At 37.1% G+C, this 1,153,433-nt stretch overlaps 6 protein-coding genes, 3 long non-coding RNA genes and 4 pseudogenes across 17 annotated transcripts; 6 read left to right on the top strand and 7 right to left on the bottom strand.

Moving 5' to 3' along the window:
* Positions 1-113,861: 113,861 nt before the first annotated feature.
* On the top strand, positions 113,862-115,141 carry LOC123952222 (annotated as a pseudogene).
* An 81,082-nt stretch (positions 115,142-196,223) lies between these two features.
* On the bottom strand, positions 196,224-654,935 carry THSD7A (thrombospondin type 1 domain containing 7A). 3 transcript variants are annotated; one of them, XM_046020918.1, is made up of 29 exons: positions 654,305-654,934; positions 456,978-457,809; positions 399,664-399,912; positions 396,592-396,773; positions 392,242-392,310; positions 360,371-360,526; positions 358,919-359,131; positions 294,249-294,443; positions 285,423-285,657; positions 280,950-281,065; positions 271,303-271,435; positions 269,937-270,040; positions 255,769-255,963; positions 254,066-254,329; positions 237,803-237,981; positions 234,615-234,620; positions 232,805-232,938; positions 228,083-228,236; positions 226,433-226,577; positions 224,935-225,050; positions 221,465-221,582; positions 221,080-221,225; positions 220,488-220,662; positions 215,869-216,042; positions 208,940-209,035; positions 205,652-205,734; positions 205,090-205,300; positions 202,540-202,627; positions 196,224-201,847 (listed from the first exon to the last, which is right to left on the bottom strand). In XM_046020918.1, exons 1-29 carry the CDS (start codon positions 654,474-654,476, stop codon positions 201,763-201,765), a joined length of 5,025 nt encoding a protein of 1,674 aa, XP_045876874.1. In that variant the 5' UTR covers positions 654,477-654,934; the 3' UTR covers positions 196,224-201,762. The 3 variants fall into 3 exon arrangements, with proteins under 3 accessions (XP_045876874.1, XP_045876877.1, XP_045876876.1); XM_046020921.1 differs by lacking the exon at positions 202,540-202,627 and having other exon boundaries at positions 654,305-654,935; XM_046020920.1 differs by lacking the exon at positions 392,242-392,310.
* A 21,631-nt stretch (positions 654,936-676,566) lies between these two features.
* On the top strand, positions 676,567-697,088 carry LOC123951941 (annotated as a pseudogene).
* Positions 697,089-783,917: 86,829 nt separating this feature from the next.
* Positions 783,918-785,552, bottom strand: LOC123951812 (septin-10-like). The gene is given in 3 exon segments (XM_046020867.1): positions 783,918-784,429; positions 784,432-785,358; positions 785,361-785,552. Coding segments are annotated over 3 exon segments (1,356 nt in total). The 5' UTR covers positions 785,464-785,552; the 3' UTR covers positions 783,918-784,103.
* A 15,054-nt stretch (positions 785,553-800,606) lies between these two features.
* On the top strand, positions 800,607-802,546 carry LOC123951522 (annotated as a pseudogene).
* Positions 802,547-822,937: 20,391 nt separating this feature from the next.
* LOC123952185 lies at positions 822,938-823,646 on the top strand (annotated as a pseudogene).
* A 33,286-nt stretch (positions 823,647-856,932) lies between these two features.
* Positions 856,933-857,770, bottom strand: LOC123951962 (proliferating cell nuclear antigen-like). Its single transcript, XM_046021129.1, has one exon. It carries the CDS (start codon positions 857,759-857,761, stop codon positions 856,976-856,978), a length of 786 nt encoding a protein of 261 aa, XP_045877085.1. The 5' UTR covers positions 857,762-857,770; the 3' UTR covers positions 856,933-856,975.
* A 50,180-nt stretch (positions 857,771-907,950) lies between these two features.
* On the bottom strand, positions 907,951-911,339 carry LOC123951829. The gene is made up of 3 exons (XR_006820518.1): positions 910,713-911,339; positions 910,375-910,455; positions 907,951-909,985 (listed from the first exon to the last, which is right to left on the bottom strand). It is a non-coding gene; the product is annotated as an uncharacterized LOC123951829 (long non-coding RNA).
* A 33,236-nt stretch (positions 911,340-944,575) lies between these two features.
* LOC123952221 lies at positions 944,576-950,081 on the bottom strand. Its single transcript, XR_006820579.1, has 2 exons — positions 949,916-950,081; positions 944,576-945,397 (listed from the first exon to the last, which is right to left on the bottom strand). It is a non-coding gene; the product is annotated as an uncharacterized LOC123952221 (long non-coding RNA).
* A 2,979-nt stretch (positions 950,082-953,060) lies between these two features.
* LOC123951628 lies at positions 953,061-1,012,929 on the bottom strand. 5 transcript variants are annotated; one of them, XR_006820486.1, is made up of 11 exons: positions 1,012,860-1,012,929; positions 1,012,216-1,012,364; positions 1,008,042-1,008,145; positions 993,471-993,524; positions 991,611-991,699; positions 982,031-982,221; positions 975,570-975,655; positions 975,368-975,450; positions 964,662-964,718; positions 953,946-954,059; positions 953,061-953,238 (listed from the first exon to the last, which is right to left on the bottom strand). It is a non-coding gene; the product is annotated as an uncharacterized LOC123951628 (long non-coding RNA). The 5 variants fall into 5 exon arrangements; XR_006820484.1 differs by lacking the exon at positions 991,611-991,699; XR_006820487.1 differs by lacking the exon at positions 1,008,042-1,008,145.
* Positions 958,675-959,536, top strand: LOC123951627 (tubulin beta chain-like). The gene has a single exon (XM_046020415.1). It carries the CDS (start codon positions 958,699-958,701, stop codon positions 959,002-959,004), a length of 306 nt encoding a protein of 101 aa, XP_045876371.1. The 5' UTR covers positions 958,675-958,698; the 3' UTR covers positions 959,005-959,536.
* A 70-nt stretch (positions 1,012,930-1,012,999) lies between the features above and the next one.
* Positions 1,013,000-1,035,998, top strand: TMEM106B (transmembrane protein 106B). 3 transcript variants are annotated; one of them, XR_006820482.1, is made up of 9 exons: positions 1,013,000-1,013,300; positions 1,017,065-1,017,286; positions 1,018,515-1,018,578; positions 1,023,114-1,023,273; positions 1,027,284-1,027,424; positions 1,027,681-1,027,730; positions 1,028,690-1,028,743; positions 1,030,077-1,030,284; positions 1,031,496-1,035,998. XR_006820482.1 is itself a non-coding variant. In XM_046020414.1 (8 exons), exons 2-8 carry the CDS (start codon positions 1,017,067-1,017,069, stop codon positions 1,030,213-1,030,215), a joined length of 828 nt encoding a protein of 275 aa, XP_045876370.1. In that variant the 5' UTR covers positions 1,013,001-1,013,209; positions 1,017,065-1,017,066; the 3' UTR covers positions 1,030,216-1,035,998. The 3 variants fall into 3 exon arrangements, 2 of the variants coding, with proteins under 2 accessions (XP_045876370.1, XP_045876369.1); XM_046020414.1 differs by having other exon boundaries at positions 1,013,001-1,013,209; positions 1,030,077-1,035,998; XM_046020413.1 differs by having other exon boundaries at positions 1,013,001-1,013,300; positions 1,030,077-1,035,998.
* Positions 1,035,999-1,081,031: 45,033 nt separating this feature from the next.
* VWDE (von Willebrand factor D and EGF domains) lies at positions 1,081,032-1,151,485 on the bottom strand. The gene is made up of 30 exons (XM_046020902.1): positions 1,151,361-1,151,485; positions 1,140,942-1,141,126; positions 1,137,327-1,137,558; positions 1,128,469-1,128,534; positions 1,127,285-1,127,532; positions 1,126,627-1,126,716; positions 1,124,356-1,124,500; positions 1,121,557-1,121,774; positions 1,121,236-1,121,309; positions 1,119,403-1,119,673; positions 1,116,044-1,116,252; positions 1,114,934-1,115,898; positions 1,111,923-1,112,059; positions 1,108,219-1,108,374; positions 1,108,008-1,108,112; positions 1,105,971-1,106,085; positions 1,103,759-1,104,009; positions 1,102,681-1,102,900; positions 1,100,934-1,101,071; positions 1,095,050-1,095,619; positions 1,093,566-1,093,661; positions 1,093,389-1,093,484; positions 1,091,649-1,091,744; positions 1,090,974-1,091,069; positions 1,089,240-1,089,335; positions 1,086,800-1,086,895; positions 1,086,605-1,086,700; positions 1,085,773-1,085,868; positions 1,083,880-1,083,983; positions 1,081,032-1,081,282 (listed from the first exon to the last, which is right to left on the bottom strand). Exons 1-30 carry the CDS (start codon positions 1,151,419-1,151,421, stop codon positions 1,081,268-1,081,270), a joined length of 5,343 nt encoding a protein of 1,780 aa, XP_045876858.1. The 5' UTR covers positions 1,151,422-1,151,485; the 3' UTR covers positions 1,081,032-1,081,267.
* Positions 1,151,486-1,153,433: the final 1,948 nt, after the last annotated feature.

Here is a 1,153,433-nt window from a genome sequence, read left to right as displayed (position 1 = left end):
GGGATTGGTTGGGAAAAGATTAAGTATATAGGAGGATCACCAGCTTACGGGGCTTGTGTGTGCTGCATTGGAGGTTTCCTGCCGAGTCACATCAGGTGCAGTTAGTAAGCGGGAACGCTGGCTCCTAATCCCCACAATCATAAATTATAAAGTACAGTTTAAAACAAGCATCTTCCTCCATCTGGGCTGAGGAATGTGTCTGTGTCTGAGTATTTTAATGAGTACACGTGAATGAGTTTACAGAGAGGAGTGACTATAATTCACACAGAATAGGACTCTGATATTTATGGGATCCTGTCTGCACGGGAGCCAGGGGTCACAGCTTGTAGAGCCTTATCCTGCCGCAGTGCATTATGGGACCCTCCTTGGTCCATTTACATTTTTCTTTGTTTCTCACACTCATTCATCACTGAACTGTATAGAAACTGCCCTGGAATAACAAAATAACAGGTTGAAAGTTGGGCATAGCATTAGCGTTTTAAAAACGTTCTTTTAAATACAGAAGCAGGCTGTGTGTGGTAGAATATTTTAAAAAATATAAGCAAAACTAAAGGAATAAAAGAATTGTATTGCAAATACCTAGAGACTGAACAGTCAGTCAGTGCCTTAGTATATATCTTTCTGGATCATTTTTCAACTTTTGTATATCTTGGGGATACACAAAATTTTGTTTTGAAATTTGCTCCTCTAGTTAACAATGTCTAATTTTTCCACTTCAGTGTATTTTTATCTCAAGTACTAAACTATATCCACAGTCTATAATTGTCTCAAAAAGGTCCTTTATACCTAGCTTGTTCAAACTCGCATCTAACCCAGGAACAACAGTGTCTTTAATTGTCATGTGTCCTAGGTCTTTTTCAATCTAGGCTGGTACATCTTCTCATGCACTAATGTTTGAGAAAGGATGTGAGTTGTCCAGGACAAGGTTCCATGGCTTGGTTTAGGTTCCTTGAAAGCAGAGCCAGAGGTAAAGACTTTTGTGCAAGTAGTTTCTGGAAGGCAATCTCATGAAGAAGAAGCCAGGGAGCAGAAGACAAAAAGGAAGAAGGGAAGGCTAAGAGGCACATGAGTTACTGACATTGTGACTGTCAGGAATGGGGTTCGATTCGGGCAGGACTACTGAGAAGCACCTAAGATGCTTCAGGGATTGCCCACCCAAGAACAGGCACCTGAAGCATTCATCTGCCAACTCATCTTGGGACGGAGGGCATTAACTCCTCTCTGCTTCTAGCTGTTCTTATGCCTCTCAGACAAGGTCCGGGGCAAGAATCCAGAGAGGCTCACCGAACATCTGTCCAGTCCAGCTGCAACGAAAGGTGGGCTAAGAGGATGTGATCTGGGCACCAGGAGCTATAGCCCATGTTATGGCTCTGTCTGTCCTTCCTCATTTTTACCTCAGCGAAATATTATTCATTTTGTCATTCTATTGGAACATTTCCTATAAAAAAAAGTTATCTAAAGCTAGACAGAGTTAAATTAAGCATTTTGGGGGAAAGAATGGTTGATTACTAGGATTTCCACATGCCTGCAAAGATGTGCCAACACCTTTCGATTTTAAGGGATGAGTTCATCGAACTTTTACTGAGCACCAGACGCTGAGGAAAGTGCTGATGAAACAACTCTGCCCTTATGTTTAGCAAGTTTTGTAAAATAAAATATTGTGGTGATATGGAAGAATTTTGTATGGAGTATGGTGTTGGGTCAGTGGAGAAAGCAATCAACTCTTTCAGGGTAGTGAGGGAGGAGACAGAGGAGAGACAAAAATCTTCATTAACGCACTGATGTTTGACCTGGGTTTTGAGACAAGTAGGTGGAGAGGAACGTATTTGAGGCTGAATCGTACTGGGAGCAAAGGTTATAGGCATGAAAATAAAACTTGATTGGGAAACTGAAAGTCATTCGGTATGACTGGTGAGTGGGTATAAAGGGTGTGAAGCCAGAGTTGGAAAAAGAGGAAGGGACAGATCATGGAGACTTTGTACATCCGACTAGATAGCAACTGTCCTCACTACTGAGCTGATGTGGAACATTCCTGGCACAAACATGGAACACTCAAATGTGTTCAAAATTGTGACTTTGGGAATATACACATTTGTGATTCTAAAAAACCAAGGAACTTTTCTAGAAGGCAAATCCAGCGGTACAATTTAATTAGTGATGACTCTAATTATATAAATGTGCCTTTCACATGATTTATAAAACGCAGCTATGCATGTAACTTCTTTTGGGGTCATAGAATTGCATTAGAAAATGTGTGAAAAAAACAGCAACTTAAGAGGAGGGCTGATGAAACAGGAGGCTTGGGGCTCCTAGGCCTCTGTGTGCAGGAGCTGAGCCCTCTGTCTCGGCTATGCTTGTCCTCATCTCTGTGCTAAGGGTCTCACTGAGGTCTTCCCCTCTCTTTCCAAGTCCAGTGAACATCATTCAGTTACTGTTTTACATTCTCCAGCAGGCATGTTACCTCTATCTGTTTCCTCCAGATCTCTGGCTGGGGTCTTGTCCTCTCCTTTCATTTGGGATACATTTCTCTGTCTCCTCATTCTGTCTGCCTCACTGTGTCTGTTTCTGGGGGCTAAGAAAGTCAGCTGTGTCTCCTGCTCTGGAAGGTAGTGACTATGAAGAGGTGCTGGAGCGCCGGGCAGCGCAGTGGTCCACCCGCCACCCCCTTCACCAGCCCCTGGCACTTTAGCCCACGGTCCCGAGCGAGTTGCGTAGGCCCTGTTGTTGTGTCTGAGTCGCTGGTCCCTCCAGGACAGTTGTCTGCACCGACTCTGCCGGTTGTGGGCTGTGCTTGCTCCCTGCGGTGTTAGTGGGACCCCGACAGGCCAGCTCTGAGGGGACGTGGGAGGGGGACCGTGGTGTTAGCAAAATTGGGTTGGCCCCCGGTCCTACAACAGACCGCTGAACGCTGAGACAGTTGGGGGCCGCACTCTAGACGGGGCGGGGACGCAAGGCTGGGCGCCCTGGAGCAGCTGGGCAGCCCGAGCCCAGGGGTTTAGGTGGGCAGCTCCTGCAGCTCTAACGGAATTGGCCCTGTGCTCCTGGCCCAAGCTACAAGCGTCTGTGCAGTCCTGCCCCCTACCGGAGGCTCTGTTTATGCTGGGGCGGGGGGGTTGGGAGGAAAAGGGTGCCGGCCAGCTCCGTCCTTTTCAAAGTCTGAAATCAGAACAGATGTGTCTCCCGTGTGCCCCTGGCGTTATGTAACCTGTCGTTTTAATGCTGCCTCTCTGCCCAGACAGCGTGCAGGAGCTGACAGGCAGGAGTGGAAGCACACTTCAGAGAAGTTAAAAACAGGAATGCAGACGTCCAAGCCAGGGCTACTGCTCCTGGTGGCCCAGGTCTAGAGATTTCTGTGGAGCCCTGTGAAGAGGGGCTAGAGGGTGACATTCATGGAGCTGTTTCTGTGAGGGGACGGGAGGCAAGGGGCAGAGCTGCTCTGGTAGTCAGGTGCTGAAGGGCAGGACAGTCCTGGGGAGAAGACCATTCTTCTACTTCCTCAGGAACATGGGACCACACTAGCTCTCTGAAGTTAGGAGAGATCAGGAGACTGCTCCCTTGACAGGCACGTTCAAGTTCTCATAGCAAGCATGGCTAATAGGGCAGCATCTGTGAGCGCCTTTGCAGGTAGGAGTTACAAAGGAAGAGGCTGGAGCAGACCAGTGATGTACTCATGACAGATGTTGCAGCATAACTCGACTGGAATGGGAAAGTATGTAGGTGTGTATGCAGAGTGATTCCATGGAAATTAGGCCAGACTTTTAGCGGACTGCCTAAGAAAATGGAGTTAGCGCCACTGAAGTTAGCGTTAACCTAGATAGCGTTGAGTCCCATTTGTTCCCTCACATGGGCAAGATCTGTGAGATTTGGGTTGCAAATAAACAATGCTAGATTCTGGAGTATACCTGGTTGGGTCTTGTGTTTCAGTACCCTTTGCCCATTACATGTGTTACGATGGTGCCCATCTTGTGGTCAGATCTTCCTAAATGTGCATTATTTTTATGGATTACAATATCAAGTGTAGATACCCCTCAACTATGAAATATAGTCATGGTAAGAACCAGTCCCTTTGCTCTCATTCGCCCTTTGTTCGTTGGCTTATCTCTGTGCAAGTATTGATAACTGCAAGGGGAAGAGGCTGTATATTCAACCCTTTCTGCCGAAGTGCGAAGATTTATCTGAGTAGAAATAATAGGAGGCGGCAAGAAGAGGGGAAATATGGCCAGGAATCAGCTACATTCAATGAGACAGTGATGTCTGGAGGAGTCAGTGACAAAAAGGAGAAAAACCAAAGCAGTGTCACTCTCGAGAGCATGGCCAGCAGCACCTCCAGGTGATATATGAGGATACAGGCTGCTGAGTGCTACCTTCCTAACTGGGCTACGGCAGGCTCTCCTGAACAAGCAAATTTATTGTATTGTCATTGGTACATCATCAAGCAGAGAAGTTGCAAGGAATTGTGGGTAATAGGCTTTGTTTTTTTTCTGGCTGAAGCCAACAACCTGCCTCCTTTATCTCAGCAAGCAGGAGACTCAGAGACAGAGCAAATTGGAATTTATACATACATTGATTATGTTCCTATCCTTCTACATTGTGCTATAGCATGTGTTTGACTTTTGTTGTTACAAAACTAATGTAATAAAAGTAACACAAACTACAGTCATATAGCATGTGTGAAGATTAAGCTTTATCTTCTGTCTTTCCTTCTATTACTATATTTTTACAAATAAACTGTCATTATAATATTTTAAATGATTCTGAGCTAATGATAAAATGCACCTGGGATTTCTTTTTTGAGGAACCACTTATGACATGGATGGGTACTAAATAAATACCTCAGACAGAAAAAGACAAATAGATGTACTCATGCTCATGTATATGTGGATTCCAAAAACAAACAAACAAAACCAAATATGGAGAAGTTGCCAAAAGCCGAGGAAGGGGGAGGGCAAAATGGGTGAAGGGGGTCAAAAAGTATAAACTTCCAATTATAAATAAATCCTGGGCATATGATGTACAGCATAATAACTATAGTTAATACTGTATTGTATATTTGAAAGTTATTAAGACAGATCCCAAAAGTTCTCAACACAAGAAAAAGAATAACTATGTATGTAGGAAATGTTAACTAGACTTACTGTGGTGATCATTTTGCAATGTATACAAATACCAAATCATTTGTTGTAATCCTCGAACTAATATAACATTATATGTCAATTTTACCATAAGTGAATAAACAAAGGGAGGAAGCTTGATGAGACAGGGTGGGAGGCGTGTTCACGTAGCTTGTTGGTGGCAAAGTCAGTTGGGATACTGTTGGGAGGCAGTTTAGATACCTAGCAAAATTTAAAATATGAAATTTCCTTTGATCCTGTAATTTCACTACTAAGGAAATTCCCCTACATATATATCCATACAAATATACCAAGATAGATGGAAGGATAATCACAGAAGCACCCTTCAGAGGTGAAAAATTGGAAATGATCTAAATGTTGGTCAATAAGGGATTTGATTAAACAAATCATAGTGCAACTTCATGATGAAATATTACTCAGCATCAAATGAGTAATGTGCCTTGAAAAAGCCAGCTGTAGACCAGTGTTTGGAGTATGATTCCACCTGAAAAACAAGTATGCATGTGTATATGCCTAGAACATTTCTACAAAGGAATGAAAACTCTGAAAAATCATTCTTCTGGAAAATGTGTCTGAGGGGTCAAAGTTAGATACTGTTGTACAAGGTTAAATATATATATAGATATATAGATATATCTCTCTATCTAGATATATATGTATCTCAATCACCAGGATCTTGTACTAATGAAAACTTTAAACATACTCAGAAAAAAAAAAAAAAAGGAGGGGGGAGTATAATTGGCTTTCAGGATTTTTGTGAACATAGCCTCCCTCAAGATAGGTGGGAGACCCAAATGACGAATCCAGGTGCATCCTCGTTGTGTGATCTTATGTTTATACATCCCTCCCCAGTGGGGTTTTTCCTCTTCCTTTTCTCTTTCAGTATGACTTCTAGCAACTACAAAGTATGTCAAGAAATGGGGGAAAGAGAAATTGAATAAAAATGATTGTGCAAAATTACAAAAAAAAAATCTAGAAATGGTAGGAAAAAGTCATTGACGACAGTCATCAACAAAGAGGAGCACACTGTTTACTTTCTATTACTCTTTGTGACTCTGTTTATGTCTGAGGTTACTGACAATGCCGGCTAGAACAAACTCATAGCTATTTCAGCAACAGTGAACTCCCAAGAAGTTGGGAGTTGGAGTCCTTAATTTTCTTTCCCTTGTAAAGCTTGCAAGTGAGGAGAGTCAGTTTGTTTGAGTGGAAGAGGGTCTTCAGTTCTCAGTAGGAATTTGAGCTGGGAGGCCACTACACCCTGAGACGTCACCCACAGTTTGTTATTACTTGTAAAGAAAATCTGTGCATGAAGTCTATTCATAACTGGCTAAACTGAACTTTCCTGCTTGAATGTCCATTTTATGACGCTGACCACGTTCTGCTCCATAGGCATCGTCAAGAACTTTCTACGTATCAGGCCCTGCTAGACACTGGGGCTCTAAAGATGAAAGTGCATATTCTTAGGGTTCATAATCTAGTTAAGGAAGTATATATAGGACACATAAATTATAACAGAGCAAGTTAACTGCAATGGACTGGATCTAAAGTAGAGTCACCACAGGAAACACCCACACACAGATGTTTGTAACTGGAAAACACTTGCCCACTTCAGCTTCTGAGCAGCTGAGGGAATCTGTCCTTTAGATTTACACATCATCCTGAGCTTTTCTGAGGACAAACTGTACAATGTTGTAAAATAACAAGCGAACAGTGGGAACAACAGTCTTGAGGGAACATAAAACATGACAGAATTTTGTGATTGTCCATTTATGAAGTTCATCCTGCTTTCATTCTTGAGAAGTTCTCTGTTTCTCCAATTAATATCGCAACAAAAATCAGGATCCTCAAGTATTTTTTCCGAATGTGTTCTTCCAGAAAAAATGTTCCTTCTGAATGTTGTACAAGAAACAGATTTGAATTGCTTACAAAAACTTGGGAAATTTTGAAGAAAGAGGTAGCAGCTATCAAATAAACAAGGCAGCTCTTGACATTCTTAAAGACAATTAGATTTTTCCTTCTAACCTCTTGCACACTTGTCAATTCCACTTATTTTTAAATAATCCACAGTGAGTAAGCCACATGGAAAAACAACAGACCTGTGTATGTTGCTTACATACTGAAAGATACATAGATCCTGCAGATTAAATTGAACAGAGTAAATATGTACACATTCTTTAGTTATTTTTGTTTGTCTGCCTGTTTTAACGAACACCGCCCAGATTTACTTGAGCAATAGTATAATGGGAGAGCAAAAGGAATATGGCAGGTAAATCTAGGATTATGTTCAACTAAAATAATGGAATTAAAAATAAAGAGCCCGAAAGTTGTAGACAGTAGCACAGTGGTCCCTCCTTAACGTGGCTTCAGTTACCCTTGGTCAACCATGGTCCGGAAGCAGATGACCCTCCTTCTGACATAGAAGGTTAGCAGTAGCCTAATGCTATGTCACAATGCCTACATGATTCATCTCACTTTGTGTCACCACATCGGCATTTTATCACCTCACATCATCACAAAAAGGAGGGTGAACACAGTATAATATTTTGGGAGAGAACTGTCACACAACTTTCATCAGAGTATATTGTTATAATTGTTCTATTTTGTTATTAGTTGTTCTTGTTAATTTCTTGCCATGCCCAATTTATCAGTGCAACTTTACCATAGGTAAAGTATACATAGGTATGTATATTCAGGAAAATCACATGGCCTATATAAGGTTTTTTTAATATCTATCTATTTTTTAATATCTTGTAAGTTTTGCATATGCACTAGCATGAAATCAGGAAAGACATTCAAATTCACACTTAATGTCTCTTGTGCTACTGGCCATGACAGAGTACCCTTTCCCCCCAAGTATTTTCGTTTCATTTCTTTGTATTTTTACAGCATTCTGTATAAATGTTTTATCTTCCTTCTGTCTTTGGTGCCATAAAGATCAACCAAATTAATAAAATTCCAGGGACAGCTGGGTGGCTCAGTTGGTTAAGAGTCTGCCTTCAGCCCAAGTCCCAATCCGTGTTGGCCTCCTTGCTCAATGAGAAGTCTGTTTCTCCCTGTGCCTGCCTCTCTCTCTCTCTCTCTCACAAATAAATGAATAAAATCTTTAAAAAAAAAAAAAAGAAAGAAAACTCAATTTTTTTTTAAAGACAGATGTGTATAAAATATGGCCTCTGCAAACAAATGGGTTTTAGGGGAAGAGTGAGTGAATGCCTAGACCCAAACCTCTCCCTCATATGTTTATCAGGGTGGTTATATCCTCAAGGCAAGGGACAAAAAATGTCATTGGATAAACTGATCTACTAAAGACTTGGTTTTTTTTTTCTATTTTTTCAAATGTCTTATAAATAAAAGTATCCCTATTAGTTTTATTCTGACAAATAAATGTGTTTTAATAAAGAGAAAAATTGATAAAAAATGAATATTTAAAATTAGGTTTATGGAAAGATCAATGCTTGAAATTGGGACAGATAATTTCTTCATTGTTCTAGGATAACTACACTGACTTTGAAAGCAAATCATTGCCTTAACACCTTATTAAACTGTCACAGAGTGGAATGAATCAAAGATGATTTCATCATTACATATAAACAAAAGCAAATAAGCAAAGCTGCAGGAAAAAGCCCAAAGGCCATTTTCTGATTAGATGAACATGTGAGATCTTACTGGTCTCGGGTTAACTAGTCAGAGTATCTCAGATTTTGAAATTGCTGGACCATTCACGTGGGAAACAAATGAGACCACTCCTTCTGTGGTAAAGATTTTCCATCATTTTTGTTCTTAATCAAAATTTGCCATTTCGTGTCATCGTGGTGCTTGTGGTAGGGTGGTACCTATATTTCTAACTGCACTTTTAAGCTTAAAAAACTAGTATTTCCCACTTAGCCAACCAGACCCACCTCAACAGTTAGGAAAAGAAATGCATTTGAAACATCAATTCCCCATCTCAAATTGTGGCATTTCTTGGAAAACACTGAGCCAGACAGCAAGCTAGCATTATTCTTTTATGTATAGGCTAATAGGTCAGCAGGCTTGCAGCGTGGGAGAGAGTGCAAAGGTCTAGAGCCTGGGGACATACAGAACTGATAGCTTGCAGCAGTCCTGTTATGCAAGATCAGTTGCTCAAGAACAGATCTGTTACTCTCAGATTTACTTCTTGTCTGTCACTGGGGTTGACCACTCTAACAGATGCAGATGACAAGAGGAAGGCAACTGTAACAAAAAACAGTCTTGCGTCTCAGGAAAACACTGCCCTTTTCACTTAACCTCAGCACTGGGTCCCATCACACCAGCCTTCCAAACACCTCCTTATCTCTGGGCCAGCTGGTCCCAGAAAAGACAGAGTTCCATGAGACTTGGGCAAAATAGAAAATAGGTACACAAATACATATGGCTGGAAACTTTTGAACAAAGCCACTTCTAAGAGTTTATTATTACATGAGCCCTTTACATACTTAAAAGCATAGGAAATAAATTCTATCATCACTAAGAAAACAGCTGCCATTGGTACCTTCTAATGTATAGTCATGGTACCTTAGAGGGCTCCTTATTTGTACCAACAGAAGATGAGAATTAAAATATTGCCTTCTTCCACCAGATATGCATAGTAGGCTCTCATAAACTATATATTTTGTATTTGTGAATGCTGAGGAACATGGAAATTTATATTTTTAACAAGCTTTCCAGGTGACCCCAACATTATAGCATTTTAGAACCCTGTTTAAGGCTCCAAAAAAACCCAGCATAGCTATTGGCAAGCTCTGGTCAAATGGGAAGGCTGACAGAGGTTCTGTTTACTTCCCCCACCCCTCATTCCAGAGGCCTAGTTGGTCCATGAACCTCTGAGGCAGAAAAAGAACTAAACACTGGGAGGTGCTCTTCTTGGGAATCACTATGGATACTCCAATGTTTACCTTTGGAAAGGTATGGAAGTGTAAGTCTGAAACAGTGTTGAGTCCCCAGCTCCTCCAGTACTCTGAGCAATCCCAGTACAGTCACTTCATCCATCACTCTTTACACAGTCCGTGTTTCCTCTAGCCTTCACCTCCTGCCTCCTCTAATATCACTTTCCCCTCACTCACTTCATTCCATATGCATGGGTCTGCTGATTTGTACCTGAACACAGGAAGCCCATTCCTGCCACTGGGCCTTTGCACTAATGCTTCCCTGGAGCTTAGGTGAGAGTTCTCACTTGATTCAGGTCTCTTCTCCTATGTTAGCACTCAAAAACGCTTCGCTGGATGTTCTATCACTCTCCTATTACACTGTTCTATTCTTTTAAAAAATCTCTCTCATTACCTGATATTGTGATTACTTTTTTAATTGTCTCCACCCCAAAATCCCTCCTCAGAATGTTAACCTCATAAGGATAGAGACTTTGTCTTGTTCATCTGTGTATTCTCGACCTACTATAAAACACTTGAGAGCACAGAGGTGGAACAGTCTGTTAAGTGTCTGTCTGGCTCTTGGAGGCACCTGGGTGGCTCAGTCAGTTAAGTGATTGCCTCCGGCCCAGGTCATGATCCCAGGATCATGAAATTGAGCCCCCTTCCCAGGGTCATGAGATTGAGCCCTTTAGCAGGGAGCCTGCTTCTCCCTCTCCCTCTGCCACTCCCCCTCCTTGTGCTCGCTCTCTCTAATTAAAAAAATATATATATATTTTTAAAAAGAAAAGCATCTGGGGCTTGGTTATGGCTCAGGTCATGGTCTCATGGTCATGCGATTGAGACCTGCATCAGGCTCCATGCTCAGCGTGGAGTCTGCTTGAGATTCTCTACCTCTCCCTCTGCCCCTCCCACCCATATGCTCTCTGTATCTCTCTCTAAAATAAATCATTACAACAAAACAAAACCAAAACCACATGGTACATCAAGTTCTTAATAAAACACAGACTAACTGAATAAATATTTGTCCATAAAGGGGCCTTTAGAAATATTTTGGTCCCATTCTTATTGCTATTTACCTAGTACAGGGAATCCAAAATTTGATTAAACAATAGTCACTTTATATTGCACTAACACAAGTTTGCATTTAGAACACATTGTACTTCAAATTAATTGCAAGACACTAACACACAACAAAGAGAATGCAAAGTACACTGTGAATGCTTCCTGGGAAAACATTTATCCTGTGATAGGAGGGTCTAGAAGGGTGGATATTAATTCAATACATACATCTAGGGATTGGAGATGCTTTGAGTAGCCATAGGGTATTTCAGAAGCAGGAATAGCTTGAACAAAAGCAAGTTATATTTTTAGAAAATGGGAGTAAGTACTGGTGACTAGAGATAAGGGCATATGCAGGAAAGTGGAAAGAAATGATGGAAAGATAGAGTCAAGTTATGAATAGCTTTTCCTACTATACAGAATACTCTATTCTCAATTTTGTTTTGAAGAAATGGGAAAATCAAAAGCCTTAACATGGTAGAATAACATAATTATATCTGTATTTTAACAATACCAATGGTGGGCGGCATATGGATTGAAATAATTCTGTTGGAATTAGTGAGGAGAGTTAGGAGGAGGAGTCAGGGAATATGGAAAAGTGTGGAGTGGTGGCCATGAGGGAGGGAAAATCAATATTTTCCTGAAATAGAACCATTAGGGTTTGGAGGTAGTATGGGTGTGAACAGAATGCACACAAGGAACCCATTTGATAGTTCTATCCTTTGGGTGAGGGGTGGATAGAGAACACTACTGAACAAGGAGGTGCTTTAGAATGATCAAAGAAAGGGAAAACGACAGTCCCCAGTCCTGAGGAATAAACAGTAGGAATAAAAAGCAACAACAACAACAACAACAAATTGTTAATGTATCAAGGAATCTGGGATATTGCACCAGGATTTAGAATCATTCAGGCACTGGGTAGGTTTCTCTGGGAGAAACCTATGATAAAATGAATACAGAGCAGAGATGTAAAGGAAGATGTCAGATTATTAACTTAAAAGCAATGAGAGCCACTTGAACAACAACAAAAGGGAAAATGGATTTAAAATTTGCAGTTATACCAACTGACAACATATACCTATACCACCTTCACTGAGATCATTATTGTTAGGAACAACTTCTTTAAGCTAGCCAGAAAGTTTCCCGTGGCTTTTCCCTAACTCAGATCGAACATTAGAATTGGGTATCCAACTCCAGGCACTCAAAAAAATGAAAAAGGCATAGAGACTTACTTGCTAAGCAGCAAGGGACCAAGTGGAAATTTTGGCAGCAACTGCCCACCCTCACCCAGTTCCCCTGACCCCTGTTACATCTGGGAAAATTTTCACTAAAGGTCATGAGACTGGTGAAGGATGCAGGCTTAACAGCACCTCCATGACTGAGACTGTGTAACGGTAGCTCCCCTTCCCAGGATCCTATTCATGAAGCAAGCAGAAGGGTACAGAACAGCAGAGCTGGACTTCTAGGCACGGGCGTATAGCACATCAGTTGTTATACGCAGTTTAAATAATTCCGTGACCTGAAAGGCTACCCTTTCCAGCTTCAGAATGTTGGCGATGTGAGGTCTTCCCTCAGTGATTCATGCACCCTGAAGAACTACTTATACAAGTGGGGGCTTAACTGATTGCTCTTACTCAGGAGGATCAAGTGCAGTAAGATTTAGGCCCCTTGTACTCATCATTTTTTAATGGCTAGGTTGTGCTCATCATTTCAAACATATCTCACATTCACTGTAAATTTTAAACAAAAATGAACTCAATATCCAGAACTAAATATGTCTAATATGGTTTTCCCTTTCCGTCTTTGGGGAGACGATTACACCCATTCTTTGAAGGATTCTTCACCATGATTAGACTGATCCTACCTTTTCTCACCTCCCCAGCTGAGATCATCACAAATAACATCCTGAAAATTCTGTTCAACTATTAAGTGTTGCTTGCATTTTTGGGTGGTCAGATAGAAAATAAGGAGTAGTAAACTGGAGTCTCCAACTTCAGTTTTCACATGCAATTTTTTTTTTAGAAGACATTTCATTTATCTTACCTGAGCTTTACAAAGAAAATGCATGCTCAGTTAATACCTACATTTGGTGATTTCCAAGCCTGTCTTATCATCCTTGGCTTCATAAAATATATGTACAATATGCCATACAGCAGTCAAATAAGCATTCAGGAATAGCTTTTTTTTAATTAGTCTCATAAATAAGTTTTTATGCTTTTTCTACTCAGATATATTTGTCAGCCATCTGTAGCTAGCCTCAGAATTTTTTGAAAAATCTTCTACCTTCACAGACACATATGAGCATATCCATAGTTATGTATTTTCATAATAATCTAGTGCATACTTCAGAGTCCCTTTGATTACTGTTGCTAGCAGTATTCTAATTGGAGTATTTGGCTTGAAATTACACAGGAAGATTGTTCTGAAGGGCTTAATGATAATAGGATTGATGGTAGAACTATGGATTAGGAAAATAAAGGTCTCAGGTCAGTAAGTTGACAGGTATATTCATCTAACTTGGGTCTGAGTATATGGGTAAGTTAGGATCATTTTGAAAATGATTCAAATGTTAGTAGTTTTGCATAGAATAGAGTTTAGAATAATGAATATCATGTGCAAGGGATAAAATGGAAGAAAGCCCATATGTTACCTCAGGCAGCTTATTGTCCAATATGGGCAACAGACTTCAATATATCAGACTGTAGTAAAATGCATTACATGGTAATTATCCCCAAATGAGGGATAAACAGAGCACTATGTAATGGTAATAATTCTGAACAATGTAATTAGGAAGGGCTTAGGGAGGAGATGGCATTGAAACAAGACTTTGAAAGACAAGGGAATAGGAACTAAGGCCTGTGGAATAGCACAACAGTCATATCCAGGTCAGAGATAATGAAGGGCTAAAGGAGGCCACAGGGAATTGAGAAAGAATCAAAAATGTATTCAGGGAATGGCCTATAGTCGTATGGGGCTAGTGTGTGGAGTATCTATGATTAGACTTTTCATCACACTCGAGAGGAAATCAGAAGCCACTTTTGTGGGCCAGAAATGGCAAAGACAGGGTCAAAAGCATGATTCCAGGTAATTCTATTTAACTTTTTAATTCACAGTTCTATATGTCAATCCAGAAGGCCTACTGATGATACCGAATAATTTTCTAGTCCCTACTGATACTGTGAGAAGGTGTAGTTTCACATAATTGTATGGCATCCATTATGAACATTCATTTCCTTCAGATTTTTTAATTGATTGGCTGCTAATTGCTCTCCTCACACCAAGGTTCCAGGTATAATCACTGGTGGTTGTTCTCATTCATCAATAATGCTCACTCTATTACAGTGAATTAGTCCATGAATATCTTCTGAAACTCTTTATTAGGTCTCTCATTGCACTGCGAAGACCAGCACCAAGAACTCATCATGTGCCTGAAGTGTGATCATTAATTTTGCTCCTGTTGCTGAATCTCTTGGATTCTTTGTAAATTCCCTGTATTATCAGAGGGAATCATAGTCTGACAATTCATTTATAGGACCAAAGTCTGCATCTGAAGGGCTCCATGCACTTCCAATATACTTTTTAAAAAATGACAGTATGGGTGGTCATCCCTTACTCACATAGAAAAATCAGGTTCTGTTTAATAAATACATTAAAAAAAAATACACGTCAGTGGGAGTGGAAGTAGAAAATGAAACCATTTCTCATCGAAACCATACAGCCATGATGACATAGTGTCAAGGAAAAGAACAAATTTAGGGAACTGCCAGTAAGCTACTGCCTCAGGGTAAAGATGAATTGAAGACTGCGGTTGGAAGGCCCTTTGCTGAGACTCCTGACTGAAATGATTAAGGTGTGTACTAGATCCTCTTACATGGACAAAAGAGTTCCTACAAAGATTAAGATTTTGGTCTATAGATGCCTGAAACTGCCAAACTATCTGTAATTGAGTCTCGAGAGACAGAGCGAGGCATGTCTCCAAAAGAATTATGGGTGTCATATATTTTGGTGTCACAATGTTTGAAACTTAGAATGTTTTTGAAAAGAACCACATTGGGGAAAGCACGGCCGGCCTGAACTAAAAGACTGAAATCATTTGAGGGATAAAAAGTTCTTGGGACCTGCTTTCCTCAGACAGGAATCAGTGCGGGAAAACTGTTACTTTTCTGAAGGGAGTTATTCCTTCTCCCTTCCGTGTTCTGTGTTTGTATGTTGGATGTGCACCAGGCAGATTTAATGAAAAGACCTCTGGAACAAGAAAAGCCACTTTTAGATCTGATGTAGGTCACAAGTCTCTGGACTTTGAATCTGATGCTGTGATTAGAGGACACTTCTAGAGGGTCTTGGGATAGGGATGAATGTGCTTTTCATATGTGAAGGATATAAATTAATATAAACAGAGAGTTGAATGTAAGCAACAACAATAAAAAAAAAAGAAAAGCACTTTTCCCTTGACTCCCACAGCTTCTTGGTGCTGAGCTTGGCCATGTGATTTACCTCAGGATGTTAGAGAAGATTACATAAACAAACGCTTGAATCCTGCTTGAGTGACTGTGCTTCTGTCATTGTCATTAGAACACACCCTGGGTGGGGGAGGGTAACTGGTGCCAAGAAAAGGGAGACATGTGCGTCAGAGCCTGCTCAGCTTCCCTGCACAATGGCGGCCTGAAGTTATCTCTTAGTCAAATCTAGACCTATGCGGATGAGAATGAAGCTCACTTCTGTCATGCCACTGAATTTGGGACATCTTTGTTATAGATCAATAGCTAACTGATACAACATTGTATCCAAGACTCCAGGCTAAGCTCTGAATCATTTGTCAGCCTAGTGAGCGATATTCTTAGCTCCATTTTGCAGGAAACTGGAGTTTAGAGAAGTTCTATAAGCAAGTGTAGTTTATAGCCAGGCCTAATTATAAGTCATTCCTCTTTAACACTATAAATTCAGGTACATGTTTTGATGTTGTTGTTGTTGTTTGTGTTTTGTTTTTGTTATTGGTGGTGGTTTTTTGTCTTGTTTTTGTTTTGTTTGTTTGAGCCCTTCTCAAATTAAAAAGAAAAAGATCTGAGATATTTGTTTGGTGAAAAAAAACTCATCAACACTGTGTGGTCTTGGTCCTAGTTACTTGCATTTTAATCTGATTTCTAAATGAGGAATTTATTTATTTATTTAAAAAATTTTTATTTTTAAGTAATCTTTACACCCAACATGGGGCTTGAACTCACAATCCCCAGACCAAGAGTCCTATGCTGCACCAACTGAGCCAGCCAGCTTCCCCCTTGAAAAGAGGAATTTAGGACTTTGTTTTTTGTTTTGTTTTTGTTTGTTTTGTTTTGTTTTATAGCGCTTTGTATTATCTTAAATATCTTTGAGGTAAATGCTAGTAGATTACAAAGGTTGTTGGGACTAGGGAGAACCTCTTCAGTCCTGAAATACTATGCTAAATAAGCCTAGCTCTTAATGGGAGGAAGGAAAGGAATAAGATTAGAGAATAGTATACAGGAAATAAAGAACAAAATGTAGATCTGAGTTCGCTTTAAGTGCTGGACATCTCACATATGCTCTGATGGAGCTGGAAGGCTACCTGGATAGAAACTGCCCTACTGAAGACACGTTATGAGGTGCCACATAGCCCTCTCACCTTCTTGTGGGTTCCTGGACCTGATTCCAACGCATGGCTGGGACTTCTCACACAAACCAAGCTATTTTTGGATGCCAGCAGGATGTCTGAAAAATTCAGTTCAATTCTGACTCTATCTGACACCTGGAGAGAGCATCAAATTCTCTAGGTTCAGGGTTCAGTCCAGAAGAATGCACTGCCCTCCCCACTTCAGATGCCAGTCACAAACCCAGGCTGCTCTTACCTGTGCTTCCGACCAACTGGCTAGAAATCAGAGGTTCCCATGACTCCCTCCTTGGGTTCCATTAATTTTTTTTAAATATTTTATTTATTTGACAGAGAGAAATAACAACTAGGCAGAGAGGCAGGCAGAGAGAGAGGAGGAAGCAGGCCCCCCGCGGAGCAGAGAGCCCGATGCGGGGCTCGATCCCAGAACCCTGGGATCATGACCTGAGCCGAAGGCAGAGGCTTTAACCCACTGAGCCACCCAGGTGCCCCGGGTTCCATTAATTTACTAGCGCAGCTCACTAGAGAACTCATAGAAACATTTTACTTACCGGATCATTTGTGTTTATTACAGAAGGATAGAACTCAGGAACAGCCAGATGAAAGAGTTGCATGGGGAAAGGGCAGAGAGTGTTCATGCCCTCTCCAGTACCTCCCTGCATTCACCAAACCAGAAACTCTCTAAACTCCATCCTTATGGAGTTTTACAGAAGCTCCATTACATAGACATAATTGATTAAACCACTGACCACTGAGGATTGAACTCAATCAATCTCTAGCTCCTCTCTCATCTCTGGGTGGGCCTGGAAGTTCCAGCTCCTTTTCTCTTTTAAAAAAATGTTATTTACTTACTTATTTGACAGAGAGAGAGAGAGAGAGAAAGCACGCAGGTACATGCACAAGTTGGGGGAGGGGCAGAGGGAGTAACAGACTGCTGAGCATTGAGCTGGATGCAGGACTCAATCGCAGGACTCGATCCCAGAACTCTGGATCATGACCTGAGTAGAAGGCAACCGCATAATCGACAGAGCCACCCAGATGCCCTGGCATGTCCTAGCTCTTTAATCAAAAGGTTGGATCTCCTACCAACAAGCCCCAGTCCTTAGGTGGGGTCCATAAGTTACCTCATTAACATAACAAAAGACATCTCTGATCATTCTCTATCACAGGAAATTTCAAGAGTTTGAGGAGCTATGAGCCAGGAACCTCGGAATAAGACCAACTATAGATTTATTATTATAAATCACAATATCACACTTTTCTCTGACAAGTTGAACCCTGACTGAGAGGTGTACTCTCCTAAACCCTTCCCACCAAGAGAAAAATGACTTAATGCAATTCTTGGGGAAAAGTTCTTTTAACTGTTTTACTGCAAACTGTGCCTTATATTGTGTGGAGTCCACTTTCAGATTTCTTCCTTTTTCTGCATTAAGGAAACTGGTGAAAATCCTTAGCCAAAGAAAAATTTCCCCAAGCCTCCCCGGAACAGAATTTTTTAATGCAATGCAACTCATGATTCCCTTTGAAAATACTGACATGGCTAATAAAATACTAAGCAATTTTACTTCTTTTTTGTTTGTTTTGAGAGAGACCACACGTGAGAGAACACACACACACACACACACACACACACACACACACACACACGGCAGGAGACGGGGAGAGGGAGAAAGAGAACCCCAAGCAGGCTCCATGCCACTTGTGGCTCCATCTCAGGACCCTGAGATCCTGACCTGAGCCGAAATTAAGAGTCAGATGGTTAATTGACTGAGTCACTCAGGTGCCCCATAAGCAATTTTCTGATAAACTTCAGGAGAATTAATAAGGATAAAATTTATTCTTAGGAAAACTGTCACCCATTCTTTCAAGAGTCTAGTGATATTTTGCTTTGCTGTTCATTTTGTGTTTGATTGAACAAATGCAAATTGGCCTCCTAACAGCAAAATTGTAACCAAACGTTTGCTTATCGATAGCAAGATTATAACCAAACATAAATCTGTAATTCAATTATCAATACTGGTAAAAATTTTAAAACATCTTTCTGGGCCAATTTATCCTCTCATTTAGCTGTTTTGAGGCTACTTGTTTGCTTGTTTTGCTACTTTGTTTGCTCTTTGAGGCCCTATAACTAAGACTGGGGAGCTGAAGTCAGCTTGGTGGACCCCACATTATCAGAGTGGACCCCAGGATAATATCTGCAAAATGCCTAGCATGAAGTATCTACTCAATGTCGACTTCCTTTCTTCCTGTTTCATTCCCTCTTGCTCAGAACAGCCATAACTGTCAAATGGTTTTAGGGAAAGATTTGCCTCCAAACACCAGGCCCTTATCTTCACTCTCTGTCCATGACTTTTCACAATTTCCACTTGAAGTATTGCCTTTATGTTTTAAACAGGAATCTGTTCTTTCAATACACTCCATTAATCACAGAATGATTTACTGTATCTGTATGGCTGACCCTGAAGGTTGCCTTTATTGAAATTGAGTGTGCTTATTCCTATCCTATGGGTGGGGATGAAACAGGTGTGGGGGTTTTGTTCCAATCCCTTCAACTCAAAGAACAACTCCATGGCTGAGGTCAAGCTGAGAATAGATCCCTCCCCACTGGGCAGAGCCCTGGCTGCCAGGACACTTTCTGTCTGGTATGATGAAAGCCTACCCCTGAGAGCAGAAGCCCAGGGTTGTCCTTGGTCCACTTCCTGCCCCCCACGGTGTGTGCAGGCTAAATATCACACTTAGTCATGGCAGGGAATCTGAACCGTGGGGACAAGTAGCTTTATTTCGTAGGGGGAAAAGCAGATTCTCAAAGACATGAGATCAGTTTTCCCAAGGTCATATGGCTAGTGAGAGGGGGAGGGAGCTCCCCAGGCTGGCTGACTGAGGACTCCCTGTGCTCCCAGTTCACATTCGGTCCAGTACCTGCACTGCCTCCCAGGTTGCCTGGGAACTTGCTACACAAGCAGGAGCTGCAGACCAGCAGCCCTGGCATCTCCGCCAGCTCCTCAGCAATGCGGACGCTCAGGCACCACTGCCCGAGAGGAATCAGAATCTTCACTGACACTAAGACCCCCAGGTGATTTCTACGCACAGGGAAGTCTGGGCAACACACCGATGGGGCATGATCTGCAGCGATGAAATAAAGTCATAAAGAGTATGAAAGAACTTCTTAAAAGATGTAGGATAGGTGAGGAAGTTCTGGTACCGGTCAAGGAGGAGGCAGAAGACACCAAAGAGAACAGATGGAAGGCAACCTGCCAAGGAGAGCAGAGCAGAATTTCTCTGCACTAAATGTCAGACTGAATGGCCTCCCTGTGCTAAGTAGGGCAAAGGAAAAACTCCAAGTGACACTAGGTAAATGGAAGGCACATTTCAGAACACTGAGGATAAGGAAAAGACTGGTAAAACTTCCAGAGAGAAGAAACAGATTTACCAGGGAATGAGAAGCAGGGATATAAGTGGCAAGAAGAAAATGGAATCCTAAAAATGTCTGAGGGAAAAAATACTTGAAGCTAGCATTTCACACCCAGTGAATCAATTATTCAAAGACAAGAAGGGAAGAAATATATTTTAAACATAAGATATACTGAAATATATTTCAGACATAAAAGTTGATTTAGTTAGGGTTCTTAGTGGCAGATCACAGAATTGTCCCTCACAGAATTGCAGAATTCTGCAGAATCACAGAATTGCAGAAAGGGACTCATTAAAGGCTTGTAGGTAGCTCCCGGAACCTCTCTGAGGCCAGAGAACCAGTCAGAGTGCCGCACAGCCAGTCAGGAGGCAGCCAGAGGCAGGAGCACCGACTCAGACCTTGGGGTTGAGCTGTGGAGAGGACCCTGGAGACACCATTCCAAGTAATCCCCCCTCCTCCCACCACATTGTCCTTTGGAAGCTGGCTCCCACTCTGCTTTTAGGTTTGTCTCTCAGCCCTGGGGCCCGGGAGGCCAAGGAAGCCCCCCATTCAGTGCGAACAGCTTGCAGGTAGGATTGAGGGGCTGCCAGTGGGTGAATCAGAGGTCAGTTGGCCTTACAGGGTAGGAGACAATCTGTTCTAGCAGTACCTGGACACCAGGAAGAGCTGAGGTACAGATCTCCAGTCTCTCACAGAGCCAGGGAGAGCCCGCTGAATGCCGGTTTACTACAGGGTCAGGCCTGTGCCCCATATTACCTCTTAGCAGGCACAAGAGCGATCATGTTCTTCACATTAAGGAGAAGATTTTCTGAAGTATACTGCCTAGATGGAAAAATGCAGGAAACAGATATACGTGTAGAAAACTTCTGTAGAACTTGAGTTTCCCTCTGCCCCTCCCCTTGCTAGTGCGTGCTCTCTCTCCCTCCCTCTCTCAAACAAATAAATAAAATCTTAAAAAAAAAAAAAGAAAGAAAATTTCTTCATTTGGATAATAAGTAACATGGCTGATCTACTTATAAAAGAACAAAATATAATCACATGTATAAACTCTGTGGCTTCCTCCTATAGGGTTTCTTCATGTACTGATGGCAGAAGACCCATCTGGGAGGCATCATGGAGCTATGAATATTTGATTTACTTCGGATCTGGTAGATCCGGTTTGTGGGAGAACTAAGATCTGGTTTGTGGCAGGACCAAGCAGATGCTCCTGAGCTCAAGAGCTCAAATATTTCCTTTTAATATATACAATCTTTTTCTTCCCATAGGATCTCAGTCATTGTTCTCATCAGAAACTATACTGTTAGCCATCAGGGAGATTCAAATCAAAACCACATTGAGATACCACCTTACACCAGTTAGAATGGCCAAAATTAACAAGACTGTAAACAGTAAGTGTTACCGAGGATATGGAGAAAGGGGAACCCACTTACACTGTTGGTAGGAATGCAAGTTGGTGCAGCCACTTTGGAAAACAGTGTGGAGATTCCTTAAGAAATTTTAAATTTATTTATTTTTTCAGCGTAACAGTATTTATTGTTTTTGCACAACACCCAGTGCTCCATGCAATACGTGCCCTCCCTATTACCCACCACCTGTTCCCCTAACCTCCCACCCCCGACCCTTCAAAACCCTCAGGTTGTTTTTCAGAGTCCATAGCCTTAAGAAATTTTATAGAGCTACCCTATGACCCTGCAATTGCACTATTGGGTATTTACCCCCAAAGATACTGATGTAGTGAAAAGAAGAGCCATCTGTATCCCAGTGTTCATAGCAGCAATGGCCACAATCATCAAACTGTGGAAAGAGCCAAGATGCCCTTCAACAGATAAATGGGTAAAGAAGATATGGTCCATACATACAATGGAGTGTCATGCCTCCATCAGAAAGGATGAATACCCAACTTTTGTATCAATGTAGACGGGACTGGAGGAGATTATGCTGAGTGAAATAAGTCAAGCAAAGAGAGTCAATTATCATATGGTTTCACTTTCTTGTTGAGCATAAGGAATAACACGGAGGACATTAGGAGAAGGGAAGGAAAGGTGAATTAGGGGAAATCGGAGGGGGAGATGAAGCATGAGAGACTGTGGACTCTGAGAAACAAACTGAGGGTTTTGGAGGGGAGAATGGTGGGGGGGTGGATGAGCCTGGTAGTGGGTATTAAGGAGGGCACGTATTGCATGGAGCTCTGGGTGTGGTGCATAAACAATGAATCTTGGACACTGAAAAAAAATTTAAAAAAAAAACAGTAAAACCTTACCAGATTTCAAAATAAAAAAAAAGAAGAAATAACCTATACCTTAACTACAGAGCCCCTGAGACAAAGACATCTTTTGCTTTCTGAATCACATCTGTGTCATTCTGTTGATGTAATTCATTCTGCTTTTATCATGGAGCAGAATCTCTTACAACATATTGTCCATTCTAAATTTCTCCCTGATTTTAAGATGGTAAAATTTCTAATAGTACTGCCTAGCCCTTCCTCACTATGCATTACATATGTCCTTCTAAAATTTTTATCTCTTTATGCATGGAACTAACAACATCTTTGTTCTCCACATTCTTTTCCCCTGACTGGTATTATCCGTTAAAACCAATACAACAGGGGCGCCTGGGTGGCTCAGCGGATTAAGGCCTCTGCCTTCAGCTCGGGTCATGATCCCGGGGTGCTGGGATCGAGCCCCGCGTCGGGCTCTCTGCTTAGCTGGGAGCCTGCTTCCTCCTCTCTCTCTGCCTGCCTCTCTGCCTACTTGTAATCTCTATCTGTCAAATGAATAAATCTTTAAAAAAAAAAAAAAAAAAAAAAAAACCAATACAACATATGCTGTTGCCATTGTAAACTCAACTCAAATACTGACAGCCCATTTCAAGGATTGTCAGTTACTACTGTTCACAGCTGATGTCACTTACATTTTTTTACAGACTTAAAATTTTCCTGCAGGGTGTCTTTCTGAGAAATTAATAAGAAAAAAGTGGAAAAAATATTTTAGATATTGAGTGTTGGAAGATCACTGGAAGGGGCCAGAGTCTAAGTTTATTTGATATAACAGTTCTAATAAGCCAAACACCAAATTCAAAAACTGGCATGTTAAGTACTGGGGGTGTTTAGAAGAAAGGGGCCAAGAAAACAAATATAGAAGAAAATATTGTTTATGAAGGACAACTAGGGAAAGCTAAGTTTATCAACATTGTTGACAGTGGCTATAGGAAGACAGTCTGTAGATTTAAAAAAAGAAAAATGTTGCAGCTGTTTTATGTGGTTTGCACAGTTGCTTATAGTACTGGTTTATTCTACGTAATAGTCAAGTTTTATGAAATATCATTAAAATGAAGACGTTTGAACTAAAAAGGATTTCACTATGCAACACATTTATGGAGTGTCAAGACAATTATTTGTAGTGAGATATATTTAGTGTATTACTGGAAACAATACCATTATCGGATTATTGGCTGCTATATGGAGATATTCAGAATGAGTTGAAGCTGTTGGCAGTGTTTAATGAGATTTCCCATTTTTCCCATTTTAATAATACCAGTAGGGCATAGTTGCTAGAGAAGAAGATGGCCACAAGGCTGCTGGGGTCCTAAAGCGCTGCTGCAAATGGTCTGAAGTGTTTTAGGACCATCTCTTTATTCAGACCAAATGTTCTTTATTATGTTGTGTGCTCTGTCATAGATGAGAACACTGAATTTCTTCTTGTTTGCTGACAACACGCCAGCTAAGCACTGTGCAGTGTTCCAGGGAAAACACATTTTCTTTGAAGTATTTGCTTTATGATTTTCCAAAGGTTTGTCTTGTTGTTGGCTACCTCTTCTATAGCTCAAATATATGTATATACACATATGTACATATGTATATATACATACATATATATATATACACATGTACATATGTATATATATATATACATTCACATATATATATATAGTCTAGTATTGGAGAATTAAACAAACAAACAAAAAAATCCACAACAAAACCCTAATTACTATTTGAGCACCAACTGGGTTTCACACATTGAACTATCCTAGCAGGTAATGAACTAAGTTGTTTTTTGTAAGATTGTATTCATTTAATTAATTAATTAATTAATTAAAGAGACAGAAAGAGAGAGAGAGAGAACGCACAGGAGATGGGGAAGGGCAGAGCATGAGGCTGAGGGACAAGCAGACTCTCCCCTGAGTGCGGAGCCTGACTCAGGGCTAGATCTCAGGACCCTGAGATCATGACCTGAGCTGAAACCAAGAGTGGTACACTTAAGCAACTGAGGCATCCAGGCACCCCAGTAATGAACTAAGTTTATTAAACATTTTCATTACATTTTTATCATTCCTTGAAGATGTCCAGACTGTTTATGGGCAGGCACGTATAGGTTCTCAGTTATTAACTACATTAAGCAGGAAGTAAAGAAAATAGTATGGGGTTTTATTGGACATACAGGATTTTAACATCTCAGGTTATATGCAAGTCTGATAAATATAAAGCAATACTCTGAGTAAAATGTTTAATAATTGCAAACAATTCTGCTATCATTTGCTATGGCAAGCACCATAAAGTCTATTACCCTAACTTTTGTTTTCCATAGCTTGTACTACACATTGTAAGGTAACTACATGCTATATTCTTCCACTAAATAATTAATACAACCATTAATAGGCAGCTTACATGCCTCTGAGTGTCTCCATCTCTTACACAGTTCTTCCTCATTAAATGTTTTGATGATGACTGTTACTGACTGTATCCTTTTTGTTGAGCATAAGTGGAAATGCGACAGTTTTCTCTTTCAGCAGTCCTTAGAGCCCTAGGGATTTGATTTTTTTCTACAATGCTGAAGATGGGTTTTTAGTTTTAAATTCTGTGATGTGCATGTAAAATTCTTCCCATCTCTGCTCCTTGTGAATTTTGCAGTTGGTGTGAAATGAGAAAATTGAGGTAAATGCTACCAGTAGAATGGTAGTTTTTTGTTTTTAAGATTTTATTTATTTATTTGACAGATGGAGATCAGAAGTAGGCAGAGAGGCAGGCAGAGGTCGGGGGGAAGCAGGCTCCCTTGCTGAGCAGAGAGCCCGATATGGGGCTCGATCCCAGGACCTGAGTTCATGACCTGAGCTGAAGGCAGAGGCTTAACCCACTGAGCCACCCAGGTGCCCGTCGAATGGCAGTTTTAAATAATTTTTTTTTATTTATTTATTTTTTTTTTTTTGCTACACTGTGAACTTCTCTCGAAGTCTTCTCTGTGCTCATGACAATGAACCTGCAATGATCCTGGCTTTTTCTACCCGGGCCATGCCTACAGCCTCTTCCCTGGTTTTTCCTCCCTCAGTTTCAGTCTTCTGCATTCAATTTTCTTTTCAAATGCCTACTTTTCAAATATTCTACTCAGAGACGAAAGCTCTGGTCTCCCCATGGAAAATAATACCCCAGCACTCTCTTTCCTATGACCTTGTTTTATTTCCCCTTGAAACATGTATCTGCCATTACTTGAAAATATGTTTATCCACTCTTTCCCTTTTACAATGTAAATTCCATTGGTTCATGGGTTTGTTCCTGCTGTACCTGTAGTGCCTAGGAAAGTCTCTGGCCTACAGTAGATACTGGTATTGAAAGAGGACTTCAACTACCCCCATTTTGGTCTGTACTTTTTTTTTTTTCTTTTAAGATTTTACTTATTTGTGAAAGAGAGAGACAGCAGAGCCAGAGAAAGAGAGCAGGACTGCGGTCGGGAGGGTTGGGGAGCAGGGAGGAGGGTAAGGGGTGGGAGGATGGGTCAGAGGAAGAGGAAGAAGCAGCCCCCTGCCCCCCACTAGGTATCAGTCTCAGGATCCCAGGATCAAGCAGAGCAGAAGACAGGCACTTAACCCACTGAGCCACACAGACCACACACCCCCACCCCGCCCTCTGCACTCTGTGATTAAGTTCTTTTCAGCTTCTGTTTTAACTCAGGCAAAAGATCCTGCAGGCCAAGCATCCCTTTTTCGAAATCAAAACTTCTCCCTCAAGCAATAGGGACTGGCCTAACACCAGTAAGACCCCAAGTGACTGACCCTAAAACAATCATCAGCCTGACCTTTACTGCCCACCTGCTCCTACCCACTGACCTTTACTCCACGTTTTCCTTATATAAATCTAGAAGTATTTCCAGCGCTTTGGAGACTGTTCTTTGAGATGTTAGTCAGCTGTCTTCCGAATATTGGCCACACTGAAATAAATCCTTTCCTGTTTCACCACCACGCGTCTCTCTGCGTTTGGCTTTTGTTGAGACCAGTTTGGGACCCTCAGAGTGAGGTGCTCTTGCACTCTTGGGCCTCATTTACAGTAGGTCTTAATGGTTTAACACATTTGTGTTTTAGGGGTAATTTTAAAATACACTGCTCACACACATGTCTTTTCTGGCGATGTAAGAGGTGAATTCACCTCCCACAAAGATACCAAATCTACACTACATTTGGAACAACTGCCTCTGGAAAACATCAACAACAAAACGCTGACGGTCCCTAGTAACCTGGGTAGGAGGCACAGGGACCCTATCAGCCTGGCAGTAAGCCCCACCCCTGGCGCAGTGCCGGCTGGGAGGGAGCTCGCAACCCAGAGCTTCTCCCAGAGGAGCCGGGGCTTCAGACCCCACAACGGGCGCCCCCCCACGTTTTGGACCTGAGCCTGAGACAGGAACCTTGAAAACCACCGCGCTCTGGAAGCCGATGAGGCTCCTGTGCGCAAGATCCACAAGAGTACAGAGATCTGAGAAAGAACTCTTACAGGGCTCGTGCCCACGGACTCACCCTTTGCAGGTCCCAGCGCAGAAGCAGCCCCTCGAGGGCTCCGGGATTTCGTGTGGGAGAGAGGTCCGTTCTCTTGACGCATCTCCTTTAACACACACTAGGCGTGTCTGCTGGGACGGAGACGGGGGAGCTCCTCCTCTGTGCTCTCCTCACGGCTTGCTGCCACTGTGGGCCGCCATCTTTTTTCTTTTCTTTTTCTTTCTTTCTTTTCTTTTATTCTTCTTTTTTTTTTTTTTAAGTTTCAGTCTTTTTTTTCTTCTTCTTCTCCCCCCACCCTATGCTTTTTTTCTTACCTTTTTTTTTTTCCTTTCCTGGCAGATACCATCTCTCTGTCTTCTGTCTTACTTTAGCTGGCAGATACCATATCTTTTCTTTCTTTTTTTTTTTTTTTTTTTTTTTTTTTTTTTTTTTTTTTTAAAGATTTTATTTATTTATTTCACAGAGAGAGATCACAAGTAGGCAGAGAGGCAGGCAGAGAGAGTGAGAGGGAAGCAGGCTCCCTGCTGAGCAGAGAGCCCGACGCGGGGCTCGATCCCAGGACCCTGAGATCATGACCTGAGCCGAAGGCAGCGGCTTAATCCACTGAGCCACCCAGCGAACTTTGTTTTGTTTTTTCCTTTTTAAAGTGCTCATCACCCAGCAGGCGCCATCTCTCAGCTCAAGTGGTTGCCGTCTTTGTTCCCTCCCTCCACTCTTCTCCGGAGCGTCAGTATCTCCTGGAGGGCCACTGTTACGTGTCTGCTGCCACAGGTTTTGTGACTTCTGCTGGGGCGACCTCTACATCGCCGGGCTACTGGTCAGTAGGGCTTGCGCCCCTGCGTCCTAGGAGAGAGACAGAGTTCTTAAATGGCTACCATCTCCAGGGTCCACCAACAGGCAACAGACCCGGAAGGTCAGTTTTTCTGTGAAAGAGGCCTATTAGCTCCTCATTATATAATGCTGCAGCTTGAAGGGCAGGTTTGTAAGGGCCACCTGCAATCATTTCCAGAGCCCTCGGAGGGTGGGTGCTATCTTCATGCTATCTTGCTGCTGTACTCCAGTCTGCCAGTGTTTCCCAGAGGGGAGTTTTTGTTGTTCTTGTTGTTGTTTTTTAATTTTTTAATAAACATATAATGTATTATTAGCCCCAGGGTACAGGTCTGTGAATCACCAGGTTTCACACTTCGCAGCACTCACCATAGCACATACCCTCCCCAATGTCCATAACCCCATCACCCTCTCCCAACCCCCTTCCTCCTAGCAACCCTCAGTTTCTTTTGTAACATTAAGAGTCTCTTATGGTTTGTCTCCCTCCCAATCCCATCTTGTTTCATTTATTCTTTTCCTACTCCCCAAACCCCCCATGTTGCATTTCCACTTCCTCATATCAGGGAGATCATATGATAGTTGTCTTTCTCTGATTGACTTATTTCGCTAAGCCTAATACCCTCTGGTTCCATCCACATCATTGCAAATGGCAAGATTTCATTTCTTTTGATGGCTGCATAGTATTCCATCGTATATATATACCACATCTTCTTTATCCATTCATCTGTTGATGGACATCTAGGTTCTTTCCATAGTTTGGCTATTGTGGACATTGCTGCTATAAACAATTGGGTGCATGTGCCCCTTCGATCACTATGTTTGTATCTTTAGGGTAAATACCCAGTAGTGCAATTGCTGGGTCATAGGGTAGCTCTATTTTCAACTTTTTGAGGAACCTCCATGCTGTTTTCCAGAGTGATTGCACCAGCTTGCATTCCCACGAACAGTGCAGGAGGGTTCCCCAGAGGGGAGTTTTTATGCATGTCTGGTATCCTGGTCTTTGTTGCTGCCACCCCCGCCCCCTCCCAGGGAATGCCCTTGATAGCCTGGGTCTGGTGGCCAGGGGAGCTTGCATTCCTAGATCCCACAGGACTGTGGCAATCATAGAGGTAGTTCATGGTAGGCTGCCACTTCAGGACAACTGCACAGACTTACCCTGTCTTCCTGTGACAGAGGCCTATTGGTTATCCTGGAGCTTTGGCCAGACAATAGCCTTGGCATATCGGGCGGACTTTGGATGTTTCTCAGGGAATGGAGGCTAGAGCACAACATCTTTGTGTTTTCCCCCTACCGTGCCATAGCTCACTGGTATCTCCCAGACAGGAGCTTGTAATTCACATGGTGTTCTGCTAAGTATATGGCACCTTATCTTACGTGGTTCACCAGCCACATTGTCATGAATGAGTGGAGTGATCATACCTGCTTTTATTTCTACAATTTAAGTCTTCTTATAATTTAAGATACTTATTGAAATAATTTGCTGAGTCCCTATGTAGGCGAGGAAAAGTCTTCTTTTTCCTCTATCCATTTGAGGTTCTTCACCTAGGGCCCTGCAAAGTAGACTGACAGAAGACAGATTAACAAGAGAAAAACAAAGAGAAGCTTATTAACCTGTGCATTGCACATATACATGGGAGTACTCAATGATGAATACCGAAAGGGGTGGTTAAAACTTGGGCTTATGCAGTATCTTAATAGAACAATAAATATTTAGAGAAGTGATAGGACAAAGGAGAGAGACTTTGAGTTTCTGGGGTGGCAAATTGTGGGAAGGTAATGTATGGGGGAACTAATGGGCAATAAAGTCTAGTAAGTAAAGATTGATATGTAGATTCCTCTAGTGCATCTCTGGGCTGATAATGGTCTAGAGTTGTCACTGGTGATTAAATTGTGTCCTTCCTGGTAGAAGAGGTTGGGGGGAACAACTTTGCAAATTTATGTCCTACTTTTAGGCAAATGGAGAAGGGCCAAGAGCTTTTTTTGTGTTTATATTCTTTCTCAATTGCACTCAGGCTAAAATTTTATTTATGCTAATGTGGCATATTTTGCTACCCTTCCCCTATTATCTTAATTAACTATTTTTATGAAACTACATTGCCCTTTCTGATAAGATGACTACTTCCTCATTTTATAAATTTTTCCATTTATAAGTCTCTTTATGTTTCACGATTAGATCTATTACATTTCCCACAAAAATTATTTTAAATTATGATCTGGTTTATTTAGTATCCTTTACTGATAATCAAAAAATAATACTTTGGTGGAGGGCTATGTCAAGTTTCAGGAAAAATTATTCTCTTTGTTACTCATATAAATTTACCCTGTATTTTCTAATTACAATTTATTGCAGTTTTTAACTTCCAGCTGACCTTAGAATTTCTGGCCACCTTCTTATTTTTCTTTAAAAGGAAACCCCTTTATGGTTTGTCTCCCTCCCAATCCCATCTTGTTTCATTTATTCTTCTCCTATCCCCCTACCCCCCCATGTTGCTCTCTTAATCTCACAAAACAAACTGGGGGTTGCTGGGGGGAGGTGGGATTGGGAGAGGGGGAGCGGGCTATGGACATTGGGGAGGGGAGGCGAACCATAAGAGACTATGGACTCTGAAAAACAACCTGAGGGTTTTGAAGGGTCAGGGGTGGGAGGTTTGGGCAACCTGAGGGTTTTGAAGGGTCAGGGGTGGGAGGTTGGGGGAACAGGTGGTGGGTAATAGGGAGGGCACGTTTTGCATGGAGCACTGGGTGTTGTGCAAAAAGAATGAATACTGTTACGCTGAAAAAATAAATAAAATGGGAAAAAAAAATAAAAAAAAATAAATAAAAGGAAACCCCTAATAGGATGTTTCTGTAATTTGAATCTTATCTGAGTGTAAAAAATTAGAACAATATAAACATAAGAACTCTCCATTAGGAATTTCACTCAAAAGCATTTTTCATCTAATAAAAGCTAGTGAAGAGATGCTCCAAGGAAGAAAGCAAATAATTCATTTTTTCTTTAAAGATTTTATTTATTTGACAGAGAGAGAGAGATCACTAGCAGGCAGAGAGAGAGAGACAGGGAAGCAGACTACCTGCCGAGCAATAAGCCCGATGTGGGGCTCCATCCTAGGACCCTGAGATCATGACCTGAGCCGAAGGCAGAGGCTTAACCCTCTGAGCCACCCAGAAAGCAAATAACTCTTAATCCTTTTTTAGTCCCGCAAATGATTTCATTATTTATTTAATTATATAATGTCTTTCTCAGTCTTTGAAGTATTAATGCTTGAGGAGAAAGTTTAATTAATTAATTTATTTGTTTTTAACATTTTTCATTAATTAAGTAAGCTTTATGCCCAGAACTCAAGACCCTAAGGTTAAGAGTCCCATGCTCCACCAACTGAGCCAGTCAAGGGCCCAGAGGATAGAGGTTTTATAACACTATTCTCTGTAGTGTCATCTTGCCAAAGTAAAAAGGTTTAATGAAATAAAATGTGGGGGCACCTGGGTGGCTCAGTGGGTTAAGCCTCTGCCTTCAGCTCAGGTCATGATCTCAGGGTTTTGAGATTGAGCCCGGCGTCAGGCTCTCTGCTCAGCAGGGAGCCTGCTACCAGCCCCCACCCCACCCCTCCAATCTACTTGCCTCTGCCTACTTGTGATCTCTGTGTCAAAAAAATAAATAAATGATATGTACATATCATTTATATATATATTTATATATATAAAATGTAATTGTATTTAGTACTGATATTTGCTCTTTCTTTCCTGTTCTCCATTAGAATGTGAATCAAATTATGATCTCCACTTAGATCCAAAGTAATGCAAATTGAGTTACTTGAAACATAGTCCCTCTTTGTGAGTAGTTTCTAATGTTGCAACTCAGGCTGACAGAATATTTCCTTGGTCATTTATCTGTACATAATTCTAAGTGCAAAGTTAACATCCATGGAAGTTAGGCATACCTCATCTCAACTTCAGTGTTCCAAATTAAATACTTTTTTTTTTTAATATTTTTATTTATTTGACAGAAATCACAACTAGGCAGAGAGGCAGGCAGAGAGAGAGGAGGAAGCAGGCTCCCTGCAGAGCAGAGAGCCAGACGTGGGGCTCGATCCCAGAACCCTGGGATCATGACCTGAGCCGAAGGCAGAGGCTTTAACCCACTGAGCCACCCAGGTGCCCCCCAAATTAAATACTTTTATGTTAATCAACCTTTAGGTAAATATTTAACAGTTAAATCAGTTCCCATTGTTTTTCTTTGTTCATCAGATAAAGCAAGGCAACATTGATGTGAGTTCATGAGTGCTCATTTACATTTTAGTTTCCTTCCTATTTTCAACTCATGGCCTGCTTTGTCCCCAGTTATCTTGCTTTGTCCTGCAAAAATCAATGGGGACATTTTCCACAATTCAATTTGCTTTGGGACATCAGCCAGTGCTTTTGTGAGAAAAGTGACCTGATGACAGTTTTATTGGCCTTGTTTTATTTTTTGAAGCAGAAAAATAGCAAGTTTCCATCTTTCTTTAATTTTTCTTTTCACAGGTGAGAATGCTAAAATGACAGCTGTGTGGACCAGTTCAGCTTTTCACATCAAGAGAGCTGACTAATGGGGCATGTGGTAAAAGTGTTGCTACCATCGGAGCATCACAACAGTTCCCTTCTTCAAAAAAACATCAAAACAAGCATGAAACTTGAAAACTAGAAACCAAAGGAACCTTTGTCATTTTGTTCAACAGGTACGTTAACCCCCAATTCTTAAATATTTTTAAACAACTGGGCTAAGAAAGAAAAGCGTCTATCAGAGTCCAAAAGGCAAGAGTCAGAGTTTATAAACAACTGTGGCCACAATCTAAAGTACTTACATATTTGAGGTTTTGAAAGGTCTGCTGGTCCTTCATTTCATATCCTCATGATCATCATTATTATGATTATTCTCAGAAGTTTTTTATTATCAATGATGACTAGTAATAATAAAAAGCAAAAATTCCTTTTTTTAAATATAGAAGTAACATTTTATTTAATATTTCTTTATTATTATTATTTTTTAAGTGGGCTCCACACTCAACATGGGGCTTGAACTCACAATCTTGAGATTAAGAGTCAATGCTGTCCACCTACTGAGCTAGCTGAGTGTCCCCCAAAAGTAATAATTCTTGGTATCTACCTTCACCAGTTCCATTTTAATGTACTCCTCAATACATACTTTCATTTAATTTTTGCATCAAACCCATGCAGTAGATATTCCCATTTTACTGATGAATGGGCTGAGTCTTTCAGGAGTTCAGAAACTTGACCAATGATCACATAGCTAGTAAATGGCTAATCTGATATTTGAACTGTGGTCGATCTGATTTCAGAGGCTTAATTACGTATTCTTATACATATATATTCTATATAATATCTATATTATTTTAAAGAAGAGTTGTCTGAAACTTGAAATCTGTAAGATAGGGTTAAAGTATTTTTGGTTTGATAATTTATTTTTAGCTCAATTTGTTCAATTTCATTGTATTGACTAAATGTCAATATTTGAGAACCAAGTGAATTATATAAAGGGGATACATGAGTTGAATGTGTAAGTGGAAAATTCTATTGGTTCTTCATAAAGATCTGGGCAAATATTTTAAAGATAAATAATAATCTCCATGACAAAGGCAGGGTTATCATTTAACTCATAGAATGACGTGCCCGTTCTTATACATGAAGTCCTATGTTAACATTCAGAGTGTGCCTCAGGGATGCATATAAGGCTTTTTTGTCCACTGCCCAAAGATATGAAGTGGAATGTTTAGAAGAGCACAGAACATTTTGTGTCTGTCTCTAAAATCTCAGTTGTCATTCTCAGAGATGCCAGATTTCCCTCTAGAAAGTATATACATCTTTTTTTTCCAGTAAGCTATAGGACAATTCCAAAAGCAATCACCCTAAACAAAGAAACAAATAAATACTAGATTTTTACTATTTGTTTTAGAGTTATGATCAAATGTCTATAGTTTTAGGGGTGTCTGGGTGACTCAGTCAGTTGAGCATCCAGCTGTTGATTTCAGCTCAGGTCATGATCTCATCAAGCCCCTTGTAGGGCTCTACACAGGGCACAGAGCCTGCTTAAGATTCTCCTCCCTCTCCTTTTGCCCCTCTCCTGCATGCTCTCTCTCTCTGAAAACCAAAACAAATATCTGTAGTTTTAGGGAAGTAACCTAAAAAGACTGAGATTCACAGAGATCTCTGTTTCAATTATACAGAAGCTCTATGACATACATTTAGGAGGATACACAGATGTTGTTAGGCTGCATGGAAATTAGACATAAATGTAAAATAGTTTACATAAATAATTTTAGTGGTTCTTTAATTAAAAAAAATCAAGATATCTCAGCCTATGATGTCAGTTTTCCAGGATGTATTTTTTTTTAAGATTTTATTTATTTATTTGACAGAGAGAGAGAGATCACAAGCAGGCAGAGAGGCAGGCAGAGAGAGAGGAGGAAGCAGGCTCCCCGCTGAGCGGAGAGCCCAATGCGGGGCTCGATCCCAGGACCCTGAGATCATGACCTGAGCCGAAGGCAGAGGCTTTAACCCACTAAGCCACCCAGGCGCCCCTCCAGGATGTATTTTTTAAGTTATCAGTGTTAATGGTTTCTTTGCCTATCATAGTACTAGTTAACAATCTCTTACCACCTAGAACACTTAGACATTTTAGAATACTGGAGTTTAGATCCCAAGAGTAAGAATTTCTCGCGTTGGTGGTATAGTGGTGAGCATAGCTGCCTTCCAAGAGTAAGAATTTCTCTTCCCTAAGACTTTCCTTTGACATTATCTGTGATCTGCCACTAAATATTCCAAACCTACCACCTGTTTACTTCCCTAACTCCCAGGTTTCAAAATTTCTGAAGTGATTTATGCATAGTCTTTGCATTAGCATCAGCACCACCTGAGATATTTTATAAAAATATACATATTTGGGTCTCTCTCTTGAACTACAGAATAGAGTCTCTGTCTATCTGTCCATGATAGAGGTACTTAAACTAGCTTTCATATGAAAGCTCATGGAGACTGGAGTTCCCAAATCAGCTGTGTTGCATTGGAGGTCTTGAAATTGCAGAGAAATTATATCAGTTCTTGAGATTTTTGTGTGACCAAGATATTATGGGAAGAGAGAGAATATGCAGACCAATGAAAAAAATGGATAAATTTCAGCAGAGAGCCTTCTCTAAATCTTACCTTTATAAAATCTATAAAATTCACAAAATTATAAATCTCAAATTTATAATGAAATATGAAGGATGTTTGGGTTATATGTGTAATGTATATAAAGCATGAAGTATATATTACCCATCCTAAGTGCTAATTAGTTGTTCTTTTGTGATATTCATTCATTCATTCATTCAACTAATTTTTTTTTTTTTTTAAGTAATCTCTCTGCCCAACGTAGGGCTAGAACTCATGACCCTGAGATCAGGAGTTGCATAGTCTACCAACTCAGCTGGGCAGGTACCCCATTCAACTAATTTTTAAGTTCCTGTAATAGTCAACCCCTATGCTTACCATAAAGACTACAAAGATGAGCTAAAGTGGACGTGGCTTTCCCTCACAGGGCATAGAGAGCATTGGTAAAGACAGATAATCCTCAAGTAAATATAAAAATGAATATAAAATAACAACCGAGACAAATGGTAGAAAGGAGAGAGAATTGGTGTTAAGGGAATATACATAAGAGGAAATTTCACCTAAGCAGAGAAAAGAAACAGTGTTTTCCCCCAGAAAAATCCAAAGGAAAATTAGAATTGGAATATTTTAGGCAAAAAGATCAGTGTGTGCTTTACAACCCTGTCTGTGGTTATTATAAATGCCTATACTCAGTGATTTTGCCTCATAAATCTTTAGACTTACACCCTATATAGATGAGAAAACTGAGGCTTAGGAAAGTTAATGTGGGCAATCACATGTGTTTAAGCAGATAATGGGTTTATAATTAGAAATCTATTTGGTTCTGTTTGGAGCTTATGATCTTCCTTTTTCATGTAGACATGATGTATTTCAAAGGGCAAATGACACTAACATCTTAAACTTTGATTATAGGAGGTATTAGAAATGCAGCATTAAATCTATATGGTTGAGAGTAAGGAGAAAAACAGAAAGAAAATATAAATACACTTTTTGAATCACAATTTTTCTCTGGGTTGAAAACAATTGGTATGAATCCCATTGTGGTAGAAATGGCCAAGTGGAAGCATCTGAAATTTCTATTCTTTTCCAAAAGAGGAAATCAAAATCAACCCTGTATCTCTGGAGAAACTGTAGATATTAGTGTCACTACTCCCTACTAAAGGCTTGAAAGATGAAGATTGATGATTCTTATCACATCCCCAGTTAGATTAATGTAGAAGACAGATGTATCTTGGAAAATGATGGTAGATTATTATAAGCTTAATCAAGTAGTGAATTCAATTATGGTTACTTTTCTTGATGAGGTCTCCTAAGTCAAGAAAATTACTACAGCCCATTTAATCTGTTATGTAGCTAATAAACTGGTGAATATTTTCTGTCTTTATCCAGTAAATAAAAAATAACAGAACCCGTTTGTTGTTACCTGGCAGGGAAAATAGTACACTCTTACTGTTTTGCCCCAGGGTCCAATCAATTGTCCAGCTTTATGCTACAGTTTTGTATAAAGGAAATGTGGCTGTATCACTGTCCCACTGAATGTCATGTTGGTTTATTACATTTGTCACATCTTGATAATATGAGGAGAAAGGGAAGTGGAAGAAATTCTAGAAGCTTTGGTAAGACATCTGACCTGAAGAGGAGGGTAAAGATCTTGACAATACAGCATCTTGTCACCTCTTTGAAGAATATTAGGATTTTTTTCTTCAAAGTGAAAAACAAATAGTTATTCAGTGAGCCCATTATCACTAAGAAAGGGGTAAAAATCTTTGAATGTGTGTGTGTGTGTGTGTTTGCTTTAGAGGTAATGCTTTTTACATCTACATATGTTATGTGAAGCTGAAGGTTTTCAGAATGAGAGAAGAGCTCTCAAACTGGTCCAGTAGTCATGCCACTCTACTTTAATGAAGTAGCAGATACTGTGATGAAAAAAATTGTCTGTGGCAGATTGGGAAGTTGAGTGAAAACAAGTCAAGCTCCAAGACAAGATACCATAAGAGAAGGAGCCAAATAGTTCCCTTTGTGCAAGTAACTGTAGTCACGTTAAGAAGTAGCTCTTAGGGGCACCTGGGTGGCTCAGAGGGTTAACCTCTGCCTTCGGCTTAGGTCATGGTCTCAGGGTCCTGGGATCAAGCCCCACATCGGGCTTTCTGCTCACTGGGGAGCCTGCTTCCCCCTCTCTCTCTGCCTGCCTGCTGTGATCTCTCTCTCTGTCAAATAAATAAAATCTTGAGGGAAAAAAAAAAGAAAAGAAGTAGCTCTTATTTGCAACTAGCTCAGTAGATACCATAGAATCAAGGAATGAAGTGACCCAAGTTGTGCCTCATAGATGGGTGCTGTCATATATGCCTAGCCATTAAGTTGTGGGTGCACAGCAGTACCCCATCATCAAATTGAATGGCAAGCCAGCAGATCCTGAAGGCACAAAAAAGTTGCCTGAGTAGGTAGTTTAAACTCTCAACATCCTACTCCTTACTGTTCTGCCTTTGTGAACCTACATTCATGGCCACCTGGGGATGATGATGATATTGAGGAGAAGATTCAAATCTTTTTTTTTTTTTAATATTTTATTTATTTTATTTGACAGAGAGAGAGGTCACAAGTAGGCAGAGAGGCCACAAGTAGGCAGAGAGGCAGGCAGAGAGAGAGGGAGAAACAGGCTCCCCACTGAGCAGAGAGCCCGATGCGGGGCTTGATCCCAGGACCCTGAGATCATGACCTGAGCCGAAGGCAGAGGCTTAAACCACTGAGCCACCCAGGCGCCCAGAAGATTCAAATCTTAATTACAGATGATGCTGCATGATGTATAGTGTTCCTAGAGGGCATTGGAAAAGAAAATTCTCTAGGTGGGCTTAATTACAAATATATCACATTGTCCTCTTTGTCTGGCAGAAGAAATTTTGAGATAAAAAAATTGTATGACTCGGGACGCGTGGGTGGCTTAGTGGATTAAGCCTCTGCCTTTGGCTCAGGTTACGATCTCAGGGTCCTGGGATGGAGCCCTATATCGGGCTCCCAGCGGAGCAGGGAGCCTGCTTCCCCCTCTCTCTCTGCCTGCCTCTCTGCCTACTTGTGATCTCTCTCTCTGTCAAATAATGAATAAATAAAATCTTAAAAAAAAAAAGAATTGTATGACTCATGTGTAATGACAAAGATTGGCTAAATGATCAGGGTCTGAGAAACAGAAAAATTCAAAGTTTGGTAACACAAAGGTCTAAGGGAGGATAAATTTGGGGGGGGATTTTCTAATATGATCCCAGATGAGAGAATATTTGGGTCTTATGTGAATTCTCATGACAAGTGCTCTATTGCAAAGGACAAGATGACCATCCTATGAAATGCAATAATCTCACTCCCTTGCTACTCCAGTGCTTCTGTATTGGATTAGTTAATTCAACCAATATTTACCAAATCCCTATATATTCTGAGCAGTGTTTGAGGACATGGGATGTAATGGTAATGAAACAAACAAACAAAAATGTCCTTGCTCTTATGGAACTTATAAACTTCTAGGAGGAAGAGAGATATGAAATAAAAATATACATACTATTTTCAGGGGGTAATAAATGCTAAGAAGGAAAAAAGTGTAAGGAAGTGGAGAGTAATGAAGTGATATTTTATATACCTTTTAGAGAATTTTATACGAGTAAGGGGTAAATGTGTGATGGAGAGTTTCAAATAGATAGCAGGAATATGCTTGGTTTATTCTGGAAACAGCAAGGGGGAAAGTAGAGGAGGCAGATGCCTAATCATGTAGAGTCTTATAAAGCACAATAAAGACTTTGAATTTTAATTCTGAGATGGGAAGGCACTAGAGAATTTCAATTAGAAGAGTGACATGATATAACTTGTGTTTTAAAAGGATCATTTGGAATGCTGTGCAGAGAATAGATTGTAGAAAGTGATGGGGAGAGAAGGAGCCATGTTGGGAAACTAGTGGTTCAGGAAAAGAAATAATGGATTAAACCAGAGAAGTTTTGGGCAAGGTATTAAGAAGTGGTTGGATTCTGAATATACTTTTGGAGGTAGAGCTGACAGAATTGCTAATAGATTGGATATTGGTATAAGAAAAAAAGAGGTGTCAAGGATGCTTCCAAAGTTTTTGGTCTGAACCACAGAGAGATAAAGTTTGCATTTACTAACTTAAGGAAGATTTTATGAGGAATTTTATGAGGGATAGGAAGGAATAATTTTTATGGGTATTATTTTTGAGATTCCTATTAAATGAATATAAGAAGATATTGAGTAGGTAGTTATATGGTATGGAATTTAGAGAGAAGGTCTGAACTGATGATATAAATATGGGAATTCCTAGCTTATAAAGGAAAGTTAAAGCCAAGACATCAAGTTAAAGCTATGATATCACCTCTAAAGGGAATGCAGACAGGGAAGCGATGTCTCAGGATAGAGCCTTGGGGATGGGAGATGAGAAGTATCTAACAAAGAGAAGTGAGGTAGAAAGAAAGTGGAGAAAGTGAGATTCCAGAGGCCAAAATAAGCAAAGTTTCAAGAAGAAGATTTGAAGAGTGTTGAAAAGGATGCTAATTAATTGCATTCAGCCAAATGGAGGCTTTTAGTTCTTTTAAAAAGAGCTATTTAACAGGGTGCCGAGGTGGCACAGTTGGTTGAGTATCCAACTCTTGATTTCAAGCCCTGTGTGGGACTCTGCATCTGGCTCCGTGCTCAGCAGGGAGTCTGCTTGAGATTCTCTCCTTCTCCCTCTGCCCCACCCCACCCCGCACTAAAATAAATAATAAATAAACAAATAGATTTTTAAATAAGCTATTTAAATCCAGTGGTGAGTATGAGTGCCAGATTGAGTCAGGTTCAAGAGTGAATTGGAGATGAGAAAGTGAAATTAACCAACACTGAAAGCTCCCTTGAAGAGAATAAATAAGCTAATGAAGAAATTGATTGTGATGTCAGGAATGAGGACTGAGCATGAGCCCAACAACATGTACTTTTCTTTTGGAATGTATACTAACATTTTTTTAAAACTTTCTAATAAAAAGACTTTCTAGTTTAGATGTTATGAGTAGCAGTGATAAGTCAGAAACAATGGAGAACTTGAATTCATTCATTCATTCCCTCCAGAAATATTTATTAGGCATTAATTACATTGGTGGCATGCTGCTGGATATTGGCCTAATCTCTGCCCTCAAGAAACTTAAAAGGTACAATGGATAGAATGAAATAGCCTAGGTAGCCCAGGGAAATTTCCTTTAACCATATGTGACTGAAGGATCTGTAAATTAACTGTAAATTATTGTGTGTATTTATTTCATACTTAGATTAACAGATCAATGAAGTCCTCGCATATAGTGTAGTGGTGTAGGATGGCAGAGAATAAGAGCGCAGATTTTAGCCACAATGTTCAACTTAAAATCTTAGGCCTACTACTTAATAGCTGCATGGCCTTGGACATGTTATTTAATTCTTGGTTCCTCAGTTCTCTGTCAAATGGTGAAAATAGTAGTATATACCTTAAAAGGCTGCTCCAAGGAGTAAATGACTAGTACCTATTAAATGTTAACGTGGTGCCTGGTACATAGTAAATGGCAGTACATTTTGCTATCATTGTAGTTTAAACTTACTATATTAGCTATTGGGTAGTACACTTACCTTAAACTACTTCTTTGTTGTCATTTTAAGAACTTCAAAGACTTTTTTAGATAATCTCATAGGTAAATATCTGGACAGAACAGAACCATACTAAAACATATAGTCAAACTCTCTTTGAACTACATAAACCCACAAAACAGCCCCCATGACAAATGCTGCCTTATCTATGTATAGCCTACACATAAAGACAAATTTCCTACAATAACATGAGTACTTAAATGTAAAAGTCCCATAGCAGGATGCAGACACTTTTCTCTGGCTCTACCATTGATCGCTGTGTGAATTTCATCTCTCTAGGTCTTCATTCCATATTTATAAAATGACAGGTTATTACAAAATAATCTCCAAAGTCTCTTGAGGCTCTAATATTTTGTAAGGTATTGTAATTAGGACTGTTAATAATATTATGGATTTTCTTCTGGGCACACTTGGAGTCAGTAACTTGCTTGCCAATAAAATGTGAGTGGAAGTGATAGGTATGTTTTCTGGACAGAAGTTTTTATACACCAATGCACAAATTGCCACAATCTTCCCCCTGTTTTGGAGATGGTGGAAGCAAGTGTTGACACAGTATTCTGTCAGTGCCAGCTGGTCCCTCCTGGCTGCACAATGTGGGCCAGAAAGAAATTTTGCTGTTTCAAGCCACTGATATTTCAGGGATATTTGTTTCATAGTATTAACTAACATGTCCTGACTGATACATGGTATAATCCAGTGCAAGGCACTGTATATAACATGATGGGCATAATATGTACTGCATAATAAATCCTTAAAATTATCCTTTTATGATTATCAGTATGATTTGTTATCTGACTCAAAAATTGATAATAAATTAAGTGGCTCAAATTTGCTTGTACGATGAATTATTGAGTAACATTTTCAACCTAATTTTTGGTTGTATCCCTTTCTCTATGCAAGGTTTGTCCATCTGTTACTATCAGGCCCTGCGTCTATAGTACAAAATGTGTGAGAACTAGAGCATCTTCTCTCTCTGCTAAATATCGTTATGATTAGTGCAGTTCAGTTAAAGAGCTATTGAGCCCATGTTATGTGCCAGGATCTGTATAATGTGACTATTAGAATAACCTTCTGATGTTAAGAAAATAATTCTCAGGAAGCCTGGTGTGAGGTACATTGTTTTGGACTCAGAAAAGTCATATGTGAAATGGTTGGTACTTCCCTCATGGAACTCTTAGTCATTGAATGTGGCTACACTCTGGAAGCCTGAGGTCCGGGACTGGAGAGAGAACATGGCATCTGGGGTAAACTGTGGAGGCTCAGCTCTTAATGAGGAGTTTAGGGGTGAGAATCTGACTCAGATTAGGGAGGAAGTGAACAAAGTAAACTTTGTGAATATCCAAGTTGTAGGCCTTGTTGAAGGAGACAAGAAAAACACAGAGCATATGTTTTATAAAACCTGTTACTTTTATACTTCAGTTATAGATTTTAAGATAAGGAGCTTAGAGGATATCAGAAAAATGTGATAACACAATGCTTTTTTTTTCCCTGCAATTTTTTTCTTTTTGCATTTGGAAGTCATCATAGCCCATTTCTGGAACCTGCTAAGTACTACAAAAGAAAAAAAAAGTTTAAATTGAAGTTGATTACAGTGACCTAGGAATCTCTTAATATCTAATTCTTGCATAAAAATGTAAGTAGCAGGATGACTCCTGCTGGTTTATAGTATGCTTATTTAAAAAAAAAAACGCACTTATCAGACACAGAGCCTTGATATGGATATTTGAACATTATAAAAATGAATTCATAAGCCAAGTCTGTCTGTCAGATATTTTTAATTTAAATGTTCTGATGGGTGATGAGACTCAGCATGAGGGCGTCCAAAATTGTCTTATGAAATTAAAACAAGTCAGGGAAAGAGGCTAGAAAAATTTTGACATTTAGCTCATAATCCATGTGCCTATTTGGAATATAAAATTTCAGGTCAAGAAAGATTTTGATTTTCCAAATGTGGACTTCGCTACTTAAAAATCAAGTGCATTCCATTGGCATTTCTTTATGACAGAAGGTAAGCATTTTACGACAGATTGCTTGTGGAATGCTGGAGAGGTCAAGTCTGTAATAATATGAATGCTTTTACCTGAGCTTCTATGGTGAACAATACCACACATTTCTCTTTCTTTCCTTCTTTTTTTTTTTTTTTAAGATTTTATTTATTTATTTGGCAGAGAGAGATCACAAGTAGGCAGAGAGGCAGGCAGAGAGACAGAGGTAAGCAGGCTCCCTGCTGAGCAGCGATGTGGGGCTCGATCCCAGGACCCTGAGATCATGACCTGAGCCGAAGGCAGCGGCTTAACCCTCTGAGCCACCCAGGTGCCCCACATTTCTCTTTCTAAATCAACAAGGGTAGCTTGAGGCCATCCTGCTATCTAACTGTCCTGCCCTCATGGCAGTGGCAACCATAATGCTATCCACTAGACATGCAAGAGAAGTAAATCGTTTGTTGGAGAAGACAAGGACGAAGATGAGGTAGGCTCTTAGAAAATTAGGCAGTGCTGATACGCAGCACTGATTCAGAAATCAGATTTGGAGATAGGTTCCTATTGATGCTTTCACTTTGTTGATCTTTTTCCAACATTCCAAATTTAGCTTTATTCTTAACCAATGCCCAGTTTCTCAAGAAGTCTTTCTTCGTTGTTTAGAGTCTTTCCTCAACATTTCCTATAACCTCTTCCCCTTTATATTTTTGTTTTTCCTCTCAAATTATGCTAAAGTATTCTTCAATGAGATTTTTGTGTGTGTGTAATTGTCACTGTGACAGTGCTAGGCATTAAATGAAAGTTAAATGATTAATTAAGTATAATCTAGTTGGAGGTGCTACATTCACATGTGCGAAACATTTAAATAACAAGGGAGTAGCAGTAACTGATTAGATTTTACTGTATTAATAAGCTTACAAGTTGGCCTTTCAGTTTCATATAAACTGGTAGAAGATACAAGACTCTTAGGTGGGAGGACAAGGACTTCAATACTTACAGAAGACCCACTATATGAGCATTAGCATATTTGAGTCAGCTCCTCTTACTTCTAAGTTCCAAAGAAGTAATACCCATGGGCTTGATGAATACTTGTATTCTCACTGGGTTTTGTTACAGGAGAATGACCCTATGCTTGGAAAACCTGAATTTTTTATAATGGGCAGTAAGCATGCCTGTCCTTTGCTCCAGAGGGAAACACTACCTTTGTTTTCCAAGGTTGGTTGCTGTATAATAATCCTTGAAAAGATAGTCTAGAATAAAGATCAGTCAGTGTCTCTGCTTATAAGATATGCAGAAATACAAAAGGTGTATGGAGAGTTGACTCTGCGTAGGCTGCTTATCTCAAGTTAGTCACACAAGCGATCCTGGCTAGAGAAATACAGGTAAGGGGGCATTCAACTTGATCTTTATACTAAACTCAAATGAGTTTGGTTGGCTCAGAAGAGTTTTACAGAAGAAGTTAATATTAAAGAGATCTTTGAAAGATGGGCAGTATTTGGAGGGATAAGGAAAAGGGCAATGGAATTTCTCTTGAAGAATGCAGTACAAGTTGGAAAGTGTTCAACTTGCAGTACAAGTTGGAAAGTGCTCAAAGTTGATAGGTTATGGGGAAACACTGATTCAGCCTTATTGCATGTTAACCATGGGCATCCATTCTGATTGGTCCATGTCCATGCTATACTTACTGTTTAGAATTTTTTTTTAAGTAGGCTCCACCCCCAGTGTGGAGCTCACTGTGGGGCTTGAACTTGTGACCCTGAGATCAAGAGTAGGATGTTTAACCAACTGAGCCACCCAGGTTCCCCTGACGATTTAGAATTTTAAATAGTAGCAAGCATAGTATTTGTTTGGTTTGGGAGTAGTTTGTCTCATTGCTGCAGTTGGTTATCCTTCAGTAAGGATTGCCAGATAAAGTCCTCTATTTTTATTTGCTAAATCTGGCAACCCTATCTCCAGTACAATAAGGCTAGGTTTCTGTAGTGCAGGAGCTCAAATCCAAACTGGCATTTACTCTTGTATGTAAAGGGGAACTATTAAGGGTACTTAAGCAAAGGTTTGTAAAGAAAGAGTTGTGTTTTAGGAGAACAAAAATGATAGTGATATAGTGGGATAGATGATGAGTTATATTTTCCCGATTACACAGATAATTCCTGCGTCTTTAGTTGGAGCAATGGTGGAGAAAATGTATTCTAAGTACAGGAGATAAGTGATTTAAGATTGGGTTTTATGAAGACAGAAAGTAGATTCTGTGGATGCAGAATACACAACATGAGGGGAAACTATGACCCAAAGCATGGTTATGACATGTTTGCACTATGATTATTCTAGGAGTGTGGTATGGAGTGGGTCAGTAGTGACCCAGCTTAGTGGTGGAGAGGGGCAGAGATAGCAGATGCCTTTTTATTCTCTAGTCTGCTCTGAGTGAATGGAGGCGGAGGCAGGAAAACCTTTAATAGGCCAGTAAGAGATTCTACATCAATGCATTGCTTAATTTCTGTTAGGATATTTGCCATAATAATGGAGCAAAACAGAGTTTTCACACACTAAGGCGCAGATTTGGATAAACTTTCATTCATGTAAGGGTAGTAGGTTTTGGTGCCAAAGGTATTGATGAAGAGAACTAGGATGAATAAGATCGTGGGCTGGAAAGTGGGTAGTGAATATATTAATAGTGTGGGGGGGGTAGACTGAGGAAGGGGAGTGATGAGAAATGAGACTGTCTACCAGAATGAGGTAATTTACAGAGTAGTAGACCAGAAACACTAAGGAGGAAATCAGGCAGGGATAGTTCTATTCTAAAAAGAAAAAAAAGTTGGTGAGGTTTTACTAGAATAAAATTGTCTTTGCTGGGATTCATTGAAGGCCCTGAAGATGAAATTTAGACCTTTTGTTGTTACTGTTTGGAGAAAGCATATGATGCTTGTGATTATTAGAAGAGAAAGCAAAAATAAGGCAATTTTTTCTTTTGAAAGGTAAATCCATTGACACGTGAGGACTGGTTTATTTTCATTTGACATAGAGTACAGGTGCTCTAAAGTATACTAACAGCTAATATTTGGGGAATTCTAGTATAACTTCTAAAAGTTATGAGCATAAGGAAAAAGGGATACATAAGAATGTTGTCACAGAAGTTTTGGTTAAAGCAGTGAGAAGTTGATACTATATTTCAAAGTGAGGTACAAAAACTTGATGCACAAGTTTCAAAGGAGGTATTCTAACTTTAAAGCAGGACTGAATTTTGACTATTATATAGGAATAAAACATCAAATTACTTTATTGAAACTGTATTGTGAGACTTGACCAAAGAACTTTTTATTACCCAGAAGTACCAGAAAACATCAAGGGGCTTGCCTTAATTTTCACCCAGGTACCAGGAATGATCTAATCCATAGAGCATTCTTTAAAAGATAACAAGACACGGAAATAACTTCCCTTTTTTTATATTTTGCAAGTTATGATTGTCAAATGTAATGATTACATGAAGTTAACACAGCACTCTGGGGGCGTCTGGTTGCCTCACTTTGTACAGCTGACCCTTGATCTTCGGATAATGAGTTCAAGCCCCATGTTTAAGTGGCCATAGGGCCTACTTAAAAAAATATATATGGCAGTCTGAAGGATAGAATCTATGAAAGAGGATTGTTAAGTTCCTAGAAGTTTGGTGGACAAAACATGTGATAGGAGTAACATTTGTAAAGTCAAGTCTTTCTAAAAAAATATGATTTAAGTAGACAAAAAGGAAAGCAGGGTTTCCCAAGCACCATAATTTTTCTCTAAACTTATCAGTAGGTGAAGCTTAATTTTGTAAAGAAAAAGAATTAGTAACATTGGATATCTTATCTTGTATGACATAGTAGAATTCGGTGTTCAGAATATGCTGAATTGAATTCAAGAATGCCTTAATCAAAATAAAAAGCATAAAAATAGCATTGACCAACACTTACCCCAGGCATATAAGGTATAAAATTAAGGCAAAAACATCCTTTTCCTCTATGTCTGATACATAACAAGGACTTCTGCCAAAAACAAGACATGGAGAACTCTTTAAAATAATTCACCTAGAGGCACCTGGGTGGCTCAGTGGGTTAAAGCCTCTGCCTTCGGCTCAAGTCATGATCCCAGGGTCCTGGGATCGAGCCCCACATCGGGCTCTCTGCTCCGCAGGAGCCTGCTTCCTCCTCTCTCTGCCTGCCTCTCTGCCTAGTTGTGATTTCTCTCTGTCAAATAAATAAGATAAAATAAAATAAAATGTTCTGCAGTTCTAACTTTTCTAAGATTCAAATGTATTACTTCTAAAATAAATAGGTTTCATCCTAGGTTTCTTCTCTGGCATGAAGAATCAGATGTTTTCTGGGGAAGTGGGAATAGTGACGGACACAGTAGCTGTGAGTTACTGACTCAGTGACCAGTCCCAAAGAGGAAGTGACTCTTCGCAGGGTCTGTGCTTTCTATCTGACGTATCTGGTTTATAGAGGAAGGAAGGGCGGGTAAATTTACCTGGTATGGATTCCCTTTTTCCTGTATACCTTGTTGGACTGTGACAGGTAAGACTGTGCTTTAGCCGTAGGGAAAGAAGAAAAGGACCAGCAAAGGGACAGCAAGCTGGGGAAATGAGAAAATTAGGCTAAGTCACAGTGGTATGCCCAAACAGGTTGCAAGCAAGCCACCCGCCAAATAGCACTGCATGGCGGTAGCAAAATCTTTAGAGTAGAACACCAGCATTGTGCCCAGAACACAGAGACTTTTCAGTTGGAGTCCAAACTAGAGCATCTGTCACTGAGTCACTTATAATTAATCCTGCCTTTAAATTAGCAGCTGTGTTAGGACATTTTGCTGGTGGGTGGGTTGCGGACAAAGATACATTTAGAATGTAATGGATTTGAGCTTGCCCATTTTAGGGTGTCTACAGTATCCAAGATTGGCCTCTTCTGAGGGATGTTCATGTTTGTAATAGTGGTAGTGACCTGTTTTTGACATCTCTAGTATTTTCTTGGCTAAGACTAGAAAGACCAGCTATTTTAGTTCAGAATTTAGCCCATCAAATTCTTTGAATTCCTCTTTCATTTTCTCCTACAGCACAACTGTATTCACTTAATTTGAAGGAATTCTGATTTACAATTGCCTAGCCATTCTATGAAATTCCTGAGGTAATGGATACTAATTTTTCCTTACCCCACATCACCATTTGAGAGATAGCAGAGCATTTCTTAATTCAGGTGTCTTCAGTTGCAGAATCTCATGGTCATGGAAAGAGCAGGTCACGAAGTCTCCAGAGTGAAGAGATGATGCTAACCCTCCTCATAGCCTTCTGCTTCTGACAGTCTCCCCTCTTCCCTGATACAAATGTTTTATAATATTGTGTGTTCAGATATAACTTGCTGGATTAATATTTTGATATGAATTTCATACTTGGGTATATCCGTTTTATTTGCTCTTTAGGACATTTTTGAAGCTTGAGCATAAGTACTAAGTTGTTTATCTGCTAACAATATTTGGCTATTTGGTAGATTTTCCAGAAGATAATAATCCTAGGAGCTAGCATGTAATAAGTTTTCATTGTATGCTAGCACTTTGTGAAACACAGGTATGGCAGGCAGCATCCAAGTTGACCCCCAATGATCCCACCTCCTGGAATTCATCTCTTGTATAATCTCTTCCTCTGATTGTGGACTGAGTTAAGTGACTATAGCATGATGAATTTTAAGCCACTAAGTTTTGGGGTAATTTTCTGTGCAGTAATTAATAACTAATATAACTTCAGAAACATCATTTCATCTTTAGAACAGTCCAATAAAATAGGTATTGTCATTACTATTATGAAGAAAGACTGAGACGTTAAATATCTTGCCCAAAGTAATACTGCCCAGGTGAAATAGGAATTTAACCTCAGATCTGCCTGACTCCAAAGTCACTTCTTAGAACTATTAAACTAGTCTGTTTCAGGTGACAGAAATTTTAAACAGAAATGCATAAATAAAACTTGAGCTTTTCTCATTAATCAGAAAGTCAATGCCATCGAAATCCTGTCTGTCTTTTAGAAATTTAGGTGAACATTGTTCTGAATCTTGGTTCTGGTTGTAGCTGTGCGTGGATTACAGCATTCAAATGGGGTTCCATGGCATTCCTTTAGTTCCCATGCCCTCTCTCTCCTCCCAAGTCTGCCCTTCCTATTTCTGGCAGCCCGTTAGGAAACTTGGCCGTTTTCTTTCCCCACTGCTATCCTGCTGTCCTCTTGAGAATCAGCCTCACTTTGCTATTGACCATCTGTAACTCTCAAGAATTCTGGTGAAATGCTGTCCTTTTGAGTTATAAATATAACAAAACTCATCTTGATGATGATGTTAGATGAAAATGTTCCCTAGAGGTATTGCTATAATAGTTTTTCTCCTTTTATATATTTTTAAATTCTTCTTCATTTTGAAAATACTTTCTTTGCAGCCTGGGATGGATTGCAGGATTTATACGCAAAGTAAAAATAGGCTCTGTATAGGGCTGAGGGTCATTTTCTTATGCATGTGCTTGTGGTCTTTTGTTTGTTTGTTTCAGGACAGGTTTATCGCTTTGTTTTGGATGACTATGACCTGCTAAAAGTTAAAGTTAATTTCTACCTAAGCTTTGGTATTACTCCATTTTTAAATTTCATTTCATATTATTTGCAAAATGGACACATTCTTTCTCATTTTAATCCTGAATAGCTCTAACAACCTTCTAGCTATTTTTTCTGCCAACATGCCCTCCCTCTCCAAACTAGCCCCTCTGAGACTTCCTGAAGCCCATTTCCAAAACCCCACTTACATCATGGTGTAGCCTGATGACGGCCTCCAGCATATCTTCACAAAATAATCTGAGAACTCTTTCTGAAGTTAAATATCCATTGTTTAAGTAAGCTAGAATAGAATGTTTAGAGTGAGGACTTGGCTCAACTTGATCTTTGTCTATTAAATTATCAAATAGAGTTATGATGACTATACTACTAATACTGATTTATATTAAATTACATTCAAGTGTAAAAAGGAGTAGGAAAAATGTGATTTCTTTAAGTTTTGTATTTATTTTACTTATTTATTTTTTTAGAGAGAGAAAGAATGGGGGGAGGGAGAAGGAGAGAGAAAAATCCCAAGAAGGCTCTGAGCTGCATGGCATGGAGCCCAGGGTGGGGCTCAATCTCATGACCCTGAGATCACAACCCTGAGATCAGAATCCTGAATCACTGCCTGAGCTGAAATCAAGAGTTGAATGCTTAACTGACTGAACCACCCAGGTGCCCCCCCGCCCCCACCGCAAAAGTATAATTCCTAATTGGTACTAACCTCTGATAAAGTCATTTAAATGTAATATAAATACTTTTAATTAATATATTGTGTTGCTTAAGGTATATTAGTAGTACTAGAAGTAACACAAGTGGGGTGCCTAGCTGGTTCAGTCAGTGGAGCATGCGACTCTTGATCTCGGGGTTGTGAGTTCTGTTGGGTATAAAGATTACTTAAAAATAAAATGTTGGAGCACCTGGGTGGCTCAGTGGGTTAAAGCCTCTACCTTTGGCTCAGGTCATGATCCCAGGGTCCTGGGATCAAGCCCCACATCGCATCGGGCTCTCTGCTCAGCAGGGAGCCTGCTTCTCCCTCTCTCTTTGCCTGCCTCTCTGCCTGCTTGTGATCTCTGTCTGTCAAATAAACAAAATCTTTAAAAAAATAAAAATAAAATAAAATAAAATGTCAAATAGAAAAGTAACACTTGATGGTGGTCATAGTAGGTATTTGACGGAATACCCAGTGATTTTGACAAGCACCTTACACATATTATCCCTATGAAATAGGTACTAAAACCGCCCTACAATTTATAGTCTTATCTTAATTACACAAATTAAGATTTTGTTTTTTTGTGTTTTTTTTTCAGACCCTAAGTAACTATCAGTCCTGCTTTTATGAATCAATAAAAATCTCATGTTTCTTGCTCTTCTGTTATAGGCATATGCAATACAGTTTAGGGAAATGAAATATCTTCTATCATGAAATATTATACTTCTCTAAATCAAGATTTATTATAGCTGTTTGAAGCCTCCACCTGAGGGAATTTTCTGTCATACAAGTCAGAGAACTTCTATTTGTTCTGCCTAGTTTAGCTTTTCTCTGTACTTTGCTGAATAAAATAAAAAGATGTGACAAAAGGAGACATTAATATCCACAAATCCATCTCTGCAGAAGTGAAAATCGGTAGCTTTTATGATTCCTTTGGCAAGGGGCTCCTTTTAAAAGAGAATAGCAATTATAAATAATACTAATAGCTGTGGCACTAGTAATAGTAGTCCATTTATCTTAGAACTTTTTTATGTACTTTTATTTTTCCAAGTGAATCAAGATAGAATAAAGTTCATAGTATCTCTGTTATAGTTGTGATGTAAAGGTGGGTTAGGAAGAGACAAAATGCAAGTAATTTTTTTGTCTGTTACAATGTACCATAAAGAATCATCAAGTATTACTTGTTATAATGCTCCTAAAGCTCTCAAATCTCTATTATTTCCAAATTTGTTTGGTTTAGAATGTGACCTTGGAGGTAATTTTAAATGACAAAGAGCAGATAGATAAATAGACCCCCAATCTGTACAAATGATTACTATTGAGTATGTGATCAAATAAAAGCCAGCCCTCCCGAATGTACCCTCCCCAAAACAAGTCCCCATATGCTTCTTATAAAATCATGTGGTTGAAATAATTTAGAGAAAACTCAGTAACCTTAGTTAAAAATATGAAGTATATTAAAGGAATAAACAAATTCACCACTCAGTACATTCTTCGTTCTCTCATTTCCTATGTTTGGGTGCATGGTGTAAAAGTCATATGGAGTAAGAATGGTTTTGGCGGCACCTGGTGGCATAGTCAGTTAAGCATCTGCCTTTGGTTCAGGTCATCCAGGGTCCTGGGATTGAGTCCTGCATTGGGCTCCCTGCTCAGCAGGGAGGCTGCTTGTCCCTCTGCCCCTTAACCCCACTCATGCTCTCTCTCTGTCTTGCTCTCTCTCAAATAAAACAAAATATTTTTAATAAATGGAGTTTTGAAGAACTGCTGATTGCAGTTTTAAAAAGTGAAGATCAAGGTGAACTGTATCTGTTTTGAGAAACTTTATCATGTCAAATCAAAGGATACATTCCAATGAATGAAAACAAAAACACCTAGTTTCGGTGTTTTATATCTTCCAAGGATAAATGCCTTTAGTAGTCTCTTTGCTTCTGCATGTGTGTGCTCATTTGCCCAATTACTTGTGGTTATTCTCAAAGAATCACTTCATTCTATGTTATTTCAACTGGTAGGTAATTCTAATAAATAATCAAATTTTCAGTGATTTTGACTGTTTACTTCACTCTAATGCACTCAATAAATTTGGTGAAGTTAGAAAATAAAAAAAACTCACACCCTGTAAGCCTGTCCACAGTCTTGAGTGGCTTAAATGTATTGTTAATAGAGTTGTCAACTCGGAATTGATAGAATTTTGTATCTTACTCTTCCAACTTAGTGTCCTCTTACAACATCCGTATTATCTCTGCTTTTGTCCATACTTAAGTGCCTCTCCTAAACTTCCAGGCTTGGTACGTTAGCTTCAGCTTGGATTTGACTCTTCTGATTCCTCACCTAGAGCCACGGTTTTGTCCGTGCTTGTTGCATCATATGTGTCGCGTCCCCCTTTCCTCATTTTGATCTCATGCATTCAAAATCTCATCCAATCGATATGTTCTCATCATTTGGCATAAAATTGTTTAATATTGCCCAGTAGCATATAGGATAATATCCAGAATCTTTAACCTGACATTCAAGACATTTCACCGCATAAACTAAAGCAAAGATATTCTATCTGATTTCCTTTTCATTTCCTTCACACTCCACTGCAACCAACTTTATCTTTTTGCTGTCTTGGAAAATGAAATTCTCTTTGCTGCCTCTGTACTTTTACTTCTGAGGTCTCTTTGCTTGCATCCCCCAATGCCTGTCCCTATCTAAGGCCTGATAGCCTCCTCAGATCATTTTGGTTTACAGCAATCATTCCTGCGTTTAAATCAGAGAGTCTGTTAATTTCAACTTCACTATTATTCTGTGTTCATCTTTAGGGAAGAATCATACATATATTTCTTTATTTTTCTCCTTTGGTCGTATTTTAGGACCATTTAGATATTTTTAAAAATTTTTTAAGTTTGCAAATGAAGCTACTTGGATGAATTCAGTATGTGAATTTTATTACCAGAAGACAGGCTGTGACACCTTTTATACCTCTCTCAGATCCCAGTCCCCTACTAATACAGAGGTATATCAGTTAGGCTCTGAAATATGTGAATCGTGGCACTCAGAAGTTGTGAAGATTTTTGTTCATAGACATTTCAATAGAGCCCTTGGTTCTACAGGACCATTGTTGTTTCTATGGCCACCACAGAATACAAAACAGCAGGGTTAGTTTGTTTAGGATGAATGTGTATGTGGGACAGATTAGTGTACAACTAATAGAAGTTCAGAGGCTAAAAAGAACCAGATTTTGGAAAAAGTCTGTTGCATAGTCTAAGTTAATGAAGTTATTTTGGTATTTATTTTGAACCTATAAATCGTGGTATTAATTTTTTTCCTGAATCTTTGTTTATACTTTCAAATGCTCCAGATATCCTGATATCTACTAATAAAAAAGTCTTTCCAGATGTCCCATAAACTATCAAAATGTCTCAGAAAATTTCAGTTTTCCGTAACTTAAAAATACATTTCCTAAACAACTTCTTGCACATAGTAAATTATTTGACCACTTGTACATATGTACAGAAAATATAGTCACTGTTCACACTGGCTCAGAGGGTTCAAATGGGCCAGAAAGTGAGTTGATTGAAATAATAGTTTAAAAATAGCTATGTTTTAAAATAGATCTAAGTTCAAGGAGACCTGAATACTTAGACCTAAATGATAGAATAAATGGAGAATTGCTTTTGGTTCAGAAATTGTATTGAATAAGAATGTCTCATTCCAATAAGTTTAAGTCCCCATTAGTTATAGAATTTGACAGTCTGAAACAGTAAGTGATAATGTAACTTAGGGGAGATACTATAATTTTCTGAAATAGAAATATAGAAGAATATGATGTGTAGGCTAAAACAAAGAGTTTCTGTTGATCTGTGGGCTGTAGGTTTATTTTGGAATCTTTCCTCTGAGTGGTTAATGGGGTGAGGATGGGAGGGAGGGAGTGTCACCCACAGTACAATGGGAAATAGTTCTTGGAAGCCAAACTGATCTGTGTTCCAGACCTTGCTTTTCCACATAATAGATATATATACTTGGAAAACTACCTAACTTCTTAGTGTATACCCTCATTTATAAAGTGAGGATGCTAATATCTTCTTCATAGCAAGGTAATGAAATTAAATGAAATAATATATACAAATTACATAGCACTGTGCCAGGCACCTGGGCAGTTTTATTACATTGGCTCCTTTATCTTCCCTTGGTAATAAAAATGATCTAGTTATAAAATTGCATTGTGGAAAATAAGGATTTTATTATTTTTAAGTACTAAGTATTTGGATAATTGTTAATAGGATAATGATATAATATATAAATGTATGACCATTTGCTTCTCCATGCGCTCATCCACTAGAAATATAATGTGAGCTGCAAATGTAATTTTAAATTTTTTAGTAGCTGTATTTAAAAAAGTAAAAATAAATGTGGAAATTTTATTTAATATTTCCAAAATACTATTTTATTTATTTGATTTTTTTAAAGATTTTATTTATTTATGAGAGAGAGTGAGAGAAGAGGCATAGAGAGAAGGAGACTCCCTGCCGAGCAGGGAGCCAGACGTGGGGCTCGATTTTAGGACCCTGAGATCATGACCTAAGCCAAAGGCAGACATTTCACTAACTGAGCCACCCAGGAGCCCCCCAAATACCATTGTAACATGTAATTAATATGAACAGATTTTAAGGAGATATTCTGCTTTGTTTGTTTGTTTGTTTGTTTTGTATTAAGTCCTTGAAACCCAGTAAAGCCACATGCAAGTGCTCAATAGCCACTTGTGACTAGTTCTGCTCTATTAAACTATACAGACCTAGGTACTTTTTGTGGAAGAAAAAGGGAAGTGGGCATAACTCTGCAAAACTTAGGACTTAATCCTAAAACAGAGAGTTTTAAACTGATCGGAGATGGTTCATGCTAACAGTAACTAAGATAACTGGACAGGGTTATCTATCCATCAGGGTTCTTACTTTCAATAGATAGATAACTGGACAGGGTTATCTATCCATCAGGGTTCTTACTTTCAAGTGATAGAACCAGCTCTGGCTAATTTAAGTAGAAAATCAGATTTGTTAAGGTTATTAGGTGGGTAACAATCTCTGTGACTGCTAGAAAACTAGACTTGGAGAGTACATAATCAGATAGTCGAGACAAGTCCAAATCATTCTGCAGAACTGGTCCATCAAAACAGCACTGCTGAGAATGGGTGTTTGCACTAGAATTGCCTCCTTGATCAATGCTGGGCATTAGAGATAATACTAGAACCACTTTCACTGCTGCCGCCTCCGGGAAATGGATTCAACTACTGTGTTTACAGCCAATATTGGCAGAATGGATTCTGCACACAACCTGCTTCTTTACATTCCAGCTTCTAAGCCAGTGTCTACTGTGTGCGTTTTATTGGCAGAATCTCAGTCATGTGACCTCGTTACCAGAAACACTGGGGGAAAAAGCCTTCTGTTCTCAGAATGGGTGATAGTCAGAGCCTCTCATCAAGATTCATGGAGGTGGGCATTCCATCACAAATAGAGTGGGGTGGAGTGGGGCTGCTGTAGTCCAAAAGAAGGGCAGTGTCTGCCCAATAAGCTTGGGTTTTCTGACTATCCAGTAGCCTAGGATGGAAGGCTTCTGAAGATTAAAAAATTTTAGAAAAGTTAAATGGAAAAAACATATGAATTCTTTTCTTCCCAATATGAATGCAGTACCCATGGAATTTGTGACTTTGTTTTATGCCGAAAATATAACATGAAGGGATTTATAAAACCTATAAAAGTATCCTTATTTGTCCTTCACTTTTTCTGGAAAAGATGAAGTTCTAAGTATTTAGAAACCAGAGAATGTTCCCAGAGCAAATATGTCAGAGTGAATGTTCCCATTTTGATATTGAAAATAATATGGAAACTTAAGACAATTAGAATGTTTAGGAATCTGAGTAGACTAATAAGCAGCACCCTTATTCTCTGCCTGAGTGCAGAACTATTGGAGATAGCTACTTACGTCAGCCAATAACACTACTTTTACTGCTAGTTTGAAGAATGTGGCTTAAAGGAGAGGAACAAATGAGGTTGCTAGTGCTTCCCAGGTGGAGACCTACCCAATAACACTGCTACCCACTCATTGATTTGGATGCCCAGAGAAGAAAAAGACACTGACCCTCAATGTTTAAGAGACATAATATGAGACTCCATTTGCTTTGGAAACCTGATCTGCTGACTTCTCCCCACTAGACAGTGGGTGAGCAGTGAGAAAGTAGTAGTGCAAAGGTCTAGAAGACTTACTATACTTGAAATCTCTCCACAGGGAATCGTGAAGAGTGAGGGATAGATAGTCTCCATAACATTTCCAACTTTTTGCTCTTTTAAACTACTTGGCTTAGCAGTTAGCTTGTGATTGCCCAGGGATGTGACTGTGGGCCCCAGAGATCACCTCTTATCCAGACAGTACTCTGACCTTTATGAAGCCATTTTCTTAATTCCAAGCCATGCAGCTTCCTGAAACTTCTGGTGAACACTTTAGACTTTGGTCCAGAAGGCTCTAAAAATGAATGAGAATGATACGTTATTTAAATCAATTCCAGGACCCTGCTCTACCCATTGCTTAGAGGTCACCTTATTCTGTTTCTCCTCCCTCATTATATCTAGACATACGGTCTACTAGCGCTCACCAGATACATAATGAGATTATACAACAACAAAAAGATATTCCAATAACACAATGCCACTAACACAGGGGAGCCCTAAATTTGAATATCTGTGCTACACTGTTATCAAATTGCCTGGGAAAAACTAAAGTTCAAAGATTAAAAACACAAAGAAATTAAATTCCAGAATTCTTAAGTTAAATTCCAAAACAAAGTCCTGAATCAAATTCTCTTGTTCCTGTGAATTATACATCAATGAATTAGAGTTCAATTTTTTTTTTCTTCTACCCGTTCTTGTATAATAGGAATCTTTTAAAAACATGACCATGAGGCCCAGGTGGTGGCAGTCTCTTTACATCTTACCCAGGTCCAGAAACAATGGCCTATACTACAGTCCCCAGCATAAAGTCATGAATTTAGGAGAAAGTATGATCAGTGACATGATAAACATTGAGTGGGCTCAAACAATTCTCAGTTTTTCCTTATAGGTGAATCTTTTAGATAACATGTTGTTACATTTTATAGAGGAGCAGGGAGTTGCCTCTTCCTAGTCAGAGTGAGAAATCAATCTCTCATTTTAAAACTGGGGAATCCCACCGTTCCAGGGCAACGTCTGCAGACTTATACTCCAGAATTCGCCTGGCCTACTCAGGGATGCTTAGGTCATTCACAGTACAATTGGCACACCAGACAGCAGTTGACAATCAAAATTCTAGCCTGAGCTTCTTTAGGTAATGGTTTTTACAGGTAATAACACACACACAAAATGGCACAAACACAGCAAAATTTCCCAAGCCTCCAGAGAATTTTAGGGTATTTTAGAAGATACTCTCCTGAAATCCTGGGTGTTTTTTGTTTTTTGTTTTGTTTTTTACTCATCCCAGTATCTATAATCAAATTAAAGGGATTGTCCACTCTTCTTCCAGTGCAGTGATCTCACCCCTTTGGATCAAAATCCCACATGGTATTGAAGAGCTTCCTATCATACCTCTGTGCAGGTTTATATGCCCCTAACCACTAGGAAACTCCATGGAGTGCTGTGATGTGCAACACATTCTAGATCAGTTGGGTGGTTCTTGTATATTATGTAATTGTACATTCTTGGACCTTTATTCCACAATCTGGTAAATTTTCATGGTCACAGTTCACTGTGTGAACAGACAACTATTTTTTTTAAAAATATCTTTTATAATATTTGTGTTATTTCCCTTTGCCCCTTTTGTAGTGGTAGAAGCCAAACTGTGGAGTATTTCAAACATTATTTCAATGATAACCAAACTAATGATTATTATAGGAATCACTCTACTGACTTAGGATCCTTCCCTTTTTAAGACAGAAAGTCAGCTGTAATTTTTCCTCTTATATTTGATACAAGAGCAACTGATGAAATCCCACTCACACATACTATCAAAAAGTGTACCTACCTTGAAAGGAGACCAAGTGGAAGGCCCTGAAGACTTGAATCTTTTCTCCGAACAGGTGTCAACCAATCTGGGGCACATTTACAAATGGCATCCTGCTGTCAGTCCATCATGGCTGGTTATTATTTTTTTTTAAATCTTCATGGGAAAAGATTCTATCCATTGGGATAATTGTAGCTTTTTAACACATTTCACTATAATTAGTGAATCTGCGTGTCAGTGTTTTCTAGCATATTCCCTGATTGAATTGGAGACCATTTTAGTTCTCCCCATGACCCGTCAAAGATAAAGAATTTGTTTACTGTAAATTGCACACCACTCACTCCTATATGCCATCTGCCACACTTAACTGCACAGTGCTACATTTTTCTAATAATAGCTCTTTGAACTTAAGAAAAATAGTCAGGGTGTTAATCATACTTTCTAGGGGAATATTTGCTTCTCTCTATCATCCTTTTACTTCTTGATGGGATTTTCATTTTAGTGTATTAAGTTAAGATGACATCGAACTTCTATCAGTAATGCATAGCCAAGCAAGGTTCAGAGATTCCCCTAAGTGGCTGTCATTTAACATAATTTTGAGAGGTGCACTTCCAAGAAAGAGTAGAAAGCTCCATCCTAAATTCTAAAGGAATTTAGATATTTAGCATGGCTCTTATTGTCAGGACTCAGGTCAGATCTGTGAGCTGTCTCACCTCCTTCTCTACTGTTTTCTCCTTTTAAAATCTATGAGCTGTCTCACCTCCTTCTTTATTGTTTTCTCCTTTTTTTCCTTTCTCTTTTATGGCAGTCTGGGTAATGAAGTTTGTATGTCATGCTCTTCACTGATTCTTCACATTTTTCCTTATTCTAAATGGCTCTCCATAACTGCCATATGGGGAAGGGTAATAAGCAAAGTTACTTTATGAGTAACTTTATATGCATTATGAGTCAATAGACCTTGAATGTTAACAAGGCTTTCCTTTAAAGAAAGGATTTGCTGAAATTTATCTACCATTGGCAACGTCACGTAGATGCGAGAAAGCTTTATTTGGTTAGAAGTATGTAGAGCCCCTTGTGCTGTAATAGCAGCCCTCAAATGAGGTATCTTTTCCTGTGGAATTAGAGCAATTACATTTTTGATTTATAAAAATAAAACAAACAACAACAAAACCACTAATTCACCACCTCTTTACAAAGTACTACAGTCCATTGCTCTTGGAGAGTTTTGTTTTTTCACTTGAATAATCCTAGAGGACACTGCATGATGGAGGAAAGCCAGCTGGCTGGACTTGAAGGGCAGGTTGAATCCCTTTTTCAACATTTAATATTTATGTTCTCAAATATATCCCCAAACATTTGAGGATATTGATGTTACAACTTTATTTTGTTATCTCTGAGTCATTGCACTGCCAGAACCCTCATTTAACTAACTGTGATGAAAGAGCATCAGAGATAGTCTGCCCTGCAGAGGACTAGCTGTAAACTTTTCCTCTGAAATTTGTCTTTTGTACTTTGATATTTTTGTTACTAAATGTCCCCTGTGCTTCACAAGCTTGTGGATAAAATGAAATTACATCTGTATTTATGACCAAATTTCAAAGGCTTTAAAATTTCACCCCATTTACTAGCAAGGTTCCCTTTCCCAAGTGTTTTTAAGACTCTCCAGGGATGATCACACATGCCCATGAATCAGTTGTTTCAGAAGAAATAGAAATTCAGACCTTTTGTCTGGACCCCACTGTGGCTGATACCCAGATAACTTGATCTGTCAGGTATGTCCAATCAGTCAGGTGCCTCCAGTTTCATTGGATCAATGAGAAAAGCTACAAGGACCTAGAAGATCCACAGAGATATGGTTTAGGTAAATTTTCCATTCCTCCTTGTTCTTATGCCTCACTTACCGATGGCATTGCTGTCACCACTGAACCTCCCACTTCCTTGGATGCCTTGTCCAGTCCAGCTGTGAGGTTTCCTTGTAGGGAGGAAGGGGATGTTTCTTTCCTTACTATCACAGTTGGAAGAGAGACCTACAACAGACCCACAATAAGTCATTATTATTAGTTACAATGTTTTACCTCTTTACACATCAATAGAGTCATTTCTCCAGACTAACCTACAGTGCAAAAGTGACTGAATAAGGATGAGTTCCAAAGTTAACCAAACATGGAATCCAGAAGCAGCATTCCTATGTGGAACACAGAAACACGCCCCTCTCTTGTGGTTCATTTTCAGTCAGAAGCTCTCATTGTCCTCTATTGCAAAAAGACGTGATTTTATATTTTGAACTTTAATGTTGATGGTGATGTGGGAAGTGGGGAGAAGAATCATGGTCCAAGTTCTTTATCTTCCATGAGATTTGTATTCTTGTGTATAAATTTGTGGTATGAGATCAATATATGTTAAAGGAGGGATTTTCCTTCCACTTCCTCTCAAATCAAGACAGAAAGAATAGAGGAAGAATGACATCTCATTTCTATAACTGATTACATCTAAGCACAGATTTTACTTAAGAAAACTCTTTGTAAATTTTTATATCTGTGATAAAATGTTTTGGAACTTAGAATGAAAGCATTTATTTTACTGAAGTAGGGAAAGAAATCTTATGAGGATAAAATGAGAGTGTGAGAGTTGGTGTTAAGGTAGTAATTGTCATGTAAAAATATATGACCAACAGTCTAGTATTTTTCTAACTTTGAACAATAGTATTAATTTAACGAAAAGCATGAATTTAAGTAATGAAAAGATTTGTAAATTATGTGGCAGGTTTTCCCTGACCCCTTTTCATCTTAACTATTCATGTTCTCATTAGATTTTTACTCAGTTAACATCTATTTTAATTTTAAGCAGGTGAGCTCTTAGAGTTACTAGGATGGATTAGATACAATTCGTACTCTTAAGGAGTTCATGGTCAGAAGAAACTGAATGGGTTACACACATATTTTGCACACTATCAGGAACTCAGAGAGGGCCTGAACTTTTACTATAGTTAAATGCTTAACAAGTGAACCCACTACAGTTTCACAGATGCTGGTATAAGATAGGAGATTACTGGTCAGAGAAAAGGACTTTATTTCTCATGGTACAATAAGGAGCATGAACTTCATGTTCTCATGAATTCTTTCCCCACCCTCACCAAGTTCCATGGGGTGATGTGAAATGGCCAGGTAGATGTGTACACAGTAGGTTTGTATGACAGTTGAGGAACCCCAAGCTTAGGAAGCTCTCCATTGTGTAAAGGAAGCTGCTAGCAAATTTGCCTAACCTTTACCTTGGTGGGAGACGGTACCCTTAAGAAAAATCCCACCTTCTTGCCCCTCAAAGAGAAACACTCTCTTTGTCTTTGAAGGCGGTTTGCCATACACACATCCTTGAAAAGATAGTTAGAAACAAAATCTGTCAGTGTCTTTGCTTCAAATGAGCAGGAATGCAAGACCCCCATGGAGAATCACCTATCAACATTTACATAACAACAATAATAGCAATTGTGTGATGTATTCTGAAAACGGGTTATGAGTATGCTACATAGGAGGTCACGAACTAGCTGAGTATATGAAGGGAAGATACATTTTAACTAGATATGAAGGGCAGAAAAATCAAGACAAAGGAACTTCATCAGCATGGAAAACACCAACTACTGCTCCAAGACTGCCCTCTAGTGTATGGAAAGCTTCAGCTCTGTGACATTTGGCTTTGATGATAACTTTCTGCAGTCACGGGTTTGGGAGGGTGGGGAGGAGGCATTTGCTTTGGAGGTAAAAACCGGGTCTCTGTTATACCACTTGGGGACCTATTTCTCTACAGTACTTAAAGTTTCTCTCCTTAAAAAATTTCCTTGTTGCCTTTATGTGATAAGTTAAAGGGAATTATTTCCCTGGGAGTTGGAAAATAGAAGAATAGCTATTGCTTACTGGTTTTGATAGTTCACACCTCACTGCATGTAAATTATATATGCATAACGTGAGGGTCTGGCCAACTAAATGAAATCATGGAAGCAGAATAGTTCTAAGAGTTCTAAGAAGTTCTGTGAGTTCTAAGAGTTACCTAGTTGATCCCTCCTTTTTTTCCTTTCCTATTTCTTTTCTTCCTTAAGGACTTTAATTGCTTATTGTGTTGGTGTTCCATGCTGGGGATACAAAAATGAAAGACAATGACTTCTTTCCCTAAGTTGCTGACAGCATCTTAGGAAGGAAGAGATCTTGTCAATTGCAATAAACTAAGATAAACTCTAAGACGAAAGGAAGAGTAACTACTGTGGTTATGGAACCTGATTCAGATAAGGGTTTCACAAATGAATATTCAGAAAAGATAATTCTTAAATTGGATCTGGAAGGATAGCCAGGAAGCATCTAGGGAAAGAATGAGTAGGAAGGAGGTTAAACTCTCTATCAAGAGCTTTTTATGTCATGCTAAGGAGTCTGGATTTTATCCCAATTGGTATCAGGGAACTTTTGGAGGATATTTATCAAGGAAGTGATATGATCAGATTTACATTTTAGAATGATTGCTTTGGCAGCAATGTGGAGACTAGATTAAAAGAAGGAACACTGGGGACAGGGAAATCAATTAATTAAGACACTGTTAGAGTGACCTAGGCAAGAGACCTATGAGTCTCTGATGCGTATCATTAACATACAGATTGAAAGGAGTGTCTGTATACTAGTAGTGAAATCAATATAATTGATAAAAAATGGGAAAAATGAAAAAGAGCAAGGATTCAAAGATGACTGAAGTTTGTTGTACCTGGGTTGATGGACTATTTTCAAACAAGATCTAAAGAAAGAAAATTTGGCAACAGACTGAGAATGAATTCAGGTTTTGCTGTGACTTAATCATCTCTGGATCATCCATAGAGAAATGATGTCTGGACTTGGATATATCAGTATGGAAACCCACTTTCATTCTGCCCTTTCCCTGTTTGATCCATATTTATTCCAATTTTTCATTTCCTTCTGTAGTGCCTTTTGAAGTCATAATGCTTGAGCAATGGACAGGCTTTTGCAAACATTTTGGGTTCTCTACTTCACTGAGCATCTTTCTCCCATCTGAATGCTCATACACCTAAGGAAGGTCTCTCTTGTAAAACTTTTCTTCATACTGAATGTTACTTGAAAATATTTTAAGTGTACCACGTGCTTATTTGAAAGTTATTTAAGGGGCGCCTGGGTGGCTCAGTGGGTTAAAGCCTCTGCTTTCGGCTCAGGTCATGATCCCAGGGTTCTGGGATCGAGCCCCGCATTGGGCTCTCTGCTCTGCGGAGAGCCTGCTTCCTCCTCTCTCTCTGACTGTCTCTCTGCCTACTTGTGATTTCTGTCTGTCAAATAAATAAATAAAATCTTTAAAAAAAAAAAAGAAAGTTATTTAATTCAGTGGTCTTGTGTCATGAAAATGTTCTTCAATAGATCTACACCCCCACGTCCCCCACCGTGCCTCGGCCCCACCCCCTCTATTGGAAGTGTTTTGATGATTCAGCAAATGTGCATAACATTTTCAGAACTCTATTCAGTTTGCCCAGTGCTTTCTGAATCTGTTATACCTGGGAATTGTAGATTCATATGATGACAAAAGAAAACTTTAAATTCTTTGTTACTGTTTGCAGAATTTGGTTTCTATCTTACATTTATTCAGCATGAATTATTTAAGAACAGGACGTATCAATAAAGGCATTTTATACATTGAAAAAAAACAACAATCATGCTTTTCATTTTATATTCACCATTTGCTCCATGCTGTACAATTCAACCTCTTATTTATTGTAATCTTAAGATTATTGGCAACTTAAGAACTACTTCTTCCTTTGTATTATGCTGACTAGTGAGTGTAGATTTATTAACAAATATATTTGTCATCTTTGTTTTTAAACAGAATGACTCTAAAGAGGTATAAAGAAATTATTTCTATCAGAGAAATGAAACTTGACAAGAAAAGGATGGCCCTGAGAGACAGATCAAATATTTTTGAGTCTGTACCTTTGCCTGGGCAAGCATGGTCATTTTCTTATTTTCCCCATATATGCAGTTGCTTTAGAATGAACTAATAATCGATTTCTGGCTCCCAAAGGTAAAGATAAGAATGAAGTGGGGGCAGGGAAGAGGGCTAGCCCGGAGAATCCTGGAGAAGTCATTTCAGAATCCCAGAGAAGTCACTTCAGCTCAAGAAGCAGGGGCTTGCAATAATAGGGAGAGGTGCAACCACAGTGGCGCACCTGCTCCCTGAACTGCTGTGGCCAGAAGCCGAATTCAGCAATCAAAGCACAGATCCTTTTGTTTACCCCGTTTCCTGCCAGCCTTGGTGCAGGTTGCTAGGAACGTGCAGGGGCTGCCTGCTATGGAGGTGGGAGATGGGTAGTGCTACTGTGCTAAGAGCTGAAGTTGACTGCAGTTAACTGCAATTTACTGTCCAAGCTTTCTCCTGTAGGTACAAGCCTTCAATAGACTCCAGAGTTCCAAAAGTTATTCCAGAAAGATTCTGCCAGTGTAATTGTTGTCTAGGTGGGGAGACAGGTTCCTGGTGCTTCCAGTTCCCTCCTTCCTTCCCTCCTAACTTCCTTCTTTCCTTCCTGACTCTCTCCCTCCCTGGTTTTCTTTCTCTCTTTCTCCCTCTCTCCACCTTTCCCCTTGCTCTTTTTTTTCCCCCCTTGAAGAGCCCATTTACCAGCACACCACTGGAAAGGCAGTTGATTTGCGCTCTTTGGGATGAAGTGGGCCAGCTGCTCCATTGGCAGTTCTTGGATCAGTCTTCTCCACCATGCTGCCTGGCTGCTTCAATGTACTGGCCCAGGGAGTTATTTTATGTGGAAGCGTTTTTCATCCTATAGTCCCAAGTTATTTTTAAAATATGGATCACATTCTTCCCTTGCACAGGGTATTCAGATATGTCCCTTATCTGCCTGAGCATAGAATCACTTTTTCCCACCACTTTTGGTCTCTCCAGTGCTGTCCTGTATCACCAACTTCTCCTTATTGACTGGACCATTTCAAGTAGGCATAGATTTCATAAATTCCAAGTAGGCATTTGAGGAGGCAGAAATACTGCAAGCACTTGTCTCTATTAAAAAGCAATGAAGAACAGGGCACCTGGGTGGCTCAGTGAGTTAAAGCCTCTGCCTTCGGCTCAGGTCATGGTCCCAGGGTCCTGGGATCGAGCCCCACATCGGGCTCTCTGCTTAGCGGGGGGCCTGCTTCCTTCTCTCTCTCTCCCTGCCTGCCTCTCTGCCTACTTGTGATTTCTCTCTCTGTGTGTCAAATAAATAAATAAAATCTTAAAAAAAAAAAAGCAATGAAAAGAAACTTAATGTTATCATCCCTGACTAGCTATTATCTGATTTCCAATGCTTGCCCCCATTGTCTACCTCCTGCTTGCTCTTAATCCTACTCCACTTCAGTGAAACTGTCTTGTCAAGGTCCCCAGTGACTACCCTGTTCTAAAATTCAGTGAAGTACTAATTGTTGGATTGTTCCAGAGCTTGTTCTTAATATATCTTCCTCTACCCATTTTATTCTTTCCATAATTGAGTTAATCTAGACCTATTTTTTAAAGGTTTTTTAATTAGAGAGAGAAAGAGAGTGCACACATGTGAGTGGGGGGGGATGCGGGGGGGAGGAGCAGGAGGGGGATGAACAAAGATGGACAAGCAGACTCTGTGGTGAGTAAGGAACCTGTTAAGTATGGGGCTCAATCTCACAATCCTGAGACCACCACCTGAGCTGAAACCAGGAGCCAGTCACTTAACTGACTAAGCCACCCAGGCACACTAATCTAGACCTATTTTTAACATACAATTTGTCTACTGATGATTCTCAGATTTATGTAGTTAACCCTGACCTCATCGTTTCTTCTTTGAGAATCTCACATAAACAAATATTTAATTGACATCTTTATTTGGAGGTCTAATAACCTTTTCAGACTCCAAGCATTCAAATCTGAACGCTTGGTTTCCCTCTCAGACGTCTTCCTCTCCATCTCAGATCAGTCATCCTCCTAGTGATTCAAATAAAAATAAGGGGATTATTTTTTATTTCTCTTTCTTTCATCTCCCATAAGCACACCACTAAGAATTTTTCTTGATTTTTCTGTAACGCATCTCAAACCCATCTACTTCTATTTTTCCTCACTGACAAGCATCCTATTTGGCCTTTCTGTAATACCTTCTTTACAAGCCAGACTTTAAGGAATATAATAGAGTGTGCCACTTACAGTGGTCTAGAATGAAGTGATGCCTCTTCCATATGACCTCGACGTCTGTCCCTGCCATTTATTTCTCAAACTCCATTGCATATTGCTTCCTTCTTCTTCTCTGATTGTGTTCTTTGGTGACTAGTTTTCTTTCTGCCTGGAACTTTCTCCTTCTAGTTCTTTTTACATCTGTCCCTTTTGTATCCTTCAGGTCTCAGTTCAAAGTGATCCCTTCAGAGAATTTTCCATTGACCACACTGTTGCCCCTTTTTAAATGCTTTGTGGCACTTCTTGCTGAGACTGTATTGCTTGATTATGTTTTTACTTGCCTTTTAAGAAATCTCTGTCCTCAGACTAGAACAAAATTTCCTTGAGGTCAGGGTCTTTGTCTTATTCATTGCTCTATCCCAGCTCTACAATGATGCGCAGCTCTGGTCTTCAAACTATAGTATAAATATTTCCAGTGGAATATAAAATTTGACAGTTTTAAGAGAAATCCACTTCTAGTCCAGTTTCCTTATGTATTCTTTTCTAAAACTGATCTTGAGAATCCCATCATTCAGATTTTTTTTTTGCCAACCACCTTTTAACAATTGTCTCTGAACTCCTTTAAAAAAAAAGTAATATCTATTTCTTGCCCATCTTAATATAATGTATTGATGCGCCAAAAAAATGGTGACAGATGTAACCAGATTTAGAAAGTGAAGCATTCAGATACCCAGGTAGCAAATAGTCTCATGATTCAGGTGGTTTCCAATTAATTGTTTTCAACCAAAGGGAAGACTAATTGCAATTTAAAAAAAGGATATATTTGTATGTGACTTTACTTTTGTTTGACATATAAGTTAGAAACAGTTTGAAGTATTAGGTGGCATTGTGATAACACACTCTTCACATTCTCTTCTTCTTGTTGGACTTGAAATAATACATTAGTCTTACGCTATTTAACAAAACCAAATAATACTAAAATATCCCTAAATATTAAAAAGAAATAAAAATTGATAGACTTAAAAGTGGATCATGTTTGTGAGCATTATGTATCTAGCTGCCTTACATAGCTAATAACTTTGTGCAATGCCATTTGCTGAATGTCTGTCTACAGTAGCACAGACATCTAGTTAGGATGGTAAGTGTGACTGAACTCCTGGAGTCTGAATGTGCCAACCCATAAGCTAAGTAGGAGAATGAAAGGAAGTTCAGTTATTCTAGAAAGTAAGAGAGAAGAGAAAGGATGTTTTTCTATTGTAAGAATAATTTCCACAAACTCTGTATACAGAAATGCATCACTTTCTTTATTGTCTTACAACCAAACTTAGTATCTGTCTTGAGCCCACTCTTCCCCTGAAAAGAGGATACTTAGTCTATCATTCTCAGGTATACTGAATAAGGTTCAGTAATGTTTTCTATCATTTTTTTTTATTTAGTATTTTGGGTTTCCATGTCCTGTCTCCAGGGGTATGTTTACGCTTTAAGGAGCTTGGATTTCACCATAATGTCTTGTGGTTGGACTTTGGAGTGAGGTATCTGGTTTATACTCTCCTGTGTTCATTATGGCTTCTATTTGGGTTTTGGAAGTTGGCATCTGTCCACCACCATCTGCTTCTGATGTCTGCATTCCTAGCATGGTTTCTGACCCTTTTTTGTCCATGGTACCTCTGCAGACTGTGTCCCTTTGGCAAAACCATGAGACCTCTTATATTTTTCTGCCTTCCTTGAGTCATTGCTGTGCTCATCTTGGGTACTCAGGGAACATGAGGTGCTTTCCTGTATCCCGTGGCTATGGGCCACTTGGGAAGCTGCCTCAGTTCTTTTCCTCTGGGACCTTACCTGTTGCCATCATATTTTTTCTGGCTGTGGTACCATGTTCATGCCAGAAAGAACTGAGGATGCTTGTGGTCTGCTTTCAAATCCTTCTAAATATAAATGGAATTTCTGTGTGCTCCCTGCTCCCAACACATTGGGCTGAGTGTGTGCATGCGTGTGTGTGTGTGTGTGAAGTCTCTGTTCTGAAATTCACACTGGAAGTTTAGCCCATTGCTCTTTTTTTCCATTAGTTTTTTTTTTTTTTTCCCTGTAGAAAATCTCCTAGCTTTATCTCCTATTGGTGGAAAAGTCAGACCTTCCATTAACTTGCATCCTTCCCTATATTCTATTATTTATAATTTAAAATTATTTTGGGGGGATAAAATGAAAAGAAAATGACAAAACACCTTTATATGTGTTTCTAGTGACTATTGCAATTGGAGGTCCTGGCTTTCAAATATTTGTATTTGCTGTAGATTTTTAAACCAAAGAATTTGACTCTTTTTTTCTATTCTGTATAATTTCCCTAAGAGTGGGTCCATGGAATTCTGCATCCTGGTTGATGGGAAAAGCTAAGGAGTACAAAGGATTGGGAGGGAGACAAACCATAAATGACTCTTAATCTCACAAAACAAACTGGGGGTTGCTGGGGGAGGTGGGATTGGGAGAGGGGGAGGGGGCTATGGACATTGGGGAGGTGAGGCGAACCATAAGAGACTATGGACTCTGAAAAACAACCTGAGGGTTTTGAAGGGTCAGGGGTGGGAGGTTGGGGGAACAGGTGGTGGGTAATAGGGAGGGCACGTTTTGCATGGAGCACTGGGTGTTGTGCAAAAACAATGAATACTGTTATGCTGAAAAAAATAAATGGGGAAAAAAAAAAGAAATGAGGAGAAGGACTCCATTAATTTATCAGAGTGAAAGCAATAGATGATTGACCAATCTGTGGGAGAAAAGGAGAAGTTCCAAACCAAGTTGGTAATGTTAATTACAAGAAATTTATTTTATGTTTTCATTTTTCAAATTTTTATGTAAATTCTAGTTAGTTAACATACAGTGCAATATTGGTTTCAGGAGTAGAATTCAGTGATTCATCACTTCCATACAACATCCTGTGCTCATCATAACAAGTGTCCTCCTTAATCCCCATCACTCATCACCCATCTACTATATTCCCCCATCCACCTCCCTCCATTCAACCCTCAGTTTTTTCTCTATCTTTAAGAGTATCGTATGGTTTGTTTCCCTCTCTCTTTTTTCTTTTTTTCCTCCCACCCATGGGTTCATCTATTTTGTTTCTTAAATTTTACATTTGAGTGAAATCATATGGTATTTGTCTTTTTCTGAATGACTAATTTCACCTAACATGGTACACTATAGCTCCATCTGCATCTTTGCAAATGACAAGATTTCATTCTTCTTTATGGCTGAGTAATATTCCACTTTATATATGAAATGGAATATTCTTCATTATTCATTCATCAGTTGATGAACATTTGGACTCTTTCCGTAGTTTAACTGTTGTTGATAATGCGAAATGCTGCTATGAACATTGGGGTGCATGTACCCCCTCAAATCTATACTTTTGTATCCTTTGTGTAAATACCTAGTAGTACAATTGCTGAATCACTGAGTTATATTTTCATATTTGATCGTAGAGATCAAATAGTTCTATTTTCAACTTCCTGAGGAATCTCTATACTGTTCTCCAGAGTGGCTGTACCAGTTCGCATTCCCACCAACAGTACAAGAGGGTTCCCCTTTCTCCATATCCTCGCCAACATCTGTTGTTTTCTCTGGTTAATTTTAGCCATTCTGACTGTGTGAGGTGGTATCTCACAATGGTTTTGATTTGTATTTCCCTGATGATGAGTGATAGTGAGCATCTTTTCATGTGTCTGTTAGCCATCTGGTTGTCTTCTTTGGAAAAGTGTCTATTCATGTCTTCTGCCCATTTCTTAACTGGGTTATTTATTTTTTGGGTGTTGAGTTTGATAAGTTTTTTTTTTAACAGATTTTGGATACTAACCACTTTATCATTTATGTCATTTGCAAATATCTTCTCCCATTCCGTAGGCTGCCTTTAAGTTTAGTTACAAGAAATTTAGATGATGGAGAAAATCCAAAATGAGAAGAGTGGTCTGAGTTTTCAAAAGGGGGCTGGCAGGTCTGGCATGCATTTCAAAAGAGTGATGTGTAGAATGAAATCTGGATAGGGCAGGGAACCATAGAATAGCACCATTGGGATGACTTCACCATAGGTGCTTATTATGCTCCAACCTGATTTGAACCCCTCCTTGGGGCAGCTGGGAAGGCACTAGAGGAAGTATGATGCTTTTCAGAATAGGACCTCTAGGTGAATAGAGGTCCTTTTCAGAATAGGACCTCATCCTCTATGGATGAGAATTGCAGTTCAGGCAGAGAACTAGAATCTGAAGAGGTTTTTATAGTTTTAATATCTTAATATCAAAGAAAATTTGAATTCCTTGAGCACACACTTGGTGCAAAATGGGTCCCTGCATGACCTCCTGTCTACAGTTCATTCTTTGTACCTGAATCACTGTTTTCTAGTGCTCAGAACTCTGGGGTGGTCACTGAGAATATTAGCACACTAAAAACAAACTATCTTAATTAAAAGGTTACATGATATAATTTGGGGCTGGCAAACAAAATGTAATGTATTTTCTTACCCCATTGCTCAGGTTATAAACAGCTGATAAGTATAAATTACCAGGAAAACTAGATTTACCATCTTCCCAGACTCTTGACTCTTCCTTATATCACTGGGCACCCCAGATACTATAAAGCCTCTCTGCAGCTCTGTCCTCCCTGGCTTGCAGAGGTAAAAAAGAATCAAAATGTGGCACATATGTTGGAAAAGCTGTGCCCAAACCTACCCCCTCTTGGGTGTGGTTATAAGTTTTCATCTGTTATATCTGTATTTCTTAAATAGTACTTAGCTTATTTTTTATAACTTGAAGTTAAACATCCTGTTGTTCACTTTCCCATTCTCTAATTTTTTTCATGTGATATGAATTATGTGTTCTCAGGCAGCCTAGGATTAAAAAAAATATGTGGTTTTGATTTGAGTTTCCGACAGCTAATGATGTTGAACGTTTTTTCATGTGTCTGTTAGCCATTTGTATGTCTTCTTTGGAGAAGTGTCTGTTTATGTCTTCTGCCCATTTTTTGACTTATTTGTTTTTTGGGGCATTGAGTTTGAGAAGTTCTTTATAAATCTTGGATACCAGCCCTTTATCTGTAATGTCATTTGCAAATATCTTCTCCCATTCCGTGGGTTGCCTCTTACTATTGTTACACCAGTTAGAATGGCAAAATTAACAAGGCAGTAAACAACAAATGTTGGAAAGGATGGGGAGAAAGGGGAACCCTCTTATACTGTTGGTGGGAATGCAAGTTGGTATGCCCACTTTGGAAAACAGTATGGAGGTTCCTCAGAAAGTTAAAAATAGAGCTACCCTATGACCCAGCAATTGCATTACTGGGTATTTACTCCAAAGATACAGATGTAATGAAAAGAAGAGGCGCATGCACCCTAATGTTCATAGCAGCAGTGTCTACAAAGCCAAACTGTGGAAGAAGCTGAGATGCCCTTCAACAGACAAGTGGTTAAAGAAGATGTGGTTCATATATTCAGTGGACTATTACTCAGCCATCAGAAAGGATGACTACCCTCCATTTGTATCAACATGGATGGAACTGCAGGGAATTATGCCAAGTGAAGTAAGTCAATCATAGAAAGACAATTATCATATGGCTTCACTCATACAGGAATAGCATGGAGGACATTAGAGGAAGGAAGGGTAAACTGAAGGGGGGGGGGGAATCAGAGAGAGAGACAAACCATGAGAGATTATGGACCAAGGGAAACAATCTGAGGGTTTCAGAAGGGAGGGCTTGGTGAGAGGACAGGTTAGCCTGGTGATGGGTATTAAGGAGGGCATGTGTTGTAATGAGCACTCGGTGTTATACACAACTAATTAATTGTTGAATACTACATCAAAAACTAATGATGACTATGGTGACTAATATAGCATAATTTAAAAAAACACAAACTCAGAAATTAAATGAAAATAAAAATTGAGAAGAAAACAACTCTGAGAGGTAAAAATCTAGTGTTTATCTCAAATCTTTTTGTAGTAATTGAAAATAAATTTTGGATAATTTTAATTAGTGACAGTCTAAGTAGCTTTTCTTTTTCTTTTCTTTTTACGATTTTATTTATTTATTTGTCAGAGAGAGAGAAAGAGCAAGCACATGCAGAGTGGCAGGCAAAGACAGAGAGAAAAACAGGCTCCCTGCCAAGCAAGGAGTCGGATGTGGGACTTGATCCCAGGATGCTGGGATCATGACCTGAGCCAGAGGCAGCCGCTTAACCAACTGAGCCATCCAGGCATCCCTCTAAGTAGCTTTTCATGTGCCCTGACTAGGGCCATGATTGCTGAATACCTCGTAATTGTCTTTGCATATGATTCAGCCCTCTATGCTGTAGAGGAGGGGGTTGCAACAGACATACTATCGTAATTCCATCTCTCAATCACTATGTTTATTTAACATGCTATCTCCTGACTACTTTCTCTGAGACTCATAATCCATTTGTGATATTTAATCCTATTCAGAACCTTAAACATGGGCTGGTTTTCCTAATTTCCTCTGTCTCACCAGGAATTATTCATTGTTCTTATTCTCCCTGTTTAGGTATATGTCCCATGTCATCCCCAGGGGTAGCTGTCATGTCATACATGACATGTTGATACTGATAACTTGGTATATGTGCTGCCGAAGCGAGCACGATACTGATAACTTGGAATTATCTTCCCCTCAAACTGGTGTCTAATGTAATGATTATTTTGATTTTTTCCCTTAAGCTATAGAAATGCAATTTATCTTTAGTATTGTCATTTTTAAACATCTATTAATAATTTACAATTTGCTCTTCCTTTTGCACAAAATGCTATTAAATAACATTGAGTATTTAGCTATGTACACATGCCAAGATATTTACAGGCTTGTAAAATAGCAGGCCATTTCAAGGATTTCTGTCTCAGTAGAGATATTTATAAGGAAGAGAGAGTGAGATTCAGAAATAAATTTAGTTAAAGGTTAATGATAGGCAACTAAATTGGGTGGGTTACCGTTTACTCCCAAGAGGTTTTAATCCAGTTAGCATCCATCAGAAGTGACTTAAATAGTCCATGAGGAATACCATTTTTTCCCCCTTGGGATGAGGTTTTTATATTACATTACAAAAAAGATTCTCAGAGAGATTTGGGACAGTTTTTGTTAAAGTCCTCCTGTTGACTCAGTCTTTAAAGATCTGTCTCAGTCAAAAGGCAAGTGTTCATTGCATATGTGTGCTAAGATCATTCAGAGGATTTTTTTTTGTTCAAGCACTTTAACATTTTTTATAAATGGTAAAAATTAGACATAGGTTTAATTTATGCAGTATATATGTAGTTCATGCTCACCAGGATATCCACAGTGTTTCATTATATACTGATATTCCCTTTCCTCTTTAATAGGAGTATTTCCAAACGAAGTCCTGTGGCAAATCAGAATCAATATTAGCTGTTTTACATGGTCTGTGGACTAAAGTTTTTATCTATTTTCTTTTCAACATGGCCTACATTATTTACCCAAGTCCACTTAAAGGGTAATGAATAGTGCTCTTGCTGTTTGATTAACAAAACTAGAGCTATTTCATACTAAGGACAGAGAATTAACTTATGCCCAAAGTTTTTTTTGAAGTTTATTTTATTATTATTATTTTTTTAGTATTCTCCATACCCAATGTAGGGCTTAAATTCATGAATCTAAGATCAAGAGTCAACATGCTTGGGGTTCCTCGGTGGCTCAGTCAGTAAAGCATCCGACCCTTGATTTCTACTTGGGTCATGATCTCTGGGTGGTGAGATTGAGCCCCACCTCAGGCTCTGGGCTCAGTGTTGAGTCTGCTGTCCCTCTCTTGGCTCCTACTCCCATTTGTGTGCTTTTCTCCCTCAAATAAATAAATAAATTAAAAAAAAAAAAAGAGTTACATGCTTTTCTGACTGAGCCAGCCAGATGGCTAACTTCTGTTAGGATTTTAAAAAAAGAGTTAAAAAAAAAATCCAGGCTACATTATTGTTCCAGAATTTCCTTTTCTCGTTTCCCCTGTATTCCCCTCCTTATTCATCTTCTCCTTCCCCAGCTTTATCTTGTTCTTTTCTCACCTCAATCCTCTACTCTCCAGTTCTCTCTTTTTCCTTTAGTTTTTCTTACTTCTCCTTTCTTCCTTCTTTCCTTCAGATTCTCTTGTCACCTTGTCTATGCTGATGTCAAAGGACCAAAGAACAAGTGGCTATTTTCTTCTAGGATTACCCACTGTCCCTAAAAATGTAGGACTGACTATTCTTATGTATTTATTTAGTCTCCGAGGATCCCAAATTCATCACTGTAAGTGGCCTACTAGGTTGGAGTGTTGCTATATCCTGTAAGGCTGGAACCCTGTTGGTCACAGAATAGGTACCATTCCCAATGCCATGTATGAAGTGCCTAATTCCTTCAGAGTGGCCTCATCAAACTTAAGTCAGCTTTGCCTTCAAGTCTGACTTTTCTGGTATAGTTATGGTTATAAATTAGCTTTACCTAGTTATGTTGAAATTATATAAATAACCACATTGCCATGAGCAGTACAGGGAATCCATAAAGGTACTGAACATACTATTTGACTTATTTTACAAGTTTTAAAGCAAGGCCAAACCACACATATGCAATTTATACAGAATCATCATAAATACAATCAGTGGTTCGATTATTTACTGATAGTCTGTGGTTAGAATAAGTAAACCTTATCTCAACATCTTTTAACAAAAACGATTATGCTTTTTTTTTCTGAGCTCAACCTATTTTAAACTCACTTCTGAATTCTAGACATTAGAGGTATTATACTTAAATTCTTTAAAAAATCCAGTGGCTATATTTACAGTTCTCATATTAAGAGTTTATAAACTCAAAGCTTTTTTTTGTGGATTCCATTGAATTTCTCTATAGGCCATTGTATTATATGTGAATAATGACAATTCTACTTTTCCCTTTCCAATAAGAGATTTCTTTTATTTCTTGTTCTTGCCTTATTGTTCTGACTAAAACCTCTGGTAAAATGTTGAATAGGAAGGATGAGAGCAGATCACTGTCTTGTTCCTGATATTAAGGGGAAAGCATTCACCATTAGGTATAATGTTACCTATAGATTTTTCATAAATTCCCTTATTAATTTTCATAAATTCCCTTCTAGTCTTAGTTTGTTGAAAAAGTTTTTATCGGGAAGAAATGTTGGATTTTGTCAAATGCTCTTCTTGCATCCATTGAGATATCATACACTTTTATTTTCTAGTTGTTTAATATGGTAAATTACATTGATTTTCAAATGGTAAACCAATTTTACATTCCTGGAATAAATATTACTTATTAATGATTAATTATTAATTTTATGTATCACTGGATTTCGTTTACTAAAATTTTGTTTTGAATGCATCTATGTTCCTGAGAAATACTGATTTGTGATCTTCTTTATTTGTAATATCTTTGTCTAGTTTTAGTATCACAGTAGTGTTCTTTCTTTTAGAATATATTGAGAAGTGTTCCTTTTTTAATTATCTGGAAGAGTTTCTGAAAAATTGATATTTCCTTTAGATATTTCATAGAACTTACCAGTGAAGCCACCTGGGCTTGAGTTCTCTTTATCAGAGGACTTTTTAACTAAAAATTTAATTTCTTCAGTATGTATAGGGAGATCCAGGTTATCTATTATTTTGAGTGGGCTTTAGTAGTTTGTGACTTTTAAGACAGTCTGAGTTGCTAAATTTATTTAATTTATTGGATCTCCATTGTGTGGAAACTCTATCAAAGTAATTGGTTGGGACAATTGTGTAGTTCACCTCATTTATTTTCCATCTCTCAAGGGTCATTGCCTTTTGTTGCCTGATATCCAATGTCTTGAAAACCATTCATATAGTTTGTATGCCTTTTGTTTTTTCAGGCAGGAGAGAAAAATCCAATCCTTGTTTCTCCATGTTGGCCAGAAGCAGAGGTCATAATCCAGGTATTTTAAAATTAAAATTTTAAATGAAATAAAAAATTTCTTAGAAGTCACTTTGTTGGGAGTCACTGTGGCAGCCCATGTTCATGAACTTAAGTATGTTTTCATTTATTCTCAGGGGTTACATACTTACCAAATTATATTCATATTAATAACACTTCCACTGAATGAGATTAATTGGGTTGAGCTTTTCTTTTTCAATTAACTAACAAAATACAGAGTGTATCTATGTTAACTAACTATCACTAGTATCCCTCCTTTCCAAGGCCAATTCTCTCTTGCCAGGAGAGGGGGTCTGTGCTTCAGGAGAGTGACAGAGATGATTTGAACATAAGAAACACCTGGTCATTTTTATTATTTGGAATTTGGGGCCTTATCCTAGATCAACCATGAAACTGTTAGATAAAATCACAGTTCCAAAGAACAAGAAATAGCCATAGTATTGGCTGTGTTATTAACCAGAATGGCAATACATTATAACTACCAAAGGAATGTTAGCTTTATAGAAGCAAGAACTCCCTTATTTTTTATTTGTTTGCTTATAATTATTTACAGCTATGAAATATGCCAATAATTATTTACAGTTTTAAATATGGATTTATTGAATGTCAAACTCAGTAAACCTTTGTAACAGTACACATATGCAGTGGTTAGGCAAAAGTCCTGACATCTGGGTAGAATATGAAGAAAGCAAAAATATTTTTGTGCAGTCTTCTATTTAAAACAAGTTGTATACTGAAAGACCGGTTTTCTTTGTGGGCCACCAGTGCTCAATTTCTCTATTATACATAGCTTCTTTTAACTTTAATCTTACTGGACACTTCTATGGCTTAGTCGGTTAAGCATCTGCCTTCGGCTCAGGTCATGATCCCAGGGTCCTGGGATTGAGCCCCACATGGGACTCTCTGCTTGACAAAGAGCCTGCTTCTCCCTTCCCTCTACTGCTCCCCCTGCTTGTACTCTCTCTCTGTGTCAAATAAGTAAATGAAATCTTTAAAAAAAAAATCAGAATAACAAATAAGACTACATAAGTAAAAACTGTGTGCTAACTACACTATTGCTTGTGTCCCTACTTGCCAAGTACTACATTCTTTGTTGCAAGAAGTTTCTGTTTTAATTACTTAAACATTTTTAAGTGTTAGGCCTTAAAGTTAATTAAGTCTGAAGTCTTAGAGTTAATTAAGGGTTTTAGAATTACAATTTAAGTTGACATTAAAGAACAATAAATCTACTTGGTATTAAACCCTTATCCCTAAAATTTTACTCAGATAATGCAAATAAGGTAATTGTGGAGTTAGGTAATTCTTAGCATTGCTTGAAGTTTATAACAACAATTTTCAAGATGTTCATTACTTTAATTCAACATGGTTTTATATCCATATTTACATCTTCACAATCTTAAAATCTCAGTATAATTAGTGATTATCTGATCTGTATGACAAATACAAGTTGCTGGCAATAAATTAGGCTCCCTGGCAGAAAATAGAGTCATGGATAATGTTTGCATTTTATCCTACACTGTAATAATATTTCTTTTGTACATGTATTACCATTATGATGAGTATTAATGTAATTTTATATAAAATATTTTATAGATAATAAAATATTAAATATTTAAATATAAAGTATTTAAAATTTTTATATAACATTAATATAATTTTGTAAAAATATTTGTATAAAATATTTATATAAAAATATATAATTATTTACTTAGTAGGCTCCACACATAGTGTGGTCAAGACCTGAGCAGAGATCAAGAATCAGATACTTGGGGCGCCTGGGTGGCTCAGTGGGTTAAGCCTCTGTCTTCGATTCAAGTCATGATCTCAGGATCCTGAGATTGAGCCCTGTATTGGGCTCTCTGCTCAGCAGGGAGCCTGCTGCCCCCTCTCTCTGCCCGCTTCTCTGCCTACCGGTAATCTCTGTCTTCAAATAAATAAATAAAATCTTTAAAAAAAAAGAGTCGGGTACTTAACAGACTGAGCTACCCAAGCATCCCTATAAAATATTTATTTATAAAATATTTATCAATAATTAGAACATTTATATACTAATATTTTTAAAAATTTCTTTTAAAAATGAGAAAAATGTTTCTTAGAATGACCTGATGATTAACTATTTATCTTTTATTTTTTTAACTTAGTCACCAGAATCCAAACCATTAATAAAATTCTGTCATTTCCTTTTCAGAGATTTTTGTCCCTTTCTGTTAAGGGGATCATAATTATTTTTAGAACCAATCATGAAAAGCTTTACTGCAACACAATTAATGTATAAGTTATTGTTTCTATTTAGGTATTCATTTTTTTTTCAGTGATCTATTTCTTTGCAAAGATAGAGGTGAATTAAAAGGGTTAGATACTTTATGCTGTAAATAAACAAATAAAAAAAGGGTTAGATACTTAATGGGGATTTTGAAATGAATTTGAACTAATTTGGGCATCTTGATTGCTGTATTTCTCTTTTTTTTTTTTTCAATTTTTTTCCCATTTTATTTATTTTTTCAGCATAACAGTATTCATTCTTTTTGCACAACACCCAGTGCTCCATGCAAAACGTGCCCTCCCCATTACCCACCACCTGTTCCCCCAACCTCCCACCCCTGACCCTTCAAAACCCTTAGGTTGCCCCAACCTCCCACCCCTGACCCTTCAAAACCCTCAGGTTGTTTTTCAGAGTCCATAGTCTCTTATGGTTCGCCTCCCCTCCCCAATGTCCATAGCCCGCTCCCCCTCTCCCAATCCCACCTCCCCCCAGCAACCCCCAGTTTGTTTTGTGAGATTAAGAGTCATTTATGGTTTGTCTCCCTCCCAATCCCATCTTGTTTCATTTATTCTTCTCCTATCCCTCTGCCCCCCCATGTTGCTTCTCCATGTCCTCATATCAGGGAGATCATATGATAGTTGTCTTTCTCCGATTGACTTATTTCACTAAGCATGATACGCTCTAGTTCCATCCACGTCGTCGCAAATGGCAAGATTTCATTTCTTTTGATGGCTGCATAGTATTCCATTGTGTATATATACCACATCTTCTTTATCCATTCATCTGTTGATGGACATCTAGGTTCTTTCCATATTCTGGCTATTGTAGACATTGCTGCTATAAACATTCGGGTACACGTGCCCCTTCGGATCACTATGTTTGTATCTTTAGGGTAAATACCCAGTAGTGCAATTGCTGGGTCATAGGGTAGTTCTATTTTCAACATTTTGAGGAACCTCCATGCTGTTTTCCAGAGTGGTTGCACCAGCTTGCATTCCCACCAACAGTGGAGGAGGGTTCCCCTTTCTCCACATCCTCGCCAGCATCTCTCATTTCCTGACTTGTTAATTTTAGCCATTCTGACTGGTGTGAGGTGATATCTCATTGTGGTTTTGATTTGTATTTCCCTGATGCCGAGTGACGTGGAGCACTTTTTCATGTGTCTGTTGGCCATCTGGATGTCTTCTTTGCAGAAATGTCTGTTCATGTCCTCTGCCCATTTCTTGATTGGATTGTTTGTTCTTTGGGTGTTGAGTTTGCTAAGTTCCTTATAGATTTTGGATACTAGCCCTTTATCTGATATGTCGTTTGCAAATATCTTCTCCCATTCTGTCAGTTGTCTTTTGGTTTTGTTAACTGTTTCCTTTGCTGTGCAAAAGCTTTTGATCTTGATGAAATCCCAATAGTTCATTTTTGCCCTTGCTTCCCTTGCCTTTGCCGTTGTTCCTAGGAAGATGTTGCTACGGCTGAGGTGGAAGAGGTTGCTGCCTGCATTCTCCTCAAGGATTTTGACGGATTCCTTTCTCACATTGAGGTCCTTCATCCATTTGGAGTCTATTTTCATGTGTGGTGTAAGGAAGTGGTCCAATTTCATTTTTCTGCATGTGGCTGTCCAATTTTCCCAGCACCATTTATTGAAGAGGCTGTCTTTTTTCCATTGGACATTCTTTCCTGCTTTGTTGAAGATGAGTTGACCATAGAGTTGAGGGTCGATTTATGGGCTCTCTATTCTGTTCCACTGATCTATGTGTCTGTTTTTGTGCCAGTACCATGCTGTCTTGATGATGACAGCTTTGTAATAGAGCTTGAAGTCCGATCAAGTAGGATTTATTCCAGGGCTGCAGGGTTGGTTCAACATCCGCAAATCAATCAATGTGATAGAACACATTAATAAAAGAAAGAACAAGAACCATATGATACTCTCAATAGATGCTGAAAAAGCATTTGACAAAGTACAGCATCCCTTCCTGATCAAAACTCTTCAAAGTGTAGGGATAGAGGGCACATACCTAAATATTATCAAAGCCATCTATGAAAAACCCACCGCAAATATCATTCTCAATGGAGAAAAACTGAAAGCTTTTCCGTTAAGGTCAGGAACACGGCAGGGATGTCCATTATCACCACTGCTATTTAACATAGTACTAGAAGTCCTAGCCTCAGCAATCAGACAACAAAAAGAAATTAAAGGCATCCAAATTGGTAAAGAAGAAGTCAAACTATCACTCTTCGCAGATGATATGATACTATATGTGGAAAACCCAAAAGACTCCACTCCAAAACTGCTAGAACTTGTCCAGGAATTCAGTAAAGTGTCAGGATATAAAATCAATGCACAGAAATCAGTTGCATTTCTGTACACCAACAACAAGACTGAAGAAAGAGAAATTAAGGAGTCAATCCCATTTACAATTGCACCCAAAACTATAAGATACCTAGGAATAAACCTAACCAAAGAGACTAAGAATCTATACACAGAAAATTATAAAGTACTCATGAAAGAAATTGAGGAAGACACAAAAAAATGGAAAAATGTTCCATGCTCCTGGATTGGAAGAATAAATATTGTGAAAATGTCTATGCTACCTAAAGCAATCTACACATTTAATGCAATCCCTATCAAAATACCATCCATTTTTTTCAAAGAAATGGAACAAATAATCCTAAAATTTATATGGAACCAGAAAAGACCTCGAATAGCCAAAGGAATATTGAAGAACAAAGCCAAAGTTGGTGGCATCACAATTCTGGACTTGATTGCTGTATTTCTCAAACAAACACTTACTTTTTGCAGATTTCTTATTGTCTCCTAGAATGTTATGCTGGCAATGTTCTTTTTTATTTATTTATTCTTTTTTTTTTTTTGGACAATGTTCTGATGTACCCTGAATCTCATCCAAAGTTGCTCTTTAACAATTGAACTTTTGCTTTTCACTAAGCTTTGAATTTCAGAATTTAGCCTTAAGAAGTAGCAGCCAAAATGTTCCTATCTTTATATTAGGATATGTGATACCAGAATGTTGTAAAAATAACTAGTAGAAGCAGATTTAGTAATTTGGTACTGGCTTTCCAGAGTTTTATATAAAATTTTATATTTTGGTTCATAAAAGACAATTTGGGTTCTTTATTTTGAAGACTAATTTTAAAATTGATTTTATTTATTTAATTTTTATATTTTACAATGATTTTGGGAAAGGTTGTAAGGATTGTACAAAAAAACTCCTTGAATTGCCCTCATATAGATACTGCAAATGTTAACATTTTAATCACACTTGGTTTGTTATTTTCTTTTTTTTTTTTTAATATTTTATTTATTTATTTGACAGAGATTTCAAGTAGGCAGAGAGGCAGGCAGAGAGAGAGAGGAGGAAGCAGGCTCCCTGCTGAGCAGAGAGCGGATGCGGGGCTCAATCCCAGGACCCTGGGATCATGACCTGAGCTGAAGGCAGAGGCTTTAACCCACTGAGCCACCCAGGCGCCCCTGGTTTGTTATTTTTTATGTAAATATACACCTAAGTATTAGAATTTTCAAAACATTTGAGAATAACTTGCAGACCTATATAACACTTAATAGCATCATAAACACTTCAGTGTATATTTCTTATTAAGGGACACATTTTCTTCTATAACCGTTGCACAATTATCAAAATCAGGAAGTTAACACCAGTAAAATGCTATTTTCTAATCCAAAGACCTCATTCAGATTTTACTAATTGTCTCACTAATATCCTTTTGTGCACAGTTGAGAGCACCGGATCCAATCCAGGAAACATGTTGCATTTGCTGTCATGTCTTTTTAGTTTCCTTGAGTCTGTGACAGTTCCCACATCATTCTTTTTCCTTCATCTCCTGGATACTTTTGAGGAGCATAGTTCATTTATTTTGGTAAAATCTTCCTCAGATTAGGATTATCTGAGGTCTAATCTTGATTAAATTTGGACTGTAACATTTTGACAAGAATATCACAGAAATGATATTATGTTCTTCTCAGTTCATACTATCAGGAGGCATATGACATTTGTTTTTCCCATTACTGGTGAAGTTATCACTTGGAAAAGATCATGTTTGCCAGGTTTCTCTTTCCTGTAACTAAAAAGTCTTAATGGAGATTTACTTTAAGACCTTATCAATACTCCTCATCAAGCTTACACCCACTAGTTTGAGTATTTATTGATGATATTTGCCTGGAGCAATTATTGATAGGTGGTTGTCAGATGGTAATTTGTCCAGTTCCAGTATTCCTTCTTCATTTATTACTTGGTCTACTACTGTAAAGTAGAACAGTTTTCTTTCCCTCTGTTTATTAATATAAATTAATGGACTCATGGACTCTTATTTAATGGGACATAATCCATTAATATTGTTATTTATTTTGACACTGAAATTGTTCCTTATTTTGCCAGCTGGAAACTTTGTGCCCTTTTGCCATGTCCCATCCTTCTTTAAGCACTGCCTTATAAAGCAATCAAATAGTATTTGAGAGGACTTAACACTTGAGATTTGTGTTGCCTTTTTGAGAATATGTTTCCTCCATCTTCTGTGGCAGATACTGACTTTAAGAAACTTTGTTGCTATTTGATTTGAAGCTTCTCTAAAGTGACTTGTTGTAGTCATATTAAAAGAGACCTTCAGTGGTCATTATGATAGATTAAAAATGGCCCTAGGGTCTTTGCAGGCCCTTCCATCAAGATCTATGATCTTGATGTGGCAATTTCTGCCTTCACCTTCTTGGGTTTTGCCCAGAGATCACCATGTAAGAAAGCTAGTCTAGCCTATTGGAAGATGAAAGGCTACCTAGAGGGAAATCAAAGCTCCCAGTGAGAACCAGGACCAAGTGTCTGACATGTGAGTGAGGCCATCATGGATGTTCTAGCACAGATGACCCTCCAACTGAATTGGCTACATGAAAGAGCTCAGGCAAAACCAGCAAAACATTTGGCCAAACCACAGTATTGTAAAGAATGATAAACCTTTTAAAAAATCTTTTAAATATTGGAATTGTTACTCAGCAATAATTAATGTACCATTGTAAATTCAAATGATCTCTAATAATTTACATGTTCTTAAGTATCTTAGAGCTTTTCTCTATAATGCAAAATAGATAAAAATTCTCTTGAGTCCCCTTGGCTGAAAGGCCTATTTGTTTTGAATAGATAGCCCCATGGCCACACAAATGATGAACCCTACAACCAGTGGCATTTTTCATGGAATACTATTTTTACTTGAAGGAAAAGCTCAGGTTATTCAGACTTGGGTAGTTGGCAGATACTTCTCTGAAAATGAATGAAGCAAGTCTGTCACTTCAAGAAAAACATCTGAGGGGTGCCTGACTGGCTCAGTCAGTAGAGCTTGCGACTCTTGATTTCAGGATTATGAGTTCAAGCCTCACGTTGGGTATAGTGATTACTTAACAATAAAATCTTTAAAAAAAAAAACACATGTTAGTATTTGTTGCCAGTGATAAAATTTCAAGTAAAAATTTTGAATTTTGGAAAACTTGTATCTGCCACTAGGAACATCATAGCTTAATAATTTCTTTTGAGATTGGTGATGATACTGATGAAAAGGATTTTTTTGTTTTTATTTTATAATGAAATTTGTTAGCATTTGGAAGACCTGTATAACTCAGTGAATCCACATTGCCCAAATGACAAATACATCATATTACAAAATCATACATGTGTCAGAAAAATCCATTTAGGCAAAGTAGAACAATGAATTTTAATGTAACAATGTGTAAGAATTTCATTCATATCATACCAGGTTCCATATAATGACTAGCCTTTTAAGAACTACTGCTTGTAGAGCTTTAGTGTCAAAGAAAAATATTTACAATTATCTGAAAGGTTATTAAAGAATTCTCCATTTTCCAACTATTTATCTGTGTAGTCCAGATTTTCTTAATTGCTTAAACCAAAACAATGTATTATAATAGGCCAAACATAGAAGCAGATATGAGGATATGGTTTATCTTCCATTAAATCTGACAGTAAGGAGTTTTGCAAGAAAGTGAAGCAATGCTAGTCTTCTCATTAAATATATTTTCTGGAAAATTTTAGTTCTTTTTATAAAATATGCTGTTTATGGTAATATGAAATTATCTTATTAGTTTATAAAATAATAAACATTTATAAGTTTTCTTAGTTTTTATTTACAATATATTAAAAATCAATGGGTAAAACTCCTATAAAAAAGCTGTTTGGAATCCTCAGTTCTTTTTAAGAGTATAAAGGAATCCTAAGACCAAAAGTTTAAGAACTGCTGCTCTCAGCAAATAGGCAGCTATATGTTAAAAGGTTTTCAGAGAATTTCACTGACCATAAACATAAGAGCCTAGAAGCAGCTTTCTAGATACACAAGCAAACATATGGAGAATCCTGAGTGAAATATAATATTCTAGTCAAAGGACACAAACATGTCCAAAAACAAACCCTACAGGAAGAAGACAATATATGATCATGAATTCCTCAACATAGAGCATTGACCAAAACCTTAAGGCACCATATGTAGTTCCCCTGTCTTAGGGAATCTAATATCCTCTACATGCCAAATCATGTGCTCCCGCTCTGGAGGAAGTCACTGATAGGACTCAAGTTACAGACCCAAATTACCTTTCTAAGCTCTTACATTGGATGGTAAGATGTCTCAAAAGCAATCATCTTTTGAAATGGCTGAATAACAGACCTCCAGATATGCCAATGCTCTAATCCTATGAATATGCTATGTTATAGAAAAAGGGACCTTGCAGATGTAATTAAATTCACAGCTGTTAAAAGAGACATTATCCTGGATTATCTGGGTGATAGAATCTGGGAGCCTGTTAAAGTAGAGACTTCCTTTTGCTGGAGATGGAAGAGATGGGGCTGACAGGAAAGTCAAAAGGATTTGAATTGTGAGAAGGACCTGGTGCATTGTTTCTGGTTTGAAGATGGAGGGGGCACACATGACAAAGGAAGGAGGCAGATTTAAAGAGCCCAGGGAGGCTAGCTAACAGCTAGCAAAGAAAGGGTCATCTCAGTCCTATAACCACACGAACTGAATTTGTTCAATAACCTGAAGGAGTTTAGAAGATTATCCCCAGAGCTTCCAGAATGGGACACAGCTCAGCTGACATCTTGATTTCAGCCTGTGAGACTCTAAGCAGAAGAACCAACTAAGCCACTCAGTACCTGGACTTCTGACTTAAAGAACCATGAGATAATAGATAGGTGTTATTTTAAGATGCTAATTTGTAATAATTTATTATTGTAGCAATAGAAAATGAATATAGTAGCCATTAGACTCTGACATGCAAACACTCTGAAAATGAGCCCAATTTTTCATGCCTCAGCAACAACTTCCAGTAGAAGCTCAAGTACCAGAAGGTTGGAGCTACAGAAAGAATCTCACCAGTGTGCTTGTAGTGTTCTTACTCCCTTTAACTAGAGTAGGTCCTTTTGAGAAAAGTTAATCTTGATGGGCTCTCCAAAACTGTTATAAATACTTTTGGTGATAGTTATGAGCTTGTGTCAACATTTTATTACAGTTTTGCTACAACTGAGACAATCTCTAGCAAGCAATACAGAGATTTATCTCAGTAGTGATATTTATGGGAGGGGAAAGATGGTTCAATAATCATAGATGGATCAGACAGAAAGGGAAATGAATATCCAGTTAAAGGTCAACTGACAGTCAATTGGAATGTATATATTCCAGAAAGAAACTATGAACAGCACTGAAGATTCTGTCCAAGTCAAGGGTGGGACTTTTTTTCTTTTGCAATGCCTTTCTTCTCTTACTGAATTAACATCTCACATTTCATATCTCATATCATATATTACTTCCTCAAGACACCTACCGTGAACTTTCTTATTCCTAGCTTCCTATTATGCACTCCTAATATACTTCTTGCCTCTAAATTTCTTCTTACACAGGCAATTTTACATTTGTTTTGTTTTGTTGATTAAACCATTCCTTTTTCACTTGCTGTACTTTCAACTTTTGACAGGCAGGACTATGACTGTTCTTGTTCATTAGTACATGCTCAGTGCTTAGGAGTGCTGGCCATATGTAAAGGGCTCAGTACATATTTTTTAATATTTTTAATACATATTTTTTTGTTTGTATTTTTTTTCCATTTTATTTATTTTTTCAGCGTAACAGTATTCATTGTTTTTGCACAACACCCAGTGCTCCATGCAACACGTGCCCTCCCCATTACCCACCACCTGTTCCCCCAACCTCCCACCCCTGACCCTTCAAAACCCTCAGATTGTTTTTCAGAGTCCATAGTCTCTTATGGTTCGCCTCCCCTTCCAAATTTTTTTTTTTTTTTAATAAACATATAATGTATTTTTATCCCCAGGGGTACAGGTCTGTGAATCGCCAGGTTTACACACTTCACAGCACTCACGATAGCACATACCCTCCCCAATGTCCATAACCCCCTCCCCCTCTCCCAATCCCACCTCCCCCCAGCAACCCCCAGTTTGTTTTGTGAGATTAAGAGTCATTTATGGTTTGTCTCCCTCCCAATCCCTTCTTGTTTCATTTATTCTTCTCCTATCCCCCTAACCCCCCATGTTGCTTCTCCATGTCCTCATATCAGGGAGATCATATGATAGTTGTCTTTCTCCGATTGACTTATTTCACTAAGCATGATACGCTCTAGTTCCATCCACGTCGTCGCAAATGGCAAGATTTCATTTCTTTTGATGGCATATTTTTAAATGAATAAATGAATACTATACCATTTAAATGTGAAATGTATGAATATCATTAATAGAAATATTGAGCTTCTTTTTTCTTTCACAGTGGTTTACCATCATTCATGAAGACTAGTGAGATATATAGTATGAATGTTTGAGAACGATTGCTTTAGTTCACTGTGTTAAAAAGAAACATTGGTCTGATTTAGATAAACTTTGTTCTGATGAGAAACTGGCCCATTTTATAGCTAGAGAAAATTTGGCCTTTAGCAAGTTTACTAAAATCAAATAGAAAATCTAAGTGAGATTATATTCTTTTTTTTTTTTTAAGATTTTATTTATTTATTTGACAGAGAGAGATCACAAGTAGACAGAGAGGCAGGCAGAGAGAGAGAGAGGGAAGCAGGCTCGCCGCTGAGCAGAGAGCCTGATGCGGGACTCGATCCCAGGACCCCGAGAACCCGAGATCATGACCTGAGCCGAAGGCAGCGGCTTAACCCACTGAGCAACCCAGGTGCCCTAAGTGAGATTATATTCTTACATTTCTCATCTATTACATTAATAAACAAAAACCACCCTTAGGAAAAGAAAATAACTTTTTACATTGCTAAGTAGCAACTGCAGGATGCTGATAGAAATGGGAGTATATTTGTAAATAGAAATTTTAGTTTTCTTGATTATAAATGGGATAATATACCTGGTGTTCCACAAAGCTCATATATGGAGGGAGGATTTTCTCAGGTCTTTTGTTTTAGTAGCTTTCTATTCAGGATATGAAATATTGAATCCACCAATGCCTTCTCCCTTTCTTCTCCACACTCCATTCTGCTGGTCACCTACTTATTCTTTTAGTGAATAGCTGTAAAATATCATGGTGCTTAGAAAATCTCTTTGTAAATGTTTTTCTTGGTTTCTTTAGCCAGGAGCCAAAAATATCATGTGTTTCTGTTTTGGGAGTGTAACAAAAAGAGCTTCTGAAAAATACGGATGGTGTAGCTGAGATAGGGTGGCAGTATTTTTTAGAAACACATTTTTATAGAACCAGATGGTCTAGTATATTCTCAAACAAATATGTCACCTATAATTTGATGAATACCTTCCAAAGGAAAATAATTTTTTCAGTAGATAACAGATGGTATCAGTCAAAAACATATCGAGACACTTTAAGAAAAACTTGATGGCTCAAGCGATTTAACCAACAGAATTTTCTTCAATGTACCAAGCATGTTTTAGGGTCTAAAATTTGTCATCTGCAAATAATTCAGCCTCATTTCCACAGTTTACTCCATAGAGAATTGAATGCAACCTGTTTTATATACTAGCTATAAAAATGATGAAAATTCCAAAGTTGTTTTCTGGCTCTGTTTTTAAAGTATGTATTATATTATGCTAAAAGAAAAAAAGTACACATCTAAGTGTCTTAAAACTATAAACAGTTGATACTCATATATAAACATATTTTAATAGAACTGAACTACATTTTACCTATGGGGGTATTAGGTGGTGTTAATAGTGAGCTTTTGGTAGTGCTTTTCTTAAATCTGTAGATATATGAGCATAACAGAAAAAAGTTCTGAAGCTGCAGATATAAATGATTAAGGAATACCTAGGATACAAGTCATTTATTTTGCCCTGGTTTTAGCAAATGATACCGTAACAGCTCCATGATTCAGAAACCCAGCATACTGGTGTATTGATAGTAAGATCTTGATATATACAAACGTGGGAGGTAGGAAGTACAATGAAAACTGGAATGTTGTCTTTCTTCATGCCTCATATCCATATATGAACTAAGGTGGGACCATGTAATTATCACTTTACCTGTGATATGTTTGTGAGTAAAAGGGGCACACTTGTAGCTACTAAGTGATTGTAGATATAAACTGGGACTGTCCAGGGCAAAGTGGTATATACATTCACCCCAGGTATATGCAACTAGTGCTGTGATAAATGACTCTACTGCTTTCTAACTGGTATATTCTGGAGAGTGGCCACATCTTGGCCACTTTAGACATGGTTAGGTGGGTAATGCCAATCATTGTGTATTATCTAGAGTATCATTACTATTTCCAGGCTTTTTCAACATTATAGGCAAAAGACTTGGTTTTTATTTATTTATTTTATTATGTAAATTTTAAAATTTTTTTATAAACATGTAATGTATTATTAGCCCCGGGGTACAGGTCTGAATCGTCAGGTTTACACACTTCACAGCATCACCATAGCACATACCCTCCCCAATGTCCATAACCCCACCACCCTCTCCCTACCCCCCTCCCCCCAGCCACCCTCAGTTTGTTTTATGACGGTAAGAGTCTCTTATGATTTGTCTCCCTCCCAATCCTATCTTGTTTCATTTATTCTTTTCCTACCCCCTCAAACTCCCCACGTTGCATCTCCACTTCCTCATATCAGGGAGATCATATGATAGTTGAAAAAGACTTGTTTTTGAGACCATTTGCAATTCTGTTTCTTAACATGAATCTCAAATAATTAAACATACGTGTGTTTAAGTGACGTAAGATTGACATTATGCTTGCAAGTTTAATAGATCATGGGAAGGCAACAATTCTACTATGACAAATTTTAAAAAGAAGATAAATTACAAAATTATGTTTCAAATAATTAGATTGTTATATCAGTAAGGAGAATAGATGAACTGAAATTCCAGAGAGGGAAGAGCCTTTTTCTGGATGAGTTCATAATTGCCAATCATTTTCTTCTCTGGGGGCATTTCCTTATTTCTTATATATTTCTTATATACGTATATACTCTATATATTTCTTATATACTTCCTTATAGGAAGATGGGCCTTAGTCTAAAAAGAGGGTAATCTTGCTGAGGGCAAAACTGGAACTTTTGAAAATTAAGACATATATATAATATTATGCTAAGTTTAAAACAAATTAATTTGATACATTTATATTGGAATAAGTTTGCCATTGTAGTGTTAGCTAAAGGTCTTTGTTGTGCCACATAATTATGATTTCTTCCAGTGGTAGGAACAATTAAGATCCAGTTTCTTGGGGTGCCTGGGTGGCTCAATTGTTAAGCATCTGCCTTCTGCTCAGGTCATGATCTCAGGGTCCTGGGATCGAGCCCTGCATCAGGCTCCTTGCTCAGCAGGAAGCCTGCTTCTTCCTCTCCCGTTCCCTCTCTCGCTGTGTCTCTGTCAAAGAAATAAATAAAATACCTTAAAAAAAATCTAGTTTAAATCTAAAAAAAAAATCTAATTTTTTAAATCTAAAAAAAAGATCTAGTTTCTTAGCTTAATGTTTATACTATAGTTTTGTTGTCTATAAATCACTCTACTATGTATTAGATTGTTAGATACTAGAATATACCTTTAATTAACATCTCTCTTATCTTCCCATCTCTAGCCCCTAGTGATTACCATTCCTTTGTTTTTTGAGTTTGGTTCTTCTTGTTTTCCTCCTCCTCCTCCTTCTTCTTCTTTTTTAGATTTATTTATTTACTCAGAGATAGAGAGAAAGGAAAGAACATCAGTCAGAGGGACAGAAGGAGAGGGAGAGAAAAATCCCAAGCATACTCCACACTAAGCATGGAGTCCCAAATGGGGCTTGATCTCATGACCCTGAGATCATGACCTGAGCTGGAATGCTGAACTGGCTGCACCACCCAAGCACTAACATCTTTTTTATTCTTTTTCAAGTATATATACATACATATATACATAATACATATATCTATTGCATAATGTCAAGCATACAATAAAAATTATGAAAATATGACAAAATAGGATCATATGATCAGTTGATCAAGAGCAAAAATAAGCAATAAAAGCAGAGTCCCCCATCTAATTCCAAGAATTGGATATAGCTAACAAAGACTTTAAAATAATTATTTTAAATATGTTAAGAAATAGAGGAAGAGATGAACAAAAATGAATGAAAAGGTGGAATTTTTTTTCATTTTTTGACATTTTTATTGAGATGTAATGTTAAGTATACAATTAAATGTTTTTTTAAAGTAATTTTATAGAGTTATACAACTACCAGTACAATTTAGTTTTAAAAACATTTTCATCACACTTCCACATTCTTTCAAGCTCTTTGCAGTCCCTGGTCTCCTGCCCCTCTCTGCTTTCCTCAAGAATAGTAATTTTAATTTAGGATTAGAAGTTATAAAAGAGAATAAAATTGACATTTAGTTGTAAAAATATAATATATAAAGATAAGAATAGTTTGGTGGCTTAACACCAGACTGGATATAGCAGAAGGCAGTGTTAGTGGACATGAAGACACATCAATAGAAACTCAACCAAAGAGCAAGAATAATGAAAAGAATAAATCAAGGTACAGGGGACACAAGACACAAGGAGAAGTTCCAACATGCATATGGTTAGCATTCCAGATGGAGAGTTGAGAAATGAGAATTGGGCAGAATGAATACTTGTAGAGATAACACCTGGGAACTTTCAAAAATTGAAAGAGGATGTCATCACACAGGTACAAGAGGTGTGCCTTGGTGGCTTAGTCAGTTGAGTGCCTGACTCTTTGTTTTGGCTAAGGTTGTGATCTCATGGGTTGTGAGATCAGGCCTGCAAAGGGTTCCATACTCAGCAGGGAGTCTGCTTGAAGACTCTCTCCCTCTGCACCTCCCCCCATTCATGCCTTGTCCCTCTGTCTCTCAAATAAATAAATCTTTAAAAATAAAACAAAACACACAGGTACAAGAGACTCAGTGAACTCTAATCAAGGTAAGTGCAAAGAAATCTGTATCTAGGCACATAATATTAAACAGCTGAAAGCCAATGTGTAATAGAAAGCTTAAAATCAGCCAGAGGCAAAATAAACACACATTATCTGTAAACTAGCAGCAAAAAGGATAATTACTGACTTTTTGGTAGAAACTGTGTCTATCAAATTGAAGACATCTTTAAAAAGCTGAAAGGAAAATAATGACCAATACAGAATTTTATACACAATAAAAATATTCTTGAAGGATAAAAGTGCTAGATGCTACACATGATCTCAGATTGTATCCTAGGATGGGAGAAGAACCTTAGTGGAAAATATGGTGAGATATGAATGAAGTCTGTAGCTTAGTTAATAGTAGTCTTAGTGTTCCATTTATTTATTTGTTTGTTTAGTAGTATTAGTGTTTTAGTTTTGAAGTGTGCCATGATTATGTCACATGGTAACATTAGGGGGAATCTGAGTGAAGACAGTAAGGAAATAGTACTATCCTTGCAACTTTTGTATAAATCTAAGATCATTCAGAAATTTTTAAACGTATAAAAAAATGAAGACAAAATAAGGGCATTCTCAGACAAAATCTGAGAGTATTTGTCACCAGTAGAAACAGCCTATACAATATGCTAAAGGAAATTCTTCACAATAAAGGATAGTAAATCCAGATGGATGCATAAAATTGCAGAAGGAAATAAAGGGCAATGGAAGGTGTAAATACAGGAGGAAATATGGAAAGATATTGGTGTTTAAAACAACAATAATCATATCTTTGTGGTTTATACTATATGGAAATGTAAAATATATGACTATAATGGCATGAATGTCAAGAAGCATGTAAGGGGAGTTAAATTGTTGTCAGGTTTTTGCATTGTTTGGAAGTGATAAAAGTACTAATGTTAGGATGATTGTGTGGAGGCAAAGATGAATATTGTAATCTCTAGGGAAACTTCTAAGAAATAATAAAAATGTAAACAAGCTAAAAGAAGAAATAAAAAGAAGTAAAAAAAATTGATTAATTTTAAAGGAGGCAGGGAAGATGAAAAAAGGAACAAAGACCAGATGGAACAAAGAGAAAGAATTATTGAGAGTTGTTAAATGCAACTACATTAGTTATTACATATACATGGATTATACACTTGAAAGGGAAATGGATTAAAAACAAAATCCAAGTATGTGCTCCATAAAGAGATCCATTGTAAATATATAGATTGAAAATAAAAGAATAAAAGTTAGAGATAAAAAAAGGATAAGAGAAGCAGCCATCTTGGCCCCATGGTGCTCCACATGCCAGGCTGGAGGGCAGGAGCCTAGAGGAAGTTATCACTGTGGTCCCAAGAGGTGGCCCTGGGCAGATGCAGCCAGAGCTGGTGCTGATCATGATGCTGCCGCCTCCACTTCACAGCCGCAATCTACCCCAGCCACCTCCGTGCCTTCAGTGGCCATGCTGGACCTGGGCAACCAGTGGGAGCACTGGTAGATGTTCAGAGTGTCATCTTCCAGGGTACAACAAAACTGCTGCTGGACGCCTTCCAATACTGGAGCCTGGTGAAACACACAGGAGGCTGCTGCTGTGGAGCTTTAAAGTTTGGGCCTCAGCCGACGTGCACATCTTTGACTGTACCTGCGGCATTTGTGAGAAGAAGCAGAATCGACTACTCATTGTTCTGGCGTCTTACTTCAAGCTCCTAAAGGGGGCCTAACCACATACACACTCAACAGGCACAAAGCACAACACCCCTGTAAGAGATGGGATGTTCGGAGCCTTTATGCTGTCTGCTCAATCCCTGGAAGCTCCAGAATTGTCCTCATGCTGCTTGGATGAGGGTGCTGCCAGAATGTGGTCCATGAGGAATTCAGTGACATCAATTGGGAGAGAACCACAAAGGAGCACAAGACCATCAAGAACATGTCTAAAGAGTGAGCGCCAACTTCTCCCTTCCTGAACAGGAAGAATGATTGGGATCAATAGTTCTGCTGTCCCTGCTGCCCCTTGGCGGTGCTGATGAATGTGGCTGACCCAGACTGCTGGTTCTGTTGACCTGTGGCCATCTTGATCTCTGCAGACTGCTACAACTGTAAGTTTCTCTAGGCAGCACTTTGTCTTTCTTCAGCCCAAGTTTTGAAATAGGCTGGTTGACATCCTTCTTTCTCTTCCCAACTTTTGTATGATCTTTTAGAAAAATGAATATTTTTAACATTAAACAAAAGGGATATAAGAAGACATATAGACTATAACACATATTTAATGTGACTATAATAATATCAGGCAAAGAAGACTATTGCAAGAAATATTAAAATGTATAAAAAGGTATTTCATAATGAAAAAGGGTCAATTAAACACAAAGCCCAAATAATCCTAAACCTGTATGTATTTAATAATATAGCTTCAAAATATATATAAACATTGACAGAATTAATTATGATTGTGCATTTATCTATTTCTCATTTTATTTTTATTTATTTATTTTTTTCTATTTCTCATTTTAATCTTGTCATTTATATTCTAGATCTTGATTTTGGTAGTGATTACATTTAATATTTGTATACTGTATATGTAATACCTCAATAAAGATTTTATTATAAAAGCTTATAAAAATATGTTATGGGCTAATTATCCAGGTAAAATTTTAATATAGTATATTTATTTTCCATTTTACCAAATCCTTGAGACTGAATAATCCTATATTAGAGGTTACTAACGTATTCAAATCATGTTTAATATAGAGAAAATTTCACAAAACATCATAGTAATAAAGATATTTTGACACTCAGTATATTTAAGTATTCCATTATCCTAAAAACATAATGAAAAATAACTTCAACTATGTTTTAAGATATTCCTCCTTTATAAAAATTATGGAAATAGCTTATTATCATAAATGTTGCTAGACCTAGGAAAACCAGTAAATAGTGACTAAATTTTGAGGAACCTTTAGATAAGCAAGTTCTGAAATTAGTATTTATTTTCTGGCATTGTTAGACAATGCTTTTAGGATAGCAGATTCTACTGTATATTATGTTCTTTAAGATACTCCAATTTCGGGGCACTGGGTGGCTCAGTGGGTTAAAGCCTCTGCCTTCAGCTCAGGTCATGATCCCAGGGTCCTGGAATTGAGCCCTGCATCGGGCTCTCTGCTCCACGGGGACCCTGCTTCCTCCTCTCTCTCTGCCTGCCTCTCTGCCTAGTTGTGATTTCTCTCTGTCAAATAAATAAAATATTTTTTAAAAAAAGATACTCCAATTTCATTCAATTCTCTTAACAACTTTTTAAGATATTAATGACCAATATTTTCCATATGAAACACTTGCATTTTCTGGTAGTTACTGGCTACCATATGCTTTTTCATGGTTTTTGCTAGTGATAATAGCCATTATTTAGGCAAGAATTTGGGGAAGTGCTATGAGAAATCTCTGTAGTGTGTAATTTGTTCTGAGAGTGTTAGATAAAGTGACTGTGAGTCTTAGAATCTTTTACAGTATTTATATACTTTTTGTCAGTATGCTTTTTGATAATTATTACACACTTAGGAAGCAACTAGGGTACACTTTAGTATGGCACATGTTGAAGCATTTGCAGGATTGGCGTTGGACTTTGAGGACAGTTTGGATTTATAGGAAGAGAAAGATAAAGTCACCTAATATAGGAATAACAACTGACCGTAGTATCATCATCCTGTGAAAGAAAAGTGTGTGTGTGTGTGTGTGTGTGTGTGTGTGTGTGTGTGTGTGTGTGTAAAGAGATTCCTTATCTAAAGCTTAGGTGTTCATGTAGAAGTTATTATTTGCTCCCTAGAATCCTCTTCAAGCATGAAGAATTATTCCCCTAACTATAGCATATGCTACTGACAGGCAGTTCTCAGCTCTTAGTTCTTTTTGGGGATTGTTTCAGTTGAAGAAAATCACGCAGCCTAGGGTCATGCCCCCTTTCAGGGAAACTGTATTCAATGGCTGGTTGATGAGTTTGAATAAAGACTTGGCTCCTTTGCCCTAACACTGGACAATTCCGAGAGGTCATCCCAGCTTCAGAACACCCTGTAGGGTTGACTGAGTTCTTCATGGAGATGACATTTTATCTATACTTCTTTTTTGTAAGAAAAAGTTTAGAAAGTTAAGAAAACTTTAAAAAGTTAAGAAAATAGTTTTTTCTTTCTCTTCTCCCAATTAATAATACTGTTAACAATGATATTAATAATGAGATTAATACTATATTAATAATATTATAAGATTTCAAATATGCTTTATAACATTTCATTCTCCCCCTTAGTTTATTTTCAGTGGACTAGAAAGAGTGATTTGAGTTATTATATACAGATAACACCATACACCAATGTTATAAAGGAGGCAAGAATGATGGAAAGAGTAGTAGAGCTTTGAATAAATTCCCCTCTTTAAGAGTGAGTTTGGGGAGAAGGCAGAGGCCTGGAATGTAAAGGGAGTATGACGGGTATATTTCCTTTCTTTCCCCCTAGAAAAAAGAGGGCATAAACCACTGTAGATAAGTACAATTCTTATAAAAAGGAATTATAGTAATTAGTAGTAGGAGATGCCGTGGCAAGTTAAATGGAGAAGGCTGGGAGTCATAATAAGAATGACCCATGTCATTTTGTTCTCAGATTAATTGTGGCTTTTTTAACAAGGAAATTTTGCTATTCAAACATGATATGGAACATCTGGGAAATGACTACAAAATTATTTCGTAAGGGTCCAGTTGGTTCCTAGCATGGTGTTTGGCATAGAGAGGAAGTAAAGGGACAGTTTCTACCTTTGAGAGGAAACCAGATTTTTTTAATAGAAAGGGTTATAGGAGAACACAGTCCAAAGTAATACACTTAGTGAAAGATGAACAGTATGGTGATATGCCGTTGTAATTTCTCGAGATCATAGACACTTAAATTGGGAATTAAATGCTGATATTTTATTGCCCATAATTTTTTGTGTGTGTGTGATGGTCTTTTTTTTTTAATTAATTAATTTATTTTTTCAGCGTAACAGTATTCATTGTTTTTGCACAACACCCAGTGCTCCATGCAATACGTGCCCTCCCTATTACCCACCACCTGGTTCCCCCAACCTCCCACCCCCCCGCCCCTTCAAAACCCTCAGGTTGTTTTTCAGAGTCCATAGTCTCTTTATGGTTCCCCTCCCCTTCCAATTTCCCTCAACTTCCTTCTCCTCTCCATCTCCCAATGTCCTCCATATCATTTGTTATGCTCCACAAATAAGTGAAACCATATGATACTTGACTCTCTGCTTGACTTACTTCACTCAGCATAATCTCTTCCAGTCCCATCCATGTTGCTACAAAATTGGGTATTCATCCTTTCTTTTTTTTTTTTTATAAACATATAATGTATTTTTATCCCCAGGGGTACAGGTCTGTGAATCGCGAGGTTTACACACTTCACAGCACTCACCATAGCACATACCCTCTTCAATGTCCATAACCCCCTCCCCCTCTCCCAACCCTACCTCCCCCCAGCAACCCCCAGTTTGTTTTGTGAGATTAAGAGTCATTTATGGTTTGTCTCCCTCCCAATCCCTTCTTGTTTCATTTATTCTTCTCCTATCCCCCTAACCCCCCATGTTGCATCTCCACGTCCTCATATCAGGGAGATCATATGATAGTTGTCTTTCTCCGATTGACTTATTTCACTAAGCATGATACCCTCTAGTTCCATCCATGTCATCGCAAATGGCAAGACTTCATTTCTTTTGATGGCTGCATAGTATTCCATTGTGTATATATACCACATCTTCTTTATCCATTCATCTGTTGATGGACATCTAGGTTCTTTCCATAGTTTGGCTATTGTAGACATTGCTGCTATAAACATTAGGGTACACGTGCATTGGAAACAGTTAACAAAACCAAAAGAAAACTGACAGAATGGGAGAAGATATTTGCAAACGACATATCAGATAAAGGGCTAGTATCCAAAATCTATAAGGAACTTAGCAAACTCAACACGCAAAGAACAAACAATCCAATCAAGAAATGAGCAGAGGACATGAACAGACATTTCTGCAAAGAAGACATCCAGATGGCCAACAGACACATGAAAAAGTGCTCCACATCACTTGGCATCAGGGTAATACAAATCAAAACCACAATGAGATATCACCTCACACCAGTCAGAATGGCTAAAATTAACAAGTCAAGAAATGAGAGACGCTGGCGAGGATGCGGAGAAAGGGGAACCCTCCTACACTGTTGGTGGGAATGCAAGCTGGTGCAACCACTCTGGAAAACAGCATGGAGGTTGCTCAAAATGTTGAAAATAGAACTACCCTATGACCCAGCAATTGCACTACTGGGTATTTACCCTAAAGATACAAACGTAGCCCATAAATTTTTTAATGTTTACTTCTTTCTAGGGATCAGAGGGCTTTAAGATTGGCACTAGAAATTTAAACCCTGGCTCAAAGTATCTGAAGCTACTGTGCTATTAGATATCTGTTAGGTTATCTTACCCTCTACCACGTATGTCATGGAAAATTACTTTCTCTCAAGAGAAATACAGACATTAAGAATTGTTATCTTTCTTTCTCATTTGAAGAGACAGATGTTGAGGTCTTGTTATTCCTGAAAGCCATGGATTAGGAAAGGTTCTTTAGTTTTTTTGTTTTTAGCCTAACACCATAGCTAGTGATTCTTTGCACTTCTTATGATTTGCACATCAGTGGTTTTGGTCTGACATCCTAAAGAGTTTGGTGTTTGTTTCAGGTCTGTCATCTTCTCTAGGATGTTGATTTGTACTCTTGATATCTGTTTCCTTTTTATTCTTTTGTCTCTAGAAGGCTATTACAGTAGTCACAGTAGAATTAATCACTGTCTATAGACCTAGTTTTATAATGATTTAAGGAGTTCACTTGAATTCTCTAGAGAAATAAGAGAGACGGATATATGGCCCATTATGTTCTGTACATTTTTCCTTTTCTCAAAACTCTGGACCCCAAGCTTTCCATAGTTTTTCTAGGGTTTACAGGGGATAACCCAATATTGTTTTCCAAAGTCTTCTAGCTTTGGTATTTAATTGGGTTGGTGTCCACCACAAGATAGTTTTCATTCACTAGAGGAGTACATGTGTAGTAAGAGTCAGAAATAAGCTTAACCATCCTATTTCTTTCCAGCAAACATACAAGGAATTACAGGATCGGAAGAAAACTTAGCTTATTGACTATAATAAGAATAACTTTGGCATTTAAAGGGGCTCAGAATAAATTCATAAGCCTGTTTCCTTTCTTATATTAGTTAATAAAATATCTTAAACAAATTTGTATTTTTCTGCCCATAGTTCTCAGTGTATAATCATTCCTTCAGTAGTCAGAGATTTCCACATTTCCTTGAAGAGACTTAAGATTGTTCCAACTGGAAAGTGAAGAGAAAGAATCAAGGGCTGTTCAGTTTTTGACTTCCAAAATAGGCTCTTAAAATCCACATCAAAGTCAGTATTTTCAAAAGCCAAAGATTTTGTTTTACAAAAACAAAATTTAATTGGAAGAAAAACAGTCTCTTGAGAATCAAAAGGAAAGACTCAGAAAGAGGTATGCATAGACATTAAGACTATAGCAAATAGGAAAGAAAGCAGAGACAGGTCCATTACCTCACCCTCTAGGACACTAGATGAACAACAGCTGGTGTATGACTTAGAAATTGTGTTTGGTTGCAGGTAACAGAAACCAGCCAAAGGTGCCTTAACCAAATGTGTGTTCATTTAAAAAGGAGCCCAGAAAAAGCTGGCACGGCTGTTGCAAGATATCAGTGTCCAGGGCTCTGTCTTTTTGCTCTGTTATCCAGTTATCTCTGGTTTTCTTATACATGGTGATTTTGTGATCACAGCCCCACATCTGTGTCTTAGGTAGACAGAAAAAAGAGGAAGGAAGCAATGAGGAGTACAGGGAAAGCAAAACACTCCTGGAAGTCTGCTGAAGTATTATAGGCCAAAGTTGGCTCTACTACACTTAGTTGCAAAAGAGTCTGGAAAATATCCCCCTTTTTTTTTTAAATAAAAATTTCCCAGGGAAAGACTTACATTGGATTGGGATTAGAGAAGTGATGAGTTGGATGGGAAATTAAGTGATGTTGGTGAGACCTGAGACAAAAGTCCTCCTAAGGGTACCAAATGGAGACAAGATGAATGAAGGTCATTGTGTCAACGCCATGAGCTTCATGCAGTCTGTGCAAAATATCCTCATTAATTTTGGAAGGGGGGAGGAGCACAGGGAGGATTTTCCATTGACGCTTGCCCAAAGCTTTTGTAAGATGTATTTGAAGTCCTTCCTTTGGAACCTAGTTTTTCAAAGTCTAGAAACTCATAGCCTCAGAAATAGAGGGTAGGTTTCATGGTGCTTAGAGATGCAAGCCAGGATAAAAGCAAAAACGGATAGCTCTTACTCTTGAGCAGGACTATGTGGGAACAAAATTTCCTCCCATTTACTCCTCTATATAATTTATGCACAGATGTCAGGATATCTCTTCTGTGATTTAACATGTTTTCCTAAACTCCTTTTAGCTCTAATATCATTTTTAAGAAGATTTCAGTGATGAAAAAATTTGGAAAAGTAATGGTGAAAAACCTTAGAGGAAATTTCAAATAAAGCTGTATCTGAGTTTAATACTGCAATAAATTCAAGAGACCTTCACCAACTATTCTCACTATGAAAGCAGTTAGAAATATTCTTGGACAGCTTTTGGGAATGACCTTCATCATTGTTTTTAACCTTTGTGTCTGTGTGTGCATTTCCCCATTACCTTTGTTTGATTTATATTGTTATCAGAGTTGTTCTACTTTGACTATAGGGACTTTTGGTAATGGATGGTCATGTGCTTATCATTTTTTAAAAGAGTGTTGGGCAAACAGGATGTTGCCTTTCACAGACGATTATAGGGAGAATACACTGTAAATAAGTAATGCCCCTAAAAAGAAGGGGAAAAAAGAAGAAGGGAAAAGTGTAGATTTGGATAAATATAAACCTTTTTCAAATTTTACTTCCATAATTTCAGAAGTGAGATTTTTTCGTCCCCCTAAAATGCTTGCAGAGGTGTACGCTTTTCTTATGCTATTCATTTGATCCATGATTCATAAAGCACCTTTGTACAAAAGCTGGTTAGTGTCTAAGCCAACTCACTGACTTTAAAGGTATGCTTTGGCCATATTTTTCTGTGCTCTGACTAGAGCAGTCCAGAATGCCAACAGAATTTAAACTCAGAGTGTTTTCAAAGTAAAATTTGATAAAGAGAAGCTTGCCTAAAATATTGTTGGTAAAAGTAAAAGAAAGACAGTGACTAGGAAAAAAGAAAGAAACGGAATTGTTCCCTTTTGGAGCTATATTTTGAAGGAAATTGGTTAATATTTTCATTTCTGGTATTAAAACATTTTCCCCAGCTTTAGAAAAAAGAACATTATCATTGCGGGAAAGGGTGGTTAGATGTTTTATTTGTAACTGGAATCAGAATACTGTCGTTCTGATTAGTTACTGCAAGTTTTAAAATCTGAGAACCTCGTTTGAGCCAGGAGTACATATGGGCTTTTAGTGGATGGGGAGTCTGCCTGTTTATTTTCTTCTTGATACAATTCCAAGAGCTAGGTTCCAACAATCACAGACAACTCTGCTCTCCATTTGTTTTGATGAGCAGAGCATTTCACACAATACCAATAAATTCTTTAAATGGTTTTTCTTGTATAATGGGCTTTTACTTTCGTCAGTAACAAAATCAGAGAGGTAAATAATAGCAGTTAGAGCAGAATGAAACAATGTACCCAAAGGGAAAACCCACTATTATTCTTAGCATTCTATATCCCACTAGAGCTAAAGGCTTTAAAATGTTATTTAGAAATCATTAAAAATTTTTCTACTAATAAACAAGGGCATCATTTGGGGGATAAGTTTCATGGTAAGCATATATTAAAAAGCTTTAAATATGTACTAAACTCTGAGTAAGGGAAGAAACATTTTGTGTTCAGCACAAGCAAAATTTTTTGGATAATATATTTAGAGTCTTGGTCAGTAGTTGGCATTATTGGTGAAGGATAAGAAAGTAGGATCTCAAATTCTACTCTACTTTGCTATAGCCTATTAGGAGATGCTGCCTCAGCCTGTTGCCTTTTCTCTCTGTGACTCAGACACCAAGTATATGGAAATCAGTCTAGGGCCTTCTCGATTAGCATAGGATAGGAGTGGCTCTTCATTTTTTCCCCCCAAAATAATAACCAGTATTTATTTATTTATTTGAGAGAGAGAGGGCACAAGCAGGTGGTGGGGAGGGGCAGAGCGAGAGAGAATCTTAAGCAGGCCTCATACCCAGTGTGAAACCAGCATGGAGCCCAATACAGAGTCCTAAGTGGGGCTGGATCTTACCACCCTGAGATCATGACCTGAGCTGAAATCAAGGGTCAGTTGTTTAACCCACTGACCCACCTAGGTACCCCCAATAACCACCTTATTATTTTATTTATTTATTTTAAAAATATTTTATTTATTTGGGACATTGAGTTTGAGAGAGAGCACAGGAGCAGGGGTAGAGGGAGAGGGAGTAGCAGACTCCCCGCTGAGCAAGAAGCCCAATGTGGGTCCATCCCAGGACCCTGGGATCGTGACCTGAGCTGAAGGCAGAAGGCAGACGTTTAACAGACTGAGCCACCCAGGAGTCCCCTAATAGCCACTTTAAATAATACATACATATACGTAGGGATGCCCAGGTGGCTTAGTCAGTTAACCATATGCCTTTGGCTCAGGTCATTATCCTGGTGTTCTGGGACTGAGCCCCAGGTCAGACTCCCTGCTCAGTGGGGAGTCTGTTTCTCCCTCTCCCTTTGCCCCTGCTTATGTGCTCTCTCTCTCTCTCTTGCTCACTCTCTCGCTCTTTCTCAAATAAATGGATAAAATCTTTTTAAAAAATACGTATAGGTGGAATTTTTATCTTTTTGTTTTTACAACAATACCTTATGATAAGTGGAGTATGTGATACTCCCTTTCGCAGATTTGTATGAGATCTTAAGGTTTGAAAAGGTTAGTTAACTTACCCACAATTCTAGAACATCCTGTAGCTAAGACTAGGGTGTCCTAGAGTCTGTAGTCTCTTGTTATTAATATTCAGTAGCTTTCCACACGAGCAAGATTGGGTGACCTCCAGAAATTCATCTGGGCCAGTGCCCAAAATGTCAGGCCATTTGGCTTGATTTCCAGCGTTGGTGGAGTCCAGCTGCTCCCTCACCAACTTGAGAGTGAGGTAGAACAACTGAAAGATAAATACCTGATTTCTGTCTGGAGTGCCACCTCTCCTTTCTACGATAGCATTGGCTGTTTAAAAGTAGGGGTTCTGTCTTCTGTGGTAGCTTTATGCCTGGCCTAGAATTCTGGGAAGTATTCTAATGAAATACTCACAGAAGAAGAGAAAGAACTCTTTGTCTATCTCTGTAGTGCTCAGATCGTTCAGCCGTGAGTAAGCAATGCCTAATTGCATGGAGATTACTATGAGGTGTCACTAAATCAATTCACACATGATGGCAAAGAGCAAAGATAATGGCAACTATATAATATCCAGTTAAATGCACCATTCACTGCTTTTACTTCTCTAACCTGAAGTTGATATGTTGATAAAAATGACTTTATGTTATTAGTGAGCATTTTATTTTATTATCATTATTCTTTTTAAAGACTTTATTTATTTGAGACAGAGAGAGAGCACAAGTGGGGAGGAGAATCAGAGGGAGAGGGTGAAGCAGACTCCCTGCTGAGCAGGGAGCACCACACGGGGCTTGATTCCAGGACCCTGAGATCATGACCTGAGCCAAAGTTAGATGCTTAACTGACTGAGCCACCCAGGCGCCCCTTTCAGAAAGTAATGCTCTATATTTGGGGGATTTTTTCCATTTGATTAATGAAGTGCTAATGTATAAAAAAATTAAGAAAATCTCATTAAGATTAGTATTAGTATCTCAAAAGATTAGTATTTTACAAATAGTAATCCCATTCACATAGCATCATCTCTGAGTTGGAAGGGTCCTTGGGTAAGTTGAGTGTCGTACCATATGCATGACACTATCTCCAGTCTTTACCCAGCTCCCAACATGGACACAGTTATTTTCTTACAACAGTCCCTTTTGAGTGTGGATTGCTGTAAATGTTACAGCACTTTCTAATACTGAGCAGAAACTACCTCTGATTTCCATCCAGCTAATCTTTTTTTTCCCTTTCCTTTCTTTTCTCACTCTCTCTTTCCTTCCTTCCTCCCTTCCTCCCTCTCTCTGTTCCTCCCTCTCTTTTGAGTAAAACAGCTCTAAACTTGCTGGTCTGGCACTTAAAGTTTAATTGAAAAATCAGTGTGTGATGGAAGGTATATGAGTGTTTAAATATGCTCTGTGAATGATCACTACGGCTGGGTCTTTCAAACAATGCCAAGGGGGCAAAGAAAAAAATGAGAATATTTCATTTTTTCCTACTTACTATTGTATTTTTAAGCACCCCAACACACTGTTTTTCTCATCTGAGTGAAATAGGGATCTCAGTTTGGGACTAAACTGGAATTCAAATGGGAATGGACATGATTGCCCATGATTGCCTCTTGGGTGAGTGTATGAGAAGCTCATTTGTATTTAAAAAAAAAAATGAGGGGGCTGCTTAGGAAGAAAGGGTTTCCTTTGTTTGGGTCACTGATTTAAGAATTGAGACATGGAGGGCGCCTGGGTGGCTCAGTGGGTTAAGCCTCTGCCTTCAGCTCAGGTCATGATCTCAGGGTCCTGGGATCGAGCCCTGCATCGGTCTTTCTGCTCAGCGGGGAGCCTGCTTCTCCCTCTCTCTGTCTGCCTGTCTGCCTACTTGTGATCTCTCTCTCTCTGTATCAAATAAATAAATAAAATCTTTAAAAAAGTAAAAAAAAAAAAAAAAGAATTGAGACATGGAGAGTATAGCGTGCTGTTTGCCAGCCAGACTGTCCTACATGAGCCTATAGAGCTGCAGCCAGAAGATGAAGGGACTCTTTACATAAAGGATTCCAGGAAATATGGGGAAAGTGATAGTGCTTTGGCTTCACCACATTACAAAGTGTGAGCTAAGTCAGAGAGAGAGAGATGTTATCTCTGCATCTCTTTTGAGTCCTTGGTTGGAGAGTTTTTGGTGGTGACACTTTGGCTCTGGAAAAATTGTGCTGAGTTAAACAGGCAATGTAAGTGATTCAAGACTCTCCTAATAAGGGGAGAAAGATTGAAACTCAACTGCACTGAGACAAACGGTGGGAAAGTTTTTAAATACTGAGGTGAATTAGTGGACAGTACCTGGAGGATGTGAGTGGAGAGGTTAGTCTATAGAGTGTGAGTCCACCTGTGTTTGCTAATTGGCACTTATCAAAGTCGGGCTCCCACACTCCCACAGAGACAGGGAGACAGGTGCTTTATCTTTCTCCATGATTATATTTCAAAGGGATGGTTCTCAAGTCCTTGAGGAAGATGTTCCTGGGTTGTAAAAACTGGCAAGAGGGAGGGAGAAGATTTATATCTCAAAGGGATAGAAAAGAATTTACAATTGTAAGTTTTCCAAAGTAAATGTTCTAAGAAAAGGGAGATGCAGAGTCTGGTGGGGGAAAGGCTAGACTCAGGAAGAAAGCTGTCTAAAGTTTAGGCTGAGGGAACGGGAAGGCCATTTTGGTCAGACCTCAGTATTCTCATAGAGTGGCCCTGAGAGGCACTGCCCTCAGGTAGTTTCAAGGTAGTGGACATCACTGAAAAGACAGGACTTGGAGACTGTCAGAGGATAGCTTGTGATAACTCATGAGACTCTTGAAACTCCCAGAAGCACCTGGAAGCAAAGGGCTAAGAGTATGTGTAATGGAGGGAGAGGCAACATCAGTGAAATCTGGGTTATTGCCATTAATGAGGTCCCACAGATAGCCAATAACTGGCAAAGCCTGGGGAAATACTTATTACTGAAGTAAAGCATTTCAGGCTGACTTTAAAGTGATTACACCTTTGGTCCAGGAGTGTGTATACTGTGACATCTTGCTTCTCTGTCCTTCATAAAGAGAGTTGCTGTGGTAGAGATAACACTGACACACAGCTAAAAGATCTGAGTTTTGGGGTCTTTTTTTTTTTTTTAATTCTACCATTATAGCTAAATGAGCTTATGTGAGTCACTCATATTTCTTCTACTTCCTTATCAGGAAATTGGTTATAATATATCTACTTCATAGGGTTGTTATCAAGATGGAATCCATGTCTATGAACAAGTATGATGCTTTTCTTTTGATTAGTAGCGTCTCATGCATTACTTAAACACAGCCTTAATTTGACCCCAGTCAAGTCGCTTTAGGACCATTTTAACTTTTCATAATCAGGTTACTTCTCCTATTCTCTGTTTATGCAAATTTACTCCAGTTCCCATTTATTTCGGCAGCACATACATATTTTAACTAGATTTCTTTTCTATTTCGTCTGCTATGTTTTATCTCTCTCTCAGCTCACCCAGCCTTGGACTCAGACTTGGACTCACTCCTTGTCTACATACTCTGTCTCTCAGGAGAGCTTTGTGAGGAAATGGAAGTCTTGCAGTCTTGCCCCAGACATTCCCGCGTGAATATAGATGTTGCCATTTGCTTACCAATGTTTCAGTGTTTGGTTAGCGGTTTTTGTGTTCCTTATGCCTCTGTTGGAATCTTCCTAAATTATACTGTGTAGCCATAAGCTGCTGGACACCATTATCTATACCTGATAAATGATCTACTTTAGAGAATATCTAAAGAAGATGCCCAAGAAAAATTTGTAATCTTTGATAGAAAATATGAGTATTAATTTTAAAAAATCATTATTTGATGGGAAAGTTAAACAGTTGTTTACCAGAAAAAAAAAATTCCTAACTTCAAAGGAATTGCTTATTTTTTCATTAAATCCTCAGGATAAAAAAATAACTATTTTGAGAGGATTGTCTAAAGATGCAGTTGCAGTTACTTTGGTATTTGGCCCTTGTTCCGTAGTAATTTAGTCTGAACAAGACCCGAGTGTGTGCTGTTCTTTGGCTTTATAGTCCTTTAACCATAGGCCCTGATGGCATTCATGATTATGGATTAAATAGGGCCAACTCTTGTCAGTAATTTGTCAGAAAAGTCCCACAGAGATACCCATGGTGCTGCTGAACAATGATGTTGGTAGCGTGTTATTTTGCTTTAGGAAAAGCTACAGCATTCCAACACGGGGTTCAGTGCCTAGTCTTGGAAGCCTCCTCTCTATTTGATGTAAATTAAACCTTGAGCACACTCTGCCTGGTATTGCAATTAGCATCTGTGGCCTGACCAAATTCTAATGTGTACAATTGCAGATTACTTACCACTGGATAAGAAATATACTCTGTCATAGCCTTGCTTTGTTAGATAATTTTGCCTGGGGTTGTTAAATCACTGTTGCATTCTGCCACTGTGTGCAGCCAGTAGGCTTTTAGAAATTTCAGCATGAAAGGCTCTCAAGAAAACATGAAAATCTTTTAACATAAGATTATCTCCAGGAGACTACTTTTTGGTTTAGTTATGTGATTGTATTTGAACAAATGTATTTTTCTTTAGTTCTCCTCAGTGTTTTTTAAATTGATGGACTTTCACGACAGGTTTTCAGCTCTTGTGCTTTCAATTCCTTTTTTGGAGCGGGGGAGGTAGATGTTTCAGAGTGGGATATGAAGTGTTTTGTGAGACAAATAAGTTAAAATATCTATTAGTATTTTGCTGACCTGATTTTTTTCCCCATGGAAATACAAACAATAGAAAGCTGCTATTCTTAAGAGAAAATAAAATTTGGGGGAGGCAGCTGCCAGATAGTCTAATATTTTATTTACTGATGAACTCTTTCACATTTCGGAGAATGTATTCATTGAGGCGCCCTTGGGTTCTTTGTGAGGTGGCAACAAGGGGCTGCTTGGTTAACACCAGGGTCAGCAAACCACCGCCTAGAGGCAAAATCCGGCTCACCACCTCTTCTTGTAAACAAAGTTTCACTGGAGCATGGCCTTGCCCATTTGTCTATGCATTTCCCATGTCTGCTTTTGTAGAGACTGTATGGCCTAAAATATTTACTAGCTGGCCATTTCTAGAGAAAGAAACCCCTGACCAACCCCTGGTTACATCATTAACTTTATCTTGCAGAATCAGAGCCGAGTGTGCAGATCCTTTAAACTATGGGAGACTCAAACCACATATTTGACAGTTTAACCTAGGTCTTTCCCTTCCCTTAAACTCTGAGCTAGACATTTGTGGCAACTTCAAGCTTCCCTTTGTCTTTCTTCTTTCTCAAGTTACTGAGCCCTAGCTTGTATTTGGGCCCTAGCTTGTATTTGCATCAGTAATTTGGAGTTGATCCGTGTTGGACTGAGGGTGTGTATTTTTAACTAAACCACTGGAATTGTTTTGAACCCAATGGTAACATTACGTGTCTTGTAGCAGCTTCTCATTTTAGGTTTCCTGTTTAGAACTGCCTTTATGCTATAGTTTCTTACACTGTAAGGTAGAAAAACATACTTCTCTTTTATTGTTGACCCAAACTGGTCACACTCTTTCCTAAAACATTACTCCAGACTAATCAGATTCTATACCTGTATTCTGGAATAGTATCCCTTACCCCCACACCACTTGGAAGAAGGATGGACACCGAGAATGCTTATTCTCCTTTTGCTCCTGCAGAACTTTCCATTCTCTATCTGTTTTATCTTGAGCTCTCCCAGAAGCAGCACTTGATAACAAGGATACATCAAGGTAGCTATTTTGGGAAATGATGTTAGGGAACAGGAGTCAGGGGACTGGGAGTAGTAACACAGAGAAGGAAGTAAAGTTAATCCAAGAGTGACATTACTAAAGTTGAGTGTTAGTTACTGTGATAGACAACTGGGGCCCCGTCTAGCTAAAAATTCTCTGCAGAACTGTATTGTTTCATTCTCAGAACGGTTTGGCAAGACACGGAAGGGATATATTTCTTCATCCTGGCTTCCAAACCTGATTGGCCAAGGATTGTCCCAGCAGCCACTGACTTCCTTGCATGTACAGTTCGAGCATGCTGCAACATGGATACACAGGCTAGTCTCATGTAGGTGTCTCACCCAAGGAAGGCAAGAGATTCCTGAGGAATAAGAGACTCCTGAGTCCAGGAGCCATTGCTGCAGGAGGTTGATATAGGAATGGCCAGAACAAAATGGTGGGCCAAGGGCATGTGAGGCAGGACATAAAAGACATATGTCTCACTGCCCTTCTCAACCTGTTCCATACCTCAGGGGGCTGATCTCTGTGGTCTAGATCTCCTGAGCTCCCTTGACAGTTTGGTTTCTCATTGAGTTTTGGTACTAGGAGACATGGCAGCAAATCTGAAGGCAGGAGACTAGAATGGTTTTTTTTTGGGGGGGGGGGGATTTATTTTGGTGGTGTATTTATTTCCCCGTGCTTCATCCTTTCCTGCACTGCCACTGGGTACAGTTCCTATTGGGTAGGGCTGCTTCTGTGGCTCCAGCTCTCTTCGGGTTTTGGTATCACCATTCTCTTGATACCCAAAGCCACAGATACAACCCAGAAGCTTTCTCCTGCAGCTATCGCTCTTCCTTGGATTCAATAATCTCTTGTCCCTCTTTTTCTTCAGGCCTAAAGTGGGTTTTAGCTTTCTGCTGCTGCTGATCCTTGAACCCTTCCCAAACCACTTTAAACAGTCTTTTCATTAAATTTTCATCTGTTTAATCCTTTATGCTTTGTTATCCACCTAAATAAAATTAAGGGTTTATTAGCAGTAAAGAAGGGGAGACAATTTGGGGTTGGCATTTAAGAGCATCCGTTATTCTTATTATAAAGGCCAAGAGCAGCAGAAAGCTTGCCACCAGCGAAATGGTTTCCACACACTTTGAAAAATGGCATGGAGATAAAATTCTTATTCAGGAATAGATTTCACCATCAGTGGCCCCCACTTCCATATTTTGGATTGTTGAACGGGGAGGATGCTGTATTTTACATTTTCATTGAATTATTTTTTTCTTCTTATAATATTAATGTCTTTTCAATGTAAAGGATTAAAATAATGTAAGACATAAAGATAAAAGTGAAAATATCCTTTAATTCAACCTCCCACTGATAAATATTAACATTTTGCTGTTTTTCTTCAAACATTCTCCCCCCTCCCCCGCCCCCACTTAAACAACAGAAATTTATTTCTCACAGTTCAAGAGGCTAGAAGTCCAAGATCAAGTTGTCCCCAGAGCTGGTTTCTTCTGAGACCTCTCTTCTTGACTTGTAGGTGGCTGCTTTCTCCCTGTGTCCTCACATGGTCCTTCCTCTGTATGTCTGTGTCCAAATCTCATCTCCTCTTCTTCTAAGAACACCAGTCAGATTGGATTAGGACCCATCCACATGACTTCATTGTACCTCAAATATTCTTGAATGGAACTATAAAATAAATCGGCATCTCAATTTTATGTTTGGAAGGATATAGTAAAAAAACTGGATAGGGCAAGAGGAAAGGAGAATTAAGTTACCTTGTTGCTGGATAAACACCAAGTTTAAATATCTCTTATTATTCAAGGATATGCAAAAAGGAAATAGAAGAAAAAAAACAGAAAACAAAAACAATAAATATTTATAATTCCCTCCAAAAACTCAAGAATTAAAGGAAGACTATGCTTTTTTAAGAACATTTGTTATGGTTGAATACTTGTGACAACTTAAATGTCTATCATGGAGTAGTGGATAAATGAATTATGGTAGATTCATTCAGTGATACTAGTTCACTACTTTGAGAACAGTGTTACTTCAATGAATAGATGTAATAGCCATTCTATGATGCATATGGAGTGTTTATAAACACGTTAAAAAGATGTTTCTACAAGTGCTATTTGTGTACTACTTTGAGAACAGTGTTATTCTATGTTAGTGGAATGAAGTAGAACGTTATATGCTAACATGAAATGATCTTCAAGATATATTAAGTGAATAAAGCAAGGCTTACATAAAATGTTCCCATTTGTATTAACACCAGAAAACATAAGTATATATTTACATGTTTGTGTATACATAAAACATTTCTGGAAGGAAATGAGAAATAATTGACAATTTTTTATTTTAGGAAAGGGGTGAATATTCAGGATGAGAGATTTGCTTTTAATCACATATATTTTTGTCATGTTTGGTTGTTTTTTCTGCTCACATATTACTTATTCAACTAGAGGAGATTTACATGAGGGAACAAAATCACATCCTAATTATGCACCCAATTAACTTCCAGAAGACACAGAATCTCTAAAATGAGAGAAAAAAGAGGACATAAAAAAAGTAGAAAAGGGGTTTCTACACTGTTGCAAGTATAAAGGGAACTGACAAGAAAGTTTAAATTGGAAAGAAATTTAAAATGTAATGAGGAAATTAAAGTATATGTTAGAGTACAGATAACTAGGACAGATAAAAATCATTTCTTAAGAGAAGTAACAGTAACTTGAAAGACTTCTTTCAACAGTTTCCCAGAATTCAGAAGATAAGAAAAAGAAGAAATTAACAAGAAAGAAGAGGACAGGTGTAAAAGGTAACGAACAGAAGTTCATCCTACAGAAAATTGGTCTTCCAGGAGAAGAGAAAAATAAATGAGCAGAGCGAGCATCAGGAAATAATGGTGTAAAACTTTCTTGAGATGAAGAATATCCTGTGGCAGCACATAAAAACTGGGCAAAAGAAAAACAACACCTAAATATAATCTGGTGAAATTTTTGAATTTCCATAGTAAATAAAGAAATTTCTGCATAGGAAGAAAAAGTAGTGAGAATTGGCTGGTATTCATCCAGCATAATTGTGAACATTAGGTGTCAGTGGAGCAGTGTCTATAGAGTTTTTTTTTTTAAAGATTTTATTTATTTATTTGACAGAGAGAGAGATCACAAGTAGGCAGAGAGGCAGGCAGAGAGAGAGGAGGAAGCAGGCTCCCTGCGGAGCAGAGAGCCCGATGAGGGGCTCGATCCCAGGACCCTGAGATCATGACCTGAGCCAAAGGCAGCGGCATAATCCACTGAGCCGCCCAGGCGCCCCAAGTAAAAATAATTTGAGATCTAACCAGAAATTTCCTTTTTAGTCATGGTATCATGTATAAAGAGAGACTTTTTATTTAATATATATTAATGTACCAATTATGAGATTTAGAAAATATGCTCCACATATTACTCCTGATGAAAAAAAATATTACTCAGATACACTGAAACTAGCCAAGATTTTTTTTTAAGATCTTATTTATTTATTTGACACAGAGAGAGAGAGAGAGAGAGAGAAATTGCAAGTAGGTAGAGAAGCAGGCAGAGAGGCAGGTTGGGGAGGGGAGAAGCAGGCTCCCTGCTGAGCGGTTAGCCTGATGCAGGGCTCGATCCCAGGACCCTGAGATCATCACCTGAGCCAAAGGCAGAGGCTTAACCCACTGAGCCACCCAGGTGCCCCAGCCCAGATTTTTTAAAACTTGTTTTTAACCTCAAAGATACAGATGTAGTGAAAAGAATGTTTATAGCAGCAATGGCCACAGTCGCCAAACTGTGGAGATGAATGGATAAGGAAGATGTGGTCCATATATGCTCTGGAGTATTATGCCTCCATCAGAGAGGATGAATACCCAACTTTTGTATCAACATGGACGGGACTGGAAGAGATTATGCCGAGTGAAATAAGTCAAGCAGAGAGAGTCAATTATCGTATGGTTTAACTTATTTGTGGAGCATAACAAATAACATGGAGGACATAGGGAGATGGAGAGGAGAAGGGAGTTGAGGGAAATTGGAAGGGGAGATGAACCATGAGAGACTATGGACTCTGAAAATCAATCTGAGGGTTTTGAAGGGGAGGGGGGTGGGAGGTTGGAGGAGCGTGGTGGGTATTATGGAGGGCACGTATTGCATGGAGCACTGGGTGTGGTGCATAAACAATGAATTCTGTTACGCTGAAAAGAAATTTTTAAAAAATTATATTTTATTAAAAAAAAACTCAGGACTTCTCTTGAGAGGATGAAGTAAACATGCTTTTCTTTATTCTTGCCTCTAAGTACTAACAAAATCACTACACATTACATATAAAACAAGCATGAGAAGAGTTTGAAAGGTGGAGAGAAGAAGTTAGATTAACTGGGGTTCTTGGGACCCAAGGAATGACACGATGCTAAATTCCCCGGATTTTCTCTTTGCCTCGTACATCCCAGATTTAGAACTAAAGAAGCCAGCAGCCCAGAAAAACCATAGAGTACAGATTTAAAAATCTCACCAAAGCCTCTGCCTTCTAGCCAAAGGACTGGGAAAGCGGTAGCCTAGAAAGACTGAAGACTTTTAGACAATAACCACTCTGCTATAGTCAAACACCTCAGAAATTTTATGACCTTACCCTCACCCATGCCAACAAAAGTTAAAGTGGGGAACCTAGACTTCTATCCCTGCTAGAATGTGACAAGGTGTCTCATTTGGTCAGGGTGGTGTCAGAGAAGGCTGAGTAAGGAGCCAAAACTTCCATACCTGTGGGGCAATAAGGGGGCTTCATACACTCTGCTGTGTCAGTGGATACCATGTAGAAATCTTGGACTTCCAACCCCACCCAGCAGTAATGAGGTGGTTCTGTCCCTCCTCCTGGATTGGGGTCAGAGGACATCTAGAAGGGGGTCAAGACTTTCATCACTGCCCAGTGGTAAGAAGGCAACTCACATTTTCCATGATGTCAGCAGAGATCACAGTGAACAACTTTATAAACATAAATTTGATAATTTAGATGAATGGACCAATTCCTTAAAAAAAATAAATTACCATAATTCATCCAATATAGAACAGATAATATGAATAGCTCTGTAACTATTAAAGAAATTGAATTCATTATTTTAAAACTCCCCAAACAGAAACCTCCTGGCTTAGCTAGTTTTCCTGGAGGATTATACCAAACATATAAGGAGGAATTCATATCAGTTGTATACAGTCTCTTCTAGAAATGAGACTAGGAGAAAGTATATCCCAATTTGTTTTATGACACTAGTATTACTCTGATACAAAAAAAAACTTAGTCAAAGACATTACAAAAAAAAAAAAAGAACTACAGACTAATATCCTTCATGAATTTAGATGCAAATCCTTAACAAAATATTAGCAAATATTAGCAAATACATTCATCTAAATGTAAAAAGAATTTTGCATCATGAATAAGTGGGGTATATTCCAACAATGCAAGACTATTTGATAATCAACCAGTGCAATCCACCATATTAACAGGGTAGAGAAAAATATTATATGCTTATAACAAGCAATGCTGAAAAACCATTTGTCATAATTCAGTATCCGTTATGTCAAAAAGCATTTCACATAATTCAATACATATTTACCACAAAGACTTTTAGAATAAATAGGAATAGAATACAATTTCCTGGCCCGCTCCTCTCCCCACAATGGCATATGCTGGCCCATTGATATCTGTGTACTCCAAAAAGGGAGAATCATTTGGCAAAAATGTTACTTTGCCTGCTGTGTTCAAGGCTCCCATTCGACCTGATATAGTGAACTTTGTTCACACCAACTTGCACAAAAACAACAGACAGGCATATGCTATCAGTGAATTAGCAGGTCATCAAACTAGTGCTGAGTCTTGGGGTACTGACAGAGCTGTAGCTCTATTCCCAGCATTCGAGGTGGTGGGACTCACTGTTCTGGCCAGTGTGCTTTTGGAAATATGTGTCGTGGGGGCACATGTTTGCACCCACCAAAACCTGCCACCATTGGCATCACAGAATGAACACAATCAGAAGCGATATGCCATCTGCTCTGCCATGGCTGCCTGGGCCTTACCAGCGCTGGTTATGTCTAAAGGTCATCGTATTGAGGAAGTTCCTGAACTTCCTTTGGTGATTGAAGATAAAGTTGAAGGCTACAAGAAGACCAAGGAGGCTGTTTTGCTACTTAAGAAACTTAAAGCCTGGGATGATATCAAAAAGGTCTATGCCTCTCAGCAAATGAGAGCTGAAAAGGGCAAAATGAGATACTATTGTCAGTGCAGGGGACCCTGTGTCATCTACAATGAAGACAATGGTATCATCAAGGCCTTCAGAAACAACTTGGAACTACTTAGTGTAAGCAAACTGAACATTATGAAACTTGCTAATGGTGGGCATGTGGGACGTTTCTGCATTTGGATTGAAAGTGTTTCTGCAAGTTCGATGATCTGTGTGGCACTTGGCATAAGGTCACTTCCCTCAAGAGTAACTACAAGCTTCCCATACATAAGATGTTTAATACAGACCTTAGCAGAATCTTGAAAAGTTCAGAGATCCAAAGATCCCTCTGAGCACCACGCAAGAAGATTCATCATTGGGTCCTGAAGAAGAATCCGCAGAAGAACCTAAGAATCATGTTGAAGCTAAACCCATATGTGAAGACCATGTGACGGAATACCATTCTCCACCAGGCCAAGAATCACAGACTCTGGATGGATAAAGTGGTAGCAGCTTTGGAAGCCAAATCAGATGAGAAGGGGGTTCCAGGCAAGAAGACTTCCCTTCCAGGGAAGAAAGGAAAGAAGGCTGCTGGTGTGAAGAAGCAGAAGAAACCTGTAGTGGGCAAAAAGGCTGTAGCTACCAAGAAACCAGCAGATGACAAGAAGCCTTCAGAAAAGAAAAAGAAAAAGAAACCCATTGCAGAGAAGCCTGCTGCCTAAAAACTTGACATTTATTCATAAAAGTCAAATAATTTTGGATAGCTAATTTTGAATAAAGATGTGATCAAAAGCAAAAAAAAAAAAATACAACTTCCTAAATTTGATAAAAATCATCTACAAAAATCTTACAACAAATATTTTACTTAATTGTGAAAGACTGAATGCATTTCCCTAAGATTGGGAAGAAGGTAAAGCAATATCTACTCTCACCAAATTTATTCAATTTTATTCAACATAGTGCTAGAAATTCTAGCTACACAGATTATTTAAATAACTGAAGAGACATACCATGTTCATGGATTGGAAGAATCAACACAGTAAAAATGAGAATTCTCCACAGATTGATATAGAGGTTTAATCAATTCCTTTCATAATCCCGTATATAATTTCTTGATATGCACAAGGTTATTCTACTGTTTAAATGGTTAAGTCAAAGGAATTAGAATAGCTAGAACAACTTGAAAAATAATAAATTAGGAGGAATCAGTCTACCCAGCTTCTACAGTATCAAAACTGTATGTTACTGGCTGAAGCTTGACACACCAATCAATGAACAGAATAGAGAATTGAAAGTAGACCCACACAAATATGCCTGCTTGATTTTTGACAAAGGTAAAAAGCAATGGAGGGAAACTAGCCTTTTAATAAATGGTTCTAGAGCAAAGTGGCATCAGTAGAAATCCAGAGATATATACCTTTGTAAAAACGTAAGTAATCTACTAACTGAAAATAGAAGTAAAACAAAAAGTATGATCAATATAGCAAAAAATGGGAAAAAGAACAGGTATAAAAGAATAAATCTAGCAAGTAGAGGGCATAAAACATATTAAAAAAGGAATAGAGCAAGACCTATTATGTATATTTTATATATATATTACATACATATTACATGCATATATTATATACATACTACATACTATTATATATTACTATTATATTATTATGTATTAATACATATTATGATAATATATTTAAGTAGGTTACCCTTCTAATAAGAAAATGAAGATGTGGGGCGCCTGGATGGCTCAGTGGGTTAAGGCCTCTGCCTTCAGCTCAGGTCAGGATCCCAGAGTCCTGGGATCGAGCCCCGCATGGGGCTGTCTGCTCAGCGGAGAGCCTGCTTCCTCCTCTCTCTGCCTGCCTCTCTGCCTACTTGTGATCTCTGTCTGTCAAATAAATAAATAAAAATCTTTAAAAAAATAAAAAGAAAATGAAAATAAACGTTTAGATGTGGTTAATAAACATATATCAAATAAAAGTGCAAAAATTCTAAAAAGGTAAATGCTATATGAGAGATATATGAAGAAGGAAAATTTCGGAGTTAAAAACTAGGAATAACATACATAAGATGAACACAAGTAGATTAAAGCAGACAGCAACATCAACATCAAAGAAAATAAAATTCATGGCAAAACCATTAAAGGAGATCAAGAAGATGTAATAGTTATTGATTTTAATGTACTGAATAAAATAAACCAATTAATAAGAGATTTTAATAGTATGATTTATAACATAATTATAATGTATATTATAATTATGCTATATAATATTACAGTATAATAATATGGTATAGAAAATAATAGCATTTGAACAAAATAATTTATATTTCATTGGCATATTTCAAAGTCCATTACTAACAATATAATTTTCTGTCAACCCACAATAAAATACTTACAAAAAATTGAGAATCTATTAGTCTACAAAGAAACCAGAAAAATTCTAGAAAGCAGAATACAATAGGTACATTTTTGGCTCTAATGAAAAATAAACCAGAAATTAATAATAAGGAAGCAAAATATCTCCAACTTCTTGTTTGTTGGGATTATGGAATCATTAATACAAACTAGCCGTTTGCAAACTCTTAAGTCAAAGAGATGCTCAAATTGGTTATTAGAAGAAACAATGGCAAGAAAGACATTAAGTGAAACCATTAATGGCATGTCATTGAAGCTATAATCAGAAGCAAATTCATAGTTTCAAATCTTTCCATTATTAAACAAGGAAAAAATAAAGCAATTAATTCAGTAAGTTATTAAAGGTAAAACCAACTAACATGAAGTTAAGCAGAACCTGTGTGTTCTGTTCAGAGCTGGGGGCCCAGGCCTGTGTCCTGAAGCAGGGACAAGCATCAGTAAATGGCTGTTAAATTGATATGTAATAAATAAGTGACTGAATAAAAATAGAACTCGTGGAATAAAAAGAATATTAATAGAACTGAAAATCTGTGACTTCCTAAGGAGGCTCAGTCTGCATTCTTGAGGAGGGCTCAAGCTGTGAAAATGGACAGAACAAGTGCAAGGGCTTGTTTACAGGACCAACACGAGGGCTGAGGGGTGCAGGTGGGGAGTGCTAGAGGCCTCGTGGTTCATTTCTGGAATGTTTGTCACCTTTCAGGGGGGAATCTGTCACAGAGGAATTTTGCCTTGTGGCAATTTAGTGGCACTCAGAAGAAAGCTTTCCCTTTCTTGCTGTTTACCTTTAAAATCCTTCGAACAGGTACTGAAGGCTTTCATTTCAGGCCGGAAACAAAACCCTGCAGTAACAAAGTAACTCAGGTTTACTTTTGAGGATTGTTACCGGTAGCAAAACCTTTTCTGAACACACAGTTTTAAATAGGCAAAGTTGTGGCACTGCTGGGCCCGAGAAACTGAAGGAGCGGGGGAGGGTTTTTTACTGCTCTGGGAAAGAGCGTAGGATCATTAAAGACTCATTTTGATTACACACTTTCTTCCAGAAAAACAAGAGCAACAGATAGTATCCCAAGCTAATGATACATCGTGGGATATATTGACTGTAGAGAAAGTCACTTCTCATGGTTCCCTGTTTCAAATCACTCTGACTGGCTGCCTTCACTTATATGGGCAACATCCCCAAGATTCTGAAGTTGAGATAAAAGGATATATTTTTATCCAAAATCAATCCTGAGTCCTCAAATAATTCCCATTCTTTTTATCTGTGAAAAAAAAAATCAACCAAATTGAATTGAAAGTCTTCACATTCAAAATATTGAATATTGTAGATAATTAAAATTTCCTACCATGGCCAAGGCTAAGGTCCCACTCACCTGGCCTCCCACTTACAAGAGACCAACGTACTCCTTTGAGATAGTATTTTTCAAGATCCTGCTTAGACTCCTAGTTAAACCTCTTAACTTCTCAGGTGCTTCATATAGAAGACTCGTTTGCCTCTTTGCTTTTGTTCAGAAGGTCACCTTTATCAGGGCTGTAATTAATTCTTGCCAGGCTAATAGTGTTCCCTGCGAATCACACAGGTCTTGAGGGGAGAAAATTGATAATCTAATAACCATAGCAAAGTGAGACATCTTCACCTTCCAGACCAGGTATCTGGCGTTTTCTTTCTTGGCCTACAACGTGATCTGTGGTTATGATTGCTGCTAGCGGTAGGAGAAATTAAAAAAAAAAAAAAGTTTCTTGGCTTTCTGTAGGTTAGCAGCATGTCCCGGTTTTCAAGTACAAAGTCAGATTCTGAGTCAGCCCATCCCCTTACCTGGAATCAGAGGCTTTTCATGCAATAAGATACAACAGCTTAGCTTGCATGAGGTTTTTGGGAAAAAGCCAAATATTCAAAAAACCATCTGCTTGCACTGCTCATAAATCACAGAAATGATTGCCCTTGATCTGTAGCCATTCCCCATTATAGAGGATATTTGTTTCCAAAAGATGTCACAGCATATTGAAATGAGACGGTCTCTTCCAAGCAGAAAATTCCTCTTCACCATTACATTATATAGTAGAGTAGAATTATGTCATGTTAGCCCTCAAAGGCAGATAGGATCTCAGAGAAGATGCAGGTGGAGGGGTGGTTGTAAATTTTGCAACTAGCATAAAGGACAAGCCACTAAAATTTTTTATGCTTTGCTCCAGTCAGATGCTGTAAGAGTTTGAAATGATTGGGAGCCATGAGCTCTATTTCTGAAGATGTCTTTGAACCAGGTGTCCATCTTGTCACTCGTAATACTGTTTCCCACCAAGAGTGAAGACAACAGCCGTTGATAGAATGAGTGTAAAGAATGACTGTATTGCAAATAGCCCTTGAAAGCTAGACACGTTATTATTTAGCACTTGGGGCACCATCTGCAGAATACTTGGCATTGTGCAAAGCATAAGGGATGACCGGACATCTGGCCAATGGCTTTGGTGATCTAAGTGAGACACAACCTTCTGAGGAGCTGGCATGGCTCGTGCATGCTCCGCTCATTTACCCTCTGTGGCCACAGCTAGTGAAGCCCTGGGTCCGAAAACCACAAAGCACTGGGAAATTCCTAATACATTCTTTAACACCCAGGGTTCATTCCAGCTGGGCTGATCTGACAGCATGTTTCTGGGTGATCTATAGGGAGCTAGTTGCCATAACAGGCACGTATGTGGTATCTTTGTTGAGAAAACGGTAGCAATGAGGGTTCTTTCATTCTAAGTTTACTTTACCATCTGGTCTGCAATCACTCATGTGGTGTGTTCTTATCTCTACTGACATGAAAATTCTCTTGTTATTAAGTGGTGATGTATATCTCAAGTAAGTATTCAGATGTCTTTAATAAGCACCAAGTACTATAAGTGTAACCAACCTTAACTATCATTTTTGGTTTTAATTTGATTGTCCTGTGGAATTTTATTAACCTGTTTTAGCTACTGAGGATGTTGGGTTATATTGTGTCTCATGCTTGGGACTGGGAAGTAGGGAAAAGGCCAGAGTGGGTGAGAAAAGGAGAAGAGAGTGGTGAAAGATTTAAATGAAAGATTTTGGTGTTTTATAGACATGGGCTTGCATTCCAGTTCTACTGCTTAAGGAAATACATGATGTTGGACAAGTTATCTAATCTCTCTAAGGCTGATTGTCTTCATTGATAATAATAGCACTACCTCGTAAGAACATTATGAGGATTAAAAAACACACAAATGGGGGCGCCTGGGTGGCTCAGTGGGTTAAGCCGCTGCCTTCGGCTCAGGTCATGATCCCGGGGTCCTGGGATCGAGTCCCACATCGGGCTCTCTGCTCAGCAGGGAGCCTGCTTCCTCCTCTCTCTCTGCCTGCCTCTCTGCCTACTTGTGATCTCTGTCTGTCAAATAAATAAATAAAAATTTAAAAAAAAAACACAAATGTATACATGTATTATATATGCAGGTGTGTGTATGTAGAGCCTGCAGGAGTCCTCAGTACCGGGTTGCTCTTATTCCTCCCATTCAAGAAAGTAATATTTCCAGGACGAACTCTGGCAGAATGGAGAAATTAGTGTCTGAGACAGAATGGAACAACCAAAGAGAAAATGAAGACTAGGGCAGGATCATTTCCTTTACCACCCTCCCCCTGTTACGTGGTTCACCCATTTTTATGAGGAATAGATTGAAAATTCCAATTGAATTAACAGTGAACACTGCGTGAGTGTGTGTGTATGTGTGCGTGCCTGCACACACTTGCATGTATGTACCTGTCTGTGTGTGTACATGCTTCAGTGTGTAAGGCAGAGAAACAGTTCCGTTACCTGAGGGGTGGAGATTTATTTCAAGGACACATGGAAAGTAAAGAAATACAGGGAGTTCTTTGCAGCTGCCTAGCACTTCAAGAGACTGCAGTGAGGTTCACAGCTGTTTGGGCTACAGCAGCAGTTCCGGTGACTGCTGTGTGTATGAACACTCAATCATTCATCATTTCTCAGAAACATGCCTATTACCCATGGCCACCCTGCTCTAGTGAGCACACTTGTCTTGGCTAAAATTATACCTTTCCCTCCTTCTGTTGACTTTCAGAATAGCTCACTGTCTGCCTTCTATTGTTTTTCTCTGTCTTGTAGGTACTACAGGGTCTTGTCTCTCTGGCATAGCGGATTGATCCAAGAGTGGACACCTAAGTAGGGACAATATTATTCTTTCTTGCAGGAATTACAAATTCAGGATGGATAGCTAAGGAGGAGCAGTGGACTTTTGTTAACAGCCACCCTCTAGAGAAGAGTTTCTCCATGCTGGCACTTTGACGTTTTAGGCTGGGAAATTAGTCGTGGGGGATGTCCTGCCTATGCACTGTAGGATGTTTAGCTGCTTCCCTGGCTTCTACCCACTAGATGTTGGGTGCAATTTCTCCGTACTCTTCTCTCCCAATCTGCCATGGTGTGACAATCAAAAATGTATCCAGATCTTGCCCAGTGTCCCTCTGGGAGGAGAAGCACCTCTGGCTCAGACCCATCGCTCTATGCAGTGCCAGAAAAAGTGTGGTCTAAGGACTGGCAGCATCAGCATCAACTGGGAGCTACTTAATAATAGAAAATGTTGGCTCTCACCTCAGAACCAATGAATCACGATCTGGTATTTTCACAAGGTTTGCAGTGACTTTTATCCTTGCTCAATTTTGAGAACCACTGCTGTAGAACTTTGCTGTCCCTAAGTGTGATTTGAGTATCTGCAGCCTTAGATCACAGGAGAGCTTGTTAGGAACACAGAACCTTGGGCCCACCCCAGACACAGGTTCAGCATCACCTGGGAACTTGTTATAAACACACATCATTTCTGATTGTTATGTATATCAGAAACTCTGAGATTGCAGCCCAATGATCTGTTTTGATAAGACTTCTAGGTGATTTTGACACAGCTAGTTTCAATAATGGCTGCTGATTGGAATCACCTCTGGGATTTTGAAAGATATTGATGCTTGGGTCCCATTCCAAAGGATTTAGATTTTAACTCATTTAGGGTATGGACTGAGTATCAGCACAGGATTTTATAATCCTCATGTGATTGTAATATGCAGGCAACCTTGAGAACCACCGCCAAAGACAGTTTTTGATCTCTACTGCAAATGTCCCTGGAGCTTCGGTGGTTTCTTCACATCTCAAATCTTAATTGCTCAACCCCTATTTTAATTTGGGGGCCACTACTATACTCTTCCACTAATGTTTGCAATTAAGCCAGCTAGAACCCATTTCTATTGCTACAGCCCCAGTAACCTCAACCCAAATATCCATCTCAACCCAAATAGCCACCACCAAATAGCCTCCATATCTGGAGCCACCATATCTCCACCCAAGGGGAGAGCTTGCAGTAGATTCTTGGGAAATGTGTAAGGCCAGGTATTTCACATTGGTCATTGGATTGTGTGTGTATGTGTGATTGTGTGTGTATGTGTGTGTATGTGTGTATGTGGGGGGGGTATATTCCAGTATATTCTGGAATAGAAAACTAGCAGCCTGTGATACACAGATATACAGTGGGCCATGAGGAACACTGCTCAGTAAGTCTCTTCCTGCCTGGAGCCATTGGGCAAGAAAAGCCATTAGCCTGTAATATTCACAGCAACTGGGGGATTGGTGCACTGGTCTGGACAAGAAGGTCTGCATAAGCCATCAAGAGTAGTTTCTGGGGGCGCCTGGGTAGCTCAGTGGGTTAAAGCCTCTGTCTTCAGCTCCGGTCATGATCTCAGGGTCCTGGGATCGAGCCCCACATCGGGCTCTCTGCTCAGCGGGGAGCCTGCTTCCCCCTCTCTTTCTCTGCCTGCCTCTCTGCCTACTTGTGATCTCTGTCTGTTTAAAAAAAAAAAATCTTAAAAAAAAAAGAGTAGCTTCTGTATAGGTTCATTACACTGATGATGTTAAAGTGGTATAGGTCTGGGAGAACAGGAAATGGGAGATGCCTCCTGGTTCAAGGAGTAGGAGATAATGCTTATAAGAATTCTGGGGTTTGCTACTTTGACATTTCTATGGTATTCATGGTTTTGAGTATGTTAGGTTATGATTTCTAAAATAAAGGACAAGTATTTATACCTGGTGTCTCCTACATGGAGAAGGAGGCACCATATGTGGCATGGCAATCCTCTTTATGTTCTGAAGACAGTTTGTATCGAAGCATGTTGTGCACTCTCTCTGACCTAGTTATTTGGCATCTAGTTGGCTTTCGTAGATTTTACTGTGTAACAAAAGCCTTGAGAATCAGAGTGGCTTGCAAAAGTAAGCATTTACTTTTCTTTTACTTGAATGGCACATTATTATGGCAGGTCTACTGCACACAGCAGGGAGGGTTCAGGTGGTCTTTTCATTCTAGATTGCCACCTACTAGGGATGTTCTTCTCTTGGTGCAGGGCAAGGGTACAGGAGAACAATTAATGCACACCACATCTTAAAATCTCTTTTAGGAGCTGGAATACTGGCATATCCACCCATATTCCACTGATCAAAGCAAGTCATATGGTGGTGAAACTCAGAGTCTGAGACAAGAAAACATGCCCGGAGTAAAACATGACAAGAAAAGAAAGAGCAAGAATTGTGAATTTATCACCTCTGGGTATCAGAAAATCTCCCAGAGCAAGAGGAGCATCTTTGGCTCTTTCATAGCAAATTTGTGTTGTTCTGTACTCAACTCTAATGACCCAGCAGCTCCAAAGGTACTGTTTGGAGACCAGGATGCACAATGGAGTCTGTGATAAGCCCTAATGGGACAATCCAGTCGTGATCTCTACAGTTTGAGGACAAACCATGCTCTTCTTTAGGCAACTCCTCCTTTTCAGAATGAACTGCCAGATTTTAAATGGACTTGGTGAAGACAGAGTCCCTGCTCTTGGACAGCTATAAGCCTTGAGCTATTCATAAGCTACTGATCTATTTGATATACCTAGCTTTAACGCTGGGCATAGCTAGTAATATTCCATCATTAAACCAGATACTGAGCGCACACAATTATTTGCACAGTCAGGTTGCACCTACTCCAATTGTTCATGAATTCCTCAGTCTGTACCTATGGATAGCTTCATGGGTAGTTTCCCATAACCATGTGGCTAAAGATAAAACACTTGTACTGGGTTGTCTCTAAAATACTAATATGCATTGGAAGTAGTCTGTGGCATTACAGCTCCAGATAGGAGTGGCCACGAAAGACAGTGGAGAAAATCAAACCTCCTTTGGCCAGAAAAATCAAGTGTAGCAATTTGCTATTTACTTTGCCTAAAAGGAAATTTGACTTAAAATCAGGATCTATATTAATTTTTAGGCAGTTTTTTTTGTCTGACCCTTGTTGGGAGACAACAAGATTAGGATATTGTTGTCAAGATAGTTAGGGATGGTCTGGTTTGGATGGCTCTCTCAGAATCAGCCTGGAGCATGAAAATACATCTCATAAACGCCTTTCAGAAGACTTTCGCTGTAGAAGAGATTCTTAATAATCAGGTAGACAGGATGGCTGGAGCTATCAGTTATTTTCCATTATTAGTCAGTGTGATTTTTAATCAGTGGGCTTCTTAATAAGGCCAGCATGGGGCAGAGATAGATGCTATTCTTGCTATCGGTTCAACTTTGTGAATTTGCCCTTACTCGATCTGACTTGCCTAGCTAGGATCATTGCCAAGGGACCAGTTTTTCAAGCCATGACATCCAATCCTGAATCACAGTCTGGCACCAAACCTCAAAGGTGCCTTCTCAATACCTGGTAATGAGATCAACTAAGTTGGGCCCCTGTTATCCATGAATAAATTAGAGATTTTTTTTTTAACTATCAGAATAGATACGCATGCTCTGGACTTATATTTCTTTTTCTTCCCTTTGTACCTACACTCATCTTCTTTGAGTGTATTGAAGGTCATATACTCTGTCAGAGTAAACATATTACCTCTACGTTCACTTCGCAACAAAAGTGGTAAGCAATGGGATGATACCCAAGGGATTACTGGACACTATTGTATGTCCTGTCACTCAGGAAATACTGGCCTTATAGGTTGATTCAGTGACCTAATAAAAACCCAGGTGTGACATGAGCTGGCAGTTATCCCCTTGCGATTTTAGTAAGATGCACGATATGGTCTGTGTCTGTTATTGGCAGATTTGTAGAGAAAAAGTCCAAGACATCCTTGGAACATCCTTATTTTGTCTTCTTTCTTTCTGAGTATAGGTTTTTCAAACTTTTCTTCACTTTTGTGAAATAGCGTAGTACCTGTCCAACAACCCACCTTCTCTCTTGCCTCAGTTTGTCAGTTGGTTTCAGTTGCTTGCATCCAAGGATTCTTACTGACTACACCCAATTACTAGAGTGTGTCTCTTCTTTTAAATAGCTATAAGAGAATTCCCAATGATCATTTTCATTGAGGCAAATAAAATAGTTGGCAGGTTTTTGTGTGTTTTTTTTAAGAATATGGTGGAGATCTTAGTTGTATATCCAGTATCTATTCTCCTTGACTTTATTCCTAAAAGAAATTCTGATGTTCTTTAAGAGAGCAAGGTACCCAGTTTTAAGAAACGGCATTGCCCAGCCTCTTCTGCATCTGGGGATGAAAAGAGAGAGACACAGCTCTGGTAATAGGATGGAAGGAGATGCTGCTTTCAGGCGGGGCTTTGAAAGGGAACAGTAAGCCTTTTACTTCTTGCCCTTTGCACTCCCTTCTTGTTCTTGCCTGGAACGGAGAGTGAATTGAAGTTGGAGCTGCTATCTTGTGTGCATAGGTTAACAGTGTAAATCAGAGCCATCTGCCGAGGAGGACAGAGCAGATGGTAGAAGTTGTTGAGACACTGATGTCATTGTGAAATCCTTGGACTAACCGTGGATGGTCAACCTCTGAACTCACTCTAATGGGCAAAGAATCGAACCCTTTTTGATTAAACCACTGCGTTTTGGGTTCTGTTACATTTAAATGATGACAGTGTTGAAATGGCTCACACAGCTTCCCTTCTTTGTATTATAGTTTGGGACAGAAGAAAAACTTCCCCATTTCCATATAGATGACAGAGATATGCAGATGGTTTGAGGCTATTGAAAGTACAATTTATGGCCACATTTTTTTTTAGAGGTTGAAATAACTAATAACTTTTGTTAAGATTGCTATGATTTTAGCTGACAAAAGGATCAGAGATGAGGAATTTAGGACAAAATAACTTGTGATGTGCCAATTTCAGGCACATTTGTTTATCTTCAATTTATTTCCTAAATACAGAAATTACCTTGTTTTTTTAAAACTGCCATTTTTTTCCCTGTTATCATTAAATTCTACCATTACCAGGGAATGAGTCTTTCCCTCTAGTGGTGCTGATGGGTTTGTGTTTTACCTCCAACTCTGAAGAACTCTCTCTAGATTTCCTTGAGGAATATTCACATTGCTTCTATAAGCAGCTGCTAGTTCACTGTGAAGGTTTTTTCCAGGGCTGACTCAAGACTCTTAGCGTCTCTTGTTCTCTTTCTTACTAAATAATCTTTGGAGTTTTATACGTGATCATCTGTAGGTTTTCCATTTTAGTTATGCAGGATTTTATGTCACTGTACCAACCATGTCAAAGCATAAGAAAGTAAAGTTCAAGAACCCCAGGATTGAACCCTGGAACATTGAGGCCAAAATCTGGACAGAAGTTAGACAATCACCCACCCTAGTGCTGGAGGAGATCCTCAGGATCCTGTCATTTAAATCCTGCTGTCAAAGATTCATAGACAAGATCCTCAGGATCCTGTCATTTAAATCCTGCTGTCAAAGATTCATAGACAAGGGTTAAAATAGTGAGAGGAAACACCATCATCTTACAAGTAGAATCGGGGAGAATGGAACCCTAAATTTCTGACTTAGAGTTCTTTCTAGAGCCTTATACTTCTCTTTCCTTCTCCCTTTAGGTCTTTGTCCTTGTACTTGGTTTCTCGTTGAACTTCCTCCCATGTGACCATTCCTCACCAATGCTACTTTTTTTTTTTGGACCTTTGCCCCTTAAAGCAGAGAGGATTTGCATCTGGTTGCTCAATCATGAGGTACTTTCTTTGAGCATCTATGAAGTCAGAAAGGGACTAACACTGTGATACCCACCCCCTCCTGAGGCAGGATTGTGGAGGCTCCTTTTGTATTGACAACTCAGAGCTTTACCAAGAATTCCCTTCCTGGGCATTGCTATCCCTCCTTGTAGTTTAAGAACTTCTATACTGGTTCCCTATGGGTGCTGTAGTAAAATGCCATTAACTTGTTGGCTTCAAACCACACAAACATATTCTCTGACAGTTCTGGATGCCAGAAATCTGAAATGGTTTTCACTGTACTGAAATCAAGGTGCAAGCAGAGCTGTGTGCTCTTCTGAGGCTGTAAGAGAGCATCTAGTTCCTCGTCTTTTCTCATCTCTAGTGCCTGCTTGTCTTCCTTGGTCTTGGCCCCTTCCTTCATTTTCAGAGCACATCACTCCAATCTCAGTTTCCATCTCCTCTAAATGGAATTTCCCTCCGCCTGTCTTTTTAAGGGACACTTTTGTTTCCATTAGGGTTTACTTAATAATCCTGGATAACCTTCCCATCTCAAGATCCTTAACTTAATCACATCTGCAAAGTCACTTTGGCCATATAGGTAACGTTCAGAGGTTCCAGAGATCAGAGCCTGGGTATCTTTGGGGGCAATGATTCAGCTTACCCCAATCATCCTCTCCCTTTTTGACCTTTATCTGGCCATCGGGTTGCAGTGAGCATGGGTGTGCTTACACCTGAACACAAGTTATGGTCTAAGAATAAGGTGCCTACATACGCCATTCAAAGTTTTAGCCTGCATTTTAAAATTTGTCCCTGAAAGATAATTCTGTTATTGTGTTTTCCTGTCATAGGGACAGAGAAAATGATACCAGTTGAGATAGAGCTAGAACAAGAGCGAGACTGAGAAAGACCAAAGAACACTCAGCAGAGATGGGGTGAGGGGCACTACTGTGGTCCTGCATCTGTTCATGAACCCCAAGTCCTTCCCGTAGTCTGCTGGTCAACCCTTTCTTGGTTTCTGTAAGATACCTTCAACTCTGGACAAGAGATTGCTTTTCTTTCCCATTAGTCTGCTTATGCCACTTTCAACCAAGAGTCATAACAAAGACAGGATAACAGAGACAGAGAGAGAGAATGTGGCTGCTCACAGGGTAGAGAATGCAAGACCTGTAGATTAGAATTTGACTTTGAGTCCCCTGATATGGGGCAGTAGGAGGGTGATGACTGGGACTGGAGACAGAGCTACCAGGATGCTCTGTTGGGGTAATATTCTGGCTGTGGTAACTAGATTTCAAATGTCTAGGTGCTGTGTTGTGACAGCAGGTAACCTGTGCAACCAAAAAGTAGGAAGGCAGATATTTGTGACCTTGAAAAAGTAGTTCTTTTGATTCCCTAAAGCACTATTACTTAATCTCTTGAAGATTCTATAGTTCAAGGTGTTCAAGCAAGAGTACAGTCATTTTATTAAGGAAAGGCTGTAAAGATGAAGGAAGGGGAGGGCATAGTGAAGGTCCTAGCCTTCTTGAAAGTTCCTAGTCCTGGATAACATCCTTGGAGTTGCTTCAAAGATTTTATTTAGAACATGGAACAGCAGCCTTCCAAGGTCATATAGCAGATTTTCCTTGCTTCTCACTTTTCAATTGCAGACCTCCTTGGAAATGGCCCCCAATTAAGCCAGTATTCATGGTCTGTTAGCTGGCAGCAGCCAGCCAGCCAGCCAGCAGGAAAACAGCCACCTGGGAAAATGGCGCAGGTAAAGGTGGGGGCAGTTTTGCTTGGGCCACCGTACTACCGACACCCATCTGGTGGAAACACATGTGTTTTTCAACCTGATGAATAGAAATCACAGTTTCTTTATAACATACAAAGACTTTCATTTTAGTGGGATTTGAGAGACTTCTAAATTGAAGAGGAAAACTTACATGGGACACTCAATGTAAAGTCTGGGAGGAGAGATGTCCTACCCTATAGTTGTGTGGGGACATCCTTATACACTGCAAAACAACCTGATCTGTCAATCATTCTAACAAGCCAGGTATCTCAGGAGGAAACCAACAATTTCCACTTAATGTAGAATGAATGAAGGATGGCATCTTGGACACTGCAAAATAAAAGGGATTCTCTCTCCTAGGGAACAAAAGGGTTGGAGATTACCAAGGCGCTTCCAGCAGTAAAGGTGGGGAGGGGAGAAGAGGGGGGGCAGGGAGGAAGGGTACTTACATGTGTCAGTGGGGCTGCTGAATGCTGCTGCGGCCCAGCTGGGGGAAGGCACTATCACAGAGTTCAGAAAGAAGAGAAAAGCCTCTGAAGGAAAGGGAATGACAGCACAATACCCTCTCCCCTGGAGGAGATTATCTCCCTTGAAGCGGCTTGCCCACTTGTTTCCTGTGAGGGATGGGGACCGCTCATTGCTAGGGTTGTATTATAAATGTTAGTTCTGCTGACATGACATCTCTTAATAAGGGGCAAGTCCTTCATGTATTTTCGATGGTGCACCAGTGACAAAATCCCTCTCGGTCTAGCAGAGAAATGCTGCAGGAGTAAATCGTCAATGACAACATCGGTGTCCTCACTTGGCTTCAGGGATTAGCTGAACAACAGTCCGGCCAGGCCTTGACATGGCTTTAGGCACCTTAAAAAAAAAAGCAACCAAATCAAAGCCACATATATGAGGGAGGGAAGCCTCTTACCCCAGCAGGGAGATACCTTTGATTAAAGCTCAGTCTGACCTTCCTGCTTCATCTCCACGGAAATTGAGAAACATTTCCTAAATGGCAGGACTTTGCAGAATCATAATGAGCAAGGGCCAGGATGCTTTGCGTAACATTTCCATCTTCATTCCTGGAGTAGGCAAAGGTGAAAATCAGGGAGGGTCTTTGTTATTTGTTATCAAGAGAGCAGTGCCGTCCTCTTTCCCGTGTTTCTTTTGTGCAAAGGCAGGGTTATCTGTGGAACAGGTAATTCATTCCTGGACACCCCAGATTGCTTTTCTGCACGGTTGAATTCTTAGGTTATTAGTGTTTAGTGGATGCCAATAGTTTGATGGGAAATCTTCTATTTTGAGGGTGATATGTATTAGTAAAAAATTCACCCTGAGAAAGCAACCCAAGCTTCAGAGAATTTAAAACAAAAACAAAACCCAATAAAACAAATCTGTTTCATAGTTAATGAGGGTAAAATAGACCAGAGCTTTATTTTAAATTCTTTGATTTACATTACAGTTACTTAAATTGAAAAATGCCCAAGTCATCTATGCAGTCAATGTGGCTTTCCTATTTTTTTTTTCAAGATTTTATTTATTTATTTGACAGACAGAAATCACAAGTAGGCAGGGAGACAGTCAGAGAGAGAAGGAAGCAGGCTCTCCGCAGAGCAGAGAGCCCGATTTGGGGCTCGATCCCAGAACCCTGGGATCATGACCTGAGCCGAAAGCAGAGGCTTTAACCTACTGAGCCACCCAGGCGCCCCAATGGCTTTCCTATTTTTAATTACATTAATTGTGTGGGATTAAAACAATTTCTTCCAGCTTGGAAAATATATCCACTGCAGCACTGTCTTCCTATGAATTCATATAAGATTAATAAAAACAAGATTCTTACATTATTAACACCCTCCATTTTACTTTATTTTCTTTATGAACTACAGGACCTAGCTCCTTTTTGGTACTGAAATGATTAAAACATTGTAATGTGATATTTATATGGGAAGCAAGGTCCCAAAGAAATTGTGTAAATATCTTTCAAGCTTGGGAAACAGTACCACTATCCATCATGTTTTCACATTAGACAGTATATGTGGCTCTGAGATTTTGGTGAATATATACTCACCCAAGAGAGGAGGATAGATTTTTCTGAAAGCCAACAGTGCTTATTAAAGAGGAAAATTCTGCCAAGTTGTGTAGCGTGCATTGACATGATCTCAAACAGCTTCTCCTCTGTCACTGTTGAGATTTAACATGCTTTTTATGCAGTGTTAGGTCTGTGTTCCTGCAAATGGCAAGCATGTGTCCAATAAAATCTCACCTGTCCCTGTATAGGAGAGGAATGTATTATGTTCACATCAGCGTTCCCAGATGAAACCAAAACACGTTTATGTGTAACAGTGATCCGCTAGGGAAAAAAGGAATCTTGACTAGAGAATGGAAGCAAACCCCAAGCCGTGCTCTATTCAAAAATGAGGACATGCTGCCCTCTAGTGGAAACTTGTAGTGCTAGCATGTGCGGCCAGAATTGTGTGCCTTGTATTTTCCTGCGGAAATGGTTTTAAGTGGTCTACTTAATTAGGCTCTCAGAACAACATTTGAAAATTTCTAGTGGCATCCATATACTATATTTATCTTTTTGCCTACCCTGTCGGTGCAGAAGGTCAAATCTAGATCCAAGACTAGACTTAATTGTTCTTTAAAAAAATAGTTGATGTGCCTTCCCTACAAAGAGAATATCTATCCCTTTCCTTCAGCTACCTTCTCTTGCTCCTCTTTGCTGTCTTCACTAATCATATCATGAAAAGACTTTACAGCTTTCTCTGTAAAATAAACTAGAGACATCTGGACATTTCAAGCCCCCCCCCTTTTTTTTTGAAATAAAAGGTAATTAATGCACAAACCTGGATGAATGGTAAGCAAGGGAAAGCTAAGGAAAAGCCTGGCGCCAAGCAGAGGAGATGGGGGAAAAAAAAAAAAAAGAAGAAGTGGAAGGGTTTATCTCCACCTCTCCCCAGTTGCTTTGTTCAACTGTCTATTCTCACTCACCTCAGGCCTTCACAGACTGATTTTCCCTTCACTCACAGAAGACAATCTTACCTCCTACTTTGTTGAAAAAGTAGAAGACAGTGCATACATCTTTCTTACAAGTTACTATTTCCCTCCTTCAGTGACCAATATATCTGAGTCCATGTTCCAAATCCTTCCACTAACTGCCAGAACCACTCCGCCCCCAGACATGCCTAATCTTTCCCCCTCTCAGGAACACACACCTCCTCCTAAAGGAGTGTTTGTGTTTTGAAATTCTGCGCCTGTACAGACTCATTCCCAGTGACTACCTACAAACATATACATGTGTCTTCCCTATTACAAGCATAAGCAGAAACAAGGGAACCCACTAACAAAGCAGTACAAACCACACCTGCCCCCATCAGGTACTGTCCTCTGTCTCTGATCCTGCTTGTTTGGACTTTGCTAAAAGAAGAGTCTACACTGTGTTATATCTTTACTGTCTACTCATTGTTCAATCAGCTTGCCCACTGCATTCTCAGAGAATACCATGCTGTTGGCCCCTTTATGGAAAGAGGTCCCAGGCATTTCTCACCATCAGGCAGCTCATCATCTCCCCAAGTTCATTCCCTAAACCGCTAGTTCCTTGTATGCACAGAAGAAGATTTGAGTGATTCAGTAAGTTTGGGAAGGGCCCTCATTGACTCAGAGTGCAGAGTAACACACCTGAAGCTCTGAGAAATCCCATAGCAACCAAGTGAGATCAGTTTAATTTTTTTTTTTAAGATTTTATTTATTTATTTGACAGAGAGAGAGATCACAAGTAGGCAGAGAGGCAGGCAGAGAGAGAGGAGGAAGTAGGCTCCCCACTGAGCAGAGAGCCCTATATGGGGCTTGATCCCAGGACCCTAGGATCATGACCTGAGTCGAAGGCAGCGGCTTTAACCCTCTGAGCCACCCAGGCGCCCTGAGATCAGTTTAATTTAACTTAGAGTTTCCTCAACCTACCTGACCGAAAAAATCCTTTTTATTTACTTATTTATTTTTTTTTTGCTTAATACCCATCAAGCATCTGGAGAATTGTGTTTCATTGCCTCCATTTTTTACCATATAAACAAGCCTTGACTTATCCCCCTTGTGGATGTGTGTAGGTCTTTTTCTAGGTGAGACTCAGGGGGAGGAATGTACTGAATCTATGTATATTCAGACAAGTTGCCCTTAAATGTAGCTGCACCGACTTGTAATGTCAATGGTATACACAAGTGTATCTGTTTTCATACCATCTTCAGATCTTGGTGTTATCAAATTTTTAAATTTGATGGACAAAAAAGGAAATATTGAACTTTAATATCTAATTATCTGGTCTTCAATGAAGTGGAGGCACCATTATATACTTCCCCTTATCTGAGAGTTGCTGTATATATTGTTTGATTTTGGGGGTGGTAATTTTATTCTTTATATATATATTCTGCATTCTGGTCTTTTGTCTTTATGTATAATGGAAACATTTTTTTCACTCAATTTGTTACTTACATTTTGAACTTGATGATGCCTTTTGCAACTTAAAAAAAGTGGCCCTTGCAGTTTTGAATTTTGACATTGTCAAAATAATTACTATTTCCCTTTGTATCTTTTGAGAAGACTTCACTGTCCCCAAGGAAAAAAAAATGTGTATTATCTTACATTTTCTGTGTCAAATTTCTTAATTCAGCATTTTCGTTCAATCCATTGATATTATCTCAGTATCAACTTGTCTTGGCACCTTTGTTCAAGTTCAAAGTGTTTATTTTATACATTTATTTTATAGTGATTTTTAAAATATGATGCATAGGAAGTCTTGAGGGGTACCTGGCTGACTCAGTCAGTAGAGCGTGAGACTCTTGATCTGCAGGGAGCCTGTTTCCATCTCTCCCTCTGTCTGCCACCCCCCTGCTTGTGCTCACGCTCTCTCTCTGTGTCAAATAAATAAAATCTTTTTTTTTAAAGATTTTATTTATTTACTTGACAGACAGAGATCACAAGTAGGCAGAGAGGCAGGCAGAGAGAGGAGGAAGCAGGCTCCCTGCTGAGCAGAGATCCCAATGCGGGGCTTGATCCCAGGACCCTGGGATCATGACCTGAGCCTAAGGCAGAGGCTTAAACCCACAAGCCACCCAGGCGCCCCTAAATAAATAAAATGTTTAAAAAAAATAGGCCAGGTGTTTATGCTTATATCATTGTATTCCAGATTATTGATAATGTTGCATTTCTCGATAGCATTTTTTTTTTCATTTTAGCTGTTGAAATTTACCTAAGTTTTGATTATTCTAATTGACTGTTAGAATTGCAAATTCATGTCCTGAAATTCAGTGCAGCATTCTTGAGGATGTAACTGGCAGTTGTCTGACACCATTCATTGTTTTATATTCGTGCAGTCTCCCTGTTTTGCTCTTAAGGATTACAGACCACTACTGTGCTGCTGAATTCTGGAAGAGGCAGACTAAAGCATTACAGGGTTGTGTAGGGAGTGAAATAGAGTCACTAATCCTTCTTCACCCAGCAAGTGAATGCCATGAAGTGATTTCTACTGATTCTTTGCACCAGCAATTCAATCTCAGTTGGTGATGATTTTTTAAAAAAATATTTTATTTATTTATTTGTCAGAGAAAGAGCATAAGTAGGGGGATCAGCAGGCAGAGGGAGAAGCAGACTTGCTGCTGAGCAAGGAGCCCAATACCTGACTCGATCCCCAGACTCCAGGATCATGACCTGAGCTGCAGGCAGCCGCTTAACCAACTGAACCACTCGGTTCACTCAATTAGTGATGCTTTTAATGGAAGGATAAAGACAGGTATTAGAGACTCAGAGATATTTCTTTGTCCAGGTGCTTTAGTGCTGCTGTTAAGTTCATCTGTGGCATTCTTGAAATAACTGGAGACCTCATTCCACTCTCAGACCAGCACTGGAAAGGGTAAAGGTCCAAAGAGGAAAAGCATAGAAAGCCACATAATACAGTGACCTGCACCCGAATACCTGAGGACAGGTGTGGGGTACTGTTGCATAACCTCGTCCTTCTGGGATGAAAGAGTTTCTCAATTGGAAGGCCTTGCAGGGCTGAACTTTGCTTCCAGCTTTTACTGCAGCCAAAAGGAATCAGTGGAATGGTTTCAGCTGTTGGGGGCTCAGAAATGGCTGAATTTAAATTCAAAGTAATTTTCTTTAGAATAGAGGTGAGTCATTCAATTAGCATAAATTAACATAGTATCTTGGGAAGAGAGGAGAAATGAAGGTACATGATCCTGTCTGTCATCTTGAATTGCAGATTTGTGTCTTTGTTTCTGTGTTTTTTGTTTATATCTTTGTGTGCCCCTAATTTTCCTTGCCACATGGGTGAGCCATCACCAAGTGAAGATGATTCCAGAGCCAGAGAAAGATGGCCACTGCGAGGCTACACCGAGTCTGGTTCACCCACTGACAAGGACTGGTTCAGTGAGGATGCGATTATGGCCTGAGAAATGCTGTGGAGGGACATGGCTAGCACAACTCAGACCGTGACCTGAGCATGGCTGAAAACCAGCCCCGTCACAGCAGCAAGTGCCGACTGCTGAGGTGTGGAAGCTGATGAAGAAGTAATCACTGTTGATTCTGACAGATACCCTAAGTGTCGGGAAACACAGCGATGGGAACCTCCCAGAAGTTCTCCACACAGTCTGGGTGGAAGACCAGGGTCATCTCTGCTGCACTGTAAACCACCTACATTCACATTGGATTTAGCTATCTCTCTCCTTCCAGAGAATGTGCTCGAGAATTAAACTGCTTCTCTGTGGGTTGTAGGATATCAGAACAGATAACCCTTATGAGGGGAATTGCCCTTTTTTGGTCACCAAGTGGAAGGTGTACAATATAGTCTACTTTTCAGCTTTGGAGTCCAAATGCCTTTAGGAGAAGTCCCTGGATTCAAGCCACAGTTCATCTGGGAACTGTCTTAGTTGTCCTCAGAATATCACAATCTATGCCAATATGATGACCTTTCTTTATTCTCCAATTTATCTAATTTTGCTTTTATTTTGGGTGTGTGCTCCTGTTTCAGGACTTTGGCACATGCTGTTCCCCTTCCTGGAATGCTTGGCCTTCACTTTCTCCTCCTTGATGTCTGTGGTCTCCTCCAGCACAGCTCCTCTGTTAGACATTTTTTTGTTCATTTACCATCATCTGAGATACGTATATTTTACTCACTTATAATATGCCATAGAAGGAGAGATTTTTAAAAAACATTTTGTGTATTTATTAGAGAGAAAGCTCAGAGGGAGAAGTAGAGGGGGAGGGAGGGAATCTCAAGCAGACTGTCTGCTGAGTGTGCTACCCAGTGTGATCCCCTAACCCTGAGATCATGCCTGACTCAAGAGTCAGATGCTTAACTGACTGAGCCACCCAGGCACTCCCAGAAACAGCGATTTTTAAACTATTTTGTTCACTGGTAAATTGCTAAAGTCTGCAAGAGTGCCAGGAAGACGGTAGATACTCAATAAATGTTTATTTTAAACTAGGAAGTAAACACACTAATCACCCTAAACAACTCACTGCTCCCCTTGCCCAATCCACGGTGTATGAGCCATTGCTTGTGTCCAGAAGCACAAGTCCAAAGCCTATCCTCCCTTCAAAGTTTGCTCAGTGTCACCTTACTCATAGAATGTTGATTCTTCCGAGTTATAAATAATGCCACCTCTCTGGCCTCCCTAAAACTTGTACAAAAGTAACACTTTCTAAGTGGTATGGATACTTATTTATCCCTATCCCTAGACTGTAAGTAGTTTAAAGGGAAGATATATTTCTTATTAGAATGTAGGATACTAGGGTACCTGGGTGGCTCAGTGGGTTAAGCCACTGCCTTCGGCTCAGGTCACGATCCTGGGGTCCTGGGATTAAGTCCCTCATGAGGGTCCTTGCTCAGCGGGGAGTCTGCTTCTCTCTCTGCCCCTGCCCCCCCCCCCCACTTGTGTGTATGCTCTCTCTCAAATAAATAAGTAAATAAAATCTTAAAAAAAAAAAAGGAATGCATGATACTAGAAACGTAATGCACTTCTTTTCACATAGTATGTGTAAGTAGACCAGAGCTTACGGCCATGGGCTTTGCAGTCAGATGACTCTGGGTTCAGATGACTCCTTGTCATGCTCATAGCCACCCCTTTGTTGTGGGTCCTGGGTTCCAGTTTTGAAATCATGGTATGTGGTGTCCAGACTCTCCACTTACTGCATGTCGACCCTTTGTCTTCTGGTACCACTTCTCTCCTTTGAACCAGGTAATGGCTCTGGAGGGCAGTGACCATCACTCTTTCCTTTTGACCCAACTGAGTGGCTAGGGTGTAGTAGAAATTTAAGAAATACTAGTAAAAGCAATGAAATAGTAATTGTGAGACCTGAACTTTTAACAAGTAAGTATTTTCACCCTCTCAATAGCTGCATGGCGAGCTAAAGTGTAGTGATGGCAGGTATTAGAAAATGCGAGCCTGGGAGCAGCTTGTTCCCTGCTCTATCACACAGAGCGACTACCGCTGAGCGTGGTGAGAGAGAAATCACGAGGAGCTCACACATGGAGTTCTCACTCAGTTACTGACTTACTGGGGGACCTAATAAGTAATGCCATCTTTGGGGCAGGATGGGGGGCACCATGAATTATTGGTAGAACAGGATTCTGGAATGCATACATTTTAGTATCACAAAAAATCTATTGCAGAGTGCCTGCACAGAGGTGGCCACCAGTGTTTGTTGAATGACAGAAAAATGAATGAATCACTATTAGTGGGAACAAAGGTGATGTTATTAATATAACCATTGATAGCAAATAATTACTTTTAACTGGCATGGCTGTGATTCATGCTTGAAGACATGTCAGCATTATTTTTCAAGGTTGCTTAGTTACCTCTCTTTCTTTGTGGAATATATATAATTTTTATATTTCTCAAAGAAAGCAAAGTATGAAGGGGAGTGAACTATATACTGAGATTGCACACTTAATAAAAATAGAGATTTATTGTTTTTATTTCCCACGATTAGCCTCATCTATGATTATTTAATATTTCCCCCTTGCTTGTTTATATTACCTAATTTTAGCATTTTCAACTTATTTTACCTTTTCATGGTCTTTTATCTTCTTTTTTAAAAATTTTTTTACTTATTTGACAGAGAGATCACAAGTAGGCAGAGAGGCAGGCAGAGGGAGAGGGGGAAGCAGGCTCCCCGCTGAGCAGAGAGCCCAATGCAGGGTCATCCCAGGACCGTGAGATCATGACCTAAGCCAAACGCAGAGGGTTAACCCACTGAGCCACCCAGGCACCCTGGTCTTTTACCTTCTTAGTCTTTCGGTTTTTGTTCAGAAATTACTCAGTGTTACTTGTAGCATCCCACGTCTGCCATCTAGTGGAATTACGTGGTCAAGACAGCTTTTAATAGTGATGGTCGAAAAGTCTAAATCAGGGGCAGTTTTGCTTGGAATAGAAATTACTCCTTTCATCAGAGTTCAAAGCAATGCGTGGACTCCAATTTATAAAATTTCTGCAGTGAAACTGAAAGTTGCATTTAATTGTTTAAAATGGGTGCTGGATATATAACTACATTTGCTGTTTTATTAAATTTTGCAGAGCCTGTGAAGAGTTGAGTAACTAGAGGTAGCTCTGTTACATTTGCTGTGAAAAGTGGGATGGTGATACTAATGACAAAAATGATTTTAGAATAAAGGCTAAAATTAAGAGCAGGTGTCTTTTCTGAGGACCATCAAAGATCACAGCTGTTTTGTCGTAGGGAAAGAAAATTGTAAAAATATGTCATTAACCTCCTTATAGTAACTATATGCCATGGAAGATTTTAGGCTGTAACAGATGCTCTTCAAAAGACAAAGGGAACATATAGTTGTTCTATGAAACAATATAGTATCAAATGATTTTACTTATATCATTCACTTGTTTTTTCCTCAGAGCTGAATAAAGAATATATTTATTTTATCATCAATCTGTGATTTTTGAAATATATTCTGTATTGAAATAGGACAGTTTCATTATAAATAATTTTAAGATTCAGAGATATTAATAAAACAAATAATAAAAAAGGATACCTGTAATTTTGCTTACCAGGCAGAACCACTTTTTATCATTTTGATGTATTTCCTTTCAGCCTTTGTTATTTCATACATGTAATATATTTATAATTTTTCTTTGACAAAATTTTCATCAGTATGGTTCCACTTTTCTTAACATTACAAGATGAACAGTTTCAGTCCTGCAATTCAAGAATACAATTTTAATGTCTACAAAATATTTTTCATAATTATATATGAATTATTTAACCAATTCTAATTATTTAAAGCATAGGGTTTTTTTGAAATATTTTGCTCTTAGATATACTGCCACCTTGATCTAACATGTACACGTAGGTGAGAATTTATCTCCTGAGGACAAATTCACTTGAAGTTTAAGAGTTCAAGATTATAAAACATTTTCAGGTTTTTGATTTAAGTAACAAAGTTATATTTCATTGTTATAATAATCTTGTTTAGTCTAACATTGTATCAGAGGATCCTTTCAGCTCATCCATGGCAACTAAATAAATTTGTTTTAGTCAAATTTATTTGACTAAATAAAGATATAAAGAATATCTTGTTGAATAATAATTTGCCTTTCTTTGATTATTAAACACTGAATTCTTTTACATTTACCAGGAATCACATTTCTTATGTAATTATTTGTACTCTTTTTCTTCTGTGGCATCTTTCTTGTTGATTTGTTAGAGTTATTTAAAAAGTTAGGCTATTAACCATTTTTCATCATATATGCTGCCAGTCATCTTGTTGTGTGTGGTTTTTTTGGTTTGTGAAGTTTTAACTTTTTTGTGTATAGTAAAATTCACTGATCTTTTCCTTCACACTCCATTTTCAGCTTTTATGTTCAGAAATGTTCCTTTCATTTTCCACCTTCATCTCTATCTTTTGCTTCTGCTTTTCCATTTCCATTTCATAGAGGCCATGTCTTTTTATATCTTTTTGAAGATATCTTTTAGAAATGAAAATCATTTTCTTTTGGTTTTTTTTATTAACCATTTTCCAATGTAATTTTTTTCCACTGAGTCTTTGGAAGTAATAACACAGCACCTTCCATAGGTCATAATTAGTGAAAATTTTTCTCTAATTGTAGACAAGTTTTTATTAGAGTTAATTTTTAGCACTGTTAACAAGGGTTTTTTTCCTTCTTTTTCTAAATTAAATTTTTAATAGGACACTGGGAGATACTGGGGTGTGAAATTCTTGCCATCCTAAACCATACATGTGTTTTATATCTTTTATTGAGTAAGGATCAGGAGAGAAGGAGAAATGAGTGAAAGCTGGGCGTTGTGGAAATTAAGATAATCCTAAATGACACTAATTCGTATCTGATACAGATGACACAGATATGGTTCCTCCTTGCTGGGATTGTGGGTCAGATTCATCCCTTTAATGAAAAATATGGAGTTCCGAGGAAATTTAGGCAGTCAGAACAACTGGCATTTTCATCCTAAAACATTTCTCCCACCTACACCCTCCTCAGCAGTTACTGAACTGTGGCATCTCATTTCTCTCCAACCCCCACTTACTAAAGCGACAGGTAAATGGAATTGAGCAATGTGACATTTTAAGCCACAGTCTGCCCTTTCCCTGTTGTCCATCTGATAACCTGATTTTTTTTGCCCTTTTGTGGTAGGAAATCACCTTGAATAGCTCTACGGCACTGCACACTTTGTGGTTTTATATCCTAATTCAAAATGAAGGCAAATGAAGGTAATGCCCATCGGTTATTTTTTGTTCCCTCTATTCTCTCTTCTTCCCTCCTCCAGTTTCTCCTATAACAACACCACAATCTAAAGTTTAAAAGCATATAGATTAATGGTGTTGGGAAAACTGGACGGCTACATGCAAGGAATGAAACTGGACCATTTCTTACATTACACACAAAAATAAGCTCAACATGGATTCAAGAACCAACTATGAGATGTGCAACCATGAAATTCCTAAAAGAAAAAAAGTAATAAACACTTAGACATCAACCTTAACAATATTATCCTGGATTTTCCCTGGGTTTTGGAAAACTGAAGGGAAAAGAAACATTTGGGACTAAACCAAACTAAAAAGCTTCTGCACAGCAAAGGAAATCATCGACAAAATGAAAAAGTAACCTACTGAATGGAAGAAGATACTTACAAATGATATACCAGATAAGGGGTTAATATCCAAAATATATAATGAACTAATACAACTCAACATCAAAAAACAAATAATGTGATTAAGAAATTGGCAGAAGACCTAAAGAGACATTCTTCCGAGGAGGACATACAGATGGCCAACACACGTATGAAAAGATGCTCAACATCACTCATCATCAGGGGAACGCAATTCAAAGCCACATTGAGATCTCACCTCACACCAGTCAGAATGACTAATACCAAAAAGACAAAAAATAACAAGTGTCTTAGTGTTTGTGAGAATGTAATTTGGTACAGCCACTATGGAAAACAGAAAGGAGGTTCCTCAGAAAATTAAAAATAGAAAACTATAAAAACTAGCAATTCCAAGAGTGGGCATTTACCCCTCAAAAAACCCAGAAACACTAATTCAAAAACATTTATGCACCCCAATGTTTATTGCAGCATTATTTACAACAGCCAAGATATAGAAGCAACCAAGTGTCCTCAATAGATGAATAGATAAAGAAAGTGTGACATACACATATATAATGAAATATGAGTCATAAAAAACAATGATATCTTGCATTTGTGACATGGATGGACATAGAGGGTTTTATGCTAAGTGAAATAAGTCAGAGAAAGACAAATACCAAATGATTTCACTTACGTGTAGAATCTTAAAAACAAAACAAATGAACAAGTAAAACAAAGCAGAAACAGACACATAAATACAGAGAACAGACTAGTGGTTGCCAAATTGGGGGAAGGGTGGAGATAAGTAAAACAGGTGAAAGAGATTAAGAGGTACAAACATCCAGTTATGAAATAAAAAGCCCCCCCCCCCCCAGCGTAGGGAATATAGTATAAGATTGTAATAACTTTGTATGGTGATAGACGGTAACTACAGTTATTATGGCGAGCATTTTATAATGCATGTAATTGTTGGATTACTATGTTACATATCAGAAATCAATATAACAGTATACGTCAACCATGCTTCAATTAAAAATGAATAGAGGGGTACCTGGGTGGCTCAGTGGGTTAGCATCTGCCTTTGGCTCAGGTCATGATCCCAGGGTCCTGGAATTGAGCCCCGTGTTGGGCTCCCTGCTCAGTTGTGAGTCCTCTTCTCCCTCTCCCTCTTCGATCTCTCTTGCTTTTACTGTCTCTCAAATAAATACATAAATAAAATCTTTTTAAAAATGAATATATAGGGGCACCTGGGTGGCTCAGCGGGTTAAAGCCTCTGCCTTCAGCTCAGGTCATGATCCCAGGGTCCTGGGATCGAGCCCCACATCGGGCTCTCTGCTTAGCTGGGAGCCTGTTTCCTCCTCTCTCTCTCTCTCTCTGCCTGCCACTCTGCCTACTTGTGGTCTCTGTCTGTCAAATAAATAAATCTTAAAAAAAAAAAAAGAATATATAAAAGGGAGAAATTTACTAGACAAAAAAAAAAAAGGCCTTGGTCAGACCACCAGGTTTGAGATCCCGACCCACCACTACTACCTGTGGGCAAGTCCCTCAGCTCCCACTGTGCCTCCCTTTTCTCATGCCTGGTTAGAACTCTACCTACTTTACTGAGTGGTTGTGAGGATTAACTGAGATCACACGTCTAACATATTTAGAGGGAAGCCTGACACATAGTTAGGGCTTTAGAATGTTATTGGGTGGGTTATAGATCTGATCTTCTTTAAATCAAATAGCATGTCTAAGTGGGGCTTCATTACATCAAAGATGATCTATGTGATGGTAATTTTATACGTGCCATGTAGGGCTCTGTAACTGTATTCGAGTGTTAATTTGTTGGGAGCAGGAAGTCAGGTGTTAGAAATTGCAGGTAACTGGAAATCAGCAATATACACATTGTCTTCCTAATAATACAAATCTAAGGATTTGGGGACTGCTATTATGGTAGCCCCTTTGAACTAGCATAATTAAAAGTGGGAGAAGGGTCACTGGAGGGGCCATTGAACTCTAAAAACCAAGAGAGTTAGAGACTTGTATACCCACAGGATTTCTTTTTCACTTGTCTCTGATTTACTCTTCCCCTCCCTCACTGTTGACTGGCTCTCTGCTTCCCAGGCCACAACATATGGTCAAAAATACTATTCCCAGGAATTCCATGTTTATTTGTTACTGCTTCAGCTATCAGAGCTGCAGAATGAATCAATTCTGATTCCAGTTTCAGTGCTACCCATCCCCCAGACTGATAGATGGAATTACCCTATGTGACTCTTTTTGGTGAGTCCCACCCTGTCCCATCAACTGTGACTCGTTAGTAAACATACCCACGTGAATGCTCTACAGGGCGTGTGCATGGAGGGAAGGGGGAAGACCCAGAAAGGAGGGGCCAGGAGTTAACCCAGAGGGTGTCCACTAAATGTTGGTTTATAAATGTCTGTTGGGGCAGATAAACTAGAAATGCAAGAAACTACAGGTAATAAAGACAGTTCAGAAGAAATGATGATAACTGCAATAACAACATAACAACAATTTCATTAATTGAGGAGTTATGACTTCATACCTTAATTCTGTCCAAAAGACTGCTGGGAAAAGAAAAAGCTTGATGTATAAAATTTTATTTTACCAAATGATTTTTCGGGGGACACATCCATTAGCAAAGCAAAATGGCATAGCTGTGGTTTATTCCAAATCACATTCATATTTGCCTATTCTTAAAATCAGTATCTACTTGTGAGTTATTAATAAAGCATTTAGAACTGACTTTTAAGAGACTATACTCCTTGTAGCTGATGTTCAGCAAAAATTTTTTTTATAGATTTAACTTATTCCCAACTAGATTGGGGGATTTAGAAAACTGTAAATAAGATGTGTGTCTACTACAGTCAAAGATGAATGTCTGTTCTCCTCATGTAAGATCGAAAACTAAATATAAAGTTCTCTGTCCCTGGCAAACAGATTAAATAACAGTGTGTGTGTGTGTGTGTGTGTGTGTGTGTGTGTGTGTGTGTGTGTTCCAAGCTCCCTGTCTCACTTACTGTTTCTGCCTCCACCAATTCACAGGTACCCAGTATTCTCTCATGCTTCCTTGGGGCTATCAGGATTTCCTAGAAAACTAGTTTTCAGAGTTGTTGTTGAAAATATCTTCGTTTCTTTCATTCTCAAAAGTCAGATGTTATTTCAAATTACAGAAAAATAGAGATTAATAAACGCCAGTTATTTTTACCACTTAGATTTAACAAACATTAACATTTTATTACTTTGCTTGGGAATTTTCTGTGAACTGCTATAAAATTTACATACAGAGTAATGCACTCATCTGAAGCCCAAAGTTAAATGTTTGGCAAATACTTATTTCCATGAAACCCACACTGCAGTCAAGATATTTTTCCATTTTTCCACTGCAATGTATTTTTCCATTACTCTAGAAAGCTCCTTTATGCCCCTTCCCAAATTAATCACTGTCCTAAAACCCCAGAGGTAATTCTGATTTCTATCAGAATTATTAGTTGTTCTAAAATTCTGTATAGATGGGATCTTACTATAAGGATTCTATGACTTAGAATAATATTTTTGCGATTCATTCTCATTGGTCATGGATCAATAGATTATTCCTTTAAAAAATTTTCTGACTAGGGGCCGGGGTGGCTCAGTGGATTAAGCCTCTGCCTTCAGCTCAGGTCATGATCCCAGGGTCCTGGGATAGAGCCCTGCATTGGGCTCTTTGCTCAGCAGGGAGTCTGCTTCCCCCCCGCCCCCCGCCCCTCTCTGCCTGCCTCTCTCCCTACTTGTACTCTCTCTCTGTCAAATAAATAAGTAAATCTCTAAAAAAAAATTCTGAGTAGTATTTAATTATAGAAATATCCCACGGTTTGTTTATCCATTCTCCTATTGATGAATATTGATTGCATTGTTTCAGTTTTTGGCAATTATGAATAAAGCTACCATGAACATTCTTGTACATTTCTTTTTGTGGGCATGTTCTTTCATCTCTCTGGGTAGAATGCCTAGAAGATGAATGGCTGGACTGTAGAGTAGATGTATTTGTAACATTTTAAGAAACCGCCATTTCCATAGTCATTGAACTGCTTTATTATCTAACCAGCAATATGTAAGAGCTCTGCATCTCCACCACTATTGGGGGCTATCAATTTTGCGGGGGGGGGCTGTCAATTTTTAAACATTTATAATTTTAGCCTTTCAGTGTTTGTAAAATGGAATCTCACTCTGGTTTTAATTTGTGCTTCCCTAATCTGTTATTTTAAATGACTTTTCATGTGCTTATTGGCATTTTTACACCTTCCTTTGTGAAGGTCCATCCTGTCTTTTGTCCATTTTGGGGAATTATTATTACTTGTTTGTATTTATTTATTGATTGATGTATAATTAACATACAGTGTTACTTTAGTTTCAGGTGTACGATATAATGATTCAGTAGTTCTGTACATCACTCAGTGCTCATCAGGATAATATGCTCTTAATTCCCTTTATCTGTTTTACCCATCCCCCCCCCACCACAACCACCAGTTAGTTCTCTGTATTTATGAGTCTTTTTTTTCTGTTGTTGTCATTTTCTGTTGTTGTTATCTCTTTTTTGTTTGTTGGTTTTGTTTCTTAAATTCCACATGTGAGCAAAATCATATGGTATTTGCCTTTCTCTGTCTGACTTATTTCACTTGGCAGTTTACCCTCTAGGTTCATCCATGTTGTCACAAATGGTAAGATTTCATTGTTTTTGTGACTGGGCAATATTACACCATATATATGGTGTATATATATATACACCATATATATGGTGTAATATATATACATTCTATATATATATGTATGTATGTATATATACTATACTTTCTTTACCCATTCATCAATTGATGGATACTTGGGTTGCTTCCATATGTTGACGATTGTTCATAATGCTTCAATGAACAGCAGGGTACATATATCCTTCTGAATTAGTGTTTTGTTTTCTTTGGGTAAATGCCTGCTGGTGGAATTATTGGGTCATATGGTAACTCTATGTTTAATTTTCTGAGGAATGTCCATACTGTTTTCTGCAGTGGCTGTACCAATCTGCATTCCCACCAACAGTGCACAAGCATTCTTTTTTTTCCACATCCTTGCAGACACTTGTTACTTCTTGTCTTTTTGATTCTAGCCATTCTGACTGGTGTGAGGTGAGAGCTCACTGTGTCTTTGATTTGCATTTCCCTGATGATGAGTGATGTTGAGCATCTTTTCATGTGTCTGTTGGCTACCTTATGTCTCCTTGGGTCTTCTGCACATTTTTTCAATTAGATTATTTGGGTTTTTTCTTTTGTTCTTGTTTTTTTGGTGTTGAGTTGTATGACTTCTTCATATTTTGGATATTAACCCCTTATCATAAAAGTCATTTGCAAATACCTTCTCCCATTCAGTAGGTTGCCTTTTCATTTTGCTGATGGTTTCCTTTGCTGTGAAGAAGCTTTTTGGTTTAGTGTAGTCCCAATAATGATTAGTTTTTTTTCTTTTGTTTCCCTTAGTTTAGTTTAGTGTAGTCCCAATAAAGTTGATTTTTTTTCTTTTGTTTCCCTTGCCTGAGGGGACTTACCTAGAAATAATGTTTCTATGGCTGATGCCAAAGAAATTACTGCCTGTATTTCCTTTAAGCGTTTTAGGATTTCAGGTTTGCCATTAGATCTTGAATCCGTTTTGTCGTTTGCAAATATCTTCTCCCATTCTGTCAGCTGTCTTTTGGTTTTGTTAACTGTTTCCTTTGCTGTGCAAAAGCTTTTGATCTTGATGAAATCCCAATAGTTCATTTTTGCCCTTGCTTCCCTTGCCTTTGCCGTTGTTCCTAGGAAGATGTTGCTGCGGCTGAGGTCGAAGAGGTTGCTGCCTGCATTCTCCTCAAGGATTTTGATGTCGTTTTGAGTTTATTTTTGTGTATGGTGTAAGAAAGTGGTTCGGTTTCATTCTTTTGTGTGTAGCTGTTCAGTTTTCCCAACACCATTTATTGAAAAGACGGTCTTTTCTAAATCATATTTTCTTGCCTCCTTTTTCATAAATTAACTAATCATATAATTGTGGATTTGTTTCTAGGCTCTCTATTCTATTCTGCCAATCTATGTGTCTATTTTGTACCAGTACTATGTCATTTTGATTACCACAACTTTGTAGTATACCTTGAATGTGGGATTGTGATATCTTCAGCTTTGTTCTTTCTCAAGATTGCTTTGACTATTCGAGGTCTTTTGTGTTCCATATAAATCTTAGTATTATTTTTTCTAGTTCTATGAAAAATGTTCATATTTTGATATGGATTGTATTAAATCTGTAGATTGCTTTGCTTTTTTTTTTTAGATTTTATTTATTTATTTGACAGACGGAGATCACAAGTAGGCAGAGGCTGGCAGAGAGGAGGAAGCAGGCTCCCTGCTGAGCAGAGCGCCCAATGCGGGGCTTGATCCTAGGACCCTAGGATCATGACCTGAGCCAAAGGCAGACGCTTTAACCCACTGAGCCACCCAGACACTCTAGTATCACATTTAGAAAAGATTTTATTATTTCTTTATTTGAGAGAGAGAGAAAGAGAGAGATTCTTGATTTCATGACCCCAAGATCATGAGTCAAAACCAAGAGTTGGACTCTTAACTAACTGAGCTATACAGGTACCTGGGTAGAATTACATTTTAACAATTTTGATTCTTCCAGTCCATAAGCCCAATTTACTTTTTTTTTTTTACTTTTAATCGTATTATTCTCTTTTTCATATTGAATTATAGCTGTTATGCATTTATTTTTATATTCTGGAAACCAGAGTTTTGTGACATAAAGGTCAGAAAGGGAGAAATAAAACTGTCTTTATTTTCAGATGATGATGAAATTATTTACGCAGAAATTCTTATAGCAACTCTTGAAATTAGGCAGTTTTAATTTTTGAAATTCATATTTTTCAGGTTTGTTTTGATGACTCTAAGTTCTTTGCATTTCCATGTAAGTTTTACAATCATTTTGTCAGTTTCTTCAAAAAAGCCTGCTGGGATTTTGATTAGTATTAAATTTATTTAAATTAGTATTAATTAGTATAATTAATTATAATTAGTGTTGATTAATTTGTATTAGTATTAAATTAGTATTAGTATTAAATCAATTTTAATTAGTATTACATTGGTTTTATAAATCGATTGAAAAAGAATTGATATCTGGGGTGCCTGGGTGGCTCAGTGGATTAAGCCTCTGCCTTTGGCTCAAGGGTCCTGGGATCAAACCCCACATCGGGCTCTCTGCTCAGCAGGGAGAGAGACTGCTCCCTGCCTCCCCCCACCTGCCTCTCTGCCTACTTGTGATCTCTGTCAAATAAATAAATAAATAATCTTTTAAACATTTTTAAAAATGAAAAAGAATTAATATTTTAATAAACAATATTGATTTTTCCAATTCATAAATATAGTATAGCTCTCCACATAGTTGATCTTTAAAATTTCTCTCAGTAATATTTTGTAGTTTTCAGTATAAAGATCTCGCACATCTTTCATTAAATTTATCCCCAACTATTTTACTTTTTGATGCTATTATCAATGACATAGTTTCTAAATATTATTTTCTCTTTGTTTGTTGCTTGTATATAGAAATGCAATCAGATATTATAATTGACCTTGTATCCTGTGGTCTTGTTGCATTCATTTATTAATTCTTTCAGATGTTGTCTTAAACTCCCTGGGAATTTCTATGTGAACAATTATATCATCTGAAAATAGGGACTGTTTTAATTATTCCTTTCTGGTTTTTCCATGTTTTATTTTCTCTTGCCTTATTCAATGTTTGGGTCCAATGTAACGTTGAATAGGGGGATGAACCCAGACATCCTTGCCCTGTATCTTATATTAGAAGAAACTATTCACCACTAAGTATGCTGATAAATGTAACCTAAAATATAGGTTTTTTGTAGATGCCCTTTATCACCTTAAGTAAAGTTCTTACTTTAATGAGAGTTTCTATCATAAACAGGTTTTGAATTTTGTTTAATGCTTTTTCTGCATATTTTGAGATAATCATTTACATTTTCTTCTTTAGTCTGTTAATTTGGTGAATTACATTTAATTAACAATCTTGATTAACTGATATTGCTTATTTAACACCTTATATTCATGGGATAATCTTGATTTTGCCAGCATATACTGTCCTTTTCATATATTTCTGGTTTGATTTGCAAAGTTTTCTGAAGATTTTATTTATTTATTTGAGAGAGAGTGAGCAAGAGAGAGAGGGAGCAGGAGAAGCAGATTCCCAGCTAAGCAGAGAGTCTGACATGGGGCTCAGTCTCAGGACGCTGAGATCATGACCTGAGCTGAGGGGCAAGCACTTAACTGACTGAGCAAATTTTTAAAAGGATTTTTATCTCTATACCATGAAGGTTATTGATATTGATCTTCTGCTTTCTTTACTTTCATGTTTTTCTCAGTTGTATTTAAGCTGGTTGGTTTGGCAGAAAATCATTTGGATATGTCCCATCATCATGTATCTTTTTTAGTTAGTGTTAGATTGGTACTATTTCTTCCTGCAATATTTATGAACATTCACCAGTGAAGCCATCTGAACCTAAAATTTTCTTTCTGGGTATTTTTTAAACTATAAGGTTAATTTCTTTAATCTATAGGGAGATACTTAGATTTTCTATTTCTTCTCATGTCAGTTTTGAGTACATTTGTCCTTCAAGGAATTTATTCATTTTTGTTTAAGTTGTCAAATTTATTGATATCATGCTTATTATATCTCCTGATTATCCTTCAGTGTCTAGAGGCTGTGTAGTAGTTTCCGTCCTTCATTCCTGTCATGGATAATTTGTATATGCTTTGTGTTTAAAAATTTTTTTTGATAATTTGGGTTAGGCTTTAATTAATTTTATTGATCTTTTAAAATAATTTGCTTTTGATTATTGTACTGATTTTCTGTTTGTATTCTATTATTTATTTCTGCTCTATTCTTTATTTTTTCTACTTACTTGTGATTTAATTTATTCTTTATTATTATTTTTAGCTTTTTATGGTTTTAGTTTAGATCATTATTTGTTATCTTCCTTATTTCCTAACATTAGCATTTAAACCATAAAATTTTCTCTAAATCTCTGCTTTAGTTAAGTTCCAAGAGTTTTGACATGACGAGATAACTTTATTTCTTCCTCTGGTGTGGTCTGAGCTCTTTGGGAAGAGCTACACAATGCTCAGCACCTACACAATGCACGATAGTGAGTAATACGCAATTACTCTTACAATAAAGTTATCTTTCTTTACCATTTTCTTACCTTATTCTCTTCTCACAGGATCCTTCTGATAGTTACTTTGTCAAGGGGTGATTTTATTCTCTGGTGGCATATAAAGTTGTCTGTGTGCTCTAAGATCCTGTGTTCCTTCTAGCTCATGTCCCCTCAATTTTCAGGACATTCTCATTCTACCTTTGCACTGTCAATCATAGCACATAAGATACCCAGCATCCCTTTCAAATCCTCAATAACAAAACAGTCTAAGAAAATGCCCACATCTATGTAAATGAAAAATGAAAGGCAAAAACGGATTTAAGCAGATTTAGCTCAGGGATGTTTTTTCCTTCAAAACCTATGCTTTTTGTCTCTACTTCAGAGTCCTCATTAAACCACCTCCTCAAGATGTAGACACTTGTCTTGTCCACCATAGTTAACACACTTATTTTCCATACTATGGGACACAACTGACCTTTCTGAGAAAATGGAGCAAGAAGCACATTTTTCTCCTTTGGAATTTGTCTGCATTAAGGACAATTGAGAGAAACAATGAATTCTCAACATCAATGTGACTATTTTTTTATTAACATATTCTGAAGTCTCCTATAGCCCCAGTTTGTAGTCCGTTGCTTTCAAGCTCAGTTGTATCGTGCCAAATCATGAACTCCATAAAAATGTGTATATAACAAGTTCCTTATTTTCTCGAGACACATGATACATCTGTGACTTCCTGAGCATCATCAGACAAAGATGCTATGGCAGTTTTATTATGAAGACCCTAAAAAGATCCTCTTGTTTTTCATTTAAGTCAATTGTACATTTTCCTGTCAAAACTACTAGGCATAACAGGCTTGGCAAGTTTATCTTAAAAACCATTTAAAGTAATTGGTGATGGAGATTGGAGACACTTCAGTTGCCTGACAGCTGCTCTGCAGTCAGTCACGATGGCAGAAGTAAATTAATCCCATGGCTTTCTCTCTAGAGAAACCTTTATGCAAACAATCTTGTCAAAGAGAAATGTGATGGTTCTCAGTAATATTAAATAGAAGTTGAAGCAGATTTTCTTCAAGGTACACAAAGCTATCTTTGATTTCTACTTTGATTTGACTACCAGCCTTACCCTCAAACCTTTCTTGAATTGCTGAATCTTGTAGCTCTTAAAAGGATGGAGTTTGGAGCATGTCCACATGCAATACTTGGTTGGGGTGGGGGGGAGATAAAGCCGATTATGACTGTGGTTTATGAAAGAAGTTTTGCATGCAAAACATAATTTGGGGACTCTTAGGCAACTAAAAGAGGTTTGAGATTGTTTAAGACATTTGATACTATTATATGAAAGAACATGTTCAGCCGTGCTGTGGTTCTCCCAGAGAATAAGAGGGAGGTCAAAATATACATTTCAAGCCATCCTGACATGGAATACAGTTTCTTGTTCTTCTCCTTCACCTTCTCTTCTTTCTACTTCTTTTTTGAATGACTTTCTATTATTCTGTGAAAACGTGACAAGAATTTTTGGAGATGGAAAAAAGAAAGCTAGGGTAGGCCAGCTTTGCTGAAACTGTACTGACTTCTCACCGAGTAAAAGAAATCATCAAGTCTGAAAATGCCAGATATCTTTCGTTTGTTTTTTTTCTTAGAGATTTTATTTTTGAGTAATCTCTATACCCAACATGGGACTCAAACTTACATCCTCAAGGTCAGGAGTCATACACTCCACTAATGAATACAGGCACTGACACATTTGGTTCATAAAGAATACTTTTATTTTTAAAATGATCCTTTTTTTTCTGAGAAGCTTTATGTGAGGATAGTAGAAATTTCAGACCCAGTGCACCTCGGTCTGCATTCCAGAGCTATACCTTAATGAACTCCAAATGGAAGTGTTTCTTTTTGTGATCCTAATTACAAACAGAGGATGAAATAGAGGTATTTAAATGCTTCACTCTGCAGATGAGTGAATCATAAATAATAGCTTATATTTGCAATTATCTAATTTTCCCCATTTGTGAGGTAGGCATGGCAGAAATTAGTATTCCCAGTTTTCTTTGGAGGACATGGTGAGGCGACTTGCTTAAAGTCATGTGGTCAGTGAGTGAAAAACCAGTGCTCTCAACTTGACTTTGGTGTTTATCTCTCCCAACTGCAGTTATATCTTTTGTTTTTTTTTTTCCCTCCAGACCATTCCTTTTTTCCTTCTAGGAAACAGGCCCAAATATTCACTGAAGATGTTATAAAGCATCTGGACTAAGTATTCATATTTTTCATAAGTATTCATATTCATATGGATATAATATGAGAATCATTGGGAATTTTTACATTTCCAAAAAGTGGTCATAAAAAAATTTACAACTGTTCTTACAGTTGTAAGTTGTAAGTTGTGTCTGCACATGAAAGACTTCTAGTTTAACTGGTTTCAAATCTGAGATTATCCAGCTAATTTATTAAAAATCTAAGATACAAAAATTTGAGGGCACTATGCTAAGTGAAGTAGGCCAGACAGAGAAAAACAAATACTGTATGATCTTATTTACATGTGAGATCTAAAAAATTAATAATCAAATAGAAAAAGATCAGAAAAAGAGTAGTTACTGAGGTGAGATGTCAGAGAGGGTGAATTGGAAGAAGGTGGTCAAAGGTACAAAATTCCAGTTATAAGTTAAGTAGGTACTGGGAATGTAATATATAACAGGACGACTGTAGTTAACACAGCGGTGTGGTATATTTGAAAGCTGCCAAGGGGGTGGATCCTAAGAGTTCCAACACAAGAGAAAAACCCATTTTTTCTTCCTCTTCTTTTTCTTCTTCCTGCTCCTCGTCTCCCTCTCCTTCCCCCCCCTTCTTCTTCTCCTTCTCCCCCTAACTCTTCCTTTTCTTCTTCTTCTCCTTCTTTTCCTTCTCCTTCTCTTCCACCTCCTCCTCCTTCTTCATCATCATCATCTATACAAGATGATGGACTTTATCTAAACTCATGTTAATCATTTCACAATATATGTAAGTCAAGCCATTACGCACTACACCTAAAACTTTCACAGTGCTGTATGTCAATTATATCTCAATAAAACTGGAAAGAGAAGAAATTTTAAAATGTGAGACATAAAAGTCAAAAAATTTGACAGTTTAAAAACAAACAATTACTGTTAAGTTTCCATTTTGGAATTTGTAGTCATGTTGATAATATTATAATAGCTACTACTAAGAACGTATTTTCTTATAGTTGGGTATGGTAGGCACAATAATGCCCTCCCCTTCACCAGTGATATCTTGGTCCTAATCCATGGAACCTGTGAGGATATTACTCTTACATGGAAAAAGGGATATTTCACATGTGATTTAGTTAAGGATCTTGAGATAGGGAGTTTTTCCTGGACTATCTGAGTTGGCCTGATATAATCACGAGGGCCTTTATGGAAGGGAGGCAGTTGGATCAGAGCTAATGTGATGTGATGATGGAAGTGAGAGGCTGGAGTCATGTGAGGAAGGGCTATGTGGTGAGCCAGGAAAGGAATGTAGGCGGCCCTTGGAATTTGAAAAGGCAAGGAAACAGATTCTCCCTTGAAACCTCTAGAAGGAATGTAACCCTGCTGACACCTCAGTTTCAGACTTCTGATCTCCAGGACTGTGAGATAATTAATTTGTGTTGTTAAAAGCCACGATGGGGTAATTTGTTACAGCAGCAATAGGAAAATAAAACATAGGAATTTATCTTAGTTTTTTTCCCTTCAATTTAGAGCATCTTAGCCAAGCAAAAGAATATTTTATAAATTAAAGACATGCTCTTTAAACAGCATGCTCTTCCATTTCCTTGTTTCATATAGATTTGTGACATTTTAATTACTGGCTCATTTTCAATTTTTTAAAAGATTTTATTTATTTATTTGAGAGAGTAAGAGAGAATGAGAGCAAGAGAGATCACAGTGGGAGAGGGAGAAATGGACTTCCCTCTGAGCATGGGTCTTGAGGTGGGGTTCAATCCCAGGACCCCCGGATCATGACCTGAGTGAAGGCAGACACTTAATCTACTGAGTCACCCAGGTGCCCCTCATTTTCAACTTTTATTTAACTGTAATGAATCTTTTTGAAGCAACATTTGATTTATGTTGGAGAAAAGTAGGCCCCCTGAGCAAATATTACTCAGAAGTGTATTTTATAATGAAAATGATTATGTTTTCCACTTATGAAAAAATATTTATTTTCTTTGGACACTTCAGAAAATAAAAAGATATAAATAAGAAAGCTTGAGTTGTCTGTAATCCTGCCATAGTTGTGAGATGTTCTGATGTGGCATATAGTATGATTATCTCGTGAATTTTCCCTGAAAGGAACATGTGTTTCTTCAGCTGATCATCAGAGAATGAGGGCTCAAGAAGTGTGCTTTGGACTAGAAGGTGAGCTTGGGAAATGAGAGAAGTAACACTAATGAATGTCAAGGGTCTGTGTGGTGTTTAGCCTGGTAGAAAAGCCTCAAGTTGCCCTGGTGGGCCATGGGTTTGGACAGAGGACTCTGGCAAGGAACCGGGGGGATCCAGCCAGGCTTATGCCCTCTCTGCATAGCCACAAATAATGCTTCTCATAAACATTGACCTTCCCTCCCTTTACCCCACATCATTCCATAAGTTTAGGTGAAATTTATAGGCTGGTCTCTGTTTTGTTTTGGAGAATCAGTTGAAATTCTGCCATTGGGATAGAGTCATAGAGGTTAGCACACTTGGTTCTCCCCAGAAGTCTGGGTATTACTAGCAGTCCAAGGAAGAGTGGCTTAGAGTTTAGTGGCTTCTCCTAACACTGTGACATTCTGCCTAGCTGCTCTAGAAGCACCAAGTTCCCCTCCAAATCAAGCACTGCTACAGTAGCTCTAAAGTGTCTCCTTACACTGTCACTTACCTGCCAGGGAACAGTCCCCAGAGTCCTCTGATAGAACCTCGGGGACCATCCAGCATTAGAAAGGCCCCCATGTTTGCTCAATGTAATATCACAGAAGCAAATGCAATGGGAGAATGACTGGATGCTACCTAGACCCCAACATCCAAATTAGAGACCTAAATTACACCTTTTCTTGAATTTCATGTTTGGAGATCACGTAAGACTATCACTTTCTTCAGTCTCTTCACCAAGGAGACAGAGGTAGAAGGGAGTCTGATGTTTACCTTGTCTTCCATCTCATCTGTGGAGCAATGCATGGGCAGTATACAGTTGAGAGGTACTTGTCAGCTCCCAGGTTCCCACTGTCTAACCCACTTGTGGCTGTCATAAAGTGGGGAGGCAGCAGCAAAGTGACATGATGAACTTCTGACAGGTTGGTAGTAGCTCAAGCACAATTATTTGGTCAGGGAATGTAAAGTGATATAATTTGGAAGCTGGGAGGGGCTTGCTTTTTACACTAGCAAGTTGTCAAGAGCAGCCATGGGAAATCCTTGTGTCATGTAGAGCTCCAAGTTTACAGGCAGTAAGAAAACCCCTGCTGGGATGTCTTGGATGACTGTCTCAGGTTTGCTCAGCACCATACCAGTCTCTCATGTACATGATTTTGCCTGGAATTCTACAGTGCAGCTCCCCTGTCACCTGACTTCTGTGTATTCAGGTATTTAAAGTTCAGTGTTATATGATAATTAATTTGCTTGGGGTTGTTTGGCATTATCTTGCACACATTTTAGTATTAAAACCCTCAGGTGTTGGCCATAGTCTTAAAAGACATTTGATGTCAATTTGTTTAAAGGCAAGTCAACTACAGAAGCATGTGTGTGTGTGTGTGTGTGTGTGTGTGTGTGTGTGTGTGTGTGTGTGGTGTGCACAGCATGATCAGCTCTGTTTTAGGGGAGTTTGGTTTCCTGAGATTCAAACAAAGATATGAAAATAAATACATGTATAATCTTCGGATTCTCTCAATCCTATTGCCTTCAGCAAGGACCAAGCACAGAAGTCAACAATCAGAAGGTGCTAGATATGGCTCTTTTGGGAATGGTTGCAATAAATGGTTTTATGACCCCATTTTCCTATTAAAAAATTAAAGCATGACATTTAAATACTTCTTTTGGAAAATAGACATTGGATTTACATGGCTATTAAAGTTCTGGATGTAGATTACATCTTGCATTTTACATTTTGCACTCAATCATTGATTTAGAAAGAGACAGTACAAATAATCCCAAATGTAAAATAATTCAAAACTGGCTTTTTTGGATGATGGAATGCAAAGTAGCAGCTTTATGTACTTGCTCTAAGAAAGCAAGCTCATTCAGAAGCTAGACTGTGAAGACTTCTTGAAGGAGCCAGACATTATCTGGTTTCTTCATCCTTCTTTTCACCAAATGCCTCATGCCATTTCGTACCTAGTTAAGAATGGGCAACACTAACTCTTGAATGGATGGAGAACATTGTGCTGGTGAGAAAGACCACACCACCAAATCCTAGATTTTGCTTTAAGAATGTCCATTTTTGGGGACGCCTGGGTGGCTTAGTTGGTTGGACGACTGCCTTCAGCTCAGGTCATGATCCCAGAGTGCCGGGATCGAGTCCCGCATCGGGCTCCCAGCTCCACAGGGAGTCTGCTTCTCTCTCTGACCTTCTCGTCGCTCATGCTCTCTCTCACTGTCTCTCTCAAATAAATAAATAAATAAAAATATTTAAAAAAAAGAATGTCCATTTTTGGAGTGCCTGGGTGGCTCAGTTGGCTAAACATCCAACTCTTGACATAGGCTCAGGTCATAATCTCAGGACTGTACAATCAAGCCCCACATGGAGCCCCGAGCTAAGTAGAGAGTCTGCTGGAGTTTCTCTCTTTCTCTCCCCCTCTCTCTCTCTGCCCCTCTCCCCACTCATGTGCTCTCACTCTCTCTAAAATAAATAAATAAATAAATAAATATTTTTAAAATGGCCATTCATTATCATCTTCGGCTGTTTCCACTTTAGGTTCCACCCCAAAACACTGCAAATAACTAGTTTCATTAAAAAAAAAGGAAGTGGACACAGATTCCTCTTGCCTCCCTAGTTCTCCAACAACATCTATCTAAAGTTTGTTCCATATGACTCATGTGGAATGGGAAATTTTCCAAGGCAGAGCAGCTCAGAGCAGGAGCATACTGCTTTTGTACCAGGAGACTGAGGATGTGTCATGTTGGCAGTTATGCATCTACCTAGTACCATGTAAGGGATTCCTGGCTGGGCACTAGTCCTATGTTCTTAGTCTTACTGACTCTATCTAACAGATAATTCCAGTGGTTCTGTCTCTGCCCTTTTTGGGCATAGGATTTATCTGCAAGTCTCCACTGCTTATTGTTTTTTCTTTTGAGGTATAATTGACATACAATATTATGTTCATTTCAGGTGTACAACATAATGATACAATGTTTTTATAAATTGCACATTGATCAGCACAATGTCTAGTTAGCATCTGTTATCATGCATAGTTACAGAATTTTTTCCTTAGATGATGACGACTTTTAATATCTATTCTCTTAGCAACTTCGAAATCTGCAATGCTGTATAATTAACGACAGTGGCTCCATTGTCTCTTAGTTTGAACTCTGATTAACACAAGTAAGCACCATTTCCATATAGCCTGCAAAGTAAATACAAGCCGAGTTTGGTACTGTTTGCCCCTAACTCCTTGTGCCAGATTGTGGTTATTCCCCTTATCTACTTTTCCCTTCTTTCTGAGACATGGCTGGCTAACTTGAGACTTAAGGCAGGGTGTAATTACATGAATAAGTTCTCACTGATAAGACGTGAACCTCACCAGATACTCGGGTACCAAGAATCTGGACCCTTGATGGTGTAACTGAGCTAGTAATCCATTCAGTCTTGCAGGGGTCCTGGTCTCCTTCTCTGTGAGATAATACATGGATTCACTGCTTAAGCAGCTGGAGTCAGGGTTACTCATAGCTGAAAGCATGTAAATGAATGCTGAGGCCAGCTAGTTCATCTCCCGGCTTCTTGTCAGTGTTTTCCCTGGAGGAAAAGTGACTGATTTATACCTTCTCAGGACTTACAAGCTTAACTCTTTTGCCAAGTGTGTTTTTAATTTAGACTGTCTCCTTCCTGCTGTTGTTTAAGCACATGTTTTATTGTCCTGTCAGTGGAGAAAAACTCTAGGTAATATACCGAGTGTCATTTGGCAAATCTTCCCAGCCACTTCTATTCCAGTATTAATTAATCTCTAGAACTTTAAGGCTTTCTTGGTAGATCTTATTTTACAACCCCTTAAATTGGATCCAAAGCAGCTCATTACATTCTAGTCTAATTGATCTATTTTTCTTTCTTAAATTATTTTATAAGTTAACACTTAGAACATAAGCTTCAAAAACTTGGGAGTGAATAATTATTCTAATATGACTTAACAAATCTACAGCTGCCCTAAGTTAGGAAAGGCAGGTCCAGCTTTTACAAGTAATCCTTTGGAGACCCTTCCAGCTTCTACTGCTATGTGGTAGCAAAGCCAGTGTCAAAGTTTTAGATGTTTGTAACTTCTAGGAACCAAATTCTGTTGTGTTATTGATTTCTGAGTAACAAATCATACCCAACTTAATGGTTTAAAACAACAGTAATTTATTTGACTCACCAATCTGTGATGTGGGCATAGTTTGGTATTTGATTTACCAATCTGTGATGTGGGCATAGTTTGGTAGGACTAGCTGATCTTTGCTGCAAGTGATACAAGTTGAGTATCTCAACTTCTAAGATAACTCATTCATCTTGCCTGCCAGTTGGTGCTGGTTAATGTCTGGGAGCCCCGTCAGTGTTGGTGGCTGGGGATGATTCCTTTCTAGAATGGCTAGAATAAGAAAAAAAGAAACATATAGAAGTTTATTTCCTTAAAGTCACATGGCTTGTAAGTGGTATATCTAAGATTTTAATTTAGGCAGAATGATTATACAGTCTTAGTTCTTTATAAGCATATCTTCATGAGAAAATTCAACAAGGGGAAGCCTTTTACAACTAATCGCTATGATTTAATGTTAGGTTAGCCAATCAGGACCTAAGGAAACCAAATCTCAATATATAAATATAGGAAGAACTCCAATTAATCAGTGAAGACTAGATTTTATTCCAATGTGGTGATATAATGCATTTTAACAGTTTAAATTTTAATAGTTATTAAACTTTGTTTCACTAAATTTAAAATTCAGCAAATTTTAACAAACTTTAAATTCCCATTATTTTTATTTTGCTCAAACCTGGTAAGAGAGAGAACCCGGTAAGAGGGAAAACCTGGCAAGAGGAAAAGTAAACTTTTTAGTCAGTCTAATTTCCCACAGGCTATCCTACTGGGTTAGCCAAAGTCTTGAAGCCAATTTACCACAGATGTTTCCTAATTTAGCAAAACTAATTTCTAAACCAACTGAATAGCTTAAAATACCAAATACTTTTTTTTTCAATTAAAAAAATCAAAGAGGAAATCTAATTGCATGAATGAGGTAAATGAAAGGCAAAATCTCTGGTAGAAAGAAAAGAGGAAAATGGTAAGAATTTCTAAGCAGTTGAATGGAACAGGATGCTGTTGGAGGTAGTCTGATGGACTTGAGAAGGATATAGGAGAAGGGGAAGAATTGAGGTGATAGCCAGAGAAAAATAGAGAATAGAAGTTATGTAGCAGTTCTAGTTTAGAAGCTCTTACCCATCCCTATCTTTAACTTGAAGTCTTCTAGAAAGTGTACATATGTATATTTACATCTGTATGCATACTATATATATATATATATACACACACATATATATACATGGTATATATGCATTTGTTATCCTATCATACATTCAAAATGGCAAATAATTTTGTGTTTACTATGTAAATGTTAAAAGATGAAGGTCTACTTTTATTTCCTTCTAGATGTATATCCAATTGTATCAGTACTATTTATTAAATAATTCATTATTTTCTCATGCAATTGAACTATCATATGGACTATCTACTGCTTCTCATGTATACTGGATGCAATTTCTGGATTCTCTAATCTCCTCCACTGGTCTGTTTGTCCTGCCATATAAATACTTTGTTTAATTAATTAGTAATATTTTCAAACATCTGATATATCCTTATGATCTTTTTCTTGACTATTCTTTGGTGATGGTAACTTTTTTAATACAACTTTAAGGTCATTTTTTCTAATTAGAAAAAATGTTGAATTTCTGATTGGAATTTTATTAACCTTAAATATTAATTCAGGAGAAAAACTTTTTAAGCAACTTTTCATAATAGATTAAAATATAAACTGATCTGATAACTTAAATTTTTTTTTCAGTTTTTCTTGGTTAAAAATGTTCAGTCTCTAAGATAATCTATTTCTCTTCCTGCTTCTTTCCAAAGTATGGCATACACCTGTATGGGCTTACCAAGCCTGCTGTTGTGTAGAATCAAACCAAGAAATGGACTCTTATCTATAGAGAGCAAACTGATGGTTACCAGAGGGGAGGTGGGTGGGGGCTGGGTGAGATAGGTGATGGGAATTAAGGAGTGCAGGTGGTGAGCACCAGGTGATGTATGGAACTGTTCTATTATGATATTGTACACCTGAAATTAATATTATACTATATGTCAACTAACTGGTATTTAAAACTTAAAAAACAAAGTAAGACAAAACAAATTGGGCATCAAAATGAAGCTTGTCATTTACAGACTGAATGGGTCCATCCTCTTGAGTTATTGCCTACTTTAGAGGACCTCCTAACTACAGTCTCCTAAACAAAAAAGCCAGATACCGATAGTGATTTCCTCCCCTTCTTCTATCTTCTCCCTTTTACCAAATCTACGTAAAAATGTCTCAGTTCTTTCCACCTTCCTTGCATGGTCTTACTTCATGCCCTCACATTCTCCCTCTTGGACCATTGGTACAGACTCCTTGTTGGATACCTTCCTCTAGCTCTTACTCCATATCCCCCAAATCTTTCCTCTCAAAGTCCATTGGGTCAAGGGTGTGATCCTAGAATTGGCCATGTCACTGTCTCTTCAAATTGCTTTGGTGAAGAGGCACCTGGGTGCCTGAGTTGGTTAAGCATCTGACTCTTGATTTCAGCTCAGTCATGATCTCAGGATCCTGGGATTGAACCCCAAGTCAGGTTCTGTGCTCAGTAGATGTCTGCTTGAGGTTCTCTCTCTCTTCACCCTCTGCCCCTTCCCCACTCGCTTGCATGCACTTACACTCTCTTTCTCTCTCAAATAAATAATCTTTTTTTTTTAAGTTTTTATTTACTTATCTGTCTGAGAGAGAGAGAGAGAACGCACAAGCAGGGGGAGCAGCAGGCAGAGGGAGAAGCAGGCTCCCCACTGAACAAGGATCCTGATGTAAGACTTGATCTCAGGACTCTGGTATCATGACCTGAGCTGAAGGCAGTTGCTTAACAGACTGAGCCACCCAGGCTTCCCAAATAAATAATCTTTAAATGGCTTTGGTGAATATTCAGCCTTATGTTACAAAAGCCAAGCTCCATACAGAAGCCCCTGCACCTGCATCAGTGATCTAGCCTCTGTTTACTTCATTCTTTGCCTAACCAGTGGACAATATCAAACTGTTGGCCTACCTGTGCCTGGGACTTTACTCTTCCTGGGCCTCTACCTGATCTCATTTCATCTCTTCACAACTTCACATCTTAAGACTTACCTCTGAACATGGGAATGCTATTATGTCTTTGAGATCCTGGTTTCAATTCTTTTGGATAAATGTGCAGATATGGGTTTGATGGATCGTAGGTAGTTCTATTTTTAACTTTTGCAGAACTTCCATATTCTTTTCCTTAGTAGTTTCACCATTTTTCATTCCCACAGGTGGCGTACAAATGTTTCAGCTTATCCACATCCTCACCAATACTTGTTGCCCTGCTTTTTTATATTGATTATTCTGACAGACATGAGGTGATATCTCGCTGTAGTTTTGATTTGAATTTCCCTAAAAACTAGTGACATTGATGATTTTTTTTCATATACTTCTTAGCCATTTGTAACACCACTCATAACAGCCAAGTGTGGAAACAACCAAATGTCCATAGACATTATCCATAAACAGATGACTGGATACTGAAAAGGTGATATATACATACAGTGGAATTCAGCCTTTTAATAAAAGGAAATTCTGTAGTATGTGACAACACTAACGAGCCTTGAAGACATGCCAAGTGAAATGAGCCACTCCTAGAAAGACAAATACTGCATGATTCCAATTATATGAGTTATATATTCTTTTCTTCATTCTGAGAAGGTGGATGGTGATTAGTCTTTAAATGCCCTACCTAAAGATTCTGTTTGCTTGGTGTTTCTTTCTTTCTTTTTTAAATATTTTTATGCTTGCATGCAGATTTACCACTTTATGGCTTCCTATTTGTTCCAGTAGAACATGTGTATTTTTTTTAATTTTTAAATTTTTTTATTAACATATAATGTATTATTAGCCCCAGGGGTACAGGCCTGTGAATCACCAGGTTTACACAGTTCACAGCACTCACCAGAGCACATACCTTCCTCAATGTCCATAACCCAATCACCTCTCCCTCTCCCCCTCCCCCTGGCAACCCTCAGTTTGTTTTGTGAGATTAAGAGTCTCTTAGAACATGTGTATTTTTATTCATCTATTTTATATTTCTGAGAAAGAAACTGAATGACTCTTCTTTGTTTTGATTAGAAAAGTGAAAAAATTCAGAGTGGGGTCCAAGATTCAATGAGAAGGAAATCTCCAATCAATTTCCACACAAGTATTTTGTCAGATAAGGTCTAAACTACAAGTTCTTTTCTTCTTTCTATCAATTATATTGTGAAAAAGTCACAGATAAAGCAAGAGTCACTAAATCTAAGATTCAAGGGGCAGGACATGACAGAAGGCTACCCAGGTGCCTCCACCTCCTAACTGAGGGACGTGCTATTAATAGATTTACTAGTAGTTTCAACACCTCAAAGTTAGTTAATAGGCTATAGAAAGGGACGTGTTAACTGTAATGAAAGGGTGCAGTATGACATGTCAAAGGATTCTTGGGCCATCATTCAAGAAATGTGAGCTTCCTTACTTAAGAATAAGATATTTTCCTGGTTTACTTTCCTTTCTTCCTTGTAAAAGAATAACTGCTGTTTATTGACTATGTCAATAGAAGGGAAGTGAAATGAAGTAGAGATTCAATAAGTGAACAGATATCATCAAGGCATCTGTAGAGAGATGGGGTGCCATATGAAATACTTGGGAATTAGAAGTGGCAGGGTTTAGGAGAGGCAAAGAAAATGTAGATATAAAAGAATCAAATCAGGTATTTAATCTCATGTAATCTTTCTAAAAATCAATTATATGTTCGAAAATGTAGCTTTCAGCTCCCTAAGTATATTTTTAGTGCCTAGCCTGCTAAATCCATGTATAATAGTGAAGAGATGTAGCACCTTATAACTGTAGTCAAAGGAGATTACAGCAACATTTTCCCTGTATGTGATCAGTGTTGTTTAAAAGTTATATGATAAATATCACCAGTAGGTGTTGGAGAGGGTGAATGAGGCACTAGGCTTAGAGCTTTAATTGGTAAGATATTTCTGGAGAGAGATTGTCACTATAAATCAAAAGCTTTAAAAATTTGTGTATTAGATGGTCAACATCACTAACCATTAGGGAAATGCAAATGCACATATTTTGTTAGTATAGTCCCCAAATATAAAGTTTTTTTACTTAATAAATTATTACAATTGAAATTGTAATATAGAAAGAAATGAGAATCTTTAAGTCTTGAAAAGTAATCCAAAATAAATAGGCTAAGGAATCAACTGCTCATTTTTAAATTATTTTTCAATATTCCCCTACGTTAGTACCAAAACCCAGAGGCTACGAATATCAGCTCAGGTTCTCCCAGAGGTTTCTACATGTACATCTGTTTCCTGCACTTTCTCACCTAGGCAGTATACTTCAGAAAATCTTATCCTTAATGTGAAGAAAATGACCACTCTTGTGCCCGCTAAGAGGTAAGGGGCATAGGCCTGACCCTGTAGTAAACCGGCATTCAGAGGGCTTTCCCTGGCTCCGTGACAGACTGGAGCTCTGTACCTCAGCTCTCCCTGGTGTCCAGGTACTGCTAGAACAGATTGTCTCCTACCCTGTAAGGCCAACTGACCTCTGATTCACCCACTGGCAGCCCCTCAATCCTACCTGCAAGCTGGTCGCACTGGATGGGGGGCTTCCTTGGCCTCCCAGGCCCCAGGGCTGAGAGACAAACCTAAAAGCAGAGTGGGAGCCAGCTTCCAAAGGACAATGTGGTGGGAGGAGGGGGGATTACTTGGAATGGTGTCTCCAGGGTCCTCTCCACAGCTCTGCCCCAAGGTCTGAGTCGGTGCTCCTGCCTCTGGCTGCCTCCCACCTGGCTGTGCGGCCCTCTGGCCTGGTTCTCTGGCCTCAGAGAGGTTCCGGGAGCTACCTACAAGCCTTTAATGAGTCTCTTTCTGCAATTCTGTGATTCTGCAGAATTCTGCAATTCTGTGAGGGACAATTCTGTGATCTGCCACTAAGAACCCTAACTAAATCAACTTTTATGTCTGAAATAAATTTCAGTATATTTTATGTTTAAAATATATTTCTTCCCTTCTTGTCTTTGAATAATTGATTCACTGGGTGTGAAATGCTAGCTTCAAGTATTTTTTCCCTCAGACATTTTTAGGATTCCATTTTCTTCTTGCCACTTATATCCCTGCTTCTCATTCCCCGGTAAATCTGTTTCTTCTCTCTGGAAGTTTTACCAGTCTTTTCCTTATCCTCAGTGTTCTGAAATGTGCCTTCCATTTACCTAGTGTCACTTGGAGTTTTTCCTTTGCCCTACTTAGCACAGGGAGGCCATTCAGTCTGACATTTAGTGCAGAGAAATTCTGCTCTGCTCTCCTTGGCAGGTTGCCTTCCATCTGTTCTCTTTGGTGTCTTCTGCCTCCTCCTTGACCGGTACCAGAACTTCCTCACCTATCCTACATCTTTTAAGAAGTTCTTTCATACTCTTCATGACTTTATTTCATCGCTGCAGATCATGCCCCATCGGTGTGTTGCCCAGACTTCCATGTGCGTAGAAATCACCTGGGGGTCTTAGTGTCAGTGAAGATTCTGATTCCTCTCGGGCAGTGGTGCCCGAGTGTCCGCATTGCTGAGGAGCTGGCGGAGATGCCAGGGCTGCTGGTCTGCAGCTCCTGCTTGTGTAGCAAGTTCCCAGGCAACCTGGGAGGCAGTGCAGGTACTGGACCGAATGTGAACTGGGAGCACAGGGAGTCCTCAGTCAGCCAGCCTGGGGAGCTCCCTCCCCCTCTCACTAGCCATATGACCTTGGGAAAACTGATCTCATGTCTTTGAGAATCTGCTTTTCCCCCTACGAAATAAAGCTACTTGTCCCCACGGTTCAGATTCCCTGCCATGACTAAGTGTGATATTTAGCCTGCACACACCGTGGGGGGCAGGAAGTGGACCAAGGACAACCCTGGGCTTCTGCTCTCAGGGGTAGGCTTTCATCATACCAGACAGAAAGTGTCCTGGCAGCCAGGGCTCTGCCCAGTGGGGAGGGATCTATTCTCAGCTTGACCTCAGCCATGGAGTTGTTCTTTGAGTTGAAGGGATTGGAACAAAACCCCCACACCTGTTTCATCCCCACCCACAGGATAGGAATAAGCACACTCAATTTCAATAAAGGCAACCTTCAGGATCAGCCACACAGATACAATAAATTATTCTGTGATTAATGGGATATATTGAAAGAACAGATTTCTGTTTAAAACATAAAGGCAATACTTCAAGTGGAAATTGTGAAAAGTCGTGGACAGAGAGGATAAGGGCCTGGTGTTTGGAGGTGAATCTTCTTGTGCTAAAACTATTTGGCAGTTACGGCTGTTCTGAGCAGAGGGAATGAAACAGGAAGGGAGGAAGTCAACATGCCAGACATTTTGCAAATATTATCCTGGGATCCACTGTGATAATACGGGGTTCACCACAGCTGACTTCATCTCCCCCATGTGAAAGAACAGAATGGAGTCCACAGAGCATAAGTAGCCTCAAGCATCAAAATGTGAGGATAAATTGACCCACACAAATGTTAAAAATTCTTTTGCCAATATTAGAAATTTATTTATAAGAATGTGTTTGATTATAATCTTGTATATGATAGCACATATACAACCAAACATTTGTTTATAATTTTGCTGTTAAGAGGCTAATTTAATTATTGGGCTAATTTAAAGATTTAGTCTTGGTAATGACATTTTTAGAAACAGAGGTTGAATAAACTTCGTTAAACCAAATACAAAGGGAAAAGAAAAGCCAAAGATCACTAGGCTCTTGAAAGAATAAAAGTGAACTTACTTGATAATGCATAATTTGCTAGAAAACAATTAAAAGGACTTTTTCCCAAGACTTGCTGTGTCAATATCTGCTGGAGGGTAGATTGTAAGAAAGGGACTACTTTCTGACTATTTCTGTCAAGGGTTAACTCTTCAGAGTAGATTGTGATATTGCGATTTTTAATAAGGAACACATATTTGGTCTTAGTCCAAGTTTCCTGGCTCACAGCTCCTAAAGCCCTTGGAATTTCCTGTGATGGAGAGTGTGAAAGGTGTCTCTCATAACCTTAATGAGGTGAGTTTTGGACCTCACCTCAGGATGGGGTTATTTGCCAGAAGAACCAACCATGTGATTGGTCCCACCCCCTGACTCTGGGAAGAGGGGTGGGGCTGGAAATTGACGTCAGCCCTCAATGGTCAGTGGTTTAATCAACCATGCCTATGCAATGAACCCTCCATAAAAATCCAAAAGGAGGGGTTTAGGAAAGCTTCCAGGTTGGTGAACTCGTGGATGTGCAAGGATCATAGAGCCCTAGAGAGGACGTGGAAGCTCCATGCCTTTGTGCTCTTTCCCCATACCTTGCTTTATCAACCCCAACACCTGGCTGTTCCTGAGTTTTCTCCTGTTATAATACATCGGTGATTTAGTAAGTAAAATGTCTTTCTGAGTTCTTCAAGCTGTTCTCACAAATTCATGGAACCCTAGGAAGGCATTGCGGGCTCTGACTTAGAGCCAGTCTGGCAGAAGTATAGGTCACAGCCTGGACTGGGGAATGGCATCTGAAGTCCAAGGAAGGAGACTTTGGAACCTCCAATTTGTAGCCAGTTGTTCAGAAGCTCAGATCATAACATGGGTTGTGACTGGATTCTGAAGGGGGCATGGTTAGGACTGTAGGACTGAACCCTTAAGCTGTGGAACCTGATGTTACCCCACAGTAGTTAGTGTCAGAATTGAGTTGCATTGTAGGATACCCACCTGGTTGGAGAGAGAGTATCGCGAGAGTATTGCTTGTTGCTGATGTGAATCTTTCCCAGATCCACATTCGGGATTGGGTTCAGGAATCTAAAGTGGTGTGCTTGCCACGTGGGCCTCTCCTTCTGTGTCCCAGTATTCCCTGTTACCTACTTTATTTTCTCCCTGGCAATTTTCACCAAGGGGTGTATTCTATTTTCTTGCCTTTTTTTTTCTTTAAGATTTTATTTATTTATTTGACAAAGAGATATCACAAGTAGGCGGAGAGGCAGGCAGAGAAAGAGGGGGAAGCAGGCTCCCTGCTGAGCAGAGAGCGAGATGCGGGGCTGGATCCCAGAACCCCGAGATCATGATCCGAGCTGAAGGCAGAGGCTTAACCCACTGAACCACCCAGGTGCCCCTGTTTTTGTTTTTTAATTGTGTCTTTCCACTCATGTGAATGTATGATCAGTGAGGGCAAGTTGTCTCTTCTCTTTGCCACTTCCTACCATTCAGAGTCTAGAACGGTGCCCCACACAACGTATTCTCCATAATTCCCACTGCCTGTATTTGGTGAATACTTCCATCACCTCTCATTCTGTTTGAGAGAGGGTTTTATTTTATTTTTTTTTAAGATTTTATTTTATTTATTTGACAGTGAGAGAGAGAGATCATAAGTAGGCAGAGAGGCAGGCAGAGAGAGAGGAGGAAGCAGGCTCCCTGCGGAGCAGAGCCCGATGTGGGGCTCGATCCCAGGACCCTGAGATCATGACCTGAGCCGAAGGCAGCGGCTTAATCCACTGAGCCACCCAGGCGCCCCGAGAGAGGGTTTTAGACTGCTCACTAACCAAGTGGCATTCTCAGATTATCAGCTTTGTCTGCAGTTTCCTCTGTGATGTAATATAAATATAGTTTGCAGTTAGAATATTAGCAAAACTTTTGGAGAATGTTAGAAATGTCTTTTTAGGGGCGCCTGGGTGGCTCAGTGGGTTAAGCCTCTGCCTTTGGCTCAGGTCATGATTTCAGGGTCGTGGGATGGAGTCCCTCATCGGGCTCTCTGCTCAGTGGGCCTGCTTCCTTGCCCCCTCTCTCTGCCTGCCTCTCTGCCTACTTGTGATCTCTGTCTGTCAAATAAATAAATAAAAATCTTTAAAAAAAAATTCTTTAAAAGAAAAAAAACAACTGTCTTTTCATTTGGCAAAATAACATTCTCATTACACCTGCCTTTGGATTGACCATTCATTTATACTCCCTTCCTGGTGTTTTCAAATTCCTCTAACTAGCTTGGGGGTGGAAGATAAAAGCTCTTGTGTTTGTTGTTTTTCTTCGTCACAGACTTCTAACAGTGCTTTAGAAAATATAGAGTGATAATCCAATTAGATAAACATTTGTTCCAATATTTTTACCCAGAGGCCTCTGATACACATTTTTTTTCCTTTTTCCTATCTACTTTATTAGCGTCAAAAATTGAGGCTGAATATCTAATCAGAAAGACAATTATCAGTTCTCTGTGCTTCCTAGTTGGTGTTTGATGTTTTGCTAAGTCCAGATGAGCTGCAAACGTTTTGCTCATTATCTGGTAAGCGCGGACCACTACAGAAAGAAATGGGGCTGCTTTTTCCAGCTGCTCTCCCTAATGTTGCAGAAACCTTCCTTTTCAGTTCATTAAATTTAACTTCAGGCAATAGCTAAAACACAAGATAATTCTTTTTTGTTATTTCTTTGGCACTTCTAAAGTTCAGTCTCACATTAGCAACAAAGAGCCAAAAGGTTTTAAAGTTTTGTTTGTTTTGTTTTTGCACAAGTTTTGTTATTTGGAATGTAGGGATTTTGAGACAGGGAAAAAGATCCATTCCAAGTGACCATTATTTAGCATTATTTTTCCTTTCATTTATATCAAAGGACCCTTAATTATAATTACTTTTTAAAATAGTTATTATTTCTTAAAATTCAGTAGACATACAGTGTTTCTCGTTTCAGGGATTCAATACAATTCAGTGATTCAGCAATTCTATATGTGACTCGGCTCATCATGACAAATGTACTCTTATTTATTTATTTATTTGGACAAATGTACTCTTAATCCCCTTCACCTATCTCACCCATCCACACCCGCCACCTCCCTGCCCTCCAACCACCCCCCCCCCCCCAACTATCTGTTTGTTCTCTGTAGTGAAGAGTCTGGTTTTTGGTTTGTCTGTAATTGCTTTTTAACTTGGCTTTTCAAATGCATGATTAGGAGGAAATGAGGCTCATACTGCACCCCAAAATCTTGACTCTTTTCAATCATTTATAACATTTAAAATAAATGGCTTGAAGACCATTTTCAAAGCATAATTAAGAAACATTTTGTGAGGGGCACCTGGGTGGCTCAGTGGGTTAAAGCCTCTGCCTTCAGCTCAGGTCATGATCCTAGGGTCCTGGGATCAAGCCCCACATCGGGCTCTCTGCTCAGCGGGGAGCCTGCTTCCTCCTCTCTCTCTGCCTGCCTCTCTGCTTACTCGTGATCTCTCTGTGTCAAATAAATAAATCTTTAAAAAAAAAAAAATCTTTAAGAAACATTTTGTGAGTATGTGGGTACTATGATTTCTCACTTATTTTTGCCAGTCCTAAGTTCTGAAAAATTAAAGACAGCCATTAGAAAATCATATACAATCTTGCATAGTATCCTGTGTTACAAATGCACTATTACTTAAAATTTCCATTTTTTTCTTTTTTTTAACTTTCCATTATTTATATCCATTCATGTTGTTGCTTCCATATGTTTGTAACTACAAATGTGATAAATATCCTTCTATCATCGTACCCATGCTATGTATCAGTTATCCGTCTTCCCCCACACGGACCACACGTCCTCTTCGCTATCATCTCTCTCTCTCTAGACTTTAGGATCAGCTCCTGCAAGTGGAGTAGGTCAAAGTATATGTTTATTTTTAATTAAAAAGATGGTGTTCACATTGCCCTTCATTGACTTGAATCAATATTTTCCTCACTAGGATTAAAAAAAATTTTTTTTTACCTTTGATAAGATTGTGTATTGCCAAACTTTATTTTCTCCATGTTTTGGTTCACTATTCTAAATGCCATTTCTTCGACCATGAATATTTGTGAGAATCTTTTCCTAAGTTCAGATTATTTGTATTTCCTTCTCTGTTCTGGTGCTGTTCTTTTCTCTTACCAGAAAGCGATATGGAACTTTGAACTGAGATTTTTGGTCCTTCCTTAGTTTCCTTTTCAAACAACCTGTAAAATAGGCAGGATCTGATCTTTAGCAGTGATAGGAATTGCAGTTAATACTTAATGCCCAAAGGACTGTGCCTACGAGTGGCTTTGTAGTCTAAGATAATGTACCAATTTATTGCTACATCTGCTTTGGAATGGATCCATAATTACATTTAAATGTTTCCAGCCAGGAATTGATGATTTTTGAAAGTCAATATGTGGTAATTCTGAAGGGAATCTTATCAAAGTCCTCTTGAGTTTTTATCCCTGAACAAACATTGACATAATCCTTTTGCAACTTGCATTATATCATGATTACTACCAGGCATGGCCTCAGTTTATCATTTTTTTACTTCATCATAGGAGATATTCTAATTAGATTTTTTCCTGTGGATTCTTACATAAAGACATTAGAATAAGCATGAGCATACAAAATTAATTCTTGAAAGATCTAAGTATCTTTTATACAAATATCAGATCAAAATTCTGTACATAGGATGCCTTCTACAGCCAGGATATTTTTCTTGATTTATTTCTATAAATCAGTTTTCCCATAGGTAGCAAGGTAGTATCAGCAGAAGAAAGGACTAGTAACCCTTTGGCAAAGATAGTACAAAGTAATAAACATTAAAAAAAAATTCCCCAGTAGACAAATATTATTATAAATGAGTGAACCTTTTATAAAGATAAATTTTGGTGGGTATGGTTATCTATCAGCTGTCAGACTAGCAGCTGGAGGGTCACTGGGGACATGGTTTGACAGGGTTTTCTTTTTTTCCTTCTTTTTTTTTTTAAGATTTTATTTGTTTATTTGACAGAGAGAGATATCACAAATAGAGAGGCAGGCAGAGAGAGAGAGAGAGAGAGGGAGAAGCAGGCTCCCTGCTGAGCAGACAGCCCGATGTGGGGCTCAATCCCAGGACCCTGAAATCGTGACCTGAGCCAAAGGCAGAGGCTTTAACCCACTGAACCATCCAGGCACCCTGTGACAGGGTTTTCACGAATATCATTCTTTATGAAAGACTGGGACACTGGCCTATCCCTCCCCATAAGGTGTTGAGTTTCTCCTCCGTGTTACTTTCTAGACTTACTGGTTGACTCCAACTTTGAAATTCCTTTTACTTTTCTAAGATATCAAAATGTTATATGCTATAAGGAATTTTAAATGATGTATTTACCTGGTTGCTAAAGGTCCCCCTCTATTGTTCTAAAGTGAGTTACAGGGATCAGGAAGCACTCTGAATTTTAACTTCATACAGTCCTTTCTGGTTTCTTTCTTTTTTTTTTATTAACATATAATATATTATTTGCCCCATGCATACAGGTCTGTGAATCATCAGGCTAACACATTTCTTAACACTCACCATAGAATATACATTCCCTAATGTCCATAAACCTACCACCATATCCCTATTCCCCCAACCCCCCAACAATCTCAGATTGTTTCATGAGATTAAGAGTCTCGTAGGATTTGTCTCCCTCCTGGTCCCATCTTGTTTCATCCTTTCCTTCCCTATCCCCCAAGACCCCCTGCCCTGCCTCTCAAATTCCTCATATCAGGAAGATCATATGATAATTGTCTTTCTCTGATTGACTTATTTTGCTTAGCATAATACCCTCTAGTTCCATCCACGTCATTGCAAATGGCAAGATTTTTGGTTTCTTGATGGCTACATAGTATTCCATTTTGTGTGTATGTGTGTGTGTGTATCACATCTTCTTTATCCTTTCATTTGTTGATGGACTTCTAGGTTCTTTCCATAGTCTGGCTATTGTGGACATTGCTGCTATAAACATTCAGGTGCATGTGCCCCTTCGTATCCCTACATTTTTATCTTTAGGGTAAATACCCAGTAGTGTGATTGCTGGGTCATAGGGTAGCTCTATTTTCAACTTTTTGAGGAACCTCCGTACTGTTTTCCAGAGTGGTTACACCAGCTTGCATTCCCACCAACAGTGTAGGAGTTCCCCTTTCTCCACATACTCACCAACATCTGTTATTTCCTGACTTGTTAATTTTAGCCTTTCTGGGTGGTATGAGGTGGTATCTCATTGTGGTTTTGATTTGTATTTCCCCTATGCCAAGTTATGTTGAGCACTTTTTCATGTATCTGTTAGCCATTTGGATGTCTTCTTTGCTGAAATGTCTGTTCATGTCTTCTGCCCACTTCTTGATTGGATTATTTGTTCTTTGGGTATTGAGTTTTGTAAGTTCCTTATAGATTTTGGATACTAGCCCTTTATCTGATATGTCTTTGTGAATATCTTCTCCCATTCTGTCAGTTGTCTTTTGATTTTGTTAACTGTTTTCTTTGCTGTGCAGAAGCTTTTGATCTTGATGAAGTCCCAATAGTTCATTTTTGCCCTTGCTTCCCTTGCCTTTGGCGATGTTTCTAGGAAGAAGTTGCTGCAGCTGAGGTTGAAGAGGCTACTGCCTATGTTCTCCTCAAGGATTTTGATGGATTCCTCTCTCCCATTGAGGTCTTTCGTTTTCAGTCTATTTTTGTGCATGGTGTAAAGAAATGGTCCAAAAAAAATAAAGAAAGAAAGAAATGGTCCAGTTTCATTCTTCTGCATGTGGCTGTCCAATTTTCCCAACACCACTTGTTGAAGACCCTGTCTTTTTTCCATTGGACATTCTGTCCTGCTTTGTCAAAGATTAGTTGACCATAGAGTTAAGGGTGTATTTCTGGGGTCTGTATTCTGTCCCATTGATCTGTGTCTGTTTTTGTGCCAGTACCGTACTGTCTTGATGATGACAGCTTTGTCATAGAGCTTGAAGTCTGGAATTGTGATGTTGCCAACTTAGGTTTTCTTTTTCAACATTCCTCTGGCTATTTGGTGTCTTTTTTGGTTCCATAGTAATTTTTGGATTATTTATTCTATTTCATGAAAAAAATGGATGGGATTTTGATAGGGATTGCATTAAATGTGTAGATTGCTTTAGGTAGCATCTACCTTTTCACAGTATTTGTTGTTCCAATTCATGAGCATGGAACATTTTTCCATTTCTTTGTGTCTTCCTCAATTTCTTGAGTTCTTCATAGTTTTCTAAGTACAGATTCTTTGCCTCTTTTGGTTAGGTTTATTCCTAGATATCTTATGGTTTGGGGTGCCATTTTAAATGGAATCAACTCCTTAATTTTTCATTCTTCTGTCTTGCTGTTGGTGTATAGAAATGCAATTGATTTCTGTGCATTGCTTTTATATCCTGACACTTTACTGAATTCCTGTGTGACTTCTGGAGTAGGGTCTTTTGGGTTTTCCACATAATTTATCATATCTGCAAAGAGTAACAGTTTGACTTCTTCTTTGCCAATTTGGATGCCTTTTATTTCTTTTCGTTGTCTTATTAGTGAGGCTAGGACTTCTAGTACTATGTTGAATACCAGTGGTGATAGTGGACAGCCCTGCCATGTTCCTGACCTTAGGGAAAAAGCTCTCAGTTTTTCCCCATTGAGAATGATGTTCACTGTGGGTTTTTCATAGATGACTTTGATGATACTGAGGTATGTACCCTCTATCTCTAGACTTTGAAGAGTTTTGATCAAGAAAGGATGCTGTACTCAGTCAAATGCTTTCTCAGCATCTTTTTTTTTTTTTAGGATTTTATTTTTTTTTCCATTTTATTTATTTTTTCAGTGTAACAGTATTCATTCTTTTTGCACAACACCCAGTGCTCCATGCAAAACGTACCCTCCCCATTACCCACCACCTGTTCCCCCAACCTCCCACCCCTGACCCTACAAAACCCTCAGGTTGCCCCAACCTCCCACCCCTGACCCTTCAAAACCCTCAGGTTGTTTTTCAGAGTCCATAGTCTCTTATGGTTCGCCTCCCCTCCCCAATGTCCATAGCCCGCTCCCCCCTCCCAGTCCCACCTCCCCCCAGCAACCCCCAGTTTGTTTTGTGAGATTAAGAGTCATTTATGGTTTGTCTCCCTCCCAATCCCATCTTGTTTCATTTATTCTTCTCCTATCCCCCTACCCCCCCATGTTGCTTCTCCATGTCCTCATATCAGGAAGATCATATGATAGTTGTCTTTCTCCGATTGACTTATTTCACTAAGCATGATACGCTCTAGTTCCATCCACGTTGTCGCAAATGGCAAGATTTCATTTCTTTTGATGGCTGCATAGTATTCCATTGTGTATATATACCACACCTTCTTTATCCATTCATCTGTTGATGGACATCTAGGTTCTTTCCATAGTCTGGCTATTGTAGACATTGCTGCTATAAACATTCGGGTACATGTGCCCCTTTGGATCACTATGTTTGAATCTTTAGGGTAAATACCCAGTAGTGTGATTGCTGGGTCATAGGGTAGTTCTATTTTCAACATTTTGAGGAACCTCCATGCTGTTTTCCAGAGTGGTTGCACCAGCTTGCATTCCCACCAACAGTGGAGGAGGGTTCCCCTTTCTCCACATCCTCGCCAGCATCTGTCATTTCCTGACTTGTTAATTTTAGCCATTCTGACTGGTGTGAGGTGATATCTCATTGTGGTTTTGATTTGTATTTCCCTGATGCCGAGTGACGTGGAGCACTTTTTCATGTGTCTGTTGGCCATCTGGATGTCTTCTTTGCAGAAATGTCTGTTCATGTCCTCTGCCCATTTCTTGATTGTTTGTTCTTTGGGTGTTGAGTTTGCTAAGTTCCTTATAGATTTTGGATACTAGCCCTTTATCTGATATGTCGTTTGCAAATATCTTCTCCCATTCTCTCAGTTGTCTTTTGGTTTTGTTAACTGTTTCCTTTGCTGTGCAAAAGCTTTTGATCTTGATGAAATCCCAATAGTTCATTTTTGCCCTTGCTTCCCTTGCCTTTGCCGTTGTTCCTAGGAAGATGTTGCTACGGCTGAGGTCGAAGAGGTTGCTTCCTGCATTCTCCTCAAGGATTTTGATGGAGTCCTTTCTCACATTGAGGTCCTTCATCCATTTGGAGTCTATTTTCGTGTGTGGTGTAAGGAAGTGGTCCAATTTCATTTTTCTGCATGTGGCTGTCCAATTTTCCCAGCACCATTTATTGAAGAGGCTGTCTTTTTTCCATTGGACATTCTTTCCTGCTTTGTCGAAGATGAGTTGACCATAGAGTTGAGGGTCGATTTCTGGGCTCTCTATTCTGTTCCACTGATCTATGTGTCTGTTTTTGTGCCAGTACCATGCTGTCTTGATGATGACAGCTTTGTAATAGAGCTTGAAGTCCGGAATTGTGATGCCACCAACTTTGGCTTTGTTCTTCAATATTCCTTTGGCTATTCGAGGTCTTTTCTGGTTCCATATAAATTTTAGGATTATTTGTTCCATTTCTTTGAAAAAAATGGATGGTATTTTGATAGGGATTGCATTAAATGTGTAGATTGCTTTAGGTAGCATAGACATTTTCACAATATTTATTCTTCCAATCCAGGAGCATGGAACATTTTTCCATTTTTTTGTGTCTTCCTCAATTTCTTTCATGAGTACTTTATAATTTTCTGTGTATAGATTCTTAGTCTCTTTGGTTAGGTTTATTCCTAGGTATCTTATAGTTTTGGGTACAATTGTAAATGGGATTGACTCCTTAATTTCTCTTTCTTCAGTCTTGTTGTTGGTGTACAGAAATGCAACTGATTTCTGTGCATTGATTTTATATCCTGACACTTTACTGAATTCCTGTACAAGTTCTAGCAGTTTTGGAGTGGAGTCTTTTGGGTTTTCCACATATAGTATCATATCATCTGCGAAGAGTGATAGTTTGACTTCTTCTTTACCAATTTGGATGCCTTTAATTTCTTTTTGTTGTCTGATTGCTGAGGCTAGGACTTCTAGTACTATGTTGAATAGCAGTGGTGATAATGGACATCCCTGCCATGTTCCTGACCTTAATGGAAAAGCTTTCAGTTTTTCTCCATTGAGAATGATATTTGCGGTGGGTTTTTCATAGATGGCTTTGATAATATTGAGGTATGTGCCCTCTATCTCTACACTTTGAAGAGTTTTGATCAGGAAGGGATGCTGTACTTTGTCAAATGCTTTTTCAGCATCTATTGAGAGTATCATATGGTTCTTGTTCTTTCTTTTATTAATGTGTTCTATCACATTGATTGATTTGCGGATGTTGAACCAACCCTGCAGCCCTGGAATAAATCCCACTTGATCGTGGTGAATAATCCTTTTAATGTACTGTTGAATCCTATTGGCTAGTATTTTGGTGAGAATTTTTGCGTCTGTGTTCATCAAGGATATTGGTCTGTAGTTCTCTTTTTTGGTGGGATCCTTGTCTGGTTTTGGGATCAAGGTGATGCTGGCCTCATAAAATGAGTTTGGAAGTTTTCCTTCCATTTCTATTTTTTTGGAACAGTTTCAGGAGAATAGGAATTAGTTCTTCTTTAAATGTTTGGTAGAATTCCCCTGGGAAGCCATCTGGCCCTGGGCTTTTGTTTGTTTGGAGATTTTTGATGACTGTTTCAATCTCCTTACTGGTTATGGGCCTGTTCAGGTTTTCTATTTCTTCCTGGTTCAGTTGTGGTAGTTTATATGTCTCTAGGAATGCATCCATTTCTTCCAGATTGTCAAATTTGTTGGCGTAGAGTTGCTCATAGTATGTTCTTATAATTGTCTGTATTTCTTTGGTGTTAGTTGTGATCTCTCCTCTTTCATTCATGATTTTATTGATTTGGGTCCTTTCTCTTTTCTTTTTGATGAGTCTGGCCAGGAGTTTATCAATCTTATTGATTCTTTCAAAGAACCAGCTCCTAGTTTCATTGATTTTTTCTATTGTTTTTTTGGTTTCTATTTCATTGATTTCTGCTCTGATCTTTATGATTTCTCTTCTCCTGCTGGGTTTAGGGTTTCTTTCTTGTTCTTTCTCCAGCTCCTTTACGCGTGGGGTTAGGTTGTGTACTTGAGACCTTTCTTGTTTCTTGAGAAAGGCTTGTACCGCTATATATTTTCCTCTCAGGACTGCCTTTGCTGTGTCCCACAGATTTTGAACTGTTGTGTTTTCATTATCATTTGTTTCCATGAATTTTTTCAATTCTTCTTTAATTTCCTGGTTAACCCATTCATTCTTTAGAAGGATGCTGTTTAGTCTCCATGTATTTGGGTTCTTTCCAGCTTTCCTCTTGTGATTGAGTTCTAGCTTCAGAGCATTGTGGTCTGAAAATATGCAGGGAATAATCCTAATCTTTTGATACCGGTTGAGACCCAGGATGTGATCTATTCTGGAGAAGGTTCCATGTGCACTAGAGAAGAATGTGTATTCTGTTGCTTTGGGATGAAATGTTCTGAATATATCTGTGATGTCCATCTTGTCCAGTGTGTCATTTAAGGCCTTTATTTCCTTGTTGATCTTTTGCTTGGATGATCTGTCCATTTCAGTGAGGGGAGTGTTAAAGTCCCCTACTATTATTGTATTATTATTGATGTGTTTCTTTGATTTTGTTATTAATTGGTTGATATAGTTGGCTGCTCCCACGTTAGGGGCATAGATATTTAAAATTGTTAGATCTTCTTGTTGGACAGACCCTTTGAGTAGGATATAGTGTCCTTCCTCATCTCTTATTATAGTCTTTGGTTTAAAATCTAATTGATCTGATATAAGGATTGCCACCCCAGCTTTCTTCTGATGCCCATTAGCATGGTAAATTGTTTTCCACCCCCTCACTTTAAATCTGGAGGTGTCTTCGCATCTAAAATGAGTTTCTTGTAGGCAACATACTGATGGGTTTTGTTTTTTTATCTATTCTGATACCCTGTGTCTTTTGATTGGGGCATTTAGCCCATTAACATTCAGGGTAACTATTGAGGGATATGAATTTAGTGCCATTATTAGCCTGTAAGGTGACTGTTACTGTATATTGTCTCTGTACCTTTCTGATCTACTACTTTTAGGCTCTCTCTTTGCTTAGAGGACCCCTTTCAATATTTCCTGTAGAGCTGGTTTGGTGTTTGCAAATTCTTTCAGTTTTTGTTTGTCCTGGAAGCTTTTGATCTCTCCTTCTATTTTTAATGATAGCCTAGCTGGATAGAGTATTCTTGGCTGCATGTTTTTCTCGTTGAGTGCTCTGAATATATCATGCCAGCTCTTTCTGGCCTGCCAGGTCTCTGTGGATAAGTCTGCCGCCAATCTAATATTTTTACCATTGTATGTTACAGACTTCTTTTCTTGGGCTGCTTTCAGGATTTTCTCTTTGTCACTAAGACTTATAAATTTTACTATTAGGTGACGGGGTGTGGACCTATTCTTGTTGACTTTGAGGGGGGTTCTCTGCATCTCCTGGATTTTAATGCTTGTTCCCTTTGCCATATTAGGGAAATTCTCTCCAATGATTCTCTCCAATAGACCTTCTGCTCCCCTCTCTGTTTCTTCTTATGGAATCCCAATTATTCTAATGTTGTTTCATCTTATGGTGTCACTTATCTCTCGAATTCTCCCCTCATGGTCCAGTAGCTGTTTGTCCCTCTTTTGCTCGGCTTCCTTATTCTCTGTCATTTGGTCTTCTATATCACTAATTCTTTCTTCTGCCTCATTGATCCTAGCAGTGAGAGCCTCCATTTTTTATTGCACCTCATTAATAGCTTTTTTGATTTCAACTTGGTTAGATTTTAGTTCTTTAATTTCTCCAGAAAGGGCTTTAATATCTCCAGAGAGGGTTTCTCTAATATCTTACATGCCCTTTTCGAGCCCGGCTAGAATGTTCAGAATCGTCATTCTGAACTCTTGATCTGACATATTACCAATGTCTGTGTTGATTAGGTCCCTAGCCTTCGGTACTGTCTCTTGTTCTTTTGTTTGTGGTGATTTTTTCCACCTTGTCATTTTGTCCAGATAAGAGGATATGAAGGAGCAAATAAACTACTAAAGGGGTGGCAAAGACCCCAGAAAAATGCGCTGTAACCAAATCAGAAGAGACCCCAAATTGTGGGGGGGAGAAAGGGGATAAAAACAGGTTCTGAAAAAAAAAGAAAAAAAAAATTTAAAAAATAAAACAAATAAAAAAATATAAAAAAGAAAGAAAAAATATATATATTTAGATGAACTAGTCAAAAAACGTTAAAAAAGAAAAGGGTAAAAGTTTTAAAAAATTTAGCAGAAGAAGAAAAAAGAAAAAAGAAAAAAAAATTGAAGTAGCCGCAAGACTAAAGAATCATGGGGAGAAAGCCATGAGTTCCATGCTTTGCTTTCTCCTCCTCTGGAATTGCTCTGCTGTCTTAGGAATTGAACCTGCTTTCTCCTTGATAGATGAACTTCGTCGTGGCTGGATATTTTGTTGATCTTCTGGGGGAGGGGCCTGTTGTAGTGACTCTCAAGTGTCTTTGCCCGAGGCGGGATTGCACCGCCCTTACCCGCGGCCGGACTAAGTAATCGGCTCGGGTTCGCTTTTGGGAGCTTCTGTTCCCTGAACGCTTTCCGTAGAGTTCTGGAGGACGGGAATGAAAATGGCGGCCTCCCAGTCTCCGGCCTGGAGGAGCCGAGAGCCTGGGGCCCCACTCCTCAGTGCGCCCCCAGAGGACAGCACCCAATCACTCCCGTATCCCCAGCCTCTAGCCGCGCTCCGAGCTCACCCAGCCTGCGACCAGTTCAAGGCAACCCCGAGCTGAGAGCCCAGTCCCCGGCCCTGTCTCTGCAGCCGGCTTCTCTGCTCCAACACCTGCGAGCTCTCCGACACTCCGACACCCCCGATCCCTCTGTGACCCTGCGGGGCCTGGGGCCACGCTGGCCCCGCGTGGGCTTCACCCCGGTTCAGCCTCTGGAGCAACGTCCCTCAGTGGAACAGACTTTTAAAAGTACTGATTTTGTGCTCCGTTGCTCCGCCGCTTGCCGGGAGCCGGCCCCTCCCCCCGCGGTCTATCTTCCCGTCGTTTTAGATTCACTTCTCCGCCAGTCCTACCTTTCAGAAAGTGGTTGATTTTCTGTTTCTACAGTTGCTGTTCTTCTTCTCTTCGCTCTCCCGTTGGATTTGTAGGTGTTTGCAATGTTTAGATAAGCTATCGAGCTGATCTCCTGCTACCTGATGTAGTCTCAGGCTGCTACTTCTCCGCCATCTTGACTCCTCCCTTCTCAGCATCTTTTGAGAGTATTATGTGGTTCTTGTTTCTTTTATTAATGTATTGTATCCCATTGATTTGTGGGTGTTGAACCAACCTTGCAGCCCTGGAATAAATCCCACTTGGTTGTGGTGAATAATCCTTTTACTGTACTGTTGGATCCTATTGGCTAGTATTTTGGTGAGAATTTTGCTTCCATGTTCATCAAGGTTATTGCTCTGTAATTCTACTTTTTGATGGGGTCTTTGGTTTTGGGATCAAGGTAATGCTGTCCTCATAAAATGAGTTTGGAAGTTTTCCTTCCATTTCTATTTTTTGGAACAGTTTCAGGAGAATAGGTATTAATTCTTCTTTAAATGCTTGGTAGAATTCCCCTGGGAAGCCATCTGGCCCTGGGCTCTTGTTTGTTGGGAGATTTTTGATGACTGCTACATTCTCCTAACTGATTATGGGTCTGTCAGGTTTTCTTTTTCTTCCTGGTTCAGTTTTGGTAGTGTATATGTCTCTACAAATGCATCCATTTCTTCCAGATTGTCAATTTGCTGGTGTATAGTTGCCCATAATAAGTGTTTTTAATTGTATTTGTTTGGTGTTAGTTGGGATCTCTCCTCTTTCATTCATGATTTTATTCATTTGGATCCTTTCTCTTTTCTTTTTGGTAAGTCTGGCCAGGAGTTTATCAACCTTTTTATTCAGAACCAGCTCCTACTTTCCATTGATTTGTTCCACTGTTCTTTTGGCTTCTATTTCATTGATTTCTGCTATGATCTTTATTATTTCTCTTCTCCTGCTGGGTTTAGGCTTCCTTTGCTCTTCTTTCTCCAGCTCTTTAGGTGTAGGGTTAGGTTGTGTATTTGAGACCTTTCTTGTTTCTTGAGAAAGGCTTGTATGGCTATATACTTTCCTCTCTGGACTGCCTTTGCTGTGTCCCACAGATTTGAATCATTGTTTTCATTTTCATTTGTTTCCATGAATTTTTTCAATTCTTCTTTAATTTCCTGGTTGACCTACTCATTCTTTAGTAGGATGCTCTTTAGCCTCCACGTATTTGAGTTCTTTCCAACTTTCCTCTTGTGATTCAGTTCTAGCTTCAGAGCATTGTTGTCTGAATATATGCAAGAATGATCCCAATCTTTTGATACCAGTTGAGATCTGATTTGTGACCCAGAATGTGATCTATTCTGGAGAATGGTCCATGTGCACTAGAGAAGAATGTGTATTCTGTTGCTTTGGGATGGAATGTTCTGAATATATCTTTGATGTCCATCTGGTCCAGTGTGTCATTTAAGGCCTTTATTTCCTTGTTGATCTTTTGCTTGGATGATCTTTCCATTTCAGTGAGGGGGGTGTTAAAGTCCTCTACTATTATTGTATTATTGTCAATGTGTTTCTTTCATTTTGTTATTAATTGGTTTATATAGTTGGCTGCTCCCTTGTTAGGGGTATAGATATTTAAAATTATTAGCTCTTCTTGTTGGACAGACCCTTTACATATGATATTGTGTCCTTCCTCATCTTTTATTCTAGTCTTTGTAAAATATAATTTATCTGCTATAAGGATTGCTACCCCATCTTTCTTTTGGTGCCCATTAGCATGGTAAATGGTTTTACACCTCCTCACTTTAAATCTGGAGGTGTCTTTGAGTTTAAAATGAGTTTCTTGTTGGTTATTGATGGTTTTTTTTTTGTTTTTTTTTTTTTTTATCCTTTCTGAAACCCTGTGTCTTTTGATTGGGGCATTTAGCCCCTTTACATTCAGGGTAACTAATGAAAGATATGAATTTAGTGCCATTATATTGCCTTCAAGGTGACTGTTAGTGTGTATTGTCTCTGTTCTTTACTGGTCTGTTACTTTTATGCTCTCTCTTTGCTTAGAGGACCCCTTTTAGTTTTTCCTATAGGGCTGGTTAGTGTTTTGTCTTATGGTATCACCTATCTCTCAAATTCTCCCCTGGTCCAGTAGTTTTTTTGTCTCTCTTTTGCTAAACATCTTTATTCTCTGTCATTTAGTCTTCTATATCACTAATTCTCTATTCTGCCTCATTTGTACTAGCTGTAAGAGCTTCCATTTTTTTATTGCACCTCATTACTACCTTTTTGATTTCAACCTGGTTAGATTTTAGTTCTTTCATTTTTCCAGAAAGGGATTTTATTTCTCCAGAAAAGGATTCTCTAATATCTTCCATGCTTTTTTCAAGCCCAGCTAGCACATTGATAATCATCATTCTCAACTCTCGTTCTGACATCTTACTAATATCCATAATGATTAGGTCCCTAGCTGTCGGTACTGCCTCTCATTTTTTTTTTTTTTTGTGGTGAGTTTTTCTACCTTGTCATTTAACCTAGATAAAAATAGATGAATGAGAACAAAATAGTAAAAGAGTAACAACGACCCCAGAAAAATAAACACTAACCAAATAGGAAGACCTGAAACCATGGGGAGAAAAAAGGGAGGGGGGGAATATATATGACTGGTGAATAGAACAGAGCCACACACTTGATTTTGGGTTAGTTATTTAGCTACAAGAAACTACCTCCCAAAATTTTAAAGAAAGAAAAACTTACATATATACAAAAATAAGGGTAAACATGATGAAGGGATGGACTATGACTGTAGAGATGAAAATTTAAAAAGATTCTAAAAAGGAATTGATAAGAAGTTGGTTGAAAAAGGGGGGAAAAAAAAGGAAAGGATGTGATCAGGCTGGAAACTAGAACAAAGCCATGCACTAGATTTAGGGTATATTTTATATACCTACATATTTAGGGTATATTTTGATCTATTTGAAGAAATTGTATCCCAAAATTTTAAAGAAGAAAAAGTATATGTATACAAAAAATAAGGTTAAACACAATGAAGGGATAAAATAAGACTATAACAATGAAAATTTAAAAAGATTTTTTAAAAGGTATTGATAAGATAAAATAGTTTAAAAACATTAAAATAAGAAAGAGGAAATTTTTTTAAAAATAGCATAAGAAAAAAATATTTTAAAACTTTAACTTTGAAAGACTAAAAGGTCATTGGGAAAAAAAAGACAGTTATTCTATATTTCGTGTTCCCCTAGCTCCGGAGTTCTGCAGTTCTCATTGATTGGTAAACTTGGTCTTGGCTGGATGTTCTTGCTGATCTTCTGTGGGAGGAGGCTATTGCAGTGATTCTCAAATGTCTTTGCCTGAGGCAGAATTGCACCACCCTCGCCAGGGGCCAGGCTAAGCAATCTGCTCAGGTTTGCTCTTGGGAGCTTTTGTTCCCTGAATGCTTTCTGTACTGCTTTGGAGGATGGGAATGAAAATGGCGGCCTCCCAACCTCTCCCTCCCCACCCTCCCCAGGAGCTGAGAGCTCAGGGCCCCACTCCTCAATGTACCCTCAGAGAAAAACAGTCAATCCTTCCCATCTCCTTGGTCTCTGGCTGCACTCTGTGCTCACCTGGCCTGTGACTGAGCATTTCTATCTCCGGTGCATGGCCCTGTTTGGAGTCTCCAAACCCAGCAGATTCCTGCAGCACACTCCCACACCACTCCTCCCAGAGGTAGAAGGAGGGGTGTCTCTCCGGATCTGCCATTTATGGGGTCCCTGCTGGAAGAAGTGGCCCGACTGTGCCTTGGATCATGGTTAAGGTAATCCTGAGCTGAGAGCACTACCTCTTCCCCCCCCCCCCCGACCCACAGCAGCTGGCTTACCCACTTCAATACCTGAATACCTGAGAGCTCTGCCACACTCAAACACCCCTGGTCTTTTGGTGACCCTGCAGGTCCTGAGACCACACTTTCCCCATGAGGGCTCCATCCCATACTTAGCCTCTGGAATGAGTGAGTGAGTGAATGAGTGAGTCTCCAGTGGAGCAGACTTCTAAAAGTTCCAATTTTGTGCTCTGCTGCTCTTTCACTGGCCGGAAGTCCCCCCCATTATTGCCTCGGATTCACTTCTCCATACATCCTACCTTCTGGATAGTGGTCAGTTTTCTGTTCCTAGAATTGATGCTCTTCTCTACTATCTCCTGTTGAGTTTGTAGCTGTTCACAGTGGTTTGATAACTACCTAGTTGAACTCCTGGGACATGATGATATTTAGGTCTCCTACTCCCCCACTGTCTTGCTCCTCTGACCTGGTTTATTTCTGCTTTAAAGCAAATAGCATTTCATTAGGCTGTTTTCAATACCATAAAATAATATCATTAAAGACTAAAGAGATAGGCTGCTTTTATATCCTGGAATAGAGGCTTTCGAAAAATCTGCAATTTCTCTTCTTACTCAGCTTCCCTGCCTTGTTTTCCAGTATTCCCAGCTCACTCTCTTATTGGTATATTCTCAGCTGTCACTCGTTTGTGATGTGAGGCCCAGTCACGACTGTTTGTATTTCTTCAACTGCTCTGTTCTGGTTCTGTCCTGTGTCACAACATCATGACTTCTGAAGAGTTTACATGAACATACTTCTGGTGAGTGAAATGAATATGAAATGTCTTCATGATGGAAGACTGGCTAGTTTAAGCTTTGGATGAATTTGTTGGTTTCTTTCCTTTAATTCGTTGGTTTCTTTACTGGCCTTGTCGTTGATCTGCTATCTAATCTTAATTACTGTTTGCCCATAAACCTTACAGTTCACTAATTCTTTTGTTAATTTATTCATCCAACAAGAACTCATTATTCTTACTATGTGTTGGGCTAATTCCAGGCAAGGAACAAAACAGAGACCAGGCCTCTCTTATGTGTGAGAAAACATTAAAAAAAAAAAATCCCCCCACACTAAAAAGATAGTGTTATATCAGGTGCCACTAAAACAAACAAGTGAACAAAATAAAACAAAAAACTAGGGAAACCTTGGTGGCCCAGTCAGTTATGTGTCTGCCTTCTGCTCAGGTCATGATCACAGAGTCCTGGGATAGAGCCCAGCCTGAGGCTCCCTGCTTAGCATGGAGTCTGCTTCTCCATCTCCCTCTGCCCATAGGCTGCTTGTGCTATCTTTCTCTCTCTATCAAATATAAAATCTTAAACTAAAGGATAGGAGTACAGAGAATGACAAGGGTAGTCAAGGAAGGCTTCCTAGAGAAGGTGGCATCTGAGTAGCCACCTGTGCAATGTAAGGGAGCATCCTGAACTATATTGAAGGAAAAGAGCATCCCAGGTACAAGTAGTAGTAAGGGCACAGATATGAGAAAAGTATGTGATTTTAGTTGAAGATTGGTATCCAGCTTCACCACCATGTGACCATGTCCTTGAGGGTTAGTATGAGATGGGGGTGAACATGCTCAGGGTCTAGCAGAGAGCTGGGGGCAGTGAGGTGGCAGAGCCCATTATAAGAGCATCTCTGCCTGAGATAAATAAACTATGGAGGATTAAAATCCAGAAAGCTCTCTTCTTTACTGAAAAGGTAAAATTGTTGATGGCTGAAAATAAACTAGAATTGTCATTTAAAAATAACATGTAGTAGAGGACTGAATCCAATGTGAAAAGATGAAAAGTTGATCAAATTTGCTATTAGTCAAGGAAATGGAAACAATGAGAGAGAGGAGAGTGATATCTCATTTTAGTCTAATTGGGACATTGGGGGGAAAAAAAGACATTGTTAACACACAAGGTTATATTAGTTGCAGGTGTATGACATAGCATAACATACAGAGTTATCAAATCACTATGTTCACAAGTACAGCTACCATTTGTCCCCATACAAACTATTACAATATCTTTGACTATATTCCCTATGCTGTATCTTTTATCCCTGTTACTTATTCTATAACTGGAAGCACATACCTCCCACTCCTCCCCTTCACCCATTTTGCCCATCCCTCCTAGCTCCCCTGTTCTTGCAACCACCAATTTGTTCTCTGTATTTATTGGTCTGTTTCTAATTTGTTTGTTTTTTAGATTTCACATAAAAGTGATAACCTATATTTGGCTTTCTCTGATTTAGTTCACTTAGCATAATACCCTCTAGGTCCATCCCTGTTCTTACAAATGGCAAGATCTCATTCCTTTTTATAGATAAATAGTATTCCATCATATATATATATATATATACACCACACCTTCTTTATTTATTCATCTGTTGATGGATAGGAGTTGCTTCCATATCTTGGCTATCATAAATAATGCTTCAATAAACATAAGGGTGCACACATCTTTTTGAATTAGTGTTTCCCTTTTCTCTGGGTACATACCCAGTAGTGGAATTACTGGGTTGTATGGTGTTTCTATTTTTGATTTTTGAAGAATCTTTGTACTGTTTACTACATTAGTGACACCAATTTACATTCCCACCAACAGTGTGTGAGGGTTTCTTTTTCTCCTCTCCTCACCAATACTTGTTACTTTTTGAGTGCAGCCATTGTGAAAAGTATAAGGTGATATCTCATTGTGGTTTTGATTTGCATTTTCCTGATGATTAGTTGTGTTGAGCATCTTTTCATGTTTGTGCCATTTGTATATCTTCTTTGGAAAAATATCTATTCAGGTCCTCTGCCTATTTAAATCATTATATTTTGTGTTGAGTTGTAGAAGTTAATTATATATTTTCAATATTAATCCCTTATTGAATATAACATGTACAAATATCTTCACCCATTCAGTAGGTCAACTCGTTTTATTGGTAATTTCCTTCTCTGTGCAAAAGCTTTTTATTTTGGTGTAGTCTCAATGGTTTAATTTTGCCTTTGTTTCCCTTGCCTCAGGAGACAAATATAGAAAAATATTACTAAGACCAATGTGAGGAAATTATTGCCTATGTTTTAGAGTTTCATGATTTCAGGTTTCACATCTAGGTCTTTTTTTTTTTTTCAACATCTTTATTTTATTTTTTTCAGTATTCCAAGATTCATTGTTAATGCACCACACCCAGTACTCTATGCAACACATGCTCTCCTTAATACCCACCACCAGGCTCACCCATCCCCATCCTCTCCCCTCCAAAACATTCAGTTTGTTTCTCAGAGTCCAGTCTCTCATGCTTTGTCTTCCTCCTCTGATTCCCCCCAGTTCACTTTTTCTTTCCTTCTCCTAATGTCCTCCATGTTATTCCTTATGCTCCACAAGTAAGTGAAACCATGCAATAATTGACTGTCTCTGCTTGACTTATGTTGCTCAGCATAATCTCCTCCAGTCCCATCCATGTTGATACAAAAGTTCGGGATTCATCCTTTCTGATGGCTGTGTAATATTCCATTGTATATATGTACCATATTTTCATTATCCACTCATCTGTTGAAGGACATCTTGGCTCTTTCCACAGTTTGGCAACCGTGGCCATTGCTGCTATAAACATTGGGGTACACATGGCCCGTTTTTTCACTACATCTGTATCTTTGGTGTAAATACCCAGTAGTGCAATTGCAGGGTCATAGGGTAGCTCTATTTTTCATTTTTTGAGGAATCTCCACACTGTTTTCCAGAGTTGGCTGCACCAACTTGCATTGTGGAGAAAGAGGGTTCCCCTTTCTCCACATCCTCTCCAACACTTGTTGTTTCCTGTCCTGTTAATTTTGGCCATTCTAACTGGTATAAGGTAGTATCTCAGTGCAGCTTTGATTTGAATTTCTGTGATGCTAATGATGATGAACATTTTTCATGTATCTGTTAGACATTTGTGTGTCTTCTTTGGAGAAGTGTCTGTTCATGTCTTCTGCTTATTTTCTGACATGATTATATGTTTTTTGGGTGTTGAGTGTGAGGAGTTCTTTATAATCTTGGATATCAGCCCTTTGTCTGTATTGTCATTTACAAATATCTTCTCGCATTCTGTTGGTTGCCTCTTTGTTGACTATTTGCTTTGCTGTGCAGAAGCTTTTGATTTTTTTTTTTTAAAGATTTTATTTATTTATTTGACAGACAGATCACAAGTAGGCAGAGAGGGAATGAGGGGGAAGCTTTAGCAGGGAGCCTGATGTGGGACTCAATCCCAGGACCCTGAGATCATGATCTGAGCTGAAGGCAGAGGCCTCAACCCACTGAGCCAACCAGGTGCCCCAGAAGCTTTTGTTCTTGATGAAGTCCTAAAAGTTCATTTTCACTTTTGTTTCCTTTGCCTTTGGAGATGTGTCTGGAAAGAATTGCTGTGGCCGATGTCAAAGAGGTTACTGCCTATGTTCTCCTCTAAGATTTTGATAGATTCCTGCCTCACATTGAAGTCTTTCATCCATTTTGAGTTTATCTTTGTATATGGTGTGAGAGAATGGTCGAGTTTCATTCTTTTATACATAGCTGTCCAATTTTCCCAGTACCATTAATTGAAGAGACTCTTTTTTTCACTGTGTATTTTTTTTCCTGCTTTGTCAAAGATTATTTGCCAATAGAGTGGAGGGTCCATATCTGGGCTCTCTACTCTGTTCCACTGGTCTATGTGTCTGTTTTTGTGCTGGTACCATGCTGTCTTGGTGATCACAGCTTTGTAGTAGTAAAGCTTGAAATCAGGCAATGTGATGCCCCCAGCTTTGTTTTTCTCTTTTTCAACATTTCCTTAGTGATTTGGGGTATTTGCTGGTTCCAAACCAATTTTAGGATTGTTTGTTCCAGTACTTTGAAAAATGCCCATGGAATTTTGATCAGGATGGCTTTGAAAGTATAGATTGTTCTGGGCAGTATAGACATTTTAACAATGTTTATTCTTTGGTTCCATGGGCATGGAATGCTTTTCCATCTTTTTGTGTCTTCAATTTCTTTCATGAGTGTTTTGTAGTTCCTCAAGTACAGATCCTTTACCTCTTCGGTTAGATTTATTCCATGGTTCTTGGTGCTATAGTAAATGGAATCAACTCTCTAATTCCCTTTTCTGTATTATCATTGTTAGTGTATAAGAAAGCAACTGATTTCTGTACATTGATTTTTGTATCCTGCCACATTACTGAATTGTGTATGAGTTCTAGTAGTTTGGGGTGGAGTCTTTGAATTTTCCATATAAAGTATCTTGTCATCTGTGAAGAGAGAGAGTTTGACTTCTTCTTTGCTGTTTGAATACATTTTATTTCTTTTTGTTGTCTGATTGCTGTTGCTAGGACTTCTAGTACTATGTTGAACAGCAGTGGTGAGAATGGACATCCTTGTCATGTTCGTGATCTCAATGGGAAGGCTGTTAGCTTTTCTCCATTGAGAATGATATTCACTGTGGGTTTTTCATAGATAGATAGATTTATATGAAGTTGAGGAATGTTCCCTCTATCCCTATACTGTGAAGAGTTTTAATCAGGAACAGATGCTGTATTTTGTCAAATGCTTTTTCTGCATCAATTGAGAGGACCATATGGTTCTTCTCTCTTCTTTTATTGATTTGTTTTATCACATTGATTGATTTGCAAATGTTGAATCATCCTTGCATCCCAGGGATCAATCCCACCTGGTCATGGTAGATAATATTTTTAATGTACTGTTGTATCCTATTAGCTAGGATCTTGTTGAGAACTTGGCATCCATATTCATCAGGGATTTTGGTCTGAAATTCTCCTTTTTGACGGGGTCTTTGCCTGGTTTCGGGATCAAGGTAATGCTGTCTTCATACAAGGAGTCCGGAAGTTTCCTTCTGTTTCTATTTTTTGAAACAGCTTCAGGAGAATAGGTATTACTTCTTCTTTGAATGTTTGGTAGAATTCCCCAGGGAATCCTTCAGATCCTGGCCTCTTGTTTTTTGGGAGGTTTTTGATCACTGCTTTAATCTCATTACTAGACACTGGTCTATTCAGGTTGTCAGTTTCTTCCTGTTTCAGTCTTGGAAGTTTATAGGTTTTGAGGAATGCATTCATTTATTCTAGGTTGCTTAACTTGTTGGCATATAATTATTGGTAATAATTTCTGATGATTATTTCTATTTCCTTGGTATTAGTCATAATACCATAATACCAATACCATTTACATTCATAATCTTATTAATTTAGGTCCTCTCTTTTCTTTTGGATTAGTTTGGCCAGTGGTTTATTGATCTTATTGATTCTTTCAAGGAACCAGCTTCTAGTTTCATTGATGTGTTCTACTATATCTCTAGTTTCTAACTCATTGATCTCAGCTCTAATCTTAATTATTTCCCTTCTTGTGCATGGGGTTGACTTAATTTGTTGTTGATTTTTCCAGTTCTTTAAGGTGTAAAGAGGGTTAATGTATTTGGGATTTTTCAGTTTTTTTTTTTGAGTGAAGCTTGGATGGTTATGTACTTCCTCCTTAGGATGCCTTTGCCATATCCCATAGGTTTCGAACAATGTGTCTTCATTCTCATTGGTTTCCATAAATTGTTTAAGTTCTTTGATTTTCTTGGTTGATCCAAACATTCTTGAGCAGGATGGTCTCTAGCTTCCAAGTATTTGAATTCCTTCCAAACTTTTTTTATGGTTGAGTTCTAGTTTCAAAGCATTGTGGTCAAGAATATGCAGGGAATAATCCCAGTCTTTTGGTATCAGCTGAGCTCTGATTTGTGACCCAGTATTTGGTCTATTCTGGAGAAAGTTCCAGGTGTGCTAGAGAAGAATGAATATTCTGTTTTTCTAGGGTGGAATGTTCTGTATACATCTACGAGGTCCATCTGGTTGAATGTGTCATTCAAAGCTCTTGTTTCTTTGTGAATTTTCTGCTTAGATGATCTATTGCTGAGAGTGGTGTGTTAAGATCCCCTACAATTAATGTATTCATATCAATGACTCTTTATTTTGTGTAACGGTTGGCTTATGTAGTTGGCTGCTCCCATGTTGGGGACATAAATATTTACAATTGTTAGATCTTCTTGGTAGATAGATCCTTTTAAGAATGATGTAGTGTCCCTCTGTATCTCTGACTGCAGTCTTTAGCTTAAAACTTATCTGATATGAGACTTGCTACCCCAGCTTTCTTTTGAGGCCCATTGGCATGAAAGATGTTCCCCATCCCTTCACTTTCAGTCTGGATGTATCTTTAGGTTCAAAATGTATCTCTTGTAGACAGCATATGGATAGATTCTGTCATTTTAACCAGTCTACAACTCTGTGCCATTTTATGGGAACATTTAGGCCATTCACATTGAGAGTGATTATTGAAAGATAAGTTTTTATTGACATCATGTTGCCTGTGAAGTCCTTGTGTCTATATATTGTCTCTGTAAATTTCTGGTCTATGTCACTCCTGGATTATTCTTTTATAGAACTCCTCTTAATATTTCTTGTAGTGCTAGCTTGGTGGTCAAATAATCTTTTAAACCTTGCCAGTCTTAGAAGTGCTTTATCTCTCCATCCATTCTGAATGTTAGCCTTGCTGGATAAAATATCCTTGGCTGCATGTTCTTCTCATTTAGTGCCCTGAATATGTCTTGCCAGCCCTTTCTGACTTGCCATGTTTCTGTGAACAGGTCTGACATATTCTGATGGTCCTTCCTCTGTATGTAAGGAATCTCTTCCCCCTAGCTGCCCTTAAGACCTCCTGTCTGAATTTGATTCATGAATTTCATAGTAAAGTGTCTGGATGTCTTTCTAGACTTGTTGATCTTGGGGGATGTCTTCTCTGCCTCTAGGACACAACATTTGTTCCATTCCCCAGATTAGGGAAATTTTCATTTGGTATTTTCTTAACTATATCTTCTACTCTTCTCTCTATCTCCACCCGCTCTGGGATCCCAATAATTCTGACCCTGGAACATTTCATGGCATCATTTATTTCCCTAATTCTGTTTTCATGGCTTCTAAGCTGTTTGTTCCAGGTCTCCTCCTGATCCTTCTTTTTTATCAGTTTGTGTTCTGCCTCCATTACACTAGCTGTTAGAGTATTTAGATTAGATTGGATCTCATTGATAGCATTTTTAACTTCTGCCAGATCAGCTCTCCCTTCTTCCCTTAGAGATTCTCTGTTGCCACTAATGGTCTTCTCCAACCTAGCCATTGCCTGGATAATTGTTGCCCTGAATTCCATTTCTGACATGTTGTTTATGTCCATATCCAATACTTCTGTTGTAGAGGTCACAGTCTCTGAATTGTTCCTCTGTTAGGTTTTCCTCCTCCTAGTCATTTTGGTGAGGGTTGGTTGAAGGGATGTATAGCTGAAAATACCCACCATGATCCAGTCTATGTGCCCCTTGGAAAGTTTCAGAGCAATTGGAAGTCACCATCAAAAAGAGAGAGAGAGAGAAAAAAAAAAGAGAAAAAGAGGGGAAAAAGAAAAAACCCAGCCAAAATGAGCCCCAAAAGTAAGATTTATTAGGTCATAAAAAAAAAAAAAATACTGACAAAATTAAAAGACAAGAAAGAAAAGAAAAACCCAGCTAAAATGAACCTCAAGAATAAGATTTATATAGTACAAAAACTAATACACAGAAACACTGACAGAAAAATAAGATGGGAAGGTGGTTATAAACCCTCAATGTGGGGGAGGAAGGTTATTTCAGTTCTTCCTGGGTGTATCTTATTATCTTTGTAAAAGGACTCAACTTTCCAGAGATACGGGAAATTATAACTGGTTTACGTATAGGGGTAGTATTGAATAGGGAAAAAGGATTACCTTGAAGCTTATATCTATATATATTAAAAAGAAAAAAAGAAACAGGTATATTTATGCAAAAAGTTCAAGTTAAGAAGTTATGATAATATGTTTTATTAAACATCTAGTGGTAGTGGTAAGTAGGTTAAAAAGTAAAAGAAGAATTGTGAGAATGAATTTTTTTTAAAGTTGTATCTATGAAATAGGTTTTGGGAATACTGGGAATTATTTTCCCCTGATGTTGGTGTTTTACAGTTTTATGGGGACCCAGCTGTGGTTGTCCTAGCATTCTTTTTGGCTTGTCTTTTGGGGGAGGGGCCTGCTGAGTTGGTTTTCACCCAGCCTTGCCTGGGCTGAGTGACCTTATTGTGCTCTGTAGAAACCAGTTTTTCAGGCTTTTATTCGCTGGAGGTTTTTGTTCTTTGGTGACTTTTTGCGGCTTTTCTTTTCGGAAGGTCAGAGCAAAGTAAACTTTCTGTACCCAAAACCTCTGACTCAGAGAAGCCTCAGTCTGTTCCCCTCTGGGTGGTCCAGAACACACAGACTCCCTCTCTGCAAACTCTGCTGAACATCACAGCCTCTCATCAGTGGTGCACACCCCCAGCCACCATCTCAGTGGGCACCTGAGGCTCCCGCTTGTCATGCACCCCTGTGCCACTAAAACCACAAGTGATATTGGTCCTGGGAGCCCGATACTGGCGACTGTCATTGCCGGGACTGAAGTCTGGAATCCAGGCCCACGCTAGGTGCACTCACCCCGGCAGCAGCCGTGGCGCAGGTTGTAGAAGGCTGGGGACCCAGGGACCTTGGGTAGGAGCCTGCACCGGGCTCTCTCAGGCATGGAGGGCGGTGTGCCCAGCCCCAGCGGTAGTTAAAGCAATGGAAAGATGTGGGCTCAGGGACCACTGACTGGGGCCCCCAGCTGGGCTCTTTCAGGCTTGGGTGGTCACCAGTTGTGACCACCCTGGGACCTTGGGCTTAGGTCTGTGCCTGTGGCCACCTGATTCTACCACTTGCCCCTTAAGACCCTTTGTTCTTTTTGAGTGCTTTTGACCAGACTCCAAGTTAATGGTGGTCCCCAAGCACAGGGCACTTTCATATTGGGGTATTACTTTCCAATGGGTTACTTCTGGTGGCTCCCTCCCTCTTCTATTTATCCTGCAATATCAGTCTGAGCACTCCTAATCCACTCTACCACTCCACTGATGATCTCCTGCCCCTGGAGAGATCCAGAAGTATGTAATCTTAAATCTCAGGCTGATTTCATGGGTGTTCATAGTATTCTGGTGGATATTTTGCTCACTTCAGTCACATGTAGGTCTTGAGTCTTTTTTGTGTGTGTGTCTAGGGTAAGGAGTAGTCCAGTTTCCTTCTTTTCCTTCTTTCCTCCTGTCCAGTTTTCCCCAATACCATATATTGAAGGGACTGTCTTTTGCCCATTGTATCTTCTTGCCTCCTTTGTCATGATTACTTGGTCATGTAAGTGTGGGTTTATTTTTGGGTTCTCTATTCTGTTTCATTGATCTACAGATCTGTTCTTGTGCCAGTACCATATTATTTTGATTACTACAGCTTTGTATCTGTACGAATCTGGGATTTTGATACCTTCAACTTTGTTCTTTCTCAGGATTGCTTGGGCTATTTGAGTTCTTCTGTGGTTCCATACACATTTTAGGATTGTTTGTTCTAGTTCTGTGGAAAATGCTGTTGATATTTTGGTAGAAATTGTGTGCAATCTGTAGATTGCTTTAAGTAGTATGGACATTTTATCAATATTAATTTTTCTGACCTGTGAGTATTGAATATCCATTTGTATCCTCTTCAATTTCTTTTATCAATGTTTTCTGGTTTTCAGAATGTAGGTCTTTTCACTTCCTTAGTTTATTTTTTATGCATTTTATTTGTGGTGAAATTACAAATGGAATTATTTTCTTAATTTCTCAGTTATTTTGTGTATAAAAACACAACTGATTTTTGTATATTTTGTATCCTGCAACTTTACTGAATTCATTTATAATTTCTGATAGTTTTTTGGTGGCATCTTTAGTGTTTTCTATGGGATTGGGACTTTTCAAAACTCCAGTTGTGACCAAAATGCTGTGGGATTTGCCTTAGGTGTTGCTGAGGTCTGGGAAAGGGGCAAAAGCCATTTTACTTGTTTGAAAACAGCAATACACACAAGAAAAATAACAACAACAACAATTTTCTGGTTTATCTACTAAATTCAGCCCATTTTTCTCTTTTCCTCTCCCTCCTCCCCATCCCCAGCATGTTTATAAGATCATGTGATCAAGGAGAAAAATATCCTTGTTAACATCCTTATTTAACTGAGATTTTAAACTGAGATCTAAACTGAGATTGTTAAACTGAGCTGCCTTGGCAGAGAGATGCTATGGGGTAAGGTAGAGAGAGGAAAGGGAAGTCATCTGAAAAGAACAAAAAACCCCTGCAATATTAGAAAGCCTGACTGCATTTAAGTGTTTTGTATGTATTTCCTTTCTTTTGAGACTAATTGAAACTAATGAGAACTGTACATTGAAGTGTATGTTGGCTTTTGTTTCAATATGTTCAGAGTTTCATGACAGAAATTACTAGAAACTCAGAAGAAGCAAATATAGAAAATAGACTGGTCATGTTCCTGTTTGGGTTTGCAGGACATAAATTGACAGTTGCAAAATAAAAACTGAAGTTTTTAATTAGTAATTAGTAATTTGAGTATCTATATATAAGGAATAATTTGGGTGATATATTTTAAACATTTTTTTCATCTAGATTCAGGTGTAATGAACAATATGGAATGCATTTTTCATCCAGAATTTGTGGCTAGCTGCATATTTTGAGGGGGTTCATATACTAAGTGTTTAAAGGGTTCTCTGCTTAGTTATATTTCAGCAAACAGCTATTTCAGAAAATGCGCTAAGCCCAAGTTACACTGGCAGTAATTTATCTAAGTTGTGCATCCCTTTCTGAATTTGTGAATGTGTGCATCTTAATTATGGGGAATTGAGAGAATCTTAATTTTTTTTTTTTTAATTTATTTGTCAGAGAGAAGGAGAGAGAGAGAGAACACAGGCAGGCAGAGGTGGAGAGAGAAGCGGCTCCCTGCCGAGCAAGGAGACCATGCGGGACTCGATCCCAGGACCCTGGGATCATGACCCGAGCCGAAGGCAGCGGCTTAACCCACTGAGCCACCCAGGCGTCCCGAGAATCTTAATTTCTTAATGTGTGAGCTCCTACCTTGTTTTTAGGTTTGCTCTTTCATTGGTGGGTAGAAGGTAGGGAGAAGGAACAGGAAGAGGCCTGCCTTCTGACTGAGGGAGCAAGAAGAGCTGCGCTCTGTTCCAGAGGGTCTTACATCCTCTGCTGGTGCTCTTTTGACTGGGAACTAAGAGGTCATTTGTCCATAATGATTAATGTGGTGGCCTCAGCAGACTTGTAAAGTTAGGGTTTGCATCTCTTGAACTTTCTCAATTGAAGTTGTTTAAAAAAAAAAAAAGAAAAGAAAAAGCCTAAGGAACAGGCAATACAGTAGAAAAAGGTTTGGATATTCACTGAAGTTCTTTTTGTTTTTGTTTTTTAACCCATGTATGAACAGCAAATAATGCAAATTTAAAAAGTACACATGAATAGAATGAAAATGATTTCCATGTTTATGTTTGTCAGCAACATAGTTATTTACAAATAACCCATATGAAAATGTAAAAAAAGCGTATTACATCTTCACATGCCATCTGTATTAACTGAATAAAGCTTAGTGACATTTTCAAATCTGTAGTTAATTGTACATAGACATTTTGTGCGTTAAAAAAGAAATGTACATAATTTAAAATAAATTACATTACACAATTTACAAAGTAATATTAACTTCTTAGACAGCTGCCTCCTAACTTAAACAAAATAAATATTCAGGTAATTAAATTAACAAAAAAACACATTTAGGGGATTATAATTTATATAAAGACATACTGCAAATTTAATAAAGTTATATTTTACAATGACCGATACTGATCTCTTCAAATCTCTGTGCTGCAAAGAGTCAGGAAAAAGTACCAGAAAGGGAATCTTAATGTTTAATTTTTAAAAATAAACCTAGATAGATTGCTGAAAAATAGTTGTGAAAATTTCATTAAGGGTTCAAAGTAGATGCTCTAGAAACTATTGACTTAAAAAAAAAAGTCTACAAAACACAATAAGACTGACAGTTATATTCTAAATAGAAGAGAGATTTTGATCACTGAAAACATGACTGCCACAAACTAAAAGTCTTCATATACTGCCCGTTTTAAGACCTGGCTTGGTCGAAGCATGAAAACCTAAAACTACAAAGTTAACTCTAGCCACTTAGGATTTGTTTTACTCATTTAATAATGTAGACATAACCATTTTCAGTGTTCTGCTGATACAGAATTAACCGTAATCACACTGCAAAACATCCTTTTTATAAAGAGTCAGGTTTGTGGGGCCCACACCCCAGTTTCAGACCCTGAAATCCTCTTCAGTCACTGCCACCTGAAGGTAAGGAGGAGGTGGGACAGGCAGGCGTTTTTGTTCTCACATCTAAACTAGACCCAGGAAAACTCACTTTTTGACAAGATGCTTTATAGATTTGTTCCTATACTGCTCTCCTTTCAACACCCTCAGTCTCAGAGAGGAAAATATCACACGGAACATATTTGAATTTGGTAATATTTTGCAAATAGATCTCAGATCACTTTGGAGGCATGATTCTTGGAAATCTATTCAAACTCCAAATGAGTCTAGGAACAGGCTCAGGCTGTCCTTTCTATAAGGTACAGGCCTGCCTTACTGTCCTTTAGGGTGGGTCATGAATACAGAAGCAAGGTAGAGGTAAGAGCATAGGGAGTCAGACTAAATAGAGTATAAAAATGGACATATTTACAGAAGGTCTATTTTTGAGAGAGGCATGTCTTCTACATCTTTCCTTACCTTTTTACTCATGTCTTTAAGCAGTACATTTAGTTTAAATCAAGATGTTCACACTCCTAGTGACACTTTACTAAAGGTAAGGAATATAGACCTTCACCTCCCCTGCCCCTGCTTATTTAAAAATTTGAGCATGTTTAGTAGAAGCTAGTTCTGAGAGAAGTCAATAAGATTAAGTTGTAAGCAGACTAGAGACCAGAGGAGATCATTATAAAGAAGCAAAGGTATGATTTGGAGGAGGTAAAAGAAACAAACAAAACTGAGAGGTGTTAATCCCTGTAAGAAGTTCTGGGTAAGTGATTTTATCTTGAGAAGTCCAGGAACATAGCAGGGTTCTGGTTCAGCCACAGTGAACATTGCCATCTCCCTTGGGTGGAGGAGGATTACAGCAAAAGCCTAAGAGCTTAGCCTGAGACATGGACGTTCCATCAGGAAAAATACCACACTGGAAACAAATCCAGAGTGAAGGGTGATTTAAGTGCTTTCTTTACTCATGAAACATTTTCCCTTCTTCTGAGCGTCTTAGATACATAGGTATACAAAAGCCATAAATAATAGTATTACAGTGCCCAGCAGAAGGTGTTATATGTGATAATTCCAAGAAATATGTCTTGTTATGAGTAATTTGTGCTTTGTTATAAGTAATTAAGAACATGCTTTTATGTACTGCTTTTCACATCTGCTTTAAGCTACATGGTAGTGTCCTCAAAAAGGCTTTCAAATAAGAATTATGGTCCCTTTCTTAGGTACTGAAAAATCAACTCCTTTCAAGAGAGATCAGTTGTGCCAATTCTATGTGGTTTATACTGAAATAGTCCAACAAAATAGCATATAATACTGTCATTATTTTCCTTTTCTTCTTTTTTTAACCAAGCCAATCTTCATATTTATAGAGCAGTAGTTCTAAATCTTTTTGGGCTCGCAGGCCATTTTGATAAGGCAAAAGTGTCAACAGACCAGTTACTAATATATTCCCCTCCTGAACTGTCAGAATGAACAGGAGGAATAAGGTTTTGATGAAATTCCAGTAACATAATTATTGACTGATGCCAGGAACAAAAATAAGGCTATTATCATGTTCTAAACATGAATAAAGTAACTTTCATTTGTCCAAAATAGCTAGCTGGCTACATGCCTTTCCTTTTATTTTTCTATTATTTTCTAATAATAATAGTATCTCTAAGATACTAGTACATGTCCAGCATTCGTTCTTTGGAGAAAGATAAGTATTCATCCTAGTGGTGAACTTCCTGTATGTTCCCTAGTTTTAGGTCCCATTGAACCTAGTCTCCTCTGTATACGTAGTATTATAAAATTTAATTCATTTATAAACAAAACATGTATTTTCATAAAATTTTATATTTTGATCATTCTTACAGGACAGGTTGGATGATACTGATCTGCCTTCTGAATCAATGACATTTTACAGTATCCTAAGTATAGCTTTTGTAGCAACAATATATTATTCAGTGATTTCAAAGTTACTAGGTTTTACATACATTTTATAAGGCTGTTAGCTAAATTCTTCAAGTAACTACAAAAGATTCTTTCTCAACTATTTTGGACAAATGGAGTTAATTTTATTAACAGAGACCAACTTGAGGATATCTGGAAGACCCCTGAGTACATAGACTAGCAATCACAGTTTTAAAGCAACGGTATTATTTTTGTCTTCCTCTTCAATAAGACCGATGCAATGGAGTTTGCTTTTATGCTTCGCCTTGTTTAAATCCTTGGTTTAAAGTAAAATTCTCCTCTTTGTGACCACCTGTTTGCTTTGAAATGATTGCTTTGCCTAATACAGTGAGTGAGGCATGCATGCTTTCCACATTTAATTCATATTAATTAATTCAGGGAAAAATCTGTTCGTTTTGGGGGCAAAGACCTATCCTAATCAGATGTTTTTTTGTAATCTTTGCAAATACTTTAATGAACAGCAGGGGGAGTCCAAACTCTACTTGAAGGTAAAACACCCTCTAGTCTAAACCAGTTTTATAGCAACACAGCTATGTTTAAGATAGAGTAGCTTATTACATTGTTTGTTTGTTTTTTTTTAAAGACCTGAAAACCTAATGTCCTCCCCTCTACCAAAGCTTGTTGCAGTAAATGTTGCCTGAAAAATGGAATTGTTTTTTAATGGCACCATTTGATTTTTTTTTTTTTTCCATAAAAAAGAAGTTTGCCAAATTAGATAGTATTTCACTGTGCCATTCCCAGGGCTACATGTGTGAAAAATACCACTACTTACAAAACAGTGATAAAGTTTAATGACCATTTTTCACCTTTGAAATTAAACACTGATGGCATTCTAAGGGTGAATGAATGGAAGCAAAAGACACAACAGAGAGGTAAGCACTGAGAAAACTACTAGACCAGTGGTTTGCAAAGCACAACCTGCAAATGTGGCATGCTGACAACATGTTGTCAGAAAGGTTCACTGGAAAACAGCCATGCTCATTCTTCTTTGTATCGTGTATCGTCTACACTTGCCTCCTCACGATGATGGAACTGAGCAGGTGCAACACAGGCCTGGTGGAAAATACCTACTATCTGGCCCTTCACGGAAAAAGTTCGCCACCCTTGGTCTAGATAGTTAATGAACCCCCCCCTCCCCACTATTTATTCTTTTTTGAGCATTTAAAGTTTTGAAATCCTACAACGACTGCTTCAGATTTTACCAGTGAGAAAGACCAAATGATGGATACATTTGATGCGAAACCAGGAAAAACAAATCTGGGAAAAAGAAAAATCACAGGATTTTGAGTTGCTTTAGTTAAAAAAATGATCAGGACATTATTTTCTCCATCTGCTCAAAATTAAAAAGACAACCGGCTCCTTTTTTTCTTTTCTTTTCTTTTTTTAACAAAGGTAACAAATATAAAAATCTAGTCGTAAACCGCCTTCAAAGTACAATTAAAAACCAACTAGAAGGATCCATCTTTTGAAGGGTTAATGAGTTCGGGATAAGAACATTGAAATCACTGCCATGTTGTCGATTTCACAATGGCTGCAGCAATGAGGAAGAGTGTAGACAGCAGGTGTAATAGCTAATTCCAACCTGTAGCCATTCAAACTGAACTTTATTCTCTTCCAGATGTAAAAACTTGCAAATGGCTCCATGACACTCTTAGCACAGATGTCTTCATCCCATATGAAAAGAGGCAGTTTTTATGGCAATCCTGGTTAAGTGCCTATCATGCTGCACTAATATAGTGCAAAAATGTGCCTTCCATATAGCAAAAGAGATGCAGTCAACCAGTTTGAAAATTAGGGAAAGTAGAAATGTATTAACACAAGCAAATTAGTTTTCCAGACAATAACCACTATAAAATACTGAACTTGACTTTTTTTTTTTTTCTCTAAGATACTAGTACATGTCCAGCATTCGTACTTTGGAGAAAGATAAGAATTAAGTCTTATAAAAGAGTCTTTGCCTCTGAAATGCAGGTTAATGAAAGCTACCATCAACCACCAAGATGCTGAACTTACTCAGTGGATTTTCTGCTCATCTTAGAGCTTATCTCTTATTCACCATTAAAACTGCTTATAAACAAGTACATAGTCTGACATAGTAATGTGTATCATTCAACTGAGTATACATGTTGTTATGCTTGACTATAATATTGTAGAGACCTTGGTATAAACTCTTCATGCTAAAATGTTACTATGGGTTAACACTGCCAACAGAGGCTTGCATCAGGTGTTCTAACTGACCAATTCCATAACCATAGTTTAGAGATGAAAGTGAATGGTCAGTTGGTAGATTTCAGAAAAGATCACAAAAAACTCTCAGAATGCAGCCTGTAGTCAACTAAATCTCCTAGAATTCTCATCGCTGTTTTTTTATTTTTAGATAAGTGGTACTATCTTGATATCTCTATTGGCACTGATTTTCACTCTTTGATGCTCTTTTAAAAACTTACAATGCATTTGAATTCACACAGTATGAAGAGCTTTGTGGCTGCTGGATGTCTACTGCAAAGTCAGAAAGCTGAAACTGGTTGTTGCCGGGTAAGTTCTATTTTACATATCTGCATCTCCATCGTAGGCTAAGGTTAAAGGTTTCAGTCGGTTGTTTTGCCTTCTTTGGGGTTTCTTTGGCTTTTTGCTGTAGATAATAATAAAAATAATTGGAGAAGGAAAATCAATCTCTAATCATAAATTTTACTGTCTTAAATGAAAAATTCAAGCTATATTGATAAAGTTGCCAAACTGCCTAATGACCTAAATTCAACCTTAAAGTTTGAAATCTGGTATCTTTGAATTTCTTACTTAATGCTCTGAATAAACCTGAAATAGAACCCATCAAATATTTTATTATCCTGAAAAAGAATTATCAAAGGAAATTTCTCACTAACAATGGAAATACTACTATAATCATTAGTATTTTACCAGAAATCTTTATAAATAATACACAATTTATAATACATGTTTAAAAAGATAGATGAATAAAATTAGGTATCACCATAATATCTTTCTCCAAGTAGTAATTCAGTATCAAACTCCATAGTTCATGATAAGCATACAAAGCAGTATTATCTTGTATAACCAAGGACAACATACTTGAGATGACCTGGAGCAGCTCTGGCTCATCTTCAGATAGTAAATGGCTCAGATTTGGAAGTTTTTAGAATATCTATGACTAAAGCTATTTTTATTTCTAATTTCAGATGAACATATTAAATAAGTGTGGAATACTTATTTGAGACAAATTACTGTTTCTGTATTATAGTCAACTGACAGTGTTTTTGCTGAAATAGATATGTATCCCCTTAGATTTTGAAATATTTAATCACTCACCAAGCTAGATAAATCATGGAGACAATAAAGATGAGTAACACAAATGCCCCAGCTGCTACACCGTAAACCCAGGTCTTTAGTCTCCCATCTAAGAAGAATGGATATTAGTTATTAATTTACATTAGTCTGGTGTGTGTGTGTGTGTATATATATATATATATGACAGTCTTTAACTATGACCAATGACCAGTCACTTACGGCCAAATCCTTTCAAAACAAAATGAGTTATTGCTTAGGCACAGTTAATGATTAATGCAAAGCTGCTATTATGAGTTAGATGCTGTTAGATTAAAGGTAAATTATCAAGGAGAATTGAATGGGAAAGAAATAATTTTTTCAATTTACATTCAGATTTCAAGTTCACATGCCTAAATTTTTGTAGCTTATCTAAATTTTACTTCAAATTCAGTGTATTTGTAATGCTAACTAAGCATTTTCTTATTTTTATTCTGAGAATGGCAATTATAAGAAGAAAAGTAATGCAACTTCAATAAAGTCCTACAGCTTAGCATTAATGCAGACAGGTTTGTGAACATAAATTTTGTCATTTTAACCTTTTTTTCCGAGATGAATTGAAAGTGAATATATTTAACTTTTGGGGGAATTAATCTTTTATCTAATTCACACTTAACACTGTACTTTAAAGTTCAGTCAACAATATTCTTTGTAAAAATAGCCAAGTTTGATAATAACTTTTTAACTCTAAGTAACATTTTTCTAACTTTTTATTATATGGAATTAGGCAGGATAAGAACATTTCTAATTTGATTTTCTAGTCTCATTTTCTTTGAGCTTCTTAGTTTTGTGTTCAGAATAAACTTCAACTAGATGATAGTATTAATGACTTTGCCTAACTTGATCATTACATCAACATGTGTTTTCTGTTGCATAGATACATTATATTACTGCTAAAATTACTGCTAAATTTATAGATTACTGCTAAAATCATAGACTGGGCAAACTGACCCCATAGACACTGTTTTATTCAATATTTGGAAGGCATCGAAAACAAATCGGTACTGTGAAAGTTTTTTCTGCTTAGAGCTTGATCAACTTAGGAGTCCATTTTATATTCTAAATATACTACTTTTCAATTCTAAGGATTTTAAAAAGTAGAGTGAGTTTAAAATCAACCATTCTTGGATTCATCTGCCTTGAGAGTTGTTTTTCAACAAATATTCTTGGAGTTTTTAAAAAACCAAGAACAAAGTCTAAATGTACTTTTTAAGAACATAAATCTTTTTAATATATTAAAATATTCATTTTAGGGAGGGTATATACTTAAAATGACAATATTCTCTTTTTAAACTTTTTTTTTTTTTTTTTTAGTTTTGATGTGAGAAGTTCTGCTTGGATTCTTAGTTGAAGTCAAGATTGCTAATGGCCATTTGCAGCTCCACTATCTTGAATACTGAGAGAAGAGTTTCCCAGGTTTGCACAAACAAGTCAACTTTGCAAAATAAATTATATTTTCAGCTAACAGCCATATGAAGACAGGGACAATGTGGTTAAATACTGAAAATACTTAATCCAAATACTGAAAATACTTAAAATCCTTATAGTGATTCTCTAATAAGTGTTTTGACTTAATACATTAGAAACAGAGATGTGCTGTGCAGATTCCCCTTCTTATATTTCTAACAACAGTAAAGTAGGCTATGCCTGGCTTTGCATGGAGATTTCCTTTGGCCATTAACTAGTAATCCCTCTTGGGGTGGGGGGAAAAACACCATGATCTGCACTACTGTATAGCCCTTGCAGCACAATTATAAGCACCAGCTTTAGTTCCAGGACTAAGCATACAGTTCATTCCACTTGGGGAGACCATGTGTGCAGGGTAGGGCTAGCACTGTATTAGGCCTTCAAGCTTTTGCCTGTGTTGGCTTCAAGTCCATTACTAGACACATTAAGGTTGTCTGTTTAATATGACAAGGATCTGGTAAGTCTCCAAACTTAAATCATCCCATTTAGACAGGAAGGCTCCATCCTTTCCCTGCTGTATCTGGCGCTAGTACAGATTCTGATTATTTGAGTTGACCAAATCTAGGGGCTGATAGAAAATGGGCTGGCTACCAAGGACTGACCCTCCCCCAGTCCTGTCCTGGCACAGCACTGCATTACTGATATTCCTGTTTTTAGGTTCAAATTATTAACAGTCTGTGGTCAAATGAAAAATTCTTGAATGTCTTTAGAGTTTTACTTGTTTTAGTTCTGAAGTGACAATGTACTTTATTCCTAATTAATATTTCATTGTTAGATTTCTTTGTTCAATGTGAATATAATTATACTTGTAAATTTAGGTCTGAGATCAAAATAACTAATATCCTAAATTTTTTTCCAGAAGAAAGTAATTTCATTTCTCTGAACTTTGAGCATGAGTGCCTTTTTCATAATAGTAAAAACATTATGCTGTATGGCAATATCAGAATAAATGAGTACAGATGAAATGATAACTCCTGAGAAAATGCTTGCTCATTTTTTTTTAACCCTTTGACATTAGTTAAATGTATAACTAAAGGATTCTACATTAACACTGCCTTGTCACTTCACCTGGCCCAAATGGCTGTAGAAACCAGGTCCTTCCCCGTCCTGTTGGGTTACTGGAGGATTGGGTGGGATGTACTGCCCGACTGGTTTTCACATCTCCTCTTTTGTCCTCCACAGTGGGTATCACCACCACAGGGATAAGTGTGCACTGCTCAAGTGTACCATTAGAAGACATGACTTCAGTGTACCCTTCTTCACAACTGCATGTCCTCATCTGCAGAAGAACAAGAGGATTTCTACTGTACATAGAAGGTGATCTTTGAGAGCATAATAGATCTAACTTGAAGAGAAGGCTTTAAGGAAGTGCTGTTTGGGAAATTTACTATATGTAATTTCTGTCTCAACTGCATAAAAAACACACCTTTTGTACTGCATACAAATTATTTTAACAGTAGAAACAGTAAAAACATTCCGAATATTCATAGTGATAAAAGGAGAGATCTAGAAATAAGGCTTTAGGCCCCAAGACATGCTTTTTCTGGGGGTGGGCGAATGGACTTTTAAGAGATTGGTGAGATGACAAATAATGAAGTTGGCTTGTCCTTCCTAATGAAGTCACACCTACCTCACTACAGTACGAGTGGGGTTGACTACACGGTGGGTTACAAGACCTGTCAGCATCAGGCTGGCGCACCACCAAGCAGCCCCCTGCAGAACAGAAAATCATACGTTGACAAGTAGCATCTCTTACAATAAGAAACACACTGTTGTATAGACTTGTCTTTGAATCCTGAGCCACTTTGGGAACCCCCGTGGATTTTTCTGAGGGTGACTGTGAACTATTTGGTTAGCCTGGACTACTTCGTACAGGAACTTGAGGCTCTTCTTATTCAGAAGAGATAGCACAGTGCCCGGCACTCAGCAGGAGCTCCACAAGCACTTACTTGTTTAGTTGCTACTTTGCTAATTGCACACGCTAATTGCACACCAGCTATTTCTGTCCCGGTCCCCAATTCCCCCTATTGGTCCAGTCCAACATTAAAAAGCAGATTGAATTTTCCTTTAAAGTTAAATTTCTTTCTTGGCTAGTCAGAGAAACCATTTTTATGTCCCTTGAGACATCTCTTTAATTTATGTGACTATCATACAAATGTGTTTTTTTTTCCTTTTTTTTTCATTTTATTTATTTTTTCAGCGTAACAGTATTCATTCTTTTTGCACAACACCCAGTGCTCCATGCAAAACGTGCCCTCCCCATTACCCACCACCTGTTCCCCCGACCTCCCACCCCTGACCCTTCAAAACCCTCAGGTTGTTTTTCAGAGTCCATAGTCTCTTATGGTTCGCCTCCCCTTCCAAATTTTTTTTTTTAATAAACATGTAATGTATTTTTATCCCCAATAGATGCTGAAAAAGCATTTGACAAAGTACAGCAACCCTTCCTGATCAAAACTCTTCAAAGTGTGGGGAAAGAGGGCACATACCTCAATATTATCAAAGCCATCTATGAAAAACCCACCACAAATGTGTTTTTTTAAATAATGCATAGTTCTTAGAAAACAATCACAATCCCTACCAGTTCAGGATTTTTGTGGGTATAGGAAAGAAAACATTTGTAGCTACTAAGTTAAACAAGAATGGAATACATCACTTGACATTGCAGCTCTCTGCAAACCAGCTCTCTGGTTTTTCTTCTTCTCTTTCTTCTTTTTAAGTGTAGTACCAAGTGTGCCTAAGTTGTTACAAGTGAGGTTTTAAGATAAGAATTGGTGCCCTAGAGAAACAATATTGGTGATGTGGAGGGAACTTGAGTTTCAAACCATACTTGCTCAGTTGAATAGAATTTTAGGAAAGCAAAGTTTTTCCTTTCCTTATTGATGATCCTCTGGAATTTAATCAGATACCTACTGTTAATTCTTTGCTTTATCTCTCAATAATATAACCTATTCATCAAAAAATTGTGATGGGAAAGCAGTTAGTCATTGCAACGCAATTGCAGTTAAAAGGCCATTATTAAGGTTATTATCATGAAACACATGAAGAAAAAGGAAAACAACATCTTGATTTCTAGTAAGGACGACTTCATAAAATTAAAGCAATCGATCAAGATAGGTAATATACTTTACATGCTTGTCTATTTCTCATAAAGAATCCCGTCTCTCCTAAAAGATGGAAGAAGAATGCATATAGAGTTTATCACATATCATTTACACACTGGCCTTTTTGGTTTCAGAGTATCAGAAAGAAAGAAATACACTTGGTACTTCAGTGGATTAAAAAGAAGGTGAACACATGATGTCTACAGGTAAGTCTTTTAAAACTGGACTTACCTTTGCATTGCATTGAGGAATATCCCCAAATTTAATGGAAAAAGAACTTTTAACATGTAGAATAAATATAGACAACTATTACTTGCATCCATATTTGGGGAGAAAAAAAAAACATAAAAAGTAATAGGACCCTCTGGGAAAACTCCAGTGTTCCCTCTGAATAGTTTCAAGAATGTAGACCTTCATTTTCAACACTTGAGTTGAATGGACCATCTCTATAAGTGCCTTCAAATTCAGAAAACCTATGCTTCCCTCCTAGGGTGCTTTCTCCCCTTAGGCCTCTTACAGTGGTGTGGCTGGAAGAGATCCCCCCCCCCCCCATAAATAATACTGTGAGAGAGCAAAGTTTCCTGGTAGGTGTCTCTTTTTGTTATATATGTGTCCACTGGGAATTGTTATTATCAATGGTTTCTTGATATAGATTTCTCATGTATACAATCTTACCTTCACAAGAATATAATTTGATATCCTGTTCCAGCTTTCATAGGAAATAAGTAAATTAGGTTTAAATAAATCCAGGTAATTTAGAATCTAATATAAAAATTGATGCTTTCCAAAAAGCATATTGATCTCTGTTCCTGTTATCTTACTGTATATATTACAGCTAAATTTATAAATGGACATTATTAACAGGCACCCAAATGCACATTACTTTTTATCTCAGCCAGAGGGTTAAAACAATGGCAGTAAGTCAGCAGGTCCCCCTGAAGAGTCAGTTCTCAAAACGTTTGCTACTGGTACACTATAAAGATTCCTATAGATTAGATCTACAAAAATGTTAAAGGAGAGACATTAGATCTTTGGGTCATGTGCTTAAGGTTGAGGTTCTTGTTCTGACCTTGATTTCTTCCTAGGAAATTTACAAGGTACATATCTGGAGCCAAGTTTCTCTCCACTTCACAGGGTCCTTAAGAACTCTGGCATTTACTGAGTTTAGGTAAGGAAACTTTCAGTAATCACAGATTAGAGAAGCTCTTTGGTATTTTGGGGTCAATTTCAGAAAAATTTTTCATTTGGATTTCTTGACTATATAATTTTTGAGTGGGGACAGAGTAGGTTAACTGCCCAGATACTCTGGGCTTGAGATCTGCTAATACTCTTACCTATTAATTAATTTAAAAAAAAAACCCTGAATTATAGATTTCTGAATTCAAGCAAGATAATTCAAGATATTTAGCTTTATATAATTACATTCCCTTGATAATATTTTTGGTCTTCATCTATATTGCTTTTAAGGTACAGAAAGAGATATAGTCAACAAAATACTGATTTTTTTTTTTTTTTTTTGAGAACATGGTGAGTTATTCACATAAAATTTTTAGGGAAGGCAATTTGAGACGATAATTTATTGGGATTACATAGTATATTAACTAAATTCTAGCAACATCGTCTAAAATGGCTGGGAGAATTTAACTGAAATAATAAAAAATAAAACAGTTACTGGTTACATTGGTATAGCCTAGAAACTGAATCCCAATCATGTACTGAATAGTGAAAGAGTGTCTTTGTTTCCTTATTTTGTTGAACCAACTGTATGTGTGTTACAGGAAGACTTTCAAAAAACAGAGAAATTGGAAGTTTACCTGTTACATTTATACCATCTGACCTCTGACACCAGACTGTTCGGGAAGAACCCTTCCAAGCACTGGCCATCCATTTATACTCATAACACTGTCCATCTGCAGGGACACAATAAATATGAACAGAAGCATTCTGCTGTCTAGAAGGACAATCATAGGGAAAGAATATTAAGAAAATATTTATAAACAATTGTAAAAGTGGTAAGTCCATCTCAAAAATTATTCAAATGTTATTGTCTTGAAATTGCCATATAGATGTTATAAAATTGTTATAAAAATTCCTGATCTATTCCTAAATCTCATTTTTTTGCCATGGTTTTTATTCTTTTAATGATAATACAGTACAGTTGATCCTTGAACAACATGGGGATTGGGGGCATGTACCCCTATGCAGTCTACAATCTGTGCATAACTTTTGACTCTCCCAAAACTTAACTACTAACATCCTACTGTTGACTAGAAGCCTTACTGATAACACAAAATCTGAGTTAATTGTGTTATATGTTACATACTATATGCTTATAATAATCTAGAAAAAAATGTTACTAAGAAAATCATAAGGAAGGGAAAAATATTTTGTACTGTATTTATTATTTTTTAAAAGATTTTATTTGTCAGAGAGAGAGAGCGCACCAGGAAGGGAGGGCAATGCAGAGGGAGAAGCTCCCTGCTGAGCAAGGAGCCTGATTTAGGGCTTGATCCCAGGACCCTGGGTCATGACCTGCACTGAAGGCAGATGTTTAACCTACTGAGCCACCCAGCAGGAGTCCCTGTATTCTATTTATATTAAAAAAAACCTCTCATGTAAGTGGATCTGGGCAATCACACCTTCAGTTCAAGGGTCAACTGTATTATTAAAAGTTTTAAGAAGTATCATTACTCTATGTATCATTCTAAATTATACAGATGAAATATTTGTTTTTTTTTTAAATGTAGCTACAGTACATTTATTTTAACTGCTATATAGAATTCCACTGTACTAAACACCACTTTTTTTTTTTTTTTTAAGGTATTTCCTCCAAATGGCCTTTTAGGTTGTTTTCAACTTTTGCTGTTAGAGCAATGCCTCCGTGGTCAACCTTGTGCAACTCTCTTCATTCTCCTTTAAGGTAAATGTCTAGAAAACAAATTGCTGGGTATCACTATAGGGATGGCTGAAACTTTACTAAATCTTTATTTTTTCCTCTAAAAAGTGACAATCTACATATCCACCAGCAGCAAATAAGGGTTATCATTGTTTGAGCCTTCATAAACATTTATAATTACCAGATTTAAAATTTTTGGTTAGTCTAGTGGGTGTGGAAGCTCTAACATTTTAAATTCTAGTTCTTTATTCATGCTATTAAAGAGTAACAAATGTTTGGGGGCATTTAGACTTCTTCTTATGAGTGTTGCTTCTTTATATCTTGTGGCCATTTTTTTTATCCTCCCGAAATCGATGCCTTTTCTTATTGAATTGTGGGAATTACTCTAGAATAGCAGTTCTCAAAGTAGGGTCCAGAGAACCTGGGAGACTTGGACATTCTTTCAGACTGTGTGTGTGTGTGTGTGTGTGTTTTCCTTTTTTTCAACTACACATCTGTGTGAGTAGAGCTGGATTTTCTTTGTATACATAAACTAAACTAAGATTACAACAGATTGTAGAAACAGACGAGAATCCAGCTGTCTTCCACTAAGGCAGATATTATATATTTGCAAATATGTAAAACAAGACCATGTTTATCAAAGTTATTGTTTTTATTTTTCAAAGTAGCTATTTTTCAGGAAGTATTATTATTGTTACATAAAATTGGTTTTTGGTTATTTTAAATCTTCTCATTTTTAGTATAAATTTTTGTGAATATATAATTCACAAAAGAAAATTTGAGGTCCTCATACAATTTTAAGAATATAAAATTAGATAAATTTTATACTCTTAAACCAAAGAGTTATAAAACTGTTGTTCTAGATACTAATCCTTGGAAATTAATTGACTTCACAAATACCTCTTCTAAGTCTTTGGCTTCACTGCTAACCTTGTTTAGGATCTATTACTATGTAGAAGATTTAATTTTTCATCTTTCTCATTTTTATTTGTCCTGTCATTTAGGAAATTCTTCTCTACCTTGAGTTCATAATGATATTCTCCTATATTTCCTTCAAGTGTTTGACAGTTACACTCTTCACCTTTTGGGTTTATAATTTTTTTTAAAGATTTTATTTATTTGATATATATAGAGAGATCACAAGTAGATAGAGAGGCAAGCAGAGAGTGAGGGGGAAGCAGGATCCCTGCTGAGCAGAGAGCCCGATGTGGGGCTTGATCCCAGGACCCTGAGATCATGACCTGAGCTGAAGGCAGAGGCTTAACCCACTGAGCCACCCAGGCGCCCCTTTTGGGTTTATAATTTATTTAGTTTATTAATTTATCAGTTTTGTATATGTGTGAGCTTACAGATAATTTTAAAAACATTATGTGGATAACAAAGTATTTCACCATTATCCTACTGACTTTCAGTTTGTTATGTACCTATATATGAAAATTTGTTCCTGGGATCTTTTGTTTTATTAGTCTAATTACTTTATTGTTGACTGGTCATTTTTTTTCAATTATTAGTGCTGTAGAATAAATTTTGAACAAAGCCATGAAAGCTCCTTGACCTCCTCTTCCATTTTCTCTTCTTGAAATTCTGGACTTTAATAATTCTGGGATCTTCTTGGTCTTCAACTTCTCATACAAATTTTGGAATCAATTTCTCAGATTACTTGATAATCTTTTTAAATTACAGGGAATTTATAGATACGTTAGTATAAAATTGAAATGTAATGATATTGAGGCCTACCCATGAACGTGCCTATTTTACTAATGTTTTCATTGTTTACATGCTTCAATAAGATTTCATCACTACTGTTCTTATATCATTTCTATTAAATATATTTCTACTTATAGTTTTATTTTGATTCAATTTTTTTCTAATTAAATTTTGTAATTGAGTCTTACTGGTAAGATTTTATTTTTTTGTTCAAGTGTAGTTGACAAAGTATTCATTTCAGATATATAACTCAGTGTTTCAACAATTACATACATTACAAAACACTCACCATAATAAGTTTAGTTACCATCTGTCACCACACAAAGTTATTACAATTTTACTGGTCACATGCCCTGTGATGTTGTTATACTTTTTATCCCTGTGACTTAGTTACACTGTAACTGGAAATTTGTACCTCTTGATTCCCTTCATCTATTTCACCTACCCCCAGTCTGGCAACCTAGTTAGTTTGCTGTACTTATGCTTCTGTTTGTGTTGGTTTTGTTCATTCATTTTGTTTTTTAGGTTTCATATCTAAGGGAAATCATGTGGTATCTGTCTTTGTCTGACCTATTTCACCTAGCATAATGCCCTCTAGGTTCCTTCATGTTGTCTTAAATGGCAAGATCACATGCTTTCATATGGCTGAGTAATGGAATACTGTATATTCATATACAACATTTTGAGCCATTTATTGATGGACATTTAGCTTGCTTTTATATTTTGGCTATTGCAAATAATACTGTAATAAACATGGGGTGCATATATTTTTTTTAAATTAGTGGGATTTTTTTCTTTTATTTGGGTAAATACCCAGAAGTAGAATTACTGGGTCATAAGGTAGTTTTAATTTTTTGAGGAACCTCCATACTGGTCACTACAGTGGCTGCACCCGTTGAGGTTCCTGCCAAGAATGCACGAGGGTTCCCATTGTCCACATCCTTGCCAACGCTTGTCTTTTTGAAATTAGCCATCCTGACTGGTCTGAGGAAATTCTCACTGTGGTTTTGACTTGCATTTCCCTGATGATTAGTGATGTTGAGCATCTTTTCATTTGTTTTTTGGCCATCCGTTACCTTTCTTGAAAAAATGTCTAGGGGAACCTGGGTGGCTCAGTGGGTTAAACCCTCTGCCTTCAGCTCGAGTCATGATCCCAGGGTCCTGGGATCGAGCCCCACATCGGGCTCCATGTTCGGCGAGGAGCCTGCTTCCCCCTCTCTCTCTGCTTGCCTCTCTGCCTACTCGTCATCTCTGTCAAATAAATAAATTTTAAAAAAATGTCTACAGGTCCTCTGCCCGTTTTTTGTTTTTTCATTAGATTTTGTGTGTACTGAGTTGTGTAAGTTCTTTATATAGTCTGGAGATTAACCCATTACTGGAAAAATCATTTGCAAATATATTCTCCCATTCAACAGGTTGCCTTGTTGTTGGTTTCCTTCTCTGCACAATCTTTTAATTTTGGTGTAGTCCCAATAGTTTTATTTCTGCTTTCGTTTCTCTGGCCTGAGGAGACCCATCTAAAGAAATTTTGCTAAGGCCAATGTCCAAGAAATTACTGCCTATGTTTTCTTCTTGGAGTTTTATGGTGTCAGGTATTATATTTAGGTCCTTAATTGATTTGGGGCTTATTTTTATGTGTGGCATAAGAAAGTGGTTCAGTTTTATTCTTTCACATGTAGCTATCCAGTTTTCCTAGTACCATTTATTGAAGAGACTGTCTTTTCCCTGCTGTATCTTCTTGCCTTCCTTGGCGTGGATTAATTGACCTTGTAAGTGTGGGTTTGTTTCTGGGCTCTATGTTCTATTGATCTAGGGGCCCATTTTTATGCCAATTCCATACTGTTTTGATTACTATAGCTTTGTAGTATAGTTTGACATGTACGACTGTGCTACTTTCAGCTTTGTTGCTCTTTCTCAAGATTGCTTTGGCTGTTTAGTCTTTCGTGATTCCATATAAATCTTACAATTATTTGTGCTAGTTCTGTAAAAAAAATACTATTGGGTTTGTCAAAGATGGCCTTTGCTATGCTGAGAACCACCTGTTAAGTTTTTATCATAAGCGATGTTATATTTTGTCAAATTTCTTCTTAGTATCTATTGAGCTAATCATGCTTTTTGTTTTCTGTTAAAATTTTTAAGGTGGAAATCATATAGTAATCTGAATGATTACTTCCTTGTTTTTAATTATTAAGCTTCTGGTTATGCTTTGGCTAGAACCTTCTTTACTAGGTTGAAAAGAAGTAGCCAGGGTGAGCATCCTTGCTTTGTTACTGATTGCAAGGGAATGTCTCTTATGTTTCCCCTAATATTATGATGTGTGTTGTTAGTTTTGGTACATAACATTTATCAGGTAAAATGATTTCCTCCTAGTTCAAGTTGTATTAGGAAATTTTTATTGTAAATTAATTTTGCATTATATAAACACCTTTTCAACATATATCTAAAATTATATGCCTTTTTTTCTGTTGCTGTGAGGACTTACATTAGTTTTTCCTAATATTTAGGCATCTTTGTACTTTCAAAATCATAATTAGGATATTAATGATTTGGTTAGGTAATAATCTTTCATCTATTTTCATTGGTGAATTTATTGACTGATTTTACCAATAGGGTTGTGCTCACGGAGCTGGAGGGATTTTCCTCATCTTTTTTCCCCACTCAACTTTATTTTTTAAGATTTAACATAAAAGGGAGTGGTTTGTTCCTTTAAATTTTGGTAAAACTCAAATATTTGATAAATCTTAGTTTTTAATAGTTACAGACTCCATGGTGTAGATTCTCAATTATTCTTGGTATAAATTTATAACAACATCTAGATTACCTTGAAGTACTTATATTTATTAGCAAAATTTATTCAAAAAATATATTTTCAAACTCGATTCTATTTGTCATAGTATTGATTCCCCCCCCCCCCCCATTTTGCAGTATTGATTTTACTCCCCCCCCCCCCCTTGATTTTTGCCTTGAGGTGGTCTATTTAGTTTTGGTCAACTATGGGTTGTTGATTATCTTGTTTTCTATCTCATGAAATTTATATTTATCTGCATTAGTTACATTCTACTTTTTCTTTTAAAAAAAATTCTCTTGAGTTTAATGCTTAGCTCATTTTAAACTTTTCTCCTCCCTATTTAGGCATTTAAGGCTTGAAGTTCTCTCCTAAGAACTTTTGTGCTGCCTCCCACAGGCCATTTGGCATGTAATGCCCTAGAAGTGTGGTTTTTAGTTTTTACCAGATGTGTGTGCATGGGGAGATTTCTTTTGTAATTTTCGTTAGTGATTTCTAATTTTGTTTGTCCTTTTGGTTTGAGCAAATATTTCCCTGGCATTTATTTCATTTTCATTACCTACATTGTCCTAGGATGTAAGGGATGATTTATCTGGTTGGTGAATTTGGGAAGATTCAACTGACAAGGGGGATGATTCTACCTACTTCTTAAGTCATCTAGCCCATTTGGTTTTTATTCTAAACATTGTTCCTTCACATTCTAAGATCTCTCCTCCAACTTTTCAGTAATAACACTAATATTTTGGCTTCTATTTGCTGTTAAATGTCAAACTCCCTAGTTGTTTCAAAACACAAGCAGGAAGGAAAGAGTTGTTCGTTGACCCTATAAATTCTTAGGTTTTCATTTAGACTGCCTCTGTGTTCCCAAACTATGACATTTTAATGTGCGGTGGTTCTTGGAAATGTCATGAAATGTGTGGCTCTACATGTACATATACATATAAACCTATAAACATGTATGTTCATGTGTTATGTCAAATTCTTATCAATACTTTGATCTATCAATTTCTTAAGAATATAGTGAAACCTCTCACTTTGTTGTGTATTTTTCTTTGTTTCCACTGATTTAAATAAAGGATACTATGGTGACAAGGGTTGGCCTGGGTGTACAAATAATGTGCTCTCAGTTATTGTAGCTCATAAACAGACATTTTTTTTACATCTGTTATCTAATTTATGAAGGGTGGAAAGATTTTTCTTCCTATAAGTTTTTAAAATTCAGGATCATACTCCTAATTCTCAGTCTTAAGCAAGATCTTAGCAAATTATTTATTGAACAGAAAAGTCTATATTTTGTGCTTTTGTCTATCAACATAAGAATGAATTAAACAGATTTCATGATTTGCAGCACTCACCATTACATGATTTTGTTTCTAACATTTGCTCTGGGCACAGATGCTGATTTTCTAGTTCCTGTATGATCACAGCTCTGGAACGGACCTGTATTCCACCAAAGCCTAGGTCTTCACCATTCACACAGGTTAGCTGACACAGGCTCCACGAAGACCAGTCCTTCAGATAACAGTCACCTGCAAAACACAGGTCTGTGGTTTATACCCATACCAATAAACAGTGGCCAAGCACATAGTAATTTTACTTCTTAACCTCACTGGGAAATGTATGACTAGCATACCAAAAAACATGATATTTGTAAGATTTAGATAACTATTTAATATTTGTGAATTTGTAAGTGTGTATCGATGTTACTTTTGGAGTGGATGTTATTGGGTATAGACTATGGATTGAAGGAGCTTGTTCCTTGTGATTCACCTCCTCTGAAGAGACAAAAATAGTTTATTTAAAACCTACCACCACTACTCTTGTCATTATTATAAAAGGGTATATCATCTTGTAGGTACTTATAATTTCAAAAGAATTTGAACTCCGAGGCTGAGAAAACTGGCATTTATACTTATTTTCTCCCCTATTGCTTACCAGAGGTGTGGAGGTGAGAAAGCCAATTGAGCAACTGGAGTAGTGGTGATAATGCTTGTAATTTTACCTGATCTACAGCTTCAATCAACTTCTCCTTTTTTTCAATTATTTACTGAAGAATAACACACATGAAAAAATGTTGGAATTTTCACAACGTGATTACAAAACCATGCAGCCAATACTCATACCAAGCAACGGGGCATTCTCAGAATTTCAGAAACCCTTCTTGGGTTTTATATGGAATTACACCATACACATCTTTAACAGATATTTTACTCCTTTATGTTTGCAAGACCCACATGTATTTATGTAGTTCTAGTTTGATCACTCTTACTGCTGTACTTTGTTCCACCATATGAAGGTATCATGATTTAGATACCCATTCTAGTGGTGGGTAGCTGGAGAGTTGTAAACTTTTTCTATTAGGAATACTGCTGTTGTGAACATTTTAGTATGAGTCTTTGAACTTTTATGTACATTTCTATTGGGTTCATACCTAGGAGTGGAATTGCTGCACCCTGGTGTATCATGTGTTCAACCTCTTCAACCGTTTTGAGAACAGGGAAGAGTCAATGAAATATCTTTCCCATATACCCATCCATTCTTCAGGACTGACTGGTGATACTGTTCAGAGGATACAGTATTATGATAGACACAAATCCATAGGGATTCTTATCATTTTAATTATTCTAGCCACACCACATGCATAATTCATATTGCTTTACATTATGCTGCAGATGTCTAATATTAGCACAAAGTTGCCTGGAGATCTGATTAATGAAAACATATCTTGTGTTATAATTAAGAAATCTTGGTCAGACATGAATTATTGACTAATAGATATCTAATAGTAAAGTGGAGTGATTTTTGTAGATCATTATTATAGTATATCATTAATATTCAATGTCCTCCTGAAGTGCAGAAAATTCTAGTAAATTTTACAAGTGTTACAAGCATGTTTAAATACTTTTGGGTCCCCCAGTTTTTAATTATACAGGAGAAACTATTAAAATTTTAAACAGTCCTCTCAAGATAGAGGTACTATAACTCTACCTCAGTGATTGCAGACTACATGGAAATAAAGCCTACTAGTAAAAAAGGTAGGTTTTATCTCTCTGCTTATAGCACTTGAAATAGTGTATTTTACAACAGAATTCAATACATCTTTTAGTAATTGACTGTGAATTATATATTCCTCACCCACAAAGAATCCAGATCAGACTTGAGATTTAATAATAACAAATGAGAATGAGAGACTAGCTTGTACTAAACATACTTTCATATTGTGACTGTGACCATACAAAGCACTATAATAATAAACTACACTATGCCTGCAAAAGACAGGACAAGTTTATGAAATGCACATCCCTACTTTAGTATTTTGCTCTTTAAAGCTTGGTAGCTCCTATATTGCCAATTTTCAAATCCCATTATTGGAGAAAAGCAGCCAAGAGAGGTACTGAGATGCATAGATTGTAATTTACCAAAAAGAGCAGCCTCCTCCTGGATTTATAATTAATTAGAATGGTGTGTTTACCCTGTTGGATATTATGGGATCTTCCTTTCCTCTGGATCACTTAGGACAAAGTTCAATCTTGTGTTTACCTTCTAATGCAAATCTAATACTAACATAAGTAAACTCTTCCATTAGAAGGTAAACGCAATGTGGACAGGGTATATTTGTCTCTCGCTCTATCTCCAATCTTGAGCCCTGGGCAGGGCCCCCAATAACTCTTGATAATAATCAAATGAAGGGTGATTGGGCTGCAGGAACTATAATGAAAACAAGTAGGAGAAACTCCACAAGGAAGTAGACACGGATGCCTGGCGAGGAGGCCAGTGTTGTGGGTATCACAATAATCCTATTAATGGCCCTGGAGAATTGGCTTTGGAAGAGATGGGCCTTACCAACTTTTAGCTTTAGTCACCTTTCATGGACTGTGACACCATTCAGCACATCGAAGCCCAAACCTTCAGTCCCTGGCTCTTCTCAGAGCCCTTACCTGCTGCCACAGCCTGAACCTCAGTCAGTTGTGAAGCAAAATGATTTTATTAAATTCAATTGTGTGTGAGATCTGGACCAGTTTGGGGGGCAGGAAATGGAAGAGGGGAATTGCTGGATCAGGCTGTTATTAGCAAGTGTTGAAATGTCCAAGAAACAATACTTAGCCTATGTCTAGAAAGTAAGATTTTTGAAAAGCTCTTTCTTCTCCTGAAGTAGAAGAACCCATCTGTACACACAAAACCGTTACAGTGAGAGGATGCTCTCAAAGTCTAGCACTTAGTTCAAAGGATAGGATTTTATCTACTACTCTGTTTAATTTTATTCAGTTCATCTTGATAAACTATAGAAACTGCCAATATGGGGCACCTGGGTGGCTCAGTGGGTTAAAGCCTCTGCCTTTGGCTCAGGTCATGGTCTCAGGGTTCTGGGGTCGAGCCCCACATCAGGCTCTCTGCCCAGCAGGCAGCCTGCTTCCTTTCCTCTCTCTCTGCCTGCCTCTCTGCCTACTTGTGATCTCTGTCTGTCAAATAAATAAATAAAATCTTAAAAAAAAAAAAGTAACCTCCAATATAATCACCTCAAATAATTTCCCTGCTGAAGAATAAGCAAATTAATGAGAATGAGTGAACAACCTCTATTGTCAGCTTTTTACAGTGTTTAGACACTTAATTCCATTAAAATAAACTTGAAAATATGTTCTCCATCTTTAAAATTTTCTTTGACTACCCAAATAAAAAAGGTATGATTTATTTTTGTCTCCAATATTTGTTTGCCAAATACTTTTTATCTTGGGGGATCTCGTTTTGAAATAACACATTCCTTAGTATTTTTCTTATATGCAAATTGAGAGAATAAAAACTTTTCCACTGAGGGTGAACTATATGTAGGCAATTTATTTCCAATCTTCTTTCCTGGCCTACTAATAATAAACTTTTTTTTTTTTTTTAAGATTTTATTTATTCATTTGACAGAGAGAGAGAGATCACAAGTAGAGAGGTAGGCAGAGAGAGAGAGAGAGAAGCAGGCTCCCTGCGGAGCAGAGAGCCCGATGCGGGGCTCGATCCCTGAGATCATGACCTGAGCCGAAGGCAGTGGCTTAATCCACTGAGCCACCCAGGCGCCCCTAAACTCTTGCCCCCATATTTCTCAAAGCCTTAGGCTCATGCTTGACACTGAACTTATTTTGACTTCTATCTACCCTCAAGTTCTCTGCCTCAAGCCCAAATTCCTAAATATTAGCTTCTCACTGTTTGCCAATTATCTCTAAACTACCTGATATATAATAGTTGCTTACCACATTTTACTGCATGAACACTTTGTGTCTAACTTTGAATTGGAATAATTTCTTTCAATATTTTCTTCCATAATATTTTTTTCTCACTCTTGATGATGTAGCTGGGGATAGCACGTGAGGTTCATGACCATTTGCCATCACACTTTGCATATATTCCATTGTCTTTGGCTTTCATTGTAACTAAGAAGAATTCTTTTATAATTTTAAATGATTGCCTTCAGTTGCAGGTAATCTGGTTTTTTTCTTGATGCTTTACTAGTTATTTTTCTACATTTTATGTTTGACCTACAATATACCAATGTGCAAATTTATTATTGATTCTATTCAGGACCTAGAGTAAGCTTCATTATAAGGACTTAATCTTTCTTTAGCCATTATGTGTTTAGATCCTGCTTCTATTTCTCCTGGAAGTCCTAAATAGGTGCAAATTCTCTGTCATACTTGTCCTGTCAAGCATGAGCCTAAGGCCTTAACTGCCATTCCCTGCAGATGTTAAAACTCGAGGTTGGTGGGTGTCAGCAGAGGCCACGTGGGCAACCCAGAATTCACCCTTCACTGGCAGTAACAAGGCAGTACCCCCTTCACCCACAATACAGTATCCAGTTATTGGCACAGATACTACTGAATGAGACAAACTTGCTGACATGATGAGTATCTACACAACTTAAACTTTACCCCTTTTTCAACCCTGGTGCTAACAGGAAATGACCAAACTATGAATTCTGTTTTGATATTGTTACCTGGGCAAGGCTGGGTGCAGGTCTCCTCGAGAACCATTTTTTTATTACCATCTATGATGGGTTCAATGTCAGTACAGAATTCTTCATCCACCACTTTGCTGAAATCATCAGCTGATCCATCACTCACTACACAAGAAATGTTCCTTGTTCGGGTTCCTTCACCACACTGGGCATCCTGAAATGCAGGAAGAAATAACTAATTAGGAAAAGAAAAATAATTCATTAGTGAGCTCATCACTTACAGTCATCTCTGCACCACTGATTTTGATTTATGAGCAGTAAAAGAAGCATTTGTAACCCTAGGGAAGAAGTCCTATAGGACACTAGCTATAAAGTAGACAATGAACAATTTATTTGTTTTCTAGCCAAAGACAGGCAAATAAATTTTCATTAAAATGAATCAGTCTCCAAATGATTTTAAAAACACAGGACAGGGACTGCTTATTATCAAAACTAATTAAACAGTTACAAAATGGCAAAGCATCTAAAATCTTCAGGAGGAAACATGCTGTCAGCTCTGAAAAATATTTCTGAAAACAAGTCTGCAGATAAAGGACACACATTTCCATACAACTTCTTGAGATCTGATTACCTGCACTTGGCATAGAGACCACTGGCCATACTGCCACTGGTAACAGGGTTTCACTGGGCAAGGCTTGGACTGTTCCATCAGGGCAGGGCAGGGCCGCCCATCACCCTGAAAGGGCTGGGTCACTGTGCGTCTTCGGACCATTTTTCCTTAAAGAGATACAAAGGGATGCAACTCTAGTGACATATTTGTGCAAGCATGTATCTTGAGAGAGGGCATCACAGACATTTCTGCTGAGAAGACCTGAGGAATGAGTAAGGCTCAGACGTTTTGAAGAGAAAGACACTGACTCAACCTTTCTGAAGATTATCTGGTAAGACTTAAAGCAAGAAGGATATTTTATTTCCTGTTCCTTGACCTTGAGTCTAATGCTAATGAAGGTACAAACCTGTGAGGCCACATGTTTGAGAACATTCTGACCAAGGAGACCAGTCGGAAAGCTGACAGTTGACCGGGCATTCCACCATGCAGGATGTGTTCATCGGCCAGTTCTTCTCCAGGCCAAGCTGAAAGGAGAGAGGCAGATCTGTTTGTACTGATCTGGAAGCATGGCTCAGTGCATAGAAGGAGGGAGGGAGAGAAGAAGAGTAGTGGAGAGGAGAGGAAGAAAAAGAAAGATGTATAACAGAATAAAAAGGTACCTGAAGGTCAAACACCCACACTTAAAAATAGAAAGTGGCTCAATCCAGAAGAGTGGGAGCAAAGGGCACAGGATGAGTGCTGGAGCCCATTTACTCAATGCTGTTGAACTGTTTAAATAAGTCATGAAAAAAAGTAGCTTTAGTCTCCAAATTGGCTTAACTTCCCTAAACAAGGAACGAAGAGATGTAAGCACAATTCCTTTCCATTAGTTGAAAACCAAGAATATCACCAATATGTGATCTATAGTGCTATCTCTGGGATGTAACTTATTTTTTCACATGCATGTTAAACTGAAAAGTAAAAGGTTTGAAAGACAAATGACCATTCGAAACTAATATTATAACACACTGAAATAATACAAAATATTAGTTGTTAAGTACACTATCTCTTTCAAAAGGAAATATTGTTCAATAAAACTTTTTGATTATGAATATTTCATACACTTATTTTTTTTTACAAAGATTTTATTTTCTAAAACTGATCTCAGCAGCTAACTGTAGGATAATTCCCTTATTTTGGTTAGCCTCTCATCAGATACTAATATTGTGACATTCTGTTGGCATTGAGTTCCTTACTTAAGCATTCTACTTTTAAAATCGGAGATTTCAAATTCATTGTCTGTGTATACAAACAGTTAAAAAGTCCAAGGTTCAAAGTAGCATGAAAATAGAAATATTTAAGAGCTTGTTAGGAGAGTACAATTTTGGGGGCGGGAGTAATCCTTGGGAATTTGCAAGATCTTGTTTCATTTCTGTATGGAAAGGAAGTTTAAGCGTCTAATGTACATAACAAAAGCCGGCAAAAGAAAATTTTTCTGAAATCTTGTGTTGTGGCCCAAGTATAGCTCGTGGCTCTAGGTTATCCACTGAGAGAGGATCGGGTCAGTGACTGCAGGCTACATACCTCTGCAGGCATTCCCATTATATTTTCCACCAGTTGACAAAGCTGAGCATTCGGTATAAAAGTTTTTTACTATTTTTACCATATCCATTCAAGTCTCATAAAGTCACTTAAAGTCATGGGAGGTCAAGAAAGGAGACTTACAGTGATTATATGCTAAAAATGAAGTGTAACATTTAAGGTAGACCATTGTTTTCTGGAGAGAAGATCTGAATCACAGAATTCAACTACTACTGACTCATTTCACTACAGAATTGAAAAGAATGTCTGTGTATAGATGCCCTAGGCATCCATTAGTAAGACATTTTAACCCTCTGCTACTTTTTTTCTTACATTTATTGTGTCCTCCTTTTTTTCCCCCTCTCTCTTACTCTCATTTGTCTAAACCTATGTGTCTAAGTAAATGGAATCTGTTCAGGGATCAAAGAATAGGAAAGGAGAAACCAATTACTAGATATTGGGTGAATAAAGGAAACATCAAAGAAAAAATGCTACATAAATGCTAGATGGGTTTAACCCTAATTGTCCTCTTTGTTGGGTAGGAATGGCATTTTTTTTTTCTTTCTGGCTGTTAGGGACACAGCAAGAGTTAGCTACTGCTGTTGTGCTGAATGTAGGGTTTGCACATGTATTAGTAGGTAGGCAATCAATCCATTATTAAAAAAGATAGCCAGCTTTTCTCAGGGCTATTACTTAATACTGCTGCATCCATGGGGATGGATAAAATGGGATAGGAGTTGTTTATTCCAATTCCTGCAGAGAGAGCACTATTCTCCCTAAAGACAGTGTTTACTAGAATGTTATAATTTGAATCCCTAATTGTCACCACAGCATTTGAACATTATAATATTAATGCATAAGAGTAAATTTATCTAGACTCCTGGATAATTGAAATTAGTTATTTCTCAGGGTTTACTCACATTTCACTTAAGACATAAAGGAGTCTGGGCATCCCTCTGTCCTATAGTCATGTTTTTTAATTGGTTTTGTATGATTTAGGTTTAGCTTTCACAAAGCTCTCAGCTATTCATGGTAGATTTCATTCTGATCCAGGATGACATTTATATGTACATTTGCAAAAAAGGAGATATGTTAATTAACCAGAAGTAGATCAAAGCTCTCCAGCCAATATATGACTATAATAATGTTCATTAATACTAATGTTATTTTTATAATGGCTACATTACTTTGATGTTACTAGTTTCAAAACCAAATTAATTCAGGTATAAAATTTATAATTAAAGTATGAATACACTAAATTATGTTATAAGATGGTGGTGAGTGGAATTTATTAAGTAAACAACTTGTTTTCAGCACACTTGGGAACTCTGTTCCCATGGACAGATATAATGAAGTTGTTAGGCCCACATGACAAAGATATCAAATGGATTAAGGTATTTCCATCTTGAGTTTTTTCAGGAGCTGGAACAATTTACCATGGGCTTATATAACCCCTGGGATGTTTAGATAGAAGTTATGGTCACCACGTCTATTGAACCCTAATGGAGTCATAAGCTCCTCTCTCTATGTTCAAGAGCTATTGAGGCTCCTGCTTATCTTGGTTCCTGTTTAACCCAGTGGGGCTTACATGCAGGAAAAGTTAAAACCTGTCAGGAATGTGAGTACACATTTGGTATGGGAGTCAGACAAAATCATTACAACATGAAGTGTAGCTTCATGAAAGCCAAGAAAGACCAACAACTATGTTTCCCCACATTTCATAAGGTCATACTTAGAAATGATGACATCACTTTTATAAATTGGGGAATTAATAGCTGCAGTTCTCTGTACCTCAGAGATACAATGGCAGACTTCACTCTTTTGTTTGAATTTCAAGCTCGCATCCAGACCTGAGTACTTAAGACTCTCACAGCTGGATATTAGATCCTAATATCAAAATCTGCTACCAAACCACATGCGATCAATGTTTAGCAACAGAGAGAATAAATGATGGCTCTTGGCAGGTGTCCCAGGCAACACAAAATTCACATGAAATTACAAAAGATGATGAGTAGTCTGATTAAGATTTATTGCCTTTATTCACCTTGATTACTTATTGTTCCCCAAGCATTTCTTTCAAAATAGGCTAATTAGCATACCTTTGGGCTCCAAGCAGAACAAAATACAGGAAATTATGTGTAGAAATCAGTACTTGGACAGTGTTTCTTTTCAAGAGGGTGCTTTGCAGCCTCTGAATAGTGCCGAGAAACATCTGCTGGCAATGAGCTGCACTGAGCACAGGTCACTTGGCTCAGCGTGAATTGAAATTATTAGGGAAGAATTTACTCACAGAGATATAACACAGTATCCCCTCACCTCTTCACAATATTTCAGGTCAACCGACTTGCCATCACTTCGAACACAATCCAACATCCTTGTTTTAATGCCATTTCCACAAACTGCCTTCTCACTCAGCTGACACGTACTCCAGTCTGAAAGGAAGGGAGCCCATCAGAACAGAAGGCTACGTAGGAAACAGATTTCAAATGAAACTCTGATGACCTGAATCCCATATTTAATTCACAACTGCTTCCTAAGCCCCACAATCAATCATCCCACATGCAGAGCATATGGGTCCCAGCTTTGAACATATCAAGAGTCAAATGGAATTGCTGGGGTTGAACAAAGCTACAGGGATTATTCTTGAAGGCAGATGTCTACTTGACAATCTTTGACAGCTAGCCGTTTGGCGACATTGTGAAACTGGCTTTGACCTGCAGATCAAACGTCACTTAAAAACTTTTTTCCCTAATAAAAGGAGAAATTTAAAACTCAACATTAGTTTTATTTTAGCAAAGTCATCATAATTTTAATGGGTGCCACTTTAACTGTGTCGCTTTAGTCAAATAAAATACCATTTTGCTTACTGTCTTAGAATATTTTAAAATATACACTTATTTATTTCAAAATCACTTTTGGCCAGATCTATTTAGTTCCTTTATTTCAATTCTTTTGCAAAATGATTTTTTCATCTTTCTTTCCAGAGTAGCATAGCATATCCTGGAGAACTGTGACTTCTTTGTATCATCAAAGGAAACTGAAGAGAAAAACGTAAGGAAGCAAAAAGCCAATCTGACTCCTGTGTGTTTTTGCACGAGGTTTGGAGTTTATTTTAGTGAGAGAATTACTTCGAAAGAATTCCAAAATTTGTTTCAGTGTTGCCATGCATCACGTAAACTAACACATTCTCTTCTTTCCTAGACTATCTGCCTCGATGGTATGGAAGGGTTATGGGAAAAAAGGGAATTCCTAATAAACCCTTTTTCTGAGCAAACAACCCACGTATCCTTTTTTATCTGTACCTTTGATAATACAAGAAATATTAGTATCTTTGTCATATACTTTTTGGTAGCTCAAGATTGCCGACATTTTTACATCAGACTAATTGTGCTTATAAACTGTCCCCACACAAAGAACTGTCCCGGGATGTTACACTGATTAAACATCTCTTGAAGAGGATGTTTACCTTTCAATAAACCTGATACTTATGGGAAAGATGTATCTTTTACTTGAACCTTCCCAAAGTGGGAGGATGTCTTAAACAGGATCACTTAGACTGTTCACAATCTGCCTTAATCCCCTCATCTCTTCACATTATTTCTCTTCACAATATTTGCAGACATCCTCTACATCTTGATGTTTATTAAAAAGAGATAACTATTTCTGTCTTTAAATAAAGAATTATCTCTGGGAAAGTAAGCAGCATGTCCAAGAGGGCCACAGAGGGGGATGAACAGGACTTACGGGGCTGCTGCTGGGCTGGAAGACATGCGATTTGGCTTACATCTCGGGGCTGAGGAGACTATGCACGTACCTGTTACATTATAATCATAGTGGAAGCAGTTTTTGTTCAGGTTACAAGGTTCCTTCTCAACAGCATTAGGGCAGGCTCTTCCTTCATCAGCGGGTTGTCTGATGGGATCAGCTGACCTTTGCCGGAAACTGCTTTGACTGCAAGGCTGACAAAGAAAGCAGCTCCTCAGAAAGGTGAATGAATACTCAGCCACACGAGGGCTAATATATCAGGGAGAGCACCGGAGCAGGAGGGAGACTGTTGGGGCCGCTGGCTAACTTGAACAATCCCATTACACCTCCGTTTCCTCATCTATGAAATTAAGGTGTTAGATGAGTTTTCGATGTCCCGTCCAGCTGTAAGATGCTTGAGGGTCCATGTGTCAGACACTCAGCTACAAACACACGTGTGATCCTATTCATTACTGCACATCACTACTACAGAATCCATAACCAGTCAATCTATCCAGTACACGTTCTTGGACCTGAAAAACCATTTTAAGGGTGATTTTAAATAACTAGCTTTTAGCACAAACACATGCACAGGAACACAACTCAGCAGGTAAGGAAGACTAGCCTGCCACTTGCTACTGGCACCATCTTGTTCTGAAAACATCCGGTTTCTAAGAACAGGAACTTCAAATCGGATGCTACAGAATTAGAACAGAAACTCATTTGCACAGCCTTGTCCAACAGTTGACTCTTTCTTTGTTGCTCTTTAACTTGTATCCAAGTCAACTGGCATCTCTGTTCTGCTCCCCTCAGTCAGCTGGCTGCCAGTCGCACCTTTAATCATGTTAACACGGAGACAGAAAATTAACTTCACCTTGAAAACATGCATCATAAATTCTTTGAAACTGTCTTGTATCGCATTTCACCATATTAATTCCACATTAGATGTATTCTTCCCGTGCTTTTTGATGCCATTTTGAAATGTGCAGCTTTACAAAGGTGCCCGGGCCAAGTCAAATTTCCTAAATCCTAAACAGCCAGTTCTGTTTCAAACAAGCCTTCCCAAGGTCCCACAGAAGAGTGCCTACGGGTTGTTGAAATCTAGAAGCTCTGTGTGATTTGAAACTCTCAGCTGGCTTTGTAGCCCCACAGAGACAGAGTCCATGAGTGCAGACATTCACTGACACACAGCTTTCTTCTTTCGATTCCCTTTTTTGCCAGCCTCCTTTGGGTTTTAGTGTCAATACTCTGGCTGCAGTATGCCCACTGTGTGGAAGATGATTCCTTCCATTTAAATAAAACAGACTGAGCAAAAAGCAAGGGATGACAAGAACCCGACACCATTAAAGTACCTTTACCAGGGCTTCATCCTTTTTTCCCTTTACCTGGAGGGACTCATTATCACCAGGGCAGTTTTTAACATGTTGTGTATTTATATGCCAATCTGAAGGCGTTTTGTGCGGGTCCAGGAGGAGGATGGAGGAGCACAGAACTTGCAAGAGGTTGAGCTGTTCTCATGTGGGTCAAAACATTGCTGACTGTAAATGGCCTGGTCACAGAATGAGTTGGCCAAGAAATCACCCTTGCCATGATAACTAATTTGGTAACTAATTTAGTAATTACTATTTTTTTAGTAATTACTATTTTCTTAATAATAGCTTTAAAGCTTTCGTGGTAAGGAATTAAGTAAACGCTACTTATAAACAGTTAATCATCTCACCAAAGTGCATCGGGTCCATGGGCCCCATTCAGATATCACACAATCCTCGGGACACGGTAATTTGCACTCTCTAGAGCCCAGGGGCATCTCTTCTGGATCACAGAGGTAATCTTCTACGTGGTCAGAAGGGCCATCTGCTGTGTTCTGCATGCATCTAGAAGAAAACACACTATTCAGTGAAGGAACCAGGACACTTAGAACAAGGGCTGACCCATTCGATAGATGGTTCTTCCTAAGGCATCATTATCGGGTTGGGAGGTGGGAAGGCTTGCATTTAATAACAAAAATTCTCCAAACATGAAGACATAAAAGGATCTCTACCTCCCACAAATACTTGCAGAGTTTCAGCATGACATAAAATGCACCCTTGCTTGTATCATCTTAATCTTTAAATTATAGCCCCTGTGTGGATTATAAACTCTGTATGTCTTCCTCTGAAAGAAGAGGGTCATTTACCCTCATATATGATGCAGCAACTAATGAGGAATGGTCCAGAGAGATTCACGGAGGGGCTACTGCTGGGGATTTTGGAATCTAATGCACTTTTTTCTTCAGAAGGAAATGGCGGATTCCGGAGAAGGTAGATTCATACATGAGGGAGGATGAGACACACTGAACTTTTCTGGTGAGAGGTTTCATTAAGTATTTTCAAAAGTAACTGATGGCATTTCCCAAGTTACCTTGTCATTTAAAAAGTAATTTTAGCCTCCTATATGCTGATAACTTTAAAAGAAAGCCAGAAGTGAAAACACAGTTATATTAGTAATAATAGCACAAATTCTCCAAATGTAGTTGTTTGAATCATCCTCTATCTTGACCTTTTCTATTGTTAGTTTTCTTTTTAACAGAACAAACTCAAACATTTTATTATGTTTCACTCTTTTGTAAGCAGTCATGGACGGCTCGTTTACTCATCTCTTGGGGGTCTAATTAACGTAGCTAGTACCAAACTTCACTCTTAGCATAGTTAATAATCTCTGCAGGCACTTTTCTAGTGGAGGAGAAAAACTTTATCCCTCGTCTATAACTCAGAGAAGGTCAACCAAAGTAATGTGTTGGGGAAGAGTGTGCGTTGTTGGAGCTAAAAGGCAGGCTGGTGTTACTGAGCCTCTCAAGCTCATGGCACTGTTTTAAACTGTCGGTTAAATTACATTATCAATTATACCTGGAATCTCACCTTTCCCAAGGATTTACAATCAGTGGGGACACTGCATTTTCACAAATCTACTCTGCAGAAATTCCCTTCTATACGGTGCTGCCCAATTTAAGAGGAATGTCATTTTCCTGTGGGATGCATTTAATGACTGGAAAACTGCTGCTGGTCATGTCTTAATTGGGTTTGGAGTCTGAAAAAAATACGTCTACGAATACTCGCCTCTGCATTTTGTTGTGTGTGGTGTGAACTGGATTAAAGACAGAAAAGAGCAACCACAAGAATATGCACAAGGAGGTATTTGTTTGATTTCATCACTGAAGAAAAAATTGTAAATTTCTTTGGGAGAATTTTAGTCTCTCAGGAAAGAGTTCTGTCTTCGATGGCATTTTAAAAATATTGTGTTCAATACGCACCACCAGGCTAAGGAGGGCACGTATTGCATGGAGCACTGGGTGTGGTACATAAACAATGACTCCTGGAGCACTGAAAAAATAAAATAAAATAAATACAAATATTGTGTTGACAGCAGCTTTGAGAGGACATGGAGCAGCTTTGAGACAACATGGAGCAGAGTTTAAACCCAACTGAAAAGTTAGGTTTGCTGCTAAGAAAAGATTATATTCATGGTAGGCACTGACACAGTGTACAAGGATTAACTTGCAAAATTACCTATTGATCCGGAGTTAAAGACAGATGTTCAATACTCTATTAAGCATTATGTACATAAAACCACATTTTCACAGGCTTTTCTCCTTTCATTTTTTTACTATAGAGCTAATTTATTCACTTTAGGAAGATCAGAAGAAACAAAAAAAATCGTATGATTCTATCACTGAGAGAAAAACTCTTTACAAATGATTCTATGTAAGCATATATTTAATTTCATTAAATAGAGCAAATTTTATCGACTATTTGTACCATTAAGAAATCAATGATACATTATGAATATCTCTTCATATCATTAACTATTTTTCTAAGATATAATTTTTTTAAAGATTTATTTGAGGGGGGAGGGGCTGAGGGCGAGAGAACCCAAGCCAACCCTTCACTCAGCACAGAGCCCACATGGGGCTTGATCTCCGAAACCAAGAAACCAAGCCTCAGATGCTTAACCAAAGGCACCACCCGGGGTGCCCCAACAAAGATATCCTTTTTAATGACTATATTTGAATGACATCATTTCAATGTGCCACAACTGCTAAAAATGTCCTTATTGTTGATACTCAGATTATTTATACTTATTTTATTTGGCATTAGTCAGTTTTTAAAATCACTCCAGAATACAGAATAAATATTTGGATCAAGTTTTAAGCACAAAGGAAGGCACTTTAAGTTCATTTGCTTTCTTCAAATTCTTGCTTGGCCTTTTTCCTTTCCATAGGACAAGGAATTATTCTGTGAGAAAACTGCACTGTGTTAGAAATACATAGTGCAGAACCAAGCTGGAGGCAAAGGGTGGGACCAGAGGCCAGCCACAGGTATGCCAATAAGGGAGTACACTCTCTACAGAGAATTCAAAATAACCAAATATGTTGCTTTTTATTGTCTCTTTTTTATTACCACCAGGCGCTAGAAATTCTTAAAAAAAAAAAAAAAAGCCTGTGAAAAATATCCCTTCCCCTCAGGGAAAATCACTTCTGCCACCAGCCTCTGAGGTACATATCATCCTAAAAGAGAAAGAACGACTTTGGATAAATTGGTACCTGCCCTCTTATAGACCCATCTATCCTGAAATGCCACCCAATGCTTACATATAAGCAGGACATTCTGACCTTAATTAGCAGAGGATAAGGTTAGAGAGGCTTACTACTCAATCAGTAACAAATAGGAACATTATTACATGATCAGAGGTCACAATCGATACTGACCTTCTCTTTTCTCTATTAACATCAAAGATGTTTACTGAAAAAATAAATTGATCTCCAAAGTTACTTTGCTTTAGATGTACTTGGAAATGTTGAGAGTACTTCTAAAGCAAGAAACAGCAGCATCTACAAAGATCACTGAAGGGAAAGCTGAAAGAATAGTTCTTTAATTTTTCTTACAAAAAGCCAACTTGATCAAAACCTTTTAATAGGGAAAGTATTTTTTTTAAGATTTTATTTATTTATTTGACAGAGATCACAAGTAGGCAGAGAGGCAGGCAGAGAGAGAGGGGGAAGCAGGCTCCCTGCTGAGCAGAGGCTCGATTCCAGGACCCTGGGATCATGACCTGAGCCGAAGGCAGAGGCTTTAACCCACTGAGCCACCCAGGCGCCATGGGAAAGTATTTTTAAATTTGAAGGAGAAATTTTAAATTTGGAAAGGAATGGTGGAAAATGGAATCTCTGTCTTTTGCTTACGTTTCCCTATCCAACTTATTACCTCCCAACCCCTCATCCACCTTTATTAAGTTCCTCAGAAAAATAGCTCGAGAGTTCAGAGGGCTTGTGAAAAAAGAAATAGAGATAATCTGTATTGGAAACAAAGTTATACAGAGTGTGCCAAAAGTTTTATAATACAAATGTTAATTCGCTCTACTTTTATATTGAGAAATATAAACCTTAAATTCATGAAAAGTTAGGTCAGAGCTTGCCCACAACATGAATTGTTGAGTTCTGGATGTTTTGACACCTGTCTTTACTGTGTGTCACTCAGCAGGGTTAGAAGAAACTGGTATAAAGAGTGAAAAATCTGTCACTTTACTAGATGGGTGTTCCTGGTAAATTACTTAGTACTTCTGAATCCACTCTATAAAGTGGAGATAATAAAACCTCATACACTTGTTCTGTAGAGTTCCAGAACCCTTAAGAGTCATATGTAGATACTGTAGGGAAAATGTAATGAGTATCCAAACTGTATTAGGTGTCAGAGAATTTCTATGACTGACAGGGTTTTGGTTTGGAAAAAGTTCTAGAATTTAATAAGAATGACAGACAGTAAATGGATCTTTCCAAAAACAGTGAGGGGTATATAGGGTTCTAAGAGAAATACTGCTCAACAGAACTTTCTGTGATGTGGAGAGGGTCTATACCTCTGCTGTCTGATAGAATTATCCACTTGTGGCTACGGCATAAGCACTTGAAATGTGTCTCGTGTGGCTGAGGAAATGTATTTTAATTTAATTTAACTTAAATTAGTTTAAATTTAAAATGAAATAGCCCCACGTGGCTAGTGGTTACCCTACCAGTCTGTGTGCCCACAGAACAAATGAGCAGCATTAGGTATTAGGAAGGGCTTCCTGGAGGAGAAGAGAGTAGTCAAAAGTTAGCCAGTTTGGGGAAACCAAGCAGCAAGAGTTTAGAACAGTTTACCACTAAAAAGCAGCCAGAAATATTTTTGGCCTTTAAGAACAAAGTCCCCAGGCTTGGAAAAACCTGCATTAGCTCAGCTTGCATTCAATATGTGGATCTTTCTACTCAGGGGCACCTTGAAGTGAGGCTTCCTGTCAGAAGCCACCCCTCCACCCCCATGACAACCTGCTGCTTGAAGCAGGTCCCCTTGGAGTATTCCACGAGGGCATATTCCCTAGAAATAAAACTTAAGACAGTTTTAGGCAAGAGACTCAGGAGGAGTGAGGGCCTTACCTCACTTTCCGGGTTTGCACGCCCTCTCCGCAGTTATCTCGCATGTTGACAAAGGTCACTTTGCAGATGCTCCACGGCTCTGAGACCCATATGTACTGGCTGCAGTCACTGTGGCAAGGGACCACCTCATACACCTGAAACACACACAGTTCTCAGGGATTTCTCCTCAGGGAACCCGATGAGCACGAGTGGGAGCCCTTCACACCACAACACACATCGTATTCTCGTTCGGCTATCTTCACTCCTCTCCTTTATGGCTCACTATTCTAAGAGAGGAATACAGAAAACCTCCTGAGAGTTCTAGCCGTAACAGGCAAGACCAGCTGTGCTGTATTCTCTTGATTCTTGATCTTATGTGACATTACAGTTGGCGCGTGTGACCTGAAGAAGTGCCCTGGACACATCGCACACTGTCCCACACTGCCCCTCACTGCACGGCACTGTAATCTCATGGGCCATTTGTCTTGTTCACGGTGTTGTGGGTCTCCAATACTTAGTCCACAGTGCTCCTATGTAAGGCATTCTATAGAGATTTGTTGAATAGGTGAATGAATGAATAAGTGAATTAGAGAATTAAGTAAGCATATAAAAGTAGCTGTTTTCAAAGAAATACAATTTGGCTTGTTTTCCAAACGAATGTATATCGCAATAGGAATTTATATATTTTTTGCATTCCGTACGTAAAACTGAACTAAACAATAAATAAGAAGAAATAAATCCATTTTAAAACTAACCCTTAAGCATTTAGGGCTTGGAAGCAAGGTCTGAAATTGGCTTTATATTACACAGTCATAGCCCAAAGCAGGGAGGATCACATGACACAAAGCCAACTGTCTTGCTCCGGGGTCCACAAAGGCGGACAGCCCCACAGTTAGGCAGGGGTGTTTGGTTTCAGGATTTTAGAATAATGAACCAACTATGCCTTTTTCTCAATGAGAAGAATGACTAAGCCAAGAAAATAAATAAACCATAATCCAATGCGCACAGCTGACTCAACCATTAAAGAAATGTATTCTAAAATAATTTCAAAATCTATGGTAATTTGACTCTATTTCCTACACACACACACACACACACAACATACACACACACACACACAACATACACACACACACACACACGTATATGTATATATTGTGTTAACTATCTTATTCAGAAAATAGTCCTTTGGAGCTATTCTTCTGTGCAAATTTTAGTGAATAAAGTTGACCTATTCCGAGTAAGAATAAAGAACATGCACTATTGGAATAAGAATCTATCATTATTGTTATCAATGATCACCTCCACATTGGGTGCTGCATTAAAACAGTACAAAGTTCTACCAAGTAAAACATTACCCTACCACTTGTGGGGAAGGGAAAAATTGAAGGAGAAATGCCATTTCCCCTAATCCTTCAATGACTTTCATTTAATCTCCTACACTGGACTGAATACAAATCAGCTCAGAGCAGATTCCTGCCACCACCTTCAGCCCACCTTTACCTCTCCCTTCGAGAAGCATGACAGCATTAACAAGAGATGTCGTTGCCTTTTCAAGTCTGGTGGGGTGAAGCTTGTTCTCCCCACCCCTGCACCTCAGCCCTGATATTAAAGTGAGAAAACACAGGTAGCGTGCTGGGGCAGGGGCGGGGTGGGGGAGGCGTGGGGAGGGAACAGCTGCGGAACAAAAATTTTATGGAAAATGTATTTTTCTTCCTATAAAAGATAAAAGACCATAGCAGGAAAAGAAATACATTCTCTGACATCAGGAGTAAAAAGAAAACAAGCAGTATGGTATTCTGCCACGCACTGGAGGTTTAGACGTTCTTACCTGTGCCTGGAGTAGTGTTCAACAGGAGTGAAGAAAAGGGAGAGGAAAAAGATAAGGAGAAATGTCAGTATACTGAATGAAAAAATTCATGTTCTAAGTTAAAATATTATTTTATCCACACATAAGAGCCTGCTTTTCTTTTTTTTTGTTAAATTATTAGAGTATCTTTATTAAGCCTTTGGAGAGAAAAAGCAAGTCATTATTCTTTAAAGTTAAGATACACAAATGAGCCGCTGCCTTCGGCTCGGGTCATGATCTCAGGGTCCTGGGATCGAGCCCCACATCGGGCTCTCTGCTCCACAGGGAGCCTGCTTCCTCCTCTCTCTCTGCCTGCCTCTCTGCCTACTTGTGATCTCTCTCTGTCAAATAAATGAATAAAATCTTTGAAAAAAAAAAAAAAAAGATACACAAATGAGTATTGTAAACAACACAGTCAAGGAAAAGATTAGATGGGCAGGATAAATAAATCTTAAAAAACTGATTAGACCTCAAAATACATATGATGGGGGATTAATAAATGACTGCAACTATTTTGTGATCCAAACTGTGAGTGAAATCTATCCAAAGATTGATTGATTAATCTATTGATTTTAATCCATTCATCCACCCATCTACATTTCTTGGGAAATGAGAATTTGCTTCCTTAATTAGAAAATGGTACTTAAGGGGCGCCTGGGTGGCTCAGTGGGTTAAAGCCTCTGCCTTCGGCTCAGGTCATGATCTCAGGGTCCTGGGATTGAGTCCCGTATCAGGCTCTCTGCTCGGCAGGGAGCCTGCTTCCTCCTCTCTCTCTTTCTCTGCCTGCCTCTCTGCCTACTTGTGATGTCTTATCTGTCAAATAAATAAACCTTTTAGAAAAAAAGAAAAGAAAATGGTACTTAAAAGACCATTTCCAAGTCAATGGGCCGGTGATTATTTTAAAGATTTTATTTATTTATTTATTTGAGAGAGAGAGAGAGAGAGAATGAGAGAGAGAGAACATGAGCGGAGAAAGGTTAGTGGGAGAAGCAGACTCCCTGCCGAGCAGGGAGCCCAATGTGGGACTCGATTCTGGGACTCCAGGATCGTGACCTGAGCTGAAGGCAGCTGCTTAACCAACTGAGCCACCCAGGAGCCCAGTGATTATTTTATTGAGAAATGTATAATTGTGGTAAAAGAAATCCATGTGATTTAGAATTTTCAAAGTTAACAGAAACCTTTGCATATTCTTTCTTAATATTTTACTAATAAGGCCCTAGAAATTTCTATTTTTAGATGTAGGATATTTGTACTCAGATAGTCAGGAATCTATTATTTCTTGTTTTAGCTTTAATTTTTAGTTGTTAATGCCTTAATATCTCACCAGTAAGATTAACAAGTACCTAAATGTCCCATCAAACTCTGCATTAAATTTTATCAGAGTTGAGAGTGACAGAGAAATGTCTTAGGTAAAAGACTTTCATAGCAAAGACAACTTGGCAGAAGGTCCCTAACCTTTGCAAATTCACTAGTAAAAAAAAAAAATGCTGAGGCAAACATAGCTTATTTTAATCGAAAGACTGACTGGCCATATACACACACACACCCCCTATACATTTATGGAGAATTTCTCTTTTTTAGGACCGTGGATCAGAAGTTATTATGATTTAAATTTACTGATGAAAATTTAAGATTTCACAACTTGTAGAAAAATATTTGTTTGCATTATAAACCTTGCATTTCAGTTACTGTGTTTCATTAGTGTTATGTTAACTGAATTTTCTCTGCAAATATTCACTCTGGCAGCAAAACCCATTCGCCAGTAGATGGCAGCAGTGCAGCGTATTGGTCACCCATGGTTGAATTTAAGGGCACCTTCAGCAACTTCTCTCAGGGAAAACAATCAAGATTTTTTCAGAGTGGTACTTCCTATGGCACTGAATTCTCCACCTTCTTTGTCCTTAATTTCTTCATTCAAAACGAATTTTATTTTCTCTAGACTGTACCTTTATTTTTCTTTACTATTTTTGAAGCTTTAATTGGCTTTCTCATGTGATTCATGAATTGGGTAGCATCCCATTTAGCAGGGAGATTAGGAGCACCCTAGAGTGTATCTTTATTATCATTAACAATTTAAGTTAATTTGGGAAGTAAAGTATGTGTACTGGTAAGCAGTTTGGAGAGTAAGTGTTTGGACATTAGTCTATGTACACATGAAACCTATCTGCATATTTAAGGTTGGTTCATATGTATGATTTGGTTCATTTGTGACAATATAAATACACTTCTTAACATCTACACATACTATATTAAATTTATTCTTTGTTAATTCACATGTAGGTCAAACATGATAATAATTGCCTATATCTTCTATTACATTTGAATTAGTCATGATTCCCTCTATTAGTCTTTTTATTTTATCTCCAACAGAACACAAGGAACAACTATTAATGAAGTGAGCGTACAAAAATCAAAGAAGGTTCCAAATAAAATTTAAAAGGTCAAAGACTGTAACATGGTTAAACTGATTCTGAAGTAATCTTTATATTTTTTTCTTTTCAAATTTTACATCAAACACATTTAAATGAACAGTCAATACATATTTCTTAGTTTTATTTTTTGATTTTTTTAGAGAGGGAGGAAGAGAGAGAGAGAGAATATGAAGGGAGAGAGGGAGAGAGAGAATCTTAATCAGTCTCGAAACCCATGCAAACCTGTTGAGAGGCTAGAACGCACAACCCTGAGATCGTGACTTGAGCTGATACCAAGATGCTCAAACAACTACTCACTCAGGAGACCCTCCGCAACCTTCTTTTAGAGATGGAGAGAGAGAGAGAAAGATTTCCTAGCTTTAAGTAGTTGGTACTTGAGGTATCTTTTCTGAGAGTCTAGGGGAATTATGATAATGGGACAATCTTGCTCTCAGCACACAGCTAGATACAATTTTATGATATTATTTTAAAGATAAGGTGTCATTTTTAATTTCCATTTTTCATATGCATATATATGCAGCTTACTAAATTGCCTAATGCAAAGATAATATATCTGACTTTGGATTTTAAGAAAAAAAATATATATATTTACTCAGGCATTCTAAGGATAAAATGGGTCAAATTTCTTATTCAGAGCTATTATTTACTCTTCTCCGTTTTGGAGAGAAAAAAATAGATCATTGGGAATCTAAATAATATCTTCATATTCTCAATATTAGAACCAATGGTAGAAAGTACCTGGTTGACATGGTCCAGTTTGGGGCAAGGCCTCCCTCCATTATATGGTTTTTCGCGCAACCACTTGGACCGAACCTTCACACCGCTCCCACAGGACTTACTGCAGCGGGACCAGTTGGACCACTCGCTGAGCTTGCAGTCGGAGGGACACGGGATGATGCAGGCCTCTTCGATGTAACCTGAACAGAGACAAACCAGATGAGAGCCACCTTCTCCACATGCCACTTGCCCGCTACCACCCATCATTCTAGCTCATTCAGAAAGTCCAAGTTCGACTTGACAGCCCCAGGCAAATGCAAAGACGTCTGCGTTGTTAAGGACCCAAATTAAATTCTGCAGGAAAATGACACATACATACGGCGACTCTGCTAAAATAACAGCTGAGCAGCCACCGTATGATCTGCTTAGGATTCACGCTCTCCATATTTCAACATCTCTGCCTCTCTGACAGCTCGTGTTTAATTGACAATAACCTGTCTGCTGCTGTATCGTTCTCATGCTGTCAGAGTGATACATTAAAAAAAGGATAACAGCTTTCTCTAAAATTCCCTGTTAATGTCACACAAGTCTTAAGTGTTTGAGTCCGTGCAATGTTCTTCCTCAAGGAGAAAGCCAGACACTCTTAGTCAACATCCAACAGGAATGGTTTAACTTAGCACCTTATGTTTCCCCTTCTTAGCAAATCAAATCTGGAGAAGAAAAATGAAGGATGTTACATAAAAAATGTCAGCGTTTTTAGTGCTACCAACTTCAAAACAGTTTCCCATCTTGCATTCAGTCGATTCTCTCGAAAATCTTCCACATGTTTTGGGCAGGTACTGACTGTCGGCTGGACAGATAGGAAAACAAACGCAGAAAGATAACTGGCAAGTGCAGGATCACACAGCAAGAGATGGGGTCTAGTCCAGGGCTCGTTCTATCGAATCACACAGCTAATTAACTAATTAGTCTACAGATGTGATTTGAGAAATGGGTGCATTTTCCTGGAACAGTCCCTTATTACCAAGTTGGCATTTTACAACATCAATTCATCACCAGTATTCTCCAGGCAACTATGTGGAAAAGGCAAAATTTCCTTTGGTTGAGAGTCAAATGCATGGCTGTTCTGTGTAATACTCTGACGTGCAGAGGGTTTGCTCTTGTAGCATTTTACATCAGCATCAAGGATTCTGTTTTGAAAGTGATAATTATATAAACAACTAGGAAATTCTAGGGTGGTTTATAACTTTTTAAAAAATTGAGATTCAATTCCTACATAGTAAAAGTCAGCTCATGTTTTGTTTTTTAATATATTCATTGAGTCATACAATCATCACCACTATCTAATTTTAGAACATTTTCATCACCACAAAAGGAAACCCTATCCCCATGAGCAGTCACCGCCCATTTTCCCCTCCCCCATCATCTGGCAAACACTCATCTACTTTCCATCCTTAAGAATGCACCTATTCTGGACATTTCATAAAATGAAATTAAACATTATGTGGTCTTTTTTGATTGGCTTAATATAATGTTTTCAGGGTCCGTCTATGTCATAACGTGTTAGTATCTCATTCCTTTTTATGACTGAATAGTGTTCCATGTATGGATAGATAATATTTTGTTAATCCATGAATCAGCTGATGGATATTGTAGCTGTTTCCCTATTTTTATGAATAATGCTGTTGTGAACATTTATGTATCAGTTTCTGTGTGAATATGTTTTTAATTCTCACATGTGTATATCTAGGAGTGGAATTGCTGGGTCGTATGGTAACTCTACATTTAAAAATTTTGAGGAATGCCAAACTGTTTTCCAAACCATACCATTTTACAATACCACTAGCAAGGTATGCGTGTTCCAATTTTTACATTTGTCAAAACTTGTCTTTCTTATTTTAGTGTCCTTTGAAGAACAAAAGCTTTAACTGTCCATTGAGTCTAGTTTGCCTACTTTTTCTTTGATTGCTTGAGCTTTGACGTCATATCTAGAAAACTATTACCTAATCTGAGGTAATTAAGATTTACACTTATGTTTTTCTTCTAAGAGTTTTATAGTTTTAGCTCTCATATTTAGGTATAGGATTCACTTAATTTTCATATAGGTTAAAAGTGGGGGGGTACAACTTCATTCTTTTGTAAGTGATTATCAAGTTATTCCAGGCCCATTTGTTGAAAAGACTGTTTTTTTCTACATTGAATTATTTGGTTGAAATGAGTTGACCATAAATGTAAGGGTTTATGTCTGGATTCTAAATATCAATCCATTGATCTCTGTGCATATACCACACCATCTTGATTACTGTAACTGTAGTAAGTTTCGATGTCAGGATTTCTGAGTTCTCCTACTATGTTCTTATTTTTCAAGATAGTTTTGGCTTTTTTGGGTCCCTTACATTTCCATATGCATCTTGGAATCAGCTTGTCAATTTCTGCCCAAAAAGGCAGCTAAGATTAAGAGTTATTTGCTTTTTGGGGCGCCTGGGTGGCTCAATTGGTTGAGCCTATGCTTTGGGCTCAGGTCATGATCCCAGGGTCCTGGGATGGAGCCCTACATCGGGTTCCCTGCTCAGCACAGAGCCTGCTTCCCCCTCTCTCTCTGTCTGCTGCTCTGCCTACTTGTGCTCTCTCTCTCTCTCTCTGTCAACTAAATAAATAAAATCTTCAAAAACATTGTTTTGTATTTCAAAGTAATAGTTTATGAAAAAAAATCATACTAGAAATGTCTAAAATTTCCAAATCAATGGCATTCTGTGACCAAATTGTTTAATGTTTGCAAAAAGTATGACTTTAAAAAAAATCCCAATTATTTTCAAACATTATCAATAGCTTTGGTAAAAGGACACTAGAATTTCAAAGGTAATAATTTCAGTTTTTATTTAAATTCTAGTTCATTAACATACAGTGTGATATTAATTCAAGTATACAATATAGTGATTCAACACCTTTATACAACACCCAGTACATCATCAATTGTACTCCTGAATCCCCATAACCCATTTAACCAGTCCCCCCATGCACCTCCCCTCTGGTAAATATCAGTTTGTTCTTTATAGCTGAGGGTCTCTTCCTTGGTTTGCTTCTCTCTCTTCTTTTCCTTTGTTCGTTAGTTTCATTTCTTAAATTTTACATATGACTGAAATCATATGTTGTTTATCTTCTCCGACTGACTAATTTCATTTGGCATTTTATTCTCTAGGCTCCATCCAGGCTGTTACAAGATTTAATTCTTTTTTTTATGGCTGAGTAATATTCCAGTGTGTGTGTGTGTCTGTGTGTGTGTACCACATTTTCTTTATCTATTCATCAGTCGATGAATACAGATACTTGGATGTTTTCAAAATTGGGCTATTGTAAATAATGCTGCTATAAACAATGGAGTGCATATATCCCTTTGAATTAGTATTTTTGTATTCTTTGGGTAAATACCTAGTGGTGCAATTGTTGGATTGTAGGGTAGTTTTATTTTTAAGTTTTTGAGGAACCTCTACACTGTTTTTCAGAGTGGCTGCACCAGTTTGCATCCCCACAAACAAGGCACAGGGCTCCTTTTTCTCTACATCCTTGCTAACGCTTGTTGCTTGTGTTGTTGACTGTAGCTATTCTGACAGGTGTGAGATGAGATCTCACTGTAGTTTTGATGTGTATTTCCCTGATCAGTGATATTGAATATCTTTTCATGTATCTCTTGGTCACCTGTATGTATGTCTTCTTTTGAAAAATGTCTGTTCATGTCTTCTGCCCACTTTTGGGGGGGAGAAAGGGCAGAGGGAGAGGAAGAGAGAATCCCAATCAGGCTCCATGCCCAGCACGGACCCCGATGTGGAGCTTGATCCCATGACAAATAAGTTCCTGTCTGTGTTCTCTTCTAAGATTTTTATGGTTTCAGCTCTCACATTAGGTCTTCAAACCATTTTGAACTTATTTTTGTGTATGGTATAAGAAAGCAGTTCAGTTTTATTCTTTTGCATGTGGCTGTCCAGTTTTTCCAATACTGTTTGAAGAGGCTGTCTTTTTCCCATTGGATATTCTTTCTTGCTTTGTTGAAGATTAATTGACCATATACTTAGTTCATTTCTGAGTTTTCTGTTCTGTTTCATTGATCTATGTGTCTGTTTTTGTGCCATTACCATATTGTTTCCATCACTATAGCTCTGCAATAGAATTCGACATTCAGAATTGTAATGCTTCCAGCTTCGCTTTTCTTTTTCAAGGTTGCTTTGACTCTCAGGGTCTTTGTGGTGCCATCTAAATTATAGTATTATCTGTTCTACTTTTCACAGAATACTATTGGTATTTTGATAGGCATTGCATTAAGTGTGTAGACTGCTTTGGTTGGTATAGACATTTTAATAATATTTGTTCTTCCAATCCATGAGCAGGGAATGTCTTCCCATTTGTTTGTATCATCTTCAGTTTCTCCTCCCAGTGTTTTATAGCTTTCAGAGTACCTGTTGTTTGACTCTTTGGTCAGATTTTATTTATTTATTCCTAGGTATCTTATGGTTTTTAGTGGAACTGTAAATTGGATCAGTTCCTTAATTTCTCTTTCTACTGCTTCATTATTGCTGTATAGAAATGCAATAGATTTCTGTACATTCATTTTGTATTTGTATTACTCAATTTTTTATCAGTTCTAGCAATTTTTGATGAAGTTTCAGACTTTCTATATAGAGTATCATGTCATCTGCAAACAGTGAAAGTTTGACTTGTTTCTTGCCAATGTGGATGCCTTTTAGTTCTTTGTTTCTGATTGCTGAGGCCAGACCTTCCAGTACTGTGTTCAATAACAAGTGGGGACAGCAGACATCCCTGTCTTATTTCTGACCATAGAGGAAAATTCTCAGTTTTTCTCCATTGAGGATGATATTAAACTGTGGGTTTTTCACATATGACCTTTATTATGTTGTGCTATGTTCCCTCTATCCCTACTTTGTTGAGTTTTTTTTTTTTTTAAATCATCAATTGATGTTGTACTTTGTCAAATGCTTTTTATGTATCTATTGAGAGGATCATATTACTCTCATCCTTTCTTTTATTTATGCAGCATATCATGTTCATTTGCAAATACTGAACCACCCTTGCATCTCAGGAATAAATCCCACTTGATCGTGGTGAATGATTTTTTTTTTTTTTTCTGTATTGTTGGATTTTGTTTGTTAGTATTTTACTGAGAATTTTTGAATCCATGTTCATCAGCAATCCTGGCCTATAGTTTTCTTTTTCAGTGGAGTCTTTATCTGGTTTGGGTAACGCTGGCCTCATAGAATGAGTTTGGAAGTTTTCCTTCCTTCTCTATTTTTTGGAATAGTTGAGAAGAATGGGGACTATCTCTTCTTTAAATTTTGGTAGAATTTGTGAAGCCAGCTGGTCCTGGGTTTTGTTTGTTGGGAATTTTTGATTATTGATTTTTTTTTTTTTGGCTGGTTATTGGTCTGTTCAAGTTTTCTATTTCTTCCCGTTTCACTTTTGGTAGTTTATGTGTTTCTAGGAATTTATCCATTTCTTCCAGGTTGTCCAATTTGTTGACTGAAAGTTTTTCATAATTTTCTCTTATAACTGTACTTCTGTGGTATTGGTTGTTAGTTCTCTCTCATTTGTGATTTTATTTGAGTCCTTTCTCTTTTCTTTTTGATACATCTGACTACGAGTGTATCTGTTTTTGTAATTTTTTCAAAGAAGCGGCTCCTGGTTTCATTGATCTATTTTTTTAAAATGTCTATATCATTTATTTCTGCTCTAATCCTTATTATTTCCTTCTTTCTGCTGGCTTTAGGCTTTATTCTTTTTCTCGCTCCTTTGTGTATAAGGTCAGGTTGTTTGAGATTTTTCTTGCTTCTTAAGGTAGACCTGTATTGCTATATACCTCCCTATCAGGACCACTTTTTGCTGCACCCCAAAGGTTTTGAACCATTGTGTTTTCATTTTCACTTGTTTCTATGTGGTTTTTGTGTTGTTGTTTTTTTTTTTTTAATTTTTTCTTTGATTTCCTGGTTGACCCATTCATTGTTTACTAGCATGTTGTTTAATCTCCATGTATTTGTGTTCTTTCCAGATTTTCTCTTGAGGTTGATCTCTAGTTTCATAGCACTGTAGTCAGAAACGGTGCATGGTATGACTTCAGCCTTTTTGTATTTGTTGAGGCCTGCTTTGTGAATGAATATATGAGCTATTCCGGAGAATGCTTCATGTGCACTTGAAAAGAATGTGTATTGTGCTGTTTTAGGATGGAATGTTCTGACTAAATCTGTTAAGTCCATCTGGTCCAGTGTGTCATTCAAAGCTGATGTTTTCTTGTTTATTTTCTGTTTCTATGATCTGTCCATTGATATAAGTGTGTCTTAAAGTCCCCTGTGGTTTTTGTTTTATTATCAATAAGTTCTTTTATGCTTGGGTGCCCCCATGTTGGGTGCATAAATATTTACAATTGTTAGGGATTGTCCCCTTTATTATGATATAGTGCCTTATCTTTTGTTACAAAGGTAATAAATTATTGAAATATTTCTAGAAGAATTGCATTTTCCCACCTTCAAAATGACCACAAAAGTAAACTTTTAACCTTTTGTTATTTAGTACTCCTAGTTGAAGGTAGAATCACAGGATCATTCATGTCACTACTTGACAAAGTAACAGATAAATGGATATTCTTTCTTTCCATTTTATCTGTTGGAAGATTATGGCATTAGGGAGAGTTAACATGTATGACTCAGACTGATTCACATTATATTACTTAAGTAAGCAGATATAAAACTTTTATGTCTGATCTTCCAACAGCATATTCCAGAAAACATCTCTCAAATAAAATTCAACCTATTGAATTGTTAAAAGATATAAATTAGGCACTGGCATAAAGACAAACTGCAAAAGAGTGTAATGCTCAGCATTCCATTTTTATTTTCCAATGTGTAACAACACTCAATGATTGTCTGTCATGTTTATCAGCACAATTAAAATCCTTAATGCTACTAGTAAATTGCTAAATAAGCATTCCCTTGCCTTCTCTGCTAAGATCATTTCTGAGGGCAATTAACACCAAACAATCACAGGGGATGAAAGACAAATATTTCCTGCGTTTTAAGGCTAAATAAACTGCTGGCATCTTGTTGCAATTTATGCCTTCTGAAGAATACGGGGATAAAACAAATGACTTCACAGTTAGCGTGTTAAAACTTTTAGCAGTTCAACACTGAATTTGACACATGGAAAAATCAACCTCCTGACTTCTGATCATGTTTTATGTATCCCATATCTATTCTGACCACTCTTCCAGGTTGAAATAAAAACAAAACACTAGCAGGCTTAAAGTGGCAACTGGAGGGCATAACTGCTTTTGAGAGACATCCAATCACCCCTTTCATTTGAATTATGAATGCACAGATAAAGCAGCTGTCAACAACCTTCACAGTTACTATATTGTGTTGTTGAAAGGTGCAGTGCTGATAAAGAATTCATTTAAAAGCACATGGAAAATATTGGTTGGTTCCGATTTACAGCTGTTTGAATAAGCAACTCTGGCACTCTGTGTGAAACTTTTGGATTAATCTCAAAAGAAAACTCAAAGAATCTCTCCTACTTTAATGTATATTCTATGTACATGACTGCAATCAGGAATGAGAAAAATTAGCTAGAACTTTATTACTGTCCTCATGGGTTTAAAAATATTAAAAATACTGTTAAAAATTCTCAAATAGAATATTCTTTTATAATTGCATATTGAGGACTGATAACAATTCAGGAAAACCAAATTCCTATTTATAGTCAAATTCTTATCATCAAATGTTCTATCCAAATTCATATATTCAATGTATGAAAAGTTATGATCAACCTTGGGTAATCATAATTTTCATAGTGAAGTGTTCAGGAAAATGTAATTACAATGAAATGCTACTTTAATTTTATATTTATTGTTTTATATACATATGAAGGCCTATCTCTTAATATCTGATAGGTACTTAAAGATTTTCTCAGGAAGTTTCAGCATCAGTGTTCATGGCTATGGGGTTCTGTTGCTGTTATTATTCCAATACCGGAAGTTACCCGATGATGAGGCACATTCAGATTCACTTAGGTACAGCTGTGTACAAGTTTATTACCAAGGCCATTTCTTATTGCCAACTCTAAAACCTCCTGTTGTATAATAAAGGATTTGGCTGTTCTTTGTCTTGATTCCTGGGAGGTAGCCTTCAAGTCCTAAAATTTCCTGACTCTTTCTTATTCATGGTGGCTTCTTGGACTACAGGTGAGTTTATGTTAAAAGAGATGCCTGAAGAGGTGGGGCCGGTCATACCACAAAGACACAACAAGTTTAGATGGTTTGGGTTTTAAGCCATATGATATCCACCCAATCTCTGGGTGCAGGTTGGGGGAAAGAGTAAGTTCAACCATGTGCCCAATGAATCGATTAATCATGTCTATGTAATGAGGCCCCAGTAAAAACTCTGCATAGCAAAGCTCAGGTGAGCTTTCTGGCAGATAATACACACTGATATGTAGAGAGGGCCATGCCCTCGCAGACCTTGCCCCTTTGTCTCTTATTTTGGTAGCTTCTTCTTCTCGTTCTTGTTCTTGTTGTTGTGGTTGTTGTTGTTGTTATTCTTCTTCTTTTTTTTTTTAAGAGAGGGAGAGAGATTATCTTAGGCAGGTTCCATGCCCAGTGCAGAGCCCGATCAAGTGGGACTTGATCTCACAGCCCTGAGATCGTGACGTGAGCCAAAATCAAGAGTCAGGTACTTAACTGAGTCACCCAGGCACCCCTGGCTACTTCTGATTTGTATCCTTTTGCTATAATAAGTCTCCAATTATAAGTCCATGGGGGTTATGGGAACTGACTCCCTGTGCAGCTGAAATTCCTTGTACAACTTTGACTCCCCCAAAACCTAACTACTAACAATCTACTGTTGACCACAAGTCTTATGGAATATATAAGGAGCTGATTAACATGCATTTTGTATATTGTATATACTATATTCTGTTTTCTTAAAATAAAGTAAGCTGGATCAGAAGAAAACATTAAGAAAATCTTAAGGAAGAGAAAATACACTTACAGTCCTGTACTATACTTACAGAAACAAATCTGTGTTCAAGTGAACCCACACAGTTAAAGTGTTGCTCAAGGGTCAACTGTATAGTGGTTTCCTAAGTTCTCTGAGGTGTTCCAGTAAACCTGAGGGGTGGCTGGAACCTCCAAATCTGTAGCCAGCATGTCAGTAGTAAGGGTGGCCTGGGGTGCCCTGAACTTGCCGCTGGTGTCTGAAGGGCCGAGCAGTCTGGTCGAAGACTAAGCCCTTAACTGGTGGCATTTGGCCTAACTCCAGGTAGTTAATGGCAGAGTTATACTTCACTTTCAGACATACCTTTTAATCTAAGAAGTAAATAAACTTATTTATATAAGACCCTTTATCTACAGTTCACTTATTCGACAAAAATAAAGCCTTGGGAATAATTATATACATTAAAGCATTCATGGGCCTTCTCTCCAGATTTAACATTTATAATTTTAACTAATACCATATTAAAAACAAGATATCAGTACTAAAAAGCTCACTTCAGGAATAAGGCTTTGTCAGCAATGTAAATGTATTTGGTGGAATGTTGAGACCATGAAGTAATGGGAAATAATGGGAAATAATGGGAAATAATTCATTCTAAAACTTATTAGAGTGATTTATTTTTAACTTGATTCAATGTAGGACATTTTTCTTTCAATCAGTGAAAACCATATATTATCTTAGAAGTATTTCCAAAGGATGATCTTTAAACGTTAGTTTGCTGGATTCTAATAGGCATTAAGTATAATTTTAACAACAACAACAAAAATTCTGTGGTCAAGTTAGAAAATTACTGCATTTAAATTAAGTAGGTCTCTTTACCTTGGGCTTTCCTTTTTTTTTTTTTTTTTTTTGCTATTATGAACTGTGAATCTCTAGAATGATTTGGTTGGTGCATTCCTATACTGACTTTTTTCTATAGCATCTCCTGGACCAGTAAGAAGCAGATCATTCAGATAGGTTGTAATTATAATGCATTAGACTTGGATTCATATGAGCCTGGTGGAAGGTATTAAGGAGGGCACATATTGTACAGAACACTGAGTGTTATATGTAAACAGTGAATCTTGGAACACTAAAATAAATAAATAAACAAACAAACAAACAAATAAATAAATAAATAACCTTGGATTCATGTTTTAAGGTATACAGAGTTTTAATACGTAAAAAGTAGAATTTTTCATGTCCATTTCCAGATATGGAAAAATATGCAGAAGTGGATAAACAAATAATAAACTTCTAACTCTCCCAAAGTTAAGAAATTTTCTTTTTTTAAAATTATATTTACTTTAAAGTTCTAAGGCTCTTGGGGCACCTGGGTGGCTCAGTGGGTTAAAGCCTCTGCCTTCAGCTCAGTCATGATCCCAGGGCTTGAGATTGAGCCCCGCATCGGGCTCTGCTCAGCGGGGAGCCTTCTTCCCTTTCTCTCTCCCTCTCTCTGCCTGCCTCTCTGCCTACCTGTAATCTCTGTCTGTCATATAAATAAATAAAATCTTTAAAAGAAAAAAAGTTCTAAGGCTCTAAAGGTCAAGCTAATGGCCAAGGGAGGGGGAAACTGTTATGTAAATAAATACCTTGAGTTTGTTTGTTTGTTTTTTTTTAAAATAGCTATTTAAAAAGACCAAAAGAGGAATCAGGTTTATTTTTATGCAACTTAACTAAAATTTCCTATAAGAGATATAGTGAATTTTTTTAAAAAAGATTTTATTCATTTATTTGACAGAGAGAGATCACAAGTAGGCAGAGAGGCAGGCAGAGAGAGAGAGAGAGGAGGAAGCAGGCTCCCTGCCGAGCAGAGAGCCCGATAAGGGACTCGATCCCAGGACCCTGAGATCATGACCTGAGCTGAAGGCAGAGACTTAACCCACTGAGCCACCCAGGCGCCCAAGAGATATAGTGAATTTTAATGCAGCTATGAAGAAATGGGATAAACACGGAAAGTAAATACAAGTAAAGATTTTTCTTCAACATTTAAATTTAAAATGCCCATAAATTGTTTGTGTGCTCTTGGGTTGCTTTTTGAGCCTACAGATAGGGCTCATGTCTAACACATAATACCTTCTTCATGTACACATAAAAAATTCCTTATGTATAAGCCTTGTTCACTACATAACTATTTTGATGATGCTTTGAAGTAGAAAAAGACCTACATTAAAGGAATGAGACCAGACTCTTGGGTTATGGAAGTTTAATACTATTTTAGATTTGCAGGTTTTTACTACTACAATAAGAATCTATATATGGATTCACACAGGTCATTTAGTATCTTTATGAATTAAGAACCTTGTAACATAATGTAAAAAATGAACAATTCTATGGTTAAATCAACAAAACTGCCACAGATATTGACAAGATTACCACTCTGTAATCATTTCGCTGAAAATTCGTCTTATGACTTCTCTAAAGAATTGGGGGGGGGGGGCGCGCCTGGGTGGCTCAGTGGGTTAAAGCCTCTGCCTTTCGCTCAGGTCATGATCTCAGGGTCCTGGGATCGAGGACTGGGATCCTCTCTCTCTCTCTCTGCCTGCCTCTCTCCCTACTTATGATCTCTATCTGTCAAATAAATAAAATCTTTAAAAAAAAAAAAGAATTAGGGGGGATTAGGGGCCATAGGCTTATAGAAAGGATGTGAAATAAAATACAATGGCAGAAGTTGTTGATTAAGGTGAGATCAAAATTCTTTTTTTTAATTGTTACAGATAATGAACTATTTTTAGCAGTTGAATTTACTTTAAGCCACAGAGCACTTTCTTTCTAAAAAGCTGAAAAGAAAGTCCAGTACATTTATGGGATTTATTGGAAGCTATGTTTGACAGCCTGGCCTGAGGGGCTCCGTGGAGCCCAGTTTGAAAACCATGTTATTAAGTAATAGATGAGTTGAGGTCTCCAGGACATGGAGCACACAGAATTAAATAATAACACCAGATGTTTTTCTGTCACACACAACAGGAATGGTAGCTGCAGGAAATTTTCCAATGAAAGTCTCTCCCTTATCACCTCTACAGTCCTCCTTCAGGGAACCTGTTGGAGAATAATGCTGGTCTCCATACCTTATTTAAATTTGACCCTAGGCTACTGCTTTCTTTTTGTACTCAGCATCCACAGTGGCCCCTTCCTTCTTTCCCTGGCTCTTTAAACTTGCAATGATTACCTCAGGAAAAGTCTGTCCCTCAAACCCTGCCTCTCTTTTACATTTGAAAAGAAAGAGATCTCACTTGTGCATGATAACTGCAAAAGTCGTACTAGCTGTACCTGTGCTGTCAAGTGCAAGATTTAAATTCTGAAATGAATTAGACATTAAACAAATATGACCAACAAAAAAAGGTTTTCATAGAACTTAGTACTCCCTTTCAGCTTGTTTACAAGACTCTATTTATTGCCTTTTCTGCCTGGTTTCTTTAAACATGCTCTTCCTCAAATACCACCATCCACGATGATAAGGAAAAGTTTCTCATTCAATTTTGTTTCTAATTAACCTCTAATATTAAACTTATATAACCTTCTATAGAATCCTATTACAAAAGTAATACATTCTAGTTATACTATGGTTGAGTGGTTATGTAGGTTATTCTCAGAATCCACTCTCCCCATATTCATACTTATTTTTATCAGATGTACCCTGAATTCCACACAATGTCTTAAAAGTACATGCTCTTGAACTAAAAATCTATGTGTAAGTTGAGTACTGGTAATCATTAAATTGCCAATATCCTTTATACAGAGAGCCCTGTAGACTCCTTCAGTTTGAGAATCATACCTAAATAGACATTCACCTTATGAAGACCCATACTTGTAAATTAAAAAAAAAAAATTCCTAATGTTCTCTTCCTAATAACTGGTAATCAAGTGAACAAGTGAACTATGACATGGGAGGTATTGATTATTTTGCCTAAGTCAGCATATTGTGCTTCTGTAGGGGGTGATCTCCACACACCTTTCCTACAAAGATTTAAGTTCACATTCCTACCAAACCCTGTGAGGAGATGCGCAATCCAGAAAAGTAATCCTTAAACTTTAAATGTATGGGGTACCTGCCTGGTTCAGTTCTTAGAGCATATAAGTCTTGATCTCAGTGTTGTGAGTTCAAGACCCATAATGGGCATGCAGCTTACTTGCAAATGAATGAATGAATGAATGCAAATTTTTAAAACATGCAATAAAGCTTCCAGGGGAGCTTGTCAAAATGCAGATTCTGCTCAGTAGGGTCTGTAATGTGGGTTGAATTTTCACATTTCCAGTGGTTTCCCTGTGAGGTTGATGCTGCTGGTCTGTAGACCACTTGTGTCTCTACTTGTGCAGAGAACTTTTGGTCCACAGAGCCTAAAGTATTTGCTAGCTGGAGATTTAGGAAAACATCTGGTGATAAGATGGCCCCCAAATTAGACCTTTTATCAGCTTTTCCTCTCATTTTAATGCCAGAAAACATGCCCAGAGGTAAAGACTTAACATACAAATGAAACCTCTGACGTACGAAGAACCATGTTCTGTCAACTGCACCGTGTGCCCACGTGCCTGGGAGCCCCAGCCCCTCCGTGCTTAAGTATGACCCCTTTCCCACCTCAGGCCCTTTAAAACATTCCCTGGCTGTCGTTCTGAAAGCCAGTCTGACACTTTTGTTGAGACGGTGTCTCCCTTTGCCTGCAGGTGCTGCCCCAGGAAAGCCTTGCCTGTGCCTTCAAATTGGGGTCGAGCCTTGTTTCTCCTGTTGCTGGGTCCGAGAACCTGAGCCCAGTAACATGTATATCATCTTTCATACAAAGTTTAACACTATAAAGAATTCCAGACATAACAGAACTCTGCCTTAAGGAGAAGACATTAAAATAATGGTGACCACATGGGAAATGGCCTAAAATAATAGAATTAAACTGGTGAAAGTCCAACTGTTTAATCAGTGTAATAACTGATAATATCCACAGACGGACAGCACAGATAAAATAGAAATGCCCTAAGGCCACTATCGAACAGGGAAGAGTAGTGTCTTTGCACTGCATACACGTGGGGATCAATTCTGTGTTTAATCTGAAAGCAGAAAGAGACTTTTTCGTGAAAGCCTCTTTTTCCACCATCCATTTGGAAAGCCAGTTTGGCTGAGAGAAGGCAGTGGTCACTGAGATTGTAATGTAGAGTGCGCCTCGCATAGAACACCAAAGTTAGAGTCTCCCACCAACACCATCAGAACTGATAGAACATATATAAGCAAAGAAGCAATTTCCAAAGAAACCAGGCCACAGAGATTCAATTTCCTTCGATGTCACTTTGAGTAAATGTATTGGTAAATACAAAAATATCCCACCGGACATCTACCATAGATTAGATTTAATGAGAAAGAATTGATGCTGGACAGACACAAGGAACTAAGTGGAGTCACTTACTTAGTTAAGGGTCTGAGATCCTTCCACAAACCCCACGAAGCTCAGTGCTATCAGGAATCTATCTTTTGTGCTTTTGTTCTAGAAGACAGTACTGTCTTCTTCATGCTTTGAATCAACAATGCTACAGTATTAAGTTTACTGCCTTTGTTCAATTTTTATTATTTTTGTACTTTGACTTTTGTTAAGTGATTAAACATTTTTAGGAGATTCACAGGATTTTTTAAGGTTGTTTTTTTTTCCTAAAAATAAAATTGACTGTTAAGTGGCTTACTGACACTCTCCTGCATCTAATTAACAGATCAGGATAAAAGTGAGAATATACAAAAGTCATTCTGAAAACTCAAAGGTTATGTTACAAATGATTATCTTGGTGACTCACTAGGCATAACAATTTAAAATGTGAGCAAACCCTTATAAGCTATATTCTAGGAGAAACAGGTTTTTAAAAGTGATCTTCAATTTTACATTTTAATGACTAATTATGATCTTCTACATTATCATATATCTCAGTACATTTTTCCTGGTCTCTAATCTATAGCACTGATATTATTGATACAGAAAACAAAATATTTGGTTACCCTTGTACCTGTTTCTCAAAGCACACCTATTATAAATATCAAATTCTTTTTTCTTTTGTAGTTATTGTTCTAGATGCATTGACTATCTTTAAGTTAGGAATGCAGTAAGCTAAGTATATTAATCTGAAAATACTTATATCCAGAGCTTCAATATAATGGAGTCTCTGGGGCCATTTTTATTAGACTTTGATAAAAGAGTAATTATGAAATAAGGTGAAGAAAGGGAAATGAATTTTGGAAACTTCTTTGCAGGGGGAGGTTTAAGAGATTCCAATAAATGTGTCACTGATGGTACTTCAACGGTTTATAAATAGAGATGGTCCTATTAGTTCATGTTGTTTTCTGAACCATATAATAAAATGGAGGAGCACTGCTCCAATAGCAGAAGCTATTCCAGCAAGGTTCAAAGGTAACTGCTATGTCCCTCCCTCCTAGCAACGCAGCTCATCTTTCTGAGGTCACCCCAACGAAGAGGGTAGGAGGATCACTGCTCAATGTTTGCAAATATATGGCATCTATGATTCAGGCTGACCCACTGTAACCTAATCTCAGTCCAATACAAAAAGACAGACGTGTTAAAAGAATAATGGAAAATATTGCTTAAGGACTACCATATTAAGATTTAGAACCAAAGAGTTTACAACATACTCTGATCAAAGATGGCCACTCTTCACAAACATCTGGCAATTTAATTATTATCACTGTGTTTGGTTTAGAAAACTAAAGTGGGCACAGTTAACTAAGAGTAGGTACATTTTTCTTTTTTCTTTTTCTTCTCCCCGCCACTTTTTTTTTTTTTTTTTTTTTTTGCTAATCTTAACACAATGAGGAATAAACAAGAAATATTTGACTTCTCACCAGTTATGACTTCCGGTCTTTCTTCTCTGCCACTTAGCAACATTTCAGGCATATTTCAAATCTTGCCGGTTTGGTTATTAGAAGACTGTCTAGTTTGTAACTTTATTTGCAGATTAAATTCAAATCTCCTTTCCTCATACCTCTCTTGTGGCCTTGTTGGGCCTATTTGACAGACTCTTCATTTGTACCAAGGGAAGTTTCTTGCACCATTTTTGTCTGCCCATAAGGCTTTCTTGCCACCAACTCTGGGATTTAGTTGCCAACTTCTGGACAAGACAAATGTCCCTGTGCATCCTATCTGGTGCCCCCAAAATGCTCCATTTAGAGCACTATCTCTAAACCTTCATTTCCCTCCGTTCTGACCCATGTTCATTTAACCTCCACCCCCAGAGAAAGCAAACATGTAACAGTGAAGAAAAATTGGATTACCGTGGCTGTTACATCTGGAAGTTTCCACGAGTCTGCCATTTTGGTCGTAGCATGCCATTGCTTGGTAACGATATCCTTGACCACATTCCTTGGTATCTCCTTGTGTTTTCACTCCCAGCAACACTTCCACTTTCCCCTCTGGTAAAATGCAGTCTGACCAGTTCCCTACAGGCTGTGCATTATACTTGTCACAAGGACAGTATTGAGTCTCAATCAGAGGGTACAACTGAGAATTTTTACATTTTTCCTTCTTTTTACTTTTTCCTGTGGAGAAATTTAAGTTGGAAAATATCGTTACTCATTTCAAGCATCCCTAATTTTCTTCCTTTCCTAAACTTCCTTTCTCCATTTTTAACCATATTCAACAGTAGCTTACAAATAAATGCCATTTTCTCACTCCACAGTGCTTTTTCTGGAGGCTCTTATTAATACTGGGTGCCTTGCAATAGTGAAATTTTTCTTATTTTCTCATTTTAAAATTACCATTTTGCAAAAGGTGTTCACTGTTGTGCTGCATTTTATACTCTTTGAATGACTAAAATCCTTTCAAATGATCATGGACTTTCACTGATTAGGGGAGTTTAAGGTAATTGCATAAATCTCTCCTTTATAGCATGTGCAAAAATATGAAAGAGAGAGTCACTGAATTGGACTATTTATTTTTTCTTTCTGTTTATTCTGAATAGATGGCATGGTTATATAGGATTATAATTCAGAAAATGAGATTTTTATATTTACTTTTCTGATTATGAGTTTGCATCTTTCATTATTTCTGAAGAGTCATCATTTTGACATACTTGGTGATTCGTGTAGTAAATAATATCCACAGTGAAGATATTGAGTGTCAGAAGAAAGTGCTAGGAATGGTCTGTATGTAAATCTAAATAAATTCCCTTTTAAAATAAAAAACAAACAGTAATATGTGCTTGAAAATTAATATATCATTATTTTAATTTAATCATATTTCTATTATGTTATGTTATATATATCATACTATTAGTTAAATCACACACAATTAATTGCATATGCTTTACATATATTTATCTCTAACTTTCAGAAGGTGCCTTATATAGTTTTCAACAGACTTCATTATGACGGGTGGTTCATTATATAACTTTTAAATTCTGAATAGTCTACTGGCTATTTTTTTTTTCTTTTAGCTTTCTTTTTGCCACTGACAATATTTTTGAATGCACCAGGTCTAGCTCAGTATGATAGCTCCTGTTTTTGCTCATTATATCGCCACTTTTGTCATTGTGACTGCCTTTTAAAATGCAGTTTTCAGATACAAAATTAGTGTCATATTCCTCTTCTAGGCTATGAAGAATAATATGAGACCATGACAGTGAGAATGGGTTAAGAAAATGAAGTGGCAACATTTCCTTTTGTTCTCCAAACACCTCACAGTCTGTAGGCAATCTGCCAGAAGTGTGTGCTTAAACCAAAAAAATAATCTACCTATTGTATGGGGAGCCAGCTCAATCTTCAGGGTTACTTTTCCTTTCTACTAAAAGTACATAGCACGTCTGTCACTGCCAACTTCCATGAAAATACACATGCGAATCCACTGGCATAGTATCAGTACACCAGCAATAAGGCATATCTATGTATTTTCCAAATACATTGTCAGAACTCTGTTGGTCTAACTTTGAACATGTTTTCTAAGTTGACAGTATTGGCTTTCGCATCGCAATTATTCTTACCAACAATAGTGCGCTTTCTGGTCCTAACTGCACCACAGTCTCCGTTGCAAGAAGAAAACTTGGACCAGCTGGTAAACTGACAGTCATCTTGGCAGGGGATCTGGCAGGCCTGGGTGAGGGCTGGCACGGGGCCTGCATACCAAAGGCATTCATGGATGCCAGCCTGTCCTCCATCTTGCTTTCGACAAGTAATAGCTAAAGGAAAAGCACATAGAGCTGTCTAAAACAAATTTGAATGTCTATAATTATTCCACAATTTCGGAATTAACCAACATTTTCTTACACAGTCAGAGGAATCCTCTTTTAATTCTTTATTTGCAGCAGAAACCTGGGAGGAGTGTTTCTAATAATCATAGTAGCCATTAAATTGATCCTGTAGGTTTTTTAAAATAACGGATAACCCTCAGTGATTTTTGTGACACAGAAAAGCACACACACACACACACACACACACACACAGCATTTAGCCATTTTTATTACATGCTATTAAGGATTTCAAGTTCTTATTTAGAAATTAATTATTTAAGAGACAACACATGGGTTCTGATAATAGTTTATGCTGAACAAAGACTATTCATAGAGATTCTGGGAGACTCCACATTCCTCTAATAATATTTATATATCATTGGCTGCTCTAGGATTTCTCTATAGAGGGATCTTTGTGGCAACAAACTGGGTGAGGAGGGGACGCTTATGGAATCCATCTTGTGGCTGCATTTGCTTGGAAAGTATGTTATTTTACACTGGAAGTTTGTTGGGATGGCTGTGGAGTGGTTAATGGGGAGGGGGGACTGTGTCCAAGTCCCCCATTAAGCTCTGTATACAAGTTCTTCAAAAGCACAAATATCAACCATGAATTTAAAAATAAAAACAAAAATTTTAGCAATCTTTATTATATCATAACTGACATTTCCCCAATTACATATGAGCCCTAAAAAATGGTCAAGTAATTTTATATATATATATACATATAAATCCAGTAGAACAATATCTTGGGGGAATATATATATAATATATGTTATTATATTTATAATATATTTTTATATATTATATATTATATAATATTATAATATATTATTATAATTATATTAATTATATTATTATAATTATATAATATATAATATAAATATAATATATATATTCCCTCAAGATATTGTTCTACTGGATTTTTTAAAATCATGTCATATTTTTATTGCTTATTGAATGCAGTCATAAAATTGCTTTAAGGTATCATGTCACAAAGAAAAAGAGCAAGTTATATTTTAAAGTTCCCTTTCTCTGCAATTTTCTCCCATGGTTTTAAAAATAACTTATTTATTTCTTGAGGAAGAAGATGAAACATTTAGACCTTGGTCCTAAAAGTGTCTTCCTTGAACTAGCTTACACGGCCCCAGGCACACTAATTTACGTGGCCCTTTCAGGTTTATGGCTTAGGCTGGAACTTGATCTCTTTCCTGCTCAGGATTCTAATCATCAGGAAACTAAGTGAAGGAGCCTGACATTTTGATCCTAAGTTATAGTTAGGGCACCCGGGGGCCCAGGTTAGACAACACTCTCCAGATCTGTATATTGAAACTTAACACCCAGCAGCAGGGTGTGTGACGGGGTGTCTAAGAGGATGTAACAGTTTTCGCAGGGGAAGACTTTCTCTGTGTAGGTGAATACAGCTTGTCACAGCTGGTGCAGGAAAAGTTACCTAATTGTGCAAAGGTAGGTTAGTATTCATCTAGTTTTGAGCTAAAGATACTCTTCATTTAAGGTGCACAACATTGAAAGGGCCAATTTGTATGAAGAGGAGACAGGGCTCCCTGAACTTTGCATATATGAAAACCCGGTAGAATGAACAGTGGTGGCGGTTATGAAAGTTTCATGACAGGAGACTGCAACAAGTGCCCTGAAGAGACTCTCACCACCCAGGAGAGGAGCTCTCTGCAGCACTGTGTTTATCCTACTGGTCTAGCTACAGTTCTCAAAGCAGGCTGTGGATTACAATCACCTGGAGAGCTTCTGAGAGATGTCCGTCCCCTTGCCCAACCCAAACATTCTGATTTATGGGTTGAGGACAGGGTCCTGGGCATCAGCATCTTTTTAAAACTCCTTGGTGATTCAAATGCACAGCAGTGGATTCGGACCACTGCTCTGGCCAGTGATGTTTTTTCACTCGCAACAGAAACACCTAGAATACTGTGAAAGTGGAAGATTCTTGGATTCACTCCAGAACTCCTGAACGAGCTTTCTGTGGGTGGAGTCAGAGAATATGTGTCTCCCCCACTCCCAAGCTGCTCAGATGTTCCTTATGCACATTTAAGTTTCAGACCCATTCACTTGAGTAGTCAAGGCACTGGGAAGGGTCTGGCTGAGATATGGGACAAAGAGCGAAAAGTGCCTTGGTACTCAACCACCCTGGCAGTGCGCCAAGGTTGGGAAACAATGCCGAGCATGTGCAGATGAACTAAGGGAGCTCTAAAAGTGGAACTCAAATGGACTCACTCAGCGGCGAATCAAGGGAGCGTCTACATAGCTTGGGAGGATGTTATCCATGGATCAGTACTGGAGTGGGTGCTAATGATGTGGTTTTGCAGTCTGCCGCCACGCGGAGGCAGAGCGGATTCCTTAAACACTGTAAATTTAGTGATCTCGGATGGTTTGTGAGCCGAGCTGTCCCAAAGAAGCTCAAGAGGAAGGACCGACAAAGAGGGAGATATTACATGATTAGTTTATTGGGATATGTAGGAATCTGAAGAATGATCAATTTGGAAAATAAGAGATTTGACTATATCAGAACTCTAGGCTGTGGAGAGGGTCCCACTGTTTCTAATAAAAGAAAATTACAAAAATTACAAAACTAAATTTGGGTTCTTTGAAATAAGACTACTTTTATCTACTCATCCAGTCTGACTCTCTGAAACAGAGAACTGGAATAGAAATCTTTTGAGAAACTAAATGAAATTGTCTTGGGTTCTCCATTGAGGCTCACTTTCTAAGGTTCTCTCACAAGTTTTTTTTTTTTTTAAAGATTTTATTTATTTATTTGACAGACAGAGATCACAAGTAGGCAGAGAGGCAGACAGAGAGAGGGAGAGGAGGAAGCAGGCTCCCTGTGGAGCAGAGAGCCCGATGCGGGGCTCGATCCCAGGACCCTGGGATCATGACCTGAACCGAAGGCAGAGGCTTTAACCCACTGAGTCACCCAGGCACCCCCTCTCACAAGTTTTGTTTCAGAATTGCTCTCTCATCACATTACGTGATGCCAAAAAACCAAGATAAAAGGAAACCACTAACAATATAGTTCCAGAAACAAGCTAGCTTATTTTGTGCAGATCTGTATTATTTGCATAAATGTGAAGCCCTCTTCCCTATATGTATACCTTACGTATTTCAATTCGTGGAAAAGAAAAAAAAATGGAAATTTCCCATATCTGTTCCCAGAAACCCACGCAACATTCCGCTACCCTTATCTAAGATTTTAGACAGTGTGCTTTGAATGAATTACTCATGTAATGTTATCTAAACACATAACAACAGCAATATTTGCACAATATATTGAAAATTTATCATACATCTCAACTTGTTTCTGTTCTGACTTAGAGGAAACACAACAATTCAAGCACAGAAATGCAATCTGAAATGAACTTCCTGCTCTTAGGGTGAGGAAAATATAAATGCTTGAAAAGGAAACCATCTGGTCTCTCAACTTTATAAACCCTAGATGTCACCTCTAAGATACTGAAAACAGGGTGGTTTTAACTGTAGAAAAGATGCATCAGACAAAGCTTGGTTTCCTAACACACCAGAGAGCTACATACACCCAGACAGCTGTCTCCGTATTTTCAGGTGGAGGGTGTGTGGTGATTATGCAAGTTCTCCTTTGGACAGAGGTCTTACGCACAAGATGGGCTAAAACCCATGCTGTCCATCTGCTTCATTCACCATGAAATCATCTTAGTGAGGTCAGCAAATATCAGTAGAATTATTTTAAGGCAAAACTCTTTAACTCTACGTTGATTATATCCTGTTTGTTTATAATCTTATTTTACTTACATGAGGCACAGCAATTTTTATTTCTGTGTCACGGACGGTCTGCTTCCAGCCGACTCAAAGCCTGAGGAACAACCATGTGGCTGCCTTATGGGTTATGTCTGAATTAGGCAAGGCATGCTGGGCCCATCAACATTGAGGGAATGACGGTAAGGTAAGTAAGTAAGAGAGCAGGTGTCCTGAACAGATAAATGCTCTGGAAAAGGGAGCTAGAACTGTTAGATTAAAAGTGACTCAACAAGTATTCTAACCAAATGCAGTGCAGAGACCTTTATGAATCCCGGTTTGAACAAACTGACTGTGGACATTTTTGAGACGATGGGGGGAAATTAGACATGGTGTGAATACAGATGATAGTCAAGAATTATTGTTAACTGTGTTTAGTGTTATAGTAATACTACTGTTACATTTGAAACAATGAAGTATTTATGGACGACAGACATCTTATCTGGGAGTTGCTTTAAAAGATTCCAGCAAAATCTTTGTAAGAGTGTGAGGAGTGGGGGCGCCTGGGTGGCTCAGTGGGTTAAGCCTCTGACTTCGGCTCAGGTCATGATCTCAGGGTCCTGGGATTGAGCCCCGCATCGGGCTCTCTGCTCAGCGGGGAGCCTGCTTCCCCCTCTCTCTCTGCCTGCTTCTCTGCCTACTTGTGATCTCTGCCTGTCAAATAAATAAATAAAATCTTAAAAAAAAAAAAAAAAAGAGTGTGAGGAGTGGCAGATGACCAAGAATGGCAACCGGCTAAAGACTGTCAAAGCCGTGGAAAGGAAGACCATGCTACCAGTGCTCATTACATTAGTCTTCCTATTTCCGTGTCTCTTTGAAGCTTCCCCATAAATTTAAATAAAAAAATTAATCAGTTGAATAAGTAAAGTCAATTTTAGAATGTTTTCATGTAGGTTGAATTTTGAGCTATGTTTTAAAGAGGAGCATAATCAAGGTCCCAGGAATGAAAGGGAATAGATAACATTGGTTTGAGCTAAAAGGACACGGATATCTGTGTTATGCACATATGACTATGTAAATGGAACGTTACTGACGCAGCCCTGAAGTAAATCTAATAGAATTCCAAATGCAGTTGCTCATCTTCATTTCCTTGAAGAGGAATGAAACTCTCTTATTATTGAGGATGCACAAAAGAAGAAGGAGTGCTCTCGGTCTGCAGATTACCCTTCAGCAGGCAAGACCATGTCATTTCGTTTGAATAATCAGTGAAATAAATGACTAGATCTAAAATGTGCACATAGAAGTTCATTACAGGAAACAGAAGAAGATAAATGCCCCAATGCAGTGAAAGCTGCTGGACTGTATGTAAACAAAGAGTTCAAGCAGCTCTGAGACATTATTTATTAAGCTGAGTAATATTAACACGGTTTACCTCACAAAACAGTGTCTGGGTATGTGTTCGGCGGACTGAATGCTTGGAGGAGTGATTTTTTTCCCTATGATGTTAATGGAAAAAAATGGCAAAAGTGAGAACGAACCATGTAGAAATGAAGAAGAAAAGGCTTAATGTGAGTGAAATCTAGTTACCAAGAGACCTAATTGAGCTTAGAAATAAGACTCAACCCATAAATAATGCAAGAGGAACCCAGTTGTTTACTAGGCAGACGTAATGATCCCGGGCCTGCTCTGTGTGGAAGAGATTCTCACTGACAAGTTTGCCAGATGACTTTCTAATTACAACTTGTGAGTGTAGCTCTGGCAGAAAGCAAAGAAATGTACTTTTCTTTTATTGATCCTAAAAGCTACCAATGATTCCCCAGTCTCATTGAGGCTGATAATATATGTGAATCATGTGACGGTCCTTGAATGAGGACATACTAGGAAGTAAGAATCAACTCCCAGTGGAGCTCAAACGAGCGACCAGACAAGGGCTAACTGACTGCATCACTGAGAAACCAACCTGGACACCGCACAGTGTCAAGCTTATTTTATGAGCTATTTCAAAAATAGCACATTCTAATAGTAATTTCATGACAGGGCCCTTGCAGAGATACAAAACAAGACCAAAATCTCCCAATCACCTAGGATGCTCATATTCACAGGCAACTAGAGTGAACCATTTATATTTAGAAATCATTCTGGAAGTTTTTTTAAAAAAATAGCTTTGTAACTAAAAAGTAGCATCGTAAATGTATAAAAATATTGGGTGGTAACTGACAGGTATACCATCCAAAAAGTGTTTTAAAATCATGTCTCTGCAAAATTTCTTCAAAGCAAGTACCTTTGCTCTTTGAGTTATGCTGAGTGAAGCTCTTTCCTACCTTGTTCTTTTTCCACTTTCATTCTTTTCCTTCTCATTGTATAATAATCTCTGAAAATCAACACATCCGTGTGAATGACAGAGAGAAGTTAACCCAGATATTCTGGGCCTAACCTTGATCATGTTTCCAAACTGCAGTCTCTTAAAAAGAACAAAATGGGCCAGAGTTTAAGTAAAGGAATGATGCCAAGAGCACCAATAGAGATGAAGCCACTTAATTTAAGCACAAGATTTAAGCGTATCTGCTCACAAATAAATAAATAAATAAATAACTACATAAGTTAGCGTTAAATACTTTGCACATCATTTAGACTTAATTCTGGTAGAAGGAGAATTAGAACTTCCTTTTTCCCCCTAGACTTTCCTTTTATAAACTTTCTAACCAAACAGATGACGCAGAATGAGTACTTCTGGGACCAGGAGGGTCTCAGTCATATGAGCATGGCATTAAAGTTGTTTTTTTTTTTTCTCTTTTTGCGATCTATTTGAGAATCCATCGGAATCGTACTGGCTTCCACATAAAGAGACTGATGTCAGAACTTAGTGACAGGTCAACATTCTAACAGACATTCTTTGGCAGGCAAGAGTACAGAGGGAATGGGGGATTAGGATAGGCAGGGTTGACCCTGGGAATCATTAGCCATAGATCCATCAAATTCACAGGAAGCACACTTGGCAGGAGACAGCATGAAGACCAACAAGGAACCTGAACAAGAGCCAATCTGAGGTTATTTTGTGAAACTCAGCATCTAACCTGTGATACGTTTACCTCATACTCATGGCATAAATGTGTCATAAGGTAACAAACACGGAATAATACATATATATTTTAAGTAGTAGTGACTGACATTACCCCTTAGGGCAGACGTAGAGAAAAAAACATGTAAATTGTCGAAAACTGCCATTATCATGAGCCATGTATTTAATTTGGAATACAGCTCTCATGGAAAGTCTAGACGTAGCTCTTGTGGCCAGGTTTCAATGACATAGTCACTGACTCATATGCCATAAGTTAGCCTTCCAAATGCCATCCAAACTGTAGACATGTGAGCAGAGAGAAAAGACAGCAGCAATTACTGATCTATTAAAAATTTATATACAAGTGACTCGAACAGTATGAAGCAAATATGAGTGTCTATTCACCTAAAAATTAAACAGAATGTGAAAGTACTTTCCTGTTATTTCCATTTCTTTTATTGACAATATTACAGGAAAGATGCCTTTTTCATAGGCTCGCTAAAATTCCCCTATGATATTTAAGAATGATTCCAGGTTTAAAGTTGGCAAATCTGCTCAAAACCTTCTTTAAAGTATCTCTCCTTTATTTTTTAAATCATTGCATGAAGTTTCTTGGACTATACCATCCTCAATATTCAAAGCCTTGCTAAAATTCTTCTTTGTGTCTAATTTCCTATTGCAACAATATTCTTTCTCTCTCTCCTCCTCTCCTGGATCCACTTCTAGTATTCCAGACCTCCTGAGCGTGGCCCTTTGCCTCCAACTTACTCACAGGAACTACAGGCAAACTGCTCACTCTCTGTTCCCTACACGTACGGATTTTATTTTGTGCCTTTTTGCTCTTGTCATCCTAGATTTAAATGTCATTTCCTCTCTCACTATGGCCTATCAGTGGTTACCTCTTTTGATATTTTCTTAATTCTTTAGTAGTTATTATATATACATATTACTAATGTATTATTTAATATGCTTAAAACCTGGATCACATATACCCATAGAATATGACCTACCATAAGAAATAAGTGAAAATTACTTATTATATACTGTTAGTCTCTTGACAGTCTGGACCCACCACCATGTAGGCAAGAGGCAACATGGGGCATATATTCAACAAATTTGTTTAGTGAAAGGATGAATTGTGCTGAATGATATTCGGGAAGTTTAATCTGGCTTTTAGGGACTAGTGTTAACCTATTCTCACCGCTTTCCGAGAGAGCTAGTACCCACAAACTTACAACATGTACAGTGGTATAGGAACTTCTTTCAAGACACTGGCCCTTTGTTATTGCTATGGACTGAACTGTGTCCCTGGAGATTCATATGTTGAGGTCCGAACCCCCAATGTGATAGCATTTAGAGCTGTAGCTTTCGGGAAGTAATCGACAGAGATGAGGTCATGAGGGTAGGGTCCTCACAATGAGGTTAGTGCCCTTAGAGAGAAACCAGAGAGCTTGCTCTCTCCCTCTCTCTACCATGTGAGGAAATAGCAGGAAAACAATCATGGGCAAGTCAGAGAGAGAGATCTTAGCTGAATCGGAATTAGCCAGCATCCGGATTTGGATTGTCTAGACTCCAGACTGTCAGACATAAATTCCTCTGTTGCCAGTCTGTAGAGTTTTGTTACAGCAGCCTAGAAAGACTGATAAAGCTATCAACATGAAGTCTTAACCACTTATCTTATAGAGGATTTCTAATGTTTGTATAGATATGCTTGATAAACTTCAGGAAACTATCCTGTTTTATACCACAGCAGCTAATTCAATTTAGAGAAGACTGGGCAAAAATTATGTGGTTCTGGGAATGCTTGATACAAAATTTCCCTTCACCATTATTTTACTTTTCCTTCAAAATGTTATGGAATTGGGTCGTAAATAAACATGTTCAAAGTTTCAGAGCATATCAATTTTCTTTTAAAGCTCTTTATGTTCTGATGTAAGAGTTCTGAGTGCATTTTCATGTAGTTCTGAAATATAGAGAACGTAGCCTTGGTCAAAACTCCATTTCCTTGATTGGAACAGAATCTTCCTATATTCTTCTATCCATGTCATTAAAACTCATTTCTGAGTGAGGCTGATTCTCACCAATTTGCTTTATAGGGAATGTCAATGCTGGGATGGGAAGCAGTTGCAGTCACTTGTTAAATAAAGAGACTCTGGGACCATAATTGCTTCCCAAATCCTTTGCAGTGTATCAACACAGACAATACTTAATGATTGGAACAATGATGCTATTAATAGTAAAAATGAAAGTCTATCCATAGCGGCCACTTTATTGTTAACCGTTTGCTAAAAGCAGGTGTAGGTGACTTGAAAAGAGGAACCTTAGGACCGTTGGCTAGCAATCTGATAAAAGAGAAATTCAGAGTTCTATTTTTCCTTGACTGTGTAAGTTTTGAGTCATTTGAGAAAATCTGAATCATAATAGGTGGCCTTGTAAATGTTCTGCTGAGTGGCACATGCTATATGAGACACACACATTCTGTCTTTTCTCTGCATACTTAGTAAATGAACTCTTACTGTCCAGTTCTTGGGTATGAGTTATCAGCTGCTGGACAGCAGAATTATGAGGGTCTTCTCACTTGTCTTCCTTCCCATGTATTATCTCCTTTTATCTTTAATGCTTTTTTTTAAAAAAAAATTTACTTATAAAGTTTTAGGGTAAAAATTTTATTTCTCACCCACCCCCCACAAAAAAACAGTGCTGCAATTTCATCCTAACAGTGTATATTTTACTGCTGTGACAGTGTTTAAAATCCACTGCTCTTATAACTAAAATAGTTACTTTAATGTTGAATTGAATGGAAAAACTTCTTCCCAAGTGACCCGATGAACTTCAGAGGTTCTCTGATCCTACCGAGCAATGACTACTCAGTATTATTAGAAGTTGTGATTCTATCATTGATTACCTGGCTTCAGAGTTTAGACTGGGGGTCAGCAAACTTTTTGTGTAAAGGACTAGCTAGTAAATATTTTTGACTCTGTGGTCATACGGTTTCTGTCACAACCTGCTCAACTTTGCCTCCTTCTCATGGAAGCAGCCATAGGCCATAGGTAAAGAAATGGGTGCACCTGTGTTCCAATAAACTTTTAGATGCAAAAACAAAACAACATAAACAAATGAAAATACCCAGGCTGTGGGTGAGATTGGGTGCACAGGCCACTGTTTGCTGACAGCTGGTCTAGAACCAGAGTTTGATAAAAGCCATGTGACCTATCTTTAGAATCATAGAGTGGTAAAGTTAGCAATCTCATATTTTAGTTTATATGGTGTCATTTCCAACCCAAGCAAGGGGATAGTAATTTAAAGCTAATACCATTAAAGTTCTTTAGGTTAAAAAAAAAAAAAAAAGCTTAAGGACTACATACATGCAAACAGGTTAGTGGAAAAAGAAACCTACTAATGGGAACATACAATAACCATTTCTCCTCCTATGTACAATATATCATAGAGATCTTAGCTTCTCCCTTGGCTTCATCAAATCCCTTTACAGAAATGCTGCCCACATTTCTATCTGCTGTCCTAAGCCATCTCTAGAGTGACATTTCTCTATTTCAACACATACCTGCATATTTCCAGTTGGCTCCCATGCCATCATCTCTACTGCACAATATAAAAAAAATGTAATTTCTAAAAATTAGTTCTTTCAGACCTAAGACTTTTCACCAATAGTACAACTACTTTCCAGCAGAAAAGGCTGGACTTCAAGGACCGTATGATCGTCTTTGAGTCACTTATTTCCATCTCTGCTTCTATAGTTTGCCACTAAGTCTTCAAGTCATTTTCCTCTACTGCATGTTGAAAATCCACTTCTTTTGCCCATTCCCCCTACTGTGGTTCCAGTCTGAGCCCCTGTTACTTCAGCCTCATACTGCTACAGCCCCGTGCTAGCTGGCATCCGACCCACACGTCTTATCTTCCGGCCTTATTCTGTACATGCTGACAGCTAAAACAGGTCCTTGCTCCTACCACCAATTGAACATACTGATCCGGACACGTATATCCTTCTACAAAATCCACCTCAGGCTCTAGCTCACATCTCTCGAGCTTGAACCTACCTAATTTCCCATGAACACTTTTAATGTTTTTGTTTTTCTTTCTCCAAATACTGACCTTGTATAACTGATCCTTTTTTCTCTCCTTCCTACTCACTCTAATGTTACGGTACAAGTCAAGTCCCAGCCCACTCGTTGGGTGATGTTACCAGTGATCTCATTTCCCTAATCGAACGTTAGCTCCCCGGCTTGAACATATGCATCCTTTGCTGACATCCATGGTTCTACAGAGACTTCTGAATTCAGTCACAGCTGAATGAGTGAGTGGAACGAGAAAGTCTGATGTATAAGAGAGGACAGGGGGTAGCTTCTCTATAATCTTTGCTGATTGATCCTAATCCTTACCATATAATAATTTTAATCATCATCAAAAAAAAAACAACAAAAAACAACCAAACCTCTGAGTCTCTGATCAGATAAGAACAAAGATGAAAATAGCAAGAATGTGACAGGTCAATCACACAGAATTCTGAAAACAGCCAGGACCATCAAAGGAAGAAAATTCTGTCTTTTTGCCACTAGCAAAAGATATTTCTATCCTCTTATTTCTCCTTATTTCATGTTTCTGTAAGAATACAGGCTCTAAGAAAAAGCATCTTTAATCTCCCAAGGCAACAAAGAAAAAGGCTGTCTTCATGTGGAAGTTGAAGGGGTTCTTCTGAATGTATTTATGCAGAAATTATTTGTTAAAATGCAACTTTCTCTTCCCAGATATTCTGAGACTAGAGGAGACTGACATGGTAGAGTTAAATACGCCAAGATGAGGAAACATTATTTAAGTACAGGCAGAGGAAGAGGCACCAGTAACAAGAAACTATGAATGGAACAGTGAGAAAGGCAAGAGAAAGTAGCCTTGAGGAAGCAAGAGGAAGCTCCCCTTTTCGTGCTGGGAGTGGGTCACAGTATTAGATACTATGAGTCAGACACCCAGGAGGAGGGATGAACAGAGTTTTTCAGATTTGGAAATGAGATGGTTGCCAGTCATCACAGAAAGAACCGTTTTTATGCAGATTATGTGTCAAAAACCAAAACACCCGTGTTAATATTATTGCTTTTAAGCCTACTATGACCTCTGTGCACATTCCCTGGGGCCATGATCTAACAGGAAGGGGGAAGGAATTAATGCTGAAGAAAAGACTTAATACGTACAAAGCACTGTGGGGATCATTAGGTTCTCAGCCTCTGAGGGAGGAAATGAATGAACCACAGTTGTGCGGTGGTTAAGGAATAATTTGGAACTGAAGCTCTTTTCACACTTGTGCTGCTGCTACCATATCTCAGGTTTCCTCCCGTGCTATTTTATGAAAATACAGCTTTCATCTGTTTTACCTAAACTTCATTTCACACTTTGATCCCTGGGCATTACCTGCGCATAGACTGTAGAATACGAAAATTGGAAAAATCCTGCAAGATCATTTGGTCCAACCTTCTTTTCTTTTCTTCATTTAAATTAACTGACACCCAGGAAGGAAGAGGGATGAGCAAGTCTCACCCTGTGTTAGTGAAAAAACGAGACTAAAACTCATGTTTCCCGATTCCCAAACTCAAGCCAGCTTCGTAATAAACTCTGTGTAGGGCTAGAGTTGTATGCAACCATATGCTTGACTCAGGAGGAATGAGGAAGGTGAATAAGAAGCTCTTTTAGCACTCAATTTCTTTCTTTCTTTTTTTTTTTTTTTAAGTTTTTATTTATTCATTTGACAGACAGAGATCACAAGTAGGCAGAGAAGCAGGTAGAGAGAGAGGAAGGGAAGCAGGCTCCCCACTGAGCAGAGAGCCTAACCCGGGGCTCCATCCCAGGACCCTGAGATCATGACCTGAGCCGAAGGCAGAGGCTTTAACCCACTGAGCCACCCAGGCGCCCCAGCACTCAATTTCTTGATGAATGGTTTGCAATGAGGAGAATGACTGTCAGTTCTAAATACCTAAGTCCTTCTAACAGTAACAGGAGATGATTATGTTCTCACTATAGCTGACGGTGGAGGACAAATAAGTAAAATTAAGTACATGAAATAAAATTCTAAACATCGCTAGGTTGTTAATATTCTTTATAAACTAAATTTTAGGTCTTAAATAAAGATTTCTAAAAGGATGATGATAAAAACAGAAGATGTTTACCAAAAAGAAGCTATTTTTCTCAAGTTAGAAAAGCAACTTTTCACTGTCAAGGATCAAAATCAACAAAAACTGGAATTCTGTGTGTTCAGACTTTTGCATCATCACCACATACATAACTACAAATGAGGGGGGAAAACAGGTTTTTATGAATTAAATACATAGCTACATTTTAAGAATATAGCAGGAACTACATGCTCAAATTCAACGTAAGCAAAAACAATCATGTTCTCTAAAGGCTGAAGTTGCTACAAGTATAAACAACATGTTCCAAAGCATGGAATGTATCATCCACAATACCTAGTAAATAACCACACTACCCAGTAAATGTTGGAAACATTTCCGTCACTCATTTCTGCAAGCTCCCATGTTATCTAGTAGTGCAGACAGATTGCAGTCCACATATGGCAGTAAATTTGAGTAAATAAATCTGCCATTTAAAAATCAGTACTGAATATGAACAGGAATGGGCATAGCCATGGCAACATTAGGAATGTCGTTGCTGAGTATTTCTGGAAAGTTAACCAACCATAGTACGCTGTACGCATGCACATATAGAGTTCCTATGGGCAAGGACGTATGGATCTCATTGAGTGTAAGGTTGACAAACTAACTGCTCTGGAATGCCATGATACAAAAACTAACCAAAAAATCCCAAACAAGCTGCAGGGTACAGTACAGTCATAGCCTCCTTGAGAGTTTTCTCTGATTACCTTCTAAATATGAATGGAGGAAAAATTCAACCAGAGGAGTTACAGGCTCCAGTCAAAGAATGAAGGACACAGTTTAAAAGGATGTTTCCATGTAGCCGTGTCAGGTGGACTGGGCAGAAGTGGGCAGATGTCTGCTGCTCTGGTCACCAAGCATGGCTTCAGAGCGACAGACTCCTTAAGCTAGTGGTTAAGTGAGTGGTGACGGAGGAATGGAAAGTGAATCAAGTGTGGAACGGAGCTTCCCACCTCTTGCCTGGCGTCCAGGCCCGCAGCCCTCCTGCGCTCCGGGGCTGTCCTGTTGCACACTCCAGGGGACCAGCTGGCACCTGCGCCATTTGTGAGTCTTCCACCTGCAAGGAAAGAACGGAAGCCTCATAGAGAGGAAGCAAAATGCCAGGCAAACCACAGAGAGATGGAAACATGACTTTGAACATGGCAAGTGGGAATTTATTTCCCAACGCTCAATCCTATCTAAATGTAATTTAGATCTCTATCAAGACATTATAAAAAGCAGCATTAAATATACAGGCAGTTTCTATGGTCGTGGAGACAAGAGTTCATCATTGTCAGCTTCTATAGAAATGAACTCTATAGATGTGTTTAGCCTTTTTTAAAAAATTGAAGTATAGTTGATACTTGTCACATTTTTTAATCACATCTACTATGCAGATGGTACTACAAGTGATGCATTCCATTTAAATAAGATATGTTTATTTTATATTTGAGTTATTCAAGTCATGAACCTTTTGTATGGTATCTTTTGGGTAGCATCACAGGGGTAACTCAGAAACTGCAATTAAAATACATTTCACAAAAACAAATCTCCCAAACAAGTAAGTCTGGGGCTGACAGTTGTCAGTCACTGTTCAGAGGAAACATGCATTTATACTGTTTGTCATGATGGAATTAAATACAGAGAAAATAGGATGGCAAATATGCCATCATATTCATCAGATTCATCTTATTTTGTGATCACACGTTCTATCAGTTAATGCCATAATACATCATCTGTCATCAGACTGCAATTATGTACTGCATCAAGTTTTAAGTAGGTGCTTTCTTTTAATAGTTACGAGGAAATATTTCCCTAATAATCATCAAGATGATGTTATATAGCTTGAATAACCTGAATTTTCCTTGAGGTGGCCACAAATGAATAGCACAGACAACTTATTAGCAACACTGAAGTAAAGATGTCATTTTGTGAACCGGAATGCCAGCATTTATGAGGAACAGGTGCTCTTTGGAGCCAGGGGAGGAATGCTTAGGCTACTCCTCTACCAGGAAGAGGATCGCTTCGGTGTTTTGTAATTATTAACCACTTCTCTGAATTTCTTATAGTTTAGATCATCATAAGACACTTCCCCCAATCCCTGGAGCTAGTGACACAGTTTGGAAATTTATACAAGTATTTGCCTCCCTGGAGATAATTCCGGTAGGGGGCAGCTCCCCTAAAGAGGCAAGCAATGGCACACACAGCCAGAACCCATGCAAATTTCTACCCAGCCTGTGGGACTGTCCTTGGCTTTCTTTTCTCATTCTGGGAAAGAAAATGGTCTTGGAGTATTTGCTCAGTGCATGGCTTACAATGGTTTTTCTTTAACCCCATTACCTGTAGCTTTGGCACACTGGAGGGGCCTCACAGACTTTCTCTTCATAGAGCGGGTCCGTGCAGTCCCTGCCTCCGTTGGCTGGCAGCTGAATGATGACCCGGTGCCGAGACTGCCTTCTGACTCCGGAGTCCCCTGGAATGAGGCAGCTTTTTAACTGCTGTACCCTGCACTGATAAAACAATGTCCAAATGCCAGCCCTTGTGAAGAAATTACCCTGCTTCCAGCTACATGTGCTTTGACATCCTTGAACGAGAGGCCTCATCTAGTCTCATCATTTTCCAAATTCTCCAGACCCTTATATTGAGAACCCAACCAATTTATATTAAAAAATGTGAAGAACAGAGAAAACAGTTCCATAGTCAACTAGCCTTGCTAATGTACAGATACAAAGTAATTGCTCTTTTGTATATTTCTTTCCTCTTGAGAAATATGACAGATCTAATTAATTTATTTTCCTCTACTTTACGCTTATTTTTATGCCATTTCACATAGTCCTGTTTACCACACGGGGCTCATACAGTTCTAATGAATCTTTCTTAGGAGACTATATTCAATGTTTTAATGTGAAATTTTATTTCTTTGTTATTCACTTAATTTGAAATGCACACCTCATAAATTATTCTAGTCATTTATTATTCATGTTACACAGCCTAAGATCTTCAATTCAGGTCACATTCTAAACATCAGGGCTGTAAGTAGTGAAACGAAAGTGGTTTCCTAGAGGCAGAATTTTTACAGAAACATTCAGAGTAGCAATTACTGTAAGTAAATAACTCCAAATTATGTTTAAAAAAAAAAACAATGGAAATAATTAAGATTTACCTTCAATGAAGATACCAACTTAACAGTATTACTCATCTAAAGATGTCCAAATATTTTCGTATTTGAAAGAGACAATGTAGAAGACTTGCCAACTTTAATAAAAGATATTCTAATTTGAAATATTTACCCGTTAAGGACAAAGGCAAAATCACATGGCATGACTTTACTTACATTAGAATTCCCTAGAGAATTATTTTAATAGAGTTTGCATGATGCATTTACATTTTTTGCAAGATCATTAAATATTTGATATGCAGATATGAGAACAGAGAAATTTAGAAAGTTTAGCTGTCCCTAACAATGGATGTTTAATAAACAATTAAATGAGACTTTCTTAAAGTTATTGTGTTAGTAGAAAAACGTGATTTGACAATCACAACTTCCTAATAAGGGACATCGTCCCTCATGAAGTTGGGGTATCCCTCAAAATGGTCTGGGCAAGTGACTCCCAGCAACGCGGACTGAAGATTTCCCTAAGAGCAGGGAGAAAGAAGCAGATTAAGGATTCTTAAATGTCTGACTGTGTAGGAGAATTTCTTCCAAAACCTGAAAATAAAAGTTAACACAGATTTCTCACCCTCTACCCAGAACTACGAAGTCAGAATCTCTGGAAACTGGATTTGGGAATCAGATTTTTACAAAGCTTTCCAGGGAACTGTGAATGAAGAGCCAGGTTTGAGATCTACTGGAATAGATGACCTTGCATATTTTATCCCATTTAAGATTCTAGAGTTCACATGTAAGTTTTTAGGATTATTTCCATCATGGTGAAAACCTCTACTACTAGTGATTATATTAACTATTTCAGTGAATAATTAGAATACGACAGATAAGAAAGTATGGGGTTGGGGCTGGAGGTAGTGAGTAGCAAAGAATTAAAGAATTTGAAAATACTGTCTAAGACTTTTTTAAAAAAATTGTAACAATAGCAGTTTGAATACCAGTTGCAACTTTTACGTATTAAATATCATTTATCTAGGAAAGATCTAAGAAACACCAAAGGGACTTCTAATAAAATTGCTAATGCTGCCTCCATCCATTATGTTGTTCCAATGGCCCCTATTTTAAGGCCCAGGTGATAAATTCCTCTAATAATTTAGAGCTAGGAAAATTTTGTTTCCCTTGATAATCTGTTAAGACTCTTACAGGCTTCTATTTTTCGCTTTGTTCACAAGAATCTCAGGGCTAATTTCCTTCTGAATTGCAGGAACTTACCTTAACTTTGACTTCACAGTGTGATTTTTCTTTCCTGTCCCCTTTCCCCAACTCCAAGTACTACCTGACTCCATCCTTCTTTTACACTTTCTACTATTTTTCTTTCTTTTTTTTTTTTTTTTTAACATTATGGTCTTTCATCTTTTTAAAAGGGTATACAAACTGCATATTCATTTTTATCATTTGGTTAGCATTGGGGGAAGGAAGGAGGTGGTTGTGTGTTTAATAGGGAAAGAAAGAAAGAACACAGAGGAGTGGGTCTTTGTTTCCAGGACGGTCAAGGTTCTCAGAGTGAGTAACTCACCACCCATGTTGTCTCCATGCAGGTAGACAACAGACATGGAATTGAGACCCAGGGATCTGGAACCTGGAGGAGACAATGAGTTCAGCCTCAGTGGCACCTTATACACTAAAAGCTCCGCATCACTAACTGTCACAAGGGACACAGGCAGTGCTGCTCCTGTGAGAGTTAGTTCCTGTGATAGAAGCAGCAGACGGTATTTCAATCCTACTTCATTTTTCAACCTCAAAGCAAAAATTTCACCTCAGGTACAACTCTGAACATTCTAGTGTCTTTTCATCGCAACGTCCACGAGCTTGTATTTGATATATAAGATCACGATAACTCTTTTCACTTCCATAATTGATTCCACAGTGGCAATCCACTTATTCTTAAAAAAAGTTCAAACACCTTGACCTCGTGTGGCCCACAGACCAGTGACTGTGAGCTGATGAAAGCAGAACCTTCCAAAGCTCTAACACCTACAGAGGAAGTTTAATGGGGTTACACAGGAAGTGTCATAGTATCCGTGTTTCTATCCACTGGGAGGTGCACTGACTCTCAGATCTCAGTTACGAAATTACTTGTATACTCAAAGAAACAGCACTGTGGACCTCAGCCAGTTTACAGAGCCCTCAGATCAGAATGCAGACAAAGGGAGAGCTACGGCACATATTTAGAAAGAAAAGTGGAAGGTTTCTCACTAATAACTTGAGCGGGCAAACCTGGAATTTTACAACCTTCATAGTTTCCTGTATACATCCGCACTCAATTTATTGCATGTGGTTGATAGACATCCATAGTTTTCCATTTATCTTTGTGTCTTAGGACACAGAACACCAGTCATATATGGTAGGGATTTAATAAATATTTGCTGGGTGAGCAGACACATTTATTTCACTTCTCAAGTGGATTGTTAGGTAGCACCTTCTGTTTCTTTTTATCCACTTCCTTATAGTAGGAAGCACATGGGTACAAAGTCTGTGCTCTGAGAATTAAGAAAAAATAAGGGATTGTTTTGTTCATTGGAAATAATAAACATGGGGAAAATAAAGAAATACACCTAAAGTGCTTATAGTGAAAATATCCATCTAGGATAGAAACAGAAAAAGGGGTTAGATACTCAAAAACAATTACATGGTAATGAGGCACACAACCTCAGAGGACACGCAGTCTCTCATATAGTTATATTATAGCATCTTACAGATTATCTTAAGATATTCAAGATAAATTTCACCAGATAATTTACTTGATGGAAGGATTTAAAGGGCAGGCAAAACCAAGATTTGTTAAGCTAGACACAGGATGGATGGCAGACTGGAGCACTGGAGTGCTGGGAAACTGAAAGGGAAATGTTTCATGCGAGAAGCAAAAGTAAAGGGAGTTTTCATATCTTTGGGAGTAATTCTAGTGCCGTATTGCTTCAGGGCATCAAGGTAGACTAGACTTCTCTGCAATATCCCTTCTAGCTTTCAAGTCAATAAATACATTAGAAAAAAGGAGTGGACAGAATTTGAAGAGTAAAATGTATTATTTAATCAAAAGTACCGATATTTTTAAGATTATAGTTACAAGTATTTATAGGCATAAATGTTTCTTATATTTTAGAAAAGTCCCGTGTAAAATTTATAAAAATCTGGAAAAAGGTAACAAGTGCACTGGTTTGAGGACTGAAACTACCCTCCACTCAATACTGATCCTTATCGGCATTGATTTTTCAAGGCACATCTTAAGAGAGGGCTGAATGACATTTCAAATAATTCTTTTTGTTTTTCCTGGCACACTAAGTTATTCTAGTCCATCTTCTGCAATACTACAGTGTAATCTTACTTCTTTAAAGTGATTTTTAAAGAGAGGGTGAGGGTGGCCCCACCTTTTCTTAAGTTTAAAGCTCTAATAAGATTTAGACTTTACCTGAAGAATTAAATAAGCACCCTATCCTTGAGTTAATTTTCTGTTGCTATTATCTGTTCTTGAACATAGAACTCCATTTACTATTTTTAATTGTGTGTGGAAGTCAGTGTTATTTCAATGAAGCCTGGATTATTCCCATTTCATACCAAATAATGAAAAGAAAAAAAAAAAAAAACCCTAACCACATGTCATTGCTTTTTTCCCCCCTTACAACAAGAGGCTAGTTTTCTATAACACCATTGTATTGTTATTATCAGTTAAAGCAGTCTACAGGCAAAAACAGAAAAGGCTTCTCTGGGTATACAATGCATCTTGGCACTGTTGTCCAACAGCAAACCCCTCTCTCACTCCCTTGGCTTTATTTCCTCAATACACAATTAGAGTCATTCTTTTTAAGTCTGAGTGCCTAGGTTTAGGGTTTCTGAAAGCCTTTTGTTATGTGAGACTCAATACAAAGCTTCCAAATAGAATAAGCAGGGCTGGTCTCCTGCTCCTGCTGAGATGAGGGAGGGGTGGGTGTAGGGGGGTGGGGGGGGTGGGGTGGGGGTTGGGGGCTTAACCAAACACTGCCCTGCTCTCGGAGAGCCTGTCACAGGACATCAGGTTTCTGAGCTGGCATTCTGGGACTCCTTGGCCACCACTACCCAGGAGCTCCAGGGGCAAGAACAGTATCCCAGTGGCACCGTGCATTTTAATTCACAGCAGTTAATAAATCCTTCAAGAGACCAGCCAACTAACTCATTCTATACCTCACATGTCTGTCAGTCACCACAAGAAACTAGCACCACTGCCACGACCCCCTCCTGACACCCCCACGTCTTCCATTACCGTTGGGACCCACAGCACTCCCTACATGTGTAACCTGATCTTCGAGTTCTCATTTTATTCCATCCTCTAATCCTCCCACCCAGACCCCCATTAGAACATTAGGTCTCTCATCTCCTATCTCTTCTTGGAAAGTTTCCTTCATACTTTTTGCCAGTGAAGCTGATTCTAGACATTTCCTAGACTTTTCTTCTCCTTTTATCTTTAAAAATCTCCAACTCCTCTGTCGCCAATATTCCTTCAGCTACCCATCTCGCAGCAGCCAGCTACTCACATTTCATTAATTAACCACTTTAGAATGTCCCTCAATGTGATCCTTTCTCTTCCTACCCCGGCCACCACTCTGCTGGCTTTGGCAACCACATGGCTATTCCAGGCAAGGTGCTGGGCTCTGAATTACTATACCTCCTCATCTTCAATGACTTTTTCCTCTGTTTCAAATCCATTACTAGCGCTTTCTGTTCAGCCCTTGATGCTATTATCATTAGTACTTGCACACTCTCATCTTAAAACATCTTACTTTTCCTGTCATTCCTCCTAACCTTCCAGTTCAACAGATTCAGTTCTCATTTTACTAAACTTCTTCAAACTCAGTTGAGACTGCCAGTCCACTGTCCTTATTACTTCTTCATTATCTGTCATTCCTTTCATGACCTCACTTCCATCCCAACCCAACTGAGATTCCACCTCCATTATTACAATGAGGACTCCCTTGAGAACACCCTTGATTCCTTGCTCCTCTCTTTTTTCCTTGTACTCTCTTAGGAAAACCCCAATTCTAGTCAAAACCAATTATTTGGTTATACTTTTTCTACACTCAGACAGATGAACATGGCTGGAGAAACAATGACAACTGCGCTAAGGAATCCCTTTTGAAACACATACCTAAGTGGGGTCTCCATGTTGCCTAGAAATTCTATATGTTATTAGCTTGTCTGCTTCTGCATTTTCCAAAATGATGTCGCGTCTTCTTTTCTTTTCTCAAGACCCCCTGCACCCATGCCTTGATCTTTTATACTCACTGAGAGATTAGAACAGTCATTAAATGCCCAGTCTGTCTCATACCACCAGACTGTAAGCTTCCTGAGAACAAGGAACATTTCCTTGTTTACTGCTATATCATTTATATTTAAAATTTAAAATATTAAATTTATTTGAGAAATCTCCACAGAAAGGAAAAAATAAATAATGGCTTAAAATAATATATATGATGTTTAATGACATAATGAGTATTTAAAAACAATTATCAGTAAACATTTCAACAAATACTTGAGTAATGATCACTTTTTTCTTCATCACGATCCAAATACTTTTCTCACACTGATACACAAACTTCTAAGAAAGACTGCATTTAGACTGCATTCACTAGACATTGACCATATACAGCATGAAGGTTATTTCCTACAGGAACTTAAACAAAAAGAAAATACAGGATGGATGGATAGATGGATGGATGGATGGATGGATGGATGGATAGGTAGGTCAGTCAATCAATCATCAAATCAATAATAGGCTAACCAATAAATTATATGTCAGTTGGATGATGGTTCAGAAAGCATAGAGCACTGTAACATATATTGTCTCATTTGTGCTACAGAACAACTATAGATGTTATAAGCAAGGCCTGGTGAGCTTAAGTATCTTGCATGAGCTTACAGGTCTGCTATGTGGCCAAGATAGGTGTTCAAACAGGATTTGCTAATTTAAAGTTCACTCATTCCGTTATACCATAAAACCCACTACTTAATGTATGCTCAAAAACTAAAAATTGTGCCCTGCTAAACCTAAGACCAACTTGGTCTTCCATAACTTGTCTCTGTTCTTCTTTCCAACATCACATCTTGATTTTTCTCCCTATTCTCTGGGCTCCAATGGTCTAGTTGTCTCTTTCTTCTCAAACAACACATCTTCACATGGTCACCTAAGAGTCTTCCTGATGATTTTGATCCTCCCTTGGGATTCTTTTCTATGTTCCCGCTTTCAAAAAGATTGCTTCCACCTTCAACAAGGTTTTCCCTACTATTTTTTTCCACAATATTTTGCTCCTTCCCTTCCTTAGAGCTCTGTTTTACAACTAAATCTTCTTATTGAGTCAAGTCTTAACATTATCTGGTTTATATTGAAGAGTTTTACATTTTAGAACTCATGCTATTCTGCATTTTAAATGAAATCAAAATCTCACTGAAGTCAGGGACTGTGTCTTCTCTACAGGGTCATTAATGTGTCAGTTTTATAAAGGAATCAATAAGTAAGAAATCCAATAAGTATCTATGCATATATATACACCAATAAGTATTAATTTAATTAACTTGTACATAGTATTTACAATTGATTTCTTCATCTGCCTGCTAAACTTGATTAAAGGGCCTTATATAAGTAATCATAGTTTGTCATATAATTTTAAAAAATTATAAATGGTCAAACAGAGAAGAGCAAATCATTTTCTTGGTACTATAAAATTCAGCAGAAATCAAAATAAAACTTATATTACTTGAATTTAAATTATAGTATTTTTATAATTAATTATATCTTTTGTTTCTTTTCTAGGCATATATCTTTTGTTTCTTCTTCCTATAGAAGAAAATTCATAGGCTACTAAACTAGTTTCTAATTCCTGGATATATCCTAATATCCCAAACTAATTTCAAATGAAGACCTAAAGAAATGAGAAAAACTTACCTGATTCCTCACTTTTGTGACTATCCTAGACTCAATATAATGGAATATTTTGTGTTCTTCAACTTTATTTCCTTGAAATACTTTAGAGCATTTCAAATTTTATTTTAAAATACTTTACCCAGTACAAGGAAGTATTTAATATAAGAAAAAGGCAAAGGCTTTTTCCCTGCCTTTCATTTTCATTAAAAATATTATGTTTGCGTTAGTTTATTAATTACATGATTATAAGTGTAATTGCACATTTTTGGAATTATTAGTAAATAATTGCCTTATACTAACATGAACATTAAGAATAAACACATTAAGAATAAATTTTGAAAGCATATGAATTTCATGTAATCAATAAGCTTTTTTACTGTAGTGATGAATAACTAATATTTACCACAGAAATGTTGACTGATAAAGTACCATTCTGTTGCTGATTATGACCAAGCCAGATGATATCTGTTATTTAGTTTTTAAGCAAATAAAAGAAGAAAATGGAAAAATTGTCAGTGACACTGGTTTATGATTAAGTTTAATGCCATTAACGTTGTTTTGAAAATGTTAATGCTTAAAACTCTTTACATCAAAACCGGTGTAGGTGTCTTAAAAGACTTTTAAAATAAAAATTTTATATTCTTGCTCACTTTATGGTTTAATTTTATTTGATGTTTCAAAGGTACCTAAAATTTTTTAAAAAGCATAAAAAGGAACTCATGTTTTAACTGTATAAAATGATAATCACCCTGTAAAAACAATCCATTATTAAATTTATGATCTTATATAATATCTTAATGATTTAAATAATTTTTGGCAATTTAAAATAGTGGTTAATCTAGAAGTCGATTCTTCTTTTTCTTTTTAATTATTTCATTTGCTTAGAGAGAAAGAGAGAATAAACAGCGGGAAAAGACAGAGGGGGAGGGAGAGAGAATCTCAGACTCTGCATTGAATGTGGAACACGGACGGGGGGCTTGATCGCACAACCCTGAGATCATGACCTGAGCCGAAATCAAGAGTCAGATGCTTAACCAGCTGAGCCACGCAGGCCCCCCTAGAAGTTGATTCTTAATTGAATCTCTTTAGTAAGAGTCCAGAAGCTTAAATAAAATAACACAAAATAAATTTAAGAAAAACTATCAGTATTTGTTGGGAGAGTAAAATTAAAAAAAAAAAAAAATAGGAGAGAGTGTCACCCATGACACTGAGAGAAAATTTGCTTGGGTATTCCATAAGTCACCTGGAGGATATTGATATCTTTCTCAGCAGCAATGAGAAAGGACCTCATTCTGAGAAAAGACACTCAGTTATCAAAGTGTCTGCCATGATATTAAAGAGTCTTTGTGAGTAATAAAAAACAAAACAAAACTAAACTGGGAGGAAATCCTCATCTTGCAAATGCCTCATGGCAGGTAAGTGTTAGAAGAGGTCTAATCCGGCCATTTTTCTCTTTCCTTTATTTGCAGCCTTGGGGGCTGAATAATTGAATTTTATGGTGAATCTGGGCCCATGGCTATCTATTTCTTGCCAGTAAGAGGGCTGGAAGCCATGAGTACGGATAAGATTGCTGTACCTTCTTTCTGAAATATACAGGGACACTACACATTCTTTTAGAATTAATGTTAAAGGAAACCTAATGGAATTAGGTTAGGTTAGGTTAGGAATTAGGTTAATGGAATAAAGCCTAAAATCCACTCATTTCGATCTCCATCATATAGTCTTAAATCAGTTTTTGGCATAAAACTCATCTGTTTGGTTCTTCAAATCTGGCTATTCTCTAGAAGGAAACTAGAATTTTACCGCACGCATGACAAACCAGGATTACCAGCCCCGTGTGAGAAGCACAAACACTGCTCAGCCAGAAGAACTTGGAGGTCCTGCCTGGTGAGTGTGTTTTCTAGGTGATCTACAGAACTCTGGAGCTCATACCGTCTTTACATGAGGTGGGACATGATGTCCAGTCACTGTATGGCGTCACGAGACAGTCCTTCCTGCAAGGAAGGAGACAGGGCCTCACTGTTTCAGGTCGAAGGCTTTCAGGACACCTAGGAAATGCAAAGGGAAATTACTTGGCCTCTTTGGTAACCCAGAAAACCAGGTAATTTAGTATCCTTAAGTTTTTCATTACTAAAATGGCTAAACAGTCATCAACCTGTATTATTTAACTTCTGGGAGCCTGTTCATTTTTTCTAAGAACTATACAACTACATTGATTCTTCCAAACTGGACTTCAATAAAGCTTCTCAAGGCAGGATGTATAAATTTAATAATAGTAATTGTGTTACTAGAACAAAATATATTAATTATACCATAACCCCTTATAGAAATCTCTCCATTAATAAATACATATTTTCTAACATGCTCTATAAGAAATTTGTGGAAATTCAAATCACTAATTTAAGGACTAATTCTGCATCTCTGTATAGGTAAATAGGCTTATTGCTGATTCTATGTTTCCAGGTTATTCTACAGTTTATTTTTATAAATATGTGTGGCATAACATAAAATTTATAGGAATATATTCAATATACAGTACATGCTCCAAGAGGATGATATTTATAGCTATATATTTTATAATAACAAAACAATAAATGTATATAGATAGAGTATTATGATAAGGAGTTTTTTGCTTTATTCCTGGTTTCATTTAGTGTCTCTATTCTTATTTTGTCTTCCGTTGTCCCCAGTTTCAATTTATCCCAATTATGGGATTTTAAATATATTTATAAATTAAAATTATATATATTTATACATTAAATTATTAAATAAATAAATTAAATATATTTATAAATTAAAATTATAAACACTGGGGACAAAAAGAGTAAGTATAGATAAAACAAAAGTAGTCAACCAGTAATTCAAAGAAAAATAAAACACTGTGTTTTTGACAAATTATAGTAAAATTAATTAAATTATTTTCAAAAATACAGCAAACATTTATTAGGAACACAAGAGAAAGAAAATGAGAAAACACTGAAATGTCTTAATTTATATAAGAGATTTCACTTTTTAAAAGATAACTTTAGGAAGCTGATGTATGAGTTTTGAGTACACTGTCTTGTTGATTGTATATTCAAGTGATTTTTTTTTTTTTAACTTTCCCAACTCTTCTCTGTATCTTCAAGATCTGATTCTACCATTTCTAGTGGTCAAATACTGACCACTAGCATTAACACTAGAAGAGGATATATATCAAGGACAATAAAACATAACAGCATAAGTCATATGACTAAAAGTAACTTATTGTTCTGATTCCTAAGGAGTTCTCTTTTGAGGTCATATAAATCTCTGACAAAGAAGCTAAGAGGCAGCGAAGAAATAAACCAACAACCACTAGTATTACTAGTTGCTGGAATAACTTGGCAATTTAGTGAAAAATGGGATTTAAAAACACTCCTGATAGAAGAAGTCAAATTTTCTGTGGGTCAGGATAAATTGCTTTTTAACAAATAATTAATCAGATTTTCACAACTGAACTATGAGTGGAAAAAAAAAATCAACCTCATTAATCTCCTTTCCATAATATCTTTATAGCACTTTGCTGACATTTCACTTTTTATATAACTTGTATTACACTTATTTATCTACATGTTCCATCTCATACATAAATATTATGTTCTATTCAATTATACAGATACATGCTTTCCTCTTTCACTCTATGACACTAGGCTTTATTTGGAAGTATATTCGAAAATATATTGGACTCAAGATTTCAAAAATAAATAATCTCCCTGGTTTATGTTGAGGATAATCTTGGATTTCCCTAATTTCTGGGACAACAAAGAAATTAGATGGGCATCACAGAAGTTAATGAATTGTTAGAAATAAAATTATAAATATCTAGAATTATAATGTAACCTGCATTACCTAGAAAACATTGTATGGCAAAACCCCACACATAATACTGTTAATTATTTTGGAATTATGAAATTATTAATTAATAATTATTATTGGAGTCACTCCTCAATAAAGCAATTTTACAACTTTAATAATGGAAGAGCATTCATAGCAAACTCTTCAAATTTTAGCCCTTTATAAATCAATGAAATTTACAGTGTTATCATTGACAACCTCCAAAATTCTGTTTTAGTTTTGAAATATCCACAGCAAGATACTTGGCTAACTGTGGAGAATAAAATTACTAACAACAAAGCCGTTAAATGAACACACAAAGATAAATTATACAGCCAAGATTACATCCAATAAAATGAATTCAGACTTCCTTTGGTGAAGCAATTGGTTCAGTCAACATGCTTCTTTTCTCCTTTGTACTGTTTGTATTTAGTGTTTGTGGTTTAAATCAAGGAATTGATTTCCCCCCAAATCTTATTCAAGGTCAAATTAAACAGATGTGATAGGAGTTGAAGTTTGTTACTCGGAGGATAGATAAGATCAATAACATTGATTTTACCATTGCACAGTAATCTGTTTTATTAAGAGGAGTTTAAAACAATGTTTCTATTTGCATTTTTGTTTCAAATGCCTAGCACTGAAAAGCATTCACTGAATTTAACCTAGGTGTTAGGGATAAGGGCAGTAACATCTTCTCCTGGATTCACAGTATTTGCTTAATTTTTCAGAACTTTAATGGCAAAGTAAATCCATTTAACTTGACAAATCTATACACTCATCCAGGTCATTGAATAAAGACTGCAAGGGCAAAGGAAATTTTTAATGGATTATTGTGGTGGCTTGACATGGGGCTTCAGGATACCCTTCCTATTGAATGATTTAATGACATTCATCCATCAGGCTCTTTCACACATAGGTTTATACACATGTACATCTACTGCTTAGCAAAAACAGACTGTAGCCTGGGTAAGTGAGGAAAATATCAACAGCGCTATTTGCAGGTGATGAACTGTGGAACAGGAACGGAGTGAGCTCCCTTGTTGCAGCTCAGCATAATAACCCACAATCCCGTGCCAGGTTGGTCAGGTCATAGCCCTCCGCGGGGAGTATTTCTACCTGCACGCTCGTCCCAGCAAGACCTGCAATCTTCCAGGGCTTGGCACTTCTGCCCCTGCTGTTAGTGCCAGAGAATTCTAATACACTGCCCATTAACTCCCTGTGTTACATTGTTTACAACTTTAGCATTATATCTATTAAAAGAGTGGTTTGGGGCTACCTATTAAGGATGTGGAATAGTTTCTCAATTTATTCCAGTCTTCCTGGCATGTATTTCCTAATGTTTCAGAATTTCAAATTATATAATCAAATGAAGTATGGGGCAAAATATCCTTAATGTCTGGAACCCTGGCCACATAATAACAACTCTTAATGAGATTATTATTTATCCCCTGAAGTTTTCCACACATCAGCTACATTATTATCATTTCCCCAAAACATTAGAAAGGATCTCAAATTTTTAAGAGAAAATAATATTTTCCCATATTTATTGAGTGCTTATATTACTATTTTTTTAATCAAATACTTTCAATTAACTTTGAAAACTAAGGCCAGAATCAGTTAAGGAGCATGCTTAAGGTCGCACATTCTACTGAAGCACCTGGCCAAGTGTTTGGAAATTTCGAGGCTGTTTTCACACCAGAGCAAAACTGACTGGTTTGACTTTCCCTGTCTCACATGGCTAAGAAGATTCGAATTCTCAAAGATTTATGCTGTCTATATCTGAAAGATAAAAGTGCCCCCCCCTTAAAGGAATACATTTTTGGAGTTGATTTATTAATGTTCTCAAAGAATTGATTAGCTCAGTTATGCTGTGACATGTTTTCATTTATATTTCTCACAGGGCACATATAATATGCCAACTCTTCTGGCTCTTTGTCCTCCCCTCCAGCAAATCGTTTGCCTTGTTATTACACTATTTGTAACCACAGTGAGAAACTGATGGTTTTTCTACTTACCATAGCACTCATCCTATCCCAAGGCTCTCTTTCGGAAGTAAATGGCTTATTCATTTAACCATTAAAAGATGTAATAAGTTTGGCTTCAGTATTTTTGATATAGTATTTTCTAGGGGAAATGAAAGGCAGATCATAGAAGGCTAGAGCCCAATTAAACCAGAGTGGCAGACTCCATAGCCTACGGGTACACAGGAGGTCACAGATGATCTGTGCCGCTAGGACTTCATCCACTGTCATTACTGATCAGCCAGGCCCAGAGCAAGCACTCCTTTTACAGCCTCACTAGCCTAAGAAAAGGAGAAAGTGCTGCCGTAAAACTGAAAGTGGGCACCACACAGAAATATTTCTACAGAGTTTACAGATCCCAGGTACAAGACTCCTACGCTGTTATAACTTTATCAGCCGCTGACATTCAAAACAAACACATCCTGCTCTTGAGAACAGGTGTGACCAGTATCAAAATGCAAGTGAAGCCTGAGCCAATCCTCTGCATGGCTGGCCACAGGATTTACCATCATCATTCTAAAGCCCTTACTTTTTGGGTCCTACTTGGCCCACGTTGACCCGCACACAGATGACTTTCCTTGTCTGCATGCCAACGGAACAAGAGGCCTCCCCGTTCCAAGTTGTGGTTGTGTTGAAGGACGACACTGAAGTGTCCTCGATGCACTGGCCCCAGGGACCAGTTTGCCAGTGGTACACGGTACAGGGGTGCTCGTTACAGCTGCGCACCTCTTGCAAAGCACTGCTATTTGGACAGTGAGCTCCGCCTACAAAATGAACAACAGAAGAGGATTAGCTATGGTGCTGACAGGAAACTCACCATTCTCTCTTCTTTGAAATTAAGAGTAACAATGATACCTGTCATTGGCTAGCACATACTAAGTGACCAGCACACTGCTGGGGAGGCAAATTACATAGTCATCTAATACCATTTGACAACCTCCGGCTTAAATTTTAAGCTATATAACATGCATGATTTTTATTATAAAATGCATGCTATTTATAATGCCAATTATAAAAATAAGAAGCTTTATATTGTTATAAGAAGAGTATAGGAGGAATTTATTGCTTATTTTATTGACAACTTAATCTATTTTAACTTATATACCCCTTGGATTTAATCTATCTGAATTTATGTAGTCTTCTGAATTTAAGGAACAGAAAATACTTGATTGTTGGGGCACCTGGGTGCCTCAGTCAGCTGGGCAGCAGACTCTTGATTTTGGCTCAGGTCATGATCTCGGGGTTCATGATCTCAGAGCACCACATCAGCCTCCATGCTCAGCAGAGACACTCTCCATCTCTCTCTCTCTCTCTCTCTCCCCCTCTGCCCCTCCCCTTACTCTCTCTCTCTTTCTCAAATAAATAAATAAAATCTTTTAAAAAAAAGAAAATATACCTAGTTGTTAAACAAGAAAAGGTGATTCGATAGCTAGTGATCCTCAGACGGAAGGGGGCCCCCAACTTTGAAATACAAGTAAATGTCATAGACAAACTACACCCTGAGATGGTCTTCATTCACTGTTTCACTTACTATTAATACATCCTCTAACTCAGCAAATACATCGGTAGGCAGTGTCTGTGAGAATTTGACTGCAATTCAGAATCATTTATACCGTGTTGAGCAGGGGATCAACATCAGAATAACCTGCATTAAGCAGCATTTCATTAAAGTCCCTGCTTCATGATGGTGAAAACAGCTGTCACAGATCACAGCCCGATCTCCGTCACACAGCTCAGTGACCCTGGCAGCCTCTGAAAAGAAGTTTAGGATTTGAATAGGAATGGATTCTAAAACATACTAATTGGATCAGGGAGAAGTAAATGAGAGCTCTTATAACCCATTCCCTGAGGTTCTAGATTTACCCAATCTTATCTCTAAGACAAACACCTAATTATAGGCGTGAAACGTACACACTTTAGTTAATCATTTTAACCATACCTTTATATTTATTTAATAGTAAAATTGTTGATCTTCTATGAAAAAAGCATTTATTTACCTCATTTTTACTGTGGGTGTATGTATGCTGTTTCAACTGTGATTCTAAACTCTTGAATTGTTTTTGACATTGGAATTGACTCGTTGGCTTTAGAACATGTGATAGGAAAAAAACTTCTACAGCATCAGCGTAGGGTGTCAAGGAACTGCAAGATGGCAGTTAAGTTTATAGACAGAAAGGCTATTTATTTTCTTGCCCCAATCCACATTAAAGCCACATCAGCAGTTTTGGTCTGATGTCAGGATGCTCGTACAGATAAGCCCCAAAGTGGTCTTAATTATAACAACGATATGGCAATTTCAAAAGTATGGCTTGGGTAATCAGTCATTGCAGCATCGTCCTGTTGTTTGGGGAATAATTTTACGGTAGAAAAATTGATAGATATAATATTGAATTTATTTATTATTTATGGGAAGATCTAATTCCAGACACATGGGAATATTTCCATAGTACTGGGGAAATTATCAAATGTCATTTATGACAAAACTAATGATAAATGGTATTTTAAAAAAATTCTCAGACACAGAAAAATATATGCTTCATACTAATGTGACTATATAGGTTTTCTATCATTCTGTAAAGTGGAAAGACTATAATTCTTTGATGAAATTCTACTGTATAACTTAACGTCTATGCTTATATTAAAATACCAACTATTATAATGTGAAACTTTTCTTATAAAAATGAAAAAGTGACTTTTCCTCTCCACATCAAGCCTATAAATGCTGTGTCAACATATATTTGAACAGAGCTGTAGTGTTTCTGGTCCCGGTATTGAAGTTCCTATAATTTAAATGAAGAGACTGAAAAGATAAAAGAACCTTATTCAAAACATTAAGTGGAGGGGCGCCTGGGTGGCTCAGTGGGTTAAAGCCTCTGCCTTCGGCTCGGGTCATGATCCCAGGGTCCTGGGATCGAGCCCCACATCGGGCTCTCTGCTCCGCGGGGAGCCTGCTTCCTCCTCTCTCTCTGCCTGCCTCTCTGCCTAGTTGTGATTTCTCTCTGTCAAATAAATAAAATATTAAAAAAAATATTAAGTGGAAACATATGTACTGAGTTCTATAGTATGCAATGTTTACGGTCAATACTTCAAGAGACAGATACCTACAAGGGTTAGAAATAGTTTTTGCTGTTCTCAAGGATCTTATAAAGCAGTGGGGAAAAGTAGTAGGGAGGGGCATACAGATGGGTATAATTTTAGGCGGAATACAGTAATCACGTTAAAAGAGGTAGCACCATTGAGATTCAAAAGTGTTAAGATTCCGTTCATTTGGGGCAGCTGAAAAATGCCTCAGTAGGAGGTGCTGAGGTGAGTTTTGAAGGAGTGGGATTTTGACAAGTAGCGTTTGGGGAAGGGAGAGAAAGAAGGGAACATTTTCCTTAAGCAGAAGAGCTACTAAAAGCCAAGACATTGCAGGCAGGCGTGATGCGGGAATTAGCAATACAGATGTAGTCCACTGGAGTCCCAAGTTCACACAGAGAAACAACAGGCAATACGGATAAAAAAATGGACGGGGCTCATGCTAAGAAGTGGCCATCAGCGTAATATGAATTACAGTTTTAAAATGCTTGTAATTTTGCCTGCTTATTGCAGCCCGGATCCCTTTGACAGCAGACCACCCCTGGACAAAAAAGCACACTGCCAATGGCATGATTTCGGGGAACTGAAGGGAAGAACATTAGCCACGGAGAACGTCAGAAGATTTCGCTGCCGCACGCCATCCCTACTCCCCTCCTTTGTTATCCCTTGCAGAGAAAGGAAGACGACATTCCACTGTGGGGTCTGCATAAATCTTGTGTGGTGGTTGTGGTCATGCAGAGACAGATTGAAATAGAACTCCGTTTTCAAAGTCAAGAATGGGAGGATGAGGACAGTACTTTTACTTGGAAGGCAGAATTCCATGAGTCTGTACATAGATAATGGATTCTGGATTCTTCCAATCTGTCCAGGAATAAAAGTAATCCTTAGCCGTGAAAACCCAAAGTTAAAATACCAATGTTACCTCTTCAATGTTTTATATTTTAAAATATAATTTTTGAAGACTGCTAATTATTTGAGAAAAACTGGCATAATTCTATTTCACTTTGCATCTATTTTCTGTATTTATAAAGCAGGTGCAAAGACACACTAAAATTTGGCTGACGAAGTTATAATTTCAGGTCATTTTGAACTTTCCAAAAAAAAAAAATCCTCTCATTTCTTGCTCTTGTAAGGATAATTAACTATGTAATGAGAGCCAACAGAAGTTGTTATTATGCTTAGTGGAAAACATTTTGAAAATCAGTTTTACTTTTTAAACATGGTTTCAAAAAATTCAGATGGCTATAAATCTAACATTAATTTTTAATTTCTTATTCAAATTCAACATACTACTATTTATATATTAAAAATATACCAGGCTGAAGTGTTAAAAGATTGCTTCCTTTCATATCTTCCCAACACAATTTTTGATCAGGGCCAATAACATCGGCACCCTTATCCCCCCACTGGGTGGCTAGGCCTGAGACACTAACGATTCCTTCTATAAAACCAAGAGGAAACAAGAGGCAAGAAGTCCAGGGAATAGGGTCAAGGTTGCACAGAAAGGTCACTGTTGTGAAAATGCTCCTGGCCACACACCTGAGCCACCAATTTGCGGCCAGCAGACCAGTGACCACTGAAGGCCTGGATGGCCATGTGAGTCTCAGAGGCTATAGAAAACTCCACAAAAATCTGGACATGATCTCTGCATCCTCCTCCTCAAATATTTTTAAAGCACTTTTGGGACCCACCCCATAGTTCATCCAAAACAAGGAAGATTTTTACCTTGAGTTATCATACAACGCCAAAAAGTGAAATACCAATTTTATTTAAACATACACACATTCTCCTTTCTGTTTTTTTAAGTTGAAAAGATAAATTTTTGCTTTTTTCAGCATATTTACTATTTCTAGTTGCTACCGCTTGTGTTTGCTTTCCAAATGACATTTGGATAAGAATCCTTTTGTGATAATTTCTGTTCATTGCTAACAATAGGTTATAAAGTGTTTCTCAAGACTGCATGAAAAGCAATTATAGTCAAGCTGTTTTTTATTAATTTTTTATGTTTTAATTTTGAACCAAGCTCAAAATTATAGGAAAATTCAAAGTATATTATCAATAATTTTCCTTCCTGGATCATTTGGACAAAGTTGTCGAAATGATACCCCACTACCCTAAATACTTAAACGTTTATTTCTTACAGTCAAGGGTATTTTCCGACATAAACACATTCAATATTCGAGATCAGGAAACTAGGAAACAAACATTGACACATTATTACCATCTAATCCTTATACCTTTTCAGATTTCCCAACTGTCTCAAAATACCCTTTTTACAGTAGAAGAATCTAGAACCAACTTTTGCATTTAAGTATCATGTTTTGGTCATCTCCTTCAGTCTGGAATAGTTCCTCAATTTTTTCTTAATTTTCATGATTAAGTGCTCCTTGGCTCTTTGGGATATTAAAGATTAGTTACTGTTTTTCAGTATTTTTCAATTGGGACATTTCCTCATGATTACATTCTACAATATGCATCTTTGACAGGGATGTCCCAGACTTGATGCCATTTTATCATTGCATCACACCAGGAACACATGATTTTTCTTTGCTCCACTACCAATAATTTAAATTTTGATCCTTGGGTTAAGGTGGTATCTGTCATACTTCTCCATTAGAGAGATACTTGAGACTAAATAAAATGCTCTTGGTTAGATGCTCAGTTAATACATTCATTTATTTATATCAAATATGGATCCATGGTTTCCTATTTCATGTAATGGGTTATACTCTGTTATTAATATTTTGGCATTTACATTGCGGGCTTTGATAACCCACTCTGAACCCTGCAGACCCCACCTGATGAGACAGATGCTCAACCACTCAACTCCACCAAATGACATTTTAGAGAAAACTGTTCCGGAGCAGAGAGTAAGAGCCCAGAAAGAAAGGGAAGAAGGAAAGAGAAAGGAAGAGAAAGCAGTATGGGGAAGAGGATGTATTATTCTGTATCCTATCATTCACATAGGAGGAACAAAGAAATAATAGATAAAAGTCCTAACATTTCAACAACTGGAGAAGCTTGGTTTATCTCCTGAATTGGGGGCATAGAGAATCATCCTTTATCATACATCTAGAGAGACAGACATAGAGATAGATGTAGATACACACACACACAGACACACAAACCATAAGAAAACTAAGTATATCAGGGGTAAGACCAGGACCTAGCGCTCCTCTTTTCTAGCACACACTAGGATTACATCTCCCCTACCCTGCATCATGACTGAAGTTAGGTTCAACTTCAAGCCATGATTGTATGATTTGCTTTGTCAATGAAATGTCAGTAGAAACAACTTAAGTCCCTTCTGTATGGAAGAACTTAATGCTGATGCTTAGAAATCACCAGACAGACTTTCCAACTAACTTCTTCCATTGGCACTGGGGAGTAGGTCTTCATTTGGAGGTGCAAGCTGAGACTGCCTTGGAAAGCCACCCAACGCCATGGCAAAATTCCCATAAAGAAGCAATAGTTTTGGGGGCGCCTGGGTGGCTCAGTGGGTTAAAGCCTCTGCCTTTGGCTCAGGTCATGATCCCAGGGTCCTGGAATCGAGTCCCGCATCGGGTTCTCTGCTCCGCAGGGAGCCTGCTTCCTCCTCTCTCTCTCTCTGCCTGCCTCTCTGCCTACTTATGATCTCTCTCTGTCAAATAAATAAATAAAATCTTTAAAAAAAAAAGAAGCAATAGTTTCTCTTTTAAGTTTTTAATCTGCTAAGCTGTTTGTTACTACAAAACAACTCAATCTGCTCTTATTAATACAAGAGATTATATAATATTCAGTATAATGTTCAACAGTGAAGTTATGCCTGAGATAAATAAAAGTTTATCTTTTATTTTGTGATTGACTTTGTAAATCCAGATTAGTACTTTGCACATGGATTTGTAACTTATTTCACCAGAAAGTTGTATATCTAAACACTCAATACTTAATTTTAATAATGTCACCTTTCCCCTTAAGGTTATCACAGTAATTTTCTGATTTAGAAAATTCAGAACACGTTTGACACATACAAACATTAATTCTCGGGGAATACTAGAAAGACCTACTTCGGCATAGAATTATAAAGTTTCATCTAATTAGCAGGGGGCCACATTTTAAAACTTCCTGCAAATGAAGTTTTTGAATAATTTTAAGAAGAGCTCAAAATTACGAGACTTATTTTGTGAGCGAGAAAATGTTTCCGTGTCCAGCAAATAATGGGTACTAAATAGTTTTTGAACGACAGATTCCTCTTTAAATATTTCCTATGATTATATCAGTCTTTATAACTGTTATTAACAGAGACAAGCAGCACTAGATTCTCCACTGATGGCTTCCTATATGGTTTCCATTTAGAATTAGGTTTTGAATTCATGCCTTTATGATTTCCTATATAAACATCTATAATTTTCCAGCATGGCTTGCTTATGATGCAGCTACTAGACTTAATTAAAAATTATCGAAGTCTCACCCTTTCAAATTAAGTGGGTGATACACATCAAAGATCAATCATAAATTTCTGCCTTTAAAGCATGTCATGACCTTTCAGTGTGAAGCATCATGTCTGGAGAAATAATGATCTGGTGGGTTCTGCAAGCATGGCAAAAATTTCTGCCACGTGACTCATGGGGCGAAAAGTCACTCATTACTAGTCACACAGCAAGTGTCTGCAGAGTATAATAGATTTATAGGAAGCAGGGTGACCACAGATCTAATTTTAATGAAGTCCAAGACGTAATCTGAGCTGATAGAGTTTGAAGTCTGAATATAATCTATGCAAGGTTAGAGTTACTGTTGGACAAAACAAGGAATATAACTTTCTAAAATGTTCTAGTTCTCCGTTTGGTTCCCAGATACCCTTTTTGGGGGAGGTACCAAATGGTCCAATTTATATTAAGGTGATCGGAAAAATATTTTGGGACACTTTAAAACAAAATTCTAAATTTTCCTATAGGTTGACTGTGTCAAATATGCTAAATTTTTCTTTCAGGTCTTAAGACTAAGGTAATTACATTTTTGCATGGCTATTATATTCACAGATAGCATGTCTGACGAAATAAAAAACACTATCAGTTTTCTACCACCAAATTGTTTCAGAAGTAGAAAAATAAAACTGGCAGCTTAAAAACTCCTCCACAATTTATTATTTGGGTATATACACAGAGAAACACATGCAAATTACAAACAGAAATCATTATTTACTAGTGCTAACTGTGAATGAGGAGAAGAGTCATTCAGCTTGATAAGGTTTAAATAATATACACCTATATTCTTGAGACAGAACATGCCTTAATGTGATAGAAACTTGATGACTTCTATGTTTTTCTTAGTCCTGTGGTATTCTCAAGAATGACAAGATTAAGTATGACATTATATCACCCAGTCACACAGAGGCCAAATTAGCATTTGGATGTAAGCTTGAGAGATAATTACCAAGAGCCTTATATTTCTCGCCAATAAAGCTTACACAAGTGAGGTATGAATAAATGACAAAGCATGCCTTATTCCCCCAACAGGATGAGGTGATTAAGAAGCAGCATATTTGAAAAATGAACACAATGTACGGATGAGACTTCTGGATCTCAGAGCCTGTGTTCAGAAACCCAAGTGGCAGAGAAGCCATGTAATTTTCCTTGAAGTAATAGTCATGCTGGTGTTTCTTTAAAAACAAAACACTTCTTTATTGAACATATATGCCTGTTTATGAGAAGGCAGAATGTCATCTCAAAGGGAAACAATGACTACTGCAATAGAGAAAAAAATAATCAAACCTGACACATCTGGAATTTGAGGAGCCATTTTCATACTTTTGCACAGGTTTAGCATTCAAACTAGAAAGCAATTCTTAGAAGAGAGTTAAGGCAAAGTAACTATTATTAAAAGTCTTTCTTCTCTTATTAAAGATTTATTTTCAAGATTAATTTGGGGGAAAAGAAGTTGCTCCATAGGTCAACAGATATTAAATTTCCTTGAATTGCTGGGATTCTGGAAGTAGATTTTTTTTTAGAGATATTATTTATTTATTCGACAGACAGAGATCACAAGTAGGCAGAGAGGCAGGCAGAGAGAGAGAGAGAGGTGGAAGCAGGCTCCCTGCTGAGCAGAGAGCCCGATGCGGGGCTTGATCCCAGGACTCTGGGATCATGACCTGAGTGGAAAACAGAGGCTTTAACCCACTGAGCCACCTAGGCACCCCTAGAAATAGATTTTTGTACAGCATCACCTAAACCACAGAAGACCAAAAAAAAAAAAAGGATGCCAATCTGAATCCACTTCTGAAGCTGGTGACCAGCCTTACCTTCCTCACCGGCGTAGGCCAGAATGGACCGTGCCCGCATCTGCTTCCCTTCTGTGGTTTTCCCCGAGCAGGTGTGTGAGCAGGAGGACCACGAAGACCACATGCTGAGCACACAGTCCTTTGGGCACGGGGCATAACAGGCAACAGGGATGGGGAAGATGGCATCTCTGCACAGCTGTCTGTCAACTTCTTCTCCTGGGGAAGACATCGTCATGAACAATCTATCATTTTTAAATAAGTGTAAAATGAGCAATTGTAACCAGATGGGCACCAAGATAAATTAGGTTTTTTGGCTCTCAGTTAAAAACAAAGCTAAAACAATGCCCATGACAGCCAGATGTTAAAAGAACACAAGGAATAAATATATACCCTTAACTGAAGCTTCTTCTATTATTAGAAGCTTAGGTGTGTAGATCAAGCACAGTGTTAAAAGTATTTTTTACTACGGATAGCTGCCCAGTTAGTGACTTTTCTATTTATAATATTAACCTTGCAATAAGGAGCATCAATGAATTACGTTCCCCTTTTTATTGCATTATTGGAGATGTACCATTTACATCATCATTTACAAATAACACCTCTACCCACAGCATGTACCACATATTTTCATGAACCAACTCAAGTATCTCTGCAAACTGTGTCTCCCAGAGAATTTATTTTTGTATGACTGGCAACACTTTCTTTTTTTTTTAAATAAAAATTACTGTGTTAGTTGGAAATAGCCAAGATGTGTAAATAATAGGCTAAAACAGAACTGTTTAAGTGGTCCCATTGGAAGAGGGGGAGAAAAATGACAAGGTAAGCAAATGGCAGAAGATGGTGTCACTCCAGCACTTAAAACTGGCCAGCGGTTTCCTGTTGCTCTTAAAACAGAGATGAAAGTTCTTAAATGTTTATAAGACCTGTAATGACCTGGCTCTGGATTCTCTTCCCAGCTTCACCTTGATGAGGGAGCAGAAGGCTGGCTGAGGACAAAGCAAAAGCTGGCACTTTGCACCCCCTCTCCATCTGCTCCCCTCGGTAATATGTGTAGCATTCCTCAGGCACCTCTGACCACCATAAACGAGAAACAAATAGTTCCCCTTGGCTTACAAATGTCCTAGAGATCTACAGATGAAGAAGTTACCTTGTGCTATTGATCATTTCCAGAGGCAAATAACTCAGTTCCTCAAGCCCTAAGGTCACCCTCCCCTCCATACACAAAACTGAAGGAGGCTGAGGTAGAAGGAAATGTAAATATAGTTAAGTCTCTTCTGAACCTATTTGATAGCAGAAATGTGACATTCCACCAGGAATCTCCCAACTATCTTGATGTTAATAGCTTGCCAAAAGACAACATTGATCAAGCCGGAAGACCTCCGGTCCCAAAGACCTCCGGGATACTCCAGGCACCTTGTAGGCCCTCTTTAGCATATAAAAATTCTGTTGGAATCTCCCTTCCCCTCACCTTCCCTCAACCACAGGGTACATAACCTGCCATCCCTCACAACCTGGGGCAGCAGCTCTTCCTGCCCACGGGTCCTGTCCCCGTTCTTTAATAAACCACCATTTTGCACCAAAGATGTCTCAAGAATTCTTTCTTGGTCATCGGCTCCAGATCTCAGCCCACCAAACCTCACCTAGGTTCTAGAACTTCATCAATCTGACCCCACTCCCTCCCTTGCCTTGCGAGCTCTAGAGATTGGCACGCCTTTAGTATTTGTTGAATGAATACGATGAGATGTACAAAAGGCCAATGAGGAAGAAAATGTCTTTGTGATTAATGAATGCCAAAGACAGCTAAAAGAATTACAAATGACCAAAACAGAATATGAAATGAACTCTATGGTGTCGCTGGTTAATGTAGGGTGTCAATGACATCAGTGGAACAGAGCAAAACAATCCAAAAACAAGCAAAAGCTGATCTATTATTTTGCCAGAAAATATGACCATAATTCTGGATAAATATATCACAAATGTGTGCCTTGGGCCATTATACCTTCAGGTGAGAAAGAGTGACTAATTATGCTACTTTTCATTGCTATTAGAAAAGCAACGCAGAGCTGTTTCTCACTGATGGAAGGCTAGGAGCATCGTGTTAATGTACGGTTCTTTATTCATACCTTTGAAAAACAAGATAGAAAATCAGAAGTCAATTGGAAATGCTCTAACAGGTTAATAGTTACTAGTTTGCAGGGCCTTAAATCATTAGACACAATCAGAAGTCAAGTGGAGCATTAATAAGCCACCAGTCTGCAAGGCTTTAAATGATTAGATTTGCTTACTAGTAAGTCCGACTCACTGAAATAACAATGGACTCGTCATTATATCATTCAGTCTTTAGTTACTGTGATCTGTGGGATCTCTTTTAATTCTGCTTTTATTGGCTTTAGGGTTTGGCTTACATCCCAGTAAAACAATATGAAGATAGATTGTAGATTTATAGGTACCAAAGGTAGAATACGAAAATCATTATAGTACAAGGTATTTAATATTTTACAATTTATATAATAATTATGACTCTTCTTCCTACTAAACTTTTTTCTGAGGGCAAGAGGGGACTTGCATATGCCTTAGTTCTTTGCTGCTACTTTTAATGTTCTATCTACTCTCTTTCACTTTCGTTTCTAATATCCTGTGAAAAGTAAGGCAAGTTTGGTGTTCTAGCCTATAATCAACCAGGAATTACAGTTTTATTTCTTCTCATAGTTACTTAATCATCTCTACTCAGAAAAATTTAACTCATTCTGCAGCAGCTGAAAGTGTGCTATGTGGGTGCTATTATAAAATTAATTTTCTTTTTTTTTTTAAGATTTTATTTATTTGACAGACAGAGATCACAGGTAGGCAGGGAGGCAGGCAGAGAGAGAGGAAAGGAAGCAGGCTCCCTGCAGAGCAGAGAGCCTGATGCGGGGCTCGATCCCAGGACCCTGGGATCATGACCCAAGCTGAAGGCAGAGGCTTTAACCCACTGAGCCACCCAGGCGCCCCTAAAATTAATTTTCAAAGCAAAAGTGGTAGATTTCTCTTTCTCGTAAACTAAAGGGATGTACAATTTCAACCTTTCTTGCTTTATGACTTCTTCTTTTTTTTTTTTTTCAACCTCTGTCCCATATCTTATGTAGCTCTTTTCACTCGTCTTGTTCTACTTAGCCAGGTGCATTTTCCTGTAGGTACATTTGTTCTAGAACACATCTTAATCCTCTGAGGCTATTAAAACCCACCTTGGATTCAACCTCTAAATTCCCTTAGATGTCAGCCCTTACTGCACTCCTCCTAACATGGCCAGGTAAGCCCCTGGCTCTGATTGCTCCCAACTGCTCATCATTGTTCTGTATCCACATAATGCCATTATGTTCTAGCCACAATGGTTTTTTCCCCTTTTCTCCTACAGAATAATCTTATCACTGCCTCAGGGACTTGGCATTCTCCCTTCCCTTTGTATGACAATTTCAGATCTCTTGGCAGACTACTTTTCAATATTCAGGTTTCAGTTCAATTGTTTCCTTCCCAGAGGAGGCTTTATTGACCATACACAATCTCACAATAACTACATTTTATTTTCATTACAGCTTTACTCACCACTGGAACCTAATGAATTGTTTATAAGTTAATCTTCTAACCCTACTACTAGATTAAAAACCCAATAAGGGCATGATCTTTCTCTCTCGTTATTTTATACTTAGAACCTAAAATAGTGCCTGGCACATAGAAGACACTAAATAATCTTTTGTTAAATGAACAAAGGAATTGATTAATTTTAACCTGCTGTATCAGGAAACAGAATGTTGGATTAGACATATATGGATTTGAGTACAGTATTTCATAAACTGCCATGCACTCAAGTGCTTCAGGACTTTGTTACTGTGTATTCAGTGGGCAGGCAGCATATGCACCAGCTGGAGTTTGCTAGCAATGCAGTCTCTCAGATACCATCCACTAAATCATTATTTGCCTTTTATAAAGGTCCCCAGGTGATCTGTGTGCACATAAAATCTGAGAATCATTGCTCTAGAATTTTTCTGCCTTTCTTCTCTTGTGTTTTGAATAGGACCAGACTGCTTCTTGAATGAGTAGCTACAGATTCATCTGGACTTCATACCAGACATCAATTGTTTCTCTGTGGGACTTCCCTTTAGACTTCTCTTTGTACAGGGTATACTTAGATGAAAACATTCAATGAGCAGTTACTGATTGCCCATCTTTTGTCAAGCACTGTACTATGAATATTGTATACATCACCTCAGGTAATTGTCAGCACAACATTTTTTTTTGAGGTATGACTGAAAGATAACATTAGTTTCAGGTGTACAACATAATCCTTTGATATTTGCATACATTGTGAAATAATCATAATACATCCAACTAACATTTGTTCCCATACAGAGTTACAATTTTTTTGACTGATAGAGACTTTTAAAACCTACTCTCCTAGTAACTTTCAAATATACATTACAGAATAGTCAACTATAGCCACCATGCCTTACATTACATTCCCATGACTCGTTTATTTTATAACTGGAAGTTTGTACCTTCTACAACTTTTGGACATAGGTACTAACATCTGATTTTTACTTTAAAGGAAACTGAAGCGCAACAAGTTTAAGTTTACTGTCTCAAAGAGCAGAAATTTAATTAAAGAAGCTAAGATTTGAACTGAGTTTTAACCAATTCCCAATCTATTTTTAATTGGCATGGTGGTAGGGAGAGTGCGGGATGCCAAGAGAGTTAATAATGGATGAGACTTTGCCTATAAAAAGTCCAGAAACTGGCACTCTAAGTTGTTCCTCGGGACACAGGAAGCATAGTGGCGGCCGTATACTGTCTCAGATACAAAGAGTAGACATGTTGACATGTCCAAGGTTACATGTTTTTGCTTACAGCCAGTGAAAAAATGGCAACGGATCTATGAAAACATGAACTCGTTAAGACCTTAGACTTTGCTTTCAATGGGTGCTTTAATCAACTCAATGCATTGACCACTAACTGGAATCCTTAGGAAGTGTGCGCTGTTAAGCTAAATGTCCAGGAGCACTCCAGGCATAAGTCATTATTAGGAGAGAAAGGAGAGAAAGAAAGGCTGGGTTTATGCTTATCAGAGGTTAATTCCGTAATTTGTGATTTTCAACCACATTCTAGGAGTGTAACTCCTATCTTATTTTTAATATAAAAAGTGACCCTGGAAATAGTCTTTACCTATATGTGCTTCAGAAAATAATTTCATCCCTTTTCTTCACATTGAAAGTTGTTTTTGATTGGTAAACATTATTTTAATTAGATAAGAACTGTTTTGCATGACATTATTTCAGAAAATGTATGGTAGTAATTAAACATGTCCAAATCCAAACATCAGGTTAATTTATAGTCTTTCCACATAGAGGAATGAAAATTTTGCTGCTAAGCATTTTGGAAATTCCATTTTTCCATATCTATTAACCTACTGTTAGGATATTTTCAACTACCATATGTCCCCAATATAGAACCTTTTGAGACTTGGATTATCTATATTTGCATCCAAATAAACCTGGGCTGGTAAATCTGATTATCATTATAGTGAATGATGTGGTTCTACAGCTCATTTAGCAACAGCTAACGCAACCTGTTTTTTTCTTTCTTTCTTTTTTTTTTCTTTAGTCTTTCGGAGGACAATTTCTTTTTTTTTTTATTTGACAGACAGAGATGACAAGAAGACAGAGATGACAAGCAGGCAGAGAGGCAGGCAGAGAGAGAGGGGGAAGCAGGCTCCCTGCCGAGCATGGAGCTCTCCCAGGACCCTGGGATCATGACCTGAGCTGAAGGCAGAGGCTTTAACCCACTGAGCCACCCAGGCGCCCCTCGGAGGACAATTTCTTAGCAAGATCCTGGACATGATATCATAAACATTTAGAATCTGCACACTGGTCATGGTATATTAAATATACCATATTATTTTTGGCATACACGTTCCAACATAAAATTTTCAAAGGACTGCTTTATATTTATGACTTTTATTTTCCCCCCACAAAGCTCTAGGCATCTTAAGCAAACCTACAAAAATGTACATTTTACATGAAATATGTAACACAGAAAGACATGAATGAACCATTGTCTACATATTACAACTTCTGTCTTACTGTGAAGCCTTAACTAAAGCATAACTAGCTTAAACCTGTTTGTGACACTCCATATAAAAGGTTGAGAAATAAAATGAAAATGTTTGGATTCATTTTTATGAACTCAAAACAAGATATGAATTAGTTTAAGTTAGTGTGTTCCAATCTCTGTCTTCACATATATAATTTTAAGAATATGTTTTTAATAATTCATCATTTAATCAATTTAAACATGTATTTTGACATCTTTAAAGTAACCCTCCAATTTCCCTATTTGGTCTGTTTCATGAACTTCACCAAACTCTTTCATGAACTCTTCCAAAATATCTCCTTTCATTGTACTGTGTTTCCAATTATCAGGATAAGAGAATTGAACATCTGTTCAAAGTAATTACACTAAAAATTCATGTCAATTTCCATAAAAATAAAACAAAATGAGAAGTGTGATCAGAGGATAGATTTCTTTTTCTTGGTAAAAGTATATGCTGAAAGTTTATTGCATTCATTGTACTGGAGCTTAAATGTAATATAAAAGATAAATCTTGGTTTATGAAGGTTTTTATAGTTTCAAGGTTTTTATAGCTTAGGAGATGAGCAAAGAACACAACATTAATACAGCAAAAATATAATTAATTGTATTTTAATGTCAGGGATATACACACTTAGCACTATTCCCTAAATGTTCCTTGCATTATTCTAATTTCTTTTTAGTCATAGAAACGTGCAGATTGCTATGGGTGATTTTTAACAGTCACACTAGTAGTATGTGCAATGTACCTCCAGAAGGCAATTGAAGCACATCAGTGTAATGGAATTGAGAGGGAGGTAAAGAGAAAGGAGAAATTAAAGCAAAGAGAAACCAAAGAGCCAAGATTTTTAAGAAGCACACTATTTAGAAAGCCCCTAGTATTGTATTTTTGGGACAGATCTCCCTCACCAGACCTAAACAAATACTGTAGCAATCCTGAGAATTATTATTGAGTTGTTGATGTCTTTTGTGTTCTTCAGAAATTGCCTTAAAATTTCATACTGACTCTGACAGTAGAAGCCACTTATATATTTATTTATTGACTGATAGCCAGTATAAATTCAAAAAAGAATTGAGATGGGAGAACAATGAAGTCTCATATTCACCTGGATCTTTCCAGAGAGCATTTTCATATAACCATCCTATCTGAACTTTATAACAACTGTAAGATATGTAAGTCCAGAATCACTCTCAGCTTATTGAAGTAAAAGACCCATGAATTTCTTTCCTCCTTTTTTTGAAGAGAAGCTTCGTATCTCTTCTTCATAAATGGGAAGTTTCCCAATAATTTTTAATCCCTGCACTCCCTCAGCTATGACATCCAGGTAGTGAATCTGATTTATTCAATGTACTATCTCCTGACCCCAAGTTTTCTTCCAGGCGATGGTGCATGTTTCTCCCTATCTCCTGCTATCTCCCATTTCTCCTTGCCGCCCTCATCCACTCTGACCCCCAAAAGTGTGTTTCTAAAGTGCAAACAGAAGCATCGCAGTGTCCTTAATACCTACTAGCTGAGGGCTGGGTTCTTTACCAGGATACAGGAAATCCTCATTGTCTGTCATTGCCCATGGTTTCCCGACATTCTCTCCACAGAAAGCCACTTGTTTTTCTATGAACTGAAATGCTGCTTTCTTACTCCTCTGCCATTTGGTATACACTGTTCTCCATGTCTGGTTGCCCTACCTGCTTGCTAAAGCACTGTTTAGGACTGTGTTTTCTTCCTGTGAACCTTCTCTGACTTTCGGATTCCCCAAATGGAGCCGTGCTATACGTTCTCTGTTCCCACAACACTGCAGACATATCACTGTAAAGACTTCTGATAATTGTCTGTTGACCCACTCACCTTTACCTCCATTAGCCTATGAGAACCTTCTGGCCAGAGATTTTGTCTCATTCAATATCTTCCTAGTTGAAGTCTTTGGTTCAGTTACTGTCAGAACTTAAGAGTTTTGCAGTAAATTTTGAATGGATGAGGGGGAAAAAAATGGATAAGAAATCCCAGGACATACCTTGCTTTTCTGAAAAGGCCACCCGTGTTTATATATTTCCAACTGTTCATTTACTAAAACCTGATCAAGATAGCCTTGACATTACCCTTAGTTTGACTGAACTTGACAGGTTTCTTCCTCTGAGCTCCTGGCATCCCTTTTCTTAAAGCATTTATTTGAAAAAACTTAAAACTGTAAATTCTTTTTCTGTTCCTTTGAAATTTATGTAAATTTCTCCTAGTCTCTTCTCAGTCTTCCAACGGAGGAAATATCTTTCTCAAGTAGTTGGGAACCAACCATTTCTTTTTTTTTTTTTTTTAATTTTTTTTTTTAAAAGATTATTTATTTATTTATTTATTTGACAGAGAGAGAGATCACAAGTAGGCAGAGAGGCAGGCAGAGAGAGAGGAGGAAGCAGGCTCCCCGCGGAGCAGAGAGCCCGATGCGGGGCTCGATCTCAGGACCCTGAGATCATGACCCGAGCCGAAGGCAGCGGCTTAATCCACTGAGCCACCCAGGCACCCCGGGAACCATTTCTTTGACATGGAAACACCACAGGAGATAGTGCCCTGACACCTCAGTCTATGCAGGTTGTAGGTCTCCAACTTCTTCAACTGATAGCGGTTAGCAAACACACATGACTTAACTACTGAGAAAAATATTTGCAAACTCAGGAGTAATTCAATGTATTCTACACATCACATTGATCAATCTCTCCCCTAACGTCCTCCACTGCTTTCTCACTAATTCTTCCAATACTTAGAAACATTCCTGCCTTTTGTTTCCATGGAGTTAATTTCAGTTTCTATTGTAATAGCCTAGAATAAAGTCTTCCTTACTTGTGGAACTCAGTTTGGTGCCATTCTTGAAACAAACTCATATCTAATTAATCACCTTTAGCTTAACCCTTCTTTCTTTCTTTAAAAAATCTATACATTTACCTGTTGACTTTTAAATATCTTTGGGTAATTTAGGATCTTCATACTATAATTACTTTCAGGATTTTCCTGCTTTTTCATCAACTTCTTCAAAATGTTTCCATTCCCAGTAAGTAAATCTCTTATGGTCTCACTATGTTATCTATGTTATCTTCCTTGTTATCTTCACTATGTTATCTTCCTTGTCACCTTTGTTATGTTACCTCAAGTCTTTATGTTTTCATTCCTTTGTGGAGCAGCAAAATAAATTGGGTGACCCTGAGGTAAAAAAGGTGCTTTCCTCTCCCCAGCAGAATCCACATTTCAGGGGCGCCTGAGTGGCTAAGTGGGTTAAGCCTCTGCCTTCGGCTCAGGTCATGATCTCAGGGTCCTGGGATCAAGCCCTGCATCAGGCTCTCTGCTCAGCAGGGAGCCTGCTTCCCCCTCTCTCTCTGCCTCTCTGCCTACTTGTGGTCTTTGTCTGTCAAATAAATAAGTAAAATCTTAAAAAAAAAAGAATCCACCTTTCTTTTTTTTTTTTTAAAGATTTTATTTATCTATTTGACAGGCAGAGGCAGAGAGGCAGGCAGAGAGAGAGGAGGAAGCAGGTTCCCTGCTGAGCAGAGAGCCTGATGCGGGGCTCGATCCCAGGACCCCGAGATCATGACCTGAGCCAAAGGCAGAGGCTTAACCCACTGAGCCACCCAGGCGCCCCAGAATCCACCTTTCAACACCATGTACTGATGTGGTCACTAACACAAACTTTATTTTTAAGATGAAGCCCATTTTAACAAAGTACAATAAATAACATGATTTATTATAAACAAATAATGAAGATTAAGGGCTGAATCCAACCATAACTCTGCATTTCTCTCTTCACTGAATTTAAAGTATTCCTAGTTGAAACTGCACATGTAGGCAGACAACTCTCTAATCACTACATCCATGACTTTCTTTCCTAATAAATTGTGTTGAGGGTTTCACTTGGGGTTGGGCAGAAAAAAAGGGCATGTTTATACTCTGCAAAGTCTGACATCAGGCCCATGACTTGCATCCCTATTTAACATCAATTATCATAGCACTTTTTTTTTAAGAGAGGTAGGGCAGAGTGGGGGAGAGGGAGAGAGAGAATGCCAAGCGATCTCCTTGCTGCGTATAGAGATTGACGTGGGGCTCAGGCTTATAACCCTGAGATCATGACCTGAGCAAAAATCAAGAGTCTGATGCTTAACCAACTGAGCCACCCAGGCACACCTACATTACATTTAATGCAAGTTCTCTATGTGTGTAATACGTTATGCATATAATATGTGCATGTATATACGCATATATGTTATGCATATAATAATATGTTATGCACATGTGATTTGGAATAACTTAACTTAAATGAAGTACTGTTTTCATTTAAACTTAACTTCATTTAACTGAAAACAGTACTTCATTTTTATGCCCTTTCCTATTATCTATTTGTTTGTCTGAAAGTCCCAGACTACCTGGCTTTATTTTCAGAGACTAAAAAGTAAAATGACTCATGGTTTTAAAAGCATTATGGGAAATCCAGAAATTCAAATAGTAACTTTATCTCTGGCATTATTTAAGATTAAACACAGTTTTATTTGTCCTTATTTCCCCTAGATTTTTATTTTTATTTCATATTTTCATTCTTGAACAATTCCTTCTTGTGACTTCATTATTTTTGAGTTTGAACTTATCAACTGTTAATTTCATCTCCAAATTTACTTTTTTAGTAATGAGAAGTCAAACAGCCTTGGTTCAAATTTTGGCTCTACCACTTATTAACTATGTACCCTGGAGTAAATTATTTAACTTGTTCCAAGATTCAGTTTCCTAAACTACAAAGTAGAAGCTAATAATAGTACTTATTTTATGGTACTATTATGCATATTAAATGATACTTAAAAAAAAATTAAGTGCCTAGCTCAGTGTCTGGTGCATAGTTGAAAAATACCATCTAGTATGACAATACTATGCCTACTTTCATTACCTCCTGTCAGTGGAGGAGCTGACCATCCCTCTCCCACCACTACAGAAATGGAGGTGCTTCAGTGTGTTTCAGTCAACTTGAATTAATGTGCTTAATCATGTTTTCCTAATTCTGCTTATAAGTGTGCACACAGAAAGGTATTAGTAAAAACCATTCCACTGGTCTGATAGTATAAGCTTCATCTTTCAGTAGTTGTACACTTTTCTTTTTGTTGAAGTGCTAAGATTGTGAGAAAATACAGAAAAGTCAGGAAAAGCCAATTTGTGTAATCATAACTGGTAAATGTTATAGTTCATATTTTGAAAATTATTTAGAGTTGTGTTATAAATACTTTTGGGTTTCAATGAAATTTTTAATTAAAAGTTATACTACAGAATATTGAGCTTACAGTGATAAGAAGAAGTACTAAGACATGTGGCATCCTTTAATCCTTCTTTAGTTCCCTTTCTCTGTATGGATTAATTCATTTGACTCTGAAAAACTCTGAGTTAAACAGCTGCACCCAATTACGCTCAGTCAATGTCTTCTAGACAAGCAGAAAAAAGCCTGCTTCTGGAAGTGCTATGATGAGGTTACACTGAACTACATTACAGTATTAAATGAAAGTGATTATGCTTCTAAATGAAAGAAATTATATAGTAGGGTCATTTTGAAGAATTATGAATACAATCAACAAAATAGTCACATTTATTATAATTATTGGTTTAATTAATTTAGCTTTCCTTTTTTTTTTTAAACAGATTTATTTATTTATTTTAGAGAGCAAGAGAGTGGTAGCAGGGCAGAGGGAAAGGGAGAGAAATCCTCAAGCAGACTCCCCACTGAGCATGGCCAACATGGGGCTCAATCCAAGGACCCCGAGATCATGACCTGAACTGAAATCAAGAGTTGGCCATGCAACAGACTGAGCCATCCAGGAGCCCCAATTAATTTAACTTTAAAAGCTTATGTAAATAGATGGTTCCATATCAAGTATTTCAATAGAATTCCATTTGTTCTATGATGAAATACAACTCCTGTTTTGATCTCTCTAGGCTCATCTTCCATCACATAATGTGTCTTGTGGGTTCTATCCCAGTCAGTTCCTCATGGAACCTTGCAGGACTTTCTCTGAATGAGGGCTCTTGGAAAGCTTTCCCTTTAGTTTTACTCCTCTCCCATGCTCCCTGCCCCCACCCAACCTCAGGTCTTGGTTTCAGATCTTTCTCTGAAAGAGTCTTACATTTCCAATCAGTCCTGCAAATTATCAGTCAAATAGTCTGCCAGCCACACTGCTGTGACTACATTATACCCCCAACCGACCCCCTATAGTTCTCCAGATCAAGCATGGCTTTGTGCCTGTTTTGTTTAAAGATATTCCATCAACTGTCCTCACTTGATGTACCTTGTCTAACAAGTCCATCTGCCATGCTCTGGGGATAGTTGCAATAAGACTAGGCTCAGAAGACCTTATTGCCTAGAAGAGGATGACTGCATATTGTCAACGTTTTAGGCCTAGGTTAAAAACCAATTTCAATCATAAATTTTCTCATAAAGCAATTTTTACCACTTCTCCTGCCCTCCTACATTTTGGGATCTCTTATATACTCACATAAATAAAAAGAAAGTATAGTCCTTCTACAGATAGTTATTTAAAGATTACAATATGCAAGTAAGCCTACAGAGTAATGACAAAACTACAAATAAGGAAACCAATGTAAACAGACATATATTTGGAGTTTAGAATGTTTCCAGGATTAAGAAGACCATACGACTTAGAGACGCCATGTTTCTCTCATGAAATATGCACCAATAATCATAATGTAAAATTCTTGTTGCCAATAGAGACCGTGGATTGATGGGATGATTCGACATGGCACAGTTTACAAAAGGACACATTTTGAAGGCAGTGAAATTTGTACAGAATTTTGAGGGAATAAAAGCTGAATTGGAAATGAGGAAGAGATGTAGTAAAAAATGTAGGAGTTTGGTCTATGTGGGAAGGATTTGAAGCAGAAACTAATTCAAAGAATTAATCATCACCATTAAACTTTTCCAAGATCTACTCTGTCTTCTGATGACCTATGTAGAAACACTGTAAGTTTGGACCCTAAACAAGCAGGAGGCTGAGAGCTATAGGAGACTGAATCGAAATTTGCCCCTTAATCTTCACGGTTGCAGTGGAATGTCTGCCAGCAAATCACAGGAAAATAATTTTAGAGAAAATGAAGTTTCAATGATGGGGAAAGCGTTAGCCTATTAATTGGTCCGCAGGCTGTTTGCTTCCATATTGAAAACCACAGACAAGTTAGGAACTCCCAGCTTATTTTACCAACTGTTAACATTTATAAAAAGTTGCTTAGGGGGACGCCTGGGTGGCTCAGTTAGTTAAGCGGCTGCCTTTGGCTCAGGTCATGATCCCAGCGTCCTGGGATCCAGTCCCATATTGGGCTCCTTGCTCGGCAGGGAGCCTGCTTCTCCCTCTGCCTCTGCCTGCCTCTCTGCCTACTTGTGATCTCTTTCTCTCTGTCTCGCTCTCTTTGACAAATAAATAAATAAAATCTTTTAAAAAAAAAAGTTGCTTAGGGCCATTTTGGAGTTAATAGTAATCAGAAGAGTTTTTTGTTGTTTTTTTTTTAAATGAACGCACCCAATAAAGAGCACCATCAGTTCAACAGTTGAGATAGAAAGTCTCTACTAAAATCAAATGAAAGTACATAATGATTAGTGAGTACCTGCAAGAAGAAAGCTTGAGAATTTTAGAAAAGATTCATATTGTACTGATAAAGAAGGAGTTGGTTGGTCTAAGATGGGTCAAAATGGTACCCAGGAGCCAGTCAATATACATTAAAATCAGAGAATAGTGAGAACAGGCACTGGGAAAAGACAGAAAAACAATCCTAGCTCAGATTTCCAAATGTGGCAGAGGTCTTCTAAATATCAGGTGCCACCAGACAACTACTCAACTGGATCTACAAAGCAAGGTCTTAGAAATTTTCATTTAAAAATGATCCTTAAGCCGGGCAGTCCAAGACAGCAACATAAGAAGATCCTGAACCGACCTCCTCCCACAGATGCCCTGAATCTATAGCTACATGTAAAAAAATTTCTGAGAATGACTTAAAAACTAGTTGAACAGATGCTTCACATCAAGCAAAAAAAAAAAGGGGCACATCCAGGTAGTTAGGAGAGGTAGAGTCTCATAAAAAATTCTACCCAGCACAAGCAACCCACAATCAGGAGGGATCTCACAAATCTGAAACTTTTCCCTGAAGAACAATGAGTTTGTACTCTACCTCAGCTACTACAACTATTAAATCTTGTACCTCTACATCAGATATTCCAACCTGTAAGCCAGACCCTGAAACTTTTGGCTTTGAAAACCAGTAGGGCTTTGTGTCCATGAGACCTGAGACTGCCAAGAACTGCTAGACTGCTACTAAAGGGTTTCAGGCAGACTCAATTGCCCCGGGGCCCAGTGCAGAAGCTGCAGTTTGGAAAGCACCCAGCCTATACACGAAGGAGATTCACTTACTAATCCTAAAGCATCTACTGGAGGAGCAGGGGTCTGGTGGGATTCTCTCCAGAGATGGGGGTTCTGGCGGCACCATTTTGTGCTCTCCCTCTGACTTACTAAAGCTGGGAGCAAGTGTCCTGTATTCTTCCTCTGCCTTTTAAGGCTGGCCAGGTATACACTGTCTAAAGGAGACCCAGTCAGATGTGAGGACAAACACTGACTAAAAACTAAGGGATGGAAAAAGATATTCCATATAAGCAGAAGCCAAAGGAAAGCTGGGAGAACTATTCTTATATCAGACAAAATAGACTTTGAAACAAAGACTGTATAGAAAACAAAAAGGGCATTACATAATGATAAAGTTGTCAGTCCAACAAGAAGATACAAAATTAATAAATATCTATGCACTGGACATAGGCGCACCTAATATATAAAACAAATATTCACAGACCTAAAGGAAAAGATAGACAGCAATACAAAAATTACAGGGGATCTTAATACCCTACTTACGTCAATAGATAAATCACCCCCATAGAATAATCAATAAGGAAACACTGGCCTTAAATGACACATTAGACCAGATGGACTCAATAGATACAGAACTGTCCATCCCAAATCAGCAGAATACACATTCTTGCCATGTGCACATAGAACATGCTCAAGGATAGATGGTATGTTAGAACACAAAACAAGTCTTTTTTTTTTAAAGATTTTATTTATTTATTTGACAGACAGAGATAACAAGTAGGCAGAGAGGCAGGCAAAGAGAGTGGGGAGGTAGGCTCCCTGCTGAGCAGAGAGCCTGATGCGGGGCTTGATCCCACGACCCTGGGATCATGACTTAAACCAAAGGCAGAGGCTTTAACCCACTGAGCCATCCAGGCGCCCCCACAAAACAAGTCTTCATATTTTTTTTTTAAAGGACATAGAAATTTATTGAATATCCCGCAAGGGAGCAGCAGGCTGGACATTAAAGGGGAGACCTCGGCCACAAGGTGGTGGTGAGGGGCCACAGGTATAGGGTGGAGTGAGGATGTATAGGAATGTATGGAATTTTCCTTGAGTCTTAATAAATTTAAGAAGATTGATATCATATCAGACATCATTTATTTTGAATATTATTTATTTATTTATTTGACAGAGATCACAAGTAGGTGGAGAGGCAGACAGAGAGGAGGAAGCAGGCTCCCTGCTAAGCAGAGAGCTCAATGTGGGACTCTATCCCAGGAGTCTGGGATCATGACCTGAGCCGAAGGCAGAGGCTTTAACCCACTGAGCCACCCAGGTGCCCCCAGACATCATTTCTGACTACAATCATATGAAACTGAAATTAACTATAAGAAAAAAACCTGGAAAAATCACAAACAGGTAGAAATTAAACTGAACAAACCATGGGTCCATTAAGAAATCAAAAAATATCATGAGACAATGAAGTGAAAAAATAAGATACCAAAACTTAAGGGATGCAGCAAAAGCAGTTCTGAAAGGGAAATTCGCAGAAATAAAGTCTACCTCAAGAAAGAAGAAAAATGGGGCACCAGTGGGTTAAAGCCTCTGCCTTCAGCTCAGGTCATGGTCCCGGGGTCCTGGGATCGAGCCCCGCATCGGGCTCTCTTCTCGGCAGGGCGCCTGCTTCCTCCTCTCTCTCTGCCTGCCTCTCTGCCTACTTGTGATCTCTCTTTCTATCAAATAAATAAATAAACATTTAAAAAAAAGAAGAAGAAAAATATCAATCTAACTCCACACCTCAAGCAACTACAGAAAGAACAAATGAAGCACAATGTTTGTAGAAGAGAGGGAAACAACAAATATAGGAGAGGAAATAAATGAAATAGGACCAAAAAAGACAAAAGAACAAAATTAATGGAACTAGGAGCTGGTTCTTTGACAAGAACAGAACGGACTTATCTTTAGCTAGAATGACCAAGAGAAAAGGATCAAATAAGAAATGAAAGAGGTGCTTCAACTGACAATACAGAATTACCTGGGATCCTGAGAGACTGTTAAGAAAGATTATATGTCAACCAACTGAACAACCTAGAAGAAATGGTTAAGTTCTTCAACATATACAATCTTCCAAGACTGAACTGTGAAGAAATAGAAAATATGAATAGACCAGTGACTTTAAGGAGACTGAATCAGTCATCAAAAACCTCCCTACAAGCAAAAGTCCAGGACCAGGTGCTTCACTGGTGCATTCTGTCAAACATTTTAAAAAGTAATACTAATCATTTTCAAACCCTTCCACAAAAATGAAAAACAGGAAATGTCTCCAAACTCATTTTATGAGGCCAGCATTACTGACACCAAAACCAAACAAGGATACCACACACATAAAAGGAAATTACAGGCCAATATCCCTGATGAACATAGATGCAAAAATTCTCAACAAAATATTAGTTAACCAAAATCAACAATACATTAAAAAGATCATACACTATGATCCAGAGGAATTTATTCCAGTGATGAAAGGATGCTTCAATACCTGTAATTAAGTCTACATGACATAGCATAGTAATGAAATGAAGGGAAAAGAAATCACAAGATCATCTCAAAAGATGCAGGATCAGCATCTGACAAAATTCAAAATCCATTAGTGATAAAAACTCTCAACAAACTGAGTTTAGAGGGAACAAACATCAGCAAAAAAAGGGTCATATATGATAAGCCCACATCTAACACCGTACTTAATGATGAAAAGCTAAAATCCTTTCCTCTAGGATCAGGGATCAAAGATGCCGACCTTGCCATTTGCATTCAACACAGTATTGGAAGCCCTAGCCAGACCAATAAGATAGTAAGAATAAATAATAAGCATCAAAATTGGAAAAGAAGAAGTAAAAGTGTCAGTATTCATGGATGACATGATTTTACATATGGAAAATCTTTAAAGGGTTCACCAAAAAACTGTTAGAGCTAATAAAAAATACAAAATACAAAATACAAAAAATACAATATACAAAATCAAGACACAAAAATCTGTTGCATTTCTACACATTAGCAAAACACTGTCAGAAACAGAAATTTAAAAAACAATCCCATTTATAATTACATCAAAAAGAATAAAATATCTAGGAATAAATTTAACCAAAGAGATGAAAGACCTATACTCTGAAAACTGTAAGACATTCATGGAAGAAACTGAAAGAGACACAAATAAATAAAAGATGTTCCATGCTTATGGAATGGAAGAATGAATATTGTTAAAATGTGCATATAAGCTGAAGCAATCTACAGATTTAACGCAATCCTGATCAAAATTTCAAAGGCACTTTTCACAGAAATAGAACTAACAATCCTAAAATTTGTATGGAACCACAGAGGACGATGAATAGCTAAAGCAATCTTGAGAACAAAGTTGGAGGTATGGGGCTCCCTGGTTGCAAACTGTATCCAGAGCTAAAATAATCAAAACAATATGATATTGGTATAAAAACAGACATGTAGATCAATGGAAGAGAACAGAGACCCCTGAAATAGGCTCACACATATATGGTCAACTCGTTTACAACAAAATGGGGAAGGAAAGTTTTTTTCAATCTTGTTGGGAAAACTGGATAGCCACATATGAAAGAATGAAATTAGACTACTTTCTTATATCCTATACAAACATTGACTCAAAATGGATTAAAAACTTCAGTGTAAGATCTGAAACCATAAAACTCCTAGAAGAAAACATAATTGGTCAGCTTCTTGATAGTGTTCTTGACAATAATTTTCTGGATAGGACTTCATTTTCCAAAGAAGACAGAGAGATGGCTAACAGATGCATGAAAAGATGCTCAACATCACTCATCATCAGGGAAATACAATTCAAAACCACAAAGAAATTATCTCCTTGCAACAGTCAGAATGGTTAAAATCTTAAAGGCAAGAAATAACAAGTGTGGAGAAAAAGGAACCCTCATGCACTGTTGTGGTGAATGTAAATTGGTATAGCCACTGTGGAAACAGCATGGAGATTCCTCAAAAAAAAAAAAAGGACCTCTATATGATGCAGTATTTCCACTACTGGGAATTTAACCAAAACAAGAATACTAATTTAAAAAGACATATGCACGCTTATATTCACTGGAGCATTATATGCAATAGCCAAGACATGGAAACAACCTAAGTGTTCACTGACAGGCGAATGGGTAAAGAAGATGCGGTACATGAAACAATGGAAATATTAGTCAGTGACAACAGAGTAAGATCTTGTCATATGCAACAACATGGGTAGACCTTAAGGACATTATACTAAGTGACATTAGTCAGACAGAGAAAGACAGATACCGCATGATTTCACTTACATAAGACTCTAAAAACAAAATAAATACATTTTAAAAAGTCCCCACAAAAAAAACACCAAGCTCAACAATACAGAGAACAGATTGGTGGCTGCCAGAGAAGAGGGGTATGGGATGGGCAAAATGGGCAAAAGGGGTCCAAATGTATAAATTTCTAGTTAGAAAATAAATAAGTCATGGGAATGTAATTATAGCAGGATTCCAATTAATAATATTATATTGTATATTTGAAAGCTGCTGAGAGCATAAATCTTAAAAGTTCTCATGACAAGAAAAAGATTTTTAACTATGTATAAGATGAATGGTATCTAGACATATAGTCCTGTTTCACAGTGTATACAAATATCCCATCATTATGTTGTATAACTGAAACTAATATGTTACATGTCAACTATTTCCTTAGTTACAAAAAAAAACTCTAAACACCCACATCACATATTCTAACATCTCCATCATATCACATAATTACCATCTCTCTCTCTCTTTCTCTCTCTTTTTTTGGTGAGAATATGTAAGACCTACTCTCTCAGCAATTCACCCAGATAGACTGCTTGTAATCATAATGGTTATGATTACAGAATTTATAGATTATAGATTATAGAAACTTCTAACTGAAACTTCGTACCTTTTGTCTAATAACCCTTTATTTCCTCCACCCCCACTTTCTAGTAACCACCGTTCCATTCTCTGTTTCTACAAGTTCAGCTTCTTTAGATTCCACATGTAAGTGAGATCATACAGTATTTGTCTTTCTCTGTCTTACTTCACTTAACATAATGATAACACCATGGGGGTAATCATATTGCAATATGTAAGTGAATCAAATAAATACCTTGTATACTGTAAAGTTACAAAATGCTATATGTCAATTATATATGGACATAGTAGGAGGGGAAAAAAAAGATCTCCAAATGATTCTGACACATCCAGTGTGTAGGAGGTTTTCTCTCTACTTATTTCTGATTAAATTCCAATATGTTGGAAGAAACAGTTAATGGAACCAAATTCTCATAGTCTTATTTGTGACTAGAATTTATATGCACATATTTAATTAAAACGAAATAATTTTGGCCCATTGTACCATCTTGATTTATCTCAAAACACTCTTTTTGTTGTTCATCTTGAGCCTTGGTTGAAGAAATGATTTAGGTATTTTAAGGAGAGATAAGTAAATCAGAGTGGGAGAATTTAGACTTCATAGTCTTCTATGAACAAAACAGTGAAGTTTTATTTATTTATTTATTTATTTATTTGTCAGAGAGAGAGAGAGAGAGAGAGAGAGCAAGCACATGCAGACAGAGTGGCAGGCAGAGACAGAGAGAGAAGCAGGCTCCCTGTTAAGCAAGGAGTCGGATGTGGGACTCGATCTCAGGACGCTGGGATCATGACCTGAGCCGAAGGCAGCCACTTAACCAACTGAGCCACCCAGGCATCCCCAAAACAGTGAAGTTTTATAGTAGTGGGTTCCTAAGAGGGACTTTTGGGGGTAATATCTTCTAGTTAATAATGTTCTTTGATGAGTGTTAGGAGGATTATTTAATCACGAATTAATAAAATACAACTGTGTGAAGAACACACACACAAATCGGCACATACATAAATATAATTTGATACAAAATGTAAAAGCAAGAATAGGTGTACATTAGTGGGAATGTTGCTCTTACAGGAGACAGTAAATATTTTCTAAAATTGGAAAGTAATTAGATTAGGCCAAAGATACACAGTTTTCTCATGTAACTATGGTGTTCCTGTTCAGTTGATCAGATAATGGCACACTGATTTTTAAAGACAAATCAATTGGTCAACGCCATCTGTTCAGATGGGTGGGTTAGTTCTTGTACCTCGTGCTTGTGAATGTTTGTTAAATATTATAAATAAATTCCCTGGGTACAATCAATGACTGATTTACAAGTCCTGTCCTCTTAAATTTCAGTGTTCTCTTGTAACGTAAAAGAAGACAAGTAAAAAAAAATAACCTCTCCCCATATTTGAACTCAAGAGTCTTAAACCTCTTCTCAGTCTAAAACTACTTACAAGTGCACATCAAGGTAAGCTGACCTAACATATTTCTTTGATGGTCCTTTTTGTTTAAAAATATATAATAATTCCACACTGATTGTTATATCCTGGATTTAAAAAAGGAAACATCTTTAAGTACCTATTGTGTACCAAGCAAACGATTATCATAGCAACTCAAGAGGTGAATATTTTTTTAAAATCATATTTGCAGCATATGAAATAGAGAATCAAATGGCTCTCTCTCCCTTCTTGCTCCAAGTCATCTGCTTCTTAGTGGCAGAAGCAGGATTTCAAGCCCATATTCCTAGACTTCAAAGCTCATGTTCTCTCCATTATAACATGATGTATTTCAGGCACAAGCATCTGGCAGGTACTTGATTAAAAACCAGTAAAATAAGTAAGCTTGCATTTTACCTACATCTATGTTTTCCAAAGATTTCCACAAGGTTTTCCAAAACACACTTTTTTTTTCGGTCTTTTAGAACATAATCTACTCTCTTTTTTTTTTTTTTTTAAAGATTTTATTTCTTAATTTGACAGAGAGAGATCACAAGTAGATAGAGAGGCAGGCAGAGAGAGAGGGAGGGAAGCAGGGAAGCAGGCACCCTGCTGAGCAGAGAGCCTGATACGGGACTCGATCCCAGGACCCTGGATCATGACCTGAGCCGAAGGCAGCGGCTTAACCCACTGAGCCACCCAGGCGCCCCAAACATAATCTACTCTTAAAGCACACCAGTTGTGTGTAGCAGATCTATAGTCTGCAAGTTATCAATAGTATATATTTGGGAAAGGGAATAACAGTAAAGAGAAAAGTTTTCAGAAATGGGTATTTAATTTCTTCGGGGGTTTATTCTTCTATGTAGTGTAATTGTTTGTGTCATTTCAGCAATGCATTTATGAGCAACTTGACCTTTGATACATTTTTCAAGTTTGTAGCTTGATAAATTGCCAGAAACATTACATTCAGGAAGAGAGTTAAAAAATAAAACAACCAAGATAACTCTGGCTTATAAAACAATGCTTTTTCAGATGAAATTTTATTGGATTTTTTTTTTTTTTACTCTGAATTCATTTTGATTTCTTTTGAACACCCTCCATGTGTATGCTGCTTTACCTTGTACCTACATAATCTGTGGCTCAGAACATATACTAGGCAATAACTAGGTAAGTAAGCTTTAGGGAGGCATTGGCCCTAAACACTCATAAAAATAAATGTTAAAAATAATAACTGAAAAAGCAAGAAAACAAAGAAAAGAAATAAATAGCACTTATGCATGTGAACTCTTTGCTAGAAATCAGCTTGAGGACTAGGGAAACTAGGATCACAATCACTTAGAAACCAGCAGCTCTTTTAGTCCCCAGTTCTCCAGGAGCTGCTACACAGTATCAATGAAGACAGCATAAAAATCAATTTGAATCCTACCTATTGTGGATCTGTATCTTCTACCATTGTAGGCCAAGATAATGCTCTCTAGAAGCCATTAAAAAAATATCAAAACCACTATTGAATTAGAGAAATCTTAAAAAGTGCTTGGCTTATGTGTACCTCCGAAAGATGGAACGGAGGCTGCCTATTTGATCAAACAAGGAGAAGAGATGCAGAATGAATTCCACAGCTAATGTGCTAAGACTTTTGAAGTCTCTACCCTGAGGGTACGAATAATAATCTACTGTGCTTGGGTTTGGATGGACTTACAAAGCCGGGGGGGAAATGGATGAGATGAAATAGACAGAATCAAAATAATAGGGGATTTGGGGAGTTCAGATTTTCAGACAGGGTAAGTTACTGGGAAATCAGTGCAAAGAATAACAAAAGACACCCAAACAGGAGCATCTTGTCAGCTATTCTTCTAAGATCATAAATTTTTCAAGTGATAAAATTCTACAATGAGTCAGAAGTAGAAAGAAACGCTACGCTCTTATGTGAATATCACACTTCTGATTTTCAGTCTAAAAAACATGAACATAAAATCACAATCTGGAACTGATAATTGCTGACATTTAGGAGCATTGCTGTTTTTTAGGCACCGCTTTACAGGTTTTAACTGATGTGATTCTCCAGCAATCCTACGAGGTAGATGTGATTACTATACCCACATTCCAGAGAAGGCAATTAAGGCATGGAAGTTGAGTAATGTGGCAAAGGTTACACTGTGCTGCCTTTCTTACTAGTGGGAGGGACCTGACTGATTTAACTACTCTTTTGTGTGATTCTCCATTAGAACACTGTTCTGTGCATATGATCAGAGCACTGTGGAAAGCACAGCTGTGGGGGAGATCTGGTCTAAAGATAAGGAAATGAGTCCCACAGAAAAGACAAGACTCACCCAAGTCAACTGCAAGTTAACCATAGAGCTGGGTTTCTAGGATTCATCCAAGGACCAATGGAGCTGCTGTCTAGGGATGCAAAAATCTGTCATTTTCTCGTGCATAAGGCGATTAGAGAGATGACAGATATTACCTCACAGCATTGTGCTCAATTATCTGATGCACCAAGAAAACACAAATAAACTATACACTTCTTCCAAGGGTCAGATACCTGTGCTAGGTTAACTGCTTATAATAGCCTTGAGAAGCACAGAGTATTATCTCATTTTTACAAGTAAAGAAACAATATGGGTCAAATAAAAAAGCAGGAAATCTCACTAAAATATACATCAAATTACAAACATACAATGGAATTTTTCTTAAAAACAACACAAAGCCAAGAAATTCAGCCAGTCAAGAGTTTAACTGAAGTCTACAACTTGGGGGTGGAAAAGATACCATGTTATAGGCCTTGTAACAATCCTTGAAATCGGTAAAAATAAAGGGACTTAAGCTACAATTGTGAGACTACATGGCAGAAGACAGCAGAGGTGCCATGAATCCAGAAATTAAGTATCCAAAATAAACAATTTTAAAAAAATATTTTATTTATTTATTTGACCGAGAGAGAGAGAGAGAGAGAGAGAGAGAGCATAAGTAAGCAGAGTGGCAGGCAGAGGGAGAGAAAGAAGCAGGCTCTCTTCTGAGCAGAGAGCCCAATGCAGGGCTCCATCCCAGGACCCTAGAATCATGACCTGGGCCGAAGGCAGATGCTCAACCAACTGAGCCACCCAGGCGCCTCCCAAAATAAACAATTTTAAGGTGTACATATCTGCTGAGATAGGCAAGATGGTTCAGTATATCTCCTCAGTTTAAAAATAATAGTATTGAGGGGCACCTGCAAGGCTCAGTCGGTTAAGCATCTGGTCATGATCCCAGGGTCCTGGATCAAGTCAAGTCAAGCACAGGGTTCCTTGCTCAGCAGGGAGGCTGTTCCTCCCTCCCTCACTTCCTTCCTCCTTCCTCACTCCCCCTGCTTGAGCACTCTCTCTCTGACAAATAAGTTAAAAAAAAAATCTTAAAAAAAATAAAATTAAATTAATGGTATTGTTAATAAATCGCCCCATTCCATTCATCAGGAGACATTAGAAAGAAGGTGATTCCCAAGAATGCAGTTCAAACAAATTCCGTGCCCAATCCAGCATTGTTTCAAAATTAGCAGCATCCTTTTGGTAAATGCATCTTTGTAGTGTGATGTGCTTTCAATAATTTTTAATACTTACTTGCATCTTCTACTCAGAAAATGTTTACCTTTGTTTTATGTGGGAGGCCAAGAGTCAGACTGTCACAGAAGCAGGTATGTTTCCGAACTCCTGACTGGGGGCCCTCCAGGCTCATTTGGTTCAATGGGCAGCTAAGTAGATTTGATGGGCATATAATTGCTTAGGAAAAGTCTTGAATTTATGAAGCTTTAGAGGATAACAAAATTCAATTATGCTTTGAAAGGAAGTAGAATTGAGTATCTTCAATACCAGAGGATTAAAATACTTTGATAAAAGGGAATAATAATTAAAATTCTGGGGCTTATTCGTCAGTTACCCTAATTCTTCTCTTTAAATTGTCTTACAAATAAATGGTCACTAATTCCAAACATCCATTTCTAATATTTGATATGAGAGTCTAATTTCCTTTTGCCTTTTCAATTTAAAGTAGCAATGATTTAAGTATTCAAAAGAACTCAGCTACAGTTTGCATATTTGGAAACTAACATTACATTGTAAAAGAAATTTTTTCTTTCTTTCTTTTTTTTTCCAATTCAAAAGACTTGAGTAGAAGACTTACAGGGCAGAAGGCAAAGTTTTCCTCGCACTTGAGGAAACAAGAAGCTCTGCCATGGATAGAAGTCTCAAAATTAAAAGTGGGTAATCTGAACATACATTTATAGCAAAAAATTAAATACACTAGATAATTTATAAAATAAAAAGGCTTAATGTCTGATTCTTGGTTTGGGCTCAGGTCATGATCTCTGGGTCCTGAGACTGGGCCCCTCATAGGGCTCTGCGCTCAGCCAGTGGGGAACTGGCTTGCCCCTCTCCCTCTGTTCCTTCCCCTGCTCGCTCACTCTCTCTCTTTCTCATAAATAAATAAAATCTAAAAAAATAATAATAAAAAATGGAAAGACTTAAGATTCAGGGAGAATTGTCTTTTCCCATCAGATTTTAAAAAACCAGGAATTTATAGAACACTGGAATAGTTAGTGAATTGGGTTATGGAAAATTTTGCATCTTTAAAAGTGAAGTAATGGGCACCTGGGTGGCTCAGCCGTTAAAGGTCTGCCTTCGGCTCAGGTCATGATCCCAGAGTCCTGGGATCGAGCCCCAAAGGGTTCTCTGCTGAGCAGGAAGCCTGCTTCTCCCTCTCCCACTCTCCCTGCATATGTTTCCTCTCTTGCTGTGTCTCTCTCTGTCAAATAAATAAAAATAAAAGCTTAAAAAAAAGTGAAGTAAGGATTCAGAATAATTAGGAAATCAAGCATGCTAAATGAATGCCATTTGTGCAATTATTGCATTAATAGGATGTGCATTACAGCTTCAGAGTCATCTATCTGTGGGACCTATGATCTAGTTTCTTCTCCTTTGGTAGTGACTTGGCTTGATGAAATTCTAGAATTACAGGACAGAGAATCTAAGTGTGCTTTACAAAAAGTACCTGTTTTTAAAAGTACCTCTGAAACAAACTAAATAAAATTTTATGAGAACAGTACAGACATAAGAAGGTCCTGGAGCGAAGGCACAGTTCCTGAAGCAGGGCTAAAGCAGAGATAGCAGTATGTAAAAATAATTTAACTTCCCCCAGAGGCACTATAAAATCCAAATGTTTCGATGTTTTGATTTAAAAAATTTTTTTTCTATGAACTAGTTATTTTCTTAGCACAGAGAATGCATGTTACTGCTAATTATAAGGACTCTGCTTGATTTATGTGGTTATAAATTGCATTTGGCTCATTTGTATCCTGATTATGTCATTACTGATTTGGCTCCCTTCTAGGTTCCAGCTTCTACTGTTGCTCTTCTCCACTCAGCAGCTGGAACAATCCTTTTAAAACATAATTCAGATTACATTATTCCTCTATTGAAATCTTCCAGTGGCTTCCCATTAACATGGAACTCTTCCCCAACTCCCAAAAGGCCCTCCATGATCTCGTTCTTGGCTCCCTCTATGCTTTCTCTGCTGGCTCTCTCTGCTTCAGCCATATTGGCCTTTGTGATCCATACTCCTGAAACACTCTCTCCTGACTGGGCCCTTCCTCTGAATATAATACTTTTCTCTCTGATACTTTCTTTGCTCCTTCATGACAAGTCTCTGACCCTTCTCTGAGAAAGGCCTTGTCTGACCATTCTGACAAAAATACTCTTCTCCCCACGCATAGCTCTCCATCACTATACCTTCTTTGTTTTGTTTTCAGATTCTTTTTATGATTGTTAACATACATTGATGCATTATATCTTTTGTTTATGTTCTGTCTCTCTCCTTTAGAATGCAATACTACCAAGTCAGGGATATTACCTGTTTCCCCTCTCACTGCTGTATCCCCAAGGATCAAAAAAGGATTGGGCACAAAGTACAAGCTTATTAAATATTTGCTGAGTACACATATAACTATGATACCTAGACACAAGGCAGTTATAATAAAGAATAAAAAGACAACCTAATTAAAAAACTAAGAAATTTTAAATTTTAATAATTAAAAAATTATTTTTCAAAAAAATATGCAAATAGACAAGAGGACGAAGATGATGATGGGGAAGGGGAGGAAGAAGGGGGGAGGAAAGGAATAGGCATTGCTGAGGCTGTGGATACACTAACTGCTGGAAGGAATGCAAAATGGTACAGTCTGTGCAAACTCCACAAAACTATGCAAAACAGTCTGGCTACTCCTCAAAGAGTTAAACTAGAACTAGTATATGGCCCAGCAATTCCACTCCTTGGTATATTCTCAAGAGAATAGAGAACATACACCCACACAAAAACTTGCACACTAATGTTCACAGCAGCACTATTCACAACAGTCAGGTGGAAACATCTCAAATATCCATCAGCAGGTGAGTGGGGGATGGGGAATATTACTCGTACATTAAAAAAGGAACGAAGTACTAACACATGCTGCAATGAAGATGAATCTTGAAAATATCATGCTAAGTGAAAGAAGCCACACACAGGTCACACGTTGTATGATTCCACTCATAGAAATATCCAGAATAGGTAAACCCATAGAGAGAGAAGGCATATTGGTGGTTACCATGGGCTAGGCAGGGGGCGGGGTTTGGGGGATAGACAAAGAAATAGGGAGCTCCCGCTTAATGGCTCCAAGGTATTCTTTTGGGGTGAAGAAAACTTTTAGAGCTAGGCAGAAATGGTGGTTGCACAACGCTGTGAATGTACTAAATTCCACTAATTTATATATTTTTAAATATTTACTTTCACATTATGTGCATTGCACCTCAACTTCACAAAATGATATTTATTTTATTTTTTTAAAGATTTCATTTATTTGTCAGAGAGAGAGAATGCAAAGGGGACTGGCAGGTGGAAGGAGAAACAGGCTCCCTGCTGAGCAAGGCGAGAGACGCCGATGGGATCTTATGACAGAGAACACTACCTGTGATGATCTATATATATCAAACACAAAAATTTTAAACAGGTCAACAGTATAATTATTTAGTAACATTTAAAAATACTAAATGTACTTAAAATAAGTTACTCACTTTCTCCTTTCAAGAATATTATTACACCCTTTAGAAGAATATAGGGACATAGGGCTTAGACCACATGGAGGCTCAGAAACTAATACTTACTAACATTTGCAGGGGAACTAAGCCTTCAGAACTGTTACTCCATCCTAACTTACCAGGAAGGAGGCTTTCATGCATTCTTGAACAAGACACCAGCTGCTTCATATTTATATTCATTTAAAACTGTTTTCTTTTGCTTTGAATGACAAAAAAAAAGGTGATAAATGAATTTGTAGAAACACTACTGATAGAGAAAAGCTTTTGCATATAATCAAGAATCACATCAGAAAGCCCATTAGAAAATATTAAAACACATGGCTTCAACTGAAAATGGAAAAATGTTGCCATGATTTTAGTTTCTGTTCTAATAATGGGATTTGCTTGCTGGACTCTAGATCAGCTCCTATCATCGCTTCTTGGCCTTTTGGCTAAGATCAAGTGTAGATCAGCTCCTATCAGCCTCCGAACATTATAGTTAGTTGCTGGGCATGCAATATTTTAACTTAATGTCCACAACTCCAACAAGACTGGTATTGAGTAATCGCAGGAGAGGATGATGGCAAGTTGATTTTATTTTTCAACCTGTTATTTAGTTAATATATCTCTGGTTGACCTCTCACAATTTCTACTTCACTTTACACTATGCACATCTACCTTTAGCTGAAAAGAGAGAATTCCTCTTTGACCCTGTAAATGTTCAAGGCAGATAATTTAATAATTCAGAGCGCCACAAATAAGCATAAATAGCAACAATCAAATGTGATGTACCTACTTAATATGAAAATTTCATTCACTATCTATGATCACAAAACAGTAACATATTGCTGTTGCACTGAGCTGGATTTATTGCCACACACTTAGTTACAGTTACAAACAAAGCCTCAAGGATCTTATCCATGATTTTTAAATTTTTTTTTAAGAGACAAATAAACCGAGCTTGGGATGAGATAAAAGACTTGTCCAGTGTGGGGCGCCTGGGTGGCTCAGTGGGTTAAAGCCTCTGCCTTCAGCTCAGGTCATGATCCCAGGGTTCTGGAATCGAGCCCTGCATCGGGCTCTGCTCCGCAGAGAGCCTACTTCCTCCTCTCTCTCTGCCTGCCTCTCTGCCTAGTTGTGATTTCTCTCTGTCAAATAAATAAAATATTAAAAAAAAAAGACTTGTCCAGTGTTTTACAGTAAGTACCAGAATAAGGATTAGAATTCAGTTCTCTGTAATTATATTTAAGTAACCTTTCTAATACATCTCTGGTGAAGACTTGCATGCATGATATCTTGGTTGTACTATCCAGGGAGAATATCTTACAAGGAACTGAGAAAAAAGAAGGAATACTGCTTTGGCTGAACTGAGACTTTAAAACTGTGACTGACCAAACCCCATTAAAAGGTTATGAAAATATTTCAAGTAGCAGTATCAATCATGACTGAAGAGTATACTATTAGTGAATAAATAACAGATGAAAATTGTTTAAACTATATAAATGCGAGAAATTTTGGTTGTGGTCATCTTTTTTAAAGTTATTTGTCAATTCCCCTTCTTAAGGATTTCTAGGGGCTACTGTTGCTATGCATTTTTATTTTAGGCTCTATTTTAGCTAAAATAAAGTTTAATATCTAATCAGCAATTTAGGAAACCTACTGAAAAGAAATTCAAATCCAAAAGTTAAGCTGACTGCACTCATAAAATATATACCTAACATAAAATATACTCATAAAGTCAGAAATTTTAAACTATGCATGGACCCATTTCTTGAAATAGGAAAGGCAGAATCCAAGATAAGTATGGAGGTTAATTACGCCGGTTAACGTTCCTGAACCCTAGAAATGACTCTGTGAGAACTGATTCCTGACTCCAGATGCTCTGCCAGAAGAGAAATTACTAAAGTGTGCTTTGCTGATGTAACAGAGCTGCCCAACCCATCTTCCCATAGAATGAAGCTTCCACCGGTGAGTCAACCTTGCTGGTGTGCAGAGATGACCTTGTCTAGATGCTCAGGCCAATGTCTGGCTTCAGTTAAAATTGCTATAAATAATATTTTGGCTTTAAATTCTTAATTGTCTGCAAAACTTGTTTTTCTTAAGAAAAAGTAGGCTATTTACTGACAATATAAATCTCCATATAATGATTTATTCTTTATAGGACAGATTAGCAAGCAGAATGAAAAGAGCATCTTTGAAAGATTAAATATTCATTTTTAATTGAAAATCAGCCTATACTTAAGTAATTCCATGTATATTTAATAATGAAATTGGATCAGGGGATATGCTGCTTATTGTTCTGTAATCTCATTAGCACTTTGATAAGACGAGGACATATGTATCTTTATTTACATTGCTGTTTTCTATCAGAATTGTAGTAATGGTCATGTAGATAAAGCCTGTCTGTGATGCAAAGGGATAGGAGAAAGCAACAGTATGTTTTCCCCCATCCCAATAATTATTTTTAAATGTAAAATATATTGCCATCTGTCACATTCATAGAGTCATCAGTTTGAGGAGGACAAGGTAAGAATATTTCCATATTAAAAAAATCAGAAAACAACACTTCAAAACCTACTTATACTGAGATAGTAAAAAAAGATATTTTCCCTCCTGAAACACAGCTATGTCATTAAAAATAGATGCATGGAATATAACAAGTACAGGCCGTAAAGTAAAAAATAAGCACAAGAGAATCAGATAAGAGAAAAAAAAGAAAATCGCAACATACTTAAAAGATTTTGGAGTGAGCTTTTGATTACTATTTTACCTCAAGTCCTTTTCGGGGCCTTCTATCCATCCGAGCTGTCAACAACTACACTATTTTAAATACAACTTTGTAAATGTCTTGCATAGAAAGCACATTTTAAAGATGCATACACTGAAACATAGAGAAGAAAATCTTATAGTTGGTTTATTTTTCTGAATCTTTATGAAAACAGACCGACATATCATTTCTATATGCTAATCTACATACTTCCCATCCAGAATCAGGTGCTCTTCAGGGAAATTCAACATTTATAACTGAAGAACCAAGAGACTATTCAGATTCACAGATCCTTCTGGATCACCCCATGGAGGACACTGGGATAGGAGCTCTAAGAGCCACAGGCAGGCAGGAATAGACACAGTGCTCGGGAGACAGCATGGAGAGGTGAAAAGAAAACTGACTTCAGACCACAGGGACCTGCATGCAAATCCAAGCTTGACCGCTCGCTGGATGTGCCATCTTGGCCATGATATCTACTCAGAGCCGATGAGGCACTCTGCTCAGAGTCTAGAACACAGCTTCTTAAGCCATATTAGTGTCCATCTGCCTCTTGCTTTCCTCACATAGTCTACCTTCTTACAACTTGCGTTGGAGAGGCAGACATACGCACGACTAAAAGCAATGCAAGGGGAGCATCATACAAGCCATTATAGGGATACAAAGAAATCACAAATGGAATCCCAGGGGAAAGCATGTGGTTCTAACTGGATAGAGTAAGGAAAATTGTGTCAGTTGCTCAAGTGGACTTGTGAGAAATGAGTAGAATTTCAGTACAAAGAGATTGGTAGGAGAGCGTATCCTAAGCTGATGGGGAAGCACGAGAGTGCATTTAGGACTGAATGTTTTGGTAACCGCCAAGCATCATTCATGAATGTGCTGGCACTGTTTTAGGTACAGTAGGTGCACCAGTGAAGAGGATAAGACAAACATTCTTTTTCTGAAAAGTGAATCAATCAATTATCCTAATAGAAGCAAGGAAGAGGAAGTAGAAAAAAAACCCCACAAAAATACGTATCAGATGTTTTCCTCTGAAATTGTATTACACAAGACATATTCACCATATCTGTGCTATGTACTCAGAACTATGTTGTGGGAAATTTAAAGCCAATTAAATATGACTTGTGGTTTCCAGAAACACACAATCAAGGCCAATGAACAAAATAAACTCACGTGAAATAGTAAACCACGCTTTGCAGCACTGACTATAAATGAAATCACAGTTAAGAACGGCAGAGGACGTAGGAACGTATTTAATTCACAGGTATTCTCTGAAGTTTCCATTTTTACTGTTCACTAATATAGACTTCCTGAGGAATCTGTTTACCAAATCTGAATACGCCCCAGGGTTTTACTAAGATCTCTTCTCCCCAGTGAGGATAAATCCTTCTTAGGCTTTGAAGTTAGGCAGATCTGAATTTGAATCCTTTACTTCCATTTTCCAGCAAGAAGACTCATTTTTCAAAACATTTTGGTTTTACTCCTAATATTTTTATTGAAACAGACATACAACATCCTCAAAAAAAAATACTCTATCATTATGACAAAGCAAACATCTGGGATCATCCTCCAGATCACAAAATACCTCTACCCCCTCGTGACCTTGCCAACTATTTCCCCTTCTTTCCTTCTTCTTCTTCTTCTTCTTTTTTTTTTTTTAAGATTTTATTTATTTATTTGACAGAGAGAGATAGCATAGCAGGGGGAGTGGCAGAGGGAGAGGGAGAAGCAGGCTCACTGATGAGGGAGCCTGACACGGGACTCAGTCCCAGGACCCCAGGATCATGATCTGAGCTGAAGGCAAATGCTTAATGACTGAGCCACTTAGGCGCCCCAAGGAAGCACTACCATGATTTTTGGCTCAGTCTTTTAGTTTTGCTTGGTTTTGAAAGTCATATGAATAAGTTACTAACATTCTTTACATATTTTCATGTGTTTATACATACATCTCTTTTTGGTATATACTTGGGGGTGGGATTCCTAGTCACTGGTGTTGTGTGTGTTCTTTTTGGCTAAGTAATGGGCAAACTACCACTTTTCTCCAGCTGTATTTGAGAATTCTCTTGCTCTCTATCTTCACTAACTGTTGGTATTGTCTAACCTTTTAATTTTAGCCATTCTGGTAACTGTTTGGTGGTATATCATTTTGGTTTTAGTTAGAATTTCCCAGTTACTAGTCAGAGTTATGTTTTAATATATTTATTGGCTTAGGGTGTCTCTTTTGGAAAAAAAAAATCTGTTCAAGTCTCCTGACCTTTTTTTCCTACTGATATGACTATGTTTTTCTTATGCATTTTTCTAATTGAATTGCAGTGGTTCTTTATATATTCTGAATACAAAAGCTTTGTCAGCAAATGTGTTCTCTCATTCTTTCCCTTGCCTTTCCGTGATTATAATGCTTTGTGATTAATAGAATTTACTGGCTTTAGCTTATGAATCTTTTTTCCTTCGTATGTTGTTAAAGACAACTTTATACCAGCTTATAAAGTTAATTTCCTACATTATCTCCTAGATTAGAAACTGTATTGTTTTATCTTTTATCTTTTGATTTATAATCCAGTTGCAATTGATTTATGTGTATTGCTTGAGAGAAGGATCAAGTTTCTTTTTTTCTTGTTATCCCATTGATCTGGTATCATTTATTGAAAAAAAAAATGATCTCCATCCATGCTTTGCCAGTTTTATCATACATTGTGTCCACAAACATGTGGTTCTCTTGTTCAACTGACCTAATCCCATACCTTGTCACAATACCACTATGTCTTACTTAGGTTAATGAAAAGTCTTGCTCTCCTATACAGCATATATTTCCAGCTTTCTGTTTTGAGAGTGTATTGCTTATTCTTGGCCCTCTGAGTTTCCATAGGAATTTCAGACTTGCTCTAGATTTCCTACTGAAGGGTGACTAAACAAGTAAACAGGCTGTAATTTTTATTACAATCTTATAGTTGCTGGATATGTTTAATATACAAACTGACTTGATTTGATAATTAATATGAGTGGTGATAATGTACCTTCTTCATTGTTATTTATAGGAGGGAAAGGTTTAATATTTCACCATTAAATATGATGTATATGTTTTTATTATATAATTATGAAGTTAAGGAGTTTCCTTTTATGCCTAGATATTACAGGGTTTTTTATTTTTTTAAACATGAATGAAAGTTAAATTTTATCAAATATTTTTCCTGAGTCTATTGAGATAATTGTATGATTTTTTTTTTCATCCACTGTGTAATTAGTTAAATCAACTGTTTAATTTTTGAATGATAAACTGACCTCATATTCTTGGAAATGGACATCTGGTTAGTAGGTATTATCCTTTTTATGTATAATTGGATATTATTTGCTAATTTTTACTTAGAAATTTTGTACCTAATTTTGATACATAATTTTGACTTAACTTTGGTATTAATATTATGTTTGGTACCATTAAATAACTCAGGAAATGTTCATCATTTTTGATTCTCTCAAAAATTTTTTATAAGATTGGCATTGTTTTTTTCCTTAATATTTTGGCAGTATTTACTAGTAAAGCCATCTGGGTCTGTGGTTTTCCTTATGGGAAGATATTTATTTTGGATTCAGTTTTGGTGAGTTGTATTTTTCTGGGACTCTGTTCATCTAAATTTTAAAGTGTATCAGCATGAAATCATTTATCATATCCTTTTACTATTTTTTGATGTCTAGGATCTATAATGATGTCCCACTTTTCACCCTGAAACCAGTAATCTGTGCTTTCATTTCTTTTTCTTCATTAATCTCCATATGGGTTTATAAATGCTCTTAGTTCCTTCAGAAAACCACATTTGTGTTCATCTACCCTCTCCAGTGTATGCTTTCTTGTCTTCATAAATTTTTTGCTCTTTAAATTTTTTTCCTTCCTATTATTTTGAGTTTATATTTCTATTTTATTTATTTATTTAGAGAACATGAGGTAGGGGAGGGGCAGGGAGAGAGAGAGAGAGAAAGAATCTCAAGCAGGGTCCATGCCCAGCAGTGGAGCCCAATGTGAGGCTTGATCTCACAACCCTGAGATCACGACCTGAGCAAAATCAAGAGTCGGAGGCTTAACCGACCGAGCCATGACAGCACCCCTCTATTTTATTTTTTTAAGTGAATGGGAGGGATACTTAGTTCACTGATTTTTTCAGTATTCTTTACTTCTAATATATTTGTATTTAAGATTACATATTTCTCTCTACACATGGCTTTAGCTGCATCTCATAAGTTTTGACATATTATAAATCAATTCAAAATATATACTACTTTCTTTTTGTGTTCCTTGGGAAATGATTTCTTAATTTCCACACATACGAAGAATTTATAAAAAATAAAAATTCTAGCTTAATAGTCTCACGATTAGAAAACATACTCTAGGGGCACCTGGGTGGCTCTGTTGTTAAGCATCTGCCTTTAGCTCGAGTCATGATCCCCAGGTCCTGGGGTTGAGCCCCACATTGGGCTCCCTGCTTGGCCAGAAGCCTGCTTCTCCTTCTCCCACTCCCCCTGCTGTGTTTCCTCTCTGGCCATGTCTCTGTCAAATAAATAAATAAAATCTTAAAAAAAAATCAGGGTTAATTAAAAGAAAAAAAAAACAAAGAAAGAAAGAAAATGTACTCTAGATTTATCTTTTAATATATTGAGACTTGCTTTATGTCCCATGATATTTAAAGACTGCACATTCATTGAAAAGAGTACTCTGCAATTGTTGTAGTATTCTTTTAGTTCAAATTTATTAATTGTGCTTTTCAAATCCTTGTTATCCTTACTGAATTTTCTCAGTTTTTGAGAACAGTCTATTAAAATCTCATATAATATTTATCCTGTAATCCTGGACAACATAATCCAATTTTCATGACTGAAGTGATCTGAAGCTAGGCTTTAGAATCTCTGTGCATTGGTCTATATTTCATTTATCCTTCTGCTTTATCACAGGGTAGAGCGCTTCGAAGGTCCCACACCAGAAACAGATGAGTTTACTAAGGACTTCCTTGTTTAGTGGGCCCTGGATTCTAATTTTTGTCTCTACAGCACTCTGAAACTATTAAAATCTCTGTGAATCTTCTCAGCCTTCTCTTCCGGAGTTGCAGATGTCCCCACAGCTACAACTATCCAAATATCAGACTTGTATTTTGGTCATTCTTCTCTCAGATCTTTGACTGTCATTCTTTACTACCTTCTTGGCTCCCCAGTGCTTTCAAATGTTCTGCAAATGTCTCTTTCCCCAGCCTCTTTAGAAATACCATTAGTCCTAATGATTACTCTTCTGCTACCCATGGGGAGTGTTGCTAGGTATGACATTAGTAAGCCGCCTTAACCTGAGTCTTGGTTCACTTTTCTATGCAACAGAAATATATTATTACCTTTAAAATTTTCTAGGGCTTACTTTGCATAACGTAGTCATTCAGACGAGAATTATACTTGGCTTCAACTATACTTTCTTTACTGAGAGATCTGTTCTAGTCTGCTGGCTTCATCTATCATCATACATTTGACAAGTTGTATTTCATTTCCTAATATCTTTTTTTTAAGAATTTATTTATTTATTTGACAGAGAGAGATCACAAGCAGATAGAGAGGCAGGCAGAGAGAGAGAGAGAGGGAAGCAGGCTCCCCGCTGAGCAGAGAGCCCGATGCGGGGCTCGATCCCAACACTCCGAGATCATGACCTGAGCTGAAGGCAGTGGCTTAACCCACTGAGCCACCCAGGCATCCCCTAACATCTCTTTTGATGTTCTATCCTGTACACATCCTTTGCTTTTAACTTGCTTATGCTGCCAGTATTCATACATAGAACAAATCTACCTACATAACTCCTTTTCTCAAAGGCATTTGCTCCCATAAATTTAGATAAATCTCTTCAAGGTAACATTATTTTTTGAGTTACTTAGCCCCCAAATCTTGAAGACGTATTTGAATAAACATTCTACTTGAATTTTTCAGTCACAAAAATCTCATTAGTTCTTAAAACTGTCTCTCATCTATGGGGCACCTGGGTGACTCAGTCAGCTAAGTGTCTGACTCTCGTTTTAGTTCAGGTCATGATCTCAGGGTCCTGCCATCAAGCCCTTCATCAGGCTCCCCACTCAGCAGGGAATCTTCTTCCCCTGTCTCTCCTCTGCCCCTGCCCTCTCTCTCTCCCTCAGCCCCTCCCCCTTTCATGCACACTCTCTGTCTCTCAAATAAATTAATAAATCTTAAAAAAAAAAAAATCTCTCACCTATAATCTTAGTTCCAGTGCATGAGTATTCTGAAACTTAGCCCCGCTGTCTTTGGACTAGTTTAAATGTTTCCTAGCTCTTCTCTTTATTTCCAGATGTCCATGCATTCCTTCTATCCTGCAGTCCTGTCAGTTAATACAGTAGTTTCCACATAACATTTGATAGTTTTACACTTTTCCTCAAAAGGCTTCAACTAAGTCTGGTACATTCAAGGATAAATCACAAGCCATTAGGGGGCATACAACCCTTTCTATAATCTTATGTTATTGACTCTCCCTTCAGATTTATTTCTAAGTGACTTTCAGATGCAATTTCTGTACATATCAGCATATTCAATTCTTCCGGACATATGTGCTCCTGGTCTTTTTGTCTTTACTCACCAACTTAAAGCCCTTTTTTCCTTCTTTCAACTTTTTGGAATCCTTCATACCAAGAAATGCTAAATAAGGGGCGCTGGGTGGCTCAGTCATTAAGAGGCTACCTTTGACTCAGGTCATGATCCCAGGGTCCTGGGACTGAGCCCCATGTCAGGATCCCTGCACAGCAGGAAGCCTGCTTCTCCCTCTCTAGCTCCCCCTGCTTGTGTTCCCTCTTTCTCTGTGTCTCTCTCTATCAAATAAATAAATAAAATCTTAAAAAAAAAAAAGAAATGTTAAATGAATTTGTACCATCTCTGTCAAATCTTCCTGTCCACGTTGCTGAGGACAATCTCTAAGTTCTTCTGAAAATCTGTAACATCTGTGGGGATGCAATGCCGTGCTTTGAAAGGCTGCAGACATTAAGAGTCAAATGCAACTGGATTTTAAACTCTTTTCCAGATGCACAATCTTGAGTAACTTACGAAGTACTTGTCTGCTAAATGGAAGAAGAGTTATACTGTCTCTTCTGGAGAGCAGTTATAAAAATTATACAGGAATGATATAATAGCTGAACACAGTATAAAGAGCCTGGTATGTAATAGCTGTTAAAATAAATGGGAGATATTACCTCTATCATTACTGACTGTATGACTCATATAAAATTAATTAGGTGCTATTTTTATTGTCAATTACCTTTTATGCAAATATTCCATATATGCTACTGGTTTGTAAATTTCTTTAGGATAAGTACCATGCATGTCCCTTTGCATATCTTGCAAATAATAAGTGCTTAAAATTTTTGTTGATTATCTACATATGAGTACATATTTTTAGGAAGAGACTTGATGAGTATTATTTTAGGTTGATAGAAGATGTTACAGTTGTAAAACATCTTCAAGTTTTGGTTTAATGTGACTAGAACCTGAGCCAGTGTAGCTTTCACTTAGGAAGGTAGTCGCTGAAAAGTCTATAAAATCAGTGAACGTATTGATTGTGCTCAACATATTAATTGTGCTCAACAATGTAAAGCTGCCTTCTGTTGAATAATCCAATCAAATGTCATTTGGCACAAGAAAAAAGTAAGTTTGATGACAGACAAATGTCTCAAATGTGGAGGGGAAAATCAATTTTAGTCATGGAAGCAGGGGTATAAATATTCAGACCACAGTCTACAAATACACTTCAGTTTTTATGGGAAATCAGAATGATGACTGTGATCTTTTTTTTTTTAAGCCCACAAATACTGCTCTCCAAAATGTAATCATTTAGAATTTCTGTACTTTTATTAGAGAATTTTCAGAACTTCACCCATCACGATTGGTGATCACGTAAGGAACACTGCGATAATACGCATACTACACACTCAGACATTTCATACATCAGAGCACCCACACACACAGACACACAAATACAGAAAAAGTACCCAACTTGAGCCATCCCATTAGCAATACTTTACAATTACAAAATGTAGGTCACCTTCTAGTCTCTTTGAAATTTAAAGAGTTAAACATGTCAAGTACATATGCATAGCCTTGTCATTTCAAAAAGCTGTGCAGGTGTATTCACTATTCTGAAAAATTCATTTGTAAATTGGCAAGTGTGATCTCTGAGATAGAGCTCTCTAGAGACACTGAAGTTACAAGCATAAACAGTGAGATAGAGCCACATGCTTACAAGTTTTCATAGCACAATGTCTTCATTAGGACTTTGCCTTCAAATGACTGGTTGGGAGGTGGGAGGAAAAGAGGCCAGCCACACACCAGGTACAGGCAGTCACTGCCTTCTGAGTGGTTTACTTTAAAAATTCTAAGGCAGGAGGGGCGCCTGGGTGGCTCAGTGGGTTAAAGCTTCTGCCTTCGGCTCAGGTCATGATCCCGGGGTCCTGGTTTCGAGCCCCACATCAGGCTCTCTGCTTGGCGGGGAGCCTGCTTCTTTCTCTCTCTCTGCCTGCCTCTCTGCCTACCTGTGATCTCTGTCAAATAAATAAATAATATCTTTATACAAAAAAAAAATTCTAAGGCAGGAGCACCTGGGTGGCTCAGTGGGTTAAGCCTCTGCCTTTGGCTCAGGTCATGGTCTCAGGGTTCTGGGATTGAGCCCCACATCCGGCACTCTGCTCAGCAGGGAGCCTGCTTCCCCCCTCTCTCTGCCTGCCTCTCTGCCTCCTTGTGATCTCTCTCTCTGAAATAAATAAAATCTTTTAAAAAAAATTCTAAGGCAAATGTCTAGAAATGGCAATTCTTACATTAATTTTTAAAAAAGATTTATTTATTTTAGAGAGAAAGAGGGTACATGTGCGTGTGCACAGTGGGGAGGGGCAGAAAGGGAGAGAATCTTAACTAGGATCCACGCCCAGGATGGAGCCCGATATGGGGCTTGATCTCACAACCCTGAGATCATGACCTGAGCCAAAATCAAGAGTCCGACGCTTTACTAGCCCTACATTATTCTTATGTTATCTTGTCCCTCCAAAAGTTTTAATATGGTTTGCAACACCTAAGACTTAGCTAATAGTAATTTTTAAAAATGAGAAATGTATTTAGAAAGTAGAGAGAGACACTAGAGAGATGAGGTTAATAGAAGTGTTTGCGTAAATGAAATCCCACACCTTGGTTACAAGTTCTTCATAATCATTTTTAGCAATCTACACAAAGGAGGACTAATTATAAAATTCATCCAAAATTTTCAGGAGATGTAAAATTGTTCTTGATTTTAAAACCAGTGAATCTCTTCCTACAATTTTTTAAAAGGAGGTATTACCTAATTTAATGCATAAATGTTATAATAACTTCAACATGGGTTTTGTGATAGTGCTTTCAATATAGGCACTATTTAGTAAAAAAAAAAATTGAAAAGGCAATTGTACAGAGAAACTCAAAATATATTTTCTGATAAAAAAATATTATACCTAATAATTATTTTCAAAAAAGATTTCATAAGCCCTTCCTGATACAGGGTTGAGTTAGATTTCTGTTATTAGTCTGGAAACTTTCGAGTTTCTAAGCTTCTTTAGCTCCTAAATCCAAGCAAGGTGTGACTGAAATAAAGTAAAGGAAAATTAGGGCTTCATAAAGATTTTGATAATAGGGTCTTCCATGAAACTGTCTGGGAAAAACTTGGCTGGGGAGAGTGTTAAGGAAATGGCACTATTTGCCAGAGTTAGGACATTCATAATGCTGTTATTCTTAGGACAAAATTACTACTATTTAGAAGTCCAATGGGGCGCCTGGGTGGCTCAGTGGTTTAAGCCTCTGCCTTCGGCTCAGGTCATGATCTCAGGGTCCTGGGATCAAGCCCCGCATCGGGCTCTCTGCTCAGTGGGGAGCCTGTTTCTCCCTCTCTCTGCCTGCCTCTCTGCCTACTTGTGACCTCTTTCTCTGTCAAATAAATAAATAAAATATTAAAAAAAAAATAAGAAAAAAAAAAAAGAGAAAAAAAGAAGTCCAAGACTCAGAGCCTGCTTCCCCATTTCCTTTTAAAAGTGCATGTTTCCCCACAGGCCACTAGGCAAATGCCTAGTTGAAGTAGGTCACTTTGCCTAAATAGGAACTAGTAGAAATCAATACTATTTAAAATGTTCTTTGGATAAATATTTCATCATATTGATTTATACCAGTTTTCTTTCACATACTCTCGTGTTTATAGATGACACTGAACACTTATATGCTATATTTCAATATTTTGCTCATTTATCCATGGGCTTTTTTAATTGTTTCTTTAATTTTTGGTTACTATTATATCAGATAATCTGAAGTAAAAATCTCTTGTTGACAGTTAAAAAATAATTTTATTTCAATAAGGACATCCTGCATTATTAAAATAAATTATAAAGACAGGATAAAATAACGATCAGATCAATGGTAAAATACTGAATATAAGAACTATCAAGGTTGTGGAAACAATAATATAAGAGTTCTTTAAAAGTTTCTAATAGCTCATTGCTTTCACTTTTCTCATGGAAAGATATTTTGTCTGGTAATGCTCATTTGGTTTCCACCATAATGTGAAAGTGCTTGGAAAATAAAAATATCAATGTATGGCATACATTAAGTCAAAACCATCGACATGTGCATACAGTTCAGCTGACAACATAGTGTTTAGGGGTACTAACCCCCTCCGCAGTTGAAAATCCACATATAACTTTGACATGTAACTTTTAACTACTAATACCCTACTGTTGACCAGAAAGAAGTCTTATCAATAACATAAGCCACTGCTTAACACATATTTTTGTATATGTATTATAAACCGCACTCTTACAATAATACCTCTTTCTTAAAAGTTTTGGTATTTCTAGGCTATGTGATTTCTCTGCAAGTTTCTTCAAATTGTTACAAACTCCCAACAAATTCTCCAATATATTTGTTTAAAAAAAAAATCCTCATGGGGTGCCTGGGTGGCTCAGTGGATTAAGCCGCTGCCTTCGGCTCAGGTCATGATCTCAGGGTCCTGAGATCGAGCCCCGCGTCGGGCTCTCTGCTCCACAGGGAGCCTGCTTCCTCCTCTCTCTCTGCCTGCCTCTCTGCCTACTTGTGATCTCTCTCTGTCAAATAAATAAAATAAAATATTAAAAAAAAATCCTCATATAAGTGAACCTGCTTATTTTAAGCCCATGTTGTTCAAGGGTCAACTGTATTTTTCTTTTGTTAAACATACCCTGTCCCTTTCAGGATAATCTGCACTAGGTCTAGTAAGGCATTTTATATATTTCTGTAGACTTTGAATGCCAAGGAAATAAAAGAATTATTATAGTTGACAAACTCAGATCAATTCTCTCAATGCCCAAACTACAAAGAAAAGTTACAGGATAACGGTGCTTTGCTAGTAGCAACATAAATTTTAATACAAAGTTAAGTAACTTTTAAATCTTAAGATTTAAAAATATGTAAACATAAAAATATGTAAACATATGTAAAATATGTAACACACCATTTTCAGCTCTACATTGATTTTGTACTTTGGTGACTGGAAAGTTCATGAAGTTCAATACATTATATTAAAAACTACTCAGCTGCAGAGTCATAATAAAAAAATGTAGCTTTCTGCTCTTTCATCTCTAAAAATCATGCTTAGGGACACCTGAGTGGCTTAATTGGTTAAGCAGCTGCCTTCAGCTCAGGTCATGATCCCAGGGTCATGGGATCAAGTCCTGCATCAGTGGGGAGCCTGCTTCTCCCTCTCCCTCTGGCTGCTGCTCCCTTTGCTTGTGCTCTCTGTCAAATAAATAATTAAAATCTTTAAAAAAATATGGCTTAAGTCTTTAGTATATTGACTTCTGCTTTTAGAAATGAAAGACATAGTTACTATGAAATGAAGGTAATACAATCATCATATAACCCCGTCTCTTCCTTTGAGAGTATCGTTGTTCTACGTAACAAAACTCAAATCTCTACCAAGAAAAATAAAGGAAAACTTGGCAAATCATGGAGGATTACACCAAGCTTCTTGGATGGAGAAGATGAATGTGATAAAGAGATCAGGTTTTCTTAAATTCGTTCAAGAATCCCAGAATACCAGTCAAAAAATTACCAAAAAAAAAAAAGTGATTTCTATTTTGGAGAAATGACTAATCACTGAATTTTTAAAAGTTTAAGAAAGAGAAGGAAGAATGGCTTTCCTAAATATTTAAATGATCAGACTATGAAAAAGTAGTTTAGTCCTAGTGAAAGAAAGGAATAGACAAAAATAATAAACGGGAAGATCCATGGACCAGAATATACTGTATAGTCCTACTATGTAAAGGATTAGTAAAACTAATGCATTATTTTCTACACAAAGATATTTTTATAGTTCTCTACTCTTTCTTGCAGTCCTTTTAGGTCTTCTTTGTTGGCTACTTCTTTCTTACTTCTTTAGTAAATGTTGTATATAATTTTTTCTTTAAGAATCCACATCTGGGGGGCACCTGGATGGCTCAATGGGTTAAGCCTCTGCCTTCAGCTCAGGTCATGGCCTCAGGGTCCTGGGATCAAGCTCCGCATCAGGCTCTCTGCTCAGCAGGGAGCTTCTCCTCCCACCCCTCCATCCACCTCCCCCACCCCCCCACCCCCCCCACCCCCGCGCCTACCTGTGATCTCTGTCTGTCAATTAAATAAATAAATAAAATCTTAAAAAGAAAAAAGAAGACTCCACATTTGAGATAATAATCCTTACGGTACATTACTAGAAGTGGTATAAACAAACATATTTGAGGTTTAGAATATCACTGTTAAACAACATTCTATAGACACAATGATTTATAGTTTCTCTCCTAAGAGTTTTACTTCATGAGACTGGGTGCCCTTTCTATTGACTTTACAACACACGGGGGAAAAAGATGTTGTCTCACCAATTTGCATCTTTTTGTAGCAGTGTTTACATGAATTGGTTCCTGGTTTTATGGTGGAGCTCACAATCTAGCCCTAAGGAAAGGCTGAAAGCCTGTGTAGTGGAGGGCTCTAGAAGGGCACCTCCCACCTTACATTCTAGATAATGACAGTCTGCCTACAGAACTTCCCAGAATAGGCTGGGGCTCCTAGATTTGTGCCATATTGCCCATTCCTAGTATAAGAGTGCTCATGATCTTCTAGACCACTCAGCTAGAGCAGATTTAAGACATATACTGTTTTATAAAAAGCATGAACCCCACTCACTTAGAGGAACAATTTTTAGTGTTTTAGTGAAACTTTAGTGGAAATTACTGGAGTTCAGTGGAATAATCTTTGAACGGATTTAAGAACTTTACAAGACAAACGGATATTTAAGCTAAGTAGAAAGGTGATTTGGTTGTGAAGAGGTTTTTCAATCTTTATATTTCACATGTGCCCATCCAGCCAAAAGCACAGGTCCATACAGTCTGAGCTCTCCAGGGTTGCTCTGAATGGCCCCCAAACTCTATTTTCCTCCTTGTACATATCAGAATAACAGGGGCCACTCTACTTCAAAACAATGACTGCCATTCTCTTTGATGAGAAAGGATGAAGGTGGAAAGAAATCAAGATATACCTGATTCAGAACGTCTGGTTAATGCATATTCTAAATCAACATGAAACAGAATGTTGTAAAAGAAGAGTTCAAAAAAAGAAATGTTCCTTTTCCTGAATTTGAGGAAATGATTATGGGATTATCTTTAACAAACAGCAGGGAACCAGCCTTGCCTTTCTTAATTTTAGTGGAAGATAAGCACTTCCACTTTCTGGGTATACAAGACACTTTCCTCATACACAGGATCCTCTTTCTCACACTTAACCTTTCTATTGACAGAAGCTATACTTTAAACCATTAGTAAATCCATTTTGAAATGCTTTTTACCAAATTATTACTCTGTGAATAAAGGTAAAGGATTCTTTTATGACTTAGATGCAACTTTGTTTTTCCCCCCTAACTCTAATCAATAGATCATACCAGAGTACAGTCCATCCACACAGCACTAATATCACTTAATTTAAATCCATCTGCTAATAAATGTCATTACATGCATGTATTAGCATACTATAAAATAAATGTAATATTCTTCATATCAAATTGAGAATATACAAAAATGAGCTTTTTAAATAAAAGAGATAAGAACAATCAAATTTTCACCATTGTTAATAAGATCAATTTCAGGAATGGGAAGCTTAAGAGACCTACAATGTATAAGTAACAGAATTAACACAATTGTATTATTTTTTCAAGAATTCCCAACACATAAAATATATATTTTAAATTATAGGATTCACCAATATTATTATATCAACCTTTCATACTCTTAGGTAGATGTCAGAGGTGTGAATGCATAAAGTTCAAAAACAGATTTATCCAATAATTATGAAAGATAGTCTTATAGCTACACTATCAGGGATCTTTAAAATAAATAATAAAGTGCTCAATATAACTTCTTTCTTCATTTACTTGCTAGATTATACTCATTTGGAACACTCCTTCTTTCCATTAACATTATGACAACCCATAAAGAGTCTTTCATATAAAACATAAATTTAAAACATATGGATTTATTTTCCCACTTTCTAAATTTAATGGGTGACAGGGGAACAAGAGAACATCAACATCACGGATTAAAAACAAATTTCACTGCAATAAAATTTGCAGGGTTATGCTTAGATCAAATTTTGTTTTATAGCCAAACAGACTTCTTGGTTTAGTTTAAAAAAGAACAAGAGTGTCTGTCTCCTCCCTGCTTCCTCCCTTCTGTGGTTACAGTTCTATTTCTAAATGGTCTGATTATACCACTTCCCTAGCAGAACACTTTTAATTCCAATGGATGTAACAGAGCCTCTTTAACTAGGCTTCTTTTATGTCTGGTATCATCCATAAAGACTCATCTCTAACTTTACAAACACAAACTCCACAGTGACAAGCCCAAATCTTTCCAGATCCCAGGTATCTCAAGTTCTTTCACATTTCTCTGTTCTTGTAAAGCTGTGCTTTTAACCTAAAACATAGTGACCTTAACAATTTTTATTTATCCTTCGAGTTAACATCATATGAGTTATGATGTTAACTCATCTCTTTTTCTAAAGCCTTCAGTACCCCTCGAATGCAGACAGCAAACTACTTGCTCTGCCCCTTAGTGCCCTGAATGTATTTCAGCATTAGTGTATGGGCTCTTGACATGAGCACCTGAACATATTTCTAGTTTAAAAATTATGGCACTGTTTAAACAATTTGATTATACATTTTTCCCATCTCCAAGGCTGTCATTATTAATACGAATATCACTAGCACATATTATAATGTCTGAAAGAGAGCAGATACAATAAATGTTATGAAAGCAATGAATGAGTCAGGCTAGGTAGAAAATTTGAAAATCTAATATATGTTCAAACCAAGTCAAATTGCTCTTGATGAAGTCAGAACTCCTCTAGAGGGTTCTAGCTCTCTCTTCAAATATAGCCATTTCCTGGGTTATGGCTCCTTCAAAAGCCCAGACTAAATATTTATAAGGCTTCCTGCATAAATTTTTTTGCTTAAGAATCATGATACAGCTCTGAATCAAAGCTGGTATTTTGGAATCTTATTTTAAAAAATCAAGAAGACATTTTGTGACATGTCACTTCTATCATGATCTCAGCAACAATTTCCTGCAAAAAGATGTTCTAATGTCAAAGGGGTAGAAGAGAAAAAACAATCCCATTTACAGTTGCACCAAATAAGAGAAAAATATCAAGGAATAAACTTAATCAAGGAGGTGAACATCTGTACTCTGAAAATTAAAAAAGACTGATAAAAGTAATTAAAGATGACACAAATAACTGGAAAGATATACTATGCCCATGGAGTCAAATAACTAATGCTATTTAAATGTTCATATTTGTCCTAAGCAATCTACAGATTCAGTGAGTCCCTATCAATACCAATGCCAATAGCATTTTTCACAGAGCTAGAACAAATAACACTAAAATTTGTCTGGAACCACAAAAGACCCTGACTAGCCAAAACAATCTTGAAACAAGAAAATAAAGCTGGAAGTAGCACAATCCCAAATTTCAAGATATGTCACAAAGTTACAGTAATCAAAACAGTGTGGCACAAGCAGACAAACAGATCAGTGTAACAGAATAGAAAGTCCAGAAATAAACCCATGATGACATGGTCAATTAATTTTCCACAAAGGAGTCAAGAATATGCAATGAGAAAAAGATTGTCTCTTTAACAAATGGTGTTGGGAAAACTGGACAGCTACATGCAAAAGAATGAAACTGGACCACTTTCTTATACCATACACAAAAATAAACTCAAAATGGATTAAACACTAACTGTGAGACTTAAAAGCATAAAACTCCTTAGAGAAAACACAGGCAGTAATCTCCTGGATGTTGATCTTAACACCATTTTTCTGGGTAGGCTCTTCAGACAAGAGAAACAAAAGTAAAAATAAACTAATGGGATGACCCCAAAATAAAAATCTTTAACAACAGTAAAGGAAACCATTAACAAAACAACAAGGCAATCTACTGAATAGAGAAAATATTTGCAAATGATACAACTGCTAAAGGGTTAATATCCAAGATATATGAAGAATTTATACAACTTTTCACTCCCAAAAAACAAATAATCCAATTAAAAATATACAGAGGACCTAAAAAGATATGTGTCCAAAAAAGATAGAGATGGCCAAGAGACATGTAAAAAAATGCTCATTACTAATTATGAGAATTTCAAATCAAAACAACAAGACTTTACACCTGTCAGAACGGCAAGCACCAGAAAGATGAGAACTCAAAAGTCTTGGTGAGAATGTGGAAAAAAGGAAACCTCATGAACTGTTGGTGGGAATGCACACTGGGCATAGTTACTGTGGAAAACAGTATGGAGGTTCCTCAGAAAATTAAAAAAATAGGACTGCCATATGATGCAGTAATTCCACAACCAGTTATTTACCTCCCAAATTGAAAATACTAATTTGAAAAAAAATATATGCACCCCTATGGGTATTGCAGCATTATTCACAAGAGCTAAGGCATGGAAGCAATATAAGCGTCTATCAATAGATGAGTGGATTAAAAAAAGGTGTGATTGATACACACACACACACACACACACACACACACTGGAATATTACTCAGCCATTGAAAGAATGAGATCTTGCCATTTGTGACCACATGGATGGACTTAGAGGGTGTTATGCTATGTGAAATGTGTCAAGGAAAGAAAAATAAGTGATTTTATTGATATATATATATGTGTGTGTGTGTGTGCGTGCACGCGCGTGCGTGTGTGTATATATATGTGTGTGTGTGTATATATATATATATATTTCTAAAATAACCCCAAAGCAAATAAGCACACAAACAAAAAACCAGAAATGAACCCAAACCCATAAATACAGAGAACATTCTGATGGTTGCCAGAGGGGAGAGTGGTGGGGGATGGGCAAAACAGGTGAAAGGAGTGGCAGATACAGGCTTCCAGTTATGGAATGAATTAAGTCATGGGGATGAATGGAACAGCATAGGGAGTACAGTCAGTGGTATTGTAACAGTGTTGTTTGGCGACAGATGGTAACTACACTTGTGGTGAGCACTGTATAACACAGAGAGTTACAGAATCACTACGCTGTACACCTGAAACTAATGTAACATTGTCTCAATTATGCTTCAATTAAAAGATGAAACTAATGTAACATTGTGTCAACTATGCTTCAATTAAAAAATGTATTACTACCGATTTAAAAAAGGGTGGAAGAGAATAGGAATGAAGAAAGCTTTTATAAAAATAGTAACAACAACAACAAAAAGATGACTTGAGGCACTTTAGATACTCCACTACTTCTGTTGGCCTACTTCTGTTCTGGTAAGGACAACTGATGTTTTCTTAATCGAACATCAAATGCTCTGCAGAGACAAAACAATTTTCTCTTCCAACCAGACTATTAGCCTGCATTCTTTCTAATGAGAAATCTTCTGTAAAAACTCATATGGAAGAGCTTCATTAGACCCTTTTTAGTACAATCTAGGGATTTTGCAAATGTTTTCATAGATATATTCTTAAGGAAAAAGTGGAGTGAATACTTGTTTGGTGGTGAATTTTGGATACATCTGGAAGTACAACCCAGCTAGTCAGTCAATCAAAGCAAGGACTGTCTTCCTAGTCTTTTTTCTGTATCAGTTAGAGCTCTTTGGGCTAAAAATAATGACGAGACTTTCCTGGTTTAAAAAATGGTTTGGGTAAGGATTAAAAATGGCCTCAGGTGAAGGTAGAGCCAACAGCTCAAAACATACCAATAAATGCCTTCATCTCTCCTCTCTGCCTTTTATATCATCAATGTTAGGTAGTGACTCTGGACTGCGCCCATGTTTCTTTTAGTTATTTCTGCACAAGTTCTTGGGTATTTTCTCTCTTGCTTGTCCTAGCCCAAATTGGCTCACATTCATCTTTAATGATCACTATAGCCAGGTAGACGGGATCCAACTTAGGCTGGGAGATGTGATCAATCCTAGCATACCTTGGGAATAGGTTTAGGGAGTGGATGAATTCCCCAAAGAAGAATCTGAAGGCACAGCCGATGAGAGAAGAGAATGAATGAATGTTGACAAGGCAAACAACACACGATTAATATATACCTTTTAAGATTTTTCTATCAATTCAGTAATTTCTTTTCCTCAAATATTTAAAATTTTAAGATACAAGATTTAAAATTTTTACTAATTTACTTAAAATTCTTTATGCTGGTTCAGTCTATTGGCAAAACTGAAAGTCAAGAAAAAGCACTACAATGCTTTTCATACTTCATTCCCTGTTTCAAAAATAGGTGTCCCTAAGATAATAAATCTCAGATTGAGGATCACAGCTAAGTAGCATCTTCTCTTTCACTTCCCAGTATGGATCTGGTGATTTGGGGGGGAAGACATATTTTCTCCCACTCCCACATAATGCAGTGCTAAGTACCAGTAGTTTTGACGTTCAAAGATTACTACAGATTTCTTTTCTCATTATATTTATTTGCCATTCCATGAAAATCTTGTCTAATTTTGTATAAGCAAAGTCCAATTTCTGGCTATAGTCAGTAACTTGTTATCTTGCTAAGGAAAGAAAGACTAAAACTTTCTCTGTGTGACATATTTAGTGTATTTTTAACATCATACAAGTAACAAATGCACAGTCATAATCTACTTTAAAATTAATATCAAATTGTTACAAGAATTAATTTTCAAAGTTTGATAGCACTGAAATAATCTTGGTTCTCTTCAGGAGACATTACTAGCTCAATACTAGTCTGAATCAATAATATGTGTCAAGTGGGAAAAAAAGAAACATCAATACAGAGGTCTATGTCCTTAATCTAGGAAACAGGTAAAAAGATTTTCTATTATGGAATTTAACAAGTGAAATAGGTGATATGATTTTTTTTTTTTAAAGATTTATTTATTTATTTATTTGACAGAGAGAGAGATCACAAGTAGGCAGAGAGGCAGGCAGAGAGAGTGAGAGGGAAGCAGGCTCCCTGATGAACAGAGAGCCCGATGCGGGACTCGATCCCAGGACCCTGAGATCATGACCTGAGCCGAAGGCAGCAGCTTAAACCACTGAGCCACCCAGGAGCCCGGTGATATGATTTTCTATTATGGAATTTACCATTATTATTTTTTGATATCTAAGAGAATAAAAAATAGGCACCCATTTCTTTAAGTCAATATACAGATACATACATACATATATATGCTTTGAAAATAAGTACACTAATTTAGTGAGGGTGTTATGAAAATAAGTGAGATGGACTTTAAATCATTTGATCAATATAGGTAAGTAATAAAATTCTTATGCTTAGCCAAACAAAGAAAAAAGAAGGGTCTTTGTGCTTGGTTAACTTTTTGCTATTGAACTTATCTCAGATGAATGATAGGCAACAGCGAATACTTAAAACAGTTTTTATTATGTGTCGGGCACACTTCTTCACACTTAACATATATTAACTCATGTGTACTCTACAACAATACTATGAGTAGGTAATTGTACTATTTGTATCTCACAGATGAGAAAACTTAGTCACAGGGGATTTAAATTACCTGACAAAAAGAGTAGTAGTTAGCATTTGAACCTATACTCAGTGCTTCAGTGACCGGGTTCCAGAAAATTGAATCTCAACAAAAAACAGTCAAACAATAACACGCTGTGAGAGGAATCCTCAAGATTATAAGATTTTATGAACATTTTGGGTTTTTTTCTCTTATGCAAATGCAGTAGCTGTTTTACTCTGGTGTTCTGGGACTTTAGCGTAATAGAATTTGAAGGCATATTGAGATGGTAATAGAGTGTGCAATTTGGTGTCATGCTTTGCTTGACATCTGGTAGGCAAAGTTTAAATTTGTGGTGAGAGCAATAACAAAAATTTACTTAAGGAGAAACTGTGAGTCATTTCCTGAAAAGATGTGATGTTTATGGATAAAAGAAAGCTAGAAATTAGCTATGAATCAGAGATTTATTGACAATCTGCAATGTGAAAGAGCACTAGGAAATCTGTATAAAAATAAATAAGGGCTGATCCCTACCCCATAGTAAGTACTAGTATAGAAGGAATAGTAGGCAACAATAAAGTATAAATCACCGAATTCTGTAAAATGTGCAATGGTGTAACCAACAGAAGGGCAGAAAAGGCAATTGGTAAAAGGGCAGGATGAGATTGAGGAGACATTCTGTCATTGCTAAAGGGCTTTGAGCTTTATGTAAAATAGCAACACAATGGCAGCCAACAAGAGATTTTAAGCATGTAAATGGTATAATCAAGAGAGGATTTATGGTGGTAGACTTGTAATTCCAGAATAAGGAAAACCTGATACAAAAGCAACATGAGTTATTCTTTAAAAACACAAGTCACTTCTGACACTTGTTAGTTCAAACCCTCTAACAGATTCTCATCTTAGAGTAAAAGACAAAGACAAAAGGCATAACTCCTTTATATCCTCTCTGACCTCATCCCTTACAATTTTTCCTCTAATTCACACTACTGCAAACACACTGGCTGCCTTGTTCTCAGATTCAATGTCGTTCCTACCTCAAGGTCTTGCATTTGGTGCTCCTTAGGCCTGGAACATTATCCTCCCAGATTCTCATAGGACTTTCCTACTTCTTTCATGACTCTTCACAGATGCCACTCTATCAGGACTGAGCAAATTGTGGTGCTGTGAACTATGTCAGAAACACTGGAGGAGAAACCAACTTTGAAGGAAAGATGATGGATCTGACTTTGGTACATACTGATTTTGAAATATCAGCAGGTTCCAGTTGGGGCTTCTGAATACAGCTTTATAGCAGAAGGTTGAAAGAGAATGTTAACATTTAAGGAAGAAGCAGAAGGGAAAAAATATATATATATATATATATATACACACACACATATATGTATATATATGTATATATGTGTATATATATATCAAACAGAATAAGTAGCCTGTATAGATTAAATATATCTACAAATTCTGATGAGAACCTCCCATCAAAATATATAACTGATTCTACTATACCTTGAATCTGGCTGGCCTTCCAACATGCTTTGACCCAAAGAACATGGTAGAAGTGATTTTATGATTATTCCAGAACCCAAACATGAAGAGATCATTCATCTGTTTTTCCCTATTGGAACAGTGTCCTGAGATCACCTTGAAGAGAAGCCAATGTGCACTACCGGATGACAGAACACATGGAGAAAAAATGAGGTAACTTCATTGATATTAATGAAGCCAACTTAGATGTCCCAGTTACACCAGCCCTCTGGCTGAACATAGCTGCACCAATGATCCCAGAACTGGCCCGCCAAGCAACAGAATTGAGAAAAAAAAAATTAATCATTAAGTGTAGGGTGGTATGTTACACCGCATACATATCTGACAAAAACCTTAGTACCTAGAAATGGGGTGCTGCTTTAGCAAAAACCTAAAACACATAGCAATGACTTTGAGACTTGGGGGGGGCGGATAAAAGCTGAAAGTTGGTGATAAGATGTTTAATGGAGGATGGAGACAGAGAATCTTGTGTCACATACTGATGAAAAAGTGGCAAAACAATTATACTTATGGAAACTTGCAAGGTCGAAAATGTGTCTCATGAACCTGTGGATACAGATAAGAATATTTTCAGGAAAAATGTTAAAAATGTCCACTTAATTTTTCCTCTGGAGGATGATATACTATAAGGAGAGAAATAAACTAAGAAGGAAATAATACTGTGTGCAAATGGAATTTATATGCTGCCATGGTGGCTGAAATGGAAAATAGAATGGTTTTTCACCTCTAGTCATTTGGCAAAAGATTTTCAGAGTAATAAATGGCCTAAGGTAAAAATCAATTTAAGGGTATAGCTAAAAATTCTTTGATAATACCTGAGAAATAGTTAAGTGATTCCTAGAAGACTCTCTCACTTATATAAAAGGCTTCTAAAAATCTTAAAGTAGCTTCATCCATGGTCCAAACTAAAGAGAGGCTTTTCTCAAAAACAAATTAAATAAATTATGGAAATGGCTTCTGGGGCATGATGTGATCTCCAATGACATTCATAAGAAACCCAAAGCATTAAGTGTTGTATTGTTAAAACACTGCCAACTTAGTCTTTGAGAAATTGAAACAGCTCAAAATGAAAGAAAGGCCCCTGGGCTCTATGATTTATATGAGTGGGAGTCAGACTGAGAAAGCTCATCAGCTTCAAATAGAAGCCATTTCTTATAAAAAGGGTAAGACATCTATGGAAAATCCAAGAACCCAGAGTAAAGAACAAAGAGGCAAGGAGAATGTTGAACTAGAGAACGACTTTCAGAGAACAAACATAGGCTAAGATCAAGGAATTTCCTTGTCCCTGGTAAAGAGGGAACAGGCTGGATTTCAGAATTGATGAAGACCGGACACTTCTGAAGGCTTCCCATTTTTCTCATTTTTGAATGGGAGAATCCATTCTGATTTTCTGTTCTCTGTTATATCATTATACGTTGTATATGTGGAGAGAATGAGGGGGAGATATCTTTCTAGTTAAGAGGCCTTGGATTCTAGTTAATAGACCATATCCTAGAAACAAAAGTTCCAATTTCAATCTGAAATCAGGTTATTTGTAATAGGTAACATGAACTGATTATGTGAAGTCTTTATCTCAGAGGGAACCGTTTTTCAGAAATCACTTTGTGTAAAGCACCACACTAGTACAGAATAAGATCTTGAAAACATGTGTACCTTCGATTAAGGATAAAAGGGCTCTATTGTTTTTTAAATAAATTACCTGAATGGTTCAAATTTTTAAGGTCTCCAGAAATTAAAGCATCTTTTAAAATGAAGGTCATATTTTCCATCTTTTGGCACCTTAAAAAATTCTGCAGACATTCAGTTAAACTGAAAGATTCTGTAATATTGGATTATTTTCAAGAGAAAATAGAAAGAAAAACAATAATCAAAAGACCTTTGTAAGCTCACAGGGAAGGTCTCTGGATATAGGATTTAATTAGTAGGAAGAAAACTTAAGCACCATGATAAAATACAGTTTTAGAAAACAGAAAGGACCGGAAATATACCAGTTAGGGACAAAAGCCCTTAAACACTGGTCAAAAGAATTTTAAAGGTAAGTACTCTAATCTCATTTTCTAAAATAATAATGGTTTTTGGTATATGTGTGCGGTACGATGTGGAAAATACAAATTACAATTCTGTTTAAAATGGCAAATTCTATAATTCTGAGTTAATCGAATAAGACTACATTAAAACATTTTATGTATTTTTTATATTGTATATTTTTTCCACTAAAAAATCTATGACTAAAGGATAATATTAAGTTATTTTGAAGTGCACAGAAGAGACTTTATGACAAGTTTTCTTGTGGGGGAAAAAAATCACAGCTCCTCTGAAAATAAGAGTTCAAAATTAGTATGTGCAATTGATCAATCAATGAAGATAAAAAAATAGCCACACCCAACTTCTGTATCTGACAAGAGTCATCTATATCTGAATCAGATGCAGGTCATGAGATTCCCATATAACTGTATGGGAATCTTGGTGTTCTTGGGTTAGGATGGGCTGTACTTTGCTTGTGGGAGGAATGAAAACAATTGAGACAAGATGGTGGACTGTAGTAAATTAAATGTTTTTCCATAATTCTTTGCATCTCATCGGGAAATGCAGTCTATTTCTCTACCCATGAAATCTGAGTCATCACAGTGACTTGCTTTGACCAAGAGAATGTGGCAGAAGTGACAACGTGCAGCTCTAGGGTCTGCCAGCTTGTTTTTGTCCTGTCAGAGCAATGCCCCAAAACCACCATCTAAGAAAGCTATTCTAGGTTACAGGAGGAAGAGTCCAAATGGAGAAGCACCAATGTGCCTCGGCACACAGCACCAACTCCAAAATACATGAGGGAGGCCATCTTGGACCTTCTAGTCATAGCCAAACCTCCATAAATGAGCCTGGTGAAACCTGAACTGGAAAGTCCCAGAATCATGGGAAATCTTAATTGGTTTTGTTTTCAGCCAGTGAGTTTTAAGGTGTTATGTTAGCCAGTAACAGTTAAGTGACACATGGCCTGAGAGGTAGGAAGAGAATCAGAAGAAAGTAAAATCAGTGAGGTCATGGGAAGACAAAGTCTGATAGGCGATAAGAGATAAGCAGAGATGAAGAAGCGAACAAAGGATAATGTAAGGAAAGAGATGCACCTGTTGGGTTTAAAAATTCAGCTTCTGTCTAATTTGACTGAAAGGTGTCCTTTCCACCCATACTGGTCTTTACTGATGCAGCTATAAGTAAACTGACTGCCTTGAGTTTTGTTAAGGTGCTTGACTACCTATGATAAAGTGAAAGGTTTTTTGTCTTTTTTTTTTCTTATATTTCCTATTTGAAGTGATAGGTAGCACTTAGTGGGAAATTTATGTTATATCTCATGAGGTGGTAAGTAAACTATTGCTTATTTAACTTTCATCTGAGGCTTCCACTAATTCTCCCTTACTTTTTAAAAAAGAAAATTCTTTATAAAGTCCTATTCTTCACTAAGACATTTAAGTGCAAAAGAACACTGGCTCAATCCAGATGGTTTCCTTACAAACAAAAAATAATTTTTATTAACAATATATCAAAATAGGGGCATCTGGGTGGCTCGGCTGCCTTTGGCTCAGATCATGATCCCAGGGTCCTGGGTTCAAGCCCTGCATTGGGCTCCCTGCTCAGTGGGGAAACTATTTCTCCCTCTCCTCCCGGCTAATGCTCCCTCACTATCTCTGTCGCTAACTCTGTCTCTCTCTCACAAATAAATAATAAAATCTTAAAAAAAAAAAAAGAAAAAAGGCAATGTATCAAAACATAATACACATGTGTGCGCGTGCACACACACACACACACATATACACACACATACACACCATGGCAGACGGATCAGGTTATCCTGTGCTAGATTTTTTTTTTTAAAGATTTTTATTTATTTGACAGAGACCACAAGTAGGCAGAGAGGCAGGCAGAGAGAGAGAGGAAGGGAAGCAGGCTCCCCACTGAGCAGAGAGCCCGATGTGGGGCTCGATCCCAGGACCTTGAGATCATGACCTGAACCGAAGGCAGAGGCTTTAACCCACTGAGCCACCCAGGCGCCCCCCTGTGCTAGATTTTTTAAGCCAAAATAAAATTGCGGTTACTACAAACCAACACTAAAGAATAATTTACTGCCTTAAATTTTCTAAAAAGCGATAATGACTTTCATCTTTACAACAAATCAAATAAAGAATCTCAACCCAATTATAGGAAAAAACTCCTACCAACAGTGTTAGATGATCCTAATTGTAAAGTAAGAGACCTTAGATTTAAGCATAACGTCCAACCTAATTATATTCCAAACACATTAAATGGCATGGCATTCTCCAGGAAGGGAACTTCTTAGTTGATTTATTGCTTAAATTATGGAAAAACAATTCAGTTATAGGACATATTCTTGCATTTAAAAGATCAGCTTTTCCACGTAATGGTTGTGTAATGTGTTAAGAAGCAGATTCCAGTTCCAGATAGTGATCATGCTTTTGAAATTGTGTTCTCATCTAGCTCCACAGACATTTGAATTGATCTGAACCTGGAGTTCTCACCAAAGTTTTAGAAGTCAATCTTACTTAGGTAACATCACACAAATTTTAACTGAAGTTTTCCTAACTCTCACTTCTCGTCCATCATTGATAAATAATTATGACAAAATACAGCACAAAAGTTATTCTCCTGGTGGAAAGGAATGAAAATACTTATGAATAGGCTCTTTATGTTCTCAAAAAGATAGTCTAACATCTTCAAATATTAAACAATCTCAGTATCTGCTGCTTGTTTTCAGATTTTTCAGCCTTTTGAAGTTCCATTTTTCCATTAAAATTCAAATAAAATTACTTGAATTTGGCTGGGGAATTCAGCAACCTCTTAAGTGGCTGTAGATCCTCCCTGTCTTCATTTTCTGTTAAGGTTTTCAAGGAGTTAATATTTCTCCTAAAACTTCTCGTTCCAAATTTTTGCCTCCTCTGCCTCAAAATTTATCACTCATTCCCAGGGTGATCACTTGCTTTTCAAAGCAGGATGCTTAGTAGAATAATGACCTCAAGAAAATGGTACCATCCTAAACAAACCTGTTTCATACCAAAGGGTATTTCTAGTTAGCTGTGACCCTCCTCAAACTTTGTCTTCATTGAGATCATTTCTCTCACTTCTTTCAGGCCCTTCTCACATCTTTTTTTTTTTTTTTAAAGATTTTATTTATTTATTTGAAAGAGAGAGAGAGAGAGAGATTACAAGTAGGCAGTGAGGCAGGCAGAGAGAGAGGAGGAAGCAGGCTCCCTGCTGAGCAGAGAACCCAATGTGGGGCTTGATCCCAGGACCCTGGGATCATGACCTGAGCCGAAGGCAGAGGCTTTAACCCACCTAACCCACTGAGCCACCCAGGTGCCCTACCTTCTCACATCTTTTTATCAATCCCAAGCTCCATACCTCTCTCTCCATACTGCTACAGGTAGCTTAAATATTCTATTTTATTTTGCAGAACTCAGCTCTTCTCTTGCTATTAATCAGGCAATATAAAGAGTACATATATCTGTCAACCAAAATGTCCCACCAAATCATTTCCCTAAATTGGAAAACCCATATCCTCATGAACATTCCTCTGTAGTGGTACTAAAGACACAATCATCAGGTTTTAGGTTTGCTTAGTACATATAACATGTATAAACCTTCCCCACCATAACTGAATCTCTTCCTGGACAATATTGTTGCAGAGCTTGGAACTCCTGGGACCCTTTTCATTGGATCTTTGCACCCATCTCTCAGATGCTGCTGCTAATATCTCATTTCTGACCTTCAGGTGAATTACCCTGGGTACTAGAGTTGTCCGGCTAATAGAGAGAGCTAGAAGTTTCTGGGACCCATCTTCCTCCTTCCTGCAGCAGCTGTGAGCCAACAGGTGACCAGTGCAAGTTTAAAAAACCCAGCTTCTTTTTTCCTAAAACCACAACATTTGTGGTTTAATTTAAACTCTAGATATCTCCCTTAATCAGAGTGAGTCTGCAATTTTGCTGTTTTCCTGTGCAAAACAGTTAACACAGCAGGCCCAAGAGTGTCACCCTTAGACAGTCTTGTTCACTAGGCTGACCCCTGGCTTGTATTTGGGAACTTCAGTTCCTGGAGGCTTCCACTATTCTCTAAATGAGAAGTGCTGATCGCTGTGCTTAAAATATTTGCACAAGTAATGTGGTTTAGGCTGGTCATGTACTTTCCTTCTGGGAGTCTAGAATATTTTTTATGAGCTTGGCAGAGGGTGACTACATGGCTGACTCCCTACATAAACCCAAACACCTAGGCTCAGATGAGCTTCCCTGAAGACAACACTGCACATGGGCTGTCACAATGCATTGGTGATGCCATGGGGAGAGGACCCTTGGAAACTTGTGCTCGGTTTCCTCCAGACTTTGCCCCATGTGCCTTTTCCCTTTGCTGATTCTACTTTGTATTTTCTCACTGTAAAAGATCATACTTGTGGGTATGACTCTATGTTGAGTTCTATGAGTCCTTCTAGTGCATTACAGAACCAGACTGCAGTCTTGGGAACCCAACACACATTTCCTCTTCTCGATTTTGCTTCTTTACTCCCGCTCCTCTTACTGGTTTCTTCTGGGAGCACATCCTTAATAAACTGTGTGCATCGTAACCCTTGACCTGGCTCATGCTTCCAAGAGACCTTATGAATACTCTCAATTAGTCAAAATATTAGTCTCAACTATAAGCATTATAATTTCTTTTCCTATTCTTAGAATACTCTGCTCCCCATTTTTTTAAAGATTTTATTTATTTATTTGACAGACAGAGATCACAAGTAGGCAGAGAGGCAGGCAGAGAGAGAGGAAGGAAAGCAGGGTCCCCGCTGAGCAGAGAGCCCGATGTGGGGCTCCATCCCAGGACCCTGGGATCATGACCTGAGCCGAAGGCAGAGGTTTTAACCCACTGAGCCACCCAGGCGTCCCAACTGCTCCCCATTCTTTAACTTCTCATTCCACATACCTCTGTCCCCCTCCAGACTGATTTCTTAATAAATACATATTTGGACATATTAATTTCATGTTTATACAATTTATAAATTGGACACAAATTATACTACAGGGTTTAAAATAAAATAGAGCAGTACCTCACTCCATCTCTCCCTACACTGAGTCTTTTCTTCCAAAGGTTAAGATTTTCAATGTTTTCTAGATGTTTACTCCTGTGTTTACCTCAAGATATTGAAATGATAGCCCCTTGCTTATTTCCTCTTGATACTGAACATGTGGGAAAAAAGAAGTATGACATGAAGTACTTGGGAAAGAAATAGTATTCAAGTCTTTCCTTTCCTCTACTCATGTATGGATACATATCTCATTCCAGAAGGAAGAAAGTCGGGCTAAATATTTCAGAAAGAATAAGCAGTCACGTGACAAGCCAGGGCCCTGAACATTAATATCATCATGTCCCATTTTTTACAGCTGGCTCTTTTGGCACTTCTGATGAGATGCAGAAGTGGTTCCAAAAGAGGCAGAAAAACTTACTGTAAAGGCATGCCTCACTACTAATCTCAATGTATTCTTATTCACAGGTCTTTTACAGCATTATCCAAATCGAATCAGTTTGCTCTGGTGCTGGCAGGGTTTGGGTAACAGAGTTGAGTCTTAGACTCCACTGAAACAATCCTTTTCTCATTTTAGTACACTGGTTCATAAACTTCATTGTACATCGCCACAATCTAGGGAGCTTCATAAAAATGCACTTTCTGGGACTTGCCTACACAGACTGCATTCATTGGGTCTGTAGAGAAGAAGACTGAGGATTCTGAGTTCATAGCATACTTAAAGAGATTCGAATACTGGGGGATCCAGAACACTCTTTGCAAGAACGGATCTAGCATCTCACAGGGTAAACTGAAAAAATAGCTATGTAAAATGAATATATACATAATGTATCTTATATCCATTTACATAAGACTTATAAATATCTAATATTATTGATGTAGTACTTCCATTTGTTCATGAGGCATCTGCTGGCAGACGTTCTTAATAATCCAATAATTTTTAACCATGTGGCATGATGCAATGGTGTGTTACAATCAAGTTTTGGGTGTACGGAAATTACTTGTTGTTGGTGACATTTCAAGTCAGCTGACTTTAACAAATCGGAGTGATTACAGGTTATCATATGATAATGGCATTTTCATTTATTTAAAAGTTGACATGACATGCTTTACCCAATGGAAGAGGAAGAAGCTGAGCCAGAACTGCAATGCTCCATGAATAACGTGTTATACTTTGAGGGCCCTGGCTGGTCACTGCTATTTCTACTGTGCCTTTAGGAGCAATGTAATGATGAATTGTATTGATTTACTTCCACAGAAATATTGTATTTTGTTTTCATAAAAATCTGTCAGGTATGAATGCGAGTTACACATGTCAAGGTCACTGGTTACATGTTAACTTTTACTGATGTGGAAAAGACTAAGAAATGTAGCATAGGAGTGGTAGGCATTTGAAACTGCTGAAGTTCACTGCTTATAAAGTAATACCAATAACAAAATACAAAACTGTGGCTTTGACATTCTCATATCTGAAACAGAGCACATAGTAATGTGATATGGGTGGCATCATTTTTTTTTTCAACAGAGGAGAGGGACATGTGCAAACAATATTTGGTTTATAGTCTCCTTAAGTAATCAATAAGACAATGGATTTTCTCTTCCACTCTCAGCCTAAAAGGTCTTGCTTTGTTCTATCTCTAACCAACCAATTAGTTACTGTACCAACCAAGAGTCCTAAAAGTACTCTTGCCCCACCAAATTTATACCGTTAAATAAAACACACAAATTTCACAAAAAAAAGAAATAGGGCAGCTTTTAGTTTTTCTTAAATGTCCACAAAACTCTAGGATCGCTCCTCTTTCCAACCCCAATGTCACCCTCAGACATTTGGAATAATTCCTATATTTGTGCTCAGAGATTGGGAACTGCTTTTCTGACAATCCTTAAATTATGAGTGATATTTTTTCTACTACACATTACATATTTATCTCTTTTTGTGGAGTCTATTTGTCTTCTGAGTTCTCTTTTGTCTCACTTTTCTGTTTATACCCTCTGTCTGTTGGAGAATCTATGTAAAATTCCTCCTGAGTATTCTCAAAAGCCTTCCCCAATCCTGCTTCTTGAAAGACAATTGGAAAAGTGAATACTAACCAGCAACAAATCCTAATGATCTCAGGAAGCCTGGGCAGAGGATATTTCAGGAAAAAGAAAAGAGGCTTCAAATGCTTGAAGTCGCTAACCAAGTTGTGAAATTTGTGAGGAACGTGGGAGAAAAAAAAGTCTTTTTATTATTTGCTAACATTCACAGGCTCTAATTTTTTCATTTCCCTAGTTGAGCTTTAACTTAATTATAAAACAAAATCTATAGCTGCAGCCAGGCCAGGGGCCTAGGGGTAGAGTCTGTACAACTAATCAACTTTAATTCCCTGGGTTCGATTTAATTACAAAACAACATTTGGTGCAGCTGCTAAACACTTACCAGGTGACCACATGATAATACTGGAGTAGTATTTACAAGTCTCCAGCTTTTGCTCTGTTCTATCAGCACAATTAGGTTTCAGCATATATAAATTTGAGCAGCCTCCAGAATTTATAATGATAAAGAACTGCCCTGATTTTATACACCTCCATAGTTAAGCCAGCTAAAATACTGAGTTGCACCATAACAAATTCATGTCAGGAAGTAAAATTTAATGAGGAAAGACATGTCCTGATAAAGGACAATAACAACAAATTGAATATCAATAGCATACTTCTTTTCCTTAATTCACTCTTTCTGGGAGATAGGCAAAGTGAAACCAGCTGACTTATCCTGGGAGTTACCAAAGTATGTTTTAAAATATAAGGTACATTATTTTTCAAAATAACAAGACATACATAACTCATTCCTCTGCCTGTATTTTCATGTTTTAGTGTTCCATAAGATAATTTAGGGGGTGATTACTTGTGTCATGAAATATTTTTTAGCTGACAAAATAAAAATCAACTACAGATATTTTTTTTTTCCATTTTATTTATTTTTTCAGCGTAACAGTATTCATTCTTTTTGCACAACACCCAGTGCTCCATGCAAAACGTGCCCTCCCCATTACCCACCACCTGTTCCCCCAACCTCCCACCCCTGACCCTTCAAAACCCTCAGGTTGTTTTTCAGAGTCCATAGTCTCTTATGGTTCGCCTCCCCTCCCCAATGTCCATAGCCCGCTCCCCCTCTCCCAATCCCACCTCCCCCCAGCAACCCCCAGTTTGTTTTGTGAGATTAAGAGTCATTTATGGTTTGTCTCCCATAAATAGGAGAAGAATAAATGAAACAAGATGGGATTGGGAGGGAAACTACAGATATTTTTAAGATAGCCAGTTCCTCTCGTGTATTTAAAATACACTGAATTTGTACAAACACCCAAGAAGATCATTGAAATAAGTGAGATCTCTGACCTTTCATTTAATAATATTTAGGCAGAATTTCCATGCACAAGGAACTTTCTATCTTACCGGGGTTTGTTTTGTCATCTTAGTTTACTGATATACACCTTATACAATGTGTGGGATCCCCAGGTCTAGAGAAGGATAAGAAAAAATTTTGAATTTAGGAAAAAAATTAGTAAGAAGTGTCGGTAAAGGAGATACCAGTGATGCTGAAATAAATATGACTCATTATTTTCAAAGCAACTCAGAAAGAAGAAAACACAGATTGCCATCTAATGCAAACAAAGATTTGCAGTAGATGGATAAATGCAATTCTTTTGCTTTTTTTCCCCATTAGATGTCAATCTCCTTCTTTTCTTTCCCTTTAGAGTAGAACTGGGTAAGAGCTAAAGAGAGGATGTATCACGGGTAATTATCTATGAAAAGCAGTAAATCTAGGAAAAAAACCCAGAATATATAAAATTCATCCTAAAATATCTGGAGCGATAATCCCCTTTCTGCCTTTCCACCTCAAGTGCTGGTCTGGATTTTACCTAATGCTGTCCTGCTTGATGATTTTGGTCCCTGGACAAAGACAACACTACGTTTCAAAGTCGAAAGGCTAATTTCTCAGTACTAGCAGTGTCTGTCCATGTCTTACCCCAGAGAGTATCTTTCTCTACTGAACACTGACTGAGTCACAGGAGGAAACAATTCTGCTTGCTGGAAGAAAATAGGATGGAAGGAATTATGACGGTTACCAGATGTTCCACTGCCCCTGCGGGGGCACCAGAATGTTTCTGCATATGCTGTAAACCGCATAAACTGTCAAATCATGGGACCCTGGGGCTCGGTGCTCATGCTGCTCTGATGTGCAGAGTCACAGCATTCGAGAGTTGGAAGGACCCTTAGAGATGATCTTAGTCAAAGGTTTTAAACTATGTCGTGAGGAGCTCTATGCTTCCTAAGTGTGACTCAGAGATTACTGAAGCGTAAGGGGATCTCCCCAAAATAGTAACAGCATTCACGGAAAGAATATTTTAAAAATCTTACATCAGAGTAACAAGAAGACAGTATATTTATCAAACAAAAATCAGTTGTGAAAGTTTAAGGTAATTTAAAAAAAAATTATTATTATTATTTTTTAAGGCAATTCTTAGGGTTTAAGGAAAGGAATCTTGTGGAAACTCACCATCCCAGTACCTCTAGGACATTCCGGGGTGCGGATGGGGCGGTGTGGGGTGGGGGTGGGGCAGGAGACAGAGATTGATTCAGGAACCTAGACCACAATAGGCCATGTGGCTTAGTTGTCTGGATATTAAATTATATCCTAAGACACAATATCAGGGCAGGAAATAAAGGCATCTTGATTCAAGTCAACTAATTCTTGTCCTTCTTTATTTAAATATTTTGGCAAATTAAAAATGCCCACTTAGAAAATGTTACCTTTCCAGGTTAATTTTTTTTTTTTTAAGTAGGTTCCATGCCCAGGGTGGAGCCTGACATAGGGTTTGAACTCACCACCCAGAAATCAAGACCTGAGCGGAGATCAAGAGTTGGACATTCAACTAACTGAGCCACCCAGGTGCTCCTCCATGCTATTTTTAAATGGCAATTTAAAATTCATTGCCTTGATGAGGATTTAATTCTTATTCTATGTTACCTGCTTTCAAATTAAAAAATACCCTGTGATTGTTCAAAGAACCTCCTCATTGCCACCATTGGAAAGGGAGAGAGAGAGACTGAGAGACTAAGAAATAGGGGGTAAGAAAAGAAAAAGAAACAAAGAAAAAAAAAAGAAGGAAGAAAAGAAAAAAGGAAAGAAAGAGAAGAATGGAAAGAGAGAAGGGAAGAACAGAGAAAGGGAAAGCAAAACGGAAGAAGGGAGGAAAGAAGAAAGAAAGAAGCAGCTATTTCTGCATTTGTATGGGGAGCACATTTTGACGAAGGGATGGGAGACTTTAATGTAAGTGAAGGCATAGCTCCAGGGTTAAAAAGACATTCGCCAGCAGGGTAGAGGCACCTGCCTGACTCACCGTCACTGTTGATGCACACCACCTCTTGAACTTGGGTGCCTGGGCCACACTCTTTTCCATTGTCTGGTTCACAGTCTCCAAGCCTCACTGCTTTCCAGTCATAGCAGGACGGCTCTTCACAGGGAATGGCTTCCAGTAAGTGAGGGCAGTTCCCAGTGCTCCCAGAGCCTCCAGTGGGCTCATTGGTGATACGCCGCTTCCTCAGTTTGAAACCTGAATTATTGGGGAAGGACATACTTATTGTTACTGCCCTGGGCTGAATATTTCCAAAGGCTGAAGGAAAACTTGAGGGAAAGCTAGATGAGGGCAGAGGGTAAAATTCATATTGGCTTTAATCACTTGTATATCCCCAAACTCTAGCTCAGGTGAGCCCATTAATCATTTATTAAGTGAATAAATGAATGAACAGAATGGCCAAGGAGGGAAGGCAAGAAAAATCATATATCTCTTATCTCCTTCACAGGACTAAAGAGGGGTAGAGAGGCAGAAGCAGAGAGGAAAGACAAACAGACAAAGACGCACAAAGAAAATGATTTTGGTTGATTTGGAAAAGTCTGTAGTTATAAAATATTCAAAGAGACAATGAAATCTCAAGCTATTTAGAAATATTCATGACCAGATAAAGTGCTATGATTTTGAATTTTTCAGCACTATCACATAATTAAATTTGAAAAGAAACCTCTGAGAAGTTGGATGGTCCCAGATAAAGTGTCTCTTTGAGTCTTAGTTGATTTTCGAAGCCCTGGAAATATGAACCAGTGATGATATAAAGCATCTGGGCTCTAATGAGGTCTCCTCAGAGTTGTGCTCTGTGCTTTAATAGCACCTACGTGTTGTCCTTCTGGACAGGGTGTACCAAAATTAATAAGTCTGTTTATTGCTATGTGAACCCATTAGAATCACTAGAAGACTGTCTTTGGAAGAAAATGTTTTTCATTACTAGGTCCTGTGAAAACTACCCCATCATGCCACCACAAAGGAAACCACTACATTTCATCTACTCCTCTTAGATATATCATTTGCTTCATAAGAGCAATAGTTTTTGGGTTTTTTTTTCCCTTTCTTACCTTCAGAGTAATACAGTGCTTTTTTTGCGAACTAGCTATGGATCAGGCACTGAATTGAGGGCTTTATGCTTATTATCTCATTGAATCTTTAGAGAAAACTTCAGTAGCAGATACTACATCCCTTTTACAGATAAGGGGACAAAGATTTAGATCATTAACTTCAGTTTTAATGTTCTGGTACCAACATCAGAATAGGTTTATTCATCTTTTTCATTCAATACTCTATAGCCATTCTGGAGAATACCACAGATGAACGAATAAGCACAAGTAACAGAGAGTAATAGTGGCCGCAAAAGCATTTGGCACACGGATGATATTATTTAAAATAACTCATGTCTAACTCAACTGATGGGAGTTTTAAGCATGCCATGTTACTAGTACATACCTTTTTTGCCTTGCTGGTCATTACAGTTTTCGTAAGTACAAGGTCCCCAAGCCGACCAAGGTGACACCTCACATTCAACAGGACAGGGAATGTGGCACAGCTGTGTAGTGTTAGGGATAGGGCCAGTGCATGAGTTCAAGTCCACTGGTTTTGAGGCTGTTTGGAGAAAAATACAGAGATCCCTTAAGAATTAAACAAACTGCTCTGGCCAACAATATGGTTTTTCTGTGTGTACAGAGAAGGACAAGTGCCACCAAGATATTATTCCACGGCTTCTTGGTTACATCCTAGAAAAGAAGGAAAGGGCGTGAGGAAAAAGCAGGATCGTGTCGTTCAAGGAAACGGGACTAGAAATCTCGGAGACTGTTTGATCAGCAGCTTTATCACTTATTAGCCCGGTGATTTAATAATGCCGAGACTAACTTTCCTAAATGGTAAAACAATCCTTAAGGTTAATTTTATCTCTACAATTCTGTATTTGGATTCTAAATAAGTGGAATCTGCTTCAGGGATTGAACGCAGTGGGAGAGGGCCTACAGCTATAATATACATGGAAAAAGTATCTACTGGGGGTCTGCTGGTGGAGTGGTCTTCTTTACTTTTGGTCCACAAAAGGGCAGGCAGTAGATATAATGAAGAGCGCATGCCACCAATGGGGCATCTCTCTCTACCCCAGCTACATGACTCACCAGATACCTTCTAGAACTTTTACAGAATATATTATTTGCATATGTGATCCAAATCTCAGAACTGCTAAGGTGACTAATTTAGAATTGCCCACGTTTATTCATATGTTGACCAATGAACTGTGAACAAATATTGCTTGCCCTTGCTTCCCTTCTATTTTGATGCCTGAAGTTCAGCTATTTTGTATGGAACCCACATTTGACACTTAATGTCAAGATGCGTCTATCATTCTGGCTAAAAATGACGAAGAGAGCTATTTGAAGCTATATGGAAAGCAGAAGAAAATCAAGTTTAGCAGTATATTATATAATATAAAGCTATAGTTGCTTTTGTTTTAAAGATTTTAAGAAGTAAATGTCTTTGCCACTTCCTTTAATAAAAGCTAGCTGCTGTTTTCATCTGATAATTTGGAATGCTCACCCTTGTTCATAAAAGACTGAAATAATAGAGGTCTTAGATAATTCTCATTCTGTTTATGTAAAGAACTATCAAATTCCAATCACATGGGTTATACTTAGAAGCTCATAGAGAAATTAATACATTTTAGGTTAAATGATCCTAACTTTTATATAAATGTACTCAATATATTTGCTTATAGTTTAAACTCTAAGGCAAACTGTAGGTATCATGCACCTCTCAATTTTCTGCACGCACACACACACAATCATAAATGCTACCTGAAGGCTGTTACATTAACCCCTCTTCCTAAAATAGTTTTTCGGTTCTGAAAAATATTCTACAGATTTTTTTTTTCTTTTTCTCCTAGGAGTACATGACTTTCTCTCTCTTCTCTCCCTCCCACCCCCCACGCTGGCCACTGCAGTGAAAATAAATGGGCACTCCTAGTTCGCTTAGTATGGAGCACTACGAGCATTCTCACTTAAGTTTACTGGAATTGTTGCTATTGTACATCGTAACATCAGCCATAGCCAAAAATGATTAATTTTGTTGCTTTCAACAGCGAAAGCATTTGGCACACTAATGATTCACAGACCTGTACCCCTGGGGATAAAAATACATTATATGTTTCTGAAAAAATAAAAAATAAAAGATTTTAAAAAAATTCTCCTCTTATATATCTAAACATATATTCTAATGGTCTGTTTCTCCGGAGAACCATTACTAATGTAGGGCTACAATATGTAGAAAATCTCCTATAACTGCAAATTAACAAATGTAATTTCTTTACTTGTGCAGTCTTTCACACTATCATTTAAATTAACAATTGTGTGTTTTATTACCTGAAAAGTCTCCATTATTTTTCTTTCAATAGATTAAAATTAACTTAAAATTTAGTGTTGTTACATTGTTTTGGAAAGTACAGTTACTACAAAGAGAAGGCTACTTCCTACAAAGTCTGTCTTGACCATGCAATTGTGAGGAATATATGAGGTTGAAAACGTTAGGAGGGAAATAGGTTTTATTGAGGAAACAGGTTAAAACATTCTAATACCTGGTCATTTTTTAAAAAATAAGCTTTTAGCTTTTGGTATATTTTGAATGAATCAAATAGAATAATCAGTCAAAAGAATCTTCTTGAGCTATGAAAAGAGAAATGTGATGAATAAAGTCTTGAGAAAATACTGCCTGAAGCAAAATACTCTTCAGATCTTCTGCTAAGCTAACCAAGTCAATAGTGAGATAATAGTTATTGAAAAATAACCTCAACTTTATAGATGTCTTTATAAAAATACATATTTGAATATATATATTTGTTGTGTATGATCTATTCCTTTGGTGATTTTCATTTTAGTTTTATTGTTGTTGTTTGTAAATATAGTATATATTGACTGAGGTAAATCACAGATACTAGCTGAGCTCAAAAACCCTAAGTCAATTCTATTTATGAAATTATTATCCAAAGAAAATCAAGAGTGCTGTATTAAAATCATTTAAATTAGATATCAAGCAAAAAATTTATAGAAACTGAGAAAGACATTATATAATAATAATTTGTCTTCCACAAGGAGACAAATCCTAAATTTGTATGTCCTAAATAATATACTATAAAATGTGAACAGAAACTAATAGAACTAAAAGGAGAAATACAAAAATTCACAATTAAAATCAGAGATGACTACATTCTACTCCCAACACTTAATGAAACAACTAGGCAGAAAATGAACAAGGATTTAGAAGAAATGAACACCATCTCATTGAACAGAATCCGGTAGGCATTTGTAGAGCAGTCTATCCAACAAGAATAGAATACATCTTCTTTTCAGGTGTCTGTAGAACATATACTAAGATAGACCATATTCTGATTCATAAAACAAACCTTAACAAATTTAAAAGAATTTAAATCATACAGAGTGTGTTCTCTGAGCACAACTGGAATCAAATTAGAATTCTGTAACAGAATGATAACAGTAAAATATTCAAACACTTAGAAAATAGAGGACACACTTAAATAATCCATGCATGAAAAAGGAATTCTCAAGGAAAATCAAAATGCTTTGAACTGAATGAAAATGGAAATATATCATAATCTGTGTAACATAACCAAAGCAGTGCTGAGATGGAAATTTATAACACTAAATGCTTACATTAAAAAAGATAAGACAGAAATCAATATAATCTGAGCTCCCAGTTCAAGAACCATGGAAAAAGACAGCAAAAGAAGATGACAGCCAGCATAAGGAAAGAAATAATAAAAATAAGAACAGACAGAAATCAATGAAATTGAAAACAAAAAACAATAGAGAAAATCAGTGAAACAAAGAGCTGATTCTTTGAACAAACCATTAAAATGGAAGCTTCTAGCAAGGCTGATAAAGTAAAAAGAGAAAAGACACAAATCACCAACATCAGGGAATGTCAGTGTAACAGGGGATGTCATGTAGAACTTACAGCAAGCAAAAGAATAAAAGGGGACACCACAACTTTATACACATAAATTTGACAATGTAGCTAAATGGAAGGGATCAAAAAATCAAAGCAGTTCTTGTTCTTTCTTTTATTAATGTGTTCTATCACATTGATTGATTTGCGGATGTTGAACCAACCCTGCAGCCCTGGAATAAATCCCACTTGATTGTGGTGAATAATCCTTTTAATGTACTGTTGAATCCTATTGGCTAGTATTTTGGTGAGAATTTTTGCATCTGTGTTCATCAAGGATATTGGTCTGTAGTTCTCTTTTTTGGTGGGATCCTTGTCTGGTTTTGGGATCAAGGTGATGCTGGCCTCATAAAATGAGTTTGGAAGTTTTCCTTCCATTTCTATTTTTTGGAACAGTTTCAGGAGAATAGGAATCTATAAGGAACTTAGCAAACTCAACACCCAAAGAACAAACAATCCAATCAAGAAATGGGCAGAGGACATGAACAGACATTTCTGCAAAGAAGACATCCAGATGGCCAACAGACACATGAAAAAGTGCTCCACGTCACTCGGCATCAGGGAAATACAAATCAAAACCACAATGAGATATCACCTCACACCAGTCAGAATGGCTAAAATTAACAAGTCAGGAAAGGACAGATGCTGGCGAGGATGTGGAGAAAGGGGAACCCTCCTACACTGTTGGTGGGAATGTAAGCTGGTGCAACCACTCTGGAAAACAGCATGGAGGTTCCTCAAAATGTTGAAAATAGAACTACCCTATGACCCAGCAATTGCACTACTGGGTATTTACCTTAAAGATACAAACATAGTGATCCGAAGGGGCACGTGTACCCGAATGTTTATAGCAGCAATGTCTACAATAGCCAAACTATGGAAAGAACCTAGATGTCCATCAACAGATGAATGGATACAGAAGATGTGGTATATATACACAATGGAATACTATGCAGCCATCAAAAGAAATGAAATCTTGCCATTTGCGACCACGTGGATGGAACTAGAGGGTATCATGCTTAGTGAAATAAGTCAATCGGAGAAAGACAACTATCATATGATCTCCCTGATATGAGGACGTGGAGAAGCAACATGGGGGGTTAGGGGGATAGGAGAAGAATAAATGAAACAAGATGGGATTGGGAGGGAGACAAACCATAAATGACTCTCAATCTCACAAAACAAACTGGGGGTTGCTGGGGGGAGGTGGGGTTGGGAGGGGGGAGGGGGTTATGGACATTGGGGAGGGTATGTGCTATGGTGAGTGCTGTGAAGTGTGTAAACCTGGCGATTCACAGACCTGTACCCCTGGGGATAAAAATACAGTATATGTTTATAAAAAAAAAAAATTGGAAGGGGAGGCTAACCATAAGAGACTATGGACTCTGAAAAACAACCTGAGGGTTTTGAATGGTCAGGGGTGGGAGGTTGGGGGAACAGGTGGTGGGTAATAGGGAGGGCACGTTTTGCATGGAGCACTGGGTGTTGTGCAAAAACAATGAATACTGTTACGCTGAAAAAATTAAAAAAAAAAAAGAAATGACTAAAAAAAAAAAAATCAAAGCGGAAAAACACAGCCTATCGTAATTTGCTCAATCTGAAATAGATTAGTTTTATCCAAAAAATAGGAGAAGAGGGGACACGAAGACAGTACAACAAAAATTCACCATTTTTATAGGCTAAAAAAAAAAAATCACGTGATAATATTAGTCAATGGAGAAAAAAAAATTTGACAAAATTCAACACCCATTGATAATAAAACCCTTAAAAGCATCCTCAATTTGATAAACAGCATCTACAAAAATGTATAGCTATCATTATACTTAGTAGTGCAAGCTTGAACTAGTCTTTCCCTAAGATTAGTAACCAAGTGGCTCCATGGCTTTCTTCTCTGTATGTCTTCCCATGGCCGCCTTATAAGGACATCAGTCACTGGATTTAAAGCTCATTCTATAATTTTTTTGCTTTGATATCTAATTTAACTGATTTTAATACAGCACTCTTGATTTTCTTTGGATAATAATTTCATGATACCTTGACTTCCATTTTTTATTTTCAACCTGGGTATATTGTTAGCTATAGCTGAGGTGAGTTTCTTGCAGAACATGTATAGTTGGGTCACATTTTATAATACACTCTACCAATTTGTGCCTTTTTCCTCCTTAGGAGTTTAGGTTTTTTCCTAGATACAAAATAGATTTCATCTTAATATTGCATTAGAAGCAATTTATAACATTGCCTGAGTAGGCATTTGTTCGGGCTTTTTAAAAAATCTGCACCTGCCAGTGTTTCTGGGTTGCTGGCTTCTTTCACACCAAATCCGAGATATAGGAGGCAGAAAGCAACCAAGGGAACTTATGGCCTTGTTGTTTCTTGGGTCTTAAGATCTCTAGCTTGTCTTCCTTCTCTCCAGCTTTCAAAGTCGTCTTATGGTTTGTTTGCTAGGAATTATCAGGATACACATATTATTAATTTAGCAAAAGCATTAGGAAAAATGACATTTCTTCTATCTTCCTGGGAACAGAAGCTTATGTTATTTTAAAAATAAAGCATTCCAATTTTACAACTGGAATTACAAGAAAGGAAATCCTCAAAAGATTCTCCAAATCCACAGCATGCACTCGATATGGCATTGGAGTCCTAACGCTGTCTGTCCTCTTCTTTGGGGGCATTATTGATCCCAGGTCCTGTAACTTCCAGTTTAATGGCCTGGCAGGAGACCTAGAATTGCTTATCTAGAGTTCTTTAATATCAGGGACAAAGGCAGGCATTTTCAGACAGAAATGAAAATTTATCTATAGAAGACCATCACTATTAAGGAAATTTCCAAAGAGCTTATTTCCCTTAAAAAGGAATGTGAACACAGAAGCAGGGTCTAAGATGCCAGATGGAATGGCAAAGAAAACATTCCATGTGAGTAAAAATAAATGTTGAATGTAAAAGCATAATTATAATGATTAAATAGGGGAGTGTGGTAGGTAGAATAATGGTCCTCCAAAGACTCTATGCCTTAATCTTTGGAATTAGTGAATATATTATTATTATTTTAAGATTTTACTTATTTAAGTCAATCAGAGAAAGACAACTATTATATGATCTCCCTGATATGAGGAAGTGGAGATGTAACGTGGGGGGTTTGGGGGGTAGGGAAAGAATTAATGAAACAAGATGGGATCGGGAGGGAGACAAATCAAAAGAGACTCTTAATCTCACAAAACAAACTGAGGGTTGCGGGGAGAGGGGCATAGGGAAGAGGGTGTGGGGTTTTGGACTTTGGGGAGGGTATGTGCTACGGTGAGTGCTGTGAAGTGTGTAAACCTGACGATTCACAGACCTGTACCCCTGGAGCTAATAATACATTATATGTTCATAAAAACATTAAAAAAATTAAAAAAAAGAAGAAAAAAGATTTTACTTATTTATCTGAGAGAGAGAGAGAGACAGCAAGAGATAGTGAGAGAGAACACAAACAGGTGCAAAAGGAAAGCAGGCTCCCCGCTGAGCAGGGAGACCAACATGGAGGCTTGATCCCAGAACCTTGTGATCATGACCTGAGCTAAAGGCAGACACAACCTACTGAGCCACCCAGGCGCCCCGTGAATATATCTTAATGGAAAAAAGGATGTGATTCAGGTTTCAAACTCTGAGATGCAGAAATCATTCTGAATTATTCAGGCGGGCCTAATGTAGCCACATGAGCCCTTAAAAGCAGAGACCCTTTCTCAGATGGGTCATAAAAATAAGATGGAAGGAAGAGAAAAGACCTAAAGCAAAGAGGTGCCTGATTAGCCACTGATGACTTTGAAGGAAGTGGGGGGAGAGACAAGGAATATGGGTGTCCTGTAGAAGCTTAGAACCATTCCCAGATAGACAACAGCAAGGAAATGGAAATCTCGGTAGTCCAGTTGCAAGGAACTGAATTCTGCCAACAACCTGAAATGAAAAAGGAAACAGATCTTCCCCTAGAGCCTCCAGAAAGGATTGCAGCTTCCCTAAGCCCTTAATTTTGGCCTGGAGAGATCCACGTCAGAGTTGTGATTTACAGAACTTTAAGATAAGGTGTTGGGGCACCTGGGTGGCTCAGTGGGTTAAAGCCTCTGCCTTCGGCTCAGGTCATGATCCCAGGGTCCTGGGATCGAGCCCTGCATCGGGCTCTCTGCTCCGCAAGGAGTCTGCTTCCTCCTCTCTCTCTGCCTGCTTCTCTGCCTAGTTGTGATTTCTCTCTGTCAGATAAATAAAATATTAAAAAAAAAAGATAAGGTGTTAAGTTTGTGGTCATTTGTTACGGTAGCAACAGAAAGTTAATACAGAGAGTTAGTTATGAATCACAAGACAGAACTAAAATATAAGACTACATAATATGAAGGTTGATGAAGGATAATCAGAGGTTACCTAAAGTCCTTAGGAAAATAAATATGTTAATTATAGATTGTATTCATTCAAGTCTTTACCTTTGTATTTTAAAGTAATCTCTTTATATAAATAGGAGAGGGATGTATAATTTCTGAACCGAGGGAAGCAATGCAGTAAGTGTGGTAATAAATTCAAACGGAGTCAAGAAAGGAAAAACAAAACAAAACAGAAAATGTGGAACCAGGAGAATAAAATAAGATGGAAGAAATGACTACAAAAGACTAAACTTTTAACCAGTAAAAGCCAAAGACTACCAGACTAAATAGAAAAATAAAATCTGAAATAACATTTTATAACCACTAGTTTGTCAAAAATTCAAAAGTTTGATAATACCAAATGCTGGAGGAGATGTAAAGCAGCTAGAACAGTTAAACACTGCTGGAAAAACTCCATGTTGTTTTAGCCAATCTGGAAAATAACTTGGAATTTTTAACTATGGTTGAAGATATGAACACTATTAGGTATATACCTTGGAAAAACTATCAGCCATTTAGCTCAGTAGATATTGATAGGAATTATCATTGAAAGATTGTTTGTAATTGTAAACATCCAGAAACAACTCAGATGTCCAACAAAAGGGAAGGAATACTAAATTATGGTTGTCCATACTACATAATGCTATGGAAAGGTGGAAATAAATGAACTAGAGCACAATTATCAATATGATTCAGCATATAAATATATCAAAAGAATGAAGACTGCAAGTTCAAGAAGAAGATATACTAAATGACACCATCCATATATAGTTATAAACAAGCAACAGCGTCATGGTTTGGGATAAACACCTAAGTCTGGAAAGAGGAGAGTGTCCACTATCGTCTGAGAATTGGATCGAGACTTTCGAATAGGTCTTTATTGTTTTAGGAGCTGGTCTGGCACTCAGAGCTATGCTGTGGTGCTCTCCTGTTGGACATAAACAATTTCCTAGAGCCTTATCTAAGATAAGATCATTCTAGACTATGATGGAGTAAGACAAAAAATAAGACTACTTCATTTGTCTAAGTAAAAACAAGGAGCTGCGAGAACCATAAAAAATATCATGCATCTCCCTCTTCCAGCTAATATGAGTGAGTTCTGCTTTCTTTTTTTTTTTTTTATCAATTATAGCTTCAGCCTCCCTTCAGACCTTCCTCCTTCCAAATAATGTTTATCAAGATACTCCATCATAGAATTACCCTTGCTTCCTTACAGTATTCAATCCAGAACAAAGTCCACTTATTTAAATTCTCCTAAAAAATACTTCACGGAAACCTAAATCCTGTAAGTGCTTTCTGACACCCTTACTGAGATGCCCATGGCCACCCATGGTATGGATTCTCCCTTGCTCATGAGTAATAAATCCAACTTGTTCAAAATCAGGTGTGTTTCTGGTGGTCCTTGGTTAAAGAGCATAGGTATGTCAATATATAAAGAAAAGCAAAGAATATTAAATATAAAATTAGAATAGGAGTTCTGCTTGTGGACAGAGTGGGATATATTCATTTAATAACAAATGCTTATTGATATCTACTATGTGCCAAGCAATGTTCCAAAGTATTCCAAGTACTTAACAAATACTAAGTTATTTAATTCTCACAAAACCCCATGGCAGTAGGGATGTCAGTTATCCCCATTTGGAGATAAGGAACAATTATCCCCCAAATGGGGAAATTACATAAGGAGAGAAGAGATTAAGTAACTTCCCCTAAATCACTAAGTAAGAAAACTATAGCTTTTGGATTTATATCTAGACGATTTGTCTCCTTCAGGGTGTATTTCTAACTACTACTTGCTGTGATCTTGGAAGGATACATGAGGGAGTTTCAATAATATGTAATAAACCTATATAAATACAGACACACACACATGCAAATACACTTGAAATAGAGCATAACAAATTAAAAATATAGTTAATGGAGATTATTAATATGGTGTGTGTCATTTTAATGTAATAATGTAATGAGGTTGTCAAAGTAATACAACTTCAACCCTAGTAGCCTATCAATAAAAATTATTCTGACTTGTTTGTGTCACGTGGGAATGAAAACCAAATTTCTATCAAGAACATCCTGTCCAATGAAATTACTATTAAAATGAAAGTTTTGTAGTTATTCTGACAATAACAAGAACAAATACTTCTATTGAATTTACCAAAGTTAATTAATTCTCACAGCTATCTCATGACAAGGGTACAGTCATAATCCCAAATTTGGAGATGAGGAAACTGAGGAACAGAAAGATTAAGTAACCCGCCTAAGATCACACAGCTAATTAATGGCAGCTGGCATTAGATTTCAGAGACCATGCTCTTAGCCACTCTGCCATACAACATTTTGATGATTAGTAGAAGCCATGTTCTTCCCCCATTTCTTACAATTCCCAGAAGTCTATAATATGAAGGGTGGCTTGACTAAAACACACAATAAGTTCTTCAAATAGCCTATTTGATTATTATTGTGAGGGGTGACAGAAGGAAGTGGGAATATTCATATGGAAAATGAATCCTCAGTGTTTTAATAAGAAACATTTAGATTGTCATCCATTTTTAACACTGAGTTTTAAGAATTAAATAATTTTTGTTCTAATGTCAAAAAATATGCCACACACGTATTTTTAACTGTTTCTCACCATGGAAATATACATTTGGATTCTCAAAATACTTTAAATCAGAGATCCTCATGCTCAGTCTAATTTTACAGACCTATTTGTAAAATAATATGCCTTTTCTGTAGTCATTCAAAAGATATATTAGGGTTCAAAGGTTGAAAAAAATGCAATAGTTGAATAATTCATTCATGCATTTAGCAAAACAGCTGAGCATTTTAGGCATTCAAAACCTCCTGATGTTGCATTTATTGTCCATTGTCTTCCCTGAAAACCCACCTTTTTCTTGAAATAGCATTGTTTCTTTTTTTTTTTAGCAGGGATTTTATTTGTATTTATTTTCACCAAAGATAATCATCTACAGTTTGTTTCTTGGGAGCCATCCTTGCTGAATTTTCTTAAATCATAATTTTATTTAGCCTTGAAAATAAACTGGCAAGCTTCTCTCAGCTTTTCTTTGAAGGGGCACTTTTTATGTCCTTCTACAATCATTGATTTATTCAGGTAGTCTGTATCTTTGTGGACTTGGATTTTTTTAAAAAAAATCTACTCTCTTTAAGTTTCCAAATACATTAAAATCATGCATAGTAGGAAATAGCATTGTTTCTTTAACCAAGATCATTTGAGGGCTAATTCACTACTACAAAGAAATTCTCTTGGATTTCAATCTTAATTTCTGTATAGGGACTGACAAAAAAGATCCCAAAGACTTAAAAATAAAATCAGTTACAAATTGCTTTCCTCTTCTTTGTTATTCTGTTGTTCAGTCTTTGTGTAAAGCCGTACCATTGTGTTAGGAAACATATGCCAAAGGGTGCTGTAGGGCCAATGACAGTGTCAAGAGTAACTTTTTTGTTTGTTTTTCTTAATTATTACAAATGTGTGGTAGTAATTTAAGGTATATTTAACCAAAGCAGTTTTAATTCCAAGAAGGTTCTCTTGATGGTTTACTCAACACCCACTTACATGTCACCTAGAGGCACCACAAATTTACTCTCAAGAATTGATGTCAAGCAATGAAAGGCTTTATTCTGAAAGTTAATGAAGTTCTATAAGTAATAGTGCTTGCTTAAAGTTTTTTGAAGATGTTCTTGTATATTATTCACAGAAGTTTCTTTTATCTTTTTCAGTCTGATATGTTTATGGGGACATAAAATCCATCAAACTCCTTTAGTAATATAGGCCATTGTTTTTAAAATAATATTCTTTAATCAATTTTGTGACTATATTCAAAACAATGGTTGAGAATTATCTCTCAATATTTAATGTGCTTCAAAGCTCCCTGGCAGTCCTTTCTGACTATGATGAACTCAGTCTGAGCTATTGTTTTTGATTAATCTTTTCTTTATATTAACCCAAGATATTAGACAGATCTTCCTTGATGTATGGTGTTATGTGTCCAAAAAACCCAAAGTAAGTTGAAATAATCATTAAGTCAAGGATGCATTTAATACATATAATCTATCAAACATCATGGTCTACCTTCAACATTCTTACAACATTTACATAAGCTTATCATTTATTTTATAATAAAAGTGCTGAATATCTCATGTAATTTACTGAATACTAAAAGTGAAAAACAGAATGGTTGTATGGGTACAGAATGGTTGTAGGTGTACTGGTTGTTGACCTTCATGGTCATGTGGCTGGCTGGGAGCTGCAGCTCGCTGCTACTGCCCAGCATCATGAGACAATATCATAGCACATACTGCTCGCCATGAAAAAAAAAAAATCAAAATTCTAAATTTAAAGTACATTTTTTACTGGATGTATATCACTTTCACACCACTATAAGGTCAAAAAATTCTAAATTGAAACACCCCAAGGACTGTCTGTACAGTTTTAAGAAGCACACAGGATAGTTCTTGAGCTGTTTTTTCTTTTTTCTTTTTTTTTTTTTTTTAAGATTTTCTTTATTTTTGAGAGAGAGAGAAAGCACATGAGCCTAAGTGGTGGGAAGGGTCAGAAGGAGAAGCAAACTCCCCACCAAGCTGGAAACCTGATGTGGGACTCAACTCCAGGACCTGGGGATCACGACCTGAGCTGAAGGCAGACGCTTAACTGATTGAGCCACCCAGGTGGCCATGAGCTCATTTTCTACATCATAATTAATGTGTGTATCCAACAGACTCATTACTTCGGCACAAGTCTTAAATCAATAGTCTTGATTTTCATCCCCAGGCTATCCTACTTGATCACATTTTGTTTATTCTTTGCTTATGCTTGTTGCTTGGATAACCTCTTAAACTGTGTTGAGATCGCAAATCAAAACACTTGACTGAGGTCACAAAACATCGAAAAAAAATTTTTTTTCTTATATTAGACTGTTTCAGAGCTGAGCTACTAGAGTGGTCCCTGTGTTTGGGATTGCGATACTTTTACATAGGCCTCTTGACTTTTCTGTTTATTCTTTGAGAGGTAAAGAAGGTGTAGGCTTGCTCCATTTTGGTTTATAGTCAAATGGAAGTTACAGTGGATTCATTTCCGAAGTTTAGATGAGTTCTTCCCAGATATTCCAGTTAAGGATATTTAAGTCCAGATTAAAATAAGAAGAGAGTATTCCTCTTTCTTATTTCTCAATTGTATTTTCTAGTTTCAACTTCTCAAGTATGGGTTTTGAGGAGGCTGATGGCGGGGAAGGGGCTAGCACACGAATACCAGCTGTGTGGTGAAAGATAGGACAATCTTCTGAGAAAACCGCCTTCTCTGTAAAGGACTGAACACACACTCCAGCTGGCTTGCTGTCTGAATGCTGTCTGTTGGCAGAGTCAGGAGGGCACTGAGTGGTGGTCTTACTTACCGCTCTTGCCTCCAGCCTTTACTGGGTTGGGGTCCGAGGCAGAGCACTGTCAGCATCTCTATCTACTTCTTTCAGAGACTCTACTCAATGTCACAGGGGCTGTTCCTTTGCCTTGATGCCTCGGTTCCTTCAATCTTACATCAATATCATCTTAGCTAATAGAAACTCCTTTAAGGGTCTAGCTTCTAGATGGGCTCTACCCCTGTTTCAAGGACGGATGCCGTTTCTTCTCTATTTGTATATCCCACTGGTCATTTTAGGGACTTATAAAGAGAGGTCCATGTGCCTCTGCTCACAATGCCATATTGCCTAGGAAAAAAAATTATCCTCATGTCTTGACTCAAATAAAACAGAATGATGCTATCTTTTTAAAGTATTTATAGGAACAAACATATGCCATAGTTTTTCTCAGTGACCCTGATTCACATGACAAGAATTTTTTTAAAAAATGTGGGATTGTTCAAAATATCCATCTTCATAGCAGTCCCAATCACATAAAGATTTAAATTTCACAAACTGTACCAACAGCTTGATGAGGACATCACTCTCCTACTACGGGGGGTGGGGGGGCGGTGGTGCACCATCTGTTGCAATGCTGCAAATATGGAGTCGGGTTCCCCTTCCTTTTAAAAAACAGTATACATTGCGGCACCATCCATGTCAAACTTCTCAAAGTGAGTAATGAAAAAGAATCAAAATATCTAATCAACAAGTCTACAACCAGCTCCACATACTTGCTATAAATATTATTCTGAGGACCAAGTGTATTAGTCAGCTAGGACTGACATAGCAAAATACCACAGGCTAGGTGGCTTAAATAGCAGAAATTTATATTCTCACAATGCTGGAGGCTTGGCATCGAAGATCAAGGTATTGCCAGAGTAGAGGTCTGGCAAGAATTGCAGACAACTGCCTTGTCTCTATGTCTTCACCTTGCCCTTTCTTTGGGTGCACACATCTCTGGTGTGTCTTCCCCTACCTGCAGTACACCAGTTCCAGTGGAGTCAGGTCCCACTCTTTTGACTTCACTTAACCTTAATTACCTCTTTAAAGGCCCGATCTCCAAAAAATGTCACACTGAGGATTAGGGCTTCAACATGTGATCTGGGAGAGGTGGGACACAGTTCAGTGCATAACACCAAGCTTGACGGGATACTGAAGAAAGAAATAATCTGTGAATAATGACTTAAGTGTGGTCCATGTGTGACCATAATTCACTGACATATTTTAATCAACTCTTCCTTGCTCTTCTGGGGTAAAGAAATCTACGCTAAACTCGCACTCATTCAAGTTTCTCCACAGAGGATTGTTGCTACTGTTACTAATGGACCACACCTTATTTAGAAACAAACAGAGGTAAATATCTCCAGTGGGAGATTTTCTGCTTTTTCTTGAAATTTTCCATTATTTTCTCAAAATCTCTGTTGATAGAACTCTAGGTATGGAAACCTATTTCCTGATCATTGTGTGGACAGAAGATGAACTTCCTGAAAGGTTTGGAGAGGTTTTATGGCTTTTTCTTCTAATGTCTTTGAGTTAAAAAATAAAATATAACCTGGAACACAGAGACAATGGCTAAAAGCATGACGTGTGGATAGCTTTGAATCATAACATCAGAACTACTTATCACTACGAATGAGCTATTGTAATGAGTTACTTTGTTCCAGGCCCACTCAGATTTTCTGGCCCATCTAGTTATTTTTGCCTGTCTCAGATCTGATTCTAATTCTAGTTAATGTTCTCTATTCAGTCCTTTATAATTATTTTTCAATTTCTCCCTCCACAATTTCTCCCTCCACAATTTCAGGATCAGGTATACTTCATGAATATTTACTTAATTAATTTACCCAACAAATGTTAATTGAGCATCTACTATACACCAGGCACATACTCTAAACCTGGGTGCTTAGGATTTAGTAGACAACAAAAAAGACAAAGGTGTTTGCTTTCCTACAGTTGGCATTCTCGTAAAGGGAGTGGGGAAACAGAACATGAACCGGAAGCTTAATAACTAATAAATGACACAGTATGTATAAGGCAAAAAGTGCTATGAAAAAAGAGGGGTGTCTGTGTGGCCCAGTCAGTTAGGCATCTGTCTTTGGCTCAGGTCATTATCTCAGGGTCCTGGAGTCAAGCCCCAAATTGGGTTCCCTGCTCAGCAGGGAGGCGGCTTCTCCCTCTACTTTGCCCCTCCCCCACTGTTCATTGTCTCTTTCTCAAATAAATACATATATACATAAATAAAATCTTTAAAAAAAATAATAAGTGCTATGAAAAAAGAAAAAAAGAAGAGCAGGGCTCTAGGAGTATGTGTGTAGGAGGTGTCATGCAATTTTAAAAGGAAGAGTCCCATCTAGCCTCTTTGAGAGAGAAATATTTGAGACAAGGTTGAAAGGAGGGCATGGAGCTAGCCAAGCAAATGTCTGTGGAAGGATTCCAGGGCAGCAAGGAAGCGGGTGTGACTGGAGCGAAAGGAATAAGAGGCAGAGGAGTCAAAGATGGGGTCTGGCAGACAAGAAATAGGGCAGGGAGACAGACTTTTACCAGGAGTGAACTGCAGCGTCGAGGCAGGGCTTTGAGCAAAAGAATGACAAGGCTGATTTAAGATTTAAGAGACTACTCTGTGCTTCTGTGTGCAGAATCAATTGTGGGAGCGACATGGGACACAGGGGTATCTATCAGGAAGCTATTGCAATAATTCAGGCAAGATCATGGTCTGGGCCAGGGGGTGGAAATGGAGATGAAGTAGTCACATAAATATTGAAGGGAGAGCCAGAAGACTCTCCTGGTAAGTCAGTCTTGAGAATGAAAGAGAGAACCAGAAATGACCCCCAAGATTTTGGGCAAAGCAACTAATATCCAGCCCTGGGTTTTCCCTGCATTGTTTCTCCTTGTTCTTGACCACTTAGACTGTGATCACTCCATTCTCTCATACTGTTCACTCAAGATCAGGGCCCTGTGCTCTCTACATTTCCAAGGACAGAAATCCCCTCCCTTCCCTCCCCCTGCACCTCCAGTTCTTGCCCTGCTCTACTCCATCTCCAATTAATCTACCCATTCCTGGAGCTGCCAGCTGCATCAGCAGGTGTGGACTAACTGTCTGCTTTGACATTCAACAACAGAGTTTCTGCCACTTCTAGAGTCTCTCCCTTTAGGCTATAGCATGAGGACTGCTACTGTTCACCTCACTCATGGTAAGACACATGAAATCAATGTTAAGACTCCTTGAAAAAAATAGCAGTAACATTTCTGGGATTTTTAAAAGTTTAGCATGTGTTTCTCAAAAAACAAACATAAAAGGTCAAACATGAATGAGTTGCAACATCATCTGTTGGAAAATGTCAACAATGTACCCTTAGAGCTTTCTGGACTGTGACAAAGTTACTAGTTTCTCAGTGGGTGGAACAGAAATAATGATTTTTGTGATCCATGCTTAACCTTACGACAGTGACTTTCTGATTTTCAGGGCATGCAATAATTACCGGTAGGGATGGGGGATGATAACTAGGTTTTGTTTTGTTTTTGACAAGGGTTGTTTTCAGGAACGGACTCTTGGATACTATCCCCAGATATTCTAATTCACTACATTTGGACTGCAACGCAGGAATAACCTAGGAATATGCATTTTCAACAGGCACTTCAGTGATTCTGATGGAAGTAATGCTCATACCACCCTTTTGGAAACATAACTATGCAGGATTAGAGCTGAAGTTAATCACAAAATGCCTACCACCGTGGCACTAAATGCTCACTTTTTTAGAAAATGTTATGCTCTTTCCAGAACACAGCTGTACACTTTGGTTAAGAATTGCTTGCTATTGTTTTTGGCCATAAGAATATCAAGAATTATTTCTCCAGTGGTATTTTATTTTTACTATTGGTGACCTATTTCTTCCTGGACATTTTTCTAAGCCCAAATCCACATTTTTATTTATGGCAAGTTTCGATATGTTTCCCCAAGCATACATTATATTCTTTTTGAATAAAACTGCTTGGAAGACTGATGCTGGAGATTCAAAAACATCTGTCATTGTAGATCTCAAACCTCACGAGAAATCTCTCTAGGGGTTTGATACCGGTGATCTTCCCAACTCGCTTTTGTGGGCTGATCAAACTGTGTCTTAGGGAAAACGGTTGAACTGTGGAAGAATCAGAGAGGGGCACTGACTGGGAAAGATTCTTAAACCAGGTTGGCTTGTATACTTTAGATCTTAACCTCTTCTCAAATGTGTGGTTTGCAAATATCCTCTCCCATTCTGTCAGCTGCCTTTTCAGTTTGCTGAAGGTTTTCTTCTGCTGCACAGACGTGTGCTAGTTTGCTGTAGTCCCACTCATTTCCTTCTGCTTTTGTTGCCTCTGCTTTTAGTGCCAAGTCCCAAAAATCATCACCAAGATTCATTTCAAGGAGTTACCCCCTCTGTTTTCCTCTGGGAGTTTTATGGTTTCAGGTCTTAACATGAAAGTCTTTCATTCATTTTGAGCTGAATTTTTATTAGTTATTAATGAGCCCTTTTCACATTTCATCTCACAGATTTCAACTTTTTAATCTCAGCTTTATGTCTTTTACATTTATGTTTTTTGCCGACTTCTAGCCTACTTCTGTCACCCCAAATCTTATTCATTTTATTCTTTTTCATTTTCATTTTTTATTTTAATGGAATTTTAAGTATCATATTTATTACCTCATTACTTTTTCTCTAAATCTTTTCTTGCAATTTAAAAACTCTACTCCTAATCTCTCCTACTATTATTTTTAAGTTTCTTGTTCTCATAGATTTCAGACTTATTTCCTCTGGACAGCAAAAATGAGAGAACCTACAGCAATGTGTGTGGGGTAAGGTCTTCTTTCACTTTGCTGACTTTCTGTATATTCCCAGAGCATCTCTGAGTGTTTTCAGAAAACGGAATGGACTGTTCTTTCACATTACGCATCATTCAAAGTTTACACGGAGAGCTACTTGTTTTAAAATTCATTGAGTCTGACATGGAGAATCACTGAATGTAGAGGAAAAACATGTCAGTATTACAACCTCAGCAAGGAGAGACTGTCGGCAAATCGGGGGGGAGGTTTAAGCTTCCGGCTTCACCTTGTGATGAGAGACCAGGTGGCATACAACCTGAAAAGAACTTCTGAGAAGATATTTGGGAGCAGATCCAAAACTAGATATCTGGTCTCACACATATTTAGCTTGGTTCTTGTGTTCTCCTGTCCAGATAATTTCTCTGTTCTTGACAGATTCATCGAAGGACCCTCTTGGCTGAGGCTTTTCTCAGTTCCCTTCTCTGGTCAGAGGAGAATTTCCCTATGGGCTCAGCTGAGTTTCAGCTGGGAAACCACACTGATTTGTGAAGACTGATATGAGATCAGCCGGCATCAAACAGATCTGAGAACACAAATATAAGAAAGGGAAGAAGCTAGTCTTTGGTTTTACTGGATAAAGTTCTTTGGACCTGAGGAAATGGTAGAGGCTCCACAGATCCTTATCACCCAAATGGAAACTGGGGATGCAATTCTGGAGGAAGATAAAGAACTGGGCCTGAAAGCACTCAGTTCCCAAGGTCTAAGCTACAGTTGTGGGAATGTTTTCCCCTCACAGAACTATTATTGAATTGCACACTTCTTGACGAAGAAAAATTTCTTCTAAGTCATAGGCCTTATTTAATATTTTAGATCATATTGATTGAGACCTTAATATATACCTAGCATGCTTCTAAGGGTACATGGATTCTTTCATTTAAAATTTTGAAAAGTTTTGTTATTTCCATTTTATAGAGAAGGGAACAGGTTCACAAAGAGTTAAGATAATCTGTTCAGTATCACAGGGCTCAGGCATTCTATCTTCCCAATCTATATTCTAAAGTACTTGGTAATCAATTCTCTCAGCTTTTATTCTTCTGAAGATGTTAGTTTGTCATGCCTGGGTTTGACATACATATAAACCAGCTACAGAAATCTGACAATTGTTTTCCAGCAAAGACATGTTTGTTTTAATCCCTAATCATTGTCTCCGATGAGATTTTAACACCAATCTGTTATCTTTATTCACATGTATGCATCATGTGTTTTTTCCTTTTGCTGCTTTAAAAATAGTCCATCTTAATTGACAACAATTTGACATAATGTATTTTTGTTGTTTCTTTGTATTTATCCTGCTTGGGGTTTGCTGAGCTTCTTAAATCTGTAACTTGTTGGTTTCTTTTTTATTAAATTCGAGACATTTTTGGTCATTATTTCTTCAAATAGGTTTTCCGTTAGATTAGACTCTCTCTTCTAATATCATTAATACCTTAATATTGTTTCACCAGTCACTGAGTTTGTTTGCCTTTTCCACCTTTTAGTCTCCTTCCTTTTTGTTCTTTAGATCCGATACCTTCTAGTAATATCTTCAAGTTCATTTGGCCTTTCTTTTGCAATATCCCACTGTTAAGCCAAGTCAGTAGATTTTTTTATTATAGATTTTTTTTATATTCTTGAAGTTCTATATTTTTATAATGTCTATCTCCTCAAACTTCCATCTGTTCATGTTCTAAGACAGTCTCATCCTTTAAATTCTTCAATGTGTGTGTATAATAGCTTTTTTTTTTTTTTTTTAATAGTCCTTGCTTACTAATTCTAACATCTGGGTCATCTTAAGATATTTTTCTATTGACTGCTTTTTTCTTTTATTGTATTTCTTTATTTTTGTATTTTCTTTATCTGTTCTCTTTATTGTATTTCTTTGTACATGAGATAACTTTTTAATTACTGGACTTCATGAATGTTGTAGAGTCTGGATTATATCATCTTCCTTTCTATTTTTTTCTATTTTACATCTTCTGTTATAAATTTTGTTCTGTCATACAGTTAAATTGATAAAAAAAATCCTCTTGAACCTTACAGGTTTGGTTTCATTTGGATTAAAGCTTGTCTGGTTCAGATTTGAGCTTGGTTGTAACAGTGTGATCCTTACTGTGAAGCCATGGTCTTTTAGGGCTCAAGGCTCTTAGTGAAAATTCTTCACCCTGGTGGGGCTGGAACTCTGACACCTCCCAGAATGGCACTAGCTATATTATCACCTTTCAGCCCCTGCCTTGCAGCACAGGTCTTCTGCTACACTTCACAGAGTGTAATTCTGCGCAGCCTAGCCCGGGGCCAAGGACCTATAATGTATCCCCACACAGACTCCTGGACTCTGCCCAACTCCCTCCGATGCAGAATCCCCTTTGCTCTACCCTGCCCTGAAATTTCCAGTCCCTTCAGCAGTCCAGAAATTAGATGTTGGATTCCTTGGTTCAGCAAGTCTTGATACCACACTTGCTTTTCATTTTTCCTTCTCTGTGTCAGGAAAGAGCCTCCAGCAGAAGACCAGGGTGATTGATTACCTCACAACTGTGATCACAGTCTACTACTGCTTGCTGTTTCATGTCTAAAAATAGTTGCTTTGCATACTTTGTTCAATTGTATAGTTTTTCTTATTGAGAGAGATCCAGTTACTTGATTATGGCTGGAAGCAAAAGCCTAACATGTTTGGTTTTCTGAAGATTTAAAGTATTTACTTAGGCTGATTAGTTACAGGTTTTGTGATGAGTTTCTAAATACATGACTTAGAATTTTCATCTCTGGCTATTAGAAGAAGAAATTTTCCTAGAGAAACAGTAGTTGGTAATCGTATGTATCAGCTCTTGGGGGTCATTACTAAGCCCATGTATTCATTTATTCAGTGAACACTTGTTATATATTGCCTATTTTGTGAGTGATATTTTTCCCCTAAGTAGTTTTAAGGGATTTATATTAACACATCTATTCAAAAGATCATGCAGCTTGAACTATTTAGATATATGCACTCTGATGTTGTTCTCAAACTTGTATTTATTTTGCCATTACAAGTGTGTGTTCAGGGGAGGGGAGATAAGCATATCTGAGTGTTATGATTCAAGATGTCAAAGAGAAAGATGAATATAGGAGTCTGCTCCTCAAAGGAGAATTTTGGGCTAGATATACAAATTTGGGGAGATAAATACCCTGGAGATCCCCAGTCACTTTCTCTCACATCACCCTATTTTAATTCTCTGCATGATACTTATTGCTGCCTGATAATTTCTTATTTATTTAATTTCTTTGCTTATACTCTCTTTCCATAAAATGTAAACTCTGTGACAGAAGGAACTTTGTGTTATTCACTTCTCAATTTTTAGTATTTAAACAGTGCTTACACATAGAAAGCACTCAGTAAATACTGGTCTAATGAATTAGTGATTTTCTGCCATATAAAATTGAAACACAGGCATTTTCATACATGTGTAGTTTTATTATCATTAAATAAGAATAACCTTAATAGACCATTGGTTCTGAGACCTAACTGCTATTTAAAAGAAGGCACACATTCTAAAACCAGCATTACTTGGAGAGGAGTTCACTTTTTGTCCAACATTAAACTGGCAACTGGCTTACAATTAATAACCCTAACTCAATGGCACGAGTTAAGATCCCAAGTTTAGGTGCCAGACATTTTGATCCAACATCCTCATTATGATATTTACTAGCTAAATGTCTTGATAAAACCATTTAATTTCTCTGTACCTCAACATTATATAAATATAGTACTTACTTCATAGACTTGTGGTGAGGGTCTAATAAGCAAATAAATATAAAAGAGAACAATGTCTCACATAATTTTTATATGATATTATCATTATCACTGCAAGTTAACTGATTTAGCTCCATAGATTTATTCTTGGGAGTCATTTTATCTTAAAGAAGATACGGGAAAGGTAAATTACTTCTTCTAAGAGATGGAATTATTGTTGAAGGTAGTCTCACTTGCATGTGTTTCAGAGTTTTGCTATGGCTTATAAGCTATGGAATAGATTTATGACCTTTGATTTTTCTTTATGCCTAAAGTTTTTCTTTGCCTGTATCTAGTTTAAGTTGGATTTATCCTTCTTTTTGAAGTGGCATAATATTTTATTCAAGTTTAGGTCTTTGTCAAGCCTTTTGATTTTCCTTTAAGGACGCTAATCCTATCCTCACCTAGATGATGACTGGAAAATGTGTCTCTGCATTTAACTGCACCTAAACAGAAACCAGAAGAGCAGTACTCCAGATCCTTGTGTCAGGGGATATAAGGGAACTCTCTGCTTCCCAGTATCTATCAAAACTCTAAGAAGGGTTGCCCGAGGGAATAGCTTTACATCCTTTCATTTAGATATTCTCAACTATGTACCTGGGTTATCTCGCTTACAGAAACCTATAAATCTGTACTACATTACACAACCCACACTGATTTCCCTTTCCCGAATTAACTTCCATATTTAAGGTAATGGCCTACACTGAGGAAAACTGCTTTAAGAAAAAGCTTCTGTATAAAACTCATTGTGGGGATGCCTGGATGGCTCAGTCATTAAGCATCTGCCTTCAGCTCAAGTCATGATCCCAGGGTCCTGGGATTGAGTCCTGCATTGGGGGGGGGGGGGGTTGGGGGGGTTGGGTTTCCTGCTCAGCAGGAAGCCTGCTTCTCCTTCTCCCATTCCCCCTGCTCGTGTTCCATCTCTCACTCTGTCTCTCTCTCTGTCAAATAAATAAATAAAATCTTTTTAAAAAGAAAATAAATAAAACTCATTGTGGTGTTTCTTATAAAAATGTTAATGAGGATATAATTTAATATAGTTACAGTGTCTTCTTTATGAAGGCCTACGTGAATTTTCTTTCTAACACAGAAATTGTGCTTTTCCTTTGCAAATGCTTCCTATTGTCCAATGGACACTGTGAATTTCACTATTAACATAGCATTCCTCTTTGCATCAGCTACTATAAGCTTAGAGCCAAAACTTGTGGTCTTACTTTAAGAGAATCACATGTTCTTATGGCATGTATTTTGTACATCTTTATTACATTTGTTACTGGCATTCACCTATTAGTATTTTTCTTTTGCCCCACATTACTCAACAATTTATCCCTAAAATCACTTTATTTCCTTTTACTGTTATGTACTTATATAAAACAACATTGGGGCATAGGTAAGTATTAAAAATAACACCATTGAATGCAGGAGATTCTTTTCTAACTATGCACAGAATAAAAGCTACTTGAAAAATTCAAGTCACTCCCAAACCATCAATATGAGTTATTTCCCCATAAAGTATATCTACTATGGGGAAATCTATATATATTTATAGAAGAGAATCATTACTCTCTCTAAAGCATACTACACACAGCACAAATGCATACTGTTCATGTGAAAACATTGACTATAATTCATAGCCAGTAGCTGCAGGCTCGATTCTGACAATGGAAAGTCTGGGACAAAGAGCAGATCACACCGGGTGATGATACAAAACCATAAGGGCACTTACTCAGGTGAGTCATATGAAACTGCCACTACACTACAGATCTTGACCTACAGAGATAGCAATTTCATACGATTCAATAGAATACTGGTTCAAATAATCATTGACCGGAATCTGCATTGATCTTACAGAACCATCTCAGGAATAAACTCTGAGATGAATCCTAAGAAGGCTTAAATTATGTTTAGTTTTCCTTCAATTTTTCTGTTATTGGAGGCAGGTCTCTATGGCAGTTTATTTATTTTTGTAATAGACATAATACCAGATAATACAATCTGCTTACTTCTGTGATTTTGATAAAGTTGTGGATAGTGATTGTATCCAGCCATTTACTCTGAAGCAAATTCAAAGGACAGAGAACCATTACTGCAGTTTAGAAAGAACAAAATAACAAAACCAACCAACCAACCAAACAAACAAGCAAAATGGCTTTGCATCCATCCACTATTACTTACTACCTTTGTTTGTCTAGGAAAATTATTCTCAAATTATCCACTTAGTCATGTATTAATGGAAAGATATTTTCTATCACAACATGTTAGTTCCTTTTCTTACCCCTTTGCTGTGGATATATTTTTGGAAGACAGTGAGAAATGGATCAACAGCTTTCCTAGTGAAAAACAGGATTTTATTTCAAAATACTTCTAGAAATTTCTCAGGAAGTAGGTACTTAATTGATCCAAGCCTTTCTAATCAGACTTGGCTGAGAACATGTAAAACAATGACTTTTCTAAAAATTATTTTTTCTTCATCTCCATATTATCATTATTATTATTTGGACAAGAAGAGTTAAGTACTCCAAGGCATAATGCTGCCTGATCAATGTGGTTTTAGATACCTAGGAATCCTGTGTAATGTCAGGGGCAGATGGACCAGAGTGGCCTTCTCAGGCTGAGCAATGGTGAAAGTGTTCTTTGTAGAGCAACCAAACAATCCCAGGTGTCCTGCGAGCATTTCCTTCAGAATCCTTGAGCCACAGAGTGTCAGTTAAACTTCTCAGGGATTTGGCATCACAAAATAAAGGAAGCTGTAATTAATCTGCCTCTCATAGCTCTAGCAGCAAAATTAGTTATATTTCTTTTTAGTTTGGGCTGATATAAATAAAGTCTAACTTTCCAAGAAAGGAGCAATTTCATATATAATGTAAGTACGCATAGGACCTTGGGACATATGTAAAGAGACCATGAATTATACATCCTGCTATGTTTCTCAGCTACTAAGGCTGGTATGCTATTAAGACTTTACTACACGTAAAAGTTTTAAAGTAAAACTATTTAAAATGTCCCTCCCTTTTTCTCAAATTAACCAGACAAGTAAAGATAAAAACAAAAGCAATGAATATTCATTTTGGCAAGTAGTAAGCGCAAGGCCTTATGCTAGGATGTGTTTTACATATGTTCTCATTAGGCCTCCGCAGAGGACAGGAAAACAAAGGAGGAAAAGAATGAAGTTGGTGAGACACAGAGATGAATCTAAAATGAAACTCGATGAATCAGATGCCCTGGAAGTCAAGATCCTCTGACTGAAGGGTTTCCTCAGTCTTAAAATTTTTCTAAATGACACAATCAGCAAATATACCCAGACCTCTGCTAAGAATGGTGGATATTACTGTTACCATTTAGGAGGGGAAAACACAGTGCCCTCCTCAGAAGCTTGAAATATTGGGGGGCTGGCATAAATATTCATGAGAGAATTGTAAAATAATAGAATTCTATGTAATTGAGTAGTAAATTGTGTAATATAGTATGAGAGGGCTTTCGGCTTTGGGTGAAGAGAGATCACTGAGGCCTTATAGTGTGAAAAAGATGATTTGAAATAGGAGGAGATACTTGGATAGTTTGGGGACAATGGCTGAAGGGCTTTTAGTGCAGAGAGTAGAGAAGCATCAAGAAAAAAAATGACAGAGATCCCAATTGTCCCTGTTGCAACTAATAGGTAATCCTTAGCTTCAAGAAAGTCCTTGTGTACTGGCACATAGAGCCCAGACTCTAACACTGAGCACATGTAGCTTTGTTGAATATAAAAAATGTGAAATTGTAAAGAAGTACATCAAATGCGTATAATTTTAAGAATATGGATGGCTACTCTGAATTCCTGAATTATGTTCAATATACAATTTTTTTTCATAAATGACTTCACCCCATAAGAGGTATTCTTAGTGGATTCCAGTTTAATAATATAACAATACGGAGCGTGTATTTTGAGTGTATTTTTGTGGGCAATAAATGGTGAAACCTTTCCAAGATGAATCTGTTGTCATGGCTTCCTTTCCCCACTGCTATTCTCCCTGGTTTATTTCCCTTTTTATTGCCCATTGCTTTTAGAAAGAATAAATATTAATGAGTTCCACAATGTAGTTTGTACTCCTCTGTTAACACTGGTGAGAGTAGCTACTCCCTATTGAGCAATCATCAGCAAGGCAGGCAACAGCCAGCCACAAACCATTTCTTTTACATTCTTAGAGAGCAGGACTGTGCTTCTGGAAAAAAAAAAAAAATGCTATTCATTCGCCAGCGTGCATCCCTGAGTGCTCGTTTCAAAATTCCTTCTGGTGCTATCATTCATCTACAACGGACTCAGAGAAATAAGTGCTTAAGGGTTACAAAAAGCACATGTACTACAGTCACTTGACAGTGTCAGGTTACGTGACATTTTATCTACCATCTTTCTTTCATTAATGGAAGGTCCTTCACAAACAGCCATGGCTTCGTTCCATCTGGAGTTACAGGTATGAAGGAAGATGAAACAGTATCTGAGAGCATGACGTGTTCTTCTTCTCCAATTTCCTAGATTAACAACTAGCAAGGTTTAGTGGTTTTCTAAAGACTTGCCGCTCAGGAAGCTAAAACTAGGCTTGATGAGTGAAAATAAGACCGGTGTTAGAATTCAAAGTTCTACTTCCCTTCTGAGGGCAGACAGTGACTTCTCCCAGACATCCTATCCTCTCCAGGCTGACCTCCAGAACTGTAGAAAACCTGTTTTCTGGACATGTATGCCTTTGTTTCTGTGTGTCATCTTAAGGCAGTGATTCTCTTTGGATTTAATAGAGACCAAAATCTGTTTTAGGATTTGGGACAGATTTATGGAGAAGCCCCAGAAGCTTAAGGTTCAGGGCCCTTGTCATGCACAGTCCCTTTCTGAGAAGACTCTGGCAGAGATCTTAGTGATTTTATATTTGGAATTCTGCTTTTAAAGATAACAACAACAACAACAATAATAATAATAATAAGTGTCCCTTAAATTGTATAAGCTTTGAGCCTTAGTAAACCTGGAGCTTCCCTACCCCTGTCCCAGTCTCTCCCACAGTTTTGGAAAGGCTTCTAAAAAAAGGGCTCTCAAGAGCTTCCTGGTAAAATCAACTCCTGATTATAATCACAATGATGTTTATAAAAAAGACGAGATTCCTAAACCCATTCCAGACTTAACGGAATCACAATCTCGGTGGATAACATCTGGGAATTTTTGCATTTTCTTAAAGCATCCAGGTGATACTTAAACTACATTCTGAGGATATATGCTTTCTAGAAGAATAATTCAACCAGTGAATACGGTGAAGGTTTGTTTACTAAGGATAAACCATGGCTGTAGTGTTCTTTCAGGGCTTAAATGAAGAATGTCAAACTGTGGAGTCTCTTCATGTCAGCCTAGCCAAGGGTCAGTGCTATAGGTGCCCTGAAGATAGGGATCAAGTCTGCTTATTTCAAACATTCAGTCTTCAACATCTAAATCAGTGATGAGACTTAATAATTGTTCAATAAGTATTCACTGTGTGAATGAAGGACTATAAAGTGAGATATCCAAATTTGTAGCACTTCATCAGTCAGATGGGGATTGACGTTGAGAAGAGTAACACTTTGGAGAATGGACAGGGAATGAGATTAATATTAAGTCAATGATTCCAACTGTTTGTTTCCCACATTAAGCATTTAATCTTTGCAGCAACCAAATAATTAACATAGTGTCTTAATAAATTCAATCAATATTGTTGCTGTTATCACCATCGTTATTTCTATTGTTTTCTTGTGGACTCAACACTTAGGACTTAAGATTAGGTATTTTAACAATTTCATTAGACTTCATGCTGCTGGAGAAAGTCCATTGTTTCTGGCCTATTAACCTCTCTTTGTGTCATGAAAACTATTTTCCAATGTTTTACCCTGGTTAGCATAATAGTACTCACATATTTTATCAGCATACCATCTATGACCTCGTTCAAGACACCAACATAGGTGATAAATTTTATCCTTTCTAGGTAATAATTCCTTTGATATGATTGTCTTTGCCTACATAATAATGCCCATATCATGTATCTTTCCCATTAGCAAACTGGGAAAAATGAATGACAGAAAGGGAGAAAGGTTTGAAACATGAAATTTTGGGTGTTTCACTCCTTCAATTTTCTGAATAATAAAATTATCTGTTTAATCGATAAAACATTCAATCTTCTGAATAGTTTTGATGCTGCATACATATACAATTTAAGTCAATCTTACATTATTTCCTAGAGAAAATAAAAATGTCAACTGTACTTTATATGTACAGATTGCCTTATTGCCTGGGAAATACATCATGTGTAGTCTGTGTGTTTACATATTTGCCAGCAGTGGTGAATGTGTGGACTGATTAATCCACACCCTTAATTTGATCACTGTGAACACTTTATAATTCAGTTGGTTGGTCTCATAGATGCAGTAATAATTAAAACAAAATAATTTTCTGTAATAACCTCTGAGTGTGACATATAAAAGTCATATTTCTAGATTTTTTTTTCTTTATTTGGTCTTAATTAGATCATCTCTCTAAGAAAAAAATGAGTTTTCTCTTATTTAACATCTTATTCTCATTGAATTGATTGAACTTAGTCCTGTTTATTTCTTTTGTTGGACTGGAGTGTGTATATATATATATATGTATATATATATATATCTTATATGATTATGTAATTATAATAATAGTATTTCTACTTTGATCATTATTCTTACATTTTTAAAATACATACTGACTTAATAAAATATAAGGGTGCTCAATATCTCCCCCGAAACATACGTCTTATCATTTCCTTCTGTCATAGAATACCAGAGTGTTTTAGTCATGTATTAATATAGCGTCGTCATATCTAGACTTAACTTAGATCACCCAGATGGTTATCAAATTCTTTGTGCATCTTGAATTCTTCTGTTTCTGGTTTCAAGTTCCTTCATCTTAAACACTATCATTTTGAAGCTCTTTCAGTGAGAGCTTCATAGAGGTAAAACCCTTTCATTTTGTCCATAGTTTTTAATGGTAGGTAGCTGGATAAATAAATCCAAGTTGGCATTTATTTTCCTCTCAGCACTTTCAACATATCATTGTTGTTATTTTGCTTTTTTTGCAGCTTTTGAGAATTTCACTATAAATTTGTTAATTCATTTTTAGTTAATTTGTGCCTTTTCTTTATTCCTTTTACTTTGTCCTTATATAGCTGATGAACTGAAATCTCACTCACTATATCAAAGCATGTATATATTATCACGCTTGGAAATTCTTGGTTTTGTACATTCTTATCTTTCATCAAATCTACAAAATTCTCTCATCTTTTTCATACATTCTCTTATTCTGAAACTTCTTGTTTAATTCTGCATGACTTACTTCACTTTTATTCTTAACTTCTATTTTCAATGTTGCATTTTGAATAATTTCCTTACATTTGTCTTGAGCTTATTGATAACTGTTAAACTCAGTCCGTCTCATCAACCCATTTATTTATTTCCAATAAAAGCACTTTTCAGTTCTAGAACTTCTTTTACTTTCTTTCTTTTTTAAATCTGTTTTTTTTTATTGTGACTCATTATATTTAATGTTTTAATTTTTCCCTTTACATCTTTAGTAAGTTCTAGCACATATCTTTATGGTCTCTAACTGCTATTTCCAATATTTCCAACACTGCAAGTCTCATCTTAATGTTTGTTAGGTATTTTAAACGCTGTATAAAATGGATTATTATTCCTCATGTAGTTTGCAGTTTTTTTTTTTTCTTAATTTATTTATTTGACAGGCAGAGACCACAAGTAGGCAGAGAGGCAGAGAGAGAGAGAGAGGAGGAAGCAGGTTCCCTGCTGAGCAGAGAGACCACTGTGGGGCCCGATCCCAGGACCCTGGGATCATGACCCGAGCCGAAGGCAGAGGCTTTAACTCACTGAGCCACCCAGGCACCGCTAGTTTGCAGTTTTGATGGCACCGTTTATCTGGGGAAATGCTGTGGCTTTTAAGGTATTCGCATCTTCAGAGTTTTGGCTTTTCCTTATGTCAGGCAATCCGGAGTACCATTGGCCTGATGCCATTTCTTATACTAATTTCTCAGCTTTGTGGTCTTTGGACTCATGGAAGTACCATAAATTTGAAACTTAACTAATTAGTGGTGAGTACAAGCCCATAGTTGGAATTCTTAGGAGAGGTTTGTTCACACTGAGGTTGAGGCTGACCTGCTTCCTTGCCCTTTTCCTCTATAAGTAAACTGAGTTTCTCTACTCATTTGCTGGTACAATAACCCTTTAAGGTTGATGAAATAAAGCAGTACTTCTGCTTGTACACTTTTTTTGGGGGGGGGGCTCTAAGTTTTATGTCATACCCCTTATCTCTGCCATCCCCCCAAAATCCCTGTAATGGGTAACCCTCCCCCTGTATGTACCATTACTGCCTGAGGGCAACCATGGAAAGCTCAACCTTCTTGATTTGTTTTGAGAAATCATTTGGTTAATCAAGACCTCAGTTCTGCACTTAAAAGCATTTAAAATAATACTGTATCCTGTTTTGTAAGGAATGGTTTTCAGCTATTCTAATCTGCCATATTACTGGAAATGGAACAGAGGAATCATTTAATAGGTATTTTTAGGCAAATAAAGTTAAATAATGCGCATAAGGACACAAGGCCAGGCAGGAATGAAAATGAGGTTTCCTGATTATCTGTCTAGGGTTCTTTTGAAAATAGCCTTAAGATGAAAATTCACCAAAAGAGGTTTTTAAGCTGTTATGTAACTAGAAAGGAGAAATAAGATACGTAAAACATGTTCTCTTAACTGAGTGGCCAAATTGAGGCACAGTGCCTGAATTTTGACTTTCCTCATTTGTTCCAACAACTAAATCATGTTTCCCGTATTCAAAGTCAGAAGTGTGAGTAACTGTTTATTCAGGAATGAAGGGTCTGCTTGAATATAACCCCTTGCTGAAATCAAGAATTTTTTAAGTGCATTTGAAATGTTCAAAAAATAATTTTTAGACAAATTTAAAAAATTATAACATTTTACAAAGCGGAGAGTAAACATGTCAAACAACAAATGTTTATTAAATGTCGACTAAGTCAAAGGTATTATAAGACCTTTTTCATGCCTGCATGATTTCCAAGCTGTCTCACTTTATTTATTTATATATATGTATGTATTCTTTTAATTGCTTTTTTGGTTGAGTACTTCTTGATATCTCGTTAGTAAGCTCTTCCTCTACTAAAAATTTTAAGTTACCTTGAGGGTAGACCACTGACCAGCTTAATCTAATTCCCAGCATGTTAAGTTTTTATTAGCTTCTTTCCCAGCAGCTGACACCTCTTGGCATCTTACTTTCTATTTTGTAATCTACTCCTCACAAATTTGATAGGGTTAACAGTCTTTCTCTCCCACAAAATATCCTGAGAAGTAATTTCCAAGAAATATCTGACTTTTTCAGGGATATCCTATGTTTTAATTATTCTATAATTGTATCACAGTGCTTTTTACATCCGACTGCATCCTTGTAGACTGTCTCCAAAAGGCAGCCATGGTATGATTTAGTTCCTTTTTCATTTACCTTATTAAAATTAGTAGAGCACAAAGTGGTGTACTTAGAAATATGATACATTGTGAAAAGTGTTCATACTCTCATTAATTTATCTCAACAGAAGTGTTCATAGCCAAATGTTATATATCTGTATATATAATTATGTTATCCTACTGATGTTTTTAAGCCAGCAAATTTAAAAATCTTTTTATGTTTTTCTATAATTTACATCTATGTAATGATACTGCAGAAAGCCAAGAAACAGGAAAGCACTTCTATCTCATAATGTATCTCTGACACATTTCTAGAAAAGTAGAAAGTAAAAGTAAACTTCTATCTTTCTTGGATGGTTTAAGGATTATCTCAGGAAATGTACAGGGAATCTCTGATATGCATTTCTGATTTAAATGGCATGTAAAATGTTCTCACCTACCTGTTATTTCAAAAGTGATGGATAGGAAAGGTGCAGCACTAGACTTCGACGTACTCTGATATTTACTTTCTGAAATAACAGGGAAACAGCACCATAAGCATAGCCTTTTTTTCTTCCCCCCAGATAGCTTTGACTAAAGTGGGCTAGTTCATGGAAACTATAGATAAACGACTGTAATTATAAATAATTTGCATTCCATTTAGAGATGGTGACTATTTTATTTCCCTGTTACTTGGCAGAACATGGGAAAATAAGAATTCTTTATTCATCTCTTGGTCTACCCATTCACAGTTCAACCATCCTTCCAACCATTTTTCCACAGATCCTCCAAACTTCCTGCTGGTTTATTTTATGTCATCATATAGCCTACTACCCAGGTTGTTTTTCTTAATAACCTCAAATTCCACACACCTTATCCAGATTTCAGTGCGGATTTTTTGATATGTTTTCTACAAAAGAATGTTCCAAAGTTTCCTAAAATACGTATCACGGAAAGTTTCGTGGTGCTTTATAACCAATGCTCTTGGTTCCCCTCATTTAGAAACATGTTCAATCTGTATCAAAAGAAAGAATTTCTTGAATTACCATAGCTCAAATCTACTTTCATTTCACTTTGAACTCTTTCAACAATCAATTCATGTTCATGCATCCAATGACCAGCGACATTTTCATCAGCTTTCTAGCTACTGCTAACCTCCCCAGGGGCAAGGCTTCTTCCTGTCATATTCTGGTAAGGGTAGCTTTCATGCCATCATAAACTGAACATTCTTCCAGTCTGCTGGAATTCTGATCAGCCAGCTGAACAGAAATTGTCCAGGGTTTTACTACTAACTCCTCTCAGTAGAAACTTGTCAAGTTTTTCTTCTAAAGAAGTGGGAATTTTGCTCACCTGAATATTGTAGGGCAAAGTTTGTCAGGATTGGAAGGAATACCTATGGCCTGCAGCAGACCATGAATAAAATGTGGATACTCTCCAATATCAAGTAGATACATTTTTCCTATTGTCAATAGGCACAATCACCAATTTATTGAATATTCTAATGATATAATTCAACCAACACAGGTAGGATACTATGTTGTAAACATAATACATTACACTTTGTGACTACTTTAATAATACATATTTTAATTTTCTTGAAATTAAATATATTAGCTTCAGGGAGGAGAATTTTTATGGTGTGGTTTGACTCTATGAAGAGTAGTGAATACACCAATGAATAAAGTGATTTAACATGGGGTGCCTGGGTGGCTCAGTGGGTTAAAGCCTCTGCCTTTAGCTCAGGTCATGATCCCAGGGTCCTGGGATCGAGCCCTGCATTGGGCTCTCTGCTCAGTGGGGAACCTGCTTCCTCCTCTCTCTGCCTGCCTCTCTGCCTACTTGTGCTCTCTGTCAATAAATAAAATCTTTTTTTTTTTAAATAAAATCTTTTTTTAAAAAAAGTGATTTAACATGACCCTGTTTGTACTAAGGTGGTCATTACCATTCATCTGTGTAATGTGATGTGCCAAGACAATAAAGGAATTTTATGTGAACTTCCTATCACTTGTTTTCAGTATTTCTATATCAGGAAATTTTATTTTGAGTTAAAGTATTTTATTTGGGGGTAAGGTGTTTTTTTAATAGTTAGGTTACATGTGAAAACAAGACATTTGTTCATGGAACACATAGTGAGAATCTACAAAAGCAACAGCATAGACTTTGTTCTTCTTATTAACAACAATATGAATTGTTCTTGGGGTAGGTTGTTCATGGTTACATAATCAGGATTACTTGAGATCAGTACCTTCTTATTAGGATTGATTGAAGAAGTTATTGTGAGAACTTTTCCTCTCTTTATAAAGTAAGCTTTCCTTCTTTCCTTTTTACTGAAGGAAAACAGAATGTGAGCAATCCCCACAGCCCACAGCCTAATTATTCTCCATTCACACAAATTTATAGTCTTTACATGTCACCCTTGGGATCCTGGCATATTGAATAATATTCCTGTTGGGAAATGTTAAGTGCTTCTGGGAGGAAGTTCATATAGCCTCAGTTCTGAAAAAAAAAAAAAAAAAAAAAAAAAAGCTGCAAATTTTAGGGAGAATTAACTGTTTTTACAAAGACTACATGGATCTTATTAGTACTCTTGTTTTTATTTGAAATGAAAGGACATAAATTCCTATATACTTATTGGTAAACATTAATTTTTTGCCAAATCAATTATTTCCATATCCCTGGATTTTGTTTTGGCATTTATTTTAGTCCAAGAGACACAGCTTAACAATGATACTCTTTTTGTTTTCCTTTTATGCTGTGACTTTTATTTTTGGTGCTCTTCCATGCTTTGACAGTGATAGGGAGACTCTGTGGCTAAATGATTAAAAAAGAAATACCCAGATGCAATTCAGAATTCTGAAGGATCTTTTGAAAGTAATAACCCACAGGACATAATTGACATTCAGAAACTAAAATCTGATCTACCTCTAGCAATGAAATTATACTACTCTGAAAGGACTGCTATAATAAATCCACCTAAGAGTGTTAAAAACGTAGCCATTAAAATGGCCAAGAAAATATTAATGTATTAACATTACATGTTTTATGCTACTTCCTTACAACCTCAAGATACATTAGTAGCAAAATGTATCCTGAGGCTAGATTCCTAAATGAGTTGACATGCTATGTAAAGTTAACAGCTACAAAACAATTAAATCTTGCAAGTTGCAAATGCAGAACTTCGGTGTCTGTTTCTATGAACTGCTGGTCACTGGTACTGCTCATTTTGGGGGAAGGCAGAGGAGTCGTCTCCTGTTTTTTGGAAACATCCATTTCTTTTGGTTCTTTCCCTTCTCTTCTGGTCCTCCATCAGATTGCTTCTCTGAATATTCTCATTTTGGGGGTCTTTATTCTTATTTTTTTCCTTTACCAACAAACATATCTGCTGGGAAGTACTACTCTATCCTATTTACAACTTGCCAAATACAACATTCTCATCTTTCTTAACTAAACTTCTCTTTTGTTTTTGCTTTTCTTTAACAGTGTGCTCTATTTATATATTTTTTTAATTTGTATTTTTAAAGATTTTATTTACTGAGAGAAATGCAGCGAGAAAGGGAACACAAGCAGGGGGAAAAGAAGAAGCATGCTTCCTACAAGCAGGGAGACTGATGTGGGGCTCAATCCCAGGACTCTTGGATCATGACTTGAGCTGAAGGCAGACACTTAACGAATGTGCCACTGTCCCCACTGCCTGTAATAAACTTCCTCTTGCATTCCTGACCCACTTACTGTATGGAATGTTTCTGTTTCTGTTTCTATGATACCCCTAGTGCTATTCTAAAACTCAAGTTATAATGCATTTCATATTGTATTATAACTACTTGTTTGTGTGCCCTCATGCTAACCAGAAGCACTTTCTTGACACAGAATTTTTACTGATATTTCCATCCTCACTGCTTACACAATCTTTGGAACTCTGCTGGCAACTAATAGATATTTATTAAATGGTCTAATGATAAAAAACCCTGCTATCCTTCAAATCAAGGGAAAGTAAGAAGGTATGCTTCTAACATTGTTTAAAAATATTCCTATTTGTGGGCACTTAAGAGTAACTAACTGAAAACAAACTTGATCCAATAATGATTAGAATTTTAGAGTAATATTAATAAACACTAATACATACTTTAAGCATGGGCCATGTTGCCCTCACTTATCCTTGGCAAACTTACTGAGTCTGGTCCTCACATTGAGATTCAGACCAAAAAAATGTCTAAGATATGTCTGCCAGGTCAGAGGGTTTAAACAGAGGGTTTTTTAAAAAAGTCATGCCTTTCAGTTATTTTTTTTTACTGTAGTTGTATTCTGCACTTATTCCATATTTATTTCATTTAAATTCACATTGAAAATTTCACTCAGTACCATCATTATTTTTTTAATATATTTATATTTCAACCATATTACAAACAGCAAAAGGGGCTGTTTTTTCCCAAGCAGGTTTTATATCACATTCAAGGAAATTCTGGACTTTAGAATATATATGAGCATTCTATGTGTATATTTACAAGAGGTTTTGTTCTATTTTTATAATTAATTATGCCTGCTAAATTTTGACTCAGAGCTTGCAGTAAGAAAATTTAGAAACTTGTCAGTAAATTAGAATTGACCAGAGACAGAATTGCATTGTTTTTTTTTTTTAAAATGAAAATTTAAATTAGCATTCACCATAGTGGATATCAACCATGATGTGAATAGAATCATGATTATTCATGTTCCAAATATCTATAAGTATATCTATATCTATATCTATCTTCCTGCAAGGTGACTCCATGCTCCATCTCCATGCGTAAGTCCTTAAAAAGAAGACAGTTTACCTTCTTTGTCCTTATGGGTGTTTAAGTGTGAGAGGAGGTCTTCATTGGCCTGCACGCAGTATACCTCTCGTGTCTGGACCCCTCCCCCACAGAGGGCTGTCTGGTTGCCCCGCCTCTTGTCCTGCTGACTGAGCAAAGGGTCCACACGGCACTCGGTCCATTCTGTAGTTCTCCAGCCGTACCTAAAAAAAGTAAAAGCTGACAATGGCAACCATTTTTACTGAGCAAAACTTTGCTCTTCCAATTTTTTTTTTCTGAAGAAGATTAATCTAAAAAACACTTTCCTCTCGAATCAACCATGGGCTACTACATCTGTGGTGTGGACTCAGTTTCAATTTCCTCTCTTTCATCCTCAGCAGTGCTCCACTTAAAGAGGGGTTAAATTTAGGATGATCCTGTTTTAATTGCAATTACTGGAAGTTACTTATAAATATTTTATGAAAAGAGAGCATCATGCTGAAAACATAAAATTTTATGTTCAATTAAGCTGAACTCGGGCTTGCCCTTTCTAGATGCTTATAAACAAAGGAGGAGTGACTCTGGGAATGGAAAACATTCTAAATGACGACCAACCCAAACGTTTGTTTTCCTTTAATAAAACGCATGAAAATTGCTACTTTGCACTGGATCAAAATTATAATTGTGTGTTAGGATTAAAAAATATAACAATTCCGAGTTTTCTCCTTATTGTCAAGAATGAATGTTTTTCTGTAGCACTAAGAATCCCTGATGAGTGCCTGATGAATGTTGAAAAGAGCTGACGTTTCTAATCAGTGGAGCACACGAAAGACGATCTGTGGTTCTAAATTAAAGCTCCAATCAACATTATGATGTGAAAGAAATGTCGGGGGCTTGTCAGCCCAACACGTGCTTTAAGGAGATAGCCAGGGAACTATTTCTTGATGCCACTAAAGATAGAGAGTGATGGCATTTCTCCACCTCGAGGAAAATGGATATTCTAAAAGCACAAAGAAAATGGCTCCTGTAGCACTTTATGTCACTCTACCCAAGACACTTCTTCAGTAATCAGATTAACAGCCAACACAGGTACAAATGGAAGTGCTAATGTTCATCTCAATTAGACAAAAGAGTTAAATGGGCCTTCGGATGTCCAATCTAGGTGCTTTGCTTTGTTAATGGTGAAGTTTCCTGACAGTCAACCTGACCTTCACATCCATTCTTTCATTTTTATAAATGGTTGAACACAGGTGCAGGACTGGGGCATCAAGGAACAACACTCCCGACATGTTTATAAAGGAAGTAGAGCATTCAGGTAAATTAAAAAAAAAAAAAAGAAGAAGAAAGAAAAGAAAACACGGATAATTAATGTCTTGAGTAAGACGGTGGGGTTGGGGGTGACAAGAAATGTCAAACCAAATAAATTATTCATAACGTGAGCTAAAATAAAAATTTTACTTTTTATAGAATGGAGTCTGAATGTAGGCCATCCTAGGATTACGCTTTTCCTAATGTAAATTGGTCACGCATGCTAAAAAAAATGCTACCCTCTGGGGCGCCTGGGTGGCTCAGTGGTTAAAGCCTCTGCCTTCGGCTCAGGTCATGATCCCAGGGTCCTGGGATCGAACCCCGCATCGGGCTCTCTGCTCTGCAGGGAGCCTTCTTCCTCCTCTCTCTCTGCCTGCTTCTCTGCCTAGTTGTGATTTCTCTCTGTCAAATAAATTTAAAAAAAAAAAAATGCTACCCTCCAAAAAGGGAGAGGAGAAAGAGATTCAGAATATATACTTATTTTGTTAGTGGTGTTCAAATATCTGAGAGGATAAAGAATAAAACACCTAGCTTGAATCAAAAAAGGAAGAAACTCATAGGAGATAAAACACAGGAGATCTTGACAACTTCCTCAAGCCTATTACGTGGAGAGGAACACAGGGTCAGTGGGATAAGCAGAGAAGTTTGGAAGGGAACTCCCTGCAGTTTTCAGCCCCTTGTTATATCAGGAGAGAACAGATGATTCCAAAGTGCTGCATAACTGAGGTCTCACGTAAATCATCACTATCTTTACTATTACTTGTTATTATTGTTTGAAGTGGTAGTACTAGGATTAATTTTCCTCCTCACTGGCTCGTGAAGTTTGCGTTGTATGCAAGTTCTTTAAATGTTTGGAATATTCCAGAAAAGCTCTCAATGAAGCTTGTGCATATCTCTGAGAAACTAAGATTCTTTAAGTTGTTTTATAAATATTCTATACTCAGACTAGGCTCAAATGTATTTATTGCCAAGATAATTCACAGTAATATCTTGGAAAATTTTTTTAAGGATAAAAAGAATTAGGATACACTGCTAAATATTTCAGAATTGGCCTTATTTCATCGGAATTCAATAAACATTTATTGGGCACTTGCTGTGTGCCAGGCCCTGTGATATATGCTGGTGATAAAAACAAAACAAAACAAAACAAAAGGAATTTAATAAGCACAATCCTATCCTCAAGTAGCTTAAAAGCTCATTATTGTGGTGTAGTACTTTATTCTATTCGATAGGATTGTTATCTGTAGTCCTGAATTTCAATAGGCCTTGCTTAATAAGCAACAGGAACCTATAGTTTAAAAGTCAATTTTATGTTAAAGAATGGGGGTTGACAAACTATAACCCAAGGGTCAAATCCAACCTGTCCACCATTTTTATGAATAATGGCTCATTGGAAGAGATCCACTCATTCATTTATATATGATCTCCGGCTCCAATAGTACGTTGAGTCACTGCCATAGAGACACCTGTTCCGCCCAAAGCCTAACATCTTATCTTCCCCTTTACGGAAGAAAGTTATCAATCCCTATTACATAAATATGTCAACAGAGAATCACTGCTAAAAATCTAGACTTCAGGGAGATTTAGAAATATAAGTCGCTAAAGACACGTTTATTCTGTAAAACCAGAATTCTATAAGGACAGTGCCTGTAAAAACAGTATTTTATTTTCTCCCACTTAGAATATGTAAAATCCCTATTTCTCAACATACTATTCAGTTAGTGTCAGCTGGGTAAGCGAATGTGGGGAGACACGCAGTTTGGGGAGATGTCATGGCAGAGGAAGCCGCAGTTCTTATGTACTCACGTGGCACACGGGACAACTGCATCTCCTTGAGGCGCACAGGGTTCTTTTTCTTCAAGTTCTGGACACTCTCTCTCGCTGCCAACAGGAAACTGCCTAATGATTCGTGTCCTGACCCGAGTGCCTTTGGGGGACGCCGTGTCATAGCACGTTTTTGAGCAGGGACTCCATTCTGACCACTCTGACACCTGGCACTCTTTGGTGATCACACAGGACTGGAAGGTCATTGGCAGCTTCTCTTGCTGGCAGAAGCTGCAAAAGAACATTGGTATTCTCATCACAGACTAATAAGCAGTTATGAACTCTGTCTTCTATGCTCCAGAGTAAAATAAGCTTGGACATTTTTATTTCTACTTGGAGATACAATTCCAATTTCATTGAAAATATATCAACATTTATGATGTGTAAAAGCAGTTAGACTCAAAGCTAACATTTGCATTTCCTCCTATTTTGCAAGAGTTGTTAAACTATTCATAGGAAATAGAAAATAAAGGGACGAAGCAAAATTAACTGAAACTAAGTTCACCATATTGTTCATTTCACTCATTCCAGATTTGTTTTAATTTAGAAAATGTGAAACCAAGAGCCGTTAACATGTACTTTTCATTGTTGAGTGATTTAAATAAACATGCCCGGCTAACTTAATACAATACTATTTTAAATAGAAAAATATAAGTTTAACATTATTTTTAATACCATTTGAAACTTCAGCTGCCGCTTACCATGATAATGTATGCTTATTCAAATAGATCAACTTTTCTAGTTCACACTTTAATATACAATATACATATAGGTATCTCAAATACATCAGAGACATTAGAAATATGTCTGTTCATGATTTAAAGAATACCGCCTCAATAATAGATCTCCCACATTTACTTATCAGTAAAGTATTTATGTTCAAACTTTTATCTCTCTACTCCTACTTGAATTAGAGGGATGTTGGATTCTAAACTGAAACATATATATACGAAGATGATGTTATGAATGTCAATGACTATGGGCATATACAGTTTGAGTGGTTTTCCTGGAATGGGATGGCCTTGTGTTGATACACAGTTGAACTCCTGCCCATTCTGAATAACCGATAGTGCATGTTTACAAGACACAGGCAGCCTGTCGCCATGATAGAGCCATCTGTTCCAGTGGGAGAAGGCACTGATAATTCTGTCTTGTCATTCAGGTGCTATATTTAACTATGGTAATTAACCACACGAGAGGCAGGTCCATTCTAATGCAACAACTCACATTCAATCTTCTTAATTCTACTGGCATGTGTAGGAAAATTGCATTCCTAGGAGACAATTAGAGCTCAAAGCATCAAAGTCAATTTGTCTGAGTTGAGAGGTCTGGGAAGAAGAATCACCCAAGAATTGTGGTAAAGGGGCCCTGTGAGTCAGCCTTGTTCTTAGAACGAAAGAAAGGATCAAAACCCAATTTTTACTCAAATAGCATATATTGAGTATTAATAATATATTAGGTACAACACTAACTACAGAACAAAACTTCCTCTGTAATGAGTAAGTTTTCATTCTAACACTTACGAGTTCATTCACAAAAATCAGGAAAAATAATGACCAAATCATTAACTCCACAGTGCCTCTCTTTACAAAATTTTCCATATTTAATTTCTTCTTAGATACATTTCTTATCTTTCAAGAGATGGTCTTCATATAAACATGTATATATTATCCTCTGTGTAATACTTCCTAAGTTCATGTTCCAAGTACAGGCAGAAATATTGGCAATTCCTTTTAATCTTTTGTAGAGAATATGACCATCACGTCACCTCTAGTTAATTACCCTGGATATCTGATAAAAGTCGGAAAGTCAACTGTGTTACTACATCATACTGTGATAAAACAGCCCCTTTGGATATACTCCGCCTGCACTGGGGAAGCTACAAATACCTGGTAGACAGCCACATCTTTGGGCTTCCCTGAATGCGGCAACTCTAGGAACGGGGCTTGTTTTTATAGGGACCTTGCAGGCTGTGACCATGGGTTGCTTCAAGAGATACCAGTTTCTGTGGACCATGAGATTTTAAAGTGAGGGCAGCTTTTAGGCCTGTCTGATGCAGAACTTTTCTTCCAGTTGAGCTGTGCTACATGGATTTCTATGAGTGTTCCTACCAGATGATGAACATCTGAAACTACTATCCTGCCAAATTCCTATTCTACATCCTTCTAAGCAGACTTGATGCCAAATGTGGCCTAGGCTAGTCATGTGTGTCTTGTGTATATGCAACTAGGTTTAAAACCTCATTTGAGACCCCCCAAAATCCTTTTATATATGTACCATTATTATTTCCATTTTATAGGGAAGGACTCTCCAAAAGGTTAGGGACCATGTTCAAGATCATATAGCTAGTAAGTATTAGACTGGAATTTGACCTTGGATTTTTAAAAATCAGAGCCCATTTTCTCAACCGGTCTTCCCTACTAATCAGAATTTAAACTGTAAATCTTGGTATGTTAGGACAAATGCTTTAGCTGAGGCCAGTGCCAAAGTTACTGGCTAATTGTCAATCCACTAGTATTAGTTATTTCACTGCCCCAGGATTTGTACCATCCATGCACTTTTAAATGGGCTGCTTGTCCTAAGGTGGAACTAGTGATTATGAAAAAGCCAAAACAAATATATTTCCTTGATAAATGTTAATTTTCAGAGCAGGTCCTACATATGAGAATTAGTGGCATAGACACAACAACAGTATTGTTTTATATTAATATGTGACATATGTATTATTTATCCATCAAACTATTGTCTTTCTTATGATTTTCCAATACCCCAACAATTATTTCAACAACTGTGTTACCTCTCCTTAATATCAGGCTTTGGGTACACAAAGTCAAGAGTAGAGTAATTAGGTGGCAAGCATATAATTCTGCTGGGGGAGGCACAGAGATTATATGAAGTAGGAGGTCACTGAGGTGAATTTTAAACAATGTACTAGAACTTGCTGGATTAAGATAAAGACAGCTTGGGGAAAATCCAGATTTTTCCTTGGCCTCAATGTAAGGAGTTTGTGTTGTACAGTACAAATAGGAGTGGAACTGAAGTGTAGGTCAGATAAAGGGCAATTATGTCAATCCAGAAAAGCACTTTCTGTGCAGCGAAAAGGACACAACGATATTTGTTTCTCTCAAGATTTGGATGGAGATCTCAAAGATTCTGAGAACATCTCACAAGATGTGGACTGAGATTTGGCAAGATTTAGATGAGATCTCATGATATGTACATGAGATCTCCCAAGATTTGTACGGAGATCCTACAAGAATTAGATGAGATACATCATGAGATGTGATGGTGAGGTAGAGGGTGAAACATTAGGACACAAGATTGGAGGCAGGGAGACTTTGACGATGGTTATTATGATGTCACTGACATAATATGATGCACATATGAATAGAAACATATTTGAATGCTTACTACATGCCAGGCAATGCTCAAGACGAAAGGCATGAACATGAACACGAGATTAACTTTCACTGAATGTCTACTATGAGCCATGTTCTGTGTTGAGTTTTACCTAGAATATCTCATTGTAATCCTCATAACTACTCTGTAAGGTGGAAAGTCATTTGTTTGTTTAAGATAAGGAAATGCAATCTAAATATCTACTCTAAGTCTAGCAAATAACAGAACTGGGATTCCAACTAAATCTTTCCACTTATGAGGTTTATGAAGGTGCCAAGGTGATCACAATTGGAATTAAAAGGAGTTACCAACTGTAAGAAAAGAGGAGTTAGAAACCATGCAACCTGATGGATAGTTGAAAGGGTTAAAAGAGAAGGAGGAGTCATTAAATAACTTGGACTTTTTTAACTCTGGCAATCTCGTGAGCAGCACAGCATTTCTTTGAAATGGAGAGCATGGAATGAGAAGCAAGTTTCTGGCAGTTGATAAATGAGTCTAACATTAATGTCCTGATTTGATGTGGACATATCCATGACATATCCAACAGGCTAACGTTCAGTGGGGAGGTCCAGAATTAAAGGTCAACTTTAGTGGAAAGCTCTGGATGGCTAGTATACTTTCAATAATCATGAGCACATCAGAGTTGAAAACCAAGGCAACAGGAGCATCTAAAGGCTCACACGCTGGGGTACATTTTAGGCCTTGGTAAGCCCATTTTGTGATTGTTAGTGAGACAACATAGGGTCACCAAATGACCCAAAGTTACTAAATTATTCAGCTGCCATCCTGTACTAGTCTCTCCTTTATTCTGGCCATGCAGAAAGTTGGCTCTAAGAGCTTAGGGGAACTACACATTTTGGTTCATTATGGTTTTCTTGAGAACATGCCCCTGTCAGAAAGTCCAAAGCATGGGCTATGCCGTTGCAAGGGTGGCCTTGATAAGATGGTCACTGTGACAGTTTCCTTTTCCTTTACATGGTATATTCAGAATAGCCCAGATTCCCAGGACTTTAATGGAACAAAAGCTTGGCTTTGAGAACGAAGCAGATGTTACATAGTTCACCTTATATCAGATAGAAAGTAATTAGATAAATACTGGGAAAAAAAAAGAAAAAAAAAGTGGACATCAGAGTTCAATACCTGTCTTTAAAGAGATTTTACTAAGATACAGCAGAGCAGAGATATTTTTGACAGTTACTTTTAAGCTCTGATTATCCACATCTTTAACATTTTTAATTTCAGGTCAAGATTAAAACTGATAAATTATAACCTTCATTTTCGATAATTTGAGTTATTCAAGGTACACACACAAAAAGAATGCAACTGAGTTCAAATCTCTTTCTTCCTAGAATTATTTCTGTAGTCCATTTAATGATCATCACATCTGTGAAAAAATACTTCCTCTCTAAAGGTAGTCTAATTCATCTCCTAAAATACCATTATCATTCTTCAGCTTCTTAAATAGAAACTTTCAAACACCCTCATTTTCTTGGGAGCTAGTCCCAACTTTCCTTTCTGGTAATGAAAGCTCTCCATAAGCTGTCACTTTTTCCACTGCCCTCCCTCAGCTTGTCACTCAGCCAGAATTAACTTTCGGTCCTGCGCCCCAGTAGCTGGCAGCTCTGCCCGCTCTCCTCACTGAAACCTCACTGCCACTCCTCTAGTGGCTCCGTTCTTCTACTCACTTTTGTCTATACGGTTTGCTATTTGGAATCCCATCTCCCATTTTCTTTGCTACTCTGAAGCAAACTCTCTCCAAATCTTTGTAGCACGTCCCTGATGCTCAGGAAGTCTCCAAATAGGGTCTGAAGCACCCCCCCCCCCACCCTGAACAGCTCATTGGGAAAATAGTTCCTTTTCATGGGAAACAGATAAAATTAGAGACTGAAAGCATGGCATCATAAGCTCTTAGTAAGAATGTCTCTTATAAATAGGTAGGCTCAATACATTGATGAGGCAAAAAGATGGCACCTTATAAACCCCCTTTGAAGCCTCTTTGCTTGAATCCTCTTTTAATCTTCTACTCTCTCTCCCTCCCTCTTTTTAAAGACTTTATTCATTTATTTGAGAGAGAGAGAGCATAAATGGGGGAAAAGGTGGAGGAGAGGGGTCGGAAGAAGCAGACTCCCAATTGAGCAGGGAGCCTGATGCGGGGCTTGATCCTGGGACCCTGGGATCATAACCTGAGCTGAAGGCAGACGCTTAACCACTAAGCCACCCAGGCACCACACTCTCTCCTCTCCTGAGAGATAAAAACAAACAAATAAAAACAACCTTTTTCTCCTTCTGTTCCTAATAAGGGAAAAAACACAAGGACAAAGAAAAAAAGAAAAAGTTATAGTTGGATGTCACCATGGCACTTTGTTTCTTAATCCAGGGAAAGTAATAAAGTGGTCAGAATGGCTTCTCATCATCATGTTTCAGCCTAACATTTGCAGTCTGGGCCCAGGAGATGGAAATTGTTCCTGAAGGCTTAGAGTAATCTAGAGTTTTGCTACTCAATGTTAGGTCTGTGGACTAACCGTTATAATTAACTGGGAGCTTATTAGATATGCTTATTAGATATGCGGAATCTCAGGTCCCTGGGCTGCACTCTGGAATCAGAGTCAATATTTTAACAACATTCTCTGCTGTTCTATTACCACAATAAAATGTGAGAACACTGGTCTCAAGGTAACTCCCAACCACTCCAAAAACATAAGCCACTCCATATTTATTGTTTGCAAATAAATCTTTATCAGTATTAGCCCTTCTTAGGTAACAGAAACTGAGTAGATCACACAATAAGATATATTACCAGATAGGACATGGTTTGTAAAATAATTGGATAGGCTGGAGGAGAAGGCATCTATACGAAGTCTTCAGGACAAATTCTAGCCCTTAGAATCACATGGCTATTTCTCTAATCCAGAAATCTGCTTTTGTGGCTTCAGAAAGCCACTTTTCTGGCACAAACTCCCCCATGAAATGGATACTTCTCTCTCTTCCTAAGGATCTCAGCTCCCATTCCAAGCCCAGCTCTAGCTCATTATTGGAATCTAAATCACATCCAGGCTCCAAGCAACTTCAAAAAATACAATACACTTTTCTGCCTCTGTAGCACAGAAAATCCTACAAGAACAGTGCTACATGGTCCACGATGAGGGCAACTGTTTGTTAAGGGGATGCAAGGAGCTAAGCCCAGGAGTGCAAAGTACCGAGGCATTTTTAAAACATCTTGAAGTTTGCAAGACTCAAGCACGTGATCTCTGGATGCAATTTGATGACCAGGGTATATAGCCCAGTTTTGTTAACGCAGACCTCCCTGGAGAGAAGCATATGGCATGAGCTATCTATATCCTAAACACATACAATAGAACTGTGTTATTTGATCAGTAAGAAATGAAGCAAAAACAAAAATGAAAATCAGCAACCAACACCTGATGCTGTGCTGTAGAAAGCTGCAGAAGCATTGCAATGGGGGAGTGGGATGGGATGACGGATGAGACAGCCCATGTCTGGCAGCCCCTGAACCCTGCCCAGTTCCTACTTCTCCATGAGGCCTGGAGAATGTGATGAGCTCATGGGACTTTTCAGAAACATAAATAATTTTGGCACTTAAGAACATATTATCTGTAAATACGATTCATAGTACTGTATCTTTTTGAGTTCTTGTAGAATCAATCTATAAGCACTTGTAAAATTTTTATTGAATTAAAGAACATGTTTTCTTCCTGTAAAGATGCAAATGCATTAAATAACACTATTCATGTTACAGGAGAATTTTCTATATAACGGATTTTACCTTATAATTTTGTAATATTAACAAGCATCTCCAAATTTTGTAATATGAAAAATTACAATTTGGTGTTCACAGTAGATTCAAATATCACTTTGTATAAAGGAAATTGTGTGTAGGTTTGTATACTCTAACAGAGTATCTTCATTTTTTTTTTTTTAAGATTTCATTTATTTATTTGACAGAGAGAGATCACAAACAGGCAGAGAAGCAGGCAGAGGCGGGGTGGGGGTGGGGGAAGCAGGCTCCCCGCTGAGCAGAGAGACTGATGTGGGGCTTGATCCCAGGACCCTGAGATCATGACCTGAGCAGAAGGCAGAGGCCCAACCCACTGAACCACCCAGGCACCCCCAGAGTATCTTAATTTTATAGTTTGTTTTCCTCCCAATGCTGGCCACAAAAATGTTAAGACTGATGGGGCTTAAACCACTTAAAGTGTATTACTGTAACTCTACTGAGTACCTGAGGAAAAAAGGACATGCTTTCTGAGGTAGACGCATTTCTCACATGTGCTAAGATAGCCATCAGCCAACTGACAGTCATGCCTATAGTCCCATCGTTAAGCTTACATACAGATTTAATTTTAAAATTATATTCAGAAATGAATATAAGAACAGAATGTGCAGATATATTTATTTTTCCTATTAATCTATCATTTGTTTTTTCAATAAAAAAAAATGAATGGACCAGGAGGAATGCCCAGTTTTTCTGGGTCCCCAGTTTGCAGCAAGACAGAAAATGATGCTGTCGCTCATAATTAAGAGACCCAAGATATTCCTGAATTGCTCCTTTCAAGTGGCCTGCCTGATCAGGTAGAGATTACTCTGCGTCACAAATTTCCCATGTAGTGAAACTGCATTTTCCTGAAAGACCTCTTAGGTCTGTTTCTTCAATAAAATTGAAGACTCTTAAGTTTTCATAGCTTAACCAATCTAAATTCTTACCGCTTGTGTTTTCAGACTGAATCTTTAAAAAAAACTTCTCCCGTCTTTAACTATATTCAAGCTGCATTCCTTTTTTAAACACGAAACTAAATTTCCCGTAATTTACCATTTATTTATCAAATTGAATGAAGAGTTTGCAAATTTTCCGAGCTAATTTCATTCTCTCAGGGTGCCCTTTCCTTTACAGAATGCAGCAAGCTAGAAGCAATAATTCTCATGGAAGCAAAAATGCATGCACAGTCAAACCACTTTCCCTATAAAGGCAGAGGTCTTTCCCCTTGCTTTGATGTTTGAAAGTCTTTTGTTGAGCTGCTGGGGAATGTTGCCAAATGGTGTCACCTGCCAGCTGGAGTGATCATATGCTCCCTATTAAAGCTGAGGGCCACGCTGCTGGTCAGCAGCTGAATGTGAGGCTGTCGGCGCAGCATGTACTTAGTAATGGGATAAACTGCAACAGCAACCAGGCCTCCCTGGAAGGGCCAGTACATAAATTTTCTATCCTCTCACACCGCGAAGGCTTCCATGCAGCTGCTTCCTCGTCACCCGCGCTGTTCCAAGTGGCGAACCATAGTGCCGCTTCATGGCACGATCCCAAAGCCATCACAAGTGAAAACTCCACATAGATGGATGAGGCAGGGTAAAAACCACCTACCAGACTTCTAAAATGGCGTTACGGGGCAGGGTTGATTTTGGCAATTCTTCTCATCAAAGCCGTTCTTTAACATGAAGGAGTTTTTGCCTCTGTTTTTTAACATTCAAACTAAAAGAGTTTGAGGAGGAGGGAAGAGGAGGAAAACATAACCAGGCAGGTATTTTAGGTATTATTGTGGGTTCTGCACCCAATTGCAATGTGTGGAATGGAGGGTTTCCGAGGAGTACCAATGAGCCGTTCCTGGACATGAGCAAGGCATCTGAGAATTCAGCTCCATGCCGACATTAGCTACCTGGTTCAGTCACTCGTGAATGTCCCTAGCACCTTCCCATGCCAGTTCCAAGCCCCGGTTGTCATCTGTGCTTCTGACCAACGAGCTGTAGACCAGAAGTTCCCAAGAGCCACCTCTTGGGGTTCGCAGAACTTGGGAGAAACATTTTACTTCCTAGATTACCAGTTTATTATAAAAGGACAGAACGCAGGCATAGCCAGATGGAAGAGCTACGGAGGAAAAGGCATGGAAAAAGGGCACAGAGCTTCCATGTCCCTCCTAGGCCCCCAGCACATCCACATGTTCACCAGCCTGGAAGCTCTCCAAACCCCATCCCTGAGGGTTTTTGTGGAGATATCATTACATAGGTACAATGGATTAAATCATTGATCTAATGGCATGCCCCCTCCCCTCCTAGGAAGCAGGGAGTTGGGACTGAAAGTTCTGACCCTCTAATCCCAGGGTTGGCTCCAATGGCAATCAGCCTTCTTCTCAAGGGGCTTTCCCAAAGTCACCTCATTAACATAAAAAAAGGCACCTTTCTTATTCTCAACGTTTATGAAATTCCAAGTGTTTTGGGATCTGTGAGCCAGGAAACGCAGATGAAGAGCAAATATGTATTTTTCTTATAAATCACAATATTCCATATGACTTATTTGAAAGAATTATCGAGTATCAGTTCAAATGTTAACTGTCATAATTTTCATGACAAATGGAAGAGAGAAATCAGATCAAATATATCCAAGTTAAGGGGCGGAAGTTAAAGGCAAGAAAGCTTTGGGGCAGTGAAAATGACTGAAAGAAAGATTTTTTTAAAAGATTTTATTTAATTTTTTGAGAGGTCAAGATCATGAGAATGCACAAGCAGGGAGGAGGGGGAGAGGGAGAAGGAGAGCCCAACAAGGACACAGGAATCAATCCCAGAATCCTGGGATCATAAACTGAGTCAAAGGCAGACGCTTAACTGAGGCACCCAGGCACCCCTGGAAAATTTTTCTACATTGGCTAAATCACAAAAATCCCATAAACGTTCACCTAACCCGCCTGATTCTCCATTTCTCCATTGCTTCGATAATCTCGTGGTCCCAGTGATTACTGAAACTAGTATAGCACTTAATCATAAAATGTAATTCATAATTCATAGAAATGTAAGAAAACCAATGCAATTATTCTAAAAGAATGCCAACTCTTCCTGCTTTTGATCGCCAATTCTAGAATATTTCCCTGCTCTCTTTCTCTTTGAACTTCCACTTTTAGGTAAACATCCATAAGCATGACTTCCAACTAAAATGACTGTGGACACATTTCTATTTCCCTCAAATCCAACAGCCCCCAAAGGAAATTCAACATTTCCCCCTCAAACTGGCTTGCTGCATTCCCCATTCCTTCTGATTCAGTGCCAACCCCACCCCTGCCAATTTAGCAGCAAGTTATCACAAAATCCTTATGCAGAGCCTCCTTTCAATCAGCTCTGCTCTCCATTTCCGCTTGTCCAGTGCTGAGCTGAGTACATTTGCTGACAGGACCAGGAGGCTGAGCTGCCATTTTTCTTCAATTTGTGTCCTGTATTAACTGTCCTGCACTGCCCTATCAGAATGACTTTCCTGACAAATTTTTATTTATCTAATTTATCACCTGTTCAAGAACTCACAATGGCTGGTTTAGAGCTCACTTCACTCAGTGGGAACTGTTGCCCAGACTTTCAAGGTTCTTCATACCATCCCTATCACCTTCTCAAGGATATGAAAGTGTGGGGGTGCTGATTACATGCATCCAATTCTTCACAATTCCTGTTTCTTTCTCATTTCTTTTGGCTATCTTAATCTTTCAAAGACCTGCTCAAGCCCATGACATTTTTATTATACTGAATTTAGCAGCAGAAAATTTAGAACAATGAATTTAAATTAACAAACGATACATCTAGAATTGAGGAGACTTACGTGAATAATAATTCCTGTGACAAAGAGACAGAGCTGCTCCCTAGGAATACTGGACCATCAGGATTGAGAGGGTGAATTGATTCAGTTCAGCAGCAGGAATTCCATTTCACATAGGGGAAGGATTATAAATATTGTTGCCCGGCGTGCAAAGAGCTGCCTAAAAAGAGATGAGGTCGTGTTGCCTGGGTGGCTCACTGGGTTAAGCCTCTGCCTTCAGCTCAGGTCATGATCCCAGGCTCCTGGGATTGAGCCCTGCATTGGGATCTCTGCTCAGCGGGGAGCCTGCTTTCTCCTCTCTCTCTGCCTGCCTCTCTACCTACGTGTGATCTCTGTCAGATAAATAAACAAAATCTTAAAAAAAAAAAAAAAAGAGAGATGAGGTCTGGGAGAGTGGAAGCAGGTTCTAAATGAACATCCATTAGGACAGGGCAGTGTGGCCTTAGGGAGGGAGGCTAAAGGGATTTTAGTGACAGGTACCCTTGGACCCTCACTCCCTCTTCATCCAGACATGCCTATTTAGTCTTTTCTTTTCTTCTTCTTCTTTTTTAAAATATTGGGGCCAATGTTAAGTTTTGCTCAATCAGATGTCTGGTGCCATTTTATTTTTCTCTTTTTACCTAGTGAAAGAAAAAAAAGAGAATTTGGCCTGGACAGAGTGGAAAAACCTGCCTACTTGTCCTCTTCATAACATGATCTTGAACAAATCCGTAATTTTCCCCAAGTCTCTAAAGTAGAGATAGCAGCATTTGGCTTTTCTATTTGGCAGGACAGTTGTGAGAATCATCGGAGTAACAGACATGAAAACTACTTGAAAATAGTTAATTCCTACAAATGTGAGGTATAAAGATGATGGCAAAGACAAGGCAAATATAGTTACATATTTGAATCTAACGTCCGTATTAACTTTCCTCTCTGGAAGCTACCTCAAGTCATCCTAAAACTGTTCTCTCTGCTAACACAGAAATGGACATTTGATGATTTCCGACTGGTTCACCTCTAATTTCTGGGTGTGTGATACTATAGCCTGCTGTACTGAACTTTAGTTTCCTTAAATTCGTTAAATGCAGCTTTATTTTATTTATTCATTTGTTTATTTTGCCTCAGTGCTAGGGAAGAAATAGTGACATACTCAATTCATGAACCACATGATACAGATAACCAAACAGGAAGAAATCATTGTCAACGCAGTGGGTGTAGGTAATAATGGGTATTTTAAAAGTACTAAAACTAGAGGAGAGGTTTTACATTGGAAGATATAAAGAGTTCTTGAGAAATAGTACTTTAAAACATCCTACCCATTACTCAAAAACTCTTTAATAATGCTTTAAATATGCAGTCTGTACGATGAAGAACACAGTTTGCTCAGTTCTTTCAACACTGAGAGAAATGGGAAAGCTAAATCATTTAAAAGAAGATAATTCTATTTGCCATTCCATAATGCATTCCCAAAGGCTCCCAAAGGCTCAGGGAAAAAACCAAGGCATTCAGAAATAGGACTTAAAAATCAACATCTTTAGATAAATTGCAATAAACAGGAAAAATGAAAAGCCATTATAAGTATATGGGAATTCCTCCTAGAATATTTGTTCAACTTAATGGAAAAGTACCTATTGTTGGCTTCATTTTTATCTCATCATTTTTTTTTCAACATGTTCCAATATATGTATGTTATAATCTCAAAGCTATTTCTCTGTAGTGGTAGAAATCTCTTTTGTTGAATTAAAGTTACAGGGAAGAGGATGCTTAAGAGAGATTAATAAAAAGGAGAAGGCATATTCCCTGTTTAAATACCTATTTGATGTGTTATAATACATAGAAGGTTTCAAGTTGTAAATTGAAGTCTGATCTGGCCTCTCATAACCAAAGTGAAAGAATCTCATGTTTCAATTTCAATTGTAAGTATTTGCCATAACTATGAGAATTTGGAAAGATATTTTTCACTTAAAATGCAAGGGTTTTTTTAATTGCAAGTCTATTTTAAGCATTAGGGAAGATCTAACTAAATCAACATTTAATGTGTAATAAAAGAAATGAATCCAATTTTTATTTTAGAGGAGGAAGGCAATGCATTAACTACATGCAGATGGCACTTTTAAATATATAGATTTTCATTTTGGGAAAGGAGGATTGACTACAATGTTATTTTATTGTGCTACATATTCTATGATAACTGATTAATAAGCCTAGTCTTCAGGGTATATTAATTCTAATATTAATGGATAACTGTGTACTCAGGCAGGAGACCTATTATATTACTTATAAAAATAATTACTGCACATTAAATGTTTACAAGGTAATAAATATTCATGATCAATTTCATTAATATTAATAATAACCATCATTATTGATTTAATGGTTTGCTAGGCATTATATCTCATTATTTGTTCAGAAAAGCTGTTATGCATACTATATTTGTAATCAAATACAATAAATCTGTAGATTTAATAAAATTATAACATAATTTACTGAGCTTTAAATATCCTGACTCAAAAATATAGGAGGGTGTTGAAGGTGGTAGGTTAATCCAGGATGCATTGCTAAGACTGGCCATAAGTTTCATAAAGGTATCATAATAATAGTAATAATACATAATAAAAGTGTACATAGATATTTGTGTGTGTGTGCTTTATATCTATATATAAACCCAGGATGATATCCCCAACTGATTTTTCAATTTTTATAGGTAAGGTAACTGTGACCTAAAACTGAGAAGCAATTTGCTGAATTTGTAGAATTGCTGTCGCTAGCCCACTACTTTTATTTATTTTTTTTTAATTTTTTAATTTATTTTTATTTTTATCTTATTTTATTTTAATTAATTTATTTTTTTTAAGATTTTATTTATTTATTTGACAGAGAGAGATCACAAGTAGGCAGAGAGGCAGGCAGAGAGAGAGGAGGAAGCAGGCTCCCTGCGGAGCAGGACCCTGAGATCATGACCTGAGCCGAAGGCAGCGGCTTAATCCACTGAGCCACCCAGGCGCCCAACCCACTACTTTTATACGTGCTGCCATCTTAGAGCCTGCTGAGAAACTCTGAGTCCTTCACGACAGCACCCCAGTCCCAAGCTATCATATCCTGAATGGCTGAAGGGAAAGGTACTAGATTCTTGCTGCTGGGGTTCCATGCTCCTCCAGGTGGCTTTACTAATAAGCGGCATTGAAGAGGACCCCAAGCTGTTCTCCCTTTCTGCAGCATGGTCTTCGTGGAGGCTGTAGGATGCAGCCTTTGCCACAGTTACCTCAGAGAGTTTAGGACTTACCCCAAATGCCCCTGAGGGCACAGGATTATTCTCTTAGCACCCCCACTCTAAACGAGTCAGTCAGCCCAACCTAACTAGATTACCAGACCCCAGGAAATGGAGAGGTCTCAAGAAAAAGCCTCTTTTTAGGTATGAGGTAAAAAGAATAGCTCCTCTTTTCAAAGAAGTAACTTCACGAATAAATCCTTTCTAAGTACTTCGACTCTTTTTTATATTTGTTAAGTGTTTTTGAGAATCGAAAACTGTTAAAAAGTATTTATGTATATATATTTTTAAAGATTTTTATTTATTTATTTGACAGACGGAGATCACAAGTAGGCAGAGAGGCAGGCAGAGAGAGAGAGAGAGAGGAGGAGGAAGCAGGCTCCCTGCTGAACAGAAAGCCCGATGTGGGTCTCAATCCCAGGACCCTGAGATCATGACCTGAGCTGAAGGTAGAGGCTTTAACCCACTGAGCCATCCAGGCGCCTCAGTATTTCTGTATATTTACTTCAGAATCACATGTGTGTATCTAGAGATACACCGCATACTTGCAAACATAAGCATCCTTAAACATACGATCATGCTCATGTAAATACATGTATGCAATCTATCATTAAAGTATCAGAAATGATTGTAACAGAACACTTTGGTAGTATCATCAAATACTACAATATACAATCTTAATTTATATGCTGATTAGCAGTGTATGAGTCCCATTTCATCAAATCCTAACCCAAACTTGATATTATATACAGTCTTTAAAACTGAACAGATGGGGCACCTGGTTGGCTGAGTGGGGTGCCTTCAGCTCAGGTCATGATCTTGGGGTCCTGGGATCGAGCCCCGCATCAGGCTCTCTGCTCATCGGGGAGACTGCCTCCCTCTCTCTCTCTGCCTGCCTCTCTGCCTACTTGTGATCTGTCTGTCAAATAAATAAAATCTTAAAAAATAAATAAATTAATTAAATAAATAAATAAAACTGAATGGGTGATAGTGATTAACTCATTGGTGTCTTACTTTGTACTTCCCTGAGTGAGAATGAAAAACTTTGTATAAATCAGCTGGCTTCTTATATTTCCTCTTTGCTTTCACATGGTAAGGAAAACAGGACAGTTTCGCTATTTTACCTTGGGGTTGCCACAGATTTTTACACAAGGATTTTGCTAATGTCATCACACCACAGACCATCTGTATGGATGACACATGCTCATCAATGCTTTGCAATCAGAGAGTAGCAAGTCACTGATAAAACATCGAGCATTGGAAGTGGGAAACATCAGAGACATAAATTCAGAGGATTCCACCACAGTGAGTTTTCTGAGGGTCCAAAACCTTGGGCAGATGACCTCCAAAGTGAAAGGCTAATTGCTGGACCCTGCTTCTCCTTACACAAAGGAAAAGGCACCACATTTGGTGGAACTCCTTGGACTACAGAGGAAACATATATAACACTTAGCTCTTTGGATCTGATGCATTTACCAGGAAAACCAAATAAATGTGGCAGTCTTGAGTGAGGCCCAAACCAAAACAAAGCAAGCACTGCCAGTTCATTCAGGGTTTTGCACCAGTAGCTCAGAACTAGGCTGTTAATGCTCAGTGGAACCACCAGTCATGGAAACCACAACAGAAGGTCTCAGATTTTTGTGCAAAGTCATGCTTTTCCTTTATACCTGAACACTGCCCCTGTGAATGTCAGCCATTTTCTTCCTCCAGTCTCCTCAGCACTCTTCATGGAAAAGGTAGACAGGCTGGCAAAGATGAGGGTTTGGATGAATTCAAAGCATGTACTTCCCTTCACCAAGTTAACTGGATGCTACCATTCTAAGTGTCTATTCTACCACTGACAGTGAACACCCCTGAGCCCTGGGATGGCACCATATTGGGAGAATCTGTGATTGGAGACAGATTAAGACTTTAATCCTGGAAGAGGGGACAGTTTGATCTCACTGGTATAGACAATTCTTTTGGCTACAGATTTGCCTCCCTTGTTCACCGTGCTCCTGCCAGCAACACCTTCTAGAGATTTACTTGATGCCTTATCCTTAGTCATGGCAGCCTACTGCTTCTGCCCAGGAAGCTTGTTTTGCAGGAAATGAATGAAGGCAATGGAATGACCATAATGAAGTCTACTAGTCTTAACACAAACCTCACCACCCAGCAGTAATTGGCCCTATGAAAGACAGAAGAGTCAAAAGAAGTTTTAGCTCCGGTGCCATTGGGGAAATAATAGTTGGTGAAGTTGGGAGGTTTTATCTGAACCAGCAGCAAATATATGGTGCTATTCTTCCCAGAGCCAAAATATATATTTCTGGGAACCCAAAGGTAGGCTAGGGATTCTCACTTTAGGGATGCTGAGTAGTGAACAGTGAGTAGAGGCAGGGGACAACTACTGGAGCTGTCCTCTGGTGGGCCTGGGTCATTCTCTCATACTTCTTCCAGCTATGTGGCATCCAAGCTTGCTTCCTCCCAGGAATTCTGCACTCTCCCCACTGCCCGTGATAAACTCCTTTCTGCTTTTAATTTCCTGCTGTTTGGTCTTTTGTTATTGGCAGATAAGAAAACTGACCTGTACACTGGTTACCTAATAAATTCACTTAAGTCTGCAATTCTACTTTAGCCAAGTGCCACACTATATATTTCCATATATAGTGTACTCATTTTCTATTATTTGTAATTATTAGTTTTCAATTCTTTAGTTTTATCTCCTTTTTAGTCCAAAAGCATATATATTTCTTTTGGCTATCTTTTAGTTAACAGTTCTAACTGTAATATGCAATTACAGTAAATGTAGTCTGTCGGAAATGAATGGAAGAACATTGATTTAATCCAGATTTGTCTGGCCTCGCACAGTGTATTTCATCCACTGCATTATATAATTTTGAAGTCTGTGATTTTCTCCATTACTTTAATTATCTTAATGGAGGAAGTCCATCTACAAATTAGATACTTGTTTATACTTTCTTCTATTTTCCTCTATTATTTAACATTTTAAAAATATCTCACTGGTATTTACTTTGTCGTCAATACTAGTATTAGTATTTTAAAAAGCAATTTTGTCACTAAATTCTTACATATTACTTATGTCACAATACTATTTGTTGAATAAAGTTTCCTTTATCCACTGATGTGATACTTCCTTTGTAATACACTATAATTAAAAAAAAACTTAATCCCTTATTTTTTTTATGTTTCTCTGCACCAGTATAAGCACACTGCTAATCTCAGTAACTTTTGACATATTTGCTACTCCTTCCTTCTTGAAGTCATCACAGTTCTCAATTTCTCTGCTTTTAAGAGGGAAATGCAACATCACAAAAATGGTTCTAGAATTCAGTTCAGCGTGGCGTTATGATTTCACCTCTCTCCTCCTGCTAAGTTAGACATACGATAAAATCAACTCATGGAGACACATGCGGGAACACTAGTAAGGCATGTGTCCTATCATAACAATATGGTCTGACAACTGTGATCCAAGGCTATCTCGAGAAGCAGAAGTAAATTTTGGAGAGCACTGCTTTATCTCATCCAAGAACGATGTGTTAGTTCAGAAGCATCGCCAAAGTTGAAATTTCAGTCTTTTCCCACTTTTTCTCACACATTAAGGGAGTCCAGAAATATGGTTTCTATCAGCACTGATGAAGTTGCTCATTCTCTCACTCACTTAAAGCCCAGGAAAGGGCTTACTCTTCAGTTCTTTCAACCTTTCCCTCTTGGTTCCTAGTACATATTTGTGCCTTACTTGGGCAAACCACTTGCAGCTCTTTCCAATATTTTGTTTCCCCACAACTCACAGACCCCACAAAAGTCTAGTTCTTTTGTTGCTCTAACTTGACTTTCTTGAGAAAACACTCTCCTGCAGCTTTTTCCCTATTTCCCTGAGAGGAAAAATAGAAGGCAAAGGGGAAAGCTTTAAATAGTAAGAAGAAAAAGAGAGGGCTATGAATTCTCACAAATATTGATTTTTATTTTCTCAAGTTACCCATTGATTTAATTTTTTAAAGGTAATTACCATCTTATTCTTCAAGGAGACTTGGGAAAAAGTTGCCAAATAAATAACATAAGCAATATTTTTAGAATTTCACAGTGATGCTATCATAGTGCTTTGCAAAATAACTATGAGAATTTTATGCAGCTATATGTAAACTAGACATTCCATGAGCTCAAGACTTCTTCTAGCCCAAACAATTTTTCTATCTGATCCATAGTACTTTGATGCCTCTTAAACTGCTTTATAGAAAGACTGTATGCACATGCACTCTCAATATTAACCAGCAACTGACAGAAGAAACCAGAATATGCACAACACACACACAGGCATACATATGTGCACACAGACATATTTAAAAAAAAACAAATCATGTTTCATTTTCTTCTATTAGCTGTTCAGGTATCTCAATCTAACTTCTGTTTTCAATCACTGTCACCAACTTCCAAATGTGATTCCAAAACTTCATCTGAAATCTTCCTTCCCCTCCTCTTTCACTAATTGCATTAATGCATGTATATACACACAGATCATTCATTCACTCATTTGTTCATTCATTTAGCTTTTTTACTGTAAATCACCTCCAAGTCCTTACCAGAAGTAGACATTATAATCGCTATATATGAATACTAACAGAGACCTGAAGTAGATATACAAATTTCCAGCATTTTTATTGTTGACAAACTACACCAATACTTCACATTATTTAGCATTCTATTTATCACAGATTATCAACAATCGCCAATGTCTTTGTTGTTACATTAAATACCTTTTGTTGAATGGTAATGTCTGGTCTAATTAGGAAGTGAACTAGGATAAAAGAAAATTAACCACAATGTTTTGTTTCAATGCTTAAGTGATTCTTCTTTAAGTAATAGGCTATTTAAGAGATCTAGACTTAATTGAAAATTGCCATTATCAAGTCTCTCTTCAATTAGCAATCAGAGAGAAAGAACACGTATTACTGCATTTGAAGACCACAGGTCTCATTGCCAGCTCTGAGATCCGGTGGGATTTAACAGAAACTCTAATAACACTTTGTACTTCCTTAAACAGGTTTCAGTTTGGGTAAATTCCATAATACTCAATGTTCTAAAGCCTCTCGTCTTTATTTATTTTTATGACAGTTCATCTTGGATTAAAACAGACTAAATTCAAGATTTTCGAACTATTTGCAGAACTTCTAAAGAAAAGAGAACTCAAATGCTATCTGTTAAGTGACTCAATATTGATGAGATATTTTCTTCTGTACTAATAATTAGAAATAATTATTTCATAAAATTAAATACATCCCCTAGGAACAAAATTTGTATTGATTTTGTCATAGTTGCAACTGCTTAGTTCATCCAACTAAAAATATAATGCAAATGAAATAATTGACATAAATACTGGAAAAGATGCGAGAGAAATTTCTTCTGTTAATCTTATCATTATGTAACCAGAAAACTCAAGAGACTTCAATAAACCACTTCTGGAATTAAAAAGAATTGGCAATGTAGATGGATATAAATTAAATACATACAAATCAAATAGTTTTACTCTTATAAATGCACCTAGACACAGAAAGGTTAAAAAAAATCTGTTAGCAAGAAAAAATATCACCTACAAAATAGGAACAACTGCAGCAAGAAATATCCAGAATCTACATAAAAATTTCAATATATTATTTAAAAGCATGATACATGAGAGTAGAAGAAACAGAAAACTATAGTAAGCCTTCATAGTATTTCATAGTTATATTCAAATATAAATTATTACAGTAAAAATTATATGGTTCATCTTAGAGTTAGATATAAAGAATTCAGTATTAGAATAGCTAGAAAACCATGAAAAGAGGGCAGAAAGGGGAGTATTTGCTATTTCAAATGCATTATATATTCATTTTAGAAAAGTCCAAATGGTATCATATAGAAAAAGATTTTAAAAATCAGTCATATAGTACAGAGAATCCAGAATCAGATTCTAAAAATATTTGAGCTATTGATAGCTTGATAGATAAGGAAGACATGACTATTTAAAACCTATTTAGCAGATGGCCAAAGTAAATTAAAACAAATAAACAAACATAAAACTAAAGCCCTATCTTGTAAGTACACAAGCTAAAGTCCAGAAAGAGAAGATGTAAATTTAGAATTAAAACAACACAATATAAATCTTTTAAAAAGATGTAGGAGACTACGTGATCTATGACTAGGAAGGTCACCTTAACCTCAAAGGAACATGCAGAAGTAGAAAAAAAGACACTTGATGTTTTAAAAACCCAGAACTTGTGGTAGTCAGTAGATTGATAAATGTGTAAAATCTAAAATGAATATTACAAAGACTGAATTACTGGAACACAATCCATTACAAATTGATAAGAGAAACACAAACAGAAGAGAAATGAACATGTATTCTGTTCATTTCATTTTATATATAGATGCATGACAGGAGAAACTCAAAAATCCATATACAAACGATAAAATGCTCAGGTTTGTTACCGAGGGAAATGAAAAATCAAGTAACAATGTCATATAACTTCAGTTTGCAGAAGATTGGTGACAAGAGCTTTTGTTCAGAGGAATAAAAGAAAAAGGGTACTCCTCAACACCGGTAAGGGGAATGTTAGGTGTTAGCACCTCTTCGGAGAGCACCTAGAAAGATCTTTCAAAATTAAATTTGACCCAGCAATCCCATACCTGGGAATATGTGCTATGAAAACAAAAATACCAATTCACATAGACATATATATAAGATAGGATTCTGCATGATGGCTGGTTCCTGGTAGTCATAAATCAGAAATAAAGTTAATCTCCACCAGCAGGGAATTTAAGAATTAAAGAAAAATGGATTAGAGTTATTCCTTATAAATTGCAAGGGCTTCCACAGGGTTTTATTAAATGAAATATGTACAATATGATCCATTAAAAAACAATGAACAAAGTAAGTTAGTTGTATGCATGCATAATGATAATCAATACATGTAGGCTTATATGAATACAGCTTGTTAATATAATATACCCCACGGGGAAAGGAGATGCGCTCGATGTATTAACATGTCGCAAAAAAGGGGGTAGAAAATTCAGCATGCGTGACACAATCCAACTTATGTAAAGTTGTATGATACATCACAGATATATGATACACAGCCACCCAAACCTTCACAGTGGTTACTTCAGGGTGGCTGGATTCTAGGTAGGTTTTTCCTTTGGTTTATGTTTTAACATCATGCTCTCAGTTTAAAGATATTATCTATATAAACAGTAAAATATATCTATTCCCGCTGTGTATGAATAATAAAATATTTTTAAATAATTATATTATGCAATATTTACATGTAAACTAGAGGACCCAAGACCACAGAAATATGATCAAGAAATACTGAAAAAATAATGGACATTGGGGAGGGTATGTGCTATCGTGAGTGCTGTGAAGTGTGTAAACCTGGCGATTCACAGACCTGTACCCCTGGGGATAAAAATACATTATATGTTTATTAAAAAAAAAAAATTTGGAAGGGGAGGCGAACCATAAGAGACTATGGACTCTGAAAAACAACCTGAGGGTTTTGAAGGGTCAGGGGTGGGAGGTTGGGGGAAAAGGTGGTGGGTAATAGAGAGGGCACGTTTTGCATGGAGCACTGGGTGTTGTGCAAAAACAATGAATACAGTTACGCTGAAAAAATAAATAAAATGGAAAAAAAAAGATTAAAAAAAAAGAAATACTGAAAAAATAAACTGGTTTCATTTATTGTTACTGAAATACACTGGATTTTCAAAACTTTCAGATCCAATTTCAGTGTAATTTTATAATACTGATGACTACAACAAGTAGTACAATAAACAGTTGAATCACTTATGATCTTTGCTGTCATACCTAGTTACAAACAATGGTTTTTCAGAGACAAATTTTGATATGATTTATGATTTTGTCTAAGCTTTTTATTTAAAATAGGCAGCTAAATCAAGGACTGTTTCTTTCCTTTTTGTACTTTTAGGAAGATAGGAAACATGGAGAGAGACACACAGAAATATAAGTATCAAGTGATCCTAATATCTGAGTCAGTTTAAATACTTCTGATTTTCTGATTGTATTACTGGTATTTAACTCTGCTGTCTTCCTAGAATAATGTGTCTATTTTATAATTATTCTTTCTGTGCCTATCTCACCTCATTTCCACCTTTGTGTAAGTGGAAAATGCTGAAAGAACTGTCCCCACCAAGCATTGCTCATCTCTGACCTAGAAAAAGACTGTGGTTATATACTCCTCTCTCAGGTCCAGAGACCAAGTTGGTAATGGCAGACCAAGGGGTTGACAAATATCTTATCATTGTGTGATGATTTTCCTTAATTAAAAATTAGTCATCTAAGTAATTGATAATTCTGTTTTCACTTTATACCTTTTTTCTCCTTCAAATGCTCTAAAGTTGTAATTCCAATGAATATTCAATAATCATTTTCTTTTGCTGAAGTATATTCCACTATTAGTTTTTGGTTTTAGCAATTTTTTTTAGGAGTCTAAAAGATTTTTATCCATCTTGCCATTTAAGAAGTTGCTGTACAAAATTCACTAGATTTTTTTTCAAGTCGGTGGTAGACCTATGGCATTGAAGGTTATTGTCCCGGATTAATTTGATCTACCTATACAAGTACTATCACACATTTGTGTACAAATGAAATAATAAATACAATATTTATAAAGAGATTATCCATATAAAGACATAACTGAAATTGTCACTTTAAAACCTGACACTGTCAATGTGGTCATTTGTAAAGAATGATCAGTGCAAAACAACAGATGCAGTTTCAGGTGCCATATTTACTAGGTGTTAATGACAAAACCTGCTTCATCGAGTGCTGGGCACCTCCTCAAAGTCCTCTCACAGCAGGAGGACAGGGGATAAGGATCTGAGAGATATTCTCAAGGAGAAGTTCACAGTCCAGTTACAAAACAGTGCACACAAATGATAGAACCTGTGCTTAATATCAAAGGCAAATTAATGTAGCAAAACTAAAGCACTTCATTTAGGCCCAAGAAGACAGAACTAGATCTTTTCCATTATTACTGTGTGTTCAACTTTTCCATCAGCCATTCTCAGAAAATGTCCCTGGCAAGCAATAAAAGCTCACTATGGACTATTCAGCGATGTTCACAGCAACAAAATAGGACAACTGCCCCCACTTCCTACACAGTCTCAGCTTTATTTGTTCCTCTGACTCCCCTGGGCTCCACACTGTCAGCTTCATAATGAAAGTAGGTGGTAAAACGAAACTACGCAAAAATATGTCACCGGTGCGCTCTTACCAAGGAGCTCCACAAATCACGTTAGGAAATGTTTTCTTTTCAAATTGATTTATTTCACGACACTTTGCTTTGGTTGTTCAAATGCAAACAGCTTCAGAAATCAAATTTGCAAGTCTAAAATTAAGATGACACAGCAGAGCATATGCATCATTCATGATGATTTCATAGTGTTCCCTCGCCTGATTTACAGTTGTCAAAATTAACATTACATGACACGATCCATTATGTGTTTTGCTCAATGCTGTATTAGTCAAATCTCAACAAATGCAATTAAAACTAATTTCAATTCATTTCAACTCTTCCATTTTTTAGCTCCTTTCTGCTCTTTCCTTTCTTTCTGCCAAGGTATCTTATAAATCTTATATGACCCATATATGACATCTTTTTAATGATAGTTTCTTCATAATTTCCAACATAATCTTTTTTCCATATTTTTATTTTTATTTTTTTATTTTATTATTTTTTAATATTTTATTTATTTATTTGACAGAGAGAGATCACAAGCAGATAGAGAGGCAGGCAGAGAGAGAGAGAGGGAAGCAGGCTCCCTGCTGAGCAGAAAGCCCGATGCGGGACTCGATCCCAGGACCCTGAGATCATGACCTGAGCCGAAGGCAGTGGCTTAACCCACTGAGCCACCCAGGCGCCCCATATTTTTATTTTTAATCACAGATTTGGTTTATCTCACTTTCCTTTCTTTGGTTAATCTCCTTTATTACATAGAAAACCCCACATTTTTCTGAAGTAAGCCACAGGATTCTGTCATGGAGGGGTGGTTGTAGACATAAGCCTCTGATATTTAAAGATATGAAAACATAAATAAATTCTCTTTGAATCCACCTTTATTTCAAATTCAGTATCTTACAAGTCAGGAAACAAGGATGAAACAATGAAGAAATGCTGGTAATAAATGATTTTGCAATAAAAATCTATGATGCACTAATTCTTCAGGAAACTCTATGATGCATTTGAAGATCAAATACGTAATGATGTTGGCTGTCACATATTTGTACTGGTCTTACTACATGTCATAAATCATGCAAAATTATTTTAAAATATTCTTATAACAATAGTAAATTTTTGGGGTACCTGGGTGGCTCAATTGGTTAATCATCTGACTCCTGATTTCTACTCAGGTCATGATCTCAGTGTTGGGACATCGAGCCCTGAGTCCAGCTCTCCACTCAGTATTGAGTCTGCTTAAGAGTCTCTCCCTCTGCTCCTCCCACCTGGCTCACATGCTCTCCCTCTCTCTCAAAAAAAATAGTAAACTTTGACACAAAGAGAATTTTATTTTGTGCTTAGTAGGATGTATTTAAAAATAATATCTTATTAATGATATTTTGGATGTTTCTGGAATTTAAAAGAACTTCCCTGACTAGTGTGAGTAGAATCCAAGATTCTATGAGCTTAGCAGAAAGACATATTCACAGTGAAATGTATATAGAGAATAAACACTTCTTAACACTGGTGTCATCCTAGTATATTAAAGGTACATAGAGGCAAAAAAAAAAAGTGTTTATTTTCATTGTAAAATCAAATATACATTGATTTTCTTCTATCTGAAGAATATAACTGTCCTTTTGAAAGATTTTTAAAGAACCTCATGGTAAGATAAAGTTTGTGTTCTTTTCTCCTTTTGTTTTCAATGATCTTTACCATCTATTTTAAAACTATCCCTTTCTAGTAATGAAAATCCCTCTTCCAGGGAAGATGGTGGAGAAAGAGGACCCTAGGCTCACCTCCACCCTACAGATAAACTTTGATAACACTCTCATTAGTGCAAAAAACCCAGAAAATGACCCAAAGACTGGCGGAATAAATTCCACAAGTAAATGTAGAGGATAGGAAGGGCAGAGACACAGTCAGGAATTAGGGGAACTCACAGGACTATCTGTAGAAGGAAAAGATGTGGCTGCTGGAGAGGGGAGACAAACAGACCGCTACCCTAAAGAAGATAAATCCCCGTAACATTTGCCTTTGAAAACCAGAGGGGCTCAATTTCCTAAGTTCTTATAACCACCACAACATAAAGTCTGGAATTTTAAAAAATCAGCAGACTAAGAGCTGGGAGATCCTGCAGGGTGAAGGAAAATGAGTCCCCAACCCTTAAAGAGACAGCACAACAAACAGTCCAGAAGCAGCAGTGTGAAAGACACCTCAGAGCACAGCCAAAGGTATATGAGAAGGACAGTTGTCCATCTCAGAGCACAGCCAAGGGGACAGAAATCTCTGGGAAACTCTTCCAGGAACAAAGGAATTGACAGGCTCCATCTTCTGCCCTGGTCCCCCAGCATGAACACAGGGCTACCTGCAGGACTTGTTACCTAACTTGCCAGCACCACCATCCTAGCCTGCACTGTGCTTTTGCCAATCCGCCCCTCCTGATAGCCTGCCTCAGTCACAGCACTGCAGGGCCCCTTCCGTAGAGAAGGGGGCATGCACAGAGCTGGCTAGCACTGCTGTCTCACCACCCTGCCCACCCTCTGTGCTTGTTTCCACAGATCCACCCTTTCCAATACGCTCTTGGCCAGAGCCCATACAGGGTGACGCTAGAGACCTGACAGTATGCAAACAGCCCTTAAGGTGGCCAGCAGTACTCTAAAGTGACTTTTGCCCCAGAGAGAGGAAAAGATAATCACACACATACCAGTTATATGGAGGTCCCAGCAATGGGCTGGAGGCAGATAACTAGACTGACTTAAGGGGACAACAAAGGGAAAGTGTCCTGTAGTTTGGTGTCACAGCATCTCTGGCAAATGCCTGGTCTGACTCAATTCAAGTATCCCCAGAATGGTCCGCTAATATTAGAAGAAGCAAACACTGCCCAAAGCAGGCAAGAGAGCCATTGCAGGTGACTGGACTGAAGGAAAAGGTGGCTCAGACACAACAGCAGAGCACACGCATCACACACAGGAGACATCCCTGAAGTGCCAGGTTCAGGTGAACACAGGACACTACAGAGCAGGGCACTACAGGACCTCTTGTTCATAAGACCATTCATTACTTTCAATTGCAGAGGATGTAGCTCTCTTTCCTAACATACAGGAACAAACTAGAGAATTAGACAAAATGAGGAGACAGAGGAATGTGTCCCAAATCAAAGAAAAGGACAAGAGACCTAAGTAAAATGGAGATAAGCAATATGTCTGGTGGATAATTTAAAGTAATGAATGTAAAAGTACAAGCAATGATCATAAAAATACTCACTGAACTTGAGAAAAGAGTGGGTGACATCAGTGAGACACTTAACAATGAGGAGGGAAGGGGGAGAGGGGAAGGGGAGGGGGAAGGGGAGGGGGAAGGGGGAGGATGCCTGGGTGGCTCAGTCGCTTAAGCATCTGCTTTTTGTTCATGTCATGATCCCAGGGTTCCAGGATCAAGTCCTGCATTGGGCTCCTTGCTCAGCAGGGAGTCTGCTTCTCCCTCCCCATGCTGCTGTCCATGCTTGTGCACTTTGTCTCTCTCTCTCATAAATAAAATCTTAAAAAAAAAAAGAACCAGTCAGAGATGAAAAACATAATAAACGAAGTTAAAAACACACTACATGGAATAAATAACAGACAAGATGAAACAGAAGAACAAATCAGCAACCAGGAGGAAAGAAGTATAGAAAGTAAACAAGCTGAGGTGAGAGGGAAAAAATGTGCAAAACGAGAATAGACTTAGGGAAATCAGCAACACCAATCAAGTGAAATAACATTTATATTATAGAGATCCCAAAAGGAGAAGAAAAAGAAAAGGTGTAAGAAAATTTATTTCACAAAATAATAGCTGAAATCTTCCCAAATCCAGGAAAGAAAACAGAAATCCAGATACAGGAGACACAGATATCCTCCAACAAAATCAACCAGGGCAGTCCATACCAAGACACATAGTAATTAAGATGTCAAAAAGTAGTGATAAAGGTAATTTTTAAAGTGGCAAGAGAAAAGAAAGGAATTCATGACCACTAAACCAGCCCTACATGTTAAAGGGGACTCTGAGAGGAAAGAAAAGACCATAAATGAGAGTTTAAAAAAAAAAAAGTAGGAAGCACAAAATTACCAAAAGTAAATATATCTGTAAAAATCAGTCAAGGGACTCACAAAATAAAGGAATGTTATATATGAGGGGGCGCCTGGGTGGCTCAGTCATTAAGCATCTGCCTTCAGCTCAGGTCATGATCCCAGGGTCCTGGGATTGAGCCCTGCATCAGGCTCCCTGCTCAGCGGGAAGCCTGCTTCTCCTTCTCCCGCTTGTGTTCCCTCTCTTGTTGTGTCTCTCTCTGTCAAAAAAATAAAATCTTAAAAAATAAAAAAGAATGCTATATATGATATGATATACCTAAAATGGGCGGAGGAGAGAAGTAAAGAACAGGTTCAAACTTAAGTGACCATCAACCTAATATAGACTTCTATATAAAAAAGGTGTTATGTACAAACTGAATGGTACCGACAAATCAAAATCCAGTAATATATATGCACAAATTAAAGAAGAAAGAACACAAGTATATCACTAACTAGTCATGAAAGAAGAGAGTAAGAGAAAAACTACAAAACAACCATAAAACAAGAAAAAATAGCAATAAATACATACCTATCAATAATTACTTTGAATACAAATGGACTAAATACTCAGACCAAAAACACAGGGTGACAGAATGGATAAAAAAACAAGACCCATCTATATGCTGCCTACAAGAGATTCACTTCAGACCTAAAGACACCTGCAGATTGAAAGTGAAAGGATAGAGAAGCATTAATCATGTCAAAAGAAAGCCAAGGTAGCAATACTTACATTGGAGAAAATAGACTTTAAAACAAAGACTGTACAAGAGACAAAGAAAGATACTATATCATCATTCAGGGGTCAATCCAACAAGAGCATATAATAATAGTTTAAACATTATAAATACTTTTGTACCCAATGTGGGAGCCCTCAAATACTTAAAGTAGTTAATAACAAATAAAAAGAAAGTAATTGATAGTAACAGAATAATAGCAGGGGACTTTAACATCCACTTATATCAATGAACAGATCTTCCAAACAGAAAATCAACAAGGAAACACTGGCTTTGAATGACACCCTGGACCAAATGGACTTAGTATATTCAGAACATTCCATCCTCAATCAGGAGAATACACATTTTTAAGTGCATATGAAAAATTGTCCACAATAGGTCACACACCAGGCCACAAAACAAGTCTCAACAAGTACAAAAAGACTGAAGTCATACCATGCATCTTTTCTGACCACAATGCTATGAAACTAGAGATCAACCACAAGAAAAAATCTGGAAAGAGCAGAAATACCTGGAGGTTAAATAACACATTGCCAAACAAAGAATGAGTCAACCAAGAAATCAAAGAGGACATCAAAAAATACATGGGCACAAATGAAAGTGAAAACACAATGGTCCAAAATCTCTGGGATGCAGCAAAAGAGGGAATTTCTAAGAGGGAAGTTTACCCCAAGAAGCAAGAAAAATTTCAAACAACTCAACCTTACACCTAAAGAAGTGAGAAAAAGAACAAATGAAACCCAAAACTGGTAGAAAGAAGAAAATAATAAAGATGAGAGCAGAAATAAAGTATATAGAAATGAAAGAAACAATAGAACAGATCAATGAAACCAGAAGCTGGTTCTTTGAAAAGATCAACGAAATTAATAAGCCTTTAAGCCAGACCCACTTAAAAAAAAAAAAGACTCTAAACAAAATCAGAAATGAAAGAAAAGAAATCATAACTGACACCACAGAAATGCAAAACATTATAAAATATTATAAAAACTTATATGCCAACAAATTGGACAACCTAGAAGAAATGGACGAATTCCAAGGAACATACAACCTACCAAAACTGAACCACAAAGAAATAAAAATTTGAACAAACCAATTACCGACAATGAAATTGAATCGGTAATCAAAAAACTCCCAACAGAGTCCAGGACCAAATGAATTCAGGTGAATTCTACCAAACCTTTAAGAAAGTATGAATACTCATTCTTCTCAAACTATTTGAAAAAATAGAAGATAAAGGAAAACTTCCAAATTTATCCTATGGGGGTCTGCATTATCCTGATACCAACACCAGATAAAGACACTACCAAAAACCCCAAAATATAGTCCAATATTTCAGATGAACATAGATGCAAAAATCCCCACCAAAATATTAGCACACTGAATCCAACAATCCACTTAAAAATCATTCACCACAATCAAGTGAGATTTATTCCTGGGACTCACGGGTGGTTCAATATTTACAAATCAGTCAATTGGATACACCCCATCAATAAGAGAAAGGATAAAAGCCATATGATCATTTCAATAGATGCATAAAAAGCATCTGACAAAGTATAACATCTATTCACGATAAAAAACAAGAAAAAAAACAAAAAACAAAAAACCTTAACAAAGTAGTTCTAGAGGGAACATACCTCAATGTAATAAAAGCCATATGTAAAAAATCTACAGCTGACATTATCCTCAATAATGAAGAACTGAAACCTTTACCGCTAAGATCAGGAACAAGATAACAATGTCCACTCACCACTTTATTCAACATAAGCACTAGAAGTTCTGGTTAAATCAATCAGGCAGAAAAGGGAATAAAAGGCAACCAAACTGGTAAAAGTAGTAAAACTTCCACTATTTTCAGATAACAGGATGTTAAATCTAGAAACCCTTAAAGGTTCTACCAAAAAAATCTACCAGAACTGATAAGCAAATTCAGTAAGGTTGCAGGATACAAAATCAATGTACAGAGATCTGCTGCATTTCTATACACTTAAAAATGAAGAGAAATTAGTAAGCAATTCCATTTATATTTGCACCAAAAATAATAAAGTACCTAGGAATAAACTTAACCAAGTAGCCAAAAGACCTTTACTCTGAAAATCATAAAACACTGATGAAAGGAATTGAAGATGACACAAACAAATGGGAAGATATTCCATGATGATGACTGAGAAAACAAACACTGTTAAAATATCCATACTACTGAAAGCACTCTTAGATTTAATGTAATCCCTATCAAAATACAACAGCATTTTTCACAGAATGAGAACAAATAATTTTAAAATTTGTATGGAACTACAAAAGACCCCAAGTAGACAAAGCAATCTTGAAAAAGAAAATCAAAGCTGGAGATAACACAATTTCAGATTTCAAGTTATACAACAAAGCTATATATAACATGATTATATGGACAATTAATCTTTACAAAGAGGTAAGAATACGCAGTGGTAAAAAGACAGTCTATTCAACAAATAACACTGGGAAACTTGGAAAGCTATGCAAAAGACTTAAACCAGACTACTTCCTTACACCATACAGAAAAATAAACTCAAAATAGATTAAAGACCTAAATGTGAGATCTCAAACCATAAAACTCCTGGAAGAGAGCAGAAGTAGTAATTTCTCTAACATTAGCCATAGCAACATTTTCCTAGATAAGTCTCCTAAGGCAAGGGAAGCAAAAGTAAAAATTAACTATTGGGGTTTTGAGAGTCAAGATGGCTGAGGACTAGCAGACTGAGATGACATCAGGTCACAGGAATTCAGATAGATAATTATCAAACCATGCTGAACACCTACAAACTCAACAGGAGATAGAAGAGAAGAAGCAGCAGCAATTCTAGAAACAGAAAATTGACCACTTTCTGAAAGGTAGGACATAAGGAGAAGTTAATCTGAAGCAACAGGAAGATAGACCATGGTGGGAGGGGCCAACTACAGGCAAGCGTGGAGCAACAGAGCACAAAATCCAAACTTTTAGAAGTCTACTCCACTGAGGGACATTGCTCCAGAGGCTAAGCTGATTTGGAGCCCTCATGGGGACAGTGTGTGGTCTCAGGTCTCGTGGGGTCACAGAAGGATCAGGGGTGCATGAGTATAGCAGAGCTCGCAGGTAGTAGAGCAGGGAAGCCGACTACAGAGACGGAGCCGAGGAGTGAGCTCTCAGCTTGGGGTTACCTTAACTGTGATCTGCAGCACAGTGGGGCCACTTCTCTTTGAGCAGGGACCCCACGAGTGGCAGATCCGGGGAGACCCACCTTCCTCTGTCGGAAGAGCAGTGCACCACGAATCTGCAGGGGTTGAAGACTCCAAATGGGGGTGTGTGCCAGGGACAGAAATGCTCTGTCACAGGCCAGGTGAGCTCATAGTGTGGCCGGAGACAGGGAGATGGGAGTGACTGACTACTTTTCTCTGAGGGTGCATTGAGGAGTGGGGCTCCAAGCTCTTGGCTCCTCTGGGCCAGAGATTGGGAGGCCACCATTTTCATTCCCATCCTCCAGAGCTCTATGGAAAGCATTCAGGGGGAAAAAAGCTCCTAAGAGCAAACCCAAGCAGATTTCTTAGCCCAGCCCCTGGTAAGTGCAGCGCAATTCCGCTTCGGGCAAAAACATTTGAGAATCAAGGCAATAGGTCCCTCCCCCAGAACATCAGCAAGAAGATCCAGCTAAGACCAAGCTCACTGATTAAGGAGAACAAGGGAATTTCAGAGGAGGGGAAAGTAAAGCATGGAATTTATGGCTTTCTCCACACGATTCTTTAGTCTTGCAAAGTTAATTTAAAATTTTTTAATTTTTTTTTCTTATTCTAATATTTTTAACTTTTCCTCTCTCCTCCTTTAAAGTTTTTTTAACTAGTTTTCTTAACAATATCTTTCTTTAAAAAATCTTTTAAAACCTTCATTATTATAGTCATGTTTTATCCTTCATTGTGTCCAACTTTATTTTTTCTATACATGTATGGTTTTTTCTTCTAAAAATTGTTGGGATACAATTTCTTCTAATAGATCAAAATACACCCTAGATCTAGCACAGGGCTTTGTTCTAGTCTCCAGACTAAGCAAATTCTCTCCACTATCTTTTACTTCTTTTTCTAATCAACTTATAAATTCCTTTTTTAGAATTTTTTTTAAAATTTTCATCTTTACAGTCATATCACATCCCTTTATCATGTTTACCCTTATTTTTGTATATATATAAGTTTTTCTTTCTTTAAAATTTTGGGAGGTAGTTTCTTCTGAGACCAAAATACACCCAAAATTAATAGGGTGGCTCTGTTCTATTCACCAGCCTAATATATAACTAATATATATCTTTTTATGTATATATATATATATATATATATATATATAATTTTTTTAACAGAGAGAGAGAGAGATCACAAGTAGACAGAGAGGCAGGCAGAGAGACAGGAGGAAAGGAAACAGGCTCCCCAGGGAGCAGAGGGCCCAATGCAGGGCTTGATCCCAGGACACTGGGATCATGACCTGAGCTGAAGGCAGAGGCTTTAACCCACTGAGCCACCCAGGTGCCTCTTTAATTTTTTTTAAACTTCTTTTTACTCCCTTTCTTCTCCCCCTGATTTGGAGTCTCTTCTGACTTGGTTAGCTTACATTATTGTGGGGTCTTTGCCACCCTTTTTGTATTTTATTCTCTCATTCATATATTAGTATCTGGATAAAATGACAAGGTGGATAAACTCACCACAAAAAAAAAAAAAAAAAAAAAAAAAGAACAAGAGGCAGTACCAAAGGCTAGTTACCTAGTACCTAATCAATACAGACATTGGTAATATGTCAGATCTAGAGTTCAGAATGACAATTTTCAAGGTGATAGCTGGGCTTGAAAAAGGCATGGAAGATATTAGAGAAACCCTGTCTGGATAAATAAAAGCCCTTTCTGGAGAAATAAAAAAAAACTAAAATCTAACCAAGCTGAAATAAAAAAAAAGCTATTAATGAGGTATAATAAAAAATGGAGGCTATTACTGCTAGGATAAATGAGGCAGAAGAGAGAATCAATGATATAGAAGACCAAATGACAGAGAATAAAGAAGCTGAGCAAAACAGAGACAAGCAACTACTGGACCATAAGGGGAGAAGTAAAAAGATAAGTGATACCATAACACGAAATAACAATAGAATAATTGGGATTCCAGAAGAAGAAGAAAGAGAGAGGAGGGCAGAAGGAATATTGGAGTGAATTACAGTAGAGAATTTCCCTAATATAGCAAAGGGAAAAAGCATCAAAATCCAGAAGGCAGAGAAACCCCCTCAAAAATCAATAAAAATAGGTCCACACCCCATCATCTAATAGTAAAACTTAAAAGTCAATGACAAAGAGAAAATCCTGAAAGCAGCTTGGGACAAGAAGCCTGTAACATACAATGGTAAATATATTAGGTTGGCAGCAGACTTATCCACAGAGACCTGGCAGGCCAGAAAGAACTGGCATGATATATTCAGAGAACTCAATGAGAAAAACATGCAGCCAAAAATACTATATCCAGCTAGGCTACCATTGAAAATAGGAGGAGAGATAAAAAGCTTCCAGGACAAACAAAAATTAAAAGAATTTGTAAACACCAAACCATCCCTACAGGAAATATTGAAAGGGGTCCTCTAAGCAAAGAAAGAGCCTAAAAGGAACAGACCAGAAAGGAACAGACAATATATAGTAATAGTCACCTTACAGGCAGTACAATGGCTCTAAATTCATATCTTTCAATAGTTAACCTGAATATAAATGGGCTAAATGCCCCAATCAAAAGATACAGGATATCAAAATGGATTTAAAAAAAAAACAACACCCATTAATATGCTGTCCACAAGAAACTCATTTTAGATCCAAAGACACCTCCAGATTTAAAGTGAGGGCGTGGAAAATAATTTACAGTGTTGATAGGCATCAAAAGAAAGCTGGGGTGGCAATCCTTATATCAGATCAATTAGATTTTAAGCCAAAGACTATAATAAGAGATGAGGAAGGACACTATATCACAATCAAAGAGTGTCCAACAAGAAGATCCAACAATTTTAAATATCTATGCCCCTAACACGGGAGCAGCCTACTATATAAATCAATTAATAAAATCAAAGAGACACGTTGACAATAACAAAATAATAGTAGGGGACTTTAACGGCCCCCTCACTGAAATGGACAGATCATCCAAACAAAAGATCAAAAAGGAAATAAGGTCTTAAATGACACAAAGGGCCAGATGGACATAACAGATATATTCAGAACATTCCATCCCAAAGCAACAGAATACACATTCTTCTCTAGTGCACATGGAACATTCTCCAAAATAGATTCTGGGTCACAAATCAGGTCTCAGCTGGTACCAAAAGACTGGGATCATTCCTTGCATATTTTCAGGCCACAATGCTCTGAAGCTAGAACTCAATCACAAGAGGGAAGTTGGAAAGAACCCAAATACATGGAGACTAAACAGCATCCTTCTAAAGAATGAATGGGTCAACCAGGAAATTAAAGAAGAATTGAAAAAATTCATGGAAACAAATGATAATGAAAACACAACAGTTCAAAATCTGTGGGACACCCCAAAGAACAAACAATCCAATCAAGAAATGGGCAGAGGACATGAACAGACACTTCTGCAAAGAAGACATCCAGATGGCCAACAGACACATGAAAAAGTGCTCCACATCACTCGGCATCAGGGAAATACAAATCAAAATCACAATGAGATATCACCTCACACCAGTCAGAATGGCTAAAATTAACAAGTCAGGAAATGACAGATGCTGGCGAGGATGTGGAGAAAGGGGAACCCTCCTACACTGTTGGTGGGAATGCAAGCTGGCGCAACCACTCTGGAAAACAGCATGGAGGTTCCTCAAAATGTTGAAAATAGAACTACCCTATGACCCAGCAATTGCACTACTGGGTATTTACCCTAAAGATACAAATGTAGTGATCAGAAGGTGCATGTGCACCCAAATGTTTATAGCAGCAATGTCTACAATAGCCAAACTATGGAAAGAACCTAGATGTCCATCAACAGATGAATGGATACAGAAGATGTGGTATATATACACAATGGAATACTATGCAGCCATCAAAAGAAATGAAATCTTGCCATTTGCGACGACGTGGATGGAACTAGTGGGTATCATGCTTAGTGAAATAAGTCAATCGGAGAAAGACAACTATCATATGATCTCCCTGATATGAGGACATGGAGAAGCAACATGGGGGGGTAGGGGGATAGGAGAAGAATAAATGAAACAAGATGGGATTGGGAGGGAGACAAACCATAAATGACTCTTAATCTCACAAAACAAACTGGCGGTTGCTGGAGGGAGGTGGGGTTATGGACATTGGGGAGGGTATGTGCTATGGTGAGTGCTGTGAAGTGTGTAAACCTGGTGATTCACAGACCTGTACCCCTGGGGATAAAAATACATTATACATTTATTAAAAAAAAAAAAAGAAAAGAAAGGATGAATACCCAACTTTTATAGCAACATGGACAGGACTGGAAGTGATTATGCTGAGGGAAATAAGTCAAGCAGAGAGAGTCAAGTATCATATGGTTTCACTTATTTGTGGAGCATAACAAATGACATGGAGGACATTGGGAGATGGAGAGGAGAAGGAAATTGAGGGAAATTGGAAGGGGAGGCGAACCATGAGAGACTATGGACTCTGAAAAACAACCTGAGAGTTTTGAAGGGGCAGGGGTGGGAGGTTGGGGGAACCAGGTGGTGGGTAATAGGGAGGGCACGTATTGCATGGAGCACTGGGTGTGCTGCAAAAACAATGAATACTGTTAAGCTGAAAAAAAAAATAAATTAATTAATTAAACATCAAAAAAAATCTGTGGGACACAGCAAAGGCAGTCCTGAGAGGAAAGTATATAACGGTACAAGCCTTTCTCAAGAAACAAGAAAGGTCTCAAGTACACAACCTAACCCTACAACTAAAGGCTCTGGATAAAGAACAACAAAGAAAGCCTAAACCCAGCAGGAGAAAAGAAATCATAAAGATCACATCAGAAACCAATGAAACAGAAACAACAACAACAAAAAAACAGTAGAACAAATCACAAAACTAGGAGCTGGTTCTTTGAAACAATTAATGAGATTGATAAACCCCTGGCCAAACTTATCAAAAAGAAAAGAGAAAGGACCTGAATAAATAAAATCATGAATGAAAGAGGAGAGATCACAACCAACACCAAAGAAATACAAACAATTTTAAGAACGTATTATGAGCAACTATACATCAGCAAATTTGACAATCTGAAAGAAATGGATGCATTTCTAGAGACATATAAACTACCAAAACTGAACCAGGAAGAACTGGAAAACCTAAACAGACCCATAACCAGTAAGGAGATTGAAGCAGACATCAAAAATCTCCTAACAAACAAGAGCTCAGGGCCAGACGGCTTCCCAGGGGAATTCTACCAAACATTTAAAGAAGAATTAATACCTAGTCCCCTGAAACTGTTTCAAAAAATAGAAACGGAAGGAAAACTTACAAACTCATTTTATGAGGACAGTATTACCTTGATCCCAAAACCAGACAAAGACCCCATCGAAAAAGAGAATTACAGACCAATATCCTTGATGAACACAAATGTGAAAATTCTCACCAAAATACTAACCAATAGGATCCAACGGTACATTAAAAGGATTATTCACCACAACCAAGTGGGATTTATTCCTGGGCAGCAAGGTTGGTTCAACATCTGCATATCAATCAATCTGATACAATACATTAATAAAAGAACAACATGATACTCTCAATAGATGCTGAAAAAGCATTTGACAAAGCACAGCATACTTTCTTGATCAAAACTCTTCAAAGTGTGGGGATAGAGAGTACACACCTCAGTTTCATCAAAGTCATCTATGAAAACCCACAGTGAATATCATTCTCAATGGGGAAAAACTGAGAGCTTTTCCCCTAAGGTCAGGAACATGGAAGGGCTGTGCACTATCACCACCGCTATTCAACATCGTACTAGAAGACCTAGCCTCAGCAATCAGACAACAAAAAGAAATAAAAGGCATCCAAATCAGCAAAGAAGAAGTCAAACTATCACTTTTTGTAGATAATATGATACTTTATGTGGAAAACCCAAAAGACACCACTCCAGAACTACTAGAACTCATACAGGAATTCAGTGAAGTGTCAGGATATAAAAGCAATGCACAGAAATCAGTTGCATTTCTATACAACAACAGCAAGACAGAAGAATGAAAAATTGAGGAGTTGATCCTATTTACAATGGCACCCAAAACCATAAGATACCTAGGAATAAACCTAACCAAAGAGGCAAAGAATCTGTACTCAGAAAACTATAAAGTACTCACGAAAGAAATTGAGGAAGACACAAAGAAATGGAAAAACATTCCATGCTCATGGATTGGAACAACAAATATCATGAAAATATATATGAAACATAAAGCAATCTACAGATTTAATGAAATCCCTGTCAAAATACCATCCATTTTTTTTTTCATAGAAATGTAACAAACAGGGGCACCTGGGTGGCTCAGTGGGTTAAGCCTCTGCCTTCGGCTCAGGTCGTGATCCCCGCATCGGGCTCTCTGTTCAACAGGGAGCCTATTTCCTTCCCTCTCTCTCTCTGTCTGCCTCTCTGCCTACTTGTGATCTCTCTGTCAAATAAATAAATAAAATCTTAAAAAAAAAAAAAGAAATGGAACAAATCATCCTAAAATTTATATGGAACCAGAAAAGACCCTGAATAGCCAGAGGAATGTGGAAAAAGAAAGCCAACGTTGGTGCCATCACAATTCTAGACTTCAAGCTCTATTACAAAGCTATCATCATCAAGACAGTATGGTGCTAGCACAAAAACAGACACAGAGATCAATGGAACAGACTAGAGAGCCCGGAAATGGACCCTCAACTCTATGGTCAACTAATCTTTGACAAAGCAGGAAAGAATATCCAATGGAAAAAAAGTCTCTTCAAAAAATGGTGTTGGGAAAATTGGACAGCCACAAACAGAAAAATGAAACTGGACCATTTCCTTACACCACACACAAAAATAGACTGAAAATGGACGAAAGACCTCAATGGGAGAAAAGAATCCATCAACACAGGCAGCAACCTCTTTGACTTCAGCCACAGCAACATCTTCCTAGAAACATCGCCAAAGACAAGGGAAGCAAGGGCAAAAATGAACTATTGGGACTTCATCAAGATCAAAAGCTTCTGCACGGCAAAGGAAACGGTCAATAAAACCAAAAGTCAACTGACAGAATGGGAGAAGATATTCGCAAATGACATAGTAGATAAAGGGCTAGTATCCAACATCTAGAAAGAACTTATCAAACTGAACACCCAAAGAATAAATAATCCAATCAAGAAATGGGCAGAGGACATGAACAGACATTTCTGCAATGAAGACATCCAGATGGCCAACAGACACATGAAAAAATGCTCCACATCACTGGGCACCAGGGAATACAAATCAAAACTACAATGAGATACCACCTCACACTAGTCAGGATGGCTAAAATTAACAAGTCAAGAAATGAGAGATGTTGGAGAGGATGCGGAAAAAGGGGAACCCTCCTACATTGTTGGTGGGAATGCAAGCTGGAGCAGCCACTCTGGAAAATAGCAAGGAGGTTCCTCAAAAAGTTGAAAATAGAACTACCCTATGACCCAGAAATTGCACTACTAGGTATTTACCCTAAAGATACAAATGTAGTGATCAGAAGGTGCATGTGCACCCAAATGTTTATAGCAGCAATGTCTACAATAGCCAAACTATGGAAAGAACCTAGATGTCCATCAACAGATGAATGGATACAGAAGATGTGGTATATATACACAATGAAATACTATGCAGCTATCAAAGAAATGAAATCTTGCCATTTGCAACAACGTGGATGGAACTAGAGGGTATTATGCTGAGTGAAATAAGTCAATCAGAGAAAGAAAATTATCATTTGATCTCCCTGATATGAGGAATTTGAGAGGCAACATGGGGGGACTGGGGGATAGGGAAGGAAAAAATGAAACAAGATAGGATCAGGAGGGAGACAAACCATAAGAGACCCTTAATCTCACAAAGAAAAACAAAACAAAACAAAACAAAAAAAAAACCAAACTGAGGTTGCTGGGGGATAGGGATAGGGTGGTTGGGTTATGGACATTGGGGAGGATATGTACTATGGTGACTGCTGTGAAGTATGTAAGCTTGGCAATTCACAGACCTGTACCCCTGGGGTAAATAAGACATTATATGTTAATAAAAAAAAAGTGAAAATTAACTATTGGGAAAGCTTTTGAACAGTAAGGAAACCACCAACAAAACTAAAAACAACATACTGGATGAGAGAGGATATTTGCCAATGACATATTTGATAAAGAGTTAGTATCCAAAATATATAAAGAACTTATAAGACTCAACACCTCCCAAATTCCAATTTAAAAAAATGGGCAGAAGACATGAACAGACACTTTTCCAAAGACATCCAGATGGCCAACAGACTCATGAAAAGATGCTCAATATCATTCGTCATCAGGAAAATGTTAAGCAAAACTATAATGAGATATCACCTCACACCAATCAGAATGGGTAAAATAAAAAAAGAAAATGGGTGGCTCAGTCAGTTAAGCATCTGCCTTTGGCTCGGGTTGTGATCCTAGGGTCCTGGCACGGAGTCCTACATCGGGCTCCCTGCAGAGTGGGGAGTCTACTTCTGCTCTCTTGCTGCTGCTCCCTCTGCTTCTGCTCTTGCTCTCTCTCAAATAGAAAGAAAAATAAATAAGTAAAACAAAAAACACAAGAAACGACAAGTGTTGGCAAGGATGTGGAGAAAAGGGAACCCTCTTGCCTTATTGATGGGAATGCAAACTAGTGCAGCTACTATGAAAAACAGTATGGAGTTTCCTCAAAACAATTAAAAACAGAAATACTATATGATATAGTAATTCTATTACTGGATATTTAACCAAAGAATTAAAAATTCTAATTTGAAAAGATATATGTACACCTATGTCTACAGTAACATTATTTATCATAGCCAAATTATGGAAGTAGCCCAAGTGTCAATCAATAAATGGATAAAGAATATGTGGTATACACACCAACAAAGACACACATATATACACACATATACACACACACACACACACACACACACACACACACACATATGGAGAGAGAGAGAGAGAGAGAGGAATATTATTCAGTAATAAAAAAGAATGATACCTTGCCATTTGAAACAACATGGATGGGACCAGACAGTATAATGCTAAATGAAATAAGTGGTTCACAGAAAGACAAATGACGTATGATTTCACTATTTCACTCATATGAGAAATTTCAGAACAAAACAAAGAAAAAGAGAGAGAGAGACAGAGAGACACAAACCCCAAAATAGACTTTATGCATTTTTAGACTCTAAACTATAGAGAACAAACTGACGGTTACAGGGGGTGGGCGGGCAGCATGAAACCGGTGACAGGGATTAAAGAGTACACTTGTTATGATCAGCACTAAGTAATGTATAGAATTGTTGAATCTCTATATTATACATCTGAAGCTAAAATAACACTTTAACCATATTGGATTAAAATAAGAACTTAATAAAAATTTGAAAAAACACTAAAAAATTTCCCATTTTGCTCAGCCATTCTCAATTTACACAGCAATTTTACATGCCAGAAAGCTGCATTTTTAATAAAAACTGTTTGAAAATCTGTATGATATCCAAATGTATTAGTATACCGTATCTTGGATGGAATCCAAAAGTATTCAAATATCACACTGCCGAAAATAATTTCTGAGAAATTCATAGTTATTATTCTTGACTTACATTATATGTCTTTTCCTGTCTCTACTCCTATTCACCTACCAAAAGGAGGACATGCGTATTCATAAACAAGTCAGTTAGTGGTCTGATTTATGGCTAGGAACAGCTTTTTGAAAGCTTTTCTTTCTTAAACCAAAGAAGAAAATTAATGAAATCTCAGCTATCAGTAGTCACAACTGATTTTTCTTCTTCAAAAATCTGCTTGTTTTTTCCAGCGCACTACACTGTACATGATTGTACCAACATTCCAAGATCTTTTCAGTACAATGGCTTCTTGTATGAGGCACGGCACAGTTACTTGGCTCATTCACAATTCATTTGCTGTCCTGATAAATACCACTGCTAGTCAAAATTTCCCTGGCCACAGCTTTTAAAATCTAATATCACTGACCACATATTTACTCTAAATAGGGAAGAAAATACCTGTCAAAGACACTTTGAGGGAAAACACTAGATAATCACCCTATAGTAAGATGATACAAGATTAGGAAAATAAAGAATATAGCAAGGTCCAAGTGTGAGTAGAGGGTTAAAATCATGCCTAATATGCAAGCAATAATTTTAAGAAGGTAATAAAACACGCAAAATTACTAATACAATATATTAGTAGATGCAAAATGAGTGAGCATATTCTTAATTAGGTAATACAAATACTGCATTAATAATTTATTCAATTCCTTATCCTACATGGACTTTTTTCCCTTTGAAAGCATTTCCTCCTATTTAAATACCTTCTTGTTATATTCCAGTCAGAGGGAGTCTCAGTACTACCCTCAAAGACGTGGTAGAATTCCAGCAAATAAATGAGAACAATGGATGAGATCACAATCGCTGTTAGGGAGATGCAAGGTCACTGCCCCAAACAGTACCTAGGCTGCTCAAGGGAGTGCCAGCTCAAGGAAATCTGCTCTCACACAGGCCCAAGGAAGAAAGTTAAACTTAGAACAATCAAATGGAAGATATTAATAAGGCTCAGAGGAAAAGTGAGGAAATTGGGAAGGACTTTATTTAAACTTTATGTGAAGGAAGACTAAACAGTGGTATCTACATTTTGACTTACGATTGGTCCCTGGTCCCCAACATGTTCCTTTAATTTCAAGTTTTAAAACACTACCTAAGAGCTTCCTTTTGTTCAATTGCTGAATGGCAGGCCATCATTTAAACAAAAAAAAAAAAAAAAAAATACTCCTGTGGGTGAGACAGAGAGCTACGGGAGAGGTGAAGAGAGCCTAGGAACGATGAGACAGACCAATGTGCCTTAGGATGATGGCTGTGACCCTGGTGGTCAGAGTGATACAATATTCAAGAGAATGTGTTAGAAGTTTATAGGCAAACACTGACAATAGTAGCCTTTAGTTTGCCATCTTTGCTGGCAGTTACTTGAGAGTTGTGACTAAACAGCTTAGTGGCTTCAAGACATAAAAACAGGAGTTAGGGACAACGTAAATAAAGATGTTTATAAATGTACCAAACGTTAAACTAAACAGACAAATGCTCAGAAACTACTGGAGTGCATTTACGATATCAAGGAAGATAGATGTGATTTTTCCTTAAAAAGTTACACATTTTAGGGGTACATGAGTGGCTCAGTGGGTTAAGCCACTGCCTTTGGCTCAGGTCATGGTTTCAGGGTCCTGGGATCAAGCCCCAGATTGGGCTGCCTGCTCAGCGGGGAGCCTGCTTCACCCCCTCTCTCTGCCTGCCTCTCTGCCTACGTGTGATCTCTGTCAAATAAATAAATAAAACCTTAACAAAAATTACACATTTTATGATTTTATATAGAAAATATATTTTATTTAACTACCTAGTAACTACTGTTTAGTGTTAACCAGGCACAGTAATAGTAAACTACATTTTCAACTTTGTCTCATGAATGGAACTAATACCTATATCCTATATTCTCTTAGGTGAATAGGATTTATCTGTCCTAGGACCCTCTTCAGCATGTTTCAGTTGCATTCTTCATAACCTGCCTAAATGTCTGTTTTCCCAGCGGCCTCCATTATTCACCAAAAGGCTCAATTTCTAAAATGGAAAGACTCACTTTTCATACTTGAATAAACATTTACTGGGAACCAATGGTAGCCAGAAATTGTCTTAGCTGAGTGGGAGATAGAATCGCTAATATTGTGTCCATCTTTGATGAAGTAGCTTATGTAGCAATCACCTACTGTTGTTAGATAGGTTTTATATATATATACAATATTTCCTGACATAGTAGATACCATAACTTCCAAGAAAACTTTCCAAATACAACAAAATGTAGTTTTTAATGAAATGTGAGGCCTGCCCTAATATAAATAATCAGTTTTGTTGTTTTAAGTGCAGCACTGAAAAGAAATCTTCTATTCAAGGAATGAAATTAGGTTGAGGCAAAGAGCAGGAGGAAATATAAGTAAACATCGGTAAACAGATCAGAACGGGAAGCATGCATAAACCCAAGTGTGAATAGAAAAATGTCACGCAGTCAGTGTGGGATGCTGAATAAAGTGCAGAAGACAAGCTTTCTCTGCTTCATAAAATTCTGACGAGGGCAGCATCTTGGATTGTAATGCTGGTTTAGGGAGACTGTATACACAGTTACTGGCATCTGCTCTGACAGTCCCATTGCTCTACTATTGTGAAATGAATGTGAACACCTCTCTGGTAGGAGCATGAGAATATATGTGCTCCCCTCTTTTTTTTTAAAAAAAAAGATTTTATTTATTTATTTGACAGACAGAGATCACAAGTAGTGTGCTCCCTTTTTACTGATTCCAGGGAAGTGTATGCTTTGCTTCTCCCCATGACAATTATGCTCTGTAATCTAAATGGGGCACGTCCTGGGAACATGCAAAAAAAAAAAAAAAAAAAAAAAAAGAAAGAAAAGGGAAGACTGACATGTCTGCTATGAATCAGCCTTATTATAAAAAGGCAGGGGGTGGGGGGCATTTGAGAAGATAACCAGATCAGATCAAAAGAAGTAGCCTCCCCTAAAACAAAAGGTTTCAAGAAGCCTATTTCAAAAACGGATGTACCTCAAGTTCTGAAATGTGTCCCCATCTGCTGACACCGAGCCTGAGGTTCCTCCTAGAAATGTTTTTGTGTGAACCGCCTTCTGCAGAGGCATGTAGGACAGCACACGGGGCTCGTGTACACAACAGCCAGGCCACGCTGCTCAAGTCTACTTTGCTGCCATCTGCTTTGGGTCTTTTCTTGGGTAACCCAGGCAAGTTACTTAAAACCTCTGATGCTCAACTTTGCTATCTATAATACAGGAATAATAATACCTGCTTTGTTTTATACAGTGATGTTTTCAAAATATTTCCATATAAAAATTATGTTTTATTTAAGTGCAAAGTTCATTGTGTACCTGGCCAATGTTGGACAAGTAGTAACTGCCTAGTTAATCACTGTTTATTAGTTAATTATAATATGCATATAACATGGTAACCCTATTCACGAAACTCCACTGATCAATATAAAAAGTATATTTATTTATATAAAACTAGATATATTTATAAATATGTTTATATCTTGTATTAGTATATCATATAAACTTACATATAAAATATATTTATATAAAATATATATTTATAAAAAATATGTATTAGACTAAAAATCACTACTGCTAATAATGCAACTCTTCATGATTTCCCTTCAGATTTAAGATAAAGATAATGCAAAGCTATAATGATTAGCAAAATATTAGTACTGTTTCTTCATTTCTTTTTCTTATACTTAGTATTATTATAATTTTTTAGTAGTATACATACTTTTTAACCATGCAGGAATTTATAAATAAATGTTATCTACATAGGAGTGCACTGAAAGCACTGTTCCTAATAACTGTGGAAATGCCCAACGCATAGAACATAAAATCTAAACATTTAAGCTGGACCTCCAAGATTGGCCTGGCTTTTCATAGCTATGTCTAGCTTCTCATTCCTTACAGGAAAATCTCTCAATGTGTGAATGATCTATGTACATCACACCATTGCTCAATGAATCACTACTGATGCAAACTCAGGGCCTTTGCTCTTGCTGTTCCTATATTTCTCTTCCATTATTATCCCCTCTCTTAGGCATACCTACTGATCCTTAAACTTAGCAGCATTTCCTCCATGAGGCCATTTCTGATCCTGTCAGCCTCCTTTTTCAGGAAGAACTTGCCTAGGTTATCACTTGTACAAACTCTCTCTATAGACATAAGATCGCACATGTAATATTTTATTGCTTTTTTGTGTCATTCTTTCCACAGCAAAGTATAGGTCCTTGAGATTAGGGTCTCTGCTTTTATATTCTTTCCTTCTTTTTTTTTTCCTAATCAATATATTCCAGTACCCAGAAAGGCTTGATGTCTTGTACTTTGTTGAGCAAAAAAGTAAATAACTAAAGAAATGCATAATTAATTTGTTAATACATAATAGCAGTAACAGACATTGAAGTCATTCTCTGACTCTTGACACTACTCTAGTATAGCTGTTATATCCATCAGGGTCAGCAGAAAACAGACTGCAAAGTCACAAGGGTTAAATAAGAAGAGTTTAATAAAAGGATTATTAACAAAAGTATGGGTAGCGTTCAGAGAAATTACCGACAGATGGTGGAGCACCCTGGAGCTAGCAAGTATGGGAAGATTATCATCCCAAAGTGGTAAGGGGACCAAGGAAAAAGATTTTACCAAAACGTGATACGGACCTAAAGCTGCAGGGCAGAGCTGCTTGAGAGAGGCTGTAGCCTTTTGTGAGAAGAACTCAGTCACCACTTGACCAAAAAAGACAGGAATATATACTCAACTCCTCTCTTCCCACTTTCTTACAGCCTGTTGCTGCCTCCTATGGGTAGGATCCAACCAGAAAGAAGAGAAGCAGGAAGCTTTATTAAGGTACTGCTCTGGGACGAGCCTCATCTAGACACAGCACATCTAGAAGGGCCGAGTGGCTCTCTGAGCACAAATGTATTGTCAGTGCCCAGTCAGCTCTACATTTTGAGATGAGCAAAGCCATCAACCTCCGATAGCTATATACCATCTACAAAAGAAGGTGGGGACATGGACTCTATTTCTTCAGCCAGCCGTGGCCAGCAGGAAGCTGGGGTGAGCTTATGAAAAACGATGGTGAGCCTATGGCAGGCAAATCAACACTTTCAATGTTACAGAAAGTTTTTAAATCTAAAAGCCTGTTATTTATGCAAGAGAAGTAGTAATTTTATAAATGGATTCTGAATAACCTAAAAGTAATCAGCATTACTTTAAATAGTGGGCAATTTACTCCCTTCTTTTTGGTAAGGTTAGAATTAAGATTTGCAAGTTCAATGATTCCCTGGGTCGTCCTGTGGGAACGGGCCCCAGGAACTCCGCAGTACATGCTTGGAGAAAATACTGTGCCGTTACTTTCAAGACTGAGAGCTGTCCTGTTCTATATTTGTTCTGATGTTTCCATTTACCTGGATTTCTAGAACATGTCAAAATTAACTAAATTTCTGCCAAGAAAGATACATGGGATTTCATATCCACAATTCTAGGTATGGTTTTGGTTCAGAGTTCTTAGGAATCACAAAACGTGTAAGGCTTTCAGAGATTTTTTGACTCCCTCCTTCCCCCGCACAACACTGACTCGCTTTATACATATTTATTCATGAGAATAAAGTTTAAATTCCTTTTTCAACATCATGAAGTCATGGATATATAGGTTTTCCTATTTTATTACTTATTTCTCTTAATTATCTATTACTTAAATTCTCTTGTTGAATCAGCCAGGTTTTTAGGGGTTGTATTATTTATTTATTTTACTAGTATAAAGTCAGTGCTTTATGTTCACCTTAAAGGGAAGGACGGAGTAGTTGACAGCTAGTATTCTAAAGTAAACTAGGAGTTAGGCACAAAGAGAATGTGATGAGAGGAAATACAATTTTATCTTAACAGAAATAATTTTGAAGATGAAAGGCTATGCTAGAAAAGTATGAGTTTAAAAAAAAAATGCAGAGAGCCTCCCGAGGATTACTCACTACTATCTGAAGTACTAAGACTGAATTTATAGAAAGACTTAAGAAGAAAAAACATAATTGATAACAAAATAATAGAAAAACACTCCAATGTGCCCATTTTTCTTGGGATACTAGATTATTCTCCTCTTCATATCTTAGCCAGTTGCCTTTTAAGAGTTTATTTTTTTTAAGAACAGTTTTAGATTTACAAGAAAATTAAGAGGAAGGTATAGAGATTCCCCACACACTGTCTGTCCCACTTGCATAACTTCCCCATTTCCCATCACTCATTTGAAAGGTACATTTTTTAGCGAGGATGCAGCTACACTTAAACACCGTTAATCAATCAAAATCTATGCTTTCCATTATAGTTAACTTTTGGGGTTGTATATTCTACCAGTTTGCACAAATACATAATGGCATATATCTATCATGATAATATCCTTCAGACTATTTTTACTCCCCTAAAGCCATCCATGCACCCCCTATTCATTTCTCTCTCCTACCTAACACCTGGTAACACTGTGTAGATATTGCGCGGATGTAAGTTTTCAGTTCCTTTGGGTAAATGTTTAGGGGTGTAACTGCTGGATGATATGGAAGTATGTTTGGTTTTATAAGAAGCCTCCAAACTGGCTTCTGAAGTGGCTGTACCATTTTGCATTCTCACCAGCAATATTCATTCTTGTTGCTTCACAACCTCACCAGGATCTGGTATTGCCAGTGTTCTGGATTTTTCCTATTCTACCAGGTGTGTCGTGGTATTGCATTGTTTTCATACATATTTCCCTGATGACCTATAATATGGAGCATTTCTTCATATGCTTATTTAGCAGCTGAATTTTGTCTGTGGTGAGGTTACGGTCCTTGATCCACTTTTTAATCAGGTTGTTTTCTTATTGTTCTGTTTCAAGAGTTGTTTGTGTATTTTGGATAACAGGCTTTTAACAGATGAGTCTTCTGCAAATATATTCTCAGTCTGTGGCTTGTCATTCTCTTGACATTGTCTTTTGCAGAGCAGAAGCGTTTAATTTTAATGAAGCACAATTTATCAATTATTTCTTTCACAGATCATCTTTTGTGTTGTATCTAAAAAGGTATCATCATGCCCAAGGTCATCTACATTTTCTCTTATGTTACCTTCTAGAAGTTTTATGGTAGTTTTGCCTTTTGCATTAGGTCTATGATGTATTTTGAGTTCATTTTTTGAAGGTTATTTAGGTCTGTGTCTAGACTTGGGTATGTGTATTCACTTATTTCAGCCCTGTTTGTGGAAGAAACTCTCCTAGCAATGTTATATTGTCTTTGTTCCTTTGTCAAAGGTCAGTTGACTGTGTTTATGAGACCTAGTTATTTTTTGCCCTTATATATTTGTGCCTAAAATAAACGTCTGCTTTATTGAGTTATCTAGAAACTACATAGGTAGATCTGGGTTTTTTCTGTTTGTTTTTTGTTTTGGCTTAGCCAACAGAAAACTGTTTTAGATCCCAATTCTGTCTTATTCCCTCAGGAATGTACCAAGTGGGATTTCCCACTGGCAGTGTTTCTACTGGATTTATAGTTACAATTAATTGCCTTTGTTAAGCAACACAACAAAACAAGGCATATTCAAATGGAAGATACTTTCCAAAGTAGGCATGACTTTCACTAAATGTTTCTTGAATTATTTATAGCAGATTTTATAGTTCTTCCCAAAACATGTTATGTCTTTGATATGCAGATTCAGGACTTCATTTCAGGAAGAGGTGATCTGGGACAGCTAAACTTTCCAGAAGTGAGGGAGGCTCATAGCAAAGCATTAAATCTCAGGCTCACGCTGTTGCAATTTAGAGACGTCTGCCTCCTCTAACCCCCTTCTTCTTCACCTCACCTTTGACAGCTTCTCTCAGTCAGGAGACCTGGGAAGTTACATTCTGGCTGAATTACTCTCCAGCTACACTTCCCCTGTGATTCTGGGGTGAAGAACTGACTTTTAAGGGACCTTCCTCCACATTCCCTGTTGTATGTCTGCGCTCTCCTCCCACCCACCCCCAATGGAGATAATCTAATGAAAAGATCCTTGAATAAGCCTTTCAGGATTGTATCCCAATTACTTTTTTTGAAAATTTTTTTAATTTTTATTTATTTATTTGACAGAGAGAGATCATAAGTAGGCAGAGAGAGTGAGAGGGAAGCAGGCTCCCTGCTGAGCAGAGAGCCCGATGTGGGACTCGATTCCAGGACCCTGAGATCATGACCTGAGCAGAAGGCAGCGGCTTAAACCACTGAGCCACCCAGGTGCCCCAAGTATCCCAATTACTTTAAAGGAATCTCTTTCATGCCTCAAGTCCTAGATTTCTTCCCCTTTCCGTTTTTTTTTTTTTTTTTTTAAACTATACGTAGACGTGCTTCTTTTAATGGCATTTCTGGTGAGGGCAAGACAGTGGAATAAAACTGCCTTTACTCTTTCATGTTTGTTTAGAAATCAATTACTGCATTGGGCTGAATGTGTGTGTCCCCCCAAAATTCATATTTTGAAATCTGAACCCCTAATGTGATAGTATGAGGAGGTAGAGCCTTTGAGGGGTGATCAGGTCACAAAGGAAGCCCTCGTGAATGGATCAGTACCCTCATAAAGGGACCCCAGAGAGCTCTCTCCCACTCTGTGCCATGCGAGGGTACAAGGAAAAGCCAGAAGTCTACAACACAGAATAGAGTTTTCAGCAGACAGCAAATCTGCTGGCGCCTTGATCTTGGACTTCTAAGCCTTTGGGACAATGAGAAATAAATAACTGTTGTTTTTAAGTCACTATTCTATGGTACGTTATTATAAAAGCCCTGATATACACACTTCACTGGCTAATAACTACACATTCCATACAGGGAAGCACCGTGATTTAAAATACTAGTCCTTTTATTGGTGGAATTCAGATTGTTTTGCTATATCAAACCATGCTATTGTGAGAGTTGTACATATTATCTAGAAGAAATTCATAGTACCACTAACAAAGGTAATGTCCTTTTAAAATTTTGATACATTTTGCAAAATTATTTTTTAAATAGGTTGTATTAATTTTTGCCCCCCCCAAGAATATGTATACTTTCAATTCTTTAATATTAAATACTATTACTTTTTTAAAAAGATTTTATTTATTTATTTGACACAGAGAGAGGAGATCACAAGTAGGCAGAGAGAGAGGGGGGAAGCAGGCTCCCGCTGAGCAGAGAGCCTGATACGGGGCTCAATCCCAGGACCCTGAGAACATGACCCGAGCGGAAGGCAGAGGCTTTAACCCACCCACCCAGGCACCCCGATATTAAAGACTATTATTAGTAAAATATCAAGTCTCAGACTTCTATCCTTAGAAGGACCTGCTTGCAGGGTTGGCCCTTGGCAGCATCTGGGAACTTAACTGGTAAACAGTTCTCTACACTGCTAAAAGTGTTCTCTAGGGGCGCCTGGGTGGCTCAGTGGGTTAAAGCCACTCTCTTCAGCTCAGGTCATGATCCCAGCTCAAGTGCTGGGATTGAGCCCCACATCAGGCTTTCTGCTCGGCAGGGAGCCTGCTTCCTCCTCTCTCTCTGCTGACCTCTCTGCCTACTTGTGATCTCTGCCCAATAAATAAACAAAATCTTTTAAAAAAATGTTCTCTAAATGAGAAAACTGCTCTAAATGATAAAGCAGTTCATTATGCTTAATTTGTTTGTATAAACAATGTAGTTTACAGTGAATATTTGCTTTCCCTCTGGGAGTTGGGGATTTTTGCATATGCTAAGCATATGCAAAACCCTAGGCATAAGGTTCCTATGTGATCAACCCTCCCCCCCCATAAAAGTTTCGGACCCTGAGACTCTAATAAACTACCCAGCAGATAGTGCGTTGCACAATTTGCTGCAACTCTTCATTGGAGGGATTAAGTCTAGGCTATGAATTTCAACCTAGTGAGTACCCTGGAAGCTCCAAATTTCCAGGGGAACCTCATACCGTTTCCTCCAGACTTCTCTGTCTACACATGTTTCTTTATGCTTTTGCTTTATATCCTTTCACTGTGATGAATCTCAGCCATAACTGTAACTATATGCTGAATCCTGTGAGTCCTTCTAGTGAATTATCAAAACTGGAGGCTGTCTTAGTGATCCCTGACACATTATTAAACATTTTTAGTGACTAATCTGATAGGTGAAAATGGGATTAAACTTTTTTGTATTTAATTATGATTGAGGATTAGCATTATTTTCTGTGATCTGAAACTATCCTTTGCTGATTTTAATCGATTTTAATTTTTAGAGCAGTTATAGGTTCACAGCAAAACTGAGGGCAAAGTACAGAGAGTTCCTATAAAACCCCTACCTTTGTATATTCAGAGCCTCCCGATCATCAACGTCACTCACTAGAATGGGACCTACGTTAATACATCATCATTACTCAGAGACCTTAGCTGACACCACAGTTAACTCCTGGCATTTGAAATTCTACGGGTCTGAGCAAAAGTATAAGGGCATGTATCTATCACAATAACATACAGAGTCATTTCATTGCCCTAAAAAAAAATCCTTTGTGTTCCCTCTGTTCATCTCTCCTACTACCTAAGCCCTGTTAACACTGCTATTCTTTTCACCGTCTCCAGGGTTTTGCCTTTTCCAGAATGCCATACAGTTGGAATCATACAGGATGTAGCCTTTTCTTCCACTTAGCATTTAATTTCTTCCATATCTTTCCATGGCTTGATAGGTCACTGTTTTTTTTTAACACTGAATAATATTCCATTATCTGAATGTGCTACAGTTTAATGATTCATCTTCTGAAGGACCTCTTGGTTGCCCTCAAGTTTTGGCAATTAGGAATAAAGCTGTTATGTGAACGTCTCTGTGTAGATATTTGTGTGGATATAAGTTTTCAGCGAGCTTACAAATCGGCTATAACCTTACTCTGCATTCCCACCAGCAATGAACCAGCATTCCTGCTGTTTCATTCTCCCCAGCATTCGGTGTTGCCGGTGTTTTAGATTTTGGTAACTCTAGCAGGTGTGTAATAGTATCTCTGTTGTTTTAATGTGTATTTCCCTGATGACCTATGATATAAAGTATCTTTTCATATGCTTATTTGCCATTTGTAGATCTTCTTTGGTGAGGTGTGGTGGTCTTTGGTGCAATTAAAAATCAGGATTTTTTAATCATTGAGTTTGAAAAGTTTTCAGTATATTTTGGATACCAGTCCTTGTATATTTAAGATTCCAGTCCTTTATCGTTCTAATCAGGCTGTTTTCTTATTGTTGAGTTTTAAAGAGTTTTTTGTTTATTTTGAATACCAGTCCTTTATCACAAACATTTTCTACCAGTCTGTGACTTACCTTTTCATTTTTCTTAATCCTCTGTTTATTTTCAATTAGGTTTTGACCTTTTTCTCAATATTATGAGTGCTTATGTATTAAGAAAATTACCTTTGCCAATTAAATGCTCAAATATTTTTTCTCAGTTTGCTAACTTGGGTTTTAACTTCACTCATATTTTTCTTGAGCAAAATTTACTTTTTAAAAATATAATTACTATATGATCTCTGCATTCTGTACCCTAAAGGGTCCTTATTTAAGGTTTTTAAAAATTTATTTTTTCTTTTAATATTATAGAAACAAAATTTAAGTATTGAATATACACCCTGCCTTTGCTTTGGTATAACAAGTGTCAATGGCATACAATTCGAGAGATATATATATATAGATATAGTTATACAGATATCTCTATCTTCTCATTCCTTTACATGGCAAAGCAACTGCCCCCTGAAAAAGCAAAGTAATTAATTTCCCTCCAAATTGGAAATGTTCCTTCACCATAGGCAACATTTTATAGGATTTTGCAAATCTTATTTCTAGACCCCATTCTGCTTGATCTGATTATTCATGTAAGAACATGAAATTGTTATTACTATTTTTATAGAATAAAATACATTTATCTTGGGACATTAGTGCTTTCTCTTTTTATTTTTCAAAAATTTTGTGGCCTTTCTTATATGCTTATTTTTCCCTTATAAATTTTACAGTAACAATATTGGGACAACTGGTACAGGCATACATCATTTTTATGTTTCTAAGTCTGGTGTTCTGTGCAGAACTTTTACAGTTAGGTGTATCTATAGAATTTTTTGTGTCTTTTTTACTTTTTTAAAAAATATTTTAAAAATTTTATTTAAATTCAAGTGAGTTAACATATAGTGTTTTATTACTTTCAGGGGTAGAATTTAGTGATTCATCAGTTGCATACAACACCCAATGCTCATTACATCAAGTGCCTTCCTTAATGCCCATCACCCATTTACCCATCCCTCTCCCCACCTCCCCTCCAGCAACCCTCAGTTTGTTCCCTATGGTTAAGGGTCTCTTACAGACTATGGTCTTTTTAACTTTTGTAAGTGTAATATTTTAATCTTCTGTTTCCACCATTAGTGTTTAACTAATTATTATGCATCTAGGAAATATCTTGATTGTTTTGATATTATGTTTGTGTCCATCCACTGCCCCCCCCATGGGTTATTTTATTGTTTTTATTTTCAATTGATTCTCTTGAGTTTTCCAGTATACAGTCATAATATTGGGAAAAAATCTTAAGTTATCTACCTGCTTTCCAATTTTCATTTCTTTCTCTTTTCTATTACATTAACTAGTACTTAGGCATGAGCATTAGCCAAGAGTGGAGTTAATGTGTTGTCCTGTCTAATTTTTGACAACAACACTATTGCTTTTAGAGTTTCACAGTTTCAGTACTGCACTAGTTTTCAGTCTGAGGTCTCTTTGTCTTTCCTTATAAAAATTATTCTACGCCACCTCTTCCATGAGGACATGACCGCAACCTCTTCTAGAAGAATATGACCCATGTGCCATTTCAATCTGTGGTTAAAGTGTTAATTTCAGGAAAGTCCGATAATGTTTGTGGGGTTTTTTTGTTGTTGTTGTTGATGTTATTTGCCTTTTCTGTTCTAATTTTTCTGGTCCTATCTTCAAGAACATCAGTTTCATATAATGATCTCCCTTGCTTCTTTCCATATTCATCATTTAAAAAAAAAATTATTATTTACTTGGATGTCCTCAAATTGTTCTCTATATCACTGACTCCTCTTCACAAGATATTTTACCACATTTTGTTGCTTCTAATGTAAATTCACTTCTTTTTCTTGTTTCTCATTCCTCTCCATTTCTTTTAGGACCTCAGGCAAATCACTCATTTGATTAATGAGTTAAACTCATTCAATTTTCGTAGCTCTTCTTTCTGTTTTTGGTTCAGAAACGCCATATTTCCTTTACCATCTCTGGTTTCTTGGAGAACTGCTTGTCCTTACTTTCATATCAACTCTTGGCCTGGGGCAATACTCTACTTAAGTTTGGCTGAAACTTACTGCTTCATAGGGGAGTCCTCTGTGTCATGGCGTGTTATGTGTAGGGATTTAGAATTCTTGTCCGCTGGTCATCAAACTTTAATCCCTCAACCCATCAATACATTTCTTGGCAGTAACGGCATAGTGAGTTTCTTGTTCAGTCTTGCCTATCATGCCATCTGTTTTCAAACTCAAAGATGCTCCAGTAGCCCTTTCTTTTAACACAGACCATGCCATACAAAGAGACATCATTGCCTTGGCCTTCACAAAGTCCAGGCTACTCGGAGAGTTTGAGCGTTTGCAGAAGTTGCAAAGATATAACGATCTCCTAAGTTTCTTCCTTCGGTTAGGTTTAATTTCACCACATTCTCTAAATCTCTGTCATTTATGGTTTGAGACTTTATTTCCTATTGTCAAGAAAAAGTAGACTTTTCATTTGTGTTTTTCATTATTATTGATTTCAGTCTGTCTGAAAGCAAAAAAGCAGGCCAGATCTATCATCTGAAACTTGGAAGTTCTCACAGTAATTCTGCTACAGTTATATTTATTTGCCTGCGAACTGCTTCTCTAAGATTCTTAGGTTTATTTAGCTAAATTCATTCAGTCACTCTAACAGATGTTTTTAGCCCTATTAAATGATATTTTTTTACCCACTGACATGACAAAATTGCTTCTGAATCTGATATAAGGGGAAAGACTAAATTTGATCATCAAGTCTGTGATCTGTGGCTCTCTTCTTTGCTGGTGTTAACCATTTACTCTTTATTTCACTAGCTTCACTGACATGGTACAATGTTGGAGCAACACCTATGTCAAAATACCTGATTCTTACCTCTCTTCACTAAGTCTTTAACTGTCTTAATCATATGTATTTATCCATATAATATAATTCTTAAATGCAAGAAATATTAGCAACCAACTTAAATTTTAATCTATACCCTAATAAGTTATATTAGGTTTACTTCGAATAGAATATAAGCACGCGGCAGAAGATCTACAAATCTTTAAATGTGTTTGCTTACTTCCAACAACCAAATGGGAATAGTAGGCTCTAGGGCTCTATGCAGTGGTAGGTACTATCCTAATTACACTTTTAATTGAGTGGTCAACATTAAATTAAATGTCTACAGCATGTTAACTCAGTGACAGCAGGAGACAACTCAAGTTGCCTTGGAGGCTCATTTAATTACTTGGTGGGAGCCAAGTAACCAATATAATTGTAAAACTTGAGGAAAAGAGATGAGTAAATCTCCAGGATGAGGATAGTCAGAAAAGAGTAAAACAGGGATTGAAATGAAAACACACATGATACACAATCATGGTGAACATACACACATACACGAACGCTTAAGGAGTTATAGGGAACCTGGAAGGTGAAGGCAGGAGATCAAGTAACCAATGATGAGACCAAGAAAGGAGTTGGACTAATGTTACTAAATGAAGAAAAAGCAGATTATTGTGTGGCTGAGAAAAAATACAAGTGTGTAAGTACAAAGAGAGGAGGGACTAGCACATAACCTAAAAATGATGACCAGAGCAACGCTATGCTGAGAGAAATTATTGTCTAGACAAATCAATTGTTTATTTGTTTACTTATTTCTTTAAACTATATTCTTCACTAAAAAGGCTTTCAACCAGCTTTCAAAATCCACAGATGGCAAAATCACCAGGCAAGAATGAGTGAAGGAAAATCATGGTGCAAAAAAGAGGAAGCAGTGGGATATGTTAGTAAGCAACCTACTTGCCACACAGTCTAGTCATGCTCCCAGGAGCCAAACCAAACAGGCACATGTGATCTGTTACAACATTTCCAGGGCCATAAGGAAAGCAATCCAGCTGCTCACCAGCAGCACACGGGTTGGGCCTTCAGTGAAATTTATCTTATGTGTTTTTAATCAAGAGAACAGACTGTGTGATGGAGTAGATGACACTTTCAATGTCATTTCTACAATAAAGATGATATAAAATTCTGAGTGATGTTACCATAATTTCACTCAGTTCAGTCCAAATCGTAACTGCATAAATAGTTCAGAAAAACCAATTATGCAAATGATCCAGATAAGACACTCCCAGATGGTCTGGCTTATCCAAGAGCAAAATTTAGAATACCCAGAGAACATCATATCCTTTAGATAATCCTCAATGAATAATCCTCACTGAATATTTTCACAACAAGTAAATCACACATGAGAAAGTCTTTCATAATATAGTCATTATTTACCCAGCGATCACTTGACAAATAATTTCTGTGTAGAACATGCAGCCAATTAATTACATGTTTTCTAAACCGGGCTACTCATGATTAAATAATGTCTACTTACCTTAGTTTCTTCTGGTTCCCCCTTTTTTTTTTTCCTCTAGGGAGATTTATTCCATTTTATAAAAACGTGAAAGAGAATTATTCTTAGGTATAGCTCCCTGGGTTGTTGTTTAGATTTTGTTTATAGGGTAATGCTGAAAATGCTATAAACTTGGAGAGATGTGCTTTATTCTCACTAAAATAAGTATCTGAATTCAAAATCCCCAAACTCTAGCTTCTAAGTAGGTTTTCTTTTTCCCCCATTGTAGGTGGAAACAGCACGACTGACCTAAAGAAGTAGTACCATCTCATGGAGAAGAGCTCATGCTACAGATCTTTGGCAGGAACACTTAAATGAACTCTAGGAGTACAGTGCCTAACCAGGAGCAAAACAGAAACGAGGTCAGGAAACCCATGAAAGCTTAAGTGTCTTAAAGTAGATCACGTAACACTTGGGAGTAGCTCATCCTAGACTGTGCACATATGAGTCTTCGGACTTAGGAGGCAGAGTCTTAAGTACTCTGTAGCCCACGCCTCGACAGAGAGACACCCCTCCCCCCCAGTTAAATGGCTATAAAACATTACCTCAAATCAGCAGCTTTCCCCGTCTTGTTAGTGCACATAACCTCTCTGGTCTGATATCCAATCTGGATGTCCCAATATTTGTTCTCCTGCCGGTTCTGTCTATTTCTGTTTCTCTTTTTCTTAATAAGTTCACGGGCTTCTGGATCCTTCACTCCTTTGCCTCGGTCCTTTTCCCGTTCTTTATTCTTTCCACGTCTCCTTGCTTGTCTCACTTGTCTTGAGTGGGGCATTGAGCACGAGCTCCAGGGACCCACGTGCAAGCTGTACATGTTCTCTTCCTCTTCACAGGGGCTGGACTGGCACACCTGAAACTCTGTCAAGTTTGGGCAGCCAGAACCTCCAAACTGGGGGGGTGCTACCACGTGACGCGTCCGGTGCTGGAGCCCACTGCCACACGTCTTGGAGCACTCAGACCAGGCAGAAAACTCCGACACAATGCAGTCTTGCTGGCAGGGGATGAGGCAGGCCTGTTCCAGGAGAGGCTTGGGCTCAAAGTACTCACAAATGATATCCTCTGCAGGAATGTCCTTCTCTTTCTGGATGCACGTTATCTCTCTCACCTGAATGCCTTCCTCCCCCTTAATGCACTCAAGGGGTTTCTCCAGGCTTTTGGAAATCACGGGCTGACACTGATTCCAGGGTCCCAGGCTCCAGTCGTACAACTCTTTGTGCCAGTCACACACTTTGAAACAGATCTGCTGGTTACTGGGTCTCTCGGCCGGTTTACAGTTTGTATGTAACGTCGTCCAGCCTTCCACGTGAGCACACCACACGGCCCGGGTCTGAATGCCTCCTGGCCCACATTCATCTCCCATGCACCTGCCCCACGGACCTGAAAATGAGACAAGAGTTAACAGTGCCACTGGAAGAAAACCCTAAGTTACTTCACTTTCCAGAAAGGCATTTCAAGATCTAGTACATTAACTTCCCTGAAGTGTTATAAAGTAGGTCTCTGCACATGAGTGTCGGAAAGTAATGATCTGCACTCAGTATTTTTGCAAAAGGAGAAGTGTGTCAGAGAATCTATATAAGGTAACCGCTGGGACAAGTTCATTTTGGGTCCTTTTGGGTCTTTTCTTCATTAATTTTAAATAGAGAACACTTGCTCATAAAGGACATCAGAAATCAGCAGCAGTGAAAACACAGGACCCCCACCTTGTAAGCATCGAATCCATGTCAGCAGCAGACTAACCGAGTGGCCCCCTGGGCATGGAGACTGTGCACATACGAGTCTCCGGACTTAGGACAGCAGAGTCTTAAGTACCCTGTAGCCCATGGCTACTGTGCTTAAACAAAACCATAATCTTCATTTCCCACTCTAGGTACAGAATATAAAGGTACATTTACATTGGACCATCACGTTAGCAGCAAGCTAAATGCCACTAGGTCTAAATTTCAAAATACAAGTGTCTTGAAATAACTCAGAGTCTAAATCCCAGATGCAATTCAGGAGAACTCCTTAATATTTTATTGTTTTTCCAGTATTTGATACTAATTATGAGAACAGACTAATGAATCAGATTAGGACTATTAAGAAACTAGGCTTTTTAAAAGTTTTTATTTAAATTCCACTTAGTTAACATAGAGTGTAATATTAGTTTCAGAAGTGCAATTTGGTGATTCAGTACTTACATGTAACACTCCGTGATCATCACAACAAGTGCACTCCTTAATCCTTATCACCTATTTAACCCATCCCCCCACCCACCCCTTCTGTGGTAAGTATCAGTTTATTCTCTAAAGTTAAGAATCTGTTTCTTGGTTTGCCTCTCTCTCTCTCTCTCCTTTTCCCTATGCTCATTTGTTTTGTTTCTTAATTCCATATATGAGTGAAATCATATGGTATTTGTCCTTCTCTGACTTATTTCACTTAGCATAATATTCTCTAGCTCCATCCATGTTGCTGCCAATGGCAAGATTTCATTCTTTTTTATGGCTAAATAGTATAACATTGTAGATATACACCACATCTTCACCCATTCATCAGACAATGGCCATTTGGGCTCTCGGCGTAAATTGGCTACTGTAGATAATACTGCTATAAACACTGGGGCTCATGTATCCCTTCAAATTGGTATTTTTGTATTCGTTGGGCAAATAACTAGTAGTTCAATTGCTGCTGTGCAGTGTAGTTCTATTTTTTTTTAAAGATTTTATTTATTTATTTGACAGAGAGAGATCACAAGTAGATAGCGAGGCAGGCAGAGAGAGAGAGAGAGAGGGAAGCAGGCTCCCTGCTGAGCAGAGAGCCCGATGCGGGACTCGATCCCAGGACCCTGAGATCATGACCTGAGCCGAAGGCAGTGGCTTAACCCACTGAGCCACCCGGGCACCCCAGTGTAGTTCTATTTTTAACTTCTTGAGGAATCTCCACCTGTTTTCCAGAGTGGCTACACCAGTTTGCATTCCCACCAACAGTGCAAGAGAGCCCCCCCTACTCCACATCCTTGGAGTAAGGTTAGAGGGAACATACCTCAACAAAATAAAGGCCATATATGAAATAACATAGCTAGTGTCACCCTCAATGGGGAAAAACTGAGATCCTTTTCTCTACAGTCAGAAACAAGACAATGATGTCCACTCTCACCACTGCTATTTAACATAGCTCTGGAAATCATAGCCACAGCAGTCAAACAACAAAAAGAAATGAAAGTCATCCAAATCAGCAAGGAAGACATCAAACACTCCCTATCTGCAAATGACAGAATACCCCATGGAGAAAACCCAAAAGACTCCACCAAAAAGACACTAGAACTGATATATGAACTCAGTAAAGTTGCAGGATACGAATCAACGTATAGAAATTTCTATACATCAATAATGAAGCAGCAGAAAAAGAAATTAAGGAATCAATCCACTTAAAATTGTACCAAAAAACATAAGATACCTAGGCATCAACCTTACCAAATAGGTGAAAGACCTGTATTCTGAAAAGTGTAAAACACTAATGAAAGAAATTGAAGATGACACAAAGAAATGGAAAGGAATTCCATGCACATGGCTTTGAAGAACAAATACTGTTAAAATGTCTTTACTACCCAAAACAATCTGCATGTTTCATATAATCCCTATCAAAATACTGCCAGCATTCTTCACAGAGCTAGAGCAAATAATCCTAGAATTTGTATGGAACCACAAAAGACCCTAAATAGACAAAGCAAAGCAAAATTGAAAAAGTTTGAAAAAGCAAAGCAAAGTTGGAGGTATCACAATTCCAGACTTCAAGTTATATTCCACAGCTGTAGTGATAAAAACAACATGGTATGGGCACAAAAACAGACACATAGATCACCAAAACAGAACAGAAAGCTCAGAAATGGACCCATAATTATATGGTCAATTAATCTTCAACAAAGTAGGGAAGAATATCCAATGGGAGGGGGGATGGAGAACCAGTCTTTGACAAACAGTGTTGGGAAAACCAGACAAAAGAATGAAACTGTACCATTTTCTTACACCACACACAAAAATAAACTCAAAAAGGATTAAGACCTAAATGTGAGACTTGAAACCATAAAAGTCCTAGAGGAGAACACAGAGAGTAACCTCATTGACAATGGCCATAGCAACTTATTACTAGAGAGGTCTCCTGAGGCAAAGAAAAGGAAAGCAAAGATAAACTATTGGGAGTTCATCAAGATAAAAAGCTTCTGCACAGCAAAGGAAATAATCACCAAAAGTAAAAGGTAACCTACGAAATGGGAGAAGAGTTATGCAAATGACATATCTTATAAAGGGTTAGTATCCAAAATATATAAAGAACTTAAAAAACTCAACACCCAAAAAATGAATAATCCAGTCAAAAAATGGGCAAAAGAAATGAACAGACATTTCTCCAAAGAAGACATCCAGATGGCCAACAGACACATGAAAAGATGTTTAACATCATTCAGCATCTGGAAATCGTAGCCACAGCAGTCAAACAACAAAAAGAAATGCAAATCAAATCAAATGCAAAAAAATGCAAATCAAAACTACAATGAGATATCATCTCACACCTGTCAGAACGGCTAATAGCAATGATACATGAAGCTAGGGTTTTATCCTCAAACTAAAAACAACAAAAAATTACAGCAGTTATAAATTTGGCACTTAAAATATTTTATTTGACTTTTAACACAGATTTAGGTACTACTGTTAATGGGTATATTTTAACTAATTGATGAAAACTAATATTTTATTACAGAAATCTTAGATACAAAGTGCCAAATTATTTCAAGTCTGCCTGTTATTGCTGAGTAAGGAAAAGACACATACCAAAACCAATCCCCCACAACTATGAGGAACTTAACACTACATAACTATTAAGTTTGAAAATTACCCTAGAAAAGAAGTGATAAAGATATTAAGCTCTTATAAACCAAGCTTTAGCCAAAACTCCAGGCTTATATCTAAGTTTATTAAAAAATAAAAGTGATGATGGTTACTTGAAAACTCATGGTTTACCAACACCAAATTAGGGAGAGGTCCCATTTTATACATTCTCAGAATATCCTTTTGTTTCTTACATTATGTTTATCACAATTTCAACTAACTGATTGAATAACTGTCTGCCTATCATATTAGACTGACTTTCTGGCCCCTGATGTACAGAACTTTGCCTGTCTTCTGCAACCTGTTTGATCCTATCTTAATTTTCATGGCTGGCTTCTGAATGAATTTCACCAACTATTCTTTTTTTTAAAGATTTTATTTATTTATTTGACAGACAGATCACAAGCAGGCAGAGAGGCAGGCAGAGAGAGAGGGGAAACAGGCTCCCCACTGAGCAGAGAGCCCGATGCGGGGCTCGATCCCAGGACCCTGAGATCATGACCTGAGCCGAAGGCAGAGGCTTAACCCACTGAGTCACCCAGGCACCCCTCAGCAACTACTCTGCTCAGAAAAGAGAAAATTTAATTTGTAGATCTTAATATTCAAAACATTACATAATTGATGTCAATGCCAGTAGAAAAAGAAACTGAGTTCAAGAAAACTTCTATACTACTTCATATACAATGACAATGAGCAAGCATTTCTGAAGTTTAGATAACTAGTAAAAACATACATTCTAAGTATAAATACAATTCCATTCCATTCCAAAAATATTATCATAGATTCCCTATTAACCAGCTATTCATAGATAACACAGTCGGGTTTATTTTATTTCAAGTATATTTACAATGAGAACCAGAAGATAAGACATCCCAAGAAAATTCCATGGAGATCGACAAAAATACTCACTAGGTAAGGCAAAATAAAATGCATGAAGGCACCAGTGAAAGTAGAGGTGACAATATAATCACAACTGAACTTAAAAAAAAAAAACTCACTTTGCAGACTTTAACTGCTGTCTTATCTTTTCACTGCACCTTGGGTATTGCATGTGTGTCCAATTAATAGACCTCTTGAAAAAAAAAAAAAAAAGCAGATCTTTACCATTGTACACCTGGTGAAGGGCTGTCTACTTCCGTCCTCCGAGCATTCTTAAAATAATCACCCATTGAACACAAAGGGGATACATCTAAAAATGCTCTTGACAGCTAAGAATTGTTAGCCCAATTAGCTACCACGTTTCAAAGAAAACAAATGTTTCAAAGTGCAATTTGAAAGCACAATGTGCAAACTCTATCAAGCAAACTATGAAGTCCTCTCCCAAGCACAATATGAAAATGTGATATTTAACTCCTATGCCTTGGCATGAATGTTAAATTTTAGCTCCACATCTCAAATTACTAGGAGTGGGAAGGGGTGGTGTTGGAAAGATGTGTGTGTGTGTGTGTGTGTGTGTGTGTGTAAGGATGTTTGCTTTTTAACAAGAAAAGAACTTCTCCTACTTCATTTATTGTTCTTGCTCATGATTATATAAAGGGAACTTGGAATCTAATTGCATAAAACAAAGGATGGGTAGCTTTCTACTTAAGGTTTTGGATAATATCCCTTTATGAATGGAAATGCATTCCTGCATACAGATTTGTAGGATTTGTGTTCAATATCATGCAAAACACTTCTAGGATGTAGGTCAATAAATATATGTAGAACACTTAGCTTGAGAGATTTTATGTAAATTGAGAAATACTAGATATCGTATTCCACTAAAAAAAAGTTAAAGCAACTGTTTGCATGCCCAAAATATTTATGTAATTTATAGACTCACAATACAAATATTTTCACTTGAAACTGATGCAGAATTATGTTCTGTAAAAACAAATTTAAATGAATGCTACTTGGCTTAGTTTCTCATAGGATAGTGCTTTAAATAAAACTGTTAACTAACTTTCCAAAAATGTTGATAAAACAATGAATTTATTTTTATTCCTGCTAAGTAGGTTTTATTTTTAAAAATTTTTATTTATTTATTTGACAGAGAGAGTGAGTGCAAGAGAGAGAGCACAAGCAGGGGGAGCCGCAGGCAGAGGGAGAAGCAGGCTCCCCGCTGAGTAGGGAGGCCAAGGCATGACTCCATCTTGGAACACCGGGATCATGACCTGATCCAAAGGCAGACACTTAACCAACTGAGCCATACAGGTGCCCAAGGATTTTATTTTACTTCACATTTTAAAAAACATTTACTACTTTTAGGGGTACATGAGTGGTTCAGTAGGTTAAGCATCTATCTTTGGCTCAGATCATGATCCCGGAATCCCAAGATGGAATCCCACATCAGGCACCCCACTCAGCAGACAGTTGCTTCTCCCTCTGACCCTCCCCCCTCTTGTGCTCTCTCTTTCTCTCCCACTCTCTGTCAAAAAAACAAAATCTTTTTTAAAAAAGATTTATTTGAGAGAGAGAGAGAAAGAGAGTGTCCCCCACAAGCAGGGGGAGGGGTAGAGGAGAGAAGCAGATTCATCATTGAGGGTGGAGTGGAAATGGGGCTCAACCTCAGGACCCTCAGGTCATGGCATGAGACCAAATCAAGAATCTGATGCTGAACCCACGGAGCCACCCAGGTGTCCCTAAACAGGATTTTATGACATGTTTATTCTCTTCATGTCATTCAAAACCCTCTATTTTAGTCTACAAAAGATGGCCTTTTAAAGTTAAAATCAGTGTTTGGCCTACCATATTCAATACTACTTCTAAAACTACTATATATCAAGGGCATGAGAGCAATAAAAGGTTGAGTCTGTAAAAAGACACATTATTGACAGGTGGCTGAGCAACTGTTCCAAAGAGCCTTATAAAAGATAATCATTATAAAAGGAACATGAGAAAATTATGCAAACTACTTTCTGCCCTTGTTTGCTATAAAACTCTCAAATGAGGCAGTTTCTTGTTTGCATCCTTCAAGTGAAATAGTGTATTTTCCCTTCTGGATTTGGTGATGGAACAGCATGCCCTAGTTTACCAAGATCAAGAAATGCATGCCCAGCTTAGTAACATACTGGATTCAAGGTTAGGGATGTTCACAATTCACAGAATTTTTAAAAATTTTATTTGTTTTTACTCAAGCAGATCGGTATAGAAAAACTTAGAAATTACTGCTAATAGTAAAGATAATTTCTCATAAATTCCATGAAGTAGAGGCAACTAGTCATATATTTGCTACTATCTTACTAGGCAATTAAAGATCTATTTAAATAAGCTGGACTCTTGCTATAAGTTATTTTATATTCTGCGCTTCTACTTCACTATATGTTATACAAATAATTCCATTTCAATAGATGTGAGGGAGGACTCAGATATGCCCACACACACACACACACACACACACACACACAGACTGAACTTACTAATTAATCTTGCTTGCTCCTCATATTTACACATCTACACTATGGTTGTACAGTATGTTTTATCAGTTTACTGTGATTTATCTAACATAGTCTATTTGTGGAAAATTAAGGTCTTTTTTCCAATTATTTCAAACACTATAAAGAATGCTATGGTAAATATCTATTGTTGTAATCAGGTATCAGTCAGGTAATTCAGTCAAAGTTTTGCAAATGTGCAAGTTTTTGATACATCTATTATTGCAGAAGTGCCTCCCAAATGTATCCATTTACGTTCTCACCAGCAATTAATGAGTGTATTCTTTTTCCCCTGATACAGGGACGTCTACAGACTACAGTTTTGCCACATCTGGACTTCAACTGGGGGAATCTTATGTACTTATTTCCTCAGAGGTTCCATCCTTTGACTCTTTAAACTCTAAAGATAGTGTCCATTAAATCCAATCCTCCCAGTCCTGTGGTTTCCAGAAAGACCTCACAGCTTTTGGACAATTGATCTCCTTCCCCCTTTTCAGCACAAAAACACAATTCTGTTTATTTTCTACTCATTTGGTCATTTCAAAGACTTTTTACTGTGGATAGAAGTAAACACATGGACTTAAGTGTCTTGAAATAGTTTCATAGTTTCATAGATTGGTAATACAAATTCCTGGCATACTGTGCCGTTCAATATTATACTATTTGATTTAATTATAAATATGCATTCTGCCTAGGAGACCACTTCGTATAGATTATGAGCAGAGAAACAGTTTAATTTTTTTAAGAGTATGCTGACCTAAAAGAGGTGAAAATTTCCTTTTTAAAGGAAAACAAAAAGAGAGATCATAGCTTCTTTGACTTGAGTTTTAATTTAATTTCATTTAATTTTAATTTAAAATATAACTCTCAAATGACAAATCAGTATGGTGGATAAGAAGAGATCAGTGTGAAGTCAAGCTGAGCTTTCATCTTCAGTAAGTAATTAAATTTTAATAAGAAATTATATAAGAATATAAAATTAAATGTACAAAATTAGAACAAGCTCTTTAAATCTGATGAGACAATGAATGAGGAATCAGTGATAGGACAGCTGATTTTACAGTTGCCAAATATAGTAATCTATATTCAGCCCCTATCATGTTTGATCTCTCTCAAGAAAATTACTTGCTTCTTTGGATCCTGGTTTCCTTCATTTGTAAAATACAGTATAAACCACGTCATTAACTTTCATCGTCTTGTAACTCTACGTGAAACACAGAATAAGTTATCAATATTATGATGAGTATTCGTGATAAAGTTGTGGAATGCTTTTTCCTCCCACAAAAAAGACTCTCATTTTTATGTAACTTAATATTTTTAGGTCTGCATGCACCAGTGATGATTTCTTTAGGCTAGACTCCATTAAAGTGGATAACTGGGAGATGAACCATGAGAGACTATGGACTCTGAAAAACAACCTGAGGGTTTTGAAGCGGGGTGGGGAGGTTGGGGAACCAGGTGGTGGGTATTAGGGAGGGCACGTATTGCATGGAGCACTGGGTGTGGTGCAAAAACAATGAATATTGTTACGCTGAAAAAAAAAAAGTGGATAACTGGGTCAAAGGGTACTGAGAATTTTAAGGTTTTTAAATACATGTTGCCCAATTGATTTTTCAGAGAAACCTGCAGAAATCTAAATCCCATCACAACACCCTTATCAGCACTGTTACTTTTTTTTTTTTTTTGGTACTTTAATAAATACAAATCCACTGTTGTTTGAACTGAATTCTTATTACATATGACCTTAAACATAATTTTTTCCTCTTCTGTGACTCATTCAATTAGTTTATTTTGCAGTGGTATAGTGGACTTTTCTTTTGATCTTGATACATTTTGTTGATGACATTAACATCTTCTATGCCCTTCAAAAATGTAGTATTGTTCTCTTTCATATTTTTTTGTTTACAATGTTTTCTGTATTTTTAGTATGCAAGCTTTTCACTAGCACAATCTTATGCACTGCCACTCTACAAAACAATATATTTTTTAAAGATTTTATTTATTTATTTGACAGACAGAGACCACAAGTAGGCAGAGAGGCAGTCAGAGAGAGAGGGGGAAGCAGGCTCCCTGCTGAGCAGAGAGCCCTACACAGGGCTCAATCCCAGGACCCTGGGATCATGACCTGAGCCGAAGGCAGAGGCTTTAACCCACTGAGCCACCCAGGCGCCCCTACAAAAAAATATTTAACTCCATTACCCACTTCCCCAAAATAACAAAAGCAACCTTGAGATTTGTGTTACATTCTGTTACACATGTAATTGGCAACAAAATATTTACAATATAGGGATGGAAATTGTTAATCACAACAAATATGTAAACTCAACAACCTTGAAGCTATACCAAGTCATTAATGTAGTCATTCATACCTTGCTTTGGAGAGAATGGATTGAAGGTAGCAACAACAAATTTACTCAGAGTATATGCTCTCATTGTGTGAAATAGGTTTTGCCACCCTCCCCCACAAAAAAAGAAGAAAAAGAAATAAGTTCTGCCTTATCACTGATATCAAAGCATGGCAATGAGAGCTATAAAATGATAACCTCAAAAATGTGAAATGCACAAAATCTTTTTTTTTTTTTTTAAGATTTTATTTATTTATTTGACAGAGAGAGATCACAAGTAGGCAGAGAGGCAGGCAGAGAGAGAGGAGGAAGCAGGCGGGAGCCCGATGCGGGGCTCGATCCCAGGACCCTGAGATCATGACCTGAGCCGAAGGCAGCGGCTTAATCCACTGAGCCACCCAGGCGCCCCACAAAACCTTCTAACATACAGAACTGTACATGTTTGATTACAATTGTCTTAAAATCAGCTACCTTTGGACAATGTGTATATTCAAAGTTTAAGCTGAAGGGCTCCAAGGGAGCTAAGTCAATAAGGCTTTTTGGAGATAAGGGATCCCACCTCTTAAATTTCTTACTTCATCTCAGAGAAGTCTGATATAAATAGTAAGCAAAGTCTTCATATAGTCAATCAAATTTAAAAGCCTGTTGTCTTGCCTTAGATTATCCCAATACTAGAATGTTTGGGGATAATCTAATAATAATACAAGCTTTGTATGCAAGTCATTTATTTTAGAAGTGATTCCACAGAGAAGTCCATATAGAAAAGGTAGCTGCAAGGGAAGGCTAGGCAACTTGTTTGTTTGTTTATTTATTTATTTATTTAGGATTCTCATCAGTATAAATGTTTATTTCTATTTTTAATCTTTTTTTTTCACTTTTTAAAAATTTCTTTTCAGTGTAACAGTATTCATTGTTTTTGTACCACACCCAGTGCTCCATGCAATATGTGCCCTCCCTGGTTCCCTAACCTCCCACCCCCTGCCCTTTCAAAACCCTCAGATTGTTTTTCAGAGTCCACAGTCTCTCATGGTTCATCTCCCCTTCCAATTTCCCTCAACTCCCTTCTCCTCTCCATCTCCCCATGTCCTCCATGTTCTTTGTTATGCTCCACAAATAAGAGAAACCATATGATACTTGACTCTCTCTGCTTGACTTATTTCACTCAACATAATCTCTTCCAGTCCCGTCCATGTTGCTACAAAAGTTGGGTATTCATCCTTTCTGATGGAGGCATAATACTCCATCGTGTATATGGACCACATCTTCCTTATCCATTCGTCCGTTGAAGGGCATCTTGGTTCTTTCCACAGTTTGGCAACTGTGGCCATTGCTGCTATAAACATTGGGGTACAGATGGCTCTTCTTTTCACTCCATCTGTATCTTTGGGGTAAATACCCAGTAGTGCAATTGCAGGGTCATAGGGAAGCTCTATTTTTAATTTCTTCAGGAATCTCCACACTGTTCTCCAAAGTGGCTGCACCAACTTGCATTCCCACCAACAATGTAAGAGGGTTCCCCCTTCTCCACATCCTCTCCAACAGATGTTGTTTCCTGTCTTGCTAATTTTGGCCATTCTAACTGGTGTAAGGTGATATCTCAATGTGGTTTTAATTTGAATCTCCCTGATGGCTAGTGATGATGAGCATTTTTTCATGTGTCTGATAGTCATTTGTATGTCTTCATTGGAGAACTGTCTGTTCATATCTTCTGCCCATTTTTTGATATGATTATCTGTTTTGTGTGTGTTGAGTTTGAGGAGTTCTTTATAGATCCTGGATATCAACCTTTTGTCTGTACTGTCATTTGCAAATATCTTCTCCCATTCCGTGGGTTGCCTTTTTGTTTTGTTGACTGTTTCCTTTGCTGTGCAGAAGCTTTTGATCTTGATGAAGTCCCAAAAGTTCATTTTTGCTTTTGTTTCCTTTAGGCAACATGTTTATATTATTTACCCAATCTTCTGGATCAATACGGGCCTGATCCCAAATACTTCATTTCTGTTGTATGTGGGATTTCTACTATGCACACCCAACCAGTTTATTTGATGAGTTTCATGACAGCCAGCTCAGGATAGACAACTTCAGTCGGAGTCAACTGGTGTCCAACACACAACATCTACTAGGACACAACAGCGAGCCAGGATCTGTGTGTGTGTGTGTTATGTACCTTCTTTTTTTTTTTTTTTTTCTCCTGTAGAAAGCATGGTCTTACTCCCAAACCTTAGGTATCTATGCTGCAATTCTCCAATTAAAGCTAGCTAGAGATTCCACAGTGCCATTCTATCAGAAATCGGACTAATAACATCAGATCTTCTGGGCCATTATGCTAAGCTAAGCTTAGCAGCTTGTGCCACAGCCTGGACCTGCTGCACAGAGGTCTCTACTGTAAGATCCATTCAAAACTGGCCATCCCCCAGCCATTAAATGGACTGTGGCGGTATTCCCAATTATGATATATGCTGCTTTCAGAATGCAAAGAGGATGTGGGAGCCAGCCTTTGCATAGCCCCAATGATCCCTGCTTCTTGGTATTTGTGCCTTCTACCATCCCCTCTAATACTGCATAGGGCTGACTTGTAGAACCACAAACATATTGCAGGAATACCGGTAGATGATGTACAAGTCTAGGTCAAAAAAAGATATTACGGCTTTTGACTTGGCTTCTTTTGATTAATTCTGGGAGAAGGCAGCTATGATAGCAGGAGGACAGTTGAGCAGCATTATATAAAAGAACTGTGCTGTCCTGCCAACAGCCATGTGAGTTGAAGCTATAAATGCCTTAGAAGCAGATCCATCAGCAGAGGTCAAGCTGTCAGAAGACTACAGGGCTGGCCAATGTCTTAACAGTAGCCTCATGAAAGACCTAGACTTAGAACTATCCAGCTAAACTGCTTCCAAATTTCTGGCACACGGCAATGGTGAGACAATAAATGTTTATTGGTTATAATCACCATTTTCAGGCAATTTGTTTTGTAGCAATAGTTACCTTACAGACTATGGAACCTGGAAGAGGTATATTGCCACAGCAAAAATCTAAAATATGGGAGGGGTATCCTGGAGCAACACGGGACAGAAGCTGGAAGGACAGTAAGGGAATTTAGTAAAAGCCAAAGGTTCACTGCAAAGACAGTTAAAAGGCAGCTTCGGGTGACTGCCAGGAAGGGCTTAGAAAGAAGTGAGGAGAGCATTATTGGAAACTGAGAGGAGTTCTTGTTACAGCATGGCAGAAAGATCAGCAGAACTGTCACCTGGAGTAATGAGTAAAGTAGAAGATATGTCCAAGGAACTGGGTGATCTAAGATTTCTAGTCAGTGTACTGAGGGTGCCACCTGGTCTTTCTCATTAGGGAATCTCTAATATTTGCTGCTTTCTGCTCATCCGATCCAACACATGTGCCACGGATGGCACCGGTGTGAGAGTCTGAGGAATGTCAAGACCATCAAAGTCCCACCAAATATATTCTGACAAAAGGCAGAAGTGTTAATTCAGCTCTGAATGAGGGAGTGAATGCATCTGCTGTGCATTCTCAAGTAAAAAAAATAAATAAATGAAACAAAACAAAAAAAACTCCAGCTTTTAGTTCCTTTCACTAATGGCATTTGAGCAAAACACGCCTTCCTAGGTCAGTATCTCCATACCAAATGTCAAAAATGGTGTTGATCTGTCCTAGTTTAGATACCACATTTTTCATAACAGCTGTAGTTGGGCCAAACCCTTGGTTAAGTACACAGCGGCTTGCTTGCAGCTTCCAAGATTCACCCAATTTTGTGTTCCTTTTCTCTCAGGGGCCATGTAGGTCAACTGGACAGGAATGTGGAATGAAACCACCTCTCCCACATCTTTTCGAATGTTTGATGTGGCACTCATTTCTGAAATTCCGCCAAGGACACTATGCTAGACCCTACCAGAAAATGCTTCACCATCAACAATTCACCTCCATCTACCAAAAAGTCAAGTCTTAATAACTCTCAGTAGTAAACTATGATATACCAACCTAGCAATGAGAAAGGCAAAGATTTATTCACTTGCCCCTCCTCCTCACCAATCACAAATGCCCCATGATCGTTAAATTCCTCACAATTTCAAATTGCACAAGAACGACTGTGGAGGGGGTTTCTGTGGCGTCCTGCACTACAACGTCAATGCAGCTCTGGGAAAGCAGGCTGCTCAGCCAGGGCCAAGTCTGTACCTGTGTGAAGCTGGCTAGACGTCTGCAAGACAGGAAATCACAGGAGAAACCAAGGGTGGGGATGGAGCCAAGATGATCTGGAATGGCACATGGTAGCATCCCAAGCCTAGAAATGGTAAAGGGTCTCGTTCTGTTTTCCTTCTAAAAATGCCAAACCAAAGGCATCTGTTTTTCTACGAACAATATACCTTCAGGACTAAATTGCTCAAGGTGGAAAATGTTTGTATTTTTGTCACGTTCATTTATTCACTCAACAGATACTTAGTATGGGCATACAACATGCTAGGTGATGTGACAGGCAAGCAGCATAGAAAGTATTCAAATAAGAAAGCACTACAAAAGGTAGAAACAACCCAAATATCCACCGATGGGTAGATGGATAAACAAAATGTGGTCTATCCATGATATTACTCAGCCTTAGAAGAAAAGGAAATTCTGATACATACTATAACATGCAGGAGCCTTGAAAACTAATGCCATAGGACGCCTGAGTAGCTCAGTCAGTTAAGTGTCTGCCTTCAGCTCCAGGCATGATCTCAGCGGGGATCCTGCTTCTCCCTCTCCTTTTGCCCCTCCCCCTGCTTGTGTTCACACACTATCTCTCTCTCTGACAAATAAGTAAAATCTTAAAAAAAAAAAAAAAAAGGAAAACTTACACTAAATATGCCAGACACAAAAGGACAAATATTGTATGACCCACTTATATGAGGTACTTAGAAAGTTTAATAGAAACAAAAGGCAGCATGCTACCAGGGGTTGAGGGGGACTGGGAAGGGAGGATTTGATAGGTAAAGAGTTTCAGTTTGGGATGACAAAAAAGTTCTGGAGATGGATAATGGGACAGTTGCACAATAATGTGACTATACTTAGTATCACAGAATTGTTCCCTTGAAAGTCGTAAAATGGCCAATTTTATGTTATGTGTATGTCACGTGTAACATGACAACAAATTCTATCCAACACTTTTTTATATTCACATCTACAATCCTCTGAAATGTAGAGAAACTTTCTGGATATAACAACATAGTTCTAAGGTTCTACAAAGTTACTGCTACGTTCAAAGCCTTGGGGGAATTCTTAAATTCCTTAGGCTTAGAAGCAATTTATTTGAGCTCTTCAGGCAAAAACGGAAGGGTCAATTATAGATGTGATAGACTTTTCCTTGTTTTATTAAACAAAAAAAGAAAGAGTAGCTCTGAGAGGCCTGTCACCATCATCTTGGGACTTGTGTGTCACGTATCCAATAGGTAGTCACTGTTAGAAATAATATATTCCAAGCTTTTTTCTGATGATGTTAACTGCATACCTCAACAACTGGGCCAATAATGTGAGATTGTGGATACGATCCACACAAAAATGGAACAATAAAAATGAAGTGAAAGTAATAACCTTTTGAAGTTTGTACTGTTCTCATTACACATCTAGAAACATTTCATTCTCTGAGTCTTTAGAATATTTTTACCCATACTCTGGTCAACAGATATATACCTGTTACTTTTTATTTTTTATAAAGCTCATTTTCAGGTATTACATTTTAGTATTCTATTGCATATAATAAACCACTCCTGGTACTGGAGTGACTCAAGTGGCTTCATTACAAGCAATTTTTAAGGACAACAAATTCTTCTTTTTTATCCTCATACTTTTTTTTTTTTTTAACCTTCTTACTTAAAAAGACTGATGTTACAGAGTTAGGAAACTGAGAAGCACAACTTCTTTACAAGAGACTATAAGCCTTCCTTCATGGTTACCCTAAATCAAGAGCCATATGCATGGTTGTATATTTTTATAATCTCCGTATCATTTCTAACCCACTAAATGATGTAATTATATAGAGTTAGAAAAGAAGAAATTCAAATACCTCAAACATTAAATTTCCACCACACTAATTGGTATGCATATGAATGTAAATGTAGATGCAAAGTATATGTAAATATTCTTTTTAAATACAAATGGTTTTTGCTACCAAAATACTTCATCTGAAAATGAATATTTCATCTGAAGTCAAGTTAATCTTTCCAAACTTTGTGAGTCCAAGGATCTTGAGTTTATGGCTTAAGGTAGTCACTAGCAATATTAGTGACTCAAAAGTATATATTAGATCTTAGACTGTTATTTCCATAATGGGTAAACATCAGCTGAGTTTTGTTAAGTTAAATATAAACTCAAAATTATAAGATGTTAGAAAAAACAACCAGCAGGTAATGAGTTAAAAATACGAATGTAGGGGTACCTGGGTGGTTCAGGGTCAGTTGGTTAGGCTGCTGCCTTCAGCTCAGGTCATGATCCCAGGGTCCTGGGATCAAGCCCCACATCGGGCTCTGTGCTCAGTGGAGAGCCTGCTTCTCCCTCTGCCTGCTGCTCTGCCTACTTGTGCGCACGCTCTCTCTGTGTCAAATAAATAAATAAAATCTCAAAAAAAAAAAAAAAAAAAGACACAGGGGCACCTGGGTGGCTCAGTGGGTTAAAGCCTCTGCCTTTGGCTCAGGTCATGATCCCAGGGTCCTGGGATCCAGCCCTGCATGAGGCTCTCTGCTCCGCAGGGAGCCTGCTTCCCCTTCTCTATCTGCCTGCCTCTCTGCCTACTTGTGATCCCTACCTCTCTGTGTCAAATAAAGAAATAAAATCTTCGGGGCGCCTGGGTGGCTCAGTGGGTTAAAGCCTCTGCCTTCGGCTCGGGTCATGATCCCAGGGTCCTGGGATCGAGCCCCGTATCGGGCTTTCTGCTCAGCAGGGAGCCTGTTTCCTCCTCTCTCTCTCTGCCTGCCTCTATGCCTACTTGTGATTTCTGTCTGTCAAATAAATGAATAAAATCTTAAAAAAAAAAAAAAGAAATAAAATCTTCAAAAAAAAAAGATACAAATGTAAATTGCTTCAATTTCTCAAAAAGTGACGAGGAATATCTTAATTTCTCAGTAGGATCTGCTCAGCTTTGATAATAAAACATAACCCACAAACTTCATAACCTTCTTAAGAAACAGATTATTTGAGGCACCTGGGTGGCTCAGTCGTTAAGTGTCTGCCTTTGGCTCAGGCCATGACCCCAGGGTCCTGGGGGTGAGGCCCGCATCAGGGGCCCTGTGAAGCCTGCTTCTCCCTCTCCCTCTCTCCTTGCTTGTCTTACTTCTCTGTCTCTCTCTGTCAAATAAATGAAAAAAATCTTTAACAAAAACAAAAAGAAATAGATTCTTTGGCGTTTTTCATATAGTAATTTACTTTGGGAAATACAGCATATGTAAGAAAGCCCTAAATTAGGTTATAAAATGCAAAGCTGTAACTGGATTTGATCAATGGTGAGCAGTTCTAACTCTGCTGAAAAGACATGTCCTCTTTTAGGAAAATCAGGCAATCAGTTTTCTCTTTAAAGAAATGTCACCAATAAAGCAGTGTCGAGGGTACATGCAATTCTGTCAATTTTTTTTTTAACAAACTGTGGAGAGTACATCTTTAATAAAATTGCCTTTTAGTTTGAAACACTAAGGTCTTACTCAAAATTATGGAGTCAGAAATGAACATCAATTTTTGGATTTTTGTTTCTATGCACATTTGTTCTGTGTTTGGGTATAAATTTCTCCTTGGATACTAATTTTCCATGGCTGACAAATTTCACAAGTATTAAATAGCCATAACTTAAAAATCATATTATACTAATGGCAGTTTATGAAGCCAATCTCTACTTCAAGACACATCATTAGTCTCTTTGAAAACACGTGTCGATGTAATATTTCTTTTGCTTGATTAAAAATCACAGTAAGGATGCATTTTAAAAACATCTATCAATTGAAATTACCTCAGGGCATCAATGCACATGGTCTCACCAAATAAATGGTTCCAAGAGTATGATAGCAAATCAGCTAAAGCAGATGGTTAGATGAGGAACAGGGAAGCTGATAACTGCATATTCATGGAAATTGTAAAATTTAAAACTGACAGACATCATAGTGATAAAGAGTACAACATTTTATAGCTAATATCTTGAGGCCATTAGACGTTAAATGCAGGTTATACATTTACTAACAAGCCAGAGGAAACCGGGTATCCTGACTTCCCAGCTCAGTACTCTCACATTCTACCTTAGGACACTGGTTCAGAGGAGTAGCTCACTGTGGAACTCTATTTCTCAAATGCCAGTTAGTAACTTATCAAAGTGATCCTAGGCTTCATAAATAATTTACTAAATCACAAAGAAAATTTGTCATTATCTTCACACCTGTGATTTGTAAGGATACACAGAAACCACGTTAATGCAATCTTTCTTCACTTTATGTTCTTTCAGCCTCGGATGGAACACTTCTGGTGAAAAGAGGTTCCTGTTCATTAAAGTCGCCCATTCTGGTAAGGGGCAGATTTAGCCAACATTTTTCCCCCGTGTTCCTTTAAAACCTTCCTCTTTTAGAATTCTAATCTAACTTCTTCCTGATAGCTTTTCAAGTATTTTAAAACTCCATGCTAAATATTTTTTTTTCTTATTCCCAATAATACTTTTGGTCTGATCACTACACATGTTGCTTTTTTGTGGCACTGTTAATTATACAAAAATACCACAGAATAATCTTGGAAGTAGTAAAGAATATAAAAGAGTAGACAAATAATAAGTGAAATATCTGACCACATATCTTTTATTCTTATTGAGATAAAACAAAAAGTGCAAATAACTTTATATCCATTTCAACATGGTTGAGGCTCACTCTACGGCTCTTTACTGTTAACTCATCTCGCACACATTCTGTCGAGCTTCAGCCTTTTTTTTTTTTTTTTTAGGATTTAATTTATTTATTTGAGAGAGAGAGACGGAGACAGAGAGACAGAGAGTACATTCAGCGGGAGAGGAAAAAGCAGGCTCCCCACTGAGCAGGGAGCCTCACTTGGGGCTCAAACCCAGGGTCCTATGATCATGACCTGAGCTGAAGGCAGACACTTAACCAACTGAGTCACCCAGGCACCCCAAGGTTGAGGCTTTCTTGATTTACACTGAATTGTGTAGTTCATTTACTTGCTATGGCCATTCTTTGGTAACTGCTTGGCCAACTCAGCCCCATAAGGACAAAGGCACGTACTGAAAATCCTGTGCCCAAGAATACCTATTTCTTCGATGAATCCTATCTAGAGGGTGAGTGAAGAAACTAGACGTATGTGTCTCATCTCTGAGCTCTTCCAGATGCCTTAATCAGCAACCTGCACTGACCCAGGTTTTTGAGATGCCATACTTTCAGATATCACCCCCAAACACTTTAATCTCAGAAGGCTGTAATTCCATGGCATGGTCCAGAATTGGTAACTTTTAGGTTACATTTGAAGATAAATGTTCTTAATATATATCTATAATCTTTGACATGATTTGTACACAGTGCTATGAAGGAATAACAGTGAATGCACAGCAAATGCTTTACACATCTATAGGCATCAATTTAGTATTCTTCTGGTTGAAAGAAATGAGAATTATTTAAATCAAAATTACACTTGTAGATTTTGAAGCAATTCCAGTGCTAAAAATGTTCTGAGCATTTTATACTGAATGCTCATTATTTGCTAGAGTACAAAGGTCATAGTGGCTCACAGTTCACAGATGGTCTGTAGGCTAAATAGGACAGACCAGAGGGATAGGAAAAACTTGCATTTTGATTACCTAGCTTGTGTTCCCTACCAGAATTTAATTTTTGTTTTTAAAAATTGTGTTTTATTGTGGTAAAAACACAAAATATGAGATATCTCTTAACAAATTTTAAGTGTATACTACGTTACTTTTGACTATAGGTACAAAGTTGCACAACAGATCTCTAGAGCTTACTCATCTTAACAGAAACTTTGTGCCCAATGATTCACAGCACGCTATTTTCCCCTTCCCCCAGCCCCTGGCAACCACCATTCAACTCTCTGCTTCTGTGAGTTTGACTATTTTAGATATTTCCACTCTAATAATACATTTTCTTTATCCATTCTTCTGTTGAAATACATTTAGGTTTTTTCAAAATCTTGGATACTGTGAATAGTGCCATCATTCCTCTAAAGAGGACATACAAATGGCCAGCAGGCACATGATAAAATGTTCAATGTCACCATCCACTAGGCAAATGCAAATCAAAACCACAATGAGTTATCACCTCATACCTGTCAGGAAGGTTCCTGTCAAAAAAAAAAAAAAAAAAAAGGACAATACATGTGGTGGGGATGTGGAAAAAATGGAACCGATACACACTGTTAGTGGGAATGCAAAATGGTTAGGTGCAATGGTAAACAGTATAAAGTTTCCTCAAAAAATTTAAAAAAAATTGCCATGTGATTCAGCAATCCCAATTCTGGGTATTTATTTAAAAAAAAAGTGAAATAAGGATCTCAAAAGTGTATCAGCCGATGTTATTTTTTTTTTAAAGATTTTTATTTATTTGACAGATAGAGATCACAAGTAGGGAGAGAGGCAGGCATAGAGAGAGAGAGAGGAGGAAGCAGGCTCCCTGCCAAGCAGAGAGCCCGATGCGGGGCTTGATCCCAGGACGCTGGGATCACGACCTGAGCGAAAGGCAGAGGCTTAACCCACTGAGCCACCCACGTGCCCCAGCAGATGTTATTTTTAATGATAATCTTTCTGATGCACTGACTTTGTCTCCAGTGTAGATCACCTATTCTTAAAATGAGTCTGCCAATCTATCTAATGATTTAATACCTATGACCCCATTCCTATCAGTATCTGGTTAATTGAAGAATTCCATTCAATTTAATTTAATAAATATTATGAGTGCTTATAGTTTTAAGCACATAGATGTCTTTGCCCATACAGGAATCAGTTAAAATTATTTCTCTCCTTATTTACCCATGAACTTCTCAATGTGAAAAATACCTAAAATGAGAAGTAGGTAGAATTTTCTTCCATATTATTGAAAAGTGATAATTGGAAAATTCAAGTTTTTGATGTAGAATAACAAAGGATGAGCACAGTTATCTTCTTTTTTAAAATGACAGAGAAAAGAATAATTAACTACTGATTATTCACAAGAAGTTGTGAGGTAAATTCTGTGTGACCCAATTGTCAAACCTGCTATGTGGTAAATTTTATAAAGTATTGTCTTGGCATTACTTTGAAGAGTGGAAATGAGAAGACTTACAGTTGAGCAATGCAGCCTTAATAATATGCTTTAAATCACAGCTCCTTGCCATATATCATGAACTGACATGTAATAATTACAAATAGTAGAGTGAGCTTTGTGATTTCTAGTCAGAGAGGGGAAAATAGGTGCAATGAGAACCCAGAGAAGGAAAACAGTATATTTTTAGTATAGTATAGTATATTTTTAGTGGGGAACTCAGAGCCTGATGGAAATAATGTAATTTGAACTGGATGGCTACAAATGGAAATGGAAACGAGCTTACGGTTGGACAGATAGAAGTGTCGGTATAGAGAATCCCAGGAATAGGGAACGGTATAAACAAAAACAGGAAATGCAGACTGAATGTACTGATAGTCACGAGAAGCATAGCTATGAAAAGGAAAAGTGCTTGGAGACAGGTCAGGGAAGGTCTTGGAAACTGTAGGAGACTTCTCACTTACTATATGTTATAATACCTTACTGTAGGCAAATCCTAACTTCCAATAATTGGCTTTAGTTTTACTCAGTCCTTCTCTTTTCATATTATGCAGATTTAAGATTTCTTGCATCTATCCTACATGTTTTGACATACTGTTAAACTGCATTCTAGGGGCACCTGGGTGGCTCAGTGGGTTAAAGTCTCTGCTTTTGGCTTGGGTCATGATCTCGGAGTCCTGGGATCAAACCCCACATGGGGCTCTCTGCTCAGCAGGGAGCCTGCTTCCCCCTCTCTCTCTGCCTGCGTCTCTGCCTACTTGTGATCTCTGTCTGTCAAATAAATAAAATCTTAAAAAAAAAAAAAACGCATTCTATACTGTTCACCCAGTATTTTGTGTATGCAAACCTATTTCTTGAGTAAGAAAAACCACTCCAGGATAGAAGCTTTGTCATGTTCCTCCTGTAGTTCCCAGTGTGGAAACAGATCACTGATAAAAGTCATTTTGAAAGTCCTTTCTAGAGTACATTTAAGCTATAATTGGTGTTGCTCCTTAATAAATACTTGGTGAGCTACAAGAGATAGCAAAAGATGGCTGTTTCCAGAAACTTCCAAAGGAAAGGTTCCGAATTTAAAATAAAATAGTTTGACATCCTGTATGAATTATCAAGAGACTATCAAGAGACTAGAAAATAGACTACCTAGCTATGGAGGTCAAGGTTGTATTATACTCAAAAAGTGACAGTAATGAAAGTCAAGCACTAGATAGCAATGACCACCGTGTCAGTATCAATAAGGGACCAGCACTCAGGGAGTACAACATCAAAAAGGCATCAATTGCAGGGTTAATTGGTGAGAAAAATGAACTTGTAGTTTAAAGAAATTTGTGCCTAAAAATTAATCCAAGACTCAACCAGCTGCTCAAAGACATTAGACAATTAAAATATAAAGTATAGCTCTTTCTTTTTAAGATTGAACTCCCTGTAATTGTTAAAGATAAGATTTAACTCTGCAAACTTGAATATTATTATCCTTCCGGTTTATTTTCTTTTTTCCCTGAGGTTGTCATCAGAAGGATGCATGTTTATCACATGATTTTTAGACCTTTTTTCTTGCTAATATGCTTGCCAATATGTTTCAGATGACTGTAAGAAGTGATGGAATTCCAATTATTTTCACCATATAAGCCTTCTTTCACTCTGATGGTGCTAATGGTTGACTCATTATTTCAGTGGCATTTTCTTCAATGTCACGATGTCTCTCTGAGGGTATGTTTCATTTTTATAATTGCTATCGTCCTGAAGCATCCCAATTTCTCCAGTGACAAGCACTGCCCCTAAGATTTGAGATTCACAGCTCTCAAAGGAAATCTCAGTCTCTCAGAGGGTTTTTTACTCATTTTGCCAAAGGCTGAGTTTTTTATCTGTAGATAAGCAGTTTTCAGAATTTCGTACCATAAAGAAATTCCAGTCATATGTTCTTCGATAGCTTACAGTTTTCATGACATAGGGAATTATAAAACAGGGACTACTGGTGGTGGAATTCCTTTATCTCGGACTTTTCTGTAGCTCCTGGTAAACATGGTAATTTTTGCTTCTCTTGAAGAGAAAATAAGCACATATAAGATGTACTACTTTGTATTTTAAGATTCTTAGCACAACCCAATAGAATGTTATTTGCCTAAAACAATGAGTGGGTTAAAAAGGAAAATTATCAAGTATGAATATATATGTCTTAGCACTGAAAGTGCAGATTTTGGAGGTATTTCCAAAGGGAAAATATATGTCATATTTTAGGTTTTGAACTCACTCAAATTAAAAAACAAAACTCATTTTTTATTAATCTCCAGCTCTTCAGTTATGACCCACTTGTCACTGATTTCCTAATTGCATAAATGCTTGATCATGAGTAACAAGAGTCCTGTTTGATTATGGTGGGTATTCATTTTTTTATAGTAGCTTATTAATTTGCCAAAAGGCACTATATTCACACCTAGATCTATATTCACACCTAGAATTCAAAAACTGCAGGCCACTCATCTGTTTTCTGCCTACCTCAAATCTGTTCTCTGCAGTGAGCAGCCAAAGGGACCTTTCCAACACAGAAATATGTTTATGTCACCGTTTTGCTTAGAACTATTCGCTACCTCCCTGTTATTCTTAGGCTAAAGCAAATCTTGTTGGTATGATCTATAAATTCTACAAGATTTGACCTGTACCTCCCTCTCCAAGATTCTCTTGTATTTTGCTTCCCTTGATAACCATGCGTTAGCCACGCATAGGCACCTCTACTCCATTTCCCTCAAAGAGATCCCTATTATAGCACTTAGTATGCTGCAATTATTTGTAGTTCTTTCCTATAGCTTATTAGTACCTTCAAGGGTACTGTCTTGTTATTTTCCTACCACCAATGATTAGGATCATGCATATCACATATTAATTGCTACTACAAAATACTTGTTTAATGACTACATTTACATGAATAAAAATTCCAGCTCCCTAATTAGAAAAATTTATCACTGTTAATCCATTAGTGAGGAGAAACACCCCCCAATAAGAGCACAATACCTTAATTCAGTTAAAACATAAATTTTCATACAAGTCCTATGTAAGAATGTGTATCTTTTGTACTCAAAGTTATACAGGAACCAGCAACATTAATGGTGCTTGGGAGCTTATCAGAGATGTAGAATCTCAGGCCCAACCCCAAAACTACTTACATAGAATCTACTTTTTTATTTTCTTTAAATATTTCATTTATTTATTTATTTGTCAGAGAGAGAGAGAGAGAGAGAGAGATAGAGCACAAACAGGCAGAGTGGCAGGCAGAGGCAGAGAGAGAAGCAGTCTCCTCATTGAGCAAGAAGCCCGATGCCGGACTTGATCCCAGGACTCTGGGATCATGACCTGAGCTGAAGGCAGCGGCTTAACCAACTGAGCCACCCAGGCATTCCTATGTTTTTTTTTTTAAAATAAGACTCCTGGATAATTCGTGTGTGTATTTAAGTTTCAGAAGAATAGAGCACTGACACTGATTTACTAAAAAGCTTTACAGAGATACAGAGGCATATGCTCCTAATATGTTAAGAACTAATAAGGAGAGAGCCAATTTCTCTTAAAATAATTTATAAATTAATTTATGTTTTCAAAAAACAGATCATGGGTAGCAAATATCTGCCAAGAACTATGTGAGGCACTGGACAGACCATGATGCTTCAAAGTAATGTAGTTCCTTCCCTTGTGTAGTGTTTTACCTGTTCATAAGACTAACATTAAAAAAGGAAATAAAAACTATTACACTCACAATTGAAGCAAAATCTAACAGAAAATTCAAGTTAATATGAGTCAGATCAAAATTTAATAATTTTAATAATCAAAATGCCTGGGTGGTTCGGTCGGTTAAGCATCTGCCTTCGTTTGAGTCCTGATCCCAGGGTCCTGGGATCGAGCCTTGCATCAGGCTCCCTGCTCAGTGGGGAGCCTGCTTCTCCCTCTCCCCGCCACTGCGTGTGCTCTCTCTCTCTGCCAAATGAATAAGTGAAATCTTTTTAAAAATTTTTTAATATGATTCCAAATTTCAACTCATGTTAAAATCAACTATATCTAAGATAAACATTATGAATAAAAACAATAGTATTGGGCCTTGTCCTACTTTTACATTAAGCTATGTTCTAATATCATAAAAAATAGAAATATGATGGCCAAGTAAGAAGAATACCTCAGCAGGACCTAATAAAATATTTGAAAACATATATGTAAGTAAAATATGATAAAAGTGGTATTTTACATTAATAATAAAATGAAACCAAATACAAAATAAATAATAAATAACCCTGAATTATTAATTACTCTTTGACAAAAGAAGTTAAATCCATACACCTGGTAATATGCATCAAAATAAACTGTATTAGGTATAAAAGAGGTAAATATAAAAAATACGTTACCAAAATTAAGAAAAATGTGTGTAAAAGCATTTTTAAAACAAGGGAAGAAGTCTTCTGCTTCTGACCTTAACATAATAGCTTGTGTCAGACCAATCCTTTAATGAGAACAAATAGAAAAGTTGGCTAAACTTTAAAAAAAAAAATTGTTTGGAGATATCAAAGACATCAAAGACAAATAGCATGACCTTGAAGAACCAAGTTCTGAGACAAAAATGAAGTGCAGTATAAGTAGTCTGACATTTGTCTTAGTTTGTATCCTTGAGCCATTTTAATTCTTAAACTACGGCCAAGAGGAGAAGATGAGCAGAACTTTAAGCAGTTTTAGGGATCTGGGAAGAAAATATGCTGTCTAGTGTTGACCAGGAAGAAGAATAACAACCCATCTGTTAGTTACGATTTTCAAAAGGCTATACCTATAGACATAGGGAAAAGGAGAAAAAATAATTTTTTAAGAAAGCTGAAATTCAGCTTCTAATCAGCTAAATTGCAGATGAGGTGAAGGTAATCTTTTTGTAGCCTAACGTTTTAAACACAGACACAACACACACAGGTCTCATCTGGAAGAATATATCAATTACATAGAGCACCACTCCCAAACACCCACACATACATTCTTAAAATTGCAATGGCTGGTATTCAACAAAACATTGTTTAGAATACCAAAATATAAGAGAACAATATATCAGAATCATTAGAATTACACATTATAGTAACAGTGATCAATATTTTCTAGAAAACAGAAAACATGATGGAGAATTTGACAGAGACCAGAAATCTATTTTTAAATTGTCAAATGCAAAATCTAGAACTGAAAAATACAGCAACTGAATTAAGAGCTTAATAAATAGATTTAGCAGCAAGAGGACTAGTGACTAGAAGATAATTCAATAATATATAGAATGATGCAAAGATAGAAAAAAAGAACATAGGGAACATGAAAGAAATTTTTAACATTTCAGTTAGTAGGAGAACAGAGAAAAAATATCCAAAAACCCCCAAAAACCATTCATAAATTAATTAAAACAAAATGAAAATGTAAATCCAAAAGAATACTGAATGTATAAAGCAACAGTAAGTGTGAGGCACCAAAAGATTAGCCAAAGAATGTATAATTAATAAGATATTAGGGGTACAAGAGTGACAGAAATAATTACTAAAAGAAAAGAAAGAAAAATATGTAGAAAAAATGGGACAACAGAAAATAAGACTATACAGAATTATATAAGGCAAATTTATTCAAAATGCACAAATTTCCATTAAATGAAAATTAATAAACTATAGAAATGATTTTTGAAAATATAGTCTTAATCAAATGCAAAGTAAGTAAGTATCTCAGAAGTGGTCAGCTGGGATAAAAACCAAAACGCAACTGTTGCTGCTTATAAGAGTAACACCTTAGATACAAGGAAATTGACTTATAGCCAAAAGATGAACCACAATTATATGGTCAATTAATCTTTGACAAAGGAGGCAAGACTACACAATGGGAAAAAGTCTCTTCAACAAACAATGTGGAAATCTGGACAGCTACATACAATAGAATGAAGTGTTTCACTTCATTCTACATACAATAGAATGAAGTGGAACACTTTCTTACACCATACACAAAAATAAATTCAAAAGTGATTATGGACCTATATGTGAGATCTGAAACCATAAAAATCCCAGAAGAGAGCATAGGCAGTAATTTCTTTGACATCGACCATAGCAATATTTTCTTAGCTATGTGTCCTAAGGCAAGGGAAACAAAAACAAAAATAAACTATTGGGACTACATCACAATAAAAATCTTCTGTACAGCAAAGGAAACAACCAACAGAACTAAAGACAATCTACTGAATGGGAGAAGATACATGCAAATGACATATCCAATAAGGGTTAGTATCCAAAATATATAAAGATCATATATACAGCTAAACACCAAAACCTCCAAATAATCCAACTAAAAAATGGGCAAAAGACATGAACAGACATTTCTCCAAAGAAGATATACAAAAGACAACGAGACACACGAAAAGATGCTCAACATCAGGGAAATGCAAATCAAACTACAATAAAACATCACTTAAACCTGTCAGAATGGCTAAAATCAAAAACACAAACAACAAGTGTTGACAAGGATGTGAAGAAAAAGGAACCCTTGTGCTTCATTAGTGGGAATGCATATTGGTTAAGCCACAATGGTAAAGAATACAGATATTCTTCAAAAAATTAAAAATAGAATTACCATATGAACCAGTAATTCCACTACTGGGTAATTACCCAAAGAATACAAAAGCACAAAAGATAAATGCACCTCTATATTTACTACAGTACTACCTACAACAGCCTGATTATAGAAGCAACCCATGCCCCCCCCCCCCCACACACAGTGGAATATTGTGGGGATTCACAGTGAATGGATAGATAAAATCTAGCTTGCATTTGCCTCCCTGGATGAGACTAATTGAAAAGCAAAGGATAAGTGCCTGGAACACTGGGCCTCCTTTGAAGTTTCTTGGCTGAAAGCAACCAGATTCTTACTCCAGCTCAAGGTTCTCATCTAGGGAGTAAATATTTAAATTCTGAAGAAAAACAGGCACCTTTGGTGGTCATACACTTCACAAACTCCTTGCCTTGCACGCATGTCACCAACACTGCTTGCCCCATCACGCAGTTGCCCCATAAATCATTATCCTGATCATTAAACCTACACATTCTCTGTTTTGTGCTTGTGCTTAGTGTATTGATAAAACAATAAAAACGCAGACAAGGCTTGGCTTGGGGCCTTTTGCCACTAGAGCGTCTGGTCCCCAGGCCCTCTTCTTTCTCTTACAAGGCTGTCTGTAGTAATCTTTTCATTTGCTGTCTCAGGGTTTGCTGGCCAAACATCATAGAATACTACTCACCCATTTAAAAAAAAGAATGAAATCTTGCCATTTGCAGCAACATGGATGGATTCTAGAGGAAATAATGCTAAGTGAAATAAATCAGAGAAAGACAAATACCATATCATTTCACTCCTATGTGGAATTTAAGAAAGAAAATTACAAAGAAAAATCAAGAGACAAAAAAAAAAAAAAAAAGATTCTTAGCTATAGAGAACAAACAAATGATTACCAAAGAGACGAATGGGGGGACAGGTGAAATAGTTGAAGGGGATTAAGAGTATACTTACCCTGATGAGCACCAAGTAATGAATAGAATTGCTAAATCTCTATATGGTACAAGTGAAACTAATATAATACTGTACAATAATTATACTGGAATTAATTTTTTTTAAAAGATGAAGGAAGTTATGGCATGCAAACATGAATCAAAAGAAATCTGGTATAGCTATACTAATAACACACAGTGTATTTTGAGAAAAGAAACATTAAAGGCATTTAATAGTAAAAGTATCAATCTACCAAAATGACAAAACATTTAAAAATTTGTATGTACCTAATAACATCTGGCATCCAAATGTATAAAGTGAAAAATGGATGGAATTATAAGAAATACACAAATACAGGATCATAATAAAAGACTTTAAGACACATCTCTTTAACTGATAGAAGAATTAAAGAAAGTACCGCTAGCTCTTTAAAAAAATAATAATAAATAAAAAATAAAAGATTTAGACAACATGATTAACAAAAGCAACATAATTGACATCACATAGTGTTATGTCCAAAGCTGCAAAATACTCTTTCTTTTGAATACACATAAACCACTGACCATAACTGATTATCTGTTGACTTCAAAGCAAATTTCAATAGATCTCAAAGAACTGAGATCAGAGAGAGTATATTTTCTGACCATAATGGAATTAAGTTTCAAATCAATTTAAAAAAGAAGACAAATAGAAATTCCTGCAATACTTGAAAATTGATGATACACACTGATTAACATGAGTCAGTGAAGGAATCACATTGGATATTTTAAAAAAGTAATTTATGGCAAATGAGAATAAAACTGTGACATTCAAAATTTGCGAGATAAAAGTAAAGTAATTCTTAGAAGAAAACTTATACCTTTAAGTGCTTAAGTTATAAGTAACTATGGAGAAAAGGTTGGAAAAATGAAGAAGTTAGAAAAGAGCAATAAAGTAAACACAAAGACAGGAAAGGAAATAATAAGGGTAAGAGCAGACATTAATGAAATATAAATCAAATGTCCCACAGAGAAAAGTCATTTTTTAAAAAAGATTTTATTTATTTGACAGACAGAGATCACAAGTAGGCAGAGAGGCAGGCAGAGAGAGAAGGGGAAGCAGGCTCCCTGCCAAGCAGAGAGCCCGATGTGGGGCTCGATCCCAGGACCCTGGGATCATGACCTGAGCCGAAGGCAGAGGCTTTAACCCACTGAGCCACCCAGGTGCCCCGAGAAAAGTCATTTTTTAAAGAACTGATAATACTGATAAATCTCAACCAACATGAATGTATTCAAAGAGAGCATTTGCAAATGACTATTAAAAATAAAAAAGGAGGGGACGGTATGTGCTATGGTGAGTGCTGTGAAGTGTGTAAACCTGGTAATTCACAGACCTGTACCCCTGGGGATAAAAATACATTATATATTTATAAAAAAATAAAAAATAAATAAAAATTTTTTTAAAAAGGTAAAAAATTAAAAAATAAAAATAAAAAAGGAGGAGACATCCTTAGAGATTCTGCGGACATTAAAAAGAAATAGAATACTATGAAAATTAAATAACTTCCTAGACAAACACAAAGCTTATCAAAACTGACATTAGACACAGAATATTTAAATTTTTTTTAATTTTTTTTTCCCTTTTTATTAATTTTTTCAGCGTAACAGTATTCATTCTTTTTGCACAACACCCAGTGCTCCATGCAAAACGTGCCCTCCCCATCACCCACCACCTGTTCCCCCAACCTCCCACCCCTGACCCTTCAAAACCCTCAGGTTGTTTTTCAGAGTCCATAGTCTCTTATGGTTTGCCTCCCCTCCCCAATGTCCATAGCCCGCTCCCCCTCTCCCAATCCCACCTCCCCCCAGCAACCCCCAGTTTGTTTTGTGAGATTAAGAGTCATTTATGGTTTGTCTCCCTCCCAATCCCATCTTGTTTCATTTATTCTTCTCCTATCCCCCTACCCCCCCATGTTGCTTCTCCATGTCCTCATATCAGGGAGATCATATGATAGTTGTCTTTCTCCGATTGACTTATTTCACTAAGCATGATACGCTCTAGTTCCATCCACGTCGTCGCAAATGGCAAGATTTCATTTCTTTTGATGGCTGCATAGTATTCCATTGTGTATATATACCACATCTTCTTGATCCATTCATCTGTTGATGGACATCTAGGTTCTTTCCATAGTCTGGCTATTGTAGACATTGCTGCTATAAACATTCGGGTACACGTGCCCCTTCGGATCACTATGTTTGTATCTTTAGGGTAAATACCCAGTAGTGCAATTGCTGGGTCATAGGGTAGTTCTATTTTCAACATTTTGAGGAACCTCCATGCTGTTTTCCAGAGTGGTTGGACCAGCTTGATTTCCCACCAACAGTGGAGGAGCGTTCCCCTTTCTCCACATCCTCGCCAGCATCTTAGACACAGAATATTTAAATATTGCTCTGTTCAACCCACAGTGGGAAAGTGTCCACAAAGAAACTTCAAGGCCCTAATGTCTTCATTGGTGAATGCATCCAAACATCCAAGGAAAAACAAATAAACAAAAAATGTTGTGACAGGGGCACCTGGATGGCTCAGTTGTTAAGTGTCTGCCTTTGGCTCAGGTCATGATCCCAGGGTCCTGGGACTGAGCCCTGCATCAGGCTCCCTGCTCTCCCTCTCCCCCACCCCCCTTGCTTGTGTTCTTTCTCTCTCTGTGTATCTCTCTTTTAATAAATAAATAAAATCTTAAAGAAAAAATGCTGTGATAATTTGACCCCTAAAATATTCCAGAATAGAGAGAAAAGGGGAATCATCATCAGCTCATTTTGTAGAATCAGACTAGCCTTGATTCCAACACCTGACAAGGGCATTAGAGGAGAGGAAAATTACAGACCAGTATCTCTAATGAACATAGATGTAAAAATTTAAAAAAAAATTTCACAAAGGCAATCAATAATACATCAAAAGGATAATACATCATGACCAACTGGAGATGTTTCCAAAAATACAGAGCATTTTTAATGTTTAGAATCAATCAGTGTAGGGGTGCCTGGGTGGCTCAGTGGATTAAAGCCTCTGCTTTCAACTCAGGTCATGGTCTCAGGGTCCTGGGATCGAGCCCCGCATTGGGCTCTCTGCTCAGCGGGGAGCCTGCTTCCTCCTCTCTCTCTGCCGCCTCTCTGCCTTGTGATCTCTGTCTGTCGAATAAATAAATATATAAAATCAGTGTAATGAGATGAGAATTTTTCAATGTATATTAGGTACAGGATGTTCGACTAAACATATAAGGATATCAATTTTGTTGGACAAAAACATAATTGGTGAAATTTTTTTGCCATCTAAGACAATGGATTTCAATTTTATCTTCCATTTGATATTTTCCCTTGATTTTAAACCTGATAAATTTCCTTTAAAAATAAATATAACATGTTATGGTAAAAATACAAGTCAACCTACTTTCTGGCCTCTTATTCTAGATGCCATTAAGACTAAAAAAATACCTTTTTATCCATACCTTTTGTTATGTTGGTTCTCTCTGGCCTCATCTGTAGTATAAAATCTTACTATTCATCTTTTATTGCTTTCAGTCTCCAACACCCACGGTCTTTTATGAGAAATTCAATACATTTTTTTTTTAATACAAGATATCTCAAGAAGGCCAATAAGTTAGATGTCAGAACAATAAAGAGGGAGTTGAAGTATCTCAAAGCATAGGTATTTTGTTGCTACTTATAACAAAACACAATCTATGGCAGTTCAAATAACAGTTCTCCGAGTGATGAATTGAGTTCTCAGATGAATTTGAGTTTGTGGAGATGCTGGTCTTTAACTTATTATATTTCTCTGGATCATTTAACATTTGTAAACATTTTTACATTGATTTCCTCATTTTTCTATGGAGGATAATAACAGAACACATCTTATAGGAATGCTGTGGATATCAAATAGATCACACACTTAGTAATATGGTTGTTGAAAGGGAAAAGCCTAGAGATCAGAAATCACATATGCCTAAGGTTCAGACATATATTTTGAAATTTTAGTTACTCAGTAATAAAGAGTAAACAGGCCCTGAAACTGATACAAGGTGGTAAAAGGCTATCAGCTCTAATACTGTAAACTACTTCGGATGGAGAAACGTAGAAGATAAGAGATATGTGCTTTTTACAAAGCAATTAAATTACTACCAAGGACAGAGTTGCAGGACAGATTTTGAAGTACATGATGGTAACCTGAAAGTGCTTTTTCTACCTCTGAATGCTGTCCCCCTTAACAGCATTTACTAAGACTCCAGTTTTCCTTGGAAACAATCTTTCTCTTTAGACTCTATCCATGGATCACCTTGAGAGCTTCTTATCTCTGTCACATTTTCGTCTTCCTTATCTTCCCTTTCAAGCACTGAATGGAATCAATAAGAGAGTGTCACTTTCAAATAAGATGGATGCAAATCAAGGAAAAGGGAAAGGGTGACTTAAGTATTAAACTGACGGGTCTGTTAACTTGTAGCACAATTTCACCATTCAGGAGCCATCAATACCAACTCACAGGGAAAGCAGCATCAAAGGCTTTGTCAGCGATGTCAAGCACAGTTTATGTGGCTGCTTCTTGAAGCATGTGCAGATCCCAAAGAAAGGAAGGAAAAATCCCTACTCCTCTGCATTTATAAGGTCATGAGGCAAAGCTTACTTCTAAGGAGCAAATGTGGATGTTGGAAGAGCCAACCCTCTGAACTAGTTATTATGCCATGACGCCAAAGGATCTTCTAATTTCCACTGAAACGGTTTCTGCCCATTAATGTTAATTACCAATAATTTTCAGACCCTGGCAGCCAGAACAGTTTTGCAGGCATATAAATTCAATAAATATGGTATGAGTAGAACTAATAAGTGGTAAGGTGGAAACCTAAAACCCTAGAGAAAAATAAGGCAAATGTGAATTGTGTTTGTATTGTGTCCTTAACTGAATGCTTCTTGATCTGTTGGCCGTATGAGCCCACGCTCAAAAGCCATTCTCATCCCTTCTCAAGAAAGCTCTCTCTACTGTGACAATAACAAACCGTTCACAGTATTGCAATATAAGGGGTTTGGAGAACTCATCTCCTTTTGTAAACTCTGGGTGTTTTCACATGTACAAGTCCCTTTACTAGCATGAGAGCTCTCAAAGATTGGGAGGCACAGCAAAAAAAAAAAAAAGCAGAGTCCTGACAGTTGCAAAGACAGGAGCCACCCAGGTCAGACACTTTGTAGCTGCACAGGCCGATTCTGGTTTTGTAGGATTCCAAGCCTGTACAACTTGGGGGCCCTCTCTAAGAAAAAAAGAATACAAAATTACAGACTGAAAGTAAGGTCTGAGAGTGAATTTTTAAAGAGAATGAGAAAATGGAATAGTCACAAACTGCAAAATTTTAAAAAAGAACAAATATAAAAGTATATGACCACACGGAAATGTCACCAGAGCCTCTTTCCTCACTTGGGACTTTAAAAGGCATCTGCACAAGTGAGGGGCTTTATTCTCTTCAAGGAAAACTCTCCTCTAATTAGCCAGATAAAGATGACCAGGTTATATACTTCATTGACTCTCCATTAATTATTTGGACCTCAAAAGTTTGTAAGGAAACATTTTTAAATAATACATTTAGAAATTGTCCTGGGCAGTTCCAGTAGGTGTTCCATAAATGGCAAGTGGTAATTAATATAAATTACATTCTTTTTTTTTTTTTTAAAAGACTTGATTTGAGAGAGGGAGTATGCACACGGATTCTGGGAGGGTCAGAGGGACAAGCAAGACTCCCTGCTGAATGGGGAGCTTGATGTGGGGCTTGATCCCAGGACCCTGACAACATAACCTAAGCCAAAGTCAGATGCTTAACTGACTGAGCCACCCAGGCACCCCTATAATTTATATTCTATTAGACACAGCCTATTACAGTGACTGATATGTATTGGAGACCACCCAACACTTTAAATAATATCCTTTGGGGCGCCTGGGTGGCTCAGTGGGTTAAGCCGCTGCCTTCGGCTCAGGTCATGATCTCAGGGTCCTGGGATCGAGTCCCGCATCGGGCTCTCTGCTCAGCAGCGAGCCTGCTTCCCTCTCTATCTCTCTGCCTGCCTTTCTGTCTACTTGTGATCTCTCTCTGTCAAATAAATAAATAAAATCTTTAAAAAAATAATAATAATATCCTTTAACAAATTATTATTAAGGGACACATACTACATTTGATTGTCCAGTGGTGATGAAACAGTTTTTTTGTATTCCTTTAAAATATTATGTTATAGTGCAACATTTTATTAGAAAATGTTTTATAAAACATCAAAATTAATGTAAAATATTTATTTTTATAAATATTAAGGCTGATATTCCATTTTATAGTAATAATCAGCTAATAATTTAGGAAAAGAAGGAATTAAAACATCTGAAATTTCATTACTACTCACTGCATTAATTTTTTTTCAATTTAATGCAAATATATTAAAACAATTCAGAAAAACTAAAATGTCTACTCACATCCTGTGGAAAATCCAGATAGTACCATCACATTTGTTTTTTTAAAACATGTTTTATTATCGTGTTAATTCTATGAACGGTGAGAGGTCTAGTCACTGAATGTTACGGGGAGGCATTCTTAGCTTTGTTGTCAATTCTTTTCCAATACTACTTCAACCTACATCACAAATGTCTGTATTCCTTCTTATGCTCCCTCTTTCTTCTTAATAGTCATTATCAATCACATACTCTTTTCTATCAAAAACTTAGTCTCCAGGGTGCCTGGGTGGCTCAATTGGTTAAGCGACTGCCTTTAGCTCAGATCATGATCATGGAGTCCTGCATCAGGCTCCCTGCTCAACAGGGAGTCTGCTTCTCCCTCTGACCCTCTCCCCTCTCATGCTCTCTCTCACTCTCTCTCTCTCAAGTAAATAAACAAAACCTTAAAAAAAAAAAAAGCTTATCCTCCAATCAGGAACAGCTATAATAAATATTAAATTCATATTTAAAAAGTAAGGCAAGGTGCAGAGAAAAGTATTTCTGTTCTGCAGGACAACTGCAGTGGTTATAGATTATAGATAGACACATGGCAATAAACATAGTCCTGAAAAAGTAGTTGTCCTTTTTGGGCTCACAGTTTAAATGCCAATAAATGTTAAGGGTTAAACTGGTATTTTGCCATCATCTATATATCTGTACAGATATGTTACCATGAAAATATAAATGAATATCATGGATGAATTAAGAGTAATCTACGATCACCATTTTGATAACCCCCTGTGACTTTTTAACATCAACAGTAGTAAAGTATCTTCCGAGCATGTGTGTGTGTGTTTTTTTTTTAAAGAATTTATTTATTTATTTAATAGAGAGAGATCACAAGTAAGCAGAGAGGCAGGCAAAGTGAGAGGAGGAAGCAGGCTCCCTGCCAAGCAGAGATCCCAAGACGGGGCTTGATCCCAGAACCCTGAGACCATGACCTGAGCTGAAGGCAGAGGCCTAACCCACTGAGCCACCCAGGTACCCCCAGAGCATGTGTTCTTAATATATGATATGAAGTGCTCTGAACTACACTGCCCTCTGTAGTCTTCCTACTCAGTAACACATGACCCTAGGCTAATGACAAGAGAAACACTGGGTACAACACAATTGGAGAAGATTCTACAAAATTCCTGACAAGTACTCTTGAAAACTGTCAAGGTCATCCACAAGGAACGTTTCAGAAACTCTACCAAGAGTGTCCTAAGGAGATATGGCTGCTAAATGTAATGAGATATTCTGAAAGGGATCTTATAGCAGAGAAGAGAGAAGAAAATCTGAAAAAAGAATGGACTGTAGTTAATAACAATGGATCATCATTGGATCACTAATTGTAACAATGTACTATAATGACATGAGATCATAATGAGGTAGGAACCTGACCTGGTCTGTTCATGAAATCCGCTAACTTTGTAAATTTTCTATAAATCTCACAGTACTTTTGAATTTAAAAAAATATATTAAACAGCCACAAAAATTTATATAAAGCAACCTTGAAAACAATCTGAAAGGAAATGCTAACTACTTTATTAAAAACACTAGGAAAAAATTCCCAGGCCATACATTAAAAGTATGAGTTAGGCTAAAACATCATGCACAATTTTAATAACAGTTAAACCAAAGCATACTCTTCTAGAGTTAGAAGAGAATTCAGAGACCACTGAGCTCCAATGCTTCATTGCATGGACACTGAAACCAGAATGCTGAAGTGCTATTTCCAAGGTCAAGTTCGGAGTCTGATAACAAGCTGGGCCAAGAAATAATAGGTCTCTGAAGCTGGTGCAGTGCTCTTACTTTTCTCCTAAGAAACAAAAATATGATTTTCAACCCCACAATGTATCAGCATAATCAAGCAAGAGTAAATGAATCAAACAGAGTGAACACTTGTAAGCATCAACTAGAGGTTAAAGTGCCTGCCCTTGGCATACTCAGAACTTTATGGTGTCAGTAAAATTAAGTCCTAAAGTAGAGAGGTAAGGCTGGAGGAATGTGGGAATGGAGAGCAGGACACATATCATCTACCTTCTATCTTGAAAGGTTTGTGATCATTTCTTTTCTTTTTTTTTTAAAGATTTTATTTATTTATGTGACAGACAGAGATCACAAGTAGGCAGAGAGAGAAAAAGGGAAGCAGGCTCCCTGCAGAGCAGAGAGCCTGATGTGGGGCTCGATCCCAGGATCCTGAGATCATGACCCGAGCTGAAAGCAGAGGCTTTAACCCACTGAGCCACCCAGGCACCCCTGTAATCATTTCTGTAAGATAACCTGATTTATTTGAGGTCAAATAATGAGCCTGGGCATTGCTGATTATTAAATACAGAGTGTAAGTGTGTAGATTTTCCCCTAATGTATTGAGTTCTCCACCTAATCAAACTCAAGTTTCAAAAAGGTGGTTGAAATAGTGTCTTTAGATGAGTGGCTATGAGCTATGTCTACAGCATAGCTCTCACCAGTTTGCCCAGAGTCAGGGTTTGACATTCTCCCCAGTTCAAGCTATTTGGTACTCAATATTTCTATTTCCCTAACCTACATACCATTATGTATATAAAGAATATCTGCTACAGAAACATTTCACATGGAATGTGAAAGGGCAGAATAAAATATGAATTCATTCATTTATAACTTAAATAATTAATTTTGTAGTTAATATGCATAGAAAACATCCTTTACCTGAGGAGAGAAATAAAACCCACCAGTCACTTCCACCAGGAAATATTTATTATAGTAGAAACAAAACACTTAAAAATATGGTTTTCAGGGATGGCTGGATGGCTCAGTCAGTTAAGCACCTGCCTTCAGCTCAGGTCATGATCTGAGGGTCCTGGGATCGAGTCCCACATGGGGCTCCCTGCTCAGCCGGAAGTGTGTTTCTCCCTCTGCCTGCCACTCCCCCTGCTTGTGTTCTCTCTCTCTCTCTATCGCTCTCTGATAAATAAATAAATCCTTCAAAAAACATATATAGTTTTCAAAAATCGTTATTTTTAAATCATAAAATTAAGATTTTCTTTCACTTACTGTATCATATGTAGAGATACAAAGATGCTTTGCCTGCCCTTGGGTAACTCAGCTTTTTAAACCCCTCAGCAAGCTGAAGAATGCTGTAATTTAAGAAATGCACAAAGTGTCAAGTGACACCAAATAAATAAATGACCAACACAATTTAGGAAATTAGAGAAAGATCAGAAACCAACTGATTTTATGGCTGTAGCTTCCCTAATTCTAGATAAACCGCTGGTTCTTAAAAAAAAAAAAAAAAAGTAAAACTTTGGTTTTAAAAAGTCTTACATCTGGAAATTTTAGGAATATAGATGAATATACATTAATTATTAACAAGTTAGTTAATAATTAATATAAATAAGTGGGTCATAACCAGACTCTAAAGATCTGGCTTCGGAGACACATATCTTTAAATTTATTACTATCATTATAGTTCCGCAGAAATTAGGAAAGAGACATTGTCTCATCCCACAAATATCATCTTGCATCTGAGGGTCCACTGCCCCTAAAGACTCCTAAAGACTCTTGGGCTTCTAAACTTCTGTTGCCATATTGGAAATATACGAGCCATTTTCATTCCCAATGACAACCTTCCCAAACTTTCTGTATCTGAGTACTGTTTTATTTGTGTGTGTGTGTGTGTGTGTGTGTGTTACAAATATCAACAACATAAATTGCCATGTGTGATATTCGACGGATATGTCAAAAAAATAAATAAGTAAAAAAGAAAAGAAGAAAGCACCCTAAGCAGAGCAAACAACCTAAAAGAGAGGCAAACAGCAGAAAATCCTGGGATTCACATGTCACCAAAGAGTCCAGTTTAGCTACAATGCAGGATATAGGAAGTGGGACACCAGCTGGAAAGCTTGTTTTCATCTAGAGAGCTTTGAACGCTGGGGTAAGGAATTTACACTGGAAGCTTCTGGCTTTGCAAAGCAGACAGCAGAGAGCCATTGCCACACAGAAACCTTCCATGAGCAGACAGTGGCCAAATGCCTAAGGCCCTGCGGCTGGAGAACTGGAAGGAAGACAGATGATCCAAGCCATTCAGCAGGGGACAATATGAGTTTGAATTCTTAATTTGCATGTATCTAGGCGGCAAATATTTGTATTCAAGAGTTTTTTTTTTTTTTTTTTTTAATATTTTATTTATTTATTTGACAGAGAGAGAGGTCACAAGTAGGCAGAGAGGCAGGCAGAGAGAGAGGAGGAAGCAGGCTCCCCGCAGAGCAGAGAGCCCGATGCGGGGCTCGATCCCAGGACCCTGAGATCATGACCTGAGCCGAAGGCAGAGGCTTAAACCACTGAGCCACCCAGGCGCCCCTGTATTCAAGAGTTTGCCTTAGGGTCCTGCTAGGCAGCTAAAGAAACTCATAAATTCAATCCAGGGTTAATGGGTGAAAAGAGGATCATACACTGTACTAACATGTAGGTGGCAACAAACGGACTTTTTTTTTTCTTTTTAACAAACTGACTTTTACCAGAGATGATGGCTAAAATGCACATTTGAGGAATACTGAGAGTTCAGTAACGTGATCCATTACGGTGGAGGGGCCCCATAGCAAAGCATTGCAGACAGTATTCACTTATTCAGCAAAAAAAGCATGAATCTATTATTTCCAGAGATGTGGTCCCATAGTTTGAAGCTGCTGTCAGGGTCCCGATCCTAAGAAAACTGGGTCCTGATACTCAAACAATCCCTAAATATCTCTACCTCTTTGGTGCTGCGATGGTTAACAAACACCTCTTGCCAGATGCTCACTTGTTCTTAAGAGAGTGGCAGCCAGCATGGCAACTGGTCTTAGAAGGTGAGTCTCCCTGACTTTATAAAATAATGCTCTTCTCAGTAAGATTTAACAAGTTCATGGATGTTTCAAGTTTGATGGGAAGTTTGTATGTGTGCAACCCTATAGAGGAAAAACAGAGAGTGAAGTGCCCTCCTGTCATGTCCCTGGAACACCTGAAAGCTACAAAGTAACATTAATAGACCTTCAATGGTAAACAGTGGGAATGAAAAGTAGCAAATGCTTTTAGTTGCTTTTCTGATGCTCCCAGCACTAGAGAAATCAATCTTCAAAATGGGAGGGAAACTTAATGGTCAGCCCCTTTGATAGCCTCTCATTGTGCCCCTGGCTCGCATTGGTTTTATTTGTAAGATATTACAAAAAATCCTAGGATAAAGCAGTTTACTTTTTAGTTCCAAACATGACTCAGAGCTACAAACTGCTTATTAGTAATAATCAAATACCCCATTCTTCAAATTGCAGAAACAACAGTAAAATGATTTTAGAGGCATGGTGTCTATAACACATTCCTCTTGCTGAGAAACATCCTATAGAGCTGGCCTTGTGTTCATTTATTATTCATCATAATTTGTAGCTTGCTGAATTGCTGTGAAGTCCATTTACAGCTTTACACACCCTTTTAAAAGATGGTCACATAAAACCCTTGTTGTTTTTATTTCCTAAACTGCGATGCTTAGCTTTATTGGCAGGTAAATGACTAGAAAGATACAATGCATATAATGTATTACAGAGCAGATTTACAGAAGGTTCAATTAAGAAAGCACTTTGGGATAGAGAACAATCTGAGGGTTGATGGAGGGCAATGTGGGGGAATGGGCTAGGTGGGTGATGGGTATTAGGAGGGCACTTGTTATGATGAGCACTCGGTGTTGTATGAAGTGATGAATCACTGAATTTGACTCCTGATACCCATATTTCATATTTAAAAAAAAAAAGATCTATTTTTTTATTTGAGAGAGAGAGGGAGAGAGCATGCATGAGTGCACCAAGTGAAGGGCGGGGCAGAGGGAGAGGGGGAGAACTTTCAAGCAGACTTCCTGCTGAGCATGAAGCCCCACACCGGGCTTGATCCCAGGACCCTGAGATCATGACCTGGGCCAAAATCAAGAGTCGGACAGTCAACGACTGAACCACCCAGGTGCCCAGAATAACCAGAATTTAAATTAAAAATTTGAAAAAAAATTTTTTTTGTGACAACGTGGATGGAACTAGAGGGTATTATGCTTAGCGAAATAAGTCAATCAAAGAAAGACAACTATCATATGATCTCCCTGATAGGAGGAAGTTGAGAGGCAATATGGGGAGTTTGGGGGGTAGGAAAAGAATAAATGAAACAAGATGGGATTGGGAGGGAGACAAAACATAAGAGACTCTTAATCTCACAAAACAAACTGAGGGTTGCAGAGGGGAGAGGGGTAGGGAGAGGGTGGTGGGGTTATGGACATTGGGGAGTGCTGTGACCTGTGTAAACCTGGCAATTTACAAACCTGTACCCCTGGGGCTAATAATACATTGTATGTTAATAAAAAAAAATTGAAAAAAAAAAAAGAATGCATTTTGTGGGGGCACCTGGGTGGCTCAGTGGGTTAAGCTGCTGCCTTCGGCTCAGGTCATGATCTCAGGGTCCTGGGATCGAGTCCCGTATCGGGCTCTCTGCTCAGCAGGGAGCCTGCTTCCCTCTTATTCTCTGCCTGCTTCTCTGCCTTGTGATCTCTCTCTGTCAAATAAATAAATTAAAAAAAAAAGAATGCACTTTGGGTTATGATGAAATCTTTTTTTTTTAATATTTTATTTATTTGACAGAGAGAAATCACAACTAGGCAGAGGCTTTAACCCACTGAGCCACCCAGGTGCCCCTGAGTTATGATGAAATCTTACTAGGACAATGGGACATACCTACTTATTTCATCTGTAATACATGTAATCCAAAGAAGGATGATTGAAACTTTTCACAGTAATTTCAGTTTTCTCATTCTATGGTTGTCTAACAGAGTCCTACAGGAGTAGGAGAGTTTATAATCAGTAGTATATTGAGAGTCTGATGATTAAGGGATTTTAAGAAAATATTTACTGTTCCTTCTCTTTGTTCTCTTGGCTTCATTTTTTTTCCTCTCACTTTTTATTTTTTAAATTTTCTTAAAGTTTTGTTTAGTTTTGGGTTTTTTTGTTTTGTTTTGTTTTTTGTTTTTTGTTTTTGAGAGAATGAGAGAAGGAGAGAGAGAGAGAGAGTGAGCTGGGTCGCATGCGTGCGCATAAGAGGAGGGAGGGTCAGAGGGAAAACAGACTCCCTGCTGAGCAGGGAGCCCGAGGCAGGACATGATCCTGGGACTCCAGGATTATGACCTGAGCTGAAGGTAGGCACTTAACCAACTGAGCCACCCAAGAGCCCTTTTTAAAATAAAATAATGCCAATTATTATGAAGAATGGAATTCAGTAACAATTCGGGGCATCTTAATTCCTAACTTTTACAAACTTATTCTTGTTAGTGCTTATAAAATATTATAGAAAAAAAAAAATATTATAGAACTTATGATGGCATACTTGATACAATTGTGAAGGTTTACTCATTTCCTGGCTGTATTTCTAATTAGAGAATCATTATGCTTCCTCCTTTATTCCTCCAGAAAGTCCCATGGGGGAACCATTAAAAATCCCTAAAAGGAGTTTCCTTTTTTTTTTTTTTTGTAAACTCAGGATACAATTTCTGATTTTGCTTTTTGCTTTCTTTTGTTCTTACTGTTTCTCATCAGAGGATAGCTAGTACAACGCTTTTTATTTCAATTTACTGTATTTAAAAATTTGGGGGGGGGCAGGATTCCTGGCTGGCTCAGTCAGTTAAGTGTCTGCCTTCTGCTCAGGTCATGATCTCAGGCTCCTGGCTCAGGAGGGAGTTTGCTTCTCCCGATCTCTCTCTGCCTGCCATGACTTCTGCTTGTGTTCTCTCTCTGTCAAATAAATAAAATCTTTAAAAAATACATTTTTGGCTAATCTGATATCTAGCCATTAAATATACCTTTCACCCATTGGATTATGTTCTTAGATTAACATTGAGGTTTTAATCATAAAGTGATGGATCATTCTGTTATTCTTCCATCTGAACACATTTTGCATATTTACATTTGTACTATGTAACATGTCCAGGGGAACAAATGTTAAATCTTTATTATCAACATATAATAACCATTTCTGTCTCACTTTTAATTTCTGCTAACAATTTTAATTTAATAGTGCACACATTTATTTCTGGGGAGATGGTTTAATTACTTTATAAATAAAGTCATTATATACATCACAGTGCTGCTTGATCCATATTGGAGCCTGAGGCAAAAGAAAATATGCTAACTCTGGTTTTAACGGAAACAAACTCATCAATCTTTTTCTTTTTCTTCGAAATCTATTTCTTAGCTCATCATATTTTACATTGAGAAAACTGACATATTTGATGATTTCTTTCAACCAATACACAATCTAGAATAATTTTAATTAGGTTCATTCAGATTAAAATAATAAATTGTTTTGTGCCAATATTTAACATATCACTTAAACATCTGTCAATTATAATATTGTAAAAAAATTACTAATTAAAAATACATAAAAAACATATCTAATAGTTTACTTTTTTTTTTGGCCTCAGGTTCTTCTATGGTATTCTTTATTTAAAAATTTTGATATTTTGTTCATGGTTAATTTTTTGCATTAATTTTTATTTCTAAAAATATTACACCAAAATGTTATTATTTTGATTACTAAGTTTTCTTTTGACCTCCTTGCTTAAATTCTGCACCGAGACAAATGTCTTGCTTGCTTCAACCTAGCTCTAGCCTGAAATATAATAAAATCACCAGGTGTGAAAAAATGTGCACTAATATTCAGGTTAAAGCTAAAAAATCCATTTTACTAGTAAGCAGAGAAGAATTTTGTATATTTAATTTCAATATTATTTTGGTTACAATAAGCAGAAATGACGGTCCTATGGTGGGAATACTGGTTTATGACTTTAGTGATCTTAAGATTGATTCTAATGGTTAAGAAATAAGAAATATGGGGCACCTGGGTGGCTCAGTGGATTAAGCCGCTGCCTTCGGCTCAGGTCATGATCTCAGGGTCCTGGGATCGAGCCCCGCATCGGGCTCTATGCTCCGCAGGGAGCCTGCTTCCTCCTCTCTCTCTGCCTGCTTCTCTGCCTACTTGTGATCTCTCTCTCTCTCTGTCAAATAAATAAATTCTTTAAAAAAAAAAAGAAATAAGAAATATACTTGCAAACAGCCTATAACCACAAATTTGTGGGAGACTTTTTTTTTAAAAATATTTATTTAATTTAGGTTAAGACAGTGAGCATGTGAGTTGGGGGAGAGGCGGGGAGAGAGAGAACCTTAAGCAGACTCTCTGGTGTGCACAGAGCCTAATACGGGGCTTGATCCCAGGACCCCAAGATCATGAACTGAGCCAAAATCAAGACTTGGCTGTTAAACCTACTAAGCCACCTATGGCAGATATTCTCAAAACATTCTTGTTGGTTAAATGAAAACAAAAACAAAAAACAAAAAAACTGAAGGAGAGTATCTTCTTTTCATCACTGAAAGGGGAAAACAAGATTAGTTTTTATTCTGAGGCTCAGGAGAGTTCCTTACACTTAACAAGTGTCTTTTTCATTTCAACTTTCAGAGTAACACTGCTTGAGACTATTTCTCTGATCTCCAAGGAAGATTTTGGCAAACATAGAAAACTTGAATGCCAGTGATAAGCCAGACAGTAATTCAAACATTCATAGCTGGTAGATGGTCAGAATGGGTGTCAGTTCTGCCAAGCCCTGTGCTAGCAGCCAAGAAAGCTGATCAGTCTTCCCGAGGCTCAAGGCAGCCTTCCCACCTCTGCCCATGAGTTGCAGTCATCTGGAAAACTTGTAACAATACTGGTTCTTGGGCCTTACACAAAGCCAATTGCCACAAACCTCCTGGAGCCCCAGCATCAGTACTGTTTAAAAGGTCTGTAGATATTTTAAAGTGCATCCTGGACTGAAACTCAGTGACTTATAGTCTAATGGAGAGAAGACTTACATTGCATACAATTGCTCACCCTTATCTTCAAAGTGAGATGATGCCATGGCAGAAAAAGGATGCCATTTTAGAAAGAAAGAGAAATGGTCTACGCAGGACACGAGACCTTCCTGAGAGGTAAAAATTAAAGAGAGATTGAAAGGATGAGTCACCAGCTACAGAAGGGACAAGAATAAGACATTTCAGGTAGAAAAGAAAAACATGAGCAGTGTTTGATTAGGAAAAGGAAGAGGTGAGTATGCAAAATTGCTGAGCAACATGGGTGAGTGGAGGAGGGAAGTGATCAGGAAGGAAATAACAGTTTTGGGTACCTGCCCTTCATCAAGCCCACTACTCTGCCCTTGCCTTGCATTATACCAGTTAATTCACACTGCAACCCTTTGAGATTTGGATAAAGGCAAGTGTAATTGTTCAAACTATAATGAAGGATATAATACAGACTTCACAGAAATTCATGTAGGTAGAATGTAATTTTTTTTTTTTTAAGTAAGTTCCCTTACCTTTCTCCTCTATTTGTTTTCTCAAGTGGGGGTAAACTTTAGTAGGCTTTCCTACTTTTTAGGGTTAATATGTGGATAAGAATTACTGAATTTTATATAATATAGAGAAGGCATTTAAGATATGACAACGTAAGCTGTGGCTATGATAGGGCTATGCCATAAAAGATAAAACTATAGAGTCTGAGCTAAAGAATTCTTTATTTGAAAAATTATCTGCCCAGCAATTACAACCAAATTGGTTAAAGCTGCTAAAATGATAAGTATTATGTCAGGTCAAAACATTTGCTGGTTCAATGACTGCCTTGATATCACAGTGTGCAATAAAATGCTTTTCTCTTAACTGTCATTTTCCCTAATTTAATTGAAATAGAGTAGTACCTTCTACTGGAACTGAGTTCTGATTTTGAACGGACAGTGTAGAGAGCAGATGTGACTTCTTTGACCTTGGCCTTGTCATATCGTATTGAGAAAGGGTTTTGACAAGTTTTTTTGAAAGAGTCCATAACTCCTTTTTGGTCAACTGAAAATAAAATCATTTTGGGTTTTTTTTTTTTTTTCTTTTATCCAACCACGTAAATGAGGTCATCGTCTTAAGAGTCATAGCTTATGTCACAGGCCATTTTTAGTCCTGCTTCTATGGTCACATTACTTTAGAAAATGGAAATGTCATTGCCAGGTGCCATTCTCCTTCAGGCAAAAAGGTTAACCCACAATTTTGAAAGATATAAGAGGTCAAACCTTTAGAAATCAATAGTAAATGAAGTGAAGATGGCTCTTTATGTATGGAATCTACTCCAATTAAGAAAGCTCTCACCCATTTGGAATGAATAAAGAAAAACGGTGAGCTCTGGACAAAGACCACTAAGCATTCCTGCCAAGCTGGGCTCCAGAGATTTCTATCTGCCTGTACTACATTCAGAGCTATGGCTGTGACTAAAATGCTGCCAAACTACAAATTTCATTTTATTTCAAGGAGAATAATATGAGACTTGCTTAGCTCATATCAAATAAAGAATTCATGTTAACATCAAATATGAAACAAACAGTCACCACTGCTATACATTCTTCCTAAAATGGAGAAAACAGACAGTATTCCACATTCTCCAGAAATTCTTAGAGCTCTAAGTATTTCTTTAGTCATTGTTTCAAAGGCTAAATTGTTTTCCTGTTATAACTGAGTACTATGTATTTTTCTACTTGCCTTTTCAGTGCCCAAAAAGTAACCAGAATTGGTGAATATATGAGAAGCAGCACATGTATTCACTTTGGTTCAGAATGTGGAAAGTGCCTGTATAATTTGAAAGTGTTTGCTTTTTCTCAAAATAAAACCTGTATGACAAATTGATATTATATGGAAAGCAAAAATATACTGTAATGCAAGCAAGAGGAAAATCCTCAGCATGACAAAGGCAGAGCAGTCAGTTATCTCTCGTTCCCAAACTCTATTTCTTGAAACCTATGTCTGACTGGTGGCAACAATTTATTCCACTGGTTCTCTGGTATTTTATTTCCTATCATGAAATCTGCGCTAAGCCTGGTGTTTGTGCTTTCTCTTTAGACCTATTATTTAAGCAAGTTACCCCAGCATTTCAGAAGATGGAAGTTTTTAAGACAAATTTGTTTCCCTGAGGACTCTTGTAGGTATGCAGACCCATGCTAAGAGTCCTTTTGGAGATTTGTATCCTGAAGGCTAATTTATGCTACTCCCAAAATAATTTATGCTTTCTCAAATCTCCTCTTTGGGGAAAACAACTCAACAGATTCTTTACAAGAATCTTTTTTAAAACAAATACCTACAGACTAAAACTATATTCATGTTTGTGCTGATACTTCTAAATCCCCTACTTTGCTGAAATACACCCTTTTAAAATGTTGCTGAAGGGCATATTGGTGGCTCAGTCAGTTAGGTGTCTGACTTTCAACTTTAGCTCATAATCTCAGGGTACTGGAATCAAGCCCTGGGCCGTAATGAATCCCTGGTCAGCGGGGAGTCTGCTTGTCTCCCTCACCCTTTGCCTCTACCCTGGCTCACACACACACAAACTCTACCTCTAAAACAAAAAGATAAACCTTTAAAAAAATAAAATGTCAGCTGAGTTGTATATGATTGTGTTCATATAGTGGGATACTTTGATGATGCTTTATCAATCTTTAGTTTTCTTTGAAACTCTTAGTGGTACTTTCTAAATAACCAAGTGTTACCCTAAAGTAGATATGGATCAGTGATAAATTTAGGTGGAATAGTGAGGTCATAAAGTCAGACTTCTAAAGCAATTCTTCACTTAAAAAAAGGTGACAATTCCATCAAATTTTTGGAAGAAATGAAGGAAGGGATGTGATTTATATAGGAATGAAAACATCCATAATGTGTTAGGTTTTCATATCCTTTAAGGTTTGGGGTGAAAGTAATTGCAAACAAAGGAAATAATGTACATGCATGCATTAGTCAAACTTATTTAACACTATTTTTTGAACCTGGTAGGTCCAGCACTAGGGTAGGCACTGAGGATACAAAAAGCAGCAAAAAGAATGTTTGTCTTAGCCCTCAAAGAACAAAGAACTCACAAAGAGGAAGGCAGACATTAATCAAATATTCCTAGTAAAATGCATGGAAAATTGCAATTGTAACAAATGCTATCAAAGAGAGGTATGTGGTACTACAAAACAGGGCAACAGAGGTATTTCACCTGGTCCAGGGGTTTAGTGGAAGCCTCCTCACAGAATAAGAAGGGAAGCTTCTATAAAGGCTGAAGAGAAAAGAACCTGGCAAAAGATGGCTACCTTTCCACCAATTATAGTTGACTTTGAAATCCTTCCAAAGTTGATCTTCTACAAGTCATTTTGCAAGTGATTTACAAATGTTCTAATTCCATACATATAACATTACATGAAAACCAGTAACAGTCAAGTATTCAAGTAAGTTAATAGGTCTAATTTCTCATATTATCGACATAGAATGATTTAGATAATTTTGGTGGATTTGAAATTCTGGATATGAATGAAGCTTTTGGCATAAAAAATGATATCGAGAGAAAAAACTTTCATGTTTCTCCAAAGCTTAGTGGCATACTATAAAACAGGAAATACTGTTCTCATGAGATGATATTTATCATTCAGACATGAAATAATTAAGAAACAAATAGCTGAATATCTGAAAATCATACATGGTTTCAGTAATACTCTGCCAATTAGCAGCCAGAAAAACTCAAAAATTTCTATGAACAAAGCTCAATTACACAAAAGTCTCCTGAATGATTATCTCACATGTGTCAGGTGGAGTTATGAAAGGCTGGTTGGGGACAGCAAAATAAATCCAAAGGTTCTAGCTCAATAGAACCTGATGGGACCAAGAATGACAACCAAAATCTGTTGGAGTAAGAAGGTCATCGTAGAAAAGATGGTTACAAAATTTGAAATCTGACAACAATGGAATGCTTGGATTGGGCATAATTATAGACCTAGTGTAATGGCTTCACATATTTTTAACTGAAGCATGTGCTTACAGTGGTTTTGATAATATCTAAATAAGAGACTAATAATTTATGTAAATGGAATGGATAAGATGATGAGTCTCCATGGTTAAATGAAGAGTGTGTTATTTCAAGAGCAATTCTGTGTTATCCCCTATGGGAAAATAGGACAACTTTACTCTAGGCCATTGGTTTTAAAATGGCTGTTTGGTTTTAGTAGCTGAATATTTCTTCTAAAGGATAAACTATTAGAAGGTGTTCAATGTATGTAACAAACAGAAAACAAAGCTGGACTGGTTTGAAGAAGATAGGACATGGGCATCAACTAGTTCTACCCACTCATCTCCCCCATTCTGCCCCACCTCCAAGGACCTCAGTATTTTTTTTTTTAGTATCTCAGTATTCTTACAAAAATAGTTTGAAAATCACTGCTTTTGATCAATTTAAAGACAATAACTTGGGGCACTTGGGTGACTCAGTCAGTTAAGTGGCCAAGGCTTGACTTCAGCTCAGTTCATGATCTTGGTCATGGGATCGAGCCCCGTGTCAGGTTCTGTGATCACTGGGGAGTCTGTTTGAGATTCTCTCTCTACTTTTCCCTCTGCCCCTTCCCCTACTTGTGTTCTCTCTCTAATAATTAAATTAAATTAAATCAAATCTTTAAAAAAGTAATAAAGACAACTTTCCTTAAAATGATCTTGATGTAAACTTTGAAACATATGAAGTATGAACCCTGGAACTAATTTTTCATTATGAATTCCCAGACAAAAATATTGAACTTTGTAAATAAATAAAATAAATAAAGGATACCGTGAGATGTACAGCATCTTACTGAAAATAATTTAAACCCAACTGTTGAAATTCTTCTCTGATCAAACTTGTGTCCCTCTCCCGCCACACATTCCAATACCCCTCAAGCATCACTTCCTCAGATACTAACTTATACCTTGTAACTGAAGGGAATTTTAAGCTATTATAATTTTTCTAAGAGAATATGCTGTTGAAATATTACATGTACTCATTATAATTCTTGGTCTTTGTGCTTAAGCCTAAACCATGAATTTTCAAGACTCTATACTGGTCAAAGTTTGTAGGAAACACTGTAAAGACAATTTAAAAACAGGAAAAATGGAATTGTACTTGATGTAGATACACATTTAAACTCTCCACGTAAGAAACATGTCTTTAAAAAGATATATACAGGGGCGCCTGGGTGGCTCAGTGGGTTAAAGCCTCTAGCTTCGGCTCAGGTCATGATCCCAGGGTCCTGGGATCGAGCCCCACATCGGGCTCTCTGCTCAGCAGAGATCCTGCTTCCTCCTCTCTCTGCCTGCCTCTCTGCCTACTTGTGATCTCTGTCTGTCAAATAAATAAATTCTTAAAAAAAAATAAGAAGAAAAATAAAAAGATATATACAGTTCTGTAAAATGCTGTCACCTTGAAGATATATGATTATTTTACTCTAGTAAATTTATTGATCTGGAGTGCTATCAGAAACAAGTATTCCCTTTGATGGTTCATAGGATACATTTATATACTAACCAGATGGATCATCATAATTTAGTAAAGCTAGTAATAACATATATTCTCCACATACTGTAATTTTAAAATAAACTCAAACTTTGAAGTGACGTGCTCAAAGTCAGCTGGAAAATGGTTGAGATGAGACTAACATTTAGTCACGAGTTCAAAATCAGTGCTGTTGAGTTACCTACTCAAAATACTGAAGTTAATATTTGTGGAGCATAACAAAGAACATGGTGGACATGGGGAGATGGAGAGGAGAGGGAGTTGAGGGAAACTGGAAGGGGAGGTGAACCATAAGAGACTATGGACTCTGAAAAACAACCTGAGGGTTTTGAAGGGGTGGGGGTGGGAGGTTGAGGAACCAGGTGGTGGATAATAGGGAGGGCACGTACTGAATGGAGCACTGGGTGTGGTGCAAAAACAATGAACACTGTTACGCTGAAAATAAACAAATAAAAAAAAATAAAAAAAAATACTGAAGTTAAGTTTACCCATAATTAGGCACCACCTTGTTTCCATAATAAAAGAGTAGTAGCTTTGCTATTGACTAAATTTACTCATCTTGGGTTTCTGTTCATCTTGAAAGGAAGGATAGAATTACTTAACGGGGTTACAGTTGGAGCAAATTAGAAAATACACGTGTACACAACCTGGCATGTGTCAGGTTGTGTACCATGATAAACAATAGTTGCTGTATGATTTATATTTTTATTATTACATGTATATTTCTTGAAAAAAATTCTGAAATACATGAGACTTGCAACTAATTAAGACCTCTTTATTTTACTTCTCTCAGCAAAGTTTAATGAATATGTTTTTTAATAATTTATTTCATAAAACTCAGGATATTTCTTTCAATTCTTATTTTTTCCAACATTTAAATAACTCAGGCTTTATGAGTACTCAAAGAAGTTTTCCATCTGAGATTGTAAAATATACAGGCATATAAAATGATAAAGGAGTACACCTAAGGAGTTTTGCCACTCTTAACTACCTGTTTCATCATTCACTCTTGCCATGATCTCATTCCGCTGCAACTCCTGGCTATCTTCCCAAACCTGATTCCGTTGATGAGTGACTTTATTAGGGACTTTTACAGTGCCACTGTTGGTACATCATTTCCAATAATCACTGTTTGCCTCCACACATTTCAAGCAAGGGCAAAAAGTAGCTAAGCTCTATGCTCCTCCCAGGCCATGAGAAACCACAGTTAGCCCAATATCTACTGGAAAAGAACAGGATTCAGAAACAGTATCCTATTTTTTATGCCTATTTCCTGTCACCCCCCCCCCTCCCAAATTCAAGCTGTATTCCATCTCCATTGTAGTTTTCCAGTTAAACTGAGCGTACTCAGACACAGGGCAAAATACCAATGAGAAGGCTTAAATGACAGATGTTGCATAGCAGAGAGGGTAGCGTGATCCCACCAACCGAAAAGGAGCTAGTGAAGCTTTCATAATTTTGAAGGATTGTTCATCACATTGCTCCGGAAGTTTGTTACATACAGTTCATAGCAATTAAAAAAGAGACAAATGGGTTTCCATTTTAGTAATGTTTCTCTGAACAGCCACAACAGTTGAATTGATATATATAACATATTTCCCATTCCAATTTTTGGACCTAACGGTATTAACCTCTTAATTGGATTTATATATCTACCGAAAGAGTAGGGATTCAAAATCTAAATTCTGCAGGACTATTTCACAAAAATTTTAATGTAACGGTTACGTATTGCAATGATGTAATGAGTTCTGGAATATAAACCTAATGTAAAGAATCAAATATTAACCTACTGCATGCCAGAATCCTTACCTAGACTGTATCTTTTAATTTTAGTAAAAATCCTGTAGCCAGTTTTTATCATTCATATTTTATGGATGAGGAAACTGAGACTCAGTGAGGTCAATAAATTTCCAAGATCACATAGGTGGCATCTGGGTGAAATGAGATGTTACATTGGGTTTATCTGATTTTAAAGTTTGCATATCTTTCATCACAGAATTAGGTCTTCCTGTTCATCTCTCACTGATTACAAGGTGCCTCAATTAAAGGAAAGCATTGGCAAAACAGAGAATACACCAAAAATAGTCAGGCAAGTGAAGAGTCTGCGTATGAAAACCTGAGGATATTTAACCTATAATTAATAACTTAGTTATTAATTCATTTATTCAATTACCACTTACTGAATACTAAATGTGAACCAGTCTCTGGGCTAGATGCTAAGGATCCAGAAAATTATTAAGATACAATCCATATCCTCAACAGCTTACTTAGTATTAAAGGGAGAGGAAAAAAAATAAATGCTGATATCCATGCACTGCTAGTTATATGCATAAGGTGCTATGGAAAAACAAAATTGGGACCTAATTCATCTCAAATGGGGTGAAACAGAATGGCTCGACCAAGGATGCATTAATTGAACTCCCATTGCAGGACCCTAGAGAATTAAGACTCAGATGAGGTGGAAAAAGATGTTGGGAGAGTAGTTAATTGACAGATAATATGAAAACTAAATGTTGGTGAGAGTATGTCAGGATATAGTAGTAAATGGAAAGTGTCTGAAGGACAAACTAAATAGTTTTGGACTTCATCTTGAATATGGTGGTAAATCAATGACAGTTGAAAAATTAGGGGAAAACCCAGAAAAAAACACATTTTAGGGAGACCTTATAGCAGCCATATGAAGAACAGATTGAAGGCGAGCATGATTCAGGATAAGGGTATTAGGGTGCTATGGCAGTGGTCTACAGTAAATGATAATCGAAGAATGATATAAGTTTTAGTGCAGTTATTGTACTTGCTGAATGGATATAGGTATGAAGTAGTGCAGGGAGTTTAGGAACACTTGATTTCTAGACTGAGTCATCTGATGAATGTTAAGACCAGTTACTAAGCCAGGAAATATAGAAGAACCTGGTTTGGTGGGGAAAGTGATGAGTTCAGCTTCAATTCAGGCATGTCATATTATATTTTCTCTCTGGAACAAAGATCAAGCTAGACTTCTTTAGCTGGCAGCGTGAAACAGTGAGTTGGCAGCAGAATGATAATGAAATCCATAAATGAGGGTAAATTTGTCAAAAGACAATATACTATTTTAAAACTTTACTAAGGGAAAAATACTAGATTTTTTTTTTTTTGAAGATTTATTTTAGAGAGAGAGAGAGAGCGAGCGAGCGCACGTGCACTTTGTGAGGAGGGACAGAAGGAGAGACTCTCCAAGCAGGTTCCCTCCTGAACATGGAGCCCCACATGGGGCTCGACTGCAGGACCCATGATATCACAACCTGAGCCGAAACCAAGAGTCGGGTGCCTGACTGAGCACCTAGGAGCCCCTGGATATTTTATGTTAGTTCTTTCAGCATATTTAAGACAAACAGCTATAATATTTAAGAAAGTAAATTTTAACTCAGTATAAGGAAGAACTTCAAAAACATATTCTGAAACATGAAAAAGCTACCTCAGAAGGGAAACTCTGGGTAGTGCTCAAAGAGAGGGAAGAAAGAACTATTATGAACGTCAAACAGGGAGTTCCAGCATCTTGCAGATCAGGGTTTGCAAACTCATATCCTAGGCAAGTAGCACAAATAACTGAAGCGTGTCCAGCAGTAATACAATATGCGCTGCATGTGTCCTATCTATAATGGAAGGTGAATTCTGTTCTGATTAAAGCCACAAGAGAAAATGCACACCCCTCTGTAGTTTCTGATCAGAAGTTCAAGAAAACTAGAAACAAGAATTTTGCGGGAGATATCCAGCTTTTAAATACTGGCAGTTTAGTCAGCATCTTTGAACATGGTGAGGCCAAACTGTCCTTTCTGTGGATTTGACAATGGAGTCTGACAGTTCCTGCTATGAGACTTAGGGTTCTTTCAACCTATGATCTCAAAATAAATACTGTACTTCTCGGTGTTTTAATATATTAACAGTTTAATGTTCTCTTATATTTTTATTGGACTGTAGTACTTGCCAGTGACCAACCTACCCTTTGAATTGAATCTTCCAAAACCTTACTGCCTCACACTCTCTGTACTTGGAATAAGTCCCCACTCTGCTGGACTGCTGACAGCCCAGTAACTCTTTAAGGCCCAACTCACGCCCAGAAGTTTTCCCGGATAACCTCGGGAAGAACAGAATTTTCATTTTCCTTAAGTCAGCTACAATTTTTTTCAGGCTTGCTATATGTGGCCATATTTTTGAACTACAAACTCCTTGAGGACACTGGTGACTTACGTGATTTTTATATCTTATGTGGTATTCTGCATAAATTTAATGATTAGTAAATATTTCTTTCATGAACACCAAGGTAAGTCTTGAAAGATTATGCAACAAGGTAAATATTTTATGTCAAGACTCAAGCAAGGGACATGTACAATACCTGTTCTTCAGATGTTTCTTGAACCCTCAATGATAATAATAATCATTGCTATTGATCCTTTATGGTTTATAAATTCCTTTCCAATGTCTTCTCATTAACCTTCACAAGAACTCTTCAAGATGAGAGCGGAAGTTACTGTGACTAACCTCCCACCTAGTTAAAGATATCTGTGTAGAACACATAGGAACCTATTTAGTAAGATGATTAAATTGAAGGTCACCTCATTTCTATACTTAGGTGCCTTCCTAGGAACTGAAATAACAGAGTTCCTCTACATAAAATCACACCAATTAAATATATGCAAATAGGCAATGTATACTGGCATCTTTTAGTAAACTACTGAGTCTCTGATATCTGGTGTTGCATCTAGATATTAGCTGTGCAAATGCCCCCCATTGATCTGGAAGCTGTTGACTGTGTTTACCATATAATCATAACCATTAGCTTTTGATGGACTCTGACACTTAATATTTAGGTCCACTGGCTTGTCTGATTCCACTTAACATTTTTTTCAAAAATGAAAACTTGTTGAAAATATGTATCTAAATGTGATATAATGATTGCTTATCTATCAAATATTTTCATAAAAACTTACAAATCGGAAAAAAAAACACAACCTGCATAGATAACATTGGTCTGATTTGGGGATCAGAAAATATGATAATGACAGATAGGAGCCTCTGGCTGTAAAGAATTTAAAAGGCAAATCTAAGAAGTGATTTTTTTTTTTTCCTCCATTCCCTCAAATTGCATGAGTTGGCAAATCAACAGTACCGCATTTCATTTCGGTCTTCACATAATTTATTCACTGCTGCGAGGAGACAAGACCCTCTAGGGAATGTCCCAAATCTATGTAATGTTACCTCTTACTCCATGTTCCATTTAGCTATCCAGCTGACAGATGTGACAAAATTGCAAGTAGCTGGGCATCTCCCCCAACTGGGCCAGCAGAAGCAATTCCCACAGCTGCACACAAGAAAAACTGCAAATGATTCCACACTCAGGTTAAATTATTTCAAGTTAATTTGCACTTGAAGTTCTCTCTCCAAAGACACCTTTATTTCTCAATGCATCACAGAGCTGTTCTGGGCTGATTCTATTTAGGTTCACAACAACACTTCAAATTGGAAATCATCCAAGATTGAAAGGAAGTACAAAGATTAAGGAATTTGCTGATTTCGGAAATGGTAATGTGAAAACGGAGCAATGTTAATTATAGAAACTAACCGTTCTAATCATTTTAAATAGGTACCTAAAACTGGAGAATCAAATCAGGTTTTGAGTCAGCTAGATACCCCAAGTTTATTTTTTGTTTTATATAAAAACATGGCTTTTCAAAAAGAAGCACATCTGTATGTAGGTCCTTGAAATGCTACTGATCATTTTGTTTTTCTGCATTTACAATGCCAGGATACCTTAACATTGCTAAGAGGCAGATAGCTAATTAAGAGCCAGAAAAGCCCAATACAGCAAATTTGCAGCAAGAAAATAAATGAACCTGTGTCATACTAATAAGAGAGCATGACTTCTGCATTTGGGTAAGTTAGATGCTGACCTTGAGGCATGGAATTCCAACTTCTATCTAAATCTAAGCACCACAGCCTTAGTCTTTTAAAGGCATTAGGTTCCCCACCCCCACAATCATTTCCGATGGCCATAAAAAAGGAGAAAATGAAGATAAGGATATAGTATAAAGTAAAATTAAACCATATTGTGCTAGTATTGTTATACTAAAATAATGCTTTTTATTCTTTCCTGAGAAAAACCAGGTGAAAATCCACTTTCTAGACAAAACTTTCCATTAAAAGTACTCATTTAAGCCTGGTATCTTTCAGAATGTCTAACTTTTAGTACCGATTCTTAATTTTCTTTTCAGTTTGCTTTTGGTTTTTTTATTTCATGCCTACAAAGACTTAGTTTGATACACTTAAAAGTAAATCTTGCATAACGCAGAAAGAATTCTTTAAAATTGAGCACGTGAGTTATCCTAAAAGTTAATTACAGTGATAAAAATGTGTCCCAAATAAATGAATGTTGCATGCGGATTTTGTTTTGTTTTTTTTTGATTCCCCTTCAACTCACACTTAATTTTGAAATATACTAGATTTGCTTTTTGGTGACAGTACTTCTGGGTGAAATCTGCCACTTTCCACCTATTTTTCTAAAGTGTGATAGTTACCATCTAACTGACTTTTTGGGTCTCATGTAAATAGAATGTTATAAAGTGATTATAGTTGATACCAAGGAATACATCAGGAAAGGCACTAAAGGTGAACACAGAGATGGTTGTATTATCCCAAACATACCTCGTGTTGCCCTAGACAAAAATCTAAAAATCTCACTTAATCAGGAGCAGAAACAGAACACTAGAGAGGAAGAACGTTCTTAAAATTATACGGAGACAATATCTATTAATTAAATATTTTATGAACAGTTATATTCATTTTAATTATTTGTAATAATTGGAGATTTACTATTTTAATAAAGTAACTACTTTCTGAAAGCCACAAGGCATACAACATGATAAAAACATGGACTCTGTTTTACAGGAGGTCTTCCGGTTGTAGAACAGGTCAAATAGATACCACTTGTTAGATCAATTGTTGGCAGGCTTTCAACTCATGAGATAACAGATGATAAATTGATTAAATAATGTACTCTCTTTTTCTACAGTAATAGTGCAGGAACATAGTTAATGGCACTCATTTCACATACAAATGCACCATATGATACTGGAAATGTCATAACTGTTGGAAAGTAGATGAGTTTTGTGTAATTCTGTTTTTCCTCTATTAAAAATCCACAGGGGTGGGGGCGCCTGGGTGGCTCAGTGGATTAAGCTGCTGCCTTCAGTCCGGTCATGATCTCAGGGTCCTGGGATCGAGCCCCACATAGGGCTCTCTGCTCCGCAGGGAGTCTGCTTCCCTCTCTCTCTGCCTGCCTCTCTGCCTACTTGTGATCTCTCTCTCTGTCAAATAAATAAATAAATAAATAAATAAATAAATCTTTAAAAGAAAAAAAATCCACAGGGGTGCCTGTGTGGCTCGGTTGGTTGAGTCTCTGTCTTTGGCTCAGGTCATGATCCCGGGAGTCATAGGATCGAGTCCTGCACTGAGTTCCCTGCCCAACAGGGAGTCTGCTTCTCGACCCTCTTCCCTCTCATGCTCTCTCTCACAGTCTCTCTCTCAAATAAATAAATAAAATCTTTTTTAAAAATTCACATAAAGATAGTCAAATCTAAGACAAAGATTATTTCAAATTCACAATTAATATATATATGTTGGCTTCCGTGGAAAAAAATTAACAGCTCAATTTATAACCCAAGCAGCAGGAACTTCACATCCAAAGTCTCTAAAAATTATCTTGTAGCTAAAACTGTAGCTGGAATGTTTTCATGTCCTTCCTGTTTACACAGCCCTTCCTGAAAGCAGATGAAGGACTAAATTGTCTCTCACAACCATTTCTAAAAATTGTAATAATTTATTTTGATCTTAATGGCAATCTCATTTTGAGATTGTTGTGGCCTGGATTTCATGCTGTTTGCTCTCCCTGCCTTATCTACCTAATAAAATATTCCTGTATTCATGATTGCTTCACAGCCCAGGGAAAAATAACAGACTTCATCTACAAGTAATTCTAGTTTCTCATTGGAAAAAAAAATTGGCAATTTTAAAGAATTGTTTGTATTTAAATGCATAAGCATAGGTTGTTGCATTGTTCTCTTTAAAGAAATGGAATCTTTAATTTTATTATTAATGGTATTTTACAAGAACATGAAGAATATCCTCCCGTTTCATATTCCAGTTTTAAACTGGTTTTGTAATTTTTATTAGTGTTGAAAATGGGTTTGTATAATTTAAAATAGTGATGTTTGTCCTAAAATTTGAAAACATTATAAAATGTTTGTGGGTCCTAGCTGCACGTGTCAAGATGAGCACACCACTTGAACTGTTAAAAAACACACGCTGTGTTTTTTAAGGTAGGATGTTTCAGACCAAGATAAATCAGATCACGCATGCGGCATACAGTAAATACATTCACAGGGCTTTCGTATACAATTCATCCAGATTTTCAATATGCAGATCTTTCTTTAAAGATATGTACAAATCGTCTGAAGATTCATGGACACGGGTTATTTATTTTTCCTTCTGAGTTCTGCAATCCATTTGTTTCATTCTCTGAATTTTCCAAACAGTTTTTCTAAGCCATGTACATCATGACAAGTTGCTAGAAGGATATTAAAAATGGGAAATAAGGAAAAATATTTCCCCATAAAGGTCTTTATCTCAGCTATACTGCACTCGGAAATGGAAGAAACTGTTCTATAGAAACTGTTGGGGCTTTTTGTTTGCTTTTCCGAGTGAAGTGTTTTAAGGACTTACTGTGCAAAGGAAATCATGTGGGATCTGGTCAGAATGCAGAGTGACCGACTAGGTCTAGGGCTGGAATGGACATTCAGCATTTCCAACCACATTTTGAGTTTCAAGGCTCTCGGGGACACATTTATACTCTTTCGGCCTACTTGCCCAATACCTATAAACCAGAAGAGCTGTCTCAGACTTCACTTCTGATAGCTGGCTCACATGATAATAGGTGGGCTGGGGAGGGATCCACTTTCTGAACCAATCCCCCCTTCCCTCTCTCTCTCTCAATCTCTTCCTCTGGGGCTCAGGCCTGAAGCACACCTGAGATCACATTCCTCCCAGGAGAGGTCTTCTCACGCCATGCTCTTGGCTATACCCTGTCATCTCCAGGCCTCAACTCTGACTGCAGCGTAGACTCACTTTCCAGGTCTGAGGGCTGTTTCATGCTTCTATGTTCTAGCTCTACAGAGTGTAGCAGTTAAGATCACTACAGTCAGTAAATATATAGGACTGTATTGGTTCTCCACTGCTATAGAGCAAATCACCACAATGACAGCACCGTCAAACAACACCCATCTGTTTGTTTGCACTTCCATAAACCTGAATTCAAGCATGGCATGGCTGGGTTCTCTGTCAGGGTATCAGGAGACTGAAATCAAGGGTCTGGGGAAATCCACTACTAGGTTCATTCCAGTTATGACAGAATCAAGTTTCCCGCTGCTGCTGGTCCTTATGTTCTTGCTGGCTCTGGGTAGGAGATTACTCTCAGGTCTTTTCCCGTTGTTCTCTCTATCATCAAGGCAGTAATGGCACCTTAAAAGCTTCCTGTGGTTTGAATCTCTGACTTCTGCTACCAGCCTGAGAAAGCCCTCTGCCTTTAAAAGGTTCATGTGATTTTGTCAGGCAGACCCACCTGGATAAATCTCCATATTTTAAAGTCAGTTGAATTTGAATTTTAATTATATCTGCAAAATCTCTTCACAGCAGTACCTACATTAGGGTTTGACTGCATAACCCACGACTGAGAATCTGGAGGAGCCATTTTAAAATTCTGCCCGACCAAGTTAAATAATTCTTTTTTTTTTTTTTTTTTAAAGATTTTATTTACTTATTTGACAGAGAGAGATCACAAGTAGGCAGAAAGGCAGGCAGAGAGAGAGAGAGGAGGAAGCAGTCTCCCTGCCGAGCAGAGAGCCCGATGCGGGGCTCGATCCCAGGACCCTGAGATCATGACCTGAGCCGAAGGCAGCGGCTTAAACCACTGAGCCACCCAGGCGCCCCAAGTTAAATAATTCTTTGTGTTTCAGTTCCTTCATCTGTAAAGGAGGATAAAATGAATATCTATCTTACAAAGTCTCTGTGACAATCAAATATTAGATCACTAGCTGTTTCATGCCAGGTATTCAATACCTATTACCTACAATTACTATTATCAATATTATGGTCATTGACATCTCTGGCTTCTTTAAACTTATTCCTGTCTCTGGTACTAGATGAGCTCCATGTAATTTTTCTTAGATTTTTGAGATGGAAACTTGGAACTGTGTCTTCTCTGCTTTCTGGAAACTCCGAAGCAGCAGCAGTCTGAATGGCTCAGTTTCCCCCACGTGAGCAAGCGTGTATTCTGCACACACAAGCATTCACACTTTCAGGCAGTGTTTGAACTCTAGTGCCAAAGAGGCTAGAAACCCCTTCCCAGACTGTCTTAAAATGCCTAATTACAGAGGAGCACATCTGCAAATGATGAGACAAGGCTTCAAATGAACACACACGCACATACACACACCTGTGCTTATCATTATTCCTGCTCTGCAGCTTAGAAACTTTAGGATCCAAGAGATTTATGTCAGAGTAAAATTTTATTCTGCTATAGAAAGTTTATTTTACTATGCCCAATACATGGCAGCCCCAGAAGGAAAACCCGGCCAAGGAGATTCAACGTCCCTGGCTTTTCCTGTCATGTCACTGCCTCTCTCATTAATTGCAACAGACCAGTTGCTATTCTTCTGGAATTCATATTTGCCATTATCTGAAGGAATACAGATTTCTTAACACAAAATGCCCTACTATGTACTAGGATAGTAGGTGGCTTAATGCCTTATATGCAGTTGGGCATTTAATAAATTTTTGTCCAGAGAATATGAAAATTACATATACATTGTGAAGTCTGACCATACTTGGACCTTCTCCCTCCCTTTGATTTCACATATACCTATTATGTTGTCCTAATGCTCTGATCAAATAGACTCTGATGGACAATAAGACCTCTGGAAAAGCACTGAACCAATTAACATGCTTCATATAGCATATCATTTTTGAGAGAGGAGCAAAGCTGTCAGACCTGAGAAGCTTCAGTTAAAGGCATCCCCCTCTATTTAGTGCAGTGAAGGAAGAACAATTTCTCACACTGAAACTGGAATTAATTGGAGTATAATTGGCAACAGATACTGACTTGAGTTGAAAACAAAACGGGCTTCAGAATCATTAGATTATCACTTAATTAGTGGTATCTTTGAACTATAAACCAATCTTTACATTAATTCTATACACAGAACAAGTATTTAATTGAGAGGAACAAAGCACTGGAAACCCTCATTAGGGTCCCTAATACAAGTGGGAAAAACATAGTTTCCACCTACACTAAGTTATTTAAACTTTTAATCAACTTTAAAGCCAAACTGCAAGCAATGAATCATGGGTACACCATTACTCCCAATAACACAAGGCTGCCTGAAATCCAAAATCCTCAGCATTTTCAAGTTGAACATGGGGATACAATAAGAAATACAGTACTTTTAAGACATAGAAAGTAACCGTAGGTAATAGCACACCTTGGTATACCTAAATAGAGCCTACTGTTAATGGAATTACAATGTTCTCTTCCCAGATCATGCACAAGGTATAATTAAAGAGACTTAACCTTGAGGGGAACAGGGATACAGGTGGAGCATCTGCCATAGAGCAAAGCCCCTTTGCAGAAGATCTTTGATGGACAAGGCGAAGAGGAGGGGGGATAGAGACCTTTAGGCTTCTCAGTGGGGTCCGGATCCTCAGAAAGATCACTACAAGGCTGGTTCTGCCTCCAACTTTCTTCAGTTTCCTCACCCTCCACCTCTTTTTGCCAATTTGGTTGCATCACTTGAGTTTCCCTCACTTGCACCTAGAACTCCATCACCTCCTCCAAAGTCACGCCCTGGAGTTAAAAGCCAATTTTCATACAAAATCACCAATTCCAGGATTATGCTTTCTAAATATGATTTGTTTTTTTTTTTTTAAAGATTTTATTTATTTATTTATTTGACAGACAGAGATCACAAGTAGGCAGAGAGGCAGGCAGAGAGAGAGGAAGGGAAGCAGGCTCCCCGTGGAGCAGAGAGCCCGATGCGGGGCTCGATCCCAGGACCCTGAGATCATGACCTGAGCTGAAGGCAGAGGATTTAACCCACTGAGCCACCCAGGCGCCCCTAAATATGATTTCTTTATCCTCCAGCTGGATTGTTCAACCTTCCCCACTACAAAATTACTTTCAACTTCATTAGAATGCTGAGTAGAATTACTGCTTTGATTTTCTCACATTTTCCCTCAACTATTTTTAATACAGCTCCCTAAGATTTCATTAGTGGCCCTGCCAATACCCTGGTATCTTTTTGTTGTGCATTTTCTCCACACCTACACTGGAGTTTCCCAGAATTGCTGGGAGGAAAAAAAAACAAAAACAAAAAACACCAAACAAAACCAAACAAACAAAAAAACTACTAACTAGCCAGATTGCTTTCATTATAAATTCATGATCATTATATTTGTATCAATTGTGCAAATCATAACATTTTCTCCAGTCAATCCTGGGACAAATACCCCAAAAAGACGAAAAGCATTTTAAATATTCTCCAAACTCTCATCAAACTTACCCTTGAGTTCCAGGATATAAACTTGTCTCATACTTCACAGCAGAACGGAACACCACGGCACAAATTTCACTTTTCTGCTACCAACCTACCAACCTGTCACTGTTTCAATTTTTGCATAGTGATTAAGAACCTGGGCTTTGAAGGGAAGGTGGGCTCCTGCACTTGTTAATGGATGCATTAGGCCTGTTATTTTCTGTAAGACTCAGTTCCTTCATCTACAAAATTGGAATTGAATGATTTCAATATTACTGAGATGTTACAATGATTAAATTAATCATGTAAAGTGCTTCATATGGGGCATGGCACATGACAGGTTTCAATAAATAATTATTGTTATTATTTTGTGAAATGACTCTCTTTCCCTTAACTTCTGTTTCTTTCAGTAGACAAAGATTCTCACCCACCAAAAGGCCAAAGCTTCCACACATATTCTGACTCTATCCACTTGCTTGCTTTCACTTTTGTGAACTGTGTTCAGTGTTAAGCAAGCATTCATTGTGAAAGGTCTTCATGAAGGGCAGTGTTTGCCGATTGTTGGAAACATTCCTACCAATCCGGCCTCCCCAGAGTGGGGATGGTAACCTGAGGCTAGCTTGGGCCCATGAATCATAGGTGAACGTTTGGATGTGCTGTTTCTCCTTCTACTCTCTTCCTAGGGAAAAGGCTGACAGCTTAGTCTATTCATGGCTCATGAACGAGAAAAGGTTAAGAAACCATTGTTCCATAGCTTCTGAGACCTGTGGAGGCATAATTTGCCAAGATTTGTGGTAGTTTGGGAACTCTATTATATGACACCATAAAGAAAGTCAAATAATTTAACATGCTTCATTTAAAATAGCTCTCCACAGAAAAAACATACCGTCAGTGGGTACTTTACCTAAGCTAAGTTTAATGGCTGCGCCATATTTTAAATGCTAATCATTAATTGACATTTCAGAATGAAGTGACTTTAAAAAATATACTCAAGTACTCTGAGTGATTCAAGGAAGTGATTAATTCCCCATGCAGGGAAGGGAAGAATAAAAGCACTGTGGAGTTACTGCATGTAATCTGAAAGTATTTGTCATTGTCACACTGACATTTTGAGATATCATCAAATATTGGGAAATTAACTGCTTCAACCTATAGATATAGTGCACTAAGTAAAGTAGAAAGCCCCGTGATGATTATATTTGCTTAATAAGAGTCACAGATCTAGTTAACGTAAAACATGTTTAGGCTACTGAGGTGAGTAAATAGCATATACAAAACTCAAAAGTCACTACTGTAATTTTTTAAAATCTAATATAAAAGTGCTTCCAATTTTAAATCAGCCAGGCCTCCGTACATCGTCCATCTACTTCTAAAAGATGATACACTGATAGCCACATTAATTAGGTGTTGTGGTGATCCCACCAATCCTATTTTCCTTTCAGAGGCACACAGGACTTTGATTTCCTCTTCACTTCCCTTTCAATCAGCCTGGGCTTACACTGTGCCCCCACATCTTTATATCCCTTCCACATTAAAACAAAAAATAAAAGGAGATACACTCTCAAGATGGGAACTGAGAGATGCAGGGGGATTATTACCTTTTATATTCTCATCTATTTTTATAATAAAATATGTTCTCCATTTGAGGTACATGTCATTGGACTTGGTTTAGTGGGCAAATACTCATTTTTTCCTATGGGAAAATGTTTCTGGAATACAAGAATCCATGACAAATTGACACCTTATCTTTCATGGTTCAAAAACCTCATTTGTATTGCAAAATTATTGTTATTCGGTGTTCCAAACACCTATCACACAGTAAGACTTCAAGTTGGCCCTTAATATAGACTGTGTGAATAAAATGAGTGAGCACACGTTACACATAAGAATGCACACAATTATCCAATTATCAACAATAGCATTTCTATTATTATGATCTCCATACTCTACAAATGGTCAGGTTATGCTTGTTACTAACAATGCTCTGAAGCCACATTGATCCGGTTCTAAAAAATTTCAGAATTACTGTATTTTACACTTGACAATCGATCTAAAGTTTCTTCCATGTAGACAGTATCTACACATAGCGTCATCAGACAGCATATTTACATTAAAATGTGCTAGTGACAAGGCACCACACTGCAATTTATACACACGTCTCTTTTTGTTATTGCTACAGCCACTGTGTTTCATCCCAGTGTCAACCCAAATGCTATGGTTTTGAATACAAATGCAGACTAAATATTTATAAAACTAAGTGCTACTTTCAATGGGGTGCAGATGAGCATTTAAAAGCAGCAATTGCACAATGAACTTGTGGAAAAGCACTCAAAGAGATTTTAGAGACTGCAATTACTCAGGAATTTAAGAAGTTGCACTAATTTGCAAAAATACCCTTTGTCTTACGGTCACTACACAACCCTCTTTCATTTACAAGGTCAGTTGATTAAGACAGGACACATGTATTTTGTTTGGGCTCCGTAGTACATTAACATCTTAAACTTTCTTCATTTAGGTTACTCTTTATAAAAATTTCGATCACTTCGGTTTTGTATAAATTTTAAGGGTGCTATTTAAAAACAAAAATATCAACCACTTAGCAGGAACATATTTGCTTCTTAAAACAAGGCTCATCAAAAACCAGGTGAAACAATATAAAAGAGAGGAAATGTGTTCTAATCACTTTCAAAGATTAAACCCAAGCTTAACAGAAAATCATTAAAATACATTTATCAGAGCCTAAAGAACTAATAACTTATTGGTAAATGAGTGATCAGTCATCTTCTTGTCACTATCTGAACACAGCAGATACCAGGCAATCCACTCAGCTCTAATTCAGGGCTTTTCAGCTTGTTCTTTGTATGCAAGAAGAGTTTATCATTAATGTGATTTCTCTTTATTTTTAAAAACATGAACCAAACAGGTAGTCTACAGTAGTCTAGAGAAAACTTAGTCCACCAAACACGCACCTGGTTTAAGAATAAAATGGAAGGAGTTTCCAAAATAATTGAACCACTGAGCTAAGGGAGTGACACTGAGCTTAGAAAATGAGGTCATTCTTTCTGTCCCTAAGGCAGGGCAACCACTTTGAAAAAGACCTCTGAATTCTCATCTCTAGCCATGACATTGTTAGTATTTCTGATTCCTTCCACTGCTTTCCTTTGAATTCATGCCCAAGTAGCTGTTAAGTCACGGTGGAACCACAGTTGCAAGGCAATAACAGCGTTTGTCTTTAAAAGAGTTTTTAGCCCTCCCGGTTTGAATGTTGCCTCTCAGTTATGAAGCTATTAATTTTTACAGACCTTCTGTTTACCGCCACACCTTGTTTCATATGCCAAATGTGTTGGCTGCTTGCTGAACAGGTACATGTAATTCTGTTGGGTTTAGGAATCACGACAGTGTGGGCATTTATTATTAAGGGGAGGCCCAACTGATTTTTGTTTTGCCATTTGTTAGCTAAAATCAATACATTCTATCATCATAATCTCTGCAAAACCTCGGATTGTATGTGCTTGGCAGCGAAAACCATCAGAGAGACTAAGATCTTCCCCAGCTGTAGAGATACCTCATTTTTATTTTTAATTAATATAAAATGCACATCGAAACCAGAGGCTTCAAGACCCAAAGGAATCTGTTCTAAAGCCTTCAGCAGTGTGTGATGCACTCTCATTTCCATGTCTGCATTCTTCAATGCTTATTAGATTTTTCTTTGAAATTCATTTGGCTTGGGCCACAAGAATTCTTGAAAGTGAAAGAAGCTAATACAAATAAAATATTTTATTCAAGGAACTCTTTATGTTTTCTACTTATTTCTTCCTAACAGACTGTCAAATGTTTGACTATGCATATTTCATCTCTTCCCCTCCACCATGATTTCTTAAATCTAAAAATAGTGCCAATAAATTGGTTAAGAAAACAGCATGAAGCTGAATCAAGGTGAGGAATGCCATGGGGTCACTGAAATATCCCTTCCAATTTCCCCCATATTGTATTCTTTTTTACCCCATTTCTGTAAGAGAATTCCAGCTTCTTTGCCTAATCACAATTTATTAATCTTCAAAACACCTGGCTTAAAGCCTGGACTTAAGCTAACAAAAGAAGATATTTGATTCATTACAGAGGTAACATAGGGACAATACTTATAATTTAGTACTCAGAATTAAACATTTATGATCATTCCCATAACTTATGTAGATATATCTGCTATAAATCAGTGGTACTTTATAATCATAGGTACCATTAAAACATATTCCATTTTTTAAAAAACATTAATGATTTTGTTCACATTTTCTACAGATTTGAGAATGTTTCCATAGGTTTGAAAAAACAAAATAACCAACAACAGCCAGAAATTATAAACATGTGCTGTTTGCTTCCTAGCATATTTGTCTATGGGTGTATTATATTCTATTGAGGGTACAAAAGAACAACATCCCTGGGATGTAGGAAACAACTAATAAAACAATCAAAAATCAACTTGTGATAATAAAGTATAAATGAACATAAAACCACATGACCTTTAAATCAATCATTTTTCAGAAACTAGGTCTTTTGGCTGATATTACAGCTAAAACTTTTTTTTTTTTTTTTTTTTTTTTTACAGGGGTAGGTATAAACACAGCTAAAACTTTTGAGTAGATATCTTCAAATTTCACTCTAGCTCTGAACTCTTGAGCCATTACATTTTCTCTACTTACTCTAATCCAGGGACTTATGCCTTCTCTGAATTCAAAAGTTTTGGATCACTCAGCTGACAGTGTTCTATTAAGCATCAACTCTTGTATTATGGTCTAATATGTTGTATTTTAATATGCTAGTTCCATAGTCACTAACAAATAGTTACCATGGGTCAACTAAGAATAGTCTTTAAGGAGTTGTATGACTGTTAGACGGCTAGACATTGTATGTGAGCAGATAAAATACATCAACATAGGAAACATAATGGAAATCTGAGCAATACATGATCAATGGCATGTGAATAATTAAGAAACTTATTATAAGGAAATTCAGAAAAAGAAGAAATTAAATAGCCTTGCTTTACTTTGAACATCTTATATACTAAAATCTGTATTAAGTTTGAGAAAATGAAAATGAATAAAATATGACCTGCTGTCTTGGAAATCACTAGTACAACCTGAGCTAGTCTATGGCAAATACAAGGCTATAGGGTTTCTGAACTATTTGTTCAGAATATTTAAGTCTTTGCTTTGTTGTAGGCTCTCTGTTCAAGGTACATGGGTTCAATGTGACATGTATCTTTATATTCCCCAAAGTGCCCTGTACACAGTAGGCACTCAATGGAAAAATGATTGATTCTCTTTACCACATGAATTTATACCCACAAATGCCCTACTATAGCCAGATCAGCCGTAGATAATCAAAATCTGCTGGTATGATTTACACACCACCTGACAGTCAGGGCTGCCGCACTTTCTAACTTACCAGTCTAATGATTCAGCCTGGTCAATAAGTTATGGTGAATTGAGTCACTCATGATACCAGTTTGATTTTATGGCCATAACTCATATGTATGAAACTCATATGGAAGAAACCAGAAGGGCTCTCTTCTCTAACCATCTTCAACTGCTGGCTCTTTGGTCTATATTTCAGTCTGAACCGGATATATTAAAACAAAAAAACAAGGCCTTGACGCATATGAAGTAATTTAACTTAATTTTGAGTATAGTATATTAAATATCTTGAACTAATTTAACTTGAGTATGGTGTATTAAATAACTTCGAGTATGGTATATTAAATACCTCCAATACACGGAGGCTGCAGAAAATGGCTCTTTTTTTAATCAACAGGGAAATAAACACTTAGATTGAGAAGGTAAATCATGACTGGAAAGTCACAGACAGGACAGCAAGTTCATTTGTCAGGAAATGCACTATTTTCTGCTAATTAAATCCTGCTAACTTTTCATGTGAGATGAAAGCTGAAAGTATTCTGGCTTCTGAACAGGATCAAAGCAAATGTGCTTTCTTATTTGGACACAGCTTCCTACACCCAGGCTTGCTGGCCACTAATTATTAAAATGGCAAATAAAATATATGTACAATCTACAAACTTCTTTAGTGTCACTATTACCTGAAGAGTTGTGAATTTTCAGTACAAGTTTAGTTTTATAATTTGACTCTACTGAAAACACAAATAATTGAATAAGCACAGTTTAGAAAATTGAAGGGTCTGTTATAGGCATCAAAGGGATGGTTTCAAAACTTTAGCAAGCATCAGAATTCCCTGGAAGCTTGTTAAAACATATATTGGTTGGCTTTACCCCAAGATTTTTTTATTTAGTAGGTCCGGGATGAGGCCTGAGAATTTGTATTTCTAACAAGTTCCTAGGCGCTACTGATGCTGGTGGGCCATGGAACAGGACTTGGGAACTACTGCATCGATGATAAATTAAATACATTTTACAAGAAAAAAGAAAGAAAGAAAATTTTGATGGAATTATTGCTCAGGGACATTTTAATTTCAAATATCTGCACTTTCTACAACTCATCGTTCTTGTAGATCATTGGGGGAACCTGAATTAGATTTCCAAGTTACTCTGATTTTGTTTCATCCACTCATCAAAGCTAAGTCTCAGAGATGAAATTCAGCAATGGGTAGTATAAATCTTCATCTACAGAAACACGCAAAAATTTTAACCTGCAAGTCTGAAGCAGGTGGTGGCCAGAATTACTTGAATTATTTGAGGGTAGCTATAAAATCCAGGATAGATATTCCCTGCTGAACTCTTGCATGCAGAATTAAAAAACACTTCTTCAGTTCTAATGCAGAGAAGATCCGTATGCTGACCTACTTCTCAAGAAAGCATGACTGATGAAGTTCCTAAAATGGTCTGAAGATAAGTGCTTTATTATTTCACCTAAGAAACCAAAATATGTATTGTGTTATTAAATTTCTGTTTGTTACATGCCCCTATTTGTAGACTATCATCCACTTTAAATCATCAGGGTATTATGCAGGTCATATAAAAAATGGGAAGAGAGGACAACGTATAGCTGACTGTAAGTTCTGGTTTCTAATTGCCTCATGTTGGCTATTCAAATGTTAATGGTGATTGTTACTATATTTGATAAAATATTTATTAAACAGTTTGAAGAGAGAAAACAAAATGTATGCATTAAATGGTCATAAATATGCTTATTAAGTAATGTGTGTATTAAATAGTTTTAATTCAACAAAGATTCTTCAGTTTACTTTATATGTAGAAAAGCTTTAGAAATATTCTCAAGACTGTCTTCTTTTATTCTCCAACGACTGCTAAAAATTACTGGAAAGTTGAAGGAATATAAATCAATCAGATAAGCAAATGTGTTCTAAATATTTAAACACACAGGCAAAGAATTCTTGATGATTTTGTGTTTCAGTCATTTCAAACCATGGGTCTGTGCTCTACTCCATGTACTTACTATAAATGAAGGATTTACAGAAGAACATAAAGGGCCTACTCTTGAATCACACACCCCAGAGTTCAAAGGAATCCTACTGATGAGTTGTGTCAGCACCCCAGGTGAGCATGACATTCATATGACCCAAGTAAAAGTTCAAAAATCTTCAATCTTAAGTCTGATGTTACTTGTTTGTAAGACTCTCTCTATTCTTATATTTTTTTATATTAAATTCACACTTACATTGTCATGTTTTAACATTCTCAATTTCCTCATCAGGAAAGGGGTACTCTGCCTGGCTACCAGGTAAGACTATGATTAGGATTATGTGAAATAATGAATGTGAGGCTCTAACACATGGCACAGTGTAGGTACTATACATGGTAATTTTTGTTAAGGAAAAATGCAAAACAAAACAAAACACTAGCTGGTTATAACCCAGTAAGAATCTGCAGAGGCCTGTGACTCCAATGACCAGCAGACAACTCTGTCACACTCTAAGTTTATTCCATGGGTAACAAATCCAAGCAGGAGAAACGTGGTCAAAGGCCAAGTAATATGTGAATACCCCAGTTGAGAGAAGATCTGTTTACTTAACCACCTCTGTATTCACACCAGTAAAAGCCTCAAGACTATCTGTGAGGGGTTCACTTATTTTATTTGGATTTCTCTTTTTGGTCACCAGAAGCTATCTATTTTTAAGTCCTCTAGGTAGGAAAAAAAAAAAAAGAAAAAGAAAGAAAAGAAAAGATAGAAAAAAGAAAAAAGAAGCAAACAAAATGCTCAGCTGGAATCTTCTTTTCAGTTTAGAAGTCAATACATGAAGAAAAATGTTCAAAAGAAACCCTTATACAGGAAACCATGTAAATATAGATGGGGAGAACTACAGACCTTGTGTCTGTGGTATGTTTCCAGATTACCCTGCTGCTGATTACTGGAACTATTATAAATGGTACATTTAACCAGAGAGAATGATGACAGCCTCAAAGAAAATGACAGGTCCATTTACATCCCTGGGTGATGGGCTGATCGGCTGTATTAAACACTAATATTACAATCCACAGTGTACTACTGTAGCTAGAGATTATTCATTACTAGCTTGTGCTTGGGCTTGTAAACCATAAACATGTAATCATGAATGAGGGAAAAGAAGCGGTTTCTTCCTCTCATCATACAAAATGCCATCTCACTTCAGAGTTAATAGATTATACAGATGTCACCTAACCTTTACTGAAATCATTTGCTTCTTGAAAAGGTCAATATTTTGATATGACACAAATATGATCATTAATCTAGGTATCAGACTTTAGGTATTCCCCTTGCTCTGAAATATCACCATTTTCATTTCCTATAAGCACAGCTATTTGGCCAGATCTCAGGTATCCATGACCCAGGTGAACTTGATGCCACAATGGCAGAAGCAGAGTGTCAGACTGGCTGCATGAACATTAGACTCTACATCTATTACTTACAAGTGTCTTCTATTTAATCTTAACATCAAATCCCATGACCAAGAGGAAATAAATGATAGAAGTTTCTGACTGTAAGTTATTGTAGAAATAAAACCTTTTTGTTTCCCACGTAAAATCATCAATTTCCTCATAAGTTTCTTAAAGTGTAAGTCAAGGCAAAGGACATAACTGACACACAAAGTAGATGGTAATCCCAGAATCTAGATGAATTTAAGTCCCTTTCAAACTTGAACATTCTAAGCCTAGGAATAAGTTTCAAATTCCTCCTTCCTTTGAAGTTCCATAGCATAACATCTCTACTTGCCCCTGATCAATTATTCATCTTTGTGTGCCCATGCAAATCTAGAGAGTGACTGAACAGACAATCTTCTTAACTCCTCCAAACACAGAATGCCTTCATCTGTATCTCTAAAGTGATACAGTGTGTATCTCTAAAGCGATACATCTTAACACAGTGTGCATAGCATTTTGCTCCTGAACCAGTGAGCGGTCAGGTAAAGTCATAGTTAATGCAAAACTCAATTCCCGAGACAGGCATTTTGTGTTTCCCTTCCATTCCTCAAAGGGTGGAGGTTGGGGGGAGAGGGAGTGAGGAGGGGGAAAAAAAAAAAAAGCTTCTCTTACTTTTTAAAGCTCATGTTTACACTTATACTCCTTTCCTCTCCAAATGGCTTTTTCTGCTTGCCTAAGAGATGCCATGTTACAGTGGTAACTGCCAGGTTTTTGGTTTTTTGTTTATTAAATAAACTGATGGCTGGGGCATCTAGGTGTATCAGTTTGTTAGGTGTCAGACTTTGGATTTCTGCTCAGGTTATGATCTCAGGGTCATGGGATTGAGCCCTGAGTTGGGCTCCATGATGAGCAGGAGTCTGCTTGAGATTCTTTCTTTCCCTCTCCCTCAGTCCCTCCCAGGCAACAAAGGTGGGTATGTGCACATTCTCTCTATCAAATAAATAAATCCTTAAAAAAAAAAAAAAGATTGCTAAACTCTTTGTCATAAATAACACTGCTTTAACCCAAGTTCTGAGAATGAGTTCTGAATTTACTATCATCATCCTTCTTCAGCATACTTCATTATGCTCCTTCACCATTACTCATGAGGTCCTAAGTAAGTATATGCAGAATATGGGCAAAATTCCTGGACGAAGTAATTGATAAAATCTTATTACAGGTATCAGGAAGTGATTTTAAGAACATTGTATGCATGGGAAATTTCAAGTTTTTTCTTAAGGATAAAGGAAAAAATGGACTTCAATATATTTTAGAGGTCAAATGATCACATTTCTCAGTCTAGTTGGCAACCCTCTGAAAATTCAACTGAAGTCAGGCATTCCCTTGTCATTTGAACTTTGTAATTCGTATTAGTGGGTCCTGAACTCTTAACATGCTTCAGATTACATTAAAGGGAATGCTGGTAATACAGTCTTTCAAACGGTGACAACCACTAGGTGGATCAAGCTCAATCTGCCTAGAAAAGTGAATAGAACAAAACAGGAAAAAAACAAAAAGACTACCAGGGAAGATAGAAGAGTCAGAGTATACTAAGCTCACCTCATCCTACAAATACAATAAAATAATACCCATATCAGTGTAAATAACCCAGAAAACAACCTGAAGATGGCAGATTGGACTCTCCACAACTTAAATATATGTATATCTATAAAAATAAGTCAAAGGAGTCACAAAATGAAATGTTGTAAAGTATGACACCATACACCTAAAATGGGTGGAGGAATAAAGAATGGGTTCAAACTTAAGAGACCACCAACCTAACATAAGCTGCTATTTGCATAAAATGCTATGCACAAACCTAATGACAACCATAAATTAAAAACCAGTAACATATATACAAAAAAAAGAGAAAGGAATGCAAGTATATCACTAAAAAATAAGCATGCAAACCATGAGAGAGCAAGAGAATACATCAGAGAAGGACTATAAAAACAACCACAAAATGACAATAACTACATACTTATCAATAATTATTCTGAATATACATGGACTAAGCATTACCATCAAAAGACATAAGGTGACAGAATACTTAAAAAATCAAGACCCGTCTATTTGCTACCTGTAAGTTCTCATTTCAGACCTAAGACACATGTAGATTGAAAGAGAAGGCATTGAAAAGTATCTATCATACAAATGGAAGTAAAAAGAAACACAGGGTAACAATACTTACATAAAATAAAACAGACTTAAAAAAAAATGACTCTAACAAGAGACAAAGACGCACACTGTATAGCCACAAAGAGGACAATCCAACAAAAAGATAAAACAATTGTAAATATTTATGCACTCAATATGGAAGCACTCAAATACATAGGAAGCTTAAAAAAATAAAAATAAATAAAGGAAATAATTGACAGTAATGCAGTAATAATAGGGGGCTTTAACACCCTATTTACATCACTGGACAGATTATCCAAACAGAAAAATCAAGAAAACAGTGGCTTTGCATGACACATTAGACCAGATCAATCTAATAGATATGTTCAGGACATTCCATCCTAAAATAGCAAAATGCACATTCTTTTCAAGTGCATGTGGAACATTCTGCAGAACACATGGCATATTAGGCCTCAGCAAATTCAAAAAGATCAAAGTCATACCATGCATTTTTTTCTGACCAAAACACTATGAAACTAGAAATCAACCACACACACACACACACACACACACACAGACTGGAAAAAACACAAATACATAGGGGTTCAGTAACATGCTACTAAACAATGAATGTGTCAATCAAGAAATCAAAGAGGAAATAAAAAAGTACATGGAGACAAATGAAAATAAAAACATTTTAGTCCCAAATATCTGGGATGCCACAAAAGCAGTTCTAAGGGGAAAGCTTATATCTATATGGGTCTACCTCAAGAAGCAAGAACAATCTCAATAAACAACCCAATCTTATACCTAAAGGAGCTAGAAAAAGAAGAATAAACAAAAACCAGTAGAAGGAAGGAAATAATAAAGGTTAGGGCAGAAATAAAAAATAAAATAAAAACTAAAGAAAAACAATAGAACAGATCAATGAAACCAGAAGCTGAATCTTTAAAAAGAAAAAAAAAATTGATAAACCTTTAGATAAACTCGAGAGACAGAGAAGACTCAAATAAACAAAATCAGAACTGAATGAAAGAGGAGAAATTACAAGCAATGCCACAGAAATATAAAAGATTATAAAGAGAGGGTGCCTGGGTGGCTCAGTGGTTTAAAGCCTCTGCCTTTGGCTCAGGTCATGATCCCAGGGTACTGGGACTAACCCATGCATTGGGCTCTCCACCCAGTGAAGAGCCTGCTTCCCTTTCTCTCTCTGCCAGCCTCTCTGCCTACTTGTGATCTCTGTCTGTCAAATAAATAAATAAAATCTTAAAAAAAAAAAGATTATAAGAGAATATTATGAAAAACTCTAGGCCAACAAATGGACAACCTAGATAAAATGGATAAATTTCTAGAAACATATAGACTCCAAAAACTAAATCAGGAAGAAACAGAAAAGTTGAACAGACCAATTACCAGCAAAGAAATTGAATCAGTAATCAAAAAACTCCAACAAACAAAAAAGTCCAGAACAGATGTCTTCACAGGTGTATTCTATCAAACATTTAAAGAAGAGTGAATACCTATTCTTCTCAAACTATTCCAAAAAATAGAAGAGAAAGGAAAGCTTTCAAATTTATTCTATGAGACCAGCATTACCCTGATACCAAAACCAGATTAAGACCCTCAAAAGAGAACTACAGGCCACTACCTCTAATGAATACAGATGTAAGAATCCTCACTGAAATATTAGCAAACCAAATCCAACAATACATTAAAAAAATTATTCACCTCAATCAAGTGGGATTTATTCCAGGGATGCAAGTACAATTGATCAGTTGCTAACCAATCAACTTGATGCATCACATCAAAAAGAGAAAAAAGGACCATAAAATCATTTCAATGGATACAGAAAAAGCATTTGACAGAGTACAACATCCATTCATGACAAAGGCTCTCAACAAGGTAGGTTTAGAGGGAACAAACCTCAACATAATAAAGGCCATATATGGAAAAACGATAGGTAATACCATACTCAATTGAAAAAAATAAACTGAGAGCCCTTCCCCTAAAATCAGGAACAAGACGAAGATGTCCACTCTCACCACTTTCATTCAACATAGTACTGGAAGTCTTAGCTGCAACAATCAGACAAGAAAAAGGAATTAAAGGTGTCTAAACTGGTAAAGAAGAATTAAGACTTCTATATTTGAAGAGGACATGATACTATATATATAGAAAACTTGAAAGACTCCACCAAAAACTTATTAGAACTCATAAATGAATTCAGTAAGGTCACAGGATACAAAATTGATATACAGAAATCCATTGCATTTCTACACACAAATAATGAAGCAAAAAGAAAGAGAAATTAAGAAAAAAATCCCATAAATAGTTTCACCAAAAAATAAAGTATCTAGGAATAAATTTAACCAAGGAAAGATCTATACTCTAAAAACAACTATTAACACACAGATGAAAGAAACTGAAGATGACAAAAAGAAATGGAATGATATGCCATGCACATGGATTGAGAGAATATTGTTAAAATGCCATACTACCCAAAGCAATCTACAAATTTAATGAGATCCCTATCAAAACACCAATAGCATTTTCCAAATAACTAGAAAAAAATGATCCTAATATTTGTATGGAACTACAAAAGACCCTGAATAGCCAAAGAAATCTTGACAAAGAAAACCAAAGCTGAAGGTGTCACAATTCCAGACTTCAAGATAATACTACAAAGCTATAGTAATCAAAACGGTATAGTGCTGGCACAAAGAATTGATACACAGATCAACAGACCAGAGAATACAGAAGTAAACCCACATTTATATGGTCAATTAAACTTTGACAAAGGAGCAAGATTATACAATGGGGAAAAGATAGTTTCTTTAACAAATGGTTTTGGGAAAACTGAATGGCTACATGCAAAAGAATAAAACTGGACCACTTTCTTATCCCATATATAAAAATAAACTCAAAAGGATTAAAGACCTAAACATGAGACCTGAAGTCATAAAAATCCCAGAAGAGAGCACAAGCTGCACTTTCTCTGACATGGGTCACAGCAACACTTTTCTAAATATCTTTGCTTAGGCAAGGGAAACAAAAGTAAAAATAAACTATCAAAATAAAAATCTTCTGCACAGCAAAAGAAGTAATCAACAGAACTAAAAGACAACCCACTGAATGGGAGAAGATATTTGCAAATGACATATGGGATAAAGAATTAGTATCCAAAATATATAAAGAACTTATACAATTCAACACCAACAAAATAAATAATCCAGTTAAAATAGGCATATAAACAGACATCTGTCTAAAGACATACAGATGGTCAACAGACAAATGCAACTCAAAACCACAATGAGATATCACCTCACAGTTGTCAGAATAGCTAAGATAAAAAATGCAAGCAACAATGAGTATTGGTGAGGATGTGGAGAAAAAGGAACCCTCTTGAACTGCTGGTAGGAATGTAAACTGGTGTAACCACCGCAAAAAAAAACCAGTATGGAAGTCCCTTAAAAAATTAAAGACAAAACTATCAAATTATCCAGTAATTCTATGCTGGGTATTTACCCAAGGAATATGAAAATAGTAGTTTAAAAGTATATATGCACCCATATGTTTATTGGAGCATTATACGAAAAAGCCAAATTATGGAAGCAGCCCAAGTGTCCATCAACAGATGAATGGATAAAAGTGATCACTCACACACACAGACACAAACACATAAACACACACACACATCAGAATATTACACAGCTATAAAAAAGAATGAAATTTTGCCATTTGCAGAAATACAAATGGAGCAAGAGACTATAATGTTAAGTGAAATAAGTCAGAGAAAGACAAATACCATATGATTTCACTCATATGTGGAATTTAAGAAACAAAACAAATGAATAAAGAAAAAAGAGACTAACCAAACTAACTATAGAGAGGAAACTGATGGTTATCAGAGGGCAGGTGGATAGGGCGATGGATAAAATAAGTAAAGAGGATTAAGAGTACACTTATCATATGAACACTGAGTAATTGCTGAATCACTATGTTCCATACCTGAATCTAATATAAAACTGTATGTTAACTATACTGGAATTATTTTTTTTTAAAAAGGGGAAAAATGAGAATGCATCATATATGATAAGTGTTTTATTTCTTGAAACTTTTAAGTCATACATATGTGTGTATACTGAGCAAATTTTTTAATGCAAAGTATCTTTTAATGAGGTCACAATCAAAAAAGTTTAAAGAGCACTCATATAATAAATCCTGCAGTATTATAATCTCCAAATACATTAACAATAACAATAATATTTTAAAGCATGTGCTTTGTGCCAGGCAACATTCATAATAATTTATATATAGTTGAGCCTTGAATAACAACACATATTTGAACTGTGTGTATCCACTTATACACAGATTTTTTTGGATACAGTACAGTACTATAAATATATTTTCTCTTATGATTTTCTTAATGACATTTTATTTATTCTAGCTTACCTTATTGAAAAAGTACAGCATATAATGCATATAACACAGAACATATGTGTTAATCGACTCTTTATGTTATTGGAAGGCTTCCAATCAAGAGTAGGCCCCTGGCTAGCTCAGTCGGTTAAGCATCCCACCCTGAATTTCAGCTCAGATCATGATCTTAGGTTGTGAGAGCGAGCCCTGCGTCGGCTCTGTGATGGGCATGGAGACTACTTCAGATTCTCTCACTCCCCCTCTGCCCCTCGGCCCCCCTCTCTATCTCCCTCTCTTAAAAAAAAAGAGTAGGCTATTAGTTAAGTTTTAGGCTATTAGTTAAGATTTGGGGGAGTCAAAAGTTATACATGGATATATGATTGTGTAGGGGGTCAGCACCCTAATTCTTGTGTTGTTCAAGGGTCATCTACATTTTCTCAGTTAATCCTTGCATTAACTTTATGAGGTGGGTACTTCTATATTCAACTTTGTGTACTTTGAGCTACTGAGACATCAGGTGTTCTTCTAATAAGATTTGATTGAATTACTATCAAGTAATGCATTTTTAAGTGAATAAAAGATGCTGACTCTACATCTATTAGGGTATAGCAATGGTAGAATTAAAGACAACCCTCCCCACCCCCACTTTTTAGCAAACACATGAAAGCATTCTCTGAATTTTAAAATACCACAGAAAAAAAAGTTTGTCCAGAATTACAGCCTATAAATGGGAATATCTGGAGCCAGAAGACACCATTTGACTAACTTTGCCAGAAAACAGTATACCCAGAGTACTCTGTATCATTTTTCTATTTGCTGCCCTTCTCCCCATTGGATCTTCTCAGACAAATTTGGAGAATTGCAAGCTTTGCAAACCACGGCAGTTGGTTTGGCATGTTCACTGCAAGAGGCATATCCAGGTTAGCTGAGAAAATCTAGAAATAATCCTATGAAGAAGGGGGCCAGGTGAGCACACTATTCTCATCTTTCCCCATGTTAGGCTGGGCAAGGATGGCCAAGGGATTCTAAGGTTCTTGAATTCTTTACAGCAAAAGAAGATGTGATGGAATAACTTGATCCTTCCAGATCAATAAAAATTGGGTCAGAAATTGGAAATATACATTGTTAAAGAAAAAACTGTGTCTCAAAGAAGTAGATGATGACACTGAAATTATGAAAATTAAATTTTGTATGGAAAATCATATTTTCTTCTTTGGAAAGCAAAGAAACCCCTCATTACATCACAATGAAGTTCCATTTATACAACAAAGCTTATTCTAGAAGAACACTCCAAAGAAACACACAATCGGTTTACTATTTGCTGATTAAGTAGTATAATACTAATTCCAGTAGAAAGAGAAAAAAAACTGGTTAGAAATACATGTGTATGAAATGGAACTCATGTGCATACAACCTGCTGTTCAGATTTTTTCTCTTTCCCCTCTCTCAAAGCAATAAAATTTTGCTTTTAGAATTATTATGTCATATTTTACAGTCTCTTGTTTAAAATGCAGAGCGCAACTAACAAAAGAAATTCTTACTTTGCTACTAACCCAAGCTACAGGATTATCTGAACCTAGGACATGTGGATTTAAATTTCTGCAGAAGTCTAGGCCTGCTATCCTTATTTCACTGGCTATAAAACAGCACAAGGTGCTCTGTAGGGTCTAATTTACCACCTGCTTCCTCATCCCAAACCCTCCAGAGGGATTAAAAAAAGCCACTGATGGACACTTTATAACATGACACTTTATAACATCTGTAAATATCACTAGGTAAATCAAATTTGTTTGTTTTGTTCTTCTGTGAATAGAGTAACATGTAGCATTTTCATTAAATAGAAAATAAACTGGGGGAAACTTATGTACCCTAGAGTGGCTGAAGTGGAGTTACTAAGATTCTAGAAGGAGAACCCACCAGGATGTGGTAACAATCCCAGGGAGGAACCCAGAGAACACCTCTGCCTGTCTACAGCCCTCACGCACCATGGCCAGCTAACACGGATTCTACTTTATCCCTTTCTCTAGCCATACCTTTTGCCTTTCCGATGTCTTCTCTAAAATTCTTGCCATCTTACAACATACCATGGTTTCCAAAGGCAGGGATTTATACGTGTGGTTCGCTCTTCCTACAACACCCTTCCCCCAGCTCACTCCTCTCGAATACTCTGTGACTCTTCCTGTCCTGAGATGCCACATTCAATGCACCTCTCTAGTCAGCTCACAGAAGATGATAAAATGAAGGAAGAGCTAACAGGTGAACAAGAAATTACAATACTGGGGGGAGGAGTCAAGATGGCAGAGAAGTAGCAGGCTGAGACTACATCAGGTAGCAGGAGATCAGCAAGATAGCTTATCTAAACATTGCAAACACCTACAAATCCAACGGGAGATTGAAGAGAAGAAGAACAGCAATTCTAGAAACAGAAAATCAACCACTTTCTGAAAGGTAGGACTGGCAGAGAAGTGAATCCAAAACGACGGGAAGATAGACCGCGGTGGGTGGGGCCGGCTCGCAGCAAGGGGCAGAGCAACAGAGCACAAAATCAGAACTCTTAAAGGTTTGTTCCACTGAGGGACATTGCTCCAGAGGCTAAATTGGGGTGAAGCCCATGTGGGGTCAGTGTGGCCCCAGGCCCTGCAGGGTCACAGAAGGATCGGGGGTGTCAGAGTATTGCAGAGTTGCAGGTATTAGAACAGGGAAGCCAGCTACAGTGACAGAGCCGAGGAGTGAGCTCTCAGCTCAGGGTTACCTTGAACTGGTCGCAGGCTGGGTGAGCTTGGAGCACAGCTGGAGGCCAGGGATGTGGGTGTGATTGGGCGCTGTTCTCTGGGGGCGCACTGAGGAGTGGGGCCCCGGGCTCGCGGCTCCTCCGTGCTGGAGACTGGGGGCTGCAATTTTCATTCCCGTCCTCCAGAACTCTATGGAAAGCATTCAGGGAACAAAAGCTCCTGAAAGCGAACCCAAGCGAAAGTGAACCCAAGTGGATTACTTAGCCCAGCCCCCAATAAGGGAGGTGCAATTCCGCCTCAGGCAAAGACACTTGAGAGTCACTACAACAGGCCCCTCCCCCAGAAGATCAACAAAAAATCCAGCCAGGATGAAGTTCACCTACCAAGGAAAGCAGGTTCAATACCAAGGACAGCAGCGGAATTCCAGAGGAGGAGAAAGCAAAGCATGGAACTCATGGATTTCTCCCATGATTCTTTAGTCTTGTGGTTAATTTTTTTTTCAATTTTTTTTCTTCTGCTAATATTTTTTTAACTTTTACCCTTTTCTTTTTTTAATGTTTTAAACTAGCTTAATATATATATATTTTATTTTATTTTTTATATTTTTTCTTTATTTGTTTTCTTTTTTTAATTTTTTCTTCTTTATGCTGAACCTCTTTTTATCCCCTTTCTCCCCCCTACAATTTGAGTTCTCTTCTGATTTCGTTAAAGCGCATTTTTCTGGGGTCTTTGCGACACTTTCAGTATTTTACTTCCTCCTTCATATACTCTTATCTGGACAAAATGACAAGGCGGAAAAATTCACCACAAAAAAAAAGAACAAGAGGCAGTACCAAAGGCTAGGGACCTAATCAATACAGACATTGGTAATATGTCAGATCCAGAGTTCAGAATGACGATTCTCAAGGTTCTAGCTGGGCTTGAAAAAGGCATGGAAGATATTAGAGAAACCCACTCTGGAGAGATAAAAGCCCTTTCTGGAGAAATAAAAGAACTATAATCTAACCAAGTTGAAATCAAAAAAGCTATTAATGAAGTGCAATAAAAAATGGAGGCTCTCACTGCTAGGATAAATGAGGCAGAAGAAAGAAATAGTGATATAGAAGACCAAATGACAGAGAATAAAGAAGCTGAGCAAAAGAGGGACAAACAGCTACTGCACCATGAGGGGAGAATTCGAGATAAGCGACACCATAAGATGAAACAACACTAGAATAATTGGGATTCCAGAAGAAGAAACAGAGAGGGGAGCAGAAGGTCTATTGGAGAGAATTATTGGAGAGAATTTCCCTAATATGGCAAAGGGAACAAGCATCAAAATCCAGGAAGTGCAGAGAACCCCCCTCAAAATCAACAAGAATAGGTCCACACCTTGTCACCTAATAGTAAAATTTACAAGTTTAGTGACAAAGAGAAAATCCGGAAAGCAGTCCGGGAAAAGAAGTCTGTAACATACAATGGTAAAAATATTAGATTGGCAGCAGACTTATCCACAGAGACCTGACAGGCCAGAAAGAGCTGGCATGATATATTCAGAGCACTCAACGAGAAAAACATGCAGCCAAGAATATTATATCCAGCTAAGCTATCATTGAAAATAGAAGGAGAGATAAAAAGCTTCCAGGATGAACAAAAACTGAAAGAATTTGCAAACACTAAACCAGCTCTACAGGAAATATTGAAAGGGGTCCTCTAAGCAAAGAGAGCCTAAAAGTAGTAATCAGAAAGGAACAAAGACAATATACAGTAACAGTCACCTTACAGGCAATAGAATGGCACTAAATTCATATCTCTCAATAGTTACCTTGAATGTTAATGGGCTAAAGGCCCCAATCAAAAGACACAGGGTATCAGAATGGATAAAAAAAAAAAAAACCCTATCTATAGGTTGCCTACAAGAAACTCATTTTGGACCCGAAGACACCTCCAGATTTAAAGTGAGGGGGTGGAAAACAATTTACCATGCTAATGGACATCAGAAGAAAGCTGGGTGGCAATCCTTATATCAGATCAATTAGATTTTAAGCCAAAGAGATGAGGAAGGACACTATATCCTACTCAAAGGGTCTGTCCAACAAGAAGATCTAACAATTTTAAATATCTATGCCCCTAAAGTGGGAGCAGCCAACTATAAAAACCAATAACAAAATCAAAGAAACACATCAATAATAATACCATAATAGTAGGGTACTTTAACACTCCCCTCACTGAAATGGACAGATCATCCAAGCAAAAGATCAACAAGGAAATAAAGGCCTTAAATGACACACTGGACCAGATGGACATCACAGATATATTCAGAACATTTCATTACAAAGCAACTGAATACACATTCTTCTCTGGTGCACATGGAACATTCTCCAGAATAGATCACATCCTGGGTCCTAAATCAGGTCTCAACCAGTATCAAAAGATTGGGATCATTCCTTGCATATTTTCAGACCACAGTGCTCTGAAGCTAGAACTCAATCACAAGAGGAAATTCGGAAAGAACCCAAATACATGGAGACTAAACAGCATCCTTCTAAAGAATGAATGGGTCAACCAGGAAATTAAAGAAGAATTGAAAAAATTCATGGAAACAAATGATAATGAAAACACAACAGTTCAAAATCTGTGGGACACAGCAAAGGCAGTCCTGAGAGGAAAATATATAGCAGTACAAGCCTTTCTCAAGAAGCAAGAAAGGTCTCAAGTACACAACCTAACCCTACACCTAAAGGAGCTGGAGAAAGAACAAGAAAGAAATCCTAAACCCAGCAGGAGAAGAGAAATCATAAAGATCAGAGCAGAAATCAATGAAATAGAAACAAAAAAAAAAAAAAAAAATAGAACAAATCAACGAAACTAGGAGCTGGTTCTTTGAAAGAATTAATAAGATTGATAAACCCCTGGCCAGACTTATCAAAAAGAAAAGAGAAAGGACCCAAATTAATAAAATCATGAATGAAAGAGGAGAGATCACAACTAACACCAAAGAAATACAGACAATTATAAGAACATACTATGAGCAACTCAATGACAACAAATTGGACAATCTGGAAGAAATGGATGCATTCCTAGAGACATATAAACTACCACAACTGAACCAGGAAGAAATAGAAAACCTGAACAGGCCCATAACCAGTAAGAAGATTGAATCAGTCATCAAAAATCGCCAAACAAACAAAAGCCCAGGGCCTGACGGCTTCCCAGGGGAATTCTACCAAACATTTAAAGAAGAACTAATTCCTATTCTCCTGAAACTGTTCCAAAAAATAGAAATGGAAGGAAAACTTCCAAACTCATTTTATGAGGCCAGCATCACCTTGATCCCAAAACCAGACAAGGATCCCACCAAAAAAGAGAACTATAGACCAATATCCTTGATGAACACAGATGCAAAAATTCTCACCAAAATACTAGCCAATAGGATCCAAAAGTACATTAAAAGGATTATTCACCACAACCAAGTGGGATTTATTCCAGGGCTGCAAGGTTGGTTCAACATCTCCAAATCAATCAGTGTGATACAACACATTAATAAAAGAAAGAACAAGAACCATATGAGACTCTCAATAGATGCTGAAAAAGCATTTGACAAAGTACAGCAATCCTTCCTGAACAAAACTCTTCAAAGCGTAGGGATAGAGGGCACATACCTCAATATTATCAAAGCCATCTATGAGAAGCCCACCTCAAATATCATTCTCAATGGAGAAAAACTGAAAGGTTTTCCACTAAGGTCATGAACATGGCAGGGATGTCCATTATCACCACTGCTATTCAACATAGTACTAGAAGTCCTAGCCTCAGCAATCAGACAACCAAAAAAATTAAAGGCATCCAATTCAGTAAAGAAGTCAAACTATCACTCTTTGCAGATGATATGATACTATATGTGAAAAACCCAAAAGACTCCACTGCAAAACAGCTAGAACTAGTACAGGAATTCAGTAGACTGTCAGGATATAAAATCAATGCACAGAAATCAGTTGCATTTCTCTACACCAACAACAAGACAGAAGAGAGAGAAATTAAGGAGTCAATCCCATTTACAATTGCACCCAAAACTATAAGATACCTAGGAATAAACCTAACCAAAGAGGCTAAGAATCTATATGCAGAAAACTATAAAGTACTCATGAAAGAAATTGAGGAAGACACAAAGAAATGGAAAAATGTTCCATGCTCCTGGATTGGAAGAATAAATATTGTGAAAATGTCTATGCTACCTAAAGCAATCTATACATTTAATGCAATCCCTATCAAAATACCATCCATTTTTTTCACAGAAATGGAACAAGTAATCCTAAAGTTTATATGGAACCAGAAAAGACCTCGAATAGCTAAAGGAATATTGAAAAAGAAAGCCAAAGTTGGTGGCATCACAATTCCGGACTTCAAGCTCTATTACAAAGCTATCACCCTCAAGACAGCATGGTATTGGCACAAAAACAGACACATAGATCAATGGAACAGAATAGAGAGCCCAGAAATAGACCCTCAACTCTATGGTCAACTAATCTTTGACAAAGCAGGAAAGAATGTCCAATAAAAAAAGACAGTCTCTTCAATAAATGGTGCTGAGAAAATTGGACAGCCACATGCAGAAAAATGAAACTGGACCACTTCCTTACACCATACACGAAAATAGACTCAAAATGGATGAAGGACCTCAATGTGAGAAAGGAATCCATCAAAATCCTTGACGAGAACGCAGGCAGCAACCTCTTCAACCTTTGCTGCAGCAACGTCTTCCTAGGAACATCGCCAAAGGCAAGGGAAGCAAGGGCAAAAGTGAACTATTGGGATTTCATCAAGATCAAAAGCTTTTGCACAGCAAAGGAAACAGTTAACAAAACCAAAAGACAACTGACAGAATGGGAGAAGATATTTGCAAATGGCATATCAGATAAAGGGCTAGTGTCTAAAATCTATAAGGAACTTAGCAAACTCAACGCCCTAAGAACAAATAATCCAATCAAGAAATGGGCAGAGGACATGAACAGACATTTCTGCAAAGAAGACATCCAGATGGCCAACAGACAGATAAAAAAGTGCTCCACATCACTCGGCATCAGGGAAATACAAATCAAAACCACAATGAGATACCACCTCACACCAGTCAGAATGGCTAAAATTAACAAGTCAGGAAATGACAGATGCTGGCGAGGATGCGGAGAAAGGGGAACCCTCCTACACTGTTGGTGGGAATGGAAGCTGGTGTAACCACTCTGGAAAACAGCATGGAGGTTCCTCAAAAAGTTGAAAATAGAACTACCCTATGACCCAGCAATTGCACTACTGGGTATTTACCCTAAAGATACAAACGTAGTGATCCGAAGGGGCACGTGCACCTGAATGTTTATAGAAGCAATGTCTCCAATAGCCAAACCATGGAAAGAACCTAGATGTCCATCAACAGATGAATGGATACAGAAGATGTGGTATATATATACAATGGAATAGTATGCAACCATCAAAAAAATGAAATCTTGCCATTTGCGATGACGTGGATGGAACTAGAGGGTATCATGCTTAGTGAAGTAAGTCAATCGGAGAAAGACAACTATCATATGATCTCCCTGATATGAGGACGTGGAGATGCAACATGGGGGTTTAGGGGAATAGGAGAAGAATAAATGAAACAAGATGGGATTGGGAGGGAGACAAAGCATAAGTGACTCTTAATCTCACAAACTGAGGGTTGCTCGGGGGAGTGGGGTTATGGACGTTGGGAAGGGTATGTGCTATGGTGAGTGCTGTGCAGTGTGTAAACCTGGCGATTCACAGACCTATACCCCTGGGATAAAAATACATTATATGTTTATAAAAAAATTAAAAATTAAAAATAAAAAAAAAGAAAGAAATCACAATACTGGGTTTTGGGGAGGGTGATATGGATGTGCAGAGTGCTATGGGGAACAAAACAGAGGCAGCTAATGCTGCTCTGTGGCCTCTATAGACAACCGTGCTCTCTCAGGCCAGAGATTCCTGCTCTTCTGACTTTCTTCCCCAGTATCTGGTTTCTGGGCTTTAGGATCTCTGAACTCAGCTAGGACAGTGTAAAACTTCTAACTCGAAGTTGAATGAAACAATCACAGAATCTATTTAGTAGGTGTCTTCCAACTCATTATATGGTTCATATTTTTTAATTCTTCTTTTTCTTGTTGCCTATAATCATATTTAACCTTATATTGACGCTTTCCTGTAACATTCTTCAAACTGGTTTTTATATCTCTGATGGTTATTTTTATGGCATGAACTTGATTGGGTTATGGGAGTGCCCATGGTAAGTATTATTTCTGGGTTTTTCTATATGCTGGGTGAGATAAACATTTGAACTGGTGGACTCAGTAAAACAGATTACCCTCCCAGTGTGGACAGACGTCATTCAGTCTGTTGAGGGCCTGACTAGAACACAGAGCAGAGGAAAGGAGACTTGTTCCCTTCTTGCCTGCCTCCTTGAGTTGGAATATCAGTCTTCTCTGGCCCTCAGATTGGAATTGATTCCACCTGTAACTCTGGCTCTCAGGCCTTTGGACGTGACTGAATTTATACTACCAGGTTTCCCCGGTCTCTAGTCTGCAGATGGCAGATTATGAGATTTCCCAGCCTCCATGATCACGTAATCACATGAGTCAATTCCTCATTATAAAAACATGACATACATCATACACACACACACACACACTCACACACACATATACATACATATATTTTTTTTCTGTTTCTCTGGAGAACTCTTACATTCTCCCTTCTCTCTCTTTTTTTTTTTTTTAAAGATTTTTTATTTATTTGACAGAGAGAGATCACAAGCAGGCAGAGAGGCAGGCAGAGAGAGAGGGAAGCAGGCTCCCGCTGAGCGGAGAGCCCGATGCGGGGCTCGATCCCAGGACCCTGGGATCATGACCTGAGCCGAAGGCAGCGGCTTAACCCACTGGGCCACCCAGGCGCCCCTCTTTTTTTTTTTTTTTAACTCAATTCAATCCACTTTATGTATATGGCTTCTCTGTCTGTCTTTCTGGAAAACAAAACTCTTATATTGCTCCTATAATAATGATTTTAATAACAAACAATAATTATAATACAAACATAAAACACATAAACACAGAACCCGAAAAGCAAAAACACACTAAAAACCTCAGTAGGAATGAAGACCTTTCATGAAATGGAATCACGTTCTCATCTTATATTCTATTATTATCAAGAACTCTTCAACTCTCTTCCCCATAAAGACAGAATACTTCCTGATGGCCACAATTTGCTCATAATTTTTCTTATACATGAAAAAGGGTAGAAGCTAACACTTACTAAACATTGATCATTTGTTCGTATTAACAGTCATAACCTAAGACACAAACTGGACTTGATTCAAATGTTCTGATTACAAGAACAGTATGAAAGCATTACAGTTGATACAGAAATGTTAAAGATGGCCTCCTAGCCGAGGCAATATTCTAGACTGTCTTTTAAATATCCACATTCGCCTGAGTCTCGCTAAGCCATCTTCATTTCTTCTATTCTTTTTTTTTTAAGATTTTATTTATTTATTTGACAGAGAGAGATCACAAGTAGGGAGAGAGGCAGGCAGAGAGAAGGGGAAGCAGGCTCCGTGCCGAGCAGAGAGCCTGATGTGGGACTCGATTCCAGGATCCCAAGATCACGACCTGAGCCAAAGGCAGAGGCTTAACCCACTGAGCCACCCAGGTGCCCCCATTTCTTCTATTCTTAAGGAGCCCCGCCAGTCTTATTTCATCAAGCCTTTATTTCCTATCCTCCTACATTCACGTGGAGGAACTTCTACTCTAATAATATTCCTGCCTCTCCTTACTATTCCTACTAGTACCTCACCCTTCATTTACTCTCCCCCATTGGAGGAAAAGAGTGAATTTAAGGATTTGCATGACACCTGCAGAGACCCATTTTTTATTCTTTCTTGGAACCAGCCTTTCAGTAAGATGGTAAATTCTGATTTGTTCTCTGACATAAAGCCTGCCTCTATGGAGAAGTCTATCCACTGTCCAGCTGTGAATGTTACTAGGAGGAAATGTTTGTCTAATTCCACAGCAAAGTATTAGGGAGCCCACTGTGGCCATATTTCTCTTGATCCACAAAGCTGTAATTTCTACCTCCATCTGTCCGACTCATTTCTCTTATTTGGTTCCAATCTAAGGAGTGAATATGAAGTATATTTTTTGTTGTTCTTGCTGCCTCCAACTTTCATATCTTTAACTGACACTTATGTGCCTATGGCCCCAGATACAAATTTTCATATGTTTCCTATTACATTTATTTTGTGAAGCGACTGCAATCAGTAAGTACCTTTTGGATAATTTCTTTTACGGTCTTTGCCCACTGTGAACCTTCTAAAATCCACAGATTCTCTCCATAAAATTCAAGACAACTAACTTTCTCAAGATTTTGTATTTTGTGTATCTCTGTATATTGTCAAAGATTATCAATAATGTATCCGCAATCATTATAGAAGTAGTTTACGTAAGAGAAAATGTAATGTTTTTAGACCAGATCCTAAACACAAATTTGCAAATTGCACTTTCCATCCTCACTTAAGAGTACTTTAATTTTTTTTATATACAGCTTAGCAAATGCAAAATTATATACATATTAGCAAGCTCGTGTTTATGCAACAAAATCTGTATGCCTCTTTGTATAAGAGCCCTTTTGATTATAGGGATGCTATAAACAACTTTATATATTTAAACTTTGTTCCTTCCATCAAAATTGCCTAACTTACTATATATATAATAAGTAATATTATGTAAATAAATTATTAGAACTATAGTTGTTTCCTTCGTTATGTCTAGTCTGATAAAATAGTCAAAATATTCTCACATTTTATATGGATCTACTAAGGGCACCTGGGTGGCTCAGTGGGTTAAGTCGCTGCCTTCAGCTCAGGTCATGATCTCAGGGTCCTGGGATCGAGTTCCTCATCGGGCTCTCCGCTCAGCGGAGAGCCTGCTTCCCTTCCTCTCTCTCTGCCTGCCTCTCTTGTGATTTCTCTGTCAAATAAATAAATCTTTAAAAAAAGAAATACCTGCAGTTTAAATGCTGGTACATTCTACAGTTTTTATGAATAATTTAAAAGACTGTGTTGTGTGGAACTAGCTGGCAATACATTCAAGCCAGGATCTACAAGTAAACAAAGTGCACAATTGTGACAATTATCCACATTCTTTCCCTTTAAATGAATCACCAATTTGTGCCTAAATTGCTTTAATCAATAGTTCCTGATACAGTATTAGTTTACTGAGTGCATTTGTTGAGGATAGAAATTGATTAAGGAATTAGCTGATAAGAAATCTTCCCATGACCCACAGTCCTTTTAAAGAGTAATTTATATAGCTCCTAAGCAAATTAAAACAAAACAAATACATCCCGAAGGCATATTTTGGTCCTCATTTTGTTCAAATAATTTAAGACGAAGTAAAGTACGGGTGGGCAGGTAAAACTTGAAATTTCATTGCAAGATTCCTTTTCCGCCTCAACAGGTTCTAAACATAGGTACCAATATTGAAATGGGGGAGTTATGAATAGCAAAAAGAGTGTCAAAAAGGCATCACACTTATTACCTTGTACTTACTGTGGAACTCTGTAGCTGTTACTGAACAAAAATAAGAGTTGGATTTTATCTCTTCAAACATATCTTTGTGTGTATTCTTCCTAAAATCACGTAAGAACAAATGTCACATCTTTCATTCTCCAGGAAAGGGAAGCCTTTTGGTCACCTATATAAAACCTGTATTAACAAGCTTCTTTACTCCCTCGATCTTTTTGTAGGTTCTTTCCGTCTTCCTGCCATAACTGAAACCAGGTTTGTCACTGTCACTCATTTTCTGCAATGTGCCTTCTCTACAAGAATGATCTGTCTTATCTTCTGGATCCTATCCCTGGTTTTTGGAGGATTTAATTCTATTGATTATCACCCATTCCAGTATCCTAATTTCATCAGCCTTTCAATATGTTCAAGATTCTTTCAACTTAATGAAGCAAAACTAGACAAAAACAGTAACTCTCTTAATCCCAAGTTGCATTTTAGTATCTGCCGTTTGTCTAACATATTTATGGCAGTTTTAACTCATCTAAAATTGCTGTTTTTCATTTCCTTACTCCTCTCTATAAGCAACCTACTGCCAATGGTTTCCCACCTCCATCACTCTCCTGAAACTGTTTGCAGAATCAGGGTCATCATAGACATCTACACTGAAAAATCCAATGGACACTTCTCAGTCTTCACTTGTTGGATGCTTGGCAGCATTTGTCCATCTTGACAACTTTCTCTTCTTCAAACATTATTTTCCCCATATGTTAGATTCTTAGTGTTCTGATTTACCAGTCTGACTTCTCCTTTTTCCTCCTCTTTGCTGGCTCCTTCTACTCCACCTATCCCCTAACTGATGGCATTATTTAGGGCCTTCTCCATTCTTGTTCTGTATGTTCTCCCTTTAAGGGATTACATCTAATCTCATGCCTTCAATTATCATGCATATGTTTACGAATTGCAAATATTTTTCTTAAGGTAAGACATTTATCTTTGGCTTCTAACAAATATATGACACTGTTAGAAAACTTCATTTTCAACTTTTTCTTTAAAGATATTATTTATTTGAGAGAGAGAAAGAGCAGGGAAGAACAGAGGGGGAGAGAGAAGAAAGAACCTTAATCAGAATAAGTGCAGAGCCCAACACAGGGCTCAGTCCCACAACTACAAGATCATGACCTGAACTGAAACTGAGAGTAGAACAATTAACTAACGGAACCACCCAGGTGCCCCTCCACTTTCAACTTTTAACCAACATATGCAAAACAAAACCTTACCCAAGAATCTGATTCTTTGAAAAGTCCAAAAGAATCCTGAATTAGGCCATCTCTCCTCATTCCCACTACACTACCATAAAGCACCCACAGGTGTCTCTCAGCCACTAACAGAGCCTCTAATGCTTCCTCACACCTAATCTCCTCTTTAATTTACTCTCCGAGTTGCAGCCCTAGTGATCTTTCTATACTAGAAAACTGATTTTTGCATTTTCAAATTTTATTTTACTTATGGGAGGGGGCAGATGGAAAGGGAGACAGAGAATTCTTTTTTTGTTGTTGTTTGTTTTTAAAAATTTATTTGTCAGAGATAGAACACAAGTAGGGGGATTGGCAGAGGGAGAGGGAGAAGCAGGCTCCTCGCTGAGCAGGGAGCCCGATGCGGGACTCAATCCCAGGACGCTGGGATCATGACCTGAGTCCAAGGCAGCTGGTGAACCAACTGAGCCACCCAAGCATCCCAGTAGACAGAGAATCTTAAATTAGGCATGGAGCCTTACGTAGAGCTCAATCTCATGACCGTGAGGTCATAACCTGAGCTGAAATCAAGAGTCAGATGCTTAACCTACTGAGCCACCCACGTGCCCCTGCATTTTTATTTAAAACCCTTTAATGATTCCCCAATAATCTTAAGTAAAAATGTAAAATCTGCATGATATTCCAGGCATTCTGATATCTTACCCCACTATAGCTCTTCAGCTTTATCCGGAATCTCCCTGTTGCTCTCTGTGCTCCATACCTACTAAACTTTCACTATTTTTTGTTCCTAGGATCCTTTAACACACTCCTCTCTCTGCTTCAAAACTTTTTCTTTGGCTGGTTTCTCCTCATGGCTTAAATTACATTTTGTTCCAGAAGAACTTATGGGATCCTCACAATCCACTTAGGTCTTCCACCAAAGAGGACCGCGGCACTATACACTCTCATCAGACCATTAATGAGGTTTATTTACATACTTTTCTTTTTCATACTAATCTGTTTTCTTCGTCACACTGTAAACTCACTGAAGTCAGATAACACGACTGTCTTCACAGATTTTCTTTGCAACTCTGCTCATGCACAAGAGAAATTCAGTACACGTATTTTTTTTGTAAAATAGTACATGAAATGCTAATACCTTCTGTCCCTAAAAACCAGCCCCACAAAAACAAATACGTGTCTTTAAAATACCTTACATATGCCAACCCTCCCTTCTAATACCCATGCAATTTTTATTTTTATCATCCCTCTGAAACATCCTGGTTTTATAACATAACATTTTTTATTATGTACAAAACAAACGCAGCAATGAAACCTGTGTATTTTCCAAACCCGTGAACTATTTTCTTGAAAGATTTTTATTTATTCCTTCAACAAATACTGATTGATTGCGTACTAGGTTTTAGGAAGGACCCAAAGTACTGGGCATGTGGAAAATAAGAAAAGAAAAAGTCCCTGCCCTTACCGAACTTACACTCTAGTTGAGATTAAAAAACAAGCAAACAAAAAAACAAAAAACAAAACTAAATAAACAAGTAAAGTACCTGCCATGTTAAACAGTAATAAGTACTAAGAAGATAAATAAAGCAGATAAGGCAAATAAGAAATGCCGCTTTTATTTGTAGGCCAGTGACTGGCTTGGCAGTTTTTTTTTTTTTTTTAATTTATTTATTTGACAGACAGAGATGACGAGTAGGCAGAGAGGCAGGCAGAGAGGCAGGCAGAGAGAGAGCGGGAAGCAGGCTCCCCGCCGAGCATGGACCCCGATGTGGGGCTCGATCCCAGGACCCTGGGGTCATGACCCGAGCTGAAGGCAGAGGCTTTAACCCACTGAGCCACCCAGGTGCCCCTGGCTTGGCAGTTTTATTTAGAGCTCTGACCAGAGGGTTCTCATCTGAGTGAAGATGAAAGAGACAAGACAGCTGGCCACGCATCTATGTGGGAAAAGAGTATTTCAGCAGAAGTGATAGGAAGTTCAAAGGATCTGAGGGATAAGGATGACTAAGGTATTTCAATCATAACAAGAAGGCTGAGAGGGGGCGCCTGGGTGGCTCAATTGGTTAAGCAACTGCCTTCAGCTCAGGTCATGATCCCAGAGTCCTAGGATCAAGTCCTGCATCAGGCTCCCAGCTCCATGGGAAGTCTGCTTCTCCTTCTGACCTTCTCCCCTCTCATATTCTCTCTCACACTCTCTCTCAAACAAATAAATAAAATCTTAAAAAAAAAAAAAAATAAAGGCTGATAGGTCTGGAACAAGATGAGCAAGATTTGTAGAAAATATATATGGTCCAGGGGCGCCTGGGTGGCTCAGTGGTTAAAGCCTCTGCCTTCAGCTCAGGCCACGATCTCAGGGTCCTGGGACTGAGCCCTGAATTGGGCTCAGTGGGGAGCCTGCTTCCTCATCTCTCTCTGTCTGCTGCTCTGCCTACTTGTGATCTCTGTCTGTCAAATAAATAAATAAAATCTTCAAAAAAAAAAAAAAAAAAGAAAAGAAAATATGGTCCAGCTAGGAGATAACTAGGCCAGACCACAGAGGTTATTAAAACATGGTGAAGGCTTTAGATTTTATTCTGAGTGAAGTGGGAAGCTGTTGGAGGGTTGTGTGCCCTCTAGCTGCTGGAACTGAAAGTAGAATTAAAAGTAGCAATGGCAGAATTAAGGAGACCAGTTAGGAAGCTACTACAATAATCCGGCCAAAAGCTGATGACGGGGGCTTGAATCAAAATAGTAAGAGGGAAGGTGGTATAAATTGTGGGATTGGGATACACTCTGATCACTGAACCCTTACATCTTGCTAATGGATTAAATGGGGGATAAGACAACAAGATTTTTTCCGTATGTGTACAGAATGGAGCCACCATTTAATGAAATATGTTCTCATTCAAAATATTAAATAGTGTTCTGGAGCCAAACTATAATAATTTCCAGTATAGAATTCAATAAAGTGCTGTCTTCCTGCAGTCAAGCCAGAAGAGTCTGGGCATATGCAGCAGAACAATCTCTTTATTAAACACTTGAGGTAACTCTCCCTTGATCCAACTCTGCGATACTAAGAGCAACACTCTATACTGGTTTTATTGCTTACAATAAATTCCATTTATTGTAAGCAAAAAATACGGAATATTCCATATGGGATATTACTGAGGATCAACACCTTGGCAGAAAATTAAGGAAAATTTGTCCGTGTTTATAGTATATATACATATATGTGTGTGTTTGTGTATGTTTATAATACATATATGTTCGTGTTTATATATTTTTTCCTCCCTAACAATGCATTACTTAAGCATAAATAGTGATATTTTGATACTTGATAGATTAAAATAATGGTTTCAACTTGTTTCCAAACTACTGGGTATATTTAAGGAAACCAAGTTTTTAAATGGGAAAACAATTCTTTTGAGGTGAAAGAAAAACAATTCTTTTATTTAAGACCTCCGTCACATCTATATCTGAATACCCAATCGGTACAGGACACAAGGAGAAACCTGCGTGAGTACACGGAACACCTCAAAACCACGCACCAAGCCTGCTGTGGAAGCTACGAAAGCAGCAATCAAAAAAGTAAATGCTGAGAAGTTTCTCCCAGATCAAGCCAGGGAAACTTTTTTTTAATCCCTAAAGACAACCATTTAGTGCAAAACCTATTACAAGAATAATGCACCAATTAAAGAAACTCTTAAAAATTAAGAGCAAAGAAACAGCAGAAAAGCTCCTTAACCGTTGAAGATTTCTTTGTAAAATTCAAAATCCGACTTGAAAATGATTTACGGAAAAATAATTTATTTTAAAATTGGAGTTTTAACATCATCCCTTTGCTCTTTTATAGCGAAATGCTTAAGTTTTAACATGCCAAATAATTAAAAATAAACCCTATTTTCTAATGCCCAGGGACGCCTGATACCACTTGTTGACTTGATTACACAGGAAATGGAACAGGATTATTAGGGTGAAGCTGATATTCTTAAACCTGATAAGTCTTCACCAGAAACTACAGGCAGACTGAGCTTACAGGGAAATAGTTTCTATGATAAAGTCTTCTACCAAATAGTTTTCAAGATACTGTTTTCTGGACTGTTTTGTTGTTAAAGTTCTGAAAGACCTATTTAGCTTATTTAGCTTTGAAGGGCAGTGTTTTTATTAAAATTCATTACTTTATTGTTCTGTAAAGTAATTTTACCTTAGTGTAAATCCAGGTTGGAAAATGAAATATGAATAGGGCCATAAAAAAGGAAAATGTTTTCTAATTTTTAGGTTGAATTTTGTGTGGTTAGTTTTTAAAAACAAGCTACGTCATATATTTGAAATAGACTTTAATTGTGTATGTTGAGAACCTCATGGTATTTTCCATGTTTATATATGTGCATGAAATAGAAAGGCATATATATATATATATATATATATATATATATTTTTTTTTTTTTTTTTTTTAACCTAAACATCTAAAAGCATTTGTGTGACTTCTGGCCCCAAATTTTTTTGTTTTCTTTGACCCTACAGCAAGGTTTAGAGTTACAGTAGTTCAAATTGTAGGTTCAGTACTTACTTGATGGGAGTACTCAAGTGAATCATTTATCCTTGTGAGTTTCTGTTTTTTCATCCATAGAAGATAATAATAGTGTTATAATATTAAATTTTACGATACGTGTATAAATATGGTCAAAGTGACTTCGAAAAAATATTTCAAGAGAAACAAGACTCAATCATTTAAATTATTCTTCTTTCACTGTGGTTATCTTACTTTGGTTTGCTCACAGTTTAACCATATTTAGAAAGAAAAAAATTACTTGTCCTTCGTGGAGAAACAAGATGATCTAAAGCAGTTTTCAGGGGAACTCAAGTAAAATCGAATTTAATATATGTACTGCAAAATACCCTATATCTCTTGGCAAAGTTGTGCAGTCTTGAGTGATATAGTCCATTTTAGGCAGCTGCAACCAGAGTTCAAAAGGGAGATGTGGATAAAATATATTTTATATTTCCAATATAAAACGAACCTTCCTATTAATAATTTGACAATGACAATCCATCATGCCTCACCTCATCTAAAGCTTCCGCCACACATCATAGTCTTAGGTCTTAGAAATAATGATTAGGTGCAGCTGTAAAACACACTGATTCAAAATGAAAGGTTCATTAGTCACATAATAAGACCAGCACCAAAGAACGGCACAATGAAATCTGGGATTTCCCTTTTGTCTACTTTTTGGTATTCAATCTGTTTTGGCCTGAGGTCTGCATGCAGACAGATGCCCAGAATTGATTTTTCTGCACCCTAATGATTCCCTTTTCCCTTTTTGCATTAAATTGATTGAGGTGGACAATGACTGTGCTGATATTCTAAATGGATTGTGGCTCCCTCGTGGCACACCTGAGTCAAGAAGAAATGCAATTTGGACTATTATTTTTTTCCACATTGCTTGTTTTTTCCGTGAGTGCCCTAGGAATCCTGACCAGTGTAGGAGTAGCACTGAAATTAACTTATTTTCCCCTGATATCATCTTCTATAGTCTGAAGAAAATAGCACTGACTTGGGAATCATAAAATACCCCATGCCTAGTGAGCCTCATGTTTTCTAGATTACCTTTTCAGTCATGTAAGAGTAATTCCTCACGTCCATCTCAGCATTCCTCTCTTGTAACAAACACCAGAGGTGTGCAGCCAAGCTCTTGACAAGGCTTCTGAGGCTCTGACAAGAGCTACAGGACACACCAGTCACTGGCTGGATGCTAAGGACTTCAGAGGCATCGACATCACTTTTGGATTTAATCTTGAGACCCCAGTGCTGTTACTACAACAGATTATAGGTTCTAATAAAAATGCTGGTGACAAGTGACCAGAAGACTGTACTCTGTCATACTAGGAAAGGAGCAGGCAAGGGGTACATATTAGTGAAGCTGAGTCATTGAGATTATTACCAACGTCACCTGATATTAATTTTCAACTCTCTTAAACCCAATTCATTTTTTCCCCTAAATCCCCTTGCTTTTACTCCTCTCATTGATCTTTTCTATGCCATCATATTATGTTTCTAATTGTAGCAAGTCCCCTTCCTGTTCTTTTTTACCTTACTGAGAGAGTATGAAATCACAAAATGGTTAACACCCATAATATGTCATAGGAGCAATTCACAACAATGATCCAATGGGGGAATAAGTTAGTAAACAGACCACCCATAGAAACACCTATTATAAGGAATACCTTCATTTGCTACTTTTTATGAATTCATTTGGAGACCAAAATGTTAAAATAATTGATTGACGCATTACCAATTTGGCACAATGGATAGATGTGCAACACCAACAGGAGTTTCATGCTTAAAAATATAAAAACCATCAATATAGTCTCTACATTATATTTTTCTGGTTTTTTATGGAAGAACACTGGACACTTCGATTCTTTTAAATAAATGATGGAAGAGCATCTCAAAATTATGCTCAAAATATTTTAAGATCAATATGGTGTGTTCATTCATAATACTGAGATTTATATTTCTCTTAGAATATCCCTGTAATGTTTCATTTTCATGAACAATGATAACACTTTTCACCTCATTATTCCAATAACTTACTAAGGGGTATCTCCTTTGTTGGTCCTTCAAATAAACTTGATTTTTCCTGACTCTCTTAGAAAAACCCTTAAATGACACTCTATTGTCAACAGCTATCTTCAGACTGGAAACAAGCTTCCTACGCTGTTTGTAAGACCGACACAAGCATGTAGGATCTCGTTATTCCAAGTGGGGTCCAGGGACACACAGACTGAGTCACTTAGGACCTTGTTAAAATGCAAACTCTTAAGTACCACCCCAGACGGCTTCATCAGAACTTACAGAACGTTCTCCAGGCGTTTTATTAAGTTTTACTCTCCATATTTTTAACCTATAAATTAAGAAACACTTTAAGTTTTGCTAGTATTTTGTGTATAGATTGATACTGGCAGCCTCCTTCAGACCATCTGACGCACATGCTATTTTAAAAGAAGGTCAGAATTTTATTAAGCTTGGTCTTTCCTTCATTTTCACTTGTTCAACATATTGGAGCTTGAGAGATTATACAATCTACTGATATGTAGCTTGATATGTAGCCTGAAAGATTATACAGCCTACAGTAGCATAAATCAACCTTCAACAAATACATGGCTTGCAAAGTATAAGCATGAATTGACAACAAGACAAAGTATGAAAACAGAAGTGAACAAGAAACTGGCAAAGCCTATTTCACTTTTCCTATTATGAGTTTGTTTCATTCATTTTGGGTGTAAGGGAGATAACAATTTAGTCATGTCTGATAAGAAATTGACCCAACAAGAAATTACTGAGATTATTATTAGAATTGATTCATCTGGGGTGCCTGGGTGGCTCAGTGGGTTAAAGCCTCTGCCTTCAGCTCAGGTCATGATCCCTGGGTTCTGGGATCGAGCCCCACATCCAGCTTTCTGCTCAGTGGGGAGGCTGCTTCCTCCTCTCTGCCTGCCTCTCTGCCTACTTGTGATCTCTGTCAAATAAATAAATAAAATCTTTAAAAAAAAAAGAATTGATTCATCTAAGCTAATACTAGCTGGTATAAGTGTATTTTGTACTTTAAGGATTGCATTGAACAAATCTTTTTTTTTAAAGAATTTTATTTATTTGACAGAGAGAGAGAGATCACAAGTAGGCAGAGAGGCAGGCAGAGAGAGAGAGGAGGAAGCAGGCTCCCCACTGAGCAGAGAGCCTGATGTGGGGCTTGATCCCAGGACTTTGGGATCATAACCTAAGCTGAAGGCAGAGGCTTAAACCCACTGAGCCACCCAGGTGCCCCACATTGAACAAATCTTATTCTTCCCTCAAAATATATGTACCGAGTAGATTGAACCTTTCAGTATCAATCTGCACACCAAAAAGTATTTATTTTCTAGTACGTTCAGGTATTTTCTAATATGTTCAGGTTTCATGGAGAGCAAGATATTATAAAACTAAAGATTTTTTTTTAAAGATTTTATTTATTTATTTGACAGACAGAGATCACAAGTAGGTAGAGAGGCAGGCAGAGAGAGAGAGAAAGGAAGGGAAGCAGGCTCCCCGCTGAGCAGAGAGCCCGATATGGGGCTCAATCCCAGGACCCTGGGACCATGACCTGAGCCGAAGGCAGAGGCTTTAACCCACTGAGCCACCCAGGTGCCCCAAAACTAAAGATTTTTATTAATAAAGACAAACCTCTGCCTCTTTTTCAGTAATGTTAAAAGCTGCAATAAACCATCATGATTGATAATCAACCTTGACATAAATGTCTTAAATTTAATATTTGAAGTACCTTTTTAATTTGACTTAATAATGAAATAATTAAATAAATGAAATTACAGTACTAGGGAAAGATAGATACCTTCTGCTCTGTCAAAGAAAATGACAATATGTGGAAAACAATTGGGTGACAACTTAAATTCCTCTGTTAGCAAACTTTTTTTACCTGGTAAATTCACACAGACAACATTGCTAACAAGTTGAATGAACAGGCATGTCAAATTAGTTAATTTGCAAAGTTGTTCATGGCGGGATACAAATATGGAAGTTTCTATCCTGTGTTACTTTGTGAAAAGCATAATTTGAGATTGCAAATAAGAAGGTATATAAAGTTATGTTCTGAGCGACAGATGAACATTAAGTAAAAGTGGTGTTTTGCGGTCAGGGACCACTACCTTTAAGTATAAGTGGTAATGAAATAGATTCCAGGATAAGGTTACTAAGAGATAGCACTGCATGTGAATTTCTTTTACTGTATCTGTCCTGGAAAATGGAACACAAAAGAAAACTTGAAGCACCAAAGATCCAAAGAGCCATAGTATGTTTTAGAAGCAAGCAAGCAAGCAAACAAACAAAAACAAGATCGTAGTAAATTCTTAATAACTCTGTGGTACAGTGATAATATTGTGCACACTACAGAATGCTTTGTTGGTTTTCTCATGTAAAATAATTAAAAGAATCATATTCAAAAGTACACTGAAAACTCTTCTCCCATTAAAGAAAGAAATCTTAACTTACTGCCTTCCAGTAGGTTGTTACCTAGGAGATGGTTTGGAAAAGATATAAACATTTTTAATCTGTCTTTCCAAGGTAATGGTCTAAACCAATGCAGTTCCAAAGGACATGATGCACAACTGTGTTTGTAAAAAAATTTGCTCACTTTTTAAAAAATGTTCAAAATAAACAATTTCAGTAGGCTTGAGCCCTATTTTTTCAAGTACAGAAAAAAAAAGCCTTCCAATTACTTTGTCAAACAACTGACTGATGTTAGTGAAGACAGAGATAAAACCAACTAGTGAATGTTGAAATTTTCAACATCAGCGTACTTTCTGTAACTACTGAGTATATTTGAAATGATCATTATTTAGTAAAAGTAAACAATGATACACTCTTTTCCTTTGAGATTTACCTGTTTTGTTGCAGAATCATATTCCAAGGACATTGCACTAAATATTAGTGCACAACCAGCATTTGAAAGTTTTAAAAAGATGTTATTTATTTGTCACAGAGAGAGCGATTGAGCACACACAAACAGGCTCCCTGCTGAGCAAGGAGCCTGATGCAGACTCCAGCCAAGACACTTAACCAACCGAACCACTCAGGCATCTGCATTTGAAACTTTTTATTACCAAGTGTTTAACTGGAATTAAATTAAATAATGAAGGATTTTTTAAATTAATGAAAAATATTTAAATTAGTGATTAATGAAATTGAGTCACATTCTTTTAATTCCTATTTTTGTGTTTAGGATACATAACGTAAATAAAATAAAAATTAACGGAACCCCTGGAAGATATCAGATTTACTCTAAATTTCTCAATCTTCAATTTCTTCTTTTTATTTTTTTGTACTATAAGATTAATGCGTTAAAATATGTGTTATTTTACATAATACCTTGCAATGTATTTTATTGTGATACAAATATTCTAAAATTACCATCTGACTGTTATATTTTTCTTTTCCTAGTTTCTCACCTTTGGTTCAAAATAAGAACTAAGTACAGGATATTTCTGTCCATGACTTATCCTCCTCATGCAAACATTTCAGCTAACTAAATATTTATCCTCTTGCACACTCGTTGGTAGTTATAACTCATGCTCCATTACCTAATCTTTGGATCAATATTCTACTCATCTCTTGCAGCCTGTTGATCACTCATTTTGAGCCATATCTTTTGCTGAATATCCCTTTTATATCTTCTTTTCTGTCTCCTGAGAATCCCTCAATCCACAGAGAGCTCTTCAGCCATTCATCTTGTAGTGCACCCACTGCCCCCCCACAAGGCAATCTCAACTGACCAGTTGATGTACATTTTTCTTTCTTTCTCCTACACTGACTCTCTAGTCCAGTAAAAACAGCCTCTCTACCTTCCCCAGAAATATACCGTACATAGATGGTCTCATTTTGCAATTGGCTTTGACCATTCCATAGCCCTAAAGATGCTTTGGGTTTGTTTTTCTGGGTTTTTTTTTTTTTTTTTTCAACCTCTCTGCCTATTCACTACATTTCCTTCAAGACAGTTCCTATTTAGCTTTGTCCTTTTCCAGTGCACTGACTTATCTGTCTTCCTGAAATCTTACAATATTCCTTCCCTATGCAGATAACTTGACATTGTACTTACTACTTTGTTCTATATGCATTACCATATTGTATTGTTGCTCTGTTATGCACACTAGTGCATTTTACTATTTAATTATTTTGTTGAATTTTACAAAAATCAGCTCTGTATCCAAGAGATTTGAACTTCTTTGAGTGGAGAGAACTAAGAGGTCCTACCATGCTGAAGACAGAGTACATGCATCCTAATAAGTCTTATTAATTTGGGAAAGATGTATCAAGTACATAGAATGCAATGTTTATGTATGATTCATAAAATTAAGAGCTGTAACTAACTTCCATAATGCCTCAAAGTTATTAACAGAAGTAACTTGGTTGTGGTGAATTTTTCAAGTTAAAGGCTTGAGTTCAGAAATTGATCTTATTTCTGATACCTCAAGATTGTTTTTTTCTATTATTCTTTCAGCTCATTGTCTACTTTATTTCATTTATGGAGTTAGAGTAAGTTCAACTGCCTGATCTGAACAAGTAACACAAGCAATGAGCCAGGCAGCAATCAATGCACCAGTAAAAACAGAAATATAATATGGTTGAAATGACAGAAGAAATCATGCTGTAAACTAAATCTCAGACAGCCTTTGCAAGGGAATCTAATTGTCTTCATGGAAACAGAGAAATCTTGAGAAAAGAATTATGACATATGGCGTTCCATTCTTCTTCAAAAATGCTATTAAAAAGCATTATATACTTGATCACCCTAATCATTATTACAAGTAAAAGTACCCTAGGTCCAGCTTATTTTAGTGTTAGAATTAAAGTACACTAATGTTTTATGTTACTATGCATTCCAGGAATTTTCATAAAATTAATAAGTGAGTACTCACACAATTAGACATATATTAAGAACAATGTCACTAGTTACTTAAGGGTTTTACAAAGTGTCCCTCTGGGAAAAACAATCCTCACTGCAGAGATACACTTGTAGCCACAAAAAAAGGGATACTCTTTGTTTATTGAGCATCAAATACAATGGCCCATATTTTTTTAAAAAACATGACCACATATTTTCATTTTAATAGAAGATCTGCACAACATTTTTTGATAATCCCTTTAAAGTGAGATTATGAAAATTTTACCAAGCACCACTTCAAGTGTGATAACGTGTGATCTTAAAGTGTAAGTAGATAAACCATGATCCAGAAATGTAAAGTAAAACCGTGGACACCAAGGGCAGTCAGCCATGTGGCGCCCTGTAGGACACACAATGCGAAGTGAGCGAAACCATGTTAAACATGAAATTAATTCTTATTCATGACTTTAACCCCAAAGGGATTACTCTTACAAGCTCATATATCAGAATTCTTTCTTCTATCAAAATATATTCAGGACATTTCAAGTCAGAGATATTTTACACTGTGCCTACATTACATATTTGATGTGTGAAACGCAAAGCACACATGGAGCTAAGACTTTTCAGTTATTTAAACAACAACAACAACAACAACGGTACTAGTAAATGTACTTTTAACTTCATCTGTGGAGCACTGCCCAACCTCGGATCCAGAGTTAATTATTTTCATGGCTTTGGAAGTACATGTAAGAGGCCCATGGCAGTGACCTTATTGTAAGATTATCAAATGGAGGTGAGGGCATATGAACCATAGCTGAAAGCCCATTTCTTCAGATGAAACATTTTCAAAGTTTGTAACCTCTACTCCTCACACAGATTTTTTTTAAGTGCCTTCAAAGAACATAATTTCAAAGACACGTATACATTGGGATGACCCTGGATATATTTAGCAACATCAATCTATCCTATATAAGTATAATTTTTAGTAAACATAGCCCCTTGGACATAAGTATCCAACAGTATTAACTAATGTTACTTGGAACCATAATTAAATAAACTTTTATGAGGATATACTGAGAATCTCTGACATTTCTACCATCACCAACTAATAAACACATCTCATCTTCTCCACAAAGCAATTTCTTTCCATTGCTGGGTCTTGTCCTCTAATTAAAAAAAAAAAAAAACCTTCAGGGAATAGGTGTTTTCTATGGGACTGATGCCTATAGGAGCAACTGAAAAACGGGCATGACACCACCATGTACCATAGATATGAATTACTCCATTTCATCCTACATCAATATCAGCCCTGTTATTCCCAATTTGAATTTTTATTCAATGGCTCTGAAATCCAGAAATGTCATCGTGACTTGTCCAATTACCTTATTTTTACCAAAGGCTAAACTTACTGGACTTTCTCACTTTTATGGGTATCAACGTTTTTCTGTACGAAGCCCTCTGCTTCTTTAAATGGGTCTTTTTATGTGTTCCGATTCTTCTTCTTGAATGGCTTCCAGTCTTCAGTTGATTATATTATATGTATTTTCAGCTCAAATTCTTAGTACCTCACTGAAGTTTCCCTACATCATTTGGGCAGGTTTTTTTCTTCTCCTTTATAGTCACAGCAATTTATCACTTATTTAGATGAACACTGAAGCAGAGCAATACAATGTTAAAATTGTTACAGTTCAGTTTTGGATGGGTAATTGCACCTTGATTCAGGAGGAGACATTCAGAGCCAAGTACCTTGTTTATAAGACAAATATTTCATTTTGACATAGTTAGCATAGACAGAAAATGGACATATACATAAAAATATTTTGTACTAAAATAAAAAATATATGACCAGGAAAATGGAACCAATGCTACCTGGCTCCCTACACTAAAATGGTAGTATACTTATTCTAGCAAGTGTATACTGAACGTTTTTAAATATGTTAAGTTTTAAACACATGATAAATGCATAGTTCTCAAGGTTCAAAAATACATTTTTAATATTCCTAATTTGCAACTGAATTTTCAGATTAATATCAAGGGAAAGAAGTGCCAAATATAGTGTTTACAGACACTGAGTGAATCCTTTTCTAATGAAAAACTCACAGAGAAAATAAAGATATCATTTGGCTAAAGTCATAGATACATCTAAGATACTTTGAATATGATGATAAATATAATGATAAACTAGGCCCACTTGTAATGGGAGTTAGAGCAAAGTTCTTCACCTTTCATAATATTTAATACATCTGACATAGCATATAATTCAATTAGGACTTCATTGCTTGGGTTGTTCAAAACTATGGTAGGAGTGCAATAGGACAGTTCTAAATGTTGTTTTTATTCTTTTAGTGCAAAAGTCATATAGGAAAGCCACTATTTTTCTTGATGCCAAAAAGAAAATGGTTAAATATACTCAAAATCCTATGTACAAGTGGAAAACAAGTAGCACTAAATCCTGAAGAAAAAGAGGCATTCCTGGCCCTCAAAGAAGGCTAAAAAATCTATCTGAAAATATTCTGGTGTTTGTTTTATTCTGCTGACATAATGAGGAGAAAATTTTATAAGGTAGAATCTGAGCACACTGGAAAAGTCGTATCAGATGGAGAACAGTGGCTGCTTCTGAAGACAGCAGCTGTTTGATCTGCAGTGGTGATAGGGGATGGAACTGGTTACACTTCCTTGTGTCTATGCCTAAGTGGGGATGGGTGACTCACACTGACTGTACAACAGAGATATGCCATTCCTGTGTTTCAGCTGCTCCTAAAGGCATGAGTGTCACAGGAAATACCAATTTCCAGAGGGTTTTTTGGTCAAGGACAGGACCCAGAAGAGGAAAGAAATTGCCTTGTTGAGAAGATACGTGGAGGCTTGGCCACCTGATGGCTTGGAGTCACCAAGCATGGGGGCTAGAGTAAGGGAGAAGGCTGTGGTCCAGGCAAGGCAGGTATGATTACTGGCCTGGTTTTTCCCAAGACTTCACAAGGCTAAATTTGCAATACTCACTCAGTACTTGCCGTCAATGGATACTTTCCAGAAAAATCTGTGAAAAGATACCAAAGCTGAAGAACACCTGAAGAAGTAGTCACAAACTCACAAATCATGGAGAGAGCTCCATACTTTCATAGGCCACAAAACTAGAGCTTTGAGCCAAATATACCATACTTTCCAAGGAATAAGTTTCTATAGGAACATTTGGACTAGATACGTACTATAATTTCTTCATTTTCTATGTTTAAATCAAAACCTAAGTTTAAAAATAAAAGATACTTCAAAAGATCTCCACAGATGTAAGCACAGAAGTTATCTGAAGCATTTCAAATCCTATAAAATAGGAAACAAAGATCACTTTCAAAGATCTTGTACCAATAAAGGCAGCCAGTATGATTATCGAGCATGACCATGTATTTAATAGCAAATAGACAACTGAAGAAATACAGCCATGACTCAACAAGAGCACAGCATGGAGCTGGTGAAATGGACTAAGCTGCATGACTATGTTATTTTTCTCAATTCTTTTAGAAATTTAAATGAATGTATCTCACTTATGGTATTTAGATATAACTAATGGTATAGTGTGATACATTCTTATATCCTCCATTAGATTTCCAGTTTCGTGTGTGCTGGATACCATAAGAAAACTCAACATATTTTCAGACTTATGCAACAAAACAGCATCTCAACAAGCATTTGTTAATGCCATGTAATCAAAGGAATGTAAGCATTAGTGATGCCTTTCCCTGCTTTAGAGATGGCAGTATAATTTGGTGGTTAGGCATTTGGTTTTAGAATTGACGGCCTTCTCCACTTACTTACTAGCTTTGTGTTCTTTGCCAAATTCCTTCACTTCTCTGTGCCTCAGAGTCCTACTATAAAATGTTGCTGATATTTGTGGTAGGCAGAATGATCCCCCACCACCCCAATCTCTGAGGATGTCCTTGTCCCAATTTGTGGAACCAGTAAATATCTTATGTTACACGACAAGGGGGAATTAAGGTGCTGACCTTAAAAGAGGGAGATTATCTTGGAATATCCAGGTGGGCCTAATATAGTGAAAGGAGCTTTATAGTGGAAGAGAAAAATGGAAGGAGAGGTGAGTCAAAGAGATCTGAAGATGCTTTACTGTTGGCTTTGAAAGACCAAGATGGGGTCATGAACTGAGGAATGGGAGTGGTCTCTAGAAGCTGGAAAAGGCAAAGAAATATATTATTCCCCAGAGCCTTAATAGTGAACAAAGTCCTGTGGTCACCTTGACTATAGCATAATGAGACCCTTTCTAGACTTCTGACCTCCAGAATTATAAGATCATAACTTTGTGCTACTTTAAATCACTGATTTTCTGGTAATTTGTTACAACAGCAATAGGAAAATAATGCAATAGTAATGGGTACATCATTAGAATTCTGAGAGGAATAATAAATGTAAAGCATAAATAACAGGGTTTGGACCCATTGTTATTACTGAGTGGCCCAGGTTAAAATGGTATATGCTTCCTGAAGAAAGTCAGCCTTGATAAATGGACATAATTTGGCTGTGGATAATGTAACAATATAAGGAAAATCCTAAGAATAAAAACACACTTTGAGCAGCAAGGATATTACAGTGTTTCAAGAGACATGACATAAATTTGGATTACTTTAATGGAGCCAATAAATGGAGGGCCTTGAAATACGAAGGAATTCAAATTTAGTATGGTGGTAAAATGAAGGATAAAAACTTTTGAGCACTGGAATGACATTTTTAGAAAAGATGGAAAATTTGGTGGAGGAAGGGAAAGAAATGAAAATAATGAAAATCATTTTGGAGACCATTTCATTCTGGGAGGTAAAAAAAATAAGGAAGGTAGTGTGCTGAAGAAAGAAGAAATAGAATAATTAAATCACACTCTTGATTATCAAATACCATTCATTAGCAGTCACTAACTTCCAATTCACCATTATCTCTTACCTCCCTAACTGGTTTATTTCTCCTCTTCTCCCTATCTTAACTGGGATTTCCTACAAAGTGAAGGTAGGATAAAAGTTTACATGTTTCCCTTGAATTAGGAAGAGAAATCCCCAGGAAGGATGAATGAAGGAAACGGTAGGTGAGGCAGGAAGGAGAAAGAATCAACAGCAGGATTCATTACAAATCAAATGCTGGCCATAGACTGATATGAATCACAATGGATTACTCATTCTTTCAAGATAACCATTTAAGAGAACCACATGAGCTCCTCTGTCTCAAGACAATCTGTCTTGAAAAAAGAGAGAGAAATCTGTCCACATGCTCTCTTCTCCCAATGGTAAAGAATCATCCTAGACTGTTAATGCCACTACAACTCCAGATCACGTCCCATGGACAGCAGTAGGTTCCTACACATCTTATGCCTCCATGGCTTCAGTGAAGCCCTAGAATGGAAGGTGAGAGGCACAAAGCACCAGCATCACAACAGACATTACCAGGTCATGTCCACATTATGATGGAAGCCATGGTGGCAGGGGTAAACTAGTGGTCAGCGGCCTCCAAGATAGGTGTAGCTGTGGGTCTTTGCTGAGGCACAGTAGAGGAATGTGATACACTTCTCGGCAGTGTTCACAGAGCACATGGAATGATCACTTTAAAAGCTAAATTCGGACTGTGTCAACCTCCAATAGCTCCCCACTGCATTTGTAAGACAACTCACACTCTCTACCAGGACACCCAGCATCTCTCTAACCTCATCTCTTCTTTGCCTACTTTGCTCCTGCTGTGCTGGTCTTCTTGCTGAAGATAAAACATGCCATTTCTTATCCCTGTCAGCAGTTGGACAGCTCAGAAAGGTGTTCCCTTTGCCAGAAATACCCTTCTCTAAGGACTCAAATGGCACTCTCAGCTCATTTGGTGTTTCCCCAATGTCATCTGAGAGACACCTTCCTTCTATTTCAATGTACCTACCTCTTCCACAGCATTTTATTTTCACATACCTATCGTTAGCTCATGTTAAAATACTTATCAAGAATAAATGAAACAAGATAGGATTGGGAGGGAGACAAACCATAAATGACTCTTAATCTCACAAAACAAACTGGGGGTTGCTGGGGGGAGGTAGGGTTGGGAGAGGGGAGGGGGTTATGGACATTGGGAAGGGTATGTGCTATGGTGAGTGCTGTGAAGTGTGTAAACCTGGTGATTCACAGACCTGTACCCCTGGGGATAAAAATACATTATATGTTTATAAAAAACAAAATAGAAAGGATAAATACCCAACTTTTGTAGCAACATGGACGGGACTAGAGGTGATTATGCTGAGTGAAATAATCCAAGCAGAGAGAGTCAAGTATCATATGGTCTCACTTATTTGTGGAGCATAACGAATGACATGGAGGACATTGGGGGATGGAGAGGAGAAGGAAGTTGAGGGAAATTGGAAGGGGAGGCGAACCATAAGAGACTATGGACTCTGAAAAACAACCTGAGGGTTTTGAAGGGGCGGGGGTGAGAGGTTGGGGGAACCAGGTGGTGGGCAATAGGGAGGGCACATACTGCATGGAGCACTGGGTGTGGTGCAAAAACAATGAATACTGTTATGCTGAAAAAAAAATAAATTTAAAAGTTTTTGAAAAAAAAAATACTTATCAATACCTGAAAGGATAGTATGCATGCAATTATTTACTACTCTAGAGTCTGCTTTTCTCCACTGGAATGTAAACTCCATAAAGTCAGAAAGTTTGTCTTGTTCCCTACTATTTTACCAGCATCTGGAAAACAGTAAGCACTTAATAAATCCTTGCTAGATGAACGAATACTGTTTTTATTTTTTTAAGTTATTTTTTAAAAATCCCAGTAGAAGAAAAGGAATTGCTATTTATTAAATGGACACTATATAAATTATTACTCAAACTGGGACACTGAAGAGAATGTTAACATTTACTAAGTACCTATTATGTAATTAGTCATACAATTCCTTGTCCAAATTGGGAAAGTATATAGAGGTACTATTAATAATTACACCATAACAGTAAGCAGACAGTTGCCCTTGTGTCCTAAGTACTCTGCCAGGTGCTTTTCATCTTGATGTATACAATATATTTTTTTTTTTCTTTGTAAGATTACCTTGCTTTGTGGTCTTGACTCAGGAAAGACCATTTTAATTCATCTTTGGAGGGAAAGTTAATCCCTACTTAAGAGATCTAAGAGAAAAACAGATTCCTCTTCATTTAAAAACATTCATGCCATGCCAAGTTCTGAGTGTATCTTTATTCATTATCCTGTGCCCCACCCCTCCCCCACCAGCAAAATATTGAAATATACTTTAATTTTATGGGGATATATATGCTATTTATGCAATGAAAAAGTAAGTACTGGCAATAAGCACATGAGTTTTTTTTTTAGTCAAATTCCCTAATACTATAACATCTTTATAACAGATGAGATATTGGGGATGCCTGGGTGGCTCAGTTGGTTAAGTATCTACCTTCAGCTCAGGCTATGATCCCAGGACTTGAGAATGAGTCCCGCATCCGGCTCCTTGCTCAAAGGGAGTCCCTTTCTCCCTCTGCCTGCTGTTCCCCCTACTTGTGCTCTCTCTTTCTTGACAAATCAATAAATAAAATCTTTTAAAAAAAATAATAATAGATGACATATTGGATAGGTAGAGATGAAATACTGATTTCATTAAATTTCTAAGCTTTGAGCATTCATTGGTTAAAATAAATTTGGGATAATAATTATTTTTAAATTATAAAACTAAAACCCCTAGGATGGGAAAAGGGAAGTAAAAAGTAAAGTAATATGTATATAGTAACTAAACGAATTTTTGAGTAACTATGTTGATGACAGAAACAAAGAATAAAGTTTTCATATCATTCCCAAACTATCTGTGCTTCAATTAATTTTGGGTTTTCCTTGGCAATGATATTGATAAAATTACCTTTAATCTGTATATGTTTACTCTTTTCAAAGCTCCATGTGCATACATTATTTCATATGGTTCTCATACACAAAAAATGTCCTTATGTTCTATAATGCTGTGTAGTCATTCTTACTTTATAGATTTAGGTGCTAATTCTCAAGGACAGATGACATGGCCAAGGTCAAACAAGGCTTTAATGTAGGACTTAAACACAAGCCACCTAAATTCATATTCCTTCTATTTCTTCAAAACAAGTCTTTAACTTTTAACTCTAGGAGTACCAAGAAGTTGTAAAATCAAAATTGAACTGCTTCTTGCTGGTTGCGATTTTCAGAGGAAGCTGTCAAAGCCAGAAGCAGCATAAGAACAAGAGACATAAAGACACTTAAAATATATATATATATATATATATAATTAAAAAGAAATATGATCAGATAATCAACAGTCTTTGACCCTAACAAGCAGGATGGGGAGAGAAAAACAAATTCCTTTGTTTTTTAATTGTTCTTAAAAAATTTGACTCCTAAGTGATTAAACAAGCAAAAATCAGATTCTGCGTACTGCTTCAATTTTATTTCCATTAAAGAGAAGTAAAATGAATAATGACTTGTTTCAAGAATACATACATACCTATTAACAAAATTCTCAAACCAAATCATTATACAAAGCTTGATGTGTTGAGAGCGCACTCTCTAAGAATTCACTGTCCAATAGGTGAAGGTCTCTATGGCATCACCTAGAAATTCTATATTCACTTCTTTTTTACTTCTTTTACAGTTTGACTGAAAAATAATTGATATCTATCACTGAATAAGTTTAAGATATACAGCATGATGGCTTGATTTATATATACTGGACAATTTTATAACAGACCCAGCTATTATCTATCTTCCTATATAGACACAATAAAAAGAAAAGGAAATATTTTTTTCTCCATGTGATGAGAATTCTCATGATTTTCTCTTTTAGCATCTTTCCTAAATATCATACAGCAGTGTTAGTTATAGTCATCATGTTGTACAATACATCTTTGGTATTTATTTTATAACTGGAAGTTTGTACCTTTTGATCATCTTCCTCCAATTCCCCTCCTACCCTTGTCTCTGGTAACCATAAGTCTGATCTTTTCCTTCTGAGTTTGTTTTTTTGTTTTGGGGGGTGTGTGTGTGTGTGTGTGTGTGTGTGTGTGTGTGTGTGTGTGTGTGTGTTAAGATTCCATTTACAAGTAAAATAATACAGTATTTGTCTCTTATTTCACACTTAGCATAATGCCTTCAAGGTCCTACCATACTTTTGCATATGTTAGGATTTCCTCGGGGTTTTTTAATGACTAAATAATAATTCATTGTGTGTGTGCTTTACCCTTTCATCTGTCGGTGAACACTTAGATTGTTTCCATGTCTCGGCCATCGTAAATTCTGCTGCTCTGAACATGGGAGTGCAGATACATTTTCAAGCTAGTTTCTCTGTTAGATGTGGATAAATACCCAGAAGTGGAATTGTTGGATGAAACAGTAGTTCTATTTTTAATTTTTGAGGGTCCTTCATACTACTTTCCATAGTGACTGTACCAACTTATTACCTCACCAACAGTATAGAAGGATTCCCTCTTCTCCACATCCACATCAGCATTTGTTATCTCTGGTGGTTTTTTTTTTTTTTTTATTCTTGAAGAAAATTCACGTCCTTTCAGCAGAAAAGAAAAACCTCTGTGCATGTCACTTGCACTTGCAGTGATTGCCAGGAGACTTGGATGTTGCTATTAATACGGATCCCTGCTGTTACTGCACTTCATGATTTATCTCCATCACATCTAAGCGGGAGGAGGTCAGATCAGACAGAGGAAGCCATTCATTCAAAGGTGGCATTTCTCCTTCCACAGCCAGTGCTTTAAAACAGTAATTCATACTTAATTAATGGCTGTCCTTTGTCATGATTTTGTTCATTTAGGCTTGCAATACAAACTGCTACTTTCTAATATAATGCTTCAATATTATCATTAAGGTTAGAAGTATACTTTTGCAGTGAGAAGTCTTGACTCCTTTCCCCTCCTGAAGAGATCAGCTACTATGCCAAGGTTTGTTCAAAGGATACAGGCCAAGAAATTTTATGATATAAAACACTGTGCTATGTATGATTGCCTTTCCAAATTCTAATTTATAGTCAGTGACATTTGTTTACCTATTCTCTTTCATTAACATTTATTAAACATACAAATATTTTATAGCCCTAATAGATGAGATACTTAGCAATGCTTTATTGACTTTCATTATCTTTACAAGGCAGCTCAATAATAAATAGTCGAGGTGTTCAGAATGTAACACCAGACCTACTTTTACTGGTACTATGTTTCCCGATCTCTTAAACCTGAAATTTATAGCAACTGGAAATAAATTTATCATCCACTGGGAATATTCATCTAGGTCTGAGAGATTAAATTTATATTCTGCATGTTCTCTAAGTATCTCATCAATTTGGGGATGGGTTCAAAGGAGAACAATGCTTCCTTGAGACTATCAATAATTAAAAATAAACATTGCCCTCCCTTTTGTAATCTAATATTACCTGTGCTGGTTTCAGAATTTATTTTCAGTTACTACATTTTAATATATTCCTTTTAGTGTAGTTTTTTTGTTTTGTTTTGTTTTTGATGCTATAGTTTGTCCTGGAAACTGCATTTCACTCAAGACAAACTATAACAAGGTCACATGAAGACGAAATAGAAAGTGATGTGAAAACTCACTTATTATCTGTAAAACACTCAGATTCTTAATAGAAAGAGATCTGTTTAAAGCTATGCTATGGTCACCAACCAGTATCTCTATCATATGTGATATTCAAGCTGCCCATAAAGAAGTACAAGGGTCTTGTTCTTTAAAAATTCAAGTTTTACCAAGACACAGACTCTTAACTATAGAGAACAAACTGATGGTTACCAGAGAGGAGCTGGGGGAGGATGAGTTAAATAGGTGATGGGGACTAAGGAGTGTCCTTGTGATAAGCACTGCGGTGTTGTATGGAAGTATGGAAACACTAAACTGTACACCTGAAATTAATATTTCACTATATGTTAACTAACTGGAATTTAAATAGAAACTTCAAAAAACAAATACACAGATCAATGGAACAGAAGGGAGAACCCAGAAATGGAACCTCAACTCTAGGGTCAACTAATCTTCAACAAACAAAGAATATCCAATGGAAAAAAGATAGTCTTTTCAACAAATGGCATTGGGGAAATTAGACAGCCACATGCAGAAGAATGAAACTTGACCACTTCTTTACACCATGCACAAAAATAAACTCAAAATGGATGAAAGACCTAAATGTGAGACAAGAATCCATCAAAATACTAGAGGAGAACACAGGCAACAACCTCTTTGACCTCGGCCTCAGCAACTTCTTGTTAGATACTTCTCCCAAAGCAAGAGAAGCAAAAGCAAAAATGAACTGCTGGGACTTCATCAGGATAAAAAGCTTTTGCACAGCAAAGAAAACAGTCAACAAAACTAAAAGGCAACTTATGGAATGGGAGAAGAGAGTTGCAAACATCTAACAGATAAAGGGCTAGTATCCAAAATCTATAAAGAACTTACATTATACCTTTAGCAATTCTTACAATCACTTTCATTAATTTTTCTTCCTTTAAAGAAACCATATGAGGTACACCTAGTGATGAATACAAAGATGTGCACTTGACCTGCTTCTCTAAGTCAAGATGAGTTTACTTACGATTTTAAACCTCTCTCCCTCTCCCTCAAATTTAAATGAAAAATAAAGAGTACTTAGCAATACTGAAATACAGAGAAATTCAGTCAGATTGTTAAATGACACAAGTATACTTTTATTAGAATCTAAATTACTTATGTCAATTTGGCTTCTTCCATTTATTCATGTATTCTTTCATTCTGTAAGTCTTAAGTCTAACACATGCCAACCTACGTGCTGGAGCTGCATACAGAAAAGATGATCTCTACCTGTGAGAAAATGATCACCTAGTATAGGCAGATAGATGCAGTAAATGAACAATGATCTTACAGTGAATACATGCTGCTGTTAAAAACAGAAAAGGGGAGCTCATGTGGCCAAAGACAGGACAGTTTATTTCCTCTGTCAGGCTGTGAAAAACATGTTGGAGAAAGTGACATTTACTTGGGAGCCTTAAGGGGGGCATTAACCGGCAGAATAATGGACAAATAGAGATTCTTGGCAAAGTATAGAAAAGTATATATGAAATCACAATGATATCTGCAGAATAGGTCACTTTTAGGGCAATACAGATAGTTTTTAGATGACAGATTGTGTGTGGCAGTTGCAGATAAGAGAGCTGAAGAAATGACCAGTGGCCAAATCATAAATGGACTTAAGTTAGGTGAAGGAATTTATACTTAAGCCTAAAGGTAAGAAATTCTAAGCAGGGGAAGTTTTGTTTGTTTGTTTGTTTGGGGGGGGTGTTATACTTTTATTTGTTTAGTTAGTTATTTAGTTAGTTAAGAGAGACAGAGGGAGGCAGACAGAGCATGAGCAGGGGCAGGGGACAAGAGGCAGAGGGAGAGGGAGAAGCAGATTCCACTGACCAGGGAACCTAATGCAGAGCTTGATCCGAGGACCCCAAGATCATGACCTGAGGCAAAGACAGATGCTTAACTGAGACACCCAGACACCTGGAGAGTTTTATATAATTTGTATTTTTAAAAACAGTCTAGCATAGTGTTGAGACAGAGAATCCAGGTAGAATGTAACCACAGTACAGAAAGTAGGAGGGCCTGATTATAGCAGTGGGCATGGAGGAAGGTGAGTTATTTGTCAAGCTGTTTAAAAGACAAAATGGATATGACTTGGTGATCTGATTAAATTTCAATAGAGAAGATCAGGTTTCTCTTTAGGAAAAGGTTGGGTAGAAGGAGAATGAGATGAAGGTTTTTCAGAGAATGGAGTTGACTGTTACAGTTGTTCATGAATATTACTAGTGGTTGACAGGAGATGAAGCTTTCCCCAGTTTATAACAGGTAATTTGCTCATGAAAACATTTTTTTTAGGGCAAGGTTTCAGAAGAACTTTAAAAAGTATTTGCTATCTAATTGTTATCACACAAACAGTTGGTTAGGAAAAGCAGATATATATTCTCATTATCTCAGTATTTTAATCTTGAATACCTTCCCTTCCATAATAAAACTCAACAAACCCAGAGAAATCATTAAAAGGCATGTAAATCATGTATATCTTTAGAGGTAAGGATGAACACATAATTTTCAAGGTCTAGTGCAAAACAAAAATTTAGACCTCTTTTGCAAACAACAAGGAGTAACTGCTAACAAACAGAAATAAGAGGGGACATCATACAGATCCCATGAAAAATTAAAGTAATAATAAAAGAATACTATGAACAACTCTATGCCAACACATTTAATAACATCGTTGAAATCAAACAATTCTCTGAAAAACACAATCTGCAAAAACACACACAAAAAGAAATGACCTAAATGATATTTACACATTAAAGAAACTGAATCAACAAGTAATAACTTCTCAAAAGAGAAAGCACAGAGCCAGATGAGTTCACAGATGGAATCAACCAAATATTTAAGAAAGAAATTATGCCAGGGGCGCCTGGGTGGCTCAGTGGGTTAAAGCCTCTGCCTTCAGCTCAGGTCATGATCCCAGGGTCCTGGGATCGAGCCCCGCATCAGGCTCTCTGCTTGGCAGGGAGCCTGCTTCCTCCTCTCTCTCTCTCTGCCTGCCTCTCTCCCTACTTGTGATCTCTATCTGTCAAATAAATAAAATCTTTAAAAAAAAAAAGAAAGAAATTATGCCAATTCTTTTTTTTTAATTTTTTAAAATATTTTTACTTATTTATTTGAGAGGGAGAATGAGAGACAGAGAGAGAACATGAGAAGAGGGAGGATCAAAGGGGAAGCAGACTCTCCACCAAGCAGGGAGCTTGATGTGGGACTTGATACCAGGGCTCCAGGATATGACCTGAGCTGAAGGCAGTTGCTTAACCAACTGAGCCACCCAGGTGCCCCGAAATTATGCCAATTCTATGCAATTGCATTCAGCGGAAGGGAGTAGAAGTGACACTTCCTAACTCATGAGTCCAACATTATTTGAATATCGAAATCAGACAAAGCTATTACAAGAACAAAAAAGTAGAGGCAAATATTGCTCATGAATACACATGCAAAAATGCTCAATAAGATGTCAGTAAATCAAATCCAAAAAGTGTAAAAAGAATTACATACCACAGTTAAGAAGGATTTATCCCTAATATGCAAGGCTGGATCTACACTGGAAAATCAATTAATGTAACCCTTCACATTAACAACTAAAAAAGAAAGTCACATGATTATATCAATAATTCCATGAAAAGTACTAAACAAAAATTCAACACACATTCATGAGAAAAACTTTCAGGGAACTAGCTATATAGGAAATTTTCTCAACTTGATAAAGGCTATCTATAAAAACCTACAGTTAACATCATATTTAATGGTGAGAAAGTGGAAGCTTTCTCCTCTAAGAAAAGGTACAAGGAAGGGTATCCCCATAACAGCTTTTTTACATACCATACTGGAAGTCCTTGATAATGCAATAAAGCAAGAGAAAAAAGTATATGGGTTCAGAAGACAGACATAAAACTGTCTTTGTTTGCAGAGGACATAATCATCTAAGGAGAAAATTTGAAAAAAATAGACAAAAATATACTGAAACTAATAAGTAATTATAGCAAGGTTGCAGGGTACAGGATTGCAATATAGAAAATTCAACTGCTGGGCGCCTGGGTGGCTCAGTGGGTTAAAGCCTCTGCCTTCGGCTCAGGTCATGATCCCAGGGTCCTGGGATTGAGTCCCACATCGGGCTCTCTGCTCCGCAGGGAGCCTGCTCCTCCATCTCCTCTGCCTGTCTCTCTGCCTACTTGTGATCTCTGTCAAGTGAATAAAAAAAAAAAAATCTTTAAAAAAATTAAAAAAAAAAAAAAGAAAATTCAACTGCTGCTCAATATACCAACAAAGAAAAAGTGGAATCTGAAATTATAAACAAAACACTGTTTATACTAGTACACCCTGCAAAATGAAATATTTAGGTATAAATCTAACAAAATATGCAAGATCTATATAAGGAAAACTATCAAACTCTAATGAACCCTATCAAAGAATTAAATAAATGGAGAAATATTGCATGTTCATGGATAGGAAGACTCAATATTATCAAGATGTTAGTTTTTCCCATCTTGATATATAGATTTGATGCATTCTCAATCAAAATAAGCATTTTATGAGTATCTACAAAGTGATTCAAAAGCTTTTATAGAAAAACAAAAAAACAGATAAGACAACACAAAATTCAAAAAGAATAAAGTTAGAGGACTGATGCGACCCAATTGCAAGTCTTACAGTTATCAAGATGGTATGGTATTTGTGAAAGACAGATCAATGAAACATGATAGCCCAGAAACAGAATCCCATAAATGCAGTCAACTGATATTTGACAAAGGAGCACAAGCAATTCAGTGGAGCAAACATAGTCTCTTCAACATATGACCCTGGAACAACTAGATATCCACATACAGAAAAATAATAATAAAATAAAATAAAAATAATAATAATCTAGACACTAATCTTACACCTTTCTCAAAAATTAACTCAAAGTGGATCAAGACCCAAGTGAAAAACAAAGAACTATAAAACTCTTAGAAGATAACATATGAGAAAACTTAGATGACCTAGAGGATGGTGATCACTTTAGATATAACACCAGTGGCAAAATCCATTAAAAATGATAAACTGTATACCATTAAAATTAAAATGTCTCCTGTCTTCTCTGTAAAGGACAAGGTCAAGAAGATGAGAATACAAGCCACAAAGAGGAGAAAATATTTGCAAAACACATCAGATAAATAACTATTATCTAAAATAAACAACAAAAAACCACTTAAAACTCAGTAATAAGAAAACAACTTGGTATGCACAAGACCTTACCAGGTATCTCAAAAAAGATATACATATGACAAGTAAGAATATGGAAAGATGCTTCACATCATATGACATAAGAAAAATGCAAAATAAAAAACAATAAGGATACCACTACATACCTATTAGAATGGCCAAAATCTAAAACACCTACAATACCAAATGCAGGTGAGGATGTGAATCAAGGGTAACTCTCAGACATTGTTGGTGGGAATGCAAAATGCCCCCACCACTTTGGAAGACAGTTTGATTGTTACATAATTACTCATGTTTTTATCATGTGATCTAGTAAATGTGCTCCTTGGCACTTACCCAATGGTATTATACCCACACAAAATTTTGTACATGTATGTTTCTAAGCAGCCTTATTCATTATTGCCAAAATGGGAAGCAACTGAGATGTTCTTCTGTAGGTGTAAAAAAACCCAACAATTCTGGGGAGAGAAAGATGGAGGCAGAATTTGAGGACGCTAGGCTCACCTTGTCCCACAAACACAACGAAGTAACTATCAAATTATCCTAAATACCCAGAAATATACCTGAAGACTGACAGAACAAACTCCACAACTAAAGGAGAGAAGAGGTTATGGAAGTGCAAAATACAGTCTGAAATGAAACAGCTAGGGGCTATTACAGAAAGGAGGGAGCTGTGGTCAGTAAAAGGGCAGGAGAGAGAGGAGCACATGGGGGAATGCACAAGGAGAATGTTTCTCCAAACCCACTGGCTTAGAATAGAAGAGGGGCTGAATTTCTGGAGTCCTTGCAACCAATGGGGCTTAAAGCCTAGAGTTGTAAAGGTCAGCAGGCTTGGCTGGGATAGAACCTGGAGGTCACTGTGCTGCTCCTGGAGAGAAGGCAGGCAAACAACCTTACAGCAGACAGCATTGCAGTAACAATCTGAAATGCACCCGGGGCACTCTTCTTGGAGCCCAGCACATCTCTGAGAGGCAGCTTTCATGGAAATACCTCTTACAGAACAATGGAGTCGGCTGGCACCATTTCCCCAACTCCTCAGCATAAACATAGGGTGCCCCCCCAACCTCCAGCACAGGTGGGGAAGCAGTGCAGTGTAGACACTGGCTACCTAACTTGCTTACACCTAGCCCCACCCATCTGGACTCTAGTGGAATTGCCCTTCTCAGCCATGTTTGCTTCTGTCCCAGGGCAGTGGGCCCCCTCCCAGAAGACCAGCATAAACCCTGCCCACACCATGTCTCCTGAGCAGAGTTCCACAGGGCCTCAGTTCTGGTGGAGGTAGTGACAGGTCTCATTTCACAAGCAGACCAGAGCACACCTCATTAAAACTTTCACATTCAAGGCAGGGGCCAAACATTGCCTACAGCAGACGAGGAGAGCCTATGCAGATGACTAGGCTGACAGGGCAACCAAAATACAACAGCAGAACACACACAGCACACACTGGAGACATCCCTGAAGCACCAGGCCCTGGATACTAAATGATCTCTTCATAACACCTTTACATTCAGGAGCAGGAGACATAGCTGCCTTTTCCAACACAAAGAAGAAGGCAGAGACTTGTACAAAATGTCAAAATGGAGGAGTTTATCCCAAATGAAATAAGGTAGGCCATGGGTAGAAATTCAAGTGAAACAGGTATAAGTAACAAGCTTGATGGAGAATTTAAAGCAGTATCATAAGAAGACTCCCTAGGCTTGAGGTAAGAATAGAGGACATCAGAGAGACCCTCACCACAGAGATAAAGGAGTTTAAAAAAATCAATCAGAGATGAAGAATGTGATAAATAAGATTGGAAACAGGCTTGAAGCAATGAACAGGCTGGAGGAAGCAGAGGAACAGATCAGTGACCTAGAAGACAAAATAAGGGAGTAATGAAGCTGAACAAAAGAGAGAAAGAATTACACAACATGAGAAGAGACTTAGGAATCTCAGTGACTCCATCAAATGTAATAGCATTCTTACTATAGGAGATGAAGAAGAAGAAGAGAGAGAGAAGGGGGCAGAAAATTTATTTGAAGAAATAATAGTTGAAAACTTCTCTAATCTGGAGAAGGAAACAAAGATCCAGATCAAGGAGGCACAGAAAAGTTACAACAAAATCAACAAAAGTAGGCCAACACCAAAATATATGATAATTAAATTCAAAAAATATAGTGATAAAAAAAAAATCTTAAAAGGAGCAAGACAAAAGAAGTCACTGACTTACAAGGGAAAACTCATAAGGCTAACTAGCCAGAGACTTCAAGAGATAATTGGTAAGCCAGACAGTGGCATGATATTTTCAAAGTGCTGAATGGGAAAAATCTGCAGCCAAGAATACTCGATTGAGCAAGGCTATCCTTCAAAACAGAAGGAAAGAAAGTTCCCCAAACAAAAACTAGAGGAGCTCATGACCACTAAACCAGTCCTGCAAGAGAAATATTAAAGAGTGGAAAGGAAAGATCAAAAGTCACAAAGGATCAGAAAAAATCTCCAGAAACAACAACAAAGCAAGTAATCAAGTAATAAACAAGTAATAAAATGGCAATAAATACATATCAATAATTACTTTGAATGTAAATGGACTAAATGTTCCAATCAAAAGACAGGGGTGTCTGAATGAATTTAAAAAAAAAAAAAAAAAGAACAAGAACTGTCTATATGCTGCCTACAAAAGACTGATTTTATTTTTTTGAAATTTTATTTTTTTCCAAATTTTTATTTAAATTCTGGTTAGTTAACACACAGTATGATATCGGTTTTAGGAGTAGAACTTAGTGATTCATCGCTTACATACAACACTCAGTGTTCATCACAAAGGGTGCTCTCCTTAATATCCATCACTCATCTAGCGCTTCCCACCATCCCCCTCCACCAACCCTCAGCTCTCATCTATGGATAACAATCTCTTGTGATTTGCCACCCCCTTTCTCTTCTCTTCCCCTCCCTTCCCACAAGTTCATCTGTTTTGTTTCCTAAATTCCACATATGAGTGAAATCATATGGTATTTGTATTTCTCTGATTTATTTCTCTTAGCATAATACATTTAGATCTAAAGACACTTGAAGACTGAAAGTGAGGAGATGGAGAAACATTTAGCATGCAAATGTATGTCAAAAGAAAGTTAGAGTAGCAATATTTATATCAGACCATTAAGACTTAAAAACAAATACTGTAACAAGAGACAAAGAAAAGCATTATATAATCATAAAGGGGATACTCTAACAAGATCTAACAATTCTAAAGATTTATGTACTCAACATGGAAGCATCCAAATATATAAAACAATGGGAAAAATAAAGAACTAATTGATAATAATATGATAATAGTCAGGGACGTTACCAGCCCACTTACATCAACAGACAGATCATATAAACAGAAAATAAACAAGGAAGCAATGGCTTTGAATGCCACAGTGAACTGACAGGATTTAACAGGTAGGTTCAGAATATCCTATCCTAAAATAGCAGAAAACACATTCTTTTCAAGTGACATAGAATATTCTCCAGAATAAATCACATACTAGGTCACAAATCAGGCCTTAACAAATACAAAATAAATGAAATGCACCTTTTCTGACCATAATACTAGGAAACTAGAAGTCAACCACAAGAAAAACTCTGGAAACACCACAAATACATGGAGGGTAAACAACATGCTGGCAAACAATGAATGGGCCAAGAAGGGAACCAAGGAAGGAAGGAAGGAAAGAAGGAAGGAGTAAAATAAAAAATAAAAATAGAAATAAAAATAAGTAAATATTACTTTATGCATGTATCCAGACCTATCAAAAAGAAAAGAAAAAGGATCCAAATAAATATATCACAAATGTGAGAAGAGAATTAACAACACAACAGAAATAAAAAGTTATAAGAGAATTTTATGAAAAACTATATGCCAACAAACTGGACAACCTGGAAGAAATGGGTTAATTCCTAGAAACATATAAACTATCAAAACTGAAAAAAGAAAAAAATAAAAAACTTGAACTAAATCAGTAATCAAAAAACTCCCAACAAACAAAAGTCTAGGACCTGCTGGCTTCACAGGCAAATTCTACCAAACATTTACAGAAGAGTTAATACCTAGTTTTCTCAAACTACTCCAAAAAAATAGAAAAAGAAGGGAAGCTTCTAAATTCATTCTATGAGGGAAGCAATACCCTGATACCACAACCAGATAAATCCCTCACAAGAAAAGAGAATTATAGGCCAATGTCCCTGATGAACATGGATGCAAAAATTCTCAATAAAGGGCGCCTGGGTGGCTCAGTGGGTTAAAGGCTCTGCCTTTCGCTCGGGTCATGATCCCAGAGTCCTGGGATCGAGCCCCGCATCGGGCTCTCTGCTGGGCAGGGGGCCTGCTTCCTCCTCTCTCTCTCTCTCTCTGACTGCCTCTCTCCCTACTTATGGTCTCTATCTGTCAAATAAATAAATAAAATCTTTAAAAAAAAATTCTCAATACTAGCAAACTGAATCCAACAATACATTAAAAAATAATTCACTATGATCACATGGGATTTATTCATCAGTTGCAAAAGTTGTTCAATATTCACAAATCAATGTGATATTCATTAATAAAAAAGGATAAGAACCATATGATCATTTCAATAGATGCTGAAAAAGCATATGACGAAGTATAATATCCATTCATGATAAAAACCCTCAACAAAGAAGGGTTAGAGGGAATATACCTCCAGATAATAAAGGCCATATATGGAAAACCCATAGTTAATACCATCCTCAATAGAGGGAAAAAATAGAGCTTTCCTTCTGTGGTCAGGAACAAAAGAAGGATATCCACGCTCACCACTGTTATTTAACATAGGATTGGAAGTCTTAGCCAAAGCAATCAGATAACAAAAAGAAATAAAAGGTATCCAAACTGACAAGGAACAAGTAAACTTTCACTATTTGTAGATGACATGATATTCTATACAGAAAAGCTGAAAGACTCTACCAAAAAAGTGCTAGAACTGATATACGAATTCAATGAAGCTGCAGGATACAAAATCAATGTACAGAAATTGGTTGCATTTCTATACACTAATAATGAAGCAGCAGAAGGAGAAATTAAGGAATCAATCCTATTTACAACTGCGATATTGAAAGCAGTAAGATACCTAGGAATAAACCTAACAAAAGAAGGGAAAGACCTGTACTCTGAATGCTGTAAAACACTGATGAAAGAAATCATAGAGGACACAAAGGACTGGAAAGACATTTCATGCTCATGGATTGGAAGAACTAATTTTGTTAAAATGTCTATTACTACCCAAAGCAATATACACATCTAATGTAATCACTATCAAAATACCAACAGCATTTTTCACAGAAATAAAACAATCCTAAAATTTGTATGGAACCACAAAAGACCCTATATAGCAAAACAACCTTGGAAAAGAAAAGCTAAGCTGCAGGCATCCCAATTCCAGATTTCAAGCTATGTTATAAAGCTGTAGTCATCAGTATAGTAAGATACAGGCATAAAAATAGATACATAGATCAATAGAACATAGCAGAAAACCCAGAAGTGAACTAATAACTATCAGGTAAATTAACCTTTGACAAAGCAGGAAAGAACATCCAATGGGCAAAAGACAGTCTCTTCAACAAATGGTGTGGAAAACTGGAGAGTGACATGCAGAAGAATGAAACTGGACCACTGTCCTACACCATACACACACAAAAAATTCAAAATGGACCAAAGACCTAAATGTGAGACCTCAAACCATAAAAATCCTAGATGATGATTTACAGGCAGTGACTTTTTTGACTTTAGCCATAGCAACTTCTTTCTAGAGGTCTCCTGAGGCAAGGGAAACAAAAGCAACAATAAACCTCCAGTAACTACATCAAAATAAAAACTTTTGGCACAGTTAAGGAAACAACCAACAGAACAAAACAACCTACTGAATGGGAAAAGACATTTGCAAATGACATATCTGATAAAAGGTTAGTATCCAAAATATATTAAAAAACTTATAAAACTTGACACCCAAAAGAATTCAATTAAAAAATGGGCAGAAGACATTAACAGACATTTCTCCAAACAAGACACACAGATGGCAAACAGACACACGAAAAAATGCTCAATATCATTCATCAGAATGGTTAAAATCAACAACACAAGAAACAACAGGTGGTGGTGAGGATGTGGAGAAAGGGGAACCCTCTTGTACTGCTCGTGGGAATGCAAACTGGTGCAGTCACTCTGGAAAACAGTGTGGAAGTTCCTCAAAAAGTTAAAAAACACAACCACCTTTGGATCCAGCAATTACACTACTTGGTATTTACCCAAAGAATACAAAAGCACTAATTCAAAGGGAGACATGCACACCTATGTTTACAGCAGCATTATTTACGATGGCCAAATTACGAAAACAGCTCAAGTGTCCATCAACAGATGAATGGATAAAGATGTGGTATATATATACCACACACATATATATGCCACACACACATATACACATATATAATATGGAATATTAACCATGAAAAAGAATGAAATCTTGCTATTTGCAAGAACATGGATGGACTAGAGAGTATTAAGGTAAGTGAAATGTCAGTCAGAGAAAGACAAGTACCATATGATTTCACTCAAACATGGAATTGAAGAAACAAAACAAATGAGCACAGGGGATAAAAGAGATAAAGGTAAACCAAGCAACACTCTTAATTATAGAGAACAAACACACAGAATGTACGTCAGGTGTAAACCCTAAAGTAAATTCTGGACTTCTGGGGGCTTATGATGTGTCAATGTAGGTTCATTCTTGTTAACAAATATACCATTCTGATGAGTAATGTTGATAATGGGGAAGGCTATGAATGTGTGGGGGCAGGGATATATGGGAAATCTCTATATTTTCAGCTCAGTTTTGCTATGAACCTAAAACTGAAAAAGTTTTCAAGTGCAGCTAAAAATATTAAAATATAAAGTCTTCCATTCTAAAAATATTTTATTATTTATAAAATATAACTGGGGCAATCATGATGACATGACATGAATAACATGAACTTATAAATTATAAAAATATTGTTATGTCACAATGTTATATAATATTTTATTAATGACATCTTTATTGATATAAGATTTTTCCACTCATATATCTGCAAACTCATTTATTACATCAGCATAGTTTGTACTTTTATATACTTCATTATTTATTAATAAAACTGAAAACAATGTTGGTTGCTCTTGGACAACGTAAAATCACAAGTAACTTTTAATGATTTTTAATTCTCAGAAAGATCTTTCTTCTGATGCAACTGGTATTGGAGTTAAGAGTATTTTATAAGATGCAACATTAGGATAAACTCTGATTATTCTGAAATATACATTTTTTTTTTAAAGTGAACATGTTAAAGAGTTTATTTAACTCATTATCAATGGAGGGAACTAGTAAAAGATTACAGCCAGTTATAATGAAGGAGAACTAAGAACAGACATATTAACAGATCAGGAATATTGACAGGAATGTATAAATGGAGGCAAAGTGGCCTCTTCAACCATGGGGAGGAAATTAGTTGGAACCCCCACTGAAATATACATTTTAAAACAACTAGAACTGGTGATAAAACATGCAAAAAATTTCTAGAAAGACTGAACTCCATAAAAATCATGTAGTATCAGTTTTAGTTTAATTGCAAATTTATACAATAGCATTTGATTGTTTCCTCTGACATTTCCTATAACTTGTAGAAGTTGGGTATGGCATGTGGGTTTATACATATTCAAAAAAAATACATAACTCAAAATGCCTATTTATGTAATCTTTCCTTGGTTCTTCAATTATAGAAAAAAAAATTTTAAATGCTGCCTTTCTCTTTAACCAGCTCATCGAAGGTCATATGAAAACTGCAATCCTTTACACTGAATGTGATGGTCTTTAAATTTAATTTGTATTTCTAAACCTGTATTAGTTTGGCAGTGATACAGTGTTTTCAGAATTAGAAATTCTAAACTTTTGTAAGAATTCTGTTAACTCCCTGATATACTTTATTGCCATGTCCACTTATAAACTACTATTTTTTAATAACTTATTGACAAAGTTTACTGCCTGACCGCCTGTTGCAGCCCTGAGGACAGAGAGTTCATATCTGCAGATGCTGTAGGTATGGGACTGGAATAATGGTCAGGCTCCGCAGGAGTCTCAGCACTGCCAGCATAGGGAGTCCTTTCTCTCTGCTAAGGCTTCAGTCAGTGCTGCCATCAGTGTTAATGCTGCAGCTGGCCCTGTCACCACTGTCAGTCTGGGCCCAGTTTCCAGATGAAGGAGGGGCTCATCTTGGAGCTGCACTACATTCTGGACTGCTGTGAGGCCTGAGACTACATATGTAAAAAACTCAAGAAAGTACCTCTTGGAAAAGATGAATATGCTTACAAACTCCCAGTAAAATTGATGAGAGAAAGAGGGAACACAAATGACCAGTATCAAGAATCAAGAGGTATCACTACAGATTTTAAGAGAATCAGACCCAGAAATTACAGAATGAGTTCATGAATACCACTAAACAAACACAGCAACATGAACAATAGCAATTAATAGCCACAAACAGCAATTCCGTGGAGAGAAAAGACTATAATTTCCAGGCTTACCACAATATATTCAATTTCCAGTTTTGAAAAAAATTGTTAGAAGTTGTATAAACAAACTGGACAGTTTGGCCCACATAGAGAAAAGAGCAATTAGTAGAAACTATGCTTGAAGAAGCCTGGATGTTGAACTTACTGGACAAGGCTTTGAAATTAATTATTATAAATATGTTTAAAGAAAAAAGGGAAACCATGTCTGAAAGACTACAAGAATTATGATAATATTGTCTCACAAAACAAAGTGCCAGTAAGGAGAATGAATTTATAAAATGTACGGAGTAGCTGTAACTAGGGTTTCCAGGTAAGAGAATGTTATGGTAGTACAAAGACCACGAGTTTAGTAGCCTACACTACAATGGAGGAAAGACACACTTGAGGGACATGATGGAATCACACAGAGGATTCAGTGAGCAACTGACAGATAAAAGGCAATGAAGTAGAGGAAATATGTAGCTTTAAGACTTAGAGAATATTACTGTTGGAGAAGTTACATATTTACTACTGTACCACTTACCAGTATGGATCTCTCTTCTGATTCTGTCAAGATGGCCTTCTTAGAAAGGGATTTTGGGTTTTTTTAAAGGTTTTATTTATTTATTTGACATAGAGACAGTGAGAGAGGGAACACAAGCAGGGGGTGTGGGAGAAGGAGAAGCAGGCTTCCCACCAAGCAGGGACCCCAATGCAGGGTTCAATCCCAGGACCCCAGGATCATGACCAGAGCCGAAGGCAGACGCTTGGCCTAGCCAAGTGCCCCCAAAAGGGCTTTTTAAAATGTACTTTTATCTCTGCTTCTATATTTTAGGTCATGCAATTAATGCTGCTTGAAAGGTCAGAAAATCCTGGTGATTTTTCAAAAATTTGTCTCAATGCCCATATCCTAAAACCTTTCTTGCTATTTCAGCCATGATAGTCATAGTCGCTTATATTTCTCAGAGCATGACTGATTCTACCAGATACTGTATTCCTACAACTAGGAATGATTTTACCTATGAAAGGCCATTTGGCAATATGTGGAGACATCTGACAATGTTGCAGACTGTGGTACTGTGCTTCCGGCATCCAGTGGGTACAGGGGCAGAGATGATGCTGGGCTTCATACAACGCAAAACACAGCCCGCCCAAACAAAGAATTATCCAGCCAAAAATACTGCTAGTGTCGAGGTTAAGAAACTATGGTTTAGGTACCTAATATATAACAGGCGGATGATTCATATGAATCCTGAATAAAGTTACTTCTAAAACTAGCAAGCATCCACATTTAGTTATAGTTCCAACTAAAAGCTTAAATATGAAAACTATGTGGTCATAGCCAAAAATCTTAAATCCAAGAACTCCATGATATAGGTGTGTCAGCGGGGGTCCTCCATAAGGCAGATATCAGGATGCGATCAACATGCAAGATATTCAGAGAGAAAAATGCTTATTAATGCTAACAGGGGAGGGACAGCAGTCATAGAGGGCCTTTCAGACTCTGATGCAGTTCTCTCACCTATGATGGAGATAGGGAACAAAGGATGCCGTAGGAAAAGCCTTAGACCACGGTACAATTCTAAGGCAGTTTCAGTTAGACTGATGGAAGGTGTTTGGACCAAAAATACCAATTAGAAGAATCCCATGTGGAGCAGAGTATCTTGGCTCCAATATTCCTGCTGTGCACAGTCACTGGCTGGGTAAAGCCCAAGAGAAGTGTGGTCTTGGCATTGACACTACAGTTGATACAAGCTTCCTGCAGCAAGTCATCTCAGAGATCGGAACAACAGACTTCCAGGACCACCAAAATAGTTATTTGAAAATCATTCAACAGAAAATCTTTTTGCCTGTTTGTCTGACAGCTTCACTAACACAGTTCAAAGAATATTACCTAATAGCAAAATGAAAAGAGACGGTTAAGATTAGGAAACTAGCTGTGTTACTCACTTTGAGGTTTGATCAGTAGATTTAATATTTCTGGGCTAACAAACACATGTACTAAAGGCATATAGGTTGCTTAGCACAGCTGTTATAACAACAAGTTAGACAAACTTTTTAATATAAGTTTCAAAGAAATACTTTTTAAAAACATATATAAGCATCTTGAGTTAAATAACTTGAAATAAAACAGGAAAGGGTCACTGTGCAATTGTGTATTTATAACAACTTTTACAGAACTAAAAAAAAAAAAATGTGAGATACATTTTTGAAAGCAGACCCGAATAGATGCCATGCTCAAAATAAAATTTTGCACATGCACTTATATTTTCACATTTCAGCTAAAAATCTACTTACTGATGGTTAAAAGATACTTTACTCAACCTGTCTCGAGGCAACTTTATCATCATATTCTAGTTTGTCTATTTACAAAGTCAGTGTACCAGGTGATTCATTCAGGCTCCCTTGGTTCCTTCCCTTTTCTCCCCTCTATATCTAGTATGTTACTAAAACTGAAAGATCCCATCTTCTTAATTATTCATAAAAGCATTTCCGCCTTTCTTTTCCTCTTGCCCCTATTTTTGTTAGGATCTCTTTACCTTTTGCATTTATTTTACATAAAATATTAATTTCCCATTTCAAGTAGTTTCTTCTACATTTCTCTTTCATTCTTTGTACCACTGCCAAAATAATCATCTGGAAGCATATTTTATCCCTTGCAATTGCCCTTCAGAGAATCCTTTTACTGTCCATTACAACCATTAGCCAGCCATATATGGATGACTTCCAAATTGATATCTCCATCTACAATCTTTTCCCTTAATTCCTGAATCATGTATCCACTATCTACTCAGTATCTCCACCTTGATATCTCATAAACAGCCCCAATTTAACATGACCCTTTATTTCACCCATAAAGCCTTTTTTCTCTCTAGTAAAAATTTCATCCTCTCAGTCACTGACTTCTTTCTCACTTTATCGCATCCTATCCTACCACGTGGTATCAGATTTATCTTCAAACTGTATCACTTTAAATTTTTGAAAAGTAAGTATCCAACTCCTTTTATGTAGTAGATAATATTTTAAGTATATAGGATACAGAGTCAAAAATTTCCGTACTTCTGCAGCATATATTAGACTCTGAGGAAAACCTGTAGAAAAAGCAATGTAAGCACAACCTTTTATGTACCTGTCCCTCAAACTAACAGCATAGCTCCTTTACTTTCTTGTCAACCCCCATTCCTGTTTTGGACACCCAACCCCTAGATTCTATAACTTTGATATTAGAATCTAGAGATTACAGATTGCCAGTTTCTGAAGTTTAGATTTAATGCACACTGAATGTCTGGATCTTACTCATGAGTTCAAGGAAAAAAAAAAACATGATGTGGAGTAGGAGGAAGGATGCTTTTAGGCTTGGATGGTAGTCAAAGTAAAATTTAAAATAGTGTTTATGAAACAAGAATATAGTTGAAATCATATAGCTATTAACCATCAGACTGAAAGGAGAGGAAGGCTTTAAACATAAAGAAAACATAGAATCAGAAGTAAAAACTAAGGTGTGATGCAAAGGAGAAGAGCAAATTTTCGTGTTTTATGTTTTAGTCTGTGTTAGCCTGGATTTGAATTAATCCTTTGTTCAAACGATATTGAGCCCCTTGTATATGCCAAGAACTTGCCCAGGCACTTGGTGTATTATAATGAACAAGTAAATATCCCAATCTCATGGAACTTTATTTTAGTGGGGAGAGAAAGACACTGCACATACAGATGAATGAACAGTCATATATTAACAGACATAGGAAAGAAGAAAAAATACAAAGCAGGGTCATAGTGTAGAAAGCGATGGTACAAGGCGCAATTTTAAGTAGGGTGGCCCCTGAAGACCTCCCTGATAGGGTAACATGAAATTACAAAAACAAGGATACAGGAGGTGCAAATATTTTGAGGCAGATGTGACTGGAGATTGAAATACATGGAAAGATAAGATCAGAGAATCAAATCATGTAGGTCAAATCATGTACTGTCAAATCACACATGGTTTAGACCATCACAAGGAATCTGAATTGTTTTCTTAGATGGGAAGCCACTAAAAATTGATGAGGACAATCTAATATTTTTAAATAACTATATTTATTTCTTTATTGATAATAAACTCTGGGGCAGGAGAAAGAGAGACTTTACAGAAATCTAAGCTCTCACTTCCTATATTTTTCTTTTGCTCTAAATAATTACTATGTAAAACTCCCAAAATAAGTAGCTCGAGATTAGAGGTATTTTTTTAAATTGGTATATTAGAAGCTGTGTCTTTTGATTCTCCAGAATGTTAGTATTCATATTCCCTATGTCCATCATAACATTTCTTATGACTTAGAGCAAATGTCTTTGATGGGCTTTTTAAAAAATTTTTTAAATTTTATTTTTTTTTATTTTTTAAAATTTTTAAAATTTTTTAATTTATTTAATTTATTTTATTTTTTTAATTTTTTTTTACTTTTTAAAAAATTTTTTTTACTTTGATGGGCTTTTATAAAGTAGGTGTGATATGTGAATATTTAGCACTTATTCTATTATATCCAGAGGGTAGGAAAGTGTTAGATACTAACTGTTAGATTTTAGAATATGTGGAGGAAGTCAATATAACAACAACAACAATAACCATGTATTATTTTGACTAATTGGTGGGTGAGCTGCTAACATGACATACAGAGACAGATTTGTTTATATTTATATAAGGCTTCATTTTTTTTGGTCACAAAGTTCCTAGGAAAAAGGTACATTGAGTATTCTCATTTTGTGGAGATGAAATAGGGACTTACTATGGCTACCTAACTAATACAAGGTCACACATAACACACACTATGGCTACATAACTAACACAATGTCACAAGGTCACATATACATAACTAATACAAGTTCACAAAATGGTGAACAATAAACTGTTTCCAGCAGTCTGAATCCAAAGCCAGCAGCCTTAAGTTACACAAGCTTGAAGAAAGAAGTATGGCTTGGAATCATCCTTAAAAATAGGTCAAGTTCTATATCTGGTAATACAGGACTGATGTCTAGAGAAATTCCTTTAGTGCAGACAACTAAAAATTCTAGAAAAGAATACAACACGCACATTTTTAATGCATGATTGCACTAATAGAAAAGGTTAATTCTCAGATGCAAAAATGATGAGAAAAATAATGAGACAAGAAGATGTGAAATTTATACTTGGCAGAAGTATCTCTTCATTCATTTTTGATAGTGTAAGGGTTTGGCTTTAAAGGTTAAAGATGTACTGGATATATAACAAAATCCTAAAGCAACTCAAAATGGGGAGACAAATTAAAGATCTATACAGGATGTCAGGACTCCCACCAGGTGAATCCAACAGGTGTTAAACTAAAGACAGAGAGTGAAGATAGTTTCTTTTTTTTCTCCCTCCCTTCTTCCCTCCTTTTTCTCTTTCTCTCTCCCTTCCTTCCTTCTTTTTTTTTTTCTTCAAGATAGCTTTCTATCACATCATTGTTTGGAAAGGAATAAGGAAAAAAAGTATCTTATGAGAATTCATAACCACAAATCTTCCATTAAAGGGTTAGATGGAATTCATACTACCTGTACGGTCTAAAATAGTAGTTGATAAAGTTTTTCTGTAAAGAGTTAGATAGTAAATATTTCAGATTTTGTGAACCATATGATCTCTGTTGGAGCCATTCGGTTTTGCCATTACAGTAGGAAAATCACTCAAGGACAAAAATAACTATGACTATGTTCCAATAAAACTTTATTCATCAAATCAGGCAGCAGGCTTAATTTGTTCTGCAAGCTCTAATTTACTGACCCCTGACCAAAAGTGTACTTTAAATGAAAAATGAGTTTTAAATGATCCCATTCTAGTAATAATACAGAGACCTGGCAGAAGAAAACACAAATCATTTTTGGAGAAAATACTTCAAACCTAAGCTTCAAAGAATTCCCACAAATAATGTTCCAAGGAACAAGAGTTCAATAGGAAAGGAATAACCATAAGCAAAAGTCAATAAAACTACACATTACAGTTAATCTGTGCAAAGACAGCAGATAATGAATGACAATGTAGGAATGCTTATTTATTTAAAAGAGTAACAGCATGTAGTAAAAGTTGCTGAAAGAAAGAGGCTATAAAAGTGACCACATAGAATTAAATCATTAAAATAATCCTAATAAAAGATATGCTTAAAATGGGAAATTCAGTGAGAATGTTAAACAGATGATTAGATATTGCAGAAGAGAGAATTAATGAAGTGAAATACTCATCTTTAGAAAACATTCACACTGTGACAGAGATAAGTGAATATACAAGGAGAAATAATAAATCCTAACATATCTAATCAGTGTTCTGAGAATGAGGGAAGGTGGTATGAGAAGCAATAATGACTAAGAATTTTTCAGAGTTGATAAAAGATGCCAGTTCTCAGGTTGAAGGAGTCTAGCAAATCTTTGAAATATAATTTTTAAAAGATCACACTGAGAAGCACACCACCAAAAACAAAAGAGACTATTAAATTTTCTCAAAGGGCTGAGAAAAAATATCTCTCAATCTAGAATTGTGTACTATGAAAAGCATCATTTCATAATAATGGTGAACTAAACAAATTTTCAGGTACCCAAAAATTAGGACAATTCATCAACTACACAGTCTTACTAATAGAACCTCTAAAGAACGTAGTTCACAAAGAAGTCATTGAATCTACACATCTGAAAAAAAGAACATGTATGGGGTGATTTAAGCCAGTATTGACTATATAAGGAATTAATAAAAATAGCTAGGGGGCGCCTGGGTGGCTCAGCAGGTTAAAGCCTCTGCCTTCGGCTCAGGTCATGCAGAGTCCTGGGATCGAGCCCTGCATGGGGCTCTCTGCTCAGGGGGGAGCCTGCTTCCTCCTCTCTCTCTGCCTGCCTCTGCCTACTTGTGATCTCTGTCTGTCAAATAAATAAATAAAATCTTAAAAAAAAAAAAAGTGGTCGGAAGACACCAATGATGTTTTGGGGCGCCTGGGTGGCACAGTGGATTAAGCCACTGCCTTCAGCTCAGGTCATGATCTCAGGGTCCTGGGATCGAGTCCCGCATCGGGCTCTCTGCTCTGCAGGGAGCCTGCTTCCTCCTCTCTCTCTGCCTGCCTCTCTGCCTACTTGTGATCTCTCTCTCTGTCAAATAAATAAACAAAATCTTTAAAAAAAATAAAAATGAATAAATAAAAATAAAAATAGCTAGTATATAAGAAATAAAAAATGCAAAGACTAAATGTGATAAACAGTATCATAGGACACCTGGGTGGCTTGGTGGGTTAAGCCTCTGCCTTCGGATCAGGTCATGATCTCAGGGTCCTGGGATCAAGGCCCACATTGGGCTCTCTGCTTGGCGGGGAGCCTGCTTCCCCCCCCCCCACCTGCCTCTCTGCCTACATGTGATCTGTCTGTCAAATAAATAAATAATAAAAAAAACAGTATCATAAAAATTAAGAAGGTTTCTTAGATTTAAAACATTCTAAGGTACTTATACTTTGGGGAAGGAAGAAAAGGGTAATTATTAACTTTATAATCTCTTAATTTAGTATTTCTGATAAAGTATTATGACCACTGAATAGTGGTAAAATGTAAAACTCAAGAGTTTTGGATTTACACACTAGAGTTTCCAAAAAAAAAATAGAATGAGGTTTAGGGAGATTTAGAGGATTATAGGTAAAGATAAGTACATTTGAATGGAGGCAGGGATAAATAAAACATTTGGAAAATAAGAACATCTAGTAATATTTATGGGATGATCATTGTTAAAATATCATTTTAAAATCTTTAAAAACAGCTGAACATGAAGTGCAAAAAAAGAAAAGACATGATAAACTTTGCATTTCATATCCAAAGAATAGTGACACAACTTGCATTACTGTTCATCATTATGCGGACTACTAACTCAAAGTATGAGTCAACAAATGTAAACATTGTGAAATACAATCTTCTTGTTCGCTGAGCTTCTAGAGGCAGAACACCAGCCTCACAGGAGGCCAATTACAGCAATGTAGCCTCCAGGCTCACATAATCACAACATCTGTAAAAGCCCCCTTCGTGGATGGTTTACAGTAGATTTTGTTACAGCTTTCATGCTGTATCAGAAGTTTTAGCACATCCTGTGCTAATAATAAAAAACAACCAATTAAAAACCAGATGATAAAAATTATTACTTTTAACTGGTAATAGTTTATGAGGTCTAAACTTGTTCTAACATAATATTACTCATTTTTAAAATTTACTTAAATGTTAATTATCTACTAACTTTACATATTTTGGAATACAAAAACTACTGAACCAAAGCATTCTCATTTATAATTCTAATAAAAACTTGTCACACAGTTAAAATGATGATAAGCTACAAACACATCTAACACAAAATTATAAATATGTCAAAGAAATAAAAATTCTTTGGGCAAGCCTGAAGGTTGAACTGCTGTTCTTAAAATCTGTGGAAAATTTAATCACATCACACAGTATTTAAGACCTTTATACTCAATTCTTTTTTTTTCTTTATACTCAATTCTTACAAAGTAAATCCATTTCTGAATACAAAAGTTGCCCTGAGCTTTCATTAATGAAGTATATTTCATTAGTGGCTAAATAAGGTACAAAAATTAATAATTAAAAAAATTAATACTTCTTCCATGGAGAAATCTAAAATATGCTCATTTCAAGTTGAAAAAGATACAATGCATTTGACCATTATAATTCCAGGGTCAGCAGAATATTCCTACCCTCCTGGTGACCAAGTCATCCCACAGCCCAATACAGGCACATACTGCTTTCTCTACCTCAGGTGCCTTCTCCTACCTCCGTCCTCATCTAACTGACCAACTCTATTCAACTTTCATATTTCAGCTAAAATATCACTCTTTGGGGCAATTAATGGCTGCTCTTATCTGCTACTACACTGTGTAAGATGCTTCTTCCTTCTTGCTCATAGGAATTTTATTTTTTAAGTAGGCTACACACCCAACATGGAGCCCAGCATGGGGCTTGAACTCACAACTGACATCAAAAGTCAGACATTTAAGTGACTGAGCCATCCAGGAGCCCCAGAATTAAAAATATTTTTATAATTTGCATATGTGTACACATATAAGTATGTATGCATATGCAGATGTATGCACATATACAGATAGATATGTATTTGCACACACTCATATATACATGGATGTCTACATATATACATGTATTTGTATATTTTTTAGATTTTTTAAAAATTTATCTGAAAGAGAGAAAGAGATCACAGGCAGAGAGAGAGGGGGAAGCAGGCTCCCTGCTGAGCAGAGAGGCAGATGCGGAGCTCGATCCCAGGACCCTGAGATCATGACCTGAGCCAAAGACAGAGGCTTAACCCACTGAGCCACCCAGGCCCCCCTGTATATTTTTTTTTTTTTTTTTTTTTTTTTTTAAAGATTTTATTTATTTATTTGAAAGACAGAAATTACAAGCAGGCAGAGAGGCAGGCAGAGAGGGAGAGGGGAGGAAGCAGGCTCCCTGCTGAGCAGAGAGCCGGATGCGGGGCTCGATCCCAGGACACTGGGATCATGACCTGAGCCGAAGGCAGAGGCTTTAACCCACTGAGCCACCCAGGCGCCCCCCCCCTGTATATTTTTAATTATAAATAAAACCTAACATATAACATAGTGCCTAAAAATAATCTACTCAAAAAGTCAAGTAGATGGATTAATAAGGCTTGTTAGCTCTTCTAATTTAATTTAACAATAAAAAAATCAGTTAGTTTTTACCACCTTGACTCATCCTTAGAACATAATTTCCCTTAATGAGTATAGCAATATTTATGGCTGGTCATTAAATATTGTTCCTGCCTTTCTGGGAAAAGATGTTTCAATAATTGCTTTAGCTTCTCTCGAAGTTTATTTCCCAAAGTTATTGCTTATTTTATCAGAATTTAAAGATGATACATTTTATAAAAACGTGAGTTGGGAGAATGACATAAAATTTGCTTTGTGGAATATTTACAAAAAGACTACGATTAGTATGAAGTAGGGATAAATCAGGTTTTGCAAAACTTTTAAAGATTTTATTTATTTATTTGACAGATAGAGAGGCACAAGCAGGCGGAGAGGGAGAAGCAGGCTTCCCGTTGAGCAGGGAGCCCAGTGCGAGCTGGATCCCAGGAGCCGAAGATCATGACCTGAGCCAAAGGCAGACGCTTACTCGACTGAGCAACCAAGGGTCCACAAAATTTTGCAAAGCCCTTAAAAGAATTTAAACCATATGATCAGTCACTCATTAGATTTTTTTCTCCCTTTTCTATTTTTTCCTTCTTCTTTGCAATTGAAAATCAGAAAAAGAATATAGATAAACCCTGCAGATCCTTGTTTTAAACACCTTATGACTAATTTATTATTCTAAGAGATTTAATTTCATACAATATGATTACTCAATCCTATCTTAAATCTCAGAAATTGAATGTTTTACATCAAGTAAAAAAGCTATGGACCGACATGGTCAGTATTTGACAGTATGGTTGTCTTTGTTATCAAGTACCATTTGAAATTAAATTATATTTATAACTTACGCTATAAAAAATGGATAAATAAAAAAAAGAAAAAGGGAAAGGAATGAAATTACAGTAATCTTAAGCAGTTTCTCATGAAAACACTAAAAATATCATTTCAATATCCTGAAACTGTATAAAATCTAAATCTTTTTTTAAAAGATTTTATTTATTTATTTGAGAGAGGGAGTGAGGGAGAGAGAACACAAGCCTGGGGAGGGGCATAGGGAGAGGGAGAAGCAGACTCCCTGCTGAGCAGGGAGCCTGATGCAGGATTCAATATCCCAGGACCCTGAGATATGACCTGAGCTGAAGGCAGGCGCTTAACCAGCTGAGCCACCCAGGCACCCCTTAAAATCTAAATCTTTATTTCAATACAATTTTGAGCAATTATGGGTGAATCTAACTAGTAGATCATAGTACTTAAAAGAGAATTCAAGAAGTCAGTTTATTCAACTCCAACCTCTGGCAAACACAGTATTTCTAATGAAGCCCTCAATATCAGAAAATTTAAGTAAGTTTCCCTGGATATATAGTTCATAAAAAATCTAAAGTTAGAAACAGTTTGGAAAATGGAACAAAAATTTCAAAAGTCTAATATGTCACACCCTAATATGAGAAGAAATAGTTTGAATGTATGCAGCTATACGGAAATGATCTGAATGATAAGACTGAAAGACCAGGGGCACCTGGGTGGCTCAGTGGGTTAAAGCCTCTGCCTTCGGCTCAGGTCATGATCCCGGGGTTCTGGGATCGAGTCCCGCATCGGGCTCTCTGCTCTGTGGACAGCCTGCTTCCTCCTCTCTCTCTCTGCCTGCTTGTGATCTCTGTCTGTCAAATAAATAAATAAAAAATCTTTAAAAAAAAAAAGACTGAGGGGCGCCTGGGTGGCTCAGTGGTTTAGGCCGCTGCCTTCGGCTCAGGTCATGATCTCAGGGTCCTGGGATCGAGTCCCGCATCGGGCTCTCTGCTTGGCAGGGAGCCTGCTTCCCTCTCACTCTCTCTGCCTGCCTCTCTGCCTACTTGTATCTCTCTCTGTCAAATAAATAAATAAAATCTTTAAAAAAAAAAAAAAAAAAAAGACTGAAAGACCATAGACACCGTATAAATATAGTGCAGAAATATGTGGTTATGAAATCATTTTATCTAAAGTGAATAACAGGAAAAATCCACCCAAGACAAAAAACCCATTTTGCAATAACTGTATTTGAAAATGGGTAAATAAGGCATAGAAAAATATAGATTCATTAACAGAAAGTAGTTCAGGGACTTAATCACTAGAAGTTCACGATAAAGGAGAAAGATAAACTTTATTTCATCATTTTTTTAGCCCATACAGATAAGAACTTTTTGATATCCATATGTAAATGTATTTTCTTACCTTAGGAAAATTCCTTATAGAATTATGAATATGCTTTAAAATTATAAAGACCCAGAAAAGACTTGCCCAGCCTTGGCATGTGTGAAATGAACCAGTCAACTGCAGTATGAACAGAACTTCTTGTCAGTCCTAGAGGCGACCAGCTGCCTATGAATAATGGCAAATTATACCAGGTCAGACCTAACAAATGTTGTACCACTTGGGAGTTACTTAGGCTAATGAATAGCTAAAATATACATGGTCTGTATAATTATTTCTATAGAAAGAATTTCAGCTACAGCCACCCTAAATTTTGGTTTTGAACTACATTTTCTTCATGTATTTTAGTCATACATTCTGTCACTAAGTGAGAATACTATATATTTCACTTGCTTTGACTCTCCTGAAGAAAGACTGGTACCCTTCATACAATGACAAAGGAATAGTCTACTACTTTATCCCTAAACCAGTTATGACTACGGTTCTGTCCCTTCTGGTCTGCACATATACTGAATATGTATGGCACCATAAGGAAATAAATTCAATTTCCCTTAGAAACAGGCCAGAACCTGAACAACATAAGTGAATAATAATTACCTGAGCCTGAGCACCCATCTCAAAGAATAATCAAAGATTATTTTTATTTTAGAGGGAAATCAAAACAATGGCTTTCTAATAGTCTAGCAAATGGCTTTCTAATAGTCTAGCAAAACATATTCTACCCACTGGGTGGGCAGAATAGACACCCAGCGTCTATTCAGTGATACTGGACTCTAAGTTAAGAGTTAAAAGTAAAAAAAAATAAACTACTTATGTGTAGAAGGACAATGAATTTTTAAAAAGGGTTTATGAAGTCCCATGCCCCTTGACCTTCTCTTATTACTATTGCCTGGTGAACCTTTTCAAGATGAATGATGTATATCTTTATCTATGACAGTCCATTTAGCAATCACAATATTTCCTATAAGTTAGATAAATTGTCCGGTCACTTAACAAGAAGAGAGGCCAACATCAATTGCAGCAAAGGTCACTCAATCCAGTTTTGTTCTATATTAAATTGTCATCAGATCTGAACAGTGATTTCATCAATAACACATCTAACTAGAATGTTCCAAAATTTAGAAATCAACTGCCTGCCCTATGGGGAAAAATGATGTAGGTAAATAAGACACAATTTTCCAAAGGAAACTCACAGGGTATTGAACTCACGATTATAGTCTCCCAGATGTCTCATTGATCATTTAAACTAAATATGACTTTTAGAAATGACATTGCTGGTTCAATGTTTGTCCTTATAGAGATTAAACAAGTGAATGTCATGTGAACTTTGTAGATGTAAGCTCAACTTTCTCTGTCAAACTAACCAAGCAATGAATATATGCGTGAAGCAAAGTATATTACAATATTATGACCTGAATCTAAAAATGAGGAGCCTAGCACACAGATCCAGAATGAGGGACAACTGACCTGAATTCTTCACAGGTCATTCTTTGAATGCCACAAAAATAGAGGGTGGCAGAGGAGCTCAGATGGAGGGAAAATAAAGAGACAGCTCAGCCAATGCAATGACTGGGCCTCAGTTTATTCAGGAAAGAACCACCACATAGCTAAAAAGAACATTGAGGAAAATTCGGGAAATCTGAAAATGTGGGAAATCTGAAATTGATTTATTGTCTTAGGTGTGGTAATGGTAATGTGGCTTTGTAGGAGGAGGTCTTTATTTCTGGAAAATGGAAACTGAAATGTTTAGGGGGAGGGGTCATGAGGTTTATAAACAACTTTTAATAACTTGGCAAGATGGAACTGTGTGTGCGTGCATGTGAGGGGGTGTGTGTAGACTGAGCAACTGTGGAAAGAAAGTTCGTGAATCTAGGGGAAGGGTGTACCGGTATATATTGCAGATTATTTAAACCTTTCTGGGGATTTAACACAATTTAATTTTAAAAACTCAAATGTATTCCTATGCTCAAAATCTCTAATGGTATCCATTTTATTCAGAACCAGACCGTTCTGTACACTGAGCTGCAAGACCCAAAATGACGTAGTTCCTCACCATATCTCTGATCATTTCGCCCACAATTGTTTCCCTTTGGTTGGTTTACTCCAGCCACACTGGCATTTCTGTTGTTTCTCAAACATAACAGGCGTGCCTTTGCACGGCCAGTTCTCTCAGCCTGAAACATCAACTGCCTACATGTACTAATTCCTTAAGGACACCTCAGTGGAACCTAATCTACCTACATTTTTAAAACTCGTTACTAATATGCATGCATGTTAAACTCCCATACATTTTTTAAAGATTATTTTATATATAGAGAGAAAGAGTATGTGTGAGCCAGGAGAGGGACAGAGCTAAAGAGGGAGAGACTCTCAGGCAGACCCTCTGCTGAGCAGGGAGCCACATCCAAGGGCCCCGAGACTAATGACCTGAGCCAAAATCAAGGGTCGAACACTCAAATGACTGAGCCACCCAGGTGCTCCTACCTCCTGTACATTTTTTATATCATCTCTCAAATTTTTATACATAGAATTACACTGCATTCTTTTATTGTATATACTACCCCAAAGGGAGCTCCAGGAGGGATGATCTTTGGGTTTTTTTAATTTGTTAAATTACTTAGAAGAGTCCCTGGCATATAACAGATTCCTAAATAATTCGTATTGAAAGCTTAATGAATGAAGAATGGGTTTTTATGGCTTTCTTTGAAGTTAGAAAATGAAAGCTCTGAGCGCAGTTCTGCGGGGGAATGCAATGAGCCGGGGCAGATAAAAGCCCAAAAAGGAAACAGCTCAGTATAGGGACAATTTGGGAGGAGATCCAAGAAATAAGAAGCTGGAATGAAAGATGACCTCAAGATGACCCTAGATATTGGGTCACTTCTACAAGAGGAATGAGGAATTGAGAAGGGAGTGAAGTAAATATATGAACCAACTTCTAAATATTTTGTAATGTGAGAAAGCTCATTTGCAATCAGAACATTTAGAATATAATCCAATGAGATGTACATGAACTATTTTAGAAGTAATGAACCAGGGGCACCTGGGTGGCTCAGTGGGTTAAGCCTCTGCCTTCAGTTCAGGTCATGATCTCAGGGTCCTGGGATCGAGCCCTGCATTGGGCTCTCTGCTCAGCAGGGAATCTTCTCCCCCCCCCCGCCCCCCCCGCCTACTTGTGATCTCTGTCAAAAAATGGATAAAATCTTAAAAAAAAAAATAATCAGAACGTAAATAAAAAGACCATACTTCTCAGACTATTTAGCATCCTAACTCAATGATAATACTTACGTTAATGTTGATATGTATTCCCTGTCTTCAAAGCTCATCTGCAGGCACAGACCTCTATTAATACCACTTGTCCTACAATATATCAAGGGATATTGGCAAATGGAACCATATTCTTGCCATGAGGCAAAACTACCTAGTAAAGTAAGTTCTCTGTATTATTCAAAAGTACTAGCATCATCTGTGCAATTATAAATGACCTTGACACCACAGGAAATATATAACCAATGACATACAATGCATATTTGTAGCAATATGGAGTCACTTAAACTGAGATGGGAGAGAGATGATTAAGAATCTTGACATTGAGGGGCACCTGGATGGCTCAGTTGGTTAAGCATCTGCCTTCAGCTCAGGTCATGATTCCAGGGTCCTAGGATGGAGCCCCACATCAGGCTCCCTGCTTAGCGGAGAGCCTGCTTCTCTCTCTTCTTCTGCCTGCCTCTCTGCTTACTTGTGCTCTCTATCTCTCTGTCCAAAAAAAAAAAAAAAAAAAAAAAGAATCTTGCTGTTGAAAGGCATGAACTTAAAAGCCTCTTTTCAGGATATGCATTACATTATCACTTTGATCTTCCTGGGTACTAGTGGTATTTAGGAAATTGGTGATAGGTAAGGCCAGAAGTGATTTACACTTTACCATATGATTCTGAGGTAAGGGACAGACTTCTTGAACAGAGACACTGAGATCATGGTTTCATGTAAAAAATGTTGAGAGATTTTCCACATGGTTATTATGTATATCTTAAGGTTTTTTATTTTAAGGATAAAATTAAGGATAATCCACTATGCATTGTTAATTTATAATACAGAATATTTTGTTTTTGAAGCTTTATTTAAGAACATAATATTTAAATGAAATATGTTTTTATGAACTACAATCATGTGGTTTACAAGTTTTCCAGAATACAATCCCTTATGCTTTCACATACACGGCCTATCATAATGCTTTCAATGGATTTTAAAATAATCACTTGTATAGCGGCCTAGTCCGGAAAAGTCATTTCAAACATATTTGTAACCAAACAATAGTTAATTATTAAATAATCAATTGTGGTGGTCCCTCGGTTGGAACCTAAGAAACCGAGTCCATAGGTTATCGCTAGACTGCCATTTAACATTAACTTGTGATAATAAATGAGTTTAACTAGACATTTATCTTTTCTGTTCAGGATCCTATCTCTTAAGAAATGGTCCTTAGGGAAACTCACTTGTCCAAGCAAAATTCTACTGAATATGTTTAGCTAGAAACACTTCTGGTATTTATATCTAGGCATTCACTACTCCTATATAATCCTCTCTCGCCTGATTTTTTTAATTTTGGCAAAAGACCTTGAGTCCCGACTATTTACAGAGTACTACCTGCAGTTTTCTCTTGATTTATATCAAGTATTTCTATTTATCTCTTCACTTCTATCTACTGTATTTATCCCCAATAAATATTTGCATGCTTAGTTTTAATTGCTAGCAATTTAGTTCTAAATGAGAAATACTTCAATGACTCTTCCTCCTAACTTTAATCTAAAAATATCTTTATGACTGCTTACCATATGCAGTAATTATTAATTTCAAGCATCTTAAAAATTAAATAATGTAAACAAGCAAGATTTTTAAAGCCTGGATTATTTCATTTATATTATTCTAATTTTATATTGCTCTTCACTGCCACTACTGCACTTAATGCTAATATGAAATATAAGGAAATATGTCGAAAGATCTGTTGGAAGCTGACAATGAATAGTGGTGAGTAAACATTCATATCCCTATTCCATATGTGTTCATTCTTCTTTTACATTCTGAATTAACAATTCTGTGATCTTTATGTAAATTTTAAAAACTAAGAATTTAAAAATACTTGAAGAAAAAATACATTAAATTGTTATCACGAATATTTTCATAAAATTATTGTCAATCACTTATTGGAATCCTACTTCATCATGCTCAAACAACTTATTTAATTAAGGATCAAGATTAGATCAAAGTTAATTTTAAGTAATTAGTGCTTAAATAATTAATGTTGCACTTAGCAGGAAAACTAAATATTTATTTTGCTAAAGGGAATAATAATATTCCAAGATTTATATTTTAACTGTAAATGCAATAATCTGGTTTAATCTTATGTGTGCTTAGTATCTGATATTAATGAAATCATTCTACACATAAAATTATGGAATATATATTCTGCTTTTCTGAAGTCAAGAATGTACTTTAAAGAGCAAGGTTAATTTCCATGGTTACCCGCATTTTACCAGTGTTCTCTGGGAAAGGGACTAATATTATTTGTTAGAAATTAACAAATCACGGGGCGCCTGGGTGGCTCAGCGGGTTAAAGCCTCTGCCTTCCGCTCAGGTCATGATCCCAGGGTCCTGGGATCGAGCCCCGCATCGGGCTCTCTGCTTGGCTGGGAGCCTGCTTCCTCCTCTCTCTCTCTGCCTGCCTCTCTGCCTCCTTGTAATCTCTATCTGTCAAATAAATAAATCTTTAAAAAAAAAAAAAAAAAAAAAAAAAAAAGAAATTAACAAATCACAGTTTCACTCTAATTTCTGAACTTTGTCATTACTTAGCTCTTCTATATTCTGCTCCAAGGACTAAGTACAGTATGAAAAATGAATCTTAAATAGGATTATCACAGATAATTCTAGATTGCTTGGTTTAAGCGACCTGTTTTAAACTTCTGATATTTTGAGAAAAATATACACATCATTTCCTTTTTAAAAAATAATATTTACATACACTTTGTAAAATATAATAACACTAAGGCAAGGTCAATATTTATGGGTTAATACTTTTTATCTCCAAATCTAGTGAATATAATGAAATATGTCAAGAGTTCTTGGTTAGATAAAATTATTTATGGCACATAAAAATTCAGTTTTTGTATTTTTATTTTTTAATAAAAATAGTTATATGTGAAAGAAAGAAATCCATTTATATCTGTAAGTATGCCTAATACATACATGAACATGTAAATTTTTGTATTTTTCTTTTTAAGATATAGAAAGCTAAAAAGAAGAGATAATTTCTTCATACAGGTACCCATAATACTTTTCCTTTTTAATTTTTCCCCCAGACTAATTTATCAACCCTGGAAAAAATACATACAATAACACCGAGCACCAAAAGATTCTTCATCACAATATTATGAAACATCTTTAGGATTTATACTTTAAAATTCCATAAATATATTTATAATTATTTCTCTTTAAACATAAAAATCAACAATGGCATTTTCAACTTGGTAGAAATTAGGTCCTAATTGTACTCTAAGCATTTCTAACAATAAAGATGAATAAGAAAGAGTATCAATTTAATGCTCACAAGAAAAAAATATTTTATTTTATTTTATTTTTTTTTTAAGATTTTATTTATTTATTTGACAGAGAGAGAGAGATCACAAGTAGGCAGAGAGGCAGGCAGAGAGAGAGGAGGAAGCAGGCTCCCTGCAGAGCAGAGAGCCCGATGTGGGGCTCGATCCCAGGACCCTGAGATCATGACCTGAGCCGAAGGCAGCGGCTTAATCCACTGAGCCACCCAGGCGCCCCAAGAAAAAAATATTTTAAAAGGACAGAATATGAAGCCACTGAGGATGTTATAATACAGACAGAAAAGTCTGATGTGAAATTTCGTGTATACTTATAATCAATACAGAAACAGAAAATAAATACAGCCAATGCAAAATAGCTTATTTAAAACATTGATAAATGAAGTGTTAGTCATCAAATTTCTATCTATATTGAATTGAAATTATAAAGATAGCAATTATTCTATGCAATCCCAAAAAATTCCAGTGATATTTTTTCCTGAAGTTTGGAAAAGACACCAAAGTTCACCTGGAAGAAGAGACCTACAGCAGCCAAGAGAGGCCATATCTTGTTTAAGAAATACATTTTAAAAAATTACAATTAACAGTGATACTAGTTATGAGAAATCAGCAGTAATATTAGCAAACTAGGGGCACCTGGGTGGCTCAGTATGTTAAGCCTCTGCCTTCAGCTCAGGTCATGATCCCAGAGTCCTGGGATCGAGCCCCACATCGGACTCTCGGTGCAGTGGGGTGCCTGCTTCCCTTCTTCTCTTTGCCTGCCTCTCTGCTTACTTGTGATCTCTGTCTGTCAAGTAAATAAATAAAATCTTAAAAAAAATTAGCAAACTAAAATAAAGAACTTAAATAAGACTCTAAGAATTTGGTATGTAACAAGACACTATCACATATTTGTTGAGAATGAAAGGATGAATATTTTTTTAAATTTATTTATTTGACAGACAGAGATCACAAGTAGGCAGAGAGGCAGGTAGAGAGAGAGAGAGGGGAAAGCAGGGTCCCCGCTGGGCTTGATCCCAGCACCCCGGGATCATGACCCTAGCCGAAGGCAGAGGCTTTAACCCACTGAGCCACCCAGGCACCCCGAAAGGATGAATATTTTTAAGACATCAAAAGACACTTCCTTAGAGTCCATGGTAACATAAAATAAATTTCACATAAATGTAGCTGTTAATGTAAAATCAATACTAAACAATAACAGCATTAGGAGAACTACTTAACAATCATTACAGACAGTGGGAAATGTTCTAAATATAAGACCAATGAATTACCACACAAAGAAGAAAAGTCAAACTCATCTGATTGCATGACTCTGAATTTCAACATGGTAAAATTATTTTTAAAATTAAAATATATATTAAGAAGAAAAACTGTATATGAGGTGGTTAATAAAAAGCCTATTAATAATGGAAAAAAATCCAGAGAAAAATGAACAAATGGCATAAAGAGACCATCTCAAGACACAAGTAACTTGTCAGAAATTATAAAAAATCCAACTCTACCTAATGATAATCTGAAAATTAAAATAATATAGTGTTTTAACAATAAAATTACCCAAATTTAAGTTATCATCTTCATCATTAGCATTGGCAAGTATTTGCTGAAAATGTCACTTGTATGTGGTTAGCAGGAATATACATTAGAATAATAATTAGTAAAACTTTTTGCTAAGAATCACATAATTAGCCTTGTTTATATGCCAGTAAATATCTAGAAATGCAATCTAAAAAAATTAAGTAAAAGATTGTTTACTGCACTATTACTTGTAATAAAAAAATGAGATTAACACATCTATTAGGATGGCTATTATTTCTAGAAAAGGAGAAAATAACAAGTGTTGGCAAGGTGTACACCCTTGTGTACTGTTGATGGGAATGTTAAATCACTCACTGATACACTCACTGAGGAAAACAGTATAGTGGTTCCACAAAAAATTAAAAAATAGAATTACTAGAAATGACTAGAATTGATCTAGCAATTTCACTTCTGGGTATATACCCTAAAGGAAAGCAGAGTCTTGGGGGATATTCGCATACACATGTTCATAGCAGCATTATTCATAATAGCCAAAAGGTGGAAGCAAACCGAGTGTCCATTAATGGATGGAGAGATAAATAGTGATGTATACACAAGATGGAATGTTATTCACCCTTAAAAAAACAAAAGGCAATTCTGACACATGCTACAACGTGGATGAATCTTGAAGACATTATGCTAAGTAGAATAAGGCAGCCATGAAAGGACAGGGACTGTAGAATTCCACTTATAGTTTGTATCCACAGTAGTCAAAAGAAGAAAGAAAGTAGCATGGTGGCTGCCAGGGCCTGGGAAAGGAGGGTTACTGTTAAATGGGTAAAGAGTTCCATTTTGCAAGACAAAAAATGTTCTGGAGTTGGAGGATGGTATTCACTGCACAAACATGTGAATATACTGTCTCAGAAATATGCACTTAAAAATAGCGAAAATGGTAAATGTTACATTGCATATTTTACCATAGTTCTAAAAAATGAAAAAAGAATCAACTAAATGTCCCAATAATTAATTAAAAATACCTATGAGAATTCAGATAGTTACCTATTTTCCTAATTTTCCCCCAGAATGCCCTCACTACTGTGATTGTAAAGGTACGTTTGGTAAGTAAAATAAATGCTACTGGGCATTCTTTGAAAAGGTGAGTTGTTCGTGGAGCAGGCTTCCTGGGGAGACCTCTTCCGAAAGTGAAGCAGATGTTTCCTAAGACACAGCTGGCCCGAGGGAGTTGTCATTTCAATGAAGCAAACTGAAAATGAATCTCTGGATAGCTTCTACTGGGGAGAAAAATATGCCTCTTTCCAGACCACTAAAGATCTGAAACACGAAAGTTAGGGCATATGTTTCATTTTCTCCTCCCGAGTAGCTAACAAATTTGTGGAAGAAGCTGTTCTAACCTCACATATGAAATTTTGCCCCAGAGACAAAATCTACATATGAAAAATCAGTCCCAATAATGGAACACATCAAGCTGCTGTAACTACAATGCCTGGGAGGAAAATGTTGAATGCTTTATAATTTTTCAGAACTCCCTAGAGGAAAAAAAAAAAAGAAAATTAAAAAAAATTCCTTTATTATCTGGTCACTCTTCACAAACTCATTTTCTATAGGGAGGGTGGTCCATTATAATCAGATCTCATTTTCAATTTTTTGACTTTATAAAGAACCTACTTTAAATTTATATTATAGTGGATGGGGCAGCACATCATGTTTATCTCTTCTGGATTCTTCTGTGTTAATGTTTGTAATGTTGTGTAAAAACTTGCAATTTTATCATTCCATTCTTCATACCCAATTTATAGTTTCTTTAAAAAATCAGCTTCTGACAACATAGTCATTTTATCTACTGAATGAACTGATAAAGCATTTTAGAAGTGTTCTACAACAGCCAGACACAACTTGAAAATTAATAAAACTGTTTTCATATAGAGGTCCTAACATGAAGAGTTTGAAAGTATTCCATGGCTATTTAAAATTGTGAAGTGCCAATCACCAGTGGTTCTCTCACATCAGGCCCAGCTTGAATTTAAGGGCATCTCAGCCATCATGGCAACCACTATTAGCTTTTGAAACACTGCTATAGATTTTGCAACAGATTTAACATCAAAATCTTTAACCACCTTACATTTCTTCATTTAGGCTTCATTCTGTGTGTATATTCTCAGCAGTTCTAAAGCATTAAAAATTTTTTATCATTTTTGAGAATAGAAAGTGATTCTTATTTTGCATGACAGCAGATCACCAGAGATAATAATGTGCCAGGGGAAAATGCAAAGAAGGAATATAAATAGTTCAGCTCAATTTCTGAAAAACCCATTTCCTTTACAGGATGCAAATTCATAGTTGTGTCTACCAATAGAAGGGGATATTCAGTGCCATTTGGTAACATTTTCAAGAGGTTAGCTACACTTTTTTTTCCCCCCAAAGGAGACCAAAATTTGGTAATGATAATGCTCACATGTCCAACAACACAGAGAAAATTGAGAACCAAAAAGAACAAGCAAACTGACAGGAAAGACCAGCATTCTGCCATAATGGTGAAATAGAAGTTATATTTCAAATATAAATTAAATTCTCTCTCACACATGTGTACACACACACACACACACATTTTCATTTGTAGCCTTGAGACAAAGATGGCCAGCATCTATGGCATAGTGTATTTTATTATTATTTCAAGCCTCTACCTACATGGGCATGTTATCCCCCTTACTAGCAGCTCAGAGTAGGGAACAGAGATGTTTCCTCAATCTTACCTATTTGTGTGTCTCCTAAATTTCCAATGTTCATCTACAGTCAGCAGTCCAATTACAAAATTCCCAACCACTTAAAGCCCATGGATTTAAGGAAGGCATTGGTATAACCACCTTAGCTCATATATTATTGTATATGTATATATAATATATATATATGTAATTTATGTATATTTAATACAATCCTGAATGTCACACAATGGATGCTCTTAAAACTTTATCTGCTCTTACAAGAAAATCATTCTCTATATAGTAGATACAGTAATAGACCTAGGGTGTCCATTTCTTGATTCGGAAAAGATAATCCACTAGGTAGATTTCTGTTCCTAAAAGATAAAAACTTCCTCCCTCACACATTTCAACACTTAATTTGAGCATAAAACCATTCATTTTTCCTCACCAGATTAGGTTTTAGTTATGACTTAGCAACTGTAACACCTACATAATGGGTAATGATAGTTTCACATCTGTTTTTAAAGAGTCATTCTTGGTTAATAGCATCAACAAAAATAGAGCTCAATATATTGAATCTCTATTTCGGAGATTGAACCAAATGGAAATTGAGAAAGGAAGATGAAAGAATAGTGAAATAAGTTTCTTAGATTACCTGCCAGCTTAAAAATAAAGTTATCTTTAAAAACTAGTACTTTTAGAATCATTAAAAATGATGGTTCTATTCAGAGATCATAATTTAACCTTTATGCCTACAGGGAAGATTAAAAGAAAATAACTACGCATAAAATTTTCTTTCTTAGACACTATTCCCATCTGACCAGAAATACATCACACTGAAATCATATACTGAGAAATATGCCAATGATTCTATAAACCATGTATACAAACAAAATATATAATATCTTTATTAATTTTTAAACACCATGCAGATTCTGCATTAATAATTTATAAAACACTTCCCCATACATTATCTCATTTTGTTCTTATACCAATCCTGTGATCAGAATATTAATATTCACACACAAGTATAAACCTAATTAGCATAATTAACTTTTTGACCTTAATGTACCGTAGAGATTTCCTAGGTTAAGTGTCTAATGGGTGTTAAAATAAGGATAAGTGAAGTTAAATGATTTGCCAAAGACCAGTCTTGCTATTTAGTAGCACAGACAGGACTAACACCTGATGTGATGTCCTTTCCACTATACCAAGTTACTGTAATTGCAAAAGAGCATTTACTCCCTCACTTCTATAATGCATTACCGGGAAGTATGGGATCTATCTTTCAGAAATGTCCATGAATACTTCAACTTCATCCACCTTAACTATTCCTATTAGCACTTAATTCCCAAATGAGATCTCTAGTTATGTACCCTCCCCCGTACAACAAATTCAAGTTTGTTAACTCCTTTCTGTATGTTTTTATGAGAATTTCTTGGTCTGATATGTAAAAATCATGAGGATCAAAACCAGATTCATTATCTAAAAGTAGTCTTTACCTGTGTGTTTCAGTATCTTACTTAAGGTCATGTTCTTTCTAGAAATGGAGGTAAAAATTCTCAGAATCATCTGCTCTTGATGCCTCTAATTTACATCCAAGGTTTACTTATTCAACCTCACAGCTCCTCATTCTTCTCCTACCAGTATATACTTCTGACCCCATAGGCCTGGTCCTCATCCTCCTTTGAATGAATCATTTTATTAATTTGTTTATTGATTTCCCTACTTCTAGCCTCTTTCACGTCATCATCAATCAATGGGTTACAGAATTAATATAAAACAACTTATAATTTCTGAACATACTCTGTGACATACAGAAAGAAGTTAAAAACTTTGGCTAACTGTGATAAAATATCCTGTTGAAAAACAGTAAGTGTGGGGACCAGAATCACAGATGCCCTAACGATCTGCTGCCCTCAGGTTACTGTGTCTTCCATAGTTTCCTCCCACACTGAACAAGGCTGACCTATCCAACTAATTAATATTGTGTCAATGACAGTATATGACTTTTGTGGCTAGGCCGTAAAAAGCAGTCTGGTTTCTGCCTTGCTCTCTCTTATATCCCTAGCTCTGCTGAAAGCCAGCTGCCATTTTTGATGATATTCAAGCTGCCCTATACAGAAACCCATGTGGTGAGAAATGGAGGTCTCCAGACAACAGCCAACTCTAATGGGCTGGGTGTGTGAGCCATCCACCCAGGAAGTGATTCTCCAGCTCTAGTCAGGCCTTCAGATGACTGCAGTTCTACCAAAAATCGCGACTTCATCTCATGAGAGATCCTGTGCCAGAATCATCCTGTTAATTTACTCCTGGGATTGCTGACCTATAGAAACTGTGTCAAATAATAAATGTTTATTGTCTTAATCCACTAAATTTTAGAGTATTTTTTTATACAGCAATGGATAATAGAGTGGGAGCTTTCATTTTATGGGCATCATTATTTAGGAATAAAAAGTCCTGGACAGAGAATCAAAACATGGGTATCAGGTATGAGATAGGAGAAGCACATGTTATATAAAACACCCTACAAGGTCAGGAGATAAAGAAAGGGAAGGTCATTCTGCAACCTGTAATCCCTCATAACAATCCAATTTAACAGCTTTCCCCAGAGTCCTTTTATTCCACATGTGTTTGCTACAAATTAAGGAGATATTATCAAAACCTAGCTTGATCCTAAATTAGAAATATCTGCCAAGCCACATGTTTCTTCTTTGTATATTTATTCGCTATCTACTTGAGATACTAACAAACAATAAAAGGTAAGGTAGGATTTGGCTCTATACTGAGCCAATTCCTTTTTCAAATTCCCTTTTCAAAAAAGATTTTATTTATTTATTTATTTGAGAGAGAGAGTGAGAACAAGAGAGGTGAAGGGGAGATAGAGAAGCAGACCCTCTGAGCAGGAAGCCCGAGGCAGGGATTGATCCCAGGACTCCAGGATCATGACTTGAGCTGAAGGCAGATGCTTAACCCACTGAGCCACCCAGGCACTCTGTACAATTCTTCTTTTCTAACCTGAAATCTAGTTGTTAAAGGTAACCATCTCCAAAAATTTACTGCAAAAATTATATCTGAATATTTTAAATGACATATTAAAAAAACTGATGTGAAAAATTCTTGGAACAGAGACCAGAGATTCCCAAGCTCTGTACACATTCTGTGTTGCATGAGGTTTTCCTTTCTATTGTAGTATACTTAGCAATTTTGGCCTCAATTCACCAGATGCCATTAGCATCTTTCTCTTCCCTGCTCCAAGTCATGGTAATAAAAATGGTTATAGGCATCAACATACATTGCCTGGGGGCCAAATCAGCCTTGGCTAAGGACCGCTGTTACAGATACAAGGATGGAATGCAATATGTAAGTATTTACTAGAAAAATACTTTCATCAGCAAGTAGCCATGTTTTGATCTGTTCCATAGCACTTCATACCCAAGGATGATCTCTTTCATAATTCCCAACTCTTTCTGCTGCATTAAACTTAATTTCTTCATCTTCTCCCAGTTAACTCCAGTTTCTATATTCACCCATATCTAATCTGCTGTTAATAGAGCCACTGAACTCTTATTTTCAATTACTAATTTTTGTTTGTTTCTAGGCTTATTTTCTTTTCAAATACATTTGTTCTTTCTGGATAGTATTTTTTTCTCCTCTCAAAAGTTTTCATTCCATATTTAATTTTTTAATCATTCCAAACATACTTATTTCATAGATGGAGGCCAGGAATTTCAAGCACTGAAATTCTTGGAGTTCTAATAATGCTGTCGGTTGTTTCTCTTGAATGTTAGTCAGAAGGAATCTTTATTTATGTGTATTGCAATTTTTGGCTGTGGGTAAATATTCAGAATACAGGAATATTGTAAATTCTGGGGGTTTGGGGGCTTTTACCATGTTTTGTAAGGGCTTCAAATGGAAGCGCTATTAATTTCTCATTTTGTTCATTTAGTACAATTTTGAACCTTAAACATATGAGATGGAGACCTGTGATTAGATCCCTCTTTAGGCAGGGGTATAACTCTTTGCATGTCTCGGTTTTATGTGGGAGGTCTTAACTCATTCTAGCTGCCTCCTACTCCCCCGACCCCCAACAGCTTTTTCTCCTGTCCTTAGTGTCTTACAAAAATCCAAATGTGCAGATTACTCATTTTGTAAGCACTTTGGGTCATCCTGACTTCATTGTAGGGTTAACAACTCTGGATTTCAGTGTCATTTTATTTTTTACCTTTCAAGTTTTCTTTTCATTCTTTTGAGCTCACCCTTACTTTTAAAATTAGACTACATTTCATTCAGCATTTATGGTTTGTAAAGGGAGGTTTTCATGACACACAATGTTTCATACTGAGTGAAATATTATCTTATTTCATCTGTTCATTCCCATTTTTACCTGTTCTTAATCTTCATTGTTAATCTTGTTCCTCAAATGGCTCTGGTCCCTTACACATCTATTCACAGAATCCAAGATCTATTAATAAAATAATCTTCCAATAAGCACTCTGAATAATTATTCACATATTTCATACCATATATGCTTTTTCAAGCACAACCATTGCATATTTCCTGCCCTCAAATGAACTTCACAAACAGTTGCTACCACTTTGCCAAGCCTTAATGCAGAAAGTTATTTTGTGCTACAAAATAACTCTCTAAAAACTCAAATGGGCTCTTAGGGCTAATTTGTGATCTCTAATTCATCTTTCACTAAATCATTGCAACATTTCTCTGCTCCCCCTCCATCCCATTTCCCCTTCCAATCTGAAGTGATTTCCTTTATACTGGTTTATCCATTATGGAGTATCTCTGCATATTAATTAATGTCATTCTCCCTTCTCAAAGAATACTTTGCATTACTTTTTATTTCACTTCCTTCCAAATCTTTAAGTGTTCTTTCTCCAACAGATTCTTCCTTCTGTTCTAGAGTATTCTAATTTTTATACTCATTCATCTCCTGTAACAGACCATAGACCACCACACAAAAGCCCTAATTAACCCTATTCTCTATCATTTTCTTCTACAGCAGAGACAAGCAAACCAAACTCCTCAATTATGCATGCTTCCTTGCCATCATAGGTAGCCATGCTGTATGGTTCTGGACAAATAACTGAAGCAAGAAAACGGTGACAAAGAGATTCCCCCATTAAAAAGGCAAGGCTTGGGATGCCTGGATGGCTCAGTGGGTTAAAGCCCCCGCCTTCGGCTCAGGTCATGATCCGGGGGTCCTGGGATTGGGTCCCGCATTGGGCTCTCTGCTCGGCGGGGAGCCTGCCTCCTCCCCCACCCCCATCTGCCTCTCTGCCTACTTGTGATCTCTCGCTCTGTCAGATAAATAAATAAAATCTTTAAAAAAAAAAAAAAGGCAAGGCTTGTCAGAAGAAAGAATTTTGCTTTCTGTGCCTCCCCTACTCTTTCAGCCTAGAAGTATAACAGCTAGCTGCCTTGCCATCCTAAGCCATGATCTTATAGAAAAAGCTAAGAAAGGTCACACACACACACAAAATAAAAGCAGAAAGCACCTGAGACCTCGATTTATTTTTCAGGTATAGAAATCTCTAGATTCCTCATTCCAGACTTCTTGGTAATGAAATAACCAACCATCAGTTAAATAAAAGCTAGTGTAGTTTGATTTTTATTACCTGCAAGCCACTCTATTAATGTATAGCATTCTGTGATCTCCCCTCCCCCAATACCAATGGACAGAAACTGAAACATTTAACAAATTATATATGCTTGCTCTCCTTATTTTTGTCATCAACCACTCATGTAAACCAGGACACTTCAGAATATATCTATGCCAACTACTGAACTTGCCTCTAATTAGTTTTTACAAATTTAAGCGAATTACCAATACTTTAGCATTGGAAAATGATAGCTTTTTTTGGATTTCTAGGCTCATCGTAAACAAAAAGATTTGATTTCAGAGGAATTCAATTATTTCCGATGCACACCTCTGCCTGCCTCTGGGTTTCCTGAGAGCGTCTTGGAATTATCCACCACAGGGGAAATGTTTTCCCTTCAGTGTCTACACAAGCTGCAAAGGCTCATACACGCCATTCAGGGCCCAGAATATCTTCTAAAACTGTTAATAATTACTTAAGTTCAGACAACAAGGCATGCTTTTTCCTAGACATTGGCAGAGAGAGCATTTAGTGTGAAGATTTTCTGGACTGTAATGGAGCTGTGGAACAACTCACAGGCTGCGAAGTCAACTTGCCTTTATTCAGATCACAATTCATTCACACAGGTGAATTTTTTAATCTTTCTATGACTCAATTTCATCATCTGTAAAATGGGGATAATAATATAACCAACCGCCGGTGTTCTGAAAACCTACTGCATTAACACTAATGGCAAAGGCCCAAAGTGATGTGTTTGAACAAATACAGGCCAGTGTGCCTGGAACTTCGTTGAGCAAAGGAGAAAGAGACAAGACATCAGATCAGAAAGACGGATGATTCACCAATTATGTAAGGCTCTGCGGGCGACTGTAAGGGCGTATGCTTTATTCTAAGGGAAAAAGGAGGCCCTTAGAGGATTGTAAGCAAGGGCATATATGATCACTCTGACTGCTCTGCGAAGGCCAAGAATGGAAGAGGCAAGCCCAGTTAGGAGGACCCTGTAGTCCACCACGCAAGAGATTATACCACCTCGTTTCCTTTTTGAAATAGATAAATCTTCATCTTTTAAGAACCAACTTAAAAAATACCTTTGTTTTAGAGACTCTCCTGATCCTCCTTTAAATTGCCAGTTACCTGAGCTTCCTTCATGGCAAGTGCTGTACAACTATTCATTCATGCACAAGTCTTCCTAAGTATTCTCTGAGCTCTTTATGGGCAGGAATTATGTGACATGGACTTCTGGGTGTCCAATTTTGCATCATAGGTGTTTGAGAAAATAACTCTGTATATCTAAGTTTTCATATCTAGAATCAAATACTAAAATGTTATAAAATATGAATAAAATTTGTACTGCATTGATGTTTTCCTTCAGTATTTATTTGAAATAGTCCTTCAATATTTCCTTCAATATTTATTTCCTTTAATATTTATCTCCATTTATGGCGATAAAATGAGAGAAGGCAAGGAGACACAAAATGTGTATTGAGATGCAAATTATATGTGAAGATAGCTTTTGAAGTCTGAAAGGAGCAAATTAAATATTATTGACTTCTCAGAGTCAAAACAAAAGCATACATGGTTGAGCCAAAACTGCTGAGTGTTTTACAGTAAGGGCAACCAAATTGGGGTTGAAAATCAAACTGAGCAGCTCAGATACTGTATACTATACAGAAAATAAAAATAAATAAAACAGAAAAGGAATGGTGGTATCTTATAAAATAACCAATATTGTTGAAAAAAATAAAATAACAACATACTACTTAAGGGATCTGGGTTGTAACTGAGATCCTCTGAATGGCAACATGTACAAAGAAGAAATAGTAAAAGTAATGGGAGAGATCTGGGAAAGTCTTGTTGAGAAAAGAACAGCTAGCTCCTTCCTTTACAGTAGAATGGTTTCATACTCAAGTCCTTCAAATTTTTATATGTTGGTTCATTAAGTGCTTCAGCACAGAAGGTAGCATAAAAGTTTATAAAATAAAGCCTTCCTAATGATAGAACAAAGGAACATTTCTGCATGAGGCAATTCTAACTTACATTAAAAACATGGGATATTTTTTCTACTTAAAATTTTCCTAAAATTGTAAAAGATTCTGCTGAGGGATACTAGGCTGACAAATACTGATAAAAATACAATATATTTAATAGCCTAGAAAAGCTTTTACTGAATAATCTGCATTTCAAAATTTTAAGATTCAATTGTACAGACATATGTAGATATACATAAAAATGACACTATATCATACATTTATAAAAATATAATACACAGAATAACCAGTAAACAATGGTTACTCTGACATGTCAGAAAAGCAATAGGTGTTTTTTAAAATTTCCATAATTTCTATAGAAAAAATTTCAAACTTTTTTTTCACTTGGTTGACTACTCACAAACACCCTCCTGCTTTTATCACTGTTTTGAAAGAACACAACCAATTACAGACATCCCTCTGTATTCTACTGTAATCTGAAATCATGCTTATAACATTATGAAAAATGAAATACAGTGAGAAAGGTTGGAAATCAAGACTTGCATAATTTTCTTACTACTATACATTTTTAAGCTCAAAATAAACCTACACTTGAACCTTTTACTTCTCAGGATAATTTCAGTAACACGTACTTAATTAGCCTGCTAGGACACAGATTAGTCGATACGTAAACACAGTTTTGTTTTGTTTTTGTTTTTGTTTTAAAGATTTTATTTATTTGACAGAGAGAAATCACAGAGAGGCAGGCAGAGAGAGAGGAAGGGAAGCAGGCTCTCCGCTGAGCAGAGAGCCCGATGCGGAACTCGATCCCAGGACCCTGAGATCATGACCTGAGCCGAAGGCAGCGGCTTAACCCACTGAGCCACCCAGGTGCCCCCGTAAATACAGTTTTTGATTACAGCCTAAAATCTTGAACTTTGCCTGTCTCAGCAGCTTGCTCTGATTATCCCTGACAGCACTCCATCCAATTTACTTGGAAACTGGTATTTGTTATCTCTTATTATAGATAGCTATGGAAATTTTGTTTGGCTGCTTCTCTCATACCAATAAACATGGTATTCTCTGCCACCCCATCATTTCCTTTTCCTAGGAAATTCTGGAGTATAAGCAGGAAGATCAGACAGGTTTACCCTCTGTTAAGAATAAGGGAAATGTTGTAGTTTCCCAAAGATGACTTGATTGTGACACCTGAAGGTTTTCTGTCAAGTGTATTACAAGGTGAGGCTTTATCTGCTGAGAGGAACAAAAGTTTCACAGAGAAATTTCCTTAGTAAATTATAGCAGCCTAGGTATTTCCTGTTTTTTTTTTTTTTTTTTTTTTTTTTTTTTTTTTTTTTTCCCCTTTAAGAATATATTTAGACAAAAAGTGGGAATGACCTCTTTGGTCTAGCACTTTGAATCTCAAATTTTGGTGTTAAGAGCTATTTTTTTCTTTCATATAAGCAAATGAAAAATAGTTGCTACACTCTAAGGTCACAGGGGACCACATGAAATGAGTGGAGTATATAAAGTAATGATGCATTACACCATTTCTTTTCTCTGGGAGCCTCATCGTGTTCCTGTTTGCTGTCTTCCCTTCGCCGCCTAACCCTCGTTTGGGGGCCATTTCCCCTGAGGCTTTTTCTTAATTTTATTTCTCACTGGTGGCCTATCCATTTTATAACTGCACGTAAGTGTCCCACAGACACCTCCAGCTCCATATATCGAACCATTAATGTGAACCATCAACTTCTGGTCAGGAAGTCACTCTTCTCTGTGCATTTCCTATTGTAAACACAGTTGCCCAGACTAGAATACTTAGAATTGTCTTTCTTCCTCCCTCCATTTTCACTCTTTCCATTTATCTGTCATTGCTTTTACTCTCTAAAAACATTCTGTTACCACTCCATCATTATTACTTGACTAAAGTTTCTTACCCTTCTGCTTTGGAGTATACTGAGTCATAGCTCATCATTCTGCTGGTAACGGAAACATTTTTTGACTTAACAACAGAGCTGGATCACAGTCAGCAACGTGATCTGCCTGCCCTAAACCACATACCTGCGTGCCATTTTCCTGCTGAAAAGTTCTTGATGGTTGCCCATTGCACCATGCCCATTACCCTTTGCAAAATAGTCTTCATGGAGTATGAATAACCTGACTCCTAACTCCAAGCTCTATCTTCCTGAGTTTGTTATTCATCCTGCTCTTCTTTAATACATCTGGGGCAAGCCTTATAGTGGGAACAATCTAATCAGAGTCTCATAACATGAGGCAACCCATCCAAATACAAATTCCAGGAATGGTGCATCTGAATAAACTAGCCAAGGTTATTTGCTCAGCATGGAGTAAATGCTACATCTCCTACCTGTATCCAATGAGAAAGCTGTAATTCCAATAAAAGATACTCTAAGTTCTTAGAAAGGGAAAACGGATGGGCACTCAAAAATACATGTAACAATTTTTTTTTTTAGTTTCCACTAAACCATAGGTCAGGAAACACTTTCTGTAAAGGGCCAAATAGTAAAGAGTTTATGGTTTTAGTGTATATAGTCTTTGTTATAGCTATTTACCTCCCCCTTGCAGTGCAGAGGCAGTCACAGACCATAAGTAAAGAAACGGACATGACTGTGTGCCATAAAGCTGTACTTACAGAAGTGGACTGTGGACAAGATCTTGCCTGTGGGTTTTGGTTTTTTCATCTCTGCAATTCATCATAGCATCCTGACTCCAAAGTAAGACAGCTATCGGCCAATTAAGGTTTTGTTGTGTTTAGTAAGTTGTCATTAGAAGCAAGAGGAAAAAAAGTAACATAAAACAGTGTGGTATCTCCAAATGAATAAAAGAATACCAGTCTTTAGGCAACAGAAAGGGACAACCACAGGAGAAATGAAGCTAAGAGGATAAGATGGGAAAACAACAGGAAGAAAAAGTGAAGAAACTGAGAAGGAAGAAATATTTCAGGTCATCAAAATTCATGGCAGACTATTTCTCAAGCAAAACAAACAAGAAAACAAAACATGATTAACTATGCCAAAACCATCCGCCATATAAGAAAAACTGCAAACAATTCTTCTAGTATGTACTAGAAAAAACATAGAGCAGTGACAAAAAGAGCCATCACACACAGAGAATGAAAACTGGACTTGGAAAAAAACTTCTGGGGCACCCGGGTGGTTCAGTCCACTAAGTGTCTGCCTTCGGCTCAGGTCACGATCCCAAGGCCCACCCGATCACCATCATTGGGCTCCCTGCTCAGCAGGTGGGCTGCCTCTCCCTCGCCCCTGCCCCTACCCTCTCCCTGGGCTCTCAGGCTCTATTTGCTCCCCGGCCCTGTGCTCTCAAATAAATAAATAAAATCTTTTAAAAGATTATTTTGAAAAAAATTTCTGCCTCTGAGGAACAAATCAGAAAAAGCTTCACAGAAATGCAATTTAGAGTAAAAAAAATAAATAAGTGAAAACTGAAGAACATAGAAATCGTGATAAGACTATGGACTCTATTTTCTTCTTTCTAGATACCTAATGAAATAGTCTGATAAAATAAAATCGAAGAGAAAATACTTTAATATTAAAAATAAAGAAAAATGTTAACAATTATAAAAATCAAAAGGGAATATTATGTAGTCATTAAATAAGATAATGTGGCTACACTGCATGTTCTGAGTAAAAAAAATTAGACATAAAAATTTATAAACAGAAAATTCCAACTATTTTTCTTCATTTATTCATTTTAAACAAAACAGAATGAAGGGGTGCCTGGGTGGCTCAGTCAATTAGGCATCTGACTCTTGATCTCAGCTGAGGTCTTGATCTCAGACTCTTGATCTCAGGGTCATGAGTTCAAGCCCCACGCTGGGCTACTGCTCAGCACAGAGCCCACTTAAAAAAAAAATAATATATATATATATATATATATAATTGTAAAAATCAAAAACAAAAACAAAAAACCCAAATACATAGAATGAAAAGACTCACACTTAATGTTAACCAGATTGCCTTGGTAATACAGGTTTGTTGTTTTTTTCATTAGGTATTCCTTTCTTTTTCAAATTTTTGAAGGACACAATCTGATATAAATGAAAACTAACAAAACATGCAGAAAAATTTTCAATCTGGTGATGATATTATCCAATGAACAATGATTTCAAATTTTGAAAGTTCCTGAAGAAACACAATGAATTTTATATTTACGGTGGAAAAAGAAGGGAACTGGACGAAACGGGAATTTTCAAGTGTATGAAGATTTAAATTATGTTTTCATTTACTTAACTAAATTCTAACATACTTCACTTCCATAAAACCAGTAAAACATAGAGAGTAAATGATAAAGAAGCCTGTGAGATCAAGATACACGGGTATAACTCCTACCATTTTCTTCTTTAATATAACGGATATACTACACAGGTGCATAAAAAACAATTTTACTCAGAACCTGAAAAATTACAGTCATCACTTCAGAGCTTATCCAGTCACTTGTCATTGTTGCCCTGAATAATTTGAGAATATCTTATGAAGTCAAATGGAATGGCATTCTCTTGGCCTAGAATCATATACCTATTGAACTTTTTTTTTTTATATTCTTTTTTTTTCCCTTTTTATTAATTTTTTCAGCGTAACAGTATTCATTCTTTTTGCACAACACCCAGTGCTCCATGCAAAACGTGCCCTCCCCATCACCCACCACCTGTTCCCCCAACCTCCCACCCCTGACCCTTCAAAACCCTCAGGTTGTTTTTCAGAGTCCATAGTCTCTTATGGTTCGCCTCCCCTCCCCAATGTCCATAGCCCGCTCCCCCTCTCCCAATCCCACCTCCCCCCAGCAACCCCCAGTTTGTTTTGTGAGATTAAGAGTCATTTATGGTTTGTCTCCCTCCCAATTGCTCAGGAACTAATGAACATTAGTGATGTCTTTCAGACCAGATAAAAAGAAAGGTGACATTGCTGCTATAAACATTCGGGTACACGTGCCCCTTCGGATCACTATGTTTGTATCTTTAGGGTAAATACCCAGTAGTGCAATTGCTGGGTCATAGGGTAGTTCTATTTTCAACATTTTGAGGAACCTCCATGCTGTTTTCCAGAGTGGTTGCACCAGCTTGCATTCCCACCAACAGTGGAGGAGGGTTCCCCTTTCTCCACATCCTCTCCAGCATCTGTCATTTCCTGTATAGCCAGACTATGGAAAGAACCTAGATGTCCATCAACAGATGAATGGATCAAGAAGATGTGGTATATATACACAATGGAATACTATGCAGCCATCAAAAGAAATGAAATCTTGCCATTTGCGACGACGTGGATGGAACTAGAGCGTATCATGCTTAGTGAAATAAGTCAATCGGAGAAAGACAACTATCATATGATCTCCCTGATATGAGGACATGGAGAAGCAACATGGGGGGGTAGGGGGATAGGAGAAGAATAAATGAAACAAGATGGGATTGGGAGGGAGACAAACCATAAAGGACTCTTAATCTCACAAAACAAACTGGGGGTTGCTGGGGGGAGGTGGGATTGGGAGAGGGGGAGCGGGCTATGGACATTGGGGAGGGGAGGCGAACCATAAGAGACTATGGACTCTGAAAAACAACCTGAGGGTTTTGAAGGGTCAGGGGTGGGAGGTTGGGGGAACAGGTGGTGGGTAATGGGGAGGGCACGTTTTGCATGGAGCACTGGGTGTTGTGCAAAAAGAATGAATACTGTTATGCTGAAAAAATAAATAAAATGGAAAAAAAAAAAAAAGAAAAAAAAATGCACCTATTGACAGGTCTAAAAAAAAAAAAAAAAAAAGAAAGGTGAAAATCGCTTCTCTTGTACATATTCACTTCCTTCTTTCCTGCCTGCTTCTTTTATATCAGGCGATACTAAATAAGGATTTAATTCAGGTCAATCTCTTACTAATCCACAGCATGAATTGAAAAGCAGCATTGCTAAGGGGTCTGTACCAGTATTTAAGCTTGTTTAATTTTCCAGTAAGCTTTAAAATCATTGCTTAAGACCTAAGAATCAATAATGAGGGGCTCATCTTCATAAAATCACTTGAAACATGAGTCTCTACCAGGGAGATATTTTTCAATATCCATCCCACTCACTCTACTATCATATAAAAACACACACAACATCTTTGACTTCTTCGAAACAGAAGCAAATTCTTTATGTCAGAGCACTGTACTCTAGAAGTTTACTTTTAAAAAATGTTATATTTAGGGACAATAAAACAGAAATGGAATAGAAACAGGATTTCACTTTTCTACGTATCAAGAATAATGAAGTGAATTACATACTTCATGAATGCTATCACTGCCTTTGGAGTTCTCTGTCCTCTAGAACAGTTTCAAATAGGTACACCATAAGTAAATCATTGTTATATCTAGAAGTGAGAGGATTTAGCAGTGTGCTGGGGTTTTTTTGTTGTTTGTTTATTTTTTTTAATTTCATTTATTTATTTGCCAGAGACAGAGAGAGCACAGGCGGGGGGAACAGCAGGCACAGTGAGAAGCAGGATCCCCACTGAGCAAGGAGACCGATATGGGACTCCATCCCAACAATCTGGGATCATGACCTGGGGGTGGGGGGGGGGGGCAAGGCTGATGTTAACCAACTGAGCCACCAGCCTTCCCACAGTGTGCTGTTTTTTAAATAGATTATACTTCAATAAAATGTTGCAAAGGATTTTCGTTGTTTGTTTTTACTGCTGCAATGCCCAACCTTGGGTTTTGCAAAACATCATAAAGATATTTAAGGAATTAAAATAGTTTCAAGAAAATTACACTTTAAATTTTAAAAATATATTTAAATGTGTACATACACACACATGCACATCCACACAATTTTTGTCTCTCGGAAGGAAAGAAAAAAAAATAATGGTAAATGTTCAAGAGCCACAGTAATATTCTAAAAATCCTAAACTCAAACCCTATTATCATTAACAAGTCATTTACAATTTGCCAGAAAATGATGCTACCCTATACATAAGAAATCACAATTAAATGGGGCACCTGGGTGGCTCAGTGGTTTAAGCCTCTGCCTTCGGCTCGGGTCATGATCTCAGGGTCCTGGGATTGAGCCCCGCATCAGGCTCTCTGCTCAGTGGGGAGCCTGTTTCTCCCTCTCTCTCTGCCTGCCTTGTGACCTCTCTCTCTGTCAAATAAATAAATAAAATATTAAAAAAAAAAGAAATCACAATTAAACTCATGCTTTACAAATCCCAGATGGCCTTCATTACATTTCTGGAAGTGTCCTGATTTAAAAAAATAAAATAAATCTAACAAAATGTGTAAGCTCTAACCATTACAGCACATCTTATTAGTACATAGGTTTGTTTTAGAAACTTTGATCTGAATATGGTTATATTTATAATTCAAAAATATGTCCTATTATTACAGAAAGAATGGCTATCTAATTTACAAATAAATACACATTTGTTAAAGTGTTCTCTACTTTCCTTCCTTGTTTCCTTCCTAGAGTATGCAATGACCTGATGGAATGAGAAGGTCTAGGAAATACGAAAGTCATTTGAGAAGGAGAGAAAAGTAAAAACAAACTGAAAAGAAGAGTCAGCAACCAGATAACCAAGACTTCAAAGTTTTATATATCAACTGGTGGCTCAGTGGGTTAAGCCTCTGCTTTCCACTCGGGTCATGATCTCAGGGCCCTGGAGATTGAGCCCTGCATCGGGCTCTCTGCTCAGTGGGGAGCCTGCTTCCCCACCCCCTGCCTGCCTCTCTGCCTACCTGTGACCTCTCTCTCTCTCTGTCAAATAAAAAAATAAAATCTTTAAATATATATATGGTATATTTTCCTACTTATTTAAGTTGTGCTTAATGGTTTTCAATGGAATATAATCACTTTTTTTTCATTAGGCCTTGCTTTTTCCTTATTAAAAAATAATTATTAACTGGCGTATATTTATCTTGCATCTAGCCACTTAGTAAACTTTCCCATTAATGTTAATATTTTGCTAAACTATGTTAGGTTATGCAGGTATATAGTCAAAGCATTTGTAATATGGTTTAAAATGTATCCTGAAACAACACTACTGAGTTTCCACACAGATGTTATTTCAATGTAAATAACAACTTCAGTGAGTGGCAGAAAAATTTTTTTTAACTTCAGAATCTGAAAAAAATATCCAGAAGGAACCATCAAATAAGTGAGATTATTAGTGGCAAACTTTTAAGGCAAACTCTAGTTAAACTTCAAGGACAACCTGGAAACCTCAGTTGGAACTTTTGTGCCACTCACAGCAACTCTCTGACTAGTTAAATATTTATACCTCGTATATGTTTTTATTTTTATTTTTTTACTTTTTTCAAATTTCTGCTCTGAAATTTAACTGGTTCATCTTTAATAATGCACACTGACATTATTTATGGTGACACAATTAAATCACATGTTATCTGTGGCAATCTCATTTCCACATCATTCATTGTGCTTTCTCAAATTTATTAATAGCAGATGCTTGTGGAATTTCACTTTAATTAAAATACTAAATTACTTTATAAATAAAAATAGTACATCATCTCAATACTTAAGCATGTATCACTCTCTGAATAATGCTGAAAAATAACTTCTAATGTAATTTAAAATTAAACTCAATTAACAGTGTCATCCACTTGTATTTAATTTATAATGTTGCTGAAGAGACTAATAGTATTTTTAATAACTTATCAGAGAAAATTTAATTCAACCATCTAGACCTCCATCTTAAACCAAGTATCTGAAATAGAGTGTCAGCAATGTGCAGCCAGAAGTGGGTTGAGGCTAACAGCAGAAGCATTTATCAGATCGAATGCAAAATTATGATAAAAAATTTGCATAATATTCATTTCACCTTTTTTGTCTTATTAAGATAAACGAAGAGGGTTTAAGTATTAGCACCATCATGTTACTACTAACATAGAAATATCTGTTATATTTTCTTGGTTTTTGTAGAACTAACGCTTATAAAAATGTATATAAACCATGTGTTCTTGAATATTTATTAATTGAACACACCTGTATCACCATTATTTAGGTGATTTGAGTAAATTTTCATGTGTTTTTTTTTAATACAACAAAGATGGGACTGACAAATATGAATATATATTTATATTATCAACGTGTGATGTCAGTATACAACCGAAAAATCAGATGATCCTCTTAAAATCATTCATTTAGCAAATCAAGAATAACACTATGCACACATATTAACAGTGACATCTGTAATTAAGGGAAATAATGCTATATGAAAGAAATAATACTAAACATATCAGCAAATGATGTAAAAAAAACCACCCTCCCCAATTCTCTATTTAGTATACATCTATATTCTGGTTTAAATTTGAGACCCTAATTGAACAACTATTATGATCACAGTCAAAAAAGGATCATTTCTGGGGCACCTGGGTGGCTCAGTGGGTTAAAGCCTCTGCCTTCAGCTCAGGTCGTGATCCCGGTCTGGGATCTAGCCCCACATGGGGCTCTCTTCTCAGCAGGGAGCCTGCTTCCTCCTCTCTCTGCCTGCCTCTCTGCCTACTTGTGATCTCTGTCTGTCAAATAAGTAAATAAAATCTTTAAAAAAAAAAGGGATCATTTCTTTTAGCTGTAAGAATGGTTAGAATAGACATATGGATTTAACCAGGTAAGTTCTTTAGTTTTGCATGGAAAAAATTCTACAGCACAGAAGTCCTTTTTATTTGAAATGACTTAGTGTGATACATGACTAAGTTGTTTTTATTTACACTGCATTTAAACTACATTGTGCTCCAAATTGTATTACTCCCTAAGTGCATCAGGAAAATATTAGCGCTCAGTTAATACGGCTATTCCATTTTGAATAACAAGAGAAACTAATAATGTATTTAATTAGAAAATAACTTTTTACTCTAAGAGGCATCACCAATCTTAAGTATGTCTACAGTATAAATGCACTCATACCTTAGATCATATTCCCTGTTGTCATCCTAAAACATTCAACTATATTATGATTGGAAGTAGAAGAAACAAGCTTAACTATGAGTTTTCTTTGACATATCCTAAGTTCCTATGCATACTAAAAACACTTACTTTTCATTTAATAATCAGTTGTCTTACACAAAATGAGATCCAAATTGGTTCAATATAGGAATAGTGCTTGTTACCGAAGGGAACATTACAGAATCAGAGATTTTAAAAGCTGGGTATGAGAATAGAGAAATACATAATTCACTTGTTACAATTGTTTGAAGCTGAAGATTACATAGTTAGTAGAGAATTAGCAGAATTAAAGATTTTGATACTATAGAGTACAAATATAGAAATAACATAGAGTAAAGCAGTCATGGGCTTACTTTGAAATATGAAAACCTTTTGAAGATTGCTAATTACCCATAAGAGTATAAGATACTAGTTCCACTAAGTGTCTAGATCACACATAGGAGAGCTGGAAACCCAGTGGGAAAGGAGTGAGGAGTGCATGCGACTGACCTAGGAGTAAAGACAGCAAAGGTATCAAAAGGAGGACACTGTCCTGCAGAGGTTCAAAAAGTTAATGTTTCTGATATATGATGGAATATTACTCAGCCATAAAAAGAATGAAATCTTGCTTTTTGCAATGGCGTGAATGGAGTGAGAGTGTATTATGCTAAGCTAAAAATGTCATTCAGAGAAAGACAAGTACCATATGATCTCACTCATATGTCAAATTTAAGAAACAAAAAACAGATGAACATGGGGAAAAAACAGAGAGAAGCAAACCATAAAACAGACTCTTAACTATAGAGAACAAACTGAGGGCTTCTGGAGGGTAGGCTTATAGGAGGAAAGGTTAAATAGTGACGTGGATTAAGGAAGGTACTTGCTGTGAGGAGCACTGCGTATTATATGTAAGTGATGAATCACAAAATTCTACTACAGAAACTAATATTACAGTAAGTGTTAACCACCAGGAATTTAAATAAAAACTCAAAAAAGAAGAAAGAGGTTATGTTGCTGGAAGTGATAGTCTGTATACTGAGTCATCACCCACCGCCTTTCCTTTTTTACTGAGATCTACTCTTTTTAAGAACCAGAACTAAGTCTTTCACATATATTATTTCGCATAATGCTGACAGAAAATCTATGAGGTATAGATGAGTGAACTGAGGCATAATGAAGTTAAGAAAACTGTCTGGTGGGCGCTTGGGTGGCTCAGTTGGTTTAGTAATTGCCTTCAGTTCAGGTTATGATCCTGGGGTCCTGGGATCGAGTCCCACATGGGGCTCCCTTGCTCAGCAGGAAGTCTGCTTCTCCCTCTGACCTCTCCTCTCTTACATACACAAATAAACTCTTTAAAAAAAAAAAAGAAAGAAAAGAAAAAGAAGACTGTCTGGTAACAATGCTAGAAAGTGCCAAAGCAGATTTTAAACCAGCTGCATTTGAGTTCAGAACTTTCATCACCCCTCAAAGTATCACAGATTCCAAATTAATGCAGTCTACATTACTGAGTGAATTATAATTTTAAATAGTCATGTCTATTCATATAAAAGTTTAACACATATAACTTCAAATAGGTAAAAAGATTTCCTAAAGAACTCAGGGGTGGTGTGGGAAGGAAGGTATAAATTCTGTTTAGATTTGGACAAGGGAGTAGCTATAAGATTTTCCTTTTGTACCAGAAAAAAAAAAAATCAAATGACAACAAAAGCAGTGACAAAAATAACCACAAAAATCTGTAGGTTATAATCATGCTGTTCTAATTTGCTCAAGAGCAAGCATTTCAAAAGTCTGTGATATTATGCACACAGTATATTATTCTAATTAGGCAAAACTTACAAAATTAAAATGACACATATTTAAGAATATACATGTATACTCTTATACTGCATAGCTAATAGGAATACATTTAAACCAGTTCACATAAATGATTCTAGTGTTATTTTTACAAAATAAAGATTTCTCATTTCACAGACAGTATTTCAGTATGATTTTTAAAGTCATTTAAATATTGCTTTTGCTATCTACCAAGCATGATGTAGTTATCTCTAACCACAGATAAGTGTCTATGCTTTTTTTTTAAAGGTTTATTTTTATTTATTTGACAGATAGAGATCACAAGTAGGCAGAGAGGCAGGCAGAGAGAGAGAGAGAGAGGAGGAAGCAGGCTCCCCGCGGAGCAGAGAGCCCTATACTGGGCTCGATCCCAGAGCCCTGAGATCATGACCTGAGCCGAAAGCAGAGGCTTTAACCCACTGAGCCACCCAGGCTCCCCAAAGAGAAGTGTCTATGCTTTTTGCAAAACTTTTTGGTCTCCAATATAACAGTTCATTTTCCCAAGTCTGAAACACCTCATTTTTGAGTAGAGGAACCTTCTCAACTGTAGCAGTTCCTTGCTCTATCCCTAAAGAGCCCTTCAAAACCAATATCCTTCCCCAAATCAGAATTTCTTGGGCTTAACCTTCTCCAACACTGATACAGACATGGCATCAGCATTATCATCACTTGGGGATTTCAAATAAATGGACCCACTTTGACCTTACCACTGTATTGTTGAATTAAAATATTGGAGTAAGGAAAGGGGATGTGCATTTTGAACATTTTCTCATGTGCTTCTGATGCAGACAAAAGTTTGACAAACACCACCTTGGAGGTGTTGGAGGTCTTGAGACTAGTCAGCCTGGTATCTTGACAGTGCGATCCCTATATGGTGGGAGAAGCCAAGTAGGGACAGAGTAAAAGGGTTCTCTGGGTCCTGTACTTGTGTTAACAGTGGGAAAGCCTGTTTGGATTGAGTAGTGAATAAAATATAAACGAAAAGAATAGAGGGAAAGAAGCTCAGTTAAGACTGGAGTGGGAGTTTATTTTTTCCAGTTCTGCTTTTCTCAATCTATGTACACTTCAGTAAGGTAGTCAACCTTTCTATGATTATGTTTATTAAATATTTCCAGCAGTATGTATTCATTCATTCATTCATTCATCATTCCTCCATCTATCTGACTACTATCTGCCTCCTAAAATGTGCTAAGCTCTGTGCTATGCTATCAAAAAGTAAAGAGAAAATCGAGAGGTGATCTCTCTCCCCCTTTAGAAACCTTAGTTTTGTGAAGAACACATATATTAATTAATTGCTCGGATATTAAACAACTATTATAAACCTAGAAAAGGATAATTCGATGGAGCTAAAAGAATACATAATAAAGATAATCTACAGAGAGAGTGCAGTAAGTGTTTTCCTCAGAAATCTGAGGAAAAGTAGAAATCAAGAGACTAGGGATGGGGGTACATTTTAAAAGAGGCAAATCAATCTTGGGTCTACAATAAATGCCTATTCATTTTGGCGGCCCTGTTGGATAGGTACTGTACCTTAAGTCATTACAACTCTTTACATCAGGGATTTTGATCAATGTTTTTTTAGCTGAGAAAAGTGAACCTTAAAAGATTAATTACTTAAGCAAAGTCACATGAACTACAGCAAGTAAGATACCTAAAAGTAGAAATTCGAATCAGCTTGGTTTCAAAGTCTATGAATCCTTTCTCTACTTTAGCTTAAATGTATTTCAAAGTGTAAAAGATGCTAAAATGCCTCTCCAGAATTAATGGAAGATAAATTAGATATCAGAAAGGAACTAGGTCCATAACACTGGGAGATAGGAATGAAGTGGAATATGGCCTCTTAAATATCAATAATGCCAAGATGACAGGTTCAGTTTAGAGATAGTGTATACAGAGTAACTGGGGGATAATTATCTTATCCAGGATGCAATTAAAGATACTGAATATTATTTTAAAATTATTTTGGTTTACATTTTCTTTTCAGAAATCTAAATGAGTATATAATGACTTTTTACAACACATCTCTTTGCCATTTAAGAATTTTCTATTTTTTTTAAGATTGTATTAATTTATTTGAAAGACAGAGATCACAAGTAGGCAGAGAGATAGGCAGAGGGAGAAGAAGGGAAGCAGGCTCCCTGCTGAGCAGAGAGCCCAATGTGGGGCTCAATCCCAGGACCCTGGGATCATGACCTGAGCCGAAGGCAGAAGCTTTAACCCACTGAGCCACCCAGGCGCCCCAAGAATTTTTTTTTTTTAAAGATTTTATTCATTCACCTGACAGAGCTCACAAGTAGGCAGAGAGGCAGGCAGAGAGAGAGGAAGGGAAGCAGGCTCCCTGCTAAGCAGAGAGCCTGATGCTGGGCTCCATTCCAGGACCCTGGGATCATGACCTGAGCTGAAGACAGAGGCTTTAACCCACTGAGCCACCCAGGCGCTCCAAGAATGTTCTATTATTAAATACAATTTATTTGAAATTATCATTTTATCATCACTCATAAGTTTAAATTAGTCAAATTAAGTTATAAAAATACATGTTTGAGTATTCTTTCCTTTTAAGCAAGATCTTTAGGCACAGTATTGTATTAAGAGAGTTCTCTTTTTATGGGTTCTTGGGTTTAAACACTTGTAAGTATTAAGAAACAGATTTCTATTTTTCAGAAAACATGTTCAGCTAGATTTAGTATATTTCAAAATTAGTAGTCTTCTGTAAACAACCACATGAAAAACAAACTCCCTCACATGCATGGATGCAGAAGTGAACAAATAAACCGAGACCCAACATGACTGAAATGTAAGTTACCTAAAATGCTCCTGGAGATTTGTTAAACATGCCACACAAAGGGCTACATATAGTGTTTCACTATGCATAGGTTAGGGGCATCTGGGTTTTAAGCCTGGGTGGTTTAGCAGGTTAAGCCCCTGACTTTTGGTTTCTGTTCAGGTCATGATCTCAGGGTGGTAATATCAAGCCCCACATGGGGCTCTGTGCTTAGCACAGAGTCTACTTGAGATTCTCTCCCTCTTCCTCTACCCCTCCCTCCATTCTCTCTCTCAAATAAATAAATCTTTTACAAAAATTCACCAATTAAATTGACCAAAATAATGCTTATAAGCTGATAAATTATACTTTTATGATATCACGTGATCTCCAGTTCTTCATAATTAAAGCTAATCTCTCTCTCAAAGGAAAGAGAAACCAAGATGTACCACCTTCAATGCCTTAAATATTGTGACTGAATTTTAAACACTTCCATTGCTTGCTTAATTAACTGCTTGGTACTTGTAAGTCCCCATCTACAGGCTGAGCCCACCCTAATAATAAGACCATTTGCCTAGGATGGTGGAAAAGGAAGAGTCAGAAGACCTACCTACATTTAGTGATTCCATAAAGAGTCAGCATTAATTCCAGTAATGATATTTTTCCTTGTTCACTGTCTTCAAGCCCTCCTCTTTTTTTCCAGGCCTGGGAATTAGGTAAAGAGTTGAAACCCCACAATGGTTTCCTGTCATGGGCTATAAATAAGCCAACGCCTCTCTCTTAGTCATCACATCTTCTTCTACTACTTGTCTGCGCTTCTACTCACGTCCTCAAGTCTCCTAACCTTTGCCCTTATATACCGACTTCTCCCTCTTATTTACTGCTGAAGCCTTCTCCACTCATGTTCCCAACTCAAGAACAGACAGATCCCTTCTCATTCCAAAAGGGATTTGAAGAAAATGGAGATGGTCTTTTTTTTCTGTATTCCTTTAACTGAACCGACCTACAGTTATCAAAATATTAACTGAAACATTATGTTGTATTTATTATTTCTAGCACCAACAGAAAGTAATGATATAATATTACCTTCATTTACTCAATAAAAGTGTATATACTTGGTATTTCACTGGTGGATACAATTCTCTATCTGGTTAATGCAATGTTTTCAGACAAAAAATATATATGAACAAAAATCTCCAAAGACTTCTAGTGTTCTCTATATTGTGACTAATATTCTCATTTGGAAAGTCTTTACACACCTCTCTAAAGGGCCTTTAGAGAACACAATTTCCTTGTATCATGCATAGCTGAAAAGATTTGTTGATAACTTTCACCAATTCACATTTTAGTGTGCGGCTTGAAAATGTGAACTAGTAATTTAACTATGTATTTTTACTTTCTTATTTTTTATTATGTTCAGTTAGCCAACATATACTACTGATTTAGTTTCTGATGTAGTATTCAACGAGAACTAGCAATTTATTTTTTTTTGTTTTTTTTTTTCCATTTTATTTATTTTTTCAGCGTAACAGTATTCATTCTTTTTGTACAACACCCAGTGCTCCATGCAAAACGTGCCCTCCCCATTACCCACCACCTGTTCCCCCAACCTCCCACCCCTGATCCTTCAAAACCCTCAGGTTGTTTTTCAGAGTCCATAGTCTCTTATGGTTCGCCTCCCCTCCCCAATGTCCATAGCCCGCTCCCCCTCTCCCAATCCCACCTCCCCCCAGCAACCCCCAGTTTGTTTGGTGAGATTAAGAGTCATTTATGGTTTGTCTCCCTCCCAATCCCATCTTGTTTCATTTATTCTTCTCCTATCCCCCTACCCCCCCATGTTGCTTCTCCATGTCCTCATATCAGGGAGATCATATGATAGTTGTCTTTCTCCGATTGACTTATTTCACTAAGCATAGAACTAGCAATTTATAATGCAAAACAAATCATAGTGATTTCAAGCTTAAGACAAATTTAAAGTCATATGCAATTTTAACTATTTAAAATTTCAAAGCCATAATAATTGTATTCATAAATAGTTATCTGCTTACATTTGCCATCATTTATATATTGCTATTTTTTAAATATGGTGCACTTGCAAAATATATAGGTCTGAAATTTTTACTCGTTTACTGTAATTAATAATTTATTTTGTGAAAGGATAATATGAATTATAGTTGCCTTACAGGATGATTTCACATGGCTGCAAGGGTAAAATGGCCAACTATTCAGTCACTATTTTTATTATGACCTTCATTCAAAAATCAAAAGCAGTGCTAACTGTCACACTTTACTGATCCACAACACCAGCCATTTAGGTTTCCTTTGTGATAACTAGAGCACATTTAATTTTTTTAAGAAAAAAAAAAGAATCTAATAATACTGTATGATCACCTGCATACTCATGCATGTCTTCCTTACAGTGCTGACCAGCACTCTGCAGGCCAAGAACTGTGGCAGCACTCCACATCTTCAAGACATTTATTTTTAATTATGTTCAAACTTCAATTCATGTCGTAAATTCCACAAATACATTTTGTTTTAATTTCAGGGAAATAACTCAAAAATGCCTAAACAGAAAAAAAAAAAAACCCTTACATTAATTTCAAAGGGTACATTAAACCTAAATTTTACTTTTTATTAGAAGTCACCAGGAATTTAAAACATTCCATATGCAAAATATAGAGCTTCTGGAACACAGACTACACAGTTCACCTTTCCAAAGAAAGGGCCAAAAAGAAGTACATTAGGATTTACAAATAGAGAACTTCAGTTTTAGTCCAAAGAGTTTACAAATGGTTATAAATATATAATCATTTTTCATTTATTTTTATAATCTTTTTTTTTTAAATAAATTAGAGGGCATAGTGGGGTTTCTTATATAAAGACTAGAGCTGCATGACTGAGTGAGATGTGGAGTGCTGCTACAGAAGGGCTCTGTCAAACAGTTCTTCATGATCAACTCACCACTGGTCATTCAGGATGAACAGAACAGCATTCAGAACCTGAAGGTAAGCAAGCACGAAAGGCACGTGGGCACAAGGTGGTGACTGGAGACCTGGCAGAGAAGAGGTGCCCAGGATGCAGCTAGAAGAACGCAGGTGCCCCCCTTCCAAGTACTCTTCCTTCAGCTGTCTATTTGCATCTTACATTTTCTACTTTTCCATTCCAATAGCCTTGGGTCTTTATGTGTCCTTTCAACGGCTAATCTAAGACCTCTGCCATAAGTCTTCACCAGCACTAATACTCAATGCAGTATTATTTTTAAAAGACTGAAGTCAATTAGTTTCCCTCCTTCCCTCTCTCTTTCTCTTCCTCCTCCCCCCTTCTCCCTTTCAGTCTGTCTCTCTTGGTCTTATTCCCATTCACTTTCTCAGGTGTGAGCTCAAGTGCTGTTGCTCACTTGCACGCTCTCTCTCCCCCCTTTTCCTCTCTGTCAAACACACATAAAAAAAAAAAAACACCTTCTTCATCAACAGATGAATGGATAAAGAAGATGTGGTATATATACACAATGGAATACTATGCAGCCATCAAAAGAAATGAAATCTTGCCATTTGCGACACCGTGGATGGAACTAGAGGGTATCATGCTTAGTGAAATAAGTCAATCGGAGAAAGACAACTATCATATGATCTCCCTGATATGAGGACATGGAAATGCAACATGGGGGGTTAGGGGGATAGGAGAAGAATAAATGAAACAAGATGGGATTGGGAGGGAGACAAACCATAAATGACTCTTAATCTCACAAAACAAACTGGGAGTTGCTGGGGGGAGGTGGGGTTGGGAGAGGGGAGGGGGTTATGGACATTGGGGAGGGTATGTGCTATCGTGAGTGCTATGAAGTGTGTAAACCTGGCGATTCACAGACCTGTACCCCTGGGGATAAAAATACATTATATGTTTATGGGGCGCCTGGGTGGCTCAGTGGGTTAAAGCCTCTGCTTTCGGCTCAGGTCATGGTCCTAGGGTCCTGGGATCGAGCCCCACATCGGGCTCTCTGCTCAGCGGGGAGCCTGCTTCCTCCTCCTCTCTGCCTGCCTCTCTGCCTACTTGTGATCTCTATCTATCAAATAAATAAATAAAATCTTTAAAAAAAAATACATTATATGTTTATAAAAAAAAAAAATTGGAAGGGGAGGCGAACCACAAGAGACTATGGACTCTGAAAAACATCCAGAGCCTTTTGAAGGGGCGGGTGTGGGAGGTTGGGGGAACCAGGTGGTAGGTAATAGGGAGGGCACGTATTGCATGGAGCAATGGGTGTTGTGCAAAAACAATGAATACTGTTACGCTGAAAAAACTAAATAAATTTAAATACTGAAAAAAAAAAAAAACACCTTCTTCAAATTTGTTTTCTTCAAGGTTTTATGTTGACATGATATAAACCCAAGTGACCACTACAAAATGCCTTTTTATTCTGAAGTGTTTTAATAAAAACAATGTTTCTTTGATGTATCTTTCACTTTTCTTTAAGGGGTGGGGGGGTAGACAGAGGAAGAGGACAAGGCAGAATCTTATGTAGGTTCCACGCCCAGTGCAGAGCCCAGCATAGGGTTCGATCTCATGACCCCCAAGATTGTGACCTGAGTCAAAATCAAAAGTCCAAAGCTTAACCAACTTAGCCACACAGGCACCCCCCTTTTACATTTTTTCTAAGCTGGATGTGTGAGATCTCTGTGCTACACCCTCAAGCCTTCTAAATTGCACATGGTAGCTGGCTGTGGTGACGTGGGTAGATGTCACACTCATCACATGACACAAGCCTGGTTTAAGAACTGTGAGGGGGGGCGCCTGGGTGGCTCAGTGGGTTAAAGCCTCTGCCTTCGGCTCAGGTCATGATCCCAGGGTCCTGGGATCGAGCCCCACGTCCAGCTCTCTGCTCCACAGGGAGCCTGCTTCCTCCTCTCTCTCTGCCTGCCTCTCTGCCTAGTTGTGATTTCTCTCTGTCAAATAAATAAAATATAAAAAATAAAAAATAAAAAAAATAAAAATAAAAATAAATTAAATAAATAAATAAATAAATAAAAATTAAAAAAAAAAAAAAAAAAGAACTGTGAGGGGGTGAGTTGGCCAAAGAGCAAACCAGGAACTTATGTGCATAAATATTTCAGGTTGGCCTTCAGCGATGGGTCAAGATAGCAGCCTCAAATAAGTGTCTGAGGGAAAGCTATTCCCACAAACTACTTACTTTGGGTATCAAGAGGATCATAATTATTTGCTATATTTTTTCTCAAGTAAAAGTCTGCTTTCTTACATATACAGATATGGAAAGAAATAATAAAAGAAGGTAAAAGTCCAAAGCAAGTTATCAATTTTACCACCTTTAACATTTGAAGATTTATAATACTATAAACCAGCTTGGAATAACATTAGATATTGTAATTTTTAGCCCCACCCAAACACAAATTTATTTTGAATAAACCATTTTGTATGTGAATTGAATTACTCACCACATTAATTTATGAAAACAATTAATACAGTATGCTTTTTATTTTTCAAGAAAAGATGTATAACACCTAAGGGTTGGTCCTAGCAGGTCACTCTCTGTTACTGTTCACCTGACAGAGGACAAGAGTTAAAACTGTGAGCAATCACAGAAATTGGGGAGAATACCAATAGGGAGCTATTGTACCCTTCATAGGTATGGAGAGAGCTTTTTAGATTCTAAAAGCCATTTAAGTCATTAATTTACAGTTCTGTGGCTTAACCATGTGCATCCCATCATCTCTCATCTCTTAGGGTTTTACTCATGCTTTCCAGACTATCTCAACTGTCCATTCTTCTGGCAGGCCTTTCCTGGTCCCTCCCCTTCGCCAGCCCAGACGAATGGATCAGTTCATCTTCAGTGTCCTTAGAGCACTTCAAACACACCTGCTTAGTAGCCCCAATCACACTGACTTACAGTTATGTGTGTGTACCTCTTTCCAACATATGAGCTGGTGAGTGACTGAAGGACCCAATCATAGGTGTCTATGTTTCCTTACAGCAGAAGAGGATCTAAAGCATACCACGTCTTATGCTGATGTCACTAAGATGTCTTTTAAAATGGGAATGAGGAGGGGTGCCTGAGTGGCTCAGCCGGTTAAGCATCTGACTCTTGGTTTCAGCTCAAGGTCATAATCTCATGGGTTGTGAACTTGAGCTCTGCATCAGGCTTCCCACTCAGTGTGGGGTCTGCTCAGGATTCTCTCTCTGCTTCTGCCCCTCCCCCTGTTTGTGCTCTCTCTATAAAATGAATAAATCTTAAAAAAAAAATAGAATGGAAAAGAGGGGAGGAGAAAAGTTTTGCTTGAAAGATGATTTCATACTTTATCTCCACCTCAAATTTATCTTTCCATTCTAGACCCATTAATATGACATAAAAAATAAGATAAATACCAAATACATGTACATGAAGGCAAAATCACTGAAGATGTTAGCATACCCCTAGAATGGTTTAATTCCAACTCTCAAAAGTGTGAATGTGAGTAGGATATATGGGTCTCTGTAAATTTTTGAATATAGAAAGTCATTCAGAAAAATACTTTTAAATATACTTAGAAGTACAAAATTAAATGAGAAAGACTAGAAGACTCAACAAATATGGTTTAATTCAGCATCCTACCAAATAAAATTTCTTGGAGTACTTCCTCATAGCTTTATTACAGCAATATGGTTTTGTTCATAATCAAGACTCTGGTGCACTTCAACGTTTTGAAGACATTTACATGTCATGATAAACTACAGATTAAATTATGTGCAGTATGATGTTAGTATTAAGTACATTTTATTGGTTTATAAGATTTTAAAACTTTGTGTAATGTCTCTTCTGTCCATTAAGCAGACTTTGCTTAAGATGCCAAATTTCCTGTGCACATTAATCAAGAGAATTATCAAATGTACACATGTGCATACACACATGCACACACACGTGCACACACACAAACACACACATGTGCAATTTAAAATAAGGGCATGCACTGCATAAAAGTTATAGGAAAACCTTCTAAATGGAAAAAATACTCCCAGTTCTTCTCAGGGGTAAAATCTGCTGGTATACTGCTTACTTACAACACAAAATGCTTCTACAATGCTTTCATGATGCATTTAGGAGTAACTTGTCATCCCCTTTGTGACTTTAAGAGTAACTTGCCAAGAGGGACTTTTTATATAGACCCAATATTTAGGAAGAAATGAACTTAGATCTGAGCTCTAATTAAAAATCTTATCACATCCATGGTAGGAAAAACCTAGCCACATAAATCTCTGAATACTGACAGTCCTAATTTTCATCTCTTTCACCACGTGCCCTAAGATATATAGTATCTTCAGAAAAGTCATTTTTAAAGGACAAGAGACAGAATGAAAATGTTTCCAGAACCTATTTACTGTAATGTTTGCAAAGAATCTCATTAGAATAAATTTACACTAGTTCTTTTACTTTCAATAATAAATTTTAGCTCATTTCACAGCTGTATCCCTTACAGCAGTCCACACTGAATATATCATAGTTTAGCTGCCTGTAGACAAATATAATGATGTCAGCAGGTGTTTACTTTGTCTCTTTCAGGGAAAACTACAGCTGGAATGCAAGTCTCCCTGTCCAGAACACTGCAAAAGTCAGCACTTCTACTGTCGATAACATTCCTATTCGAGAAATTTTGTCAGTTTATAAACTTGGAAAATGATCCCCTGAAATTAAAGGTAAACTGCAATATTGCAGTTAGCACAGCACAGATAGCCAGACCTGGAAGGTGGGAAAGAGAGGAGTAAAGAGAACTTTGAGAGTGAAAAAAAATTTGAGGCTACATAGGAGAAATAAATGAGACGTGAAAGCATGCATGCAAGACAGAGAAAGTGAGTAGGATATTTAGGGAATAGTAAAGAAAGATTTAGGATGTTTTGTTATACGGTGTTCAGTATAAACTCCTGTATTACACTGCCAAGATAGTCCACAGTTTAAATCTATATAACACTTTTTTTAAAGGGGTGAAAAAGAAGAATATCATTATACTGAAACTAAATACTGAGTTATGACTTGAAGCAGCTCTTCATACTTTTCAATGTTAAGATTCATTGCATCATGGAATAAGAAAATGTATTTCTATTTGATTATAGGCCATAAACTGTTTAGATAAAATGTTATTCTATGTCACAAAATTGAAGAAAGCTATGAAAATCAATGTTAAAATCTCAAAACCACTGTCAAATACTCAGTCAAGATACCAGTCAAAATATTTATCAAAACACAAATCTATAATTTTTATCTACCTATGCTTGTCTGAAAGTATTAAAACAAAATTTCTGTTATTACCTATTATCTACACCATAAATGTTAATTGAAATATCTGCACTTTAATCTATATAACCAAAAATTAATTTCTCTGATCTTTCCCTATTTTACCCTCTTCAATTAAAATACTAGTATATCTAGGGTACTAAGATGTTTGTCCTTGCTGCTAGTCTTACAATAAGAGTGTGATTTAGGTCAAATCCCTTGGCTTTAGGTACCTGAGTTTACTCTTCCATTAAACAAAAAGTGCATTACTTCTTATCCTATATTTAAGAAGAAGTTGTGAGAATTTAATAAAAGAACATGTGATCTGAGTGCTTGGAGAACTGATAGAGAACTCGTGGTAGAGTACCAGAGAACATAAGCAGGTATTGTTACTACATCCACTAAGGTGTAGAAACCAAATGGGCAACTGCTGAATGCATTAACGTCTGAATTTTTCATTAGTATCACTTCAATTTCTCTGTGCACGTTAAACACATGTGATTAAATCAGCCTCTCTTTAAGTCATCACAGTTCCTTCATCCTTACTACCTGTATTCCTTTTATTAAAGATTTCACTGTATGATCAGACTGAAAACCCAAAAGGAGGACACATGGGTGGCTTGGTCAGTTAAGCATCTGACTCTTGAGTTCAGCTCAAGTCATGATCAGGGTTATGAGATGGAGTCCTACCTTGGGCTCTGCGCTCAGTGGGGAGTCTGCTTTTCTCTTTCTCTCTTTCCCTCCCCTGCCCCGATGGTGTGCTGGTGCGCTCTCTCTCTCCCTCTCTAAAATAAATAAATAAATCTTTAAAAAACAAAACAAAACAAAAACAAAAACAAAATGAGCCCCTTGTAGGTATCCTAATAAGTGCACTCATGACTACGTCAGCATATTTCCCCCCAAATGTGCTTTTATTCTTATAAACTGGGTCCCTGAAATTACTTTCCTCTATTTTCTAACTACTTACCTTCTAATTACACAATGATATCTTTATGGAAACTTCAATGGGTTTCTTGAATGGCAATTACATCATAATTGAAGTTACTGGAAAACACAATGTGAATTGTACTGTGCTGAACTTAAAAAAATATGGATCAGTCTAGTAGTTCCTCAAATCGTAAAATATAAACCTACCATAAGACCTAGCAATTCCATTCCTAAGTATATATTTAAGGGAAATGAAAATACATGCCTACATAGAAATGTGTACATGAGTATTCACAGCAGCATTACACATTATAGCCAAAAGAGAGGAAAACAGCCCAAATATCCATCAAGTGATGAATAAAATGTGGCATATCTACAAAATGGAATATTATTCACCAGTAAAAGGAAATGAAATACTGATACACAATACCACACATATGAACCCTGAAAACATGCTAAGTAAAATGAACCAGTAACAAAAAACCAACAAGGTTTAATTCCATTTGCAAGGAATGTCTAGAATAGGCAAATCTGTAGAGACAGTAAGTAGATCAGTACCTGCCTAGGACTAGGCCTGATAGGGAAGAATTGGAGAATTCAAGTGTGAGAGACTATGGGGTTCAGAATATTCTGGGGGTAATGAGAATGTTCTGAACTGATTGTGATGATGGACACACAAGTCTTAAAACCAATCAAGCTGCTAAACACATGGCTCTGTGATAACAATTCCAATATTCAGCACATGGCCAACAAAGCTTAATCTTACTTACAATGATAGAGTGCAAGAATCATTCCTCTAATTTCCACATTTTTCATCAAATTAAATTAATTTAGCTTCTGGATGATTTGATCAAGACAGAAAATTACTTAGAGCAGAATGTTCTTGAAATCTCTGAGAACTTCCATCATGATCTGAGACATCATGATGCTCATGGTGCCGCAGTGCTTGGTCAACCGAGTTTGAAAATCCACCATGACCGCTTCATACTATGTATGCTCTTTTTGTGGAATTTTCACAGCAGAAGCAGTTCAAAAGCCCATCCTTTTATAAAACAAACCAAGGGAACTGAAGAAATTACATTAAATCTTACAGTGAGAGACAGGAAGTGAAATGGATCTTAGCAACAGTCAAAGCTTTCCTTGTGGATTATTTGATTCCATAAATCCAGATCCATTTTGATGACTCTCCCATTAGAGATGTGTAGTCACCACTGCAAACTGTCAGAAGAAGCTGTTTTATAGAGTGATTGAGCCCTATGACCTTTTGCTGCATTTCTGTGATTACCTGCACCAGCCCAGGGCAGCAGATGCCTTTCTCTGCTGGCTACGGTCATTCCACAGGGCCCCTTAACTAATGAGGACTAGCGAAGCACAGCATGGAGGAAGTAGAGGGAAATGTCAATGTTGGCTGGAAACAGGACTGTTCAGACACTTCTGTTTCATTTTGGCATTCCATATTTTCTCATGCGGTCATTCTCTAAAACTCAAAAAAGTATCTTTTTAATATTTTCTACCCCTCTATTTAAGCCTCAGCTTTTTGGAAACCTCGTAGGACTGCCAAAGGTAAAGGCTGTAAACTAGGGCCCCACAATCCGACTGTGACTCACTGGATATTGTATGTGGTCAACATGGTTGTCCCTAACGACATTTTAAAAAAAGTGAATCCCGTCTCTAAATGACGGCAAATGACAGCCCCGGAGAAGGGCAAAGGAGTGGTGTTGCTTCTTCGGTGAGCCAAACCTACACAAAGAAGAGTGAGCACAACCAGCCTCTACACCCTGCCTCGTCCACTTCAGTCATGCACGTTCTCTGTCACTCACCCTGCCAGAGACATACCACACAGATGTAAGATTTACTTCTTCGCACATTGGTCTAATCAAAACTGTAGAGAAAAAAAAAATACATCAAATCACCCTTATATGTACACCTGAAAGGATACTCTACCTTTGAAATAATTCTGTTTAATTATCATTACCTAAAGACAGCTTTCTAATAGAAAATTTTCAAGGAGAATTATAATAATTCATTTATGAAACTAACAATCTTCTAAAATTTATCAATTTGCATATGACTTAACATTTGCGAATATGTTGCTGTGTTTTATTCAACTAAACAAACTTGGGCTCCTAGATTTCATATGTCAAACAAAAGCCAGGCTCCTTACTCTGTCCCAGTAAGCGCTGTTCTCCTATGGGTTCTCCATACACACACTCACCCTTCTTCCTATCCCACCTCATCCCCAGTATTCTATGCCTCAGAACTTCTTACTGACCCTGAACACACATTCCATTTAATTTCTTCATACCAGCTCCACTCAGCCTAGAATTCCATCTCGCTACAGCCTTTGTCCAATCCGTAAGTTGTTTATTTGTCAAACTCGTGTTTTAGCAAATCTTCCCTTTCCAGGCTCCTTCTGCAAAATAGTAATCCCTTTCTCTGTTCCGCATATATTTATGTTTCTTATTTTTCAATATATTACCTAGACAAGAATTACTTATTTACACGTGACAGAGAACTTCAGGAGTGGGGTCCATGTGATATTCACATTTGTTCCCCAGCACCAAATTTGGTGGCAAAAAAAGCACTAAGGGCTTGGAGTTTTATATAAGTGAATTGATCGTCACAAAGATGAAGAAAAAAGTAACCTAACTCTGTGACTGGATTCCCTGAAGTGGCAACAACGGAGTGGCTCTGAGTGAACTACATTTCCCATAGGAAAAAAAATACACATTATATATACAATACCGACAGTACAAAACAAAATATATGGCTTACATAAGTGTGCATAATCTATGCGCAAACACATGTATATAAAGATCTTCCTCCCTTTATGAGGGGGTTACACCCCAAAAAATCCATCCTGAGTTGAAAATATTGTAAGTTGAAAACACATCCAATACACTGAACCCACATATATAGAAAAAAACAACAGTTCATACCTATTATTCCATCTGGGTCTGTTACCAGCACTGCCTTAATGACAGTATAATCAATGGAAACAATCCACAACGAGTATTTTATAAAAATGATGTTCACGGATATGCTGGCACACAGATGCTCTTAGAAGAAAAGTACTTCTTGGAAATTTGTGCAGGCACTGCAGTTTGAGGATATTGTTTCGGCACCAAAGTGGCAAACACAGGAAGACAGTTAGACATAAAAGGATCTTAAACTAAAGTTGCAAGTTGGTGGAAGGTAATAGAAGGACTTATATATTAAAAGGCATTTTATATGAGCGAGATCTTGATGCACATAAAGTTTGAAATGAAATTTTCCAAAATAAAATGTTAACATAACTTTGTTTATAATTAATATTTATCAAAAAATATCCCTCATTGTGCACATTTTAAAACATCGCCACTTTGGCATGCCTATAACATTTGGGGTAGTATAATAACGTCCATAGTATCGGATACGTTATGAAGTCCTGTGTAGTCATTCAGCCATGCAGGACTGTGCCACTGGCACGTGCATGCTATGTCACAGCTACTTATGCATCTAGGCATGGATGCGTGTGTGTGCACGAGTATGCCCGGAATGATGCACTGAATCATTATTGCAATTCCATCAGAAGCTCACACATTATATACAAACTTTAGAAAATGTACAGTTAAAACAGATTGTAATGGACATAGGAGAGTTGAATAGCACTCCTCCAAGCTGAGAAACATTTTAGTTTCATACAGAGGATACTGAAATCTGGAGTTGTATAAGTAGGATATTTACATATATGCATATATATATGCAGAGTGTATACATCACTCCCCCCCACACACACAGACAGACACACACTGTTATATGTACTTTGGGAGAGGGAAGAGGACTGTGAGAGAGGATACCTCAGCACTCACTGTACACTTCCTACACTCTCTTACTCACAGCATCACAGAACAAGGAAGTTTTGCCAAGAATAATCTCAGGTGTTTCCACACAAAGGAATTTTGGAACGCACAGAACCACTTAAAGAGTCACACCTCCTGCACTTCCTGCATGGCAAAAATATGCACAATCACAAGTAAAAATAAAACATTGAGGCAAAATGTCTCTGTATCTTAAAACTATACTTTGAACAACTCTGCAGACAGCAGAGCTGAGGGCTTGGTGACTATGAGCCGGTCCTGACAGCAGGGGCAAGGAGAACGGTGCCGGATACCGAGAAGCTTGATATGTATGTGTGGATCCAAGGAAGAAGAGTGAAAATGAAGAGAAAAAAAGACTTAGATCCAGAGACAACCCAGCTCTGCGAGAAGGCCTTTGTGGTTTGCACCTCCAGTAAAAGATAACATCTACTGAGTACTGACACAAGCCAGACACCATCGAAGTGCCCTGCAGTTTTGTCTCCCTTGAAAACCACGTGAACAGGGAGATAACTAATATTATACGTATTATTATATATTATATATATTATATTATATATATAATATTATATAATATATTATACGTACGGCATGACTGAGGGACGAAAGACACCGAGATTAGAGTTCACACTCTCAATAAATTACAAAATGAGGCCAAGATTCACATGTGGCTCACAAGTTGATTTTGGAACATTTCATTTATTTATTACACACCCAAATGCGCATAAATACACATTTTACTACTTAGCAACCAGTACTTCTTTCATTTCGAGCAACGGCTTCAATTCAACTAATCTCATTCACCGTCACGGGGAAGTAACTGACCCCTCTGGCGTGCATAGTTACGCTCTCTGGTTTGGCGAGAGAAAAGAAAAGTAATCAGCAACCAAAGAGGCAATATAAGTGTTCGATGCCATTCTTCAGCAGGCACATTACAGCACATACTTGCAAACACTCCCATCTATAATACTCAGTATGTGCTGTTACTGCTACCGCTATTAAAACCCAAGGGATAACTTTTTATCCAGACAGTGTGGCACAACTAGAAAGCCCTGCATTCACCATACACCATGAGTTAAATGAGTCCCACTACACAATGCTCAAGCTCCATACATTTGCTTGGGAAATTAATTTTCCATCAAGCTCTCTAGAGAGTGCTAGGTTAACTACCTGGGTAGTATATTGTATTTAGACACACATACACTATCCACTTTTGAGCCACTCTTCTATTCCCCCCCATCCTGGGGGTGCTCCACACTGTGTCGGTGGAACGGTTTGGGGGAGCGAGCTAATAAGCAGGAGGCTGCCTTGACAACTTGGTTCCCAGGTCAACTTAGCAGGAATTCGGAATATGAGACTTGCACCACTTCCCAGAAGTTCAGCACGTCAACTTTCCACTCGCCTCAGGGAAGAGCAAGGAAAAGCAGATATGCAGGTACATGCTTCACTAGACCCAAGTCAGCCAGAGACCCGCACATGTAGAGTGCACTTGAAAATCTCACAAGCTGGCTGGCTCCACTGAGCCTTGACTATATCACGCTGTTGTCTTCCTCTTCAAGAGACTGTTATCACTTCCAAATTCGGTCCCACGGTGTTCCCCTCTTTTGTGGAACAAAAGACAAAGCGTAGACCCATCTTCATGTATGGCTTATTATCTACTTAATTTCCATGTGTACTTTCTCTTTATAAAATACTTGTTTTTAGTAGGAATCCTTTCATCAGGGCAACAAGTAGTGGAGCACAGGCAGCACAGGTTAGACTGAGGCTGTGAACGGTCACCTGAGGGTTCTGCCTGCTCTTGCTGCGACTCATGGGGCAGATCCCTTACCAGAGAAAACATACAGATGACAAGTAGATGAAAAGATGATGCTCAACATCATAGGCATCAGAGAAAAGGAAACACAAACAACAAGGAGATACAACTACACGCATTAAAATGGCTAGAATTCGGGGCGCCTGGGTGGCTCAGTGGGTTGGGCCGCTGCCTTCGGCTCGGGTCGTGATCTCGGAGTCCTGGGATCGAGTCCCGCATCGGGCTCTCCGCTTGGCGGGGAGCCTGCTTCCCTCTCTCTCTCTGCCTGCCTCTCTGTCTGCTTGTGATCTCTCTCTGTCAAATAAATGGGTGAAATCTTTAAAAAAAAAATAATAAAAAAAAAATAAAATAAAATAAAATGGCTAGAATTCAAAATACCGACACCACCAGCAGAGACATAGAGCAACAGCCACTCTCCTTCGGTCGTGGTGGGAATGCAATTGGTATAGCCGCTCTGAAAGACGGTTTCCTCACAAAATTAAATATTCTCTTTACCATATGATCCAGCAACTGCTCTCCTCAGAATTCACACAACAGAGACAAAAACATATCCGCACAGAAACCGGCACACAGGTGTTTACATCTTGGAAGCAACCGCGATGTCCTTCAATACGTAAATGGATAAATCAACTTTGTTATATCCATCAATCAGCATATTATTCACCGATAAAAAGAAATGAGATTACAAGCCATGAAAAGATACAGAAGAAACTTAAATGCACAATTACTAAGTGGAAGAAAAGGTTACATACTATATGGTTCCAACTATATGACATTCCAAAGAAAGAACAAGCATGGAGACATAAGAAGGTAAAAAGATGAGTGGTTACCAGAGATTTGGGAGGATCGAGGAATGGGGTGAGGGACAAATAGGTGAAGCACAGAGGATTTTTAGGGCCGTGAAACTACTCTGTATAATACTGTGATGGCAGATACACATATTAGTGGATATATATACCTTTACGTATTTGTCCAAAACCATAGAATGTATGAGAGTAGTTGAAGCCTAATATAAACTATGGATTTTAAGTACAATAGTGTATCAATGTTAGCTCATCATCAATGATACACATGTACCACACTGATGCAAGATGTCAGTATTAGGGAGAAATGGGGGCGGGGGAGAATGAGAGATATATGGCAACTCTGTGCTTTGTGCTTAATTTTTTTATAAACCTACAACTGTTAAAAAATCAAGCCTGTTAAAACTAATTTTTAAAAGATGATTTGCCTGTTTTCACCTTTCTTCCCCTGTGGTGTTGCTCTCTCTTATAATGTCTTACAACCTCCCCATGCCTTTATAGCCATGCATAGCTTCTTCTAAATTTAGAGACATCACTCAGTAAGTTCTATATGGACTCTCTCTCTGACGGCCCTAACATAGAATGCCCTCTCCAATATTACCCACATACATGGTCATTTGAAAATTACTGTCCATATAAAGAAGCACATTTGTGCCTTTTCCCTGTATCTCCTTATTTCACTTATTTCCTCATAGCATAACTTTGGTAGAGCAAAAATGATACCCTAGAGATTATGATTTTACCTGGTAGACTATGCAAAATATTAGTTAGCTCAATAGTGCTTCTGGAAGTTGAAAGAACATCATTTTGGTTGGGTCCAGTTATATATTAGTAGATGGATTACTTTTTAGTATCACTGTTTTCAGTCCTGCCATGTTTCCTCTATTCTTTCCCAACATATTTTTAATTGTTCTATCACTTCCCTTAAATATTGTTTTTCTTATTGCTTGTGTACCCTAGGATTAAATGCAAATTCCTTTATTTTTCATCATTTTAATGCATTCTAAAGTATCAAATATAAAGTGCTGATTTAAAAAAATGGAAAAAATCTCTACCTTATGACTCATTGGCACCTCTAACTCACACTCTATGATGTTCTTGTGATATTTTCCAGATGCCACTTCCCCAGTGTTTCTTTCATTAAGGACCATTCTAATGTGATTTTCTATGAATTCTAAGGCTCTCTTGAAATTCTAAGAGAGCCTGTTCTATCTATTCACCAGACAGAGGCCTTTGCTCTCCTCTTCCCAGAGACATCTCAGTGTCCAGTGTCACCAATCTGACTTATGTGAGAGATTAAGAGGATTCATTTCCTTAGAAAAGGAGCTCAAGCACACCATGCTTCCCCAATAACCTAGTTAGAATGTCAGCATCTGATCCGACTGCCATTTTGCCGGTTTTTTATATTGTAGTCATAGGCAGGGAAGAGTCTGAGTATGTGCTATACTCCATAGCACTCAACCTCAGCCCTGATTGGGGCTTCTCTTATTTTGCAAACCAGGTTGCTACCTATAATTTGCATAACGCGTGACCTGAGTTACCACAGTCTGTTAAGATATTAAAGCTTCAAAAAACCACTTGGATGTTTCATTTTTTAATGCAAATAATCAATACGCTCTTAATGAATTTTGAACACTGTGTTATGTATGCTAAGAAAGAAGGGCAGGGAAACAAGATATACACAGTAGTTTTTAAAAATGTATTTAAATAATCATCTAACATGTAAAATTAAAAATTGCATAAAAACAATTCTGTGAAACATTTAATTTGGAAGGCATTGCTGACAAGACAATTTCAAGAACCTAAAATTTCAGATTCTTGAGAAATCCCCTGAAATACAGCACAAAATAAAGTATAAAAATTCTATTTATATAATTCACCATGAACTTGCTGCTCAAAATATTTTTATGGTCTTTGGTCCATGCTGTCTACATTTAAGTGTCAAACTAATAAGAAAGATGAGACTGTTATAAAACAACTTCTCTTCCTAGACTTGTTTTCTTCATTTTTCATGATGTCCCTTGGTTGGAAAAGACAGATAAATGTGTTGAATCTATAAAATTCCTGCTTGTTATGTCATTTTTAGGGCAGGAAAGATAAAAGAATGGGAGGAGAACATTTTCTGAATATCTACTATATTTAGGACAGTGTACTAGAGACTTTCTATTTGCTACCTGTTAAAACTTTGCAAATGGCCTCACACTTCAGAATTTCTGTCACCATTTTAAGGTGAAAAAAACAAAATCAGAGTTTAAGTAATTTGACCATTTAGGTAGAGGCAGATTTAAACAACAGTTTCTGATTCCAAAGTTTGTGTTCTTTCCATTCCCCAATGCTGCCTCGCTTATAATGTGTTGAAGTATCTAGCATTATAATGTGTCAATTTATAATTTCTATTGTATTTACCAAAAAAAATGATTTCAAGAAAGCACATTACTGGAACTTGCTCCAGGTCATTATAATTAACTAACCATTGTATTACACAACAGAATAACAGCAATAATAAAAACTGTCATTCACCGAAGTTCCCATGTATATCAAACACTGCACTAGAACATTCCATATGCTACCATATCTAATTAAACCTCAGAAAACCTCTATATAATACATATTATTTATCCATATTAGAGATGAAAGAAAAAGATTCAGGTAGATGAACTAATTGATAAAATACAGCACTATGATCCATGTTACTCTGGGTTGACACTGATGCCCATACTCTGTCCACTCTGCTCCATCCTATTTTTCACTTAATGAGCAAACCACATTCCAAATTAAGTACAAGTGAAGTAAAGAACCCTTATTAGGATAATGCAACCCTCATGTTACTACTACCTGGAATGACATCCCTCTCTCCTTTCTTATTTAATGAATGGTAGGATTAGGATTAATAAATTTCCATATGCATTACAGAATATTTTATATTAGGACAAGTACATGAAAGAAAATAAAAGGATAATACTTATTTTTATTTTATATTGAAGAAGTAAGGGATTACTTTACATACAATTAACCATGTAAAGAACACAGTGATTGCTGTTTAAAGTATTGCCTTGTACTGGATGAACTTACTTCAAAAGTGATTAATGTGAGAAGTAATCTCCTTGATGAAAAATACACACCTATAAATATCCTAATCCCCTGAATTCTGAAAAAGGGCTAGTGTATACTTATTTCTTGCATTTCAATGTAATTTCACTATTATAAAAGTTAACTCAATTTGGGACTATACCAAAATTAAAATCTTTTGCATAGTGAAGGAAATCATCAGCAAAATGAAAAGCCAACCTTTGAATCACAGAAGATATTTGCAAATGATACATCTGATAAGAAGTTAATAACCAAAATACATAAAGAACTTACATAACTTGACACCAAAAACCCACAAATAACTGATTAAAATGGGCAGAGGACCTGAATAAAGATTTTTCCAAAGACTTATCAAGATGGCAAACAGACACACGAAAAGATGCTCAAAACCACTAATCATCAAGGAAATGCAAATAAAAACTACATGAGATTCCACTTTATACCTGACAGAATGGCCAGAATCAAAAAGACAAGAAATAATTAGTAGTAGTGAGAAGGGAGATAAAAAGGAACCCTATGCACTGTTGGTGAAAATCTAAGTTGGTGTAGCTACTGCGGAAAACAGTATGGAGATTCTTCAAAAAATTAAAAATAGAACTACCATATGATCTGGCAACTCCACTACTGGGTATTTACTCAAAGAATACAGTAACATTAAATCAGATAGGAACCCCTGTATTTACTGCAGCATTATTTACAATACCCAAAATATGGAAGCAACTCAAGTGTCTATAAATAAAGAAGGTGTGTGTAGGTGTGTATGTGTATGTATGTGTATATAGCCACACACATAATGGAATATTACTGAGCCATAAAAAAAGGATGAGATCTTGCCATATGCCAAAACATGGGTGGACCTAGAAGGTAATATGCTAAGTGAAATAAGTCAGACAGAGAAAGACAAATACCCTATGATTTCACTTATATGTGAAATCTAAAAAAAACAAAACAAGTGAATAAACAAAAACAGAAAGCAAAAACAGACCCATAAATACAGAGAACAAAATGATGGTTGTCAGAAGGGAGGAGGTAAATGTATGGACAACATGGTGAAGGAGAGTGGGAGATAGAGGCTTCTAGTTCTGGAATGAAAACATCACGAGAATAAAAGGTACAGTATGGGAAGTATAGTCAATGGTATCGGAATGACGTTGTATGGTACAGATGGTAGCTACACTTGTGGTGAGCATAGCTTAATGTATAAATCTGTCAAATCACTATATTATACACCTGAAACTAATGTAACACTGTACATCAACTATACATCAATAAAAAATAATAAATTCAATTACTTCATTAAGACCTTTCTGAAAACATGTCTGTGACAGAAGTTGATAGAAGTGGAGGTATTCACTATTTTCTGTCCTACTCATGTTAGTCAATCACATTTTATTCAATGCATTGAAAATCTCAATTTGGAATTGCCAGGTGAATATTATTAGCCACAATTATTATTGAAAAAATTCCATACTCTAGAATATTAAAGAATGAAAAGCACTTATCAGTAACTATCAGTTACTTATCAGTAACTATCTTCCAATAATAAGTGCTTTATGTCTGGGTGTATGAAATAAGTTTTTCAATTATTCACACAAAGACAAGTTACCTTTCAAATAAATGTGACAAAGAAGTGTTAAAACATTTAACTTTTGTATTTTAATAAATATTTTAAATATCTTATATTCTGGGGGTTTTAACTATTAAAAAACCAGCAGAGTACTGATTTAAATACCTCTGAGTTATTTCACTTTATCAATATTATACATTTTCCGTTATCTTGTTTATTATTCTAATAGGTTTATAGCTCCACCAATCCAGTTAAAACATCCTTTCCCAAAACACTGTTAGGTATTTTGTCAATTCTCCCTTTTACTTGATCATTTCTGAAATATTTCTTAATTCCCTTCCAGTCTTTGAGAAGTGTTTCACTTCTTGCCACCATCCCCTTCATAAAACATGCTCCATCAGCACATACTGCCGCTTTCCTCAGACCTTTTCTGACCATACTTTCTCTGACTCTTCCACTGGTCTCTCCCTGACAGTGGCCCTTTCAATTTCAATATTCTCTGTGAAGTAACCTGGCCCTTCTTTTCAGTATTTTTCTTCTTTTAAGGATCCCTCCAACTACCATGCTCAGTTCCAAGCCTATACTTTCAGCCTCTTTCTAAGCTACCCATCCAATCACTAGTTTTCCCATTAGATTTATTCATCGAATAATCTTTTTATAATTTATAATCGAATGGATTACTACCTCAAGTTTAGCATAGCTAAATTAAATTGCTATTCTTATCTATCCCCAGGAAACTTGCTCATCTTTCACATTCTTGGTTTTAAGTAACGGGGAACAAATATGATGGGTATCTTCATGGGATGAGTTCCTCTTCTCCTTGGCAAAGGGTTCCCTACAACCTAAAGCAGAATAATACTTCCTGTAGTATGACCCCCAGCCTGCCTCTACTCACTCTTCACGTCTGTTCCCCTTTGCCTCTCAGTCCCTCTCCTTACCAACCTCCCAGCCTCTTCATTTCTCTCTCTCCATCCTGGACAAAGAATTTGTTAATCCTCGGTGCAAAGCATCCAACAGTTTCCACTTGCTTATAGGTTAAGCTCCAGACTCTACCAAAGTTTGAAGGTTTTCTTACAATCTTTCCCAACCCATCAAATTGGCATTATACCCATTCATTCCCACCAAAAATCCTAGACCTGAGTTGCAGTACTTTGAAAAACTAAGAATGTTGTTGTGCATTTCATTTTCATTTTCTCTCTTCCTTCTGCTTGCAGTGTACCTCCATGCCTCCCAGAGGAAAAAAAAATTCAGCTCTCACCCTTCAAAATCCCAATCAACATTAACTCCTCTTTAAAACTCACCACAAACCCCTTTTATCAGCTACACAACATCCCTGTTGTCCTAGTGTTTTGTTCATGAGTATGGTACACCAGGTTGTAATTGTTGTGTATTTACAGTATTGTTCAGTTGTGAATTTCTTGAAGGAAGGGATTACAATATCCTAGTCAGCCTCTACCTCACTGACTTCCTGTAATGCACAGAGTGAGTCCTCATAACTCCTTGTTGTGAGTCGACTTGAAAAAACTTTCGTATAATATACACTTTAAATTTTCATATTCTATACATTAGATATAACATATCATGTATTATAGACCGTATGTATCATATACAGATATATTACATGTATACACACTGGTTAATAAATTATATATACATATGCATATGTGTATTTATAGTGTAGGTACGTGCAGATGTATACATACATATTGAACATATCAAACATCAATGAAAGGCCCTTAGATATCATCTTTTCTAACCAATGAATATTACAAACTCTGAAACAAAGAACCAAAGTCATTAAATGACTTTGCCAATGCTCTGTAGCTTGTTAGTGATAGACACAGTGTTAGAGTTCCTGTCTAGGAACTCTAGCTCCTCTTCCAGTAAACCTTTTACTACATTCCTACAATTCAATGATCTGACCAATAGTGTGACTCCCTATAATCTGCTGTATGAAGACCAAGTGTATTCCACTGAAATAGACATCCTGGATGGTCTCACCTCATTTTCTCTCCCAATTCTCTTCCTGACTTTATTTCCATCAAGTGATACACACTTACGATTCTTTCATCTCTACATTTTCATTTCCAGTATATCCCTCTCCTTTAAATATTCCCTTGCTCTTCTGATAACAACTCTCAATCTCTTTATACAAATAAAGAGTTTTCCTTCACCCCCGGGGGGGGGGAATAGAGAGGTCATTATTTTCCTCTCCAGCTTATTTCACTTTTTTCCACCAAACCAAGGACCACCATCAGAGGGCTGTCATTATCATCCTCATCATGTTAGCTGATATTTGCATAGGCATATGACTTTGAAATTTACAGATCACTTTCTCATAACTCACTCATTCAATCTTCATAATACTGTGAAGAGTCTGAAGAAAGTATCATCACATTTATATGCAGCTGAGAAAACTAGGGGTCAAAAGTTAAGTGAACTGCCAACATTCCTATACCTAGCAAGAGCTGGAACTGGCACCAGAACCAAGGTCTCCATATCCTTGCTCCTGAGAGTTTTCCACTATTTTAAACAGTTTATTGGCTTGTGTTCCCACCATGACATTTATTTTGACATATATTGGCACCTCAGATGCTGCACAGTGAACGTTGCCTAGGCTCTTCTTCGATCTGAATTACTGCTTGGCTTTTCTTACTTTAATAACACAAATCTCAACCAAGCCAAGTACTATTTCACCTAACACTTACCTAAGAAGCTCTTACCAAGCATTCAAATAATACCATTTAATGGTAAATTATAGTTTGATTACTGTTTGTTGTTATGACCAAGCTTTTGAAAAGTAAGATCATGGGTTTAGCTAAATCAGAGCAGGTCTTCAACTCTTTGTTTTAAGCTGAAACAAATTAATATGATTTCATCTGCATCCACCAATCAACTAATAGTTAAACTCCAAGTGTTAACAAGAATGGCTAATGCTAACATTCCAAATGGCTTTTCTAAAAGTGTGTGTGATTTTTTTCTTGCAACATTTGGAGACAAATTATGTACTTTGGCTTGTAATAAATTGCTGTTCAAGCTACTAAGTTGCCAGATAGATTATACTTCTTTAAAATTTCAGAATATCAGTGTAATTGTAGAGCAAACTAATCTGTCTGCAGCAGGGGGCTACAGACAGTTGAAGCCAGGAAAAAGATCCATTCTGTAACTTGCTTGCAATCCCGTAACAAATATATCTTTTCCCTCCTTTCTATTGTCCCCTTCTCTTAATGTTTAGGCATTGCCAAGAAACTCTTAATTTATCCTTACCCCTAAGCAATAGGAATAATGCTTCTCACTTCATTCCTATGAACATGCCAAGTTTCAGGTCTTCTGAAGAATTCTCCTCATCCTTGGGGTGGGGTGGCAGGATTGGGGGCGGGGGGGAGGGGAGAAGAGCCACTGGAGAAAAGGGAGTAATTCCGCACTTGGTATTGTTTTCCTGCCTGTCACTGTCCCACCAGGACCTCGAGTCAGCACTTTGCCTGGAGGTTCTGAGGCACTATTAGTTGCTGCTTTTGTTAGCTGGTTGGAAACAAAGCAGAACAATTCTCAAGGCAGGAAAAGTTTAAACCTAAACATCCTTACAATTGTGCACTTTGAAAAAATCGCGCAATTCACTCATTAAGAAGTGGTCTTTACACCCTCTCCGCAAGCTCAGTGGAGCCCCATTCGCCTTTAACTGTTAGAACTACCGTGGCTTGGCTTGTTTCCACGTGTCCCACATATCACAAAGCTATACTTAACAAATTCAACTCCATACCCACATATATCATGGCACTGAGCAAACTGCAAGACCGGCTCTAAGTTGTGTGCCCATTCTTTGCTGGAAATATATTCAAGAAACTCCTAGTAGAACAAAAATCCAGAGGTTAAAAATGCACTTCGTTATGAAAGTGCGGTGTTGGTTGTCCTCATTAACCACAGAGCTGCGAGAGAAATATCATTCCGGTGACTCACTAATGCCTCTCAATTGTTAGGTTTTTCTTTCCTAATAGCATCGGGCATGACCTAATTTTCTTCCTAGTAATCATACTTTTCCCCTTCAGATCCCAGGACACCCAGGCTCTCAAGGGGCGCAGGGGTCCCTCCCGAAGCCCAGCAGTTTTGTAACATGGACCCGGACGCGAAGCTGAGAAGAAGGGAGAACTCTGTCCCACTTACCCGTCTTCCACAGATACAAGGTGGGTGCCTCCGCCTCGCCCTGAGCCGCAGCCCCGCAGGCTCCCGGGCGCAGCAGCAGCAGCAGGAGCAGCGGCAGCAGCTGCAGGACCCCCCGGCGCGGGCCCGCAGAGCCCGGGCTCCGGGACGCAGAGCGCCTCGCTGGCAGCCCCATGCCGCCCGCAGCCGCTCCAGGGTCCGGATCCGGAACGCAGTTGGCAGGGAATTTCTCTTTGCCCTCACACCGTCTTCCCAAGGAGTACAGAAAGCAAAGCTCTTTCCTGCTATTGTTCGTTTCAGATGAAAAGGAGGGAAAGCGCGTTTAACACCAGGGAACAATAGCGTCCGCGGTGGCCGTGGCTGCAGCCGCCACCGCCTGTGGCGGGGATGCTGCTGCGGCTGCCATTCCGCGCAGAGTGGCAGGTCCTAGCCTAGCGGAGAGGGAAGCAGCCGACCGCAGGGGGCCCCAGCTGACTGAGCAGGTCCTCGAGGTCTGGGAGGCAGCGCAACCCCGTCGTCGCCAGCTGGAGGGAGAGGAGGGGGGCGTGAGCCAAAAAGGAGCGAAGGGGGCTGGAGGCAGGAGGCGGCTAGAGCGCCAGGGCAAGAAAGGAAGGAGCGGAGGGGAGAGGGGGCACCTCAATCCAACACGCCCGCCCAAAGAACTCCCTTGCACATGGTGCGATGAAATATGTTTGGAAGGATACACCAATAAAAAGAATCATCACCCGACAGGCTTCGGCATGACAAATAACAGGCATTGAAATTCATCGTCATCCAAGGAGTCACGCGCTGGATCTAGTGGCATGCTGTTCTTCGTGTGTATTTACACAAAGCATCAGTGTTTATAATTTATTTTTAAGCGATGGCTTCTGAATTACTTTATGTGGGGAGCAGTATTTATGATCAGATTGTGAAAAACATAGTAGAAGAGCGGAGTTGTTTACTTGCTGTTGAAATGCATTTGAACACTTTCCTAAATGTTGGGTTTCTTTTTAACATAATCTGTTCTCAATAGAAATATGAATAGTATGGATCCTACTGGGGCAAATCAAAGCACAATGTCTCTTAAGGTCTTTAAAATTGAAATAGGACTTTATTAGCTAGTTACGTGGATAAAATTTTACAAAAACTAATCGTAGAATTTTATTTCAAACATGGAGTAAATAAAAGTGCTATCCCTTTATCTACTTCTGTCAAAAAAATATGCTCCTTTAAATACCCACACAGTTGTGAGTAAAATTAAAGGGAAAAATGAGTTTTCATTACTTGGGTATCTCCAAATTAGTACACTCTTTACTTAAAAATCCTGGACACTAATTTCTCTGAACTCCTGCTGTAGAAAAATGCCTTTCAGAATCTAAATAATCTAATGTTTTGGGGTCTTTTGTTCTTTGTGTTTTCACTTTCTTAAACCATACACAATAAAAGAATGTGTGAGAAATCAGATAATGCTTTGCCCTTTCTCTCTTTCTCCCTTTCCCTCAATAATAACCTTTTATTAATTCATTTTCTAGTAAAGCTAAAATAATAAGGCATGTAGCCAATTAAAAAGTCAGCAAGCAGAAAGCCAAAGAAAACTATCCACATCCGGTCAGCAATACTTGGCCAAATAAAATTTACAAAGCAGGAAAACTACTCTTCATGACTTTACTCCAATAGCACAGCCAACTCAAGAGCTTGAAATGAGGAAACTACCGTTTCTGAAAGAGGAAACCTTCCATAAAGCTCTCTTGGGACGTCTGCCGTTTTGCAGATCATTCCAGACATAGCCCTTCTGCATGCATTAGATTAAAAGCAGGTTTGATCAAATAATTCCCAGGTCCTGCCTGTTTAAGTATTCTGACATCAGAGGAAATTAGCAATGTTTAAGGTTGCAAATTTGGTCTTTGTTTACTTTCCACTCTGTTAGGCCTCTAAGAGGGAATTAAAAGCTCAGAGAGTCCTAGCTCTGTGAGTCTGTGATTAAGAGAGATAAACTAGTGTGGATTACTATTCCTTTACTGGTTTAAAAAAAAGGGGGGGGGGCAACAATGAAAAGATTACAGATTGATAAGGGATACAAAGGAAGCCTGATCTTAACAAATGTATGGTTCCCTAAAGGAGCATTTGTTTCAATAGTTAGACCAAAGAAGAACATAGACCCTGCCATGGTTTCCTCAGCTCTGTCCTTTTAGGGCAAACTCCTAAGGATCCCTTCGCAATGGCACTGCTTTCCTATCCTGGCTGTGTTTCTTTCTCAGCTCCTGTCAGGGCCTTTCCCGTTTGCTCTGAAACCCTCCAACTCCAGCCCAAGGAAGACTTCAAACTGAAGTGCTGTGTTCATAACAGCCCAATTTAAGCATTCTTAGGGAGTCCCAAACCAATTCACCAAGTAGAAACTCATTATATAACAGAAGACAGAGAATCTAAGGAGTCAAGTTAGCACAATTTAATGTGCAGGGTAATTAGCCCTTCAAGAAGCCATCAGATGCTATACTTAATAGCTTACTGTCAAAAGAAAATTTAAGAGTCTGATGTTTATATTCATCCATGATTGTATAGTAATTACTCATCTGGTCAAGAGTTTAAACATTATAGCTACAAGTTCAAGCATTATGTATTAAGAGCCAGGAACCACTTCGAAGTCAAAAATTTACTGCAATTTAAAGTACACAACTAGGGTGAGTGTTCTGCAGCGGTGTTTTAAAATAGCCAACAATTGGTTTCCTCCTCTAATTTCAATTTATACAAGGCTTAAGGGTCATACACAAACACATACATATGCTCCATCAGTTAGCGGTAAAGACATCTCCGGACAAGGTTACAGAAACTGAGTCACACGAGCGTTTGTCACAACTGCCACATATCTGTTCTGTAACAATGCCATAATTGCACTTGAGGACAAAAAAGTATGGGTCTCCGAGGAGACAAATGGGAAATATATATTCAGATACATGTTCCTTCGTGAGAGCTATCGTGTCCAGTTGGATAAATCCTATCAATAAAACTGATGGACGGCAAGACATAGCGATCTTTGTTTTCTAGAATATGATATACATAATACACAAATGTTTAATGACATGATGTCAAAATTTAGTCACGAGAAGTCTCAGGGATGCAGATTAAATTGACCATCTGTACAGCCTGCCATGAAGTAAATCGTTCATCATTTTTCATGAAGAACCGTTCAACTATTAATGAGCCAGGGCTACAAAAGTTTTCCAAACCAGTGGATGAAAAATGAAAAGCATATTTTTTTAATGTTTAGAAATGAGACAATGCTGAACCTATTACCCCGTAAGTGGTGTCCTTTCGTCTGTCTTTATTATTTCTGTTGTCATTTCCAAACTCCAGAGAGTGAGGATGAGTACATATCTACACACGTAAATGAAGGAATATACACAAAACTGCTCAACGATCGGGGGTTACAGGGAAGTATCTAGGAGTGTCCACTGTGAATTAAAAACTTTAAATAATTTTTTCTGTATAAACGCATCTTGCCATATTAAAAAAAAAAAAAAAATCACCCAAAGGGATTCTGTTCATGTGGCCTCTAGGTGTCATACTAGACCAAGATTTGGGGTAGACAAAATTTATTTTGGGCTTCTTTCAATTCCCTCTTTACCACACCCACCACTTCACTTTTGAGCTTTGTAATAAGGAGCCACAGATTTTGCTTTCTTTACCAATGCTGACCCTAACATTCACCTTTTCTTTCCAATTCCTTTTCTTTATAACCTCTTTTATTTCACTTGTTGCTTGGTTGATTGGTTTTTGCTGGTTTGTGTGGTAGAGGGGGGCAGATTCTAAATTTCAGATAGTTTTACAGAAAGATAATTAGTCCCATAGTTTTTCCATTTTACTCAAAACTAAACCTGTTTGGAAGCAATATGGATATGCCACAAACAATGAGACTCCTTGTTTTGAATATCAGGTGGAAAATGTACAAAATTTGGTTTGCATCCTTCTCAGGATCCCATCCTAGGCCATGTGTGAGCATCAATAGTTCTGGATACAAGGTAGTACCCAAATTATTAAAAAAAATTCACCAGTGAGTGACTTAAGAGGATGTTTCTGTAGAGAACAACCTGGCCAATACAATGATTCAGGCATTTGAAAAGTACAGAGGAACAACATATTTAAAGCAATAGAATTGACTAGTTATCATCAGTTGGGCTGATGTCCTACAGATAATTAAAAGGTACTGGCCTTAAACAAAGCAGTGAAAACTAACCATGAAGGTCAAGAGTCCTTAAAGAGAGACTACTGACTCCTGTTGCAGTAGAGTAGAAAAAAAGCCAAAGTTCAAACTGGGAATTTAACAGTTAAGAGCTGACAACAGCAAAGATGACTGACTGATAAACCCAGGCACGTTTGTTAAGCTGAGATCAGGGTTTTCTGCTTGAGAACACCTAAAACCTGATGAGGGGGAGGGGTCTATTGGGGATGGACGTCTCAAAATCTTTGTCTCCAGACTCCTGTGAGTTCCCAAAGTCTTCCCAGCTGGAACCCTCTCCCCGTCCCCCCATGAAAAGCAAGCACATCATCTTCCCTGCAAGACTTCCGTGTTCCAGGCTCCACCCCTCTTCTAGTCTGGAGGCTGATAACTCACTAGGGTTACATTAAGTCCCCATAGAATGTGCTGGGCCTGTTAAGATTATAAAAGAAGCTACAAGAATTAGTCAGGATGTACTGGTAGGAGCCAAAAGAATATTCACGGGCCTAGATTTTGAGAGTGTCTGATGAGAGGCCAGAACTTAAGATAGGGTAAGAGGGAGTTTATTAACTTATAGAACACTTCAAGGAGATGGAATTTGACACCCTGCCAAGAACTGAAAGGGTAGTGCAAACCAGGGGTTCCTAGAAGCCTGGAAGATCACTGATGGAAACTGAAACACCTGAATTATCAAGGCAGACAGTGAAGGAAAGGACAGGCTGGAATAAAGACATCATGAAAGGACAGGGAAGACCCAAGAATGGATCATGCTCCTCTCCAAGGTGACACGCAGAGGGCACACTAATCACCAAAAACATCAGGAATGTGTTGGTGAGAGAGACAACAGCATCATAAAATTCCTTGGTGGGTCTTTGCATGCCACCAAAGGAGAGGAGGCCACCAAGGTTTAAGTCTCTGATCTGTTGGGGTTAATACGTATACATGGTTATGAAATAAGGTTCTAAATTTAATATTTCACACACTGATATGCAATTGTCCCACCACCATTTAAAGGATTATTTTTCTTACTGAATTGTGTCAAGGCTTTTTACCAAAAATCATCTGACCATAAATGAAAAGGTTTATTTCCGCCCCATTGATAGATGGTGTCGTATGAGCATAAAGATTACCACAGCTTATAAGTTTTGAAATTTGAAAATCTTAAGACCAGCAACTTTTTTCTTTCTCAAGAACATTTTGCCTATTCACAGTCCTTTGCGTAACCACCCTTATTTAAGGATCAACATCTCCATTTCTACAAATGGAGATGTACTTCTACAAAGATGATGTGACCTGCTTGCTTTGCATGGGGGCAGGGTGGGGGTTGTTCCACCTGGGAAGGCTTTGGGAACTCAGAGGAGTCTGGAGACAAAGATTTTGAGACGTCCATCCCTGACAGACCCCTCGCCCCCATCAGGTTTTAGGTGTTCTCGAGCAGAACCCTGATCTCAGCATAACAAACGTGCCTGGGTTTATCAGTCAGTCATCTTTGCAGTTGTCAGCTCTGCTGAGATTTCCACAGACATTGCGATCAATCTATTGATCAATGTGAGGGGGTACTGTCTTCCAGTTCATGAACATGGAATGTCTCTTCTTTTAGTTAGCTCTTCATAAGTTATTTTCAAGATATTTTGGGGTGCCTGTCTGGCTCAGCCAGTTAAATGTCAGCCTTCAGCTAGGGTCATGATCTCAGGGTTCTGGGATTGAGCCCCATATCGGGCTCCTTGCTCAGCCTGCTTCTCCCTCTCCCTGCTTCTCTGCCTACTTGTGCTCCCTCTTGTCAAGTAAATAAATAAAATCTTAAAAAAAAAAAAGAATATATTATACTTTCTAGGGCACAGACTGCACTTATTTTGCTAAACATAGGCATGAGTTTTACTGGATTTGATGTACTTGTGAGCAGAATCATTTTCTGACCTTCATTTCAGATTGTTCACTGCCAAGACATAGAAGTCAAGTTGATTTTTACATATTGATTTTATACCCTACAATCTTGCTTAACTCCTCTCTAACGTCTAATAAATATTTTCTAAATTTCAAATTTTTCAGTATATAAATTAACTGCAGGTAGACATTCTTTGTTCCTGCCTTTTTAATCTGAAAGACTTGTTATTACGATGTTATTATAATTATTATCCTGCCTATTATCAGGGGTAAGACTTCCAGCACTATGTTAAATACAAGTGGAATCCTGGCTTTGTGACTGATCGTAGAAAGAAAATACACAGTCTTTCACTATGAAGTATGATGTGAGCAGTAGATTTTTTCAAAAATGCCATTTCCACGCCTAAAATGGGAAATTGACATTAATTCTCAGATTGTTGAAAGTTTTTATCATGAATGGGTGTTGGATTTTCCTGAATGATTGTTCTACATGCTTTAACTGTTTCATTTCGTTTAAATGATGGATATAGTATGGGAGAGGGGGAGGGGGGTTATGGACATTGGGGAAGGTATGTGCTATGGTGAGTGCTGTGAAGTGTGTAAACCTGGCGATTCACAGACCTGTACCCCTGGGGATAAAAATACATTATATGTTTATAAAAAAATAAGAAATAATTTTTTTTAAAAAAGGAAAAATAAACTCGGAAAATTATGCAATCAAAAAAAATCTACCTCTGAAACTATTACTACACTGTATGGTAATTAATTAAATTTAAATTAAAAAATTTTTAAAAAGATCGATATAGTGTATTAATTGATTTTCTCATGTTATTTTTTTTCCCATTTATTTTTTCAGCGTAACAGTATTCATTCTTTTCGCACAACACCCAGTGCTTCATGCAAAACGTGTCCTCCCCATTACCCACCACCTGTTCCCCCAACCTCCCACCCCTGACCCTTCAAAACCCTCAGGTTGTTTTTCAGAGTCCATAGTCTCTTATGGTTCGCCTCCCTTTCCAAATTTTTTTTTTTTAATAAACATATAATGTATTTTTATCCCCAGGGGTACAGGTCTGTGAATCGCCAGGTTTACACACTTCACAGCACTCACGAGAGCACTTACCCTCCCCAATGTCCATAGCCCCCTCCCCCTCTCCCAATCCCACCTCCCCCCAGCAACCCCCAGTTTGTTTTGTGAGATTAAGAGTCATTTATGGTTTGTCTCCCTCCCAATCCCATCTTGTTTCATTTATTCTTCTCCTATCCCCCTACCCCCCCATGTTGCTTCTCCATGTCCTCATATCAGGGAGATCATATGATAAATCAACCTTGTGTTCTTGGAATAAATCACACTTGGTCAGAGTGTAAATCCTTTATGTATGTCACTGAATTTGATTTTCAGATTCAGTTTAGGTTTCTCCTGCTACTCATTAAGAGCACTAATTTTGAGTTTATTTTTTGTTGTTGCTGTTCTTGTGATGCTAGCTGGCTTTGGTATCAGGGTAGCTCACACTAATACATTGAGGTGTGTTCCCTCCTATTTTCAAAGTTTGTGAAGGACTGTATGACTTCTCCTTGAAACACTTAGTATTCCCTACTAACACCAGCTGGGCCTGGACATTGTCTCTATGAAAAAAATATTTCATTACAGTTTCAATTTCTTTACTTGTTAAAGATCTCCTCAGGTTTTCAGTTTCTTCTTCCCTAAGTTTTGGTTATTGTGTTCTAGGAATTTATTCATGTTATCCAAGCTGTTAAAATCAATGGCAATATTTGTTCATAATATTCAATTAAAATCCTTTAAATTTATAGAGAGCTGGTACTGATTTCTCCTCTTTCATCCTTGACTTTGGGAATTCGTGTCTCTTCTTTTTTCCTTGTTCTAGCTAAAGGTCTTTAAAAAAAATTAAACTTTAGGGGCGCCTGGGTGGCTCAGTGGATTAAGCCGCTGCCTTCGGCTCAGGTCATGATCTCAGGGTCCTGGGATCGAGCCCCACATTGGGCTCTGGGCTCCACAGGGAGCCTGCTTCCTCCTCTCTCTCTGCCTGCCTCTCTGCCTACTTGTGATCTCTCTGTGTGTCAAATAAATAAAATAAAATCTTTAAAAAAAAAATTAAACTTTCAACAGAACATAGTTTTCTTTTTTTTTAATTTTCTCTATTAATTTTGTTTTAATTCATTGATTTACACTCTAATTTTATAATTTTCTTTCTTCTGCTTGCTTTAGGTTTAATTGCTCTTTTTCCCTCATTTCTTAAGGCAGATACTTAGGTTACTGAGCCCTTGGGTTACTTAGGTACTTACCCAGGACATTTCCTTACGTAAGTTACTGAGGCCTTTCACATTTTTTGATACAAGACATAAAACCAAAAATTTTCTCCTAAGCATTGCTTATCTACAACACATACATTTCAATATGTTGTGTTTTATTTGCATTCAGTTCAAATATAATCTTAATTTCCCTTATGATTTACTCCTTGAACTAGAAGTTATTTCTAAACATACCATATGATTTCCATATATTTGAAGGTTTTCCAGATCATGGTGTGGAAGTCTAATTTATTTGTAGGAAGAAGACCTACTTTGCATGGTTTCCACATTTTGTTTCATTTGATGTTGTTACTGTTTGTTTGTTTCCTAGTTTGTTTATTACCTTTGTTTGTCCTTGTCTTATGATCCAGTTTATGGTTTATATTGAAGAAAGTTTCACCAGCACTTAAGAAGAAAATGTATCCTTCAGACATTGGAGTTTTCTATTAAGTTCAAGTTAATTGATGGTGCTGTTTAAATTTCTATATCCTGGCTTTTTATGTAGTTGTTTTATCAATTATTGAGAGTGGATTATTGTTATCTCCAGGTACAACTGTTAAATTGTCTATTTTTTCTATATATTTGGGAGCTCTGTTGGTAGGTGTGCATATATATACACTGACTATTATATTTTCTTCATGAATTGACCTTCTATCATTAGGAGATATCTTTTATTGTTTCCACCAATTTTTCTTATTGTGAAGTTTATTTATTTATTTATTTTTGATAGCATAGCTACTTTAGCTCCCTTATTTTTGATGTTTTTCATAGCATATGCTTTTTCTGTCCTCTAACCTTCAATTTTTTTTTTAAGATTTTTTATTTTATTTATTTGACAGAGAGAGATCAGAAGTGGGCAGAGAGGCAGGCAGAGAGAGAGAGGGGGAAGCAGGCTCCCCGCCAAGCAGAGAGCCCGATGCGGGGCTCGATCCCAGGACCCCGAGATCATGACCTGAGCCGAAGCCAGAGGCTTAAACCACTGAGCCACCCAGGCGCCCCTAACCTTCAATTTTTATATTTCAATTGAGGGAATATTGCATACAGATAGAATGTAAGCTGTTTTTAATCTGGTCCAATGAATGTTTGCCTTGGGATTGAGGTTTTTTGTTTATTCACATATAATGTAATTACTCAAATGGTTATATTTACACTGTCATTTTGCTATTATTTTTTATTTTTTAATAACAGCTTTGAAACATAATTTATAGACCATATAAAGTGCCCATTTAGAGCGTACAATGCACAGGTTTGTCCACACAGTTTTAGTGTTATCACCGCCATGTAGTTTTAGAATATTCTCATTAAGTCGAAAAGAAATCCCAACCCCATTGTCAATTACTCCCATTCTTCCCTTCCCCCAGACTCTGGCAACCACTAACTTATCTATGAGTTGACTTATTCTGGACATTTCATATTAATGAAATCAAAGCACGTGGCCTTTTGTGAATGGTTGCTTTCACTTAGTGTAAGTTTTCAAGGTTCATTCATGGTATATCATGAATCACTATTCCATTGTATTTCATGGTTGAATAGTATTTTGTATGGATATACATTTTCTTTTATCCTTTAATCAGTTGATGGACATCTGCGTTGTTTCCATGTTTGGCTATCAAAAATAGTACTGCTATGACTACTTACGTACATCTCTCTATTCCTTGGTTCTTTCTTTATGCATTCTTTTGTGGTTTTTAGAATACTATTTAATCCCTCTGGATTTTTTAAATAATTTTTTTAATTTAATGGTTGTTCTAAGACTACAGTATCCTTTTCACCACCTACTTCAGAACTACTCCTATAAAATAATAGAATTTTCCAATATATCTTGCCTATATCCTCCTTCTATGTGATCTATATGTTATAAAACCAACAGAACAGTGTTATAAATCTTGTATAAAATTTTATATATTTTAGAGGTCAGAAGAATATGAATATGAATATATTTATAGACTCTTTTATATTTAATTATATGTTTAGCATTTCTGACACTTTCCATTTCTTTATGTGGTTGGAGTTATTGTCTAGTTTAATTTTCTTTCAGACTGATGACCTTCCATTAGTTTTCCTGTAAGGCAGGTCTGTTAAGCAATCCTCTCAGAGTTTGCTCATCTGTCACCATCTTTACTCCCTATTCATTTTTGAAGGGTGGTTTTGTCAGATAAAGATTTCTTGGTCTACACTTTTGTTTTCTTTCAATGCTTTGAAGATGGCATTGCAATGTCTTCTGGAAGCCACTGTTCCTGATGAAAAGTTAGCTATTGATTTTGTTGTGGTTTCTTTGTATTTGAGGAAATCTCTTTTCTCTGATGCTTTATATTATATGTGATGTCGATCTTCTATTATACTTAGGGTTTGTTGAATTCCATAAGCGTTAGTGTTTCTCATCAAATTTGGGAAGTTTCTGAGCACTATTTCTTCAACCTGTTTTTCTTCTCCCTTCTCGTTTTCCTCCTGGAACTTCCATGAAAAATTGGTTGGCATGCCTGATTTAGTTTACAGGTCTTTAAGGCTTTGCTCATTTTCTTTTTTTCTCTCTATTCATCAGATCAGGTAATTTCTACTAATCTGTGATCAAGTTTAGTGATTCAACTGTTCAACTCTCCAGGGTCTTAAGCTACTTCTATCTTTTCACTCAATGTCTCAAAATGTGTGGCCTACATGATTGCCTCTGCAGGAAAGAAGAAAGAAAGAGAGTTCTAAAGTACTATGAGATGTTTATATTACTACACTCTACATACCACTAGGCAAATTACACCATACAATCACAATGTGTTTGCAAGGGAAGCTGGGAAATATGTCTCTCTATATAACGAAGATGAAGGAAATAGAATGTGTTTAGTAAGTAGACATCAATACATATGCCATATTCCTCCATGCCTGTATCAGGCAATTCTGTCACCCCAAAGTCTTGCAATTTTTTTTGTTGTGGTTGTCTGCCTATGTAGGTACCCTGACTGTCTACATATTTTCAGGTCAAACTGTTGGGCACATGCATGGCCAACAATGGATTAATAATCACTAAAATGTAAAGACTGGAGTATGCTCTCTAGAGAGCTGGCAGTGATTAAGTTGGCATTGGTAGACCTCTCTTAGGGTTCAGCTCTAATCAAATAAGAAAAAGAAATTCACATTGGAGGCAGGTTGAGAGTGATTACTCCATAATGTGTTGAATAGAAAAGGTCTCTCTGCTTCATTTCCAAACCCTACACAACAATCAATAGCAGAATTTAAAATATATGAATGCATAAGGCCAAACAGAATAGGAGAGGAAAAAAAGTCCTGTCTTTGATAAAAGAGGTGAATAGACAGTAGTTTCCTATGTTGCACTACCCCTTTCAGCTCTATATTTGCACAGATTTTGATACAGGTTATCAGACTCCACAGTCCCTCAGACAAGACTCACATAAACTGTGATGCGAATGGCTCTCTCTGGGCTCTATCATATGACGGTCTTTCTTTACCTCACTTTCAGAATAGGAGATACTTCTGACCTTTTCTGGTAAACACTCTTTGCTTTACTCTCTGATACAAATAAGGTATCAGCTTCCTCCATGCAGGGGAGTTATTTTTAAAGTTTTATTCTCACTAAATTTTTTTTTCAAAAAATTTTAAAGTAATCTCTACACCTATCATGGGGGCTCAAACTCACAACCCCAAGATCAAGAGTCGCAAGCTCTACCAATTGAGCCAGCCAGGTACCCTTCTCAAAGTTTTCTGACACAAGTCCTTTTGTATTACCTCCTCTCCTTTCGTACTCAGCCTTATTTATACATTTTAAGTTCTACTGTTGATGTTTTTGTATGGTTTGGGGATGAAGCAGAAAAACTTATAAGCTCAACCCTCATGTTTAATTGGGAGTCATTATTTTATTTCCTATATTTCTTTTTCCTTTATATTTTCTCATCAATTACTAAAACAAAATCTTAACATTTAATTGAGTGATGTTCATTACTTTCACAAGTTAAATGTCATTTAAAACTTTCACATCAGATGAAATGGATGGTGAAGATACTATTACATGGCCAAAGAAAAAACAATAGAGGTTTAACAATTTTCACATATAGTTAATGGTAAGGGTTAAAGTAGTAGGGTGCCATGATTTCCCTATACACTGTGTTGTCCAAATGAGAGACAGCTTTCTAAAAATCAGTGATTCAGTAGAGACTGCCTGTACTGAAAAATGTAAAAACACAAACATATGTCTAATTCGAATTCATTCCAAGTAGTATAAGGTTCATAACGGATGCACAACAATATCTATGACAAGAGGAAAATCACTTAAATAAATAATGCACATGCCTAAAATTTAAAAAGAACTATTTTGCTTGTTTTAGTAATCAGAAAGGAGGAGTAACAACTGTGCCTAAGTGTTCCAGGACTGGAAATACAGAATGAATTCAAGAACAATACTTTTGCTAAGAATGAATGAATCTTGGCACACAAGAGCACCATTAACAAATTAAAAAGCTGAAGCATGTCTTTAAGATAAAATCTAACTTCTGACACAATAGTTATGGTTCTTTTAGAAAAATTGACAATTTTTTAGTTTTGATATTGATATTTTATACTTCTGCCGAGTAGGTGGTGAAGAGAGACCAGCTGTTCAACACATCTTGGCATTCATAAGTAGAGATGCATTCATTTTTATAGACTAAGATAAGTTTACATCTCACAGCATGCATTATAATGCAATAAAAATCTATACTTATGCTGAATTCATTTGGCAATGAAAATCAAGCTTGGCGTAAGATGAAGATATGACACTTTGAGGGGGAAAAAAAGCAAATGTCACAAAATTAGCTCCATCCATTGTACTACCCTGTGGTGACAGCAGACGTCACTACCAATTTTCTCAAGCTGCTGGTACACATCTGTAACTGAAAACAGTGTAAAAAGCCTTCTAATTAATTGCTACTGGTAGATCTGCTACTTCCAAAAGTTTTTCCCTTGAGAAACAGATGCTAACCTGTCTCAGTGTATGACAATTGCATCCTTTTACAATTTACAAAGAAAATATTTTTCTTTTATTTGCTAATCGATGGCACAGAGAATGTTCCAATAGCCCCAGATGATAAAAGTGTAATTTTTTAAATTATTTTCTTTTCTAACTTGAATAATGGGTTGAGAGCTGTCAAGTTTTGGCTGAACAATAGCTCACCATCCAATTTTACTTCACTCAACTAAAGAGAGATAAAGCTAAGCTGTTAAGCTGGGGTATGAATAAAGCAGTTCTTCAAAACTCTGCTAGCAAGTAAGACTATATAAGCCACAACATATTTCATCTACCAAACTGCTGTGAGCGCTCAATACAGGAGAGTTGGGACTGTGGCAAATCGCCTTTATAAACACAAGTTTCACTAAATGAAAAGTGATAGAAACCACATTTTGCAGCTCTTTGAATATTCTGAAATTCTTACATTTTGAGTCCAAATTCAAAATAGGGATATAATACTGACTTAAGAGCAATACCCTCAAAATCAAACAAAGTGAAGGTTCTAGATCTAAGCTCTTCCCAGCACCTGTTGAGGCAAGACCCAGATGTGGTGGTAGAAAAGTTTAGAGCACCCGCTCATCTCACCACAACTCTTAAACAATCTCTGCTATGTCTCCCAAATCAAAACAAGGAAAATTCACCAATTAATTCAACAAAAAAGAGACAAAATTTATTGAGAGCCTACCCTGTGATGAGCACTGTCTCGAGCGAGCTCTGGAAATACTGTGACTTAAACAGCTTGCATCCCTCACTGAGCCTTCATGTACCCATGACACTGAGCACGGACTTGTACGTGCCAGTCAAACTGTCATGTTTTTTGACTCTAGAGTAACGTAATAGATATGATTGGCATTGTGAAAACAAAAATGAAATGTAATATAGAGGAAAAAAATCAAGGAAAAACTCCATTAATTTAATAATAGCCAGGGTATTGTATTGGCATGTAAATAACTAACACTGGGTATTATCCTTAATCCATACTTTGCGGAGTAAACTGCTCCAGACAGGCAGCACCCACAGCGTGTAATGAGCAGAAACTTCCTGCTCTCTCTGTTGCCACTGCTGATGTTTGAGTCCCGCTGTTCTCACATTCTGGGCTGCTGAGATGACTGCACTTTCTTGGCAGCTGAAAGGAAACCTTGCTCTGGTTTCTCCCATAACAAGCAAGCAACAAAATCCATAATCCATCTTAATTTCACCCCATGTGAATTGAAAGGCAGCGCTGGTGGGAGCAGGAAACATCACTGACAATGGCTAGTGTGAAAGAAAACAAACGATAAAAAAATATTAACTCAATGGACTTAAACCACAAGAGATTTCTCTGCAGTGAAATGGAGCACAGACCCAGACCCAATCACATTTCATTAGTCATTATGCAATTATAGGGGCTTCTGATGGTTTAGTGTTCTTAGAAAAAATAGATTCACAGATAAAGACAGAATAAGTAGAGACTTTATTTTAAATGGGTAATGTGTTGCTGATATAAGCACCGATGGTATTTTTTTTAATGAATGAGAGCACTAACATATCTCACTATTTCAGATCATACAAGTACAGAGGAGCACCAATGCTAGTCTACTTTTCATAAATATTTTCTTAATATATTCTCATAAAATTCCAACAAGCCTAAGTTTATCTTTGACATAACATGGGTTATTTCTTTGGTATTCCAGGAAATTAAAAAAGCTCCTGCATTAGGTTGCTTCATATTGGACTGTTAGTCACCATATTCTTCGATCATTAAAAAGAAAAGTCTTAGCCACACGATAAATAAACCTAATGCTTACCTCTAAGCAACAAAGTAATTAAAATTAATAGTAAGCATTTGCTTTACAGCATGTTTTTCCTCTCTAAACTATGATTTTTGCAACATTTCTTTAAATGGCCTTCACTTTTATTGCATTGCAAAAGTGGAATCATATTCTTTGTATGCACTTCATTATCTCATTTGATTGGGTTTTAATTCCTGCAACATACAGCAAAGGCTGATGTGCCTTTTGCAATTTGAAACAGTGGTTGCATGCTGAGAATAATTAGCTTCACTAAGGCAGAACAAATGATTTCTTTGCAAAACACCAAGTCTGTGTTTCAACAAAGATAATTGCATAATACCCAAGTTATCTGGGGTCTTCCAGTATAGTGGTTACTTTGAGTTTAATTAACATTTCTATAATCTTAATTCCCTAATAACTATAGTGACCCAGAGATTATCATAAAGAATGTTGCTTTTGAAATCTGCAGGTGGGCTGACTTTCTTTTTTGAATTGGTTCATTTGATTTGTCAGTTTCCATGAAAATATTTATTGTATGTTGATTTTTTTATTCAAATACTACTTGTTTCTAATCATAATTTTAAAAAAATAATTTTATCCTTGGCTGTCGCTACCAGAATGGCAGTGGACAATTCTTCCTGCCCTGTTCACACTGAAATTTTGAAGATCTTATATTAATCTAATAGTGGAATGTTTGTAAGAAGCCAGATTAATTTTTTCCACATTTTTTACTGAGATATTATGAGTATGATAATTAAATTCCACCAAACTGTACTAAAGGGAAGTCACTTCGTGATAACAAAAGAAAGATGACAATATCTTTATAATGAAGGGACTAATCTTTAAACCAGTAAAATCTGTACTAAAATGTTCATCCAATTGTTTATATTTAAGAATCTTGTTGAGGTAATGATTATTGCAGCACCTTGAGTGGAAATATTAATCAGTTTATTATACAGCAAAAAGGTCATGAGTGCATACTGTTCTGAAATTAAGCCTTACTTTCATATCCCTACATGGCTATAGGAAACTTAAGATGTTGCTGCCTTACAGAGAACCATCTAGCACCTTACAGTTCCAGACACCAATGGTTTGACAAGCCCAATTCATGTAAGACTGCTACAAACAAATTCATTTTCTAAAATGTCTCTGGAATAATCAAGTAAAGACAACCGTAAGAGTTTTAAACTTTATAGTCTGTATTTATATCTATGACACCACTGACACAATAAAGTTATGATCAAATTAACTTCCATTCTATATCTACAATTTCAATTCTGCATGTTAACAGGTTTCTGCCATTTGTGTGACTGAGATAGGAAGAACGTGTTTACGGGTCCCCTGAAAAGAATACTTTTATAGAGAAATGGATAATCATGTCTGTGACAGAGAGCCTCTTATTTATTTATTTATTTATTTTAAGAATTCATGTATTTATTTATTTGAGAGAGGGAGCACAAGCAGGGGGCAGAAGGAGGAGAGAGACTCGGAAGCAGACTGCACACTGATCGCAGAGTCCTATGTTGATCTTGATCCCAGGATCCCGAGATCATGATCTCAAGAGTTGGACACTTAACCAACTGAGCCATCCAAATGCCCCAAGAATCTTTTATAGGAGGCTGGCTAAACAACGTTACAGACCTATTTTCAATTCCCAAGACCTATTCTTCAAGATTCCACAAAACTCCAAAAAATGGTATTTCACTACTACACCTTATTGGTGTGTTTTATTTTCTAAAATTATATAATTTATTGACTTTTTTTTTAAAAGAAAGAATGTGTTTAAAACATAAGAAATACCCTCCTTAGGGCACCTGGGTGGCTCAGTGGGTCAAAGCCTCTGCCTTTGGCTCAGGTCATCATCTCAGGGTCCGGGGATCGAGCCCCACATCGGGCTCTCTGCTCAGCAGGGCGCCTGCTTCCTCCTCTCTCTCTGCCTGCCTCTCTGCCTACTTGTGATCTCTGTCAAATAAATAAGTAAAATCTTTAAAAAAAGAAATTAAAAAAAAAAGAAATACCCTCCTTTCCTCATTTTGAGACTCTGAATCACCAAAAAGCTTAGTACTTTTTGGAAAGTGAGTTTGATCTTCAGAATTGTGGTTCTAAATGTAGTTTCTGAAGTGCTAACTGACTTTGCTGTACAGATCACGTATCTTCATGTATCTACACATTATTAAATTGTAGTGATCAGCCAGTTAGCAAATGCAGTAAAAGTAATGAAAATTCCTTGAGAACTATTGAAGCTATAGTAAAAAAGAGAATTTAACAAAAGCAAAACTGAATTCAAAGAGTATGAAATTCCAAGAGTATTAAAAATTTGCCAAAGTAACTCTGCTTTATTTTTATTCAAGTTTTTAGAAAGACAATTTATCGAATAATGTGTATTCTTTACATCCCTCAAGCACCTAATGAGGCTTCCAAATTGTTTTTCTCAGTAAATGACTTGGATTAGGGTCAAAGTGATTTATCTTGGAATATTTTTAAAAACTCACAGTTTATATAGATATGGACACAGAAAACTATAAAACTGGGGTGCCTGGGTGGCTCAGTGGGTTAAAGCCTCCACCTTCAGCTCAGGTCATGGTCTCAGGGTCCTGGTATCGAGCCCCACATCGGGCTCTCTGCTCAGCAGGGAGTCTGCTTCCCCCTCTCTCTCTGCCTGTCTGCCTACTTGTTATCTTTCTCTGTCAAATACATAAATAAAATCTTTTTAAAAATCTGTAAAACTTACTTCCTTCTAGTCATAGCTACCAAGTAAAGTTCTTTTTGTCTGGCAAGAATATTGGTTAGACGAGGGTCAAAGGCACACTTATTTAATAAATGTGAATTCAAAAGAGGTTTAAAAAACAGAAAGTATTTATTGAAATGCCCATTAGACTAAGAATAAATTTTTGTAGCAACTCAGCTTTAGTTGCTTTATCAATCCTTTCATTTCAAAAGGTAAAAGTCAACTGAAATCTATTAAGAGAATGTAATTGGTTGTTGGGAGTTTTTTGATTACTGATTCAATTTTATTAGTAGTGATCAGTCTATTCAGATTTTCTATTTCTTCCTGATTTAGTCTTGGAAGACCATATGTTTCTAGGAATTTATCCATTCCTTCTAGATTATCCAGTTTGTTGGCATAATTGTTCATTGTATTCTCTTAATATCTTTTGTATTTCAGTGGTGTTGGTTTTAACTTCTATTTCATTTCTGATTTTACTTACTGGAGTCCCCTCTCTTAATGAGTCTGGCTAATGTTTTTCAATTTTGTTTATCTTTTCAAAGAAAGAGCTCTTCGTTTCATTGACATTTTCTATTGTTTATATAAATAAAACTAACTAAAACATGTTCTTCTATGAAATGGAAGAATTAATATTGTTAAAATGTCCATACCACCCAAAGTAATCTATAGATTCAATGCAATCCCTATAAAAATACCAACAGCATTTTCACAAAGCTAAGACAATTCTAAAATTTGTATGGAACTACAAATAACCCCAAACAACCAAAACAATCTTGAAAATGAACAAAGCTGGAGATATTATGCCCCTAGATTTCAAAATACACTATAAAGCTATAATGATCAAAACAGTATGGTACTGGCACAAAAACACACATATGTGCAAAACAGGATATAGCCCAGAAATCAACCCATACTTACATGGTCAGTTAATCTACAACAAAGGAGGTAAGAATACACAATGGGGAAAAGAAAAGCTCTTCAATAAATGGTGTTCGGAAAAGTGGACAGCGACATGGAAAAGAATGAAACTGGACCGCTTTCATGCAAATATACAAAAATAAACTCGAAATAGGTTAAAGACCAAAATATAAGACCTAAAATCATAAAACTCCTAAGAAACAAAACAAAACAAATACCATAGATAGTAAGCTCTTGGACATTGGTCTTAGTAATATTTTTTTTGGATCTACTGTCTGAGGCAAAGGTAGCAAAAACAACGAATACAAACAACTGGTACTATATCAAAGTAAAAAGCTTTTGTATGTGTTGGAACCTATCCAACAAAATGAAAAGACAACCTACTGAATAAAAGAGGATATTTGCAAATCCTGTATCTGATAAATGGTTAGCATTCCAAGTGTGTGTACGTATGTAAATGTAAATGTGTGTTTATACACACACACACACACACACACACACCACTCATATTCTACCAGCAACAAAAATGAAATTAAGAAATGGGCAGAAAACCTGAATCGACATTTTTCTGAAGATGATATACAGACAGCCAACAAACATATGAAAAGATGTTCATCACTAATTATCAGGGAAATGCAAATCAGAACCACAATGAGCTATCACTTCATACCAGTCAGAAGGCTAGTATCAAAGAGACAAGAAATAACAAGTGTTGGGGAGGATGTGAAGAGGGATTCCTTGTGCATCCCTGGTATGAATCTAAGTTGTTGCAACCATTACGGAAAACAGTATAGAGTTTCCCCCAAAACCTAAAAATAGAAATATCATAAAATCCAGCAATTTCAGCTCTGAGTGTTTACTCCCCCCCCCAAAAAACACCCAGATACACTAATTCAAGGAAATATATGCACCCCTAATGTTCACTGCAGCATATTTCCTTTATCCAAAATACAGATCTGACCTAAGGGTCTATCAGTAAAGGAATAAAGAAGACATGGTGTATATATACAATGAAAAGCTATTTAGCTATAAAAAGAATAACATCTTGCCATTTGTGACAACATGGATGGAACTAGAGGGTATTACGCTAAGTGAAGTAAGTCAGAAAAAGCCAAAACTGTATGACTTCACTTACATGTGGAATCTAAATAACAAATGAACAAAAAAACCAGAAACAGACTCAGAAATACAGAAAAACAACTGGTGATTGCCAGAGGTGAGGACAGTGGATAGATGGGCCAAACTGGGGAAGGAGATTATAAATTTTAGTTATAAATTAGTCATGAGGCTATAAAGCACAGCACTGGGGGATGCCTGGGTGGCTCAGTGGGTTAAAGCTTCTGCCTTTGGCTCGGGTCATGATCCCAGGGTCCTGGGATAGAGCCTTGCATAGGGCTCTCTGCTAGGCATGGAGCCTGCTTCCGCCTCTCTCTCTCTCTCTGCCTGCCAAATAAATAAATAAAATCTTTAAAAAAAATAAAAATAAAAATAAAGCACAGCACTGGGAACAAAGCCAATAATATTATAACAACTATTTATGATGACCAATAATAAGTAGACTTACTATGTGATCATTTTGTAATGCACATAAGTATCAAATCATTATGTTGTACACTTAGAACTAATATTTATGCCAATTTAAAAACTAATCAACAAAAAAGAGAATATAATTAGAAAATCATAAAAATTTACTGAGAGTACCATGGTGTTGAAACAGTGTAACCATTAGTTTAGAATTGATGATATCAGTGACAAATTACTAATGTTTCATACAAAAGGGTGATCGCTCCTGTTCAGAAGTACTTAAGTGACAATAAACGAAGGACTGTGATTTTTTTTTTAAAGTGGGAAAAGAAGGTAGATCTGATTGTGCACCAGTAGAAAGGATAAAGTAAACTGACCCATGAGTAACATGTGTTTGGATTATAAACAGGTCACCTTGTACACAGACTTTGTTTGATAATACAGAGCAGGCAGTACTGCATTTTCTCTTCCTTTTCATTTTCTTAATGTTTTCTTTTCTCTAGTTTATTGTAAGAATACTGTATGTCATCCTACAGAAAACACTCCAAATAAATATTAATCAATTATTCATGTCATTGGTAAGGCTTCCAGTCAACAGTATACTATTAGTAAATACGTTTTGGAGGAGTCAAAGTTATACACAAATTTTCAGCTGTGTGGGGCTTTGACACACCTAACCCCTGTATTGTTCAAAGAGCAGCAATATTCTAAGAATTATCATTTTATCCTCTATAAAGCAATAAATATCACCAACCTTATTTACTTTTTATGGAGTCTTTAAGGTATCCTGTCTTTTTACCATTTGAAATTAAATGAACTGACAAAAATTATATGAATCATTCTCTTTCCACCCCTTCCACTTGACTTAAAGAAATAAGTTTTGTTGGGCACCTGGTTGGCTCAGTTGGTTAAGCATTTGGCCTTCAGCTCAGATCATGATCCCAGGGTCCTGGGATCGAGTCCCACATCAGGCTCTCTGCTCAGCAAGGAGCCTGCTTATCCCTCTCACTCTCTCTCTGTGTTCTCTCTTGCTCTCTCTCTCTCTCTCAAATAAATAAAATCCTAAAAAAAAAAAAGTTTTATTCTGTATAAAATGTAGACAAATCATACTAACCACAAAAAACAGCCTGACAGTTATTAATATGTAACTTAACATTGTATTTTTTTTCATTGAACCTACCACAATACAAAGACATAACAATAATAATTAAGATGCAACCAACAATAACTGCATGGAAATTTCACTAAGAAATATTGATGCAAAGTTGTGAACTAAAAATCGGCAAATTGGGGTGCCTAAGTGCTCAGTTGGTTAAGCGACTACCCAAAGGCAGTCCCAGGAGTGAGTCCTGCATGGTGGGGGACAGAGGGAGGGGGTGGTCCTGGCTCAGCAGGGAGTCTGCTTCTCCCTCTAACCCTCTCCACTCTCATGCTCTCTCCTCTCTCTCTCAAATAAATAAAATCTTAAAATGAAAAATAAATAAAAATCAGCAAATTGTGTTTCCTGGCACAGCAACAGAATACTATATTATTATTTAGAGTCATGTCCAGAATGCAAGAATGGTTTAAGATTGGGATTTATAGTCTATATTTCTTCATATTCACAGGGAGAAAGAGATATACTTGGTGATCATAATATGCTAAAAAGAAATCTGATAAAATTTCTTATGAAAAGAAAATAAGAATGGATAAATATTCTCCTGATAAAAGATGCATGGCTCTTACCACAAAGCAATTCTATTCTTCATTAAATATTTAATATATTCTCACTAAATTAGTGAACAAGATACAAATGCCATTATTACCACTAAAGTTCTTTATTATTCTAGTAGCATAAGAAAATATAATTAGACAAAAGAAAAAAATAGACAACTATTAAAATAAGTTAGATTAGGCGGACGCCGCCAAGTAAGCATAGTTGAAGTCTCCCCTCCCACCGCTGTCATGTCTAAGTCAGAGTCTCCCAAAGAGCCTGAACAGCTGCGGAAGCTCTTCATCAGAGGTCTGAGCTTTGAAACAACCGATGAGAGTCTGAGGAGCCATTTTGAGCAATGGGGAACACTTACGGACTGTGTGGTCATGAGAGATCCAAACACCAAGCGCTCCAGAGGCTTTGGGTTTGTCACATATGCCACTGTGGAGGAGGTGGATGCAGCCATGAATGCAAGGCCACACAAGGTGGATGGAAGAGTTGTGGAACCAAGGAGGGCTGTCTCAAGAGAGGATTCTCAAAGACCTGGTGCCCACTTAACTGTGAAAAAGATTTTTGTTGGTGGCATGAAAGAAGACACTGAAGAACATCATCTAAGAGATTATTTCGAACAGTATGGGAAAATCGAAGTGATTGAGATCATGACTGACCGAGGCAGTGGCAAAAAGAGGGGTTTTGCTTTTGTAACATTTGATGACCATGATTCTGTAGACAAGATTGTCATTCAAAAATCCCATACTGTGAATGGCCACAACTGTGAAGTAAGGAAAGCGCTCTCTAAGCAAGAGATGGCTAGTGCTTCATCCAGCCAAAGAGGTCGAAGTGGTTCTGGAAACTTTGGTGGTGGTCGTGGAGGTGGTTTTGGTGGGAATGACAACTTTGGTCGCAGAGGAAACTTCAAGGGTCGAGGTGGCTTTGGTGGCAGTCGAGGTGGTGGTGGATACGGTGGCAGTGGGGACGGCTAGAACGGATTTGGTAATGATGGAAGCAACTTTGGAGGTGGCGGAAGCTATAATGATTTTGGCAATTACAACAATCAGTCCTCAAATTTTGGACCCATGAAAGGAGGCAATTTTGGAGGCAGAAGCTCTGGCCCTTATGGTGGTGGAGGCCAATCCTTCGCCAAACCACGAAACCAAGGTGGCTATCGTGGTTCCAGCAGCAGCAGTAGCTACGGCAGTGGCAGAAGGTTTTAATTACTGCCAGGAAACAAAGCTTAGCAGGAGAGGAGAGCCAGAGAAGGGACAGGGAAGCTACAGGTTACAACAGATTTGTGAACTCAGCCAAGCACAGTGGTGGCAGGGCCTAGGTGCTACAAAGAAGACATGTTTTAGACAATACTCATGTGTATGGGCAAAAAAAACTCGAGGACTGTATTTGTGACTAATTGTATAACAGGTTATTTTAGTTTCTGTTCTGTGGAAAGTGTAAAGCATTCCAACAAAGGGTTTTAATGTAGATTTTTTTTTTGCACCCATGCTGTTGATTGCTAAATGTAATAGTCTGATCATGACGCTGAATAAATGTGTCTTTAAAAAAAAAAAAAAGTTAGATTAACTAAAAGCTACAATATTATATATCAGAGAAACTCAAAGATAACAAATGAAAAATCTTTAAAAATCAGAAAAATCAGAAGATTAAATGTTTATATATTAAATGGTCATTAATTTTTTGAAAACTAAGGAAGTTTAATCAGAAAATATAATTAAGAGGATTCTCATTTAGGGACACCTGGGTGGCTCAGTGGGTTAAGGCTTTGCCTTCAGCTCAGGTCATGATCTCAGGGTCCTGGGATCCAGCCCCGCATCGGGCTCTCTGCTCAGCAGGGAGCCTGCGTCCCCTTTCTCTCTCTGCCTGCCTCTCTACCTACTTGTGATCTCTGTCTGTCAAATAAAATCTTCAAAAAAAAAAAAAAAAGAGGATTCTGATTTAGAAATAATAAAATGAGAGAAGCTAAAAGAATTTAGGAATTAATAAGAGATATACAGGATGTATATAAAAATGTAATATTATGGGGCACCTGGGTGGCTCAGTCATTAAGCATCTGCCTCCAGCTGGGGTCATGATCCCAGGGTCCTGGGACTGAGCCCCACATTGGGGTCCCTGCTCAGCGGGAAGCCTGCTTCTCCCTCTCCCACTTCCCCTGCTTATGTTTCCTCTCTCACTGTGTCTCTGTCAAATAAATAGATAAAATTTAAAATTAAAAAAAAAAATATATATATATATAATTTGAATTTTCTTGAGAGGTTTCCTAAAAAGAAAAAAATGCAAAACAAAACTCACTCACTTACCTACTTAAATGCAAACATGTAATTTCCCCTAAATTTTATATCACTTTTTACTTTAATCCGTATAATTATTGAATAGTAAAATATGCAGCAGGATGTTTCTAAACCTGACAAAGGGAATCTAGCATTTATACAGAAATATAAGCTGTGTGAAACAGTCATTGTAATAAAAAGGGAATCCGGTTCTACTAGATAAATGTATCATTTTAAAAACAACATGCCAACTATCATATGATCTCCCTGATATGAGGAAGTGGAGATGCAACGTGGGGGGTTTGGGGGGTAGGAAAAGAATAAATGAAACAAGATGGGATCGGGAAGGAGACAAACCATAAGAGACTCTTAATCTCGCAGAACAAACTGAGGGTTGCTGGGGGGGGGTGGACAGAGAGGGTGGTGGGGTTATGGAGGGTGGGGGGGGTGCTGTGGTGAGTGCTGTGAAGTGTGTAAACCTGGCGATTCACAGACCTGTACCCCTGAGGCTAAAAATACATTATATGTTTATTAAAAAATTTAAAAAATATATAAAAAAATAAATAAAAATAAAAGCAACATGAGTGTGGCACAACTGGAGACGTGCAAACTGTGTTGGTGCAGGACAGAAGTTGTGAAACCCAAGTTAAGTGGTAGTTTAGAGTATGATAAAAGGGGCATTTCCAACCAAAGAAGAAACACTGAAGAAAACAGGAGACGTTGTTTGGACAAATCACTAGCCACTTGGAAATCACAAATAATTCTTTCTCTTCACACTTTAAACTGCAGATGATTCAAAGACATATTGTGAATAAAAATGAATCTGTATAGGTGCAAAAATAGAATGTGGGAGAATATTTTTACAAATTTGGGGTGAAGAGATTTTTCTTAAAAAGTCAAAAACTCAAAAGCCATAAAGATATCATATGGCTTCATCATAATTAATTGTCTCAAATGGCAAATAAAATAAAACAACCCACCAAAAATAAGATGACATGATGAAGAAAAACTGGAAAAAACTTTTCCTGTACTCATTTTCATTTTTAATAAAACCTCTAACAAATTAAGAGAAAATGTTTAATGGTACTACCAGAATGTGGATAAAGCATCAAGAGGCAGTTTGCTGAAACTGACAGACAGTTGGCCAAGAGACATAATGCATATTCAACCTTATAATTTAAAAAAATAAAGCAGGAAGGAAAAGTCAGTTTTTCACTTATCGTATCAGCCAAAATTCAAGTGTTTAATATTTAAAGGAGTACCTACATTGTGTCCCTCTGGCAATCCTTCTGGTGAAGAAGCACCCTCTTCCCCTTCTATAGTAACCATTTTGCCTGCCCCATTTAATAGTTAACTGCTCCTACCTTCCCAGGAAATAGTTAACTACTTCTACCTTCCCCCCATTCCAGGAGCTGCTGAATATGATGCTGTAGACCCGCCTGTCCTGTCACACTCTGTAGGTTAGATTCTGATTAGGTACACCCTCTTCACAGTTTGACAATATCTACCAAAATTAAAAGGACAATACATCTTTTAGCACCTTTTTCAGAGACTTAGATGTAAGATCCTTAAGACAGAAGATAAAGGAGACATTTCCTTTTTATTGTTTGTGCTCCAGTGATATTTGAATTTTATTTCAAAATAAGTACGTTACTATTTGTATGATGAAAATGCTATTAAAAAGAAAAATGTAAAACTAAATCACTAATGGAATGAAAAATTCATACTGGAGCAGTAGGTAGCACTTAAAATGAAAACATAAAAATAGTGGTCAAGATACAAATGATACAAACATACAGATAATACCACAAGAAGGGCCCTGAGATACAATAATCACAAAGTGAGAGGTATGGTAGCTTCATGGTACAGACCCAGTGGAACTTTCCTGAGGAGGAAATATGTAACTAGAACAATAACAACAAATCACATTTTAAAAAGAAAAAAAAAAATCTCCCATAATTGAAAAAAGGAGTCTTCACGTTGAAAGTCTAATTATAATTTCTCTATGATTACTGAAATGCAGTCCGTTCAGAAATCAGACACATAATTAAGATCAAGAAGAAAAAACAAACAAATCAACCCTCTCAGCTTTGCCACTGAAATAAAGGAAAATGTACTACACAACATATACTTGATTATAAAGTGTAGATTCATTAACCATGGAGTGAACTTTGTACCCTATAGAAAAATATTTTTTGAGAAATATATTCCAAGTTTTGATTACCAGAACCATATTCCTATTACTATTCTCCCATTCTCCAGGAAAGTGCCCTCCAGAGAAGTTAAACCAGAGAGAGGTGGATATGCAGGCAAAGTGAAGTATGGGAGTGAGGAATTGTACTGAAATGGGGAAGCTAAACAGATAGCTGCATACTGAATGGGGCAACATTCAACACCTTCCCTTCAGAGCAGCTGTCAGAATGCTAGAAAACAGGGTATACACTCACTCACAAAGGAGACTTGAGGATACCGCCTCTGAAGAATCCTGCCAGTCTCAAAGAAAAGAACAAGAGATTTTTAATGAACACCACCTATAGAGTTCCTATCGTATCTGGTTTGATTTTCAGTACCTTATTCTTAAATGTCAACAAATAAATCATAGAAAGCCTCTTTAATGAAATATACACACATAATAAAAAGGGGGGAGGGGCAGCGAAAATGAAAGAAGCAAAAAAAAGTCAACAACAGAGAAAGAAAATCAGGACAGAAACAAGAGGTTATAAAACAGGAAAAAATCAATGCACACAAAATAACACTTCAAATTTAAGAATACGGTAGTAAAAATAAAGAAAAAATTCAACATAAGTTTTATAAGACTATGGAATCTCCCAAAAAGTAAAGTAAAATAAAGATGAAAAATTTAGTTTGTAACTGGCACTTTACTAAATGGGATAGTTTTTATTTAGTCTAAGAAATTGTGACTAGTTTTACCAAGTACAAAAGTCCTCAAAAACTAACAAGTTAGGATAAAAAAAATTTTTGAATGTTCATCCTAAACATTTTTCCCAGTTTTACTGAGATATAATTGTATACATTATACTAATTTTAGATATCCAGCATGATGATTTCATATAGTTCTACAAGAAACAATGTCTGGAAAGAAAGAATGGAAATTAGGAAGTTGAAAAAATACATAGGCATCGAATTTTATTTCTCTTTCAGAGAAAATTAAAAAATGTGAAAATCACACTCCATTTCTGATGGAAAATTTTACTGAGAGACCATACAATTCCTCCTCAATAAACTTTTAAAGAAAATTTAGCTTTTATGTGACAGGATTCTGTGACTCTTTGTCTATGTCCTTTGTTGTTAAGCTATAGCAATCAATGTCATGTTCTCCAAACTCAAGCAATTAGTGTTATTAAACTCCAAAAATGTTGCACAAGATAAACTCCACACTTTGGAATGGAGTTTGTAATAGGTACTTGCAGTTACAACTTATGTAAATACATAAAAAATATGAAGCCTGAGCTTCTACATTTTTTTAAGAGATTTTTCTATTCATACCTTTATTCCAATGTTTTAATTTAGCAGCTTTAAGTCATGTGCTACAAGCCTATCACAAACAGGCAGAAATGAGGCCCCACCAGTTGACAAGTATAAATCATCCTTTGATCAGGGTTTCCCTATCAAAAGACTCTGAGGCAAAGTTGTACATGATAGAAAGAGGCAGCATTCATATTTTAGAATTTCTCACAGTCACTAATTGGGCAGAACTCACAAAATACGCAGCTGAAGAAGGGTGACACTGAAACATCCACTTTGAGAAGCAAAATCTGAACACACTGGCAGTACATACTACCTAAGACAAGCTGAACCCCTAAGAAGTCTGGGGTTAGTATTTGCTCATTTACTTTTGCAGGCTATCTTGCTGCCTAGAACCTAAGCAAATCAACCAGTGAATTTCCAGACATACAAATAACAAAAAATAGTTACAGGTCTTGTGGACTTTTGAAATTTTATTTTGCTCTACTTTATTTTTGGAGAGTACCTTCAAATGCACTGGATCTTTACAACTCTTAAAAAAAAAATCCTCCTGGTATTAATATCACAAAGGAATTTTCTTTCTAAAAGAGGAAAAGCTACACCTCTTCACATAATTATCGGTGAAGGAAGAGACAGTTGTTTCTTTTTCAATCAGTATTTCTAAAATTTCAGTTCCAACAATGTTTTCCTTGAAGTGTCTATATAACGTTAAGCATTTCCACTTCCTGACTTTTCATTTTGGCCTTAGCAGCTCTCATTCCCTTCCAAAGTACAAATAAGACAAATATCATAGTATTCACCAAATACTGCTATAGTCTTTGGTTACTGGGAGAAGAGCTAGCCATTGAGGCTGGTAAAACTCAGTGTGTCCTGGTTAGACAATGTAACAGGGACCAGCTCATCCAAAGTAGGCTTTGCCAAGGGTGGCTTTAAAGATTTTTATTATTTGACAGAGAGACAGCGAGAAAGGGAACATAAGCAGGGGGAGTAGGAGAGGGAGAGGAAGAAGCAGACTTCCCACCATCAAGGAGACCGACGTGGGGCTCGATCCCAGGACCCTGGAATCATGACCTGAGCCCAAGGCAGATGCTTAACGACTGAGCCACCCAGGTGCCCCACCAAGGGTGGCTTTAAAGAGGTTTCATGGGTTGTTGGTTTATCTCCTGGTTGTATTTTGGAATGGGGCTAGCCATTAGACAAATAGACGACCTGAGCCCAAGGCAGATGCTTAACGACTGAGCCACCCAGGTGCCCCACCAAGGGTGGCTTTAAAGAGGTTTCATGGGTTGTTGGTTTATCTCCTGGTTGTATTTTGGAATGGGGCTAGCCATTAGACAAATAGACATTACTTGTCTCCTGGCATGTTATTTAATATTCAGAGGGAATGTTTGCCAGCGATATTACCTTGGTAAGACAAGCAATAAAGGGGAGGATGACACGTATCTTATTGTTCTTTGGCAATTTTTGCATAAGGACTGAGGCTACAGTGTCTTCACACCTGCGTCTAAGATGATTTTCTCAAAGAAGTGAAAAATGAAAAATTTCTCTTCACAGATGTACTGTCATCTATAGGGAGCTCTAACAAGATTCTCATATAACTGGCTTCCTAAATTTTCTGCAATCTTGTTTATTTACATCCAGTAAATGTAAGAAGATATAGAAGATGTCTGTAATTATCCAGGAATATACCTTTTAGATGCCAGTATTATATACTAAGACTGGACGTTACATCTCTCACTAGTCAATGCCAAAGTACATTAGAAAAATTAGAGACAATTAGATTGATGGTGACTAAAGCAAAAAAGGTGGACTCATTGCTGGCCTAGAATGCCTATAGAGACATGGCTTTGTCAACTAGAATCATAATTAATTAATTCTGTCATTTATTTTACAAACTTCCTCCAAGATTCTGTGTAAGCTCCTGGTAAACAAAATTGTATGTTACCAGATCTCAAGGAGTACATAATTCATATCTGTACTCTCAGCCTTTCGGTGTGTATGGAATAATAAAAGACTGGCTGGCTTTTTTATCCTACTTTATTCATAGATTTTTTTTTTAATTTTAGGAAACTATTTTTAAAATGCCATCACAAATAGCTGTGCATATATACCAGAATGAAATTAAGATGTCATATTTACATCAAAAACTTGAGCAGGTGGGGCGCCTGGGTGGCTCAGTGGGTTAAGCCGCTGCCTTCGGCTCAGGTCATGATCTCAGGGTCCTGGGATCGAGTCCCACATCGGGCTCTCTGCTCAGCAGGGAGCCTGCTTCCCTCTCTCTCTCTCTCTCTGTCTGCCTCTCTGCCTACCTGATCTCTCTCTCTCTCTCTCTCTCGCTGTCAAATAAATAAATAAATAAATAAAAATCTTAAAAAAAAAAAAAAACTTGAGCAGGAAAGAAAATCATATAAATGGAATTTGTTTCACAGACCCAATTCCATTCCTTTCTACCCATTAACCCCTACCCGCAAGCACTGTCATCAATTTAATGGGAACCAGATTCTCCCCATATCCCCCAGACACTCACCATGGCCAGGACTCAGAACTGCCAGCACTTGCATCTCTTTGCCTATGGCTCTCCTTGACCGCTAGAATCTACCTACCCACTCTCGTGCAGTTGGCCAGAAGTCTCGAGAACGACACCACTTCCTCCCCACAAGCAGCCCCTAGCAAGCGATGGCTGGAAGTTGGTATGTCTGGTCCCTTAATTGAGATATCAGAAGTGCCTGTCCCACGCGGTCTTCCAGAGTTCTGCCGCAGGACGCTACTCTGCCCAGTTACTCACAGTTACAGTTCACTTGGTAACACATACTTTTTCTTGTTTCATTTCTCCATTCCCCCTCTTGGTGTTCTTTGAGATCACCTCCCAAATAAACTACCTGCACTTTTAAAGCTTTGTCTCAAGATATGCTTTCGTGTGTTAGCAGAGCTGAAAATAAAGCTTATTCATTTTAAAATCTATGGAATAAACATATACTTCATTTCTACGTTTTCCTTTTGGTGGTCACTTAGACTGAATCAGCTATTTTGCTATTAAAAGGCTACCATGAACAACTTTATATACCCCCTCCTTGCGCATACATTCAAGTTTCTTCCACTAAACATCCCTATGTGGTATCATTCCTTAGTTACAAGCATCACAGCTTCATTTTATCAGATATTACCAAATTATACACCAAAATATTTAACAAAATCTTACTTCAGCAAAGGTTGATTTCATAAGATTTTTAAATTTTGTCAATTTCATTTTGCTTCTACGTATTTCTTCAAATAATCAGCAAATGATACTAACCATTTGTTCAGAACTTAGAACCAAGCTGGAGAGTAGAGAAAATAGAGTAGAGAGCTCTGTGTGCCAAAAAAAAACTAGAACTCGATTAAAAAGTACCCACGTTAATAGTTAGAAACCCATCAATAGATACAAACATACAAATGCATATGAAAAATATATATTCATAACTATATGTACTTACATTATTTTAAGTATATTTAAGTAGTTTTTGTAGTATAATTAAGTATAATGAAGTAGTATATGTTCTACAACTAAGGCAATATACATATATGTTTGTCTATGTCACTGTCAACAATCAATGTATCTATATAAATTATAAGCCTTGGTCATGATTAGTATTTACCAAATATACCCCACAGTTGGGAACCAAGTATGTAATATGATTTGAAATCTCCATTTTCCTAAAATATTGCCCTTTTAAAGGCCTAAATATCTTCAAATTGTGACTCACTTGTTTACATGAAGACTCCTGTTAGGGGCGCCTGGGTTGCTCAGTCAGTTAAGCGTCTGCCTTTGGCTCAGGTTATGATCTCAGGGTCCTGGGATTCAGCCCGGCATCAGGCTCTCTGCCTGCTTCCTCCTCTCTCTTTGCCTGCCTCTCTGCCTACCTGTGATCTCTGTCAAATAAACAAACAAAATCTTAAAAAAAGAAAGAAAGAAAGAAAGAAAACTAAGAAGGTTATGAAAAAAAAAAAAAAAAGACGCCTGTTAATGCCTCTCACTAGTGGGGAGAGAAGTGTAAAAAGAAAGGAACTAAAACTGAGGAACTTGAGGGTAGGTAGGCAGCAGTAAAAGGCACTATAAAACCATTAATTATAAAAGGGCACAAAAACACTGGTGAATGCACTCAAAAAATAAAACATGAAGCTTTTTTCAGGGTCAGCTCCACCTTAAAAAATGTTAACAATAGTACTGATGTAGTCCTGCATTTCATGTTTTTATTTCCTGGAAACCTTCTTCAAATTATGAAATTCCTGCTTTCCAAAACTTTTTTTTTTTAATATTTTATTTATTTATTTGACAGAGAGAGAGGCAGGCAGAGAGAGAGAGGGAGAAACAGGCTCCCCACCAAGCAGAGAGCAATGCGGGGCTCGATCCCAGGACCCTGAGATCATGACCTGAGCCGAAGGCAGAGGCTTAAACTACTGAGCCACCCAGGTGCCCCCTGCTTTCCAAAACTTTTTAAAGACTTTATTTGTTTGTCAGAAAGAGCATGAGGCAGGCAGAGGGAGATGCAGGCTCCAAACTGAGCAGGGAGTGTGATGTGGGGCTCAATCCCAGGACCCTGGAGTCATGACCTGAGCTGAAGGCAGACACTTAACCAACTGAGCCACCCAGGCGCCCTCCAAAACATGTTTTTAGAGAATATTTTTATTAACTTATTCTTCACATATACACATGACCATTTAAAAAAAACAGATACTCCATCCATTCCTAATCTTCAAATATTTCAGTGACATTCCACATAAAAGTAAGTTTGGCAAAGGCAAACTGGAATGAAACCTGAGAAACTTGGAGTACGGACTGCCTACAAACTGGATGTTTTATCCATGAATAATCAAGAATGGACATGATAAGGGGCACGTGAGTGGCTCAGTTAGTTCCGTGTCCAACTGTTGATTTTGGCTCAGGTCATGATCTTGGGGTTGTGCCAATCAAACCCAGTGTCTGGCTCCATGCACAGCTTGGGATCTCTCTCTCCCTCTACCCCTCACCTTCCTCCTGCTCGCTTGCTCCCTTAAAAAAGAGAAAAAAAAATGAAAAAAGAATGGACATGATAGGAAGACTACAAAGACATTTGGGTAAAACATACAATCCCTATACACAAATACAATAGATGTGAGATGCATCTTACATATTATAAAAATAATAGAAACATCCAAGTTTTAGAAACATTAAGTGAGGGGGGAAAAGCCACTAAATGGGTATAAGACTGCCATTGGCTTACAAAGACTTTGGGTTCATTTTAACCCTCAAAAATACCTAGAGCTGATTTTTATTAGCACCTATAGTCAAACGGTTTGATCTGAAATGCTTGTTCATGTCCTGATGATGTGGTAATGGTCTAATAAACTAAAATCTTCTATATTATACTCATTTTATCTAATATAATTTTAATTCCACTCAAAAAAATAAAAATAAGACAAATATATCTATAAATACAGAAATTGAAGCATATTCCATTGCTACATCAACTTTGTATATGTTGAATAGTGGATTATTTGCAAAATTTAGTTGCGAACATATACCTACAAATAGAGACCAAAAAAATGAAGAAAGGATGTCAACTCAAAAATATTATGTAGCTACTTTTGGATAATTAATAGCCCAGTAAAATATACTTCATCCTTTTTAGATACTTTAGGTATTTCCTTACAGATGAGTGAAGAGAGAGGGTAGACTATTAATACATAAACACAATTTCATTTGGAACTCAAAGTTTCAAATATTTATCACACTGAGTCAACCAACAGAAAAATACCAGTGAAAGAACAGCAATGTGAACTTTGCATACAAAGATGATTCTGAAAAATATACAAAAATGAAATAACATGTAAGGAAATAATTATCAAAAAGAGTTGAAGAATCTTTTCAGCTACTAAGAAATTAGAGTGAAAATAAAATTAAATATTTATATTTAGACATACATACCTATAGGCACATACGCATGTGTGTGTATACATGTATACATACACATACATGAAGACTCTTGACTTTAACTCACTATTGGGATCACCTGCAGGCTTTTTCAGGCTGATTGCTGCTCAGGGGAGAGAGACTAGGGAAACCCATTCAGCCTGATCCAATTTAGATATGCAAATTTTATCTTGTGTGCTCGAAAGGGACCTTATGGCACAGCACAATTTGCATTTTCGGTTGTAAGATATATTTCTAACCTAATAAAAACATTCCCCTATTGTCCACTTCAACACTCACAACATTTTATCCTATCCATTGGTCCCTTTCAATTTTCAACCATACCTTCGTATCTTAAAATATCAAATTGCTTTATTAGGAAGAGACAAATATATTATGGAAGACACTCTCTCCCAAAAGAGGGAAAACCTTAAGTGGTAATTAACTGGTTAACATAGGAAATATTTTGGAGGGAAGAGACAAAGAGAGTCCTTGGAAGAAAAGAATACCATTGTTCTATGTAAAAAATACATTTTTTGATGAGTCTGATAAAAAGTTACACTTTGGAATGAGAACTAGATTTTTCAATTAACAAGATAACTTTACAGAAAGATATTATATTCAAAGAAGGTTTCATCAATTTAGCTAATGAGCTTTGAAAAATCATTTTAAGAAAAAGACTTTTGGGTTAAGATCTATCTGTAAGTCATATTTTTAGAGAAAACTTTTTTCTCACTATTAAGACAAACCGTGTATCTGCCCTCATACTAATGTTTCTCTTCTCACTTCTACTAAAATTTACACACAGAATTAATTTAAACAAGACTATGCCTCATTCAGTAGACAAGACAATGAAATTTCCACTCTGAAAGTGGTATTACTTTTCTTGCTGACTCTCAATCATACTCATTTCCCTCTACATTTATCCAAGACAGAAAACACAGGAGGAAGAACAGTTTGGAGGGCAAGGACAGGAGGGCCATTTTGGCTATGTATAAAATGTAGAAATGTGGGAGAATAACATAAGTGGGCAACTGGATATACAGCTCTGTAAATCAAAATAGACACAAAAATTAAAGATTTTGACATTGGAAAAATGTATTTTCAAGAAGTTTATGCTCATTTTCCCCCCTATGCAGTATAAAGTTCAATTAGGAAAGAAGCTGTTGATTTTATATTTCTTAAGCTTGCCCTCCCTTCTCCAAGCCAACTTCCATTAACTTGGCTTTGGACTTTGCAGCCTCAGAACACCTCACCGCAATACACTGTCAATGTGTCTATCAAAACCATGTACACCTCACAATTTCTTTTTGTCTTTAGGGAAATATCTCCACATTTTAATATTTTTATCATGTTATTCTCATCTACTTGTAGAGAACCATTCCCCTTATCTTCCCTGCAACACTAATGACTCTGCCCTCAAGACACTGTGGTCCCTCAACACAATGATCAAACTGAGACCTCCTTTGTCTTTGTTCATGACACCGCCTCTTCTGAAAATATCCTATCACCTCATCTTCCTTATCTGGCTTTCCTCTACTTATACTGTAAAATTCTATCAATTTTTCTCCTCTAGGGGTTCCTTCCTAAACTTTAGGCTGAGTTACATGTCCATAGTGGGTGGGTCCTCTACATGACCCCTATCGGTGAGTCCTGGCTGCCCAGGTCTGTACTCTATCATCTGTCTCCATCGCCACTTGTGAACTCTGGGAGCTGTTACCATAGTTCACATTCCAATTCACAGCTCCTAGGGAGAGGTCTGCACAGAAGCAGCACTCTGGGTATTTGGGTGTTTGTTGAACTCAGGTGAATTTGGATTTTCACTTTCAATGTTCAGCTGTTAAGCCATGGTCAGGAAATAAACATTTTGAATATGGAAAAGAATCCAGTTTGTTCCTACATTTATAATTTATTTCCAATCATCTTCTAACTTAGTTTTACCTAAACTCTTGTGTTATAACCCTCAATTCTCTTTTCACTCCTTTGAAATCCATAAAATAGCAACACCCATTATTGTAATATCCCAAACGTTACTTAACCAAAGCAGCAGTGAAGGAGGACACTGCAATGAATCACTTAACAGTGTGTTACCTTGTGTTGCTACATGGTTCACACCTCAGCTTCAACACTCAGCAGCTCAAATGGGGCCAATTAAATGATTTATGCCTCAGTTTTCCTATCTCTAGCATGGGATAAGGGCTACATTAGAAAACAGCAGAATTTATTATAATTTTTCAGGTTAAATGAGGTAATGCATTTTATGTTTCTCTACCAGAGTAGGGATAAAAAGTATGGTAGTATATTTATACATTCAATATACTTCAATTAATTTCAATTATATTTACAAACATGGATAAATCTCAAAAATAAATGGGTTAAGTCATGATACCAACAGCAGGATTCACTTTACATAAAATTTAAAAACATATACAAGTACATAACTCCATTAAAAGTATCCATAAAGCAAAATATATTTTAAACAATATCACTCAAAATATGAATCATGACAAAATACAAATAAAATCCAAACTCGTTTTGTTTTTAATTTTTCAAATACTTAAAAAGTCTTTAACATTCCAACCAGCCATCCATATCAAATAAAGAATATGAAGAATATGTAATGCCAACAGTACAAAAAAAACTGATGTTCCAGGATCAAATTTATGCAACAGCATGAGGGAGAAGAAAACTAATTATATAACTTCTCAAGGCAGAATTTTAAAATAATGTCTTTAATGAAATTTGGAATCATATTACTCAAGTTGAGGTAATCCATTTTCTCCCTCATGGACGTTTTACTATTTTAAAGTTCTCCTACAACATACATTTTTGATTGCAACACAGCATAATTGCCTTGTAATTTATTCAACTATCATGTTTAATTTTTTCTAATATTTCACTTTTTAAATCATTTGTATAATTTTAAGGTAAATTCAATTTTAGTATATGTGCTGCCGAAGCGAGCACTTAAGGTAAATTCATACAAATGAATTGTAATTTTTAAAAAGATCACTCTTCAGAAGTTTTTAGATTTCCAGAAAAATTGCGCCAATAGTAAGGAGTGTTCTCATTTCTTCACCCAGTTTCCCCTTTTAACACTGTATATTAGTGTTATATAATTAATGGACCAACACTGCTGAATTATTAATGTCCATTACACAATCAAATTTCCTTAGTTTTTCCTTAATGAACTTTCTCGGTTCTAATGAAGTTTTTCTGTTTTCATCACATATTTTGTGGGCTGTGCCACTATTGGAATGTGTCCAACGTTTTTCTCATAGCAGTAGGTTCTGAATTAAGATCACAGAGGTAAAGTACCATTTTTATTATATCATACCAAGAGTACCTACCATCCATATGATTTGTGAATGCTGATATTGACCCTGACCACCTAGTTGAGGTAGTGTTTTTCAGGTTCTACAACAGAGTTTATCCCTCCCCCTTTACATACTGTACTCTTTTTAAGAAAATCACTGTGTGGCCCACTTTCTACTTCCTCCCCTTGAGGGTGGAGTATCTATATAAATTATTCATAATTCTTCTGTATGGAATATTTGTCTCTTGTGCCCTATTCATTAATTTTTCCAAACATTTATTTGTGTCAATATGGACACAAATAAAGACATTTTAGGCTTTGGATTATAATCCGTACTACTTTATTTCTCAGACTGTGCTGGTGTTGTTGGCCTTTTGAATCCTCCTATGCTTCTTTATAAAGTCTAAAGAGTCTATTCAGTATTTTATTATAACCTTAAACATACAAGACTGCTGAACAAATAACAATGGACATCTCTATATCCATTACCAAGAATCAGCTCAACAATTTTTTACTATTTTACCATATCTGCTGATTTCTTGCAATACGTATGTATTATTTTTTTCTTGTTTAACTACTATGTGGTAATTTACAGGAACTTCAACCCTAAATACTTCAGGATTCAACTCCTAACAATAAGAAAGACAATCTCCTACATAAATGTATGACATCTCACATTTTTAAATTCTCTGTTATCATCTAATTACTAACCCATACTCAAATTTCATCAACTGAACAACAACAACAAAAAGGCACTTGATTGTTTCGTTTTTTAACGTGGACCCAACCAAGGATCTGGCCTCTTTGGCCTTTACAACTCACCACAACTCACCCTCTTTGGGTGGTCTCCTTCAGATCTGACACATCTTTTTATTGGTAAGCATTTCTGTTTTTTTCTTTTTCTCCTGTTAATTTGCTAAGAAAGAATCCTGGCTGCCAATTGTTACAGTCCTGGAAGAAAGCCAACTGTCTTTTACAGTCTACTATTTGATGTTTATTTTCAAATGCCTCATTAGTATGAGTTCCTCTTAATCCTCAGAAAAGCTCACAAGAGCTGCAAGTCAATGATAGCCTCATCTGCATTCCATCTAAACAATAACACTTCTGATTTCTGATAGTTCGATGATAACCTTTATATTATCCAGTGTTCCTTAAAATTATTACCCTCCCCCCACCCTGAGAACACAGATGCAATACAGTTGTGTGCCTGTTACAATGTGTAATCTCGGCAAAATAAATTTCTCAGTATTACAAACAAGGTTAAAACTAAGACAGGATTTAATTCAAGGACAATCAATAGGCTGTATGAAAAACAAAGTTCTCATGAGCTTAAAGAGTGGAACAAAAGTGTTAACATGAGCCTTAATCCTTTTAATGTTACAATGTAGTCTGCCCTACTCACAGCCATCAGAAGGAGGTTTCACACCACGTTGGCAGAAGCACTGCCAAGCGCAGATTAATTAGAATGCTAAAAAGTGTCACGTCCTGGTTCCAAATACTCATCTTAAATAGTCTGTAATCTACTTAAATAGACAAGAGTAAGTTAGATTGGCATTAACAGCTTGGGATGAAAGCAATGTGCAGAGGGATAATGAAAACAAAAATTAAGTCCCTTTACCAATACCCAGAATAAGATATATATCCAGCCAAAATAATTGGACGCATGACTTGACGACTCTAATGAAAACACAAATACAATGGGATATCTGTGACTGTCCAAAAGAATGTACGAATCATGGCTAACAGTAATATGTCAAAATAAAGACTGCTTCTCAAGATCTCAAAATAAAGACACCCAAATACTGTTGCAATCGCATTATACTACATTTTGAAATAACATACTTTTCTCCAGATTTCTGTTATCGTTTCAAAGCTCTCCTTATTTTTCACAGGCCAGTCTTTAAATTTGCTTTAGACATGCTCTGAGATTTTTCTTTTGTTTTTTTGTTTTTTTCCAAATCCATGCCTTCTTAAGCAGGAATGTATGTCTCTGCCAGAGGTAGGGAAAGTAAATTTACAGGTGATAAAATAAAGCTGGGCTTATAGATGTGCAGGAATATTAGAGAAGCATCCAACAGTCCCCAAACAGTTTCCTATCCCTCCCCATAATATCTGGGGGGTTTCATTTTGTACTTACCACCAGTAATCTCGGGGGCTTACTACACCACATGCTGGTTCCTTTGGGAAATGGCATAAAAGCCTCCCTGCTCCCATGATTATCTTATCCCTCAAGGCCCTAACAGTGCTCTTGGACCTTAATTATACAGTCTCTTTTTTCTTTCCATGTGAAGAACCTTTGTAAAATAGCTATTATGCCTCTATTCTTCTGAAGTATACTTTAACTAAAGAGCTGGAGTATAACAGATTATTAGCTCAAATTAACCTGACTTTTTCTTATCGATTTAGCACATTTATTGATGTATATGCCACAAAGTTGTGTAATTGGTTCTTACATTTTATTCAAGACATGTCCATTATAAGGACCGTCAACTGGACATTTAGATCCTTCTATAGATATAAATGGGATCCATTCAGTATTTACTGTCTCACAAATCTGCTATAATAGTTTGTATTCTTTTAAATTTATCTCCCCTTATATTTGAATCCAACACTCACACTGTTTAGATCCCAAACATTGTAGTTTTCATCATAAAAGTCATATGGCTTTTTATACTTTGGAATACAAAGTTTCTTTCCCTCTGCGAGGATTTTAGGGTTTATTCTAACAATTGTTTGCTAACACTGATTTTATCTTAATGAGATTTTATGAAAATAATCTTCTCCCTACGGACTTCATTTTAATCATCATCACTGGTAAATGTTTTTATATGAGACTTATTGTTAGAGTCTTTTGCTTCCTCATATGGATTCTCCTACAGGATTCACTTTCACAGCTGGTTAGGGTTTGAGGCTGTGCATTTTCAAAACAGACTGGCTGAAGAAAGAAACAAATTCAATAAAATGAAAAATCAGGACATCATCATCTGTCTAAATATTCTCTGGTAAAGATTCTCACCAAGCACTTTAAAAACATTAAATAAAGCAATGTATACTTGGGAAGAAGGTCATCTAGGAGATACGTTTTTATTAACTAGATATGGTATATGTTATGTGCATTCTAAATGAATATTCTGTTCATCAGCCAAGTAAAACATTATCAATGAAACTGTGGTATTCCTTTCCCTATGATCTGCATTCACTTTATTCTGTTCTTCTGCCCTTTGAAGAAAATTGTCAATTTCCTGCTTTCCCATGGGAAAGATTTCAATGAGTTTTGTAGACACACATTAAAATAATAATAAGCAAGCAATTATATGCAGTTAACAGATAATACTAAGTCTGTTTTTGCAGTTTTTCCTATTATGTCATAAATGAAAACCTTTTTATGTAATGGACAGCGAGACAAACCATTCTAATGCATCATCGTTTTCCAGGTATTTTTTTCTTATTTAAATTCAGAATTACAAAACTCTTTGGGAGAAATTGCCTTGCAAACCTTGATGAAATTATCTAGCACAGCTGTATAAAGAAGTGTAAATCTAGCAAATATTTGCAATCCATTATATTCTCTGCTATGGTGATTAACAGTCCATAAAGAGATTTTAAGCAAAGCTACGGGTTTAATCTATGCAGGCTTTACATCTAAGACGACACACTAAACCAGGCTGTTATAGTAGGAAGTCAATGGTGCAGCCCCAATTTCTAGACTATGATAGTGAATTTTTTAAAACCCTAAGGAATTGCAGGCCCATTTACTCCATCTGTGGTACAAGATGGGATAAACAGGAGCAAGGGTGTATGATACTTCAGTTACTGAATATAATGATTCTTCTGAGCACAGAGAGGGAACAAAACACACGTTAGCATGCACTATGGGTTTTAGCGTCTTCTACCAAGTGAAGGGGATGAGCTTTTTATCACCAAACCCAAACTGCCTAGAGAACTGGTCTATTCTTATTTCTAAATTGCCTAATATCTTCTTATGAGTTTTCCTAAAAATTGAAATTAATTGATATTTTTAAAATCCTGATGAATTTATTTTTCATAACGAAGAGGCTGAGTTCCACAATTTTCAAAAGTGCCCTTAAAAAATGAATACGTATGTGAGAGTGCAATCTGTCAGGCTTTGTCTTATAACAAATAATTACACTAGGAAACAACAGGAAAGAGCAAAGGAAACAGTTCTTAAAAAACAGTGTCATTATCCCAGGTTAGTCATAGATCCCTTTTTAGACACTGATTTGTTCAAGCAGAGCAGTAATTATGTGACAGTCATTTGATTGAGGATCCATACACAGAATCCAAATGGTGTCTAAGCCTAACTGTTTAGCTGGTCCATCCTGAGCAGAGCATTTGAAATGTCAACAAACAAATCAAGACTTATCATCATCAAAGTAGAAAGTATTAAAGTATTTTCAGATTTGAGACATACTAGGACTTATATTTGCAATTAATTCTATTTATCCATCTCACCGAGGGTAGCTTGCCTATTTGAAAAAAAAAAAAAAAAAAAACAACCAAAAAAAAGGACAACAGAATGAATGGATAAATGAAATCTGAGTTCAAAATTCACGGGTCCTTTGTTACCAAATACTACCTTTATTCTTTCTCATTTTATTGCTCTTTTCGAAACTAATGTCATATATGTACTTGTTACTATCTTCACTTGGCTTTTTTTGCATACCTGGAACCTTAGGAAACGGTCTCAGAACCTAACACAATGAATTCACTCATATTATCTAAATAACCTACCTACCTAGTCATTTCCTTCATATTCCTCAAATAAGTTGAGATGTATTGAAGTTATATACATAGTAAGGGTAACAGGATTTTTTTTTTAAAGGAAGGCTGAGGAAATTGAGTCAAAATGAAAAGGAGGGTAAGATACTTACACAAACTAAGGCAACACTCCATGCAAAAAGTTTATGATATAGTCATACAGGATGCTTACAAGTATTCTGAGCAACATAACTGCTCAAACATGCAAAGAAATAAACATGATCAGGGATAAAATTCTGTGGTATCTGTATAATTGTAGGCTATGGATACACTTGTACAATGGCAAATATGAGCTAAAAATATGAAAGCAGTATTTCAGCTTTAGTATTCTAAAATCCTACCTTCAAGTAATATCTAAAGTAGTTAAGACTGAATTTACATTTTAGAAATAATTAGTGTCCCTAATTTTTTTATTTGCAATTGAATATAAACAAATATGTGGATTTTCATAAAAGGATATAATTTGATCCTCAACATTCCAGAAGGGTGAACCTGATGTCAATTTTGGTCAAGAAGCTAAAATGAATTAAGAGCATTGTTTGTGGGCACCTAAAAGAGGAAGAAATAATCATTAGAAATAGCAAGAATTCATTAGGTGTATCCTACACTATCCTCACTTCCTCTCTAAAGATTTTAGTCTTACAATTTAAGGAATTTAGGGTATATATAATGTACTAAAACCTGAACAAAATAGTTACACTGTCCCTCCACCTGCTCTTAAGAATGATATGGTAAATTATGAGGTGAGAACAGGGTCAATTAAGAAAATTACTAATAATAGGAGAGCTGACAATCTCAATAAAGACTCTAAAGATAAGCTGCAAATCTATTCCTTTTAATACTTTTATTAAAAATTTAGATGAATATGGGGCTCCTGGGTGGCTCAGTGGGTTAAGCTTCTGCCTTCGGCTCAGGTCATGATCTCGGGGTCCTAGGATCGAGCCCCACATCAGGCTCTCTGCTCAGTGAGGAGTCTGCTCCTCCCCTCCCCTGCTCTCTCTGCCTGCCTCTCTGCCTGCTTGTTATCTCTGTCAAATAAATAAACAAAATCTTTAAAAAAAATTTAGATGAATATATTGGATAGATGTGAATCACACTGATAAAACTAAACTGGGAGGGATATCAAATACATTATATTACAGACAAAAATATTATAAAAATACTAAAAGACCTAAATAAGATGAATGTAGTAAGATCCAGTTAAAGGGGGAATAAGTTTTTTCTATATTAAAAAACAATCAGGTCCACTTCTGAGTGAGAATTTCATTCAATACTTCCAAATCTCTCTCTTCATAAATTTCAACTAAAGGGATGAATGAAATTATCACTAGGTAATACTCACATAAGACCTGGAAATAAGAGAAGAGTAAGAGGAACATACTTGAAACTTTGAAGAATTCTTTCTCCAGAAATTGAAGGAAGGGCTACTTGATGGATTCTTTAGTGATGAAAGAGGCTACTTGGAGAAAAAAAAAAAAAAAAAAAAAAAGAAGATATCACTGCTGAACCCCACTGATATCCCCTAACCTGGAGGACTGAGGCTCCTGGAAAAACACACCTGCATCTCATCAAATCCTCTGGATACAAATAAACTGTCAAACATAATCCTGAATGGAAGTAACACTGAATTGTACTTACTTTCAACTTACATTCTGTAGAGCACACAGAATAGAGATTCTGCTCTGACAGTAACACAAAAAACAAGAGAGAAATGGTGCTATTTCCTACCACATTTATTTAAATTCTTTTTCTACTTTGACCAGACAGCTGGACCAAGAGTCAGACAAAATAAAGCCACCACAGAAAAAGCTCACCTATTGTCTGTCATTTAAGTCTGAACTTTGAAGAGCAATGCAAATAAGCTGTTAATAGAACTCATTTCATTTGTCAATTTTAATTAAGGCTTTACCCATAAATATCAACAAAAAAATTAACAGACATGTGAAAACATACTACACACTAGAATTATTAAACAAAGGGGGTCATATCAGTACATATGTTTTCTAACACATTCCTAATTCTAAATGAACAGAATTTCCCTCCCCAAAAGACCAAGGAATTCTTAAAAATATATCTATGATCTTAATGAGATCTGAGAATACACTGCCTCTGTAAAAACAGAGGGAGCAGTCACAAAAAAGAAAAACCTGAGATCAAGAAATGGAGACTTAACACATGGTTGTTGAATTATAAACTGTAGTAGAGAGAATGAAAAACAGATGTGTTAAACTATTTACATAAAATGAAATGTATAAAGTTAAAATGAAGTTAAATATATAAGTATATATACTTATATATAAGTATAAAGTTAAAATGAAGTTCAAGTAATTATCTGGTCAGAAAGAAAATAATGAAGACATGAAACCAGAAGAGATAGATCAATTATTTCCAAGAAATTCCTTCTATGTACAATGGAAATTCTATGGGCAAGAAAGAAGGAGGGAGACAGCAAAAAGATGAAGAATAATTTGTCTTGCAAAAGCAAGAAAAATAGCTAGCAAGATGGCAGAAGAGAAGATCCCCACTTTATTTCCTCTCAACAACAATTTGGCAGCCATCCATGGAAAAGTGCTCTGTAGGAAATTTGGGATCAGACAGGAAACTGTGAAACCTCAGTGGAGTCCAAGACTGAGTAGGGTTGTTTCAAGAAGTCAGGCCCAAATTCAAGTGGCTGACTTAAACACTGTGGTCATGGCTACAAACCTAGAAACAGCTTAGTCCCCATGCTATAGCCCTGTTAGGCCTTGGTCCTGTCACCAGCTCATCATATACAAAGTAATCTAAGAGGGATCATATGTGCACATGCCTCAGGAAGGAGATCTGAAGACTTCAAGTCCTGGCTAAGGACCCCCAAAACATCAAAGGAACTTGGTTCCAGCCTCAGCCAAAGTCGGGGACCAATTCTGACTAACCAACAACTCACCAAATGATCCAGAAAGAGATCTCTCAGGGTACCTGAGACTGTGGAGACACAGTCATCTGTGTATCTGGCAAGAGGCTCCATACCTGTGAACACAACTGTAGACTCTAAAGCTGACCCTTGCCCAGTGTTAACCCTACTGAACAAGTTATTAGAGGCACTGCCATCCACCCAGGGTCCATACAGGACCTAAGTCTGCCTGAGCCCCTGGTATAGGTTTATCAACTTTGGATCCCACAGCAGACCCAGTAGCACCATGTGACCTGCCTCCAATCTAGCTCAAGTGCAAGTCTAGAGGTAATCCCAACAGCCTGGGGGAACCAACAGGAGAATGTCTTTACCAGAAAAAAAGTCTGTTAAGAGCTGGTTTGCTCCTTCAAAAGCACAGCCTCCAAAACAAGGCTACATAGATTAACAAAAAAAAAAAAAAAAAAAAAAAAAAAAAAAATCATACTACCAAAATGGAAGAGAGGTTTGACATATTAAAGTGTTGAAAGAAAAATATTGCCATTCAAGAATACTATACCCAACAGAAACGATTTTCCCAAATGAAGGAGAGATAAAGACATTCCAAGACAAACAAAAGCTGAGAAGTTCATCAACACTGGACTTCCTAAAAGAAATGTCAAAGAGAATTCTTCAAGTTAAAATTCAAGGATTCTAAGTAACACCACAAAAAACATGTAACTCAATAGTAAGGGCAAACATAAGTTCACAATATTCTAATATTGTGATAGCAATATGTAAATCACTTTAAACTCTAGTAAAAAAGAGTTCTAAGACAAAAGTACTAAAAATAACTATGTTACAATTATTTGTTAATGGATATAAATAAAAGATGATGTAAAGTGTGACATCAATAGCAAAGATGTGAAGTGAGAAAAAAATGCAGAATTTTTAGATGCAATTAAAGGTAAATTGTTATCAGCTTAAATAGACTTATAAATATACTTTATGCAAACCTCTGGATACCATGAGGAAAAATTTTAAGAGAAATACAAGATATAAAGAGAAAGGAAGAACATCATATAACAACAAAAAAAAATCACAAAGAGAGACAAGCAAGAGGGGAAGAAAAGAACTAAAAATAGAAAGCAAGTAAAATGGCAACAGTAGTCCTTAACTATCAATAATTACTTGATATGTACATGGATTAAATATTCTAATCAAAAGACACAAAGTGGAGTGGCTGAGGGGATAGAAACAAAAACAAAAACAGGACCCAACAATATACTGTCTACACAGGACTCACATCTATCTATCTATCTATCTATCTATCTATCTATCTATCTATCATCTATCTGCCAGACAGAGAACACAAGTAGGCAGAGAGGCAGGCAGAGAGAGGGGGGGAAGCAGGCTCCCCACTGAGCAGAGCTCAATACGGGGCTGAATCCCAGGACCCTGAGATCATGACCTGAGCCGAAGACAGAGGCTTTAACCCACTGAGCCATCCAGGTACCCCACACTCAATTTTGGTTTAAGGAAATGCATTGGCTGAAAGTGAGGGAAAGAAAAATATATTCCATGTAAATTTAAACCACAAGAGAACAGGAGTGACTATATATCAGATAAAACAGATGTTCCACCAAAATATATTTATACCTCAATAAATAACCAAATAAATAAATAACCAAAATTCATACCAGAAAATGGTGAACAGCAAAGAAACAAAACACATACAAACACAGACAGAAATCCAATGTAAATTTTATTGCTATATGTATATAAATGGGTTAAAGTTCTCTAACAAATAACAGACTCTCAGACAGAAATAAAATAATTCCAGGGGTACCTGCATTGCTCGGTCAGTTAACTGCCTTTGGCTCAGGTCATGATCCCAGGGGTCATGGGGTTGAGCCCCGTGTTAGGCTCCCTGCTCAACCGGGAGTCTGCTTCTCCCTCTCCCTCTGCCTGTTGCTCCCCCTGCTTGTGCTCACTTGCTCTCTGACAAATAAATAAAATCTTTTTAAAAAACAGTAATTCTAGATTGTGTGTGTGTGTGTGTGAGAGAGAGAGAGAGAGACCAAGGAACACCTGAGCCCTAGCATACCAGCAAATGCAAGCACACATGGGCCAACACTCAAGTTCCCATTTCGAACTGATAAGGAAAACACTTGAAAGGAAACTATCCAAAGCCTGATCCCCAGCCCAGCCCAACTTACAGACAAAACTCACAGGTTTCTATCCTTGGCCCTAACTCTGTTTTTCTAGGTCTTGTTGCCCTCCATTCTCAGAAACTAGACCCCAACAACAAAATGTGTTCTTCTTCAGCTTGACCACAACCCACATCCCAGATGGGCCCTGGACAGAGTCCCTCAAAAAACTTGCCACCTCCTGTTCTCCCTGGCCAAGAGTCAACCACCTCCCCACACCTCGCCCAACCATGGGCACAGCAGCAATCCCCTCACATCCTTCAAAATCCCTTAAAAGGCCCAGCTTAACAGAAACTCAGGGCTGACATTTCTCTTGACATTTGGCCCCTCTCTTCCCTTGGAGAATGAACAAATTCTGTCCTGGTTGTTCCTTCACTCTGTGCAATTCTTTGCTGCCCATCACCAGCATCTTAACAGCAATCTTGCTAGGATCATTGTTTTTGTGTTTGCTTTTTCTTTCACCATAACTCTAAGTAGGTTGAAAAGCTAACACTACAGGAGGTCATAAGCATACCAGAACAAGACACTAGATCAAAATTTATGAACATCTTTTTTTTTGAAACAGGTATTTCTAAGCATAATACAAAAGCAAAGCATTGATAGATTTGACTTCTTAAACCTAAATTTCTTATAAGAAAACTAAGCACAGGGGTGCCTGGGTGGCTCAGTGGTTAAAGCCTTTGCCTTCGGCTCAGGTCATGATCTCAGGGTCCTGGGATCGAGCCCCGCGTCGGGCTCTCTGCTCAGCAGGGAGCCTGCTTCCCCCTTTCTCTCTGCCTGCCTCTCTGCCTATTTGTGATCTCTGTCAAACAAATAAATAAAATCTTAAAAACAGCAAAAAAAGAAAACTAAGCACAAACAAAATTGAAAGGCAATGGGCAAAATGGGAAATTACGTATGACACATATTGTATAAAAATGTTAAACATTTTTTAAATAAAAAGAACTCTTTTTATTTAAAAAGATAAACAAACATAAGGTCAGATCATAATATAATAAATACTAAGAGCCTTAAAGATGTTTGTATTCTTTAACTTACCACTTTAACTTCCAGGAACATACCCTTAAGTGATAAGCTAAAATATTTTTTAATAAATGTTTCCTACATAATTTTATAACATAATTGTGAAAAATTTGAAACAAATTATTAATAACAGTAATGACAGTGAAAATATGGTATATCCACCCAACTGGATGTTATTCAGGTTTTGAAAATTATGTTACAGAAAGTTTAATTATGTTGTAAAATTTCTAATTCAGCATGTCTGGCCTGGTCAAAGTATCTTTCCAAAAGATTCCAGGGCTTGATTCAGTGATGGGCTCACGAAGAAAGCCAGAACAATAAGACCCAGTGCTAGACTGATAAAAATGTCAAAAAAGAGTCATTTCCTTTTCAATGGCATTGCTCATTATACAGAGAAGTTTTAAGACAACCCAGAGGATAACCAATGAGTTAAGTGATGTACACAAAGACATTTCTTCAGAACCTGTATCTAGGCATTCTGGGAAATCTGTGGGTGGTCCCTCAAACCCAGGACGGTATGTGAAAAAGAAAAACCTTCTGTCTTACATAAACTACAGTATTTGGGGTGCATCTTCAATAGCACTTACTTATAAAAGGGTTAAATATCATTTATGCAAGCATTAATCACAACTTCATCTGTGAGTTTCACTTTGAGACTAAAATTCAATTTAAGTAGGTCAAGACAAAGATTTGTCATCATTTATATTAACATGCATGCATAAACACTTCATTATTATAAGTTTAAGAATGATCAAGATGTAGCAAGTGTTGAGAATACTTACAGAGGAAAATTTTAAACAGAATGTCCCATAAAAACACAAGTTTGTCAAGGTTATCCTTTATTCATTCATGTTCATCTACTTTTTTTCCTTTTTTTTTTTTTCCTTTTCCAGAGAGGAGGAAATGGGGGAGAGGGAAAGAATCTTAAGCAGGATCCACACAGAGTGTGCAGCCTGTCCAAGCCCTACACATGGCTCAATCTTACAACACTGAGATCATTATCTGAGCTGAAATCAAGAGTTGGACACCCAACTGACCAAGCCATCCAGGAGCCACAATGTTCATTTACTTCCAAGAACGATTTTAAGGAGGTTAGAAGTTTAACAGTGATGCAAAACACACTGATACATGGATAAACTAGATCACAGACCATTTAAGTGAGTAAAAGGGCAACAAGATATACAAGATAAAGTTAAAACTAGGTACGGTATTTGCCTCCAGATTTTCTTGCAGATTTTCAAGACCTTTCAAAGAAATATTTAAAATAATAGATTCTCTCATCAATGAAATGCCAAGTCCCAAGGCATTCTCCTAAATATATGGAATCTAATCAATTAAATAGAAGATTTAAAATGTACTATTGCATAACCACTTACATATGGATATGCATGGTTTAGGAAATATATGTAAGTTAAAGAGAATCAATAAAATAGCTAATTTTCTCCCTAAAGCATACCAATTTATGAGCCATCAGCCAAAATGTTTGGAGTTCTCACATTAATATTAGCATCAATGCATAATATTGCTCAATCATCATTACACAGATTCTTCAATCACATTAGTACAGTTTGAAGTTACCAGAATTAACCTAGCCTTCATCAGGTTGAACATACATGCATTAGGTGAAAGGAGTCAAGACTAACATTAACCCTTCATTTATTAGAAAGAAGAAAGACTGCCCAGGAAGCAGAAGAGTTCTTGTCCAGAACACAGTTCATGTTTCTTGAATTCTGATTCTGGGAGGACGATCTGTTGTGAGTTAACATTCACTCTGAAGTGAGTCAGAGAAACTAACAGATAAAAATTCCTAATACTGGGGCACCTGGGTGGCTCAGTTGGTTAAGCAACTGCCTTCAGCTCAGGTCATGACCCTAGAGTCCCAGGATCTAGTCCTATATCGGGCTCCCTGCTTGGCAGGGGGTCTGCTTCGCCCTCTGACCTCTCCCCTCTCATGCTCTCTCCTCTCATTCTATCTCTCAAATAAATAGATAAAATCTTTAAAAAAAAAATCCTAATACTACTAAATTTTCACTTCAAGTTAGGGACCCTAATTTCAACACAGCAGTTTGCTTTTCCTTCTAAAATATTTAGTAGTAATTTTTTTTTCCATCTAGTACCAAAAGGATTTGGGCTTAACATCAAAATCTCATGCTAAAAAATGCCTAAAGATTCAGAAAAAATTAGCTGAAATAATGAGATGAGCCAACTTCACCAGAAAAACAGTGGATTTTGAGAACCTGGGTGGTGCAGTTGGTTAAGTGGCTGACTCTTGGTTTCCGCTCAGTTCATGATCTCAGGGTCATGAGACTGAGCCCTGCATTGGGCTCTGTGGTCAGTGTGCAGTCAGCTTGAGATTCTCTCTCTCTCTCTCTCTCTCTCTCTCCCTCTCTCTCCCTCTGCCCCTCCCACTCATTCTCTCTCTCTCAAAATAAGTAAATAAATTCTTAAAAAAAAAAAAAAGGAAAAAGATACTGGATTTTTAAAATGTCACATAAAGTACCCAAACAAAAGCATGCTTCAGTTTTGTTTTGTTTTTAAAGATTTTATTTATTCAGTTGACAGAGATCACAAGTAGGCAGAGAGGCAGGCAGATAGAGAGAGAGAGGAGGAGGAAGCAGGCCCCCCGCTGAGCAGAGAGCCCGATACGGGACTCAATCCCAGGACCCTGAGATCATGACCCAAGCCAAAGGCAGAGGCTTTAACCCACTGAGCCACCCAGGCGCCCCAGCATGCTTCAGTTTTAGGAAGAAATCAAGTTACACTAGTGACTATTCTCCCAGTACATTTCCAAAAAAATTGTTTTCCAAGACTTTTTCAATTAATTACATATTATTAGAATGGCTTGATGATTCTGAAAAATATCTGGCAATTATACTTACATGTGTGGGTGTGTGAGGTACAATGGCTCCCTGACTCAACACTCTGAAATACATTCTCTGAAAGTGCAGGGATAACAGAGTATTTACTATTTTAGCCTTTTTACAATGTTTTATTGCCCTCTAGGAAGTTATAAAACACTACTTGACTTACCAGATTTTATTTCTCCCTTTTCTATAATCTCAGGGTGTCTTTTTAATGGAAAGATTAAAATAATTGTAAGGATTCAAAGAACATAATGAATGAACAACGGAATGACATACAAGTAATCTTAATATATTAAAACTGGTATGATTTACTGAGTGAAGACAGATAAATTATAACCATTTTTGCAAATACCTGGGTGGTTTCCAGAGAAAAGTTTTTTTTTTTAAAGACTTTATTTATTTGACAGAGATCACAAGTAGGCAGAGAGGCAGGCAAGAGAGAAGGGAAAGCAGGCTCCCTGCTGAGCAGAGAGCCAGATGAGGGGCTCGCTCCCAGGACCCTGAGATCATGACCTGAGCAAGTCGCAGAGGCTTAACCCACTAAACCACCCAGGTGCCCCCAGAGAAAAGTTCTTTTGCCTATTCTAAGCAAACCTATATGTGAATATTAACAAAATATTACAGGAAATTAAGCTAATAAACACCAAAAGTTTTAAAGATGTGATACTGTAAAAAAATGAAGTCTGCTTAAGAATTACAATTACACTAATGGTGAGCTAAATGATACACATTTGAGTGAAAAACATCATTTGAATCTAAAACCACAATCTTTTTATCATGAAGAAATCTTCAACATGTATAGAAATTAGAAGGATTAGACTTTCATTCCATGAAAGGGATAAACTAAAGCAATTTTAAATTAACATACCCACAGACAAAAACATCATTTATTTTAAAAAAATGGATCCAATTTTGACACTTTACTTTCATTACTGATGAAAAAAGAACAAAAGTTAATTTAGTGGCCTGACTTCCTTTTAAGTCACCTATAATACAGCAATCATTTTTTATCTTCAATAAAAATAAAATTCCAAAAGATGGTATGCAAGTCTATACATTTGAATGAATTCCTTTTTTTTTTTTAAGAAATGTTACAATATTGTATTTATCTGTGCTGGGAAATAATAATGGTGAATATCATCTACTACATGTTGGGCTCTGGATCTTGAGCACTTTTATAGAGATAACTCACTTTGTGCTCTAAATACCTAAGTGACAACTATTTATTACTTTAATTTATAGATGAGCAAACTGAGGCAGGGGAAAGTTAAATCACTTTCCTAAAGATACAAAAAGAAGTAGAGCTGAAATTCACATCTGGGCAACAAGATTCTGGATTCCATAAGCTCAACCCCCTATACAAACGGTCTCCCACTAGGGTAATTTGAACCAAATTCAACTTGGACAACCATCAAACGAAATAATTAAAGAACCTCCTACATGAAAATAGTGGTACAATAGTAGCATCACCCTTTATTTTTCTCAAAATCACCTCATGCCAAAGGAAAAAAAAAATAATATACAGAAATGTAACTACGAGCTTTGATAACTGTAAAAGCACAGTGTAAAAAGGTACAAACCAAACCATGGTGCAAAAACCTATGTTTGCAGTGGCAGTAATGGTATGCCCTGGCTGAGAATATATGCAAACAATGTCTGAAAGCATTATTATGGCCCTATGCCATTAGGAATGAAGGAAATCTTTCATTGTATGCACAACTACAGTTGCACATCTTCATTGGCTTAAGATACAGATAAATATAAGTACAACCCTGGGTGGCTAAAAAAAAATCTCTGTTTGGCTGGAAAATTCCCCTGATCCTCCATAATTTACAAATAAAAAATGAACAGAAAACTGCTTCTTTAAAGACACTTTATAAAGATACAAAGGTACTGCAAGGACAAAAAGAACAGCGGTAGATGAAGAAAACTCATTACAAAACAGTTCCCAAATACATTAGCTTCCTAGGTCTGTCCTAAGAATTTACCAAAGAGCAGTTGGCTTAATACAATTTCAATTTATTCTCTCACAGATCTGGAGTCTAAAAGTCTAAAAATAAGTTGTCACCAGTGCCTGGCCATGCTCTCTTTGAAGGTTCCAAAGAAGAATCCTTCCTTGCCTCTAACTTCCGGTGGCTGCCAAGGCAGGTGAGCAAAATTTGCCACCCCAAAGTGTGTCTCTTTGCCATGTGCATTATTGTAGATTGAGTATTTTTTGAGAAACAGGAGGCTGAGGAAGAACCTTTGAGCTTTCCCCTAGCTGCAATGCCTGAAAGGATTTAGATAGAAGAGTGCTCCAGAAAGGGAGCTAAGACCGCGGATAAGTATAGTATAGTATAAACTAAGTATGCTAGAGAAGGGGAAACCTAGCACAACTTTTGTTAAAATTCCTCTATCTCATTGTTTCTGTATGGCTCAAAAAACATTTGTTTACCAAATATTTGCTCTTTTTCATCCTCCTGTAAATTGCTTTCCTTCCCTTTCAAGCCCAGACTCCTAATCCATTCTCCTTAATTCAGAATAACATTTGTACCACATTTGGCCAACTGTCTTTGGAATCACTTTGGTTTCCCCATCTGTATGCAATTACATTTGATTTTCTTCTGTTAATCTTTCTCAAAGCAACTGAATTCCTAGAGCCAGAATAACCTTGAAGGGCAGAGGAAAATTCTTCCTCCCAATGCAGACAATTTTTATGTTCCTTGGCTTGTACTTCCATCACTCCCATTTCTGCCTCCACTTGTCAGGTGTATTTTCCCAGTGTGTCTTACATGGCCTTCTTGTAAGGACATGAGTTGCTGGGTTTAGGACTTGCCCTAATTCCTTATGACCACACCATAACTAATTACATATGCAATGACCGATGTTCCCTTATATTCAGAACACAAGGAATACATAGAAATTTTGTTCAAAAACTTCTCTATGAATTTATAAAACTGAATAAAGACATTACTTCCATGAATTGAGCAAAAGTACAGGAAAAGATAGTGAGAAGACAGGTAAAATGTAAAGTAAGGGAAGATGTAATTAAACATCACAGAAATTAAGGCAAAATTAAAATAAGTTTGACAGAAACAAAAACATGCAAACAGGAAACTGCTAAGTTAGAAAATAATAGAACATAATTAGTATTTACAGATCTACAAATAAGTAAAGTCTTAAAATACAAGTACATTTAAATCTAAACTTTGATAGAAAAATTCAGTGCTGGGGAAAACCAGTCAAAATGGGCAACATGTAAATATGCCCCACCTAAAATTATCAGTAAATAAAAGAAATCCATTTGTACAGCTACATAAAAGATCAAACAACAAATAATGGAAATTTTTTAAAAAGTCTCAGACATACTCATTTCAAACTTGAACATCTAGAAACAGTGGAATAATTTCCTCAAAATCCTAAATGAAACCAAGCATGACCCAAGAATTTGCATCCAAGCAACACACAAGAGTTTTAAATACATAAAAGCTTTGAAATTAATGTTCCCATAAACTTTTCTTGGAACAATTTGAGTCAACGAAAAGATAACTGGGAAAAGTAAAGCAATAGGATTATTGGTAAACATCAAATCAATTTAACAGTACTATGTTCCCATAATACATCTGAAGCAAATGGGTATTCTGATGACAAGATACGCTGCAGAATTTATGAAAGTAGAAAGTTAAAAGGGAAGAGTGTAAAAAGATGAAGATAATGTATTAGCTGTACACTTGTACTTAGTCAAAATTTATCAATAAATACATAAAAAAGTTACAAATGAAGAACTGTAATAGAAGCTTACTAAAGAATTTACAGGTAGATTCTAAGAAACAATATAATTGACAATATGTGGATATATATGAAAGGAGATGGGATGGGGGAGAAGAGGTGTTTTATCGTTAGTCTTAGTAGAGCAAGGGAACGTACCATAAATAAAATAAAGCTTAAAAATAGGAGGCCAGGGGCGCCTGGGTGGCTCAGTGGGTTAAAGCCTCCACTTTCAGCTCAGGTCATGATCCCAGGGTCCTGGGATCGAGCCCCACATCGGGCTCTCTGCTCTGCAGGGAACCTGCTTCCTCCTCTCTTTCTGCCTGCCTCTCTGCCTAATTGTGATTTCCCTCTGTCAAATAAATAAGAATATTAAAAAAATAGGAGGCCAACATTTTTTAAAAAGGTTTTATTCATCCATCTGACACAGGGAGAGAGAGAGAAGAGAGCACAAGCAGGGGGAGTGGCAGGCAGAGGGAGAGGGAGAAGCAGGCTCCCCACTGAGCAAGGAGCCTAATGAGAGACTCGATCCCCGGACCCTGGGAACATGACCTGAGCTGAAGACAGACATTTAACCAACTGAGCCACCCATGCACCCCATGAGGCCAACATTTATAAAGCAAAAACATAAGTGACATAAGACAAAATATATTAAAACTAATCTATAATATAAAACTGATTCATACCTGTCATTCTTTTTCAAATTTATTGGAAAAAAAAACTATGAACATAGAAGGCTTAAAAAACAATAGAGAAAACAGGATACATATTTGATGGTGTCAAAGCAGTTGTCACAGAAATAATTAGTATGATTCTATAAAGAAAGATGATACACTGTGCAGGAATGTAGCATCTTTTCAAAATAAGCATTTGAAAACAAATACATCATAGGTTTTACATCTTATAATTTAGAGATTAGTGATTACCAATCTTATTTCTAAAATAGACACCTTTGATTTGGTGGTTATAGGACAACATTATTAATAAATATGGAAAACACAGCATTCCTATTTGGACTTCAAGTAATAACTAGACGTTTCCTCATTTTTATTTGTTTTCCAACAATCTTCCAAGGCATTTTCACTTCCGCAAAATACTGACAATATATTACCAATGACTAACAATTTACCTATTACTCAAGAGACAATGAGTGGACAGGGAATCACATATTTATTGAAATCTTTTCATTTATTACTTGACTTGCTAGGCAAACATTATTTTCCCCATTTTGAAAACAACTATGATCTAATATACATCTATAATAATTATCTGTATAGAGCCCTATACTTGCCACATTATTAGAGCACTCTGAAAAAAGGGACTATATCAGTTGTTTCCCCATTGCCTTGCACAATACATTATACATAACAGATCCCTATCAATATTCCCTGAGCTTAATGATTTTTACCAATAGGTAAAGATATGTGCTTGAAGAAGGAACACTTGACCGTTCACTCAAAACAGAGTTTAGAAATAATTTGATGTAGAGAAATAAAAAGCAGAAGTAGAGTACTTAGTTTTTGCGCAGGCTAACTGCCCAATTCTAATTAGGCCATCGGCACATGGGCTTCCACTTATTTTCATGCCTCCTTCAAAGCCCTGGAGATAACAGAACAGCAATCATGGCAGCCAAACCAACCATATGGGAACCAACAGACCACAACTTAATTAGCACTGAAAATCTATGCCAGTAGTGTCAGCTTCTATTTTTATATGACTTCATCTTTAGAATCTCCAAGTTTTCATCAAATTTACCATTTTGTCTTTGCATTTATCTTTCTTAAAACATTAATGCTAGATGAAATTACAATTTATCAAAGGAATTTATTTAAAATAAGAGCTTACTACGATAACATTTTTAATTTAAAAAATTAAATTCTGCCTTCTAAAAATCACTTTATCATTAATATATTTTAAATACTGATAACTGAAAATAAATTTTGTATTTAAACAAGCCACACTGTTTTTTTTTAAGCAAGGCATTTGTAGTATACTCCAGTAACAACTACTCAAAGCTAAGATGTTAAATAAAGCCTTGACTTTGTAATCTTTGCATGATAGTATATCTTTATGAAATTTTACAAAGATTTAATATCTCTCTGCCTAATAATTTGATAATATACTTGATAAAGGAGTGATTAATTCAGAAGCAAAGCTGGGAGCACAACTGGCCAACTGATTCTCAGTTCAGCACTCTTTCTAGACTAGAGGGTAAGTGATCTAAAAAAAGCTAGATTCTATTTACTTAGCTATCATTTATAGTAAAATTTCGTCCATTTAAAAACACAATGTAAAGCGTTGAGATGTCCTAAAACTCATTTAAACATTATCTTATTTTGTATGCTCTAAGTAACAACCTAATTTTAAAAAAGAGAGATAATCATGGCTACTTTTAATTTTTCTTACATATTCTAATCTAACCTAATCTATCGAGGGTTTTTTTTTTAATGGCAATCTGTGGAGATCAGGTAAATTTAATCGTACTTAGCAGTTTGTAATTTGTCTTCTTCTAATTAAATTAACAAGAATAAAACAAAAAGCTTGTGTCTGCTGTTGTTTTATCCCCCTCTGAAATTCTTTGTTGTACCATCTGGCTAAGAAAGCTTGCAAACATTGCTGTCTGGACAGAGATATGGCCAAGTACCCAGAGGTGAAATCCCAGAACATTAATAGTCTTCAATAATTCAGTGCATAAACCACCAGTCTGTCACTGTTATATCTACTAGTTTTAATGAATCAACTATCGTATTAGTCATATTAACTGCTGTAAACCTAGCTTAAATGTTTTACATAACTTTTACATAAAGGTAATGTTTAAAAGGCGCAATAAAGAGATCTGTAGGAAAAAAATACCATAAAACGAGCTAATATGATAAAAAGAAACTAGGTGTTGGCAGCATTGAAATAATGATTTTAGATATGTATAAAAATTACTAAAGAAACTACTTTAAACAAATTGATAAAGCTTGAGTTTATCATTTTCCTTTTTTTTTTTTTGACTTTGGTATTTGAAATGAAATAATATGAGTAATACAAGTGAATATTATAGAAAATTCACAGAAAAAAAAAAAACAAAACAAAACATTGGATTCTAAACTTAGGGTCCTGGGAACTAACTTTGAACTTCTCTATTTTGAATTAAAAAAAAAAAAAAAGAAATTTACCTAAAAGCATGCTGTGATTTTTATTGATCTGGTACTAGTGGAGTTCACCACACTTTATCCTGTCAGTTAATTTCACTTCCAGCACCAGTCCTTCAAGGCACAAATCCCTAGGGTGAATAACACCTGCAATGTCTTCCTTTGCTCAAGGAAGAAATCTTTGGGAATGAGCCCCCAATGGCAATTTGGACAGCTGCTTCCCTTCAACAATATTTTTTCATGGAAAATAAAAAAAAAGTCAAAGGAAGCCAGAGAGACAAATACAGTTCCCAAAAGGTCCTTATGTACTTAAACATAAGTTTTAATGACCAAATAGGAAACATAAAGTACACAATTGTTTCTACAAAAACAGGCCCTAGTGGGTAATGTACCTTTAGACATAAACTGATAGTACGATATAAGAATAAGGACTTTGAATTGTATTTCCCACTTTTATCTCATTTCTTTGACTTAACTGTTCTGGCATCACTGGCTTTTTGATTATATAGAGCACATCATGGGAGGAAGGTTTAATAAGTGATTTGAAATAGTGAAATTAATAGGTTCCCCCCACATACATAAAATACAGGTAATGAAAGAGGTAGCACCAGAATAGCAAGTTTATTATGGTTTCTAAAGTTTACAATAAGCTATTTGAAATCTGGAAAATAAGAAAATAACAGTCATAGTCAGTCAAGCAATATGAAAGTTCAAAAGAATAGATGTGCTTCTCAGCAGGGAATTACCTTGAAACTTACAGTCTTTTCATTAAGAAATGTACTTATTTATTGGCCTCCTGACACCAGATAAAATTGGGGTGGATTGCTCATCACAAGTAATAAGTTAAATTAGTAAACCGGCTTCGATGTTTCTTCTGAAAAAGACTGTATAGATTTACCCTTCTGTCAATCTAGATAATATATTTGTGACTCAGGAAGAAATCCACTCTTTGAGATAGAGACTATTTCAATCCGTTTCTTCCTCTGCATTTTTTCTGTGGAAAACATGTTCTTCTCAAGTTTTCTTTTATCACCTGTATGCTGATAACACTCAGCTCTGTATCTCCCCCACCCCTGTGTCTTGAGCGCTCATCCCAGGAGTAGTGATAGTATACAAAATTAATAATTGTCCCTAATTCAATTATTCAATAAATATAACAAAAATAATAAATTATATATAGGAATAGAACAGAAGGGGAAGAATATGACAGTGAATAAAAGGAAGAACTGATAGCGACAGTAAATAAAATCATTGTTTTTAATTGAATTATGCAATAAGAATAAATTGAGAAAATTTTCCCATGTTACCTAAAAACCTAAAATTAACCCAAAAAAGTCAAAATGTCTGAGATATGGATGACAGTATCTTTCCATTTAGAGGATCCTTCGGTTCTTCCAAGGATCTAGGGTACCAGACATTACAAAGTAGACTAGTTGAGCTTTAGTCTTAGTGATGAGTCTATTTCTTGCTCATTTTAATTTGTAGGGAGGGATTCTCTGGGTTCCAGGCTCACAGCTCTCAGCTTTCCTGGGGCTCCTCTTTTCTGGAAGCATATCCACCTTCAATATTTGTTTTCATTCATTATATAAATTCTTCCTTTTATCTACCTATCATCTTTTGTCTTCCATGTGAATCATTTTTCCTTTCCTCTGTTATTCCTTAACAATTTGGGATAAGTTCTCTTATTGTTGTTTTATTTTCTTCCTACACACTGATTTCTGTCACATCAATTCTATTTTTAATTTCTTTCAGTGTGGATTTTACTTCTCATATGGAGTTTTATTACTTTTCTCTTGACTCTGTCCCCCCCTTTTTAAAAAAATATTTTATTTATTTATTTGACACAGAGAGAGAGAGACCACAAGTAGGCAGAGAGGTAGGCAGAGAGAGGGGGAAGAAGGCTCCCTGCTGAGCAGAGAGCCCCATGTGGGGCTTGATCCCAGGACCCTGAGATCATGACCTGAGCCAAAGGCAGAGGCTTTAACTCACTGAGCCACTCTGTCCCTTAGGCATTTATAATAAAAGTATATGTTTCTTTTGAGCTTTTCAGACATCATTCCTCCTCTTTTTCCTGTTCATCAGTAATTTGCAAAGCATGCAATATTATTTTCCTCTTATTCAAATCCAAGAAATGATGTTGGATCAGTCTTAATTTGTTAAAAGAATGCATAGTTTGCCCTTGATCTATTCTATCAGTTGTGTTGTGATTCTCATCAACATCTATGGCTCAAAATTTGCATGATGCTTGTTTTTACTAGATATCGCCTAGTATTTCTATCCTTCTGAGACATATACTTTCCTCTTTTCTAAGATCTTATAACCTTACCCCTCCTTGATAATATATCTTGGAAAATATCTATACCACTGGTTGGCCTGCTACTTTCTCTAGCTCTACCAGTAAACCTTTTCTTTATTTTTAAGTTGTTTTCTGAGTGTAGCAGTCTTTGCCCAGATAAAGAAAGATGAGAACTGAGGAAATGAAAAAAAAATCAAGAATTCTAATTGTCTCATGAATTAGTCTCAATAGCTACAAAGGAATAAATGACAAATTCTTTTTTTTTATTTTGACAAATTCTTTTTTATTTGTGCTTTAAGTTTGTGAAACAAGGTACAGATTTTTAAAGGAAGAAATGAGAAAACCTATCCTTGATTTTCTTCAGGTATTTTTTTCCATAAAAAAGAAACGAATATATATCACATTCTGATTCTGGGAAGACTTTACCTAATTACTTCCATTTATTCATAATAATAAGAAACATTTATCAGAATTTGAAATTAAGGTTTCTGTTCAATCTTTGCTATCAAAGTTATCAGTTCTTCTGTTCTGTATCTTCATAAGTAATTCACTGAGAAGTTAAGCAAAACTTCATGGAGTTTGCTAGATTCTGCTTCAATTTGGATAATTCAGGCAACATTATTTTTAATTAGTTTTTACTATAAGATGCCAGCAAATTCTATATGGTTAAGAAAGAGTAAGTTAAAGTTTACCCCCTCTGTTGTAATAAACTCCTATCATAAGTTCTTGCTTTAATAACTACAACATATATTTATATTTATATACATATACACAAGCTTAAGAAGTTTGTACTAAAAAAGTCAAGCTGGTTAGGAAGAAGGATCAAAGCTAGATTTGCAAACAAAACTCATGACGTATTTCAGCATTTTTCTTAAAAGAGCTAAAAATACTGAAGAACAACTCTAAGTCCTTCATCACTGTTCACGTAATAGAGACAGACTTTAAACAAAGAGGACAGATGTAGTGAACACTGTGGTGTACTATCCATAACTCCTGTTAGGATCCACGAACTCATTCCTCCACCTGCTGGCTTGCTGATAGCTCAGAGGTGAATCTCTCCCCAGAAGTAGCTTTCTGCTGAAATGCCTCACAAGGGTTAGGTCCCTTCCTAAGAACAGCATGTATCCTATGACCTTACCTCAATTTACTACACCACTAAAGGATCATCCCAGATCCAGTTCTTCAAATCAGTTACAAATGCACTTCAGTCCAACCTCTACCTGTGCCCAATTCCTCTTTCCTCAGTTCATAAGAGATGTTATTGCTGAGAGCACTCCCCAATAAACTTCCAGTATGGTAGTCTTATCTCAGAGTCTGTTTCTCCTTGAAATATATGACTGAAGAAACTAGAATACTGATACTAAGTAGTTTACACTTCAAAAACTCGTTCCTATGTTACCATGTAGCAGAAGGAGAAAATCCATTCCATTCCTTTCCAAAGAAAGCAAAGCTCTTCCCTAACCTGAGCAAAATCAGAGATGATTTTAGGTTGTCTCTTTTTCTATGTTAATATTATTCCTTAATTTCAAAGCTGAAAGTTAATGAAATACCATTACCAGATATGGGCATGGCATAGTCACCTAAAGAGCAAACAAAAGAAAATTCATTTTTTCTGCCAATACTTATCAAACCACATGAACCGTCATCGGTGTTTGGAAGGTAGACTACAAAATAAAGCAGTGTGGCTCTCCTCTCACTTCAACGCCTGATCTACATTGGGGAAGAAATGCCAAGAACCACTCTCTCATCTAGAATACAAGTATATAAGGAAAAGAGACAGACACTAACCATGTACATCTTAAACCCTCAATGCAGAAAACAGTGACTGGGATACAAAAGATATGCCATAAAGTTTGTTGAATATACATATCAAAAATTTTTCAGAAAAATACATTTGGGAATACATCATCATGAAGCTCAAAGAATAGTGTAGAGTTGATGTTCAATACCAGAAAGAATTGTAGCACAGAAATTTGAACTTCAAAATGCAGAGTTGGGGCACGTGGGTGGCTCAGTCAGTTAAGCGTTCAACTCTTGATTTTGGCTCAGGTCATGATTTTGCTGTCATGCAATCGATCCCCGTGTCGGGCTCTATGCTCAGCACAGAATCTGCTTCAGATTCTCTCTCTTCCTCTGCCCCTCCCCCCATTCACACTCTAAATAAATAAGTAAACAAATAAAATATTTTTTAAAAATATAGAATTAATCTTGAGAGCATTCACAGAATTAAAAGCATTTATGGAATTTAAAAGTAACTAATACATTAATAATTGAGTAACAAATGGAATCTATGTTAGTTGAAAATTCAATACAAGTAGGATAAGAGAAAATCTAAAAAAACAGTGATAAATATGTCTTAGTTTAATGAACTAAATGAGAAAATGTGGCTAAAAGATCAAATTTTATTCAAGAGAAAAAAATTATACTAGAATGAACTAAATCACACTAAATATGATTTTTAAAAGGGGTATGAACATACAGACCAACTTGCCCAGTTTTTCTTCAGTTGAGATTGAAATAAATCAAAATATTTGACAGATTTTTTTTTTTGCTATTTTAGTGAGAAACCTAGAAAATTGAAAATTTAATAACACTATCACCTAAAAGCACTTCATGATGGAAAGGACATTGCTCCCAATAAAATTGGTTCATAAATAAAAGGTAGTTTCCACACAGCAGTTAGCTAAATTTTTTATGGAAGTGACAGTAAGAAAAGCCTTATACAGTATAACCTCTGTCCTTACTTATTTGAATAGCAAATTACAGCCTTGTTTTAAAGTGAGAAAATCATCAAATGCTTATCTCAAACTATCCTGCATAACAATAAAATGTGGCAATCTATTTCCTTAGGGGTGTTTAAATATATTTACTTTTTAAGTCGTCTTAACAACATAGAGATAAAACAATGTATAAGATATGAAACTAGTAATCACTAATTATTGGATAAGCCAAAGCAATTGAAAGCTGTTCATAAACCTGCCACATAGTTCACCTGTCATAAAAATTATTCAGACAGACAACATGTTTTTTAACTAGGCAAATATGAACTATAAAATATGCTGTAGCCACTGAAGAGCTCTCTCGTAGTTTTATTTTTAATTTTTAAATGATGCAGCAATGACTTTACACCTAGGATCCAGTAATCCACTAAAAACTTGATGATAAAAGCTTTTGCTTTAGGACAGACTATTTTCTTTTAACAATGCATTTAAAATCTGCAGTCAAGTCTTAAACTAACTGAGGTATCTTTGCATGGAAACAGCAGAGCAAATCCAGAAGCGCCATTAGACCTGAAACAATGTGGCTATTAAGAGGGTAAGGGGAAAAGCAAGTCCCTAACAGCGATTCCCATATAACATCAAAAATCTCACACAATATAATTGGGGCTAACTAAGGATCATGTTTCAGGGATTTCATATTCAGCTTATAACCTTTTTCGAAATGTGGGACACCATTTAAGTTCATCAAAGCCCTTTGGCCCAGGGCTTTACAAACTCTCTGTGATGAAATACTGATCTTTTTATTTTCCTGTCTGTTTCATACCAACTATATAAATACATATCATCAGCTTGGTTTTAAATCATTTGGAAATGCCATGATTAAAACATGCTCACATGAAACCAAAACTAATGACCACATTGTTACATACTCTAAGAATATTATGAATGCTAAACCTAGAAGGGCTAATAACACGACAGTTACTTTTTGAACCATGTTTATAACAGGAAGATAAGGAATAGGCCCACATTTGGGGTAAATAATATAAAGTAGGTTTAACACATAAGCAACTCCTACCCAAGCCACTGATAGACATCACTATCTCATGATGCCCCTTTAAAACCATGAAATAGAGATGTGGTTTCTCTCATCTTTACCCATACAGCACTCCAGACAGCCACTTCTAACTGACCAAATCTACCTAAGACAGGTCTACCATGGACAGAAATGAAAAATGACAAGAATAGAAAGATCTGCTATTTTTTTTTCTGTCTTTACACTTAAACATATGTACATGACAGCGTACAACAAACTTAATTGAAAAGATATAATGGAATAACTAAATTAATATGGATGAGCATCTATCTCTGAGCCAAATAACTCACAGTTCATGATACTGTGATAACGCAAAAATGTGATAATGGAAATATAAGGATTAGCTTCAGACTGGAGCGGTCAAAGGTTAAATATAGTATGGATCTGGAAGCCCTATTTAAATAGACTGAGAACAGCCAGGTAGCCCACCTATGTCACAAAGCAACAAAAAAGATGTGGAAGGAGAAAAATAAAAATCTTTCCAGAAGATTTCAAGTAAAACAGCATGTGACAAAGGACAGAAATAGGGAAGTCCTTGGGATGAAAGGCCAGAATGGAGTTTAGGGACATGTTCTGAGAATTCCTATCTTCCTTGTTCCCTCGTTCTTCTCAGGCCTAGCCTCTACTAATAAACCATTCTTTCTTCTTTTTTTGAACATATTTTCTCACCGGCATCATAAACCTCAAAAGCAACTTTTAAAAAATTATGAAATGTCAATGACATGGGAGCATAGCTTGTGGATTTGCTTTCTATTGAATTTCAGTTAAATTTCCTCAACTATTTTCTCAAAAATTAGTTTTAAGAACTTAAGAAGTTCTAAATAGAGATTGTATATATATACAGTATGCTACTATACACAATCATGTAAAATACCATATACCATATGCATAATATATACAAATACAATGTCAATTTATACATACAATATACATACATATGGCTAATGCTTGCATACACGTTACCTGAAATTATGAAAATATAATTATGTAAATTGTCTACAAATGGATGTATATTCAACACAATCTCATCCAAAAACATAGGCTTAGGGTTTTTTGTTTGTTTGTTTTAGAAATTGAAAGGCTAATTCTAAAATATGTATATAAATAAAAGGATCTAGAAAAGACAACCTGAGGGTTTTGAAGGGTCAGGGGTGGGAGGTTGGGGGAACAGGCGGTGGGTGATGGGGAGGGCACGTTTGGCATGGAGCACTGGGTGTTGTGCAAAAAGAATGAATACTGTTACGCTGAAAAAATTAATAAAAAGAGAAAAAAAAAGGTAATAATAAAATACTACAAAAAAAAAAAAAGATAAACCATTCTTTTTTAAAAGAAAGATAAAGGGGAGGAGTCAAGATGGCGGAGAAGTAGCAGCCTGAGACTACATCAGGTAGCAGGAGATCAGCTCGATAGCTTATCTAAACATTGCAAACACCTACAAATCCAACGGGAGAGCGAAGAGAAGAAGAACAGCAACTCTAGAAACAGAAAATCAAACACTTTCTGAAAGGTAGGACTGGCGGAGAAGTGAATCTAAAACAACGGGAAGATAGACCGTGGGGGGAGGGGCCGGCTCCCGGCAAGCGGCGGAGGAACGGAGCACAAAATCAGGACTTTTAAAAGTCTGTTCCACTGAGGGACATTGCTCCAGGGGCTAAACCGGGGTGAAGCCCACGCGGGGCCAGCGTGGCCCCAGGCCCCGCAGGGTCACAGAAGGATCGGGGGTGTCAGAGTGTCGGAGAGCTCGCAGGTATTAGAACGGAGAAACCGGCTGCAAAGACAGAGCCGAGGACTGAACTCTCAGCTCGGGGTTACCTTGAACTGGTCGCGGGCTGGGTGAGCTCGGAGCGCGGCTAGAGGCTGGGGATACGGGAGTGATTGGGTGCTGTCCTCTGGGGGCGCACTGAGGAGTGGGGCCCCAGGCTCTCGGCTCCTCCGGGCCGGAGACTGGGAGGCCGCCATTTTCATTCCCGTCCTCCGGAACTCTACGGAAAGCGTTCAGGGAACGGGAACAGAAGCTCCCAAAAGCGAACCCGAGCGGATTACTTAGTCCGGCCGCCGGTAAGGGCGGTGCAATCCCGCCTCGGGCAAAGACACTTGAGAGTCACTACAACAGGCCCCTCCCCCAGAAGATCAACAAAATATCCAGCCAGGACGAAGTTCATCTATCAAGGAGAAAGCAGATTCAATTCCTAAGACAGGAGAGCAATTCCAGAGGAGGAGAAAGCAAAGCACGGAACTCATGGCTTTCTCCCCATGATTCTTTAGTCTTGCGGCTACTTCAATTTTTTTTTCTTTTTTCAATTTTTTTTTTCTTTTTTCTTTTTTCTTCTTCTGCTAAATTTTTTAAAACTTTTACCCTTTTCTTTTTTTAACACTTTTTGACTAGTTCATCTAAATATATATATTTTTTCTTTCTTTTTTATATTTTTTTATTTGTTTTATTTTTTAAATTTTTTTTTTTTTTCTTTTTTTTTCAGAAGCTGTATTATCCCCTTTCTCGCCCCCACAATTTGGGGTCTCTTCTGATTTGGTTACAGCACATTTTTCCGGGGTCTTTGCCACTCTTTTAGTAGTTTATTTGCTCCTTCATATCCTCTTATCTGGACAAAATGACAAGGCGGAAAAAATCACCACAAACAAAAGAACAAGAGACAGTACCGAAGGCTAGGGACCTAATCAACACAGACATGGGTAATATGTCAGATCAAGAGTTCAGAATGACGATTCTAAACATTCTAGCCGGGCTCGAAAAAGGCATGGAAGATATTAGAGAAACCCTCTCTGGAGATATTAAAGCCCTTTCTGGAGAAACTAAAGAACTAAAATCTAACCAAGTTGAAATCAAAAAAGCTATTAATGAGGTGCAATCGAAAATGGAGGCTCTCACTGCTAGGATCAATGAGGCAGAAGAAAGAATTAGTGATATAGAAGACCAAATGACAGAGAATAAGGAAGCCGAGCAAAAGAGGGACAAACAGCTACTGGACCATGAGGGGAGAATTCGAGAGATAAGTGACACCATAAGACGAAACAACATTAGAATAATTGGGATTCCAGAAGAAGAAGAAAGAGAGAGGGGAGCAGAAGGTCTATTGGAGAGAATTATTGGAGAGAATTTCCCTAATATGGCAAAGGGAACAAGCATCAAAATCCAGGAGATGCAGAGAACCCCCCTCAAAGTCAACAAGAATAGGTCCACACCCCGTCACCTAATAGTAAAATTTACAAGTCTTAGTGACAAAGAGAAAATCCTGAAAGCAGCCCGAGAAAAGAAATCAGTAACATACAATGGTAAAAATATTAGATTGGCGGCAGACTTATCCACAGAGACCTGGCAGGCCAGAAAGAGCTGGCATGATATATTCAGAGCACTCAACGAGAAAAACATGCAGCCAAGAATACTCTATCCAGCTAGGCTATCATTGAAAATAGAAGGAGAGATCAAAAGCTTCCAGGACAAACAAAAACTGAAAGAATTTGCAAACACCAAACCAGCTCTACAGGAAATCTTGAAAGGGGTCCTCTAAGCAAAGAGAGAGCCTAAAAGTAGTAGATCAGAAAGGTACAGAGACAATATACAGGAACAGTCACCTTACAGGCTAATAATGGCACTAAATTCATATCCCTCAATAGTTACCCTGAATGTTAATGGGCTAAATGCCCCAATCAAAAGACACAGGGTATCAGAATGGATAAAAAAACAAAACCCATCAGTATGTTGCCTACAAGAAACTCATTTTAGACGCGAAGACACCTCCAGATTGAAAGTGAGGGGGTGGAAAACAATTTACCATGCTAATGGGCATCAGAAGAAAGCTGGGGTGGCAATCTTTATATCAGATCAATTAGATTTTAAGCCAAAGACTATAATAAGAGATGAGGAAGGACACTATATCCTACTCAAAGGGTCTGTCCAACAAGAAGATCTAACCATTTTAAATATCTATGCCCCTAACGTGGGAGCAGCCAACTATATCAACCAATTAATAACAAAATCAAAGAAACACATCAATAATAATACAATAATAGTAGGGGACTTTAACACTCCCCTCACTGAAATGGACAGATCATCCATGCAAAAGATCAACAAGGAAATAAAGGCCTTAAATGACACACTGGACCAGATGGACATCACAGATATATTCAGAACATTTCATCCCAAAGCAACAGAATACACATTCTTCTCTAGTGCACATGGAACCTTCTCCAGAATAGATCACATCCTGGGTCACAAATCAGGTCTCAACCGGTATCAAAAGATTAGGATTATTCCCTGCATATTTTCAGACCACAATGCTCTGAAGCTAGAACTCAATCACAAGAGGAAAGCTGGAAAGAACCCAAATACATGGAGACTAAACAGCATCCTTCTAAAGAATGAATGGGTTAACCAGGAAATTAAGGAAGAATTGAAAAAATTCATGGAAACAAATGATAATGAAAACACAACAGTTCAAAATCTGTGGGACACAGCAAAGGCAGTCCTGAGAGGAAAATATATAGCGGTACAAGCCTTTCTCAAGAAACAAGAAAGGTCTCAAGTACACAACCTAACCCTACACGTAAAGGAGCTGGAGAAAGAACAAGAAAGAAACCCTAAACCCAGCAGGAGAAGAGAAATCATAAAGATCAGAGCAGAAATCAATGAAATAGAAACCAAAAAAACAATAGAAAAAAATCAATGAAACTAGGAGCTGGTTCTTTGAAAGAATCAATAAGATTGATAAACCCCTGGCCAGACTCATCAAAAAGAAAAGAGAAAGGACCCAAATCAATAAAATCATGAATGAAAGAGGAGAGATCACAACTAACACCAAAGAAATACAGACAATTATAAGAACATACTATAGCAACTCTACGCCAACAAATTGGACAATCTGGAAGAAATGGATGCATTTCTAGAGACATATAAACTACCACAACTGAAGCAGGAAGAAATAGAAAACCTGAACAGGCCCATAACCAGTAAGGAGATTGAAACAGTCATCCAAAATCTCCAAACAAACAAAAGCCCAGGGCCAGACGGCTTCCCAGGGGAATTCTACCAAACATTTAAAGAAGAACTAATTCCTATTCTCCTGAAACTGTCCCAAAAAATAGAAATGGAAGGAAAACTTCCAAACTCATTTTATGAGGCCAGCATCACCTTGATCCCAAAACCAGACAAGGATCCCACCAAAAAAGAGAACTACAGACCAATATCCTTGATGAACACAGACGCAAAAATTCTCGCCAAAATACTAGCCAATAGGATTCAACAGTACATTAAAAGGATTATTCACCACGATCAAGTGGGATTTATTCCAGGGCTGCAGGGTTGGTTCAACATCCGCAAATCAATCAATGTGATAGAACACATTAATAAAAGAAAGAACAAGAACCATATGATACTCTCAATAGATGCTGAAAAAGCATTTGACAAAGTACAGCATCCCTTCCTGATCAAAACCCTTCAAAGTGTAGGGACAGAGGGCACATACCTCAATATTATCAAAGCCATCTATGAAAAACCCACCGCAAATATCATTCTCAATGGAGAAAAACTGAAAGCTTTTCCGTTAAGGTCAGGAACATGGCAGGGATGTCCATTATCACCACTGCTATTCAACATAGTACTAGAAGTCCTAGCCTCAGCAATCAGACAACAAAAAGAAATTAAAGGCATCCAAATTGGTAAAGAAGAAGTCAAACTATCACTCTTCGCAGATGATATGATACTATATGTGGAAAACCCAAAAGACTCCACTCCAAAACTGCTAGAACTTGTACAGGAATTCAGTAAAGTGTCAGGATATAAAATCAATGCACAGAAATCAGTTGCATTTCTGTACACCAACAACAAGACTGAAGAAAGAGAAATTAAGGAGTCAATCCCATTTACAATTGTACCCAAAACTATGAGATACCTAGGAATAAACCTAACCAAAGAGACTAAGAATCTATACACAGAAAATTATAAAGTACTCATGAAAGAAATTGAGGAAGACACAAAAAAATGGAAAAATGTTCCATGCTCCTGGATTGGAAGAATAAATATTGTGAAAATGTCTATGCTACCTAAAGCAATCTACACATTTAATGCAATCCCTATCAAAATCCCATCCATTTTTTTCAAAGAAATGGAACAAATAATCCTAAAATTTATATGGAACCAGAAAAGACCTCAAATAGCCAAAGGAATATTGAAGAACAAAGCCAAAGTTGGTGGCATCACAATTCCGGACTTCAAGCTCTATTACAAAGCTGTCATCATCAAGACAGCATGGTACTGGCACAAAAACAGACACATAGATCAGTGGAACAGAATAGAGAGCCCAGAAATCGACCCTCAACTCTATGGTCAACTCATCTTCGACAAAGCAGGAAAGAATGTCCAATGGAAAAAAGACAGCCTCTTCAATAAATGGTGCTGGGAAAATTGGACAGCCACATGCAGAAAAATGAAATTGGACCACTTCCTTACACCACACACGAAAATAGACTCCAAATGGATGAAGGACCTCAATGTGAGAAAGGAATCCATCAAAATCCTTGAGGAGAACGCAGGCAGCAACCTCTTCGACCTCAGCCGTAGCAACATCTTCCTAGGAACAACGGCAAAGGCAAGGGAAGCAAGGGCAAAAATGAACTGTTGGGATTTCATCAAGATCAAAACCTTTTGCACAGCAAAGGAAACAGTTAACAAAACCAAAAGACAACTGGCAGAATGGGAGAAGATATTTGCAAACGACATATCAGATAAAGGGCTAGTATCCAAAATCTATAAGGAACTTAGCAAACTCAACACCCAAAGAACAAACAATCCAATCAAGAAATGGGCAGAGGACATGAACAGACATTTCTGCAAAGAAGACATCCAGATGGCCAACAGACACATGAAAAAGTGCTCCACGTCACTCGGCATCAGGGAAATACAAATCAAAACCACAATGAGATATCACCTCACACCAGTCAGAATGGCTAAAATTAACAAGTCAGGAAATGACAGATGCTGGAGAGGATGTGGAGAAAGGGGAACCCTCCTCCACTGTTGGTGGGAATGCAAGCTGGTGCAACCACTCTGGAAAACAGCATGGAGGTTCCTCAAAATGTTGAAAATAGAACTACCCTATGACCCAGCAATTGCACTACTGGGTATTTACCCTAAAGATACAAACATAGTCATCCGAAGGGGCACGTGTACCCGAATGTTTATAGCAGCAATGTCTACAATAGCCAGACTATGGAAAGAACCTAGATGTCCATCAACAGATGAATGGATAAAGAAGAGGTGGTATATATACACAATGGAATACTATGCAGCCATCAAAAGAAATGAAATCTTGCCATTTGCGATGACGTGGATGGAACTAGTGCGTATCATGCTTAGTGAAATAAGTCAATCGGAGAAAGACAACTATCATATGATCTCCCTGATATGAGGACATGGAGAAGCAACATGGGGGGGTAGGGGGATAGGAGAAGAATAAATGAAACAAGATGGGATTGGGAGGGAGACAAACCATAAATGACTCTTAATCTCACAAAACAAACTGGGGGTTGCTGGGGGGAGGTGGGATTGGGAGAGGGGGAGCGGGCTATCGACATTGGGGAGGAGAGGCGAACCATAAGAGACTATGGACTCTGAAAAACAACCTGAGGGTTTTGAAGGGTCAGGGGTGGGAGGCTGGGGCCACCTGAGGGTTTTGAAGGGTAAGGGGTGGGAGGTTGGGGGAACAGGTGGTGGGTAATGGGGAGGGCACGTTTTGCATGGAGCACTGGGTGTTGTGCAAAAAGAATGAATACTGTTACGCTGAAAAAAATAAATAAAATGAAAAAAAAAAAAAAAGAAAGATAAAGAGGGGTGCCTGGGTGGCTCAGTGGGTTAAGCCTCTGCCTTCAGCTCAGGTCATGATCCCAGGGTCCTTGGGACCCAGCCCTGCATCAGGATCTCTGCTCAGCAGGGAACCTGCTTCCCCCTCACTATCTCTGTGTGTGCTGCTCTGCCTACTTGTGATCTCTTTCTCTGTGTCAAATAAATAAATTAAATATTTTTTTTTAAAAAAGAAAGATAAAGAGGTCTTACACTACTTACTTATAAAAGTGACTATATATCTGCATTGTCTGGGATTTGCTAAAGGCTGGACAAAGAGTTCAGTGGTATCAAATACAGAGTCTGGAAATGAACTATACACATGCCTATTTGACTTTCAGAAGAACTAACAAGCAGTTCAGTGGTAGAAATGATCAACAAAGATGCTGCAACAACTGGTTTTCCAGTAAGGAAAAAAAGATATTGACCCTTAAATTCCACCACATACAAAAATTAACTCAAAGTGAATTACACAACTAAAAATAAAAGCTAAAATTATACAAAGTCCCAAGGAAAACAAGTATCTTTGCCACCACGGTGTAGGCAAAGGTTTCTAAGGTAATAAGAAGTATAAACTAAATACACAAAAGGTGCTAAACTGCATATCAAAATTTAAAACTTTGCTCTTTTTAAAACACTACTTAGAAAATAAAAAGCAATTTACACATAACAGAAAATATTTGTAATGCACTGTCAAAGAACATAGAGCAATTATGAACTCTTAGATCTCAAAAAATAAATAAATAAACCCATTAAAAATAGGCAATCTGATATGTCCCTTCACAAAAGAGACACAAATGATAAGCACATGCAATTTTGCTCAACATCATTGGTCATTAGAAAAATGCAAATTAAACCCCAAATGAGATTCCACTACATACTCATTAGAGTGGTTAAAATTAAAAAGCCTGAAAATTCCTTAAATGTTTACCTCAGCTGAGAAGCAGCATAATAAAACCAACTCTGTAGCCTAACTCAATATACTCAAAATCTGATACAGGTTTTTTGTGGCTTAAAATAATTGCACTGGTTGTTTTCCACATCCTAGTAGAAAACTCAGACTACAGTGCAAAGTAATAGACAAAATGCAGAGGAAAAAGAAGGTAAATCAACAAATAGGTGTAAGCTACAAAAAGTAAGGTTTTACCTGAATTAAATTATTTTTTTCAGGGTGCCTGGGTGGCTCAGTGGGTTAAAGGCTCTGCCTTCAGCTCAAGTCATGATCTCAACAGTCCTGGGATCAAGCCTTGCATCTGGCTCTTTGCTCAGTGGGGAGCCTGTTTCCCTTCCTCTCTCTCTGCGTGCCTCCCTGCCAACTTGTGATCCCTGTCTATCAAATAAATAAATAAATTTTTTAAATAAATAAATAATTTTTTTTCTTCCCCTTATTGCAAAGGAAGAATTTCAAGGAAAATCCTTACTTTGCTCCTTAATTTTACTTAGCTCCGAATGTGAGGGCGATCTGACTCCAACATCTATCACACCACTGATCGCCAGGGTTGATTCTGCTTATCTGGCTGGCTGACTTCCTCCCTCACTGCTCCATGTACTTCTCTCCCTAAGCTGCGATCTCAGAAGAAAACAACCTTACCTGATAGAGGAGGACTGTTCCTCAGCCAAGGGTGTATCCGTGCTCCCTTGCTAGAACTTCCAAATAAGCTCTCCATTTTACTTAGCTCCTTAACATGACTCACTTTACTCCTTTGATATTACTTAGAGGTCAAAAGATTCTTTTCCTAGCAAATAGATAGCATTTTCTCTCCCACCTTCACACCAATATGATAAAGGTCATTTTTTTAAATTCCATTTTTTTAAGTGATAGCAGTCTTGGTACTGTATTTCTGGGTTCCAGATTTTTCTTGAGGTTTCACATTTTTTCACACTTTTAAGCTACTCAGAGAAGAGCCATGAGAATTAAATGAGGTGAATATAAAAATACAAGGTAACCAGGAACTGTCACTACGGTGTTATCACTTAAAATTACCTTTAGTTGTGCCAATGACAGCTGCGAGCTGAGCTGTAGCTGAGTCTGCAAGACGAGCTCTGATCATTTCCTGGACCTGCTTAAAATAAAAGAATCTCTCAGATATTACAAACACAACTTTTTATACTGCAAGGGAAATGTTAACTTCTTTTTATATTAATACAATGGAATCCAGCCCTTGATGGTTGTTAATTTTTCTCTGAAATGTCCACCTAACATCCCTTCACTTAAAGAAGCCACAGAAGAAAAGATACAAATATTTCTTCAAAGTAATAAATGACAAGAATTAAAATTAATGCCCACAAAACACCTCTGAGGCAGGTACTGTTTTGTATCTTTGCAATTTTCCTAGAAACGAAATGCTTTTGAGAAGCATTAAAATTACATGACATACTTTTGGTATTGATGGAACACTTTTTAAAGACTGTATGACCTTTGAGAATAATGTCACTCAAATACTTCTCTGCAAACTTCAGGAGTCCAGTATACATTTATAACAGTTAACAGAGTGAAGCAAAACTATTTCTAGGAAGTATGAGATAAAGAGAATAGGAAAACACAGTGAAAAAAGAGACCAAACAGTGAAATGGGACATGAGTAAAGAAAATAATTTATTGAATGCAATCATTATGTTCTATTTCTCCAGCTTATGGTGCAAGTGTCTAAATTTGACTTTTGTGATAATTTTAGATTCGTGTAGGAGTTTGAAAATACTATCGATTATAAACCAATGAAATCCGTCCACCAGCTTCTCCTTTTTACTTAACCACAGAATACTTAAAACTAAGAAATTAACTTTAGTAGGATACTTCTAACTAATATATTGAACTTCTTCAACATTGAGTTTTCCTCTATTGTCTCCTATGTTCCATGATCCAATTCAGGATTCCACATGACATTTGGTTCTCAGGTTTCTTTCATGTCCTATCCACTTCCTCAGTCTTCCCTTGTCTTTCATGACACTGTTATTTTTTAGAATATCCTTCAATTTAGAGTATCTGATGTTTGCTTTGATTTGGCTTAGATTTTGCATGACTTTAATGAATCATACAGAGATGATATGTTCTTCTCAGTGAGTGCTTCTTATTAGGGAGTCTTTGAGGTTGATATGTATTATTGCCTTGTCAATGTTGATCGATTGGTTAGAGTGGTATTTGCCAAGACTCTGCATTCCATACTTAACTATTTTCCCTATTTAATTACTAAATACATTTTTAGAGAGAGGACATTTGGAGACTATGTAAGTATCCCATGCCCATCTATTTTATACTTGCTATTTCTCGCAGGCATTAGTCAATTTTTTCCAGGGACAATGATTTACATATTACTCTAATCATGTAATTCTATTTCCCTTTCTTACTGTTCCTCCTCTGACAATATCCCAGTGAGGGAAAGGTGGGACACCTCATTCATCCTCACCAGCAAGTAAGTCCAAGCACTTTAAGTGGCCTTGATTGACACCACAGAGGGGTTCAGTTACTGGATGGTAGAGATAAAAGTCCTGGCTCTCTACTTGACCTTGTGTGACACCAACGCAGTGGGTGTCTTGCCACAGCATGGTCAGAAGAAGAGATGGGGGAAGGGACCACGTTTGTCTTCTGTGGCATATAGCTTGCATAGAGTGGTTATTGTCTGTCTTGTTAGGATGCCCTCATCTGGTCCTTTGACGGGGTAGGGCAAGCTTTTGTTAATACTTTTTCTCTTTTGTCTGTGCCTACTGGTGTTTCTACATTTCCAACTTAGGTCCTACTTTGGGATATAAAAGGAAAAATGAAAACTCAAGAAACTGACCACCATGTTGTTTCTTGGATCCTGAGGTCTCCAGAGTGTATGTGCTCTCTCCACCACTAACAGTTATCTTCTCTCTACACATTTTCTATATATAATTTCTAGGATTTTTAGTTTCACTGCATAGAAAGTATTAAAAAAAAAAAGTTTCCTCCACCTGCCTATAAGTACAAATCCTCTAGCCTATTTAAAAAAAAAATTGTTACTGAGTTTTAGAAGTTCTTTATACATTTAGTTACAAATCGCCAGAAATGTGACTTGCAAATATTTTCTTCCAGTCTATGGCTTATGTTTTTATTCTCCTTCTCAGAGTACCAAGGAACTCCTGCCCCTCTGCCTTGAGCTGGGAATACCAGCTCAAATTTAAACAATGGTTTTGGACTTGAAAGAATGGCTCTTCTGGGTCTCAAGGCTGTAGTCCTTCAGAATAGAATTACACATCAGCTCTCCTGGGGTCCAGCTTTCCAACTGCTTATTTGGGGACTTAGCCTTCATAGCTGTGTGAATCAATTCTTCATAATAATAGTCTCTCTCCCTCCCTCCCCTTTTCCCTATCTCTCTCTCTTTCTTTCTATTCCTATCCCCTACACTTTCCCTTCTACCTCTCCCTCTCTCTGTCCCTCTGCTCCTCTCCATATATTATACAAATTTACTATATCTACACACATATATCACATATGTATGTTCTATTTCTCTGGAAAACACTTATATACCTCTCATAAATATCTTCCTCCCTTTGGGTAATTCCAACCATATAAACACTAGAAATCCATTTTTAATCCAAAAGCAAGGGACCAAGGTACAAGATATTTACTAAAGGTGAGGATGGATAAAATACCTCCTGAATTAGTTTCCTAGTAAATCTGTCAAATCTGAGAAAAAAAATCAAAGATTTTTTTCTTTTTTTTTTTTTAAAGATTTCATTTATTTATTTGACAGAGCGAGATCACAAATAGACAGAGAAGCAGGCAGGGAGAGAGAGAGAGAAGGAAGCAGGCTCCTGCTGAGCAAAGAGCCCGACGCGGGACTCGATCTCAGGACCCTGAGATCATGACCTGAGCCGAAGGCAGCGGCCCAACCCACTGAGCCACCCAGGCGCCCTCAAAGATGTTTTCTGAAAGCAGCCAAGAACTACGGAAATGTGTCAAATGTGTAAGAGCTCCAATCACCTTTCACTATAATTTGTCTTATTCAAGCTGGTCAAACTCATTAGGCTTACACACTCACACATCCATTCTCTCTCTCTCTCTCTCACACACACACACACACACACACACACACACAGCCTTTATCTTAATAAAGAACTAGGGTAGCTGAGAGTAACCCTATGACAGATACCCATTCTGCCTCGATAGACCCAATTCTCAAAAGCTTTGAGACTGGAGGAAAGACCTTCCCCCATTATTTCCAAAGCCTTCCTCTATTCCTCTATAATGAAAAGTAAAGCCTCATCCTCTTACATGTATATAATGGAATTGGTTCCTTAACCAATTGTCGCTGTTCTCATAGGATTATCTATTGCCTAAAAGGTGGGGCACAAAATAAAGATTTTGAAAACAAAAATACAACTTCTTATGTACAAAGAAAAGGACCCTTAATATCACTAAATATCTGTAAGGTTGGGCTAAATGGTACGGCAACAACATACTACTGTCTTTAGAATTGCTTTAGGATGAATCAATCTTCTGATCAAATGTAGTATATTTTCTTAATTGAAAACTCAAATTGGGGTCATATTTATCTGGTTATTTCTTAGGCCAGGAAAAGTTACAAAATCACCAAAATGTGTTATGCCTCACCTGTGCCCTGAACTTTAATCAAAACTCCTATTACCCAAATCTCCCCCCACAAAACATTCTAATAAAATAATTCACATTGTGCTATGAATTACTAATAATATCCTAATAACATCCATTCAGAAAATATGCCTATAAAAGCAAGAGCAACTTACAAAAAATTTTAGGGAAATAGATGAGAATCAGGCATATATATTGGAAAGAATATCTTGTGTACAGGACAAATTTCTTGGTTCCTTTAAAATATGCTGTGAAACAAAGGGCTCACTGTAAGATTTTTTTAATACCAAACTTGTCTTGGTCAAATTCAACGCTACTTTAGGCAAATTCCAGAGTCTTATAACTTCAACTGATCTGGGTTCTTAGCTCATGCTGTGGAACTTGGGGAAATGAATGAAGGGGAGTGGAAGATAAAGGCATCCAGTTACTCAATGTGTAACTCACTGGAATGAAAGACACGGCATAGGGAATATAGCTAATGGCATTGTGATAGCCCTCTATGGTGACAGACGGTAGCTATACTTGTGGCAGGCATACTATTACATACAGAGAAGTTAAGTTACATCATTATGCTGTACATCCGAAACTAATGTACCCTCTTATGTCAACTATAATAAAAAAAATCTTTTAATGCAAAGAAAATCAGTTTCGAATGACAGTCCTATGCAGAATTTATTTACCAAGCTTACCAAAGACCAACTTCGATAGGCCTTATTTTATCCCCATCACTTATTAATTTGGAAAATTTAATGAAATTCTGGACTAGAAGGGATATTAAAACTTGTTCAACATCTTCCTAGGGCTGTATATATTAAATGCATTATTCAATGTAGTCATCATATCATTTTTATAAAGACAACGTAGCACTATTCTCATTTCTACATGGTAAAAGTAAGACTTTAAGTATGGAATAACTTTTCCAATATCACAGACAAAGGAATGGTACTCGGTTTAAAATCCAGGTAGGTCATGAGCTTTTCACCTGCATATACGCCTTCTAAATGAGAAGAAATCTAAACATGAACAAAAATGGTAGAAAAGTGACAAATGTATACTAGACAAAACACAACCACACAGAAAAATAAAATCTACCGGTATGCATACCTGAAACTGCCTTATGTTCTATAAATAAAAGTGTGAAAATAAATCATGCTTATTTGGGGCACCAAAACAACAGACGCTAAATGAATGAAAAATAGAAGACAAAGCACAAAAACACACACTGGTTCACGGATTCCTCATCGCCATGATAACAGTTCTCCTAAAGGCCAGCTATGCTCTGCGTAAGTGCAACATTTATGCCAAAACAGCAGAAGCCCACCGGTGCCAAAACATTAGCAGCAGGAGCATCTGCAGCAACTGTATCCTTCCAGGATGGGAACGGAACTGAGCTTCCAGGAAAGGAAACATGCTTCAGTGAGTAAGGAAGCAAGCTTAAGGACAGCACTGGAGAAACAGAGTACCAGAGGATTAAGAATCCTCTGTGATCTGGACCATCAGGAACTGGCACTTTCCATGCAAAAGACACAGGATGGACAGTAAAACACGATTTTCTGTTCATTCACAATGATTTATAAGAGGTGAGGAACCGTGAAGAAATTATCTATTAGTATTTCTCTTTTGAATTAGAATTTGTAACCCAGTAGAGAGTTTTAATACATAAAACAGATGGTACAAAATCAGGTACAAATACTGCTATGTAGGGATATAATAACTGAAATAACATTAATTTCACTTTTTTGTTTGATAGCCCATTCAAAACTTTAGGTTGTTTATACACTCTCCATTTTAAAAAAAGTGCCTTGGGGGGCCTTGGGGTGGCTCAGTTATTAAGCATCTGCCTTCAGCTTGAGTCATGGTCCTAGGATTAAGACCTCTGCTCAGCAGGAAGCCTGCTTCTCCCTCTCTCACCCCCTCTGCTTGTGTTCCCTCTCTGGCAGTCTTTCTCTCTGTCAAATAAATAAAATCTTTAAAAAAAAAAAGTGTTTACAATTTTGCTTGGATAATGCATACCTTAATAAAATTTGAGCCTAAGAAACATAAACTACAGTAATTATTAAAACTGGTGGTACTTTATGCATTAGTAAATCAGATAAAATAAGATGGCATTTTTAACTTTTCTCTGTATGATGTGAACCCTATCAATAGTTCAGTAATTAAATGTTATTTTTGTGATAAATTTTTTAATATCTTTCAATTATTCTCTACAAGTTAGTCACTTAACTGAATTAAAGAATACGAAGGAAGATACTCCAAAATGCTGTAACCTACTATAGCATTCCTAGCTGCAAGTAAAATTTTAGTCCTGAACACTGAAAGATGAAATTACTCATAATTTCATATAATATATAAATATATAAAGCAAATATATAAAGCAAAAGGCTTTGGGGATGCAATGAAAGGAGATGTGAAATTCATACCTTCGCTCTTCCTACTGATCCTTCCTTCTTTCTTTCTTTATTTGACAGACAGATCACAGGTAGGCAGAGAGGCAGGCAGAGAGAGAGGAAGGGAGGCAGGCTCCCTGCTGAACAGAGAGCCCAACGCGGGGCTAGATCCCAGGACCCCGGGATCATGACCTGAGCCGAAAGCAGAGGCCTTAACCCACTGAGCCACCCAGGCACCCCCTGATCCTTCCTTTTAAACTCTTAATTTTATATCAATGCTCAATAATAATTAGCAAGTATATATTAGAGGGCCAATAAAAGAGAAATGTAGAAGACAGCTAATGGGTTTTTAAGAGTGGTTCAGTTTTAGTTTCTTAGTAACCCCAACTGTTCTAAGTCCAACTCCCTTTGAGATAAGACCTTCTCAACTGGCATTTAAGATTTATCAGTAATAAAGGAAGGTCAAATGGATAGTAGGGAATTCCCAGAGAATAGGAAGACAAAATATCTGCCAGCCTTTTCAAGCTATCCTGCCAAATAAGGGATTTTTCTATAAAACATACTTACTAAGACTTTGCCAAGTGTAATAAAATTTCTACTCCTCACCTTGGAAAAGATTCCAGAATAAAATGCTTTGTAAAATGGTATTCATGCTAAGTAACTTCTGGAAAACCACTTAATATCATGATTGAGGTATTTAGTGTTAAAGGGCATTATATGTAAATCCAAAATATGTTTCTAACTTTTCTTAACAAAAAACATACTGAGGAGGAAATAAAATTTCACGAAAGGGTAGAAGTCCAAAGATCCTTGATATTCACTTCAATTTTGCACTCTTTTTAAGAATATTTAAAATGTATGGATAGGAGCCTAGTCTTCATAATTAGAATGAGCTGAAATTATAATATAAATGAAAATATCAATTATATCAGAATATATCATCTACTAGAATGGGTAGTAACAAACAACAAATGCTAAAACTCAGTAACTAAAAACTGAGGCATTTATTCCATTAATAAATTTCACCAAAACATTTCCCTGTTTTAAAATGAAGAGTCTAGGAAATAAAACAATTCAGGATTTTAGGTTCCAAGATTATTACATTTGAGAGGGCTAAGAAAAGTCAGGAAGCCTCATTCTCATTCCTGTCCCTGCTGAAGTGATGATTCAAACCCAGAAATTGCCAACGTCCCTTTCTATGTTAAATTCTGAACAACTGATTTTCTCTTAAACCAGGTTCATTATAAAACTTTAACCTACAGCTGACAGGCCTTCCATTATTAAACGTACAAAATAAAACATTAGCCATCTGTTAAAATAATCTTTCTACCTTTAGTGAAAAAAATGTATTAGTTTGTGGAATTTCTCCATTTTATAGGAATAAAGGACACAGGAAACTTCCATTGTTCAAGCTGACCGGACTGTCAGAAAGAAGCCTCATCAGTCACTGAATTGCCCTTGAGCAGCACAGTTTTATGATATTTCTAAAGAGTCTGTTTGTACCTGAAAATGTTCTTCCACTTATGAAATGCACTACTGGAAGTAGACAGATTTTCTATTCTACTCTCAGGCCGAAAAAAGAAAAAAAAAAAAAAAAAGAACAGAAAAAGAAAAAAGAAAGAAAAGGAAAAGGTATTTCTCTTCACTGCCTTTGTTTTCCACACACACATTCAATAAGCGGTTCTGTCAAGAGAAAGAGCAAAGGGCTCAATTCAATAAAAAATTGCAGTGATTATGCTATGCAATTTTGCTCCTGCTACTTTATCACAATTTGCCATTCAAGTGGACACTGCTGTGCTCCCGGCTTTAGAGGAGGGGAAAAAGTCTATCAACTGTGCTACAAGGTCATTTATACCAGAAAAGACACAAGTCCAATTTCAGGGTGTGTCTCTGTCGTTTTGTCAACATTCCTTGCATCATAAACCAAAGCCATGACTTCCTGCAACACAAAGCAACCAAAATGGATCATTATCAGATAACACTTGCTTACCTAGATAATCTTAGGGCCTCAGTTAATTCTTGGCTGTTATGTAAGAAGCTGCACGGTTCTCTCAGGCCTCAAAAATATGACGTAACTAGTCACTGCTTTTAAATACTGCTCCACCTCACGGACATTCTAAGGGTTATGAGAAACAGGGAGGATCTCAGACTTGGAAGGATGCTTCAGTTGGTGTATTGTGTACATAGAAGGGAAAACAGTAAACAAGAGTGTCTATTTTCCAGGATGATCTACATATATACATATATATATTCTTTTTCTTTTTTAGAGCGAGAGGGAAGGGAGGGGACAGGTTGAGGGGGGGAGAGAGATTCTTAAGCAGGCTCCATGCCCAGTGCACAACCCAATGTGGGGCTCAATCTCATAACCCTAAGATCATGACCTGAGCCAAAATCAAGAGTCAGACACTTAACTGACTGAGCCACCCAGATGCCCCTAGGTATCCTTTCAACTAGTCCATTTTGCTAGAAACTATCTGACTTCAGAATGGGTTCAGTATTAATGGAGTAAACATGTCTACAAACATTTCCATGTATGGGCTACAAGCTGTAGCATACTTGAAGCTGTTATCGGTCACTATAAAAGGTTACTAAGATTTTACATTATTTTTTTTCTACATGAAGTCATCAAAGTCTGGTCCACATTTTACACTTGCAGCACATCTCAAGTCAGACTTACATTTCAAGTGCTCAAAAAACAAATGTGGCAAGCTGAAACTAGAGAGCAGTATTCTAGAACCCTACAGATAAAGCTAAATGCAAAAAAACAAAACAAAACAAAACATAATATATACCTATGCACCAAAAACTCTAAAATGCTCTTGGAATTAAAAAAAAAAAAAAAAAAAAGGGTAGAAAGTGTTCCACCTGGAGGATCGGAATAGTTTAGAACTACATTTACTGTGCTGTGATTATTATCTATCTGGCCATAGTTTTAACAGCAAAGAATATAAGATATTGGATTTGTTAAGGCTAAAGACACATAAAAATTTGAAATGGAAAATAAAGTGTATATTAAGAAGAGAATTATTTTAGTATGGCTGGAGGTGACTTGAAGGGGACAGTCAGGTATGTGGAAACTATATTGAAGGCTTTTATTCCTTAATAAGTTAAATATAATGATGAATGGAACATCAGTGATGACATCTGGAAAGCAGAGTGAGTACAGAAGAAAAGGAGACATTGAAAATATAGAATTAGCAGGTCTTAGAACCCAAGCAAAATTCACTACAAAACTGATTCTGGTATTGTGACCTTGTGAAAGCACAAAAGAAGGAATACCAAACAGATTGGAAATGGCAAGAAGGAAAGTCAATTGAAATTGGCCCCCTTGGGGTGCCTGGGTGGCTCAGTGGGTTAAAGCCTCTGTCTTCGGCTCTTGTCATGATCCCAGGGTCCTGGGATCGAGCCCCGCGTCAGGCTCTCTGCTCAGCAGGGAACCTGCTTCCTCCTCTCTCTTTCTGCCTCCTCTCTGCCTACTTGTGATGTCTGTCTGTCAAATAAATAAATAAAATCTTTAAAAAAAGAAAGAAAGAAAGAAAGAAATATGCCCCTGAAAAACGAGAATTAGAATTTGAATATATCAAGGGTGGGAAACCGTAAAATAAGTAGATGTAGATCTTCAACAAAATTCCAGACAGGTAAGACTGAATTTCAGAATAGATATGATTGGGTGGACTGCAAAACTTAGCGTCTTATTCAGAAAGAGGTAGGCACTGGAATTTAAAATGTTAATGGAATGCATAGAAGGGAGATTTATGAAGAATGCCATATCCACAAGCTTGCCAGATTAGAAGAGAGGAAGACAAAATGCAGAGATTTTGAAAGCTCCACTAGTACAATGTTTCAGAGGCTATCCACAGAATTTCAGTTTGGAGACTTCCAAGTAACATGGTAAAGAGCTGCTCCCTTTACTGCTACATTCCACCACAACATCATGAAAATATCCAGTGAAACAAAAAGAATAATGGGAAAATACACAAAGGTGTTTCATACTGTTAGTTCTGAATCAGGTTTTATGATTTGGAAAAACAAAACACTGAAGAATGCCATTATTGCCTGAAACAGGATGAGCCACATAAAGAAAGAATTCTGATAGAATTAAACTGTAGAAATTTTTATTTCACATGTATTCCATTCAATAATTTGCCGGGGGCGAGATGTGGGGACAGATTAAGGCCTCGGGAGAAAAACAACAACAACAACAACAACATATGATTTTAGTTGATTCAGTATGGACTAAAGAAATCTTAAAGACAGAATGTGACTGAGAGCTCTGTCAAGAAAGCTTATCCCCTCTGGATAGCTGAAAAGATATGACCTTCACAAAAGTAGGCTGAAACTGAGGGACACTGACAATTAATTAACCATACTTTCTGAGAAACACTGGGTCTGCACAGCTCTTACCTTGTAGAGAATGATAAAGCCACTGAAAAAATAGAACTATGCCAAAGGAAATCCTGCAATATTTGCAGAATATAGGTGTTAGGAGTAGTACTTAAAAGACACAGAATACATACATATTTGAAATGGAAATTTCAGGAATGAGGAAAAGAAATGTTGGAGATGCAAGAAAAATATTGAGAAAAATGGAAAATACATACGCAAACCTAAATCAATTTTTGCCATCTGGAACACTGAAAATAAAATGCTGGACAAAAACATTTGTGTCAGGAGAGGGGTGATCCGTGTTACTGTCCTGTAGAGCACTTGCATTCTTTGGGAAACCAGTCAAGTTGTTAATCGAACGTAGACTCAGGTTAGTAATACATGTTTCAACAGCAAACATTAAGGAAGCAAAAATAAAGTATGTAACTTCAAAGTTAGCTGAGGGGAAAGAAGGAATGAATGGGAAAGTATATTCAATTAATTAAAAAAAAAAAAAAGACCAGGGGAAAAAACAACACTTCAAGGTATGAGGGAGTCTGGGAACAAAATGCTACCTTTTACCTCTAGTAGGGTCTTTAACTACTCATAAGTTTCTTGTTTATATACCCAAATAGTGAGACTTGGGGAGTTCTGGTTTTTATGTTTATGTGATTTCTATTCTTGAGATACTTTAAAAAATAGTTATGCTGTCAACATATATTTGTTTACTAAAGGAATTACAAAACTATGGGATAATTTGTGGTTCTCATTAAAATGGATGTTCCCTTTGTCCTTTACAGCAATGTATGAGGATTTCATCATGGAAGGAGAGATTTTTAACAATGTTTCTACTGAGTTATTTATAACAGCACATGTCTATAAACAACTTAACTGTTTAAATATAGGTATCTAAGTAGACTGAAGATTATTTTTATGATCCAATATTATGCACACATTAGAAATATATTATAGAAGTTATCAGTGGTATGGGAAAATGCTTGATATATCTTAAATCAAAGTCTTAAGAGCATACAGCATGATACTTTATTAAAGATACATACATCACAAGACAAAAAGTGACTGTGTTTTCCTTTAAGAATTCCCTATTTTCCAAATCTATAATGATCATATGTTGCTCTTAGGAGATAATTACAAAATAGAATCATCATAATTTGACTACACATTATATGCCACTGAGTAAACAGTATTAATGTTAATAAAATTTCCATTTTGTGCATATAATCAGAAGTCCATGGTTTAAAAAACTTTATTTTGAGAGAGACAGAGTGGGGAGAAGGACAAAGGGAGAGGCAGAGAATCTCAAGTGACTTGGCGTTGAGCACAGAGCCCGACACGGGGCCTGATCTCACAACCCTGAGAACACGAACTGAGCCAAAACTGAGAGTAGGATGCCCAACAGACTGAGCCACTCAGGTGTCCCAATATGATACTTACTCTAATAAAATAACCCATAATTTTGGTGTGTGATCCACATAAATCAACTATCAAGGCCACTGTTTGAAGATCTAAGCTTCAGCTAATTAATATAAATAAATGTGCCATAAATAAGTAGGTGTTTACATGACAACACAGTGTAGTAAAAGCCCTCACTAGTGCTTTTTTTTTCCATTTTATTTATTTTTTCAGCGTAACAGTATTCATTCTTTTTGCACAACACCCAGTGCTCCATGCAAAACGTGCCCTCCCCATTACCCACCACCTGTTCCCCCAACCTCCCACCCCTGACCCTTCAAAACCCTCAGGTGCTTTTTATGTGGTTTGTTTTTTGTGTGTGAATTTTTAGAAGAAGTTCTCCAAAAGCTTTTCTCATCTTCTGTGTCTCAATGAACATTCTGAAAAATTATGCAGGATAAATATGTACATAAACCACTTTATTAGAAATTTGTTTTTAACATTATCCTTTACCTCCAAACAAAGAAAAAAATGAGCACTTCAGAAAAAGGAATATATTCAGTTTGAAAAACATTGTTGATTCTAGAATTCCTTGAATTTTTAGGATTTAAAATATGTAGGATTTAAGAATAATCCAGTTTTTGGTAAAATGTGGAGGAACCCATTAAAAAATAAAAAAATAATAAATGTTCAAAGCTTACCTGTTAAAATTTTGCTTGCTATTTGGCTTTGCATATTTTTAGTATATCAGTTTTAAGACTTGTATGAATAAAAATATTCCAAGGTTTTTTTTTAATCTCTAAGTTAAATATTTTAATAAACGTCTTCCAGAACATAAAACAATGCTATGCCTTTCCTTTATTCAATTTATGTTTAGCAGGGATGTCATTGTTTCTTAGATTTCTTACGGTTATTGATTTAATTATCCAGGTCTTTTTCATAGAAACTTGTATACATAGGAAATCAATCACCAAAAAAGGAAAATATAAAACAAAAAAGGAAAATATAAAACAAAAAACAAAAAAAATACTATTATGCCTTTGCAGGGAAAATTTTTAAAGACTTACAAATCAACCAGCTGTTCAGATAAATAATGTATGCTGCAGCTGGCTCTTCCATAGGCCTGAGTGTCCAACAGTAGCAGATGTCCCAGTTTTATAAATGTGCTCATAGAGGAAGGTCCTAAATTGAGATTAAAACAAATTATGATTCAAGCCTACAAGTGAACACTGGATTATAGAAATAACACATTTTTTTTCTAAAAATTACTGTAGACATCAAAGCAAGATGATGATGAAAGATATGAAAATATCCTATAGCCTCAAAAGAGTGAACCGATCACTATGCTTATTGTTTTTGTTTTGTATAAGTTCTTTCATCTCTATCCTTGCAGGGGAATGTGTTTTTTTCCAATTCAGAACGGTGCTTAAAATCTAGAGTAAAAGAAATTCAGACCATCGACACTGATCTGCCTACAGTGATTTAGATGAGGACCTGTTTGAACCTAGAACTACTGGTAAATGCCAAGATGCAAAATCTCCAACCAAAAATTTAATGTAAACATAGTAATAGGATACAAGCCCTGTCCTCAAGAATGTTCACCTAATGAGGAACAGAGATTTGACCAAGTAACAATATTTTAACCACAACAAGTGAAGAGTACATAAGAAACAACAGTAGCACAGATAAGTAACACCATGATGAGCAAGGCAGAGGATCAAAGAAACTCTCCATCAAGAAGTTGATGATCAAAGTGGTCTCAAGAGACGCTCACTGAGTACGTCATATACTAGTTGGGGGAAGTAGTCTAGTCAGAAGGAATATTCTGTTTAAGGTCAGGTAGTTGAAGAAGCATAGTAAATATGTTTGGAGTGAGTGAAATACAAGGTGGAAAGCAGAAGCAACAGTGTAGGGTGAAAGACAAGGGATGTCATGGACACCATACACTATGCTATGGAGTTTATATAATAGCCTTTAAACAAAGGAAATCCACTTAAATTTTTGAGAGGTGGAGGAACATGTGTTGGATTTTTCACATTAGTAACGTAAAATTCCTTCATTTCACTGTACTGAGAATGAAAGAGAAGGTGAATTCACTGGAGCTACGGTTATTAAGACACTGAAGTCATCCAAATGAGAAAAGGTGGATATTTGAGGTAATGCAATGAGAATAGAGGCCATTTCCTTACTAGGCAAATCTATGTCTCTTCACTGACCCTAAATAAGAGTCAAACTCTTATTCTGAGCTCTAAGTTTTTCATAAATTTGAAGCAATTTTCTTACTTTTAAAATTATTAACTTATTTCCATCTCTGTTCCCATACCAACTCCATTTCAATACACTGGACTAGATCACTGCTCAAAAATAAGATCTGGGGCCACCTGGGTTACTCAGTCAGTTAAGCTGCTGCCTTTGGCTCAGGTCATGATCCCAGAGTCCTGGGATCAGCCTTGTGTTTCGCTCCCTGCTCAGTGGGAAGCCTTCTTCTCCCCCTTCCCCATTTGTGCACACTCTCTCTCAAATAAATAAATAAATAAAATCTTAAAAAAAAAAAAAAAAAAAGATCTGGTCTTCCCCATATCTGTGTCTCCTAAACTTTTCACTCATCTTTATCCAGAAAAATTAATTACAGCTCTTCTTTAATGCCTTTCAGAATACTTCTGTTTTATCTTCTGTTAATTCCTAGAACAATATCTTCCACATGGTAGACTCTCAATAAAAATTTGGTATAGTTATTTTTTTAAGATGTATTTATTTATTTTTAAGAGAAAGGGGGACTGGGTTAGGGGTAGAGGGTTAGTGAGAGAAGGAATCTTTAGCAGAATCCCTGCTGAGCACAGAGCCCAACACAGGCTTGATCTCCGACCATGAGATCATGACCAGAGATGAAATCAAGAATCAGAGGCAAAAATCAGATGGATAAATTTAAACCAACTCTCTTGCTTCTGTACATGAGAAAACAGAAACTCAGAATAGTTTACATGTTTATCCAGAACAAAAGAACTAGGTCAGGGCAAAGTCAGAGTCACTCCAAGATGAAATTTTCAGGCTACCTCTTTTTCAACCATACTATGAGATTCTTAATTTTACCATATATGTGTGTATATGTGTGTGTGTATACACACACATATACAAATTTTTTTTTTTTAGAGAGAGAGAGTAAGCACAAGTGGGAGGAGAAGGGCAGTGGGAGAGGGAGAGAATCTCCAGCAGACTCCATCCTGAGTGTAGAGCCCCAACATAGGGCTTAATCTCATGACCCTGCAATCATGAGCTGAGCCAAAATCAAGAGTCAGACACATAACCAACTGAGTCACCCAGGTGCTCCAGATAGTCTTAATTTTAGTCAAATTACTTCCACATAGATGTTCCTCTGATATTATAAACTAAAGAGAGTCAGATCCAAATTAATGAACTTCTCAATATTTCCTACCTTACATGCTCTTGCCAGTATCTGTTAATTAAATCGCTAATGACACAACTGTCTAGATTTAAAACATCAGAGTCAGCTTGAATTTATCTGCCTCCATCCACTTTTATCTAGGACATATTCCCCAGGTTTTACCAGTTTTACCTCTGTGGTGCCTCTTTGTTCCATTTTACTATATGCTGGACTTCTGAAATAAGATCCTGTTGTTCCTACTGCCATTAAACTCACGCCTCATCCAATGTATACTATACACATTGACAAACACAACTTCATGTGTAATGTTAGGCCACTGCGATGGTAAAATAAAGTTTCAATGCCCCTGAACACATTTTGAAGTGTTTAGCTAATACAATTAGCCAAGAAAAGTAAATATTTGAAAATGCATATTGAAAAAGACACCATATATTTGGGGGAGCATATTTTTAAAACAAAATATCCCATTCTCAATAGTATAATTTGCAAACTTATTAAGTACCTGAAAATCATAAAAAAGATTTTATAATGAAAATAAACTTGGAGCTTGGGGGGGCAGCGGGGAAAAAAGAAAAGAAATTTAAAATGAAGTACACAAACTTAAATAACAACATGAGAAAATAAAAATCTGTAGAATAAAAAGATCTGAGTAAGTGGAGATAAATCCTATTTTCTTGAAATTATTATAATAAAGGCATATAATTGAAAATAAACACATGATGAAATGTTAACACTTGGCATTTTTTATTGCATTTGTTTTGGGAACCAGAAAAATTTAAAATGAGTACAGAAAAACACATGTCCAAAAAAAAAGCTGACAAATGTCTGAAAAAAAATCAATAGCATAAAGGAAACTTGTTCTGCCAGTGTAATAGTTTACTACCACTGTGCTACAATTACCACAAAATTAGAGGGTTAACACAGTGCCCATTTATTATCTTATAGCTCCTTAAGTTAGAAGTTGAGCACTGCATTGGCGGGTTCCCTGCTCAGAGTACTACAAGACTAAAATCAAAGAGTCAGCTGGCTGGATTCTCATCTGGAGAGTGGGTTTTTTCCAAACTCATTCCTGTTATTGGCAGAAACCAGTTTTTATAGTTGTATAGAGAACTGAAATGCCCCTTTGTTTGCTGACTGCCAGCCAGGGAACAACTTTCAGTTCCTACAGGCCACTCTTGGGCTCTCAGCCTATCTAAGTAATGGAGTGCAAACATTTTCATTTTTTTTTTCTAACAGAGAAAACCTTGCTTTTAACAGTCTCATTTGATAAGGTTATGTTCATCTGAGTAAGGTCCCTTTCTTAAAATCAACTGTGCTGATTTTACAGATAGTTACAGAATAATATGTCAGCATCTTCACAGATAACATCCATACTCAAAGGGAGGGTGTTACATAAGGGTGACAGTTACCAGAGAATCACTTTAAACGTTGATACCACAACCAGAAACTGTACTGCAAAAACAAAATAGAATGATACCATACTGGGGGGCGGGGGGTGTCAGAAAACAGATCTAAGTATCTAAAGTAAATTAATGTACAAAAAACAAGGCATTTCAACTGAATGGGAAAAGAGTGGCTTATTTCATAACTGTGGTTGGGATGACCAGCAATCTAATTGGAAAAATATGGGATGGTCAAGAATATGAAATGCTGGGACGCCTGGGTGGCTCAGTGGGTTAAAGCCTCTGCCTTCGGCTCAGGTCATGATCCCAGGGTCCTGGGATCGAGCTCTGCATCGGGCTCTCTGCTCAGCAGGGAGACTGCTTCTCTTCCTCTCTCTCTGGCTGCCTCTATGCCTACCTGTGATCTCTGTATGTCAAATAAATAAAATCTTTAAAAAAAAAGAATATGAAATGCTTCTTAGATATTCAAGTGGACATTATCAAGTGGTTAGCTGAATAATAACATAGTTCAGGAGAGAGATCTGGCCTACAAATATAAACGTGAGAACTGTCTGGACTTAGATAGTATTTAAAAGCATCTAGTTGAAGGATGACATATAGAAAAGATTGTGGCTAGAGAAGAAAAACCTCTCTGGTATTTGAAAAAATGCCGGATTAAAAGGCGCTTGCATAAAGACATTATTTAGCATTCTTTTTTTTAAAAAAATCAAGAAATTCTACCACTAAGCATTAATCCATCATATTCATATTAGAAAAGGGTGGATTTACTAAAGTAATATGACTTTATCAAATTGTATGATATTCAAAATGAATTCAACATTGACTTATTTTCAAAGGACAAAATCAAACTATAAGGCTTTCAATAAATTCACACTGTCTATAGCTATTTGGGTTTTTTTCCAGTTCCACACAAACTTTAGGATTATTTGTTCCAGCTTTGAAAAAAGTTGATGGTATTTTGACAGGGATTGCTTTGAACATGTAGATTGTCTAGGTAACATAGACTTTCTAACAATATTTGTTCTTTTTTTAAAATATTTTATTAATTTGAGAGAGTGAGTGAGCGAGTGAGCGAGAGAGAAAGAGCGAGCAAGCACAAGCCAGGGAGAGAAGCAGAGGCAGAAGCAGACTTCAGGCTGAGCAGGTAGCCCAATGTGGGTCTTGGTCCCAGGAACCCAGGATCATGACCCAAGCCAAAGGCAGACACTTAACCACCTGAGCCACCCAGGTGCCCACAAAATTTGTTCTTCCAATCCATAAGCATGGGACATTTTTCCATTTCTTCGTGTCTTCCTCAATTTCTTTCATGAGTAATCTACGGTCTTCTGAATATAGACAATTTGCCTCTTTGGTGAGGTTTATTCCTAGGTATCTCATGGTTTCTGGGGGTGCAACTGTAAATGAGATCGACTCCTTAATTCTCTTTCTTCTGTCCCATTGATTTCTGCGAAATGATTTTATATCCTGCCACCTTGCTGTGTTCCTATATGAGTTCTAGCAATTTTGGAATCATTTGAGTATTCCACATAGAGCATCATGTCATCTGGGAAGAGTGTTTGTCTTCCTCTCTGCTGATTCGGATGCCTTTTATTTCTTTTTGTTGTCTGACTGCTGAGGCTAGGGCTTCTAGTACTATTTGAATAGCAGTGGTGATAGTGCACAGTCCTGCCATGTTCCTGACCTTAGGGGAAAAGCTCTCAGTTTTTCTCCATTGAGACTGATATTCACTGTGGGCTTTTCATATATGGCTTTCATGACACTGAGGTATGGGCCCTCTATTCCTACACTGTGAAGAGTTTTGATCAAGAAAGGATGCTGGACTTTGTCAAATGCATCTATTTAGAGGATCATATGGTTCTTGTCATTCATTTCTTTTATTTATGTAGTGTATCACATTATTTGCGGATGTCGAACCAACCCTGCACCCCAGGAATAAATCCCACTCGATCATAGTGAATAATTCCTTTTAATAAACTGTCAGATCCTACTGGCTAGGATCTTGGTGAGAATTTTTGCACCCATGTTCATCAGAGATATTGGTCTGTAATTCTTCTTTTTGGTGGGGTCTTTGTCTGGTTTTGGGATCAAGGTAATGCTGGCCTCATAGAACGAGTGTCAAAGTTTTTCTTCCATTTCTGTATTTTTGAAACAGCTTCAGAAGAATAGGTATTCATCCTTCTTTAAAAGTTTGGTAGAATTCCCCTGGGAAGCCATCCAGCCCTGGACTCTTGTTTTCTGGGAAATTTTGGATTACTGTTTCAGTTTGCTTCCAGGTTATGGGTCTGTTTAGGTTTTCTATTTTTTCCTGTTTCAGTTTTGGTAGTTTATATGTCTCTAGGAATGCACTGTTAATTAACTGAATTTAAATTTAAAAATAATTAAAAAAAATAAAATCTTTTTAAAAAATCACACTGTCTAAAAAAAAAAAAGTAGCAGATCCTTAAAATAGCATTAAACACTTCCAGTATCTGACCCCTCTCAGCTTGTCAACTTCAACAGTAAAATTGCTAAAATAATTAGTTCATAATATTCATATGAGGATAAAATAATCTAATAGCCATAGAAGGGCTTGGCACACTTCACTGCACACAGCAAATACCCAAAAACCATTAGATATTATCTATTATCTATTAGATTTATAGTCCTTGTTCACACTGCCAGAACCCCAGCAAATTATTTCGTCTGATAATGCCTTGTCATTTGGAATTCTACACTATCAGTGTGCTTCACTTCATCAGGAAGAGGCTTCTCCCATTTTATAACATCCCCGCCCATATTCTGTCCATCCTTCATGATTCTGTTCAAATAGTTATATTTCTTTTATATTATGTATAAAATGTCATTAAAAATCCTTGTTTTATAATAATGCTTTGGCCCCAAGGCAGGTTATTGTCTTTGGTTCCTAAGTATACTTTCCCCATAGATTCAAAGCTCTTGTACCTTTGTATTTCCAATATGTTTGGGGAATGGCTGATTACATTTTTATTTCCATTACAGTTACTTAGGACTTGTCTTATAGTCCTATTTTGGGATACCAAAGCCTTGAAAAGGAAAATTTTCTGCTTGGGTCCAATACAGAACTTGACGAATTAGCTGGCAAGTGGTAAATGTTAGCTGAATTAAAACTGAATCATAGTGACAACTTATGTGGCTGCAATTTAAGACTAGAATTTAACCATTTATATGAGAAGTGTAAAGGGAAAGAGAGGAGTGATACTGCTGGGCATTTGTGAGAGACGATACCCACAGAAAGAAAGGTTTCCCTTCATAAAAAATATTACAAAATGATGAGACTTGGAAAGATCCTTAAAAGTGTAGATGTTCAGAATCTTTCTTTTTCCTCCTTCATTATCTGCTCACAAACCCACATACTGCTCACATTTGCCCTCAAACAGTAAGATTCTTTTTCTTCATTTGTTTGTCAAGAAGAGCAATATACTTCCCCAAGATGTGTGGTCACCTTGTAGACTAAACTTCAGAAAAGGGTAGTGCCAGCCAAACAACCTGGACCTGACCCCCAAATTTGTACTGAAAGGTGATGGTACAGGAATAAGATTCATGTATGCTGCTACTTCTCACTGAGAAACACTTTTCCCTAGCTCTTTTCATAAGGCTAGATATGGAAATGAATGTTTGGCATAGGCAGAGGTAAAATCTAGCATGGGGAATCATGTCTGGTACCACGGTCCAGGGCCCAAGCCACTGAATAATGGAAAAGCAAGTACATAAGTAATAACCATAATATCAATTTCTTTGCATGTTTCCTGTCCTTGCTTCAACTCTTTAAATATTTGCATAATTTTAATAATCCTTATGTCACATTGCTCAGTTTGCAAATATTAAAACATAAAAAAAAAGAAAAAAAAAAGACTGCCATCTCTGCAGTCCCGTTCATTTTGAAGGTAACAGTGGGTTTAGGATATATTATTCTAAGCACATAACTTTCCTCATTGTGATATTGTCTTTATTCATGCAGTCCAAGGCATTTTTCTGAGAAAGGTGCTCTTTGTTGAACCCTATCTTTGGCAGTACCTACCTTTTCCTCTAAAAAGAGGAATGTATTACATTTTTTTTAAATTTATTTATTTGACAGACAGAGATCACAGAGAGGCAGCCAGAGAGAGAGGAAGGGAAGCAGGCTCCCTGCTGAGCAGAGAGCCCGATGCGGGGCTCGATCCCAGGACCTTGGGATCATGACCTGAGCCGAAGGCAGAGGCTTTAACCCACTGAGCCACCCAGGCGCCCCTGTATTACATTTTATTTCAAATATATTTTAAAATAAATGCGAATATGCTCATGTAATATTAACAATGTACTGCAAGATTTGGTGCTAGTAGATGGCCACATTTTGCAAAGCAACTGTAATACTGTAGTTTTAGATTTGAAGAGCAATTACTATTTTTAAGACCTAGAGGAAAACTTACAATGGCTGTCAATATAAGAATGGGTAATTATTGTAACTATCTATCTAAAAGACAAATAATCAACTGAGAAGTCATCATCAGTAAATAATGCATGAAAAAGTTCCATTTATTAAAAAAATTACTAGCTGATGTTATTTCTACTCATATTCAACCAGGGATTGGTTCTCTCATCCCGGAACAGTCAAATCATCTTAGGTTCAAGAAGAGTATATAGGCATTCTTTTGCAAATCAGATCCTTCTTAAGAGTTTATCCAACCCATGAACACATTTATGCTGCAGGGTGCTTCCGTCTAATCCCTTCCTTCTAATCCATGCCCTCGGAATTAAAATGAGAAGCTTTTGCACTTTAATGAATGCACAAATACAGTATTAATATTTACTCAACAATACAAATTTCCCAGTGCAAAAAGAAAATGGCCAAACTCATTTCCACTGATAATTACTCAGCATGTATTCAATTAGCTCCCACCTGTGCTTTTACATCCTTGATAAACATTATCAGTTGGATAATTCCATGTATCTGCATATATACATATTATCTTCTGATGCTCTGACAAGAAATAATGTATTAAACTGGTTGTTTAAAAAAAAATAATCAACTGGCCTGAAACCAGAAAATTCTTGCAATGTTAAGAACGAGAACAACAGGAATGGTCCTGTTATACGTGGGAGAGAACAGTTTTCTGAATATCACAGGTAAAAGGAAACTATGGTCGCTTAACAAGACACATGACTTTTGCATACATTTCTTGTGATTAGACTTATTAAGTAAAATTTTATTAAACAGAAGATTAATAGAATTTACTTATATAACATAGCTAGAACAGGTGCAAAATTTGGGTTTTTGTTTTTGTCTATTTTTGGTTGCTTGCTTGCTTGCAAAAGCAACCCAAGTCTTTCCCTTCTGTTCTTCAGGATATTACTCTACTTGTATAAAGAAAATCATATTAACTTTCCTAGTCTATTATGGGGACCATAGTTAGAACTTAAAAAATGAGATCTAAAAATTTAAAGTTTTTCAAAATACGGAAAAGGCTGAAAAAGAACTCCTAAGAATATGCAAATCTCTGGTGTTGCCACCTGTTCTCCTGAGTGAAAGAGGCCTCCTTATAATAATAAGACCTATATCTCAGTCCAAAGCTAAACAATGTACCTTCAAGGTTTATTGAGTCTAATGCTTAATTTAATATTCTGGGTCTTAGGATATATTCTGGGTGCGGGAGGAAAGTTTGTGTTTTATAACCACTAAATTTGGAGTAAAAGCAGATATTTATTAACTAAATTTGCCTTTGGGGGTTTGGGGCTAACTAGTGTATTTTAGTTAAGTCCACTTCATCTTACCCTTGAATCAAAGAATAAGGAGATTGTACCCTTTGATCTCTACCAAGATAAAGATGATATAAACTTATACTAGGCTACTGATCCCCAGACATTTAGTAAATGTCTACTAAATTAATGGTTGGGAGAATAAATTAATGACCAAATTACTTGATTAGATCAAGTATTATTGCTTCTAGAATTTTCCACATTTTTCCCCCTCAGTAGCATTTTCATTAGAATCACTCTGAGAAAAAAAGATGTCACTGGTCAGCTTCTTGGGCTCACTTCAGCAAAATGCACTAAAACTGAGTATCTACGGATGAGCTTTCCCAGGTTATCATTTTAAAAGGTTCTAAAGAAACTCTTATGTGTAACTCTTTTGGAAAAAATTAGAGACTTTTTTCCTGCAAGGTATAAATCCCAGAAAACAACTCTTCTTTCCATCTTTTACTGTCTGAGTCACAGAAGCAAAAGATCTCATAAATAAGATGGAGGTTTGACAGTAAAAAAAAAAAAAAATGCACAGTAACAAATTACTCTTCCTGGAGTTTTACTATTTTTTTTACCAAGTGTTTCTCTGTGTAAAGAAAAATCAGCACAGCTGACATCATCTCTTCATAACTAACACACTCAAAAAAAACCCAAATATGGCTACAAAAATTAATATGAGAAAACAAGAGTTCACAGTGTCAATACATATTATAAATCACAATAAAACTCAACCATCACTGATCTGATCATATGGCAAAGTGTTAAGTAGTTTATGTTGCATTTGGAAAGATGAACTCGCCATAGTTAGAGCTTAATACCCTTGACGGTTCTAAGTGTTGGCTAAGGCTGTCATTACTCAGGATACTTCTGAGTTTCCTGGGGCTGTAACCTGCCATATTGTGAGAATGACTTGGGACTTCTACAATCCAGTTGTTAAGGGCACTCTGTAAATGAGAGGAGGCAATTCTATAACAGAGTTCATATTTATTTTCAACTAATTTATCACTTGAAGACAAACAGTACCATGACAACGGGCATCAAAGTAGTCTATAAAAAATGGGCAAAACACCTTAATATGTTGTCCAGAAGCTTACAATGTACATTCAGAAGTGATCTGTTGTATTCTGTAACCATGACTTCATTTCCTGGAATGAAATAACAATATTTAATGCCAATCATGGCTCTTTGGTTAATAGATCTCTAAAGTTTAAATTGTATTTTACATTAAAAAGCCAGCTGCTGCACATATATTAATCACAACTGCGTTGCAAAACTCACAAATAAATCATGCTGTCTAAACCCTGTTTTTTCTCCTTGCTCTGATATATGTTCATCCTATAAAGTTAACAGCAAATATACAACTTAGAATTTGCAGTTATATATTGTTTAAAGTCCATACCAGGTGGCACTGAGAGAAAAACCATGAGTCTGTCACCAGGGGTTCTACCCAGCAGAGCATAACTCTCCATGGGTTGCCATGGATATGGCAGTCATTTGCAGGAACTATCCAGAAAACTTGAGGGGCATCTTTCTTTAAAAGTCAGAGTGTTAACCTCTTCGACCTCAGCCACAGCAACTTCTTCCTAGGAACACTGCAAAACGCAAGGGAAGCAAGGGCAAAAATGAACTATTGGGACTTCATCAAGAGCAAAAGCTTTTGCACAGCAAAGCAAACAGTCAACAAAACCAAAAGACAACTGACAGAACGGGAGAAGATATTTGCAAATGATGTATCAGATAAAGGGCTAGTATCCAAAATCTATAAAGAACTTATCAAACTCAACACCCAAAGAACAAATACTCCAATCAAGAAATGGACAGAAGACATGAACAGACGTTTCTTCAAAGAAGACATCCAGATGGCCAACAGACATATAAAAAAATGTTCCACATCATTCGGCATCAGGGAAATACTAATCAAAACCACAATGAGATACCACCTCTCACCAGTCAGAATGGCTAAAATTAACAAGTCAGGGAATGACAGATGCTGGCGAGGATATGGAGAAAGGGGAACCCTCCTACACTGTTGGTGGGAATGCAAGCTGGTACAACCACTCTGGAAAAAAGCATGGAGGTTCCTCAAAAAGTTGAAAATAGAGCTACCCTATGACCCAGCAATCGCACTACTGGGTATTTACCCTAAAGATGCAAATGTAGTGATCCGAGGGGGCACGTGCACCCAAAAGTTTATAGCAGCAATGTCCACAATAGCAAAACTATGGAAAGAACCTAGATGTCTATCAACACATGAATGGATAAAGAAGAGGTGGTGTGTGTATGTATGTATGTGTATATATATGTATATATATATATATATAGGAATACTATGCAGCCATCAAAAGAAATGAAATCTTGCCACTTGTAACGACGTGGATGGAACTAGAGGGTATTATATTGAGCGAAATAAGTCAATCAGAGAAAGAAAATTATCATATGAGATTTGGAGGGTAGGAAAGGAATAAATGAAACAAGATGGGATCAAGAGAGCAACAAACAATGAGAGACTCTTAATCTCACAAAACAAACTGAGGGTTGCCAGGAGGAGGGGGGTAGGGAGAGGGTGGTTAGGTTATGGATACTGGGGAAGGTATGTGCTATGGTGAGTGCTGTGAAGTGTGTAAACCCGGCGATTCACAGACCTGTACCCCTGGGGCTAATAATACATATGTTAATAAAAAATAAAAAATAATTTTAAAAAAAGTCAGAGTGCTTTCAGTCTAGATAATTGTAACTAAAACGTTTATGTTTATATCCCCAAAGTCATATTTGCTTCATGCGTTTCCTGAGTTTCAACATTTTCAAGGCAGAATAAATTTTGTACTGCCCTCTCATATCCTCATACACCTTCCTAATGCCTGTGTCATGAGTTACGTGTATTTGAGGATGTCCCTCTTTTATCAATGGATAAAAATAGTAGTTAAAGTTAGAAGACTTTGTTTTGCAAGTGGCATATCCTTGCCCTGACACCAGGGTCTTCTGAGTGTCTGAAGTTGGCTGGCAGTTTTCTTTGCCAAAAAAAATTCCTCCATACAGGTCGTTAATCCAAAATAAAGGGAAAAACTGGCAGTAACTTCTTTGAATGTATGCCCTAGACAATTTTTCCATTAGCAAAAAGGCCATAAAGAAGGTGGAAAAAAAACCAAACTTATACCAAAGAACATTGGTATTCATGTTAATTTCCATAATATTCTTTTTTTCTATCAAATAAAATTTATTTTGGACAACTGTGGGGAGCAAACTGTACCCCTTTCCACTTTTGTTTATTAGAATGAATCTTCTAATTCATTTAGCTCAACTTCCTGATTTTGTAGATTAAGAAAATGAGGTACGCATCTGAAATAATCTTTTATCTACTTAACTTGGTCACCTCTCCTCAAAATAACTGGTGCAAAAAGAAACTTTCTTTGCATATGAAACACATCCATTCTTGATTTCCTAAATTTTATTATATTATTATAGCATATATATTATCAGCATATATTATATGCTGATTTAAGAGTCGGTTCAGTCTAAAATAGGAAGAAAAAACAGCTTTTTAAACAAGAGGTTCATGTGTGAATATGAAATATTTAAAATTGCTAGCAGCATGGATCAGTGGGTCTCAGTTTGCACTCAAGTAAGAGAACCAACAAGACTATGTTATTAAACGATTTGGAATTCAAATCGAAATTAAGCCAAGTTGAGAGTGATATTATGTTAAGTGATGGCCTATTTCTGAATCATTCTTTTCTGTTTCTACAACTCTCCTGATTATTGTACCATATTTGGATGAATTTTTAATGAACACAGTTGTTTTAAGACTTGAACAATCATAAAGATTGAGTTTCATTTATCTCTTCAATACCTCAGTGAGTTTCATTTCTCTCTCTTCAGTAACTCAGTGAGGCTTGTGGACAAGACTTATTTGGGCCAAATCTTCTGTGTATTTTTCACTGATCTGAACTACAAAAGCCTGAATACCTGCTACACCAACAACCACTGGTGGGTAATTACGAACAGTGATCAGTCAGGACCTGAGCCCTGATTACAAATGCTGGACTAGAGACCAGCGTTAGATTTGGGGGATGATCTATTTTTTTTTTTTTAAATAAGAGGAGGGTTAAACTTTAATAAAAATATTTGATCCAATCTGATGATATTTCAACCAACTGAATGGATTCTCTCTTGGATTAACTGAGTTTGAGACATACAAGAAGAATTAGCAATCATTAGCAAGGCTTCGTGTCCAGCACTAGTGTTTCAAACGAATGCCCCAAAACATGCATATAGTCAAACATCCAACTATCTTTTTACATATCTATCATGGAAGGGCCTTTGCCTTTGATGGGGAAAATAATTTAAAAACAGACTACAACCGAGTCAAAAGAGATTAAGGAAGAAGGTAAGATTTGGTTTCAATTTTTTAAATTCGTTGGGTTACCAATATTTATCACCAGGAAGACTCTTTCGTGTTAACTAGAAAGGACTCTCATAACAAAGTATCACAAACTCAATGTCTTTAACAACTGAAATTTACTGGGTCAGAAATAAGGTTAGGAGTCCAAAATCTCGGTTTTGGCAGGGTAGCTCCTCCTTCTGAGGACTGTGAGGAAGGATTTTGTTCCAGGCTTCTCTTCTTGTCTTATACACAGCCTCTTTGCTCTACGTCTTTCCACACCCTTTTCTATGTATACCTCTATGCCCAAATTTCCCTTTTTAGAAGGACAACAGTCATACTGGATCCCTGACGTAATGCTTGTCATCTGCAAATTTATGAATATCAACATTTATTTTTCGCCTTTCTGTTCTCTGAAGGATATAAGTGCTACGTGTCACCTATGCTGTATGGCAGCGGTTTAATCCCACGCTTGCTGCATCGAGTTATCTTCCTTTTATGTGTGATTATTGTATCAACCATGTAATATGCCTGGACTGACCTACTATGTAGCCAAAAGCCATTTTGAGTGGCTACTCAAAATAATAATGGATATAAAGAAATTGGTTGAATTCATAGAATCAAAAATTAGGATCCCAGCTTTTCTCTTTGCTTTTTGGCCAAATGGTAGTTGTGCACCAACCAAACAGTAGTCAAAGACGACATTCTGGGGCAACCTGTGATTCTCTATCAAGCCCACAAATCAGACTTAATTTTCTCTCGATGGGGACAATACTCAAATCATAATGTGTCCAGTTAAGGTTTGCCTATTCTCTTGTTTAAATGACAGGGTTTCAGACTGGGAAGTCTGATTTTGACTTCCTCTAAAATGAGAGTCAATTCAACACACGTGGCTTGGAAGAGAGGAAATGGGTCAGACTCTTTAACCATATCCCAATTCCTTAGCATCTGGAAGGTGTGTCTACCTTTTTGATGAAACACCCTTTAGAGGCTGGTATGGTTAGCAACTGAAAAATAAAAATAAAACCAACAAACACACATATACTTTAAGAAGTAATCAAGTAGGATGCCTTCATGGCTTAGTCGGTTAAGTGTCTATCTTCAGCTCAGGTCACGATCCCAGGGTGTTGGATCGAGTCCCGCACTGGGCTCCTTGTTCAGCTTGGATCCTGCTTCTCCTCCTGCCTGCTGCTCCTCCAGCTTGTGTACTCTTTCTCTGATAAGCAAAATCTTTAATTTAAAAAAAGAAGAAAGCAAAATCTCTTTGGAATGGAAGTCACAACACTGATCAGAGAATGTAGAGTCTCATGACAGACTTCAAGAACTACTGATTTAGGGGCACCTGGGTGGCTCAGTGGGTTAAAGCCTCTGCCTTCAGCTCAGGTCATGATCCTGGGGTCTCGGGATCAAGACCCGCATCAGGCTCTCTGCTCAGTGGGGAGCCTGCTTCCACCTCTCTCTGTCTCAGCCTGCCTCTCTGCCCACTTGTGATCTCTGTCTGTCAAGCAAATAAATAAAATCTTTAAAAACAAAATAAAAAAAAAAGAACTACTGATTTATCCTCTACAAGGATACACAAAGTTCCAGCTTTTCCCGTTTCCCAATTATCCTTACACTAAAGGCACATTAACAAAAAATTTTAAAAAATTAAGCATGCCTGAGTTCCTTATAACTAAAAAGAAACACAGATGATTTGGAAACACCTCTTTTGAATGACACTTATATTATAAATAAGATGATGTGGTAAATGCAAATATGGCCATTTTTCCTACCATCTACCAAGCAGACTAGCACTACCTTCTCTCTAAATGACACGAAATAAATATAAGTCATCTCATTTCCATCCAATGATCAGCTACTCACATGTAATTACAGGGAAAATGCAATTAAATAATTTACTTAGTCCCTTACCAATTACATCTACCAAGAAACTATAACACTGAAAGGACTAAAAATGAAGTTAGACACTCAAACTATTAGGTCCCAATGAAAAATTCTGAACACAGCAAATAATACACACATAATTGGGGGTTACTTGGCATATAATTTGGGAATTAACTCTTTTTAAGTTTAGTCAGGCTCACTGCACCATGAATTTGATTTTTTAATTCATAATGTTACAGAGCATGGGTTTGAAAGCTATGGCTTATGGGATAAATATGGTTCCTGTTTTTGTATGACTGGTGGGATTAAAGTATTTTTTTACATTGTTCTATGATTACATTTTAAATAATGATATAAGGACCAACATAATATTTTCAGTGTTGCCTCTTGGTATACAAAGCCTAAAATATTTACTATCTGTCTCTTTACAGAAAATGTTTGTCCTAATACTGAGTATACTGTATCAATTAATAAATTATAATGATGTTATAATCACTGTCATATTTTGAGCTAAACTCTTCATAGTTCAAAAACCAACTGATCATCACCAAGTTACAGCTTCTCCTCCCCAGGCAAATTTTTTTTTAAAGCTGTGCTCATCTGGTTCTATCTTACTTCCTGACCAATCACTCAGGGGGAATATATGAAGTCAGATAAAAACCTACAAGACTTTATAAGATAGTATCCATGCATTGTTTTAGTCAACCAAATGTATTAGCCACCTCCTCTGTACTTGAATAAATTAATTAACGAGCTCTAGGTCAACACCCAAGTTACTGGCTTAGCTAGCTGTGTGCAGAGCTGTGCATTCATTCAGTAAAATAACATTAAGAAGGCTATGAAGTAAAGTTTCAACATGAATTAAGGTTCTACAATGCTTATGAGGCATGAGGTGGAGATACATGAAAGCAGCTTAAATATAGTGTAGCAACTCAAGAGGAGTATGCCCTGAAGAATTACACTGCAGAATCACAAGCATGTATTTGGAAGCTAAACTATACTTGACATCAACCAAAGAGAGATGTACAGAGAATGGAAGATTAATAAACGGGGATTACCCACAGCCATGAGATAGGTGAAGCGCTACCAAATCAGTAACAGCGCTGGGACAGGTGAAAGAGCTTTGATCTAATTTTAAGAAGGAAGTCATGGTTATCAATAATCAATAGTTCTGGAGACATCAGTCAATGAAAGGCTTAAAAAAAGCGTCTTCATTAAGAGAAAATTTCTAATCTTAGTGAAAGAAGGTAAAGAGAAGAAAATAAATTATATTACATCAAAACAAAAATCATACTGGACAAAGTCACACAGATAAGAAAGACTTTATTCAATGCTATTGCATTAAGGGAAGAAGGGCCACACTCAGTCGAAGGTCAGTTCCCCTCAAACTAAGGACTGAAGAGTTTTAAGTGCTGGGGTGGGTGATCTTAGGCCACCTGTGTTTGCCAATTGGCTTTGCCCAAAGAAAAAAGTAAATTTTCCCCTCTCCAATTTTTACAACTTGTAGCAAGGCGCCTACCAAAGTTGGTTTCCTATTCTTCTGCAGAAATTGGTGGACAGGAGTTCTACCATCCTTTATGATTAAATTTCAGAGGCATCTGGCTCCCAGAGAATCCTGGGTTGCAAAGCGAGGCTTTAAAAAAAAAAAAAAAAAAATTACATCTCAAAGGGGAGATAATTACAATTACAATTTGCCTGAAGTAAATGTTCTAAGAAAAGGGAAGTTAGGGGCCTAGAGTCAGGAAGAATCCTGTGTGCAGTTTCATCAAGATGAGAGGATCTTTAAGGCTCTCCTGGTCAGTTAATGAGGAGTGAATTCAGATGAAAAATTAAAGATAATAAATTACATCTTTAAGAAACTCAAGTGTGAGGAGATGAAGGCTGAAAACTAGAGAGAATGTGGGGCTACAGAATGAATATACATTTTAATGATAGAAGAAAAGCATTTTATAATCCCCCCCCCCAAAAAAATAGGATACAGAGAAGGCAGGGATAATCATAGAAACAAAGTCTTCCAGCAAGAGTCAGAGGATTGGGTTCAGGGTACATCATTAGAGGTGGACAACGAGAGATTCCCTTCCACTGGGACCATAAGAATAGAGGAATCAACAAACATTTTTGTAGCACAGCCTATCAGAATAAAAATAAACAAATGTCCATTAAAGTTAATTTCCCCTAGGAAAGAGGCCTGGCATCAGTGGGAACCTGCTTTTTTATAGCTTCACACTGAAGTGTTTTAAATTAAAGTTTTGTTAGTGTCATTATCTTGTTGATGACTTATATTTTACTACATTATTTTGAGATATTCAAGAAAAAGACCCACGACAGATAACCTGAGAAATTATATGAACTCTCTTGTTGCCCAATAGTGAGCCTGCTATTTTTGGAGAAGCGACAAGCTATTAATAATCAATAGCTATGAAGAACAAAAGTGGGATTCTAAACTGAAGTTAAATGCAATCTTCTTTCCAGTCAGCAAGAAAAATGATGTTATAATCTTGAGTTTTTATATGGATGACATAACACTGGAAAATTTCATATGACCAAATAAAAATATACCTAAATATAAATGGGCTCTGGCAAATAAGTAAACCCCTAAATCATACACCAAATCCTATATACCATCCAAAGTGGTGGCTTTTACATTTTGTGGAGTCATGATACTCTGAGAGGGTGATGAAATCCATGGACAGACACATAAATTTTCTCTAGTGTAGATGGACTTCATTGCCTTGCTCTCAGTTGGAAATGTTATCCCGGGATAAAACAGATAAAAGAGAGAGCACACATCATAACACTTGAGGAGGAATAGAAAAATATTAAAACAGCATATTCTCATAAATCAGAATGGGGTTTCAGGTAAGAAAATAGTACTTCTGTTAGTTATATTTCAGTGTCATCTAATTCTATGGATTTACTTTGGCAATATATTTCTGTGGAAAAGAGAATACTAAATTTAAGCTCTAAGATCTAAAGAAAACTTTTAAAGTACCTTCATATGTGGATCAAATTGTTCCACTTTGACACAAAATGAATCCCAGTGGAAAATATTTGGTACTTCAAATGCTTCTCAGTAAATTAAAAAGCTTACAAATAAAAATTCATTACTTGTGCTAGTAGACATACATAAGAAACACTTTCCCTACAAAAATCATAGAGAATCATCAACATCATAGCATTAATAAAACGACATCCTTACAAAAATAAGAAATTTATACTTAGAATTTTACATCTAATGTGAAAACTTAGACTGAGTAATTTCAAGTATTGCTTTGATCTTTACAATATAACTCAGAAAAACGGGCCCCTGGGTGGCTCAGTGTTAACCGTTCAGCTCAGGTCATGATCTCAGGGCCCTGGGATCAAGCCCTGCATCGCACTCTCTGCTCAGCGGAAAGCCTGCTTCAATGGCTCCCACTCCCCCTGCTTCTGTTCCCTCTCTCATTGTGTCTCTGTCAAATAAAATCCTTAAAAAAAGAAAAAGAAAACCTATGTCGCTTGACTTAAAATTGTTTTACTGTAGACTTACAGATAAGTGAGGAAACAAAAATACGCATTTAGTAGTTTTAAAATACAAGGGAAATCAGGCTTGACAATCCTCCAAGCAGACAGAACATTTAAGCCATGTAAGCAAAATTAAGTTCAGCTTATTTTAGGAATATAAGGAAAACTTAGGTTATTTATATAAATGCCTCTGATAATAAATGAAACAAGATGGGATCGAGAGGGAGACAAACCATAAGACCCTTAATCTCACAAAACCAAGGGAGGGTTGCGGCGAGGGGAGGGAGAGGGTGGTGGGGTTATGGACACTGGAGACGGTATGTGCTATGGTGAATGCTGTGAAGTGTGTAAACCTGGCGATTCACAGACCTGTACCCCTGGGGCTAATAATACATTATATATTAATAAAAAAATAGAATAAAAAAATAATAAATGCCTCTGATAATCATAAAAGAAACTTAAGTCATCTTCCCAAAATGGTACAAGATAATCACTTTTAACCAATGCCCTGCTGTCTGGAAACCACCACTGTAACAACAAATCCTTGTAAAGGTTAAACACCTTCCTCATTTCCACTTTATAAGCTATCCAGTAACATCATGCCTGAGCGTCTTACCAGTTTGGAGTCTGAAGGATCCTGGGTCTTGAATAGTTTCTCACTCACTCAATAAAACATTCATATCAAGTAAAGCTCTCTGAATTTTCTTTTAACAGTAAAAAGCTAACAAAAATTCGAGACACGTGTCATTTGTTTTAAAGTTTTCAAGTAAATTCAAGTTTTCAATATGGTATGGGGGAGACGTCTAGAAAATAAGATTTTTATTTTTTAATGAAGTGACTCAAGGAGTATGAAGGCAGGGGAAGCACAGCACACAATCAAGATGCATGACATGTTAACATATGCCACAAGAAAACGAGAGTAAATGCTAAGATGTGTTTCCTTTTATGCAGCAAGGGATAATGAGATTTCAACTCTCCCATAACTGAGACCAATGCTTAGTGCAAATCGGAAAGTACTTTCAACTCCAAACCAGCTCTCGACCTCAGCAAATGAGATACTGTAATTATTTAATACTTACTGCATTAGACCGCAGTAGATAAGTCTAGTGATTGATCCTCACAAATGAAATCTTTATCTCTAGAGAAGAACAGAGCTATGGGAACATTGGCTGGCAATAATTACCACTGTGGTCTCTAGGCTAATTATTTTAAACCTAAATAGCAATGTTAATAATCTATTAGTTGCCAACTTATTAATTCACTATAAAAATGTATTTGCAATGGAACATATCCAGTAAATTTAATAGAAATGGATCTCCATTAATTGTTTCACTAAGGTGCACATTACCATCAATATCACAATCAGCTTCCGTAGGCAGCTAAAATAATGCCGCTTGCTAGTCCTACCAAAGGAAAAGTAGACAAGCAGCAGTGACAGCAATAAAAATCACCCATCGTTAACATACTGAGGGGAAAATGCCCAACATAGTACAGCTTTTTGTTGCACTATTGACAACTTTTTTTTGGCTCTTGCTGATGTGCAATGAAAATATAAAATAATTTCACTGAAATTATTTTTCAATAAAAATAAATGATAGCTACCACACACATGAAGTCACATATAACAGAAAAACATTATATAGCTCTATAAATCTGTATTTTTTAGAGGTAAGGGTAAATAGGTATATGTAAGCAATCTCCAAAGTTAGAGTATATTTATAAGCTTTAGATTCTCCGAAAATAATATCCAAATACTGAAGCAGTATTTTAGGCTACAGGGTAATACTAGCAATGATGACTAAGTTGTGTAGCTGGAATCTGTCCATCCCTTTCTCCTGCCCTCCCTTTTTCCCTTCTTTTTATTTTTTGCTTTGTTTCAACATTATCAAGCCCCTTCTTTGTGCTATGCCCTGTTAGGATCCTGGGATACATTCTGAAAATGGCAAGGGATGGCTACTGAATTCAGTACCTTCTAATGACTCCCGTCTAGAGAGGAAAAGGACCCTTAAAAAGTCCAAAACAAAACAAAAACAATGCCAAGTTTTAAGAAATAGATATAATGCCAGATAAGGATACAGATTATGAGTAAGATACAGCAGATCAAGAGAAGAGAGAGTGAACTGCATGGGTTGGGAGGGGAACACTGAAGCTGAATGACAATGGAAGACTTGTCCAAAGAGGTGGCATCTCAGAAGGGTTGCAAACCAAGTGAAGAGCAAGTCATGGTGACAATCAGCAAGTCAGGAGCAAGTCCCAACTAAAATCCCTTTCTGAAGTGGGAACCACCTAGTTGTGACCACCTAGACAAAGGCCAGTGTGGCTTACCGGGAGTGGTTCATAGCCTCGAGACAGAAAATGAGTGTGGACAGACGCACACATAGGGCTTGGGGGCCATGTACAAAACTGTGATTCTTCCCACTTACTGTGGCTATTACGCAGAGAATCACATGACAGGCAACTATTGTTGTTTTTAATCTAAGTTCACAGACAAGTTTCAAATGGAGGTAGAATCATCATTCCATACTTCACATTTGGATAGAGATTTTAAGAAGTATGATATGCTTAAGTCCTTTTGGCTACACATGAACCCTATGACTTAACACATGTACTGTGCATTTCGGTCTATAAAACACTTCTATTACATCACCTAACTTCACACTCATAGCCTTTTAAATACACAAAGATATTTTAATCCTCATTTTACATATGAAACAATAACGGCTTGAAAGCTAAAACAAATTAACCACAGTCAAAATACTATAAAAGCAGTCCTGACTTTTTATATCAAAGCATACACAAGTATTTAGAAATGAGTCACTAGTGGTAAAATTCATGTCCACAATAGCCAAACTATGGACAGAACCCAGACGTCCATCGACAGATGAATCGATAGAAAAGATGTGGTATACACAAACACACACACACACACACACACACACTAATGGAATACAATGCAGCCATTAAAAAAGAAATCTTGCCATTTGCAATGACGTAGATGGAACTAGAGGGCCTTATGCTAAGTAAAATAAGCCAATCAGAGAAAGACAATTATCATATGATCTCACTGATATGCAGAATTTAGGAAACAAGGCAGAGGATCATAGGGCAAGAGAGGAAAAATGAAACAAGTTGAGGCCAGAGAGGGAGACAAACCATGTGAGACTCCTAATCTTAAGAAACAAACTGAGGGTTGCTGGAGGGGAAGAGGGTGGGGGGATGGGAAGGCTGGGTGATGGACATTGTGGAGGGTATGTGTTGGGTTGAGCACTGGGTGTTGTTTAAGACTGATGAATCAGTCTTACACTGTACCCCTGAAACAAATAATACATTACATGTTCATTAAAAATGTAATTAAAAAATATGAAGAGGTAATGGTATATATAAAATGAGCAAACCCACTTTTTCAACCCCATCTCAGTTAAAATTCTCCACTGTTTAATCTGCCTTATTCCCTGGGATACCCACTGGGAAAGCCCTTCTTAGGCAGACCTCTTACCTTTCATCTAAAAACAGTTTCTCGGGGGCACCTGGATGGCTCAGTGGGTTAAAGCCTCTGCCTTTGGCGCAGGTCATGGTCCTAGGGTGCTGGGATCAAGCCCTGCATTGGGTTCTCTGCTCTGCAGGGAGCCTGCTTCCTCCCCTCTCTCTCTGCCTGCCTCTACCTACTTGTAATATCTCTCTCTGTAAAATAAATAAATAAAATCTTTAAAAAATTTTTTAAAAAATAAAATTCAGTTTCTTTCTACTGGAAATGTGTCAAACTCCCAAGGGGCTTTCCCTCAGAGCATATCTAACTCCCTCTGGTGAGGCACTAATGTGATTCATTATTGCACTAATTGTTATCTTATAAAAGAAAGTAACAATTCCAATGCTTAAATTAGACATATGACAAGTGCCACACTTTAAAAAGAAACTGAAACTGATGATATTTAATCCCTCCTAGCTTACTGTGCTACGACTGGGGGCCAGTGTAAAGACCATTAATATTAGGAAAATCCTATTTTATGACAGTATCCTGCAAGCTGCTTTTACCTCTTTCCACTTTCACAATGCCAGCTCACACAAAGGATAAAAACATGTCATAGACATATTCTGTTTATTAACTATGGAAGCGCCGAAATGAAAAAGATGATTCAGGGTCAGTCACAACAGTAAGTTAGAAAGACCTTGAGGGGCGCCTGGGTGCTCAGCTCTGCCCTCGGCTCAGGTCATGATCTCAGGGTCCTGGGATAGAGTCCCGCATTGGGCTCTCTGCTCATCAGGGAACCTGCTTCCTCCTCTTTCTCTCTGCTTACTTGTGATCTCTCTCTGTCAAATAAATAAAATCGTAAAAAAAAAAAAAAAAAAAAAAAAAAAGAACGACCTTGAAATAATTATATGTGTGTACTATGTAGGTACCTTTGGAACATGTTCAATTCTTGATCTCATCAATAAGTACATTCTGGTTTGTGGGATCAAGCAAGTTTTTTGTTATTTGTTTGACTCAATCTCTGTTTCCTTTTAGCATGAGGACATCAGAACTTCTTTTTATAAGAGATCCTTCTATTTCAGTGAAAGGTAATAATATCTTTCTATAGAATATTATGAGTGGACTCTACCATAATCTGATAGGTATGCAAGTCTAAAGCACTTAAAAAATTTGTTTTAATGTCTGAAGGATTGTTAAAAAGATTAAGCAAACATCACGTGTTCAATGGCTTGCGCTCTCTCTTTTTTTTTAAAGTAGGCTCCATGCCCAGCATGGAGCCCAATGTGGAGCTTGAACTCATGGCCCTGACTGAGATCAAGACCTGAACTGACATCAGGAGTCAGAGGCTTAACCAACTGAGCTACCCCAGCATCCCTACTATTTTAGATATCATATCATTTTATCAAGTTTCTCCTTAAGGAGAATGAACCATCAAAAAGGCATGACCATCTTTACAGTTAGCCAAGGAAAAGCAAGCATGACAAAAAACCTACACCACCATCTGCAAATCTCAAGACAAAATCCACTGATACTGTGTAGACCTTTCACTGTTCCTGTAGATCACTTCTATTACATTCAAGAATAAGCTATGGTTCATTGTTTTTGTTTTTATTCCTTTAGAACTCTTAAATTAGGTGCTGCGGGTTTTTCCCCCAGCCCTATTAGGTATAACTGACAAAAATAAAATATATTTCAGAAGTACAAACATGATTTAATATTTGTATACATTTTTAATAGATTACCACAAGCAAGCTAATTAACACATCCCTCATCTCACATAGTTACTGTGTGTGTGATAAGAATACTTTGCATCTCTTCCTTACCAAATTTCAATTACACAATGCAGTATTAGTATAGTCACCATGCTATACCTAACATACTCAGAACTAGCTCATCTATAAATGAAAGCTTGTACAGTTTGACCAGTATCGTCCCCATTTACCCGACCTCCAGCCCCTAGCAACCTAAATTCTACTTTGTTTCTGTGAGTTTGATTTTTTTTTTAAACATTCATTTATTTACTTGAGAGAGAGAGAGAGAGAGAGAAAGAGAGAGCATGGGGAGGGGCAGATGGAGAGGGAGACAAGCAGACTCTCCACTGAGTGGGGAGCCCAGGCTCAGGGCTTGATCCTAGTACTCTGAGGTCATGACCTGAGCCAAACTCAAAAGTCAGACACTTAACTAAATGAACCACCTAGGTGCCCCAAGTTTGATTTTTTTTTTAACACTCCACATAAGTGAGATTATACAGTATTTGTCTTTATCTGCTTGACTTTATTTAGTATAATGCCCTCCAGGTTCATACACACACACACACACACACACACACACACACACACACTCCCTCACTCTCTCTCTCTCTCTCTCTCTCTCTCTCTCTACTGGACTATTTTGGATTTAAAAAATGAAAAGTAAAAGAAAAATGTTCCAAAGGAGAGATGACCTCAGGCACAACAAAGAAATGAGATCGAAGGTGTTATGAAAATTTCCTTTGGGAACTACTGGTTCCCTCATATTTTTCTGAACTGGCTCATATACAAAGATTCTCCAAGTCCTAAAATACACAAATGATGATGCAAACATAATAGCAATTATTAGTAGAAATTAAGTGTTGGATTGCACAGAGCACTAGGTGTTATATGTGAACAATGAATCACGGAACACTACATCAAAAATTAATGAAGTACTGTATGGTGACTAACAATACAATAAAAAAATATTCAGTTAGAAAGTAAAAGCAGAACTGAACTAACTGAAAAATATTTATATAATTAGTAAACAACAAAATAAAAAATATTCAGTTAATGGATAAAGAAGATGTGGTATATATATACAATGGAATACTATGCAGCCATCAAAAGAAATGAAATCTTGCCATTTGCAATGACGTGGATGGAACTAGAGGGTATTACGCTTAGTGAAATAAGTCAATCAGAGAAAGACAAGTATCACATGATCTCCCTGATATGAGGAAGTGGAGATGCAATGTCGGGGGTTTGGGGGGTAGGAAAGGAATAAATGAAACAAGATGGGATTGGGAGGGAGACAAACCATGAGAGACTCTTACTGTCACAAAACAAACTGAGGATGACCAGGGGGAGGTGGGTGGGGAGAGGGTGGTGGGGTTATGGACATTGGGGAGGGTATGTGCTATGGTGAGTGCTGTGAAGTGTGCAAACCTGGGGATTCACAGACCTGTACCCCTGGGGCTAATAATACATTATATGTTTATAAAAAAAAATTTTTTTAAAAATTCAGTTAGAAAGTAAAAGCAGAAGAGAACTGAAAAATATTTATATAATTAGTAAGTTTGCTAAATGCCTGCCTGCTTTTACATACCAAAGTAACAGATTATTTAACAGATAAGAAAATCATTAACCAAACTATTAACAATAGTAACCAAAGAAAAGCAAATAATAGCTAGCTTGGAATATGCTTCTAAATAGATAACTACACATTTTTATGGAAATGCAAGTAGAAACCTAATTAAACAGAGACAAAAAAATACCCTGTTATTGAATGAGAACAAATTGTAAAGATGTTTATTTTTCTGAAAATAAAACTCCAGTAGGACTGGGGTTTAAAATAAATCCAGTGAAATTACAGAGAAGTTCAACCAGAAAAGTTAACATAAATAGTCAAGAATATTCTATAAGAATTAATTACAAAGGAATTGTATTATCACATTTAAATTAAAAACATGCAAAATTGTAATAGTGCAGTAAGCATTGAAGCCTATCAACACAAACAGAAGGCAAGATATAACTTGGAAATTCAGGTTTTTAAAAATATAACATATTATAGGTGGTAAGTCAATAAAAAATAGTTTAGTAAACGCTAATAGGGAAATAAAAGGTGGTTAGGAAAAGGACTGATTTGGGTTTTCAGCTGTCACAGCATCCTGCAACAAGGTCCAGATGGATTAAAGTACTGAATAATTTTTTTTAAAATCATAGATATTAAAGAATAAAATACCAGGGGGGAAAAAGCTAGAAAGAAGGATCCTTTCTTGTAAGCACCTCAGCTCTTAACTTTTGAACAATTCATTTTGTCTTAGGGGATGCTGCTCCAAGAGGGGAAAAAAAAAAAAAAAACAACAAAAAAACAAAGCATGTATATAAAGAAATACATATTTTCAAAGCATTATTTGTAATAAGTAAGTTGTGAACTTTGAATTTCCCAAAATACATGAATAATCTGCTATATACCAGAACATATGACCTAACTACTATCAACAGGGTTTACTAGAAATTTTATCATATAAAAAATACACATAATTTACTTTTTTTAAAAAGATTTATTTATTTATTTATTTGACAGAGAGAGAGAGATCACAAGTAGGCAGAGAGGCAGGCAGAGAGAGAGAGAGGGGGAAGCAGGCTCCCTGCTGAGCAGAGAGCCCGACGCGGGGCTCGATCCCAGGACCCTGAGATCATGACCTGAGCCGAAGGCAGCGGCTTAACCCACTGAGCCACCCAGGCGCCCCACATAATTTACTTTTAAAGAAAAAAATACAAAGTTGTACAGAATGACTGGATCTGGAAAGTATTTTCCATGTATACATATGTGGGCATGCTCACTAACACATTATCAGTGATCACATAGATTTGAAGAAACCTCAACAAAAGTATTTACAGTAGGCCTGTTAGATAAAAATGGTATTTTTGCATTTATTTTATACAGTTCTAATTTTAAAATATAACATAAATACGTCAAGAACAAGTAGAAGTAACATGATAAATTCAAATTAACTTAAAGAGCTGGTAGAAGAGCAGATTCAATGACATTAGCGAAGGGGAGAATTTGTAACCATAGAACACGCTTCTCTGATATAAGGATTATTTTAGGCTGATCGTTTTTTAAAAAACAGCAAAGGAAAAGTTCTGAAAATTGAGTAAAAGTTATGTTTTTGTAAGAGAAATTTATGCTAAAAACCTTCGTTTGTAAAGGTCCACCTTTTCTGTACCAGGGAGACAAAGATGAATGAATCTCTACCAACTCATCAATGGAAAAGGTAGGGACTTAAATCTCTGACAATACCTTTGTTGACTGGGCTTTGCCTTCTCATCTACTGTAAGTGGTCCCCAACCCCAACATCTTCTTTTGTCTTTAACTGGACATAGTATTGAAGGTAGTGGTGTGAGCCATTCAAGGGAGTTACTCAATTTTCTGGGGTCTCTCTTATATATACATGAGAAGAATGCATTTTATCAATTTTCTGTTTTTCTCCTCTTAATCTGTCTTTTATTATGGGGGTGTATGGGGGGGGAGTGGGTCTCAGCCAAGAACTTAGAATAATAGAGAGAAAATTATTTTTCCTTCCCTAATTAGCATTTTAGAAGTATTTCTCTGTTGGGCCTTTGTAGGTTAAATGTCAAAACTGAAAGCAGGTTAATAAAGAGCCAACTATGATTTTATTCTCAGCTTCTAAACCCAGAAAATGAAGGAACATTGCTAACATTCAAAAGTGAAAGGGAGAATTATTCTTGAAGTCCATTTCCTCTTGGGTCATTTTACTTTCTTTGCTTCATTTCATTCATCTGAAGTGTGATGGGGTTTGAGATCTCTGCCCCTCTGCACTTTTTTTTTGTCCCTCTCAATTGCCTCATGTAGCAGGAAGGGAATGTTTCAGTGGTATGCTAGAGCTAGCTTATATCAATTTGCAAGAGTCCACTGTGCATACCTCTTTCTCTGTACTACATGTAGTGATGTCAAGCTGGTAGTATTATTGGAATTATTTACACCAGGGACAGTGGCTACAAATCATGGCACTTTTTTTTCCTTAAGGGCCAGATGTTATACATTCATCAGAACACCCTAGTTTTAGTATGATTATAGATCATAGCACAATGCAGTGGAAATATATCAGTAATTAGAAAAAATACATTTATGGGGCGCCTGGGTTGCTCAGTGGGTTAAAAAGCCTGCCTTTGGCTCAGGCCATGATCCCAGCATCCTGGGATCAAGCCCCACATCGGGCTCTCTGCTCCACTAGGAGCCGGCATCCTCCTCTCCCTTTCTCTCTCTCTCTCTGCCTGCCTCTCTGCCTACTTGTGATCTCTACCTGCCAAGTGAATAAATGAAATCTTTAAAAAAAAATACATTTGTCTTTTAGATGTTATTAAGACTGAAAAGAAGCAAGGCAACTGGGACTTGTAGACATTAATTCATAAAGATAGCTGTCTGAAACAGGGTTTTCTTGGAGAAACCCAGGGTTGCCATCAGATTAAAGTTTGGTGGGAAAGAGGTAGAAAAGAAAAGAGGGAGACCAAGACCATTTCAAAGTACCTGTATAAGGAGATTCAGCATCATTTGAAAAGAAAAAAAAAAAGGAGCACCATAGTATACAAATGATTGCACAATTCTGTAAATCAAGAAAACGGGGAGATTATAGGACTTTCTCAGAAGACCTGTTACCGCTCTCAGACCTGGAACAACCCTAGTGTGGTCTCAAGCAGTCTTATCCTTCACAGAGCCTAGAAAGTTACAATATGTCTAACAGATGCACAATTGATAACTGTTGAACAGAAATGAACAAGACCAAGTCAATCCTGTCTCTACTATAATACCTGATAAGCCTGTATTGACACAAAGCTACATCAAAAATTAGAGGGAATAAATCTTGCTTGAAAGAATCCAAACTGGCAAATCAATTTAAATAATGATGGTTCTAAAATGCAAATTGGTCCACTTACTTCTCCCCCAATTAAAACCAACTGATGATTTTCTGTTGTTGATGGAATGAATTTCAGAATTCTTAGCATAGTTTGTTAGATAATGCATTGTCCAGTTCTGCAAAGTCTCCATGTTTTGCAAATGCAGCCTCACATATCTCTCCTTGACTCTTACATATTTCCAGTCTTCCCACAACAGACCATATTCTCTGGCTAGAGCATACTAAACATTCCCATCCCAGAGCCTGAATCACCTAGATTTGTATCATCATAAATTTGCATCTCTTATAGAATTAAATAAAAAACAAGACAGTGTTCATTCTATCCAACATTCACCCAATGCACTGTACATAGATGTAGAAGAAATATTTTAAATGAGTGGATAAATTATATAAGGATTATTTATAGTCTCCAGGGAAAGAAAACTAGTGGTTAATTACAGAGTAAGTATAACTTCTGTAATATTTATTCTTTACAGGTTATGAAGTTATCTGCCCCTAAGAAAATGCCCTAAGAATCTCAGCTGGCAGAGTTTAAACCTAGTTCTTTGCATTTATCTTAAATACTCTGCCAGCTGAAATAGAAATTCCTTTATGCTTTGGTCAAAATGCATTGCTACCATCTTACAGTAATCTTTTAACAAGTCTCTTCTTATTCAAAGAAAATCTGGGCAAAGGATTGTTTCAGTGAAATTTTTACTAAACTAGACCCAATGTATACTATTGTTTAACTCTTTGAGGAAACGTGACTGTGTGAATATGTATACACATGTGAGCGATATAGATTCACAATCCAAATTGAAAGCAACATAAAGCAAGTAAGAGAAAAAAAATTGAGAAAGATAAAGACTTATGTCAATTTTTTTAAATTAACCCAATCAATTACCCTCACCGCACACCCCACTTCCCCACCCCCAATTCCAACCACACCGTTCCGCCTAGCCTGACCAAGTGATGTTCTCTGTGGATTAAAAATGAAACCTGTGGCTCAATCTATGCCCTTCAATCAAGGTTCATTTTTCTTGAGGATGACTAACATTTAGTTCTGCATAAATCTGCCTAGCAGGCAGTTCCATGATATAGTTTTTAATAGTGTTAATGTCTATTGCCAGACATCTGTTTTAAACCTATCTTCTTTATTTTACTTACTCCATCTAATTACATTATTTTGGTAAACAGAAGAAAGTAATTTAAAATGACATCTATCTGAATCAGTCCCAAACTAATTAGTTTTTTTTGCCTCCCCGAAAGACGTAAAAACAGATGTTTTTGTTACTCTGCCCTGATACTGCATTATCTTTTTATTGTGGAATCAATTTGTTTAATCTTTTCCATTGTCTGCTTTTAACTGATGCTACTGCTTCCAATCATACAGAAGTAGTCTTACAACATTTACTACTGCTATTAACTTTCAAATCTGACCTCCTCTGACAGGAAAGAAAGAAAATGCAGAAATGGCTCCCATTGTATCAGCCCAGCATATGGAGTGGAGGGACTTCAAATTAGGCAGTGGAATCCATGAACAAATACCATCTTTGACAAAATTAACCTGTGCCACCAAGTAACTACTCAAAATTTGTTTCTTTTCTATAAGACGAAGTCAGACTAGGTGACATCTCAATTCTCCAGTGTCAAGGATAGAATTCTGGCTTTTACTTTTGGTGCGTGTGGGTGTGTGTTTTGGGTGGGAGGTAAAGTAAAGTATTAAAAGAAAGTATTAAAAGTATTGAAAGAAAAGGAACAATTAGAGAAGCTGGAGAAAACCTAAAATGGGATCACTGTCATAAAGCCAGAAAAAAAAAAAAAAAAAAGATCTGAGTAAAAAAGAAGGCTGTCAATAGTGCAAAGTGGTAATGATGATAGTAATTCTTCACACTTACATAGCATTTTGTAGTTTCCAATACTTTCATACATTGAAGTTTGTTACTAATGACAATTCCATGATGGAGCCAGGATAAGTATTTGTTTCCCTTTTTTACAAATTAAAAAAAATCAAGGTTAAAAAAATCAAGGGTAAGAAAGATAAAGACAAATATGAATATAGGAAAAAACTAAATCATAAAGAATTTTTGCTCCACAAACAGGACTTATTACAAGCATAGTTTATGATCTGTACTACCCGGGTTCAAATCTCAAACTAGTGTGTGTTTCTGACCTTTTGACCTTCCTGGGCCTTAGGACACTCATCCATAAAATAAAGATCCTGAAAAAAACTTAACATAAAGACTACTAAGAATTAGATATATGTAGAGCAGTAGGACAACTGTTTTGTATTTAATAAATGTTAGCTGCTATTATTACAGCCAATGGGGTGACCAACGGAAGGAAAATACAGCCACAACATCCCTGCCTCAGTTTACCTTCTTTTTATGGAGCTTGGGAGAATTGCAGAAGCAAAAAGAATGTATCAAAAGAATCTTCAATAAGCAGTGGGCAACCAGCCAATTAAAGAAGCAGGATGACAAAGTCAAGACCCTGGTCCCTGCCACAAATCCTGAGAATGGCGAACCCTGGCCTGGGAAGCCTCCTGCAAGGAGGAGGAGAGAGCCAGAATTTTTTCACTTACAAGGAACTTACATCACTCTGATAAAGGCTTTTGTTTCAAGACAGCATTATGGAAAGTCATACCATGTGAATTTAATTCCAGTCTAAGAAATTGTACAAGTGTAAGCATGGAAGTTAATTACTTTTAATGTTGAAGACAGAATTAGCTCACGTAGTCACATCTGGTGGGCCTATTTGCTTTTTCAAGTTAGGATAATTAGAACTGACAAACTACCTTCATTCCAATTTCTCTTTCTCATCATCCCTTAGATTATTTGCCAGTTGCTTTTTGTTGTGGCAAGGTTCTCTCTTTCATTTTACTCGGCATCACTCAATTCGTTTTCCATGACGCTGTAGCAGCTGCCATTACCTTGCCACTGTCCGTAATACAAATTTATATTATTTTGAAAGAGTCTAATATGAAAGAAGCACACAGAATTTAAATGGTCAGTACTCATCACAGTTATATAGTATTCATGAAACTATACAAGTTGCAAGACAAGCTTCTAAAAGACTTTCCAGAAGGTATTTGGTCTTCCTAGCTCTTAGAACAGGGTCTGACATACAGTAGGCATTCAATAAATATTGGTGGCATGAAGGACTAATGAGCCAGTCAGTCAATTATGTGTTATTTTACAGTGCTATATATTTGTTAGAACATAATTATTTTGCCTTTATTTTAGAGGTCTTTCTTATTGCTATTTTAATTCATGAAACTTTGTTACATTTATTCAAGCCTACATTTATCTACCTTGGATCGAGTGTCTTTCATCCTGGGCATCAAAAAATTCTTTCATTGTTAAGAAAAATGTTTGCACATATAAAACTCTATGATCTCACGCTTTATTACAAGTATAAGGATTACTCACTCTTATAATTTTATAATGAATTTTTTGGCCATTCTTCATAACCAATATCATAAAAAGGGCAGTAGTATTCAGAACAGCTGAGTACCCAATCCACCCCTTTAAAAATTCATTTAATTTCTGTGCCTAATCTCATCTCTACAATGTAATTATAAATTCATTTTCCTCAGCTCAGAAAATTGGTCTGAAGACCAAACTATTTAATAAAAAGCCAAATAAAATTATTTTTTTTTAAAGATTTTTTTATTTATTTATTTGACAGAGAGATCACAAGCAGGCAGATAGGCAGGCAGAGAGAGAGGAGGAAGCAGGCTCCCCGCGGAGCAGAGAGCCCGACGCGGGGCTCGATTCCAGGACCCCGAGACCACGACCCGAGCCGAAATATCTTTGTGTTTTTAGGGAAAATAATAAAATATTTTAAATACAATACTTTAAAAATATATATTATGACAAATTTTTTTTCCTCCAAAACATCTGACATTTTTATCTGGCAAAAATATGGTACTGTATTTGAGTAAAATAAAATAAAAAATGACAGCATCTACCTCAAAATCCTATTTTTAAGGTTATCTGAATTTATAAAATATAAACAGAGGGTCAATAAGATAATATGTCCTTTCATACACAGTCCAGTCAATTGATTCATGTAACAAATATTCTGTAACACTTAACATTTTTTCCATCTTTGTCCAAAAATGAGGTTATATTTCATTAGAATACTTGTGAATATGACTAAAATTGCTACATGGAAATTTTAATACTGTTAAATACTGTAAGTCCTGTGTCAAATATTCAAAAAGAGAACTTCAATCAAGTTACATTATACCTAAAACATATTTATTGCATGATGATAATAAAATTTCACAAACTCCCTCTCACTCACACTCACACTTTGTAGGACTAAATTTAAATACAAAGTTAGATCTTCCTATCACCTAGTTTCTCTTTAATATTTGTTCATTATATTTATTCTTAGATAATGCTATTTTTGAAAATTTCCATAAGCATTTCTCTACATTACATATTGATTCCAAAATGTCTACATACAGTATAAATTTTCTAAATATTAAAATAGAACTTAAAAAGTTCTCAATTGAGACAATTTCCATAATATCCTAAACATGAATAAGTATATTCCAGAGTCTTGCTCAGCTCAAACAGTACAGAATCTCCCAAGTATAAATGCACAAAAAACTATAAATGGTACTATTTTAGTGATAATGTTATTGAGATTTAAAGTTAGAATTTACTCAGCCCTAGCTGACCTAACAACTGCAGAGTGTAACGAACATCCTCATTTCCAAGACATTAATGAAGCAATTAGCAAAGAGATAAATGCAAATTACAAACGGTTATGGAGAAATGTGAAATTAAAAGTAGGAAAGTTAAAGCCATTGAATATATGATTGTTTTCCCTATTCAGTACCTTTGAGGATACCTGGCTTGACCATTAAAAATGACTGTCTGTCAAAACTGTTGTATTTAAGATTTTTTCCTATTTTTCCTATAGGTGTACCAGATGGTGGAACTCACCATAGACCTTTACCTCCAGTAGTCAATTTTTATACAAAAGCCTACAACATTTGCAAAGTATCTTTTATCTCGGACCCTAAAGGGTGTTTCAGGGGGAAAAAAGGTTGGGGGAAGGGATTTATTCCTCCCAAGTGTCTTTCAGTTCCATGGGTTAATAAGTCAAGAGTCAGGTTAACTATGCATAAGATTAAAAATTAGAGAATACGCTCAAAGACAGTCTCAAGTCACAAAGAATTAGTGCACTTGGCTTCCCTTAACACCCCACCCATTGTCAAAGATAATTTTAATAGAAATTTTTTGTTGCTCTTGTGCTAAGAAGAAGAGAGCAGGCTTTTAATGGAGTCACTTGTGTTCAATTCTAAATCAGTAAACTAAGACTTAATACTTAATCTACTACAGTCTGAGTCATGAATTGCTGAATAAAACCATTCTGATCTTTAAATGTATTCCAATGAATTTTTGTTACTTAACAGTTGGGTTTATTCTCACTGGCCTATAATGTTAGCTAGGAAAAAAAAAATCCTTTCATTCTTCAATGGAATTAAGTCCTACTATACATATGTATAATGATTTAAAATAACTAAATTAAGATTCTATTACAAGAATGTTGTTTATTCAGTGTCACTTTTTTTAAATGACTAAAATAAAGAGCAAGCTATCAAACAAGCAAGCGATTTAGAGTCCCAGTTCTGCCAAGTGTTGGGCCGCTTTGGAAAAGTCCCTAAAATTTGTGCTTGGATTTCCCTGTCTACAGAATGGGGAAATCATAGAACCTGCCTTGTACACTTGTGAGGTTTGAATTAGTAAAACAAATAAAGAACTTGGGAAATTATCTGATTCCTGTTAGCACTCAAAACATACTAGCTATTATTATCACAAGTTAAGTAATCTAAAAAATGTATAAAGAAAAATAGTTCCTGTTCCCTGCCACACTGAAGACCTAACCTCTGAGGAAATCACTTTTTATGCATCATTCTTCACTACTACTTATGCTCATACAAAAAACATATTATATTTTCCTTTATTAACAAAAAGCTGGTCATATTGGATACATTTTATTTAATTTGTTTTATCAGTTAGTAGCATAGCAGAAAATACAGCAGATAATTTTTGAAGTATTTATGTTGCTTATTATATTTTCCTTAACCAGAGAAAACAAGGACAAAGGAGAGAAACATGCCCTTGGCTAGTTTAAGAAAAAAAAATTTCAAAGCACAGTGTGAGATATACAGAGGTAAATACAACATGTTATGAGGACATGGTCTGGAATGACTATCTTGGAAGTTGGAAGGAAACATTATTATCTTTAAATAATTTGTGCCTTAATTTTTAAGAAAAACAAACAACTGCTAAATGGGATCCAGCAAATGAAACATTGAATCCACTAGGCAATCTGGTTTAACTCAAATACACCATTCATCAAATAACGAAAAAAGATCTGAGGACAGCTAACTCTCTGGTGCACTATTCCATTATGATCAATGCAACTGAAAATTTTATGACTCTGCATTTCAATAAAAAAATAAACATTTTGCTTCTGTACCTGGTAATGGTAGATTAAGTAATTCAGACAATCTTCCTATTTTGGATAATTACTAATCTGGGAAATACGTAAGAATCATCTGCTTGAAGTCAGAGCGATAATAATGAAAAATTATCAGGCTAAGATCTGAAAGAGAGGTGAGCCCAGTTTCTCTGTGATTTCAGAAGAAGCTGAGAGACTTAAGAAGTTTTGATAGTCTTAGTGAGTCTTGGAATAGAAATTAGGGTCTAATGACCACATAAGGCTCCCTACTGAAAATCCTTGCTTTGAATAGAACAACAAAAAACAGAATACAATCCAGCTTTTAATCATTTCAATCCCTAAAACTGAAATAATGTGATTCTGGGATTATAAAAATATATATTTAGAAGAATGAAATATTACTCCTCTTTGAAAAAAGATCATTTTATCTAGGGATTCAAGACATTTGCACAAAAAATCCGGCAAAACGAAAAGAAAAAACAAAAGATAGTCCTATAAGAACATAACATAAACAAAACAGACTGTAGGCACTCCAAATAATAATGTTATCAGATCTAAGCTTTAATATAGCTATAATTGCCATTTCTATATAGTTAAAAAGCAATTTGGGGAATTTAGGCAGAGAACTATAAAAATATTAACTTAAAAATTGAGTAAGAGAAAAGCACTTCTGCAAAGGCAAAGTGAGGGCCTCAAAAAAAAAAAAAATCACTTACCCATAGGACCAACAAATACACCAATAAAGAATATCAAAATTAAGTTTTTCTGAACTCTGGAATTAAACCAAAGTTTTGGAATAATCTAAAGAATGTTTATTCAAGCAAAGTGGCTGAATCTCATTAAAATCATCAGGCTTAACTTTCTCTTTCATTTTTGTTTTTTGGTAACCCTGAATACCAAACAGCCTTGCAACTACAGTAGTTGTGAAAATAAGCAAATAAGCAAACAAGGAACCACTAGAGTGGCAGGTTAAGTCTGGAGCTTTGCAAATGCCATCTCTGCAGATTATCATTTTCTGACCTACCTGATAACCTGACATACTCAGGGCCTGTATTTAGTTGACCTGATACCTGACATACTCAGGGCCTGTATTTAGTTGACCTGATGAAGACTTCATTCTGTATAAACAGCCAATCGCTACAGCATTTCGCTACAGCATTTGCTGAAAACAAATGCGGGCAATTGCTTAATGTTGCAACTGACTCACTTTGGGGGATAGGGGTAGAGTATGGTATCAACTAGGGCTAAAAGAGACAGTGGTAAAAAAAATTTTTAAAGAAAAACTGGAAAATAACATGTTCATACATGTCTTTGAAAATCTCTGACATATCCTTGGAAATACAGAAGGCCATGCACATAAAGAATTTTCGGCATGTCCAAAAAAGTCCTGAGAAGGTCATTATCTCTAATCTCTGGCTGTCCTTGAGGGTCTATGCAAGCAGGAATGAATGACAGAAATGTAAATTCTCTGATGAAAAATTAAAGAAATGCTCCAATACAAACACAGAACCTCTTGGCAAAGTCTGAAAGACTTTTATTCTCAGTATTTTAAGAAAATATATCTTGCCAGATCATTAGCTGACCATTAAGCTAATGCCACAGACACTTCAGTAGCCAAACATAATGAAGGATATAAGCTTGTACAGTTAGTCCTGGAACATCACTATATAAACCAACAGCAGCAGCAGCAACAAACAGCAAAAACAAAAGAACCAGGGGAGCGAGACTCATTAAAAAAACATGAATGTGTGGTACATATTCGGGATAAAAAGGAAGAGAGGCAAAGTGTTCCTGAGGAAGTCTTGATGGTGCACTCAGAAGATAGCTATGATAAGTAGAAAAACCATGCCTAAAGAATTAAAGGAAGTATGAGCACAATGTCTCACCAAATACTATCAATAACAGAGAAATTCTTTAAAAGAGCCAAATACAGGGGCGCCTGGGTGGCTCAGTGGTTTCAGCCTCTGCCTTCGTTCGGCTCAGGTCATGATCTCGGGGTCCTGGGATCGAGCCCCGCATCAGGCTCTCTGCTCAGTGAGGAGCCTGTTTCTCCCTCTTTCTCTGCCTGCCTCTCTGCCTACTTGTGACCTCTCTCTCTGTCAAATAAATAAAATATTAAAAAAAAAAAAAAGAGCCAAATACAACGTAGGTTGAGTACATTAATTGAAATGAAAGATTCTTTACAGGAGCTCAAAAGATTTGAGTGGCACAGTCAGTGGACTTGAAAATATGTCAATTTAGATTTTCCTGTCTGATGAATAGAGAAAAAAAGAAAAAAGAAAGGAAAAAAAGACTCTCGGAGACATACTAAGAATCTCAAATACAAAGTATGCATACTTTTAAAAGTCCCCAAATTTTATGAAAACCATTGATGTACATGTACTAGAAACTCAGTAAATTTGAGTAGGATACAGATCCAAAGAGATCTATATCTTGAAACATCATAGTCAAACTGTTCAAAGACTCTGGAATGTAGTGAAAAACAACTTATCACATAAAGGGATCCTCAATAAAATTAATAGCTGAGTTCTCAAAAAAACTATGGAGTCCAGAAGGCAGTAAGTATGACACACTCAAGGTGCTGAAAGAAAGAGACTGGTCATCCGAGAATGCTGTGTCCTTCAAAATTATCTTTCAAAAGCAAAGGAGGAATTAAGACACCTTCAGACAAACAAAAAAAAAATGAAACGATTTCAACATTAAGAGATTTGCCTTACAAAATGCTAAATGGAATTATTCAACCTAACCTCTTGATAGCTTACAATGAAAAAAAAATTTGATAGCAATAGTAGCAGAAAAGAGGAGAAAAAAATGAAGTTGTATTGGAGAAGAATGTTATAGATTTTAAAAACTTTGTTATTAATATGAACTAGACAATTCTAAATAAAATTGTTAATCGTAATTCCTGGGGCAACCACTAAGGAAGTAATTAAAAAATAGTAAAAGAAACAACAAGAGAAATGAAATATTTAACAAAAAATGCAATAACAGAGTAATACAGGAACAAGAAAAATACAAGACATGTAGAAAACTGCAAAATTGCAGGCATAAATCCTATTAATTACATTAAATATGAATGAATTCAACATTCCAATCAAAATCACAGACTAGCTGAATGGTTAACAAAACAAAAAGATCCAATTACATGTTGCCTACAAGACACTTCAGTTCAAAACACAAATATGGGGCTGAAAGTAAAAGGGAGCAAAACAATATGCCTCGGAAGGAATAAGCAAGAAAGGCTGGAAAGGCTACCGTAGTATCAGGAAAAATTATTTCAAGAAATTGTTACTAGAAACAAAGAAGGACATTTTATAATAACAGTCAATCCATTGGAAAGACATCACCATTATAAGCATATGCACTTAAAGACAGTCTCAAAATAAATGAAACAAAAACTTACAGCATTAAAAGGAGAAATACACAATTCTACAATAGTTGGAAGCTTTAATATCCTGTTTTCAACACTAGATGGAACCAGGCAGGAGATCAACAAAGAAATAGAGCACTTGAACAATACTATAAAGGAACCACCTAAAACAGAATACCAGAATACAGATAGACCATGTTACACCATTAAAAAAGTTCATTAATTAAAATCCTCAATACAACGTGTGTTGGAGAGGATGTGGAGAAAGGGGAACCCTCTTCCACTGTTGGTGGGAATGCAAGTTGGTGCACTTTGGAAAATAGTGTGGAGATTCCTGAAGAAATTAAAAATAGAGCTTCCCTATGACCCTGCAATTGCACTACTGGATATTTACCCCAAAGATACAGATGTCATGAAAAGAAGGGCCATCTGTATCCCAATGTTCATAGCAGCAATGGCCACGGTCGCCAAATTGTGGAAAGAAACAAGATGCCCTTCAACGGATGAATGGATAAGGAAGATGTGGTCCATACACACTATGGAGTATTATGCCTCCATCAGAAAGGATGAATACCCAACTTTTGTATCAACGTGGATGGCACTGGAAGAGATTATGCTGAGTGAAATAAGTCAAGCAGAGAGAGTCAATTATCTTATGGTTTCACTTATTTGTGGAGCATAAGAAATAACACGGAAGACATGGGGAGATGGAGAGGAGAAGGGAGTTGAGGGAAATTGCAGGGGGAGATGACCATGAGAGACTCTGAAAAACAATCTGAGGGTTTTGAAGGGGCGGGGGAAGTTGGGTGAGCCTGGTGGTGGGTATTATAGAAGACACGTATTGCATGGAGCACTGAGTGTGGTGCATAAACAATGAATTCTGGTACACTGAAAAGAAATTTTAAAAATTTAAAATTAAAAAAAAATCCTCAATACATTTTAAAGGCATTAAGTCATATAAAGAGTATGGACTGAATTGTGTAGCCCTAAATTAATGTTGAAACCCTAACTCTAAATTAATGTTGAAACCCAAACCCTAACGCCAAATGAGGCCACTAGAGTGGGCTCCAATCCAATCTGATTGGAACAATCAGATTGAAACAAGAATAGGACCTACAGAGAGGAACCAGTAGCATGCACGTACAAGGGATGACCATGTGAATATGTGGCAAGGGAGAAACCATTTGCAAACCAACAAGAGGCCTCAGAGAAAATGAACCCTGCCAGCAATTCACAAATGTATAGAACATATATAACACATCCCTAAATAACCAATGAGCCAAAGAAATCAAATGAATGAAAATGAAAACATAACACACCAAAACTCACAGGATGCAACTAAAGCAGTAGTTAAAGGGAAATTTATAGCTATCAATGTCTATATTTAAAAAGAGGAAACATCTTAAATCGGTAACGTAATTTATCCTCTTAGTACACCACAAAACAAGAATATTAAACCAATTACAAGAGAATATTAAACCAATTACAAGCAGAAGAGTGGAATTAATAATAACCAAAGCGGAAATAACTAAAATGGAGAAAACAAGTAAAAAAACAAAAAAACAAAAGTTGGTTCTTGAAAAGATTAACAAAATTCCATTTACCATAACATCAAAAAGAATAAACAATGCAGGAATAAACTTTACCCCTCTTCAGAGACAATTTAGTCTATTTTATCAGAACTGTGTAATTCTATTCAAGGGAGCTGCAAACTTGAGACTACAAAATGCCTTCTATTATAATAAGTGGTATTTATATACCCAATATTATATTCCTCCACTAGGACACAATTACTTTTTTTCTTTTTTTTTTTTAAAGATTTATTTATTTGACAGAGAGAAATCACAAGAGAGGCAGGCAGAGAGAGAGGAAGGGAAGCAGGCTCTCCACTGAGCAGAGAGCCCGATGCGGGACTCGATCCCAGGACCCCGAGATCATGACCTGAGCTGAAGGCAGCGGCTTAACCCACTGAGCCACCCAGGCGCCCCAGGACACAATTTCTTAAATGGCGATCATACCTATTCCTGTTGGTCATACCCTTACTATCTTGGGTATTTGAAATAATCATTAGAAATCTCCAGATCATACTATCATCCCATCAGTAGTCATATTTCCTTCAAAATAATATCGGTTAACTCTATAAAGACAAGCATTTAAAAAATTTATGAAATAACTGAATGCCTTTTCATGCTTATTCTTAAAATACAATATTTATATGGAAAATAAAACAACTAGAGAAGATGGTTCAAACTTTAAGATTTTATTTATTTGTCAGAGAGAGAGAGCACAAGCGGGGAGTAGCCGGTAGAGAGAGAAGCAGACTTCCCACTGAGCAAGGAGCCTAGCAGGGGACTCGATTTCAGGACCCTGGGGTCACGACTTGAGTCGAAGGCCGATGGTTAATCGACTGAGCCACCCAGGCATCCCTCAAAACTTCTAATCTTAGAAAAAAGTAATAAAGACCTTTGCTCTGGAAACCTCCCCCAAATTAACCTAAATAAATATACTAGGCTTGTCACTGGCAATTGTATATTACTTAATTTCCTCCTACTCAGCTGAAGGGGAGTTTATATAGCTATAGCTAATACTTTTTGCTACTCCTTTATAAATACTACAGGACAACTAGAACAGTGTGTGACTAAACAAAACAAAGCTGCTTTTACTATCTAAAGCAGAACCAAAAGGATTCTGGGATGTATTATCAGTACCTGGGTTTCATAATCCAGCTACTTGACTTTAAAACCTATTTAAGAAACTAATTTTTTATTTTTATTTATTTTTTTGCTTTTGAGGTAAGCCTGCATTGCTTTAATCTTTTCTGTTAAAGTAGCTTTTACTGCATCTCAAAGATTTTGGACCATGTGTTTTCATCTTTGTCTCCATATATATATATATTTTTTTTTTTACTATGAAATGAAAGGTTTTATTTGCAACTTTTACAACTTCATGAAAAAATACACTGCTCAGAATCCAACATTGGCTAAATAAAACATTTTGATTTCTGAACAATACTGGTAATATATAATACCCTTATCTTAAAATAATTCAAGAACATGATTAAATGAACAAATTTTGATAATGTTTAAGATGACAGTTTGCAAAAAGAAAAGATAAAGTAATTTAACCACATTTTAGTAAATATGTAGATATATATTTTATTTGTCAAGAGTAAATGTCAATTTTATTTAAATACTCAAGTAAAAAAAAGAAAAATTATATACCAGTGACTTAAGAAAAAGTTAAAAGACATTAAATTGTCCTAAGAATACTACAAAGGCACTGAATCCAAATACCCCCTTATATATGAATTACCTAAGTTTTCATATCTTTAATATTCATATCTTTAATATCTAAGTTTTCATATCTTTAATATTCAGTTGCTCACAATTACGGTCTTAAAAAATATTTGTAATAAGATGATTCTACCTTATGATTTTCCCCCTGGAAGACAGAGTTTTAAACAAGTATGTAAAACACTGTAATGAAATAAAAAAGTGCCAATACCTCAGGTTCAAAGGTACTCATCACTAGAAAAGGGATTTATACCTACATGTTTTTGCCTTAAAACATAACTTGTTTCATCACAACAATACATCAACCACAGTAAGGCACACTGAAGCATGGAAGGCCATGTTACATAATTTGATACAAATCTTAGGATCATATTACCAACTGGATAATGATATCAAAAATTAAGAAGTTCTATAAAACTATCAAGAGGTTAGAGTTTCAGGTGGGTAATACATTTTAAAACACATTCCCCAAATTTTACCTTTATTCTGTACAAAAAAGGAGTTCATCTTGGACTATAAATACAATCAGATAACCATACAATGAATGACTTCTGTATTTTCAGCAGCACTGACACTTTGTGGTACAATGCATGTAAGTGACAATAACTGGGCAGCAGGAGAAAGGGTTTAGATTCCTCACAAACCAGCAACTTGAAAACTTCTAACAGCGAATATAAAAGTGATATCATCCACTGTGCCTTATGTATTAACCTTATACTTAAGAATATCTTCCATAAATGGCAATAACTACAACCATTTGCCAGACATAGAATAAGTGATACAGCAAATAAAAACAGCAAGAAAATCAAAGCATACTTCTAACATTTTAATAACTTTTGCTTGTGATGACCTTCTGTGATCTGGAACCTTTGTTTTACATAAAATTGGAGTTCTTACGGTCCTTGCCCTTCTTCAGGTTGCTGCCTGATGCCAGGTAGGACTGGTTCTGGTATATCTCCGAGGTAGCTTTCTTTTTTGAAAAAGCTATCATTTCTTCTTCCAAGAGTCTTCTTTTCTCTTCAAGCTTCATTCTCTCTTCTTGGTGAACTCTTTTAAGGTGCTCAAATTTGGCCTGTAGCTCTCTTTCAGCTTCTTTCAATATGGCTTCTTTCTCCTTTACTCGCTGCACAAACATCTGCTTCATTTCTTCTTCCTTCCTCTGACGTTCTCCATAAAATTCATGTCTTTTAGCTTCATAGTCTCTTGAAGACTGAGCAGCTTATTCTCTGGGCCAACATCTGTAAAGCCCATTTCCTCCAGTTTGCAATGCCTGTAAAGTTCATAATGCCTAGTGTGGGTCTGTTCTCGCCGATCTTCCATGTTTGTACAAATGAGCATTTCCCGGAGCTTTACAAAATCACAGTGGTTTTCATTTTCCACTTGTACAACACCCCACGGGTACTGGCGAGCTTTGACCATCTTATTTCCAACTTTTACCTCATCCATACTTCCTACAACAGCAAATGGCAAATGTCCATTCATTGAAGCATTGATTTTAGCAATAGTTTCATCGTCTGTTGGAAATTGATATATCTGGACACCGTTGCTAACCAATTCACTCATGAGCTTGATCTTAAACTTCTGTAATTCAGCTTTAGAAATTGCATCTGCTTTGGCAATCACTGGTATAATGTTCACCTTGCTGTCAAGGCTCTTCATTGTTAAGAGATCTAGTGTCTTTAGAGAGTGACCTGTCGGGGAGATGAAGTAGAGACACACGTGGATGCGAGAATCGTGGTAGCTAAAGAGAGAGCGCTTGATCTTCAGCTCCTCTTGGAGATAGGCCTCAAACTGAGCATCTATGTAGTCAACTATTGGTTGGTAGCTCTCTTCTTTGTTTATTTGGTCACCAAATCCTACTGTATCCACAATGGTCAATTTCAATCGAACATTACTTTCGTGGAGTTCATATGTCTGAGCTTTAAGTTTAACATGTGGGTAAAAATGTGAGGATTCATGGTCTTCAAAATTAGTATTAAACAATGTGTCAATCAGCGTTGATTTTCCAATTCCAGTCTCCCCCACACAGAGAATATTAAAACAGAAGCCTTGTTGAATGGATCTATTGACCAGCTGATCCGGCAAACTTTAAAAACCAACATGGCCAGACATAGTTAAAGAATGAATTTTTTTTTTTGTTTCTGTTCATCATCAGAAACTTGTGAGGACCGACAGGTTGTTTTTGTTGGCATGTGAGACTGAAAGAGCAGGTGCCGCGCCACCCCAGGGGTCATAGTCCCGAGCGAGAGCTGAACGAAGGCGGGGGTCCCAGCGAAGCGGGGGGTTTCAGCCCCGGCCCCCGATCAGAGCATCCAGACCACAAACCGAGCAAAGCCTGTCTCCATATATTTTTGAATTTCTTTTGTGATTTCTTGGCTGACCCATTCATTGTTTAATACCATGTTATTTAGCCTCCATGTATTGTTTTCTTCCAGATATTTTCTTATGATGGATTTCATAGAACTTAAATAATTCAAAATTTGTATGGAACCACACTAGACTCTGAATAGCCAAAGCAATCTTGGAAAAAGAGAAGCAGAGCTAGAGTTATCACAGTCTCAGATTTCAAGATATAATACAAAGCTGGAGTAATCACAACTAAAACAGACATAGAGATGAACGGAATAGAATAGAGAGCCCAGAAATACACCCAAGCTTTTATGGTCAATTAATCTATTATAAAGGAGTCAAGAATATACAATGGAAAAAAAGACAATCTCTTCACCTAATAGTCTAGGGAAAATGAGACAGCTACATGCAAATTATGAAACTGGGCCCTTTCTTACCTCACATACAAAAATAAATTCAAAATGGATTAACGACCTAAATGTGAGATGTGAAGTCACAAAAATCCTAGAAGAAAATACAGGCAGTAATTTTTTGACATCAGTCATAAAAATGTTTTTCTAGATACGTCTCCTCAGGCAAGGGAAATAAAAGCAAAAATAAACTACTAGGAGTATATCAAAATAAAAAGCTTTTGCACAACAAAGGAAACTATCAACAAAACAAAAAGGCAACCAATGGGATGGAAGAAGATATTTGCAAATGACATAACTGATAAAGGGTTAGTATCCAAAATATATAAAGAACTCATACAAAACCAAAAAAAATAATCTGATTAAAAATGGACAGAGAACTTAGACATTTTCCCAAGGACATACAGATAACCAACACATGAAAAGATGCTCAACATCACTAATCATAAGGAAAACGCAAATCAAAACCACAAAGAGGTATCACTTAACCCTGTTCAGAATGGCTAAAATCAAAACCACAAGAAATAACAAGTGTTGGTGAGGATATGGAGAAGAACTAAACTCTTATGCTATTTGGGTGGGAACACAAACTGGTACAGCAATGTGGGAAATAGTATGTAGGTTCCTCAGAAAATTAAAAAGAGAATTAGCATGTGATCCAATAATTCCACCACTGGTATTTACCCAAAGTACATGAAAATGCTAATTCAAAAAGAGGCATGTAACTACTCCAACATTATTTAGAGTAGCCTGATACGGAAACCCCCTAAGTGTCCATCAACAGATGAATAAATAAAGAAGTGGTATATATGTAGGTATGTGTGTGTGTGTGTACATCCATACACATACACACACACATACACACACACACAAATGGAATATTACTCCCCCATAAAAAAGAATGAGATCTTGCCATTTGCAACAATATGGTTAGACCTAAAGGGTATAATGTCAAGTGAAATAAGTAAGACAGAAAGACTTTCTTGCACAGAGTATCAAGAATATTTAACAAGCATGAGAAACTGCCCTCTCCTAGCATAATAGGTCATTCTGGGCTCAAATTTAAATTGTAATGTGGCATACTATATACTGAAATAACCACTCTTCAAAATTCCTAGCTTTATCCCAAGTTAGATAACTTTTTGTGTGCTTTCAAAAATGTAATCTTCCAAATTAAACATATGAACTGCCATGAAAAGGCGCAGAGTTCCCATTAAGCATTCATGGTGTTAACTTGCATTATATGTTTTCATTTTGTTTAAAGTTGTTATAGCTATAACTCTGCTAAACTGATTTTGAATGAACCGATGATGGGCCAACAGTTTATTTCATTTCCCTTATCTCTAATGATACAGCATAAAAAGCACACACCTGTTAATAACATAAAAAATATATACATTTATTTTGTTGAAGGAACAAGGGGATTCTTAGATCATTGATTTTTTGTCTATTCATCCCACTGGGATGATTCCAGTTTGTTTTACTCTTTATTAACTCCATCTTCCCTTGAGCTGAATTTTTTTCCTCTTGCATATGATGTAATAAATAATACTCATGAGTAGCATTAATTATCTATTTTTATGTTCACTTTTAGTTAGAACAGGACTAAATTTTTTATTATTTTTGTTTTATATTTTAATATATATTTCTGTTTGTTTTGTATAAATAAAAGCTAATTGCTAGAAACAGTAATTCCAGGTCCTACCTAAATAGTTTAACTATTTAATAAAAGCTACAGGGAAAAAAATCAAAAGTAAAATGTAGTTTGTCCTGGATAGATACATATTCTCATTTTTAATATTCTCTTTTACTCCCAACTTTCTAACAGGCTAAGAATTATATAATATTTTAAATAACAGAGATCATCAAAACATATATATTTAATATATCTAACATATAATTATGTACATTATATATTAATATATAACATACTTAATATATTACATATTATATATTAATATTTACATATTGTTTATTTATATATATTATTATACTATATGTAATTATATATAATACTACATATAATATTATACTATATGTATGTTTTATATTATATAATATATATTGTCTTAATATTATATATTATATAATATATAAATATTATATATTACTATAATACATAATATAAAATATATATAATACAAATGAATATATAATATTAATATGTAATATTATATAATTATATAATACAAAATGTTATAACATATATGACATATGCTACATTATGTTATGCTATAACATATTATTATATTACATAATATTTTAAATAACAGAGACCATTCATAGCCTACTTCAGGCTTACACAATGAGTATATAATGTAACAGTTCTCTCACTTATATAGGCAATGAATCTGAGCTTCAGAAAGTGAGTAACCAGAATCAGGAGAATTGAGGCTTTCCATCATTTAGTTAGCTGCATTTTCCATTCCGTGCAATAAAACAGAAAGGACCCTGGCACCACCAAAATTTCTTACCTTAATCTATTAGTCACTTGTGTGACTCCAGGTCTACACTGTATAACACAATGGCCACCAAGCAAGTGAAACTCAGCTACTTGGAAATGAGATGTGCTGTTGAAGTGCAAAATACACAACAGACTGTGAAGACTGAGAATGGGAAGAAAAAGTGAAGTATCTCATTTGTAATTTTAATATTGATTATATCCAGAAACATTTGGGATTTATCAGTGAAATGGAAGGGTTTATTACAATTAATTCCTGCTTCTTCTTACTTTTGTATTAACTACTAGAAAATTAAAGATTATGTATGTCACTTACATTTGAGACTTGCATTATATTTCAAATTGGCAATGGCGCTGTAGAGGATTCTCATTCACGTTTCTGTTCTTGGCTTACATTTTATAAGAGCTACGATATTCCTGCCTATAACACTTCTGAGTACAATTACGGTCCCCCACGTTGTTCCCCTTTCAATATTTCCATCCTATATTTTCCCCAGTTTGTCCTCTGTTCATGGTGTTGTATCCACAGCGAGGTCTGAAACATCACTAAAACTGAGAATGGGTTGTGTCTGTTTCCTTAAAGTCCTGCAAAAGGCATACTCACAGCCAGTAAGGGCTTTTGAGATGCCAGCTTGCTGATTATTGTCACCATTAACTAAAAAGACAAATCCCTTAAAATAAAAAATTTAAAAATTTAAAAATAAAAAAAAAAAATGCCCTTACAGGCTGTGAGTATGCATTTTGCAGGACTTCAAGGAAACAGACACAACCCCATTCTCAGTTTTAGAGGAGTTTCAGACTTAGCTGTGGAACAGGTTAGTCTATCATTTTTTAAAGACTACTGCATAAAAATTGGGCTATAACTTGCAACTCATTCAAGATTCGGTCACAATTTGGCATGAATGCATTCTAATTTATAAACGAGATTACATTGTTTCTCCTCTGTTTTGATATTCTCAAACTCTCAAAAATATGTAAACCACAATATCACTAACTGTTCTGAAGAAAAACTAATTTGCATGTGACAGGAAAAGTGTCTTAAGGAGACACTGTCAACTTATTCTCCAAGGAAGAAAAGCTAATACACCACGGAGCTAGTAAGCATAAGTTTCAGGGTCCCTCATTTCCATGTCTCTTTCAAAAATCTGAATGAATACAGTAGTAATTCTGAATACTTTTTCTTAAAGACATCTGAAATTATTTTAGCCTCAGGTCCTATGAAATCAAGAACCACTCCAGATTCTAGGTTAAATCACTTTTTTCCCCCAGATAACATAAAGCAGTCAAATTCCTATATTTAACTACAGACTAACTTACCAAATTCTATTCATATCAATGAAAAACAAAACATTAAAATGCATGATTTGCAACATTTTCATTAACAAAAACCCCTTGGGTTATATTTTCCTTCATGACTTTGCTGTTTAATATATCTGATATAATAGGATTTTACAAAAATAGATGAGATTGGGGTTAAAATATCTGATTCAAATTATTCTGCCTTTCACATCCTGTATAATTTGTGACAAGTATGACTTGCTCACTTCTTGTCTATTTTTACACAAATATACAAGATCATTCTAACATATGTTAACATAAAAGGGAATCTTCGCATTATAAAAATGAGATCAGGGATGCCTGGGTGGCTCAGTTGGCTAAGCCACTGCCTTCGGCTCAGATCATGATCCTAGGATCATGGGATCGAGTCCCACATTGGGCTCCTTGCTCAGCGGGGAGCTTGCTGCTTCTCTCTATCTGCCACTCTGCCTGTGTGCTTGCTCCTTCTCTGACAAATAAATAAATAAAATATTTTTAAAAAATGAGATCATACTGTACATATTATTATAAACATATTTTTTCATTTAGGGAAATACCACGTAAACCCCTCCAGGCAGAAGATCACTTTCACTTTCTGAATAAATGCACAGCAAAAATTTATCATGAATTTGGTCACTATCCCATGATGGAAAAGATGAACAATGTTGCCAGAAACATGTCTACCCCCAGAGAAAGATTTATTGTTTTAGTCATCACTTGTCTCAAGTGCTCAGTATTTTTGTGTCCACCTATTTTAACATCTCACATTTGAGGTCCCAGACTCCTTCAATCATGCTCACAGAATACTTGGTTGTAGCTAGAAGCACTTTTGCACAATTTTGTTCTATTTTAGGGGTTATGTTTATAGAGTTTAGGGTTTTTTTAATTTTTTTTTTTTTTAGAGTTTAGGTTTTACTTATTCATAGTTATTCCCACTGGCAATTTATGCTTTATGTTGTTTGACTTTTGCTGTCTGTGTTTGCATAAAAGCCATGCCAATTCTTCTGACCTCAGCAGCCGTGAACAGACAGCTCTTCCAACACCTTGCACCCTCACCGACAGGGTATGGATGATGTACTGATTTCCTTTCCACTCTATGGTGAAGAATGCTTCCCCACTAATATGGGGTTTTAGATTGGGGAACTTGGTATAAATTTTGTCAGCCCATTTTTCTGTGGTTTGAGAAAATAAGTAGCAAGGCTGAGGAAAAAGGAGAATCACAATGCAGCGTCAAATCTTTGTACGGCGTTTGAAATCAGTTCTCCATTCAGTGCGTTTTATGAAATGGCCTGTACCAGGACATACTTGAGGGGTTACTCACTGTCATGGGAGTAACCTCGAAGACATACATGGTTTCTCTCAAGTTGATGGTGTGGTCTTCGAGACTTCTCTCTTGATTTCTCTGAGTCCACCTCTTTCAAGTTCTCCCCAGTGAGGGGCGAGAGGAGGGGATTTTATAGACTAAGACGGTTTTATTACTGTGTACAATTTCCAAAGCTGTTTTTTAATTTCCCTTCACCTAACATATATATTTTATGGTATTTTTTATAGTTGCAAGAACCAAAACTTATTCCAGCTACTTAGAGAAAAAAGGGAGCTCAGTAAAAGAATAATAGTGTCTTTCACAAGATGGGAGATGTAGCCCAACAATGAAGCCCTAAAGAAAATAAAGGGTAAGACTAGCTCTGCAGAAGGTTCTGGATCTGTGGGGCTCCTACCTGGTCTAAGGCCTGCCCCTAAGTTTCTTGTTCCCCAATTTCAAATTCCCAGGAAAGCCTCAGGACTGGCAAAACTTCAGTTTGGCCCCCAGCCTTGAACATATCAGTGTGCCTAAGGCAATGATGTCGTATCACGCTAACAAAGCTACTACCCGAGACTGCTATAGAATTTTGTGGGGCTCAGTACAAAATGAGAAGGTGTGTTCCTCTGTTCAAAAATTAAGAAGTTTAGGGCACCTGAGTAGCTCAGTCATTAAGCATCTGCCTTCGGCTCAGGTCATGATCCCAGGGTCCTGAGATTGAGTCCCACACTGGGGCTCCCTGCTCAGCAGGAAGCCTGCTTCTCCCTCTCCCACTCCCTCTGCTTGTGTTCCCTCTCTCACTATGTGTGTGTGTCTCTCTGTCAAACAAACAAATAAATAAATACTTAAGGAAAAAAAACAAAATAAAAATTTAGAAGTTTAAAAGGGCCACAGCAGGGTATTAAAACAGGTGGAGGGACACCTAGGTGACTCAGTCATTTCAGTGTCTGCTTCGGCTCAGGTCATATCCAGGGGTCATTGGCCTCTCTGCTCAGTGGCGAGGCTGCTTTTGCCTCTCCCTCTGCCTCTCCCTCCAGTTTGTGTTTCTCTCTCTCTCAAATAAATTAATAAACTCTTTAAAAAAATAAAATAAAAATAAAACTTAAAAAAATAAAACGGAGTTAGAATCGTATAAAACTGTAAAAGTCACACGTCCAGAAAGCCAGCCCTGGAAATCATGGATTCTGCATAGGTATGTGGTAGATGGGGTAGCAGTGGCCAGAAGAAGCTACCAAACAGAGGAGAAAAGGGGAAAGTACAGTACACTGTACCTGCCATACCATTATTTGAAAAGAAAGCCAAGGGTACTTCTGATACTTAACCTTTTGTAGCTGATACTATCCCTGATGTTCCAGAGTCTATGGCATCCTCAAAAATGTTGTCTGACCTCTCCTTCCACATCATTTTTTTCAAGTAGTTGTATATGTATACATAATAAAACAAATTATTTGAAAAAGTAATGAATACTGCAAGCTCTAAATTTCATTGGATTTGAAATGCATTTCAATAATACAATAATAAACCTAACAGGATAAGATTTTAAGAAAAAAGAAATTAATGTTTGTTGAAAATATACACATGGGTAATTAATATAGACAACCACCATGACTCTTCCAACTTTTCTTTTTGTTTGCAATCATAAATTAAAAAGTAACAAGCAATGTAATTCCCTGTACTACACACACAATTGGCACACAAATACCATGTGTAAAAACATGTGATCTTTTTTTGCATGGAAAATGCCCTCGTACCTTGTCATCTTTCTAACCTGTATTGGATTGATGACAATGCTACTCGTAGGCCATAATGTATATTTAAAATCTTACTACATTTGTTATGAAACTCGTATCACTCTCACACAAGTATGCTGATAGGAAAGGATGAACAGCTCCTAAACCAATTTCATCAAACTCAGGATGTTAATTTTGCCTTTTTATCCAAAACAGAGTAAGAAACACTGTATTTTCAACCAATCTTCCATATGTTATCAATAGTCAGTTTCAACAATTTATCCTGTAACTAAATTTACATCTTTAAGTGAGGGGATTCCAAATTTTGTATGACTTGCAGTTATGACTAATCTTGAAACATGACATGTTACGATATAATGAGAGAGCAATTTATTTGTGCCGTCTGTAACTTAGCCCTCAAGTCCAAATACTCTGAATGGTTTATAGCCAGTTCAACCAGACTAGTCACTAGCAGCCCATTTAGATATCACGACAATGTCAAATTGCCATAAAAGTTTCTAAACACTCACTCCCAAAGTCTATATTTATCTCACCCTAAACAGTTTAACAGTTTTCTGTCAACCGCCATTTTATGGCTATTTCCTCAGTGCACCCTCCTGGTATCCAGCATCTATGTAATAAAAATCTTATACTAGATAGATGTAGTAGCATACAACACCAAAAGCAGAAGAGCCGAATAAAGCAAGTGTCACAAATCAGTATCTGGAGGTAGAGAAAAACCATTCTGAAGACTAGCAACTGAACTTTCCAGAAAATGTCAGATCCTTGGATGGGAGAGGCAACCTTAACAATGTTCCACCTGCTTTTCTAGTTCACTCCAATTCTGTTAAATATTAGACATTCTTTGGATTAATATTAATGTCTGCTATTTGATAATCCTTATCCTGCATTTGATAATCCTTATAAACCTAGTAGACCTCAACTTCGCACTCAATCCTTTTTTACTTCTTTGCTCTTTGGAACCAAAGCCCAGGTTTCTCCTTAATAACCATCAATGTTATAGTTTTCTCCTGGTGCTTCTGATGGTCTTAAAGTTATAAATATTAAGTGGAATGGAACATGAGAGCCACATTTAGAAGGAACAGAAGGATTTCTAAACAAAGATATTAAATGGTTTGTCCACAGAAAGGTGTTTGTCTACTCTAAGTCCCTCAGGGACACCTCTGTCGGATACATAGCCCTGAGGCACATCTGAGAGAAGAAAGAAAAATCCCAGGCTTCAGGGGATTACTGATAATACCAGCTGCCCCAGCTACAGAGTAATACAAATTAATATCCCCATTTAATTAGAGTTTAAATTCAAAATGTACTGTAGATATTAATGTAGAGGGAATACAAGATCTGGAAATAGGAAGGCATTCTTTGGGGACTAAATTATTAGTTTCATATTAATTGACATGGGTTTTACTACATTCAAAACAGCAACTAGTAAAATAAGAACTTTAATAACTGAAAGCATATTGCAACACTCAAGAAAATCCTTTAAGAGATCTGATACTGAGAATTAATGTGTAATTTGTTGTTCCATTAATTCATAGTATTGAAATACAAGCTTTAGTATATTGACAATAATCTGTTCATCAGAACTGCTAATGCTCCAATTCTCAAATGTGCCAGAACAGGTAAAATAATCCTTTGTGAAGCTAGTTCTCTAAGAGAAGGCACTGTCCTCAACTTTTCTCATTTGGGCTGTTGATACCTGTAAATGTTCAGGCATATAATTAATTAGTAAGTCTTGCTCTCAGTATTGGATTCATACCTGGGTTCATTTACATGTTCTTTCTTTCTCTTCTACCCATGCTAGCTCAACCTACTAAGTAATGACATCTTTTGACCTGCTATTAAGTTATGATTAGTATTTTCTATTATGAATTAGAGATCTATTTTTCTGGTTTCAACAGAAATACATGCACATGCAGGTATTTGGGGGAAAAATGCAATAATTTAATCTCTTATTAAATAAGATTTCCCTGGAAATCTCTTTAATTTAATCTCAAATTAAATAACCTCTTAAATTTCTCAAATAATTTAATCTCTTAGGGATAATGACTGCATTTTGGTATACATTTTTACATAAGTTAAATCAATATCATATTTTATTGTATCTCCAATTCTAATTTCCACCTCTCCTTTCCAACAAAAGCAGACTATAACATACTTTCTGTAGTGTATACAATACTAAGTATTTTTTTAGGTCATTATAAATAAATTTTCCTCAAAAAAACTATAAATCCCCCCATATTCTTAAAATATAAAAATAAATGTGACAAATCTATATATCTATTTTTACTTATTTGACTTTACTAATTTATCAGAATGTGGTAGGCTCTTTTGAGCTAAATAATTAGCACCCAAAAACTTCCCCACACTGATATGATTTGCTACTCCTTCTCCTGGTTTCTTCAAGAATTCCATGACCTATGTAACTTTTCTTAAATCTCTCATTTTTTTCCTTATGTTGTTTTGCTTTTGCTATTGGAAAGACTCTCCATTGATAACATTTCTGATCCTCAACATTACTGACCAAATTATCGTAAAACCAATTTGGATTCTAATGTGTTGGTCTTTTCCTATTTGCCAACATGCCTCAGATTATTCATTTCTTTTTTAAAAATCTTCTTGATTTTTGTTTTGAATTTTAGACACAGATCATTGAACGAATCATACTCTTCAGTTTATGTCATGCCATATTATTAGTTGATACGAAACCTCTCACATATTTTTCCTCCAAACTTTTAGTTTTAGATTTCAATCCCCTGTCACCCTCTAACCACTTTCATGTTTATTATGTATACCTTGATAGATTTATGTCTTTGAAAAACACATGTTATTTGATGCATTATCAGAATTATTTATTAAAAAGAAGTGTGCCATAGTTTCCTACTTATTTGCTTCCCTCCACTCACGCCTGAATTTCAAAAATCAATTCATAAAACCAAAGTACATCTAGTTCTTTACAACTGCCTCTGCAGCTATTTCTATCTCTTCTTATATACCCATCCTTTGCGTGATGGACACCTTTTCTGTCCAACTGTTCCTGGGAGCACAAGCAGCACTGTAACTGAATACATTTACACAAGCTCCCCTGTGGGTCTATTAAGCACTCTGCCATCTAAACAGAATAACGTTGCTAGGGTTTAAGATTCTGGCATGCTAAATTCCATGAAATGCTGTCAGATTCCTTTCCAGGGAGCCTATATTAGTTTACATATATCCAAAAGTGCATAAAGACTCCCTACTTCCTAACTAAGAACTCAGTTTTCTAATGTGTAAAAATTTATTCAGCTTCAAGTAGTATGTCAGCTATTTTAAACTACAATTCTTTCATTACTGATGAGCTTGCATTAGCCATTGTTTATATACATACGTTCATATATTTTACAAGTTTTACTCATTTTTCTTTTGGGTCATTGCCTTTATCTTTTTGATGTCCATTAGTTCCCTCAGTACGTCTGGACATTTCCTCTTGTCTTTCTCAGCTTGGTCTGCTACAACAAAATACCACAGACTGGGGGGCTTAAACCACACACATTTCTCCCTCACAATTGGGCTACCTGAATGCTAGTGAGCTAATCAAAAACATTTCTAAAATTTCTCCTAATTCCTATAGAAAATAAATTTCAGAAGTGTGTTCTTCCTCTAAATGTTCCAGCTGACTCAGTCAAAGTCTGTCTATGGTTACAGTTTTCTGTTCATTCTTCATCAAATGAGGAGTGGTCTACTGATGCCCAGTCATTACCAATGAAGTATGGTGTGTGGTCTGTCCTTGCTCTTCTGTTTTTTTTTTTTTTTTTGACATCAAATAACTTTATCCACTTTCTTGGTGAACAGAGACCTTGGAAGAAGTCTTTGTTAGCCTCAGATGGGACTGTCACAGGCTTACTCAACAACCACTTAACTTTTTAACAACACATGAAATATATGAAAATCTATAATACTTATAGATTAATACTTAATATGAACTGCTATAGTTTTACCTCTTTGATCATATTTTATCTACAAATATGGTAGAGTAGTTTAAGTTTCATACCACTGCCTTCCTACTGACCGTTGTTTTCTAGAACTTTAATTACAAATGAGTATAAAATACTGGTATGGAGACAGGCACAGAATGAGGACAGTAGCCCTACTGCTGTTTAAAAGCAGCACCATAAGGCAACCAAACAGGTAAGGTATAACTGTCATTACCTGTAGATGACATGATACTAGACACAGAAAACCCTGAGCACCTCACCAAAAAACTATTAGAAGCAATAAATTCAGTTAAGTCACGGCATACAAAATTAAATATGCAAAAATTTGTTGTATTTCTATACCCTAACAACAGAGTAGCAAAAACAGAAATTAAGAAAAAATTACATTTACAATTTTAATTGCACCAAAAAGAATAAAATACCTAGGAATTAACTTTTGAAATTGGAAGACTCGTACACTTACAATTGTAAGACACTAAGAAAATAAACTGAAAATGACACAAACACATGGAAAGATATTCTATGCTCATGAATTGGGAGAATATTGGTTAAATGTATACAATACCCAAAACAATCTACAGATTCAATGGGATCCCTACAAAAATACCTACAGCATGTTTCACAGAACCAGAATAAACCTAAAGTTTGGATGGAAACACAAAAGATCCCGAATAGCCAAAGCACGCGAGCACAACAACAAAGCTGCAGGTATCACAATCCCAAATTTCAAGATGTACTACAGAACTATAATAATCAAAACAGTATGATACTGGCACAAAAACAGACACACAGATCAACAGAACAAAACAGAGCCCAGAAATAAACCCATGCCTATACGGTCAATTAATCTACAACAAAGGAGGCAAGAAGACAATGGGGGGAAAGACAGTTTCTTCAATAAATGGTGCTGGGAAAACTCGACAGAAGCATGCAGAAGAAAGTGGACCACATTCCCACATCATTCACAAAAATAAACTCAAATGGATTAAATATCTAAATGTGAGACCTGAAACCATAAAACATACAGGCAATAGTCCAACATTGGCCTTAGCAACATTTTTCTAGAAAGGTCTCCTCAAGCAAGAGAAACAAAATCAAAAATAAAGAATTGCAAATACACCAAAATAAAAAGATTTTGTGCAGCAAAGGTAACCATAAATAAAATGAAAACGCATCCTACTGAACAGGACAAGATATTTGCAAATGATACAACTCATGAGAGGTTAATATCCAAAACAATCAAAAAACTCATACAACACCAAAAAATAATTTAAAATTATGCCCAGTTAAAAAAATGGGCAGAGAACCTGAAGAGAAAGGTTTCTAAAGAAAATGCAGAGATGAACAACAACACAAAAAAAATGTTCCTCATACTACATGAGTGGCAACAATGCCACTCATCATAAGGAAAAAGCACATCAAAACCACAATGAGATATTACCTTAAATCTGTCAGAATGGCTACAATCACAAAATAATAACAAGTGCTGACAAGCATGCAGAGAAAAAGGAATCCTCATGCACTGTGGGTGGGAATATAAATTGGTGCAGCCACCATGAAAAACACTCTCTAAATTCCTCAAAAAATTAAGATTGAAAATACCATATGGTGCAGTAAATCTATTATTGGTTATTTACCCTCCCCCCCAAAACCTCAAAAACGCTGATCTAAAAGGATGTATATGCATCCCTATGTTTACTGAAGCATGCTAAGATATGGAAGCAAGCTACAATTTCATCATTAGATGAATGGATAGAGAAGATGTTGTATATACACACACACAACAGAATACATGTGTGTATATATATGTATGGTGTGTGTGTATATATAACAGAATATATGTATATATAGACACACACATATATATACATATACATGCATTCATACATACAGATAGATAGATATACACACACCCATATACCATTCAGACATAAAACAGAATGAGATCTTGCCATTTGCAAAAACATGGACACATCTAGAAGATATTATGCAAAGTGAAAAAAGTCAGAGAAAGACAAATACCATATAATTTCATTTACATGTAGTATCTAAAAACCAAACAAAATACATAGAAACAGACCCATCAGTAGAGTGAACAACTGGTGGTTGCCCAAGAGGAGAAGGGAGAGATGGGCACAATGAGTGCACAGGAGTGGGAGATACCAGCTCCCAGTTATGTAATGAATAAGACACGAAGATAAAACGCAAATCACAGGGAACATAATGGTACTGTAATAGTGTTGTATGGTGACAGATGGTAGCTACATTTGTGTTGAGCAGAGCGTAATGTATACACTTATCAAATCACTCGGGTGTATACCTAAAACTAAAATAACTGTATGCCAACTCCACTTCAATTAAAAAAAAAATCACTAAGAAAGTAGGCAGATGGTTGTCCATCATTCTCTTCTGTCAAAACATTCATTTCTGAACTGGGAGAGAGGATGAATGGAGAAAAGTACATATGATCCTCCTTCACACCAAGACGTATGTTCCATTTCATGCAGTATGGTGCGAGCAGACTTGGCTTCTGTTCCAATTTTAGTTAGAATAGCCTTTCAATTAGTGGAAATTTTTCTACAGTCTATTAATAGCTCTTTATTTTTCATCCTTTTTCTTTTTCTATATGTATATTTTTATTTTGAGAGAGAGAGAGCAGGAGGAGAGGCAGAGGGAAAGAGAAAGAGAGAATACCAAGCCTGGTCCAGGCCCAGAGCAGAGCCTGACGTGGGGCCCAATCCGGTGACTCTGAGATCATGAACTGAGCCAAAATCAGGAGTCGGACACCTAACCATCTGAGCCACCCAAGTGCCCCTCTTTTTCTATATTTTTTTAAAGATTTTATTTATTTATTTGACAGATAGAGATCACAAGCAGGCAGAGAGAGAGAGAGGAGGAAACAGGCTTCCCGCTGAGCAGAGAGCCCGATGTGGGGCTCGATCCCAGGACCCTGGGATCATGACCCGAGCCGAAGGCAGCGGCTTAACCCACTGAGCCACCCAGGTGCCCCTTTTTCTATATTTTTATCTTAAGACTTTATTGTGAAGCTGGAGAAGACTAAGAAATAATTGATAGTTGTAGCCCCATTTTAAGTAATACTTAACAGGTGATGCTTTATTCATTCTTCTCCAACTAGACAATAAATTCCTTAAACCACAATTTAGTGCAAGATAACATATATAGTCTACCTCATTTTATTGCACTTAGCTTTACTGAACTTCAAAGATAATACTTTTTTTTTAATGAAGTTTTGTAGCAACCCTGCATTAAGCAAGTGAACCAGTGCCATTTTACCAATGGCATTAGCTCACTTCATGCCTCTATCACGTTTCGGTAATTCTCACAATCTTTTTTTTTTTTAAGATTTTTTTTTATTTATTTATTTGACAGAGAGAGACCACAAGTAGACAGAGAGGCAGGCAGAGAGAGAGAGAGAGGGGGAAGCAGGCTCGCCGCTGAGCAGAGAGCCCGATGCGGGACTCGATCCCAGGACCCCGAGATCATGACCCGAGCCGAAGGCAGCGGCTCAACCCACTGAGCCACCCAGGTGCCCCGATTCTCACAATCTTTTAAACTGTGTAATTATTATTTTATTATTTTATTTGCTATGGTGGTCTGTGATCAGTGATCTTTAATGTTATTACTGTGACTGTTCGTGGGTACCACAAACTGTACCCACATGTGACAACAAACTGACAACTGTTGTGTATGATCTGCCTGTTCCACCAACTGACCATTCCCCATCTCTCGTCCTCTCCTTGGGCCCCTCTGTTCCCTGAGACAATACTGAAATGAGGCCAATTAATAACACTACAATGGCCTCTAAATGTTCAAGTAAAAGAGTCATGTGTCTCTCACTTTAAATCAAAATCTAGAAAGGATTAAGCTAAATGAGAAAGGTATGCCGAAAGCTGAGACAGGCCAAAAGCTAGCCCTTCTGTGCCAGTCCAAATTGTGAACACAAATTTTTTTTTTTAGGATTTTATTTACTTGCGATACAGCGAGCGAGAGAGAGAGATCACAAGCCGGGGTGGGCAGAAGGAGAGGGAGAAGCAGCGTCCCCACTGGGCAGGAAGCCCAATGTGGAACTCAAACCCAGAACCCTGAGATCATAACCTGAGCCGAAGACAGATGCTTAACAGACTGAGCCACACAGGCGCCCCGAAAGAGGAGTTCTTGAAGGAAAAGTGCTACTCCAGTGGGAACACACTAAGAAAACAAAACAGCCTTACTGCTGATATGTAGAGAGTTTCAGCGACTGGATAGAAAGATCAAACCAGCCACAACATTCTCTTAAGCCAAAACTTAATCCAAAGCAAGGCCCTAACTCGCTTTAATACTGTGAAGGCTGACAGAGGCGAGGAAGCTGAAGAGAAGGTCAAAGCCAGCAGAAGCTGGCTCACGAGACTTCAGGAAAAAGGCCATCACTGTAACATCTAAGTGCAGGGTGAAGCTGCAAGGGCTGGTGGAGAAGATGCGGCAGGGTGACCAGAAGATCTAGCCAAGACAACAAGCATGCGTGGCTACACTAAACAGGAGATTTTCAGTGTAGACAAAACAACCTTGTATTTGAAGATGCCATTTAGGAATTTCATGCTGGAAAGGAAAAGTCAATGCCTGGCTTCAAAGCTTCAAAGGACAGGCTGACTTTCTTATTAGGGGCTAATGCAGCTCACTGTGACTTCCAAGCTGGAGCCAAAGCTCACCATTCCAAAAATCTTGGGCCCATAAGAATTATTCTTAATCTACTCTGCCTGTGTTCCAGAAGTGCAGCAACAAGGCCTGGATGGCAGCACATCTGTTTACAACATGGCTTACTGAATACTTTGAGGTCACTGCTGAAAAAAACAAAAGGACTTCTTTCAAAATATGACCACTCATTGACAATGCACCTAGTCACCCAAGAGCTCTGATAGAGAAGTACACTGACAGCACTGTCGTTGTCACGCCGGCTAACACAGTACCTATTCCGCAGCCCATGGCTTGAGGAGTACTTTCAACTTTCAAGTCCTATGATTTAAGAAACACCTTTCATAAGACTATAGGAGCCACAGACCATCATTCCTCTGATCGATCTGGTCAAGGAAATTGAAAACCTTCTGGAAGGAATTTCCACTCCAGGCGTCATTAAGAACCCGTGGGATGCATGGGAAGAAGTCCAAATATCAACACTAACAAGAGTTTGGAAGGTGATCCTAATCCTCACGGATGACTCTGAAGGGTTTAAGGCTTCAGTGGAGGAAGTAACTGCAGATCTGGTAGAAACAGCAAGTGAACTAGACTTAGAAGTGAAGCCTGGAGAGGGACCGAACTGCGGTCATCTCGTAAGATGTGAACAGGTGAGAAGTTGCCTCTTACAGATGAACAGAGAAAGTGGGTTCTTGAAATGGAATCTACTCCTGTTGAAGATGCTGGGATGAGAGTTGAAATGACAGTGAAGGATTTAGAATATTCCATAAACTTGCTTAATAAAACTGCATCAGGGTTTGAGAGGACTGACTCCAATTTTGAAAGAAGTTCTACGATGGATAAAATGCTATAGAACAGCCCTGGCCTACTACAGAAAAATCATCTGTGAAAGTCCGAGTCAACTGAAAGAGCAAACTTCATTGTTCTCTCTCTTTTTTTTTTTTTTTAAATAGCCACAGCCACCCCAACCTTTAGCTCTGATCAGTCAGCAAACTTCAACATCAACCCTCCACCAGCAAAGGAATACAAGTTGCTGAAAGCACAGATGATGGTCAGCATTTTTTAGCAATAAAGTATTTTTAAGTTATGGTACGTGCACTTTTTTTTAGACAGTGATATTGGACTTTTAACGGGTAACATTATACTGTAAACATAACTGATATGCACTGGGAAACAAAACATTAATGAGACCCACTTCATTGCATTTTCACTTTATTGTAGTAGTCTGGCACTGAACCCACAGCATCTCCCAGGTATGCCTGTATCCCTCAGAGCAATTAGTCTAGAGTTACACATGTTACTGGTATCTCCAAATTAGGTGAAAACAAAAATGTATATCTAAAGTATAACAAAAAAGGAAGGCATTAAAATGAATTCAGAGTACAGCTGGAGTTACAGAACTTGCCTTTAACTTCTCAGGCTCTTAGAGATAGTGTTGTTTTATTAGACTGAGTGGTTGGGGTTTATAAATGGGGCTATGATTTCTACACCTGTTCTCTTGAGAGCCAGAAAGCCATTTTTTTAAATCAAGTATTTATATAATACCTCTTTGAGCAGCTTGGGGTCTAAATGAATGGTTTTCTATGACGATGAAACAAAATTGACTTTGCTCTACCAGAAAATGTATAACCGACCAAAGAAAACACTAAAGTACAAAAACAGCACGATGATGGAAAAAAGAAGTGTCAATGGTAAAGAAAATAGCAACACTAAAAGCTCCCACGCTGTGGTCTCAGAAAAGTTTTATTTCCTGGGAGTTCTTAACTCTGGAGTGAAGATATAATTTCATATGCTTTGGATTATTTGAAATGTCCACAAAATCTTTTTGTTGCTAGAAAACACTTCTAGGGCATAGATCACCTGATCATCATTCCTGGTGTTTGTGAAACTATTAAACCAGCTCACCTTAAAAGGAGATACTTTGAGAAACAAAGGACAAGAGCTATGCAGGAACACCAATGCCAAGTGCAAAAAATAATCAAGAGTTCTTTATTCAGGCTGAGAAAATTTCTACAGACACAACTGAACTATGTCACTGTCCAAGAGTTGGTGTTCCAACTGTCACTGCTTATCATTGCCATACATGGTTACATAAAATAAGGACCAACGACTTTTCTTTAATCGCTATGTGAAATTTCTTCTTTTACACTTAATCTTTTGCAAGAGAATACAGGAATTCAGTTTTTCTGACTTTCCCAAAAATTCAGCACGTACTACTCTTTCAAGTTGCAACATAGATAATAAACAGCACGAGTTTCAGCCTAACTGATTTGATTCAATGGTGGACCATAAAAAAGCTAAGTTATGAAAATATGTATAGAGCTTATATTAAGCACAAAATGAATGGTATGTCTAACTAAAATAACTTTGGGTATAATCAACAAAGGAGAGCAAGAAGATGACAGGAGGTAACTGATACTACTAAAAAGAGCTTTCTTCAAACCACAGTGCAGTGTTTCACTCTAATAATTTTACACTAATAATCCTATAACTTTATACTAATAATCCTATAACTTAATATGCATTATTCTCACATTAGAGATAACCATAAAAAGATTCAAAGAGAGTAATGGAAGGGCGGCTGGGTGGCTCAGATGGTTAAGCATCTGCCTTAGGCTCAGGTCACGATATCCAGGTCCTGGGATCAAGTAGGCTCCCTGCTTAGCGGGGAGTCTGCTTCTCCCTCTCCCTCTCGGCCTGCTTATGCTCTCTTTCTGTATCTCTCTGTCTCAAATGAATAAATAAAATCTTTAAAAAACAAAAACCAAAGAGGGTAAGGGAATGGTTTAAGGTCATAGGTATTGCCTGAAGCTGTTTGCCCTGGAGTCTATACAATTTATTGTGGAAGGCACATCAGTCCTATATGGCAAAGGAAGCCGGGTGTTTAGTCAATAAGAGATTAATTGCACAGGGCCTTAAAAACTGAACAATAAAGATTTAGTTTTCATCATAAAAAATAGAGGTCCAGGGCGCCTGGGTGGCTCAGTGGGTTAAGCCTCTGCCTTCGGCTCAGGTCATGATCCCGGGGTCCTGGGATCGAGCCCCACATCAGGCTCTCTGCTCAGCGGGGGGCCTGCTTCCCTCTCTCTGTCTGCCTCTCTGCCTACTTGTGATCTCTCTCTGTCAAATAAATAAATAAAATCTAAAAAAAAAAAAAATAGAGGTCCAGCAATTTAAGGAATATAATGAATCAGTATTTTAAAAAAATTAAAACAGGGGCGCCTGGCTGGCTCAGTGGGTTAAGCCGCTGCCTACGGCTCAGGTCATGATGAGCCGTAGGGGCATCGGGCTCTCTGCTCGGCAGGGGGCCTGCTTCCCTCTCTCTCTCTGCCTGCCTCTCTGCCTACTTGTGATCTCTCTCTCTGTCAAATAAATAAATAAAATCTTTAAAAAAAAATTAAAATATAGGGTGCCTGGGTGGCTCAGTTAGTTAAGCAACTGCCTTCGGCTCAGGTCATGGTCCCCAAGTCCTAGGATGGAGTCCCACATTGAGCTCCCAGCTCTACAGGGAGTCTGCTTCTCCCTCTGACCTTCTCCCCTCTCATGCTCTCGCTCGCTCTCTCTCTCTCTCTCTCAAATAAATAAATAAAATCTTTTTAAAAATAAAATAAAAATAAATAAAAAATAAGGACGCTTGGGTGGCTCAGTCGGTTAAGCAGCTGCCTTCGGCTTGGTCATGATCCCACGGTCTTGGGTTCCTTGCTCAGTAGGGAGCCTGCTTCTCCCTCTGCCTCTGTCTGCCTGTGCTCGCTCTCTCTGACAAATAAATAAAATCTTAAAAATAAATAAATAAATAATAAAAATATAGCCAAACACTGAATTACTATGGTAAAAGGACAGAGAGTAACAAATGAGTAAGCCGTTTAAGTCATTAGATGGTCTACATAAGGATTAGAATGACAATGAAAGGGAGAATGCCCTATTTATGATCAAACAACGCCCATGAAGGTGTGTTCCCAATGGCTTGCCTAATCAGCTCCATTGCCCCAATCACCTTGATAAGAAAATGCATGTTCTGCCCGGTGATGGACACTGGAAGAACTGAAGCCAAGACTATACCCCCTTCCCACCATCGATGCTGGCGGGAGAAGCAGTTGAAGAGGAGCTGGCTGGCTGCCAGGGGAGATACACAAGCTTCTATGAGAGCAGCTGGAATATTACACCCACGGTTACTTTACTTCTACAAACAACAGTCTTAGAGGTGGGAGGGCCCTCAAAACAACCAATACACAAATTACCTCTGGTATGTGCTCACTCAGCCTCTTTTTGAGCACTTCCAGCTGTGATTCTCATTTGTGTGGTGGGGTCACTTCCATGGTTAGGATAGTCTCTCATAGTTCAGGCTCAAATAAATAGCAACAAGAAAAAGGAAAGGTCATGCCAAGCAAATACACTGTTTGGGCCTTGTCTGGATCTAGACTGGAAGAAATCAACTGCAAACAGCCATTTTTGAGATGACTGGGGGAAATTATGGGTTTAATATTTTTAAATTTTATTGGTAAATAGTGTTATGATATAGGACTATATTTTAAAAAGTCCTCTGGGATGGATATATACTAAGGAATCAATATTTATAGGTACAAAAATATAGTGTCTGAGGTTTTCTTTAAAATAATCACATACATACAACAAGGCACTGGGAAGAACTATAGCTTTCTCCGCACTTTTTGATAGATGTTTAAAAAAAGGGAATTAACAATAAAGAGTATGTGTGTATGAATACATATAATGAAGACCAGGTGTATACTCATTAATCTCACTTATACAGATAGATCCAAAGTGTTTCTAAGACTGCTGTTTAGATGTGTTTGTCTAAATTTTGAAGGTAACTCTCCAAAATATTTTATTTAATTTTATTTCATTTTTTCAATGTTCAATAACTATCTGTAAGTCCTAGAATTCTAAATGATTTTTAAACTTCACTTCTGACTCTATTTTATCACATTTCAACAGTATGTATGGTTTTATTTTACAATCACAGGATACATTAAAAATACATTTTAAAAATGCATGACAGAGTCTTTTATTAAACATAGTACTGAAAGTCCTGGTCATAACAATCAGACAAGAAATAAAAGGCACCCAAATTGGTAGGGAAGAAGTAAACTGTCACTATTTGCAGATGAAATGACATGCCATTACAAAAAAACCATAGAGATTCACCAAAATACTACTAAATTTAATAAATTTGCGTAAAGTTCCAAGACACAAAATTAATATATAGAAATATATCTCATTTCTATACACTAAAAAAACAGCAGAAAGAGTTAAGAAAAAAATGTTATTCACAACTGCATGATAAAGAATAAAATACCTAGAATAAATTTAACCAAGAAAAGTATATGGGCGGGGTGCCTGGGTGGCTCAGTGGGTTAAGTCTCTGCCTTTGGCTCAGGTCATGATCTCAGGGTCCTGGGATCAAGGCCTGCATCAGGCTCTCTGCTTGGTGGGGAGCCTGCTTTCCCCCCCTCTCTCTGCCTGCCTCTCTGCCTACTTGTGATATCTCTCTCTCTCTCTCTCTCTCTCTCTCTCTCTCTGTCAAATAAATAAATTTTCTTTTTAAAGTATATGATCAACTAAGAATATCCAATGGAAAAAAAGACAGTCTCTTCAACAAATAGTGTCAGGAAAACTGGACAGCAACATGCAGAAGAATGGAATTAGACCACTTTCTTTACACCATACACAAACATAGACTTAAAGTGGATCAAAGACCTTAACGTGAGACAGGAAACCATCAAAATCCTACAGGAGAATACAGGCAGAAACCTCCTTGACTCGGCTATAGCAACTTCTTACTAGACATGTCACCACAGGCAAGGGAAACAAAAGCATAAATGAACTATCAGGACCTCATCAAGATAAAAAGCTTCTGTACAGCAAAAAACAACCAACGAAACCAAAATGCAGCCTACGTAATGGGAGAAGATATTTGAAAACAACATATCTAATAAAGGGTTAGTCTCCAAAATCTAAAAGAACTTACCAAATGCAACACCCAAAAAAACAAACAACCCAGTTAAGAAATGTGCAGAAGACATGAATAGACAGTTTTCCAAAAAAAAGACATCCAGATGGCTAACAGACACATGAAAAGATGCTCAAAATCCTCATCATCTGGGGCGCCTGGGTGGCTCAGTGGGTTAAAGCCTCCGCCTTCGGCTCAGGTCATGATCCCAGGGTCCTGGGATCAAACCCACATCCGGCTCTCTGCTCAGCAGGGAGCCTGCTTCCTCTCTCTCTCTGCCTGCCTCTCTGCCTAGTTGTGATTTCTCTCTGTCAAATAAATAAAATATTAAAAAAAAATCCTCATCATCAGGGAAATACAAATCAAAACCACAAAGAGTTACCATCTCACACTGATCAGAATGGCTAAAATTAACAACACAAGAAAACCACAGATATTGGCAAAAGGAAACTATATGGTCTGCAGAGAAGGGGGAACCCTCTTGCACTGTTAGTGGGAATGTAAACTGGTACAGCCACTCTGGAGAACATTACGGAGGTTCCTCAAAATGTTAAAAGTAGAACTAAGTGGAGCACCTGGGTGGCTCAGATGGCTGAGCCTCTAACTCTTAGTTTCAGCTCAGGTCATGGGATCAAGTCCTTCATTGGGCTCCATGCTCCAAGCTCTGTGCTCAGCAGGGATTCTTCTTCTCTCCCTCTTCCTCTGCTCTCCCCCCCACCCCACTGCTCACATGTGCCCTCTCTAAAACAAATAAATAAATCTTAAAAAAGAAAAAATGGAACAGCTCTAGGATTCAGCAATTGCACTACTAGCTATTTACCCAAAGGATACAAAAATATAAATTTGAAGGGGCACACACACCCTGATGTTTATAGCAGCATTATCAATAATAGCCAAACTATGGAAAAAACCCAAATGTTCTACTGACTGATGAATGGATAAAGCAGATGTGGTATACACACACACACACAGTAGAATATTACTCAGCTATCAAAAAGAATGAAACCTTGCTATTTGCAATGACATGAATGGAGCTAGAGTGTATTATGCTAAATGAAATAAATCAGTCAGAGAAAGACAAATACCATATAATCTCACTCATATGTGGAACTTAAGAAAGAAACCAGAAGAATATATGGGAAGGGGGAGAGACAAAAAAGGAGAGATGGAAACAGCTATAAGAGACTCTTAACAATAGAAAACAAACTGAGGGTTGATGGAGGGAGGGGAATGGGGGATGGGCTAGATGGGTGATGGGTGTTAAGGAGGGCACTTTTTATGAGGAGCACTGGGTGTTGTCAGTAATAAATCACTGAATTCTACTCCAGAAACTAATATACACTATATGTTAACTACCTAAAATTTAGATTTAAAAAAATTTAACCAAGGAAACAAAAGGCCATGCACTAAAAACTGTAAGATACTGTTTATTTTAAAAATAAAGTGAAGACACAAGCAAATGGGAATATATTCCATGTTCATGGGTTCAAGGAGTATCATTAAATGTCCACACTATCCAAAGCAATCTACATTGCAATTCCTTTCAAAATATCAATAGGATTTTTCACAAAACTACAATAAATAATCCTAAAAGTTGTATGAAACCTCAAAAGATCCTAAATACCCACAGCAATCTTGAGAAAGAAAAACAAGGATGCAGGTATCACAATTCCAGATTTCAAGCTATACTCAAAGCTATAGTTATCAAAACTGTACTGTACTAACACAAAAATAGACAAACAGACCAATGGAACAGAATAGAGGCCTAGAATAAATGGCTATGCTTATATGGTCAATTAATCTATGACAAAGGAGGCAAGAAGATAAAATGGAAAAAAGTCTAATAAATGGTGCTGTAGAAACTGGATGGCTACATGCACAGCAATGAAAGTGAACTACTGTCTTACACCATCCACAAAAATAAACTCAATAAATGAGAGACCTAAACATGAGACCTGAAGCCATACATTTCCTAAAAGAGAACACAAGCATTAATCTCTTGCACATGGATTTTTAGCAATATTGTTTGGGTCTGTCTCCTCAGGCAAAGGAAACAAAAGCAAAAATAAACTTCTGGGACTATATCAAACTAAAGAGTCTTGCACAGTGAAAGAAACCATCAACAAAACTAAAAGATAACCTACTGAATGGCAGAAGATATTTGCAAATGTTATATCCAATAAAGGGTTAATATCCAAAATATTTAAGAAACTCCTACAACTCAACATTAAAAAAAAATAATAATCTGATTTTAAAAGAGGCAGAGAACCTCAACAGACAAGTTTCTAAAGAAGAGAAACAAACAGAAAAATAAAACAACAGAAAAATAAAAAGATGTTCAACATCACCAATCATTAGGAAAATGCAAATCCAAACCACAATGAGGCATCACCTTAGTCCTGTCAGAATGGCTAGTAACAGAAAGACAAGAAATAGCAGGTGCTGGTGAGGATGTAGAGAAACGGGAACCCTCAGGCACTGCTGATGAGAATGCAAACTGGTGCAGCCACAGTGCAAAACAATATGGAAGATGTTCAAAAAATTAACATTTGAAAAATCATGAGATCTGGAAATTCCACTGATGTATACTTACCCTCCCAAAATGAAAACACTAATCTGAAGAAATACAAAGCACTGTGTTTACTACAGCATTGTTTTCAATAGCCAAGATATGAAAGCAACCTAAATGTCCACTGATAGAGGAATAGATAAAAAAAAAGGGGGTGTGTGTGTATACACACACACATATATGTAATATTACTCATCCATAAAAAAGAATGAGATTTTTGCGATTTGCAATATGGGTAGACCTAAAGGGTATTATGCTAAGTGAAATAAATCAGAGAGAGACATACCATGTGATTTCACTTACACGTGGAACCTAGAAAGCAAAACATACATTAACAGAAACAGTCCCATAAAAACAGAGAGAAATGCATTAAAAGTTAATTTTTAAGTAATGTAACTTCAATTTTGTCCCATATGCCTTGTTGGCTACAGCACATTCATTAAAAAAAACAAACAAAAAAAACTAATAATTAACTGCCAGTTATTTTTCAATGAGGAAAATTTTATTGGAAACCTCATTTACAATGGAGTCAGGAGGCCAGCAGGGAGAGAACATTACCTGCTACCATTCTTAGCCAACTGCAAAGACCCAAAAAAGAAAACATGGGCCTTGCATGTAGATAATTACTTTATTATTTCAGCAGGAGGAAGACAAGCTTTCCTCCTCCCCTGGCAACAGCCCAGCCAATGAAAGACTGTCACAATTCAGCCAATGAAGAGCCATTATATTTCGAACTCCCAGTTTACTTCAGTGGATTTCTTGTGTCTAACAGCTTTCCCAACTTCCTCCTTTCCTCTATAAAGAACTTTCATTTCCTTTGCTCTGTGATGTTGGGTATAGTTTTACCTTAGCTTGCTTGTCCCAAATTGCAATTCTCTGCTGTTGCTGAATAAACCCATTTTGCTAGTGAAATAGCCAAGTAGTCTTATTTTCAGGTTAAGAGAAAAGGCACAGATCAGGAAAGAACTCCCAAATACACCTTTCACACAATCTCATTTGCTACCTGATTACTGACATTTTTTTTTTAGATTTTATTTATTTATTTGACAGAGAGAGATCACAAGTAGGCAGAGAGGCAGGCAGAGAAAGTGAGAGGGAAGCAGGCTCCCTGCCGAGCAGAGAGCCCGACGTGGGACTCGATCCCAGGACGCTGAGATCATGACCTGAGCTGAAGGCAGAGGCTTAAGCCACTGAGCCACCCAGGTGCCCCAATTACTGACATTTTCTAGTGATACTTTATTAATGCCTACTGGTATTCAGTGTAGATGTAGAGACAATGTATGTCATTGCAGTAAAACCAATTTTATCTGTCACAGAAAAGTGTGAAATGATACTGTCTGTATATAAGTCAAAAAAGAGTGAAGTTTCCCAAATGATCATTTAGAAGTCACTTCCTTGGAAACATTGTTTATAGGCATGGTAAACAACAACAACAAAACAACATGGGCTTTTTGGCTTCCAATATTCTCCTGGAGTTCCGCTCTAACTTCACTTACACAATTCTCATTCAGTTTCCCTTCCTATTCAGTCTCTGGCCAGAGTGAAGACTTTAACACTTGCAAAGAATTGGTTTTCCTGAAGTATAAAGCTGAATAATATGTTTTCTTCTCCCTGATAATAGTGTTCCTACAGCCACTCTTCTTGGCTATTTTGTACTCCAAGTTGTTCGCCAGTAAATGAGGAGTAAATGTTTTCCTTTGTTCTCAGTTTTCTTTCAGTATATTTTATTTTTCCTCTTTTTTTCTGTTAAAGAGAATGACTTTATCTTGCCAAGCTATATCCTTGACACCTAGCACAACACTGAGTGTACACTAGGGGTTGTATAAATAAACACTGCACGACTAGAGAAATGCACAATATTACCCTCATGCACTCACTACATTAAAACAGCAAAGGCAGCACTCAGCTTAAAATATTCAGGAGTCTTTTTGCTAAAATATTACTCCAGAAGCCATTATTATATTCCTGAAGGCATAGACATCTTTACTTACTAGTTTGCCAGGCAATTTAAGCTACCAATGATCTGAGCCTAACAAAAACACTCAAGTCAATCAGTAGTGTAAGACAGTACAATGGGTAATCACTTTGTAGAATAAATGAAGCCTCCTGCAAAATGTTTCTCCCATGAGCTGTTGCATTTTTAGTCTCTAGATTATATTGTTGAGGGGCTGGCAGATGGACAGTGAGATGAGGGTAGAATCTTTAGTTCCAGAGAAGTCAAATTACATGACTACAATGAATCACCTCGAGGAAGCCGAGCTCACTGGTTACTAGCACCTACGATGAAACCAAACTTACCCAATGCTCTTCATCATTCCAATATTGCTTCTGAGTGTCAAGTACTATTGTGACATTTATTTTTCTATTTCTTCAAAAGTATGCCAGCCTCATTTATTTTTTTTGAAGAAAATGTCATTTGATATTTTATTTCAGTTACCACGTCTACATTTTTTTTTACATAGTAAGGAAAAGGGCATTTTGGGGCAGAACAGAATTGCAAAACTAAAATGTTCTATTTCAGTAGTGACTCAGCAAAAAGATATGATACTTCTTTCCTTTTCACCTCATTTTTTTCCACTTAGAGTACTGTGAACCACAGAGCTGTGAGTGCTTCTATATTAAAGCAAAATAAAACATCTGGTAATGAACAAAAATGAGTACAAAATGGTTACAAGCCTTCCTCACATTCTTAATATATTCTTTTGTCCCTCAGTGATGAGGCATGAAAAGTGGACTTCCTGAGGAGACAAGTGAAAAACCTACAGACATGTAAAGGGCAAAACTCCAAGAAATATTATCGAAGTTTCCATATACTTTCCCCTTTTGGAGACACTGCAATGAGACAATTACACATCCTGGAGCATGAATTTAGGATACAGCAAGAGTAAAACAAACTCCAACATAAAGTTCCTTTTGTACTATACGGTGCGGGTCCAAATTTCCGCATTAAGGAAAGTTGGTCTTATAACTGATCATTTACAGTCAATTGTGTTATAGCTTCTGCCCTGGTATTTTCTTTTGAGAGATTCAAAAAAAGCATAGTATCCTTTTTTTTTTTAATCTTTTTATTTTTTAACTTTTTTTGAGAGGGAGAAAGTACATGCATGCCAGGGAGATGCACAGAGAGAGAGAGGGTGAGGGAGAGAGAGAAAATCTTAGGAAGGCTCCACATTCAGCAAAGAGCCTGACCCAGGGCTCTATCTCATGTCCCTGAGATCATGACCCAAGCCAAAATCAAGAGTCAGATGCTCAACTGCTGAGCCACCTGGGTGCTTTACAGTACCCTTTCTTGCATATTTCACAAATACAGTACTCTCACAGGTAAATATGGCTGACTTTTTTAATTCTCTAAATGTGTCCACATTTCTGGGTTTGGGGACTTCAACATACATGATGAATATCAGGCAAAAAATTCTCCTTGATAAAGTGTAGAAATAATAATTGATTTCGTCTCTCACAAACACCATTCTAATTCTCCTTATTCCGATTTCTAATTAGATACAGCTTAGAATCCTTACACTTCATGATATTTTCCCAAATCAATGTAGCTTGTTGAAATGTCTTCTTAAAATTATGATTGAATGTTTACTTATTTAAAAACAAAACATTCCTAAACTTTTCTAAGATGCTTTCTCTGATCTTCAAAATTAATACTAATAATTTATTTTGAGACAGAACACAAGAAACACTCAAGTAAGTAAGGTTTATGGGTTGCTTTTAGGGTTTTGGGAGGTTGGTGTTTTGTTCTGTTTTGTTTTACAATACAAATAGAAATTAAGCACTCTTTCCTGCTTTGACTTGGGACAAAATCTTTTCCAGGGTAAAGTGCATAGTCAATTCTAACCATGGTTTTAAATGTCATATGTAAATTTCTAATTAAGAAACAACTTTTTAAAATGGAATTCGCAATGGTAACTCCACCACTGACTTTTCATCCAAGTTAGGGTCATTCACACACTTTGCATTACCATGTGCTAAAATAAAACAGTAAAGGATCTTCCAATTATTATGTAAGAATAAAATGACTCAAATTTGCGCTAATGAGGTATATTATCTAGTCCTTTTAAAAGATGTCCCCTAATTTAGGCATGTGTCATGATCAGCAAGAAAGAAACCATTTTATTACTTTAAATTGAGTCAAACATTCAACAAAATTTGCAAAACAAATTAGCTTCTTACTTCCTATTTTTTATTTTATTTTCTTGATGCCAGTGAGATTTAAGACTTAGAAAATATTCAGTCAGAAGCATGTCTATCATAAGAAGTTGTCAAAGAGTAGTTCATATTTTGGATAAGAGAAAAGTAACTCACAATTAAGTGATATCTGAACAACTCTAAAAGCAGTACATGTTCAGGGCGCCTGGGTGGTTCAGTGGGTTAAGCCTCTGCCTTCAGCTCAGGTCATGATCTCAGGTCCTGGGATCAAGTCCCGCTCTCTGCTCAGCAGGGAGCCTGCTTCCCCCCATCCCCCGCCTGCCTCTCTGCCTACTTGTGATCTGTCAAATAAATAAATAAAATCTTTAAAAAAATAAAATAAAATAAAATAAAAGCAGTACATGTTCATAATTTACTCTTTTTAAGAGGATATAACCTATAGAGGGTCTTTCTAAAATCATGAAAAGGAACACCCCGGAAAGGTTTTTAACTAGACACACAATAAGCATTAATTAATTTCTTGTCCCACCAAACTTCTTAAAAACTGACAACACAAAAACATCAATAAAATTTTCTAGCATCTAAGTTTTACTATATATAGTAGTACTAAAATCATGTATTTATAACATATCCATAAAACATTTATTTCCTTTCTTGTTTACTTGTGCTCGCTTCGGCAGCACATATCCTTTCTTGTTTACTTTACCTCTCATTTTTTCTTTTCCTTTTTCCTACAGAAAGATGCCCTCAGTTACTTATTCAAATGAACTAATTTTCACCTGCCATAAGCTAAAACGTGAAAATATCAATATAATTGAATAATAGCTTTACTATACATTCTATTTTAAAATCACCTTCATTATTCCCAAGATGTTAGAAATTTTCTATCTGTGCACAACTGGAAAATCCATGCTGAGAAATGAGAGCCACATGTGGGAAAACCAGTCCTATGAAGAGTATCGAATATAAATTGTGCCAATATAAACTGCACTTAAGTCAGCCTTCGTTTCACAAGAAAGCTTTCAAAAGATCTGTGTTTTAATTGTCACAATTTTGCTGACAACTCAAAGGGAATTCATATTATAAATGTTGTGTTAAAAAACAAAGGATTCCAAGGTTGTAATACTGCTAATGAACAATTTAATTTAGAAGAATGATGTGTGTGGGCAGGCAGGAGGGAAGGGAAGCGTAGGGAAGGAGGGTGGCTGAGGGCAACTGAGGTCAGAGTCCTCTTCAATACACACCTCCTACTCAGGGGTAATAAAGGAGAGAAAACGTGTTATCAGAATTATGGTTTCTCCTCTAGACTTTATTTAATGCTTTCTATCTAAATGTTAAAGAGCCCAAAAAAATTAGTACAGAGAAATACATGAGAACACCAAAATACATGGGACATACACTTCAATTCAGTTGGTACTCGGAATTTTTAAGAAATGGCAACACAAAAATTGCTGGCAAGATTCTAATTAAGCTATTAAATTATCAAATCAAGCTCCTTGTTTAGGTAAGACAGGGTTAGACAAGCAAACAAAAACGAAACTCACGCTAGAGTAACAAGATGTTTTCAAGGAAAGTACCCGCAGTTTCCATGATGACAGACACGGACTCTAAAATCATTTTCTTCTAAAAAACATTTAAAATGCATTTTATTATAATTGAATAAACATGTTCAAAGTTCAAGCTATTCTTTGATTTTCATGACACAATTATTAAATCCAGCTACAACTGGATATATCAAGGTCCAATAATCTATACATCAAAAGCTTGTGCCATATGTACTTATCATGTTCCATTACTTGTACAATCAGGTTGATACAAAAGTCAAAAAAAAGAAAAAGAAAAAAACTATGTGCAAATTTCTCTTACAATTTAAATACAAACATTACTGTCAGTCTAAAATTATTTACCAGGAAAAATTTTTTAATCCAAGTGTTGGCTCTAACACTTATCTATATAGACTTCTCATTTTAGTTTTTTAGTAACTGTATTTCCTAAAATATAAAGGACTTTGGAATGCTTGAAAAATATGGAAATATGTAGCAGTCATCTTCATAAATCTTCAAAAATCTAGTCACATTTAATCAATGATTTTCTTATAAGTTTATCCAAGTATAATTATATTCTTTAAGTCCATATTGATTTCAGATCTTAGTTAATTCACTGAGAATTCCAAATTAAGAATGCTAGAACTTAAATCTTTTTAAATATGACAAACTTCCATCTGTATACAATATCAAAAAGAAAACAAAACACATGGTACCAAGGAATTAAACCTCAAATTTATTCATAAAATAATAATTCTGCTTTATTTACTAAAAATGCAGAAAAAGTGAGTAGATAGTGTTAGAGATTTTTAATTTTTTTTTTTTTTTAAAGATTTCATTTATTTACCCGACAGAGAGAGATCACAAGCAGACAGAGAGGCAGGCAGAGAGAGAGAGAGGGAAGCAGGCTCGCTGCTGAGCAGAGAGCCCGATGCGGGACTCGATCCCAGGACCCTGAGATCATGACCTGAGCCGAAGGCAGCGGCTCAACCCACTGAGCCACCCAGGCGCCCCGTGTTAGAGATTTTTAAAAGATTGAAATTTAAGGAGAATGAATTTGAAAAAAATCTATGACATGGCTTCCTCAACTTCCTCACTCCCTTTTTACAGTAATTTATAGGAAATTTAATTACAAAGAACATTGTCTTTGATTAAGGAGGGCACATATTACATGGAGCACTGGTGTGGTGCATAAACAACGAATCCTTAAACACTGAAAAAAAATAATAAAAAAATAAAAAACAATAAAACAAAAAGAATAGATTAAGGCATCCACCCTGTTTCAGCTTTGTCACTAACCTACTGGGTGCTCTCGGGGAAGTCACTTCACTTTTCTGCCTAATTAAGTAATAATTAGTATAAATTTATTCTGACCCTCTCAACTGACCTGACAATAGATGGTTAAGGTAAAGTGGTTTAGAAAAATATCAGACAACTCACTTTTTAGTATATTTTTATTAGTAAATCAGGTAATCAAACAGATAACTGGAGAAACTTAGGTTAGCTTACATGGTAATAAAGGATTACCATATCCTGAGTGTTTGATGTAGGCTAATTTAATCTTTAAGGTCCCTAGAAATACTATTTCAAATGATTACAGGGAACTGCATATAATTTCAGCTTGGTTACAGAATCTACCAACCAACAGTAAACAATGTCCAATGGAACTATTTCATTCCAAATTGACTAAAAATCAAGCCAGCAACTTTATTTTTACTCTTAAATAGTATGGGTTTATTTAGAAAAGATGCTTCTTCTGATTGCTAAGTTACATATGTGTATATGTGTATATATTTGTACAATTTTTATAGCAATATGGAAACAAATGCTAAGCAAAAATAATTTATATTTAACAGTTAGACAGTTTAAACTAGATGTTCTATCAACTTTAAAATCTGCCCCAAGTGTTTTGGTGACAGTTAACTAGCAGAAACAAGATATCATATTCACTAAAAAATCCCTTTCAGCTTGATTTAGGAATGTTAAGATTTTAGTGTGGGTCTCTGAGTAGAGGGTATGACATTTGGGAAGGTTTTTTTTTTTTTCCTCCAGAAGAAATGTGAATTATTCTGGATCATAATGGTATCATAAAGGATTTTGTTTTATATTCTTTAGGAAAGAACACATAATGAGAATAAACATAATTAATTAGTGAGTTGGCATTCTCAAGGGCCTAAAGCGTTAGGCTTATGAAAACAATGTTGTAAACATCAACAGTAATGGAACTATATAAAAATTTAATGAACTTGAATGGATAGCAGAGGGTAGAAATTTATCTAATGTAGATATCTGAAAATTCTTTATCTTCCTTCCATTATTTACTTTGTACAAATCTATATGACAAACTAAAGCATCTTTCACAAATACTTGAAGGAAGGATGAGAAGAGGAAACTTTATACTTCTATGGTTTGTATAGGAGACATAAATCAACAGAATTTTAAAATTTATTGGTAAAAATATCAGCAAAGAGGGGCTGTCCATAGATAGTTCTTCAAGAAAGGCAAATTTACTTTGGTAAGCCAAAGCTCTCTGCAAGCACTATGTCAGATTCCTTCACACTTAGTAATTCGTTTTCCCTTCCGCATAACCCTGGCGGAAATATTTTTGGGGACATATTTAAATGGCCAGAAACAGTTTATACATGCCTTATTTTATCTGTATGGTTACCAAGCTTTCATATCAAGTTATCCTAAGAAACACAAACAGGTTTGAGAGATTAAGGTGACAAACTTTCAGCAGGGGGGTGGGGAAAGACTAAGCATTTCACTGTCTGTAATTTGCTCACTTAAAAACTTCTTTTTTGGTCTTTTCCTGTCTTAGAGCTCACCCATTCTCTAAGGTTCCTTTTCTCTTCCCTATTATAAGGACACCATTTTGAACTGTATTCTGTAACAAATTCCAAATATAAACTAATTTGGGCTCAGGGAAAATGATGCATAAAGGTGATTGCTAGACCTATTTCATATGGCTAAAACCCTCCTCAAGTTTTGTATTTGTTTGTTTGATTGATTTTAAGTTTTTTTTATTTATTTATTTGAGAGAGAGAGAGAGGGAGAGTATGAGGTGGTTGAGAGGCAGAGGGAGAAGCAGACTCCCTGCTGAACAGGGAGCCTTACCCAAGACCCTGCGATCATGACCCAAGTGAAGGCAGATATTTAATCAACTGAGCCACCAAGGTACCCCAAAAACTCTCCTCAGGTTTTTTACAGTGAGCTATATTAAGTGTTAGTATGATGTTCGTGGTCTGGTTCAAGATCTCACATTTCCTAAAAATGTCAATAGCTGTATGACAGAAATTCCCCAAATCTAAAATATAAATAGAGAGGTTTGTTACTCATATATAGTAAATAAAGCTACACCTATAAATGAAATCAACTGCAGGGAAAGGTTAAAGTATTGACTTGGCTAACTATTAGAATAACTTCATGATTTTTTTTAAAAAGGCAAAGGCCTAGAATTACCCATGCTAATTAAATCACAACCTCTGAGGGAGATGTTCACCTCTTAGTAATTTTTCTGTAATTCCTAAGGTGACTCTGACGTTCAGCCAAGTTTGAGAGCTACTGACAATGAATCAGAAGATATTACCTATCCTTTAGGAATTTTAATATTTAAAAACTGTGTTGAAATTGAGCAACAGACAAAGTATGGAAATCAAGGGGTAAGATGGTTTAATAAGTGGGGATTTGGAAAGTGAGACGAAATATAACCAATTTCTTGATTTTTGAAGTGGTGGTAGTTGGTTAAAAATATAGGAAGAGTTTTTAAGGATAAGAAACTTTTAACATAGGGGCGCCTGGGTGGCTCAGTGGGTTAAGCCTCGGCCTTCGGCTCAGGTCATGGTCTCAGGGTCCTGGGATCGAGGCCCGTGTCAGGCTCTCTGCTCAGCAGGGAACCTGATTTCCCGCCTCTCTCTCTGCCTGCCTTTCTTCCTACTTGTGATCTCTCTCTGCCAAATAAATAAATAAAATATTTAAAAATTTTTTTTTTAAAAAAGAAACTTTTAACATATATAAGTGCTTATGGGAAAGATCGAACAGACAGGGAGAGATTGAGGTTATGAAAGACAAATGGGAAAACTCCATCCTTAAGGTCCGAGACTAAATAAATAGTCGAGATCCATAGGAGAAGGAATGTACACTATAAAAAAAAAAAAAGGTATTTCCCTTCCTCCCTATAACAGAAGAAAATAGGAGTCCAAAACAAATATACAAAATTTAGAGACGGTGAGAGCAATCCAATAAAATCATCTCTCCTTTTCCTCTGAATTTGGATCTGATACTACCTGTGGGGAAAAAAAGTAAACCAGCCTTAAGAGTAAGAAATTTTCTCTAGGTATTAACTGACCTAATTCTTTTTTTTTTTTTCCATTTTATTTATTTTTTCAGCGTAACAGTATTCATTCTTTTTGCACAACACCCAGTGCTCCATGCAAAACGTGCCCTCCCCATTACCCACCACCTGTTCCCCCAACCTCCCACCCCTGACCCTTCAAAACCCTCAGGTTGTTTTTCAGAGTCCATAGTCTCTTATGGTTCGCCTCCCCTCCCCAATGTCCATAGCCCGCTCCCCCTCTCCCAATCCCACCTCCCCCCAGCAACCCCCAGTTTGTTTTGTGAGATTAAGAGTCATTTATGGTTTGTCTCCCTCCCAATCCCATCTTGTTTCATTTATTCTTCTCCTATCCCCCTACCCCCCCATGTTGCTTCTCCATGTCCTCATATCAGGGAGATCATATGATAGTTGTCTTTCTCCGATTGACTTATTTCACTAAGCATGATATGCTCTAGTTCCATCCACGTCGTCGCAAATGGCAAGATTTCATTTCTTTTGATGGCTGCTGACCTAATTCTTAAAACAACTCAGTGACAGAGGTACTGTTGCCTCTCGTTACAGATAAGAAAACAGGCAAGAGAGAGGTTAAGTAACTTGCCTAAAACCACAGGAGCAAAATGGTCTGTAACCTGGACTAGAGGAGGAGCTCTGAGCCTCCATATTACTTTACTGTCTGTTAGCTAAGATTCCCCACTACTGCAACGATAAGGGTGAAGTGTTTTCCTCTCCTATCAGACAGACCTCATTCTGATTCCATTCTTTAATTTATTCACCTTAACGAAGTTACCTAAACTTTTTCAGACTCAATTATATTATTATCAAAACGGAGATAATAGAACCTTCCTCAGAGAACTGCTGGGAAGCAAAATTAAATTCCACTTCATGTTATAGATATTTATATACTTCCAATATTAGCAAGGCACAGCTCTGAGTACTGAGGGCTACAGCAATCAGTGGAAAAGAAATTCTTGTCATAGATTTTACGTCCTTATAGAAGAGAAGCAGTAGAAGCAAGTGCCCAATTTCATGGACTGGGAAAGATTTGTCTTAATTCCCAAAGATTTACAACTTCAGAGAAACATTAGCCTCCAAGTTCCTTCACCCACAAATGTTACTTCTATTTTGCATTGTTATCCCTTTTAAGAAACAAACCCTTTTATGATTTCATCATAGCAACCAAAAGCAGGGAGAGTAAGCGTTTGTGATGTTGGAAGAGAGGTATCCTTTCAAGAAACACAACAGACAGATAATTTAAGGTTTTGTGAAAAGATGATTAACGATAGCCAAAAGAAACTTAATGTAGCTACATTAATTTCCAAACAAGTAGACTTCAAGAATCATTACTGGACGTAAAGAATAACAACTCATAATGACAAAGGAGGCTATCAAAAATTTTAAGTTTGTGTGAATCTATTAACATGATCTCAAAATATATAAAGTAAAAATAGAACTAAAAGAAGAAACAAACTTATCACTATGGAAGACTTACACATAGTTCCAGCAATTCATGATAATCAGAAGCTGAAAGGATATGGAAAATCATTCAAGTTACTGATTACATAAACAGTAGAATGACCATATTTCACATGTTTAGAATACCACATCCAACAATGAAGATTTACATTTAAGTGAATATTAAATATTACTAACACTGGCAATGTCATAACGCAGGCATCAACAAACTTCAAAGAATTTAATTTATTCGGAGTATGTTAACTAACCACAGTGAAAGTTAGGAATTGAAACAGAGAAAGAGAACAGGCACATACAGACAAGAAAATTCCTGATTTCCTGGAAATTAAATATTTCTCTAAAAGATAAAAGAAACAAAAATGGAAGGTTATAAAATACTTTGAACTCAAAACATTTCAAAATTTGTGAGGAAAAAAATTTGAAATATAGCTAAAGCAGCATTTAGAGAGAGACTGGTAGCTTTATTTTTGAGGCTTAAAGTAATAATTTGTTATGTTGTTTTACAATACAATCCTAAAGTCAAATTATTTTTAAAACAATTTACATAAATTAGAAATAATATAAACAGTTCGTCCATTTCTTATACACAGAACCCTTGCCTCTGCTCTAGAAACCACTAATCTGTTCTACCCATGAGACTTTTTCTTTTCTTTTCCTTTAGACGACATTAAGAGACATCATACAGTATTTGTCTTTCTCTGATTTGCTTCATTAAGCAGAATGCCCCTAAGATTCATCCACATTGGCTCACTAAGAAAATAAGAGAGGATTCAATAATTAAAAAGAGAAATGAAAGAGATTTACACCCAATACTACAGAAATACTAAGGACCTTGAGACTACTACAAACAACTCAAAGCCAACAAATTACACAACATAGAAAAAAAAAAATGGATAAATTCCTACAGACAAACAACCTACCAAGACTGAATCATAATGAAATAGAAAATTTGAACAGACTGATTATTAGTAAGGAAATTGAATCAGTAATCAAAAATTTTTCAATAAATTAAAGTCCGGGACCAGAAGGCATCGCTGGTAAATGCTACCAAACATTTAAAGAATAAATACCAGTCTTTCTCAAACTCTTTCAAAGACACAGAATTGGAGGGAACTCATTCAAATTCATTTTATTAGGCCTGCATTAACCTGATACCAACATCAGACAAGAACACTAGAAAAAGTGAAAATTACATTAAATTCCTTCTAAGCATAGATTCAAAACTCAACAAAATATGGGCAAACTGAATTTAACAATTTATTTAAAAGATCATGTACCCTGACCAGGTAAAATTTATTCCAGGGATACAAGGATGAATCACTGATATACAAACCAATTAATGTGATACACTGCATTAACAAAATGAAGGATAAAAGCTATACGATCATGTCTCTTTATTTTCACTGGCTGTTCCAGAAACCCTTAAGAAAAAGAAAAAGAATTATGCAGAGTTGAAGATTGAGTGTCCGAAAAAGGGAGTTTGCCCACAGGATGTTTCAGAAGGCAAGAAGGAAGCTTATCTATGAAAAAAGCTAACCATTGCCACAAGGAATATAGGCAGATGTACAGAACTGAGAAGTGAATGGTGAGAATGTCAAGAACAAATGGCAACTTCTGTGTACCTATGGATTACAAACTGGCATCTTCTTGGGATCAGAGATGTCAAAGGTGTGAACTCAAAGATGTGAAAGGTGTTGCTGCTTCTTTGCCTTCATCAGATCTTCAGTGGCACCTTTGCGAAGTTCAACAAGGCTTCAGTTAACATGCTAACGATTGTGGAACCATATATAGCATGGGGGTACCCAAACCTGAAACCAGTGAATAAGTTTATCTACGAGCGTGGTGATGGCAAAATCAGTAACAAGTGCATTGTCCTGACAGACAACACATGGACTGAGCAATCTTTTGGTATATATATGGCAGCATCTGCATGGGGGAGGATCTAATTCACAAGATCTATACTGTTGGAAAACATTTCAAAGAAGCAAACTACTTCTTAGGGCCCTTCAAAGTACCTACTCTATGAGGGGAATGAAGGAAAGGACCACCCATTTTGTTGAAGGTGGAGATGCTGGTGACAGAGAGGACCAGATCAGTAGGATTATTAGCAGGATGAACTAAGGTATCTACCAAGATTATTTTTGTAATCTGGTCACTTAATAAATTACTACTTCCAAATTGCAAAACAAAAATTGATGTGACCATCTTAATAAAAAAAAATTTGACATAATTCAACATCCATTTATGATAAAAGTCTTTAGCCAAATGGATACAGAGGGAACCTTTATCAACATAATAAAGGCCATATATGACAAGCTCACAGCTGACATCATACTCAGCAGTGAAAAGCTGAGAAAGCTTTTCCTCTAAAATCAGGAACAGAAGTATAACTTTAAATGCCTGTACTGGACAATAGGAAACTTGAAAATAAATTATATATGCTTTTCTTTCAAGAAGTTGGAAAGAAAAAGTGAATCAAATCTAAAAATATAAAAGAGAAGAAATAATTAAAAGAATAAACCAAATCAATAAAATGTAATGCAAACATTCAAAAGAAGCAAACTTTAAACTTTTGAAGATATGAATAAAATTGATTAACCCCTAGCAAGACTGAGTAAAAAAAAAAAAAATTAGAATGAATAAGATAATGGAATCAAGGACGACAAATGGCAATACGGTAGCATCTATACTTTCCCTAGCTGGATCAAAAAAGATCATAAGAGATTATGAACAACTTTTTAGTAGTAAATTAGAATATTGGAATGAACTGCAAAAACTCCTCAAAATAAAACTATAAGAGGGGTAAGAGCCTCGAATAGCCAAAGGAATATTGAAAAAGAAAGCCAAAGTTGGTGGCATCACAATTCCGGACTTCAAGCTCTATTACAAAGCTGTCATCATCAAGACAGCATGGTACTGGCACAAAAACAGACACATAGATCAGTGGAACAGAATAGAGAGCCCAGAAATAGACCCTCAACTCTATGGTCAACTCATCTTCGACAAAGCAGGAAAGAATGTCCAATGGAAAAAAGACAGCCTCTTCAATAAATGGTGCTGGGAAAATTGGACAGCCACATGCAGAAAAATGAAATTGGACCACTTCCTTACACCACACACGAAAATAGACTCCAAATGGATGAAGGACCTCAATGTGAGAAAGGAATCCATCAAAATCCTTGAGGAGAATGCAGGCAGCAACCTCTTCCACCTCAGCCGTAGCAACATCTTCCTAGGAACAACGGCAAAGGCAAGGGAAGCAAGGGCAAAAATGAACTATTGGGATTTCATCAAGATCAAAAGCTTTTGCACAGCAAAGGAAACAGTTAACAAAACCAAAAGACAACTGACAGAATGGGAGAAGATATTTGCAAACGACATATCAGATAAAGGGCTAGTGTCCAAAATCTATAAAGAACTTAGCAAACTCAACACCCAAAGAACAAACAATCCAATCAAGAAATGGGCAGAGGCCATGAACAGACATTTCTGCAAAGAAGACATCCAGATGGCCAACAGACACATGAAAAAGTGCTCCACGTCACTCGGCATCAGGGAAATACAAATCAAAACCACAATGAGATATCACCTCACACCAGTCAGAATGGCTAAAATTAACAAGTCAGGAAATGACAGATGCTGGCGAGGATGCGGAGAAAGGGGAACCCTCCTCCACTGTTGGTGGGAATGCAAGCTGGTGCAACCACTCTGGAAAACAGCATGGAGGTTCCTCAAAATGTTGAAAATAGAACTACCCTATGACCCAGCAATTGCACTACTGGGTATTTACCCTAAAGATACAAACATAGTGATCCGAAGGGGCACGTGTACCCGAATGTTTATAGCAGCAATGTCTACAATAGCCAAACTATGCAAAGAACCTAGATGTCCATCAACAGATGAATGGATAAAGAAGAGGTGGTATATATACACAATGGAATACTATGCAGCCATCAAAAGAAATGAAATCTTGCCATTTGCGACGACGTGGATGGAACTATAGCATATCATGCTTTGTGAAATAAGTCAATCGGAGAAAGACAACTATCATATGATCTCCCTGATATGAGGACATGGAGAAGCAACATGGGGGGTTAGGGGGATAGGAGAAGAATAAATGAAACAAGATGGGATTGGGAGGGAGACAAACCATAAATGACTCTTAATCTCACAAAACAAACTGGGCGTTGCTGGGGGGAAGTGGGATTGGGAGGGGGGAGGGGGCTATGGACATTGGGGAGCGTATGTGCTATCGTGAGTTCTGTGAAGTGTGTAAACCTGGCGATTCACAGACCTGTACCCCTGGGGATAAAAATACATTATATGTTTATTAAAAAAAAAAAAAATTTGGAAGGGGAGGCGAACCATAAGAGACTATGGACTCTGAAAAACAACCTGAGGGTTTTGAAGGGTCAGGGGTGGGAGGTTGGGGGAACAGGTGGTGAGTAATAGGGAGGGCATGTTTTGCATGGAGCATTGGGTGTTGTGCAAAAACAATGAATACTGTTACGCTGAAAAAATAAATAAAATGAAAAAAAAAAAAACAAGAGGGGTAAGAGCACATAGAAAACTGGAATTATTTGGTTTATCAAGTAAAGAAATTAAATCTGTTATTGACAACATTCTCACAAAAGTGAACCTAGGTTTAGATGTTTTTATCAGTGAATTCTTTGAAATATTATATACATAGAAAATACTGTTACACAACACTTTCCTGATAATACAAAGAGAAGATTCACTAATATATTTTAAGAAGCCAGAAGAATCCTGCTACCAAAACATACGACATTATAAAAAAAAGCAAAGTACCAAGGAATCATCCTCAAGAATATAGACAAAAATCCTAAATAAAATATATGCAAGTCAAATTCTGTGATAATTAAAAAGAAATGGTTCACCATGACCAAAAGGGACTTATCCATGAATGAAAAGCTGATTTAATAATCAAATCACTATGAAAGATCACATTAACAGAAAAATAAAGGAAAAACAATTCTTTTCACAGACACAGTAAAAGAATTTCATAAAAGTCACCACCCACGTATCATTTTTAAAATGCCCTCTTGTCAAACCAGAAATAGAAGGGAATTTACCATATAAAAATTATCTACAAATTATTCTAATATGAGTGGCAAAGCAAAAAATTCGAGGAACAAGAGATCATATACTGTATGATTCCATTTACACAAATATAAAAGCAGGTAAAAGTATGTGGTTTGAAGTCAAGATATTGATTACACTTCCAAGATGAGGATTTCTGACTGTTAATGTTGAGTTTTTGGATGGATGTGTTCTGCTTGCAAAAATTAAGCTATACATTTCTGATATTCACTTTACTGTATGCATATTATACCTCAATAATCAGGAGAAAGGAATAGGACACTAATGTTTATCATCATCACTTCTCTTAAATATTTACTGGAAATCCTCGCCCATGTAATAATAGCAAGAAGAAAAAAATTGTATTAAGGATTGGAAAATGATAAAACTATTACTAATAGATGACATATCTGTGCACTTGGAATATGTAAAATAATGTTTAGAAAAAATTTATAACGCCTAAGCAAATCAAGAAACTTCACTAGATATAAGACCAAGGTGCTAAATTGTATTGCTCACAGCAGCAATAGAAATTAAAAATGAAAAACAACCTGAGGGTTTTGAAGGGTCAGGGGTGGGAGGTTGGGGGAACAGGTGGTGGGTGATGGGGAGGGCACGTTTTGCATGGAGCACTGGGTGTTGTGCAAAAAGAATGAATACTGTTACGCTGAAAAAAAAATAAATAAATAAAAAGGGAAAAAAAAAAAAAAAGAAATTAAAAATGAAACAATTTATAGCAGCATTAGAAGTCAAATATTAGAAGTAAATCTAACAAAGGATGTGTGAAAATGACACTAAAAATTAAATGGCATGATTGAGAAATACTTAAAAAGAGCAAATAAATGTAGGGATATATTATGGTTTTGGTTATATGACTCAATAATGTTTGGATACCAATTCTTTCAAAATTTATCTACAGATTTAATGAAACCCTGACTCTACATTGATATCCAATGATCCTCATCTCTTGATGTTAATACCCCTTTGTAATGGGCTCCCACATTATACCAGGGTTGGTCTAGGTGACACACAGAATGCTACAGAAATGACTGTGTATCACTTCAGAGACTAGTTTATCTAAGATTCTACACCTTCCATTTTGGTCACTTTTTCTCACCATTCTCGCTCTTGGATCACTTGCTCTGAATAAAGCAATCTACCTACCATGCCTTGAGATCACTCAAGCACCCCTGCAGAGAGGCCCAGCTAATAGTGAGGAACTGAGTGAGTCAACAGCGAGTCTTAGCAAATGTGGATAGTTCAGCTTTAGTCAACATTTCATATGAATGCAGCCCCAACTGACATCTTGCCTATAACCTCCTGAGAGATACCAGAACCACCAGATAGCTAAGTGTTTGAGATAACACATATTGCTTTATGCTGTTTGATTTGAAGGTGATTCATTGTGCAGCAGTAGATCAGTGGTAAAAATCCCAATCTAAATCTCGGGAATTTTGGTGGAAACTAGATGACCCTAAAACTATTACAGAAATGTAAAAGGCCAAGAATAGCCAAAGCACTCTCCAAAGGAACTAATCTCGAGTACTAACATTACCAAGTATCAAGTGTCACTATAAAGCTGTATTAAGGCAATGTGGGATAGGCACAAGGACAGATGAACTTCCCAATGGAAAAAAATGGAGTCATATATTCCAGTCACCTAGTTTATGACAAAATAACTCTGCAGTACAATGGGGAAAAGTGATCTTTTCTACAAATGGCATGAGATAAATTAAATCTTCTAATGGGATAAATCTACCTGGACCCATCCATCATTAACAAAACACAAATCCAGACTGACTGCCATTCCAAACACAAAAGCTAAAACAATACATATTTTATTTTTTTTTTCATTTTATTTATTTTTTCAGCATAACAGTATTCATTCTTTTTGCACAACACCCAGTGCTCCATGCAAAACGTGCCCTCCCCATTACCCACCACCTGTTCCCCAAACCTCCCACCCCTGACCCTTCAAAACCCTCAGGTTGCCCCAACCTCCCACCCCTGACCCTTCAAAACCCTCAGGTTGTTTTTCAGAGTCCATAGTCTCTTATGGTTCGCCTCCCCTCCCCAATGTCCATAGCCCGCTCCCCCTCTCCCAATCCCACCTCCCCCCAGCAACCCCCAGTTTGTTTTGTGAGATTAAGAGTCATTTATGGTTTGTCTCCCTCCCAATCCCATCCGTTTCATTTATTCTTCTCCTATCCCCCTAACCCCCCATGTTGCTTCTCCATGTCCTCATATCAGGGAGATCATATGATAGTTGTCTTTCTCCGATTGACTTATTTCACTAAGCATATTTTATTTTTTTAAAGATTTTATTTACTTATTTGACAGACAGAGATCACAAGTAGGCAGAAAGGCAGGCGGGAGGCGAGGGGGGGTGAGCAGGCTTCCCGCTGAGCAGAGAGCCTGATGTGGGGCTCCATCCCAGGACCCTGAGATCATGACCTGAGCAGAGGCTTTAACCCACTGAGCCACCCTGGTGCCCCAAAACAATACATATTTTAAAATAAAATATGAAACATCTATATGAATGTGGGGTTGGGAGATATTTTTTAAACAAGGGACAAAAAGGGTTGTTTAATGACTGAAAATTAATTGAACCACATTAAGATCAAATATTTTGTTCATTAAACAATAAGGAAAATAACACAAACTGTGATGATTGATATTTGCATTACATATACCCAAAGGACTTACATGCATCATATATAAAGATCTCTTACATATCAACTCAACTAAAGACTTCTGCTAAAGACCTGATACCCCACAAAAGAAAGTTTCTTAATGACCAGAATACCATTCTGGTGAAACAGTGCACATTCAAGTGAAATGGTGCACACATACTTATTTAAATAAGGAAATAAAAACCACAATTCATTTATCATTAAATCTCTACTAGAAAGGCTAAAATCAATTGCTTCTTGGACTTTTGGCTAAGATCAAGTGTAGAAAGGCTAAAATTAATTTTTAAAAATGTAATACCAAGTGTTGGGAAGGATGTGAAATAATGGTCTCAAATACTGGTTTCAAAAATTCCTGTTTAGTGGGTAAAGTGAATGTGTCATTTTGGAAAAATTTTGGCCGCAGCTACACACTCTGGGATACAGTAGTTCTTTAAATGTATATTCCGTAGAAATGCATGTAGTTTCATACAGCAGTGAGAATTAGCACTCTACAAACCAGGAAAAAATATGGTTGACTCTAACATAATATTGAGCAAAAGAGCTAGAGACAAAGATGTGCATGTAATTTAAGTCCATTTACAAAAAATATGCAAAAAGGCTAAAGTAATCTATGTTAGAAGGCAGAGAAATTGTTGCTCTTGCACCATGGGGGCTTCCCAGTCTAAGATTAACTAAAAATGTTCATTTTATGAAAATTAATTGAAGGGGTTATGATACATGCAATTTTCTGAATGTATATTATACCTCAAGAGTAGTCTGTAAAAGTCTTTTAAAAATCACATATAATTTCCTTCAGTTTCACTCAAAACCAAAAGAAAAAAATTACACTGGTACTTTCAACTAACTGAATAGACCCATGTCCTGGACTGCTACCATAAGTGTTTTTGCCTCATTTTTAGCCAATTTTACAAAGTTAATCTCTGTCTTTCTTAATAAACCTGGCTTCAAAACTATATAGAAAAGGTTTTCAAATCCAAATAATTTTAAAGTAACTATTTCTTCATTAATTGTCTTTTCAGCATCTATAAAAAGGTAAATGATTATTTTGAAAAAAGGCACTGATTTGGTCTAACAAACAAACACATAATTAGCGCCAAAACAAATAATCATGTCTCCTCTTGGAAATTTTCAATAGTTCTTTACTACCTACAGAAAGATCTATTTTTTCAACATTTTTAAAATAATAGCTCATAAAATGGCCTTCATCTGTGTTTGCAGTACTAATTCCTTCTACTCTTTATCTCATTCGTGTGTTAAGAAACTACTAATTAAAAGATTATGTCCCAGACACTATTTTAGAAGTTATCTCCATACAGATAAACAGGCAGTCAAGTCCCTTCATCCAGTGGGGTTACAATCTCATGGAAATGATTTAAAATAGAAAAAACTATGCATAGGGGTCCACCCTCCTCATCCCCACACCAACCACTCACTCACAGCTGGTGGGAGAAATTCAGAAAAGGCTTGTCTTGTTTCCCCCATACCCCATTATCTGCAGCTGAAACTGACCCAAAGACACACCACAAGCTGGACTGGATTCTAATGATTTTGCTGAAAGGTACTGAGTCAAAAGCTACCACTAGCTGCCTTTATCCTTCCTCTAACTGCACTCCAAGGTGTAATGTAAAAAAAAATTAAAAAAAATAAAAAAAAAAAAAGAAGTGTACTACCTGATAAATACAAGCAAAAAACTTGGGAAATTACCAAATGGACTGTGTTCATTCACTGAAAATGCACATCAATCCTATTGCAAAGAAAAGTCATCTTAGACCTTAAGTTACCAGACTATGGTATTAGCAGACTATTAGCAGACTATGCTTCAGGATATGTTAACCCATCTATACAGTACATTTTGAAGTATGTTATTTTCATTACTGTACCAGTCATCCCAGATTGCGATGACAAAATACCATATTCTGGGCATCTTAAACAGACATTTATTTTCTCACAGTTCCAGAGGCTTGAAGTCTAGTATTACAGTGCAGGTATGGTCAGGTTCTAATGATAGCTCTCTTCCTGGCCTACAAATGGCCACCTCCTCCCTATGTCCTTGCATGGAGGATAATGATATACTTCTCTTTCCCTTCTTATATAAGGCCACCAGTCCTATAGATTTAAGATCCCACCATCAGGACCTCATTTAGTTAACTCCTAAAAACCTTATCTCCAAATACAGTTTTATTAACATCGGTTGCATTATGAGTTGGAACTTCAACATATGAATTTTGGTGGGGACAGCTTTCTCCTGAAGCAATTATACTTTGTAAGTTTAGAATCTAGAGATAAAGCTACAGTGATCAATGACAGCAGCAGTATAACTATATTCATATTTTTTATAGGCACAATGGTTCATTAGCTTTGACAACTACTTGGAAATAAAATAGCCCTTATAAAAAGAGTATTAGATAACCTCTGGAAACATGGCCAATTGATCTTGATATTCATTTTGATCAAAACATCCCTCAGCTTGATTAAACTTTAGATAAATTCTTTTGTGACTCTAGCCCTCTAACATTCCTTTTTTTCTTCAAAAAACTAGTACTCTTACTCAGAACACTGGAGTAAGTTTTCTTACTTTAGAAAACCTGCTATTGGAAATTCATTCTCTGCCTCCTTGAAATATAAATCCTTCAGCATCTTGCCAGTTTTATAACCAAGGAACATCTTTCTCAAAGACCTAGGAGCCAAATCCTTTGAAATATAATCATCCAGAAAGACAGTGTTCCAGGTGGTGGGTAGAGCTTAATTTCCATAATCCCCAACTGGCAAACACAGTTAACCTAGTCACCTTGACAAACCTACCTACTAATGCATTCCCCATTAGTTTTTCACTAGCTCACCTTGGTGCTCAAAAATTCTGCAGTCTTTCGAGCAGAGTTGAGTTCAGCTTCTCTCTCCTACTGCAATGGTCTTGACCTCTATTTCAATAATCTCGAAGAGTGTTTTCCTTGCCTATTTAACTTATCCAGGGCAGTTTTCCTTTGAGAGTTCTAAATAAAGAATAATCTGTAAGATAATAATATTCTGTAATAAATATATACACCATACTAAATCCCATATTCTTATCTTGCTGAGTAGTAAATTTTAGCTGTTGGAAGTATATAAACCTCTGACTTATTTTTAACTAAGAAGAAAATGAGGCTAGCAGAATGAGAATGGGACAGATAAAAGAAAGGATGCTACTGACGTTAAGTTTTCTCCTTTACTTTGAGAAGGAAGCTGAATTAATCAACCAATTATGCTAGAAAGGCTAACTAGGTAAAACTTTACTGTGGTATCAGAAGGAAGAGCCAGAAGATAATGACAACTGTTTTCTAAGACTTGACTCTTTATAGCTTCTATTTATTATAACCTAACTATGCCTATTGTTCTAGTTTTAAGACTAGATTTTTAAATGGACTTGTTTGTAAAAGGAAAGTAAGTCCTCTTATTATATTTTCTATGAAGTTTATTAATAAATAATACCTCAAGCTCTTAAATTTTGTGTATTTCACCAAAAATCTCTAAGTTATTTTATCTAGTACCATTATTTGTTCAAAGGGGCTTTGGGAACTGAAAAAAAAATTACAATTTCTATTATTTCTTTCTTCCTCTCTAAATATTGTCCCAACACCATAAAAGATATTTACTTATCCAAAAGGGAAAGAAGGTAACAAAAGAGACAGACGTAATCAAATATTGCTTTAATCTTATTATTTCATTATTCACAACTATGTAACAACAAGCAAACAACTTCCAAGTTAAACATAAGAAATACAACAAACCAGTAATTTACAACTCTCTTAAGGGATAGAAATTCCTGAGAAGCTTTTTACATTTCAAAGGAAAATAAAAATCTAGCATGAGCATGATTTTCTAAATTTTTTGGCAAAATATTCTTCAGTAAATTATTCTAAACAATCTGACATTTGTCCTAACACAAGGTTATTTCCTTAGCCATGTTTAAATGCCATCTCAACGATCTTATTTTCCAAACTGCCTTTATTGGTCAGGTTTCATTATGGCAGTGAGGTACATCTCAGTTGCTCCTCCACGGGAAGCTAGATGTTAGCTCTTTTCATTGATGTACAAGCATCTTAGGTCAATTGAATTAATTCATCTGCTGTGCTTTTAATTTTATTTATTTATTTATTCATTTGACAGACAGAGATCACAAGTAGGCAGAGAGGCAGGCAGAGAGAGAGAGGAGGAAGCAGGCTCCCTGTCAAGCAGAGAGTCTGATGAGGGCCTCGATCCCAGGACCCTGAGATCATGACCTGAGCTGGGAGCAGAGGCTTTAAGCCACTGAGCCACCCAGGTGCCCCCGTGCTTTTAATTTTTAAATTGTCATTTGCTGTAGTTTTCCAATTATTAAATATTATAGGTCCCCGAAGTCCCTAAAGTGCGTCCCACATACCAATGCATATGTGAGGAAAATGCTCATTAAGGACAGACTTCTGTATCCTATAAATTATTTTTTAAAGTCCTTCAACTGCCTGACAGACCAATTATAATCTGTTTATTTCCATTTTCCTTTGCAGAAGGAAGGGACACAGGTGTATGTTAGAGTGAATTGACTTTGTTCTAGCCTATTTCTCAATTATTTTTTCAGCAGCACTTAGATTATTCAAGTGGTTTCCTTTATGCAGAAGCTGCTATTAAATTATTTTCAGAGGAAATTATAAGGAGTAGAAATTGTTAGTAGAAATTATTCAGAAATGCAAAAAATACTATCGTTTGATTCCTAATTGTTTGTAGTATTCCTAGTTTTGTTCCTAATACTAATGTTATTAGTGTTTCAGCACTGAAGTTAGGGGCTGACAGGATTAAAGATATACACCCTAAAATGTACAGAAATGATTACAACCCTACGTGGAGGAAGTTTTGCTATCAGGACACATCAGTAATCTCGGCACCTAGGCAGGGACGTAGAAAAGCCATATTGAAGAGGTTAAGAGAAGTCTCTTTATTATTTATTTTTATTTTTATTATTGTTGTTTATTATCATTATTATTATTATTTGTACTTAATGAAGCCATCGGCTATAATCCAGCTGCATACTGACTCCTTCTTACAAGTTGTCCTCAATTATATAAAGTGATGCTCCTGAAGTAAAGAGTTTTAAAAAGAATTCCTTAAGAGGAGACAAACTGATGCTAATAGAATTCATTTCCCTGGACAGGAATTTTTCAGATTCAGTAAGACTCCAGAGCAGGTTGTTTCATACTCTAAGTTATTTCATACTCAACAGGCTTTTCTAATTGGTGACATATACATCTCTAACAATTCTCTGCAGTGCCATGTGTTTAGACATCACAGGACAAGGCTTGGTCTGTGTAGCCTGAACAATACTATGGCCCTGTCATAGGCTTCACTGTTTTTCACATAAATGTGAAATAGAAAAAATACCATTAGGCATTGACCTCAGAAATGGGATATGGTCACAATAAGAGAGGCCACAGCCCTTTAAAAAAACGACATCTTTGGAATGAACAAGCCACGTGGTAATTCTGAAGATAATTTACGCATAAGTTTGCAGCATATCCTCTTAGAGTAAGCTCGGTACAAGTCACAAGGCATTTTAGAATACTGGACAGAAGTGAAGAATATTAGTAAGTTGAATATCAAATGAAATTCACCGACAACTTCAATCCCCATTCCAGATCCCGTGAAGCCCAAATTATTCCCCATGTGGCTGAAAACTCACAAGAAGCTCATTCTCTAATTCTAGTCACTGATGTAGCTGCCAACAGGACAACCTACCACATCATACTAAATGTTCTTTCTTTCCTTAAGCCAAGCTCTTTATCACAACTTTTCTCCACGCTAGTTAATTTGGGCCCTCTCTCTTTTCTTTTGTATTAGTTTGGCCAGTAGTTTATCAATCTTATTGATTCTGTCAAAAAACCAGCTTCTAGTTTCGTTGATGTGTTCTACTGTATCTCTAGTTTCTATCTCATTGATCTCTACTCTAATCTTGATTATTTCCCTTCTTGTGTGTGGGGTTGGCTAAATTTGTTGTTGATTCTCCAGATCTTTAAGGTGTAAAGAGAGCTGGTTTTTTCAAGTCTTCAAGCAGATTAATCCCTGTGCCTAGGGTAGTGGTTAAATTGCACTGACACAATCAAGAATTCCAATAGCGTTCATCCTGGATTCAGGGTGTGCTCTAAATCCAGGGGCAGCTTCCTTACAAGAGAGAAGCAAAGGGTGACTTGTGACACACAGACATTCAAAAGCAGAAGAACTGTGAAGACAGAGGCAGAGATTGCAGGAATACAATTATAATCCAAGGTGTGTGGAGGATTACTGGCTATCACCAGGATGGAGGACGGAGGCCTGGATCTGCCCTCCCTCAGGGCCTCCAGAAGGAACAACCGTCCTGACAACACCTGGTTTTTCAACTTCTGTCCTCCACAACTGAGAGAAAACACATTTCTACTCTTTTATGCCACCAAGTTTGTGGTTGTTATGGCAGCCCTTAGAAACAAAATGCTGACAAACCATAAGAGACTCTTAATGTCACAAAAAAACTGAGGGTGGCCAGGGGGGAGGGGTGTAAGAAGAGGTGGTGGGGTTATGGACATTGGGGAAGGTATGTGCTATGGTGAATGCTGTGAAGTGTGTAAACCTGGTGATTCACAGACCTGTACCCCTGGGGCTAATAATACATTATATGTTTATAACAAAATTTAAAAATTAAAAAAAAATACAGGGATACCTCCTTTTCCTTGGGTGGCCTTTGCTTCAGGTCTGCCTCAAGGCCTCCTCCGAGAGGCCTTTCCTTGATGGTGTCATTCCTCTTTCCTTGATTCCTTCTTACCTTGATGGTGTCCTCCGCTTTCCTTGATGGTGTCATTAAAATACATCTCTAAACCTACTAATCTCTATCACCGAATCCTATTTTTATAGCACTCACCAAAAGTTATAATTACATATTTATGTGTTTATTTATTGCCTGACTTCTGCACTAAGCTATACGATCCATAAAGGCTCTTTGTTTTCTGCAGTTGATTAAACACAGTGTGTCCAGCAAATCATACATGCTTAGCACCCAATTGGGTTCAAACGTCGTTAGTACATAAATGCCTTATAAACGAATAATCTACCAATGTAATTGAGCCCTTTAACCAGTTTCTAAAAATAAAATTAAAAAGCACACATAAAGCATTCATGAGCACAGAATTTACTAAAGAAGAGAAGGCAAGAGAAATGGATTAGATTTCCTAATGCACAGTACAAAAACACAAAATCTTAGATACTTCTGTTTTCAAAATTCCTTCCGGTCATGTCACAACTATTGGTTTCTCTTGGCCTTCCCCATGCAGTGCTCAGTCTCATGTTTTCTCCCTGACTCTTGTTCTTTCTGGCCCCTTCTCCATTATCTCATCTCTCCCCCCTCTTGGAAACAAAGAAGAAATTCCTATCTTATCCAGATGGGTTTTATACTCAAAGCTTAACCCTGAGCATACGCTCCCAGGGTGTCACCACCTAAATCATTTTCCTGTTTTAAAAACATTTACAGAGTGCTGGGGCGCCTGGGTGGCTCAGTGGGTTAAAGCCTCTGCCTTCGGCTCAGGTCATGATCCCAGGGTCCTGGGATCGAGCCCCGCATCGGGCTTTCTGCTCAGCAGGGAGCCTGCTTCCTCCTCTCTCTCTCTCTGCCTCTCTGCCTAGTTGTGATTTCTCTCGGTCAAATAAATAAAATATTAAAAAAAAAAAAACATTTACAGAGTGCTACTCACACACGAATAGCTATTCTGTTAAGGGAAAAAAAAATGTTCACAACTTAGAAATAAGGCAAAGGGAAAGCAGAAGATCTTTTTAATTTTACACTGGGGCATTTACATGGGAGCAATCCCATCTAAGGACTGTTTAATTACCTATGAGACAGTATCTTTGACTGACAGTATATACTATTAATTAAAAGCCAAGAGAAGGCAAAGTCACAGGTTAACTTGTAGATTGTTGTATGACACAAGTGTAAATGATTCCTGTCTGGTAGAAAATGTCCCCAAGATTATAGGCCTTGGCCCTGTAAAACATTAACCCATTAGGTATCTAAACTAGCCATCCCAGCTCAATAATCCTTCCCTAACACCAACATAGCTCTCTTCTTATAACCAGGTGCCTGGATATGGGACATGTGCTCATCCTACAGAACTCTCATATATAGGACATACAGAATACAGAGCAGTCCATATAAAAGATTTCTATGATGGGCTTCTGAAAATGATAGGTTAGCAAACCTAAGTTTTTCAAAAACATTAACTCACCAATTACATATCAAGTTTTTTTTCAAGGAATAAATTTTTTCCCTTCTAAATGGAGTTGTACTGCTGGCTCTTAGGATATTAACTTAATAGCACTGCCCACCCAACACACACCACTTAACACATAGCATGAAAGAGGCTAGAAGATTAACACAAAAGATAAAATGCTGTCCAGGATTCGCCTTTGCTGCCTCTGAGTAATACACCACATTTTCCCAACATTTTCACCTTTTTTTTTCCCTGATTAAACTCGAAGTTATTCAAAATGCAGCCACACAGAAGTTCAAAAACCACTCTCTCATTAAAATTAGGAAAATACTTCACAGAGAGATTATTAGTGTGGCCTGTGTTCATCGTGACGCTACTTAACACTTTCACAGCACGTACAACTAAAGCGATCTCTGGGCAACGGGTCTCCGTGGAAATGGTACTAGGTCAGTTACGAAATGTATGGCAGATCATATTCTTCAAATATACCCCCTCCATTCTGGGAACATCCTGAAGCATTAAGTCAAAATGATATCAAGTAAAGCCATTCATAATTTATGATCATCTGCTTTAAACATCTTGAATATTTATACTAGAATAGTCCTAACTAAAACCTAAGCATAAACATATTAAAACCTACATGTAAGCATACACACACATTTACACATATAAACATATATATGTAGATGCCTACATTTAAATTATCACAATCATATTAAAGAGGTAATTTGTAGTTATATTAACTTATAATACACTATCAACTTGACTTTTTGTTAAACTTGAAGACTTGACTACAGAAAAGGTACCTTAAATAATAATGTTATTGATTCTTTAAAATGTTTACTGTGCATATCAAGGTGACACACTGTACATCAAAATATCTATGACCCTTCACGTAGCATTTTTTAAAAATATTTTATTTATTTGACAGAGAGAAATCACAACTAGGCAGAGAGGCAGGCAGAGAGAGAGGAGGAAGCAGGCTCCCTGCAGAGCAGAGAGCCGGATGTGGGGCTCGATCCCAGGATCCTGGGATCATGATGACCTGAGCTGAAGGCAGAGGCTTTAACCCACTGAGCCACGCAGGCGCCCCTTAGCGTATGTTTTTAACAGAAACATCAAAAAAATGTAATCTGACAATCATATTAGGATAGCAGATAAAAATGTGACATTATTAACAAATGAGAATACATATGTTTACCTGTGTATATACACATACTATCTATCTACATCTATACTGTTACATACAGATTACGAAGGATGAAACTTAAAAATTTGTTTATTGGGGCACCTGAGTGGCTCATTTGTTAAACGTCTGCCTTCAGCTCAGGTCAAGATCCCAGGTCCTGGGATGGAGCTCCACATCCGGCTCCTGGCTCAGCAGGAAGCCTGCTTCTCCCTCTCCCATGCTCCCTGCTATGGCCTTCTCTTGTTGTCTCTCTCTCTGTCAAATAAAATCTCTAAAAAATAAAATAAAATAAAAGTTTGTTTATAAAGTATATTTTACAGTACATCTTTTTCCTGTTTCTTGAAACAGTGTTTATTTCCCTCTTCTTCTCCATTGCATTCTGCTAATATATTTGATTAAATGCCAGTACTTGCTCTATGCCACATTTGTTTTGGTGGAATGGCTCAGCAAAGAGGCTAAGGTCTTTACTGGTCAGAGTGGAGGAAGTCTGTGGTCCACTCTGTGGTTATATCATGTGTTTTATTATAATTGTGGTTAATCACTGTAATTACTAATCTTGTCGACAAGAACCATATGATACTCTCAATAGATGCTGAAAAAGCATTTGACAAAGTACAGTATCCTTCCTGATCAAAACTCTTCAAAGTGTAGGGATAGAGGGCACATACTTCAATATTATCAAAGCCATCTATGAAAAACCCACCTCAAATATCATTCTCAATGGAGAAAAACTGAAAGCTTTTCCGCTAAGGTCAGGAACACGGCAAGGATGTCCGTTATCACCACTGCTATTCAACATAGTACTAGAAGTCCTAGCCTCAGCAATCAGACAACAAAAAGAAATTAAAGGTATCCAAATCGTCAAAGAAGACGTCAAACTATCACTCTTTGCAGATGATATGATACTTTATGTGGAAAACCCCAAAGACTCCACTCCAAATCTGCTAGAACTTGTACAGGAATTCAGTAAAGTGTCAGGATATAAAATCAATGCACAGAAATCAGTTGCATTTCTTTGCACCAACAAGACAGAAGAAAGAGAAATTAAGGAGTCAACCCCATTTACAATTGCACCCCAAACCGTAAGATACCTAGGAATAAACCTAACCAAAGAGGCAAAGAATCTATACTCAGAAAACTATAAAGTACTCATGAAAGAAACTGAGGAAGACACAAAAGAAATGGAAAAATGTTCCATGCTCCTGGCCTGGAAGAATAAATATTGTGAAAATGTCTATGCTACCTAAATCAATCTACACATTTAATGCAATCCCTATCAAAATCCCACCCATTTTTTTTCAAAGAAGTGGAACAAATAATCCTAAAATTTATATGGAATCAGAAAAGACCTCGAATAGCCAAAGGAATATTGAAAAAGAAAGCCAAAGTTCGTGGCATCACAATTCCGGACTTCAAGCTCTATTACAAAGCTGTCATCATCAAGACAGTATGGTACTGGCACAATAACAGACACATAGATCAATAGAACAGAAGAGAGATCCCAGAAATAGACCCTCAACTCTATGGTCAACTCATCTTTGACAAAGCAGGAAAGAATGTCCAGTGGAGAAAAGACAGTCTCTTCAACAAATAGTGTTGGGAACATTGGACAGCCACATGCAGAAAAATGCAACTGGACCATTTCCTCACACCACACATGAAAATAGACTCAAAATGTATGAAGGGCCTCAATGTGAGAAAGGAATCCATCAAAATCCTTGAGGAGAACGCAGGCAGCAACCTCTTCAACCTCAGCCGCAGCAACTTCTTCCTAGGAACATTGCCAAACACAAGGGAAGCAAGGGCAAAAATGAACTATTGGGACTTCATCAAGATCAAAAGCTTTTGCACAGCAAAGGAAACAGTTAACAAAACCAAAAGACAACTGACAGAATGGGAGAAGATATTTGCAAACGACCTATCAGATAAAGGGCTAGTGTCCAAAATCTATAAAGAACTTAGAAAATCAACACCCAAAGATCAAATAATCCAATCAAGAAATGGGCAGAGGCCATGAACAGACATTTCTGCAAAGAAGACATCCAGATGGCCAACAGACACATGAAAAAATGCTCCGCATCACTCGGCATCAGGGAAATACTAATCAAAACCACAATGAGATACCATTCACACCAGTCAGAATGGCTAAAATTAACAAGTCAGGAAATGACAGATGCTGGCAAGGATGCGGAGAAAGGAGAACCCTCCTACACTGTTGGTGGGAATGCAAGCTGGTGCAACCACTCTGGAAAACAGCATGGAGGTTCCTCAAAAAGTTGAAAATAGAGCTACCTTACGACCCAGCAATTGCACTACTGGGTATTTACCCTAAAGATACAAACGTAGTGATCCGAAGGGGCACGTGCACCTGAATATTTATAGCAGCAATGTCCACAATAGCCAAACAATGGAAAGAACCTAGATGTCCATCAACAGATGAATGGATAAAGAAGAAGTGGTATGTATATATATATATATATATATATATATGTATATATATATATATGTATATATATATGTGTGTGTGTATATATATATATATGTATACATATATATATATATACACAATGGAATACTACGCAGCCATCAAAAGAAATGAAATCTTGCCATTTGCAATGACGTGGATGGAACTAGAGGGTATTAATGCTTAGCAAAATAAGTCAATTGGAGAAAGACAACTATCATATGATCTCCCTGATATGAGGAAGTGGAGATGCAATGTGGCGGGTTTGCGGAGTAGGAAAAGAATAAATGAAACAAGATGGGATCAGGAGAGAGACAAACCATAAGAGACTCTTAATGTCACAAAACAAACTGAGGGGGCCAGGGGGAGGGGGTTTGGGAGAGGTTGGTGGGGTTATGGACACTGGGGAGGGTATGTGCTATGTTGAGTGCTGTGAAGTGTGTAAACCTGGCGATTCACAGACCTGTACCCCCTGGAGCTAATAATACATTATATATTTATAAAAAAATTTTTAAAATAAATACATAAATAAATAGAAACCAAAAATTCCTAAGTTATATAAAAACACTCTTCAGAATACCTTCGCTCTTCTGAAATCCAAAGAAGTGGTTAGCATATATGATTAAAATACAGATATGGAGAACTACACTCATTTGGCATCATAATGGATTCTAGGCCATGTATTATCTGTCACCATAAACCAAGCAATTACATGAATCAGACATTTCTCTGAGCTTACTTTAAAAGGTTCCTGATTTCACAAACAATGACATGTTTATCTTTGTATCCCCAGGGCCTCTGGCACAGTGACTGGTACATAACATTGTAGGTAATCAATCAACTACTCACAAAATGGACCATGATACTTCATTTGGGAGAGAAGATGCAATTCCTGTTATCTCTATGTAACATCATTAGATCACTCCCCTCCCCACTCTAAGACCTTTGGAAAGGAGATAAAAATCAGGCAACTAAATGAAAATATAGCTATAACAGACAATTTCAGAAGAATAGCGGATAGCAAAGAGAAGAGTATTTGGTCATTAAAGGGTTCAGAAAATAAGCAAAGAAAAAAAAGCCATTAAGAATTATAGAGAAAAATGACAGGGCACCTGGGTGGCTCAGTGAGTTAAAGCCTCTGCCTTCGGCTCGGGTCATGATCCCAAGGTCCTGGGATAGAGCCGCATCAGGCTCTCTGCTCAGCAGGGAGCCTGCTTCCTCCTCTCTGTCTGCCTGCCTCTCTGCCTACTTGTGATCTCTGTCCGTCAAATAAATAAAAAATCATTAGAAAAAAAGAAGAAATATAGAGAAAAATGAAAGGAAAGGGGGGATATAGGAATGGTAGGTAGCAGGAGTAAGGAATAGTTCCTGTGTTACAACTGTCAACAGCAGAAATTAGTGAAGAATTAGGGCTCAAATGGCAAGCTTCAGCTAATCAGAGAAAGAAGAAAAACCAGAACACCATAGATTAAGGAGAAAAATGTAAGGGTATTCAGAAAAATTAAAGTCTGATACATATTATTTATCAAAATATTATAAATAGCCTAAGGTCTTGAGGTTTGCTTTTGTTTTTACTAACAGTTTAGTATGTAAAGTTCACTTTTCTTTAAAAAAAAATCTAACATTTTTGGTATAACTTCTAAAATATGACTAATCATTTCTATTTGTGAAAATATTCATTCTTTCAGAATAGCAGCTGTGAGTACTTTTATTTTTTCAATATTTACCAAAAATAACTTCAAAAGACTCTGATGACTGAGAAGACAATCTTCATTATTCTCAATGAATACAGAGCATAGATGTTCTAAACTGTTTTGTAGATTATCCTATTGTATGTCCTCTCTTCATAAAAGCATCTCAAATTTTAGTTCTAGATTATCTCGATAATTTGAAAAAGAAATGAACAGTATTTCATTAAGTTTTCTGGAAATATTTCTATTTGACATAGAACATAGTAGCTACACTGACTTGAGTGGGAACAGAGAAAGGAAGGTTGTCTTAGAGGCTGTGTTTCCTGACTTACTAATGTCAGGACAACACTGGACAAATTATTTTATAAGAACTGATTTGGCGGACTCAATTTTTCCCCTCCCTATTATTCATGAAGAAGTCTAGAAATTGAACAGAAGCAAATAGGCATAGCACCTTTCATTGTCTGTTAACATGAGACAATTTTTAACATAGCCCAGGGCAGGGAAAGGCAGATGCTCTTATGTTATAATAAGGCCAGAGTTATTAGTTATTTGTTTGTTACAAATAAGGTCAAAGTTATGTTAATGGAAGGAATATGAATTTCTTCTAGAAACCAGATGGGGACCTTTAGAAATAAATGAGTCATCACAGCAGGAGGCGTGTTTGATTTCAGATATTTGGGTGAAAACAAGCTACAGCCTGGAGTGAAAACCCTTGCTCCACAATATCATCTATTTCCTCTTTCTAAAAAAAAAAAAAAAAAAAAAGTCCTCATTACATATCTCTAACACAGCCCAAAGACACAAATGTTAGCACAAAGTGTCACCCTCTGTAGGGCCAGCAGGAAAACACCAACATAATGGAGAAAAGCTTTTAGCTACTGCTGTACGCTGCAAAATCTGAAAGACATGAGATAAATGGGATCAGAGTGGTTGGGAAATCCCATCTATCTGTGTATATGTGTGGTTAGGGTGGGGAAGGGGGCTGTCCAGACCAGAAGGGAAAAGGTTAAAGGGAGAAGACTGAGGGTAAGGGACAGAAAATGGGAAATTAAAGTTTAATATGTTCAGGTGGAACATGTACCCATTCCACACCTCAAAACCTAAGCAAACTAAGTGATCTTGATGCGACAAGATGTCAAGTAGCTAAGCACTTTATCTTCCATCTACACAACTAATAACTAACTTCGGTCAACTACCTGAAGCCTGGCAAATTCCTTAAATTTCTCTTAATGGTCTATATATTCATTTTGGGAACAGGCACTTGGAGCAGAACCTAGAGTACAGAGGTTATAGCTCCCGTGCCATGATCATCAGAGGACTTTGGCAGCAACCTTGATGGGTTTTACTAGCAATGGGATCCCCCACAAGGCCAAGTTAGGTAGATCAGTCATCCCCATTTTCCCCCCTCTTCCAAAAAAGTGGCTCAGGGTAACAGAGGCATGAGGATGGGAGAGTAAAGGAAAGACCACTACATGGATTACAGAGAATGTTATTTCTCTTGAAATAGGGCTATCCTCAGTAACAGATTCCGCAAATATAAAACAGTGACCACCAGAAAAATTTATTCCCTTGCCAAAACATTTCAAATACCACAATTAGAGTTTTTCAAAAAGAAAAAAAAAAAAAGATGATCTACACTGAGTAATGAATAATACTATAAAATCTTAGATTCTTCAGGAGAGCAAAAAATATATATAAATGTATTTATTAAGGAAAAAAGACAAAATGAAAGACAACAACTGTAATATTCTCTAGGTTTTCAGGGAGGTGATACATTTTAATAGTACTTACAAGTTGTTCCTGTGTGCTATTACTGTTCTATGAGAGATTATACTCCAAGGCAAAGACCTTAACATAGTATACACTTAATATCTGATTACTAAAATACCCTAGAGTGAAAAGAGTATCGAATAGACAAGAAAGAGACTAGCAAATTAAAAAATGTGAATTAGTTTTATAAAGTTCCCCTCAAGTTGACCAAGATGCAAGTGCCTATCAAAGAAGAAATATTTAGAATTGTTGGCAAAATTAAATATACATACAACCTATAGAGTTTTTTCCTTATATGAAGGTATAAAGCATTGACATAGAATATATATATAAACATATCTATACATGTGTAATATGCAAACAAATTTGACTTGGAACTGTATTTTAATGTCTCAGCAGACAGAAATCATTTTAAGTAAAACCTCAGTGTTAAGATTTTTCTGACTTAACAATGGAATCAAGCAGTTAGAATAAATGAATGGTGTGCCTAGGGTCGTGACAGGATGGAAGCTATTTTTACCGGAGAAAACAGATAAGGGAGAAGGAAGCAAAGTTCAAAGTTTTTTAAGTTGGTTTTTTTTTTTTTTTAAGCTTACCAGTTAAAATCTAAAATTAAATTTTGTATCTATAATTTCTGTTGTCATGGAAGTATAGTTTGAAAATAAACAAACAGGACACAAAATATTTTTAAATCCAGATAACATAAGCAGCAGTACAGTATGATCCATTTCACACTCTCCTTATTTTCAAGGTTGTCATATATATTAACTTCTAAACCTTACTCTTGAGGTGCTAAGGATACCAATAAAAGAAGTCAGAATACCAATAAAAGACCTACTGAGGAGCAAACCATAGTTCTCTTAACTACATAGAACAAACTGAGGGTTGCTGGGGGAAGGGGATAAGTGGGTGATCAATATTATGGAGGGCATGTGTTGTGATGAGCACTGGGTATTATATGTTAAGTGATGAATCACTAATTTACTCCTGATACCAGTATTACACTATCCGTTCAGTAACTAGAATTCAAATAAAAACTTGAAATAAAAAGAACTGAGGAACAGTCTCACAATCTAATCCCGCCTTAATTTCTCCCGTATCTAAGCCGTGTTTTTCCAAAGAATCGAATGGCTGACACCATGTAATTACAGCAGAGACAGGCTTGAAAATCTGTGTTTATTCCTTTGAAAGAACACTTATTTCCTTATTTTTGTGTCTTTTTCTCTCCCAAACCATTCTAACCGTAAAATACAAACCAACCAGGGAGAGCTAGTCCACACTTAAAATCTACTGATGAACCCCCTTCAAAATAGTCTTCATTTCAGTTAATGTTTTCTGTTAATGTTTTCTGATTTCCAGCATTTCCTTTAGATTCCCTTAGAGTTTTCACATCTCTGCTCAAGTTATCCATCTGTTCTTGGATGTTGCCAATTTTTCCATTAGGACCCTTAGCATATTTATCAGAATTCCAAAATCTCAGCCATACCAAAGCCTGGTTCTGATACTTGTTTGTCTTTTTCAGACTTTTTTTTCTTGTGGTTGTTTAGCCTGACTTAAAATTTTCCACTGAAAGCCAGGTATGCCCCTCGGGCTAATAATACATTGTATGTTAATTAAAAATTTTTTTAAAAAAAGAAAGAAAACCAGGTATGATTTACTAAGTAAAAGGACTGGAAGCAAATAATCCTTTAGTACGAGGTTTTATGCTTATCTGGCTAAGAGGCTGTGTTTGCTCCATACTTCAGGTGTAGTGTCACAGGCAAGCTTCCTCCTGAGTCCCTGGTTTTGTTTCCTTTCTTGTCTTTGGGTTTCCCTAGAGAGCCCTTCTTTTTTTTTTTTTTTTTTTTTTTAGACAATTTACTTCCCCCTTTTATTAATTTTTTCAGCGTAACAGTATTCATTCTTTTTGCACAACACCCAGTGCTCCACGCAAAACGTGCCCTCCCCATCACCCACCACCTGTTCCCCCAACCTCCCACCCCTGACCCTTCAAAAACCCTCAGGTTGTTTTTCAGAGTCCATAGTCTCTTATGGTTCGCCTCCCCTCCCCAATGTCCATAGCCCGCTCCCCCTCTCCCAATCCCACCTCCCCAATAAGGAATAGTTATTTGAGATGTAATTTCCTATCATTTTTCAGGAGCCCCACTGATGTGATTGTAGGTCTGTGTGTGGTGAAGCTGTAGTCTTTTACTGAGACCATGTCTCTGAACTATGACCTTCACAAGTGCTTCTCAGTTTGGGTTTATGTTTTTCATTTCCCTGAGGTGAGACAGGAAGGCTAGAGGGAGCAAATTCAGGTATATTCCTTCCTCAGACTAGGTTAGATTTTGGTAAAATCCAAATCAGACTCCGGTAAAAAGAGTTTCCCTTGAGGATAGGCCTTTTGTCAGAGAACAAAAGCTCTAAGATTGTTTCAAGATGGTTGCTTCTCCCTTGGAAATTTTACTCCAGCTTATCTCCCTAAGAACATATTGGGGAACCTGGAGATAAAACACAGGAAAGTGTGGGAGCCTTCCTATGGTTGTATGCACTAATGTTGCACTCTCCACCTAGTTCATGCTCACTGTCTGACAATCAGTTAATTATCCTTCAAGTGTTCTTACCCAGTTGCATGAATAGCTTCGCCTTCAGGTAAACTATGATTCTTTGTGCTTGCCTATCTCCGCAATTTTAGGGTCAGCAGTTTGCCTTGTGTCTTCACTGATCTGAGAAATCTACAGGGTTGTGAATTTTTAGCTTGTTCAGTTTTTTTTTTTTTTCTTATTGCAAGAATGGGAGTTAAGGCTTCTAAACTCTTTATGTACTGGACTTAGTTTTATAAATGTTACTTTAAGGAATTATTCATCCCCATTTGCTTTTAAGTATTGACAATATTCTTTAATCATTAAAAATCTGATTACTCAGAGATTATAAGCCAGTCACACATTTATCCTGCTGTTGGTGTTATGAAAACTCATAGACATTATTTTCCTAACCTGCTGAGAAATAGTTCTGCTGATCTTCACAACACATATCCTGACACCTAGTTTAAGCTTTGATCTGAAAAAGCTTCTTTGTGGCTTAAGACATGTCTGGTATTCACCAATATGTAAATACTTTGATTGGAAAGAACTTCTGGAAGATCACTGAATGTGATTCGCAAGTCTCTCTGTATTATATTTTGCCCAAGGCAGAATACTAACTGTTAATTGAGAGATTGCCTTCTCCTCTGAAAATCTATGAAAGAAACAGTTAATCATTAGAAGCCGGAAAGCAAGCCTAGTGTTTTGTTTAAATGCCATTCCCTGAAAATACTTTCACCTAATTTAGCAGACGCTGGTGCTAAGTGCCAAAACACTGCATACCAAAAGTTAAGTAAATGACCTTGAGACAATTAATGAATGGATAATTAAAAAGTAACTGTTTAAAAAGTAAGTAAATGTTTTCATAGTAAAGTCAACCTTGAAAAATGATCCTGTTGCTAAGTGTTGCAATGTAATCATGATTCATGACAGTCAAACTAAAAGATTTTTCTTTTGGCTGCTGTTTTTAAGTTACTTATTATATAGTACATTTGGCACCACTCACATAGTCAAAACAGATTATTTTTACTTTTAAAACATTGTTTTCAAACAGACTGAGTCACCACATTTTCACATACCCACTTTGAGCCAATACTTTAAATATTTTTTTATATAAAATGACAGGAGAGAATTACACTAAGCTGCATGAAATGTCACTCAGTATTTGTCCACAGTAAGAAGAAGATGCCTTATGGAGAAAATCACATAAAGGAAAAAAATATAACTAAAACTCTAAGGGGGGTGGGAGCTAATGATGTGTGAAAATTTAATAGGCTTCAGTACCCCGACTGTGCTGTACTTCATTGGTTAACGAATGGTAGAAGCAGCAGTTCTCTGGGTAAAGTGAATAAGGGTTATTAGCAATAATAATGGTTTGCTAGCTGATAAATTTGCAGATTAAGTAACCTCTGCCAAGGAAGTTAGTAATATTTCAAAGATATTGCTCAAAGGAGAATGCAATAGGTATTTTATTTTTACATCAAGAAAACTGGACTTTTTACCAAACTGTGTGGCAGAAATCTTGCCTCTCTCATTTTTCAATTTAATGGGTGGTAAGACTTCTACCCAGTACTGAAAATTTTATGACATTTCAGTCATTCAATCATATAATGTTCTATAGTTATACTCCAACCATCTGCTATTCTGCTCTTCTTGTTAAAGATCACATCAGAAAAAGCAACAACCTATTTTATATCCAGATCAGTTTTATCATAAAAATAATGAATAATGTATGTAAGTTCTCCCTCCAGGGTTGCATTTTTGCCATTTTTGTAATGAAAATAAATAGCTAGTGCTAAATTTTCAGAATGTCCACTATGTTTTCGACATTTGAGTTTTCATTAGACAAAATGCCTTTAGGAAAAGGCCTTTGGAAATTTCATAAAGTAACCCTAGGGGGCCAAGTGTTCTAATCAGCTAGTCTGATGGTTAGAAAAACAGACATGCACTGGCCACATGATTGTTTTGTTGGTAACACTGGGAATATAAGAAGAGCCTCGTGAACACGGTTCCAGGGGTGAGTGCACTGTGCATGGAGTTTAATCTTACCTATGCAGCTTGGTGAGCAGTCTATCAAAGTACCTGGTTCCATGCTCATTTAACGGAAGCCAGAAACCCTCAAATTATGTAATTATGATCCTTTTTGATCACAACTACTACTTGGCCTACAGCAGTTACTATCACTTACTCCATGAGCACCGACTGTTAGCAGCAACTCTAGGTACTAGCCAATTTGGCTAAAATACCAAAATGTGTAGGAAAACATTCACATAGATCATACCTAAATGACATGGGAGTGTTATTTTCCAGATCCTTTCATGAAAAGCACAAGCAAAAGTATCTGGGGGAGAGGAAGAACTACACTTTGACAATAGCTTCACTTTGTCCAGAGAGGCTGTGTCCAGAGAGCCAGGAGGGATCTAGCCCAGGGTTTCTGAATGCCTGAGCCAGAGTCCCTCTACATCAGGGGCAATTTAGGAAGCATAAGGCCAATACCTGAGACTAGAGGACAAAGATCTCCGTCAGTTTGGAGGCTTTCTCATAAAGATAATGATCACAATTTACCATATAACCCTGGCAGGGTCAAGATAAGAATCACACTCAGGTTTTGAAGTTGAAGAGGATGATGGTGAAAATGGAAACTCCCAGACCACAGAAAACTCCCAGACCACTGGTTCCTAAACTTTACCATATGTTTGATCCACATAAATGTTGTTTACATAAAACTGTTGGGGAAAATTATTTGAGGAGTAGATACTAAGCAGTTTCCTTCAAGATACAGAGCAAAGGTTCTTCAAGTGTATTTTATAACAGTTTATATCCAAGCCCTATTCTCTTTCACTTCTCTACCTAAAAAGAATATCCAGCAGGCATAAACGTTTCTCTTTCCTTCCCATTTGATGTCTGGTCTGTAAGAGAACCTACGGTGTTTCTAATTTGCCATGTAAAGGAGACTAGTGACTTGCAGAAGAGCCAACCAGGAGCATCTGGTTTCCGTCCCTGAAATATGGAACTTGCCCATATAAATTAACAGTTCTTTTCCAGTGGTTTTCCGAGTGTGGTCCCAGAACAGGAACTTAAAAGACCACCTGAGAATATTTTAGAAGGGCAAATTTACGCAGACCTACTGAATCAGTAACTCTGGGGGGTGAAGCCTGGCAACCTGTGTTTTAATAAACCATCTAGATGCTTTTGATGTATTCCGAAGTTTGAGCAGCACCGGTCTTTACAATAATTTATGAGAATTCTTCGCTCTTTTTCTTCTGAATTGGTGAGCAGCCTATAATAAATACGTGGATAAAAAAAATCAGATTCAATTATCTGTGTTCTAAATTTTTACCCAAATACAAACTCTGCCCTGTCTTGTCTGCAGATTTTACTCAGTTTTCTAAGTCAGAGGAAATATTTGTTCTGATTCTCACTAAGAGTAATCTTTTAAGGATCTGAACAAAGAGCTCACATTCCCAGAGGTTTTCTGAACCAGGGAAATTTTGTAGCACACCCCCCTTTCTGTCTGCTACCTTGTAAATCATCTGCAATAGCCATAGGAGAAAAGACTCTCAAATCAGAGAGCCCAGTTTAGTTGTTGGCTCTCCCTGAAACCAGAAGCATGACTCATGACAATTTTATGAGCTTCAATTTCACATGGAGTGGGAATAATAAAAAATAAAGTAAAATGAAAATACATGGTAGGAACTGAAAAAGATGATTTACATGGCGGAGAAGTTCTACAAAAAATTTGCACATTTTATCTAGTAATTCTGTTGTCTTAACCTATTCTGTAGTGTGTAGAATAATGTCTGCTCTCCCCTCAATGGCTGTCCACATCCTAATCCCCAGACCTGCGAGGTATTAACTGACATGGTGAAAGGGACTTGGCAGATGTGATTAAGGTGAAGGACCTTAACATGGGGAGAATATCCTGGATTACCCAGGTAGGCCCAATCTAATTATAGGAATTCTTACAAGCAGAGAATTGTTCCCAGTTGCTATCAGAGGTTATGAAGAGAAGAATGATCAGAGCGTTGGATCTTGCTGGCTTTCAAGATGGAAGAAGGGGGCCACATGCCAAGGAATGCAGGCAGCTTCTCAATGTTGGGAAAGACAATGAGATTAGTTTTCCCCTAAAGCCTCCCAAAGGGAATATAGCTTGGCCGACACCTTGATTTTATACCTGTGACATGCTGGATTTTTGACCCCCCCAAACCATAAGATAATAAATTTTTGTTATTTTAAGGCACTAGGGTATAGGTAATTTGCTATGGTAGCAACAGGAAACTAATATATATCCCTATGCTTATTCTAAGTTACTTTGAGATGTAAAACTGTGCTATGCCACACCCATAATTTTACAGAGCCACTGACATCCAAGTGGATCCCTGACCATATTAGCAGTTCAGAGCATCTAGATTATAAGACGTAGGCAAGGGAGTTACAATGGGTAAGCAGTATGTATCCTCCTTTCACTGAATCAGAGGATGAACGCGCCTGAAGAAAACGGAGGTAAATCACTATTTGGCAATGACACTGGACCTTTAAACTATTCAACCTGTTTTTTGAAAAAGATGTTTCTCCCCCTCACACACTCCCACCCCTGCCCTGCAAGACTTGAAAACTGTATCGCCTTAGCTGCCCTAGCCACCACAAAACTGAGATATGCTTACCGTCAATTTTCCCTTGGAGCAATCAGAAATCACTGGATATAGATGGACAATGAGTTGTTGTTTTTTTTAAAGATTTTATTTATTTATTTGACAGATGAGATCACAAGTAGGCAGAGACGCAGGCAGACAGAGAGAAGGAAGCAGGCTCCCTGCTGAGCAGAGAGCCCAATGCTGGACTCGATCCCAGGACCCTGGGATCATGACTTGAGCCAAAGGCAGAGGCTTTAATCCACTGAGCCACACAGGTGCCCTGAACAATGAGTTTTTGAAAGTGCCTAAATGACTTCTGTTCACCTAACACTGTAAGCAAAGAGTATGAGACACAGACAACGTGCTTATTGATCACTGAGCAAAATATGCATCCAATTGCCTCACCAGCAGAAATATTCTAATAGTTTTGAAAAAAAATATTGAAATATACTATATTGATACAGCTTTGCCAGGATTGCAAACCACCAGAATCTCATTTTTAGAATTAAGATTTACAATTCTAGTATTTTACATACAAACAGGAATATTAACTGAGCAAAATAGGAGCTTATAAAAAAGCTTTAAGTACCTTCTCTACAGACTATGAGAATTATTTGCAAGACGCTTGTGGATGGCTGTCATGGCCTGGTGTCCTCATGTGATAGAGAAAACAAGCTCTCACGTCTCTTTCATAAGGACACCAAATCCTATTCATGAAGGCACCACCCTTAGGATTTATTACTTCCCAAAGGCCCCACCTGCTAGTATCACCACATCGGGGGTTAGAATTACAACATCTGGGGGGAGGGGCAAGATGGCAGAGAAGTAGGAGACCCTATTTCAACCAGTCCCCTAAAGTGAGCTAAATATCTACCAGAAGCCTCTGGACACCCATGAAATCAAACTGAGATGTAAGATTATACATTCCGGGATCTCTATGGGAGCAGAAGATCATCAGTGGAGAGGTAAAAAAGAGTGGGAAGGCTCCAACTGATACCTTAGGAAAAACAGAGGGGGGGGGGAGCCACCAGAAGTGACCCATTGGAAATTAATACTCCAATATGAAAGTGCCCTGTGACTCGGGACCAGCATTAACTTAGAGACTGGTTAAAAGAACTCAAAATGAGCAAAAGACCTTAAGTGGCAACTGGTGGAATCGGGCAGTCATGGGCATGGACCTAAGCCCACGGTCCCAGACCTGTCACCACCAGCAACCACCTGAGCCAGAGAGAGCCTGGAATATACAAACACTTTACACCTTGCGGAACTGGAAAATCAACAACGAATTAAGCCAACCCCATGCACAAGAAGGGAAATAATTAAGATTAGAGCAGACATCAATGAGTTAGAAACTAGAGCTACAGTAGAGCACATCAAAGAAACTAGAAGCTGGTTCTTTGAAAGAATCAATAAGATCGATAAACCACTGGCCAAACTAATCCAAATGAAAAGAGAAAGGACCCAAATTAATAAAATAATGACTGAAAGGGGAGAGATCATGACTAACACCAAGGAAATAGAAACAATCATCAGAAATTATCATCGACAGTTATATGCCAATAAGTTAAGCAACCTAGAAGAAATGGATGCATTCCTGGAAACCTATAAACTTCCAAAATTGAAACAGAAAGAAACTGACGACCTGAATAGACCAGTATCTAGAAACGATATTGAAGCAGTGATCAAAAGCCTCCCAAAAAACAAGAGCCCAGGACCTGACAGATTCTCTGGGGAATTCTACCAAACATTCAAAGAAAAAATAATACCTATTCTCCTGAAGCTGTTCAAAAAATTTCTGTTCAAAAAACAGAAGGAAAACTTCCAGAATCCTTCTATGAAGCCAGCATACCCTGATTTCCAAACCGGGCAAAGACCCCATCAAGAAGGAGAATTCCAGACCAAGATCCCTGACGAATATGGATGCCAAGATTCTCAACAAGATCCTAGTTAATAGGATCCAACAGTACATTAAAAAGATTATCCACCATGACCATTATCCCTGGGATGCAAGGATGGTTCAACATTCGCCAATCAATCAATATAATAGAAAAAATCAATAAGAGAAGAGAGAAGAACCACATGGTCCTCTCAATTGATGCAGAAAAAGCATTTGACAAAATACAGCATCCATTCCTGATTAAAACTCTTCAGAGTATAGGGATAGAGAGAACATTCCTCAACTTCATAAAATCTATGAAAAATCCAGAGCGAATATCATTCTGAATGGGAAAAAGCTGACAGCCTTCCCTTTGTGATCAGGAACACAACAAGGGTGCACACTTTTTTTTTAAAGATTTTATTTATTTCTTTGACAGACAGAGATCACAAGTAGGCAAAGAGGCAGGCAGAGAGAGAGGAAGGGAAGTAGGCTCCCTGCTGAGCAGAGAGCCCGACACAGGGCTTGATCCCAGGACCCTGAGATCATGACCTGAGCTGAAGGCAGAGGCCTTAACCCAATGAGCCACCCAGGCGCCCCAAGGGTGCACACTCTTGACACCGTTGTTCAACATTGTACTAGAAGTCCTAGCAACAGCAATCAGACAACAAAGATAAATAGAAGGTATTCAAATGGGCAATGAAGAAGTCAAACTCTCCCCCTTTGCAGATGACAAGATACTTTATATGGAAAACCCAAAAGACTCCACCCCCGAACTACCAGAACTCATACAGCAATTCAGTAATGTGGCAGGATACGAAGTCAATGCACAGAAATCAGTTGCTTTCTTATGCACTAACAATCAAAATACAGAAGGGGAAATTGGAGAATCAATTCTATTTACTATAGCACCAAGAACCATAAGATACCTGGGAATAAACCTAACCAAAGAGGAAAAGGATCTGTGCTTGAGGAACTAGAGAACACTCATGAAAGAAATTGAAGAAGACACAAGAAGATGGAAAAACATTCTATGCTCATGGATCGGAAGAATAAACATTGTTAAAAATGTCTATACTGCCCAGAGAAACCTATACTTTCAATGCCATCCCAATCAAAATTCCACCAGCATTTTTCAAAGTGCTGGAACAAACGATCTTAAATTTTGTATGGTACCAGAAAAGACCCCGAACTGCTAAGGAGATCTTGAAAAAGAAAAACAAAACTGGGGCATCACATTGCCTGATTTCAAGCTTTACTACAAAGCTGTGATCACCAAGACAGCATGGTACTGGCACAAAAACAGGTACATAGACCAGTGGAACAGAGTCCAGATAAGGACCCTCAACTCAATGGTTTAATTATCTTTGACAAAGCAGGAAAAAATATCCAGTGGAAAAAAGACAGTCTCTTCAATAAATGGTGCTGGGAAAATTGGACAGCTATGTATAGAAGAATGAAATCAACCATTCTCTTACACCATACACAAAGATAAACTCAAAATGTATAAAAGGCCTCAACCAGAGGCAGGAATCTATCAAAATCCTAGGCAGTAAACTCTTCAACATCAGCCACAGCAACTTCTTTCAAGACATGTCTCCAAAGACAAAGGAAACAAAAGCAAAAATGAACTTTTGGGACTTTATCAAGATCAAAAGCTTCTGCACAGCAAAGGAAACAGTGAACAAAACAAAGAGGCAACCCAAGGAATGAGGGAAGATATTTGCAAATGACACTACAGACAAAGGGCTGATATCCAAAATCTATAAAGAATTCCTCAAACTCAACACACACAAAAGAGATAATCACATCAAAAAAATGGGCAGAAGACATGAACAGATACTTCTCCAAAGTAGACATACAAATGGCTAAGAGACACATGAAAAAATGTTCATCATCATTAGCCATCAGGGAGATTCAAATCAAAACCTCATTGAGATACCACCTTACACCATTTAGAATGGCCAAAATCAACAGGACAGGAAGCAACATGTGTTGGAGAGGATGTGGAGAAAGGGGAACCCTCTTACATTGCTGGTGGGAATGCAAGTTGGTGCAGCCACTTTGGAAAACAGTGTGGAGATTCCTTAAGAAATTAAAAATAGAGCTACCCTATGACCCTGCAATTGCACTACTGGGCATTTACCCCAAAGACACTAAAAATACTAATGTAGTAAAAGGAAGGGCCATATGTACCCCAATGTCCATATCAGCAAAGGCCACAATCACCAAACTGTGGAAAGATCCAAGATGCCCTTCAACAGACAAATGGATAAAGAATATATGGTCCATATATACCATGGAAGAGTACTCAGCCATCAGAAAGGATGGCTTTTGGACCAACATGGACAGGACTGGAGGAGATTATGGTGAGTGAAATAAGTCAAGCACAGAAAGTCAATTATGTTATGGTTTCACTTACTTGTGGAGTATAAGGAATAACATAGAGGACATTAGGAGAAGGAAAAGTAAAGTGAGTTGGGGGAAATCAGAGGGGGAGATGAACCATGAGAGACTGTAGACTCTGAGAAACAAACTGAGGGTTTTAGAGGGGAGAAGGGGTGGGTGAGCCTGGTGGTGGGTGTTCAGGAGGGCGTGTATTGTATGGAGCACTGGGTGTGGTGCATAAACAATGAATCTTGGAACACTGAAAATAAAATAAAATAATTACAACATATGATTGTACGACTATAAAGTCATCAGTATTAAATGGAAAAATCTAAGGATCAGCCTGGTCCTGCACATACCGTGAATGTTCAGTCATATTAACTATTATCAAAATTATTCAAGAGGATTATTATGCTAGGTCTGCCACTACTGTGTCAGAGGTCATAGGAGTGAGAGAAAATCAGAGGGAGAAGGAACAACCTGTTTTTCTTCCTCTTCCATCTAATTTGTTTTTGTTGTTGTTGTTGTTTTGAAATTAAAAAAACTTTTATTTAAATTGAAAAAAATTCTCAAAACTGCATTTAGAATCAAAACCCTTTTGTTATAAACACACAAGTATTTTTAGGTAAGGCAGAAATATTTCTAGGTTAACAAGGCCAAATTTGACTTTGGATTTTATTCTTTAAACAAATTGTAAAGAATGAAGGAAAAAATAGGTTATTTACAGAAAATATCTACATATGTACTTAAGAGGTACAAATTTGGTGACAAACTTAGTACATGCTGGCATCTCAGAAGCAGTTCTTAAAGAGCTTAACTTTATTTTCCTGGATTTTAAGAACACCTAAGATCCTTCTTCATCCTCGATCTTGGGAGCCAAATAGTACTTTAAGTGTCCCATGTCAGCAATTTTATACTCTACAACAAGGGGTACATCTGCAGACATACTGAGTGTTATTGTAGGAGAGAGCGGAGTGGCTTTTGTAAAGAAGTTCAGGTATCTCAGTGCAAAAGTTAGCTGAACTGGCTCATTCATCTCTATAGTAACAGCTTCCTCCTCCTTATCGACATTACTTGTTTGTGACAACTTAATATTTCCATTTCCCAGTTCTCCACTTGCAGAAAATTTCACTCCATCTTTTGCACAGGAAATTACAACAGCATCTCCAATATGACTGAGATCTCGACATATACAAGCAAATTCACCAGAAGGCATCTTTACTACACAGCTATACTCTTGTTCTGCAATTCCAAGTTGTTCAACATCTAAATCCATTAACTTCATTTCATAGTCTGAAACCTTTTCTTGATTTGGAGCTTCAAATACTAGGGCCAGGGTGTCCGCATTATCTTCAGCCCTTAGTGTAACGATGTCCTCATTGCCAGCGCATTTTAGTATTTTGGACATGCTGGTGAGAGTCACACCCATGGCCAAGTTGCGGTCACAGCTGTACGTGTCGAAGCCCTCGGAGCGCAGAGTGAGCTGCACCAGGGAGACGTGGGAGGAATCCATGCTCTGCAGGTTGACGCCGCTCGAACTTATGTCCCAGCAGGCCTCATTGATGAGATCCTTCAGCACCTCCAGCACCTTCTTCAGAATGGAACCCTGGACCAGGCGCACCTCGAACATGGTGGCAGAATCACAACGACGCAGCTACAGGCGGAGATAAACAGGAAGTTGTTCCCCGCTTGGGCGTCACAGGGTAAGAGCGAGCTGGCAAACGCAGGAGTTCACGTCTGAGAGGCAGGATGATCACAACCCTGTTGTTGTTGTTTTAACTAAGGTAGATTATATGCTGGTCCAGCCCTGGGCTTATGGAAAACATCTCATCAGGGTCCCACTGGACGAAACAGCAAGCAGCAGACTGGTTGTCAGCTATGCCACTAGGGGAAAAGGAGAAGGTGAACGGTGTCCCTGAGTGTAACAGATGAGCTAGAAGATGAAATCTGGAGTTCTAAAACCTCATCACTGATTACACCCAGGCTGAGGAAAAATGGGATCTACGTAATACCATTACGCCTCACACGGAAGCAAAATCGGAACTTATCTGCACATTCCCAGTGAGAGTGGACACTATTTGGTTCTCTATCCAGCGTATTCCCCTTCCTCGTGCTTAGGCCCAAGCCCCTAGAGGTCAATGTTCGGGATATTAACACCAGGCAATCCAGTGATTCCTGGGTCCCTGAACAAAGCTGCAGCAGTCAGATTCTTTTTCCCAGAGCCACATGAACTTTGAGTATGGCTATACCTGCCACATACAATATAGGAAGACAGCTCTATCCCACCAAGCACCCAGAAGAGAAAATGTGTCAGCAAAAACAGACAGCAAAACAGACACGCAGGGCGGAGCAAAGATGAAGGATGCCAAGTCCCAGTGACTTTTCCTATTATGTGAGCTACCTGAGGCCTGAATGAATTTCTGTCCCTGGATTCTAGGCTGTGCCCCAGTACCCTGATTATAAATTTGTCGTTTGACTTAAGAAGTATCTCAATTTGATTTCTGTTACTTTGAATCAAAGAATTCAAATATAATTGTATAACTTGGGCTACTGAGACAGATTTTTGCCTCAATGATTACCTTCTAGTTCAATCTGAAAATATTATTGGATCGTCCCCTCAAATAGTGAAAGTAATGGGCAGAAAGCATTGTAACTGCAGCTGCCTAATCCCATCTAGTCATTAAAGGATTTCATGTGTGTCGATGCTACTTTATAGAGATGAGAGTATGACATTCTAGCGGGCTCCAATAATAAACCTGAGCCAGCTACAAAGCCACTGAAGAATTCTGAGGAATCTTCATATATTATTTACATCATGTAGTATGAAAGTCCAGATTACTGGAACTTCGTACACTTACATATAATTTTGGGGAGACTGTAATGGTTTGCCAAGTAAGCAAAGCACTCTTCATATATATTAATGTGAAAACTATCTTAGTGCTTACTCTGTTTCCGTAATAGCTGAAAACATCCAAAAGTAAGATTGATGCTAGGACATAAATTTTTACTGTTTTTAGTGACTATGCATTTTTAAAAGGCTCTTTTCAGAGGGGGGGAAAAAACATATTCACCATCTAAGACAACCAAAATATAAATAACAGCACAAAGATTTTCACTTCCAAACAAAATTTCAACCTATTCATGTATGTTGTTTGACAAATCGCCTTTTTTGTTTCCAACCCTTGCTGCTATATTGTGTAGCACCATACTCACCAACGGTTGTCTACTCCCGAAAACTGGGATTTTTTCTTGCTATCAAACATCTTGAAAGGAATTACAGTTTTTGTATAAAGACTATTTATAGTCAACCTAATTAAAATTACTAACCCAGGGAAGAAGAAACCATATTATTTATCTTTAAATGACATGATTTTTTTTCTTTTTAGCCAAAGATTTACTTGTTTTGATAACAGAGTTATATACTAAAATGCTAATGTATATTCCTTGGGTCTTTGAAGAGGGTGCTAGGTTTCAATCATTTTGAACTGGAAGGCACACACTTTTTTTTTTAAGATTTTATTTCTTTATTTGACAGAGATCACGAGTAGGCAGAGAGGCAGGCAGAGAGAGGAGGAAGCAGGCTCCCTGCCGAGCAGAGAGCCCAATGCAGGGCTTGATCCCAGGACCCTGAGATCATGACCTGAGCCAAAGGCAGAGGTTTTAAAGCACTGAGCCACCCAGGCGCCCCAAGCGCACACTATTAAAAGGAAAATGCAAACAATGTTTCATGAGCCTCTATGTCTAGTATAGTAGGAATTATAATCCAGTCTCCCCTCAGCTGGAAGAGGCAGCTGGCCTAGAGTTGCAGGTAAAGAAAAGGTGAATTACTGCCTTAATCTTACACAGCCACAAACAAAGAAACCAGAGAAATTTGAGCTTTTAAGTACAAGGTAGTGGGAAGAGCACAAGACAAATTCAGCACCCAAATTTAAGCAAGACTTAGTCAGAAGGTGGGACTTGGCAAGTCCCTCTGGATGTTAGAGAGGAAATGGAACAGCTGAGTGCATGGAGAAAGCAGAAAGGACATGGACGGTCATCCTGCTTCCCGCTCCTGCCCTGAGTGAAAGGCCCTTGGATTGCCCTAAATCATCAAATTCGGTGTTCTCCATGTAGGACAGACACTGAATCCCCTGAAGAGCTTTAAAAAAAATAATAATGATACCTGCGTTCGCCCAAGACCAATTTAGTCAAAATCTCTGGGGCTTGAATGCATGGCCAACATTAAGTACTACCTATAAAATGGAAGGAATTACTCAACTCGAGAAAAAGGGGATGGTGAAATGTGAATTCTTATAAGGAACTCCCTGAATCCAAACCTTCCCAGGGGGCTGTGCACAGAGCCGGCAAGGCCATAGGGCTTGGAAGGTCATGAGCAGTCACGTGAGGGCAAAGCTACTGAGGCACTAAGCCACCTCAGAGAATGTGCCCAGCTTCCCTGAGCAGGAAAAAGTACATAAACTCAGACATAACTTAATGTCTGTAAGAAAATTTATCCCAAGAGGGATTATCACAAAATAGCTAGAACTTAATACCCTATGTAAGGGTCCATTAAAAGCCAACAATGAGAGGTGCCCTAAATTGTTTCCAGCTTCAGTCCAAGGCATAATGGGAAGAAAAATATCCGTGTTTCCTTTTGTTTAAAATTCATTGAAAGGGTCTTCATTTCTAAAACCTCCTTTTGTTCCAAGTGTTCAGAAATTCATATATGCAAAAACAAAACCAAAAAAACCTCGTAAGAAGCTGATCCTTATAGCTGCAGTATTTTTCTACCCTGAAAAGCAACATTCTTTTGTGTATTTCTAGATGTTTTTCTCCTAAAATGTACACCTGACAACCAAAATGAGATGCCATCTGCCTCTGAGAGTCAGAAAAGGGGCTCCCGGCCTTTGCCCTGAGGAGGTAGGAGCCCTCTTGGAATGTGTCCATCATTAAAACAGTGCTTGAGGGAGTTTACCACCTCACATTTTAATTGTTTTAGTCACATTATTTGTTAACCCTTTCAAAGACAGCCCCAAACCCACTGCTAGCCATTATCTTCCTTGCTTATTAAGATATCTGAGTTTACACCGAAACAATACTCTGTTAAAATTCATCATATTCACTAGTGTTCTGGTAAAATCAATCCCTTTACACCACCGGTGCCAGAGGACAAGATAAACACGCCACATGAGTGAAATTTTAGCCTGAGTCAGCATAATTATCCTGCTATTAGAGAATTCTGCTGTGCTGATTAGCATACAAATCAGCGTCAGTGTAAGAACCCAAAACCTCTCTCTAAATTTGAGTGCATAAATGCAGTTCCCCCACCCATCCCCACTTCCTCTCTGCCAAAGGAAGCTAGGGAACTCGACCCAAAGTAGAATTTTAAGTAAGGATACAAAAACAGTCTGGATGAGACCAGGTTTACTTTGTAAATCAACTATTTTCCCCGCTTCAAAAGTGTAACTCCGGCAAATTCGGGGAAAACCGGGGAGAGGGGGGGTGGGGAGAAGCAGGTTAACATATCACATAATGTGGGGAGGATTCAACATTAAAGGTTGGGTCTCGTGTGTGCCCTGCCTAGTGTTAAAGAAGTCAATGTGATCATGGGATGGTTTGTTGAAATGTGAGAAAAGACAGGAGTTCTCTCTTTTTCTTTCATTGATACTTTCATTTTTTTATTTTTTTATAGTTTATGCTTTTGTTTAAATTTTGTTGGTTAACATACAGTGTAATATTGGTTTCTGGAGTAGAATTCAATGATTTGTCACTTAGAACACCCCCCAGGGACCATCAACAAGCACCCTCTTTAATACCTATCACCTGTTTAACCCCTCCCCATCTCCTTCTATCAGAACCTCGGTTTGCTCTGTGTCATTAATGGTCACTTATGGCTTGTTTCCCTCTCTCCTTTTATTCTTTTCCCCCTTCCCATATGTTCATCTGTTTCTTTCTTTGGAGGTTCCTCAAAAAGTTAAGAAGAGAGGGACGCCTGGGTCAAGCAGTCAGTCAAGCACCTGCCTTCAGCACAGGTCCTGAGGATCCTGGGATCAAGCCCTGCATTGGGCTCCCTGCTCAACAGAAAGCCTGATTCTCTCTCTCCCCCGGATGCTCCTCCTGCTTGTGTGCTCCTTCTCTGTTAAATAAATAAATAAAAATTTTCGGAAAAAAAAAAAAAAAAAAAAGAAGAGAACTACCCTAAATCCAACAACAGCACTTCCAGTTATTACCCAAAGGAGTTCACTCTCTTAAGGGGCTCCTTCAGGATAGGGATTAATTCTTGGAGGTCCCTGAAATTCAGTACTTTTTTTTTCCCTCTAGTTCTAAGAGCACAGACTCCTTAAGAGGCAAATGTTCCTTCCTCGAACCTCTATCCTTTCTGTTCTCAAGCCTGTAATTTAGCTAATTTCATTTTTATCTACCTGTGCTTACTACTTACTTCTTTTACATTATATAGGGTTCCGGAAGAGAGAAATCGCATCTTACCCATTTTTCATTCCTCATAATGCATAATACTCAGTGTTCCTATCTATCCATTATGTGCTTTGTTCTACCAGGACGGTAAGGGGTCTGATAAGGTATTTGCTCAGGGTATTTCCAAGTGAAGGTTATGAATGGAAGCTCCTACGGCAGCTGGTGTTACCTCCCAGAATCGGCATGTGCAAATAAGAGCCATGCTTACTATAAAAAATGGACACATTCTGACATATATAAGGTCAATCCAAATGGGTAATGAATCTCATAAATAAAGCCATTCTTCAGATGTATGAAGAGTAATTGCTTAAATGGTAAAGGGCCATGACTTGGAGTGACACATTCTGTAACACACTTGAAGTGAAAGAAACTCTACATATTTCTCTTTCAGCCTTGTTCTTTAGCATGTCCTCTTTCATCCCAAAAGATAACCTATTTACTATCATTTCTGCTTTATGACCTTTGTTGCATAAAGCTAACAGATCAGGAACTCAGTACTTTGAACCGAGAGTAATACCTCTGAAGTTGTCAATATGGCTTAGTTATCATAACTACAATAATAATGATTACAATTCTCATGTCTAAATCATTTTTCCTTGAGACACCTGTGCGGCTCAGTCAGTTAAGTGTCTGCCTTTGGCTCAGGTCATGATCCTGGAGTCCCGGAATTGAGCCCCAAATCATGTTCCCTGCTTGGTGGGGAGTCTGCTTCTCCCTCTTCCTCTGCCCCTCCCCACAGTTCACACTCTCTCTCTCAAATAAATAAAACCTTTAAAAAAAATCCTTTTTCCTTTTCTGCATGTAGAAATTCTTGGTGGCTAGCATGTATTTCTAGAATTCTCAGTTCAACAACTGATACACTGTGTTGTATCAACTAAGTAGGAACATGTGTGAAGATCAGAATGTAAAGCACGGTTCAAGGAATCAATCCTCAAATACACCAAATGTATTCATGTGTCCATATAACATCCTAGACATTTTAACTAATAGTCACTTAATTGTAAAAGATAAAAACCAAAAATTAATTTTACCACAAATGTACTAAATCCCTTAGAATTTATGCAGCATATGAATAAATTCAAAAGCAAATAACACAAAGAAATAGAATAGCATGTTTTCATTCATGGGCTCAGGAGGATAATGATCACTTTGGTGAAATAAAGAATGTTGATAATAATCCATTCATCAAAAATAAGGTCAAATTATTCATATAGGGTATTAGTTCCTGTATATGTCGCAAGTGAAAATCATGCTACTACAGACCTCACAGTCATTGGAAAATCTCCAACTAGAAAAGTCAAAATTTCCTAGTACATATATATGCTCATAGTTCATGGTCAGTCATCTTCCAACCCATCCTTCGTAGAAAGCCTCTGCACATTAATGGCTGGTTGTGGTTTGAAGGTTGTAATGAGGAAGAATATTTTTCTTGTTAAACTAATCTACACTAACCATCTATAAAAGGCATCAATACTTAAAGATTTTATTTATTTTTTTGTCAGAGAGAGAGACAGCAAGAGCTAGCACAGACAGACAGAGTGGCAGGCAGAGACAGAGAGAGAAGCAGGCTCCCCGCCGAGCACGGAGCCGGATGTGGGACTCGATCCCAGGACGCTGGGATCATGACCTGAGCCGAAGGCAGCCGCTTAACCAACTGAGCCACCCAGGCGTCCCAAGGCATCAATACTTAAATGAATGCCCACAGATTATGCTAGTGACTCATATCTGATATTTTTTTGGAACCAGATATTTCAGAGTGTAATTTATAGTCTGTTTTTCTCAAATCAATCACTTCATTGTTTTGTTAAGTGTTCTGTCAAAGCCGTAAGTTATGAGTGCTACTCAATGATGAAATATCTAAGTTCTTGTGTCTGCCTTTCTCATTTGTTTGCAAAGCTATGTGAAACAGGCTTCTGGGGAAATGGTATATTAATGTGCATTTGTAGTAATTCATACTGTTGAGTTATGTGAAGTAATAAAATGCCATTTCCTCTAATTTATCATAGAAAAAGTTTCTCACCACAACTGAAAAAAATGACATTTTTATAAGAAATGTGAACTTACACTGAGACTAACAGTCAAGAGCAAGAAATGACTTACTCATTGTCATGCTTTTATATTTGTCATCATTACTTTTACTATCATTCAAACTCAAGTGCTTTACCTATTACCATTTATTATAAGACAGAAAAATTAATTGCAATGTTAAAAAATGAAAAAGGCTAAGTTCAGACATGAGCCACAGGGAGACTTCTATTCACACTTGGTTCCAGCTAAAAGCATGGAGTTTCAGGTACAGGCTGCATAGTTACTCAAGTTACTCAAGTTTTGGACTCTAATCTTTTGGCATTCAAAAATGCAGACATATTTGGACTGGAAAATCTAGACATAACTAATTATTGAACCAAATTATCCATTATATGTTGCATTACTATCTATTCACCGCACAATAGGATTATTTTTGAGTATACTAGTCAAATATCCTGTAATCTGTTATCACACATTCTATAAAGATACATATTTATGTGTGCTTTACATTTTGTACCTTCAGTGATGCGTTATGCTTTCTGCAGAAAAACTTAATGCAAACAAGGCTTCCTGGCCAGCACCGGTTTTGGGAAAACCATCCAAAATCCAAATTACACCATTCTGAAGGCATTGGAGAATTACCAAATCTGTGGACTTGAGAAACCATGATCTCAGAAAGGAAATACAAAGGATGGAGCCATTCATTACTGCTTTCCCCCTTCAATCATTCGTTAATTCACAAGCAAAGGGTTGCAACTAAACAGAACTAAACAGAACTTATGAGGCTGGGGAGACTAGAATTGGGGTTAGGGCCCATCAAGGAGAAGGGATCCTAGTGAACACTTTGATTAGGACACATGAATGTTGATATCAATTATACATAGCCAAACAAGATTATATGTTAAATGTTCATGTTTGTATTTGTGTATTTCTGTGTACACATGTGCAACACACACACACTTCAGAGTTGAAACAGGTAGATCAGCTCTAAAACTGAACTACAATTCTGAACAAGCTTCATCCCTGAGTGAATAAATACAATCTGTCCTTTCTTTCTGCCTGAAGGAAGCAAAAGCACATTTTCTCTTAAAGAAATAACCAGAGACCCAAATTACCCTTAAAATTTCATACACAGTGGAAAGAGATAACATGGCATTATAAAATTTTCAGGTATATTAAAAAAAAAAAAAAGACCAAATGAGTCAAAGTCAAAAAACAAGTAAGACAATGGAAACAAATCTATGGCAGATAGAGTTTTCAGACATGGATATTGAATACGATGAGTACAGTCATGTGGTTACATAACAAGGTGGAAAACTTCAGGCAAGAGCTGGAAGCAAGTTTAAAAATCAAATGATCAATCTAGAAATGAAGAATTTACAATGACTAAAAGTAACACACTGTGACTCTAAGCATATAATTATGAGTATTATCCTAAACTCTACCCAAATAGTCTACCTTAAAGTCTACCCAAATCAATACCTGGTTCCTCTACAAAGTTTAGTTTAGAGACTATCTTTGGTTTAAAAAAAAAAACTTTAGTTAATTTTTTAAATTACTCTAGAAATATACGAAGTTCATTATGCTCCAATATGGAAACTCATTTTTATTCTCCATCTATGAAAGTATGTGTGTGCATATCAGACCATTTGAAAACTTCACTTTTGTATTACATGAGAAATGATTCAGTGACCATTCAATGTCATACATTCAATGACTGTAGTCAGGTTAGCCAAAGAAGACACTAGAACACTGTATGACCCTAAAGGTATTATTTAGTATTTCAACCTGTCTAAGTTTTGTCTTTTTCATTTATATCTCTAAGCTTATTACACTGTTGAAAAACAAGTTAAAGGTGGCCACTTTAATTCTCTTAATTTTTCCTAAATATTCAAGAAATTATGCATCAAGTAGAAAAAGATTCTTAATGTTATATTTACTTTTTATAGAAGGTTGAAGGTATATAAATATGTACACACACACAAAGATGTAAAAATTCACTATTCACTATTGAAAACATTGTCAGATACAAGCTTAAGATTATCTGAGGGACATATTCTTCAATGAACAAGGCAATCATGAATCCACTATTATCATTTTATCACTGATCTAGACAATGTGAGGTTAACTTGGAGCCAGTAACATGCACAAAGAAAATGATGCTTAATATCTGTACTGTTCGGGATGCCTGGGTGGCTCAGTTGGTTGGGTGACTGCCTTCGGCTCAGGTCATGATCCCGGAGTCCCAGGATCAAGTCCTTCATCGGGCTCCCAGCTCCACGGGAGTCTGCTTCTCCCTCTGACCTTCTCCTTGCTCATGCTCTCTCTCACTGTCTCTCTTTCAAATAAATAAATAAAATCTTAAAAAAAAAATCTGTACTGTCTCTTTTAGATTGTATTACATTCTTGAATATGTTGTTTTGCACTATTTTATGTTCCTAAGTCTTATTTCTACACTGATAATAACAAAAGTACATCATATCTGAGGAAACCCCAAACTCAGGTATGTATTATAATCCAAAAACCCTTCTCTATGTCAGAAATTTGGAATTTAAAAACTAAGTATTAAATATATCCACTGCTTCCCTTCTTTAGAAGAACAGCACAGATTAAGAGGCAGATTGCTGGAGGTCAAGTTCCATGGCACTGTGCACCAGCTATATGAGTCTATACAGTGTATTTAATCTCTGTGCAGTTTCCTCATTTAAAAAAAATCACCTACTTTACAGAATTGCTATAAGGATGGAATGAAATAATACGTATAAAGTCCTTAGAACAATTCTTGGTAAGCTTTGTGTGTTGCTACTCTCGTTCTTGTGGCCATTGCTATCATTACTATTACTAATATTTTATTTACATATTCAAGTCCCTTTGCTCAGTATGCATTTCCTACTTTCCTTCCCTCCGCAAAATATTTCTCATGTTTTAAAACCTGACTCAAAAGGCTACCCGAAATCCCTAAAACAATGTCCCTTTTTCAGTGTCCTCCAGAGCATTCTCTTTATGCTGTCATTATCAAATTATAGTGAAATTATCTATTTGAATAGCTAGTATCCCTTTATTCCTGCATGCGTCCTCCCCATTGTAAGCTCTTCATGGGCTCCATCTTTGTTCCCTAGAACTGATGCTGGGTCAAGGGTCCCTGAGACAACCCTCAGGTTCAGTGGTTCACAGGAGGGCTCAAGCATAGAATTGCCTTCATGGCTATGATCAGCAGAAGAATACAATGCATAATCAGCAAAGGGAAAATGTGTGTAAGGCAAAGACCAGAGGAAACCAGATATAAAATTCCAAGATTTTCTCTCTGTGGAAAATCTCACAGGACATATTTTTTGTGTTATTTCATTATTCCTCTAGCTTGGAACTGCAGTAACACATGCCAAGCGCTATCTACTAGAGAAGCTCATTAGACACTCAGTACCCAAGGTTCATACTGGGGATTGATCACAAAGTACTCACTGCTTAATCAAATGCCAGACTCACAGAAGGAAAGCATGTATTAGCCATAAACCACAAGTCTGAACAGTCTAGGCAGAATGAGCCACTTTCTTCATTTAGCTTAAGTTTTTTTTATCATTGTAGGGAAATGATTACTATTCAACTTCCCAGATGCCGGTCAAGGTCCAGCCTTGCACACAGGCCTTTCTTTTCCACGCAAAAGCCTAGCACATAAAACATTTTTGGTAACGATTTGTGAGCACTAGATTAAACGAGCCAAGCTAGCCAATGGAACAATGTTAACAATAGTGAGTAAAAATAAATCCAACTCTCAAAATTTCATTTACCTAATAGTGCAACTACAATATCAGGTAATTATGTACACACACATCCAATGAAGATTTTTCTGGATTCGTATACTGTACTTTGTGATGCATCATGCACTGAGACACAAAGATCAGAGACATGCGCTCTGTTAAACAGACTCATTCAGGTAGGAAAGTCAGATGGATAAAGCAATACTTAGAACTGGCTCTACCCAGTGTATGTAATTATAGCAATATCAATGTTGATTAATAAATGATCATACTTTATTTTCCAGAATTAAATATTTCAATATACTTGGGAGTTTTACAGTTAAGTGCTTTAATTAACAAACACTTTTAATTAACAAAACAATTTCAAGAAGTGTCAACACATTTCAACAACTCCATTTATGGTTCTGCTTTTGATCATATATATTGGATAAGATAACCTAAAGAGTCTTACCGCTATAAAATAATGGAATCTAGTATAAAACATGATTTTAATATTTTGCTGGCTTTCAGAAATTAAAGGAAAAAATTAGAGCTTTTCCACAAAAACTAGCAGACATAAAAATAAAATCCTGAAACCGGATCAGAACACTATGAGTTAGAAGCAAACGTGAAAGCTGGGTTTGCTCCTACACTGTTGGTAGGAATGCAAGCTGGTACAGCCACTTTGGAAAGCAGTGTGGAGGTTCCTCAAAAAGTTAAAAACAGAGCTACCCTATGACCCTGCAATTGCACTACTGAGTCTTTACCCCAAAGATACAGAGGTAGTGAAAAGAAGAGCCATATGCACCCCTATGTTCATAGCAGCAATGTCCACAATAGCCAAACTGTGGAAAGAGTCAAGATACCCTTCAACAGACGAATGGATAAAGAAGATGTGGTCCATATACACTATGGATTACTACTCAGCCATCAGAATGGATGAATACCCAACTCTCATGTCAACATGGACAGGACTGGAGGAGATTACGCTGAGTGAATTAAGTCAAGCACAGAAAGTCAATTATCATATGGTTTCACTTATTTGTGGAATATAAGGAAAAACATGGAGCATATTAGGAGAAGGGAGGGAAAAATGAAGGGGATAAATCAGAGGGGGAAACAAACTATTAGAGACTATGGACTCTGGGAAACAAACTGAGGGTTTTAGAGGGGAGAGGGCGTGAGGGGAAGGGTAAGCCCGGTGATGGGTATTAAGGAGGGCACGTACTGCATGGAACACTGTGTTATACGCAAACAATGAATCATGGAACACTACATCAAAAACTAAGGTATTGTACGGTGACTAACATAATATTTAAAAATAATTTAAAAAATAAAAAAATAAAAATTTACTAGGCCAAAAAAAAAAAAAAAAAAAAAGCTTGGATTGAACTGAGGGTGAATCCCAGTATGAAGACTGAAGCGATGCCTTGGGGCCACCACAGAATAGGAGAGCTGAGTAGGGACCGGTAGGAAATAAGAGGAATGATCAGTAGGTAGAAGGGGGTGGAGGGAGGGAGAGAAAAGAGAGGAGCCAAAGCTTCCACCAGATTCCCACCGGAGTTTATTCTCAAAGCAAATTAAGATCCATTGAACTGGAAGCTTGTAGTCTATCTGAAGAGACTACTTTAGGAATCTAAGCCTTAGACGCTGATCTCTTAAGCACCAGGGAATAGAAGACATCACTCCAAAGTTCTAAAGAAAAATTCACTACATTTCAAAGGTAGATTAGAAGATCCAGCACTAGGACTACAGAGGAATAATTGTTTTCAAAAGAAATCATAAACTTATCTGTGTGAATGTAGTAAAAATATACCTTCTCATCCTCTTCAATTAATGAAAGCACTGAATAATTTTGAGTTATCGTATGTGATTTAATAACCACCACACCCCCATTCTTACCTGCTTTTCTTCTTGGAAAATATTAAATACTGAGATAAAGGAAACTAAAATATGGAAAATTATTCTTGATTAACTGAAGGTATTAAAAAACCACAGCTAAATTTTGAATACCAACTTTCTTACAAAAATCTTAACAGAAATTCTCAATACCCATATGAAAAAGCAAACTAATTTGTATGATAAATATGAAGATAATGTAGTATTGTGAGATACCACGATCATTTAATCACAAACAAGTGTATCTGCTTTTTAAAATTATCTATAAAGATAAGATGCCCTTTGTACTCTTATCCATTATTAGAAGCACATAATTAATGGATGTAGTCAGTATGAGAATCTAAATAAGATTCAATCTACAGAAATATTAACATTAGCTTAAATCCATTTTATCCTAAATGGTCATCTCCATTTCTCCATGCATGGTCCATTTGATTTGTCAACCAGCCTGTACAAACCTCCAATTAAATGGATTACAAAACTATCAAGGTATTCAGGGTATCATGAATACTATTAAGATTCTGATAGGTTATTTAACTCTGCTTATTCTTACAGATTAGATTGTATGTGATTATACAAATATAACTTTTGTAATTATTCAAAAATGTTTCTATTCATGCTTAGAGCAAGGGGAAGAACAAGGATATTCAAAGGATACTTCGATGCTGTATTAAGAAATACTGAGGTTTATATGGCTTACCGTGATTTAATGATTAATTCAGGTAAGACTGCCTAAATTCAACACCAAGCCCTTAGTACTCTGCATATTTTACAAACAGTGACCATTTTTAACTAGTATTCTGCTTTATTCTGTATTATATTCATGTATGTCTATCTATATATCTAACCGATACAGACTATATAAATGGATTTATAGTGCCTGAATAGGCTAGATTATGCTGCAGATACAAACAATCCCCAAATTTCACTGCCCGAATAAAAACCAATTTCTCATTCATACTATCTGTTCACTTTAGTTGGGGGTTCTGCTCTATTTTGTGGTCTTCCTGGGACTCAGGCTAAGAGAGGCTATAACTCCTTGTTACAATAATTTGCTAAAGGCTAAAGAGACAGGGAAGAGAGGGAGAGAGCAAGGGAAGTAAAGAATAGAGTACAGAATTCTGTACCACTCAAGAACTCAAATTTTTACTTCTGCTTGACATTTCACTGGCCAAAGCAAATATTAGGACCTATCTAATTTTCTCAGCTTTTGAGAAATGTCAGTCCTACCCTGAGCCCAGAAAGTGGTGAGCCAATGACATGTGGTGAACTGCACTAAGAATTACTATGACATTCATATACATGTCAAGCACTGTGGTTGTTCCTGCAAACTTTGACACTACCAACACAGAAACAGAGCTTCCTTTCTAAAATCTATTGTAAGAATATATATCATAAATACTATTCTTCAATTTATATTTTTTATTTTGTTCTCCCCAAAGATGGACTGGAAAGTAAGTTGAAAATGTCAGGGGGGAAAAATAAGTCTCATACCAAAGACACGCATATTACATTTTTAAAATATTTAACTATATGGGTGTCTGGGTGGCTCGGTGGGTTAAGCCGCTGCCTTCGGCTCAGGTCATGATCTCAGGGTCCTGGGATTGAGTCCCACATCAGGCCTTCTGCTCAGCAGGGAGCCTGCTTGCCTCTTTCTCTCTGCCTACTTGTGATCTCTCCCTGTCAAATAAATAAATAAAAGCTTTTAAAAATTTTTAAAACAATTAAAAAAAACATTTAACTATAGTTGTTCCTAAATTAACCAGTAAATTTGAAATCAAATTATTCTTGCAGCAAAGTGGTAATTACTCTTCATACATTAATTTGTTCAATCAACAACATCTATTAAGTTCCTAGGATTCATGAGTTCATATGTAGTTGTTATGGAGACTTTCCAATGCGTCTGTATGAAATACTTCGTGTTCTAACACAGTGGTGCAAGTCTAGGTACACAGTTGGGACATGTATAGAAAGATTTTTTTTTTTATACTGAATTCTGCAGTATTCCATCAGGTCATCTAGACACGCTACTAAAATCTCATTGTAGGAGAATAATACTTTTAAAGAGTCAGATATCCAAAGAATATTTTTTTTCCATTTTATTTATTTTTTCAGTGTAACAGTATTCATTCTTTTTGCACAACACCCAGTGCTCCATGCAAAACGTGCCCTCCCCATTACCCACCACCTGTTCCCCCAACCTCCCACCCCTGACCCTTCAAAACCCTCAGGTGGCCCCAACCTCCCACCCCGGACCCTTCAAAACCCTCAGGTTGTTTTTCAGAGTCCATAGTCTCTTATGGTTCGCCTCCCCTCCCCAATGTCCATAGCCCGCTCCCCCTCTCCCAATCCCACCTCCCCCCAGCAACCCCCAGTTTGTTTTGTGAGATTAAGAGTCATTTATGGTTTGTCTCCCTCCCAATCCCATCTTGTTTCATTTATTCTTCTCCTATCCCCCTACCCCCCCATGTTGCTTCTCCATGTCCTCATATCAGGGAGATCATATGATAGTTGTCTTTCTCCGATTGACTTATTTCACTAAGCATGATACGCTCTAGTTCCATCCACGTCGTCGCAAATGGCAAGATTTCATTTCTTTTGATGGCTGCATAGTATTCCATTGTGTATATATACCACCTCTTCTTTATCCATTCATCTGTTGATGGACATCTAGGTTCTTTCCATAGTCTGGCTATTGTAGACATTGCTGCTATAAACATTCGGGTACACGTGCCCCTTCGGATGACTATGTTTGTATCTTTAGGGTAAATACCCAGTAGTGCAATTGCTGGGTCATAGGGTAGTTCTATTTTCAACATTCCAAAGAATATTTTTAAATGGTGTTAGGAGAGCTATCTACTGAGAAATCATAAGATTGTTCTATTCAAAATGTTTTATTGAAGATGAAATTCTCTGTATCAAAGCAGTACTCCTCAAATTCATGATGACAAAGAAAAAGCATAAGGGGAAGCCAGCATCACAAACATTTAATTATTCAGCAATAATCAGAGAGCTAACACCTGTAATTTATTCCATTTTTAACTCTATCACCATATCGCTATTCCTAACCTGTTTCCTTGAAGAGCTCTGAATTAGTTTTCACACCAAATGTTTGTTCCCAAAGAAATAATTTGGTCATCTCAGGCTTCAATTCACACAAACTATGAAACACTATTTACAGAAAATATTATCAGAGAGAAATGTGTCCCAGGTTAATGAAGTATAAGCTTCTAAGGCCCCTGATACCATAAAACTCTTCCAAAGTCCTGAGAGATCATAGAAATATGTCACATGGTCCTACAGTTAAGTTTTTTTGTTGTTGTTGTTGTTGTTATTGTTGTTGTCGGGGAGGTTGTTTTTTACAAAATTAGTTATTTTAGCCACTTTCAGTTAAAACCACTGGTTTTTTCACTTTGTTTCTGTTCAGTCCTTCTCACCCCTATTTTGGGTGCCACTAGATAGACAAAAGATGTCAAAGCATCTTTTGACATTCAGCCAAGGAACGACTGATTTTGGAAACAAATTTAACACAATAGATTTATGTGCATTGTGGTCACATAGTATATGTGTGTAATTATCCGCTGCGTGGATATATCAATCACACTCCCAATGACCACCCTGCCAGTGAGTTTTTCACAGAAGTAAAGGGGCAAAGAATCTAGTTGTATTTTGAAAGTTCCTTCTAGGGAACTTTCTAGTTCTAGGGATCTAGGGCCTAACACCAGAAGCATGTGGTTAGAAGACAAACAGCTCAAATGTAGCCAGGAGCTGGTCACTGGAAAATTACTGCAGCTTTTTTAACTCCTAAGTAACAAACTTCAAAGAGGTCATCTCAACTCCCACAACCCTAAAAAATTTACATGACATTACCGATAGCAAGTTGTGAGACTGAAAGAAACTTTTCTATTAAAGCAAAAATTCCAAAACCATACTGGAGAAAAACCTATTTTTTTCTTTTTACAGAAAGACATGAAATTGTTGTCATATGAAGAGGTGATCAGAATATGCAGCTAAAATATAGGAAAACACATACAGACATGTTTTAGCCAATTAATTAACAATTACGTGCTTTCACATTGTTATTTTTCAGTATTTGCCACAGTATTTGCCAGCAAAGAAATACTGGCTACAGTATTTGCCAGCTTTTAAAGATAAGTATTCATTTCATATGTAAATCTGTACTTGTGATTTTGTATTTTTCCTAAAAAGAGCTCCTGAAATTGCTTTAGGCTTTTAGCTTTAGGCCACACAAAATCTAGATCTATCCCTAAATCATGCCCTATACCACTATCAATATCATCTTCACTGTAGGCACAAGGCAAAACTAAGCACGAATGACAATTTTATAACTCCAATCTTATCTGAGCTGTTAGAATTTCTGTAGGTGTGAATGTGTGCTTCATAAGGTCTATTTGTCCCTCCCTGTTCTGTCCTTCCAAGAGCAGTGGAGGAGGCTATGACAGCTGGTTTACCATCTCCCTCATTCGCCTGCCATCAATCAAGAGAAACACAGATACTGGGCACCTCACTGAGGACTCTGTTTCCTCATGGGTAAAATTAAAAGGTTGGGCTAGATAAACTCCAAGTCTTTCTCACTTTTCACTTTGTATTACTATATCAAGTCAGATATTAAGGCAGTTTAGAATGTTCAACTGATAGATATTCTACTTTTAAGTTATATGAACACTAGAAATAAAGAACCATCCAGTATTTTCTCTGCATAAACTATACACACATCCTTGTTTTTTTAGAGTGGTCAGATGGGAGAAATCAAGGGAGAAATCAAGGTCAAGGGAACAGAATACACAAAATTTAAAGTAACCGCAACTATAACTGTTTGGGGAACTGGAAGCTGTGTAAACTTGTAACATTCCCTTAAGGCTATTAGGATGTAATCAAAGTAAGGCTAGGGTGATTAAGGGGAGGGGAGCCATTTTCTAGTGGTATAAGTCATTTATTAAAAATGTGGAAATTAAAAAAAAAAAGAATGTGGAAATTTATTTTGAGGAGAACACATGTCCAACATATTAGGCAGAAGAGTAATGTAATCAAATTAATGAATATATTAGTTTCCTATTGCCGCTATAACAAATTACCACAAATTTAGTACTTTAAAAACAACACAAATTATTATCCTATTGCTCTGGAGGTAGGGGTCTGAAATGGGTCTCACAGAGTTGAAAACAAGGTGTTTGCAGAATTGCATTCCTTCTGAAGGCTGAAAGGCATAAACAGTTCCTTTTATTTTCCACTCTGTAGAGGGAATCTGCATTACCTGACTCATAACTACATCACTCTACCCTCCTTTCTTGTCACATCTTCTGATTCTCCTGCCTTAATCTTTCCCTCATAAGAACATTTTTTTGTTTGTTTTACCCACCCAGATGCTCCAGAATAATCTCTCCTTCAATTCTTGAAAAATCCTTTATTTAATCACATCGGCAAAGTTCCTTCTGCCATGTAAAATGTCATTTCACAGGTCTGGAGATTACGACACAGACATCTTTGGAGGCCATTACTCTGCCCACTACAATGAGCTATACAATTTCTCTACAGTCATTTAAAAACATTTACTTAGGGCGCCTGGGTGGCTCAGTGGGTTAAGCCTCTGCCTTCGGCTCAGGTCATGATCCCAGGGTCCTGGGATCAAGCCCCGATCAAGCAGGGAGCCTGCTTCCTCCTCTCTCTCTGCCTGCCTCTCTGCCTACTTATGATCTCTCTGTCAAATAAATAAATAAAATCTTTAAAATAAAAATAAAAACATTTACTTAATAAATTGTATGTAGCAAGAAGTTCATGAGTGGCTAGTAATAAAAGGCTGAGCAATATACATCATCTCTCAGAGAGGACAGAAGGTGGTAGAAGAGGAAGACATTAGTCAAACCATCATGCAAATATGAAATTACTCTATGTGAGCAAGAAACTGAAGCTAAAATACAAGAAGCTATAGCAGCTTATGAAAGGAAGACCAGATATAGCCTGATATACCAGAGAAGGCTTTCCTAAGAATAAAAGGAAAATCAGAGTGCTTATTTCACTTGTGAGGTCAATTAGATCATGGAGAAATATTACTAGTTTTTCCTGACAAGAGCAATAACAGTTGAGAATACAGGCATAACCCAGATTTCAGTGAATTGATAAATAAAATGGCAGGTGAAAAAATTTCAGAGAAGATGGGTTGACAATTCTTCCAAAAAGTTTGGCTATAAGAAGGGGGAGGAGCAAAATCTAGAAGGGAATGTGAATTTGAAGGAGAAACAAGAAGAATATTAATGTTAAGTAAAAGTAGGAAGGTAGAGTTTAAAAATACAGTATCAGGAACGGACAAAAGACCCGAGACCAACTGGTAGAAAACAGAATCCACAGCCCAGATGGAGAAATCTTAAAACAATCACTCTTTTCATTGTATCAGGAGGAAAAGATAAAGTATGGTGTAAAGTTAAATTGTAGGTGTACAGTCAAGAATTAGGGTCTGATAGAATTCATGTCCTATAAAAGCAGAAGACATTAATCCTATGTGCTTAGCTGCCAAACTGGCGTTTTGGAGAAGACAGGACAGTTGGAGTGAGGAAGAATTAGTATTTCACCAAGAGGATGAGATGAAAGATGGGACAATGGAGTAGGGTGTATTACTGACAAAACAGTTGTATAACTGAGATTAAAGAAAGCACCAAAGAGAGGAGGGGGCTAAATAGAAAAGTCTTATCACTAACTCCTTATCAACAGAGATCTATGAAGACCTACTACCTGTCAAAGACTATTCCAGGTTTTAAAGAGTAAAGAAATGAGCAATTTCAGTAAGGTTGAAGAGTAAGTGAAATGGGACAAAGGTAACATTTTGGAAAGATTAGCTAAAGTTAAGATCTAAAATAGATTTTCAATTAAAATTATAGAGGTCATCATTTGGGAATGGCTGATTTAAGTATCAGAAACAAAAGTGATTAAAGGAAAAAGACAATGTATTGACTCAGTAAATTAAAATTCAAAAAAAAATGAGTTAATTCAATTGCAGAGGCCCCAAAGCTCAAATATGAGGCTCAAAAAAGGTATATCTCCTTTTTTGTATATAAATTATTATTCTTTTGTTTCATTCCCAGTCAACAGTCACCTCAAACCTTTTCTTTCAGAGAAAAATGGCCACAGGAATCTCAACCTCCTATCCTTTTAATTACATCCAATAAGAAACACCAAGTTCTTTCCCAATCTTCCACAAATACTCTGTGATCAAAAGTGATCGGAGCATTTTAGGATAGGCTGAACCTATCATTGTCCCGAGGAGATAGCTATACTTTGGTTCCATGGGTGTTCTACAGGCAGAAAACTACCAAGACAAACCACCTTGGATGCCCATGGGAAAAATGAATGAAATATAGAACTGTACTAGAAGAATACAAATTAAAGCGTGGTAAAGAAAACAGTGGATGGCCACTAAAGAGATATTTTTCCCAATATTTCTAATATTAGCATTTCTTCCTATATGAATGAGAGTCAATAGCTAAGATGGATGAAAAGTGGAAACCACTGGAATTGAGAAATTCAGAGAGGTGCTTGTTTGTTTACCAGTTGAGATATTCAAGTCACCTACCATAAAGCTTATCTTGAGAAGGAATAGACTATTATGTGCCAACTTTTAAATTAAAGTGAATGAGAAGGCTTACAGGTAAAATAAATGGTAGAGATGCAAAGTTAGATGACTTAAATCTACCATTATTTCTCTGAATGTTATATCCCACACACTTCCAAACACCATTCTAAATGGTCTTAAATATTATCTCACTTGCTTTATATTTCTTAATTGTCTAACATATTTTTGAATGTTTAAGGAAATTAAAATACACTAAAAATATACAATGTATTTTCAGATTTGTAACAACTTATATAAGGACATATCTTTAATCCTTGTGTTATTTTTAATTGAAGTATAGTGTACATATTAGTTTCAGGCATACAACACAGTGATTCAGCAATTCTGTACATAATGCAATGCTCACCATTACGTGTTAAGTGTATTCATTAACTTTCACCATAGTTATTTACAGTATTAGTGACTATATTCCCTCTGCTGTACTTTCATCCTCGTGATTTACTTTAAAACTGCGTAATTTGTACTTCTTAATCCCCTTCACCTAGTTTGCCTAATTTCTCACTCTCCTGCTCTATCTCATGATCTATCCTAGAAAATGTGTTCCAGGGGCGCCTGGGTGGCTCAGTGGGTTAAAGCCTCTGCCTTTCGCTCAGATCATGATCCCAGGGTCCTGGGATCGAGCCCCTCATCGGGCTCTCTGTTTGGCAGGGAGCCTGCTTCCTCCTCTCTCTCTCTCTCCCTGCCTCTCTCCCTACTTGTGATCTCTATCTGTCAAATAAATAAAATCTTAAAAAAAAAAAATGTGTTCCATGTGCAGTTGCAAGGAATGTGTATTCTGCCGTTTGGGGACTGAAAGTCTGGTATGTATCTATTAGGTTCATCCAGCCTAACGTATCATTCAAAGCTACTATTTTCTTACTGATCTTCTATCTGGATGATCTATCCATTGATGTTAAGTGCGGTATTAAAGTCCCCTACTTTTACAGTATTACTGTCTTTTCCTCCCTTTAGGTCTGTTAATATATGCTTTATACATTTAGGAGCTCCCATGTTGGGTACATAAATACTTACATGTAATACCGCCTCTTGTTGGTTTGACACCTTTATCCTTATATAACACCCTTCTCTGTCTCTTGCTACAATCCTTGTTTTAAAGTCTACTGTGTCCAATATAAGTAATACTACCCTCATATTTCATGCATTTGCATGAATTTTTTTTCTATCCCTTCACTTTCAGTCTGTATATGTCTTTAGGCCTGAAGTCTTTTGCAGGCAGCATGTACATGGGTCTTTTTATTTTTTTTTTAATCCAGTCATGTCTTTTGATTCGAGCACTTGCTTGTCCTGTTCCTCTTCTCCTCCCCCCCAAAGCTATCTTTAAAATAAATAAAAAGCTAGAAATTTTTAAAAATTCTTACTTTGTAAAGAGACTATGGACTCTGAAAAACAACCTGAGGGTTTTGAAGGGTCAAGGGTGGGAGGTTGGGGGAACAGGTGGTGGGTAATAGGGAGGGCACGTTTTACATGGAGCACTGGGTGTTGTGCAAAAACAATGAATACTGTTACGCTGAAAAAATAAATTAAAAAAAATTCTTACTTTGTAACTGCTACTATACGCAATCAACTTTAACATTTGCTTTCCATTTCAACATTCTCAAAATTATTTTATGAAATTTCATTTTACATGCTCTTAGATAAATGCATAGACACACTAGTCAGGCAGATTTATATATGTAGCAAAAAATATTTAAGATCTTATTTTTTTTAGAGAGAGAACGAGTATGCAAGTGGGGGCAGGGGTGGGCAGGGGAAGAGGGAGAACTCCAAGCAGACTCTGTGTTGAGCATGGAGCCCAGTGTTAGGCTTGATCCTATGACCCTGAGATCATGACCTGAGCTGAAATAAAGAGTCGGATGTTTACCCAACTGAGGCACCCAGTTTCTTTTTTCAACACTCTAGATGATTACACATTTTACAGTAATACAATAAAATAGGTCTACAATTGACTTTTTGAGAAATAGAAATTATGGGAAATCTAACTCAATTTCAGTTTTCAATATCACTAATGTATGTCTAATCTGGAGCTATGTATTTTCAGATTCAGTGCTTTTAGAAGATCTTATTGAAATGTATCTCCTAAAAGGTTCTATTATTACTGTAAAAATAAGTATCCACTTCAATAGAACATAAAATGAATCAACAAAAGAAAAAGGTCTCCTTGATTTACCAACCAATGTAGATCATTCAAGAAGCTTACTAATGAAAGTTTTTTTAACCACAAATAACTTTTAGTTGGAAGCAAAATATTAAATCATTTTTTGTAATTCTTGGTATTAGGAAGAAAAATCAACTATATAGAAATTCAGGTAGAAAGAAGAATGTAAAACATCCTGAAGCTATTATAACCAAATCCCAGGCATTATGCTGTTGTAGTGATTTAGAGAAACAATCATTACCATATCAGAATTGCTATCAGATTGATACTAGACCTAAGAAATGTATGTTTTTAGAATTTTACTGAATTCTAAAAATATTGTTGAAGGCCAGAGAAAACAAAAATTACCTTTCAAAAAAAATCTTTCACTTCTTTTTAAACATTCACATTTTTACTTCATTTATATCCTAAACAGAAATAATAACTCCTCTTTTTAACATGACCACAGTACCAATAACAATGAAAATTTCTTTGTTAACTAAACTATCCAGCAGGTGCTACAGAAGAACTTTGAAATAGGATAATATGAGCCTGTGTTCTCTGGTAGAGGTAGGTAAGGGAAAGTTGAGGTGGAGTGGGGGCGAGACGAAAAGACAGGAATTTAATAGAAGCCTACTTCAAAAATCCCTGACAGGCAGCTATGCCCAGAAAATGCCTGCCTTCTAGTTCAAAGGCTCCCATGTGGTCGTCTACATTTAAATGACTGCATTCATTCACAGAAATATAGTAACTAATTTTACTTTTATTAAAGATGCTTGATTTTAACAAAATTCTAATCAGAAAGAAATGATTAGGCTTTCCAGAGGGAGACCATCCATAACTCAAATATTAGAAAACTCAAATTCCTACCAACTTGGGTCCCCTGTATTAAAATATGCAAAATTATAGTAGTTAATTCTTAGTTATAATTGAGTCCTCTTTTAAAGGAGTCTAATAGCTTTAAGACCTTGAAACAATGACAAATCATTAAACGCAAATTCCAGACAATTTTAGCTCGGAAGGGAGTTTTTCTAAAAGTTGTGGTACAAAGAAGGAAAAGGAAGAAATGGTACAATGAGGAAACATAAGGGATGTCAGTTCAAGAATCACAGATGTGTAATCATTCTCAGAACTGCTCTATACAAACTTGGCTATGTCCCCAACTAACTCTTATCCAACATGCTTACTCAATAGGGTTAGGGATTCTGAAGAATAAAATGAAATCTCCTTTTCTGACTGGATTGAAGGTCAACTTGGAAATTTGGGAAAAGGCATTTCCTACAGATTCATTAAAAAAAAGCCAAACTGTGACCAATCAAGTTGAATTAAGCAGTTATTCTGTACCCATTACCATGTTAGGAACTTAAGGGAAGGGACACCCAAAAGGTCACAGGAAGCCTTGTACACATCCCCAGGTATCAACCACTCATTCTATTAAATAAAAGCTTTCTAAAATGGGCAACAGGGATAATCCTGGAAATGAAAAGACAGGGATAACATGTGGCAAGAATGGTTAATGGGCAAAGGAATTACTGTCCCATTCACTCTGCATTAATGAAAATGCTTCTGGGGCCTAAAGAAAGTGTTTTTGCAACATCTCATTAAATCAGTGCTACTCAAGGTCAAGTCCATAGATGAGTGATTTATGAACTATTTACCAACCTGCCATGAGTACAAAAATTGTTAGTAAACAGCTGATGTCGCCTCAACAAGCAAGTGTCTAATTAGCATTGGCAAATGTTTGGGGCTTAAGTTTTTGTGGGAGCAAAATCCAAAATATTCTGGAGTAGTTACACAGATTAATGAGTTTATACCAGAATATAAATGACACAGACTGCTCTGGACATTGAAAAGAAATCTTGCTAGGGAAAAAAAAAAAAATACAAGGGACACCTAAACAGTGTATTTAGTAATTGAAAAAACAAAAGATGGGAATTATGCAAATGATATAATGTATGTCCTGTGAGAGTTTCTCTTTATCATAGGATAATATGGAAGATGATCATAAACAACTAATATTACATGCTCAAGTATGAAGTCTATTTCTCATGGGGAAAGTTCTGCCAGAGAAGTTTAAAGTATGAAACACATACTTAGTTTTTCTCAATAGTAAAAAATATTTGATGCCCAAATTGTAAAAATGAAAATCTGAAACCTAGATTTGTTAACTGATCATATATTTTCCGTATTTTTAATTATATCCATACAGTGAAGGAATGCATAATTTTCCATGGTAGATAAGGTCTGAAGGAAAAAACAAAATTGAGAAATGTGGAAGGACAGAGTTTCTACTTATTGGTATAAAAAAATCCAGAGCAAAAAAATCTAATAATTATTTATTCTTCTCCTATCCCCCTAACCCCCCATGTTGCTTCTCCATGTCCTCATATCAGGGAGATCATATGATAGTTGTCTTTCTCCGATTGACTTATTTCACTAAGCATGATACCCTCTAGTTCCATCCATGTTGTCGCAAATGGCAAGATTTCATTTCTTTTGATGGCTGCATAGTATTCCATTGTGTATATATACCACCTCTTCTTTATCCATTCATCTGTTGATGGACATCTAGGTTCTTTCCATAGTTTGGCTATTGTAGACATTGCTGCTATGAACATTCAGGTGCACATGCCCCTTCGGATCATTACGTTTGTATCTTTAGGGTAAATACCCAGTAGTGCAATTGCTGGGTCATAGGGTAGTTCTATTTTCAACATTTTGAGGAACCTCCATGCTGTTTTCCAGAGTGGTTGCACCAGCTTGCATTCCCACCAACAGTGTAGGAGGGTTTCCCTTTCTCCGCATCCTCGCCAGCATCTGTCATTTCCTGACTTGTTAATTTTAGCCATTCTGAATGGTGTGAGGTGATATCTCATTGTGGTTTTGATTTGTATTTCCCTGATGCCGAGTGACGTGGAGCACTTTTTCATGTGTCTGTTGGCCATCTGGATGTCCTCTTTGCAGAAATGTCTGTTCATGTCCTCTGCCCATTTCTTTTTTTTTTTTTTTTTTTTTTGGATATCTTTTTATACCCTTTTAGTTTGAGATAGTTTGACCCACAAGAAGTTGCAAAAATAGTACAGGGAGTTCTCATGTACCCTTCACCCAGATCCCGCCAAAGATAACATCATACTCTTTCTGAGCTGCAAAAAATCTTGAAATGTGGATTACTTTTTTTTTTTTTTTTTCAGTGTAACAGTATTCATTCTTGATTGGATTGTTTGTTCTTTGGGTGTTGAGTTTGCTAAGGTCCTTAATAGATTTTGGATACTAGCCCTTTATCTGATATGTCATTTACAAGATGGGATTGGGAGGGAGACAAACCATAAATGACTCTTAATCTCACAAAACAAACTGGGGGTTGCTGGGGGGAGGTGGTGTTGGGGGAGGGGGTTATGGACATTGGGGAGGGTATGTGCTATCGTGAGTGCTGTGAAGTGTGTAAACCTAGTGATTCACAGACCTGTATCCCTGGGGATAAAAATACATTATATGTTTATAAAAAAAAAAAAAGAAAGAAAGAAAGAAGGGATGAATACCCAACTTTTGTAGCAACATGGACGGGACTGGAAGAGATTATGCTGAGTGAAATAAGTCAAGCAGAGAGAGTCAAGTATCATATGGTTTCACTTATTTGTGGACCATAACAAATGACATGGAGGACATTGGGAGATGGAGAGGAGAAGGAAGTTGAGGGAAATTGGAAGGGGAGGCAAACCATAAGAGACTATGGACTCTGAAAAACAACCTGAGGGTTTTGAAGGGGCGGGGGTGGGAGGTTGGGGGAACCAGGTGGTGGGTAGTAGGGAGGGCACGTAATGCATGGAGCACTGGGTGTTGTGCAAAAACAATGAATATTGTTTTGCTGAAAAAATAAATTAATTTTAAAAAATCTAATAATTATGAACAAAGTAGATGATTATTTTGACACTATCTACAAAAGGTTTTAATAACACTTTACATTTTGACAAAGAATTATCAATTCTATCATCCATCCAAAAAAAAAAACCCTATATGTAGGAAATTCATAGATCTGGAATCAATTTCTTCAATCAAAAGACAATTTAAACTGAAATATATTCTCACAGGGTAAGTTTTGGAATGGCTATTGATGAAGGGCTGAACATGAGTTGAAAATTAAAGATCCCTTGATTCATTTTGGAAAATAGTTAAAAATCGTATTCTGAACTTGCTAAAATTGCTTTAAAATTTCTTCTTCTGCTCCTGTCAATGTAATTATAGAATAATGGTCTTTCTCCGAGCATCACTTAAAGTTGGATACAGTGTAAGACATCACCCCTCATATGTAGGGAGACTGTCAATTCAGTCTAGATTCTTTCACAAGAAGTGCGTCCATCACATTAAATGACTGAGACCATAGTATGCAATGAGGACCCCTTATCTCCTTTATAACTGTTTTAGTTATAATTGCACAGTTATGCATATAATTATCTATAAATATCGATATTAATCCCCAAAGCACCAGTTTTCTTGTACAACACACATAGATGCATAATTCTCTTCTCTCCTGTTATGTTTGTTCCTATACTTATTGAAAATTTTAGGTATACTGTATCAAATAATAGACTGAATTGGAGATCTTGAGTTTCTTATTTCATACTTCTAGTAATCCATATTTAGTGTATCAACAAGAGTATCGGTCCAGGAATAGCTGGTGGCAGGGCGGGGGTCCGGGGGGACGGTTGGAGGGGAAGCAGTTTATCACCTACAAGTCATGAAGCATCAGTTTACTTCATCCATCCATTTCCCCACCCATGTGCATCTCTACCTTATGCACCCAAGAATATGTAATGTTGTTAGGAAGTCCCCTCTCCAAAAAAAAGATTAGTCGGATATCATCATTTCCTCATATGATATATCAAAGATTAAAGGATACTGATTCTTAGTTTGCCTTTTGCTTTTTACTTTTCTCTTTCATTCCAAGGAGAGACTGAGGCCCTTAGCATTTATTTATCTCTGAGATTTTTGCTTGGCATACAACTAAAGTTGTTTTAAGTCAAGGTTCTCCCTTTCTGGTAAACATCAAACTAAAAAAAATATTAGGTCAGGTGTCTTCAGTCACAGAAAAGAAAGAACACCTTATGTGCAGTGAAAAGAGAACCCCACTAAGCGATGCAGGTTAGGAGAACACAACTGAAAGTACAGCCAAAAACAAAGACACAACCCTAAAAAGCAACACTCTGAAATTACAGTATTAGCAACACTCTGAAATTACAGTATTAGCCCATTGAATTATATGGTCTATTCAGAGGTGGAGGGTTGCTCACTGGCACAGAAATGACCAGATGGGTTAGAGTAGCCCAAGACATGAGTCTGACTTTTTCTTAAAGTCAAAAATGGCTGAATATCAACAACTGTATATGACTCAACCTACTAATTTTAAGAGTGAGTTAATACAGAACAGAGATCTCTTATTTCAACACGTATAGTTGGTATCTCAGGACTGACACATTTACTACATAAAGATGATTTTGGTGTTGTGTGGACCTTTGCATTCTATATTTGACACTGTGTGTGCACGTGTGTCAGGGAGACACACACACACACACACACACACACACACATACAGTTCAAACTTGTAGTTTTCAAAACACACACACCAGGATCGAATGGGCAGTGCCCTGAGGGGGGCAGAAGAGGGGCGACACATGCTGTTACAAAACAATCCAGTGCTTCCCCAATTTATAATCTCCATCCAACTCCACACTCGAAGAATAAGCCAGCCAAAGCCAGGGAAGCTTTTGGTCCTTGATTCCAACGCCAAATTCTCTAGTATTACACCCATATAATGGAGTTGCTTAAATTCTTAATATCCTCACTTTGAAAGATAAAAATTGAAGTAGGTAAGAATATAATATTTAATGAACCCCTCTATGGGCCACACATTGGACAGGACATTTTACATATTTTACTTCACTTAATGAGCAGACGGCTGATAGTTTAGCCACTGCAATAATTTGGTAACAGTAAAAATGTAGTAAAGAATTAAGGTTGGAAATCTCAAATATTGGGTAATATAAAAATCTATAGGTTTCTCCCTCACCTCTTAATTCAATTTATGTTGTGGCACCTAACTAATATGCATATAATGACTGGGTTTCGGTCAATGTAAAGACTAATTTGCCTGCAAGATTAGTATTGATTCATGTAGGACCATGACCAATATTGGAATTTGAGGATCAGTTATTTTTAAAATGTGTAACATAATTGACCAGGTAAGTTAAAACTTATGAAATATACAATATATTAAAAATGGGTAACTTGAGGAGAAACCGTTTGCCATTTTAAAGTTATAATAATATAGGAAAGATAACTACCAACTTAGTACTTCAGAGACATCCTTAAACACCCTCTGGATCGTACTTTGAATTTTATCCCCCAAGCTTTCTGTTAGTGCGAGGATTGGCAGAAGGTCTAAAGGGCGAGACGGGGAGAGGACCAGGGAAACCGAAGTCCACCTTCTCCCTCACTGTGACACTCAGTGTGAACACAACCTTCCTGTGGTCTGCATCTTTAGATTTTCAAGAGAAAAGCACTCAGGAGAAAAATGAAACATGGAAATAAGAAAGTAGACAGGATGCCAGAATGTGAGCAACTCTTCAGAGTACTTTGTCCCAAAATCACAGCAGGTAATTTAAGTCACCAAAGATCAACCACCAACTCCCAGTCTGTGCACTTCCAGAACCTCCTCTGTGTTAGGGATCCTAACAGAGGCCCCTCTGTGAAAGGCAAATCAGGTAACCACAAACACCAGAACCCCATCAGGAAGCTGCCATGCTATTTCTTTTTGGAAGATCTTTTCAGAGTGGGAGATGGATACACTGAACACCATTGTTTTTTCCCTAAGGTATAACATTAAACATCCTCAGGGGCACCTGGGTAGCTAAGTCAGAAGTGTCTGACTCTTGATGTCAGCTCAGGTCATGATCACATCCTCCTGGGAAGGAGCCTTGCATTGGCCTCCAGGCATAGCCGGGAATCTGCTTGAGGATTTCTCTCCCCCTGCCCCCACCCAGAGCACACACACCCTTCTCTCTCTCCCTTTAAAAAAAAAAGAAAGAGGGGCGCCTGGGTGGCTCGGTGGGTTAAAGCCTCTGCCTTCGGCTCAGGTCATGGTCCCAGGGTCCTGGGATCGAGCCCCGCATGGGGCTCTCTGCTTGGCAGGGAGCCTGCTTCCTCCTCTCTCTCTGCCTGCCTCTCTGCCTAGTTGTGGTTTCTCTCTGTCAAAGAAATAAAAATTAAAAAAAAAAAAAAAGAAAGAAAGAAAAAAAAGATTAAACATCCTCAACAGCAAAGGACATTTCTGAATCTTTTTTCCATACAATTTGAACTACAGCCAATACCTCTTAAAATAAAACATCTTGTCAGTTTAAATTCTAGTGTTCTGTGTTTGATTCTGTTTGTTTCTCAAGCCAGTATGCTAAGGTTGTTACAAAGGGTAATCTCAAAATAGGATTAACTTATGGTTTATGTGAAAAATACTGAAAATGGTATAATTCCTGTTACTGCTAGGCAAAGATCAGAATTTGGTTTGGGGAAGGTTTTTTGCTTGTTTCTTTAGTTATTTTTATTTTACAAGAACTAAACCACAGACATATTTACTGCCTGCTTTCCATTTCCTAGGCACTGAGGGGCACTTTATGGATCATTTAATCTTCATCCCTACCCTAATGAGGTATGTGCCATTATTATTTGGTTTTTATACATAAGAAAACAGACTACTTTAAGAAACCTACCCAAAACACCCACCAAAAAATAACGAGATTCAAACTCCCTCAGTTTGGCTTTAGAGTTGTTCGCTCTTAGCAGCTAGTCACACCGCATTTATTGACTTTTCCTGCTGCTGGCTGGAGCTTGCCGAAGTTTTCCCAAGTTGTCACTTGTTAGAAGGCAAATAATCTAAGATAAAAATAGATAGGGCCTATGGACTGAATTAAAGATAAAGGAGAAGAGTGATGTAATTTCAAGAGATTTTCTAAAGTACATTCTGGCATAAATCAGAAATTTTCCAGCAATGGAATTATCTAGGCCAGCCTCCCAAAATGCCAATTGAGTTTTCAGAACCACACTCTTAATGTCCACAAGACTAGTAGCAATAGATATTATTAGATACTGCTAATTAAAGAACAGTTACAATGTATTCATTTTTATGTAAATAATTCAACAAAAATTGGCAATTCAGAGTTGTGAACCAGATGAATACAAACTATGCCTCTTTGATTAAGATCTGCATAACTGTCTGCTTGTAATGAGTCAATTTTGGAAGTGCTTTCTGTAGAAAACTAACTTGAGGAGAAAATAGTGCATAAAAGAGAGCAAATATCCACTATGAGGCTCAAGATGGAGAAAAGTAGGTCATGCTTTCATACTTAGCAATCTTAATAGAAACAGTGTAGAAATCTAAAAAGTTTATGTACATAATTTATAAGCTAATTTTTCTGCTATTTTGTCAGACAGAGCTCTAGAAGGGCGTCAAATAGCTCTCAGGTTCTTTTTTTTTAAAACCCAGGATCAATTCTTCTCATAGGTAAAATATTCAAAATTATTCAGCATATATTATTGGCATCTGATTTACATCCTTGTGACAAATATGTGTCTTCTGTTTTTTAGTATTTTTGTTGGTCTGGTAGTTCTATTTACTTGTCACATATATAATGACTTTTAATTTGGTGGCATCAGATGAAAATAGGAAAGAGGACATCAAAGTGTCTGGGAATGTCACTCCTTGAGGGATATTTCGCATAAATAAGACAAGAATTTTTGATATACCTCTGAATATTTGAAGAAAAAAATATGTTGGGGTGCCTAGGTGGCTCAGTGAGTTAAGCCTCTTCCTACAGTTCAGGTCATGATCTCAGGGTCCTGGGATTGAGCCCCACATCAGGCTCCCTGCTCAGCAGGGACCTGCTTGCTCCCTTGGGCCCTCTCTCTGTCAAATAAAGAAATAAAATCTTTTTTTTTTTTAAATGTTGGTTGTTTCTATTACAAGATGTTTAACTGGGCTTCCAAAGTGAAGATCTAGACAAGAATTTATTATGAGGCCTGAGATCAATGAAATGACTCTTAAACCCCTCAGTTACACTGGATAAAGTTTTAGAGTACTTATCAAGAACGGATTGTTGAGAAGCATGATCTCCCAACTCCAAGCCTACAGAGAGGAGCTGGAAGAAGGAAGCTAGATCCATTTGACGGGGGTTTGACCTTAATCTCAAAACTGCAAAGGTAGGGGGCGCCTGGGTGGCTCAGCGGGTTAAAGCCTCTGCCTTCGGCTCAGGTCATGATCCTGGGGTGCTGGGATCGAGCCCCGCATCGGGCTCTCTGCTTAGCTGGGAGCCTGCTTCCTCCTCTCTCTCTGCCTGCCTCTCTGCCTACTTGTGATCTCTATCTGTCAAATAACTAAATCTTTAAAAAAAAAAACTGCAAAGGTAAACATCTGGCTATCTTTCTGATGGAAAGAACAAAGGATCAACTAGTACTCAGTTTTAGGGAAGAAGAATGTGTCAAGATTTTCCACAGACCAACTGCGGGCCACAGAAAGGAGCAGGTATGGATGGGGTCATCTAAGTTCCCTTCCGTGAAGACCTGTGGAAGACATGTAAAGACTTCCGCAACAGAACGGTCAAGTGACCAGAGTGATTATTCATCGGGAGAATCGCCGTAGGCCAGTCTGGAAAGGCTACATATCTTATGATTACAACTATACAATATCCTGGAAAAGAAAATAAAACTATGAAAACAGAAAAATATCAGTGGTTGCCCGGGACTAGGGAACAGCCAGGGATGATGAACAGGCAGTGCACAGATTCTGAGGTCAGTGAAACTGTTCTGCATCATATGGTACTTGCCAAGATACGACATTATCTATTTGCCAAACCCACATCAGAAACACCAGAGGGAACCCTAATGTAAGCGGTGGGATTAGTTAATATATCAACAGTTATTCGGCAATTATAACAAATGGGTCAGACTAATGCATGATGTTAATCATTGGGAAAACTGCATGGAGATGGAAGAGAGGAATGTATGGGAACCTCTCTGTACACCTGCTCAGTTCTTCTGAAAACCTGAACTGCTCCAATATTAGTCTGTTAGTTTCTTTAAAGGTATCTTGAAAAGAAAACAGCAGAAGTTTAAGAAATAAATCACAAAAGAGTGGGGGGGGGGAGAATGAATGAATCATGTTTCAAGGTATGAGAGGGAGTGAAAATATCTGCAATATGGTCTCTGTGCGCCCAGAGATGAACTGCTTCAGCAATGGGATCATCCACCTTGCAATGGCCAAGAGTTCCAAGTCTTGAGGTCAAGAAGCTTCCATAAGTGTCACTTTTTTGTTTTTTAAAGATTTTATTTATTTATTTATTTATAGGCAGAGAGGCAGGCAGAGAGAAAGGGGGAAGCAGGCTCCCCCCTGAGCAGAGAGCCTGATGCGGGGCTCGATTCCAGGACCCTGAGATAACGACCTGAACTGAAGACAGAGGTTTAACCCACTGAGCCACTCAGGGGCCCCTGAAGGGGTATTCAATTGTCCTAATATTCCTTCTCCTAATCCACGAATGTTTAAGGTAGGAGAGAAAAGCTCAACACTACTGTCCAAAGTCTAAGGAAATAATTGATGATCTATGAAACCCATTACCACTCAAATCTTCCCCTTTGGTATTAGTCACTCATATTAACTGTTCAGTGTCTTTCTTGTTCAGTCCCTCAGGGAGTGTCCTCCGCAATGCTGACAACACTGTGCAAATAAAATTTAAATCAACTACAAAATAAAATAGAAATTGTGGCAAATTACTGAAAGTGATGTTGGAAAACAGAACTATAAAGTAATAAACAGGTATACACTAGAATTACATTAAAAACTAGAGAAAAGGGGCACCTGGGTGGCTCAGTCATTAAGTGTCTGCCTTCAGCTCAGGTCATGATCCCGGGGTCCTGGGATGAAGCCCCGTATCAGGCTCCCTGCTCAACAGGAAGCCTGCTTTTCCCTCTCTCACTTGCCATGCTGTGTCCCCTGTCTCGCTGCTTCTCTGTCAAATAAATAAATAAAATCTTAAAAAAAGAAAAAACTAACTAAAGAAAAGAATCACCCACCAGCTAAGCTGCAGAAAAGAATTTGAAAAGCAAAGCATTAATAAAGATTTTGAGCAAAACAGGTAGCAAAAAATTTTAAAAGGATCCACATATTGGCGGTGCTATAGTACTCAAAGGGAAAGGAGGAGGTCACAAGATCTTATTCTATTTGGCAAAAACATAGCAAGAAAATACCTAAACGGCTATAAATAAGAATAAATACCTGCATACTTTTCTTCACTGATAATGTTCTAGCAAGGTCATCTCCCCAGCCCCATTATGCACTATGACATTTTGACCCTTATCTTTAAAAGATTTATTGTAGTAGACTTTTTCTGATACAAGTGGGTTTTGGTAAGATTTCTACAATCACTACCATACTTGTGAACACTTGCCCTATTCATAAATCTCTAAAAAGCAGAACAGAGAAAAGAACATACCAACCATCTTGTACTCGTTCTGTCCTCCTTGTCAGTTAATGCTATTCCCTCTCAAACAGCTCTGAGTTTGGCTTGCCTAAGCCTATCTATAGGTCAATGGGGTTTCACATTCTACCCAATACAACTATTTTTGAAACAGGTATAGTTTTATACATTGACCAAAATTTGGGACACATCTATGAAGGGTTTGAGAATTCAGTATCCTACAGCATGGCAGTAGAGTACCATTATACTTAACAAGTCATTTCTGTAACTACAATATAGTATTACCGTAATATAAAAAAATTGGGGGCACGTGGGTGGCTCAGTGGGTTAAGCCTCTGCCTTCGGCTCAGGTCATGATCTTGGGGTCCTGGGATCGAGCCCCACATCGGGCTCTCTGTTCAGCGGGGAGCCTGCTTCCCCCTCTCTCTGACTGCCTCTCTGCCTACTTGTGATCTGTCTCTCTCTCTCTGAGCCAAATAAATAAAAGAAATCTGTAATATAAAAAATTTCCTACTGCTTGACCCTCACCTTTATTTCTAATGCTCTCTCTGTTACTATTATTGCATTGAAATGAACATAGGAGAAGGAGACTATGGCATCCATGCCTGAGGGAGATGCATTCTGGTTGGCGTTACACTTTCATGATTCACACATAAAGTATCCACAGTTAGTAATCATTTAAATTCTTTAATTAGTCACAATTTAATTAGTGAAAGAGGTGAGGGCTGCAGCAGAAAAATTTAAAAGGACATTACCGAAAAATGTAAAGGACTGATGTGACCCCTTAGAGAGGCTTAAAATAACAAGAAAATTGGAAACAACCAAAGCGTCAATCAACGGATGAATGTATCAATAAGATGTAGCATATATATAATGCGGTATTATTGAGCCATTAGAAAGTAGGAAATCTTGCTGTTTGCAGCAATACAGATAGACCTTGAAGGCATTACAGTAAGTGAATTAAGTCAGATACAGAAGGACTAATACTGCCCTGTATCACTTACATGTAGGATCTAAATAAAAAGTCTTAACTCCAAGAAACAGAAAATAGAAAAATGGTTGCCTGGGGCTGTAGAGTGGGGGGGGGGGGGGACAATTTGGTAAAAGGATACAAATTGTCAGCTATCAGATGTCTAAGATGTGAGGATCTAGTGTATAAAATGGTACCTATAGTTGATAACTCTGTATTGTATAAGTGAAATTTGCTAAGAGACAAGAGAACTTAAATGTTCTCTCACACACACACGAAGATACATATGTGAAGTGACGGATGTGTTAGTCAACTAGATGCATCGAATTCTCTCATATATGTATATAAAATCATCATGGTGTACACTTTACGTATCTCACAATTTTATGTCAATTTTATCACAATAAAACTGAAAAAGAAGAAGGGAAGAAAAAATACTTATGTGCTCAACCATTTTAAAAAAAAAAACAAACCACCTCATAATTTACAAAACACAATAGAGAGGTACATTGAAAAAAAAAATTAAATAGCCAGAAAAGAGTAGAGAATATTCTAAAAAGAAGTAACAACAACAACAACAAAATACAAAGCCAACAGTAAATGTTGACAGTTTCTAAGAGCAATAAGGCAAAGGCCTGACATGGATGCTCTTATTAGGAAGCAAGAGGTACAAAGGGAGAATATATGGTTAAGTTGAAAGTGCTCATTACTTCTTTGCTAAATCCTTAGTTTAAAATGATGCTGTTATTTTTTTTAAACTTTTTCTTTCTTTTTTATTTGACAGAGAGAAATCACAACTAGGCAGAGAGGCAGGCAGAGAGAGAGAGGAGGAAGCAGGCTCCCCGCGGAGCAGAGAGCCTGATGTGGGGCTCGATCCCAGGACCCTGGGATCATGACCTGAGCCGAAGGCAGAGGCTTTAACCCACTGAGCCACCCAGGCGCCCCAATGCTGTTATTTTTTTAAAAATCAGTGTTTTTCAAGCTTTTGATGTATGAGAATCTGTTCAAAGAAGCACAGTTAATGTCCTTCTGTCCTTGAAATAGTTAACTTATTACTGTCTCTTCCATAGTTTCAAACATACAAGGTCTTTTTGAATTTTAACTCTTAAATTATGTAATTTTATAGGGCATTCTTCTTTGAGACATAAATACCTTGTATACTATTCTCATTTCTTTTTAATCTCAGATTTTGAATTTTCTATTTTGTCCCTCTGTTCTCAAGGACAAAAACTTTTATCTCCATGTTCTCTAATCTATACAGTTCCCAGCTTACAGATACCCATCTGCCAGGAGAAGATTACTTTTCTTGTTCCTACTTCCTGACCTTCCACAGTCAGGTGCCAATGCAGAAAAGAAGAAAGTCGACTTTGGGCCATGTTTATTATGAGAATATTAATTTTTCTTATTGGTTTTCTCCATTTCCTACCAGCTCACCCCTTTGAGGAAAGAATAAAAAATACACCTCTCCTGCCCCAGCTTTTATACTTTCTTGGCAGAATGTGGTTTAAAACGCACATATAATACCTTATCCTTTAGCTCCATAGATATTTGCAGTTATAAGCAACCTCATCTATTGCTGTTTTAGCAAGACGACATCTTACGAAAGGTCTCTAAAGGATTTTGTATTCTTAGGAGAGCATAATATTTTATACGGCCTTCAACATTTATGTTTCCTTTAACTTAAAGGAGTTTCAGGATTATCTATGTGTGTCATAGTTAAAAGTAGGTTCCATAAATACTGGTTTTAGACAATAATGCCCATTCTAAGAAATGCTTGATTTTATAATGTACTCTGTTTGATAAGGTTCTTGGGCAACTTAATTTATGCCTAAAAAATTATGTGATTATTCAGTATATACCATAGATGTTGGCACATTTTTTCAGAACTACACACACAGGATATTCAGAAAGTGTTGAGTGACTTCGCATGAGCTTCTAACCCTGCAGCTGTCCCCAGTCACGCGGACAAAAGCCTTAATTGCTCATTCAGAATTCTTTATTTCTAGCTCACAAACACATTTCCTTTCATTTTATGTGAATCTATTATCTCATGTTCTGAAAAACTAATAAAATGTGGACTTGCACATTGGGGAGTAACTATTTTATACTTTGTCATCCTTTTATTGAAAAACAAAACTTTCTGGGCTGGGGTTTGATTTGGGGGCTTACTTGCTGCGATTAACTTCAAAGGCACATGTCTAAAATAACCAGGACTTTTTGGTTTTTTTCCAAATCAACAGATCCTCTGAAGTCTCAACTTTTGTAAAAGCTGCCACTGGGGAACTCACAAATTGCTTCTATCTAGAATAAAAAAGAGCTCCTCTTTCTGTGTAGATCTTTGCAGGATGAGATATGTTTAGGAGTATCTGGAAGTGTTACTTCCAAGATTGAGTATCTGGTACCAAAGCAAAATTAAAAACTAAGGAAGTTTTTGTTGGTGGGAATGCAAGCTGGTGCAGCCACTCTGGAAAACAGTATGGGGGTTCCTCAAAAAGTTGAAAGTAGAGCTAACCTATGACCCAGCAACTGCACTACTGGGTATTTACCGCAAAAATACAAATGTAGTGATCCGAAGGGGCACGTGCACTCAAATGTTTATAGCAGCAATGTCCACAATCGCCAAACTATGGAAAGAACCTAGATGTCCATCAACAGATGAATGGATAAAGATGTTATACAAACACACACACACACCACACATAATGGAATACTAAGCAGCCATCAAAAAATGAAATCTTCCCATTTGCAAAGACATGGATGAACTAGAAGGTATTATGCTAAGCGAAATAAGTCAATCAGAGAAAGACATTTATCATATGATCTCACTGACATGGGGAATTTGAGAAATGAGACAGAGGATCACAGGGAAAGGGAGAGAAAAATGAAACAAAACGAAACCACAGAGGGAGACAAACCATAAAAGACTCTTAATCTCAGGAAACAGGATTGCTAGAGTGAGGGTGGTGGAGGAAGAGGGTGGCTAGGTGATGGACACTGGGGAGGGTATGTGCTATGGTGAGTGCTGTGAATTACATAAGACTGATGAATCACAGACCCATACCCCTGAAACAATAATAGATTATATGTTAATTTTTTTTAAGAAATTTTTAAAAAGAAAACTGAGGAAGTTCCTCATGACTTTTGAGCTGATGAAGAAATAAGACTGGTCTGCAGGAAAATTCAAAGACAATAATCGACACTTATGGAACAGACAGATCATTTGACATTAGGGTTTTTACTTCAATTATCAAAAACTATTTCATGTGTGACATACAGCCTAATTCTACACCGTGACATTATGAAAGTATTTGATGTTTCCAAATTCAAATGAAGATAGCTGTTTTTCAAGTGTCACTTTCATTGAAAAAAATCTTACTCAAAAATGAAAATGCTATACTGGTTTACTACTAGAGAGGTTCTTAGAGAATTCATTTGCGGGAAATAATTGTGGTTTTTCTCTTAGCTCCCTTTATCAACAAAGGTGAATATTTGAGACTGTGGTAAGGGTTACATGTAGAACAACTGCTATTCCATTTTTTTCCTCTTCACACTCTTTTAGCTCCTGTTTTAATTATTTGAACTACAAGAATCATATGAACTCTATGAATGCATTTAAATGAATTATGAGAAATAAATAACTTTCAGACCATTTTAAAGGAGTCTAGTTACATAACTTGTGTAAAATTACACAGCTATTAAGCAACAAAGGGAGAACGCTTACCTGATCTTCATTCAGTAATCTTAAGCACTACACTGGCAGATGCCCACATTGAATTTTTATATCCTTTGGAGAAAAAAAATTTTTTTGACTAATGCATTCTGGTTTACAGCTCTGTCATCATTAATCCTCACAGAAGTTTGGGAACTAGTGACCAAATATACACAATGACAGACGTGCACGTCCTGTATTGGTCTCTGATTAAGGCTTATAAACACTGTATTTAAGTGAATACTTAGAACAGTCCACACAACTTCATCTCAGAAGAAGGCTCACTGGGGTAAAGAGCAAGCCTATAAATTCCTCTGATCATCCTCCAGGAAAACATTACTCCCCTCTCCCTCATACACACACACACACACACACACACACACATACACACATCCGTTGATAATGATATGTACTGTTTATATGTCCACGTATGCATCATTTTGTCTTAGAGAAGTTAGATTTCTATCTGTAGAATTTACAGAAGAAACTGGATAAAGCAAGTGGTAAGAATTTAGCACAAGAGAACTAGAAAAGATCTAGGGTCTGAAAGAAGGGATGGTGGGAAAACCTAGCTGATAGTTAACATTTGTTGATGATTCCTATGTGCTAGGCAATACTCTAAGTGCTCTACACGTACTAAGTCAATCAATCCTCATAGCAATGCTTTGAAAAATGTTTAAATATTATGTCACTTTAAAAGAAACAGCCTGAAGGAAAGTATGTACAAAATCACAGTGCGAAAAACGGTGAAGCCAAGGTTTGCATATAATCTGTCTAGCTCGAGTCCACATTTTCCACCATTAATGGGTTAACGTTTTTGTTTAAGCCAAGAACGCAACATCCTCTCAATTTGTGACAGTAAAGTTTCTAGTGTGTGGTTGAAGACCATATCATGTGGATGACAACTGATTCATGCTAGCAAGAACATGGTCATTTTTGTAATAAGCCAATAATAATTCTAAGTGAACTCAAAAGAACCAAATTTAACTCTGGATTCTTCAGCTGTTACTAGAAGATAGCCCAGTTCAATCACGCCTTATATACAGTAGGACGTTTGAGCCACGATGTTTAAAATATTTACATGTATCTCAGATTCCTATACTTAATATTTGACTCTGAACACCTAATTAAGTGCTTCAGTCCCACCGTTTTAGTCTGGTAGTCTAGAGCACAATATCAAAGACACTTAGGGACAAAACAGTAAATGGGAGAAGTTTATTTCATGATGCATTTTACAGCCAATTTCAGGAACTGACATGGATGAACCATCATCCACCCTTTACTTAATGACCCAAATCTTCCTTCAAACACTCCCAATGATTTTAACATCACTATACATTAAACAGATGAAAATTCCTGTGAAACTACAGAATGTCTTTTATATTTATCTCTAAGAGCAGTGTTCATTGTTACTTACGTACTTTCATATCAAGTCTGTCACATGGTTGGTTAAATTAAGAACATTTTTCGTCCAATGCAAAAGGTATTTTACTTAGAATCATAGTGACTGAAAAAAAAAAAAACTTAAAGGACTTTGAAGAGTGGATGATTACTTGTGAAATTTCTAAATTGTATAGAAATGTCCAATAGCTTATAAGGAAAACAGAATGGTTATTTTATTCATTGTTTAATAGCAGAATGTGTTGATTTCAATCACACAAGTGTTAACACAATCATTTGCCTTATAAATCATAAGGCTCAATCAACATAGGTGAACAAACTTATTATCTTCTGTAATTTTAACTTAAATGTAGCCTAATTAGAGTTGAAATATTTTTTAAATGTTGCATATTAGTTCATCGACCATCTGTTTGATTCCTTTCAAATAAGTTGCCAATTTTGCCATTATTTAACACTTACTTTTCCAACCATAAAAATTCTCAATTTAGACTTTCATTAGTAAATGAATTTCTACACACATAGTACTATATAGCTTAGGAATAAATAAGCTAAAGCATTTCTAGTATATAATGCAGTAAAGTCCTATCAAGCTATTTAAGAACAATGGTACACCATGTAGTTAGTAAGTTTGACAAACACCATATTACTCAAAACTACCTGCATTTACAGAATTTGACTATTTCAACTGCACACACCAGTACATAATAAAATACTTAGAATGGGGGCACCTGGGTGGCTCAGTGGGTTAAGCCTCTGCCTTCAGCTCAGGTCATGATCCCAGGGTCCTGGGACAGAGCCGCATCAGGCTCTCTGCTCAGCAGGGAGCCTGCTTCCCCTCTCTCTCTGCCTGCCTCTCTGCCTACTTGTGATCTCTTTCTGTCCAATAAATAAATGAAATCTTTAAAAAAAATAGTATGTGAAGTCCTAAAAATAAAGTTCTAAAATGAACCTATTAAAAATAATTTAAAGAAGAATGCTGGTTCAAAATCCTTCAAAGTTCTTTTACCCTGCTCAACAGAAGTTTGAATCCGGACAATGTTGAAAAGGACAGTTAAAAAAGATTCTGCCAAGGGGCGCCTGGGTGGCTCAGTGGCTTAAAGCCTCTGCCTTCGGCTCAGGTCATGATCCCAGGGTGGGATGGAGCCCCGCATCGGGCTCGGCAGGGAGCCTGCCTTCCCCTCTCTCTGTGCCTGCCTCTCTGCCTACTTGTGATTCCTGTCTGTCAAATAAATAAAATCTAAAAAAAAAAAAAAAGAAAAAAGATTCTGCCAAATTCTACTAAAGAAGGAAAGGACTATTAATAAATACTATGGCTTGGTTTTCTCCAGATAACTTTTAAATGCTTCCTCACACTTTTGAACTAAAGTTTTAAAGCTCTAAATAAACTAATTTATGCAAATTATTTTAAAATATTTCCCATTCCTTTTTAAAATAAGACTTACATATCAAATTAAGCTATTCTACCAAACCACTTAACACAAAATTGACCAAAATCAACCTTTTAAGTAAAGCAAACCAAACCAGACATTGCCACAGATTCTTAACTTTCCCAGGCTGTTTTTTTATCATGAGAATAAAGATGCATACTTGGGTTTTAGCGTCCAGTCCTGACCCTACCAGCAGATCTAGAACCTTGACCTAAAATTCAATTATAAAATGAAGGAGCAGGATCTGGCCTCAGAGTATACTCTCAACTCAAAATTGTATTCCAATACAATTAAAACACCTGCTTTTAGAAAACAAGATGGTATGTGAAATTTAAAATATAAAACCCTATTTATAACAACATTTTCACTAAAATTCTAATATTTACTGCTCTTTAAAACTTGGCTTATTTTCTTGAAAACAAATAGCTTACACTATGAGAAGTGTAATGATACTGTATCTCCCAACATGGAAACTTAGTTAAAAATATAAAAATATCCTTCCAAGTTCAGATGGATTTGTACTGATCCTTTGCCTCCCACAGAGCTTCATGCTTTGTTTTGTTTTTAAATCTCTACAATTTAAGAGCTAAGGAGCTACGGAGGGACAATGAACAAGGAGTTGCACAGTTATTTTGCTGGATCCTAGTGATTACCTATTAATAAATAAGTGTCTTTGAAACCATGTTTAAAAGACAAGAGACTAGAGACAAAAAGATAAAAGTGCTAGGAACCATTTTGTTTTGTTTTGTTTTTTCCTTTTAAAGAACAGAAATGTATGGTGGATATTTGTTTTTTATATATTATAGCTCGATATATATAGTTGAACAAGTCATAGTGAGGTACTTCGAGCTACATGCCTTCCCCTTTGGGTATTTTACTAACTGAGGGAATTTTACTTGTTGTATAATTTAATTAAAAGTTAACAAAAAGGTTAGAACTAAGGCTTTATGTTTATGAGGCTATGAAACCTACCCACACATTTTTAACACCGTCCTAAACACAAGTCACTCCTGTGACCTGGAACTTAGTATTGGCCATTCATTTCATTATACATACATTTCATAACACATTCATTTCATAATACTGCATTATTTTCCTCAGACAAACCTAAGTTATAAAACCAAAGAAAGCAAGAGCACTGTGACTTCTTAGATGGTCACAATTTGAACATTAACCTTCCTGACATTTAAAGCCAAAGTAATGGTTCTAAGATTTCAAATATTTACATACTACCCACAGTTCCACATGCCTTTGATGTTGAGTTATTTGAAAAGAACTCACTGGGATTTCAATTTCAATATAATCTGACCTAGAAATGTTAGTTTTATTATTATTATTATTTATTTAGACAGAGATTGGGGTTAGAAAGAAGGGGTAAAGGGAGAAAGAGAGAAAGAATCTCAAGCAAACTCTATGCCCAGCACGAAGCCCCATGTGGGGCTCCATCTCAGGACTCTGAGATCATGACCTGAGTGGAAATCAAGAGCCAGATACTTAACTGACTGAGCCACCCAGGTGCTCCAGCTTTCCTTCATTTCTAACAACTGGATTCCATTTTGAACTTCATCACTAGAACTTTTTGCTTCCCCCTAAAACTATTTTATAAAAGTGACCAACAGAATGTCAATTTTCATAACTCTATACTTAGTTGTATCTTTAACACATTTTATTGTGTTTAGTACTAAAGGAGTTGGAAAAGACACGTCCAAGAAGCTGCAGTTTCCTTTCTCACATCTGGGATCAACAGTCAGAATCAAGGAATCAGACAAGTTTATGCTTCTGGTCACCACATTGTTCTAACCCAAACTTAGAAATCTGTTGGTTTCCGGGCACCTGGGTGGCTTAGTCAGTTAAGCGTCTGCCTTCGGCTCAGGTCATGACTGGGATCAAGCCCCATATTGGGCTCCCTGCTCAGCAGGGAATCTGCTTCTCTCTCTCCCTCTACCCTTTCCCCCTGCTTATGTGTGCATGCTCTCACGCGCTCGCTCTCAAAAATCTTAAAAAAGAAAGAAAGAAAGAAATCTGCTGGTTTGCATTACCTCAGCCAAGTTCATAATAGCTGATAAATCAGTACCTAACTGAGCCTAACACTTGAACAAGGAGCTATGGCATTGATGTTTAAAAAAACAAAAACAAAACAATGGTATTAATAGATATTAGCTGATGTTGTGTCAGGCACTAATAATAATGTTAATAATTACAGCACACAATAAAATTTGAGATAGGTACCAATATTATGTTCACATATGGCATAGAAACCAAACTTAAAGCTTCTCCAAGTTAATTTCAGGTGAGGGGGGAAGATTCCCCTTCTCGTAAATCAACCCCTTCCATTCCTCCATGAAAAAGGGTTGGAAGCACTAATAATTTGGCCCCAAAAAGCCTTCTCCACAGGTCTCAATGTTTTCCTCAAACCTCCAGCTACCCCTAACATATTCTCCTAGGAACTGATTAGCTCAGAATTGAAAACTCAATTTCTCTATCTTATTTTCAAGTCCCACTGGGTGGTATAGATCTGACTTGGAATGTGCCCAACACACTGGCACATTCTTATATTCCTTGGCTGAAATTTTCTAATTTTAATGTTATATTATGGTATCTTAGAAAGGAAGTTAAAAAGAGAATTTTCCCAACTGTAACCTTGGAAATAGCTGATGAATAGGTTTACAGAATTTATTTGCAAAGACTATCCACCCAACTTACTCAATGCGAAGTAACACCTCAGAAGGGCTGAAAAATCTTTACTCAAATTAACATCAACCACAAAAAGGTGTAGCAAATTCCCAACCCCCAACTCCTCAAATCCACAGATATATGTATATTCACAATAAAATCAGAGCAACTGTTTTAGTTACCTTCAAATGTATTACATGGATACAGTATAGCGATCCATATAAATAAAATGTAAGATAATTTCTTAACCATAGTTTACTGATAAGTATAAGTATTTAGCAAAATAAAAAAATTCATAGATACTAATGATTCAAGGTAAATTCTAGAGCAATCAGGAAAAACAGGGCACATGTTAAGGATGTGAAGTTGCTCAGGTGAGCCTACTGATATGAGGGTACTCACTCATCCACTGAGATAACTTTGAGTTTGAGTTTAAAGGCTTATCTTACAAAGTTTTCATACAGCTCAGTAAGACTGAGACTATTCATTCTTAAAAGTCTAGACCGGCACATAGTGAACTTATATAAAAACTTATATAAAAACCAATGTTATTTCTAGATGAAGGAACAGATAATGCGAATTTGTCTTCAGCGTTTTGAAAGGGCTTATCCTGCCATATCGTTAACCAGCCCTGCTTCAGCTGAACAAAACTATTCTATTAAATCGGTCTGTTTATCCAGTGAGAACTCTCTAAGTTTTACTCTCAACGTGAACTTCATTTTCACATTCTAACTTCAGGTCATGTTTGTTCAAGGGAATAAAAGAGGGCTTTTGGAACCATGAAGAAAGCTTATAATGATAAAAACAAAAACAAACCTATCTCGAACACGTTAATTTAAGTCACTTAAGTGTTTCTACTAGGTAAAATCTCACCGATCTTCTCCCAGCCTACTCCATTCTCCTCTCGAAAATGGGGGAAATCAAGAACCATTTGGGAACTTTCAGTTCTTGGGATGTCTAAGCAGACAAAACCGAAAATCAACAGTGCCCACTGTGGGTTCTTGGCAAAACACACAAACAAACAAACAACAAAAACAAACCTGGGCCTAGAGTTGAGGTCCAGTGCGGCGCAGAGGTCCGGGATGGGCACATTTGCGGCTCACCCTGAGCCCACGGCATGCTATGGGTTCCCCCACGACTCCCCCAAGAAAGGACATGTGGACCAGAGGTACTCAATCAGCGGATTAGCAGAGGGCTGTGCCAAGGCATGCAGAAGTTCGCTGGTAGCCTAAACCCGGGAGCTAGGAAAGCCCTGCACTCAGGACCTGAGCTAACCAGGAACGCGCCTGCGGATTGCTCCGCCTGCCCGGGCTCTAGACCCTTGCACCCCGCCCAGCCACGAACGTCCCGCCCCACGCCTGCGCAGCGTCAGATGCTGCTCTAACCTCTCTGTAAGTCGACGACTCCCTGGGCTCGTCCTTGTTCCTCTGAAGGAGGACAGGAGGACAGTTGGTGCTCCGGGCCCCAGCAGCCTTCCTGTCCGTGCTCGTCGGAGTCTGGAGACTCCAGTCCCCTGTTCAAGGGTTTCACAACGGCCAGCGGCCATGCCCGAACCTAAACCCTGCGTCCCAGCACCCTTGCCAGTCCTGGGACCACGGTCCGCTGGACCATCGAAGGCTGAGTTGAGAGACTGACTGGTCCATACCGACCTCTTCAGAATTAATCCTGAGTCTACACATTCTATATTCTCTCCAACTCCTTTGTACTATAACAGGTCTACCCTACCAAACTCCTTCCAAATAAACTGCATGGAACATCAAAGGACACCACTGTATTCCTAACCCCTTCTCATGCTTACCTTTTTGGATTTTATGTTCTCTAACTTGGAAATGTCAGAGGTGACACCAGTGTGAACACCACAGTGTTGCAGTGCTGGACGCTGAAACTGGATTATTATTATTATTATTATTATTATTATTATTTAAGATTTTATTTTCATTTGCCAGAGAGAGAGTACAAGGAGGGGGAGCAGCAGGCAGAAGGAGAGGGAGAAGCAGGCTTCCAGTTGAGCAGGGAGCCCGATGCAGGGCTGGATCCCAGGACCCTGAGATCATGACCTGGGCGCAAGGCAGACGCTTAACAGACTGAGCGACCCAGGAGTCCCGCCATGGCTTTTTTAAAAACACTGATTTCAATATGTATGCAATTTTTCCTTTTCCATCCACAAGCCTCAAAGAATAGATTCTTTTCAAGTAATCATGACATTTGATTGCCAATTGAATCTAAACTAGGGTTTCTCAGTCTTAACACTCCTGACATCGTGGGCAGGATAACGCTTTGTCGCGGGGCTGTCCTGTGCATTGTAGGATGTTTAGCAGCACCCTTGGCCTCTACTGACTAGGTACCAGTAGTATCTTTTCAGTTATTAAAATGAGAAAGTCTCCAGATATTGCCAAAGTTTCCTTTGGAGCAAAACCATCTCCTCTTCCCCTTAAGGAAACCATCCATCTATACCATTCAAGTACTGAATTTAAAAAAATAGTTTGGAAGAATCTACTTCTCTACAATATAAGTTATTCCCAGGATGCTTTTTGTGGGAAGGAGACAACACTGTGAGTTTTCCTGGGGCTATCATATACTTTACCTATATTATTCAAAACTGAGAGCAAATGGAGTGCATGGCGATTCCTTTACTGGCATTTTATGTTCTATTTCCTTTTTCCCTAATATATTAAAAATAGATTCCAGGGGAAAAATAAGGTTAATTGCCCTGTATGGATGCAAAATGGATGACTACACTAATCAAGGGCATTGTAATCACCCAAAATGTAAATACATGAAAAATTTACAGGTTAAATCTGCAAAAATGGAAGATAAATGCAACATACTGTTAGATAAAGATTCAGATTTTTTTTTAATTTATTTTCAACGTAACAGTATTCATTGTTTTTGCACCACACCCAGTGCTCCATGCAATACGTGCCCTCTCTATTACCCTCCACCTGGTTCCCCAACCTCCCACCCCCTACCCCTTCAAAACCCTCAGGTTGTTTTTCAGAGTCCACAGTCTCTCATGGTTCATCTCCCCTTCCAATTTCCCACAACTCCCTTCTCCTCTCCATCTCCCCATGTCCTCCATGTTCTTTGTTATGCTCCACAAATAAGTGAAACCATATGATACTTGACTCTCTCTGCTTGACTTACTTCACTCAGCATAATCTCCTCCAGTCCCGTCCATGTTGCTACAAAAGTTGGGTATTCATCCTTTCTGATGGAGGCATAATACTCCATCGTGTATATGTACCACATCTTCCTTATCCATTCGTCTGCTGAAGGGCATCTTGGTTCTTTCCACAGTTTGGCGACCGTGGCCATTGCTGCTATAAACATTGGGGTACAGATGGCTCTTCTTTTCACTACATCTATGTAAAGATTCAGATCTTATTTCATTTACAAAATCAAGTTAATGAAAAGATGTTACATATTGAATTAAAATACATACAATTTATTTTTTTGATAAAAGGTCTATTGCCAGTCCTTAGTTTGCTAATCATGGGAGAAAAACTGCACTAAAATAATTATGTTAAATGTATTCACAGAATTTCTAAGAGATTAATTCTATCTGTAGCAATGGAAACTTGCTCATGTGGAACAAAGTTAACTAAACTAAAAGGCATTCAACAAAGATTATGGATTTATTACTATTAACTGGAGTCTGTATAGAGCTCTAGTTTAAGATTCTAGCTTTGACATAGCTCTATGGACATCTCATAAAAACTCACACTCTCGGGGCACCTGGGTGGCTCAGTGGGTTAAGCCTCTGCCTTCGGCTCAGGTCATGATCCCAGGGTCCTGCGATCAAGCCCCACATCGGGCTCTCTGCTCAACAGGGAGCCTGCTTTCCCCCTCTCTCTCTGCCTGCCTCTCTGCCTACTTGTGACCTCTGTCTGTCAAATAAATAAACAAAATCTTAAAAAAAAAAAAAAAAACCTCACTCTCCATCCAGTGACTTCACTTCAGCATCCACAAATTCTGTTTTTTTGCACTTTTCAAATTTCAAAAAACTTTTGTGTCTACTATATCACTTATTACTAACAGGTATCTGAAATAAGTAGGGAAGAATTTGCCTTGCCTCTTAGAGAAGGGGAAACTGAAGCTGCCTGGGCAACAGTGAGCAATTGAGAGCAAAGACTCACATTAGTTCAGGGTCTTATATTCTTTCCATTCTTCCAAATTAACTTTTATAATTGGTATGCCTTTCTCTACTTCACTGACCTGGATCACACTTGGTGACCATTCATGAACTCTGAAAAGTAAACAGGCTCAACAAACTTACTATAAAAACAAAACAACACTCTCTACTCCTTATTAAGACTTCAAGACTGAAGTAGATAAACCTGAATTCAAGCCTCAGGCTAGGGCTAACTCGCTTTGTAATGGGTTCCTCGGGAGTCTCAGTTGTCTCCTAAGAACCAATTCTTTGAGGATCAATAAGATATATGGAGGGGTACCTGGGTGGCTCAGTTGGTTTAGCGTCTGGCTTGGACTCTGGTCATGATCTCACCGTCCTGGGGTGGAGCCTGGCATTGAGCTCTGTGCTCAGCAAAGAGTCTGCTTGTCCCTATCCCTCTCCCTCTATGTTCTCTTTTTCTCTCAAACGAATAAATAAGATCTTTAACATATGTATATATGTTAAATATATATATTTTTATATATGTATATATTATATATATTTATATGTGTGTGTGTGTGTGTGTGTGTGTGTGTATACTTGGAAAAGCTCTACTGTTGATGGACTCGAAAGTTACCTCATCAAGCATTCCCAAAATAATTTTAAGAATATAGAAATTTTCACTTTGTTAATTAGGGATCTGTGACATTTTTAAATAGTTCTTTAAGTATGCTTTTATGGAAGCAGATGGTTTGCAAAAGTAGACAGGGATGAATAAATAAACAAGGAAAACCTATCTGTATGTAGCAAGGAGGAGGAGAGAAGGGAGTGGAAAACTGGGTTTCTCCTATTGGGAAAATCAAAGGAAGTTATTGAGACCATGGACATGTGGTAGACTCTCACTTGGAAATTTTTCAGCATTTCTCTTCAGACTACGAAGGGAAATGATAATGGGGCATATAATGGAAAAAATATGTATGTTTCACTTGAAACAACTGGAAAGCTGGTTGGTAAGCCTCACAACTAATTAAGAAAGCTAAGTAAGAAAATTAATGTCTAGCAATCAGAACTTCATAGAGCAGAACTAGAGGCCATCTAATTTATGACTCTCCTTAATCAAATTTTGACAAATTGCAATCAGCAGGTGAAGGTCATTGCTGAAGATGGTGGCAGAGCTGGACAGGGAAAGCAGAGAGCACCTCCAAAACTAAGATAGTATGAGGGGTATTATGTTTCAACACTGAACACCTGAAAAAAGGTAGCAGAAAAGTGAAGTTTTGCCTTCACTTGAGGTGCAAACCTCAAGCCTTGCACATATGTGTGTTGCTTGCACGTGTATTTCATACTCACGTGGGCATCTCCCGCACAGCAAATTCTGTGTGAGCAGAGATGGATGACCTTTGTGATTCTCACAGCCATTTCTCAATATTTACTGCACTGTGCCCCATACTTCAGTGTACTTCAGAATATTGAATCTCAACTCCAGCTGTGTATACCTATGCCACCTGTAGAGCTTTAAAAATAAGACTGGCTAGGTTCCAACACCAGAGATTCTGATTTGTATGGGTGAGAACCTAGAATTGGTGTAACGGCTCCCCAGGTGATTCCAATGTAGTGCCAGGACTGAAAACAATAGTTTTAGGCTTATGGTCATAAAGAACAGGGAAAGTGAAAATTTAATAGCAATAAAGAGAAAGTCATGTTAAAAACACTCAGTACCAGAATATTTGGGCACATATTCATATACTTTCATTTATACATTTTAAATTTTAATTTTAATTTGGAAACTAATGTTATATTTTTGTTTTCATTTTAGTAAAAAATAGTCCCTTTCCCTCTCCCTCCCCCCTCTACATATATGCCTAAACTTTTAGCTAGCCAAATCCAAAAGTGTGTTCAAAAGAGAATATGATCAAATATGATTGGCATTATGAGTGTACATTAAGTTTAACATCAAAAAATATATATCTCTAAAATTCTTCTTATTGATAGGTCAAAAAGAAAAATTCAAGATTATGTCCCTGTATGAAGAAAAGGAATTGATAAAGTCTATTCCTATATGTTGTAAAAATTATCAGCAAACTAGGAAATTTGTCAATATCTACTAATTAAACAAATATCTATGCTATGACCCAGAAATCCTGCAATTAGCACATGCCCAAGTGAAACATTAGCTCATATATACTGAAAGAAAAACAGCAACAACAACAAAAACCCTTGTATGAGAATATCCAGGGCAGCTTTATTCACGATAGCTCCAGGTGTATGTTGCAGTCAGCTTGCAGAAGCTCATAAGGAATTTTGTGAGCTTATTGTTAAGCCATGCAACTTCAATGAGGCTCTGGTGAAAACATCTACACCAGGGGAACTGGCAAGTGCTGCAAATCAGTGTGGCTCCCTATTTCTTCTCCTCCACCCCATCCAGTTGACCAGCACACCACTAAATAGTTCCAAAATGGAAGCCATCCAAGTGTCATAAAGTTAGAAAAACACTAGGTAGTATACTCATAAAAGGGAATAATATATGACAGCAAAAAGAATAAATTACTGATGTAATAACATGAGTAAATCTCAGAAACACCATTTGCTTTTGAAACATGATTGAAGGAAGTCAGACCAAAGGAATATGGTAACCTATAATTATAGAATTCAGAATATCGGCTGCGTCTGGAGATTAAGTAATATTGAGTATAAAAGGGCATGGGAACATTCTGGGGATGATGGACATGTTCTATATTTTGTTCTAGATAGCAGTGACATGGCTATATACATATATGCATTAATTGAGCTGCATACTATATGTAAACTATACCTTAAAAATAAAGATTAAGGTTTAAAAATATGTTTATATGAAAGATAAAGACATATATAAAGTTAAGGCAATTTTGAGAAAGTTGACCAAAACACCAGGTACATATCCTATTGGATATTAAAACATGTCATAACAGCAGTAACAAAACCATATGGAATAAGCACAACAGAGATATAACCGATAGGAAGAATACATAGCTCAGAAAGACATAAATATAATTTGATACATGATAAATCAGGCTCCACAAAGCAATGAGTTACGAAGAGATTATTTAATAGATTATGGAGAGAAAACTCCATATGATTACACAGAGGAAAATAAGACTGAATCATTTGACACCGTAAGTTAAAAAAAGAAAAAAAGCAAGAGAATATCTTTGTGACCTTAACATGGGAAAGTACATATTAAAGAAAACCCTGAAAATGAAAACCATCAGTCAAAATTTGATGTATTTTACAGATCAAAAATGAAGATTTCTATTGAATGCAAAAGACTACCAAAAAAGATAGCAGCCAGATAACAGCCAGAAATAACTAACGGAAGTAGTCAACATTGCCAAGGGAGCAATGACAGGTGCTGCACTCTTCAGTACAGTAGACACCAACCACAAGTGACTAATTAGTGGAAATTACATAAAATTAAATTAAATTTAAATTTAATTAAATTTAAAATTAAATACTTTTTTAAAAATTAAATTAAATTAAAAATTCACTTCCTCAGTGCCACCAGCCATATTCCAAGTGCACAACAGTCGTACATCACTAGTATTATTATATCATATGGCACAGATATAAAACATTTCCATCACTGCAGAAAATTCTTTGAATAACATTAATCTACAATATGGGAGCTTCCACAAATAAACTGGAAATGAATAGCAAACTGATAGCAAAATTGACCAAAAAAATTAAAAGACAAGTCACAAAAGGGGGAAAGGCATGTAGTTTACATGTAAATGAATTGCTCAAATTTACTAGAAATTTGAAAAATGCAAATTAAAAAGATGGTATACTTCTACACCTATTGAACTGAAAATAATAATAATAATACCAAGCATTGTCAAGGATGCAAAGAACTAGGACTCCAATTGCACAGCTGGTTGGAAAATAAATTGTTCTGGTTTTACCAGGAAATGGTTGCTCAGTATATAACGAAATTGAATATGTGTATAAATTCTGGCCCAATGGCTCCACACTAAGAGAAATCCTCTCAGAGTTTCACAAAGTTATCACACAAGGATATCCATTGTAATATTTTATGTAGTTCCAGAAAATTGAAGACATACTAGGTATCCATTCTTCTGGGAACAGACAAGCAGAATGTAATGGATGCTCATAGTCAGATACTATGGAAAAATTAGATAGAGTTCATTAGATAAATTTACTAAGAGGAATATGAGTGAGACTTTAAACATTTTATTATGACTATTATAAAAAGTATCAAACAGAATAAAGACAATATACAAAATATTTCTGTAAAACATGTTATATAAAATAACTATATTTTAAGATGCATATGTAATATATATTATATATGATAAATATATCACATACATACAGAGACATATACATAACATACATGTACACGTTATATAGACAATAAAAAGCCTATACCAGGGTGAAGAAAATAGGGGTGAAGATAGGACAAAGGGGAAAACAAACAAAAGAACAAGTAAAAAAAGAAACATGTAGATCAATGGAGTAGAATAGTGTCCAAGGTCAAGGGTTCACCTACCAATATATAGGTCATTGATATTCAGCAAAGATGCTAAGTCAGGTCAATGGAAAAATGTAGTCTTTCAACAAAGGAACATCTCTATGCAAAGAAAAAAAAAAAGGTAAGGAAAGAAGAGAAAAGAAATAAAGAAAAAAAGAAACTCAACCCATACCTTGTATCACATATAAAAATTAACTCAAAATAGATCTTAAACCTAAATGTAAAACCTTAAAGTTTAAAAGATTTGAACAAAACAGTAGAAAACCTTTCTGACCTTGAGTTAAGCAAAGACTGTTTAAATATAACACCAAAAGCGTGATCTGCAAAAGAAGAAAAAAAAAAAAAGAGAGGGACACCTGGGTGGCTCAGTTGGTTAAATGTCTGTCTTCAGCTCAGGTTAGGATCCCAGGGCCTTCGGATCAAGTTCCCCATCGGGCTCCTTGCTCAGCAGGAAGCCTGCTTCTCCCACTGCCTGCTGCTCCTCCGCTTGGGGTCATTCTCTCTCTCTCTGACAGATAAATAAAATCTTAAAAAAAAAAAAAAGATAAACTGGATTTCATTAATTTAAGAAATTTTACTTTTCTAAGACAGGGTGCCATAAATGGAAAGATCCATTCCAGAGTGAGAGAAAATATCTGCAAAACACATCGGTCAAAAGACATGTATGTAGAATATGCAAAGAACTGCTAAAATTCAGTAATAAGAACATCCAATAGAAAATGGCCAAGTGGCTTAAACAGACACCTCACCAAAGAAGGTATTCAATAAACCTGACAAAAACAAACAAGAAAAGACATTCAACATCATTAGTCATTAGGAAATGCAAATTAAAGCAACAGTGGGATACCACTAAACATGTATTAGAATAGTGACAACTAAAAAACTGGGGTGCCTGGGTGGCTCAGTGGGTTAAGTCTCTGCCTTAGGCTCAGGTCATGATCTCAGGGTCCTGGGATCCAGCCCCTCATCAGGCTTTCTGCTCAGCAGGGAGCCTGCTTCCTCCTCTCTCTCTCTCTGCCTGCCTCTCTGCCTACTTGTGATCTCTCTGTGTCAAATAAATAAATAAAATCTTTAAAAAAAATAAAAAACTGACTGGGCCAAATATTGGTGAAAATGTGGAACTCTTGCCCAAAGTGACATTGTAAAAATGCATATCCAAAAAAAATTTAAAAAAATGCATATCCACTTTGTAAAACAGTCTGACACTCTTAAAAAAGTGAACACCCATTTACCAGATGACCCAGCCACTCTACACCTATTTATACAAGAGAAAGGAAACCTAGGTCCACACAAAGATATATGTTATTACTCATAACAACTTCATTTGTAATAGACAAAAACTGGAAACTACCCAAATGTTAATAGATGAATTGATAAATTCTGTACCATGGAATACTACTTTGTAATAAAAGGAAGGAACTCCTGATACACACTACAACATGAATGGGTCTCAAAACAATCATGCTGCGTGAAAGAAGGCAGACAGAAATTAATGAATACTGTATCATTCCATTTATAGAACACTCTAGAAATTGCTACACAATCTACAGCAACAGAAAACTGATCTCTGGTTGGGAGAGTGGTGAATGAGAGATCACAAAGAGGCCAAAGGAAGGTTTTGTGGCTGATGGACATGCTCGTTATCTTCATTGTCCTGATGGCTTCATGGGTGTATTCATATGTCATCTTAAATGAAAGGTCATCGTGGACTAAAAGGTCTCTTAATGCCTTCAATTATGGCTTCTCAGAACCAGAGATAATCTATTCCACAGTCATTCAGTGCTAGCTAACTTTGCTATGGTTAAAGGAGATGTAACCTTTGATATTTTAGTGTTAAAACTACTAACCTAAAAAATATTAGAAGAAATCACTGGTGTCATGAAGAACTAATGTTTGGGAAAGATTTTAATAGTGTTTTAAGAACAAGATGTGGATTAGGCAAATTTGAATTTTGTTAGTTTATCTACCATGAACAAGCTGAATGGCACTATCAAAGTTAGTTTGGGAACCAGTCCTTTCTCCTCACTATTTATGTCGGGATTTTATTTATTTAGTGGTACCTGGGTGGCTCAGTTGATAAGTGTCCGCCTTCGGCTTTGGTCATGATCCCGGATCTTGGGATTGAGCCCCACATCGGGCTCCTTGCTCAGTAGGAAGCCTGTTTCTCCTTCTCTCACTCCCCCTGCTTGTGTTCCCTCTCTTGCTATGTCCTTCTGTGTCAAATAAATAAAATCTTAAAAAAATAAGATTTTATTTATTTAGTTATTTTAGAGAGAGAGAGCACGAGCAGGAGGAACAGAGGGAGAGAGAGAATCTCCATGCTGAGCATGGCGTCTGACTCAGTACTAGACCCCAGGACCCTGAAATCATGTCCTGAGCCAAAACCCAAGAGTGAAACGGACTGCACCACCCAGGCACCCCTACTCATTATCTACTTCAAAGGATTTTGACATCAACAAGTTAAGATTTCAAGATAATTTTTCTCCCCTTTGGAGTTAAGGGGCGGGGGCTGGGGGAGGGCACGAGGCACATCTTGTCCAGGATCTGTTATTTATTGAATGGTCTGTCACAATTTCATGTCTAAAGGAATCATGCTGTCTTAAAGATATTTACAAAAGAATGATATTCACACACAGACATCCTTAATGGGTGTACCATATTAGAAGATTCTCCTAATACTCTTAGGATGGGGAAGACTTTGGAAAAGAGAAGATCATGAACAAAGATGAACAAAGATTATCTATTTCCATCCTTTTCATCAAATTTGAGGCTAAAATATGACATGCTAAGGATAATCAAGCCTAGGAGGTAACAATGTGAGAGAAAGTAGCAACTGAATTACCCCGCACATATTGAAGCGTGCTCAGACGATGCCCCCAAAGAATGAAAGGGGAAATATAGCTCAATTTATGGCGGCACTCAAATTTACTTAGTAAAGCACTTCAGAGACTCTTTCTTTGAAAGAGAAGGTTATTAATTTCAAGGTAACATTGAGTCTGGGTCAAACAGAAAAATGTTACTATTCCATAGCAAAATGTCCTCCTAGAATGTTGTAAGTGATCATAGAATACCTAAAGTCTTTACAGAGAAACAAAGAATACCTTGCACTGTGGAGCATGCACAACAGTGGTTTTCTTCCTGAAGCAAAAACAATGATCCATCACTCCTACTCTGATACCTAGGAAATACCGGTGTTTCAAAGAGAATGACTTTTCATTTCAGCTTCGCTATGACCTTTATAGACACCTCTGCTCCAATTTCAGGCCTACTGTATTGCTTGCTTTTTATAAAACTGCTAAAGTCGTCTTTGAAGATTAAAACAAACTGTAAGCTATTTTCCACGAAAATATGTTTAAAAGAATTTTAAACTCATAAAAAAACAATTATGTCAGTAGCTTTTAAATGATATAGCTAAAAAGATGTGACTCTAGATGAGAAAATTAAAATGATTCGTTTGATTGGGGCTGTTTGAAATTTGCAACTTGATGTAATAAAATAATCTTGAGTCACTGCAGCCTTACCCTGATTGACATGTCAAAAGCTCCATTGAGTAAAGCCTTGTACAACTGTCATCAAAAGATTGTAAAGTGACATGCTTTTCAAAGATGAGATCAAGCTGTCACACTGAGTACTAGACTATGTATATAATATATTATGTGGTATTATGGCATCAGTTTATGAAGTGGCACGTGAAAAATATGACTTCAGTGAAGATAGACCAAGATTTCCTACAAACTGTACTAAACCTAAGTGGATTTTACTGAACAGTAATCCTAATGATCTGTTTTTCATTCTGTAAGGAAAAAAAATAAAGGATTGATTCTACAACAGGCCTTTTAAATTTACAGTTAGCTGCCTGAAGTGCATGCAAATGGAAATAAAACTGCAGCCCTGGGACACTCTAAAACATGACACGGAGGTTGCCAAGGTAACCCACCAGGAAGCTGTCTTGGCATCTTCTGGAATAAAATGGGAAGAAAACATTATAGGGAAAAGATGGGGGAGGGGGAATCTTCTGGGCCTGGTTATATAATAAAAGTGTTGCGAAGAACTACAGCCCCATGAAATTAGTTCCAAACAAAAAATGAAAACCTATCTCTCACAATTTCAATGCTGAAATTGGGCAAGGCTTATGATCCACAAGAGTGTAATCTTAAAAATTATGCTAAATGTTATTTAAATGGTATAGTTACCTTGAAGCCACTGTACATTTATCAACTTTTGTACTTACAAAAAAATTCAGCTGTGGTCTATAGCTGGGATTCAAGGCGCAAAAGTGATGTTCACTTCCTAGTATTTTACTGTTTTGGCAGCTCTTGGGGAAGCAACAGAACTTGCCTAATATTCTCAAAAATATAACATCCCAAGAGAACAATAAAAAAACAGATGACACTAAGAATCATTTCGCTTTAGCTCTCTGTTAAATTTTACATTTATCTCCTACCTTCTTCTTTTAGAATTACGGAGTATTCCTTTGATTTAGGAGTTGTTTCCTTTTATTTCACAATGCTGCTGTTTCTTTTAAACACGCACAAAAAGCTTTAGTTCCCTCTCTTTGAAGAGCTGATTCTAACAGAAGGTTATTCTATAAATAGTCAGTGAATCTCCTTGGCCTGTCCTTAGGCTTTTTTCATTTCTCCTCTGTCCCTGAAGATTGAACAAGAACTCTGAGATGATGAAGGACAAACATGGAGACAGGCCACTTTGGTGTGGGATATGAGAGTTTTGGCTGTCACAGCTGAGTTGCATTGAAGAATTCCACATACAAACACAAAATTCAAATAGGAAAGAGGAGAATGTAAAAATAGCACCACCTTATCCACATGTTTATATACTTAATAACTGCATTTTTGTTTACTTTATATAAAAACAGAATTTGCGTCATTTGGAACATTGCCAATAGCAAGATAACTGGAATCTTTGTGTGTCTCAGATAGCAGTTATACAATCAATTCCACTGAAAAAATCAAAGCCGATTATTTTTTATTGTATATTCATTCATAAAGCCAATGTTGTTTTGCAATTTTGGTGCAGTGGAGATATTAAGGCAGACTGCCTTTCAAGAGATTACTTTCCTTGTCATACATGAGCAGCTATAGAACTCCATCTAGTCACATCACCACTTTCCTCAAAATCTTTCAGTACTTCTCATCACCTATAGATAGCAGAGTATCCTTAACTATAAGTCACAGAACCCTTCTCAATTAAGGCTCTGGATTTCTGCTTATGTACAGTAGGCTCCAGGAGAACTCATTCTTTCTGAGCACACAGGGATATTTATTTTTCCCTGAGACATCTGTCTGCTTCTCTGGGAAGTTGCTTTAACCCAGCTCACATGTCATATCTTCTGTGAATTAACATACCCTCCTCTTCTCTCCTAAGGCAATTGGCTATTTTTTTCCTTTGTTCCTATTGCACTTCGAATTTATCTAATGCACCATGTTTCACATGGCGATGTGCTTTAGAACTCCCATACATCTCCCATGTATGACATACTTCTTAAAGAAAAACATATGTCTTGTTCATTTTGGGCCACTGGTGTAACAGAACCCCAGAACACAGCAGACAATCAACAGATGTTTGCTGAATACTGAATGGATATATCTGCCTTCAGCTGCAAAGTAAAGAAGTGCTGGGGTGAGGAATGGGTCCACAACTAGCTGACTCTGAAGCTTGGCATTAGAGCAGAGTCGCCTTATGAAGTAGGTTGAGGGTTAGACAAAGACATCTGCTTTTTAAATAAACATTGCAGGTGATTCTGACACCAAAATTTGGGAATTGAGACATAGATTCCTGAAGAATATTTCACATTCACTACAAAAGTATTCTAACATAGAAAAGGTAGGTGAGCAGAGGGATAACCTACAATTGGAGACAATTTCCATTAAATAACTGATCTGATTCATTTTAACAAAGCGTAGTATATGGAGTACCTGGGTGGCTCAATTGGTTAAACAGAGTGCAGTATAATACAGTATAAATGCTTACCATTGAGTCTAAAATGTAATCTGTCTGCAATTTTACTTCTAAAAAGTGGAAGCAAGTTACAAAGTCATAAACCTATAATCTCAATTAAATAGCTTGCTTCATCTTTTCAAGGTCAGAAGAATACCCATTATATCATCCAAATAGTCTCTAAACATGTTAGACCAAGGAACCCTAGAGTTCCTATAGTGAGAATCTTAGTATTCTTGTATTTGGAAGAAATCAAAGAGAAGAGTTTACAGAATGAGTATCAAATATAGAAAACCATTGCAGTGCGCACATCATGGACTGGACTCTGCTGCTTGAATAACAAACTGGACACCAACAGGTTAGCATAATTATTGGCCATATTTGTAATTTGAAATAATTTTATTAATTAAATCAAGCTTATTTGAAGAACTATAAAACTGATGCTTATATATTTTGGCTATCTTTTCCTAAAATTACTCATCTTATTACTGTGTTCCAAGGGTCCCTAGGAATCCCATGGAGGCATAGAAATGAGTGCTATGAAGGAGATGGTGGATGGGCTTGTCTCCAATCTCCTTGGCTTACCGTTCTATGAGAATTATAACTGATTTCTCAGTGTAAATACATTATATGTATCCAGGCCAGCACAGTCAGAGAATGCATCAACTTCTCAGCAGGAATGAGCTAATAATATGCAAACTTGTAATTCTAATTCCAATGCTGATTTGAGTTCCAGCTCTCAAATAGGAAAGGAACATTTACCTGAATCATACCTTCTTTGCTTGGTATTGATGTCCTGTCTTCCTTAATGCTTGCTGTCATCTTAAGATGCTGAACAGAACCACTACATACCTCCACCTCAATCCCAATGGTCAGAATTCTTCCACAGTGGACAGATCATCAGGACCAGGAAGCCACCGAATCTCACATTGTGCTAGCTAGATTTTCCACATTGCTGAACCTGAGAAAAGCATATGGCTCTATCGTTTGGACACAGTTTCTATATCCATAAATTTTCTGAGCCATTCAGATAATATGCAGAATATTATTTGCTGCAAGATTTAGCTCTGTAACTGTATTCATATTCCGGCCCCCATCAAGCTACATCTAAATTTCCTCCTTGTTTCATCAGCCTGAGATGTTAAGGCCTCAGTGAGTGTTACTATTAAACCTCTATGTGCTAGGACATGATTAAGTCCTGATTAAGTCATGAACTCACTGGGAAACTAATGCCATTATCTGTCACTAAGAGTCTAAAATCTCTAACTCTTTCTGGGAAATAAACAGTCATATTGTGTAAGCACAGAATCATTGAAGACAAAAGCATTGCCCCTGTTGATCCCCTGGCACAAATCCTTTTAAAGGCAATCGTTAAAAACATTCATTCCCTCCTTTAGAAATTCGTAGATTATTTACCAAAAAGAGTATCATAGAGAAGTTTCTCCTCCTAGGGGAAGCATCTTTCTAAGATAAAATATATATAGGAATTGATAGAAAAGAGGGAATTTGTCCCAGTTTGGGTTGATTTGGGTTGATGATTATCTTATACTTTTCTAAAACTTTGTTTATGCCATCCCCTTAGGATTTTCTAAATTGAACTGGTTGGTTGAAGTAAGTTGTAATACTATCAGACTAAATTAGAAACGAGATGAATACAGGGGTAAGAGAAATGGCAGAAACAGAATAGAGACAAGAAATAATGTCATAACTATAACTAAAATTCTTCTAACAACTTTCTCCAAAAGCTTTTTAAAATGTGAAAAATAAGATTGCCCACGGTCAGAGGACCCCCAGATACTCGAAAGTGTGATATTTCTTTATTTTATGGATTCAGGAAATCATGGGAGAAAAGTAGCTCTGAAAACAACACAGTAGCTTTATTCGCTTCCCTTCCTTGCTTTGTTTCTATAGTTCTCTGAAGACTAATAACGCAAAAATGCTATCACCTCCCCGTCTGCTTAGCTTCTACAGCAATGATGCTAAAGGGTAAGCGTGCATATAAATTAACTATAGAACATAAATTTCTATTTGTAAATTTCACTAGAATTTGACAATTATTCCGGTAATTTGCTGAGGCCAGAAAAAAGATCTTAAATAACTTTGCCTACCGGAAATAAGTCCAATGTTATAAAATAAACATAGTTTTTGATATTATAACCAAATTACTTCTCCATAATAGCTACTTACATATATATCTAAGTGTTTGTTTAGTAATAAAAATATAAACAAAGGAAAATCAGGTATCTTCAGTTCTTAACTAAAAGCAATGTAAAAATTGCTTCCAAATACAATTCCTAAGAAAAATAAAAAGATGTGTGTGTTCAGTAGCAGTAATAGTAGCAGCAGCAGCAGCAACAGCAGGATGAATAAGCCAGTGACTACAGTTATAGATTTCACATCCTAAATGAAATCTGTTCAGATAAAATCTCAAAACCAAGTATTACTCTTATATGTCAAACCTTGCAAATAAGAAGTGTTAACAGGTATGTATTAAACATTCTGTGCCATTCACTGTGCTAAACATTATGATTATAGAATTTCACTCAACTCGCATAAAATCCATATGGTGACACTGGAAGGGAAAAGTTAGCGGCTGTATCTGTGGCTTTTTCTTTAGCTTTAGGGATGCCTGAGGATTTGACCATTTGCCTGAGTAGGTGAAATCTCCTACTAATATGGTTCACAAAACTTGTAGAAAAATAGGACACCGGATAGAAGATAAGTGAGAACCCAGCCAAGAACTACATATTGAACCAAGCACTTGCTTTATGTCCAGAGAAAATAATGAATAATCTATATTGATTAAAAAAGCAACTATTTTGAACATTGGGTTTAATTTTGAGCACCTGAGGTGACTGTGTGCCTAATTAAGAAAAAAGTGAAAGGGGTTGCTGTGCTGACTACTCCCCTAAGTCTAGGTTGTCTAGCATCTTACCTCATGATTACATTGTCCCGAGTATGGAATGACTGTCAATCAAAAGCAAAGCATATTAGTCATGCAGAAGACTAGCCTTTGCCATGGTGTTGCTTTGTGTGCTGTGTTATTCCCCTCCTCTCCTTCCTTAAAGCTAAAAAAATTGGTGCTGGTCAAAAGATATTGTGTCTCATGAACATGATGGCAGCATACCTATCCACAGAGAGACCTGGCAGGCCAGAAAGGACTGGCATGAGAGATTCAGGGTGCTAAATAAGAAAAAATATGCAGCCAAGAATACTTTATCCAGCAAGATCATTCCAAACAGAAGGAGAGATAAGAAGTTTCCAGGACAAAGAGAAACTAAAAAAATTTGTGATCGCTAAAGCAGCCCTGCAAGAAATATTAAAGGAGATCCTTTAAGTGAAGACAGAGGCCAGAAGTAACATAGATCTGAAAGGAATAGAGGCAATACACAGAAACAGTGACTCTACAGGTAATACAATGGCACTAAATTCATATCTTTCAACAGCTATTCTGAATGTAAATAAGCTAAATGACCCAATTAAAAGACTCTCATACAGGAATGCAGCAGAGTGGCAGGATATAGAATCAATACACAGAAATCAGTTGCATGCCTATACAGAAGAAAGAGAAATTAAGGAGTTGATTCCCTTTACAATTGCTCCCAAAACCTAAGATACCTAGGAATAAACTTAACCAAAGCGCCAAAGGATTTATACTCAGAAAACTATAGAACGCTCATGAAAGAAGTTGAGGAAGACACAAAGAAACAGGAAAACATTCCATGCTCATGGATTAGAAGAACAAATATTGTGAAAATGTCTATGCTACCTAGAGCAATCTATACATTCAATGCAAACCCTATCAAAATACCATCAACTTTTTCACAGAGCAAGAAAAAATAATCCTAAAATTTGTATAGGACCAGAAAAGACCCCAAATAGCCATAGGAATATTGAAAAAGAAAACCCAAACTGGAAGCATCACAATTCTGGACTTCAAGCTCTATTACAAAGCTGTAATCATCAAGACAGTATGGTACTGGCACAAAAACAGACATATACATCAATGGAATTCTCTTTCTCAGAATAGAGAACCCAGGAATGGACCCTCAACTCTATGGTCAACTAATCTTTGACAATGCAGACAAGAATATCCAATGGAAAAAAGACAGTCTCTTCAACAAATGGTGGTCGGAAAATTGGACAACCATATGTAGAATAATGAAACTTGACCATGTCCTTACAACATACACAAAAATAAATTCAAAATGGATGAAAGACCTAAATGTGAGACAGGAATCCATCAAAATCCTAGAGGAGAACACAGGTAGTGACCTCTGTGACCTCAGCCATCGTACAAGGAAAACAAGGGCAAAAATGAACTATTGGGACTTCATCAGATAAAAAGCTTTGCACAGCAAAGCAAACACTAGACAAAACCAAAAGACAACAGACAGATTGGGAGAAGATATTTGCAAATGTCTTTTTTTTTAAGATTTTGTTTATTTATTTATTTGACAGACAGAGATCACAAGTAGGCAGAGAGGCAGGCGGTGGGGAGAGGAAATCGGGCTCTCTGCTGAGCAGACAGCCCTCCTGATATGGGGCTCGATCCTGGGACCCTGAGATCATGACCCGAGCTGAAGGCAGAGGCTTTAACTCACTGAGACACCCAAGCACCCCAATATTTGCCAATGTCTTACCAAGTAAAGGGCTAGTATCCAAAATCTATTAAGAACTTATCAAACTCAACACCCAAAAAACAAATAATCCAATCACGAAATGGACAGAAGATATGAACAGACATTTTTCCATACAAATGGCCAATAGACACTGGAAAAAGTGCTCCACATCACTCAGCATCAGGGAAATACTAATTAAAACCACAATGAGATACCACCTTACACAAGCTGGTTGTATAAACTGGTTCAGCCACTCTGCAAAACAGTACGAAGATTTCTCAGAAAGTTGAAAATAGAGCTACTCTATGACCCAGCAATTGCACTAGCAGGGATCTACCCCAAAGATACAAATGGAGATACAAATATATATATATATATTTATATATAATATATAGATACAAATATATATATATATCGTGAGTGATATTCCCTTATATACAGAGATATATATAGATATAATGATGATATATAATGATATATATCATTATATTTATATATATCTCTGTATATAATGGAATATCACTCAGCCATCAAAAAATGAAATCTTTCCATTTGCAATGACTGAATAGAACTAGAGGGTATTATGTTAAGCAAAATAAGTCAATCAGAGAAAAACAATTACCATATGCTCTCACTCATGTGTGGAATTTAGGAAACAAAACAGGAGATCATAGGGGAAGAGAGGAAAAAATGAAACAGGATGAAACCAGATAGGAAGGTTAAACCATTAGAGATTCTTAATCATAGGAAACAAACTGAGGGTTGCTGGAGGGGAGGGGGGTTGAGGGATGGGGTAACTGGGTAATGGACATTAAAAAGGGCATGTAATGTAATGACTACTGGGTATTATATAAGACTGATGAATCACTTTGTCAGGGCCTAAGGAAGGAAGGGAATGGGGAGTTATTCCTTAATGGGGATAGAGGTTTTTTGGGGGGGGATGATTAAAAATTTCTGGAGATAGACAATGGTAGTAACTGTACAGCCATTTGAATATACTCAATACCAGTTAGTCATACACTTAAGAATGATTAAAATGGTGAACTTTATGTTACATATATTTTACCATGATTTTTAAAAAAGCCAAATAAATCTGGGTTGAAAGTGGGAGAAAAAAAAAAAAGACTGATGAATCACTGACCTCTCCCTTTGAAACTAATACTACATTATATGTCAATTAACTGAATTTAAGTTAAAAATACACTTAAAAATAAAAATAAATAAGATAATAAAAATAAAAACTCTTAATATAAAGAAAAAGAATGATATTTTAAAAAATATCAGATGTTGGGGCACCTGGGTGGCTCAGTCGTTAAGTGTCTGCCTTCTGCTCAGGTCAGGATCCCAGTGTCCTGGGATGGAGCCCCGCACAGGGCTCCCTGCTCAGCGGGAAGCCTGCTTCTCCCTCTCCTACTCCCCCTGCTTGGATTCCCTCTCTTGCTGTCTCCGTCAAATAAATAAATAAATAAAATCTTTTTTAAGAAATCAGATGTTTTGTCGATAATGCTTCCTGCCATCTTAACAAGTCAAGTTATGGGACTTAAGTTTTGGTTACTAATGACTTCATCATATTACTGCATTTTTAGTTGATATATAATCTAATTATATTCTCAATGGATAAAATTCATCACTGTACTGTAAGAAATCTCTCTGATATCAAATATATCTATCCCCTGGCTTTTTCTGACCTATTTCCTTTTACTATTTAAGTTATCACTAAAGTCATATTTTCCTTGAAATTCTACTTAGGACCATAGAAGAAGTAACAATTTTTAAATTTATTTAAATATGAATAACTATTTTGATTCTTTCTTCCAAAATGCACCAAAACATCAGCTTATTATTCTTAAGTTTCTTATTTGATACTGGTATTATTTGCCCAAATATGCTTTATGTTACTGTTCTTATCCATGTTATCATAAACTACAACTACCTTAAGGGGGAGGAACTATGTCTGCCAATATCTTCCTCCATGACCCAGATATCATAGCTGTTGAAGAGTAATAAATATTATAATATTATTATAATAATATTATAATAAAAGATCATTAATGCACATGTATGGTATATAGAGATTTTTTTATATAACTAGATATTTACTAAACTCAACTTAGATTATCTTCTTATAGAATGTCCAAACAGAAGGCAGAAATTTATGAATCTGGATTTATATTAGAGGGTACATGAAAGAGAAATTTCATCTGAGTTGCAATTTTATATTAGCCCTAGGTATAGAAAACTTTATTCCCTTTTGCTATTACTTTTAAGGAAGGGATAAATTTTACTACAACACCTACACAAACTTAATTGTGAGAAGAAAAGGAGTTAGTTTATCTTCTAACCTAACCTTAAAATAAAAACGAAAAGACCTGGATCTGCTTTTCATAAAGTCTTATAGGAAAATCCCCACTTTTCATTTTTGTGGGCCCAATTTATAACTGCTCTTTGCATTTCACTGTGTTAACCTTTTAAAGTTCTTCTATTCTCCAAATTCCAGAAGCACAATTATCTCTTGAACAACTCAATGTATCACATCTGGTTTCTATAGGATACAGAAGCATATTGTCAATGATGGAAATTCTTACAAATGCAGAAAATTTTCAAAGGATATATATTATGGATGATAAAGATTTTCTTCTGGGGTGCATGGGTGGCTCAGTGGGTTAAAGCCTCTGCCTTTGGCTCAGGTCATGATCCCAGGATCCTGGGATCTGGCCCCACATCGGGCTCTCTGCTCGGCAGGGAGCCTGCCTCCCTTTCTCTCTGCCTGCCTCTCTGCCTACTTTGATCTTTGCCTGTCAAATAAACAACTAAAATCTAAAAAAAAAAATGGATTTTCTCCTAACAAAAATTACTATTTGTATTCACTAACAATGCTATGGCCTTTCCCTAGTTTATCCCACCATTGTTCTTTTTATATATCTAATTGAATTTATATATTTTATAAGTATAACTTAAAACATACATAGTGTGTTTATGATATAAATATATCACATATACATATAATTTTATTTTTTATTCTATGGAAAGTTGTGTCCTAGTCCATTTGGGCTACTAGCCTAAAAACGCATGATCCAAGTGACTTAAAAAACATTTATTTCTCACCATTCTGGAGGTTGGGAAGTCCAAGATCAAGATGTGAAAAGATTTGGTGCCTAGTGAGAGCATGTTCCTAGTCCATAGAAACCCATCTTCTTGCTGGGTCCTCATATAGTAGAACTAGCCAGGAACTCTCTGAAAGCACTAATCCAGTTCATGAGGGCTCTTCCCTCATAACTTAATCACCTTCCAAATGCCATCACACTGGGGATTCGGTTTCAGCATATGAATTTGAGAGGGCCACAAACATTCAGTCTGTAGCAGTAAGTTATGAAAGTATAGTTATTCTTTTAAAAGATTTTATTTATTGATTTTTGAAAGAGAGAGAGAGAGAGAGAACATGGTGGGGGGGGTGGTCAGAGAGAGAAGCAGACTCCTTGTTGAGTGGGGAACCTGAAGCAGGACTTAATCCTGGCACTCAGATCACGACTGAGCTGAAGGTTGACTCTTAACAGACTGAGCCACCAATATGATCCAAAAGTACAATTATTTATTAAAGTGTTATAGCTAGGCGCCTGGGTAGCTCAGCTGGTAGGCTACCTGCCTTCAGCTCAGGACCTTCGGCTCAGGACCTTCGGCTCAGTCCTGCATCAGGCTCCTTGCTGGGAGACCTGCTTCTCCTTCTCCCACTCCCTCTGTTTGTGTTCTCTCTCTCGCTGTCTCTCTCCCTCTCTGTGTCAAATAAATAAATAAAATCTTTTAAAAGATTAAAAAATAATGTGTTAAAGTTTTCATACATTGTCATATGATCTTCTTATAAACCTTGTAAGGAATCTATTATAATTCCACTTTAATAGAAGATAAAAGTGTGACTCAGAGAAATTAATAAATACCGCAGCATCAAGTGAACCAAGTCCATGTAAATTTAGAGCTTATTATTCTTTACTTACAATACATAATTTTTAAATTGTTATGATAGGGGCACCTAGGCGGCTCAGTCAGTTGAGCACACAACTCTTGGTTTCAGCTCAGGTCATGATCTCAAGTTCATGAGATCTAGACCTGCTTCCAGGTCCAAGCTCAGTGTGGAGTCTGCTTGAGATATTCTCTCTCCCTCTCCTTCTGTCCCTTTCCCCACATGGGCACGTGTTCTCTCTCTCTCCAAAATAATAAAATCTTTAAAAATAAATAGTTACTATAAAAGTAATTTATTATATTCACATCAAAACTATCAGATAACACCTATTTATATAACACCTACTTATACTCAATGACTCTAAACTTTTGCAGTTATAGCTATACGTATACATATATTGACATAATGTATGATGCCTAATTTTTTTTTTTTGACAGAGAGAGATCACAAGTAGGCAGAGAGGCAGGCAGAGAGAGAGAGAGAGGGAAGCAGGCTCCCTGCCGAGCAGAGAGCCCAATGCGGGACTCGATCCCAGGATCCTGAGATCATGACCTGAGCCGAAGGCAGCAGCTTAACCCACTGAGCCACCCAGGTGCCCCTATGATGCCTAATATTGACATATCTTTCTATTTATATATATTCATAGGCAAATGTGGTATAGTCACATATATTTTTACACATTTTTTATATCCAATATTATATTCTACTTCTAAATTTACAAGTTAGTGAACTTTGTCTTTTCTTTTTTCTTTTTTTTAATTTAAATTCCGCTTGGTTAACATATAGTGTTGCATTGGCTTAGGAGTAGAATTTAGTAAGGGTGTCTGGATAGCTCAGTCGGCTAAGCTTCTGCCTTCAGCTCAGGTCATGATCCCGGGGTCCTGGGATTGAGCCCCAAGTCAGGTTCCCTGCTCAGCAGGGAATCTCCATCTCCTTCTCCCTCTGCCTGTTGCTTCCCCTACTTATGTTCCCCCTCTCAAATAAAAAAATAAAATCTTTCTTTAAAAAAAAAAAAAAAAAGGAGGGCGCCTGGGTGGCTCAGTGGGTTAAGCCACTGGCTTCAGCTCAGGTCATGATCTCAGGGTCCTGGGATTGAGGACTGCATGGGACTCTCTGCTCAGCAGGAAGCCTGCTTCCCACACCCCCACCCCGCCTGCCTCTCTGCCTACTTGTGATCTCTCTCTGTCCAATAAATAAATAAAAATCTTAAAAAAAAAAGAGTAGAATTTCGTGATTCATCACTTACATCACAAGTGCCTTCCTTAATAGCCATCACCCAGTTATCCCATCCCCACACCCACCTCCCCTCCAGCAACCCTCAGTCTGTTCTCTGTAGTTAACAGTCTCTTATGGTTTGCCTTCCTCTCTGTTTTAATTAATTTAATCTGTTTAATTTCCCTTCCCTACCCTTATGTTCATCTGTTTTGTTTCTTAAATTCCACGTATTAGTGAAATCATAAGTTATTTAATCTTTCTCTGACTGACTCTGCTTAACATAATACACTCTAGTTCAACCCATGTCATTGTAAAGGGCAAGATTTCATTATTTTTGATGGCTGAGTAATATTCTATACATATACATTAACATGCACACATACCACTTCTTTATCCATTCATGGGCATTTGGGCTTTTTCCATAAGTTGGTTATTATAGATAGTGCTATTATAAACATAGGGGTGCATGTGCCCTCTTGAATCTTGAATCATGAAAGCATTTTTGTATCCTTTGGATAAATCCCTCATAGTATAATTTTTAACTTTTTGAGGAACCTCCATACTTTCCCAGAGTGGCTGCATCAGTTTGGACTCCCATCAACAGTGCAAAAGGGTTCCCCTTTGTTCACATCCTTGCCAACATCTGTTTTTTTCTGAGTTGTTGATTTTAGCCATTCTGACAGGTGTGAGGTGGTATCTCATTGTAGTTTTGATTTGTATTTTCCTGATGATGAGTGATGAGCATCTTTTCATGTGTCTGTTAGCCATCTGGGTGTCTTCTTTGGAAAATGTCTATTCCTGTCTTCTGCCCTTTTTTTTTAAAAGATTTTATTTATTTGTGAGAGAGACAGAGAGAGCACGAGTTGGGGGACAGATGGAGGGGTGAGAGAGACAGAAAGAGAAAGAGAGAGAGAGATAATCCTCAAGCAAACTCCCCAAATAGCATGGAGCCTGACACAGGGTTCCATCCCAGGATCCTGAGATTATGACCTGAACTGAAGGCAAACGCTTGAACAACTGAGCCACCCAGGTGCCACATCTTCTGCCCCTTCTTAACTGGATTATTTGTTTTCTGGGTGTTAAGATTGATAAGTTCTTAATAGATTTTGGATAATAACCCTTTATCCTATATGTCATTTGAAAAATCTCTCTCCCAGGGGCACCTAGGTGGCTCAGTGGACTAAGCTTCTGCCTTCAGCTCAGGTCATGATCTCTGGATCCTGGGATTGAGCCCTACATCAGGCTCTCTGCTCAGCAGGGAGCCTGCTTCCCCCTCTCTACCTACTTGTGATCTCTGTCAAAAAATAAAAATCTAAAAAAAAAAAGAAGAAGAAGACGACGATGACAAAGAAGAAAGAAAGAAAATATCTCTCCCATTCTTTCACTCGCCTTTTAGTTTTCTTGATTGTTTCCTTTGCTATGCAGGAGTTTTTAATCTTCATGAGATGCCAACAGTTCATTTTTGCCTTTGTTCCCCTTGCCTCCAGAGACATATCTAGTAAGAAGTTACTGCAGCTGAGGTCAAAGAGGCTACTGCCTGGGTTCTCCTCTAGGATTTTGATGGTTTCCTATATCACATTTAGGTCTTTCATACATTTTGAATTTATTTTTAAAGATTATTTATTTATTTATTTGACAGAGAGAGATCACAAGTAGACAGAGAGGCAGGCAGAGAGAGTGAGAGGGAAGCAGGCTCCCTGCTGAGCAGAGAGCCCGATGCGGGACTCGATCCCAGGACCCTGAGATCATGACCTGAGCTGAAGGCAGCAGCTTAAACCACTGAGCCACCCAGGCGCCCCTTGAATTTATTTTTATATATGTTGTAAGTCAGTGGTCCAGTTTCATTCTCTTACATTGTTGCCCAGTTTTCCCAGCACCATTTGTTGAAGAGATTGTCTTTTTCCCATTGGCTATTCATTTCTGCTTTGTCAAAGATTAATTGACCATAGAGTTGAGGGTCCATTCCTGTGTTCTCTATTCCATTCGTGTATGTGTCTGTTTTTGTGTCAGTACCATACTGTCTTGGTGATTACAGTTTTGTAATAGAGCTTAAAAATCTGAAATTATGATGGCTCCTGCTTTGGTTTTCTTTTTCAACATTACTTTGGCTATACAGGGTCTTTCCTGATTAAATACAAATTTTAGGAAAAGTTTGTTCTAGCTCTGTGAAAAATGCTGGTGTTACTTTGATTGAGATTACATTGAATGTGTAGATTGCTTTGGGTAGTATAGACATTTTTTTTAATATTTTATTTATTTGACAGAGAGAAATCACAACTAGGCAGAGAGGCAGGCAGAGAGAGAGGAGGAAGCAGGCTCCCCGCGGAGCAGAGAGCCCGATGCGGGGCTCAATCCCAGGACCCTGGGATCATGACCTGAGCCGAAGGCAGAGGCTTTAACCCACTGAGCCCCCCAGGCGCCCCTAGTATAGACATGTTAACAATATTTGTTCTTGCAATCCATGAGCAAGAAATATTTTTCCCTTTTTTTGTATCTTGTTCACTTTCTTTCATAAGTGTTCTATACTTCTCAGAGTATAGAGTATAGATCTTTTACCTCTTTGGTTAGGTTTATGCCTAGGTATCTTATGATTTTGGGGGCAATTGTAAATGGGATCGATTCCATAATATACCTGATTTCTCTTCCTGGTGCTTCATTTTTGGTGTATAGAAAGGCAACAGATTTCTATATATTAATTTTATATCTTATGACTTTGCTAAATTCATGTATCAGTTCTAGCAATTTTTTGGTGGAGTCTTTCAGGTTTTCTACATAGAGTATCATGTTATTTGCAAAGAGTGAATGTTTGACTTCTCTCCTGCTGATTTGGAAGCCTTTTATTTCTTTTTGTTGTCTGACAGCTAAGACTAGGACTTCCAGTACTGTCTTGAACAACAGTGGTGAGAGTGAATATCCCTGGTGTGTTCCTGACCTTAGGGGAAAACCTCTCAGTTTGTCCCCATTGAACATGATATTAGCTGTATCTCATATATGGCCTTTATTATGTTGAGCCATCCCTAACTTCTTCAGGGTTTTTATAAAGGATGCTGTGTTTTGTCAAGTGCTTTTTCTGCATCTATAGAGAAGATCATAAAGTTCTTATATTTTCTTTTATTAATATAATGTATCATGTTGATTGATTTGTGGTTATTGAACCACCCCTGAAGCCCAGAAATAAATCCCACTTGATTATTGTGAATAATCCTTTTAATGTGCTGTGGGATTCTATTAGTATCTTATTGAGATTTTTTGTATCCATATTCATCGCGGATATTGGTCTGTATTTCTTTTTAGTGGGGTCTTGGTTTTGGGATCATGGTAATGCTGGCATTGTAGAATGAGTATGGAAGTTTTCCTTCTATTTCTATTTTTTTGGATCAGCTTCAGAAGAATAGGTATTCATTCTTTAAATGTTTGGTAGAATTCCCTGGGAAGTCATCCAACCCTGGACTCTTGTTTGTTGGGAGACTTTTTTTTTTTTTTTACGATTTTATTTATGTATTTGACAGACAGAGATCACAAGTAGGCAGAGAAACAGGCTGGGGGGGGGGAGCAGGTTCCCCACCGAGCAGAGAGCTCGATTTGGGGCTCGATCCCAGGACCCTGGGATCACAACCTGAGCCGAAGGCCGAGGTCCAATCCACTGAGCCACCCAGGAGCCTCATTAGGAGACTTTGATTACTACTTCAATTTCTTCGCTGATTATGGTTCTGTTCAGGTTTTCTATTTCTTCCTGTTTCAGATTTAGAAGTTTATATATTTCTAGGAATTTATCCATTCCCAAATTTCTTGGCATATGATTGCTCATAATATTTTTTTATAATTGTATTTCTGCAGTGTTGGTCATGATCTCTCCTTTCTCATTGTGATTTTATTTATTTTGGTCCTTTCTCTTTTCCTTTTGATAATTCTGGCTAGGGATTTCTTGATTTTGTTAATTCTTTCAAAGAACCAGATCCTAGTTTCATTGATCTGTTCTGTTTTTTTAATTTCTATATCATTTATTTCTGCTCTAATAAATATTTACAATTGTTATATCTTCTTGTTGGATAGACCCTTTTATTATGATATAGGGTCCTTCTTCATCTCTTATACAGTCTTTGGCTTAAAATCTAGTTTGTCTGATATAAAGATGGCTACTCCAGCTTTCTTTTGATATCCATTAGCATGAAAAATGGTTTTCCACTCCCTCACTTTCAATCTGGAGGTGTCTTTGTGTCTAAATGAGTCTCTTGCAGAGACACATTGGGGGTCTTGCTTTTTTATCCATTCTGATACCCTATGACTTGAGATTGCAGCATTTAGTCCACTTACATTCAGAGTAATTATTGATAGATGTGAATTTAGTGTCATTGTATTACCATAAAGTCACTGTTCCTGCAGTTTGTCTTTGTTCCTTTCTAGTCTTTGTTACATTTGAATCTCTCTTTCCCACTCAAAGGGACCCCTTTAATATTTCTTGCCCAGTTGGTTTAGTGTTCACAAACTGCTTTGGTTTCTACTTGTCTTGGAAACTCTTTATCTCTCCTTCTATTTTGATGACAGACTTACTGGATATAGTACTTTTTTTTTTAAACGATTTTATTTATTTATTTGACACAGAGAGAGAGAGAGGGGTTACAAGTAGGCAGAGAGGCAGGCAGAGAGAGAGAAGGGGAAGCGGGCTCCTTGCCAAGCAGAGAGCCTGATGCAGGCCTCGATCCCAGGATTCTGAGATCATGACCTGAGCCGAAAGCAGAGGCTTAACCCACTGAGCCACCCAGGCGCCCTGGATATAGTATTCTTTTTATTTATTTATTTATTTATTTATTTATTTATTTATTTTCAGCATAACAGTACTCATTGTTTTTGCACCACACCCAGTGCTCCATGCAATACGTGCCCTCTCTATTACCCTCCACCTGGTTCCCCAACCTCCCACCCCCCGCCCCTTCAAAACCCTCAGGTTGTTTTTCAGAGTCCATAGTCTCTCATGGTTCATCTCCCCTTCCAATTTCCCACAACTCCCTTCTCCTCTCCATCTCCCCATGTCCTCCATGTTCTTTGTTATGCTCCACAAACAAGTGAGACCATGATACTTGACTCTCTCTGCTTGACTTATTTCGCTCAGCATAATCTCTTCCAGTATTCTTGACTGTATATTTTTTTCCATTCAGCACATTGAATATACCATGCTGCTCTCTTCTAGCCTGTCATGTTTCTGTGGACAGGTCTGCTGCTAACCTTATGTATCTACTCTTGTAGGTTAAGGACCTTTTTTCCCTAGCTGCTTTGAGAAATCTCTCTTTATCTTTGTATTTTGCAAGTTTCACTATGATATGTCTTGGTTTTGAACTCTTTTCATTTTGAGTGGAGTTCTCTGTGCCTCTTGGACTTGAATGCCTATTTCCTTCCATAGATTAGGGAAATTCATAGTTACAATGTGTTCAAGTAGACCTTCTGCCCCTTTTTCTCACTCTTCTTCTTCTGGGACTCCTATGATATAGATATTATTGTGCCTTGTGGAATCACTTGGTTCTCTAAGTCTATATTCATGATCTAATAGTTTTCTTTCCCTCTACTTTACTGTTTCATTATTTTTCACAATCTTATCTTCTGTATCACCTATTCATACTTCTGCTTCTTCCATGCTTATTGTGATAATATCCAGTCAATTTTGATTCTCAGTTACAGCATTTTATTTTCAGCCTCACTAGTTTTTAGGTCTTTTGTCTCTGCAGCCAGGGTTTCTCTGGTGTCTTCTATAATTCTTTCAAGCCCAGCCTAGTAGTCTTATAACTGTTGTTCAAAATTTTTGTTTAGATATATTGCTTATATCTGTTTTGAGCGAATTCCTGGTGATTTCTTCTTGATCTTTCTTTTGGGGAGAATTCCTCCATCTTATTATGTCTGGATTTCTGTCTTTTGTGTGCTATACGATTTTGTTATATTTTCTGCTCCTGAGAGTAATACTATATTAAGAAGGGGTCCTGCACTCTCCAGGGCCTGGTGCATCAGGAGATGTTTCTGGTATATGTTGTATGCACTCTGCTGTTATATTTTGGCTGTTCTTTCCCACATGCCAGTTTTCTGCAGAATTCCTCCTTGCTTGCAGCGTTTGGACCTTTAACTAGGTGTGTCTTGATTTGTTAAGCTAAGCCTGATTTTTTAAAAAAAGCCACCTGATTCAAGAAAAAAGGAAAAGGAACAAAAAAGCGAGCAAACAAACTATAAGCCTGGTTCCAAAGAAAAAGAAAGAAAGAAAAAAAGAAAGGAAGGAAAAAAAAAAGCTTCATCCAAAAAATGAGAAAAGGAAACAACAAACCAACAATTGAACAAAAAACTATAAGCCTGATTTCAAAGATAAAAGGAAAAAGAAGTTTTAAATTAAAAATAAATAAATAATAAATTAAAAAAATAAAGGATAAAAAAATGGGGAAAAAAAAAAGAAAAAAAAGTCGGGTCCTATTTCCACCAGAACCTGAAGCTAATACTTTGGAGCACTTTATAATTGGTAGTGTTGGTGCATGTGGAGGGCCTATGCTGGTCTTCTGAGGGAGAAGCCTGCTATGCTGGCTTACAGTCAGGTCTGCCCTTGTAAAGATGCCCCTAAGGGCAAAGGGGTTGGGGTTTGGTGTAAGCAACTCCAGCCTCCACTTGAGGTGCTGTGTTTCTCTCTGAAGTCCCACTATGCTTCTGGGTTGGGAGGGAGGGGTGAAAGATGGCATCACTGCACCCTCTCCTTCCCAGGGAGGGGAACTTGCAGCCACCACTATTCAGGAGATTCTCACAGAAAAGTGAATAATATCCTCTTCTGTGTTCCAGGATTTCCTCAGATCCCTGTCTTCAACCTGTCTGTGACTGGCTGTCAACATGCCTAGCACCACAGTTCTCTTGTGTTTTTAATCTCTGATGGCAGCTGGATTCAAAGCAACAAATCTAAAGTATCCTGCAAGGCTGGGACCCTCTCCCCTCCCTTGGAAGAAAGACTGCCCAGTACCTTTCTGTTCCAGAAATGCAGCTACACACCTGCACAAGTTCCCAGAGTCTATGTTGAAACACAGCTAAAAGCTGTGACCAGGTTATCGGCCCTCTGCACATGCCTCTGCTCCCTGCTGTTGAATGGCTGCTCGATGCCATCCAACAGGTCTTTTGTACTGGAGAGGCAATATACCCTCTTCCAAATGTACTCCAGGAAGGGGAATGTTTTCTCTGGTGTGACGAAGGGGATCCCCACACCATAGCACCTTACATCAACCCTACATGCTGCTCTCTCTCACACTCTCTCTCCCTGACTTCTTTCTACAAAAAGGGATCCCACCCCTCCGTGGCACTGCAGCTTTTCTCTCCCCCAATTTATGTCTCCAAACCTCACATCTGACATGTATTCTCTCCCTAATTGTGCAGATTGTTTTCTCAATCCTCAGATTGATTTCCTAGTTGTTCAAAATGATTTGATGTTGATTAAGCTGTGTTCCAGGAATGAAGCAAGCCTAGGATCCCCCTACCACTCCACCAACCTTAACTCCTCTGGAAAACTTAATGGGCTTTTTCATATATCATTAAATCATCTTCTCTCTCATCACTTTTAGTGATTACGTAATATTCTCATTATAATTTACAATGAAATAATGTTATTAACTTACAACTGGTAGGGCACTTGGGTGGCTCAGTCAGTTAAGCGTCTGACTCTTGATTTCAGCTCAGGTCACGATCTTGGGGTCATGAGATCAAGCCCTGCATTAGGCTCCATATTTGGGGAGGAGTTTGCTTGAGATTCTCCCCCTCTCCCTCTGAACCTCCCCTAGCTCACACACATTCTCTCAAATAAATAAATAGATCTTTAAAAAAGTAAACATTTTACAACTGGTGTTTTCAATTATTTCCATCATCCAGTAACATGAAATTGGCCACATAAATTGTTCCTGATATTGACTATGTTCATGGCTTTCTTTTCACTACCATCAGCCTTCATTCCTTACTCAATCCTCAGCAATTTGAATTGAGTTCTCTACCACTCAATGGAAACTGCTTTTGTCAAATTAACTTATACCCTTCCTATTACTAAACCTGAGAACTGTGTGTCATTGTTCTTAACTGATCTACAAGAGCGATACTTTAGACAACATCTTTTTTATTCCTCAAATGGCTTCATATAAGTCATGTTCAGTTGTTTACACCTGCCAACTTCTCCATCATATCTTTCAAATCTTAGCATGAATGCCTTCACAAGAAGGCCCTCCAAAAACATCCTCTCTAAATAGTCTGAACATTGTTTTATATCCTGAACACTGTTCATTCACCAACTCAGCACAATTTGTTCTTAGAAAAAAAAAAATATTTGTTTTGGTGGAGTCTTCTGGGTTTTCTATAGAGTATCATGTCATCTGCAAATAGTGAAATTTTGACTTCTTTCTTGCCCCCTTAGATGCCTTTTATTTCTTTGTGTTGTCTTATTGCTGGGGCTAGGACTTCCAGTATTATGTTGAACAACAGTGGTGAGAGTGGACATCCCAGTCTTGTTCCTGACCATCATTTATTCCATAGATGGAAAACACCAAAGTCCAAGAAACCTTCCTACTTTATATAGCAATATAAAGCTATCACACATCACAATACCTGGCCTTGTGCACTGTGCTGAATAGTGAATGAAACTTTCCTTCCCTACATTCCTCCTGGGAGAGAAGGACTTTCTTTGAAACTTTATCAGTGAAGGGCATATTAGTCCTGTCTGACTCAAAGTAATACTATAAACTTTGAATAATTCATGAAAAAATATTTTAAGGTGGTAGCATCAAAACGAAAAGAAAGTGAAAAGAATATGCTCATGAAGCCTTTGTTTATACAAACTATTTGCACTCTTTGTCACTAACTGCAGGATCATGAGCTATTTAGTCAACCTGTCTCAGGACAGATTTTGATCCAATATTATAGACTTCTTACCTAGATTAATAGTTTGAGACTCTTCATTAAAAAAATAAATTGATGCTAAGGAAAATCATAAATTCACACATGTTGTTTTCACCTTTAAAAGTAGATGATTCTATGATTCTTGAAATTCGATTATATGTCTCAAAAAGAGACAATTGCTATTACAACACTTTCACTCTTGAAGATTAATTACCTTTCACTAGCTTCGCTCCTTCAGTGAGAGTTTCTGTTAGCAGACATGGACTAGAGATACCACTGTCAGCATCTTTAAACTTTGAACTTAATTATATGTAATTTTTTTTGCATACTTCTTTCAAGTTATCATGTGTTAGGTATTAAATGAATGTTTCTATCAATCCCTGCATATTTAAGTATATTTCTGTACGTTCAGGTTTCAGTTTTTTCTACTGATAAAAAATATGCTTCACTTTATTCTTAATCTTACAGAATTGATTGCTCATTTCTTGGTTTAAAAACATTTTAAATGACAATTTTTCAATGTTGAATAGCTTCCCCATGAAATTAAAAAACAAAACTGCAAGCTCTGTGCAACCCATAATTCATCCGGTTCCCCTCCAGATCTCTATGCTCTCTAACCCACACTGCCAGCAGTATAGATTGTGCTCCAAACACAAACTAACCTCTTTATCAAGCTCAGCACCTGGCAGCACTGCACAGGCTAGAAGCAGTCCCCAATATTTTACTTAACCAAGGTTCGTTCTTTGTAGCTGTTCTTGTTTTAATGTAGATATCCTGTTCCTTTCGAAGATGGTGGTAGGCTCCTAAAATCACTAAAATTCCTGAGATATTTGCGTTAAATCACAAACTGATAGTCTTAATCTTAAACACAGTGTTGCCATGCATGGGTTTCTTTAAGAGGACGAGTAGATTGCAGCTGCAATAGGTACTTTTCATTATTTTTTCTGGGAATGCATAATCATTTACATTGCCTGAAATATATTTAGTTAGTAGCAGTATCACTTGTTAAAAAAAAAAATCTTGTTCATCAGTAAATAAGAGGAAATAGTTAATCCATAATTAATTACAATTCTGTAAAAAGAGCCATTGTATTTTCACAAGCAGCCAACACGTATTCAGCATCAAAAATGATGTTGACAGGGGATGAGGCTTAGTGGAGACTACTGAAGAATGACAAGTCACAGTATTTGCTAAGATTCTGACAATTTAGATTTATAAAATTTACCAAATCAAACAGACTAAACCCAACTTGGCCACTAGTTTCCACTGAAGTATTTATTATCTTCCTTATGCAGCTTTCCCTTGAGGTAAGTTTTTTTCTTGAAGTTCTCCTGCCTGAGGAAAACATTCTTAAGCTTCATACATCTTGAACGTCACTTTATTGTACACACATTTGCTTGTCTGTCTGTTCTTCTAGATGTAAGCTTCTTGGGGGTCGGAACTATTTTATTTCTTTTATGAGCAAAGGTTAAGGTTAAAAGGCATAGTAATTACTATGAATTCTATATTTGTATAGGCTTTAATTTCAGTCAGACACTCCATTTAAGTTTGAACGTATTTCGCTTTGCCACAAATTTCAATCTATTTCTATCCAACAAAACTCATGAATAAATTTCAACATACTTGCCAACAAGAGAAATAAATAGTAAGGCAAATTTCTCTTCACATCCATTTGTTTAATATCTGTTCCTCCCTTTCCTTTATTAAAATGAGAGCACCACATCATGAGTAGGTAAAGGGAAATAAAGATACCAACAAGGAAATTTAAGTCATTTTAAACAAAGCTAACTATAGATTTAGACCCAGATTTAATTGGATCATATCAGGCAGTATAATTTATCATGAATTAATCTTTCCTTTCTAAATGTTTTTATCTTGACATCTAAAAACAGTTTTAATTATATATTAGTCTCTTAGTACAACTTTTATAACAAAAGCTTCCAAAAGAGGATTTGTCAAGCAGGAAGAGTCAAGATCATAGTTAATTTACTGTAGTGCATATTTTTATACTCTTGTATATCAGGTAGATTTTTATACTATCTTTAAATATATTTTCCATAAAAAGATAATAAAGGTAATTTGAATGTCTACAATTTTATAATTTTTAAATTTAGAATCTGTAATTTTAACACCTTGGGTTACTTAATATACATAGAATACCAAACTGGTAATGGTGTGATATTATTTCTTTTAGGGTAGTTTAGTACTTCATATGTTCTAATTCCAACTGTGCTTAATCAGTACATTGCAAAAAAATGTGAATGCTATAATTATTACCGTAAAGGAGACTTTAAAAATGAATATTAAAGTAAAAATACTATTTCTTAGTCATTTAAAAGTCACTTTCTTCTATTTATATTCCTTTCCTAACATGTCATAGACATTGTATCTCTATTTTTATTTAACATAAGAAATCATTTTTTAAAAGATTTTATTTATTTATTCATCAGTGAGACAGAGAGAGAGTGCAAGCACAAGCAGGGGGAGCAGCAGGCAGAGGGAGAATCAGGCTCCCTGATGAGCAAGGAGCCTGATGCGGGACTTGATCCCAGGACCCCTGGATCATGACCTGAGCTGAAGGCGGATGCTTACCTGACTGAACCACCCAGACATCCCTAAGGAATCATTTTAAATAATAATATATTTTCTATTTTTATAAGTCAAAGAAGTTAGATAATATTACACATCAAATTCTCTTTATCCTTTGAATGAGGAGGAAACAAAGGGTACCAGAAAAAATAGTTATTGAGCATCTACTTTATGAAAGATGTTATAATTTAAGTACAAATATCAGATTTTCATACTCTTGTTTTAATTATTCCCATTCAATTTTCTGTAACATATTTGAGATGGCCACGTCCTCTACAACTTTCCCATTTGGTGGCATCATCCCACTGTCTTCCGATCTAGCTCAGATCCCATTACCTATTACTTCAAATAATCACATCAATATCTTTCCCTGCAATCTTAGACTTTTCCCCAAACTCCTCTGCCAAAATCCCAGTAAGTATCCACTGTTTTTGAGCTTGCTCCTAGGTTGCTGAGGTCTGCTGGAAAAAAATTTACCAACAATAGTGAGGCAGACTAGAATTTATAAATTTCACTGATTCCAATAATGCCTAAGAAATTTCTGATTGCATAACAAGTAAAAAAAAAAAAAAAAGCTTGCGGGGAGGGTAGAAAAAAGAAAACTAAACGCTACTTAATACCTATACCTTTATGGAAGTTACAAGGTTGCCAAATCTTGAATGCAAAATTTAATTTTATCATGAAAGGCTGAGGTGCTTACTGGAGTTGAGAAATCAATCTATCAAGTGGCAAGATAATAAGCACAGATAGACTTTATGATGACTCACTCTCTGTTTGAAATGATAACCATTTGCAGAAACTGCTTTTAAGCAACCCTCAATTTATTTTATTGGTATAAATTGAACATGGTTTTCTCTTATGAATTCAATCTGCCAAAAACCAAATCTATCATTTCTCTCACTGTTTTCTTATTTAACCCAAGGGCATCTAATGTCATCATTCTGGCCCTACACATATGTTATATGGTTGAAGATAGACCCTGCCCATTTTTTTCTCATTAAGTACTTATTGTTTCACTCACCCTACTCTTCTTTGTGAAGCAGTGGTAAGATTTAGCTCATCTGTCAGATCCTTGTGTAGTATACCTTATGTTAGAAAACTGAAGTTTTAAAAATTTATCCCTTCGTAATTAAAATGAATTCCTAAGCTCTTACGACAGTTCTATCTAAATCTAAACTTCTAAGTATATGTTTTTATCACTTAGAATAATTCTTTCTTTGAAATCTAAGGTTAAAGGACCTTACTCTGTTTTCAATACATATTTTAAAGTTTATTTAATGTGTAGAACACCAAGCAGAAAATAAAAAGATGTGTTTTTACAGGCGAAGAACAGATGACTAGATGAAAATTAGGAAATTAGTCTTCTACCTGTCATACCCATTGAATGTTTATGGGAAAAACATAAAGAGCCTGGATTGATGGTTGACTTTTCTGATAACTTAAAAAAATTACTTAGAAATTCAGTTCTATCATCTAATTGCCAAAGTCAGTGTTTAAAGGCTTAAATTAATACCTTTTCCACTGCTCATTCATGTTGATCATTTTCCTCTCAATCACATGTCCATTCTCCTTGTTCTCTTGTTTTTTAGTTCAAGCTATATATATATTTATATATAACATATTTTTTAAAGATTCATTTATTTGACACACAGAGAGAGAGAGATCACAAGTAGGCAGAGAGGCAGGCAGAGAGAGGGAATCAGGCTCCCTGCTGAGCAGAGAGCCCAGTGCGGGCTCCATCCCAGGACCCTGAGATCATGACCTGAGCTGAAGGGAGAGGCTTAACCCACTGAGCCACCCAGGCACCCCTCAAGCTATATTTTTTTTATATACTCTCCCGACTCCTCTCTCTCCCTCTTTCTCTCCCCCCCATTAATCCCTCTCTGCCTCTGTTTCTCATTCTGTCAGTAAACACAGACACAGACACAGACACACACACACACACTGACCCATCCTCTAACAACCACTTAGTCCACCCACAAACATCTTTACCATCGGTCATCTCTTTTCCATGTCAACTATCACAAACACGGTTTGGATGTTCAATGACTCTTAAGTGTAATAACCATTAATTGATTTCCTTCTCTAATTTAGTTATCTGTGGCTTTTGGAGAGTTTCTGATTCCTTTCAAAATATGATGATAGCTTTATATGCTCTTGCCTGAAAAACCCTACACACACACAAAATTCACCATGCAGTCTCTGATGATTAGTAGTTACAGAATCCAGACCACAAGTATAAGTTTGAAAATTGGCTCTTCTTTCTCCCATTTCAATCTACTCCTATCCCACTGCCACTTTAATACTCTCAATGTATTGATGAATCATATTAACTCCTCCCAAAATTTGTTGTATCCCACTATTTGTTGAATTAAATCGAAATCTTTATTCTGGACTCAAAGTTCTATAAGCTACAGCTCTTCTTTCAGTGAAACTCATCATTCCTGCTCTGTGCAGCCTATAGTCTAGCTCAAACTGATATGCACTGAATTTGCTCCCATATTGTCCTTCCTTTACTGATTTTCTCTAACTGCTCTATCTCTATCGCTAACTCTACCAGTTAAAATATACTAATTCCTAGGCCCCAAAAAAGAGATTCTGAATTAGTCAGTTTGGGGGTACAGCACAGGAATTAGGGATTTTAAAGCTTTCCATGTGTCTCCAATGTGTAGTAAAGTTTCAAAACCATCGATGCAGATAATGCAGTGCCTTGATCCCTCAGTTCTTTCTTCATTCTAACAATTTTAGAAAACACAAAACTAGAAAAAGATAGATATAATTGATTAGGCAAAGTACCCACATCCATATGAAAATTCCTGCAAATTAATGGGAAAATGGCAGATAAATTTCTAAATGTACAAGAGACTTGAATAGGCATTTCACTTAAGATAATGCATTTATCTAAGTGATCAACAATGAAATAATGGGGTAAACAATATCATGAGTCATAGGAGCATGCAAACACAAACTACAAAAGATACTACACATTTAATGTTGAATAAATAGTTTGGCCACACAAAGTGGTGGCAAGCAGATACAGAACTTGTATGCTCTTATACTCATACACATGTAAAACCGTCTTAAAAACTACTTGGCAATCTGTTTTTTTTTTAACTTTATTTTATTTTTTTACTGTTCCAAGATTCATTGTTTATGGATCACACCCAGTGCTCCATGCAATACATGCCCTCCTTAATTCCCACCACTAGATCTATTTTTTAAAATTTTATTTATTTCTTTATTTGATATAGAGAGAGTGCATTCACGAGCAGGGGGAGTGGGAGAAGCAGGCTCCCCACTGAGCAAGGAGGCTCCTTGGATCACAGGACCCTGGGATCATGACCTGACCCAAAGGCAGAGGATTAACTGACTGAGGCACCCAGGCGCCCCTTTCACAGTGTCTATTAAAGCTGAACAAGTATATGTATGTGTGTGTGTGTGTATCCATATCTACATCGATATCTATATATCCATATATCCTATGATATGGGTATATATATCCATATATCCTATGACCTCTTAGCAATTCTACGCTTAGGAATCATCCCCCAAAATGATATTTATGCAAGCAAAATAGGTAAATACGGCATTATTTAAAATTTCCAAAAAGTGGTAAACATATCAAATTTCCTCACACATATGTGTGACACCATGGAAGGTCTTTCAGACAAAATGCTGAATGACAGAAGTCAGAGAAAAGAATGCACTCTGTGTGGTCTTATTCACATAAATTTAAGCTGGCCAAATTAAACTGTGAAAGTGGAAGTCAGCATAGTAGCAACTTTCGTTGGAGAGATGGAGGCAATGACTGAAAGGGACATAAGAAAGGCTCCTGGAATGTTGGATAGTTTTCTATATGTTGACTTGATTAATGGCTACACAAGTGTGTTCACTTTGTAAAAAGTTCATTGAGCTATACACTTAACTAGATGTATGCTATAAAATATACCTCAATTTGATGTTTTTAAAAGGGAAAGACCTGTATATATTTACATATCACACAGGTAGAACTTTAAGATTACTATATGAAGAAAAAGACATTTTTGTGTAAAAAAGAGAATATTGTTTGGAAAGTCAGGGGTCATACTAAAGTAGTGAATAATTACTTTTTTTTCTAAATATTTAATAGTAGTATAGAGTCCATATTTGGTAACAATGACACCTAAGCCACATTGATTCTGGCATATTGGAAAATGAAAACTACAGAGATGAGTGCTCAGATAGGAGTTGAAGTAGGAAAATATAAACATTTGCTAAGGAGTAGAGATACATGGTAAATATTGCCCTTTCTTCCATAGTTAGAGGTAGTAGTAGCCTGCAATAACTAACTTCCTCTCATACATGAGACCTCAGTTCTAGGGCAACACATTTACCTAATGAACTTTCTAACATCCAGGAAATAATTTTTCTCTTAAAACAGCATCCAGATCCTTCAAGTAATTTTACCTTTTTTTTCACTTTCTAGAAAATATGAATGTATCACTATTAAGAGAAAAACAAATTTGACTCTTCTAGTCATACAACTTATTCAATATTTTTCAAATAGAAACAAGGCTAGATTAGTTTAGATCATCAAACTTAGCATTTCTGTTAAAATAAAGTTTAAATATTGATTAGATAGCAAATGTTATAGTTATTATGAATTAAAGTTACCAGTTCTATGTAAGTTACCAACAGGAAAAATTATTATTGCCTATTAAAAATTTCTTGTGACATATTTAAAGAGTACTTTCAATCACCAAAAAGCTATTCTCTTTTGTAGACACTCTATTAGGCATATCATATATTAAAGATCTTTTTATTTATGTACGTTCATGAAACAGTTGTTAGCTCTTTATATCTTAGAAACCAAGGGAAATTCATAATCAATTTTCACCTTCCCCATGCCCCCTGCTTTATTTCTAATGAAGTGCTTTTAATTGCCAGAAGAAACATGCCCAATGTATCATCATATAATTCATGTGTTAAGGTGCACAAAATTCTAAAGTACAACATTCAGATTTTTCTAGCATCCAAAATTACATTGTTTAATTATGAGCTATAATAATTTTTGTAACTGAAAGCACAAAATTAATTTCAAGATTAATAAAAATTAAAATATGTAAATATATTTCTATTAACTATATTAGAAAACATTTAAAACAGCCATAAAGTATATCCAATTGACTAACATTATCTGTAATGTTATAAAAAGTATTCATGTTAAGATTTTTATGTTTTTATTAAAAATTTCTTAATGAAAAGATTAGATACATCTTATAATCGACTTAATGTGGCCAATTACCTTAAATACATCTCACCAAAGAAGATATATACAGATGCTGAATAAGCATCTGTGAAAAGATGTTCCACATTATCATCAGAGAAATGCAAATTAAAACAATGAGATACTATTACACATCTCTTAGAATGGGTAAAATTCAAAACACTGGCAACACCAAATGCTGGATAGCGTGTGGTGTAACATGAACACTCATACAATTGCTGATGGGAATGCAAAGCAGTATGGTCACTTTGAAAGACAGGCTGGCAATTTCCTACAAAACAAAACATACTCTTTGCATATGATCCAGTAGTCATGCTCATTGGCATTTACCAATAGGAGCTGGAAACTTATTATCACACAAAAATCTGCACATGGGTGTTTACAATAGCTTTATTCATAATTGCCAAAAGTTGGAGGCAACCAAAATGTCCATCAGCCAGTGAATGGATAAGTAAACATTCAGACAATGGAATATAATTCAGTGCTAAAAAGAAATAACCTAACAAGCTATGAAGGACATTTAAATGTATATTACTAAGTGAAATATGCCAATCTGAAAAGGCTAAAGACTGTATGATTCCAACTATGCAACATTCTGAAGTCAAAACTATAGAGACTGTAAAAAGATCAATGGTAGCTGGGTTTGGGGTCAGAGTGATGAATAGGATTTTTAGGGTAGTGAAAATAGTCTGTATGATGCTATAATTATGGACACATGTTACTATACACTTGTGTTATATAAATACATTGGTATAATATATTTGTAGAATGTACAACACCAAGTGTGAACTCTAATGTAAACTATGAACTGTGGGTGATAATGATGTTTCAATGTAGGTTCATTAATTTTAACAAATGTACCACTGTGGGTGGGGGGATGTTGATAATATGGGAAGCTGTATGTATATTTGTGGGAGCAAATGGTATACGGGAAATTTCTGTACCTTCCTCTCAATTTTGGGATGTACTTAAAACTCGTTTTTTTTTTTTAATTTTATTTATTTATTTGACAGAGAGAGAGAGACAGCAAGAGCAGGAATACAAGCAGGGGAAGTGAGAAAGGGAGAAGGAGGCTTCCTGCTGAGCATGCAGCCTGATGTGGGGCTTGATCCCAGAACCCTAGGATCATGACCTGATCCAAAGGCAAACACTTAGTGACTGAGCCACACAGGTGCCCCTAAAACTCTTCTTAAATAAACTCTCAAAGCAATCAGTTTATGCTGGAAAATGCCTCACACTTCTTCAAAGTGTTTCAACGAATACTTCCTGTGGGAGATATGTGAGTTTCATTGATTTCATGTGTGTGTGCTGACATACTTTGATTCCTGTCACATTTTCTTTCATGTATCTTCTGTTGGTATTTTCCTTATGGTTATATAAACATGGGACTTACATAAAACATCTTTTAAGTTATAACAATCTATTTTAACCTGATAACAACTTCAATCATATATAAAAAGATACTTCTATAAATCCCACCCCCACTTTATATTAGTGATGTCACAAGTCACATATTGTGAATTTATTAACACGATTTTGCAGCTATAGTTATTTTTAATGCTTTTGTTTCAAATTCTGTCCAAATGTAAAAGTGCTTTACTTTATACCAATACAGTATTATAGTAATCTGTAGTTTCTTATATATTTACCTTTACCAGCAAGCTGTATATTCTCTCATGGCTTCATGTTTCTGTATGACATCCTTTCAACTTGCAGGATTCCTTTAGCATTTCTTATAGGACAGACCTAATGGTGTTGAACTCCCTCAGCTTTTGTTTTATCTTTTTACTTCTCTTTCATCTTTGAAGGACATTTTTACCAGGTAGTGTTCTTGGTTGGCAGGTTTTTCCATCTTTTGGTGCTCTGTGTCATCCCTTCCCTTCCAGCCTGAAGGTTTCTGATAAAAAATATACTGATAATCTTATGGGGATTCCCCTGTCCATGACAAGTTGCTTTTCTCTTTCTGATTCAAGATTTTCTCTTTGACAGTTTAATTACAATGTGTATTTTGGTGTGGGCCTCTTTGGATTCATCCTAGCTGGAATTCTTTGAGCTTCCTGAACTTAGCTGTCCACTTCTTTCCTTAGACTTGAAAATTTTCAGCCATTATTTCTTCAAATATTCTACCCCACCACCCTTTTCTTTTTCAAACTCCCATAAGCATATATTGATTGCTTAATGGTGTTTTTTGAGTGTCTTAAGCTTTCTTCACTTTTCTATATATTTTTTTCTGACTCAATAATTTCAAATTGCCTGTCATTGAGTTCACTATTTTCTTCTGTTTAATCAAATTCAATATTAAAGTTCCTCTGGTGAATTTTCCAATTCAGTTATTGAATTTGTTGATTCTTCTCTATACTTTCTCTTTGTTGGTGTCCTCATTTTGTTCATGTATTTTCTTGATTTTGTTTGTTTATCTGTGTTCTTTTGTAGATCACTGACTTCCCATAAGACAATTTGAATTCTTTGTCAGGTAACTCATAGATCTCCATTTCCTTAGGTTTATTTTGTTCCCTTGACAGGACAATGTTTCTATGTTTCTTTGTGTCCCTGTGATTTTTTTTTCCGAGTTTTTGCATTTGAAAAAAAACAACAACAACAGTATTTCTGTCAGTCCTTTTGGCTGGCTTTCAATGGGGGAAGACTTTCACCAATTAACCCAGCTATAGATACTAGGGGGCCTCTGAAACCTTTTATGGGGTGGGGATATGGTGTCTGTAAGCTTACAAATTTCCCAATTAGAGATTTGCTAGTTTCTTTTTCAGGAGCTCATAATCTCTTGCTCCCTCTGGTGACTGTGCAATACTGCAAGTTCAAAGGTGTTACAGTAGTAAACTGTTCAGCTCCCTTTTGTTCTCAGCAACCCTGAGGCATCCAAGTATCCTGATTCCCGGTCAGGGTTCCAAGTGAGGCCAGAGAGAAACCAGTTTCTCAGGCAGCCCTCTGTAAATCCAGATGAAAGTTCCTCCCTCCTCCCTTCCCCCAAAGAAGCCATGAGTTGGGTGCATTTTCCCAATAACACCAAATCACATTGGCCTCTGTGCCACCTCAAGTCCTCCAGTAAAAGATCAAGCTACTCCCATTTTCCCTTACTTTTAGTGGCCCCCATGCAAATTATGCTGGTTCCAGCTAAGCCAGTGCTTCAACTCAGATGAGAAAGAAACAAGTCTCCCAGGCAGCCCTCTAAAAATCTTGCACATTGGACACATGCTCCACTTGTCTGATTCCCCCTAGGGAGAAGGCATGAGCTGGAGTTCTCTCTAATGACACTAACCTGTGCTGGCTTGGGAGTGGGGCAATTGGGAGTAAAGTTAAATAATTCTTCCCATTCATTTCAATGTTGCTGTTTCTAATTTTTTTTTTACCTGCTTGGGTTATTACAACTTAAGTGGTTCCTGGAGTTCCCATAAAGATATTTTGGTCATATATTGCTAAGTCTATGTCTGTGTAGGAGAACAAGGTTGGGTCTATTTATTCTGCCATCTTGCACTTATTCTCATTGATTTCTGCTCTGGTCTTGACTATTTCTTTTCCCAATTACTTCGGTTTTATTTTGCTCTTTTTTTCTTATGGTGGATACTGAAGTCATTGATTTGAGATCTTTCTTCTTTCTTGTATAGGCTTTTGGTGCTGTAAATTTCCCCTTCATGCTGCTTTAGTACCATTACACAAAACTGATACATTTTCTTTATCAATTCAAAAGATTTTTTTTTTCTTTGACTCATGTTATTTAGAAGGATATTACTGAATTTCTAAATTTTGGAGGATTTTTCCAGAGAGCATCCTATGATTTCTAACTTAACTCCACTGTGGTCAGTAATATATATACACTTGATGACTTAGATCCCTTCAATTTCTTGTGATTTGTTTTATGGTCCAATGCAGTCTATTTTGGCAAATGTTTGTTTTTTGAGTACATGAAAAGAATGCTTGGTTTTGGGTAGAGCATTTCATAAATGCCAATGGCATGATGTCAATTGACAACGATGTTCAAATCTACTTTCTTCATAATCTTTCTTTTTTCTGTTCTATCAGTTATTGAGAGGATCTGTTACTATAATTGTGGGTTAGTCTATTTTTTCTTGTGGTTTTAGCAGTTCTTACCTTATGTGTTTTCAAGCTCTGTTACTAGGTACATAAGTCTCAGTAAATTGACCTCTTTATCACTACAAAATAAACTTATTTATCTCTCATTAAGATATTTTGCTCTAAATGTTATTTTGTCTGATATTAAGATGATGACTCAGATTTTGTTTTATAAAGTGTTAGGATGGTATAAATTCTTCCATTCTTTTACTTTTAACTTACTTCTATCTATATTTATGTTTGAAATTTGTTTCCACAGGCAACCTGCAGGTTTGCTTTTTATCTGAGACTGTTTTGTTGTTGTTTTTTTTTTCCCCCCATTGGATATTCTTTCCTGCTTTGTTGAAAACTAGTTGACCATATAGTTGTGGGGTCCATTTTTGGGTTCTTTTTTTCTCATTGTAGATACTGAAGTCTTTGATTTGAGATGTTTCTTCTTTCCTTATATAGATCTAACACTTTTTCCTTTCCTTCCTTTTTCTATAGATCTTTTTTCTTTCCTTTTATAGCTTTGACAATCTCTGTATTTTATTTGAATTTCTACATCATTTAAACTTAATCTTTTACTAATATGGTTAGCTTCAAATCTATTATCTTGCAATTTATTTCTTATTTTTCCCATCTTTTTCTTGTTTCTATTTTCCTCTTACCACAGTTTTTTAGATTAATGAATATTTCTATCATTTTATCACCATTGTGGGCTTTTTAACTATAACTCTGTCATTTCAAATAGGTGCTTCGGGACTTACAGGACACATGTCTAAGTTTTCACAATCTTTTTTCACCTACTACCACTACGTGGAAAGCATAAGAACCTTAGAACAGTATAGTTCAATTTTCCTCTCTCAATATATGCTATTGTTTTCCATTTCAATTTTATATATATCATACACCTCATACTACATTGTTATCATTTTTGTTTAAACAGTTACTTATTTTTTAGAGAATTAAGTAATATGAAACAAATCTTAAGTATTTACTTATCTAGTTACCATTTCCTATGAACTTCATGTCTTTTTGGGGATTCCTATTTCCACGTGGTATTTTCTTTCTGGCTAAAGAAATTCCTTTAATCTATTTTATAGTGTAGGTATGCAGTTTACAGATGCTTTCTACTTTTGTACGCTAACAAAGTCTTTATTTAGCCTTGTTTTGAAAGAAATTTTTTATAGGTATAGAATTCTAAGTTAACAGAGCTTGTGCTTTTTCCCTTTTTCTTCTGGGTTTCATTTTGAATAGTTTTTATCACTGTATCTTCGATTTCACTAATTTTTTCCTTCTGCCAAGGGTTATCTGCCATTGATCCCATCCCATGTAGTTTTCACCTCACACACTATAGTTTTCATTTTCAGAAGTTATATCTGGGTCATTTTTATATCTTCTATATATCCACTTAAATTTGATCATATGGAGTATCTTTTAGTAACTTTTTAAAAGTCTTTGAGCCCTGAATCAGTTTTGCTTATAGATTTATCTTGCCAGTATAAATCTCATTTTCCTGCTTTTTAAAAAAAAAAAACCTGGTAAATTTTTATTGTAAATTTTAACTTGTTGGATGCTAAAAATTTTTTTGTCCCTGTAAATATTATACTTATTATTAATACTTAAAAATCTTAAGTATTATTTTTCTGGAAACCAGTTAAATTACTTGGAAACAATGTTACCTTTTCTGGTCTTTCTTGTAACATTTGTTTTATGAGAACAGTGCAGTGATCAGTCTAGTGTCATTTGTTCTTTGTTACTGAGGGAAGATTCTCTGTAATCTGCCCAAAGCTCCATTACAATTGAGATTTTCCCGCGTGTTTAGTAAACACGATCCCTGGCCTTACGTGAGCACTGAGCATCATTACATCTGGAAGGTTATTTCCCCAGCCTTGCATCCTCACACACATGTGCTGATTGGTAATCAGCTGAATTTTTGATGGAGGATCCTCTGAATGGAGGAAATCTCTGGAGTTTTCTCTCTGTGCTACTCCTTTCTCTCCAAAAATCTATTCTGTGAACTATAGCTGCCTTGGTTTCATTGAACACTCAGTTCCAAAGCCTCATTATGTCTACTGAACTCCACCTAATTTCCCCTTCCCTGTGTTGTAAACTGAAATCTCTCTCAAAGATTATCTTCATCTTAATTGCCTGATGTCCAGTGTCTTGAAAACCATCCTGTATAGATTTTGTTTTTATTCTTCAGACAGAAGGATAAATCCAATCTCTGTCATTCCATCTTGACCCAAAGCTGAAGTTTGCCAAGATATTTTTTCTTAGGAATTTTTAATTATTTACATTGAGTGGGTTGTTCTAAATGCTCTGTTATCTGTATTAACAAAGACTCTGATAATTTCTTTTTTACACTTTAAGATATCTATACTTGATGTTAAGAATTATTTCTCAGCAGCTTCCTTATGCCCATAATGATTCTTATCCAGGGAAGAAGTGTTGTACTCACAATCATATTATGATTAAATGAAATAATGGAAGCATTTACAAATAAAGCAAATCATCCTTTAGGACCTCAGAAATAAGTCTAAAAACAAGATTACATATGCTAACATATTAAAAAAAACTCATTTGAATCATTTATTATGATGACCAGTCAATACTGGTCTCTCTAAGCAATGTGATAGATCTTTAATGATGATATATCCTACAGACCTTTCTCTCTTATTGTATGGTTTGACACTGTAATTCTATTAAAGATATTCCACAGTTTATTGGTTTTAAAATCTTAAAAATCTTAAAAATCTTACTTGGATTGTTATATGACAATCTCTGTATTTTTAAGCTACAAGGGATTTTTCCCCTCTGTATTTCATATTTGTCTAATGAATGTGTTGAAATAAATATGAAGTAAATATATTTCTGATGTTGCATGAAGAATTTTTCTGAATTTTTTTGTCTTACATATAGATTCTTAAAAATATTTTATAAAAATAAATTATGTTCTTTGATACTTCCTTTGCTCAGCTTACAAATATATTTACTTACCTGAAATATATCAGTGCCTATATTTAAAAGCCAGTAGTGGGCTCCTTCTTTAAAACATCTTAGTTCACCCCATCAAAATACCACCAGCATTTTTCACAAAGCTAACAATCCATCCTAAAATGTGTATGAAACCAGAAAAGAACCTTGATAGCCAAAGCAATTCTGAAAAAGAAAAAACAAAACTGAAGGCATCATGATTCCAGATTTCAAGCCATATTACAAAGCTGTAGTCATCAAGACAGTATGGTACTGGCACAAAAACAGACACAAAGATCAGTGGAACAGAATAGAGAACCCAGAAATGGACACACCATTGTATGGTCAACTAATCTTCAACAAAGAGGAAAGAATATCCAAAGGAGAAAAGATAGTCTCTTCACAAATGTTGCTGTGAAAACTAGATAGCAACACGCAGAAGAATGAAACTGGTCCCCCTTCTTACACCATATATGAAAATAAATTCAAAACAGATGAAAGACCTTAATGTGAGACAGGAAACCATCAAAATCCTAGAAAACACAGGCAGCAACCTCTTTGATCCCAGCCATAGCAACTTCTTGGTAGACACATCACTACAGGCAAGGAAAACAAAAGCAAAAATGAACTACTGGTCTAAGGAATGAACTAGTAGTTTATTCAAAAATGAACTATTGAGTTCATCAAGATTAAAAAAAAAAAACAAAAACAACTTCTGCACGGCAAAGAAAACAATCAACAAAACTAAAAGGCAGCCTATGGAATGGGAGAAGATATCTGCAAATGATATATTGGAGAAAGGGTTAGCATCCAAAATCTACAAAGAACTTATCAAACTCAACACCCAAAAAACAAATAACCCAGTTAAGGAACCGGCAGAAAACATGTACAGACACTTTTCCAAAGAAGACATCTGGATGGTAAGAGGCAGATGAAAAGATGCTCAACATCACTCATCATCAGGGAAATACAAACTAAACCACAATGAGATACCATCTCACACCTATCAGGATAGCTAAATTTAACAACACAAAAAACAACCAGTGTTGGCAAAGATGCAGAGAAAGGAGAACCCTTTTGCACTGCTGGTGGGAATGCAAACTCTGGGAAATAGTATGGAGGCTCCTCAAAATGTTAAAAACAGAACTACCCTATGATCCAGCAATGGCAATACTAGGTATTTACTGAAGCATACAAACATAGCGATTTGAAGGGGCACATGCACCCTGATGTTTACAGCAGCATTATCAACAATAGCCAAACTATGGAGAGAGCCCAAATGTCCACTGACTGACAAATTGATAAAGAAGATGTGGTGTGTGTGTGTGTGTGTGTGTGTGTGTGTGTGTGTATACACAATGGAATATTGCTCAGCCATCAAAAAGAATGAAACCTTGCCATTTGCCACAACGTGGATGGAGCTACAGGATACTATGCTAAGTGAAATAAGTCAGTCAGAAAAAGAGAAATACATATGATTTCACTCATATGTAGAATTTAAGAAAGAAACCAGATGAACAACATATGGGAAGGGGGAAAAGAAAAAAAGGAGAGAGGGACATAAGCCATAAGAGACTCCTAATGACACAGAATAAATTGAAGGTTGATGGAGGGAGGTGGGTGGAGGATGGGCTAGATGGGTGATGGGTAGTAAAGAGGGCACTTGTTATGATGAGCACCAGGTGTTTTTTGTAATGAATCACTGGCTTCTACTCCAGAAACTAATGCATTATATTTTAACTACCTAAATTATATTTTATTTGCATTATATTTTAACTACCTAAAATCTTAAGTTTAAGAAAAATCTTAATTTAATAAACAGTGATTAAATATACCACTGAATGACTTCGGACAATCCTGTGTCATAAGATTTTAATGCACACAGTATTTTTCAGAGCTTTTGGCTTCCTAATGTGTGTGTGTGTGTGTGTGTGTGTGTGTGTGTGTGTGTTGCATGTGTGTTATATAATTTGGATTATTTAAGTGCATATGAAAATTTTGTAGATGCATACTGGGACAACTTCCTGAACTCACAGTAATTTCCCCATTCTGTACTAAACTCTTTTTCTGATTACCTGGGAAAAGGCAGGAAATGCAAGCAGGGCTAATCATAATGCAACCACTTCCTGTTATCTCGGGCCATGGATATTAATTCAGGTCATGTTAGCAAGACTTTCTTCCCAAGATTTGGAAAAGGAAAGTTTTTACTTTTCTTTCTTGCAAATCTATAAGGATGTGAGAAAGTGTTATCACATGCCATGGTTTTGGCTTTGTGAAGAAAGCAATGTGTGAGAAATCACATGATACCAACACGTAAACTGAGAGATTCCTGGTGCTCATCACAGTTTCCAACTGGTGGTCACCTTAGCAATTCAGTTTTATTGGCCAATGAATCCTCTCTCATGCTTTAGAGAGTTTGAATAGGATGTCTATCACTTGCAGTCAAAACTTGCCCTTAGATGTTGATACAAAAATACTGAAACATTTTTAGAAGGATAACTAACAGGAGTTTTAAGAATTCCTTTAATTTCATTTTAATGATGCATAATAAGAAAATAGAATATATTACTATAGGTATCAGCTTATCTACCTGTGATACTCTTAAGTCAGACTGTCAGTTAAAAATAACATCACCTTGGGGCGCCTGGGTGGCTCAGTGGGTTAAGCCGCTGCCTTCGGCTCAGGTCATGATCTCAGGGTCCTGGGATCGAGTCCCGCATTGGGCTCTCTGCCCGGCGGCGAGCCTGCTTCTCTCTCTCTCTCTGCCTGCCTCTGTCTACTTGCGATCTCTGTCAAATTAAAAAAAATAAAAATAAAAATAACATCACCTATAACAAACAATTCTCACAAAATTTTATCATCATAATTTTTATTTCTTTTGGCAATATTTAGATAATGAAAATGATTCATATTTTCTTCGATTATTTTCCATGTTTATGTACTGAAAAATGTTCACATGGGTTCAGTATTCAACCAAAGTTGTTTGACTCAACGTGAGTGTTAATTAGATAATAAAATTTCAGAGAAGTAATAGAAATCTTCATGGTCCACAGAAAAAGGACTTTTTCTTAGATAAAATAGAGAGATGATGCAAAAGGAAATAGAAAAATGGAACACAATAGCAAAACTGAGGGCTGAGATCAAACATAAAATGTAAACTTACCCTGGGAAATATGGTTAATCCTGGGTTTAATACTATATCAGAAACTCAAAACATCTTCATCGAGTAAAAATATTTTTTTCAGTTTTCATTTTTTTCTTCTCTAACGTAACCAGTATTTAATAAAATAAGTAGTGACTATCTCTTCCACATCTTTATTATTTTCTTTCATAAAACAGTCATCTTCCTGTGAATAAATGGAAAGCAAATCAACCTAAAGATATCAATTGATTTTAAGGCACTATGCAAGGTTCTGCAAGCAGCACTGCAAGCAAGACCAGGGATTTTAACACTCTGTAATGTTTGTTTTAAATGGTTTACACTATGACTAGTATGACTTAAACATTTTTTTATCCTCTAATTGGCAGGATTTTGTTAAAAGAAATTGTAATAGATTAGGAAGAAGGAAATACGGAGAGCTGAGGGGAAAAAAGAAGACTCGTATTCTCAGGATAGCCCACAATTTCCACTTCCAAACAGTTACCATATATGAAACCCCTTAAATTATATTGTAACCCTTCCCTCTGGAGTCTTGACCTGCAGTTTGAGAAATACTGGCATTGATATATGAAATACACAGATAATGCAAAAAACTCATTTTACCACATAGTTTCACCTTCTGCCCCCATCAATCATGTTACAAACTCTGTCAACAGGAAGCAAATTGCCTCCCTTCCCATGGTCACTTTGCAGAGGAAGTGTTAATGACCAACATAAATGCCAAAAGTCAATAGGAATAAAGATACGGAGACAATACGCAAATTAGCATCAAATAGTAATATTAAACTTTATGGCAAAGTTTGTGTTGAAAGGAAAAAAGATGGAAAAGCCTTCTGGATCTTGTTTTGTTATGTTTAAAGAAGATTTTCTCCAATATCAGTGTTTCTCTCTTACCTTCTCATTGCTTTCCCACTCTGAAGTTCTTCATCCAGTCTTTACATCCAACCTTCTCCCTTTTCTTCCTCTACTACCCTGACCAAGCTCAGCATGGTAAGGGATGCAAATAAACTGGGAAGAAAATATTGTAGGTATATAAAACTTATATTAAATTCTAAATTACTTTATCTGTCACTAGGCTAATGAATAGTTATTGCATGCTGCTACCTACCAGACAATATCATGCTTCAGATGCAGACATGGTTAACAAAATAGTTCCTTTCCTTATGCAGTTTACTCTCAACATTTAGCAGTGAAGGAAAACTGCACCAGTATTTACTAACTATTGAGAAACTGTTAGGAGCAAAATGTTGAGAGTAGATTTTCAAAGTGCTAGGGAAATGTATAATTTGCTTATTTACATGTATTAGGAAATGTTTATTGGCATAGCAATATTCATACTGAGATGTGAAGGAGGACTACCATTTAGATAAGTTAAAGAGAAAGGGTAGATTCCAGGAAGATGGGACAGTATGCGCAGAAGCAGTTAAACAGCAGAAAGCATCGTCTGCTCAAACAGAAAGCCAAAGTGGCTGGCATGAACTCAGCAAATAGTAGCTTTGTGCATATGAGACTGGAAAGGCAGCTAAAGGTTAGATTGTTGGAATTTTGGGGGCATTTATTTAAAGGCCTGTTGGAAGCTGTTGGAAGATTTTAAGAGAGAAATGACATACTCAGATCTGTATTTTAAAAGGGGCATATACTGGAGAATGGAGAAGAAGAGACAGGGTAAATACGGCTATAATGACTGCAGTCTAGTTGAGGACACTGACAATAAATGAACACAGAACTGAATGGATTCCAGGGTTATTTTGGTGGTGGAATATATTAAATTGGGCAGAAGAGTCTAAAATTATGCTTATATTTTTGGATTAAGTATATAATAGTAGAGAGCTTTCCTGAATTTCAGAAAACTAGAAAGCAAATTTCTTAGATAGGAATATATAAAGCTGACCTAAAACTAAGCAGCTAGGTGAATATTAAGTATTTAATTATCAAGAATTTTAATTGCCCTTCTTACAGATTATAAGAATTCCAGGTAGATGATTCAGATGGCCCATTTCTCACTGAAACTTTTCCAATTTTGGGTGAACATCTAAGGTATCTAAAATAAAGCAGAATTACTTTCAAATCTGGGTGTGATCAGTAATTTATTTCTCGTGAAGAAAAAAATGCCATGTTTAAAAGAAAGGCTGAACATGTATATCTTACATCTTGCTAAATTCACAACTATAAGAGGAATTTCTAGTTGTGGAAATAATATCAGGAAGCAATAAGAGTGTTAAGCCATTTTTTTCTCATCTATCCCTTTTGCTACTGACTCTGCCACTGTAATTTTCAGTTTTGGCTTAGAATTCTGTGTTCTCTACACAATAGGCTCTGACATTATGTCTCTTCCAGACACATAAACCCAAAAGCTGCCATCTGCTCACCCCAAAATGGTTTGAATATCCTTTCTCTAAAATAAAGCCCAGGTTAATTACCTCAAAAGGTTTTTTCCATACTATACTACAACCACAGATCTGAATTCAATAATCCAAAAATCAATCACGTATTCAGGTTTAGTATTATACTTATTTTGAGCAAAGCGGTCTGCTAAGTGCTGAGCTGAATCATACAAATCTCACAATGTTTGAAATCTTGCTGGATTGATAGCAGAGGACGCGTACAATTTTGGGAAGACTACACAAGTGTAAAATTATTAGCACCAAGTTTTAAATTAACTTACTGTTACTACTAAGCATTTCTAATATAGGCCTACACAAATCTTACTGGCGTGCACAGTCATCTCTTCTATTAATAAAGGGGCAAACAATAAGATAAAATCTAAGAGATCTTAGCATTTTAATTTAGCAGTAACACTGAAAACTTACATTAGCTAATAAAATACAGAGCCTGATCTCAACATTTTTATGCGGTTCAAACACTGACAAGTTAATCAATCTAACATTTACATGTGGATGTATCTTCACCACCATCACTTTCACTCCCTGCCAGCCTTGAAGGATCATTAGAGATAAGAGGCATTTTAAGATTAGCAACTGTAAAGAAGAGATATGTTACTAACAATTCCCCTAAATGAGGACACCATTTTGTTCCGCCTAACCTTTGCAAGTTGTTTTCTAATGACTATACAATTCAGATTTGGGGCGATATACACTAAATCTTATATACTATATTTTATAAATATATAAATATAAAATATTTGTCAACTTTTTAAAGGGGAATAAAAATGAGATTCAAATCTTAGGATGCATGAATGGATCACATATACTTTATTGCTTCTGTGATATATTTCCTGGCCTGGTGTTTGGAATTAATTTGAATCATGTAAAATTTATAATACTAACATGGGCCTCTGGTTTCAGATGGCAAAGCTGACACAAATATTCACTTCTTCTTACTCACAAGTTCAGAAAATCTTGCAGATTTTACAAAAGCATAGAATGTCAGAACAAATAACAGTAGAATTTTCTGGAAAAAAATTTTAAAAGCTATCCAGGAAAGGCACAGTCCACGTATGATGTAAAGTGTTCAAATCAGAGTAAGAAGTTCAGCAGGTGTAAGGAAGAAGAATGCAACAAATACTAAGAAACAGAATGATTAAATAAGATGCTGAAAATAATAAAGATACGAGGAGGAAGGGAAATACTTTATCTTTCAAAAAGAAAAGATAAAAGATAATAAGCAATTCCAGAGAAAATAAAGCTATATTAGAAAAGCATGAAAAATGCAGAAAATTAAAACATGATATGATTTTGAGAAGTGAATATATAGTATATATTACATTTTTCTACATTTACTGGCTATAACTCAGTTGTGGCAAGCTGCAGCTAGAAACTTGGATTAGCTGTTTTTTTTTATTACTAAAAATACAGTTTAATGAGCACCTAAGTCATATCTTACACAGTTACTGTGAAATAGGTAACAGCTAAAACTCATTTTTTTATTCCATCATTCTCAGATTTGATTTTTCGATTCCTTACTTTGCCAGATGATAGTGTTATCATTTTTCCACCTCTTATCACTCTATCATCCAGTTTCTGCCACCAGTACATTATTTTTATTGCAAAGTTGGTAATATCTACCTTATATTCAGTAACAACAATTAAGCTTGCTGTCTTTTGAATATTAGTTATCATAAAAGCTTATATTCCATAACAGAATTTATCTCATTATGACTACATAAATATTATTCGTTACAGAGACACATTGTGTTCTATTATATATTTTTTTCAGTCTTATTTGCACCTCACAGGGGATAGTGTTTAATGGATTTTTCTTATCTAACCCTTTAATTAGTCTGAACAACAAAGAGAATATACACACCAATAGATGATTGATAAATAGATAGATATAGATAGACAGACAAACTATCAGGAATTTCTGGGACTATAACAAAAGATTTAACATTCTGGCTATCAGAGTGTCAGGGGAAGAGAAGACTTTCTAGCTTCACAGAAGCTGGAAAAGTACTAAATCATGGCTAAATACTTCCCAAATATGACAAGGAACATAAACTTTCATATTCAAGAAGTTGAGTGAACCCTAAACAGGATAAGCCCAAAGAAATCTATGCCAAGACATACTATAATGAAAGCTTAAAAACTAACGACCAACCTTGGAAATGACTAGAGAAAAAGAATACTTTACCATAGAGGGCAGAAGGGAGTAGTGCAGTATTTTTCTAGTGCAACAACAACAAAACTCTGTCAACCTAGAATCCTATACACAATAAAAAAGTCCTATACACAATAAAAATATCCTTCAACAATGAAGAAAAATTCAAGATATTATCAGATGAAGGAAAACTAAGAAAATGTGTTGCTAAGAAACATAGTAAGGAAAATTATGGTAAATAGACTTTCCTTCTCTTTCATTTTTAAAATTACTGATAGTTGAAACAACTAACACTGTTCTAACTCTGATATGGTTTTTAATATATGTAAAGGAAATATTTTTAAAAATTATAAATGGGGGAGAATAAAAAGAGATAAAGGGAGATGAGTTTTCTACATTTCACTTAAACTGCTAAAGAAATAACTCCAATAGACTGTGAGACATATCATAGAATGGACAAAGATAAAAATATATAATACAAATATATAGATATGACATACACACACACACACACACACACATAATATAATAGATCAACCACCAAACAGCCATACAGAAAAATACAGTCAAAGATAATATAGACCTCTGCAACCTGGTAGTCAAATGGTGCCCTTCCCACATTTCCACTTCTTCATTCCTGGTTCCGCCTGTCCCTCTGACCAGCCATGGAAGCCAGCAGTATCAGGCCCTCACTGTGCCCAGACTCACCCAGCAGGTCTTTGATGTCAAGAACATGACGACTGCCTGTGACCCCAGCCATGGCCATTACCTCACCATAGCTGCTATCTTTCTTTTTCTTTTTTTTTTTTTTTTTTGAATTTTTAAATTTCTTTTTTTTTTTAATTCGTTTGTTTATTTACAGCATAATAGTGTTCATTGTTTTGGCATCACACCCAGTGCTCCGTGCAGTACGTGCCCTTCCTATTACCCACCACCTGGTTCCTCAACCTCCCCCCCCACCCCGCCCCTTCAAAACCCTCTGGTTGTTTTTCAGAGTGCATAGTCTCTCATGGTTCATCTCCCTTTCCAGTTTCCCTCAACTCCCTCTCCTCTGCTATCTTTCATGGGCAGATGTCCATGAGGGAAGTAGATGCTCAATGCACAAAGCAAGAATAGTAGTTATATCCTGGAATGGATCCCCAACAATGTCAAGACAGCTGTCTGTGACATCCCACCCTGTGGCCTCAAGATGGCAGTCACCTTCATTGCAAATAGCACAGCCACACAGGAGCTCTTCAGGCACATCTCAGAGCAGTTTAGGGCCACATTCTGGCACCAGTACATAGATGAGAGCATGGATGAGATGGAATTCACTGAAGCTGAGAGCAACGTGAACAACCTTGTCTTTGAGTACCAGCAGTACCAGGATGCCACCGCAGAGGAAGAGGAGGAATAAGGCAGAGACCATTACCTCAGGCTTCTCAGTTCCCTCAGCGGTCTTCTTCCTCAACTGCCCCTCAGAATTTGCATTTTCTGCCTCTACCTTGTTTTATTTTGTTTGTTTCCTCTTTTGGAGTGTGTGGTCCTAGACTCGTGCTTGGCACATAAAAGCAGCGCAATATTTTGTTGTTTTTTTCAAGGTCTCCTTTCCCACTCTTGGGAAACCTACATTTCTGCCAATCTAGGTAACCCTGTATTTCCTTTTGGTGTCTACTTCTCCCATCTAACCAACTGGTACTTTCCTTTGCTTTTTTAAGATAATTCTCCAAGAAGCTGGGTCTCATCAGATCCCATTTAGAACCATGTGCTGAAAACTCGGAAAGATAGCCACCATTCTGAGCCCATGTGTTAACTCAGTGAAAAGGAAACCAAACTACCTCACAGCAGGTAGAGGTACATAGGAGGAAGAGGTAGCGTTTTCTATTCTAGAGCAGTTTTGGAGAGGGATACAGGTTATTGAAATCCTAATTTCTGGGGCATCTGGGTGGCTCAGTCTCAGCCAGACCTCTGCCTCTGGCTCAGGTCATGATCTCAGGGTCCTGAGATGGAGCCCAGGCTCTCTGTTAAGCGGGGAACCTGCTCCCCCCGCCCCCGCCCCGCCTGCTGCTCTGCCTACTTGTGATCTTTCTCTCTAATTAATAAATAAAATCTTTTAAAAAAAAAGAAATAAATCCTAATTTCCAGGTCTACCTGCTCCTCTCTCAGCTTCAGAAAAGCTGTTAACAGTAGTATCTCCATTTTCAGTTCCTTCCAAGCTCTGTCCTGAGCTGTTTCCTTTGCAGTGGTCTGCCCCACCTTGTTGAGTGGATTCCTTCCCTCTCTTAACCTTCTTCACATGTTAAATTCCATACTTCTCTCCTGGTCAGAGAAGGGGGCCAAGAAGGGGAAGAGGGACTAACCTGGGTCCCTAAGGCTTCCAGAAAGGCCCTCTCTATCCCCATCTTTTCTTAACAAAAACATAGCCCTGCTGTGTACATCTAGAAAGGTGTGTATTACCATGTAAATACTTGGGCCATTCCACCAGACAGGGGACAAGCAGACCCTCTATCTTTTGGCAACATCTCATCTCTTCCTTTCACTATTCCCTTCCTACTCCCTCCCTGTCCCCATCTTCTCTCTTGGTTTTATCCTGTCTTACACTTCAAATTTCTATTTTGGGTTGAACTTTTTTTTTTCCATATTGAAAAGATAACATTGCCCCAAGAGCCAAAAACAAATGAAAATTGGAAAAAAAAAATATATAAATTCAAATGGTAATCTAAAAATGCAAAAAAAAATCAAGATTTGACGGACACAGCTAAAGCAGTGCTGAGAGAAAAATTTCTAGCATTAAATAAGTATGTGTGTATAGGTACATATATATGTGTGTGTGTGTGTGTGTGTGTGTGTGTGTATATTTAAAGATTTTATTTATTTTATTTGACAGAGAGAGAAATCACAAGTAGGCAGAGAAGCAGGCGGAAAGAAGGGGAAACAGGCTCCCTGGTGAGCAGAGAGCCTGATGCGGGGCTCAATCCCAGGACCCTGAGATCATGACCTAAGCTGAAGGCAGAGGCTTAACCCACTGAGCCACTCAGTCTCCCCTACATATGTATTTTTTTAAAAAAGCTAAGCAAATTAAAAATCTTAAGGGTTAAACTTTAAAATATTTTGAAACATTTGTATAAGTATATTCATAATGCATATACATATATACATAACACACATATATACATATACATACATAAAACTAAAACATATTTCAAAATATTTTAATGTATAATCCTTAAGATTTTTAATCCACTAACTTTCTAAATGAGACACTTCAGTGTGAAATCAGAATTCACTCAGAATTCATTCATTCAGAATGAAATCAGAACACATCACATATTTTAAATAATTTCACGTAGATAATAGTGTGCCCTAATTTAATGTCAGACAAGTTATACTTCAGAGTTACCAGGGCTTGCTCTATGCCTTAGAAATGGCATAAAGAACCTTCAAAGTTTCCATAAAAAGGACATTTATATGCAAATATGAAGGTTAGGAAAAACACTGTAGAATACTTTGACTAAATAAAGACCGTCTTTCGTCTCTGAAGTGAGGTATAAAAAGCAAAAAGCCTTTGTGAGGGAGTTTGGATTCTTATGTTTCACCTGCAATATAAATTTAATTTTTCTCCGCACTGAAGAATTAAAGTCCTATAAAGGTAAAAATCTCTTCAAGCCACTTTAGTTTTTCCTTTAAACAGATTATAATTCCTTTCAGGAAAAACAATCAGAAGAAGATTAAAAATTTTCAAAAAAATTCAGAAAGCAAGCTGTGGTTCTTTGCACTGATATTTTCCTACAAAGTACAAAAAATGGGAGGTGCTGGTCACTGTCCAGCCACTGTTATTAAACCTGTTATTGCTTCTCTGTTTTTTAGTACATTGTGAGAAAGTACACAGAATTTGATTCAAAAGTTAGAAAACGTGAGAGTATGGCTAAGTGGTATTTAGTGTCATTCTGCTCCTTCAGGAGATCGGAAGGTGAGAAAATTCATATCAACCTGCAACATCCTGTCCCAAATACAGCGTGAATCTGTGGAGGGTTGTTTCGTGTTTTTTGAGGGACCAGCTCTCAAGTGCATAGTTCTAAAAATCGAGCTAACTTTTTTTTTTCCTTTTTAAGATTCTGGAACAGTATTGGAAGTAAAAATAACAAGAAAAAGATGACTACAATTTTAAAAAAACATAACTAAGCCTTCAATCCCATTTTATTCATAGAACACATAATAAAATGTAAAAGAAATTCCAGAGTAAACGCCATAAATAATAGAACTAATTAAATTGGGCAGATATTATACAAATTGAAATAACAGATTTAGAGATGATAATTTTTCTCCCCTTAATTATAGCAGATTCTTCTGCATAAAGAATGAGTAAAATATCTCAACTATAATGAGCTATCACCTCACTGAGCCCAGTGAATTTGAATTTGCAATATAAAATAACTGCTGGTGTTTCTAAACTTCACTATTCTTCAGATAATTCACAATTAAAAGACATTCAAGGGGTCATCTGGGTAGCTCAGCCAGTTAAACATCGGCCTTTAGCTCAGGTCATGATCCCAGGGTCCTGGAATTGAGGCCAGATGTCAGGCTTCTTGCTCAGTAGGAAGTCTGCTTCTCCCTCTCCCTGTGACCCTCCCCCTGCTCATGCTCTCTCTCTCAAATAAATAAATAAAATCTTAAAAAAAAAGACATTAAAATTAAAATATTTTAGGGTAATTCATTATCTCATGCTACTGCATTAAGGTGATTTGTAAATTACTAGTCTAAATTGTTAGTCAATTTAATTCAGACACAAATCTAAGTGAACTTTCTCATTATCAACTCATAATTTTGTGTCAAAATGCAAAATAACAAAGTGATTCAAAACTGTAGAAGCAATGTCATGAGATAAATGGATACCACCAAAAAAAAGAAAAAAAGAGAGAGGGAGTTTTTATAAGTTTAAGAGGCTGATGTACTCTTCTCTCATTAGGATATGACCACTTACATGGTCAGAAATCTTTACATGTCTTAGCTCAAAATACATGTTTTAGGGGTGCCTGAGTGGCTCAGTAGGTTAAAGCCTCTGCCTTCGGCTCAGGTCATGATCCCAGGGTTCTGGGATCTAGCCCCATATTAGGCTCTCTGCTCAGCAGGGAGCCTGCTCCCTGCCCCCTTCCCTGCCTCTGACTACTTGTGATCTCTGTCAAATAAATAAATAAAATCTTTAAAAAAAAACATGCTTTAATCTCCATTTTATGGCTAGAATGTAAAAATCAAGTAAGGTAAGCATGGACAAAGGAAAGTTCGCTAATTTTTTAAAATAATGCCTCTTCGCCTGGGTGGCTCAGTGGTTTAAGCCGCTGCCTTCGGCTCAGGTCATGATCTCAGGGTCCTGGGATCGAGTCCTGCATCGGGCTCTCTGCTCGGCAGGGAGCCTGCTTCCCTCTCACTCTCTCTGCCTGCCTCTCTGCCTACTTGTGATCTCTCTCTGTCAAATAAATAAATAAATAAAATAAAAATAAAATAAAAAAAATAAAATAATGCCTCTTTTTCTACTTCTTTTGTCAAGACAAACCATATTAGATTTAAAATAATAATTATTAGGGAAAATGGTGACCAAAAAAACATGATGATAATTACATATGGATTATTTGTAATGCTTGGTCATAACTAATAATTAGAGGGCCCTTGAATTCAGACCATCTGGTTTCTAATCCCAGATCTGACAAACTGTGGTGTGACCTTGGGCAAGTCACTTAAACTTTCCGTGCCTCCTTTTCCTCATCTGTATTTTGCAGACACTAATAGTACATACCTCACAGCGTTGTCATGACAATTAAATAAGAAGTAAAAACTGCTACTTATATGTCAGCTAGTAGTAGGAGCAGTAGCAGCAACAGCCGTATATCTTGACAATTGTTCAAAGTCTTTCTGTAGAGACAGCCCTAATCAAGGCAGAATGTACTAAGAAGTTCACCTCACAAATGAAATGCATACATAATAACAACTCACTGTATTCCTAATAGCTTTCAGAGTTATAAACATTAATAATTTGTCTCTAAACAGTATTATATAAATAAAAAAAGAACATAAAATAAACAGAGATTGGGAATTACCTTTTTAACTTTATAATTACCTTTTAAAACTCCTGCCTATAGCTAAAATCACATGCAAACTATCCTAACCATAGGTGATTTAATATGTATTTAAATATAAATTAATGTCTAGTATTGCTCATAATTATAGATCTTCATTTTATTGTTACAGTTTTGTGATACCTATTTTTTGCTTATTGTTTATAGTATCTTTTTTCTATTATTGTTGGTATAATACTATTAAATTCTGTTTGAATCTACATTCTGCCATGTTGAATCATATAAAAGGAAAGAAAAAGAAATGTATTTTGGGGTGCCTGGGTGGCTCAGTGGTTTAAAGCCTCTGCTCGGCTCAGGTCATGGTCCGGGGTCCTGGGATCAAGCCCCACATCAGTCTCTCTGCTCAGCGGGGAGCCTACTTTCTCCTCTCTCTGCCTGCCTCTCTGCCTACTTGTGATCTCTGTCTGTCAAATAAATAAAATCTTAAAAAAAAAAAAGAAATGTATTTTGATAATGTATAGGACTCTAGAACAAGTTCAATTAAAAATAGGTTAAATAATAAGGTTAATCTGCATGAAACAGTAAATATGAGGACATCAATTTCAACAGCAATCTGCATTCAGTATTTTGGTACAAATGTTTTAACATATGATTTTAAATGTGAGACTTTATACATAAGTTATGGGTTGAACTGTGTACCCACAAAAAGTTATGTTGAAATCCTAACACTTCGTATCTCCAAATGTAAGCTTATTTAGAAATAAAGTCTTTACAAGGTAAACAAGTTTAAATAAGGTCGTTACGCTCAGCTTCCGTCTGATATGACTGGTGCCCTTGTAAAAAGGGGAAATTTGGACACAAATACACAAATAAACGGAAGAGGATGCAAAGAAACACAGGGATAATGTCACATGAAGACCAAAGATTGGAGTGATGCATCTACTTCAAGCCAGGACAGCAAAGGCTACAAGAAGAAAGGCAGGGGAAGCCCCTTTCCTCATACCTTCAGAGAAAGCATAGCCTTGCCGACATCTTGACTTCAGACTTCTGGCCTCCCGAGCTGAAAGACAAGAAACTGTGTGTTGCTTTAAGCCATCCAGAGTATGGTATTTTGCTATATAGCACTCCTAGGGAGACATGACATTTTACTAAAGGTAAAATGGTGTTTTTTCTGGTGTTTCATTAGTTGTCTTCCATAATCTTAATTTGAATTCTTTCAAACTGAAACTGGTCTATAAGGATATCACATGCCTTAGAAATAATCCTGAACTGGAATGTGTGACAGCACAGGCATAAGTCAGAGTTGTTCATCAGTTTAGATATAATTGTATTCTCATACAGTCTATAAAATGTGTGTTTTATTTATGCTGGAAAAATGGATTAGAGTTTTCTATGAAAAAAAAAGCTAGTGCAAATTTTGGGTTCTTGGGGTGCCTGGGTGGCTCAGTGGGTTAAAGCCTCGGCCTTTGGCTCAGGTCATGGTCTCAGGTTTCTGGGGTGGAGCCCCACATCGGGCTCTCTGCCCAGCAGGGAGTCTGCTTCCTTTCCTCTCTCTCTGCTTGCCTCTCTGCCTACTTGTCAAATAAATAAATGAAATCTTAAAAAAAAAAATAAAATCTTAAAAAAAAATTTTGGGGTTCTTTCTTTTTAAACTCGAATAATTTGTTTTATCTAAGACTGTTCTTAGTGCGAGGGAAAAAATGTGTTCTTGTCCACCTTTATTTGAATATTAAGTAGAAACATCTTAATGCTAATATAGGGTCAAGAATAACAATACTTAGGTAAAAGAGATAAACTAAACCACATCCTACATATAATCTGAACCACAGAAATGAATGTATTAGTTAAAACAATTCAGCAGGAGCCAAATGCAAAATAAAAAAAAAAATTTAAAGGAATCAACTAAAATTTCTACTATAAAACATTCCACTATAATTGAGAAACATTTTGTATCATCTTTTTTTGATGCTGAAAAAGTAAATTCATTCTTCAAGCCACAATGCCTTTGTTCCTCTTACAAAGAATATAACCTACTTCTATAATAATTGTAAGAACAATGAATATGTTTCTTTCTTTCTTTCTTCCTCAAAAATACTTCTTTCTTCTTGGATTTCCTTCTTCTTCAGGTTCAAAATTACAGATTTTTCTCTCCTTCCTGTGCACTAACTCAGTTTTTAACTCCTCAGTTATTTTAGTCTTTAATGAAAAAAACTAATGTTTACAAAAAATTATGTCTATTATGCAATGTTAAAGCAGTTGTGGCAACAAAGACATCAGCTGACAACTCCCAAGGGAAGGAGGAAGTATATGATCTGGATGGAGGACAAGAGAAAACAAACCAAGAAGAATGACAAACTCAGGCAAGCATAAAGAGTTGCAATCAATGATCAGAAGTGGATCTGATGCTGAATATTCAAACTGCAAGCCACTTTTCTCAGGGAAATTGTAATTATGATAATGCAGTATTTACCCAACCAATGTTCTCTAGTCATTGTTCTCTTTGAGGAATGAGGTGAGAGAAAAAGCACTGAAATAAAACATCCTGTTGGGATCTCAGATACGTATTCTGGAAAAGCATAATAATAATCATAACAATAGCTGATAATTGCTATACGGCAGGCGTGGTATAATCAGGCTGACAAATATAGGACATGCGGGTATATTACATGCAGGCGTATGTGAATTACATACATTTCTCAATTAACCTTCATACCAAGCTCATGAAGTAAGTCATATTACTATTCCAATTTTATAAGACTCAGGTATATTGAGCAATTTACCTAACATCACACAGCTAGTAAATAGTAGAGTAAGGTTTAAACCCATATCTATAAGACTTGTAAGTCTATGTACATCGAAAGCCTCTGTTTCATTCACTGGTGTCAGATTACATTGGTAAACTGATTCAGGGACAGTCTCCTTTTTCCAAAACCAGTGTTTCTCAATTTCTGTGAAGTATAGTTAGCTTCTCGGCAGACAGATATTGGCTATAACTCTTACTCCTAAAAAGCAGAATTTCTACCTTACCCCAGAATGGAATAAACCTCTGTGCAGAGTAAAATTCAATGCCATCTTTTTGAAGGGCAATTTGGCATTATTCATTAAAATTAAAATTTTTTCATGCCCTCTGACCCAGCGGTTACATTTCTAGAATTTATGCTAGAAGTATACAAGTAGTCAACACAGCGTTGCTTTAAATAATGAAAACAGGGACGCCTGGGTGGCTCAGTTGGTTAAGCTACTACCTTTGGCTCAGGTCATGATCCTGTCCTGGAATCAAGTCCCACATTGGGCTCCCTGCTCCACGGGGAATTTGCTTCTCCCTCTGGCCCTCCCCCCTCTTGTGCTCTCTCTCAGTCTTTCTCAGATAAATCAAATCTTTAAAAATAAAAAAATAGATAGAAAAAAAAAAAAAAAAAAGAAGTGGATCTGAGGGGCGCCTGGATGGCTAAGTGGGTTGAGCCTCTGCCTTCAGCTAGAGTCATGATCCCAGGGTCCTGGGATCAAGCCCCACATCCCCTCATAGGGCTCTCTGCTCAACGGGGAGCCTGCTACTCCCCACCCCACCCCCGCCTCTGCCTACTTGTGATCTCTGTCAAATAAATAAATAAAATCTTTAAAAAAAAAACAAAAAGCAAAAGAAGTGGATTTGATCCAGGCAAGCTGGACACAAAGGGGAGCACTACACAGGATGTGGGTAAGTGTACAGGCTATGGAGTCACACCACATTCATTGACTATATCTCTTAGTGGCCATGTGAGCTACAGCCTTAGTTTCCTTATCAACTGAAACGAAGTAATACTATCTATCTCATTAGTTTATTGTAGGGATAGAGTGAGATGACCTTTTTAAAGCTCTTAGCACAGCGTTTGTGTGGCACATTCTAAATATCTGATAATGGCCACTAGCCCTGTTAAGGCAAGTAAGAAGTGACCCATTAGGGGCACCTGGGTGGCTCAGTCGGTTAAACGTCTCTTTTCTGCTTAGGTAAGGACCCCAGGGTCCTGGGATTGAGTACTGCATTGGACTCCCTGCCCTATAGGGGGGTCAGCTTCTCCCTCTCCCTTTGCCTGCTGTTTTCCCTGCTTGTGCTGTCAAATAAACAAATAAAATCTTAAAAAAAAAAAAAAAAGAAACTGACCCATTAAGTATCAAAACTGGTCCAAGAATTATTTTCTGCATCCTTTTTTTTTTTAAATCTAACTGATTATAATATTTTGTGTATCTATTGGAATAAAGTATCTATCATTTCCATATCCACATTGATTATATTTTCATCTAGACCTAAGGCCTTAAGATATCAATACCTTGATAACTCAAATTTATATCTCCAGGCCTGGTGTTCCCTCTGGAATGGATATTAGGATATCACTGCTGTAATCATGTTACATTATATGTCTCCATCCTCTTAGCTGACTTGCTCTAGAGTCTTGCTTTCCCTGCTGATTTTATTTTATTTTTTTTTAAGATTTTATTTATTTATTTATTTGACAGACAGAGATCATAAGTAAGAGAGGCAGGCAGAGAGAGAGAGAGAGGAGGAAGCAGGCTCCCTGCTGAGCAGAGAGCCCGATGTGGGGCTCTATCCCAGGACCCGGGATCATGACCTGGGCCGAAGGCAGAGGCTTTAACCCACTGAGCCACACAGGTGCCCCACCCTGCTGATTTAAAAAAAGCAAGATTCCATAAATCCTAAGGCTGTGAGGAAAGGAAGTTTGCCAACAACCTGAATGAGCCTGGAAACAGAGCCTTCTCCAGGATCATGTCACAATGAGAAACCCAGCTGGCTGATATGTTGTTTGCAGGCTTGCAGAGAACCCAGCTAAACTATGCTCAGTCTCCAACCCCACAAAAACTGTGAAATAATAAATTTGTATTGTTTTAAGTCACTAAATTTGTGGTGATTTTTTTTATGCAGCATAGAAAATAAATACAGGGATTTAACAAGCACCTTCTCACAAATTAAGCCCGTCCAAAATAGAGCATCCATCTCCCTAACATTCAAATCTGCCTCCCTTTTAGTGTTTCCTATTGAAGTTAATTGTCCCACCATTCACCCAGCTGATTAGTTAAAACAACTTGGAACTATTCTTGATGCTTCTGTGCCTCTCAAACTGAAAAATCCTATCAGCTATGTCTAGAAAAATTACACTTTTTATAATCACTTGGTTCTAATCATTTGCCTGGGCTACTGCAATAGCTTCTTTTCTTCAATTCTTGACCCTCTAGAGTCTATTTCCATACAACATCCTTTAACGGGTAAATCATTCCTCAATTCCCTGCTCTCAAGTCTTCCAAACATTCTCATGAGACTTGGAACAAAATCCCAGTCTTTTATAAGATTTGGGGCACAAATGATTTGGCCCATGAGTAACTTTTTTTTTTAATCATATCTTACTCTTTCTCCCTTATTGATTTTTCTGCAACCATACTGATCTTCTTGCCAGTTATTGAACACTCCAAGCAAATTCTCTACTATAGTTCTTCAATTTGGTCTGCCCTAAATAATTTTCCCTTAAATACTCTCACAACTGGGATTACTTCTTTCCCAAACTTCTACTCACATATTATGTCTTCATACAGGCCTTTTATGAATGACTCATCTAAGAGAGAAAAACTGCATGACTCCTATTTCACTTGCCTTATGTTTTTTTTTTTTAAATATTTTATTTATTTATTTGACAGAGATCACAAGTAGGCAGAGAGGCAGGCAGAGAGAGAGAGAGGAGGAAGCAGGCCCTGCTGAGCAGAAAACCTGATGTGGGGCTCGATCCCAGGACCCCGGGATCATGACCTGAGCGGAAGGCAGAGGCTTTAACCCACTGAGCCACCAAGGCACCCCCCACTTGCCTTATGTTTTATTTTTATAGTACTTATTAAAACTATCATTATTATTGGGGCAACTGGGTGACTCAGTCAACTGGGTGACTCAGTGGGTTAAAGCCTCTGCCTTCAGCTCAGGTCATGATCCCAGGGTCCTGGGATTGAGCCCCGCCTTGGGCTCTCTGCTCACTTGGGAGCCTGCTTCCCTTCCTCTCTCTGCCTCCTCTGTGCCTACTTGTTGATCTCTGTCTGTCAAATAAATAAATAAAAATCTTTTAAAAATTAAAAAAAAACTATCATTATTATTGAGATAAGGAAACTGAAGGGACCCCAGGAAGGACTGCTTTTTTGCTGCCTATACTCTTACTAGGACCAGTATCCCTGCCTTACATGTGTCTCACAGTAGAAATAACGTATGCCCTCCTTGTTGAGGATCAAGGAGTTAGTAATTTCTTCAGAGACTTCCAACACAATAGATACCATCTAAGAAATGACCCAGTGAAGCCATGCTGAATGTATTCCAGACCACTGCACTAGATATCTCAATACCAACACCTGTGGCTATAAGAAATAAGTGACTTTACAGAGGACACTTCAACTCTTGTTTTTGTTCTGACTAGTTCTTACATGCATGAGAGGACATGTACACCAAAACAGAATCCTCATTGAAAACTCTGGACCCCCAAGAAGAGATAAAACTCTCTCTCCTTTCCTTTCTAAGTCTCCCAGATGCTCTGTCTGTATCTACACTATTATCTTCAATAAAATCTGCTCACTTCTTCTCAGCTTGCATTTGATTTTTATCATTCATGAAGTCAAAGATCCTCTTGGCTGGTCTTGTGGAACACCTTCTTTGGGTCCTCAGACCAGGCCTGCCTACATCATTATCATCTGTTTATCCATTTATATTCTGTCTTTTCATTAGAATATAAGTTACACAATGCTAGTAATGCCTGGTTTTGTTCATTTCCATAATCTGGAACACTACATGGTAAAAAGTAAGTAGTTGACCAATTTGACATAAAATTGCTGTTGAAATCATTTTGGAATCCTTCCAGGAAAAAATGTTCTGCCATAGTGCTTTAAGAAGTTCAAAACATCTCATAGAAAAGCACAAGAGTACATTTCAAACTTTCATCGGAAATTTAATGCTAACTACAAAACTGTATTCTGTCTTCATCTTTTTGTATTCTGTTTTAAGAAATTATTTAAGTGAATTATCCTCATGAAGTCATGAGTATCCCAACTATAGCTCTTGATTTCTCTCAACTCTTGATTTTCTCTCTCTCAATTTCTATCTCAACAACCATTTTTTACTGACCAAGCTACATCTCAACAATGATTTTTTACTCCCCAATGTATATTTAATGCAAATAAATAGAAAACAGTGCAGTAGAACAGTAAATAGCTTGTTCTCCAAGTACGTTAATAGTGAGTATAAAAGTCAGGTTTGTAATGTTATCCAACAGAGGCCAGAGACTGTGTCCATGGGAGATCTGCTTGTGGTGACACTATCCATCATGCTGTCACTGTTCGACAGTCACAGACAAGAAGAAATACCTAGGAATTACAAATGAATTTTCTCACTAACAATTTATAGCAATTTGCAGGACATTGTAATTGGCACATTTTCTTCATATATGTTCCATATGGTACAATAAAAAAAGGAGGCTGCTTTTTGTAGGTTATTTTATTCAAGAAGATGATTTGCCAACAGAGTAGTGTAATGTGTTAATGAATTTAGTCAAATTCTCCCCTCTCTTGTCTGATACAGTGCTTTTCTGCTTGAGGAATGGGTAGCTTAGATGATTGATAACAGAATCCACAACCTTTCACCTGCAAGTCACCAGTTTGAACCCAACCTAGTCCAGCAATGAGAGACATTTGTTTCCGCAGGCAGCTCAGAGGCTTGCATGAAATGAATGGGGAGTCTCTATTTGCTTACTGGACCTGAAATGATAGTTACTTGAATTAGAAATATATTATGCTGTGAGTAAAGACCTACATTATCATTATATTAATATTCTTTTTCAAGGCCCTAAAGTTAATATATGATACTGGCTGGTATTCAGTTTCAGACTAGAATTTTACTGAGGCAAATTTACCTTCAGTATTTTCAATGTTCTCAACATTAAATAAGTACTATTTTAGATTTTTAATAATTAAATTTAATAATTTTAATAATTATTATTAGTAATAGAGAGCAGAACTGGCTACCCCAAAATATGTCTCTTTGGCATAAGGATTATTCAAAGCTAATTATTTTTTTTTTAACCACAAAGGAAAAGCTCTGTAAGCCTAGAAGTTACCCTTTTGTAAGAGACATTTTCGGCCCTATCGAAACTATGTGTGGACATATGACTTGCTTTTTCTAAGAACATATGAGTGGAGATAAAATTTTTACATTTATAAGGGAAGTCTCCAGTGTTAGGGTTTCTGCCTCTCTGTACCTGGAAGAGCAGGAAGGCTCTAAATCCCTAGAAACTCTTATCAATGGAGAAGACAACAACCAAATCTGCATAACATAATGCTTGTTTATTGTTCTTTGCCTGGTAACCTCCCATAACTGACCCTCCCAACATCCCGACTGCCCCCCTTTTTTTTGGTCTTTAGCTGAAGATAGTATTTAAGGTAGTGGCTTGGGCCATTTTAGAAAGTTACTTAGTTTTCCTGAGTCTCTCCCACATATAAAAGAGGTACACATGCTATTAAAATTGTTTTTCTCCTGTTAATCTATCAGTTATTACAGGGGGTGGGAGTTGGGGATGTCTCAGCCAAGAACCTACAAGGGTAAGGGAAAATTATTTTTTCCTCCCTTATAGAGACAAACCAACTATGTGTATAATAATTAAGGTTTTGCCTCAAATTTATATTCAGTTCTCAGAAGTTAGGGTGTCACCTTTTGTAGAGTTTAAATAGCTTTTATAGGGGTGCTTGGGTGGCTCAATGGGTTAAAGATTCTGCTTTCAGCTCAGGTCATGATCCCAGGGTCCTGGGATCAAGCCCCACATCTCCCTGCTCAGCGGGGAGCCTGCTTCCCCCTCTCTCTGCCTGCCTCTCTGCCTATTTGTGATCTCTCTCTCTCTGTCAAATAAATAAATAAAATCTTTTAAGTAAGTAAATAAATAAAATAGCTTTTACAATTTTTTTAAAAGATTTATTTATTTATTTTCGAAAGGGATAGCAGGAAGAGGGGCAGAGGGAGAAGGAGAGAGAGAATCCTCAAGCAGACTCCCTGTTGAGCTTGGAGCCTGACTTGTTGCTCCATCCCGGGGACCATGAGATCATGACCTGAGCCAAAATCCAAAGTCAGCTGCTTAACAGACTGAGCCAGCCAGACACTCCCAGGTTTTATAATATTTTAAATTCATTCATTAATTAAATAATTGAAAAGAAAATTCATAAAAGGATGTTTTCTGAAGATATTTCAAAATAAGGGAAACAATATCTTTCCCAATTAGACTAACATGTGATCCAATGGGTGACTTAGTCGGAATTAAGTAAGGTTAATTGGGACCTTTTTCTTTTACCTTATTTTTTAAACGATTTTATTTATTTGACAGAGAGAGAGAGACAGTGAGAGAGGGAACACTAGCAGGGGGAGTGGGAGAGAAAGAAGCAGAGCAAAGAGCCTGATGTGATGTGCGGCTTGATCCCAGGACTCTGGGATCATGACCTGAGCCAATGGCAGACTCTTAACTACTGAGCCACCCAGGCACCCCGGAACCTTTTTCCTAGAAGCTTTCAAAATATATACAATGGGGGAAAAAAGTTATTTTCACGGTAACTTTTAAAATATATGTTATTTGTAGGAGCCTCCATAGAGTCTCTATGCTTACTATAGTGGTTAAGGTTGTCATTAGAACTATTTAAAAATATTCCATCTGGGGGCACCTGGGTGGCTCAGTGGATTAAAGCCTCTGCCTTCAGCTCAGGTCATGGTCCCAGGGTCCTGGGATTGAGCCCCACATCGCATCGGGCTCTCTGCTCAGCAGGGAGCCTGCTTCCCTCTCTCTCTGTCTGCCTCTCTGTCAAATAAATAAATAAAATCTTAAAAAAAAAATTCCATCTGTCCCTCCTGGCACACAGTAGGGTATTATACTTCCTTGGCCCTAATGAAACTATGTGAGGACATATGACTTGCTTTTTCTAGTAACATATGAGTGGAGACAACATGTGTCACCTTTCTTGCTGTTGCCATGATCATGGAAACATAAATCCACCTGATGCAGACCTCCTACCAACTTGCACTGCATATGTCCCATGTATAAGAAATTTGATTTTAAAATATCAAGCACTTGAGATGCAGGGGCTATTCATTACCAGGGAATAACACAGCCTATCTGGACACATAACACTGATATCATATTTTATTTCTAAGAACACAAAGGCAGAGAAGCCCAAAGCCTGAAAATATGTAAGTGTTAGAAAGGGTCAAGGCAAAGCAAAAAATGGGAGAATCGGAGGGAGATCTATGCACAGAGAATTATATAAATTATTGAGGGGAGAAAAAAAATAAAGAGATCTTCATTGTCTGGCAAATGAGAAAAGAAGACATGAGAATTGATTCCTCCAGAGATTTTTAGAGAGGTAAAAATATTATGTGGTTTAATATAGTATATGACCTGTGCCCCCTTAAAGCCTTCTCTTTTGAAGGGGTGAAGGGTACGCCACCCCAAGAAGGGCTACTTTGGCATAAACATTATTGTGTCTCAAAAGCAATCCAAAGCCAGCATTTTCAGAAAAAGCTCAGTTGCCTGCTTTATCAGGGAAAGAGCTATTAACAGAGAAGCCTCTTAGTACCTGAGAAACTTATCTGTGTAACAGATCTTCTTTGTTTTTCAAACATCTCCTTTCACTTTCCTGCTAATGGTCTTTCACCTGTTTGATCTTCAGGCCCCTATCCTTCTCCTTAGCTCATATATACATCATGTTGCCTGACTGTCTTTGGAATTTCCATTTCTTTGTGGATTCCCCATACAGATGTTATTAAATTTGATTTTCTCCTGCTAATCTGTCTCATGTTAATTTGATTCTAAGTCCAGGTAGGACCTTGAAAACTAGAGGAAATTCTTCCTCCCCAGCACCTCTAATGGGTCTTTAGTAAAATCTGTTTTTCTCACTACTCTGTGAATGTATTCACTTTCAGGGACTGGAAAAAAAATTTTCTTTTTCAAGGATACCACTAGAAGAAACCAGAAGCTACCAATGAGAGGCAATCAACATAATTTCTTTCCTAGAAGATAAGTCAAAGTTATATTTTATGTGGCTAGAAAATCTACAGGCTTTGTTGTGATTGATATTTAGGTATTGATTCAACCAATGACTGTGAGTATGTGTATTACAACTATAGGGACAGGAAAAATGTGTGTGATGGGAGAAGAGGAGCCAGGGAGAAAAAACAAAATCTCAACTAAGGAGGAATTCAATAGATATCTGCAATTGAAAATCAGGAAATATCACTATGTACTTATTTAGAAACATGGACAAAAGCACTAGAAAAAGCAATGAAATGACTTAAAGTGTTTGTCTCTGGGTAATGGGATTTGGGAGTAAGAAGCATTCAGAAGTGTACAGAAGAATCTATCAGTCCTTCAAAAAAAGATACAACTATTATTTGACAAAAATTAAATTGTATAAATAAAATTAAAGAAACACAAGCTTACACTTTCTCATTTTTAATCATCTAACTTTGTTTTGATGTCTTTAATTTGTTTAATGTTTAATATTATTGTAATTATCAAAGAAAAATAAGTTCTCATTTTTTAAAACTTAGAAATTACAGAAAATTATCATTCTAACTTGGCTACATTTCCCTAGCCGGTGTCCAGAGTCATTTCCTCACACAGGAAATGATGATCTCAAATGAATTAAAGAACCACTTACCTAAAGATCACTGTTCTGTTCGAACCCGGAGACTTTCTTCCACCTCAGTCTCCACAGGACACAATAAAGTGCCAGCTAAATAACTAATTATAAATGGAAAATTTACAATTGACAAATGTAAGAAGAGTCGATGCAGATTATCAGGCCACAGAGCAATGCATGTTATTCAGAAAAGACTTGAAATGATCAAGAAAATCATTACCTGTGATGATTTACACAACTGTATTCTTGTGACAAGGAAGAATGGGCCATTAATCTATTCCATTGAAGGCTTTTTGATCAACCAACCTAGTAAATAAAATAATCACAAAAGGAAATGGAGAGTGGTAGACTTACTTTCTTCTTTTTTCCCCCTTGCTTCATTTCTCCTTCCCTCTCTACCTCTCTCTCCCCCTCCCTCCCTTCTTCCCACCCCACCCCCACCCCATCCTTTCTTCCTTCCTTTTCTGCAAGGAGCAAGTGAAGGAAAAGTAACTCATAAGTAAAAAGGTTTCTCCTCAGGAAGCAGAGTTCTTTCAGGTTCAGGATTCAGCATAGAATCAATCTCAGCTGAAGAGCAGGAGGAGGGAAACAGGATTTACCAGGCACTTTTTCTGATGTCTGTGACCTCCAGGGCTTACCATTCTTGTTGATGTTGTTTTTTGACTTGTAGTTTTCTAATGTTTCCCACTAAATCGATTATTGCCTTTAGAAGTAATTTCATGGCTTTTAGAGTACTATAGCTTTATCTTTCTAACCTTCATAATGCTGTGAAAGATTGGTCTCATTTCTTGTTAATTCTGATTCTTCTTTGAGGTTATGTTTTCCTTCTCCAAGGGAATCATCAGGTATCGTTTTATTAGTCTTACACATCATGCCACCTCTGGGGAATTTGTACGGCTAATTCATCTTTCCTGACAATTGCCTAAATAAATGGTAGCCAGAGCACTTGTTTTATTTCTGTGAACTTATTTTATTGCTCGCCACCTTTCACAGCAGTGAGCAAGCAGTCATAAAGACCAAATAGACACGGATTTTCTTTTTCCAATATTATATTTAATGGTCAGTTTTAAATCATTTTAGTTGCAAAACTTTTTAAAGAATAGTTTAACCCTACTTTTTTCTTATCTGCCATATTCATTTCTTCTTATATTTAGCAACAAAGGGTAATGGAAGAAACAACTCACTAGTATTAGAGTCTGCATTCTGGTCCCAGCCCTATACATGACCTCACACAATTTACTTAAGTCCTCCAAGCCTCGGTTTTATAATCTATAAAATATAAGAACCGACCTCTGAAGTTGGCCTAAGTTTTAAGATTGTGTTTCCATTAAGAAAAGATATTGCCCAATTGTCAAATGTTTAAATACCAACAAGTTCACCCAAGAGTAGATTTTACCTTCCATTTATTAATGTCTAAATGTCTCAGATTTTTTTTAAGATTTTATTTATTTATTTGACAGATCACAAGTAGGCAGAGAGGCAGGCAGAGAGAGGGGGAAAGCAGTCTCCCCGCTGAGCAGAGAGCCCCAATGTGATCTCAGGACCCTGAGATCATGACCTAAGCCCAAGGTAGAGGCTTATTAACCCACTGAGCCACGCAGGCACCCCTAAATGTCTCAGTTTTTTCAAAGATCTTATTATGAAATACTCTTCTGCAGATACGTAATTAAGAGTAGACTAACAGAAACGAGAATCACAAAAGGTTACAAAGTTTGGAATAAGGTCTCCAAGTAAGTTAGTAATTAGATATTTTTAAATTCTTCCCACAAAATTCAGCCTTCAGAGCCTAAAATATTTACTATCTGGCCCTTATCAAAAAAAGTTTTCCAGCTCCTACAATTAATAAACAAATGAGAGAGAAAGGACTAAGGGGGAGAAGAGTACATCACCCCAAAACATGCCACATTGGCACTGGATTGCTTTCAAACAAAGGCAACTAGGACCCAGCAGACTCAGGAAAGTTTATTTTGTTGTTGTTTTTAACCTCTCATTTAACTGCCTAAGAGAATTTTTATAGAGGCCCCATACCAGAAAGAGCTATTAACCCCAGAGATGACTTTTAATATCAGGAAGACTTATCTGCATGGCAAGACAAACTTTTGTTTACCATACATTTGCATTTCTCATTTTTCTATGAATTTTTCCTGCCTTTGAAGCCCCACTCCCTCACCCCCTTCTCCTTAGTTCAGGATAATACATAAACTTCAATTAGCCTGACTATCCAGGAGCCTCTCATGTCTTTGGTGCTTTTATACTATATGAAATTAAATTTGTTTTTCTTTTGTAAATCTGTCTTATGTCAATTTAATTATTAGAGTAATCGAAGAACCTAGGGAAGATGATAAAAGTTTTCTACCACTGCAGGATAAACCTTCCTTACAGAAGAATTCCAAAGATTAAATATAGAAATGTGAGAAATAGAAAATCACCATTAGAACACAACAGTGATAATTACAGCAAACAAAATTCACTGACAGATGGCAAAATTTTAAGGTAAAACAGGATAATTGCATAGTATCAAAATACCCTTCCCATACATATTGTTATGGTCATTTTAACATATACATAAAATTTTGGATATTCCTCCCTCCAGAGAATTGAGTTCAATTCTCCTACTTTTTTGTATGGGCCAGATTTAATGACTCAGTTGGAAACATAGGAAAATAATATATAAGAAAAGAAAACTGTGACTTCACAGTGGAGAAAGCTGGTAGATACAATCTCAAACAAGTAATAAGATTAAGTTTACATTGTGCATATTGGTATCATGTTCCTTTGGTAGGATGCAATGAGAAGGGCATTTCATCTATGTGGTATTCTTCCCCAAGACAGAGAATCTCAGTGTAATCATGAGAAAATGTCAGATATGCTCAAATTGGGGAATGTTCTACAAAATATCTAACTAGTAATCCTCAAAACTTTCAAGGTCTTAAAAGGTAATATGAGAAAATGCCATATCTGGTGGAAACTAAGAAATGTGCCTCTTTTGAATGACCTTAAATTATTGGGACTATTCAAACATGTTTTCTGCAAGGGACTCAGAATGTATATCAGACATTCATGGACGTCACGTCTTACTGCTTATGACTGTGGAACAATTTATTTAACAGCTGAAGTGTACAGACATGGGACTATATCTTTATCATAGTACAGGATTATAAAGGTATCAGGTTACAATGTGAGTCTGAGTTGAACACAGCATTCTAAAGCTAATGTATATTAATATATAAAACAACACAGATATGACTTTGTTTTTCTTTTTCTTACTATTTTTATTATTTTTTAAGATTTTATTTGTTTATTTGACAGAGACACAGCAAGAGAGGGAACACAAGCAGGGAGAGTGGGAGAGGGAGAGGTGGCTCCCCACCGAGCAGGGAGTCCAATGTGGGGCTCAATCCCAGGACCCCGAGACCATGACCTAAGCCGAAGGCAGACGCCCAATGACTGAGGCACCCTGTCGCCCCATGACTATTCCTTTTTAAACAGGAGATAAATTGTGAGTATTAAATGAGTAAAAAGAAACACTGAACTGAGTTCCACCATGAAAAAGATATAGCTATAAGGATTTATAAGGATTATAAGGTTTTGCTTTTCTTTTTAAAATATTTTATTTTTTTAAGTAATCTTTCTATCCAACATGGGGCTCAAACTTACAACCCCAAGATCAATAGTCTCATGTTCTATTGACTGAGTCAGCCAGGCACACGTGGAAGTTTGTTTCTAATTTTCTGGTTTAAAAAAAAAATATATATATATATATATTATATATATATATATATATATATATATATTATAAGGAAATGAAAGACAAAGTGTGGATAAAATGTTTTATAATAATCTACTCTTAGACGACAATTCATGACAAAGTGATGATGTGTCTCGATGCTAAAAATACTGTGAAGTTAAAAAATAAACTCTTGAAATATACATGTGTTTCATTACAATTGCATATACTAGTAAAATAATTTTTCCTAACAGCAGAATATGAAGAGGTATCTCTCTCCTTTCTGTTCTGCCTTAAAGAGAAAGTAGCCTGAACATTACCAAAACATATTCAATTTTTTGTTAATCATTTCTTATTGAATTTGAATCATATGAAAACAAAGGATGCCTTATGCCCTGGACAGAGTTTTCCACTGTGAATTGTACATTCAAACTGTAACAGATGAAAGAAGTATCTGGTTACTAGGGCAAATTATGTTTCTTTTAGGAAACTTACCCTAAAGCCCCTACTCAAAAAGCTATAATGACTACCTAACAACCTTCACCACAGTATGCTCACTTTGTTTACTGACTTGCATGTTTCCTAATGAGTAACATTAACATTCAACAAGAACTTGGCACCAACCTAACTGGATCTCCATGGTTGCTCAAGACTTCAGTCAAGCTAATTGCTGCTCTAGCTATACTGTGAGCTCCTTGACAAGAGGACACTTGAATACAAGATCTCTCTTTTTTATAAGGATATTTTTAAAAGTGTTGGCAAAGATATGGGAAAAAGGGAACCACTGTGGACTCTTGGCGGGAATGTATATTGGTATAGCCACTATGGAAAACATATAGGGGTTCCTCAAAAAATTAAAAATAGAATTACCATATGACAAGTCCATTTCTGGGAATTTATAAAAAAAAAAACCCATATTAATTCAAAAACATAAAGCATCCCCATGTTCACTTCAGCATTATTTATAATAGCCAAGATACAGAAATAACTTAAGTGTCCACTTAAGAAAGTGTGATATATTTATACAAGGTAATATTATTCACCCATAAAAATGAATGGAATCTTTCCATGTACAACAACATGGATGGACCTTGACAGTAGTTATTATTACCTTGACAGTAATATGCTAAGTGAAATAATTCAGAAAAAGACAAATACCATATGATCTCACTTACATGTGGAATCTAAAAGAAAGAAAGAAAGAAAGAAAGAAAAAAGCTCATAAATACAGAAATAGATTAGTGGTTTGGTTGCCAAGGTGGTGGGTCAGAGATGGATGAAATAGGTAAAAGGAGTCAAAAGGTAAAAACTTCCAGTTTTAAAATAATTAGTTACGGGGATATAATGTATAGCATAGTGACTACAGATAATAATACTTATTGCATATTTCAAAGTTGCTAAGAGTAAATCTTAAAAAGTTCTTACTCCAAGAAAAATAAATTCTTTAGCAACATATGGCAACAGATGTTAACTAAACTTATTGTGGATATCATTTTGCAATATGTACAAATATTGAATCACTATGTTGTACACCTGAGAGGAACATATTATTGCATGTCAATTATACCTCAATTTTAAAAAGTTTAAAAAAACATTAAATAGGGGCACCTGGGTAGCTCAGTTGGTTAACTGTCTGACTCTTGATTTTATCTCTGGTCATAATCTTGGGGTCATGTTTTTGAACCCTGCATCAGGCTCCATGCTCAGCATACAGCCTGCTTGTCCTTCTCCCTCTGCTCCCCCTGCTGCTTGCTCTCTCTCGCTCTTTCTCAGATAAATAAAATCTTTTAAAAATTAAACATGAGAATATTGTGTAATTTGCTGTTTTAAAATACATAAGGTTCACAAACATTAATACTTCAACCAAGAGTTGAAGTGTATTACCTACTATGATTTCATCAATTTATAGATTAATGCAAATTTACCATCAAGTATTTTAAAATTCTAGTTCAGAGGAATAAGGAAGCAAATTTTGATGGCACAATAACACCTTATTTGATTTTTTTGTTATTGTTGCCTCTTAATAAATAATCTTTAATTTAAAAAAAATCACAATCCCCCTCAAAAAATGCTAGGAAAGGACAGGGATGTGAATCTCATTGCTGACAAAATAACAACAGATCAGGGACTGGGAAGAGTAGCCTAGGTCAAACAGAATGCAGGGAAATGTGGAGAAAGGATGCCCCCAGCTGTGTGTCCTTGACACTGCTGATAGAATACACTTCTTCAAAGAAGTGTCTCATTTTGGATAAAGAAACCAAAAGTCATTTCTTCCCAATCCCATCTTGTTTCATTTATTCTTCTCCTGGATTGGGAGGGAGACAAACCATAAATGACTCTTAATCTCACAAAACAAACTGGGGGTTGCTGGGGGGAGGTGGGATTGGGAGAGGGGGAGCGGGCTATGGACATTGGGGAGGGGAGGCGAACCATAAGAGACTATGGACTCTGAAAAACAACCTGAGGGTTTTGAAGGGTCAGGGGTGGGAGGTTGGGGGAACAGGTGGTGGGTGATGGGGAGGGCACGTTTTGCATGGAGCACTGGGTGTTGTGCAAAAAGAATGAATACTGTTACGCTGAAAAAATTAATAAAAAGGGAAAAAAAAAAGTCATTTCTTTACAATAAGGGAAAAAGAATAAGTAAGCAGGGAAGCAGTGAGAGCCTTCAAATACTTCACTTGGTAGAAGGCAAGGGTGAATGGGGGGAAAAAACTGATACATTATTTTTGAACCCTGCTTCTTTTCCTAAATGTGGGTGACTTAGGTATTCATTTGTGATAATTGACTGATCTGTATATTTGTTAGGTACATTTTCCTAATGATATACCTCCATAAAAATAGTTGATAAGGGGACTTCAACTTCTATTTAGTGACTTCTGCAACCCAAAGAGAGAGAATGAACTTTCTATTCCATACTATAGATACAAAACAAATTACTCCAAACAACTACTTACTATCTTCAGAGATGTGTACATCAGGAATTCAGACAAAGATTAGCAGAGATGGCTGCGTGCTGCTCCACAGTGTTCAGGTCTTCCCAAATCTGGGGCAGGAATAACCTGAAGACATGTTCACTCACGTGTCTGGCAGTTGATGCTGGTTCACAACCACTTAGAGGATATTCGAATGGACATAAGAGCTCCACCTGTCAGAGCAACAAAAGACCAAAAAAGAACAAGGAATATGAAAGATATCTACGAAGAAAAATTTAAAGTTTTACTGCGGATATCAATCAATAGAAAAATACATACTACATTTCTGAATTTAAAAAAATAGTGAAGAATACAAAGATTTTAATTGTCCCTATGTTAATTTGTAATCTTAATGTGATGTCAATAAAATAAAAACAGGATTCTTTTTTTTCTGGTAAAGCAAGCTGATTCAAAGGCAAATTGCATTAGCTGTTCCACAAGTTTTGACTAAACTGAAATCACATTTGCCACTTTCACAACTGGCCCAAGCCCCCATCAGCTGTCATTTCAGCTACCGAAATAGCCTACCTTGACTGCCTTTCCATTCCGCCCTCCTCTCCCTCATTCCCCCGCCCCCCACCCATTAGTCAAGTCTCTAAAACAGTGTTCCTTTGATAATATCAGTCAAATCCCAACTTTCATTCACCTGTTCCAAAGGCTTTCTCATGCCCTTAGAACGTGATCCAAAATTCTTAACATGGTCTGCAAGGCATTCTAGAATCCGGATCTTTCTCTGACCACATTTCCTACCAGTGCCCTACTTATTAACTCCTCCATTTTTTCGGCTTTTCCACTTTTTTCCAGTCACATTCTGCAAATAAGCTTTTCAAGCTCCAGCCTATAAGCCTTTACACTCCTTATTCTATCTGCCAGCCATACTCTATGGAATCACCTTCATTCCTCCTCAGAGACACTGTCATTGAAACTCCTATAAAAACCTGGGTGTGTATACTGTTTTGGTTTCCTCCTATCATAGATTGATCTGTTTGGGGGCTGTTATTTTTCTCTACTAGGAGGTGCATTTCCACAAAAATAGAAACTCCTGACCACTTAAAATCTGGACAGCAAGTGTTCAGTAAATATTAAAATGAATAAGTAGAGTCAGAATCATGCTGAAAATTAGCATATCACAAGAACAACAATGTAACCCTAAGCCATCATGACATAGGTAAAGAGCTCAATCAATGAAATATACTCTAAGGACCAGAAGCTGATCAAATACAATGGCATTTAGTATAAAAAAGAAAAAAAATTCAAATGAGAAGAAAGGTTATTTTGTAATTATTAGTATTTCAATAAAATGAATATACATTTAGAATAAGAAAATAAAATTAAGCAGAAGTCTTACCTTATAACTTGAACTCCAGATGAATTAAGTATTTAAATATAAAAAAGGACACCCAGAAATACTAAAAAAATTCTACCCATGGTAGAATTTAAAAAATCATCTGAAAAATGGGATAAGTTTTATAACTATGGCATGAAGCCCAGAAACCATTTTTAAATGTTGAAGACTGACTACAAAAAAAAATTTTAAATATTTTTATTTAAAAAAATCACTTTTAAAAAAGCAAAGGAGGGAAAAAAACATTTGCAACTGGTATCACACACAAATTGCAAATTTTCTCAAAGTAGGATCACTTCCTATAAATAAGGAAATGAAAAAAACCCAGTAGAAAAATTAGCAAAATATGTGAATAGATATCATATTGATTTAAAGAATTCTTAAATAGGGGCACCAGGGTGGCTCAGTCCCTTAAGCGTCTGCCTTCAGCTCAGGCTGTATCCCAGGGTTGGGGGACTAGCCCTGCATGGAGGCTAGCATCAAGCACCCTCCTCCATGGGGAGTCTGCTTCTCCCTCAGCCCTCCACCCCTGCCTCCCTCCACCCCAGCGTGTGTGCACACTCTCTCTCTCTCTCAAATGAATAAATAAAAATCTTTTTTAAAAAATAATTCTTAAATACATGAAAATATGCTCAATAGCATTCAAAGAATGCAATTCAGCTAACAATGACATGTTGTTATTTACCTTTATCAATGGAAAGCATTAAAAAAAAAAAAAAGATACCACACTGACTGAAAGGGTAAGTATAAGATATCAGACAAACTCAATACACTGCTATTAAAAGCATAAATTATAATGGCTTCCATGAAGAATGTTTATCAGTTATCTATTGTTGCTTAAAAAATTGCCGTGTTTAAAACAACAATAAACATTTATTTTGTCTGACAACTTCTCTGGGAGCAGTTTAGGCTGAGCAATTCCGGCGCAGGATCCTTTGTGAGGTGGCAACCAGGATGTTAGTCGGGGCTGCAGTCATTTCAAGGCTGGGTTAGGTAGGGCTGGGTGATCTACTCTTACAGGGATTTGCACAGCTGGCTAGCAAGTTGGTGCTGGTTGTTGGTGGGAATCCTCAGATTCTCCATATGCAAGACTCTCCCTGGGACACTTGAGGGTTCTTATGACATGGCAACTAGATTTCCCTTGAGCCAGAGATTTAAAAAAAAAAAAAAAAAAAAAAAAAAAAGGCAGGCTGGTAACTGCTATGTTTTTTATGCCCCAGCCTCTGTAGTCACATATCATTTCCCTAATAGCCTATTGGTCACATGGGTCAGCACTGTTCAATGTGGGAGGGGGCTACACAGCGGCATCTATTTCTGAGGAAAAGATCACTGGGGATCATTTGGAGACTGGCTGCCACAGGAAACAAGTTGAAAAATATTCTTCAAAATGCAAATTTTAAATCAATTCTGAAACCAAAGTCCCACTTCTAGTTATCCTTCAGATATGCACTCTGATGTACAAAAGGATATATTCATCTCAGCACTCTTTAACAGTCACAGAAAAGTGAAATAACCTAAATGTTTATCAATAGGATCTTATTAAATAAATTATAATGCATCCATACAAGGTGATATACATGTATCTTAAAGGAATGGTAGGCCATGGATAGGATCCACTAAAAGGAAGGAGGAAAAGAAATGGTGATTGGGATGACCAGAGAGGGAAATTTATTTTTCAATGAGTTCTCCTTTTTATCTTTAGTATTTTATAACCAAGTACAAGAATTATCTACTTTGAAAACGTGGGGGAAAAAATACATAACTGTTACAGTTTCTATAAAACTAATTCCCCAAACAAATGTGAGTTGGGCTCCACCAAGCCTTCATGGATTTTTATTTTGTCTTTTTGTGATATATTAATCAATTTGCTACCACCATCATCTTTGTTTGGACTTTCAACCCAGTTCTTCTTTGGGATTTCAACTTGAGTGTACTGACTACCTGGCGTATACTGTATCCCCCAACATTCCTAAGCACAATTTTAAACACAGAGAAAGTACTCAATACATATCTGCTTAAATCAGAGTTTCACTAACATTTTAGGTCAGATAATTCTTTGTTAAAAGGGGCTGCCTTATACACTGTAGGATGTTTTAGCAGCATCTCTGGCCTCCAGATCTGGCCACCAGATCCCAGCAGCACACTCTAAATTATGACCTAAATGTCTCTGAACATTGCCAAATGGTCCCTGAAAGGGAAGAATCATCTCCAGTTGAGAGCCATTGGTTTAAATAATGACATATCCAGTCTTGAGGTGTAGTTACAGAATTTGAAAACAGATTTCAAAGCAATATTTAGTATATATTTTCTACTACAATATAAAAATTTGATATAAAAGAAAAATAATACCTTATATACTATACACTAAACAAAGACTAATATTTTTTTAAGTTTTTTTTTTAAGATTTTATTCATTAATTTGACAGAGAGAGATCACAAGTAGGCACAGAGACAGGCAGACAGAGGGGGGTAAGCAGGCTCCCCGCCGAGCAGAGAGGTCGGTGCGGGCCTCGATCCTAGGACCCTGAGATCATGACCTGAGCCAAAGGTAGAGGCTTAACCCACTGAGCCACCCAGGCGCCCCAAAGACTAATATTTAATACTTTTGTCACTATTCATTTATTACTCTTAATTATTCCTCATTTTACATCTAGAATTGACCTTGCATAGGAAAGTAAAGAATTCAGAACTTCTCATTTAGTGAAGCAGTATGATTTGCAACATGATGAATGATGGCCTATAAAGTGAAATACATCATTTTCCTTTCCCTTTCTTCTAGATGACTAAATGATAGAAAAAAATTGATTATCAGTATACCAAAGGTATGATTTGGAGTAAATATTCCATTCTTTGATACAGATCACTTCATCAAATAGGGATTAAACTATATAAAGATTAATTATTCTAGCCAAAGATTTAGTTCTGGATGATTTCTTTTAATTGATAACCAATGGTTTACAAACTAGAAATTATCATCTGTGAAATTGGATAAAGAGCCTCACAGTGAGAATGACAGACAGAGTAACACTGAGGATATCTAAGATAAATCATTTGTCATCTTACAAACAGCATTATTGGGGATAAAAGGCCTCCATAACACATGAGTAAAGGAATTACCAAATCTTTTCCTATCTTTAAGATGATCATTTTGTCACTGAAAGTATTTGTGGCATTAAGAACATTTCCCATCTCTTCTACTCAACTTATTTTCCACCTTTTGTGTTGACTCTACCAAAAGGAGAAAAAAGAAGAGAAGAAAGGGGTGCTTGGGTGGTTCAGTTGCTTAAGCCTGACTTAGAAAAGAAAAAGGAAGGGCGCCTGGGTGGCTCACTTGGTTGAGTGACTGCCTTTGGTTCAGGTCATGATCCTGCTCAGCAGGGAGTCTGCTTCTCCTCTGACCCCCCCCCTTCTCATACTATCTCTCTCTCACACACACACACAAATAAATAAATAAAATCTTAAAAAAAAAAAAAAGGAAGAAGGGAGGGGAGAGGAGAAAGAGAGCAAAAGAACGGAAGATTTTTCTGTGATAGAATAAAATTGTTACAAATCTCTAGTCTACAAGATAAAATTAAACTAGTGGCTTAATTTTGTATTTTCTTTTCCTTTAATTCCATGAAAACTTAACCAATATCTATAAAGACCATTTTTGGAAAATACTTAAGAAATTTAGTTCTCTAAAAATTTATTTCCATATTGTAGTTTTAAATTTAAAGGTATTTTCAGCTTTTAAAATTTTTTTCTCAAAATAATCTGACTAGAGCACAAAATATGAACAACAGGTACAGTTTTTAATTCTGACTCCATCTTATTTATACCATCACTGAATAATAGTCCATCTAGTTAAAACAAAACATAAGCAAAGAGTAAGATTTCTGGTCATTTGTTATTTTATATGAACACAGAAAATAATTACAGCATATGTTTATATATCATTTATTTATTTAAAAGGCTATCAATTTTACATCTTGACTGTTTACAGAGCAAGAAAAAGGCATTATAGAATCATCCTGCCAATGTAGGCCATTTATATAATAACTAGAAATTTACACAGAATCCACAATTCAGTAGTATGAAAGGTCATTTATCAAGCTTTAAAGACAAAATAATTAATCAGGAAAGAATATACTTCGTGTGCTTTCAGGTAGAAATATCACATCTTCTTTGCAAGATGAATAGTATTTCACAGTAAATAATAATGTCTAAAACATGAATAACCTCAGAAAAATTGATCTTAGAACCTTGACAGAATATGTTTATATTGATGAAGCTAAATCTAAAGTTTATCTAGTAATTTCAATTCACTTTTTAAGAAAAAAATTGACATAGAAGATTATTCATTGGCTCTTCAAAGACAAAAACTCTCAGTATGATAAACATTCATCCATTTTCTGTTATAATTTCTAATAATTTGAGCTAAATGAAGGAAATTATAGAAATTGCAATTTCAGAGTTCCACCTCAGTGTATAAGCAAGAAAACTAAGGAATTGAAGAGAAAGAAATAAAATGTAAAGAAGAAAGCTTGTTTAGTAAAGTCAGACAATACTCTAATTGTGTCATAATCAAATTATTCTAAAAACAACTGAGGAAAATCACAAAAAAATTAGCATCCAAATGGCTCTTATACTTTGAAAAATTTACATAAAACATAATGAGGTTTAAACAACCAATGCACATGTGACATGTAAATTTTATACTTTGACTTTGTGTTATAATCATGTATCTAATGGACAAGAGATTAATAAAACATTCTACTCAACACTGAATAGTTAAGCATAATTAATGGATAATTCTGATTATAATTTATAGAAATTAACAATGCATTTGCAAGAAAAGAGATGCTTTATTTTTCTCTCAGAGTTGACAATGGCAGGGCTTTCTCACCCTTTCTGGACTTAAATTGTAAAATCATTTTGTAGGGACTGCAGATGGTCTATGATACCTTACACCTGAAACTGCTCTAGGTAAAAACCCAAGGAACAATTCAGCATAAGTTATTAATAAAGTAAATGTTTATCATGAATTCTAAGTAATGAATCAACTACATAAGTGATGGAGTTTGAGGGTCAACTATTGATAGTAATTTAGGATATTGACACTGATCTGAGAACAAAAATGATGAAAACACTATTGATCTCAGCTTCAGTTCGATAACATAAAATCGGTAGAATGTCAAAACCAAGTGAAATGTAATAAGGCAATTTGGCAAATACTGTCTAGATTAAGACATTTATAGTTCAGAACTAAAGTATTCAAAGCCCTTGGTATAGGGTATAATATGTTATTGCTAATAAGCCTTACACAGAGTCACATTAATCCTCAAATAGGACTGGCTGTGGTATGAGCCAGTCCTACTGCTGAATAGATTATCCTTTCTTTGACCCCTTAATTTGTTCAGAGTGTTACTGTGTTTTATCAGTGCTCACCACTTTGGAGGATCAAATGTATTTTATTAAAGGAACTTGATCATCATTTTTTTAATGGGTCAAAGAGGAAGAAACACAAACAGCTCCCCTTCTAGCATGCACACTACAGCAAAATAAAAAATACTACATGGCAGAGAACATTAGGTCTCTGGTACAGATTTTAAAACATGAATGCAAAGTCTCTCCAGTATCCAGTATTATGACAAATGTAGTTTGCTCGTTTTATGAATTTGACTTCCTCAAAAAATAATGTCACATAGTAGAAAAACTGTTATCCAGTATTCCGAATGGTACAGACCCTATGTGAATTAGCTAAGAAAAAAAAAAAAAACAAAAGAGAAAAAGCATTTTTCTACATTGTTTCCAGTGGACAGATATGGCTGAAGAATGTGAGGGTGTTGGCTAAGCCCACAGTTTTCTTCTCTCATCACTATACATTCTCTTCCCCTTGCCACACAGATGTAGCCCTCGCCAATCTGTTTCTTCTAGTCACCCTGAATTCTTCCAGGCTACATGTATTTGGCTTATGGGTAGGCATTTTATCCGAGCTTGTCAAATAAGAAATTTCTTTCCTGAAAACTCGGATTTAGACTTAGAGGCAACAGTTAAAGTCTTAATATATATACAAAATACACATATATACATATATGTGTGTATATGTATGCATATATGTATATACTTTTTTCACTAAAAACCAATCTGTAACTAGTGTTGGATTGTTCATTGGGCATTATAGTCTAAGTGAGTTCATCAAGTTCCATGTACTAAACACCATCTACAGTTGAAGAGAACTGTGTAGTTATCTATTGATGCAGAACAAATTACCAAATTTAGCAGCTTAGCAGTTTCTGTGTGTCAGCAGTTTAGGTGTAGCTTAGCTGAGTCTTTTTTTTTTTTTAAGATTTTATTTATTTATTTGACAGAGAGAAATCACAAGAGAGGCAGGCGGAGAGAGAGGAAGGGAAGCAGGCTCTCCGCTGAGCAGAGAGCCCGATGTAGGACTCGATCCCAGGACCCTGAGATCATGACCTGAGCTGAAGGCAGCGGCTTAACCCACTGAGCCACCCAGACGCCCGCTTAGCTGAGTCTTTTGCTGAGTGTCTCACAAGCCTTCAGTCAACATGTCTTCCAGGCTGGCAGTGTTCTCAGATATGTTCTTGAGCTATAACTCAACTAGGAAAGTATCTACTTCTAAAACTCTTCCAGGTTTTTGGCAGAATTTCTGTGCAGCTCTGGATCTTAGGGCCCAGCTTCTTACTGGCTGTTGGAGACAGGCTGCCCTCAGGTCCCAAAGGTCACCTTCAGTTGCCTGCCATGTGTCCCTTATCTGTGGGGAGTTCACAATACAACTTTGCTTATTCAAGGCCAGCAAGAGAATCTCTTCGCTGCTAAGATACTTATATAACTTAAACATGGGAGTGACATTCCATCACCCTTGTCATAGTGTATCATAAGTAAGTCATAGGTTCATAGGTTCTGCCTATAGTCCAGAGAAAGGGATTTTGGGAGTGTAACTCATCAAAGGCCTGCCTAGTGTAGGTTTGCCATGACAACCCAATGAATATAGCTTTCTTTGATCTCTCTCCTATGGCTCCAGACTACCCTACATCTCTACTTGATGTTGAATATAGGTATGCCAAAATGAAAGTGTTAAAAAAATTTGTCTTACCCCATATATAACCCCCAGCCAAACCTGTTTCTTCATTTCAGTTGATGATACCACATTTTATACTTTTCTCAGGGCAAAATCATTGGAGTCATTATGATTTACCTCCACAGCCCACCTACTATATTCAATCCATCAGTAAATGTAGTTGGCTCAAACCTTCAAATCCCAAATATAACCACGTATCATATATCACATGTACTATTCACCATCCTAGCCATGAAAAAAGTCTTCCTGTAAGGCTCCCAGCTCTGGTTCCCTATAATTGATTTTTGGCACAGAAAACAGTTATATTTAAAATAAGAATGAGAGAGAGCAAAAGAGGGAAAAAACGAAAAGGAAAGATGAGGTAGAAGACAGAGAAGAGCACAAGAGGAGGAATGTGGAGGAGAGAAGAGAAAGTTGAGAATGAGGTGTATGTGAGAAAAGGGAGAAAGAAGAAAGGAGAGATGGGGGGGCTGAGAAGAAGGCTAGACAACTAAAGAGAGACTTGAGAGAGAACAGATAAAGACACAACGGAGTTAACCTTCTTTCTGTCTTTACTACCATCCACAAATGATCTATCACTAAATTCTATCAATTCAACTTCATCATATATCTGAAATCTGTCCATTTATTATCACCTCCACCACCACTACTCTAATACAAGCTATTACCTCTTGCCTGGCCTACTTTGGAAGCTTCCTAACTGGACAACCTACTTCTGTTCTTGCTGAATCCCACAATCCATTTGTCACATAGCAAGCATAGTGATTCTTTTAAAATGTAAATTCCGTTTGCTATCATTTCCCTACTTACTCTCCTATGGCTTCCCATTATATCGAGCAAATAATAACAATTCTTGATGAGCTGAACCCAGGCTAGTTCTCTGACCTTCATTCTGATTACGGTCCCCTTTGCTCATTCCTCAGGCGCACTGGACAACCCCCAGGCAGGAATATGCCTCTTACTCTCCTACATCAGAGCCACTGCTATTCCTCTGTGAGATGTTCTTCCTACACATAGCTGGCTCCCTCCCTTTAAACAGCTTCCTGCTGGAACACCAACCTTTCAGAAAGACCTGCATAAAACATCAGCCCCTTTATCTTCTTTTACTGTAATTTATATTTCTCCACTGCACTTACCAGCACTTGAAATTGTGTTTATTACTTGACAGTAATTGAATTCCAGAATAAGTCATCACTTCCCACATAATTCTGTTGTCCAAGTAAGGCTGAATTTAAAACAAATAGTCTCCCTTAGCATGAATGCACTAAACTTTCTGGTATATAAAAAATTAAAAATAAAGAATCAGTAACTCTTAAAATAAATATTTTAAGTGATTAATGACCCTAGTATATGATTTCTACCAAATCTATTCATCATTCATTATCTTATTAAGCAAGCCAGTTCTTTAATAATTTGGAGCTTTAATTTTCTTTTAATTCTGGGTTTTTAGCAGATTTACCACAACCTTCAAGTATTCAGTTTGGCAGAGAATTTATTAGGCCAGGTCCCATAAATATCAGTTACATGTATGTATCCACATATCAGACACAAAGATATCTCCGATTCTTGATTTTACACTAGATACCTCCTACGTATACCACAAACACCCAGGAATTCAGCTCCTATATAGAGTTTTTCCACATTGATCTGAACAGATAATTCCAGATAAATAAGGACTTTTAAAGCAGAGGAAAAAGCCAAAAAAATGTAGAAAAGTATATTTCTTTAACATATATTTCACTTGAAATACACGAGTTTAAGAAGTTCTAGTATTTCTCCAAATGACAATGTTTTCTAATATCAGAAAAAATTTTTATAATACATATAAATGCATGCATTATATTTTCAAAAATTTAAAGTAGTATTCCTTTTTTTTTTCTAAGATTTTATTCATTTATTTGACAGACAGAGATTGCAAGTAGGCAGAGAGGCAGGCAGAGAGAGAGGGGGAAGTAGGTTCCCCACTGAGCAGAGAGCCCGATGTGGAGCTCAATCCCAGGACCCCGAGATCATGACCTGAGCCGAAGGCAGAGGCCCAACCCACTGAGTCACCCAGGCACCCCTAAAGTAGTATTCTTAAATACAACTGTATGTATCTTTAGTTTACCAGTTTCTTTTTTTCCAGTTACAAAGAATTCTTTGAGGTATACTTTACCTTCAGATAAAAAATACGGCATACCAGTTGCATACTTCTTTATTCTTCAATTTCAGCTTATGTTTTTAATATTGAATGGTAACCCCTAATCCTTTTTTTTAAATTTTATTTATTTATTTGACAGACAGAGATCACAAGTAGGCAGGGGCAGGCAGAGAGAGGGAGAAGCAGGCACCCTGCTGAGCAGAGAGCCCAACGCAGGGCTCAGTCCCAGGACCCTGGGATCATGACCTGAGCTGAAGACAGAGGCTTTAACCCACTGAGCCACCCAGGCGCCCCTATAATTCCTAATCTAAGGAGAGAATGGGTTAACTAAAATGTTATACTGATAGGTACATAACTATCTAACATAATTTACATTTTTAGGTTAGGAAACCAAACTCCATTCCATAATCAAATAATTATAAAGAAAAATCCAAGTTATATAATAATACATGATTAGATAAAGGGCTAGTATCCAAAATTTATAAGGAACTTAGCAAACTCAACACCCAAAGATTAAAAATTATCATGTGAAAACTATTACTGTGCTGACTTGACAACTTTTATGTGGTCTCCTTCAGCTTAATGTACATATAAATCATTTAAAACAATGTGTCAAAATGCACATTCTGACTCTGTGGTTTAGATGTTGTCTGAGATTCTAACAAATGCCAGTAATGCTGATGCTTATAGACCATGGAACACATTAAGTAAGCAAGAGAAGATTTTTGGAAACTCCGTACACACTGTATTTTAAGTGTTATAAATATTATCCTTTTATAAGCCATGCTAACCTCCTAAAAATTAATCTAAATTAGCATTTGTATTAGACACAAGCTGAGGTGACCATCCAACTCACCTGGATGCTTCCAGTGGCTTTAGTACTAGTATCATTTCCAGTTCACTTTCACCCCTGTCAAAGGATATTGATCCAGTTAGAAACATTTGATCCATGAAGACAATAAGATTCTTTCTGGATGACTGTTAAAGCTTAGTCACTTTAATGGAAGCCCCTCAAAACAAACGTAAATCTCAGGTTCCTGATACTGAGGTCCTTGCAGCTGCCTTTCTGAAGTTTGGTTGATCAATTCAATTTAATTCAAGTTAACTTCAATACCTACCCAATAAATCCTCCTCTTAATTTAAATTAGTCAAAGCTGACATGTGTCTCTTGCAACCCAACAAACTGTTATAACACAATTTATCAGAATAAGAATCAAAATATAATTATTATGAACATCCCCTCTACTGAACACCATAAAAAATAACACCAAAAAAACCCCAAAAAACCCACCATAAAAAAATAAGTGCCAATGTGCTATTCTATAGAATAGCCACTAGGTGTGCGTGACTATTTAAATAAATTAAAATTAAAGAAAATTTAAAATTCAATTCCACTATCACAGTAGTCACATTTTAGATGTTCTATACCTCTTTATGACTAATGGTTATTTATTAGTGCAGATAAAGGATTTTCCATCACTGCAGAAAGTTCTATAAGAAAGCACTATCCAGAGACGGGCATCAAATAAATTAACTGGGGTTTGTGAGTTAAGTATGGAAAAAGATGATTTAAACATGCTAAGAAATTCTTCCATTGACCATCATACAAAGAACAAACCCATAAACTATTATCTCTAAGTTTCTCTTTTCAGAAGGAAACTTCATAAACTGTTCACTCCTCTGGGATGCTATAATATTCTTGACCCTATTTCTATGACTTTGGTGAGTATCCTTATCCAATCCTTAGGGTCATTAGTAAACCATACAGAGTTACTATCTGATAAAACAAATTTTCATTAACATGAAAAAAATTAAGTCTAAACTGGAAATTATAAATGAAAAAAAGAAAAAGCACTGAAGTATTGGATTACAAATACTCATTAATTCATTATGCATATTCATATCATGTACAATATGCTAAAATATTCATATAAGCAACATATCCTAAATTGAGGCCATTCTCAAATAATTTTTTTTAAAAAAGATTTTCTTTATTTGACAGAGAGAGAGAAACACAGTGAGAGAAGGAACAAAAGCAGGGAAAGTGTGAGAGGGAGAAGCAAACTTCCCACTGAGCAGGAAGCCCAATGTGGGGCTTGATCCCAGAACCCTGGGACCATGACCTGAGCCGAAGGCAGAAGCCTAACAATTGAGTCACCCAGACACCCCCATCCCTAAAAAATTTAAAACAAATCAGCCTCATAGATTCACTGCAGACCGATGAGGAGGGGTTCATTTACTTTCTACTGGTTGGGCAATGATGACTTTCACTGACAGTACAAGATACCACCTTGGTATCTTATTTTACCTAACTCTAAAGTCATATGTCATCATACACTTCTACATTACACAGCTGAAGTAAAATACTACATTCATAATGTTAGAGACTAAATATTTATCCTACCATCCCCCTAATAGGCATACACTCATTAAAGTGTAACATCAACCTTACAAAGGGAAGTTGGGTTACATGCATACATGGATACATATACCCATGAAACTGGATTCAGACATTTTTTTGTTTAAATCTTCAGCCCTGTGCCTTCCAGCCATTGTTTTCTCCCTATATGAGAAGTTATAAGCATAAAAGTGGCCACTTTTTTGTTTTTCTCTTTTTCAAACGATACTGAATCTAAGAGGCAATAATTCTTTAAAAAATTCCTCTTATTAATAAAATAACCAAATTATAGTTCTGTACTCATGTATAAACATGTTTTTATAAGAAAACCCAGAATATTCTGAAGTAAACTTACTTTGAAGACAACACTTAAAAGCAGATGTGTTCTCTAAGAAATAAAGCAACTCCTTTTCTGTATGACCTTTTAAATACAAGACGGTACCTATAATCTGAGTGTTAGGATGCAAAACATATTGACCATTTAATAGATTTTTAAATAGACCATTTAATACCCACATCAAAGTATGGGTAATACTTAGAACATAAAGAATTCTGATTCTGGAATTTAATTATTTAGGCTTTTGAATAATGCAGGAAAGTTTTTAGAGTACAGATGATGAATTAACTAGTTGATAAAAGCAATATGCTAATGAGACTTTGGTTCCTGTATACATCAGTTAATTTCAGTGTTTTTCATCTTAAAACTTAAAACTGTGTTTGTGTGTATTACATGTATAATATGTGTGTTTATGAGAGAGAAAAGGAGAGACTGAATACAAATGATCCCTATATTATGAAGAATTTCTATGAGTATATGTGTTACTCACATTGGATCAGTATTATTATTTATTTGAAAATGACAATCATATTACTTGTTAATTAAGTTACAATAGCCTCTAAATCTGGAGTCTATTATGGTCTCCATTATATCAAAAGCAATTCTATAATTGATAAAATAATTTTGGGGGGGGCTTCCCAGCAGATTTACTAGTACTGATTCCAGGTATTAAATCAACTTATTCAACTGAATGTCGTTCAATTCCATATAATTGGCCTGTGCTCTCCTAACTCAAAAAACAACACTCATTAAACTGTAATACATCTGATTACCTTATACAACAAAAGGAACATATATCTAAGTGATACAGTAGCTGTGGTGAAAGAAAATACTCTCTTCCCTTTTGGAGACCATTAGAGAACTAAAACTGATAGATGAGTCAAATTCACGGGGGAAGCTCTAATAGAACAGTAAAACAATATGGATAGTGCTCCTCTGCAGAATTATGTTCCTGTTAAATTCTAAAACTGTCCTCAATGACTCCTAAACTTGGTCACATTAGAATACTTATAATGTGTGATAAATGGAAAGTAAATGTTTCAAGTATGCGTGGTCATATTAAAAGATCTGATGCTTTACCATTATTCAAGTGTCCCATTTCTCTCCTCAGTTAAAACATACGTCATGATGTTACCATTAGCATTTCATGTTTATAGTATTCTGCATTTTCCTAATAAAATTATGTATTACTCTCTATACTTTTGACTTACCACTAATACAAATTTTATTTCAAGTTGATGTTAATATAAGTAAGGAAATATTTTTTAGCTGTACTATAATTACTACTGCTTATAATGTTTGCAAACATCCAAGGTAAGTCAGAGAAAGGACACCTTCAAGGCATTTCTATTGCAACAAAATTTGAGTTTTGTTAATGTAACTTTTAAGTTACATTATGTTAATGTAACTTTTAAGTTACATTGATGTAAATTAATATATGAATATAAACGTGAGTGTTTCAAGAGAATATTTCTGTTCAATCTACATAAACATGGTGATTTATAGTTGGTGAGCTACAGGACAAGATGATGAGGGTTTTTAGAGAGAAGAGGCTTGCACGGTGGAAGTACATGGAGAGATGAGTAGAAAACCAAGAAATTTAAATTATAATTACATGAATAAATAAATATATAAATAAATAACCATTGTATGAATCCTTAACCTTAAAATCTAGGTTTTGTATTGAACACTTTTCCACTGGGAGGTGGAGGAAACAAAGGAGAAAAATGTTTAACAGATGTTGGGTATTCCCAATAAGAAGAGGAGGATCTCCTTTTCGCTGCCTCTATGGAATGGTGCTATCTATCAATATAGCACTATAGTTAGGCCATGTGGTTCACTTTAATTAGTGTCCTCCTAACTGGCTATTAATTAGCATGTTGTTATATAATAAGTCTCATTATCATTCCATAGTTTATGGTTGCTTCCTTCCTTTATTCCTTTTTTAGACTATGCTTCATGAGTCATATGAAGGAGTTCCAATGCTTACAAGAGCTCAGAGCAGTAACATGTTTTTGTTGGGGTCAGAGTATTGATAACTGGCAGGGAGGGAGTAGACAATAAATGAACCAACACAAATGAGGATCATAAGTAATAATTAATTACTACTAATTATGAGTGGAGCTGGCTGGTTAGTTTTCCATATCTCAGGCCTCAGCATCATTTAACTGAGAAAAATATACATGGTTCTAATTATAGTAAGAAATATTCCTCTCTTTGATAAGCATTTATTCATACAACAAATATTCATTGTTCATCTATGATACTCCTGGAAATGTGGTCTGGGATAAAATTACTTTTCAAACTTTCTGATGAACGTGAATTTTAGTTCCCTTGCCTTTTTCACTTACACAAAAGATAGGTATTTTCTGATTTCGCCCCATGAAATACTTTCAAAAGGTGAATGAAACACTGTAATTTAAGAAAAACATCCACATAACTTAAAAACACATGAAGAAATCTTGAATTCAAACACTGTAACTTGGAAAACAGGCTTATATACTTACAAGGCTTATATTTTTGTTTTGAAACAACACATGGTCTGCCCATTGCCACACCTAAGAGATGTCTATGCTACTTATACATCTTGTTAACAATTTTATAGATCTACAACCACATGGTGATCAAAAATTTCCTAAGGTATTTTGCCAAAATGAAATTACTTTTACTCTTATGTGATAAAATACTAATTTGGTGTATAGCTGAAAGTATTATTTTTCACCTAGGTTCTGTGTGAGGTATCAATACGGAAAACAGGTCAGCGGAACTTTGGAATGCTTTGTGCCAAGAGGGAAAAAAATAATCTTATATAATATCAATTATATAATTAAGTATGCAAGCAATTATTATAAACCATATCTCTATTGGAACCAGGTCTTAATATTTTAAAAGAAATTCTTCAGGTTATTTTTTCTACACTACACTAAAGCTACCTTTTCAGATAATTATGGACAAAAATTTTGAGGTTCAGTCATCTATATAACTATGTTCAGAATTATCTGTAGGTAATTGATATCAGCATAAAATAATTTAGAATTAATAATCCAGGGGCTATTTTTAATACATAAAAGTATCATCCTTAATATATTTCTGCTCTTTTCAGCTACATTCTTTCATTCAAAATCAGTAGAATTCTGTACCTCACTTATGACTAAACCACTTAGGCAGTTACCCAGAGAACAAGAACATCCATAAAAGAAGATAGTTACAACACATTTTCCCTAAAAAGAAAAATAAGCTGCATCTAGAAATATAAAACTGGCACTAAGCACTTTATTAAAAAAAAAAAAAGAAAAATATCAACCTTCACAAAAATTATAACCAATAAAGACAAATGCTGAAAACAGATTTTGGAGACTTAGACTAAGATTTTAAAAATATATAAGCCAATAGGGAACATAAGCACTGAGAAACACAGCAGAATATCTAACACACTTGGAAATCACAAGACACGAATCCAGACTTGATTAAAAAGGTGACATTCTGACAAACACCAGAGTGAATTTTATTACAATTTCTCAGTGAAAAAGGAATATGGAAATTCATTGTTTATTGCACATAATTATGTTCCCAGTTGATTGCATACTAAATTTTATATAAGTTCTCATTCTATAGTGAGTTCAGTTCAGTGATTCTAAACAGAAACATAAAGTGTTCATAGAATCCTAATAAAAGAATCCTCCCAGGCACATTTGCAACAATGACCTCTATGTAATTAGCCAAGTTCTGGTGCCAGGAGTACAAGAAAACAAGTAAGAACATTCTCACAGATGATTGTTTTTAACAAGGCTTATTTTCGTTTGGGTGTTCTCCTCACTACATTTGCATGCCTGATCTCTCACAAAACTAAATGTTCTAAGAATGTCAAGGTTAGAAGCCAGGTTCTGTAATTTTCCATTAGTCATCAGGTAGTAGATTTAAGCAGCAGATTGTGTCTTTCAATTGGTTTACTTGGCTCGTGCCAAAGTCTATTCAAATGTTCCTGCCTGTTATTTACTTTTGTATTTGTGACTCAAAGTATTGCTGCCAAGTATTCTATGACCTCTCCAAAATATTTTAATGCAAATAGGTTCGAAATGTCATCAAGACAATTATATTAAGGAAAATGTTCAAGTAAATCCACAAGCAAAGGGGGGGCCACTTCCATGTAGATCATTAATTCTTAATAATGAGGATAATAAAAGTAAGGCACTGATGATACACTATGTATTTAACATTAGTTGGAAAATAATGATTAAGCAGTAAAAACATAAAACTGTGATTGGAAGGTGATGAGCACATTCCAAGCAGAAAACAGAGCAGAAATGAAACCACAGGGCAGAAAGAATAAGAAGACAGGAAAGGCAAGAGAGCAAGGACTGCAGAGTCCTGGCAGTGTTTGTACTTGGATTTTTTTGCAGAAGCCATCAGTGTCCCTTTAAATAGCCATCACAGCCAACGGTCAAGCTGATATGCCCAAGGTCAGATACTGAGGGGCAAAATTTCCCAACAAATGTGATCAGACGAACAAAAAGGCACACTTGTGTGGAATTAATCAGCCAGCTCAGCAGGACCCATTTCTCATTTCTTTTTTCTAGTATTTGACAACATTCTCTAACTCCTCTAGATTAGAGTGCAAATGGCATGTTGCTATTATCATCTGATATCAACTCCTTTAAGCCACTGTCAACTTTGCCTTTTGGTTTAGAAGATTCAATCGGTATCTACTGTCTGTTTCAAAATTCTGAGTAACACGTGTATTTCATATCTCATTGTAGTCTCTTTGTCCAACCAAATCTTAAAAATAAATAAGAAAACTAACTGTAAATATGAAAGAGAATTTAAGTTATAGAGTAAACAATGATTTTTTTTTTAATATTTTATTTATTCGACAGAGAGAAATCACAACTAGGCAGAGAGGCAGGCAGAGAGAGAGGAGGAAGAAGGCTCCCCGCGGAGCAGAGAGCCCGATGTGGGGCTCGATCCCAGGACCCTGGGATCATGACCCGAGCCGAAGGCAGAGGCTTTAACCCACTGAGCCACCCAGGCGCCCCAACAATGATTTTTATGACATCACTATATATATTGAATTTAAAAGTTTCATCCAAATTATTTATGATCAGATCAGCCCGGTGTATAGGAAAAATTGCATCTATTCAAATACAGTCAAAGCATCAAATCCCATTTATTATTCACCCTCATTATTTTAATGTACTTTTTATAAAATTAACTTATTTCAAGATTATAGTATGCAACGCTAACATTTATTTCAAAACCAACATACAGTTCCTCTATTTCATGGAGTAGCATTGTGGAGACAGTACAGTGAACGATAAAAATATACAGACACAAGAAGGAACTTTAAAGTTCACACAGATACTAAAAGTCAAAAGAGGCAATAGGTTCAAAATTCAGGAAAACAGTTTGGGCAACAAAGAAAATGAAGCAAAAAGACCAGGCAACACAGGCCAGATGAAGGCAAACCTTCGTACAATAGGAATTTAGAGTCAAACTCTGAATATTAATGCGAATTATCGGATACCAACATCAAACAGGGCCTCAAACTAATGAACTTACTGTTTGAGGGAAAAAATATGAAGTATTGAGCCTCAGAAATGAAAAGACAAGACAGGGGCGCATGGGTGGCTCAGTCCATTAAGCATCTGACTCTTGATTTCAGTTCATGATCTCAGGGTCATGAGATCAAGACCCACCTTGGGCTCTGCTTGAAGTCAGCTTGATATTCTCTTTCCCTCTGCCTCTGACCCTTGCCCCACTTGTGTTCTATAAATAAATAAATAAATAAAATCTTGGGGGGGGGGAGACAAAACAAATAGGAACCTCCAGGCTGGAAGAAGGAAAGAAGGCAAAATGTGCCTAATAGTTTGACCTTTTTAAAGCATAAATTTTAAATTTTTTATTGAAGTCTAATTTACATATATTAAAATATATTAAAATGAAGATCCTTCTTCATTAGTGCTTCATTAAATATGCATTAAATATGCAGGGCAACCTTATGCAATCCTTTAACTATTCCTCACAACAATATAAAGGTTTATATAATCCCAGAAAGTTCATTTATGCCCACTTTCCTGTCCATTTCTATCTCCACCTGAGGCAACCACTTTCAGATTTCTATAACTACATATTAATTTTGCCTTTTCTTAAAGTTTATGTAAATGAATCATTGTATGCATTTCTTTTTTCCATGTAGATTCTTTACAACAAATGTACTGTTGGATATTGAATGTAGGGTACACAGGAATTCTCTGGTATTGTCTTCTTACCAACTTAGGGCAGGGAAAGATTTATGAGAAGATATATTTACTAAATTACATAATAAGTATATTATTTATTAAAAGATTTATAGGCAGGACTATAAAAGTAGCATAATGATATACTGGTCGGTCCTTATCAAAATTAAGTATTTCTTCTTACTAAATACCCATCAAATAGGCAAGTTATAGACTGGGAAATACAATTATCTGACAAAAGATTGTGAATATCTGACAAAAGATTGTGAATATATAGAAATTCTTACAAATCAACCATAAACAGACAAAACATCCAATTAAGAAATGGGCAAAAGACATGGCAGACATCTTGCAAAAGTATACAGAGTAATGGGACAATTGGAAAATGAAAAGGTAATGAATACCATTAGTCATCAGGAAATGCAAATTAAAATTATGATGATACACTGCTGGCCATCCACTTAAAGGGCCAAAACACAACCAAAAAAACCTGAAAATGCCAAGTTCATCAATATTGATTTATTAATTATAGCAAAGTTTACATACAAATGTAAACTATTAATAATACGTAGGGGAACATAACAAACTCTCTATTGGTGAGCATGTGGAGCAACTGAAATGCTTGTAAGCTTGGGGCACATGAGTGGCTCAGTTGGTTAAGTGTCTGCCTCTGCCCCAGGTCATGATCCAAGGGTCCTCTGGGATCAAGCCCTACATCAGGCTCCTCACTCAGCAAGGTGTCTGTTTCTCCCTCTCCCTCTGCCTATTGCTCCCCCTGCGTGTGTTGTCTCTCTCTCTCTCTCTGTCAAATAAATTAGTAAATAAAATCTTTTTTTTTTTTTTTTTTTTTTTAAAAGATTTTATTTATTTATTTGACAGAGAGAGAGATCACAAGTAGGCAGAGAGGCAGGCAGAGAGAGAGGAGGAAGCAGGCTCCCCGCGGAGCAGAGAGCCCGACGCGGGACTCGATCCCAGGACCCCGAGATCATGACCCGAGCCGAAGGCAGCGGCCCAATCCACTGAGCCACCCAGGCGCCCCCAGTAAATAAAATCTTTAAAAAAAAAATGCTTTTAAGTTGGGGGGTGCCTGAATGGCTCAGATGCTTGAGTGTCTGACTTTTGGTTTCGCCTCAGGCCATCATCTCATGGGTCCTGGGACTGAGCGCTGTGTCAGGCTCTATCTACACTCACTAGAGAGTATGCTTAAAGTTCTCTCCCTCTGCTCCTTTCCCCACTTGCACTTGCTCTCTTTCTAAAATAAACTGGCTCTTGTGTCCCTTTGATACACCACCTCATCATGGGGTTCTACGACTTGTATGCATGTTTTGTTTATTTCCTTAAGCAATTTCTTATTTTCTGTATAATTCCTGATCCAGTTCTAGAATAATCCATTTCTCCCAGGAGCTTTAGTTCCTTTTATTAAGGAATGGTATTAGAAATCAAGGTCTGACTACTAGGTGTGCTTGTTGCCACTGGGGTGTTATTGCTTCCATGCTCTACTGATAAGGAAAGGAAATCTATGTGTGTGTGTACTAAACTGTATATATACAAGAATCTGTAAACATTTCTGTTATAACTATCTGTATTAAGCTTAATATAAGTTTATACTGACATATCCAATTATAACCCATATTGCACTGATTATTGTAGCCTCTTCCCCTTGTTCATTTGTAAATTCCCAATCCAGTAATGAAAACCCTTGTCTACCATCCCATCATTTAACTGTTCAATTCCCACATATATGTATCCTATAATTGTATGGTATCTGAAGTTCTGTAGCTCCACCTGAAACAATTTCATGAATGACAGTACAATGTCTATGTGCATTTTCTTTCGCTTTGCTGACTGAAAGACTTAATTAACTTCCAAAGCTACAGTTTTTATTTTCCTGAAATATTTAAGTATTTTTCCCTAAATGTTGAATTTAAATTGGCATAATTTTAAAAAAATATATTCTTAGGTCACTTCAAAAATGTCATTCCATTTTCTATGGCATCCATTGTTTCTGCTATAAAAGTTACTACTGACTTTTTTTTCCCCCTTATCATTGTTCCCCTGTATGCAGTGTGTATCTTTTTCCTGTAACTGGTATTAAGTTTTTTTATATGATTCTCTAGGTTTTCCCTGGATTCCAAGTACATGTGTGCTAGGTCATTTGATATTGTCCTGCAGATATCAGACACTTTTTTCCACCTGTCCTTTTTTTTTTTTTTTTTTTTTTGCTCCTTATATTTGGTTTGCATCATTTCTATTAACGAGTCTTAAGTTTATAGATCCTTTCCTCTGCTGCATCCAGTTTGTTAGAAATACCATCAAGTGGAATTTTTTATGTCTGATATTTTGCTTAGTCTATTTCTTGTATTTCCTTTTTTTAACAGTTCCCAATGTGTCCATTTTCTCTATAGACTGTACCATATTTATCATAGTGATTTTAAAGTCCCTTTCAGATAATTACAACAAATGGGAGACTTTTATATTTGCCTCCGTTAGCAGTTTTCTCTTTAGACCCAGGCCCACATTTTCTTTTGTCCTCATGCATCTCGTAATTTTTACTGGGTGCTAGATGATATAAAAGAAAAAAAAGAGAAGAGTAAATAATATTTGCTCTAAAAAATATCTTGCTGCTTTTTCTATCAGCCTTCTTGTTTGGAAGTTTTAGTCTATTGAATCTCTAGATCTGCTGAGTCTAGACTTTGTTTAAGCTCAAACTAGACTCAATCCATTTCCTTAAAATGTTTTTGGGTTCTCAGCACCCGCCAAACTTTGTAGATTTTTGTACCTGATAACTCATGAACTAAACTACCTGCTACTCTATTAGCTCAAAATTCCAGCTTCTAGTATGTCCAAGGGTTACTTCCTTTATCTCTCAGTTTTGCCATTTTTGTTCTTAGTATAACTTTCTCCAACCTGTTGCCCTGCCCCCAGCTTTTAGGGGGCTACTGCAGTATAGTTGATGAAGGCCTGGAATCCCCAAAAGACTGCTCCCAGCAATCCTATCTCACTCCCCACTTTTCACATACTTTTGAGCACTCTGATCTTTTGAACAAAGTTAGAGGGTGGGTGCAGACTTATTCTGACTGGAGCTCCAGGAGATTGTTATCATTCCAACCCACACTCGGTCATTAAACATTTGGCTGACTTCCCTTTACCTCCGTTTATGGTGCATTCATGTAGTATAAATGTACTTTATGTACCATAAACTGCTCTGTAAGAAATGAAAGCAGCTGTCACTTTCTTCTCTCTTCAGAAGTTGTTTTTGCTTTTTAGATTAAGATTACTAGAGTTTGTGTCCTCAGGTCTTTGACAAGCTTTTTTGGTGTTTTGTTTTGTTTTAAATGATTTTTAAAATCCTCTCTGGCTTGGGGAGGCTGGGTGGCTCAGTTGTTAAGCGTCTGCCTTTGGCTCAGGTCATGATCCCAGGGTTCTGGGATCAAGTACTGCGTTGGGCTTCCTGCTTCGACAGAAGCCTGCTTCTCCCTCTCCCACTCCCTGTTTGTATTCCCGGTCTTGCTGTGTCTCTCTGTCAAATAGGTAAATAAAGTCTTAAATAAATAAATAAATAAATAAATCCTCTCTGGCTTGTGCTTGTGAAGTGGAGCAAAAGTCTCCTGTAACTTCATAACTCCTAATTGGGCTCTGTATTTTTCTTGTTTTATAACCCTTTCAGAACACCTCCTCAAGGATTTCTGGATCCAGTTCTCCACTTTTCCACGGTGGTGATGTTCACTTACTAAAAAACCAAAAATACTTCCTTCTTTTCTCTCCTAGCCATTCAATTTTACTGATTGTTCTTCCTTGCATTTATGTTGTAAAAAGTTACTTGGTCCCCCGTGACTCATATCTGGCCTTGTTTCTTATTCCCCAAATCTCTCACTCCAGTCATGTTTCCCTTCTCTTCTATCTATGCAATCTATGCATACTTGAGTCTCCCTGTACTTTGAGAAAAAGTTTGACCTTTGGTAGGAAATATATAAGTAGAACTTACCTTAAGCCTTTTAGTTATTATTAAGCTCAATTCTTGGATTAGCACCTACCACAGATGTATTGCCCATTCTGCCTAGACTCTTAACTTGCTTTATGTTGGCTTTCTCACTCTGGTTTAAAGATTGCTTCTTCCTAAAACCTTTTGTTTCTTTATTACTAACCATCTTGTCTGTCCCAGCTGCATTCAACTTTTGGACTTGACTAACTGCCCAGCTGAGCACATAAAACTTGCCATCATTCTCTGACTTCCTAGCAGAGTCGTGCAGCGGAAGCGTGCTGGGCCCATTCTCTGACTTCCTCCACAGCTGTGGCCGCTGGAGAAAAAAAAAAATTGTCATTTCCCCTTCCTTCTATCTACCAGAACTCCAACTTGAATAGTCCCAGTGTCTTTCAAATAACTTATTAGATTTGTTGTCTCATTTGGATTGCTCTTCTGATCATTTGATTTAATATATAAAACCTCAAAATATGTTATAAGAGGTACTAAGATACCAAAACTATGAGAATATATTATTTGAATCTCAAATAATCTTCAATTTGGAAAACATATGGACATATATTTTTAGTACAGTTGACTTTATCTATTCCTTGATTACCAGCAGCTATTCCTAATTTAAGGACAAGCTTGGTCTATCAGTCATCTCATCGATCTCATTCCACCAGTTTTTCAGGAAATAGAATATATAAAACAAACCATGAAATTTCAAGTTATATAATAACTCTATTCCTCAGCTACATCACTGATTTTGTTTAAACTTAAGAATTCCTTTCTTGGGGTGCCTGGATGGCTCAGTAGGTTAAAGCCTCTGCCTTTGGCTCAGGTCATGATCTCAGGGTCCTGGGCTTGAGCCCTGCATCAGGCTCTCTGCTCAGCAGGGAGACTGCTTCCCCCGCCCCCCGCCCCCCAGCCTGCCTCTGTGCCTACTTGTGATCTCTGTCTGTCAAACAAACAAATAAATAAATAAATCTTAAAAAAACAAACAAACCATAAAACAAAACAAAAAAACCCTCCTTTCTCTGGGACACCTGGGTGGCTCCATTTGTTTGGCATCTGACTTGGTTTTGGCTCAGGTTGTGGTCTTGGGGTCATGGGATTGAGAACCAATTTGGGCTCTGCACTCAGTGGGGAGTCTGCTTGAGATTTTCTCTCCCGCTCCACCTGCCCCTCCTCCTTCTCATAAATAAATAAATCTTTAAAAAAATAAATTATAAAATTAAAAACTCCTTTCTCTAAATTCTATTATTTAACTCCTTCCACAGTCTCTCAGGAAATGCTTAGTGATAACCAAATCATGTTGATTCTATTTTCCAATTATTCCTCTCCATTCATCTTCTCTGTTCACCAGGCATCATTACCTTTACTCTGAATTCTTCTCATACTTCCTATCAGGTCTCTCAGCCTCTAATATCCCACCCACCCACTCCCCATTCATTTTCATCAACAATTCCTGATTAATCTTTCTAAAATGTATATATGACTTTATTTATTTATTTATTTATTTTTAAAATGGTAACTAGTCCTTAGCAACACTCAATTTGGTAATTCTTTTTGGGTTTTTTTTGCAGATTTTATTTATTTATTTGATAGAGAGAGAGATCACAAGTAGGCAGAGAGGCAAGCAGAGGGAGGGGGAAGTAGGCTCCCCACTGAGCAGAGAGCCCAATGCTGGGCTTGAGGCTTGATCCCAGGGCCCTGGAATCATGACCTGAGACAAAGGCAGCCACCCAACCAACTGAGTCACCCAGGCACCCCTAAAATTTAAACATAAACCTGTCACAGATGTTCTACTTCTAGGTATACACTCTAAAGAAATGCAAACAACATGTCTTGGAAAGATTTATACATGAATGTTCATAGCAGTTTTGCTTATAACAGACAGAAAGTTGAAAGTAGCCCAAAAGTCATCAATAAGTGAACAAACTGTGGTATATCCTTATAAGGGAATACTTAGTAATAGAAAGGGAGGGACTATGCCTGAATCAGGCTCTCTGCTCAGGAGGGAGCCTGCTTCCCTCTCTCTCTGCCTGCCTCTGCCTACTGTGATCTTTCTCTGTCAAATAAATAAATAAAATCTTTGGGGGGGGGGGAAGAAAGGGAGGGACTATGGTACTTGCAACATGTTGGATAAATCTCAAAATAAGCAGAATGAATGAAAAAATCCAGAAAAAGCAGAATATATATCATTTGATTCCCTTAATGTAAATTTCTAGAAAATGCAAGCTAATCTATAATGACAGAAGGTAGATCAGTGGAAGAACAGCAAGATGGAATTACAAAGGACACAAGGAAATTTTTGTGTTAGTGAATATATTCATTATTTTGATTATGGTTATAGTTTCACAAGAACATGCGTTATGTTCAAACTTCTCAGGTTGTACACTTTAAACATGTACAGTTAATGGTATCCAATTATACCCTGATAAAATATTAAGGAAATAAAAAGATAAATTAAAAATCTCCTACACATTCCTCACCTTCTCCAGGGAATCTTCAATCTTTTAGTGGGACTTAGGCAGCATTCTTCTATCATTCACATACTTATATTTCATTGCTTCATTGATTTACCTGTTTTGCCTCACTAGATTTTAAGCAATATAGAAGGAAAGACATTATTTTTGAGGTTGATTTCTTAGAGATAAAACAGGTTTTTTCAGAAAACATACATTGTTTCTGCTCAAAGTAGAACACTGACTTGAATGGACATTGTTCTGTACTGATGCCCAATGCCGTCTTCTATATACTAGTATTTGTTACTCTTTTAAGGTCATCATTATTAATTACTAATGTTTAAAATTTGAAGACTAATCTTGAGATCAACAGAATTGAACAGGCAGTATTTCATACTGATATTTAAAAATTTTGAAGAGATGAAATTAGAATGTTAGGCACATATATTCTGACACACCTCTTATAGGTATGCCAGCTTCTTTTTTTTTTTTTTTTTTTTAAAGATTTTATTTATTTATTTGACAGACACAGATCACAAGTAGGCAGAGAGGCAGGCAGAGAGAGAGAGAGGGAAGCAGGCTCCCTGCTGAGCAGAGAGCCCGATGCGGGACTCGATCCCAGGACCCCGAGATCATGACCTGAGCCGAAGGCAGCGGCTTAACCCACTGAGCCACCCAGGCGCCCCGGTATGCCAGCTTCTACATGCCTCCTCTGTCTTAAATATAAAACTAACCTGGTCATCCTATGCATTTCGGTGGTTCATGAAAATTCCCAAAAATCTATGTTAGGGGTCCCATGTTGGAAAATATAATAAGTAATAAGGTCAATAGGCCAAGCTAGACCAAACTGTCGTAATTTATGAGTCACAGTGTGGAGGAACTTTAGATACCAGTATTTAGAAAGAGGGAACAAGCACAATTAAAGGAAAATTAAAGGAAAGTTGGGGTAAGCACAAAAATCTCAACAGATATTAAGATAAAATGTAAGTGAATATTTTCTCTCTAAAACTAAAGTTTTTTGGCTCTTCATAATAAAAAAATCCTAGGAACTCTGCTGGTGTTTTGTTACTGTATGGAGCTATGTTGTCTAAAAGAGTATGTCCTAGCCACATGCAGCTATTAAGAACTTGAAATGTGGTTACCCTAAATTGAATCGGGCAAATTTCTGACTTCATATGAGAAAAGAATGTAAAATATCTCATTAATTACCTTTATTCCACATGTTGAAATAATAATGTCTTGTACATACTGGGTTATTACAATTAATCCTACCTATTTCTTTTTATTTTTTCTAACACAGCTACTAGGAAATTTTAAGTTACATATATGGCTTGCATTTATTGTTGGCTTGCAGTATGATGGAAAGGAACCATGTTTAAACACTTGGCAAAGGAATATAGAGAGAAGCATCATCCAGAAGCAGGGGGTAGATAGGACAAAGTGATCAAGACATGAGCCAGGAGCAAAGCACATAAAATAATCATGGTCAATTATCAACAAAGTTGTAAGCCTCTCTTCTCAGAAATATTTAGAAAAATTGGGGAATGCACTCCCTTGAAGAAGTGGTGTAATGGAACATAAGTTCTCTCCTTGGTGAGTAGAGATTACAACAGGTGGAATTGTCACAGAGGAAACTTTATTTACAGTAATTAAGATCACAGTGAATAATTTCCAAAGCCATAACTCCCTGAGTGGGGTGAGTTTCTTTTATTTAGGGTGAGGGTCAATATTCAGAAATGGGAGTTTTGTCATCACAAGGAAAGGTGGGTGTAACACTGCACAGGTATTTTTAAAAAAAACCTCTATATACCCAATCCTATGTTATGTTAATAAAACTTGTGCTACTCCCAGGGTGACTTTAATATAATGAAGCAGAAGGGGCTATGTGCCTGCTCTAAGAATAATTAATTATAAGCTGGTGTCTTGGGCTCCTTTTCTCAGGTAAAGAATGCAGCAACTGGCTTACTTTTCAAACTGCACAGGGAGTTATGGGGGCTTTTACTACTATTTTATTATCTCTGATATAGTTAGGCTATGTCCTGGCTTGTTAAAGATGTTAGTTTTTGCATTCTCTTTATTTCCTTATCATTAACTACTGAGGTTTTTGCTCGTATTTGTAATTCTGACACCTTCTGGAAAGCTCTGTTAGAAGTTGTGTTAGGGTGGGTGCCTGGGCGGCTCAGTCATTTAGGTGTTTGCCTAAATGACTGCTTTGGGTCATTATCCCAGAAGTCTCACATGTGGCTCCTTGCTTGAGAAGCCTGCTTTTCTCTCTGCCTGTTGCTCTGCCTATGTATGCTATCTCTCTATCAAATAAATAACTAAAATCTTAAAAAAAAAAAAAAAGTGTTAAGGCAAGTAGGCCAGTAAGATCACAGAAAATAGATGGGGGCCTAAAATGACTTCTCTTTCTCCTCTCTCTACTTACAGAAAGTTCATTTGCCTCTTAATGTAAAGGGTGACTTTAGAAGACTGGAAAACCAGGTGCTGCAGTAATTTTTCCTTGGGTGCACATGGTTCTTGGTCACACCACTTTAAGGAATGAAGAGGCAGACCAGACAGAGTAGTGGGCAGCAAAGCAAGGTTTATTTAGTGATGGCAAAGTAATAACACAAAGCTCCCAAGAAAGGAGTGGACCTGAGAGGGTTGCAACCAGTTTCTACGTCTATGGGTTTTTTATCGGCTTGTTAGTGGGCTGTTTTAACCTGATTAACACTCCCGGGGGGGGGGGGGGGGGGGGGCTGACATCCTATCAATTTGTCATCTATCAATCACAGGGGAAAGGGTGGAGGGCTCCTTCCAGGGTGGTGTAAAATCCTCTTAGGGTAGTTTCCTCTTAGGGCAGGGCCGCATTGTCCCTGCCAGGCTGTCTCCCAGCTATCCATCATAGGGAGTCACCTGTGGAATCTTTGCTCAGATATTTTGTTTCTCATCTTCCACTTCCTATTTCAGATTTTCAGATTTAATACGCAATGAGAAAATACAACGTTATTTAACTATGGGATTAGCTAGATTTTTTAGAAAAAACATTACTTTCAGGTCAGGGAATACTAGATATGGAAGTGATGAGCTCGATATAGGAGTGCCCTTAGAACTTAAAATTTCAAATGTTTAAATAATTTGATTTTTATTCACTCATTCTTACACGAAATTCATTGTTTTATATTAGAAGATTACTTACATGGTTAGGGCATTTGTGTTTTTTACAATGACAATTCATAAAAGCACCAAATCTACTTGGACATCTTTCCACCATTCCTCACTGTGCTGGCCACTAAAGCAACTCAGAAAAACCCCGATAGCCAGAATCACGAGTGTCCCATTTCATAAATAAAAATTAAAACCCATTCCTTTAAATGTTAAACTCGATTCAAATAATGAGAATACTTTCTGGACAGAGGAAGTTTTTAAAACTGCAAAAAGAGGATGAATCTGTTCAGTTTTCTGAAAAGAAATATGGTGTCACCTAGTATTGATATACGACTGATTCCTGCCACTGTATCTCTAATTCCTGTCATTTCCCAAAGCCACTTTTGAAAGCAAGGAGAAATACTGGCTAGCAGATATAACACCATTGTTGTACTGCTTTAGGTCTAAATACAGTACAGCCATCTTTATCTAATTGGGTTTTATAACCTATTTCCTTGCCATTTTAGTCCTTATTAATTATTTCACAGCCAGAATTTTTACTCTGGTTTTAATGCACAGATCTTAAGAAAAATCTGTGAACACTCTGAAAATGTATACAAAGACTGTTGTCTGTCTGTTTTCCATTGGGAGAGGAGAGTCCCCAAGATTCTGATTTGTCATAGCCAAGCTATTTATTTTGAAAATTCAAACAATTTTAGGGGAAGATGCCATCCCCTCTCCTCTTCCTCCACCTTTGGAAGATTTAGCTAAAGAGGGGTTGAAAATAATTTAATCAATATCTCATTGCTGGACATTTAGGTTTAATGAACACACTTTGTACAGAAATCTTTTTAGAGTTCTTGTTAGCTTTAGGATAAATTCCAAAGGGTGAGACTGCTGGGCTAAAGGATGAGATTATTAAAATATTTACACTTTTTTAAAAAGTTCATTTATTTTTAGTAATCTCTACAACCAAGGTGGCACTGAACTCAGGACCTGTAAATCAAGAGTCCACTGTGCTCCGACTAAGCCAGCCAGGGGCGCCAAAATCTTTAATATTTTTCATACATACTGTCTTATTGTCAGGAAGTTATGCGATTACATTTTCGCCAACACTGTGTGAAGTTATTATCTCACATGTGGATATAACTTGTATATTATTTTGACCTGTATTTCTTAGTTTTACTTATCTTCATATTCCACGAGCCAAACACACCAATCCTGTCAGGAGAGAAATAAAGTACTATTACTATTACTATGTATGCTGTGACCGTGATTGTAACAACAGCTAACATTAATTAAACGTAAAATTCTCTGAAGGAATTTGAGCTGGGATCTCCTTCGGCTGTAACCACTCAGTTAAGGGGACAGGGGTGGAGGATGGTGACCCATGTGCAAAAACAGACGCAAAACCAAAGCAAAGCAAAACAAATTCCCCAAAACACGGCTCCTGACGCGCGTAGTTTCCTTCTACCGGGCAAGAGGTTCTAAATTTTAAACGATTTGAATTTTCAGCGGCCAAACCCGCGTCTACCAACCAGTTTATCCTACTCCCAGCATCGCGAGCATGAGCGACGACTCGCACGAGCGACGACTCGCACAGCGTGGACTAGACGGCAATTATTTTTCCCCCTTTGCAAAAGAAAAAGGCCTAATAGAGGAGGGGGGGAAAAGGTGGTACTATTGTTTTTAAATTTTCCAGGGCTAGACTTTTACCTTTAAGTCTTGAGAGACCTAGGTAACAAAACCTGGAGAGTGCACAGTCACAGCCGCTGCGCTTCCGGGATTTAGCCGAGCGGAGTGAGGACGCATGCGTAGTGCACGCTCCTAGGTCACTCACCTCCTACGAAAGCGCTCTGCGCAGGTGCGGACGCAGGTTGCAGCCGCGCTTGGCTTCAGCTGATGCTGTTGTCCCGCCGCCCCTCCCCCGCCCCGAGTCCGCGGTGCCCCGGCGCTTGTAGGCCTGTCGCTCCAGCCCCAGCGATCCGGACGGCAGACCCCGTGACCCTGTCCTCGGGCCTGTGTGCGCCGGAGCAGCTCGGGACTGCGCAGCGACCCGCGTGTTGGTGAGCGACCCCGGACGCGCAGCCCCTCGGTCCATATTTCGGAGTGGAACTGAACGGCGGCGCCTTGGAAAGAGCCGAGAGGGACCGGGAGGTATAGGCGGAGAGGCCGCAGGGGAGCTGGGCCAGTTCGGGCACCGAGGAGGCGCTCAGGGTTGGCTGATGGCGTTCTTAGTTGTGTCACCTCCTACCGGAGTCCAGCCTCTTGCCGAGGCGGCGTTAGGCTTTGGCCAAGCCCAGAGCATAAGGTTAATCCAGGCCCCCACACCTTGTACAGCCAGGTGGCCCCTGGTTTTGCTTTTCTTGAGTTTTCTTGCACGGTTCCCTTGATCTTATCTTTATCCTTTACAGATGTGTGCTGAGTCTTGTTTATGTAGCTTAGGAATGATGCTGGCTTTCTTCGTTAACACAGAAGATAGTGACCCATTTAAATTGGATGGAGTGCTGTACTTTTTTTTTTTCTTTTTAATTTCTCCTTGCTGTCTTAGATCCATGTTAGGTTTTCAGTAGGAAATTGTGATAAAAACATTGAATACAGGGAAGAGAAGGGGGGTTTAGCACGTAAGGATAAACAAACCAGCTAGTGTCCAGGAATAGAAGTGGCTAAATATTTCTACACTGTGAGAAAAATCCAGTGGGGGGGGGGGGGGTATGCAGTACCTGAAGAAGTCTGGTGCTAGTCAGTTAGCCTTGCTGAAACACCTGTTAAAGGCAGACTAACCAAGACAACTGTTAGATACACAGAGAAGACAGGCTCAGACTGAGAGCCACTTGATCTTGCCTTGTGTCTCCCTTCACCCCCCGCCCCACCAAAGCATTCTAGTGTGATGCATTTTACCCTCGACTGTTAACTGAGATCCCAGAAAGGATGCTTCTGTGGCCACACTGCTGAGGCCCTCAATCCCTGTCCAACTGATATTTCACATAGGTCACTGTGTGGTGAGAGGGATGTTAATTCACCCCTGAACCACCTGTGACTGGCATGTGTTGGTTTGGCTTGGACTTAATGTCATTAGACAAACCAAGAGAAGATAATGATTTGTGAAAGTTACAAGCTCATTTGTTTTTAAACTTAACACGTACAATGTATATGGATATTTTTAATAATAAAATTGTGAAAATAAGCATCTTCATCATTCTACACTTTAATATTTGTCTGCTAGTTGTATAATTCTTTTATCCTGCTGTTCACACTATGTTTGAATGATCCCCAACACTTGGATGGCATGCCAGTATTAAAAAGTGAACTTTTCTTTGTACTACAGTATGACTTGAATTATTGTCAGTTTTCCTTACTCAAATCACTGAGAATTTCTAAATTTTTAAAATATTTATTTATTTATTTATTCGACAGAGAGAGAGATAGAGAGAGAGAGAGATCACAGTGGGGGAGGGGGGGCGCGAAGGGAAGGGGAGCAGGCCCGCCCTGAGCAGAGAGCCTGATGATGGGCTTGATACCAGGACGGTGGGATCATGACCGGAGCCACCCAGGCGCCCGTTGAGTTTTTCTTTTTTTTTTTTTTTTTAATTTTTTAAAAGATTTTATTTATTTGTCAAAGAGTGAGCGAGTGCACAAGTAGGGGGAGCAACAGGCTCCCCACAGAGCAAGGAGCCCCATGTGGAACTCAGAACTCACTGGATCCGAGGGTCCTGGGATCATGACCTGAGCGGAAGGCAGATGCTTAACCACCTGAGCCACCCAGGCGTCCCTCAGAATTTTTAAAAGAAATGCTCATCTCTTTGTATGAATGTCTATATAATAATCCATTTTTAGGAACTGATAAAAGATATATGGTCAAATTTAGGAAGAGAAGAAATGTTCTTAAATTCTGCTTTCCCCCTTTATTCATTTTCCCTCACAATATCAGCAGGTTGGATTATATGACTTTTAAGTTCTTTTTCATCCTTAAAATTGTATGACTCGGGGCTCCTGGGTGGCTCAGTGGGTTAAAGCGTCTGCCTTCATCTCAGGTCATGATCCCAGGGTCCTGGGATCGAGCCCCGCATTGGGCTCTCTGCTAAGCAGGGAGCCTGCTTCTCTTCCTCTCTCTCTTTGCCTGCCTCTTTGCCTACTTGTGATCTTTCTGTCAAATGAATAAATAAACTCTTTAAAAAAAAAATCAAAATTGTGTGACTCAACTGCAGTGCTATTGCATTACCTACCTGCAGAGGTTATTTTGCTATAGGTATGGTATTTATAGGTACTACTACTACCTATTCTTACTTGGTTTTAAATTTATATTAAATATAAATTTAAATTTTACCCATGTTATTTTTGATAGCATCATACTAAAATTTTGGAAATTAATGTACTGTTTTACTGCTTTGTATTGGTGAATTATTAAATATCTTTGAATATTAATTTAATAATTTTAAGTGTGCCAGCTGTTGAATGAAAAAAATGCGGGTTTTGGTTTTTGAGTTGTTTATGTTTTAAATGTGAAGGCTAGAAATGTGAGAATGAGAAGAATTGTGGATTTTATTTATCACAAAGGGGCATGAATTTTAACAGACGGAAACTTAACTACTTTGAACTTGTAACCAGGGCTTAGGCCCAAGGAAACCTGGCTCCAGGAGTCCCAAACAGGCCAGGTTCAGCCACTCACCACTGACAAAAATCCAAAAGCAGAGAAAGGAGCGGTGGTGAAACAAGAAAGGAATTTATTTCAGTGAGGCCAACATGGGGAAGACGGGGGACTGAGGTCTCAAAATACTGTCTCCAAAGTGCAGAAAATACTTTTGAGTTTATATAAGGAAAATGTGGGACGAAGGTGGATGGGTACATGCAGGTGGGTGGTAAAGGTCAGATCCCCCATTGTCTTGGCATCAGTCCTGCTGGCCCCTTACTGCTTGAGGGCTTGTTTGCTTCCCTTTATGGGATGCTTTGCCCTCTGTATCTTTTGCCTGCTTTTTAGAGATAAGCTGGAAAGAAGAATTTAATCAATTAGAAAGTACGGACTGAGGTTTTTTTTTTTTTTTAAAAAGATTTTATTTATTTATTTGACAGAGAGAGATCACAAGTAGACAGAGAGGCAGGCAGAGAGAGAGAGAGAGGGAAGCAGGCTCGCTGCTGAGCAGAGAGCCTGATGCGGGACTCAATCCCAGGACCCTGAGATCATGACCTGAGCCAAAGGCAGCGGCTTAACCCACTGAGCCACCCAGGCGCCCCTCAGACGGAGGTTTAACAGGAGGTAATCAAAGTCTTCAAACTTGCCTGGTGATAATATAATAAGTAACCATAATTTGCCTAAACCAGCTTAAGCTTTAGCACTAATTGGTTTAAAGATAGAATATGTTTTTGTTTTATGTTTTTGCCTTATTCTAAGAAAAGCGAAGCCCACTTTATTTTCAGAGAACCCTAAAAAAGTGTAGACTTGTAAAATTTTAATGTTTGAAAGCCCATTCTCATCACAAGTCTGATACATCATTTTATAACATTTTGTTAGAAAAACACTTTGGAGGGGGGTGCCTGGGTAGTTCAGTGGGTTAAGCCTCGGCCTTCAGCTCAGGGTCTCATCTCAGGGTCCTGGGATCGAGCCCCTCATTAGGCTCTCTACTCAGCAGGGGGCCTGCTTCCACAACCCCTCTGCTTGCCTCTTTGCCTCCTTGTGATCTCTCTTTCGCTGTCAAATAGATAAATAAAATCTTTAAAAAAAAAAAAAAGAAAGAAAAACACTTTGGACTTTTGGATCCCTTGTTTCAGACATTACTTTGATTAAATATAATTCTAATCAGAAAGTAATTTGAATATTCCTGTGAAGTTTGCTCTATATTAATTAGGTTGTTATAAAAATCTCATAATGTTCTTGAGTATAATTTTTTCCTGAAATTTACTGTAAGATTTTTCTTTTTCTTTAGACATGGGAAAGTCTTTTTCACATTTGCCTTTGCATTCAAATAAAGAAGATGCTTATGAGGGAGTCACATCAACTGAAAACATGAGGAATGGACTGCTTAATAATGAAGTCCATAATGAAGATGGAAGAGGTGGAGATGTCTCTCAGTTTCCATATGTGGAATTTACAGGAAGAGATAGTGTCACTTGTCCCACTTGTCAAGGAACAGGAAGAATTCCTAGGGGTATGTGTTACTGTGTTGTTTTCTTTTAAAAAGTAATTCCAGGCATTCACACAAATAATATAAAACCCATAGATCTAAGCACAACCCTCTGTGTTTCAGAAGTCTTTTAGAATTAAAGTTAAAGCTATATATTAGTTATCTTCAGTTAAAGAGATACAAAGAAGTAAATATAAACATTAAAAAAAAAGACCAGAAACATCTTAAAGTTCCTAAAGCAGTAATGAAAACCACCAGTCTACCTCTAGTACTTTTTTCTTTACCACCTGCAATAGCAGATAGGCAGTATCTCTTGACTGAAATTTTTTAGACCTATTGGAAATCAGTAGAGGTAGTAATCACATGTTGGGTTTTGGGAACAATTTCAGTAATTTGGTGACCTAATATTTTTAATTCATTATCTAAAGAATAGTAAGAAGCTAGTCATGTCCCAGTTAGTTATTCTTAGGAGGAACTACATGAAGAGGGATGGTAAATGAAGATGGGCCATGTAGGGAGGAAAATCAGTTTGTGGCATATCATAGGGAAATTCAGAAGGGAATAATCTTCATGTGCAGTTTGTTGGCTAGACAGACTTCAGTAGAAGTGGAAACAATAGAAATAATAAAAATACTTTGTGTTATTGTGTTATTCTTACTGCTCCAGTTGAAGTTGATAGGTATTCCTGCAGAAAGTGGAAGGACAGAGTGACAAGGGAAGACAGATCAGTTTAAACCAGTTTCTTTAAAAAAATGCCTTAGGTTAGGGAAGTTTGTCTATGAGTCGGCCTTTGAATGTGACAGTATTATCTTTTCAGAGAATGAAAGGATTTTTGTAGGCAAAAGGATTAGTGCCTCTGGCTCAGAGGAGGGAAAAAAGGACTATTTTAGCAATCTGGATGTATTTTTAAGGTATAGCCTATAGGCTTTTTTTGGCAGCCTGGAAATGGATTGTGGTTAGTAGGAAATCAGGATGACCCTGGAAGTATTTTTGTCTGAACAGTTGGAAGAATGGAGTAGCTGTTTATTTGGATGGAGAACAGGTTTGTGTGTGTCTGTCCGGTGAGAGATCAGGAACTCTGTTTTAGAGATAAAAGTTTTGGGTTGCATATTTGGCATCTAGGTGGATATGTTTAATAGGTAGTTACAGTAAGTGTCTGGTATTCTGGTCCTTGTAAACCAGACTTTGATAGAAAGCCACTATATTTTAATTAATCATATTGATAAATTTCTAAACCTATTTTTACTTTTAGGGCAAGAAAACCAGCTGGTGGCATTGATTCCATATAGCGATCAGAGATTAAGGCCAAGAAGGACGTAAGTAATGATAAGAAAATAGCAAATTTTTTTGGTATTTTTCTGCTTTTCAAGTTCCATATAATCATTCTAGTTAACTATTAAAATGAAAAACGTTATCAGGTTCTTAAATTATGCCATCGATGTTTATGTCATTTAAAAGAAGAAGGATTTCTGATTGGAATAAGACTTTCAAAGTGGCATAGTGTCTGAATCTTCTCAAATCTATTTACTAAAACAGACAAACCTAGAAAAGCAGTAGGAAACAGAAAAACATTTTCATTAAAAATGGGTGTTAAGGTTCTCCTACTCACCCCAGATTAAAAATGGAGCAAGGATCAAAACGTGTTAGCAGCTGTGTGGAATTTGTGAAGGGAAACAAAAAGAACAAAGCATATGTTCTGATACACAAGTCCCAAAAGCAAAAGATCCCACTCAGAGCACTTCCAGCAAATACTTCTGGATAACCTGCAAAATGGGAGGACTCTTGGTGTGCTGCACCTTGGAGAAAGTGCAGAAAAGGTCAGAGAGATCCACTAAGGGCCCTTATGATCAGAAGGAACTAGATCACTTCGATCCCTCAAAGACCTTAAGAAAACTCACCAAAAGCTATTGTAACAGGACAGATATATCCTAAGGAAAAGCCTGTGAGGAACTGAATCCATTTTGTACAGGGAAAGAATAGGGAAAATGGAAGAAAAGTTGTGAAAACTAGAGAGAGAATCTCAGAACTGTAACTATAGAAATGTATATACATATAGGCCATCTTACAAAAAAGAAAACAATTTTGTATTTTAACAGAAGATGGAGTTTTGAGCAGTGAAACTAGGAAGGCCACCCTGGCTCATCCTCATCGCCTAAAATGCAAGCTTCTATTAAAAGTACAAAAAACATTTCCTTTAAAGATGAGCAACAAAAAAGTATTGCAGTGAAGCATCATACAAAGATAGTGTTAAACTGAAAATGCTAATAAATCATAGAAGCATATCAGAAAAACATGAAAACTAACAATATTATAAATGTTCTAAAAGAAATTGAAACTGTAGAAGCTATGAGAGAACTGCAGGAGTCAGAAATTGAAAAGCTCAGAAATGAGATGACTAAACAACATGAGGACGTGAAAGGAGACATGAGCACGTGAACCCCTGAAAGAATTAGGAAAAATTAATTTCAGAAATGGAGACAAGACCGGAAAAACAATTGCAAATAGATACCATGAAAAGTATAGCAAAGGGAATAGAAGTTACAAAGGAGGAAATGAAAACACATACACAAATTAATGAAAAGTAAGGTAACCATAAGCAAAGATTGAACACTCATATAATTGAAGCCCCTGAAGAAAAATCAAAGGAATCAAGCTGAACAAATACTAAACATTCAGTTCAAGAACACTTCTGGGGATGCTTGGGTTGCTCAGTTGATTAAGCATCTGCCTTTGGCTCGGGTCATGATCCCAGGGTCCTGTGATGGGAGCCCTACATCGGGCTCCCTGCTCAGCAGGGAGCCTGCTTCTCCTTCTGCCTGCCACTCCCCATGCTTATGCTCTCTCTCTCTAACAAATTAAAAAACAAAACAACACACTTCCTCAGGTGAAACAAGATACAGACCTACATATTGAAAAGATAGGCCATGATCTTCAAAACATTCTATCCATCCTAGTGAAATTACTGGACTTCGAATGTAAAAAGCAAAAAAAAACCCAGAAAAACCCTTTGAAAGACCCCAGGCAGAAGGATCAATTAAGTCATAAGGGACAGAAAATCAGATTGGCCTGCTGCTTACCCACAGTGCTCCAAATAAGTAACCAGTAGAGCAGCATATTTAAATATTCATAGAAAAAAAAGTGAACAAGATTTTAAAAAGTTTGATCTGACCCTTTATTATAAAACATACAGTAGATGGTTATGAATGTTCAAGAAATTACGCTTAAGTCCTCTATAATCTCAGGATGGAAAAACTTTACATAGGATTCAGAATCCAGTGAGGACAGAAAAGATTAATTTGACAAAGCTTAGATTAACTTTTACAAGATGAAAACAAAACCTTAAATGAAGCCAGAATACAAATGGCAAACTAGGAAGTTATGTCTGCACATTACCACAGATACCATGAACAAGTATTCCAGAAAAGAGAAATACAGAGTTCCTTTAAACATTTGAGAAGATGTTCAGTCTTGCTCATAAGAGAAAAACAGATTAAAACAATAGTGAAATACTGTTTCTTGTCTGTCAGATTAGCTAGAACTCCATATTTTGATAGTGAATTGGTTGGCAGTACGGTGTGAAACGAACATACTCATATCTTGTTAGTGAAAGAGAATTTGTTGTTATCTAGGAAAATTACATATGCATTTATCTTTTGGCTCAGGAATTCTACTTTGAAAATTTTTTTCTAAGGATAATTGTCAAATATAGTAAGTGGCTTTTACGTAAGTTATTCACTGTGCCAGTGTCTCTAATTGCAGAGAACTAGAAATAATGTAAATGGCCAGTGATAAGGTTCTGGTAGAATAAGTTATGCTACATCTATATATGATGAAATGGAATGAGGAAGAACTCTTTATTTTACTAGAGTTGATATCCAGAATACGTTTTTATCTGAAAACACACGTGCATACAGAGAAGGAGAGAGAAACAGTGGATTGATAAACCAAAGACTGGTAAAATGATTACTCTGAGTTTGGGAGGGAACTTGGAAGAGGGGATCGGTAAGCAAATGAGATGATCTGTGTATGTATATATATTTATATTTGGGGTTTAGAAGTACGTTTTTAAAAAATAGAACTTAAAAGATGAAATCCGAAGTTAAAAAAAAAGCAATTCTTAAAATTTGAAACAAACTGAAACAAATGATTCTAATGATTCTGACTATATCTAGTTGGTGGCATAACTACAGATGAAAGAATAACTTTAAGTGACTTGAAAATATTTCATTTTCACTGTCAGTGTCTAGTAAGATATGTTCTAAATGACGATGACAGTGACAACAAAAGTTTAAACTGCACTCAAAAGCTTCATTGTTAGGAGTAATGTTAGTATAATTTTGAAACTTACACGTAAAGCAATTAACTAAGTGTATACTAATGCCATTAGGGATAAGATTCTTAGCATAAAAACTAAAGGGTAAAAGTACAAAATCAAATAAATTTGATTTCTCGCTTCCAAGCAAGATGGGATCATCACAGGGACTAGATATATTCTTCCATCTAAAACAGCTAAAAAACGGGACAGATAAAATGGAACAATATTTCTAGATAGTGGACATCAGGCAGTATAAGGACAGTGATAACAGAGAGGGAAAACAAATGAGTAAGCCCTGGGATTATACCACCTTGCTGTCTAGGAAAACATACCAGAGCACAGCACAATGGAAAGAACCCAGGCAGAGCTTAGCAGTCCGCCTAAACTGAGGAGATGCATGGTATTGGCGATCTAGGAGTCCAAGACTAGAGTTAGTACGTCAGTGTAGGGTAGAGAGCTACACTGGGTAGGTGTAGGACGGTAGAGAGCTATACTAGGTATTCCTTGAGTGTTTCACTGAGTACTGATCAGTGTATAATGTATGAGGAAAGTACCTGAGGCTGAAGGAAGAACCACGCAAAACAGAACAGAGGGGACAGTCCTCAGAGGCCACATGAGGCTGGGGATAGTTTCTGCTAGTCATTGTGGAAAATCTCATAATTTATAGGGAATTGTGTGGAGTACTGAAATTATTTCACAGACCTAGAGAGAAAGAAAGGTGCTTTTGGCTTTGAACTGAGTTACTTGTTGGAGAAACAAGGAAAATTTGTATTTTGAAACCCTAGTTTTGGGGGTAAACTTGAAGATAGAGGCAATTTTTGTCTCTGGAGATTGGAAATAAAGAGGGAGAGATAGAAGAACTACATTTCAAGGGGAGTTAGAAGAGTAGAAAAGCATGCAAAGTTTATTTTTTCTTGTCCTATATCTGCATACTATTATCCCCTTTTCTGATTTTCAAGAAACAGTTTAACGACATCATCAAAGCAGAGTTGATTAATGTAAACAATATTTTTAAATCTGAGTACATAAATACTTTGGGATGAGACTCAAAGTCTTAGTGAGACTTCATGAGATTGATGAGGCATGTGGTTATGTCATTATGTTTTTAAGGGCTTCACAGGTTCTGATGAGCAGTCACTTCAGGGAATTATATAATGGCAAAATCCACATGTGAAAATTCTGCTTTAGTGAATTTAGAAGGGAGTCTTGAAATCCATATTTTTATAAAGTTCCCCAGCTTTTTCCCCAGTTCCACTGTGCAGCCTGGTTTAGGAAACACTGTAGTAAATGTTGTACGTGCATAACCCTGAAACCCTGGTCTCCAAAAAGGTACATACATCTTTTAAGGAGAACTTTTTAACACGTAATAGACCAGATCCGACCCAACTGAATACTTTTGTAATGTAAAAGGTTGGTAAAATTACACCTTTTCCTGCTAGTATAACGGGAAAAATTGAAGTTGAACATATCTTCTCTGAATGTTTCACTATGTAATTTTTGATGCATCTGTATTTCAATATTCATTTTTCTTTTCAGAAAGCTCTATGTGATGGCTTCTGTGTTTGTCTGTCTGCTCCTTTCTGGATTGGCTGTGTTTTTCCTTTTCCCTCGCTCTATTGACGTGAAATACATTGGCATAAAATCAGCATACGTCAGTTATGATGTTGAAAAGCGTACAGTGTATTTAAATATCACGGTAAGTACAAATTCACATTAAAAATATTTGACTGCATTCCTTTATGATATACACCTTTGTCCCTTTAGAGAATATTACATGTGACACTGGTCAGTTTGCTTTCTGTATGTCTGCTTTTGATCCTCTATCATTTCTGGTTCTGCTGAAAATGGCAAATAATAATTACTGGCAATTGTATATACAGAATCGTTTAGCATTTGGAGTTGCCTTTAAGATGGTAAAACAAACAGTTGCTGGCAAAAAAAAAAAAAAAAACATTTACAATCTGTTTACTTTTCAGCATTTGACTCCAACTAATTCCTAGCAAAATGTTAAAATAGTTGATTCTATAAATGTGATAAATGTACCATTTTCTTTTCCTTGTATTTGGTGAAATACAGTTTTTGCCATTTTAACAGACTATTCCTTTATGGTGTTTAAAGTACAAGAGACTGATTTCTCTTATAAATTAGTATGTGGGAAAATATCTGCAGTGTTTTCCTGGACACTTGTTTTTAATACTCTACAGCCTTCCCACTTCTGAAGACAGGAAACAAACAAAACCTCAGAGAAGGTCTACCTGTCCATATGTTGATATTTGTTTGAAAAGAAGCATGGTTTGCAAACCACTGAATTATTAAAAAGGAACGTGTGTTGGTCCATGCCATTAGCAATTATGTATGGGTTCAGGCCTCAGAGTGCATCTGTGTGGCAGCAGTTTGTTTTGGGAGAGTGATACTGGACTTCATTTGGTTTTCTTTGCGGAGGTGGTACCGTATGCGTAAGGTGGAAGTAGATACAGCTAGTTGTAGTTGAGGGGAGAGGTTTGGAGGGACAAGAGTGTAGAGAAATGGTATGTTAAAGTGGAATTACTCATTAATTAAAGGAAAGAAAGAACTCCCATGGGTCCGTTTATTCTCATTGCTTAGCACCAAAAGTTGTTAATCAGATTAAGGGCTTTTTAAAAAAAAAGTATCTATGGAAAAAAACATGTACATAGAACAACACAGTGCTAATTGTAAATCAGTTTCGTATGATATGAGAATTACTGTTGAGTATTTTCTCATTTTAACAGCCATCTGGAATGAGGAATGTATTTTTCTTTGTGTACAGTTTTTTTAAAAGTGGCCAGATTTTTTCGGCCAATCTCCAGAACTCGTTTTAGTATCAAATATTATAAATGTATAATAAATAAAAGTCATGTGATGTTCCCTTTTATATATCAGTGCATAAAGATGTAAATATCGTACTTCAGTAATTATTCAGGAATTCCCACTTTTTTGAGATACACTTAACTGAGAAAGACTTAACATTAAATAAGAAATAGCATTATCATATTAGATAAACATTAAGTTTGACTGGAAAACTGTGAGATAAAAGGTTGAGTTTTTCATAGGTTCTCTGTCAGTATTTTGGAAAATGGAATTATATAATATTGCTTTTGTTTCTTAAAATGAGAAATAGACATTCTTACTACTTTCTCATTACTACTACTAAGTATTAATAGACTTAATACTTACTACTACTACTTTTTTTGTTACAGTAATGTTTGTCTTTCTGCTTATGAATATGTTACCATTATACATTTGACACTCTTGATGTCTGTTGTTACTTCTGCTACCTAGACCTATTAATATATGCATATATTTGCTAATAATGCATATATACATTTGTATACACATACATTTATAAATGTAGCCAGATATTTTCATATGCACGTGGACATTTTACCTTGAGAGCTCACTAAATTTTCCCATGTTAAGTGCCTTCATGTAGTCTTTTATATGGCTGTATTGACATTTACTCAACCATTTCTTAATAAATGTTTAATTTTGCTATTACTAATACTCAGAAAACATCTTTGTACTTAAACTTTGTTTTCCATTTTAGGTTATTACTATGGGACAGATTCCTAAATACAAATTTGCTAACTAAAGATCACGGATCATTTTAAGGTTTTTGATAATAAATCATCATTACTTAAAAGCTTATGATTGTGGTCTCTTGACTTAGAAATTAAGTGGATTCTCACTGCTCTCAGCAACAAAATGTCTGATAGTAGTACCAAACTTTGTCTTTTTTTTTTTTTTTTTTTTTGGTCTGTCTTAATGTTTCTTTGTAATTCTAATGATCAATACATCTTTTTCTAATTCTTGTAAGTATTTTTGTTGTCAACCAGTTTTGCATTATTGATCCCTTTAATAGCTATGGGCACTTCAGAGAAAGACACATACCAACGTTATTTGCACATACAAAGGAGTCCAAGATTTTTCTGCGTCCCATTCTTCGGCCTGTATCAGAAGGTCCATTGACTTCAAATTAACAATCCCTTTTCTATAGTGTCTAGAAGTTAAATTGACATGGGTATTAAGAGCTAAGTAGATGAAAACTTTTATATATTTAGATAAAGTTTATTTTTACTACATTATGGAATTTTAATTCTCCATATAACTAGATTAATAAATTGTGATCATAAAAATCACTGATTGCTAGCATATTCTTTTTGTATCCTTTTTTACTGAGACTGTTTTCTCTCTTTTTCACTTACCCCGTAATTGCCATTCTCCATCTTTCTCCATGTTCATATTAATTTATAAGCCCATATTTACTTTCATATGTACATATTTTATGCATCTTGGTTTTCTCACTTGTTAATACCTTGTAGAAATCTCTCCTAATTTTCTGGCTTAGAGATAATCCATTCTTTTTAATGGGCTGCATAATATTCCATGTAATGATTTAATACTATTCAGTCATTATTTTTATAGCTGGGCATTTGGTTTATTTTCAGTCTTTTTTGTTTGTTTGTTTTTGCCACTGTTGTCATTAACATCTCAGTGTTTTTATTTCTTTAGGATAAATGCTCAAGTACGATTGCTAGGTTACAGGATATACATTATTTTTATATTAATGGCTGTTGCTAGATTCCTTATCAGAATGGCCACAAGGCTTCACATGTTTTCCAGGAATGTAAAAATAGACCCTTTTGCTCATTTCCCTGCCAGGAATAGAATTTGTTGCTTGCTACAGGTTTTACTAGTTTAATGAATATAAAATAATACTCCTTTTGTACTAAAACAACTTTTCCCCAACTCTAAATCAATTTGAGAATTTAAGTGTTTTCTCATCATTTATATTTGTACTGTTTTGATTTATTTCTTCAGTGTGCTTTGCTCTTGTTTGCTTTATTATTTTTTTTCTTAAGGCTTTGTCTTTTCAGTTTGTAAGGACTCTTTTTGTATAGGTGGTAACCATTATAATCTGCCTTAAAAATATTTAAGATTTATCATTTAGTTCCTATAGATTTTCTTTCGTGATGACTGTTTCAGATGTTTTATTTATTATCTGTTGTTTCTTGACTTAACATTTTTTTCTTCATTGGCCGTTTTCTAAAATAATTTGAAATAATCGTTGTGAATTCGAATTGCAGAAGTTCCCCCACTTATTAAGAATAGAAATGATATAACTCCATTTCTTTCCAACAAACAGACTTGAATCTATCCTATTTCTTCCTCAAAGGGACCCAGTGGAAATTTCTACTTATATATAAGTTAAAATACCAGTTCTTTTTAAACAAGATTTATTTAAAGTACTGTTTAATGTTTTAAGTGGTCATCTTTGTATTTAATAGAATAAGAAGTAGTTTACGGGTAATGTCTGTAAAGATACCTGTATATTAACATTTAGCAAAAATTTCGATGAAATTTAAAAATTATTGTTATAGAATTTTTGCTAATGCCACAAATACATTTTCTAACATTCATTTTGTATATTCCTATAATGTACATATTCTGGACCTGTTTTTTTCTAATTGTATGTTTATTATCAGCATAATATAGCACTTATCATAAAACCAAATAATCAGTTCATTTAATGTCCTATGTTATTTTTGGCAATACTTTTCTTCCTCCTAATAACTGAAGCATGGCCACAGCTAAAGTCTTATTTATTTTTTTGAAGTCACTTTTTTAAATTAATTTTGAATACATACTTGTTACGCTTATACATTTTCTGTCTTCTTTCTTTTGCAGAACACACTAAATATAACAAACAATAACTATTATTCTGTTGAAGTTGAAAACATCACTGCACAAGTTCAGTTTTCAAAAACAGTTATCGGAAAGGCACGCTTAAACAACATAACCAATATTGGCCCACTGGATATGAAACAAGTAAGCTTCCATCATGAAATACTTCACAGGAGTTCAATGAGTCTTGACTTTGTCTCTCATATTAACTTGAGGGAGGGGAGGATTTCCTCAAAAACCTGACCTTGACATGTGTCCCTTCCATGTATAAGAGAAAGTCTTAGAAGCAACTTTGCAAAGGGAGACATTTCTAAACTCTTTGAAATTGTGAAAGGTGTCTGAAATATTTGATGCTTTGCTCCTCTTTCCAGTTGGCTTACTTTCATTTTTTGCATTTCAGATTGATTATACAGTACCTACTGTCATAGCAGAGGAAATGAGTTACATGTAGTAAGTTTTGATTTTTAATAATTTTCTCTCATTAGATTATAAAGTGAGGAATAAAGTGTATGGATATCTTCTGAATTACCTGTCATCTTAGCAGTCAAGAAACCACATCTGGAATACTTCTGGCCTCTCACTGATCTTCTCTTTCTGTTCTCCTGTGCCAACATACATCATATTTATTATGTGCATTATGTACCTATATACCTAGTTTTGTTTTCTACTTACTTTTCAGAATTAAGACAAATATACCATGTCACCTTCTAATTATTCTGAGAACCGTATTCTCATGCATTTTAGTATGTATTGACTTTTTAGTTTTGGAAAACCAAAAGTGCTAGTACTTTATAATACTCTGTTGGTTTGAAGTTCTGAAGCTTTTCATTTGGGTCTGATTATTGATTCTCGTTAAGTAAAAAAAAAAAAAGATAAATTTTTACCATCTTTTGATAATCAGGCTAACAATTCTGAGTAATAGACTGTTCACTACAATTTCAGAAGGTGAATAAAAAGTAATAATTTGTAGCCTGTGTTACACAACTCTACAGCTGCTATAGTAGGAAAGCATGTCTGTTTCTAGAATGAAAGTCATAAAAATATTTATCATTATTTGACGTATAGAAAATGTTCAATCAATAAATGCTTATATCTTCTTTTTTTTAGATTTATTTTAGAGAGTACATGCACAAGCGGGGGGTGGACATGGAGGGGCAGAGGGAGGGAGACAAGAGACTCCCCACTTGAGCAGGGATCCTGACTCTGGGCTCAATCCCAGGACCCTGAGATAATGACCTGAGCTGAAATCAAGTCAGATGCTTACCATGTGAGCCACTTAGGTTCCCCACTTTATGTCTTCTTTATAGTATCTCTGTTAGCTCTAATATGGGAGGAATCATAATTAAATGATTTCAAATTTGTAATATCATAGCCTGCATTTATTCACATTGTTTTTTTCTTTTTAACAGTGATTTCTGTACACTGATATCCATCAAAGTGCATAACATAGTACTCATGATGCAGTAAGTATCAGTTTTTCTTGAGATTTTCTTTGTTAAACTTTAGATTTGTAACATTAGCTTATAGCATATACAGCAGCTTTACAAATATCAGTTCATTTGGGTTTTAAACCCTACAAAAGTGTGATGAGATGAGTAAATATTATTTCACTTGACAAATGAGAAAGTGGGGAGCTCAGAGGTGAAGGATGACATGGCCACTAAATAGTGAATCTGGACCTTGCAAGAATGCTGGAACGTGGAAGTAGGTGGGCTATAGAGGAGAACAGAGCACAGCATCCTGTTTCTGCTGCCTATGGTAAAAAAATCCTTAGGGGCACCTGGGTGGCTCAGTGGGTTAAAGCCTCTGCCTTCAGCTCAGGTCATGATCCCAGAGACCTGGGATCGAGCCCCGCATCGGGCTCTCTGCTCGGCAGAGAGCCTGCTTTCCCCTCTCTCTCTGCCTGCCTCTCTGCCTGCTTGTAATCTCTGTCTGTTAAATAAATAAATAAATAAATAAAATCTTTAAAAAAAAAAAATCCTTAAAAGTAATGAGAAGTGGGGCACCTGGGTGGCTCAGTGGGTTAAAGCCTCTGCTTTCGGCTCAGGTCATGATCCCAGAGTCCTGGGATCAAGCCCCACATCGGGCTCTCTGCTCAGCGGGAAGCCTGTTTCCTCCTCTCTCTCTCTCTGCCTGCTTGTGATCTCTATCTGTCAAATAAATTAAAAAAAAAAAAAAAAAAAAATGAGAAGTACTATTACTGGTTTGAAAGTTTGGTGTTACTCAAAGTCGTTAAACATTGTAGGTTATAGGCTTGGTATTTGGGCCATTAACTGACATCTGAATAGATTTTCCTGTGATGAGAGAACTATGATTTTTTTTTTAAGATTTTATTATTTTTTTGAGATTGAGAGAGTGAGTGAGCAGGAGGGAGAGAGAATCTGAAGCAGACTCTGTGCTGGGTGGAGGGCTCGATCCCACAACCATGAGATCATAACCTGAGTCAAGACCAAGAGTCAGACGCTCAACCAACTGAGCCATGTAGCCGCCTGTATATAATTATTTATATAAGTGAAATGAACTTACATATTTTTGTTTAATGATAAGTGTCATGGAAACATTATATTTGTTTTGTATAATTATTTGAGTAGGGCTTGCTAAACCAGCATTTATATTATCTGTTGGGGAAGTAGTCCCCAAGAGGCTCATGTCCACAATTATCATGTCCACATTAATCAGTCTCTCAGGAGAAAATTTTGGTTATATAAAAGTATTCTCACTTTGGAAGACTTTTTAAATGTAACTGTTAAACGTTTCTCCCCATTTGAGTTTTATTGTTGTTGTTTTCTTTTTTAGAGTTACTGTGACAACAACATACTTTGGACACTCTGAACAGATATCGCAGGAGAGGTACCAGTATGTTGATTGTGGAAGGAATACAACTTACCAACTGGGGCAGTCAGAGTATCTAAATGTACTTCAGCCACAACAGTAAAAACTGAAAGAACTGCCACTGGAGAAGAGGAAATCCCTATTAATTTTTTCCTGAACTCTGAAGGATGAGGTACTTACTTCCTAATAGGAGATCTTAAATTGAACAAACCTAAAGTTTACATTTCCATTTTAGGGGTACAGTTGAAAGTATGCGGACTTGTACATTATTGCAACACTCTACTCTGTGTTCATGATATCTGTACCAGGATCTTTTACTTGAATCTAAATTTGCTGGTTGATTTTCTTCTCCTCCTCTCCCCAAAGGACAACATTGAGACTTCCCATGTGGGACAATAAATAATTATTTACAATTCATAGCTTCAATCTGTGAAACATAAACCACTGGAAACATAATTTTGATGATGAACAGAATTTGAGAAACTTTATTTCTGAATGTTTTTATAGAATATTACTGAGAGCCTGTTACTCATGAAAGACTTTCAAAAAATAACCTTTTTTTTGGTTTGTTTTATAAATTTCCATTGCTACATAGTAGTATTTCAAGATATTTTAGCTTTTAGCTAGAGCATTTGTAGTTTTTCATTTGTTGAAATTCTACTCATTTGCACGTTTTTGTCAGTCTTACTTCAAGCTAGTGCTTGCATAACACTAGAAATCAAAATAATCTTCGCAAAATTCTGTACCTAAAAGTTTTTAAAGCCCCATTTCACATATCTTTCCATATAAGTAAGTTTTGTGAAATTTTTGTGTAGTCCTCAAACATAGTTAATGTACAATACTGTAAATAAACTGTGCATGGCTTTTATACAGCTTTAATAAATGTCAAAGTACAGATTCAAAGTGGAGTAAGTTGCTCATAAAAGTAAATAAAACAAGTAAATGAAATTCAGAAACTTACAGAATATGAATATGGTTTCAGTTACATATGGGATTAGGCATAAAGTAGTTTTGAAATAAAGTACTTTGATGCTCCACTTTTTTTTTTAATGTTGCTTTTCATGCTAACAAATTGTGGAGACACTTTTCACAACTCTTAGGTACCCAAGTCACCCCCATCATCCATTTTATGCCTGTTTTAAGGAGGAAATCATGTCTTTGATAGAAGTTATCCAAGAAATCTTGGCCATTAAATGATGGTGGCAATATCAAAATAAAACCTATATTATCCTTTTTAAAAATTTAGTAACTTTACACATCACATGGATACCATGCCTCTAGCAGTTACATTTTAAAATTTTCAATTTTTGGTTTGGATTTTATTTAAAATTGTTTTCAAGTGTAAATTACTGACTTTTTCACTTTGCTGTTTTGTATTTTCAATACCATTTTCCGTTTGGACTTCTTGCCTTTTCACCTGACAAGTTTCTGATTACCTTGTAAATAAATACCACTGAGGGTAGGGGCCGACTGTGATACCAAAAAAATAAATAAATAAATAATAAGTGGCTTGAGATTAATTTCTTTCTGTTCCCTTGTGACAGAAGTCAGGTTCCCCGTCCCCCAAAGTGCCTAACTTAGGACTGAAACATACGTATCTATCAGTTGGACTCTCTCAGCTGTAACACACAAGCTTTGTTTAACTATTTAGAGCGAAGGAAGCCTCCTTTTTGCCTTGAAACACTCAGGTCTCCCTTTCGCTTTCATATCATTTTCTCCATGTTTTCCTGAGTGAATATTTTAAATGGGTGGAACGCACAAACTTCTTTTTTTTTTTTTTAACTGTTTGTCTTACCTCAGTCCATTGCTAGCACATCCATCTTTGCTATTAGAATCACCCCATTACATCTGTTATAGGCCTACTAGTCAGACCAATCTTAATGTGTTTTTCTTCTGTGTTTTTTGACTACCCATTCTCCTTGAAGCTGCACTCTTCCCTCATATATTGTTTGTTTGTTATTTTTCAGACCATTCTCATTTCATTTTCCTTCATTCTCTCTCTTTTGACATCTTTTAATGAGTATTATCTAGATCCTCTTTTCCCTCAGAATTTCTCATCCTGTGACTTTAGCTAACATCGTTTAACTTAGGACTTCCGAGTCTTTCTATACACCTGACTGGTTGGTCACCTGTCTACCTAGAGATAAGAGTATTCCAGTGACTCTCTGTGTAAAATCATAAAATATTTGAAAAATTTTTATCATATTCTGTTCTGTTCTCTCCTTGTCCTCACGTCCCATTTACTTCAGAATCACCATTCATTTTTTCAAAATCATCCTTCAGATATGCCTCCTTGAGAAGTCAATCCTGATTTATTTTTCTGCTCTGTGTCTTTTAACCTTGGTAAAGTATGTAGTGTAAATTAAATGGATTTTTCTATTGATTTGTGGTTCTGGTATCCTGTTAGAGTGCATGTATGGAGTCTACTGAAGAGATGAAGTGAGGGAACATTTGCTTTTAGTGACTTAGTTGTGAATATTTTTTTCATTTTTTAAATTAAAAACTCTTTATTATACCTACTTTTCCATGATGAAATATAAGGTAGAAAAGGCTAGAATTTAAAATAAATGAAAACCAGTAGTAGAGGAAAAAAAATGATCATCTGTGACTATTTCCAGAGAGTTTTAAGCAACTTGTCAGAATAAGCCTAGAACAGAACAGGCTGTAAATTAATAAAATTACTAAAATACATTCAGGTGAGACAGAATTATAGCCATTAAACACACACACACAGGGAAGAATGAATGAGCACTGTCTAGTGAATTTTTTCTTACATAGTGATAGGGTAGATACCAATACATTTTTTAAAACTGCTCTCAGATCTTATTCAAAGGATATGGTAAAGATGTTACATTTTTTTCTGATAGTCTCAAGAATAGTTTTCTCTTAAATTATACTTTTAATAGATTGGTCATTCTAACCAAATCCAATATTAGAACAAAGTCCCTGTGTGTTGATATTACATGTATCTAACATGCCCTTCTCTAGAGCTCTTCCATGTGTTTTTCTTTATGTAATTTCCCTAGTCCTGTGAGTCAGACAAAGGGTGGTAGGATCCTCATCTTTTAGAAGAGGAAGGAGAGGCATGGAGAAGTTAAGGGACTTGTGGAAGGTCACATGCTTAGTAAATAGTTTTAGTGGGGCCAAACCTAGTTTTTCGGTCTCTCGTGTATGTGCTCTGTCATTTAAAAAAGAGTCCATTAGGAAGCCCTGTTGACTCAGGTTAGTATGATTAAAACTCAGAGACAACATACACTTAGTTAATAGTGACAATCAAAATACTATGGATGGACTAAGATTTGGGTACCTTTAACTTGGTACCTGATATATTCCTAATGAAAAATGAGTCTTTGTTCAATATTTTAGTATAGCATAATCGATAGCTGATTTCTTCTGTTAAAATTTATACTCCTTGATCATTCCAGTAACAATATGGCTGATAGGTTGTTGGAGTACTCTATTTATAAATAGTAGAGATTAACGTATTTGAGATTTGAAAGAACAGTGTGAAAAATAGTAGATACCAGGTAAATTGCTTGAAATTGCTCGATAACCATCTTTACTACAGTACATAACATGTAAATGTGGTTTTATTTGTGAGCAGTTTTTCTGTGCCTTTTTTGTTTATTTAGGTCAGTGAGATAATTATTTTCTGTAAGAGTTCATGACAAAGTAAAATTAAATTTACATCTTCTGAACTGTAGTTTGGAAGTGATACAGTACAGTGTTAAATAGATGGAAAATGATTGCCAAAACACAATTAAAAGTATCATTATTGCAATACAAATCTGGGTATTTTGTTGCAGGACATGTCCCCAACTCTCTTATATACTAATTTTTTAAAAATTCTTAAATAATTCTTTATAATGATTCTATTTCATTTAAGAAAATAATTTGTTAGGTGCTTGAACCCAAAGTAAGTCACTGTTCAGTATAACTAATATTTATTAGTTACGGTGTCAGATACTGTAGTAATTTCTTATGTGCATTATCTGATTGTTACTCCGAAGCGCCCTCTACAGTAGATACTGACAATGCCCCTGGTTTTATATCTGAGGAGATCCAATTCTAGAGAAGTTAAGAAATATGTATAAGCTTGGAAGTGGCAGATTTGAGATTCAAAACCTGTCGAATTGACCCAAACATCATTGCTCTTACAATTAGCGTGTTTTCTTTCCAGCCTTTGAAAATGTTTTGTTTATAAAAATATGTTGGTTGTTGCACTTAATATATAAGAGTTTGAGGTTTTGATAGTATTTTTAAAAATACTATTAGGATACTTCATTATTTTGTAGATCTTTGGTATGATACAAATGGTTTATCAATGAATTTTAAGGTTTTTAAAACTTATACTTCTCTGTTACACAGGATTTTTTTCTTCTTAAAAGAGAAAATTTTAAATTTACGAGTATACATCAGACTTTATTGGTAAGCAGTATGAATTGAATTTCATGGTATTAGGTTGCAAACCAAAGGTTACTTATCATAGTGTCATGATTTTTAGGTCATAATATCTGGAAGCAGCAACTACTTGACTCAAATATATCTAAGAATAATTAAATTTTATTTCTCTTTTTTATAAAATCAGATTTTAAATGAGATGTTTATCTGAAACTTATTTTAAGGAAAATATATGTGTTTGAGAAGATGGGGTTAAAAGACTGTTAAACATTATTTCCTTAAAAAAATTTATTTTTACATGAAAACAATATATTTGTGATGTGCTTCGATCAAAAATTTTACTTCTGTATCCCAGATCTACTTACTTCAAAGTAAAAATTTTCACTTAGCTGAAATTTCTGAAATCAGAACTAATATTTGTGTATTTTTGTGCTTAGTGAGAATGTAAATTTCACAGTGGATTTTTGAAATTTATCCTTTGAATTAAAGCAAGTGATATATTTATAAAATTACTATAGGGATGAAAATGGTGGTTTCCATTTTTTAAAAAAATGAGTGTGATTATGTTTTTTGTTCTTTTTACACATGTTTAGCACAGGCTCTAAATTAAATACCTGTATTGACCCTAAAAATATTCCATAAATTAATTTAACAAATATTTGGAAAGTTTTTCATAGCTTAATAGCTCTTCTAGAAGGAAATTGTTGCCTTCTGTTTAATTACATTAATTGAAATGTATTTAAGAGAAATGTTTTCAGCATATTTTATATACTAAAAAACAAAAAGGATTAGTATTGGGCCAATGGCCAAGAGGTAATATTACTACCATGTAGATTATTACTGTTCAAATTGTCCCACCTCCCCCAGAATTTTAGAAACTAGAAGTCTGGGAGATACTGTATCAGCTGTGGTCAGGTGATTCTAAGTGCTGTAAGTAAGTACTATTCATGTTTTAATTATTGTGTGAGATGGAACAAATGCAAAGTTGCAAAAGATGCATAATTTCATTATGTAATGGTTTGTTTTAGGCATAAAATATCAGTGAGCTATGCCTTATGTTTTGTTGTATATTTCCTTTGTAGAACTAAAGTAAGATTTTGGAAAAGGATTTAAAATGCTTGCTGACTTGATCTGATTGGTCACATATTTGAATGATGGCATTACTGGGTAGATTCTAATCCATGATTCTAATTGTGGAATAAAGAATAATACAGAAAGACAGACTATGCTTGGGCACTTACTCTTTGCTATTATCATGTGTTAGCTTCCATCATAACACACTAAATTTCCAAGTTGAGCAGTTCTGTAATTGTAATTATTATTGCTGTTCATGTAACAAAACATGCTTATATTAGTAAAAGGAATAGAAGTGCCCCCAAATGCTATTTTTTTAATTACTTGTAACTGTTGCTCTTGTAATTGTGTATGACAGAATAAAATTTGTAAACATTTTAGCATGAAAAATAAATTTGTATCAGTCAAGTATCTTGGTCTTACTTTAAAAATTCCTTTGACATAAATCAGGACAGATATTGAAAGTTGTTTAGCTTAAAGCTGTCAGATCCTTTCAGTTCTTACCTGAATTCCACTTTTGCATCATCTTTAATTTCTTTTTCTTTTATACACTTAGCTTTCATTCTTTTGTCAAATTCTGTCTGTTCTACCTCTGTAATATCTCTGGAGCCTGTCTCATACTTGAAATCTCTATTGCTATTACTCCCTCATTATTTTACTGAAAAAGAGCCCAATTCCTTACTGTTGGTGTTAAGAACCTTTCATTGTTTGTCCACACCTAAACTCATATTCTTTTTCCCTGTCATTGCCCCTCACCTGTGTCCCAGCTAAATTGAGATGTTTGCAATTCCTTGGAAATAGTTCTTTCCATTATCCATGATTTGCTCATTGCGTTCGCTTTTTCTGAGAAAATTATTTGACTCTTTCTTTAATCCTCGAATCTTATCTGTTCTTCAGTGTTCAGCCCAAGTGCCCCACTTGACTTTTCAGCTCTTCCTCCATATTCAGACATTTGGTAACTCATCTTCCGTATGTGTCACAATTTTTAAAAGAATTGTCCAATCATAAGATTTTGGTTTTGTTTTTGAACTCAAAACTTTTTGCTTGAACTGAACTTCTAAAAAAATTTTTTTAAAGATTTTATTTATTTGACAGAGAGACAGCAAGAGCAGAACATAAGCACTTAGTTGGGAACAGAATACATGCAGTCCATGACTGCCTTTCTTCAGTGGCCTCTGAAACCAACGTGCAGCCACTTCTTTAGTGACAACCTAGAGCAACTTAACAAAACTCCTTTCATGTATGACTAGAACATTTTTTTTTATTTTTAAATTTTTTAATAAACATATAATGTGTTTTTATCCCCAAGGGTACAGGTCTGTGACTCGCCAGGTTTGACTAGAACATTTTTAATAACTGGGCAAATACGAGCTTAAATTTCTATCTTTTTTTTTTAACGATTTTATTCTTTCATTTGATAGAGAGATAGCGAGAGAGGGAACACAAGCAGGCTTCCTGCTGAGCAGGGAGCCCATATGGGACCTGATCTTAGGACCCTGGGGTCACGATCTGAGCCCAAGGCAGTTGCTTAATGACTAAGCCACCCAGGCGCCCCTTAAGTTTATATTTTAACTGTCTATTTTATGGATAGCTTTAAAAGTGAGAATGAAGGGGAAAATGGAATTCCTAACTTTCTAATTAGTGATTTTTCATTTTTACATATCTTTCTAATGGTTAGTTTTCAAAAGGAATTTTTAAAAAAAATTTGAGACTTTGGCCAATGTGTATCAGCTTAAAGTGATGATACAATGAATTTAGTTTTGTTTAATGAATTCTAGATTCATGAATAGAATATATTGATAATATTTTTTAATTACCACAAGAGACTAGAACTACAACAAGAATTCTAATGCCATATCTGCTTCAGATATTTAATTCTCACATTTTAAAGGGTTTACTTTCCAAACAACTGAATTTTCTGCCTTGTTGATGATTTGTGAGCAGTTACTTCTACTGTATAGAACAAATACAAATGGAGATACCAGGCATATGTAACAACCTATGTAGAGTAAAGAATAAGGTTAAAGTCAGATTTTTTTTTTTTAATAGTGTTTACTAGATGTAAATGTTCATGTATGGTGGCTCGGTTATTAAGCATCGTTAAGGTTCTGCCTTCAGCTCAGGTCATGATCCTGGGATCCTGGGATCGAGCCCCATATGGGCTCCCTGCTCAGCGGGGAACCTGCTTCTCCCTCTCCCACTCCCCTTGCTGTGATCTCTCTCGCTGTCTCTTTCTCTGTCAAGTCAATCAATCTTAAAAAAAAAAAAAAAAAAAATTGTCTAATTTGAGTGAAAACCTTTTATCCCAAGTTATTTGTTCACATTATAAATTGTAATTTTAAAAAATTACATCCCTACTTGTTTATGTTTTAACTTTGTGTCCTTAGCAGATAATTTTGTGGGTTTTTTTAGGTTAAGCAAAGGAATTTTCTAAAACTACACTATTGAATAGTCTCATTATTTATCACACTTACTTTAAAAGTAGCACCTTCTTCAGTCAGCATCTTCCTTGTAGAGGCCACTGTGAGGCAAACAGGCTCCAGCAACGGAATGCAGAAAGGGCCACAGGAATGACCTGGCTGAATAGAGATGGACCGCTCAGGTTACCCAGCTCAAAACCTCAAGATATCCATAGGCCTTAACTGACCAGTGGGCTGCTTAAACCAGGCACAGTTCCCAAAAAAGGGAAGATGCCATATGTTGCTATACCTCCTCATCTTCCCCCTTTATAAACAGTCCCCACCCACTGCCTCCTCTCACACAGCCTCTCCCTTGTGGTCCTGCCTGCTGCTCCTTTGCCAGATGTTCCGTAAACTTTGCTCAGCTTTAGGTGAATTCTTTCACTTGCTGTACCCCTGTCCCTCACCCCTGGCTTCCTTCTGATCATTGCTCCACATTTGGGGCACCCCCATCTGATCCAGAGACACCCTGTTTAGACACCACATTCCTTCCTAAAATACTAGTTAACTTCTTTTATAAGCCTGTGCCTGGTTAAAAAACAAAAAACAAAAAACAGGGATGCTTTTAACACTCCTGAACCGTGGAATCCCCCAATTCTTCTTTCTGTCCCTTTTATTTTTTCCATAGCACCAGTCACCATATTCACTGATTTAATTGTTTGTCCGAATACCTAGAGTGTAGTAAACACGAGAATAGGGATTTTTGTCTATTAAACTGCTGCAGTATTCAATGACTTACCTACCACTCAAATACTCATCAATGGAAGAAAATCTAAACAATCATTTTAATACAACGTCTTTTATTTGTCATAGTCAGTATGAAAACACAGTCTAGAGAGAGTGGGTGTTTCATCATTACTTTACTGTTAGTGACTTCAATGGTGGCATCTGTGACCTGATGCAGAGAGAAGGCCAGACATTGCTGTTGTATCAAAAAGTCAGCTCATGGGGCGCCTGGGTGGCTCAGTGGGTTAAAGCCTCTGCCTTCAGCTCAGGTCATGATCTCAGGGTCCTGGGATCGAGTCCCGCATCGGGCTCTCTGCTCAGCGGAGAGCCTGCTTCCCTTCCTCTCTCTCTGCCTGCCTCTCTTGTGATTTCTCTCTGTCAAATAAATAAAATAAACAAAATCTTTAAAAAAAAAAAAGTCAGCTCATTCCTTGTGTATACTTCTACTGTAAGTCACACTGACATTTTACTATATAAAGAAGATTGTATGAAAGACCACAGTGATTCATTTACATAATCTGCATTTTGACACTATTTAAATTGCCAATAATTTTCCTGTCACTTACTGTAATTGTGATTTATAATAAGTCATGGATTTGGTCTTCATCGCATTCCTGGCACTGATGTCCTAAGACCTTTGGAATTTCTTAAGTGGTAAGAGTGATGAAAATGCCTTCTGTTATTCATAACAAGCTCCTTTCCACCACACCAAGTTTACGTTAATGAGGTGGTATTTGGAAAGTCCCTCATGATGGGGGCTAGTTGTGAGGAAACCAACTATGTGATTAGAGGTTGAACTGTCAACCCAACCCCTGACATGAGGGGAGAGAGACTAGAGACAGAGCTCAGTTACCAGTGGCCAATGATGTGACCAGTCATGTTTGTATAAGGAAGCTTTTATAAATACCCAAAATATCACGGCTTGGAAAGCTTCCAGGTTGGTGACGGCATCCAGATACTGAGGCGGTGGCAAATCTCTGTTCTTATGGGCACAGAAGGACCTGTACTGAGGACCTTCTGTACCTCACCCATGTACCAATTTATCATGCTGCTCATCCATATCCTGTATAAAAAATTAGTAAATGTTAATTAAGTAAATGTTTCCCTGAGTTCTGTGAGCCATTTTAACAAATTACTGAATTCAAGGAAGGGGTCATGGGAATCCCAGGTTTTAGCCAGTAGGTCCAAAGTAGAGCTGACAATCTGGACTTGAAATTGGGTGTCTGAAGTGGGGGCAGTGTTGTGGGACTGAGGCTTTAACCCCGGTTAAATCCCTCATCAGTGGGATCTGATGCTATCTTCAAGCAGATTGTCAGAATTGAGTTAAATGTGTGGGATACCCAATTAGTGTTCACTGAAAATTGGAGAATTGCTTGGTAGTGTGGGAAAGCCAACCACCCACTATTACTTTTTATCCCTCAAGTATTTGCCTTCTATCCATATCTCTGATAGGAAACAAAATGCCCTGATAGGAAACAAAACAATCTTTTAATTAGAAGGCATTCTGAAACTGGGTGACACTATTTCTGCTACGTTACCTGAAGTGGGTGCTGGCCGCTGGTAACTCACAAGAGGCAAAGAAAAATGAGCTAATTTTATAAACCAGAAATGTGATTCTCAGATGCAGAATACTAAAAAGCCAATGATTTCTGTAAGAGCCATTCAGCACTCCGGAGGAAACTTGATCTGTAGGAATAATAATAAGCTATAATGATAATAACCAAGTGCACCTCACTGGGGTACTAAGCTTTAATGACTCAATATTTGTGGAACACTTTGAGTACCTCCAAAGTTATATAAGCATAAATGAATAAGTAGGGATATCATATACCATAGTTATTTCTGCATAACATCTCTCCTGATAATTTCTTTTCTTATAATATCTTATAAGGTAGGCACTGTATGAGGCTAATATATGAATAAAGTTATGGAAGAAATAAAGTACAAAGTAATACATAGTAGTGATTTCCAATGAAATAATTACACTCTCATATTAGTGAAAGAGAATGGAGTCATTAACTTCACCTCTATTCCTGGGTTGTAAAGTAGGAAAATGAAAATCTGGAATAGACAATATATAAATGACTATAAAGAATTTGAAAGAACTAATTTTTTAATGGAGGACACAGCTAATTTTTTTTACACTGAAGAAATTAGAATGATAATTATAATTTTCTGTTTATTACTTAATAGAAATTGTATACAGTTATTTCTATGTATCTTCTATTCCTCCTTTCCAGTCTCCCCTCCACCACTAACATTACTCACACAATATGATAGTACTTTTAATGTTCCTAGGTTTTAAAAAAATCTTCCAAACTCTGTGTATCTTACTGTATTTTCCAAGATGCACCACTATGATTGTAGTATTTCCCTCATTTAAATTTAGGTAGCTAAAGAGAGAGTACATTGGCCCAAACAATCTCTGCAACAAGTTTTGCTGTAATTGCATGATCTCCACCAATGAAAGATTAATTTTTCTCAGTGATTATCATCTTTTAAAATAAAAAAATCCTCTGAGAGTATTCTGTTGAGCCTGCTCTTCCCATCCTTGCATTTTGCATTTCTCTAGGTGACATCACTTTCCTTGAGATAAAGGGAATTTCTAGAAGGAAAGGAAAAAATAATAATGAACACAGTTAATGGTTCTACATGTTGAACGCCCTGAATTCTGTCCCTCTGGTAGCAGTGTGACTGGTACATTTCTTAGATTTGGACAGAGGGCTCTACCCCAGCAACTGCTGGAGCTGTCCTTCACCATGTCACTCCCTATAGGCCTAAGGGAATGTGGTCATCCAGAGACCATGTTCCACCTTCTAGACCATTCCATGGGTACTTAGGACTCTGGATGTGTCTGTTTCTCAAACCCTGGAGCCCACTTTTCAGCCGACTATACATATCCTCACACCTCAGGGGTGAAGAGACAGCTGTTAGCAGGAATGTCTGAATTGAATGTGAGGGTGCCCTTTGGGCCCTGGGGGCTCAAGTGTGGAGTGCCCTTGGGGAGGGAAGGAATGGGGAGGAGGAGTGGGTGGTAGAATGGAGAGCTGGAGACAGGAGACAACCAATTCCTGCCATTACTACATTTAGTTGTAGAACAAAGAAAACTCTGAAAAGTCTCAAATAGAATATGGTCTTTCAGCCTTAGACTTCTTGCAAGATTTTTTAAGGAAGAGCCCAGGAGGTAGAGCCTGGGATCACCAAGTGGTCAGAGGAGTCTAGGCCTGGACTGGGTGGGGTAAAGAGAAACCTTAAAGCCTTCAAGAAATTTTCCTCTTCCCTGCCTTGCTTTGCAGTGTTTTTGGAGAAAATGAAATTAATTTTGAAATTATGCTATCCATCTTACTGTTCTTTACTCACATTAAAAAAATTGTAAATCTGTAGTTGTTTTTACAAAGGTAGTAAATACTTAACAGTTTGTTGGCCTATTTATTTTATCTTTTATGTTTGGACAGCTGGACGTGATTACCTAACAGGGCATTCATGGCTTTACTCGGTACTACTTTTGGTATATGACTGAGGGGAAATTACTGATTCAGATGAGTATTTTTGTAATACTTTCATACTACTGTGCAAGAAAAGGGAGAGAGAATGGCAGAATCTCATGCATGCTGTGAAGTTTTCCGAAAACTGTACTGCCACCCATAACAAAATGACTCTTTCTCAAAGTTAGCGAAGCACTGATCTTTATAGAAAATGGAAAAATGATTAAATTCCTAACCTGCATTTGTAAGTGACTATTAATGTAGAAAGTCATGATACAGTGTAATAAAAAGTATTATGGAAGCTTCTCTGAGGCAATAGAAGAACTTAAATAACCCTTCATTTTATATGTATGAGGGAGCTGAAACCCAAAACTTCAGCCAAGGCCCCATAATTGAATAGTGTTGGTGCCAGATTCCTAATCTTGGTATCTTTGTGTTATAACCCTCCCAAATGGCTGATCTGTCATTAATACAAAATGCCCCCCAAAGCCTCTTAATATCATATGTGGACTATATTTCTGTTCACACCATCTTAATTTATACATGGGTCATGTTTCTGTTAAATTAGGGTAAACATTCCCCTGTCCAGCATCTCTACATTCTTGGTTTGTTACATGATTGCTTACTGGTTTAGATGGAATTGACTGACTGTTACTAAGCAAATATTGTGCAGACCTAAGGAATTCTATGTATAAAAAGTTAACTGGGTACTTATGGTCCTTAGTTCTTCACTTGAGAACTGTCACTAGACAATGAGAGGACTGCTGAAAGAAAGTGTTTTCTTTTGGGGGGGCAATATCCAACAGAAACTTTTATTCAATCCTAAAAATGTTTGCTTTAAATCTCTGATTAGTATCACACCCAGTTCTCAGTATTTGACAAAAACATTAGGGTAGATGGTTCTGTATATACTTTGGCAAGGAGCTGCTTCAGTTTTTTAGAACATGAACAATTAAAAGGAAGCTTAACATTATTATCATAAAAAATACATTAGCAATTAAATTTTAAAGGAAAATTCATACTCTATTTTGAAGATAATGTTTCCAATTTGTCTGCAGCAGCACTAAAAATTGATTGTGTGGGGAGGAAAGATTTCAACCTTATATTGATTTCATTTGCATGGGAAAGGACAATGTGTCTTTTAAAAAATTGAGATATAACTTACACAAAATAAAGTGCTCAAATCTTAAATATGCAGATGAAGTTTTTAATATGTTGACTTAGCCATTTAACCAGTACCCTAATCAAGATACAGAACGTTCTAGACCTCCCTGGAGATTCCATTGTGGCCATACCCCGAGTACTCCCCCTGCCACCACCACCACACACAGCATACTCTGATCGTGATCACTACATCAGTTTTTAACCTCATCAACAGGGTCATACAGCAAGTATTCTTTTGCATATGGCTTGTTTCACTCAACATTGAGTCTGTCAGATTCATGCATGTCGTGTGTGTCAGTAATTAGTTATTTTTCATTGCTGTGCATTAATTGGTAGATCAGGGAGTATGTTTAGCATTTGTAGAAACGGCAAAATTTTTTCAAATTGGTGATAATAGTAAAAGTTCCAGTTGCTCCACATCCTATCCCATCTTCTTTTGGTCTTTTTCATTTCAGCTACTGTGGTGGATGTGGAATGGTTTTAACTTACATTTTTCTGATAACTAATTTTGGGATCTTTTTATATATTTATTAGTTCTTTTGATACTCTCTTAAGAAGTGTTTCTTATTCATTAATAATTGAATGTTCTTTTTCTCATTTAATAGTAGGAGTTCTTTAGGAGGTTTGGATGTGAACCTGTTGACATATATGTATTGGAATTATTTTATCTGTTTTGGCTTACCTTTCAGTCTCTTAATAATTTTAATAAACAGAAGTTCTAATTTTAACAAATAAGTCAATAGTGTTATGGTTTACTGCATGCATATATTTGACTTTGTATCTTGTAGAGGTTTGGTTGTTTCAGCTTTTACATTTAACTCTGTGACCAACCTTGAAATAATTTTGTATGTGGCATAACATAAGGGTCTAGGTCCTATATTTTTTCAGATATTACTTATTATTTGAGAGAGAAAGTGAGTGAGTGATCATGAGCAAGGGGGAAGGGTAGAGGGAGAAGCAGCTTCCCTCTGAGTAGGGACCCTGATGCGGTGCTCAATCCCAGGACCCTGGAATAAAGACCTGAGCCAAAGGCAGATGCTTAACTGACTGAACCACACAAGTACCTGGGTTTAGGTTCTTTATTTAAAAACAAAAATATGCATAAAACAGTTGACCCAACACCATTATTGAGATCATCATGTCTCTCCCAAATTGCATTTGAGATACATGCAAGAAACAAGGACAGATACAGCATTTCCTTTGGAGGAAACTGATCTGTAAACAAACAAACAAAAACAAAAAGCAAAAACCAAAGAGAGAGAGAGAAGAGAAAGAAGGTAGGGGGAGAAAAGAAAACCAAAAAGGGACACTCTGAAAAATGTCTGTCTGATACTAGGGCGCATGTTAGTTTTGAATTAACAGATGAACTCTGAAAAGTATATATAAATATTCTAAAATAGGGGCACCTGGTGGCTCAGTGGGTTAAGCCTCTGCCTTCGGCTCAGGTCGTGATCTCAGGGTCCTGGGATCAAGCCCCACATCAGGCTCTCTGCCTAGCGGAGAGCCTGTTTCCCTTCCTCTCTCTGCCTGCCTCTCTGCCTACTTGTGATCTCTCTCTCTCTCTGTCAAATAAGTAAATCTTTATTAAAAAAAAAAAATTCTAAAATAAAAAGTTTAGTTAAAAATGTATGCAGACTTCCAGTTTCAACTCTGACATGTAAGGAACTTAGAAACTGTCACTCAGATTCTTGCAACAAGAAAAATGCTGAAAAAAAATGAAAATCATGATTTATCTTGGGCTTGTCAGAGAATTGAGGTGCAGAGCAAACCACCATGCAAAATCTGCAGAGAGGCAAATCCAGGTAATCCCAGATGAAATCAGCTTACCTGCAACAGAAGCTGAGTTGCAAACTGGTAAGAACACTTAAATGTCACTTTGAAGAATTGTGGAATGCAGAACATGAACTACTTTTCTGGGGTTTTATCTACAAGTTTTACCTCCATGCTTGCTAATTTTGTCTTCTCCCTGGCTTAGTCTGCTGCTAAAATTCTTCAATGTGATTAATTCTGGATACTATGTTTGCTGTTCTTTTTTTTTTTTAAGTATTTTTATTTGTTTTTGAGAGAGGGAAAGAGAATAAGCGCCGGGGTGGGGGAGGTGGGCAGAGAGAGAAGCAGAGTCCCCCATGGGCAGGGAACCCCATGGGGGACTCAATCCCAGGACCCTGAGATCATGACCCGAGCCAAAGGCAGATGCTTAACTGACTGAGCCACCCGGGTACCCTGTTTTCTGTTCTGTTGTCCTAAAATATCCATTCATTTTATAGATTGTAAAGTTCTATAGAAATGATTAACTTTCCACCCATTTCCTCATTTTCCTCTCTTATGTTTATAACCATAAGAGTTTATGATATATTATTTAATATATTATTTAATATTACTAATAATATATTTATAATAATTATATAATATTATATATAATATATTATATTATATTTAATATTAATATATTATTTAATATATTAATATATTATTATTTAATATATGATATATATTAAATATAAACATTATATTAATCACAGTTATTTTGCAGTCTTTTTCTTCAACTTCATTTCCTTATTATCTCTGGGTCTGAATCTGTTGACTGTTTTACGTCTTGAATATCTACCTTAGCTGTCTTCCTCCTAGTTTTTTGTCCTCATAAGGCACAGTTCTGGCAGCTTCCAATATCTCTACTCAGCCCCAGCTCTTCTCTGCTAGAACTCCCAGTGCTTCTTACTACACATGCAAAGCTTGAGTTGGCCAAAGATTAGAGGGAAATTTTTATGCAGATTTTTGGGGCTTAGTGCAGTTACTCTGATTCTCAAATCCCAACTGACTGTGTAACTCTGAACTTTGATCTTTGTTTTCTTTCACTCCGTGAGACTGCAGTCTCTAGTTGGGCTGTGTTTTCCTGAATTCTTGTGAGGAAAATGCCTCAGTCAGAAAGCCAGTGAATGTGGGCTCACCTTACTTTCCTCCCTTTGCTCACGGATCAGAGGTAACCCTGTATGATAGCTCTTCATTGCCTGCAAATTGTTTTCTAAATTTAGAAGTTTTTTCCAGTTTTTATTATAGTCACAATGGGAGTTTAAACCTGTTCCCAGCTGCTCCCTAGTAGCCTGAACCAGTCATTAAATTTTGAAAAAGTGAAGGTCTGGACGTGCTGACAGAACGCAGGGCCATCTTGGCTTCCGCTGCAGCCTCCCAGGCCGGTCCCCACCAGGCTGACCACGGGAGGAGTCTCGGGGAGGGGGCGTGTCTCTGCCTGCCCTGCGGGGACAGGCGGGCAGGTTCACCCTGCTAGCCAGTGCCCTTCCTGCCCTGTGCCCGGCGAGCCTCCCGCTGCTTGGCCTTGTGATCGTCGCTGCCAGGACAGTGCCCAGCCCCTCTCTCTGGGGGCCAGGTGCGATGCTCACCCGGCCCACACCCCATCCCCACTCCAGGTGGGCTGTGGGCCTTTTTACTCACCTTTTCTACTGTTTTTAGACTGTATATAGATTTGATTACTTCCTGATTGAAATAAAAGCTGCACAGACTGTGAAAAAAAAAATCATTTTTATATGTATTTACAATCACATAATTGATTTTAGCTATTTTTGAATATTGTGTTTTATTTTATTTCCCAAACTTTTTTCCTCCTTTAAATAAAGACCATAAGTTATAATGAAATAGAGAACAAGGACCCAAATTTTTAATGATAGTGCAAAGTGTTTTCTCTGAAATATAAAACAATTAGGGTAAAATGTCATTTTAAAATTAGGTCTCCTTATGAAAGATTAATTGTATGTGCTGAATACTTGGTCCTAAACCACTGAAGATTTTCAGAAGATAAATGACTAAGCTAGTCAGGGGCCTACCAGGGAAGAAAAGATGATACATTCAAATTGGGTAATTTGAGGAGGGCACCTGGGTGGCTCAGTTGGCTGGGTGTCAGACTCTGGATTTCAGCTCAGGTCATGATCTCAGGGTTGTGAAATTGAGCCCCACTGTCAGGCTCTGCACTCAGCTGGGGTAGGGGGTCAAGAGAGGGGGGGTGTCTGCTTGAGATTCTCTTCCTCTTCCTTTGCTCCTCTCCTCCCCTCCACACTCTCCCCTCAACCCCTGGAATAAATAAATAAATCTTTCTTAAAAAATAGGGTAATTTGAGGAATGTTTAACAAAATGACCTGCTTTTTTAAAAGTGTGTGGATAAAGTATAAGGAAGCCACAAGAAATAGCGCTATACCTTGGGCGTAGTAAATCCTGGCCCAAATACCACCCTTAGAACAGAAGTGGAAAGGATAAAAAGGGCTGTTTTGAGAGGAATTATTTTTTTTAAGATTTTATTTATTTATTTGACAGACAGAGATCACAAGTAGTCAGAGAGAGAGGGGGAAGCAACCTCCCTACTGAGCAGAAGGCCCGATTTGGGGCTTGATCCTAGGACCCTGAGATCATGACCTGAGCCGAAGGCAGAGACTCAACCCACTGAGCCACCCAGGCGCCCCAATTTTTTTTTTTTTTTTTTTTTTTTCCACAGAGAGAGAGATCACAAGTAGGCAGAGAGGCAGGTAGAGAGGAGGAAGCAGGCTCCCTGCTGAGCAGAGAGCCTGATGCGGGGCTCTATCCCAGGACCCTGAGATCATGACCTGAGCTGAAGGCAGAGGCTTAACCCACTGAGCCACCCAGGTGGCCCATTTTGAGAGGAATTCTTGACAGGTGCTGAGATCTAGTCAAGAGACTCCATCAATCCATGTCATCCCACAGGAAGGAAGTCAGGGAGAAAACATATTCAGACTTCATTTTCCTCCCTTCCTCTAACCTTCCACTGAGGCTTACCCAATTGAGTAGGGTGTCCTACAACAAGGGAGCTTGTTGACATAATCCATACAAGTCCAGTCTTCCAGAATAGAGTCGGGTGAACACGGTGTTTCTAGTTGAGGAAATAAAAACTGTCTAGCACACCAATGACAGGGTTTCTTTTTCCCTTATTAATAATCTCAGCCTAGACATTTTTTTCTCGAATGAGATAATAAATTCATGACACACACAATGCACACATGCACACAAACACAGCAAATCTTTTTTTTTTTTTAAGATTTTATTTATTTATTTGTCAGAGAGAGAGAGAGAGAGAGAGTGAGCACAGGCAGAAAGAGTGGCAGGCAGAGACAGAGAGAGAAGCAGGCTCCCCGCCGAGCACAGAGCCCGATGTGGGACTCCATCCCAGGATGCTGGGATCATGACCTGAGCCGAAGGCAGCTGCTTAAACAACTGAGCCACCCAGGCCTCCCGAACACAGCAAATCTTATCAAAGTAACAATGAATGAAGTTTTGAAAAAATGGACAGGGTTTTGTTTTTGTTATCTGTTGAATTCTCAAGTCTTGAACAAGGTGTGATACACAGTAGATAATGAATATTTCTGTGACTGAATCTTTAATTGGAATGTAAGACAGAATAGCAAGTAGGAGTGTCTTTGGAGAGATACCCTCAAATTTTATCATATAGGCCAATCCTTATTTTTTCTATCCAATAGAAAAATTTGATCCTACTGTTACAGAATTTCTGTCTCATTATATAACAACATTTAATTGAAATATAGCGATTTTAAAATTTGAGCTGCTGCTAAGAACTTTTTGAATACTTTTTAAAGTTTAAGAGGTAATGTCTTAACTGACTTGTTATCTATTCAGAATAACGAAACAGGAATTACTTTATACTAAAAAATTATGTCCTTAAATTATTTTAATGGACTGGATCATTTGATTATTTACACAGTAAATCACTACATGTTTTCATTACATCTGAGCTTTTATTACCAAACTACAAAAATTAGCAGGTTGTTGACTACAAAATTTAATTCTATTTCATACTGTAATAAAATGATATGAAAATTCACCACATGAGACATGCTTATTTTATTTTTAATTGGGCATAAAACATGTTTAAACTAGGAAGACAAATGCCTTTATAGGTCATTAAAGAGCAATGAATTTTCAGGGCTTCATTCAAATTTAATAAGTTAGTTAAAGGATTTTTTTTAAGAAAAAAAAAGGCAAAATATAGCCTATATTGTGAAAATATATTTTACTAAGGATGCTATCAGTGAAAAGGAGGTAAAAATATTCTGTCTTTCCTTTGATTATCTGTGTGATACAGTTAACATTTCACCAGTAGTTTGATAAGTTTTTTTTTCTAGTAAATGATATTAAATGAGAGATTTCTTACAGCATTTGTGAGAAATTAACTTTTGATTGTGTTAGGGTACTGAGATTTTCCATGGTTTATTCCCACAGGATTACCAAGTCTACCTTGACTCCTGTGGGGTTACGTTACCTACTCTGTTATGTTATATTACGTACTATAACAGTTGTAAAAGGCTTGGCCTACAAGAAACCCCATAACCATTACCAGTCACTCCCCATTTTTTCCTCCTCGCATGCAGCCATTACTAATCTATTTTTGACTCTATGGATACGCCTATTTTGGACATTTTATATAAACAGAATCATACAAAATGTGTCCTTTTGGGGGTGGCTTATTTTGCTTAGAATGATGTTTTTAAGGTTCTTCCACATTGTACTTCATTCCTACTATGGCTGACATATCCCACTGCGTGCATACATCACATTTGTTTGTTCATTCATTAATGGATAGTCATTTAGGTTGTTTCTGCTTCTTGACTGTTATGAATAATGCTGCTATGAACATTTGTGACCATGTATTTTCAGTTTCTAAGGTCTATTGTGGGAAGTGGAATTGCTGGGTAAAATGGTAACTTTAGGTTTAATTTTTTAAAAGATGACAGACTGTTTCCAAAGCATCTTGCCCCATTTTATACTGCCACCAACAATGCATGAAGATTCCAGAATTTCCACATTATTGCTAACAGTTGTTATTGCCCATCCTTTTGAATATAAGCAATCATAGTGAGTGTGAAGTGATATCTCACTGTGGTTTTGATTTGCATAACGTCAGTAAACTAGTGATGTTGATTTTATTTTCATGTGCTTATTGGCCATAATTATATTGTCTTCAGAGAAATGTCTCTTCAACTCTTATGACCATGATATAATTGGATCATTTGTCTTTTGTTGTTGACTTGTAAGGGTTCTTTTATATTTTGGATACTAGCCCCTTATCAGATATTTGATTTACAAATATTCCCACTGGTTGGGAGGAATGAGGATGGAAGAAGGAAGAACATTACTAACATTGGGGTAAGTCAAGAAGAGGAATGGTGAGACAGTAGTGATGGAAATACAGAGAAAATAGGGAAAATTTAAAGAGTTGTTTTCTATATTTGATAATAACAGAACAGATGAAGGAGTTGGGCTTTGCTGTGAGACAGAGTAAGCTGTAATCCTCGCTTCTCCTTTTGCTAGTGGGATAACCAAATATTGGTGTTTTTAAAACATAACTACAGTTTTTATTAAAAAATGGTCCAGGGGGACCTGGGAATCTCAGTCAATTAAGTGACTGGCTCTTGGTTTTGGCTCAGGCATGACCTCAGGATCATAAGATGGAGCCCAGAGTCCAACTCTGAGTTTAGTGAGGAGTCTGCTTCTCTGCTTCCTCTCTCCCTCCTCGTCTGCCCCTCCTCCCACTCATGGGCATGCATGCTCACCCTCAAATAAATTTTTAAAAAAATTTTTAAATGGTCCATAGATATAATTTTTTGGTGGGTATGGCAAGCAAACCCTGAGACGGCAAATGAAAAGATTACTCCAGGGCGTCTGGGTGGCTTAGCTGGTTAAGGGGCTGCCTTTGGCTCAGGTCCTGATGCCAGGCTCCTGGGATCCAGTTCCTGCATCAGGCTCTGTTCAGCAGGGAGCCTGCTTTCCCTCTCCCTTTGCCCCTCCTCGCTGCTGATTCTCTCTCTCTTTCAAATAAACAAATAAAATATTAAAAAAAGAAAAGAAAGAAAGAAAAGATTGGACACCTTAGTAGACTAAAGGAAAGGAACTGGTACCCAGACAGATGTTTTAGTGGCAAAAGGCCTGAAGCCAAACTCTGTCTCCACCTTTACTGTGAGTTTAATCAATGCACCACATGCAAGGCAAGGAATTAATGAAGTATGCAACCACTACAGGTACCTGTATTTTAAATATTTACTCACTAGATGAGAACCTGGAGCCGCAGTAGGAATCTGGCTGCTTTCAGCCAAGAAACTTGATTATTTATTTATTTACTTATTTATTTTCAGCCAAGAAACTTTAAAGGAGGCCTAGGGTTCTGGGCGTTCCTCCTTTGGTTTTCTATTAGTCTCATCCAGGGAGACATATGCAAGTCAGATTTTATCTCTCCAGGCACTGTGAATGCTCACAACTTTTCAATCCAGATTTGTTCAAATGCTAAGGGGAGACATTTGGACATTTTAGAAGAAAACTTCTCTGTAAAACCTATGAGCAAATTCTAATGAAAGCTAAGTTTCTGGGAATTTTGTAAGAAAAAAACGTGTCTTGTACCTGTGTTCATCTCCAACTGGCTGTATAATCTTGGACAAATTTATTAAGCATCTTCAGAAATCCATTCTCCCATCTGTGAGATTGGGATAATAGTTCTCCTATATGGAGTAAGAGAAAAAAAAAAAGTAGTGGTTAATAGCATGTTTTTGAACTTCAAACTACCTGCATTCAGGTCATGCCAGCTATGACGTGTGTAACTTTGGGAAATTATATAACTTACTGCCCTTCAGTGTCATCTGGGAAGACAAAGATAATATTTAACATCAAAATAATGTTATGAAGATTGAGCTAATACAAATTAAACTCAGCATGGTATCTGATAAATAAAATCTCCCAATAAATATTAGCTATTATTGTAAATGTTACATAAGATAATTTATGTGGAGTACTGATTTTAGAGCCTGAATATAAAGGGTAATTAATGCATGTTTGGTGCTATCATTATAATAAGCATTATTATTTGATATCAGAGAAGGAAAAAATGTAAAGTTGAGGATGAACACAGTTTTCTAGTTTGGTAAGGATGATGCTACCACTTATTATGTAAGAAAAGTGGCAGGCCAGATAGAAAATAAAGAGAATATTGGAGCATATTAAAACAGAGATGCTTGAGAACATGGTAGAAATGTCCAGCAGATAACTGATCATATTCATTTGGACTTGGTTAAAGGAAGGACTTGAAAACTACTTCAGATATTTCCAAACTGAGAGACTTTGTTATTCTAGGCTTTAGTTGGAGAGGGGGCTGACACACTCAGATCCTTGGTTCACATGGAGGAAGCAGAGAATAGGAGGAGAGAAGCACAAGCTAAACCAATCACAAAACGGATTTGAGAAAATAGGAAGAAAGGCGTTGCATCTGTAAAGGAAGGACTTCAGTCACCCATCTTGGATTTATAAGCTCAGGAAAGTGTGTCTAAGGAGATGAAGTGTAGTGCTTATGGGTCATGAATTCTAAAGTAATTATTGCCTTCTATAACTTTTCTAGCTTTTTGTGTGGGGAAGAGAAATTACTTAGAGTAATCTATCAGTCAAGGTCCTGGTAAGAAACGCAGGTACACTCAAGTCTGGTCATGAAGGAAAGCTTTTCGTCAAAGGACTTTACAATGGTGAAAGCATGGTTTAGAAAAAGCATCATGGCGCGAAGCACCATGCCTGTGCAACTAACCACAACTAACCAGGGAGGAAAGCTGTATAGACAAGCTGGTCTCTCAGCAGATCACGGACAGCCAGGTGCTGAAGATAAAATAATGCCTGTTTTGACATTACTCTCCTCATGCTTTCCAGTCTCCTGGCATTGTCCTATTGCTGAAGCCAAAGCCTGTGAGCCAGGGAATCACTGATGCCTCCTGGGCTTGGCATCCTGAGGCCCAATGCAAGGCAGGCAAGATGGTGAAGACATCAGCAGGGATATGGGCAGGTAGTCAGCATAGCCATGGAAGGAAAACAAAAAGGAACTTCTCAAAAACATAACTCCCTCAGGAGTAAATTAGTTAAATGTGTTAAAATATCATATAGTGGATTTTTTTTTAAGATTTTATTTATTTGACACAGAGAGAGAGAGAAAGAGAGAGAGATCACAAGCAGGCAGAGAGAGGGGGGGAAGCAAGCTCCCCACTGAGCAGAGAGCCGGATGCAGGGCTCGATCCCAGGACCCCAGGATCATGACCTGAGCCAAAGGCAGAGGCTTTAACCCACTGAGCCACCCAGGTGCCCCATAATATCTTATAGTGGTTTAAGTGAGATTTCAATTTGGGCTCGATTTACTCTATCCTTCATCACTGATGTGTCCCACAACTTTTTAAGTAAGTCCATGGAAAGGTTTAATTGGAAATACGAAAATTACTTTAGAAAGAAAATCAATCTTCTACATGATTACATAATAAGCCAACAGGCTTTAAAATAATGCTGCGTGATAGCTGGCTTGCCATGATTGTCCAAGCCCCATGGGGTTCAATATGAAAGTTCTGAAGTGGAATGAGAGGTGGAGGCAAAGCAGAGTTTCTCAATTGATTTAAATAATCTTTGAAATTAGAAATAGATGTTCTCTGACAAATAGCTTAACCATCTCAATTTTCAGCTGAAGTCTTATTACACTGTAGCTTTTCAAACATGCCCTGGTATTAAAGAAAAGTCGGTTTTGTATATAAAACCTCCTCCTCTTTTAATTGTACATTATCCATAACCCATTTTCTAATTTAAAAAATCACATTCAGTAATGAGAATGGATACTGAAAAATAATAAGGATAACAAGTAAGGTTTTTTACATTTCAAGTGAATTTAGAAACTTTTTTTTCCTCGGTCTCTTAACATTCGTTCTATCAATATATCATCAAAATGCTGTTCTTTCCTCACCGATGTGATAACTGATTGTGTATGGTTTGTTGTCCACTCATGGTTATCACTGGGGACAAAACAGCAAGAGACCTTCAACACAACCATCTAAATTTCTAACTTAGTCTTTCCTGCCTCTATTACTAGCAATAGCTTTACCTCTTTGTGACAAGCAGGTCCCGTTACCCCTCCCACTATAGTAACTCTTTGCCTCCTTGTCTTTGGGTATTAGGAATCCAAAATATCCAGGTGGCAACCACAACTGTAGGTTAGTAGCCAAGCCTTGCTGTGTCTCCTGGTAGAAGCACTCCCTGCCCTACTCTTCCCTAAACCAGTATTTCAAATCCTACAAAGCCTAAAGCTGGGGCAGAGTTAAGCACATTCCTCAAGTGGGTCAGTAGGCGTGATGATCAGAGAGTCCACCTGTGTTCTCTTGCCTGGAACTCAGCCTCATGCATTTCTAGTTTTTGAGAAAATATCACCGTACAATGCCTTTTGGTTTAACATATATACTACATCTTCAAGACTGATATCCCAACCCCCAACCACTCAGGGGAGCATCCTCAGGCTGAAGCATCAGCTGGGCATTTAAGAGGCCATTCCACAATTTTACTACCCTGGCAGCTTTTCGGTGATAAGCTTAGTAGAACCAGTGGGGTCCATAGGCATATGCTGTCTATTGTACCTCCTATGCCATAGAACGGGTCATCAGTATCAGTCACAACTCAACTCTGTGTCCAACAGTCTTGAGGAATCTCAGTATTCTTCTTCCCTGGATATAGAGTTACATGGATACATGTCATAGATCCCTCTGGGGACAGAGTAGGAACAGTAGGAATACCTACTGTTCCTGCCCTATTGTTACAACATCTTTCCATAACAGCACTTGACATCCTTTTCAACTGGGAAAGAGAAATGGGTTAGGTCTAGAAACTAGGCAATGGATCAATGATTTTTCCATTGTAGCAGGCTTCTACTCGCCTGCTCTTGATATTTCTGAGTTATATAAAATGAGAAATGATTTTGTTGGTTACTCCTCAATCTTGCTTCTAGAACAAGCCTGATATAGAGACCTTACTTCTAATTGTTAACATGTGTATTTCTTTGCCAGAGGAATTTTTCTAGCTGTTCCACTTTGCCCATGCCATTGGAATGGTACTTAATGAATGCCTGCCTTCTAGTCTCCCATAACACCCTTCAAACAATGACTAGTGGGAATTTGTCAAACAATGACTAGTGGGAATTTGTAGATAAATACTACTGCTACTTCAGTGAATGAGTTTGAGATGTGAAACCATCACTGTGTGAGACCAGGCTTCAACTGACCACAATAAAAAATCTCTTAATCGACTTTCTTTCCTTCTTTCCCTCATTTTTCCACGACCCTACAAATGACCTTCCAACAAACTACTCGAACTCAAATCCTTGTTTTAAGGTCGACTTGGGGTAGGGAGAAGCAAAATTAAGACAGTACCAAAAGTAAAACCGTGGGACACAATAATGGAATTGAATCACACATCAGGTAAATGCCAGCAGGATCCCACTGCCAGTGGCAAATAGGATGTGATTGTCCCTGGGGTACTGTAGCAACAGTAAAACCTTCACCTGCAGTGAATTGGGGTGACATACAAGTGGAAAGTAACGCATAGGCTTATGCAGTTATCACTAGCACTTGAGAGAAATGGGATATGAGATGAGGATTGTGGGGTTGGTTGGTTGGTGATAATTGCCGTTAAGGTATGGAAAGAAGAATATAATGGCCTATGTCATCCAATTCTTAAATCAGCACATATTGAAGAAGCCCAAAAGTCTTTAAGAGATCTGTACCTCCTGTAGATTCCCTGTGTGCTGTCTCTTTCCAAATTGACACAGGAAGTGCTTTAGACACTGCCAATGGATAATCACACTAAAACATAAAAGTCAGGGGGATAATATGCATGAGCCAGAGTAATTTGAAAGAAAAGATCACATGTCAATAAATATGGCTAGGCTAACACTCTTAATTCTCTATCCTTTACTATAAAGATATCAATCAATCAGTTTCTCTTCAAAAATAAACTCAACTCTATACATGAAAATCTCTACAGTTCCCCTTCTCACTTGTCTTCTAGGTTACTGAGAGCCTAAAAAAAATGTTCAGTTTCCTTTGGTAGGTAACACTTTGTAGCTAAAAACTGTTTGAGTTTAAACTATGTTCCCCCTAAGAAATATTTCCAGTCACAGTGAGAATATAATTCTTATAGAGCAACTTATAATTTGACCTCAAGCCTCTTTACAACAAAAATCATACGCTCTTGTTAATTTCAGTATGGTGAAAACTGATGGCCTGACAATTTGCACTGGGTAACTGAGGATTAGGCCTCTTTTTAAATTTTATAACAGCATTTTTATCAGTAAAAGTAATACTGGAATCACTTATATTCATAGAAATCACAGTTAGTTTTTTATTTTATTTTATTTTTTAAGATTTTATTTATTTAACAGAGAGAGAGATCACAAGTAGGCAGAGCAGCAGGCAGAGATAGAGGGGGAAGCAGACTCCCTGCTGAGCAGAGAGCCAGATTCGGGGTTGGATCCCAGGACCCTGGGATCATGACCTGAGCCGAAGGCAGAGGCTTAACCCACTGAGCCACCCCGGCACCCCCACAGTTAGTTTTTTAAAGTTTTAACATATGTTCTAAAAAAAGAACATGTCTTCTTGGGGCACCTATGTGGCTCAGTGGGTTAAAACCTCTGCCTTTGGCTCAGGTCATGATCCCAGAGTCCTGGGATCAAGCCCCGCATCGGGCTCTCTGCTCAGTGGGGAGCCTGCTTCCTCCTCTCTCTCTCTCTCTGCCTGCCTCTCTGCCTACCTGTGATCTCTGTCAAATAAACAAAGTCTTTAAAAAAAAAGAAAAAGAAAGAAAGAAAATAAAAAAATAAGAATAAAAAATAAAAACATGCCTCCTTAAGATAACATCAATTTATCACAGTAGCCAAGTGTTTATTAAGCACATTCTTTTAATTTTTAAAATCTTGTGTCAATCTATGGTTTAAATAGAATGAAAATGCTCTGTTGATTCCTTCATGAATATACCAGACATTTCTGATCATCTCCTATACACAAGGAATGATGATTGGTGCTAGGAGCTTATAATGGAGCATGAAAACAGAGATAGCTAAAATATACTCAAGGCTCTGGGAAGGAGCCAGGAGCAAGGCTCCTCCCACAGGAGCCAGGAAATAACTGTTAAGGAGATAAAACTTGAACCAGAACTAAGAGGGTTAACAAAAATTAGTCTGTGGATTTTTAGTAGTTCAACTGCGAATTAGTTGAGCCTAGTGGCATGGGGGACAAGGAAATAAGCCTGGTGGGCGGGGGGTGGGGGAGGACACTGAATAATATGACAAGATCCTGGAGGATGGCACACTGTGGCAGATGGCTAGGCTACAGTAGAGTCTTCATTATTCTCTTGTTCTTGCTGATGTGCCCTGGCCAGTCCTTCCTGCCACTGCAGGAGTCTGGGCATTAGCCTTCCATCAGCTTCTAGGGATTACCTGATGAGGTTTCCTTTTCCTTGTATTTGGATATTGAAACATGGGTGCAATGGCTTCTGTAAATTCCTGACTTTGATCCCAATGATGTTCCTGTAATAACTGGTCTGAGAAATCCTTTCTACCATTCTATTTTATAGGGTAGTCCCCTTTGTGGATAAGACCAGGCTTCTTTTCTACCATGGTTTGCCAATATTTTTTTTTTCCCTCAAATGAAACAATGGTTGTGTGAGTAACTCTAGGTCATGAAATTACAAACATATGCACAGTAGGGAAAACAGTTAACCCCAGCAGTTACCAGTCAAATCCTTACTAGGAAGCAACTGCCACTATCAAGGAAAAGAAAGATCATGTTGAGCTACTTAGGGTGGAAGGTCATGTTTAGCAGGGCCCAAGGCAGTCAAAGAGAATGCTCACTACTCTGCAGAAGGGAAGGAGGACTTTTACTTTTTCCTCCTCTTGCAAGCAAAGCAAAAAGAAAAAGAGAAAAGGAAAGAAAGGCCAGAGAATGGAATAAAAGTGGCGATGAGAGAGTGTTAGGCTGAAGGCTGAATTCTGTATGGAGTAAAATGATGATAATACCTTAGTGGTATGGATGGTTTTAGAAATATTCAAGAACAAGCATGTCCAATTGAAGTTTGTTATTTACTGAGTGCAGTGTAATTGTTGAGCAAAATGTCTGCTCCTTGAAAATCTTGGATTATTGGTTTAGTTGGACTGGGAGAGATAAAAAAGGGCAATGCTTGGGTTGGTGCTATGTGTACGTGAAGGGATGATCACAAAACAAAAGATGAGAGAAACAGCCAATTCTGTTCTTTGCCCAGGATTTTGCCCAGGTTATATGACATTGGCTTGAATTGATATGTCTATCTCAAGGAACTGGGAGACACTAAGTGACATAAAGCTTATACAGATTATATAATGAAATTTACTTTGAAACTGAATTTTCCGTGATCCTCAAGTCAAAGAATATTTCATGGTAATGCTCATAGAATACTAACATCTAATATCTTCTTTAATATTGGGTTAAGTTCACTTGGATTTTAAAAAATAAATGTTAATTTTGTATTGTGTTCCTTAGGTTGCTGTTAATAATGAATTTTGGTTGTGACCACAGGTTAGTGCATATTCAGGGTATCTGAACACTGATTAGAGTTAGTGTTAGATTTAACAACATTTGTTATGTACCTTCAGGTACGAATGAACTTTTTTTCTTACATAATTTCATGTAACTTTGAAGATCTTTCTGTTGTTTGTAGAGAAAAATCATACTGTACTAAAAATATTATAGTAAGAGAGGAGTAAGTATTTCATTATCATTGATGTGCTGGTATTTATTTCACCCCATAAATTTGATATGTAAAATATCCCATTCTTTATCTTTGACTAGAAATGCTCCTGGGTTCTACTATTTTTTTTTTAAGATTTTATTTATTTATTTGACAGAGAGAAATCACAAATAGGCAGAGAGGCAGGCAGAGAGAGAGAGGAGGAAGCAGGCTCCCTGCCAAGCAGAGAGCCTGATGCGGGACTCGATCCCAGGACCCTGAGATCATGACCTGAGCCTAAGGCAGAGGCTTAACCCACTGAGCCACCCAGGCGCCCTGGGTCCTACTTTTAAGTATGCAAATCAAGGCAAGTTTTAAAAAATTTTGAATCTGGGTATAATGATAGAAATTGAGGTCCTGTCCTTTAGATATCTATCATGTGTAAAAGAAATTATTCTGAATTTATTATCTTTACTCCCCATTCTCCTATTTGTTACTTTACATTTTTTACAAATATAGTATATATATAACATTACATTCACTACGCACTGCATTATAAAGTATATATAATATTGATTACATTTACCTTTATTAAACTGTGTTCAGTTCATTTAAGAAATTCCTTGCTTACATATGTTCCTCAATATAACTGTGATTCCAATTATCAAAGCAGTCTATTTCTTTATTCTATTTAGTATTTTATTAAGATATGATTGATATGTTAGTTTCCAATGTACAACATAATGATATCATATTTGTATATATTGCACAATGATCACCACAATAAAGCAGTTTATTGATACATCAATTTAAGAGTTGCATTTATTTAAATTTTAAAGGCCTATTTTGAGATAACATTAAAGGGCCTTGGAGAAATATTCTTTCTAAATTTAGTTCATTAATGTTTCTTATTCTGAGAATTTAGCTTTATACCCAAGGTTTTTTACATCTTTGGTATAAACCTGAGAGTATTTTCTGATAAACTGCTTTGCCTGTTTGAGAAGTTCTTATATATTTCAAGGAACATTCAGAAACTAGGGGACTAAATGTATTGAAAAATTGCTTTATTCTTATGATCAACATAAAAGTAGGTCCTAAATATGTCATCTGTGTTAGACAAAATGTTCCTTTCAGTTTTAATCTCTTTTGAGGTCCTTATTAAATATATACATTAACTACATTGATTTTGATTTAACTTAGAATTATTATTTAATGAAATTTTGATTAAAATTGCTTTTAATAATGATGTTGAAAGATTAGGTTTTTTTCTCCTGCTTTTCATGCATAAATATAAATGTGTTTTCACCATTTACTTACTTAGCTCACTGTGATATTTAATTCATATTTATATATGGTTTTCTGTATTTACCAATTGAATATAATTAGAAAGAAACTATTAAAACTCCCATCCATAATAATAGTCAATGGAAACAAAAAGTAAAAATAAAGCTATTAACACATTTTATTTTATTTATTTATTTTTTATTTGACAGAGAGAGATCACAAGTAGACAGAGAGGCATGCAGAGAGAGAGGGAAGCAGGCTTCCCGCTGAGCAGAGAGCCAGATTCGGGGCTCGATCCCAGGGTTTTGGGATCATGACCTGAGCCGAAGGCAGAGGCTTTAACCCACTGAGCCACCCAGGCACCCCTATTAACACATTTTAAAGCTGAATATTCAGGTTACAGTTTTTAACATAAAGATCCTGCTTTGAAATGTGTAACTAAACTGACTGGTAAAATGCAAATATAATTTTCACAGCTCAATAAAACAAAACAAAATAATCAACAAAAGTCTCTTCAAATTAGAAAACAAAATGTAGAGTCAAGGGAAAAAAAGTTTCTGGAAACTTTACTAAGACTTTGAAACTTAACTCATCAGATAGGGCTTAAAAATACAGAATTTTTGTATGTGAAGTAGAAATTTTTCCTGTAAATGGAGGGAACATCTGGGCAGACTCAGATGAAAACGGAATGCCACAATCAGCTTATAATACAAGCCAATTCAAATGGAAAGAGATGATTCTCAAAAAAGAAAAACCATTTTGAGAATAAAGGAACATACTCAAAACCTACAATTTATTCTTAATGATGTTTCGTTTTTCATTTGCTTTACAGCAGCTTCTACCCAAAGGGCAAAGATTGACAGACTATTCCTTAGTCCCTTAATTTTAGCTGTCCCCTTAACTATGACTCTGGGGCTGGAATGCACAAACAGGACAATAAATCAGAAGGAACAAAGAACTTTTAAAGCTATATGGCAGAGGGGAGAAGGAAAGTATGCAGAGAAATTCCTTTATGTGTATCCTTAATAATTGATAAAAAATACTGAGTTTGCTGAGTTCGGTTATATATTTTTCAAGACATATATATTTGTTCATGGTTTCCCTGTCTAACTTAGAGCAACACAGACTGCTGTTTCACATTTCTTCTTTGATGTTATACTCCAGTCAACGTATTTAAAATTAGAATAAATTGGGTTTGGTTTTATAAATATTCATACTTGCCCCATCCTTAACACTTTCAAAACACACAATGCATGCCTTTGTTGGTTTGAAGCAAACCTCTGCTTAAATGTCATCTTATCAAAAGTAGCACACAATTGCATTAGTCAATAATACTCTGAATTAAGGTCTCTCTTTAGATAAATCTAGCACTTCTGAAACAAACTTAATTTGCCAACTCCAACACATGAATATTAGTAATTTTTAGCATCTTTGTTATAGAGCAGATCTCATTAGATTTTCTTTCTTGATTTAAATGTTTTATAATTTAATACTTGAACTGTTTTATAGGCACTGAAGTATTGTGGATAATTTTCTTTATATAAGTAATAAGACATCTTTGACCTAACAACTAAAAGCATGCATATCAAGGTCAACATTTGTCATATGAGATGTCATTACTATTTTACTTCTGTCACTGTAGGGTGGTTAAAAGCACAGTTAGGTCAGAAGGAAAGTTCAAGAATGGGGGGGCTGGGTAGAAGTACCTTGGACAAATTGACTTTGTTATTTCTGGTCTCAAGGACTTCAGTGATACTATTGTAGGTTGGGATTTGTGAGATGATCACTGGGCAGCGCGGGGGAGTTGGTTAAGCTTTCCAGCTACTAACTCCAAGGAACAGTATTGAGAAAGAAAAACAACTCTGGTAATGATGTATACATGCTTCAGTTCCGCTGAGCTTCCTAAGGAAACTAAATATGAGCCTGAATGATGGCAGTGCCTGTTCTCATACTTACTACATGTAGATAGATGGTTGGGGAAAGTTTGTAAAATACAGAAGAGATGGAGAAAGTTTGTGCTAATGCAGCAGTTTCTTTTGTAGTATGTCATTTCTAAATTTCTGCTCTTCCTTCTTAAATCTAGAAGTTAAGTTGCAATATTTCTGCCTTATATGTGACATTAATATTGCAGTAACTGTCTATAAATAATAATAACTAGTATAGAAAAGTAGCAAAGCATTTTTATGATTAGCATCTGTCTTTTATGTCACCAAGGCGGGGGGGGGGAACATTTTAGCTTATAAATTCACTTTTTCAGCAGTCTTTATTTTTTTCCTTTTCTAAACACTTTGGATACATTACACCAAATCTCTAAGCATTTAACAAATTTTATTTTGTAATCAGATTCTCCATCTTCATTCAACAATGCCCATTCTGTTACCAGATGTGCTACATCTAAAGAGAATTGCTCTGCCTCTCCTATTTAGAGGGGGAAAAGATTTGCTTATCTTCAACATTGTTGAAGCAATCTCACATAAAATCCCCAGTGATGATGGGCACGGCAGTATTCAGGTGAAGCAAAAATGTTTTGTTTTCCTGGTTTATTTGGGAATTGATCATGATTCTGAAGAATTCAACTCACTCTTGTCTGAGGAGAAATACCCTTTGTGTTTTTGTGTCTTTCACATGTTGAAGAGTAAATCCAAGCTTTGGAAAGAAGTATAAAGTATTAACTCCATTAAAATCACTAAAATGCAAGTGTGATGATACCCCAGGGAGAGGGAGGAGACAGAATACCCTGACATCTCTTTCCTTCTAGGCTTAGATCTCTACTGCTGCTGACGCCCACTGTCTCGGCCCCATCAGAAGCTGCAGTGCTTGGTACCCAAGTAAGGGGCTCTGTAAAGATCAACAGCAGGACACAGAGGCAGAGAAGGACTGACAGTCAGTACAGATGTGTTAAATAGCAGATTAAACAAATTTAAAAGATAATGATTGATTGAGAGACAAGTGTGAAGAAATCATCCAGCAGCAGAAAGAGACAGGATTTGGAAAATAAGGAATCTGAGTTAATGGACATGTAGAATGGAATAGACAAGTGTTTTATATTTCTAATGGGTGTTCTAGAGAAAAGAACACAAATAATGGAGGGAGGTACTATTAAAGGAGATGATAATAAAAGTAGTCATTTTCCAATAATAATAGGAAACACAGGGGTGCCTGGGTGGCTCAGTTGGTTAAGTGTCCTACCCTTGGTTTCAGCTTGGGTCATATCTCCAGGTCCTGGGATTGAGCCCTCGCATTGGGCTTCCTGCTCAGGGGGGAGTCTGCTTCTCCCTCTCCCGCTGCTCTTCCTCCTCTAGGCACACTTGTTCTCTCTCAAATAAATAAATCTTTAAGAAATAATAGTAGTAATAGAAAACACATATAGCATTTTCTATGTGTTGGGTATTGAAATCAACTAATTTAATCATTGTAACAATCTTAGGAGTTGGTATAACATGAATCCAGAGATACAAGAAACACAGTAATTAGTGAGCAGTATAAACAAAAAATAAACTGACATCACCTCTTAGTCAAACTGCAGAATACCAAATAAAGAGAAGAGGAAAGAGCCACAATAAAAGACAGTATCAAATCAGGGAGATCATATGATAGTTGTCTTTCTCCGATTGACTTATTTCACTAAGCATGATACGCTCTAGTTCCATCCACGTCGTCGCAAATGGCAAGATTTCATTTCTTTTGATGGCTGCATAGTATTCCATTGTGTATATATACCACATCTTCTTGATCCATTCATCTGTTGATGGACATCTAGGTTCTTTCCATAGTCTGGGATAGGAGAAGAATAAATGAAACAAGATGGGATTGGGAGGGAGACAAACCATAAATGACTCTTAATCTCACAAAACAAACTGGGGGTTGCTGGGGGGAGGTGGGATTGGGAGAGGGGGAGCGGGCTATGGACATTGGGGAGGGGAGGCGAACCATAAGAGACTATGGACTCTGAAAAACAACCTGAGGGTTTTGAAGGGTCAGGGGTGGGAGGTTGGGGCAACCTAAGGGTTTTGAAGGGTCAGGGGTGGGAGGTTGGGGGAACAGGTGGTGGGTGATGGGGAGGGCACGTTTTGCATGGAGCACTGGGTGTTGTGCAAAAAGAATGAATACTGTTACGCTGAAAAAAAAAATAAATAATCCAGAAACAATAAAAAAAAAAAAAAAGACAGTATCAACAATTAGACTGATAACAGAAATTTTAAGAAAAATGGAATGAGTCCAATTTATAGAAAGAAAGATAGGGCACCTGGGTGGCTCAGTTGGTTGAAAGACTGCCTTCGGCTCAGGTCATGATCCTGGAGTCCAGGCATCCAGTCCCGCATCAAGCTCCCTGCTCAGCAGGAGGTCTACTTCTCCCTCTGACCTTCCCCCTCTCATGCTCTCTCTCTCACACACACAAATAAACAAATAAATAAAATATTTTTTAAAAAAGAAAAATAGCTATGGTATTTTTCAGGTATGAGGGAATCACAGCAATACCCTAAGATAAAAACAATGTTATATTCAAGACTTTCATTAAAAGAGCTTCAAAATGAATGTAATTCAGGGGGAAGAAAACTAATTGCAAAAAGAGGGTCAAGAGGCAAGGCAGAATGGAGAGCAAATTGATAAACATTTAATTAAATTTTAGCAAATAATTGTCTTAATAAAGTAACAGTAATAATTTCTTATTTAGGATATACAAGAGGATAAAATTAAAATACAACAATAACATGTAACTTGGAAAGAGGTTGAAAATGGCTCATATATTTTTGAAATGAGAGTGGAGAGTGATTTATATTTTGTTCATTAATTGAGAACTTCAAAGAAAATTATCAAAAAGATCAAAATGTAATATAAATCACTCCCAAAACATTTAAAGGGAAAAGATGAACCAAGAGTTAAATAAATATCGTATCTCAGTCAAGAAATGCTTGGGTGGCTCAGGCAGTTAAGCATCTCGCTTCCACTCAGGTCATGATCCCAGGGTCCGCTCAGCAGGGAGCCTGCTTCCTCCTCTCTGCCTGCCTCTCTGCCTACTTGTGGTCTCTGTCAAATGGATAAATAGGATCTTAAAAAAAAAAAAAAAAGAAAGAAATCCAGCTATACTCTGAATTCAAGAGGTATGCATGAAACCTAAGGAGAAAGAAAGGTTGAAAATACAAGAGAAAAAGATTAATCAGGAGGATTTTTTTTCCCAGGAAAATTTAAAAAAAAAATGGGGTAGCTATTAATAACCTTTAAGTAACCTTTAATAATCATTAAGCAAAAAGCATTATTAGGAATAAAGAAGTTGGAACACTTACTGATTTACTAATAGCTGTATGTCAACTACTGTTATGGGCTTCTCAGTATTCACTTATTTAAACCTCACGTCAATCCTTAGGTAGGTATTCTATCTATCTCTATTTTTCAGGCAAGGAAAGGAAGGGATAGAGGTTAAGTAATTTGCTCAAGGTCACCCAGCTAATAAGGAATAAGGATTCAAATCCAGTGGGCAATATGTCCCTAGAGTCCATGCACTTAACATATTTTTTTTAAAAAAGAAAGGTACTGGTCCTCTTCTGAAACAAATCACTACCTATTCAAAACTGATCTCTTTAGTTTCTACTGAAAATTAGCCATTGCATTTCATTTGGTTCATGAGTATTTGGGGGACGGCTGCTTCATCTCTGTCTGCCCCATACTATATATATAATGAACAGAGCATTTTAATTCTATCTGTAAGGTAAATGTTCATTAATTCATTTTAAAGTATCATTAAGTTATTCCTACAAAGGTTCCAAAATTATTACATAATAGGCACTCTACAACTTTTAAGTATAAAACATTATTTTGTGGTATATTTTCTCCCACAAATTCAAGCAAATGTGAGCTCTTTGCTTGAATTATTCAGGTAATAAACTCAATCTTAGCTGTAAATGTGACCTCTAAATATTAGAACTAATGCAGACAAAAGAACCTGGTTCCATCATTTTCACATGTAGTATATTTTTCTCCTTCCCACCTCCTTGCCTGATAGTATTAGAAATACAGTTTGATAACATGAATCAAGCTAATAACAGTCTGTGACTGATTACCTGTCCAGTTTGGCCTCATATGAAAATTCTAAGCAATTAATTTTAATCTTACAATAATACTCACGGGATGGTAAACCATTCTCCCTAATTTAAACATAATAGTTTCCAAGTTAAATACATAAGCAATAATGAATTAATAAAATCTTTTTTCTGAAAAGTATATAAGTACCATGGCTAAAATTTTATACAAAGAACATATTAAATTTTTAATTAATTTTTATCCTCTTCAGTTAAAGAAAATTACATATTAGTTCTTTGATTTTCAATTCCTATTATTCTGAATGTCTCTTAATTGGCATTTCAAGAAAGCTGCATTGTTTAGGACTAATTGGAGATTCTGCAAAAATATAAATTGCAAAAATAATAACACTATAAAAATTTTAAGCAGTACAAAGATTTATGAAATAATCTACCAATATCATTCTTCAGTTCCTAATCCCATTTCCCTGACATATCTAGTTTTAAATGTTTGATATTTGTCTTTTTATAAATTTTCTATACTTAATATATATTAAAAATATACATGTTTTTATACATATGCAAACATATACATTTTAAAGTGAAAGTATACTCTAATTACCTGGAAATTTGCCTCCTCACCTTTTTCATTTGCTATAACATAGCTATCTTTACAAGATATAAGATACAGTTCTGCAAGAATCATTATTTTATTATTTTATTCTAATGATGAGTATGTAGTAATTTAATTATTTTCCTATTGACAGTCACTTAAAATATTATTTATTTTTATTTTTTCATATTGGAAACTATGCCACAATAAACACTTTTGGCAGTGGAATTATTGCCCTAATAATTAAATTATCAGAAAAGTACCATATCAGGGGTTATTTTAAATCTCATGAGCTCTCTTAAATGGCCATACCCCTCAAAATTTTCACTGACAGTTCCCAGTTTATAGCACTATTCTGAACAGTAGATGTGGTAATTCTTTAAATTTGGGCCTCAATGAAAGGTTGTGGATTTTGATTTTAATTTTCATTTGTTCATTCAATTATTATTATATGTTAGCTGAAGTATTTATAATCATATGCCAATTTTCTCTAGTTTAGCATAAAAATTATCATATGGTAGTATAAGAGTATTTGCTCTCTTCTGACAGTTTTATACCTTTAATAAGGAACTTACTTTGCTTTTTTAAAAATAATGAGTAGCAATCATCTTAATTAATTGCAATGTGGCTTTTACAAAGAGCTTGGAGCCTCATTAGTTAAAATCTCACATGTATATTTTCCACATGAGTATTCTTTCACAAGTTACAAACTGATTATTTATTTTGGTTTCAACCACGCTTGTCTTTTTAGGATTCCCTAAGGGGTAGGAAGACTATCAATTCGCTCTTTCTAGCAGACTCTCTCACTGGTGCTTAGTAATAGGGACAGGGAGAGCCTGTAATCGGCCTGCCTGCCTGGGTTGGAAAAGGAGTTTTTTGTTTTAGTGGAAACTCAGTTTTTACTCACTTGGAAGACTCGTGTTCAAAACAATTACAAATGGGAATTTTCTCTTAATTGCTTGGCTTAACAGTGATAGGAAGTTAGGTCATCTAAAAAGAGCTCACAAATAGTGTTCTGTTTGGGATCTTCATTCTGTCATTTCAGGTGAACAACAACAACAAAAACAATGTATTCCTTGGCAGCTTCTCCTTTTTAATGTGAGTCTAATGTTGGAAGCTTTTTAGAATTTATTATGCATCAGGACTTTATCATTAACTGTAAACTGCCTTCTGTCCGCTCTAGCCCGTTGCCCTTCTCGATTCAACCATATGGCTCTAGAAAAATCCCACTCTTGCTCTGCAGAGCCAGGCACACAGCCATATGCCAAACCCTCAAAATGAGCAATTCAGGCTTTATGTTCTGGTAATGCAAATTTCCATTTCCTATAGCTATTTCTTCTTTTATGGGGAGACAAATAAAACTAAAATATTTTTCAAAGTATTTGTCTGTGACTCATGTGAATCATAATACATTTTCTCTGTAAAGGAACCTACATTTTTCACCAAGCTCTGTTGGTGCCTTGTGATTTTTTTCTCTCCTGGATTGACCCATTCTACTCTTCTATGTAGTCCACTCTGTAGGAAACACAGTGGTCAGACTATACATATCATTGCTAATGCTTTATTCATTTCTTTTGTAATGCTGCAGTGGGCTGTCTTTATGACATTATGCTGGATATGGCTTGACTCTTTGATATGGGGAGACAGGATTCAGGTCAACTCCAAAGAAGAAATTGGCAAATTACCACCAGAAGGGTTTTGAAATAATAATAATAATAAAAAAAAATCCTGTCCACTTTTATAGTCCTCAGAAATTGTCAGTCATCAGCGAGAATGCATCAGCAGAGAATGCTGAGGTGGCAAAAACAGTAGGTGGGGGGATGAGGCATCCTTTGCCTGCCATCTATATTAACCAACATCAAGGCAGCATCAAGATCTTCCTTAAAAATGAGTGACAGATCTTGACAGCTAAAAAACACAATTTGGCGGGGTGCCTGGGTGTCTCAGTCAGTTAAATGTCCCACTCTTGATCCATGTTCAGGTCATAATCTCAGGGTCCTGGGATCAAGCCCCCCATCTGGCTCTGCACTCAGCAGGGAGTCTGCTTGAGATTCTCTCTCTCCATTCCCCTCTCCTGCCCCTCCCCTCCCCTCACACATGCTCCTACATACTCTCTTTCTCTAAATAAATATTTTTAAAAAGAAATAAAAACAAAAATAATAAAAACCCACAACTTGGACCCATGCAATAAGCAAACTCTAAGAAATTTCCTTTGAGCATGGAGGTTCCTCAAAATGTTGAAAATAGAACTACCCTATGACCCAGCAATTGCACTACTGGGTATTTACCCTAAAGATAAAAACGCAGTGATCCTAAGGGGCACGTGTACCTGAATGTTTATAGCAGCAATGTCTACAATAGCCAAACTATGGAAAGAACCTAGATGTCCATCAACAGATGAATGGATACAGAAGATGTGGTATATATACACAATGGAATACTATGCAGCCATCAAAAGAAATGAAATCTTGCCATTTGTGACGACGTGGATGGAACTAGAGCGTATCATGCTTAGTGAAATAAGTCAATCGGAGAAAGACAACTATCATATGATCTCCCTGATATGAGGACATGGAGAAGCAACATGGGGGGTTAGGGGGATAGGAGAAGAATAAATGAAACAAGATGGGATTGGGAGGGAGACAAACCATAAATGACTCTTAATCTCACAAAACAAACTGGGGGTTGCTGGGGGGAGGTGGGATTGGGAGAGGGGGAGGGGGCTATGGACATTGGGGAGGGGAGGCGAACCATAAGAGACTATGGACTCTGAAAAACAACCTGAGGGTTTTGAAGGGTCAGGGGTGGGAGGTTGGGGGAACAGGTGGTGGGTAATAGGGAGGGCACGTTTTGCATGGAGCACTGGGTGTTGTGCAAAAACAATGAATACTGTTATGCTTAAAAAAATAAATAAAATGGAAAAAAAAAGGAAAAAAAAATTTCCTTTGATTTGTAATCAGAGCCCTTAACCAAGAAAGAAGCATCTCAATTTTGGCATCACTGAGCCAAAACAGTGAAGGAAATGCAGATGAAGATCCCTAGATCCTAGAATGAGAATCCAAATGAGACAGTAACAATATTTCTTGGCCATATTAACAAGGATTACCACCAGTTCCATGACGAGGAAGACCAAAGTCTGATATCAGAAGCCACTCTATATATTTTGATCTATGTATCAGTCATGTCTATCTGAGGGAATTGAAAAATAAAATAAATTGGGTTTATTCTCATTATAATATTTGTATCCAGTAAGTCTTATTACTTTTCTCAAGTTCACAGTGTCTTGAGTCAAAGATTTTTCAGGTATTGTCACATACAATATGTGTAGCTGGGGGGACCTTATTTACTTCAGACAAAATGATGGTGCCAAGAAGGAGCACATTCATGAAAGAATCCTTTACAAAGATTTTTTTTTTCTCTCCCCCACAGGTTGTGTACATACTGATTTAGGATTATTTGTTAAAGACAGTGAAAACAAGGCATAATTTTGAAATACCTCAAACTGCTGGCTATTTTAATTGCGAGAATTTTCCAAGTTCAATGTATATATGAAAAGCAAAATGTTTTTCTGCTTACACTAATACCACTCACAACAATTTTAATCTAGTACAAACTGGGTAAATCACCACTTCTTTGAATGAATTGTTCAGAGCGCTCAGGCAAGTGGCTGTTATTATTGATTACTCACCAGGTGAGATGAAGACATCTAAAGTTCGCGGGAAAGATGGATATCGTATTAATGACGAACTTTAATTTTGAAGAACATCCTGTTTGCATTAAATATTTAATATGATCTCTCACCGAAGCGGTCCTTTTGCATTTCGGGTGTGTTACCTGGGAACTGAGGATCTAGCACCACCTGCAGGCAAAAATTGGCTCATTTCATCTGGCAGTTGAAGGTTTTACAAAAGCTTTCCCAGGGAGGTCAAAATTGTTTCTCCAAAGAAGAAGGTGGTCCTTACAATAAAAATGCAAAGCGAAATGGCATCTGGTTTGTCTTCCCTTTCTTTTCTTCTCTCAGAGCATGCAGATTGCCTCCTTAAGAAGTACTGTGGTCTAACACGGTGTGTGGGCCACAGGCTGCCACGCTGGCCAGTGGGTCACCCTCCTGACCACACACAAGAGACACAGTGACTAGGGTCCATAATACTTTCAAAGGCTCAAGAAAATGTTTTCCTTTCTTTTAAAATCAGGGGAAAGAAACCTTTTAGCTCAAAGAAAATGTTTTAAAATATAAATACATTGGCCTTTTTACCAACCCATCTGTAGAATATCATTTTAAATATTTTTAGGTGAAGGAAGGGGCTGGAAGACAAAAGGGCTTAGGGCCCCCAGCCACCTCCACGATGAAGAATTACAGGGAGCACCTCCTCACAGCTGCGTCAGGAGGCACAATCCACCCAACCCTTTGGAAAGCACTCACAACCCAGCCTGACACACACACAGCTCACGAACTGTACTCACTCTGTGCCGCTGCTTTTAAAGCCTGTTTACCCTCGTTCTTCCTAATAATATGCCAGACTTGAAGTAAAATTTCCATTCACTTATTTTATCTTGTTTTCAATTCACATACTGTTTAATCTTTCAAAAGATTAAATGCTTTTTTAAAAGTAAATTCTTTAATCAGGGAACAAGACTCATCAATATACAGTAATCATTGGAAAACCTAAAGCCCAAGTGGGGGAGCCTGCCTTTCTTCAGCTAGTTGCACAGATTTGTTTTCAGCAACAGAAATAATATAAATAGTAAATATTAAAAACAAACATCAATATTGTCAGTAATATTGATAAATATTAATAATCAAACCCATATATTTGGCATTTACTAGATGGCAGTCACTGTGAAAAATTTCTAATAATCTCATTTTTTACTTAAAAATACCCAGTAATCCTGTGAAATAAATATTATTTACTCCTATTTTACAAATGAAGGAATTAAATATAGAAGGAAGGGAAGCTCTCTGTGCATGTCCACATCACTGGGAAGAGGTAGAACAAGGATTTGGGGTTGAATTAAACTGAGAGTCTCCTAACTCAAAATCACAGCCCAATGTCCGGCTGCTCTCCTGGCTTTAGTCCTATTTCTCCAAGGACGCTCCTTCTTACCAGACATCTTTCTAGATACAGATGCATATTCCACAGCTAAGATCAAACAGACTACTAATTCTGAAAGTCTTCTTGAAATGTGTTCCACTCAAAAATGTTTTTGCTGGGAGATTTAGAGCAAGATGGCATAGGAGCAGCAGATTGAAATATCGTTAGGTCTCAGGAGTTCAGCTAGATAGTTATCAAACCATTCCGAACACGTACAAACTCAACAGGAGATAGAAGAGAAGAAGAATAGCAATTCTAGGAACAGAAAATTGACTTGATTATCAAAAAGAAAAGAGAAAGGGCCCAAAATAAATAAAATCATGAATGAAAGAGGAGAGATCACAACCAACATCAAAGAAATACAAACAATTATAAGAACATATTAAGAGCAACTATACACCAGCAAATTTGACAATTTGGAAGAAATGGACACATTCCTAGAGATGTATAAACTAACAAAACTGAACCAGGAAGAAATAGAAAACCTGAACAGACCTATAAGCAGTAAGGAGATTGAAGCAGTCATCAAAAGCTCAGGGCTGGGAGGTTGGGGGAACAGGTGGTAGGTAATGGGGAGGGCACGTTTTGCATGGAGCACTGGGTGTTGTGCAAAAAGAATGAATACTGTTATGCTGAAAAAATAAATAAAATGGAAAAAAAAAAAAAAAAAAAAAAAAAAAAAAAAAAGCTCCCAACAAACAAGAGCCCAGGGCCAGACACCTTCCTAGGGGAATTCTACCAAACATTTAAAGAAGAATTAATACTTGTTTTCCTGAAACTGTTCCAAAAAATAGAAATGGAAGGAAAACTTCCAAACTCATTTTATGAGGCCAGCATTACCTTGATCCCAACCAGAGAAGGTTCCCATCAAAAAGGAGAATTGGGGCACCTGGGTGGCTCAGTGGGTTAAAGCCTCTGTCTTCGGCTCAGGTCATGATCCCAGGGTCCTGGGATTGAGCCCCGCATTGGGCTCTCTGCTCAGCAGGGAGCCTGCTTCCCACCCCCCCGCCTGCCTCTATGCCTACTTGTGATCTCTCTCTCTGTCAAATAAATAAATAATAAATAAATAAAAAGAATTACAGACCAATACCCTTGATGAACACAGATGCAAAAATTCTCACCAAAATGCTAGTCAATAGGATCCAAAAGTACATTAAAAGGATTATTCACCACGAACAAGTGGGATTTATTCCTGGGCTGCAAGTTTGGGTCAACATCTGCAAATCAATCAATGTGATATAATACATTAATAAAAGAAAGAACAAGAACCATATGATACTCTCAATAGATGCTGAAAAAGCATTTAACAAAGTACAGCATCCTTTCTTGAGCAAAACTCTTCAAACTGTAGGGACAGAGGGCACATACCTCAATACCATCAAAGCCATCTATGAAAAACCCACAGCGAATATCATTCTCAATGCGGAAAAACTGAGAGCTTTTCTCCTAAGGTCAGGAACATGGCAGGGATGTCCACTATCACCATTGCTATTCAACATAGTACTAGAAGTCCTAGTCTCAGCAATCAGACAACAAAAAGAGATAAAAGGCATCTGAATCTGCAAAGAAGAAGTCTATCACTATTTGCAGATGATATGATACTTATGTGGAAAACCCAAAAACACCACTCTAAAACTGCTAAAACTCATACAGGAATTCAGTAAAGTGTCAGGATATAAAATCAATGCTCAGAAATCAGTTGCATTTCTATACACCAACAGCAAGAGAGAAGAAAGAGAAATTAAGGAGTTGATCCCATTTACGATTGCACCCCAAACCGTAAGATACCTAGGAATAAAACTAACCAAAGAGGCAAAGAATCTGTACTCAGAAAACTATAAAGTACTCATGAAAGAAATTGAGGAAGACACAAAGAAATGGAAAAACATTCCATGCTCATAGATTGGAAGCACAAATATTGTGAAAATGTCTACGCTACCTAAAGCGATCTACACATTTAATGCAATCCCTATCAAAATACCATCCATTTTTTTCAAAGAAATGGAACAAATAATCCTAAAATTTATACAGAACTAGAAAAGACCCCGAATAGCCAGAGGAATGTTGAAAAAGAAAGCCAAAGTTGGTGGCATCACAATTCCGGACTTCAAGCTCTATTACAAAGCTGTCATCATCAAGACAGTATGGTACTGGCACAAAAACAGACACATAGATCAATGGAACAGAATAGAGAGCCCAGAAATGGACCCTCAACTCTATGGTCAACTAATCTTTGACAAAGCAGGAAAGAATGTCCAATGGAAAAAAGTATCTTCAACAAATGGTGTTAGGAATATTGGACAGCCACGTGCAGAAGAATGAAACTGGACCATTTCCTTACACTACACAGAAAAATAGACTCAAAATGGATGAAAGACCTCTATGTGAGACAGGTATCCATCAAAATCCTTGAGGAAAACACAGGCAGCAACCTCTTCGACCTCAGCCACATCAACTTCTTCCTAGAAACATCATCAAAGGCAAGGGAAGCAAGGGCAAAAATAAACTGTTGGGACTTCATTAAGATCAAAAGCTTTTGAACAGCAAAGGAAATAGTCAACAAAACCAAAAGATAACTGACAGAATGGGAGAAGATATTTGCAAATGACATATCAAATAAAGGGCTAGTATCCAAAATCTAGAAAGAACTTATCAAACTCAACACCCAAAGAACAAATAATCCAATCAAGAAATGGGCAGAAGACATGAACAGACATTTCTGCAAAGAAGACATCCAGTTGGCCATAAAACACATGAAAAAGTGCTCCACATCACTCGGCATCAGGGAAATACAAATCAAAACCACAATGAGATACCACTTCACACCAATCAGAATGGCTATAGTTAAGAAGTCAGGAAGCAACAGATGTTGGCAAGGATGAGGAGGAAGGGGAACCCTCCTTCACTGTTGGTGGGAATGCAGTCTGGTGCAGCCACTCTGGAAAACAGGATGGAGGTTTCTCAAAAAGTTGAAAATAGAGCTATCCTATGACCCAGCAATCACACTACTGGGTATTTACCCTAAAGATACAAATGTAGTGATCTGAAGGGCTATGTGCACCCAAATGTATATAGCAGCAATGCCCACAATAGCCAAACTATGGAAAGAACCTAGATGTCCATCAATAGATGAATGGATAAAGATGTGGTATGTATGTGTGTGTGTGTGTGTGTGTGTGTGTGTATCTATATCTATAGATATAGATATATAGATATAGACACAATGGAATACTATGCATTCATCAAAAGAAATGAAATCTTCACATTTGTAACAATATGGATGGAACTAGAGGGTATTATACTGAGCGATATAAGTCAATCAGAGAAAGACAATTATCATATGATTTCTCTGATATGAGGAATTTGAGAGGCAGGGCAGGGGTTTTGGGGGATAGGGAAGGAAAATGAAACAAGATGGGACCGGGAGGGAGACAAACCATAAGTGACTCTTAATCTCACAAACAAACCGAGGGTTATTGAGGGGTGGAGGGGGGTATGGAGAGGGTGTTGGGTTATGGATATTGGGGAGGGTATGTGCTATGGTGAGTGCTGTCAAGTGTGTAAACCTGGCAATTCACAGACCTGTACCCCTGGGGCAAATAATACATTATATGTTAATAAAAATAAGTAAAATGGAAAAAAATTTTGCTGGATTAGTGAATAAATTAAAACCTTTTATTTTAACATGCATAGCTTTCTATATCAGTGCATACTGTGGATCAAAAGATATGGGGGAAGAGATACTGAAGAGGAATCCTTTATTGAACTTATCAAGTGGTCTTGAGCCATTAAAAGCCACTGAAAATTCCTGGCTTTTTTTTTTTTTTTTAATAAGTGATACAATGCAGTTAAATAATAGGCTTTTGTTTCAGACAGATATGCATTCGAATACAATCACTGCAATACGTAAGCAGCAGGATATTAAACAACTGAACTCTTCTGACTTTTAGGATATTCATCTGTAAAATGGGGATGTAAAATCTGTAAAATTACTGATAAGTAATTTAGTAATTTATTAGTTCAAATCCTTAGTGTTGTGTTCAATACACTTCAGTTTTTTTCCCTCTCAGTGTAGCCTGACAATTTGATAATCAAATAATTGATCTACTTCCAATCAAGAAAACACTTCTGATTCTCACAGTATGCTACTGAATAATTTATGAAAATAAAGTGGATATTGACTGGAGATAGTATCATACATACACTGTCCTTTAACAGACATTTATTCTCACGGGCTTTAGTTTACCTGTCTCAAATACATAAATTTAAAAAAATCCAGGGACACCTGGGTGGCTAAGTCACTTAAGCATCCAACTCTGTTTTGACCCAGATCATGATCTCAGAGTCATGAGTCCCATTTAGGGATTCCCTCCTCAGTGGGGAGTCTGCTGAAAATTCTCACCTTCTGACCCTCCCCCCCATTTGTGAGCACTTAAGCTCATGTTCTCTCTCTAAAATAAACAAGTAAATCTTTAAATAATCAAAATAAATAAATAAAATTTAAAAACCCAATTACAAAAAACTTCCCTTGACAACATTTTCTGCCTACAAATACCATAATTTCCCAAGAATAGGGGCTTATTCTGGCCTAGTTATTTGCCTCATTTAATTTCAGCATCACAAAAGTCAAAAGTTTAATTATTTACCACAATTAATTTCAGCATCATAAAAGTCAAACTCTGGAAATGAAGGCATACTGGGATCTTCCGGTATTCAGAAATGTTACATGTCTACCTCAGAACGTGAACTTCCTCATAGCCTAAACACAGACAATTCCACCCATATGACTTCTAGCTGTGATCATGGCTAACCCCCAGGGATGGACAATGCCTCAAGCCTGCGCAATCCTCTGACTCTTCCTTACTTTCTGAGGTTTTTCTATCTCGGACTTTTGAACTAAATGACATGTTTTCTAGCCAATGGGTGGCCACTATGGGAACTGAAAGATTTCCAGGTAGACTTGGCAGCCTTGTGAGATCCTGAGGTGGATCATAAAGGATAACAATGAGTAGAGAGAATAGAGAAAAGAGTCTATTTTCTTGATTACTTTCTGTTCTCATTAAGCCCAACTTTGTGTCTTGCCTTTGAGCTCTGTGACATTTTCTATATCCTTTTTCACTAAGTCACCATTTTTATTGAGTTCAATTAAATGTAAAACTTCAACTTGATGGTTGGTACCTTAGGGAAGGGAGGCAGTTTTTATCAAAGTGAGACAAGACAGAAAATGAAGGAAACTGAGGGCAGTTACCCACTCTTCAACACCAGGGAGAGGTAGCTGTCCAACATACTTGTCCACAGCAAACTCCGGAGCAGTTCAGGCCATTGTGAACAGATAAGAGATGAAGTGTCAACGATGCTGTCCATCATTTTCAACATCCATGAAGAGTTACATGAGAAGGTCCTCGGGAGGCAAATTGAAAACTAGGGGGTAGGGGCACCTGGGTGGCTCAGTGGGTTAAAGCCTCTGCCTTCAGCTCAGGTCATGATCTCAGGGTCCTGGGATCGAGCCCCGCATCGGGCTCTCTGCTTGTCAGGGAGCCTGCTTCCTCCTCCTCTCTCTCTGCCTGTCTCTCTGCCTACTTGTGATCTTTGTCTGTCAAATAAATAAATAAAATCTTTAAAAAAAAAAAAAGAAAAAGAAAAGAAAACTGGGGGGTAAAACTGACAAAGTCATCAACAGGCTCAGGTTCTACAACCCATTTTCAGGGTTAAGGGTTGAGTTCTATGAAATATGGAAGGTATCTAGGAAAAGGCTTTGTAAGATATTTCTTATTTAATATTAAATATTAGTAATTTCAGCACAAATGTGTTTTAGTGCTGTTCACAAGTACACCATTTCATCCACTTCATCAGATGAGGAAAATGTGCTGAAGACTTACGCAATCTTAAAACTATCAGGCTTTTCTTTTTCTATAAACAAGAAGTGAGTTGATGTTTTCAGTATCATTTGCAAACAGCGACTGAGAAAATATCAGCTACAGGGCTATTCCAAGTCTCTTATATAAGAATTAATTAATACATTCCACTTAGGTCATCTAATAAGCTTTAATCTGAAATTTAAAATTTCATTATGTATGTTGCAATTTGGATAAGTTTTATAATTTGTGAATATGAAAAATAAGATATATTTCAAATTCTATCAAAAAGATTATGATACTTTAATATTTTGAGTTAAGGGCTAGCAGCATTATTTTAAAGCTTAGAGAAGTTTGCATTTTAAACAGAGGGCCGAAGAAAGGGTCAAAATATTGAATGCATAATATTGGATGCAAACCTTTCATTCAAATGCTAACATGAATAAACACAAAATAACCAAGCATATTAAACAAGGTCTATGATCTGAATTCTTTTTGGAAAATGATTTATAAAGTAAACATTTTAAGGTACATATTTTAAAGCACCTTTGCTTTATCTTCAAAGTATTATCCAATAGATTCTGGATAAAAAATTTTAAAGTTAATAAATGTGAAAATATCAACAAGAATAAGAAAAAATTAAATTTCTTCTCCATAAATTTATCAAATTACTTGCTTTTCTAAACTCACATTATATTTCTAAAACATTACTTTCATTTGCATGAGTCATTAGCTTTCATAAGGAGTGCTTTATATAAAATCTGTAAACCATAGCTTTCTTCATTATTAGCATGTACAGGCCCATTAAATCTATTATAAATGGGCAGTCTACTGATGAATATTTTAATTGTAGCTTGGGATTCTTGGTGTGGATCTAGAAAATGTTTATGAAAGATTTAAAAGTGTTGGTTTAGACATTTCAGAATAAGTCCTTGAGCAATTATAACTTTTTTTTTTTTTTAATATTTATTTATTTATTTGACAGAGAGAGAGATCACAAGTAGGCAGAGAGGCAGGCAGAAAGAGGAGGAAGCAGTCTCCCTGCAGAGCAGAGAGCCCGATGCGGGGCTCGATCCCAGGACCCTGAGATCATGACCTGAGCCGAAGGCAGCGGCTTAATCCACTGAGCCACCCAGGCGCCCCCAATTATAACTTTTTAACCATAAAAAATATACATTGAAAATTAATAAGGCTATTGATAAAGCTGCTATGTTGTATACTGAGCAAAGGTGGCAAAGAGATGAATATTCAAATTCCATCTATTTTTATTACATCTATTTTTGTAAGAATGTCAATTCTAATGATTAACTTTCAAAAAGTATTCATTTTTATCTAGAGTGCTTTTTTCTTTCTAGGACTTCTATTTCTGTAAGAGCATAAAAATTGAAGCACACACTAATAGTCAAAGTTTTATTTTGCATTTATGTATCCGTACTTTTGGTAACAAAATAAAACACAGTGAAACATTATATTTTCTTAAATCTTTAAAACTTCTTTCAGTAAATATGAAATAAACTAAAATCTATTTAATTCTGACATCGAATGCTATTATTTAAAAGATTCTTACCAGGGGTGCCTGGGTGGCTCAGTGGGTTAAGCCTCTGCCTTCGGTTCAGGTCATGATCCCAGAGTCCTGGGATCAAGCCCTGCATCGGGCTCTCTGCTCAGCAGTGAGCCTGCTTCCTCCCCTCTCTCTGCCTGCCTCTCTGCCTACTTGTGATCTGTCTGTCAAATAAATAAATAAAATCTTTAAAAACAAAAAAAGATTCTTATCAAAGTTAGCATAATTTTATTCTAATAATGTCTTGCTTTATCTGATACTTTAAACATGGCTTAGGAATGTTCAGTATTTCCACTTAAAAGAACAAAATGAGTTTTGCGAACTTCTATGATTTAAAATAGACACAATCAAGTTAAAATATTTTCTGGGACACCTGGGTGGCTCAGTCGGTTAGGCATTTACCTTAGGTTGGAGATCAAGACTTGAACCTGGATCTACAGGGAGTCAGCTTCTCCCCCTGCCCCTCTTTCTTGTAAATAAATAAAAAGTAAATCTTTTTAAAACATTAAAATATTTTCTGAAAAAGACAAACAGTGTGAGGTCAAATATGAGATAGGAGAGGAAAGATTTATAACTATAAATAACCTATAGTAATTTTTATCTCTGAGACAAATCTTTCAATTATATGTATATACCTGTTGATATTACCCACTTCCCCAATAATTAGTGCCATTAAGTTTTGCTTTTATTTAGCTTTCACTTCTCCTTTGGTATTTGTAGAAGGATCTGATTTTGTGATCGTTTTTCTCTTGCTTCTACACCAAAAGAGATCAAGGTACCAAAAGAATGGAAAAATGAAACAGACATCTTCATATTCTTTTTACATATCAGCACAGTGGCCAAGTAAGTCTTCTAAGACCAAAATTTCATTCTTTCTTCCACCTTGTCCAAAAATGTACAGGTCAGAGCAATAGAAAGACTGGAGGGGAAAAACAGGCAAAAGTAAATATGGTGTCTTTATCATGGAAAAATGATGGCTTCAGTATCTGGAATACAGTCCAAAGCAGTAAGATGCAGGATATGTCCTACGTTAGCTCACTATTGTCTCCTCACGACTGTCAGTTCCATGTAAGTGTAGAGCTACGTTTTCCAGAATCCCCTTTCCTGTGTGGTTCTGGGTTAGAGTTTGCTGATGACAAAAGCTTTCCAGGGAGACATAAGATGGAAATGGGAAGTCATTATTTTTTCAAAGGTGTATGCAGCTAGATATTTGGATAGATAAAAGATTCACAGTGAGCTTCCAACAGATTTTTTTTCTTTTTAATAATGATCTGCTTTGCTTGAGAAGTTGGTGGAGTTTTTTAAAGATTGTCAGATACTGCAGCAGCTCCAAGAAAGATGAAAAGCATCTGCTTGGTGCTTTAGGCTAGCATCTTCAATACCTACCTCTCTGACTTTCAGCAGCTGCTTTCAGGACCTCTACCTCCCCCTCTCCCCACATTTACCCCCAGCTCTTCCAAGAGTCTTGAGAGTTCCTAATTCTGCATTAAATGCTTTATATCTGAATACATCAAACAGCTTCAGTTATGTGACTGATCCCTCATGATAAAGACACCATCACAGTAAGAACTGGGAAATACTCAGTTTATTAGATAATGTGAATGTCTTGAATATCAGATACATCATTTCAATAAGTAAATATCAAATCACATTTGAAAGTCCATTCAGATTACCTGGATTTCTTCTTTGCTTTTCTCTAACAATCATAGGTAAGACCATTCTATATGTTATTAGTTTCTTCAGTCTTTAAAATAATTTTTAAAATTATGTTCAAATAAACTTCAAATAATTATCTTCAGCTTTTTCTGAATAAAAATTTCATTCTTATGACAGGCTTGTGATTCACATACTTGATATTAATGGCGTTTTGTCTGTAATAAGAAGAGGGAAATCAAGTTTCAGTGAATATTAGAAAACTGTTTAACCCTTGCTCATTATTTGCCACCTACTTCTCTCTGGCGTGATACAGAAAGCTCTTGGTTCTGTGTTTGCCACTGGAGACTAAGTACTGCTTTCATGCAACTGATATCTAATCCAGGTCATATTTAAATATCAAAAATGTTGTGACTAAATGGAGCTTAGAGACTACATGACACCATCTTGACCAAAAGTTACACTCAAGAAACGCCTCACTCAATAAAACCCAGTACATTTTTTTCCCTGATACTTTTTAGGAAAACAGTCTTGTTTTCAATTCATGGCAACATTTCTTTCCAGTCTCTTTCCTCATTCTTTTCCTTCTCCATGTCTGTTCTTCTCTTCAGTGTAATAACTGATAACCAACTAACCAGTTTACACAGTGTCTTTTACATACCAGTCACCTGCGGCGACCTATTTAGTCCTTTAACAACTCTGTGATTAGGTGTTACTAGCACCACAGTACAGATGAAGAAACGGAGGCTCAAAGGAGTTCAAAACCTTGCTGAAAGTCATAGAGTGAACAAGTGGCAGGGCCAATGCTAACTGTACCTACGGCAGCTGGGCAGCAAGTTCGCAAGCCTCTGAAAGTCTTTCATAAACCTCCCCCTCTTCAGCATCTCCTTTGCCCAATTTCCCTTTTCTTTGTGTCCTTTGTTTCTAGCTAGTAATTCTCATTCTGTTGTTGTTTTCATTGAAATGCTGGCAACTCCATCACTATCTTCCATTTCTTTTCCCCCCCAGTACTTCGGATGCTGGAAGAAGGGCCAAGAAGCAGGAAAGGAGTGGGTAGGAATCAGGGAGGGTTCTGTGAATGCTCATAAATGGTGCTTGTTTGTTTGTTTGTTTCCTATTAAAAAGAAAGTTATTTTTATCCTTTGTTTTGGAGCCAAAGAAATATAAAAAAGCAAATGAAGCGATGATACCAATGAGCAACAGAGTAAAACTCAAGTGAGAATTAAAGTCAAGAATTTAGAAGAGCTGATTATATAGGAAAGCAGGACATGGGGTCCTTGAACTAATCTCTTTTTTGTTTTCGTTTTCCTTCCCTGACGTGGTTCCAGATGCAGTCTCAGAAGTACCATTAGTGGGGATGATGAGGATCTGAGGAAGGATTCAGGTAGTAAAGAAATAGATAAAAACAGGTTATAGCTAAGTCACCTAGTTTAGTATGTCGGAGTGAAATTGAAAACTTTTGAGGTCATAGGGTTTTCTATGCCATAAAAATCTCCAAATTAGATAAAATAATGCATGTGTACACTGCCTTTAGGCCAGGAAATTCACATTTTTACATTTATTGTTCTTAACAACACCTGATCCAAGACGTACTCCATAACTCATGTTTTCTGGTTTTCAAACCACAGTACTGTCATGGGCTTGTTTGCTTTGTTTTCACGATGGAGACCATACCCATCCAGGCTGAACACCTGTGCAAGCAGAGACACATGTGCGCATGCACTTTGCCTCTGAGCCAGACTGATCTAGGATCACACTTCAAAAAGAAAATTCCTTATCATTTTTCAAATTACAGCACTCCAGCATACTTTGATATTCACAACCTTGGGCTTTCTGAAGTGCTAAATAGCATAAAATTGCTTTTTATATTAAAACTAATATAGATTAAGAAATTTTTGAGATCTCTGTAGATATTCAGAAACTTAAGATTGCAGACGAAGTAAAATTCAGTTTGATCTTATAAGCACAGATTTGATCATGGAAACTTTTAAAATAGATGTTTCTTCAGCACTGGCCTTCTAAGGGTGAGGCAATATCAGGAACTCTAAGAAAGTGTCTATTTTTCCTTTGTTTTCTTGATTTTTTAAAAATAAAAATAAATCCTAATTCTAATGATATGAAGAGTTTTTTAATCGCTTTCCCTGAAATGGCTTTTATTTTATTTTTTAAGGATTTTATTTATTTGTCAGAGAGAGAGAGAGCGCGCACATACACAAACAGGGGGAGCGCAGGCAGAGGGAGAAGCAGGCTCCCTGCTGAGCAAGGAAGCAGAGTAGTTTAACCAACTGAGCCACCCAGGCACCCCTGAAATGGACTGGGGAGCAAGTAAAGAGAAAGAAATACTGTCTGGGAAAAGAATGAGGATAGACAAGGTTTTAGTGGCACACAACCCATCCTCAAATCAATGAAGCAGTGGATATAAAAGTGGTGGATTAAAAAAAAAAAAATGGAGGGAGGGGTGAAGGTAGTCTTTTTATCTAGTATTTGACCAAAATACAAATTAGTGGTATCTTAAGTCCATATTGGGGAATATTTGCTCTCTTTCAGCTCCAATGCCATGAAATAGAATATTACACTGGACAGTTATACCTATACATTGAAACTCCTTAAGTGCACATCAAACTTTTGAATAAGAAGATAACTCTATCATGACACAAAAATGATATTATTTTTAGTTTCAGAGGCAAATAGTAAATCCTGGCATTTTTTTTAATTTGGAAATAAAATAAACATTAACAGATAGGTATCAATTGCTAAGCAGAATATCTGAGTAGATAGATGTCAGTATTTATTTTCTGTTTAAAATTTAAAATACCTGTACTTTCTTTTCACATTTGACTCCAGAATATCCATCGCGACAAGAGCACACATTGGGAAGTACACATCTGCCTCCATGAAGACACTTTTGATTACAAATTGCTGCAATACACAAATTTTTACCATTACCATCCTTTGACACCAATGCTTGTGACATGGTCTATGCTGGTGGTCAGAAGCCATTCAGCAACTCAACTATAAAATAGTTGCAAGATTTTATGAATGGCCAACTACACTCCCATCCTTGTGCGGTCAGAGCACAAACATATAGTCATCACACATGTTAAAAAACAAAACACTCAGAACTCTATATATATATATTATGGAACTTAATATTTCATTCAAAATTATGTTTTGAAGGACATGGAAAATGCCTTTAAGTAATACTGAGTGAAAATAAGTATAATATAAAATTACATACAATACAGTTATTTTTCATGGGAGAGATATCTGCTTCTGTAGCTCATAAGGAAAGTTTGTATAACCCAAGAATAATATTCGCTTTGGTGTAAGTGCAACATTAAAAGGTTATGTTTTTAACCATACTGTTGGGTATGGTTGGGCAGGTTGTGTAATGCACAAGGTACCACAGCTAAGGAAGAACTTCTCACATCATAGACATCATAGATTTGAATATCTGTTACAATAACTTTCCAGCAGATGGCAATAAAGCATCTTGTTCAAATAATGTCAATATTCAGAATTTCTGGACAGTTGGAAATAAACCATTTTGAGAAAGGGGACTTGGAAAAATTCATATAGAAGTGCTGCAAGGTACAAAATTAGAGTGCAGATCGTGAGGCTGCGGAGTACCTCAGCCCTCACTCACTGGGGCACCTTCCCACACTAATGTGCTTTTAACATCTCATTGTTCTCACCTGTGGACCACGTAGCCCTCTTTCCAGAATGAGCAGCTCAAACTGAGGGTGATAGCTCTTTTTCTTTTTTTTTTTTTAGGGGTTTATCACATCTAATTTCCAAAGAGAATTATTGATTTTTGAGCAGATAATTCTTAAGTAGATACTAGCCTTAGTGAATTCTTTGATAATATCTTCTTAAGATGAAAAATGTATAAGTTATAATAGGTATTACTAATAAAGTCAAAGAGTCATGGGAGTTATATGCAGAATCTCTGATACATGGAAACAAGTGTAGTTCATAAAACATAAAAAAAACAGGGCAGGTATTTCCAGTAAAATCACATGGTTCAGTTTAGTAACTGTGTATTTTCAGTTTATAATACACTTGGATCACCAGTTTTGAAATGATGTAATTATTGATCATTTGAAAATATTTGGGGGGTATTTCCAGTTTTCCCCCATTCAGTTAATCTTTGTTAATATTTTAACATGTTATTTCAAGTTTTCATACATTTTAAAATTATATAATATTTGATTTTCCTCAATACCCTGAAACCTCATCTATGTAATATATATAACTAAAACTAAGGGAAATGTATTAACATATTAAAGTCATAATAGGAATTAGTTCTGGGAGTTAGAATCTGGGACAATTTATTTTTTAAAACTTTTTAATATAGTTTATGATTTTCATGATTATATGTATTTTTCTCATAATATGAAAAAATATTTAAAGTGTATATTAAAAACTGTCTCCAGCACACCTGAAAGAACTTCAAAGGCAATGCACAGACCACAATTAGGAGTTACCAGTGTCATATAAAAGTTTAATATATTTTACCATATTTTCTTCTTTTAAATGGGTATGACAATGAAGAAGATTATCTTTATTTCTCGAACCATTTTTTTAATGGATCAGCATGCTGGGATTTGTTTTTTTCTATGATTTCTCCTCACACTACACTTTGCTCAATAACTGTAACAGATTCAGGTTCAGAAGATAGAGTAACAAACAAATTCTGTAGGCTTACGTATTTGACACTGCACTCCTTCCCATGTGGTAGGACAATGGCATATACTGGGAGCAATACACTCACCACCATTTTTACATTTCTGAAAGCAGATAGCTGCAAAGAGAAATATAAACAAGTTAAAAATTTATTTTGCTAGTCAAATAGTCATGAATAAACCACAAAAAATTTCACCAAAGAAATAAAAAAAAGAGAACCAGTTCAAAGTTAATGATTTAAAGGAGATTTTTTCCCCTTAACATTATATCAAGAACATTTTTCAATGTCACTACTGATTCTTGAATAAGGTGATTTTAAAGGTTATATAACATTCCACTGATCGAATGTGTGGTGATTTAACTTTTCCTCAATTTGGGGGCATTTATATTACTTCTTTTTTCACTTTGACCAATACATTATAATAGATGGTAATTTTAAACGGTAATTTATAAAAAGAAAAAAATGAAATATTTGAATGAGGAGAGCTGTTATCACCTCAAAACCTAGCCAGATTTAAAAGCAGTGGCACCCCACCTTGGAAGGTTCTGAATTGGTTGGTCTGAGATGGGGTCAAGGAATCAGTAACTTTTTACACCTTCTCCTGCCCCCTACTTAAGACAAAGAGACAGGACTTAAAGACTTGTCATTTATCCTGGCAATTATAGTGTTAACCTGAAAGAATGAATTCAGAGCTCTTTTTATTATACTCTATTTCAAAAAGGGATGCCCTAATGTAGGAACAGACAATAAAAAACAAAGACAAAACACAACAAAAACAAGGAAAATGCTCTTTGTAGTAAATTCTGCTTTATGTTCTCATGAGGCTTTAACATTTTAAGAGTGTTCCTCTTACCTACGTTGCATTGTTTCCCTCTCCAACCAGAAGGACAAGAGCAAACATTTGGTCCCATGCATTTTCCTCCATTCATGCACACTGGATCACAGATACCTTCAGGGAAAAGAATGAAACAGCCCTCAAATAGCAATCCTTTACTATTTCATGTGTTGGCTTTACCTATGGCTGGCAATACCTTCAGTGGTGCCTTACTTTTTTGGCATCTCCTACCAGTGTATCCCTCACGACAGGTGCACACGTTATTTCTCATGCAGCGTCCGCCATTCTTACAGGGAGGGTGACAGAGAGCTGAAAGAACACATGGCCGCAATCTGTGAATATTACATCTCTGATTATTACATATTACATATTGCCTCATGTGCTTGTTATCTCTGGGGCCATAAGGCAGAAAAATGTGCTATTAAAATAAAAGATCACAACTGCAAGTCATTAAAACCATCCTTTCTAAATCTTAAAATCCAAGGCTCATAGCTCTAAGCAGCCTGTGGATTAGCACAATTTGAAATGTATCGATGAACTGTTCATAACAAACAGCATCCTGCTACTATAGTGCTTAAATTATGAACCCGGTCTTATATTTCACCATTCTTGGAAGTAAAGAGTCAAATGATTGGGGAAGAACCAAGAAAATAAGTCAAAACCTGGCTCAAAATAAGAGATGTATCTATGCCTGTAGAAATTAGAAAAATCTCAACCATCTAACACATGATTTTTGGAAACTAATTTTAAGTTGACTTTTGAACACCTGCTGAGGTCATAAAGGCAGAGCTTTATATGTCACTTATTTCTGTGAAAGCTTAGTGAAAAGTCCTTTTAACAGTAATTCCTTGGCTTTGTTAGGACTGTTTATTGGATAACCTTGGCTATACTGTACTAGTATTTTCTGTGTATATGATTCTGCTCCATGGAATTCAAAAGTTAGTACTTATTATCTTTTATGAAAGGATTTTTATTGCTTCATGTTTCTTCCAGAAATGACAATTAAATGCCTTTATTTAAAAAAAAAATGATAAGCAAACCTGCCTGGAAATTTTAAAACTTATTTTTTCCCTAAATGATAATAAAGATCATGTTTTTATTTCTTCTGCATCTTCTGCAGAATGTCCTAAAGACCACTGTACTGGAGCACCTGCGGGGCTCAGTTGGTCAAGTGCCCAACTCTTGATTTGAGTCAAGAGCCCTGGTCATGAATCTCAGGCTCATGAGATTGAGCCCTGCACTGGGCTCTGCCCTGGATGGAAACTACTAAGATTCTCTCTCCCTCTACCTCTGCCCTTCTCCTTCTTCCCTAAAAAAATAACCCCCCAAAACAATTGTACTATTATTTCTGGTAGCTAGCCATGCACTTATAGTACGTATGTTTCACTGGCTCCTTGTGTCAACTGTCTAGTTCAAACCCAAAATTCAGGAAGTCTGATCCTGGAGACTTTAAGTCAATCCTCAAATCAATGCCAGCTAGAAGTTTTAGAGGCTACCTAACTCCAAAACCTGCTACCATGACATATGTTCAACAGATACATTTTAGTTGCAATACTTAATAATTTAGAGATTTCCTCTTTTCCCAGTTACTCGGTTGGCATATAAATTATAGAGACGTTTTCTTACTGTATCTTACATCTACAGCAAGGAGCATGGGGGTTATCAGCTTTTTTTTTTCCCTCTTACGTTCTCAATCAAAACTACACCTACAGCTCACAAATACGGGTTTAGATGTAGCTGCTTGGTTTTCAAGGTTTACCTTAACTTGGTCTTTACTTCTTCCCATTTCACAAGCCATTTCCTTAAAGAAAATCTTAATTAGAAAAACTCATTTGCTATGCCTGTGTACCTGGTACTTCAGTGATGGTTTCTTTTCTACCTCAACTGCAACCTAAGAATCCTAGCCAACCTCCAAATAAAAGAGATGAAATCACATCAAAGTATAACATGGAAAGGAAAGTATAGGTTTTAGGAATTAAATTTTGACAGGTTTTGACATGTTTCTACTAAAAATCTACTCTGCATTTTGCATAAACTCAAAGATATGAAGATGTAGAAAATACATTTTAAATTTCATTTATTGACATTAATTCATGCCTACACTGTCAGCCTCAGGACAAGCTCATAGCAATGCTACAGATTTTTTTCTAGAATAATAACAGGGAAAGTGTTAAAATGGCAGGACATGAAGGGGGGAAATGATGCATCTTTTTGTCTCCCTATCACCTTGCACAGTGCTCTGCATAGCTTTTCATAAATGTTTAATAAAACTAAAGGTGAGAGATCATGAGATAATAGTGGACATTGGACTGGCCACAAATCAAGCATTTTTGCTGTGAGGGCAATAAAAATGGCACCATAGCACACAGCAGACTGCAAGGGAACTTTTCTCGTTTGGTTCACACCTTGATCCTACAAAACTGCACAGACAAGTGCTGAGGCCGGGAGCCTAATACATGGAGAAGAAATACAAATATTTTACATAAGAACTCATACATTTCCATGATCTGATCATTCGGTGACCACAACAGCAACATCACAAGAAGCAGAGAGAAAAAAATGGCATCTCCCCCTTTGAGACTTGTCTTAGTTTTACTGTGAGTTCTGTTTATGCCTTTCCCTTTTTATTTAGAAAGAAAGAAAGAATAATTACCATTCTGACACTGTGCACCAAAGAATCCATTTGGACAAAGGCAAGTATTTGGCTTATTACAGGAACCACCATTGAGGCAAACGGGGTCACACAAAGCTAATGAACAGCAGGGGGAAGAAAGACCATAAAAGTTTTATTATTTAAAAAATGAAAGCTGCACTGAAGTACAAAATGGTGCATAATGAAATATTTTATTTTTACTGCAAGTAAAACCCATAACCTATAATTAATTTGACTTTGCCAAACATAAGAGGAATGAAATAACTGGATAATAGCTTTGAGATCTGTTCATTAAGTTTACAAATAATACCACGCTAAGAATATGGAGGTTATGATTAGAATTCAGAATACCCTCTGTAAGCTGAAAAAATGATGGGAAATTGGAAGACACGTCAACAGCACTAACTGGACGGTCCTTAATCTGCTCAAATACATGGGGCCACATGTGTACCTCTTTAAGTCTCCTTCCTAATTCAAACAGGAACACTGCGTTCAAGTCCTGGCATGCTCAAAAGCATTGTTTTTGCTTCTTTACTTTTGTTCCACTTTGAGAGTCACCCCCAAATCCATTTTTCAACCCAGACTTTATCCATCCTCCAAAGCCTACCTCAATATTATTTTCTTCCAAACTGTAATTGCCAGAATGAATTTTTGTCTTTTCTGCTCCCAAGGAGCAATGCGCTAATTACATTACTTATTATAATCCAACTTGTATCATAGTCTTTTTTTTTTTTAAAGATTTTATTTATTTATTTGACAGACAGAGATCTCAAGTAGGCAGAGAGGCAGGCAGAGAGACAGGAGGAAGCAGGCTCCCTGCTGAGCGGAGAGCCGGATGCGGGGCTCAGATCCCAGGACCCTGGGATCATGACCTGAGCCGAAGGCAGAGGCTTTAACCCACTGAGCCACCCAGGCGCTCCGTATCATAGTCTTTTTGAATAAGTGTATCCTGTGTCTCCTTCACTAATGATGTGCTACTGGATGTCAGGACAAAAATCAAATTGATCTTCATGTCCCCTTGCATCATGCTTCACACATAGTTAGCAAGCTATAAGCATTAAATTAATGTTGAGAAAAGTCATTAGATCACAATGGCTTAGATTATTCGTAGATAACCATGAAGAACATGCTGGGGGTGGCTCAGTGGGTTGAGGCCTCTGCCTTCGGCTCGGGTCATGGTCCCAGCGTCCTGGGATCAAGCCCCGCATCGGGCTCTCTGCTCAGTGGAGAGCCTGCTTCCCTTCCTCTATCTCTCTGCCTGCCTCTCTGCCTACTTGTGATCTCTGTCTGTCAAATAAATCAAATAAAATCTTAAAAAAAAAAAGAAGAAGTAAGCCTGATATTGTGATAAAGACACAAATACCGTGATGGTGTCCTTTAACTGTTTGAATGTTTCAAGAAACAGAATGCCTGTGCTGTGATAAAAAACTTGAAAGAGATCGAGGAAATGTAACACAGATTTCTCTCCACTATGAGGCAAGTGAATGATGGAAATACAAAGGCTAAAAAAAAAAAAAAAAAAAAAAGTACTGATTGGTCTGGATAACAGTAAAGCTGAAATTCCATGGTCTGATACAAGAAGAAAAAGAATCAAGACAAAAGGCAAGTTTTAATAAAACTTCATACCAGTCTTGTCGCATTAGCTTTATGCTTTGGGGTGCTGGTCTTTAGGATACCGGTGCACTTTACATTTGTTTAAACTGATTTATTCATTGAACATATTTCTGATTTTACCTGTATCACAAGTAGGTCCATACCAGCCAGGCTTGCACTGGCAGGTATCTGGTGTAAGACATTCGCCTCCATTTTCACAGTGCCTGTTACAAACCACTAAGGTCGTAGAATAAAAATAAAAGCAAGGTAGATTAGACTTGGAACTGGCCATATTATTGGCTATTACCTAGCTAGCTTGTAATTGCCAATCACATCCTCTAATGAATAAGATCAGAGAGAAAAAGAAAAATAACTTATTCTTTGGCTTTAAATAGTCTCTGATTCTCACATTCAACTATTTTTTGCTACTAGAGTTGGGGAAGGAAGAAAATCATTGAGCTGAATGATAAACAAGAGTTCGCTGATTGAGAAAATTATTAGTAATGAAAATAATCATAGATATAAATTAAACAAGATAAACATATGCAAACCAACGAACTGGAATTCTTATTATTATCTCAAGGAATGGTTATGGACAGGGTCAAGAAGAGAGTTGCTTCCAAGAATAAACTTCTTTATCTTAGTACTGGCACTTGGGGCTCCCAGAGGTATGCAGAATGAGAACTGTCAGAACAAATCATGAATAATATGTCCTTTAAGTAGGCATTGGGTTGATTTTAGTTAGTACTAAAGCCACCAGCTATTCAAAGAAGCAGTTTCCTTACATTAATTAGGCTGCAAGAGAGTTTTGCTTACTTGTTTCACACCTTGGTCCTATAAAACCATAAGGACAAGTGCAGAGATTTCCAGCCAAGCAGGTGCCGCCATGTTGACAAGGTGGACTACAGTGTTCTGCAGACACAGATTATGTTCTTAAGTCAGCTCTGAATTAGGAAAAGGTCAGTTGATATTTATGAATCACAGCCACAGTACATTTTCTTCTAACAGCAGTTTATAATAAACTCAGTTCTCATTTACTATGAAACTTAGCTCTGTGGGATTGACTACACAAGTTTATACTCTAACAACCAACAAATCATCAGCATGTTTTGGTTTATAATACTCTTGGTTAGCATGTAAATATATCATCTTGAGTTTCTTCTGAAGAGTGAGACCTGGACGTACACATTCCTGCCCTAAAAATGGAATACTCCTCTTGGGGCACCTGGGTGGCTCAGTGGGTTAAGCCTCTGCCTTCGGCTCAGGTCATGGTCTCAGGGTCCTGGGATCGAGCCTCGCATTGGGCTCTCTGCTCAGCGGGGAGCCTTCTTCTTCCTCTCTCTCTGCCTGCCTCTCTGCCTACTTGTGATCTCTCTGTCAAATAAATAAATATTTTTTTTTAAAAAAAGGAATACTCCTGTATTTCCACAATTGTTTTCATCATCATTGATATTGTTTCTATTAGTTCACTCTGGATTTCCTTTAATTTGTTATTTTGTACCTTGCCTTGTCATGGAAGTATTTAGTGTGGCTCTTAGCTTGTTCATGGTTATTTGTACCATCTATCAAAGATATTCTTTAAAATATTATATTAAGTGGCGCCTGGGTGGCTCAGTCATTAAGCGTCTGCCTTTGGCTCAGGTCATTATCCCAGGGACCTGGCATAGAGTCCCACATCGGTCTCCCTCCCTGGCAGGGGCCTGCTTCTCCCTCTCCTGCTCCCCATGCTTGTGTTCCCTCTCTCGTTGTGTCTGTCTTTGTCAAATAAATAAAATATTTAAAAATAAATAAATAATAAATAGAATATTATATTAAAAATAACAAATGTGTCCTTTTAAAATATTATCCATTTGAAAATGCCATTTCATAAACTCTCCTCTTAAGATTCCAAAAAAAAAATTATATGGCTATAGACGTGTTTTTATTTTTTATTTATTTTTAAAATATTTTATTTATCTATTTTTCAGAGAGAGGCAGAGAGAGAGCACAAGCAGGGGGAGAGGCAGGCAGAGGGAGAAGCAGACTCCCTGCTGAGCAAGGAGTCCTATGTGGGACTCAATCCCAGGACCCTGAGATCATGACCTGAGCCGAAGGCAGACGCTTAACTGACTGGGCCACTCAGGCGTCCCTATGTACATGTTTTTAAAAATCACTTTTTAGGATTCTTTTTACCACCTAATATCTTCTAATTATTTGGTATTTAGCACTTTCTTAGAGCCATGTTTGACAAGTCCAAATAATGAGGAGTCCTCTACTTGAAACTAAAATATATATAGGGATATGGCACCTTATAACTAAATCTCAGAAATATTACTTCTGAAGACAATTATACCAAGGAAAAATAAGCTGTTACTCTTTGGATATCTAATTTTAGAAACTTAAGTGTTTAGAAGCTTCAAATAAATTATTTTTAATAAACATTAAAAAGCTTAGATTTCCCTTCCAGCATTAAGATGTATTAGCATAGACACAGCAAAACTGAATTATCTTTCTAAAAAGCTTTAAAGAAAATAGTGTTATTTTGCTTCTTATTTGATTTTTAATTTGAATGATCACCTTCATCACATGTTGCTCCGCCATGCCCTGGGGGACATTCACAAACGTTAGGCTTAATACATTTTCCATGGTTTCTGCAATCAGGATGACATACAGCTGTATAAAATAAAGCTCATGTTTTAGAAATACCCATTATCAATTAAATTCATTATGCAAACTAGTGAGTGCTGTACCTACCAGTTTGGCAATTAGAACGAGTGTAGCCAGGTTTACACCTGCATATGTTTGGGGCAACACACTCCCTGCTTTTTCCACATGGGTGTCTACAAATGGCTGTAAAAATCAAGGGAAAAAGGCTGAACTGCTGCTATAATATACACATGTTGCCCAAAGACTTACTTATAAGAAAAATCAAATTCTCTGAAATTTGAAAATTCTGAGGCTGCTTATTGAACAATAGCCACTGCATTTATCTATAAAATTATTTTTTCCCTTTGAATTTGTTTCACTACTAGAATGACTGAGAAACATGACTAATACAGTCAGAAAGAAGTACCATATGTGGTAATTACTCCCACAGCAAAGCCTGATGTTGAAGGTGGCTGCTAGCCATAAATGGGATTATATTTTTCAGAGGTCAATAAAGTTTCAGAAACTAATCAGACAAATGTTGGTAAATGGTGGGAATAATCAGAATTTCAAAGAGCAAGATGCTAGGAACACGTCATAAGTTTATAGGTACGTATTCCTTAACTACCTGATATATTTTATTAGGCACTTAACGTTTTTCTGAGGTAAACAAAATGTATGATTGTTTTGTTTTACTAATAAAACATTTTATATTATAAACATGTAAGTATTGAAAGTTGTTATTATTATCACTATTCCTACAAAAAAAAAAAACAAAACAAAACCCAAAAACAAACAGAAAAAGTACCTCTCAGTAATACTGAGAACAAAGAAATACATACCCTAACAGCTCTATTGCTTAAGTTGGTCTCAAATCAAAACACAAATAACACAAAACAAAATAACAAAATATCAACAACAACATAAAATAGCTTCTGAAGTATCAAAGCCAAAAATCTGATTTGCCTCAAAGAAAACAATACTGATAATTGTGAAAAGAAGAAAACACTCCTTTCAAAATTAAAGTGATGCCCAACTTGTTTTATTCTCAAGAGCTGGAGGAATTATAGAGAAACCCAGTTTATGCAAATAAGCAGATACACCCAATTAGTAATTTAAAGTGCTAAATACCCACTGTGAGCTGAAAAGAATCCAGACCACAATGTTATTCATATCCTTATTTTCTCTCTTTAGCTCCTTAATACCAGGCAAGTCAGTTAGCCCTCCAAGGCTCTGCTTTTCCTATCTGAATAATGGGAAAAATAGTCAATGTGCGGAGTCTTTATGGATTATATGACATAATTGATAAAGAATGTGTCTATAAACCTTAGAACACTGCATGTACCCAAAACATCTTTATATTATATAGTTATAGTACTATTTGATTTTATTTTTAAAAATAACTCAGGAACAGCCATGTTAATTTTTTTTTGAAATATGAAGAGGATATATATAAATAATAAATAAATACAATGAATAGAAATTGGCGAACTAAATGGAGTAAACAGAGATTAATAGAGAGGAATCTCTTTTTAATTACTTAAATGTGAACTAAATAGTTTCTTGTATCTTCTCAAGAATTTTCATACTACCTCTGCAATTGATACCATCTCCATAATATCCAAAGGGGCAGCGTCCACACCGGAAGTGACCATCTGTGGTTGGCACACAAGAAACACCAAGAAAACAAGGTGATTCAGCACAAGTTGATATTCTGGTCCATCCAGGTTTTTCTGGCAAAATAGTGATGGCTCTAGTAACTGATGAGGCAAACCCATCCTTATACTGTGTGTATCCTTTGGCAGGCCTGTTAATTTGAGAATTATGCCCTCCAGCCTCTGTCTGGATAGTGCTCTGTTTAACATCCTTTACTTCACCAGGGGAACCATTTGGGTTAGTTCTTAAAGAACTATGGTTTTTCATCGATACTCCCAATTCCTCCAGACTGAGATTTGTACTAATAGTATGATCCGCCTGTTCAAACCCTGGTATCTGATGGGAAGTAACGTTTTTTGAATTATTCATTTGAGCTGTAACTGATTTTAATGAGAAGTGCGAGATGTCACTGGTTGTGTTCAAGAACTTTTTGATAGTGGCAGGCCTGTGGGTAAAGCTTGCACCGGATGATGAATGATCCGTTGACAGTGACTGAAATTTTATATCTGAAGAACCAAAAAAGAAAAAGAAATGTCAGTCAATAACATTTATTAATATTCTGCTCTTTCCCCCATATTTAACATTAAGTAATTCATTCCTTCATTTAATGCCTATCACATGTATGCCATTATGTTAGAAGCCATGCAGTAGTAAGAAGTCATCATACACTTCCTGCCTTCAAAGAACTTATAATCAATTTGGATATATCAGGTACCCAGACTGTTAAACATTATAAAAGTTAAAGAACAATAACTAATAATTTTATCAAGAGTTAGAAATAGCCAACAAACATTTATTGACCGCTTCATACACTGAGGCTCAAAGCAAAGGAAATTGCTCACATGTTTGTATTCTTGACATATGAGCAATTCATAATAATAATCTGAAGCAAATTTTAAATCATACAAACATACTATGTATAATTTTAAATGAAGACTTAAAATTTTTTGGCAAAATATAAATAATTAAATTGACAAGAAGAGACAGAGGAGTTGATAGAACAATTGCAATAAAAGAAACAAAAATAACCTAAATCTAAATAATCTAAAATAATCTAAAGTCATTAAATATGATGCTAAGATAGATGATCTAATAGAAAAAAAATTACCAAATTATCAAGGAAAGAATATTTTATAAAACTCTTGCAATGCACAGAAAGAGATGAAAATTTTTTTTTCTATTTTTTAAAGATTTTATTTATTTATTTGGCAGAGAGAGAGATCATAAGTAGGCAGAGAGGCAGGCAGAGAGAGAAGAGGGGAAACAGGCTTCCTGCTGAGCAGAGAGCCAGATGTGGGGCTTGATTCCAGGACCCTGAGATCATGACCTGAGCTGAAGGCAGAGGCTTAACCCACCCAGGCACCCCGAGATGAAAATTTTTATAAACATTTGATCAAGTGACATAATCCTAAAGCCAGTATCATTTATGAAAATACATATACATTTTCAGTGAAATACTACCAGATGAAATGAAGCAGTGTAGTTACAGACTACATCAGGATGAAACAGACTTGTATCTCTACTTACTGAATTACATTACATAATTTCATTATGATATTATATAATATAAAGAAAATATAAAATGCTAAAAAGTAATTTGATACAATTTTCTGTTGAAAACATTCTAAAAAATTAGTTAACAAAACATTAACAGAAATTATAGCAAGTCATAAAAGATGCCGAAAAACCATTTGATAAAATTTAAAAACTACCTCTAACTTAAATCTAAAGAGAATTCTGAGAAAACAACAAATAAAAGGAAAATCCCTTAACTGGATGAAGGGTTTCTAGCAGAAACCTACCATAATAGCATACTTAATAGTGAAACATGAGAAGACTTTCCATTAAAATCATTAAGAAACAATTCCCTGCCAACACACTGGAGGTCCAGCCATTACAATGTCTCAAATTTGAGAGCTGGGACTGCAGTCAGACTGCTCAGGTTCAACTCTCTCTTCTTTTACAAATTATATATATCCGAACAGAATACTTAACCCATCTATGCCTCTGTACAGATGAGTAACATGGAAATAATAACTGTTAGTGTCTATAGCTATTGAGAAGATGGAATGACACAGTATATAAATATTTGTCCTGGCATATCATAAATATAGATTAAATCATATTACTATTATAATAAGAAAGTAAGTAAGAATAAGAGACAAACTCACTATTGGCAAGAGGTATTGTCTATTTATAAAACCAAGAAAAAGAATCAACTATAAAAAAAGTATAGAGTGGGGGCGCCTGGGTGGCTCAGTGGGTTAAGCCGCTGCCTTCGGCTCAGGTCATGATCTCAGAGTCCTGGGATCGAGTCCCATATCGGGATCTCTGCTCAGCAGGGAGCCTGCTTCCCTCTCTCTCTCCCTCTGCCTACTTGTGATCTCTCTCTCGCTGTCAAATAAATAAATAAAATCTTTAAAAAAAAAAGTATAGAGTGTTTAATAAGGCAACTGGATGCATGAATAAATTAAAAGCAAGAGTTTTCCTATATTGCAGTAATTGATAAAGATATCTTGCAAAATAAGTGCAGTGATAATCTTGCAAGATGAATAGCTGATATTATAAAATGCAAAACCAAAAAGAAAGCTTGTATAAAATGTGTAAGGTCATTGTGAAGACAATCAGAATATTAATTGAATAAATCAACAACAGTCCTGTTATAAGGACAGCACTGTGGAAAAGAAAAAGCCTAATGAAATAATGAGTTTCTTCTAGTTTTTAGGGTTTAAGTCGATGTTGAATGACCAGGGAGTTATAAAATGTAACTTTGAAATGGTCACTTATAATCATAAGCCTCACAGAAATCACCTTAGATATCATTTGTTCATTATACAACATGCATCATTTTTCTAGACTATAAACCAAGGGGTCAACGGATTAGAAAGAAAAAGGATAATTTGTAAACTGCATTGTATAATCTTAGGTGACCTTTCTAAAAAGAAAAATTCCTAAGGAAGAAATATGTTGGTCTCCTGGAAAATAAATGAGAGGTATTACTTTTCCTTTGATTTTATTTAGCAAGACGATTACTTACTAGAGGCATTTCTATTTTTAGACTTAAAACGCCTGTCTCCCTGTATGGCATTTTTACCATACTCTTCCTTAGTTTCACTTTTGTTAGAACTTCTAAGAACCACAGTATGTGTGGTAGGCTCATGTAAAAACTGTGTTTCAACTGTTGATGTATACATGAAAAACAGATTACAGCATTATAAAACCAAAATACTATGAATAAGAACATACAATAAAAAGGTCACTTGAATTGAACTCTTCACAAATTAGATTACAGAGCTAGCTTAAATGTCACCTCTTCAACAAATCCTTGTATTATGAACCGAATTGTGTCCCCCAAATTTATTTATGTTAAAGCCCTAATTCTAAATGTGACTGTATTACCTTTAAGGAGGTACTTAGGGTTAAATGAAGTCACTGGGTGTTGTGCAAAAACAATGAATACTGTTACGCTGAAAAAATAAATAAAATGGAAAAAAATAATGAAGTCAGGAGGGGGGCCCTAATCCAATATGACTGGTGTCCTTTTAAGAATAGGAGGAGCCACAAGGAGGGTGCACATGTGAGGACACCGTGAGAAGGAGGCCATCTGTCAGCCACGGAGAGAAGCCAGAAACCAACCCTGCTGGTACCTTGGTCTTGAACTTCCAGCATCCAGAATTCGGAGGAAACAAATTTCTGTTGTTTAAGTCATCCTGTTATTCTGTTATGGCAGTCCAATGTGACTAACAGATGTTCCTATAGTCCATACCCACCCAACCAATTTCATCCATCTGTACTCTCCCATGGAGAGGTGTCCTTGATATAGACTCATGTGTCTCTTTCCTCTTCTAGCCAGCAATCTAAAGAATAAGAACTGTGCTGTATTGACTTTTATAATCAGTGACTCTGGTGTCTGCCATAAAACTAAGTAAACAATACCAATAAGAAAAAAAATTATTTTGTATTAACAAGCATCTTCCTAAATACACAAATGCCCCTGACAGAGTTAAGGAACTTACTAATCACTCCTATGTAATGGGACTTGGTTCAACTTGTTTTGCTCTTAAGTTCCACTTGATACAGGTTTTATTCAGGGAATGAGTCTCTGTTTGCAAAAGGCTGATCTTAGATCACTTTAGTGTACAGAGTGAAGGGTACGATACTGTTGAGTATTTGGAACTGGGTATTGAGGGGGAAATGTGAGTGGCTGAGATAGTAGGGAATTCCCCTTACCAGCCTGCACTGGGCTCCGTAAGTCTGTTACCTCTAGTGCTAGACTGGCCCACTCCAATCTGACTCACAAAGTGATTTATTTTTCATCAATATGAGGTGTTATTCACTTAAAGGTAACAAAATACTGTTCTTTGACAGTCTTCTATAATTAACTTTTCTCTTTTAAGCTTTTAAAAGGTTGATATCCACCAATTTTTGTCCTCCTTTCTCTTTGTGTTCTCTTTGGGTAATTTCATCCATGACTGATAACCTTAAGAACTGTGTCTTTAATGTAATCTTCCCTCCAGAGCTCCACTTGGAGTCACCTCAGTCTCTATGTATCCATACTGCATTCATTCTTTCCCTTCCCAAACCCCTTCTTCTTACTTACATGTCATGTGTGTCATGTATCTTGGTCAGCTCAGGCTGCCTAATAAAATACCATAGACTGAGTGTCCTAAACAAAAGGAGTTTATTTTCCTGCTGTTCTGGAGGGTAGCAAGTTCAAGATCAAAGTGCATGCCCATCTGGTTCCTGGTGAGAGTCTCTTCCTGGCTCCCACACAGCCACCTTCTCCCTGTGTCCCTGTGTCCCTGTGGCAGAGAGAGATGAAGCTCTCTGGTGTATCCTCTTCTAAGGATACTAATCTTATTGGATCCTAATCCTCCCTTATGACCTCACTTACCTGCTTACTCCAAATACAGCCACAATGGGGTTTTGGGACACAACATATGAATTTTCAGGTGACACTATTTAGTGCATAGCAATATGAAAGCCAATTCTACACGCCCATTCACCTAAACTGAGCACTGGGCACTTAGTAACTCTCTTTCCCTCTCCATGCTAATCCCAATCACTGACCAAGGACCATCACCTTGCTCTTTCAGTGTTTCTTTCAACCATTACCTCCTCCTCCAAGGTCAGAATATCTTCACATCTTTCCTGTTTATTTGTAATACTGTCTTAGCTTTTCTTCCCACCTTCACACTTGCACAGTTCCTTACACATAAGTGGTCCAACCTCCATACTGCTCTTGAGTAGCCTGTAAACTGTATCATGTTTCTCACAGTTTCTCAGTGATCGGGCCACTGGCTAGGACTCTAGCTTTAACTCTTGCAGCAGTCCCTCTTACCCTCTATATTTTAAGCACAGTTAATTGCTCATAGTGCCCAAGTGTGCTGTGATGTTACGTGCCTCTCCACCTTTGTTCATGATGTTTCTTCTGCCTCAAAAGCTTTTGCTCTCTTGATTGGATACATCAGATTTAGCTGTAATGACACTTCTTTTTAAAAAAATTTTCATTATCCCTCCAGGTAGACATGATCCCTGCATAATATTCCTACTAGTCTCTCCAGGCACTTCTATCAACAGACATAAAACGCCATATTGAACTATGGTGATTACATCAGACTCCCCGGTATCATGCTCAAATCCCTTAGGTCAGAGGGCATGTCTTACCTATTTTTGCATCCTCCACCTCCAGTTTAGTGCATGACACTTAATGAATATACACTGAATGAATACAGGAGTAAAAGAGATAATAGAACTGAGGGATTTGGATTAATTAAATGGAGCAAAAAATATTTCATGGCAGAAAATAGGGACTTTTACCATGACATATTTTCCCATCACCATAAAATCCTTTTGGACATGCACCACAATGATAGGAGCCAAAGGTATTGAGACACTCTGCTCCTGGAAAGCAAGGCCTGGATTCACACTCATCAACATCTTCCTGGCAATTTTTGCCTAAACAAAATAAAGATTGAGAGTTCAAATTATTTATTTTGAAAAGCATTACGTGTCCCGTTAAGTGCTCATTATTTGATTTCTTTTACTTGAAGATATTTTCCTTTTACTTTCCTAAAGATATCTTTACTTCTATTACCTTAAGGTATGCCCTACAAACTGCAGAAAAGCTGTAATATATTAAGAGGAATGTACCCTAATTTTAAAATTTACTACAGAGTTAAACATAGTCATTAATTAGATTCTATTTAACATTAAACAAGACCCTTCAAGTACATAAGATTTTCCCTATAAAAAAGAAGACAAAAAGGCATAGTATTTTAAGGCAAAAATTTACCATATTAGAGCAGCAATTTTTACTTTGTTAAAAAAAAAAAATTTTGGAAGGGGAGGGGAACCATAAGAGACTATGGACTCTGAAAAACAACCTGAGGGTTTTGAAGGGTCAGGGGTGGGAGGTTGGGGGAACAGGTGGTGGGTAATGGGGAGGGCACGTTTTGCATGGAGCACTGGGTGTTGTGCAAAAAGAATGAATACTGTTACGCTGAAAAAATAAATAAAATGAAAAAAAAAAAAAAAACACTCCGGGAATTTTTAAAAAGGTCTTAGAATGGTTGCCAGCTCAGCTTAAGGACAATTTACTGCAGTTATTGCATTGGCAGTGAAAGTCCATGAAAATTTTATAGGGTGCTAGGAAAAGTTAGTCTTTCCTCAGTAAAATTTTTTGAGATCAAGTGTTGCTCTTTGAAATGTTCAAAAACTTATTTGAATGAATTTATTCATCATTTACTCATTAGAGTAAAATCCATGAAACAATCAACATTTGAATTCTTTCAAATGTAGTCTGTAGCCTAACAGTCCCAAATGATAAATTTTTTATTTTACTTTAAGATTTTATTTATTATATGACAGACTGAGCAGGAGGAGGGGCCAAAGAGGAGGGAGAGGGACAAGCCTAAATCCTCATGGGGCCCAGAGCCAATGTGGGGCTTGATCTCAAGATCAATAATTATAATTTAACATTTGTATCTATTTAAATTAGAGGAAACATTGTCATGACTTGCAAAAAGCCTTCGGAAATTAAAAGGTGTCATTCATACTCTTAGTTGAGGTTTCTAGAATCAGACATTTGAGGATAATTAATGAGTTAGCAAATTTCATTTGATTTCAACTCTAACTTTATATCATGATCTTTTAAGTAAATGAATTATCAACCTTTCTTAAATGATAATCTTTACATTTCCCATGGCAAATTTCTTCATTATCCCATGTTATATTTCAAAAGAATACATTTAAATATATTTCTACCTACCAAATTTAGACAGAAATGTTTAGGAACCTGAAAAATACAACACAGTCATAGAATATTGTCATTAAAATGACAAAAATGGGCAAAATTATAAGAGTTTCTGTAAGCAATGTACAATAATAAAAGGATATTGGTAGCAAATGTATTTGTGATGACTATTACTAGACTTTTTAAATGTATATTAAAATCTTTAGGACCATACGCTTGCTTGAGTAATCTGTAGATTACTTGGAAAACCACAGAACTTTCCTTTCTAATCTGATCACATACTAATTTCAGTCGTGAAGAACCAAAACTCACCTTTGAGTTCAGGCGGACATACACAAGAATAACTGGGAAATCCACTAATACACCTGCCAAGGCCACAGGGGTTCGACTGACACTCAGTGATGTTCACTTCACAGAGAACCCCCTCAAAGCCAGGCAAGCAGATGCACAGGTACATTCCACTTCCTGGAGGAAATTTCCTATCTGACACACATGATCCACCATTCAAGCAATCACAAGACTTCACAGTTACCTCCAAAAGAAACAAAAAGTAAAATGCTTTATTTTTCAATAAAATTAACTTCAATTTATGCCCCAGAAATTGTGATAGGCATGTATGTTTATGTACAAGACCAGATCACAAGTTTTACAAAAATAAATTAATAAATTAAAAAATATATATTTAATGTAAAAGACTATTTTAAAAGATACTTTAATAAAGTAATTATGCCAACTTTCAAGAGCATAGCCAAAATATAAATGCTGGGGATAGTTTTTAAAAATTTTACAAGATGACTGATCAATTTCTATAATGCATGCACCGCAAGTGGAACAAAAATCCATAAGGAGTAAAGCAGTTAGTCAGTCACCTGAATTATCCCAAAATAGAGAAAGTAAGCCAGTCACTTGAATTATGTGGCTACTATGAAATAGTACACAACTGCTCTTCATTACTTCTGTATGAGTGTGTCCCAAATGTCGAGCATATAGAGTGCAAAAAAAAAAAAATAGTATTAATAGCTCATGACTAATAATATCAAAAGAATGGTCAATAAAAAATGACTTTACTTGAAGGAAAGGGTATAATTATCAACCTTAGGTTGAGCACAGGTCTTTCAGGGACATAGAAATGAATGCATTCTTTATCCTTATCATAGTTAAGTACAGGTGAAAATGATCTAGGGGTGAGTCCTTTAGCTCCATGCTCTAGACTTGAGAATCTCCATAAGATTTTAAATTCTGACAAAAACAGTGTGTTGGCAGTTTAATTTTCCATGAAATGTTGAATAATTTAGCTCCTCTTCACAAATTAAGAATTATATTGCAAGTTTAAAATGGATACCAATATTGCTAATTAATTCAGTGGCATTTATGTAATGATAAATATTACCATAATCGTGACTCTTGTTTCAGCATTGCAGTCGTCGTTAAAGAGTAAAGTGAATTGCTGTGGAGTCTGGGACTCTGTTTTCCATGTGAGAAGTCCTGTAGAGGAAACATTTGCTCCCTCAGGACCTGAGTCCAAGGTAAAATGGATGTCAGAACCTTCGGGATCCAAGGCCGTGAACTGGTACACAAAGTTCTCCCCCAAAAATGTCTGTAATTTGTCTTGCGGTATTTGAATCACTGGGGGTTGGTTGTCTGTCACAGAGAAAACATTTACTTTGTACTCGTGTAGAAAAAGAAAAAAAAAGGTAAAGGGAAAGTACGATACAGAGAGCCCCCACTGGAACATTCTGATGAAGTTCGAACTCTGCTATAACTTCCATTACCTACCTGGGCTCTATTTTTTTTTTACATTCAGAATAAATTCAATTGCATTCTGAGAAAATGTAAAAGTAACTCACAAGTGCAAGACTTCAAACTTTGCTACAAGAGTGTAAAAGCACTTTGAACAGAGAAACACTTCTGCACACTTCCCCAAACTGGACACCTCTTCTTTCTTTCCTGTCTACAATTACTTCTCCATGTCGACCAACTCAGTGCTTGCTCTCTCACTCTTCTTTGTCCTCTACACTTTTCAGCTTTACTTTCCCTCTCAGCACCTTCTTTTCTTTATTTCTCCTTTACTCTCTACCATGTCTGGACTGTTCATTTGACTGCCCTGACTCTTCTTCACTGTACTTGTCTCCCCCCGTATAACTGGGGCCACTGAGTCACAGCAACCCTCTGCTCCTCTGAGGTCTTTCCTGCTGCCAAGCTCACTTGCCGGAACTCTGGTTATTTCAGAGGACAGAGAGGGCTCCTTTTGTGCTCAAGTAATGCTTTAAAACATCTTTTTACATTGTCACATTAAAAAATGGCTCCCTCCCTTGCCAACTGGCTTAACAGATTGGAAGAATAGCTTTTCCACTGTGCTGGGCACAAACACACTCCACTTGCATCAACAAACCACTGATGCCAAGAGAGTGTAGTTCTGGTTCCCGCTCTGCCCTCCTATATCTTTATACAATTTACTGATTTTAATTTCCTCATCCCTCAATATAAGAAACTTGGGACAGATGGTATTTCCAGACCCCTGGTATCCTTGAACATTGTAAATCTATGATGAGTCAGTCATACCGAAACCATTAAAAACACAGACACCAATTCAGAAGTTATAGTGTGTTTCCCTTGTCCCTGGCACTAAATTCTTCTCCAGATTTTCATTGTCTTCCCATAACACCCCATGGGTCTTGCACCTGAGCAATGAATAATCTGACAAATGGTCTAATGCAGTCATGAAATTTGTATATACAGTAATATATATAGTGATGTTACAAAGCACAGTATAAATAAAAGGTTTTATGACTCAAATAAAATTACATGGGGATGGGGGCAGGGAGTAAATATATCTTGTTGTATTTTGTGATGCCTGGTCTTTTCACTGAGGAACGAGAATGAAGAAACATCTATGTGGAATTATATATAACTGTACTTAAGGAAGTGAAGAAATTATATGGTACATGACTATGAGGTGGGGTGTTTTTTTTTTCGGGTGGAACTAAGTATCCAGACATTATCTGGACCCACTGTTATACTCACGGAGTCACAGAAAGATAGGGCTGGAAGGCACTTAATAGATTACTGAATCCAGGAAAGCTTATTTAACAGCTGATGAACGCATGGCCTCTGGAATTTAAATAGCTAAATGTCTTGTCACAAAACTAAAAAGAAATAAGGCTAAGGATAGGATATAGAGCTTTGGTCTTAAAGTAATGTTCTCTTTCCACTAAACCCACCAACTTTACTGATGGACGTTTTATGTACTTATATAGTACTTGAGAGCCTATTTTGTTAGTAGCTATTTGACTTGTACAAACTGTGTGTAACTGAATTAGCCATTCCCATTTCTTCCATTAATAATTCATATTTGCTTTCAGTATCAAATATTAAAATGAAACTCCCATGCCCTATTGTAGTATAATCATAGAAATTACATGAGATAACATTTCATTTTATATTATGCTCAAGCGAAGTAAGTCATGCAGTTAGGAAAGATCCTAAATTAAACACATCTTAAATACATTTATGTACATATATACATTTATGTACCTCATGGTTTAAAATCACTTAAAAATAACTTGTAGAGAAAATATCTGGATTAATAAAGATTAACTTACTTTCTAAAAATGACCAAGTAAATTTTGAAATTTTTGGTCTACAAATCAAACAAGGGCTGGTAGGATTTTTATCTCCTTCAATGTAGCAGAGCCCATCAATAATGCAAACATTTTCCTAATGGAAATTTTAAAAAGAGAAAAACAATTAAGATGTCATTATAGTTAGTGTTTCGGGAAAAAAATGCACATAAAAAGGTAATACCATATATGTTGGTGATTCCAGTGAAAGCATATAATAAGTCTATTCTGGTTAGGAAACATTTTTTCATATTCCTCATCATAAATGTATGTTAGAAAACAAATCATTTCCTTTTGTGTAATTTGCCTGTGGAATTGATCAATATGGAGGGAATAAGAAAACATACATATATAGCTATATCTTTGTGTAAAATTCGTTTATAAATAACAAGGAAGAAAACCTGTCTTTTCTTCTTGTTTTTTCTTTGTTTTGTTTTGTTTTTACTGCTAACTCAGGCTGGAAATGCTCAGTTAATAAAGAAATGAAACAATTTTTCCCCTGCTCATCTTATTATGTGTTAGAAACACATTAGCTTCTAACAATTTTCCCTTGCTCTAGGAGCCCACTATGTCCTCTGAATATGGTGAAACTGAACAAGAACTATGATACAATTATCCACATTTGACAATGGATATTCTTATACAAATAGTAGAGAAGGTGATCTGCAAAGAAATAACATTAAATGTAGCAATCCTTTCAACCTAAGAAGACCAAATTTTGTTCAGCATATATAAACTTTGCATATTTGACAAAAATCTCTTCTGATGTTGCTTAGAACACGATACAAAAATAAGAACAAAATAGCCCCAACAATATAAAACAATTGTGAATTGTAACATTTTAAAAGTATTTCTTATAAGACATGTAGAAATGGAATATTTAAGGGAAAGTAAAAATCAAACAACTCTTCAGAAACAGAAACTTCTTATTGATAACATCTAATTGCTAATCTCAAGGGAAGAAAGATCTAAAACTTAAAATAATACTTTAAATTTTTATCTCCATAAATATTATTTGATATGCTTCTCAGTTTTGAAGAGCCAAGTAATATTAGATCCCTGGTATCTATTACAACAGCAGCTGGCCTGTGAGAATGATCCGTTGATAAACAGACTGTAGCTAAATGAAGAGGGTGTGGCTGTGAGGATTCAGCTCTGGCTGGGCTGTTCTGTAATCCCTTCAGTGGTGGAGACTTGCAAGGTCCGATGAATTTAGTTGCCATAAAACAACAACAACAACAAAAACAAACAAAACCCAAAACAAAAAACCTCCTTATAAAAGTGCTAGCCTTATTCATTTTACAAGCTCCATCCTGCATGCTCCTAGTTACAAAGATTAGGTAACTGCGGGAGACAAACCATAAATGACTCTTAATCTCACAAAACAAACTGGGGGTTGCTGGGGGGAGGTGGGATTGGGAGAGGGGGAGCGGGCTATGGACATTGGGGAGGGGAGGCGAACCATAAGAGACTATGGACTCTGAAAAACAACCTGAGGGTTTTGAAGGGTCAGGGGTGGGAGGTTGGGGGAACAGGTGGTGGGTGATGGGGAGGGCACGTTTTGCATGGAGCACTGGGTGTTGTGCAAAAAGAATGAATACTGTTACGCTGAAAAAAAAAAATAAATATATATATCATTTGCTGAAAAAAAAAAAAAGATTAGGTAACTGCAGAGAGACATCTTACTGGAAAATCATTATTACTATTTCAGAAGGAATATATGTAAGAGTTAAAATTCAATCTGAACCTCCTTTTTTTTTTTAAGGAATTTTTTTAAGGAATAAACAACCTGCCATTTCAAAACATACAAGGTAGAAACCTTCTTCTTGCCATTTCAACAACAGTTAAGGGCAGAATAACAATTTTAGTTAACTGTATATAAACTTGAGAAAGGCTTTTCTCTATTAGTATTTCTGATATGAAGGTGAAAAAACTAATATGCCATTAATAAGCCAATAGCATAGGAAATGAAAATACCAACTGTGTAAATGTGAAAATAAGTGGGAAAAAAATGCATACCTTTATAGTACATGAGTCCTTCCCATAGAGACCACAAACTTGACAAGCCCCATCATATATGATCATTATTCTGGGATTACTGAACTTATAACCATCATTAGATACCTGTAAGATGTAGTTTTATAATTATAAGATCTATTCTAAATGTAGCTTCATAAATTCATTATGAAATTTTAATATATAAAATTTACTTATGTCTTTTCTCTTTTACCTTTAATTGCCACTTTGCAATTGGTTTCTCCCCCATCAGATTTATGGTATCAGACTGTTGAACATCAGAGGGCAGCTGACAATCAATGGTTCTGCTATTTTGAAAAACAGTATTCGTGTAGACAGCTTTTCCAAGGACCCATTTACTGTTATTATACTGAAGGCATAACGAGAAGGCAATTAACCTCTGTTTCATTATAGAAATTCCTTGCTAGTGAATTACATATAATCAAAAGATAAATTTTAAAATGCATGGCTGGTATAATGGAATATATAATGAAGTAATAAAAGTGACATCAACGTTTAATTTTATCCAGAATAATGAAAACCATATACACTTTAATTTGATGTAAACTGCTTCCGACACTTCATACATTTCTTGTGAGTTCAAATCAAAGAAGTTACCATTATCAGTCATATATAATGAATCACCATGCCATGAATTTTGTAGCAAGAGGAAACACATTTGACTACATAACTGGCCAACAGTGGATTGATTTCCTGCCTAGAAAGTCATTTCTCCTGCAAAAGCTCCTAACCTTCTACTGCAACTTGAAATTGCTCTTTCTGTCTGGTTCCCAGAGCCCTCTCATGTTCTTATATGACCCATCTTCCTGACTACATGTAACCACTCCAGGGGTGGATCTAAGTTTAGCCAATGCTTTGATTACTTGGACTATTTTAACTTTGTCCCAGGGGGCACGTTGGACCAGTCTGCATCTGGTGGTTTGAGGTGCAAGACACAAAGTTATGGAACTATGGGTGGCTGTTGTTTTTCACTACGTGGAGAAAGCCAAAATCTAATGAAAGGGAAAAATGAAGCCCACAGAGAAAAAAAGAACTGAGATAGATAACTACACACACATACAAATGCAGACATACTGAGTTTTCAGGTGTTCAAGTCCTAAATTCAAGTTATTCCTGAGAAGCCAGCAATTATATTTTAATCCTGATTCTGTGAAAAACGTACTGTCCTCTTAATAAGTACCATTTTTGCTCAAGGTAGTTCGAATGAATTTATGTAACTGAAAACTTAATTCTAACCAGTTCACCCTACTTAATAACTCAGTAGCAAATCATACTTAATCTATATTAAGGGATTACTTTTCAGTACTAAAATGCATTGGTGCCTAAAGAAGAAAAGCCAGAATAATTTTCTGGGTACTGGTAACTACGTAGAAACTAAAAGGCCATATTTTATTAACAATATTTTGATTTACATTTTTTAAAAAAATTATGACTGTAGAATGCTTTCAGTTGCTCAGAAATGGGCAAGGAGCATGTTGATGCCGCCATACCAAGGGTCAGTAGGAGATGGAAAAGAAGGTGAGAACATGCGGTCATCTGTAGCCAGCAGAAACTATCTTGTTAAATACTGATGACTGATAGAGTAGGCCACAGTAGAAATATCCATGTTTAAGGGGATGTGTAGAATCTAGCACTACAGACAGGTCAGTTCAGTGGTCTCCCCCTATGGAGGCGGGCTGACAAAAATGTCTCTGGGTGGTCATGATATGGACACTTAGATGGATACAGGACTTTGTGTATTGAATGAGATTTCACACAGAAATCATTTCCACCCACATTTAAAGAAGCCTACCACAAATAAGGAATAAATAGAGTTCTATTTATTTTCCATTCATCAGTGCTCGCTTCGGCAGCACATATACTATTTTCCATTCATCAATATTTTGTGAGTATCTATTGGTGCTGAGGACTTTCTGATGAAAAAGATCACAGAGGAAAAAACAGAAAAAATAATTTTAATTTTACTGTAACCAAGACTCAAATAAAGCTTAATGAGAGAGAAAGAAGACACTGACTCTAGCAGTCAAGGGAGGCTTCTCTTTCTGAAAGTAGAAGAGACTGCTATTCGGACACAGGGAGCAGAAATGGAGAGAGTGCTATTCAATTTGTTTGGAGGGAATAGCAAGTGAAATGCGGGGATTGGTGAGACAGCATGAGATTTTAGCAGAGCATATCCAGGAGGTTCAAGTTTGCAAAAATAGACAAGAGCTGGATCACAAAGGGCCATTCATTTTTAGGATAGCTATTTGGATTTAATCCTCTAAGTATTTAAAAATTGGATTCTGTAAAGTCCTGGTCTGGGGGCAGAGAGTGAAAGAAAGGACTGGGTGGGTGCTTGCATCTCTAGATAAAAAGTTGTTTAAAATTACTACTGCAAAAGTAGAAAAGAACATCTATAATATGCTAGCTCTCATGTGAAAAGAAGGGATTTATCTGTTCCTTTGTGCAAAAGAAAGGCAGTAAGAATAACCCAGAGAAGAGTGAGAGTGGATACCTTCAGGGGATAGATGGAAATGGGATGGAAAGAAAGGGTAATGGACAGAGTGGTAGAGATGATAAAACAGTGACATTTCTCTGTGTGTACCTTTCGAATGGCACAAACTCTCAGAACCATGATAGTATTTTGTATACTTTCCAAATAAGTACGTAACTAAAATCAACTAGAGTGCGGAGGATATTCAAAGAGGAATACAAACATTTTAAAAAAATGTATTACAAATGAAATATATAAATATCCTGAACAGGGTGCTAAAGAAAACAGCTAATCTAAGTAAGTTTGTTTTGGGCTAGTGAACATAGATATTTCTTTCTGTAGTTCTGTATAGTATGTTAGAAAATTTCATAGTGTGCTTTTTATCAAATGTTTAGGGGAAAAAAAGGTAGTATGAGAATAAATATCACAGCGAATAATATATCTGAAAGTAAGTACAAAGTGTACTTTCTCTTTCTTGGCAAATCACTTAATGGAAGTGTGATATCATATGATTTATTCTGCCACAAACAATATAATATCTACTCTCTTGAGTAATACTAAGTGAATAAAATTATACATGTATTCCATTTTCTATTGTGTGTCATTATTTCATTAGGATTAAAATATTTCATGGTTATTTAGAAAAGCTCTACTCAAAAAATCTGGAAATAAGCATAGTTTTCTTGTATAAATATTTGATAAAGACAGATACGAAAGTTGTTTCCTCCTTAAATTCTCAATCTCAGGATCCCATTTGGCTTTAGCAATTTAGAGAAAAAGTAAAAAGAATGCTAAAATGTCATTTGCTGTCTTAAGTTTTCAGCTTATCCAAGTAGGTGCTTTAAAAGAATTTTCTTAAAATAAAAATCCACTTGAATAAAGAAAAAGAAGGCCATATAAATAATCATCAAAATAAGGTGTAATTTGATACACCAGTGTTCAAACTGAATGATCATGTTCATTATTTACGGCCTAAAGAAAGAAAAACACTATTTTCTTTTTGAAATAAGGGATAAGTGCAATTATTCTTCAACTTTTTGTTTTGTGAAGGGAACTGTTCATATCCCTGTGCCCCTTCAGCCACACAGGTTGCCTTGGATAAAAATGATCTCCATTCTTTGTGGTTTTACATTTTAATAAATACAGAAGCTTCCATATTAAGCTTAATATTATTTTAATTTTTTATTATAACTAGAATAATGAACCAATATTGCAATAAAAATTATATAAAATAGTTTAATAGAGTTAACAAATAGGGAAGAAGCTTTAAGTTCAAGCAAGGTCTAAAGTCGTAGCTCTGTGGCTATGACATCCATTGGGATTATGTTATTATGTTATTAATTGACAGACCAAATTAATTCAAGATAAAATTAATCTGAATAACTCATAAACTTGATTGTTTTTCAACACTATAATTAACATACCTGCAGTTTAGTAACTTCACATTTAATTGAAGGTGATTCTTTGAAGCCTTGACCAAACACTCTCACTGTCATACAATTATATTTTCGAATATTACAGAATCCAGCATTCTCGAGTTCTATAATTTCAGGAGCCTTGTCTTTGGACAGCATGATAAAACAAAATGGACAAATTTTCTTTAATTCCAGAAAAATAAACTAATTATTTTCAAGGTCCAAGTTAAAAGCATATGGAAAATAATATTCTGAACTCTACTCCAAATATTAGTACATTAATTAAACAAATATATATATGCATATATATATATTTATGTATGTATTTTAAAGATTTTATTTATTTGACAGAAAGAGAGAGAGAGAAAGAGAGAGAGAGCGCGGGTACAAGGGGGAGTAGCAGGGAGAGGGAGAAGCAGGCTCCCTGCTGAGAAGGAAGCCCAACCAGGGGCTCCATTCCAGGTCCTGGAATCATGACGCTTAACCCACTAAGCCACCCAGGTGCCCCTGAACTATTAAATATTAAGAGAAGTCTGGTGTTAAATGTGACCCACCATCAAAGCAATAAAAATAGCATTAAAGATACTACCAGTGCCTAAATAAACAGGTTTAATTAATGTTTTAATAATGTTTAATACCAATTATTTACAAGCATTAAGAAATTACTATTACAATGGCCTGTGTTTTGTTCTTGCCATTTTGGTCTGTGACATAGAAATGGGTTATACCAAAAATACTTTTGTAGGGGCGCCTGGGAGGCTCAGTGGGTTAAAGCCTCTGCCTTCAGCTCAGGTCATGATCTCAGGGTCCTGGGATAGAGGCCTGCATTGGGCTCTCTGCTCAGCAGGGAGCCTGCTTCCTCCCTCTCTCTCTGCTCGCCACTCTGCCTACTTGTGATCTCTCTCTGTCAGATAAATAAATAAAATCCCTAAAATAAAAAAAAACTTAAAAAAATACTTTTGTAATAAAATAGTGTAATTAGCAATGTATTAAAATTTAATGTGCTAAAATTTAAAAATTCTTAAACAGTGTAAGAGTTATCAAAATTTCATGAAAATGTTACTAATGTTCTTATTTATTATTGCTATCCTATATGCTACCACAATTTTAGGTGTACTTACAATCATTGGAAAAAAATTTCTCCTAGCAGTCAGAGTTAACTGATCATCATATTGTGTTACATATCTGTTCTGGTCTCGGCAAGATGATACACTATCTGTATCAGCAAGATCTGGCTGTCAAAATAGATAAATGCTACATATAAAAGTAACAGTTCTCTAAGTACTGGCAAAATCTAAGTGAATATAACTTTACTAGCAGTGGAATATAAGATCATAAATTGTGTGCTCAGAACCCTAAAATATTTGTGAAAATTAAAAATATATATTTGCTAGTTTATTCTTTCATATTTAACAAATGTTCACTGAGAAATTTCTATTTTTCTGATTTTACTCTAGGCACTGGGTATATATGAACAGAATAAAGTTCCTGCCTTCTTATAACTTATATAGGAGGACAAAAAATAAACAAGTGAAAAATAAAGTGTATTGCATAAATGTTTTCAAGACTATGAAGAAAACTTATATATTAACTATATGAAGGGACATAAAGACTATGGGGTGTGTGAAGGAAACTACTTTATTTTGAATGACCATGGAAGATGTCTCAAACAATGACATTTGAAAAGAGAAGAGAAGGAAGTCCATCATGAAGATAGATGTTGGAAGAATGTTCCAGTGAGAGGGAAAGTAAATGCAAAGGTCCTGAGGTAGGAGCAGGTTTGGCCTCTTTGAGAAACAGCAAAGCAACCACTTAATAACACTGGGGGGCGGAGAGAATGACAGATGAAATTCAGTGAGAGAGGAAGCTCCAACTGCATTGGGTCTTCTAGGCCATGGTAGGGAAAGTAGGTTTTACTTGGAAGGAGAAGGAGTCCATGAGAGAGATTTCAGCAGGAGTACTATAATTTCACTACCATATCAAAGGGATCACTTTAGCTGCTGCATGGATAATAAATTTTGAGAAAATCTATAATAATCCAGGTGAGAAATAAAGGTGGCTTGGACTAAGTTGTAGCTGGGAGAGAGATGAAAGTTGTTGAAGCTAAAGCTGGATTTGCTACTAACAGATTAAGCCTGAGGCATGAAAAAAAAAAAGATGAAGAGTCAAAATGACTGCAAGTTTTTCACATCAGAGGAGTGAAGTTTCCATTTACTGAGATGGTAAAGTCTCTCAGATAGAAGGGTGGGATGATGGGGGTAGAAGGAAAATCTGGAATTACCGGCTTAATGGCTAATGAAATCAAATTGATTTTTTTTTAAGATTTTGTTTATTTATTTGAAAGAGAGAACAAGAGCAGGGGGGTGAGCAGAGGCAGAGGAAGAAGCAGGCTCCCTGCTAAGCAGGGAGCCTGATGCCCATGCCAGTTGGATCACAGGGTACACCCGGTGATCATGACCTGAGGTGAAGACAGATGCTTAACTGAATGAGCTGCCCAGGTGCCCCTCAAATTGATATTTAAAAATTTCTTTCTCTTACATATTGGGATATAATAGTTTGCACCATGTAGGTGGATTAGAGAAAAAAATCAAGAAAACTGGCATAATTAGCAGAATATTAGAAACACAGTACCCCCAAAATACTAAATTTGAGTTCTAGAAAAAAAAAATGACTATTCTCTACAACAGGAGGGACGAACTGCATGCAAAGACTCTGAGGTCAAGAGAACTTGGCATTACAGAAACCAAAGTGGGTAGAGTGAAATGAGTGAGGGTTTTAGTTAGTAGGAAATAAGTTTGAAGAGGTACAGCTTGCCTTATAGGCTATTATAAGTACTGCAGCTTTTACTCTAAGATGAGATGCTTTGGAAGAATTATGACTGTATCGATTAGTTAATTGGGGTTCTTTTCCTTAAATAATCTGAATAAACCTTGTTAAGATACTGAAAGTAAAAAAAAGAACAAAGAATTTCCATAACCCAATAGCATATGCAATGTCAAAGCTGTAGGGTTCTCACTCACCATGTGAATCACTGCAGTCATAGGAACTAAAGCCCGGGGAGCATGCGCATCCCCATTCTACACACTCCCCATTGCCACTGCATAAACTGGGGCATTTGAGGACCTCGAGAATGTCTTCAACTGACTTGCTGTATTCTTCTGTGCTGTATTTCCCCTCTTCCAAAATTCTCTTTTCACATTCGTTTTCTAAAAGAGCCACGCCTGCTTCTGCCCAGCTAAGATCATCTTTTAGGAGAACATCTTTAACACACATATCTATAGCAGTGTCTAGGCTCTTGCCCAGAAAGGTGAGACAGTGTCTTCCTATGCTAGAGTTGGCAAGAGTCTGCTGGCAGAGCGCCAAAGTGCCGTGTTCAGTGAGACCAGAGGGTGTGGGCCACGTAGGGACAAACTCCTGGTGGACATCCTCAATATGGTCTTCAGGGAAGAAATAAGCAAATTCTTCTAGGTCACTTTGGCTAAGACTTTGGAAAGCAAACATAGGAAGAAACTCATAAAAGTTTTGCCGTTTCCATCTGATTTGTGGATTCTGCCTCCTTTCCTGGCTGTGGCTACTCTTGCCCCGTGTATGTTTCCCATTGTCCAGAGTTTTTGGTGCCTCTTGTTTTTCATTTCCAGGATGTTTTTGTAAATGTAATTCCAGTTTGGTTAGGTTCACATGCTTTTTTTCTTGAGGAAGGAAGTTCAAATTATTTTCTTCTCCAGGTGTATACTCATTTATCCCTCTGATAAGAGCCTCTGAATTAATATACTCAGAGGTGACATCTAGTTCTGGTATCAAGAAAAAGAATCTGACATGTTTGAGATCTTTGCAACCTGAAACAATCTCTTGTTGAGAAGCACTGTCCAGACGATTGGAAGGATATAAAGAATTAGTGTCCGATGAGCAGCTACAATAGGACTGTTTTCCAGGTGAAGATGGAGAAACTGGCATTGTGTCAAACATGCTTTTCCCCGGCAAAATCCTTCCAGGTGAAAAACAGAAAAGAATAATAAATTGCACAAGAACCATTTTTTTCTCAGTAACATGTTGCCAAAAAAAAAAAAAAAAGGCAGAGTATTGTGTCTCCACTAAACACAATAACAAATGAAAACAGTTTACTTTCTTACCTCCATTCATTAATAAAAGCAACATAATTATCAAAAGTTAGATCAATTTTTATCCCATTTTTATTATGGAAATCATTTTCTGGGTTTTCATCAAAGGTGCCACAAAGTCCCAAAGTGTTTCTATAGTCTAGGCTAGGGGCTCTGATTGTTAAACTCATGCCCCATTCACTAAGATCAGCACGGATAAATGCTCCAGAAGAAAACCAGATCTGAAATACAGAAATAAGAGATGCTTAAGCAATATTCAATATGGATTAAGAAAAAAAAACTATTATTTGAGAAGAAACAAATCCATTTATTCCTTCAATATAAAGAGAGAACAGAATACTGATTTTCTTCAGATTACAATTTTCCTTTTAATGCTCTGGGTTTTGCACTTTGCTGACTTGAAATCTGATCTCTATATCAACTCTTTTATTGCAAAATATTGTTCAAACCTCTTTCTTTTGAAACTAAGGTGGGGTATTTTATACAATCAAAACAGCTATAAATGTTGAGTATTATGTTTACCAAGTAATGCCTCTGATAATAATTAAGTATGGAACTAGACTGCCAAGTAATTAATTTACACAGATAAATGTAATTCCAGAGGAATACATGTTCCTGTGGCTAATCAACATTCTCTTCTTCACAGTAGGCAAACAGAATCATAAGCCAAATTATAACCAGGGCATACCTGGGGAGTCAGAATGAGAGCAAGGGGTTTGTCAAATTATCTTAATAGCCTGTGTCATCCATGATCCTCCTCACAGGCCTACCGCTGCTCCCAGATCAGGGACCTGAATGTTGAGAAACGCTCTCTTCTAAAAGTCACTGAGATACACCATCTATGTTTGTTTGTCAGAATCCTTCTCCTTTAATTTTCTAAATTTAAAAATGGCATTTTTTTCTCTGTATAAAAATGGTAAGTGCTCACTCCCAAAAATTACTTTAAAAGCAAACAAACCTTACATTACCATTCAATCTGAGCTAGTTCATGTTAAGATTTTGGTGCCGATTTTTCTAAAACTGTTCCTATATGCCATTAATATCTTTGCCTGCCAGTTAATACAATTGACTCCAAAATTTTCATGACTGGACAGTGTTCTATTGTGTGACATCACTTTACTTAGGGTTTTGGTTAAACTACAGGATTCATCATTGATTAACTGTAACCTTTCCATCCTAGAAGGAGAGAGACAATGAACACTATCAGGACTCTGAATATACTTATTACGGTAAATTTTCGGAAGTAAAATTTCTTGAAAAAATGACATGCATAGGTTGTGTGCATGCATAATATAGCTATGTCCTTTGGAAAGACTGTAGCTACTCTTTCTATTTTTGCCAACATTGTATGAGGTGTTTAATCTGCATTTCTTTGATTACTAATGAGGTTGTGGTTTTCATCTTTTTGTTGGTTATTTATACTTTTGGATATATTTATCAGTTTTCTTTTGTGAATTGCCTGTGTATATTATTTGTTCATTTTTTTTTTAAAGATTTTTTATTTACTCTTGGGATTGGGAGGGAGACAAACCATAAATGACTCTTAATCTCACAAAACAAACTGGGGGTTGCTGCGGGGAGGTGGGATTGGGGGAGGGGGAGCGGGCTATGGACATTGGGGAGGGGAAGCGAACCATAAGAGACTATGGACTCTGAAAAACAACCTGAGGGTTTTGAAGGGTCAGGGGTGGGAGGTTGGGGCAACCTGAGGGTTTTGAAGGGTCAGGGGTGGGAGGTTGGGGGAACAGGTGGTGGGTAATGGGGAGGGCACGTTTTGCATGGAGCACTGGGTGTTGTGCAAAAAGAATGAATACTGTTACGCTGAAAAAATAAATAAAATGAGTTATCAGAGAGTCAAAAAAAAAAAAAAAAGATTTTTTATTTACTTATTTGACAGAGAGAGATCACAAGTAGGCAGAGAGGCAGGCAGAGAGAGAGGGAAGCAGGCTTGCTGCTGAGCAGAGATCCCGATGCGGGACTCGATCCCAGGACCCTGAGATCATGACCTGAGCCGAAGGCAGCGGCTTTAACCACTGAGCCACCCAGGCGCCCCTTATTTGTTCATTTTAATTGGAGTGCTGATTGTTAGAGATGTATAAGAGTGTTTTCTAGGGGCACCTGGCTGGCCCAGTCAGTAGCGCCATGTGACTCTTGATCTTGGGGTTATGAATTCAAGACCCATGTTGGGTGTAGAGTTTCTTAAAAAAAACAAACAAACCAACAAACAAACAAAAAGATGGGAAGATACAAAAATACTTCCAAAAAGGAGTGTTTTCTATATTAACTGTATATTTTATATGTAGAAAATATTTTCCCAGTTTTTCATTTGCATTTTGGTTTTTAAGGATGGAATTTAAGTACATGACATTATGTTTAAAAATTCTTGTTTACCTCAATGTTATAAAAACATTCACCTGTATTTTCTACTACTTTCATTTAAATTTTTTTTTTTTTTTTTTTAAGATTTTATTTATTTATTTGACAGAGAGAAGATCACAAGTAGGCAGAGAGGCAGGCAGAGAGAGAGGAGGAAGCAGGCCCCCCGCGGAGCAGAGAGCCCGATGCGGGGCTCGATCCCAGGATCCCGAGATCATGACCCGAGCCAAAGGCAGCAGCTCAATCCACTGAAGGAAAATGACATTGTAACATAAATAACTTACACACACGAACTATTATTTTAAAATATTAATGATCTCTAATCTTTTCCATGTATCTACCAGCCTATTCCTGAGACAGAACCACCTGTACTCATTTCAAAAATTGGCTAACTACTCCTGAATACTTTTTTTTTTTTTTAAGATTTTACTTATTTGACAGAGAAAGACACAGTGAGAGAGGGAACTCAAGCAGGGGGAGTGGGAGAAGGAGAAGCAGGCTTTCTGCTGAGTAGGGAGCCTGGTGTGGGGCTTGATCCCAGAACCCCGGGACCATGACCTGAGCTGAAGGCAGATCTGTAACTGACTGAACCACCCAGGCACCCCCCTGAATACTTATTCTTAATTATATATTTCATCTCTGTGTAATATACTATTTATTCGGCACTGTCAAAAATAATTTATAGGAATAACCCACCAAGTTACTACACTGAAATCTTAAAATAAGACTGCTTAGATTTGATGAAGTCTTAACTATGTTGTGTCTATTCGTGTGTGCTAAACAAAAAAAAAAAAAAAAAAGAACGAAAAGAAAAAGAAAAAAAGTTATTCCTTCTAAGATCAGTATTATTTGTCAAAAAGATATTTCTGGGGGAAAACTAATGTTAAAATATGATAGTTCCTAATTTAATAGAGATGAAAAAAAGTTCAGGTTTTAATCCAAAATCTGTAGGAAAAAGAGGACAAATACTTTTAAGTGTAAAAAATCATACATACTGTGACTTTTCTTCCTAAGTAGGATTCACTTATCTTGACATTGCTGGTTATATCTTGGCTCTTTACAGATAAATATGGCTGTGATTCACGTAGCTGACCACTGCACATATCGAAAGTAACAACATCACCTTCTTCTTTGGCAACAAACCCGCAGTTACACGACACAGGATAGTGAAGGCTTCCACAGTCCCACTGGCGTACATGGACTTCAAAGTCACGTGACACACTCTTATAAAGCACAAATGTTCCAGTTTTGAAATTATCATATACCCTATGGTTAACAAAAATCAACTGCATTAAGAACTGTACAAAATACCACAATATGTTATAAGTAAAAAATGTGTGTTCAATTTATTTATACACATTCAATGTATTTTGATAGAAGAATGAAAAATCCATATATCTAATACCTTCATATTAGTTTATTTTATTTTTTTAAGATTTACTTATTTATTTGAGAGAGAGAGCATGCCCATGCATGTGGGAGGGGGAGAGGGAGAGAATCTCAAGTAGACTCCCCGCAGAGTGTGGAGCCCCATGCAAGTTGATCCCACCACCCTGAGATCAGGACCAAAGACCAAAGAAAGAGTTCGACGCTTGACCGACTGAGCCACCGAGACACCACTACTTTGCGTTAGTTTAGAGCACTGAATGAAACAAAGTAGTGATAAACACCTAATCTTATGACTTGTTTCTTCCTTTAGAGCCTTCTCCTCCCATCCCTGCTATAGTTTTCTTCATAGCACCCATGTTCCTCAGACACACTTTGCATTTTATTTATCAACTGTGCATATCTCTTTACCTATAGAGAAGTGAGCTGCATGAGAGCAGGAGATGTCTGTTTTAGGAACTGCCATACCCCCGCATTGAGAACAGGGTTTGTCATTTGTTGCACAATTAATCTTGTTGAATTATAACCAATGGAATTAATCCCCACTATGCTTTCTAGATGTTTTTCCACTAAAACGTCTAAGATTTTTATTGTGACCATAAAGGAATCTTGCATGTGGGATCAATTTCTACAACTTTTCAATAATTTCTCAAACTTTTTGATTATCATTTGCGATGGAGTTCTGTATTTATTCGCTCACACTGAATAATTTTTCTGACTATGATTACATTAAAATTTTTAAAAAGAATAAATTATCTTACCTTACATGATGAAGACAATTTTGACTCAACAAAAAGTTGTTCTTATAATTTTCTTTAGGGACATCTTAAAATCATATATTCCCCAGAACAGTATAACTGAGTTTAAATCCTCATATGCAGATATTAATAGCAAGATAGCTTAGATTACTTTTTGATCATTTTGTCCATTTTACTTGCATTCCAGGGGCAGATATCCAGGTATTCATGGTGGCTACAACAGTTTTCCCCTGAGTATCCTTGTCATGAAATAGAAATACTCAGTTTTTAAAAAAATTATAATGTATTCACCTAATCATCTCACCTAAACCTTAAGGATTATTTCAGCATCATGTGGAGATGCAATATAGTAAATATCTCTAGAGCTAAGAATTTAACCACTATTAAAGATAATGAAATCAAATTAAAATGACTATTTGTATTTGTAAGAATCTTCATTTTTACTAATTCAGCCTCATAACTATATTGTGTACTTATCAAGGGCCAAATTTTAAGGCAAAAAAACTCCACACAAATAAATTAGTATTTTGAAACAAGCCAGTGATATCCATACATGGCTTCCTGTCTAATCTTTCAGTGAATAGGACGAAGAAACAATAAAATAGGAAGGTGTTAAAAGAAAACAAAAGCAAAATCCAAAAGAACAAAAACTACTAAAAGAAAAAAAAACTTTCAGGAAATTACCTGCCATCAAATGTAATTATATGTGGGTCAGTAAATGAATAGCAGTAAGCAGTTGGGACATCCTTTACTTTGATCTTAAAAGCAAAGACATTTTTGGTAAATATTATCATTAATTATATTTAGTGATACACAATAAATTGCTTAGCAATCTCAATGACTTTGTCATTACTGTTTTTACTACAGTTATTGAAATTGACTCATTTAAAAATGGAAAAAGCTTATTAAACAATTTTGAAATGAAAAGTTACAAAATGTACTGATCAAATAAATATATCTTTTTTAAAGCTCCAACTGTAAAGGTATTTTTTGTAATTTGTCAACCTGGATGCTGTCTGGAATGTAGCTATTCCATAGGAAATCCTCATGCACTATAGGTTCCACTACAATGTTTGTCACTCTGTCTCCATCTCGAGAAAAATCTGTCACAGCAGTGTAGTACACCAAAGCATGGCTGCATGATCCGTTAGCACAGGACGATGTCCGGGGAAGGTCCACGTGACAGGAAGACAGCGCCAAATTTAAACCTCGCTGTTCTTTACCTATTTTGTGAAAAAAATACATTGACTTTTTTTTAAAGGAAATATATCAATCAAAGCACATAACAACTTGATTAACATGGAACACTGAATTGAGAGATTATTCCTCTTTTCTCTTATTTAAAAATATAGTTGTAATTTTGTCTAAATAAAAACAAAGCTACTGAGCCCTACCTAATCTTTACAATGAATTAATCAACTTCAATATATACATATATATGTACATACACAGTACTATTTTCAATAATGCTATAAATCCATATGTACCTGCATAAAATTCAAAAGCAGTATAGAAAATGTATTGTGTTTCTATAAGAAAAATCATGATTCCACCACCAAGAAACATAATGTGATGTTCTTTCTGCCTAAGAATTGTGCCTTCAGTCCTGATATGTCGGTGACATTTCACAGGGTTTGTACTCATGTCCTATCCATTGTTGAGTGATAGCAACGGCTGTTGGTATAGATGATTATTGGATCATCATCTTAAAAACAGAAATGCTAACAGAAATTAAGTAATTCCACATCGGTAATAAACTCTATTCCTTTTCGTCTCCCAAATGTCCCTATATATTCAGAACCTTGAGATGCTCCCTTTCCTATGGAACAAAGAACAAAAATAATAACTTAGAAAGAAAATGGTAAGAGAGGAGGAAAAAAGGAACTTCTGGAATGTACAACTAAATAAAAAAGATAGATTGCTCCAAAAACTGGCAAAAACAGAAGTTTGCTCTCATATCTTATTAATGATTACAAAATCCTTTTGAGATCCAGAAAAAAGCAGCAGTTATTAAAAGATTTCTATCTTCTTTTCTTCCACATATAATTTTAAGGTATAAAATTATATTGGTCTGATATAGAACACTGTACTGGACTACAAATTCCTGATAAAGGAAAAAAAAAGTTCTTCTTCATGCATTTTCCCCCCTAGAAATACGTACGTACTATTCCTATACACATAAAAATTAACAAAAGCATCTAAACTCTTAGCCAGATCCCTAAGGTGATCATGGAATACATCTGGCTTGGATATAGCCCCTGACATCATTTCCTCAGTCTATGGTGTGAGGGCCAAGTATTGTTCTCTCTAAGCCTATAATAAAGCAGCATAGTCATTGTAGAAATACATTAGGAGAGACCAACTTGTTCTCTATGGAAGTAGATACAGTTAAAAAAGATAAGGTGAGACATATCCAAAATGAAATCCAGAAATTCTTCTCCAGAAAAAAAGGAAATTATTTTTAATTGACAGATAATAGGAACATGCAAACTTTGAAAATGTAGAAATATTATAATGCTTGTCTTGTTGAAAGAATTGAGAGCACAAAAATATAATTCAAAGTAAACTTGCAACTGGAGAAAATCTTTGGCTAACATGATTGGAAAATACCAGTAACATCTTCCTCTTCCTATTCGTTCCCATAAACTGTAGCAAAATTTACAAAATATGCTTTTCACAGGTTGTCTGAAGTAGAATTATGTTAAATGGTGTGAGAGAAGGTTTAATTTCATATTTCTCTGCTGAATTTCAAAATACAGTGCTGCTTATGGTGCTCCCAGAAATCTAAATATGTAGCAGGGTATGACCTCAGCCCGTTTATTGTCAACTGTCTGGAGACAGCCTCTCTCGATGCCTCTTTTCTATTTTCATATCCATCTCTTTACTTGGTGCAGCATTCATTCCCATCAGACTCTCTTTTTATCCTTTCATTTCTCTGGTTTAATTTGGTGTAATACAGTGCTCGCTTTGGCAGCACATATAATTTGGTGTAATACAGACATGAAGACCTAGATATACTGTATTTGGTGTATTTATTACATAACATTTTATGTCCTATGGTGAAAAGGTGTATAAACAGAATCTCTCTTAAAAGTTACATTCTAATTTATGTATCTCTTATGTGCTTTGGTCTCTATATTAGAGTCTTGGAGGGAGAAACAGAATCTAATCAACCCAATGATTGCTATAAATGGTTTTCCTCTCATACTCTCTCATGTTCATGGGAGAATTTCACCTTTCTCTATAGGCTGTGACAGTGACATACATGCAGCCATGCATCCTGCAATCTATATAATTAGTATTTTAAATAGAATTTTAAAACAAAAGATTTCAAACACAAGCTTGCATTAGGGAGAGAGAAGTAAAGAATGCATTAGGAGATTCATGTTGCCTAAGTTGGAACTCATGTTGGCATAAGTTCCCTATCACACCTCCCTATTTCGGGATATTTGGAAATTCTTCAAGAGCAGTTTGTCCCTCCATCTCCGAAAACAAAGCAAAGAAAAAAAAATTAAGTGGTAGGAGGGAAAGAATGATAAGAGGAGGAGCAGCTCATTACTGGGCTTGTTGATTGGTTTTAACAAAAGCTTCCAGGCCAGGAGGGATAAATGAGAACTGTAACACAGATTGTTTCGACAGTCATAATAATGGCCCAGAAGTATTAATATGAGTGAGCCATAACTTGATTTAAACACACAACATAACTAATTACATGTACACACTCCAGTGACTTTTTCTAGAAGAAAAAAAAAGCATTAATTATCTGAAATCTAATAATAAAATTAAGTGAATTTAATATATTACCTTGATCAACAGTTTTCAGTTTTAATGAGATTTTGCACTGCTGGCCAAGCTCACTGGGTTCAGAACAAATGACAGGAACTGTGCTCTCTATCTTCAACTGATATTCTTTCCCATCTTCTGATATAGTGCTTAACTCTGGGTGTAACTGGCAAAAGAAAGCATGCAGAGCAGTCATGTCAAAACAGAATTTATTCCTAAGATGAAATTCTGCAAGAGCATTTTTCTTGACAGCTTGTATTTTGCTAAATAAGCTAGAAGTAATAACTGAAGCCCTGGAATTTTTTAATTAAACAAGATCAATTAAAACCAAACCCTTAAAAACACTGGCAACACGTGCAATTTCTGGATTGCTGCAAGCTGAACCATAATCTGGTTCCCCAACACGTTAGGCAGCCTGGTACTGCCTTAGTGATTCTGGTTCTGGGATGGGCACTGGAGAATGGAGGAGACAACGATGCCTATATTCTTCCATTGCTTTGTCAACGTTTACTGACTCACCAAGGTAAAAGTGTATTTATTCTTAGGGACTAATAATATCATTCCTAACATAAATTAAAAATGTAAGGTGTTTTTTTTTTCAAACTCCTATTTAAATTCTAGTTAGTTAACATACAGTGCAATAGTAGTTTCAGGAGTAGAATTTAGTGATTCACCACTTACATATAACACCCAGTGCTCATCATAAGTGCCCTCTTTAATATCCATCACCCACTTGGCCCACTCCCTGCCCACCTTGCTCTATCAACACTCAGTTTGTTCTCTATCATTAAGAGTCTCTTATGGGGTGTCTCAGTCAGTTAAGCATAGTCAGTTAAGAGTCTGACTTCGACTCAGGTCATGATTCCAGGGTCTTGGGATCAAGCCCTGCACTGGGCTCCCAGGTCAGTGGGGAGTCTGCTTCTCCCTCTCCCTCTGCCTGCCTCTCTGCTTGCTTGTGCACTCATTCCTTCTCTCTCAAATAAATAAATAAAATCCTAATTTAAAAAAAAAAGTCTCTTATGGTTTATTTCCCTCTCTCTCTTCCCCCCTCCCATATTTCATGTTTTGTTTCTTAAATTCCACACATGAATGAAATCATATGGTATTTGTTTTTCTCCAACTTTTTTGGCTCAGCATAATATACTCTAGCTCCATCCACATTGCTGCAAATAGAAATCTATGTATTTTTTAATATATAAATCAAAATACTATTATCACTTTAAATATCTCAACCATCAGCTTCTTTCACCGCCTCTGTTTTCCTCAGTTGGATTACTGAGTACTGAAAATCTAGGACCGGTCCTATTCAGTTCATAGGCCAGTCCTTTTGTGAGCCAGCAAGCTTTTAATCCATCTTGGTTCCTGGCTAGCTCTCCAAACAGATGCGTCTTAGCACCACATTTTCTCCCTGTTAGCCTAATCAGAAACATTTTCTGGCGGTGGACTGCTGAACCCTGATGTTGTCTGCTGAGTGTTCACCAATGGAGATCCAAAGATTCTGTGCTCCAAGGTCTGAGCTCTGCTCTCCCTCCACTGTAATTATGCTGTTCTGACAACATGGTTACTCTTCTCCCTCCTCTCTCTGGTCCCTGTTGTGTATAAGTGGACATTCTCCAGGAACAGGTTCTGCCCTGGTTCTGAGTGTTAGTTTCACAATCTATCGATCATCCCATCTTGTTCCCGAACTGGAGCTGAATCCAGGCCAAACTCCAGCGCCGCGGCTGAGACTCAGAGGATATTCGGTGCTTGCCTGCCTAGACCTCCTGATACTGTCCCATTCCTTCCACTCCTTCTGGATTCCCTGTCATGCCTGCTCATCTGCTGCAAAAGCTCTCCTGTTCTTGGACGCCCGTGCTACCAGCAGTGACCACAGATACTGCCTCCTTTAATGAGGCCCCTCATCACAGTTCATAGTGCACAGATTCCTGGGTCAATTCTATTCCAGTCAGAGGCTTCAGTACCATACCTCACCCTGTCTTCCAAAATGCGTGATAACTAAATATCAATACTCTAACTTTTAGTTACATGATGGAATGAATTATGGGAATAAAACTTTTTATTCTAATTTGAGCTCCTTCTGAAAAAATGCAAATATATTCCAATTTTTGTTCATTAACAGGGGCCCTCAAACACCATTGTGCATTACAATCATTTGGGTTACTTTTCAAAAATACAGATTCTGGGATCTCAATAGTCAGTGATGAAGTCCTGGAACCAGCATCCACAGATCACAGTATGGAAAACACAGTGATAGAGAAATAATCTTTCTGATCCACTCCCATGGCTACATACCTTAATGCCTGCAAAAAATTCTTGGCTTTCGATGGCGAAACTTTGTACATGTGGTTTCTCCAATAAAAAGACGGAAGCACTACAGAATACCTACGAATACAATTAACAAATAATCATTTAGCAATAAAATTATGGAGAAAATATGTGTAAACTACTATAATTAAGTACTTTGGGTTGATAGTGCAAACAAGATAATAAGAAATGACATAATTTTAAAACTTGCTTGAAAACTGGGAAAAAGTCCATCATTTTAAAATATTAGCTATTCAAAACCTCAACATAAAGTGTTGTAGACGTTGTGTTTTAAGATATATTTAAAAGTAGATAATAAGTGATATCATCATTAAAAAATGAAAACATTTTTCTAGAACAAAAATTATCATTTTAAAACCAGAATGAGACATGAAGTTATATGGGTTCATTGACAATTCAGCCAACTGCAACAGTGGATCTTCACATGTAGTCACTAAAATTATTGACTCATCCAATTATCACTGGAGTTGGCATGATTGCAAAGGAAAAAAAGAAAAAGAAAAACAATAGTACTTTATATTCGGAGGCCAAAAGTATGTTTAGGATGTGTTATATTTAATAAAATCCATTTTGAAAATTAACACATCATGAAAAGAAAAGAAAATCCAATTGTTTGTGAACATACCCTATCTCCAAGCCTGAGATTTATGCCATCCAGTTCTAAAAGAGAGGATGCCTGAACTGTGGTCTCTTGCTTCAGCTCTTCTTTCATTTCTTGGGAAGAAAGCCTAGACCAAGTTATGAGAAATCCCACTGAGGTGTTTGTAGAGGAAACCTCAAAAGCACACCTACAAAAAAGCCTGGATCCAATCAGCTCCACCACAACTTCGGGCCTTTCTGGGGGTGGTGGTGGCAATGAGGCAGACAGCTGACCTGATGGGAGAAAATGCATCATCTGAAGTCGGGAATCTTAAAGAACAGAAACTTGGTGATGGGGAAAACTCATGGAGACTAACTCAGGGATTTATATTAGGAAAAGGAAGATAGCACTTAGAGAAATAATTATTCTCTAGCAATCAGCAAAGTTGCATGTTCTTATTTTGATCCATAATCACAGAAATACTGACAGCAGAGAAATTATCAGCTCAAGTTTATATTAATGCATGTTGGATGTGTCTACTCTCAAAGAGTCTAGCTCTTGGACATAAAAGTAATTTACCTCCTTTAAAGCAATTTCTGAAAGATTTCCTTTTCTAAGACAGAACAAACAAAAAAAATAAGATCTTTTTACATTATAATTTCTCACTTAAAAAAGTCATTATAATGTAAATTTAAATGACTCACTGTTTTACTCTTATCATTTACTCTTACAATTCAACCCATCATTACTCTGGGTTGAAAGAGCTGCTCATCACAAGAGTGATTATACTGCTCAGTGAAATATATCAAGTGTTAAAAAATAGTCTTAGTCTTTTCTTTTTTTCTGATGTTAAAAATGTTTGAAGTTTTCTCTAGGAATTTAGGAAGACTATGCAGTTTCTATCTCTGGTCATTTGCAAAATGAAATTTTGGGATCTAAGGTGTTTTGACTTCAGGCACCTGGGTGGCTCAGTCAGTTAAGCATCTGCCTTCGGTTCAGGTCATGATCCCAGGGTCCTGGGATGGAGTCCCACACTGAGCTCCTTGCTTAGCAAGGAGTCTGCTTCCCTGTCTCCCTCTATCCCACACCCCTGCTCTGGTGTGTGCTCTCTCTCTCTCACTAGCTCTCTCTCTCAAATAGTATAATTAACATCTAAAGTAAGTTACAGAACATAAAAACCCACTGAAATTGTTAGTTTATAAATAATTATTTAAAAATATGGTACTTACGAACACAGAGACCTCCAATTTCAATTTCATCAGGATGACATGGGTGTAATTTTGCATCAGAAATAGCTGAAAAAGTTTCAAATTTGTATCCTTATTCAGTTGAGCATAAAGATATAAATACATAAATATCTGAAAAGACTATTCTTTGGAGAAGTATGTTTTAATACAGACCTAGACTTAATAGTTCTCTTTTTTAATAATAATTTTTCCCTTTTCAAGATGAAATTAAATGGAGATAATTTATAATCATATTTTAAAACAACCACAGCTTTCGTATCTTCTTTTCTAAATTTTAGTCTACATTATTAAATAACAAAACTACAATTTCCATAAATTTATATGAGAGGTGGTTTGAACTGCTTCCATGTAACTTGCCTCCCCTCTAACCATGTGTAGGATTACAGAAATGAGTCAGCAGCTATCATGGTAATAACTATAACTACAACTATATAATAATTCTCAATGCCAAACTCAGTTAATTGGGACAAGGGTAACTACCTGAACAAAGATAGGCTCATCATATTGCTTCTTGGAAGAATTTAGAATTTGAACCTAGAGACAGGAGTTGAAAGCTGGGTCAAGTCACTGATGAAGCTCTACAGGAATGTCTACAGACTCTTACTGCCAGCATCATGGGAGCTGTTCTATTGTCCATACCTTCTGAGGCCTTCTTATTTAACTCTTTCTTGGATTCAATGACAGATCCTAAAATTGTTACAGTTCATCATTCTTAAACACTCTTTTTACTTGTTTTCTGTTACTTGCAACTCAAACTAATATTCATTGTGAGTTATTTTTTATTTGCATTTTGATCATTTTATTTGTATATAGAAACCCAATTTGTTGAAACTTGTCCTTAAGAACTGACTGTGTTCCTGTGTTGAAATCAGTTAACTGTGTTGATTTATTTCTAGACTCTATAAAGACTCTATAAATCAACTGTGTTGATTTATTTCTAGACTCTATACTTTTCCATCCATCTATTTGTCTATCTTGATGCAAATATAATACTCTGTAGATTACTGTAACTTTAGAATATGTCTAAAAGTTAGCATAAATTGTCCAGTTCTTTTCCTTATCACTGTAGTTGTGGATATTGATATCTTGTATTTCTTTAAAAATTTTAGGATTAATTTTTCAATGTCCACAAAAAAGCTTGCTGAGACATTGATCGGGATTGTTTTAGAGCTATAAATAATTCCAAGAAGAACTGATTTCTCTTTTTTTTTAAAGATTTTATTTATTTATTTGACAGGCAGAGATCACAAGTAGGCAGAGAGGCAGGCAGAGAGAGAGAGAAAGAGAGAGAGGAGGAAGCAGGCTCCCTGCTGAGCAAAGAGCCCAATGTGGGGCTCGATCCCAGGATCCTGAGATCATGACCTGAGCTGAAGGCAGAGGCTTTAACCCACTGAGCTACCCAGGTGCCCCAAGAACTGATTTCTTAACATTGAATCATTGTTCCATAAACATGGTTTATCTCTCCATTATTTTAAGTTTCCCAATTTCTCTTAGCAAAGTTTTACTGTTCTTACTTAATAGGTCTTATACATCTTTCTCCATATTTATTCCTAAGTATTCCATATACTTAGTACTATAATTGGTATTTTTAGATGAAATTTTTGCTGGTATATAAAGAAATACATATAACTTTTATATGTTTATCTTTTTATTCAGTATCTCTGTTTGCTAGCTCTAGTAGTTTTTTGTAGATTCCATTGGATGTTTTCTAAACAGACGATATCATCTGTATTTATATTCATGAGTGATATTGTTTCATAGTTTTCTTGTAATGTGTGTCTACTCATAGTGTCAGAGTAATGTGGGCCGTAGAGAAGTCTTGTAGTTCCTACTACTCATTTTTCTGGAAAAGTTGTGTAAAATTAGTATTATTTCCTCCTTTATTATTAGGAAGAATTCCCAAACCATCTGGGCCAGGGTTTTTCATTTGTCTATGGGATAGATTTTAACTAGAAATATAATTTGTTTAATAAATATAGGGCCATTGGAGCACCTGGGTGGCTCAGTGGGTTAAAGCCACTGCCTTCAGCTCAGGTCATGATCCCAGAGTCCTGGGATCGAGCCCCGCATCGGGCTCTCTGTTCTGTGGAAAGCCTGCTTCCTCCTCTCTCTCTGCCTGCCTCTCTGCCTACTTGTGATCTCTGTCTGTCAAATAAATAAATAAAATCTTAAAAAAATAAAATAAAATAAATATAGGGCCATTGAAATGATCTTTTTTGAGTGAGCTCTAGTTATCTTTGCATTTCAACAAATTTGTCTACTTCATTTAAGTTGTCAAATATACTGGAAGTTATTCGTAATTCTTCTTTATTCTTTTAATATTCATAGAGTCTGTACTTGTATTATCTCTCTTATCCTGATATTGGAAATTTCTGTCTTATCATTTTGTACTGATTGAATTGGCTAGAGAATTATTAATTTTATAGAATTTCTCAAAGAACTAGCTTTTGATTATCTTAAGTTTTTTGTTTTGTGTATTATTTCATTGATTTTCACTCTGGTCATTATTTCCTTCCTGCATAATTTGGGTCTCATTTGTGCTGCTGCTTCTAATTTCTTAACTATGAACTGATGGTTGCCTGGGTGGCTCAGTTGTTAAGTATCTGCCTTTGGCTAAAGTCATGATCCCAGGGTCCTGGGATCGAGCCCCACATGGGGCTCCCATGGGAGCCCTCTCCCACTTCCCCTGCTTGTGTTCCCTCTCTCACTGTCTTTCTCTAAGATAAATAAATCTTAACTATAAGCTGAGGGTTTTTTTATTTGTAAACTTTGTTTTAACTGTATATTTAGTGGGTTTTTTTTTTTTTTTTTACTAACATCAAACTTTTCCTAATATTCTAATTTCCTTACTTTAGGGTCTAGAATGTAATCTATCTTGATAATGCTTCCTGTGCATTGTAAAGAATGTGGGCTACTCAATCATTTGTGGAATCTTCTCTAAATGTCCTTTAGATTAAGTTGGTTGATAGAGTTTTCTAGTCTCCTCCATTTTTTTGTTTCTATGTGCTCAATTATCAACTGATGGGTGCTAATCTCCAACATGAACTATAGATTTGTCTATTTCTTGTTGAAGTTCTGTAAGTTTTGCTTCATGTAGTTTGAATTCCATTATTAGATACATAAATCTTTAGAATTCTTTTGTCTTGTTCAATTGACCCTTCTTCTTTAGGAAATGACCCTTGTTATTCTAGGTAATATCTTTTGCTCAATAATTTACTTTTCTAATATTAACATTACTACTCTAGATTTCTTGTGATTTGTGGCACTTAAGTATACTTTTTCTATCCTTATATCTTCAACCTCATCTTTATATTTAAAATGGGTTCTTCTGGGGAGCCTGTAGTAGGTTGTTTTTATTATCCCATCTGAAAATTTCTGACTTTCAATTGGGGTGTTTAGACCCTACATATTTCTTTTTAATTTTATTTATTTATTTGTCAGAGAGAGAGAGCACAAGCAGGGGTAGTGGCAGGCAGAGGGAGAAGCAGACTCCCTGCTGAGCAGGACCCTGGGATCATGACCCGAGCCAAAGGCAGACGTTAGACTGATTGAATCACCAATCCCCCAATGAATTCTTAATAATTATATATAAGTCTTTTTGTTTGCATGGTATTGATAAGTATAATCTTGAATTAACGTTTCTTATTTGGCTTCTAGAAAGTGCAGATAAATTGTGTGAAAATTATATACAGGTTCTAAAAAACAAAACACAGTCATGAGAATATATTATTAAAGTGAAATATTTTTCTTTAATTTTTGCTTTCATTAATTTTTGTTTTCACTTTTTAAACTAAATATGACTGACTGATTGTTGCCTATTCAATTGCCCATTAGCTGGGAGCAGAAGTTTGTCTGAGTAAAAAAGTACGTTTCACAAACTGCCCCTTGAAAACAGAGATAAGCCAAAGAGTTCTTCTAAAGTAGCTGTCATGGGCGCCTGGGTGGCTCAGTGGGTTAAGCCGCTGCCTTCGGCTCGGGTCATGATCTCAGGGTCCTGAGATCGAGTCCGCATCGGGCTCTCTGCTCAGCAGGGAGCCTGCTTCTCTCTCTCTCTCTGCCTGCCTCTCTGTCTACTTGTGATCTCTCTCTGTCAAATAAATAAATAAATAAAATCTTTAAAAAAAAAAATGCCCTTTATAAAGTAGCTGTCATAAGACTTCTTCCAAATCAACTCTTTAGTGCTTGCTTCGGCAGCACATATACAAATCAACTCTTTAAAGGGAAGTGTTTCAGTTAGCACATGCCCTCTTTCCACCCTTACGGCTTCCCATTTTATCTTGTCTAAAATGCACATAAAGGCTGAAACTGGACCTTCATCCCCTCACTGTGAAGGAAAAGCAAAAGCCTAGAGACTCACAGAGTCCTCAGCCTGACATTATAACATGGCCAAACCACCATCAACTAGGAACATCTGCTTCAGATTCTTGGTAAGCAAGAAAAAGAGACACAACGCAGACTAAGTGACTCATTTTTGTTTGCTATCCATGAAGTCTAAATATTCTAGTCTAAATAGTATTTTAAGGTAAGCTTTTTTTTTAATTGGCACATCAGAGAGGATCATTCATGTGTTCATCTGATTAATAACTTAACACACAATGAGTAAAAAATAACAATCTTCTCCCCAAAATTCTCTTTAATTAAAACCAGCAGCAGGACTTGAATATGGAGAATAAGAGATGTAATTCTCCAATATTCAAGCTTGAAAAATTGAATGGGTGGAAATGGCATCTACAGGAATTTTTTTTTAAGTTTTAAGGGTATGTTATAAAAATGCAAATTTCATGTATTTTGTTTATAAATTCAATGTAAATAGTATTTCTGATGACTTGATTGTTTTTATTTTATGATATTCTCTGGTATGAAAGTTTTGTTTTCATTTTTAACAGTAATCAATATTTCTTAAAATAATGTAGGCATATTATTGGGTTTTTTTTTCCCATTGAAACACCTACACAATTTTTCACAAATACTTGGCAATATTATTTGAAATTTTATAAAAATTAACTATTTTTAATGACACAAATATTGAAAAATACTTAAAAGACATTTTCCAAAATCTCTCAACTTGGCCACTCATTGAAACGGGTGCATCTCTCTGGATTTTCTCCTTCCCAATGAATAACACTAGCTCTATTAGCTGAGCAGATGCTGTCCTTCCTCAGTGAACGTACTGCTTTCTGCCAGGTTTAGCTGGCCAGCAGCTGTGTAATGAAGATTTACTGGCTCATGCTCTCAGGATAATTCTCCAAAGACCTCTCATAGCACAGAGAATAAAATGAAGAGCTCCCTAAGTATCAGGCATTACTGCCTTCCCAAATCCATGTCTTGTTAGGCTCTCCCTCACTCTCTGTGATCCAACATCCCTGTGCTGCTTCACTCAGGGGATGATGCAGTGTGGGAGCAGCACCACACTCATAGCCTTAAGGCTGTTCACTTGCTGCCCTTGCTCTCTGGGAGGTTCTTCCCCACACTCTTTATCTGTCCCAGGACTGTCTACCCTCAAACTCTCAATGTCAATGCCCTGCTCTCAGTAGAGCCTTTCTCAGCATCTCATAAATTTCACCCTCCCTCACCTCTGGTGTTCTTAGCTACAGCAACTTTTAATCTTCTCATTCACATCATTTATTGCAATTTGTGATTCCACATATATACTCTGCCATTGTTTTGCCAGATCTGTTATTCGTTTTTGTTTGTTTATTTTTATTTTAATCTGGAGAGTCGAAGAACCTCAGGATGAAATATTCGTAGGTGTTACTCATACAATTTTTATTGTTTGCTGAATCAAGTGTTTGCCTAGTTTAAGAAGGCTGATCTACAACAGTATCTCCCAGCATTTTCAATCAAGGACATATGAAGGAGTCCAGATAACATAGGGGGAAGTTGGTTTCCTCCCATAATCTGGTCACATATCAGCACACTCCTTCTACCCCAAGAATAAATCCCTCAATTAGTGGTTCCATTCTTATCTACGCAGCCCAAGCAAAAAAAAAAAAAAAAAAAAAAATCATGATTATGTAGTTTCTTTCTATTTTAAGCTCCTCCTTTCTGAGGAGTTGGGTCACTAGTTCTATAAAACACTTCTAAGGGCACCTGCGTGGCTCAGTTATTTGAGCATCTGCCTTCGGTTTGGGTCACAATCTCAGGGTCCTGGGATCAAGCCTTGAATGGAGCTTTTGGTTAATCAGGGAGTCTACTTCTCTTTCTCTCTCCCTCTGCTCCTCCTCACTGTTCATTCTCTCTCTCTCTCCCCATCTCTCTCAAATGAGTGGATGAAATCTTAAAAGAAAAAAAAACAAACAACTTCTATTAAACATTCATTTGTTGAATCCTTACTTTGTGAATGACACAAGGTTTTGAGACCCTGATGTAAAGGGTACATGGTCTTCAAAATGTTCACAATCATAATTGAGTACAGAGAGAATGAAACAAACAAACAAAAACTCAGTAAGTTCGATGATCTATTGTGAGATCCATGATGGTGTATTATGAGAGCTACCCACAAGCGCCCCTATTCCCCAGTATCCTTAGTCAACACTGTGTCAGTGGCAGGCTCATGAACCTGGTGTACATTTTAAGTCTCTGTATCTCATGTTCCCTCTTACGGAACAGGCCAAAGTACAACTTTCCTTTTCTCTCCCAACTGATGTCTTACTTTCCCATTTCCACTGCTCAAGAAAATGACCTAGGCTTTGACCTTGGTTCCTTTCTGTCCATCTTCTCCCATACCCAGTGTATGAGCTCTGCTTCCAAAAGACATCTCAACTCAATAACCTCTTTCCTCTGTCACACAGTATAAACCATTTCCTTCCCCCCCTGCAACCTTAGAGCCACCATCGTCTTTCCAAAGCTTCCTAAATGGAGTCTTACTGCAGGAATAGGACCCTTTAAATAAAATCCTTAGACCATATTCGCCTACTTTAAATCCCATAAGGTTTTATAGAGCAGTTACGACTAAATCTAAGTTCTTACCATGGTCTACAGACCCTACAGATTCCTACAGATTCTGTTCCCTTCCTACTTTTCTGACTTCATCTCTAAAGTCTCATCTACTCAGTCGTCCTGTCAAATTGTTCCTTCTTCAGTTCCTTTAAATGGCCATCTTCATGTCTATCTAAGGACACTGGCATTTGTTGTTTTTTACACCTGGAATGCTCTTTCCCCATATATTTCCATGGCTGACTTATTCCCCGCATTCAGAGCTCAGCTCAAGTTCATCATCTATTGAAAAAAACCTTCTTCAGGCATTCTTTGTAAGACAGCATCCCTGTGCCAGTCAATTGCTATTTTCTCTAATTTATACACACACTGCTTTCAAAACTAATTTTATTTTTTGTTTTATTTTTAGATTGTGATAAAACATTTTATTTAAAGTTAATTTTAGACTAACATAAAAATTACAAAAATAATATGGATCTTTACCCGTAATAATACCCCTTCAACTAATGTTCATATATTACAAATAAATGTATATATGTATATCACATACATACATTTATTAAAACTCAGAAACTAACCTTAGGAATCTATTCTTAAATAAACTAAAAACTCCATTTGGATTTTACTAGTTTTCCAGCAGCATTCTTTTCTGTTTTGGTATTAAATCCAGGCTATCATCATATTGCATTATTCCTCATGTTTCCTTAGTCCTTTCCAATCTGTGACAGTTTTTGCACTCTTTCATGGCTTCTCATGATTTTGACACTTTGGAAAAGTATTGTTCAGGTATTTTGTAGAATGCTTCTGGCTTTGGATTTACATGAATTTTCTCATGATTATACCAGGGTTATTGCTTTTAGGGAAGAACACCGCAAAGGAGAAGAGCATCTTATTGCATATTATTAGTAGGAGTCCAACATCAACATACATTATCACTAGTGATATTAATCTTGGTCACTTGATTAATATAGTATCTACTAGATTTCTCCACTATGAAATCACTGTATTTTCCTTCCTATATACTATTATTTGGAAGCAAGTCACTAAGTACAGCCCACAACCAAAACAAAAGGAATTAGACTACACCTTATAGGTGGGATAGTAGCTACACATATTTGCATTTGTCCTTAAGAAAACTTTGTCTCCTTTCCTCCACCAATTTATTTCTCTAATCATGCCTTGATATAGTAGGGACTCTTGGATATTTATTTTATTCTTTGGGTCATATTCAGTTCATTTATGTATGTTGTCTGACGCACTCCACTAGAATATGAGTTCCATGAGGTAAGATAACCCATTTGTCTTGTTCATTACTATAACCCTAGGTCCTAAACAATTCCTGGCAAAGGATAAACATTCAATCCATATTAATGAATGAAAGATGAAATAATATCAAACACATTTTCATGATCTCTTTTACTCACCATTCTTCATCTCTCTTTTTTTTTTAAAGATATTATTTATTTGACAGAGATCACAAGTAGGCAGAGAGGCAGGCAGAGAGAGAGGAAGGGAAGCAGGCTCCCCGCTGAGCAGAGAGCCCGATGTGGGGCTCGATCCTAGGACCCTGAGATCATGACCTGAGCCGAAGGCAGAGGCCTTAACCCACTGAGCCACCCAGGTGCCCCATTCTTCATCTCTTAATTGAAAAGAGTGAAGGGGCATGAGGAAACCAATGAATTTTTAACACATTCAATCATCATGTTCAAAGGGAGGAAAGAATCCTAAACAGGTTTGACTAATTTAAACCAGAAATGTAGCTTCACTCTACAAACAGTGGCAGACCAAGACTCTTCCTGAGATCTGTATTATTTCAACAAAACCCATCCAGAGAATGGCCCCAAAACACCAACACAAACAGTTCTGTGATTAACAGCTCATGGATATCACTCATAGTTTCTTACCTTGGGCACAATATCCCATACATCCCTGAGTGGGCTGTAGTAAGTACACAAAAAAGTTTCCACAGTTTCTTACAGACACTGGGATTTGAAAAAAGCAGCAGTCTTTTGTAGCACTAAATGAAAACTGCCACGTGGCACAAGCTGTCAGTTGCTTGATCTCTCCAGGTGAAGGCAGTGTCTCTGAATCTCTCAGAGACAGCCAGATGGGGGCCTGTGTTCCACAGTGATTCACCTTTTGCAACAGAGAAAACAAAAGTTGAAAATCCAATTTATTTTTACACAGAAGTTAACTTTGCATTTTCTTCTAAACAACCTTTAAAATAATAAACTATTATTTAAAAACTCTAGTAACTTGTACCCGTATTGTAACAGGAACTTTACATAGCTACTAAATTTAAAGAATACTAAATTTAAGGTTAATTGTTCATAACTAATATAATCTTGTTCCATTTAAATTTATTCTATATTACCTTTGTAATGTAAGTAAGAGAAATTCAGTATCAGATAACTTACCACCATAGTGATACATTTTAAGATAAGAGAATCTGAAGTCATCTTAATATAGAGCAAAAAGATAAACTCACTTTGGAAATTTCTTCTAAAAATTATTGGGGGCGGGGAGTATGGGGTAATTGGGTAATGGGCATTAAGAAAGCCACTTGATATAATGAGCCCTGAGAGTTATATGGAACTGATGAATCACTAAATTCTATGCTTGAAACTAATAATACAGTATATGTTAACTAAATTGAACTTATATAAAGAATTTTTTAAAAAGAAGTTAATGTGGGGTGCCTGGGTGCCTCAGGGGGTTAAGCCTCTGCCTTTGGCTCAGGTCATGATTTCAGGGTCCTGGGATTAAGCCCCCACATCAGGCTCTCTGCTCAGCAGGGAGCCTCCTTTCCCCTCTTCCTCTCTGCCTGCCTCTCTGCCTACTTGTGATCTTTGTCTGTCAAATAAATAAATAAAATCTTAGAAAAAAAAAAAGAAGTTACCGTATAGTTCAGGAGGCATAAAAAATGAGGGGAAAGGAAAGGACTGTTCAAATCCAGTGATGAAACAATTGGTTGGCAATTTGGAAAAGAAAAGTCTCCCTTAAAGCCAATTATCAAAATCATTTCCAGTTGGAAAACGGAATTAAATAGGAAACTAACCCAGGAAAAATAAGAAACTACATATGATTTAGGAAGGACCCATGCAAGCACTAGCTAAAAGCATGACCTCAGGCAAGATACCCAACATCCTTCCTTTTTGTTCTAGGTGAATTGTAGTATGTGCTATGGTAAGGTATAAACATAATTATGTACATCACATAATTTCTACATAGCAATGACTCAGTTTTTTTTTTCAGATTGTTATCCAGATTATAATACTCAATATTATGATGATTTCTATGCTTAAAAGCAATGGAAATCATAAAGGGAAAGATTGATAGTTATGTTTAAATAATAATTTTAAAAATATAAGACAAATAAGAGTTAATAAGAATTGGGGGCACCTGGGTGGCTCAGTGGGTTAAGCCTCTACCTTCGGCTCAGGTCATGATCTCAGGGTCCTGGTATTGAGCCCCGCATCGAGCTCTCTGCTCAGCAGAGAGCCTGCTCCTCGCCCTCCCCCACCACCACCTGCCTCTCTGCCTCCTTGTGATCTCTGTCTGTCAAATAAATAAATAAAATCTTAAAAAAAAAAAAACAGAAATAAGAACTATTTAATAACATTATATTTAGTACATTATTTATTGTCACATTATTATATTTCTTATTTTATCTTAATTATATAATATTATCCACTTAAAAACTGTAAGATCATAGATGGGTATAAGACACAAACACATAATGCACAGAAGAAATACAGATGTCTAATGAATACATGAAAGTATCCAGTATTAAAAAAGGTATTTTTACCTACTGCTCCTAAAATGAGAGATTAACATATTTTTTTAAATGTTTTTTTTTTTAATTTTTTTTATTTGACAGGCAGAGATCACAAGTAGACAGAGAGGCAGGCAGAGAGAAAGAAAGGGAAGCAGGCTCCCCGCACTCCCTGCTGAGCAGAGAGCCCAACGCGGGGCTCGATCCCAGGACTCTGCGATCATGACCTGAGCTGAAGGCAGAAGCTTTAACCCCACTGAGCCACCCAGGTGCCCCGAGATTAGCATATTTTTAAAAAAACAATTATATTTATAAAAAACTTCAAAAAAACATTAACCTTTGCTAATTTTAATTATAAAATAATCTTAATAAATACACTAAAATATAAAAGTGATTTATATGCATGTTTACTAATTGCAGAATTACTTATTATAGCAAGAGCCCAAAGGCTCATACATGGCAATGGTTTATATAAATACAGTATATGCATATGATAAAATATTATTTTCAAAATTAATATTAAAGAATTTTCAATAGCATAGGAAAATGCTAATGCTGTAACTATCTGAAAAAAGCATGTTATGCAATTGGACATGTAGCATGAACCTTACAGAACAATATAAAAAGAGGGAATGATAGCAAAATGTTTTTGTGGTATTATGACTGTGTAGGTATATGATGAATGAATGTTATTCTATTAATAGTCCTTCATTTTCTAAGTTTTGTATAATGTACATGAATTACTTTAATCATCATAAATATTTTTATTTACACAGACTTGTATTATCCTCTAGAGTTAAAAAAAAAAAGAAAAAGTCCTATGGATTCTCCAGGTGGGTCCTCTAAAGCTTTGAATCAAGTAGGGAATGAGAGAGTGGGGGCAGAGAACACTTCTCCCTGGGGCACAGACCCAGTGAAATCAGTGCACTTTTACACTTGTGTGAGGTTCTAGATACAATTATAATTAGTTCAGCCAAAGAAAAAAACCACAAATATTTAAGGATGTAATGAATTTCCTGTAATTTCCTCAAATTTTACTTCTGAATTCTGATTTTTTTAGTTTATTACAAACAAAATGTCACAAAAATGACAAGCAAATAAACAAAAAGGAAAGAATAAGATGGCCACAGTGTCACAACTTAAATACTGTTAAAATTTGGATATCTTCCCTGAGTTTTTTTTACATTACGTTTGAAGGGGAAAATAATTCCTGCTTCTGCATAATTCACAAAATGTGAGTAACAATAAGGAGAATGAAGAGCCTTCGCATAGAAGGAGCCTTCTATTGAAGACTGACAAGAACTTGAAGCACTTAGACAACACAGTATTTTACTGTTTGCAAGTTACTTAGAGGTAAGTACAGGAGCCCTGGAGACTGGTGGCCTGTCATCAAAATGTGGCTGTTCGACTGGGTACTCTAGCAGGGGTGTTTTCACTTAAGAATCTTTGTGTCCTGTGTTCTATGAAGGAAATAAGGATGACAGACTATATTCTAGGGTTGTAAAAACTACATAAGATAGTGTAGGTAAAAACCCTTGGTGGACTGCATGAGCATAGCATTAGCTATTACTATTATTATTACAACAGGGAACATGGCACAATATTCCTTTGGATTAACTCAATCTTGACACAAAAGTAAAATCATATTTCAGAGAGAAAAATAAATTGGTTTTAACAAGATTCAATCCTCATGTGAAAAAATACATAAGAAAACACACATATAGTTCTTAGTGAGTTGAAATACCTCAACACATTTGGTTGGCATCTCAGCAGGTCTGTCAAAGATGAGAAACCGATACCATCCGGGAGAGAGGGAATGGTCACATATCAGGTCTTGAGAGGGAGAATGCTGCAGGTGCATTGAGTCAAAATGCACACTTCTGTAAGGACTCTGAAGAAACCGGTGTCCCCCAGGAGAGCACTCCTGAGCTAGGATGGAAAGACAGTGTCTTACGTATGTGTTTTCCTCATTAACACAGTTTATTCCTCAGTTAAAATTGATTCTCTTCCCAAATTAAGCAAATAACCTACAACTGCACATAATGGCCATATGAAATGTCAGGATCTCTTAGTAAGTCAAAGATGACTTGCATTTTCCATAAATGCAATAAACCAATCAATAAACTACAGAATGTATTTTTGAGGTACTTAAATTTCAAGAACTTTATTTTCTTTTGATTTGGACAAGCAATACTGCTGCTCACTGTTGAGTTGGGATTTGTTTCTTTTTTTTTTTAAGATTTATTTATTTATTTGACAGAGAGAGATCACAAGTAGATAGAGAGGCAGGCAGAGAGAGAGGGGAGGAAGCAGGCTCCCTGCTGAGCAGAGAGCCTGATGCGGGACTCGATCCCAGGACCCTGAGATCATGACCTAAGCCGAAGGCAGCGGCTTAACCCACTGAGCCACCCAGGCGCCCCATTGGGATTTGTTTCTTATCATCTGAAGTCACAGACCCGCAAAGATGCCTCTTGAGAGTGGCCCTCCAGATCTGTATGCCATTATTGACCCTTCATGACACACATCCCTCCCCAGTAGCCATATGCCCCCCACAACCCATCTCTGCCAAGTCCTGGAAGGCACTGAATTAAGCTTTTAAGGCCAAACTAATTTTTGCAAAATGCCCTCCTACTGAAGTTTCCTGCATTCTTGAGTACAGGAAAGAATATAGTTTTCAGGTTTTTTCCTTTTCCTTTTTTTGTAAGATAAAGTATTGAAGTCCCTTTTTATTACGAGGCACAGGAAAAGGAAAGGAGTGTAGGGGAACAGTTTTGAAGTAGAAACAAGAAAAGACCCTGGAGAAAGGGAGACTCTGTAGGTTTTTTTTTAGGGAAGCCATTTTCTGAGCAGCACTTGGCCTGGAGGATACTTTTTCTGTCAAATCCACAGAGGCAGAACATAAAGCTCCTCTCCCAGCAAGAAGAGAGACACAGAGGTAGTAATCCTGGAAATATATCCTAGAAATATAACTAGAATTATAACTCTTGTTTGAAGTTCCTATACTCTCAAATGATAGGAAGAACTGTCCTTATTTGAATACTAGAGTTTCTTGTTGATACAGTAGGTATAAAATCTCCAAATATTAGCTATTAAGTATGTTGAAGGAAACTACTATAGTACAGATAATATCTATAAAATAGAAATGTGAAAGAAAAATTCAATCATTACTAAAGTACCTCACTGTGGGAAAAAATTATCTAACTGAACAAAAACTCTCAAAATTTACTACATAATTTTAAGTTATAGAAGTGTTTTTAAATAAAAATCACCTAACTTAGAAAACTAGAGATATTAATTTATAAGTCAATCTCATAAATGTAGCTTATAAAAACTTAATTTTTTTTTTTGCTTTTTGTTGTTGGCAGAGATAGTAATTGAATTGTACAAAATGTACTTTTCTCCAAGACAAAAGATCTTCCCAAAGAAATTTTCATAGTAAAAAAATTTAGGAATGAACACAAAAGGTTTCTCCTCCCTTTACCTCTTGCTCCACCAGTTTTCCACATCCCCAGAAAAGTATAATCCAAAAAATACTATTGACTTTGATGATCTCAAACTGTCAACATCAGATAAATATTTCATAAAATGTGTATGGCTAGAACTCAGGAGACATGCTTCATTTCGTTTAATTTTGAAACAACTCTAAGATCCTATCAGTACCACAACATTGTACCTGGTTAGAAACTAAGCAAAATATTTAAAAAGAGATTCCTAGTGAGGTTTGCATGAATTATTGAAACATTTTCACTGATCTCTTTCCTGTAAGAATTTTGTCTTGGGAAAAAAGTCACTAACTCTAACTTGATTCTGAAGAGTATTTCTCCTTCTTTAATGTTTCTGTAGTGCTCACATTTCCTCTGACTTTGCACTTCGAATAATTGTTTTCTAAATCAAAGCTAAAGATGTAGTAAATGTACTGGCAATCACAGCCTAACAGCAACAGTGTGCGGGAATGTTGGGGTTTAGAGCAAACATTCAAAAAAGAATTCTTGAGATGTCTTTGGTGTAAAAAGGTTGATTTATTAATGCATGGTGACAGGAACCATGGGCAGAAACAGCTGCACTGAGGTTGTGACCAATTATATACTTTTAAGTTGGGAAGGGGTTAGGGATAGTGAAGGTCTATAATGAATTTTGGAGGCAAGGTTTCTAGGACCTTGAGGGGGATAGCTATTGTTAGGAAATGGTCATTTATTACTGTCTAGTAAAACCTTAGTCATAAGACCCCAAAAGTGTCTCATGTTTATCGTGGGCCATACGGTTAGGGGATAACTGCTAACATTTATCTTGGGGGGTTAGAGACAAAGGAAATTTTCAAAGGAATTTTTTTTTTTTTTTATGTTAAAGGAGACTTAAAGGATCCTGGAGATTGGGTTAATATTAATGTAAAATTGCCTTTTGTCCTTAGCAAAGTATTAACATTGAGGCAGTTGAGTTTTTAAAGGAAATCACTCTGCCTATCTTAAGGACTTGTCAGTGGGCTCTAGGCAATAAGGAAATTTAATTCTTTCTTTTGCCTTTGTTCCCCATATCAAACATTACTAAAGAACTATAATATTTACAGAGAAAAATTTTAAAATTTATTTATTTTTATTTAGTATTTATTTTAGAAGTAAATTCTTAACTCATATAATTAATAATAACCCATATTTTGTATTGTTCATTTCATTTTTTTCCCAAAAAATCTACTTGTCTTTTTAAAAATGTTAAAGGTCTCTGCAGGAAATTTTAAAATCTATTATCAATAAACAAGCCACGCTCTTAAAAACCTCATTATAACCTTAACTCTAGAATGCAACATACAGTTAACTAAGTGAGAATTACATCCTTATAATTCCCATCCTATCCCATCCTTGGTTTGGGCTCCCATTTGGAAATTTGGGGACTTAGCACCTCAAATACTAAAAGAAGAGCTCTACAATTAGAGCTCACTCATTAATCAATTTTATGACATGTATGATGTGCTAAGCTTTCTAGCAAACTACCAATATAACTTTTCCCTCATAACAAAAGTACATATAAAATATACATTAAAATTGACATTTCTATTTATTCTGTCTTTCCAAGAGGATTCAAATAAGTTAGAGAGTATATAATAGAAACTGTAATACCTGGATTTCAAATACTTTGGGAGAATTTGCCAAGTTATAAATAATAGGTACATAATGATACAATATGAAAATGGTTTTCTGCTTTTGTTTGTAGATATAAAATGATCTGTACTAGATTGTTTTCTAGTTTTAACACAATGGCCAAGATTCCTTAAGATTCATAACTGGTAGACAAACAAATATGTTAGGAAAGTAGATAAATCACTGTTTTGAATATGCTTAATGCCTGAAGACAGCTACTTCATTATTCTTGAGTTTATAATCATAAAACCTTTGGTGTATTGCTCTATGGTAATTTTAAATATTTGTGATTTTTTAAAATTTGTATAGCTTCCCTAAGTCTTCTGATATTCAAAATAAGACTATGAGTTCTGCAACAACACAGAAGACTAAAAAGCAATGTCTGATAGAGTGACTAGTTTGCTTTATCTCTTTACTTTGCCCTCCTTCATATAACAAGAGGCAAAACTGCGTCTTGTGAAGAATACAAATAGACTGAAAGTATAAGTATGGAAAAATAACATGCAAGCAGCAACCACAAGAAAACAGGATTGTCTATATTAATATCAGACCAAAAAAATCTTCAAAAATGTTACTAGAGATAAGGAGGGGCATTTTGTAATGATGATAGGTTCAGTCCATGAGGGAGATACTCAGTTATGAATACACACACACACTGAAGGGAAAAAATACCTACTTCAATCTCATAGTTGGGGACTTCAATACTCCACTTTTTTTTTTTTTAAGATTTTATTTATTTATTTGAGAGAGAGAGAGTGGGGGTGGGAGGGAGAAGAGCAGAGGGAGAGGGACAAGCAGACTCCACACTGAGCATGGAGCCTGACAGAGCTCCATCTCACAACCCTGGGATCATGACCTGAGCAGAAATCAAGAGCTGGATGCTTAAATGACTAAGCCACCCAGGCACTCCACAATACTCCACTTTCAATATGAATAGAAAAATGGGCAGAAGGTCAACAAAGAAATAGAGCTAGAACAATACTATAAACCAACTTAACCTAACAGGCATCTACAGACCACACCTGCCAACAACAGCAAATAGAAGTTCCTCTGAAGTATACAAACATTCTTCAGGATAGACAGTAAACTAAACCACAAGATAAACCTCAATCAATTCAAAGAAGATAGAAATCATGAAAACTGTGTTCTCTGACCACAATGGAATGAAATTATAAATCAACAGCAGAAATAAATTTAAAGAGCTTATAAATATGTGGAAATTAACCTAGACAATTGATGGGTCAAAAAAGAAATTAGTAAGGAAATGAGAAAATACATTGAAAAGATTAAAACAAAGATACAATATACCAAAATCTATGAGATGCTGCTAAATTAGTAGAAAACTTGTAGCTATATATGCCTACATTAGACAAGAGTAAGATCCCAATGTAATATAAGCTAACCTTGTGCCTTAACAATGGAGAAAAGAAAAGCAGATTGTATCTTAAGGAAGCAGAAGAAAAGAAATTTTAAAGATTAGAGAGTAAATTAATAAAATTGAGAATAGTTTTTCTATTCTAGATCAATGAAACCAAAAGCTGTTTCTTTGGATAAAATCAACAGAATTGGCAGATCTCTAAAGAGACTGGGAATAAAGAGAGAAGACTCAATTGCCAGAATCCGAAATGAAACAGGAGACACCACTAAAGATTTTATTAAGGAATATTATTACAGGGGCACCTGGGTGGCACGGCAGTTTAAGTGTTGGACTTTTGGTTTTGGCTCAGATCGTGATCTCAGGGTCATGAGTTTGAGCCCTGCATGGGGATTTGTGCTCAGCATGGAATCTGCTTAAGACTCTCTCCCTCTCTCTCTCTCTCTCCCCTGTCCAATATCCTGTGCACTCTCTCCCTCTAGAATAAATAAATATTTTTAAAAAGGAATATTATTATAATAAACTAGATAAGTTAAATAAGATTGACAAATTCCTAAAAAGACATGACAAAACTGACTCAAGTAGAAATAAGCAATCCAAATAGATACATCATGCAAAAATATTGAGTTAAAAAAAACCACACCCATAAAAAAAAAGGCCAGATTCAGATGGCATCAATGCTGTATTGTACCAAACATTTAAATAATAATACCAATTCTTCACAAGCACAAATATTATAAAAGGGTGGAATATTTCCAGACTCATTCTATGAACCCAGTATTACTGAAACAAAACCAGAAAAAAGATATCACAAGAAAAGAAGACTGCAGACCAATACATCTTTTTTTTTTTTTTATTTTCCATTTATTTATTCGACAGAAAGATCACAAGTAGACAGAGAGGCAGGCAGAGACAGAGGAGGAAGCAGCTCCTCGCTGAGCAGAGAGCCCGATGCAGGGCTCCATTCCAGGACCTTGGGATCATGACCTGAGCCAAAGGTAGAGGCTTTAACCCACTGAGCCACCTAAGTGCCCCCAACACATCTTTTGAATATTGATGCAAACATCCTCAGCAAAATACTAGCAACATGAATCCAGAAATTAGACAAAGAATTATAAACCATGACCAAATGGGATTTTTTAAAAATATTTTATTTATTTATGTGACAGAGAGGGAGAGAGATCACAAGTAGGCAGAGGCAGGCAGAGAGAGAGGGGGAAGCAGGCTCCCTGCTGTGCAGAGAGCCTGATGTGGGGCTTGATCCCAGGACCCTGAGATCATGACCCTGAGCTGAAGGCAGAGGCTTAACCCACTGAGCCACCCAGGCGCCCCTTAAAGATTATTTATTTATTTATTTTCAGACAGAGATCACAAGTAGGCAGAGAGGCAGGGAGAGAGAGAGGAGGAAGTAGGCTCCCTGCTGAGCAGAGAGCCAGATGCTGGGCTCAATCCCAGGACCCTGGGATCATGACCCAAGCCGAAGGCAGAGGCTTTAACCCACTGAGCCACCCAGGCGCCCCGACCAAGTGGGATTTAAACCAGGTATGTAAGATTGATTTAAGTTCCAAAAATGAATCAACATAATATACTAATATTGATAGAATAAAAAAATAAAAATTCTCAAGTACTTTCAAAAGACACAGAAAAATAATATCTAACCACCCTTTTTGATATATATACCCAACAAACTAGCAATAGAATAGAACTTACTCAACCTGATAAAGAGAATCTACACACACACACACACCCAAACAAACAAACAAACAAACAAAAACAAAAAACTAACATATAAAAAAAACCCTCCAGTTTACATCATACTTGATGAAGTAAGACTGGGTGCTTTCTCTCAAGATTAGGAATGCCCACTCTCCCTGATTTTATTCCACATGGTATTTCAGGTTCTAACTAGGACAACTAGGCAAGATAAATAAATAAAAGGTATCCAGATTGGAAAAGAAGAAGTAAAACTATCTCTAGTCACAGATGACATGATTTTTTATGTAAAAATCCCTAAGAAATCCACACACACAAAAGTTATAATGAACACATTTAACAAGGTTTTAGGATGCAAAATCAAGATAAAAAATTTAATTATACTCTTATACATATACAGTGAATAGACTGAAAATGAAAATTTAAAAATCCATTCCACCTACATAGCCTCAAAAGAACAAAATACTTAGGGATAAATTTAACAAAAGAAGTCCAAACTTACACTCTAAACATCGCACAATATTGCTGAAAGAAACTGGAGATCTACGTAAATGGAAATACATCCTTATTCATAGATCAGAAGATTTAATGTTGTTCAGATTGCAATCCTTCCCAAATTAACACGAAGATTCATCAAATCCCTATCAGAATATCAAGGGACTCTTTTGTAAAAATAGGCAAACTAATTCGAAATTCATATGGAATTTCAAGGTACACAGAATAGCTAAACCAATCTTGAAAAAGATAAGCTAAATAGGAGGAATCATATTTTCCATTTCATAATATACTACAAAGCACCTGCAATCAAAACAGCATAGTGTTGATATACGGATAAACACAGATCAATGAATAAAATTGAGAGTCCAGAAATAAACCCACATTTCTGTCTAGTTTTCAACTGATTTTCGGCATAGGTGCCAAAGTCATTTAATGGGGAAAGGACAGTCTTTTCAACAGATGGTGCTGGGAAAACTGGATATTCACATGCAAAAGAATAAACTTGGACCCTTATGCTGTATCAAAGACCAAAATACAAGAGCAAAAACTATAAAACTCTTAAAAAAAAAAACTGGGGTTAAAAAAAAAAACTGCAGTAAATCTTCATGTCTTTAGATTTGGCAACAAATGCCAAGATATGACAATAAAGCACAAGCAACAACAACAAAAAAAGATAGATAAATTGGATTTCATTAAAATTAAAACTTCCATGATTCAAAACACATTATTAAGAAAGTGAAAAGACAACTCACAGAATGGGAAAAAAAAATTGCAAATCATGTATCTGGTAAGAGAATTGTATCTATAATACATACATAACTCATGCAACTCAACAAAAATAACTCATATAACTCAACCCAATTAAAAAAAACTGTTGAAGTATCAGAGTAATATTTCTTCACAGAAGATATACTAATGTCCAATAAGAACATGAAAAGCACTTGCCATCATTAGCCACCAGGGAAATGCAAGTCAAACCACAAAGAAATATCATTTCATACATAACAGGATGGCTAACATCAAAATCTCAATGTTGAAAAGAATGTGGATGAATTAGAACCTTCGTACACTTCTATGGGATGACAGAACAGCACAGTCATTATGGAAAACAATCTGGCTGTTCCTCAAAAGGCTAAACAGAATTATTCCCTGATTCAGTAATTCTACCTCTAGTTACATATATGCCTAAGAGAAATGAAATCATGTGTCCACACAAAAACCTGGACCAGGATGTTCAAAGTAGTATTATTTATAATGGCCCAAAGGTGGAAAAACCCCAAATGTTCATCAACTGATGAATGTACATACAAAATCAACTGATGAATGTAAACACAGAATGGAAAACTATTCCACCACAAAAAGAGATGAAGGACTAAATATGGTACAACATGAATGAATCCTGAAAACATGATGCTAGATGAAAAAAGCCAGTCACAAAAGACAACATAGTATATGATCCCATTTACATAAAATACACAGAATAGGCAAATCCATAGAACAATGTAGGTCAGAGATGGCTTACAGTTGGAAAGACGAGGGGGTAACGGAAGGAATAGGGGATCGAAACCTAGAGTACAGTATTTCAAAGTGATAAAAATGTTCTAAAACTGATGATAGTGGCTGCACATATCTGTGAATATGCTAAAACCCAGATCACTGTACACAACAATAACTATCGCACACTGTGAGTGAGTGACTTATATGGTATATGAGCTATATTTCAATAATGCTGTTTGAAAAAAAAGAACTCATATTTACTTCCTCTCTCCTATCTCGACTCTAATTAAAGATTAAAAAATTACCAACATTACCAAGATATGAGTTAAAACCTAGTAAGTGTTAATATTTGCCTTCAGTAGAGAGATTACATGGAGGCAAGAAGGGGTTCTGTGATCTATAGTCAACACTGAAACAGATTCTCTTTATAAATACTGGTCATTTTTCTGGAAATATTTTATCTAACCATAATACAGGCATATTAAATGTTATTACATGTATGTTTAACTGTTCTTCAAGAACAGTTCTTCAGGAAGATCTAGTACATCTGTAAGCAAACCAAAGAAGGTATAGACGAATGATACCTTTTTAAGGTATCATTTCAGGAGGGACACCTGAGTGGCACAGTTGGTTAACTGTCTGTCTTTGGCTCAGGTCATGATCCCAGGATCCTGGGAGAGAGTTCTGCCTTGGGCTCTTTGCTCAGCAGGCAGCCTGCTTCTCCCTCTGCCTTTAGCTCCCTCTGCTTGTGCTCTATCTCTTTGACAAATAAATAAAAATCTTAAAAAAAAAAAAAAGGTATCATTTCAGGAAATAATAAATTGGGGTTTAATATTATTTTAAAAATCTTTCATGAGGGAAAGATTGCTTGCTCTTCCCCCTCCCCTTTTTACAGAGCAAATTTAACTTAGTAAAATACTGAGATTAACAAGATGAGATGACAAAATCATACCCTAAGCAATTATAAATGTTGCACATAACTTTTTTCGAAGTTGTGCACAGATCAGATTTAGTTCTGAAAAGTATAAGGAAATTTAAAAGAATAAGTTACCCTTCACTTAATACTTTTATCTATATATACACAAAAAACAATAAGGAAGACCTAATAAATGTTTTAACTTCACTGAATTCTGAACGGTTTTCTTTGTCATGGATTAAAGAGGAGGGAGTGGCGCTATATTTTCGTAGAGATCTCTTACAGCAGGAAGAGGGATTCTAACAGATAAACTAAAAAGTCATACACAAAACTTAACTTACTGACTTATTTTTTTTTATTAAGATTTTAACTATTTATTTGAGCGAAAGACAGTGAGAGAGAGAATGAGAGGTGAGAAGGTCAGAGGGAGAAGCACACTCCCTCCGGAGCTGGGAGCCCGATGCTGGACTCGATTCCAGGACTCCAGGATCATGACGCGAGCGGAAGGCAGTAGCGCAACCAACTGAACCACTCAGACGCCCCAACTTACTGACTTATTGTTGGGATAAATGGGATTGTATGGGATAAATTGTATGGGATAAATGTTCCCCAATTACTTATTTCCAGCGGTGGGGTGGGACTGGGGCAGAAATCGCGCCGTTTGGAACTGAACTTTTTTCGAATAATATGGATTCACTTTCCGCTAGGATGCCTGGCAGACGCAGTAAAAGTTTCTTACAGTAAACTAAGGGGACCCAAAGACCAGGCTATCAGCAGGAAACAACCAGAGGAACAGTAACAGTACTAAGGGTCTCAGAGCGGGAGAGGAGGAGGCGAAAACCTCCTGAACGCAGGAAAAAAACGGAGAGCTGAAGGGTGCAAGCTGACCTTTCAAAGATTGCGGTAGGGGACGGCGGAGGGCGGCGAGGGACAAATAGCAGATGCGGCCATAAAAATGCGCAGAGACGCGTCAGCCCCCTTCTCCCTAAGGCCGGAGTGTCGTCCCAGGGCTCCCCTCCGCCGGTGCCCTACCTTGCCGACCTTGCCCGGGGGACAAGAGTAGCAGCGCCAGCGCCCAGAGTCCGCCAAGCATCGCTGCTGCCGCGCGTGGGGTCCAAAGTGTCGCAGAGCCCGGGGCCGTGGGCGCAGGCAGGATGGGGACACCTCAGACCTATCACAGGACTCCCTCAGCGGGTTCTTGCTAACTCTTCAGAGTCGCTGCGCGTTCTCGCTCTGGGGCGCAGCAGTCCTTCCCACGAATAGCGACGTCTCCCTCCGAAGCCCCGCCCTCGCGGCGGGAAGCCACGCCCACTTCCCCTCCCTAGATGGAGGCCGCGTCTGGCGCTATGCGGCTGTGCCTCCACCGCCTTGTATCTCAACAGCGGTCGCGTCCAGGGGACAAGCTCACGGGTTATAGCATGGCCCCTCGCGTCTCACTATTTTAGCAAATGCTTTAAGACTACTTGATCATCCTGGAAATTGTTCAGATGGACCTCCAATAAAACCAGCCTTGCGGGGTTCTGTTTGAAGGGGCAGTGCCCTTGATTACACCTATAGACGGATTTTTAACCAGATTATTGAGGGTGCTGGTTTGCCTCCAAAGGTGCACATGCTTCTCAGAAGTTGCCCCTGTCACCTCAGGTCTCGGTGATGAAGGATGGAAGGAGGGAGTGCAGATTAACGTTCCAACACTGGTAGCTCTCCTCCTCTGCCTCTATGACAGTTGTAAGTGGAGGGGAGGACACTGAGACTTCCAGACACCTACGGTTACCCATTTTGTATTTGCTGGTGATTCCAGTGTTCTTTCAAGTTGTCCAATAGTAACCCAGTAACTCAGGATCCTGCCACACATGGTCACATGACTCCCGAGGCTGGGGGGGGGGGGGGCGTGGGTGGGGAGGGCGGGGTGGGTGGTCTTTCTTTTGAAGTTATTTTTGTATGTGTGGTTGCCTCAGCAGAGGAAGCAGGTGCCTGCCTTAACAAACAAACAAACAAAACAAAACAAATTTAAAACAAAACAAAAAAACCCCACAACTGTTTCTGCAGCATTCTATGCCATTAAATGAAACCTCACTTTCCTAGTTCTTATTGGGCAGTCTCAGTTCTTGAGTCCCCTTAGCCATCACTTGGGACTTTGCACTCAGAGCTAGTACCTTAGGGAAAAGAAAACTCTAGTCAACAGAAAGTAGTCCCAATGTCCTGGTGGGTTCCAGGATTCAGGCCACAATTCCACTTACGGATTTGGAGGACTGAGGCTTGGATGAGGCATGATGATAAACACAGGGGATGCCCAAAAGAAGTCCTTCTGAAAATAGTTTATAATTGCGTGCCTGGGTGGTTCAGTCCATTAAGTGTCTGCTTTCAGGTCATAATCCCAGGGTCCTGGGACTGAGTTCCGCATTGGGACCCCTGTTCAGTGGGGAGGTTGCTTCTCCACCTCCCTCTGCCCTTCCAACCTGGTAGTGCTCTCTCTTGCTCACTCACTCTCTCTCAAATAAATAAATCTTTAAAAAAAAAACAGTTTATAACTTTTTTTGAAAGAGAAATTGCAATTAAAGAATTTTAAACCTGTTTCCAAAAGTGTATTAACTCATTCTGGGAAAAAAAAAAACTTTGCACTGCGTATAACTTGTGTGTAGTCCCCTTTTACATGCAAAGAAGGCACCCAATTATAGATATAGAACAAAAGTGAAATATAACTTTTTGGTGGGGTTGGGCAGACGATTTTCATCTTCAGGCCTAATTATGGAAGAAAATTTAAGATGAGCAGGATGAAAACCCAGAGATTTTTTAGTGTACATCTTTTATTTAAGCATATTAAGTCCTAATAAAATGGACAGAAGGGCACCTGGGTGGCTCAGTTAAGAGACCGACTCTTGATTTTGGCTCAGGTCAGCATCTCAGGGTTCTGGAATCCATCCCTTTGTAGGGCTCCATGCTCAGTGGGGAGTCTGCTTGAGATTCTCTCTCTCCATCTCCCTCTTCCTCTGCTCCTCCACCCTACCCAACCCCCCCATGCTAACTCTCTCTCTCAAATAAATGAATAAATATTTAACAAAAAACTGGGGCAGAAAAATAAACATCAATTGTCTCAGCCTATTCGTG

The sequence above is a fragment of the Meles meles genome, chromosome 10, assembly GCF_922984935.1.
Source record: "Meles meles chromosome 10, mMelMel3.1 paternal haplotype, whole genome shotgun sequence".
Classification (NCBI taxonomy): domain Eukaryota; kingdom Metazoa; phylum Chordata; class Mammalia; order Carnivora; family Mustelidae; genus Meles; species Meles meles.
The sequence above is the reverse complement of the archived record's forward strand: the minus strand, read 5'-3'. Positions and strand labels throughout refer to the sequence as shown.

What these genes read in the sequence shown, in the direction of transcription:
- VWDE (XM_046020902.1), bottom strand. Translation starts at nt 1,151,421, where the DNA reads ATGCTTGGCGGACTCTGGGCGCTGGCGCTGCTACTCTTGTCCCCCGGG. An exon ending in ATCTCAGGCTTGGAGATAGG is followed by an intron (nt 1,126,717 to 1,127,284) that starts GTATGTTCACAA and finishes TTGTATTCGTAG; the next exon opens with GTATTCTGTAGTGCTTCCGT. An exon ending in TCGTTCTAATTGCCAAACTG is followed by an intron (nt 1,093,485 to 1,093,565) that starts GTAGGTACAGCA and finishes TATTTTATACAG; the next exon opens with CTGTATGTCATCCTGATTGC.
- TMEM106B (XM_046020414.1), top strand. Translation starts at nt 1,017,067, where the DNA reads ATGGGAAAGTCTTTTTCACATTTGCCTTTGCATTCAAATAAAGAAGAT. An exon ending in AGATTAAGGCCAAGAAGGAC is followed by an intron (nt 1,018,579 to 1,023,113) that starts GTAAGTAATGAT and finishes TTTTCTTTTCAG; the next exon opens with AAAGCTCTATGTGATGGCTT. An exon ending in GAGGAAATGAGTTACATGTA is followed by an intron (nt 1,027,731 to 1,028,689) that starts GTAAGTTTTGAT and finishes TCTTTTTAACAG; the next exon opens with TGATTTCTGTACACTGATAT.
- THSD7A (XM_046020918.1), bottom strand. Translation starts at nt 654,476, where the DNA reads ATGGGGCTGCCAGCGAGGCGCTCTGCGTCCCGGAGCCCGGGCTCTGCG. An exon ending in GGCCTACGCCGGTGAGGAAG is followed by an intron (nt 285,658 to 294,248) that starts GTAAGGCTGGTC and finishes TTCATTTTGTAG; the next exon opens with GCGGAGCTCACTGTCCAAAT. An exon ending in ACCTGAAATATTGTGAAGAG is followed by an intron (nt 221,583 to 224,934) that starts GTGAGGGGATAC and finishes CTCTCCTTTCAG; the next exon opens with CTTGGCCTGGAGAAGAACTG.
- LOC123951627 (XM_046020415.1), top strand. Translation starts at nt 958,699, where the DNA reads ATGCTCAATGCACAAAGCAAGAATAGTAGTTATATCCTGGAATGGATC.
- LOC123951962 (XM_046021129.1), bottom strand. Translation starts at nt 857,761, where the DNA reads ATGTTCGAGGTGCGCCTGGTCCAGGGTTCCATTCTGAAGAAGGTGCTG.